This window comes from Aythya fuligula, chromosome 3 (assembly GCF_009819795.1).
Source record: "Aythya fuligula isolate bAytFul2 chromosome 3, bAytFul2.pri, whole genome shotgun sequence".
NCBI lineage: Eukaryota > Metazoa > Chordata > Aves > Anseriformes > Anatidae > Aythya > Aythya fuligula.
The window spans coordinates 6,636,279-7,772,555 of NC_045561.1; the positions used below are offsets into that span (position 1 = coordinate 6,636,279).

At 40.4% G+C, this 1,136,277-nt stretch overlaps 5 protein-coding genes and 1 non-coding gene across 10 annotated transcripts; 3 read left to right on the plus strand and 3 right to left on the minus strand.

Annotated features, from left to right (window-relative positions):
- Positions 1-61,459: 61,459 nt before the first annotated feature.
- Positions 61,460-918,553, minus strand: MACROD2 (mono-ADP ribosylhydrolase 2). Its single transcript, XM_032183905.1, has 19 exons — positions 918,337-918,553; positions 913,889-914,005; positions 894,100-894,207; positions 739,474-739,503; positions 659,776-659,892; positions 422,098-422,219; positions 343,633-343,663; positions 313,401-313,474; positions 144,809-144,890; positions 131,485-131,520; positions 123,011-123,091; positions 110,661-110,723; positions 107,218-107,286; positions 97,560-97,637; positions 96,843-96,917; positions 96,133-96,243; positions 69,077-69,160; positions 63,399-63,467; positions 61,460-61,565 (listed from the first exon to the last, which is right to left on the minus strand). Exons 1-18 carry the CDS (start codon positions 918,380-918,382, stop codon positions 63,406-63,408), a joined length of 1,386 nt encoding a protein of 461 aa, XP_032039796.1. The 5' UTR covers positions 918,383-918,553; the 3' UTR covers positions 61,460-61,565; positions 63,399-63,405.
- On the minus strand, positions 524,907-525,095 carry LOC116488368. The gene has a single exon (XR_004253158.1). It is a non-coding gene; the product is annotated as a U2 spliceosomal RNA (small nuclear RNA).
- On the plus strand, positions 812,191-823,865 carry FLRT3 (fibronectin leucine rich transmembrane protein 3). Its single transcript, XM_032183904.1, has 3 exons — positions 812,191-812,296; positions 818,681-819,413; positions 820,525-823,865. Exon 3 carries the CDS (start codon positions 820,570-820,572, stop codon positions 822,511-822,513), a length of 1,944 nt encoding a protein of 647 aa, XP_032039795.1. The 5' UTR covers positions 812,191-812,296; positions 818,681-819,413; positions 820,525-820,569; the 3' UTR covers positions 822,514-823,865.
- A 52,128-nt stretch (positions 918,554-970,681) lies between the features above and the next one.
- NDUFAF5 (NADH:ubiquinone oxidoreductase complex assembly factor 5) lies at positions 970,682-977,399 on the minus strand. Its single transcript, XM_032185794.1, has 11 exons — positions 977,148-977,399; positions 977,013-977,053; positions 976,861-976,924; positions 974,955-975,002; positions 974,753-974,856; positions 974,392-974,431; positions 973,121-973,318; positions 972,554-972,614; positions 971,436-971,519; positions 971,031-971,113; positions 970,682-970,890 (listed from the first exon to the last, which is right to left on the minus strand). The coding sequence occupies exons 1-11, from the start codon at positions 977,397-977,399 to the stop codon at positions 970,804-970,806; spliced, it is 1,062 nt and encodes a 353-aa protein (XP_032041685.1). The 3' UTR covers positions 970,682-970,803.
- Positions 977,400-977,479: 80 nt separating this feature from the next.
- On the plus strand, positions 977,480-1,009,318 carry ESF1 (ESF1 nucleolar pre-rRNA processing protein homolog). The gene is made up of 14 exons (XM_032184975.1): positions 977,480-977,546; positions 977,823-978,513; positions 979,208-979,557; positions 980,371-980,484; positions 981,112-981,212; positions 982,859-983,011; positions 984,476-984,590; positions 985,566-985,704; positions 991,233-991,394; positions 998,965-999,086; positions 1,000,752-1,000,842; positions 1,005,268-1,005,341; positions 1,006,082-1,006,228; positions 1,006,812-1,009,318. Exons 2-14 carry the CDS (start codon positions 977,850-977,852, stop codon positions 1,007,106-1,007,108), a joined length of 2,529 nt encoding a protein of 842 aa, XP_032040866.1. The 5' UTR covers positions 977,480-977,546; positions 977,823-977,849; the 3' UTR covers positions 1,007,109-1,009,318.
- Positions 1,009,319-1,026,938: 17,620 nt separating this feature from the next.
- Positions 1,026,939-1,107,534, plus strand: TASP1 (taspase 1). Of its 5 annotated transcripts, none has more exons than XM_032184905.1 (13): positions 1,026,939-1,027,150; positions 1,028,712-1,028,779; positions 1,030,391-1,030,459; positions 1,038,609-1,038,729; positions 1,040,249-1,040,333; positions 1,046,455-1,046,534; positions 1,059,658-1,059,764; positions 1,065,266-1,065,385; positions 1,066,235-1,066,313; positions 1,081,593-1,081,703; positions 1,092,250-1,092,360; positions 1,095,504-1,095,577; positions 1,106,043-1,107,534. In XM_032184905.1, exons 1-13 carry the CDS (start codon positions 1,027,012-1,027,014, stop codon positions 1,106,133-1,106,135), a joined length of 1,257 nt encoding a protein of 418 aa, XP_032040796.1. In that variant the 5' UTR covers positions 1,026,939-1,027,011; the 3' UTR covers positions 1,106,136-1,107,534. The 5 variants fall into 5 exon arrangements, with proteins under 5 accessions (XP_032040796.1, XP_032040797.1, XP_032040800.1 ...); XM_032184906.1 differs by having other exon boundaries at positions 1,046,455-1,046,519; XM_032184909.1 differs by lacking the exon at positions 1,106,043-1,107,534 and having other exon boundaries at positions 1,092,314-1,092,360; positions 1,095,504-1,095,562.
- The last annotated feature ends 28,743 nt before the right edge of the window (positions 1,107,535-1,136,277 follow it).

Below are 1,136,277 nucleotides of genomic sequence, written 5' to 3' on the forward strand. Positions count from 1 at the left end.
GGGGATACCAGGGTAGACTTAAATGTCTTTGTGTATATGTTACTATCTGAATACCTTTCAAATATCTGTCTCTTGGGACTTAGGCATTGTAATAATTTGAATTGGGAGGCAGGTTCTTAGGTGACTCATTCCAATCGAACCTGTTGATTTCCAGACTGGTTTTGCATCCTGTATCCCAGCCGTTCCCAGTCTTCCTCAGGCACTTCCATGTGGGAGTGCTAACTTCACCAGTGCATCTTCAACAACAGGGACCCGACCCCGACCTCACTGTCCTCACCGTGCCCTGTGCTTGTATTGCACCACTCCGTTTTCTCCCAGCACCTTTCTGTGCACGTATTGTCCCCCTGACCAGGAGGCCACATCCTCGTTTCCAGTTTGTAGCTCCCTTCCTTCTTTCAGCCTGCCATTTGGCTTTGCTCACACTTCCCAAATCAGAAAGTTGGGCATTTGCTGCCTGTTCCTGTGGTAAGCTGGGTAACTGGACTTTGGTGTTGCTGTAGGCATTAATGGGAGCTTGGTATTTTCACTGTATTAACTCTGATGGCCCATGTCAGTGCTTCACAGAGACAGAAATTGGGCATGATGCTGCTGGGTTTTGCAGCAGCGTGGGAACTTTGACCCTAAATCTCACTGCAAAACCAGAAAGTCTTTTCTGTCTCTCCTGGCCTGGCCTGCTCCTCCTCCTCCTGCCTCATTGCACTGTGATACCGTAAAGAATTAATTCTGAAGAGTTTTAAAAATTGAATTTTACATAACTGTCTGTGGAGCATTATTTCCTGTGTGCCGCTGCTGTGATAGATCCTGGCAGGGCAAGAAATGGCAGGCTGCTTCATCTGCTGTGCAAAACCAGTTTCTGCAGATTTTCTACCTGAAAAGCCATCAGTAGTGCCAAGTGCTTTTCCGCGGCAGCCAGTGCAGCGCCTGACAAGGGAAACTGCCATGCCACACAGCAAACACTACTCTGTGAGAAGGGCTGAGCACGCAGGGCTCCCAGAGGTAAGTCACGTGCCTCGTGTCAGCTTGGATTTGGAGAACCTGCTAAAGAAAAACACAACTGGACTGAGAGGTAAGTCGAGTGAAAAGTTGAATATTCGTATTTTTCACAGGAGTTCAAAAGACGACTTGTGCTCGGTTCCTGTCTACAGTACAGATTAATTCAGGGAGGACCAGATGCTCTGGTGGTATAAATCTGCCAATAAGGTGGCTAATTTATGTTGGCTAGTTTATCTGGCCTGCAGCGTTAAATGTGTACATTGCAAATAACAAAGTAAAGGCCGATTAATCACTCCATTTAAAATGTCACCAAGTTAAAAGCTAGAGAAATGCGAGTGTAAGCATGCAATTAGGACTGCAGCCTCAGGCTACCAGCTTTTCCCACCTTCTTATATATTCTTCAGCGTGACCCAGAGTTTAATAAATGATTGCAAGGTACGGCTAGGCTATGAGGCATCTTTTAATGGTATCGTCACTAAGAATATGATGGTTTATAACCTACAGTCTTTAAGCCAGGCTGTGTCTCTTCGTAAGTTTTCAGTAGAAGCTGAGATGTATGTTGAAATTACCGGCTACGTACAAGATGTCCTACCTGCATTCCTGCATAGTTTTCCTCAGGCTATAAAATTGTCCATTAATTCTGCTTTCCAAATATTGTCGCTTTCAGAAATGAAAGTTACTTTTGTGGAAGAGTCATCTTCAGGGCCAGTACGGGTTTTTCAGAGTGCCTCTGTAATTGTGCCTGTGGGCTCTACATCAGCAAAGTCCTTAAGCAAAAGCTTCACTTCTGTTTTAGGACTGTTTATATATAAAGCCAAGTGTTTATTTGTGCTTTACTGACCTGAGGCCATTGTTCCTGCCTTTGTAACTGAAGTTGTGCCTTCGTTTGAGTCATCGGACCTCTTGTCTCATAACCTTGATGACCCTGCAACAATTTTTCATCGATAGGGATGCACAAAAAAAGGCCAAAAGACACAGTGGAGTTGGTGCTGAACTATTTTTCTGCATGACAACTTGGTCAGGATTCCAAAAAACTCTAGGCAAAGCCGCCTCATTGGTCCTGATCCCTCACTCCTTTTAACTGGAAGTGCTTTTCCTCTGAATGTGCTGCTGCTTGTAGGAAAGAGGTGTTAGAGCAGCCCCCGAAGCCCTGCTGCTACACAGCTCCTGGCAGTCCCCTGGCTCCAGGACAGCCCGCAGGGTAAGTTCTAAAGCTGATACCCAGCTGCTGTTGCCTGAGATGCTGCACTGTCCTGATCCATGTGAAGATCTTTGCAATTGCCCTAAAAATGTGAAGGAAAAAAAAAGAAAAAAAAAAAAAGAAAAAAAAAAAAAAGCCTCGGTAGAACTTGGTTGATTACTTCAAGTTTTTTGTGTTTGTTGCAGATAAAACGAGAAACTGCACTAAGTAAAAATGATAATAAAAACAGAAAACTAAAAAAAAAAATAAACCTATGTAGGACACTGTGAATGTGTTGCTCCAGACATTCAGACACAATCTTTCCAGTTTAATCAATGAGTCTTTAAAAACTATTGCAGAATTTCCCATTTATTGTCCATGCGAACCATCCTGTATGAGAATGAGCAATATGTTGTACTAGACTGTGATAAAGCTTGCAATTTTCTAGTCTGCCAGCTCGCTGCTTTATCTTTTCACTGAAGCTCCAAAATCCTAAGAAATGAATTATTTTAACTTAGCAAGATTCTTATGTTCAGCCCCAGGTTTGTTTTTTCTCTATTTCCTTAGAGCCTGGGGGGGGGGAAGGAATAAAGAAAAACATAACTTTGGATAAGTTGAAGAGCAAAAATGTTTTGACTTCTTTCACAGGGAGGTCTTCATGAGCAACTGTCATCTGTGGAGTTGCAACAGGCCTTAAGATCTGGTTAAAGAGTTGAAGTACTCGTGTTTTCTTGGCAGACCTGTGAAGTGTATTTTTGACATCCTAGGTCTTTTTTTTTAATATATAATTTTAAGAGATTGGTTGCAGAGTAGAATGCTGTAATAAACACACTTCTTTTCAGAACGGTGACAACTAAATGACTTGGTTGCAGGACTCGAAGGGATGCCAGGTACATTTGCTGACAGTACTAAATAGGGAGGAGCTGTTGACTCCCTCAAGGGTGCAGGGAGATTTTTAAAAATTGGGAGTGGGGGAGGAACCTTGTAAAGTGATGGTATTAACGTTTGATAAAATGGAAGCAGGATTTTGGAATAGTGCATTTAACCTCATGTCTCTGCTGCATAAAAAGCCTTAGCAGCAAAAAAATAAAAATAAAAATGCAGGCAGCACGGAAGTCCTAGTCTTTATTTCCATTTTCTTCTATATAATTTCATTTGAACTGCTGATGTTTTTCTCCATTGCCATGCTGACAGCGGAAGTATCAGCTCCTCATAGCACAGCTTGCCTGCTCACAGTGTTCTAGCAGCATTTTTGTTGTTGTTTTTAAGAAATTGGTCTGTTTCTTGAGTTTTCCAAGCTCTACAGACTTTTTCAAAGTCCCTGGCAGTTTCTTTTGATAGATTCTTCTGTCTTCACATAACAATTTTGTCTGAATGGCTTGTTCTCATTCTTTGTAAATTTTCGATTATTTCCTTTCTGTTTTCCTGCTTTACAGACAGTTTATAAGAATGTGTTGGGAAGATTTGAAGAAAAAGAAAAGCCTTTTTTTTCTTTTTCCTTTTTTTTTTTTTTTTTAAAGAGGTAGTTGTCTCATCTTCTGATCTAACAAAGTGGAACACGAGTTCTTTGATCTTTCTACACGTTTGAACTTCTGAGCCTTCACAGGTCTCTCATTCTACAGCTTTGGGGGCATTACTGTACTTTTTTATGATCGTTCCTATATTCTTTTCCATTGTAATTAACATTTGACATGAGCCGTTCTTCAAACAACGTGTTTGAGGAGAGGAAACCTTCTGCCTATTGGTACCTCCTTGTTTAGGTCAGGAGTTTATAACTGGACTCTGCCTTTTGTCACCATCACTGCCAAACAATGTATTTCCTCTACATGAACCTGTTTTAATGTTGCCTTGAGACAGGAGCTGCCTCTGTGGTAATCTGTTTTTCCTTAAGATGGAACAGAGCTCACAGACTGAGGCAAGGTTTTAGGCAAAAAAAAAAAACAATGTTCTTGCTTTTTTGGTATTGTGAATCCCATCTGAAATCAGGATCTCAAAAATGAGCTCTCAGTGTGTTTTCAGGACCTCTGCATCACGGTTGTCTCTTACTCCCTAACGTGGATAGTTAGATGATGCATGGGTTGGAAATTACTCCTTTTCATGGTGAAAATGAGCCTGCTGTTAATGAGAGCTTTGAGAAGTGGTCTCTGGAACTGAAACCATCCAAGTATCAAATCACCTGTTGTTCCCACTGAGTTCAGTTGGTAATTTACGGTTGCAAAAGCAAGCCATGGCCCATTTCTGCACCTAACTCTCTCTATTTCTCCTAATTTTTGTATCTGAGCAACATGAGAAGAGTGTTGGACAGTGCAGAGGTAATGCCACACTGAATGTAAAGGCATAAGACCGTGCAAGGGCTTAGATACCTATCTCACGTTGTCCAGTAACCTGATCTGTCCAGTGATTTTCCATTTTTGAGCTCAGAAGTGTTCCTTAGTGCAGCGTGGATGAAGCAAACAGCCAGTTCGGAGAGGCAAGCACTTCCAGGAGGCACAGCAGACGCGCTCCGTGCTCCAACGCGACAAGGTTGTTTGGCTGCATGTGAAATCAGACTCTGGGACGGGCTTCCAAGCTGCCCGAGCATATCCATTCTGGCACCTGCTACCATAAGCAGGTGCTCTGGTTTATGTGTCCAGATGAAGCTACCTCTTAACATCTTAATTACGTTCCAGGCTTTGACTTTATGTGTCGTGTGAGTAGCACTGGGTGTCGTTAGGAAAAGCAATGGAGAATTTAGATATGCAAAAAAAAACATTGCAAGAAAATTAAAAACGAAACAACCACAAAACCTATGTGCTTGTTCTAGGCATACGTGTCACACTTTTTTAACCTGTGGTAACAATAACATTTGCATAGCGTTATCTGCTCTGCTGAATGGAGCCAGGATTGCTCAAATGCAGCAGGCGCACCAGCAAATGAGAGCATCCTTCAGCACAGCAGCACATCTCGTATGCAAAAGAGTTTCAGTTCCCCTGTTTGGTGGTGGTGGTAGCGCGAGACACGATACCGCAAAGCAGAGTGTACCAGCGAGAAATGCCAAGGGCTTCCCAGTCTGAACTGGGACTCCACTAGGGCACGCTGGCTATGTGTATCGCCTTCTGTGTGACCTAAATCTTGCATGGTGTTGCAAAGTTATTCCGAGAAGTTTGGCCTTTGCGTTTGGGATGAGATTGTACATGACAATTTTTGCTGCTTTAGTAATGCCTGTCTGGCATCCTGCACCTTGTAGGACAAAAGGCTTGTAGCAATTTTCACCACGCCATTATTAAAGCTGTTGTAGTGTCTTTCCAGCAGGAACTTGACAAGGCTGTTAAATGAGAAATGCCTAGGTGACATCCTGGAAAAAGAGTGCGAGCAGCATCTTCTTGCGTTGAATGATTTCTTAGCCAGGTAGGAGGGGTTGGGCTATGGTTATTCAGGCTTCCCAGAGCTCTCTGCTGAAAAATTCATTGTCAGTATCCCTCCCGTCAGAGATGTGCAGAACTCAGAATAGCTTAATTTGTTCTGCGAGCTTGTGGTTTGTCTGCACGTTGGCCAATATTCAGTGTTTGGGTGGACGTGTTCCTTCTTGTGGTTGGTGCCCATGGAACGTGTAGGAAATCATCAGTGCTGGGAGGGTAAATGCAAGGCAGAAGGGGACAAAGAGAGGAGCAGGTGTTGCTTGGGCACCTCAAGAGCTAAGTCTGACACCATGTCCCCTGTCCCCACGTTATCCGGCCAGAATCAGGTCACTTGAGCTGCTGCTTTCCCTTTGCTCTGGCGTAATCCTGAGGAAGCTCAGCACTTGCTGATCACTTCATACGACTTCTGCACAAGTCAGGGCAAAGGAGCTGCTCTGGCTTTTCTTTGTGGGTTTCCAATGGCGTTCAGTTTCTCCAGTTCGTTTGCTCAATCTCTTTTCAGAGTAAATCATGGTTCAGTCCCAGCTGTTTTGGATGTATGCATTGTGTTGATACCTTTTCACTCCCTTGGTGTAATTTTTTTTACCGTCCCCTTACATATTGCCAAGTGGTGGGGGGAAAAAAGCTGAAGTACCAGCTTGTTTTCGTATTTCTTCTCCGTTCTTCCAACATTATGATGTTCAAACCCCTCGTTTTCACCTTCACATAGAATTGCACCTTCAAGGACAATTTTACACTCTGGTTGGTCTCCAGGTAACCTAAATTTTTCATTCCTTTATTATTAAGCCTACGCTTGTAACTGAAACTGAACTCTCATCCCTTTTCAAATTAACCCCTTGGTGCAAAATGTCAAGGAGTTTCCAACTCTATCAAATGGAAGTTACCGAAGCCAGCAACCTATTGACACCAAGGGGTTAACCCATTAGCAACTATTTAATGTCCTTGGCTTTAATCTACGGAATCACAAGTAGCACTGTGACTTCCTAACCCTGCCACAAAAATGTCCCAGAACTCATATTACTAGGTCTTCTATTCGAGGATAGACCTTGGAGAAAACCAAACAACTTTACAGCTGTAAATGAAAACAAATAAAGGGCCTGGAATTGGAAACTAGAAGTAATTAAAAAATATATATAATAAATGCATCCCATGTTAACAGCCCTCAAGGCAAAAGCAACTCTTAATTACAAGAAATGCAAGGGGAAAAAATCCTCAGAATGCATTTATCCTCTGTTGTTTGCTCCACTGTTCCCTCCTGCCTTTCTCCTTAGCAGCTTCCTGGGGTATTACTGGGGATGGGATCGGGCTTCCCTAAGGGAAAACTTGTCACAGCTGGGGCCGTGGCACCAAACACTGGCTTTTCTGTGACAAGTATGGCTGCTCTTGGTCAGGACATGTGGATGCTCCGGAGAGATGCTCCAGGACGTGAGAGTGGAGGAGGCTCCGAGGCATCCTGCCACTCCTGCTCCCCGTGCTGGAGCTGTCGACAGATGGCTGCATATTGGAGAAAAAATAAAGCCAGGATTTCTGCAGACGCACGGGGTACCCCGGAGAGCCCCTCCTCGCCAGCTATTAGCTCAGGTAGTGCAAATAGAGCAGGGAGGAAGAAACAAGCTTTCCATCTGACTCCATCACCAAATGTTCCTTCCCTGTAGCACGTGGGCTGGGAGCGAGAGCCGTGGGCAGACGGCGAGGAGGACCCCAAGGGTACGGGACGAGCGCTCCTTCCCCAGCCTGCTCCCTGTGCTGCTTGGGTATGGGCCAGGTTCACAGCTTCATTTGATGGGCACATAAAACAGTTTTAAAGGTCTTTGGCGTTTGGGTTTTTGGAGGAGTGAGCTCCGAGTAAGATTTACTTCTTCCTTAGGGAAATCCGATTACCTGTAATTGTATGATCACTAAGGCTGGAGACTGGCAGCCTCACCCTGTGTGTTATTCCAGATACGCTGCTTCCCTCTTGCCATTGCCTGGTTTTTCTTCTACAGAAATGTCTTGACAAGATATTGCAGCAATTCTCCAGACAGATCTGATAGCCCACCTCTGCCACGGAGGCTTTAGAAGGTATTTGCTCAAGGAAAGCATGTTCCCAGAACCACCAATTCTGTGAAAATACGAAATTAGGATATTAGTTATTAAATTCTACTACACAAATTACCATTTATATCATTATAAAACTGTCTCTACTGAGCAACCATTTTTATGGTGATGATCCTTGTATTTACATAAAAATTGCAGTACACAAGGTAAATTATGTATTCCAACCTGCAATTTTTGCTGAGGATTTGCACATGCAGAATAAATTATTTTCTCCTTAAGCAACAGTAATCATAAGTAGTGTGCAGAAACATTCATAACCGTAGTCTCACATGAAAGACACTTTTTTTCCTGTAACCTGCTGTAATTACAGCGTACATCAATTCCACCAAAGGTAGATACACCAGTTTCCCCCCCCACCTTTTCCTCATACAATTTTAATGACTGTCCCTGCTTAGAATACAACATTTTAAATTAAAAAATTAAAAATTTAGAAGTAGATTGTTTCCCTGACAACAGCGACAGCAACATTTAATTCCCCCCTGTGTCATTTGTAAATAAATACATACAGTTGCTGATACTAGTGAGATAATGTGCCTGAGGCTAATTGTGCCATTACAAATATTTTGAGCCTGAGTTTGATAATGCAGGCCCTGGTACTTAAATATGTATGAACTGAACTAATTTAACCTTCTTGCTGCTTACCAGCGCATTGGCAAACCCCTTCTGAGCGGGGCTGTGCGGACAGCACGAAGCAGCTGGATTATCCGGGATTGGGTCGCGGTGTTTGGGTTCTTTGGGATCTCTGGGGAAGAGGCTGGTGTGGGATCCACCTGCTCTTTGACCAGCTCCAGGGCTGCTCCCAGGACAGGAGGAGCTGTGTCTGGGTGGGTTTTGTTCACAACCAGGAGTGTGCTCTGCAGAGCAGCCGCACCGGCGGGTCCCGCCGGCTCCGTACTTTTGGCACTGCAAGTAATGAGTCATTAAGATAGGGAAAGATGAGAGGGGAAAAGGCCAAGCTCTTCAGTCTAATTCTCATATCTTGCCCTGTGTCTGTGTGAGGAATTACTTAATTTTACAAGCTCCCTGTTGGCAAGATGTTCTGCCTGCCCTGAATTTGGCTCTCGGCTCTGTCCTACCAAGCCTTGAGCTCAGCTCTAATGCACAAAGTCCTTTTAATCCACCACCCCCTACCACGAGCACTGCTTTTATGCTCAAGACTGCTGCTTTAGCCTGTAAAGAGCTTTGGCCGGCCTCGGAGGTGCTGTGCCTCTCAAAGCAGCCCACAGCTGGAGGCGAGGAAAGCAGGCTCCTCTCCCCTCTGCTCTGATTTCTGGGCTGAGCCTGGCTGGAAGGAGGAGTGCCTCCCGCAGGGCTCTGTGGAGCGGGTTCTCAGAGGTTTCTCTCCGATCGTCGTGCTCTTTGACAGCTGATTAAGCAGGTGCTGAGCCAAGTGAAAATTCACCCATGCGCAGTCAGGGCCAACCCCGACTCCAACGCCAGGAAACCTGTAAGACCGAGTTGTGGTCGGCTCCTTTTTGGTGTGGTGCAGCTCTTCCTCCCTAAGGCCTCCCAAAGGATGCAGCCAGTGCTGCAAACCTGAGTTTGCTCGGGCTTTTCGGTACCTGGGCCAGTTGTTTGTCCTTCATCCCTCAGCAAAACCTTGACCAGGCCCGGTTGGGGCTGGCTCGCATCCTCAACCTGCTGGAGCTCAGCTGAAGTCAGTGGTGCTACCATGTTTTATAGAGTCTGAGGCACTCGCTGTGTGCTGTGGGGAAATATAATCCTGAAAGTGGCGCGTTTTAGGGGATGCAATTTCAGCAGAGCTGAGCAGTGCTCCTGCAGGGCTCTTAGCGGGGAAATGTGCTGCCACGAGTCACCTAATAAAGCTCAGGGCAAGGTGCCATGGTGTACCGTGATGGAGGGGGGAAAGCAGGCATAAAGGGAGAAGAAGTAACGAGAAAGAAAAGGCTGGAAAGCCACGCCATTGTGGTCTGAGTCACCCTAAAAGGATTATTTTGTTGTGAGTAACAGGGTCAGCAGTTCTGTACTGACCTGGAAGAACCGTGCGCTGTCCCATTACAGCAAACTCTACTTAAAGCTTGTTTTAATGTGCTGAAATAATGTTACACTCGGTAGCCTTGGTCTGCACTAGTAATTAATGTGAGTGCAATTAATCTGAGTGGAGATGACACCTTTTGTCAGCACCAGGTAATCCTTTCTAGCAAAGGTAAAGCTGAGCAAGCAGTTGAAAGGGAAATCATTAGCAATATTCCTCTGTGATGGCAAAGTTTGTCTTCACACCTTGTTACTTCCATAGATGGATGAGCTAAATGCAGAGAAAAAAAAAAAAAAAAAAAAGAAAACACACACACACAAAAAAAAAAAAAAAACCCTTCGTGAGCAGCTGAAGCCATACTTGCTGGTTGAAAGGAAAGCCTTCCTTTGTATACGTTGGTATTTCTTCAGTGGGATGCTTTGATGGCCCCTGAGGGATTTAGCTCATCTCACAATAAAAGTGGAAATTAAGGGAAGTGTGTAATTTGTGAGACAATCATATTGTTTGAACAAAGATTGGCTACGAGTGCTTTTGCTCAGATTTATCATGTTTAGGCATGTTTATACCTATTACTTCTTTCCCAGAGTCTCTGTCAGAAATATGGTCCCCGTCTGGGCACCACGCAGGACGCGGCTCAAGGCTGCTTTCCACGGCCTGGCCAACCAGCGCTGCCTGCGGCTGTCTGGGGAGCTCTGCAAAAATGTCAATTAGCCATAAAAGTTCTGCAAACAAGCATTATGCCATCTCCTTATACCTCCCCTGCTGCTGCTCACAGTCGTGCAGTAATGTCCAGAGCTTAAAAAATGGATGTTGTGGGCTTCTGCGGCTGCTGCTTCTCCGTCGCTGTAAGTTCAGGGGGGTTGTTTTCCTGGACACGTCGTCCCAGGGAAGTTTGGATGTCAAATTGAAAATAGAGGAGTTAGCCACTGGTAGCCTTTCTCAAGGGGTGTTTTCCAGACTGGAGTGCCCGTGGTTTGCATCTAATTCCACGTGGGCTCGGAAGCCTTTGCTTGCAGTTCCTGCCTGCGCTTCTCTCACAGGCGGTATTTCTGCAGGTAGCTTGGGAAGCTCCTAGCTCCCGGGTGTCATCCACACAGCCTGGAAGGGCTCTGCAGGCAGTATTTTCTATTTCTTTCCACGGTTCTTATCTATTTACTTTTTACTGCAATCCCCTTGATTTTAAAATGGAAACGAACTCATTTCTGAGCAGCGCCCGTATTTTTCTCCGGGGTAATTAACTCCTGTTCACCGTGCTGCATAGCTTGCCCCGCGAGAGGCTTTGTAACCCAGAGAGGCTTTCCAAGCAGAAATCCCTTCCCTGTGTGCCCCGAGGGGAATCTGCCACGGATTTGCCCTGTTTCTATAGAGCAGAAGGAGTTAGCCCAGAAATTTCCCCAGAACCAACTTCGTGCAGGTGCAGAGGTGGCTGTGTGCAATGAGCCAACTGGGAAAGGGCGGCAACAGCGACCATCACAGAGGTGACAGCCACGTGAGGGAGGTGAGAATTAATACAGCAGTTAAATTGGGGCTGGGGAAGGTGCCCTGTGGCTGCTTTTTGGGGACCTCCTGCTTCTCTAGACCTCGAGCGAGTTCAGGAATGCATCCGAGATGGTTACCCAGACAGGCTCCAGGTCTTCTGCAGGTCAGCTGGATGGATGCAAGTCCTTACTGTGCGGGGGAAGCGCAGGGATAGGAAAGGTGAGCAAGGACTGGTGCCTGAGGAGCTTTAACCTATGATACCAACTTCCTATGTGGAAACAACAACCTTTATGTGCTGTGATCTCTAGGTGGAATTTGGACACTTTGGCTGGGGAGGGCGGTCTGGAAAAGCATGCTTTGGTTTTAAGGGACAAGAGAAGGGCGTGGGTTAAACCCTTCTTCCGTTAGGCATGTGCTTGGATAGCAGATGCTGTGAGACTTCCCAAATAGCACCCATGATGCTGGTTTGAGTCTTTAGGTGCCTTTTTCCTACCCAGACCCGGTGCATCTCCTAGCCCAAGGCTGTGTGTCTGATGCACGTGATCCACATGGCATCGAGCTGGTCAGGCAGTGCAGCATTTTGGTTGCAAGCTGACGCGGGCTTTTGTGAGCACCGTTAGCAGCCGGGTGCAGTGCCGATCTGGTGTACGTAGCACTTCTTTGCAGGGGGATTCTTCCTTCCTTTTGAAACAGTCTTACAAAGTCAGTGTGCTCCAGAGATGAAGGGTGCTGTGGGCACACCCGTGCATTTTGCTTGGCTTAACTCATTTGTTCTTTTAATCATTCATTATCCAGTTGGGAGCAACTTCAAAGCGCTGCTTCTCAGCAAGCCACATTCTCCCCCCTATCACTGAAATATGCCTGAAGCCCGTTTCCTGTAGCACTTACCTTTTTTATTTTTTTTTCTTTTTAAATGTATAATATTTCAAAGTTGCTTTATGATTAGACCAAGATCACTAGCAGTTGAATCTGTCACGATCCAAAGGTGTTTGAGGGCATATTTTTCCTAAACCAGGATGCTGGTATGAGGGGCTCAGCTGCAGAAGGCCTCCAGGTGCTCCACTGCTCCACATAAATAAAAGAATAATAATGGATGTTTTCATTAATAAAAGTGTAGACCATAGCTTATGCAGCCCTAATCCTGGAGTAATTAAATGACTGGAGAGCAGGATGATTCATACTGACCCTAACAGTGCTCAAAGGGTTCCTTCTCTGTGTGTCTGAATATGTCTCTAAGAACAAATTTGGTTTGTTATATCTTGTAAATAATTTACTATGCTCTTGCTAATAAGCTGCTTTCATCCAACTGGGAAGGAACAAACAATTGATGTATTTGGTTATCGTGGTGTGCTGCACTAACCTAAGCCTGACTTGAGAGCGTGCAAAGAGAGGGGTGCGAGAGCTGGAAGAGCTTTTTGGGAAGATGCAGTTCAAGGCATGAGGCTCTGCATGGGATCAGTGACACAGCTCTGTAGTGGTTTTTGGTGCAGTGAGCTCCTGCTGCAAGTCTCGTGGTTTCGGGGGGTTACACACACACGTGCTCCCCCCAGCTTTGGGAATTCTCCAGTTCTGTGGGCATATCAGCTTTCATCACAAAAGCATTTTCTTTTCTTTAGTCCTCATGACCACAGAAAAATGGTCACAAATGTGACCCTGCAGGCTCAAAAACCCAACAGAAAGTACTCAAGTCAACTTGAAATTTATCTCATGATTAATATTGGAGCTGACTTGCCAATTTATACTACTTGAAAGGCCGACTTAAATAACCTGTAGCATTTATACACTACCCTTCAGATGTGGATTGAAAAGCCCTTTCAGATGTGAAATTCTGTCCCTTGTGATATACCTGTGATAGATTGTTAGTGTGAGGTTCAGATAATTCGGTCTCATTTTTCTATGGTGATTTTTCTTAATTCTGTCTCACTTTTCTGTGAGTGATTGACTGTAGATATATGTGTTGCTCTCTCTGGGACCTATGGAAGCCTGCAAAATCCAGTGATTTCACTACAAAATCATCTAGCTGGGGAATTCACCTGCCCGAAAGTTAATCTGGGGAAGGGCGTGTGTACAGAAAAGAACTGACAACTGCGAGGTGATATTAAGATAACCTAGCAAGGAAATCCCCCAGGATGTGGTGCTGCAGCAGAAAAGCAGAGCAGCTCCCCGTATCCCCCAGCTGAGCTGGCTCGTGGGGCCTGGAGAACATACCCTGAGCAAAACAGAGTGCCCACCCTCCCTCTGCTCGCTTTTGGAAACAATCTTGCCTTGGGTAATTTCAAGCTGCTCAGAGGTAAACGTGCAGGGGAATCAATTGTTATTTGCCGGAGAAATTTGGGGAAATTCTGGTGGTGGATGGCAGCGGGTGATGTAGGACGCAGTGGTGTCCTCGTGGTGGCTGTGAGCTTGCGTTGTGTGTGGCGGTGAGGAGTGGGATCTGCAATCGAAGGGCTCTCACAGGACCTGCAAAGCTGCGCCTGCAGAACCAGCCGGTGTTGATGGAAGCCTCCGCGTGTCTGGAGCTGATTTGTTAGCATGAATTTGCAGCATCTTCTCCGTGCCTCAGAGCATTTCAGCTGAAAGCACTCAGAACTAAGCTCTTGTCCTGATTGGGCCAGACTAAATCAAATTGCACACAAAATCTTCTCTTTTTTTTTATTTTTTTTTTCCACTGTAAACTCTGGAGGGACCTTTGTGTGTGCCTCTGTGTATTAGTAAATACCTTCTCGTCAAGGCTGGGGTGGTACCCATGTGTTAGCTGACCCAGGAAAGCTCACAAGTGAGCAAACCCAGCCGTGCAGCTAATCCTCCAGCCTGGCTCTCTGAGCGTCTCATCACATAACTCTCCTTTCCCCGCTTGCTCAGAAATAGCAGGCATCATTTTCCACTGAGAGATAATTTGTAGGGCAGACAAGCTCACAGCAGCAGCAAAACACCCCCAAAATCTCACTGCTCTAGGGTAAATGTAGCAGCAGTTGCTCATACGCCGGCATTGGCATCTCCGTCTCTGCTGTCAATATTTTTCCTCTTGCAGTCTGGGAGGAAATCTCCCTCTTGCATAGGCATGATCTGGTGATGGTTCAGTCATGTGCCCTGTGCAGGTCTCTTGCCAAAATCTTTTCCCCTTTTGCCTTCCAGCATCGTGTTACATTCCCTGCACACACTCACCTCATGCATCCCCAACAGGGTGTTTCAGTAATCCCCAAATGCTCCTGGCAATATCAAGCTTCATTCCCCTTCACTTTTTCCCAACTCCTCAAGGTCTTCTAGCTCTTCCCGTTTAATGCTATGATCCTCTTCTGTACTGATAAAGCCTCTGGTTTGTAGTTTGTGTTTTACTTCCCTGTGGACATCTCTGCTCAGCAAACCCTGTTGCCTCCAGCTGTCCCTCGGGTGTCCCAAATGCAGGCACTGGGCAGCAGCTGGGGGATTTAGGCAGCGATGCTCCAAGCGTGTGTTTGAGGAGCAAGAATCAACCCACCTCAGAGCATCTGGAAAAAAAAATATGAGAACGTGCATTAAAAAAAAATAAAATTATATTTGTATTTTTAAATACACTACTTGTGCTGCCAGTACCTGCTTATATGTGTGCCCGTATGTGTGCATGTAAGTGCAAGTTCACCAACAGCCGTGTGTGCAAAGCGCTGCGTGCAGGGGTTTGCAGGACTGTGAGGTGCTTCCCCTCCCTTGCAACCACACGTGAGTCACGGCTTCCATCGACTGCGATCGCTTCGTGTGCCCGCCTGGCAAACCGTCCAGAATGTGTTTGGGAGGGGAGATATTTAATTCATGGGTGAGCGTAATTAAAGCAGATTCAGTCTGCAAAATCAGCTCGGTGGAGCGCTCCGATTACTGCCTCTCTGCTGCTCTCCCAACCTCCTCCTGGATAAAAGCGCGAGGCAGAGCCAGTGGGAGCCGGGCAGCCCTCCCTTCATCTGCTGAGATGAAGCTGTGATTTGACCACCCAGCAGAGGTGAAGAATATCACTGACTGGATCAGATTAGAGAAAACACCACGGAGAGAGCAGCACAGCCACCAAAAAGATGGGAACAGGATAGGAAGGCTGGCCTTTTTTTTTCTTTTTTCCAGCAAGTGAATGAGATGAGATGAAAGAAGGAGATCAGTGAGCAGATGAAGCGCAGAAGTTGATCAAATCCTCAGACTTGGGAAGGTTTACCTGAGTCTCTTAAAATACAGCAGGTTTTCCTCACTGGGACCACATGAAGGGAAGCATGATTGACAGAGCAGCCAAGCCTCACACCTAAAAGCAGAATTAGAAGGGCAGGAAAATTAAGCCGTGGTGGTGCTTGGAAAGCCCATGCAAATTACTGTGAGGCAAGCAAAGGAGAAGGGATCTGTCTGTGCAGGCAGTGTGAACGCCAAATCCGTGCTATTAACTGTGAGGGTGGTAACAGGCTTTGCTGTCCAGCGAGGAGCAAACTGTCCAGCCTGCCAGCCAGCCTTGGAGCCAAGGGAGAGGCATGTGGATGAAGGCAGGCACCTTCTGCTTAACATTTCCGAATGGTCGGTACAAAATCCTGACTTGTGTTTCTGGAGTCCCTCTGAATCCCTTCTTCGCCCTGCAAACAGGAGCCAAGATTGCTTGCTGTGGTGCTCCTGGTGCCGCTAACCTGCGGGGCTGCAGCCGTGCCCTTGAGCCGTACAAGGGGACTGTAAATCAGCAGGGCTGTGTTCACACGCTGCCAGGGTCTGAAACCAGGGAGACAACTTGTATTTTCCCCTCTCCTCTTGTACCAGCTAGACTTTCCTTGGAGTTTTCAGTTTCTTAGGTCATCTCATTATTGCTGTATGTACGTTTAAGTCAAAAATAATGCTTTGGAGTTAGCATCGAGAGGATTCCCTGCGCTTTCACGAGAAGACCATTAACACGCACAGCAAGGAGTCTGGCATGGGGATTGATAGAAATCAGAAGTGGGATTGCTCAGGAGGGGAGGCTTAATTAGCCTGTGAGGCCTTTCTTTAAAACTCTTATAAAATTAGAGATCTGCTCCAGGAGTTTATCATGGGCTGCAAAGTCATTCAGGAGCTTAAGGGTTTGACCCAAATTTTGTCATTGTTACACCTTAAAGAGATTGCAAGGTGAAGTGCGGGAAAACCTGGAAGCTGAAGACATCTTCCAAGAAGCTGACCCAACTCCTAAAATACTACGATCAGAATCTCCTCCCCTGCAGAAATATGGAGGCTTTGAAGCCAAACATTTGCATTAGGACAGGTACCTCTGAAGCAGGGCTTTGCTCCACTGCATAATTGAGCCTGGTACGGAAAATCCAGAAAAATAAGACCGAAGGCTAATTTCCCAAGTTGATGTGTTGAAGGGGATTTAACTGGAGGCTGCAGATGAAAGGCCAAATTTGTTTAGTCGCTATCTCCTGGGAAATTAACAGAGTCTTTGAGGAATGCTGTAAACCTCTAGTCAGGAGCTTGCCGTCTCTCCAGACGCTTGGCAAATCAGCTTTTTATCATTTTATGTTGTGCCTAAGAATCTAAATGGGAGAAAATCACGTTTGTGAGAACACAGTGATGCCTTGGTGCACAGGGGCAGCAGAGCTTGCGGAGCACTGAACGCCAACCGGTGGGCTGGAGAGCAGGCAAACACCTCGAGCCTCACGAAGCCCAGCATACCAAGTGTATTTTTTTTCCTTATTTGTGTGCATTTGAAGAAATCAATTATTTAACCAAGCCACATTGCAACTTGGTTCAGTCAGATAATAGCCCTGAAATTCAGAGGCCGTGAATTTTTGCATGCTCCAGGTCTCTGAGTCCTATTTCTCTGTGTCCTGGTGTCCCAGTGGGGCACGGAGCAACCCGAGGAACTGCCTGACCTCCAGCCCCTTGCCAGCGGCTCGGAGCAGCAGCTATAGGCTAACAGAGCAGAGGCTGCCTGAGGTCCAGAACCGCAGACCCAACGGGAAGACCTGGAAGTCATCAGATACTGAGTGAGATGAGGAGAGGAGTCCATTTGCCAGCAGAAACGTGGAGAGGTGCTTCCAGATTGATCTGCCTCATCCCCCAGCAGCGTTAGCCTGCAGCCTGCAGCCTTCCCGCGCTCTGGCTGGGGCTTGGATCACGCAGAGCAGGGGAAGCCTTTTTCTCTTGCTCGCTTTCACAGCCTGGTGCAGGCTTTCCTACCCCGAACCTGTGGCAGTGCAGCGCCCCGGGCAGGAACCACCCCACAGGCACCTTCCCCCCGTACCTGCGAGTCCTGCTGCCTCCCACCCTGCCCTCTCCGAGCAAGGTGCTTCGCCACTTGCAGCCCTGGTTAGGCTGCTCTCCTCTGCTTTGCACCCAAAGCGGGTTGTTGGTAGTTGGCTTAATTAAGCATCTGGGCGCAGCGAGCGCCTTAGTTAATTCGCTGCATGCTGAGGGATGTTTATCACTGGATAGCATATGCTCACATTTCCCCAGTATTTTTTTTTGCCGCAGAGACTTTACAAACCCTCTCTGTTTTCCTGACTCTCTGAGCCTCTTTCTCAAAACCCCATTTTTTGCTGCTTTCCTGGCCATTCCTAGCACCTGGTGCCGCCGCTTTCCCTCCCCCCCGTAACAAGTGTTTTCTCTGTTCATCTTCTCCCTCTCTCCTGAATCTCTTTCGATAACATCGACTTTTTTTTCTTCCAAACTTTCTCGTTCCTCTCCTTTGCACGTGAGCTGACACTAGCTTGCCTCGCTGCCTCTTTGTCTCTTAAAGAGCATCTGCACCGTGCGGGTGCATTTATTTTTTTTTATTTTTTTATTTTTTTATTTTTACTCTGTACAAACACAGCAAGCAGGGACCAGAGCGATGTCGGCCTCGCGTTTATACAGAGAGGGAGAGCCCCAGCCGGTGTGGCAATTAGAGAGTCGGTGATCTGACTGATTAACGCCCAGCGCAAGAGCTGTGCAGAAACGTTTGCACTAAGTGCTTGCCATTAATTATTCATCCTGCCTGAGCAGACTTAGCTCCAGCTCAACGTCCCGCGTTGCAGGGAAGCTGCAGAGCCTCCTGCAGGCGGAGGAGATGGGCAGAGGTGATGGAGGAGGTAGCACCTCATGTTTTACTGTCTCCTGCTGCTGCGGAGGATCTCAGGAGGGTCAAATTGCCATTTTGCTTCTACACTTTCAAGGGAAAGATTAATGGTGTCCACTGTGGTGGTTTTGCCCACATATGGTTCATCCTTCCTCCCCCTGAGAGCTGGCCACCATCCACACGCTGATCAGAAGCAGCACCCTTGTGTCTACAAGCCTGCAGCTGATAACGCTGTCTTTGCATCAGAGATGGATGTGATATGCACGGTCACCACTTCGCCTTGGCTTTGGGTGCCCCTCACACGGCTCTGTGCCTGCTGTGCACATCTGGGGACACAAACACCATCGCTCTGAACGTCTCCCCTTCCTCCTATGTCCTGGCTTTTATCACTGAGCACGACACCACATGGCGGGGGCAGTCCCTGCAGAAGCATCCCTGGCTCTGTGCAAGCACTGCCCTGCAACAGCCGAAACCTCGGTGTGTTGCCACCACTATCATCAGAAATCCAGAAGGCAGCATCAAGCAAGCCTCTAGGAGGAAAATAACCCACCCTGACCAAAGCCGTGGCAGGTACAGAGAGCAAAGTGGGGTGCAATACGGCCAGCCAAAGGGGAGCAGGTCCTGGGGGCAGTGAAGGAGGGAGCCCACCTGCAGCTCCCTTGCTTCATCGGCACCTCCCAGCTCTTTGGAAACCTGTGATGGTCTCCGGTGTGGATTATATTCTCGCTGGATGTGCCCCAGGCTGATGGGATCTCACAGTTTTTTAGGTGTTATGTTGTTGTAACATCCTTATTAATATCTGTGACCTTATCTTAGCCTGCTCTGTAAGAGCTTTAAAAAAATTAAAAATTAAAATATTCTAACCCTTCTAATGGATGAGATGGAAACTTCATTGACTGACTTACCCAGGAGAGATGTGTGAGGCTCATCGCACCTAAATTAAATTATATCTTGAGCACCTTTCCTTTGAGCGCTGTCATTTTCCTCCAAGAGACTGTTTAAATTGCTTTTTCACTTTATTTGATGTGGCAAAAAGCCAGGACTGGGATCTGTCGTTCTCCAAATCCTGAGCAGTGGTGATGGGTCAAAGCAATCTAACACGAAGGTTATTATCAGCGAGTGCGTGGGTTAGCACAGTTGAGGAAAATAATGTATTTGCCTGAATTAACACCCAAGTTCATCCTGGCACAGAAACTGTTCTCTCTGTGGACGTCTACAACTCACGGAGGCACGGGAAGTCCTGTGAACTTCATTGATTATCTCAGCCCTTGATTTCCCATGAGCCACACCGAAGGCAAATTACGTTTATGGTAGAAAGTGCCCCTAAAGGTTGTTTAAATCTTGATACTAATTCTGTTAATAAAATAGGTGGGATGAACTCAGGTGGTATTGGCTGAAAGTTGCCTGCATAGTGAAGCCATACAGGGGAAGAACTTAGACTCGCTCATGGAAAAAGGGACATTAACATGAGAATTAGCTTTTTTCCAGTCCAGGTATGTGGGGGAAGAAGATGACACTGGCCTGTCATTTTTATTTTTTTTTTATTTTTTATTTTTGTCGTGGAAAGGAGCTTTGATCAGTTGGTTAAGATTTTAATATTTTAGTATGTGTACTTGTGTACACAGGTATATGTATTCACATCTATACACGTGTGATTCCAGTAAGAATCTGACCTACAAGGGAGTTTGGGGTCTTAACGTTTGAGCTGAGAGAGGTTAGAGTAATGCAAGTGGAAACAATTTCTGATGCCCAAGTATTTTTACTAATAATGCTTTGTGGTTTCAGCGTGGTTTATGTCTCTGAATGCACTGAAAATATGGCCAGTCTCCACAGCAGCTGTGAAGTCGGTGAGTGTTATCGCCCTATTGTTGTTTAAAACTAAGGGATTTCTCTTGGTGTTTTCATAGCTCTATGCTGGCAAGAAATGTTATACAGTGATCAAATCCAAGCCTGCTAGAAACAGAGACAAGGTGGCCACTAGCTGCCGAGCCTTGGATCGGACCCTAATATTTTCTTGGAGATGATTTGTGCAGCAGTTCAGTCCCATTTACGGCGTGTTCCTTTCTGGTTTATGGGCCTGTTTGGTTTCGATTCAGCAAAGGACTAGAGCTAAGCTAAGATTGCTCGTCCCTTCTCCATCCCAGCTCCCGGCCAGGGGCATGCTTCTCAGGGGACAAGGCTTTGGCTGGAGCTGGGGCCCTGGGCTGCTTCTCCTCTAGGTATTCTTCCTGCTCTCAAGGTAGGTCCCAGCCCAGCTCTTGGCTGATCAAAGGCATTATCTATCCTCGCAGCTTTGCAGCACCTTAGGAGCATTAGCAGAACATAAATCTGTGCAAGTTGTCTCCCAGCGTGTTAACAGCATGGAAGTGCGATCCATTTTCAGGCCGTTGCTGGCGACCTGCCATTGGGGTTTATGATTTGCATGGGGTTTATGGGCAGCTTGTGAGTCCTCTGGCCAGTTTTGAAGCATCACTTTGAATTTCAGGGCTTGCTTCCCTTTCAGAGTTCTCCTGCACCTCCCCTGGCAAGCTTTTCCAAGGCTGGCAGCTGACTGGAAGGAGGTGGGGAAGATTTTCTTCTGGGTCTCTGTTAATTTTTAATTAATCGGTGAGGTTTCTTTCTGGCTTGGGCTCCTTCTAGCTTCAGTGCCGCCATCTCATTAATTGCAGCCAGTTAGCACAGTGGAGATGCAGCCAAGTGTCAGCTGGTATGTGCTTTTTGTCTCTCCTGTCAGCATAATTAGAGGGTATCCGCTGACTATCATGTCGCTCAGACACTCCTTCGTGCTTTCCCCCCTGGTGCCAAGCTGCATTTCACGGCCCTCTGACAGAGCTTGGGCTTCTGCAGCAGGGCGAGGCGGGTGGGAGCAGGGTATGTTCTTGGTGCTAAATGCAACCTGGGCTTGAGCAACCTCTGCCCTCTATAAACCAAAGATGAGGCGTGGAGAAGCCCAAACCACTCAAACTCTTCCCTCCAGCACCAGACCTCCCACTACCCATGCTGGCTGCATCCCCACATCCCGCTGGGTCCTCTGCTCTCTGTGCTGCAGGTGTGTGGTCCTTTCTTTTCCCTTTTCTCCCCTTGGTTTGCAAGCAGAGCCTTCTGCAAGGATGTAAGTTACCGCTCATCTCCACTGCACATTTCTCTGTCTCCTCTCTGTGATCAAAGGGAGCAGATGGAAAACTCTGCAAAAAGAACAGGCATGTCTGTTCCCTGCTGCAAGTCAGGAGGGGCCTCAGGTGTTATCTCTCAGACTTTGTACTGGAGCTTACTGCATTCGTCCAGGGGATTTAGGAGGATAAGATGCCATTGCCAGGCATCTGCGTACAGGTAATTTGTCTTGATATGTTTTCGGTGTTACTGATGAGAGAGGGAGACGGATGTTTAATTAGGGAATTAACCATCTTTTGAAATATTGTTTTCTTTGAACACATTTATCAAAAAAAAAAAAAAAAAAAAAAAAAAAAAAAAAAAAAAAAAAAAAAAAACTGTGATGGAAATCATATCTGGGTATGAACACAAAGGCTGAACCGCTAGAAGAAAAGACCAGTGTAATGACAAGATAAACTTAGGACTGGGTTTGCCCTATAGGAGTATCACTTTCCATCACTGTGTCAGAGATAGCAGTCTGCTGTGCTGGTCCTATTTTTGTCTCTTTCTAGAGCTACTCCCACATGGGAAAGCGGGGCTGGGGAGGAGGGGAGCATATTCAGGTAAGCCGCATGCTGCAGGCACCGATTCTGCCCCCATCACACAGCACTTTGCTCCCTGAGTCAGTCTCTGTTATCTAATCCCTGTTAGCTGGAGTGCTGTGGGTTATAATTTTAAAGCATCCAGTCACTTTGGGGGGGGGACGGTGGGGGGAAATTGGAGCTTCGTGCTCAGGGACTATCTCAGGGCAACATTAAACCCTGTGTCTGATGCAGCACTGCTTCCCACAGCCACATCCTAGGTTACGCCTCAAATCTTTAAGTTGATCAAAAACTAATTTGTCCCTCCTCCATTAACGAGGATGAGTCCAGTTTGATACATGAGATGGGAAGAAGTTTATTTCCTACGATTTATTTTTTTTTTTCCCTCTGTGAGCTGAAGTCAGATATTGGTGATTTTTGTCCTAAATTCCTGCCCAGCACTTTGTGGAGATTCTCTAATTGAAATTGACAGGTGCTTGTACAGTAGGTTGAAATGCCAAATAACAAGCAACATTTCGCATCTTTATGCATGTATGAGTGGAATATTAATTATTTTAAATTTATTGTAGGAATGGTAGGGAAATAGGTTATATAGACCAAGAATTTTTTCTTTTGCTGATGCACCCTATCTGCCCCTCATGAACCTCAAAGAGTGCCTGGCTATGAGTGGATTCCATTTGCAGCAAGGGAATATCTCTGACGTCTCTTTAATATTTGCTGGCATTGGGCTGGAGAAGGGGAATGCTTTTTGCCTCTGAAATGCCATGCTTGGCCGCCTGCTCACACTCGGCCCCTCTTGTATGCCTCGAGCGATGATTCTGCTTTGCTCTTGCCAGAAAAGGCTGTCACTGGTGCCTTGCAGAAACAGCAGCTTCTGCAAAGCCTTCCCACATGGGTGCTCCTCAGCCGTGCAGCTCGGTCTGTCGCTGGTGGCTCGTGGCAGTGCTCAGTGTGACCTGGGTTCCCTCAGGGGCCATGGGTGAGACCTGGGGTGCTGCACAGCTTTTGGGAGCACGGGGCTTTCCAAAGCAAACCCGTTTGGGTGGATGTGAGCGTTAGTACATCCCCATCTGCCCGGGATGTGCTACCCCACCACCGGGCCCCTCTGTAGGAAAGCCCCAGTCAAATCCCTGCCTGCAAGGGACTTCAGATGTCCCCATCCTGGGGACACCCCCAGGGAGCCCAGCAGAGAGGACCCATGCATGGGTCATTGCCTCAGCTTCCTTCTCTCCTGCAAACCTTTTTGGGGAAAACAATTGTTCATGCACCAGAAATGAGTAGAGATTCACAGTAATCTCCCCAAATATTTGCAAATGTGCCGGGAGTTGTCTTTGGAGTCCTTTTTTTCTTGTGTGCTGGGAAAAAAAAAAAAAAAAAAAAGAAAAAAGAAAAAAAAAAAAGTCAATATAAAAAGGAAAATCAGCATAGCTTCACAGAAACCCAGCAACTTGTCTGTGTTGGGCTGGGAAACCGGAGCAATAATTGGCACCTCGTTTGATGCATGCAGCTTGGAGACAAGCCTTTTAGCCTGGTTCAGCACTCATTAGCACCTCTGTAAAGGGAGAGTTGCAGCCACGAATTCACCTGGATGATGTGGCACTGGGAGGGATCGCTCCCTGCCTGCCCGCTGAGCCAGCAGGACCCCCTTGGTAGACCCCAGCCCTGCTGGGGTGGCCCAAAACTGCGTCCTGCGCTCATGTAGGGCCGCTGGGCCTTGCCTCTGACAGCCATCTTGTAGGCCGTGCAGGCCTACCACTGAGAAATGAAGCCATTTCCAAACCGTGTCTGCCAGTGTGGGGTCGTGGAAGGGAAGGAAAGTCTTATATATAGTCTTTAGTGACAGCTGTGAAAGTGTCCCTGTTGCACAAGGGCTGCTCTGGTGGTGGGAACCCCTCACTGCAGCAGCAGCGACCCCTTACTCCTTATTCTCTCTTGCCCCTTGAAGGCACAGCCACGACTGCGTTTTCCAAGGCCTAGTTGCGTGGAATAATTTCAGTGAGACTGAAGATGAAAGGGCTGAGGGCAAGATGCAGTTTGCAGGCTCCTGCATTGGCAGGGTGGCCTTTCCACTGGAAAATGGCTGCTTCTAGTTTTAATGGGGTGTCAGCTCAGGTTGGAGTGCTTGTCCCCTCGTCCCTGCCCTCAGGCTGGTGTTGTCAGAAACTAAAGGTGTTGGAAGGAGGTACCAGCACCAAGAAATAGCCACGAGCTCCTTTCTGCACAAGCTTGTTTCTGCTAAGGAAAGCTGAGTGGATGGGGCAGGTTGGTCAGACAGCTAGATCCATCGTGGCGGTGCCCCCCACGAGTTTGTTTTTTTCTGTGGGCAATACATTGATGATTAATTAAAACACAGTGACCCTTTCAACAAGAGCTTCCAGAGCACTAGCCAGGCATTAATTAAGCACAGTAGTGCTGTATGAGACAGACAGTATGTTATTGTCCCCAATTTGCAGGTGAAAAAAAAAACAATTCAGCAAAATAATCTAATTTAAAAGCCAGAGCTCAAATCCTTGTCCTGTGCACAGTGATGGAAACATTTCCTCTCGGTTCTGTAGGACCAAGTTTTTACTTCATGGACTTTGGGGTACAGTGTCCCCAATAACAGCTGCAAGCAAAATTCTAGTTCAGAATGTGCACTTGGAAAAAATGTGTTATGTTGTCCTCAGACTTGCTTCACCTTTTTGAATAATTTTCCAATAACTTGTGATGAGGCACCTGTAATTACTGTGCCAGTTTAATTTAGAGTAGGTATTTACCAATCAAATTATATCTGACACAGTACTTGAAGGGATGGAAGTTATCTTAAAAAAAAATAAATCAGTGTGCATCAGTAATATCCCAGAAATCAATGTTGTTTAGCAAGCCATATTGACCTTCTTAGAAGCTGAGATTTTTTTAATTACACCTCTGAAATAAGATTAAAACCTTTCATTATACCTTGAGAATTGCCTTAAAATAAATAAATAAGAAGCACCTAGGCATTTCTTATTGATTTAAAAGTATCTCGAGTCTCATAATACCAGTCTTCCAGTCCAAACAAATCAAAATGGAAAAGAAAAAAAAATTTTTTTGCAAATGCTTTGTTAACGTTACCTGCACTGGCTTTTTTTGCATTTCTGCTTTTGGTGTGCCAGCAGTTAATTCTACCTTTAAGCTCGTGAGGCCTCTGTGGAGATGGTTAATAAATGTTGGTATTTTGGCACCTGAAACTATGCAGCGAGTAATGCTGCTCTGTTAGCGCCAGCGCCAACATCTGTTGCTCATGAATCATCGCTCATAGTTAGAATGCATAAGTGAGGATTTGTTTAAATAAAAAATGCTATTAGCAGTGGGCTAAACGAATACAAAAATAAGGTTTCGGCTCCACCGGGAAGAAGGATGGTTCACGTGCCGAAACGTGCCCGGAGCATCTGCGAAAGCCCACGCTGGAGCCCGAGGCACATGCAAGTGTGTCAGGAGGAGGCAGGCGTGGAAGAAAAACCACGTGTATCTGGGGAGATCCAGCTGGATTGCAGATTGTCTCTCTGGTTGTCAGCTGCTTTGGACCAACCTGACTTTTTAGGCTATGTCTGTTCTGGAGGACCAGAGAGGGTCATGGCTGGGACGTCCGTGGCTGTCCTGAGACAGTTTGTAGCTGGGGTGTAAGGCGCAGCTTCCCCTCCTGTGTGCTGGGTGCTGTGGTCGGTGGGTCTCCAAACATGGGAGAGGTGATGTTCAAGTAAGCCATGGGGAGTCATGGAAAATATTCAAGTATGCAGTGTGCATTTGGCAAGTACTTGGAGAAGAGAAGTGGGATTTTTTTTGCTTAAAGCGTTACTTCAAAATGGCTCTTTCCCACTTAAATATTGACTTTTGCATCAGTTATCTGACACTGACTTTGAAACACTGTGAACAGGTGAAAGGAGAGGAAGAGCAATATGGGAAAAAAAAATGATCGAGTGAGGTGAGAGAGGTGAAGCCACCGCTGCAGGGGTGTGGGTTGATTGGGGCATCATCAGGGAGACATTGCCAGGATGGTATTAATGTTTCTCCTTTTCTCTTGCAGCACGAAGTGTTTGCCACATGTTCAGTGCCTCAGTTGGGAATTTGTGTATCAGCATGTGCCTGGGGCATGGTGAAGAGCAGGGGTGGACAAAGCAGTGTCCCTGTGCTTCTCCTTGTGAGCCAGGGTAGGAAAAATAGGTAGGGAAATGGTGTGGGGGCGGCAGGGGTGCAGCCCTCCTGGATGCTGGGGGAGGCACCCTGCAGTCCCAGAGAGGCTTTCACACGCTACCTTTGATATCAAAGCATAATGCACCCAGCATGATGGCTTAATTAAGTCTGTAAGGCCAACGTCTTCAAAATGTGGCATATGCCCTTACCCTAGTTTGTCCTGGCAAACACCTGGTTAGCGTTACATAGATTGGAGATTTACAGGGCCAGTTCCTTGGTCTCAACTTACATGCAAAAGCTCTGCATGTGCTTCAAGCACTCCCTTACTCCTCCACAAAACGAGGTTACTGCCTGCACTACAGCTGCTCGTGGTGTGATGCCAGGAAGTCAGGGGTAGGGCGGATGTACAGGAGGATGCAGCAGGAGAAGAAATCCTGTGATAGCCGCAGAGGGGATGAGGCGCTTGTGCTGTATTTTGAATTATGTTTACACATGCTGGAATAGGAATGCTTTATACTGGAGACTAGCCTGTTTTGATAGCTGCGAATATCTCTGATCACACTCTGTTCCTCCAGCTTTCCCAGCCCCTGCCCAGCAGCTTCTCAGGTGAGGCAGAGCAGCTCCAGCTTTGCTCTGCTCTTCTTTAACCTTTCCCCCCCTTCTTTCATGTAATGTGGTATCTCCGAAAATGTAGCATGCGTGCCAGTATATTGCCTGCTGCCAGTGTTCAAGAGGGTGAAGATGCCCTGCTGAGTGAGTGTTTATCCTTTCTTCTGGATAAAATCCCATCCTCTTGAGGACTGAAGGAGGAAAGGGGGGAACCCTTTGCTCCCTACCACAACAAGGCAAAAGTAGGGCAGATTAAAGCAGCTAAAGATTGACTTTGAAGATCCCTCATCTTGATTCATAGCTGTTTTTATGAGCTGCATCAGTTCATTTCTTCACCTTTTAAGCTTTGCTTCCCACTTCTGCATCTCGATGTAGTGGAAAACATCTCTGAAATGGCTTTTTGCATGCACGCCTGCAATTGAGGTTGTAAAAGTGAGCTCGGAGTCCTGAGCCAGGGCTATTCCCTTGAGTGCTGGTGGCTCTGAGGTCGCTGTGCCACGACAAGCTCTGCCGGCCAGGGTGGTGGCGGGAGGGTAATGCCAGCACTGTGCAGTGCCATCTCAGATACGTGAGGAGTAGGAATGAAAATCCTCAGTTATTAAAAATGCTTATCTTGTGAGAAGGAGGCTTTGAGACCCTTGACCCGAAAGCTGTGCAGAAATCATTTCTCATGTTGTGAACTAACCTCAGGGCCATGTTGCCTGGTTGATGTCCCCAGAAGAAAATGAGACGGCGTGATGTTTTCTTCTCTGGGCTTTTCACGACAGCACGTCGGGAGACACGGTGCTAGCACTACACAGAGCTTTCCCTTTGGATCTCTCGGAGGATGCTGAGCTTTATTCTCTTTGCATTTCAGTTGTGCATTTGCTGATCAAAGCATTGTTTCTCACTTTAGGAGAAGCACACCTGATGGCAAAACTCAGCCCCGATTCAAGGTGCTAAGTATTTGGCAGCATCTCACCTCACAGACTGGAGGCTCCTTGCAGCTGGGGGTTGTATTCAGGGAAGTGTCGCATAACGGAGTCCTGCTCCGCAGGGCTTAGAGACACAGAGATAATGCAAATAAAGCTAATAATGAGTAATTAGCAATCACTGCGAGAAATGCCGCTGCCATTTTACGGTACCGTCAGGAAAGGCGATGAGAAATGAATCGTTGCAAGGGGGGGATACCACTATTTTCAGGTCCTGCCAAGCAGCCCGTGGCTCTTTTACAGCCCAGCGCATCCCACGCTGCACTCACAGCACCGGGGCTTGTCCCCGAGCAGAGGCTGCTCATCCAAGTGCAGGTCCCTCGTCTCCTGCTTCTCAGTGGGTGAAGTCAGGCTGTAGCACTCCCCTGGCCTGCCCAGAGGAACACAGAGAGTTGCTGGCTGTTTTTAAGCACTCTTCAGTGAACCCAATGCAATATTCATACCCCAGCCGGCACAGTCTGGTCTGGGGAAGCGCTGGGGCTTGGGATGTTGGCCAAGACGCACAGCTCGTTGCATGGGCAAAGCTGGGCTGCAGAGGAGCCAGCACTGCCTTTGGCACTGGCCTGGGGCTGTGGGATGAGTTTACACAGGAGCAGCAGCCCCATGGACATCCCACCTCTGCTCCCTGGACACAGCATGGGTCTTTGGCTCGCCTCTGCCATAAGCACAGAGCCACATCGGTGCAGAAATGAGCACAAAGCTGCCACAATACATCCCACGAGGAACAGGCGAGTGCCAACTGTTAGCGAAAAATGCTGCTGATGTTATCCTGACCTTAATGTAAGGTATCTTTAGCCTTATGTAAGCTCACAACCAGCTTTTATCCCATGTTTGTTTTGCCATTATGCGAGTTTGCCCAACAGCTTTTGGTGATGTAGGCGATTTTGGTAATTCTAGCTTTTCAGGCATATAGTAAAGTTTAGCTGGTGTGTGTGTCCTCTTTCTCAGGACTAGGGATGCCTTTGTCTTCAGACACTGAGCAGTGGTCATGGTGGTCACCTGTACATTTCCACCCTTGTAAGTATGTGTCTTCTCACCATTTCTCTCCGTTGTCAAAAATGCCTCTGCCTCCAGCCCTGTACCTCTCCTGCTGCTCTGCAAGTGCTGTAGCAACTCATTTCAATCCTCCTTTTGCTCCTGCTAGTGTCACTGCGTTGATTGCTGGAGGTAACGCCCGTATCTTCTGCAGCAGATCAGCATGAACTAAGACCAAAGACTTGAACACCAAGACACTGAACGCAGCTTTTCAAGACCAATGGGTTGTCTGGCCTCATGTCTTACCTATGCCCATCAAGTCGGCCATGTTGTTTGGTGGTTTCTCTCTCGCTTTGACGTCCACCTTTGTTTCTTGCTGCCCAGCACTTGAGCATGATTTGGGGCAGTAGTCAGGGTAGGAAAAGTCAGGTCTTTCAAGAAGGTTGACTTATAGACAGAAGCAGTTTCAGATGGGCTGCACTAGCACCAGAAAACCCTTTTGCTTTACTGGTGAAGGAAAATGGTTCAGAGAAGTCAACGTTTTTCTGAGAAAACACATCTTAAAGAAATCGCATATTGGGTGGAGACATTAAAGAGCCACATAAAATGTGCAAACAGCTGTAGGAGTTTTAAGAACCTCACAATATGTTGTTTTTGTCCCAAGCAGGAGCCCCTACTGGTGTGAAAGGGGGGCCCATAACTTGATTATCTCTGAGTAATTTTCCTCTCATCCATTTCATACTTCCAGAGACGTAGGGGGATGTGAGTGCATGTGCGTGTTTGCAGTTATGTTTTGTTCTGGTGATTTAATTTAAGCAGAACTAAAACTCAAATTGAAATTAGTGTGAAAATGTACTAGCATTGTAGAGACAGTCCTGAAGGGAAGAAAAAAAAAATCCTTTCCGTGTTGCTAGCTTCAACAGGGAATTTCCTTTTGTGTTCTGAGCTAATCTTCTTTATAGTATGTCTCCATTGTTAAACATTTAAGGACCTAGGCTGCAAAGAATTGATTAAAAATCTTGGCAATTGCTGTGTGCCATTAAACTTCATTTTTGCTGTAACATACTTTGCTAATTTGCTATGATGTGTTTGATTTAGTAGTTCATTTAGCCATTGCCAGCAGCATTAGAGGAAAAGGTAAATTTTCAGCTTGTTGACTAGTTTAATAATTTGATTTAGTCTTTCCTCTTTGACGAGTTTACACCGACGACATTAAGAGCTATAGCAGTTACTCAGTTAATATTTGAGTTTTCTGTGCACTAAGAAATTCTTCAGGATACCGTGGGGTCAGGGCTTATTTGTGACCGAGGCTTTCTGAACAAACAAATGTTGCAGCAGGCTAGCCAGTTCCTCTATTTATTTATTTTTAATAAGCTCTGGACTCTTATAAGCTACTTTGCAGAAACAATTGCACGGACTAGGTCCATATTAATTACTTCATTTTCCATATTGGGCTTTAGAGCATACGCTCAGCCTTTGAGTGAGTTGCAGAGGCAAGGGTTTAAAGCTCAGCGTTCCTCCAGATAGAGGGAGACCCAGGGGGGCACGCACTTACTGCAGACAAGGCGTGGGAGAAAAGGACCTTTTCTCAGAGAGACTCTATTAGGTGAACACAGATGGAAAGTGTCTCTTTGCCTAAAAGTAAAAATAATTTTGTTTCCAGCCTTTTGGAGTTCACTTAGCATGAATATTAAAGCGATCAGGTTCGGGAAGGAGAAAATTTCAATGCTCAAATATTTATGAATTTTAAATTTGCAGCTGGAAGTGCTCCTAGTAGACTTCTTTTTTTCTTTCTTCCAAAGAAGTGGCCAGAAACTGTTGTATGTGTGCATTTGTGACTGCTTTACAGAAGGCTAATGGTTTGTAGGTATTTTATGCCACAGTTAATTGGCTGTTACAAGCAAAGTAGGCAAATGCTAACACAGCACAGGCAAAAGACACTGGATTGCTCTGGATCGAAGGGCACAGTTTAATGGATCATAATAGGATTCAGCGTGTCTTGCTACTGTAGAGACATCCCTGGTGTCACTTTATTTTCTGCCGAGGATCTTGTTAGTGCCTATATGTATTGTTTGCCTGTGATACCATACTTAGCTGCTGAGCCTATTTCCCTGCTTAGCAGTGGTTATACCAGGAACAGTCGAAAAGCACCGGGCAATAAATGCAATGGAGTCGGTGTGGGGGAATACCAAGAGCTGGATGTAATTTAGGAATCTAAGTTGTAATGTGAAGTACCTGTTGGAGAGACACCATGGAGCTCTGAAGGTACATAGAGGGAGAACCTAATGTACGTGTTTAATCCAAAGATGACAGGCTGTCTCTCTGAGGTCCATATTTCTCTCTACTGACTGCCTAGGAAACTAAGGCATTGCATCTCTATGCCAAAGGGTTTTTTCTCCACTGATGTGACGCTTCTTGTCACCAGCCCTCCTGCTTGCTGCTATATCTGGCTGAAAGGCCATGTGAACAGTTTTCAGAAATGAACAAATCAGGCTCTGCTGAAATTCCTTGTTGGCCAGCTGATCCGGAGACGTTCCCATCCAGGGCAGGGGAAGAGGAGCTGCTCCCAGAGAGGCTGGGGTCTGTCTGGAGTCTCTGCAAGCAGCTCACTTTGTTAGAGAAGATTGATGACGTTTTCCAGAGCTGGAAAAGCTGTCGAGAAGAAAACCAGGAAGACGACACAACTAAACTTATTCTAGCTGCTGTTACATGATATTTCTCCTGTAGCTTCTGTTAGCTATGGTCACTGCAGCATCCCGCACTACATGGCCACACGATCTGCTGACAAGACAAACCCTCTCTGTGTGCTCTTCATTTCCATTTACACTTCATAATTCAGTTGCTTCTTCAGAACTGTTGCCATGGTTCAGATGTACCTTTATTATCTCCTGGTTCAGGTGCTCACCTCCTGGCGGAGCTTCTCTTTTGCATGTGGGCATCCTCCAGGTTTTGAGAAGGCACCTCTGGGCACACATGAGTACCCTTTTGCTAGCCATGGGGGACCCGGATGGCCCCAGGCATGTAGGCATGCACGTACAGCATCGCACACCGCCGAGCAGGTGCCCGAAGAGCATCACCTGGCAGTTTTACCCTCCTGGAAAGCAGGGCTTGCAGCAGGCTTGTTATCGCAAGCACAACCTGCTGCTGCACGCAGCCTGCTGTGGAAGGCGTTATGAAAAAGCATTATTTACACAGTGTTTTGCCAGCCTCTCAATTCAAGCTATGCTGTGGTGTTTCCAAATAGCATGCATATAATATATTATTAATATCTGTTAGTGACTTGGCTCACAAGTGCCTGAGGTTCCCCATTTGCAGGATTTAGGGCATTCTGCCACCACCCATTGAAAAGCTCTGAGACACGGAGTCCTTTCCAGAGCTGTTCTCTCAGGCTCTCCAGGAGAATTACAAAATTATTACTGCATTGATGGCTCCTGGGCCACATATTCTTTTTTTTTTTTTTTTTTTCTTTTTTTTCCTCTAGAGCAGTAAAGCCTGGGAAACCATTTTCTTTAACACTTCATCGAGTCTCCCTGACATTTTCTTTAGTGCAGTGTAATTATTACGGCTGCGTGTGTTCACCTGATATTCATTCTTTCCCGTAGCTGCTCTACACCTTGATGTTCATCCACACGTAGTCACCGTGATCCTACAACGATTGGGCACGTGCGTGGGAACCATGGCTTTGTGCATTCGGTTGCTCACCAGCTTTTTTCAGGAGGTGAAGCCTGAAAGCGCTTTCAGATACACTTGAAAGCTGAACAGGGTCCTCTATTTCCAGTCTGCGAGGGAGGGTATGACAGTCTTTTATGAACAAGCTGGGAGCAAACAAAGGATGAGTGAGATGCATCAATGTTACAAACTGCATGCTTTACCTGCTATCAAATGGAAAGCCAAAGCAGCCAGACCAGAAGAGATGGGAGCTGAGGGTGTTCTGCCTCCACCGGCTCCAGCCCATCCATGTTCTCACTTGACACTGAGTTACAGGGCCAAGGAATATGTACTGCTGCTGCAAGACTCGTGCTAGAAGGGATGCTTTCTGCAGACTACTTTATATCCGAGAAGTCCCTTGGCTTATTTTAAGTTGAGGAAAGCTTTGGAAAAAGCAGTGGCTCTTCTTCACAGCCTCGGAGCTGGCCTCTTTCCAGCCAGCGCTCAAAGAGCACCCTTGGCACTGCTGATGGCCTCGGTGCAGGCAGAGGGCACGGATTCGATGGTGCCATCTCTGAGCCGTCATTTATGTGAAAAACCAGGCTGGAAAACATCCCAGATTTTGCATCTGTTCTTCTAACAGAGCCGATGGGCTGAAGGAGGAGAAAGTGTGGCAGAGAAATGTCATCCGCTCCCTAGAAAAACGTGGCTAGCTCACCCCGCAAAAGCCTGGCTTCCACCAACTTCTGGCCACCAAAAATGGAGCCACCGTGTCTCCTGCACCTTCCAGGGTTGTGCCCTTCATTCTTACACAGAGAAAATCTTGGAAACATCATACAAGTAAATCCTGAAAGTCAGATTTATTTTTTAAGTTCTTACTCTTTATAGCTAATCTTACGAGGGTTGAGAAATTTGATGGGTTTTTGTGTGTGTTTGGTGCTGGCAATACCCCACTGGACATAATGTGAAAGCGACCCACATAGAGCTGATCAATCTTTTCTTCTGCAGCAAATATTAATGAAAAATCACACCGTAAAAAGGCTCTGTAACTTCTTTTCAAATAAAATTCCCGTGGAGAGTGCTGAACCTTCATCCAAACTCAAGGCGCCACTTTTCCTGACACAAAAAGTTTTTTCATAAACGGAGAACATCCTTCTGAAAACTGGCTAAACCCATACCGTGTTCCAGCATATTTTGTCTGCACAGAAAAAATGAGCTTATCTCACACTGACCTTGGGGAAATAAGGACATTTCTCAGGAGAATCTGGAAACTCCCTCTCCAATGATTTTTTAAATTGGGGTATGTGTTTTTCAAGGTTGTCTGCTAAATTCATATTCCTTGACACCTTTCTTGCAGCTCAGTGTCGGAGAAGGATCATAGGAGCATAGAAGCGGGCAACGGCAACAGCAGATCATCTCTGAAGAAAAGGGGAACGAGGCCAGATGTCCAGGAGAACAAGGAGCAGCACCAAGTGCCTCAAACACTGGTGCAATGAGCTTGCTCGCACCTTTTTTCTTGGGCTGCCAACATGCTCAGCCTTTGGCGGAGTGCCCTTGGAGCCCCGCCGGACCTTGCTCCAGCCCCATCTGTCTGCAGAGGATGCTGCTGCAGCCACCGCCGTGTGTTCAGGGTTGTGTTTCTCTCCTGGTTTCCCCAACGAGCTGCCACCGTTGCTATGGCAGTTCTTCTGTAGCTTACTAATCAGGGAAGAGGAATGGTTAATTCAGGGAAAAGGGAAACATAAAATATTTACAGCAGACTTTTGTTATTGCTAGTTTTCTTTCTTTTTTTTTTTTTCTTTTTTCTTTTTTCTTTTTTTTTTCTTAGACGTGGCAAAAAGAACGCCCAGTTTGCAAAAAAACACAGGTTGGATTTCTGATTCAGGACTTTTGCTTTACGTAATCAATTCCTAATTGTAAACACCTCCCTCCCTCCCCAAGGAAACCTGACACCCAAAAGGAACAACAGAAGGAATCAGCTGAAGCCAAACTTACATGATGTTTTTCATTACGTAACCGTAAAATGCTCCTAGTGAAAGGGTTTATTGATCACCCAATAATGAAGGAACAAGACGAAGCTTCCAAAAACGCAGCACCCAATCTATATGGACTGATAGACATAATTGATTCCTTTCAGCGTGGAGGTGTTAACGCAGGAGAAGATTAGGTTATCGGAGAGGAGCAGCCTGGATGTTTGGATTGGTACTCAATAAATGCTTTGTATGATACCAGCACTTAGAGGGGGCTGGTTCATATTTTCCGTCTTATCTGTCAACAGCTGTGCATAATCCGCCACGGGTGGATCAATACAAGCCAAAGGTATTGCGTTACAGGGTGGTAATTCCTCAGAAAAGAGAGCATGCATTTAGGCTCCTTTGATAGTATTGATGTCGGTGGGCAAGCTAAAAGCTGGTAATTATCCCTCCCTCGAAAATTGATTATTTAAAAGATCCCATGGATTGGCAACGTGTGGAGGCCAGCCGCAGAGGAGGGGGCACTGAGCACGGTCCCCGTGCACCCACCCACGTGCCCCCTCATGGCCAAGGCGACCTGCCGAGCCCCTCACGTTGCGTGTCCATCTGGAAGAAGGCTTGCAGCACCTAGTACCAACACCAAGGGGTTTGGGCAGCATGACTGGCATCCTCCAGGCTCCTGGCCTCTGGACCTAGTACAGCAGGGCCTGGTAGAGGAGGTGGTTTTGATGCTTGGCATCTCTTGCACTGGCTTCTTTCATGGGCTGTGGAACACCATCACCAGGGCTCTGCTGTAGCACAAAGGAGTGATTCAGCCCCAAAAGGATGACCCATCAACCTGTCTGCCTGCTGCAGGGCAGAGAAGAGGCAAGTGCCGTTATTTGCATGCTGATGCTGAACCATCTGTCTGAACTTGACCCCCTGTGATGATCCAGATCAGTGAAAACAAACCAGAAATGAATTCTGAACCTGCTCCCCCTTGAACCCTCACCGCAGTTACCTCTGCCAGCATCCTGGATCCCCTGCCAAAGCAAGCAGGGCACCACGAGCGGGGCCAGATGGGACTTTTTGCCTCTGGCAGAGGTCAAGTGCACTCACATTGGTCCACCCCCTGGTTTATCAGGCTTTTCTGATTTCCTGTCTGTCTGCAGTCCCACATGAGGAGTCGTGTAATCCGCTGGCTCACTCGGGAGCACAGAGTTCACTGCTCAGCTACAGTTATCGTGTACTGAAGGGAATCACACCCGATCGAGTGTGCTTTTTGTACACCATGAGATTTTTTTTTTTTTTGGTAAGACTTGTGTTCCCCAAACCATCTATATAATCAGAGGAGGCAGTTTCAGACAAAGATCCCTTTCTCAGCCGTGACCATAAAACATAATGAAATGCTGGTAAAGCCAGTGCCTGGATTTTTCAACCTGGGGCTGCCAACCAGATGAGAGTGAGAGCATCCCAAGTCAGAGAGCCATCAAAGGAAGGGCAGCAAAAATACTGGTGCCAAGCACGTGCCGAAGCCTTGCCCAGAAATGCCCAGGGACAAAAACATGCAATCTGAGCGAGCTGAGCCAAGCGAGCTGTGCCATCGGAGAGGAGAAGGGTCTAAAAAAAAACCCACCCCTTTCTGCAAGATCTGCATGCATGCACAGCATCCCAGATGGAGCAATTCTGGCTTCTTGCTCCCAGCCAGGGGCAAGGAAACTCCGGGAGCTGGGCCAGCAGCCGGGGGCTGTGTAATTAGAGCCGAGCCGGCCGTGCCGAGCGCGGCGGTGGCTGGCAGCCCCGCGGCACGGCCGTGCTGCGCGCTTCCAGCCCCGGGCTGGGATCCCTGCTGGCAGGCCGCTGCCTCCTCCATCAGCTCCTGTGGGCTCTTCTGTGCCTGGTGCATCCGAAATCGGCTGCTTCTGCAGATTAGTGGCTAGGGAGGCGTCAGGTGGGGGTTTGCAGTGATAGTTTGTTGGCACCGTGTGTTTTTTATCCAGCTTTCTGCGCTGTTACTCTGCAAGCTGGTTAGTTTAATTAAAGCTACCCGGCATGGGCTTCCCACTGCATGCACTGAGTGCTGTGTCTAGGTCTTTCAGCGGGCTACCTCCTAATTGCTCTAAATTAATCTGCATGCCTGCTTGCTTTTTTCCTCAGGGAATGACAGGTTCCTGCTACCTCCCCTGTCTCCATGTCCCGCTGTGGACAGCCAGGGCACTGTCAGACCTTTTTGCCTGCCGTCCTGTGCAGCCAGCCTTGTGTGGAGATGGAGAAGCCACGAGAAAGTTTGCCCAGAGCAGGAGGGGATTTTAGCACGTGAATCTTCTGAAGGAGTCATGAGGTACCCAGACACCAACCTGTCTGTAATAGCCACACGAAGGAAAAGCCTCACTCACCCTGGCGATGTGCATTTACTGATTTAATGCACACAGCGGAGCAAGTGCCCACCCTGAGGTTGGAGCCAGCCTGTGTGCTTCGCCCTGCCTTTGCTTTTTGAAGCTGTGCTCGTAGCCATATTTATGTTTTAAGTCCCCCCGAAGAAGAACGGAGCTGTCACCTTTCTGTCGCCAAACGCCAGGAAGAGCCTTTAGCTCCTCAAAACCTAATAGCCAATCTGCTGCTATCATTGTGCTCCCCTTCCTTGCTCGACAGCACGTGAAACAGATGTCGCAGCTTGTACCAGTGAGACGACACAGATAAGCAGCAACTGTCTGGAGTTTAACAAAATGGAGAGAGGAGGAAAAAGAAACCACAAAGCCAGCCAAAATTTGATTACCAGGCCATGGTGAGGATGCCTGCCCTCTGAAAAGCAAAATGAGCTGAAGCCTCAGAGGCCCCTGGCTCATTCCTGCTCGCCAAGAGCCACATGCCCACAGGAGCAGCTGCCCCTCCGATGCATGGTCATGTCTGTGCATCCCTCGTGGGAGCATGGGGTGCAGACCTGTCTCCAGGCTCTCCACCACCTTCTGATTGCCTTTCCCTTAGCCTCCTGCCCTATAACCCACCATGCCTTTGACTCATACCATGTCTGTGAGCAGCCAAAGGAGCGGAGCTGGTCTGAACATGCATCGGGTGAGGGCTTTACAGCCAGCAACTGCTCCTCCGAGTGCAGGGCCTTGAATTTAAGCTGCGAAGCCAGCTGGACCATGGCTCACCTTATGCCCGAGGAACTCACCTTCCTGTTGAATTTGGGTTGACAGCTGGACTCAAATCCACGGTGAGGGTGACAGCACCAGCCTGTTAAACTGCAGCAAGGAGCCTCCTGTAGCTGTGCTGCTGGGCAAGTGCCTCTTCTGGGGAAGTCAGGACGCGGACCGGTCATGCTCAGAACTCGACACAGGCCTCCTCGCCCCCTGGTCTTTGCCCAAAGGGTTTCAAAGCACCAACTGTAACCAAATGAGATGATGGATGAAGGAATGAAGTGTATGATCAGGTTGCACCCTCGGCTATGAAGAACACAGAGGAGCTGCTAAGGGGTTGGTGGCCTGACTGTGTCCTGACTGGGAGTTTGGGGAGAAGAAGCAGTGAAGCTGTTGTGCAGGAGGTCACATCTGCCCTGGAGATGCATTTCAATTAGCACTTAATGTTTCTGGGACGTTGTCTGTCCTGATGAGACACTAGCTTGAACTCTTCCAAGTGGCTTCAGGTGACCAGGCTGTAGTCATGCCCTGGAAGGCAAAAGCACCAGCATACGGTTATACCTCAGGGCTGCTTTGCCCAGCCCACAGGCCAGCGATAGCCGAGCAGTTTGACTGCGTACCTTTGCTTACTCTGAAATTTCTTTTTCAGCCTAATTTAGACTGATGGCCCGAGTAACGAGCTTTCTCAGAAAGCTCTGAGAAGCTCTGGGAGCGATGTCAGCACGAGGGGGAAGAACACAAAGAAGGTACATACCACGGGCAATCTGAGAGCAAGAAGTGACAGGGCTCTGCCTCTTTGTAATGAAGAAAATGTTAATTAAAATCCTTGTAAGCCGAGAAAGAGCCGTTTCCAAAATTAAGTGCCTATTTTGTCATATAACAAGGGACACAAAGCAATATTTTGCAAAGGCTGTAGAGCTGTTTCAGCATCTGCTTGCTGTGTTTGCGACAGTCTCTTTTTGACAACCAATTCCTCTAATTCCTCTGTAAACGAGGGAGCTTTTTGCCATTTTTTTTTGCTGCTGCTGCTGCTGGGCTGCCATTACTTTCATGTATCCTGGGGTGAAGGAGACGATGGCTCAGGTTTGTCAGTGCAGCAGTGGCAGAGCCTAAGGTGGCCGTGCTGCAGCCTGTTTGTGCTCTGTAACGCTTCGGAGCCTCGCACGCCGAATGAATCAAGCCAGAATAATAATGCCACATCTCGCAATTCATTCTCATCAGTTTTAATGAAGATAAAGGGGCTCACTTTATGAATCCACTTGGGCTTAACAAATTAAACATGCTGCTGAAAGGGTACATGTGCACAGAATATCTGTCCTTATAATGTTCATTTGGACGGACGAAGTTAACTAACCTTATTCCATATATTTTTGTTTGGCTCTCGTGGCCTCCAGAAGGCCTTGCAGCTCAGCACTCGGCTCCGATCTTGTTCCCTGCTCATTAGACACGTTGTTCCATTTTCATTTTAGCACCACGCCTGGTGATTTAGCAGCAGTTTGCTTTGAAAAAGCTACTTCGTGTGTCCAAGGAAACCTCCCCTGTTTTCTGCAGCAGCTGCTGAACGGGTCCTGGCCAAGGGCAGCTCTCCAGCTCATCCACGAAGCTTCATTTCTCAGCCCCATCTCTGCAGACCCACCATGGAAGTAACTTGCGGTTATTTTTGTTATAAAGAGCCGCTCCAGTTGTCCTGAAAACACAAAACAGTATATGCAAACATCAAAAAGGAGAGGGGAGAACATCGAGTCCATAAAGTGGAGCTTTCCTGCCTGCTGTTGTGTTTTCCTTGCAGCCTCGTTGCTGAGGAAAGATAAGCACAGTATGTGGTATTATCGGTCGCTCTGAACCTCGGCCAACTTGTACCAGCATCTGCCTGTTCAAAATATTCCAGGCTTTGTTTTTGGTCACGGACTCACAGCAGTTGTTAGGAAAAATCCTGGCTTGGCGGATGGCCTTGGGCAGGAGGCAAAGAGTGGGGAGGAAGGAGAAGAGGACAGGCAGGGCATCAGCAAGAACACGAGCATCCAGGTGTCTGGGTGATTTAGTGGGGCTGTCCGGCAGCATCCTGACCTGGGTTCAGGATCGTGCTCTGACACAGTCGTCCTTGTGGGGTGACACCCCTGGGCGGTGTGTCCCCAGCGTGGTGAAGGTGTGCATGGTCATCCCATGTTGTAGGGACACACAGCTGTGGAAGACCTCTGTGGTCTGTCCTAGGGGCTGAGGCCAAGCAAGCGCCGAGAGCCGTGGCATGGCACGAGCACAGGTACCCCAGGTCCGCCTTCCCCAAACCACTTCACACTCCATCCAAAGGGAGCGTGTACAGCACCGATCGGCTTCAAGCACTGAATCGGATTCAGCAGTGCTGACCCACACCAGCTTACACCCTACATCCTGCCCCTGCAGGGCGCAGGCAGATTGGTGCGGCCACAGCACTGGCAGCAACGGTGTTAAAGACAGGAGATCGTAAAGGAGCAACTCGACCAAAAGTTAAAGTACTTATTGGCCTAGCAGTTATTTAGCTCAGTGGTTTTCTTCATGGAAGGAGGCAAAGATTTGGAGACCATTATTTAAGAAAACCTGTCTGCGACTTTTAAGCAGTGACGTTTGAGAAGAGACGATGGTGATTATTTCTGAAGTATCTGTAATAATGATTTCCCACCAGCCATCCGATTGTAAGGAAGAACAAAATGTTCATCCTTTATTGTTGCCACTCTTGTCTTTCCAGCTATAAAATGCCTTTTTTTTTTTTTTTTTGGTCTGGTGAAAAGCCTTCATCAGCAGGAATTCCTCATTAACCTGATAAGACAGCTGTCCCTTTGCTGAGCCATTTCAGATGTCCCCCCTAGCTTCTGAGGCCACGTCAGTCTCTAGCTCGTGCCACAGCATTTCATCTTGCAGGCAGCGCCATCCAATTTGGGAATCACAAGATACGAAATAGTGAATCATAATAATAATAAAAAAATCTGAAGCTCCCCCAAAAGCCCCAGGTATCTGTGCCCAGTGGGGTTAATCACAGAGCCTATCATCCCGGCCGATTCTGCGCCTCCCTTTTCATTTCCCTTTGCCCAGCAACATCTCTAAAGGTACATCAGAAAATATGGCATGGCTGTTCACACGCTGCGCTCCGGTTATCTTTGATTTGCTTAACCATCATTGACCTTTTGATGCCTCGTAGCTGTGTCCAAATAGATTTTGCCTGGCGAGCCACTATGGGAAGGAGTCAACGTGTGCGGCCCCCTCCGGCGTCTCCGAGCCGGGGTGGAGGCGCTGTTACTGCCCTCTGTGGGGTGATCGCGCATTAAAAACCCTCTTCCACCATCTCATTTATTACCTGAAATCGCACTGCACCAAAACATTAGAAGACCCAGCATCCTCCGAGATAGGCTCATTTTAATGATTAACCAAGGAACTGTTAAATATTACTTCAGCGCTCCGCTGTCATTATGGAATTAGTATTAACGGCCATGTACCGCGAGAGCTGTAATGAGGCTGGCTGGAAGTGGCAGTGCCAGGGAGCTGAAGTTCTATAAATATGAGCTTAGCACGTATCATTAAAATAGGGGAGAAAAAAAATAGGGAAAAAACCCTCAAGAGCCTTACTTTGTCACTAAATTGTGCTCGGGTCCCTGGAATGCAACGCGCAATAGCTTTATCTCCCCCCTTCTCCTCCTCCCTGCATCTCTCCTGCTCTCTCTAGTTGCCTTTAATTAAACCTGGATAAAATTAGCGGACAGAAAATCAACACTTGTAAAAACGTCTCATTACAGAGTGATGGTGGGACAGCTTCCTGAAAGCTCCAGCAGCTTCTAGACTGGCCATAAAGCTTGCAGGGACTCCAGGCTTCTCCAGCTCCTCACGTAGGTAATAAATCCGAGGCTTCTGGCGCCGACCCTTCCCCTCTCCCAACCGTGCACTGGCACCTTCGTTTGCCACCAGCGGGTCTGTTTCGCTGCTGTCCCGATGCCCTCATTCCCTCGGGTCTGCTCACTTTGCAGCAGATCAGCCCAAACTCACCGCATTGCCCCGTCCACTTGGACCAGCCGCAGCACACGGGATGCCGGCTCCCTTTGGTCTCTGTCGGCGCCACGCTTTGTACCGCTTTTCTGTGGCCCTTGACTTAATAGCTGTCTGCTTCCCACCCCCTTTCAAACACCTTCCTGACTGTATCCTTTGCTTCAAAGCATCTCAGCCCTCCAGTGAATAGCCTGGCACTCTTTGAAGATCTAAGCTCCCGCTTCATCACTTGTTTTGGCTGTTTTTGCTTTTCTGTCATGAGCATCTGATCCACCCACTGGAGCTTCCTATTCTCTGACAACCATTTATGCCTCATTATCTCCTTGATGGTTTCATTTTTCACTCTGTCTTCTCTACTTGATCTTCCCAATCTTTTCCAAACATTTGTTTTCAAAGTTATTTCAACTTTCTCCGTTTGTTTTCATGTGCCGATGTCTCGTGTCCCTACACCACCTTCGGGGCGACGCTCCCTTTGCCAGTCCTCCCTTTTTGCCCACGGACAGCCTGCCTCCTGGCACCTGATGTCCTGAGGAACTCCCAGCAGTGTCCAAGGCACCAGAGAGCAGAGCAAGTGACCCGCTGGGCACATTAATCAGCTGGGGTTGGTGTTTCCTTGCTCAGTCCCGGTCCTCTTCAGCTGAGAGGAAGAGCACCCTGTGAAAGGTATAGGATCTGAAACGGAGGCTCCTCCGGTGTGAGGAGATAGTGCAGGGCTTTTTCCTTCTCTCTCCAATTCCTTCCCCCTGCAAGGTGCCCGCGTGCAGTCCTTGTTATTACCGTCAGGTTGTAACACCCTCAGGGGTTTGGCGTGCGAGCCTGCCCACTTCCTCTGCAGAATTTCTCTTTATTTCTCGTCCTGCAGGTTTGGGGTTATCTTAAATGCCGGAATTGTTTATCGCTGACCTTGAATAGCAGCTCTTACACCATAAAAAGCCTGCTGTTCCTTCCTGCAACCTCACTTAAATTTATTTTTTTTCCTTTGGCCGTAGTATAGTGCAAACACCTGCACTGCCTACCCTGGAAGCATTTTCATTTAAGCCCTCTTCCTTCTGCAAGGCCCTGCTCAGTTGCCCACTGGAGGTGCTTTTGCCAAGCGCTCCCTCTCCTAACCTCCCGCTCCAGCATGCCTCGCAACCACGTCTAATCCTGTTTTAGGCTATTCTTTTCAGCAGCAAACATGGGATGGGACTTAAGCTCTAAAAGTTTGGTCAAGTTGTCTTTTGCCTCTCTTCTTTGCAGACAGCAAAGAGATCTCTGCGGCATCGATACTGCGTGCTGAAGAAGACGTTTCCTGAGATGTCCCCACGCTCGTAGTATACACCACTGTGCATGCTTTAAAGCAGGTTTCCAGAGATTTCCTTGGGTGCCCCCATTTGCCAAGGCACCAAGGGGAGAGTTGGGGTGCTGGTCAAAACAAACTGTGAACAAACCACAGCTCCATGCTGTACCCAGAATGCAGATGTTAAGTGTAGGGGCTGTGTCTCTGGGTGAGCGCAGCGACATGAATTGTCTGAAGGGTTTTTCATTGCCCGCAGGTACAAAGCCTGCAAGTACAAAGGAGAGAAGGTGACTTGTGTTCAAAGCTCATCTCTGAAGAAGAAAACAATGACAAAACAGTTAACCCGGTGGCTTTCAGCCTGACCTTAAACCTTTGGGCTACATCACATTGCGCACAAGAAATTAATGTTAAAAAACAATGTTTGTTGTTGTTTCTTTCACAGCTGGAAGCTACGATGTCCTCTGTCTTTAAAGTTTCATCAGGAAGCAGCTGTTTACCATGCTGGGGATTTGCTTGGACCCACCCACGGTGCAGGCACTGGTTTGCATTTGGTCAGCAGAAGGTTTTGTCCCTTCTCTCTGGTTGTCCTCGTTCCAGCACAAGGCATTTGTGAACTTTTCTCTATACATCCTCCTCCTCATGTTCCTTGCCGTTAGAGGAATTTTTCTTGCATGGTAGCGTCTTGCTGCCATAATTTAAGTGGGCCTTTACATTTCTGTAGGCATTGCAAACTTTAAAACCAATCTCATGACAATCATTTATCTTAATAACCTGCTAACTTCACGGGGTATCGATCTGGTGCCACGTCCCCGTGAGGCCTCTTGCATGCGTATGTCCAAGCGGTGCCTCGCTCATCTCCTAAAATTGCGTTGGCGGGCTGGCGTAAAGGTGACACCGTTAAAATTGACTTAATAAAAACAAGATGAACTTTTAAATAAAGGAAATAAGAAGAAAGCTAACACCATCCTACACCGTCAGGCCGTGCTCTTCCTTCTTGGGAATATGGAGCATCTCAGTTTGCCCAAGCCTCCTGCACGGTGTGATGCACTGAGCTTGAGATAAGCTGTGTTTTTTCATCTCTGTCCTCAAAGGCCAGTGCCTTTTCTTATTTTGGGGAGCGGGTGCAGTGATGGGCATTGGATACAGCCGAGCAGCTCTGCTTGCCTCCTGGCCCAGTAGCAGGGCTGCTTCATTTGATTTGTACCCTTTTTCTGCTCAGCAGCACCTTTGCCTGTGGGTGCTTCACTCTTGCCTGAGGTGCACCTTGGCACTCAGCCTTTGAAGGGCTTCTCTGGCAAAGTGCAGCCATCCCCACGCCGTCCCCACGCTGCACAGCCCCTCACCACTCTGCTTTCATCTCAGGTCAGCCTCTTAAGTCTGTGTGCCTCCCCATGAAGAAATTTAATGATCAAGACCCTCAGAGCAGGATTTTACCTTTGGAAGTTTGTCTTTGCTGGCTCCCCAGCTTGCAATAATCATAACAGTTGATAACACTTGGAGATCTGCTTTTCGTTCCTTACACCTACAGGTCTCAAAGGGCAGCAGGCTTATTCCAGGGGCTTGCTGTAGTCCTCGGGAACTTCCCCCCAGTCCCCTCTTTCTGGTGTGATTTCATTCCCCACTGCTCCCTGCCAGAAGCACTGTGGAGTGCCCCACAGTAGTGTCCGAGGCACAATTTTTCATGCTCAGTAAGCTGCCTGAATTGTTTCCAGTAAAGTCTAAAAACATCAGGATTCTCTTTCTAAGCCAATTAGAAATATCCGTATTTTACAGAAGTTTTATTTTAGGACCCGATCTGAAAGTTGTTTTTTTTTGAGTAGAGACAATGAAATGCTCTGCAGCAGGGAAATAAAGAAGCATGAATGTTTGGTAAGGATTACTGAAGTAGGCAGTGGAAAAAGGTAGCAGGATAACCATAAAGGAAGGTCCGAGCTCGTAAAGCACATGAGAATCAGCAACATAGTGCATCGCTGGGGCTCCTGGAGAGCAGAGAGGAGGAAGTTAGTGACAAATGAGCCCCGGGTAAATGGGCAGCTGCCAAATGCAGGAGAGTCCTAGGAAGCAGCCGTACATCCCGTCAGACTCCAGAAATTGTGGATCTCCTACAGGACACGCGGCCTCACTGATGTCAGGGGTTGCTTTGCCTTCAGAAAGATTTTACAGAGCCCAGATTACTCCTTCAGTGCATGCCTGAGGCAGGTACTTTGTTGGCCAAATTTTTATCCTCAAAGATCTCAGTTACCCACTTGGACAAACACCTCATGGCTTGCTCTTTAGTGGGTGTACACTGGCTTGTACCCGTTCTCTCTCCAAAGGACCTGTGTCACCTCAGACCAGCCCACACACGGAGGACAGCCTTCCTAACAGCAGAGATAAGGTTGGATCAATATAGCAGAGGCACGCTGGACCACCAGGTAGTTAGCATGATGCTTCGACAGCCTTCTGTAGAGACAGAGGGAACAAGCTCTGGATTGACGCCGTTGTAATAAGGTTTGTGGTGAGGTCTGTGGGGGCCACGGGAGCCCGTCTGCTCAGCACTCCTGCTGGGGAAGGCTCCACAAGCCTTTTGCTGACAGTATCAATTAAGCACATTTCCAGGTGTGGCAGGTTATTATAGCTTGTCCAGAATTGGGCAGTTAGTGGAAGGATCAGCAGTAAAATGGGAATCCTTTTTGAAGGCCGTCAGAGCCAGGGCCTACTTCACAATACTGTACAGAACCTCGTTTTTTGTACTGCTCCGCATTTGTTAAGATGGGGTTTCCCAACAGGAATTCCCTGGATCTTTGCCGATAGCTTGTCTGTTTCCTCGATGAGACATCTAGAAGGGTTTCTGAAGAACTCGAAACTTTGCTGGAACACAGCAACACGTTCATGAAGTTTTCTCAGGGACCTTATCCAGAAGCACCACGGCCAGCACAGCCCGCCCGTTGCTTTTCAGATGCTCGGAGGTAGGCCTGGGAAGCCGTGCAGGATGCCTGCCAGCGCGTGACAAAGCGATCATTTCCTCTCTGCACAGGCAACACATACGAGAGCTTTCTTCCAAACCAAGCAAATGGATCCGACCCCTCTTTCCTGTAGGCTTCTTAAACGTAGCTCGCTCGCGCTGTGCGCTCAGTTAGCAGCGAGGGCATCTGGTCTCTTCGCTCCCCGCCTCCCCAGCCGTCAGCTCTGCTCCCTGAAGACGCTGGCTGGTGCGAGCAGAAGGGCTCTTAAAGAGGGGCTCCCCGGGGAGGTGCCATCCCACCGCTTGGCCTCCTCGCCTCCTCATTCTGCCACAGGCTCCCGCGCCAGGCGGCTAAGGACCGGCTTTGGCTGCAAACGCAGGGCCTGGAAGTTAAGGGGAACCGAGAGCGCATCCAATTTGCACCAGAGGGAGCCTCTGTAATTCATTTTGTTGGAAAGCGGCATCCAATCAGCGGCACACATATGGTGTAAGCATTCGAGAAGTGCACAGCCTGGCAAGCAGAGCCAGCTCATCCAAGCTAGCAGCAAAGAGACCGGCCCATCTGCGAGCAAAGTCCTTGGCCTGGGGGTTGTTCTCCCCTTACCTTTCTTCTTTGTTTCTTTGTTTGGTTTGGTTTTGCCTTTTTTTTTTTTTTTCCTTCTTCTCTCGTTGTCATGTTTTTTAAAGGAAGTAACAGCATTTCGGCAAGACGGTGCAGACAGCGTGATCGGATTTATAGCATTTCCACTATCTGCTTCTCATTAATATTGATTTTTGTGTATTTCATCTCTGACAGCAAACATGACTCTTACCCAAAAAATCCTCTTTTCCGTTCCCAGCCTTTCAAGAACAGGAGATATGTGCCCGACTCACTCCGAGTGTAGCTCATACCGTTCCCCTGCGCGGCTAATTGCTGTTATCTCAGCATTGCTTTGCTGCCTGCCACTCCTAAACAACGGCTGCAAGTTTCTCACCGGAGTCTGCAGACCGAGGAAATAATTTCTCGAGACAGAATTGTATTTACTAAGTTAAATCCTAGCACCCCGCTTATTTTGCTACACTTCACGTCTTTGTGTAGCACTGGGGCATTAGGACACGCTCTGTAATTCGTGATAATGCGATTGCAGATTCTCAGGAAAAGAGCTGGAGGAAAGTTCTGAACAGTGAGCGGTTTCTCGAAACCAAAAGGTGATTTCTTTCCTTGCAGCAATCCCAAATGGTCAGGCCAAGGAGCCAGCTCTCCTCTCCAGCAAATTAAAGCAACCAACCTAAAAGGACAGATACAAGCCTTTGGGTCCATATTTTTTTTTCCCATCTGCTCTCTGCAGATCCGACACTGTTGGTGGCACCAAGGAGATGCCTCTCTCTCCAGAAGCACAGGTGATAAAAGCTCTCCTGAAAGCCCAAAGTGGCCGTTCCTGCATGGCTGCTGCAGGCTTTGGTGGCATGGGGGCTGTGCCCACATGGTACCACCTCGGGACCCACTCTGGGGTTGTTGGTGGTGTTGTCTGTCTGGCCTGGGCAAGGCAGGAGTATCTGGAGAAGCACAAGGAGTCAGAGCACAGCTCCCAAGGAGGTAAAGCCTGCTGCATTGAAATGGAAACCATCTGTTAGTGACTATTTAAGAATCATCTTTGTTTCCATGAAAGCGACTTGCTCGTCCCAAGCAAAACAGAAGAATCACAAGGCAACCGCAAGCAAGGGAGCCACTCCTCAACTCACTCCGTGAAAACAAACAAACAAACACACACACAAACACAAAACGCAAACCTATTAGCCTGCCCAAATGAGACACATTGACCCAGGTCCCTTCGTGGGCCACCATGTGCCTGTAAGCTGGGGTGTCCTCCAGGGATGCTCTGTGCCCCTGCTCTGCCCCGGGACAAGGGGCTGTGCACCCTACAAAGCAGATTAACAGAAAACTAAATCTTGTATTGAGAGCTAATCTGCTGATTACAGCACATCTTTTCTTCTGCTATCAAAAAAACACATTTAAGCGACATTCACGCATCTGCGCATGGCCCAGAAGTCATACCTAAATTTGGCCTCCATGCTTCATCAAGCTGATTTAGCATTTTGTGCATTGCCAAACCTCCCCAGATCGGCAGGGGGACTGAGGAGGGCTGGAGGAGCTGGGGAAATTCTGGCAGGAGCACGCAGCTGCTCAACATCTTCTCTGGGGCTGGGCAGGTGAAGGGTTTTGGAAAGGTGGAGTAAAGTTATCCATAGTCTCCGGGAAGCATTGCCCATGTTTGCTGTTTCGTTCGCAGCTCGGTGCTTGAAAAGGAAAGATTGATTGGTTTCAGAGCACGTCATGATCGATACAGCACATTTGAATGAACATTGCAGCTTTCCACTTAATTAGAGTTGACTTGGTTGTTCAGTATTTCAAATCAGTAAAAGGATCGTACCAGTGCCGTGATTCCCTAAGAACAGAAACATCACCTGATTTTTTTGGTCTGCAGTTCGGTGGGTGCATAGGCCTCCTCGTTTCTGCATTTGCTTACACTTTGCAATTGAGAGAATAACCTTTGGTGTTTTTGCAAGCTACGATGGAGCAGGCATTGCCACTGAGCCAAGCTCAGTCCCAAGGGTACTGAGAGAACTGGCAGAGGAGCTGGCCAAGCCACTATCCATCATTTATCAGCAGTCCTGGCGATCGGGGGAGGTCCCAGTTGACTGGCGGCTAGCAAACGTGACGCCCATCTACAAGAAGGGCCGGAGGACTGACCCGGGGAACTACAGGCCTGTCAGTTTGACCTCAGTGCCAGGGAAGCTCATGGAGCAGATCCTCCTGAGAGTCATCACGCAGCACTTGCAGGGCAAGCAGGCGATCAGGCCCAGTCAGCATGGGTTTATGAAAGGCAGGTCATGCCTGACGAACCTGATCTCCTTCTATGACAAAGTGACGCGCTGAGTGGATGAGGGAAAGGCTGTGGATGTGGTCTACCTTGACTTCAGCAAGGCTTTTGACACCGTCTCCTACAGCATTCTCCTCAAGAAACTGGCTGCTCTTGGCTTGGACTGGCGCACGCTTCGTTGGGTTAGAAACTGGCTGGATAGCCCGGGCCCAAAGAGTCGTGGTGAATGGAGCCAAGTCCAGTTGGAGGCCAGTCACTAGTGGCGTCCCCCAGGGCTCGGTGCTGGGGCCGGTCCTCTTTAATATCTTCATCGATGATCTGGACGAGGGCATCGAGTGCACCCTCAGTAAGTTCGCAGATGACACCAAGCTATGCGCGTGTATCGATCTGCTTGAGGGTAGGAAAGCTCTGCAGGAGGATCTGGATAGGCTGCACCGATGGGCTGAGGTCAACTGCATGAAGTTCAACAAGGCCAAGTGCCGGGTCCTGCACCTGGGGCACAACAACCCCAAGCAGAGCTACAGGCTGGGAGAGGAGTGGTTGGAGAGCTGCCAGGCAGAGAAGGACCTGGGAGTGATGGTGGATAGTCGGCTGAATATGAGCCAGCAGTGTGCTCAGGTGGCCAAGAAGGCCAACGGCATCCTGGCTTGTATCAGGAACAGCGTGACCAGCAGGGCTAGGGAGGTGATCGTCCCCCTGTACTCAGCTCTGGTGAGGCCGCACCTCGAGTACTGTGTTCAGTTTTGGGCCCCTCGCTACAAGAAGGACATCGAGGCGCTTGAGCGGGTGCAGAGAAGGGCGACGAAGCTGGTGAGGGGCCTGGAGAACAAGTCCTACGAGGAGCGGCTGAGGGAGCTGGGCTTGTTCAGCCTGGAGAAGAGGAGGCTCAGGGGCGACCTTATCGCTTTCTATAGGTACCTCAAGGGAGGCTGTAGCGAGGTGGGGGTTGGTCTGTTCTCCCACGTCCCTGGTGACAGGACGAGGGGGAATGGGCTAAAGTTGCGCCAGGGGAGTTTTAGGTTAGATGTTAGGAAGAACTTCTTTACCAAAAGGGTTGTGAGGCATTGGAACAGGCTGCCCAGGGAAGTGGTGGAGTCACCATCCCTGGAAGTCTTCAAAAGACGTTTAGATGTAGAGCTTAGGGCTATGGTTTAGTGGGGACTGCTAGCGTTAGGTCAGAGGTTGGACTCGATGATCTTGAGGTCTCTTCCAACCTAGAAATTCTGTGATTCTGTGATTGAAGTGACAACTGAAGCTGCAGCTGAAACCTTTATTTTTTTCACCGGTGCACAAAACGAGAACGAAGCAAGGGCACGGAGCGTTGCGACTGCGCTCAGGTGCTCGAGCACCAGCAGTCAGCCCACCTCCACTGGGTCTGCAAGCTGATTTTGGCTAAAAACACTGCAGACGAGGTGAATCCGCATGAAGTGCCATTGGCAGTGACCCGAGCATGCTGAGGAGCCTCGTGCATGCGCCCCTCACGCACCACAGTGCATTTTTTTTCCCATCAGGAGGCTGCTTCAGAGGATGCCTGGCCATTAGCTGCCGGTCCTGGAGAAGCACTTTGAAACAGGACATGTGGCTGTGGCTGAAGGAGTGTTTTGTACGAAGAGCGATAGATGGATGTGCATGTTACCAAGTGTACACACACATCTCCATGGGCACCAGAGATGCTTAGAAATCTGTGTAAGGTCTAGGCATCCCCAGTGCCCCCGCCAGCACCCCAAGATACCACATGTGAATGGCGGTGTCAGCTCTCTGGGCCGACAGCTTTAGCTGGGCCCCAGAGAAGAAATGGGAAGGGAAGGGGGGAAAGGGAAAGTCCAAAATAAAAAATAAAAAATAATCAGATTTTGGCCCTTTTGGTCTTGTTTTAATTGCTGACATTTCAAAATACAAAACACTCCAATTACCTCTCAGCAGCACGTTGGAGGTTTCGAGTGGTTCCTGTTGGTATTTAAATATGCATTAGGGTGGTGGGGGATCTAATTAGGGGATGGCTGATTGAGGCAATGCCGTCCCGAGAAGCGGCAGTCTCTGGGGGAGCAGAACGGTCTGGGGAAAGTAGAGACGCTCGGTGCCAGAAAGGGGCTGCCATCATCATCTCCCGAGAAGAAAGAGATGAAATGAGATCCTCCCACGTCTCAAAATGGGATTCCTTCACCCGTGGACTCTTAGGACTGGGTTTGAGCACGATGAGCGGCAGAGATGGGCAATGATGGGACCGTGGGGACTTCCAAGTCTTTCAAGCATCGTAACAGCTTGAAAATCGTATGAAGCTGTGAATGCTTTATCTTTTGTTTTCCTTGTGGCCAATTTGCACTTCCAACCAGCCTTTGCTAATAGCTTGTTTTATACGCTTGTCCTCTTCAGCCCTTCTTTTTCTGCCTCTCTGTTCCCCTCCCCAACACCTCTCCCCTGCCTGTTTCGTCCACCTCTGCATCCACTGCCACGAGCAGGGACAGGCAGGGGTGAGTGGGGCTCCTCTTAAGGGCACGGGTTGCCCCAGTGGGACGGGACACCTCGCACTGGCCCACCAAGGAACACCGTGAGAGGGGCTGATTTCCCAGGTCCATGGACATCGAGGCCGTAGGAAATTGCACGGGGTCAAATGAAGTCAGATTTCACATCGCCCCAGCCCTCAAGGTCCACTTGCCTTTCCCAAGCCTCCCTGAGGAGCTGCCAGTGACAAACACGAGGTACCAAAGCACTGAGAAAGCCCGCTCTGTTGGGAGGGCCCGAGCTTCTGGTGTGCCCATGGGTGTATAACAGCAGCTGGTGAGAGAGTGACCAAAATCGGGAAGAAATTTTCGTGCCCAGGGCAGGCAGATATATCGAGAAATGGCACCTGACATTGTGAGGGAAAGACTCGGCAAGGCAGCCTGTTCTGCATGCAGCTCCTCCAGTGGTCAGTGAAAGATCCCCAGTGGTGGAAGTGGGACAAACTCCAGCCCTTGCTGTCTGCTGCCCTGGGGGGATCCAAGGGCTGCTTGGGGGGCACCCGGCCTCAAAACCCCCTGCACCTTGCCAGAGGGGGCACAGCGCCCTGGGCTCCGGTGACACGGCGAAGAGATGGAGGCAGGAAACACGCTCTGAGGAAACAGGAGTTTCATAAATTAATAGGCAAATTAAAACAATCAAGCTACATTTCCTATCAGCTTCTGGCAGTAATGAAGTTTGATGCTAATGAAATCGGGCACCCCACTTTTTGTCTTCTTTCCTTTTTCCCCTCCCTGGCAGGGAAGCTGCAGGAAGGCACAAAGAGGGAATCAGGGCCGAGCTAAACCCATGCTCATCTCACCTTCATTGTGCCGACTGTTCTCAGTGCACAGGGTGGGCTTTGTGTTGTTGTATGGTTTTGCGTTTTTTGGGGGGAGATTTTAAATCAAGTGTTTTGTCATGGTGCTACCCGCCTCACCCCGACGCAGCTCAGACACTGTAAACCAAGAAACGCATCCTCCATGTCTGGTGAGAATTTGGGAAAACTGGGGGAAAAGTAGGAGTGTGTCTGGCCATGGGGAGCACCGTTTGGTGCTCCCTCTTTATTAAAAAATAAATAAATAAATAAATATTAACCTGGAGAGCTGGTGCCAGGATGTAGGAAGCCCCACAGGTGCCTGCCATTCCCCCAACAAGGTTGCCCCAGGTGGGGCTGACGGAGTCCAGGCAGACACAGTTGGGACCAGCAGCCTCCGCAGCTCTGGCAGCAATAAAAAGGCCCCGTCTGAAAGCAGGGCAGTGGCAGTGGCAGTGGGATTTCTTTGTGTTCCCTATTACTGGGGGTTGAGGAGGGGCTGCTCTGCAGCCACATCCCTGTGCTTGGAAGGGGATAAGGATGTGGTGAGGAGCTGTGACAGCGTGTCTGCTGCTGACCTGGATGGGTTGTAGCCATTTGCTTCTGAAGTGCTTGTGGGCTTTGGGCATTAACGTTATCTTGCTTTCCTTCAACAGGAATCATTGATGTGTGCGGAGGCTCTCAGCAGTTTGTAGTGTGTTAGGTTTCTAGAAAAACTTCTTAAATAAAGATCCCCAAAATCCTTCCTTAGAGAACTTGGTGTTTCTAAGACCATCTGAATCTGTCTCTTCTCTCAGAGTGAGAGGAGAGGAGGTGACCAGAGCTGAGTTGACAGTGTGCTTTGAGGCTGTACTGGTTGAGGACATGGAGCAGTGCCTCAGCTGCTCTCCAGGGGCTGGAGGTGATGGCTCTCAGCTGGAGCAGGGGGAGGTGTTGATTGAGCAGCTAAGGGAGAGACCTGGTTGTTGTCATCCCCACCTTGTGCTGGCTGGTAGGGCAGAGCAGTGCTCAGGGGAGCCCTGGGGGAGTGAGCGGGCTGAGTGGTGACTGTCTGGAATCGGCTTAGGGAGCAATTCCAGTGGGATTTGGCTCTTCAGGGGGTCAAAAACTCTCCTGGGCACAGTTGGTGGTTGTCAGTTCCGCTGCCTGAAGCGTTTGTTTTTCATCAGCAGATCTGGTGATGTATTGGCAGTGGTTCCTTGGAAGCACCCACTGAATGCTTACTGAGGTTTACTGGTGAGAACTTGATGGGCTCTCCAGCCCTGTAAGATATGATTAAAGCCAAGACACAAGCACTTTTTTTCTGCAGCCTCAGGGTTGTGTCAACAGCACAAACCCTGCTATGAATGTGGCCAGAAATGGCTGCCACACCTGCAACATCTAACAAATGGGCCACAGGCCTGCTAGCTGATGAAAGCCTCTCATGAGCAGAAACTGCTCTGGCTGAAGGAGCCCAGCCTGAAGGTTGCCATGGGACAGACAGACCCTAAAGAGACCAAGTCAAGTACTAGGCTACAGGTTCCCCCCCCCCCCCCCCGCCCCCCCCCAAGGAGGGGGTGTACACTGTAGGATAAGTGACCTCAAAATGAGCCCTTCTCTAGCTCATCTATTTTAGCATCTCTTGCTGTTCATTTATAGTAATTGTTTTGGTTTGTCTGTTTGTGCTGCGTAGCCATGTGTCTGTGGCGAGCATCTGGATGGCATCCGTGGTGGAGTTGAGGGCCACAGGGTTTGTATCTGTTCTTTGTTCTGTCCCCTTGTGTCTCCTGTGATGCTTGCCACTTATAAGATGCCTTGCTCTGAGGAAAAGGTGCTTTGTGGTCTCATCATGGTAGGCCCTGCACCCCAATGGGTGGCTTGGGGCTGGCTGGCCTCCAGCAGCCCAGGTTCCTCTGCAGCTTTCCTGGGTCATTTTGTGTACTTTTTGCAGGTGGAAGGCCCCGTTTTGTGCTCAGCTGTTGGACCCCCATATCTGCCTGTAACACTTGCAAGCTTGCTGAGGTCCTGCTCCTGTGATTTCCTCTACACTTGTATGTCTGTGTGGGGAGGCAGCTCAGCCTCCTCCCTGAGGGAGCAGCCTGCCCTGGCTCACTGCAACCACTGGGGCCATGTCATCCTGCACTGGGCCTGCTGTAGGCAGCTCCCCTCTTCACTAGGTTCCCTCCATGCTTGCATTGAGGTTGAACTCTCTTCCCCAAACTTTGTGGCCTGAGCTGCTCTCGATGTGGGCCGTGGGTGGTGGTGTCTTCTAGCAAGCCTACCCCTCAGAAGGCCCTTATGTCCTCTCCCTCTGTTGGGGCTGCACATCACTGCATACCCTGGCTTTCCAAGGCCTTGCATTAAGGGGGGAGTTCTCTTGTTTGGTTTGTTCAATGGCTGTGCTGCTGCCACTTCGACGGTGTTCTTTTAGTGGTTTTTCAGATCAAGCAGATGCTCCTCATCTCTTTTTGTGTGGACCTTTTGCAAAAATAACTTGAGTTATGTCATCACATCATAGTTGCTCAGTGCAGAGGACCAGTTCAGTGCATCTTGTGGCCTGTCCCTGAGAGCAGGAGGAACTGTGGGCGATGATATCTTCCTCAACAAATGGACCAGCAATCCACCGCCAGTCTACTTTCTCCGGCCATGGTGAGACTAAAGCAGCAGGAACTAGCTTTCACTTTTTTTTAGCTGATAGCTTGTCAGAAGCACTCTGCTTTTTTAATTATTATTCCCTTGGGGTTGTGCTAGTACTCATGCTGCTGTGCACCTCTGAGGCTGACTCCATGGGTTATTGTGCCCTTGTCATGTTCCCACTACCTCCTCCCCTTCCCAGACATGAATGGGGTCCACAAAAAGTGTTCTCTGCCTCAGATTCATAGCAGAAGAGGAAACAAGGATGTAGCACTGCCAGACAACTTCATCCTTATCCTAGGCTTTGTCATAACTGCCATGTAAAGCAGGAGATAGCAGCTATAGCTGTTTTTGTTGTTGGCTTTCATTAATAAATGAAACTCTGCTTTTATCTTCTCCATGTGGCAGTGGGCTTGACTGGAAATAACCCAACTGAAATGCTCCACGTTGTCAAGGTGTCATCTGAATGCAGCAACTGCAGTTTTAATGGCACAGAGCAACATAGCTAGATGGAGGTGTTAGGTGCTGCTGCTTTGTTTTCCTTTTTCCCTAACTCTGTAAGTCAAAGGTGGGTTGGGGTGGGGGAGGAAAGCTCAAATCCACAGTATTTGGGACCTCAGAGCAAATCTGGGAGGTGGGGGTTGTTCCTGCAGCTCTGGCCTCAGCTGGGTGTAAGCAGGTGGGATGGGATGTGGGGACCCTGTGAGGGATGGGGTCAAAGCAGTGCTGTGAGCTGTTGGGATGGCTTTAACAAGATGACAAAGCAGTGCAGGTGTACCATGGTAAGGGCTGGCCTGCTGTGGGAAGCATACCCATGCCTCTTGCAGGGCCATGGGGGGATTTCCCCACAGCAGAGGGGCTGAGGGAGGCATCCAGGGCAAGGAAGGAGCTGGGATCTCTGAATGGTGCCCTTCAGAGAAAACAGACTTAATTTGAAAGAGGTGTTAATCTCTGCTTTAAAAAAAAAAAAAAAAGTGATTACTTATGCCTGCATTTAATGAATAACAACAACAAAAGTCATGCTGGAGTAAACTAGTGTTAAAGGTTTTTGACCTCATGTAACTGTAGATGAAGCTGGTGCATCAGAAGAACTAATGGCAAAATGTGTTCAGGTCCAGCAACTGAACTGTAATGCTGTATTCCATCTGCAGGAATAAATTAAGAACACAGTAGATTACTCTCCCCCAGACTCGCAGAAGTGTTTATCATTAAACGCTTATCTGAAACGCCTGCAGAATCTGGTCTTAGCTTAGGACACTTAACCTGCTTTGAAATTCTGTTGATGCCAGCACATGAAGAAGGCTGGTGCACTTGCTCCTTCTGCAAAAGGCAGAGCCCCCCAAAGTTTCCCCAAGAAGGGCAGGGAAAAAGCAGCCGATGAGGTTGTGAATCAGAACCTTTATTTGAGCAAGGTTTGACAGAGATGTGGGGTGGGGTGGTGCAGAGGCATGCCGAGCTCTCTCTGTCCATAGCCGTGGGGCCTGTTGGTGTGCTTGTAGGACCATAGCCGAGTAGAGACAGGGTCCTTGTGTGCTTCCTGCTCCTCTGAGGGCTGTGGTTGTAGAAAGCTGCACCAGCCTTCAGGTCAGTGGCCGCGGAGGGATTAGGCAGAGGAAGGAAAGGCCAGTGGCAGACCTTGGTGTGCTCAGGGGTTTCTGCTGGGCAGAGAAAGGAAAATGACCAAGAAGAGCAGCCCCAGACTGTTGCCAGAGTCAGCCCCTGCATCCTCGTGTGAGGCTCTCCCAGCCTCACTCCAAGTCCGTCCATCTCACATTCCCCCTGATGGCCAGGAGATGCCCATCACAGCCCAACCATCTCATCTTCTGGCATGCTGTGAGGCGGTGGTGGGGAATGGATTGAGGATAGCTTATCTGTCCTGTGCAGCGTTGGCAGTTCTACCGTCCACCTGAGTTCTCAAGGGGAGAGTTGCCAGGAGTGTGCGGTGGTCTGGTCCCATCGCTGTGTGTGTGTCTGGCTTTCATAAGAGAAAGAACAAAGAGAGCAGCATCCCCCTGTGACCACAGGGAGCCTCTGCCTCTGTGCCCGAGGGTCACGAGGTCTCACCACATCCATCCGTGTCCCACTGTCCTGATGGAGCGGTCGCTGCCATCCTGGCCTGATCGTGTCACCTGGCTGCTTGCTGTGAGAACGTGGTGGGTGTGGGTTGGGGCGATCTTACCTGTCCTGGAGAGCATTGGCAGCTCTTCCTTTCAGCTCAGTGGTCGAGGGCATTGAGGCCAGGACTGTGCTGTAGTCTCGTCCTATTGCTGTGTGTTTCTGGCTGAAAGAGAAGGAGCACCTAAAGGAGCAGCATCCCCCTGTGACCACAGGCAGACCCTGCCTCTGTCCCCAAGAGTCTCTAGCGTCTCACCGAGGCTGTCCATGTCCTGTAGTCCTGATGGAGCAGTCACTGCCATCCTGGCCCGATCGTGTCACCTTCCTGCTTGCCGGGGACTGTGGTGGGTGTGGGTTGGGGTCATCTTACCTGTCCTGTAGGTTGTGTACAATTATCCAGCACAGTGCTGGAAAGGAGCAGCCGGCAGTGTGCGGTGGTTCTGTTCGCTCAGTGTTCTGTAGGGCGCTGTGAGCTGTTTGAGGCGAGGGCCTGAGGAGAGAGGAGCTGAGTTCCTGTGCTCGAGTTTGTGTCCAGAGTGGAGCTGGAGCCGCAGGAGAGGAGCAGGCAGCTGAGCAGCCTCCCCGTCAGCACGGGAAGCCATGGCAGGGCCCAAGTGCGGCTGGGCCATCCCTGCAGGGCCAAGGCCATCCCTGCCCCTTTGTGACATGGGGCACCCCCTGCCTGCTGTGACATGGGCAGGGTGTTACCGGGGGTGGGGGGGCAGCAGGGGATACACAGCCCAGGCCTGGGCTGGGTGGTGGCAAAGGTGCCCTGGTGTTTGGACAGGGCTGCGGGGCCGTGCCAGCAGGCTGTGGGAGTGTGCTGGGATGTGGCTGGGGCTGTGCTGCCTGCCCTGCAGGGCTCTGAGAGCTCCCCGCCGAGGGAGAGAGGCCAGGAGCGTGCCCCATCACTGCCTGTGTGTGTGGCTGGGAGGGGAGAGGCTGCCCTCCATCTCTGCTCAGGGTGACACGGCTGTTCTGCCCACCGTGGGAGCATGAAAGAAGAACTAAGTGAAAAATAAACATGGAAAAGCCCAAAGCCAGGGGTTGTGATTCTGGGGAGGGGAATCAAGCAATTGCAAGGGCAGCTGCTCAGCAAAGGTGAAATGAGTTCATTGAAATGAACTTTATTTCAGGTAAAGGGTAAAGTTAAGGAAAAGCTAAGAAATCCCAAAACTCTACTAAGAATGAAAGCAGCTGAAGTGGTGTCAGTTGTGTAAGTCATTTGCAGGGACACTTCCCTTAACAGCAAAGATACTCCTGAAGGAAACGCTGAAGGACATTGTTAAGCTCAGTCTTGGTGTGACCGAAATCAGTCCAATTTTTGGGTCAGAATTCTGCCTGACGTCATGCAGTGGGGCCCCAACCCCAGCGACAGACATCAGTGACCTTTGTTGGTCGCTTATAAGGACAAAGTGGCATTTGGTTTTGTTTGACTGTAAGTAAATGCGCGGAGCAGCTTCCATGTTGCTGTATGAGCACATCAGGCTCTTGGGAACTTCAGCCCGTGTTCCTGCAGAGAGCCAGGTTAGAATAAAGCAGGCAGTTGTACTGGGGATGGGGGAACACTGCCTGGATGGCCTGCGGCCTCCCCGTAAGGAAGAGAAGGCATTTGTACACAGAGCGCCCTGTATTTTCTCCTCCTTTCCCTACTGTCCTGGTTTCAGTTAGGACAGAGTTAATTTTCTTCCTAGTAGCTGGTGGAATGCTGTGTTTTGGCTTAGGATGAGAAGAGTGCTGATAATACCCTGATGTTTTAATTGTTGCAGAGCAGTGCTTACACCAAGCCAAGGACATCTCAGCTTCTCACTCTGTCCTGCCAGCGGGCAGGCTGGGGGAGCAGCAGGAGCTGGGAGGGGACAGGCCCAGGACAGCTGCTCCAAATTGGCCAAAGGGGTATTCCATCCCATCTGGGGTCATGCTGAACAATATATAGGGGTGGCTAGCCGGGGGAGGGGGGCTGGACTGCTCGGGGTTTGGCTGGGCATCAGGCAGCGGGTGGTGAACTATTGCATTGTGCATCACTTGTTTGTACACATTACATGTAGTAGTACTATTATCATCGTTGTTGTTGTTATTTTCCTGTCTTAATAAAATGTCTTTATCTCAACTCACAGGCTTCACTTTCCCGTTTCTCTACCCCATCCCAGAGAGGGAGGGTGAGTGAATGGCTGTGTGGTGTTTAATTGCCGGCCGGGTTAAACCACAACACCACAGGAAATAGAGAAGTACTGAGGACTGGTGTGTTGGTTGTTCTTGGTTTCTTGCTGTATTTATGTGTGGTTTCTATCAAATTTTGGGTTCCTATTCACGTTTTATTTTCAGTATTTTATTTTTATGTAGTCCTAGAGTTACAGCAGTTAATGCGTGGCACAGCATTTACCTGGCTGAGAAGGCAGCACCCCAGGGTGAAGCCCAGGTAAGACACAGGAGTTTCCAAGCCAGCTGCCTGTGAAGCTGACCACACGAGGCTGGAAATGGGTAGGTGAGGAAGTAGCTAGAGGGTATCAGCATGGGCTCTGATATGAACAGGGGCATATCAGAGTGCTACAGGCTACAGCCAGGATGGGGCTGCAGGTACTGACTCAGCGAAGGGCTGAGGCAACAACCGGGCCTCACTCCTTCAACCTCCCCTACTCCCCCTGCAGACCCCACAAGGTTTATCTCTCTCTTCACCACAAGTGCACCTTCCCCCTCTGCTCATCTCCTGCACCCTCCAGAGCACACACTGTGGCACTGGGGGACAGCAGGGAGCAGTGGTAGGCCTCGCTCCAACCCTCCCCATAGACCCCAAGTCCTATCAGCGTAAGAGAGCCCTTAGGGCCACCTCGGGCTCTGATCCCACAGGAGCCCTCCTCGGCTTCTTGGGTGCTCAACTGGACTTGAGGCTACGCTCATCTGCAGTGCCCAGGGTGATGATGCTTTATTGCCTTGTCTACATGGGAAGCCGGCCTCCCACCCCAGACCTGGGCCCCTGCCCTGCTCAGCTGCTGTCTTGTGATGACAACTCCCCCTGCACAAAAAAAGAGGGGGTTGGGGGAATTCATTGTGGAAAAGGTTTTATCGGTGAATTCCAAAGCAATGAAAAGTCATTTCCCCTTCGTCACAGGGGTTGCTGATAATTCAGATGGGGTAAGAACCTAGACTATTTCAGCATCACTTCTATTTAGAGGAAAGAAACAAAACAAAAAACATCTCACCTTAAGAGAGAAAAACATTTATGAAGTCACCAAGGGGCCGAGTGGGACTGGGGCACCCACACCTTCACCTTTGCTGACTAAGAGTGACCCCCGTTGTACCAACCCAGGGACATTGGCTTGCCTCAAGGCACAGCTTCCCCAAAATGTGTTTCAGAGGGAGGCAGCAACCCAGCCACAGACTACAGGCCTACAATCAGGTGTACCTTGTCCTCTTGTCCTTTCCTCTCCACCTTACCTGCTCCGAGCAGCCTGTGCAAAGCCACCTCATTGCAGTCTTCTTTGCCACCTGTGACAGCAGAGGCATTCCTCTCATCCTCGTGTTATACAAAAAGGGGAGGGATGAAAATTGCTCGCTCTTCACAGGAGATCTGAATCCTTCTTCCTTTCCTTTCAAAAATGTAAGGCCGAACTTCAGTGAATTAGCCCTTCTCCAGAAGATATTTGGCGCACAGAGACAAACCCCTGAATGCACCGATTGATGATGGAAATCTTGGCCTCGTCATAAGAGGGGACCTGCACACATCTTCGCCTATGCCTGGTTGATGGAAAGAGAAAAAGCCTCTGCCCCGCTTTCCGCAACACCTGAAAACTGTTCGGTGTGTCCTGAAACAAATGGCTGTGCCGAGGGAAGAGCACTCTTCCTTCCATCGTGTGTTTTGTCCGCCCATTCCAGTGATGGCGCAGTTGAGGGCATGACGCAAAAACCTTTTATTCCTTTTCTACAAATTTCCACGTGACATTCACTAACAAAGCAATTGACATTGGTGGGGAGATGTCCTTATCCAAATATCTATTTGGATAGTGCCTTTTTTTTTTTTTTAATTATTTTTTTTTAAAAGGCATGCATATGCAGTACAAAATGTAACCAGGGCTCATGCAAGATACGTGTGAAGCTGTTAAAGCCAGATGCCCTATCTAAAGGTGTTCTGAGTGCAGAGAACCTGTTCTCCTCCTTCACTCACAGGCTCTGGGAAAGATCTGTTGCCTCCCCCTACCCAAAGACGGCACTTACAGGCTGTGGATTTGGAGGAGTGCAGACCTACCTGGGAAGCAGTCAGGTGCTGACCGTTCGAGCCCCGCGCATTATTCCATTGTGAGAACCACAGAAGGGCCAGCCGTGTGGTAGCTGGTCATGGTTCACTGTTATCTCACCAGAGAGACCTCCTCCGGGCTGGCAAGCAGCAGGGTCAGGGGAAATCCCGAGGCTTTGGGTCAACGAGACGATAGAGTTCGTGTGTGAGCTCAGCCCCAGGCACGCACTCTGCATCCGGCCAGCACCTCCTGTAGTGGGCAGGGTTTGGAGCCACCAAGTGCTCGGCCTGGGCAGAAGGTGCCAGGAGCTGAGAAGCCTGGAGGTGGGCAACACACAGGGCTGTCCCTATCAGTATTTGACAGATTTGGGAGCGGCCCGTCTTTCTGATCCCTAGGGAGGGTTCTTTTTATCGGTGCCTGGGGATGATCACACTGCGGCGGTCTGTGTTCTCAAAGTAAACCTCCATTTGTATCCTAGGGATTGGTTTAATAAAAGGGGTGGGGCAGGGCAGAAATAGACACACAACATCACCTGCAGAGGGTATCACAACCAGGACAGAAGATAAGGATGCTAGAGAAGGACGGGGCCTGGAGACAGGCCAACGAAATGACGGAGGAGGAAGAGAGACCCAGTACGACACAGGGACTTGTTCAGAAGAAACTGTTGTAATTGCAGGGATAGTTGCAAAACAGCGTTAGACCTGGGAAGTTGTGTTTCTTTCCAACAGGTTTACAGAACAAAACGCGATGAAGGACAAAGAGAAATTAAAGCAGAGTCACTTCCCCAAAGCTCCCTCCCTCCCAACCCGCGGAGCACCTCCGCGTGCTCTTTTCTGCCAAGGACGATGCCGTAGGGTGTCAGCGCCTGCCCTTCGGGTTTTGTCTGGTCTCTCATCTCCTGCATCCTTCCTGTTCATCACAGCAGACAATAGAGAAAGAAAGAAAAAAGGCATCAGTTAGCAAGGCTGCATGGGACCCACATCTCATCTTTCTAGCGCGGCAGCCTAGCATTCTGCTATCCACCATGTGCAGAGTATGCAGTATATACGTGTACGTAACAACTACAGTTCCCTCTGCAGCATCTCTTGTTGGCACAGCTCCTCTCTCTCCCACCAAGGGAGACCCAGCCAGCTTGGTGCCTGTTTCGGCAGTACTGTGGCCTACGGTCTGTAGCCTGCACCTATTCCGTGACCTGCCAGAATATGTCCCCTCCTTTGCTCGCAGTGTATCACACCAGCTTGCTGGCTGGGCTTGGCTGACCTTCTGATTCCTGTGCCAGAGCTCAGTCCTGGTGTTATTTGGGGAACTGGGGCCTCCTCCTGACATCCACATTTATTCCCTTGCGAGTTCAAGGCAATAATTTGCCTCCACGAGGATGAGGCAGAAAGCATCAGTGAGGCTTTTCTTTGGTCCACACGAGCCATTGCCCATCTGCTGTTTCCTGCCTTTTTCGAGAAGGAAACCTGCCTGTTTTTCCTGGGCTGTGTGCAGAGTGACTTTTCCTGCTCCAGAGTACCCTTTCTTTACTTTCCTCTCCCCTGCTTCCTCATCACCAGGTCTCTAACAGAAACCAGAAGATACTTTTTTCTTAAGTCAATGCAAGGGTATTACCCTTTCAATGCATTTTTAACAGTGAAGATTTCACTGGTTTCTTGTCCTTCTCCCTAACAGACCATGCAAACAGAGGCTCAGGAAGGGGGAAGGAAGAGCTGCAGAAGCTGTATTTTAATTGTGAGTGCGCCTTCTCGTTTTGCCTCTGAACGTTTCCACAGCGACCCCGTCGGCTGCATTTCTCGCTCTGGCGGTACGGTGGCACGCTGTCAAAACGCTGACAAGGACAAGGGGGTAGGCTCACTAATAAGGCCTTCTATTTCAAATCTCACTGAGACGGCTGCCATTGTAGCAAAGCTTCTATATCAGGTCCTGAGCTACATGAAATCCTATTCTGAGCATAAATAACACACCTCATTGTATACGACTTCGGCAGCTCGCCGTTGCCCTGCACTGAGGTAGGGTTGCGTATGAACACTTGGAAATTCTAATTTTGAGAGAGAAATCGCAACCGCTTCTGGTAGTTGAGGGTGCACCTGGGACTTGAACAGTGAGATGTGCCCTCACAGCTCTTTTTTACTTAAGGGTGAGGCCATTTACACCCGTGACAAATCTCAGGGCGGTGATAACCACTGTAGCATGCTCTTGTGCTAGCACCCACCTGTCATTCAGTGTATAAAACAGTAGAGCTTTAAGAATCTGCATGGCTCCAGAGAGCAGCTCGCTACCTTGGCCTCGTTTTTACAGCAGCACAGCTACAAGCCACGTGAAGCATCGCACAGCTGAGGGCAATAAAGCCCTCGTGACGTGAACCTGTTCTTCCCAGAACACAGACCGTATGCAACTGGACTCTGTACCAGCCAGTGTAGGCTGCCTGTCCTTTTCCTAAGCTCGCTTACTCTTCTCCGTGCTGTCCCACCTTCCAACGGTCTAGGACCAGGCCCTGTCAAAATCCATTACCGCTGCAGAATGCTACTATGATATCTACTTGACAAATCCAACCTACTAGCTATTTTTATCTTTTTGTGCACGAGAAGCCCTGTGAGCCAAATTCTTTCCTTTGGAGCACCATCTTCCTTTTCATTTTTCTTTTTTGGTGAGCTCTAACTTAAATTGCGGTCATTTGCTGAGCAAGTGTTCAAGTAGAACTGGAATGGAAAGCTGGGGGGAAAACAGCAGTAAGCACCTTACCTGTTGGTTACGCTTCTGGCACGCTTTCTGTGGGATCCTTCTTGCTCTCACCTTGGCTACTCATTTCAGCTGAAAGCAAAACAGGACAGTTGTCACACGCTAGCCACCATACCCATTCAGCTTATCCCATTGCATAATAACCCCTCCGAGCCCGAAGTTTCACTCCGGCGCCTAGTGGAGGTGCCCAGCTCATGAGCTTACTGACCCTCCTTGGTCTCTGCAGGCCACCGACAGAGACACAGGACCCTCCAAAGGGCAATTTAGAGTTTTGCCAGGAAATGCAGACTTAACCCTTGCCCGTCGCTGCTGCCACGTCACCGTGCTGCAGCAAGGGGGTTGTACAGATGCGCGATTGTTTCTTTGGCATCTGACAGGGAGATTTTTCACATCGGCCATGCTAACGAGGCCTGCGGATCCCTCAGCTCCCCTGCACAAGAAGCAAAAAAAGGAGGATTCCCTGTGTGGAGCCTTCGGCTGAGATAGCAAAGCCTTTGATTTGAATGTCCGCGGGCTTTTGACAACGTCCCCAGCGGGATGCGGACCACGCCGTGGGCCAGATGTGGATCCATCTCTAATTACAGAGAAACTGCCTCTGCCTCCGGCTGTTCTTGAACTGCAGACAGCAGGAGCCGGGGAGAGCAGACAGGGGCAACCGCATCATCTTCCTACACATACTCATTTACTCGCCTACGAACAGTTTACACAGACAACCTTCTATTTCTGTACAGAAGTACTGAAATGTGAGAAGGCTTAAGTCAATTTCAGTACAATCTTTGTCCAAAACAACATCTACATGATCTGGCATGCCGGACCAGTCCTTGCTAGGCTACGTACACGTACAAGAGGGCTCCTTCAGCACGTGCATTTTCAGAAGAAACATTTGGTATTTGTTCTGGAATGAATTCAATCGAGGTCATTCACTGTTGTTTTCTGTTTTTAACTTTGCTTGATGGTGTGGCCTCAGCTGTGGATTACGAGTCGTTTGATGTGGGGGTCAGGGAAAACCCTCACACCCGAATAGAAGATTCGGGAACTAAGGGGGGGCAAGGGGAAGCAAAGGGCCAACAGTTAGGAGCTACTTCCAGCCAGGCGGTATGACCTCTTCCCAAACTGATATCATATCAACACACCTGTTAGGACTTTGATGGATTACTTGTAAATTATTCATTATCCGTACGCAGAACGTATCCCGTAACGGCTTCCTGGATGGATGGAGCGAATAACAAGGAAAGCATCCGCTCCAGACTGCGGAGCTCTGCCACACATCGCACCGAACGAGGTCGCGTTCCTCCTATGTGTCTGCATGGCAAAGGCCAGATACTTAATAAAAAATCCTTACGGGAAGGCCGCTGCACACCGATGACAGCAGCCTTTCTCAGCCTTATTAAGCTGGCTGGTTTCTCCGGCTTGGTTTTCTGACAGTGCCACCAGGCTTTGCTCATGTTTCTCCAAGATCTTTCTCAAAACACAAGCTTCCTTTGCAACCCGAGGCAAAGCCCTGCTGGCATGCTGAACAAGCACGCCTCCTTCCCACCCTTTCCCATTCTACAGGGATGAGCAGTTGGCCCCACTGCCGCAGACAGCACATTGCATTGACGGTGGTGAGTCGGAAACCGCTCAGGACCTCTCTGAGGGTGGCACAAATGCCCAGTGGAGCCCTGGAGAAGCCCTGACACCTACAGCCAGTGGGAGGGCAGGAGGAAGCACTGAGTCCCACTGAGTCCCACGCTGAAGGCTAGATATGTCACTACGATGCTTCCAACATAATCCTTTATGGTTAGGCCAAAAACAACACAGCCGTGAAGAGCCTGCCACGAGGGCAGATGGAAGGACCACCACTGGGTACGAAGGGCCGTGACTTGCCACCCACGCTGCCTCCCAGCAGGTTAGCCCCGACGCGCTATGCTCGATCACGTCGCAAGCCCACAGTGCCCTTCTTACTGCTTCCCCAACATTTTTAGAGGTGCTGAACGGCCACCTCATGTCAACAGCCTTCTGCGCCGACAGTAATGTGCTACGACGGCCACCAGCTCAGCCAGGTGCTCCAGCTCCAGGAGGCTGCCCACCACCTACACTCAGTTTTACCTGCTGCCCCTTCCGCACCTTTGTGCAGGGCTTGCTACAGCAGGAGCAGACGTTTCCGTGTGATGGAGACGGACATCTCTCTGCACTCCTCCTATCTGTTCTCTGATTCAATTCTTGCCTGCAGGGGAGGGCCTGTCTGCTTCTCCTCTCTCCATCCATCAAGCTGCTTAACAGCTCTCAAGCGAAGCCTGGGGAATGGCTTCCCCTCAAAAGCAAGCAAGCTCCCCGCAAGAGGACAATAAAATACCCTGGCACATGGCTTGCACTTGCCAGAGCCCGGCAGCTGAAGGGGTGGATGTGCTTTTGCAGCATCCCGCCTCTACCCTGTGGGACAACTACGTGCTTAAAGGTCAGGTAGTTGGGCATCACAGCGCGGCATCTAAGCAGAGAAGACGGGTAAATGGGAGACTGGAAAAGTAAGCATAGAGTCATCCAGGAGAGACAGCCTGTTTCCCCCCAGAGGATATTACCCTGTAGACCCAGGCAGCAGAGGACAAAAAGTATGATTGTGTTGATTTAAATAGGAGCTCTGTCAGACTCTTGCAAACGTAACCTCTTTCTTCAGCTGCTTCCTAAACAATGTTTCCCTTTCCACCTATATAGCTCTGCGATAGCACGTTCAGCTGTAACTCCCGACTGCTCAGGAAAGCAAATTACCTATTTTGAATTGAACCCGCTGTGCCGCGATGAAAGCTGTGCACCTGTTTACTCGGTGGATACCTTTTCCTTGGGCACTGCATCTACAACAGAAACGCGTGGCGGCGTTAGCTGCTGAGATCTTGATTTTGTATCGCTCCTGTCAGCCACAGAAGGTCAGGGTGCTGGTGCCGAGCTCATCAGCTCGTGGCGGCTTAAGAAACAAGCTCAAGTTTTGGGTTTGACGCCTCTTTTGAGCTCACTGCCTCATTTTTCTTTTCTCCTATTGTGTCAGCAAGTCAAGACGCAGCGCTCCGCAGGCTCAGGATAAAAAAGGCAAGCAAAGAACTCCATTATTAAAGGAGTAAAGAGCTCAAGCCACCTAATACCAGCTGGAAATTAACAGTTACCTTAGTAATCTTCACAGCTCTGGTGGAAGAGAAAAAATTGCCCATTCACAGAGAAACACCACCTGGGAAACCCGTCGCCAATGGTGGGTTTTGTCGTCGTTAAAAATACTAACTGGCAACTCTGTCCTGGGTAGAAGAAATTTAATTACCAAGGATCTTTGCTGCAGTTGCCGACAGCAACCTGTACGTTGGCAACAGGGCCCTGCATCTCTGTCTCTCTGTGCCCACTCAGGCTTACGTGCACCCCCGGCCCTGGCCCATCAGGCAGCTTTCCCAATGGACAATCACAGCCAACTTTCTGAGACCAGGAATTTCGGAAATATATCGCCACATTACATTACATCCCTGCTCGCTAGGTGGACCAACGCTGAGATCTAGCTAATCTCTCTAAACGCTGCATCTGTGGAGTGCTTTGTCCTGTGGCACAGAACACGGGATTGAAAAACAGAGCTGGGCTGCCAGGGGGCAGCCGGTGATTTGCTCTTGGGCTTTCAGCTGCGGAGCGATGAGCTCCGATAGAAGGGGTCCAGAGGAAAAACAGGCAGTTTACATAACAACAACTGTCAAAGGGAAACTTATTAGGTTTTGTAAATGTTCCCTGTCCATTTATAAATGTGGGGGCTTTTACAGTGAAACTTGACGCTTCAGATAAAGCGTGAGGAGTTAGATCTTTCCTCCATTTTTTTTTTTAATTTTTTATTTTTATCACGCAATAGTTTTTTGAATGTGTACTGTATGACCACATGAAAAACAACCTTCTGTTAAGTTGTGGAGGAGTGAAGGCTTCCCTTGAGAGCAGAGTACTTTTCTGCAGCTTGAGTAAACACACTTTTCCCATCACTTCATGTAACAGGAAGTTTGCAGAAAAGTTACAGGATGAGCTATGTGTAGAAGACTTTGTGAGATGAGCAAGAACGGAAACAAAGAAACCTACAAAGATCGGCACTTCAGAAGCCATCTGCTGACCCCACTGTGCTGCGCTGCAGCGCGCATCACGATAGCTGTGCCATCGCTCCTCTTTCCAGCGGGAAATTCCTACAGACACTCCTCTGATAAATATGAATTTGTTTTCTGTAAGTAGCTCATGCCACTCCAGGGATCAGAAATTAAAGCAACATAACGCAACTACAGATTTTTTGGCAGGTCGGTTATGGGGGGATGAGGAGAGAAGGCTGTTTTGGCTTTATTTGGCACGCTTACTATCGAAAGCATAATCTCCACTATTTACAAAACAAATGCAACAAAACCCATTAGGCATGCTTCCATTCTCTAAAATCGCAAAAGCTCCTCTACAGCCAGTATCAGCATCGGCCACCAGTTCAAATGCTGCAGCATGATCTGACAGCAGAGAAAGGAAATCAGCATTCAGTTCTTTGCATAATCACTATCTCATTCTTATAGTCGTATTTCTAACTTGGAGATCTGAAAAAGTACACTTTGAATTGTTATTACATAAATGCCAAAGAGTTTCAAGGGTGGATTTGGAATCAGTCTTCACCACAGACAGGGGACTACTCTGGGATAACTAAGAAGATGGTGACTGGAAAGCCCAATTCTGAGAACACTGCATTTTGGAGTCCCCAAAGAGCACCCAAAGAGTTCCTGATGTAGTTCTGTTCAGCTATAGGAGTGCATCTGTGAGGGTGGTAAATTTTTGACCTCACCAAAGTCTAAGCACTGGGGCCTTGATCCCGTCCAGAAAGAGCACAGAAGGCCTTTTTCTTGTTTACTTGCTGATGGGCTGGAGCAGGGTCCCGGTACTCAGCCAGGCAGCTAGGTCACCCGCTTACTGAAGGTGTCAACCAGAACAACTTCATGAAGCTCCAAGTCGGGAGACTCGGGCTGCTAATGTTCATAAATCCAAGCAGAACCACTGCTGGGTCACAAAATCATCATAGTACTGTTAGCAGTACATGCTCTAGGGAGAGAACTTCTCTTTTCTACCAGCCTGAGCTACGCTGGGACTCCAAGGAAGAAGAGAAAGGAAGTCAGCTCAGAGCTGGATGGAGCCTGATGTCTATTAGAGTTCACACTCCTACCCCTTGACAGAGAGAGACACTAGCTCAGAAATTTTCAGAACTATTCCTTTCTGACTACTCTCCAAAACCAGATACATCCTGGCCAAAACAACCTGTGAAACAAAATTCTTGCAGGCCTAAACTACTGTTGAGTTACAAGGCAGGCAGACTGAATATACCAACCGACCGGATAAACAGAGTCAATTAGCAAGGTGGGGGTACGACACCGAAAGGTACTTCCACCAGACTTCCAAGAAGTCCCAGGGACTCCGTTTCATGAGAAACATACTCTGCTGTATCTTGATGGGACACTCGGAACATGGCTCCAGACATCAGAGACCTAACTGGAATCATTGCATGAACTTGCATAAGTCTCTTAACAGGTGACAGTAGACATCACATAAGCTCCCAGAGGACTCGGTGGAAGGCATTGTAAACCTCTTATTTTGAGGAGAAATGTACAGACAAATGCTAGAAAGCTATGCTACATATTCACTTTAGGACAACTAAACTATTAGAACAACTTAACCATCATTACTTGAAGCTTCTGCTGCTTCGCATGTGAGTTCAACTTTCATTGGCTCTGCAGAAGTTTCCTCCTCCTCTTGCATCCCTGTAAGACAAGCCAAAGGAGAAAATATTATACTTAAGTACATAATGAATGTAAAATTCTCACCTTCGCCAAGTGTGTGTGTGTTTTTTTTTTTTTCTTTCTCTCTCTCTCTCCCGGCACGCTCTTATCTTTGCAGACTCTGCTGCTGCATTGAGGCAGCTGTTAAGGAAAAGGGCAGAGGATATAGGGGGAGGAACATGGTTTGCAAATAATTGATCGAATATTTGCAGTTGTCTGCACCCGTTCCTAAATAGCAAACCCCATCATAGTGCGGGCTTCTGCCTCCCCGCCATCCTTTCCCTCATCATTTTCGAAGGAGCTCTTTGCTCATAAACAGCTATATGTGATGGGGACCTAATCACACTCAAGTTTCTCTAGCCAGCAGAATAAAAATAGATACTGTGAGAGTTCAAATACACTGGTGTTCAGATGCAAAACAGAATTTGAATGTAGGAAAATGCATTTTATTGCTGAAACTCCACATTTTTATCTCTTCTGCCTCAGGCTTACCTGGAAACTTAGATTCAATCTCCTAACAATATTTGAAATGAAGGGAAAAAAAATGTTTTTTTGCAGTTTCATACACAGTTCTCCTCATGCTCTGCTATTCAGAGCACTCAGAAGCCTGTTTTTCGTTGATTTCCACCAGGGTGCTTCTTGACTTTTGCAGCCACCGTAAACCTGTTGCACCTATCCCGCGGTTCAACGCCAGGATGTCAAGCTGCTGGTTGCTTAGCAATCGAGCCGTTCAGGCTGCTCTTGCGAGACAGCCCAGCGTAGCAAGGACTGGAATGCTTCATAAACGCTTTCCTTTTGAGCACAAACCATTTACCACCTCAGTAACAGATATAAAACAAAGTCCCACATTCAAAGTCTGTCCCTTTTCTGTAGAGTTCTACTGTATTTTGTTTTGGTTTTGTATTTTTGTTTGTTTTGTCCCTAAACACATATTTACCATTGAAGTTTTCCTTCTGATGTACCTGCAAGCCGACACACCTTGATGGAGCCGGTAGTCTCCCCCACGCTCCCTGTGACAGCAAGGCTCTCACAGGCAACTTCCAGCATGCTCCTGAAGTTCTATTAAGCATGAAAATGCTGAAACAAAGAGCCAGCAAATACAGAAACCAACAAAAAGCAGCCACCAGAAAGCTTGGTTCACCGTTTCAGTGAATGTGGGGGAAAGGGCGATGGATGACTTTACAGTCAGAGAGATGTCACTCCTCCTTTCAGTAGATCTTAGTTGTATGGCAGAAGCCCTTTGGTGGGTCGCCATACCACCAGTTTCACCTCTTCCTCACTGGTGTAAGTCACCGCCCCGCACAAACACACAAAATGCCTGAAAATGCCTGCGATGGTGAACTTGGCACGTCAGCGAATGCCGGTGATGGCCACTTCACGCGCACGTCAGATCCCTGATGCTCCTCCCGGGAACTGAGGAGAACGAGCTTGGTTTTCTCCTGAGGTTTCTCACACAACAAGAAGCCCATCGCTCTTCTTTGCTCGTGCAGAGGGTAAGCCCATGCCACTCCACCGTGGAAGTGTGTACGCACACACCAGGAATTTGCCAAGCACAAGGATGGTAACACTTGAAATCTGCCTGATTCCTTTGAGCAAACTCACCATGAAATCTGGGCAGCCATCAAAGCACTCCTTTTTGAGGAAGCTACTCTGAAAGATCTCATTTCTGCTCCTTTTTGATTAGCTTGGGGAAATAGCTGTACGCAGAACAACATTTGGGGAAAATTACTGCCCCGCCACCAGCGCAGCCCGTGCCGAATGCAGCGTTTCCCACCGGGACGCTCAGACGTCTCCTGTGGGGATCCGGGCTTCTCGCTCAGCACCAGCGCACTCCGACTGGCAGCTGATGCCTCTGAATCAGGCTTTGCCTCCTCTCAAACACCGTCTATTAACCAAATAAAGCAGATGCGATGTGACAGGTTGTGTCTGGGCTCCCAGCTCCTCTAACAGCTAGAGATACCGTGGCGGCTGGCAGCTTCTGAAGACGCCTGCATGGAGCTCCCCAGCCCTATCCCAAGATCTCCCATTAACTAGCCGGCATGCCTGGCTGCCCTGCGCTGCCAAAAGGTTTCTCACTTTCAATTTCAGAAACCTCTCATGCAGCTGACAGGTGCAAAGGATTATTGGCATGATGCTAGCTGAGGACAGAGCCTAATTAAAGCCCCGGCACCTTGAGCACGCGTGTGCGTGTTTGGGTGTGCACGTGCACATGTGTGCTAATTGGGGCTGCTGGTGCAGGGAGTGGAAGGCATTGAGGGCCCTCAATACCAAAAGCTGAGGCCAGAAAGGGGGCTACAACAGCAGCAGCAAATCGGCCAGATGACCTTTCACAAGGTTCAGGGCCATGAACTTTGTCAGAAGAACACTAGTGGCTTGATCTGTGTTTTCCCCTTCCTCCCGAGACCAAATAGTTGAATTCCCACCCCTTCGGGGACTGGATTATGGCCACATCATGATTTTCATGGCATATGTTGATTGTTGCATATTGTGAGCAAGAACACGATAGCGAGAAACAACATTCAGGGACAAAAAAAGGCAGACGATATTTTAATCCTTAGCAAAACTGAGTACCACTGGGAGCTTTGCAAGGACGTTTGTACACTGTACCAGCTGATCTTAGGGAAGACTTTCAAACTCTTTTAACGTAAACCTTCATCTCTTCCCTTGCTCTTCTTGTGGGTGGGGGGTAGCTGTAGTCTCTACCCTGACACGTATGTGGAAAGGGTATGATCCACAAAGCTTCTCCCCTGCCGTGCCATAAAACTGAGCGCCTTGCAGAAGCAAGCCTATTTCACAAAAGCGGCAGAATCTGAACCAGACCAGAACCGCCTTGACAGCCAATTTATTCCAGAGGCCTCCCCTGCCCCCCACTGGTTTCGATCGCTGCAGGTTAGAGCACAAACAAGCAAGGTATTTTGGGTCTCTGAGCGGGAGCTGAGCGTTACGGACTCAGAAGAAGCCTGGGAGATGCCCCTTTCAATTCCAATTACCATTTCCAATCATGCTCCTGACAGAGCTCATTGCCCCAGCCCTTTGTAGGCTGCCTACAGAGCTAGCAAAGCCGTGGGTGACAACTGGATTCTGGTGCAGGTAAGAGAGGCTCCCACCCTTTTTAAACACACAAGATAAATATTTACTAGGGAGATAGAAATCTCTGTGCTCTGATTTCATCTTTTTTTTCTCCTTTACGGTCACAATCTGTCCGCGGTTCCACGTGGTTCCAGCTACCCTGCCACTCTTTCTCTGGGAAGCACAGCTCCCAGTTGAGGTGCAATGCACGACATTAAAATGAAGATGTGTTTGTGGTCTGTTAGCATCAATTCTAAAAGTACCTGACTACAGAGGTCAGATATCTGTCGCTTCCCCATGCTCCTGATAAATTGATAAGTGAAAAGCATAACCCTCCTCCTTTTCCCTCCTCACGAGGCTTATATCTATATCGAGCGATGAAATCGGGCAACTACGTGGGCTTAGAAGCTATAATGCAGAGCGATCCATAAAAACTCATTTTTGCCCGATCATCAGCAAGGCTTTGCTGTATACTGAGGAGTGCCTTTGTAATCAGGAGAGAGAGGCAGGCTCCTCTCCCAGGTAATTCAAAGCAAAATCCTACCTCAGTCTCTCTAGAATCAATGAATCTCATTCCTGGAAGGTGCCGCAATTGGGTTTCTGCTCTCAGCTGCCCAGCTCCCAGGGGGTTATTTCTTACCATTAGCTGTTGAGGGAGCGGGGGAGATCAGGTGCTCTTGGCAGAGCCCAGCCTCCAAGCTGCGCCTTGGCAGCGCCCTCCTGCCGGCCCCGAGCAAGGGCTTATCAGATGGGCTTTGAAGCACGAGGCTGGATTTCTGCAATTAGTTCCCAGCCTCTTCTAATGCCAGGGCCGAGCTTTAAGACAAACAGAATATGAGATTTCATGCATGAGTGAGGTGCGCCGGTGCAACCAGCCAACACCAAGATAACTTAAACCTTCACAAATCCCCCACCCTAGACGTCTTGCAACCACGTGCGAAATCCTTGCCCTAGGACCGTTCTGAACTCTTGAAGAAAAAACAGTTACCAATAACACAATGGTTCAAGGCTAGGCTATTTTTTTTCCAGTAAAACGGCACAGTTGTTGCATCTGGAAAACCTCTGCCCAACGGTTTCAGGTAACACCGCAGGATTTCTAACAAAATGCTATCCTGTCCATGGACGATTTGCAGCCGGGGGACATTCATTACATTATTTGCCTAGCAGTTGCTTCTGCTCTGGTTATATACCTTGAAAAAAATCACCTCCGTGGTTACATAATGTGAAAACGACATCGTAGCTATTCTGAGCGATCCAGATTTCCCTGATTCAGAGCCATGAAATACAATTTATTGTTTTTGCATTTAGCTGTAAATATGCTTCCCCTAATTGGGAGACAGTGAGAAATAGAGGCTCGTTAAAATCTGAATTTCTCCGGCTACAGTGCAAAGGCACCATTTTTCATCCGCAGCCACAAAAATGAAAGACAAAGCTCTTCTGACCCAGAGCTGTATTGTCTGATCTGTCAAAACCGGTTCCATTTCTCTTGCTCTGCAAATAGCCAGGGCTGTTTTTCCCTTCTTCCCAGTCATTTCACTGTAGCCGTTTGCTAATGTTACTGTCAAGCCTTCACGGGCTTTGTTTACTGCTGTATTTTAGTAGCATAAACGCCGTTTCACTCAGGAACTAAGGGGCCTGGTTTGACTCCTATTCACCACCTCCATCTGGCACGAGTGACCCTTTCAGCCAGACCAAATTCTCTCACAAAAAAGATTTATGATCTCTTCATGTATGGCTCTATGTGCAAAACCACCCCCACCTGCTGCTCTCAGGGCTCTAAATCACAGCACTCGTGGCCCATCTTAATTTTGTTATGCTGATGATCGAGGACAGTTTCTCCCTCGCCATCCTTCCACGATGCCCAGGTCGAGTATGAGGTGCGATCAGTGCAGCTTCACAAACAATAAACATCTCCATCTGTTACCTCTGGAATATTTTAGCTTGATCAAAGAACTCCCTGGTAATTAGACACCCTGGAGATGAAAATGAAATCTCGAGATTTCAGAGGAAGGTGTACTGGCTGGGAAGCCAGCTTCACCAGGCTTTGGAAGGAGCTGAGCATCATTTCATAATGCCACGTGCAGGCTATCAGGATTCACAGCCCCTTCATCATTAAAGGGAGCATTTATCATCCCTTTTGGCATCTTGGCTTTGTCTCCTAGGGTAACCAGTGCTGTGAGGCTCCCTGTCCCTCCAGTGCAGTGTGCATTGTGTCGCCTCTGTGTTTGCGCGTGCATCTGTGCCTAAAGGCATCGCACTGCTTCCAGTCACTGTTCTTTCCAGCTCAAGCTGTACTGCAACTTTTTGAATGCGACTTAAAAGTCTCCTAGATCCACTTATTGCTATCCCCTTCCAGTTCTTTCCTAAACATACTCTTAGGAAATCTCCTTATGCCTCCTTTTCCCTAAAGGTGGAAATGGGAGCGCAGGGAGGAGTGTCTCACAGCAATACAGCCCAAAAGACCCTTACAAATTGGGCGTCTCTAAAATCACTAATGCCCATCAGGAGCTCTTTGTATCCTTTGTCTCTCTGCCACAACAGGATAAACCTGCACGCAGCAGGCCCTTGATGAATGCAAGGGCATGTCATTTTAAGAAAAGGCCTTTCTGAGTTTTTACTCTGACAGAAAGGCCACAGTGCTGTTTTCCAGATGCTCTTTCTGTGAAACCTTTCATCAGAGAAGAGCCCTATGGCAGGGAATATCAGAAATGGAGCACCCGGAGGCTTTTATCGCATTCTTCAACTACTGTCTGCTAACCTAACTAAAATGTTGCCTGGTAGTATTCAAACCAGGAGATTACCTGGCCCGAACTGCTTTCAAGTCTCCTGTGCGCTATTTGCCTGACTGAAAATGAGGCAGATAGCATGCTCAGAGGTCTTACAAAAAGTGTAGGTATTCTCAAAACACAGAGGTCTCTAGGAATGATTATTTTCCTTTCTTCCCCATTCTGTCATTTCCCCTGCCACTTCTGACCACTTACCGAAATTCCTGAGTTATGGAGTTCAGTTCCTGATCACCAGCACCCTGATGGTAAAGATGGTGTGAGGAACTGCAGCACTGGAGGATCTCTTCACGTAAGCCAGAGGAACCCTCCAGGTCTCCCGAGGCTCAGCTTCCACCGGGGAGAACCAACTTTTGGGCATTTGGAAACATTTTTCTGCTCTCTAGGTTACTGGAACAAGCCTGCTGAGCAACCACTGCCTGCCCGAATGATACAAGCACATCCATCCCCATCACACCACACACACTGCCAGGCTTCTAGTCTGTCTCCAGATACTCTTGCACAGCAGGTTGAACCCCTCCCTGAGCCACTAATCTGGGGTGAGGGCTCGGATCCTTAATTTTGAAGAGCTGACCCAGGTGCCTGGTATCTTCAGTAGGCCTTGCTTTCCCCTCCATCGCAAACACCTGAACAGCCCGCGCTGCCACTGCATTTTCCATCGGCATGCACCATGCCCCTTCAATCTCCCTTGCCACCTCACGTTCACCATGCTTTCTGAACATTTCAAATAATCCTGGTGCAGCTACAGCAAAGCAAGACTGTGAAAGCAAAGAGGTCCCAGATCTCACAAGCAGGATGGGTTTGTCAGAACATGGCGCTATTTATTCCAGGAATGGTGCAGAGATTTTCCATTCCCCTCTACAGGAGCCACCCCGACAGAAGAGGTCACATTGATCCTCAGCCTGAGCAGCTGTACCAGAACTAGGCAGGCTTTGGGAGGGGATGGAAGTGATAATTAGAAGAAAGAGAAATCATACGGAATGGGTGGTGAGGCAGAGGGTAAGAGCCTGAGAGGACACAAATAGAGAGTTGCTCGAGAACTGGAAGAGACAAAAGTCCCCGTCAAACGTTAAAACACTCTTGGACAAGCCACCACATCTTTTACAAAGTCCCCAACCCTGGCTACGATGGCAAGAACAACAGGGTGAACCACGAGCACAGGACAAAAGGAGGCTTTGCCTGAGTGTCTTTTAAAGTGTAGCCAGGGCTGCTCACCCTTACGACCGCAACCATTCATTTCTGGGGGCACTGCTTCTGAAAGAGATTACTGTGGAGTCAAAGAGGAGCCCTGGAAAACACTGTTTGCTTCCTTTTCAAGGAGGCCTGCGGCCAAGTATGTGAAAAATGAGCTTCAAAGTGGCAGGGAAGAGCAGTGGAAGAGTAAATAAGGAGGGTGTGTGGTTCCACCTGAAAGGCAGCAACAAAATACTGTGTGAGAGAGGAGACTCTTCCCTGTAATTTATCCAACCCGCCTTTTGCAGCTTAAAATGGATGGGATGTTCTCAACAGCCAGAGGTGGCAAGGTTCAAAGGCCTGTTACCGGATGGGACCTCGCAGGCCTGCTGGAATTTGCAAATGTTTTCTGAGGCAAAGATGCCACAGCCAGCATGAGAAAGCGAGGGGGAGGGCAAAGAAAAAAAAAAAAAAAAAGAACAAAGAAGCCCACTTACTAAAACCCTGGGTAACCAGAAGTAGAGTATCCATCGCACCTGGCTGAAACATCTCGCTAGTCAGAAAGAGCACTTCCTTTTCTAAAGGCTCATCAGGTCCCAGCCGAGCACCCTGTTTTCATTTTTATAAACCTGCTAGCTTCCTAGAACCAAGCTGAACAGAATATGAAACTCATTTGCTGGAAAAGAAGTGGTAATTGGCAGCACTCAGTAACAAAGGCCTCACAGGTGATACTCATCATATCTTTTTCCCCTACCAAGACGCATGTTTGGTAATGATCCTTTTTCAAAAACAATTAAAGAACTATACGCTGTTTCGTGTGTTCCTTTTTATACTGAGTTCTGCTCTGACTCTTTCACAGCCGAAGCTGTACAGCCAGCTTCAACTATACGGTGATTAACACAGATCTGCTGTCAAGGCATAATTTTGCTACTGAGGCCCTCACCTGTTTCTGTTCTCAGACCTGTTGCTTCAGACCTAGGCAGTGACTCCCCAAAACGTAACAGATGTCTGAGCAATGCACATACACACACTTGCCCGTGCATGTGTGTGCATGCATATATAGTTACTTCCAAGGGCAGTAGGAAATTTCTTGTAAATAAATGGCTGGGGGTAGTTTTCCCTCTGTAAAGGGGACAGCTGAGTGACAGATGACAGTGCTGGATGCATTCCTGACGGCGATGCTCCCCACTCTGCTCGGGAAGCGCCACGTGCCCTATGGAGAAAAGCCATCGCTGAAATCTGGCTGCTGGAGATTCGGGCTGCTTTCACTGTCAGAGGGTGTCATTAACGCTGATTGCTGCACCCAATTCTCCAGTGAAAGCCTGGCTTTCTCCTCTACAGCGCTAAGCCTGCCAATGCTAGCCAGCTTGAAAGGAACTGAGGGAAGAACAAACGTATAGCGAGTGCTATATTGCTGTATTAGCTCCTAAGCACAGATGCCATTTTTCATTTCTACCGATAACTTGATGAACGTAAGAGAAAAATTTTACCACGATTGCACTATAAGGAGGCACCCGCTGTTCCTGCCCCGCTTCAATTGAGAGCTCCGGGTCAGCTCAACCACGCTGTGATATTGGAAGCACCATTCAGCACTCGTCTACTCGGTTCTCATTTTGGGGTGTTTATAGTCCCATCAAAACATTTCATATTCTGAATAAATTCATTGTACCAAATGATGAATTTGGTGGTGCCTTGCTTTCAAGCAGAGGACTGTTTAAGATAACTGAGCAATACCTGCAGCTTATTTTGAAACAAGATAGAGCCCAGCAAGCAGATTCAGTAGGAGGGCAAGAGAAAATAAGTGCCTTAGTTTTACCTCCAGAGAGGAAGGAGGGCTGGAAGCCCACTCACTGGCATTTCCCGGTCACATTTGTCCACTGAGAGCTGAGGCTCAGCTGAGAAAAGCTGAAGCACTCACCTGGCATCTCCTTACAGGGTGCTGGCCCGGCAGCCTTCAGAGTTCAGCTGGGCACAGACAGGCCAGGGCAAGGGCAGGGCTCAGCTCTGGGTGCCCCATGCCAGCAGGGAATGACCCCATCTTCCTTTCAACACAGAGCACATGTAGAAGTAAGCCATGAGAGGGGCCAAAGTCCCTAAATCGCAGCACTGCCGGAGGGAACTGCATGCTACATACACCCAGACCGAGACAAGCCTCAAGGAACAGCCCAGTTACCACCACAGTTGCTTCAGCTGGGTGGTGGCAATCGTGCTTTTCTGCTCAGCTTTTACTACTGATGTTCTGGTGAGCGAGGGAGGTGCAGTGCCAGACCGCGATAGTGTAGCTGGTGTTAGCTACTCAAAAATACTTGCACCAGTCCTCCTGACGGTTGCCCATCTCCCACAACACTAGGAATGTTTCCAAAACACTAAAAAGCAAAACGAAAAGGAAGATTTCTCCAAAGCAACACCCAGAAAAGTCATCACCAGCCCTGGGTGTTACCACCCGCATCTTAGGAGCTCACCACCGCACAGCGATCAGTTTTTGGTATTCCTGGAGTACTTCAGGGGCATTGACTGGATTTTGAGTACCAAATCTATCTGCTCTATTGCATGGGGAAAATTTTAAGGCAAAAGTCCAGGCTTGAATTTTTTTCTGCTACAGAGCTTCCAGGAAAACAATTTTGCAGGCCAGGACAGAGCAAGTGTCGGTGCTGGCAGTCATACGCTTGCTTCTCTTCCTTGCGGAGAGCCATTATGCAGTGTTTTCTAAAATTGTAAATGTTCTTTCGGGCTCACAATGGGAAACAACACTAATATGCATCACAGGGTGTGAGATAAAATGTGCGGCGCTATTGTTGCCTTTGATTTGTCTTCCATTTATATCAGCTCTCGGGAAGAATTACAAAAAGACAGAGCTGCAGATTTTTCTTCTCAACTTTTTCACATTTAATCCTTTGTTTGGTTCATAAATGCTAGGGTCTAACTAGGATGCTACATCAGAGAGAGACATTTACATTTGGATAATGTAATGCAAAGAATACTAACAACTACAATCCTCCCCCCTCCAAACAGCTCCAGAGTACTTCCCACCTGACCTCAGCTTTGTAAAACAGGGATCTGGATTATTTGATTATTTGCTTTAAGCTGAATGTTTCTTTCTCTTTCTCCAGTAAGTCAGCATTCAGAGTTATTATTTTTTTGCCTTTTTCTTGATTAGTGGAAATCTCTGGATTTCACATGTACCAGAGACTTACTTGTGTGAAAAGGAAGCAAACCCAAATAGAGAGTTATGCCAAGGGTGGCTCGTGACTAGAGCATTTTTTTTTAAATTACTTTGGGTAGAAATTAGAGCGACTTGTTTGGAAAGCTTTGGCACAGTTTTTCCTCAACAATCTCACCTACACTCCAAATTATTGAAGATTCCTCAAAGCCAAGTTATATCTTGAGGCACCAAATAGAAATTGGAGGCCAAAACCATAAACCACATAATACACAGACTGCAGAAAACTCTATGGAAAATGGGGGGGGGGGGGGGGGGGGGGGGGGGGGGGAAGGGGGCGGCTTTCACTTTTGTCTGAATATGTTTCTTATCAGAGAATATACTTTCAAATAGGCCAGGATTTTTCCTTTTAGCACTGGAGATCATATCCCTTTTTCTCCATCAAACGCTCCTTTAACACAGGGATTGTTCTAGATAGCGGCAGACGTAGGTCAGTATTTTCAAAAATAGGTGACTGAAGTTAGGAGCACTTTAAAATGGAGTTTAGATCCTGATTTTCAAAAGCTCCAAGCACCCAGCAGATCCAATTGGCTTCAAAGGGTGTCACTTCATAGGATGCTTGGGATGTGCTCAGCATTCTTGAAAATCAGGCTGCCTATCTGGCATCCTAAACGGGGATTCATAAATTCAGTGCCAATTCCCACTGCACTGAAGATGACGCCACCTCTAGGACCTGTGTGTAGAGAGCTCAGTGACATTATAACTAACAAACTGGCTTTTGCCTTCTTCTTCCCACAGCAGAGTTTACAGAACAGCTAATAAAACCGGTGTCTGTCATGAAAACTGTCAGACTCTCAAGTCTACTAAGATAAGTCTAATTTTCCTTCACACTGTTGAGCGGGTCTGTAACAGCTCCCCAAATCCACCTAAATAACTGATGGCCTGCAAAGGTTCCTTACAGCGAGGTGTCCTGAGGGCCAGCTGGAATACAGCAGCCATTGCTACAAGATACTCTGACACAACAATCATTAAAGTACCAAAATCCAGGCTAGCACACTGTAATCCTCAGCCCTTCCGTAATGCCATCCTCCCACAATGGGGTGCCTCAAAACTTAGAGGCTACTGCCCGTGATCTTAGCACCAAATTTAAGACCTCTGCCAATTAAGCCAGAAGAGAATAATTGTGTTAGCAACTGATAGCAGCAGACGATTGTCCCACTAAAGGAGGATGACATCTATACATTAAAAGCGTTTCCTCAAGGCAAACTCCTTCAGATTGCTGGATTTGGACCACGTTTTATGATTTATTCATTATGAAGAGCTTCTTCGCTCATGAACTTGCAGATGCCCAAAGCCTTTTTATAAGACAACTTTCAACTATTCCGGGCTTTAAAAAAAAAAAAAAAAAGAAAAAGAAAGAGAGACATTGACATAGTGATTCCACCCTTGGGTCACCCAGCAGCAACTTCTCCCCTTCTTCTCCTCCCCTTGATGACCCACAGCGAGAGTACAACACAGAGCTTTTGCCAGCACATGGCACGAGGGTCAGACCTGGAGGCTTCAGATGTGCACTGTTTCTCGTGGTCCAGCTCCAAAAGAATTTGTACACCAGTGTAAAGGATTGCTGCTCCCTCCCGGTCTCCACAAATGCCTCGGTGTCTGTTACCTTCATGGGAATTACTGAAGCTTTCAAAAGAATGCAAAAATTGCTAATCCCCTGGTGCAAGTGACTTCAGCCTTGACAGACCTTTTCCTAGTCACAGATAAAACTGAAGGATTCAGCCATAAAGGATTAGGAGTGGTGTCACCTAGAATTAAGTCACTGGCCTTGAACCATGTTTATGTTCAGCCCTGTCAACAGCCAGTTTCACCATCCTAAAAACAAGGTTTATTGAGTTTCCTTAAAAATACATATATATCTTGATTTCCTGAGTAGGTTTAAAGGTCTAGACAATTCACGTTATATTGCTTTATAGTTTCCATTTTTTACTACACTTCAGTGCGCTAAAAACCATCAACCTGACAAACAGTCTGAGGAGCCTCCAACAACTTCTTTTCGCAACTATTTGCAGGACGTTTCTATGTAGACAACAAAGGCAGAGAAATAAAATAAACCCCTTGGATAGCTCTTTTCCCATTGCATCTATTTTAAATACCACAGACTCTAAAGGACCGGCCACGTAGAGAATAGGCAGCTCTGTGCCTAGCCAGTTGTTAGTTCCCAGCAAGTCTAGATACAGTATCTGTCCTACTTTGTTACCCTGCTATTCCCCCATAAACCCCAACAATTGGTCCCTAAATGAAGCATGCTTAAAGTTAGAAGTCTGTAGCCTTTCAGTTACCAGCTGTTGCAAGTATCTGGGGGCAAGAGCAGACAAATAACCCTTGTACCTTAACGGGTTGACTTGATTCACAAAACACGCCCACGACAATGCCCAGAGCGGGTTGAAAATCTTATGAGGGTCCTAAGCACAGAGTGCCACTGATCCTCTGCCTGGCAATACCTACCAGAATTTGGGAGTATTGGACAAGGCTGGCCTTGATGTAAGCACTGCATGCTAAGAGTTGAAGAGGAATTTACGCAGCAGAGGCTAGCCCAGATTTACACACATTAGGTTTGAGCGCGGAAAACAGTCTTGCAAAAATGTGAAAGCAGAATAAAACAAAACCTTACCTAAACCTCAAAAGACCTCAAGCACCAAAAAGGAGGAGGGGTGGTTAAGTCTCCACACCGTGCCACTGGAGGCACACCATGCTTCACGTGTTGCATTTTGTTCTGAGTCCTTCAGGTCCTGGGGTCTCTGCCCAAAGATTTTGCGCCTTCCAGTCAATTAAGAGAAGGTACAAAACACCAGAGAAGTGGCATATACTAGCAATTATGATAAACAAAGTACATAAGCAGCTACTTTCAAAGCAGATTTGGAAATGCCACTGGCTCACTTCATTCTGAGCACACTCCCAGGGAGAATGTCAGGTCACATAACTCCTTCGTTATCTTTACACAGAGGATCTCAAGTAAGCAGCAGCAGCCATCATAAAAATACTAACATTTCTTTTGGGGGAAAACAAATACAGAAGAAAAACACAGCATCTCTCTTAATAAAAGAGCCAGTTAGCACTACAAAGATTACCGCGTGGTCTGTAAATAGCACCATCAGTACACCAGGGAATCAAGCTCCTCTTGGTTTAATGACATCCCAAGTTACTCCAACAGGGGTAGCAATGTCACAGGCCTTCCCCATGACACAGAGCTACATCGTGTGTTCTTTTAGAGCACACTCTTTGCATTTTATTTCCCTCGATGCCTTAAAAATGCCAAGAACTGCAGTAGCATAAAAGCAGCATTTCATCCTAGCCTCAGACAGAGCATTGCTCTCCTCCGGGCAGCGCACACCCGTTAACACCCACTTTGTGCACACCGTGACGGGGAGTGTTGGGAAGAAAGTTGCAGGGATCCTGCATGGTTGTGAAGAACCTCCTCCCACACTTCTCCCTCATCCACAGACAGTGTCGTGGATTTACAGTTTAATGGCACCTTAATGGCTTAGATATAAGTGGCTACATTGGTAGGCATTTAATTGTAGTGATGCAAACATCTGATGGCTGGGTGCTCTCCTTTGCCTGTCCATGTGAAACACAAGACACTGCATTCAGTTACGTGGCAACTGCCCACAGGTACCTCTGAGGTATCCGACACCCCCCACAAAATCTGTGCTTCGTGTGTTTAAGCAGCTCTCCCCGGTGCTTTATAGGAATGGAGAGAGGGAAGGATGGAGGGAGGGAGGGAGCTGTTTTGTTTTAAATCTCATTTGCAGTTGTATAGCTAAAGCTTGGAGATTAATAATAAAAGTGCATATGTGACAATGCAGAAACAAATGCTGCTCCATGTCAAAAGCAAAGCAAGATGCGATTTTATTTTTCTGTTAATTAACCAGCCTTTCATCTCAACTGCTCTGATCTGTAAATAAAGCTCACGAGCTGGTTTCAAACAAGTCTAGGAATTAGGCGATGAAACAAAACAAACTAAACCAAAACGCTCCAACCCAACAGTCTCTTAACACTGGTTAGCTAATTATGTTGGCCTTTATTCAGGGGGCCCCGAACGGAACTTTCTAATTGAAACAGATGAAAAGCAACAGCACTCTGGCACCGGCCTAAAGGGTGAGCGCGACCAGCTACCAAAGGCTCCCGAACGCTGCCAAGGGGCATCCCTGAATATTCTGAGAAAGAAGGGTGGGAAAGGAAAGACGGGGGGAAGGATGGAAGGGAGGATGGACAGACGGAAGGAAGGGAGAGAAGAAAGAACAAACCACCGATCCCTGAAACTGGTATTACATCTGCCCGTAGCTATGCTGAGCCTCTGAGGATTTGCTTTCCGAGCTCCTTATTGAAATTGTTCAGGTCCTTAACTGATCTCCTTGGGGGGTGAATCAGGGGGAGCCAGGAGGGGGGTTGAACAGCCTTAAGCTAATTAAGCAAGGCTGAGACATGCTTGATGAGATGGGAAAAACACGAGGCTTTTGAAAGGGTGAAAAATCTCCAACCATCTGGTAGTGGCATTGCAGGGAGAAGAAAGAGAAAGGACAAAGGGGCAGCTCTCTGCGGCGAGGAGGTACAGGACTCCTTTAATTACTGGGTCACCGAGACCATTACTGCTCCGAATGCCAGTGAAAGCCTGCAAAACAAGCTTAGGAGGCTCAGCAAAAACAACAGCTCTTAGCAAGGAAAGCATCCGCAAGAAAGTGAATCAGAGCAGTTTTCCCTGAGAGACGTCTGCTAATTAGAAGTGATAGGTAATGGATGGGGGCAGCAAGGCCCCCGGATCGCAGAGAGACTTTTCCCGGCGACCTCCCTACCTCTCCCCTCCCATTTGCTGTTCTCCAAGGCCCTGCAGATGGTGCTCTGTTTAAATTAATACCACCCTGCCAGCCAGAAGGAAGCTTCTGTTGTACTTGGCAATCCAGGTGAACAGCCTGCATTTAGGTTTCAGAATGAATGCCCCAGGTGTTTCATCAATATGGCACGCAGCTTATGCGCTCCAGCCTCTTCAGGCCCGGTTACGCCTCATCTGTGTTTTCCCATCTCCAAGACTGGCTAGAGAAAAATCACAGCATTCAGAGGGCAAACTTCGCACACCGGAGCACGATCTGAGCTATCTCTGTACTAAATGGCTTTGTCAGCCATGAGCTGCAAAAGCGCCAGGGCACTCCCAATGAGGAGCCCTCCCCTGCCTTCTCCTCTCAGATGAGCTGGATGGGGCTACGGCAGACTACAGGTGCAGGCTAGCAAAGAGCAAGCTGCTTTTGACACCAGAAGCTGTGACCAAACCTGTGCCAAAAAAGAGTTAGCACTTCGCTAACTCTTGCCTTGGGATGCGACGATGTGCAGCTGATTTCTTTCCCTCCCACACATGCATTCTTCTCCAATTATTTCGGCCATGCGCTGTGATCCAGTCTGATTCACGAGCTGCACAAGAGAAAGCTATATGCATCCTTGGGTGGGAGACCTCATTAACACATGAAAGCAGTACTGATAATCTAACGCATCACACAGCACTGCCGTCTCCAAGATCAGATAGAAAACCCAGGCCCTGACTACCTGCGGCCATTAAATATGCTGCAGCAGTTTTGATAAGAACAAATGGTGTTAGCCCTGCTCTTCGGCCAAATCTCAACGTGCATTTTTCTCCCCTAGGTTCTCCTTGAAGGTTCATTTGGAAAGAGTTGCTGTGTCTTAAACTGTCACATTTTTATTCAGTACTGTTAAACATTGGCTGCATTTAATGGCAGAGGGAACAGTTTCACAAGCAGATACTGTAATCTCTGTATATATCAGTTTCTAAGATAACTTTGGTTCCTTTAGATAGGTACCGGATATATACGTACTTATCATCTGCTTTTCATGCTCGCATACTTCAAGAGCCAGCTGGAGCTGCAAGCAGAAACACATCCAGAAAATCTATTCCCCTCTACCTCCTATGTAAGGCTGGAAGCAGGCATGATTAGAAATATTCTTTGAGGATTTTTTCCTTTTTCTACTTTTCCATTTTTGAGCAAGCTTGCTAGCATTGCAGGACCAGAAGATTCAAAACCAAACTAAAAGAGCACCTGAACTTCTGGACACCATCCTGAAAAGCAGCTCTATTCCAGCTGGCCCTTGATGCTGTGGAGTGCTGTGGGGTTACTGAGCCATCCATCCAGTGTGGACTCTGGTTTGTGCAAGCAGATCAGGGATGAGACAAGCATCAACAAAAACAGCAATTGCATAAAGTGACCATAATAGCTGTACTCGCTATGCACTGGGTAGTTATTGCTTTGGCAGAAGGAGAGATGAGACAGACAAAACCACAGAGGATGACAGTTTTGGCACTCTGAGACCGGAGGGGGAGTTGTTATCTACAGTCACGTAAGAGGAACTGGAAAAGATCTGCTGTCCGTTGGAGGAGGCCAGAGAAAATGAGAGGACAACTCTAGTCTCTGTCAGAGATCCGACTTTGTAGGCTGATGCAACCACCAGAGATGAGTTCCAGACATTCACAGGAAGGACTGGGTGTGCTGGCAGGGACAAGGCCAAGAAGTTGTGGACCCATAAGGTGAGAAACCAAGAGGAAGGGCCAGCGACTGAACTGCAATGAGAGCACAGCAGTCACTCAAAGCTCCCGGCCACGAGCATCCAACTGCAAGCAAGGGAGAGGGACAGTGACGGTGCTCACTGTTGGCCTCATACCCTGCTGAGCAGGCTGGAAACAAACCCGCTTTTGAGTCCCTCTCCATGCTGGAAGGACTCAATCCCTGACCCTTGTGTCCTAGAGATCCCTGCAAGGCAGCCATGGGGGAAAGCCCCCTCCACCCTTGCCTTGCATGATGGGCTGCTGTCAGTGAATGCTGTCTAAGTTAGAGTCCTTTCGACGCTCAGGGAGAAGCGCAACAACAAGCAGCACAGCTGTTCTACACCTGAAAGAGCAAGTCCTGCTCAGTTTTCTGTCCTCTCCGGACTGGTGGCTGGATCTTTGGCTGACAGAGGTGCCACGCTCGGGTACCTGCACCCCAGAGAGGGAGAGATGCTAAGACATGCCTTGCTGACTGCCTCCCCGGTTAGTCCGTGAGCTTCTCTGCTAATCTTCCTCGTTGCCTGGACAGCTGGAAGAATCAGGCAATTTAATTTCCTTGAATCGAGCTGCTGGAGTTAGATACCGATTTTTCAGCACAGTGACATCTTATTTTGAAGCACCTGAGGTATCTCCATTTGTGCCCATTTGATGTTTTTGTGCTACGTTTCAGGCTGACAGACTATACAAACACACCCAGAGAATGTGTTTTAACTGATGAAATACCTTGTAACCATGATAGGATTTGGCCACAAATCAGGATTCTCATTTTTTTCCAGCCACTGAGGTGGTGACTTTGCCGTGCTGACCCCCTAACTATATACCATTGTTAGCTGTAACCAGGGGGCACTGAGAAAAGATTATTGACTTTTTCTTCTCAGAATCCAGAACACAGTTTAACTGATTTTCAGTCCAGGTAAGAAAGGTAGAGCCTGTAAGCAACTGCTTATTTCCTCCGCAGAGAAAATGCTGAACGTGTAAACATGCCGTCTTTCAAGGGCTGTCAAGTAATGTAAGTATCAAGTGTTTTTTGACAGGATGCTGTAAATGGAATAAAGGAGGTTTTGGCCTCTGTGGTAGCTATGATTGCTGGCAGAGCTATGCCCTTCACACTCGTGATTGAGGGAAAAAACAAACAAACCAGGCTACACATCCAATCTATGGAATAATGAGACAAAAGGCTTACGTGTCCCAACGTTTCAAGCTAAGGATCCTGCACCAGTGGAACAATAACGAAGGGCTTTTTGCGGTTGAAATTTGCCAGCTGAGGAAAGTGATAGATTTTCAAATTTAGGATAGAAAGCACAAGGAAAATCTGAATCTGGAAGAAAAATAAATGCTTGAGGAAAGAACAGTGTTAATCGGGTAGCAACTGATTTGGGCATCCCAGCAAATGTAAGGGAAAGTAAAAGACAATGCTATTCTGTACTCTTTGTATTTTGCCTGGACCTCTCAAACAGAAAACGGGTTGCTTTTGCCATTGCCCACAGACTGTCTACAGCTGCAGCCTGAAGCACATCATCCAGAACACCTTTTTTTGCTGCACTGGTTTAATTGCAGATTAAAATGCGTTCACAGCACACAGCAGTGCTCCAGGAAAGGGTCTTTGGAGCTCACAGAAGACTCAAAAAAGGACAAGCTGAACTTTCCATAAGGTAAAGGGAAGTCCCAAACAGCTGCAATCCCGCACCAATATGTTGAGGCACCACTATGGCACGATTAAGGTATGGGTGCAGCCACAGAGATGTAGGAGGAGAGATCAAAAGCTAGCTTCCTCCCTGGCAGATAATTCACAGCAACGAGACTCTGGGTCAGCCTGGGCTGCTGGGCTAACACCAGAGGCCAGGTATACCAGCAGTGACCTCAAGCTCATCTGGAGGTTGAAGTTTGATGAAAGCCAACCAAGTGCAGGAAAACTCTTCCAGATGGTGAGATCTGCTTGAGAGAACGCTCACCTGCTGACTGCATTAGGAAAAGGTGATGGCAGAGAAAGCCTGATGCCTAAAAATTATGGGTAACAAGCACACAAAGGAAGAGGATATGTAGGGGTAGGAGGAAATGATAACGCTTTGAGATCTGAATGATATCATGTGGGATTTTTCCTGCTCTGGCCAGCAGTAGTGAGAGGCAGATTTACTCTCAGTCTGGGTCAGGCCCTATCACTGCAGTCTCCACTTGACAAGCTGTAGGCATATCTTCCCCCTGCTGGTGTAATAGTCCCTCCTTGTACAGCACCAGCCTTCCTCCCCAAGCACCAGGAGCAAGGGCACCAGGGCACCTACGAAGCCTGTGTACCTCCCTGGCAGAGCCAGTGCCACGCAGAGGAAAAACACAGATCAGAGCTGAATCAAAAAAGAAGGTCTCCTGACCCAGCCAATAGTGTGAAAAATGGTTAAATGCCTCCCTTCTGATAATAGAACACAGGTAAACTACTCACCCACACCGCTGGGCACAACTACAGTGATAAAGCTACTGACACAGAAGAAGGGACAATACATCCACCCCCCTAAAACAAATAAGAATGTCCGAGGGAACCAGGGAACCTTTTCATCTCAGGAGATATGATGCTTTCTTTGATTTCATTCTCAATCTGTACTCAAAATGAAAATGAAAAAAAAAAAAAAAAAAAAAAAAAAGCCCTCCCAGATCATCTCTTCCTACCCTCATTGCTAGTTTTTACTTTATTTTATTTTATTTTGCATAAACCAGCATAACAACCTGAGCAGCATGGCACGTTCTGCTTGCTGTACATTATATACAACATAAAGCATGGGGAAGCACAGAATTTCCAAAAGCCATCTCAGTTGGATCTTGTGCACATCCTGTCACGGACAAACTTTATTAAAGGTCAGAGTCCAAAATGAATCGTTACATAACAAAATTAAGCCTCCTGTTGTAGCACGCAGGGCACAGGAACATAACATTTGTTCCCGAGAGATCAAATTCTTACTTGCATACCTCCACTGCACTGAAACAGCCTGGTGGATCTATTCTACTTAATACTGAAATTCCTATTGCTGCAAATGGGAATGAAACCCACTGCTCAGACAGAGCCCTCTGGAGCTGTATATTATATTTAAAACAATGGTACTGTTTCTCTGAAAGTGCTACACCTCATTTCCAGATGCATCATTAACTATGATGCCATCTGTAAAACCACAGGCTTTGGTCAGCGAGCTCTCCTTTTTCACTTACGTTACAGGAAAAAGTTTCTAGGGTGTCGAAATCTCTCCTGTATTCCTTTCACTTGTCACTCGGATGCCATTTGATATGATTTGAAAGAGATACGTGCTTCATTTGCATAAGGTAGCCCTGCTTCTCTGGAGATTTGAGCTAAAACCAAGGACTAGCAGATTTGAACACCACATGAAATATGCATTATCTTTCCAGTTTTCATACACTACAACGGCATTATCAGCCTCTTAAAGCCCTTTAAGCCTTGTATGTCAGAAGTACAAAACATGCAACATCATGTAATAATATTATAGACATATGAGGACTTAGAATGGCTTCACAGCACCTGCTTTTCAGTGGAATTTTATGACTTTATATTAATTTGGCATTCTTACCATGAAAATAAAATGTAAACGGCACTTCAAAAATATGCCATTAAAAATATCCAGTTTCTCCTCCAGCTTCTCAGAGGATTTAATCTTTTCTCTTTTTATTTTCTGTATACGGAAGAGCTCTAAAAATTATTTTATTAGATTTAATGCTGAATGTGTTTCAGTTCAGTACTGTAACATGAGTTAATTAAACCAAACAAAGGCCACACTGCCAACGCTTTCAGAAGGAACAAAGAGATGATATTTTTAAATGAAATAAAAATTGCCAATTCATAATAGTATTTCTATTCTGATTACTGAAAATGACATGAAGAAAGCAATCAAATACACACAGTAAACCTTAAACACTACCATTGCTAAAGCAGTCCATTTTCTTGTTTCTTTTTGCTTTCCTGTTGCCTTTTTGTCTTGTACCCTGCCATCACGCCTGATAACATAAAGCGACCGTGACAGCAGGCAAAATGTTTAAGCTGCAAAATTCCTTCCTTTTTCCACTTTTTCTTAGAAAAGCACCCAGAAAAAATATATCATTTGTAACTGAAAGAGATGAAAAATAATTAAAACTTAAAACTGATCTTGCACCACCTGTTCAGGCTAGTACCTGATATATGGAGAGCAATGAAAAGAAACAGATTCCTTCTGTGGCAGGAAAAAAAAAAAAAAAAGAAAAAAAGACTTCTTTCCCCCCCAGGAGATTGAAATCAGTATCCGGAGCAGAATACTGACAGTATAATAACCACCCCATCCTGCAAGTACACGGTACTGCTCAGTACGGCCCAGGCAGCACCCTTCGGGAAGGCTCGTAGGGGTCTGCTTCCCGCTTGCAGCCTCTCAGAGGAGGGAAGGAACATCAGAAAGAACATCATTTGGAGCACTGTGTGCTGCCCGATGTGGTGCAGCTCTTCTTCTGCTGCACCAGACGGTCCTTAGGAAATGAAAAAAAAAAAAAAAAAGAAAGCCATCACACTGCTGGTCACGACAGCCTGCGAGTGACACTTCCTCCTACTGATCGTGCTGATCCTTCATCATCACTGAAGCGACTGTTCTTAGCACCCAGTCTCGGAGCCTGGAGACCTCCCAGTTCAGCACTGACAAAGCCACCACAGGCAAATATAACCACAGGCACCAGAAAAAGCACTCCTTTCCCCCAAGCTGCAACACGCAAGAGGAGCACAGAAGATGCCCACGCAGAGCCATTCGCAGGCACGCCAGCCTCACCTGCATTCAGAGGCATTTAAACAAAGCCACCCCAACCCCAGAACCACTGGGGTTTATTTTTATGTGCATTCATCACAATTGACATACTGTTTGCCAACTTAGAAAAGCCTGTGACCCCTCCCCTTCCAAAAGGAACCTCTGGCTAGGCTGAAAGGTTTCTGTTCCCTGCCTACAGTTATGGCCCTTGCTCAAGATTTTACACTTTGAGTTTTTGTAAAGTTCCCCAGAAAACGAAGACATGTAAAGGGAGAGTTCTTAAACCCCAAAGATATCACCCTGGATGAAGGCACTTTTTTGGCATTCCAGTGACAATCTGGTTACCGCATACCTCCAGCTAATTCCAGTGACATTCTTTGCAACAGTCTGCTATCTCTAGCTCAGCTTTAGACACATGAGTTTAAATACCAGTTCACGATTTTCTACTTCCCCAGAACAATCAGCGTTTCTGCAAAGGGCCCAAAGGTGTACTTTTTTTTTTTTTTTTTTTTCTCATTGCCATCTACCAATGCATGTTAGAAGCAGATTTTTAAGATATATTCCAAATTTATGGTCACACTTACTCTGCAACAGCACATAAAATGTCATCTGACCCATTCAGTGTGGGTCATTATCAAAGACCTGTGCACTGTGTATTTGAATCAGAATACTTATTCCTTTCTTTTTCAGGAAACCTGAATAAAAGGAGTTGGAGCCTCTAAACTCTCTTCAGCAGCCACCACGCTCCAAATATCTCTGCATTCTTGTCTCCCCAGGCAAAACAAAGTATGTCTTTTTAAGGATGCATACAGAAGATTATTAACATCTCTCTCTCTTTTTTTTTTTTTTTTTTTTTTCTTCTAAGATGTCCCATCCATCTCCACCTGAAGCTGAGAAGTTTGGTTAAGAAATAAAAGGCAGTTATGCTTGCCATGACTCAAGAATAAAGATGTCAGGTTCATCTCAAAAGATCTTTCTCAAGTACCTTGTTTCTCTATAACTACAATGTCACATCAGAGAAAGTAGTTTCTTTTGACAATATTTGCAACTGTACCAACGCATGTAAAAATCATATAAACGCATGAAAATGAAACTGTAAAACATGGAGAGCTCTTTCTCCTTGAAGTTTCTGAATATTTAATTCTCTCCAAGATCATGCTGTCAAACGATCTCTTTTGCTAATGTACAGATGGATAACTACCTTGGAAATCCAGTTAAGTGAAGAACGGATGGCGTGGTAGCTACAAAGGTACCTATCTATTCATTTAACAAAGATGGTTGAACAAAACCAGGCTTAGCTAAGAAAATGAGGCAGAATTCAAATTTACATTAAAGGGCAGTGACCAAAGGCCTGGCACTGCGGGAAATCATGTACATTGCACGTGATCTAAACCAGTCAACCTCCCTCTGGTCCCTTCCCAAGCCTGCCTTAGGATCACATGGTTCATACACAACCAAGGTGGTTATTGCAGTCCCCTACACACAGCACTCAAAAAGGCTGGGGAGCAGCTACACACTGAAAGACTAATTGCATGGGCTGTGTCCTGCTCTTAAGCTAAATCCCTGGGCACTAATATCTTTTTCATAGGCATTAATTACAGCACTTTGATGCTTGATTGTGCTTCAGCAATAACCTGCTTCTGTGTTTCGGGACTTGTCCAGAGGAAAATAAACATATTCTTTTCCCAGGGAGGATGCCGCCCAGCCACACGTCTGGGGCATGAACCAGCCTATCACCAAAACCATGCAGAAGTGGCAGAATAGCTTCACCACTTTCCTCTTGCCCACTGCCACCAGGTCAGGGTCTCTCCCACAGCTCTGGTGGTCAGAACAAAGCTGTGAAATGAGTTGATGTGAAAATTGCTTCTTAGGGGGAAAAGAATGCCCAGCCAAGCCCAAGTAATCCTACAAACAGCAGCATAGGGCAAATTTTTTTAGTCTAAATACAGAAGATGATCAAACAGAGAAACAGAAATTGAAGGGAGAGGAGGCTTCGAGTAGCAAATGGCTACATATTCAGACCTGCTGGAAATTGTCTCCTAGAAAAATTGAGCTGAGCAAAACTGCAGCTAAATGTTGAACACATGATCATTACAGCGTGACAGGACTACTTCTAGGTGGACGTATAAAGGGGCTGCCAAGCGGTGTATTAACAACACGTACACTTCCCTAGTCAGCAACTAGGTCAGCGATCACCACTGACTCTGCTTTTTAATAAAGGGATTTGAGAATATTCCCTAATCTTATAAGAAACACATATTTTCATTATTCTTTTGTGAACTAGAATGGGTGCGTTATAGTAGTTGGAAAATAACAGAAAAGGCATCTTAGCTGGTCTTTTTTCTTCAGGTGCTCCCTAATAACATATAACTTCAAGTTACAGTAGGAAAATAGGGAATAATTGGCACACGCTGTATTTTATTACTGATTTTGGAAAAAGCCGCACCAGGTTTTTATGAAACACACACAGTGCTTTACAACGTTACATTCTTCAGGGTAATCTGGCTTACTTCATTCTGCTGGCAATGGAGCAGTTAAATTGCTAAAACTTGGATTCTTCAAGTCCCAGAACGGCGCCCCAGAACCTGGGGAGCACCAGGATCCACGGCTCCTTGGTAAAACTACAGGCTATGGAGTCACCCTGGAGCTGTGAAGCCATGTGGGCTATGTAAGAAAGGACCCTGCAAGCCCTAAAATCCCCAACACCACACGGATGAGCTGATCAGCCGCACACCTACAGTTTGTCAGAAGTTTGTGAAAACTGAGACACGCCTCTAAACCATCAAGAAAGACTTTTTTTTTTTTTCCAAGGAAAACCAGATCACTGAAAAAAAAAAAAATCTAGCAGGCTTCAAAGCCACCATCAGTAACTAGGCAGAAATTTAGCTTTAGGTTGGGAAAGGGACTTTGATCTTTGTTGGCAATTTAGTGGATTCCACAGCTCCAGCGCTGGGGACAGCACAGGTCACAGTGGACTCCCATTCATCTAATGGCTCCCAGTGAGACAGAGAGAGCAGAGAGGCAGTTACGTGATACTCCTCGCTCCAGGATGAGCTCGGTAACACAACAGGAAAAAATCAGATGTAGAACACAGAGAGCAGATAGCTTACAGATCAGTAGTTGCTACGCAGGGCTGTGCATGTAGAGCTAATACAGGTCAAAACCACCATTGTGACACCTAGGATTCAGTTTTATGACCGGATTTCTATTTAATGGGAACTGCAGCCCCACATCAGCTTTTTTCCAAGTGTTCTTATGCAAAAATAGGCTGGTTTATTGTACACCAAATGTACTGTGGATGCTGCTGGAAAACAATTTCAAAGAATTAGGTTATGCGATAGCACTTGGGTTACCTGAAATGTTGTTATATCTCTGTTTTATGCCCCGTAATCTCTTCCTATTAAAAAGAGACTCTCTTTGGGAAGTATGTATTATTTTATCAGCTTGAACTTCAGCTGATTTTCTGTTTTTTCAGCTCCTTGTCCAGATTCACCTTGCATCATGGCAAACTTTCAAATCTCACATGGCTGACAATGTGCCCACAGAATGGGAAGCATCTGACAAGAATAGCTCTGAAGGTTCCCCTATACGTTCTTGTGGGTGTAAGAATGAAACAATGCAAGGGAAAGACTTAACTTCATTTTGTTTTGAAAACCAAACCAAACAACAACAACAACCCCACCACAACACAACAAAAACCAAACCAATTTATTTTCTCTGACACAAAGCCAGTATGTTCAGAAAAAGCTAAACACAGTATCCGTGGAGTTACCTAAGTGCCATTAGCCCGCACGTAGACTCAGCACAGCATCTCCTCCTATTAAGGAGCTGATCGAAAGCTCACTTAAATCAATGAGAGTCTTTCTATGAGCTTCAGTAAGCTTTGGATCAGACTGATCTTGTTCAAGAGCAATACCTGAGCCCCCTTGTAGGAACACGTTCCACAATGTTTGGAAAGAACCTTTTACTTAGTACCTGAGCCTTTTAAATCAGGGGCAGGAAAAGGAAAAGTGCCAAGAACAACCCTTTTCTGACATTACTTTCTTTTCTTTAATGTTGCATATTTTAATAGTAGGTAGAACAGATGGTGAAATACAATCTCTCCACTGAGAACTAAATGACAGCCACTAGCTGTAGGGGACACTCAAGTATTAAAGGGAAGGAAATGCACAAATAATGAAAGTACATTTTGTCCAACTTGCTTTTGATGAGGCATAAAATAAAATGTAAATAATTTCTATTAGAAGGAAATTAACATAACGACTTTGGTATTTGCAATCAGAGTCAGCTCATATTACATAACCTGGATTTGCAATTGAAGTAGAGCAATACCATATACCTGGATTTGAAGTAAGGATTACAGGAATTCTGTTTTCACTGTCAGTAATATGGTACAAACCCGATACTATTAACATGACTGATAATAAAGAGATGTGATTAGTCTTAATTTGGCTAAGCAATTAAAAAAAAAAAAAAAAAAAAAAGGAGCAGAAATACTGGTTAGCTGTATATGAACAGAAGTTCTATTAACTGGGGTTTGCTGTGAAGAAAAGTGTCAATATTACTAACACACATTTGCAATTAAGTTGCTGTCAAAGTGGCTAGGAAAAGGAGTTCATAATTAGGACAATGCAGTTAGTATTGACCTGAATTTTCAGTAAAAATCATGTCTGGGTTTTATTTTGGAACTATAAAATTAATCTCCGTGTTCTACGGAAGACAACCATATAATTATTAACTTGCAGTGACTTTACAATTAGAGAATTATTTACATAACATGTTCTTTTTCCATAACCACATGGCTGTTACAAATGGTGAACTGAATGTAATGCTCCCAGAAGAGTATCCAACACAGAAAATTAAACTTCTAAGTTTCTTTACAAAAGCATTACTAAGGATTTAAATACTTTACTCTCGGAAAAAAATCCTGCTTCAGCAAGACCCTGTGCTCCCGCTCCAAATATTGGTTTCTTTATTAGAATTACTGGTTTCAGTTAATTACTACCTAAATCTCTATTAATGGCCTCACAATTCATTTGCATGCCTATTTATAGTAAATATTCTTGATGCTTCTAGTGAATGTGATCAAGAGGATACTTAAATGAACAGAAATTGGTTGTTTAATCAGCACGTTAATACCAAAAAACAATGAGAAGTATGCTTATTTTAAATAACTTTAGAATCTGATTGTACACTTTCTTGCACTTATATTCCTACGTGACTGCACATCCAGTATATCAAAACAACACTCAAAGATATGGAAGTTGGTGTGTTGTTTGTTTTTTTTTTTCAATAAATCCCTCTATACGTGCTATTACCATGTTTCCTGACAAGCAGAAGAAAAGCAGAATGTGAGCCCAGCAGAATTCCCTATCTCATTCTATTTTTTTAAGCAACCTTACCTTCCTCTTCTTCTACTTGTGCTCCTCCTCCTCCTTCTTTTTCTTTTTCCTCTGCATTGGGAATCAAAGGTTTCTCCTCTTCTGTTGTGTCTTCTTGGTTCAACAATGGCTCTGAATAAATTTGATAAAAAGATGAACACTAAGACTTTTCAGAATGTACATTGTATAAAAGGATTAACATACACTAGAGAGATTACCATTAAAAACACTGGAAAAGGAAAAGGATCCTTTCCCTCAAGAGCACAGATACACTATCTATCTCGGGGAAATGCAAAGGGCAGTAGATGAGAGCAAGGCCTCAACCCTCCAGTATGCTGAGCTTCCTAGGATTGGGCACAAAAAAGCCCCCCATGACTAGCTTAAAGCATCATCCCTCACCAGGACTCATCACAAGCCCAGGGGCACAAGCACTCTAACGTTTTACTGGTCAGCGGACAGAGCATTCTGTGCTCTGAACATACAGGGCTCCAGCACTCAGTGAGAGGAACAAAACACACAGTGTTCACTTCTTTCTCTAATGGAAGCAGTCGTTAAAAAGCCATCCGATGTCACTGAGAACCCACAGCTACTCCCCTGCTCTGGGCTGAAGTCAGGGTTACCAGAAGATGATTCAGCTCCACAGTTTTGTTCTTGGAAGCACGGAAAACAAAAGGGAATTTCAACACTACTGCTCAGATCCGAGCAATAACAGTGTGATGCATATGCAGTACCTTCTATCTCCATGCAGGAGCTTTGGGAATCTGCCCCAGTTTTCATCTCCTCCTCTGCAGCACCATCCTGCTGTCCTGTTAGCACGACAGATTGAAAATGACATCAGTGCGAGGGCTGCATGCATGCAGTAGCAGGTTTGGCAGGCACGGCACGAACCTAACACGCTGCATCGAACTCTTCAGCCATGAAATGCCTTTTGCTATTAAATGAACAATGTTAGAACTATTTCATATATGAAAATACCACCTACTAAGCATTAAGGATGTTCAACGTCTGGTCACAACTGACCTGGAACCAATTTTTTTTTTCCTTTCTTTGTAGCTCAGCCTCTACACACTGGCTCTCATAGGAGCTGTTGCAAAGCACCCCCGCTTGCTGGTCAGCTTATCAGAAGGAATAGAATCACCCCACAGGCTTTTAGAATGATGATGGGAGGGAAAACAAAAAATGGAAAGGAAGGAAAAGACAACAACAACAACGCTATGCCCTCTGGATCAATATGGTTAGAAACCCACGCACTTGGAGATGTGTCTTTGCCAGCAACGCCAACAATTACTGCACCAGGCCTGTGTGGCATGGGACCTCTGCTTGCTGACAGCATTTTCCTGAGGCAGCAGAGGTCAGGCTGAAACCCACTGGATGCTGTAATGGGAGGAACTAAGGCTCCCAACTGGTTCATTATCTGTGTCTCAAAGAATTTTGAGAGAAAACTTTACCTTCGGCTTGATCTTGCTCGCACCCCATAGGATGTGCTGGGTCACTCTCCTGCGCGCCTTTGGAGTCTTTCAGGGAGTCTGAGGAAACAGCAAACACACAAACACATGTCCTGTAGCGTTTTTTGTGCTGGAAAAGTCCAGCTGTTTCCTCAGACACTGGTGGCCCTTAGGTGCGAGGTTCATTCTTGGCATTCTGATACTTGGATAGCAATTCCTGCTGCTTAACCACAGACTCGCACACTACAGAAGCATACTCGTGGGTCTCAATTATTCAAACTGATTTCTGAAGCCGTACACTTACTGAGCAGTTTCTGGCCTGCGGTACAAACCTTAGACAAGGAGTTGTCAAGAAAGGATACGTAAGAAAAATGAGAAGTGCTACTGAGACTCTTATTTCTAATGAAATGAGCGTCACAAAGCTAGGAGAAACACAGTGGACCACCTACTTAATAAATAGAATGACTTTTTTTAAAAAAATAATAATAACAATACCAGTGCTTTTCATGGCTGTATTTTCCCTAGCTTGACAAACATTAAGTCCTATAAATCCCACTGCAAATCCTGGCCTCATTTCACTAGATGACAGAACTCCCAAGGCTGTTATCGTGGCCAAGACTGCTTTTGCTTTCAGGGAGACTAGCAAATGAAGCGCCCAAAGCCATACTCTGAACCAGTAGCACAGTGAGGTTTTAAATCAGACAGTATAAATCCAGCCCCTACACTCTATCTGTGGTCTTCGTATACACCGGGCATTAATTTTTGTGTGTCAAACAACATTTTCTGACCAGAGCCACTCCCTAGTGATCTATGGCATGTAAAGACCTACAGCGCATGACAATAAATTACTTTATGACAGTTTTGTCGTGGCACTACTTCTAGAGGGTCCCTTTCTATCACATGGCAGAGCAGATCTTACAACACACCAAAGGATGCCCGGGCAAAACTCTCTTCTTGAAACTTGCCAAGAATAATCTCTGATGGATAAGCAAGAAAGCTGGGTTGTTAACATCTGATCCAAATTTAATAATCTGTAGAAAAGGTATGCAGTGAAAGTGTGTGGCTTTAATTAACTGCAAATAATCCCCCAAGGCAAATATTTAATTACCTGCACAGCTTCTTACTTCTCTCATGGCATGACAATAAGTTTATAAATCCAAGTTTGAAAGCAGAATATCTCACTGATGTACAATTTGCTAAAATTTGCCCTTGCTGCACTTTTTTTTCTACCCTACTGTGGACTTAAAACGCTGAGCACTGCTATCAGCTGGGCCACTGTGCTGGCCCTTTCATACTAGGAAGCCACGTCATGCTATGAGTTACAAGGGATTACCCTATCAGCCTGAATCAGTGCAAAAATAAATTAGAATCTCATCAAATTGCAAGCTTAATCAAAAAGCAAGTTGAAGGACCTCTTGGTCTTCAATGGGAAAGGCACTAAAAATCTTCAGGGAATTTGTCAACATCTAAAACAAACTTTAAATGCATCGAGTGAAATTCTGGCTTCACTGAAGTCTTTGACAAAGCCTGCAGGATATCAAGCAAGCCAAGGTTTGTACCACCCCTAGCCCTCTATTCTGAATTCATATAATCTTTTTTTGGTATGATTTAGTTGCATGTTTGCAAATGGTACTTTACTGACTAACACGGACTCAGAAGTCCTCTTCCTTAAGTTCCTTGCAGCGAGGGCCCTTCAAAGAGCCAGAAGTGTGATATTACCTGCTGGGCGTGGGTGAGGTGCACACTCCTCTGTCCCATATGGTTCTTAGAGATATCTTATCCAGTGCTGATTGCACAGTACTTCATACTGCCAGACCTGTGCCTTTAATCTCAGTCCATAGGTGCCACCTTTCCTCCCAGAATGAGGAATGACTCCAATTTCATGCAAAAATCAATCCGCAGCATCAGAGGAACAATTACGCGCCTTGGTCAATAGCAACAAATGGAGTTTAAGGAGCCTTGTGCTTCGCTGATGTATGTGCCCCCTCACATTGCTTTTTGTCGTGCAGCACCAAATAGCTTATGGCAAACTACAGTTCTTGTGCAGCATGAGGAGTTGTCTGCACTTCCATCCCTGGGCACAGCTGGAAGTCTGACCCTACTGCTGTGCTCAGTGCCAGCGTTAGGCACCACAGCAACAGACCATCCGTGCTGTTTGGCCCGTCTTCAGACATTCCCATACCTGGCTGCGCACAGTTTATTCTTATGGGATTGCAATTTAATGTTGAACTTTCATTTTGGATGTAAAGAGTTTCCTAATTGTTCCAGGGTTCGAGAAAGCATTTCAGTTGCACAGGATTCAAAATTATTCCAGGCAACATAAAATGTTCATTTTGCACATGTTCTTTTTTGTCAAGCATGTTTCTGAAAAAAGCAGAACACGGGCAGGAGCTGCTGCCTCGCTGAAGGAGCCTGCGGTTCCTATTTCAGCAGGAGAGATCAGTAGCTGCATTAGCATGTAGATTCTGAGTTTCAAAATCTTTAAGGTCAAGACCATATCAAAGATTTCTTCTTTTCAAATGCAAATAGTAGATCAAATATTCAAGCCAAAAGGTCCAAAGACAGATTTACTTTTAGGATTAACAAGAATAAAATAAAGCAAAGGAATAAGCCCAGATTTATGAAGAAAATCTCAGGCAGGCAAGAGTAAAAAATGTAAGATTAAATGCACGGGTCAATAAAAGCTGGTCCCAAATTGGATATGAGGCAAGAACGCTGCATCTGTTTCAGTTGGCAAGCAGTGGTGGGAATCCCACAAATGCTGACTAAATACAAGTTTCTCTTTGAAAGTTTTCAGTAGAGTAGCAGCATTGCTCAGGAAGAGGTGGTCTTTTGTGCTGACTTAGCCCTCTAGAGCCATACAGAACTGGGCTTAGGCCAGTACGATAGTCCTAAAAGACCCCATGTCCGCACAAGCTCTGGACATCCCTACAGCCTTCATCCATCACCAAATGGCTAGGAACTAACTCCGATTTTTTAAATGGTATAAAGCAGTGGTATAAATGGTATCAAGCAGTGTCATTCATCTCCTAACACAGCTATTCATCTGTCAAGTTGCACCAGAGAACCCTAGTGAGGGTATCATTTCTCAGCAAAGTATGCTTATTTTTTTGGTGATGTACATGGGGCACCATTTGCTTTGGGGCTGTAAAGGGTCAGCATTGCACCAGGCGGGACTGAAAGTGAGCAGTGCTTCTGATACTGCATTGTAGCATGGTTCCTGGTGTCATCACTGATCACAAACAAATGAACCAAACACGACATTTAGTGACATAAATAAATCAAAGATAGGCCACTTTAATCTACTGCACATAAAGCAATGAAGTGCTTGTGAACATCTGAGTGTAAAACCCATGAATCCCTTCAAACCTGCCCATGAATTCCTTCAAACCTGCTTTTACCTGGTGGCTGCTTTACCTGCAGTGGCAGTATCCACGTAAGGAGGCTCACTCTGACCCCGCTTGCTCTGCACCCCTCCGTTGTATTGAAACAACTATCTCGTAGGGTTGTATGGCTACACAGACATGGGAATTAACCCCAGCCTTTAAAAACTCTTGGAGAAAATATTTGGACATTAAGTAAGAGGGTCAGAATACTCACCACACATATTACTGTTCTAATACACCAACTGCATGCTGAACTCAACTCCAAGAAAACTGTGTAGCTTGCAATAAGCTATCAATCCTACCCTTCCTGCCCATAATCAAACACTATTTTGTATAAAGACTGCATAAACCCCACTGTTTTTCCATGTCATTCTTTTTTTTTTTTTTTTTTGACTGTACAAAGCAACACTGCTCAAACAAAATTTTGCAAATGCTTAGGAAGAGGAGAAATGGTAAGATCTGAATGTTAAGTGGTTTTAATGATCTTTTAAAATTCACTTCCCCTGCTACTCTCTGTATGGCTTATTTACTGAGTCATTTCTAATGTGCAACACACCTGGGTCCTGCACACAGCATAGATAAATCACCACATTTTAGGGAGCTGTAAGACGATTAAAGAGGGAAAAAGCTGGCCATTATGAAAGAAGAAGGTTCAGTGCATTTTATTTTTTAAGCACGATACTGTGAAAAATGACTGGAATATTTCCAGAGTGAAAGAAATCAAGCAGGCGTCTAAAATTACAGGTAATGGTGTGCACGGAGGCTGCCACATGATTAGGGTATTCTTTTGCCTCATAAACCGAGGAAAATGTGTTAAAATGAAGTACTATAAAATGGTGATTTATAAGAAGTTAGGGAGATATTCTTGAGCTTTGACTTTAAAATGTTATTTTTATATCCACCAAGATTTCATTTTAATCTATCTTTATGACGGATTAGATTTATTTGAGCCCAAGTTTATACGGCTTGGTAAAACAGACCTTTTTAGGCGCAACAACCTGTAGAGAGATTTTTGCAAGTGTTCGGGTGATACAGCAGGCACTTCATCTCCCCAGGTGGGGTCCAGCGGGTAACACTCCCACTCGCTCATGCTTCCAGCTGCCAGGAGGGCATCTCCTCTAACCTCCCCTTCTGTCCACAAGAGGCATTCAAGGTGCAGTTGGTAAGATAACCGGGCACCCTGCTGCTGCCGCCGGCAGGGCAGGGCCCGTTGCGTGGGGCACTGGATAAGGAAAACACTGAGAAAAACCTGGCAGTCTCAGTTAGACCCTTCCCAGGAGAAGGTGCTGCCCAGCTGAAGGTAGGAGAGAGGAGTTGCAAGGAGTAGGTGCTGGTCGGACTGACGGGAGCGCAGCTGGATGGCTTCGGGTCAGCTAATATTTAAAAATAAGTAGGATTTAAATAAACCAGCTAAGCAGATTAGTGTCAGCTGTTGCAGCTGCCTGTGCAGGCGTAATGGTAAAGCAGAAATACCTCTTGAGTAGTTTATGGCCTTGACCCTGTCTGGATGCACAATGCTACAGATAGGTCAGATGGAAAGGAAAAGTGAGTAACCTGCATCACGTACACCTCACACTGACCATCATCAGGGTGCTAAGAGAACAGGCATTTGGTGAGATGCTGATGGTTACATAGCTGGTTGAAAATAAAAACAAATGAATAACCCCCCACCACTACACCATTTAGCTTGCGTTAGCCAATTTGCTTTCATGGAAATCATTCTAACCAAGGGAGAGAAAAATGTTATCCCGGCAGCTGGCACGCGGAGCCACAGCTACGGTTGGGGGTGTTGAAACTCTTCCATTTAAAAAGGTTCTTTCTCAGTTACCTATAATTGAAATTTTTCAGGCTGAAATTTTCCAGGCCTAATCATAGCCCAAGGGTAAAGTAAAAACATTTCATTGGTGGCTGCTGAGCGCTCAGCACTTCTGAAAATCGGGTCATTCATTCAGATGTCTTAATATATACTTAAGAGCTGATTTTAAACACCTCTTTTTGAGCACACTGACCTTCCAGTCAGTCTACTTCACCCACTCATCAATGTCTAATTTATGCCAATTTACCCAGCTCCCCTGGATTTGAAATGCAGTATCTTTCCGTTTATCCCTTCTCAATCATTTATGTCTTTAGGACACCGAGATTTTTCCATGGTGAGAACTACAGCTGGCCAAACAGGAATTATATATCCTGTATGTTTTACACGCAAGATACTTGCAGGCTTCTGGGTTGCACAAAGTGAGTTTTTAGGGCTCGGCTCTAGCCAAGGCATATACCTAATACAGTCTCTGACAACATAAACTCTCCAGCTGACTGAACCTGACTCCATTTCAGAGAATGTAGAAAAATAGTGACTTGCTTTAAATGGCACTCCCGCAGGAGCGCAGACTTTGGTGAACACCTGGAAATAATTAATCGCTGCTTTATTTTTAAAATTAATTAGCATATGATTTAATTTAGTTGACCTTCAAATGAAAATTCAGTTCTTATGAGGTGCTAATGAATTAAAATCAGTGTATTGTGCACAGAAACTTTCCCGTGATTACATAATGGGGAGTTCATTCTTTATCTGTGCTAAATCCATTTCCTTTTAAAACTTTTCTGCCAGAAAGCCCCATCGTTAAGTCAGGTTAAACAATAATCAGTAGGACAGGTATATGAGAAGCAAAATGAAGAACACACGCTCTCTCACACATGCACTCGGTCCATTTAAAACGAGTTGGTAGTCCCAGCACAATCTTGTGTGGACAGGCATACCAGACTGAGCGCAGCCTGTCTGATATGTGTTTTATCTGCTGCATAAACATTAATGGCCTTAATCACTTTCTTCTGTCCTTCCACTCCATAAAGAGGAGCATCTCTAAGTTGAAATACACTGTGTATAAAGGATCTACTTCCATATGCACAGTAATGAAGCACTACGAAGGTGCTGCCGAGAGGTGTCAGCTCTCTCCTCAAGAGCTAATAGATATGCATGCGAGTTTTCAAGGGTAAAATTGCAACATTTCTTTGCTCTATTTCCAGACAGTGGAAAGAGAAGCTTGGCACAGGCTGTAGTAAGAGGACACCTCCACAGCATAACATCAAACATCTTGATATTCTTGTAATATGACTATTCTGCTTTGTTTCCTGAGGACAGGGCACTCGGGAAGTTCTGTCTGTTCAAAGGCCATATGTGAACTGTGCCCATGTGAATTTTTTTTCTGGACAGAATGTCTTATGAATGACAGGAAAGATAAGAGCACACAATAACGTGGGACGTGTAATCCCACAGTAGATTTTCATTTTTCACCAGAGCTCCTCAAAGCATGATTCGTGCACCGTTCAGCACATTCTATTATGAGCTGTACTTCCCTTTTCCCATCCTTCCCCTTGCGTTTAAATAAATAAATAAAAGGATAAAGAAGGCTCCAGTTAAGAAAAAATATTAGGACTTCATGATAGCAGAGATGCATGTGCTTCAAATGCCCCTTGGAAGAGAAGAAAATTAACACTTGAATGAACTCCCAACAAGTTAAAGTGCTCTCCTGACTAGGAACATGTTCCTGAAGAGCGTGAGTTCCTCTAGAGCGTGAATTGGTGTGAGACCTACAGTTTTCTGCCACGGACCCTACCAAAAAGTGTTGAGCCGTGCTACTGTGGGACTGGTAGAACCCTCTTTGTGACAGTCTGCCATTGGCAATATTCATTGAGAGCTATGATAAAAGTCAACACAGAAATCATCCTAACCAAGGGAGAGAAAGAATTTATCACTGTATCTGGCCTGCCAAGCCACAGTGTTCAGGCTGAGAGACAGAGAGATCCGTTTTGAGCAGCCGCACGTTTTAGAACAGAAAAGAAGCATTTCAGTGTGCTCACTATTTTCTGATCCCAGAAATATGTGGGGGAAAAAAAGGGAGTGGAAAACTTACTAGCTGATGCTAATCCATATCAAAATACTCATTTCTGTGCACTGGCATTAGAGAGACTGCTGAACTGTCACAGCAGGCTTGGAAACCTCCTATTCTGAGTGGTTTGAACCATGCATTTTGGAAGTTTGTAGCCCAGACTTCTTCACCACAAATCTTTTTCCATGGTAATTAGATGAAAGGAATAGAAAAACATAATTTCTTTGAATGCTTTACATCCAGGTCATTTAGTTGAAGATAAACTACAGAAATTAGTATGTTCCAGAACTTGGCAGGTTTTAGCTGCGTTAACTCAGTGGGCAAACAATTTGAAGGCTGAAATTTATTTCGGGAGCAGCAGGTGTTTTCAGAAATGCCAGGATTTTGTAAAAGTGCCATTTCCCAAGCAGTAGCAAGTGTTTTGTAACACCGGTGTTCAATGTTAAACCAACTCAACATCTGAAATCTGAAAAATTGAGAATATGCTAATGCAAATAAGGATTGAAACAATGGTCTGATGGATGAGGCAGTCTCGTTGTTCAAAACTCTTGGTTTTCCCTTAAACAACTAGCAATCTAATTCTGAAACAGGCTTTCCTCCCCTACATTCCTTCCTTTGTACTAGCATGACTTTACACACAAAATATATGGAGGAGAGTCTGTCTCATTCCTTTTCCCCTACCGGATGCTTTCTGTTTTATTTTTGAGGAGAAGTAGGACATCCAAGTAAAATGACCTTTTGGGCTACTCAGGTCACCATCTCTTCTTCTGCCAGCCTCTTGAGAGAAGAGGAGAAAACATTATTCTCTTAGAATACTATAGGAAAAGCGAGAGGCATAACACAAAAACAGCTACTTTCCCGAGAAGAGGCAACTAATACAAAAGGTCAAAAAACTGGAGCATCAAAAACACACACAGAGATGGTCACTGAACAGCATATCAGAAGGAACGGGTGTCAGAGTCATGAGCAAGCACTCAAAGCACTAGCAAAACATTTGTATCTTTGGTAAAGACTGCAGACAACAAGAAATCCTAATCCAAAAACCCACTGTGGGCCCCACATTACACAGCATCAAAAAGCACATCCAATGGGTGATCACATAAATACAGTATACATAAAAAGGCCAAGTGTCAGTGAGAAAAGAGTGATGAGTGACAGGTAATTGCCAGCTATGGCTGGGGCTGAATCTATCAGTATTCCTGCCTTAAACTAGCCTTGCCATGACCTTAATCTGTGAAGATATCAATAGCAAAAGCCAGTACTCTGGCAAGGGTTTGAGGGCTTTTTTTTCCACACAGTACCAATCAATCAGTTGAGAGAGCACTTAAATCAACCTGTGCAAGGCTTTGAACTCATAATCAGGTAAGTATGTGGGCTCTCTAGCATGTTCTTTTGGAACAAAAGGGCAAGATCTCACACCCCATCACACTTATCTAGAAAAATGAGAAGAGAGTTAAGCAGTGACACTGAATTAAACATTCAATCTTTTAAAATAAATAAGTTAATGGATGTTAATAATTATGTTATCTCAGTAAAATGCATTAAAATTTTCTATTAGGCTTTCTTGAAGGCTGTACTGATGGACTGCATTTATTATAGATAGCACAACTCCTGTTTTGAATTACCAGTAGCGAACATTTTATAAATCACCCAGGCTTTTTCCTGACACCCCCCTTTCACCCCCCCCCAAATGCCAGAAACCATAGAGCGGCACAAGCAATTAATAGCATGATATCATAATAGTATCAAAAACGGTAGGTCTGTGCACTGGTTCCTATCTGTAAACCAACAACTCCACAGGAAAAATCTCAGCTTGAAACATTTAAATTAGATCATCTCTCTTTCTTGTTTCCTAAACTCCCTGTCATTTGGCCCTGTGACACTTTCAAATATTTATCACAAACTAAATGATCTGAGTGCCCAGCACAGTCTGCACAAGATAAACATTACCTTCTCCCTCTCAATTATGACTTCAACTCCTTCTGTCTCCTCTTGATGTGTTTATAGCTATTGTGTTTTTCTTTCTCCCCATCAGGAGAGCACTGAATAGGGAGCTAACACAGCTGAGATAGATGTGCACGCTTAACTTTACGCGTGTGAGTCGTCATGGCGAGCCCAAGCTTCAGGCTAATTTCTGACATGTCATGTATGATATTGCAGCATTACCTCTGTAACAAGGGGACTTAGGAATTCATGGCATCTCTCCTACCAGCACAACAGCTGGTGCCAAGTAGTTTTATTACAAAGACTTTTGTAAATCAAAATCCAAGCATTTACCTATTTCTGTATGGTTTAACTGTGATTTTAGCAATTTCCAGACAAAGAAAAATACAGCTTTATGAAATGTCCTCTTGGGATTGGATATTTTGCAATGTAATTTACAATCTGTACCTTTATCCTCACACGGCTCTGTGGCTTCTGATGATGATAGGCTGGCTACAGCTGAAGGTTTCGTCTCATCTATAAGAACCAAGGAAATGAAAGAGACGTTATTCATTAGAAGGCAAAATGATGAACCGGTTTACTGAAAAAAAAAAAAAAAAAAAAAAGGCATTACACCTTATCTGAGGCACGATACTATACTTGAATTTGATTTTCTGGGCTTCCATCCATTCACATTGTATTCACTGGCCATTACTGGTCTGATTGTCTTCCCTAAGCCAGGGGTAAACTTACATTACAGTACTGCCAGTTCAAGTCCATATTTCAATTTCCCATAATAGAGAGACAGGAACAGCTATCAATTTCATGAATAGGCTGCTGTTGCTTTTTGCTTTGAGATTCCTTTTTTCATTTAATCCATCTATTTTGAGAAAAAAACAATTAAGCCATTCTTTAACTTTAATCATGTCCTTGAATCCCATTGGAATCAAAATGATTAAATGCAAACGCTTTCCTGAAAACAGAAGCTTTCCTGAATCAGGCCCAAAATTTACCAAGTCCCTGAAAATCTGTGGTGCATAGATGTTGAATGTCAAAGCACACTGCTAAAACCATGATCTTTAATAGATTAAATTAGTAATTAGTACCTGAATTTAACAGACTTTTTTCTCCTTCACTGTTGCTTTTTCTGGGCATTTTTTTTGTAATCTAAAACCTTTGGAAACCTGCTTTCATTTTTATTCTTTCTTTTCTTTCACTAGACTTGCCTCTGGTGATTCTGACCCTCTCCTACACCCCACAATATAGTCATTGAGTATTTTTAACAAGCTTGAAACAAGAGCTCTGAACCACCTGCCATTTTGTTTTCCACATCTTAACTGTGAAGTTCACTGATGATAGGATAGAGGGCAGATTATTAAAAAAAACAGCAATGTAATATCTGAAATATTTTAGGCCAGACTTTGTATGCTATAACTGGCTTTTTCATGTACTATGTAATAAGAACATATAAATCTTTATGTAATGGACTGGCTAAGACTACAGTTTCTATTTTTTTTCTCCAACATTTTCTTTTACGATATTAAAGTAATGATTTGTGATTTGTCACACTCAGATGAAGGTTATGCCTTTTAGTTCAGCAAACACAAATAAGAACTTGAACATTTGAAGAGATTGCTCCTTACAATTATCTTTCATGGTGTTTAGAACTGTTTTAGCCATACAACCACGTATCTTAGAATATCAGGTCATTTCCTACCGCCATTGAAGGGAACACAAGCAGCAATCCTAGAAATTCCTGATGATGTTTTGTCTCCCCAGTTGAGGAATGTGGAAAGTGGCAGCAATTCATCAGCTGAACATTACTCACTTGAGGTAATTGTTCACCTCTCTGTTCTTATCAGTAGGTGAACCAGTAGCGATAAATGTTAAGTCAAATAATTTTTTTCTGTAACGCTGTGTGCTTGTGTCTGAGGAGGTGATTCATGTGTAGGAACAACGCTGTCTTTAGGTGAGTTCCTGCAATATGACATTTTCTGGATCTGGGACTTAAAAAGTCTCGATCCTTTCTTTGACACTCTTCATGAGAGTAACAAAACATGACTACCAATATGAGATAGCACAAGAGCATACACGATATCTCTGATAAACCAGGTCTGACAGCTACTAACATAACAAGTCATAATGACAGTTTTGGAAAAGAAAGAAAAAAAAAGAAAAAAAAACACAATGCATTTAACACACCTCCAGCAGCAAAGTAATAATTAAGAGACGTGCATTCCCCTCACTTCTCTGGGGAAAAATGAAACGTATCACAATCACTCCAGCTGTTTTGCAAATCAAAACACCAAGGAAATATACATACCATCAGAGTCAATATAGTTGACAAGTACAATGGGCTATATTTGGCATCTATAGACAGTAACATAACTGAGTTTAACAGGAATCTCTGCAGCTGGAGTAATCCTGAGCTAGGAGCCAAGCATTATGTGGTACAGTTAAAAGCTCTGCATTGCTTGAGCAAAGAGATCACCCTGCCTAGCAAGAGATTAAAACAGACCCTGGATTCAGACAGGTCAACTCCTTCCACACTTCTGCCCAACCAGCATAACGGTAAAAATCCAGGAAAGGAAACATCCTTCAGCGTGTACAAAATACCCCAGTATGTTTATCCTGGGGAGGATAAAAGGCCCCAGACCAAAGCTAGAGTGCTGTGTGACTGTGTCCTCACCTCGCACTGCGTGCCACGCGTGGGGATGTAAAGAAGCAGAGATGAAGGCAACACAAAATACAGAGGGACTTCAAGTACTTGAGGCCACCAGCATCAGCTGCTAACACACGGTTGCAGAAGACTGCCCAGGGGAGTGCAGGGAGAAATGCTGTGCTACCACACACATGGTGCTCACCATGTGGGACAAACAAGGGGCCCCGTCAAATGAGCTCCTCTTCTGGAAAGAGCCGAGATATAGTATGCAAAACAGATCAGACAAGGCTCCAGGCTTCCTATTTTTTTCTGCTGCATTTACTGGCTGGCCTTCTTCAGCTCAGTTTTCCACTTATTTATAACAATCTTTAAGTCTGATTAAAAAGATCTCTCTCTATAAAAATCTTTCATGTGAATTAAGGTAGCATCCTGCACTGCTATGAGAAAAAAATAACCAGGAAACATATTGCAGGTAATGCTATGAAAAGAAATCCTAGGAAAGAAGGGTATTTACAGGCATTTTGATTGCTACATCAGCTCTGTTGATAACTGCTTAATTCTTAAGTCTTTTGCATTGAACAGAGTTGGGCATGATGGAAAATATAACTAGAAATGGAAAAAATATAGAAAAACATCTACTGCAAACATGGAGTGACATTGCATTTTAAAATACTGAACTTGCTACGTTGTAATATGTAATTTATAATCATGCCATCTGCAAAATCCACTGCTCGTGAACTCTGGCATTTGTTCACAGTATATGTAATGTCTTTCTGTATGGATTTAAATCTTCATAACCCCAGAGACTTGTGTAGACTATTTATTGAAACCTGAAAACTTCAGAATTATGGTTCTCCGTACAGAAAGACTGCTTCCACCTTTCCCAAATTTCTTCCCTGCCCCATGCTCCTTCCCCTCCTCCCCCCCTGCCTCCCCTTTTTTGTATTGTATGCAGAGTGCTACTCTGGTGTAGACAGAGTAGTAGAAATATTTCTCTCTAGTTAGAGGATCAGGTAGAGGTAGTCTGCTTTAAAGAGGGAATGTGGGGCTGGTAGGTTAAGGAGGGAAGTCTGCATTCCTGCATTGCAATTCATTTGTTCATAATGAATGGAGTTGTGGTCCATAATTGCATGAGCTCAGAGCTAATCTAGTGAAAATCTACAAGTGTGTTCCCTCAGTAGCATTTGACGAGGATTATTGTTCCAGGGTGGACAAAACCTCAAAGTCCTTTAAGAAACTGTGCACTAACCTGCTTCTCGGCTCGGGCCCTCAGTATCTTCCATGTTTTGTTTCTCCTCTGTGCTGTTACCACCTATCGAGAAAATCACACAACAATTAGTTATGATGCATCTGTTTATTGATAACAGTAGCAGCAATATTAATTGTCACCAATGCAGCTCAAACTGCTCATTTACAGCAAGGCCCTGTGATAAAAGGGAAGAGAGGAAAAGGTAAACTGAACAAATGGCAAGCATAACCAGCTACATTTGAAAGCGTCACATTTCCAGCTGGGGAAGAGAGGTTAGATTAAAGATTTTTACCTTAGTAGGCACATGAGAAATATCTGTACACAAAATAAACATATCTTTCCCTAAACACTGTCTGCAATGGATAAAATTGTTGCTTGATCTTATTCTATTTATTTTCTAAAGATTTTTTTTTCTAGGATTATTTTCCTCCAGTAACATTTCCACAAGAGCCTTGAAGTGGCTGTGCTTCAGATTGCAGAACCTACTTTAATAGCTATGGAAGGTAAGAGGAGGAGAGGGAGAATTGCCTGAATTTTATTTTAAAGCAAAAGGCTCAATGCCACTTAACATAAAGTATCAAAATGCATCACAAATGACTGCAAAGGAGAGGGCAAAATAAACCACAGTGAGATTGCTAGGATTTAATGCATTTTCCCCCTTTTTACATTCACATTCATTCCCAATTTTCTCCGCTACTTTGCTTTCGCATTCATTATCCATTTTCCTCCCTCCAGCACCCTTTCTGAAGGCAGGTACCAAATAGTGAATTACCACAGAGAAAAGTAATACCCTGGGGGAAGCCAGACTATGGACACCAGACCAAGCTCTCTTAACCTTCGCTTGGCCCGCTCAGAAACGTATTGGGAAATGTGTACTTTCAGTGATGGAGAACACTCTTTTAGCTTCATAACAACATTAGAGGCTGCCGTGCAGCAGCCTGGATCAGATGCGATGGCTGTGCTCCCTCTCTTCCAGCATGGCGAGAAAGACGGCGAGGAGCAGCTGACTACCAGCCCTAATGAGGCATTTGAAAAACTGACTGCTGAGCATATACGCTGGGAGAAAGGAAATTCATTCCCGGGCCTGTAAATGGCTTGATAATGATACGCATATTTTTTGCTGTGATCTTTTCTGGCTCCTGGGTTTTTCTGATTACAGCTTCTCTAAAGCAACACGGTTGAAGTTCTTCGCGCTGCCACCTTGCTTTTACTTAACACATGGTGTCTGTTGAAGAGAACAGCAGCAGCCCAAATGCAATTAGGTGGATGGAAGTAAAACAGAGAAAGTGTTTTTCAGAAGCAAGCGTGCATCTCCTGGTTGCACGCTGCACTCGGCTAAGATTTAGAGGCTGAGGTATGATGCTCGCCCTCCCTCCAGCAGGCAATACATCTCGGCATCCAGCAGATGGGACTCGTGGAGAAGCATTTCCTGGCCTGCCCTGCACAGAGCTGCTCTCAGAAGAGATGGAGCGAGAGTTTCACACCCCGCCTGCGACCAGCGAGGCAGGCAGGGAGCAGCTGATGGCCATGGCTCGGGCCTCCTGCCCGCCTGGTAGCTCTCCGCCCTGGCTTTAACCAGCCTTAACAGATGACTAGAGATTGTCGTTTCTTACGACACTAGTGGGCTCTAACCTGTAAAAAATTGCATTACATGGATGACCAAAAGGGCTTGATAAAACCAGCTGGGCTTTTCGCCCCCACTCCCTTTAAATCATTCTGCCAGTCCACGCACCATACTGCACGCAAATTAGAAAGTTGGTCCTGCTAGAAGGCAAACTCTTCTCTCCCCCTGCCCCTTCTCTTTTAAAACACAGCTCTGGGACTTTGCAAGCTTTGCAGCAGACAATTAATAAAAAAGGAAAAAAATCCTCTATGTCACCAGGCTGTGTTTCAGAGGGATAAAGTCGTCTAGCTGGAGAGCTGTGGAAAGGAACAGTACGTTCGAGACAATACTGTAACGCAATAGCACAGTGACACTTGAAAAATCTTTACCATTAAGTCAGATCAAAAGAGAATATTGCATCACCGTTAAACAAGCAGTGCCAAAACAGAAAGGATTTCATTATGGCCAAGTGCAACATGTTTCGCTTCGCACAGAAGAACTTCATATTCAGAAAAAGCAGGTCAGGCAAAAACAGTAGCTACCAATACATCACTGAAAATCATCTCAGCAATTACCTTACTGCATTCACAATGCAAAGCCACAACTCTAGATGATACTTGTTGCTACATCCATTATAATAAGCATGACTATAACCATGAGTTATTTGGCTAAAATACATTATTTAAGGGATTCATTCATATTTATTTCGAGGGACTACACCTTTTTTGAAAGTCACTTTCCCATACCCAGCTTACACCTCAAAAGAAAGCTTAACAGATCACCTCCTTCACCAGATTATCGGACAGTGCACATATTCATCAGTACATTTTGTCCATCCTAAGGCTATTATTTCACTAGGGGTTCACTGTTTAAAACTGGAATAATGGAATGGTAATTACAGCACTGTATATTGGATTCTTAACACGTTTTCCATGTAACACTTCATTTTGTTCCTCTCGAAATAAAAATGTAGAAGACTTTAAGCAGAAGTTTCACCTCTTGTACTCTGACCCAGTCTAACAGACTGACTGGACTAGGACATGAGAATTAATCTTGATCAGCATACGGAAAGTACATGTTGTGCCTGCAAAGTGACTTTGCTAGAATTAGAGAAAGGGAAACACTAAAAAATTAAGAGCGGGCAAGTGATCCTGAAGGCAGTGACTCGCAGAGCAAAGGGTTAAGCTCTGCTTGGCCTGGAGAACCTCTTCATCTCAGGAGAAAGGGAGGAAGCAGAGTAAGAACAGACTGGTAAGAAAGCCAACTGTTGGCTGGAAAAGTGGCTAATCCCAAAGCATTTGACAAACAGTTTTTCCCATTTTTTTTTTTTAATTCTCTTCTAATGAACCTCTCGCTGAGTGTCTTCTACTGTAGAGGCTTTCTGTAATTATTGCTCTCCATTGGAACTGGGTGCCGAGAAAATGGGAAGGCTTTAAGTAGCACAAGCTCAAGGCAAAGAACTGAAAACATATTTTAGAAGAGAAGCAAGCCCGTTTTTCACCATATTTTTATTCACCCCTGCTCTCCTTTTCTCCAGGCAGGAAAGCCAGGCCCTGTGCATTTCCCTTGAGTCTTCCCCCTGACATTATTAATACTAAAGATGTCTTTTCTTACTGGATGGCTTCTATAGTGTCTGCCATCCTTCTTTTTCCACTACTGCAGCAACTGGTGATTGCATTTCCTTTAGGTGAAAACTGTCCTCGCAATATCTGCTTTTTCATTATACTGGTAATTGAACAGCAATCTGTCACTCACTCCAAAGGAGATGGAAAAAGTGGTGAATGACATGTCGTGTCATTTTAGGCCAGCAAATGTAAATGATTTTGAGCCACATCAAAAGACAAATGGGAACATCTGTTTCTGTTCCCCAGCATGGCAGTCAGATGAAAAAACAGGACTTTGAGAATTACAGTAGCTTGATACAAACAAAATAAGCACATCAGACACTAAAATATCTACTCCTGGCTGTGTATATTCCTTTCCTGTGCCAAGCTCACTACTGCACAGTAGGAGCTTGCTCTCCCCTCTTGGCCTTTTTCTTTGGGACCAGCAAGGAAATTCTCCCCAAATGATATATACCCTCATTTATATTTGGTAGCAAACAGGCTAAGCAGCAATCAATCAGCACACTCAGCAAGCTGGCAAAGCAGGCAGCACTTCTAACTAAGCTACAAAACCGGATACTCTGCGAGCGTCTGCCCACTTTATGTTAAGGAGAGGTATTTAGCATGCACAGTGATATGCCAGCTGCAGGAGCAGCCCCAAAACGAAGCAGATGATATGACAAATAATAAGCCGGCAGTCAGATGGGAGAGGGCTGAGACAAGAACCCTGTGAATGTCCAGGGGACAAGCTCTCAGCAGCAGCACCAGAGCAGGTTTTAGTATTCTTCCCATTTGCTCTGCCAGAGCCCGGAGGCGCATGGCTTTTTACATCTTTCACTGCTCTTGCGACAAACATGGCAAGTCAAAAATATTAATAGTCTGCTGGCCTCTTGGCTCTTCCCATTTCAGAGCTGAATGAGTGCCAGATTCTCATACACCTACTCTTCAGCAGTCCCTTTCTTCATAACTAGTCAGAGACGTTTTTAGAGCTAAGGCTACAGTCAATGTCTCAAGAACTGGTGCAAAAAGACGTTCTCCAGAAGAAAACAGAATTGCAGATAACATGCTTTTAGTCAAAGGAAGAATTTCTGCCTAACCAGTCTACTTCCACCCTTCCAACACAGAAGTTATTAATAATAAACTTATTTTCACTACGCAGAAAATAGTACACTATCAGGCACAGAGCATCTACAGTCAGAGTAAGGCTCTTTCAGACTACCTCCTCCTTCTTAGAGAAGGAATAAATGATACAGAGGGCCAATGCCTGAGGGTCGAATCTCGCTTGTCCTTCCCAGATATCTGCATCGTAACCCTGAGCACCGGCTTTGACCCTGTGACATCCTCGCATGGCTCCTGCTATCCCAGGAGCATCCCCGGTTCCCCTGGGGGCAACCAACCATGCAAATCTCCCACGGTCAGGCTGGCAGATCTCTCCCAAAGCGGGGCCACGCTTCTGTGACAAATGCAAACTGGGATCTGGCAGATAAGAGATGCCACAGTTTTGATTTGTCCTTTTCACAGCACAAAAATATTGCCACAACAATCATACTAATGATGTGAAGGTTCTTCTAGGATAACAGGGAAACTAATTAATGAGAAAATTAAAAATACAGACCCCAATCTTACAGCTGTTACATTCTAGGCACATGAGCAGATCTGCTGACTTCAGTGAAACTCCTAATATACGAAAAGAAAGCACACACAGATCTGTATGTACACTCAAGATCATACAGCCTGCAACCATTTTAAGGCTGTTCCAATGGCAAAATGATATCAGACATAAAACAAAAAGCAGATACACACAAAGGCCATTATTGTAGAACCACACATGCATTAAAATGAATCATTAGGGTGGTGGCCTGAGGTTACTGAACATTTTCAGTTTGCATTTTAATTTATTTTAATTAAATTATGATTTAGGTCATTTTTAATCACTACTTGCACATAACCCCTGTAGGGTAAATTTTAGGAGGGGTAGTAAAGAATTATCTGCAGTAATTGTTTAATGGAGTTATGAGACTTATTCCCCCCTTGCCGTTTCAACAATGTTCCTCACTGCAGACATGGACCTGAATGCTCTGCTATCAATGCACCGAGCCTTGCGAAGCTGTCAGCCTAATAAATAACAGGTTTTCATTTTCATGCGGCATTTTGTCAAGAATTGTTGGGGAGTGTGGGAAAAGAATGAGAAAACTGCAGCTCATGAGGATTATCTCAGAGGTTAAAAATAACACCATTATATTTCACTGTTTAACATCCTGAGAAATATAGGAGCCTAATCTAAAGCCCACCAAAGTCGCTAGGCGTGTTCCCCTTCCCTCTCTCCTCTGTGGATCACAAGGCAAGCAACTCAGCATCACTCTGTCTTTACTGGCTAGGGAAGAACCAGGGGACAACGTGTGGGCCAACAGCGACAGCACCAAGTGAGGTGGTTAGAAGACAACAGCACTCAGATTTGTCCCAACCCTCTTCATCTGTAACGTTGCTGGGAATGTTGTGCTAGGCTGGTTTCTCAATGGATGTAATTCTTCTGCGTGACACATACCGTGATTCCGATTTTGCAATGCAGGTGCCTGGCAAGAGACATCTAAAATTTCACTGCCAGAGATGCTGATCATCGCTATTTCTGACAACCCGCAACTGTGTCTGTTCAAAACAGATGAAAGCAGACATCTCCTGGAAGCCTGAGCTCTCCAAAACAACCAGAATATGGACGTCATGCCCTAGACATCATAAACAGTCCATACAGAGGACAAAGATACAATTTGCACTTTGATGCAAAAAACACACAGAGTGCTGTGCAAGTGTTCCTATTCATATATTGTTATAGGGGAGAAAATTGGACAGAAACTGCTCATGTGATTTGAAGCGTGCTGAAGAGCAGCAAGCAGAGGCAGAGCTAAGAGCAGAAGGGAGGAGTCCTGACTCCCACTCCTACGGGCAGTTCTATTTACCAGAAAGAAAAAGAAAGGGACCCCATATGCAAAGGTGCATGATATGATCATAAATTTTTCATTACTATGTCAATTTACTACCTGTTCATACTTTCTTGGTGTGCCTAAGAGACTAGGTAACCAAGCACCACAGGTAAAGTGAAACATAAAAGCTCTCTCTCTCTTTTTTTTTTTTTTTTTTGCATACAGTTCCTGATATCATGCAGTGCAGCAATGTAACAAAGTGAAGAAATTGTCAGGGAAAACATACAGGAGATCAAGCTTGCTAAAACATCATAAAACACGAACCAAAACAAGAGCATTACCATTTTGCCTTAACCTTTCAGAATTAAGGGACTAACTCTGTCTTCTGTGCTGGACCCGAACGATCACAATGCTTTACTGTTATTCACTTAACGGTTAGAAATGAGAAAGGAGTTTGGTGACAGATGAGTCCCCTGCAGGTATGTCGGTTTGTCACTGCGTATAATTCTTCTTTGACAACATCGCATTAGTCAGTTTACTAACCTAGTATTTTGCACCTTAGCTCATCTCAGGAGAAAGAAAATCTGCTCTGATGCATGTAGTGTGAAAACAGGAATTGCAACTGTTTGCCTGGTACAGTTTACATACACATTCAGCTGGCTGCTAAAAGAAACCCGAGCATGTAAATGGTTGAGGCAAGACCGCGTGTCGCCGACGGAGGCCAAAATGAGCTGTGTTTTCCAAGCTACCTTATGTGACCACTGCACAGCAATTTAATGAAAGAGTAGTAGCCACTTCAGCAATGAAAAGAATCTTCTAAGAGGGGATTGCTCGGAGAGCAAATACGAATAAAAATACAGATAACGTCCTGTTTTTTCCCAGGTTAAGTGGAAAGTGATCACCTGATACTCCAAGAGCTGTAATCAGTCAAGACAGATGGTAGACTTCAAAACAAGAGTGAAAAAAGAAGCTATCAACCAAAGTGGATAGGGGTTAATAGCATCACTTTAAATATAACCAATCTACATTAAGGTGAAACATTTTACAGACATGTTTGATACACATGCTTCCCAGGGAATTTCATCTGTAGTACTTTATCTTAATTTAAATTTTTATTTAAGGATTTAGTTTGGTGGTAAAAAAGAACGCAGTAACTTCTAAGCTACTTTAATAAGAAGTAGCACTTTTAAGGCTGAACAAGAGCATGTGGTTTTGAAGCATAATTATGTGTCTAGATGTTAATTTCTGGTATATCACGAGTGGAGCAGAAATTTATTGAAGAATATTACTGCCCTGTAGGATGCAAGGAAAAAATGTAGCTACAATTTCTCAAATGATAAAAGAATTGCCTGCTATAAATCAAGTAACATTTTCAAACTTAATCAGAAGTCGACTCCTGTTAATATTAATCCATACCTTAAAGAGACAGACAATCTGGTCTGAGTAGTGTTAGAAAGACCATAGGAAAGATGCTTTGAACATTGTTGTGCAGACCTAAGACACCACAGCTGTTGCACATGCCTCCCCAGCATCAGGGAAGGAGCACAAGCCCCAGCACTGCTGGCTTTCGTCAGTGTGTACGATATATCCCCCACTCCATGAAGCAAGGCAGTGAGCAGCAAAGCTGCAAAAATCATGGTATAGAAAGGAGATGCAAGAAGGGGAAGCCTTACACTAATGTCACAAGTATGGGATTAAGCTGTAAAATAAGGTGTTTTTGTTTTTTGTTTTGTTTTGTTTTGTTTTTTTTCATCAAGAAAGCTAGCAAGCTTTCTTGGTGAAGGGATGAGGTGTGAGAATGTCTCCTCTCTCTTGGTGAGAATCCTACCTAATCGCCATGACCTGCTGAAGCTAGGAGTTGTTGAGATAAGACGCAACTCCATTTAGCCTCATTTGTAGCGTATACTCAAATCAGAAGACTGACATCTGTAGACGCAGCATGACTGTTTGGAGTGAGGCAGGAGCTTGCTAGTGAGCCCTGACTGCTGACGCTGCCAAACATTTCAGGTGTTTGATGCTGCCCTTGAAAGCTCTGAGGTTGGTAGTGCAATGACCCCCATCAGGCAACAGAATCATCTCTACCAACTATCCTAAAGGTGATTTGTGTTCATTTTGATCCTCCTGGCTTGGATTATCCATCAAACTGTCCTCCTTTCCAGCAGGAGATGAGAAAGCAGGCTAAGTTCATCCTAGATGAGCAACTCCAACAGACCAGCTCCTCACACATACTCTGGGCCTCAGCTGAGGTGATCATGCGAGACCAACAGGCTATCAATCTGTCAGAAAAATCCAGTACTTCGTTCTGGGAGGAGCTGAGGAGAAAAGCTCAAGACACTTTGCAGAACTCCACTTCTGTCTTCACATCCCTCGATGGAGAACAAGTAGGATCCTGACCTTGGAAAGGCACAGAAATGGCTCTTGCCACATGGATTGATTGGCTTTCTCCTGGAGGAGGAGAAAGATCAGGCATTTATGCTGCTGTTATTGGCTGTATTAGTCATCTTTGATACGATATTGATCACCTGCAGGCCACAGGGGAATAGATGAAGCAGCTCTTGGGCAGGCTCCATTTTATATCTCACTGAGAAATCCAGAAGGAAGGAAATGGCAAACAGCTATGCTTCTCCCAGCATCAAGAAAAACTACTGCATACCCCTCACTGTTCAGCACACATACGAGGCCATTTGGGGAGATGAAGAGAAATAAGGAACATTTTAAAATTCATTAGATTGCTTTAAAAAGAGTTTGATTTTGCTTGGTAGGGATAAGTAGGATGAGAACATGTGACCTTTGGTATTCGTGCTAGCTCACGGCTGCTGTGCTGCAATGAGCACTGCTTTGTTTATGTAATTACTTCATCCTTGCATTATGAAGCTATTGAAGACACACCAAGCTCGGCTTACTGCAAAAAATAATCTATTTTTCTAACCTCAGACTTGCTTGGAATTGCTTGGTCAATGAATGCACCTAACCAAGGGAAAGGCAAAATCATCACTGGCTGATTTTACCCATCCTGCAGGACTCAGGGAAAATAAATAAATAAATAAATTACACTGCATGTTTGCACATGTAAAACCTGGAATACTGCAGGGAACCTGGCAGTAAAGAAAGTTTCTCTGTGTATCCAGCCTATCCACTTCTCCAAATACAACAACTGACAGGAGAATCTGCTATGCAGTTCACATTTGCTTTTTGCTATCAACGGTCTGAATGCAGAGAACAATATATCTAATAGCATAATAACAGACACCATTAATACTTTAGAGGTTCAGTATAAAATTGCTTTCATTAGCATGTCAAGTGTTTATTTTAGCTTACTGCAAAACAAGCTCCTTACATACAGCCACTTATTCGACTTTCCTTGATTGCGGAGAGGGTAGTAATGAAGGAGCCTACTTTCCGCGATCTTCTGTGGAGACTTTTACACGCACTGAAAAGATATTGCTCCATTACCTCCAGCCAATGAACCAGCTTGGCATGCCGTAGAAAATATTACTGCAGAAATATTACTGAACCTGGTGGAATAGTTTTTACAAGCTGCCACGAGGGCACATGTCTCAGGGTGGCGGGAGGCTGCTAAAACAGCAAGCTGTGCTCACATTGTCTGTCTAAAAGGGCACTGACAGCTACGTAGAGGAAAAAAAAATCTGGTGCTTTCTTTGTCTCAGTGTATATTTGCTAAATATTTTATATCTAGTCATGGCACCAAGGGGAAAATATAAGTGTGTTTGGACTAGCTTTTATTGCTAAAAGCTACTTATTTTATTTTTTCTTTATTTTTTCAAAAAAAAAAAAGAAAAAAAAAGCTTTGGGTACATAAAGCATGTTAACTACTTAAAGGTTAAAACACTCTGAACACAAAGCACCACGAGGAAAATTCACCAAAGTTCACCTCAGACAGAGTTTGGCTTTCGCGTGTTTTATCTGAGACCGCTTACATGCATTAGGTACCCAGAAACCTTCAAAAAAAAAAAAAAAAAAAAAAAAAAAAAAAGCACTTCCTTAGAAGTGAAGCCAAACTCCTACCTATCTAAATAAAATCATTCAGACATGCAGTCATGCGGTCCTGGTTCATGTCATGTATTCACAGTTTTCATAATTGTCAAAGCTGCACGTTAGCATTACGTTCAATTAGACAAAACCAACAGCTAATAATTAGAACAACAGAAACTAAGTCCTATTCTCAGACAAATGTGTGCAAATCCCATTTACTTAAATGGAAATGACTCACAGGTGTGCTGCATTAGACTCTGGCCACTCTGCAACTTTATAGGAATTCAGTGTCTGGAGCCTAGCTGTGTGATTCCTCTTCAAAACAGAGACAAATAATTCCACCGACATCTGATCCAGGTCCCCCCACCACCATCTCCCCCCCAGAAAACGCTTTAATTACTTTTTTTTTCCCAACACAACAACTGAAGACTAAATTGAGACTTCTAGTCCTGAACATTATAGGCCTGATTTCTGCCTAAGGAGGAAAGGACTCCGTCACCTGCTAGATTAAATTCTGCAGCAGTGATTATGTGTTACAGGCCTCAACTCTGCATCAGCAAAATCTACTCTGCAGCATCAAATTCAAGGAGTTCAGGCATTTTACAGCTTGAGGGTAATGCAATCATTCTATGGCCATGCTATTTACTTCACCCTTCCGACGCATTTGTTTGTATTCCACAAAGTGAACTGTAGGTCACCAGGAAAACATTGACAGGAATAGTAAACTAGGGGACTGAATTTAGTAAACCACAGAAATAGTTAGTGGAACATCAGTTCTTTTTCCAATGGAAAGAAAAGCTTACAGCTTTTTTCCCCCCCCCTCCTCCTCCTTTTTCTTTTCTTTTCTTTTCCTTTTTTTTTTTTTTTTTAAGACACTGGTACAACGAAAGTTTTTAGTAGCACTCTCTCTCTCTATATATATATATAAAATAATTATTGTTTCCCCTATTTATGAGTATGGAAAATGACACCATGATCCCACACCCCATTTAGCCTACATACAAATCGATGTGTGGTTTGTCATCACGGAATTCTCTAATCCAAACATAAAATTGGTATTTTAATTTCAGATGGGTTTAGCGCAGCATGAAAGCAAGCATGAAAGAAGACCAGTCAGGATGAGATTTCTTGGGTCCCCCCACACCTTCCAGGCGATGACAGCTATTACTTTAAGTACTTGCCATTAACAACCAGTCACAATGTTAGTGACAGGATGTTACTAGCAGTTACTTAAAGTGATAGATGTTAACATTTTTCTGCTCTTTATGACTCACACTATACCCCAGTCAGAATATTTTAGGAGCTGAAACCACAGCACTAGGTCAAAATGATGAAGAACATGGAGCCACCGGTTGAGGTGCAGAATGAGATGTGTCAATTTAGGAACATTAGGTCAAAAAGAATCCATGATAAGGAACTGTCATGGATTAAAGATTAAGGTTCATCCTTTTAAGTGTTCCACCTAAGGGGAATTCTGCAGCATTTGGGCCTTTTGCTCTTCCACACATAGAACAGTAACGTCAAACTCTGCACTCCGAAAATTAGTCTTTGATGTTAACGTCTTTTAGCAACTCTCCCAATGAGATACATATTAGAAAAGATACCTTGATCCAATTTTAGAGTAACACAGACTGCATTTGCCTCTGTACACATGGACTAGCTGCCCTGTGAAGACTGGAGGGCAGAAAAGCACTCTTTCCAGAGCACTGTAGGCGTAACGTTATGCATCTGTGACTTCTGACCATGGAAGGATGTAATGCACTGCATAGATTTGAAGCCATAAACACTATAAGTGGATTGGAAAGGGATACAGCAAAATTTTCTTGTAGAGAAGGAAAGCAAGAATTATATTGTTCCGTGTATTGCTGTGGCTAGTTGATTTACCTGAGCAGCTTAAGCAACCAGAGTGACCCAAGCACTGAACAACATGCAATCATTTTCTATTATTACTTACATAAAATCAGAACAGTTTAGAGATAAAAACAGCAACAATTTCCTGTTTTATATCAACGATAATCAGTAAAAATACCATTTGTAATTCTGAATCTACCCTGAGATGAAATACACTTCAGAAGAATTAGTGTCATGATCTAGGTGAAAAGGAACTTTACAAGTGTGTGCAAATAACATTCTTAAATAAAAGTATTCCAGTTCTTTCATAAGAACTCAGGATAAACTTTTCCCCCAAATATAAAATTGATTAATAGCTCTGAAAGCTGTCAGACCACCTACCTTCAGCATTGTCTTGCATGTCCTCAGGCTGCTCTGCTTTGCACTTAGTGGGAGATGGAAGCTGGCCTTTTTGTTCCAAACCTTTATAACATTAAAAATAAATAAATAAATAAATATTACATGTATGATTTGGAAACTGTGGTATTGTATCAAATTTTACTATGCATGACGCAACTGTGAGTCCATTTTACCTCAGCACTCCGTTCAGTGCCTGATGCTTATCTTTCTATTATGAAAATTAATTACTGCATCATCTTCTATAAAAGGATCGTAATAGCTATCTTTCAGCTTTGACTGGACTTTCCCTAACTTTCACACACAGCAGTGAAGAAAGCTCATGCTAGAATAGAATAGAATAAATAAATTTAAAAAAATAATTTGTAGTTTTTAAAGTAATATACATTATACTGCATTTTGGAGCTGAGGAGAAATAATCTGAATGAAGTGATTTTTCCCTCTCAGTTCAATTTTCCATTCAGTGTTATAACATGGCAACAAATGAATATTGACTGAAATTAGTAATGAAATGAGAGGTAGGGAAGCAAGTCTGACAGTGAAGTAAAGTTAAGGAAATGAAAGTTTTATGAAACAGAAATGTTCAGTTTGGAGAAAAAAAAATAATTAAAATAAACCAAAAATCTTTCCAACCTGTGTTAGCCAGAAAGCAACAGGAAGACAGAGGAAAAGGAAATCCTTCTAAGCAGAAGAGTAACTGAAGCCAGTGATGTTTAAGATTTTCTGTATTTGTGGAGATTGAAGTTCACAGTATTTATAATTAGTTGGTTATATTCTAAATATTATGAGGTTTTCTACAGCATTTTCAGAATATCTTGTCATCTTCACATAAGCACCAAATCACATCACTGCTTGCTTGCTAAGACAGACTTCAAGGCATAAACTGGTTGCACAGAAAGTCTGTTAGCACAGAAAGGGGGCCAACCTGGAAACTAATCATAAAAAGTATTTGTAAATTAAGACATTTAATGAAAACAAGCTCACTAATTAGAACATTCTTCAGTGTTACTTAACCAAAGCCTGGACTGAAAGAAGAGAATGGCAGACAATTAAAACTCAATTCCTTACATATATTGAATCTATTCAGCAGAGATGGGAAAATGACTTTCTGCCACTTGACTTTCCATCAGACCTCCCAGTTCCTTATGGTCAACTGAGGGCTTGGGTGAAGGAAAAGCCTAAAGAAAATGTATTTTTGGTTTTTGCTGGAAAGAAATGAATGCATGTAACCAGGAAACTTAGGAAAGCATATGACCTTGCTTGATCTAGCCCTATTGCCACGCTGCGATAAAGTATTATCTCAAACTAATTACCTCATTAGCAACTCGGAAAAAAAAAATTTACATGTGCATTATAAATTGCTTCATGTTGGGAATCCTCCCATCTCTTCTGCTGTCATACATACTCCATGCAATAATCTACGCCGTATGTCACTGGGTTTGTAACAAGCCCTCGGCAATCAGATGCCCAGTTTCTCATAGAGGAATTGGCTCTGCTAACAGCTGAGCCTTCAGTAACCTTCTCCTGACCTCCCACAACTACACACACACAGAACGGAAGTGCTAAAGGTTTCCAAACACAAGGTATGAAAGAAATGAGGAAATGGAACTTGCACTTGCAAAGGGAAGATTGTGCTCTTTTGAGAGACAAAAAGGGAGCAAATCATTGGCTCCATATGGAACCCAGGAAACATTCACTGGTTATTCTACTGTGCCTAAGTCCTAAAAGAGCTGCCACGGATTTAGAAGCCAGTAAGAGTTTACAAGAAGTCACAGCTAAAAATGTCAACAAAAATGGAGATTTACATGTGAACAATTGCATTCAATTTCACTTGCTTCATTTTAGGGAATGAATAGTAAATTTCAGCCCCCAAAGTCCAAACTGAATACTGTCCAACTTGTCAAAATATTGTAAAAATTGCTTCCAGCACAGAATTTCTGTATCGTTGTAGAATTCTATATAGCTCGAAGCACGAAGGGCCCTTAGTGATCAGTAAATAAGTGATGTGCTGTAAAGCTTTGAGGTGTGGCTTGCTATCAGGAAGTAGACCTGTCCTGGTAGCACTAAGCATAGGACCACGACGTTCATGTCATCTCCTTGGTTCCTCTGAATTTGAGATTCAAATACAATATTTTGAGGGAAACAAGAGTTTTTAAGTACTAACCAAGTACTAAGATCAATTTCTAGGCTGCTGAGAATGCAGAAGTAACCACAAGAAATACTGCGGGGGAAAAAGAAAGGCAAAAATACATGAAATACACACTTGGTCAACACTTTTAAAGGGGTTACTCAAGAGCAATAGTAACATTCAGCAAGAACTTCCATACAAAAGAGAGATCCTGAAAATAACCAGGCTTTTAAAGATTTGTTCCCTGCCAACACTCTCTCGTTCCTTTAAAAAATAACTTGAATATTTATAATGGACCACATTGATGTATGGACTCTTTGGTTCTAATGCCGTTCTGCACTACCTGCTATTTTCCCTTTTTTGGTTGGCAATGATTCACATCAGGGGACTGAATCAATAGCAGTGTTTCAATCAACACTCACCCCTGTGATGATGAATTTTATCATCTCACCAATCTGTGAGACTTCTTCCAAGCTCCCAAGTCAAATGTCAATCAAGCTTAAGTGCAAGTGTCCAGCCAGGTTTTTCAAGAGTATCTGAACACATTAGATAGTACAACCAACATCTTAATTGACAGCACAAAGACGGAGAAGGAGGAGGCTGATATTCAGAGAAGTCAGAGCTGTTACTATCTCAAAAGAAATGGTCTTTCTGCATTCTATAGAGGATCTTAAAATGCTCACAAAAGGATGTAGAGGCACTATCCCAGGAGAATAAGATTTCAATCACAATTTCACTGCTTTTTACCAGTTTTCTGTCATTTCAGAGACAGAAAAGGATTTGTGCAAGATTCAAAATAATGGCTTTTTGTTATGATTAAAACACCAAGTCTTAACCCTTTCTGCTGTACAATAGTACCCCTGTCTTCGCCCATGAGCTGAGTACCTCAAACTCTTTGTCTGGTTGCAAATTTCTGTTTAAAAACAGAACACCTAGATAAGTGTCTGAACTGATCATATTCAAAGTTTTTCTGAGCACGAACATCTGTACAAAAGGTGTTCTGAGATCTAACACTAGTAGAAATTATTCTTCCTTATAGGCTAATACAGAGGGTCAACAAACCACTTAGATCTGACAGTGTCTCTCCAAATAAGCTATTTCCAAAATCCCTCACAGCTTCCAAATCTTACCGTGTGCAAATGTTTGCTATTTTCCTCTCAGTAAAAGAGAAAGTCTCCTCCAACAAAAATGTGTCCAAGTTTAAGACTGCGTACACAGTGGAGTGTACAAGGAAATACTGTATTTATACAGCATTGTTTAGAATTGTGCTTCTCTTGTTAGTGCCAGTGAGATCCTTTGGCCTGCCATCCTATAGCTGGCTGCAGTTTCTGAAGTAACGAATAGGTGGTTAGGTAGGACACTTGGGACAGAAATGGCATAACCAGCAGGACATTTCTTATAAACAACTATTAGATGGGAAACAAGAGACAGTAGCGTGGCAACATTCACACACAGGGGGCCAAAAGGCCTTGGTCCCCCTGTGGGGAGTGAAGCCAAACAGGCTGGGGAGAACATAGCTTCAGAACTGAAACACTTTATTATTTTTTATTTTTTTTTTTAATAATGGTAGGAGATTTAACTTATGTCCATGCATAATAATGTAGTATTATTCCATATCTGGACTATACTTCTCATAATAGCACACGGTTCTATAATTTCCAGGTGCAATCACTGCAATTGCGCACAAAATTATGGCAGTATTAGGACTTATTTTGCATGCTTCTATGCGTGGATATGTGAAGCTATGGGTATAAAAGCTAAGTCCTTCAGAAGTTAAAGTTGAGAATAATCTTCCCTTAATGGGGCTGAAAACATTAAGCATCATGACTCTGTAGCATTAAAAACTTGAAGTTAAAGGCAGACAAGACCATTAGGTCACCTGGTCTTTTTCTTTACTTTTGTAGGGTATCATTCATAAAGGAAAGCTGAGATGTAGAACTGCACAAGTCCATACCTGCTATTACCATATCTGCCCTTTTGCCTCAAGCCATTCTAACAGCAAGCCATATGAAATATGATAATATCAAAGCTCATTGAATTAAATGGTGCAGTTAAGCTAGCAGCTGCTACAAGAAACAGCATCCAAAATAACAAACCAATGGGTTAAAATCCTGTAAGTTAAATGCCATTAAAAGGGTGGTCTTGGGTATATATACTTAATAGGACTAGGCTATTTGTATTTTCAAATGTTTTTCTTTTTCTAGTATTTCCAATACATGCAGTGACGTTATGTGATTAACTCACTAAATTGATCATTCTTGTCTGTTTGATTGTATAACATTAACACAGATATTAAAGGACATTACCTGGCAGACATGCAATTAAGATATTCCCTTATTTATTTTGAAGAGAAATCATAGAAAGAATGGTCTTTGTGCAAGTAATGAGATATTTGTACTTCAGGGTGGTAGAAACACAAGACAGAGATTACTTTCATAATGTGTACATCACTCAGTAAGATACACATTTGGTCATTTGTTATTCCTTACTCCTGGCTAATTCTTTAGCCAGTCCCATGGCCTAAATCAGTGAGTACTGAAACCAATGGGCATATTCCCACTGACTTCGGCTGACACCAGACCAGCATCAGCTTTTTTTCCCCTATAACGCTTGCCACCAGGTTTTAATTAGGACTGATTCTGTAATACCCATGTCATTCTTCTAGATTCTTCAAACTGAAATCAGTACAAACACAGAGAACCTACGTTTCATTTGAGTCCCTGTGCTTCTCTGTGTTTTCTCTTGGCCAGATGTTGGCCCCTCAGAAACAACTAGCCAATGACATGTTGTAGGCACATGGATTTAGGAAAAACTTAGCACACATGAATCTCTGCCAAAGGTCATATATGTGTGTAGCCTGAAGCATGTGCTCTCCATGAATCCAACAGTTGCTTTTTCTTTTTTTCTTCTCTTTTCTTTGGTCTCTTTTCCCTCTTTAAAACAAAACAAAAACAAACAACAACAACAAAAAAAAAAACACACACCACAGGAATTGGAGAAATAACCCAAAAGCAGATTGGATATGGACAGCTCAACAAAACAGGGTCATCAATATTGGTGCTAACTGCTGATTCCATCTGCTGGAGTCATGACCCATGAAGTCAAGTGGAATGAAGAATGATTATTCAATTATTATCTTGAAGAGGTGACTAGATGTTGATACTCTATTTTTCCCTCAGAACGGTTAAAAGTAAATCTCTTCCAAACTGATAACTATTTGAACATAAAACAAAAACTCTTCTCAGTGCAGAAATTTTGTATGCATTTATAACTCCTGCAAATGCGTTTTACAATCACTAAAAAGTGCGTACACAGATAAGTCAAAATGACAGAACTCCTAACTACTGGAGTCACTATGCAGAATGTATTTCTCTTTGGCCATGTAGCTCTTGATTGCTGACAATCAACGCACTGACTCCCAAAATATTTCCAAATCAGAATGAAAGGACCAAGTACACACTGTTGAAGTTCACAGCATCCTACAAGTAAACCTGTGGAAGAAGTTGTGATCTCATCTGCCTCATATACGCAAAAAGGCAGATATGTCGGGGAATATCTTCCTCAAAAGATATAATTCAATGATTATTTCCCAGAGCAGCTATGCAGCTTCACCTAAATTAATGAAGCTGTGAAGGATACAAGGCAAGAAAGAAAAGACTGGCTATTAAGTGGAAATATACTTCCTTTTAATTCTAATTTTAAATGCTTTAAAAATGTAATTTGCATAATCTCCATAAAAGCAACAAGACAAAAAATGCAAAATAAGTGGACTTAAAAAAGCATACATGCCACGATAACTGTAAAAAATGAAACTGGAAACATTAGATGAATACTGCAAATTCTACTGTAGGGTAATCTTTGGCAAATGTTTGTTGTATAATGACAGTCTTCATTTTTCTTCTTTTATGTATATATGTACAACTATATTAATCACACTAATTGTATTAAAATCTCTGGAAGTTCCTATCCAGTAATCTTGATACCAAAAAGTAATTACAATTATATGTAATAAAATCAACAGGCCAGAAAGCTATAAAAGAATGTGCTAATCCATCACAGTAACACATATCTATCTGTGTATATCCATGTTTGCACATTAATGCATACATACCGTTATTAAAGAATTTATAATTTCCAAGCTAATTATCTGGCTGCATAAATCATCATAATCCATTTGTCTTTAGGACAATCCTGCCAATTTAGGCAGCCAACACACTGCTTCAAAAGCTTTTACCTCTGTTTTTTGGCTGGTATAATCTCTGCCTTTTTCCAAGTGTCTCTCCTTTTTGATTCCAATGTCCTTCCATAAAGAGAAGAGCTGGAAGCTCCTCACCGAGCAACCAGGCTCACAGAGACTTAGGAGTACATGCACATGGTGTACCATCACAGAAGGGTACTAGATGGTCATGGAAGACAGGTGGAGAAGAAGAGCAGGGAAAGAAATATAAAACAGAAGATGCCCATTAAGAGCCTCTAGGTGAAGGTCAGCAAAGAAAATAACACAGGGTATGGTGGAGCCTGTTATAGGAAGTCTGATCAAGAAAATGTCAGTGGATGGAGCTCTCTTCAAATAACTAGCAGAAGTCTTCTGACTGGAAGCTTTAATCCTCGTGTGAGATTTTAACCCTTGAGACATCTGCTGTGAGGGCAACATAGGACTGTGTGAGCAATTCAGGAAGCTCCTGGACCACACATAATGCAAATTATTTCTAGAGAGTACGAGAAGTAATGCCCTGCTTGGTATGCTGCTCTCAGATGTGGGAGAATCGGTAGCAAATGTGGCCAGAGATAGCAAACTTGGGCGTCAAGAATCATGAGGTAAGGAATAACTGAGTTGAGGAGAAAGCTGGGAAGGCAAGGGACAGAGTAAGGACTCTGCACTTCAAGGTTATTAGACAGAATGTGCTAAGGAGCTGGCCTGAAGAAGGATGTCCAGGAACTGACCACTGAGGAACAACCCATCTTGTTTTGCAGAAAGAATGGGAATTTCAGCAGAAAGCTCACTTGCATAAACAAGGAACTTCATGAACTAGAACAAAGAAAGAGACAGTGAGTGACAGGCAACAAAAGGAGAGGAGAAAGGTACTCAGGGATGTAATCACGAAGGCTGAATGCCAAGACCAGCAGCAGCTAAAACCAAGTAGGGACATGAGGAATAACACAAAGGGATCCTATAAGCATGCCATTAGCAAGAGCTGGTTCAGACAAATATTTCTCTTTGGATGAATGGGGAGGCAACCTAGTAACAGAAAATATGAAACAGCTTGAGGTACTCTGCTCATAGGCAAAGCTCTCTTCCAAACCCCACACATTCCAGCATCATTTGGGAAGCAGAAAGCAGCCAAGAACAGAGAGGCTGTAGGCTAATGATAGCCTGGAGGAGCGGAGATGGTTGATCTGATTTAAATGTTGCTGTTTATCATCAAAAAAAGTCATCCCTGAGAGCTGGAAAAAGGCTCACTTTACATCAGCCTTCAAGAAAGGCATGGAGGAGGATCAAGAGAAGTACAAGCAGTCATTTTAACTTTAGTCCATGGGAAGAACATGTAGCATGTCCTCTTCGAATCCTTTTCCAAACAGGTGAGGAAGGACAAGAAGGTAACTGGGAACAGTCAACATGGATTTAGCAAGGGCAAGTTATGCTTGACCAACATGACTTCATTCTGTGAAGAAAGGACTGGCTCAGTGGACAATGGGAGAACAGTACATATAAGACAGCTTTGAATAGCTTTTGCTACTAGGTATTGCAGCATTCTGAGATGCTCAGAGGCATTGACTGGACAAACACAGTTAGATGAGCTGAAAATTGGCTTATGTCTAACTTGTGGTAACAAGGTAAGTACTCCAACAGTCAATAGTCAACTCCAGGAAAAAAAAAGTACTCTGAAATATTGTCCAATCACAGTTTATTTAAGTGTTTGCTGGGAGAGTTTTGCTACTGTTTTCATTGCAAACAAATCATGGCCACTAATCACAATTGCAAATGACTCAAGGATTGCTGTATTAACACCTTTTCACAAAGAGACTGTAGAATTTTAATTATTTCCCATTCATGTTCAAACTACTTACCAATAAAAAGTAAAAGATAACCCAGAGGCTCATAACAGATGATATTAAAAAGTTAGTCTCTGCCATTCTTACTATATATTATTTATCATCAGGGATGGTTTTCCCTACATTATGTTAAAAAACAGCAAAGACTGTTATAATGTTGGCAATAAACGATTGGCACTGCTTATCACAACCAAAGCAATTAGTTTTAAGAACGTTCTCAGTTTGGTTCATGCTTCCTAAATGTGATATGTTTGGGCATAAAATGCTGTTTACTCACCTGTCTCTTCACTCATCTCGGTCTCTTCATTATCATCTGTCAAAATAAAGAAAAAAAGAAGCAATTAATATCAAGAAAAATCTAAAATAAAATATTCCATGATTCAAATTCCACATACCCTAGTTTACCTCCTCCCATTTAACATTTCATTCTGAGATCTGGAGATAGATGGGACAAGAAAGTTTTGATTCTAGACTTTTACTGTGCAGATGCAGTGAATGCAAGGCACCAGGATGGGAATAAAATTCGGCATAATATACAGAATTCTTCAAATTCACAGAATCACAGAATGGTTGAGGTAGGAAGGGCCCTCTGAATATCATCTGGTCCAACCTCGCTGCCAGGCAGGATCACCTAGAGTACATTGTGCAGGATGACATCCAGGAGGGTTTTGAATGTCTCCAGAGAAGACGACTCCACGACCTCTCTGGGCAACCCATTCCGGTGCTCTGTCACCCTCACAGTAAAGAAGTTCCCTCTCAAAATTCACATACAATTATTAAGATGATATATGCAGAAAGCAGGTTCCTTTGGAAAAAAGTTACATTTTGGGAACAAAGACATTTCTCATTTCAAGCTGTTTTGATGGGGCCGGGTGATGGAGGTGGAATTAGCCTTTGCTAACATCTAATAATACAATGTTTCAGAGCTTTAATCGTGTGGTGGAGAGCTTATTGACCACAAGTTTGACAACGGTGTTGCTAATTCATATAGACTGCATTTATATCCTTTTAAATGGATTTGGGCAGGTGCGAATTCTGTAGCAAGCCTATAATTTCTGTCTAAAGCACTCCATTTTTCAAACTTGTGTATATGCATATCATGACCACCATTTGAACCCGAGCAGTTCTGCAGTATTATGATCAATGGTCTTGGAAACTAACAGTAGTATTTAGGTCCTAATTCACAGGATCAGATCTTTATGCCATAAGCTCCACTAAGATTCAAATGCTGTGACACACACTGGAAGGACTGAAGCTCTGCTTTCATCATGATTTGGAGCCTGAAAACTTATTTTAAGTACAAGGAGAGAAGAACGATCAGTTAATAACAGAGTCCTTCACTGGGAGTTATGGTTGAATCAAAACATTAAAACAAAATAACCATGAGCTGGAGAATTTTTATGGGAACTTCTGAATCTACGGTCGATGGACATGTATCCATCTTTTGTCCCCTCCCATCGCAGTCAGACATGGCCTGGAGGGCAGACATGCAGAAGGCACTAAATGACAGCAGGTTACATTTCTCTGGAGTACACTTCAGTCTGGTACAAAGGATCAGAACTGAACAAAGTTTCTGTACATTTCATTTCCTTTCCCCTTATTCTGCAAATGATTCCTTTGGAGTTCAAAATAGTGTATTGACCCTTATTGTACAAAAAAAATTGTACACAGGAACTTTAAGGAGCTTTGACAAGTAGCTTTTGAGATAAAGAAATATTGTTGAAGGAAGCCAGTGGGAATTCTGCCACAACTTCAATAGAGCCAGGATTTTCAAACAGAGTCCTGACATTTTTCAACAAACCACTCAGAAAGCATTTGGTTAATACAAAGCTTATTAATTATTCAGTTTCCAATAACATGTTCTTTCCATGGAAGCATTTATAATGAAACCAGCATGATACAATTTCAAATTAATCTACAACTTGACACTAAATCAGCATAATATAATATCTTAACATACATATATCACCTGGTCTTCTGTGGAAGTTCTTAATTATAGTTCTGTAAGTGACTTGGAATATGAAATTCCCAAAGCAACAGAATAGCTTCTTAGTTGGTGATAATGGACACAGACAAGAAATCTGATGTTATTAAAAAGTAGTGAAGTCATTATGCAATATAATTATGAAGAGGCAAAGACTTCTTTTGTGAACTAATTGTGAATTAAGTGCTGTTTTTTTTTTTTTTTTTTCCTGGAAAAAGGAACTAAGTCTCACTGAAAGGCAGTACAGTCCTTACATCGTTTCCTAAAACGGGAGATGGGCTCCCAGTTGTTTTGTGACATGATCTCCAGGTGCCTTTGAAAATTCTGCCCCAACTGATATCTGAGTCTGAGTTTCTTTTGGCACACAGCACTCCCCAGTCATTTCACGTGTCTATAATTCTTATTCTTATGCTATTAATGCATCTGGTGGAAGTGCTTCTCTGTCATATATAAAGCAGTCTCTTTCACTGACCTTGGTGTGGCTGGCTAAAGTGATAAACACCATGTTTAGCTGTCAGAGCTCTATGCCAAAACCAATTATTTTAGAAATTTATATCCAAAATTCTTTCATTTTTTGCCCAGAAGTATGATATTACAGGCAGTTTCTGGGTTACTGGTTATGAAGAAGTAAACGTAAGTAAACCTATTTTTTTTATTTTTTATTTTTTTACTGAAGCTCTACATACATAATATAAGGCTAAATCAGTGCCAAGATTGCTTTAAATCAGCTCTGTAATATCTGGTTTTATTTTTCATGTTCCCTGTGCACATTTTTACCCCATCTAGAATAAGCTTTCTAGAGTGATGCATATTTCAAACCAAAGCAAACCAGACTGTCAGTCCCAAAGCAAAGTTGAGTAAAACCATAAAAGAACCCAAGAGTGAATCTTTGATACCAGTAACCTTTTCCTTGAAGATATATGGTCAGTATTCCTTCCCCAAACTCTCACATTTGAAAGCACAGAGGTGAAGCCCTCTGTAACTCTCACTTGTACTCAAGAGATCTTGAAAAAGTCAATTTAATAGGAAAACATGCTCTGAGTGTATGCACACATGTACCCATTCTTGGTTACTCCTGTGTCTGGCAGAGAAGAACAGTGACCTTTCACGAGGAACCCCCAATTAAAACTCCAGATTTTGGGGAGCGCCACCTTGTCTCTTGCTGGACAAAAATGACAGACTTTGCAGGCTGGAGTGAGAGAGAAACTGACAGTGACTCCCTGAAAGGGTCAGCCCACTCCCAAGAAAATTCACATCAGTATTTAGAAGACTTAGGGTACAGGGAAGACATCTAATCTAAAACATTTCCTAAGTTTGAGAGCACAACTTTTTCCAAAAACGTCTGGGCTATGGTATATGAAATAAAGATGCACAAGGTTTGAGAGAACACTTTCTAATCAACTATAAAATAATTTACAGGGAGGACTCAACCTGCGGTTGAAACTGGCCCTCTAACTCTCGCATTATCTGGGCTAACTATATCTCAGAAGATCATGGAGCTTTGCAATTGGGTGCAAGTTGCTCAGCGCATGCACATTTGTTTAACTCACAGGCTCTGTGGTAGATTCATGTATCAAGAGATGTCACTTACCCTTTTGTTCCCCTCTCTCATTACCTGCTGAGCTCGGTGAAACAGAATGATTGCACTGTACCTGCTCCTACTGACACAGAAGAAGATGCCTTCTTCTGTCATATACGTTTGTTGTTTTTTGTTTTGTTTTGTTTTATTTTTACTTTTGCCTTGCTGGTCAGGTTCTTTTTCTGTCTCACTAGTTGCTGTATACACACAAACACAAGCCAGATGGCTAAAACGATGAATCTGTGTTAAGATTAATGTTAGGAACAAAGAGGTGGAAGGCTCTAAATACCGCTGCTAATCCCCAAAGCCATTAAACCTCCTCCTTGTTGCTCGCGCTTCTATTCACATTGTTCTTCATGTTAGCACGCGGAGAGTCAGTGCTACACAAAAACCTTTTATTTGTAACCACGCATGCATTGAAGAGCCCTTACAGGAGGGCCAGCTCCAAGCTGCGGGAAGCAGCCATCTGATCTGCATTCAGGACCTGCATCCCAGACTCCCAGCACCCCCCGGCAGCGCTGCATGCTGCTGGCTCCTTTCTGCCTTCCTCTTTCTACCTTTCCTCAGCTTCCTCGTCTCATTCTTCAGTATTTGTCCATCTTCTCAGCACTTCCTGCTGCTTCCTGATTTCCAGCCTACCCACGTGTCTCAGCCTGATCCTTCGGGCAAGAGCAGCTCCATGGATTGAAGGTAACTGCCGGAGGGGCTGGAAGAGCATGGTGGGACAGCCCAAAGTCCCCTCTGCAGCCTGTATACACAGCACAATGGCTAGCGGAGCAATGAGATGAGCTGTGCAGGAGGCTGAAGGGACAAACTGGTGATTACACTGCCGATGCCTCAAAACAAAAATTAAAAATACATAAAAGTTTTCAGCACTGACAGCTGCAGCTGTCCCACTGAGCTTTATTTGTTACACTAAAACAGGGTTCCAGCTGAATAAGTTCCTGCCCTCAAGCATTTGCCTAGCAGGAACTTCATGACCTGCCCATACATTTTCCACCAGAATAACAGAAGATTTGTGGTAATCGAGTTTCAAGACATGGAGAAAAACAGATCCCATTTTAGGGCAGTCTCCGCATGCTCAAATGAAAAGCTTTTTGTCAAATTGTGGATCGGGTGGCAGTGTGGGTCAGGGTACCAGCCTGCTGCAAACTGTCTAAACCACGGTATCATCAGATTCCCAGAAGTGGAAAAGACCGAGTGGGTTTTCACTCTCCTTATTCTTCTTTACTAGACTCGTCTTTCTGAAACTTTGCCCCAAAGCTTCATCCACCTATCTGCGCAAATATATGAGCAGCCTTATGAAGCTTTCTAATCATTCATCTCGTCTACTTCCAATTGAAAATCACTTCTTTCTGATAGCGCAGGACCACCGCTACTACCCAACAGGATCTTCGTAATAGCATACAGACGATCTCCATCTCAACATAAAAGACTGGCCATTTTTGTAGCATAAGACACACAGGAACACCCTGGGGCTTGATAAAGCCTCTAGGTACACACAAGGCTCACAATAATGGAGGAGCTCACAAGCTCTTTTGATTGTTCTGACCTCTCAAACTCTGCTCTCCTCTGATAGAGTAAAACCGACTGACCAATAGCACAAAAAAGGGGAACATTTTCTTTGAGAAAAAGCAGATTTGGAAACCTCTGCCAGATGAGATCAGCTAAGCCCAGCCTGACTCTTAACACCTCTACCTGTAAAAATATCTTTTCCATAAAGCTTTCCCTCATCTTCAAGTGCACATAAGAGGAAGAACAAAAACAAAAATTGCAACAACAACGAAATAACCAAAAAAAAGGCAAAATAAGAAAAGCCTCAACAACAATAAGAATACAAACAAACAAACAACAACAACACATTTTTCTGCTTTGGAAGAAGATATGGAGCTTCTTTTAGTTCTGAGCATTTGTATCCCATAATCCTTCATAGAGAGCAAAAGGCACTACACAGGCCCCGCACCTGACACTAAGCAAGTTTAATCAAATTTTGTTTAGTCTGGTTTGATTATAAAGACATTTCCACTGATACACACTGTACATCATGGCCTTACTGCAGCATCGGTGCAGTTTTTCTTCCTGTGTTGCTTAGTTACACCAGTCCCACAACACCGGAGTCTCACTGAATGTAAAATGTTTGTAGCTTTTGAAGCTATATCAAATAGAAATCCTTAGTACCGGCTTTTTAAGACGGCTTTTTTTTTTTTTTTTTTCCTTTTTTCTTTTTTTTTTTCCACCACATAGATGGCTTCTTTTATGCATCGTATCACTTGATTTGAAGTAAAATACATATACCCTTATGAGCCCCAGCTGCACGCAGAGGAGATGCGGCAGCTGCCATTCCCACTGCGAGTGAACTGGACAACATTGTTCCAGTGCAGGAAGTGGTGCTCACAGCCAGGATCAGATCTGGATTTCTGTTGCCCAGATGCTTCTACCTTACACAAGAGGCATGAGGCACTCTTCGGGAAAATATGCATCAGTTTTTAAAAAATAACCTATTTCAGAACTTTCTTTTTTGTTCCATGACCTAAAATACTGAAAACAACTGAGTTTTGTTTACACAAATGCTAAAGTGGATTTGTCACCCACGTATATGCTAGTGTAGTATTCACAAAATGTTATGTTTTAGAAATGTGTCACCACATGCAGATACAAGCTTCTAACAAAATCTCATCAGTAACCTAAGAGAGAGGCAATCAAATGAGACAAACACAAATTTAACTGCATCCTTGGCAATTAGAAGCACTCAAGCACGTGAAGTGACTCAGCATCAGTGTCCGGAGAGGATGGGATATTTTTGAGCATGACATGAAATGCATTTGGAATGCTTTATGTGGGATACAACGCCATGCAACGCAGCAGGAAGAAAAGATGCCTGTTCAAAAATGCATACCCAGAAGATATTATGCAGAGAAGGCTTATGCTTGTTTACCTTCTCGTGCCAGGCATCCATGTGTGGAGGACTGAACAGAACAGCAACACATTTCCCTTCCCCCTAGCGGCTTCTTCCTGAGCGTAAGGTAACGTATAGACTATGCTCATTAATAGCCTTTGTTGGACTAGGCCTCTGTTGGTTGAGCTAATTCTCCTTTCAGCTGTATTCAAGCCCTACATGCTCTGCAGCACCTCTCAGCAAGTGTTGCTACTCCCTATGTATTAGGTGAAAAACAACTTCCTTTTTGTTATCATCCTGGTTCATCATTTCCTGGGCATACGTTGTGTTTCTTGTGTTAGAAGAAACGGTAAACAGTGGTTCCATATTCACCTCGTAATTACTTCACTCATCACCTTCCCTGCCCTCTCCCATGCTAGCACATGCAGCAGCCTGATCCTTGTATCTGCATGACTACCATACCTCAAAGAGCATCGTCATCGCTGTTTCAATGAGGACCTTATCCACCAGGAGCTGGAGAGCTCAGGACTGTAGAGCAAGTTGACAAATACTTAGAAACAGCCATTCCCCCTGATTTCTGGGCTCACTGTTGGCTCTGTGGTCACTCTCACAAAGCAAGGGAAGGAAAACATTCACAGGAAACAAAAAAAAAAAGGGAGCAGTTACTTCGCTTTGCAGACCTAAAGCTCCCAGCAATAGCATTGAAGTACACTACAGTTCCAGTGTTTGTTCATATCCTGATCCAAGCAGTGCTATTGCTACTATCAAGAATGACAAGCAAACAATTTTCTATAGACCATGTTATAGCAGGCAATACCACAAACCCTTGTCAAACTGAGCGAGGATCCAATCCCCAGGCATGAGGTGACCAATATTCAAAATACAGCCAAACACTAGAGCATCACTCTGTCAGCAGACAGCCAGGAAATAATTCAGAAGGGAAGTCTTATTATGATTTAGGCAGGAGCAGAAAACTCCCCATTAGCTTTTCATTAGGTACTGGAAAACCACTGTCATTAAAAGGAGCAGGGACCTCCTCTTGGTGTGTGCCTCCAAAGCACTGCTCTGGAGCTGTTCCTTGTTCATCCTCCTGCACTACAGACGACCTGTAGGACTGAGATACTGGCCAGTGGAGCTAAGAAAGACAACCTCAACACGGGGTGGAACTGGAACCATCACTATCGTGGCTAATGAAGACAGAAGGCCCTAGAAAAACTTCATCTCACAGTTTTATGAACACTTTCAGATTTTAGCTTGAGATTTTTACGAGGTAAGTTGCTTCAGACACTGTGAAATGGGTGGATATTCTAAGCCTTACAGCTACATGAAAATTCTGGATTAAGGACAATTTTTACAACGTCCTTTTCACATTGGAGTGCATTTTAACAGGACCTGCATATGCTGCAAGGGAGAACTAGAGCAAAGCCAGCATCCTATTCTGCTGCACGGGCTCCTCCAGCTCCCCTCACAGGCAGTGCTTCCTTTGAAGCCTGTGCAACCGAGGGACAGGGAATCACCACTGCAAACAGTCGGGCTGTGCCACCTCCATGGCTTTTTTGAATAATGTCCTTCAGGGACTGGGCCTGAAGAAGCCATCTGATGACATCCTCCAAAATAAACAAAGCTTGAAGGAGTGTGTGTGGGGGGGGGGCATTTTGAACATCTGCATGGTGTGTCACTCAGCCAACATTTCCCCTCCATGCGAAAACACCATCCATCTGCCACAGCTTTGCCAAAAACACCGGCCCCTTCCACCCACCAAAGAGTCCTCATGCGTCGCTACCTGAACATGAGGCTCCCCACCTACTTCCAAGCTGGGGGGAACATTAAATGGTGGCATGGAGCTAAAGCTTTGCCAAGGAACACTGCAGACAGGGGGATGACAGCCTGACAGTCCTATAGATCAAACCTGTAAGAGGCACAGGCGGTTATCAGCTGTGAATACAACCTGAAAACTCTGCTTGGGGACAAAGGAAGTAGCTGCCACGACCACTGCCCTCAGGGAGGCCCTTGGTGGTGAGGAAAAGGCCAGTGGGTCCCCAGACTTCCCAAATTGTGCTTCTGAGCATCTGGCCCCAGAGGCTTGAACTGGCCAGAAATCACAGCCACGTGACTTACGAGGCAAACCCCTACCCAGGTGAGACCTCAAATAAAGGATATCACGGACTTCCAGTAAACCATCTGGCACCCATCCACGCAGTAAAACAGAGCCTATGAAAAATATTTTGTGGAATGCATTCAGGTGACAAATTAACTCAACAAATCTGCTCATGAACATTGCAAATGCAAATAGAAAGGCTAAATTTATCAAACGAATTACCCATTTGATACAGGATTACTTACGAAAGGCTAACTTATGATTCTTTTGCTCATGCTGAAGACTGTTGTAGTCTCAGTGCCATATTAAAAGGAGAGGGCAGCGCTCCTCAATGCCAGTTCAGGAATTACAGTCTCTGCTTAACAGTTCACCCACGTATTAGTGCAGGGATCTGCCATTTTAACACAAAGCCCTTCATTCAGGCGTTTAGACAGTTTCCAGTTTGACTCCAAGCCCAGTATACCTCTTAACAATGAATTTCCTCTGCAATTATAATGTATTTGCACATTTATGCACAACTTCCTAGTTGTGTATCCTCATGTAGGAACGGCAAGATTAATATGGGACAGTGGTTCTTATCCATATTGCTTTGGACACGGGACAACCAAGGTAAAAGAAAAAAAAAAAAAGCAAAAAAGGATTAAATGTCATAACCTGGAATAGAAGGGAGAGAAAGTTTTTCAAGAAGCAATTTCTTTCTCAACACTAACTGATATGGCTCAGAAAAAATGAACAAGCTCTTGAGCTCAGCATCCTTTCATTAGCTTTGAAAGGACACAGAGTCTAAAAGCTTGCATCTTCCATCTATCAATTGGCCTAAAAAAAGTGCAAACCTCCCCTCTCTAACAATTTTAGTGATGCTTTAGTGAAGTAATTTTGTTATTCTGTTTAAACTAGTAAGAATGTAATATAAACTGGAATGCAGCAGCTTCACAATACGTACTTTTTATAACATTATTTTTGTCTAAAGAACATATTCAGAAAAAATGATTACCCACTCCATTCCACTGATAACAGGTGGTAGATTGAGAAATACTTTAAGCATTACAATTTAAAATAAACCTTTCATAATATACAACAGTCACCATGAAAAATAGGCATTTGCCAAAGGTCCCCACAAGATTATCTATCTGACATATTAAGTAGTTAGGTTTACACAGGATACAGGAGAAAAATATGGTGTCTTTGCCTCCAGCTGGCAACTGTTTACAAATGTGCTTAATTTTACTCACATGAATAGCATCGTAGAAGCACGTATCACTGTAAGGTAGGTTTTTCAAGGGAGACTGCTTTTATACCATTTCCTGGTAGGTCTTATAAATATATATTTAGCAATAAAAGTAATGCCTAGATTCCAGGCTTTGTATAGAATTGTGTTAGAAGAAACAATGAACTCCAAAAGAAAAAATGATACGAGTATCAGCTGCTTTCCGGGAAAGCTCATGCATAATACCAGTAGCGATGAATCCAGCAATGTAAGAACTACACATCTGAGCCAGGATTACAGGCAAGGGCATTTTATTTGTCTGAAAGATATGTGGCAAGACATCATCTCAGATTAAGCAGAGAGAATTTCCCAACACAGCTGAAGGGAGGATATCTGAGCTATTTCATTCCACTAGAAGACAGGACACAACTGGTAAAAGGAAAAAAATATATATAAATAAAATCACTGTTTGCCTCACCTATTATGTTAAAACAGTGATTCATTTTAAGTATACAAGGTTGGTTGTCCTACAGAGTCTTTCACCCTCGCTTTTTTTCAACAAGGGCATACAAAAGCTTCTCAGCAAAACCCCAGAGCTTCAACACTAAATTCTGTGTGGACCAGGACCTTTACTTCTAAAACTTTTCTGAGCCATCACAGGGATGAGATCCTGACTCTGAGTTAAAGCTTATGCGGTGCTTCCCCTTAGAGCACACCGGCTTTGGCTCAGGTTCTGCATAGGCTACTGCTTACTGAGATTAGATTTGAAACACTGAGCCTGTGACAACTGGTCTGTTACTGAACAGCTATGCTACACTCCTAAGATATGAAATTACTTAGAAGTCTACCTCTTCCCTTATATATTTAAAGTTTGCAAATGACAAGGTTCTTGGCAGTTGTCTTAATATCAGTACTATTACTCGACTAATTTCTTTGGCATTCCACTCTCAAAATAGGTCTAATGATATGTTCAACTAATGGAACAATTTCCCTATATCTATATTCCACTTACTCTAATGCACTGAGGTGTAACTCTAGCTTCATTTCATTATCACTTGACTAGCTCAAGCACTTGGATGTCTTTTTAGATTTATTAATGCACCAGGTTTAATGAAATAACTATTTATGTATATAACTCCATGAATATATTCTTCTTTCTAGGCATTTTTGTCCACATCTATTAAAGTAGATACATTTCGTAATGTTTCTGAATGTGAGATGCACATTTTAAACTATCTCAATGGTTTTCCTCTAAGCCTAAAGTAATATCTCCACGTTATTCTCTCCTGTGAACATCAGCTCTTCTGTGTACTATCAGCTCAAATTTACAGCAAGTCTTTCTTTAAAGATTTTCATTTCACTACATTAATAGATTCACTTTAAAAACAAAAACAAACAAACAAACAAAACAACAGAATTGTGGCTATTCCTTCCAGAGCCTAAATATCAGGAATTTATTGGCAAAGGTGGAGAGAGATGCTAGTTCCTTCACACAGAATCACACTAAGTTCTTTGTGCAAGAAACCAGTCTTGCAGTGAGACAGAATATCCCTACAGGTTGAGAGCCCAAAGAGAACTTGTCTAAACTCTATTAGAGTTAAATGCAGATACCATTTCACAAGAGAAAAAAGGAACAAAGAGCAGACATGATAGTCATTTGGTGATAACCATTCAGACCTCCAGCCAATGCCGTCACCATTCAGCTATAGGCAATTTAGGATGGGGTCAACTTCAGCCCACCTGTTGTTGTAAAGGTACCCAGCAGAGAAGTGCCACTTCAGGAGGGCAAAGAAAGACCCAATATTCATTCTTAGGGCATTCCTACAGCACAGATACCCAGACACTGATCTTTTCTCCAGGGACACTAACTGAAAGTCATTTTGGTAGCACGCATCTTTTCTGCCTCTCTCCTCACAAGCTGCAGATCTAAGCGACTCCTATAAGAGCATACCACACACCCACGGTGATACAATAGATTAAAATCAGATCTCCCAAATCACCAACTACCGACCTAGCCATGAAAAATCCTTCACTGACTCAGGGATAAGGTTTTAGAAACCAACCTAGCTATTTGTAAAGCTCCAGCTTATCAGCCAGTGGACATTTAGGTCCTTCTGGAAACCAGCATCATTAAGACATATCAAAACCAGTATTTGGAATCATTAGTCATGAACCAAAAACCTATGAAACCTATGAAAATAGGTCCTGAGATCTTTTAGAAATCTATAGCAAATTGTGGCCACTGAAAAATGAAGCATCTGTCTCCAGACCAGTCTGCAAAGGCACTGGATTGGCTGCAAACTGCTGGATGGTGCTGCACTAAAACGATCTCTGCCACCACCACCCTGCTATGGTCATGTATCAAATTGCCAGTTTTAGTTCAAGAAAAAAAAAAAAAAAAAAAGGTAAAAACTTTATATGCATGAGAATAAACATGCTTTTAAAAGTATGGTACAACTGATCATCTGCACAATGTAGCATAATGCAGTTAGAAGTCTTTATACACCGTGACATCCAACCACACAAGTCCTCTTTGCCCAGGCATTCAACAATACTAGGTTTTGACAACCCAAAAAAGAAATAAATCTCCCATATTCCTCTCTTTTCCCCTTTGGATTTGTCCTGCTTCAGCACCTGAAGCATCTTCTTGTCTCTTGGTCTTTCAAACCTGGGTGGACTACATTTGCCACCCCCCCAAAAAAAAAAAAATAAAAAAAGCACACACTGAATGGATTAGACATGAATGCAGCCTGAAGTGCATATTCAGTGTGCTCCAGCCCAAAATATTATTCCGCAGATAGACACCGTTCCATGCTACCAGAATAATGCAATGGGTTTTTAGGTTTCTGTCGCCAATCATTGCAAACTGGAGGTTACAAAGTTGTCTACGAAAATCTTTATTCTAGCAAGATGAGACAGAAACATCGCGATTTCCTGTAGAAATAACTGAGACTCTCGTAACACACCAAAGCTCTGCTTCCTATTACTCACAGGCCCTTTCCACCAGACAGACTGTGCAGAGTATTTAAGTGACTGCCACTTGTGAAAGGGGTGATAAAACAAAACACTAAAATTGGGATCACATATCGTAGAACTGATGTCACTGAAAATAAAATGGAAGAAGGTTAGGGTTGATTAAAAAAAAACCACACAACTAACAGTTTTCTAATGATATATGACAAAAATATATCTCGGGCATGGGAGGGGTGTGAACAAATTTACTGTCTATCAGGTTTTCTTACATTCTAGAAAGTAACCTCCTGCGTGAAACGTAAGATGAATGGCTAACATTTCCCAAGTGCTCCGGTGAGAGCCATCTTTCTCCAATTCATTCTTGCACAGGGACAGCTCAAGTTTAAAGTTCTCATTCAGACACAGTTGGGCTCTAACCCCTGCGGTATCTTTTCAGACCCAGAGAAACCCTACCAGCATCATTAATGAAAGAGCAGAGCATGCACAAAGCGCATGGAAAAGCTGTACCACTATGAGCTACATACATTAGTGCAAATGATTTTCCTCTCGGAGTCAAGAGAACCCGTGCAACACACCAGGTTTTGGGAGAAGACACGGTTACAGTAAGGAATTAACAAACTACTTGTACTGAGCATACAAAAGCAAGCCTTGATTTTGCAAAAGCATCATCAAAACAGCTTTAGTGGTTCACAAATTTTAAATGTCTGCATTTCTCCCGCATCATGGCCTCTACGTGCAGCTGATCTCTAAAGAAAGTTCACATTTTAATATCTGGCTTAGGCAGGGAAAGGAGAAAAGATGCCAACTGTTGTCTATTTCTGCATCATCTTTTCGAGTCAGATGGCACTCAATTACTATACCTACCTATAGGGAAAAATTCGCCCATTTTCTTCTTGAAAATTTTGAAGTCGATCTCCAAAAAGACACAGAAGATGATACGATCCACCTGTAAGAAACAAAATTATTCACAGTGAAACAATGCAATAATAGTTAACACCAACACGGCTTTATGCTCCAGGCACGCTAGAAAACATCACAGGAACGCATGTTTTGACTTCATTGTGCATCTGTGTTGTAATTTATAAAATAACATTTGCAATCACAGCTCAAAACTGTATTCTTTGTTAACTGCCTCCTGTTTATGCAAACCACTCTTGAGCGCAGTATAAATGACTTTTGGCATTCTAGATGAGTGCCAGGATGCAATGTTTGATGAAAGAGTCACATGGGGGGCTTCTAATAAGCATACAAAAGAGTAAATGGGTAAGCAAAGAGCTCTTTTTCCAATCCTTGTCGGACAAACCTATTTGCAAAACCATTTAGTATTTTTAAATGGCTTTAAAAGGTTTCATGTGGTTTTAATTTACATGAAACCACTTACTCTTGCTATAATACAAGCAGAATGCAGCAAAAACAAAAGCTGATTAGATGACAGGTAGCACATGGGGTAAATAAAACATTTAATATGCCATCTACTTAGTGAGGCTGAGCATATCAATGAAACCACAGCCTGTAATGTGTGCGCCACCCACCAATGATTTCAAATAAATTGTTTAGGACATCATTGTATGTGAAGGGCTTTTCTGAGAGAGACAAAAAAAACACCAAACAAACAAAATGAAAACCAAACTAAATTCCAGAGCCTTTAAGATTGAAAAACACCCACGCTGACTTCATTCTAGCCTTGCTATTTCTTTGTTTTATCTGTTTGCCTAGCCCAGCACAAGCTGCCTCTGCAGCCAAGACCCAGCTCCTGGAAGGAGTGGTGGAAGTAGAGAAGGCTCTTGCAAGGCTGAGCCAAAGGACCTGCCACCCAGTAATCAAGGTTTTCTCTGAAGTGCATGAGAACTTAACCAGAAGGAGATGACGACGAAGCAATAGGAAATTCAGCATTTTGCCTGGCATTTTGCTGTCCTCGAGTCCCCATGGGCAATAAGCCGATCTGTTGTAGCAGAGCTGCTCACGAGCATCTTTGCACATGCTACAAAATGCACCAGCCTGGCACCAGCAGGGAAACCCGCAGGAGAAACACTCTCAAAACAAAGTGCCATCTATCCCTTATGTCCACCAGGAAATGCTGTCCTTTTGGTAGAGCTGCTCTTCAAAGCAAAGTACAAGTCTTGGCTTCAAAGCTACCATTACGCTGAGCAGCTCAGGCCGTCATTTTAGAGCTCATTTTGGAGCAGCCAGTAGAATAAGGAAAGGAACAAGGGCAGGCAATAATCGGTTATCCTGGAAAGTGCTAGTGGTTGCTAACAAGGACATCTCTGAGTCAATGCCAACTTCAAAAGCTGAAACAGCAAAATAGGAAATATGAGAGTGTAGGTACAGGTTATGTAGGCGTTAAGGAATAAAGAGGCTAGTGAACAGGAAAGAAGCAGCAGCAGGGAAGGGCTTGGGCGCTTGCTGGGGAAGCACGGCAGCAGACTTGTGAGCAGGAAAATGCCTGTTGCTGTTTGTTCACATCACCTTCAGAGAAGCAAGCTGTTCTGTGCAGCCCTCATAAACAAACCAGGCTAGACCACACCAAAACGCTGGACTGTGTCATCAGCTACTCTTCACAAGGGGTACAACAAAAAAGAAACCAACAAATACAGGAGAAGTGCGTGGGCCAAAAAGGCATGCTCATTTGTGTACCTGCATATTTATAACATAAAGCATCAGTGGCAAGTGTTTATACAGCAACATTTTACCTATACAAGTGTTTCCACTTAAGGGAAGTTGTGTGTTTTCAGGATGGAAGCTTCAAATGGAGAACGTGTAAATTAAATTTACGGTAAAAGCCGATTTAGGAGAGTGCTGGGGCAATCCTAGATTGCCATCTTCTAACTGCAGCTCCCGAGCAGAGAAGACATTCAAGCATTACAGCGATAGGCGCAATACATGCACCAGGACAGACTAAACAGCAATGACGGGAGCTTATAAGCCAGAGGATGAATTTTATTCCCATGCAAAGAAGTTCTGAGTTGTCTCGCCCTCTATACGGTCTCAAATTCTCTGCTCTAAATACTACAAACATTTCCCTCACTTTATATATTTCAACTTCTCATGACATTTCCTTTACTTTTATTTATTCCGTGCAGTTGACAATGATAAAACTTCTGCAATCCCGAGAATTTCTACTACTTCTAATATAATTGCTTAATTTAAAGATAGGGAATCTCTCTAGAAATGGCACACTATTTCAAAATTTCTAGCATCCTGACTGTATACATCCTATATATAAACCTGTTCAATTTCTTCTTGGTGTGAGAAAAAGTACTCTATTTTTAAGTATGCATAAGGTATTGTGATGACAGCTGAAATCCTGTGTTTATCTGATTGAATGGCATGTGTTGGCAGATAGTAAATCTGAAATTAAACCATATTCTATCATCCTGCCAGTCATTGACTATTTTATCTAACATCCCCAGCTAAAATAACTTGAAATTAGGTACGGAAAAGTAACCCTTGTCCTCACTGTTCCCCATTCCAGCTACAATAAGCAAAGGTTTAATCTGAGTCAATCCAGAAGTCCTTTGCCGGCTGGCTGACAAAAGCTCAGCAGGCCTTTTGGGATGTGCACTTATGAAAGGCGCTCCCCATTCAAAGAGGAAAGCTCTCCCCTCGTATGGCTTGGAAATGCCAGCTTGATGAGAGGTTTCATGCAAAGGGCAGGCAGGAACCCCGAGAGACTCCCCTGAGGAGCCCCCGGGGCCTTTTGTAGGTGCCCGGCTCCTCCACAGCTGACCAAGCACCACTCAGCTGCAGCAGAAGTTTAAAGGAGCTGCAAGCTGAAGGTATTAAAGCTCATCCTTGATCGACAGCTCTTTTTTGGAGGCCAGTATTAAAATCAACCATCCCCTGTCAGAGCCTGATTAAATTCTGTTCGCTTCACAGCTATGAATAGGTGGATCAAAGAACCCCAAAATTAAGAGCGCCGCAACACAGGAAGAAGGGAGTTAAATTGCATGAGCTGTTCAGTTAGTAGGCAGCTTCACAGCCCAAGGCTGTGACCACACTGATTTGTTCTTTTTTTTTTCTTTCTTTGTGTCACAGGACCTGCTCTCCTCACCAGGCCCCCTTTAATGTCAAGTGGGGTACCTTCCCAGTGGTTTCATTAGCTGCAATGGATGGAGATCAGCCAACTTCTGGGGCTCTGTGTAGCTCACGGGGCTCAGGCTGCTTTGCAGCGGAGTGAATCCCAACTCAGCCACTGATGCCAGCAGTTCCCAAGGATGCGGCACTGACAACCACTCTGCTGGGTATAAAGCAGTGCCAGCCTTGATAGCAGCACACTCAACCTGTGAAAAGCTGCTGAGGGGTCCCACGAACCTCAGGGCAGAGCTGGGGCTGCACCCCTCTGCAGCAGCCATGCTCTGCCCACAGAAGACCAGCGGAGAGAGAAGGTGAACACGTGCTGCCTGGAGAAATGACCTCCAGGCTTGCCACATCCAAGCCACAACAAAATAAGTCTGCTGATACTTTCTGGCAACTTGACACTATTCCTTAGGAATTCTGTGAAAAGAAGAAACAGCACCAGCTTGCTAACCAACACGAGGTATGTGCACACCTGCACACGCGGCCCCTGATACAGGAGGAGTCTGTGGTGGTACCTACAGACATTTTGGGATGGAAAACATTTCTGCTTTTATCTTAGCTCATTCACTGCGCCCTCTGGCAGGTTTGTTTGATTCCTCTGACCTAATTTCCCTCAGTCTTCAGGGGATGGCAATATTTAGTTGTGCACTTAAATATCACTACAAAGAGGCAGGCGCGATCCACAGGACTTGCCAAACGCACTCATAAGCATAGCTGTGTGTATACACAGGTTCTAAGCCATACATCAGGCACACCTTTTAAGCAGACAGACAATCACAGGACATTTCAGACTACTTCATATAACAAATGCTTCCATGTCTTTGCCACCTGTGTCCTAGTAAAATATCTCTCAATGAAAACACAACCAACTGCATTTCAGCACTTCCAAGCGTTCCACGCCTATCGCCGGTACCGAGACGTTTACCCAGCAGGCGCTGACAACCTTTTATTTTACACAATAATAAGCTTGATCATAATTTAAATCTTACCAGAAAATGCACAAGAGAAAGAGAAAAACCACAACTTTAAAAAAAAGAAAAAAAAAAAACTTTTTTCAAATCCCAAATCAAAATAGTAAGAAACAGCTTACTTGTAGCTTCTCTCTTTTACAAAACACGCTTATCTGATCCCACCAGAACCGACTGTCATAAGGACATGGCTAACATCAGAAGCTTGCTCTAACATTTTTAGTTTATCAGACATTCTGTGGACTTAATTCAAAACTCAGTGGAGCCAAACGGAGGCTTTGTATTGACTTCAGTGTGCTTGGATCAGTGCCCACACCCCATAACGCCAGAAATAACATTTGCCTCCTTAAGAATTAAAATTCTTCTGATATTCAAATTTCATTACCCTAAATCTTCAGATACTTTCTCAAACATAGCCTTAACAGTCACAGTTCAGAGCTGTCTGAAGCAATTAAGTCTCCTTAACTACAGTGCCTGTAAGGAAGAGGCCCTGAGCCCTTGTTGTGCCAAACTCCCACATTTTTTTCCCCTCTCTTTGGACCACGATTGCTGGGGCAGCCTCAGCGGCTTTCCTTGCCTGACAAGGCTTCCCATGTGGAGATCAGTGAGAACAAAGCCACACAAATCAGTTTTTCAAGACGTGTTCTCATGGAATCTAAATTTCAATGGCAGGAAAAAACGAATAAGGAGAGAAAGACCTTTAATGCAATGCAGAGTCAGGCTATGGGTGTCCTACCTGGCCTTTGCCCACTGTGTAAAATTTCTTCCATTTCATTTCCGTGGCAGGGGTTCAGCTTGCTGTCTGAAGGCTCTCCTGCTAATCACCACAGACCCCATTTTCTACCTCTGTTTCCTGGTTTTCCACCAGGGTTCCTCCCTGCCCAGCCCCAAGCTGATGCCTTGCATTCCCTCTGTGCAGAGACACGCTTCAAAGAGACTGACGCCTGTTCCTGCTCCCTTCAAGTACTGGCGAGTGATGCTCTTGATGCTTACCGTCCTCCATTCAGCCTAACCTCTGCCTGATCTGATCCTCTAGTAATCCTATTGCAAACCAACTAACAGATGGAAACGGCAGCTTTGTAAAATAACCCAGGCAGCTGCCATATCCCTCGCAGCAGCTGTCAGCCACCTCACCGGCGGCGTTGCCTTTCCCAAATCTCATGCACATCTGGCCAGCTGTCCGGATAGCAGCCTGCCTGACCAAAAGAAAGAGCAGAGAGGGCCACATCCCACTTGGAAATGAGCTGTGGTCAAGGCCAGAAGTTTTCACACACACCTTCTAAAGGTGAATGCTTCAGGCCCTATGAAAGCTACTCATTTCATTGCACTGTAAATTAAAATTTAGCCTCCTAGTATTATTACTAATTTCACAGAAACCATTAAAGCGTAGAGCCTAGCTGACTGTCTGCTCCTTTCGGCATGACATCATGGTCTATAATTGCAGAATTACTCTTGAAAAGAACTTCAGTCCAGTTATTTATGGCAAATACAAAGCTTTGGCGCCGCTTCCATCCTCATAAGAAGGTTTAAGCAGGGCAGAGGTGTCAGACTGGTGATGTGGCAAATTTGACAATCAATGAACTGTGCGATGATGTTCACAAAGAAATCCACCTAGCCTTCAGATCCGTACACCTGGCCCAGCTCCACTCCCCTTCAGGCCTGAGCTGAAACACACTCAACTTGAATTTGCAGACACCGAAATGAGCCAAGCTCCAGGCAAACAGGAAACCTCTAGGATCACCCTGCAGGTGGGGGGAGAAAGGCATACCCTCTCAGGACGAAGCTCTTTGATTTTCGTGGACTTGAGTTTCAAGATTCTTTGATTCAAAACCAAAAATTTGAATTAAAATCCACATTACTGCAAGCCTCCTGCAAGTAGTGGTATTAATGAAGCGTTACGATTTCACATCAAGAGCAAACACCCATCAAGGACTAGCCGTAAGGAAGCAACTATTACTTAAACCATCATATTACTTAAGCAGTCTTTGAAAGAAAAAATAATACAAAACACATCAATTATAAAATGATTTATGCTTATCACAAATAGAGTGGAATATTTTCTACGGTCGTCTTACTGAAGTTAAAAAACAGAAAGTTATTATTAGTGCTTTAATATCTTACTCATGAGTGAAAGCACACTTTGCTCGGAGTGAAAGATAATTAAAAGTCCAAAGGCAATTTAAAGACAAAAACAAAAACCAACCACCATCAGAAATTCATTACAAGTTTAAAATATTAATGCAAACATCCCAAAGGAACATTAGATAAGGCTTTGCAACAATCCCTGCCTCTCAAACACACGGTAGCAACACACTTAGCAGTGAAACCCAAGATAAATTCTGAACATGGTCAGGACGTCGCTGCCTTCTCTCGAGCCTGTTCCTGCAGCTCTGCTCGCATTCAACAGATGAGAACAAATCACTCCCAGAATCGTACGGGGGTCAGACACACCACTGCAATTATCGCTGTGGCGTAAGCCTGTCTCCCTGTGACCGAACAGCATTGAAAACCATAGTACTAGCCAGGGGAGAAGAGCTTTTATCCACAGATCTCAAACAAAGCTAAGTGTTACAGTCTTGCAAAACTTTTGATAGAGCTTTGCTTCCACATGGATATTCGATGTGCCCAAGGTCACACAGAAGGAGACCAGCAGAGTTAGACCAGAACCCTGGGATTTTTTCTCCTGTTCTCTCTTAAGATGCTACAGGAAAAAAAGAAATTAAAAAAATCCTATCAATGGTCACAAGCTTCACTGCACTCCAGCAGTTTCCCTCTGGCACATCCTATCAATACGCCCATTTATTGTGAGAATCGATAATGATAACTCTTTTTCCTAATACATTGGTTGTTTTGTAAAGGTTACTTAGCCTCCCCAAGAGAGTCCACTCCTTACCCTCAACACCTTTTCAAGGCAGCGCATTACCTAAGGATGAGTAGAGCTTTCCTTCCCTTTTGGACCTGGACATTCTTTGTGCTGTTACTTTTCCTTGAGAACAAAGCACCTGCCAGGCAAGCAGAAGGGCTGTCCTCAAGAAGCAACTCGGATTTTATAGAGGAAATTACAACCAAAATTTTTGAGGAATTTTGAAATAGCCAACAAGAAAATTGCTCGTGTCCTAGCTGCTTATGGATGACATGATTGCATGATAAATAAGACACAGAAGTCTTTTAGTGCTAACGTCAACACAGACAATAAACCAACCTGTAGTTAACAGTCCACATGGTGGGTTTTTTGGTCAACAACTAAAAGTTTGTCAGTCTCCTTGGGGTCAAAAAACCTGTAAAAATCAGTCTAGAATTTAAGGCCACGCCTCAGTATATTTCTTTTGATGGTCACTATAACTTGTCAGGAAAGGGGCAAGAGAGTAGTTTAAAAATGCATTTGTTTTTACCAATATATCCATCAATCTGCACAATCCACATTTATGCCACACAAACACAGTGACAGAAAGCCCATTAATCTTTTCTAGCTTAATACCTACTGTCCTTTGAAGATACATGTTTGGAATATCTGAAGGCGACCTCCATTTTTCACAGTTACCAGTCATAGGGCAGCTGACACAGCCAAGATAATCCTGTATTCAGCGAAACCGGGGGAATGAATGGATTCTGATGAATGTAATTTGCTATCTCAGTGACAAATGGCAAATGTGAAGAGAGGGTATGCATGCAAATATAACTGCGTTAAATAAGGGCTTGTGAAGGATAGTACTCTGAAAATATCTGATAGACAGTTTTACAACTGCCATGCATTTTTGAGGAGATAAATCATCAGCTTACATTAAGTTATCATTATATCCTCATTGTGGATCTCCGCTGAATAAGATAAGAGATTGTGGCATACAGTGAGGCAGGGCGTTGTAATCCCATCAGCCAACTTTTTGCCCCATATTTTACCTTGCAACATAATGCCTTCCCTATCTTTTTAGAACCATTTTGGCTTAGATACTCCCACGCTCCCAGTAATTATGAGAGCCTGAAGCCTGTTTGAGCATCCAACCTGTGGCAGAGCAATTCCCAGAAGATGCTATGTCCCTCCCCCACTCCCCCTCTCCAAGGCTGGGGTATTGCTTTGGAAAAATTCTCGTATTCTTGATGTTTTTCCCTGTTCTGTTGTAGTGTCAAGTAATATACACCAGTACAAATATTTATACTCCTTCCCAGGGCCAGCAGGAGAAACATCACTGCTCGTTCAGAGTCCACCACTCCAGAAAAAAATATGCTTGACAACAGAGACATAATCTCCTCCTTGCTATCATCTTTGCAGCTGCTGCACGACACTGAAAACTATAAAAGTCTCTGATTTTATTTCAAAAGCCTCTGATCTGCACCACACAGGGAGACCCGGTGGTGGTACCTCCTTCCCTTTTGATGGATGAGTAGTTCAGGTTTGGATGCTACAGCCAGCCCCAGCAGGAGGCAGAGCTGCCCGAGGCTGGGGATCAGCAGGGATTCGTGCTGTGGGAAGCAGAGCTCCCTGCTGCCGTGCGGCTGCTGCAGGGGATGGCAGCGACTTCCAGGCATTGTCCCAGGAGGAGAAGCCACCAGGTCCCTCTGCAGCAGAAGCCACGTCCCCCGACAGCTCTGCCTCCCTCCCTCTTGCTGCAGCGTGCTGGCATCCCATGGCCAGGACACAAAAGGTTGTTTGGGGCCATGCTGCCAAAAAGTCCTGCACAGGCTCTTGAGGAGGCACAATCAATGTTTGAACTGCAGAAGAAAGAGCTGGAGAAGCAATTCCTCGAAGCAGCAGATGATGGCTTAAATAACTTTTAAGCGTGTGGTTACAAGCAGGGTAAATTTGCAGTCACGATAAAACTCAGTGACAATTTTCTCATCGAGGCTGAGCAAAGATTTTGCCTAGGTGTGGAGGTGGGGTATTTTACAGCTGGTGACTGCTGTCACTTGGGCATTTCACATCACTTCTGAAATGACTGACAGAGGAAAAAATTCTGGCTTGGTCTTATAAGGTTGGTTTAAAATTCAAATTAATTAAGTATTTCCATCAAAAGAGGCCAGACGACTCTCAAATCAAATCACACAAACAGCCAGAGAAGCTGGAAGGTTTTGCCTTAGGCAGGTTTGAAAAAAAAAAAAAAAAAAAAAAAAAAACAAAAAACAAACAAAAACCTTCACAATTTAAGTTAGAAGTCCCTCAGACCTAATGCAATTGAGAGCAATTCCTGAAGGAATCTAGCAGTGGGTATTTCACCTGCTCACCACCACTTGTTTAATCACTCATCTTCGTCTTACGTTAGCACTCAGGTTGGTTAGCCCTTATCCGAAAGCCACAGGCTTCAAGTGGGCTTTGGATCAGTGCAACCAAGCGCCTTTGCCCCGATGGTAAGACAGCAGCAGCACTTTGGGCATCGAGTTTGCCTGACCAGAGTTTCATTTTCACAAAAGCAGCAAGTGTCATAGAAGCTGCACTTTAAGCTGATCTGCACTTAACCTGTATTAACAGCACTAACACTGCAATCATCTACAACAGGTTTTGAACTCTCCTCCCCAACACTTCCATATATTCTCTACGCTTTATTTGAGGAAGAATGTAGGTAGAGATAACACTGGTGTGAAAAGTTAGCAATTAGTCCCCATTAAAGCAATTAAAACTCCTGTTGTGGGAGCAAAGTGAAGGCGTAACATACCTGCTATCCAGGCTATAGAAGAACAATCAATGTATATAGATGCAGAGTTTGCAAAACTCTTATTGAAAAGGTTTACTGTAGATTTAAAAAAAGAAAAAAAAAAAAAAAGAGCCCTTCTAAAAAAAATTGCTTTCTGAAGAATATAAGCCACATCACACAACTTGAAACAGCTCTGAAGTCTGCTAATACTGAAACCTGGACTGAATCTCATTTATATAAATATTACTTTATCTCTCTCCTTGAAGAAAATGTTTTACGATTAACTTATCTGTCATTTATAGATCAAATTAAACTCATTAATGCAAGCTATTAAAGACCATTTCTAAAGGACAAAGGCTGATTTTCTCAAACACTGTAACTCTCATTTTAATGCTAGAGATAATCTTTTTTTGCCATCACAAAAAGACAGAACCAGGCAGAAGAGAAAGCTATTAAATTTCCAGTCCTGCTAGAAAAAACACTCCTGCTCCCCAAATGCTCACTCCAGAGTCTCCTCAAAAAAAGGAGATCAACTCAGGATCATTTACTTAACACATGTCAGGTAGATGCTGGGTAAAATAAATGTAATAAAAAATAAATAAATTCTCCTTCCTACATAAAAGTTCTTCTCTTCTGCAGACAGTCACTTCTTACAGTTACAATTACACCTTATTCATGCCTTAGACACTTCAAGAGGTACAACACAATAACATGTGTTTTTGTTAAATAAGAATGACTGTAGCATGATGAGTTACTTTCACCAGATTTGTAATGTCTGATGCACAGCATCCGGAAAGAAACTAAGTCAGGAGTCAGTATGATCTCAGCACAATGTCTGCAGTGTTTCTTGCTGCTCAGAAGGGAGATCAGGAGGAGCAATGAGCAGCAAGACAAGAAAATCTGATACAAAATACTTATTCCTCAAAAAGTTGAGCAGGTCAACTCAGGGAATGGCTGTACTTCAGTCTGCTTTCAGGATATCTGCACCTGTGGGAGTCTGGGACCACTAAGGAAGATATATGCTTGAGAGGAGACATGGTTAAAGATTTGGCATGTGAGCTTGGTCTGCGATTCAGCCAAATCGTCCTCATGTGAAAGGTCATTAAGGCAGCTTGATACAATTAATGAATGTCTTCCACAGGGGATACTGCAACTTTAATATAGGTTGTTTAGAAAAAAAAATCTGCCGGGATATAAATGTCAACTGTATGCCAGCATTTTTCACAATGAGAGGGAAGGGAAAAAAAAAGAGACCCATCTCTCAGGGCCTGGTTTTCAATTGATTTTAATAGATGCTAATGGGATGACAGTTCTCGGAAAATAGCCAGCAGATGTTCCAGCATTTTACCAAGTCTCAATGTCTAACCTTGGGTACACCGATTCCACAAAATCCATCTTCTAGACCGAGTTCTGTTTCTGCAGCTGGAATGCTAACGATGCCTTCGTGGTTTCAGACTTTTACCGATATTTTAATTTCTGCAGCAGATCACAGCATACAGGCCACAGAGATGAGAGTAAGCACAGATGTACAATTTCTTAGAAAGGACAAGAAAATACCATATTTATGGTATGTTGCTATCTACAGAATTCCTTTGCTCTATCTGCTCAACATCAGATAAAAAGCGTCTAAATTACTAGGACATTGCTCAAATACAATTGAGAACATTAGCACAATTTATACGAGCTGCTCAAACACACTGATGCATACAAAGTCTCCAAAACCATTTATTGTCAAAATGTCAATGCTAAAAGCACAAAAATGTAACTTACTTTATGCCATTAATTAACTAATGTTTGCACAGCACTTTGAAAATGTAAAAGCACTTTGAACGCTAAGAGCTATGCAATATTATTTTTACTCGTGTGGACTCACTGTATGAATCATACATAATAATCACCTCTCGTGGAAAGTATTTTTGGTCCACAGCCAAAGCCTAACCTAAGATTTGGCACTTTTATTCAGTAAAGCATCTGTAAATGGTCCTATTTGGGTTTCAGCTGGAAATTTTCTGCAACACATTCATTAGTTCTTCGCTATATATGTTAGGCATCAGGTGCTTTCACAGCTTTGTCATCAACTTTGTATAGCAAGGCAGCAAACATTTTATTGTTTTATCTTCATTTGTCCAAAACATTTGAGAACAGTGACAAACTAGAGCTAGCCCTGACTTAACTGCTTCTCTTCGATCTGTATAAGGTGCATTGAGCACAATGGATATAACAGAGGAGAGGGATTCTCTTTTACCTGTGTCAGCTGTGGCTCCTTCTCTGTCACAAACTGTTTTGTGGTCTCCTGGTGAAAGGCATTACAGAAGAACTGGACAGTACCATCATCATCTACCCCCACTCTGTGACTTCTTCCCTTCTGATCACCCTGACCAGACTTTTTTTTTTTTTTTTTCCCAAACCTTAACCTTTACTGAGGAGACCGGTCTCCTTAACTGAGGAGACCGCCATGCATGTGAGTTTTCCTTCCCATGTGAGAAAGCTAAGACATCTTTTGCAAGGTCACATTTCACAGCTACAAGCACATGTGTTGCATCAGCCTTAAACAAATATGCTTGGCTATCCCATCCTTGCACAAAATTGCTTCTCCGTGATCACGTTCGTGGAGGAAATTTAAGTATAAAATAACCAGAAACCAGCAGAACTTTGCCATTCTCCTCTTCTGATTAGTTAACAAGAACAGTGATGACTTACAGCTGGCCTGAGAGTACCACCTGCAGTCAGGTTGGCCCCAGGGTTTCCAGAGGTTTTGCCTTCCTGGCTGACCTGGTGCTCATATGCTCCATCACTGTTCTAACTCCCAAATCAGGAGATATTTTATGCATGCCTTGTATTTGTTTAAACACATGTCTATCCATAATATAAATTAGTCTGTGTGGGATTAACCTAGCCAAGTTTTTTATTTTTTCTACAAGTCTGTCCGGATGTTCAGATTTAGACAGTTTGAAAGTAAAGAACCTGGCCTGTAATGCACCACACCCGTCTCCTATGAACAGCTACCCTACTATACCCCTGACACATGATAACTATATTTATTCTTCATCGGTTTTCACTCTTTAACTAATGCAGAAAGAAAAACAAAAGTGGGAAATATCTGATGCGGTTGACATCGATCTATAAAGCTTGGCTCTATATTCTCTACTCGAGGCACAGAAACTAATTTAGAGATTAAATAAAAAAAAAAAAAAAAAAAAGGAAGAAAGAAAAGAACGAACGGATATTTGAACCAACTGACTCTGAACAGATGAAACATTTTATGGTGTTTACAGTGTCAGTTTACAAACCACTCCAGGGCAGCCACACCGCACATCTTACCCGTAAGGTAAGCACGGTGGGATTGCCTGATGGCCCCCAGCACGCTGTGGGGTGGCCCCGCAAGCACAAGCAGGGCTGCACCGAGCCTGTTGAGGGGCAGCAGCACAGCCGGAAAGCTTGCTCAGCACCTGCTCTTATTCTACCTGGCCCTGCCGTGAGCTCTTGGCCTTGCATGCTTGCAAAGCAATGCCTCAAGCTCATTTTAACCAGACAGCAAAAGGGGAAATGCAGGCTGCGAGTCGGTGTAGCCTGGTTAGCTGCTGTAGGGCTACAGCAACATACACCAGTGAAGTCTCTCGTCCAGTGCATTGCTTTCGTGCACTTGCTCTCCATGTTCAGTTCTTCTTGGTACAGTCAGGATTCCAGATATATACCTAATTCAGTAATTATCAGCCATAGAATTAGGTAATACCCACAGCCTTTTAATCTGCTGGAGGCAGAGGGTGAACAAAGGAAGAATAAAAGCACATCTCATGCAGACATGGTAAATAAATCATTTCAACTAAAAATACCAACTCCCACGGCAGACACGAATCTACCACGCATCTTTTCATCAACTCCTACCAGTTCCCAGGTCTCTACAATCTTGAGCATCAAGAAGCTGGGGAGCCCTGGATCTCATTGTCAGGGTAATTTGTGGCACTTTTCCCCATCGAAATAAACCAGGACCCAGCTGTAACACCTACAGACACAAGTGGCCCTATTCAGATCCATTACCACCGACTTTGCCTGCAATGACTTTGGGGAGCTTCTGCGAAGCTGATCTCAGAGATTCCTCCAAAAGACTGAACTTCCAGCTTCAATGCTGAGCAGTTCCCTGTGTTAAAATCCACACAGCACTCTCCTGCGGTTGCATTATTCATGGTTACCAGAAGCAAATTATTACTTGGTGCAGACCACATAACACCCACCCAAAGCTCCATGTTCTTGTATCTGGTAGTTCACCAGCAAATTTCACTTCTTTAAGCCTAATGCACTGAGCGACAACTTCAAGATGTCAAAATCTCTGAAAAGCCAAATCAATTTTCTCATGTATTTTCTGTTATAAAAATATGAGCTCCAGGGCTGTGATTTTTATGCCAAGCTTCAAAGTAGAATGACTGTATACAGTTAAATTACAACCCTCTAAAATGTGGATTTATAATACATATAATGGAAGTCCTGTAACTATAACATTTCAAATGTGACATTCCTACAAATGCTAGTTTTCAAGGGATGTTATACGATGGTTGGAACTGCCTCTTGATCCATGGCAAGATGATCTTTTCTTGGGGGAGGAAGACTTTCATTATTTTCAGATTATAGCATGGAATGAAGACGGCCGATTCTTTCTTAGAAGGCAACTCCTTGCCTAATAACAAAAGATCCTGCTGGAGTGATAAATGATAGAGTTTCTATGGGACTAGTGCAACTTTCAGTGAACGTGTGCCTCATTCCCTCTGCAGAACTGAAAACATACTGTTGCTGTACACACTATACTTACATCCTTATCCATTCAGAACCATGACAACAGCTTAAAAATACCAGCATTTTACAAACCCGTAATTGTGGGCATCTTTTCTGCCTTGTAATTTCTGAGTTTTTAGGAACTCAGGCCACGTTTCCCCTGCGCTTTCCATCTACAAAGACTAAGAACACTTAAAGAACACACATGTACTACCTTAAAAACAAAACAAAACAAAAAACCTGTGTCCCATACATCTCCAAAACTCAGGCTTTGAGGAAAATTTCAGGCTTTCTTGACAGTCCTTCAGTCCTTGCACACTTCTGCTGCCATGGCCACAAGTGGTCACGGTCCCCCCTGCCCCTGTCTGCCTACACACATCCCTGCATGGAATTTTTTTTTTTTTTCTCTTTGCTGTGCTGAAATGGGAAGCAGCATTTTTGTGGAGCGTGTAATTTTCTCCCAAAAACATCCAAGAAAAGCTCTGAGGATTTGAGGAAGCAGCAGATGGAATAGCTCTGGGAACAAGCTTTTTTTCTGCTGCACTACTTCTTACCACGTGCCCCATATAGCACTGCTACCCGGATCTGTATTTCTAGGCTTTTTTTTCCCTGCAGAGCTCTTCCACCAGAGCTGGTAATGTGGTGCTAGGGAATAACACCAACGCTATGGAGGACTTGGTGCAGAAGTGCTGCCAGGCACGGAGCTCACGCTCAAAACTCCACCACTGTCTAAAAATCTCAAAAGGATCTTGCCTTTTGCCTTGGAAACCTTCTTTGGGACTTTTTGTATGAAGTTTCAGCCTGACCTAATAAGTTTACCTGGAAAGTTAATGACTTCAGTAACATTGTGTGCTGCAAACTCCTGCGAGTACGTGTTGCTTGATGTGAGCCCATGATTGGAGGTGGTGAGTGGTAAAGTGCTGCAGACAGGATTCCCTCAGATAATATCAGTACAACTAGAAACGAAAATGTTCACTTTACAGTAAACATAGCCATGGACGGCTTTTAAAGCCTGCTACTAAACACATTCTGGCAACAGAAAGTAGCTATTAAAAATATTTTCAATCTGAGGAACTGAAACATGTTCTCTGTTGAAATGAGACAAGTATACACATCACTGTTTTTAGGAGCTTTTACTTTTTTATTCTATCTTAACATTCTGAACCACCTCTTTCCCTTTTATTCACATTGTGTTTATTTAAAAGGTTCAATCTGCCTTAATTCAGAGCAATTTTGACTGCAAAAAAAATTTTTTTAGTCATACTTTTTTTTTTTTCCTCTTTCTGAAGCCAAGCTACAGCAACTCATCAAAAATAAGGTGGTCTGAATTTTATCTCACTGTTATTGTGATATAGCTGCAGTGGGCAATCTGATCTCATCAAGAAACAATTGCAGTAAAGATATTTAAGTAGATGTCACAGCTCTGCTGAAAGATAATAAAGTGAAATGAACCAAAAAAAAACAATCTTTCCAATACAAATCACATAGTTAAGTTGTTGTGATTTGCAAGCGGAATATGAGAGCGGGAGGGGAGAGATAAAGTCAGAAATGCCTGATTAACACTTTTAAATGATTTTTAACACATTTGGTGAGTGTACAATTAAGGCATTTACAACATTAAAACCTGGAGCTGTTAGGCAGTACTACCCTAAACGAGACAATCAGTAACAAGGGAAAGGGTGAATTACACCACCTTCCACTGCAGTTTGAACTACTGTCTCTTAAGATAAACACTATTGATTGCTTTTAAGCCTCCTCTCTATTAGAAAGAGACTTCTAATTTTGGGAAATCGATAATAAAAGATAGCAGGAAAAAAAAAAAAAAAAAAAAAGCTTCTGTTCACATAAGCCTGTGAACAGGAAAGGGCAGAACCTCACATTAAGTTGGAAGATTACCACGAACTTGCCAGGGTGGAGGATTTGCCCCTTGGGCCGCATTCTTCTTCAACACTGAATCTGCATCCGCATCCACAAACTATTGTTTTAATTTCCTGACAGAACAAAAATGTCTCGCCACACGTGTTTTAACATTATTATTTTTCTCCTTTCAACTCTACATTCAGTGCCTGAAAATTAACTCCTTAAGTAGTTTAACAAATCTCTCTTCTTTTCCAAAGCAAAGTCTTGTTAGAGACCAAAATAGCATCAGCTTTCAAGCTGTGGGGTCCTTTCTACTTCTTTTGTCTACTCAGCAGCAAAGGAATGATGTGGCAGTGTTGAATTACCAACACTGATGTGTTGGGAGGCTGTTTGGGTCTCTGCTCTCTGGTGTTTTTTTTGGGGGAGGTTGTTTTTAAAGACACATGCTACACAAACCCAACAGACAATGCCAAATCTCCAAGAGCAGATATACACAGAACACTTCATAAACCACGTTTGGGCAGACATTGTGCATTATATACCATGCAAGATGGCCAACGCGCCTTCCAAGAAAAACACCAACTCCGACTGAATGCAGGCCAAGGATTTTCTCATTAGCATGACCAGAGGTTAGGCAGGCACACAGCGTTTCCCCCTTCTGTTTTCCATTTGCAGAGGCGACCACTCCTAGGCATGTTATACCTAACACACAGCTGGGTCTTCTACAAAGAAATACTTGTGGTCTTTGCTTGACTTTTGCTGCTAAACTCCTGTCTGCTTGGAATTCACATGATTTCCTCTGAAACTGGTGAGGTTTACCATAATATGACACCGCTTTTCTTACAGCCTAACAGGGAATGTCCTCCCAGGCTGGTATTAAAACAGCAATTTCACTCGTGACTCTCCTATTAAAGCAATTACCTGTGGCCATTATCTAAATGCATCACTTAGTTTTTGATGGCGAATTGTTTAAATAAATAAGGGAGTACTCAGGAACAAAAATAGCCGGTGAATACCAGAAGATAATTGCATGGTTAACCCTATAAAAGACAATCTTATAAGAACAGAGCAGGAATTTTTATTAAAGTTATCACAAACAGATTAATAGCTTCGAAAGCAACAGGGGATTTTCTCTTTCCCAGCGATGTGATTTTCAGCAGACCCAAACCAGCTCTTGTCTAAGTAGAAGTGTGCTTGTCTATATCCATCTCCCCCGATCATCTCACTTCTCACCATAAAGGAAAATCAATATGAGGACTTGTTATTCAGAAGAGTCTCAAGAGTCAGGCACTGTGATTGCACCCCTAATCCTACAGGAATCTATTTCCAACGTCTACATCAAATCAAATGCAACAGGCACACTGTTTACAGCTGCTTTGCAAAGCCTACAGAATAGGGAAGCAAATGAAAACCAACACAGGCTATCCAGCTGACCTCTTACCTCTGGGTCTGATGCTGAGTACCAAAAGCAGTTGCCCTAAAATAATCTTGACTGTGTGCATTTTTTAGGGTCGAGACCTCTGTTTGTAGAGAAGACACAGAGCCTGCGCACAGATTTCTCTTGCACTCATTTGGCTGACCAATTAGGAAAACAAGGGCAACGTGAGGGTTAAAAAAAAAATCAATCTCTGTGCAGCAGCATTCCCTGGGCATGCTTGCAGAGCTGCTGCTAATAACACTAGTGGCAGTTTCCTGAGCTGTAACTCACAGCGTGATGAGAACAACTTCTGATCTGATGAAAATTCCTTCCTCATTGCAGAAAAACACCCTATCATTTAAAAGTTTTGAATGTGCTAACAGCTAATTTATTAAAGGGACTCCTGCAGCGTCCATGTTTACAGGGCTCAGACAACATACAAAGGAAAGGCCTATTCGATGCACATAAGGGGAGCAGAATCAAGTTGTATTTTTGGAAACGCTGCACAGTGTGCCAGAATCAGAGCTGGACTGATGAAAGGAACAGCTATGATGTTGTGCTGAGACTTCTTTCAGCCTTGACTAAAACGAGCACAATTATGGACTGGAAAAGAAGAACAAATAAGAATAAGTTGTATTTTCTAAGTGTCAAAATAAAGTGGAACGAGTTAAGGCCAGATTACAAGTACTGAGAAACAGAAAACTTTCCAAGACGCTCAGATATGAAAACCAAGGAAAATGTACAGTATAAGTGATTTCTTGTTGTACAGTGTCTTTTTTATTATGGTTTAGACCTTTCCCCATAAAACCCAAGCTAAAATTTCTCAGACCAAAAACCACTGGTATTTTCAGCTCCAAAACAAGGGCCATAAGAGAGATGGGGGGAGTGAGGCTGCCTTTTCCAAAGACTTGCGTTAACCAAGAAAGTAAGATACTCTCCATGAATTTCAGATGAGATGAGCCCCCCTATCTCCTGTCCCCCCCAAAAGCCGAAACAGATATTTTCAGCCATCTCCAATAACAATCACACATTCCAGATGTCTGCCTTTGACAAGCTGCTAGACTGCCAAAGCCTGGAAATGGAAGAACTCCAAGAAAGAATTAGGTATCCTCTAAATCTCACGACATTACCTCATTACCTGTGAGTAAATATTAGGCATAGTCCGAGTTCAGAAAATAAGGCTAAGTGCAAAGAGAACCTGGTTAACAAGCTAATGGGCTAAATAATTCTGTATAATTTTCATACACAACATTGCATGTTAGATCTCCTCCTCCCAGCTGTGTCACTTCGCATAGAAGTGTTCATAAAATAATCTTAATAAATTTGCAGTATTCATTTAAATGGAATATATACACTTCAGCATTCACTAAAATACCATTGTTAGAAGCCCGACCACTTGATGTGTTGTCAAGTGACACTATAATGAGTATGATTTTTAATGGGCTTTAAGTAGCTGAGGGGAAAAGAAGTAAAACTGTGGATTGAGCACAACGGTGAAGGTGCACGTATCTCTTCACGGTGTTGCATTGTCCCTGAGCCTCTGATGTACGCTGTAATGAAAATACATGCTTCCATAATGAATATGCATACATAAATATGTTGGCATTACCTTGGGCTTATTTCATTCAGCCTATTTTTAAAGTAGCAACTTAAAATATATTCAAAATATTTTTGGCTCTGTGAATACATTTACATATTAACTAACACTAATTACAAGAAGTCATGGTTCTGTTCCTCACTATGCACAGTCCATACGATCCCCGTATCTACATTAACATATTCATCGCCTCGGTGGGACCCAAAACAAATGACACGTGCCACTTCCTTGCTGCAGCACCACACTCCACCACGCTGCACAATTTCTTCTTCATTCTACCTATCCCTTACTGCTTTCAGTCACTTCAGTCTCCTTGAAAGGAGAAACGAGTTCCCAAATCCCTTAGTGCTTACCACCCTTAGTCCTTCCTAACTTCCAGCCAACCTGTGGCTTTCTAGGAGCAGGGGTGTTTGCAAGGCTCTGCCCAAGGGTGGCCAAAGGCACCCCAACATTTTTGGACACCATTCTTACAGGGAGGCTCAGCCAGAGGCTTTAAGGTGCCCTTAGTGATGATGGCTCTGGATGTCCCACTTGTGAAGCATCCTCAGCTCCTGCCATGAGTAGCCATGGGCAGATGTGGCTCTTTGCTGCATTGGGAAAGACAAGTGGCCATGTCCCACAGTGGTAATATTTGGGAGGGGGGGAAGAAAAGAAAAAATCAAGGAAAAAGTTCTTGGGGAACAAGGCCCTAATGTGTTCTTTGCAATAGCGCCAAGGCTGTGAAGAAATTTGAGGGGTTGGTTTTATGCCAGGGGATCAGCATGCTTTTGCAGCTATGGATGCATACGTCTCTATCCCCTTGTCTGCACCTCATTCCCTGTAACAGTGGCGGGTAGCGGTACCTGGCCCATCACCTCCTCTCATCATCCCATTACTGTCTCTTAAAAAAGCATCTTTTGTCTCCCCATTGAAGTTTTTCAGATGGCTCAACATATTTTGCATATAAGCAAGTCTGTGACATTTGACATGAAGCCATCCCTAATTATAAGATACTGCAAATATGCCTTTTTATTTATATATATACATATACTCCTGTAATGCTGATAACATGCATACATTAGGCTGAGAGGCCAGAAGTATTCTAATATTCATTTGTAAAAGGCCTGAGGACTTCCCTTTTGTATGTTTGGTATTAAATCACATAAAGAAAAATTCTTTATTTATGGCTGACAGTCCTCTTAAAACTCACCACAAGGCCCAAGGAAGACGAAGAAAACATACTTTGCCTTTTCAGAGGGTAACAAGGGAAAAAAGCCCTGTCAGCTCCTAGGCAGGATTTCATTGCAGAGGTGACCATCTCGTTGAAATGCACACATTCAACTGTGCTATCGGTCTGAGGTCCTTCGGCTGTGCAGCCACAGTGCCAGCACGTGTCCAAAAGGGTCAGGAGCTGCGATCCACAGGCAGGATATGGAAATGCTACAGCTCCAAATGCATAGGGCAGGAGCTAGGGGGGCCCCAGGGCAGCTGCGGGAGCCAACAGCTCCAGGAGCAGCTATGGGAAGGTGCTGCAGAAATCCTGCTCTCCCCTCTCACTGCATCGTCTCGGAGGATGGTAATGCAATGTTACCTGCTGATGCACGCATCGGTCTGAGATATGCGAAAGAGCCTGAATTATTTTGGAGCACACATCTGATACAGTTTTAGATGCTCTGCCACTAACAGGCTGCTTCCTTCGATGTTTTTGAATATTTTTCCTGAGCTGCTGGAGATTTTGGTGGCAGTCGTGAACTAGATTCCACAACAGATTTTAGTCCATAAAACCCAATTAGGCAGAGAAAATTCTCTCTACTTATTTGTGCTACATTTCCCTGTTGAACTATGGCCTCCTGCATACACAAAGAAAAGCAATATATTCCAGGAAATCCTGGTCATCATATGGATCATAAAGGCTAATCCAGTCACTGTGCAAAGACATAGACATTGGGCTATAATCCTGATAATGAGCCATAATGCCAAATCCAAACGCTACAGGATTCTGGTGGTATTTGGGGCTTTGTTGTTGTTGTTTCCTTGTTTGTCTTTTAAATTCCAATTTTTGTTGACCAAGAAATAAAAAATAAAAGCAGCAGCTACATGACAGACCATTTTTTTTTCTGAAGGTACATTTAAGTTTAAAAGTCGAAGTACCAAATTTTTGATGGTCTCTAAAAATGTTACTGCTGCCAGATTTGCAAACAAGAACAACAAAACCAATACCCGGGGCAGAATCTCCCCTGGCATGTCAAATTTGTTCACTGTCGAAATCCAGCAAATTCTGTCATCATTTGGTACCACGGAAATGTCTGTCAGAATAACAAGGAAAAGCCTTCTTCCAACAGTCAAAGGATATTTAAAGATTTGTTACCTACGCTCTCTCTAATCATCTGCTCTGAGCCTGTGGCTGGGGACTAATTACAGTACCTACTGAAAAAAAAAAAAACACAACACAACACATATTATGCTATTTTACTGAAAATATACTATAATGAATTTCAGTGGGAGAAGAAAAAAAGGTGTTTAAATCTCATGGCAGAAGTGTGTATTTATGAAAATCAGCCCCTAGGATGCAGTGATGAGAGGAAAGCCTTGTTACCTATATGCTAACAAGACTTCTGACATATGTACCCCTGTAGGTCAAATAACAGACAAAAATAACCCCATCCCTGGGACTCAACTTGCCCTTAAACATTCAGCAAATTGTAGGTTTATTCCAGCCTGACAAGTACAAGCTGGACTGGACAATTATTCTCAGAGAACAAACGGTAATTATGAAACTTAACACTACTTGAAAGGACCATGTTTCTAACATTTCCTTTTTTTTTTTTTTTTTCTTAACATTTTTTTTTCCTCCCCTTAAAATAAAAGCAGGACCTATTTTAGGTTTCAATTGCTATGGCCTTGCTTTGGACACGATCGAAGAAAGAAGAACTCGTAACATTTATGCCGTAACTGGCAGATGGCTCGATAAATAAACTAAGAATATCAATCAACACAGCAAAGAGCTGTTCTTTAAGCAGAAAGTATGGTCCCAGTCCTTGCCAACACACACACTGCAGCTCTGGCACATGTAGAGGACACCTGTGAGGTGCTCCTGCTCGCCCCAACCAGGAGCTCGGCTCGCACATGGACCCGACCTGCACAGGGAGGTGTTGGGGAGGGAACGGGTCTTGTTCCAGAGGTCAGGGACTCCCTGATGGGACCCCACTTCCCCATTTCATGGGGCAGCTCCTCTGCACAGCCATGGCTGCTTCTTCGCTTCTCCTCAGGCACCACAAGCCCCCAGCCTGTAACACCTTTAGGCGAAGCAAACTGGGGAGAAGCTTTTTCTCAGCCTCCATGCAGAGCTGTGAGGAAAGGAAAGCCAGTCTGTGCCAGTGCCAGCTGGACACAAGTGTGAAAAGACCAGGCCATTATGAAGCAAGGAGTTACTATCAGAGAAGGCCTTCCTTTTATCTTGCACATTAAAGCAAGAAAAAAAAAAAAAAAAAAAAAAAAAGACAATCCAAGAATAAAGGAGGAGTCATTTCAGCTTTGCTGCTTAGAAGGGCAAAAAGCGGCTTCAGCTACCAACTTCATTATTTTTGCAGTCTTATAACTTACAGCTCAAACAAACTGCTCTCAGTTCTAACATTTGTTTCTGGTTTCAGACTAGTAGAAATCTAATTTCCTTCTCCCCAAGAGCAAATGTCAGCACAAGCGGGATCTGAAATTTGTTGCTTGACACCTGCAGCAAAGAGCTAAATTGAGAGTAATATTTCAAAGAGGTACTTGGGAGGTATGCGCTTAAATTTGGTTAACAGACAAGCAGGCTTGTGTATGTGCGTCCTGCACACTGCCTCAAAAATGTATCCCCCATCACCCTGATTGACGTAAGGCAAAGGAAAGGGAACTGTTAGAACCGCTCTGATTGGAACCATACAGGCCAATTTTGGAGTTTTAGGAAACTTTGTAAGTCTGCCTTTAGAAATGAGCATTACATTTTACACTTGCAAACACAGTGGCTAAAAGAGCCTGCCTAACTTTTACATCATTTGCTGGGCTAAAAGTAAAAAAGAGTCTACAGATTAGAAGAAGGTCTGATCTCTGTTGCTCAGGATAAGTCCAGATTCAGTCCTGATGGTCCCTTGGCCATCGACATGTAGGCAGGCAGCAGCCTACATCCTTCAGTGCCTGGTTTCTACACAGCTGTGGGCACTCTTCCTGTGGGCTTTGTGAGAAGAAAGCAGCAGCCAGCACTGTCTGTGAGCTTCTAATTGCAACCCAGGGATTTCTGGAGAGTTAATGACAAAGTGTCCTGTGAACGGGTATGCAGAAAGTCAGCATTTCAATGCCACAAACCACTGCTAAGAGGGCAGGCCTGCTCCTACTTAACCGGTGTGTGACTTGGGTAATCCTTTCTGAACAAGTGCTTGGCACAACTCCGAAATTCTCAGCACAAATTTCTCATTTTGGCAACAGGTCCCTGAGCTGGAAACTGGTAATACTTTGAACTGCACGGGCAACTCCTGTCTGAAGATGTCAAAGTGCATTTTCGGTTGTCACGTCAGCCTGAACAGACACGCATCTTATTTACATGTAAACAAATGCGCAGAGAGTAGGACAACTGCGCCACAGAAATGCAACCAGGGAAATGAGTAAGATTAAAAATCGAAGTGCTTGTCTTTTTGTCCTCTGCTATAAACACGGGAGTACGACAACATATATGGCATTTCAACTTAACAGAGCATAAATGATGTAAATTAACATTGCTTCCCCAATGCAAAAGAAGAAAGCAAAACTAAAAGGATGAGACAGATCTTAAATTGATCTAAATTGGCACAGCTCCCTTAAAGTCGTAGGGACCGAGCTGTAAATCTATTCGTCTTCAACTCAGGAATAGTAATATTTGGATAGGCTAACAGTTATTAGAATTTCTACTGGCGTAGAATTTCTTTAATCTACAAACCAAGCAATGTCTCAAAGGCGCTAACTGGAAGCGTGCCATTACTTTCAGCACCCTCTTCTAAAGCTGCGACAGAACCAATAATTAATGCAAAGGGCAGATCATGCACATGCAGTAGTACAAACATATTAAAAGTTCTGATTTAAGTAAGAAAAAGGATTGCCTGTAGCCTGCCACCCACAGGGACCATTCTACTATTTTTAAGTCAATTAGTTCAACTCCTCTCAAAAGCCAGCCCTCTCTATCCTCGTTAGCAGTGACAAACACAGTTTACTGCATTTATTATTCCTTTAGCAGCTCATTAGAACTGGAATACACTAGTGCTAAGGGATCTAAAGGTCATTTATCATCAATTTCATTTAATACAAAGCAAAAAGCTATCTAAAATCTCCAGGAGGACTGTGTTTACAGTAAATAGCTTAAGGTAGAAAACTGAAATAAAAATCCATCAACACCTGTATTCGCTGATCATTACTTCAGAATCAGAAGAAAATTGTAGTCATTGTTTCCTAGTTCCCACTGGAAAAAAAAAAAAAAAAAATATATATATATATATATATATATATATTGTTTTCTTAACTTTCAGAAGTGGGAACATTCAGAAAATTATAGGACAATTCTCAGGCACTGCGCTGATGAAGAGCACTAAAGTCCTGAGAGCAGGAAGAGTCCAACCAATTCTATTAAATGCACTATCATCCTATAAAACTCTACAGCATCATTCAGGAACTGCCATATTCACCATTAAATCTGATTGTTTTCCAGGATAGCAACTGCAGAGACCTAGTAAATGTCCACAGAAATCATATATTTCATTACCACTCACTTGTAAGGGCTTTTCCAGAAGCGTTTTATGATGATAAAAATCATCAGATGCATTTTCAGAAAAAACAGATAAGGTTTCTGCATGAAAAATTAATCATTATGTATAATTACAACATAATAATAGGAATTACCAGATAAATAAGTCTCATCAATTCCTATAAGAAAAATGCCTCTAGATGCCTTTAACTGTAACTAATTGAGTTGAACAGGAAAATAGCCTGAAAAGCTGAAGAATTTATCAGAGAATGACAACCTTTTTATGTATTTTTGGACCATGTTATGATTTCTATCCTGTGGGCATAACACTTTGTGCTTCATTTTAAAAAAATCTGCAGAAATATTATCATTATCTCTTAAATCTTACAGTAATTTTTCATACGAGAAATACTTTTCACATTTAGGCAAATCTTCAGTATGTAAAAAAGACTTGCATTATGTATGCATTAGTATGGAAAAAAAATGCGTATTTAAAACAGTGGAACCAAAACAAATGGAAGTTCTTAAAGCCACATCTCAACAAAATCCTACTCAGAATGGATTGAAGAACATAGTTTACGCCTGAAAAGAGAGACAGTTATACTATAGAGATAAATAAAATAAATTAAAAATAATAAACACAGAGCTATAAAGAGCCTTTTAGATATCTATGCAGATATCCATACGATTTGGTTCTGGTGTGGCTCCACACCAGGAGGCCAGATGAGGCCAGAGTGGAGAGCTAAGAAACGAATCCCAAATGCCAAGCTTAAAGAGCATCAAGTGCCCTCTCCCCTTGGTCATCAGGAGCAGAGGATTGTGGAAGGTTTGCAGCGAGGGTGTGAAAAGCTGGCAGAGGGCTGAAATGAAGCCAAAAGACATCCTCTGTGAATTTGGGGACCACGGAGAGGATCACCATGTCCTGCTAAAAGTATCCTCAGTGGGGAGGAGGAAGAGGAGCTGATCTACTGCCAAGTTCCTTACAGTCGTAAAACACAATGCCTTTTGCTGAGGCTATGGTTTTGCATTTGAAAATTCAGGTTACAAGCAAACAAAGGTGATCAAGTTAATGAATGCAACTTAACAATGCACAGCTCCTTACCCACGCACAGCAACCTACTCCTCGCTCCTAGCACTCACCATTTATAAATGAAACACTTTAACATGAAGCACAATGCTTTAACCCCGTAACTTTACCACATGGACTTCTTAAATAGCATCAGAAGCCATTTTAAATGAAGCATTAGAGAAATCCCTGCAATTTTTTCCTGTATGGACAAATTAGAGCCATTGACAGCAGCTTCTAACTTTACCTGAACCTGTGCAGGTCAAAGAGAGAGCTTTATAAAAGCGTTAATGGTTTAATGCTCTGAATTAATGCAGAGAAGCCTCAGTTAGTCAACTTCTTCCCTGAGGGAGAATCTCTCCTTTCAATGCTTATTTTAATTAAATATCAAACAATATCACTAAAACACACCCCTGGCACCATGCAGGAAACTAGGCAGTTAATCTGTTTTTTGTTTATTTTATTTTTTTTAATGGATATAAAGAGAAATGCATTCAGATGACAGAGTAACTGCTTTTAAAATGCAGAACTGGAAGAACTGGGAAACACAAACCTATCCAATGCATATTTATGAAAAACAACATTAAACTGCTGTGTGATGCTCGGAATAAAGCCCCACAGAAGGTCTCTGCGGCGTACTTGAAGGTGTTGTGGCACGTAGCCAAGAGCAAAGGTGCAGACACTGCAGGGCAGGCGTCAGGCACAAACCAACAAACCCTCTTCACTTGCTAGGGAGTAATGATGAAGAGCAGCAAAGGTCTGGGCAGGGGCACCTGCCCCTGCACACATGCACAAAGCTTCTCAGTGCATGCAGGCAAGACCATCAGTATGCGTATAAATATATATTAACAGGCACAGTGCGTTTTGCTGCTTTTATCTTGAGTATTTGCTTTAACTGCACAGAAAAATGAGTTTATTGTTCTCAAATCAGGCAATTTTGAAATCTGCTTTTCCAGGGAAGTGGTCCGAGACATTTTACAGGGCCCCTTTGTTAAGCATTATTAATGTTCTATAAGCTTTTTCATCATGTCATTACTAAATAAAACATCAGCTGGACCCATCTAAAATCCTGCAGATATATGAGGCAGGTGTTAACTATATTTATATGGGACGTTTCTGCCTTACTGCTATAAACTATTCTTACTGCAGCAGATTCTGATTCAGCACTTTGCTTTCAGGTGTAAAATTCATGCAAAAAGGGGAAAAAAATGTGTTTTGTTTCCTATAAAAATCACTACGAAAAGCCACACTTAATTAACTTCAGTGCAAACGCATTAATATGGTAAGAGCACACATCCATAAGTAGCTATGCAATGATACCAGCCAATGTAAGGAAAGAACAATTAGCTTTACAAAATGAGTGTAATTAGTAATAAGGGATCCCCTGTAGCTAAGCCGAAAAGATTGCAGGCTTTGCTAGCTGCCCGTGCTCAGCTTGGGTACCAGGGCTGGACACTGCGTGTGCTTGGGGAAATAAAGACGATGCCCCCATTGCACTGGTACTCTGCGGGGGCAGTTTTTGCTGCAGGGCTGGTGACCAGGGACAGGGTGCAGGCCCCTTGGTGTCCCCAGGGGTGTTCAAGAAGGATTTCCTTCTCTTTCCTCCTCTACAAGTACCACCCATAGAAGGGCAGATGGGGGATGCACTGAAACGAAGCGTTGCTGTCTGTGTCAAAGGAGCAAGAGGACCAAAAGGGAAATAAATTGGTTATAAAAAATAAAAGAAAATAAAAAATAAAAGAAAAAGAAGAAAAAACTACAACTGGTGAAAGAACAAAGAACGAAAATGGTAAGGAGAAATATTATTTATATAGACTAAAGACCCTTTTCAATAGTGAATAGAGAAAGCCATCCTGAATTATGATCCCTCAGCCTGTAGGTACGTGGAGCCCAAGGGACTTGACGTCGCCTTTCCCCACTGCCCCCACTCTGCCAGACCCCTGAGGAAGCGGGGGGAGGAAGGGGTTTCTTTCCCTTACAGATTGGAGGCTTGGAGCAGAGACAGAAGACAAATGGCAGTGTTGGTAACTGCAAGATGCAAGGTGAAGTGTCATAAGCTAACCAATTCAGAACCAAGGCTTTCTGCTTGTTTCTGATGATATTTGCTTAGCTTTGTAGCAGGAAGCCTCCTGAGACGCACCCAAGTGGGGCTTTTTATACAGGTAGGCACATTTGTACGAGGTACTGGTAGCGAAACCCCAAGCCCTGAATTCGTAATTTCCCTGAATTTAATTCAAAGCATTTTCTGGTTTTGAATTAAGCAGCATTCTTACTACTAGATGGCCACTGACCGCCGACTCCCATCCGAAGCGTGTTAACTTCGTTGGTGCTCTGAAACCTAGGAACTGCTGTACGGAATGCAGCGCGGGTCCCGTATCCCTGTCAGCGCCAGATGCTTCAAAACAAGTCAGATTAAATTGTGCTGCTAGCAAGATTAATTTCAAGTTCCAATCAACTCGACTGAAGCCAAGAAAGTGGTGAGCCCTAGACCAGATTTTGACCCTTACTGTACAATTTACAGCACGAGAAAATAGGAAAGCTTTCTTCTGACCACAACAGATGATGCCCTGGAGCAAAAGGACTGATAAAAGATTGGCACACACTGGTGTTTTCATTTAAGCTAGTGTATCCAATTTGGCGTTCTGATCTTTGAGGATAATGTTACAGGATAACATTTGCAGAAGTGCCCACGCAGCTCCTAGCCCTTTGGTTCTGCTCACTTTTCGTGGGGCTTATGCACTAAATCACTCAGGGACATTTGAAAAGTTTGCCAATGCACTCAAAGCTCTTGACACAGGCTGAGAGGTAGCCAGGCTTTTCACTGTGAGCTCCGCAGGGTTTTTTTTTTAAGGCCAGAGAAGTAGCTTTTATTTCCTTCTCCGGTCCACACCAATTTATTTATTTTTTAACAGCCAGTGGAGCAGCAATTGCCATGCAACCACAGTGTCACTGCACTGCAACAGGAAAAACACGGGAAATGTCAGCCCTTCAACCAGCAGACCTCCAGGCCCCCACTTTGTGCTCATCTGGCCAGTTCCTGAATGGAGCAAACCTGCTCCCACTTCCCAAAAGTTAGTGGGAACTGCCTCCCTGGCAGCCTGGCTTTTGTTTTCCTGGCTCCTCTCCTGGCACTGAGAGCACGCTGCAAAGAGGCAGAATATTTCATGCTTGGTGCAAGGGTAAGAAATGCATCAGAAATGCAGGTCAATTAATTTTAAACACTCCCTTTAATTACAGGCACTTCATTATTTAGTTTGTACTGTGAACAGCTTATCAGGACAATCCATCCCTCGTATCATTAATTAAATTCTGTTGGCATAATGTAACATTTCAAATCTCTCTTTCTGCTCATTGCGTGGCCATATATATCACCTCATCTCTCTGAATCCTCATTTCCTAGGAATTATAGGCTGCTTGTTTCCTTTAATTCTCACAGATTCTGTTTTCTTTTTACACCGTATTCATCCCAGGATGTTAAAATGCCATACCCAGAACACCACCGCAGTGCATGTCACCGATGTAATCCTGGTTTAGAAAGCATATTCCCAGTTTGATGGATGGGGTAAAGCTCTCTTTTTCAGGTGGGAATGTACTGCTAAGTCTATGCAGATGGAGTGTTTTTTTCTGTGGTAGAGCAACATGAATATGGATATCCAGCTGTAGTGCTTAGGTGTAATCAGGGAGGGAGATGCAAAAACACAATGACAAGAAGGTCAATATGTTTTGGTCTAATAACAAATCCTACTACTGGCGCAGTTGGAAAAAAGAGCTGGAAGGAAAGGCAGGCATTAGGAGAAACAGATTTCAATAATTAATCCATTCCAGGAAGTGCAGTGTATGCACAGAGTAGCCACCAGAGACCAACTGGAGAAGATATGATGATTGGAAATGCATTAAAACAGATTAATACACAGTAAATATTGAAAAGATATATTAAATGATGCATCAATTAAAAGAAATATATAATTTATGTGCATCTAAGTATTCTTATAATAAAGCCTTTCATGTTCATGCACCCACAGCCCTAGCCGTATCCTGACAGCCAGCTGGTGTAATGCAGACATGCGAAACCAAGGACACGAGGGGCTCAGTCCCACATCCTTCTCCTTGGGGCATCGCAACCCCCCAACACAATGAAACAATCACAGAACTGTAGGGGTTAGAAGGGACCTCCAGAGATCATCGGGTCCAACCCCCTGCCAAAGCAGGTTCCCTAGAGCAGGTTGCCCAGGTGGGCGTCCAGACAGGTCTTGAATATCTCCAGAGATATTCAAGGAGACTCCACAACCTCCCTGGGCAGCCTGTTCCAGTGCTCCATCACCCTCACTGTGAAGTTCTTTCGCATGTTGGTGTGGATCCAGAAATGGATCACAGGAAGGGGTAGCTGGGGTGGGAATCTCCCTGCCCTGACCTCCTGCTTGTCTGTCACACAGGGAGATGTCTGGGGCACCTTCCTTGCACTGCAGGTGAACACAGCTCTCTGAACAGAACAGCACAGCGGCCACAGGGAGGCTTGAACACAAGCAAACCTCTTTGTATGTCTGTTCCCATGCCAACTTCCGTGACAAAATCAAAAACTGAGGCGCTCTAACAGCAAAAAGCCACTCTTCTGCATGCTGAGTCTCTTCCCCAGGCCTGCAGGGCCACTGAGAGTGCAACATAAGCCAACACTTCCCATCCTTTACCAACCTCTGTGTTGTACCTGAACCATGACGGTCAATATTGAAAGGATCTACCAAAAGCAGAAACCATTTCAGAAGAATTAGCACTACACCAGCGGTGTGCATCTTTCAGTGCTCATTCATGCCCCAGTACACACAAACTCCATCTCCTAAGCGCTGCAAAAGGTTAAATTGTTGACAGCAATTTACAATAAATCAATTCATTGATCCTTCCACTGTTGGTCCAATGTGTATTCCCATACAACTTCAATTAGCCCTGTGAACAAACTGACACCTGGCAAACAGACTCATAAATTACCCTTTGATGTTATCACATCCTAAGGCAAAGTACACAGGGGTTGTTTATTTTACTAGCTGGTCTGCATTCCAGAGTATACTTTGCAAGAATGAAAGCACAAAATGGACTATTAACACCTTTGTTTCTCATCTTAGGGACACTTCTGTAGCTATTAGAAAGCCCTCAGCCCTTTCTTGCTCAGAAAAGAACAAGAGGGAAGCGTCACCTGGAAGGACTGCCACTGGAAGCGACAGGATGAATATTGGGAAATAGAAAATGCTGAGGTGTGTTCTCGGCACCCCCTTCTAGTCAGCAAATAAACAACAAAATGCAAAAAAGAAGACCAAAATGCTGAACGGTGAGCATTTGAAGTGGTGAAAGGCAACAAAGTACATGATTCAGAGCACTCAGCCAGGAGAGTCCTGGATCCTGCCACTGAATCATCAGTGGGGAACACAGCCCTTAAATGTTTGGCTCTATCTGCAAACTCTCGTAACAGCACCTTGATTGAGTTTGGAGTAAATCACACTTAATATTCAAGAGATATAAACTCCTTTAATAGTGTGAAGTAATACTATAAAATCTTATGGTTGCACAAACAAATCAATAATCTGAATATGGAAGAACAGCCAAAGACTGAATCAGGAAGATGAGAGATGGCAGTCCAGCACAATGAAACAATCAAGATGTAGTATTGATATTTCTGAAGCTCTTATGTTCTGAAAAACAAAAGTCCAGAAGGTCGGAAAGTCTGCAGCTTTCACACTGAATACCAAGTGAGCAAGTAAGTTACAAAGCCATGACTCGGCTTTGGCAGTGACAAAGTTTCACCTGTGTCAAGCACTCTCAAAGCTACTACCCAAATCATTCGTGATGATTGGTCCCTAACCAACAGTTTGAAGAAATGCTGCTTCAAAATAAATAAATAAATAAAATAATTCTGAGTATTTTTTAAAGCATTTAAATGGCAGGAATTATTCTCAGATTCACTGTCAGTGAGTCTAAAACATGAGGGATCCCACGTCAGAGCCCGAGATGCCCTGGATAGGTTTTGCAGATTTTTCCTCTCAATCAAATCAGCTTCTGGCATAGTTTAGCATTAGATTAAGTGTATCTTGCAAGATAAACATAATACGCTCAATAATTGATAGCGTGTTGTGCTAAATTTGTTAAAAGCAACTAAAGCAGCAAAAACCACAATATAAATTCATGATGAATAAATTTAGAAAGTAATTAACAGTATACTCTGCTAGATATATGCCAAGTCTAATTGACCTAGAGGACAAACAACACACAGACACAGTACTTCACCAGTGCTTCACAATCTGAATTTCTCCTCCACAACAGCATATTCTGCGAAAACCTTTTCTCAATGCCAGTGAAAAGCACAACCTTTCTGACTTTAAAGACTGAGCTCAACTTTACAATACTTTTTTTTTAAAAAAAAAAAAAAAAAAAAAACAAAAAAAAAAACTCTTAGCTTCCAGCTGAACGAGCACGGGCCAAACCCTCATCTGCAGTTAATCAGCATGGCTCCACTGAAATCAACAAATCTGCGCTATTTAACACTAGTCCAAGAACTGACCCTATGCTATTTCCCAGAGTATTGTCTTCAGTTGGGACTGCAGATGTAATCAGTTTGATTCCGGCATCTGAAATATTTGATCAAGAGCAAGTTAATTAGGTTACTGCCAGTTGAGTGTCTTAAACTCCCATCATTTTTGATGTTTGCTAAAACAATACATATTCTACAGCTGAGTAAATATTTCTTTGGGGAACACAACACATGCATTGGTTCTCGCTCCAGATGTAGATCACATTTATACAAATTTGCACTGTAGCTTTGATGTGAATCCTATCATCCTCTGGACTGTAATAAGTGGATGCCTGCAGACTCACAGCTATATCAATAGTGATATTCTAAACTTCTGCAGTGCCCTTTTCTATTTGCTGCTTTACACACATTAATGAGCTAAGCCACAAGGATCCCTGTGGGGTAAGAATTTTTCTATTCGTTTTGCATATGGGAATTTTATGATGGAGAAAGATAGAACAACTTGCCAAGGTTGTGTGAGACGTCTGGAGTAAAGCTGGAGAGAACAGCAATCAATATATAGGAAAAGTTCCAGCCTTAGGAAACAGTGAGAAATGTTTGCAGAATTCAAGCCACATTTTTCAAATGTTATTAGGTAGACAAGTGTCATTCAATATGACAAGAAATAAAACCTAGTGTTTTGTTTTGTTTTTAAATGAGAATTAAACACAGTGCACATTTATTAAATTTAAGTAGATTTTTTTTTTTTTTTTTTTTTTTTCCAGTAAATCATTTTCCCATGAGATTTCAAATTCTATGTAATGGAATTTCCTATGCTAGGAAAAAAGTCTCCCTTAGTGCACTCAGTAATAAAACAGCACAAGAAATAACTATTCTGGGTGGAACTTGCTGGCATTCATTAACAGCACCGCCTCACGTGTGGCATTTCTGGAAGCGCTTGAGAAAAATGGGTGTTTCATCCCTGACAGCAGAGGCAGACCAATCCTGAACTATTTTTAAATACTGCCCTCCGTCATGATATATTGAAGTACAAGGAAAGCGTGACTCATTGATCACCCCATAAGAAATCCAATTTTGATACACTGATTCCATTTTCAAGTTAAATAGTGCAAGAGGATGGTAGACAGATATTTAAGAAAATAGTATAGACCCTACAGCTCAAATCTGACAAAGTTTTCAAGTAACGATGGTTAAATTGACAGTCAGCAAGACAAATAATGCTCTGTGGCATTAATGGCTGCAGCAGCAGAACGAAATGCCTGGGGAGCAAACAATCCTTGACTCCCAAATGGCTCTTATTTTAGAGGTGAGCATTACAGCACATGAGAATTAATTTGAGAAGGACTGCCCTATCATTAGCCCCGTACACTCAGCCTTGGAGACTAGAAGGATAGCAATGCAGATGCTGATTTACAAAAGTTTACTCACTCAGGAAGAAGAAAGAAAATCCACGCCTAGTGGAAGTCAAGTCAAGGGACTTCATCTTGTGCCTTTAAAGAGTCTCTGACTGGGGATACACTAAGTGTCTATGTCAGTGTTCTAACAATAAAGAAAATAACAATGTCATTTATTTAAGGAACAGTAAGGTTAGGCAAAATAGATTTTCTAACAAATGTCTTGCTCTACCATATATAAAAAACAGACTCCCTCTGTATATCATATGAAAGTACAACACTATTGAAGTATTGAACACTTTAATTACTAGATAATATTCTCTCTTTAGTATGAAACTGCCTCTTTTTGTGCCTAATGTTCTGTATTTCCAGTGGAAATATGGCAATTTATTGAAAATGAGACTCCAGTCTTGTACATTTTTGTACTTCAGAGGTCAATTTGCATACTAATCATATACCTCTTCTCTTCTACATTCCAGAATACGAACAAGTTCATTTGCAAAATGTGGTGCAAATTGACAAGGCATAATCGTTTCTATTAAAAAATACAAACACATTACCACTGTCAAGATACAGCTTAAAGCAGTTGTTTCTTTTAGGCCAAGTTAATTTGCAGGTAGGGTAGCCATGGAACTGCTGGAATTCATGGTACAGACAGGTTTTCAGAGGAGAAAATATTTAAAAAGTGAGTAAAGATGTAGGTAACAAGAGAAAGCAGAATATACACAGACAGAAAAAGATGCAGAAAAAAGTGCAAGGATGCATGTTCTAAGGACAGAGGAAAAAGTGGCTAAGTGAAAATGGCAACAGAAACAAGGCTGATGCTCAGCATGGAAGTAAGGATCTCAGAAGTAAAAGGTATTTCTTAACTGCTAAATTTGCTGCTAGATAGAATCAAGTAATTCACTAACATTGCTTGCTTTGTAACTGCAAATGATCACCACTTTTATTATTATTTTTAATTTATTTTTGATAGACTTTTTTTATAATGCTCGTTTCTGACAAAAAAAATAATAATAATTTTTAACTCATTCTTCAGTGACACGCAAAAACACCAACTGCTCATAAAACACTAAAAAGAAAGCATCACAGGAGAGTTCTTGCATGGCTGAAAATAAAACCTAAAATCACATCAAAAGTGTTGGCCCAAAGTCATTTTCAGTGAACCACAACTGTTATTTCTCATGCCAGCTGGGAACATAGAGATTTTATTAATGCATGATTTCTGCGTTTACCTCATATTTCTAAGTTGGAATAAATTAGAAACAGACTTAAAGGCCCCATTCCACAGCATGAAGTAAACAAATGTGTTTTACTATATGTGCTTTTCAGAATGAATTAAATTCACGCAGCATTTGTTCTGCTTGCTCGCAGCAGACAGCTTTCATTCTGTACAAAAGTCTGCAAGAACAACAGACAACGCAGGGACAGCTGGCACTTAACCTTCACATAACAACAGTCCCAGCTACTTCTGCCTTGTTCCCACCACTGCTGGGTCACTGTATCAAACAGCAACGGGGCTAACTATGGATGTGTGCGTGTATTTAACAGCAAATCTATTTCTGTGACTGCCAAGTGAGCATACAATTTCTGTTCGGCATCAAGGTATCAGGCAAGAAAACTGATCTCTCAAAAATGAATGCTAATTTAAGGCGAGAAGTAACATCAGAGTTCAGCTCCCTGCTCATTCCTGACAAAAGCGAAGCAGCCAAGTGCAGCAGCACCAGGCTGGGAGCGTGGTGGCTCGAAGGCTGCTGCCCAGAGCTGCTCACCTCTCACCCTTCAAAGTTTCATCTTATTGCTCGTTCAGAGAGGGACTGTCACACAGTTCAACATGTATAATGTCGACAACATACAACTAGACGAGCTTTCCCTTTTGAAAGCAAGCCAAAACGGGTCTTGATACTTTTGGGGGGTCTTTTCTAGCTGAGAAAAAGGAAAGGCATTGCTGTTCCCAAATCAAAACCATCAGATTCTCGTTTTGTTCCTAAAAGGAGCACCAAATTCTGCTCTGTAATCAACCTCACGGATCTAAGGTTGAACTGAACTGAGTGAAAGTTGGGTGAGGATTAGGCAGAAGCTCCAGCTCTCTCTCTGAGGAAGACAGGAGGGCAGAAAGAATCACTGGACAGGCTCCTCGGGCCACTTTTAGAAGTCTCTAGATCCACCACCATGACAGGCACTGCATGAAAATATAGCTCAGAAATGCAGAAACTACCATATAGCAACATCTGAACTATTTCTGTGAATGATTGAAACAGGTTATGCTACATCAACTGCATTCTTCCCTACCCAGACTTTCAAAACCTATTTCTATCCAAGAGAGTCACTGATGATCCCAGCCTCTCGCTGTAATCAAAACCAACCATCACAGTTCATACACACAGGATGTCTAGCTATCAATCAGGTAAATAACTTTTTAAAAAATCTCATGACTGGAATGGATTTTGGATTAACTCCTTAGTAGGAAGCTAGCAAGACATAATGACGCATGCCATTCTGGTATTTTGAGTGAGCAGCACATTTCACTCTTCCAAAAGATGCAAACATCAATGAAGCAGCACTAAATGACTTAAAAAAAAATACAGCTGTCATTGTACACCTGGGCCAAAAATGCAAGGGGTAACTCACTCCTCCAGAACACTGTTTACTTGAAAGAGCAGCTAAAAGCACCAAAGCTCAATTCTTTTCTCTCTTGCTGTACTCAGTAACTGAAATGTCTTGGTGTGTATCCAACATAAATAAAAGGGGGCTCACTTAGGCAAAGCACGAGAATTATTTGAAATTCTGAAATATGCCCTCTTCTTGTAGTTTACAGTGAGACCTTAGGAGCACACACAATTAAGATTATATTGTTTACATGGCAGTTACTGTAAAGGAAAAAATGTATGGAAGAATTAATAAATATGAGAAACACCTAGGTGTTTGAAGTTAAATACACAAGCAGTTCTAATAAAATTTCCATTTCCCAAGCTCTTTTTAAAACAACTGTCACAGATATGCAAGTTTTAGTAGTTTAAGCAGAGATTTCCATAAAGTAATCCTCAATCAGATTCACCACAATTGCATTTCTTGTTTCGTATCAGTTTTTAACGTCGATGAAAGTAATCTGGCTACAATGGTGTGGAGAGAAAAAAAAAAAAGATTCCTACACTGGGGTGTCTCAGATGGACTTATTAATTTACTGACAACAATTTATGATGTTCCAATGGAGATGCACAACAAATAATGAACATAATGACATGAAATAAAATAAGAGAAAACATTAAATCTCGAGTTGTTCCCTCTGGGATAAATATATTCAGAAGTTCTGAAAGATTAATGAATCGGGTCATCCATATAAATCTCTCATTTCTTAAGTGGAGTGGCTGTTTAGGTCCCATGTATGCTGCATTTATGAATAATGGAAAGGATTTTATATCTTGTCCCTTCATACCGTGTCTGACCCAGTGGTTTCACTGAAAGGAATTCTTGCCGTAGTACAAATAAGATAAATCACAAATGCAAAAGCAAACACATAATAGAACTCTATCTACAAGCACAAATTGGAAAGAAAATAATCAAACATTTAGCAGGCACATCTGAAGGCCACTGAATTGGGGTGTTGAACAAACATTTTAAGCAACCTTTTAGTACTGTGTTACAAGTATCCCTCCTTATCATCAAGTTCCTAAGAAGGTTATCTCATCTACCTGTCACTTTTAAAGCACTGTGAAAGTCTAACTCGCTTGTTCAAATCAGTATCGGGTTACTGTACGTTTCTAAGACAGCCCTATTTTTCTTGGAGGAAAGGAGATGGCATCCTTCAGGTGTACATAACCTTTTGACCACTATGTATGTTTAACCAACGTGCTGAAGAATACAATTACATTAGCGAAAGGCTGCCAGGCAGGGAACATTTCAACATCCTACTCAGGGGCAAAATGAGCAAGGGTCTTGGGTACCAGTTCTGGCTCCAGTTCAGGAGAGCACTTTAGCATATTCCTGAGCTAAGCACTAAGGGCCTTTAAAACCACTAGACCATAAGCAAATGCTTAATTACAGAATTAACTGTTTTCAGAATTCAGTCCAAACAGCTTGATCTTGCAGTAGATAAACACTCTCAGCTGCCATTATATCGGGAGTTGCTAATGCTCGGTGTTAATGTGAAAAAGTCTTGACAAGTTTGGGTGTGCATGTGCTAGCTGGGAAACATTGCTGGCACTGTGGAAGCACGGCAGAGCTGTGCTGAAGCTGAAGATCAGCCGCTCTTCTTTTAAAACAAGCTCAGGCCTCTGAAGTGTGGTAGGCAGCCTCTCATCTCACGAGTATAAAAAGTACAAATGATCTCCTGGGAAAACCTCGAGAAGAATGAAAAATTGGGAGTGAAATCCAAAAGGAGAAAAATTTAGGAGATGGCTAGAGAGGCCGTAAAGTAGGTTTGAAAACACTGTCTTGCACGGGCAAGATAGTTTGTCTGGGATGATTTCCATGAGCTGAAGTGGATTTTAAGTGTTTTAAGTGAATTCTAATGAAAGGCCCCTTTTCAGCCTCACCTTGCTTTTAGCAACATTATTTCGTTATTATTAACATTCAAGTTTATTAATTGTCCATTGCATGCCTAAAAGTACTTTTGGGTAGCTATAATAGCAGCACTTTCTGTGACAGAGGGAAGACTTTGTTAGCACTTACGCACTTGAAATGTGTTAAGTGCTTTCAAAGTGGTGCAACTCGAGCCCTAGGTGAGAGTGTAAGTAGATTCTGGAATATCTGACAAGGGGGATTTAGATACACAAGTCTAACAAGTGTACACTAATGCAGTTGAATGTCAAAACAGAAAGAGATATGTCACTCTCAAAATGGCAGATTTTTTTTTTTTTTTTTTTTTTTTAACTACTTGAGACTTTAAGAATGCATATGTGATTGCTCATTAAATTATTATTGTTAAAGGTTTTCTTAAGTGCATCACACGGCCTCTTTGTAAGAACTGTCCAAACCATTCAACTGTCTTTGCTTTCTGTTTAAATATTTTTCATATTATTTGAAAGAAAATTGGTGCAGTTTAGTGACCAAAAGTTTAAAAAAAAAAAAAAAAAAAAAAAAAAGCAGAACTTCTAACGAATATATTGTGGGTGTAATCTGAAGATGTTAAGACTTAAAACATTGCAAGTTTCACTTCAGGAAAACAAAGTCTCTTCAAAGCGACTATTTATTTCAAACACGTTTGCCTTGTTTACTGAGGAAAAGAAGGAAGAAGTCTGAGATCTTTATGACTGAGCAAGTGCATGAGATTTTATTACAAGAGTAGATTGCACAATTGCAGAAGTCTTAACCTTCAAAGCTCAAATGTTTCCTGTTGACACTTTATGTAAACAACAGAGGTCAAAAAAACTTTGTACACAACAGAGAAAAAAATAGAACCAGAAATGTAAAAATAACTTCAAATTGGAGGAGAGCATAGGCATCTTTCCCTTCATCATATATATCCATTATGTCATAAATAGTGTAAAAGATACAACCCCTACCCGATTAAAAAATAACAAGATAGCCTGTAGAAATAATGGCAGTAATGCTGTAAATACACCTGAACTGCAAAATTAAAATTTTATTTTCCATAGTTTACCTAAATAAGATCTATTTTTTATTATTATTATTTAAATCTTTAACCATGAAAACTGCACTGTGAGAATCTGGCCCTTCATACCAGTGAAATCATTGTCACAAAGACGGGTCAAAAGAAAAAGGTAAAAATCAACTGAAACAATCTGTTGATAGTAATTTACGGAAGATTTTCTCTGTATATTTTCTGTCATGGAGTTCTTGTTAATTATTTACAGGAGTTACAGCTGAAATTCAGTATGCAGTATGTTATGCACGAGTGTACAGCATTACAAAACCTGCTCCCATTCTAGGAACATTAATGAATCCAGTAAAGGTCGCTCATTTTAAATGCAAGGATTAGCTTTTGAATTACTAGAAAGTTTCAAAATAGAGGAAACTCTTGGAGGAAAGATGTTTGCATCTTTCTCCTAAAAATTTGGAATTACTTTTCTGCAAAAGTGTACTACCTTGAGTACCAGTGTGAAATTCAGCCACTGTGCTGGAATAGCTTTCTTACTCAAGTAAAGGTTACAATTTTTCAAACAAACAAACAAAAAAAATGGCATCACACAGATGGCAAGAAAGGGATCTACTTTTAGATTCTTAGTTTTTCAATTATTCAGAATACTGCAGACTTGAATTCACAAACAATGAGACACTTGGCTTTTTCCAATACCTCCCAATACATAATGAAATACATGGAGCGGGTAGTGTAATAATTTTATCAAGTTCTTTAGATAAAAAGTTCTTCGATAAAATTTGCTTTTTTTCCCCTCTACTGACAGACTAATATAACTCCAAAGAGATGCATATTCAAAACATTCCTGTTCTGTATCAATACACGTTTAGTTTTGTAATTACACATTGGTTCAATTCAGGTTTCACTGAAATTAGAGGAAGTTTTTTAAGGGGTATCTACAGAACCAAACTTTGACCAATAACCACATGCTGAGCACAAATCCAGTGGACTGTATCTTATTCAGCCCACCAGCTTCAAGTGGAACAACTTCTAAAGCAGAGCACTGCAAGAAAACTCATGCTGATGAGGACAGCGGTCCACATCATAGAGGGCTCGACTGAACGGCCATTAGACACTGAAGGCCCCTGCTCGTGGGTATCAAGGAATACCAACTCCAAACATGACTGCTTTCTTTAAGTTATATAACTTAGGTCTGCAACTGTAATGTACTACACATGTATATTTGCATGTATGTTATATAAAAATTGAACTATGTTTATTACAGGAAGATGATTTTTTTTTCTTGAACAGGAAATTGTCCCCTGTTCTGTAGTTGAGCATGTAAAAGTTTAAAGAGAGCACCTTTCTGACTTTTGACCTAGAAGGCACATTTCAAAAATCAGGGATTTTAATTATTTTATTCTCACTTCAGAGCTACCTTTCTCAGCAGCAAAGCTAATGAAAACCTATTAATAGCCTTAAATGGGCATTAGTAATCTATCCCTTTCCTTTTTTAAAGGTGTTTTTCCTGAAAAACTATTCTAGAAAACATTACACAGTTTTGCAGCAGGCTTGTAAAGAAGCAGCTTTATGCAGATTTGTAGCAGCCAAGAATGTGACTCTTGTTCTTTACATACTGATATTTACATTGAGTCTATTCAATATTTACTAAATCATAATTGGTAGGTTGGGAAACAAATCATCAGCTAATTCAGGTTTGAGACCAAAGTCACCACTGTAGCAAAATCACTGCTGCATCCAGAATGACACCATCACGTTAGCAGTAAAAGTACAACGTGAAATCTCCAACATAATTGCTTTAAAACATTTGTGACTGGAGAGAAAGGGACAAAGCTTTTCTGTGGGCAGGCGATACCCAGGGCACTACAGTTTGTCACTTTGCAGTTGACAAGCTGGGATACTGACATGAAAGGCTCCCTGACTTGCAGCATACGCCTAACGCCGAGTCCCTGTCCTCCTTGTTTCTTCTCTTCGTTATCCACCACCAGGCCACTATGATCATTCTGTTAGGAGACTGTCAATTATTTGACTGTGTGTATTACAGGAGTTTCTGCTAAGATGTTCTCTGTTTTGGCTGTACAGCGAGTTTCTGATGCTTTTGGACATGCCGTCAAGGGGACCAGCACAAAGAATTTTGCATAGCCCACGTACTGAATTTAGCACTTTTACCAGTTTACTTTGTACAACGAGACAAACAAAAAGTATAGTAAAATTACATGAACATGTATTAAATTGAACTTTTTTTAAGGGATATTCGTGAGGAAAAGGAACAGACTAAAATGGCACGATTGTAAGCCTCCTCTCCCACTGGTCTGGGAAACAAGCACACACACAACCTGCATATCTCTGATGAAAGCCGAGGACAGCAGGAACAGCGTTTTCACTGCCTCTCCTTCTTGGCACTGTGACCTTGGTGCTGTGGGTTGTCTGGGGCTGGCAGGGACATGCTCCTGTTCCTGACCCCTGCAAGAAGGCCGTGCTTCATCCTGGGTTATGCATGCCTCTGCCTCCTGCCTGCCAAGTCCAGTCCTGTCCTGCACCAGATTGCGCCACGAGCCCAGCATTAGTGAACTGATCCTTGGAAGACAGGCATGGGGAAAAAAATGTGCTTTTACAGCTGTCACGCATGTAAAATTGCTGTCACAAGAGGCTGCGCTGGCTCGATGGGTTTTTCCTTTGGTTTTAAAGGTGAGATCTCCGTCCAAAGCGGAGACCTTCTGCAGGGCATTTCCTGCAGAGCACTGGCTGCAAACCCAGCTGCAAATGGCGCGGCAGCTGCACGCAGGCTGCTCAGTCCCCGGGTACAATCTGGGAAGCTGGCTTTGAACGAACAAAGAAAAACTTGCCTAGCTACAATCTGGCCATTCGCTTCTTTATACCACGCACCGCACAATAACAGCAGTTCCTGCAATCAGCCTCCCTCAGTCAGGGCTTAAACCTTTGCAGATGCCAGGAAATCTTCCATTTCACTTTCACGCAAACGGCAGAAGCCAGCAATCCTACCATGGTGTGTTATGTGTTTCCTCATGTTAACCTCCGCAGCGTTGAACACCAGCAGACCTTGTACATGTATGTGTGCATTTGAAAGGTGGCTGCAGCCCACTGCCAGCTCCCCATTTGGCTGTGCACAACCCAGCCTGGCCCTGGCAGGAGCTCTGTGCATGCAGACACCAACCCGACAGACAAAAAAGACACGGATCCAAAATACTGCCTCAACACCAGCTGCCTCACTTCACTATTTGCCCACCATGCAAGTCCTTTGACTCTGTGTAGGCTGCTTTCTTTTCATAGCTGTAAAATTCAAGCATGGGACGGACTGAGGCCTGGACCAAAACAGACTGCTCACAGCTTCCCAACACACAACTCGGTGACCCTATGATAAAATGCACATGGTGTAGGTGCTGTTCAGCAAACAGGAAAGCCCCATAGCCATGGTTGCATGGAGAAATTTCTGTTTTAGAGCCAGTGATCAACAGCTATCAGAAGCGATGTCTCCACGGTACTGCTCTATGCTGTTTTGCAAGGCACCTGGATTTGCCTTTTATAGGATACCATCAGCTGTAGAGGAAGCCACAGGAGCTGAAGCTGTCTTCGCTCTCCCAGGACACGAATGCATCCTTATATTACAGAAATCCTAAAATCCTAGATAAAGCGTAGCCCTTGGAGCGTCCTTCTCTGCTCTGATCTACAGCCCACTGCATGGCTAAAACCTGCTTCAAAGCAAGCCCAATACTTCTCCATACCACACTCCTGCTTTTGAAAGTGGGCTACATGAATTTGGGACCATGCTGGAGCCTGTGTGACAAGACACCACTGGTGCCACAGGGGCTGGGGCAGCTCCGCTCCTTCCCTGCGCTGGAGGTGGGAGCTGACAGAGGCTGTGCTGTGGGCTTCCCGACCCAATGGGCACCTTTTTTGTTTTTAATCTTGTCCAGGAGAGTTGTGGCTGAGTCACTGAACTACTCTATAGGTGCTTGGCATGACAAGACAGCTCGCTAGGCCACAAAGCAAGTTGGAAGTGGCTGGGGACCCCTGAAATCCCACAGGGCTGTGTCAGATCAGCCTCATCCCCTGTCCCTGTGCTCTGCAGCTAGGAGCAAAGTCGATTCCTGTTTTCCTGTGCACTCCCAATGGAGAAATCATTAAAAAATGAGGTGGTTGGGGGGGTAAAGTAAATACATATTATTACAGAACTATGTTCAGTGGTAAAGCAAAAAGATGGGTATATCTGAAAGTTTTATGCATCTTTAAAGCCAAAGCTGGTGTCCTCAAGACTCTCATAAGCCAGCCCTGGTGTTCTAAATACAGTCATTATATACCTATACATTACCCCTCTGTCACTTCATCTGAATCATTAACGTCACAATGAAGAAAACAGTCTTACTTCCTAGGTAATTACTGTATATCTATTAAAATGAATTAAGTCTCTATTGAAAATGCTTGTTTGTTCCATATCCATCCTGCTAATGTGCATCTTTTCCTTCATTATATCTGGTAAAATGTCAAGCCCGCTATGTTGGGGAAATCAATAATTAAGTAGCTTTACAGTAATTACTCCAATAACACACATTCTTGGCACTTAACAACACAAATTAAATCCCCTAAATTAAAATTTACACTAACAGACAGAGATGGGCACGTCAAGCACTAGCCCTCAAAGAGTGTCTATAACTGGTCAGAAAGTCATTACACCAAGAAACAAGCCTCCTGCAGAGTATTTCATGGAGTATTTTATTTGCTTTTTTGTCTTTTATCATCGGAGTATTTCGAGGTATGAGAGACAAGTCAATACAAAAACACGGCAAGCAGCAACTGTAAGAAAAAGCACGTGCTTTTCTCATACAACACAAATAAATTGAAATCATTTGCAAATAATTTCAGTGTAGCTGACCTCCCTGCACCTGAGCCAGTATTTTACTGTAAATGCCTACATGGAGACATACATAATATTAATATAATTAATATGTACGCACAAATACAGTATTTTCGTCTATTTGTTTGCATGCACTCAGGCACTGCTTTGAATAAGGTGTATAATCACATGCAAAAGACACTAGGCGTTTTTTGTATTTCAGGAGTTGCTTTTTCCCCAAATGAATTGACGTGTTTCATTATTTATCTGGGAATTAATATTTCAGCATATTCCAACTGAACAGAAACAATGTGTGCAAACAGGTGTGGACACGTATACATGTTTATTCCTACTTACAATGAACACTTGCACTGCAGTAGCTCACTCCATCATTACTTATCCCAGCCTACCGAGGTGATCGATGCCAAATTTTTCATAACATGCATTCATGGACAGAAGCCATAGAGTTGAACAACTAAATTGAGGAAGCCTGCCCTCTTCCATCCACCCTGAATGCTGCCTTACCCCTGTGTCGCTTTCACCCTGAAGAGATCCCTTCGAGCAGTGGGATGATGCTATATTTGCTTGGGGACAGGAAAGGTTAATTTTCATCTCTGTCAGGGCCCTCTGTCAGAGGAAGGTTGGGCCGGAGCAGGGAGTGCTGAACTACTGCTTTCCAGGGTGATCTCACAAGAACCTTTCCATTTCCTTAACAAAAACTGTCTTGAGTATGCTACATTCAAACCTTGCAGGTATCGCTTCTTCATGCATTGCAATGGGTAGCTGTGCCCTACATGAACAGAGCTACATGCTGTGCCCTACATTTAGCAGAACTAAATTTCCCAGTTGCACTAGAATACGTATTAACATTTGCTTGATTTTTGTGTTATTGAATATATGGAATAATTTCATTTGTTGTCCATCGTTACCCAAGCTTGAGGGCTGAGCGCAGACAGACGTATGGGTGACTTTAGGCTCACTTTGCTCACAGTGCTGCTCTCAGGGAAGGTTTCTGATGTGCTCCTACAGTGAATTACAGGTCTGGGCCCACAGAATTATTTAGGCTTTTCTCTAATTTTGACAAAGATTCTCTCTCTCTCATTTTGAAGTCCAGCTAAGCCACTGATATTCAATATCTGCTGAGAAATTTACAAAATAATCACTTGACATTTCACAAAATATCACACTATTCTTCCTTTAAAAAAAAAAAAAAAAAAAAGCCCAGCTCAAATGTAAGGTAGAGGAAATAAATGTACCAGACCGGGGCTGCCTAAAGACCAAAAACGAGTATGCCCTTCGACCTTTTGGGCCACCGCCACAATTTCTTCTAATCTTATAGACTGAACCTTCACCAACAAACGACTGAGTTAAATTTTAAGGCTGCTGGTTCACAAAAGCATGCAGAAGCTTATTTTAGATGTTGACATACAAAAATGTTTAGACAAGATGGAATAGGACACAGAGGGAACAGGCAGAGCCACTAACTTGTCTCTACCACCAGCCTCACTGTCCCAGACATTTCTGTTTTCACTCTGCACGTGGCTACTGCTCATACTTAAAAGGTCTGGTTTGGCAGTGGGGAAGTGGCTCCGTGGAAAAGCATCAGGGCGAGATCTGCTGGCACTGACCCTGAAGAAAGTACTCTGCGTTAGGGTGACCGAACCTTGGGATGAGGGCGTTTCTGATGCTAAATGCACTTCCAATATCACACAGGTCGGTCAGTACAGGCTGAAAGGCGTGGAAGAGACCACAGAGAGAGTAAAGTGTAATCACAGGGAGAATGGAAGAAAAAAAAAAAAAAAAAAAAAAAGGCAAAAAGATCAGAGATCTACCGTGAAAAGCGCCGTGTTATCTACTGATGTTTAACATAGCTATCACACAGCGCACTACTTGTGACTTTCTTATAATATGTATCTTTTTTCCTTGGTATGCTCCAATTTATATTTAACAAGACCTTTCATTCACCCTCTCTACACCCAAATAATAAAAATAAAAATCAGAAAGAAAGCCCCACTGGCACTCAAATAAGCTAACACTTCTATGCTTCTGACGTTAGGGTAAAGAGACCAACGAAATCACGGTCTCTTGACCTACATGGGAAGCACTGCTATTACGCTGAGGCAGCATAGGCAAAAAGATAAAAATGTTTTCCCTTGAAACAGCTATGAAATATTGCAGACTTTGCTGTGTGCTAAGTGCACAACTACTGCTGCTCTGCAAATGCTGGGGTGTTTTCTTCCCACATATTGCTTCACGAGATGAAAATAAATTTTAAAAAAATCCAGGAAAACACTTGAAATGGAGCAGAAGTTAAATTCTTTCTGCCTGTTGGGTTTTGTTGCTAGATAGATGTTTGACATCTCCCTTGACTGCATCTGTGTTCATCTAATCCATTATTCTCACCCAGATTTTAAATTGTACATTAATTAAGAGGATATGGCAGCAGCTTCTGAACTGGTGCCCTGATTGTATTACAGCTGGGAAATGGGATCGTATCAGTCTTCAAAAAAAATATAAATAGCACATGAGATTCATGGGTTATGAATTAACCATGGATACTAAATTAACAACAGATAACCAAAACATACCCTTTCCATCACATTCATCCAAAACAGGAAAAAAAAAAAAAAAAAAGTGCCAAACTGATATTGGTTGCATGATTTTGAAATTAAAAGCCTACTTTCTGGACGTCTGCTATGTGTAAGCTACCTGTCCTTCTGGGCCATGCCCTCCCCAGCTCACAGTCTCCCCTGCCCCCTGTGCACACACTGATTCTCAACAGAATTACTGTTATTGCAGAGGTCAAGAGAGGCTTCTTGAATGCTGTTCTAGTGAAAATCACAGAAATTTTAAACATCTACAGAAAATCACAGAAATTTTAGCATCTACAGAAGCAGAGATGTGATGCTGAATACTGCCCGACTTCAAATACACTCGCAGGACAGAATTGATGTCTTTTGCCTTGCAGGATTATCGAGTCAACAGGAATTATTATTTAGCCAACTTGAGAACAATTTACTCAGCCACAGAAGATCTACTTAATATTTATGGAAGCAATGGACAAAGACAAGCACTGCGTCTCATTAACTCTTCAGATAACATTTATTCCAGAGCTGGGATTAACCATATGCTATAGCCCCACAAACGAGCGGCGCAGACCCAAAGCACCGAGCATTAATCCCCTGGCTGCTCAACAGAGCCCGTTTCCAAATCCCAGTTCTGTGACACTGCCCCAGGGAGAGCTCCTGACACGGGGCCGATGGGCCCAGGTCCACAGCTGTGGATCAGTGGAGTCGGCACCGAAATAGCTGGCTCCTTCCCCACGGTTCAGACTGCTGCCCAGGCTGAGCATCTCCTGAGTGCAGCCCCATCCTGGCGCCTGCCCAGCGCACCCATGCGAGATGCGAGCTGGTCGTGTCAGCTTTTTTTCCTGCTTTCTGCCCACCTCAACGACTGCACGATCGCTGGGCGCTACAGGCTGCAGCACAGGGTCTTGCTTCAGCTGAAAAGGAGGTTTTCTAGCTCTTTCTTAGAAATCCTACAGAAGTCATGTCAAAAATATGCCCTCAGATATGGACCATATCAGTGAACGCTTGGCTTTTTAGTGAAAAGAGAAAAGGAAAAATCAAATTTTCCGGATTTTTCTGTGCAGTTATTCATATTATGCATTGTCTAAATATCACAACAAATACTAAATATGAATCACGATTAAACTTTGTGATGGATCTGTAAGACAGTGCAAGACTTAACTAGAATGGCATGCTATCACTTTTTATACTGGTAATGAATACATTATTTTTTCAATTCCACTATGCCTTGTATTTTAGATACTGAAGAAAAAAAGAGTAGTACTGCATGCTCACAAAAGCACCCCAAATCTATACATCCCTAGGCCCTGAGCAGGTTCACACTAAAAGGGATTTGTGGGGTGATAGGCTCGCTAGACACAATGCAGAGCTCTAAAAACCAATGAAAGATATTCTTTGTTCAAGCCAGTTCTAAAAAGTAATGATTACAGAAAATACAGTCTTGCTTTTTATATTATGAAGTGGTTCCTTCGAGCAGTGGGATGGAGCTGTAATTTTTTCTAATTAAAATATCAGTATTTCCCTATGTGAGCTGTTTTAAGGACCTGGAAAACTTCAAGGCTTCTGAAGACAACCCCTTATTCTTTCTGCCTGCCTAGTGACTGAAAAATATGCTGCCTTCTATATTGTCAGCAAACACCTTGGATCCGTTCAGTCCTAGTGAGCAGCATGCTTACACTGACTGTCCAGTTTTTATAGTTAGAGGAATATTTGCTTAATAGAGTTTGTCTAAAGCCAAATTAGAAATCAAATAAACGATACTACTACCTGTAATCATTTTCTGTGGCTGATGGCTTAATACTAAAAACCCATGCTATTGCTATGCCAACTCCATAATCCCATAAAATTGAATACATTGAAATGCATACCTCCTCTATTATATTTAGTTAGCAACTTACTAATATTGTTCATCTGTTGCAATAATTTCCCCAAACCCTCTGCTTGGAGCAGGGCAACTATTATCTTCCAATTGTAAAAATAGAAAAAAAAAAAAGAGCAGCTGTTAACCTCAGCAATCGCAGACCAGATGCAACTATAAAGGCGTAAAGTACACTTTTTTTTTTTTTTTAATTACATTTTTCACTTTTCTCTGTTGAAATCCAAGTTTGGATATACCAAGATGTCACCAATTAATCTAACACACACACAGCAGAAGGATCACTTAGCTCTAAGCAAATTATTCATATTATACATTACATCCCCATTCATATTTACTCTACAGCTTTACATTTGCACGTAGCCAATACCCTCCTCGGTAGCATTAACTGCTCTGATATTTATAAATCCAGATCAAACAGGACGGACTGCAGTGGGAATCCAATGAACCATCAAAACACCACCAGGCTTCACACTCATGCTTTGCTCAGAGGTTTCATCAAATCTCTGCCAAGAATGTTACTTCTAAATGTTGATTACTGGAGCAGGCTTATCCAGTGTGAGAATCACCAGCACATAAGTCACTTTAAAATTTTTACTTGCCTCGCATTTTAAATGGTGCTAAAAAATAAATAAATAATAATAATGCTGGCAAGGAGCAAAAATGACATGCAGGAAATAAGTCTACTGTAGAAGTGTGGAAGCAGGCAAATTTTGGCCGAGCAGCATCTCAGAGAACAGGGCTGCCCTTACTCCGTGTAACCAGATAAAGGCTTAAACCCACCACGGAGGCTGGGGGAAACAAACAGGGGAGAAAAGAATCACATTACAACCAAGCAAGGAAGGAGGCTACAGAACAGGAGTAGAATAGCATTCAGGCACAAAGACCATGGAGCAGATCCAGAGCAAAGACTTGGCTTGAGCAGGCAACTGGAAAACAAATGGGACAGGCACAACTCGGGGGACACCAAAAAAGTCCAGCTCCTCTCTCCACTAACACAGGGGGACCTGAAGGGTAACAGAAGGCATCAAGTGGATGCCTCATCGTGGTTTCTGCTTTTACACCCTACACAGCTGCATTTAAAGACCTAAAGGAACACCATGAAAGTGGTCATCACTAAAAAGTCAGGAAATGCACAAAATAAACCACCCACGTTACCTTCCTTCAGCTTCCTTCTGCGTGTGCAGAGGTCGTGGCAACCCAGAGCACGGCGCAGCAGAAGGCAGCTGGATTCATATTGAAGAAATGCTCTTAACACTGATGCTCTTTAATTTTTGACTGCTTTGCAACCATAATAAGGTTTGCTTGTTTATACATTATTAAAGGCCGTTTTTATGTTCTAAATACATATGTAGGGGGCTTCTGAATGCTGTAATTACAGTGTGGCATATGCAATACCACTTTCACTGTACCTGTTTTGTGAGGCTTGGTATTGAAATTGAAGCCCCTTGAGATTTTCAGCCTTTTTGTTCAATGTATGTAATCTTTTCTAATATGAACTTATATGTAGGTCTTGTAGCGTTAAAATTCCTCCAGGCAAACACTAATGCTTTTTCCTCCTGGACTAAAATGTTGGAATGAGCTGCTTTGAAAGCTGTCACAATGACATAAAACACTTACTGTATCTGCCTCTTCCTTCACCGCCAGTGGGCAACATTATTTCATAAATAGTCTACTTCCCAGATGATGTTGTCCACAGTAGGGGAAGAAAAAAAAAAAAGAAAGAAAAAAAGCTCCACAAAGCTAAAAGGCAGTCTTTTCAAAACATACATTTTATGCATCCCATAAGGTCTAACCACACGCACAATCTCACATAAAAATAAGTGGGAATATTTTTACACTACACATTAAGTAGCTGGTGGAAGTCAAGTAGAAACAGTAGTAGAATAGTTATGCTATCTTGCTAGAGATTGAAAAGAGTTTTTTTCAGACTCGCAGTAAAAATCTTCCCTAGTGACGCAGTTGTAATGGGCACATGCCCACTCTGGGTTGGGGGACAGGCCACAATATCCTTCCTGTCCTACAGCCTCTCAGATGTCACGGCTTAACCAAGCAAGAACCCAATGCCACCTCAGTTGTGGTAAGGTCCTCAGAGGCTTGGACCTTCTGAGTGCAATCAGGGAGCATTTGCATTTCAGGCTGGACACATCCTTGGATGTAAGAAGTAGCTTTCTGTCTAGTCGCTGCTTCTCCAAAAGCAAGCACGTAGTGGACACGCTCCCCCCGATGTGAAAAAAAAAAAACTGAGAACTGAAAGCATCCACGTAAACCAGCCTGTGGTACATGGGCCACCGCAATGCCCGGGGAGAAGCTGCTCATCAGTCTCCTGCTCTCCTTCTTCCTGCTCTGGACTCCCAAGCCAGACTATAGCAGCTGTGGCTCTTCCAAGTATACCTTCTTCCTAGCGCAGTAAGAAAATCACGGGGGTGGTAAAGAGGCATCTGAAGGGAATTTGCTACGAAGAGCATCAGTGGCTTTTCTGACACTAAGCCTTTTTCCCTGAGATGTTGTCTTTCTCCCCAGGGAAACAGAACAACAATGAAAACAAACCACCAAAACAAATAACAAATATTTTCCTAGTAAACTCTGCAACCCAGATCATCTGGAATTGTAAATCACAACTGAACTTTGAAAATGTTTTGCCTTTATGGTAATATATGCATCTACACCTTTTTGCTCATTAATTTAATATCTGTCTGCAATTGCATAGGAACAATTTGAAAAGCCACTAATATCTTGATCCTGCTTTACTCAAATGACTGCTGCAATCCAAAGGAAAGCCAGAAGTAGATGAAAACCTATTTTCACTAATGCAATAATGATAATTCTATAAACATATTAACAATTTCCTGCCTCACTCTTAATTTTATTTTCTCTCCGTTACATTCATTTAGAAGGATAATGATATCATTTGTTATTCTGTCTAATCTCTGTTGAACGTACAGGCTAGGAGAAAGACAAATGAGATTGTTGGCATTTAGACAAAAAGGCAGATACTGTGGGACATAATTTTGGTATAACAAATTATGAGGCAGGTACATACTTGTAATTGGTACTTGGGTGTGAAAGTTTATTACAATGTGGCTGCATTTGTAACAGCATCACAATGTGCTTCCAGGTGTTACTCTAGAGAGTAAATCTTACTCAGGCTCAGGCAAGTCCCCAGAATTTAAGGCGAGTTCTTCCATGATTGTAGCTCACAGAAGCCTGTGCTCTGTGAGCTGGGATTGATCAACACGTTCAGTGTTGTCATCTATGTGTTTTTGTGTTGTTGTTTTTTTATTGCTTCAAAATTAAATTTATCCGTAATTTCATTTGTATAAAGTGGAGACAAAACATTAAAACAGCGTGCTTTCAAATAAATCCTAATTACTTACAAATGCAAATGCATCAGCCAGGGTTGGACATGCAATTAGATAGCTAATTAATATAAAACCAGGACAACTGCAGATTGTAATACATGCTGTCAGGTCCTGTGTTCACACAACATAACAATATCTTGGAGTTGCTATTTTTTTCTACAGGGTACAAGTGACGGATGGGGTCACTGGGGGAGCTGACAGAAGCCTGCCATGGGGGGCGGTGGTGACGTGCCCCCTCACGGGGCTGAAACGCTCACTGGGAGCTTTCCTGAGCTGTGGCTTTCTCCTGGGTGCTGCCAGCTGCACCCGGGCTCCCAAGTGAGCAGTGGGAAGAAGCAGGCAAGAAGCAAACCTGCCAGATCTGGGATTTCAGCATTCTCTTTGCTCGGCAATTTTTTAAAGAGGAGTTCCACTGAAATTAATGCATTTTGACAATGCTGTTTGGGAGTGCACAAGGAGCTTGTCTGGGAATGCCTCCCCCTGTAATGGCCTCATTGAGGTCGTGGGCCTTTCCGTGATCCTTCAAAGCTCTCATGTCTCTTCTCCCTGGAAGCACGTGGCCTGACCCTGCAAACCCAGCCCTAGTGGCCAACCACCACGAGAAAATGCTGGAGGAAGGGAAAACCAAAGTTCTCCAAAATAAATTTCCATTCCTAGGCTGCTGAAAGAATACCTAAGCTGCCACAGAGCTAACAAAGAGGAATCCCACTCCACGTGAGCCACAAATCAGCGGAATCTGATGAGACTGAGATAGCATAACAAAACCAGCTTTGCCAAAGATGATTCTGCAGAAGCAATAGTTTGCTGAGGGTACTCCTCGTGAGCTGCTCACTTGCTGATGTAATAGCAATCTGACTCCTCCTAGAACAATCCACCAGAGATGACTAAAAAGCTGTGCTTATTTTATGCTGCTTTTAAACATTTTACTGTTGATAACATTTCCAGATGCTTTTGAAGCTGTATATACCATAGCTCAGATAGCAACTAAAAGAATGCTATACAAACCCATCTGACCTAAATTATCTTTTTGTGCCAGGATGTTGCAATGTAATATTTCTAGTTGTATTCTTTTTGAAATGCTATTACTGCTTACAGAAATGTAAAACAAGCCTGTCACCTTTTTCCACTGTATAAAACACACAAAAATATAAAACCACTGAAAGCATTTTAAAGCATCCCTGATTTGCTTTGCCTAAAAGAAGCTTTAAAAAAGTTTTCCAGATCAGCCCAGTAATCGAACATCAATATAAAAAGCAATGGCAGTGCTATCCGGTGTGCATTTGCAGCAGCCAACTTCCCTGTCGGGCCATTTGCTTCACTGAGGGTTTTGTAGCCCGTGGCACCAGCCTGAGATTGTTTCAACCGATTGATTTGGCTCATTCCTCCAGTTACACATTAGCAATGACACTAAAAAGTATGAGCAAGGACAGAGGCAGGAGAAGATGGGAGCCAGCCAATGAGCCCTGGTAGAAGGGTAAGTAACTTCTTTTCTAATTCCAATATTCAAGAGCATCATGCGATTTGTTTATTTCATTTTTGTAAGGTAGTAACAAAGACAAGTCATACTGGTTCCACAAACAGAGGGAAACACAGCCAGGAGGTAGGGGAAAGAAAACCCTCAAGGAGCTTGAAATGATATATAGACAGGCTACGTACACTGTCCCCTACGCCTGCTGAAATCTCTGATTGTTTAGGCAGCAGTCTATGTCAAAATCCATTTCAATAATACCTGAACTGGCTCAGCAGCCTCCTCTCATTTAGTAGATTCAATCATTTCTTGCTGATGGAAGGCAGAAATCACAACTAAGATATGCCATTCACTGTACATTTTTCCCATGGCTGTAATGTTTTATCACTTACAACATTTTGGACAAGATCCCACATCATGCTCAAAGTGTCATGAAAAGACAAAACAAACATCAGGCAGCAGCAGCGTAGTCACATCTTCACCAAGCTCATTAAACAATGTTTGTGCTATTGGCAAACCAAAAAAAATCAGGCAGGACAGCAAAGGTCCAGAAAACTTCCTGCACTTTTAGGGCTTCCCCCCCCCCATCACCCCTGAAGTATTATTATTACATAATTATTAATCTGACCAAATTTCATACAGCTAGAAGTCATGTCTATTATTCAATTATTCAAAATACTTCAGCATAATTAATATTTTATGAGCCAAGAGTAAAACCAGGTTAATTGGTTTGTGTCCGATTATGAATCTAATCCAGGAAATCCAGGCAGACAGGTCAGAATAACAGTACTTCTGTCCTTCCTCAGAAAAATCCATTACATTGAAAGGTCTTGAACCCAACACAGTGGGATAATGTCAGAAAGCTGTCATTAAGTAAGCCAGATGAGAACTCTTTCAAACAACAAAAGCAATTCAACGTTTGTTGCAGTATGGAAGAAATATATTTTATCTATACTAATTTAAAATGTTTCACATATATTTTGTTCGTAAAAATAAACGCAAAAAATGGAAAACAATTTATAACAGAAAACACTACATTTTAGAGCACTTTGGGGGCTCTATATGTTTCTGGCTGGATAAGTAGATTACTGGAACTAATTTTCTTTCCCTGCACGTTCTGTACGCTAAAATTGAGGAGGAGGAGGGAGATCTGGTGAGTTTTTGCAGCAAGAAGCATTTGTTCAAAGAATGCCCTCTGATGTGTTTATGGCAACATCAGCTAATGACTATTCATTACATTAAGTGAACATCTTTACAACTTTCTCCCCAGGTCTGCTGAAAGGAGCAACAATAAAGCCATTAAGAAGAGTGAAACTCACGCAATAGACCCCCTCTGGAAAGCCCCAAATCTTGTCATCTTCCCAGCCCGTCTCTTCCTTGCTCCTGGGGAAAGGCCCTGCTTGACAGGTGTTGAACACCTATAATTCAGTCAATAAAATTTGTGCTGTAGGCTCCAAACTGAGAGCAGATTTTCCAAAACTATTAAGAAAACAATAATAATCACTTTGGAAAGAGTGCTTTCCTTGTTACTATGTTATACCTTCAATTTGCATGACAAAAGTGTATACAAAACATAAAGGACACAATGGATTTTGCTCACATTCTCCCAGGATGTTACCAGATAATAAAACAGAGGTGGATATGGCTCGTTGGCTGAGTGTGGCCAGTGACTTGAGCTGGTTGCCTTTAAAATCCCCTTTCCAACTTCACCAGCTCTACTTTGCCCTTTTTGTAGATAACTTCTCTCTTGCATCTAATATCCTTGTGCTAGAGCTGTAGAATCCAAAAAAGAGGTGTTTTAAAGGAATCATCTCCAACTTTTTCTGTAAGTAAGGTACCAAAACTGACTATTCACTTACTATTCTTTGAGGGGCTGTAAAGACACTGAAAAACCCCACAGTGAAATTCCAAATTCCCAATATTGCTGTGCACGTAAGTTAAGCTCAAATTTGGATGATTAATACCAATTTCGGTCATCAATTTTTCTATCAGCACCTAAGGCAAAAGCACTTGGATCACAGATAATCCTCAGCATCCCCAGATCTCAAACTGACCTCTTTCAATGACTAATTCTTTTTGTCTACACTATAAAGACTAAGGGAACGTTATTGACTATTACTTCATCAATTGCACCTGAATTCTTATCATCCTTATAGACCAGAAAAACCAGAAAGTAACTGATCAAAACTCATTAAAGGTTGATGGCCATGAAAGCACAGACATTTCTGAACAGAATCTTCAAACATCATTTACATTTTAATTGACATCAGTGAAAACAAGATCAAATGCTTCAGACACAGCCACTCTTTAAAATGGAGTCAGAAAAGAGATCTTCTCACCCTTACATTTTGGAAATGCCAGACAAAAGAGAACACACGCCCTGTATCATCCAACTACACACCCTGTATTTGCTGTAAGTGAATAATTTACCTGCAGATGCGAAACACTAAAATCAGTAAGAGCACCCGTAGGGATTCTGTAATTTACCCCGCTGTGAGACGCAGAATACAGGGCAACTGGTTATCCATGGAGGGTATGATTACCCAGCATGAAAAGGAATTTAATGACCTTGCAATGCCCTCTCTTTGATAGCCACTTGCTCTGTATGATCAAAAGTATGAGGCTGCATACCATACCACACAGTTAATAAACAGTTTCTCCAAGAAATCTCTTTCTGAGCACCAAGAGACTACAGATCTCTACAAATACAGTTGACCTTTACATGACACTTAATTCCCAGGTGGCATCCGAAAATGACAGACCCATCTGTAACATCGTTCTTTCATCAAATTAAATGTTTGACAGCATCCAGCAGATTTAACTTTCATCTAAGCAGAGATATAGCAACTTCCCCTGTTTTCAACAGTCTGAGTTTTGAAGGTGAACACACTGATTAATTATCTCTTTTCTTAAACCATTGCCATTTTTCAGACAGAGCTTCAGCTATCTAATGTGGAAGATGGCTATAAAGTAAGGATTAAAAAAAATCAGAATTGAGTAGATGTTTTATTTGAGATCAAAAGATAGGCAGGTGTCAAAATTAATCTTTATAACACACCGTCCATCAGCTTTGAGTCTCTTCCCAAAGTTTACATTTTTCTTTCCACTGCTACAGTAACGACATTTTGCAAAACACATCACCCTGCACTTTATATTCTCCTACAGAAGTCATTCTCTTTCCTGCTTCTAAGTCTGTATCCAGGCTTAACTTAAGCTTTGCATTTTCAATAGAATAAATCATAAAAAAGGTACGTTTTCATACTTTCAACTCCCCAGTGATTACTAGCAAAAGGCAGCAACATCCCATTAAGGAGTGTTACGCATCTGTATACAAACTTTACTCCTAATGGCTTGTTCTTTCAGAATAAGATTACCTCATTAGCATGGTGGAATGAGTTTGAGTAAATGAATGGTACCTATACTGTCAGTAAAGCTGAAATACTATTACATACATAACTTCTCTAGGGAGATTCAACTAAGATTTAAATAAATTCAGAACACATTTTTTATAATATAAAAAGGGGGAAGAAAACTGGTACAGCTGGTGTGAGCTGACCCTCCCTTGGGACACAAAACTATTGATCCTATTTTCTCCCAGCATCTGTTAGATGTCATGGCAAATGCAATTAAATATGTAGTATGCTGTAATTCTCATTTGTCATGCCTTCCTGCAAGCAGAAATCACCTTTCCAAATTCTAAGGTTTACCCCTTACAAGGTGTCCCCACCGTCAAGTAACAACAGCTGGACTTCACTAATCAGGAGGAAAGTTCACTTCACGTTCCCTTCTGAACTCAGACCTCTGATGTTTCTCTAATAAAGAGATGACAAACTTCCCTCTCCTTCATCATCTCATCTCTTTATCATCCACAGGGCACTGACCCACTCAACACTCAAATTTGCAGGTGCTAAATGGACAAGGTCTAATTAAACCACTTCCTATGTGTGTGACAATACATCAGAGTAATTTAAATAAGCTGAGTACTTTAATACAGGCAAAAAGCTGTTCTGTATTCCAAACAGAAGTCATACTCCAGATTAACTTCTTCATTATTAGCCAACAACACTCACATCGAGCCACCTTTTGTACACAGACCAGAAATTGAGATCAGTGCTATGAATCTACAGCTTTCACAGACCATAACCTCCTGTTAATGATGGGAAAGTAAAACATGCGCTAATATGTGGTGGCCATCCAGTCCTGAAGAGACTGAAAGTCCACCTGTACCTTTACCAGCCATTTATTCATCACCAATAAGACTTTCGTTAATGTTTCTGATTTTTTTTTTTTTTTTTTGGTGCAATTCTGAAGTTATTCACATAACACTAGAAAATCAAGTCAAAAGGAGGAAGCTTAGAAAGGATCAGAATTTGGCTAGTGTTTTGAAATAGATATCCTTGTGAAGAACCAGAGCTTAGAGAAGTCCGACCACTTGTTTTCAAATTGAAAAAAAAGTAATAGTCAAATCTTTTTTTTTTTTTGTCTATGCAACTCAAGCAGTACTTGCACAAGGGTTTCAATGAAATCTTCATTCAGTTTTGACTGCAGTAACTGCACAACTAAAAGAAGCTCCCAACAATTCCTCCTGCAAACACTCCACCTCAAAAACTTCTTAACAGAAGGTCTATCATTCGGTGCCACCATGCACCACAGCATTACCCGCTGCAACACAAGCTCTGCGCCACTAACCCAAACCACCCCATCCGTGACATCTCAGCAGGAACCTCAGTTTGCATTCGGATGAGCACTAGAAGAAAGGTGGAAAAGAGTGGCTGAATAGGTGGCACAAGGAAACTTCCAAAATACAGAGCATCCACAGGGCCACCTCTGAGTAAAACATCGTAACTCTCACTTAGCCATAGCTGTTATTCACAACGGCTTTGTTCAAGACGAACTGTCAAGGAAATTTGCCCACAGAGAAAATCTGAAGGTTGAAGGAAGCCAGGCTAACATAACAATTCCAGTTTCCAAACATGCTGAGTTTTAAGACACGCCCTTTCTTCATATTTTAATAGGACCTTAAACATCAGATAGATTTCTGAATGACTGCTCACAAAGTACAGCACCACACAGCAGGAATAAAGCTCTGACACTGACTGATCTGTAATATAAAAACTGTCAGACTTCGCAAGGATTTTACAAAACCTTCAGCCCAAGTTACTTTATTAGTCTGAGCTACAGAGAGATTAATATGGCCCTGGAGCCTCAGTGCAAACTTAATTTGGTACTACCATCTGTACAGGCTAGTTAAATGTTTTTGTGTAGTACTTTTTCTTTTCTCATCCCTTTCAGATGCTGAGACCGTAATGGGAACCTGACCAGGATTGTTACTTCTACCAACCCAAAGTGCAGAAGGCCTTTGCATTTCTTTAGGAGGACAAATCAAAACTCATCACCTGAGAAAAAATATCCATCACCCTGCTTAGGGCTTGCTCCTTTTTCCATTCTTTTGCGGACAAAGAAACTAAAGAAGTGGAGTAAAATTATTCCTTCTGGAGATGGGTTGTGAGTAAACCATTTTGTCCACGGCAGACGAGTTTATCCATCTGACTGCTACAATGCAATGACCATACAGTTAAGATATGTGCTCTCACTACTTTTCTCTTATAGAGGGCCTTCCTTCCTCTCTCTTTTTGCACAGAAAAGGGTTGAGAACTTGGCACATTTGGAGCACGCATTGAAACTTCTTGGCAGTCACACAAGGCTTGAGATCCAATTTGAACATGATGAAGGAGTAGTCCCTGACCCAGGAAAGCACTTAAATGTGTGCTTTATTTTAAGGCAGTAATCCTAGTCATTCAGTTTTAGTGAGCTAACACTTTATGACTAACAAACATATATTTCTAAGTATGCAAAAATATGGGAGGTGTCTTCATGAACCCAGGATTTGCTTTGCAAAGGTTTGAGGATTTTTCCCCCATGCTCATTTCACAGCTCAGAAGAATCAGAGAAACAACATTGCCTCTTGTCTGAAGACAACTGCCAGCTCTGCATATAGAAACAGACAATTGTCTCCTTGCTGCTCAAAACGAGTTTTCAAATGAAATGGAAATGCTAGAAAAAGCTGGTTTGTTATGAAACATTAAGGCTTCACTCTCAATCACCAGTTGGAGTTTTTGACAGGAGAGGGAGAGGGTGGACTAGCAGCCCCAAAAGCTATCTGTGTGATAAACAAGTGGGAAACTCCTCAGGACAGCTGACTTTCTGTTTAAGTGGAAACACAAGCTTGACTGTAAACTCTGGGGATCCTGATCAAAGCAGGTCACCCGCCTCTGCAAAGCAGACCATCTGATCTTCATTTTATATCAACAATAGATGAACTGACAAACTAGCCACAAGTCTGACATAATAAAGGCAAAAAGCTTTCAGCCTACAATAAACTTACCTTGAGGCTACAAGAATGCCTTCTTTGAATGTTTTGAGGCATTACTTGATCTGTTTCACCCAATTAATACGAATACACTACCCAGCTAATGCAAGGACTTCAAGGATGTGTTGCCAATCCTCATGACGGTAACAAAGCATATAGCACAAGATAAGAGTCATAAGGTGGGTGTTTTTGTTTGTTTGTTTTTTAAACATATTCAGTGAGGTACAATTCCAATATTTTGGTGCAATACACCTCTAATATGTGGAAAGTTCATAATTTAAAACTTATTTAAAAATTCACCCGCCATTCACTCTCAAGGTCCATTTTTTTGAAACTTTTTTTTAAATGTATACACACACATATATGTATGCATACGTAAAGGGATATATTTATATATAGATATTCAAAATCATGGTTTATAATTCTCAATGTTTTCTATCAGTACTGCCACAAGTTAACATCACTGAAAGAAAAAGCTCTCTCATTCTTCCGTATGAGAAAGAGATTTTCAAATTTATTCCAGAACAGTGAACGAGCTAGCAGTCCTAGCTATGTCGGCATGAAGGTTCATTTACCTTGATGAAAACCAGGGTAAAGGAATCTAAGCAGAGCCTCCACACACTTTCAGGGCTAAATAGCTCCTCTAAAGCTTTTATCTACACTGAACTCCCACCGGGAGTGTCAACATACCTTGATCTCTTTGTACTCTATTCCCCATCTATAAAATGGGGATATTAGTCAATGCCAAATAGGAGCTCTGTAATATATTAAAGAGTGTCAGGTTCTTCAATCACATGAACCACATAAATTCCTAAGCACCATTACACAAACAAGCTCACTTCTGAGTCCAATACAAAAAGTTTTGGGCTTTAATTCAGTATTATATTTTAACATCTCTTTTTAAAACACAGAAACCATCTCCTCTGCAGAATCTGAACAAAAATAGTCTCCTGAGATGGCTGCAATCCCAGCAGAATAATTACTGCATCTTCTAATATGCTAATTTTAAAAAGCATACTTACTGAGGAAAAAAAAAAAAAAAAAAAAAAAAAGTATGTAATCTCCTGTGTTTGGCAACACTATAAACTAAAAAATAAAATAAAAAAAAAAGCAATAAGTCTAAAAATGCATTTTATGGACAATGAATACATTTCATAAGAATCAATCTTATTACTTTGCATATCTCTAGACATTGAATCCCCTCTGTCACAAACGCTCTTACAGCCAGTTAACCTTCGATTTTAACAGGCAGCCCATGCCTGACATTTAATTAGTGACCCAATTAAATCTTTTGCTGTTCTCAGCTTATTTTATCATTTAGGAGCAAAAGAAAGAAATCAAGGCAGACTTCCACGAGGAAGAAATTACAACTGCCGTTATTAGCTGTTGGAACAGTCTTTCCAGCAGCGTAATGAGATCAGGAGTTCGACCACTTCCTTAAATTCGGGATGTTTGTCTTAGATCCTCAAAACCATTCCAAGGGATTCTTACAGTGGTTTTACAAGCATGAGGCAACTGTTGGAAAAGAAGCATCACTGTACTGGCTATGTTGGCAATATCGACATATCGCTCATCCACCAAGAAATGATGGAAAGATGTCCGTGAGGACAATGAGCTGATGCGGATCGATAAGGAGTACCTAAATGTCAAGTCCTGTGCCCTCTCTTCAGTGTAATTGTACCACCCAAACAAAAATGTCACTCTTATTCAGCTATACATGGCAGCATTACTATGGCACCTGCTCAGCACGGTTTCGCTGTGTTTTGACAGCGCAGCTAAATAATAATACTGCGTACCTGCAACAGTATTAAGCTCCTTTCCCTCTTCCCAGCCTAGGAGATGGTGGTTTTTGTCCAACTGTTCCCTTTTTAGGTACTTCTCCCCGGGCGTTTTGTTTCTGGAAGATGCTCCCATAGAGGAAAAGTTTTCTGAAAGTTACAGGTCTTACTGAGAAGTCATTAGGAAAGCACTGGTGCAAAGTCTGTGCTAGCAGCAGCATCCCTAGCTGGCTGGCTGCCTGAACGCGCTCCTCTGACAGTTTTGGGAATTATTGCATGAAAATGAATGAATTGAAGCCTAATCCCTTGAAATCTCTCTCCCCTATTGTTACCGTTCCTGTATCTTCGTTGTGTATTATCCTTCATCTGGATCCCATCGGATGCCTGGCATTATGAGGGTACCAAGGGGTCGGCCCAAAACACACCGAAGATCTCCAAGAACCGAACTCCTCCATCTCATCAAGCTAACGGAGGAAAACTGAAGTCCCCCAAGTTACCCAGCTCAGCATTTCCACTTACACAATCCACCAGGCCATATTGCATAATTGCACTCTTAGTGCCTATCAAGTCTGTTCACATGAGAGGTAAAGCAGAGTAGCTAATGTTCTGTTAAATCCCACCTTGAATTACTGCACACAACCATCCCACGCAGACAAGCCCAATTAAGGACAACTGAAATCAACAGCTCCTCTCTTGCTAGCAGGGATCTCGGATGCAAGACTGACGCTCATCTTTAGCAGGGAAGGAATCAAGACAGGAAATCTTTATAATTCCAAAACCCACTAAAATTTGGGTTTATTTACGCTATTGCATTTATTTAGAAATCAAACAGTATTTTCTTTTTCATAATAATTAATTACAGAGTTGTTGAGGCAACAGCCAGAAATGTCATCAGTAAGTCTGTGCTAAGGGTGCCTTATTAGAAGATCTGTTTATAGATTTTCAAAACGTATTTATCTTTCTTTTAAATCAATTTGAAAGTGAGTAGCAGCACATAATTTTCTATTTTTACTAATTGCAACTAAAGAGCAATATTAGGGTGAGACAGTTATAAATAAAGCTTGTTGAGCAGCATGTTGTCATTACTTTATGAAGCTTAGGTTGTGCCAAGTTAATAGACGGGACTTAGAGCACATGTGGAAAAAAACAGACTTTGTTAACCCTTACTGTGCTAGTAGCTGAAGGCCATTGCTATTCCATTAAAAATGCTTTGCAACATCAGTATTTACATCCTTCTTTTGGTGGCAGTCAAGGAGTTAAGGAACATCTGGAACTCGCCTTTTTAAAGATCATGAACACATTCCAACTACTTTTATCTTAGAAGTGATTTGGTATATCTGATATACTGTGGTATAAAAGTAGAGGAGCTGTCACATACACTAACTGAATGGTTTGAAGGGAAAAACATTTCCAGCCATAACATACAACAGTTTCCATAGTACTCAAAATACATTCAGTAAATGATCTTTTGCATGAGAAGGGAGCTAAGTCATATCACAGAACTGAAGGACAGCTAAGGAATATACACTAAAACTAGGATTTTAAATTTATTATTGAGGATTTGACAACTGGATTTTCTGAATCATGAGCTCTGTCCTCCAATTACTGAGCTAATTCTTTTTCCTTTCCCTATCATAAGCAGTAACAAAGTTTGGGGTTTGAGTAGAAGACTTGTTCATTTAATATTTAATTTTTCTGTTGCCAACACCCCCTACCTCTCTTTAATATGCTCTGGGCAGGTTCCAACAGGCAACTGGCTAGAGGATGGCAAATTCCCAAACCTACCAAAGTTAGTAAGATCTGACAGAAGAACAAGGGGTCCAACAAAAAAAAAAAAAAAAAGACAGAGAAAAAGAGTTGTATGATACAGAAATACATCTGCAGACATGGCACTGGAGATCCCTTGAATCACAGCCCAGTGAAGTTCTGGCTGTCAAACTTCCACATGGTTAAACACTGCAGTCTTTCCTTTGTCAGAGTGTCAATGAATTTTGATTATGTATTAGTGTACACGCTCTCCTTCCCTACCAGGCAGATTTACTGTCTTCAGCTGAGTTGCAAAGCCATGAAATGAAGTTGGCGTGTAAGATGATGGTCCTCTCGCTAACAAGCCGACCATCAGGATGACATGGAATCTTTGCCCGTATGGTTGTGTGCTAATGCAGGTAGCCATGAGCAAATTCTTTGCTGTGGAAACCCTGAGGTCTTCTAGCTACTTGCTTGGTGTGAAAGCGGAATGACCTACTTGGTGGGCCTGCCTCGTAGAGTATTGCAGCATCTTCTACTCACAGTTTATTTATAAGCGATTTCCATTTGTGACATCCTACATTGTGCTAAGGAAATGACTTTTTGCTGGACCTGATCATTTTCTCTGTTTTGCGTTTTAGGATATAGGAACAGACATACTGCAATGAAATTAAACTGTAAATAAAGTGCCACACGATTTCTATCTCTATGTCCAGATAAGACATACATGACCAGAAAAGCTGTGCCTGCTCTATTTTCTTACTGCCGAGGAATGCCATCTCTGCAACAATGATCTGAAATTACCTGAAAGCTAACCTACTTTACTCTCCAGGATAACAATAGTGTATTATTTCCTCCCAAATATTTTCAAACTGCTAACTGCTGGTCACATATCTTACCTGGAACTAGCAGGTCAGGCAGCTCTTTCTGCTCAGTTTTCAAGATATTCAATGAGACACTCCTGAAAAATGTTTCACCTCTCTGATCCAGTATTAGCCAACTGATGCTCTTGAGCTGGTCCTCAATGGATACAGAACACTAACTTGTGGAATTTTCATGAAGGTAACCACATCACCTCAGGAGATTTTTGCATTATGGCTTCTCTGTAGTCCATTTTCATCTTCCATACCACATGTTGTTGCCTACTATGAGAGTACTAATGTATGCCACTTAAATCAAGTCATATATCTGCTTACTGATTCTCAGTCTTGTGCAGTTGACAAAATATGTTTATCTACCATGATGAAACTGCTTTTTTTCCTAATGCTTCGTCTATTTGAAGAAAACAATGCATAGTTTTGTTACTAATGACTCTCTATAATATTCCTTAAGACCGCTCGCTCTATTTTCTCCCATTCTTTATCTTATTATATGCCAAATTATTCCATTATTTATCACTTTCTTCTTTTTTAAAAAAGATCTCCTCCCCTTGATTTGTCATATTCTTTCTTTCCTTAATTCCTTCCTCCCTTCAAATCAATTCTTGTCTGCCTATTCAGAAATTCCTATTGTTCCTTTGTTCTCATCATTTAGTCTCTCACATCTGCTCAGTGACACACATCTGCCAGTCCCAGACCTGCCCCCCACTCCAGCATTGCTGCCCAAGTTTTTCTCCCTTTCTCAGACACTTCCTGCAGACTAACTCACATAACTCAAAATTCCCAGAGGAGCGATATCTCTGATTCAAAACCAAAGGTATCTATTACCTAAGTAATTCCTTCTTAGCTATCACAGCAGCAGCACGCTCCCTGCCTGCACACAGGCAATATTGCTTGTTTTCCTGAAGCTAGCATCGTCTGTATCAAAACCTTCCAAATCCTACTTATCTTACTGTACTCCCAGAACCCAGGAAACACAGTCACTGATTTCCCATAACTTTCCTCTTCCTCATGGCAAGACTACTTGGTCTTTCCCTGAAGAGGGGGCAGAAGAGCGGGGGGCAGGCTTTCTGCCCCTATGTGCTGGGAACCTGACAGCCATATGGCACTTTGTGATTTCTGGAGCTTTGCTTGGTTAATCAAGCACAGAAGAAGCTATGACAGCCCTGCATGGCATCTGCCATATCTAGACAACATCCTTCTCTGGCAGACAATGGAGGTAAGTCGCCAAGTCCACCAGAGCAAAGAAAAAGATTTTGAGCAAGTTTTGGCCCATGCCCTCTAGCAATTAAAGCTGCTGTACAGATTCCCAGTTGCCTTTCATAATTATGAAGAAAGCAGCAGCAGCAGTTGTTGGTTCACAGGCAGCAAGATGCTGGCAAGGAAACAGTAACTCCAGTTTACCTGAAAGCCACCTTTTTAACTCTTTACTCCAACACTATAGGTATTAGTCTATTCTTTTGAACAGGAGCTCTTTATACTCTGCACACATGGAAAAGACAAAGAGAAGAGGTTCCAGTGTGCTTGAGGAAGCCACGGTGGGGAGATTGCCTCTGTTCCCACCAGCCTGCTCACACTTCAAAGAGCAGTATCTGCCTACATGGTTCAGACACTCATTCATGTTTTAATTTTAAATAAAAGCTTCAAATGGTCCACACTCTTTTTCCAGAAGTCTGCTAAAGAAGAATGAAATTTATCTTTTAAAGATGATTTGTTTTCATGCCACTCTACAATAACGAGAAGCAATTTTAATCTATGCATGAAATTAAACTTCCCGGATAAAGCAAAGAATAAGAAATAGTAACCTTCTTGAAAAAATGTTCTAATTTCTGGCTGGTCTGATCTCTAAATGCAGCTAGTACTGCAAAGGCATTTTGATATTTGTACTTAGGCACAAAAAGGGCTCCTTCTCTTCCCAGGATCCAGCTGGCTAACAGGGACCATAGTGATCAATCACACTGCACCCTTTTATAACCTTGAAAAATGTTTCTTCCCCCCAAAGCAATGGCCTTTTCCTCCTAAATATCATGAGGATACCAGCACTGCAGAGAGGTCTTTCCAGCCAGGTACCCTTCTTCCTCCTCAAAATCATAGTTTGCCATAATAACAAAACAATAGTTGAAGAAACAAATGTCACAAATTGACAGCTTTAATTATTTTAAACTTTGAATAATTTACTGGCACAGAGGAACTTAAAACCAAACGCAGACATCCTAAAAATAATAACAGAAATGAAAGTAAATGAATACCCACTTAAAATTCAACGAATACAAGATTTACCCCACACATACCTACAACTGCAGTTCTTTAGGTCAATTTTTTACTTATAAGCTGTTCACTGTTAGGATGGAAAACCAGGCAAGATAAAAATGAAGGAAAATAATCTGAAATTAAAAAAATAAAATAAAGGGTCGCATTAAAATAGCTGTTTCTAAACTCATCCTTGAAAAGACAGATCAGCAAAAGAGATACCATTTTAAGGAAGACAGTGTCAAAACCACTGACTATTAGGCCCTTTTGGGAAATAGTTGATATACAACTTGTCAGATGTCATAATCAATAAGATATATTTTATTTTAACATGTTACACACTAGTGTTTACAAATGTAATCTTTTGCTGTCTCTTTGGAAAATGACTCCGAGGTAGCATTACACAGTAAGGCAGAAAGTGGTACAAACTAGGTCTTCTGATACAGTTGAAATGAAAATGCTGGCAAAAATATCCTTTAGAAAAAATAGTGCAAGATGTGCAAGTCCACCCACAAAATAAATACTCTAATGCCTTATTGTCTTTTAGAGGAACAAAAAGTCTGCATATATAAAGCTAATGAAAGGATTGCTCAATTTATCCAAGCAGAAGTGCTTTTAAAACCTTGATAGAACGTGCAGATACTCATTAAACACTGCAAGTAGCTCACAGGCAAATGGGCATAACTTTCTCTCATGGGAATATGCAGCAGATGATCAAAGACAAGCAATGAAGAATAAAACTAGCTAATATGACAGTCAAGGCTGGAAGGATTTGCTGAGATAAGAAATGGTTCTCGGCGTTCTGGCAAGTGTATTGTTGTCAGACGTTCAGTGCTTTCCATTTACAGAGGGTTTCATTGCTCTTTTTTATTTCAAGAATTAGCATATCAGAAGATGAAGCCTGGAGCTTTGTGTTTTTTTGCTTATTAGCTAATCAAAAGCATGTGTTTCTATACTTTTGATTTAGAGTATAAAGAAAAAAAAAAAATGAAGAAAATAATTCTATCCATCTTTCAAACTTCTTACTACCCTGAAATGCTTACAGGTTACCTTGTCTGAGGAAATGAAAAAACCCTGATCAGGTAATCCAAGAGTGCATAATGGCAAGAACAAGATGAATGTAATTTCACAATTAATATTATGCAGTCAACTGGGGAAAAGTTCTTCATGTATAGCCACAGATATAGGGACAATTTCCCCAGAATTTCAGAAAATTACACATCAAAAATTTTAAAATCTACACAAACATACATTCAGCAGTAGATTTCATCTTTAAAATGAAAAAGCGATACCACATCTCAAAGAGGACCTTTCTGGAAAAGCTCAAGACATGATTATTTTCATTGTTTGAAGAAAATACTTCGCAATAGTTTGAAGCTTTTTAAGGAGTTGATTTCACCAAAAAGGAAAATGTTTATGGATCAAGAAACAAAAATAAGGAATTTGAGTACAAAATGTGTCAGATAATTAAAAACTGTTTAAATATATGTCACCAACTGCCTCATAACTTACAATCAGGAAAGAAGGCTATCTATATACAGGAAAAAAAAATTGGCACAGGCAAGAGAGAGAAAACAGCCACCGGTGAATAAACAGGCACACATATTCAGAATTGTTTAAAATAGAGGGGAAGAAAATGGGTGGCCATTAAAAACAGAGTAGGGGAAAAAAAAGATCGAGTTTATGGGTATATGCAGGTCCATCGACTTTCAACATAAACAGGTATAAGGATATTCATACAAATAAATTCTAGAATAAATTCTATTACTTTTCTTACTTGATGTATCACTGAGACAATTAACAGGTGATAATGCACTGCATATAGGAATTAAAGGCAAAGTAAGAGGAGACAAATTTGCAGTTATCAGAGCTGAGAGTAATACAAGTTTTTTTTTTTTTTTTTCTTTTTTCTTTTTTTCCTTTGTTTGTTAAACTGTGTTGGAAATAAAATAAGTCACAGCAATTTTACCTGCTGATTGGCAAATGAAAATGATGTATTAGTCAATACTGATGTACAAGGCACAAGCATTCAATAAATTTCTCTCTGCTGTATCTGGAAAATAACCCAAAAGACAAAGTCATACCATTTAATGATGGAGACGCTTATCTTTTTTTTCCTAAAAGTAACTGAAAATGATGTTAAAGAGAAGCTTCTTAAGTTAGACCTTTTTAAAGCAGCAGGCCTTCATGAGCTTCAGGCTAACACCTTCAAAGACTATTTACCAAGGAGCAATTTTTACCTTCAACATCAATTTTGAATAACTAATTGAACACTAAGGAAATTCAAGAGCATTGGAAGAAAGCAAAAAAACTAATATAGCAAAAGGAGTACTTAGTGACCTAAGTAGGCAGAGACCTGCTACCTGAAATCATCTCAGGCAAAATTATGGAACAAGCAGCACAGCGCTTTTAAATAGGTAATTAAAGAAGGACTGTATCAAGCAGCTGGGTTTATGATCTTGTCAATCTAAAGATATGCGATGATGACATTACACAGTATAGGGTTAATAAAGGTAAAGGTGCAGAGTTGATATAGTTCCCTAGGGTATGCAATCCTGTGTTGTGTAATATTTTAAGAACACGATGAATTCAATGTAATACATTAAATATATGAAAGTTCAGCTAACTGACAGGTTTTTCAATTGAACTGGATGTTTTCCAAGCAGAGGCCAGAAGGTACCAAACCTCTACCCTAATGCTACTGAACATCAAATCCATAAATCCAGAAACAAAGAATAAAAACTATACTCAAATAGTAAGGACTTCATCCTAGAAAAGCAGCAAATGAGAAGGACATGCTGTCCGCAATAACTAATGCCACTCGATGCCACTGCAACCTCATCTTCAAGAACTTACGACAATTGTGCCTACCTCCAAGAAAGGAGAGAAGGAGGATATGAGGCCAGGCATCTTCACCTTTGCTCCTAGTGAAACTGTGGAGCAAACCCTCTTGAAGATGTCTCCAAGAAAATGAAGGACAAGTAGGTGGCTGGAGAAACCATCAGGGATGTGACAAGGGCAAATCTTGCCTGGCAAACCTTTCTTTGACTCAATGGACAAAGGCGGACAAGCATGTGTTGCTGAACTTCATTTTAGCAAAACTGTCATGACTGTTACTCACAATAACCTGCAGTCAAATTCTTGTAAGGCTGTTTGGGTAAATCGTCTATGACATTGAATCTTGATCATTGGAGAGATTCAGAACTCATCAGGACACAGCTCTGAGCAGAGCTTTGAGCAGGGAACTTGGACTGGGTGTCTCCAGAAATCCTTTCCAACCTAATTTACCCTTTCATTCTGACTCTAAAACTCTGAGTTCCTAACATGACATTACTGATTTTTAACCTTTGAGACTAAAGAAAACTGATAAAATATAAAGCTAGGTAAATTCAGGCTAGACATAAGGTGAAAACATTAACAGCAGTGCAACTGGAACTTTAGTGACCTTACAATGAAGTGATGGATTTTCTAGCTGCCTTTTTTTTTTTTTCTTTCCCTCTGTGATGTATCCCAATTCAAAAATAAGAAAATAAAGTGAGGGTACTTCCATATATTGCCTCTTCCAAAAGGCCCGTGAGTTGATCAGAATCCTTCTCCAACCTTATAATCTGCGCATCTCTGACAAGAAAACATTTCCCCCTCCTCTCCCCCTTGTAATTCTTAGGAGAATTATACTCCATTATCCCAGTGATTGAAGGAAGAAATAATAAGGGAAGGTGAAACAACTGCAGTGCAAATAAACTAAGAGTAATGTTCTAGCATACAAGAATCCAAACGTTGAAAGTAGTCCCGTCAGAACATTAAATCACTGCTCCAGGATGCCATCAGAAGTATAAAGCTGGGTAAACTATTAGGAACTCCACAAATGCAAGTATCACTTGGGGAGAAATTCTGACAAAGAGAAGTGATAGACGCATCATGTTGTGAATATACAGCATCACTACTTTAATGTTTATATGCCCACAGTGTTTCAAAAACAAATGCTTTGTGCATAAAGAGACATAATAAAAAATCTTACTACTTCACAAGATCTCATTTTTTGCGAAAATATTTTTCTCTATAAACATTTGATGAATACATCTGCTAGAGCTAAAAGTTGTGAACTGCTGTGTACTAAAGCCTGCAAAACACACATAATGTAGTTAGGAAGTAAAACTGTTAATAAACCTTCCCTGCTGAATTTCAATACACCTGAAATCAAAAGATTTACAGTACTCCTTTTGTAGATTTCCCCATTAAGAACAAAAATTTGAAAAATTTATTTTTCCATTATGTAACAGCTATGCTGTTACTCAATGTACTGAATTCCATGGATACAATTTTCAAAATAAAATTAATCAAAATTGGTCATAGTTTCACAGGCAATTTGAAGAAGTTAATTACACAAAGTACTTCTTTCTCTTTTTAAATTAAAAACAGAACTGACACCAGAATTACTTAACAGTTTATTTAACAATTATAATCTTTTATGAATGCATAGGCAACTTTTTTGTACAACTGGTTCTGTCCACTGTATATATTAGTTCCTGTTACCAAGAAAGTTCTTCGGTAAGATTCTGGTTATTTTCCAAATAATGAAAGCAAACTCGATAGGTGTAATGTGGAAAGGCCAAGATATCGCCAGATTTTCAGAAAACAGATCCCCAAAAGCTGAAGCAGCTTCACTAGTTCATCCATATTTGGATTTGACCTCTTCTACATTTGACGAATGGGAACAGTTCCCATTTTAAATATAGTTAAAGACTCAAATGCCATTTAGATTTATCTTTTATCCCCTCTCTGCTATCGTATCATCCTTTCATCTCCGACCACCCACACGGCCTGACAGTTTGGATTTCAATGGAACACATTCTGTAATGTCCACAGTATATGTAGGCTTTGTCATTTACACTTCTCTTATCATTTTTTGAGGATTTTTCTTGTGTTGCTTTCTGACAACAGGCCAAATGTTTCCCCTACCCTGAAGAAAAAATAAAATGGGGAGAAGGAAAAAAGAGAAGGCAAAATCTTTCTCCCCTTCCTAAATTATACAGAGACAATTTCCCTGAAACAAGAAGCGAGTTGGCGAAGTGAAGAGGTGATGAACCCAAAGCAAGGGTGGAAGTGGTGGCCCAGAGATGTGAACATCTGCAGCACCACAGAGAAAAAGCATGCATGCAGTTATACTCCATGCCCTCACAGGAGCGTGCATGAGTACAGCTGATGACCACTCTCAAAACATGCCGAGCTTGATCCAGGCAGAGTTTTCTGCAGAACAACACTGCCAAAAAACAAAGTATAGGAACAGATAGATTCCCTCCTTTTTGTGATTTTTTTTTTTCCCATTTGTTTTCTAGCATACTTCTAGGACAGAAAAAATACCAAGAAAACAAATAACAAAGAGATGGAGAGCAACTTCTAAGTATCTATTTCAGATTTTCATGACTATTATGTGGAATAAGCAACAGCTACTGTTTGGTTACAGGTACTGAACTGATGGGTTGTTAGCCTGACAACATTCTGGTCTGAGGATATAAAATACTGTAAGAAAAGATGCAGTAAAAGAAGAGCTTGTAAATACATTAGAAGCAATAAAAATGAAGGAAAGGAAAGGTCCTTTACTTATAAATACTGAAGTAAGGGATAAATGGAGATGACTGATGCATTCAATGCTTTTTTGCTCCACTCTTCACAAAAATGTTCCATTAAGATCAAACCCGTAACATAATTAAATTCAACAACAGCGAAAAGGGATGAAAAACTGAGAAGGAATGTATTTGAACGTGTTTAGGTAAAGGAATGATCCTAATGAAACCATTCCAGAGAGTCCAGGGGAATATTCACCACACTCTTTGAGAATTCAGGGATGAGGAGAGAAATCCCAAAAATCCCAAAGGACTGATAGGAAATGGGCGGGGGGGTGGGGGGGAAGGAGGGAGGATTTCAGAAATTCAAGAGCAATAAAATAACACAGAAAGGTTACCACGTAGAAACACTAGTCTAAAAAAAAAAAAAAAAAAAAAAAAAAAAAAGCCAAATGCCTAAGCAAACATGCAGGGGATAACAATGCTTGAAGATGGCTAACATGGAGCTGCTAACAACAAATGCTGTCAAATCGACATAACTTCCTAGAGTGGTGTAGAGAGAGCTAAAGAGAAAGCACTGGATGAGATCCATCTTGACTTCAGTCATTCTCCTGACATATTCCACATGACAGTCTCCTAAGCAAACTGCAGAAATGTAGGTTAACGTGAACCCAGAACAGCGCAGGTGCAGGCCTATCTGAAAAACTGCTCTCAGGAACAATTACAATTGATTTACTGGCAAAACCAGAAACCACCCAGGCATCAGTGCCTCTGATGCTTGATCATTGATACCACCCACGACGGAATAAATACACATATAAAATAGGCTGGTAACAAAGCCAGGAAGAAGGACAATTGCTCTTGAGAATGAAACTAGAAAACAAATCTTGCTAAATTGCAGAAGCAGTCTCAATTCAAAGGCAAGAGAGAAGCACTTCACCTGCAATACACAATTCATAAATACAAATGATCAGTGTCAGACTATGAAAACAGGATTTGAGGATATTAACACACATTACAAGATGAGTAAATAGCGCAATGCAAAGTTTGCCACTAAGGATGAAAAACATTATTCTAGGAATGAAGCAACATGAGTGTAATTTGTAATAACTGAGCGCAATTAGTCCATTGTTATCACTAGTCCAACAACAAAGAAGTCTCCACTGAGTACAAAAAAGGTAACAGCAGGCAAACTGGTGAGACTCCAAAGGAGGACACAGAGAAGAAGTTTAGACAATGGTGCTTTTAGGAAGGCTTAAAGAAGCGTGTGGGTGCACATGTTCAGCCTGCAAAAACACGACTGAGGAAGATGATCCAGCAACACACTCAAACGTGGCTGAGTGGACAGCAATCAAACGCTCCACAAGTCCGGTCAGGGGAAAAATGAGATCTCATCAGCCCAACTGGCAGCTACATAAATTTAAGATATGAGATCAAATAACCTCACTGTACTTTCACAGTCAAGCACTGGAACAAAGTAACTTAAGTAGTAGTGCAATGCACATTATCAGAGGCTGGTTTAAAGACAGGTCGGTACTGCCGCAGATCAAGAGGAGCCACCAAAAATCTTCCCAAAAGCCTTCACAGGCCGGTCTCTGATCTGCCTCTATGTTTGCTCACAGCCTACACAAGTGTACTTCTGAATTGTTAAGCTGCTTTCATACGCACTTTGCTCAGTAACAATTACATTAGTCAGATGAACTGCAATCTAGTTTTACGATTAGTTCAAATTGAGTCACTGGGAATGCCAGCTCTTTGCCTTTTTTTTTTTTTTTTCAGCTGAACTATATTTCATTGCACTGTGCTATGTATAAGCCTTCAACAATCACGTAAAAGCTTTTGCACACCCACTTAGCGTTTCCCGTGATGTGGTGACTGTGAGAGAGAACCACGAGACGCATCAAGGCGTGTGCTCTAACGGGGCTCCTTCAGCACAGCTCACTTCCACACGGAACAACGCATCTCCAGCCTGGCCTTGCCCCTTCAGACTAGAAGAGAACACATACCCAAATCTCATGATTAAGTGACACATTTCCAAAGACTAGCTGTGACTCAGTATTTATAACACTGAGCTTTCTGCGTGAAGCACTGTTACAGGGTGGACGGTATGTCCAAGTTTACTTCTTACTTCAATGGGACACACATGAATCTCAAAACACACCTGGCAAGAGCTAAACATCAGTGATGTTGATAAAAAGCAAAAGGCCGAAAAGAAGATGTGGGGCTGTCAACGTGCACACATGGCACCTTCTGGAACTACTAGGTGCTTTAAGTTTTTCAGCTCGAGTCACAAGTTCAGCCAGCAAAATCAGAGTACTGATCTTAGCCTAACTTCTAAGGGTGAGCGCTGTTAACTATGCCTGCTTGGGCAACAGGCAGTAGTATAAAGCAATGGTTATTTCTGCTCAAAACTTTCTAAGGCTGCCTTTTTTTTTTTTATTTTTTAAATAAGATTCCAGAACTAGGAAGCTAAAATGAGCATGTGTCTAAGGCAAGTACAGAAATAAGATCTCTCAACCAGTAATTTATATCATACCAATCTTCTGCAAGGGATGTAAACAAAATATAAAGTGCTATTTTAGCATACACGCAGCCTCTAGGGTTTGTTTGTAAAACATTCTGGATCAGATTTTCTATATCAGATGCATAAGTTATGCCAGGGGAAAAAAAAAAAGTGCAAAGCAGATTTCACTGCACGTAGCTATCCCTTCCAGGCATTCCGCATCACGCAGCGACCTGTCTTCAGCGTGCCATTCTCTGCTTCTCACAATTAGCAGGGCATCGGGCCAGAAAAACACATACACATGCACTTCATCCCATCGACTCTTTTTTTTTTTTTTTTATATATATATTTTGTTGTTGAATATAAAAAAATGCATGCTTAATTCTAAATATATGCTGCCATAGATAAACTGGCCAAAGAATAAAATGCAAAATGAAAAAAACCCAAAGCCTAGAAATGATAGAAGAGATTCACGCTTACTTTATCTTTCATAAAGAAGAGCAGTTGTAATTAGCCTTTCCCCTTGTTCTTCCTCCATGAAAAATCGTGTTTAACAGATCTTAAACATCAAACAGTCAATCCTCACAATAATTTGTGAGACAGGTAAGTATCCCATTTCTTTTTATAGAAGCAAGCACAGATGGATCAAGGTCCAGGCTGTAAGCATCTGCTCGCTAGAGTCATCACATTGTTTCAGTGATGAGTCTGTGAAATAGCTGTTCCAAAATGGACGTAAAGGTCCACAGGTGGGCTTTAAATGATTCTGTTAAGTTCACAGTGCAAATCATTATCAGAAATTCAATTTAATCACAGGAGTTCCCAGGGGTGTTTTATATGCTCAGTCCATTACAATAAGCTGCCACTAGGAACAATGATAAGGTAATAAAGTGGCTCCTGAAAAACTTATTAAATGTACTTTTTGTATTACCGATACCCACAGAGATGACAGAGTCTTTCAAAATCATCATGCCATTCTAAAGATTGCTTTACACAGAAAGGGTCACAAATCCACTTCAGCTCTTGAGCGTTGTGTCCATAAACAATTTAAAGTGAAAAGTTTCTTTCTGGTATTACTGTTATCAGGGATGCAGTTATATAGAATGAGTATCTGCTCTGCAGAAAATTAACAGGGAAGAAAATGTCACACAAGAGGGGAACAAGTGGAAAATGCGAGAGGAAAGGGCTGGTTCTTAGAAACCACATTATGTGAGTACCCCATACGTAGTCAATCTGGGAAACAGAGTGGGCTCCAGGTAGGGCCAAAATGTAGCAGACGTGAAAAGACACACGAGCACTCTTCTGGCCTGAATAAAGTTCAGGCATAATTCTGCTGCTGGCATTTAAATGAGATTCAGTGGTTTCTCCCGAGCCAGAAAGCCCCGAAGAGGTTATATATGCAAAACAGAAAGACCTACCGTATAGATGAGTGATTGCTCCACACTTTCACAGCCTTCCAAGATGCACATGGCCAACTCTAACCCAAAACCTCATTGCTCCCCTGGGGATGGGCAGCCTTCCTTCTCCTTGCTGTTTAGCTGCTTTCCTCACTTCTAGCACCACCCTCACATTAATTACAGCTAATTACACCCTGGCCTGTGTTCAAAACCAAGAGCCTGGGTAACCAGGCAAGGTAATTGCTCCTGAGAGCCACCTGAATTCCTGAGTATATAGATATATCTTTTTTTTTTTTTTTTTTTTTTTTTTTTTTTGGTAGGAAGCCTGCTAGTACTGTGGATGTAGCTCTTGGCAGTTCTCTTCCCAACGTTGCTGCACCTGACAAAGGGGCTTTCATCAGGCTGTGCTAAATTACACACGTGAACAAAGCTGCCAACAATTTATTCATTTTGCACACCTAACAAAAACTGTCATTTGAAATAATTAGTTACCAAGTTATTTCCAGAATTATCACAGCAAGTCATGCACACTATCAGCGCAGTAGTAAGCATAACATGTCCTTGCCAGGCTTCTAGGTATTTTAAATCAGGCCCGCTCTCTACAGAAAAGGTAGCAGAAAATGAGTTAGGACAGCAGCTGACAACATGCTATTTTACACCAATCTCAGTATGACTGTTTTCTGGCTAATTCCAGGCACCTGAAGTCTATTTCAGCAACCTGTATCAGCATGGATATTCCCTTGGAGAGAAGGCAGCCGCTGGAGGTCTCAGGACAGGTCCTTGCTCTCTGTCACCAGAGAGAAGCCTCCTCACTGCTGAAGAAAGCACCTGGGCAAGCAGGCCCACCCTGTGAGGCAGCAGGGAGCTGTGAACATCCTACAGATTCACTTGCTCTATTTTACCCTGTTTACATCCTTAAGCAGAAAAGCCCGACAGAATAAAACAGCTTTCAGAAACATAAAAGTCCCTTAGAGGGTTCCTTATAAAGAATTTTCCCAATGACCAATGTCTTATTTGTTTCATACTGTCTTGTCTGTGCTGCACATACCCTATCTAAAGGCAACCATAATATTTAAGTCTTGCAATAAAAGTTGTGAAACAGGGACTCCAGATGTTATTATTCTTTAAGTCCTAGGTAGCATACTCCCCCAAACTGTAAGAACAATTCATTCCCAAGTTATGTATGTACTAAAACAACTTAAGTCTGTTGTGAACAATTACGGTACAAAATTACTCTGCAAGAAGCTCTGCATTTTATGATAGATGCTGTAAGGAGATTAAGTATCTCTGCTGTAGCATCACTTCTGCCTGAAGAAAATCACAGAGAAAGACGTCCATTTATTCTTGGCATTCTAACCAATATTTTTCCTTGGTATTCAAACATGTTGCATGTTCGTTCTCAAGACAAGAAAAAAAAAAAAAAACACAAAACAAACAGTGACTTCTAAATATTATACAAGCTGCCACTTAGTACATTTGGGATAAACTGTTCATTAATGACAAGTTTTATTATTACGCTCTGAGAAACAGTCTTGGTCACTTTTAGAAGGAAAGATGCAGTAAGTTAGTTAATAGGGCACCAAGATGATGGCAAGAAAGCTCTGACTTACATCTTGAAGTAAGATGAGTAATGTGAATTAGCAACAGCATTTAGAACAGCTGGCAATGACAGAGTTTGCAGAATTTAATACCTTTCTTTTTAGATATGCTTATTATAAAATAATGACCTCTTCTGAAAGCATAGCTAGACACAAGTGCCAGTAAGCCCTCCGCTGCACACTGCTGTACCACAAGCAGAAAAGGCTACAGAAGAAAGGTTTTTGACAGTAAAAAATGATGAGCATATTTTTCAGTATTTTGTTTACAGTAACTCAAAACTCTCATGGACAGCGAAGTCCCAGGAGGAATTAATGAGGCATCAGTCCTTGGGCTGCAAATGGTAAATGTCAGACAGGCATTTGCAGTTTCTTACAAATTTGTTACAGGTAAAGCAGACATTTTATGGACAGGTGGCGGAGTTTAGACAACTCCTTTTATTGCGTTGCTAGTAGCAACACTGCATATCTATACATTCTTGAATCTTGTCCCGTATGAATACAGAAGATTCGGTCAATAAATTTTATGATTCCAAAGGTGCTATGTTGTATCCGATACATCTAAATCTTACGTTACTCCCTAAACCAGACTGTATGATACTGTAACAACTGTTGGGAATGCCAAGCTGATAAATTACATGCCTTTCCTTGCTATAATGCCCGAACCCCAAAACAAGCAACTTTCTTCTTTGTCATTAATATAATTAGTCTGCAAAAGTCAGAGATTTTAGTGATTTTCTCTATTTTTGACCCCCACACCACCCCAACAAAACTTGTACGTTCACATGCCTAAAAAAAAATAAAATAATAATAATAATAATAAAAAAAAAAAAACACAACCATTATTTTTTTGTATCCATGCTAGGTGATTTTCTGATTCTTTTGTACTTTACTATATTCATCTATATCTGAAACAAAGTAAAGGGGTCATTTCCAGTCATTATATCATGGAAACATGAAGGTACGAAGCCTTAGTTGAAAATAGTATTTTGTGATATAAATCATTGCAGTAAATTATTGTCAGTTATTTTCCTCCCTCCTCCCTTTCTTCGAACTGCAGCTAATCCTCCACACCATTTCCTACATCCGTTCCCTCCTCCTGCCCTAAAGATAAATCTATCAATCCGCTTCTAATCATCTGACACCGAACTCCTTCTCTTGGCTATTTTGTACCAAACCATCCCCTACCCAAAATGATTTGATCAAAATCTTCTCTCTTAACTCAATACTTCATTGATATCAATCTCTATTTCTCTATCTATATTTCATAGGTCTAAGCAAAGCTCCACAGACCTAAAAATCTGCTTTGTTCCCTAAATTTGCTACCCAAAATGGCAAACAACTTTGAAGTAAAATAACTTAACAGTTTATTTTTATTTTCCGTTTCTAAAACCTCTGCTGGGGTCAGAAATGGTGGCAGACACCCACATATGGAGAAATCAGGGAAAAAAAAAATACAAATGCTGCAGTTCTACAGATTGATAAGTGATGGTGAAATGAGATCAAAAGGCCTTACGCTGAGATCCTAAAATTGCGGTGATCTTTTGTGCACCGAAGTTAGCAGCAGATCACTGAGGGTAAAGGACGGACTCCTCACCAGTTTCACAAACACCCTCCTGTCACAGCTAAATGGCAGCAGATGCAACGCCGCTTCACTTCTCTCAATCTGCCATGTCTATCACCAGGCACTTGCTTCAGACCACGCGCCTTCAGTAAATTCATCTCACTGCCTATTTTCTTTTTCACATACTCAAAAATCATGAATCAACTTCAAGCAGTAGAGCCTTTTCCATATAAACTATGCCCATGACCACTTCATAGAATTAAAACAACCCCATGCCCAATCCACAGCACTGTACAAATTGGAGAAAACAGTAGAATGACACATGGCCATACCATGCCATTGATTTTTCTAAATGAACTTCCAATTGGAGTCAATAATGAAATATGCTTACAAATCAATGACATGCCTACTGCATGGTGATTAAATCTCTAAAATGAAGAAAATCCATTAAGACTTCAATACTTAAATGCTCCCAAGTCACTAACTCCACTGTTTCTGAAATTCCTTGACTGTCTATCAAGAAAATGCATTTGATTCAACTGCAGCACTAAAGAATATTACAAGCCTCAAAAATCCCCAAATGCAAATTATTCCAAAAGCTGCAAGAAAGAGAAGAAGAGTATAAGTGATCTCAAAGTGCCTCAAGGCCACTATTTATACTTACAAGTAAAACCTGTTGCAAGACTAAAATGCAAGGGTAGAACATGTCTAGAGTGATTTCTGGGGATAGAACTGTTGACTGAGTAAAATTAGACACGGTGCTCTCTGTCTAATCATCCATTTTTGATTTTATCATAACAAAAATTCAAAGCAATCTCAGCCCTCCCCTAGGAGGTTGTTAGTACAAATTGTTGATGTTATACAGAAATGACACACACACAACTTGTCATTGCAACTGAGATAGAACCAGGTCCTGGCTGCACCATCTGCAGGAAAGCAGCACTGACAAATACTGAATATTAGCCAAAATTAGGGATGAAGTGATGCAATTTCTTATTGAACGTCCCTATGCTTAGAAAGAGAAAAAATCTTTAGCTTCAGGTTCTGCACCTGTCAGTGATGAAAGTGAGATAAACTGGACTACTGGTTTGGTGCAGATGGCAATCTCTCTTCATATGGTTTTGGGCAGTTAATTGAAAATGATATTGCATTGTTCTCCTGTTAATAAAAATTCAGGTAAAAAGCCCAGCATACTAGTCATTACCATACAAAAACGCACAGCAGTCACTAATGACCATTGTGGTTGTTCCAGGTGCAGTCAGAGGCCAAGAGAGCCCTTTTCAATTATCCAGGGATTCCTCCTTGAAAGTTAAATTACACCACTCAAGTCCTCACCCAGAAATGTGAGAAAAGTTGATGACTTCCCTTGAGCAATCTTTAGAGATAATACTACTTTACTGAATTGCGGAGTTCAAAACAAAGAGAGTTCTGCTGGTAGGTGGGAAAGGAAGAAATGCCAGGAAAAGCTGGAAAATTAGAGAGTAATAAATCAGCAAAACTCTTTCAAGAAAGATTCCCGTCCCCTAGGGCACCTGACAATTTTCTGAGCTTCAGCTCTCCTCCCACTGTTTTGGGTGGTTAATGATGCCAAAATTGTCAGTGGTAGTTGCTTTCCACCACTTCTGCCATGCCCAGTCAGGCTTACAGGTTTGCAGAAGCCAAGACTGTTGGAGGAGCCCAGAACTTCAGCAGGTAACTCCCTGAGGGTACATAACCTGGGCAGGTCCTTTACCAACTCACCTAGGGAAGCAGTATAGCATCCTTCAACTACCAGATCAGGCAGCCCATGCCAAAACAGTTCAGATGTGTCTACTTTTAGCTTTAGTCCTGTCCTTTGCAGAATATTTCAGTATTGTACTGTACTTCACCCTATGCTCAAAGTTCCCTAACAAGTTCTCCCTCCCTTGTTAGGGCTGAAAACAAAACAAATTCTAGGAAAAAAAAAAAAAAAATTAGTAATTGAGAGCCTTTGCCACTACAGAAGCCACCTACAAGAAGAATGGTCTCTTTTATTCAGTCATTTTCCTGTTGTCTTCTGGGCTTGCAGTGGTTATAGTTATAGACTTCCAACCTTGCCTGCCTCTGGTCTTCACCCATACATGCTACGTGCTCTCTAAGGGCTTAATAACTCCTTGTGTTCACTGTGTCAAGAACACCATCCACAGATCGCTCACTCCTAAAGGCAACAGAAACACTGGATGCTTTCCAGGTCATATGTAACTGAAGGCAGACAGAAATTTAAGCCCCTTGGTTAATCCAACTTCAAACATGAGAGACCCGAGTATTGCTATAGACATAGTCCTAAAAGGAAACCAAGAGACATCAGAAACCAGTCACTGAAAATATTGCCAACTCCATACAAGATTCAAATGGGCTACAATGGTTCCTTCACCTGTTGCTTAAAAAAATAAAATAAAATAAAATAAACTCAGAGCCTGTATTTTACACAGTATTTCTATGTATTTCCTGTCATCCACTGACTGATCTTTCTTTCACTGATTTTAAGTCACAGAAAAAGATTTTTTTTGTCTGTTTACCATGCAGTGATGCAGCAGGAAACGAAAGATTACCTCTTTAATTGATTTTATTCCGGTGCTTACATGTATGCATCAAAACCACCTAAAAGCATGCATATAAACTGCAACAATGATTCAAATGCTCTTTCAAGAAACTCTAAAGGATGTGCTTAAATCCAAGCCCTGTGACTAATAGCATGCATAAAGCTAGGCGGTGCTGAAGTGTTTGGGAAAGAGTAACATGCACAGGTACACATACACAACTCGCATCTTCCACCTAGCAGACATATCTACTTACCACCCATGGCCCTGAGAAGAAATGAGCCTTTGCAGTGTGCCCTGAAGGTCAACACAGCAGATAACAGAAGGCACATTTTAAATGACATTCTTTACAGCGAGCTATTAAGGCACCTGTTCAGCATTCGCGTCTCCTAACTTGGTTTAAATGATTTGCAATGCCTCAAATGTTTTAAGCACATGGAGTCAACACTTGGTTAACATCAAACTTCGGGGACAGCAGTGATACTGTGCTTTTTCACTCTGACCGCTCTAAAAGCTTGGGGCAGATTAATAGTTCAATTATACAAATGCTGAGCAGAGCTTTGGTATTTAAGGTATTTTACCCCTGATCTTTGTAAAGATAGATTTATATTTAGGACACATCAGCTGACTTAGAAAACATCCAGAGTTAGGCAGTTTTGTTGGCATTAACCAAAATATCGGGTAAATTATGGAACCAATAAAATTGCCAAGATTTGTACTTTTCAAAACTAGTTGCTGCATTACTGATTTATTAGCTAGAACTTCAAAGGTTTGTCATAAAGATAAATAAAAGAGCATGGATGGGAGCATAAATACACGGACTCGACAGCTCTAAAATACACTGTTTACAGTGAACCAGGAGAGAGCAGCATTTCAGGTCATATTTTATATCTAGCAGAGCGAAACATCAGAACCGATATAACTGATAACTGCTGTAAAGAGTGCAAAACCGTTTTCTCAAAGATAGAAAACCTTTAGATATCACTGACCAATGTCCGGCTTTAAAAACCGAAAGCACTTGAAGTATTACAAATGGACTCATGTCCACTGTGATCCCAGGACCCTTCTCAACAAAAACTGATAGCCTTTTGGGAAGAGGAAGAAATCAAGATCTCTCTTCACATACAATAAACAATGTAGGAACGCAAAACCGAGAGCAGTTAATTGGTTCTGAAGATTCATGCATCAGAAACAACAACAAAAGCCCCTTGTCTGCTGCCCCAGTAAAACCAAGACAACGAGGATGATGATATTTTACCCTTCAAAACTCTATTTGATTCATATGCTGTAATACACAGTACTTCCAGAGGCAAGTGAGTAGGTTACAGACATATGAGTACAAGAGATGTTCAACCAATTTTACCCCAACCAGAAAAGAATCAAAGCAGACAGCGTCTCACAAAAGACACCGTGGTACCCTGGTGAGGCCATTGCTAACTCTGCTGTTCAGTTTGCTGAGGTCAGGCTTTCACAATGTCCCATTGAATTGCATCTTGGCCACGCAAGCCAAATACTTTCCACTTTGAAGACCAACTTGTCATTTCTCACTCTGTTACCCTGCCCTTTAACTGTCACTAAAGTGACACTGATGTATATCCCAGGAAACAGAAGGACAATTTTTAAAATTTTTATGTGCCAGGAACTCATTCCCTTCTAAGTATCACAGCTACTGAACTGCTATTGCCTTGTACCTTATTAAGGCTAACGTTTACAATGCTGGAGTGTACACTCATTAACTGGTTTTGCAGTTCCCAACTCTGAAGTTAGTATTTAGTTGCTGGAAGCACTGTTCTTAAATTCAACTTCTTCTCTACTTATACTATTCCACTGAAAAAATACTGTATTGCTGGTATCTATACCCAATTTCACAAACTATGAAATTTCTTCTCTTTTTTAGTAACTGTAAGCGATTAACCGGGAATATACAAACACCAAATTTTCAAATAGCTGATAAAAAGTGAAAACCTTCTAATATTTAAAGCAAAGAGTTCTCAAGAAACATCTGTGTTTTACCAGAAAAACAGGGGTTAAACACAGCTAAGCCTTAGCATACCACAGCTGATTCCTGGTCAAAAATAAAAATAAATAAATCCCGAAGTAACAAAAATCCTCAGCAGGAAAAAAAAAAAGAACTGCACAAACATATCAGTGAATTTAGTGAATGTTTACTCTTTCAGGAATCAGTTTCCCACCAGGGATAATCTTGTTCTGGGAGCCACGAGAGCCCTGCAAGGCATTTGTGGGCAGCAGGGCTGGTGAAGGCTGCCGGCGTGCCAGTGGCTGCAGGGCACGATCTTCTGCAGCAGCCACACAGAGCTTCTGGTTTGCAGCCACACAAACCAAGCCTTTCTCCTGCTCCTTAGAAGCAATCCCCAGTTATCCGTTCCCTTCCAGGTGTGAGACACCTGTTAATGAAGACTTTTTAAAAGGCAACAAAGGTCAGTTCCCAGAATTCACGCTTGAGGGGATCCAGCCTCAAAAGTCCTTAGCACCACACCAGATATTTTCCTTGAAAGAGCTGCTCCCTTCCTGCTTTTATGCATCAGCCAAGTCTCCTGTACCTTTTGCAGAAGGACGAACAGCTGTCAGCTTGGTGGTGTTTCAAACAACACAGTCATTCTCTCAGAGGAAGTATTTTTATGCACCTAGTTTTAGAATCAGTACTTGCACTTCTTTCTTAATCTAAGAAAGTTCCCTCAATATTCTATTGTTAACGCATGGAGAATTTTAATGTCTGTCACTGCCACACGCCAGCAAAAACCCAGCATGATGGGGAGCTTCCACCACGTGGAGCATCCCAAAGAGAAGCACCCGCTGTGGAGGAGCTGTGCCCAGGGCCAGCTCCTGGGCAGCTGGTTTGGTTCAGCTGCTCCTGTCAGAGCTGCAGGATGAGGCAGTGCCCACTGGAATAGCGAACACTGCTGCCGAAATTCAGCTGTTCCCCTTCCTACAGAGGCAAAGAACTCACCGGAGAGCGACGCTCCCTCAGCTCCCTCCTAATTTCCCCCTTGCATCAAGTATATCTGGGCCTCTGGAAAGGAAAGCCGACTTCTGGCTCTGATGGCTGGTCTAGCAGTTCATTTCAGTGCGAGTTTTGACAACGCACAAGATGTGGAATCCACTTCTGCACACTTCTTATATTCCCCCTATTTTAGATTAATTGAAATTTAAAAAATAAGAAAGAAATAAAAGCTCTCAGTGGTTCTTTTATTTGAATAATGATGGAAATGGCATGCTATAATCCTGGCTAGCATTTGGGATGAACAATGGTGCATTTACTTGGCCAGAACCTTACTGTAACCCAGTGATCTGATGTTTTCAAACTTCAGAGTCCATAAATATGTGCAAAAGTTCTCAAGGACTGCTCGTGAAGCCAGGCTGAGCTCATAATGCAAACAAAGCGAGCAAAAAAAAGCCAATACACAGAAAGCAGTTGTATGTAACTGCTCAGAGACTTAAAATTAGAGAAAAATATACTTAACTCTTTTTAGAGTAATGCCTCAAATTTAAGTTTTAAGCAATGGCAAACTCAGTGAAAACTAAAACAAAATCTTCTGTCTTTGCCTTGCCTTTTTCCCTTCTTTCCTTAAATACTTTTAAAATGTCACTGCTCAAAAAAGCCAGATTAATAGCCCCAGATCCTGAAATCCTCTGTCCAAACTTTCTAACAATGCCAGTACATTTCAGAGCCAAGAGGGTTATTCAGATTTTCTGCCCATTTCACCACTGACCTCTGTCAAATCTGTCTGGAACGGAAACACAGAAGAGCAGAAAAAAGCATGTGCCCACTCTCCAACAGATTGTTCACTTCATAAAAATGACCATCCAACAATATCACAATTTTCTGTAATTACCCACCTGCACTCAAGTTTAAGTAGTCAAGCCTAAAGCCTCTAAACTTTCAGCATTCTCCTGGCATGTGAAGACTGACCACGCCATATATTTAAAGAAAAAATAAAAGTGTTCATAGCTGAAGTTATCTTTGTCTGTGATAAAACAACCTAAAAATATTTTTTATGACCAGACATACTAGTTGTAGTAATCACGACTGAAATTTTAATAAAAAAATATGAAATTTCTCTCTGTACGACTTTTCATTTAACAGTATAAACTTCAATGACTAGTTCTTTGCTGCAATAAAATGAATACTCTCCAGAAACGGAACAAATTTGCTTAACTTCTCACCTGCCTGAGGTGTTCTGAGACATAAAAGCAGCGTACTACTCCCAACCCACTGCTTTACTGCAGACCACAGCTATTTTAGGAAAAGCAGAAAGGGAACAGAACTAAACAACTAAATATATTCCAATTTGAAAACATGTAATTTCTCATTCAGTTGGACAAATGAATGGATGTAGGTAGGTAGCCAGAGGAAATCTAGTGTGCAAAACCAGAATAAGCTATACTAAATTTATAAGTTCATACCTAAATTTCTAATGGTAAAACTTCTAACGCTTTATCTCTTGAGATATACTGTTATATTACATTGCTTATAATTAAAACCATTCCACTCAAAAAGCCAGACAGAGAACAAATAGAAGAAAAAAATCTGATATTCACATAGAAACATTATATAGTTTTCTCCTGTAGCTTTGTGCTAAGGTAATGACGTGGGATGCACCACAATGCTTTTCCACCTGTCAATATTGCTGAGCAGTGACATTGTTTTCTAATGGCTAATGTGCCCATCTCCTTAAAGAACTGAAATATATTGAGATGCATTGCAAAAAAAAATATATATATATGTATATATAATGAAACTGAGCCATTTTACTGTCTCTCAACCTTACAAGCTATATCATTAGTTATATTCAAAGCTGTAGGATTTAGAGAACTTGAAAAAAAACTCCAGATGATGTATGTTTCTTGGGAACTGCATGCCATGCTGATCTCCTGTCGAAAAGCAAGAGCCATAAAAGTTCTATTTCCTGACACCTCCAAAGGTTTTTTGTACTAGGCTGGAAGACAGAAATCTTCCTCAATAACAAGTTCTCAGAAAAAAAAAAAAAATGGTAACCTGTCTCAGTATTAAATATAGTAAAAATCAAATATGAAGAAATTCCAAACATTTATGAACGTATTCCGTGTTACATACACCAAAACCACTTTGACTTCAGATCAGATAGATCTGTCTGACAATTCAGCAAGATTTTTTGTTGCTTCCTCAGATGACAGTTCTAGTGCCATCTCTAACAATGCTACACAATCAAGTTGCCTATGCAAAGTAGCACATCCTAATTGGCAGCAGCTGAGCTTAACTTTTAATGAGCCAATCCAATTGTATATGTAAATGTCTTCTGGGATTGATTATTGGAGCTAAACAATAGCATTTGGAGTTTAGATGGCTCAGTTTGCTTCCCTCCCACCCACAGAGTTTTAAGATAGTTTTGAAGCAAGCAACAAAATCTGTTTGGCTACAAGCTATTTGGTCATGAACCTCAATTTTAGCAATACTTGATTTGAACAGTTCTGAATTCTGAGTGCATGTAACTGGGGATAGCCATGCGATAGCAGCTGTGATTATATTTGTAAAAGATTCTAATGGCCTTCTCAAGAATCACTCATTCTTACACCTATATTGACTATCTGTCCAAATGCATGATCCAGCTCATTTTTCTGAAAGAGATTAAAGAAAGCAGCAGTATTTCTGTCCTCTATTTACATAGCCAATAGTCTAGCCTGGCTAGAGCATACCAGCTTCCGTGCCCAATGTCACCACGGTGGAAAGTATGATTACTATCATCTGTGGCAACTCTGGCCTCTTAACCCTTATCGACCAGTTAGCTATCAATATCTAGCCCAGAGTGGGATCAGCCTTCAGCATAAATCAACAACTGCTTCGGAGTGCCCTAAAATAGGAGCTTTTATATATAAAAGACAAGACCAATTTAAACAATGCAGAATTATGAACTTTGACCTTAGCCATTTTGGCATAATCCTACACTGAAGTCTTTGTAAATAAATTGACACTTCCAATGTAAGAACAGCTACACCAGAGCAAGACAAAGGTCTGCACAGGCAATTAATTGCCTTTACAATTGGCCAGTAAGGGAAGCTCACACAGGACAGAAAGATCTGGGCATGCAAGGAGCAGTGCCACCTCTGGACACTGCTTCATTAATACAGAGAGAGCACTTCTGAGGACCAGTGCTCCTGGAAGAAAGCCTCTGGGACCTCTAGGTGACTTGCTGGCAGCAGCAGCTGAACGTGCTGACAGAGTGGCGATGGCTCACCTGTGGAAATGCTCCCCATTCGCAATCATACTTGGGGATACCAAACCTTGACCCATTCTTCCAAGGACTCGCTGCGTGCTGCAACCTGCACTCAAAATCTTAGAGATAAATAGCATTTCACTGCCTCCCTGGGACCAAAAATGAATCCATTCCCATGCACTTCCTCACTAGAGGGAAGGATCTTGCATTCTGCTGGGCAGCATTGCATCAATCCAGATGATGTCGTCTACACAGCACTTGTACGCTGAACAGCAAAATGAATCACTGATTCTTTCGGTGAAGAATTTCACAGTGTGCAAGTAAAAAGCTCTGTTTGTTATGAACATTTGCCTTCTGATGCTAAGAATTTGGAGTCATGGAAAATTCACACTGACTGTTTGTGTCCCTGGAAAAGAAAACTGTATAATGCAACACTGGTAAATGGACCATGGGTATGGATAGAAACATCTGTTACTTGAGCAACTCGGGCTATATTTTTCTTTCAACACGGTAATATGAGGCACCAAAGAGAAAGGGCATCTGGCACAGAATGCTTCATTGTAAGCTAGAACTTTTGTGACTTGTAAATGTACTTAAACTGGGGATGCAGAAAACAGAATTAACATGCTTTTTCCAAAGCAAAAGCACTGAGCAGAAAACACATATGTGTGTGTTCTTTTTTAATTTGTCCCTTTTGAAAGGGGGAATCATTTTATCCTGTCACACACCAAAAGCAAACAGTAAAAAATCTTGGAAGTGAAAACATTCCTGATGAATTTGTTTGTGTAAGTAGAGAGGAAAACGTCAAGTGACAGCTGGCACCTGAAATTTTGTAGGAAACCACTACTATCACTCTTCTGTATTGTTACTGACCAGATGGTTATTTATGGGCCTTCTGACCTCAATTTCTTTTAAACTGGGAGTAGTAGAGTTGAACAGAATATAAGATAAGGGTAATTATTTTTAAAGAACAGCAATGTAAAACCAGAGCATTATTTTCTTCCAGACTGACATTAACTTCCATACAAACCAAAGGCAAATTGTCTGGCAGGAAATGAGACCATTTCAGCTGCTGACTCCAACTTTTACTTCACATTTTTTATTTCCCTAGGTAGAATATATCAACTACAGAAATCATCACCAAATTTTGCTAGAAATTACCCCAGAGAGTCCTCAGACCATATAGAAAAGTAAAAGATTTATCTTGATATCACTTTGAAACCACATGGAAGTGATATCTTTTAAATGCAACTTCTGTTAAAGGTGGGTTTTAAATCACATCCCTGCAGTAGATATTCAAATAATAGAGTGTGAATAACTAGGTTTTGCCTTTAAACAAAGGTAACATGGAGGTTACAATCATTCTAAAATCACCTTCTTAGACCTATTCAAAGCCTGGTACACTTTAAAAAAATAAAAGTAAAATCTAGTTCAAGACCAATATCAACAGAGTTAAATAATAAAGCCTGCATGGACAACTTTTTCATGAAGAAAGAAAAATGAACTGGTCCTGAACACAAGCTGCAACTAGTATTACAGTCACCTACAAAGACTAAAACCATGCAAATTTTAACTAGAAGTGAATGTAGCTTATGATATTTCACCTTTTCTTTTTGAAGAATTTCAGACTTTGCCACATCCCCTACAGCCTTATCTCAGAGTTCTTTCTACAATGGTATGTTTTTGTTCTGTAAATCCAGCACAGACCTGTTAACTTTCTGCTTCCTGCAGACATTGCTTTGAATCATCATATTCCTTAAAAAGCTGATACCCATTTATACAGAAAGACACTCATTTTAAAAGAGGCCAGAATTATTATTATTTTTTTTTTATTATTATTTTTCCCCCGGGAGAGGAGGAGCTAAAAATACGTGATTGGTCTCTTATTCCAATATTTGATTATACATATTTAGTATTAAACCCTTTAAAGATGTATGGACACAGGTAACCGTTGTGCCTCCTTGCTCTGCATCCCAGCTCTACAGAAGGCAGGGATGCAGTACTTGTTCTCCTGTACCTTTACAGGTCACACACGTCTGTGCTTTCTGTTCTAAATGATGGCATACAACAGTCTCCAAAGAGCGTGTATAATTGGTATAGCACTGCTCTCCTACAACATGCCTTAAGAGCAGCGATAAACAGATGTGGGAAAAGTTACCCAGTATTCCAGTCACAGAAGTAGCAGCAAAGCCGCCGAGGAAGGGATAACAGCAGATGTGCTACACATCGCCCATGCCTGCAGAGCAATTTGTTGTGAGAACCACTGCACCGTAGCTGGAATGGCAGCTACAACGATCAGACATCCACAGGAACGATCTGGACCTTTTATGCTGCTTTACAGTGGCTCCTGTGTTGCTGTTGAGAACATGTACTCCATCTGACACGCCTTGAAGAAGCAGAGGATACAGTATGAGAAAATAATGCACCATGTGCTTTATAAGTAGGTGCCCCTCAAGAACTTTTCAGTATCAAAAAACCCTACTGAAAGCAAACATAAAATAAGTGGAGGACATGGAATCAGAGAAAGGCATGGATAAAACAGGGGAAACTTGTTTGTATGACAAGTAATGAAACCAACCTCCAGAGACAGAAAAGATAGCCGTGAAAGAAACGCAGCAACAAAAAATGCACAATGTAAGACCACAAATTCTTGCTCCACCATAAAACTGCCATAGCTAACTTTATCATGTTTACATGGGATGTTGGCTTGAGTTTAAAGGAAACACTCACTACACTATATACAGTTGGCAAGAAAAAAGGTTCTCTCCAAAGCTTCTGGGAGCATGCATTTTTCTGAATACGTGGAATAAAAGTAGTGATTTGTGCCATTAGAATATATATTATTCTAAAATGTGTCTGTATAGCTCAATCAGATTTCTTCATTTAAAAATATAATGCAATGTAATTTTATTCAACTTTTTAGAAGTGAAATACAACCCATGAATAACCTCTTTCAAATCTCTGCCATGAGAGCAAGTTCTCTAAATGTTATTCTGAAGCACCAGATAATGACTCCCAGCATCTAAACCCCAAACCACTTGTGAAAATTCAGCCTTTCAAAGTGCTCTAACTCTATTACTTCCAGCTGCTTGCATCTGCCCAAATGTACTGAATCTCACACACAAAGCCAGTAAATCAAAAGAGGAAAGTGGAGGAAAACGAGAGTAACAGAACTCTAAAAAAAACATGTACTGAAAAATAATTTGCTGCTATTAGGGTCTACTGAATTCTACATATTTTCAAAAACACCCGAAGTACTGAAGTTCCTAGACAGCTCTTTCCACAAAAGAAGCCATTTCAATCCTAAATGTGCCTTATATTTCAAAATAATTTTTCCTCTAAAACCTGCATCTTACCACATTCAGGAATAATTACTTAAGAAACCTCACAATAAAGACATACCCTAGCCCATGATGTTTTAAATAGCTGCAGGTATATAGCAAGTAGCATAAGACACCTGAAACTATTCTTTTAAACTGCAGAGAGGAAGCTTAAATACAGGTATAGCCAGTTCAAGTAATCTGCACATTCCTCATCAGATGCAAAGGTTAAAATTTGTCAGCCTTCAGTAACTTCGAAGACAAATAGCTTAACAAATTGATACAATTTTTGGTACTTGATGATTTCAAGTGTCATAAAACAGACTTGCAAATGCTTTTTGTTCTATTTTTTTTATTATTATTTTTTAGTTGGTTTTTTTGTTTTGTTTTGTTTTCCCCCAAACCGCTAAGAATACTTTTGATTTCATTTAACTTAATTTTTTATTTTATTTTATTTTTTAATCTAGCCTTCCTGATTATTTTGAACACAAGAAACTGTGATTGCAGTATTGCTTCGTCCCCTTTGGTTCATCAGGAGAGCTAGAGGATGCTTTAGCACTCTTGTGGTAACAGCAACATTCTCTTCCTTCCCTTTTTTTCTGCCTGCTGGAGAACAACCACTCTCATAAACATATGTGTAAGAGGTGAATATTCGCAACACCTCTCCTTACCATAAAATAGTATGGTTCTTTTCACACTCTTTCTCAGTTTTTCAACAGACACTTCAGTTGAAGGAAAACTTCAAACACAGCAAAACGCAAAGATGGAAACATCTTTTTAAGAGAAGTATCTTCTTCGTAGGTCTTACTTCAATTCAAATATCTTAATTGTACCTTTCACCAGTCCAAATGAATGTCATTTTGATTTCATAATTAGCTTCAGGTGGCAGGCATGTATATGCACTATTTAGATAAATGATATAAATGACCTAATTTCTCTACATTTTTTGTTTCCCTTTATTTTGCCGAATCTGGCAAAATGCTTTGAAATACAGCTAAACACGGGAAATAAAATGTGATTTCACTGAAACCAAAGAATTTTCTATAAAATTCAATCAGAATATCATTTAAAGCAAGAACAGGCCTTGAGCTGAGAACAGATTAAAAATGCACAGAAATATACTATTAGATTTAAGATTAAAACAAATTGAGAACGGAACTGAATTGAAAAGATCCCTCAGAACAACAACCTGCTTTGAAAATATACAGGCAGACTTGGCAAGACCTATTTGCTAGCTCCTGTGTATACTCATACATACACAAGAGCAAACAGCCATTTTTAAAGATGTTCTAATTCATGTTCCAGTATGATCATGATCATCTCACACAGTAGTTAGTCAGAAGCTGAGACCTTACACATTCCTCACCTTGCTCTTCATGGTGACGGATTTTTCCCAAGTTCACTACTAAGAGAGCTTCATCATTTTACACAAGGCCAATTAGCAAGGGCTAGTGGTTACAGTAATTTGGAGTCTAAAATTCTGAATAAGAAAAAATCATGAACTTTGCCCTGCTACACTTGCAAAATAAAAAGGGAGAAGCTCCCATATTTTCCTACCAATAGCTCTGTCCAAGAAATCTGTATGTGTCTGAGACTTAGAAGGAACTCTGAGTGAAGAAAGAAGGAATGTCACAACCTTTCCCAAATTCATACTACATCCAGGGCTACCCTTTCAAATTCATGTTCTTGATCTCAGTGGTCTCTTGGTAGGGCACAGCTAAGCTCCACCCAAGAGACTGATGATTGTATCCAACATGGTCAAAATTGTCGTGACTCACACTGATCGAATTGGAGAGCGAGCTCAATTCTCAGCAAAGATCAGCTGATGGGGTCCTGGGATTTAGCATCATGATTCTGGCACTGAATTGGCATGACTCTTCCCACATGATTGCTATACTGACTGAAGAGCAGCGGCCGATATGCTTAGCCTACATGCTGTGAGAAGAGACTTTGGTAGCGGTGTTAGGTGTACTGATCATGAATTGTGCTTTACCATGAACACTTACCAGGAAATATTCACACAGTGCAAAGCAAGTACTGAGAGAAGTGGAGAACAATAGCTGTTAGAAGCCACCACAAATAGTATCCATTACAAATTGGTCAACAATAAACAAAAGACACGCGAAAATAACAGTAACAAATATCAAAAACATCAGGGTTATAGGGTAAATTTGAAATTTTATGGGGAGATTTGTAACAGAAATATAGGTAAACTATCTGGTTTAGATTAACTGGGCATTAAAGTCTAAGGAACTAGACAAGAAAGTGAAAAGACAGTTCCAAGAACACAGCATAACAATCCCTCAGATGAATGATCTACTCCAATGTGAGAGATGAAGAGTTTAACTAGAAACTCTGAGAAAGAGTGATGCTGATGCAAAAATTAACTTTCAAAGGCATTCCACAAAGATGGATGTGGTCTACAGTGTTCCACACTGTGCTATAAAAGGGAAGGACACGTGTGCAGGAGCCACTGGTTAACATAAGAAGGGTGGTATCTGGAAAGATGAAATGGGTGAGGGGAGCAGCATGTGCTAAAACTGAAAGCTGCAAAAAGTGACGCCTTCTTCAGGCCTTGGCTAAGAAAGTATGCATTAGAACCAGGGTTTTTGGGAGCATGAAAATAAAGAAAGGTTTACGTCAAAGATACTATAGCATCTAAATAGTTTAGCTAATATCAAACTTGAATGATTACTAGTATTTGCAGTAAACATCAACGTGATTACAACAGCACTCAACTAGTACTGAAAAAAGCTGACATACTTACAGTTAAATGTTTTTGATACTGCCAAAGCCTGCCATTTTCAAATATAAAAATAGGGATCAGAGACACAAGATAGCCAACTGAATTCATTCACCTGCATTCTGCTTCCGTGCTCAGGGTCTCAGACATTAAGAATCTGCGTGGGCACTACAGACAAGCTCCTACAGGGTAATGCCCACATTGTACCGCAGAGCGTGATAAGAACATGTTCTTTATTTAGCATCAAATGCAAGGCAGAAAAACGTTTAAAAGATTAGCCTAGCACAGTTAGCACAACACTTGTGGGAATTTTGTAAAATTAAAGTTACAGTCATCTCTCTGGATGAACAATTCCTCAAAGTGAACGCAAGTTAAGAGTCTCTTCATTCTGTATTAGCAAATTTCATGGTGTGCTCATGGCACGCTTGAAGTTTTAGAGTTGCTCACTCCAAGAGTCAAAATCCTGCTTTATTCTGATTTACCTACTGCCTCTTTCAAAACATAAAATCCTTTTCAGCCATATAGATATGCAGCCTAGCATCTAATTATATTTTGCCATACAAAGTAGTATGAAATAAACATTCACTTTAAATATCATTATCTTAATTATGGTAATGGCTTCAGGAGAAACCCACAAAATTATGGCTGATGATATTAGTCTGCTTAGTCTCAGCAAATAATACACACCCAACAGCAATGTAGGTCTAATATAACAAGAAACAGCAGAGCAGAAAAGTAACTACAGCTGAAGCTATCCTGACAGTTTAGTGAATGCTGCTAAAATCAGTAAGTCCTGGATAAAGATGTCTTGTTGTCAAAAGAAACCCAGTTCAGACTAGATTTTTTAGTTTAGTTGAGTTAGTTAAGTTTATTTAAGAGGAGGAGGTTTGTTTGTTTGTTTTCCTGGTAACATACACATTGGCTTCTTAGCTAGTAAGGTGCTCCCTTCCTGACTGAGAGAGCTCCTTACTGAATGAAGTAGACTCCCCTAGACTAGAAATCCAGAAATACTTTTCCAACCTTCATGCACTCTAGGCTGCACTCCTCTGTGAATATGTTAGAGGAGGAAACAAAAACAGGAGAGGGAAGAGACAGAAAAAAAATGGCGTATGAAATACATAAAGGATCTGTGACCAAAGGAAAGACAGGGAAAAAGAGAATTAGGAAAGCCTCTACTCTGTGTAAATGATGTAGCTTTGCTCCTGATCTAATGCCATTGTACTGTGCCTCTGGCAAATGCCACCATAGGATAATAGAGCATAAACAGCATGAATGATGATGTACAACCACACCTCATTTATTTTAGACTTCAGTTTAAGACTCAGCTTCTTTTCTTGTAATAACTGCAACAAGATCTGAGTTGGCTGCAGCAGGCCTTACCAAATAGCTGTGGTTTGAGGTCACTTCAAATTCCTGATGGGTTCTTTGCTGCAGTAACACAGGAACAGGATGCTGTCTGTGCACTGCTGAGTGACACAAGTTGGATAAGCAGTGCCTGCCTGGCCCCGTTGTCCCACTCTTACTGAGTAAATCCAGTGTTCTCAGGATGCCTCAGAGGAACTGTACTGCTCATGCAAAGCTGTCCGGAATGTGTGCTGTTACTGTGAATTAATGGGAAGATGCAGCTGTGACTCTTGCTAGTAAAAGTCCTTTGATCATACTGTACAAAGGGATGGTACTCTTGTCACATTTCAGAGAGAGAGATCAGCAGTTTTCATGCCCATATGGTTTTCTTAATCTGAGAGCATCACCATCAGTCTGTAAATACCTTGATTTTGGAGCCCTATGACTGAAAAAATGCCTGCTTATTTAAACAAAGAAGCAACACTCACATGTGGGCACAGTCATTGCTAACTAATAATCTATTTACGTGACAATGAATATCCATCAAGAGCATGCCTCTTCCTTCTTTGTTCCAAGGAACTGCACGGAGGTGCAGTAAGTAGACCTCATACAGATGATGATGGGATTTAACGCTTCCAGCAGCAAATCTCAGCCTGTTGTTCTTTGAGTGAAGACCAGCTGGTTATCTAGGAGGTGTATTTTCTGGATTTCCAGGGATGCTACACACAGTGTAGTTTAGCAAAGCATAAGCAGATACAGAATCTTCTCACCATCTGGGAACATCCCTGTGGTGTTATTTAAAAATAGGTTATACAAAGGGGATGCTAGTGGCAAAGAGCATGATGATAATGTACAGGCAGATTCCCCTCAGTTATCAACAGCCTGTCTGGCCCTGACAACAATCGCTGTTTGCAGTACTTTAGAGGTCACTGGCATGGGCAAAGCTCACTTAAGAAATATTGTGTGAACACGAAAAAAATAGTCCTGAATTTTACAGCCTCATTACAATATAAGAGACAACAGATGGATTCAGAGGGATGTCAACTATTTTCTAAGTATTATGCCAAATGATATTTTTAAGGAAGGACTTCAATGGTTTAACAGGTTTTAGCAAATATTTCCAGGGAGAACAAGGGGAATCATTTGCAGGACACATACAAAGTCTTATCACGATATATGAGAAAGAGAGGCTGGCCCAGCTGAGGAGTGTGGAATAAGCTTTGTAAGTAAAAAAAGGCCACAGAAGTGACCAAGTCCATCTGTTGTGCTAGAAAAAAAACGATGCAAATAAAGGAGTGAGATGGCCAAGGAAAGAGTTAAGGATATGACCTTTACAGCAGCATCCCGAACCGATAAAAGGCCGCAGCTGAATCTGGAAGAGTCAAAGAAAAAAAAAAAAAAAAAGAAAAAAGATAGCTGAAAGTGAAATGGGACATGATATTTGGGCCAGAGTTTCAGTTCTGTGGCTAGTAACAGGTGTTTATCTTAAATATCTTCCAGCCTTAGACACAGCATGGATGTGAGTTTCTACAGAGTAGCAGCAATGGCCTCTCATTACAGGAATTACAGGATGAGGGGTTTTACAGGGTGAGCCATTTGGGATGCAGTGATCAGTGAAAGGGACGGTGAGAATTGTTTCTGTGACTGTTAGGAGTGGAGAAGAGGATTTAAGAACAGTAAAGCTCGTGCTTGGCTAAGAGTTTGACCTCACTTAAGCACATGCTTTAAGCAAGTTTCTGAACAACAGAAAAAAAATAATAATCTGTTGTAATCTCTCCCTCAAAAAATAATTGAGGTGACAGCACTGTTGCAGTTTACTGCATGTACAGAGTTGTAGTACTTTTTCTTAGGAGAATAAAGTCTTCCTGAAAGAAATTCCCTTAAAACATTAAGCTGCATGTGTTTCAGTCCTAAAGAGTCACAAAGAAAGTGAGGGGAGAGTGATACATTTCAGGCAACTGGATGCAAGATGACATAGCTGTCATTGCTCATTGACTTCCTCTGACAATATCTACTGCAAATGGCACAGATCCCTACGGAGGCCTTTCAAGAGCTTACACTATTTAATCTGCAGGCAGTTTAATTAGAAATAAAAGTGATATTTTCTTCAAACAGTCTGAGAACAGGGTGAACAACAATGATCCAGACAGTCTTAAAACACTTGAGGATAAGGCTTTCAACAAGTGATACGCCTTGCACACACTCATAAGACACATACATAGCTTGGCATTTTGGGACTCTGAATCACAAAATTGTGAACATGTTTTCAGTGACATGGAAAGTGGGTGTTTGATTCATTCTGCAAAGAATCTGAATGTCTTGTTTAGCTTAGAGGCAAAAGCTTGAGGCAGGGAAAGAAAAAAGGAAAAAACAGATCCAGGATGTGGCTGGAACATAAAACCCTGCCTGGCACATGCTATAGGATGTTATCGAACAGAAACACGCTGCGTCCACGTGCTGCTTACAAAGAGATGACACTACCAGTAATTTTGTGAGAAAGTCTCCTCTCCTGCCATCCCGTGGAAGCACTCCGAAAAACCAGCTTCGTGCCAACATCTAACAGGGGGTGAAGGCAAAAGTAACAGCGAAAAGCTTTAACCTTCAGCTCTTGATAATCAGCAAGTGGGTTTTCTAGGCCGAGGATGAAACAAGCCCCCGTCCTCACATGCTGACAGCTGCAACACAGCGCCGTGGCATTTCGGATATAGAGCGTGGGCCTCGGGCGTTCAGCTATCGTCCAGCCTTGCTGCTCCGCCAGCCCAGCTCCTCACAGAAATCAGCTGCCAGTAATTGAAAGGGGAAGACTGATTGTCATCAATGGCCTCATGTACATCGTATCCAGGTTTTGCTGCGTCCAGGCCATGCCACCCTGCCAACACCCCCGGAGAGTCGAGAGCCGATTGTCTTTGGCGGATTCTCCCCAAAACTCAGTTTAGACAGCAGCTGGCAATTGCCAGCCCAGGCAGCAAGCAAAGGGAGTGTTACTCTGCCAAAGCGAGGAATTCTCTCTTTATCATTAGTTGCCACTTTCCTCCCATTTTGCAACAAATTCAAGACAATCAAAAACGTATCAAACAGAGAGACAATTCACACAAGGCACTGTATTTATCCCAGCTGTGTGCCTCCTCTAGGAGAGAAAATACTGACTTCTGAGCGAAGCACCAAGTGAACACAGAGCTACTGACAGTGTTGCCATTGTGGAAAGAAACAACATTAATACACGAAAACAAGAAAGCATTATAGTATTGATTTTGCATCAAATTTGCATCTGGAATCAACTGTGAACTGCAAGATGAACCAAGTTCTCATAAACAGATGATTTTCAATAAAGCCACAAGACTGCTGTTCCTTCTCTGGTATGAGACTCCAAGACGCAACTTCTTAAGTAGGCTTTTAATAGTTAACTAAGTCTTTTATATAATGTAAATACTGAGAAAGCAGTGTATTAGACAAGCGGTGGATTAGACAAGTGCAAACAGCTGAGAAGTTTTGCAGTAGACCAAAAGTAAAATCAAGAAAATGACCGGATTCTTCCAGTAACAGAACAGGTGGCAAAGAAGTTTCCCATACTTCATTTCTATCCTAGCATAATATCCATTTCTAACAGAAAAACACTGCAAAGAGGAAGCATGCTGAACAGGAGAATTACAGATCCCAGTGAATCTCTCTAGTGCCTTTTTTTTTTTTCTTTTTTGGCTCAAGCCAAAAAAGGTTCTGCTTCTTCAACAATTTTTAGTTCGCCACTATTCCATGTTTCTCAGCAGCATAAGTCTCAAGATTTTTCCTCTGGAGAAATCTTGCACAGATTGCTTGTACCAGTCCAGCCACAGGCTGAGCAATCTGTTCCTGTTTTTTTTGTTTGTTTTTTTTTTTTTGTTTTTTTTTTTTTCCCCTTTCTTGGCTTTACCTCAATGAGCTCTTTAAAGGTACCACAAGCTATTTCCGTTTATAGCAGAAAAAAAAAAAAAAAAAAAAAGTCTTCAAATTTGAAGTTCCCTTTGCATTCTTGTGCTTTCTAACAAGTACATGCTCTAAGTGGATGTTTAGCCAAGCAGCAATACAATAGCAGACACAGATTGGTACCAGCAATTTGGACATTTATCATTTTTGACAGAAGACCTTGTAAAAATTACATCCATACAAGAGTATAATTTTGCTAATAAATTGCAAGGTGAATTTATAAAAGCATCTTCTCCTCTGTTACAGGCACCGTGCTTTTCAGAAGTGCTGGGTACATGTGCCAGGGTCTTCATGCAGTCCAACAAAATATGCTTAGCTCATGTGTTTTCTTAGACCCAACAACAGAAGTCTGGTAGCTTCTTGTTACTGCAATGGGATCAACGAAGAGCTATGCCCTACTGAAGCAGTCCAAGCCATCAGCCAACATTTCATTTTCACTCCCATAAAGGAGAATAAAACTTGTCAAAGGTTGTCTCAGAGTCTGACAACATTGCTGAGAGATGAAGGGTTTTGGACCACCTCTGGTTTGCACCAGTCTGTCCTATTTCCCCATTTTGCAGATGACAGCAAGGCAGTGACTATTTGATTTTCAAACACCAACCACTCTGGGTCAGAGCCAGAAAGGACCTCAGACTGCTGGAGTCACTGCCCCACGCTTCGACCGTCAAACTTCTTTTGTTACTGTCTGCTGTCTCTCAGGGCTGAGCTCTTAATACATGGTCACAGAATCCTGTTTCATGCCCAATAAAAATTATATTGTTGTTGCCAGGGATTAACTGCTCTTGAAAGATGGAAAGGTGAAAAACTAGGCAGCAAAAGAGCAAACGGCATTTTTGAGAGTAGATGGCTTGTTCCTAATCCCGCGTACCTCAGGACATCCATCTTTACTGACCTGCATCAGAAATAGGGAGGAAGCAGCTCCAACATAGGTGACAGAGCAAGCATCGGCTGGGTTTTAATGCAGAACCGCAGAAAGATAGCTGTCTTCAACTGAATTGCACGGGCTTTAGATAACATCATATGCTCATCAGGCAACCCCCAAAGTCATTAATAATGCTCATTTTAAACACTTTATACGCTCACTGATACATCTCTGAACACTGACTTAAGTGCTTTTTATGCTGAAATGTTGTAAATGACAGTTTGCTTCACAAGACGAAACTTACTTCTTTCTCCCCTGTAAAAGGAAAGGGCCAGTGATCAAGCACTGTTCCAGAACAGAAGGATAAGTTGTAAAGCTTACTCGTTCATGATTTATTCATTTTCTTTTTAAAGTTTTCCTTTTGGGCAGAAAAGTATCTGCTTTTAATGGAAATGAAATAAAAAGAAACATGGATTTAATAATGAGAATGAGCAGGGGCAGAAATTCACATAATTCAAAACTCATTTTGTGATATCCAAAACGTTTGCAAAGAATTTTATCTGCATTACAGAACTTCAAACTGTACTAAGTTCCCCTATCCCTAACTTCAATAGTTAGTTCGCTAAATATTTTCCCAGAAGGAACATGAATTAAACATGAAAGGAAAAATTCCACTAAAAACAGCCTAGAGAAAGCAGGTGCAGCTCTTAGAGAAGTGCCTGGCCCCAGTTCAATTTGATGGTGTAAATTACATCTCCAACATCCATGTTGCTGGCATCAGATTAAATTAGGAGTGGAGCCTATGAAATCCAAAAAGTTCTGCTGATATAAAAACATGGTAAGAGAAGGGAGAACTGGGATTGGGGAAAGAATGATGGGGAAAAGTGAGCATGGCAGATTATTGTAATGTATATGAAAAAACAAAACCAGTATGACTTAGTCTCCATTAATTCCTTTCCTTTTTATATTTACTTTTTTTTTTTTTTTTTTTTTTTTTTTTGCCTAAAGGGAATGTAACATACAGAAGAAATCCTTGTTTCAGATTATGCTTTTACTATTCCAAAAAATTTCCAGAACTCACTGGAGTCTGGAGACTTCAGTAATGGAACCCATACATCACAGCAGGTTGTCAAACTTTTGTTCTGCTTTGCAAAGCTGGTTATTTTGTAAGTGAAGACCTAGGAAGGGACCAATGCTAAACAGTGCTGAATGCCTCCTGCGAGGTGCTAAGTGCCTTGAATGTCCATTAAAGCAAGTGAGAATTGAGAGCAGCCAGCACTTCACAAGAGATGCTAAAATGCTTTGCAACACTGAGCTTATGGATATGTCAGACCCTGAACCCTTTTCCCTTTCTCTCTCTCTCCCCCCCCCACCTTTTTTTTTAATTTTATATTTGATTTTTTCTCTTTTTAACAAGGTCTGTGTGATGCCACTTTCATCTGTGTACTTTAGAGCTGAAGACAGCACTGGAAGCGTGGTCGTACGCAGCACTTCGCCATCTGAACCCCTCTGGTTTTGTTGTAACCAGCACATACAGATGCAAAGGAGCAGTGCTCCCCACACTGCTGGTCGGCACCATGGGGACCTGCTGAGCCGTGACTGCACCTGAGACGCAGTTGGGAACCTTTTACTCCCCAGCAGCAGTATTTGGCCTTTTAGAGGAGCGAGGGCTCGCGCTGAGCACAGGAACACATTCCTTCACTCCCCAACGCCGGAGCGTGCAGCCGGTGCCTTGCTGGAGCAAAGCTGGAGCCAAGCACACCTCCGTGCTGCCGATGGCACCCGCAACCCACACATCAAGCAAGCTGGCCGTGACCTGCCTCACACAGCCCTCTGCCCTCCCTTGCCCTGGCTCACCTGGGCTCTCCTCCTTCCCAAGCAAGGCAAGAAGTGCCTTGAAGAAGGAGCCGCAGTCCCGCAAGCTGCCCTGGGCTCCAGGGCCTCTCCACTGAGCTGCCTCCCAACAGACCTTCGGTGCCATGCTGGGGGCACCATGCTCCAGCACATCTGTTACCTACCTGCTCTATTTCCACAATGGGAAATAGCACAGGAATGATGATCTACATTCAAATAACAAAAACAGGTTATCCAGGCACTTCCAAAAGGGCACATCCCATATTTTTCAAATGTTATGACTTAAATTGCTGGACAGCGGCTCCTTGACAGTCAAAACATACAAATCAGCAAACAAATGAGTTCGCTAGCATTTGCTAGTTATAAATGCCCAGCTGTACTGGAGTGGAGGATTTTCATGAGGAAATGCGGAAACAGACATTTTCTTCGGTGGACAGCATAATGCAAGGCACTTTCATCTTGTATTATCACAGCTTGTCACATTAACAGAAGTACTTATTTCAATTTCCATGGTTTGGAGCAGCCAAAGGGAAACTTGTGGCTGATATAAAACCATGAAGCCGTCTGAGAAGCTTTAGAGCAGGCACAGTACTTTCACAAAGCAAGTGCTTCCTGTGAATATAAAACTACTGCCATGACATGACAGACCTGATCTTTAATTACCTCTGTTCAGCACACGAGCATGTGTCTGACATAACGAACGTCAGGAATAAAGCAAAGAGGAGATTCTGTGAAACAAGGGATAGACACAAAAACTATTTCAGTATGAATAAACTGACTCCAAAACAATTTCTTGTCCACTGCCATTTTGACAATCAATTACACGTTTTCAGTAGGATGCTGTAACACAAAAATAAAAGCAGTAGTAGCAGTCAGACTCACTAAAAGACACAGACGTTTACAAAAAGAAGAGATGCAGCCCATTCCTGAAAAAAAGCAGGAGGAGGAGGGGGAAGGAAGAGAAAGAAAAGGGAAATAATGATAATACTAAAAAAGCATCTCTCTTCAGTTTGACAATATTTCATTTATATAAAGTTAAACCTAAGTAAAATTTAGGATGATATGATTTCAGCCTCTGATTCCAAATCATAAGCTGTCTGATATCAGGTGAAGAGGCATCAAGAATACCCTTTTCTAAAGCATGAGCTCTAATTAATTGATTTTCATTTAGTGCTTGCCGATATAAAGCTTTCTTATGTCTTTTCCCCTTTCAGATATCTGACAAGGAATTGAAAGCTGTTCCTGTGCTTTTGTTTCTCTTTCACAAATTTCTGACTTAGAGCGGTAAATGGGAATTGGTGAGACAAGTGCAAAAATAATTAGGACCTGCATGATCTCTGTTGGTATGAACATCCCAAACCACAACCCAGCCATTAATAATGTAAACTGCAAGGCTTTGGGAGGCCGAGTGCATCTCCTAGGATACATCCTCGCATCCAATCGCGGCTGTTTCGGAGATGAGCACCGCCGGGAATGCAGGGATTCGGGAGGCGTATGAGTGCCAGGGCTGCAGGAGTCTGCTTTCGAATGTGAGTGACAGTCGACAAGAGCAAACTTGCAAATAGAAGAGACGGTGCCAACGGAGAGAAGCCCAATGTGCTCGGGTGGGAACAGGGCTATAATGAATGATGTCATAACAAAATGATGTGCCAGAAACCGGGTTTGTAAAAACATATACAGAGGATTATGTTTCCAACAGCAGAGTATAGTCTATATATCCAGACGTAACCTCTTCTGCATTAAAAACAAAAACAGTGGTGGCATTGCCCTGAAAGCAAGACCCTGATCCAGGGAAGCAATTCAAATGTGCCATGGCTGTTGTGTGCACTCACAGCCCAAGACAGATACAAGAATTACAAATAGCCAGAATGTAATACCCTACAGCACAACAACCTAAACAGCCTACCTGCAGAGCTCTATTACAAGTCCTGATTTTAGAAACCTTTAGCTACTAAAGAGAGTCAGGGAATTGATTTTAAGTCAAAATCTGACACCTGGCATCGCACCTGTAATTGCCCACAAACCCTTAGAAAGGCACGTGCAGCTTTGCAGCACCGCCAGCACAGCTCCGCTCCTACTTCTTTCTCCCCTGCAGCTAAAGGAGGATGTGTACAGCTTCCTGTAAGCCCAACTTATCAGGCTATAGCAAAGCTCTAGAGGACAATTCTGCAGCCCAGTTCTTAAGTGGTGGAAGATGGACAGATGATTTAAAAAAAATGCCCTCCCACCCAGCTTTGCTGTTTGTCTCAACTAACCCAAAGTTAGGTGAGGAGAGTTTTGATAAATGAAGAGAGAAATAATCTAGCCATGTGGGTTTAAAAAAATGGGTTTTGCAGAGTGCTCAGACTGTTTCACCAAACACTGGCCTTGAGCTCTGGGAGCTGAAGAAACAGGAAGAATTTGTAGGAGTAAATACACTGCAGTGCTGTGCAAAAGCAGGAGGTGTTCTGAAAAACTGACTGCATTAGCTATAGTTTTAAGAAAGACTATTAGGCATCTGCCTAAACAGACAGTACCCAGGGGCTCGTATCCCATGTCAGCCACAATGCAGCTCAAGACACGCAACCACCCTCGGACTCCAGAGATTAACTAGTAATTTTATTATTATTATTATTATTATTATTGCAATTATTGTAAAGGCAAGCTATCTCCAAACGCATGAAAATAAAATCCTGGTATGAAATACACTGAATAAAGGATGAATGTCAGGAACACTCAGCACTGTAAGTCTGTTTATGGTAAGCGGCATATGGAGAAAGCATTTAACAATTATATATTACTAAATTATTTACACAAATTAATAAGAGAACTCCATTTAATATAATGGGACAGATTTCCTCACAACAGCATGGGAGATTTAAGTTACGACCTTACACATACACCAGAAGAAGTGTATACATTTCTAAATATTCGTGCATTGTTATCACTGGTAGTCTCAAGGGTTCAACAAATCAGGATGCTATTTGTCAAGACACCAAAAATAGTGAAGGTTATGTGAAGTAAACCCTGACCTACAGGAGCCAAAGACAAAATTCGCATTGATGTCATTAGAGCTGGAGTGAGCCTACAAAAAGCTTGAGATTTTGATTCTTAGCAACAGCGTAGATAGAGAGGCATAAAAATGGTTGGACAGCAGGATGAGTTGAATATAAAATAAGTACGCCTGCAATGTAAGTGGGAATCTAAACAGGCTAAACTAGCTATCTTCAGAGCGCTAGTATTTTATAAATCTTCTAGGCTAGTTGAGCTCAATGGATGTATTTTACCTCCTAATCTATGAAAGATAAGTAACGTATGATGAAGATACAAGAGATTTTCAATTCACTTCAGTTTTTCATGTGATAAGGTTAAAGAAAAAGTTCAATTACAGTGCAACATTCAAGTTAGCGTGAAGATAATAATGGGCAGGTACTTGTTGCTTGATTGTCTGAACAAAAGAAAAATGAGTACTTGGCAAGGAAAAAAAGACTGGCTAAAAATAATTAATATTGACTACCTATGGAAGCGTCGGTGACACTTGATATTCTCATTCATTAGAATTACAGAAACATTCTTTTTAAAGGAATATACTTCACTGGGATTTCTAGACACACATCATGTATTCTCCTTTTCCCTTAAAGAAATGTGGGTTTTCTCACAACTATCTGCTCGCTAATGAGAGACTGGATTTAGCATATTTGTTGTGTGAGACCTGTTTAATAAAGCAAAGGACAGCAATGTATCACATCCAAGACAATAAATTCATTTACACAAAACCTGCCAGTCTTTTTGATTATTATAAAGTAAGAAAATAATTGGTTCTCACAATCTATACCTACATAGATTAAATGACATATTGTCTAGTAAATAAAGAGAAGATGTATACGTAGTGTTCATGTTTCTCTTTTCATACTGAAGGTAAATGTCTTTTCAAAATGGCTATGCAGCAGTGAAACAGAGTAATGACTATTATTTATCATAAATACTAGAAATACCTCTTATAGAGAATTTCATTGTTCCTAACGAGTAGTTGTTTCTCAGCTATTTTCTCAAGTAAGTGCAGGAGTGCATCAGTAATTCTGGATATTCACAGAAATATATGTTACATTAAACAAAGCCACTGTTTCTAAATATGCTTCTACAGGAAAGGATATTTCTAGGAGAATGCTTTACTCAAACTTCTGTCTCTGCCACTGTAAACCTGAACTGGACATGATAATGATAATGCAATAGGAGTTAAGCTTTTTAGCTGAGAGGAATGATACAAAGCCAGCGTAGTAGCATGCTATCTCCCAGTAAAACAGGGCTGTGGCTCCAGCCATCAGGTTCTTTCGAAGTTCTACACGCTTCAAGTTGCTAGGTTCTGAAAATTGCTTGTTCTTGTCAAGTGACTTCATGTTATCAGGGGGTAGAGCAGGAAAGTACTCAAACTATCAAGTTATTACAGAGAAAAAGCTTGCCTTTTTTTTTTTTTTTTTTTTTTTTCTCTCAATGAAGCAATATTCACTATTACTTGTGGAGGTTTCCGTCCGATTTAAAAATTGTTACAGATTTTCAGTGTTTACTTACAGCCTTCTAATTCCTCCTCCTAAAAAGCAAAGCAATTGTTTTCTAGCATCAGACTCTTCACCCAATGCGTTTGTTAAAACGGCAGTTTCAGGAGCCCTTATTGCTGGGTATAACACCAAACAGCAAAACTGCTCAAAAGATATCATGATTATCCATACTCTACATTGGGTGTTGGAGCGCATCACTTCATAAACCCAGTGACTGGATAATCTCTGGACGCTTACCAGTTACTAAAACCTTGGCTTCGGGATGTTTCAACTTTATTTGCTAAGTTTTGAAGTAGACAAATGGGGACAGAATATCAGTCACATTTAGTGTTGCTTCTCCTCATTAGTAATGGATAATCAGCTCATAAAACAAGTTCACTTCTAATGGCTTGACTTGGGAAAAATCTGCTTAAGGGCAGTGGCCCAATACTGATGCATAATATCGTAAATATTGATGGCCACTCATGAATAAATATCTGGTCAACTACTCCAGCTTATATGATACAACGATCAGCTGAAAACTATCTGATATTAGCTTCTCATCTCCTGGTGCTGCAAGCATGCCTGTGACAAAAGCTGCTGAGCTAACTCAGCATACAAAATGAACTGATAATTCTAAACACGGGTAGGATATAGAGCTAATTGGAAAGTCCCCCAGCATTAAATAATTCCCATCTGTCTTCAGAAGCATAGTATCAATCACAGTGACTATTGCACTGGTCTTCCTTTTCTGGCATTCGCAAAAGAGGAAATGGGAAAAGTACAAAACATATAAATCATTTTGATATGAAAAGAAAGTGCTTAGGCAACCATGTAATGAATCCCCCGGCACTGTCATCTAGGTTAAAGGCCACAAAAAGTTTTGTAAGGCCATGAGTATAAACAGCGTAGCATAATGGAAACCTGGTTTACAGCCCCACATAACAATATGAAACACTAAAACGCACACAAGCTAAATTCTAAATAATCCCATAAACCAATAACCACAATAAGATAAGAATTAAGCTATGTGTCTTACTCCAAGTCTTTCTTTGTTTTTTGCATTTGGCTGCAAATACTGCATTGCCAATTAGATTAGCCACTTAAAACTATTTCCATATTGTGAAAAAGTTCTGGCTTGTTTTCAAACTGTCGCTCTTTCCCACTCACTAGAAAGCAGAACTCAAAATTTCAGTGGAATTCAAGATTCAAATGTGATGCTATCTCACACAGTACAGAAAGACTACGGGTTATTACTAATTATGAAAGCCATTACAGAACACTTATCAGATAAAGTGCTTTTTACCTTGTTCAGGACAGAACAATGCTCCTCACTGTTAAAAAAAGAAATTTTAAAAACAGAACAAAACAAACAAAAAAAAGAACAGGTATGGCTAACTTCAGGCATGAACAGTTTTTCTCCATTCTGCTCAACACATGCCAACCTGGACAACTTCTAAGATGTGTCAGCAAATGTTTGCCATGGACTCTGCAGCTCACTGTCTGTGCCTGCAAGTGCGTTCTCATTATTTGCATATTTGTGTTTATATACTTATACTTATTTAGAACCATCAGCTTTCAATGTGAGGACAGATTCACTAAAATAGATATTACCTTGAATAAAAAAATAGGTTTTGCTTGAGATTTTTGTAAAGAAAAATAATTTATGTCAAATAGGGTTCTGGAGAGATCTGCAGGTAAGAGGAGAGTTATGCCCTTCCACACACAGCCCTGCAGAGCTGCGCATGCTGCCCAGGGGAAAAAGCGAAGGCTAACCTGGGGGCTCAGTCTCATGCTGCCAAGATCAGCCTTGCATCTCAGAGGGCATCTTAAATTGTTCAGTCCAGTGGCTGTGTATACGATGTCCATTGCAAAATGTTTTGATGTTTGCCAATGAAAATCGAAATACAAAGTTCGTATGTTGTTCATAGGGTAATGTAAATGAATAAATAATAGTAAATAATAAGTAATATTTTACATAAAGTAATTTGAGAGAATAATTGGATCTTGGCTTGCAGGATCCTTGGAAGATTCCTTGGCCAAAATATGCAGAATATAGGACAGTTTTAATAAGCACAAATATATTAAGGAAAACACATTAAGTAGATACAAGAGTTTGACTTTACATAAAATTACCACGAGTCCCTTAAAGTACTGATTAATTTTTTTTTTAAAGTCAATTAATATAATGATGCTGTTTCTAATATACTTTCTATCAAGCTGATAAATATTCATATTATCTTAGCGCTGTCACACACAGACAAATGAACATGACATACAGCTCACCAGGAAGTAAAATCTGAGCATTAAATGTATGCATTAGAGAAAGGATATTCAACTATGCCTATATAACTCTAAGCTCCATTTAGTGTGGTTTAAGAGGAGATAGGCAGAACGCCAACACTATTTAATAACAACATTAACAAGGGCAACAAATTTTATTTCAATTTTCTGCAATCTAGCAGCCAATTTCGTATTTTAGAAGTTATAAAAATTCCTCTGTCTGTGCTATGGACACCAACAAAGTGCTTACAAACCTGCAGATTACTCACATTAGCCTGTAGAAGTTATCTTAAGCTTTCATCAGGCATCGTTAGCTTTTATGAAACTTTAGGTATTTTTACATACTTAGACTTCTTTCCTGATTCCTCCCTGTAGGATTTTCAGTTGTCAGTAATTTAACTAGCATATTCACTTTCACAGTATACTAAGTGGATTTTCCTACCTTCTGGGGAACTTCTATGCTCCTCTGTCAGCAAAGCAGGAAAAGAATTAAAGCTTTTCTGCTACTGAACCAAATGTTGACATTCAAATGGGACAATCTGATTCAGATCTTAGGATACATATCAAAATATTTCCAGTAATGAGGGATTCAAAATTAAACAGTTTTTCACCACAATTTTACCACCTACAAAAATATTCATTACAGCCCACAAGAATAAGCGACCAGAAAAGTCAAGGCAAAACCCAAACAATACTGATAAAGCAGAAAAATCTCAAGGGCTTTGAATCAATAAAAACAAAGCAAAATAGTTACATTTATTTGGTTTTGATTTTGCACCGTCTTTTTCTACGTTTGGAGAGCATGAACAGACAATTTCATCATTCTCGCTAATGCTCTGCACAGTAGTAGCATGGCTGTTTATCTAAACTTTTTTGCACTTGTAATAAACCTAGTGATCTTGGTATCTCCCTTACTATACCACAGAAGCCCTTATTTGCTTCTTATGATAGTTTCAATCCTACAGTACACTTCTATAAATCTTGTATATAGAGGTCACCTTCAACTGTAAATATGATGCATAGACCTTGTCCCAAGACACACAACCTCGCAACAGAGCCCATCTGACATGGAGTTCAGACAGACAGATCCATGATAGCTGTGGGATAAATCATATGGAAAGTCCAGTTTTTGTGACCAGCATTAAATCAGGAGTCTCCAACTCCATGATGCAACAACTGAAATAAATTTACTCTACAAGATCCTAATAATTTAAGCTATCATAAGCTTCATAGTGCATGTTTGAGGTAATTTGATCATCAACATGTCCACATCAGAGCAGGTAAAATCTGTACTTCTGTATAGATCTAGTATTTGTAATGATAAAACTGCAGTCTAATCCCCAGTTTCAATTGTTATTTACCTAGCCAGCAATTTCTGTTGCATTTTCCTTATTTTTCCAGGAATTCATCTTTAAGTTCCATCCTTATCAGCAGTAATGATTCTGAATGCCATCAGATATTCATTTAACAAAAACATCTGTTAATGTTTAACAAAAACATCTGAAAAGCTCAGTGTCAGGTCATTCTTCAATATCAAGAGATGGATCCACATATAATTCCTTCACTAAACTCTCAAGCTGAGGGTCACTGAACTAAATGCACATAGGTATATGGAAGAAATTGGTATTTATGATAATTTTCAGTCAGGTGGGTTTAAAACTGATGCACAGCATGTCTTTCAAAGTCACGGGCTAAAAATACCGTATCTCCCTTGGAGGGGACTTTTTAAAGAATAAGCAATAACTTTTATTATAAAATAAAATCTCTAAGTCTATAAAGCTTTTGTTATACCTTTCAAAAAAGTAATTTTTCCATGAGTGTGCTGCATCAGTAGTTACCCATTGTTGTGGTTTCCATTATTTAGCTGAAAGTGGTACAAGCCCTCCCTGCCAGCATTAAAGGCACCACAGTAATTGCTGTAGCTATCTAGGATAAACATAAGAATTGTCCTCAATTTTCATATCTTCTTACTTGCATTCACTTTTAAATTTGGCTTTTAATCAGAGCACTGCTGACCATACTTTCCAGTATTGCTGGAAACTTAAAAATAACAATAAAAAGAAATGAAGAATTTTCCTTTATTTTCATTCTAAGTTTCACTACAAATTTACATTTTTTACATTTTTGCCTAATCTTTTCTTCCTCAATAAAAGCATCTAACTTGCAAGAAACCCTGAATCTATAATGATGATATTAAAAGCCTGCTTCTACAAATTCCTAACTATATGGTCTTTCTCACCACTTCTCATCTTTTAACCATTAGTTTAACTTATTTAAAATCCATGTTTAAATTATTCTGAAATAGGGAAGCAGCATTATGCATTTCAGTTGTCCAACTAAATGTGTTAACTGAAAAATTATTTCCTACTTATCTTGTTCATTTTTTGTACTAGTCCCAGACAATTTATTTTAAGATTTAGATGTTTGGTGTTAAATGATCTTGATTTTAAAAAGTGAGAAAGTTAATGAAGAAGTTTAGCAATTAATCATGTTTTTTTTTTTTTTATGCTTACTATACTTCTGATAATAATCAAGAATAGTCAATAGGTGCTTCTGAAACCATAAAAAAGTCACCGTCATCTTGCTATAAATTCCCATTCTTGATTACATTTTTCATGTGCCAACTTCGCCAAATGGAAGATATTTGCTCTCACAGCTGGATTGGAGAGCTGTATTGAAGCACGTTTTCCATGGGGTTTCTTGTCCACATTCTTCTATTGTAGCTTAAAACATTAGCTTATACCAAGCAGTTGCTGCTTAAAACTAAGTTAATGTTTAATGACAATTTCATGTTTCTTGTGCTAAGTGAGAAATTTTTTACTCTTACTGTAAACATATAGACATACTTACTGAAAACATTTAGGTGAATCAGAATAATTAGAATTAAGCTTGGAAATAATGAGGAGCATTCAGAATTTTATGAATGTTTATTGGTTTTGGATCTACAAGGGAAGAATTACCTAAGACTCATTTTGCACATGTAGGGCTTAAAGGCTGACTGGAGTGTATGTGTGATGCTTACGTAGTTGCTTTATAGAGAAGTCTTGGGGCAGCTGCTCACCCTAGAAATCGAGCCATTCATAACACAAGCAGTGTACTAGCTGTCTTCTTACCAAGTATGCTTCAGTATGAGATTCTTACAGCCCAAGGCAGTGCCTCTCACCAGGACTTCTGACAGTCCTGTCACTTGCAGCAGGAAATGCAGGGGCACAGTGCTCCTGAAAACCAGGCTGTTCCTATGGGTGCACAACCTCAGATACCCGTGTCAAAGAAAATGGGTATAATTCTCTCCCACAGAAAATCAGAGAGGCAGTTTGTTTATTGGAGGTCTTCTCTTTCAACACATTTTGTTCCCTCACAGTTTGAACTATTTTACATTTGCACAAATGCTCAGAAAGATTTCTAGATTTCGTCTGTCATCTCCACTGAACAAGATCGCTAGCTTCAAACAAGCTCTTATTGCAAGGAACATGCTTACAAGAGTACTTTAACCCAAAATTTGAATACTGTGCCTAAAATTCTCATAGCACTACATTAGCTCTGTAATCCTGAAGAGATGCCCCTATTTCTGTGCCACATTTGATGCCCAAGAGTAGATCTAAATTACTTTTTCTCCCTCTGGGGTGTAAAGTGGATGACTGAGGTAAGCACTGGTAGGTGCAACCAGGCTTCAGCACCTCCTCAGGAACCACCTGCCCCACTCCCCCTCGCAGTGCTCATGTTTTTTGGCCACACAGATGGCACCAGGAGGACAGAGATCCTGTTGCAGCTCCTGCCACCCTCTCCGAGCTCACCAGAGTCAATGAACTACCAGGCAGAAGTGCTCTTTTACTCATCCTGTTTTTTCCCTTTCTCAAGTTTGAGACCTGCAGGACAGGATCTGTACTATAAAGGGTCTCTGTGCAGTGCTTGACTCTTCAGGTAGGGAGTGTAGGTATGACTGTGAACTGGATTACTATGTAACCCTACCCTTAGAAAGCCTGTGACTGACCTGGTGATTTGGCTCTGAGGATCTGAGTTTGTTACAAAACTTCCTCCTCTTTTGCCCTGCAAGTGCACCCATTTAATAGTAGTCGTAATCTTTTTTTTTTTTTTTACCGCAAAAATAGAACAGAAATATTTGTCACAGATTCAATGGAAAAATACGTTTTAATATGAACCATACATTTTCTAATCCCTCCTGCATTAAATTATCCTCTGGATAACGAATCAGATATTATTTTATTAGCATATTTCATTTCTAAGCCTTTCAATACAGAGAAATAATATTTTTAGCAAGAGACAGCTCTTAGACAATGAAAAGATATTAAATTGTAGGTTTAAAAATTTCCTTTCTTCTCAAAGTCCATATATATTGAGAGGGTAACAGAACAATTGTGTTACCTCAAGATTCATTAACTGCCGATCTCGCTACCAGACGGGCAAGAGAGAAAACGAGGAAGGGAACCTTTTGAATATTTCATTAACTCTGATATTCAATTATTATAACAATGCCACTCAGGCGGGCTTGCAGTGAATTTCTGTTATAGATTGTGTTTTTAAGAAAATGATAACTGATCAATTTGAACACTCACGAGATTGTTTTTCAGTTTCATTAATAATGTATATTATTCATCCTCCCTTTGGAAACAGGAAAAAGCCATTCATATTCCACTAAATATCTTAGAATTTGAAGGCAAGACACTTAAAAATAAAATTTTAAATGTATATATTTTTCCATGAATGGCTGATGTATATACAATTCCTTTATTTTGCACATTAGAGCATATATACCAAGCAGAGTAATATTTCCTTCCTTCTTTAACCTAAACAGGGCATGTTTATAAAATAGTGACTTTTAAAAATTCATTTTTTTTTACATTATTTCTCCTCAAGTTTTGCAGTATTTCTGAACTATCCTCTTGTAGATTTCAGTACCTTGCAGCAAGGTCTTTATTTTTAATAATAGGGTCATTTTTAGTTGGTTTATTAGACATCTAAAAATATAAATGGGTGCTATGAGATAATTGTCATGCCATCAAGAACCCTCAGATGAAATTGTCTTTAAACTGTTCTTGTATCAGAGTGATGTAGCATCACTTCCCCCAGTCTACTCCCCACCTTCCTCAGCTATCTAGAACCAGAACAGAACCATGTTGTTTCAATGCCTTTCCGGTAAGCTAATTAGAAGCAAAACTGCTTCTGAAGGTAAATTAATAGCAACAGCTACAACAATAGACAGGAGGAAAGAAATTCTGCATCTCAGCTGGTGGAGAACCACTTGCCACTTGGAGGCACGACAACTGAACAGGAAAAAAATGCACACATTTCCACAAGTATGCAGGTGAACACCAGTAAGAGGTTTTCAAAGCATGTACAGTCCTAATGTCCCCTGGAATCCACAACTGATTGGCACTTTGTTCCCTGGAGGTGGAGCTGCCCTTGGCATCATGCTTTAGGGACCAAGGGGTCTCTCCCAGCTCTGTGGACGACTTCACCAGTGCACCTCTGTATCTAAATGTTTATTCAATACCTACTTGGAACATATGCCACTTGAAAAAAATATTGCTTTGGGAACTGTTTTACTGAAACAAATTTTGAGATATGATTCATGGATGAATTTTGAGGCAAGTTGATAATAATCAGACTACTCTATGGCTTGTCACAATTACATTACCACAGTTCTATTCAGAGTTCAGTACACATAAGAGAAAAGACAGTAGGTTGCTGTTCTCCCCATTAATCTTTACTTTAAAAATGCTAATTATTTTGCAGTCTCATATTACGTCTTTGATAAAGATCAGATGTCACAGCTGAAAGTGCTGGTTATCTAATTACACACAAACAAAGCATGTCCTCATATATTTTGAAAAATACAGTTAATGCTTACATTTCTCCTGCTGAAAGCCAATTTCATTTGATTTCATTGACTTCAGCAACAGTTGATGAGCAAAGCTGTCCCTAAAACATGAGCAGACAAACCCATCCCAAGACAATCCTTTTATCTGCAGCTAACAATTATGTGCCATTAACAGTCTCTAAAAATAAAAAAAAATAAAATAAAAAAAATCAGACATTGAAGCTAACATAAGATATCAATTATGCTCAGCAGAAGCTTGCCCACATATGAAAAATGTCTCTCCTGCACACAACTCCAGCCTCAACCCAAGCTGTTGCAGTGTGGTCACACAAGTAGCCATTGTAAAATTACTGCCAACTTCGGAAAGGATTTAGAACAAGCTCTATTCAGAGATTCAAGAATTTTGGTAATACTTTTGAAGTCTGTCAAAACAGAAACAAAAACAAACAAAACCCCACCAAACACATGCGAATTCAGATGCTTCGGTTAAAGCTGTCTGAGCCTTATGTTCCCCATTTGTGAGACTACGACAGTAACACCAAAGTCACCTACCAGGGCTGTCTGAAGTTCGTTGGCTAGTATTTGTGAAGATACAAAAGCAAAGTCCCAAATCTGCTCTTTGGTGCCGACTTCATTGAGATTCTCATTGTCCAAGGCTGCCCTCAAATAAAGCCTGAAAACAAGCTGACCGCTACCAGTAAGCCACAATATGAAAGGCTGTGCTTGAAAATAGCTTTAAGGAACAATTATGCTTGCAGTTAATATGCTATCTCTATATAGACTGTGCTTTATTACTATTAAATAATACATGGGTATGCATAAAATTAAATAAATCTCAGTTGCTTTTGTCATAGGAGGGGTCCTTGTCCACATAACGTTGAGGACAATTTATTTTTATTTTCCTCAACATGATTATTGGAAAAGATATTTAGTGTGAAAAATCAGACACAAGTTCATTTAATCTCTCAATAGATAAAAATGGCACAAACATATAAATTCCCTTTATTTTCAATATAACCATTTTACTTCAGTTAAAAACATGTTTATTGAAGGTTCAATAATCAAATACAAATTAATCTTTAACTACTGTTGACAAACGATTGCTTAGGGACTCCTGCTCCTCTAATAAAGTGAATCTGCGCTCCCCACCTTTCTCCTTGTTATCACACCATAAACTATTTTCATAGCATCTTCTATGCAATGCATCACCGGGCACTTTACATTAAAAGACTAATCAGCAGATAAAACACCACCTGAGCGTATAACACTGGCATAAAATTTAAACATCTAGCAAAGTCTAAATCAAAAAGATAAGCTTTCTACACCGATTTTCAAACTAATGAAAACATGTGCTCCTGCAGATGAGCTTGGTTGAGAAGTCCAGAGACGTGGAAAACAGCAATTCAAAGCTTACATTCAATAAACCTGATGCGCAAACCTTAGAAGTTACTCGAGGAGATTTCAAAAGGCCTAAAATACACACGCGCAATGAAAATGTCAGATGCTAAACCCACATAATACGCATTCAGTTTTCTAAGAACACATTTTAAATATGCATCAGAGCCTTGATCAAAAGCAATTCTAACTCTTTCAAAATTGTCTGATGGTTGCTCATATTATCTCAATTTTGCAAAGTAATAAGCAGCTGTTTCTCTCACCACAGAAGTGGTCAAATTCATTTATTGAATCACATTTATTGAGAAGGTGGAAAAATAAAAATAGTTTGCAAGGTAAATCAACTTGGCCAAAATAGAATGAGAAACCAAATGATTCGTTATTCAAGATATTTTGAAAATCACAGCCTAACCTATAATTTTATTTCATAAATATTGGCCAGGAACCCAGTACTTCCATCCCCACTCATAGGTATTTGTGGATATATTTACTATCTGACAGGAAACGGGAAAAAGTCAAAGCAATCACCGACATCAATGAACTACAGAGACAAAAACTAACTGTATGAAGAACTTTTAGTTGGAAAAGATTACAGTTCTTATCTCAGCATTAGTATGAATGCTCATATATAGGACTACCTCTCCTGCAGGAATGATTATCAACCAGATTACATGGACAGAACTCAAAATTCATCTAATTCAATCTTCAGTGTATTTCAGGAAAGAGGGAGGTTTAAGAGGCTAAAAAATAAATGCAGCAATGAAATAAGAGTCAGGACTTGTGGAAGTCCAAAGCTCACATGCAAAACAACTTTATTCCACAGTGAGCTGAGAAAAGAAGGGACTTTTAGCTGAAATGCCATGAACTATATATTTTAAAATAAATTTTGTGGCAAAAGACACACTTCATGTTGAAAAACAACAGTGTAGCGAGTTCTCCAGTGTGGGATGGGTGTGCTTCACAAGCATTATCACAGGACTTTACACAGAGAAAACACCATTAGGTGGGCTGTACGCGTTAACAAAGGCAGCATGAAGAGCTTTCATACAAATTGTCATGTGGAAATATTTTAACTCGCAAAATCAAATTAAAAGAGTTCCCCTAAAAGGAACACAGAACAAAGGATCAAAGAAGTGAAAAGGGTTTGAGATGGTGTGGCTAATGAGGCCAAAGGACGGCCAAACCTATTAGCAATGCTAGAGCCTGTAATAATAAAACAAGATCATCTGGGATCTACGGACAATTCTATGTATTATAATTGGATTTGCAATTCAACAGCAAACATCTTTACAGCCATACACTGTGGAAGTGAAAAATACCTATAATTATCTTCGTCTAAATCCAGCTAACATACTAGCAGATCCCAGCTAAACCTCAATGCAGTAAGAATTTGTTATTGCTGCAGTCATTGTACTGTTTGGCTTTTATTAAAAGCTCAGTCTATACATCTGATTACTTACAATACAAAACAACAACAACAAAGTACTATCCTCTATCCTGCCTGATGTACAGCACTTTGATTTTAAAATAATACTTTTTTTGCACTCAAAAAAAAAAAACAAAAACTAAAAAACTAAAAAAGGGTCAGACACACATTGTGGCTCACAAATCCTAACCCCACGTGGAGTACTTGATTCCTGGCAGAGACGCAGTAACTCTTCTTCACGAGGGTACCAGCACGTCCCTGCAGTCAGGGCTGTGCTCTGCAGGTATCACAGCTCCACAACAACCTAAAGGGACATAAAGAACAGTCTGCCCCCACCATGCCTGCCTTCCCTCTGTGGGAGAGGGGAAGCGGTAACACATGAGTCTGCAAGGAGTGATGGAGGACGACACCAGAGATTAATGCTAGAATAATTAACTGAAAGACAGAGAATTAGACTACGCTCTGGGCAGCTGTTCCATCAGTATAATCAGAAATGAAAAACAATAAAATGTTTAAAAAAGTGTATCTTGATAAATGGCTTAACATCCTTGAAAAATAATCCCCAATCCTCTTATATATCCTAGATCTAATCCACACAAAACACAAAGACAGTAACATGGAAGAAATAATGTTGGATGTGGATGAATAACCTTGCAAGATGTTCAGGCTGTTGCTCATGACCTTGCAAGGTCGCGGACAGAGTGCTTCGAGGTGCTCGTATGGCTCCTCATTGATCTTAAACTGCCGAGGCAGCGGACACAGCAACTGCAGGATCATCTGCAACAGATGCGGTATACTGTATGCTCCGACAAATTCCCTCACAAAGAGCCAAAATAGGGCTGTGAATAATTACAGGGGAACAAGTAACTATTATGGGGTGCGTGGCCTGCAAGTTGAACGCCAGCAACAAAGAGCTAGATTGCGAGGCTTTGTGATGAAGAGTGACTGAAAACCCCTGCTCAGTGGATTTTGGTTTGAAAAGCTCTGCCTGAATTGGCCTGAAATTTACATGATGATCAAAGGTAAAAGTAAGTTTAGCTGAAGAATAGCAGAAAGGCGCTTCCATTTTTATCGGCAGGATGGGAGATGGGACACCACAGGCAGAGATGGGAAAGTAGCCTGAGTGATGCAAATCAAGGTTAATACATACAGTTGCCGTTAGATTAAAAAAATAAATAAATCAGCTGGAATTAAAGTTTCCACTAATATGCAGGCGTTCAGTCACTGACACATTCAGGTGTAATCACTGCACCACCCCACCCCCCTAAAAGGGCCTAAATATGAAATACAGACAGTTGCACATGCAGGTACACGTGAATGTGAAGGCCAACAACAGAGCTGCTCAGACACCAGCCGGTCCTGATACACTTCTCTCCGCATTAAGGTCTTGTCAGCATGTGGAAGCTTTGACTCCAGCCACACCAGAATTTGGGTCCAGTATTTTAAAGATATTTCAGACCTTTCAATTTAAATAGCATTACGATTTGGGACTGAACATTAAAAAGATATCCTCTTGTGTTTTTCCTCAAGTTGGGCACGTGCTATATACTTAAATATTCCTGATGCCTCCACAGAACATCCACAATACAACTGACCTTGGAATTGTCAAAAGCAAATCCTGATTTTCAAGCTGAGGCACTCCTGATGTAACCAGTATATGAAACTGTCTCTTCTAATGTCTCTCCTGAGTGTTATGTCAGTAGGACATTTCTATTAATAGACAGATACATCACATTAAAAAAAAAAAATCACTGTACCTTTCATCAAATAGACAAAAGTATCTTAATACCTAAGGGATAGCCTCAACCTTAGGTTCCTCATTGGTAATGTAGTAAGAGAATGAGGATCCATTGCTGGCATGGGGCTGGTCGTGTTTTATATATTTCAGGTTCTAAGTTCTCTATCTAATTAACCAAGCAATGGGCTTTCAATAAAGCTGGTGTTCAATTGTGTTAAGATAACTAGTAATAAGTGGTCACTTAGCTCAACCGTGCTCAATAAAACAAATGCCAGCAGGAGATGAAACAGATACAGGCAACGACATGGCAAGAATATAACGGAGTGTATTAATGGCACTACAGAGAGAGGCACAGAGGACACCAAGAGATTAACAGATTGTCATAAACTCAGTGTCCTTGAACAGCTTTCAATTAGAAGGCCCTAGACAAGTTTACAGGCGCAAATAGTAAATCATTACATATCCGAGCAGCTTAAGTAACACACTTGCTTACTGGCTTAATTATGATCTACTTGGAGAAGAACATTTTTATATATCAAAAAAGTCTATAATCAGAAGAATCATTATCCGGAACTACACTGTTACATGGGAGAGAGCAGCCAATAGCTATATACATAATTCAAATAGCAAGCTGGGATTACTCACTGGTTCACATCCTCCTGGGCCTGAAACATTAGCTCCAACAGTCATCAAAACAGCAATGCAACAATACAAGTTGATGAACTCACAAAGGAAAATCATCTCACAACTGTGAATAGACATTTACTAATAATATAACATAAAGGAATGAAAACTCAGGACACTGTTAAGTCAAAAATTTGTACGGAACATAGATGCAGGAGAGCAAGCATCTCAAACAGTTCTGTTTCTCACAGTAGAAAAATTTCCTGACAAAGGCTGTTTCTAATTTTGGCTGCTACCTTGTTCCTAGTACTCAGCACACTCTGAGCTGAAGATGAGGAGCAGACACGCAGCCCTAGGTCAGTACTGGGGCACTCAATAGTTCCGACAAACCACATTCACTGCAAAAAAAACCCACAGCTATTCACGCTTGCAAACCTGCAAAAATTTTGACAGAGTGAAAAATGTCGTTCAAATGTAGACAGATGAGCTCTAACCTACAGCAATCAAACAAAATTTCTCTACTATCATGAAGATACCAGAGCTTAAATTCCAGTTTCAGACAGACTAAACACAGAACTGATGTGTAACTTCCACACAGCTAGTGTCCTGTCCTAAATCCAGAAATAAAACTTGACACGGGCACCTCAATCACCCCTCCATAAAACATACTCCTCAATCTCTTTAAATGATCCAGTATTGACTAAAGCATGTGCCACACAAGACCAGCAGTGACAGCAGTTACATCAGATTTTCAGCAAACAGGATGGCAAGTCCTCTTCCTGCACACAATATTCACATAGACCAGAACATTGCTGTGCAAATCATTTGGGTTCTTAAAATTATTCAGGAGCAAGAGAAAATGAGAAATTGGTAAAAGATGTGGAAAACAAAGTGTAATCCTAATTAATTAAAACAAAACAAAACAAAACATACACACACAAATTCAAACATTTAAAGATGGAGAGAGATGCAAGTTGAAGCCTCAGTGCAACACAAGCTGCCTCTCAACTGGATTAGCAGACTGAGTAAGAGGAATCAGCTTCCAAATGACAATGCAATTATTTCACCAAGTCCTTCCTCAAAAAAGATAATTATACTCTTGGAAATACTGAAGGACCATATGAGGAAAAAAAAAAAAAAAAAAAAGAAGAAGAACTGAACTGCAGTGTCTGAAGAGATGTTTCACAGTCTAGAAAATCAACAGGCAATTTTACCTTCATTTGAGATCAGAATAATACATATATTTACAAGCAGGGTAAGAAAAAAAAAAAAAAGAAAAAAAAAAAAAAAAGAAAAAATGAGAGAAACATTAGCAACAACCCAGTTCAACCAACATTTGATTTTACAAGCATGGAGTTTAATTACATACTAGGCTGATGAAAGTTTTAAGTAAGTTCATATACGAACTTAATAGAAAACAAACCTAGTTAATAGGAAGATAAATACGGAAGACTGTCTATTCTGTCATGAACAACTGAATTCCTTCATGCCCTTTAGCTGCATTTGCCAGCAATAAAAATAATCTCATTCCAGATTTTAAGCATGACATCCTGGAGAGCTTGGTCTGTCCCTCACAAGAAGTTAGATTCTACTAACTGTATCATGTATGCAACATTAAGCAAAATGCGAAAGGAAAAAATCTAGTCTTACAGTAGTTCATAATTCCTTTAGCTTCAGATGCTTCCAAGCAAAAATGATGTAAATTAAATAAAAATGTATCCTGTAGATTTTTAGGATCATATTTTTAAGTCGTATCTTTCACTCTTTCCATGACTGGAGGCATATGTTGATAGGTTCCTGCGAAATCCACTTAAAAGCCACGCTCTGAACCTGCCAGAGGTTAGGGAAAGTAATCTTCAAAAAATATATAATGACTACAAAAATAAACTCCCTCTGTTTAACTCTATTAAAGAAAAGCGACTTAAAAATGAATTTCTGAAATCTCCTTTAAAAAAAAAAAAAAAGGAAAATTAGGGTCCTTCATTACTTTCGCCTTTGCTACTTCACAGGCTTTCCGCACTGCTTGTCTTTGCTGCCTTGGGGAACCATAAGTATGATTATACAGTACAAAATAAGTAGGTTAGTCCTAAGGTTGAATAAAACACCAAAAAATTTCTGACTCCTTTCAGGGTTATGAAAATGTCCACTGACTTTTTTTCTTAATAAGATGAGTAAGATGTGCCTGAGGCCAGTAGAGTTTCAAGCAGCTTAACTAAGGAGTCTTAGCACACAAGTGCAATTACCCATTGGCTTCTTCTGAATGACCCTTTCTAGTTCCTCTGCTCATAGCAAATGTGCCTTAAACAAATACACATTTTTTGCCTTTAATAAACTTGCCTTTACAGTAGCATTGCAAGAGTGCAGATACAATTTTCGCAGATGACATCTTGCAGAAAAACTGATGTTTTATATTTTTACAAAATTCCCCAATATCTTTCCTTAAGAATAAAAAGCCAGCTCTGTGGATCTATGTAAAAATGAATGCTAAAAAAATATGTTGCTGCACAAGCTGATAAAAGGTTAGCATTATAAAAAACAATAGGAGTTGATCAAATTACTAATTTGGTCTAAATACTTAGGATTTATGGCTGTGTGGGTAGCGATTCATACATGTGTTTTTGGCAAGCATTCAGATTGCTATAACAAAAAATAGTGCTATTGTCTCCTCCTGCAACTTAACGTCACTTAGCTGCAGGGAATATCTGCATGGTAGAAGGCCTCATCCCTATCTGATTTACTGCCATAAAAGGCAGCTTGAACATCACAAATGTCTCTTCTGCTAGGGATGTACGGTGTAAAGAGAACAATAGACATCCTCAAGTCCCACCATAGGTTTACAACATCTATAGGCATCTACACCTAATGCTGTATCTAAAGCAGTATTTATCATTTTACATATCCACTGTTTTACTTTAAGTGTTGGTTTCAATGATACTACTGTCTGCCCTAGGGAAGAAACTCACGGTGTTTTTAGGAGGTTATCAGAGGAACTAAAAATGAAATATTAGGGTTTGACAGGCAATTAGCACAAACAACTTTTCCAATGAAACTAAGTGTTCTTTTAGTAAAGAAGACAACATGCTTTATTACATGGATTCCTACAGCTTCACAAGCTAAAGCTCAAACCAGCTTTTGCTGGTAAATTTTGCTGGTAAATTTAGGCTAATACTAATATAGCTAGGAAATTCGACTTATTTTTGGCACAGCTGCGAAAGGGAGCAAAGCTTTCAAATCCGAAAAACTTTTAACAAGAAGACATTGTGCACATGCCTAGTGAAGTTTGACAAGGCAGACTAGAAAGCAATCAGCAGCTTGTCTCAACCTTTCTAGGGTGGATGAATTCAAACAGAACTCAGCACTATAGGATTCTACGCATGTACATGTTTTTCACTTTACATTCCTACCAAACCCTTTCTAACAAACTGTGAATTGCAGGATATGGCTCTCCCTGCAAAACAAAACTCCTAGGTAAAAGCAGAGCTTGCCTTTTACTACATTTGATTCAAACTTCTATAATGAAACTATAATGGAATTGGGTCAAAAGCTCAGTCCATTTAATCATCCTTAAGTCATACTTGCTAGAGGCAAATCCAGATAAATCACAGAATATCCCCCAGCTCAGTGGTTTGGCCACACCATGCTCCTGAAGTACAAGAGGAAGATGACTAAAATAATGTTTAGACAACCAGCATGTGCAACACGGTCCCTGAAAACTCTGTCACACAGGCACTCCCATACTTCCCAAACGCCGGCCAGGCTCATAGTGTGGCACTCCTGTCCCCCCTGAGCTTCACAGTGCCAAGCTTCCCCATCTGGCTCACATAACTGAATTGGTGTTACGGCTTAGAGCCTACTGAAGATAAGCAAAAATAAAGCCATTTCATTTGGGATATCCAAAATAGGCAGCATTTTTGCCAAGACACTGGTAAGGAAATGAAAGGAGAGCAATGCTTAAACTACTTAAACTTTAGAGATCTCCTTGCTTATTGCACGGTTTCACTCTGTGCATAATTTATGCTTCAGGTTGCATCCACTAGACAGTGCCTACATCTGAGCTTTGTCAGAAAATTTCCCTGTAAGGGAGAGTTTCCCCATGGAGAGCTTCCAACAAAAGAAAACCCTTGGAAGCACCTGTCAGAGCTCCCCCTCACACGGCTCCATCTTCCCTGAGCATGTAAGCTTTTAGAGCTAATCTCTCCTTTGAAGTTTCCCAGGTGTCCAGACAGATCTGATCTTTCATTCCAAAATGCACTCTAATCTCTCCTTACCCAGAAGATGGTCTTAGTACTTTTTTTCTAATAAAATAATCATTTGTTTCCTTCCTTAGAGATGCAAATGTCTCTATAAGATACAAAGCCAGTACTGAATGGTTACTGAGCAACTCCTCACTTTCACAAAGGAAGGAAACCTCTCCCTGCTCAGCAGATACAAACATCTTAGAGATCATAAACATGTAACTCTTGATTTGTCTCTGGATGAACATGATGCTAATAAATCTCTTTGGGGTGATAATGGGTCTGGGGTGACCTTCTCCTTGTTTTAAATACCACATTATATCTTTATTCTCACATCATGCTGGTGTTACACCTACGTGGTCACAAATACGCATCGTTTTGCCTAGGAGCCCCCATTGTTTTCCTTAAACTCTGACCCCAGCATGAAGGTGTATCCAGCTGTCTCAGGAGTCATCTGCTGGATCCTTCTTAACAGAACTTGCTCTTCAAGTCAGCGCCTGGAGACTCATCTTGCCTTTCAAACAATTTTCCAGCTGTTGCCCAGGACTGAATACTTGACGTTTCGAGTGCAGATACCTGGTGGGTGTGGAGATTTAATTGTGTGGGCAAAGCTGATCTTCAGGGCAGTTGGAGAGTACGGTATGTAAGATGACTTGCTCCATTATACTTCCCTCATATCACATCAGTCCTTTCCCTGTAGGGCAGGGAACAGGACTCAGTGCTCATTCAGGACCAAGGAAAGCCTTTCTACAGATTAATAGGCCCAAAACAATTGGAACCATTTAGGACTCATCAGGAAGACCGACAACAGGCATAAACGCACAAATTCCTGTTTATCATCCTTATCCATAAGTACAAGCTTCGCCCTGTTAACAGTTCCCCATCGTACGGACTCTCCCCCAAGGTGAATAAATGGATGTCTCATTCTTCTAGCAAATCATTTTGATAGCCTGGCAGTTTCAATGCAGGCACACGGTTCCTGTGTATGTTCTGTCATTTGATAAAACCTTAACATCCATCTGGCAGCTCAAACTACAGCATAAAGCAAGACAATCCACACCTTGCCCACAAGAATGTGCTTACACAAACATCAGGTAACTTGCTCTCGACATCCTGTCCTCTGGATGCTACCTCCCTGTGTCGGAAACACCAAGTTCCCCATTTGCTCTGTTCACTGCCATACACACACACAAAGTCTGCTAAAGCATTCAGATGTAAAGAGCTAAATAAGTTGAATTATATAATTACATCAACATACACTACATTGTTTCCACACTGTTCCAGCACACAGCATACTAACACAGAATAAGCTCAGGTTGAATATACTGTACCTCTGAACATGAGGGGGAACTAAAGAGATAAGAACTTCTTTCCTCACATCCCCATCTTGCTAAATGGGGCCAAAGAAAAATGTAGATGATGTTAACTTTTCCCTAGCATCTGAGTATGGTGTTTCACCAAGCTTTACAGGCATTCATGGATTTATGCCAGCAGGGCAAACAAGCAATACTGCAATCTAGTTTACAGACAGGGAGCCAGGAACATTACAAATAATGAGAGAAAAAAAAATAATAATTTGAGCATCCTAACTGGGGTAACTTAGCTTTCTCACTAATGCCTAGTCTAGCCTTCTAGCAATTCAAAGCCAGACCTTACCATCTCTCTTTGGACACGTGAAAAAATTCTGTTGAAATCGTACAGGATGACTCATACATAGGCCCAGACAGGCACTAGTTCTCAAGGCAGCTTTCTTGGCCACAGCATGATCCTTTCTCTCTTACACGCATCCATCATTTTTTTCATCTTCTCAATTCTGCTACATATGGTGTGACACAACATCCTTAAGAAGCTCCTTGAAACAACAGCATCCTTTTTCTACTTAGCTGTGATTTGTCCAAAGCACATGCCATCTGTGCCTCCTGGAGAAAAAACTGTAGCTAGTGAATGCTTGGCAAACTTTTAAGCAAGCAAAAGCAGGTCATAAAATGGGACATAATGGGCTACGTCAACTGCAGATCTCGAAACCAGACCTCCCTAAATTATACATGCTAAAGCATTATGTGTTAATTTTGCTGTTGCATATTGATGCAATGCACAAATCTAAATTACAGATCTAGATGACAAGCCACCATCATCACTACCAGTTTTTTCTCTGCTGGAAATTTGGACAGGCATAAGAATATACTCCAATGCCTTTTTACAACACAGCAAACACCTAATGGTCCACCACTGATCAAAAAGATGTGGCCCTTCTTCCTTAATAAAGACAGACTACTACACATACGAGCTCAAGTAATTTCACTCAGAGAGCAAGGAAGTAGAACAAGAGATTCCTCCTAACAGAAAGTGAGAGACAGGTTTCAGGACCCAGGTTTACACTTACCAATGCTATCTCAAGATTTTTATTTCTTGTACATTTACACAAAAAAAAAAAAAAAAAAAAAAAAGTGACAAGCCTGGAAAGGAAACCCTGTTCATCCACTTTTAAGACTCTGAGCTTAACGCTCTGCCAACATGTCTGGGTGACCATTCCCTCCCGGACCATTCAATCCTTCACTTCTCCTGTGAAGCTGCCAGCAGGCACGCTGTTACTGCCAACTACAGTAACACTTCCCATGCTGTGAAACAGGTACCTGGCACTGCACTGTTCAGCTGATTTCACCGAGGTGAAGAGTTGTTGAGTGACAATGATTTCTGGACACTATGGAAAAAGCCTCTCTGTGGGAAACTCTAGGAAAAAAGTCCTAAGAATGATAAAGAGGGAAAGAGAACAATGTAAAATGTGACATCTTGTCATAATGTTATGGCTCTTCTTCCCTTTCCTCTTTCAGACGCGTAGCACCACCATTTGAAGCATTTTATTTGGAATGGGACCATAAGAACAAAGGAACCGAGTGGAGCATGTGTCTGTAAGGTGCACAGTGCTGTATTGTATCATCAGGCTGAAGAAACCCCGTCATTCCTCAACCTTTTTTTTTTTTTTAAATAAAAAATAAAATGGCTTAAATACGACTTTTCAAATTTTTACTTTATCAAAAAACCTTCATGTGAGCAAAGTTCATGCTCATTAATGCTGCTTAAGTGTACATGTCCTTGACATTTTGCCATATCTGTGCAATAACATTTATTTTTTATCAAAGTCTCAATGCCATTTTTCAAGCACTTGAGCCAGTTCTCTTTGGATTCATAGGAAAGCACTTTTCAACATTATTACTCAAGATGATTCTCTTACAATACTGTGTTCTGTTAAAATTATTCAATTCTGCCAAAACAAAACAAGCAAATAAAATCCCTTTAGAACAACACCCAAGCTATTAGCCTACATAATAGAAATGTTTTAATGAGAACATTTCCATTTTTCTTCTGAAAGAGCCGATTACAGAATCACACATACAGTTAATACTGCATTTCACAGATTTACAAGTTGTCCTCAGAAGCATCTTTTATCATTGTTTCAGTTTTCACCTATACACAACCTCTCTGGGGAATTCTGAAAGGAAATTTGCATTTGTTCAGCCTTCTGCTCAGAAACCTGTATTAAGTAGGCTACAGGTTAACCGACAGGTTAAGTGGAGCTGCTGACAGCCGGAAAACATTGCATCATTTATGAAAAGAATGGTCAAAATACTGTCTGCAAACAAAGATTTTATTACAGCCTACAGAGCAATCTACTCTCTGTTCCTGTGATCTGCAGCTCTGCTAACCAAGGACAATGGTACCATCCACCAGCCTTTTACCAGCTACATCAATGGTGCAGCATCCTCAACAGGACGTGAAGTGTTTTCGAGTGGATTCCACAGAACACTACGACGTGATGCGCACAGAAAGCCACTGCACGAGGAGAGGGAAGTCTAAAATAAAAATGCTGTTCAATATGCAGAAGATGAAATGGTGGCAGGGAAAAAAAAAAAAAAAAAAAAGGCAGACTCATTCATATTCCCTCATGGGATAAGATACATCCTTTTCATCATTTTTAATTTTTCTACATATTCTACAGCCTGTAACAAAAGATGACCTGCAGGCACTTTCTGTCAAATGCCGATCAACGTTACGTTGTGCGTAACAACCTAGAAGGATAGCAACTAAAATGTGCTAACATTTCTTAATGCATTATTTGAAACTGTTACTGGTTTGGGGCTGTACTGTAATAGACTTACTATCTTTAAATATATAATTTAAAGTGATAGCAACTGACAGGGTAATTATCCTTCAAGGACCATAGTGGTGTAGCAAATGCTCTTTCAGTGTCACTTGCCAATGATACTTAGCTGGGAACATGTAAACCATCTGGAATAAATGCGTGCACATGTAAGTTTAGGGGGACCTAATCCAAACAAACTTTGGCTGATTTCAATCAAGTTGTTCAATTCTCCTTTTTAATGTCAAGAATTAATGTAAAAACAAATGGAAAGGGAATAAAAACCAACAACAAACACTGACCTTTGTTTCAGCAGTGATCAAACCAGACCACACTAAAGTAAGATCGCAGAACAACTTCTGCTCTTTCCACCATCAGCCCAGGAGGATATACCTGGCCAAGCACCCATTTTCTAGCCAACTACAATCTACACTGTTGATCAAGATTCTGCTCAAGTCTAGGACAGTGCTAGTTTTTAAACTCTGGAGGATGATAAAGTGTATTAGCTTATCTTTATAATCACTTCCTTATTTCTCCCACTTTCTGAAGAAAAATTCTGTTTCTGGTAATGGGGTCTTTGTTAGCTTGTTTTTTAATGGATAGGGGTGGGAGAGTTGGAAATATTTTGATTTATCAGTTAGGTGTTATTTTGCCATCAGAGGAATTAATAAAGCCAGATTTTACCACTGTGTTTTGTAAAACTGCTTGAAAGATATATCTGAAGCTTAGGAACTTCACCTCAATATGCATTTAAAACCACTAGTACTGAATGTGTAGAAGGTGGCCATTTGGAAATGTCAAGTTATACTTGCAACTGTTCCCTTTCAAAATTACAACCCTGTATCAGCATCTTGTAGACACAGGAACAAGACAGAGGATCCAATATACCCTTTGTAGTAACTATGCAGATCCTACTAATGCAGTTTAAAAAATACTAACTGAAGAAACAGCATATACAGCATTTTCATTTTTGTTGTTAAAACACTGAGGTCAGATTCTGAAACCTCGTATCTGGCTTCTCTAGATTTCTGATGTTTAAATACTTTGCTACAGCAGCAACTCTTCTTAATGTCCCTCTCCCCAGCACATTTAAATGCCGAGGTATCTATACAAAAGCCTGAGTTCTTCAGAAATCTCATTAAACCCAAGTAGATGCCAGGACTTGCTGGGGAAACCAAACCTCCCCCCCTCAAAAGCTAGACTATTTGGCTGCTTAAACACAGAATTAACATGGCAGCATTAGGTGTTCCTGTTTGAAAATTTAGCCAAAGAGCAACCTGGGCTCTCCAGCACTGCCTCTCTCAGTTCTGCCTCCTTTTGCCACTGGCAAACAAGTCATGAACTCCCTTTCATAAAGTGATTAAGCTCTGTCTTAAAACTAATGAAGCTATTTTGTCCCCTGCTGGACAGGTTGCTCACAATTTCTCCACTCTGATAGTTAAACACACATTTGCCAGCTTCAACTCATTTGTGGCCAGTTTATCTCCATTTGCTCCTGTGCCAGCATTGCCCTCCAGCTTCAGCAGCTGCTCTTGCTGTTTACCTGCCTGATGTATTTACAGAGAGCAGCAATATCCTCTCAGCTTACTTTTGCTACGTTTAACAAGCCAAATTCTTTTTGCCTCCTCTTTAACAAATCAGCTCTCCCTATTGTTTTTGCAGTTCCAGCCTGTGCTCATCCTTCGTAAACACGAATTATCACAATGGTTTGCTGATTCCAAGACCAGGTTTCGCTAGAGTCTTTCACATCATGATTATGTCCCTATTTTCCCTAGAATATTTCACACCATACATCCTAAGATTGCACCTGCCTTAGCCTATGGCTAAGGCTTCAACACACTGTTCACTCTCAGTCATTATATGATTTAATAATCCTCAGTCTTTTTCCTCTCCCATTTCTAGCTGACAAACCTACATGATATAGCAGAAATTATTAACCATAATGTGTATTACCTTATAACTGCCCTGCAAATTTAATCAGCTTCTGCTACTCAGTCTTCGACATTCTTCATTATTATTATTGATAATGCCTCACGGGTTTCCTCAACAAACTCCACTGGTTTCATCTAACTCTCACATTGAAGCTCTCAGTGGAAATAAAGAAAATCAGAACCATAGCCAAAGCTTGAGAACTGTGACCTTCCTCTAGCCCACTGCTTATCATAGCCTCAGCCAGTTCCTGTAAAATTCTCCTCAGCTCTCCTCCTTCTTCAGCTAACAACAGTATTATACATAATTTCGCATCATGTGCTTCATTAAGGTGCAGGTAATGTCTAATGCCTCCCTTCAGACACGGAGTCAGGTCCACTACAATGAGAAATATTGATGCAGTATCTGAAAATACCTTTGGCAAAGCCATGGTTCCATTTTATCCAAGTCCTCCATTAATCTCTGTGTCTTTAATTATTCTTTACTCCTTTTCTTGCTCTAAAAATCTGCATATTGTTCAGAACAGATTAATAAGCCTGTAGTGGGCCAGATCACTTTGTCTTCCTCTTTTGATTGGTCACCCCTGATTTGAAAGATTTATTACCAACCATGCTATTAGAGAAACTATTTCATATTATCAGGTCTTTCTGAATTCTGCAGAGGAGATTATGTTGACTTCCATGACTTTAGGGCATTTATGTAAGGACTTCAGAGCTTGGCTTCCACCTTCATTATGATAATATTCATTTCCATATACTAATTCCTGCGAGGCCCCCTGTCTCTGCCCTACCTTCTCAGTGAATGTCTTTATTTGAACTGTATCTGTGCTAGCTTTAATTTTTCAGAGAAGCAGATTTCCATGATGTAGTCAATATTAATGAGTGAGATGATGCTATCCATGTGCACACTGAGAATATCTTACTTTGAAAGTGGTGCAGAAATCAGCAGGGTTTCTCACAGAGAAGAAATTACTTGGTGTGAAAAGAGATGGCATAAGGCTTTTAAGACTTACTCTGAGAAACAAACCAACTGAACAGCATCTTTAGGATAACCTGGAAGGAAAAGAATTCAGTCTCTGGGAGGGAAAAAAAAAAAAAAAAGGAAGGGAGAAGTGTACTTGCTTCCACATTCCTGAGACAAGTGCACACCAAAATGAGGAGCCTTCTGCCAGGTTATTTGAAGGAAGGGTCAGGACAAGAGACACAACTAAATCACAGCCTGCACCTTTCTGAGACAGGAAATAGCCCAGGGCAACTGTCAGACTACATTGCTCGAGGAGAAAAGCAGCACCTCCAACACTGCCTTGCTTCGCCTTCTTGTGGTCACCCGGTTTTCTCCCCAGAGAGAGTGACAGTAGCTGAGGACAAGCAGCATCTCCCTGGGTCAGAAATATGAAACTAATCTATACTAAACTGAGAATGTGAAACTAATCTATCCCAGGAGGAGAGCTGCCAACTTGGGCAGCTAAAATTGACAGTTAGAGATAGCTTCTGGATGTGTGAACTAAGCCGGGATGAAAACCACTTTTATAGTGAAAGGTGCGATCAGCCTTTGCTGGGAAAGAAAGGTTGAAATGAGAAACAGGAAACACCAACCCATTATGGCAAGAAAAAGCTGTTTAAGATGTAGGAGGGCTCTGAGCTACTGCTACCCGAGTAGGAGTGCAAAGCCTGGCGATAGCAACGAGGACAAGGAGTAAGAAGAAAAAAAAGTGAAGCAATAAAGGCCGAAAAACAGAAAGTTGCTCCTACTAAACAACGCAATATTGCCGCATTAGGCTTCATCTCACAACACTGTAGCTGATCTGGAACAGAAGAGAGCATGTCAAATGAAACAAATTCCTATAAAAGCATTTATTATCCTGGCCTTGGTCAATAGGTACCCCGTCCCAGAAGCAATCACGTCCGTATCATAGGAAACCCAAAGCGCTTTCCCCAGTTTGCTATCATGGCTTCATGTGCCAAAGACATTCAAGAAGATAATTGCATCTATATTCCAAGCTACTGTCCCAGCATGCAGCAAAAAGAGATGCCATGGTCCAGCACAGATCTCTTTCCAAAGCTTTGCTGGCCAGAAGTGAAAAATGTCTGAACTGAATCAAGCTGCATTCTCTCTCCTCTCTCTCTCCCTCTTTGAATTCGTCCTCGAGATTCACCTCTACTTTGAAGCCTGGAAGAAAGCAGCCAAGCAATTATGGCTAAACACTAACTGGGGATAGCGGATTAAAAAAAAAAAAAAAAATTTTTTTTGAAAACAGTGATGCAACAAATAGCCAGCATAACAATGCCATTTTAGTTTGTATTATCTCTATTATCCCCTTCTGTTCCTTTCATTCATCACACTTGTGCTTCCTATTAGTCTGTTACCTATTTAGAACAGGGACTTACACCTATATAGAACAATGGGACAATGATAATACTAAACTAATAAATGATAATACGTGCTCAGGCTATTAAATAGGTTCTTGTTTAACAGAGATGTCAGGAAGAGATTCTGCAATCTCTCACTATGCTGTAGTTTGATTTTATTTTATTTTTTTTTAATTCTCTCAACATCTCCCTAGGTTTATATTGCTATGAAGGAAAAAGCAGTTCAAAGCCACTGTATGTGCCAGTTTAATGATAACTTCTGCTACAAAATTTACTGCAAGCAAAGGCTAAAGAGTTATCTGAAGACTCCACGGGATCATTCTGTGCACTTTCGCCATCTTAATTTCAGTGCAGAATGACTTTGTTTGATTTTTATCCAAAGGCAAAACCCTGTCACTGACGACAAGGTGCAGAAAGTGCTGATTTCAGAAAAGAAAGCAATTGTGGTGATGACAGCATTTAGCTTTGGTCTACTGGTGGCAGATATGTCACTTTTATGCAACTTCATATAGAATACACTAATAAAACATGATAAAAGTCTGCTCTACTTACAGAAGCATGCAGCTGATGATAATACACAGTGGAAAGTTAATTTTAAAAAGTCAGCATTTTAATTCTGCTAGCAATTTGTAATTCTCCATTTTAAAATATAAATCTCACCACCACCACCACCACCACCACCACCACCCCCCAAAAAAAAAAAGTTTTATTAGTAAAATTGTAGTAAAATTGGATACTCTGTGTTATTTGGGTTTAAGTTGTGAAATATGCTGCCATTTCCCATTTCCAGCTAGGCACTCTGAAATTAAAATCTCCCAAGCATCACGAGTACTAAGATTTATTTTTTAAAGCATTAATTTTTGAACAAGTAGCATACACAGAAATAACAGTTTTCCAGGGAAAGTTTGTGTTTGTCCTTTAATAAAGCATAGTGGTATCCTGCCTGGCACAACATACAGGCACCAAAACATTCCAATCTTCATCAGTGAAAATGCCCAGAAGTAGTAACTCATACTATTTTCTGAACTGATTGTAGCAGGCCTAATAATCTCACAAGAACTGCTCTTCTCATACAGCCTGTCCCTCCCGCGTTGAGCTCCAAAGACATCCCAAAAATAAAGAAATTCAAGACTTTATTGATAGACTTGGAAAGCAAGATGGCTTTGTTTCCATGAGGTTCATTTTTATTTGAGAGATTAAACTCACAACTATTCTTATGTGAATCATCTCTCCAACATTTGCTTATCCACATTAGGAAAAAAAAAAAAAGAAAAAAAAAAAACAAAAAAAAAACAGTGATAACGACTGGTAGCTTGGGGAGCCCTATCTGTCAGAATTCTCTAGCTAGCTGAAGAGTGGCAAACAGAAGAGGATCGTGCACGCTACATCTTACATAAAAGAGCCCACATGCCTCTTCACACTACAGTAACAGCTATGCTATATTAAGCATAGTGATGGTCCCCATCTCTTTCAGCAAAGCCGTGACTGAATCAAAAAGAGGAGCATGGGGCACTGTTACCGATTTATATGGAATGAACATTTTTTTGGTCACAGTATCAAAGAAAACTTTTTTCTAATGCACCCGGGCAAACACATTAAACAAACAGCTTGCTAAAACCTTCAGATAACCACAAATACCAACTCTGACCTACAAAATGGTAATGGAACAAACTGTAGATTCCATAAAAGTGATCAGATCTTTGTGATCATTACAAATACAGAACTTAATCTTTTTCATTTCCTTTTTTTTTTTTTTTTTCCCTCCTTTCCCTAGCTCTAAGGCAATTTCTCAGAAAAGGTTTTTCTTTTTCTGTCTCATCCACATCCACATTCCACATCCAGCAGAAGCTAGGAATGTATACCATGCAGTATATGCTGATACTTGCAAATATCAGCATTGAAAGCAGCATACTACAGCACACATCTCAGAAAAGGCTACAATGAATCATTTCAGCATGCTGATTTGCATTTTTACTGCTTTTAAATTTCATCTTTCATTTTTTTACTGCATCTTAATGCACTGTTCTTTCCATCTTTGGCTGCCTGCAACTCACTGTTTGTAACTAAAGAATTCTTTTTCTGGTTTATCTCTGACTGTAAAGTGGTTTATGGTGTTCTGCATGGTGAATAGCATATATAAAAATAAATTGTATGCTAAATTTGTTCAGAAGGTAGTATGATAGCAAATCAAGAAATAGGAAGATTTAAACCTCCCTTGCTTCCCAAAAGACAAACAGCTTAGTAGAGAAGAGGGATATCAGCTTTGGTTCAATATTCTACTTCTTCTGTAGAATACATGTTTGTATTACATATACAGATGATATGTTTTATAATAATAAATAGCATCTCACACCTCTCCAGAATACAAAATAAAATAAAAGGCTGGACAGGCAGCTGCATTTCAATTCTCCATACAAAGCCAGAGCATTTGTTTTCTGTTTTTACTGCCACCCAAGCGTCTAAAGGAATGATACAAGCCTGAAATTACATTCCACAAAGTACTCCATCACATGTTCACACGGGTCAGCAAGGCATCCAGGCGCACGCTGGAGGTTACACACGTGCTGCAGCACTCTGCCGGGAGGGGGACTTAACCGTGGAGCAAGGCCACTAAAACGATGGCTTTCCAGTAGCTATTCCTGGTGCTTGATGAGTGCTCACTAGAACACTCTCCCCTCACTGCCCTGCCCTTCCAGGGATGGAAAGAAAACTCTCCATCCCTCAGGAACAACTTCCTGCAGTGCACGATACGTACTCCAAAAAGGCTGCAATGTGTTTGTATATCCATATCCACGCAATTTATCAAACTAATTTAAAAAAGCATGAACTTTAAACAAGGTCTTCAGAAGTTAAAAAAAACTATTACACTGTGTTACACACTTTAGTACTCAAGATCACTGAGGAGGAAACATATAACCATAAATAACATACTACATTTAATAGGAAAACTATAAGAGGGCAGTATATCAAAATCTGGTATTCACTTGACACAATTCACACAGCAAGCTCTCTTTTGTCATAAGTAAATCAGCTCAATATAAACAAGGACTTCAGGAAAAACAAGCAAGAATTCATAGTCTAATTCAGGCGAGCCATAAATCTGAATGTTTCTGTATGGAAAAAAAAAAAAAAAAAGAACAAATCCACTGCTTCCATCAAATTTTCATCATCCAAGAAATTTATCTTGTTAGCGTGCATCATATCATTACTGCACTATTCATTGAGACGCCAGAACTGAAGACTCCCCAAACAGTCTGAAATGGACAGATGGGTAAAGCTTTTATGATGTTCCCAGAATGGCTGTTTTCATGCCATGCCTGAAAGAAAACACAGATGTATATGACCCTTTTTAATTTTCCTCCTCCAAGATAGCATGCTTCACTGAACAAGACACAGTTCAGCAGCAGGTCTCCAAGACTGACGAAAGCGAGGGCTCCATTTATGACTCCAGAGAAGTAAAGATCAGGGCAGTGGATCCCAAGCAAACTACCTCCAGACCACAAACAGATACTTGTTCTCCATCCAGACACACTGCAGAGCTGTAAATATCACACTTGCACACCCAAATTAATTTGCAGAATTGCTTCGGGTGAAGAATTCCCATTGAACAAGATAAGCATAAGCCATAAACCTGAAATGTCATCACTTCTCATCAGCATCTCACCGGACATTCAATATTCACAGTAATTTATTTTCACCTTAGAGGAAAGCTCCCTGGTTATGACACCATCTTCATACCACCATCCAGTAGGCTACTTTACTGCAATGATTTTTAGATTAAATTATATTGATAAAACATGCAAGTGTTAATAGGATCACATAATAAATTTATGTTTTGAACAGCTAAAACTACAGAAGCAGAAAACTATAGTTATAAATCTGCATTATATAGTTTTAATTATCTTCACACAGTTGGAAATGCTACTTAGAACAATCCAAGCCAAATTCTTACGGCCAAAGTAGGAAATTGGTGATGGTAGAAAATATTCTCTGCAAATATTCATTGCAGAATAAATTTCTGAACACCTAGTTATGTGCTGATGACTCACAAAAACCAAAGCACAGGAATTTACTTAATGCCTCTCACCAACAGCACATTTTAATCTTACATACTAAAACATTCAGAAGAAAATTATCTACAGCATGTTCACATGCTGATTTTCTGATTCATGCTGAGCTGGCTGATCATTCAACCCTGTAACATCAGCATCACCATGTGACTTAAGTCTAATTAGTACTTCAAAAATTATGAATGGCAAATATCGCCAGTGAACTATTCCTGAATAGTCTGAAGACTCAGAAAGAGATACAGAACTTTTTATTTTTTTTAAGGACTTTTCATTTTTTAAAAATTGCTCGTTTTATTCTTAGGAAAAAAACAAACAAAAACAAAAACAAAACAAAGTAGTACTCTCTCCTATTTGTTAAATGTGTGATAGACCTGACCACATTAGCAAGTATAAAATAAAACATTAAGCAGCAAGTGGAAGAGATTTCTGTTTAGCTTGGTTTGGCAAAGAGCCCACTTTGCCTTGACAGATAGTAGTGTATTAAAAAAAAAAAAAAAAAAAAAAAAAAAAAAAAGTGTTTCATAGGACTAAGTCTTAGCACTGAAGCTTTTAAAGCACCCAAAGAATTAGGAAACTATGAGCATTTAATTCCCACATAGAGGAACTTCAAATACAAATACCATTCCCCAAATTAGTTGGGTTATGGAATTTAGCATTTCTTTTTCTCTTAATTGTATCAGCACTTGCTTTCTTCTTTACACCAGTGCTCCCTATGCAAAACTTGAAACAATAAAACCTGAAGCGTAAGAAATTTGTGTGAGAGAACAATTCTTTCCATGCTGAATCAACTGACATGTAAACTAAAAGTCCAGTTCTCAGGAGTGAATTGGGAGCAGCTTCAGTGAAGCATTTGATGCTTTCATAACAACGTTAAACAAAAAATAACTTACTGAGTAAACCACAGTAAAATCCTATTTACTCATGTAAGTGCAAAATTTTATATACAGATCCTGTTGAGGTTGGAGGATCTATTAGTGAGAACAGCTGCTTGTGAAAACAAACAAGCACTCAAGTCAATCATAGTCTCTTGTTGCTATTCAGTGTTCACCAAGTAAGATTTCCTTACAACCAGAGTAAAGGAAAACATAAGAGCCTCAGTTACATTGTGTGTGAAGTGTTTATTTCCCAGTGCTTATCTAAGCTCGCATCTAACTTGCCTATGTCAAAACTCCGTGATTACTCCAGCACGTACACAAATAAATACTTAATATTCTGTTTACATCAAAGAAGCTTCATTAGTGGCACCGATCAGCAACAAATTAACTTCGCACTGCCAACACAATCCAAACACGTATCAATCTCTGGTTGTTGTGAGCCAGATTGCACCATGACAAAAGACTTGAGGACAATCTCAAATTTAACACACCACATCTAGTACTTTCCTAAAAGTTAATTATCTTATGATGCCAGTCCATCAGAAGTAAAAGTGACCCAGCCTTTTAGTGTGGGTCTTTGAAGTTTTCTCTGTAGCCAGCAGGAAAGGAAAGCTCTTTCCTTTTCCATTAAAACTATGATTTTTTGTGTGATTATATGATGCCACTACCTCATGCTTTAAGGCAAGCAAAGTATGCAAAATTCACAGTAAAATCACATTAGCAAAAAGCAGAATTATCAGAAGCAAAAATGACTAAGTATTTTTCCAGAGGCATCAAGGTCATTTGGCACGTGTCTTCTCTGTGTGCGTATTGGGTAAAAATCAGTCCTGTGCAGAGAGATAGAGCATAAAACCTGTGAACCACTTCAGACTCATTTAAGACTTTAAATTAGCACTTAAGTGATGCATAGGCCTTCAACTGGACGCTAGCATGGAAGTGAATTTTATCCAAAATGGATATTGATCTCATCACAACTGGTACTGCTCTTACATTAGGTGTAAATTCATGCATAATTCATTTTGGATAAACAAAATGATTCTACAGCTACCAGGCATTAACTCTCTTGCTGAATAAGCCACATGAAAATCTCATAAAAAATGAAACCAATTTTTCAAACCCATCCTCATTTAGAGGAAACAAAGCACTCTGTACTACAGTAGTTTCATCCTGTGGCTCCTTAAGAATACCTGCCTATTAGCCATGCCAAGCCAATAAACTCAGAATTAAAATTTAGTAAAATAGTAAGCTATTTCCCATCGATATGCCTATAACAACTAAGCAGGCATTTCATAACAGAAAGTCTTCGCTGCCACAATTAAGGCTGATGTGTGTATTGCCAATGTTTTTTAGGGACATCAAAATGGAGCAATTCTAGACCCTTCACACACATTACACAGCAGTAGAGCACTTCAGGATTTATAGGGGATGGTAGAGAAAAAAAGTATTGTTTTTATCAGGAAGTAACACCATGTAGAAGCAATGCAGAAATTCTGACAGCTTTCAGGCAGTCCTCAATAGATCTTTTTATTTACTTTGCACAAGAACGTGTAACCTGAACTCCTGCGCTTTGCAATGTGATATATAAAAAGACAGGATCCCTCCTGAAAGTTAGATTCTCGAAAAACTCACAATACAGAGACTACAATTTACTGAAAATTTAAAGGTTGCCTTTGGAAACTGCCAACCAAGTGCACAGCAGTTGAGAAGGCTAATGGAAGATAGTGACACGTTAACTGTGTGATATATACAGAGGCAAGTTCAAAGCTGCAAATATAGTGCCTGAGGAGAATGGCGAAGAGCCAGATGCTGCTTCTGGCAAAACGTCTAGGAATCACTGCACTGACATCCATCAGAAGAGGACAGCACATCAGGAGATGGTGAGTGTAAACTGCACTTCCCCACGTTAAGCACCTAACTTTTATTCTGCTTTTGGAAAGACTAATTAAGGAAAAGCAGAAACTTGGACAAAGAAAAAGATATGCAGAGAAAACATGACAACAAATTCCACTGTAAACAATGGTGCAGGGACTGCATGTGATAATGGATCCTACAGGTAGACCTTGTGGTGGCCAACCCCACCATGAGGAGCAAAGACCTACTTCATAAAAACAGGTCCAGATAACACTTGGAGAGATACTGAACAATCACTTGCTGCTTGCCACTGAATTAGAATTCAGCAATGGAAGAGCCTTTTTCTTTAAGGGCAAGGAGGAAGGCACATGTGCTACGAGGACGCATAGAGCAGCTCTATTGTATTGGAAATGGTGCTGTAAATAGATACACCTTAACAGGCTCCTGATCAAAAATATCTAGGGTTCTTTGCTTGTTTTTCTTTCTGGGGGCAGGATGCCACTTCCATGGATACTTCCACTTTCTTGTTGGCAACAGGTAGGAAGGGGGCTGAAAATATTACCTGTTCCCTTTAGCCAGAGGAGAAGGGATCAAAAGAAAAGGCATCATGATGCTAGTTCCTTGTAGTGAAGCTTCTCTAGCTGTCTCTGCAGGGACCTGTGGTCAGCAGGGTGCTGAGCTGAAAAGTTAGTGGAATGTATTTTGCATTTATCCTAAAACAAATGGGGACACTTCAGAAGTTTTCTTTTTTGGTTCAAGCTGTGAATTTCTGGGCTCTTCCATCCAAGAATTTGACTCATTTTGCAGTCTGGGGAAAGACACAAGTAGGAACATTTGTAGCTTTCTCTGTGACGCGATCTGTAGCTGAGTCTCCTTAGTGGCAAGAAACATTTGGCTGGAAATATGCCTGGGAGGAAGGAAGTGAACATTATCTAGTCAGAGCTCCTTGTGCTATATTTTAAAAGCAACTTACGTGTAGAAGAAGAGAACACATCCAAGCTTGGTTCAAGACTCTAAGAGCTATTTTAATGCTGGCCATCTTTTTTTAATGCCATAGCTTAAATTCAGTTGGATTAGAAGTGCCAAAGGAAAAGAAACTCTGCATCAAAATGTAAGATGTACCCTAAAAATGTCCAGACGAAAGAAAAATAGGAAAACAAGTTCAGATAAACACAGGAATGCAACTCTCCTAACACAAAGCAAATTCAATATCGAAAAGTCATTTACTGAAGAGGACAGATCACCTTCTAAGGACCAACATTCAGAAGGGAGCCAGAAACTTAGAGAATGAAGCCTAATGCAAAAATCTATATCATCATATTTTACAGATGATCATCTACATAATTGCTATAGATATTATTGGATTATATATTCCAAGACAAAGGACATAATGAATACTAAAAAATTAATGAGAAATGTGAAGTCTATATCAAGTATTTAGGTTGAGTAATAACATACAGCTTTGGCATGAACTCTTACAAAGAAAAAGGAACATCATTGACAAATGCTGGAGATGGTCATGTTCTGACACACACAAAAATAGTGCACCTACTGCATTTAGAGCATCCTAAGAAATGCTGTATGATTTATCTAGCTCCCTAGGTTCCATAATTTAACTTCTACCAATACCATTTAAAACATTGGACATTTCTTCAACATCTCATTAGAAACGTAACTGCCTTTTACTTCATAAGCTTACATTTTTGAACTGGTGTTAAGAGCCAGAGAATCAGTTACTCAGCATAAATCTTTACGAAAGTGACATCACAAATCAATCAAATCCTTCTTCCTATGCCAAATCCATAGAAACTACCAGTTTGCAAGCACAGATGATAAACAGACAAAAAAATCCAAATATTTGACAGATTCTACACCTTCCCTCTACTTCCTGCACATCTCCAAGTTACATGCACATTTACAATGACTTGCGAGCTACCTTTTTCCCATTTCAGTGTAGCCAATGAAACAGATTGCTAAGCTAAATGGTGAATTTTTATCATTTCTTCTATTGCTAACTCCTGAAAGAGGGCCAACCCCAACTTATCATTAAATATGAGGAAAATATAACATTTTGTTAAATGCTTATTTGTGTATTCGCACACGTGTGCGCACACTTTTCTCTCCTCTGAAATATTCAGAGGATGGCTTCAGCTGAATTTAAAGGACCATTGCAGATTGATAGATTTAAATGAAAATAATAGAGAACTAAGAATTAAACAGACGTAAATAGCTGACTGCTTTTGCCTGCCTGAAGGGCTTCATCCTGCTGAGAAAAAAAAAAAAAAAAAAAACGGCAAGGACTCCATGGATTCATAAAAGCAAGAGATTTATTCCTCCAAGCTGTTGTGCATGTGCTGAACAATCATGAGGGATCAATTCTCTGAGCAACCAAACTTAGGAAAAGATTCCTTATCATTTTCTTTCTTCTTAAAACTCAGGAAGGAGATGAGCTTAGATAACTGTCTAGAAGAGAGATCTGCTTACAACAGAGAAATAAACAGTTTATCAGGATTACATTATATGATCAACTGGGGTCTCATGTAGCTGATTTGCAGCTTAATATTTGCCTTGTACTACTGATTTACAGGCACAGAGGTATTTACTGGACTATGAGCATACCATGCAATTCTTTCATCTTCCAATGTGCTTCTTGTACCTTTGCCAAAAGTCATAATTTTGCAGCATCCTAGATAGTTCCATAGCCAAATGATAAATGCTTTCTCAATGAAGAGAACATCATTTGATTGGATTTCTCCTTAGGCTCAAGCCTTCCTCATAGTAAATATATCGATCAAAATTCTGCCTGCTTGGAAGCAAAGGACAAGTTAAATAACTACTTTAGTTTAAGAGTACATGTGTGGGAATCTCCACTTCTGTGCACAGCTTCAGTGATTTTGCTGACACTGAGTTAAAAAAAATAACAATACGTGTACACTGATGTGTCTGAAAGTCAAGAAACCATAAATCAAAGAGGCCTCAAACAGGCAGAGTGCAATGGGAATGAGAGTAGTTGATTAAAAAGCATATTAGCCACCAAATGTTTTGCATATATTCTGCCAAAGAAACATGGCTTCAGAATGAGAAGGTTTATAAAGACAGCTCAGCAAACTGTCCTGCTCTGTAAAGTCATACAGAATTTACACAGAATTTTCACAGAATTTTTTCTAGGTTGGAAGAGACCTCAAGATCATCGAGTCCAACCTCTGACCTAACGCTAGCAGTCCCCACTAAACCATATCCCTAAGCTCTACATCTAAACGTTTTTTAAAGACTTCCAGGGATGGTGACTCCACCACTTCCCTGGGCAGCCTGTTCCAGCGTCCAACAACCCTTTCGGTAAAGAAGTTCTTCCTGACATCCAACCTAAAACTCCCCTGGCTCAACTTTAGCCCATTCCCCCTCGTCCTGTCACCAGGCACGTGGGAGAACAGACCAACCCCCACCTCGCTACAGCCTCCCTTGAGGTACCTATAGAGAGCGATAAGGTCGCCCCTGAGCCTCCTCTTCTCCAGGCTGAACAAGCCCAGCTCCCTCAGCCGCTCCTCGTAGGACTTGTTCTCCAGGCCCCTCACCAGCTTCGTTGCCCTTCTCTGTACCCGCTCAAGCACCTCGATGTCCTTCTTGTAGCGAGGGGCCCAAAACTGAACACAGTACTCGAGGTGCGGCCTCACCAGAGCCGAGTACAGGGGGACGATCACCTCCCTAGCCCTGCTGGTCACACTGTTCCTGATACAAGCCAGGATGCCGTTGGCCTTCTTGGCCACCTGAGCACACTGCTGGCTCATATTCAGCCGACTATCAACACACGTTTGATACTTTTCTACTGCATAAAATCTCCAGTCTCATTTCCTTGTTATGCACACAAAGATGCAACACGCCACTTCTCTACTTTTCAGACACGTTTGAATCAGTTGCTTCATATAAAGAAAAAATCCAATCATTCCAGTACTGGGAATGGGCTCTTGGTAACCTGAAAACAAACCTGGAATAACAGATCAACGATTTACACCAGGGATTTACATGATCCAGTCATGTCTGTTACTGCAGCCTATCTGCTACTGCGATCTATTAAAAAAAAAAAAAAAAGAAAAAGAAAAGAAAAAGAAAAAAAATGCCTGCTTCATGCCCCCTCAAAGCACTCACCCATGACAAGGCACTTGACAGTTACCAACCAGAGACCTGAACTAGTATGATGGCCCCAGTGGGCTTTCTGGGATAACGTAAGCTTGTCACCACAAGGCCTGCATTATAAGTTGTAATCAGTCTAGGAAAAGAAGCTACTAAAAACCAAGCCTAAATTGAAAGATTTTGAGAAATCTGTCTTTAGAATACCACAAAGTAACAATGGCAAACTTGTCTTCAGTAGAAGGCATGAATTTCTGAATGTGATGGTTTCGTAATACCAGGTCTTAAATGTCACTGATCCCACAGAAAAGCACTGATGTGCTTTGGCACTGGTTCAGCACTGTATGGGTATGTACCAGGCCTCGGACTGGTTTAGCTTTCATTACCTGAAATGTCATTTTGAAGGGTTCCCCATTTAATATATAAATGCCAGATGCCAAAAAGATGTTCAGTGACCTTCTAAAATAATAGTGCTATCATTTTGCTTTAAGGTACACTGATTTTCTTCTAGGCACAGTGCCCACAAACCAGCCTACAACATAGTAGCACCATCACAGTATGATATTGGTTGAAGGAACCTTAGACTGGAAATGACAGTGGACATATGGTGACAATTACTTTGAGGCACAGTCCTGGCAGTTCAGATGTGTCTGTATTTCCATCTGAGGTATCGGAGTCCAGCTGAAGTAAAACTGTCAGAAGTACTTCACTGTCTAGGAGCTCTGGTTACGTTTCCAAAGGTTACTTGATTATTCAGGACACCAGTTTTCATGGAAAACTTTTGTGAGCCCTCACTGAAAGTTAATGAGAGTTTGCTTTGCAGATGCATGAGACATGCTTGAAATAAGACAAACGTTTGAGTAACATAGGCGTATGTAAAATACTTGAGTGCACTGTATTCATCCTAAACTTAGGGGCTAATGGCAAAATTACAAAAATATAGTAATAAATCCTAATTGTAGTCAGTTTTAGGTTATTGAATCACTGTACTTTCTCTCAAACTGATAAGAGAATGAACAGACTAAAATCATTGGGGATTTTTTTTTTTTTTTTTTTTTTTTTTTTTTAAAGTGCACTGAAGGTAGCATTCATACTACACAACACCTGAATCTCTACCTAAGAGACCTCTCAGTAACTGAGTTTTTTTTTCTGGAGTTCATGCTAATCTCAACACAGGGTTAAATAATAATAATTACTATTATCTGGCAAAGGAAGAAAACAGGCAGTATTCTGAAATAATTTATCCCACAGTAAGATAACCTACACCTTGCTTCTAAACAGAGGTGGAAAAAAGGCACTACATGAACACCTTTTATTTGATTATCCTCCAAGAGCTTGCTTGCCCATCTCACCTAGCTCGATTCAGGGGAACTTCCACAGTGACCACAGTCATGCAATTCACCTGCTCAGGAAAAAGGAAGCCTTCCCTCCACTGAGCAGTTCAATTTCATCCTCCCCAGCAGCAGAAAATGCTCTGACAGATGAAAATTGAACCCTCTGCAACAGATTATTTTAGTGTGAACTGACATAAAACGTCAGCTGTGACTTTCTTCTCAGATGTAGACAGTCACCTGTCTGCTCTTCTACCTGTGCAAAAGACATCTTCAGCACCAGAAAGCCAGCTGCAGGGAAGGGAGATGTGTATGCATCTGACCAGCAGAAGCAACAAAACAATCAAGCAAATGTTTTGTAGAACGTCTTGAACTTGTGGGAAAAAGTAACACAAACTGCTACCGATTTTGACAAAACTATATTTATTTAAAAAAAAAAAAACAAACAAACAAAAACAAAACAAACAAACAAAAAAAAAAAAACAGTTAAAGGCTTCACCCTCCCGTTTTAGGCCACAATGCCTACACATATATTCTAAGAAGAAGAGGCAATTTTCAGAGTTGTCAAAACATATACACTATGCTCTCAGGCCCATGGAGACTTTCAGCATAGAAAAATAACCTATTTTTAAACCACAACATCCTCTGCCCTATACAGCCCATACGTAAGCTATATCTTTATCTTCCGTATAGAGTAACAAGATGCATCCGCCTAAACTGATGCAGAAAAAGGGGATGGTAAACTCACCCAAAATTTCAGAAGTTTCCTGTTGGTCTCAAGGGAGGTTTTAATAATCCTGGAGGAAATTACAAAAATTGTGCAACATACTCACGGGTGAAAGAGAATAATTCACTGATGACTCCACTCTATTGTCTATTTTGACCTTCTGTTATGCTATGCAGATATAAGGACCAAAAGGAAGAGAATACTTGCAGACAACATCCTCCTCACCATTACTCTTGTAGAGTAAACGGTCTTGCATGCCTTGTCTGGAGACACAGAGAGCTTCCTACAATATAGCAGTAATAATCACTGTACAAGTAAAGTTGGCAAATTTGCCAGTGCTAACTTCCAGATTCAAGGAATTCAGATTTAATTTTCAAGACACAATCCAACACCACACCGATTTTCTGGTCCAATATGGTCCAATGCTCTCATGAAATTTTGTAGTATATGATTCAACAATCAAAATCTTCTGAGATATAGTTGTCATATCCTGACAGGGGCTAGAGAGTACAGCCGCGTAAATGGGCTATACATTAGATGTCACATAGTGTCTGGTCTTTACATGCAATAAATTGTCCAAGCCTCACTGCCAGGAGCTGAGAAGTGGCAGTGACACTGTAATTACACTTCAGTGGTGAGAGACTTTATTCATTTGTGCACTGGCTCCATGTATTTTTTAAAATTATTCTTTTACATATTTTATTCAACAGTTGAAGTTGAAATTCAAATTCTTTCACTGTTTGGAAAACTTAGTTTTCTACTACAAGGAGATTGGATACATCTAGGTTTAAATAACTTCCCTGTCAGCTTATCTCTAGCGATCTTTGATGTTACTCAAAAAGACATATCCTGTCGTGTTTTTCACAGTAAGGTTTGGTTTCTAGGTATGATTTTAAATTGGCATCTGGTAGGAATATTTTCTGTGTCACTTCTAAAAGAATCAGTATGCGAATTAAATTATAAATCTGCCTGGACAAGTAATTATCAGTTCGTTGTAGCATCCTTCCATAATAATGACAGTACAGGAAGACTTCATTTAGGATTTCTTCAGAAGGGAGATTGCATTTAGGTCCCTTACAACCAATACATTTGTTAAAGCTTTTATTATGCAAGCATTACTGCTGCAAAATGTTGAAGGTATCTTGTCCTACATCAAAAAGTAAATAGAACTACAAAGAATCAAACTAACTCGTAACTCTGCACTATATGAATCACAGTTTGTTCCCCAAAGTAACTTTTACTTCAGGACTGAAAAGATTTTGCCAGCCTAGACCAGAAAAAGAAGTTTGAGGATAAACTTCACACTTCACACTCCCCAGATGTATTTACCCATATGTAATTAAGGAGTGCTTTATGATAAAATATTTATTCCAAAATCCAATAAACTCTCTTGATGTGTATTTCCCCTCACTTGCTGACCCAGTACTCCTACTTAACCACATTAAATATGAATCATTTTCAAAAAAAAAACCAACAAAATGATTATTACATTCCTCATAATCTCCTAGTCCTGGAAGCCAAAGATAGTAAAATAATTAATGTTCATGATGAATGTCTGAAAGCTGAAGCTTTGTTTCTTTCATGGGGGGAGGGGAGGGGTGATGAGGGAGGTACAAAAAATCACAGAGAAAAGCCATTGAGCCCTTTAATATGTAGCCACTACTTTTTTTTTTTTTTTTTTTTTTTTTTTTTTTTTTTTTTTAAGTATTCTTACAGAAGACCAGCCTCTGAAGCATCAGAAATAATTGACTCTTTTCACTGTTACACAGAATGAGAAATGAGTGCCTGGCCTTGCAGTGTTGTCATTGTACAAAGACAATCCATGTGGAAGCGATAAAAAGCCTGCACATTCCCAGTTCACCTCCATGTGGATGAGGAGAAACAAAACCAGAGGGTGATGCATCTTTATCAACAACTGCCAGTCACTGCTGTTTTGCTGTATGCAAATACATTAGTGTTCGTTTGCTGAATTTGTTCACTAAAGCAAATTGCTTCTGGAAAAAAACTGCTGACAAGTATAAGGAGCTGTCACATGGAGCACTTTGGCAGACCTGCCTTAAACTTGCTGCCTATTGTCATCTTTAGTGAGCTTATAATTACAATAATAAACAATGCCTTGTGTTCCTCTACTATCATTCCAAAAATGTAAAATGCTATTTAAACACTGAATTCCAGAGAATAGGTTTTGATCTAATTTTCTTGGTGCACCTTCTCTTAGTGTTCAAGTGCTTGCCATATAGTGTACATTGAAGCTATCACAGTAAATTGCTATTTTTACTTTTTTTTTTTTTTTTTTTAGTTTAAAATGTAAAATTTGTAGATGTTTTGGCAATAATCAGACCTAAAAATCCCCAAACCATCACCTAGAGGCTTACAACAACAGAAATTTAAGTATCCATGTGTTTCCACCCAAACCCACCCAAAACTGTAGGCCTTGGAGTCCCTCTGCAGAAGGCTTTACCAAAGGTAATGATCAATGCTCCACCGTGAAGAAGCCTGTGGCCTCCCTGTTGACTCATTTTCACTGCAAGCAAAGCCTGAACAAAGCTGGTATTTACTGTATTCTAAGCATCTGAATGTCACTTCTCTGATTTTTTTCTGTTCGCAGAAAACAGCTGAAGAAATTATTTCCTTTTAATATTTTATTGTTTATAAATAGACTTTTTTTTATTGGCCACTGTTATTTACACATGCGTCTAGAACTGGTACGTGCAGACCGATCAGCAAGCACTGCTTGATTCTTATTGCCCCAGAGACCAAAAAATCTGCAGAATTTATTGACAAATATTCTGTAAAGTCACCACTCTCATGCATGACTTGTACTACAACAATGAAGCATTGCTCCATATCATTATCAGGAACCAGGTCAGTTTAGTCAAAAATGTATTACTGAAGCCATATAGATAAATCAGATTATATTTAGTAAAGTCATAAATCACCAAGAAAAATAAAAAACAAACAAACAAACAAAACAAAAATTAACACAACAGGTGTATATGGCAACTGTTTCAAGTCTCGTTAAGGCCATGATGAGCTGCAATGTTTACTTTGGTGTATGCGAGTCACTCAAAACACCCCAGTCACACAATCATTTGTATACATTTGCCAGCATGACTTTCACCGGAATTTCACTTCCACTAAATTAGTTCCCTTCTGAAGTTAGCACGACCTACTCTTATTTCTCCCATGCAACTCTCCATTTAACAAGCAGAGTAAATAGTTGAAAGATCCATGTGCCCATGGGAAGGGTGAAATATATTTAACTGGGTGTTCGCAGTGGCAGTTACGGATGGCTGATTGTTCATAATCATCTGGAAAATGTTTAGGTCACAGGGAGATTTTTTTTAATGTGTTTTTTTTTTTTGTTTGTTTGTTTGTTTTTTTTTTCTTTTTGAGAAAATCCTTTCAGTATTCTCATGAAACAGGAAACGCCCTATATGGCACCTTGATGCAGTCAGAGGGACCACGGATCATCGTAAAGGACTTGGGTCTGATACGAAATGAGAGTACAAGGCAGTGCACAACAAATTGATTTCTCTCTTGGTATACAAAATCGTAACTACAGTCCTTGATCCCCTCAAAGGCCAATACTGTACAACATATACTTAACAATACATCACCCCCCAGAACTTGCTAAGGTCACTGCAATTTTAATTACAATTTGGGAGTGAGGGGGATGTTTGATGACATTCACAGGCCAGCCTTAACACTTTATATATAAGCACAAAACATACACAGATGTCTACCAAGCACAAACAACGCTTTTGCTGTTTTTTATTACAGCATATGAAGTGAAAATGAAAGACAGTAAACAAGAGAACCTTCTCCACCCAAACGTCATATATTGTGTAGGTACACAGAAGGTAACTAAGCTAGGGAGAGGCAGAAAAAAGAAGCAAGAAATACACAGCAAGAAACTAACCATAACCTGGAGGCCTAGAAATGCTTTCCTGACTTCAGGACTTGAGTATTTCCAGGATGGACGAGAGATGGGGAGCAGGACAGGAGCACACTGTTGCTGGAACACAGAACTATGTTCTCGTTGTACAACTTCACGTTCCGATTTTCAATCAAGCAAACAAATAGCAAAGTGATAAGATGTAAATGAAAGACCTGGGTCAAGAATTAATTTCACCTTCTATCCTGACCTGCATTTTATACACTTTAGAGAAGCACCTCCTGATCTTCCGAAGGTGAAACAAAACGTCCTGAAGACATTGTCTGAAGCCCAACTTGACATGATTTGAAGCAAAATGACAAGAAATAGAACCATCCAAGACACCAAGCTAGACAGCCAATTTTTTTTACATGCCACTTCCTACATTGCTTTTGTTTTTAACAGAAACGTGTCCTGCCAGTAAATGAACAGCCAAGCGTTTATTGTCACCAGATCTCTGAAGTGACAAGTCTTTAATAAGGCTGCCTTCCACAATAATCCTTTTCTGCAAGAAGAGATGAAAATTGTCCCTCAAAACATATTAGTTAGACTAGATTGATTTATATAACAGCACAACAGAATAACAAGTCATGAAGGATAAAATAATTATCTTAATAATGTCCACTGCAATGATAAACTGAAGCAGTTTGTGCATTAGTAGGCTATTTACGTACACTTTGATTGCATTAAGTTCCTCTGTCTATAGTCACCTCACAAGTGCACCATCAGGTCTGTAATTCACATCACTTTGTGGTTTATTGCTAAGAGAGCAGCAACTAGTATTTCACCTACTTTCCAACTTTTAAAGCAAATATTTCTGCCTTTTCACTAGCTGCCAGGCTGCCAGTGGGAGTATGACAGAAGGAAGAGAATAACTTATGCACTTTTTGTATAATATTTAGATATCCATGAGTGTTTTTTTTTTGTTTGTTTTGGTTTGGTTTTTTGTTTGTTTTGTTTTGTTTTTTGTTTTTTTTTATTGCTTGCTTTTTAATCCTTACCAGATATGAAAGACACAGGTATATTATGTCATCTTTTTTGTTGCCAAAAAAAAACCCACAAAATTAATCTAAGCAGAGACCATATCTGGACTTGTGGCATTACTGGACCAAGGGAATGCCATATCGCTTGCTTGAGTGGCTTACATCCCCACGGCCCTGTTTACATTTGATCTTAGGCTGTGGGGGCAGGAATCTGAAATAAGGGAAATACTGTAAAAACACAACGAAAGGAATTTCCCAACCAAGTGATTCTTCTAATACCAATAGCACCTGAACACAGGCAGCAAAGATGTTTTCCATTTAAAATCCCACCTCAGCAAGAAGAAGAAATAGTTGTTTCCTGTCTTTGACCAATCTGCAGTGCTAGAAGAGCAGAAGATGAACAGAGAAATATACTAAGTTCCCAGGATGAAGAAAAAAAAAACACGAACTGGTGGATTCACACAGGCTTGGAAGGGGGTTTGGACGTGTGTGTGCATGTGTGTTCATTTCGCTTTTTGTAAATAAAGACAAGCATCGTCATCCAAAACTTCAAAGTGCAAATAGTTCTGCCTACTTCTGTAGATAACACATATGGAGCAGTTTGAAGAAACGGAGCTATTACAAAGGTATAAGCAGGTTATACAGAAGCCACTGAATATAGTTTTCAGTGGTCTTTCGATATTGACTGCTGCAACTTGAGTTTTTCCAATGTATCTCACCATGCATCTAAAATGAACTCTCTCCCTTTACAAATAACAAAGTAACCTCAGTGTGTGGGAGTCTCCTGTATTTTGCCAGACTTTTAAGGTATATTTAGTAATATGATATTTTTATATAGTTATGATGGGTATGTCACCTTGTTTTGCTTTGACACTGAAGATGAACAAATTAATATATGTTTTGTTTAAAATAGACACACCTTCTTTGTCATGGTTTTATAAATTCCACCTCTGTTTTTATTTAAATGTTATTAAATGCATTTAGTTTTAAGCAACCTTAGAGAAATGATTAGTGATAAAAGCATTTAGATAATGGTTCATTTATTTTTGTTCACACTGACATTCCAGATACGCCATTCTTTGCTGGATCCTGAAAGGTTGGAAGCAGTGTTACACAATATCCACCACCCCCTAGTCTTTTTGTTAATCATCACTAATCAGCTGTTGCTTTACAAATCAAATTTTTAGTCCTTTTAGGCATGTGGTGTGATGCTAATGTGTGGCAACAGAGTGTTGATTATAGACCACTGGGTAGCACTAGCTGCCCCATTAGTGGTATCCAGCTGTCCAGATTCATGCATGAGCAAGAAGGATTTAATAAGTTAAGATGAAGAGCAGTGAAATGCCTGTGATGCAAATAAGGACAATACAGAAATAATTAGTGTGAGGCAAATCATCTTTTCTAAGCAGAATTAGTTCTGAGGTAAACGACTGTTACTCCATTAATCACTAGGTGCATTATAAACTTTTCAACTAAACTGCTTTCACACCACAGAGGAATACAGGCTATTACTGAATCCCTATACATAATCAGGAAAGTGAAATGAAATGATTTCAGACACTGTGCAACTCATTCCTACCCCGTGCATGAAGATACAATTCTGATCATACCATAACTATTCTGAGATTATCAAAAAGCATCAGTATTTAAGAACAAACAACAAGGCTATTCAGGCCATAAAGAATGATATTTCTTCTTATTCTGGATGGAACAAGATGAAAAGATGAACACTGCCACTTTTTCTGAATCCATTAATCTTACCATGCTGTTTCAGACCCAAGCAGCTGTTCTCTGGTGCAGAAAAGTAGCAACTCAGTGGGTGCAAAGTACAGAGGAAGCAGTCTCACACACTCACCACAAAAATACTACCGGGTGTATATTGATGGTAAAGTCAGGTCTCTCAACTGACACAAGTCTCTATTACTTGAATTAATGTTGAAGACAGGATATCCATGATTATTTCAAATAACAAAACCAGACTTCTACTCCCAGTGACTTAGACACTGACATTCTCTAAAACGATTTTAATGCTTCTGTCAATCCTGTTTCTGGCAGTATTGGACATATAAGCAGAGTGCAAGAAACCGGGCACTTCAAGGCATACAGTACTAAAAATATTCATGGATGTCTTGAGCAGTATTCAAAGGAAGTACTGTTCTAATCATTTAATTAATACAGAATGCTGTTCTTCTTCCAGATTGCAGCATTTTCAGCTGTAGGATGCTTCAGAGTATCATTGGCCTCAAACTTAAATTCTTAAATATTAGCAGATAGATGTTTTTAGTGGTGTCTTTTAAAACCAGACTCTGGAAACTTGCATTTGGGAATTTCCCTGTTTTTAATATGTAAAACGTCTCTGAAAGAACAGAAAGCAGGAACAGAGTGGTGTTGGCTGTTCCTTATCAACTACCATTACCTCATTTACTATTTTATTCCTGCATCACTCAATGATAAGAGCTTTTCTAGAGCTCAAACTGATTTTTGTTTGTTTGTTTTCCCTGACCTTAAACTTCTCCACGCCTGCTATTTTTGCCCCCTGGTCACAGCCTACAGAGATCAAAACCCTTCACCACAAATTCCTTTCCAAAGTACCAAAACATAAGTACATCTGCAAAACACCTTCTTTACCTCTATATCCTATTGCTATAGATTCAAATAAGCATCAAATAAAAGTGCTGTAGGTTGAGATTAGTCCATCATTACTTTAAAAATGAAGAGAGTACTATGTTTCTTATTTTATACATCCTGGCCGGAGCTTCCTTAGGGTACGGAGGTTGGCTGTATGTTGTGTGGCATAATAAACAGTCAATGGTTCCTTAAATATTAGGGTCCAGCTACTCAGCTGATGCAAATTGACTTAAATACAGCTCAGCAGACTGACACCAGCTGAGGAAACAGCTCAGTATATCTAATTATACACGCAGCAAAAAAAAATCACTAAGAGCTCTATCTCAGCTCAGCCTATTTTACGTAATTAACTGCACAATAAAATGTTCTGTGATCAAATAGCTCCGTTCCTTTGAAGTTCTTGCTTTCCATTTCCTTCCATAAGCACATCCGAGAAGAAATTCCTTTAAATGTCCATGAACATTTGAAACTAGCAGCACTAGAGGCTGCCGTTTTCTATTTTGTGCTTAATCCCAGCTACTCTGGAGAGAATAGTAAAACCTCCAGCTGGGTGCTGCTACCTCAGGATCAGACTCTAAATATATAATATTAATCAGTACTACTAGAGTCACGTCAGCTGTGATAGGGACCAAAACCGCACTCTGCATCTCATTCTACACGGGCCAGGTTGGTGCAAAGGCTAAAAAGCTCTCAGACAAGAACAAAATGGCCTGGATTTGAATTGATGACCTAGAGGTGAAGGGCTTGCTATCCCCTTGCTAATCTTGTTTCACAAAACTGTTCTCTCAATAAGTAACCCCCATCCCCCTTCATGCAGACTCTCTTCTTTAGTCCTCATTCTAAAAACAAAGATTCATTCATTTGAAGCTCTGTTAAGTTTGAGGGGGAGAAAAGACAGTAATTAGCATGCCTCAGTTACATACATGGTTCATTTCTTAAACTCCTTGTCAATTCATTACTCCAATTTTTGACAAAGCAGCCAGGATTAAATCCATAAGTAAATGGATTTATGTCGTTTAGTCACTCTGATTTTAAAACACTCTAAATGCTCAGTGCCTTGCCCTACTCCTACAGGAGCTTATGTGCCGTCCCCACAGACAAAATTTATTAAGACCATTGCATCAGTACTTTCTAAATCAAAATTCTCTATGTATTTTAGTAAATTGCCTTCTAGAATCAGGGTATACGGAGTTGGAGAACTGTTAAAGTTAAAATAACTTCTTTGGTTATCTCTCCTGAAGTTCTCCCTAGAAGCCTTTAAGCCATTCACAGCAGTCCCTGACAGAATGTGCTGGAATACAATAATATGTCAATTAACTACAGTCAACCAGCTGCTAATACTATTTCTCCAAAATGTCTTCATTATTAATGGAAAGCACTGTGGTGTGGCAACATGCTAGAAGACCAACTGAAAAAGAAATTATGACCCAGTTCTAAGAATAATTATATCACATTTGCTAACCTTTTCCTACCACGTTAATTAGTTTAGTTGTGGTTTTAAGTTCACAGATCCAATTTCACCTCTTTTAGCAAGAGCCCACAGAGGTCACCCAGACAGCAAGACCCTATACTTGCCATATATTTTCATTTGATGAAACTTTCTAAATTATACACGAAACAAAGCTTTACATTCATAGATGTTTTCATTAACCACAGAACATTTCTTCAAAGCCACCTTTCTAGAACAGGAGAAAATAAACAGGGGGGGGCAAACACAACAGCTCTAAACTACTAAGTTTACTTAGCACCCATGTAATTCTAATGTAGTCTGAAACTGAGATGCAAGAGCTCGGGAGATTATCATAAAGCATAGAGCCCTTTTTGCTTGTACTCCATTAGCTCAAACACAGCCAGGTGATGATGCAGATAGCAGCAGGGGCTGCTTGGTGGTCTGCATGAAGTGCACCAATTGTCTCAATCCCTTTCCAAAGCAGCAAGTGTCACCACCACAAGAAATGCTCCAGGAGCTGGCACAAATTGACACCCTTGTTGGCAGCCTCGGCAGCGGTGCCGACGGCTGAAGGGGGCTTACGACTGCTCTCTTCTTTCTCTCACGGACGTTGTCATTTCTGATAATGCTAACATCTCAACATGCCCACAGCCTAACGCCCGTCAACCCTCCCTCCCTGCTGGGCAGCATCACTACCATGGGCAGCAACAGTGAGTTACCAAGATACCTTCACAGCATCTGTAGACTGTTTTCAGAGATATCCTGTAATTAAGTTCAAATCTCACTGCTTCTCTAAACAGTAGGTTCAAGCAGTAATGCAGCGTATAACAAACAATGCATCATTAAGACATAGGAGGGCTCCATTATAGTTCATAGATACTAAGTTGCTTGACAGCATTTTGAGTCCAATTTTGTTTTACGTAACAGCTGTCTGTGCTGTAACAGTGTCCCTGTGGGAGGGGAAAAAAAAAAATCAAAGCTAATGCAGAAAAAATACTAACCCCCTCCATTTTTCCAAAAGGAATTCTTCAACCATTCAGTCAATTCAAATCTAAAAATAACTAGAAAAAAAAAAAAAAAAAAAACTTGGACAGAAAAGAATGCCTTCCTAATTGCATATTAATTGCTATACCCAATTGTAACTTTCTTTTGCACTAGTAAGTAACATCATTTGTGCCATTATAAGGCTCTCGCGAATCCTGCCAACAGAGAATGTGCATGTCAAATAATTGATTCAACCTGCCACTTCCCACAGGGTCAGTAAGGAGCAGCTGGACTTGAAATCTTACCTAAAAACAACAGCTGCAACACAAGATAGACCCAGAGCAGAGGTACACTCTTTGTTTCCTCTCTCCTGATGCAAAATGCTTTGTTAAATGTCCAGGCAACAGACCACAAAATAGAGAGACAAGTTTGCCATTCGCAGAGGGCAGAGCAGGGATGAGTGAAAAGAAAAACCTGCAAAGAGAAGGAAAGTACAAACGAGGGGAGAGCCAGAAGCACGGAACCTGCCAGATCCTTACATCAAGGGTTCATTTTTAGTCTACACAACCACTCTGGATATGTAGGACATCCAAAATCAACTTTTTTTCCACCAGCAAGGCTCAGAAAGCCCAGTAGCTAACACTGTGCTTTCAACGTCTATTGCAGCTTTCCCTTTCAACTAGGCTATCTGGGAGCTGAGAAACCAGATCAAATAGCTTCTCAGTACTTCACTCCTCAAGTTCCTGCAATACTCTAGGTACGAGACACCATGTCAGCCTACCTTGCTCTTGCCTACTCCCAGTCCTGACCAAGGGGAAAAAGTGCATGTACTGCTCATGGCTATCCACTGCTAGGCGTCTGCTGTCTTTTGCCAGACCCTTGCTCATCAGATCACAGCAGGACCCTTCTTTCCCCACATACAAAACCTAGAAAGTGACCAGAAATTGCCAATAATGACAGGTTCCTGACCGTTTACTTGGAAATCCCAGTTCATTGGGCAATTGAGCGCTAAAGCAATATATATACTTGTTATTATCTGTCTATAGAGAACTCTTTATTCCCTAATAGTCTCCAAAAATCTTAGTCACTTATTTCTTTCTCAGCTACTACTATTTGGAGGCATCACACAAGCTAGATTTATTTTTGCAATACCACAGCTATAAATTGCTTGTGATGGGATTGTCCCTCAAATACATCTTTGTCTCTGAGCCCTGCAGAATCTGAAACACCATGCTCGCAGCAACACAAGCACTAGTAAACATACAACTATCCTTTCTGTAAATACTTACACTTTAAACATGGGAGCCAATTCATTCTTTTCATCTACCTTCTCTAACAAACGCCAACACTGCCATCATTAAAGATACGAATGCCTGCCCTTCCTCATTAGTGACTGTGCTGCAAAAATTCTCTCAGCTAAAATTTAGGAAAGCTTTGAGAACTAGTGTTAGTCTACAGAAGCTTACCCTCTAGTTTTACACTCAGAGCTTTGAATTACAAGTATCTTTGATTGTCTGTGCTATTGCAGTTTCCTATATCCACATCTCCACCTTGCTAATAGGGGCTTCAGTACCAACAGTGTGACAGGCAGTTTCCAAATTTCCATGAAGACTCAAACCCCATCCTAAGAGCATTCACACATGAGAAACCTTTAGTTATAATGAGATCTATTCTCATATGACACATCCCATAAAGATCACTCTTGGAAAAACAAAACAAAACAAAACAGGCCTAGGGTATTTTACAAATATAAGTATGCATATTAATTAGATTTTGAACTTAAGATATCTCCAAAGCTGTATCGATACACATATAATTAAAAAAAAATAAAAATCAAGGGCAGTTGTTCTTCAACTGTCTGAAGGGAAATACGTTTGCTTTGTAAATATTAATGAACTTAATATGGTGTCTGTAGGGAGAAGCTTTAACAGGGAACACAGAGCATCGATGCAACAGAGTCAACAAGGAAAGTCAGTAGGGCTAAAGGATGTAATTCCTATTGTGCTTTCTGAAATATTCCCCCATCATGAGGTTATCATCATACAGGTTGTATATTATTAGTATGAATTCCCAAAGGAAGATATTTGTTTAAATGCCCAAAGGGAAGAGGTTATCATCTGACACATATCAGGTTCTAAGATTGAGTTCAGGGGACTCAAAGTGTTGTTTGATAAGTTTCTTTCACATTAGGGCAAGGTTTTGCATTCACTTCAAAACAGCAAGCAGCAGTGCAAGCTCAAAGACTTCTTCCACACATGGAAAAGACATTTTACGTATAGTGTTGCAGAACAAGGGAAAATTAAAAAGAATTAATGAAATTAATCAAATATGCTGTACTTTGGGAATAAAGCAACAGTTATAAATTAACATCTCAACTAAAGGATAAGATTATGAATATGCAATTAGAAGGCTAAACCTTTTAACTTTTGGCTTACAAAACCCAAAGGTGAGATGGAAGGTGACATTTCCAGCAAAAGAGGTTGAAAGATGCATATAAAACCCTTCCCCCCAAGCTGAGAACATGTAGCTGGACTGAGGCTTGAATACTCAGGCCCTGGTGTGTTGAAAAGCTGGCTGAAAGACAACAGGAAAGAATGCAGACCCTGAAAAACACTTCCTCACACCTCGTCAAACCTGGCATGATTAAAGATGGGCTAATGAAAGGCTGTACTTCCTTGCAGGGGGGAGAAATCATAAAGACACACCTATCCCCCTGGATTTCTTGTCCATTGATCATCCATGTAGCTGCTGCTTCTTAGATTATTTTTTTCCCCCTAAGACTACAGTACTAAAGAACACAGCAGTGTATTAGCACATGGAATTTTTACTCTAATAGCCAAGACAAGACATATACTGGCTTAGAAAAATTCAGTACAGAATTCAGGTTCAGAAAAGCATACCAAATTCAGGAGAACTCCCGTACACACAGTTCAGTTCTGGTAATATTACAGCGCACTCCTGAATCAGGATGAGGAAAGAGGGAAAAAGAAAAGACATGGGCAATTCCAACCTTGTTATTTACAAGGCAGCATTACACGTGTACATGACACCTATGCTCTGCCACACTGACTTCCAGTTCAACTGTACAATTACTTTGCTCTTTAACCTACTTAATTCTGATTTAATCCTCAACCAGTATTGGTCATCTAAACTACTGACTGTTTTCCAGTTACTTTACCAGTCCCAAAGCATGTCTTTTTGATTTAAAAAAAAAAAAAAAAAAAAAAAAAAGAAGACTTCAATGAACCTCGTTTAGATTTAATGCCAGTGAACAGCCTGTGGAAGTAAATATGAACCTTCACTCTTATCTCAAGAGAGAACACGTTATGAGCAAGGTGAGAATCTGAGCAGGAGTCCTTTTGTATCCTTTTCCCAAAACTCTTCTCAGGAAGCACTGTTTACCTCTGCTGCTACTAAAGGAAACAATATTATAGCTCACCCTAGGAATAATTTATTCTCCACTTTTCATAAATCCCCTCAAAATGGAAGAGTCGAATAATCTGTCCTGAAGGCTAAGTAAGAAGGCAACACACATCCTTAATCTGTGCCTTTGTATTTAAACAATTTGTTCCATGTTAATTAACAGGTATTTCATCTTGGAAGCCTGTCAGTCATTCCCACATTTAAACATGTTCTTATTGTCAATGCTCCCCACATCCACAGCACTCTTTCTCATTTGTTCTGTCGTTTCATATATAGTAGACAGACTCATTTTTCACCTTCCCAGGAATACAGTATGATACAGAACCTATGAAGTATGTGGCCAATATCATCTAACCTATTAAATGTCAGAATCATATATCTCAAACTATATGTCAAGATGCTGTAGTCTGGCAGCAATAAACTTTTTTTTTTCCTCACAGGGAATGCACTCTGGCTATAAGAATCCCATGCGGGATTCGTCCTGCATAGATTTGATTGTGACCTAGTGCTGATGGCTAACATGCTGAGAGATGATGGTAGACATTGGTCAGATAAAAATCTTAGATGGTAAGACAGAATAAAACTTAGGAAAATATTCCCTTTACAGGTAGCTACCTCGCACTAGATTCTCCCCGCGTAGCATGATACGAGATGGTTGTTCAACTAAGAATCACTTAAAGTATTTTTCCATTTTATTATTTCACCTTCACACGCCGTGCTGGACATTCTACTTGGGCAAAACTGTAGGCAGCAGAACAGAGCTTAAGTTGAACAGAGGCGGCAGCTTTCCAGAAGCAAAACAGCTACTTGAGTTTATTGGAAACAGAGCACCGAAAAGCAGACATCGTACGCTCTGCAGGATGCCAGGAAAGTGCCAGCAGAACAAAGCGTGTGCTCTTGGCTCACGCGTTAGGGCCACTGACCATGCCAGCAGCACGGTTTCACTCAGCACTGCATTGTGTGCTGCGGCCAGGCAGGCGGCACAGCCGTCAGCTGGTCCGTGGCCGTGCACGCATCCAGCTCACGCTGGGTGCAGGGCTAAGCACCTCCAGGGCACTCAGAGAGGCTCAGAGCACACAGCCAGGTGTTCCGCGTCTGCAAAGACCAATGGGCACGTCACCTGAGTTGGTTCAAAGAGCTGATACCCTTGCAGCCCAAGGAAACCCCAAATCTGACATCCTCCGCAGGCTGCAGAGCAGGAGGCGGGGTGCTCCTCAGGAGGTCACGCCTCACATCCTTCTGCTGAGTCTCCCAAAACTCCATCTTCATCACAGGATCCTCCTGGCACCACTCCACAGAGCCAGAGGCAAACCTTCTCCTGCCTGCACTTCCCCTTCCCCCACCTGCTCAGTTCCTGCTAGGATCCAGCCACAACACACGATACAGTTCTGTAGGACATGAAGGTATATCAAAACATTTACAACTATTTTTTTCTCCCTCATTTGAAAACAGATTCTAACAGCGATTTCTCTTCACTTCGTGAAGTATTTTATCCACATATCTCACAAGAGCTAAACAGATTGTTATTTATTTCCAGGTATCCACAGGGAGAGGAGCAGAAGCCAACTTAAAGGAAACTGTCTCCTAAAATGTAGCTACGATGACTAAATTTTCCCAAAATGAAGGCTGGGCCTCTTTGTTAGCATTATTGGGATTTCTGTTTGAAAGCCAATGCTGAAATAAAGGGATGTTATCATGATCTTTTTGTCATACAAGAAGTAACAGGAAAGAAAAAAGTAACGTTTTTGGAATTTGTTCTTACATGTCCTCACCACAGCAACCAGGCTCCTCCAAATACACAGAAAGCAAGAGGACAAATCAAAGAGACAAGACAAGAACTCATCCCTGATCTACAGATCCCTTTGTTAATTTACCTACATGCTTTACAGACATTTCTAACTATTCAGCTTCTTACTATCATAACTGCTGTTAAATTGTAAGGATAAAAGGAACAAATGCTTTGGCAAATTTCAATTATTAGATGGTTAACTAGTGTAAACACAAAAGAACCCATGCAGAGACCTGTCTTGTATTCATGGCATTAATTAGCTGAACTGGAGTTATAGGAGACATTATTTCTGTGGTACACTACGTGTATTTAAATCATCACAAAGATGTATTGATTAAAGACACCTACAGTATGCATAGAAGTGGGTTTCCTCAACTGTCTGGGCGAGGATGGGGTGACAGGAAGCCACGTCTCCCCCCTTATTCCCTTCTTAAGGTTTTGTATTTGGCCACAAGTGAGCAACAGAGATGCCACGTGGGAGAACCACAGCAATCACGAGCTGCAACATGTTTTTCCAAGAGGGATGCCTTCCTGCCTTCCCTTAATAGCTGTATCAAAAGTAACAAAAGCTTTTTAAGTTTAATAAATAAGGTATTGTGTATAATGAATATGGGCTTTGTCTGCTTTGCTTTATCATCCTTCCACCTGAATAGCAGTCTGAAGAACATATAAGAAAGCATCACTGCCTTGGCAGCTTACTTATCTTTTCAGAAAATGACTTGTCTGTTGGGATGATAGTTAGGTTTGGGCTTTAGGGACAGCACTGAATCTCTTTGAGCCCAGTGAGAGAGCAGCTACACAGAGCGAGTAAATCATTTTAATTTTGTACAAGTTGAAAAGCATTTTTTCCTCGACTTCAGCTAGATGACAGTGGCATGATGGCTGATTTTCATTTCAATCAGAGCAGCATATGATTACCACCTAATTAGAATGTAGAAATAGAAAGGAGATCATTTTTTAACCTACCCAAGAGAACGGTGTTGGGGGGAGAGGGGGGATTATGTTAATCAAATGATAGTGGCATATAAGAGCTACCAAAATAGCCGCCTGAATTTTTATTGGCACCCTTACTGTCCTTGAGAATCTATCAGTGGCTCAATAGAAACCCAGATTTGGAGAGCTTTATTTTTAAGTAATAAATATACTTGAAAATAAATACATGTCAGCACAGGCCCAAACTTGCCATAAAAGACGTCACCTTAGGCATAAATATATGCGCCTTTTTTTTTTTTTTTTTTTTGACAACTGTAAAACCATAAGCATGAAAACTAGCTGCCCAAAATGAAAAGTAATACTATCTTAGGAGGAATTGTCTGTATTGTGTCATTTTTTAGAAAAATATTTGCTTACATTAATTAAATATTGTCAGCTTGCTATTCCATTCTTTTCTGGAATAAATGTAGAAATTTAGTTGCTGTGCCTAGGGGAATATAACTGACTTTACATTAAAGTAAACTACATCAGACAACATGTTCCAAGACGCAGTCTCCATCTGCATCCTTCTGCAGAGATAAAGACAAGACCTCATCTCAAGCTGCCACTTTGTTTAATTGTCTCTGAAAAACGAGGAGCCTAAATCAGGTTGCAGGGACCACCAAAGGGAGGGGGGAGAGAAAGTTAAAAATACAGTGAAACAACCTCTCAGTCACACATTACAGAAATACTGAAATTGCGTTGCCCTGATGTTTTGATGGGCTCAGGGGTAAAGGAACTTTGTTAGCCGCCTGACCCAGTTTTGAAGGGACAGCCATGAGCAGTGATCCTTCCCTGGTGACTCGCACCTCCAACATATATACCTATGTAAGGCACCGCTGTGTAGCACAGGTACTGCCAAGATTAATGCGGTACCTGGAGGGGTACCACGGGGTGCCATGCTCACCTGTAGAGCGCTGCATGCAACACGATGCTGTGACCACGTTAGTGTGCCCTGAACAAAGCTCTAGTGGCTTGGAAAGCTCACTCAGGCATGCCTGTCACCCTGCCTTACGCAACGGAGAACGGTGGCAACTCCTTGCACTGTCCCCCCAGGTCCCTCCCCAGAAGGACGTCCTCCACCTCTCTGCAAACCAGCTGATACAATCTGTGCAGTCACCTCCACGTGTCCCATTGCAGGGAACGTTTCCTCAGCTCCCACACCCCAGCTCCCTGTGTCTGGCAAAGTACACGCACATACGGGAAGTGGTGCACAGGAAAGGTAATTTCACTTGAACTATCTCCCAAGTGGAAAATACCACCGCGATTTGGATGAAGCCCAGTACAAAATGAAGCACAGGTGCAGGGCATCTGTATTGTGGTGTGCCTAACTTGAGAAACCAGGTGTTTCCTCCTGAAAACTTTGGTCACAAGGAATGAGCTATTGGGATCCTGACCCAGCCACTGAAAACAGAGTTCCACTAATTTCACCTGTACCAGGACTATGTTGCTCACCCTGTTATGCTGGAAATGCAGATGTTATTTATTTATTTTATTTATTTATTTATTTATTTATTTTTGGGGGGGAGACAGACAAACACCGCCACACTGGGATGATGCGCATAACTACTTGCTAAAATCTGAATCTACTGTGCTTCAGGCAAAGTAAGAAAGCCTCTTTTCAGAAGTGATTCTAATGAAAAGGAATCAGGAATGTGCTGATTTATTTTCCTTCTATGTGCTTTTAATCTGCATCAGTTATTTCAATGGAGCATATATTGCAATCACACTTCTGCGGTTGTTGTTCTACTGAGGGACGTAATAAATGTTGAGAGAGATTGTGCAAGAGAAAGAACAATACTTTGAGCTAAATGTGCTGTTAAATTAAAGTCTTTTCTTGAGCAGGGAAAAGGTCCTGAGGCTTTTCATGTCAGTGACATAAGGTAAGGCATACAACGAACATTTTTTATTTTTCACCCTTTCAAGACACATACCATGATCCTAAAGTACAAGCAAATAACAATTACTAAATTTCCCAATGCTCTGCCACAAAAGCAAAACAAAAACAAACACCAACAAACATAATGCCACCATCTCTCCTAAAATGTCGGGAGGGGTAAGTATTTAAAGGCTTCACATTTCCTTTGTGATACGTTATGGGAAGTCAAGTGGCAGTATCTCAGACCTTCCCAAATTATCCCAGAAAGAAACATTTCAAATGGTTCAAAGAGCTTAATGTGCATTTTTAAATGAATGCCAGTGTATAATTCCTAAAGGATGGGATCCAATTCTATTTTGTGCTCTGAAGAATTCTATTAAACCTTCAGAGCACTTTGCGAAATGTGAAAATGCAGTTTGCTAAAGAGATAGCCTAGGTGGTCTGCAGTAAATTAACCCAGTAGTGCTGACTGTTGCCATTCCTGCAAGCTTGCTCCGAGGGATTTCTATGCTTACAGTGTAACGCCATTTACCAGCTTCTAAACTAGATTTGCCCTCTGGCTGCAAGTCAGCAGACCTTGGTGTAAAACACGGCCAGAAATTAGTTTGACTTAGAGTTGCATTTCAAAACCAGAAGAGTGCTGCGTGTTACATACAAGTAAGTACTAACCATTACTTACAATATTGCTGTTTTCCCTAGCGGTCTTTATGTAGTTAAGTTTTAGGCTGCTAGACTGCTGCCCTGCCTAGCTGGTGTTTGGCGTTCAGTAAATTACAATAGATCTCTCTCTGTTGCTTTGTAACAATTAACCTCAGAAAGGAGCTAACTCCATTTGCATGGTAATGAGACATTCATCTGAGTGACATCGAAGTTAAGCATGCTAATAAGTTTTTATGCAAACACCTGAGGGGTCAAGCACAACAATGGACTTGGATAAGAAAACCTTTCATTAACTGCAAATCACTTTTCTTGTAAATACTATGACAGAGAACTTCCTGGGACTCTAACACAGCTTGCAAGACATTTCGGAGTCATTTCAGTTATTTTCAGGGCCCCAGGCAGACTTAGGAACATAGCCACTGATTTATTTGTATTTTGAATTAATATCAGGTTGGATAAAATCTTCATTTTAGCATCAAAGGAGGCAAAGCACTACATGAAGGTAGAGAGGAGAAGACAACAATATTGCCTTATCTTTCACAAATTTGTCACAGTTTCCTGGGATGCAGAAAGACAGATAAGACACAGCTGCTGTACAGCACAACAAAGACTTATAAATATGTCAGGTGTTTCCATCTTATTTACCTATTTGGTTTTGCTAAGTGTGTTGCCGTGTAGGCACGTTTCCTAGTGAGCAGATTACCATTTTGGTCTCTATCTTTCACTAAAATTTCATGAGTTCATTCAATACACACCCTACACGCAGAGTCTGAGATCTGAGGACGACCAGCACCAGACGTTATCGCAGGGATAACCGGCTGCCAAACATCTTTGTGACAGAAGGAGCAGAACCCGGACAGGATTTCTCAGGTGAAGACAAGGCAGATTCCACAAGAAGGAAGGAAAGGAAGAAGGCAACTGATTCATTGAACTTCAGCACAGCCAAAAGCAAAAGGCCTCGTGTTCAGGCGAGGAGGCTGTTAGCAGGACACTGACCCATTCTGATAGCACAGCCAGCATCAAGGGAGTGGTTCTTGTTAGACGTAACAGGAGTGAAACACGGGCAGCCTTCTGAAAAGCTGGCCTCACAACAAATGGAAAAGGTTTTGCTCCTAGGCTAGAACATGTGAGTTTAAATACATTTAAATATCCAGTGGCTGTAGTTGGAGCTGTTCTGTCTTCATGAGCAAAGTTTACAGAAAGGTCTATATTGCAAGGTATGCAGTAAGAATAGACTATATTGTTGAGACATTAAAAAGTCCCTGTCATTTTGGTTGCTGTACAATGAACTACTTTCAGGAAAAGTCTGGGTGATGTACAATATTACTACTTAAAGCCCAAAATCTAATCCAAGCGAACAAAGATATGCAAAATACAATGGGTCAGAATAACACCTGACACTGAGCTATGGCAGTTTATTTAATATAGCTGAATTATACACACCTTCCTATAAGCATTAAACAGGAACCCAACAACTGTATGCTTCTCAAAGATCCCTTTCACTGCATAAGTCACTGCTGTCTTCAGTAGAAATACTAAATATTTTTATTTTGCTGCTGACCTACTTACAACATGTAAAATATGCCAGTATGCCACAATCTAAAATTCAAGACAGATTGCAGGAATAGTTTATGAAGAGAGAAACCACTGTACAAGAAAGTACAAAGCTATGGATAACCCTACCCTTGAAACCTATCTTGACTGAAATCTAGTATGCCATTTTCTTCAATAATTAACAAAAGCTCTTTGAGTTTGCTTCTGAATTCTCTGATAGGTAATAATTGCTGCAAATTGATCATATGTATGCCTTCAGGTACGCCAAATAGCATGAGACCTGAGCATCATGACATTTTGACTCAGGGTGTTCAGAAATGTTTAATACTACAGTTAGTAACTATAGTAATCCAAACTGAAAAACAAAACCAACAAAAATAAGACAAAAAAAACAACTGTGATGTAAGCTTAATAGGATAATTTTTAACAATACATCTGTGGTCAGGACAGCCTGTGCTCCTTTCACTCTCCAAACTTTGTAAACTACAACTATTAACTTAAAAAGAATACAGATGAAATTGGAATTTGTGGGGAGTGAGTAAGTAGGTTTAGAGCTAGAGTGCCAAGACAACCAAGGAAATAGAAGGGAATGCATTTGAGTGAGGAAGGAGGAATCATGCTTATTCGGTGTTCCTAGTTTACAGTAACCTGTGCAAACCACAAATGTGTTGGAATTTTAAGCATTTCAATCACATTTGCACAAAGTGCTTAATGCTCAGATAAAAGACAAGAACATACAGGATAAACACTGCCATTTCAATCACTGTGCTGTGAACCGCAAGTCTCCTTCCAAGACAGAGCTGAAGGTTTCTGAAAACAAGGGAAGGAACTCACCAGAAGCCTATGACAGGAACCAAAAAAATAGGGGGAAGCAGCGCACACGCTAACTAAAAGTAAGAAAGAAGGAAAGAAGGAATGTGTAGGGCATACAAGGGCTTGCAGGCCAAGTCATGCCAGAAGCAGAAAAAGAAAAGAGAAGACTCAAAGCGTACATTAGAAGCAAAAGTTGTCTTACAGCTGAGAAGCAACAGCTGAACTCTAGAGCAGAATACTCCAGAAAAGAGTTTTCACTGAGAAAACAACTACTCATTTGATAGGCAGTCTACCAAACCATTTTATTTTGTTTTCAGTAATACCGCAAAGAAAAAAGTAATTAAGGGGTATATATACAACACACTCAGCTTTTGAAACAGAAAAGTTTAGTTCCAAAATAATTAAAAAAATAAATAAAAAATAAGCCTCTTTTTCTTCCATTATATAGTAAAAATGCAACCAAATGAAATTAAAATACAGTAAAGCACTAACACTCCATTTTCAAAAAACATAAAGCCTGTAGTTAGGCTGGTAAGATGACACTTATGCATCTTTAGTGTTAAAGATGACTGTCCATCCAAAATTGCTTCACCGCTCAAATATCTAATCTATGGAAAGAAAGCTGCTAAGTGCTTCATACCGCATTGTCCAAACATGCACGTTTCTTGGCGTACCTTTTGGCACTCTGGTTTGTATATCTCAATTTACCGTTCAAATCTCATCATAGTATTTCCTTTCAGTTCAAAGTTGGTCAAAAAGCAAACAAAAAACTCCTACAACCTACTAAATCGCTACCCTTGTTTATCAGAATCTCTTAACAATAAGGCCCCCCAAACACATGAATAGAAGAAATAAACTACTAATTATGCTCCTGTGCCTAATATTTCTCCACTCCAAGCTTTGTTAAATACCTTCATACAAAAATACTCAACAACTTCAGCCGTGTGAGATCTGCCTGCTGTCATTACCAGGAAACAGGCATATCCTCAGTTCAAGACATAATGATTATTTTATTCTATCACTTTGTTGCATTCTTCAATTCAATGCTAGAAACTATCAGCTTGCTAAGAACAAAAACCAGAGCAAGAAAAAAACCTAGAAAGGGAAGATATGGATATCATTCTGTTGAAAGCATTTTGTCTTGTAAAAATAATCACCATAGTGTTGTCACTGGAAGAACACCAGTCCTGTTAAAAATTCAGTTGTGTCACAAGTTTAGCAGGTGTTCCAGGGAAAATGAACACTTAACTGTAAGCAAATCAAAAATTAATAAAAATAGGAAATACTATCATACAGCTCTTTACTGTAAAGTGACCTCTGGAACACCGCTGACCTTTGGTGACTGTTTCCACTGACAACTATTATATACATTTCCTTTCCAGGAATCTCTTCATTATTAGATGAAAACTGTGACGCTCAGAAACGGCTTAGAAAGAGAATAGTCTTTTACTTTGCCAGGAAAGATTACAATACAAAGGAAATGCACAGTATGGTTTCAAACAAAGGTATTTCCCCTGAACTCCAGTGAAGCTTTTAAAATGTAACAGTCTTCCCCCAGCCACATTGTCCTAACCTGGTTTCATTTGTTTTAGACTAAATATTCACCTCAAGGCTCAAGCTGGTGTTTACTCTTTCTACATTTCCAGAGCCAAACTCCATAATCATAAATAAAATTTTGGGAAAGTTATATTTTATTTCATACCTCATTGTGATTCTTGCTTAACCATTCCTTAATAGTGTTAAGGGCAATGACAGCAGCAGGCTCATTTGGAAAACCTAAAGACAAAAGAAATGAGAAATAAATAGAAGGCACACGTTTTATACCCCAATAATAAAAAAAAAATCTGGATTCTGTCACCCACCTTCTTTGGACTAGGTTTGAGATTGCATTTGGTGACCGCTCTATTCTAAAGATTTGGTTAGAAGTTTTAGGGGACACTATTTAGGTGTCCCCTAAAACACTCCCAGGTTTGTTTTTGTTTGCTTGCTTGTTTTGTTTTAAGTCTGGTTAGAAGTTCACAGCACAAGACCACTAGAAACAATAGAGTTATACACATGTCTCGCTAGGCAGGCAATGATATAACATATATCACAGTAACAAATGCTAGGCTTACATCTCATGGCACACAAGAAAAATTCAGACATTTCTTAAGGCGTAAGATCTTTCTTTCTTTAATCCATCTGTCAGCAAAACTATACAACACTATGATCCTAATGCCATAGGCCTCATATGGATAAAAATGTTTGAGTTATAAATCTCTTAATTTATGACCTAAAACATAACAAACAACTTTGGAAATTAAAGAATTCATGAAGCATAAGCATATGAATTTAAGGCCTGATACTGCATGATATACTAGCAATAGCAACTCCCCCCAGCACTAAACAATATCAGAAATCTTTCTAGGGATACAGTCTTTTTGCTTTGATGGTCTCTATCTATCAAATCTAAAGATGCTTTCATTACTTAGGCAGCCTTAATTTAATTTTCCTTTAAATTTCTAACTTGAGGGCAGCAAATCATTTTTTGTGAGGATTTAAATATAAAAACCCATAAGCTGTATGAATAGCCCTCAGTAGGTTAGATTAATAGAACAGCCTTTGAAGAGGTGGAGCTGCAGGCACAATGTACAAGCAAGCAAAGGCTCTAGACAGAAACAGTCATGAAATCTGGCATACAGCTGCATACATACACTTTTTTTTTTTTTTTTTTTTTTTACATTACACAACAGTGTAGCACATAAACAGAAAATGCAGACAGTGCAACTATCAGTAGATGCACCCAGCTTTTTGACCTGGCACGTTATCCTCCAAAATCTATCTTAACTCTTTTCAGTTCAGTGCTAGATGAAAAAAAAAAATAAAAAATAAAAAATCCCTCTTTTTCCCCAAAACATTACTGCCCAGAACTGAACTCAGTTTTGTAAGGATTTTTTGTATTGGTATGTACACTCTTTTAAAGTCAGAAATGACAACAATCTGTAGCAACAGTAGTAGGTGAAGTAGTCAGTGGTTGGGTAACGCTGACATTTAGTATGAGCTTCCTTTCCTCACACCTCTCAAAAAAGTATAGTTGTATTTATTTGCTCCCACCCCCAGGTCCAAGATGGAAAATTAGCCAAGATCCATCAACTGTGGATACTTCCGCTGCTGCTAGGAAGATGTATTCTTATGACATTTAATAATGCTGCTGATACCGTCAAGGGATGTGTCTTATAACAGCAGCTAATGAATGCTAACAGAACCCCAAGCCTGATGTTGGTCATATGTAGGAACAGACCTCTGAGCAGTCTGCTCAAATTAGCAATATTTTCTCTAACAAACCACAACTTTGTAACACAGAAATGCTGTGCCCAGAGCTTGGTAGGTCTGGGTGGACATACAATGAACACCATGCAGAGGGAGGAATGCATATTTCAGACAACTGAAATACCATTGTTTATGCACTGAATGGTTTATTTCCAGAACAATCCTCCCTCCAGTAAGATTCACTTTTCAGGCTTGTTTTTCACTCCCCTGCAGTAGGGCCTTTGCCCAAAACCGTGATAACACACTAGCAATTTTATAGAATCATAAATCTCTCAATAAATCGTTCATTATTTAGGAAACTGCTGCCTTACTAACCAGTCTTATATAGAAGCTTATCTACAAAACTGGTGTTCAGTTACTCCTAAGTAACCACAATGTAAAAGAAATTGTTCAGCAACAAAAATAATAATAATAATTAAAAAAAAAAACTTGAACCTTGTGTATGATTTCAGAAAACACCTTAAAATCCATAGAAAGCTTTTATGACCACAGTTACAAAAAAAAAAAAAATGTTTTTAGTGTTTTACACGCATTTCTGGTAAATTTAATGAAAGGATTACCTTCTCGGCTTTTTGTAGAGGCAGGATGGAATTTAGCTTCCTGTTCCATACCCTGCACCAGCACAAAAGGCCCTGTGTCTCCGATTCTCAAACACAAAAACATTCGGTTTTATAGCACTGGGTTAAAGGGAGATAAACTGAGATGGGATCTTTTTAAACACGTTTTTGTGTTGTTTTTATCTCTAAGCTACATTTGTCTGCCGTAACATTTCTGGCCTGCTCCCATACACACACACACACACACACCTCTCCCCACTTTCTTTCAGCAAAAAAGCAATCTCAGTGAGCACGTGGGAATCAAATTACTTGAGAGAAATGAGCTCGAGGAGCCTCACAGTTAACCGACTGCTGGAGCAGCGGCTCAGACAATTCCGGCTAAAGGCTCAATTTCACAAAAGATAAAACAGGTAAAGTAATAAGAGTGACACTGGCCCATGTTACTGCAGTGAGCGCTCCTCCAGAATACTGAAAAGGACAAGGGCACAAAAAGGCAAAGAAGCATTTGCTGTAAGGTGCAGGCAAGCAGTGCCTCTGAAGGACCTCACTGGGTTTATGTGGTTACAGACGAAGGGAAGGTTGCAGGCTGTACGTCATCGATGGGCACGGTGTATAGCGTGTACCTACCAGTGCTCACAGGACTCCACATGGACGGGCCTTCCTACATGCCCAAGTGGCAAAACTGGCATTTTGGCAACAAATCCCACTACACCACAAAAAACGGCACAGGATATCTTTAGTTGCTGAAAAATTCCTTGGTTCCTTGCTATTCCAGCAAGGGGGGATTGTGCTGCAGCCCTCCACATTTTGCAGTGCCCATTAATCGCAGCTCACCATCTATTACCAGGATCAACTCCCGACCCTCCAAGTGCAGAAAATGCTAGGAGTGATTAGCCGCTGCCTCTTGTGCCCCTCTCAGTTCGGGAACCCTCCTTTAAAGTACAGCTTTATTCGCTACTGCTCATGTGCTGTGGTGGGGTTCGTGCAAGCCTGGCACATCAGGAGGAATGAAGGTCCTGCAGCAAGTCCTGCTAGGAAAACTCTCATGTTTCTGCCCAGTTGCTTCACAGCTCAAGTCATCAGGTGTCCCTCCAGACAGATCAGCTGCCTTCGTATACAACCATAGAAATGTGACTGTGAGATTTCACAACAACTTGGGTACCAGCATCAATCTGTCTAGCCACAGACAAACTTAAAAATTTCACAGAATCACAGAATTTCTAGGTTGGAAGAGACCTCAAGATCATCGAGTCCAAACTCTGACCTAACGCTAGCAGTCCCCACTAAACCATATCCCTAAGCTCTACATCTAAACGTCTTTTAAAGACCTCCAGGGATGGTGACTCCACCACTTCCCTGGGCAGCCTGTTCCAGTGCCTCACAACCCTTTCAGTGAAGAAGTTCTTCCTAACATCCAACCTAAAACTCCCCTGGCTCAACTTAAGCCCATTCCCCCTCGTCCTGTCACCAGGCACGTGGGAGAACAGACCAACCCCCACCTCGCTACAGCCTCCCTTGAGGTACCCATAGAGAGCGATAAGGTCACCCCTGAGCCTCCTCTTCTCCAGGCTGAACAAGCCCAGCTCCCTCAGCCGCTCCTCGTAGGACTTGTTCTCCAGGCCCCTCACCAGCTTCGTCGCCCTTCTCTGCACCCGCTCAAGCACCTCCATGTCCTTCTTGTAGCGAGGGGCCCAAAACTGAACACAGTACTCGAGGTGCGGCCTCACCAGAGCCGAGTACAGGGGGACGATCACCTCCCTAGCCCTGCTGGTCACACTGTTCCTGATACAAGCCAGGATGCCGTTGGCCTTCTTGGCCACCTGAGCACACTGCTGGCTCATATTCAGCCGACTGTCCACCATCACTCCCAGGTCCTTCTCTGCCAGGCAGCTCTCCAACCATTCCTCTCCCAGCCTGTAGCTCTGCTTGGGGTTATTGCGCCCCAGGTGCAGGACCCGGCACTTGGCCTTGTTGAACTTCATGCAGTTGACCTCAGCCCATCGGTGCAGCCTATCCAGATCCTCCTGCAGAGCTTTCCTACCCTCAAGCAGATCAACACACACACCTAACTTGGTGTCATCTGCGAACTTACTGAGGGTGCACTCGATGCCCTTGTCCAGATCATCGATGAAGATATTAAAGAGGACCGGCCCCAGCACCGAGCCCTGGGGGACGCCACTAGTGACTGGCCTCCAACTGGACTTGGCTCCATTCACCACGACTCTTTGGGCCCGGCTATCCAGCCAGTTTCTAACCCAACGAAGCGTGCGCCAGTCCAAGCCAAGAGCAGCCAGTTTCTTGAGGAGAATGCTGTGGGAGACGGTGTCAAAAGCCTTGCTGAAGTCAAGGTAGACCACATCCACAGCCTTTCCCTCGTCCACCCAGCGCGTCACTTTGTCATAGAAGGAGATCAGATTTGTCAAGCAGGACCTGCCTTTCATAAACCCATGCTGACTGGGCCTGATCGCCTGCTTGCCCTGCAAGTGCTGCGTGATGACTCTCAGGAGGATCTGCTCCATGAGCTTCCCTGGCACTGAGGTCAAACTGACAGGCCTGTAGTTTCCCGGGTCTGCCCTCCAGCCCTTCTTGTAGATGGGCACCACGTTTGCATATTGCTTGTTTCCTTTCCTCCTCTTTGCATATTGCTAGTAGATGTATACACTCCTACATTCACTCTCTGTGATTAATGACTATGCCTTCATACTCACAACTAAAACAACACATCCTAGTATCATCACACAAAGAAACACCTCATCTGGATTATGTTGCTTCTGGTACATCATTGCACAACTATTACACACAGAGACAGTCCATGAAGGCTTTATAAGATCTTCTAACTTAGGAGCTTCTGCATCTGTTTCCAGGACTTTATCACCTAATTCCTGGAAATTATAACATTGACCTGAGGCATAGCTGGTGAAACAAACTGGACATTATGCAGGTTCTAATGGTCATAATTTTTGAGAGGAGTGATAAGATCTTACAGAACTGTTTCATATATTTGATACTAAACAAATGTGCTCATTTAGAGAAAAAGTGCGGAGGGGGACTGAGAAAGAAGTGTGAAGATGCATGCTGAAGTTCCTCTTACATTGTCAGTTGATTCCCTGGAAAACAACTAGTAAGAACATACAAGTCCCCATGTTTCATTAACATTCAGAAAATATGTGATGAACTCCCTGTTGTTAGACACTCTAGGGCAAATGCTCAGCCTTTTGTGCTTAGGGGATTTAGCATAGAAACATTCATACTATTGTGATGTCTATTACTGTATGCCTAATTTGTCTGTGTAGTATCTGGAAAATATATACCACGAGTTCTTCAATGAATAACAGTGTAACAAGGATTTCGTGAGATAAAATTAATAGAAATCTATTTCAAGGACTCCCAAATTGTATGGAGATGCCTGTAGCTTTATCTGTCTCTTTTAGTGTGCCCAGTCCACTGTTGCATATTATTAAAAACGTCCAGCTTACAAGCAGGTAATGCTACCTCCCCATGAAAAGTCCATTAAGAAAACCTAAGTACGAAATAAACAACCTCTAGCATGATATAGCTGAAGATGATGATAACAGACAATACCTGTTAGGTTATAATGCTAACAAGCAAACGTCAATCCAGAAAATCATTTCAATCGCTGCAGGGGTCAGTGTTATAATTTGTCACTTTAACCGAGATGTTTTCTGTAAATCAAGCCATCCTTGTAAAAAAGGTCTGCATCTTTTTTTTTTTTTTAATTATTATTATTTTGTTAGCACAGTCTAAATACTAGATAGGTTTTTATTCATTTTAGACTGCTCCCTTCTCTGTGGTTTCCAAACACCTCATCACAATCTTAATATACTTATTTGCCAGCTTTAATGGTTTCGTTTCAAAGCAAATTGTGAAAAAATAAAAATAAAATTCAACACAAATACTCATTAGGAGTTTCTCACACTTGCTCAGAAAAATATCTACACTGGCATGTTTGTGCATATATCAAGGATGTACTTTAGGATGTTTACGGACTGCTCCTGTGCTTTAAAATCAAACCCAATTCCCTTTGTTTAGGCAACAAGACTGCCAAAATGTAACAAGTTCCATTATTTAGTTTATATTAAACAATGTTTAATAACATATGAAGGAAGTTCTAACAGTAGTTCAACAGTAACGTTTGACACTGTGGAAGCATATTGAAGGTCCTCTCTGCACTCAGTACAATGGGGTATTTTCCACCACACATCTAGTATTTGTTGTGTGGGAATCGTCAGCACCAGATGGTATGGAAAACCAACTTTCTCCAGGTTTATTTTTTTAAAAAGGGCACCAAACATTCATCCCATATATTCTGAAATCCAATATTATTGCAAGAACTAAAGCTGCTTTCTGATTCAGAACAGACATGCGAACAACTGAGCTTCATTATGGTCATGTGGGTTATGGCTGGCTATTGACAACACAGTAATCATAACACTTCAACCTCATCAATGTATGACAATAAAAAGAAACAAATGAGATGCATAGCCCAGCATGCCTGAGGTGAGGTTACTCAATACACTCACTTGTCCTTCAGTTGTGAAACTATCAGGAGTATAATCTTGCAACCGATCCCATATAATCATCTTGTCAAAGGCGTATTTTAGTAGTCAAAATGAATTCACTCATGCTGGGCTGATTCCCATTACCATGGTAAATCCAGCGTTTCTGGAAGCTGAGATAGTAGCATTCTACCAACAAGTTCAGGCTGTCACTATTGTTGGGTCATTTTTTTATTTTTATTTTTTAATCACCGCGGTCGTATGATAATTGGATAAACAAGCTGAAAAGGCTCCTAGCTGGATATTTTTGAGGATACTCCTGATCAGAAATCAGCTGCAGCCCTAATTTGGATTGGATGCATTGAAGACTAAAGAGAAAAGCCATGAATCTTCTGCCAAATAGCCTACTTTGCCTTATTAAACTTGTTTAGCCAATGAAACCTTACCAGCTGCCCACTCAAATATTAAGTCTCAGAAAGACATTGAAAATAAGTATTTTTAAAAGAAGGTAACTTCTGTTACTCCAGTAAACAAAACTGCACCTACTCACTGTATCCACTTTAAACTATGCTAGAGTAAGTAATTAGCATGCAAATATAATAACAAAGGAAAATGAGAAAATTTCAAAATGCATAAAAAATATTTGTCTGAAGAAATGTCTTTAAGCTTCTCTCAAGCAAGGAGCATGCTTATTCATTTTCCTTGACTAAAGAAATTCAGCGGCAACAGAAAAATAAATACAGTTCCTGAAGAATGACTGCCAATTGCATTTAACCACTGACATGATAATGAGGCAGCTGGTAGAGGATGGTTAGTAAATAAACCCAAAATGTGCATCTTGTGCATCTAGCAGTGAATACGGGAAACAGAATGTCTCTGCTCTGCCACAGTGACACAAAGCAGGTGGAGTACTGAAATAACAGAGGGCCCTCCTTCGTTCACAGAAGCTCATCGGGTAACTCAGTGATCCCAAGTTAAGTCAACCAGGGCGAGCACTGGCACCAGGAGATACCAAACCATGCAAGTCAGCAAAAACAAGACAAGTTGCAGGCCAAGAAGCACTGGCTCCTGACAGCAGGGCTGGCTCTGTCTCAGCTTGTCAAAGACACCCGGAGCACACTCATCGCTGTGCTGAGCGACAGCGGCCTCCTGCCCCATCAGCACGGTGACCCACCTTCATCATCTACAGGTCAGCTGCGGTTCTGTACAAGTCCAAATCTGGGCTTGGCTTACAGCTGCACTAAGGAGAGGTCAGTTACAAGAAGGCGGCTGGGATGCAGGAAATAAACAGGTCATCTGCTGGCTCTCCGACACGCACGTTACCATACCATACTTCATTTCACACTCTACTACATAGATATCATCAGAAAATGTCCATCATATAGTGGAGATAAAAGTATCAGCTGAATATAGAAATATACTATAATTACTTAGTCCATTTGAGCAGAGAGCGCCTTGTACTAACAAGTCTGAGGACTCCACTACAGAGAAGAAGAAGAAAAAAAAAAGATTTTAAGCTTACTTAGCTGTTTGATGTTTGTTAGCATTGGTGAGGAATGAAAAAAAAAAAAAGGACGGGAGCTTCCCTATGAGCATGAGAGCTACCTTACTGTGAGAGACAACATACCAGACTTCTGCAGGAGAGCTGCTTCTTTGCAAGAATTTTACTTTTCTGCATCAGTCAGTACATTTTTATTAGAAGTTGAGATTGTGGTTTCATTCTTTTTCCAGCTTTTATAGGGAGTATGCTTGCAGGGGGACCACATCATGGATAAATGCATTCTCTAAACGTCATCTAAAAATATGTGGCAAGCAATACTCAGACATTCTCAGAAGCAAAATGTTTCAGAGCTGTGCTGTTTACTGTGTTGCATGATGGAGCTTTTCTGTCTGTCAGAGTATTTTAAAATGCTCATGTGGAACATTAAGGCTTCAAGCTGAACATAATAGGGAAACAGCAGAAAGATACCACAACACTGAAAGTGAAGAGATCTCACTAGTCTGGCAATAAGCATCCTAATATGGTAAGAGAAAGCATATATAATGCAAATGCAAGCAAAAGATATACTTAGAGAGGTACTTACACCATTATAAAATCTACCTATGAGGATGTCTATTCAATGTTTGTGTAAATTACACAGCCATTTAGACATATGTATACAGTTGTTCATGAGATGAAGTACATCGTTCTACTCAAAATGCACTCTGCACCCTATCTAGAATTGCCATTCCAGAAACAAGGGTACAGAGAAATGTTAATTGAAAGAGGTTTCAAAGTGTACACGAACTTCTTAATGCAAAATATTTCATCTTCTACTCATCCATATATATCAAGTTGCTGGTTTTTTTGTTTATTTGTCGTATTTTTTTGGGGGGTGGCAACATAATACAACAAAAGCAATTTGATACAAAGCGTAATGCACTAGTCAACTGTGAAATCTGCCATCATACACTGAATTGAATATCAGTGGGATATTGGCTTTATTGTAATTACAATTCCAACAAGGTTAAACATGTATTTCTACCCACTGATTTGAATAATAAAAAAAAAAGCCTTGTTCTTTACTGAGCTAAGGTGTAGGAAATCAATCCTACCCTCTGGAAGTGTCTTTCAAGAGATTAAAAGAAAGGAGAAAAAAATGCCCCCCTCCCACTTCCATTTTAAACCAGTTGTTTTTCTAAAAAACATTGTCTGACGCAGTGATGCTTAACCTTCACTGACACTATCCCAGGCCCTCCTTCACACGCAACTCTCCTAAGCACTGAGGGAAGCCTAAACATCCAGAGATCTGCTGCTCAGCAATAGGAATAAAGTACAATGCTGGACTTCACAAAGCCCTGTTCCCCACGGGAAAGCATCCTGGAATTGACTGCAAACTCTAATTGAAGCCTCGCCTGAAGTTGAGATATTCTCGACGTGCCTCTCCATGCTGGAGGTCCCTGATGTCTACTAATGCATCTGCCTGCGCTACAGGCTAGGTCAGGGGAGAAATTGCTGTGAGAGGCTCGCTCTCCTCCTTGCTGAGATGATCTTTGTGCAGACAGGGGGAACAGGCACTGACCATAGTGAGGGTAAGTGCACTCGGGTGCAGCAAGATGGGAGGTGCAGCAAGAAAAGGGGGAGAGCACAGGAGCTCTTGCTGAAGGACGGGGTTCTGAGTTCTGGGGAGGCGGATTGGGTTTGCAAGAGAATGTCAGGGCTGTCAGCTCTGCCAGAGCTCAGAGTATCCTGACTGAGAAGTTAGTAGAACATGGCACGAGTTAGAAGTGCAAGGATTTAGGGATACGCATGTATATAAGGGAAGACAAGTTGCTACAGTGAAATGAAAAGAGATGACAGTAGAAAAAGTCTGAGAAACTTCAGAGGAATAGGACATACATAGGCAATGGACAAAAATATACACTCAAAAGAAAACAGCCAGCATTGTCAGCCCAGCTCTATCCTTTAAATCACTTCCACCACATTCAATTGCTCTGACAGATGCAACCCAAAGACCTAGCTGGATTATCTAAAACCAACAGAGTACTTGGTGAAGGCCATAAGCGTACAAGAACAAACAAAACAATCTGACATTATTTCTACTGAAGCACAGTTCTTATCTCCTCTCCAAGGGAAATCAAAGATTTCCTAAGAGCACATAAAGAAAATCAGCTGAAACTACATATATTCAGCTCCTTGTGGACAAAAATGAAACAAAGATGTTCTTTTATCTTTTCCCCCAAAAGACTTATACGGGAAAGAGTTATAGGGCAGGTTGGGTGAAAAAGTAATACACTGTGTGAGGCATGTTTAATATACTTAGTTTACTCTTTTTAACAAATACGTTATTGATTCTTGGTTTAGGTATATTATTCACACCGTGGATTTTTTTCCATTATTGCCTCGAGTAGTGATAAACCATGGTAAAGGGTCACACAGACCAGCAGCTATTGTACTCAAGAAATCTACATCAGCTCAAAACTGAAATATTTCCAGATAATCTGGATTTCAAAGTTGTCACTACATTTTCAAGGAACAGAGACAGGGTTGCATTTTTTATTTGATGCTTAATGGCTACTATTTTTCAATGAACACTGAGGTACCTCATTAATTCCTTCAACATCAACTACATGAATGCTGCTGAAACAAGTGCTCATGCAAGATGTCCGGCCTGGGACATCATTATATTAACATTTTTTGCATTATTATTATTTTTTTTTTTTTAAACAGGCAGCATTTTTTCCTCCTTGCACAGATGCTGTATCACTTCTGTAGAAAATACATTTCAGTCAGGTAAGAGATGAACTCCATATGAAAAAAACTATGTACTGCAAGGGTTACGGCACACCTCACTTGATTCTGTGCTAATATATGTATCATCCTACCTGACAACACAGTCTAGATACTTAACTTCATTTCAGGCTGTACTGCCGTACCTTTGTGAAGTGAACAGAAAGTGCATGGGAGCTGCCAGCAGCTACTTCACACTCCCGCCAAATGCTGCACTGAAAACGCGTTGTCCTTGTTCTGTTCTCTCAGATCACAGGAAGTCACACAAAAAGAGAAATGTAATTGGAAAGAGTTTGGGGGATTAATGGGAAAGCTGACTTCAACCACAGATAAGGAAAACTTGAAGTTCAGAACAGAACAGAAAACTTGAATCCAGAACACCTGACCAGGTACAACCATGCATCTCATACTTCCAATGCTCTTAACAAGTCCTCATATGCTAAAGAGCACAGAACCAACAACTACAGGGTAAAATACACAAATATCAACCTCTTGCAAAACATGGACTCTTCTCTGGCCTTCTGTTTTTAAGGTCTCATTCTCCCACATGATAATTCAATTTTACGTACGCCTCTGTTGGCAACTCCTATTGCAAGGCTTCTCTTAACTGCCAGTCAGCCCCTGGCATCAGTTGCCTTTTAGAACCATAGCATATCCCGAGTTGGAAGGGACCCATAAGGATCATCAAGTCCAACTCCTGGCACCACACAGGTCTACCCAAAAATTCAGACCATATGTCTAAGTGCACAGTCCAAACACTTCTTAAACTCCGACAGGCTTGGTGCCATGACTACGTCCCTGGGGAGCCTGTTCCAATGCACGACAAATCTTTTAAATCCAAAATACACAAGTTGATAAACAAAATGTCCTGGAGCTCATCAATTTCTTCATGATTTCAAAAGATCATAGTACAAATTATTGGTCATGTGTTTGCTTGTTTTTTTTTTTTTAAACTATGTTTTCTGTTAATATCTCTAATTTGCATTTCACTCACAATTATGCATTTTCTGAGTCTTGCATACTTCAATTAAAAAGGAAATTAAATAACTAGTCAATGGCATTTCCAATCCTATGAATTCATATCCAATTTAAGTCTTGATATGAACTTTACATCTTAACAGTTGTTTTAAATAGCATTTTCAGCATGCATTCTTACAAGTTACTGGTGTGATACTTTTTTGAAAAAAACATTATACAAGCAAATCTGTTTTGCTTGAGCAAGTAATGGAAATTCCCAGTGTTTACAAAGGTTTAACAACTATCAGTGCTTGTGGTTAGACAGACATTGGCATATTTGGCTTTACAGTAAAAAGATGTCATTGTGCAAGAGGCCATTCTCCAAGAAAAATAAAACATTATCAATGTCATTTTGAACAACATTCACACCGACATAGGAGAAAGAGAAAGGCCAATGCAAATGACAATTACTTCAGTCAGAAACAATGCCCATGTTTGAAAAGAAGGAGCCTATGCTATGGTTGGTTAGATCAAGCAGTGGAAGACTATGGAAGACTAAAAGATTTCTTTTGCCCAACAACCCGGTACAAATAAGAAGCTGATCTGAACAATTTAAATGTAAATTTCTTACCACCTGTCAGACAAGTGAGATTAGAAGACCTCCACTTAAGAAACAGGCATCTCCAACCTAAGTCCTTATGTGAAAATTGACCTCCCACCTCAATTTCCTTGTAAATGTGGCCACGTGGCAGCAGAAGTGGTGGTTTATTCCAGTACTTTATTAAATTTAGCTTGTGTATATGCTAAGTGTGAGATCACCCACACTGCGCCTCGGGAAAACTGTACTTTCAAGACAGATAACCACGCTTTACATCACAAACACAACTAACCCTCTCAGAAACACAAAATCCCAGACTGATCACAGAATCACAGAACTGTAGAGGTTGGAAGGGACCTCAAGAGATCATTGGGTCCAACTCATCTGCCAAAGCACATGTCCTAGAGCAAGTTGCACACATAGGTGTCCAGACAGGTCTTGAATATCTCCAGAGAAGGAGACTCCACAACCTCCCTGGGCAGCCTATCCCAGTGCTCCATCACCCTCACCGTGAAGAAGTTTTTTTGCATGTTGGTGCGGAACTTCCTGTGCTCTATCTTGTGGCCATTACCCCTTGCCCTGTCCCCACAAACCACTGAAAAGAGGTTGGCCAAATCCCTCTGTCTCCCACACCTCAGCTATTTATAAACGTTAATAAGATCCCCTCTCAGTCTTCTTTTCTCAAGGCTGGACAGACCCAGGTCTCTCAGCCTTCTCCTCACAGAGGAGATGCTCCAAGCCCTGTATCATCTTTGTGGTCCTCAGCTGGACACTTTCCAGGAGATCCCTGTCTTTTCTGTGCCAGGGAGCCCAGAACTGGACACAGTACTCCAGGTAAGGCCTGACCAGAGCAGAGTAGAGACGGAGGATCACCTCCCTTGACCTGCTGGCCACACTCCTTTTAATGCACCCCAGGATCCCATTGGTCTTCTTGGCCATCAGGGCACACTGCTGACACTGAATCAGTTCAAAAGAGCTTTTTAAGTGACTGAAACAGTGTAAGAATAAGTCAACCTTACTGAGTTGCTTCAACTAATGAGAGTTCTGTAATTATTTTCTTAATCATATCAAAAAGTCCTCTCTATACACAGAATTACATTAAAGATAGCTTGCATTAACACAAGAGATGCATATCTCTAGATTGTGAGAAACGCTACCATAACATTTACAGTTGGACCTGAATTATTTCACTAAATTATCCACCTGAAAATCTCCCAGCTGTGGTCACCACCCACCATGGCACAGTTGTCCCCACATGGCTGTGGAGGACCTATCCTGTGACAGGGGGCTTTCCACAGTGGAATAAAACTGGCCCTACCAAGTTTAATTTTATTTTTTTTTATTTCACAGTCATTTACACCATCAGCAGTCAGTGACTTCCACAGGACCGCATGTGCCCCTTGTGTTGGCTGGAAATAGGGGGTCCTTTCACTCAAGGAAAAGGTCTCTGCCCTTCCTACAGCTCTCAGAGGTGAATAGAGAACCCCGCAGCACAGCCCTCAGCTTTTCCCCTTCCTCCTGTAAAAGAAAATAAAACTGCACAGAAGAGGGAGAATTATCACCACATGTGACAAAATCTAGTTAGGTGTCGTGGCAATTCAGGCTGATTTACATGGAAAGGTAGCTGCAGTTTTACCAGTGCTCCACACAGCCGGAGCCTGGAGGCAGAGAACAGCCTCTCACAGCACTACACCTTAAAACGGGGAAAAACATCGCACCAGCTCTCCTCCTCAGAGTACAGTGATAACATACGAGATGCTGAGGAGTGTATTTAAATGAAAATCAAACTCGCTAACACTGCCCAGCCTCTATGTTCTTGCCCTTTCCCTGTGTAGGTGTCAAAGGGTTGCAGCGCCGCCTCTGTGAGGGAGCCGGGGCTGCCCCACACTGGTTCCAGAAGGTTCTGGCGGCCACAGGGCAGGGCCCAGCCCCTCAGCAGCTGGAAGAAAGGGCAGTGTGGTGCTGGGCAATTCCATTTTCTTTCACCAGAACACAAAATTTAAAAGACTGTAAAATGAAGTCATGGTAGGAAACAGAAAGAAGCTAATAAAAAAGGCAGAGAGTGGAAAATGAAGGCACGAGGGTGCAAATTTGTGAGATCAACATAAGAATTTGCTCAAAGGCATGTTGGGTGGGGGAGCAGTTCTTGTTAGATTTACAAAACTAATAGTCATTCTATAAGAAGAGTGTTTATTTTTATAAATCAATTGCTAAACAAAGGACCTCCACAACAAGGCAATAAAACATACAGTGCCAATGAGTCAAGACCAATAGGCTCAATACCTATGTTTATTTAAATTACACATATTTGTGTATGTGCTTTGCAAAATACTATTACACAGCCTGATGCTTATATAAATAAATGTTAGGGAGCATACACTACCTACCTGGAGATAGGAAAATAGTAACAAAGTTTGTATGTTTATGCCACTGCAAGTCTTAATATCACTACTAAAATTATTTGAAAAAGCAAACAAAGATACAGTCACTCTCTGAACTAGTTAGGAATAAATCCAAAGAAATTATACCAACACTGCAATAGATGCTAATCAAGCCATCTTAAAACACCTTATATCCAGCACTTGGTATTTAACTTAAAAGTATTCTATGAACTGAGAAAAATCAGTGGTGGTCATTGCAATGACAGAAGGATCTCTGAAGTTCAGAAAGGTCAAAGAAGCAAGATTTGTATTCCTTTGAAAATAGGAGATTGTAAGTAGACCTCCCTAAAATGTAAAAGAATTTGAATGAACAGAATGAGCAATTGCTACAAGGTAACCTGAGTTCATGCAGGCACTGAAAGAAGGGAACACAAGCTCAAATTCAGAAACCGCCTCTTCTATAGAAATTGGGGAAAAAAATTCCCTACACAAATCAAAAGAGCAGGAAGGAAAAAAATGCTAAGGATAGCAATCAGACTAGCTTAGGCAAACAGTTTCAAAACTGGTTAAAAAACTATCTGAATAGAGAGCTACTGTGCAATAACACTGCTAAGAGTCAAAGGAGGAAATGATGCACATGTGAGCTTCTGGGACATTTTTTGTGCTGAAAGTATAATGTTTCTTAGAATCATAGAATCATTAAGGTTGGAAAAGACTTCTAAGATCACCTAGTCAAACTTTAACCTAGCACTGCCAACTCCACCATTAAACCATGTCCCTTAGCTCCACTTCTACATTTCTTGAAGACCTCCAGAGATGGTGACAAAACAAATTCCCTAGGCAGCCTGTTCAAATACTTCCCAACCCTTTCAGTGAAGAAAATCTTCCTGAAATCCAACCTAAACCTCCCCTGGCAGCACTTAAGGCCATTTCCTCTAGTCTTATCACTTGGTGCATGGGAGAAGAGACTGATCCCTGAGTAAGGGCGCACAGCAGATCGTTGATAAAGATACTGAGGATGCCTTTCCCTTGTTCGGTATATGTGAAGGACTAGGATAATACCATCAGTTATACACTGAAAATAATTGATGATTGAGAAGGGTGGAGGTACTTTTGAAAATTTAGTGAATGAATGAATGGAAAAAAAAATAGAAAAGACAAAACACCAAACGCCAACTAATTTTAACAAAGCAAGATCAGGGTGGAAAGACATCATCTTCATATCCAGCCATAACAAGACAAGAAGATGCTGACTCAAGGAGCTCATCCCTGTCCTCCAGGAGTTACCCCATGCTCAGATCTGCTGGCTGAGACGTTTGTGTAAATATTCTCCATGACTCCTTGCACTGGACAGGCTGAGGGAAGCAGCAAGACAGAGAGGTTCAACTCATCACCTTAAAACCCTCAGAAGGCTTCATGGAACGCACACCACTCACGAGGGGCAGTAGCCAAATATGATACTGTCTTAACCACTGAAAATTATAGACAAATAATTCAGAATTGGATGAAGCACATGATTACCTCCTAGTGTTTATTACGCAGATATTTAGGTTTGTTGTGAAGGAAAAGGAAGACAGTTTTATCAGATCTGACATTGTGGGGGAAGAGAGGAGCATCACCATTTAGAGATTCACAGACATTAATATATTCAGTGGGCAGTGACAAAAACAAGCAATAAATACCAAGTAATCTAAATAGCAGGGATCATACATTAAAAGTTACAAAATTAAGACTGCACATGAAATTCAGGCAGAGCCATTTTGCTTAATAAGTAGAAAACGAATGAAATATGTTGACAGTAATAGTCATAAGAAAAAATAATAAAAAATAAGTAGATTAAAAAAAATTGTAGAGGTAACAAAATTTAAGACACCTTCTGACAAGGCATAGAGCCAAGGCTAAAATATACTCAAAGTGCACATATCAAGGTGACCTCTTCCTAACCACAATACCAAGAAGTTTCAATAATTTGTCAAAATTTTTGTCTATTTTTTAATTAAAATTTTTAATTTGTCTATTAAGTAACCATAATTCATAATCCAAAGTATTTTTTAAATTCATAATTTCTTGAAATCGTTTGTAATTTAAGCATGCTTATCAACTACAGGTCTATGTTTTATTGGAATAAGCACTGATGTAGAAACATTTCTATCTGTTCCTTTTCAGGAAGTGTTCAGCTAGGTTAAGGTCAGCATAAATGCCATGTAATCAACATGGGAAACTCAGAAGGTCAACCAGTAGGAAAAAAATATATCAAAAACAAAACAAGCTTTTAAAAGGCTTAGAAAGTAAATTCTTTAACATCAAATGCTTGAAATTCCACAACTAGGACATCCCTGACTGCTCTTAATGAGGCGATTCTGAATAGGTTGGCAATATTAAAGAAACTCAATAGATAGAACAGTAAAGTATTTTCCCATCTTGAACTCTAGTGTAGTTTTGGAAAACATGAATTGAAAACATACATGGGGAGTTAATAAAACCTTGTGTATGTACATAAATTAAACAGCTAGAGATTCTTGAACATTCAATCTGTCGGTTATTGTGCATTCTCCATTTCTTGGTTGCCAAATATGATAAATTCAATTGCTGCTTCTGATTACCTATATTCAATAAAATGGTGACAAGTCATTAATCAGGCCACACAATAGGGAGACTGGTATAAGGTTCCACAACCTGAAGTCCTCATTAGGAATGACACAGAAGCATTGCCAATATGCACCCTCATTATCTACATCATGGCTGACAGCTTCAATTAGAAGGGAATCTAACACCTTCCTATGTGAAGAGCCCACTATACATCAGTAAATTATTAATATTACTGAGAACTAGTAAATTAAAACTTAGGAAGTCCACAGCAAAATAAAGTAGAGGAGATTCTGAGAATACAGACCAGCAATTGGTAAGCACCCTAACTAGCATTACCGTCTTTTTTCCACATTGTATTTGGTGCTGTGGAAAACACAGTAATTGTTCCTTCCTATTAAATCAGACAAAAATCATCTTAGCTTTATTAAGCAATGCCTGTCTAGCAACTCAATTGTTCTTTTCTCTCATTCCTAAAGACAGAAAAACAGAAGACTACAATCAACTAGCAAATAGAGCTCAAAACATTGTTGGCCTTACATAGTAATGTTCCTAAGAGCATTTGGCTTAAAAAAAAAATAAATGTTCTGGAATCATAATGCTCTGCTGTATTATGTTTACTAGCTACAACAAAAAGAACGGTTAAAAATCTATCAGCAGCATAATGTTCAGAGCCTATTATGGACACAAGTATAACTACCTTATGGTAATTAAAGGCATAAGAAAATGATTAATGTTCTGAAGACACAAAACTGCATCAGTTCAAAAGCTATTATGATTGCACTGTCTACAGCTCACAGCCTACATGGGGCAATTTACACTGATAAGCATTCTGAATAAGACTGATACTCAGTTTTTTTCCAACATCGGGTAATGACCTGGTACATAAAGCTAAAAACTCTACACTGCACTCTCTTTTCTCTTCTGGAACAGTTGATTTACCCTTAACCTAAAGCTGAAACTGCTTTTTGTTTTGTTTTGTTAGTGTGGAGAGGGGGGCTTTTTTCGGTTTGTTTTCTTGTGTGTTGTGGTGGTTGTTTTTCTTTGTTTGTTTTTACGATCAGGTTCTAAATCTGCCTGTCCTGTATTTTTCTCATGTGCACGTCCAACAGTACATGCAGTCAATCTTCTCCACTTTTAGAAATAGTCTTTTGGCCATAAAACGGAGAAGTGGGAAAATTGACACGGAAAACATTCAAACCCAGCTGCCAGATAGACCAATGTACCGACATCCATACTGGTCTGTGTTTAGCTCAGGGACCTCTGAACCCGGCCCTTCCCATGCAGGATCACCAGAACATTATTTACATTGAGCAGCACCTTCCCTCAGCAAATGACCAGCTGAGACCTCTAAGTGCTGCTGGTTTGCTTAGTTGAATTGAGAATTTGGCTTTTGACAAAACAACAGTCACAATATGTGATGAAAGATGATGTTTTCCATATGCAGTGTTACAAACTCTTTGAAAGTGAGGGCTCAATGTTCTTATTCCTGAGAGAAATGAAAATAGAAAGGAACAGAAAGCCTTCCAGTGCCACGACATAACATACAGTAAATTATTACCTTATAAATAGTGTTATGCATTATTTCTGTTACAGGGTTCTTTCTAACATTACAGAGAGAAGAAACAAAAGAAAAACAAAAAAGTATGCTGCACTGTCCAAAACAAAATTGGAAAATGATAAATACAGTTTATCATCTACTAATATTTAGGAAAGAATGCATTCCACTCTTGTATATAAGTAAAATATTGAAAAGAATAAAAAGAGGCACACAAACAAATTCTTTACAGAACAGATTTTAAAATAGTGTCCTTTCTAAGTGGTTAGAAACCCCTTCAAGAAAAAGATAGCAAAGTCTTATCTGCCAAAAACAAAAAACAACAACAACAAAAAAAAAACAATGAAGCAAACAAACAAAACATTATTGGGAAGGTATGATACAAATGACCAGATATTTCACCTGCTAAAGTCAATGAAATTATAGCCGAAGTGAATAGAGTCAATTAAAACAAAACAAACAAAACAACAACAACAACAAAAAACACCACCATCAACAACAACAACAAAAAAAAGGAAAAAAAAAAAAAAAGCTAGATCTCTTCCTCTAAATGCAATGGACTATTTCACAGCCAATGGAAACCATTATAGCTCTGCAACCAAGGTACGCTGACCAACTCTAGTAAGAATTATTCAGCTCCGTTTCTATTTTAGTTACCAGATGAAAACCTAAAATCATAATAGTAGGCAATATAAGGAACATTATTAAGAGTAGGTCTGTTAAATTGGAGTCTTACACTCTAAATATAACCCAACATGTCACAAATGTATTGCACCACTCCAATAAAGATATTGAAAGCAAACTAACTAAAACATCTAACAAGAGTTCTCATTTTTTTTTTGATAGCTGGCAATAACTTCAGTTCATTTCAGTTGCCATCTTTTCCCTTTTCCCTTGGAGCCACAGAGGTCCTATTCCCTGGGACAGCTTCACAGATGAGTTAGCTTCACTCAGACCTTTTCGCAATAATCATTGCTGTGACAGGCTACTTGCATGGTAGCCGTAACACGTCCACCCCAAACAAGGAGCCATTTTGGTTCTTATGGGATCAGACACAACATCACTCCACGTAATGTAATTCAGGTCATGCTCTCTCCACCAATCTCGTAAGACACTGCACAGTGACTCTTCCTCATCAGGACTAATCCAGGCGATCCTCGTCCCGCAGCAGTGATGGACAAGGTGCGGGGCAGCACTCAATAACCTTTATCGCGCCCGCCAAACCCTAGCACTGAGCCCGAGCAGTTTGTTTATGGGTGGTGCTGGTGACAGGCACACCAGTGAGTCCCCACGTTCAGCCTAACGGGGTGAATTGAAAGATTAGTCTGTCATGCCAGCATGAGGCCTCATTTTTCTTCTGTGCTACATAGGTCGCCCCCTTCCCGCAGCCTGTATTTGATTGTGATTAATTTGTCAAGCTGGCTATAGCATGGAAATGAAGAAATGGATTGCCAATTACAGTTAGTCTTCTCACAGAATACCTCTCGAACCGGTGCTATTCTGCAGTAGTGACAGCTCAGAAATAAACTGAATTCAGCTCGATCGAGCAGAAACCTGACCCAAAGTGTATTTTAAAGCATCAGGAGGTGACTTTTCCCATCCTCCTCTAACCAGTCCTTTGAGTAGATGGTTGGCTTCTATCCTGCCTGCCTGGCAGGTACACTAAAAGGCTATCCACATTTCTTTCTGTAGTTACCTTGTTAAGAAGTAGTGAACTTCTGACTTAACACTTCAACAAGGTACACATTTGTTTCTGAACATCTCACCCTGAGTAAGTCTGAAGGGGAATTTAATATGTATACCATTACTGCTCAGTAAACAAAAGCAGCAACGATCCTACTCTGCACAGATGCTCTTAAGAGCATTCAAACTTTCTCCTGAATGGTATTCACAAAAAGGTAATTTTTGACTCTTACTGTGTTTCCTCTGCAGTAAGCCACATATGTTTTCAGAAGCTGTTTAATATTTCATTAACACAGACAACTAGCTTAAATTTAATCTATCAGAATCCTATTATTCATGAAACAGAAAACAATTCCAGAATGAGATTTTTTTTTTATTAATAATAATTAATACAGAATTTGAGAAATAATACCTCAATCCTGACAACGCATGCATGCAATTTATTTTATGCACTGATACAACCTTCAGCAGATTACTGAAGCTGCATACGTTTAAAGCAAGTGTACAAATCTAAACTTCTACCACCTTAAAAAATCAGTTTTACGAAAACACTCAAGAAAAATCAGGCCACTGTAATACGTGTTTCCTTCCATTGCTGTAATTAGCTGTATTTTATACTGGGTATCACTTCTTCAGGCAGAAGAAATGAGTGAACAAGTTTCCAAAAGTCAATGGCACACTGGCCTCAAACAGGTTTTGAAGACTAAGAGCCAGAACTCCCTCCCAGGCCCATGACACTCTTTCAATAACACCACCACCACAGACAGCAATGTTCATCTGACTTTTCTAGTTGTCTTCTGCCTCAGCAGCTGTTGCCCTTTCCAATGATATATGTCAGCATTCCTATCTCACAAAGATGCAGAAAAAAAGGACAAGACAGTGGCAGAGACACCTTTGAATTAATTGTCTTTCAGGTACCATGATGAGATGCAAAATAGCAAGTCTGTTTTGATCATCTTTTATTTTGCTTGAAGGGAATGAGAAAGTATCTGTCCTTGTACTTGCAACATTTTTTGTTTTTTATTTTTTTAATCTTTCAGGCTACCTAAAAGCCCCAGTATTACTGCATATACCTCTTGCACACTTCTTTAAGTAACTTCCAGACATCAAACATCTGGGAGAACATCTTGGCAGTTCGTAGTAAATTTGAGCATATGGTGCCTTTCTGTATTTGTACTGGAGGAGTATTTAGGGTCATCAACACAGATGAGGACCATTGCAACATATATTACATAAATACACAGAAAGAGAAGCCGCCTGCTATGAAGAACAGAAAATGAGGCAAATAATGGGCATCTCCACAACATTTTGTGGCTAGGCCATGGCATCACTGACCAGAGCATCACTGTGCACCAGAAATAAGGAAAGAATAAGAGCGAGCAAGCTGTTTTCCTCATGTATTAAATACATAACACAGTTACAAAAGTTCAAAAAGATGCAGTTAATACCTTTGTGGTAAAACTAATTGATACACATCACACCACGAATATTATTCCTAGTTAGCGCTTATGTCTTAGGGCTGTTAAAAACTACGTAAGGGCACACAAGCACAGGCTAGTGTGACTGCTCTGTTCTCCTGGAATACATTTTAAGTCATGAGTCGTATCCAATGTTAACTGAATATGCTTAACACTTCATTTCTAAATGCGAGTTAAAACAGTTATTCAGTATTGAAGTGGTTGTGGTTGATGGATTAAAAATCTTACCCTAGGCAATTTTTATTTATTTATTTATTTATTAAGTTTTCCTAGCTGCTGAAGTCTATAGTATTTGTGATGTATAACTAAGATTACATACAAGACTAGTCATGCTGAAGTGCATGGGTAAATGAAATCACTGCTCCTATGGCACACCTCAGCTCCAGTGCAAGTTTTCAAACCAAGGAGTAGTTTTACAGCTGTCAAGATGATACCTACTTTTCTTTAACTAGATTACTTTCATATGTAGTTCCTCCTTTCAAGGAAGCTCAGTTACATCATGAAATTTGACTGAAACCACTAAAATAGCTGTCTTTATTTTCACAATATGTTTAAAACTCAAAAGGTAACATACTTCACACACAACATACACTTTAAAATCGTGGAAGGCATGACAAAGATGTTCCAAGAATTACTAATTTGTCACACTACACTTAAAGATCATATAAAAAATAAAAAAGCTTTGCTATAGCACCTGATGAGATCTCACCAAGGAATCTGTAGTAACAGTGTGATTCCTTGATGCGAAGCTCACTTGCCAATGAAGAAAACATAAGCAACTCAGAATCACAGAAAAACAGAGGTTGGAATCACCAGAGCACCTCTGGAGGTCACCTGGTCCAACCTTCTGTCCAAGCAGGAGAAATATCAAACTTAGATGAGGTTACTCAGAACCTTAGGGAATCCCAAGGGTGCACAGCACTGTCTTTGCTTCTCAAGATGAAAAATATATGTAGAAATAGCCGCAAATAGCAACATACACACTTTGCTGATTGATTTAATTGTCTAAATAGGCATCCAAACAATTATACTAGTTGCTAGGAGTCTCAAAACTCTTTGAGGCAATCAATTTTAAGTTACATCAGGCCACTTCATTTCCTTTTATGCACTTAAAGATAAATAAAGTGAAACTTGCTAATTTTAAACGTGGACATCCTTCAGCTATTTGCTGCTTCTCTGATTCTGTGGTATGTTCCACACTCGTTAAAGCCTGTACAGACAATGGAATTCATGAATGGATTGGACTCCAAGATTTCTTCTGGGAAGAAGGGGCAAGATTACATCAAGGAAAAAAAACGATACTGATAACTGGGCCTTTTACCAAGAGCTATTTTATACTGCATAGATCATGTTATTTTAAAGTCTTTGGGACAAGGTCCATATCTTTCTTTTTTTTTTTTTTTTTTTTTTTTCCTTAAATTCATATCTTAATAAATTGGCTTCAAAGAAGCCTCAGCTTTTCCTGATTGTAAAGCCGTAGAACACACATACGATAGATGACCTTGTTGACACTGGCCAGCAAAATTTACAAGAGGACATTAAATGATGTTATTGGTGTACAGTGACACAGGAGTTCAATTTTTGTCATGGTAATTGAGACAGTCTTAATTCTTTGGATGTAAAACTACAAATACCAGAACAAATATAACACCTGAAGCCCTGGTTCTTTTATCAGCAGTATGTTTTCTGCACATTACAAATCTTTTCCAGCTTTTTGTTTTGTTTTGGTTTGGTTTTTATATGTTGCAGAATAGCTTGCCTGGGAAAAAATAAAAACGTGACAGAAACATGAGGAAAAGCCCCCAAAGTGCAATCTGGTTTTGATGCCTTTGGAGATGTCACTGGCTTTTCCTCACCAGTCTGCAATACCTGTACAGGTCATTGCAAAAGACACTACCTATGAGTTACAGCCATGCTAGGAACTTCAAGATAGAAGCCACTATGAAGCAAGAGCAAGAGAGCACAAAAACAACTGTTTCTGTGAAATTGCAAGATTGAAGCAGGCAATTAACATATACAAATATAAAATCAGAGCAGTAAAAAAAACAAAGAAGTCAGACCTCCCAGACTTTACAAAGCCTTAAGTTCTTTATGCTTCTACCATTTTCAAAAGAGAAGCAACTACATTGGAACTTTACCTATCTCTTCCTAAAAAGAAAAGGGGAAAAAAACAACTAATGATACCAGAAGGCAACTGAGGAAAGAATATTAAGTGTTCAGTCTAAGCTTTTGAATTTATTTATTTTTTTATTAAGGATGGTACCTAAACAGTATTTTAATGAAGGTTAGGATTTGTCCTCTAAGGTTCAGGTGAAATGTTTTAAGTCAGACAGACAGCAAGAACTTCAGAATAGATAAATTTCATGATAGCCTTACTACAATATCCAAAAAATGCCAATTTCCACAGAAAAAGAGAGCTTATTAAGCCTCTTTTTTGGAATCAAGTTTAAGCTTCTCCTTTCTAAGTATGTCATGTGAATGTTAATTTTAGACTGCTGAGAACTCATTGATTTACACTTTCCAGTAATCATTTTTTAGTATTTAAAATATGGGAAAAGACCGATTAGTATCACGGACACTACACTGTCTGAAATAAGAACACTGTTAAATAATGCATGCAACAAATTTTTATACAAGTAGTAATTAGATTTCTAGGATTACTTGAATATTATAATAGTCATTTCATAGCTGCTCCTATTATTAATTTTAATAATAGTCTCATTTAACTGGCAATCAGTCCCAAAAGAAGCAACAAAAAATGAGTTATCATACATCTTCATTTTCACTAAAATATTACATTACACAAATTACGGAGTAAATAACAAAATGCAATTAACTTCCCAATGAGTTACGGCAAATGACTGTTAAAACCACGCTGTGGTGTCAAATACTTGATGCAGTCTGGGTTGAGGGATGAGGAGCTGCTGATCGGGTTAAGAAAATGTTTTAGTAATAGGAAAGATTCATCTTAATGGAACATTTCCTTATGCGACCTACTGGATTCTTCCACTCCCCAGTCAGAAAATTCATATTATAACATCTATTTTCCTAGGTTACCACTACAGCACAATATTCAAATGCTGATTATCACATACAACGTCAGGCCATTAGGACAGCTACAAGGACTCAGAGCATCAGACTGCAGATGAATACCAGGCTGCTTCATGGTTACCATTATACCACGTGCATTATTTGTGCATAGCAGCTCTGAAAATTTTGAAGCTAACTCCTTCTTAGGAAAGACAACAGTGCAACCCTTATTAGAATTGCTCATTAAAGAAATACATCTCTTAGGAACAAAATGCCAACAGAAAATGAGGAGAAACAGATGGGAAAGATAGAAATAGATTGCCTCAACCTTTAGCCCTGTGTCAGAAATTTGTTCTGCCTTTGAAAACATTTGGTTTAGTCTTCTGACTCAGATTTTCAGAGGGCTTTTATAATCCTTCGGTGGCGCACCTGTCGCTTAATCCCTTGTTACACTCTATCTCGGATCACCTCACAGCGAGAAGAGCTGATGGACACACTCCCAGCCCTGTGTAGATTGCTGGGATGAATTGTTCTTCGGGTACAGAGGACGCCGTGCTGGAGGTCAGGACAGCTGCGTGACAAGCTGGCACTGCACCGAGGGACCTCTCTCCGCAGATGGAGACAAGGCAGAGTGGAGGATATGTGATACCTCCCTGCATCCTGCCTTGAGACTGTATTATACACTGCACACTTTATTTCACTCCTCCCCCCACCCCTGCTTCTTTTTCCCTCCTTGCTTTCCACGCCTGCTTTTCAGACTCTCCTGCAGCAACACATAATAAATTTAACCTTGCAATGTTTTGCCACGACCAGGCCAAAAGCTACAAGTAAGCTTAAGTGGCCTGATTCTAAAAGAAATAAGTCTTACTCCAATGTAATAAGGGTGTTTAAAATGTGGTGAACCGGAGCATTCCCACTGCCTACATCACTGCAGACCCATTCTACACTTTTATGGCTTTCAGATTTTTTTCCCTTTCCGTCTCTACATTAAAAAAAAATAAATAAATCAGCATTCACAACAAAATCTAAGAACTGTCATTATCTTTTTTCTCAGAAAGGCTAGATGATACTTTGATGAAAGTCAAGCTATGGTAAAATATACAGTTACACTGGTGTAGAGACAAAAAGAAATACCAGCTGAAGATTACTCTTCTTATTGTCTTTCTTCCCCTCACTCCTTTTTTCCTTCTCTAAGCTTAAAATAGCATTTAAATTCTTGCTTATTTTCCAGAGAGCAGCTTACATTGCCAAAATAAGTATCTGGGAACAGAAGCCAAAGCCTGTATTACTGTAAAATAAAAGAAAGAGGTAACAAATAAGGTGTGCATAGACCATAACATCCCCAAATCCTTCCATATGTAGTCCAGCCCATAATGATCTCTCAACAGAGCATGTGACAAAGCATAAAAATTCCCGTCTCCTCATATCCATCTGCAAAGCCTTGTTTTAATTTTGCAGCTCATAAGATTTGTAGCACCATATCAGACATCCCTGTTCACTTCACAGGCTGCAAACACCATAACTTGTGGATAGCTTCTTAAAGACATGATAATGACGTGCTCTTCCATAAAAACTACCCAAGGAAGTCACTTTTTTTTTTTTTTTTTTTATCTTCTGTCAGTACCTCAGATATAAGAAGGTGTTAATGATGGTGAAAGTGGATGCATAAATAGTCATCACTGTGTATAAAGTAAAAATCAGACACAATACAGCCTAAAATAACTCTTGTTACCCTCTGGACTACAAGTTTGTCTGCGAATTTATTTTTATCACCTTTATTATTTTTTTAATAGCAAAATTTCTTTGAAAAAGAGAAGAGACAAAATAAAAGAATATCCCTAAAAACAAAATTGGCCTTAATAAAGCTGCGACAATGCTAACCTTGTGCTCCTGGCTCAAGGCTGAGAATTATTGAACTGTAGCTCTGCCACTTGCTGCCCCAGTACAGGGCAATCCCTAATGACATGGGAGCGAGTACAAGTCCTCTGTACTCCTGGAGCAGTTTTATTTATGAAACTTCATGCTCTTGTTATAAAGGAAAGCATTTATTGCAACAGAAAGGAGTAACCCAGGGATCCATGGGGACATGAGGCTTCATAACCTTTGCTTTCTTAGACTGATTATCAGTTTAGAGGCATATTAGAGCTGACAGAGATCTCTCAGGAAAAGATAACGCTGTTTTTTTCTCCAAAGCGTCTGTGGGTAGACCCATACTTTTTCTGCAGACTTTACAAACATTCAGTACCGGTTGCTTCTACCTCATTTTTTAAAGATTTAATCCCTTGTTTGAAGTATCAGACTTTTAAAGCATACATCCCTCATGAGTGAAACTTTCGCCAGCGCTCTTTAAATAGGAGCGCATTAAAAGCAAAGTTTTGACTCCTGGCACGGCGCCCTAGTGGCAAATGGCCTTCCTGGGGCTCTAACCCATCCAGGCTGGAACCTCCCCAGTGCTGCGGGTGGAGGTGGGGCTCGTGGAAGTGTTTGGGGAGGAAAGGCAGACCTTTCCTCCATCCAACACCCTCTCATGAAAAGCAATCTGCCCTTGGCCGAAACCTCTGAAGGAGGCTTGCTTTCTTTTTCCCAGCTTCCTTTTTATGGGAAAAAGGGAGTGATCAGCAGTGATGCAAACAGGAAAGGACTGCTCTCCAGAGAAGTGTGACTACTTTCATCTAATGATAATAGAGAAGACAAGCAACGTAGGCATTTACAAGAATTTGGAGTAAAATGCAATCCAGATTCTTCAACTGCATCCACTCAGCCAATCTCTTGCAAATTTGCCCCCTTCCACTGGGAGGTGAAACTCAGTTATCAGCCCAAAGTTTCTGCATGGACAACATTTGTTCATCTGGATCTGAGGTGGGAAATCAGGGCTGTATGTTCCTTCACCAGCACTTTACTGGGATACTCCAGCATTAATTGTACAATACATGAAGCATTACTAATCAGCTAGACCACCAGGAATGAAACTGATACACTTGCTTGTCTAGACACTGACATTATCTAAAGGAATGTGTATGGATAGAAGGGAGAAAAAACAAAAACCAGAAAGATGAAAGCATACCTTTGTGTGTTTGGGGTGTACCTTACACCTCGAGCACAACATGTAGCACAGCCTGATACAGGGTTGCCCATCTAATTGCTACGCCAGCACCCAGTACATCTGGGAGTTTGGAAAGAAGATTCTACCTTCTCCCCCCACCCAAATAAGTATTTTTTCAATGAGGAATAGAAGTTATTTATTGAAAAATAAAGAAGTAAAAGCAAATTAGAGGTTAAAAAAAAAAAAAGCTATACAACAAACATCATCAGAGAAACAGAATATTTTACAAGAAATACGCCTCAATTCTCCTAACAAAGGTGAAAACAGCAACCAATTATTCAAACAGCATCTGCCACGCTAAGTGATGTTTCAGTGATGCCACAGCGTACCAGTTAAAAGCCAATGCTAATTAAGAAAAGCATCCATTAGCCCAGGAAAGTAAAATCTAGATTCCTACTGGAGATCCAGCATCCTTTATCAACTTCAGGTAACTATATTCCTCACCTGCTGGGACCTTTTCTATTAACTAGGCCAATTATACAATTAAATTGCTATTATACGCAAGTTCCAACCACTAGTAATTTCCATATATTGACACCATACCTTGTCAATTTTTGTGAAATAATAAAAACATGTCTGCTTAGAGATTTAGAGATCAAGGCTTAGGTCACAAAGTCAAGAACTAAAATACAGAACCTTTCCTGAAAGTTCAAGAGGTGGACCTGAACTGCAGACTAAGACAGAGTTGTAGCTGAAGCCAGATTCATTTTCAGTAACTTCTGGTGTTTGCAGGAATCGCATCTGCACGTTCTTCTGCACTAACAAAGGTGTAGTTCAAGTGACAAAAAATACACCAAACTAATTTATATTATGCCCTCTGAGGCCTAATTGACATTTACAGCCAAACAAACAATTTTAAATAACAGCTTCTCCAAATATTTCTTGAAAAAAAGAAATAAATATTCCTGTCACTTTGTTTTTAATAATTTTCCAACGTCCGCAATACCTGATTAGTTAAAGCTGAAATTAATTTAGCTAAAAACTACTAGATGTTATTTTCACATAATAGCTCTATCATACTATGGTGATACACAATGACTATATATTTTTTTTTTTAATTGCTGCTTTTTTTCCCCTCTCTAATATCCCTGATTTGTAGAAGTAACCTAACCTATTATCAATGCTACGTACTCGCTGAAGCTAAATGAGAGAAAAAAAAAATCACAGCCCACATGTTTTTTTTTGTGGCAAAATACTATTATCCCCTGGTGAATTTGCACATCTCCTCACAGAGTTCTCCATATATATTTCCCAATATGGAACAGTGCATCTTTTTCCTCCTTTAAATGTCATGCCCACTTCTTCCACAATGACAGTCAAAAAGTAGCTGAGTTTTTTTTTTTGTTTGTTTGTTTGTTTTGCCTTGAAATGACAACAAAGCAAGTGATTAACTTTTGTCATATTCATTTTCCTTCGTATCTTCAGGCAGTATTAATTTGGGTTTAAATTAGTAAGCTAAACATGTGGAAGCACAACTCCAGGGAACTAAACTTCATGGTATTCTAGCAAGTTTGTTTGAGGAAAATACACTTTCTCCCCCAGCCTTGGACATTGTAGAGCCTTGCTTGCTTGTCTACCTTTTGGATAGAAAATTTTATCAAAACAGTGTTTTTCCAGTGTTGAAGCCACAAGCAGTGTGTTTAAGAGCTACCAGAGCTACAGGAGTGTAATCACAGTCATGGGCCCCGGCTGGCAGGCTCCTAAGGGCTGCACGATAGCATCCATTTACTAGCACACTAGTACCCAGTCACAGTCAAAGGCTTTGGGTCTCTTATTTAACACAGTACAAGTAGATTCACGGGTCAAAATGACTGACAAGACATCTGATATGAAATACCCCTGCTTAAACAACTAACAATAGCAATAAAAACAAGTAAGTAATAAGTGATACCTAAGGTCTTACTCACCATAAATTCCCGTTGAAATGCAGGGGAATGCCTGTAAAACAAGTGAAAGAACAAACATTAGTGGGATTTCTGTTTTCTGAACTTTTTATCAAAAACTGAGCATATTTTTAAGTGCCTGTTTTTCAACACCCAGCAATTACATATTGGAGACTTCACTGTTACAGCATTCACTCCACAAGCATTTTCATGTCATTATATGAAACATATTCCATATGTTTTCCTTGCTGCTAAGTTAATAAAGCCATATTCTTTTTCTCATCTCAAGCTATCAGCAACATTTGAACCAAGAATCATTATTAAAACTCCCTCTTGAGCTAAAAATTATCACCATGAGCTGAAAATGAATGCCATGAGCTAATGCAGTAGAAGAAGGTTGTATTCTTTGGATAGAGTTAGACCATGTTGCTTCAGTGGTGAAGTAACCTTGGCCAGCTTAAACCCTTCCCTCCCCTGCCTCTTGGCCACATTGGTTCACTACAACCTCCCCTTTTGTTTCAGAGGCTCTTTTTTCAGCTGGGTTCTTTCAGCCACGAGGTATACGATGCCACCCAACACACAGCTGCACTGGTACAGGTCAGGCATGCCAACTGGTGCAGGGAAAGGAATGAGAAAGTGATGGGCAAAAAGAAATTTTGGTAAATTTGGGGGCCAGCTTGGATACCAAAGAAAATGTATCATGCAGCAAAAAATCATTATGTACATTGTGCTATAAAGAGCAGCGATTTACATGTCTCCAAACTGCAAGCCTTGTCTAGAGATTTGCATTTCCAAGAGTCAGACTCAGCCTTCCACCAGAAGAAACCCCAGCTGTACTAGCGACATGGCTTCACCAGAGAGACAATTTTCTTTGTGTGCCGCTGATACGTGATATCACCTTTGCCTTCCACCTCCGGACTGACAGCAAACACAGCTCCAAGCTACAAGAGCACCTGGAACAGGAGTCTCAAATATCCACCCTCAGGCTTGCTCCAGATCCCCCTGGCGATGAGTCATCACACAAAAGAAAGGAATTCTTCTTTACTTAATCACACAGGAAAACATTATTCAAAGCTAATGCTAGCTTTATATTTAACCAGGGAATTAATTAGGGAATGGTGATTAAGAAAGGAGAGGTCTAATGGAAAGAATACAGCCTTCCCCTCCCCTCTGAAAATACTGAAGTAAAATAAAGTGGGGGAGAATTATAGTCTCACTCCTTCTCACAACCACTATGACTTACATCCTGAAAAATACTTAGCTTTGTAGTTTGTACCCAATAAATCAGCCCTTTAAGGAAATGAGGAATGGAATAGAAAAAAAAAAAACGCATATGGTTACAGAGCTCAGGCTGAGGTGGCAACGGGCACTCCAGCACTGAGAGACAAAAATGATGATTTTGTCCAGTTTCGCAAGAGATTTTAAAATTCACCAGCACTGCAGTTCCACATGCTGAAAGACAGTTGCTCTAAACAAGTGCTTTGCTCTCAGTATGTTCTACAACTCAAGTCATGCACATGCTTTCGGTACTCCTACCAGACAAAGGGAACGAGAAAGGGAGGGTTCAGGTTCCTGCTCTTGCCCCATCACTAACTCCGGACACTGGGAAACAACTCTCCAGCTCCTCTCAAGTCCCACAGCTCCACCAGCCCCACAGCTCCTTGGGCTGCACCATACAGCGATGCAGCACCACCAGCTCAAATCCTTGTGCGGGTGCACAGCCACCATTGTTGGGGCCACGGAGCCACCAGCATTGAGCTGGTGAGATTTCAGATAAAAACTGGGGGCCATCAGGTCCAGCCCCTGCTCCAGAAGGGCCACCTCGAGCCAGTGCCCAGCTGCAGCATCCACTGGGGCCCCTGGAGCCGAGTACTGAAGGGGAAGCCTGCAGACCACAGGTGACTGGGCTTCCTTTTGAGCTCTGCTCAGGGAAAAGGAGATTAAACAGAGTTGCATTTTTGGCATTGCATGACAGACGCTTATCACATTTCTCCATCTTCCTTCACGGAATATACCGCTCCGAGGCTGTTTAGCAAGCTTTAGCAAGCAATTTGTGCTGTGCATGTTCCTTAATACCTATTTTTAAATTACTGTGTAGACGCATCATAATCATTACCTTGCTTTCAGTTTCTATCGTGTACCTTAAATATATGTGAGAGAAGCTAAAAGATTGTGTAAAATCCTATCAAGTGTCTTCCAAATACCAGCCTGTGCCATAACTTAGGTGAACTCTGCCCTCTCCCTCATTGAGAGATGATCACCGCATATAACCAGCAGATGTAATTTCGTAAAATATGACAGCGCTTTTATTCATTCAAGAAAGGCCCGTGCCTCAGATCGCATATCAACTATGTTTCCTCTTGGCTCCTAGGGAGACAATTTAGTCTAGATGCCAGGTTGAAATTACTGGCAGAGCAGTAATGGGGAACTCACAGCATGGATATCAACATACTACAATATTTGGCTGATGGACAAAAGATGTTAAGGTTTCTAACCTTTTCTGTGCATAATATCTTAATTATATATTTGATTTCAATAAAAAATCCAATTTCACAGTAGGAAACGTTCATTCCTATTACCACAATAAAATGTTCCTCATCTTAATTTGTTGCCAGTAACTGCTATTTATTGACTAACCTTTAATTTCTTTGCTACTGAAATAGTGTTTGCTTTACTTGGGGGCTAATAAGCAATGCTACCCTGACAGCACTCAGAACAGATTCAGCTCTGGAGTAAAACACAAGTAATAATGGCAAGAGCTTCCTACTCTGCTGCTGCCATCATCTAGAGAAAGAGGCCAAATTAAATCAGCTGTGTGAATACGGCAAGACTGAAATTGATTTAATTCCTGTAGGAGAGGATGTGGGCACTCAGCCTCTGGTACTTTCTAATCTAATGTTTCTTTACTAAGGCTACAGCTAGCAGCACTAATTAGGCTGAAACATAATGCAGTTTCATGAGGAAAACTTACAATAGTCACCATGTGGAGGCCAAGTTGGACTCTCAGACATTTAAGTGAGAGAGACCTGGGTATTTAAATACTTAAGGGCTTGTCTACAACAAGGGGTACTAGCTCACACTGAGCCGCGATGTATTAACTGTTATACCTTAGATGCACACAATCGCCATGTCTACGTGAGCAGATACCTCCCACTGCAGGCCTAATAATTGCTTCCACAGAGCAAGAACTTTCTTTAAATTAAGTGCTCAGCGTTCTGCTTGGGCATCCCAGGGTCATTTCTGCCACAACAGAGCCCCCATACAAGGTAAATACTTTTCTCCCAGGACACACACAGCAGACAAAAATAATATCAAAGACAAACTGAGCTTTCTCCGACTTCAATGCATCACCTCACGAAGTGCACTAACTAATATTCGTCTTTGGGAGTCATTTCTTCATGCAGAATTCTTCATTACCAAATCTTCACAAATAATTCATGAGGTTTTTAAAGAGCCTGTGTTTTTACCAACATTGCAGGTAGAAACATGTTTCTTTTTAATATGTAGTTGTCCAGTGAAATCAAAATTTCTCAACATCTCTGGGTTGAAGGTAGCTAACTGTGTTACACAAAACACAAGCTTCTCCAATAAATTCAAGGCAACAAACATTCCCTCAGATGGAAAAAAAAATGGCCTTACACTTCATACTTGGACTTTTTTCTTGGCCAGTCTCCTTGCTAGCTGGGGCCTATGACAGCACTGCAGAAAACCCTCCACCTGAGCCTGGGGACACTCAAACATTGCTGTTCTCAGCAAATCAGCCTGGAGTGGCAGAAGGGGACTGTCCACAAAGCAAAGTCACTCCATGTATCCTGAGCAATCTGGGACCTGAGCTTAGAGACCTTTTGCTGGTGGAGGTACAGGTAACTAACGTTGGGTAAAGGTGTATTCAACAAACACCATGCTCCTCTGACATCTCTAGAAGCTGCATATTCACCTTCCTCTTCTTTTCCATAATCTGAAGTAGCAGCCAGCCTTTGCTTGATTAACATGATGCCTTCCTCTATCAGCTCAAGCTGGGTTACTTCTCTTCCCCTCTCCCACCTTCCTCCAGAGCCCTACAAAGCCTCACATGCTCCTGAACCGCCTGCTTTTATCCCCTTGAGACACTGCTAGGAGTTATCCATTCAGAGCCTCTCTTCTGAACCTCCTCCCCTTCCCCCTCTCCCTTTTTTTTTTTTTTTTTTTTTTTCCAGTAAGTGGGAGGTTGTCCTGGGTTTTGGCTTTGAGAACCACACCAGGGCAATTTTATTCTTCATGGTGGCCAAGAAAATGATATGCAGCCTGTTTTTTTTTTTTTTTTTATGGACCAAACGTAATTAAACTTACCTTCCACTTTGAAATACTGTCCCTACAGAGTCTTCACAATTGTGGAAGCACTAACATCTGATGCCAAAGAGACCCGAAGCTCCAAAAATCGAAGTGCCAAAACACTTGCCAAGCCTGAAACATGCCTGCATCCTGGTTTCAACAGGAGGATGCCCCGTCCTGCCACTCAGAGGACCTGACCCCAAACTTAGCCAACCTGTGCTCTAGGTGCCTCACAGAGCTTCTTTAATAATAATAAAAAGTTGGACCCAAGTGTTGTTGTTTGTTTTTTGTTTTTTTTTGTTTCCACCCCCTCACCCTCCACATCTTCCTTCATTTACACCAAAATATTAGAGTAAGATGAGCTCCTCTGTGCAGCGTACATCCGTGTCTTAAAAGGAGCATGGCAAGCACCTTTGCTAGATTGTTTGTCGTGTGGTTGGTGATTGCCTCATGAGCCGAAGTGGCAGAGGAGTGGGCAGAGAGAAAATTGCTTGTTTATGAAGAGCCCTGACAACACGGCTCTGCCGTGATTCACTAGGGTGAATGCCAGAGGGACTCTGCAGAAGCAAAGCAGAGGTTTGCAAGGGAAAGCTGCCTATGCTACAACAAGCTCTGCTGCATAGATTTAAAGTAGTAATATGGGACTTTTCACACCTTAAGTTCCCATGTGTATTGTAAAAGAGTTCACTCTAAATATAGTATTTGTAATAACTTCATAGAACATCACAGATTAATAATGTTCTTGTTTCCTTGTCACTTATCTACCTCTATAACACTTCCTATGCACCTTAAAAAAAAATGCATTTACTGCCTAAATCCTATGCTTTCTACCAGGAAAAAAAAAAAGTCTAGATAGGATACTATGAATATGTTTCAACACAGAACCCCAAAAAAGCTGTTGCATATACATCACAGCATTACAGAGTGCTGTTACCAGGACTATGGCACAGTACTATGAAAGCTAAACCACAAAGTAAACTAATTTAAAGGATATCAATCATTTGAGAAATTAATCATTTATATTCACTACAAGATTTTACGATTCAGATGTAGTAGGTGGTGAAGAGGTGTGGGGGGAATATAGCATTGCTCATTTATAATTCAGTGCATTTGGTCAGGGTGCCACAAAGGCAGGGAGCATACAGGACCTCAGCCAGGAAATGTAAAGATGGAAAAGAGATGGAAAAGAGCTCTGTGTGGCTGGACATCAGGCTGTTCTTCATGTCCCTTTTCTGGCTGGCAACGTGTAGTTCTTACTCCCCCTAAGTACTGCTGACATTTAGGAATGAATTGCGGTTGCAGAGCTGGACTATGAAGTGCCAGAGAAAGCACAGTCCTGGATGAACTTAGAGAGAACCTTTCCATTCTTTCAGAGGCAGCAAATGACATTTAAACCACTAGTTGGCATGTGCTCCGAACCCAGTGCAATCCTTATTTTGGATGTACAAGCAGAGGGACTGAAAACTGGAACCCCCTCAAGCTCATCTATACCCATCACGACAGCATCCCCCTGGACAGCTGGCACGCTCAAGTCTACCAGCAGGCATGCACAGGGACACCACCTACCTGCTGCAGCCCACTGCCCCCAGCATTTCAATGCCACAACAACACCTAGTACACCTCCTGCACCTCCTTTTGATCATATAGCAGAGACCTTGACTGTGCCTTACATCCTTGGCTTGGCTTTCTGGTAAAACGCTTACAAGCTCCTTGTTTTAGTGGTTAGGAACCGATGAGCATGCAAGGCTAGACCTCGCCTGGTCTCCCTTTTATGATGGCTTTGAATACATCCCTGCCACAACCGTACTTCCTGAAGGCTCCGGAGAGGACAAAGAAACCCAAACTGCACACAGCCATGCTGCAGTGCTGACAGCTCTGTTGTGCAGACATTGACTTGTGGTATGCAACTGCACAGGGCATCCATCACCTATGCCCACAGTTCGACAGGAGGATGATCTATCGAGCTCCAGGACAGCACAAGGGATGTAAGCACGCTAGCTGGCCATCTCACCAGGCAACGAGAGTTAACAACAGAACCACTGTTCCTTTCCCTTTGCCATGACCAGTCTGACCCTGCTTAACTTTTCCAAGTCTAAACAGCCTGAATCCAGCTGTACCATCGTTTCCTAGCGAGCATCAACTAACTTCAGCATCAGCTACACTGCCACTCCTGTTGGTCAGCCAACGCTCCCTCGAAAATGAGTGCCTTACGTGCTCTTCAGGATTCCATACTCTGTAAAATCACATAACTCCAAAAGGCACCTAAATCTAGAAACTTCAGGGTCTGTTGTACCTCCTAAGCTGCACAAATAATTCAGAGGGTAAATACGCACATATTTAAAATAGCAGTAACATCAAGCATTGAGAGTCAGGTTTCCCCTAGTTTTAATAGGAGGATTAAATTTGTAAACCAACCCATTTCACAAACCACTAATTATAACACTGTTCTGTCGCCTTTTAAAAACCCTTATGTTACTATTTAGAAAAAAAAAAGAAAAACTTATGTTATTTCCCAGTCTTAATCTCCAGTCATAAATTCTATAGTTGTCATAATTCTGAACTGTAATTTAATGAACAACGAATTTTGCAAATTACTATCATTCAGAGAAGACCTATTAACAAAACTCTAATACAGATTCCTATACTGAAAATGAAGAGAAGAAATTAAGTGGAAGAACTGAATATGAGAATGTTTAAACTAAGTTTTCATTACAGCTCATATTAGCATGTTTATTAATCTGTCTTTAAGAACACAAAAGTAATCATTGCCTCAAAAAAAAAAAAAAAAAAAAAAAAGAAAAAAAAAGAAACATTCTTTTGAATACGGCAGAGCACATACAAACCTCCACGCTTTCATACGAGCTTCCTCATTCACACAGGGAATATCCTCGAAGGACAGTGATAACTGAGAAGATGCTTGTCACGGAACCAGAGCTGAATTTCAGATCCAGCCCCAACGTGAATCATCCTCTCTATACCAGGTATCTAAATTCTTCTATGCACCTCCATTTACCGAAATGTAAGTCAATATCACACAGTCAAAGTACAGCTGGCTTAGATAATGATATAAGGCAGTGATTAAAATCTAACAGCTGGATTGCAAATGTTTATTGATAGATGGGACCTGTCTCAAAACTACTGAAAGCTGACTGAAGGGCTCCTACTTAGTAAAAATGATTTGCAACAAGCATGTAGAGAGCTTCACCGTAAGTCAGGAGACCGCAGAAATCCACAACAGTGTTAGAGCTTTTCCAAGATCTCCACAAGTTTCTTCTGACCCTACTCAGACAGCTCCACACAAATATTCACCACAAATACAGGCTGCATGAAAAGCTACAGTCTGTTTATACAAAAGCACAGCTGCTGAAAGAGGCCACCTGAGAGGCTAAACCAGTCGAAAAAACACCTTTAATGTTTCCTGTAAACAAGACCAGAGGTGGTGGGGGAGGATTTTCCTTTGATGACCTGTTTGCCACAAAAGCAGCAATGCAAACCAAGTGACAATTTTGTTTATTTTATTTTTTTACTTAAATAATTGCAAACCTCAACCAAAGAAGATTCAGTCAACAGTGAGAATGTGGGGAAAAAAAAAAAAAAAAAAAAGAGGAGCCATCATGAAAATTTACAAATGATTTTTAGCAGCTGTGTATTCTAACTTTATATGAATTTAAAATAGATTTTTGAAGACATTGAAACCAGCTGCTAAAGTGATCTATGCATAACTGTACAACATTACGGTTACTGAAACAGAGTGGAAGCTATTTAAGGAGATACACTACTTGAGGATTCTCACCAGATTTTATTTAGATAATTTGAAATCCGTTATTTTTCAGAAAATAAAAATAATAGCTCAAGTTAACTAGCTGGATCAAGATCTGGACTGAAAATCACCCAAGTTGATTTCCCTGAGTATAAACTCAGTTATGGGGGAGTTATCTTTTTTTTTTTTTTCCTGAACTATTCACACATCTGTAGCAAGAATGAAAGGCTGATAGGGGAACTAGAGACTAACACTTTGGTACACATTTTTGAAAATCATACAACATTCACATTTAGAAATCCTCAGCAATAAAATTATATAGTCTATGGAAATATTTTCTCAAAAAAAAAAAAAAAAAAAAGAGAAAGGAAAAGAAAACAGAGCTGCTCATGTTTCAGACAAACAGAGAATAGCTGAGGTTGGAAAGCACCTCTGGAGATGATGCAGTCCAGCCCTCCCACTTAGAGCAGGGGAATGCAGAGCAGGTTGCCCAGGACTCTTGCGCCCAGTCGAACTGGAGCATCTCCAAGGATGGAGACTCCCCAGCTTCCATGGGCAACCTGTTCTGGAGTTTGACCAACCTCAGAATAAATACTTTCTTATATTTAAATAGAATTTCCTGTGTTTCAGTTTGTGCCCACTGCCTTTTGTCTGTTCATTGGACACCACTGGAAGAAGTCTGGCTCATTGTCTTTTCTCCTACCCATCAGCTATGGTATCACTGATAATACATCCTTCCTGAGCTGTTTCGTCTCCACGCTGAACAATCCTAGTTCTGCTATTCACCAGGAATCCCCAGGTCCTTCTCTGCAGAGCTGTTCTCCAACCAGCAAGCCCTCAGTGTGCACTAGGGCATGGGGCAATTCCTCCCTGGGGCAGGGCTCTGCAATTCCGGATTGAACTTCATGAGGTGTCCCCCCCCCCCAAACTCTCTGACCTGTCAGCATGTCTCTGAATAGCAGCACAACCATCTGGTTTATCAGGCACTCCCCTCCCAGCTCTGTATGTCTGAAAACTCCCCGGGGTGCACTCTGCCCATCATTTAAGTCATTAATAGCATTGACCCCACTATTGACCCCTGAGGTACGCTGCTAGTGACCGGCCTCCAGCTGGACTTTGTGCCACTGACCACAACCCTTTAATCCCAGCCGCTCAGCCTGCTTTCAATCCATCTCACACATAACAATAAAATACAGACAGATTCATAGTAAGTGGTTGTATAAGGCAGCATTCGCTTAAGGTGCTCAGAAGTCATCGTAATTGGAACAAAACCTCACCGTTTAAAGCACTAAAAACAAATGAGGAAAGAACCGAACACTGAATGAGGACCTAGAACAGATTTTTAATTTTTTTTTTTTTCCTATATCAACCTACACAAAAATGGGCCTGAAGTGAATGACAACTACCTGATTTTTGAACATCTACGATGTGCTTCTAGTCCTACTAGATAGAGAACAGTTAGGAGTTTCCTTGATGCTGAAGAGGAATAAATTAAAAGTCCCCTTGCATTTTTCAAAAAAGGAAAGGGATGCTCACCTACATGCCCTGTATTCATTAACCTTTCAGTACTGCGGAACATGGAACTGTTGGCAGGTTTTCCTCTGGAGTCATTAAACTATTAGTATCCAACTACTATATCAAGAAGAGCTCGAACATACAACTTCCTTTATAAGAACAACTCGGACACAGCCCTTAGTACTATTTCAAATCAAGGAAAAAAAAAAACACTTTCACAAGACTGTTTAATCATACCTCCTTCAAAAATACTGTTGTATTAAAAGGTCCCATTTCTTTAGCCTCAAAGTCCTCCTTCAGTGTTTGGGCATCTCACTCCCACTGGCACACTTCTACTCATGAGATCCTGCAGGATCCACTGACCTCATCGTACACCTGTATCGCTAACCAAGAGGAAAAGTAGGATCCAGCTTCATCTACGTTAAGCCACGTCAAGGCTGGACTTCTAGGTCTATGATTCTCGCTGCAGACAGTTAATAATGAAGGTAATTCAGCTGTTTCAGGACAAATGAACGGCTCTCATGGGGAACCACTGACTACAGAGCGAAGCTAGATACCTAAGCTAAATTTAGGTGAAACAAATCTCTCCCTAAGCACAGGAAATCAGACATATTTGCCAGAAAGCATATTCAGGAACTCTCTCTCTCTCTCTGGAGCCCTAACCGCAGGAATATTCTTTCCACTGATTCAATACAGAATTACTTCTAATGAAAAATGATGGGCCAGACTTCCCCAGCTTCATGAAATCATCATGTATGGTAGTCAGCCTCGTGGGTGCAATGGCAAAGGAGAGCCTAAAGCAGTCCAGGAAAGGCATGTCTGGCACACTCCTGCCTCAGACAAATACAGACGCCGGCACCGAGCAGGCACCTCTAGGCTAGCTAATATACTCTGTTTCTCAAAAAGGGCTAATTAAGAGCTACACAGCATCCTCGGTCCTGCACACTGGTCTCATTTCCAGGAGCACAGCTGGGAAAATCAGATCTGCTGGCCACAGCGCTGGCTCCTGGTAGTCCAGCGTGACTTTCACCCCCAGGGGATGCACAGCATTTATTCTCAGAAGAACAAGCATCGCTTTGCCAGTGGGCTTGAGCCCACGCAGGCTGATACAAGAGGACATACCTAATGTAGTCTTCGCACGTTGCAACATGTCTAGAGATCAATAACAGCTTTGCATTTACAATATTAAAAAAAAAAAAAGAAGGACCCACAATAACTATAATAACATAAAAACATTTGAAAGGAGATATTTGGCTACAGAAGTATTTACTGATTTCAGTAAGTGCTCCACCTTAACTCTAGGCTGCATCATCCTTATTGCTCCACCTAAACCAACACACACAAGGAAATATAATTGCACTTTTTACTGTGGTCTGATTCAGATCTGAGGAACCTTGAGAGAAGAAGCTTTAATATGACGTTAACATAGTATTGAGATCATTCTCTGACAACTTAGAATAATGAGGTAAATTAAGGGGAGATGGAGGTTGAGGCTTTCCTCTAAATGCCCTTAATTTTGTAGGTTTTAGACATACTGTCTCTTGAACCTCGGTGCAATTTTAGTTTTACTATTTGTGATATTTATAGCTCCCATTTATATAAGTAATATGTAATTTTAATGCAGGTCTAATGGCTCCAACTGCCATTGACACAGATTATAAAATGAAAAAGAGAAGATACCTTGTTGGGTAAGACACTATTTTCTGTCTTTCCTGCCACCCTAGCTACTGTGACAAAGTGGGTTAATGTCTTATTTGGATTCCAACCTTGCCCACGCAGAAATTGTCCCAAGTGAAGAGGAGCAGGGCTATGCAATTGATCTCCCCTAACCTGCAATGTCTGCGTCACTCTGGTCCAGGGTGAGCGACCGAAACTTGTTTCTTTGCTTGTTTCTTTTTGAGGGAGGCAAGAGAGACGTTGATTGCCTTGAAGTAGTACATGATGATGAAAGGTAGGAGACAGGAGCAGACCTTGGGAAATGTCAAGGGAGATCAGTTAAAATTGCCTTCTTTATTCAGAATAAATAACGGCAGTTGTGGATTACGCGGCTGTAATACTGTTGAGGAGGGCTGATGGCATAAATCACAATAAAGACAAATTGAGATTCTTTTTAAAGACCAAGGAGATTGTGTTTTTATTTTCTACTATTCCCAGACACAGTCTCTACACCAGTGTTTCCACAGCTATTATGAGTTCCCTCAGCACAGCATTTTCCCCCTATTTATTCCCCCACTTGAGCTTTTTCCTTTCCTTTTTTCCATCCCCCATAAATGACAGATTGCTGCCATCCACTCCGTTCTGAATTCACTGCTTCCATTATCACTTCCCTTACAGCTGTGGCACATCTGCTTTCAGATGCACTTCACAATTTTTCCTGAGGTCCTTCCTTGCTTTCAGTGTTGCTGGAACGCCTGTGCAAGGAGAGCAGCAGCTAGAGGCGCCTTGTTACCATCTGTGGCTTGATTCAGAGCCATTGCAGGCAGCAAGAAATCCTAAACTTCAGCTGGAATCCAAATCCTGTTTCTACCATTGTTACTCTTCTCAGGCTGCTGTCAAATGATGTGAATAAACAAGCTGTGCCAATATTGCCAAAAATAACCCAACAATTCCAGATGCCTCATTTCTGGTACCTCGTGTCAGTTCACAAAATGGAAATCACCACTTTTACAAAACGGAAACCTTCTGTCAAAAAAGGTTTTGGAAAAAAAAATAATAAAATCAGTGGCAATGTGTTTAATTGAGCAATCAGAAAATGAGGAGTCCTTGAGGAACTCATTGATCCAGGTTTGCAGGTTCTCACATTTTGTCCTTACAAGTAACCCCTGACAGAATTTCCACCAATTTCACTGAATCTGAATAATGATTCACTTGGCATCAGTAAATGTGTCAGAATAAGGCTCAATAAAAATTCAATGTCAATGCAAGAACGGCCATCACACATACATGTAATAGAAATGTCAAAAAAGAGAGAAAGTAAAAATATTTTCTGTAAGCTCTTCCAGCTTTCATTCTCTTCTAGACATTTATTCTCTCTCTCAATAGGTGCTGCTGCAAAAACACGAGGTTGACTATTTTAAAATGGAAGTGTGACTTTAATTTTCTATGCCCTCCTGTGTAATATAATGATCCAGACAGACTTTTGTATTGGATTCAAGTAACACTTAAAGCCTTGTCAAATTCTTCTTATTTCCAAATGTTTTGTTTAGAAATAGCTGGTACTTGTATTCTTAAAATAGTAAAAGAATCACAACTGAAAAGGCATAAAGTTTTATTGATTTTTTTTTAAATACATATTTCCCAAATGAAACCTGCACAGACTAATCAAAGTGGAACTGAAAAATATAGCTATTGCTTTGATTTCCCTGTCTTTTCTGTTGAGTTGCCCCCAGATGCCCCTTTCATTTATTTTTTTATTTTTTTTTATTTTAAAGCATATTGGGATCCTTGTGCTGTTGCTTTGAATTGGTTTACTTTGGTTGTGATTTTTTTGTTTTGTTTTTCTCTCCCTAAAGGAAAGGCAGACATGAAAAGCTCTAAACCAGAGATGCATTATTATTCAAGAAACGTTACAAGGAACAACCACTTGCATTACTAATACTTCATCATTCACACAAACCATTTAGCGTGAGAGACAAAAGCAACATATATACATCTAAACAGCTATGTATGTCAGATACCAGTTCTGGAGAACAAACAGCAGAGGAAAAAAAACAGAAAGGAGGCAACGAAGAAATAGAATTAAATGGAAAACTTGCATCTGTGGATAGCAATGTCTTACATAAAAACAAAAGGGTTTGAAAAGTGGTTTTAAAATTTGTTTGGGGTTTATTGTTTGTTTTGTTTTCAAATACTCTGAAGAGAATTAAGAAATAACTGAAAAGTTGTACCATGTGGTGTGGTAAGGACTGTACAAAAGAAAAAGGGGTATGTTAGTGTTAAGGCCCTGGTTCTTCTGTCTGTCTTTTCTCCAAGCTCCCATTGATTTCAGTGAGAGTTCTGTACATGCAATACCTCCAAAATGGGGCTCTAATTGCTTGTGTTTTCAGACTGATGCAAAGGCATTAGCACTGAGAAATTTCCATTTGTGCTAATGGGATCTGTATGGCCAACGATACTTGTTTTTCTTCCTGAGAATATTCCCCTGGTTCTTGCTCTTTGGAGATCTGCTTCAGCAGAACACTTCTGTCTTACATTAAAATACAATTACGAAATTCATAACTAAACAGTGCTTTAAACCATATTGTTTAATCTACGACTTTTCCTCTGACAAGTGTGAAAACGTGCGCAATATGACAGAAGGTTTGCTATAGTAATTGCATGTTGTGATTGAATGATAGAGTAACAACCACAGAAATAACTGTCTTGCTGAAATCGCTGCAGAAGGTAAGTTGCTCCTGTACAGTTTTAACTTATGCACCATCTGTTTTGCCAGTCCTTTAAATGTTCCTTTAACTAGTTATGGGATTTTATGGTTGTTCGTGGAGGCAGTACTACACTTTCTCTGACCTTTCACACATTTCCTTTGGGAAATGTCTCTCTCCCCCTGTCCCTTTTTGTCCCTCTCCCCTCAAGCCCACTCTCCCCACCTGGGACTCATTCATCCGTCACCCACATCTGAGAGACCTACCACCCACATTCGCTCAATTTTTGCCACATTAGTTAGCAAACAGGAGATTATACGTGGTCAAAATGTGTGGGTCTTTTTGGATATTTTTCCAGTAGATGGAGACACATCCACAAAGTGTTCATTTCCCTTAAAGCTGACATTATTAACCATCAGTTCAAGAATGAAGTAATATCCCCAAATTACCGATAGCCAAGACTTACCCAGTTGTGAGAGAAGAAATATATTTGGATAATAATCACATGGTAGTCTTAAATTCAAATGCTAAATCACTTGCAATATAGCACGAAGTAACACTACATTAAACTTAAAAGATTATCAAGACTTTAATTCCATGCTAAAAAATGAAGAGCTGAAGTAAAAAAACACACACACAAAAAACAAACAAACAAACAACAAAACCCCCCTTTAATGAAAGTTTGTCCCTTTTATACATGAGCAAAACCCCACACTGAAATAACCACCACAATAAAACTGTCATAGGGTGGTACACTGTTACAGCACATGACATTGCAACAAAAATAACTCAGGATCCTCCAATCAAACTTGCAGGTGTACAAAAAAAAAAATTGGGGACATTAAATGAAACCAGCATGCTTTAAGTTCAAGACAAACCAAAGGAGATGCTTCTTGACAAAAAGCACAGTGGATGTCGTACGAAAGTTTATGGGAGTTACAAAAAAAAAAAAAAAAAAAATCCATGTTACAAATTCACCTGAGAAAAAGCCAATGAGGGATTTAAAGAACGAAAATAAAATTTGTGGATCATGAAGTCCCTGAGCGATAAAAAGCTCAAGCTAGGAAAGTGTTTCCGACAACTGTCATTAAGTCTTGCCCTGTCCTTACACTCCTCTCTAAGCATTGGTTCCTGGCCATGGCAAAGGCAGGACATCAAGTTCAACATGCATTTGGTCACCTTTAATGATCTTTCTGTATAACTATGAAGGAAATGTATGGACAAGCTGCCAAAAGAAGAGGAAGTTGTTTGTTTGTTTGTTTGTTTTTTCAGGCTAAAATGTACGAAAATAGCAAGTTACATCAGAACAAGTTTAATGGCCATCTAGGAGGACAGCCACCAAAAGCAGCAAGCTCAGATCACTGAGCTGACGGCCGGCTCATGGGCACATCACCCGGGGAGCTACCAGCTCGCCACCAACAGCGTGTGCTCTTGCTTCCCTCTGGCACAAGTAAGGATCACGTACCACACTGGTCAGTGCTAACTGCAAAAGGGACCACTGACCCTCTGTGTCCTCGCTTGATTTACCCACAGCCACAAGGAAACCTTCTCCCTTCCCCGTGAGGATCTTCTCTTTGGCCTTCATTAATGCCTTCGCAACGTGCTGCTGCAGCAGGCTTTATGAAGGACTTCACCCCTTAACAGGAAACAACTCTCCAAAACAGAAAAGTAAAACACTACGTTGTCTATCATCATCATTACCCTTTTGCTTTATAACAAAATAAACATGAGGAAGATGCACATTTTAGATTCTCCTTTCATGAAATATATCAGATACAATGACTGTCATAATATTTTATATATTTGACAGATCTTCACTACTTCTGCTATATCCTTTCAGGTAACTCACTGTTCCACCTGACAGCAGCATTCTATTTATACTCCCTCCTCTCCCCCCCTAAAAAAAAAAAGGTTAATCTCCAGCCACATCGTTAAGAGCTGAGCATTTTATTTGTCTCCCCAGCCAGGACTGTTTTCAAGAAGTCATCCAAAATCACTTTCAGAAAATTTTTCCCCAAGGAGTTACAACTAATTAAGAACCCATGCGCGTTTCAGTCATTTACATGATTCCATTGTGGATTCTGCAATTTTTATCTAAAGTCTTTGAAGTTTATATACAATGTCAGTCATTCAGAGTCATCAGCAAATTATAGCCCTCTCTACTGCACTGCTGAAAACACTTAAATATATTGAGCAAAACTGGTCCTGACATTGCTATCCCTAATACTACTGCACCTCTTTCATCAAGAAGATTGATTTTTTATTCTTTGCATTCATTTCTCATCTGCTAACTGATTTTTAATCCATATCTTCCAAAGGCTCTACACTTCTGTGTCCTATGACAATTTTTATGGTTTACTCTCAATATACAACGCTGCTCATTTTCTCAACAATATCCAGCAATGAAGGTGGGGTTCTCATTGCAGCACAAGCCTTCTTTGTCTAGCTGGTGCCAGAAAAACATGAGAGCCAAAACATGAGATTCTGGGGCTACCAGACAAGACCCTCGAGACTTCCACCTTAGCTCAGTGAAGGAGCCCACGTTGTCCAGGACTGGTACATGGGCAAAAAAATACCAATACTAACCATAAGTGAACAGAAGTGAGAGAGGCTAATGCATGTAACATTTGAGTTTTGACCTGTTCTAATAATAAACGAGAAAAATGGCTCGTACTCTACAGGTTATTGAGCGGTGGTCCCTGACCTTTATACGTTCATACACCGCAAGCGACATCAGTCATTGCCTTTCCCAGCACATGGACCACTGTGACAGCATCGCTGGCTTCAGCTTGCTCGTTCTGATCACCACAGGACACAGAGCACTGATTGAGGTCTTTGGAGTTTCTTCTTAAAAGGAAAAGCTTTTATTTTATAAATTTAATGACAGTAAGTGCCATTCAGAAAAATAGCGGCACATTGACTAATACCCTGAGTTACAGTAGTATATTTGGAGCAGTTTGGCTGATTATCAAGTACCACAAATGAGGCACCAAGCTGCCTCATTTCTCTCCTTTAAATTATTCCTTAAAACCTTGACCCTTTACGTCACCATTAAGCACCTTGTCAAAATATAATCTGGTGTTATGCTGAGCCCACTTCAAATCATGACAACTACCAGCACCTCTTCAGTAGGCTCCTGGTCTTTACACAGTGCTCTTAAACACCAGAAAGGAAAAACATCACCTGTGACTGATTTGTTCTCTTCTATTGATTAAGTTAGTAAAGACAACCCATAAATTCTTTATGGACTAAAAAGCAGAACATTAAAATATATACAGATTAAGCTAAAACCAATTTAATTATAATTCAGAATTTTGGCTGCTGCTTCACCTGTAATTAACAGCAACGCTTATGTTTTACAGTATTGCAATAAATATAGCCAGAAGCCTAGCATTATGGTACAGAACAGAAAATGGGCAGCTTCATAATGTGACTCAGAGAAAAACCATGCATGATCTGGTAAAACGTGGTGGCCTTGTGCAATCAAACTACAGCATGAGATGCATCACATTTTCTTTCTAACTCTTGTAAATAGTCTTGGTCAGTGTTAGGTCAGAGGTTGAACTAGGTGATCTTGGAGGTCCCTTCCAACCTAGATGATTCTGTACGTTATGTGTTAACCATCTTCAGGTGATGTGCATTTAATGATTTTGAAGATAAATCCAGCCCAACTACTCTATTATGCAGCTCAAGTTGCTCATTTCTTATGATCACATTTAATGAAATTCACCCAGTGCTGCAAATTTCTGTGCAGTGATAAACCACCTCTGAAAATGTGAGCATTTGCTGTGTTACAGGTTTCCACGAAAAAATAACAAGGTCTTCCTAAGGTAATTAACAACTTCTCCTGATTATCTTAAGTTAATTCTCAGGAAGCAAGAATTAAATCCCAAAAAGCCAAATGACCTAAAACCAATAGTGTCACTATTTTTCCTTAATGCCAGGAAACAATCAACCTCTCCAGAAGATAGACGATATACACGAGCACAGATTCAGTAGACCATTGTATAAACGACTAACTATATAAGTTTTTCAGTATCATCTCTACTTTTTAAATCCACTTCAGCAATAGAAGTATCTTTAGTGCCATTAAAACAAGTTACAGCATAGCTTCAATGTTTTCCTTCTCTGAAATAACGCTTCATGAATGGCAGGAAAGTCCATTTGCTTGTATTTCATGCCAAAAGACAACAGCATTGACATATTCTAATTACTTACATGAAAAAGGAAACTAGTAAGTCATAAATTTTACTCTACAGAAGAAAAAGGTGATAGACAAATACTTTACACCACAACCTAGGTGCTACATTTCACCACAAAATCCACACGTAATGGCCAAAATCCCAACTCCAGGCTATGAATTACTATCAGAAACACAGCATAAAGTGATAAAGCTTTGTAGTCATCAACTAGAATAATGCAAATTTTGAGGGAAAAACAAAAAACAAAAACAAAAAAAAAAAAAAAAAACAAAAACAAACAAAAAAAAAAAAAAAAAAAAAAACCTAAAATGATAAAAAACTTTAGTGCAGCACTAGCCAGGAAGAGAAAGGATCCATATGTGATAGAGACCTGCTACTGCCAGCGTATTTCACAGAGCCTATGCTCAGAGCACAAGGCTGGAAAGCAATACAGCACATGGAGAGGGAGCCTAGACCTTCTGCCAAAGTGGAAGAGGCTGCAGGATCAGCACTGCAGCCACTGGGGATGCACAGGGCTGGATGTCCAGTCCTCACTGCCTCTGACATTAAAGCAGCTCCGTGTTGAATTACCAAGCTTTTAGCACTCAAGTTTTACAATATTGTCCTTTCTGTAGTAGAAATAGTGATCTGCTCAAATAAAACTAACAAAAAGAAGTGTACTTTCTTCTCCAAAATCACTCGTGGTGTGGGGAGGAAGTCAATCACATCACAAATGGGACTGTCAATGGCTGCATCTATGTAGTGCACTCAATTTCCAATAACATTAAAACATTTTATGCCTTTGTGTTGATATCATGCTTGTTCCACATATTTTAAATACACGGCAGTAGGTTATCCACAGATAAAAACGATTTTCCATCTCACCAGTATACTCAATTCTTTCCTGACAGAGAATAACTGAGGAAGAAACAATACTCAAGCTGGATTACGCATACTATGTGAAAATCAGCTTCACAAAGGTATTGTGCTATATTCAACCAAAATTTAAGGACAGCCAGCAAATATTTTGTTAAAACACTGTGGGATAAACACATCAGCAAACTCCCTGTGCATTTGGAAACCCTAAAGAAAAGCAGCACAGAAAACCTATTCCTTGTGTACTTCTGGTATAGGTGTCCCTGTGCAGACACGGCTTGTCTTCTTTCAAGTGAGATGCACAAAAATCTGAAGCTGACCCAAGAAACAGCCCTTGGACATGTCATTGTGTTCTACATAAGAAGAAAACACACATAGCTTCAATGCTTCCAGCACCGCAGCAGGAGGCTTAGCTGAACCTAATCCAGGAACTACTAATCCCAGCGAGCTACTGTCTCAATTCGTCCCTTACTGAAGGGGCAAAAGCCAACATTTGAGGATTTAAATGACACAAATGTGCCACTCACAATCACCTATCTGCAGCATCTCATAATAAGAGATCTTACTGGCCCTGCAAAACCTGCAAGCTCCAGCAAGGCTGCTGCACACTTTCGACTAAGCCCATTTCTCCATTAGGTAACTATTTGCATACAAACAGACCTGGTTACAGAGTGTGTCGTCACGACATTCAAGATGGAAGAGACAGTTTCCAAACACAAACATATTTGAAGCTTGCAAAATACTTCCTTTGGCACACCGAACAATTTTTATTCAGCCACCTCCATCTCATGTACAATTTTATATAGATAAGCTCTCTGAGCTACCAATTGGATCATTCAGTTCTTGGGAACTAGTGGAACAAAACGCGGCATATTAAGACAGGTTTAAAAATCTTTAAAGCTGCCAACATGTATGTTCCAAAATCACAAAACTCTAGAATTAAGACTGTACAAAGAGCTGTTCATTCATTTAGTCTTTTGGATATTTTAACCTTTATTATTAATATAAATACACAATTTAATGTTTACTACACTTCTTTCTGCTGAGCCCTACATCGTTGAGTTCATGAAAGCAACATTCAAGTCAACAGCATAAACTAGAATGTTTTCATCATCTTCTGAAGGGTGTGCCTCAACTTCTTCAGCCTTCTTGACACTCCAAATCACATATTTAACATGCAAGAGTCACTAGAGAGACCGTGTAAATGCCTGGATCCATCAGCAGCACACATTTGACCTGGATTCAGAGGGACCCATGACTGCATTTCCACTGAAGCAGCCAGAATGCCACAAAGTTTATGTTGGCTTTGAGCTGGCTATACTATAGCAGACAGTCACTAACCCAGCATAAAATTAGTGGGGTGCAGAGAAGTAACACCTAATATGACAAGGTTTTCAGAATTGATCCACTGTAATGACTTTATGCCAAACTAATGTTTTTTAATGGATGGCCATTGCAGCCCTACTGCAATCGTGAGAGCCCCGAGATAGATTTACTATATCAAACCACAGCTGAAATACAAACAACTTGATTTCTTTCTGTGGGGTTTTCACACGTGCTGTCACACACACAACTGCCTAACTCATTGCCCTGTTTTGACTAGAGGTGTGTTACAGCTGGGGAGAAATCTGCATGTCTCCCTGGATCACTGAAGCGCTTCCCTTACATCTAGCCTTTTGGAGCTAGACCAGAACAAACTGCAGCAGGTAGCAGCACATACCTGTTTCTCCGTTTTGGCTAGAAGGCAGTCCTGCAGCGTATCACGGGGCTGTGCTGCTCAATCGCAGGTCCTGCCACCTCTCCCACTCCCAGTAATGATGAAATGAAAACTGTGCTGTACTGGTGTCAGCAACGCAGAGGAAACGTGCTTCTCATGGAGCCCCACGCTGTGTTTCCAGACTCTCTGTGACCCAACACTACCTGGCTCACGAAACCTGGCCGTACCACAGGCTGAGATGCTAAGGCTGCAGGCAGCCTTCAAACAGCAGCAACATCGCTCAGGCTCTCAATTCTGCTCCTTCAGCTTACAGCTGCCTCACAACAAATACCAGCCTTTCCCTTTTCTGCTACTGAAATCATTTGCGTTACAAGTTGGAAATGTTTGCTTCGAAAACTATTTTTAAAAGAATACGAATTTCAGAGCAAAAGTGACTTGATGAGACACCCAAGTATCTGAGAGGTAAAAAGCACGAGACAGCATCAGACAATGTCTGGTTACAGAGCATTAAAGAAAGCTGTCATGTATTTACAAAAAGGAAAAGAAAGGTAAAATCTTTTTACCCATTAAAAAAATATAAAGGCAAGAAATTTAGGATTCATTTGCATTTTGGTATGATCCCAAATACAAAATTGTTTTTGCTACCATGATCTTTATTAAATATTCCATTTCTATTTGCATCCTTGAAGCAATGACATCTTACTGTATGTATATCAATCTTTGGTTGGGGAAAAAAATCAGTACTTGTCCTACTGGGATCTAATTACCACGGCTGGATTATGTCTCTGTTTTTTAAATCAAACAAATGCTTGTAGATTTTCTTCTTCACTGTTTGTTTCTGGAAAAGATCTCCAATATCCTTTTAGAAGTTTCCCACACTACCTAATTGTGCTCTGCTAATTGAACCTCACAAGGAGTGCAGGAATAACCTTGCGTGCTCCACCTGCGAAAGAGCTGGAGGTTCTCTATTGTGAGCATATCAAACCAAGCACCTTTTCCAGAGAGCCCTGGCTCTCAGCATAGCCTGCCCTGACAGATCAGCCCAAGGCTGGAGCTTCACAGAGTCGTCTTCATTATGTCATACATCAGAAGTATGACTCAGGTACATCATTAACATAACCTTGTTAGCTCACAAAACCCCCACACATCAAAATCCTGTTTCCCTAGCAAAGGAGAAACAAACAACCGCAGGCAACTTCTCAGCTCGGCTGTTCCCATGTCTGCAAAGAGCCAGCAAATGCCAAAAGGTCGAGCCAGGGAGTGGGTCCCACCCCATCGGGGACGGGGGCTCCTGTCCTGAAGAAGCAGCCAAGAGCCAGAGGCTCTTGCAAGACCAAGAGGTGACACAGCAATGGAGTTTGATGTCTTCTGCCAGAGGGGTGACTTCACCAGGTTTTCTCTGCACAGTCCCAGTCATGCTCTAGTAAACCTTATGACCAGAAAGTCCCCTTGCCTATTTCCACTTGCAGTTATACCCACAATTATTTTTTCCAGCTCTCCTCACCAAGCACATCCATGTCTATCACCAATCCAGCCATCTTGTGCATTAGCAAACAGTACTCCCCTCATTTTAGGGATATTAGGTAAACAAAAACAGGGCCTGAGAAGAACATTGCTGGGTACCAAGCTCATCCCCCACACCTCACATGGAGGCATTGAGCAGCTCTCCCAGGCTTTGGGTGCTGAACACCAGCACCGAGCATCATCAGTGCTCCAGGGCCACCAACCTCCAGCTACTCCTCCTACTTATTGCAGGAGCTGTGGCCACTGAAATAGGAAGAGAGCTTTCTTGTAACAGATGTTTTCTTCAGTTTCACACATGGGAACATATAAATTAATGGAAAAACGATAAAATAAACTGCCTGCAACTTGCACCTCTCCTCCTGTAAGGCTGTGAAGTGTCTCAGCTTTTAAATTCTGACTTGTTTGTGCTCAAATCCCCAGAATTGCTCAGGAGACAGGCAGGGTTACTCCAGTGGCAGGTTTTGACCCGTATTTGCACCTAGGAGTGTATTTTACCCTGATCTAACCACACGAAATCTCCCATAATCCTGGAAAAGCCTTAAGATTTTCCTCATTGACGAGATTTTGCCTTGCAGGGTAGGTGCAACACAGCTAGTTGATATGGCAAAGCCAAAGCTGACTTGCTGCTGGCTGGATCACAATAGAACCCAGAAGGATCCCAATGAAAATGAGTGGGCAAAAACTTGGAAAAAATGATGATTTGTCTCCTGCTATTCTCCTCTTTCTTCCTTTGAGCTCAGTCAGGTTGGGCTGGGTTTGACACAGTGCAGCATTTCTCTCGTCAGCTGTCTGTGGGTTCAAATGTAACAACAGACACAAATCACCAGCTTCATATGCACAGCTGAAGCTTACAGGCTTCATACCCATCTATTCGCATTCTCCAGCTTCAACTATGAAAAGCAAAATACCTCACACAAAAAAAATAACAATGAATAGGGTAAAGCTGGCATAGCTCCAAGCCGTTGACATGCCTCCCAAAGTATTCTCCCATTACTCTGAGCTGTGGACACAGCAGGCCCCAGCAGAGCCACCTCTGTAATGTGACCATTGTATGACACATAACAACAAATACATCCATTGTTAAAATTATAATAGTGATCAGAAACCCCCACAATTATTACTGCGCAATGCACAGTTGTGAGAGAATAAAAGGAGAAAAGAGTCCGGTTATCATCCCAAAAGGCTCTGTGCTTTGGTGAACAGAGGGGGACGGGAATCTGCATCAGCTGACCTACAGAGCTCTGCACTCCCGAATTATCATTTTTTAACCTTGGACAAAAAAATGAATTCTAGCACTGAATAAATTTAGCATAGAGTCAACTTAATGATCACATTAGTCCCTGTCTGTTCTCCCAATACCCATTCACTATTTAATTAACCTATTTTCATAGGTTTCTTCTTGTAGCTATTTTTAGGCAGTTTAATCTAAGTTGTCCCTGCTGTAAAGATGGTAGCACCAGTTACCTTTCCTCTACCAACTGCATCATAGCCATTTGGATGTTATCAAGACAATGGTTACGCCAAATCTAGCTCTGACGTTATTTGCCAGAGTCCACTGCCCATAACTAATAAGGTTTTTTTTTTTTCCGGTTCATACCTAGGACAACAGAAATCATTCCTGCTACCTTCCCAACCTGCAGGAAGATGGATTTTCTTTACTCAGGCCAATAATGCAATCATCATCATGGGCTGATTTAATTACAGGGGGAAAAAAAGACCCCATACGTCATTTTCCTGGAAGCAAGACCCACACACCAGAGTTGTTATGACAAAACCCTCGCATGCCAGCCCGCACAGATTGCAGCTGTACCAGCCAGAGGGATGTCTGGTGTTGAATATGCTGACAGAAAAACCTTATTATACAAAATGGGGAAGTGACGTGTATATTCCTTTTGTCTGCAATGGGTGCAGTATGGACATGACTAACAACTGAGAGAGTAGTTATTGTGGTTTGTTTGCTGCAGCTTATACTTAACTGTAAGGCTAGCAGCAAACAGCTCCAAAGATACCAAAATTACTACTAGGATTGAAGCCCAGCAAAGGCTTAAAAAGGAATAAAATTGCCATTTATCATCTGGGATTTGCCTTAACTGTTTAAAAAGGGAACCTCAAAAAAGAAATCCTATTTCTCCAGCTGTTCCATAGAGAGACTGGGCATCTTTCTGAAGAAAGTTAAAATTACCAGGGTAACATTTTCAGCAATTGGGATAATGGCTGTCAAGATGCCACTTGTCTTTAGCTGTAACAGATTGTTGTAGACCAGTCTTTCCCCATGCTGAAAGCATCGTAACTGAGATTTTAACTGGGAAAAACAAACCTGTTTTGCTCTGCATTCTTACTGCATCGTTGGCTAATCTGCTAGCATATCAGTTTTTCAATGTTCAGTCTCAGCTTATTGAAAACATGTCCAATAATTCCTTATACCTCTAGTGGCTAAGAGATGATGACTAAGGCTTTCGATGTCCTTTCTCAAAATATCTCATCTTTGTTTTAGTGAAAAAGAAAGCTTTTTGGACTGCGGATGGGGATGTCTGCAGAGGACCTTAGCTGTCTATTATTTTGATCAAGGTAGCTGATGTTCCCTCAATGAAAGGGGGAGCTCGATTCTCCAGTACAGGGATTGAATTGTAACTCCATATTCTCTATGCTCTTCCAAGCATGTCGGTGAAGAAGCAGAAGGTAAGGGATTATCTTCCAAGTGTTAAGATCGTTTCAATAAAAAATTAGAAACACCTTTGACAAACATGAGAAATGACACGGATACAGATAATAGTAATGAAAAGACCAAGTAATCAAGAGATTAGGAATGATAAAGCCTCGACTCAAATGATAAAGCTCAACATCAGCTTTCAAATAAACTCAGCATAAATATCAAACTTCTGCCTTTTTAACCTTCATATTAAAACAACTAAAGTTCAGTTTTCTTTTGAAGTGTTCATATACACACAAATATAAAAAGAATACTCTAGTCTAGCACATTTTGTATGCATATGTGTGTGTTCAACAACAATGGAGACTGGTAAAATGCATATTTTTACAAAGACCTTATCAAGTAAGGATAGAACAAGCTATAAGGTTTTCTTCTAATATTAGCAATGTTTTGGTTAATAATAACTCCCCCCACCCAAAAAAAAAAAAAAAAAGTTAAATATAAGGTAAATGTAGTATAAATGAAGGGTACAAGGTTTTCTCAGGCTGAGAGGTCTCAGGAGAAAGACCAGAGCATGCATGCTCTAAGCATCCATTCTTTCAGTATTGACTGACTTACAGTATTCTACTGGGATCTTTTTAGACTGCCACCCTAATTCATCTTACGAGACAACATATTCATTAATTTCCACAACAGATTCAGGATTTGTTATTTGGTTAGCATACTCATTAACTGCCAAAAGTTAGGACTGGTGCACAACCTGTAAAGTTCATGTTGCATAATTGCTCTGAGCAATTTTATTTTTATTTTTTAAAGTGTAGAGTGGAACATGTGGCTGGATATGACTTGGTATGTAACTGCACACACACACACCCCTCACTAATGCAAGATCTCCCAGCAGATACAATCCTGGTAGCTTCCTTCCCCCCCCCCCCCCCCCCCCCCCCCCCCCCCCGTCTAGAAATAAAATTAGCTTTTCAAAAGGATGCCTGTTAAATTGAAGAAAAGTTGACACAAAACAGAAACTGAGAAGAATAGGGAAAACATGGAAGGAAATTCTGGATTTCAAGGTTTTAAATTCCATGTTAGTTTACCATTAGTGTTGTCTTTAAGTATTCCTCCCTCCAGAAAACCCACACTGAATTTGTGGAAGATGACTAATTAAAGAAAACTAAACATCATCTATTTAAGGAGCAGAGATATTCTTAAATTTTACCTATTCCATTTTTTGTCCCTGAACACCATTCTCTTTTAAACATATACTTCTTCCTGATAACTGCCTTAAAATATTGTATATATCTTGTAAAATCCCCATTGAGCTGTAAGATTACCTTTCAGCTCTGCTGCAAGTTGATATGCTAACAACCAGCAAGCAGTAAGCTTTCTTGACCTTGACAGGACAAATTACAGCAATGAAGAAAAAGACCGTATTTCACCAGAACTGTAAAAACAACTCCAAAGCTTAGCTTCCCCATTCCAAGCCCTGATTTCACGTGTTGTCTTGCTGAAATTTTGAAATTACATGTCAAAAGAACTTTGCTAAGCATAATGCAAAGACAAAATCCTCTTTTGCAAAGAACTAAAGGAGAAAAGATATAGTGTCTGCATCACCAAACCTGATAATGCATTCACCAGCAAGAAAATCAGTTAACAACTACTAATTGCTCACATTTTCTAAGCCTCGAAGGGATTTCCTGAAAGCAGGTCTTGAGAAATGGGGATGGGGAATTCCAGAAACAAGTATTTGGGAGGTCTCACTGTGAATTGTAGTGATGGCCAAGAAATCAGTCACGGCTCTTATCGTAACGTATATGAAGTCTTGATCAAAATCCTGCATTTGGGTCAAGCTAATGACTATTAGTCTTTCGGCCATCAATCTTGACTGTGGAGAAGGTTAACAAGATTAGAACTAAATTTATCATGGTTATGACAGAAGTTGTAAACTGTATGCTTCTACAGGTATTGGGAGAGCCTTGGCCCTGTTAGATGTTAGCTGTTTTTGACTAGGAGAAAGTTTAAGGGGATTACTGATATTATTCCTGGGTGATTGAAAGCACTGCTTTCTTTCTATGGGGCAGAGGTTGCAAGACATGTAATCATTTGGTCCGTACTCAAAATGTAATGTTCTGGAGTGTGTAGTCTTACCAATGCCTGTTCCAGCAGTTCTGTCTCCTTTGGTTGAGACAATGGAGAAAGGCCACAAGTGAGAATGGAAAATATTAAAAGCCTTAACTGCTACCTTATGGCTGTCTGCCTCTCATCACGAACAGATAACACTGATTCCCCTTTTCTCCTGGAAACACTCATGGGCTAGAAGTTTTTATTTTAACTAATATTCACTAAGAAATGTCTATATGTGCCTGACATTAACATTTTTTGTTTCGTTAAGCTAAGCAAAACATGCCACTGTGCTTAAGAGTTGGATTAGTAGCACAAATGCTGTAACAATTCTGTACAATCCTCTGGCAAAACAGGACCCAGGACCCTATATTGTCCTTGAAGTTCCTCTGTGCAAAATGCCCCAGAAGCCTGCCATGTCCCTCCTTGGTTCGGTACGCACATGGGACTCCAAAACGAAGTACTGAGACACTTTGGGATCCATACAGCATCCAACAGCACAAAATAAACTACAGTTACACGGGGAAAAAAATAGTTGCTACAGTAATTGTATATTGGAACTTTTTTCCCTTTTCCAGGAGCCAAAAGGCAAATTACTTTAATATAATTTTCAACAATGCAAACCAAGAAATAACCACTATAATAGTAAATTCTGACCATATAACCATAGCTGTCAAACAGTACCTATCATGTACTCAGTAACTGTAGCTGACCAGAAGACATTTTTGGAAGACATGGCATTTTGCTTTTGATAATATCAATGGATAGAGCACAGAGAAAAACACAAGTTATTTAAAAACAAAACAGGGAACCATCTAAGTTCCCTTTATGCTATTTCTCCTTGTTTCTCTACCTCCCATCCTCTCCCTACTCACCAGTCAGTGGCTTCCAGTTATTTTAGTTGTTCTGGCATAAAAGCCTACATTAGGTAGCTGAACTGGTATCAATTTCATTCTATTGGTTTTCTTGGTTTAAGGTTTGTTCTTAAAATTGAGGACAAATACATTTTTTTTCCACACGGCTTGCTTTCAATGATTCATGCTTGTGTAATGAGTGAGGGTTTAGTCTATAAAAATCCATCAGAACAATTTGGAATCTCTATGTCAACCAATTTGCCCCATCTTCTAAAAGAATCAGCAGAGGTTAGAATTATATTGCACTATTACAATGGAGAGAGCTTTGCCACTAACTTTAAGAGGGACAGATTGGACCTCTTTTTTTCTCATTTTATCCAGCTTCCTCAAGGGGAACAACTCAAAGTCATGTAAAATTTTAGACAACTGGCTTATGTAGACAGTGCACATAAGAGAGAGATAAACCAGATGTTAGACACAAAGCTCATTTCACCCTTACGAAGACCACAGCAATCATATCCCTTACATTTAAAAACAGGCGGGTGAAAATAGTTTAAATGTAAGGGTTTCCAATACTATTTGAAGTCTTGAAAGCTTTAACAAATTAAAAAAAAAAAAAGTTGTAAAAAAAAAAAATATTCGAAGAAGTACATTCACATGATCCGTGCATGAACTGTGCATTGAATTGTGAGAATAATTTCTAACAGGACAAAACAATCATAGTGACTTCTACTCTAAGACTTGAGACCAACAGTCCTCTTCCAACGCCCAAAAGAGGCACAGCAATGGAATCATAACCCCCAGGTGGCATGTAAAACATTGAATTTCTAGTCTGAATAGTTCATTATACATGTATATTCGTTGTCTATTCTTTAAAATAATGGCCACAGGACAACTCCATAGGATCACTGCAAGAAGCCTTTAGAAAACTTACCAACTCTGACCAATACATTAGCTACAGTTTCAATTACATTGTTAATGTGAAATGTTCTTCAGCATAGTCTCACAGAAACCAGTTAGCAATACTATTAACTTCACACTTAGCGGGTGAAAAATTGAGAAAGATTAACATTCAAGGAAAGCAATGCTTAGCTGACTTATGCAGGTAATAATCATGAACACATAATTATGCCAAATGGAAAAAGAAAAAAAAAAAAAAAAAGAAAGAAAGAAAAACAAAAGAGTAATGAAAATGCCAGATCTTAAAAGCAATCCTATAACGAATAATAAGGCACAGGGTATACTATTTGTATGCAATGCTGGCATACAAATGAAAGGCGCTGAAAGAAAACCATCCAATACATCGTGCAATTGGAAATGTTGGTGAAGTGCACTCCATAAATTCATGCAAGCAGAAGAAATCATTAAAAAACAACTTTGTTCACCAAAACCAACATAAGATAATATATCTCCTTTCAGACAAATTCTCCTGTTATAACAAATAACTATATTAGCCAGCAATACAATGAGGAAAAAGAACACTGTAATCACTGTAGCCCCAAACCCACTGTTCTTGCAGAAGTAAATGTCCCTTTAGACTATATCTTATTTGCTCTCCATATTTAAAATATAAGATGTCTTTTATGAACTGTAGCATTCCTGTAGTAAGTCTTCAGAAATGGCTATATTTACTGTAGCAACTGAATAACATGAATTAAAGCCAGTTTCTACTGGTATTTTTCTTCTTTTCCTAAGAAGCAACATGAGTTCTGATTGTGAAAATTACTTGAATTCCTGCACTATGGCCCACCGCTGAACAAAGCATTAAGGCTCTTATGTGATTTGCTAAATCGTGATCAGGTTAAGCACGTACTTAAATACTTTTGAGTCCTAATACAATGTTCTGCTAAGCCTGACTGCACAAGATTGTACACTCTGCCAGGCTAGCACAAGCTGGCATATAAAACTTTGTTCATGTGCCAAGGAGGGTTTACTATAGCTTGGGTCTTAAACACTTATATAGAAAACTATATGTACCCATGACTAGGTCCTGCTAGCTGCGGAATGCCTTTGGATCTGTCTATTAAGATGAAGATATTTGAGAAATGCAGAAGCCTACAGGCTATGAGTTTCGATCATGCGGGCACAAAAACCTGTTCTAGATAAATACATCACCTTAAAGCTAGCACAACATTCAGTTCAGGAGAACTGAATTCACTGAAACCCACTTCACCTTTCATGGTTGCCCAACTTCCTCTGATAGGAGGCGTACCTTGAGCTACTGCACTGCCATAGTGGTGCAAGCAACGAAATACAGGACATGTACAATATTGCTCATCACAAGGCATTGACCAGAATTTGACAGAAAACATCTACTCTAAAAACCTTTTGGACTCACACCACCCCCGTAACAGAATTCCTGACACAGAGATAATGCAGGACCCAATTCCCTTCACCACCAAATTCTTTGGGACATCTTAGAAACGTATCTGAAGCCAAAGCTTTCCAGTCCTCAACATCCCAGGACGTCCTGTTTTTTAGAAAAATTCAGCTTCTGTGGCACATGCTGGCTGGATGACACTACAGCTGCCATCTTCCACGTAATTTCTTTCTTATCTCTCTACATCCATATCCTCATTGCCCCATTTTGTAGCTCATCTATCTAGCTGATCCACACTAATGTGCTCAATTGCTTCTCAACTCACTTCATCTAGCATTTAATCTGCTCTCTTGTTAATTAATACAACTCTAAGCTGCACAATCTCAGTAAAACCAAGCTCAGCATGCTGCGGAAGCCTGCTGCCCATACAACTGAGGGACAGACTCCAGAGGAAAGAGAGCTGCCTTCCAAACCATCCAGCCCTCTCTTCCCATGCCTGCAGTGCAAGGATATTTCCTTGGAGGACTTCTATCAAGGCCTCCTTCATCTTAGATTGCTTCAATTGCTGCTTTGCACCCCCGCTGCAGGCTGTATGCTGTGCAGGAAACCACTGTGCATTTCTAGAGGCAGAAATCAAACAATTGTGTTCCTGTGAAAAATCTTTTCCTGTCAGTGAAGCAGTTTCAAAATGTCCTCAGTGCTCTTCTCCTCCTGCCTGCAGCTCTGTTTTTTGATTTGGACTTTCCAGATAATTTGGATGCCAGCACAATTATTTGGCAAAAGCTGGACTGCTGGCAGGTGGGCTGCTACTTTGGCAATTTCCAAATAAAAATAAAAAATAAAAGGAAAAAAAAAAATAGAAAGAAATCAATCTACAAAACACAAAACGGCCAAACAGATTACTCATTTGCTGGTAAGCCACATCCCCTGAAGGCTGTTGATCAAGCTCTACCCCTGGCTGCCAGCCTGCTGTAGTACAGATGGAGGAACTGGCTGCTAAAATGCTTCTCACACCCACAGCTCAGCAGGAGAAGGGATCCCGAGCTCTATGAGAGAATATTTCTTTGGTAACTTATCTTGTACTTATCAGTGCCTGTCTGCTGCAGAAACTGTATTTCTTTTCCTTGTGTGAGATCTGGAGGAGATTATCGGTAATTTTCAGGTATTTCATTCAAATCAGTTACTCCTTGTAGAACACTGAGCGCAGTTAATTGAAATTATTTGTTTCCTTGTTCAAAGATTTCACTTTCATTGCAACAGAACTGGAAACACTGAAGATAAAAACTGTGCAGCTGTTATTTTGGAGGCTTAACTTCTTCATTTCCAAATATCATGTCATTCTCTTTCAGCAGTTTTGACAAGGTCTTACCTACATTTATACTCAATTTGTGGTGTTTGTGTCTTACACCTACCTGTATATTTCTGTCGTAAACAATGAGTGCAAACCCAAATTGGGTCTACATGACATCACTATGAATCAATAGATTCATATGTAATTTTCTTCCACAATTCCCTGGGGGTATTAAGAAAGTGCAGTATGGTTGGTTTCAATCACAAAGCTTTGTTTAGAAAACCACTGGTATCACACCGTGTGCATTCTGCCGATGCCTGGGAACGGAGCAAAACCAATCCCTGGCTGCGTCACGCACCTGACAGTATGACACAGAGATGACTGTGATGCATGGATGCAGCTATTAATCAGTATTTTTTCAATGTTACGGAATCCTGATTATTTAAGCACTAAGTGAAATAAAAAGTTAGAAGTGGGAAAGATTCGTGTCATCAAAAATAACGTTCAAATGAAATACTGATAACTGAATCCTGCAAGCACCAGCAAAATCTCTCAGATTTCCACAAGGTGTAGAACAGCAACATCAGATTACAGGAATTTTATCTCAAAAGCAGTGAATTAAGAACTCTTCCACACCTGCATCAAAGACCACCCACCTGCCCAAATAACCCTGCCCTCTGTATTTTAAGTTATGCACCCCACGTCTGGCTCCACACAGCCCTTCACTGGGAAAATGGAGCAGTGCATGGGATTGTTACCCCCCATTTACAGCTTCCAGAAGTACTACTTAAGGCCCTCAATAGGCAAGATGTAGACAATGTTCATATTTTTCGTATTTATGTAAATAACTCTACTTTGTCATGATTTATGGCATCCCATCAATTTCCCAGGTGCGTAGTACACAGCATACAAGTTACAAACTATAGTTGGGTTTTAATCCTACATTTCAGTGGGTTCTCCTAAAAACCTCCCAACCTCTTGTCCTCACCTGGTGGCCTTCCCTTCTCTGAACATGCCCACCACCACGTTTCTCCATGCTGCAGTGGCATCCCAAGGACCAAGCAATCAGCACACAGGGAGCGCCGTGTAGGTCAGGCACCCTTCTCCCGGCGCCAGCATTTGTTCCCGATAACCGTCACGTTTAATCTCCATGCAGTGCCAAAGGCGTGATATTAATCAGATGTTTGCATAACTCTCGCTTCTTAAATCATATTTTCTACTTCCACCAGGCCTGCTCTGAGCCAGCAGTTGGTGTCGATGACAGCCGGGGGTCCCTTCCAGGCGGCGCGATCCTGCGGGCCCTTCAGGCTGTGGCTTGGCAGCGGGATGCGCTGGGACGTGGGCGCAGCCAGCAGAGCAGCAGGACGTCCTCCAGAGCCTGGAAGGGACTTGCCAGTTACCCAGCTGATAGCGACAGCACGTTGTGTTGTCGTCTGACTAGCAACTTTATTTCCGGGCCCCTATCAAGTATTCCTTTCCTACTGTAATCAAATCAACTTCATTTCGTCTTCACTCACAAATCCAGGACCGCGACAAAGATGTCTGGGAGCAGGGACAGACACAGAGCCCCCAAACCCCACGGGAGCTGCCAGCTCCTGTTACTGAGGATGAACGGGCAGAGCCTCTGCACATGTTGGGTGCCTCTCCGGAGCCCGGGCACAGCTTTCCCAGGGGCTGCCAGGCTTCAGCTGGGGACTGCTGGTAGCAGGTACCAGGCACATGAAGAAGGGCATCCCTACACAGGGCATTTGGCTGGGTCCCTCTGGCAAAGAACTGGGCAAAGAGTTTGCAGATCCATGAATGCTCAACATTTAGGACGACTTTTTACATGGTAAGAGTTAAGAAGTAGAAGGACAGTCACTAGCAGAGAGGAAAAAATCTCTCTTCAATTTCTTGGCTAGCACCAGGATGTCGGAAGCAAACAAGCAAACCTAACAGAAATTGCTGAGGCAGTGGCATCAGAGAAGGTAGCAGTCCATATTTTCAGAGGGCAAGTAGTACGGTGAGGAAGCAGGGGACTGTCATAAGCAGAAAGGTGAGGGAGACCATAAAACACAGAAGAAAGCTGTTTTTGTACTACAGCCAAAACTAAAGCCAGGCTGTAATAAATCTTTGGGGAAGGTACCCAGAAGTAGTAAGGAAAACTGCTTGGCGAATCATTTTCAGTAAGAAAGACAACACTGGGACTTGATAAGGGTATTTTCTGGTATTATTTTTTAACCAAACACAAGAAATTGTGAGCATAGGAAAGGTAACATAAGAAAGGAAAAAATAAAATCCCTTGAAGTGATAAGGAAGAGGGCAAATGATCAGCATGAGAAGAGCTTGCAGTTCATATGCTTAAGTGAAAGAAAGTCAAGATGGAAAACCATTAATTTCCGGTGTAATATTTTCAAAGGTTCAAAATCACCCCCAACAACAGAAGGCTTAACAGCAGAATTTCATCCATTCCTACGCTGCAGCTTCATGTCAAAGCTACCAACCTGGTTTTCTTACTCCTTGGTATTTCCTTCCAGCACCCGCATTTGACTCCAGTCATTGCAGTAAATACATGGCAAGCTGTGGAAAGTATTTTTGGCACATAACTCAACTCGTAGGTACTTGGCAGGCACAGCAGACAGTTGCACTGATTGCCTCGGTGTTGCCTCTGTCACTTAGTAAAGTCAGTGATAGATTTGGCCAGGCTGCTACATCCTCCTAATGCTGCATTCGGCTCACTCGCTCTCTCTCTCTGCTCATTCTTAAAAACAACATATTCAAAATCAATGTGTGAGACGAAATATATCACCTAAGATCCACACACAAGGTACTTTCGCTGCTGAGCAGAAATGTGTTCCACCATAAAGCAGCAACTAACAGCAGTTCTCTCTGTGTCGTGCAATTGAAATGCATGAGCTGAAAATGAAGCAGTTGAGGAAAAGCGGTTATAGAGAAAGACAGCAATTACATGGGACTATTACTATGAAGGTCTCTTAAATAAACTTGTAAACAATAAATAATAAAGAACCAAGCTGATTTAGCAGCAGCAGGCTGTTACTGCCAGTTGGGAAACTGGAAACGTGTCTGTTACATCTGTCCTTCTGTTCCAGGTGCAAAAGATTTTTCCTCTCCAACCATTTTTAAAGCTTGAGAATTTTCCAGGCTACCCTTTTATCTTTAATGTGTGGTCAGTCATACGCAGCATAGGCAGAACTAACAGTTGTAAAAACAAATAAAAAATAACAATATTTCCCTTGTCATTTTTCTCTTTTTTTTCATTAAGCGCACAGAGAAGCATTATATGCAGTCATGTGTTGATCCATACCCAGCGCAATTGAGCTCTAAGAATAGGCTCTTTCATTGTTTTAACACCTTAAGAACAAAAGTTATCTGGCCACCACAAGCTTGACCCTTGGAAAATACCTGCAAAGGATATTGCAGAATTTAATAGTGGCAAGCTGGGGTAAGCAGGAATGTCTAGTTCAAAAAGGAAAAAAGTGGATTTATGTTTATCCTAATGTATAGCAGCATTCCAACAGGTCTCAGTATGTATCATAAATCATGCTTAACTGTTAGAAAATAACAGTGAAGCTAAACAATATAGGTGCTTTATGCTAGAAAATCATAGCAACTGACTGTAGTTTCGTAACAGCAATAGAAATGTTCAATGCTCCTCGACTTCCTCTTTATTTTCTCCTGCCGGTAGTAACCACTTGAAATACATTATTTATGAGAAAGATACCACTTAAAAGAAAAATCCACAGATCAGGCAGACTTCTATTCTGCAACTTGAAAATGCACATGCGATACCGTCATCCCATGCCCGTTCGTGCTGCCTGGTACAATGCAGGAAGAGCTCATATGCTCTGCATCTCAAAACCAGCTCACATAACAAAACATGATGCACGAAGCAGGCAGAATGCTCTATTTTAATTGAACGGAGCAGAGCACAATAATCTTCTTGCCTTAGAGATCTGCCTGCAAGTGACTCCTGCTGCTGTTTATGACTTGCGTGTATTATGTAAGCTGCATGCCAGAGCAGGACTTGTTTTCATGGCTCAGATCTGGCGTGACCCCTTTCTGATCACTGTGCTGCTGGACGGCACAGAAAGCATAGATAAAGATAAAAGCATGTGAAGCTCAAGATGATATAGGAATAAATTGCATAAGAAACATGTACATGGATTTTCTAGCCCCTCTTGCAGAGATCAAAGTAGCAGCAAATGAAATTGAAAAATAGGAAGTTGAAAATGCAAAAGGAACTGGTGATTGTTTGTTGCTTTGTGTTTTGTTTTCCACAATACAGAATTAATTATGGAACTAACTTCAAGAGCATGCAATTGAAAACAGCAGATAAACAACACCAAAAAAAATCAAATACTAAATTTGAATATAAGGTATCTGGCATTATAAGCATTCCAGAAGAGATGCTAGGTCTTCTTGCATAAGAGTTTAAGCTAGCCTCTGCTAATAAGGGATTAGCAGTAGGTAGCGGCAGGATATCCCTTAGCTGTGTGCTACAGCCTTTTTTCCTTGCTCTTCTGAAGCAGCTGTCAGACAGCAAGCCCTGAATTAGACGGACTCCCGCTCTGATCTGTAAGGGCAATTCCTACACAGCCCTAGGCAGAGTGCCAGCAGCTATGGACAAACTCTTTGTAGAGCTTTGCTTGTACGTATAAATCCTGATCTAAAGCTCACCTGTTATTTCGCTTCTCAATTGCTCTCAAATCAGGCAAGCAAAAAGTGTCAAACTAGGTGGGGGTCCCGCTATGTCAACAAGCAGCGACTTGGGCCCAGAGTGGTATTACTGAATTCTTTTTCTCTTCGGATCAAAAGACATAGTTTCTTGTACTGAAAGACTAACACAGTCCTCCATAGTCTCCAGAAAACCTGGCACTACTGTGTATCATTTTGGTTGCTTAATGCCCTCCCCCGTTTGAGGATCAAAATCAGGCGTAGCAAAAAGGGAGCAAACAGGCAAAGTCATTATACAACACTTCTTAAAGTGAAACAAACCTGAACTAGATTGCTTCCATACATCACACAACAAATTTCACTATAATTCCACACTAAATGACCTCCTGTCCATACATAATATAAATTTATCCATACATAAACCCACGTATATATGAATTTATAGGTCCACAGTAACTAGAAAGCCTCGGATTGATGCAAATAACAAATGCAGGAGTTACTTGAGTAACATGTGCTTCACTGGCTGATTTCAACAGATTATGCCTTTAAAAACTGTATTTTTCTTTAACCAGTGCACAACAAAATTGTCTCTTTTGCACACAAAAAGCCATTAAAACTCTTCCTCTAATTCAATCAAAAATTTCAGCACTGACAATGCAAAGAGCAGCACGCTCTTCAGATCTTTTCCAATTTCCTAAGCTATTGCAATCAATTTCTTCAAGACCTGAAACTTATCCTAATTAAGATCTTTGCTTTGATATGCTGAGAATGACCTCAAGGATTCATTCTAATAAACAGAAATGATTCTTGGTAGTTTGCAGCCCTTGTGAGCATCGCACCAGAAATCATTTCACTCATTCCTTGACAAAATAACTTATACTTGATCATTCTGCCCCAAACACTACCTTTAACACATGCACATAGGCTTGAAAAGCAAGGCATAGATTGCTCATCTGATTGGAAAACTTGTCCTATAATTGTTTTGATGATTTCTTTATTTTGACAAATAAAGTGAATCTGCCACAGCAGCGATAGAAAAACAGATTGTAAATCAAACAACACCTTGCTGAAGCGTGTATCTGATTTATGCCTCCAAAATACAACAGTAATCCAGTTCCCTCCGAGGTTCAGGATTTCTGCTATCACCCAAGTTTCCACTTAAATGAACACTAGGCTTTTCACAGATTTCAGCAGGAGGTATCTTGGAGTAAATGACCACAGGGGAGCTGTTAAACACCTCTGAAGAGTTAATTATCAACTCTAGTTTTTATAGTCTACACTGTTTTTCCAAACATAAACTAACAATTTCAATGGAAGAACTCAAAAAATGCAATCTTGACATAAAAATTCACTGATTCCTTGTTAATAACAACATTTTACTGTAAAGGTGGTCCAATACCTAAACAATTTTTCCAACGAGGTTGTGGGGTCTCTATCATTGGAGATATTCAAAACCCAGCTGAACATGCTCCTGAGCAACCTGCTGTAAGTGACACTGGTTTGAGCAGGAGCACTGGACAAAAGGACCTCAAAACACCCTGCCCTACCTCAGGTATTCTGTGGAAAACAAAAGTAATCATGAACTCAGAGTGTAAGATCACTGCACTGTATTCTATAGAAGATCAAATTAATTTCAGCCTGCACATGACTCATTAATAACCAACTCTAATTCAAAGTTTAGGTGGATTTCATATGGAAAAAACTCTGCAGTCACAGAAACATCCCCACTACCATAAAACATTCTTCATATCAAGAAGCTATTCTGTGCGGCTAAAACTTCAGCTTGCTTTGTACACATGTAGAAAAAAGTCAACACTGAACAAGGCTTAGTCAAATATATTCCATATGCCACTGGAAAGAATAAGGTCATATTAAATAATAAATCTTATCTACTTTTGCAGATTCCAATATATGAGGGAGAACTGATATCAAAATGGGAGTGCTTTGAGTTTCCCTTAATGAACCACACTGCTGTGCTAGGTCAGCACAGTTCTGCTGGGCTTTACAAATGAGGTAATTTTCCCCCCACTTTGTAAAATAAAACTCAAACATCCTTACTTTAGAAAAGACAGACAAGACAGCACTAACGAATCAGGCTTTTACGTAAGTCCCAATCCCCATGTTATCAGGGGAGCATACAAATGTGCTAATATGGAAAATCATCTCCATTTTCTACTGCCTCACAGAGAAAAGCAATTTTGTTCTGAATACTCACTTAACTCTTGGACATGTCCGAGCACACAAACGGACAGTGCTGTATTAATTGATTGAGTAGAAATGCCAGAACTGTTTCTGGATGATACCATGAATCTTATGACTATAATGTATTAGGGAATAAGAGCAATGCAAGTCTTTTACTCATTACTGCTTGTAACTTTCTGAACAGCAATCGTTCTTTTCTCTAACTTTGCATTTGGTCACTAAATTCCCTTTTATGATCCTCCATTTTCATCAGTGACACTTTATATACATAAACAGACACACACATATATAAACATTTATAACAACTCCTTTAATTGTCCCTTGGAGTTCTGTATAATTCAGAAAGCTCTGCAGATACTTTTTCAAAATTAACAAGCCATTGACCCCAATAAAGATCTATAGCCTTTTTGTTATAAAGTGGAGAAACGTTCCTCTTTTGTAACTGCTTATAACAGAAGCCTCTAATGAACACAGAAACTCACCAATTCTGTGCAAGTACTTGAGGTTTTTACCCAGAAATCAGAGTTGTCATCTTCATTTACTATGGTAATACATATTAAAAAACACATATTTATCATGGAGAGTGAGGGCGCTACGCAAACCCATCCATCTTTTCATCTCTCTGGGGCAATTCACTTTCCGTGTACAAGGAAGTGACCTACCAACAGGAGTGGATAAAACCAGCACTAGTTGAGATTACAGGAAGTGAAACGCCTCAAACCACCTACCAAGGAAAAAATGCAGTATAGATTTCTTTCCCATACTCCTACAGATTAAAACTCTGATCTGCTGAAATCCATTTTGAGATTTCAGCAAATCCAGTTATCTCTGTTATGCACCCTGCTGTCTTCCCATCTTACTTATGCCACTGCCTAAGGTTCAGATGAGGAAAAGGCAGACATCCTTAGGTCTCCAGAGTACACAAAGGAGTACACAGGAGGCCAGAGGCCTGAGAGACATGCTGCAGAACTGGATGCCTTCCTGCATGTACTAAGAGAGCACTACTCCCAAAGCCATAAGGGAATTTCTGGAAAACATCATATTCCACATTGACCATAAAACAATAAGAGAAGGATTTTCAGTGATTTCAGAGCACTATTCTATTCATTTGTTGGGAAGTCACGGTAGAATTACAATGGATTTCAGTTAATTTAACGTTCTTGAATATCTCCGACCAGAACCTTGACTAAAATTGTTTTTAATAGTGATCTGAGGCAAACAAACATCAACTAGCAGTAGAATTAAAAATGCAATACACAATGATGTTCATGCACCTTCTTCCCCCATTCCAAGTATATTATTCTGTGCTTTTCTTTGTTTCTCAGTGAAGCCTTTTCCTCCTCTACATCTGTAGCACCTACAGCAATTTGACCAAAATAGTTACACAAATGTTAACTAAGCATGTGTGCATCAAACATGGCTAAGCTAGCTGGGGATGGTTACATGCCAGGCATGAATTTATTGTCACAACTGGCCACACCATAACAGAAAACAACGGTATGGTGTTGTGACTTCCTCAAGGCAAGATTTCACCAGCACTTTTTTTCCCCCCCCACTTGCCATGAATGCATTACTCCTAGTAGTTAATGTGCAGAATACACACACATCTACTAACCATATTTCAAATCTACGTGTTCATAATTTTTAGTGTTTTTCTTAAAAACCATTAGCAATCTTACTTTCAACAACAATAAACAGTCAAACGCTACTACTTGACACAGCACAGCACATGCAAAGCTCTAAGGTAAGTTTCCCATCTACAAGACTGTTCTGACATTGCTTAGATATTCCTTGATTGGAGCTTCACATTTTAGAGAGAAGAAAGCCTTTACTAAGAAATCTACCCCCAAAATTAGAGTCGACAGGCTATAGCTGGAACCTCCATGACTGCAAGAACAGACTGCGCATTTCTACATCAGCCTCTAGCAAAGAAGTTTTGGAACACAATGATTTATCTTTTTCCAACCAGGTTTGTCCTATTGTTGTGATAAGACAGCATACAATCCATACAGAAGAAATATAAGAAATCATTTCAGCTGAACTGAGCGTAAAGATTCCATTTTGACTAGCTGGTGTGGAGCACTCTCTCTGCTGAAGTGGTATCACTGTCTCTCACATACTTTAGCCACATCAAATTAATGCCTAAGGATTCTGCTCACATTGTGTTGTACAGGTAAATGGTAACACATCAAGCCAAAAACCATTTCTTGTTCTCAATTTTTCATGAAAAGGAACCTGAGCCAACCAAACTTGCTAAGCTTCTTTCAGATATTTTATTACATTTCTATTTTTTTCTGAATGATTCAACACACACCTCTTGTACACAGGAGAGGGAGATAAAAATTTGGAATAGGCAAGAAACTTTCTTAAAGTACATATTGAAGTATTTCCTTATGCGGAAAGGAGGACTATCTTGTGTTAGAGGACTATCGGTGTGTTTTTTTTTCTTTCCTGTAGTAGCCCTTTGACACTCCAATATTTACCTTTCATTTCTCAAAATGGCTCTTTTTTTTTTTTTTTTTTTAAATGTATCAATCCATAAGGCACAATCTCATTCATGTTATACATAACATTCATACTCATGTATCACACTACGATGTATGGATACATAAACATCTTTACAGGCTGAGGAGACTAAAAGAAGAGTAAATGTAGCCCTTACTAATTTTGGGGTCACATTGAGCTTTGTAAGCAAACAGGAATGGAATACAAGTTAGGCAACCTTGACAAATTCTCAAAACAGATGAGAAAGATTTGGAACCAATTTTACTTCCTGCTTAAAATAGTACCCACATCCATCCACCCTCAGTATTAACGTAGTTAAATTTATGGGTACGTCTTACACAAATTTTAGGTCACCTCTTCTTCATGTTATTTGGTCAAGATTTGTCTTATTAGATAATGTCTAATAATAAAAGGTCTTGTCATGGAAAAAAGAAAAACACTTGTAGTTAACAGTGATTGGTGATTTAAGTAATGAGATACAATTATGCATCTGATTCATGGCTTTAAGTTCAGAGCTAAGATACACACTAAGCGAAGACAAAGAAAAAGATGCTTTCCCTTAGAAAAAGGTGCAGCAACGCAAGCAAAGTTGCTTCTGCAAGCAAAATAATATCAAATGAAACAGCGAGCCAAAGCACAATCAAGCAAGAGGAAAACACAAAATTACACATCATCTGCCAAAGGCTAACTGCAGGCATGCGATTGTTAAACATTTCTTAGCTATTGGAATCGGTATTTCTTCAGGCATAAAATACAGAGAGATGAAAAAGTATAATCATTAATTCCATCTCTGAGTTACGGCAAGCAGTTCACTTATAAAAAGGTGGAGAAAAAGAAACCTGCTAAAAGTGAGGTTCAGGACAGACAAAGGCACCGGCAGAGAAGCACGTGAACATGCCGTGTGAGCTACATCTTCATTTTTAAAGGAAATCATGCAAGACCTCCTTCTGTCCCCACAGCTCCTCACGTGCTGGGTCAGTGGCTCCCAGCCGACAGGCAGCAAGGCACAGCCAGTAGCTCGCAGCTGCTCCAGCAAATTGCATTAACCAGTAAAACCGCCAGGTCTCAGCTCTAAATCATTCGACAATGAAGAACGATGATGTTTTCTTCAAACGCCGAGACCCTGAAAGCGGCCATTTCCTCCAAAAAGTTTGTTAATCACTGTCTTGGGTGTTTATTATACAAGTTAGATCCACCTTCAGTCAAAAGTGGAGGGAATAAACGTACTTGCTTAGTTTATCCTCAACTTCAGCACTACCTTGATCTAAATTTAATCTATAGCACTTCAGCCTAACAAAATCTTTGTTCCAAAACAAAGGTTTAATGCCTCAAATGAAGGTCATAACTATTTGCCTGTCTCTAACCTCAGTTCAATATTTTCTCCATGTGATTTGAAAAGATCAGAACAAAGGTTCTAGGGCATATCATAAAAAAATCCCAGACATAACTAAAAGACATTTGCCCTTTACCGAAACCTATCTAATCTTCACTTGTGTACAATAATATATTAGGGAATTAATATTCTATGGTAAGCAAAACAGAATCCCACCTTAATTGTTTGACTTTAATCTGAAAATATTTGCCAGGAACCAAAAGCAAATGAAAGAATAAACGAAAATTGGATTCATTCTTTTCCTGAGAACGTTTTCTTAAATGTCATCAAAACTGCTTAGTGCAGTTAAGATAAAACACCAACTCCTCCCAAATTAGTAAAACAATCAAGCATCACAATTTTGAGTAATTAGACTCATTAACATTCCTTAGAGATTTACTTGATTCACTATATCAAACGCACACTTTCTTCTTGCAAAGCTTGTTTTTTCACCCCAAAGGAAGACTCTAAACAAGTACCAGAGATAGCAAATACTCCATTTTAACATCTTAGAGCTAACTTCCAGCAAGAGAGTAAAAGGGTGCCATTAATATGCAACAGACTTCAATTAAGCTGAGATTAAAAAACAACTCAACATCTGACAAAAACCTTATGCATACTTGATAGACACTGTATTGAACTCAGGAGACTAAAGAAAGAGAAGCTGTCACAGAGCAAGCAAGCACATTATATCCAACTCTGCCAAAAAATAAAAAGTTTTACAGGTTTTTTTCCCAGTCAGATGTAGCCATAATGACAGCATACAGCAGATCAATAAAGCAGCTTATTGAAGCGGACCGATTTCAGAGTTGGCCTGTTTGACATCTCTTTCCAACTCATATGTGATTCTTCCTTCTCTTTCACATGGAGGAAAAAGGTTTCCGCCACAACTGACTACAAGTTTTAGATACACAAATCGCATGAGGTGAAGGATGGACTTCATAAAACCCAATGAGAACCTAAAGCTATTTCTTCCACATCCACTCTGTGTGTGGACATTCCTTCAGTGTGGTAGAAGAGCACGCGTGGCATAAGGTGATGACAGTAGTTAAATTCCTTTTCACACCTATTTCGAGAGCAACTTTGCTAGCCAGCAGATTGAGGAGTTGAGGGCTGTCACTCAACCTCTCCAGTTGAAACTGTTCCATTTATACAGACAACTTGATGTTTGCTTTCTCAGCAAGAGGACTGACAGACTCACATGCACCACGATGACAAATTCCCTAATTTTTAGCATCAATCTCTCTATCCACATCAAATATTCATCCCAATGAATATTTAATTAACTGTAATAAGATGGGGACATCATGAGAAGCCAAAGAAGAGGCCAGCATGGCCAGCAAATGTTGAGAGAAATGGTGAAGAGCCAGGGGAGCATGCATTTCTCATGGCTCAGGAGACTGTCTTATATGTAAGGCTCTAGCTTAGCCTCAAGCCAAGTTCCTGCATATTGCTTTGTTTGGGGGAAAAGATTCATTTGTTCAGAAAAAGGTTTTTGGTTCATTCCACAACTGGAACAAAAGAAAATTGTAATATCTATAAACTCTTTGTAGAACTGGTCTTTTGAGCAGTTCAATTATTAAGATTTCATTATCCAAGTGTTTTAATTAACCGACTTTCAAAATTCAGGAAGAAATGAGTAATCTTCCCACCTCAGAGCTAGAAACTGCTGGAAAGGAGGTTTAGACAAGTTGCTAGGAGGCTCATCATTAGGAGCCTGTCAAAGATCAGCTGCCTAGCTATCAGCATGTTAAAAAGTGTCAGCTTTGAAGAAAATGTACCAGCTCCTCTGTTTAAGAAAGAAAAACTAAAGAAGCATCAAGATCTTCAGTCTGATCTCCAAACTCATTAACAAAGGGATTTGTCCCCACTTCAGTAGCTCAGTGCTAAAACTGCCTCCCTGAAGCGGCCAGACTTGCCAGGGTCAGGGATGGAAGGACATCACGTCTAATCCAGGAAGGCAAGTCCTATCGCAGTACCAAATCTAAGGAGAGGGACAACTGAGCTATGACAGCCTGGTTGTACTGTAGTAATAAAAAATTAATCTAAAAAATCCTTCAGGCATTAAAGTATTGAAGGTTGTTGAAGAGCAAAATAAGATTAGGAAGCAGTTAAAGTATGACAGAAAAGATGTAAACGGAATGGGCTGGAACAGTCCCTTAAACATCGACCCCAAGTCATCTGTGAGTTATGCTGAGGCTGGGTTAGTGAAGTATCAGCAACGCACTGCTGTCCTGATGAGCTGCAATGCATTTTTGATACTGGCAGTCCACAAAAATGGTCTCCTCCCTAAAGGCTCTGGAAACATGCCCTCGTGAGAGACCGAGCCCTACAAATAACATGCAGGTTCACTATGAAAGCTCCCATTAATTTCTTGTGGCTTTTACAGTAACGTCTACAGTGATATAAAGGTGCAGCACTGAAACTTTGTGGCACCACTGTAGTATGACGTTTTTTTTTTTTTTTTATCAACGCCTGTATCGTAACCCACCAGGTAGCAATGCTGGAGCCTGCAGCTCTTGCTGCTAGAAGTTGATGTCTGTATCAGATCCACTGCTTCACTTTTGTCTAAAGATAAGCTCCTGGTAGCTGCAGACACTCCAGCTGCGAGTGACACAGCAATTACCTGTCATGGGTCTAAAACCTATATGCACCAATGAAGTTGCAGCTTTTGAGATGATCTATTCTATTACTGACAGTAAAAAAAAAAAAAAAAAAAAAAAAAAAAAAAAAAAAAAAAAAAACCAACTATCAGATACAAAAATTGCTGTAAAAAATGGACAAAGTGAGCAAGTACTATCTGTGTGGCCCACAGAATTAGTGGATCAAATAGATATTGGCAGTTTCAGAGCAGCCTTTAAATAGCAGAAAGAGATAAGGGCAGAAAGGATTTTAAAAACTGAGTTTAAAGTTTTACCTTACATCATCTATTGCCCTTGTTCATTTATACACATTTAAGTTACTTTCGTGTAATGGTTGAGTCCCTGATTCAGCAAGTTATTTCGCTTAATACAATTCCTTCACAGACCTACACTCTTGCCAAAGGGTTCTTTACAGATAGATATTACACCAAATTTTTTCAGACTGCTTATTTTAATAGAGGGAGGAGCAGAGCTTATAGAGCAATAAGGTCATCTAAAAAAACAGTATTTCCACTGAAGACTATTTCAGTTTCTCAATATAGTTTAAAATTTCCACCTATCAGACTGTATCATAAGCTGATTTTTTTTTAGGTACTTTGAAGAAATTGATTTGGTTATTTCTGCATGAACAGTCAAAACATTTCTCAGAAATATACCATTAAAAAAATCATTTGTTCAACTTCTGGACTGAAATGGCTGGGCGTTGAAAAATGACATTTTTCTGGAAAGTATCCTTCAGTGATAAGTAAATAAAAATAGTGTTCACTGGCTAACTTATTTGAATAAGCTTTTTGAAACTATATGTGAAATATGTACACTTTATTCACTTAGTTTGGTTTTGTATGCAGTAAATAGGAAGGACCTTTCCTTCTTCCTCCTGTTCACCCCCTCCAAAAGACAGAAGAAATGAACGCACCTGCCTATATAGCCAAGTGAGAATTTACATATTGCATTTCCAAACACATCAGATGTTCTTTAAAGCAGATGCACAACTGTGCCATGCTTTATGCATCAAGCAAACAACTACGAATATAGTATTTTATTCATGAATAAGTACCAAACATTAAAGGGAGCTTCCCTGAGAGTCTAAATCATCAATCATTTCCCAAATGCACTGTAACCCTTTAAGTACTAAACTGGGTTCAGGCAAGACTCTGAGCATGGGCTTGGGGCCCAAAAAGCAGAGAAACTAAATCAGGCCTAAGAAAGGTTGAATAAAGAGAGGAGAAAAGCCATAATGCCTACATGCAGATACTTTTGTTGTTTGGCCCACTCTCAGAAAGAAAAAAATATTTCCACATTTCCTATGAACCACCCCTGCTTCTTCAGGAGTCCTCCCGTGTTGCAGCAAGCAGTCATTCTGTCGCACTCTGTCATCTTAAACAGTGTGCTGTTGGTGTAACTAATGAAGAGAATGATCTATTCCTTCCAACTTGTATCATCAATAACACTATGCCAATGTAACTCTTATGTTTCTCATATTGTTAAGTGGCCACAAATCATAATTAAAAGTGTAATTTATCTAAACTTTCGATCTATTCATACTGAAAACTCTGCTGCTCCCCACCAACAAGGCTTTGAGCCATGCATTAACATTTCACACTGTTCTTCTACCTTTTCAAAAGGTTCTATACAGAAAGATCCACAAAAAAATGTGTTTGGTTATGATAAACTTTTTACTGCACTTAAAATAATTTCATTTTCTCCACTTCCAAAGAAGTTAAGATATTGAAACAGCTCAGAGACTATCCTCCATCTTTCCCTAGAAAATTACCTCTTATAACTTAAATGGAGTATAACACCTCTAAAATAACATGGCATTTTCTTAGTATTGGTTAATACATTGTAATGCCTGTATGCAAATAAGAATGGCGAGAGACCATCTTCTACTTGCTTACTCTTGCTGTTCTTTTCCCTCTGGGCATACAAAACATGACCATTTCACTTGGACATTTAAATCCCTGTCTAAATAGAAAATTATCACGTGCCAGGAATTTTAAGGCACAATGTAGCTTAACATATACTACCCCACCTCCCGCTCCACAAACCAAGAAGACTGGCATTTTGAAAGAGTTCTGCTCAGCCAATTCTGTCCTCACTTAAAGAGTTTCACCTCTAGTTCATTTGTAAACTCCCAGAAAAACAAAAAATTGTGACAATGGTTTCCTTTGTATTTCAAATGGCTCTACATCTTCAGAAATACCTGATTTGATAAATATCTTGCCTTAAGTTTCCAGTTATACCCTGCAGATTTTAGTTTGTGTGTGAGCACACTGACCTCAGAATATACAAGAGTATATGAGAGCCTCAACTTCTCCAACAATTCCTTGCACTCAGAAGAACGTAAAAGGAAAGTATATTCAGCCTTAAGGATGGGTGGAAAAAGTAGAGAAATAATCTGAGGATATCAGAGCATATTAAGCATTTGACTAAAGTTCATGGACTAACATTAATAAAATTGAGTTGAGTCAGAGTTAAAGATAACAAATATAACAGTTCCTATGTCTGATACTGCAAAAATATTAACTGGGATCACTCCTATAAAGGAAGCCCAAAATACTGCAAACTCTGGCACGCAGTGGACAGGTGTCAGCATGGTTGATTTGAGAGGTTATGAGCACACCAAGTAGCACCAAACATATTTTGTAGAATTAGAGAGGGTTCAGAGACTCCTGAACTGCGCAGAAAAGCCCTCATGAAAAGCGATCGAGAAGACTGGAATCATTTACGTTCAGCTACATCTACATTGCACTGGGTTACATGCAATGAAGCAGATCAAATCAGCCTGTGCAAACACCCACACAACATTCCTGCTCTGCTTTTGGTGTCTCGGGAGGCTTGCTTTAAACTGGCTTAAACATTCGGTGTGCTCACATGTCTGAAGGAAGATGCATAACACAGAAGACTGAAGTACGAAGGTGGTTAATACACAGAAAGAGCAAACAATTCTGTTTTCTTTTTTTCTTTTTCTCATACTGTGAAACTGTGTGTCACATTACCCTCCCTTCCAGTAACACACGATTAAACTGTGGAACTCCCTGACACAGGAGAGCTCTGAAGTAAATCCACAAGACTTAATACCAGTCTTCTTGCCAATGGTTTCAACAAAGCTTCAGTGTTCCTAATATTAAATGAGACATGATTTTAGGTTTAGATGGGAGCTCTGAGAACAAGTTGGCCATGGGGCTTTTTTGAAGGTACCAGAAACCTCTGAAGCTGTCTCAACATAGCAAGGAACAATGAAACCTAAAACATCTCTGAACAGAAATTGAATCTAGTGCTGACTACTTCCTTTTCACATTTGAATAAGACAGAAACACATCCATATGGGCTTGCTGATTATTATTAGAGAAAGATTATTCTCCGTGATGCATATTCATACTGTGCAGCATTTCCGTGATTTGTCTTTCTTATTCTGACAGCCACTTTCATTCTCCATTTTTTTCCCACTAAGAGACCTCAGTGGAGCAGCGTGACATTTTCAATCACCAATTTTTCCCTTCAAAAAACTGAATTAGAACTCAAAATAGTTGATTTTAAAAAATAATGAAGCTTGCATAAGCCCACCCCCTCCCAAATCTCTTAACACAGAACTGCAAATCCATCCATCAGTGGAATCATGATGCAGTTAAAACTCACAAAGCTTTCTGCTGGACCAAAACGTTAACAGCCAAGTCCAACAAAATGAGAGCCTGTAATGCAAAATGGCAGGACACCTCTGACTCTCCTTGTTCCAATGGGTAAAATAGCAATAAAGCGTGATTAATAAGGCAGTTAAACTGCTGCATCTTTCTGTGGTCCTTCAAAAATCATTCAGAAGTAAAGTGCTGCTTCTTCCTGCCTGTGAGATCAGATTTTGAGATTTTAATGAATCTTCCAAAATCCAATATTCCTGCCAACTGCTTTGTCACAACCTGTTTCTACTTGAAAACCTTCTGTCTATCACTTTCCGACAGTCAGCAAGGATTTATATACATCTTCAAAGGCTGCCCAATCACCAGTTTTGCAAGATTTCTGAGATAGAGACAGATTTAAAAGTGTGTGTCCTTGACTACAAGCATTACACCAACCTCCTAATTCTCTCACATCATTCCAGGACAAATTAAAACTGATAAGATTATGAAATTTGCATTTAACTGTCAAGAAACGTAACTGCTAATGACTTAAAAATCTTTACTAAAAGTTTCCAGTACCAAGAATAAAAACAAGAAAATTATTAAAACTATTATTTAAGCCTGACATTTAAATTGTGTTCTCTGGGAAAAAAAAAATCACAAAGTGTAATAATTATTGAGATAATAAGCCATCCTATGGTAGTCACTTAAATGTATAAAGGACTTTTGTTTTTTCCTTAAAATGAAGCCTCTGTTGAAGCTCTCTTGGTATTTTTTAAACAACCTATAAACATACAAAATCCCATATGACATCTTGACAATGTTTTGAAGCATCACTTAGTCTGGGAAGAAAGAGGATGGAGTGATTATTATTATTTAAAGTTGTTTAAAAGCAAAACATCACCACCAGTTAAATGCAGCCCCACATCTCAGTCACATACTTTCTCACTGGGTTGTATTTTCTGTTCTGTCATCATCCATACATTTTCCTAAACTACCCTGCGTAATACTCCTTTAGGAGAAAGCTTCCTTCTCAAGTGATTCTGATGTCTTTCCTTTCAAAACGTACACCAGAAGATACACAAGACAGTCTTTCAATTAACAGGTTGCAACAGAGATTTCATATTCACTTTTCAAAGAGAAGTGGGTTTTCCACTCCTCTTCTGAAGTGTTCTGGATCTGTCCCATTACCCAGGAAAGTCTACTTCATTTTATTTTATTTTTTTAAATCTCAAAGGCTGTCACTGGGATGTGTCTGCCCATGTCCTGGCTTTCAGCAAGCCCCAGGCTTAATTCTCCGTCCTCCAAGGTTTTCCATCTCTTGGCATCACTCTGACACTACTGCTCCTTACACCTCTAACCGCAGCCAGGTGAGTGCACACACCTTAAAATCCCCTTCAGCTGGTTGTCTTATGTCACTCTACAGAAGAGGGAAGTGCTGTGTGCCCACGTGAAGCTGACAGCAGTAAAATGGGAAAACTGGAGACTATGAGAGCCATATCAAGAAATCTTTCTGTAAGAATTATTTATTTTCAAGGAAAACATGAAATAAATCAGTAGGTGGCATCTGGGGAAGAAAGAAGTGTCTTCTGCTGCATTTTCCACTTGGGCAAACTCTGCTGTAAATAGAAAATAGGCAGGAGGAGTATCCCTAAGCGTTCTTGCAATGAAAGACACAGATTACTGCAATTTTCCTTTCCCAGCCATGTGTACTGAAGGAAAAAGAGAGCCTAAAGTTCAACATGAAGGAGTTGCAGAGTGGATTACACAGCCCTGCCTCAACTCCTCTTCCTCTACCATGGAAGGGAAACTTTTAGTGCATTGAAGAGAAATGGAAGGCGAAAACACCATCATATAGACTTTACATTACAATTCCATGAGTCTATAATTGGAGGGTCTATGGCTTTCAAGTCAACATCAGAGAACAAGACAGATACTAATTAAAAATACAAATGCTCCTGACAATCCTCATCAGACTGACTTTTCTCTAAGGAAATAAAAGTGCTTCTTCTCCCCAGGCACACAATGATCAAAACATAGCCAGATCTGGGAAGAAGATTTTCACAAAACATCTAGACAATCTAGTGGGTCATACTTAAAATGATTCTATTAAACACACGCACATGAATTAATGAGGCTGCCTAAGGCATGTGGTCCCTTTCCCAGAATACCACACCACAGATGTGTGCCATTTCTTCACGGGAAATAGAAAATCTTTTGAGAGTGGGGTTCTTCAGACACCAATGAAAGACAAAGTAGCAAATGTTAAGCAAAACTCCTTTATTATCTTCTCACCAGCGAAGTCATTTGTTGACTTACACTCCCTGCTGGGAGCCAAGCAACCCGATGTCTCTCAGAGGCATCCATCTAGAAATGCTGACAGCAGTTGAGTTTCCTATGAACATCCAGAGTTTGTTCACGAGCAGGAGCTCACCAACAATGCCTTTAGCCACCGGCAGAGAAGAAGGCTGCACAGAGAAATTTTTTCTGCAGTACAGTGAGAATGGATCGTTTATGGAAAAAAAGATGGACAGTAATACCAGCACGAGCAGTAAGAGCAGAGAAATCACACTGATCTTTCTAACAGCAGTGCAATGGGAAGTACAATCTCTGGAAGAAGTGTTCAATTGTAAAGTCTGACAGATTTGGACCATGGCCTGCCAAAAGGAGCATCTGACTTCGGAAGCCTTAACCCATAGAAAATATCAGCAACATCTGCGAGGGTGCAGTGTTTCTGATTCTAAATGTGTTTCCTATAAAAGCTAAAGACTACTAAGCCAGAAGCTGATTTAGAAGGGCACGTCACATGAGGAAGACTCTGAAAAGCCAGTCTTACATCCACCAGTTTAAAAAACAAACAAACAAACAAAAAAAACACCCCAATGAACTACTATAAATTTTACAGTAAAGAGGCAAAGAAATGCTCAAAAGCATTTCTAACAACGATACGTGCAATCAATCCCTTAATGAAATATTTGGAAGAGTTTCAACCCTCAAGACTAAAGTCTCAGGACAGACACACAAACACACACCCCTTTGCCAGCTCCTCTAAAGCTCAACACAGACAGCCATCAGCAGCCAAGAAAACATTGATAAGCCAACCAAGAAACCTGTCCTTCGGCAGGGACCAGAGCCTGGGAGAAGCTATTCAAGACAGCTAAAAACCAAATCCCACTGCAAACAGCTGCAGAAAGATGCCACAATAATTGACTGCTTAGGTGATGAAATGGCAGATGAAATACTATGTTGACAAATGTAAATTAACACATTGAAAAAACATTCCTAACTTCACTTACACAATGATAAGCTGTAATTTAGCTATTAGAACTCAGAAACAAGAGCTTGGAGTTGTATGTAATTCTACAAAAACATCAGCTCAGTGCTTAGTGGAGATTAAAAAAGCAAACAAAGATTAAATATATCCATATCTCTGCACGCTTCTCCTTTTCTCATACTTTTACTCAAGCATTTGCTATTAGCCACTCTGCAAGCAGAGACTGAGCAAGCTAGATTTCTGTTCTGAATCATTACAGCCTTTCTGGTGCTCCTCCTACAAGAACAGTGCAATTTGATAAAGGGACTAAAAATTAAAACATTATTAAATTTACAAGAATTTCAATTTACTAGTACCAACACTGGATAGGCTATAAACGCTTTCCTGATTGTTACATATTTTATTTACAGGATGAGCCAGATGGCTCAACAAAAACTGATACAAATTTGGAAAGGTTTATTATTGTATATTGCTGCCGCAGGTCTAAACGAAGCAAAATATGATGTGTCAAGTTTCCAGGTGCCTCACCACACTAACACTGTGCTTATACGTTTTTATTATTATTTATTTTTTGCCAAAATAAGGAAAATAGAGGAAAACTGTAGAACTTGTAAAAGGTCCGAAATCAAATCCCACTGAAGTCAGCAGCAAAATGCCATTAATGGAATTGGAACAGGCTTCTACCCTGATGGTGACATTTGTTTAGTTAATAGTGATGACATATAGAGAACAGGCAACTGCAGTCCACCTCAAAAACTCATTCATCTCATGCTACATAATAATGTGTTACCAAAGAATGTCATGAGGAGAAACACATCGTATTCGAGGGCCAGCCTCCTGATCTAAGTACAGAATGCAAAATTTTGCACAAGTCAAAATCCAGGGCATCATTCTTCCTGAGCACCACTGAGGCCACCACAAAGGAATAGCTTATGGAAGAAAAAATGAAAATATTTTAAAATGTACCGCCATACAAATTCCTGGCATCCAATACCATCACAGAGGACAAGCAACTAAAACCACAGTAAAAATAGCTCAATCTATTGTATAAAACTGTTAACTCTTCTTTTTCCTTGCTTTCTCAAAGCGTAAGGAAGAGCACAACTAACCGTGTGCTCAGTAAACAAAACGAAAGGTCCCTGCTGACAATGCTAACAGTAGCCGTGTTGAAAGGAATGGTTTTGCATTCTTGCTTGCCTCATCACAAAGCCAATGCTGTGCTCCACAGCACTGCGAGGGTGATGCACGGTCCTCTCTCCTAAGGCCAGGAGACACTTAGTTCCCTTCACTGTCCCCAGGCTTCATTAGTTCAATCCTCATCACTTCTGGTTGTACAGCCTAATCCCATCTTCTCCTAGAACCACCTCTTTATTGACATCACATTAAAAGTCATTTAATACAGCAAGTTTTGTATGAATCAGACATCACTGCCAGCTTAACGCCTTCAGCTCCAACATCAGTTGTTCCAGTGACTGAGAGAACTGCAGCAAGGACACGAACGCTTCTGCACAATCATTCCTGCTGCCGACTCAAAACAAAAGCTCGTCAGACAACAAATACGCTGAGCAATTATTGCATTTAGAACTATTTTCCCCTCTTTCTGAAGCCACTCTACTGTAAAAACCATTTGATGCCTTCTATTGAAAGATAACAGGTGCATTGAAGGGCAAGATGGAAGAAAAAAAGTAAAATAAAAACATTACAAATGAGCGAGACACTAAAACACAGCAGTAACTATTCAGTAGGAGAAAATTAAAAGATGGAGAAGGAAGGATTTAAACTCCATTTCTATCCCTTAATGATAAAGAAAAGAGTCAAGTCCAACTGTAAGTCCTGTTAAAATATTTTTGTCTTCCTTCAGTAGAAATAATTCTGCAAGTGAGTCCTGAAAAGAATCACAGAATCACAGAATTTCTAGGTTGGAAGAGACCTCAAGATCATTGAGTCCAACCTCTGACCTAACGCTAGCAGTCCCCACTAAACCATATCCCTAAGCTCTACATCTAAACGTCTTTTGAAGACTTCCAGGGATGGTGACTCCACCACTTCCCTGGGCAGCCTGTTCCAATGCCTCACAACCCTTTCAGTAAAGACAACCCTTTCAGTAAAGGAACCGACGTCTTCAGAAAAGATATTTGATGAAAGATAAATTAAGCTTCCTTTCAGAAAATATCTACTCTATATCCTTAGTATTATTTTGTCTGTGAAAGAATGAAATTGTTAAGGCAACTCTTTAACATAATTGTAACATCATATGACTTTTCCTTACATTTAGCTGTTCCCCTAATATTTTATACGAGGATATACAACAAAATGCTTAAGAATCAAGAAAGACCTCTTAAAAACTTTTAAAAACTTTCACATAAATGACAGGTCTGATTACGAAAATCTCTTGGGAACAAAGGTTTTGCTTGATCTCCGAAAAATCAGCATTTTAAAGAAACAACTTGCAGTCATCATCCTACAGTTTCTGTTGCATTACTCGTTTGATTGGGAAATTCTGTTCTTGTTTGCCATTTTATGGCACACACATTTCAAACTACGCATCTGAGATCCCACTTGTTAATGTAATCAGAATAAAGACTCTACAGCATCACATGGATGTTTTGACTGGTTGTCATTTTCTTCCTTCACCACATCCAAACAGACGTATCAAGAATGATAACTACAGCATATTAGGAACTACAACCATCAAGACTGAACAAAATAGAGAAATACAGGTTTAGTCCTGCAATATTGTCCAGGAAAGAAATTAAATAAAAAAAGATAATGGAAATCCTATCACATTCTTCAACAGCAGAGTTCTTCTGAAAAGCTATTAGTTTTGATAATCTTCCATGAAACCACAAAACTGCATTTCTTATAGCATATGAGAAATCAAACAAAATTGCTAGGCAGAAGTTAGTCATTCAAAGAGTGTGACTAAGCTTGATTAGTTTTCTGCTGAAGTCATTTTGAGATGTACACATTTTCTTGCTAAGCAATACTGCCAGCGGATTATTAAAAATGATCACTTAGCTGTGTTACTATTTATGAGCTCAGAAATTCCATTACAGACTTTACTACACATAGAATTTGTTTAAAAAGTCAAAATAACCTACAAAAGCATACAGACCTATTGGGAAGGACAATTTTAAAAACTTTTTTTTTTTTTCCAAAGTTCTAATTTTTCCTATTTAAAATTAGCATATCAGTTGGATTGTAATAATATTTTGATGTCAAGGGAGGCACAGTCACACACAACATCTTTATTCAAGTTTTGCATGCTGTAAAACAAAGACAACAAGCCCACCACTCAATTGCACAAGGGCAATCTGCTAGGTCTTTGGAGAAAACGTGCGATGCCCTTGCACAAGTGTCGATGCTCCAGCATCCTTAAGGGATGGTCTGTTTCCTCTGGGAGGGGGCCACCTTGGAGCAGCCCTCCTCAGTTTCACCGACTTGCCTGTACACATCCACAAAGTGAACTGCTCATCTGTGATGCAGAACGGTGGCAGACAGTTGAGGATCCACTAATCAAAAAGGGCGCTTTCTAGCAGGGTTTTTGGTCTTGCTGTAGACAAAGGAATGGGAGTTGAGCTAACGTAAAATCCTGGCAGCCCTAACAGACACCCAGCCTCCTGGGTTGGGAATTGCACAGGCTGGACTGGGACCTTTCCTTGCTGAGTGTGGAAAACAGCAGTCCTTAAATAGCTGATCTGGCAAGCACCACTCATTCAGGCTCATCTGGCAGAAATAGCATCTGCAAAATCACTGGGAGTTAATAATGCATTCATCGACTCTGAAAATGACTGAAAATTCCCTTTTCACTTATTATCCTACCTCTCTAATATGGTTTTAAAAGGAACTGTAATTACCATTGTGCACTGTCGTTAGGGAGGGGAAAAAAGATCAAAGCCACTCTAAAGCAGACACAGTCCCATCTCTCCTACTTGCCGCTAAATAGGGAATGTATGCCGTGAAGTGACTGCTCCACAGTGAGAAGTGACTTGCAGCATGAGTCGCAGTGACCTTGTGTTGTTTACTGTGAAACTTATCAGACCCATCACTCCAGCAAGCGCTGAAGAGATTTGATGCAAGCAATCCAAAGAGTTAAATCTAGGACAAACAACAGCACCTTCTAAAATGCCAATTGCAACCCAGCAAATACAATCCCCTAATTTAATATGTTCGGTATAGTTACTGGTTGATACGGTTCGCATCTGATCCAAGACTGAGCAAAAGCTTTCTTAAGAGAAATATTAGCATTAAGCACATTTCCAATTTTCAAGTAAAACAAAACATGCATAATACAAAATACCCTGATCTCCCTCTCCCTGGGTTTCTGCCACCCAGACTTGACACGTGCAAACAAACAAGGTGGAACAAGAAGATGAACCAAAATACCAGCAAAAACCACTGCCAGCAGAAGCCTTTAAGAAATGTCAACCGTGCCACATGCTTGGGAAATTTTAACAAAGCTGTTGCTGATGAACAGCTATAAATATGAAAGAGTAATGGGACGTTAACAAGAACGAGAGTCCTTAACCACAACAGAAACATTGCCTGACTGGATGAATAAATATAGCTAAACATTGGTTTTGATTCACTAGTAATTTATAGGTCTTTTATCTCTGCGAACATAACTAATAGGAGCCATAAAGGCAGTAACAGTTAAATATGTATTACTATACGTTCAAAAATTAATAATAGAATGTTAAACAGTCAGCATGCTTAAAAAGCTTCGCAGTATCTAAAAACAACAGAGCCGTTTCTCCTTTTCTTGGAACCATACAACCTGAGTGAGTGAGGGCCACACTACATCACAGTTTCTTTGCTAAAACACACGAGGAAAACAAACCTTTGAAGAATGAATGCTGCATGTAATTTAGGTATGAACAGTAAGTACGATATTATTATGAAGTTAATAGCAGAGGAAGTATCAATAAGAAACTATGCGCAGCAATTTTTGAATTTCCTCTTACACTGTGGGGGGTGAGGGGAGGCAAAGCAGATCCTGTTTTCACTGTATGATAACGAACTGGCAAAGGACAGCCCACACAAGCCACATGGAGGTAACTTATTTGCTGCCTGTTATCCTTTAGCCGTCTGTGAGGTCTGTTGCTTAAATCAAATTACCAGGCACTGTGTGAATTATAGATCACTATAACATACCATTACACCCAAGTTGGCCCCAGCTGTGGACAGGAGCTGTGCCTCACAGCCCAGGAGGGGAGAGACGATGATTTGTGAGCTAGTTAGTAATTAATAGCTTCTAATTAGCCAGCCCGATTACTAATTTGGTGATCCCTACCTAACCTTTCCCAAAGATGAAATAGCTAACAATATCGCTGTTTAATACACTTCTGATACAATGCAGTTGCCTAACAAACCGGTATAATAAAACCAGCTGATTGCCTACATGATAAAGTATTAGTCCCTTAACCTCACTCTGCTCACCTAGAAAATAAATTAAAAAGCATGGTTTCACTAAAAATCTCATGGCTTACGAGCTGTGTTTTCCTGGAGGAATAAATTGGTGCCGGCACTGCATATCTGATTCATAGCTCTGCTCCACCTAGCTAAAGCTAGCTTAGTTTGAATTACAAACAACTGAGACTCGGTGTGTTATTCTCCCCGCAGTATTTAGCTGTCAAAGATACTGATCTAGAACATGCATTGTTATTTAGCCTTTTAAAACTTTCTATAGCTGTCCTCCTGGTGAAAAAAAACAAGGCTCGCTGTTTCAATGCTATCCTTCCAGCTCCCTGAGCTTAACCAGGCTTTGTCTGGCGAGCAGCAGCTGGTCCTGAGCAGCACAGGGAGGCGAGGTCACCCTGACCTGCAGCTAAAGGAAAAAACCTGCCTGCAGCGAGGACAACAGCCTCTGGCCATACGAGAAGCCAAACTCAAGTCCCTGAGGCAGGGCAGAACACCCCAAGCACATCTCCTCTCCTGCCATAAGCCACTCCAGAGCTCGTTTTCCCCACTGGGGAGCATCGCCAGCTGCTCCAGGGTCACTTCCACCACCTTGTTGGCCACCACAGCAAGGGAGGGCTGCTGGGGAGGAGACAAACCTATAGGGGCAGGGAGACGCTGCAAGCATGTGTGGAGATGTTTCCCATCCCATCAGGTGAACACCAAATACCTGTAGGCTTTCTGATACAGGGCTGCTCAATAGCACCTCACGAAGTGATGCTCTGTAAACACTTCCAGCCTCTAAACCCCACTGAGACAACTTCCACCTTCAGGATGGATCCCCACACACGAGTAACGTGGCCTTTGACGCCCCAGTGCTCAGAAGTGTCAGTGGTATTGCTCTGCCATTCGGTGCTGTGAAGCCCTTGATGTCCTAAGGGACTCTGAGATGCTAAAAACACCACTGGCCCTTTGCTTTGGCCACGCCTGCCAGAGCACAAGAGACTTCATAATTATGCTCCGCTGTCTGCCGAACTACAACAAACCCACACACAGATATCAAGCATCAATTACACGTAAATTTTGTTTATATTCCTTTGTAGCTATTCTACTCCTTCAAAGCATCATGGAAAGGAGCCTCATTTTACAAAGAAACAGTCCAAAAATAGAAAACTTTCCACAGCATTCACTGAAAGTACTAACATCAAGTGGCATTTTCTAATTTTTTTTCCTCTCTATAGATCTTCCATGGAAACTTTTTTTTATTTCTTCCACACAAAAGCTGCTTCTCCCAAAGAACATAAAAGAGCAGCAACAGAAGCAACCAGGGCTTAGCACTTCCATTACCATGAGTGTGAAATAAAGCCATTTACAGGGCTAGACATTGTAAGCTTTTTCTCTTTCCCTTACCTCTCCCCTTGTTGTCCTCTTCCAAAAGCAGTGTATGAATGGAAATACTCTAGTGCCAGCACATAAGAGACGTCAGCTAATTTTGTGAGGAAATTCATCAGCCAACACTTATTGTAAACTGCATTATTGGGACGTCAAGCAACTAAATTTTATATTGCAACCATATAACCGCTCTTAGAACCATTTATTTTACCGATTTTATTGGCAATGTATGCCTTAAAAGACATTCTCTCATATATTCTCCCATCACCATGACAAAAATAGCAGCTATAGAAATTTAAAAGGACTTCAGTCTCTCCGATGACTGGAACTAACAAAATGCACGGCACACTAAATGAAATAGTTCTGCTTGATGAAGGCTGCAAGTTCTTTGAACAGTGAACCAACTGGGATTCAATATTATAATTCTCAATCATATAAAACACCATGATGGACAGCTCTGTCAGGCTCATTAATACTAAAGCAACTGCTGATAATTGCTCCAGGTTTCAACCTCTAATTAAAGCTAAGTGGAGAGATTTGCATATAGTAAACAATAGAAGTTCCTTGCAACCACGCTCCCAGAGGCCTTATCAACTTCACAAATACAATATCATTAAAACTTGAATGCTAATTACAGTTAATTTCTCAATGCAAATAGGAGTAATTCACTGGATATTTAGGTCTTTCTTGTTCAGACTTAGCTCTGTACTTTATCTAAATGCACCCTAGACACTTACCAAAAATAACACAGCGGGAAGAACAAAACATTCCATCACTCTCCCTTCTCCATCAAGTTTAATAAAATGATGTCAAATGTTATCAAAAGCATTCAGATAAATTGAGCAAGGTAAATCAATTAGACTTTCTTCATTTGTTCAGTTTAATTGGGTAACAATGAAAAAAATAATTAAAAATACTTGAGGCTAAGCTGCTGCACTCAACATTACCTCAACAACAAGACTTCTCATCGCTATCACTGCTTTTAACATTACCTATATAATGGCAAAAACAACAACAAAAATGTGGAAATCAGTGTCTGTTGGGAAAACAGAAGATACATTAAAGCTCCTAACAATAACACTCTTCTGGTGTATCTGCAATCTCTCCTTCAACCTTCTGCATTGATTATAAGAAAGAGAGGGAGCAGGGGAACAAGGCAGCACAACACATTTCCCCCACAACACAGCAGTGAGCACTCCGCTAGCCCCAAGAGCCGGCTAAGGAACGAGCTCAGCGAGCCAGCCTGCACGCCCAGGGCCCCTGCGAGCACGGAGGACGGTGAAGCACACACCACCAGGTTGTGCTGGGCTGGCGAGCAGCACCAGGGAAATCACTCTTGCTCGAAGACACAGCTCCAGCTCAGCAGTACGTGCAGCAGCAGTACGTGCCGTCCCGTTCGCTCAGGCTTTTCCCACGCAGCTCCCTAGGAGAAATCTGGAATTTTCTTCCCAGCTGCTTCGTTTCACATCTCTGCGTGGACTCGAGTGCAAGTTCCCAGCGTGGAGTGACGAGCCACCTAAGAACAGCTCATCTGCAGCTACTGTAAAAGTACTAGCACAACACTGACAGTATGACAACGTGGCTAATTACTGACTCTGGATGTACCAGCAAAAAGTTAGTTTTCTTCCCACTGCTACAAAGACTGCATTAATGAGTCAGGTTATGATTTCCAGTGACAGTCCCTACTATTTTTACATGCATCCCTGGGGACTTGCTCACTCCTCCAGCCCACACCAGTTCAGTAACAGCTGGAAAGTGGGTAATTAGGATTTAGCAGTACCTGTTTCATGGCAGCTGTTTTGTGCATGGAAAGGAGTAAACTTGACTTTCCCTGTAAAGAAATACTGGCCCTGTGTGTGACCCACAGGGCCACAAAGGCACCCCTGCCACTGCGTTGCCTGGAACCTCCTGCACTGTTGTCCCAGCCTGCCTCTGCCCACACCACACCTGCCTACCTACTTTTCCAAAGGAAAAAAACAACTCCAAATAGCACCGTGAACATCTTTACCTGGTCAAGCATTGTCTTTTCCCGTTCTCTTCCAGAGATCCTTCATTTTTTTTCCTTCACCAGCCACTCCTCCTGACCTTTTCCTTACATGCTGCAACCTTGAGGGCACCTCCGAGGACTTCTACCAAAACTGAGCTGTGGTTTTACCCAGAATCCTTAAAAACAAACACACGCATACAAACCTGACACTTGCTGTCTAACTTGTCTCTTTCCAGTTCTATGGTACTGTGACTCAAACCATTTTCTGCAACCAGATCATTTATCTAATGAGATAACTTAATTTCATCTTTCTATTGCATTATCTTTCACTCTTTCTGGTCTGTTAGTAATCCCATAATCAGAGCCCCTTTAGACTTCATTTCCTGTCCCCTTACGCTTGTCTTTTTCCATGCTGGACATAGATACAGGGCTGCCTCCAAAGTTCAGTGAGGCAAGGCTTTCGCCCTCCATCAGCTACACTGGGCAGGACACGCAGACCACGCTTCCTCCACCAGCTCTCAGCCATCCTATATGCTGTCATATTGCTTCAGTAGGGAAAAAGCTTTAAAACAAAGGAAAAACAAAGCAAACATAAGGAGGGTCTTAGTTCTCCATGCACACTGTATTACCTGCTGCAGTTTATGAATCTGGAATCCATGCAAGCTGAACACTTCCCTGCAGACAGAGGATCATGCTGAACAAGGGAGAGCTACTCTTGCATTTGCCCTCAGCACACATCCAATTACTACAAAGTCCTCCACTGCTGTGGCTTTGTCTGTCACTGCTCCTCACGGCAAAAATTGCCTACGAGATTTCAAAGTATACCAGCATTTTTGTCTTTTAAATTATTACTTTGCTTAAGCCTTTAATCATTTTTGTTACACTGCGCTGATTGGAAGCGGGGACCATCAGCTGCAGTAAGCACATTTACATGGCTTGCAGCAACAGCTGAGCACTTCTGCAGTGAAACCCCAAGCACGCAATGGTTTGTGTCAAATTCAAAATAAAAAAGGTAGAGGAATCCACAGAAATCTTTCTGAAAAAAATTAACGGTTTGGGGCTCTTCTGCCACAGCACACCGTCCCACTTGGATCATTTTCACTGATGCCATTCTCTCATGTGAAGTTGCTGATGAGCAATGTACCAGAACACTTACAGAGCCCTTCCTTCTCCAATCTGTGATTTGATTAATTATTGACTGCAGTCATTATGCCAGCTGAAGACATTTTGGGTGATGAGAGTTTACATTCACACTCTAAGATTTACTCCAGACACACAACATGGAAACTCAACTCCAATTGCTTTGGCCAAGGCCAAATTTTCATCTAGAACAGTTGGGGAAAAGAAAAAGCATGTGATCAGTCTATTTAGAAGTCAAATAACTTCGTATTTCTGTAAAAACAAACATTTCCTCATGTGTACCTCAGCAATTGCTCGACACCATTGTGTTCAAGAGCCCTTGAAAGGTTTTATTTCTCTTGATAATACCTCAGAAAAGGTTAGTGGTATAGCTGCAAGCCTACTCTTCACCATTAAGGGAACCTGCTGCATTAAGGGGGTTTGATTTATTTAGAATAAAATATCACAACAATTAAGTCTGAAAGAGCTTAAACATACTAGAAGCACCCTAGAAAAAGCTACAGAAAATAGGAAACAGGCACGTTGCATGTGTTCCCTTTTCCTACAGGTTCCATACCTTCAGCAAATTTACCAAATTAAAATTTATTCTTACTCCTAAACTAACTGTCATTTGTCACAAACTTAGCTCACTGGCCCTAAATCCAGTTCTTTCAGGACAGTGCTTTCCTTGATGCCCACAGAACCCAGAACGTTTACAACATGAGGCTTTCCTGAGCCACCCAAGGAAAAAGAAAAAACATGATAGCTAACAGTCTAGGAGCACAGCTTTCCAAAGACACCCTAAGGCAAAGGCCTGGACACCCAATCATTGCAATTAGTGTTTTTTGCTCCATACAAAACAGTTCCTCCCACTGATAGAGAGACCTGAGGATATTAATAGCACCACTAGAGTTTACTAATTACTGGAGAAGCACTTAATCTTGATCAGCAGCCATTTCCCTACAATGCAATTCAACCTCTTCTGCAGACCAGAAGACTCTGAGATGAGAGACAAACATCTCAAGCAAGGTGAAAACTTCTCTACTGTCACTGTCCCACGAGCCATGCTCACACGGCATACCAAGGTGAAAAATGGAGGCACGACGAAGCAGCAGCCCATAACTCTAAGGGCAGTTTAATTAAGCGTCACCACCCATACATTCACAATATAATACATGGAGTGGTCAAAGGGCCAGCGCATCAAATAAGCTTTTAGGAAGTCTGAGTTCAGCATTACCAACAGGGGCCACTAGTCCCACTGTACCGCTAAAGCACTAAGCATCTGTGTGTAATTACCGCTCTCTGTAAGCATTCCTACAATTTGAGGCTTGCCTTGGGTTTTCCAAGCTTGTATTTTTCAAGCTTTTCCTTAACTATGCTTAGGTTGCATTCACTCGTGAGTATTTCTGCCTACTCTCTATCCTCCACTTCGGATGTCACAGAAGAAATACGTGCTATTCACAAATCAGAATATGAACAAGGGAATTGTTATCTTTAACTAACAAAATCAGCCCAAGATATCTAATGTTTTATTTGGCTGGAAACACTTTCATCAAGCCCAGATCGTTACTTCGGTACTAGTGAGAATTAAACTTTGTATTTTATACTCCAAAGCCTTTTCTAGAGCCTGTCATTTAACTAAAACCTCCCCGACACTTGTGTAGCATTCCATTATTCTCCCCAAACTACCTCGTAAAGACTTGCAAGGTGCACGCATTTGTTTTATAAACCATCTCAGCTCTCCCTCCCCTGGCAGGACTAAGTACAAGGGATCCAGCAGAATGTCATTTTGTAAAATGATGCTTTGCATATTTATTCAGAGAAGTCCTGCGCTTGGGGAAAACGCAAGGGCTGGCTTTCTTAACAAGGAGATAATAAAGAAAAATGGTTTCATTTACTTAAAGTACATCTGCACTGCAATGGAAAAGTAGGATGATAAATCGTACTAACACATCCAGGCTACCCAGCTCAGGGACTACAGGTGGTGCAGCTACAGCAAAGCTCTGTTTGGTCTAGGTTCTTGAGCACAGAGCCAGGACAGGGGGGCCTTGCAGCTGGGATTGACTCTCTGGCCATCACAACTGCTCTGGAATCAGCCTGAAAACTTTCCTACCCAGATGAAACTTGCTGCAACATCTCTGGAGCCCCATGGGCATTTCCACCTGCCTTTATAGTAGGAGAAACGGGGACACTTAAAACCCCACTAAAATGCGTTCATCTCGGGTTATTTTGTTACACTTAAAAAGTTACCAAAAATCATGCCAGGTAAATACTTTCATGATTAATATCTGTAGTCCCCTTCAAACAAGGATAGAAGCTCTGGATTAGGCCTTCCAAAAAACAAATCCTACTTAAGCCAAATTCACAACAAAAAGGAACAACATCCTCCCCCCCCCCAAAAAAAAAGAAAAAAATTAAATTAAGGAAACATACCACTGAAAGCACATGCAAACGGTGATGAAAAATACCAGCAGTACCTGCTTTTAATAACACTGGTTGTTACAATCTTAATTCAAGTCAACAGTGCAGCAAATGATTTAGCTCAGCATCCTTAAATTTATCAGGTGGGCTGGTCCCAACACCTGATTACAAGCTGTAGTCACCAGTAGCATCAGGCCTAAGTAGAATTAGCTGTCGTTCATGTCAACTTCTATGGGGAAAGTCCTGAAATGAAATATGATGGTTATACATCCTCTCACATTGCAACTTTAGGCATTTAAATGAACCTATGTTAGACAGCATTGCTACCTTGCAGTGGTTTTTTGCTTGTTTTAATTTTATTTATTAAGTAATATGCTTCTTGGACTGCCAAATGGTTGGTGGTCTAATGAAGAAGATTTTTTATGATTCCTGTTACTTCACACAATTTTTTAATTTGAATTTTTCTAGATATGGTGCTGTAGGCTTGTTCACTCTCCTAAGAACACAGGAAGCTGCATTGTCTGAACTGGTGAATTATGAACCTTCAGATATTAATACTGCATAAAAATTCAGCTTATACGCCACCATCCTCACCATTGTGCCAGGATCAGAGAGACAAAAAAAAAAAATGCATGAGATAAACAAGCGAATTTTTATGCATTTGCTGTTTTAGTTAGGACTGGATACAACTTTGCATCTATATAATGCAGTGCTCTGGTTCAACTCAGCAGCTCCAATAGTCAAAGCCCCTTCGTAGCTTTTCAGAGGATTAAAAAGGGGGTAATAACGAAGATACGTGAAAATACAGAACAAAAGGGAGATGGAAAGAGATTAGGGAAATGAATAAATAAATGCCCTATAGAATTTAACATTATAAAACACAATGTGAGGGATCAAAGAAGGGAAGTATGTAAATACTTAAAAGGAGCAAAGCTACAGGCAATAACACACGTAATGACTCAAGACTGCAGTAAGTAATAATATGATGTTTGGAACACAGTGTTTGTCTGCTAAAGGCAGCAAATACGGTACCGCAGTTTGTAAACAGGGGATTAGAATGCAAGGGAGACATTAATTCAACAGAAAGAAAGAAAAAATGCCAGTTCAAAGAGTTATATTTGTCTTGAGCTTGTCCTTGTCACCAAACTTTGTCTCTGTGTATTTGAGATTGGAAGAATAGATAAGAAAAGGTCAAACAGGAATGCCTGTAAGTAGCAGCTGTACGAAGAAATGCTTTGCACCCCTGCATATTTTGTTTTGAAAAATAAAATTCTGATACACAATGATCCAGTTGGCAAAGTCACTCAGCCAAGGACTTAGAAAGGACATAAATGAGGACTAAATAGGAGATGGAGGTTTAAGATCAATATCAGAAACGTTTAGGTAATCCGCAATCATAAGCAGCAACGTGTCATCCTTCTGCAGGAGGCACGCAGTACGACGCTTCGTGTATCAAGCAAACGCCCAGATGTTCAGCTTCAGGGACATGGCAAAGGGGAGACTTTTCAGCTCCAACACGCCAAAATAAAGAAGCATATTTACAGGGGTGGCCAGGAGGAATCTAGGTCACCCCAAAACAAAAAGCACAAAGAGTTTGTATCAAACTAGCACCACCTGCTTCCAAGCTGGGAGGATCACCACTATGGCAGTAACATTACCTGCACAAAGCCTCTCTCTGCTTTGCTTTGGGGAGGGATGAATTCCTCAGCAGGGCACACCAACAGGTAATGGATATCAAAAACTTGCTGGGCTTCTTCTCTTACCTTCCATATATGCTCTGACACACTTGCAGTTTTCCTCTTTGCAGGGGAAAAAAAAAAATAAGCGGTGGTGTGAAGAACTGCACCATGTTAATCAAAATACAGCAACAGGACCAGCCGTCCAAGGAGAACGTGCTAAGCAATAATCCTGCCCCAACACTATTCAACCTTTCTGCTCAAACTATTTCATTTAGTTTGAACAAAAATGATCATGGTACATCTACTCCTCTTCTGGAAATGCACAGTTGTGTGCAATTGATGAAGGTGAAGATGTAGCTAATGAAGATGTAATCCAGACAGTACATTTGAGAGAAAGCTCAGAAATGTGTGACAACTCAAGGAAAAGCCCACCTAGGAATATGCTGACTTCTTTCCTTAGAAAAACATCTGCAATGTAGTATTTTCTACGTTCCAATTTGAAATATATATATATATGTGTATGTGTATATATTTTAATAAGACCACTAGTAAAGCTCAAGAGAGCTGTAGTCTACAGAAACATGTGTTCTAGTCTTAGAGTTTTATTTAGGCAATCGTTTCTTAGGAACAAAAGAGAAGAGAAAAATAATTCCTTTACCTGTAATTAACTCAATTTAAAAATAAAATCTCTTCCCCTCTCAGGAAGTTTTCCTATGGCAAGCCACAGTAAGTCATGCTAAAATACTTTTTTTTTTTTTTTTTTTAAATTGTTTCCCTTACCATAAATACTAAATTTGTTATATTTACTTTCATCTGAGCTATGAACAAATCTCTAAATCCTAATTGGCAGACATCACTAAGATCTGATAAGCAGCTCAGCTTTGACAAAATAAGGCTGCTTAAACTCTTTACTTCGATATAGACTGCACACACTTTATACTTGGCGAGAACAATTTTTCCAATTAAATGAATATTTCATCAGAACACAATACCGAAGTACCAGTCATATTATTTCAACTAGATTATTCAAATTTTACTGGTTTTACAGTGTACAAGCCTAAACAATAACATGATATCATCATACCAAAACAATATTAAAAAATCTCAGGTAAGGGTGCAATTTTTGTAGTCAACTACTAGTAATTGCTATTTCTTTATGCATAGTTATGACACAATATATCATTACTGTACAGTGTACATGGCTCAAAGTGATTATTAGCCATACAGGGAGAACACATTTAATGAGCTGGCAAATAAGGCTCATGGAAAAAAAAAAGCCCCTTTTGTTTATTTTTCCAGAACCAATTCACAGTATATTTATTCTAATCCTAAATAGGTATCATGCTGCAATATAATACATGTTTTTAACCTCTCTAAATATTAGAATGCCCATCCAATACAAAAAAAAAAAAAAAAAAAAAAAACATTTGTGCTTTTAATTTTTTATTTCTTTGCTTTATATTGGCTATGTAACACTTGTAATGTTTAAAATGATCATTTTTCTAATATGCTATTTGAAAAATAGACTCGCTTGTGGAAAGAATCAGATAGAAATTTCACACCATAATTCTTTATACAAATAAGTGAAGGCAATGTTTAAACAACAACAAATGGGATATACAGAAGAGTCTTGAAATTATCAGATGAAAAATGTCAAGTGACAGGGACCTGGCGAGCACCACGCAGTGCTACACCACAGCACCACACATTCTATTCCCCATCATTAAGCTGGAGCGTGCAAAAACCTGATAGTGACAAGCCAGTATCTGCCAGGCAACCCTTCATACATTTGTAGGCATCTCAGAGGCTACCTCCAGCAGGAAAACCTGTGAATGAGCAGTTTGTAATTCCACCAGAGTTCAACTCCACTTCTGATGGAGAGAGTCACTGCAGTCCCTATCAAAGAATTTGACCCAGTTGCAACTATCATTTTCCATTGCTGCTCTTGCTATGAATCCCGTGAGTCTTAACAGAGATTACACCTTCAAGACTGTCCTTCTGCAGCAAATACAAGCCCTCCAAAAGAGCCCACAGACTGCAAACAAGATGACAAGGAGAAGGTCAATGGAGAGACACAAAACAATGCCTTCGCACAGAGCCCGACAGCCACAGCTATGGGCTTTGTTAGGAATTTGTATGCACCACCAACTTGCACTACTAATTTCCTTTACCAGGACCTGGTATTCAAATGTGGACAAACGTTTTGAGTCCAGACAACTGAGATTTATATGCAAATAAGAATTCCTCTACTCTACTTTTATAAACTTTCTTTTTCTCCCTTTTCTATCAAAATGAAGATTTTTCAGTACAATTTCCTCTGGACAAACATAAATCATCCTCTTCCCCTGAGTGTTACGGAACACACTTTCCAGCAATCCCCAGTTTTTATGAGCTGTCTCTCATAACTAGCATCTTGGTCCACTGCCTGACAGATTTGTACTTTGTCCTTCCCTAATGAGACAGGTCCTCAATTATCAAGCCAACAGGCCATGTTTCTAAAAAGTTTCAACCTTTTAAGCACAGGATTCCCACAGGGTGATGGGTGAATTATCACACTTGAAACCCATCACATACACAAACTTGCAAAATTTATTCCTTGACAGGCCATTTCCTTTTTACTCCTCAAGTTCAGTTTTTTCAAGCGTCTATTCTGTGTTTCAGTAGATGGAATAAAACCAACCTTTCTCCCTCTTTTCCATCACAAAATCACCAATGTCACAGAGCAGCTACATCACCATCACAGAACAACCAAATGAAGAGTCATGACATAACGCAACCTGTTTATTAAAGCAGAGCCATTATTTCTTTATACTACCTAGACAGCTGTTCCTGGGCAGACCAGTGGGGTGGAAAGGCTACAGTGACTTTGTCTTCTGCTAACACCACTCGGTGCAGTACCTAAGCTCCAGCATCATGAGACCCATCTGGTAGCAGGAATTCAAGCATTTACTCATTTTGGGGCTGTATCGTCTTTGTGCTTAAAACATTTCTAAACAGCTGGTAGGGGAAGAGGGACAAAAAAAGGGATATCCCTATTCAGGAGTCATCATACCATACCTAAAGGAAGAGTTGCATCAGCTCACATCATCACCACAAGTAACTCGTACATGGGATGTTATTAAGAAACAAACTTGTGACTGATCTAGGTATCCCTCTGAGCTGCCCCTTCCACTCTTGATCATAGCAAAAAAAAAAAAAAAAAAAAAAAAAAAAAAAAAAAAAAAAAAAAACAAAACACAGAAAAACACCATAATGTGTTTCAAATGTGCATCAAATTAAAAAAAAAAAAATCTGCTTCCTCTAAGAAAACATATACCAAATATGTAACTGCACAACAGCAGAAACAAAATTTAAATGCCTAATTTTTCAAAAAAGTGCATGCAATCCTCATAAATGTTTTTACATGTGCTACATGTGCACACCCAAAGCTGGTTATCTTCTCCATGTCTGCACAAAACCCCTCTGTGGTGAGCAAGATGGGTAGCAAGATAGCAGGAAATCAAGTGCCTTTATTTCAACAGGAAAACTGTTCCCAGCAGCACACCAGCAAGACAGAAGAAAAATTGGCAAGGAAATAGAAAAAATTGTGCAACTACGTGACCAAAATAGTGCCAATACAAAAGACACAAACCTTTTTTCTGTTGGTTTGTGACAAAACAACCCATCTCACTCTGCATTGCACAGCCAGCTTTCACAGCACCTAGGCTACCTGCCGATTTCCACGAGGCTGCAGCAGCCTTGCTGCTGGAGCTCATCCTTTTGGCTTTGGCAACCCTCAGGCTTTTAGCAGGGGTTTATGTGCTAAAAGCCCAAATTTAAACAAATGGTAGCAGATTGCCCACGTACAGACCTTGCGTGAGAAAAGCAGACCTTCAACATGCCTAGATCACAGATCATTTACACAGGTTGTAAGAACATCTTTGGAGATCTACAAACCCAAGAATATGACTACTCTGACCAAGGACCCTTTCCATTTACCAGCTAGCTAGGTCGTGTCAGAGGGCATCAGCACACACTGAGATGCAATCGACCCATCCCAAAACATCTAGAACATCACGGTTCATGCTTCACACCCTTAGAGATGACTTGAAGTCATTTTCCAATCTTGCACCTAAAGAGACAATAAACAGTCAGCAAGTGATGGTACCCCAACTTCAGTACACACATTTGCTAAGTTTCAGCTCTACTACAAATCACTCCTGATTGCAAGGAATCTTCATATTCCCCTTCAGCCGAAGCACAAACCCCTTGTGGAAACCGTTTGTCATGCTAGCTCTTTAAAACATACACTGATGGATCCATAATACTCTTACACAATTTTCCCAGTGTTTCACCATCTTTCCAAACAGAAAATTACTCAATCATTGACCTAGCACTCCATTCCTATCAATTCAGACCATTACTTCTTGTCCTATCCTCAGACAACTTGTTAACGTTGACTCTTCAGCAGCCTTTCATCCATCAAAATTTATCTTCCTCTTCTCACCTTTAGACTTCTCTCTAGATTAAAAAAATATAATTCATTCTTTCACTATTTTTGGTGCTGTTTCTAGCTCCCCAATCATCCCTGGCTGAAAAACTGTCTCCAGTTCCCCAAAGAGGACATAGCAGGGCAATATGTGAACTTCATAGGCCTCACTTGTTCAAGTGTCAATGCTACAGCTGCTCCTTTCTTGGTTTTCCCCACAATGACTCACTTCTGATGCATGCCCCTTTACAAACTCCAGCTTATTTTCTGAGGAACCTCAGACTGGGGTTACAGTCATTCTGTAACCTTCCTTGCTTTATTAAGTACCTCCATTTAGGTGTGACAAATTGCACTTGATCTTGTTGAATTCCACCTCATTTAATGAAATCCTTATTGAATCACAATCCTTTTTCTCTAATCTGCCAAGATCACTTTGGAAGAAATGGTTGGGAGAACATGAGATAGCCAACAGCAGATTTACCATGGGTTAACAAAAGCAGGACTAACTGTAGCAATTCCTATATCCAAAAGATCATAACCTCCTGAACCAAGGCAGATGTATGAAACTAAATTGATTATTTATGGCCAATTAAAACTAATGCAGCTGCATTAGTTTTAAAAGATTATCTAGAAACTATCTAAGAGAAGAAAAAAGTTAAGCAAAAAAAGTAGGGCTAAGCTGTTTGAAAATGTAAGATCAGTCCTATCATAAGCTTAGAAGTTAAACAAGTGTTTCAAAAAAAAAATAAACCTACAAAACAAATTAAGTGGATTTATGATCTTGCAGAAATTTCCTTCCAAACAACTCTTCTGCTAGATGGATATGAATCTGTATCAGAAAACCAGATGATAAAATAAAGTCAACCTTTAGGAATTTCAGACTTAACTCATTGCTATGGTAACACTCTCAGCAGGAAATAAGTTTCCTTATAATAAAAAAATAAAAAAAAATTACTTGACTTTTCCCTAAAACATAACTCTACATCATGAAAGAAAGAGACAGGTACAGGCAATAATGTAAAAACAATCTGTTAGACTGATCCTTTATAGCACCCCATTCCAAGTGCCTTTCTACAACTCAAGTAAAATCCCTATTTGATTAATTTTATAGTTTAGAAAAGGGGAGGGGGGGCTGGGAAGAACACTCAACATTCAAGAATGATATTAAAAGTTTAAGTCCACAGGTCATAACAGAAAATTTGGGCGTGACAGTGGCTATATGTCTCCACTGACATGAAGCTCAAAGACACAGTGTACCCTATCAGGAGAACTTGCTTGCAAAAGTAAATACAAATACCAAGAATACGACCACATAACTGCAAAGTATTTTTTAAATCCCTGTCTATAGGTGGGGACAAATATCTAAGGCAATTAAAAATACAGTTTAGTTATTTTTGCAGCACTATAGATTGATAAATGGCATGTACCTTTCTTAACATTACTTGTGTGCTGTTCTGAACAATGAATAGGTTGTGTTTATGTACAGACAAGTTATGTTAGTGTTGGTATTAACTTTGTCAAAAACTGGGCAATGAATGAAGTTAGAGTAAATGTCACTTGTTTGTGAAAAACACCTTCAAAAGGATATGAGTAGGAACTCCCCATAGACTGAATTAATATTTATGTGAAAGGAATATTTACTCAAGAAATCCTCAAATAATACCTCAATTTTAAAGCACTGCATATACGCAGCTAGTAATATGCATTGTGCACACTGACTTCAGACCCCAGATATGGATGCATATGTCACAAAGCACATCCTGACCTTGCAGAGCATCCTTTTGTACTAACCACAGCCCCAGGGCAGCGCGAGCACCCAGTGCCAGGAGTGATGCCTGCCCCCCCAGAAGTAGCCTGCCATTGCAGGTCAGCCCGCTGCCAAACAACTGCTCTCCCAAAGGAGCACCTTCTGCATTCACAGCACAAACATATAGGCAGAAAGACAAGTGGGTATTTTTGGTTGTATTTTTCTATTTTTCTTTCCTTTTTTATTTATTTATTTATTTATTTATTTTTAAACTCTACAGCAAGCTAATCTAGCAAGGCTCTAGATCAGCATGATCTCTTCATGATCTCTTCCAGTTTGACCCTAGGGATCCAACAGAAAAATTTCTGCCTTTTGTATCTAACCCTGTCAATACATTTGCTGGTGGTAATCAGGACTCTTTTGACAGCTCACAAAATCTCATTCTTTGAGGATTTCCTCTCAGTCCCACATTAGCTGTAGTTCTCCCTATAGGTGGAGGTCACAGAGTGTGGTCTAAAGCGGGATACTTCTTGTTCAAGCTTTACAATCACCCCTGCCAAAAAGAAGTGATCCCAAAGATGGCACTGCTTAGTGCGGTCCTGAACAGAGCTACAGCCCCATATAAAACTTCTCCCTTTCGGTAGCAGTGGCAGAAGCAGCCTGTCTTTTGCGTGAGGACCAGCACTAACTTCCTTCTTCTTCAAACGCACTACTGGCATTTTGACTTGGGTCCCAGCCACAATAATAATGAATAATAATGCTGTGCATTATTTAGTTCTCTGTGTAGTTGAGAAAGTTTCTCTGTAACTACAGCTTTGACTGACCTTGACGGATTGAAATTTTTCAATCACAGGCAAAGCCTGAATGAAGTACATGGCAGGGAAGCGCTCGACGTACAGGCAAGTTCCAGGGTACTGAATAGCTTCAAAGCATCGTATGCAAAGCACAGCAGAGCAGGAGATCCTCCAAAGTCAGAACACACCAAGTAAATAATCTCTAACTGTGTGCAAACATCAGACCAAAATAATCCTTCAAAACAGCGATTACAACTCCCCTGGTCTGCCCAAGCTAATGATTAATTGGCATGTAAGACTATTACAGAAGAAAAAGATACAGGCAGAACAGATACGTATTTGAATATTTTTTTTTTTTACCTCTGCTCCTTTCAGAGAAGATTTGGTGCCCAGAATGTATTCATAGTCTTTCAGACAGCGGAGATTTAATTGATGCAGCATAGCATTTTCTACTAATGCATTAAGAGACCAACAACAAAAAACAATTTCTTACATTATTAGGAAATTATTCTGTGCATTTAAGAATCTTAATTTGCTTAAATGCCAATATTTACTCCTAAAATAAACTCCTTGTATGATGTTAGATATTTTTCCTCCCCACTGAACTGTAACAACGTAAGTGGAGATAAACAGAAACAATGCATTAAGTACCCACTTAACCAAACGGCTGTATATGTAACAGACTCATCAAGTGTAAAATTTTCATCCATTGCCAATAACCTCACAAATAGCCAGAGAACAGCATAAATGTCCTACAGCAGGCACAGCTACATCAACAGGCACAAAGGCAAAAGAGAGGTGTGGTTTGGGGAATGCAGGATACCAAGCACACACACTTTGGTAATCTAAAAGCTGGATGAAGTAACTGACCTTCAGTTCAGGAGACTGAAAATGGCTGATGGGACACTGGAAATTTCATATGGAGCATAAAATGTTTGGGGGGGAAAAAAAAAAAAAAAAAAAAAAAAAAAAAAAAAAAAAAAGAGGCAGGAGACAAATATCAGGGGTCGTGATTTCTCTCTCAACAATTCCATGGACGATCAAATTTGATCCTGAAACTCCTCTGCCATAATGGCTATGCAAATTCTTGCCCATGGCTGGACTGCTGGTGAATTATGAACCTTGGCAATCATGCTGACTGGCATTTCATTATATTCCCTCATCTCATTGCTGGTTTTACCCATCACATCTTTTTTATACACTGAGATAACAGCATTTTCAGATGAGATTTCAGTGCTCCCTCAAGAGTTCGCACAGAGGTGCCCTGATCCATGCCTGGAAATCTCAGACACTAACACAACTGAAATTATTATCAGCTACACCACTTAACTGTCATTTTGTCATGCACACAGTGAGACGTTTCTCTCTCCCCCCTCTATAAAGCTGCATCTCACAATTTGCACGGCATGTCAAGATCACGGCAAGCCTCTCTTCCTCCGGTATAAAATATATTTATACACACATGTACAGTTAGGTTTGAGCTGTTCAGAATCTCATTCCTGTTCTCCCCAGCCTGTTTGGAGCAGAGACTACAACCTCCGTGGCATCCATCATTTCTCTGTAGGCAGCTTAACAATATGTAATACCGAAACAAAACAAGTCACTGCTCTAAGTATATCTAATTTGAGGCTTATTATTCAAGACCATTTCCTCATTAAGCCAGTTTTCCACTACTCTTCTGCCTTTGACTGTTTGTGAACTGGGTTATTTTTCCCCACCGTATGCTACCTTGTCTTTTCCCAAGCTGAGTTACTCTGTAGCTGTCAGCTTTGGTTCTGACCTATCTTCCACTGAAGTGAAGGCAGAAACTCCCTTCTGGAGCTGTGACGGATGCTAGATGAGGTTATATTTGCAGTCTCTGTAATCAATTGTCATCATACATCTCTGTCCTTTTCTAGTGTTTGCAACACTGCCTAATGTAGCATCATTTGTAAATGTAATTAATGAGCTGTTTATGTACTCTTCAAAAATCATTAATAAAGATGTTAAATTAAACTATGCTTAGCGGTGCACCCTGAGTCACCCTGCACACTTCTGTCCAACTTGATACATTGCCATTCATCACTACTCCTCATTCATAACGCCTCAAGCAATTCTGAATCCTACGACACAATTCACATTCAAAATGCTTTGAACAGTTTACTTTTTTTTTTTTTTTTGCATTAATTCCTAGACTTACTGTTTTTTTTTCTATTTTGAAGATGAGCAACACACTCACACTGTTGCAACCCCTTAATGCCTTCCCACTTCATTCTCACTTGCTACAAACTATGCTCCAATGCTTTCAGGCTTGGCTAATTCTTTAGAGTGTACCTGGGCTTGCTATCACCAATTCCTATATATGTCAACAGCATACTGCTTCTACTCACTCTGTACCTATTACAAAATTCTTCTGGTTTCCTCTTGCCCATCCACATGCATTTCAATTCTAAGAGGCAACCAAAATTTGCCGTCACTCAGCACATCTGATTTTCTCTTCCTCATTTAACATGAATAACCTTTCCCCCCCAAGTTTATCTTGTTTATCTTCTCCCTATTGCAAATATATCTGATGCCATAATCCAGTCCATGCTGGTGTTGCCTGTTAGAATCAAGTTAAGTAATTCTGTTCTCTGTAACAGCTCTCTACAAGCATTAAAAATCTGTGTTTTTTCTTCTCCTTTCTTCTCCCTTCTCTTCAAGTCCACTATATTGGATCTTGTAAAACCCACTTGCACTTTGTATTCTTCTCTTCAGACTTGCAGTAATGTAGTGCTCCTTAATTGAATGAATTATACATCTTAACTTTGCTCCAGGCTTGATTTGTTCATTAGGGTAGACCCTCAAGTAGCCTTTGCTTCGCAAAGCATCACTGAAATCACTGGACTTTGGGCTTTTCAGAACAGCTCACGATCTGTCATGTGGACTTGAAAATCCATATTGCTTGCTAAGCTTCTTAATGCTGGTGTGAATGAATGGCTCTTGGCTCCTGCTCAGCCTGTGCAGCTGTGTCCTGAAACTCTGGATGTTGTGTATTTTATTTTATTTTTTTTATTTTTATCTCAAGCAGGTGCACAGTCAACAGCTCCTAACCAGCAAGGAAATAATCCATGGATGATTTCTCCCATGGTCATTTTTTCTTACTGGAATATCAAGCTAGTTTTTAATGAAACCCTTGAAAGGCTTGAGTAGCACCATTCTTTATTATTCCACGTTACATACAAAGCTACCACCTATAATGTCCTAAAATTACAGAATCCCTACAGGTATGAGCATTACTGGGCATTGACCAATGCCCGGTGCCGTTTTATTTATTTTTTTAATTTCATTATTTTTCCTTACTCACATCATTTAACTCCGCCCCCCACCCCCCATATCGGAATGGCACAAAAGCAGCATGTAATTGCCCAGAGCCTGAAGGCAGGAACAAGGGTGCATGTGGGTACAACAGCACAGGGACCTCAGTGCCTCCAGTGTGAATCACAGCAGGAGAGAGAAATGTCCACGTGTTTAAACAGTCCTGGAGAAAAGTTCAGAACATCCCCAGATATTGCTTTCCATTCTGATTTACGTACGTAGTGTTAAAAGAAAAATACAATCATAATCAATTAATAACTCCATTCGGTATCAACTTTCTGTAGTGGCTGGATAATGACAAAGATAGGGCTCATTGGGCAAAATGTTGGTAAGTATAGAGAGGATTTTATTAGCAGGAAGAGCGTAAAGACCATAGTTTGCTCCGGAAAAGAAGTAGGAAATACTTAACTGCTTTGGCTCAGTAGGCCACATCTAAATTGGGCTAAAATCCCTATGTCTCACATGTCCTTCTCCTCAAAAAACTTTTGTTTTCCAGTTTAGGAAATTGTGTTATATATTTTATATTATATTGTTATGATGTATTATTTAATATTATTAAATTATTATAATGTACTAACATTTTTATATGTTTATAGCTTTCCCTTGCAGGATATTTCACCCTATTATAACACCATTTGTCCAATTAACATTTTTTAGATGTAGTTAACATTCCAAGTTGCAAAACATACGTGCTATCACATAAACAGCTGAAACATAATTCACTCTTGGCAGCAGATTTGACAGGTAGTAGAGTTCAGCAAAATTAACCTAATGATGCATTGCTTGGTAAAAATTCTTTTGCTCAAGTAATCTGAACTTGAGTGCCTGGTATTTGTGCCGCTGCAGAAAAATCAAAACACCGTATCACTAGATCAACATCAAATGAATGCACAGAACCCTGGACTTATCTTCCTTTCTGAGCAAAGCCTGATCTTCAGGAAATAAACTGTACATCACTACCGTAATTACATACAGAGACGGAATACATTATCAACAGCAAAGTCCACTTAGCTAAAGAGTATTTTTTAACTGTTCTAAAATTTCACCTCATAAAGCTCACGTTGCACTATAATTTCCATAACAAATGGGGAATTAGCTGTAGAATTAGGGGATGGAATTAGCATACATGTAGACATTTAACTGCCTATGTTACTTTCAAGCTGGATTACTTTGCAGCTATTTTTTTTTTTGACAAACAAAATTTTATCAAGCCATAGTATAGCATCCTACTGTACTTGAAACAGTTACAGAAAAAGCGTTTTCCTTCCTTTCTTACACAGTTGGAATAATTTTGGTTTGACTTTTTCGACCAGATTGCATCCACCTACTCCTTCTCAAATCTTGCAGTAACAATCTCACACTTCCCCTAGCTGGTCATTTATTGAGAAATGGTTTCTTTACAGCCTTTCTCTGTACCCTTTAGTTAAGGGCAACATGATATTTAATCACTGCAATGAGAGAAGATAGCTGAAGAAGGATTCTTGGCTGTTCATGACAGTGAGAGTCCCCTCCACGCAGGGATTTTATTTCACCCACATAAGGTGTGGCCAGAGCTCATGGTGTGCCAGGTTTGGCAACTGTGCACCTACATTTGCCATGCCTCTCCATGGACATCCCCTGCATGGGGCGTGGGACAGGCTGGGGGATGCACACTCTGCGGCACGGGGACCCACATGAAGGCTACACCACTTTGTCCCCTTCCACCACCTCCCCATCAGTCCCTGCTAAGGTCACCTCCGCTTCACGCACACACCTGAGCAGAGCCACGCATGCACATTTGGCCCCCTATACATTAAACTACTCACTTGCATGTTTGGCCTTTGAAAATCTGGCATTTTGAGGTACAGAAGTGTAATGTGCGCTTCAAGCAATCAAAGAACTTTCACAATGAAAAGCGAAATCATATAAGAAGCTATTTTAAACCTATGATGATTTACTTCAGCAAGGTGATGCTATAAAACCCTGCCACTTGGCCAATATGCTTATTTTTAGGAAGGTACATTAACGGACAGAATAAGCAACAATTAATCACTTCTCAGCTGTTGAGGCAGTGCTGCATACAGTTATGCACTTGACCAGCAACTTCTTAGGTCATCTTTAGTAAATTAGAGTATGAAACGAACAACGGGAACAGCTACTTACCTTAATGGGAGAGAGGTTTGTACACCTATACTTGCTGTACACTACGAGGGCAGTTTTTCTTACTCTTTTATAGAATAACCTTCTTCTTTGTTTAGCAATTATTTTGGCCAAATATATAACTTCTTGCTTTTTCGTATCACATGCAAGCAGGAATTTCTTTGGGAAGCCTATTATTATTTCAATAATTACTCTATAACAAGTAAATAAAACCCTCCCCAAAATGACATGCTTGCCTAAAGTACTTACAAGTGATCTGATGTTGTTTTCTTTTGCCAGTTTCAGAGAGGATTTATAGCAATTCGCCAAGTTTTCTTTATGAGTGTCAGTAAGGTGGCCTCTTGCGATAGGCCCAACAGTATGGATCACATCTGCAAGAAATGGGAAAAGAAGGCGTAACTATTAATTATGGTTCTTGAGATGGTTTAATATTTCCCTTGTGACTCCACAGAACCACTACATTGCAAGTCAATCCGTTCTGATACGTATGGAGACGCAAATGTAGGAGCAATACTCTAAGAAAATGTCTTTTAAGCTACACTTGCACAAATTAAATGAAAGTGAGAAACTGTAAATCCTAAATTTTGAAACAAGACTACATTTGGGCTAAAGGAAAAACTAAGAAAAACATACTAAATGTTTGTTGCATGTGTACTACAAACCACACACAGGAAAGGTCACAAGTTTGAAACAGTTACCCTCATCCCTTCAAGGTCTACTCATCAGGAAAGCTCACCACAAAACCTTGGCACATTAGCAGAAATATACAGGGAGTTTTTGTCTAATATTTAAAGCCTTTCCTCTGCATTTGAAGAGAAGTAAAAGTTGGGACCTATGAATGCACTAGTTATTCAAAGAATCTGCTTTCCTCTCACATCAGACCAGATGGAAACACTGTGCAATAAAACAAGAGCATCTTATTCTGTTTGAAGAATTTTAATGAACAAAAAGAGAAAGTACAGTCAGGGAATATCTCAGGTATGATGCCTCTGGACGCATCAAAATCAAATGTTGCAATCAATCAGTGTCTTTAAAGCGCTGCAAGAGAAATGAAGTAAAAAGCCTAGAGAAAAAAAAAAAAAAAAAAAAAAAAAAAAAAACAGAGAAATATACAAACTAAAAGGTATCATGAAAAACTATTTCCCACACACACACACACGCAGACTAGTAAGCACATTTACTTTTCCAACATTATTCTTACACCATGTGCAAACATGCCACAGTGAGTTATGGTGGCAGGTGCATCCTTCCTGCCACTTTCCCTTTGTCATCCCCTATGACATCCAGAAGCAATAAACAGTTGCACCCTTTTTTTTTTTTTTTTTTTTTTTTTTGAATATTGCCTCAAAAAGGGATTCAGTCAATGCTGTACAATTCAGGCACCACCAGTCCCCTTTGGCTACGTTGTGTTTGTTCCATACGTGACGGGCTTCCAAGCAACATCTGCTGTTGTTACACCCCAAAATAATTTAGTTTACTGGCAGATCCTACAGAAATCACACCATTATTGTTTGTCCAAGCGGCCTTTGATTATTCCCCACCAATCTATACTAAACCATTTGTGAAACTGGCCAAACATTGAAATGTCAGTTATCTTCATATTTGTTATTATTCCAGTCAGACATCATCTGCCAAGTCCTGGTCTCTACAACTTAAAAGGCAGTTTATGTGCTGAAACCACGTTTTTAACATTTCCAAAACTTTTTTGACGTTAGCCAGAAATATTGGATATCCGTATAACGCACATAACTATCCAGACCCTCTGATCCTTCCAAATTCCTTCACATACCTCCCAATAGCTTTCTATTTGTTTTAAAGAACACTCTGCTTTTCTCTCATGAATTCAGTCCGGAAAAGAGAAACATCTTGGTGGCCACCATCTTGCAATACCTCTGGTATGGAAAGTACCTTCACAGTAGTTTTCTGGTTAATACTGAGCTTTTCTCTCAGAACTCTGTGCACTGATATTCAGCAAATAAAAGTATCTAAGAGCATCCCAGTGTCCAGATGCGCAGAGGAACTGGCTGTGATGGAAACCTGAATCTAAACTTCCTAAGTACTGTGAAAACCCACCACGCCAAGAAGTAAATAAAAAAGGTTAACTACTCTTCTTTTCATTTCGATCACAGCAATTTTCTCCAGTTGTGGGAACAAGACGGATAGATTGGACAATTTCTGTTGAGCGCCGCAGCTGCTGTACAATAACAGCAGCAAACCCTCCCCACAGCATTTCAGGCAACTGAAACAAGGAGGAGGTGTTCAGCCTTGGTCTGCTGACGATGGGAATGCAAGCAGGTGACGGAAACAAGTAGAGTGGTTTTACCCAGGAGTTCAGAAAAGTTATTTCACAAACACATTTTAGCTACTACAATAAACTGAGTACTATTAAGACCCAGGAAGAGAAAGAAATAGCACAGCTAGTTTGAAATTTGCTTCTGCTTAGAGAGATAAGGTTATATGAGCACTTCCATTAGGAAAGGCCATAATTTCAGGTGTCTGTAAACTGTAAGTACAGCAGTTTGCTTCAGGTTGAAACTTTCCAGGGAAGGTTTTCATTTGGGAGCATTAGCACTTGGCTGCTAGCAACTTCAGAGAAAGAAAAAGCATCTCTTGACACATTTTTCTTTGTTATTTGTTCTTGAAAGAGGCAAGCTGCAGTTATTGAGCACAGGGAAGGAATATACCAGTACATCTGACCTCAATCAAGGCCATTTTATGTTTATAGACACTAAGATCAGAGGTATTGAGATCCATTTTAAATTCATAACACCTACTTGCCAACAAGCAAATAAAGGAACGACTATAAAACTAACTTAACAGCCCAGCATAAAAGATGAACAAACAAAAAGTCACAGAACAATTCCCTCTTTCTGCATTTCAAAGTACACCTGCTCAAAAGCTGAAGCCTAATAGCTTAAATTAAAAATTCGTTACTAACCAACAAGATGGGGGGTTTGGGGAACAGCCCAAGCACCAAATTCTTGCTGGAATCTTTCTGTAAAACACCTCCTCAGCCCTCGTTGGTAGAACTTTCTTCACTCATTTAATGTTATGCTACATTTCTTTCATCCTCTGTTGCTAAACATTAACTTTAAAAATTCTCATCTCAACAGTAGGAAATATTTCTTGTATTTTTTTTTTTTCCAGAATTTCCTGATTTAGCATTTTCAAGGTACCTCATTACCAACTCTCTATCACTGCACCAGATACTTCATATAAATAGGTAACCTTTAATATAATTATTGACTTTTGTGTGTTAATTTCTACAAGCTGAGAATAGGTGCCTCTTTGGACAGGACTCTTAAACTGGCTATAAGTTGGTTTATAATCCATCAAAAATATAATAATTGTTTAAGAATTCATCATTGTCAAAAATTGCTTTTCTTAAATGCGTTCTTATTCAGAAATATGTGACAGTAAGATTTTACAAGCAGAGCAGCATTAACATGCCAGTCTGTTTCTTGGTCAGCAGATTAACAGGAGAGTAAAGATTTTATTGTTGTACCTTGTCAATACAATCTGCGTATCCATACATTGCCTGAACTATCTATTATTCTGCTAAAGCTATTCCCCAATATGTTAAGGCTTGCAGCCAGACAAAATCCTTTGAGATTATACAGGCATAAAGCAAACAAACCAGAAAATAGAACTGACTCCACACCACCCCCAGCCCAAGAAGTTAATATATAAGGATCAGACTTCACAGGCTAAAGCAGAGCTGTTTATTTTTAATATAGCTACAAAGACAGCACCCATCTTCCAGCCTGTCTGTCGCAAGGAAGTTTTGTTTCTGCTCTCATGTCCCCACTCACCCAGCTGCACAAAGCTGGTGAGATTCAGATGCTGCATAGCTGAAGATGATGAGGAGGTTTACAGACATCTATCCCTAAAAAAACTAACTGGTATCCCTGTGAAAACCGTAAACCCTCTGCCCTGCTACTCCAGCCACCTGCAGCAGCAGCCAGCCTCTAATGTAAACCCGTGGCACTGCTGGTGGGACACAAGCCCCATATGTTGGGCTCCCACATCAGCCTACCCATGGCCAAAACAGGCATCCACACTAGAGAAGCCCACAGCCCTTCCAAAACAAGCATGACTTCTGGGATTAGACTCCAGTGATAGCAGAGGACTTGGATGGGGAGCTTGCACAGAGATGCATTTTGCCCAAGAAGAATGCAAACCAGGGGAAAACAAACAAACAAGAGCACCACCAATGACAGAGATGAGCACAATTAGGAGTTTAAGCCAATGTGCTCACAGAGGTCTAACAGCATAACAGAGAAGTGGTCCTATCGCCCAAAGATTCTTAAACTCAAGGAAATACAGAGAAACACCCAAAAGATTTGTTCTGGTTGGAAAAGACTGGTAGAGATGCCTGCTACCAAGCAGCACTGGCTCTTCCTTGGAGCTCCTGAACTCCCTTTGCTCTCAGGGTGTTCCTTAAGGAGGTGAAGCAAGAGTCAGGGATACAGACAGCTCCCCAGCATGTCTCCAGATGTTTGTGGTGGTTTTTTTCTTCAAAAAAACTGGCAAAAGAGTAAAATTAGGCACAGCCGGATCTCAGAGAATGCCACACTCACCATTTGTAACATTCACATTTTTATGCCAAATTTAGGGGCCAGCATCGCTTTGAAGCTTCTCGTTTACCATGGTCAGCCTTCAGGCTGAGAACTTCGATTAGAGCTGCAATCCCTGCCTTCCTAAATCACTTCCACTGTCCATACACAACAGATATGTTTGCTCTCATTTTTTAAGACTACACAGAGGTGAAGAGCCCCAGAGGTAGGTGTATTTTCATCTGGAATTCAGGCCACAATGATGGATCAAAGTGCTTTTAACGCTAATGAAACTACTCAGTATTAAAGCGATGTTTATAATACAGAAGGAGTTAATTTTCCTCTAGAAACACTTCTAAAGAAAGGTAAGCGTGGCTGAAAAAGCATTGGCAGAGATCTATGCTCTACAGACATGTTTTAGAGCTGCATTAGGGCTGACAATTTAGTTTTACACTGGTATCTCTAAGGTTTGTGTTGCAACACGGGGCTGATCCAAGGAGATCTGACTGGATCTGCTGCTCTTTTTTCCCCCCGTTGTTTGAGTTTCAGACTTTTGGTTTAGAAATTCCGGCAGCCAAATGGAGGACACACAGCATCGACACATCGATTTGAATGCGCACAGGCTCTGCATCAACTGGGCTTGTTTTCTTTCAGTTTTTCTTCTTGTTTTAATCAGAAGCACTGTAATGGAAGCAGGCATCTTATGCAAACCATTAGCTAACCTTGAGGTATAACAGGCACTTTGTCATTTAAAATATCGCTGTCCTTGCTTAGCCATTAGTGAGAATAAATGTAGTTTACGCATTTAATCAACATTTCACAAGCACAGGGACTCTTCCCTCAAATTCCTACATTGGCCAGTGAAAAATGAGACCGTGTCTGCCTTATCGTACAAGGCCTAAACGTAAAATGACCAGTGAGGCTTGTTTTCTCTGGCCTCCTTCATTAAATAAATCAGTCCATAAATCTTAACTCGCTGTTTTCCTCACAACTGTGTGTCCACAATGCTTCAGAAAGTGGGCAGAGCAGTGTGGGCCAAGAGGAAAAACAAGCTTCCAGCTGCAAAAGCACCAAGTTGGATGCAGCTGTGACTCACAGACCCCACGGAGGACACTGATGTCACATACACTGCCATTGTTCTCCACAGAAGTAACACTAATAGCAAAAATATTAGTATATTTTATTTAAAAAAAAAAAAATAAATAAATGAAAAAGTACAAGGAGGTTTCTCTTATGTCTTCCCTCACAGAAGCATGGGCAGCTCTTTCACAGTGTTAACAAGCCAGCAGACCAAGGCTAGCATCACTCACAGGTTTCCCTCCTTCATCCCATCCATGCACTCAGAGCCATAATTGTCCTGTCTTGCAAACGCATAACGAGGCTGTCCCCTGCCCGTTGTAGCCTGAGACAGGGGATTTTTAAGAGCAGCACTGTGTGCTGTTGAATAAAAATAAATCCAACAAAATGCCAGAAAATTTAGGGCACCATTTGTAAATCTTATTGGTTGATTTACACCACAAGCACCCACCATATAGGTCCTGGAGATGCAGATGGGGTTCAACAGCGAGGAGGTGGAATTACCTCCAGGCGTTCTCACGTGGCCAATACCCCTTCTCTGGAAGAGCACGCGTAGCCTTTTGCCTTGGTATACAAGTTTGCTTGGCTTCTTCATTTTCTCTTGCCCGTTACATGCGCCTGCGCATAAAATGTGTGGTTTTGACATGTAATAAGCAACTGCTAATTTAAGTTCAACCTAAATGAATCCCCCAGGGCCTCTGCCTAATTTATTTACTAATATATGACTCCAAAACTTGATTAGCTGAGCTGAATAGTTTACAAGCAAGAAGACATCTTTTGTAGATCACACAATGCTATCACTTGACGTATGACACAGCTCTCCAGTTATGAAGTATTTGCTTTATATCTTCTCACATTTCTAGCTATTGCAATCATCAAAAATTTTGTAAAAGCACATCACTTACACACAGAGAAAAATTGCCTTCATCAGCATTTATTTAAAGCGACTGCCTCAGTTTTTAGGCTTGAATCAATAAGCACAGCTCAGCCTGAACTCTGTCCCCCTCACAGCTTCCTCCTGTGCTTAAATAGGTGTTTTGGATGAACCAAACAATGTTTCATTAGATGCAAAAGCTATGATACCTAAAAGCCATTTGTGTAAAACATCTAAGCCATTTTTCACCTAAATGGCATTGTCTGCCCAAGAAAAGGTAAAGAATGCTTACTGTTAAACGATTAACTGGTATCTTTCTTTGCAGGCTAGGTGTGTATTTTAGGTATGAGACAGCAGAGAGAGACAGAAAACAATAATCCCCAAGGGAGAGGCCAAGCACGAGGTCCTTCGGGAGCCGCAGCATCCCGCGTTCAGCAGCCGGCGTTTAGCAGAGCGCGATGGCTCAGCCTCCGTGGGACACCAAACACACAGAGGGCTTGTTCACAGCGGTTATACCACTGCCTCGACAGCCGGACAGAGAATTAGGTCCCGCAGGTTGAAACCCAAGCATTTTTAGCATTCATAGTCGTCATTAAAGAGAAAGCCACGGTGTGCCCGTGCAATCCCAGTGAGCTCCCCCCTGCCATCGCAGCCTCCCCATCAGCCCCCGAGACAACGGCAGGCTCTGTTCAGGCAAGAGAAGAGGTGCAATTAAGAGACACTCTGCTATATCCCAAAGTAATAGGTTTCACAAAGCAATTTAGCACTGCGACGACAGATGTCAAAGCAGCGACTAGACAGACAGCCCCACCACTTCTATGGAAATAATTGCCTACATGTAAAACTGAAACGCGACGGCTCCACTTGGGATGTTCGTAATGCGATGCGATACGAACAAACTTGAAAGGCACACGACGTGACTTTACATGAAATTACAACATCCATGACTTGCTTCTTTTTTCTTCTTTTATCTGGACTTCTAACGGTAGCAGCAGAAACGCTTAATTGCTATCCCTGTTCACCTCTGCAAGCCATCTATCCAAACAACGACCTTACAATAACTAGGAAAACAGGACAGAAAATGAAAGTACATTGCCCCAAGTAAATATTTTGTCCTCATCACACCGCAGCACACTCCATTTTGCTGTAGCAACAGAGGAGCTCTGCCAAGCCCAGTCTTCATCGTGTGGCTCAGGAAACACACACCGAGTGACCTCCTTAGCCCAGGTAATGCTCTCCACCTTTCTCTGACCATTGTTCCTGGCAAGTGGCCAAGGCAAGAGACACAGAAACCCTAACCTGTCTTTCGGATTATTCTTTTTGGATGTAGGAAAGCACAATTCACAAAAGGTTCTCTATTTCTCTCTTCATTGAGCAGCAAGAGATGTTGGGGGTGGGGGGAGGGCGGATAGGGGAGGTGTTTGCTTTTGATCTGTCAAATAATTTAATCGTGCAGCTTTTCAGCACACAACTTGTTTGCTCTTAAACTGAGAAAATTCATTCTTAAAGACACTGTACAAGAGGAAGTTTCAGCCTGCTCTTCCACACAAATTTCAAACCAAAGTAGGTAGCATGGCAAAGGACGTAACACTGTCAGTGGCCACATAAATCCACAGTATGTTTAACCTCACTTCACACTCAACTCAAAGCAGAAGCTTCAAAAAACATGACCCTTAGAAAACATGCAAATAAAAACATGAAGAAGATGCAAAAATATTTACAGTGTGCGTTTTAAAATTAATCTTGGTTCCACAGTTTTGGAATTGGAGAAAATACAGGGGCACAGAAATCTGAGAGCAGCTAAAGCTCTCAGCTTCTGGCAACTCGGACCCCTTGCCACACTTGGGCTGCTTTTAGCGTACAGCCCAATAACCCCATTCCAGGAGGACCCATTTAGTCACCTCTGCTGGGGTACCGCACAAGCAAAGCATAGATACGTCCCTTTGGATGGGAACATGACAAAAACCATGACAGGATCAGCCTCACTGCAGAACGTAATACCAGACCAACAAAACTTTATCCAAAAAAAAGATTTACATTCAGAACTGAAAGTCTTCAATTCTTCCACTGTCCTCCAAGTGGCAAACAGAGCTGGAGTGCTCTAATATTTAACATTAAACTATAGGAAAAGCCCTGGATTTCCTGGATAAAGCGTTTTCCAAATAGCAAAACAGAAATTGCACATCACTAACGTTTCTTATTAAGCCACATTTTATTATGAGGTTGAGGTTGCTGCAGGGGCACTGAAATAAAGGAAGGCATCCCCAGAGAACTACAGAGAAATGACTAACAAGCCAAGAAAGTGACATGTAACACTTGCCTCAGGCATGGGAAATCTCAAACCGGGTCTCAAAGAGAAGCAGGCTCCCTTTCAGGCAGGAGGCATCACCTCAGGCGAATTTCTGAAGCCTAGATGAGGGCCGAGTCGCTGGGTGCTGACTGAAGATACCACATCTCCTCAGTCTCACGCTTGAAAGGTATGTATTTCCTTCAGGGAAGCCAGAAGAGCTTCATAGACAGCTATTTTTTTCAATTATTTTATCTTTTAATCAGATCACTTCATGTAAAAAAGATTTCTAAAAATTAGAGCTGTTTCTCTAATAGAAAATTTTATGGGATTCTTAAAGAAGCAATAAAGAACTGTTTAAAGTTTCAAGGAAAAATTTATTATATTCACAGCTTTATTATGGTTCATCTATTCCTTGACAGCGACACACCACAAAAAGTTACCGTGTTCATTTTTTCATTTAGTTCTCCTGCACGATCTTTTCTTGAGAATAAACTCCTTCCACCTTCAATATTGGAGCACACCTTTTTCATGCAACACTTCTCTAATGCATGTAACCTGCACAGCAGAAAATACATGCTTTTCTAAGGATTTTGCTCATTTTCATCAAGAAAGAGAAGTGATTAGATTACAGACTTTCCATGCATCTTCTAAAGAAACTAGTGGTAGTTATATCAGCCTGATTACCTTCACAATTTGATTCTTCAGACTTTGGAAACCTGGCTAGAAAAGTTTAGTTTTTCCCTTGCCACAAACATGTCGCTCACCGAATACAGATACGAAATGGTATGAACAGGCTGCACAAGGATCTGTCGTCTCCACGAGCAGAGTGGATGTAGGAGGAGAAAGGTGGAAAGAAGTCTGAACACACCAAGTATTTTTAAAAATGCATGTTCTGAGGTTAACAAGGCAGCTGAGGAAAACATGGAAGCTCTGCTACAAGACTGCATGTTGTACGGGAGGTACGCTACGTCCCTCATACGCAATAAATGCAGCACTTATAGCTCTCAACTTGCAATCTGCTCGCGAGCGCGAGAGCGGTCCCACTGAAAGCAGTGAGGCCACCAGGTGCCTAAAGATGAGCAAGGATTTGAGCAAAGGAAAATGACATGACACCTTCCAGTCTAAGCAGCTCCCTCAGAAATGTTTTCTACCTTTGCACCTTCAGGCCCATGAGAATGCGCTAAAGAGAGAAGAATATGAAATATTTATCAATTTTGCTCTTCACTATCACCTCCTCTCCCTCCCCCAGTCTCACACAAACACTATGAATGGGAACAGGCACGCAAGTGGTACCCAAAAGCAAGTTTCACTCGTTTGTAAGAGCCGAGCAGATTTCAAGTTGGCAGTGCCACTTTAATTGCTTCAAAGAAGCGTGACACGAGAAATAACTGGACAGCTCCTTGAACCGTAACGTGAGTCTTCATGCCTAGAAGAGGAATCTCACTTTCTATCATCAATTCTACTTTAATTTAGGTGGCTGAAACCATACTAAAGCTCCCTCCTGATATCAACATATTTCAGATAGCAACACATGAAAATGCAGAGAGAGCATCAGTGATAAATTCTTCTGACCATTTCCTCCCAGTTTCTTCCTCAGAGTCACTTTCTACTTCAAAAAACAGTTTCATCAGCTGGCCACAAACCAAACATCAGCTTTTGGAATTCACTACTCTGCAACCCAGCTTAAAAGCAAACCCACCCAACAGATGCTAGAGGTATGAGCACCCATGTAGGAAACAGCAGAAAAGGTATGATGAAATATGATGGAAAACACATACCTACACAGGTTATATATTACATTGTAGATGCAACACTTAGAGAAGAAATTCAGTGCCTCAATTTTGCTGTCTGCATGCAACATTAGTAAACAGCTCTTGCTTCTCTGAATATTGCAAACTAATTGAGCAACCTAGAACAAGTAAGTGTATTATCGATAAAAATGGATGCTGCTTTAGCAGAAGTAATAGAAAGGCTTCAGTTGAGACACAGGGCAGATCCTTTGCACATATGAGAAAAAGATGTACTCCTTTTGCTGCCACAATACCTAAATTTGGCAGATGCTTGAATTCATGTTAAAGCACATGGTGACCATCGTAGACTGCGACCACATCAGTGAGGCTCCCGTGGCATGTGGTCCCCAAGGTGCCTGCTACAGCCCCCAAACAGGCAAGAACCAAGGAGGTGGGGAGGAGCTGGAAGGCTCCAGCAAGCCTGCTCTGAGCGCTGGCAGATACAACAGCAAAGTGGAGAAATGAGATCTATCCAGCAAGGATATTTAACAGAAATTGCGGTATGGTATTTTGTACAATATATAATGCTTGGGTGGATTCAAGTGAAAAACAAGCTTTGACAAACATCTTGCGTGTTTTGCATCAGTGGAAGTTGCAAATAGCTGAATTTGCAAGAGAAGGAAATGCATAAAATCAGAAGCAAGGCAAGTGTGATTTGTTTTTATTTCACTTTTTTTTTTTTTTTTTTGGTCTTTTTGGGGTGGTGGTGGTGATTTTTTTTTTTTTGGTCAAGAAAAAACAAGTGTATTGCAAAGCAAACTGTTAGTAACTCACAGAGGCTTATTGCACTGCTTCTGTTCTCCTTCACGTCAAGCACCATTGCTACAAAAAGCTCTTAAAAAAACACTAGTGTCATACCTTGTTCAGCTCAATTGAGAAAATGTACTTAAACGACCTTTTGGAAAGTCAGGTAATGACCTAAAAGAGCTGCTGAAGGGCAGTCTTGAGCTTAGCCTTGCTGTAGAAGGAAAACTGATGTAAATAAGGTTAACTTCTGCTCTAAGTAATATCGCAGCATCCGTTAGCCTGTCACTAGCATTTCCTGATAACCACAGGAATGGGATGTCAGGCTCAAGCCCCTTAAATAGTTTATAGGTGTGTAGGAGCTGAGAACTAGACAGAGCAGGGCTAGAAATGATAGCAGGGGTTTGGAAATATGTTAATGACTTTAGAAAAAAAAATAAATTGCAATGGCAAAACTTGCAAAGACAACTGAAGTGTTGGAACACACCATTTCCAAATGCAAGGCTGTAACTTGCTGAGGGGAACTGCAAAATACTTGGGAAAACACAGTGAGAAAAATATTTGCTGAATTTTACTGCACCTGTTATTGAAGCAAAACAGTCTTTTTCAGCCTGCAGTGCCCACAAGCTCAAAGCATCATTTCTCTACGAAGACAGGAAGAGTCTGCAGGCTCATATTACCCACTTTAATGCCAGCTTGAGGAGTAGGTGGAGTTTTTAGAGAACTACATAGAAAGTTGTACCTCACGTCATCTCCCCTTGCACAGGCTGTTGGAAAGACCTACTGCTATTTCAGCAGTGAAATCACTTCCTTCAAGAATGTCAGCTCTGCGTGTTTACAAAAAGCCAGAAGTCACAGCACACGAAGCAGCAAATGATTTGGCTGACCTTGCCAGCTGAACAATATACAGTCAAACAAGAAAAAGTACGATTGACAAAACAGCCATAACAAAACAAACAAACAAAAAAAAAAACTACATAGATAGGTGATTTCATGTGTTTTCATTAAGTCATTGCAATTTTTTTTCTCAAGACAAGCCAAACGTTTAATATTACTCAAGGTAAGCTTCTCGTCTTTCTGCACATAAATGTTTTCAGTGTAGTTCCCATGTCCCAAGGCACCACAGCAGGAAAAGCTGAACCCAGTGGCTTCAGCAGTGTCATTTCCAGGGTGACGTGCTTAAACTTCACCAGGCCAGTGTGTAGAAGATCACTGTGTGTCAGTGGCTACTAACACTTTGAGAAGTCTGCAGATACCACTGATACTACAGCAGCAGATGGGAGAGATACAAAGCACAAGGAATCAAGGGTGCCAACTTCACTGTGTTCATGAAAATTTAGAAAAGGGCAAACCATTATGTAAGCAAAATGGTATTTTCCCATTATTAAAAACACTCAAGATGGAAGTTTTCCCAGATATAGTTTAGTAATATTTGTGCAGACTGTTAGCGTTTTATAATTTAAGTATTAGTAATACTTCAGGGCTTAGCAGAAACTTGATCTTCCAATCAAGCTAGGATGTTTCAGTTATTTTGCTGTATGTCCTTAAAAATAACTGAGTGCATAGCACTGCATCTTCAGCTACAAAATTATAATTTCATCTACAGGTATTATAGATATCTTCATGGTAACTTTCTGAACTATACCCTTGCCTGGTGGGGACAGGGCAAGAGGGAACAGGAAAAAGGAAGAAAAAAAGGACACCCAGCAAAAACAACTCCCCCTCCTGACTTCCCTCAGAACACCATTCTAGTGTACCTGGATGTTTCCTTTTTTCCTGCTTCTCAGCCAGCAAAGGTTTTGTTGGGAAGTTCACCTCATTACTGTCTTTACCTTCTAAATAGTTTTCAGTAACAACAAGCCCTTTCACAAAACTTTTGATATAATATTATTCAACAAATATTAGGGTTAGGATTTATGGGAATGATCTAGCACGGTAAAAAAAAAAAAAAAACAACAACACAGGACTGTCATTTAGTAGAGGAATACATGCATGTTCAGAGGAAAACAATATCCTTTTCTTCAGGGATTTTTTTCAACCAGTTGCTGCAAAGAACTGTATAATAAACTTTTAATTTCATAGTAACATTAGGTAAGGAAGGAAAATTACAATAGGCCAGGTACCATGTCATCCCTGATATACTACTACACTTCTTTATGAGCACATTACAATTCAGAGAGCTAATAATAAAAAGAAGTGATGCTGAGATGATGAATTGATGCTATGCAATTAGACCTATTAGAATTCACAAGAGCCGACAGGCAATAATCAAACCACTTTCATGCTGCCCATTGCAATTATCTTTGCACTTAAGAATCAACAAAGCACATAATGACTTGCTCTCGATTAAGGAATTCATGAGAAATGGAATTTTAATTAGTGTGTAGAAAATTTGGGCCATTTATTACTTTACAGGACAACAGATCGTGAAAACTAGTTGAGTAGTTAAAAGCGTTCAACAGAAGCGCAGGTCCAAAAAGTTTACACCAATTCATCCAACAAGTTCCCATCGCTTCCCTTGAAGCAACATGACCAAAGCAAGTTCATATTCACTTCGGCTAAACTGAGGAAAATTTGTCAGAGCTTGAGACTGAAATGCTACCCATTCAGCTGATGTTTTCAATTACCAGCTGATGAACAAATGAGATCCCATTACATTTATTCATGTTATGAGCCACAAATACCACAAGGTCTAATTCTACATTCTCGTCACAAGTAGGACAATAAGACAATGAAAATGTATCATCAGTTAAAATAAACACAGTCTGAATAGCAACTTGAATATTCATTTAAGTTTTCTTCTAAAAGCCCTCGATACGAAGATTGTTTAGTTTCAAAAGAAATTACTTACCATTTGCTGACTCAGTTATTTACTAATAACACAAACAAAAACACCAGCCAACGAGTTTTAGAAATGCAGCTCCTTGATCATACAGGTTGATTAGGAAATTGAACAACGATGCTCAACTTAAAAAAAGCTTTTTTATTTTTTGAATACAGAAATCCGTACTTCAGGTGTGAACCCCAACAGTGCATAGAAGATAACATGGTCTGCACGAGGAAATGAATCCTCAGTCAGTGTGATACAAAGTAACACATCAATTTTGGAAAAATGTAGCATTCGTTTAAAAAAATTATTGAAGGTCCAAAATAGTTCAAAAACAGTTAATACTGGGAGTATCTGTATTACACACAACCAAATTATTTGTATTTGGATTTTTGTGTCATTATTATCTGAAAAAGCACGCCTTGTGCTTTTCAATCCTCTGAGTTTTCTGTTTTGCTGTGGATAAGCAATCAGATATTTAGTGCTAAAAATCTGTCAGAATAATATACTTGACTTCCATTGTCAGGGAAATACACCGGTGTTTCTGGTTCCTGGTTTGGAAGGGGGGAGCCCTGTCTGATAGCCCCATTGAACTAACACTCACTACAGCCCAAGCAGCTCATTTTCGGTGACATTTCAGAGAAAAAGAAAAAAAAAAAAAAAAAAAAGTAAGGCGGGGGCCATCCCTGCCACCATGGGGACCTCGGCACAATGCTGGGGAGCCATCACTTTTGCTCCACGCAGCAGCTCTGAGGACAGGGCACTCGTGGAAACGCCTTTCCATTCCAGCCCTGACATCTCCAGAGCCACTGGGACAGCCCCTTGGGAGCAGGGAGAGCTCACGGCAGGTTCAAGCAGCTCAACGTGCTGCTGTCACTTGCGATCAGGTGAGGACTGGTGACCAGCTGGCTCCGACGTGAGGCCACGAAGCTGGCACCAACCCCTCCCTGCTTCGCTTCCCACCTTCTGCTCTCGTGTCAAGCGCAGCATGTTTATACCAGCACGTCTCAGCCAGGGATGTGGCATAACCCATTTACTTTGCTGGAAATGATGAACGTGAGTGGTTTCTGTGAAAATAATGGAATTTGACTGGCCTAGGTGTTGCGGCAAAGATGCTTTTGGAAAGGCCGTGAGAGCGGTGAACCTCCTTGGAGTCCCAGGGTGGGCACGGGGTGAAGAGTTCAGCCATACCAGAACTTTTGTTCAGGAGGCAAGCAACAGTACCATTACTTGAAAGGCGAAACAGAAGTCATTCAAAATATGCTTACAAGGAAAAAAAAAAAAAAACCACACACACACGGTTACTCCAAAAAGGCCTTCTAGATTAACAATGTCATAAAAAGCACCACACTGCTGAGGATTGCTCCAAGTGAACCTGAACTAAGTGATTCTCTGTGCAGCAGGATTTACAAGATCATGGCTCGGTACCTTATTAAAATTAGGGTTGCGTTAATTAAAGCCTTCTTTCAAGTGATAGATGACTAGTGTGGATACAAGCTGTGCATATTGTTGAAATTTCATATTAGGAATAGATAACACACATGAAGTGGAGAGCCCTCAGTAGAAATAAATCTGGGAGACCGCTCCTATGGAAGCGAGGATTAGTTATAGCGTGATACAGGAAGGGGTGGACACACAGGAGGTTCTGTGAAATTCACAACTTAGAAGCACCCGAATTCCCCAACAATCTGTGAACTAACACTATGCTTTCCAAAATCCTGCTGGAAGCCACAGAGAGATTTACAAGGAGACCTGAGAGCGTTAACAACAACTTCCCCCTCGCACACACACACCCCCAAAGGCCTTTCATTTGAGAGTTTAGAAATACTTATTTATTTTAAAAAGGATGACAAAGAAAAACAGAAGATAGAAATGTGATTGATATACATAGGACACAGAACAATGCACTTGGTTATCCTGAAAACTTTTCACCTAAAACCTCCTAAATTTCTTCATTAAATGCTACTCGAATCTAGCCCTTACACAGCTGATCTGCCCAAAAGCTGTATTAGATTCCTTCACGCTATCTGTGTTTTCAGGGAATTCCAATTCCTTCCTTATTCCCATGACTAAAAAGTAATCTGAACCTTGGTATTTTAAATTATTAATGAAGCGTACAAGGACTCTAGGTTGTGTTAGAACAAAACCAGCTGGGAATATGCTTTTTTTTTTTTTTTCCTTCACATTTCAAAGAGCTAAGAGCACTTTGCTAACCATACTGAGGGTCACTAACAGCTCTGAACCACGAGAAGCCCGTCTGCACCAGAGACAACAGACCCACGAGTACCTTCTGCAAATAGAGCAAGCTGAACGTCTGGGTAAAGTTTCCAGAATTAGCTCAGAGATGGCATTGTCACAACTGAGGAGACTCAAAACACGTGGGCCTTACTCCAAGTTTTGACCCAGTAAATGTAAAATCTCTAAATGTACAGGCCTGTGTGCAGCATGAGCTCAATTTGAAGTGTAACCATAAACTTATTTATGTGCACTGTTTCTGCAACTTCAGTGGGAATCAAGAAAAAACTACAACTGCAACATATTCTTAGCAATTACTTGGTTTCGGCACTGTAGGTGTCAGTGCTGGCCTATGGAGTAACTAAGCACAGCCACCACAATAATTAACATTGCAAAAAAGATAAACACACTGATGAAACAGTGTTATCAGGAGACTTTTCTGCCTGTAACGGAGTGAGCCACTCCCAGATGGGACCCAGACATTTCTGTACCTTGGACTGGTATCATGTTGATGAGAAGCTGCTCCTCTCCCCTGCTCTCCCTCAGAGGAAAGCATCCTTGCTCTGGGGAGCTAATTCCCTGCCACGGCTCAGGGCTGCGCAGAAAGGCACCCCGCAATTAGGCACAGCTACAGGAGCCTTCTTCAGAGGGATGAGGCTTTCAAGAAAGTAAAGAGGCAATTGGGCCTTGTTGACCAGAAACCGGGACAGTAAAACCCCAGAGAGTTGGCACTGATTGGCTTTTTATTTCTGCATTTTACTGCAAGTAAACCAAATGAATGAAATGCAGCCAGACATCTTTCAACCGCACAAATCTATTTAAACCCAAAATTTCTACCTTGCATTCAATGCTCTCGCGTAAGGTTGCCTCTCCTTTTTCACTCTGCCCTTACCCTTCTTCATTAACATCCTAACATATGATAATGATTTTCTGAAATACAGAATTAAAACAAATCATGTTTTAATAGAAATAAATGGAGCAGAAGACAAACAAATTGAAATACAGAAGTTGTTTTTTTTTTTTTTTTAAACTTTCATGGAAATAAAAACAATTAGCACATTAGCATTGGGTGTAATAATAAAATCAGCCAATTAGTATATTTAAGCGATTACCAAATTGAATCAAAAAGATTAGCTAAAAAAATGGATAAGCTCTGCTGAGATAGCAAAGAGATAGTCTGCACTGTTCTCCTGTGCATCAAATAGTGTTTATGAAACAGCAGATTTATCACCAGAAATGTTACCTAATCTGATCTCTCTTGCTGTACTGGTGTTTGAAGAAGATTCCTTAAGAGTAAATGAGATTATAGCTCAGTCCGTGTTAATTGCTGCTGTAATACTATTCACAGCTTTCTTTGACATCAAGATTTACTATGGAGTTATAATCAGTTTTTTAGGAATGCTACCAACTAAAAAACAAAAAGGTTTAAATATTAATAGCACTTGAAATGCTTCTCTCCCAGATGGCAACACAGCTGACTGCAGTTCCCTGCTATAACACAGTGCTGTTTATCCTTTGAACGTCCCCAATATAAAACCGTTTTAATCTTTTGTTGCTGTTGTAAAACTTGATCTGCTGTGGGACAACATAATTAAGTGTCAACTTTGGGATATATGGTACGAGAAGCAGATAGAATAATCCAGCCCGTACGTCACCAATAACTCAGTTTACGGCTGAGTGGTAATGGGATTCCAGATTATTAGCTGAAAGGCACAGTATTTTACCCCTCGCAGGACTGAGCTAAGGTGTATTTCTGTTGCATTCAGTACATTTTCAGTGCCTTTTCTTGCTGCTCCTTTTTCTCTTCCATTACCCTATTAGAAGACTGACGATCCTCACGCTGGATGGCTGCGCTGCATTGCCAACTGGAAAGAAACAGCACTATGATTTGCAGGGCCTGATGATCTCTTCTGTTAGTTCTTGTAAAAGTTATGGAGCAGTTATGAAATCAAATATATGCTGCGTAAGAAGGCTAGCAGAGGAATGGGATTTTGCATCCGTATCTCCACAAAGATAAATGAAGGACAGTGAACAATTCAGAGTGCTGTCTGGGGTTTGAACATGTATCTGGACATCTACCCATGCCTCTCTGCAAAGACACGTACATGAGATTGAGTGCCACCAACAAGCCAGCACCTGCCCACATGGTCCCTATAATAAAGGGTAAGAAATACACATTGAAAACAGGGCGACTGGGAGAATAAGCAGAAGCAGTAGAAGAATTGAAACTAAACTCTAACACAGATTAACAATTGTTAAATCTATTCATTGGCTTGAAGCAAAACTATTATGCACTCAAAGAAAATAATGCACTCAAAGTAGGCAGCATATGCTGCAAAATGCCTGGCCATCAGAACAGCCACAGCAGCCTGATGTGACTCTCAAAGCCGATGCACGTAGGCCAGGTTTAGCCCAGGTCCCATGCCAGTGTACTGAGTAATAATGGCCGAGCAAACAGCTTGGCCCCTGATGCACCAAAAGGCACCCCATAGTTCATATTTGAAAGCCCTGTGCTTGAACAGGGGATGCTCCTATACACTGGCAAGTCTGGTAAATAGAGCAGCAGCAATACCAGGCAGCTCGTCTGAGGGCCCTGCTCAGCAAACTGCCCCATTTCACACTAAAACGGCATCAAAACGCTCTGCCACCTGTCCTGCAGCCACACACGTGGCAGAGCTTTTCTTCCCTTTTAGCCACCACGATGAATTGCTCCTCCCGAGGGCTGAGCCGCACTGGGTGAAGCAAGGCAGCGAGATCTCATCTTCGAGGCACCGCCACGAAATCCCTCACACAAAGGGCAGAAGGGTTTGCTTCACTGGCACACAGCCTCTGTCTACAGCAGTTAACCTAAATGTGTTTACTTTATTACCCACAATGTGCATCTGTGGAAAGACGATGCAGTGTGTTATTTAAACACAAGCCATTATGAATATTTTTATACTGCTGCTATTCCCCCCCAGCGCGCATTATTTCCATTTTAGCTCAGTACTTTTTCCTCAACGAAGGCTCCTTGGCGTAGGTCCACGTGGGAACATCAACTGATAAGACTTTAAATCAACCTCCTTGTTAGTGGAAGCACACAACACCATTATCCAGTGACTTGATATTCCTGCTAAAGAGCAGGAGGTCAAATCTCTTCACTGAGTTAATACCTCCGCAGCATAATTCCCCAGCTGGCACATCGAGAGAAAGCTGCCTCGCTGCACGGCCGAGCCCGGGCCACCGGGACTCACAACGGCCCTGGGCACGGACAGCTTTGGGAAAGCAGCCACCTCCACCGAGCTCAGCCACGTAGGCAGATGCTCAGCTCTAAATAGGCAGGCAGGTCAAGAGGAGCACACAGCCGTGTCCTTTCATTTAAATGCTACTAGAGGCAACCAGACACACATCAGCATTTCGATGCGATGCTGTTTGGTATTCAGGTTGGAACGCAATTCCAGATTTCGTTTTAGCATGTGTTTCATACAACTCTAAAAAGATCAACCACACCCCTGCACCTCTGTAATGACACCACCAACTTTCTGGAGAGAAGCATTTTCCTACCAGCTTTTGAGCAGTTCAACAGCAGGAAAATAAGAGTAAATCATTCAAACCCATTTAGTAACTTAATACCCAGCCTTGAATCACTTTCTTTTTGAGTAGTTAAGAAGCCTGACATCAAAGAAGTGTTACGCTGATGAGGCAAACCAGAGAAGTTTGAACAAGTTACCTGGACCAGTAGCCCAGTTATCCCAGGATACTTACACCAAGAACCCACCCATCAATTCTCAACCGAATGAGCTGAAATCAATTTGATAACCACCAAATGATTTGTTAGACAGCATACAGAGAATAATAATAAAAAAGTTAAACTCTTGTGCATTTATAGTAGCTTCAAAATGGCACTGTAGATTACTAGTATTATAATTACATGGCAATTTCATCATGAGCAAGGAAATCTATAGCTTTCTTATCAGGATAAAAAAAACACAGGAGAATACTATTGGCCACCTGAGCCAAGAATTAATTTTAATTTGAGAAATCTCATAAATGTCTATCTTCTGCTGTACGTTACATGAGAAAAAGTACTCTACAGTTAAAATAGGGCTTAACGTTAAAACATTTCAAAAATATGGAAATGAATGCATGCAGACGATGACGAGGTTATAAGGTTGAGAAACACTAAATTATAAAGTTCAGAGATCAGAGACTGATCACAAAACGCGAGAAGGATTGTACCAGCATGGTAAATACAAAGCCATTTAGAATATCATCACATGAAATGTTGAGAGGGAAACCAAGAAAAATAAAATTGTATCCTTCATTTATTTTGGGGAAGGTTTTCTTCAGCACTGAAGTTTGTGGTTGCAAAGGACTGAGGCATTTTGCTGAACCACTGAACGAACAACCAGTGACAAAAATATGTTTTGCTTTATTGTCATGCCCATGTCCCAGCTGGGTCTACTTGAAGCACTGAGTCTCAGCTCAATTCTGTGCCAGTTACTCCTTGGCCTTCTGGCAGCATTTTTGCCAGACCTAATTGGCTTTAAGGGCTCTCTACGCGAGCTCACGTGTTCACATGATGCAAACATGAGGCACTGGGAAACTGTGCTGGATTCATTCCTCTCCAGTTAGGCATTTGCAGAAAACATCTGCTATTGAGGAAGAGAGGAAGAGATGTAAAAAAAAAAAAGTCTGACTTTCAGCAGAGATAGGAATTTTTGCCAAGACGCTATCACATCTTTGAAGACACCCTCCATCCATTTTTCCCCCCTCCGTCACTTGGCCATCCTTTTGAAAGAATCAGAGCACCATCTCACAAAAAGAAATACTATTTCCTAACATTAAAATAATGCAAATAAAAGTCTTCCACTGCAAGATTTTTAGAGTGGCAGTTATTGAGTAGTTCTATATTACATTAAGTGATCCTCCGTGCACAAGCAACACTTTCATAGAAACATCCTCACACCCTGTCTTTTTTTTTTTTCTCAATAGAAAAGAATGTGAATGCCAACTACAACGCTTAAGGCAAACTACAGTTAATGTTTTTTGAATACCTAATGACACGTTTATTCTCCTCATTTTCTTGACAGCTAGCATCTTCATAGCATGTTTATCTTTTGAGCCAACCTTATATATACACTGAATAAATATAGACTTCAAGAGTAAGAAGCCAAAAAAGCCCATCTTGCTTTAAGCTGGAAATATATATATACATATGTTAATAGAACAGAGAAACCATTCAACAGTAAACATGCCAACACTGGAAAGTTAAACTATTCTAAATATTGATCTATCAATCTCCAGCCTCACTGTATCAAGCCTTGACTTTTATTGTTTTGTTTCTCTAACAAGAACAACATACCTCCCAATCTCAATTTCCTTACAGTGAAGCAGCAAGGTAATCCCTAGAGAGTATATTGTGCAGGAAAAAAAAAAAAATAGAAATCACTAACAAATATTCAACACATGATTTTCATTGGCCTGTGGATTACTTTGGTTATGCCAAACAAGCTGATCCTACCATTCATAATCTGTTTTGTATTTGACCATTTAGTACAGTATGCAATTGAAATACTATATTCAATCACTATGCATCTTACAGAAAATTCACTTGCATTTACACTATTTTTAACTGTGCTAATTTGATAACACACAACCCAGAAAATTTATTACTTTCTATAAACTGAAAGAAAAAGTGTTTGAAACCTTGCTTTAAAACAGCAAACAAAATTTGGGTGTCATGTATGAGCCATGGAACAATAAGACACGAGGTCTTACAAGCGTATCTATTGAACAGAATGGCAAACCTTAGTCTGCAACATAAACTGCATTCAGAGTTTTAAAAGATGCAACCATCGGAATAGAGATTGTTGAATCACATGAAGTTCATCAACACACCATTTCTAAAACTGACTTCTCACTCTGGCATGTCCAAAAGAAAACTTGCAGTGATTGCCACTATTCGTAGTGCAATGACTGGCGAAAGCAGAGCTGGTGGAAAGCAAAACACAAGGCTTGAAGGGTCCACAAAAATTCATAGCGCTGCTCATACGGTTGAAGGGGAAATAAGGGGACAGCGAGCTATGCTATGCAAACCTAGCCTGCTCCACCATGTTATTACTTTAATTTATTCTACCTGTCTGCTCAGATTATCTAATGTGACTCTCAGACTGCAATTACACTGCTGGCCAAGCCATTGGATAAATTACTTTTGACGGAATTAGGAAATCCGTGCTGTAATTGGGTGTTCCTCGGTGATCGACACGGGGCTTTGACTGATCGCCACACTGAGCCGGAAAGGAGATTTCAGGTCTGGTGGGTTTCCCACGCCAAGAGAAGATTCCTGCAGCTCCTTGAAAGCTAGAAGCAAAATTCCTTCCTCACACTGTTACCTAAGCTGCTTACAACACTTCCTAGAAAACAGCCCTAACACTGCCTACAGATACTGGGGATCTTCGCTGAAGGCTTCAGTAGAGGAAAAAAATATATCTGAGAATAACGCATGGTCCGATTCAAGACTACACACCCACAGAGCTCACAGGAGGTAAGAGCCACAGGCCAGAAGTAGGGGGCACGCGAGACCCCAGCTGCTGCAGGTTGTTCCCGTCCTGCCCCGAATGCAGGAGCAGGGTCCTTCGGCCAAGTCCAGCTCAGGAGACATCCTCCTACCCACTCACCAAGTTTCATTGGAACACGGTTCTCTCATTTTAGAGATCAGATTGCTAGACGAAGCACGCAGACCAGTGTTACCCATCGGCATACACATTGCACACGTCTTCATCCTTTCTCTCTCCTATTAGGCTGGTTTTGGACAGAAGAGTTGGGGGGGAAGCAGTTTCACATCCTAGAGCCTGCAAGTGGACTCTTGAGTTTTTAGGGTGATTTGTAGCTGATCTCCTGAAGGAACAGAAACTAATGAGAAAAACAAAGTCCCTCTAATCTGTTTCTGCTTGCAAATTCTTTCCTATAATCCCTGCCTTTGTTCCCTCATGGTAGGCTGTTGACCAAATTTACATTTCAGAGTCTTCCCAAACATTCCTTTCATGCTGCAACTGACACAACACACAATCGCCCTACCTGAGCCTCCTACTTATAAGTAAACAAAGGCACTGCCAGCTTTTTTTCTGTGGCTTTGAAAAAACTAAGTGATTAAGTATTGAGAACATTCAAATATTTAACAACACGTTCAGCACACAGAAAGAAACCTGTAAATTTACTTTTCCAGTGGGGAGTGTCACCCATTTAAAGTGGATGGGACAACGAGGAGCTACAGGTGAATGTTAGTATCTTAAACTGCAGTTATAAAGCTGAAACAATAACAGGTGACAGAAACATCAGCTGCCATAGGAGAATTAAAAAGCAAAGTGAATAATGAGATCTACCCTGACCAATAATCGGGGTTATTTTTCAAAGGAAGGAAACACAAAAAGTTAATGTAGAAGTATTTGAACTTTTGCATCAGTTCTGAAATCCCAAGGTTTCTTTCACGGGAAAGTCACATAAGACAATATAACACACTCAGATATGCGTGGAAGAGAAAAGGAAATGAGATGTTTTGATATTAAGGCATTAGCTGCCATCACTTGAGCTAAATACTGCTATTAATTTCCATCACCTTATCTCACACATTAAAGAGCTCAGATCGCAAGAGTCCATAAAAGAGCTATAAATCAGTTAGTGAACAGAGTTATTTTAATTTGTATAAATAGACAAAGAAAAAATAACAGATCTGTTCAGCTCCCAAGTAAAAAGGGGCAAGGAAGATTATTTTCACTGCCTTGGGCTCCTTACTGGGATAAGTCCCTGAGCAAATACATCCCCCAAGCCCCTCAGGGGCTGCCTGAAAGCACACAGACCACAAGAGATTTCCTCAAAACAGCAAACGGCTTCTGTCCTTCTCTCTCCCCTCTGCTTCAGCATCACCATCCTCAAAATGGAACAGGAAAGTCACATCTCCCTGCATGGCAAAGGGATCGCAAAGCTGCATTTGAAGTTTTTTCCTCAGATACTTTTAGGATTGATGAGGCTGGAAGAGGTCACCAAGATAAGCTGCGTACAGTCATCTCAACCACAAGGCCAAGAGAAAGCGTTTTATGAATTTCAAAACCTGACCACAAGAGCTTTCCCCTTTCCATGACCCTGCTTGTTGCCTAAATTCACTCTTTAGGACTTTTGCCCTTCTCTCAGGCATCGGGTACCAGGCAGCACAGAGTGAAGAGCTTCCCAGACACATGGCCCCACGTGGAAGTCAAGAGCACGGTGCAAGTCACCTCACTTTTCGTGACCTACAAATCAACTCTGCCAACCGTGCTTCTTTCAGCATCTATCGCTGCACAGGAGTCATTTAAAACAATGTTACTGATTAAACAAAACTCTTCATAAAAGATAATTATCTTCTAAAGATGGCTTACTAACAGGAACTGTTCATCTTAACAAGGCAGAAAAAATGACTTCCAAGGAAAACTCTTGTTATTTTTAATATGTTTTAAAGGAAGCATTGAACATACACTTGAGGGTGGGCTTGGTTTGTTTGGGAGCACAGGGGAACAAACACCAGGGAATCAACGCAAGGGAACATCCACCAGGATGAATATTTAGATTCAGTAAGACCAGTAAGGGCTGCTGAGGTTGTGCCACAGCCCCGTATCAAACCTATTAAATCTTTGTAACTGCTGGCATTAGTAGAAGCATTTGATCAACAGTCTAATGAACACACTGGTAACTTTTTTTTTTTTTTTTAAATCATCAAAAGGGAATTCTTATCCCAGTTCCCAAACTCGAGGATACATCTGTGTGTGAATATTAGGGCTGGTGATCACAGCCATCTCAAACTCCGTCAGACAGCGCCATAAGCTGACAGGAAAAGCAGAATAATAATGAGATTTGTGTCAGTATTTCTCACAACGGTTTCAATTAAAAGTATGCAACAGTGATACCATCAAACCAAAATTGGTTCTGCATGACTGAAACGAGGGCCTACTGCACCGACCGCATTTATACTCAGTTGTTGAGCAGTGACCCTTGGCTTCTCAGAGGCAGGCAGCCAAAGAGTGGCATTTAAACACAGCTCAAAATCCAGCCAGTTTCCAGAGCTCTCTGTAAGGGAACGAAATCTGTGCTGGGCAGAATCTGATGAATTTCAAGAAGTTCTCTTTGCCATAGTTCAGCAACTCCAGCCTTCTTTTTTTTTCTGCTGAAAAATCATTTTCTGAGCCTCCAAGCCTAGTAACATAAGCAGTAAGAATACAAAACAAGAAGCGTACTCTCATCAGGAGCAAGTCATCGCCCTCTCTCCTGCCCCAGACTCAAAGGGCTATTGCCCAGCTCTCGTGTTCCTTGTCACTGTGCAGGTTACTCCTGGGTGTAGGCAAGCCCTGTGCCCAGGATCCAGATGTATGCACACAGAGGCATGGTTTGGGAACTGGCAGCCCTGTGCAGCAAGAGCCCCATGCAGTCTTCATGCACAAAGCTTCTGTTACTGCCATCCCCACACCTCATCCCTGAGCTAAGAGCTTCAACCGAGACCAAGCAAATTGGGTCCTAAGCTATATATTTTATAAATTTATTTTCCTAATTTATACATTTTGCTGCTCCAATATAAATGAAATTAACACCCAGTACTAAAAAAAGTGTTTAAAAGAAAATGCATGGACATCCTGCATCCTGTCCAAAGTACACTGCATGTCTAATCACTGTTAAGTTGACCAAACCCAAAAATCCCGGGACATTTTCCAAAGCCTCCAAAAACTGAAATGTCACAGATTTTATTTATTTTTAATGCCAGAAATATTTCTGCCAGAAATATAGCATTTCTGGCACAAACAAAATATTTAATACATTAATATTAGAAACACCAGGAGCCTATAGTTTCTAAAACACTGCTATGAAGCATCACAAACTAACAGAAACATGCTGTGTACAGAAACAAAAACTTAACTTAGCTTCTGAATTAACTGCTTTTTGTCATTTTATAGTTCTCACACTGAATACAGGAACCTTCGTGTATTTCATTTGAGATCGCCATCTGAAATCATTACAATTATGTCTAGAAATATTTTTACCGTCTTAAGATATTTACTCTAACTCCTTTTTTCTTGAAAAGCACTTATCCTTGGAAAAATGTCGTTAAAACATACCAGCATGTAGACTTAGTACAAATAAACAAGTAAACAAGTGTAGTTTTAAAACATACAGTGTTAAAAAAAATATTAACATTTATAAACATGTTTAAAGCACTCTTTAAAAATATGTAGTCCAGAGGCATGCAAGCCTCTCTCATCCAAAACCACATCACGATGAGATCAGAAGTAGTGAGAAGGGACACACACGCATATAGGTATGTGCTTGGGCGCTTGCCTGAACACGTGTGCTCATTCTTCATCTCACACACAAATATATACTTATTATGAAGATGCACAAAACTGCTCTTCCAAAAAGCCTTGTTGCATATGACTGCGTAAACATAATGGAAGAAGTTCACACTAAAGCGTTTCCCATTAAAGATCTGCAGAAACAGTAATAAAACATCAGGCTGCCAGAGCTCCTGAGCCGTGACTTCAGCTGCCCAGGGCACTGGGAGGATTTAACCATTGCAGGTGGAACCTGCACCAGGCTCTGCAGAGAGATGTTACACTGAGACAGAGGCAGATGAGCCTCCACTTCATTCTCCCTTCCACGGAAGCCTGTGTTTGGGGCTGTAAATCCCCGGTTTCACACAGCTGCTGCGTTTGACACAGGGCATGGTCTCAAGGTGCCAACAAGGTGGGCCATGGGGCTGCACTACTGCACCCACCACACCCAGGGCTTCACAGCTCAGGTTCAAGGGAGCTTTCTCCATTAAACAGGCGAGTTACCCAAACCTGAATTACTGCTGCACTCACTGTTTATTATTTTGAGTCACTCCCACACCGTATTCACTATGGCATTGGAAGAGACCATGACTACAGCTGCTCTTTTTGTTTTTTTTTTCTTCCTCAAAATCAATGTAGTTAGACATTCAGCTGAATGGCAGCTTGCTTGGTCTTGCAGTAGAGAAAGGATTAGATTTATCTTTCTCCCAAATCAGAGAAAAAAAAAAAAAAAAAAAAAAGGTCAGAGCTTTCACCAGCATTCCCCCAGCAGCGTAGCAGAGTCTGGACAGTGCTGGTGCTCAATGCAGGGTGCTCGGGCACAGTGAGTCCAGCAATCAGGCTCGTGAGGGCATGGGTTAACTCCAGCAAGCTTCTGTTGGCAGAGACAGCTCTCAACCAGTCAGCTTTAAAACGGAAACGCCCTCTGAAGTGATGCTACTGGCAGTGTTTTAGTATTTCTCATATATTTCAGGAGAAATCAGTTTATCCTATTACTGCTGATCCAGCTTTTTTTGCAACGTACGTCAGCAAAATAAATCTTTTCCTGTGAACACAGCACAGTAGTTCTTAGGCAATATCAGAACAATTACTACGGCAATATTGATAATGAATACAAATCCCATTAAATCTTTTCTAATCATATATTATCTCATTTGAAGAAACGCACAGGTATCTCAAGAGCAGACACAGCTATTCCTGTTAACCTTGCACCTTACTGCTGTCTAGTTTATGTCGTCATCCCCATCTGCTTTCTGTTTCTGTGAAATAAAGCAGATGTCTCCCACAAAGTTTAAATCTTCTTAGCCAAAATACAGAAGCCAACCTAGTCTACTCCTTCCTCCCTCCCCACCCCAATCCCTTGATGATAATAGTTCCGAATGAAGTCCATACATATAAAATGCCAGATGTTAGTCCAAATTACTTGTGGTTACCTGACTGCAATTGAGGCTGTTCATGTATATTCTGCAGCATGAAGCCATCCATGCCCCCTTCCCCTGGGCACACTTTATTTGAACAACTTAGTCTAATATTTGTCTGTAGAAGGGGGATGGAAAGAAGACGACCGCAGGCCTCTTTGGAGATTTCCAGTGCAAGCTTTCAAGATATTATTTCTGATCTTCTCGTATTGTTCTCTCTTGTTATACTTGTACACTATGCTCACATCTTATTCAATAAGGTCAGACTGCCTTCTCCTAGGAAGCAAAGTAGTGTGCTGTTAAATAATACCGCTGCTCTCTAAAAGAAAAAAAATATACGATTTGCCAAAGTTTGGCTCAGACTGGGCATTCAGACCACGACAGTTTCCCTGCCCTTTTGGACATCCACGATTCCTCTCCAGCTATTGCAGGACCAGACTTGCACATGGAGATTATTGGCCCAAAACATCCTGCTGTTAAAGTTTATGTCTTTCCCTCTACAGTTTCTGAATTACTTTGTGAACTTTTTAAGTGGTCTCAGATGTGATTAAAACATGTAGGAAAAATGCACACCAAGCTACTTAAAAAGGCTCAATCTAAATTTTTTGAGTTATACATGTCCCGTGAAAGCCAACACCCCTGTAACACTTCAGAGACAAGTTAAGGAACCAAAAATATTGTAACCACTGCATTTTACCACGCGTGTCAGCTACAGCTGCTCCAATTTGCCCCAAGTGTCATGTAAATCACCATGTAACATCCTTCTGACCACCGATTCATTGTAATTTCATCAAGCAAGCATACCAATCCAATAGCCGCCAGACTTTTCCAGCATTAATGAAAAGGCATTTGTTTCCAGGCACACACGGTATTAACTTATTAGCATTAACTGTGCACCGTATCAGTGGCAGATGAGTCTAGGAAAAGCTCGCATCCTTACAAGCCCTTCATTTCCTTTAAAGCTTTAAATAAAGCCACTGAGCTCTGTAGTGACATGGCAAAGGGAAGCACTTTGCCTGCACAGCTAAGCCCTGCACGGACAGCAATTAGCAGCAATTGACTGGCCCCAAATGCTGAGGAGTCCAAGACAAGCTTTTCTTGCTCTTCCTGCCCTGTTCTGGGGTTAAATGTTACCTTTCTTTCCCTGCCCTCCACTCCCACCACTAAGACATTTTCAGGGAAGAAGCAGGAAAGTATCCTGTGCAGGTGAGGTGTTACTGGATCCCAGGCACTGCAGACCTGCCAGCTGATCCGACTGCTGTGCCAGCTACGTGCATGAGGATTTTGGATACAGGGGAGGCTGATAAGGAAGTTTACTCTTGGAGAAAGCAGACGAAGGGTGCCTCTCTGGGATGCTCAGTATCGACAGAAAAAAACAGAGCTGACAAACACTCGTGCTGCAGGCAGCAAGGATCCTTCCTGTCGGAGGTGTAGGAAGTTCAGGTTGTAGACGTTTTCTCAGTATCCAGAAAGCAGTCCAAAAAGCATTCATTAAAAAAAAAAAAAAAAAAAAAATGAAGCCCTGGTAACCATCCCCTGCTAAAGCATGACAGCACACGTGAACCTAAGCACTTCTGCAGACCCCAGCAATAGTGTGCTGGTGCAAAACACCCCATGCCAGCAGCACGAGGGCAGGATCTCCTCTTCCTGCTCACACCCAGCAGCTCCGTTTACTGGATGGAGGCAAGAGCTGCAGGCTCTGACCCCAGCCCACCTGTGGTCCAGCCTGGGGAGCCCTCCTCCTGCCACCCCCCGTGCCCTGCAGCTGGAGGGCCTTCCCCTTCTGCATCCCCGACAAGAACATCTCCCCCTGACCTTGTGCCCCCAAAGATCACCACGGTCAGCCCTCTGCTTGCAGAACTGCATCCTCTCCTCAATGGAATAGCTCAATTTCTTCCAGCCAGAATCACTCGGTGATTGCCTCATTTCCTGCTCACCCAAAGCTGGTTTTCACAGGTCCAGAGCACATGATCTAATTGGAAATTTTAATGAAAATACCACATTTTGTTGGAGATGAAGCACTTCTTAGAGACCTTTTTTTTTCCTCCTGTCCCCCAACTAGCTGTCAGGGTTAGACTTCAAGTATTTAAGCCAACAGGTCAGTAGCTAAGATGACAGGAGGGCTGGACTCGGTTCCACGCATTGTCTCATTTTGCAACGTATGATGAAAAACTTGCCCTGGCCGACACAGATCAGGGACTTGAATTTATACTTCCATCGCAGTAAAGTAACTGTCCGTCTGTAGGGCTTATATATCTTCCGTACACAAAGAGACTTTTGTAGTTCCCCGGAGAATGAAAGCTAATTGTGAACGTTGGAGAGCCGCTGGAAGAGATTCCCCTCTGACACGGGGCTTTGTGGAGCTCCCCGGGCTCCAGGTGCACTGCTGGGCAGCCAGAAGGGTTGTGTTACCGTCTCGTGTGACCTCCTGCACCACACAGGTCACGGCCTTCCTCCCTACCTCGCCTCCGTCTAGCCCAGCCACTTGGGATGGCAACAGAGCATAAGATGCTGTTTAAGCCCTGGCGGCGATGGGCAGTTGAGCCACGTCCACCAGCGAGTTGTTCCAAGGACTAATTGCCCTCACACGCCTTGCATCTCCCGTTTGATCTTTGCTGACTCCGGTTCAGCCACTGGATCCTGTGTTTTTTGCCTGCTACTTTAACGAGTCCTTCGCTCCAGACATCTTATCCCTCAGTGGGTACTTACAGACCATGATTAAATAGCCACTTAACCTTCTCTTCAGTAAGGTGAGTTCTCTAAGAGCAGATGGTGCTGAGCACCTCTAAAAATTAGTACCACAGCTATTTATGTCTGTGAATTGCCAGCCGATCGTTTTGGAAGGCCGGTTATGAAGAGCTCCTGGCACCTGCCTCCCCATCGAGGCAAATTACAGGCGCTCAGCATGGTCCGGCATTTATTTTGCCTTTAGGAACTGGACTGTGAACAGAGCAGCCTCCCATGCTCACTCACCCTTTTCCAGAAAGGACCATGGTACCGCAAAGAGTGCATCGTTTTGGGTATGTTAAGTAGCTAGATGATTACAATACCTGTATCTTTAGTCCAAGCAGTTTATAGCAAGATTTTTTTTATATATATTTTATTATTTATTTATTTATTTTTACCTCCATGGGGGAAAGAAGCCCAAAGCTGTGGGTCCTGCTGACAAGCACCCTCACGAACACCCAAAGAGTTGAGAAGAGACAGTGGTATTTAAATAATAATATAATTTTAACCATAATTTTAACATGGTGTATTTAAAACAAGAACTTCCCTCCAGCCCCTGCCACATAAAGCACAATTAACTTAAGGCACGTGAAATACCGAAGCACACCCCTTATTCTCACCACTGAGAATAGCTTCCAGTGAATCGAATTACAGTCTGCAGTTACCATCTGAATGAAGCTACCTTCTTACACCTGGTGAAAGCAGAAAGAGGGCTGTAACCTACCCCACCCCCTTAGAGAAGGTGCATACAGGTGCACACATACAAAAGGCACAAATGAGACCAGGAGACCAAGAAGAGAGGCAGAAACTGTGAATGAGAAGGAGGCAGGCTACAGGCCAGTGAAACGCTCCACAGATTTCCTGCTAGTAAGTGTCAATTGAATACGAAGCTACAGAGGTATAATTACCTCCTTGTCAATCCTGACATTAACATTTTTCTAGCTCTTCAATGACAATCTCTTCTTTCAGCGCTCCCTAATAACAATTCATTTCCTTACCCTTTTGTGTATGTGCGAGGCTGCCAGTAACTTCACACCCTTAAAGCGAAACTGGAAAGCTGGGGATCAGATGCACCTACTGAAACCCACCTGAATATCCAAACCACCAGGATTTTTCAGAGGACACCTTCCACCTTTTTCAAATACAGGGGCACCACGCAAAGATTGTTCATCTTAGAGCGATAAAAACTGGAAAAAGTAGTCCTAGAAAGGCAAAGGTCATTAGGGATAAACAAGTCCGTATCATCCTTTCCTATACATCCTTTCGAGCAGCTTAGGAAGCACTTGCCAAATACATGCACATAAATGCAAGAAAATCCAGTTATTGTTCCAATCTTCAGCAATGACGGGTTGCACTCTTTGGTCAAGTCACTTAGCATACTCCTAGTTAATTTTCCAACAAATGAAGCCTAATGGTATTCTAGCACCTTCTCCTTTGAAATATCAGCAAGAGCTATGAAAGAAAAACACAATGCAGTACTTCACATAATATCAAGTCCTACTGATCAGGTCACAGCAGCAATATATTAACACTTGCTGATGCTTTCTACCAGTCCTTCTGCCCCATATCAAACATGGTTAAAGCAAATCAACTACTCCAAATAAAAATATACTAACATTGAATTCTTCAGTAGGGCCCTACCCCCATTACCTGCTCGCTCCCCCCTCCCTTTTTTGTTGTTGTTAAAATACAGTTCTAGTCCTTCTGGCAAGATATTTTCAAAATACAAACCCAGAGACCAGACCGCATGGATGAACAGTTTGCTTTTCCTTAATTTTCATTTCTCCAAATGGAAAAGCAAAGTTATTTTTAAAGATTGTAGAAGCTCCTGCTTCCACGTTGCATGAAAGGTGTGTGATCACAGAGGACAGCCCGTCATCAAGGAGCAAACACCAGTTAGATACGAAGGTAAAAGAAGGGGTGCATGAAATAACCAAGTGAAACCAAAGAGAAACAAGATACAGGGGAGAATATGTATTAAACCTCTTTTTTTTTGTTTGTTTGTTTCTTTCCCATCACCACAAACTCAGAAAGCAAGCCTGCACACAACAAAAAGGATAGGAAAGTACTAATTTCACCTAAAAAATCCCTGTGATATGATCAATTGTTGCAAGCCTGGTCCCCAGTCCATGAATTAGTCATACGAGGCCCCAAAGCCTAGTACCAGGATACGTAAGAATCTAGATCACGAATCATGATCTCACCACACTTACTGTGCTCCCTAAATTCCCTCATCTCAGACCACTTATTTAAACCCTTAACAAGAAATTTCCAGGATAGTTGGAGAAATAATAGGCAACCTGGATGGCTCAACTCCCCTCTCAATGGATCACCTGTCTCTGGTTTCTCCGAAGCATTAAGTCTGGTCAAGAAAAATTCTCGGTCCTTGCTGCCAAACAGGCCCCTGCAGGATCACAGAAGAGAATCCCCAGGGTTCAAAGGTTAAGAAGTTTCTGCAGGATTTCAGGAACAAATCACTGGGAGTCAGCCTGTGCGTATAATCCCAAGTAATCTTTAAAACCTCTTCAGAAAACTACTTCTGTTTTTGATGAACTGCTGCACAACTCCAGGGGCTTGCCTCCGATGCATCTAGCTACTTAACTTGTTTGCCACAGAGGTAGGTCTGATATTAAGACTGCTAAGCTACCATCAGCTTCTAGCATCTTCAAAATCCAAAGTAACATTAAGTGGGGGAAAAAAAAAGTCAGTAAATCTCAATCCCTATACATCTTCTATAACACGTAAAATAATAATGCCAAGTAATAAAACCCTTACGCGAGCAGCCGTGACACTGCACAACAGCACCTAACTTCAGCCTGATGACAAACTCCCACAGTGAAGACCTTCTCTGGATCGATGGCTGACAGAGACTGAAACAGTTAACTAACTCTCAAAAGAAATGAGGAGCATTAGGCTGTTTCTATTTTAAAAAGAGCCAGTTCTCTCACCTTGGACTCCTGCTCTTGTTGAAGTCAACAGCAAAACTCCCATTGACTTCAGCAACAACAAGGTCACGGTCCTCCTGTGCTGCTGACGGGGTGAGAGCATGGTCATAGGTCCTGAATTTAAAGGAGACAGAAATCAATAGAAGCAGCCTACAGCTGTCTTGTTACATCTCCCCAGCTACTAACAGACTCACGTTGGAGACTTTCACTGCTTCTTGCTTTCTGGACAACAGGTTCATATGCGAGCATATGATATATGTTAGGCTTCATCTGGGCTCCCGCAGGGGCTCGAGCTGCAGCACCACCAAGATAAACGTGCCTTGCCGGTGCCCAGGTGCCCAGCAGATAAGCTTGTTCCTTGTATTTTATATGCAACCCACTGTGAGCACAGCCAAATATAAAGCTCTCTTATGGAGCAGCTAATGTCAACAGTGGTGCCCGCACCACGCGATTTTATAGATCAGGGAAATCCAGCTCAAACACTTCCCACATCGCATGAAGAGGCATAAAAAGTCAGACCAGATGACTACAGTGATTTCGGTATCCGTTTCCATTCATGCAAAAACTAAGCACAGAGCTTGCCCTGAATACGTCCAAATACAAAACTACCTTGTCTTTAAAAAGAAAATTAAAAAGAAATAAAGGCCATCTGCATGACTATTCATACTACAAAAAAAACACAAGTCCTCTCAATAAGTATATGTACATCACATTCATACATATACAAATGGGAATCTTAGCCTTCTGCCTTACGAAGAATTGGATTAAGTTTACAGGAATTTATTCTGTTTTCCAACACGTTTTAAAATCCCTCATTAAGCTTAGTGTTTCCTTTGCCTGGTATTAAAAGGAAATATTATAAAACCAACAGCAGAAGGGCATTGCTCCAGAGATACAAACGTATCTTGACACGACCAGGATCAACTATCCTTGGCTTAAAACAAAGGTACAGCCCCACAGCTGCTTAACAAATGAGCACTTAAATATACTTTCACTGAACTTCAGCATAAGCCATGCAGCATGCATTCTGTAAACTTTGCGCTGGGGTTTTAATTAAAGCCAAGGGTCCAATAAGCTGCATTATTTCTCCTCCTCTTTTCCCCCTGAATTTGTCAGCTCGCTCTCTCCTCGGCTGTAAGGGAAGAGGCAGATTTGTCTGAAGCTACGGCCAAAGCCAAAAATCAAAGCCAGCTCCATTTCCTGGGATGGCTGCGAACACAGTTTGCAGCGAGGAAATACACCCACGCACATTACGGGTGACCTTGGGAGCATCAGTTCATCGACTACGCTTCTGGCAGCTGGAAGTTGGATCATCAAAAATCCTCCTGAACATGGAAACACACACAGTGCTGGCAGTGAGACAGAGAGCCAATACAGCCAGCGAGGCAGGGTTCAGAGAGGAAGCACAGCCCGTGCATACAGTAAGAAGCCAATCGTGTTTCATTCAGCTTTGGAAACTGGCAGAAGCAATGCAACGTTTACCTGCCACGTTTTTGCTTTCTGAGAAAACTTCCTACATAAGTACCACAAGTATAAAATACAGTTACACAATACACAGCAGCTGGCAGAGGGCGGTTTTACAGAAACATATTAGCTGACCTGGAGAACTTTGGCCAAAAATAAAAAATTTTCCCCTCCTAAACAATGACAACACCCTTCTAGTGTTATAAGGACAACCCTATATGGAAGTTTGCAAAACCTTATCCCCTAGATAATTCATGACAAAGCAACAGAAAAGCAAAACTTACATGACTTTGAATGTACTGACTGCAAAGCAATCCGTGTTAAAGGCAACATTCAGAATTTTCAACAAGCTACGAAGGTGATCTGAGAAAACCTGTCATGCTGGGATGCACAAAGAATACAATCCTTTAACTGATTAGAAACAACACATTGGATTTTTTTTTTTAACAAAGCTATTAATTAAATGTTAATCATTTAAGTGGCAAACTGTTTGCATCTTTGTCAAGAAATTATAATATATTGCCCAAAACTTTTAAAATTCCATTATTAGCAATACCCATCAACAAACTTGAACTTTCAATCAAACACTGTCTACAGAGGAGTGATGAGGCAAATTATGCAATGGTAATTTAACGATCAATCCTTGTCATTTCAGGATGACAGTACTATTTGGTAAAAAGCAAAAAGAAAATGGATTGAAGTGCTAAAATAAAGAGTCTTTGTTCGTCTGAATAAAACATTTGTAGCTCTGGTCTGAGAGGTTACTTTCATTTGCAGCCAGTTTGATTTGCCACTCATCTTCCTTTGGGAATCATTCCGTTTCAAGTGCATTAAGAGATGATTTATTTGCATAAGCCAACAGAGGGTTATTCTTCCTTCAAAAAAAAAAAAACAGAGACTGACATTGCTGTACAAATGAAAGAAAATGTTAACAACTTCTGAAAGTTCTCATAGGTGATTAGTGGAATCATGCCACATATCACAAAGTGATTAGTGCCAACATGGCATATATTATAAGTACAGTTGAGCTTTTGCACTTTCTCCCCAGCTATTAATAAACTTATTTTTGAAGACACTAGAAACGCTTGCTCTTCAGTAGTAGGTTTCAAACTGAAAGCAGAAGTGATCCTTCATTTAAAATCTTTCCTTCTTTATATACAATTTGGAAACAAGGAGCATCCTTGCAAGTTTATTTTGTAACCTATCTCGAAAGGAGAGAAAGCGAACCTGAAGATACTCTGGGGTGCTACTGTGTCGTTCCCTGCTTCTGGGGACGGAGCTGCATCGTGGCAAGGCACAAAGGCAGTTGTCACAAATCCACTGTTGCCATACCTCCTGTCTGTGGATGTCACTATTGCACTTTGTAATTACAAATATTAAGGGTGACATTCCATCTCCTGCAGCAGAGGATCCCTGGGCAGCAGCCTCCGGCGTGCCCTGGTCTCCCTGTCGTGGAGCTGGGCACGCTCGGCAGCCGCCTGCTGCAGTAGCGCTGCTCACCCAGCACGGAAACCCCAGGGACTTGCTCCGTGCCAAAGGGGCTTTGCAAGTTGATTCAGCCAAAAGGTCAGCCACAGCCTCCCACCCCACTTCTGCTTCCTCGTCCCACCATCCTTACACATCGCTCCGTACAAACAAACGTTTTCCTGAGTCAATTCCATTTATTTCATCCTTTCAGCTTACAACCACGTGCAGCAGTGTGCCAAAGTAAACTGCAGAGCCAGAACATAATTTGACTATTAGCTTTATTCTGATGCCATCCATTCCCCTTCCCTTCTCTCACAGATCACCAAAGAAGCCTCACTTTACCCAACCAGCCCTTGACAGCCTCAGATAAAGGCAGTTTTTCAAGCACCCCCAACTGAAGGACTCCGCAGAGTAACACACTACAGAGCCCTCTCGCGCTCAGTACAAAAAAAAAAAAACAAAAACACACACAACACAAAGCTATGACACAAAAAACCCTCTCTAGCTGACGTGTTTCTGCTGAATAATTTAAACAATTAATGTAATAACTTACTCTAACGCCTCGTTTTCCCTCTGAAGGGTTGCAACACTGCTCATGCTGTTAGAAGCTAACATCAACTCCTTGAGGTTCCCTGGCAAGCCCACAACTGGCAGCGCGCAGCACTGTGGCAGACAGGACTATTAACAATAACCTTCACTGATTTCTATTCACCTCATTTCTAAAGGTGCTGGCAACTCTTTCACTTCACCACACCACGCAGACCACCGCTCCTTCCCAGAAAAGCCCAAGGAAGGGAGCTCCTCCTTTCAAGCAAGGACTTCTGTGCACACCAAGTCTCCAAGTTATGCTACCCCACTTGTACATCCTTGAGTAACGGGGGTAAATGCTGCTTCTTCCTTTGGATTCCATAAGGAGAAGTACTGCCCATCACCCACTCATTTCTCTAGGACTGTTCTCCGTGCAAGAGCATATCATTTTTTCCCCTCTCACCAGGCCGCGACGTGACCAAGACCAAAAGGCACAGGTATGAGTTTATTCTGGAACTTTTTAAAAACCCAATCCTTTGTAACAATGGAAAAGGGGGGGGAAGGGGGGGAATAACAATACTCAAGTCACAGTTGCCTACTCTTAACTCATCCAGTACACAGCACAAAGCAATTATGGAGAGACATATGTTGATTGCAGTAAAACAATTACTTACATTCTGTGCCTATTTTAAATATTAAGTGCTAGCAGTGCATCGTTCAGAAATTTAAAAGCCCCCAAGTTTTAGCTGCAGTATGTGTGAAGAAACCACCGCATATGGAAGCGAGTCAAAACCCAATGTTTCTTTGTTTGTATGCTGAATACCTACAATATTATGTAATTGAAAAATGATGATTTAGAACGAGCTGAACACTGCAAGCAATTTCCAAGCAAAATTTGGCATCGAGGATGACCATTTATATGCTAAAGTCTGATTGTACACTAAAATATGTAGATGTGTAACAGCTTATCTTTAAAGATAATATACTGCACACAGACGCAAGTACTGGATCTAATTTAACAAGATTTGTGGTTATGAACACATGGACACCAAAAATCCAGCATGAATGCTAAGTTACAGTCCAATGCAGTTCCAGCTGGCTAAGATATAAACATTTCTTCCCCAAACTGCAGTTGCTAGTGGAATCAATATAGTAAATTTGATCATACCTACAGCAAATGCTTGCTGTACATTTTACTCTTTCCTAAAGTAAAGCAAGGAAATGCACTGAAAACCACCCAGCCCACTGGCATCCTCACAGCTTCACTCTCTGAGAAGGGGACGACTTGTGTACCACAAAACAAGCAGTGGACCAAGCACACGGCAAGTCTGAACATCAAGACTGACTGAGTTAGGTCTCACCTTCATCTCACCATTTAGTATGGCACGTACGTAAGTAAATCAGTTCCTAACAGGAACTTGAGTGAAAACATTGTGTTGTAGCAGCAACTGAGTACTTAGGCAGTAATGAAAGCCTCCCGATTTGTATCAGTCATGCCTGTTCCATATATGAGCAGTAATGTGTCTTAGTATAAAAAATAATTAGTTTGCACATTTGAGTCTGTGTTGAAGCAAAATTCAAAACATTACAAAGACACTCTGCCCAGCCAAATGAGTATCACATGGATCTTTTACTAAGAGCATCATTTTCCAGAGAAGTAACAACTTACCAATTTACAGTGAAGATCTCTCTTTGTTGGTATCACTGTAACCAAGTCGCAGCTTGTTGAATGTTAAGTCAATCACAGCAACACCAGCAAAGCCATGACACCTGATCTTTCATATTAAGCTCCTGACTGTTTCAATAGGGTTTGGTTTATTGGTTGTTTTTTGACATTGCTGCTGTTTTGCTTTTAAAAACCTTTTTAGTAAGCATTAGGGTATTATTGCAAGGTATCCATGCTGCTATCAATATCATCAATAACTAGCAATATCAACTAGCAATAACTTGAGAATTGTTGCTGCCTATAGAACCAATTACTTTGTGTTGCACACTTATGAAGGAGACCCTCACGTAACCATGCCTAACCCACATTTAACAAACCAAAGATAAATATTTATAAACAAGACACACTGAAAGCACAGGAAATCCTTACGGATGATATACTCCAGTATGATTGACTATTCATGCACAGAGTATGACATATGATAGAAATGAATAAAAAGTAAACAACGTACTCCATTACTCCCAACATCTGCAAAGCCTATTTTAAACTTCCTAAATTACACAGATGTAACAGCATGGAGCTCTTCAGCCTCAAGTGAATACTGATGAGATTGCATCTCTGTTTTTGTGATCCTGAAGTGAACAATTAAAGAACATACATTCTGCACTGCAACCGAAGTAGTTCAGAAGGTTGGTATTTCTCTTCGCAAGGCTATCTGATGTGCACATCTGAGACACAAATGAGCAACTTGACAGCAGTTCACAGAGAACACTATATCTTATTTAAAAAATAAATAAATAAATAAGCAGATTGCCACTAACTCAGGTGTTTAACAGAGGTGTTATAATAAACGCTGAGATTCTCTTCTTTGCAATACTTATCATCCGACCTGGATGAGCAGTAAGAGAAGTCTACGTATCAAGGAATAGCAGAGACAGAATAAATGCCACAAATTTCAAAGGTGACTTCAAAAGCTCTGGTAAGAGTAGTTCTTCAATCTAGTTTTCCCTCCTGTGCTTCTCTATATGCAAAGCCTATTCTGAACTCTTCTGTCCACTGACCTCCAAGATCAAACCTCACTTTCCTGCCCAAAAACTGCACCGTGGCAGCTGCTAACAGGATGGACATTCCCATATGCTCCAACATGAGCATATTTGTATTGGTGACAGAGTAAGCCCTGCAGTACAACCAGGGCAGGCTTTTACCAAAAACACACCCATCAAGCAAGAACATGCAAACATACTGATCCCTACATGCATCTTCTGATTGAGGTCTTCACAATCTGAGGACTCCAAAAACACAGAAGTGTTTCACCGCAACCTGCCTTATCAAGTCTTTGTGACAGCAAGAATAAGGTAGTACTGGGAAATGAGTATGTGCAGACCCTGAACTTACTCCCTGTTTTTCATTACTGAAAATGGACTATTCCTCTTATTTCTCCTTAAAGACTCTAAACAATGAAACCATTTTACAGATGTACTGCTGGCATCAGGACTGCTCTTAAGAAACCTGGGACTAGCTCTGCTTTGCCGCAGTTGTTCCAAGTAGACTCAGGTGTAGCATATTCTTCCTCTGTTCATCAGCTTTCCATCTGAGTAGGACTGGGAAACTGCAATAGGTTTTGTAATTCCTCTAATACAGTCAGAAAAAAAGGGGACTATAGCAGAGAAATAACTATGTTTTTCATTTTATTTTTTTAAACTTTTGGCCCTAAATGCTTGAAATCAGAGCAAAGCATGGCTTTCACCACAGTGGCCACCTTTGAAGTATAAAAGTAAAGGAGTAACCAAAAGACAAGGAAATCCGAAAGCAAATTGAGGAAAAAAAAAGAAATGGAAAACACGGGCAACTTATGTGTTCCTTTGTAACAGAGTCCAGATTCAGATACTGGTATATAAAGTCTAGAGAAAGAGGGGAAAAAGACTCAGTAGAAACAAGTTTTCAGGAAAGCCTGAGGCTCAAGATCATTCTAAGACACGGAAGCTAGGTATCTCTAGAGCCCTCGATGAAATACTCCTACAAAAAAAAAAAACAAAAAGACAAACTCTACTGCTGTCAGTTGTTTTGAGAAAGCAGTGGAGTGGTTGATACAATGGCATCAATAGCCACGGAGCCAAGTGACTACATTAATAACCTTACAAACAAGCAGTATTATCCATTGCAGTTAAAGACCAGTGCAACAGCTTCTTAATTGCTTTGTATCTGAGATCCAATGACAACTTTGATAGGCAACACAACTGCATCAATTTTTTTGATCTCATTTTCCTTTTGCCATCATAATAATTGATTCAGCTCAACACTGCTCCAAAGATAGATTATACCAATATGAACAGAATGAGCAAAAGTGCCATCTTAATAAGTACTTAGCTCTGTAAGCCTTTCCACTTAAAAGGAAGTAAACAAAACCCACAAAGACAATGCCCTTCTGCAAGAATCCTTCTCAGAACTACATGTCTAAATAAGTATGACAAGAAAATCCAAAAGCTTTTTATACAAAAAGCCAGACTGGAAATGAAAGTTATTTACTAAAATAAATAAATAAAATCACTGAAGTTCTTCATTGAAAAAGATTTTAGTGCTGCAGAGGCCTTAGTGCCTACAGAACACTACAGGACTCTGCAATCAAAGTCCAGAGCAGGATAAAAACATCAAACACCCTTTAAACCTGTGCAAGTGGGTTTTGCTTTTTGTGCGGAGTCTTTGTTCCATGCTTCTGTGTGCTGTTTGCCTCTAAAATATAATGCAACCATGATGTCATTTAGCATCAGAGCTCTCAAAACCTGGTAGAAACATTTTCAATTTCATCTGGGATTGTTATTTGGAAAACATTTAGGGAAATATAAGGAGGCCAACATGAGACTCAGATCTAGCAGATGCTGTCAATTGTCTTTGAGAACAACCTCAAAAACTTTAGCTCAAAGCTACTTGCTTTATGCTTTTCACTCTTTTAGAATGTTTTTTCATTGTCCCGTTTGTATAGATATATTTTTCCATCCAGGGAACAAGGAAGCTGCTGCTTACTTAGGAAGAGAACTTCAAGGCTAACAAGAAAAATGAACAGCTACCAGACGCACCAAAAAGCACAATCCAAGCACAGAATTCCACTAGAGATATTTTCTAAGCAGCATCTCCATACCGTAAATACCAGTCACCATCTCGATATGGCATAACAGAAGCCTCAGCGTGGGTTAAGGAATCACGCTGAGAATCCTACACCGCAGGTGGGCCTGGGTCCCCCAGGTGAAGACGACAGAGGGGACAACCCTTTGGGAAGAGGTGCATCTATGCCATCACTGCCTTTTTTTATTTATTTATTTTATATGTTTTACGCCTCACATGGTTTTGAGAAGAAATGCTGAACCTGAGGATAGGTCACCATGCTGCACACAGGTGAAGACCTACATGAAAAGGCAGCATTTGTGAGGTATCCTCAAGCGGAAAAACATGATGATGACAATATTATTTTTTTCCCCCCCGTAACTATTTCATGAATCAAACTAAGTATTTTCTGGGTGACTTGATAACACGGTATGTTGTTTTGATGCCTGTGTCAAAGCCACGACCTCTCTGCTTCACAAACCCCCCTGTGCACGCGTTTTCTTGAAAAACAACGTACAGCAACACATCTGGGAAGGGAATGAGACACTGGTCTCATTTCCAAGGCCTGTAACAAGCTGACAAACAGCAAGTTCACCAGTAACAACAGGGAAATGAAAACGCACCAAGAATTATTCAGTGTACAAAACTAACGGTTAATGTCCAGAAAATGTTGTTAGCCCTGCAACATTACTGTCTAAGGAAACCACAAAATGAAGAGATACAAGAAGGCCTGCTAATTTACAGGGAATTAAAATTCCTGGACAGAGCGCAGGGAGAAGAGATGTTCTACTTGTCGCCTTTTTATTTATTTTACATATTTGATTACAGGAGCGGGAGCTTATAATTTAAGTAGTTTCATGAGCAAATTAGACAATAATGTTTTATTCTGTGAGTCAAGCATCTCACACTAATGGAGAAATTCCTTTCAGATTTTAATACAATCTGTACCGCAAAAGAAATATTATACCAAAAGTGTCCACAGAGCTGCTTTTGGAAAAGTAGCTTCCTGTTAATCTTCAGTGACTAATTACATCTGTAATTATTGCTTCAAAAATTAAAACCTGAAACGTTTAACACTGAATATTCACTGGAAATACCCATCAGGAACACCAAACAGTTTAAAAAAGGCATAGCAGAGGCAAGCAACTGGAGTACCTAAGTATTACAGAACTGATACCAGAGCATCCTGATTTGTGATGGATTATGCCGCAGATTTATTTTTTTTAATGAAGGCACTGTGTTATTAGGGATACCCAGAGGAATACGCTTCAAGACAGGTATCTAAGTATGCTCTCAAAACTGTAATTACACGATTTCCATGTGTAACAACAGTCGGCAGCCCTTCCAAAAAAGCAAGCCAAAAAGAGAAGGCTTGAGTTTGTTACAAATCCACCTCTACTACCCTGAAAACATGGAGCTGCTGGAACTGAAACCAAAGGAGGCCCTCTGAAGCATCCATCCTGAAGCACTACTGTCCCCACGCCGCACTCCAGGCTCCTATTGTTACCTTTCCTGCTGAGCTGCAGTGCAAGTAAAACACTATTAGTTCATTTACAGCACGCCTGTCAACCCAAACTCGAAATGCAAGCAACAGCAACTTTATTAGCACTTACTGATCCCAGGGGTGATAAATACGTTTGTTTACTTCTGCGCGAGCAAAGCTGGTGGTGAAAAGGAAACCGATCAGACTGTTAAGTGGCTAAAACTCACATTAAAAAAAAAAAAAAAAATCAAATGATAATATAATCCCAGAAAATTGCCAGGATATAGAGACCCAAAGTGCTGCAATACCCACGGCCATGCTGGCATCTTGCCAACAGCCTGAGGGTCAAAGCTATTCTGTATGTATATTTACATAAATTTACATCTGCTTTGCATAGCAAGTAAACATCGTATTAAATGCACTTTATATAGGGAGCGTCCTGAACTAGCACAGCCACTATTGGAGGAGCACAAGGTTAGCGCTCCCCTTCTCTGTTTCTAACTTCCCTCGTTTGGTTATACGATGCAACCAAACGAGAAGACTCAGGTCCTTGCCACGGGAAAGTTACCCTTTGGCTAACAATGTTTAATCCATAGGTGGAAGAGGAGTGGGACAATGAGCAGAGATACGCTACCTATTTACTTCACTACCCACTAGCAGTGCAGATCACTTTCTATTATACTTGACCAAGCATTGAGGAAGTTCTTCTCCACTGCTTTTCTCTTTCACTCCCACATTCAAGTTGAGGGTTCAGAGTTTTCCTTCTTGCTTGCATGAAAGCTCAAAACATTGGACAAGAAGGTTTTTAAGTCACAGAAAAAAAAAAAAAAAAAAAAACTTTTCTCCAAGCCCACATGCACGGAAATGCTAATCTTACTCCTACGGTGCTGATGGCCATACATGATAACATACACCCGTGCATCAGGGGAACCAGAAAGCATTTTCACAATAAGATTAAAACAAGTGATCACAAACATTTTCCTGGAATAAAAAGCTTCTCACATTACAACTCACAAGCACGATCAATTCATCTGCAGCTTCCATCTGACTAATTGCTTCCAACTGGTTTTGTGGGAGGTTTCACTCTGAAACTATCCAAATCCAAATGTCAGTCAAACCATGCAAAAAAAGGTGAGTCCCGGTATTGCTTGCAAAAGGAAAGAGCTAAATGTGAACTATACATACTATTTACTTTAAGAAATACAACACTTTTTGCTTCATTTCTAGACTTTCCCTCCCACCTAAATTCATCTCTCATTTTATATTCAAACAGATTCAGGATTAGATGGTTTCGAAGAGCCATCCAACTAACTCAAAAGGGAAATTTCCAACATCAGAAAGCATCATGTTATTCCTATGTTATTGCAAAACAGGAACTAGTAATCTGGAAAACTTGCACAAACATCAAAGACATTAGGGAAAGAACCAGGAATGTGCTTTGGACTACAGTTTCCCACCAAAGATTTGAACTTGTACTGTTCTCCCTGCCTCGTTTACACATTTGGGGAATGCCTCCCAGCTCTGTTATGTTAAATACTTTGCACTGTGGTTAAAAAAAAATAAAATATATATATATATATATATATATCAAAATCCAAAAAATCAAAATCCAATGAGGTCCAGACTACCCTCACCACACACAAGCCAGATTTCATACTGCTAGGTCTGCCCTCTCTGAATATGTTCTGCCTTCTGTCCCAAAAAAGCAGACACCAAATGCCAAATAAGGATTTTAACCTTCAAGATATTAAGCCATGGCTATCAATTTACCTTCTTACTCTTCTTTCCTGCAAATCTATCTCATTTTGTTTAGAGATTCCTTTGAAAAAGCTAATGTTTCCACACTGCCTTTCAATTAGAAAAACAGTCCTGCGACTAAGTCAAGTCTCCGAGGAAATCCTGTAACAACAAACCACAATTAGAAGGAAAGAAGCCGGGAAATTTTGCATGGCAACACATTTTGTGTTTAATCTTCCAAGGAATTCGGCTAAGGCAATCAGATTTTTTTCTTCGTTTCTAAAGACCGTTTCAGACATCATCTGTAATAAATTGAAATATCTTCCTTCCTTCTCTGAACTGATGGCTGCTGGGGAATGAAGCCAATGCATCTCCACACAAAGCCACATGCTTCGCCATACTGCAAACGCCATCCATCTCCGTCACCCCTCCAGTCATTTTTCTTCTTATCTGACCAGCTACACTTCTCATCAGCATCAACTGTCAATTTGTACAATCAAACTCAAGCTGTATTACTTCAAAGTTTATGAATCCCTTATGCTTCCTTACAGTCTCTGCGAGGCATGAAAGTGAGATTTGTCTGGACAAACAACATGTTTGCCATGTTAGCACAGTTTGGCTCGAGATAGCAGCTCATCTTTTCACTTCCAGTCCTGTATTTTAAAGAAAACGTTTTAATGCAACTGGCAGAGTCTCACAAACGCAGCAGTAGCAACAACTAAGATATAGTTTTCCTTTATGTTGAGCCACATAAATGACACTTAATCTGGGTACTTATTTTTCTTCTCAATACTGTAACTGCAATGCAAGCAGGGGGAGACGCGTCCTCGAAGGGTGACAGCTTGTGATTTTGTCCCTCTACGTGTATATTCACAGCAAGAGAGACAAAGGGCAACCTCACTAGAAATTTAATCTTATTATGACCCATTTTCATCCCTGCTTGATAGCACTGGACAGAAACCACACAGTCACCAGAGCTGTGCCCACTGCAGGGACATGGGCAGCAAGGAAGGCACGGGTCTCACCGGGTGCAGCGTGAGCAGTGCTGGATGAGCCGCCCCAACGCGGTGAGGACTCGCTATTCTTCTGCATCCTGAGTTGCTGAAGTGCTCGAGATTACCTGAGGTATTTTTATCTCTGTCTGGGGGAGTTATCACAGAATTACAGATCACATTCAAGAATAAAATATGGTGCAGTCTGATTGGCATAAAAGCCCAACAGACTGTTTGGGGAATAGTTTGTTCTCCTAATGTTGACATTATATCATTTGTTTTTGGCAGCTCAACACCACCGACAAATTTTATCTTATTCGAATTGTCATGAAAAGCTTAATAACTCTCTATTTGGCATATCTTTTAAAAGAAAAAGAAAATAGATACATTATTTGTAAAGCAACATATGTCTGATGACTTTGATCTGCGCTGATGCAATGCCCTTCGAGGATAAAAGCCGAGCTTTTTTAGAGGAGGAGTCATGTGAATATACACTTTCTAAGCAGCCTTTTCAAAATATATTTCTACTCAATTAGCACTTACAGCGATATCTAATTTTAGATAATAAATCACTGAACTTTGTTGTCATGCTACAATCCTCTCCAATTAGAGCAGAATTTATTTAACATGTTTTCCCAACACATTTTATGTATTTTCTCTGTCTAAAGCTGTCTGCTTCACTACATTAATACACAACAATACACAACTGGGACTGAAACCCAGGTTAGTTGTTCATCTCCAATTCCCACAGAAAAGATGAAATTACAGAGAGTGACATGGGTTAAATATGTAACAGAGTTACAACCTGACAGGACACACATTGTACCTCTAGTTGCATGTCCTATGCCAAAACCTAATTATTTGATTCAATCTTAGGTATAATGGCTGTTTCAGGATTTCTGACTATATTTAATCTGATTTCAACTTTTAATTGTTCATTATGCAAATGTATTTAGACCAGTTAAATGAGATTCAGGGTTAAGGGTTTTGTTTTGTGCATGTTTGTGGTTCTTTTTGTTTGTTTGTTCTAATAAGCACTGTAAAAGGATATGATAAATAACATTCCTGTGAAGGATACAATACAGCCACACATGTGTTTGGCATTCAGGTTTACACAGATGCTGACCCTTCATCTGGGTTACCCTTTGTCTTTCATTTTGATCATCTGGATCATTTTCCCCGACTGTTTATTTGAAAGCCAAAAAGCACTTTAAAAAAATAAACCCTGACACATTTCTCCACTATCTGTGGCTGTGCAGCTTATGCATGGTGCAAATGAAGTTCATTGTGAGTATGTACCAGATCAAGAAGCACGTACAGAAGTGGATCAGCACTTGAAAAGAAATGGAGCTCATGAGAGTTTCTGATTGCCAGAATCAGAAGACTGGTGAATCAAAACCCTTCAGAATGATTATTTCTTTCCCAAATACAACTAGGTTCTCAATAAAATTCAAGCTTCAGTCATAAAACCCCAAATACCTAAGAGTCTAGATCCAAATCAGAGATACGGTAGGCCTCTCTGACCAAACCAGCTAGATGAGACTTGACAGCAATATCTAGCAGCAACATCCAGATTCTCTTTACCTAACAGCTCATAAAGGAACCGATTTATAAACACATGCTACTTCCACACTGTATATTTATGCAGTTTTATGAGTGCACGTCATGCTAGCTGTTTAATAACTGGTTATAGATATATCTGTATCTTCAATTTGGGTTGAGGGTTTTTTTGGCTGTTGTCTGGGTATCATATTCCTCATCTCTTTGTATCTCTGTGTTTTGTTACCTGGGATACTGAAGTCAGAGAATTGAGTAGTCTTACAGGAGACCAACTATGTTGTATGATTGATTTGAGAGGGAAAGAATACATCATTTTTTGATTTTTTATGCTGACACTAAAAATGCTCCACTGATTGTTCCTTGCATTTTGCCACCTTTTTCTGAAATGCTGCCACACCATTTCCTGTGTGGCATCTCTTACGCAGACATCTCCTCTGATCAACTTCAACCGCTGTTCCCAAAATTATTCTCTGATTGTTCAGTCAAGTAGGTAGGAAATCTCTATCTTTTTGCATATACAGTGAAGCTGTAAGTTCCAAAGTACGTCTTCGAGAAAGCATGCTTATTTCACCCATCAATATAACTGATTCAGCTGAAAACATTAGGTGCCATGTCAATTTTCCCTATATTTCACCCCAGGAGAAATAATTATATTTCTAAATGGTGTCTTCCTCATAGTCAAACGCTTTGCATTCTATTAACCACATGTTCACGGGTGTGTAACAAGTGACACAGAAGTCTGCATCATCCTCTACAGCTGCCTTACAGCTATTTCCAAGATTTCTTTTGAGCTGACATTGTTTTACCGTACCCAGCAATAGCAATATGCTGTAATGGATTTTGATTGCATTTGCCTTTCAGTATACATTGCGAACATGCTATCTGATCATATTCTGTTTTTTTTTTCCTTGAAAATACTTTGGAAGTTCTGAACTTCTAGTCATTATATATTCCAGTTGTCTGGGGGGAGAAACCCTCGCTATTCAGTTCCTATTTTCGCAGCCATCACAGAGCACTTAGGTCTTAGTTGAATAAACCAAACGCGTCCTTTTCCAGGTGAAAATTCATCAAATTTATATTTGGGAAATCACAACACTTGCAGTACTTTTTTCCATTACAGTTTCTTCTGCTGCATTGTTTGCATTTCCGCTTCTTTCACAAGAATGTTCACAGCCAGCCAGTTCATCTGGATCAGTTGTGCAGTTCCTCTTTTTGTGCCATTACTTTTTCCATCAGCTCTTCCACTGAACTTTCATTTCAGGATCAATAGACTCTGTTTACTGCAATGCAAGACTTCCCTGCCATCACAACGTCATTTTGGTCACATCTGGTGGCTCAAACATTCAGTTTCATTCGGTGAAACTCAAAATCGCTTAGCAGGTGAGATATGAATACAAATTATTATTCATAATATATCATTAAAAAGAAAATAGAGTTCTTAAAAGGAAAGAGTTGGTAGCTGTGCCCTACAGTGAGAAAATGGATTAATCTCTTGCATTACACTAAGCATCACAGATCACTCTTACACAGTAGCTTTGAGTTTATTTGACCAAATCTAATCATGACTGATGCTACTACCTCAAAAGCAGTGAAATTCAAATATGAGAGTTGAAGCAGTTATTATTCTGCTCTTTACGTGGACTCTCTGCATCGCTAAAATGATACAGCAGAATTTTCCAAGAAGCCAATCTGATTACAGTATAAATTTCTCAAGAAACTCAAATCTAATCATGGAAAGAAATGGCACTGGAGAAAAATCAACATATTAGAGTCATCTGTAACTACAGTAAAACTGAAAAAATTCAGCCTTCACTTGCACAGGTTTTTTTTATTATTATTTTTGCAACTGTTCCTTCTGTGGAACAATCAATAACATAATGCGCTTAGTAAATCATTGACAGTTAAAAATCTAATTGGAAATCCCACCTCACTCACAGCAAAAAGGAGCAGCTAACATGCACAAATGCCTACTAAAAATCAATTGCCTGAAAACTAATAGGGATCTATTTAGTTACTGGAACGGTTTTGCATTGATTTCTTCCCTTATCTTTTGTATGGGAGAGTGTGAGCAGAAGTACGTGGAAGGCACCGCTGCATATTCAGAATTGTTACTACTCCTATTACCTAGGAAACACACTGATCACTTTTTTGTATGCTTGTTAAACGAAAGTAAAACTGAATTCTAGCCCTGCAGATGCATAGGCTTTAGGGTGGTTTGTGGAAGGAATGCGCTAGCAAGAAAAACAACCTTCACTTCCCCAAAAAAAGCCCTGGCTTCTTTGACACGAGCTTGCATTCAAGCTGATGCTCGCTGGCCTACAGTACAAAGCCATCCTCACTTCGCCATGGCGTGGCTGCATTTTCCAGCTGCAGTGCTGCAGGTGGATGAGCACGCAGGTCTGAGCGGGCACAGAGCTGGATTTAACCTCATGCTCGTAAGGGCCACACACTAACATTCCCCTCTGCCCCCACACGGTTGCAGTCCACGTGCAGAAATGATGAGCTGGTTAACTCGGTGTCACAATTTCAACCTTTTCTGACGTAGGCCACCAGATCTGGCGTTCATTGCACAAACATGACGTTTGTGCTTTCCCCAGCAATTCTATTTCAAGTGACCAAGAGATGGAGTACAACAGCAAAATAGAAAAAAAACAAAACACCCATCAACATGTGATGTTAAGGCTACTCTAATTTATCATGAGGCAAGGTGATGTGTTTAACCAAAACTGGAAAAAGCATTCTCTCTACAGCCAACAAATGAGTCAATCACACAATGAATCACATTTTTGTGAAAAGGATTAAGAGAAAACTGTCCTATTTAATGAACTGCTAAGTCTTCTGACTCAACACTGCTGTTATGACCCAGCCAACGTGCATTTCAGAATAAAGACCATGAAAGAGGAAGGGAGGACCAGAAACCATAAACTCCATAGTACTACAGTCCCTTAGGATGCAAAATTACCTTGTCCCTACTACCATAAACAGAAGTCTTGGCTGAAAAACACGATAGAAACCATGACTGAATGAGGCACGGTTAAGCGATCACAAATCATACTGAATTTGATTTTAGTGGAATGTCATAAAAATAGAAATTAAGTATATATAGCTCCTAGTACCTACAGTCAGATTTAGTTTTAAATAATGCCTGCAGCAACAGAAAAGAGTAAGATAACAAATGTCATTTCATAGAGAACATATCTCAAAATTTTGAAGTTTTAAGCAGCTGCATCTCTCAATGTATTGAGAAACCATTTATGCCAAGTGAAAAGAAAACCACACCAAAAGCCACTGGGTTTGCTGCTCACACTGTATTTGAGTCAGAGATGTTATACTTCACGCTCCAGATAGTAGATCACTCTGAGATGGCAGTGTTTTAATTTGGAGTCAAGTTAGGACAACAAATCGCAGCAGGGCTGTGCAGAACGAGGCTGAAAGGAATCCAAACCTGAAACCCTCTGCAAATACTTCCCCAGGCTCCCTTTTGGGGCAGCTGTTCACCGATACCATCTTCCCAAGGCCCCCCCAGCAGCCAGCTGCCACCTGGAACCCTGCTGTTTCTGTAGCAGACATCAGCCAGCCGCGTCACTGTCTTCATACCCCCAGATCCACCAGGAGACAGAAAAATCGCAGAGCTTATTCTTCAGCAGCACCACAAGAGTTTCCCGTGGAGCCCTTGCAAAACACGGACTATAAAGCTGCAGATCAGGTCAGCAAGAAAAAAGTTTATCCAACTTCAGCACAATTCACGGTCACTGTATTTGAGGATCTTGAACTGCATGATTTTAATAGCAGCTCACTGGGATAGCAGCACTACACAGGGTTTCCGTAGGCTCAAGTCTCAAATCTGTTAATTGAATTTCACTCCCTCCAACCCCACATGCTGCCTCCACTTGGCTAGAGGGCTTCTCCTTGTCTTAGGAGGTGTTAGAAACCAGCCAGCTAAACCAGGCATAACACTTGCCAAAGCTTTCAGACATGCTAGGGCAGCAAACTGCAAAAACAATGACAGATAAACTGTGCTCTAAACACGAACCCACCACCATCTCCTTCTCCAGGGAAGGAGAAGCCTGGAAACACGAAGCCTCCCTTGTGCATTCACTGATTGAAGCCCTACTGGAACGTGGCACTGTTAGATACCAGGGAAATAAAAGCTGTAGTGCTGGAGAGCTGTGTATCTAACCCACCCGTGTGGGCATAATCCCTCAACTATGGATGAGGAGCTCACCACTTCTAAATCCTTTTCCCGTTCTACCTCAGCTCTCACAGGGGACCTAGCAAGGTGGTAGCTCATGAACACACACACAGTGGCAAGCAAACAGCAGCTTCTCCACCCAAAATGTGGATTCTGGGCTCATGCAGCAGCTGCAAAAACATGTGCTCGCCAGCCCCACTGATGTCCTGCCCTTGGCAAACACTCAAACACAGGGAGCCACTGGGAAGTAGGGGAAAGCCATGGGAGATGCAACGGAATGGGGATGTTTTTTTTAAAGTAAAAAAAAAAAAAGTTGGGAGGGGGAAAAACGAGAAGGTTGTAAGGCAGAAGAAAGCAAAGGGCATGAGAGTCTGGGAAAGCGGTGAGATAAGCGCAGCACACCAGGGAACAGGCTGTGAGGAAGATGCCTCGCCACCAGCACATCAAACAAGGCTCCTGCTGGAAGACAGTTGGGAGCAAATGACCTGCAAGAAAAACAAAAATAAAAATGCTGCAAGACAAAAAGAGCTCAGTCACATGTTAAGAAGCAGAAAACCTTCCCAGTCCATAGCTACGCCGGTGCTGATAACTGAGAAAGCATCTCACTAAAAGGTTTGGAGGTTGTCACTGGCTGCGTAAGTAGGTTAGGCCTGAGGAGAGATGATGCATATCAAATGCAAAACGGATAAAATTAAACATTCATTGACAACAGAAAGTTGGGCTAAGCATCCAGAAATACTGAGCACTAACAAAACGCGTGTCAGGCCTTAAGACAGAGACACAGCCAAGTGAGCCTCCTACCGCTTTTAGCTTAAACGGCTTGGCAAGCTTTTCCCTTCAGGTCTTTCATACAGCAAAATTAGGGCTTCAGTTCCTGCCGACTGCTTTAAGTGCCGTACCTGCGCCTCTCGCAATTTGCCACAGCTGGGCTGCTCCCACATAAAGGCAGCCTTCATCAGGCAGGGGCTGGGCACGCAGCGCACCGCGTCCCCGCGGGGTCAGGGAGAAGAGGAACAGCCTCATTCCCCCCTCAGGTAGCAGGGCGTCTACGTCCACACACTCCTCTTCAGCAGAGGCAAACAAATGAAAGCTTTATTTTTTTCCTCTTGCAGTAAGAGATGCCTCTCTGCCTTCCTAAACCCAGCCAGGGCATAGCAAAAAGGAACGTAGAGGGAAGAGCCACTTCTCTGCTGGAGAGGGGGATGCAGCGGCTTACAGCGAGTTAGAGAACAGCCAAGAAAAGAGACTAATTTGCTAAGCCGTATTCACACACTATTCAAATTTCATTCTCTCCTACGTTTATAGGGCCTTGGAGTCACAAAGGCACTGTAACCTCAAATTGCACGTTTCCTGGGCATAATTGAGAGGAGAGAAAGCTGCTCTCCAGCCTCCGTATTGCAGCATTGCTCCTGCTCCCAAGCCAGGCATCGCTTACGGACACAAACCGCTTGCATTTTTGTCTGCTTCTGATCACTGTTGGGTTTGAGAGGGGGTTTTGTTAGGGTGGGGTGTTCCCCCCCTGCCCTGGAACATTATTTTCTGTATCACCAGTCTGCTAGATGTGGTTGCCCTGGGATTACATAGGCACAGCTGAATCCCTTCCTGCCACTATAGGAACATTCCTGTTTCAGAAGCATGACATGGTTGTCACTACACTTTGGGTTAAATAAATAAATATATATATATATGTATGTATGTGTATATCATTCATGTAGACAATGCTTCTTCACTCAGGGGAAAGCAACCTGCTTAACCATAAAAAACAAATCTACTTTGAATGTGATTTGCAAGAGAGGATTTTTCTCTGCAGTTTTTTTAAACTGCGTGATTTAAGCTTACTTACAGTTAATCCTGTTTTCTAATTGCATTGTTTCTCTCACTACAGATCAACAGTTGATTAATCAGACTATTCAGTGAAGCAGTAAGGTGTCTGACCCATTACTTTCTGTATTTGTAACGAACTTCATCTCCTTCAATGAAATAAAAATGCAATCCAATTCAAGCTATCTTTGGAGTATCTGACTACCTACAGGGAGCCCATCAGGAGCTCATCCATGGGCACGGCTACCACATTTATTCTCTGTCAGCACTTTACATGTCTGGCAGGTTACTACATTCCCTTGGTGTTAAAAAAAAAAAAAAAAAGAGGCATTTCAAAAGCCTTTTTTCAAAACATAAGCTGCATTTTCATGTGACAACTTCACAGTTCCTCGGGACAACCACATACATACAGCAGGGCTGTAATCCAGAACAGCAGCAGGCTCTCCTGTGAAGCTACAAGAGACCTCCATTAGTTGTGAGAGGAGCTGTTGTCACTTACAAGAGATGTAAGCACTTGTACTTCTCGTGCATCTCATCTGCCAAGTGACCAAAATCCCAGCAAGCCGACGCCGAGACATTGGCTCGCTCTCCCAGGCATTTGCCAGTATGAAATCCCATCCCACTCTCACAAACGGAGGCAGGGTACGACTTCCAGTCTGAAAGTACTTCAAGTAGTAGAGCTGCTGGGGATTTGGGAAGTTGTTTCCCAGCTTTAGAAGAAGAACAACTGACAAACTTTATTCTAATTGTCCTTAAAGATTCCCGAAGGTGCAAACTCCATCCCCTTCCCAGGTTGTTTTTATAGATGCTGGTGTTTTTCTGTTGTTGTTTTTTGTTTTTTTTTTTTTTTTTGTTTGTTTGTTTGTTTTTTAAACAGATGGGTATTTTTTCTTAGGCTATAACTTCCCAGCTTTTGCTGTTAGTCTTGTTCTTCACAGAAAGGCAAAACAGGTTGTTCCCATTCTTTTTACTGCAGGACTCCATACAAATACAACTTCTATTTTCTTTATTCTCTTCTTCAGGCTGAACATCTCCTATACATACCTAGCAGCATCACATTTTCAAGACCTCCGGTCTCCTTCAGATTTTCTTTAAGTGTTTGTTGTCTTCCCCAGCTGGCACAGCAAGCTACGATCAGTCTTTGCCAAAGCTGAACAGAGTTTGGGAAAACTACTTTGTACCTCTGGTAGGCCTTAGCCCTGTTTATACTTTCAAGTTTTCTCTTTGTGTACCAATAGGATCTTACTGACTCCTCATCAGCTTGTGATCTGCTCTAACCCCAAGATCCCTGCCAATCTGCTATTTGTACAGCTGATTTCTGCTATTTACTCCTGGTAGCACAACACTCATCCATGCTGAACATTATCTGACTTTTTGGATTTGTTTCTCACCATCACTGAGTTGTACTCCTGGCTTCTGGTGTGCTCACAGCACAGCTTGAAATGGCTGCAGATTTAATAAGCATGCACTCCACTCCATCTCCCAGGTCATCACAGAAATACTCAGCAGGTTTACATGCTATTTGCCATGTTCAAAGATCAACAGGGAACAAGCTATGCTCAACCCTCGACTCTTAGTATAACCCAACTAAATCACATCTTCCAACTGTTACTGTAGGAATTGGGGTGTAGTAACCAGTGTCCTTTCATGCTTATGCTATCTAGCCACATAAAGCAATACAGAAATGGTGTATTGGTACAGTGCCTATAGAAAAAAAAAAAAAACTACATGAGGCATAGAGTCACAAAAAAATCACATGGAATTCAGATTCCTTTTTCCCCAACAAAGGAAGACATTCAGAATAGGTTAATGATAACCCTCACTAAGCCTAAACTCCTGTGAACTTCAACATCCAAGAGCTGAGGCTGTGAACACTCAAGTGAAAAAGCCTACAGTCGCAGTGAACTACCTCAACTCCATTTTTAGAGAAAACTAAATCAGTTAAAGTTGATCTTGGTTCTGGCTGACTTCTTTCCCCAAGTACTAAAGGAGTACTAACTGCATACATTATTTAAAACAGAAGAATTGAGATCCCCGCCCCTCAAAAGGGGACCAGGTGTACAAGGCACAAGCACACTTAAAAAGAAATAGCCTGGGCTATTCGTTTATAAAAGCCATTTTATTCCACACCTTTGTTTGTTCCAGGGCTCCCCACTATCATCTGGCTAGCTGACTCACTGAATGGTGCCTTTAAACTTACATGGTGTCAATTAACGTATTACAGGAGCCATCGATTTGCCTTTCAAGTTCTAGTTTATGATCTCTGGCCCTCTGGGAAGCAAGTGGGTATCTACTTTGTGACAGCTCACATCTTCAACAGCCTGTAGCAAAGGCTCCCTTTACACTCCATGAAAGAAGACTAAGTAGGACAGGGAAAACAGTGTGTAAGTTCCAAATACCTGGGTTTCTAGTGTGGAGTGCAACTCTCCTAAAAGCAATTTGTTCATAGCCTTTGTTTAGAGAGGCCAAAGACTGCAACAGCAGCGACAGTACTGCTAAGGCATACATTGAAATGACGGAAGTATTTCCCTTTGCTATCTCAAGTATTTCAGATTTTACAATATTACAAGATACCAGCTGATCTGCAGATCAGCTGAACTCCTGCGGAACACAACTTGTGTGCTAAATCCATGCTGGAGGTGGGACTGAGGCACCCAGCCTGCTGAGGGCCCGTGGCTTCCCAGTCATTGCTCAGTCCTGGGAGGACAGCAGGTGTGGTCCCTCAGCCTCCTGTGCTACCCCAAGGACTCCCAACACATACTGGGCTTCCCCATCACTTCAAGAGTCACCTCTCAGTGCCAGACCAGTTAACCAGGACAAAATAACACCCGCACACCACAGAACGGTGGTTGGGCAGTGGGAGCAATGTGTATGCTAAAGCGTAAAACAGTGAAATGGATCTTTAAATAATGCTCTTCGTTGCTCTTCTTCACTGACTACGCACCTGTCTGATTTGCACTTCAGCCTCCAACATGGCAGCAGCTGAATATTTCAAGTGGCAAGAAGGTTTTGGTGACCTCCATCCAACATCACAGCTTCAGCTCTGTTAGCTGAGCTTGGCAGTGTCATGCTGAAAGCATGACAGAGTCTTGTTTGGATTTTGCAGAGTTTTGTATTTTAATCTTCTAATATTTTTAGTCACCTATTGTGCCTCTTAAGTCATTGCTCACACACTCTGGCTTCTTCCAGAACCGTGAGTGTTCTCCAATTGGAGGCTCCTGAGAAAGTTTTAAAATACCACATTTCTTAATTGGAAGATTAATATTTTCAGAAACTTAGTACTTAACTGAAAATTAAAAAACTTAATCAAGCATCCAAAGGGATGCTACGTGAAAGGGAGAGACATCACTGCATTATCAGCACACCAGCTGAAGAAGCCCTACTGGACTGAACATCATTGAAGTCACTTGGTTATTTTTAAAACTCTTAGAAGATACAGAGAGGGTTCTGACCCTTTCCTCCTAAATCCCATCTGCTTTGAATACTTACAGCTTTGAAATAAGCAACTATTTCTAATTAATTTTAATGATCCATGCTGAATTACTTTGCATCTAAACAAAACTACTTAATTCATTAGTGGTTTTGAATTTTATTGTTTCATCTTTGCTAATTTGTAAGTGTTTTTCATAAAGAGAAGGTACGGTTCATCTGGAAGGAGATTCTTCCAAGGGTGGTGTATGGCTGCATATACCTGCTGTGTATACACATATGCACATTGGTGGGACAACACTGCATTAAAATGAACACACAATGTAAACACAGATCATTCAATGATGTTTTTGGAGAGTCTCCCAAACGAATGCAGATCTCAGAGTAAGAGGAGGGATATTACAATTAAAGGGACCAATCCACATTCATGTAAATTGAGGGCAAGGAAGGAGAAAATCATCATTTCGCAAACTTGTACATCTTCCTCAATTAACTTAATCATTTATCATCAAGGAAAGCCTGCACAGTAACATCTTCTGTAATGGTTTTATTTTAAGATTCACTGTATTCAACAGCTGTCCTCTAAGGATCTAAAATGATATAAAAAAAAAAAAAAAAACATGATTCTGGCCTCAGCCGTCATACAACCAATGCTTCCCTCAGTGAATCAAGGGAGTAGCCTTGGCACTTTAAAGACTTTTATTTATATCACTGATCTTAAAATGCTTATACACTGGTATGCTCTGAAGCTTAGCCCCATTGAAGTCAATATGGTGAATGTTAAACCTGAATATTCACATCGTAATCACTAACAACACAGTCTCTCACTTGCCTGTGCAAACACTCATTTTTGATGCAAAATGTCCATCCAGCCACAGCTCTTTAGAGATCTGTGAAACCCATACTGAGAAAAGGCATATACCATGATCCCAAATCAACATTTCTGCTCTTCTTAGCCTCACACCGCTCCCTTTTTACTCTTGATACCCTCTTGTATTCACACTAAAAAAAGTCACAAGGCATAACTCAACTCTATGAATTAATTTGATGTCAAAATACCATAAAACAATCAACGCTCCCCCCCCCACTTTAAACCCAGGGTTAATTCTGAAATATCTGTGGTCTCTTGCTTTGCCTTTTTTTTTTCCCCCTTAGCATCTTCTTTTGTACTTGCAGAGTTTACAGCAATGACAACTGGCATTTAATAATTAGTTGCCCAATTTCCACAAAAGCACTCTGGTTTCGGATAATATGACCTGTGGGTAGTTTGCAGACAGACACTTTAGCCTTACTGACACTTTCTTGGAAAAGAATGGCTCATTACAATGCAAATTAAACAAACCCATGACAGTGGCTATTATAAATTAAAACAAAAACATCCTCATGGGGCTCTAACAGACCCACTGCAACACACATACTACAAAAGAGCCCTAGGTATTAAAGGACTATATATGCTTTTTCTGGCCCTAAAAATCTATAAGTCTCAAAGCATTACCAGCACTTATTTCCTACACACAGACAGCAAACTCATTCAGCTTTTAAAATCATTTCTTCTCCTGAAATCAGCTTCAGCATTTGATCCACATATGCTGGAAAGCAGTTATCCCTTCACAGGAAATATACACAAACCCCTCACATGGGTACACATCTCATTTCTCCAACTTTATTTGTATGCTGCAAAGGGGAATCACCTACATACTGTGTTAAGGCCATCAGAATAGTGGGGGAAGAGGTTAAATTTTTATAATAAAGCATTCCTCTGCCTTCAGAATATGCTATAATATATTATTCTATTGGCAATATATTAACAACCCTTCTCCTCCCTCTCATGGAAGCTTCAGTCACTGAAGACAAGTCAGAATGTGGCACAAGTTAGCAACATATTTTCCATAACTTCAATTGACTCTGCAAAGAATAGCATAAGTGGAGGTGATCTTATTCAAAAAAAAAACATTACTTTTTAGCATCTGGAAAGGGAAAAACACTTAATGGAACACGGTATCTGGATAACTATCTCCCCCACACCAACCCTGCTATGCGGACAGAATTATTTCTACTTCAAATCAACAAAAACTGTCAGTAGATGTAGACAGCTTTTTCAAATTGTTTGGGGAAAAAAATTGATTATTTGTCTGCAACTCATCTGACAAAACCATCGCTGCTCATCTCCCGTGCATGTGCCAAGGCTATACAGACTTGACAAAACTGCTTGGACTTGATGCTCAAGCATTAGAGATTACGGAATGAGTCCATTATTGGCCTACATTTTCTATTTTCCAGGGGCCTATGAAGTAGCTTTGAAAACAGATTTGCGGCCAGCAACCAGAAATCTGAAGAATACAGAACTGTGCTGTATTCAATCAACTTAACTCACAAAGCGTGTGTTCATTCCATACCATTCTAATGTACTGCATATCAGTACTTCAGTTTTTTTTGTTTTTTTTTTAAAAAAAAAAAAGCTTCTAAAGCTTGAACCATGATCAATTTACTATTATTTCTCTGGTGACTTGCATTGCTCAATTATGACATCTCATTTCAACCTTACTCTCCTAACACCTTGCATTAATCCACCCAAATAACTACTGGAGACGTTTTTGAGATGATTGATTTTTCACATCTGAAAGACATTTGTTCTGGTATGCTAACAGTAATAAATGAGAGAGGGGCCTTCATGAGTACAGAAGGAAGCCGAATGCCAAGATAAATGTTACATTTCAAAGTATAATGACTGAAGATAATCATATAAACATTCTGCTTTTTGTGAAGAGGCTTCTTGTTTTCTTCCACAACATACATATCTGTTTGTTTGTCATCAAGGATTCGAATGCCACATTATCAGCATTATTAGAAGCACAAATTGACCTATTTGTCATACCAATAGCAGTAATAGCCAGAGGATCAAATATCCGAATTTGCCCTTGCACATCATAGAAACCTCAAGAAAGCCAACTAATATTTCAAAAACTCAGCAGGGAATACTTGACAAATTAAGTCTCCAAAATAATTATGACATCCCAAAGGGAAAAGGTACTTCACTTGCAAATTACTCCTAGACTGTCACATATCTTTTAAAACACATTTTAAAAGGGCAGTACTGTCACAGCTTAAAATATGTTGCCAGGATCTAAAGGCTCACACTATGAAGAGCAGAAATAGATCCCCTGCACAGGACGTACTTGCCAGTAACATCAACATTCTTCACTCTGAAAGCCATCTACCTTCCCAGGAAGGATATGTTCCACAGGTTTTGTTTTAAATGCCACAGTGTTGGTATTTATACTGATAATAATAATAATACTGTGGACCCACAGCACAGTTTTTAGAAACACGTGCATCAGTGCTTCAAAGTGCAATCCACACATCACAACAGCACGAGCAGCACCCACGGATGGGCTCACCGAGGAGAACAGGAAAATAGTTGGTGTTCACAACGGGAGGATAAGGGTACAGAAAGTACTGAAATAATGACTGGAATTCCTAGAAATTGCTCCAACTTCAGGCCACGTGAGGAGCCACAATAAGCTCTCCCTCTCCCCAGCCCACTGGTGCAGCTGTGGCACACCGTGTGTTGGGAGTTCCCTACATCTTCCAAGAGAACCAGTAATTGCTCTGCAAGACAGGTCAAGCACTGTTCTTATTTCTTCAAAATGAATTCAGAATAAAGAATAGAAACACAAAATACTTGAAAAACAAACAAAACAATCCAATAGACTTAACGTCTGTGTATACACATCCAACTACAAACTGTTTTCTCATATTCGAGCCAAAAAGATCTGTTGTCTGAACCTGAATCCGAAGTCTGACATGTTAGCAAATTTTCAGTCAATCACTTCTCTAGTTTTATACTACTTTTTACTTCCATACAGAAAAGAAAAAAAAAAAAAAGTCATTTGGCAATGCCAGAGGCACCTTCAAGCCCAAAAATAGTTAGATCTGAAAACATCTTTTTTTCTACAAGTCAAGGAAGAAAAGCTAAAGAAAAACCTTTGTAAATCCCACTGGCAAAATACTAAAAGCAACGAGTAGGCTAAAGTACATTAGTTGTTAGTAGGAATGCATGAACAGACAAAAGGTTGCAGTAGCTTTCATATGTTCTTCTATTAAAAGACTTTAAACTGTGTTGTGGTGCCAGCTTATAAAGAGCAGTGAAACTGAAATTTTGGAAGCCATAAAAATGAAGTATGTGAAGCGAGGAAAACATTACAGCATCTGTCAAGTTTTTTTTAAAAACACAAAGAGATCTGATGACTGCCAGGAAAAAGAAAAAGCAATGTATGTAACTAAAAAAGCCGTACTGCTTGCTCCACATAACTCTTCTACAGCTTGTTACGCTCATCTCTCTTCTCTTTAATGAGTGTGGGTTTTCAGAGAAAACATCTCTCATAGGACCACCAAGCATCACCTCGATGCGAACACAATACCCACCAAAACCATCAGGCTTGTGAGCAGATTGCTTAGGTGTCACCATTATGCCCACGCTTCACAAAGGCCTGGAGAGCTCGTTATTGTGCTGAAGCGACGTGGGAAGTCTGTGAGCAAACCAGAGCAGACACGGCCATACCCCAGCGTTCAGACTCAGCATCGTGGCACTCAAATGAAGAAAGCATGCCAAATGCCTGGAGTTTGGACCAGGAAACCTACAGCTCCCCAGCCAGACCGAGGCTCAGGATGTTGTTTGGTGTTCAGAAGGGACAACTCGAGATGTTTCCACGCAACAAAAACTGCGGCACTGCCAGCAAAGCCAATTTTACACCTGCTAATTAAAAACCTAACCGCTCCAGTATGAACTTTGGAAAGCCTCCTCTGCAATCACAGGTGTTTTCCCAGAAAGGACACATGCAGAGCCATCACAACCTCAATCAGAACAAACTCTGGCATTCACAGCTCAAAGCAAGGTTCTGGTGGTTCTGGTATGCAGGCCTCATTGCATTCATTCAAGCACCTATGGAACAGCAGCCTCTGATAATATCTGTGCACGAAATGACAGGTTAAACTGCCTTTTGTTACACGTCGAAAGCTGCTTCTGCACACAGGCATTGCTTCGTTTAAGCAGACTTACACATCTGAGGATGGCAGGACTGAGTCTGATCAGAACAACAGTACTACCAGATAAGCTTTTTATTTTTTGGTCATTAAATACAGTCAGCAGCAAGGCACAGCTTGATTGAGACACGAGATAAGCACTCTGATATGTGAATTTATTTCACATTTCTGAGACACAACAGCATCAAGCCCCAGGCAGGTCAGTTATCCTCTACTTTAACTTCAACTCTATAAACAAATGAAATAAGAAATAATACTCATACACTTCCTAGCCATTCTTCAAGAATGAATGTCTGATTTTTTTTCCCTATATGCCACATCTTCACAGCCATAAAATTGAGACAAAAGGGCCAGAACTTGCAACACTGCAACTGCTACACTGATTCTGAGCTTATAAACTTCCCAATGCTACAATAAATACTGCTTTCGTTGTCATGATATGTGTTCTTACCAAACAGTTTAGTCAGCCCAAGGGGGGAAAAAAAAAAAAAAAAAAAAAAAGTATCAGCGATGAACATCATCTATTTTGTTTGTGAAAGAGCTTGTTGCAGCCTCAGAGGGCTGCTCTTTACCGTACACGTGCTTAATTCCCATCAGCATTAGTGAAGCTTAACTCACACTTTATGGAGAAAAATGAAGGTTTTGTATTAGTCCAAGTAAATGGGTTGTTTTATCTCTCAGTCCCTCTTAATGCAAAGTAGCAGTTGCTTTTAAGCATGCTTTGTAGTTAGACAAGTCTTTGCTGCTGCAGAGAAACGTAAATTTATGGGAGTAAAAAAAAAAAAATTGATTAGTGACACGGAAACCACTTAATTCTTGCTTCCTGTACGGGAGATTGTTAAGCAACAATTTAGCCTGTTTGTATTTTGTAAGGAAGATGCTGTAAGCCTTCAGCTGAGATGTTGGAAATTCGATGTGATTGTCCTTTATTGTAACCAGTCTGCAAAACTATGGTCTTGGTGCAGCTCCACACAGTCCTAATTGTCCAACTAAGATTTTAGAGCACAACGAGGTTATGCTAGGAAAGCACACTGTAATTCTAATTTAAAACAGCTACTAATTGTTGCTCTGCATTATCCAGTCATCTCAAGCCAGAGGAAATGATCTTTGAGTACAATCTGTGCAAACCCAAACATGTAGCTAAGGACCCTAAAAAGCAGGCATATATGCAAGCCCCATTTATCTTTAGCTATAGCATTACACAGTTGTGTACAACAATTACCAGTTCCCTGTTTTTATATAGTAGTATATAGCACATTGTGCATGCACTCTAAACATCTCCATCTATCTTCTATTAATTCCAATGCAAACATGACACGTGGTGATCAAATAATGTTTAATTCAGATACAGCTCCAAACACCTTTCCCCCCTCCCCCCAATATCTACATGGGATAAACCTCGCCAGCTGTTTTTTTCCTCAGTGTTGCAACTTCATCCAAGCAAATGAAGTTGACTGAATCACATTTGAGAACACCATGTAAAACTGCAGCTCATAGATAATTTTACAACATGCCAATATCAAACTGTCTCTTCCTGACCACAGTGGTGTACATTCATCATTTTCCTAGAAGAAGCTCAGCATTTAAAACCAAACACAATAGCAAAATATTGAATTGACGCTTATGATAGAATGCATTTGATTAAGACTTAATAAAGTAGTCTGTATATTACCGGTGAATAATGCACTATAAGATAAAGCTAGACATAAAGCAAATAGATTGTCAAAGCTAATTCCAATGTGCATTTTTCAGCCATATTACTTATTTTATTACTGCACTTTAAAATGCACACTGAAATTCAATAGCTTTTTTATTATTATTATTTGTTTTTAAGTAACACAACAAATCCCTTGAAGGAATTTACCTGATTTAGTCACATGGCTAAATTAAAATCAGTGCAAGCTTTCCTAGAAACTAGTTAGTTCCTTGTCCTTCTTCATACTCTAAAAAGCATGGTTTAGGAATTGAACACTCCCAGGAAAACTTTCAGAAATAAAGGGCTGGTTTTCTTCCTCTTTGCATGAGGAAAGAGAAAATACCAAGGAAAAAAACATAAGCAGTAATTAAATATTTTAGCTGAAATGATTTTTATTTATTTATTTTTAAGATATTTTCTTCATATTCTGCATGAGCCTTCCCAAACAGACAAGCCATGAACTATTTGTCTTTAAGTGATGTTGAACACACACTGGGTGCCTAAGCACAGCAGCAAATACTTGAGGCTCATATAAATGCATCTTTTTCCATATTGGCAGCAGGCTGGCTTTAACTGGACCACACCACCAAGTTCAAAAAGTACCTTTCCAATACCTGAAGTTTAAAGATCATTGCAAAGGCAAGTATTTGAATGTAAAGCCCACAGCAGACTGCTTGGAAAACATCTCTACATCGGAGCTGGAAGTTCCAGAAGTGAGGTGCCCAGAACAACTGTCTCCCCAGTTCCCAGCTCAAGTTTTCACCTAAACTTCAAGCCAAAGCTTACAACAGCATTTATAGCATTTGGAAAAATAACTCCTCGCTCCTTTTAGTCCTCAAGGCCTGTGGATCAGGGTGAGAAACATACCTGAGAAGGAACTCACCCTATGAGTAAGTATCAGAAAGAAATCAAGACGAGCACAAGGTTTCAATTGCTTTCCAGTGTTTTCACTCTGGAAATTTTCTCCCTTGGTTTTCCAGCCCCCTCCCAATTGTTTTCCATCAGTGCAATTCCATCCCTGTTTTTCATCTTCCTTTTTATTTGGCAAGTGAACAAATGTACCCTCCCTCTCCCACAGGGACTGATAACTGCAAGCCCTCCCTTTACCTACATGCTTCAGCCTCTCTTCCACCCAGCATTTATCTTCCGTGCTATGGAGATAGTGTCACCACATACACTGTCACCCTCCTGGAGCCACAGATGAGAAACAGAAAACATGAACAGAAGTTTTAAGACACACAGAATTTTAAGAAGTCCCAAAGCCAGGAAATTTCAGAATAAGCCACAAGGTCTATTTATATTTTCACTGACCTGAGAGTGACTCCTTTCACCTAAAGCTCAATTATTTGAGTTTAATATTATGTTGGAAGCTTTGATGTACAGCAGTATGGAACTTACAGAAATCTTACTTATAACTGAGTTTTGTAGCATTGCAAATATTAAGGATTAATTTAATAGCATACGTTGTAGCACAGAAAGTTAACTGCCTTTTTGTAGGAATAAATCTCAAGAAAATAAAGGCAGATTATTAGAAAACAATCATCATGGTCTCTGCTTCAATGTTTCCACTTGTTTTTTAAATCACTGTGCCATACAGTTGTTTACACAGCAGATCACTGTTGCTGAAGTCCCTAGAGCGACTACCTTCAACATGCTTTGGGGTTGGTTTGGTTTCTGAATTTGGGGCTTTTTCTTCCCTTTCCACCCTGTGAACCTTCCTACCTCCAATGCCCCATGTAGTAAGGATCTGATCCTTACATTCTTGGTGTTTCCTGGAAAAAACAAACACTGCATCTCCTATCTACAACAGCACCAGTTAGCAAAAAAAACAAACAAAAAACAAAACACACAAAACAAAACATGCACAACCCTCTGCACTGCCTCAGCCCAAGCTACCAGCTCCTCTGAGCCTGAACACCTCAAAAGGCAAACGTCAGAGCTCAACATACTGACCCTACCCCCCCACTAAGTTCTAAAAATTACCCCTAAAAAATCACAATCCAGTAAAAAAGAACACCTATTTCAATATCTCAGCTTTAAGCACAATATATCCAAGAAGCTTTTTAGCAGCGTCCTAGCCCTTCAGCCTCTAGGACTTGCATTCTAGAAGTGTTCTTCCCAATTGGGAAAAATAGAAGCTTTCTGCTGGTAGAACATGGAGCTCTGAGTAACTAGTGTAAAAAGTCAGAGTCTGAAGGGGAAAAAAAAAAAAAAAAAAAAAAGAGCAAGGGAGAGGGACTGTCCACACGGTCTGCTTGTCTGGTCAGTTTGATGGGGTTTTTATTTGTAGCCTTGAGCTCACTGCTCACACCAAGTGATGAGTGCTCTCCTTGCCTGCTCTCTGAGTCAAGCTGACATTGCAGGGAAAGAAAAGGCTTCTCGACCAGGGGCTGGCAGCAAACCAGCCCTACCAGAGCACTCCCAGCCAGCGCTGTCGGAGCAAGCCGCAAAGGCAGAGCCCTCATCGAGAGGGACCTCACCCCACCCTGTCCCGGCAGCAGCACTAGGAGAGGCTGCAGAAAGCATCAGTGGCCCAATTCCACATGCAGCATAACTGAGCGCAGCTCAACCCAGTATAATCCAGCCCAGTTTAATTCCCATTACATCCAGAGTTGCCAAGTTGCTGAAATACTCTTCCTAACATGCTAGGCAAGAGAAACAGTTCAAAGTTGTTCACCTTCTGCTTACGGTCCCAGATTTCTGACAGGGGCACAAGAACCGTGTAACTGTTAGTTAACTTACCAGAGGAGGCAGCCAGGGAAAGGATACCCGAAGAGAAAACACGGCACATGGGAGCCAAGGCAAACACTCCTAAGTGCTTACAGCAGCGCTTTGCTTACACAGGAGACAGGACACTGGCAGCATTTGTTATAACTACTTCTAGAACTCTGTTATTTACTCAGATAATCCTGGCCCATCTAAAGACTGGAAAGCAAGTTCAGAAGTCAACTCACTGGAAGAAGATTTCATTTGCTTCAGTCCAAACTGGTCTTCGCAAACCGCCTGTTTAATCAGTGCTTTACTATGATACGGCAACAAGCTTCGACCTTACAAAACTATTCTGACATGCAAGGAAAACCAGCTTTGCTTCAAAATCAACTAATTGCTTCTTGGACTCATACATCCTTCAAACTGAAACCCATTCCTACAGTTCTTTCTCCAAAGCCATGCTTTTTCATTTCTTCTCTGCAATAAGCAGCACGATTCCGATCAAGGAGCCTCAGAATCACCCGAACAGAACAGCCCCCACCCATTTCCATATGACACTCATAAAGCTATGTTCCCTTGAACACTTCTTTGCACTAAAGAAGTCACAGTGACTTCATACTAGAGTCAAGAGAGGTAACTGGATATTTCTATGCTTCGGATCCCCATTGCTTTCGCCCTCGTAGCAGCTGCTATGCGGTTTAGCAGCTCAGTCAAAATTACTTAATAAAATCAGGTTTTGTGTTTGCAACAGATTCACAAGGGAGATCCTATTTTGATCCCAAGTCTCTCCTCAGCCATATTTTTGGGGTCTCAAAGGTACCAGCTTTGACGTTTTCTGAGTTTTAACTTTACATGTAGCTCTTCATATAAAGCAGTCTGAACATAGCATATTACCTGCCAGACAAGATAAATGCTAATCAATAGCTAACTCCCTCCATCCAGCAGTTTTATTCCCAAGAGTCAACCTTGTAACTTGCCACTATCGTACAAGAAGACTAACACCCATCATCACTTATCTGTCTTGCCTTTGAAAGCCAAGGAAGAAAAGTTATCCTAGGAGAAACATATATGCATTGGAACTCCACAAAAAGAGATTGCACTGTTTGGTCCACTTAAGATCTCGAGTGCTTTCCAATATCTTTCCGATCTGTCCGCTTGTCAAAGCAACCTAATAGACAAATATAGAGTGCTTCCCCTCCAATCTTACACACAACTATGGAAAAACTAGAACTGGCATTTCCAGCCTCACCCACTTACATCACACAAAAAAGTAATTTTTCAAATATGGGTCATTAGTCTCCCTAGCCAAAAACTACAGTGCTCTCCTGGAAACGCACGCTGAGGAACTCCTTCAGCTCCCAATGGTTTAACAAGGAGCTGCACAGTGTGCAGGGGGCCCAGTTCTTCAAGAGACATCAGGAAAGGAAGTGAAGCTTACCACTGATATAAAGACATGCAGGATAATTTAGGCTTAGAATTTTATAACCTCACTAGTGCAACCAGATAAACAGAGTATTTAATTAGCCCCATTCCTAACAATTCCTCCTGAGATGTCAGGAACAATCAGCAAATGACAAGGTCTACATCATTAGTCTTTCTTACGATTGTTTTCAAAACAACTAAATTGCGATCACCAAAGGCTTAAAACACTGCTGGTCTTATTGATTATCGCTGTGCAAAGACATTTTTCTTTCCTGTGTTCTCTCTCCAGCTTTGCACACAAAGATAATTAAGCAGCAAGACAGAGCACTGTTGATAATGCACGTCCCCAGCTGGGCACAAGGCACCCGGGCAAAGCCAAGACCCTTTGGTGTGTGCACGAGTACAGTAACCAGCCTCAGCCACTGTGAAGACAGCACCCGGCTGTCGTCGATAGCAAGGAACATGCTGCTACACCTACGTCGAGGAAAATCAGCAAGACGACTGCTACTGGAAACAGCCCCTACAAAGTGTGTTATGAGCATTGATTTGTCAGGACCTTGATTTATTATGTTTTACCAAAGTTGTTTGAAGCTGTAAGTAAAGAACTGGGATTTAATACTCTTGGAGCTTGCATTTTTCTTCCCGAAACACTGTTTTTGCCTAGACACAGCCACATTCCTCCTCTGTTGACAAATAGTTTAAAAAAAGTTGAGTAACCAGGCAGCAACATCACTGGGATATTCCTTATGTACAAGAAAATTAAAATAAAACAAATCTCAGCAAAACAAACCATGCTTTCCATGGTCTGAGAGGACAAGGAGTCCTAAGACAAAGGAACAGCTCTTTGTAGGAGACATTTTTGTGTTTTCCTTCTCGTGTTCATAATGAGTTGCGGCCACCTTCACCCAACCTATCTTCGGTTTCCCTTTGCAGACTCCTCTGGGAGCAGCTTAACGCTGCTGCAAGCCCACAGCACAGGAATGGAGAAGCTGCCTCAGTGGTAGCCTCATGCTCAGGAGCAGCTCCAGGCTTGCCCACAGGTATTTCTCCTCAAAGCCAAGCAACCATTTTCCGTAGCAGGAGTTAATTAGGAGGAATGCCAGCAAGATGACCAAGAAGGGCTCTTGTCCAAACTTCACATTATACAAGCCATTAATAGGTTTCATATACCGTGTGAACTGGATAAAAAAAAAAATACAATGCTTTAAACAATTCCATTTGTCTTTACAAAGCAGACCCAGAACAGATGGAAAGTCTCTCCTCCAATCCAACACATGCTGGATCGGGACCTTAACAGTTTGCAGATCCTCTACAGGGGCATTTCTGAAGCACACATCAAATAACTGCGTGACATCCATATCTATACATTTTACCTAGCAGTTTATCTAAAATGTATTTCTGTTGGCAGTGCTAATTTTCTTTTAGTACCTGTGTGTGCATAAGCTATCAAAAGTGTATACAACTTAGCAAAATTATTCTCTCATACATTTAACAAGCAGATAATGTGGCTGAACAGGGAATTAATGTGACTAAGTGTAAAACCAGGGGAAAAAGAAAAACAGCTACTCAAACCTGATCCATAATTTCACAACCTCTGCAAATAAACAGATCAGTACAATTTCCACTCTGTTTTATTCAAATTTCACACTAGCTTTAAAAAGTTAATAGCACAGTTGTGTGCAGAAGTGCTCTCCAGTATGGCATGACACCAGAAAAATCCTGGCTCTTTCAGATCGGTGTAAACATCATTAAAATCGCAGCTTCCTTTAATATATTTCATAACGCAATATCCAAATTCCACACACTATACTATTGCTGGAAGTTTCATACAAGGTATTCATCTGTAAAAGCATTTGACTTCAAGTTGCTATACTTAACAGGTAATGTCATCACATGGAATTAAAAATTAACCAAATGTACATTTTACAAAACTTGCTCATCTATAAAATATGTCAAAATACTAAAAATCTAATGCATCTTGGCAGTGAGCAAGAAGGAGGGAAAGCAGAAAGCAAGGCAGTGTGGAAGGAAACTGAATTCTCTTAGGTAATAAAACAAACACTCAGGGATTGGAGCTATTCACTCAGACTGCTTTCTACTATACAATCCACATTCTTGAAATCCTCTTCAATCCCTACATCTGGGCTAGTTAACAAAACCCAAAAACATAGGAAAAAGCAAGGGAAAAAAAAATCAGAAGAGATTCCAATCTTAGGTTTTGACTCAAATGTGTAGAGGAATTCATGGAGCACACTGGATACTGCTGGTGACAACAGAAGTTGCTCTACAACTTGAGCCATATTCCATTTAGAAGTACTGATGGCATTTGTCAGAACCCTACATGATTTGTTGTTATTTTACTCCTGAAATAGTATCTTCCAAGAAAATAAGACACCATCTACCTTTTCACAGTTACTAGCTTTCAAACCCCTCCCTCGTGGAAGCTGTAAAACAAGGGGCTAATTCCTGCCACAGGACATCGGGAGGCCTTGGCCACGTGCAGCCCACGCTGCCCATCGGTGACACTGGTGTGCTGTCCACCTCCATCAACATGCCTGCCCACACAAGTGCAGCTAAGAGGAAAAAGAAGGAAGAGGCAGCGGAGAGAATGGATAAAATTCATTTGTTGTCTGTCAATAAGTCTATAAACCCAGCAGCCTTGTTAGTGTGCCTGTTTAAGCGTACATTTGGAAGCAATAGAGCTGCTATCACCTGCTTTTAATTTTTTCCTTATGCAGGCAACTGAAATAAGTCTTCTTCATAACCACAGAATATAAAGATGTTACAAATAAATTTTATTAACTCCATTTCATTTCCTATGATATAAAGCAGAAAGAAATGAGGAAAAAAAAAACTCTAAAGATTTGAAAAAAATAATCAACAACTTGAGGCTCCTTACTTCAAGGTTAATGTGAGTGAAATTTACTCAAGCTGAACATCACACCAATTACAAAAGCAAAAAACTGTAAGCTCTGCTTTCTAACAGTAGAGGTAGACACGCCATTTCCAGAACTCTCATTATTTATAGATTTAAGATGCTCCAGGGACTGATTAAGGCTACAAAAGTTCTATCAATACCATTAAGCTCACTAAAATGCAGTTCTCCCCTCTCAAAGCATTTATAGCTTTTAAAAATGAGGATACAACTGCAAATGTTTTAAAATACTATTTAATGTTGCTGTTTTTCCCCAAACTATAATAAGGTAAATTTTTTTTAAAAGTAATCAACTACCACAAACACGAAGTGACCTAACCTACATAATAGAAAAAAAATATAGCAACACAGAAGCAAGCCCCACACAAGGTTTGGGTGGTGCTGGTCCTTTATTTTAGTTATTAGGCCAGAAACAGAGAAGAGCATATCACACTGAACAGTGTCTTAAAACAGCACATCTTAAAGAGCACATCCTTTCTGGAATGTTCCTCAGACCATGTTTGTTTTGTGTGTCCTGCCCTCCTTTTTTTACTATTATTATTTTTATTTTTTAAATTAGTTCATCCTACAGCAGTGGACTGTTACCTGATTTGACTACTACAAGGTTAGCCTACAAAGAGGAGCTTCAGATTGAAAAAGCTGCTATCCGAACTATGCACTCATGCAACCTGGAGTCAATCTTCACAAGGAAAAAAGTTGAAACACATGTGAGTTTCCCCTTCCAAAGAACATCCACAATCCAGCAGAGGACCGTGATCTTTTTGGTGGTAATCAAGTATTTGACTTCAGAGAAGACTTACTTAGCAGTGACATTCATGACACGTCAGCACATCATCCCAGTACGCTTTTCAGTAAGTAGTGGTATTGAGAAATTTGGGAAAACTGTTTGCTAGGAACAATTTTATTTGTTCAAGAGCAATTTTGTTCCTTTTTTGAGACAGTGGAGAAAGTGATTTAGATGCCTGTGAACAAAGCTTTCTTCATAAAAAGAAGACTAGCCTTTTCCCATTGAAGATGCCTCTCCAGAAGAGCCTAGAGACCTATGATCACACAAATTCAAGAGTGACTTTTTTTTTATAGTAAGCAGATGATACTATTAGACAGGCACAATCCATGCACAGGCTGGTAAGTTACCTCCTCCTAAAACCAAACTAACTGAAAACCATGGATCATCCTGCTTGTACTCACAAGCAGAAATTGAGTCAAAGCGAACTTCACACCTAACAAAACTCAAAGCTTCATGCATACCAAGCAATCAGCTAGCTCAAATCTGGAAACAGAGTCCAAACACTGCACTGCAATCAGTGCACAATAATGACATGAGGAAAGCACAACATTATTTTCATTAAGCCCAAAAATACACTCAATGAGAGCTTATTCTGACCTGACAAAAGGACTGCAGTAATTTCAGTAGTGATATTTACCATTATTAGGCGCAGGTAATTTTCTTCCTTCTTTTCTTCATTATTTAGAACATCATTTCACTGTTACTTTTCCAAACAATGTCATTTTAATCTTTGTGGCATGCATATAAGAAAATTGTGTAGGTGCAGTAAGACCAACTGTACCAACACTGTCCTAATACCCATTCCAAGCCAACACGTATGGCTGCATAGAGGGAAGAACAAAAGGGAGAATTCAGTAAAGAAAAGTAAAATATTTTATGCCAACAGAATGGTGTGCAGAATTCGAGTTTAAGTAAATTGTGCCTACTCTTAGAGAAAACAGAAGCCATCTCAGATGAGCTGCTTCCAATTATCCATAGGAAAAAAAAAAAATAAAACAGGGTCACCTTTTAGCTGCTGATATTACTACTATCTTCTTGGGAATGTTTAGTTACTTTAGTGAAATCAGATGTCTTCCTGGATCCCAAATCACTTTAAAGACATACAGATGGTCTAAATGCTTGCTTTTCCTTTTCATCTTATTGTCCACTAAGACACATCAGCCCTGTGCTGGCCAGACCATTATTAATGATATCAAGCACTTAATTCCCCCGCATTCAGATAGTCTTGGCTTTTTTTTTTTTTTTTTAAGCCAGAGGCTTTAAATAATCATTTACTAAATGATTTGTCCACAAATAACAGACAGGTGAACAGCATAGAGAAAGTAGTCATCTAAATAGCAATGTAATGACCTGTAGTTAAAAAGAATAAAATAAAATAGAAAAATGTCTTATATCAACAGCTCCCAACCTTTCTTCAGACTGTCAGGTTTCCATCACATAAAGAGTGGTAGAAGTTGGGAGACAGTTGTTTGTTTGTTTTTAAATAAAATGGACAAGAATTTTAATTAAAGTATTTTGACTTAGACACAGGACACGTACTCATTTTCTTAGAGACTTCCACACTCTACTGCTTAGAAGATGGCCTTGCAGCACATCAGGAAGGCCATCCCCATTAGGAATTAAAAAAAAGTTGGTCCATTAACTACTTGCATGAACAATCCAAGATTTCCTAAAAACCACAGAAAATAAATAGACTTGAATGTGTGCATTCTGAGCAGTACGGTGCCACAGACATTACAAACGTGGTAGCTGTTATTTTTAAACTCCCCACAACTTTCCCCACCAAGGGAGAAAGATTCTTCTTCCACAAGAGATTGCCATTAGCTAGTAAAAAAAAAAAAATACTGCAAAATGCTGATGTAGTCAAATGAATTATACAATAATTATTTTCTTATTAAGAAACAAATGCATTCCTCGATTTGGCTGCCTCCCAGAAATCCTAATTAACGTAGATACTACATTTTATTTGCATTAGGAAAACCAGAGAGGCAGCTAGGCCTTGCAGAGATTTTAAGAGCTGCTCAGGCTGGATGCACAGACGAATTAACTGCTTCTAGATATTCTCCTGTTCTTCACATCCATATCTGCTGACTAACATGAAGCAACCCATTAGTCATCCAACAGCTAGTCCAAGCCACACACTAAATGAATACACATTGCGCATTTACATGCGGTTACCTTAATTTAATATATCAGTGGCTACACTTCTGCATTTTTTAACAGTGAAAACGTCGCTTTTACATTTTTAACTTGCCAGAATCATTCAGCTCTCATAACTTACGTATAATCAAGGCAGCCGTGCTTTCATGGCAATAAAACAGCAGAAGCGCAGCCAATGGTGCATACCTAAAAAAGCAGGGCCTACGGTTCCATCTTGCGTCCTGCATCTATTTAAAACCTGGGTGCCTGAAACAGGCAGAGGCTCCCATCCATTAAACTTCAAAACCTAAATTCTTCCGAATTCCCATGATTCTTGCACCTTCATCTCTGAGATGCTCCCTGCTTACCTTACACAGTTAAAACAAACAATTGTGTGCAGCTGACAACTGATTTTCCCAAGACAGTATGCTAAATTTTGCAATAAAATAGATTGGATTTAACATTCTCGTATCGTACATAAGACAGACTAAACAAAATTAGGTATTGTTTGCACATTCTAAGAGTAACCCATTCCATTATTCACACATCCTGTGAGATCAGGGAGCTTTGACAAAGACGTGATAGTACCCTGAACATATTATACATGCTTGCTAAATATTTCCATCCCTTCAAATTTTTAGAAGAACGTAGAATATAATCAGTTTGACAGTTTGAGTTGTACATTACTGAGTCTGAATTACTGCTACCATAAGCAGACTAAAAATAGATGAAAACAAATAGTTAAAAGCCCAATTTTGGAAAAACATCCATATTCAAGTATTAGTCTTCAGCAACTGCTTCCTTAAGAGATTCCTGTAGACTGTGAACACTGGTGTTGCTGAGATAAATCAGGTTTTTGTTTGTTTGTTCCCTCCCCCTCGAGGGGATTCCACCAATTTTTCCTTTGTCGGGATGTCAGAAGTTACAGGTGATTGCAGCTCAAAGCCCTTCTCCTGATAAGGTAGCAAAGTGCAACAAAAACCTGAATTAGTCTAAAGCCACGCTCTTGTGCTCTTACTCTTCTGCTGCTTTCTTAAAGACAGCTGTATTTTACAATATACAAATTCCTTGTTTCCACTGTTTTAGGATAACAAGTGTCTAAGCTTTAAAGGGTTTTGAGTTCTGTTCCCTTTTGTTATCTTTAAGACGACCAAGCGTGTAGCTGAAACCTACGCAAACCATTGCAGGAGAAGCACAAACTTCTTCCTTGGAAGAGAAATAGATGGAGATGCTAGCTGGAAGAGCAAGTTGTAACAGAAACACTGCAGAGCAGTTGATGCAGGGAGTGATGCCCATGTACTGCACTTTCTTCACCTGAAAACAAGTCCTTGCTCAGAGCTTTTGCTTTCAGCGTAGCACAGCTAATCTTCAGTTGACTTTATTCTGCCTCTCCCTGCACATTACTTCAGTTTTCCTCTTCCTGCTTTAAACCTACTCTTTCCTCTCTTCCCTCCTACTCAACCCAAATGACTGTAATCAAACAACCCCGTAAGCACCTGCCTCATCTTCAGGTCAAAAGCACTCGTGGAGAGCTCAGCCCTTCCTCTGTAGCACTGTGCTCATCTCAGACTTCTCACCTCCTTGACTTCCATTGATCACCATTAAACAAGCCAACAAACATATACGTGCATCTCTAAATGACGCATTACTTGGCCTTTCTGAAACTTCAGAATAAAATATTTAGCAGTATTTTTAGCCAGCGTTGCTTTTAAAGCCAGAAATTCTGTTTGGAACCGGCCTGGTGATGCAAAAATTTCTCTCATTCAGTGGTCTCATGAGGCAAAACATTTTGCCCCCCTTTCTTTTTCTAAACAGAACACTAGCTTACATCCAGCTTCAAGATATTTTCCGTAGATCCCCTGGGAATTCCCACTCCATATTTGAAATAACTCAGATTATTTCACTTACTGGAAGGGGCAAAACATCAAAGAGAAGTAACGTCCTACAGGCAACGCGTCTGGCATTCAAAAAATATACATTTCAGAACCAATAATTGAGGAGTTGATATTCGTATAGAATTTTTTCTTGGATAAGCATAAGGAAGCATCACTAAGTTGTAGCATGTCCACACTGTAATAACAATATTAAAACGAAATGTTAAAACTTAATTGAAAGAAGTGAGCAGCTGAACAGATACGTCCCTACCTGGCCACATACTTGAGAGCCCCTACATAAAGTCACTTACAATAATTAAAGGTTATGAGCACCAAGGAAGCTTCCTTCCCCTCTCCCCGTGGGAGGCTGGGGGGAACCAAGCGGGGACAACGCCAGAGCCATGGTTTGGGCACCCGGCTCCAAACAACGGGTAACAGCAGTGACCCCATCTGCCAAACAGCAGCAGAAGGAACCGACCCCACGTCTCTGACAGCAGGCATCTCACAGAGCAACTACAGGCTACTTTCATCTTGGCTTTAAGAGATTTGGGCTAGCCAGAGTTAGATTCATCACAGTAAAGTACTTTTTCTCCCCCTGGAGTACTTTTTCCCCCAGATGGAGAGCTCCTCTCTCCATTTCAGGAATAAAAAGGCCAAATATTCTGATTTATATTCTAACAGCTCATGAAAACTATTTGCTTAGTGCTCTCTCCTCGTCATCCTGCATCTCTTGCCATACGCCTGTTGAGGACCTTTGTGATCTTGACAGCCTGAATCACTTGCACTGAGGCTCCCTTTATCCTGAGGTACTCCCTGCACGTATGAAGTGCAGTCAGTGGAAAGTAAGAGATAAAAAGAAGATACGGTAGGAAAAAAGTCAACATGCCACCATTCCTCCAGCCTCCCACGCAAGCCAAAAAGCCCTGAAAGTGCCCGAACCTCTTTGCCAGCCTTCAGAGCAGCAATAGATTGTTTTCCTCAAAGTAGCCAACACCATAACAGCGCTGACAATAAGCTTTACTTAGCATTTCATTCAAGTTTTACCAAAAAAGTGGTGGTTTTTTTTTTTTTGAGTCTCAAATACCAGTAGTACCTTTGCCTTGAAGAATGCACTCTACTTCCATGATAATGACCCTAATTAGCGCAAGCCATCATTTACTGTCAGAAACTAATATCTCCAACCAAGTATATTAAATTCAATATATTTTCATTAGTTATAATAGACAGAGACTTGGCTTTTAACTGACATTCACTATATATTCATTGTTATTAGTAGCACTACACAAGATAATGGAAAAGTAGTTGGGGAAGAAATGGAAGACTTAAAAAAAAAAAAAAAAAAAAAACACATGAAAGGAGGCTCTCAGTTTTCTATCCAGAAAGCTGCCCAAAAGCTCTCCCCTCAAACTCTGAGGAGCTCCATGTTTTTAATCAGGCCTCCTATTAGCTATTACAGAATAGGAACTTGAATACGCTGTAAGCCAGAAGACTTAGATTTTTATGAAAAAGTGTTATATTCAGCAGCTTGCATAAGCAGACTTACTTCAAAGAATTTTTGTGCACTGTGATTTCAAAATGAGCTGAAAATAATAAAAAGCCCAACTCTTTTGTGACTTGGACCCAGTAAGCAGCAGAAACATAAATAGAAGTATACCTTGACCCAAAGCAGGAGCTCTTTGGCACTCCCAACAGAGAGCTGCTGGAAGAAGCCCTGCACTGTTGCTTCAAATAGGATGCCAGGTTTCACCTGCATAATTCCCCCTGCAGAAGCCATTTCTGTACCTGTTCTTTATGTGGAACTAATGAATTAGCTATTTGTACTTCCCAACTACAATTCAGAGTATTTATATTCTTGTATATATATAGAGTAACACCGTTATTGGAAATTAATTACATGAAATAGCTCCCCTGGAAATTGCTCTATGCATCACATTTAATTATGAATATTTTTGTAGTGTCACTAAACATGGAATATACTTTGTGTATGCTAGTGCATTTCAGATTACACCCCCCACTACAATCCATTTCTTCCTAAAAATCTCTTTATGAAGACAATTTGGTGCTTAGAGTATTCCAGCTTATTTTTGTTACACCACATAATGATGGCAAAATAATAGATGTGATTGCCTGCTAAAAGATGACGACAAAATTAAGGGCACAACACCACACTTATATCTGCTGGAGATTTTGTGTTTTCTGTTTGTTTGTTTTTAAGGAAACGCTGTTTGTTATAATTCAGTGTTTTTTTTGAAGACTAAGTATATTAACAAAAACTAGATGAATCTGCTTTTTTTTTTTTTTTCAGATTGAACTAACTCATAAGTAATTTACCCTCACCATTAGATCAGAAAAAATAAATAGTACCTAACAAGAGGTATCTAAGTCACCAGTGGTTATTTTTAGTATGTATTCTTCATCTTTTGCTCATTAAGCTCAAGTCATTTCACTACAGTAACCAAACCACAAGCGCAAACTTCTCCAGTAGAAATAAAAGCAGAAAAATCCCACAACAAATAAATTCAGGAAATAATTTGCATTTGCAAAAGTTTTCTGCTACAACTTTCTTACTGTCCTCCCCTAGTACATGCTAAATGCCAGTAGCAAGATGTACCAACACCCAGATAGTACACGCAAACGTAGAGAATAAGGGCCTCTTGTATCTACTAGTTCAAAGACAGCATCGCAGAAACCCTTTTGCACGCTTTTTTGTTTTATTTTTTGAGTTCCCCCTTTGCTTCCTCCCCAGCAAACACCACGACTCAATTTTTTTTTGAAATTTTTTCCAGACTGGGGCAAACAGATCGTGTTGGCAGCCAGCATTTCCCTTCCACCTCCCTGCCTGGCATACACCCCCCCACACCGGGGCACAGCTCCCCTTTCTCCCAGAGAACAAGGCTCTCTCTTCTCCAACATCCCAACAACTCCATACCTCTCCCACAAAAGTTTCTCAGAAGGCAGAAGACCAGAACCACATCTTACACACCAAACACTCACGGGTTCTTCCCTGAGACCCTGCAGCCTGCATTTCTCTTTTTTTTTTTTTTTTTTCACAGCTGCACCTTATCTGCATTGCCACCTTCTCCTCAATAAAGCTTCACAGGTGCAGATAGCACACCTGGGTCCGTCCCTGGCCAGCCCCTGCAAGTAGGCCACCCCCCAAAAATGGGGGGGGAGCTGTTGGTATTCTTCCATTCCACGTAAGAGCTATTTACCCCTTTTTTTCTCTCCTTACACTACTGCAGAAGTCCCCCCACATTTCGCTTGTCTCCCCTATCTTGTGACATTGCTGCGCACACCTTCCAAAACATCCTTCTTTTGGATCAGTCGCATCCTTTGGGTGCTGGGGACCCGCAGCCAACAAAACATCCCTACTCAAAAAACATCCAAAGGTGAAGTTAAGCAGAGAGGCTCACATGCTATTGCCGACTGGAAGCTATTGCTCCATTTAGTAAAGCAATTAAATACATGATTATTCAGAAGTGAACTCATATTCAAACCAGCTGAACCTCCCGTATGTTTATCATTAAGCAGATTCTAAAGAGGTTGTCTGAAAGAAGTCATATGGGTCTGATTTTTTAAATTATTTGTGAGCAAATGCGAAGGGCTAGCTATCAAAACAGTGGAAACAAATATGTCACATATAAATAAATCTAAATAGTCACTGGTTTGCAAAATCTTCGCTATTTCTGCATTTATGAACATAAAATTTAAATCACAAGCAGGATGACGATGCTCTGCATGAACATCAAGATCATCTTCTGTCATTCACAAAGTTGTCATCTACATCGGATTTTATTTTTGGATTTCGCCATTCTCTGAGCAGTACATGCCGTGTACAATACCACCAGGTGGCAACTTGAAGCACTAACATTTGGATCTTCCCTCAGGTGCATACCATCATTCCCCAGCAAGCTAAAGTGAAAAATCCTGGCATTAGGAGCAAGTCAGCTAATTACTGCTGGAATAGTAACAAATAAAAAAAGTCTGTATTTCTATCTCAGACAACATTCTCAATACAAGAACTTTTATTTCTTCATTACCATTTGTAAAAGTTCAGTAGCGAAATACCAAAATGAAAAAAAACCATCAGTGTGTTATATATGGAGGGTTAGAAAGATGAAGAACACAGATGGGATCTAATCTAACAGAAACTGAATTCTCTAACTAAAAATTAATTAAATTGGAACTCTGCTTTGTGAAGAGGATATTGGAAGCAGGATAAGGAGACCACACCATGGAAAATCTGTTTACAGCCCTATGCCCAGCTGCGCTGTTGTTCTTGTGTGTGTATGGGTTTTTGTTTTGTTTTGCTTTATACAATTAAGTAGGAATTATGAGAATTGCAATGAAGCAGCAGAAGGTAGAAGACAACATCACTGTATGACTGAAGTAGGAAAGCAGCACTGAGGTGAATATGGGTGCAGGAAAAAACTTTGAAATATCACTGTTGTACCTGAAAAAATGGGGCTGGGTATGGGCATGAAGAACTGTCAGAAGAAGGGAAGGAGCAGGGTGATCTTACAGACTTTGTAGGATGCAGATTGAACTGGCAAGGGATTGGAAAGCTGAAGAGTTTAAAGAGACTTCTGAAGTGGTTCTTTGTAGAAAACCTTCTGTGGTTCTCTTAGCACAGATACAAATTTCAGGCCTACGCTGTGTGTTATCAGGTAATTTTACAGTCCTAACAGCATAGGTCAGGTAGAATCTTTAGTAACCAACAAAATTGATAGAAAACGATAATACAACAACTGGAACCTTGCTTTACTGTTAACACTTCACTTGAAAGGGAGAGAGGAGCTGTTCTCATGGGGAATTCCACGCCATCAGACAGTAATGCCCACTATGGCTGCCACACGCCTCCTGCAACTGAAGACAGCTCTAGAGAGAGGTCAGCTTTAAAATAATTGAAACAGAAAAGTTCAAAAACTTTCTTTTCCCCTGCCGAAATCCCATGTGGAAGTTTAGACGGGGGGGGTTACTCATAAGACAATTAAGTGGCAGAAACTGAGAGAAGGTATTGAAGTCCGAGGCCTGGTCATCATCTTAATTGGGAGAAAGTTCTGTCACTCTACGGAAGTATTAAAAAGTAAAAAGACAAAGTCACTTAAAAAATTTAAAAAGCCCCAGTGAGTGTTAGAAGTCAAAGAGGGTCAGACACAACGGAGAGGACTGAGCCATCACCAGTAGCGGGGGTCTCTTCAGAAGCTTCTTTTGAATTCATTACCGTGCTTTGTATGGGTAGAGCAGACTGCACCCAACAAAAGGCAACGTCGTGCTCCCTCCACGGGAAGGACGGCCCTGAAATGCCCCATTTTTGTATCCATTCTGCACATGGAAATTGTATCCCTGACATGCAATTTCCACGTGCATAACACGGCCTGAATGCACATCTTGAACCCCAAAACCAACTCTCAACAACCCAAGGCCATCCCTTGGCTGACAGCACCCTGGGTGGGGAGGTCTCCGTGCCTGCACAGCTCTGCAGGACACCCAGCAGAGGTGGCCGCCCGTGACGAGGAAACCCAGCACAGTTCGTGGAGTGTGAGCACGGCCCCGTCTCACTGCCGGGGTGACACACAGCTCTTGGCCAATTATTTCCAGAGCTGTTTTCAAAGGCACGATGGACGCAGCAAGTCTAAATCTTAGAGGAAGAAATACAATAAATTATCACCTAAAAATCCTGCCTTATGACCAGTGTCTCCCTGTATCCGTGCTTTTCCATCTAAAAAAAAAAAACACAAGGATACTGCCAGTTGTTTAAGCAGCTTTAACTATGCTTTAACAATTCACACATGACAATGCCATTTAGGTGTTACTAGAGGTAAGTATAGGCCTTGGAAAGACAACAGCATATGGCTGAATATGTGGAGACCAGAATAACTGATTCATTCAGAAAGCAATCACTCTGACCATGCGGTTTAAAGCTTGCAGAGCAAGAGCCCCAAAGACTGAGCACATAAACCACAGACTTGAGCTAAAAAGGCAAAGATAATGGAGGGTGCAAGAGAGCTAAGAGGTGAGGAAAAGAACAGCATCAACTGACATGCTGTCACTTTGCAAAGTAGTGAAACAAGGGAGAATATTAATGAAAAAAATTCCTGGGGATAGAAACCCAGAGATTTTTACCTTTAATCTAGATTGGGTAATGCAGAAATGTGACATTCTCCAGGATGAATGATACTGTCTATGCATACGAGGGCAGAAGCTGCCCCCATGCAGATGCAGAAGCTTTCACTGCATCTGACTGAGGTTACAAAACACCTTTACATCCAAACTGGAAGCTAAAAGCAGGAAAGGCAAATCGGACATTTCAATTCCCAGATTTTTCTAACACGCGTCAATTCCTAAGGCAGAAACATAGGTATTAAAACCCAAGTCACTTAACAAGCTGTTAATGACTCAGCAGAGTCTGCTGTAAAAAATTTGGAGCAGAATGTTAAACGTTCATGTTTCAGGAAATAATCAAAAGACGAGTACTTTGTATTGGTACTGGAAAGAACAGCCTACCTCCCTTCATCTTTTCAGCCTCTCTTACAAGGAAATATGAGATATATTTAATTCTTTAGCCACTAGATTTTCTGTGTACGTTTCCCGACAAACAACTCTGATCTTTTCTGGGATTATCTTCAAGTACCTATATATGCAAGGAAGAATTCTGCATTAGCCTCCGAGGTCTTTGAACTTTAGATTCTTTCATTTTAGTCAGTTTTAATAGATTGAAATTCTAAAGGACCTTTACAACGCTTCAGATTGTATTGCACAATTTGTGTTACACGAGTCAGGAAGCCATACAGGGGACTTTTGTATGGAGCCACAGAGAACAAGTGCCGAACACAGCCTGGATATTGGCACCGCTTGGGGCTAGCTCGCTTGAAGGGAGCAATGGTACAGATGAACCCCTGCATTCTGGCTTACTCGGGATCCTTACACGCTTCACCCAGGTAACCACCATGTCATTTTACATACTTCAGTTGATAGCACACTTCGGTTTACGGAGAGGATAACCACATTAGGATATTCAAGCTATCTGCCGTAAGACATGTAGGTCACAGAAACACAGAGTCAGATAAAAGGAGCTAAGCCTCATCTCCCTTTTGTCTCACAGATTACAAGCGATTCCGCAGTCTAAACGAAGATGTGTAAATCCTGATTATTCAGGACTGCCACCAGTATCAGTTTCTTGCACAAAGGAACACCTGGTAGAACATAAACCTGAACAAGCCTGATGCGAACATTTCTATAGAGGACTTCCTGGGGAGTGTCTTCCCACTCCAGCTAGCATCTTCCCATTCCAGCTTCCCCACCTTTGTTTGCAGCATGATGGGAAGCTTAGAATCATGCTCAAATCATAATTTAATTAAGATGATCAACTAGAATAATTACCTACAGAAAGCTATTCTCCAGCCTGCATACGGCTTAACACTTGATCCTTTATTCACAGGCAGGGTCCCCGCAGCGGTGATTCAGACACGCACCATATTGATTCCCCTGCCATACGTAGGCATATCTGTACCTAGAAGCAATGCAGAGGTTCAAGCTTGTGCAGCGTGTGCTGCTCTGAAACACTTATTAGCACTTTTGCAACTAGAAGGGATTAATTTAAATCTCACTGTCCCTCACAGATACTATTGTATGTTCCTGTTAGATTCCAGCACACGTCTGTTCAAGCTGGAAACCTTGATCCCAATCTGCAGAGCTGGTCCATAGAACAAGCCCCAGCTATACCAACCAGGGATAGTATCTGCCTTTTTACATGTCAGGCTGCTGCACTCCTTGGGACTGTGTAATCTGTACAGCCCGAGATGGCTGCGAGTGCTGTTCTTGTTCAGAAGGATTTGTGAAATGAACTTTGTGAGCCCAAATACCTTTACATGTTACCTGGCTAAACTAACGCTTTCACAACACAAGGCACACACAGAATTATTACTCCCTCCCCAGTCTTACATTTCCTTACACAGGAGGCAGACAACCCCTCAAACACTAATGGCAAGTGTCAAAATAAAATAAAAGAGAACTGCAATAGTAGAAGTCAGATGAAAATGATCAGCCTATTTACATATTTACAGAAAAAGCTTGCAACTTCCATGGCTCTATTTCATATGCCCGGAGACACAAATCTCCAAGACTTTGATATAAGAACTTAATTTCCAGCAAAACGTTATTTACCAAACAATATATGCCGATACATTCAAAGGGACCATCAACTACTTGGCTTAAATACACAAAGCAATTTCCCCTCCTAAATTTTGCCTCGAATGCTGTTTGACATATTTCCAGCAAAAAAAAAAAAAAAGAAAAAAGAAACAACCCACAACATTAATTCTTCACTCGTGCATTGTATAAGCTCTGTGATTTACTGAGAGGAAATCAAAGTTTTCTCAAAGTGTTTGATAATGGACCACCTTCATCAATCACTATGGCACTCCTCGCCAGCAACTTCCTGTGAAGTCTCCGAATGATCCTGCTTCCCCTCCACCCACAAGGCAATGTGAGTTTTGTTTAACTCCCTTAACCATAAAACACAGCTCTTCTGTTAGCCTGTCATCTACTAATCAAGGCTCTATCCGGAAGGGCCCTGAATATCCATTAGCAGTTGGAATGCTGCATTCAAATGCCAGTTTCTAGCAGAAAAATGACAGATTTCGGAACTATTACTGCTGTAGGATAATTCTTCTTCTGCAGATGCAGACGCTTGTGTGAGTCATTTTAACGGTTGTAGTGCAAAATACACCATAAATCCCACAAGGGCTAATATAGAACAGTCCCATCCGCTACTCTAATAGGAGAAAATCCCCAAACACATCTTTCTATTACAGCGCAAACTTCTGAATAACATTTTTTTTGTAACAGAGTAGGTCTCTGGCGTATCGACTGAAAATACTGGATGCTTTGCACAATGAAAATTTGACTCTAAATGATGAAAATAACCTCGTTTACTGATAGTCACAGATAAAGTATCAGAGAAGCACACTACTATTCCTATGCTAGATGAAAGATAAACCTTAGTATGATAAATAATAGCATGTACTTAAACAAGAAAATTTACCTATATTTTGCAGTGGAATAAAGTGGCATTTCATAGGGTGGCTAGGCAACTACGTATTCTGAAAATCTCTGCAAACCTCAGAAGTTTCTTAAAGTTAGCACAAGTTAATCTCTCTCGTATAATCCTTACTATCAGCCTCTTATTCATAAGGAACTCATTTTGTTCTATTCATACATCCTATATGCAAGGTAGGTGAGAGGGACAAGTTTTGCTCTGTTTAGACTCCTTTCATCGTCTGTCGAATCAATTTCGGACTTCTCTGCTCTAAGTATTTTAAAGAGGGAGTAGCGAAATTCTGCACAAATCTCAGTTTCAAACGAGTCTGTTGCTTTCTACATACATTTTAAACCCAGTTTTGCCAGTATTGTTTTTTTCCCCACCGGTTTCACATAGCTATCCTAGCCGTTCTTACCACTTTTAAATGGACAAATAGGAACAAATATATTCTACTGCCTTACATGAATTGTCATGAAATGATGGTAAATGCTGCAATGACACTGATGCATTAAATATCTTACAACTTCCCAAGCAGAAACAAAAAGAAAAAGCAACAACCGATGAACCAACTGTGCCCTTACCGCTAAACCCCTGCAGCTGCAGCAGCAGGTAATGGGCCAAAATACAGAACATATAACAAAGAGCATGTAGCAAAACATTTCAGAAATTGTAAGATATATGACTCTTACTTTACCCTGAAATTCTCCAACGTCAAAGAGTGGTGTGGAAGCAAGTGACAGCCAAGACAACAGGTGTGTGGGTAAGAGGTGGTTTCTGTAAAACCTCTTCATGCAAAAAAGGTCAAGGGATGCTACTTCCACATGAAGACATTCCGGATGAGCATAGTTCATCAATAAACCCTAATCCCTGCCTTCAGGCAGCTGATTTACTAAACAGTGACTGTTAACTGAAGAAAATAATTCAGGGGTGACAAGAGGGAAAAAAAATATTAAAAAAAAAAAATCGAAGCCTTCCTTTCCTGACATTGTGAAGGTTAAATATTGGGAAAGGCTGCTGTCAGAAGTTCCTGCTCATTGGAATTCCACACATCAAAACCGGGAGCTTTCTGGAACTATGGAAACTTACTCCCCAATTCAGAGACAAGCACACAATATCGCAGATGAAAGACTGCTGACTGCTGTGCAGCTAAACTACTAATTTACTTAGCATATTCTCTTCTTCTGAGATCTCCTTGCAGCTGTTCACTGCAAATGATCCAAGGCAACATTCACATGCTGGAGACAAGCATAGCAAATTTGAACTAAGGAAACATTTTTAGGAAAAGGTGAAAAAGGATCTGAACTAAAGAGAAAAAAATAAATGAACTCCTCCTGGTTCTGAAGTATTGAGAATGTACGTACTCATTTTGTTACTTTCTACCAAAGTGAAAAGTTTATGCATGAAATTTAAATTAAGAAGGATTAAAGGGTAAAGAAATTAAGCTCTTGTTCTAGATATAAGGACAAATGTCAGCCAGTGAACATATGCATGTTTTGTCTTTGTTGCATTTGTATTACACTGTTCAGACTTGAAGTTTACTTTGGGAGGTAATGTTATATGTAAGTGCAATTACGAAACGGTGGAACCCTTGTGGAATCTAGTCTGGAGAAAGCGGATTGACAGCAATTTGATTAAAATCCCTAATTAACAGAGTATGAGAGAGGAGACAGTAGGGACACGAGGAAGCCATCTGGGAGCAGTCTTTTCTTTGCAGCTCCTAGTCAAGGCCTTGGAGACCTCCATGCAGACAGCTGTGAAACCACACTGATGCCCACCCGGAACCAGGGGGCTCATTTCGTGGAATGGGGCTGCGAGTGCTCCAGCCAGTGGGGCACACTCACTGAGCTACAGTCGGTACCTGTCGTCTTCCCTGATCCGCAGCGGGTTGGAGATTGCTCTCTTCCAGCACTCTCTTGATCTCTGCACATTTTATTTGGATTGATAAACTTTTGATAATGGAGTTTTGTTTCATTTTGCTTTGTGAGTAACATTTCAGAGACTCGAGAGACAAAATAATTAATAATTGAGATTCTAAGGCTTGAGTTCTCCTGGAATTTTGCTCGTTTCATACTGTATAATTTAACTTCTTTACTCAAAGCAAAACAACAACAACAAAAAAATACAGCCTGTGCTTTCTTGCATCCATCTAATTTCATTTGCCTGTTAACAGGAATGAAATGTGAAATGAAACAGAGAGCTGAATATTAGATTTTGAAAACCGAGTGTACTCAGGTAGAGACTGATACTGATCATTTTATTGAAATATAGCACCTAGAAACCTTTATAAGAAACAGTTGTTATTGTTAATGACACCTCACAAGACATAAATATGCCACCATATGTGTATGCATGCTCCATAGCCTTCATGCACGTCTCATGGTGAAGACTTACTGACATCAAGGCACTGATGCAATCAGCCATGCAGTTCTTTGTACAAGATTTCTTTCCACTCTTTTCATAAGTCTCCCACTGTTATTTCAACCTGTCAAGTTTTCTGGGAAATAGTGTCAGCTGCAGTTCTTATGTTGTAACTAGACATGCTATGCACCCATGTGCTCTCAGGTTTCCTTTGGTTTGAGTAAGTATCAAGTCGGTCTCTTTTGGCATGAGTTACAGACAGAGATATCTCCCAGGTCCCCTAGTCCTTCACATGACCTCTCCTAAAAAATTAACAACCTGCTGGATTCAAACCTACCCTTTTCTCACAGATCCTTCCTTCTGGGCACCCTAGGTTACAGTCTCTCTTATCAGGGACCAGGGCTGGAAGTCACAGGTAACATAAGGCTTTGAAAAGAGGTCCTGTGAACCTCTATTTTAGATGCATCACAAGATAAAAGGAATTGAGAATATATATATCCCTCCCAGAGCACAACTCCTGAATGTCTTTTGGAATTTAGCAGAACCTTCTGCGATGTCCTTTGGCAGTTTTCCTTCCATGTACTGCTGCCCCGCTGTCCTCCAGCAGCTCCCTCCATCTCTCCAAAAACCTCTGAACTATTTTCATCCGACCACTAATCCTGGTTTCCTTGCTCTGCTTTTAAATTCCACTTCTCAAGACTCCCAGCTCTGCAGGGGAGGAGGATGGAGAAATCTCAGGTTTTCAGCAGAGCCCACGTTGTCTTTTGTTCTAAGTAAATTATTATCACCCGCTGAGAAAGCACCTGATAACAGTAACAGACTGTCGGCCAACAGCTTGGCCCCACTCTCAGAATCAGCAGCTAAAACTAAACTCAGTCAAAAAGCAGCCATTGGGCCCAAATTAATTATATACAAGGCAAGGAGCAAAGAGGAGAATGATCTGCTGGGAGCTCCTGAAGGAAGCTCAGTTGACCCGAAAAGCAACACTGGCAAATTTTCTTCACATATTCATGAGACTCTGCTGATGCTCCCGGACCTAAAAGTTGTGTTGTTCCACTTTATACAAGATCTAACACTGTCGGCCAGCTCCCCAACCAGCAGATGCTGTAAGGTACACGTAAGACTGTTATTTTCATGTTGTTTTTCGTATTTGCCTTTTAACAAATAATTATCTTCAATCTTGCAAATCTTACAGAGACATCAGGGCATTACAAAGTGAGCCTGTTGAAAACACGATTCCTTCACAGTATAGAGAAAAACTTCACTCTCTCACAAAATTTAGAAGAAAACGGGATACACCAAAAACTCTCATCAACAGCACTGCAAAATACAGCCCCTTTTCTCTGTACCTATTGTGTGGGCTTTTAAGTCCTTGGACGGCAGACAGTTTTGCATTCACCTCTTGCACAGCCTTGTGTACATTGCAGGTACGTATCTAAAAAGATCAGATTATTGATAACAACTTATTAACAACAGATAGTTAGCAGCAGATGCCTAACCTCTCTCCATCACGTGGCCTGGAGGAAAAGTCTGAAAGAGAAACCTAGCCGCTCTTCCAACAGTAAAAGCAGCTGCAAAAACTGGCATTTTGTGGTGATTCATAGATTTCTGACATTTTGATGGGCTTTCCCATGCTAACTGCTCTTTTGCTCAACAGATCTTTACTTCCCCTCCTTGCCCCAGCTCTTTAACTCAGTTACACTGTTTATTCATTTCTCTTTCAGTGTCACATTTCCTTTCAATTATCTTTTATCTCCATCACCGATTTTTCTTCTCGTCTCTCTCCCATAGTCAAACTGGAACTAGCCTGATATTTTCTGACATCAACTGTTTGTGGATTTTTACCACAAACGTCTACCATTATCACTCACTCCTGGCTAATTAGATTATAAACCCATCTCTATGCATTTCTACTTGACCAAGCAAAGCTGGTCTTCAGACATTACCAAAATAAACAGTATTAGCAACAATTAAAAACAGCTTGACTCAAATCCCACTGCGTATGGCTCCACCATGAACTTGCTTAAATGATATGTTCAAAAGAGCACATGCATTTTCATTGCTTTCACTGATTTAAATCCTCACGCTTTTTAAAATGTGATCGAGGGGAAAAAACAACAAAACACAAAGAGATTTCTGAGGTTAAATACCGCCATTAAAGTAAGCCAGACTTAAAGTAAAAAGTTGGCATGTTAAAGGCCTGCAAATAGGAATAACTCTACCCATGTCTGTATAAACAGTAATAGCAGGACCTCCTTTCAGATCTCACGTAAGATGTATGCATCTGGAGTCACGCGAGCACTAGTGCGAGCTCTCTAATTTGCAACCAGAAGGTCTGGAGGTTGAAAGAGGAAAAATAACTCAATGGAAAGGTTCGCTAGGACATAGATTAGGATCTTACACTTCCAAACCTCTGTTTCTGTTGGCTGCAGCTCTGTCTGATCACTGCTGAGCTTGAGCACTCGCCCACTTTAGCACTCGAAAGACATAAAAAATGCAATTCTTTACTCAAGCTGTTTCTCAGCCAAGCACATCCTATGTAGCAGGTTTCTGGGCCAGGTAATTTCTCTCCCCCCACACCCCGGTGCTGGAAAGTGACGTTACAGTAATGAGTGAGACAATGTCCTCGTGCGATTGTTCCTGTTTTTCACTACTGCAGTTCTACTTCTGCGTGGTCCTGGTTAATGTGTTCTCTAATTCCCCGCTGATATTCGTGGAACGTTTTTCTGCTGCAAGCTACCTTTAAGAGGAGCCTTTGCTCCTCTGCACAGGCTACCGGCACCGTAGGTCACTGTGCACTGGGAAGAAAGCGGTTGTGGTGGAGAGCTTTTCCTTTCCTACCTCACTGAAGGACACCGCAGAGTGGATGCATTTCAAACACACCTGTGCCCCTTAGCACAGCAAAGCAGAGAGAGAAAACAACAACAAGAAAAAAAAAAAAAAAAAAAAAAAAAGATTCTTTTTGATTTGGGGTTTGTTTGTCTGGGACTTGGGCTTTTTTCATGTTGGCCAAGAAAAAAATCTGCAGTCAGGATCAGACTGGCATCTCTTGGTCTCAGTTCGATTCGCGTGCTGCCCACGGCAACCTAACGACGACGTACTTTCCACACGGGGCAAAACACAAGACTGTAATCTAGCCTCACAGCTAGAGGACATTACATTCCCAATGTGTCTGAGACTCACACGTAAGCTATACAACCTATAAAACCCAGCATTTGCTCAGCTGCATGTATAGCAATGCACAGGATACAACATACAACTTTCCATACCCATAAACTTGATTCCGATGAGCCTATCGTAAAATGGGGATTTTACCCTTAGAAAAGAATAGCAGAAGCGCAGGAGTTAACAGCTGAGCGGAAGAAGTTTAAAAAAGAAAAGCCTGAATGTAGCCTGTAATATATAAAGTGAAAACTGACAAAGAGATGGTAGCAATATACCATCAAATCCTTTGCCAAAGCAAATGAAAAAGTCACCCGGGCAGATAACATCTGGATATATGCAATCTCAATTTAGTCAAAATCCCAATGTAAACAAGTCCACTGATAGCAGAAGGGTAGTTAAACATTCCACTAGCTTTGGATAATTGAAACCATCTTCCTTTTTTTTTTTTTCTTTCTTTTTTTTTCCCCTTTTTTCTTTTAAAAAAAAAAAAAATCAAACAAACAAAAACTTTCAATTATCAAACTCAGAGGAAGAAACTGACAGCCATTGGAAGGATTCCATTAAAATTCCAGTTTTTCACTTAGCAGACAAACATCTCTGCAAACAATATTTTTGTTTACACAGGCTAGAAATTGGTCAGCATCGTAGCTCTCAAATGGCTTAATACTAATAAACACGAGTAATATATAGCATACACATTATTTACAATATAAACACAGTATATTTTGATCTGATTTATCAGAGTTAGAGAAACACATTCTGCTAATTCTATTACGGGATCATCATTTCCAGTGATATGAATATTAAAAGAAAATCTGGGAGAAAATACATTTGGATCTGTGTAACACGGGGTTTCTTTAAGGTTCTCACACCACCCTGCAAGAGTGCTAGAAAAAATGGCAGCAGTCACTCAGGGAATGGTAAAAATTCAGCAAATGAATCCAGGCTCAAACAAATTTCATTTAAAGGCTGTGTAGGATCAGTGGAAATGTATCATGTTACACGAGCCTAATTATACATTGCAATAGTCACTCAGTCAACCCGCATGTCAACTTACTGCATTAGTACATTATCACTGATAATGAAGTTTTGACAGTAATCTGAAACATCTGCAACAAGTACCAGCAAAGCCATTGAATAGAGAATAGCATTAACAAAATACTTTTTTTTTTTTTTTTTTCCAGTGCTAACAACTTACCATACTTCTGGGGTAAATGTCACGTTAGAAATAACTGTAATCATATATAAATCAACTTTCATGCCTATTGCGTGAATGCAGATGAAATTAAATAGTCTATACAGTCTAGCAGTATCCACGTAATTTTTATGAAACAAAGCTGAAGCGTATAGAGCTGGTCAAAGGCAAACACTGGAGAACACTAGCAAGGTTAGGAAGCACTAGGGGGTTATGAAAAGAAAAAAAAAATAAATCCAGTAATATTCATTGCAAAAGTAACAATTAAAAGGAAAATATCATTTGTATGTGCCCCAGCAAACCCTAATGACAACTGTCTAATTAAAAACCAAACTCTACAAATTCTAAAATTCTGCTCTCCTGTAGCTCGAAAGCCTAAAAAGCTAATTTTTTAAAATAGGTCAACTCTCTCATCTTCATGTAACAGTGACAGAAGCAAGTATTAAATTGGTTTGTTTAAAAAGAAAGGGATTATCAGAATACTTATTTGCACACAGTTATGCAGAAAACATCTCAAATGAGCTATTTTACATTGAGTAAAACTCTTAAGTAAATCTAATGAACAACACAAGTTAGAAGGTTTCAAAAATAATAATAATAAAGAAATTAAAGAGGAAGCCCCATATTTAAAAAGTAAAAAGACGGAACTGAAAAGTTTACTCACAAAAAATTATCTGGTTTACATGAAACTACAGGCATAACATGGTGCATTTGATGGTCATTGATACTGCATTTTAAGATACCCCACATCCTGACAGAGATAACCAATTACATTCCCGTTTATTGCAGAAGGTAAAACAAACATGAGTTAATGTCTGGGCTAGGACTGGAGCTGAATATCAAACTACAGTAAAAATCACATCGCACTGCCATTTAATAATGAATCTAGAAGAGGTATCTGACTTTTGCTGCATGCACCATGTCTAAATATTTATGGACAACCTTTGTACAAGTGCAAAGATAAAAAGGTTGAACTGTCAGGACAGTCTGTGGGACAGGAACAAAATTAACCATGTTGCAAGTGTTATTCTATTGCCTTGCACTTCGGCTAAACTCATCGTGGACACACTCTGTATTACCGTAGCCATTAGATATGGGCATGTTAACAGTGTTGCATTACACATGAATGGCATAGTTTCATCAATCAAAGCCTTTATGCTTAGATCCCATTTTTCTATTGTTCTCCAGTGTTGGGCTGCTTAAATATTATCATTCAAACCACAAATGTATTCATGGAAATAGGTCTCAAAGAACATGTTTCAATCATTCATAATCCTGCTGCATTTTTCAAGGTATGACTCATCAGCAGCCACGTATCTTGGCTATACTGGGGGAATGTTTTGTTAATTTTATAAGCCTTTTCTTCTATTGCATATACATCAGAAAATGTATGTATATATCATTCTAACAGTATTTGATTGTCTGGTATTGTACCGTTCATTAAAGATGGAAGGACTTCTTTCTGCTGGAACGCAGGTTTCCAATAGAAAAACAAATGAAAAACAGTATCTCAGAATTACCTAATTAGTACACCTATCAATCTCCTGAATCATGTTTTGAGAAAGAGAATATGTGCAGAGTTTTTCTTTTTCTTTTTTTTTTTTAAGATACTGTAATTCCAATCTTGAAATTACACTGGTGTGTGTATTGGTTATTAGTTCCATGTTAAGACCAAGGCACGTTGGGATACTTAACCTGCTCCATCATGGCATAACTCAGCCAGCCGACAAAGTCTCTAATTTAAGTACCACCCACAAAATTGCACTGCATATACTGGGCCTTTAATCAACAACATTTTTATTCCACTGCATTGTGCCCCTCTAGGGGCTCCATCTTTGGCAATTGCTCAGTGTCCCCTTTTGAATGTAGAACGTGAAAATCTCTGCTTGACCCAAACCGCAGCTCAGAGATGTAGTACTCCAGCGCAGAAACTTCAGTTCCCAGCAAGGAAAACTCCTCTTCTTCCTCCCTGAATTCTTCCAGAGAGAACAAAACAAAACAAAACACACACCATATCTGAGACACATCGGTCTGGAGGATGTTCATATACTGCAGAATTCACAGACTTCTCAATGAGATTCTCCAACAGCTGTACTGCCCCACTTCAGGAAAAAAAAGAAAAAAAAAAAAACATTTCTGGAAGGTATTTACACGGCGCTAAACTTGGATCCCCCGAGCAATGCACTGAAGGTAATCACCGGTACATCTGTTTCTGTCATATTTAAATTCATAGCCTAATTCAATTGCAAATAATTAGCTATTTATCACCATGAAGTTCACATTACAAAATTAGAAGGGGCCAACATGACCCTAACCATTTAACAGAAGATTCAGGTCTTAAAAGGAGGAAAGGGGAGAGAAACAAAATAAACCCTAGCAAACAATCCCCCAGTAAATCAAACACAATCAGTTCTGCTTGCCCATCATACCCCTGCAAAACCCAAATCCCTTTGTTTTTTCAGACTTACAGAATGTATTGCCATACGTATCAGTTAAGTCCATCTTTCATTTTTATAGCCTGAAGAGGAGAATTATTTAGTCAAAATAACGTGAGTACACAGCTCTTGTAATACTTGTGACCTCGGTTTCAAACACCTACTTTGAAACACTACTATAACTCAAGAACTTTTTTTCACTTGCAAGGACATCTTAATTATCCCACCCGTGACATGAATGTTTTTGGAAGATAAAGTCTGTAATTAACTTGTTGCCAAACAATATGTTTACTGTCCCTGAAGGTCAGTTCTCATATAAAGACATAAGGACACTTAACTTCGGAGATGTGTATTGTAACTGCCGTCAAACATTAACTAAGTGGTCATCCATTATCTATAGTAGCAGCAATCCCAAGTACGAACATATTCCAAGAGTTATAAAATGGTTCTGCTAAAATAAACTTCTACCAAGGCTCGTAGAAAATAAGCACGACCACAGATAGAGTGCTTGACCCACTGTAACAGGATTCACTAGAAATTCCACTTAATCTCAGTAGTCAATCCGTAGTGGGAGAATTTGCTCAAGACAGTCAAACGCAATTGTTTCCACACTGCAGAAATCTCTCTTTGCTGATTGCCCTCGTCAGGGAAAATGAAATTTTAAAAGATTTCACCAAAACAGCTGTAAGGACTCCTTGCCTCATTTTGTACTGAATTTACACCAGAAATTCACATACACCAGTTGAACTTGGAAATCTGTGATATGCAAAGGGCAGTGGGAGAGTCTGGGTATATCAAGAGGTTTCACTCGCCCTGCAAAGCCTCGAAAGGCAGCTGCACACTCCGACTCAGTTCAGGTCCGCTGCTTTTTTCTGCTTTCTTTTTCTCCTGGACACTTTGGACACCATCTCCAAATCCATGAAGCATCTTACAGCTATACTTAAAAGATGTGCTTGGTGAGGGTAAGAGGTACCATCCATATTCCTAAAGAGCTTCCTGGCTTAGGCAAAAGAGAAGGCAGCCAAGGTTGATTAAATATCTCCTATGATATATCAATTTATTGTATACATGTGCTAGGAGAGGTACAAAGAGAAAAAAAATGGAAGAAAAAAAAAAAAAAAAAAAAGAAAATTAAAATAAAGGTAAGCCAAGCACTATCTGTGCTGTTGTACCCAGCGTTACTCAGTCTGTGACTCACATCTCCATCGTTATTCTGTATTTCAACAGGAAACCCATCACACTTGGCCCTAACTCTGACTTACACTGTGCTTACAGGCAGAGACAGATGTAGGGAATGGAGGGCAAAGAAAAGCAGCTAATAAAATTCAGGAGGAATAACACAGTCTGTGTCCAATAAGGCACGTTTGTCTCTTCCTCAGCTCACAGCACGCTTTCTTCTGTGTACAGGAATAGGTAACAAGTGAGAACATGCGTTTCCCCCAAAGTGTCGGACAAATGGGAACAACTTCACAACATACCGAAGAAATAATATACAGAAGAATCTGAACGTGGCAAGAGTGAATATACATTCAGATGAGGAAAAAAAAAAGAAAAAGGAAGACGGAAATGACGAACGTTCAACTAAGGGATGGAAAGACTCAACTTTGCAAGGGAAAATAGTAAGAATTTAGGAAGGGAAATCAATGAGAAATTAGGAGTGCCCAAACAAACAAACAAACAAAAAAAACAACACTGAGCAAAAGAACTGGAGGAGGAAGAGGAGTCTGGAGACCTTCCCATACAGGTGTGGCCATTAGCACTGTAGTGAACTAGTGGACAAGAAAGATCTCTTGGCATAGTGCAGCTCATGACAGACAATATTTTGTACTTGTACCACTCACGCAAAATTAGTTGATTCTTGGTCTCCGTTTTTTGAAAAAGTCATGTATGTCAGCACTTTAGATACTGGAATAGCTTGTAAGTGTTGAAACATTTTTCCGTTTTGCTGCTTTTCCGTTGAGAATAGATTAGATTTCAAATTCCCCCACTTTGTTACCAAAAGCATTTCCATCAGCTGGAAACACTTTTCAATCCATCTTGCCAACATTTGACCTATGCTAGTTTCTTTTGGAAGGTGAAACCAGTCTGGATCAGGCATGGATAAGCAATTCTCCACTGAGAGCATGTCAAATAGACACACAGCCTTCTACGAGCCAGAACACGGCAAATGTGTGCTTCTTGAGAACGGGCACTTACTGTTCGTATGGAAGCAAATAACAAGAGCCCATGTCACTCGGCAGTTTCTCTTGTAGATGAGCAGAGGGAACACACATGCTATTCATTTTCTGAAATAATATTGGAGAGTGCTGTTTATATGCTGCCTATAGACCATCTAATTTAAAGAATGTAGCATATTAAAGTAATTGAAAAAGGCATTTGTTTCTGCAGCACAAAACGAAGAGTCTTATTATTAGACAAAATAATTGACGCACTGTTACACTATACACATTTGCCTGAATACTGTGGTATAATAAGCTATTATATGATAAGAGAAGACTTCAGCTAATTTCATCCCAGAAGCGTTCACTCTCAGTCCTTCCCTACTGCCAGTGACCCCCCTGAAGTGCCGACCCAACCAGCTGCACGCTGATTTTTGAGTGAGCTCCCCCATTTCCATGTGAAATGGGAGACAGAGCAGCTTGTGGCACCTGATACCATCCCAGTACTCTCTCCAACAAACTGCAGATGGAAGTATACCTAAGTCCTTCCTCGTGTTCTTCCCATCCTTCCCCTTCGCCATCCATCCACAGTTTTTTTTCTTTTAAAACAGGTCATCACAAGTCCAACTCTGATGCCTCTCTAATTTCCCAAATCATGTGCTGACTGACTTGGGGTTTGCAGGAAGGAAAGCTTCCCACAGGCTGACTGCACCCAGCAGAGATTACAGATGCTTTGTGGCAGCAGGAGGAAGAAAATCGGAGCTGAAGCCATTATCCTTTCCAGTACCACCACACTCCATCCTCTGTGTAAACTCTCTGGCAGCATCGCCCCCTTATCGTCTTCTAGAGTGTCACGTAAAATGAAAAGGTTAAACTTGATGGCTTTTGCAAGGCCTTTGTGTTAGATCCCCACTTAAAAAATAAAATAAAAATTAATAAAAAAAATAAAAAAAGCCCATATGCAGCAAAATGTTTTTAAAATCACAGAAACACAATGGTTCAAGAATCATAGAATCATAGAATACTCCGAGTTGGAAGGGCCCCATAAGGATCATTGAGTCCAGCTCCTGGCACCGCACAGGTCTGCCCAAAAGTTTCGGCCATGTGGCTAAGTGCACAGTCCAATCCCTTCTTAAATTCAGGCAGGCTTGGTGCCGTGACTGCTTCCCTGGGGAGCCTGTTCCAGGGTGCAACCACCCTCTCGGGGAAGAGCCTCTTCCTGATGTCCAGCCGAAACTTCCCCTGCCTCAGCTTGACACCGTTCCCGCGGGTCCCATCACTGGCGATTACAGAGAACAGGTCACCTGCCTCTCCCTGCCCCTCGTGAGGAAGCTGTAGGCCGCGATGAGGTCCCCCCTCAGCCTCCTCTTCTCCAGGCTGAACAGGCCCAGTGCCCTCAGCCGCTCCTCACACGGCTTCCCCTCTGGGCCCTTCACCATCCTGGTCGCCCTCCTCTGGACACTCTCCAGCAGGTTCATGTTCCAGCAGGTTCAGGTTCTGCTTCTCAAACTAACTATCGCAAGCCATTTTTACAAACAGAATTTTCTTCCAGTGTCCAACAACATGCTTCCAGTGCAAATCCATACACTTTGAAATGCCACGCACTTTTACTTTGTTCTTTATACAAAAATACAGGGCTATTAGAACAAACAGGTGAACAGGTAAATGTTCTCAGCTTCAACAGGGTCAAGATTTCCCTCTTTTCTCTCTTTAGCATCTCCCTGTTCAATCCTCTTTCCCTCTTTCACATACCCACATTTCCTTTTCTCGTTCAAACGGAGGATACCTGGACACTCAAGCAGACAGAAGTGCAGACGTACCACTGCAAAACCCTCTAAGAAGCCTGATGTGAGTGAGACTCGCTGGGATCACCGGCTACTACTCCATTTCACTCATGCTAAGAGCCAAAGGTAAAGCTTCATGTGAAAGGGAAGCGTTACCAAATACCCTGCTTGCAGCGCTCGGTGCCAGCAAACATCCCCTGGTGATGGATTGCCTCGCAGGCTCCCTGCGCGTGCAGTCACCCACGGCATGCCCGTGCCTTGTTCCCCCAGGCTGGAGCCTACCGAATGGAGCGACTTTGGGAGTGGTTTGAATGTCCTCACAAAACAGCAGCTTTCGGTCTTTTACAGTTAATCCAGAGGTACAGGGTCAAAATATATGAGCCTTGGGTTTGCATTAACACTGTAAATGATCAAAACAACTCATTAGCTGTGATTCATCCATTTGTGCTGAAACAAGTAAATGTCAGTACTGTCAGGAAAGGGAAAAGTTTATGATTAAGCTCTGGCTATATTCATTCCTCATCATCTCTGCTCAAAGACAGCATTCAAAGGCATTTTTAAGAGATTCAGCACTCGATTTTCCAGCCACCTCACTGAGATAGCACTGCACAGAATTCATACAAAAGAAGTTATGGAGGAACACATAGCCCTTTATATTCAATATTGTCATGTGAAACAGTTTTGCAATTAGCTTCACTTTAAGGCAGAAAAACACTTCAACAGCAAATGACAGAGGATAACGTGAAACAACTGCATTTGTTTAAGCACAGAAAGCAAGTGTACTTAAACAAATGCAGACATCAAGTCAAGTCATCCCCTGCAATTTAGTGGAAAGCTCACGTATAGTTCTCCGTTGTCTTAACTGAATACTTAATTACTGGCAGCCTTAACCTTTTTGCTGCACCAATTTTTGATCTGCACTCGACGAGAAACAGGGAAGCCACCCCATTTGCCAGCATGTACAGAATAACTAAGCAATCCATATAACGATCCCACTGAGAAAACCTCCAAACATGTCCTGTCCATCAGTAAAGACTGCTGAGGGAACCGTAAACCAAGGCGTTTGAGTCTGTTTGACTTACTTTATGTTCATTTTTACTTGGTCAAGTCACAGCAAGGATAAAATCAGAAACCACATAGGGCACAGTACAGAGAGACCATCTTCCTGTCTCATGAGAAAAGGCTCTCAAATTAGGAAAGAGCTCTTGAATTAATGCAATCTGAGTTAATAACAATAATAAGATATTATACCTCTGGGTATTCTGAACGTGAAATTAAGTCACTTCTTTAAAGTATCATGTAACAGCTCTAGAACCAACAGGCACTTTATTTTTTCTGACGTACCAGTAAGTTCTGCATGTAGACCCCTGGTGCCTTACCATGCCATCACTGCAGAACAACAGCAGATACTTATCAGCTTAGTCTTAATTAATTTGCTCCCAAATGGGTACCGAATTTAGAAGGAAAGAAATTGTAATTTTACCCTGGAAGACCACTTCACACAAATGGGACTGAGTGCTACCTGATTCGTATCTGTCCTCTCATCGAGGCTTACTACAAGGGACCTCCAAGTAATTCTAAAAATATCCAGCTGCTATTGCATGTAAAAAGTGCATCCTTCTCTCTGGACAGAATCCTTCTGGGGGAAACAGCGAAGTTGCTCCAGGCTTGTTTTTCTGACATCTCACACGGACATGCCTCAAACACTCCTATCGGTGTTCAATCAAATTTTAATCACCTATGTGGAAACATCCCCAGGTTCAACCAAGTGGCTCTGCCTGCGTTGGGCTGTTTTGGCGCTTTAATCGCATTACTTCATGCAGCAGAACTAAGGTTGACATCAGTACTAAATCTCACAAAACATCAGTTTAACAGTAGTTTGCCCCTTAGGAAATGTATTCCCTTGAGGACAGCTAACGTAGGCTATATTAAAGTCCCCGTTTCAGCCTAAAATCTTCTCAGACAATACTAACTGTTTTCAATGGCAGCATTATGATCGGTCTGAAGCACGGGAGTCTGAGAGGTTTATTTATATGTTAGCTCTTTTGTGTGTGTGTGCGCGTGTGTTTTCATAAAAAAAAAAAAGTCAAAAAAAGATATGAAAATTTGATATTAATTCAACAGTACTGGCTTTGGAACAAAAGCACGATAACATTGTACTGGAGGCAGACAATTAACATTGTGCTGGAGATGTACAATCCTTATCGCTTTCCTTCATCTCTTCAAAATGTTTTACTAAGGAAACAGTCAATGCTGTAATACAAAGACAAGTGTCCAGCAAATAAACGTCTAAAAATAGGTTTCACAATAGTATCCAGTGATTCAGCATGTCAGGAGCTTACACAGACTTTACAAGTACTGAAGCTTATCATGCTGCAATAAATTCCACTAAATCATTTTTTTAGAACCCTAATTGCTGCTTCTAGAGTGGCCAAATTGAGGCACCAAAGCAATGATTCTCTAAAAGGAACCCAGATACCTTCCCTATGTGGTCTAATTGTTAATTGATTAATGACAGTTTCTTCTGGAGTTGAGGGAGCAGAAGTCTCGCTCTTGCAAGACACAGTTTCTACAGAAGCAGGGGCTGGTGCACGGGGCTGGTAGGGATGCACATGCATGGACACTGAAGTCAAACCCTACAAGAGCAACAGGCACAGGCAGCCACCTGCAAAGGCTTGGTTGCTTCCTACAACATCTTGAGAGAGCTGCTAGAAGAGCAGAAAATGAAGCGTGCAATTCTATGGAGAACTCTGCCCAAGTCTCCCCACTGCCTATTCTTTCAATTTGTCCATCTGGAGTGTGCCACCACATCCCTCTCTGACAGAGAGCCTGTCCCCATGCAGCACCTCAACGCTCTGCGTTCCCACCTCCGCATTTTCAGCCGATTTACAAAGAGAAGGCCTGGCTCTCGCTAACCTCTCTCCTTTTCCCCCACAGCCCTGTGAAAAGGATTTCTGCATGCTAAAAGTCAGCACAGAGAACTGCAGGCCTTTCTTTACGGTTCTCCCATGGCTGTCCCTGGAAGGCAGGACGCATTACTGCCCTTTGCTTCACCTAGTCCGCCTGCTTTTTGGGGACAGGACTCAGAAGGGGAGGGAAGAGGTGGTGAATGAAAGCAAACAGATTACACTCGTTTTTGGCTGAAAACAGGAAAGCCTGCAGTCCTACTTGCTACAGACAAGTGGCCCACAAATCCTCCCTTGCTCTGCCCCAGGAGATGCTCTTCCAAAGAGCCAGCGTGTATGTGCTGGCCCAGAGTAATAAAGACACTTCTTGCAGGCTGGCCCGTGTCACAACTCTACATAGCCTGTTGGGCCTTCAGCTGCCCTTCCCTCACCTGGGTGAACATAACTCTCACTAAATTAATTTTCTCGGAGAGAGAAAAGAGAGAATCAATATTTATTCCAGGATAAAAATGCTTTTCGCTAAAAGAACTCAGCAGTCAAGAAAAATGAGGAGCAATCATTTTGTTCCCATGACAAACAAAAGCTTCCTTGCCAGTAGACACTGTATATTGACAATAACCTGTAAGCATAGTAGCACGCATAGTAATAAGATGGCATTGTGCTGCAGCGGATTTCTATCTTGCAGGCACTATTTTTTTCCACTTCAAACAGATTTTTTAAAAATCAAACTATTGTATTTTCCATTAAATAGCAACATTAAAATTGTCACAATTAATAAGCACCTATTTTTTTTCCCCAAATCATCAGCTTTACCTAATGTGTCCTAATTTAAATATTGAAGCCATAAACAATGACAAAGAAATCCCCAACTAATTGAAGACATGCAGAACAGAAAATCTGTGGTGCTCTTTTTTGTCTTTTTTTTTTTTTTTTTAAGGAAACAAGTATTTTTATTTTATTTCATTGCAATTAATTTGGCATCCAATCTACCACCAAAAATGTCATAGCAGATTAACTTTACTGTATAGCCTTTTTATTAACCATGGCAGGTCAAATAATTAAAAACTGAAGGTGTCTTGGTAATGAGACTTAACGGGGGGACGCTAATTTACGATGACATAGGTACCTCCTTTCTGTATTACCTCACATACTTGGTAAGAAATCCTTGAAGGGTCAAATTCTTATGTCACCTAGAAAGGAGTTTGATCGCTCCCTATCTGAACTGTATCCATTTTGCTTCTCATACAACTTCCAATTTCCACCCTGTCACTTCCACTTGTCATTTAGTGGCTTGATTCCGTTTCAAAAGATGTTATAAGCCATGCTTGTCATCACCTGCTGCATTACATAGACCTCAGCGGTAACTAAGTCACAGGCCAAATAAAAACAGCTTTTGTTAGCCACCCGCTGACTTCTACGTGTAGCAACAGTTCCGGACCTGCATTTCATAAACCAGCATAAAATGGCATAGATTGGTACTTAATCAATTAGAAATGTTCAAGTAAGCAAGTACTCTCCATTGCTTCCCACATATCTCAGAATATGGTTTACATACTTGGAGCAGCAGCGTTTCCTCAAAGGCATCGATCTCACCCAGTTCTTTCGAACGGTCCTTAATCAAATACAACATAATCCCACGGGTACCACTGCACCGTGATGCAGTACCTTTCTTCTGGTTTGGTTTTGGGGATTAATTCCAATTTTTATTTTCACTCTTATTTATTTATGTATTCAGAAAAATAGCACTAGTAACAGTGGTCAGTGCAAATCAACGGCAACAGTGCTGCAGTAACTCACCCTTCAATAAGATGAGACTGTGTTTAGGCTCGTTGTACCCTTTAAGTACAAAGGTACTTCACTACTTAGCCCAGTTTTGCAGGTGTAATCTGATGTTACAGTTCTGGACCTTATAAAATGGTAATTAATATGGACTGGGAAGACAACGAGCAACAGCCTAAAATGCAACCGAAAGAGGTTTGTGGGTTTTGTGTTTTTTTGTTTTTTTTTTTTTCAGCTCAGGAAAAGCCCTGAGCTGAAAACAGTTAGAGATTAAGAGAAAACTTTCGAGCAGCATAATCTATGCCTCCTCTGTTCCTGCTCTTCCCTTCACACTCATTTATGTTCATTTGGGGACCTGCTACTTTTTTTTTTCCCTTCTTTTTCACACCATTCTAGAAACACGGCAATAGCCAGCTTCGTGCATGGGAGGATGGCGTAAGCTCCTAGTACATTTCCCAGTCCCCAAACTCATTTAATATAAAACCCTCAAGTTGAGGACATAACAGATATTAAATTGATAAAAACATATGCTACACTTGATCTTTGCCAAAAGGTCAAGAAGCAAACACAAGTCAGCAGACTCGATGGTTCCTTGGTCTGACTCAGTGAGCACAGAGACTGAATCATCACAAGATTTTAACACCACAGTAGCAACAATTATGCAGCTTTATCACTCAGATTTATTTCAAGAAGCTGAAGACAGACTACAGACCCCAAATAACTCACTCCAAGATTTCAGTGAGCTCATGATTTTGCACACACTGTAACTGTAGGGCAGTGAACACCATGCTGTGCATTTATTTTTTTATTTTTAACTGCTGTGGTTAAAACCTCTAGCACAGCAACTTGGGGAAGCTAACAATGCCATGTCAAGACCCCCCAGATATTCCCGTCTTGAGCTGATTATTTCCTATATGGCAACTAAAATAAGAAAGACAAATGATAACCTTCCCTTCAGCCTTCTGCTAAGCCCCCACCCCAAGTATTTAAGCAACTTCATGGTTTAGGAATCATTATGGGGTTATTTTAGAGCTTTTTCCCCACGGATTAGACAACAAGTCTTACGAATTTCATACATAAATAGAAGAACTGGGGTTGGGGGAAGAAGGGACAGAAAGTGTATCAATTCTAAAAGTTGAGAGTTTTTAATAAATCACACCCTAACGACAGAACTACGTTCTGAGGTGTATTTTCACAGAAGTTGCTGGATTCATTACAGTATCTCACACGCTTTTTCAAAAAGTACATCTCAGCCTTGCCGCAGCATGATTTCACTCACTTTGTATCAAACTCTACAATAAATTAAGACGGAAAATGCCCCCCCAGTGAACACTGAGATAACACTTCCAAAGCTGCTGTGTGCTTGCTTTATGAAACTGCATTTCAAAAAGCATCCCTGTGCATGGAGACCAGAAACGTCTTCTGAAGTTGGTGAGTAATAACGGAAGATGTTTGAGCAACCCGCAACAAGGCAACAATTTCTCAAAAACGATTTCCATTTTCAAGAACACTTTGTAAACAAGCTTGTAAAACTTTGTATTTTTGTAATGAGTTTGCATTCTCAATCATGAATTATAACCACTAATTGCTTATAAGAACAGAACAGTAGGTCAGGAGTGAAAAACAAGGTACTGTCACAGCAGACATACCTAGCTCATACACTCACGTTGGCATTGCAGCCAAGAAGGTAATTGCTTTACTTTCAATATAGAGTATTTAGCAAATCAGTATCAGCAAATCTACTGGATTTTAATGAGTTAAAATATCATAATAGCATACCTTTGTTCTTTAGGTTAATCACTTTTCCCTAAGGCTCCAAACAACGTTTAAGCTTGTGCTTAATTTGCTATTGAAGCCAACAGAAGTTGCAGTGAATACTGGAAGCTAAACGTGTGCTTAATGAGATTTACTGAATCACAATGCGTAAAAGCAGTGTGAGCAGAATCAAAGCCCCAAGGCATTAGCACGTCCACCCCACGCTCCCCTAAAACCACAGGGCCTCCAAAACAAGAAGGAAAAATGTATTATTACGACATGTCTACCCTACAGCTGAAATATTCACATAGCAAATCAGCAGCATAGATGCTTGCATTTTCCCTAAAATACCAACAGAAAGCCTTTGTGGCTCTCTATTTGGTATCGTTAGTTAAGCGATGCCCTTTGACATGAGATAAGTGTTGATTTGTCTCATGTTTCCCCAAAAAGAAAAAGTAGTGCAATTAAACTTTCCATCGGTGGGCAGGAGGGAACGGAGGGGCGACTTATCGTGCATACTTCGTTATCTGTGCCTCTGTGAAAGAGAAGGAATGTAATCCAGTATTAGGGCCTTGCTTCATCCATCACTCAGGCAACTGCGTAATCCTCTCAAATCTGCATACGAATGTACGCCTTCCACCAGAAGACACTCTTTCTCAGATTAAATTAAATTACCTGCACACCTTCAAAGCCCCTCTCACTACCAAAGACTACCAGTTCTGCCTAGTGCACGATCGCTGAATGCAGCGTATATCATGTAAAACCGCTCTTTACTATTTTGTTTGATATTTAACTGGCTTAAGTGAACATTTAATTGAATTACAACTAATGTTCTCCTTGACAGTATTTTATATATATATAAAGGATTTGAGTCCAAGAGAAAATTCTTCAGATTCCTCGCTTAATATAAATGTTCAAACCTGACTTAGCAATATTTTAATTCTTTCTCTTCTGGCTTGCATGGAGGATCTGGTTCTGACATTAACTGTCAGAGAAACTTTTTTTTTCTGTCCAGAAAAAATAACAGCGCATTGGAGATATTTTTAGCAATCTCTCTTAATAACCTACTACCACCAATCCTTTCTCAGAGAGCCTGTGAGAATCAGCATGTCTGTTAAAGACAAAACCTTGCAAATTAAAATTCTGAACAAACCAGTTGTTACTTCAATTTGGCAGTCATCGGTGTGCAAGGAGTTAACCTTTCCCACTCTTTTGAAAGGTAAAAAAAAAAAAAAAAAAAAAAGAAAAGAAAAAAGGTAGAACAGCTGTCACTCAGGTGATGGATGCAAGCTGCCAGCCTTTTAAACAGCAGGTACAGCATTTGAGCTCTGAATTAATTAGCATTCAGAAAGCCTAAACACTGCTTGATAACTCCACGAGATAATTTTTGTCCCTTCCTGCAAATTAATACTGCTATTAAGATGAGCAAGGACACAATGCAGATCGTAATTGTACTCATTAAACAAAGTTTCACAAATAACAAATCAGAGGTTCTAGCCAAGAATGCATCAAGTCAATAAAGCATTGCTGCAAAGAACATACAGGAATTCATCCTCACTTTTTCACTGTGTTCAGAGAGACACACGCTACATGAATTCCCCTGTAAATGCATGGAATGCTTTCTGCAGATGAGCACAGGCTTTTCAGAAGTTCAAGTTTCTAAATGTTTAAATAGTGGCTTTGTCTCAAAAGCATTCAGGCTGCTTCCATACAAGAGCCCCTTTTAACGCAACGCACGCAGGCTGAAGCTACACGTTAGCAATGCCCCTGTGATTCTCCTTACAGCGTCTCAAGAAACCAGGCCTCCCTTCACCAAACGCTGTTTCAGCTCTGCATCGAAGTCTAAACACCCTGGCCTGAAAAGCCGTCCTCCCGTACGTATCATTGGATTTAAACGATGAGCATATTTTAAAAAGCACAAAAATGATTGATGTCGGGATTTAATGATGTTTAATAAGTGGCCATCTGTCAACAGTCAAGGGCTAAAAAAGAAGCACATTATTATTCCCCCAAAGATTAGAAATATTGATGCTAATTAAAAGGCACATTATCATTATCTCGAAGCGATGTCTAAACACTAATCAGACTTCAAGTCCAGCAAAGGGGGAGGGCGAGCCCTACGGAGAGGAGTGCTCCCCAAATGGGTCATTTGAGTTGATAATCTCTCAGCTGGTGTCGTGAGAGCGCGCAGACTGAACTTGGCAAGTACCAGGTACCTCCTGACTGGGTGGGCAAGCCATTAAACCCTGACCTGGCGCATGAAAAGATTATTGTTTTTTTGACTCCTGTCTGGAGGAGAAATCTTTGATGCGCTTTTAAAAGGACTGCACCAGAAGAGAAATATGCTAAGTGTGGCATTTGCCTATTTATTTTTTCCAATTTTCCATACACGGTATTTCAAAACAAAATAAAACTCGGCATCGTGGTACCCAAATATGTGATTAATTGCTCCATAGTAAACTGCTAAGTACCGGGTATTTTTAGCTGAGAAACGGATTGATGTCGCACGCGTGTGAGGGACTTGCATGGAAAAGTGTGACTGAACCCCCTGGAAAGTAACAAAACCACGGGCACGGTGTCTGTGAAGCACTGGTGACGTTTTTCGAGAATCCCCCTCTGAGGTCCAGGGCTGCTTCAGCCCCTCCTGCCCGTGCTGTGGAGGAAGAAGGTACGTAGAGGTAGGTGGTTCAGGCTGCTGCTAACGTTTGCCTGGAGCTCTGCCTTCGACATTAATAGTCAGTTTATTACCTTTTAAACTGTGGTATTTATTGACATTTTCATAATTCGTCTTGATCAGAATCTCTTTTAAGCAAACAGACCTCCACTAACCTCAAAATCCAAGCTTCATGTTTGAACAGAGGCAGCCAGCAGCACACAGCACGCTTTTTGTCTTACTATGCAAAACGCCGACAGGCTCCAGGCATTTATTGCTTGCAGAGAAGCAAAGTTATAGGACACTGGCAAACGTTTCCTTGCCCCTGGGATATGAGAGATGTGTAAGGAAGATATGCCTGATCCCACCTCCCACGTTGTGGAAACCATATGTACGGTCCCAGATACAGCAATGCTGGCTCTGTGAGCCTTGAACTTCAGCAGAGCAACTTTAGGAGGGTGCTTGAACGGTTTGGTGATGCCAGAGGGAAGGGGCAGCGTGCAATACTCTGCGGGTGGAGACGGGCAAAGCACAGATAAACACCAAGTAAAATCTTCACGGGGAACAGCTGGGAAACACAGGGATGGGAGAATCACGTCCAAAGTATGGAAAAGTGGCGAACTGAACGCGTCACAGCTGCTGCAGCCACGCAGAGCTGCCTGGGCACCCGGGGCCTGGGGCAGGAGTGCCCACACGTAGTTAAGACCAGCCATTTTCTCCCACTGTATTTTTAACAGCAAAATTTTTCACCTGTAACTGCCATTATTAAATCATCTCCACAGCGCAAAGCCACCTCTGGTCTTCCTCCTCAGGTCAAGGAACCCATTCATCACCGTCAAGTGAAGCATACTTCTATTTTTACTTGTCATTTTCAAGCCATCACTTCACACAGGTGCGACCTCTGGTCCTGATTTTCCTCCCAACAGTCCCTTGCCATGCTCTCAGCGTCCTCCATTCCCTCCTCCCTAAGAAATATTTAAAAACTTAAGAAAGATGTCCCTGGTTTTGATTACCCTATTCCAATCTAACTCCTTGATCTTCAGCATAAACACTTCAATCATTCTGGCATTTTCATTGACTCAAATTAAATGCAGAGCCAGTAATTATTTCACAGTCCCCTTGCCCTTTCATACGCAGGTCTTCTGCCTTACACAATGACAAAGTATTACCTCCCAGATCCTTAAACGGCTCGGATACTTCAGATAGGCTGTGGATATGAATCTGACATGAGGGGACTCTTAAGTAAACCTTGTGAGGCTTACCTAGTGCTAATTATTAGCAATTACAGGGCTTTTCTAGCGTTGAGCTCCAATGCTCAAACACGATGCGAGCCATATAACCACACAATTGTTGCACTGATTAACAGGTTCCTCAGGGTGATTACGAGCACTAGGTACAAGATCCCCTGTATTTCGCAGCCTACTAAATGTAAATTCCGTGGAACGGATGCCAAAAGGGAAATTCACAGTACTATGGAAGTAAATTCTAGACAGGAGGTTTAGACAGACAAAGAGAAATTAAAAAATACCATCCGCATCCAGTTACACTTCTGTTATTTACTTCCATGTTCTCTACATTTGCTTCAAACTATCACCAAATTCTTGATTCTTTGTGCTTCACAGATTTGCCTTCTGACTCTGTGCAACTGTTGTACATTGTATAGCTGTCAGAGCAGAAGTGGAATGCATTAAAAGCCGGGTAATTGTGAGCTGGGGCATATGGCACTAAGGAGAATGTAGGAGGTAGTGGGAAGAAGGGGGTTTTGTTTTGATTTTTTCAAGAGTCCGGATATGACTAAAGCTTTTTCCGGTGGGCAAAGAAAATATCCCTTGTTTCTCTGTTTCTCCACAATTTGAAAAGTTGTTTGCTTTTTATTTTTTTATTTTTTTATTTTTTTGGAAGGGGGGAAGAAGAGAAGGAAGTTGAGCATTAATCCAAATTTGCATGAATAATAACAAACCTTCCTTCTAGTTTCCCTTCGTCTCTCCCAAGAACATACGTTCTTACACGGCACACACTACAGCGAGCTTTTTGCAAAAAAGCACAGAAACGGGCTAGCTGCTGTGAAACACGTCAGACTTCATAGCTCGCATGCATTGGAATGACCAGCACAGTTCGCTCTTCTCAAAGGTATTGCTTCAAGCTGATTGCTGACTCAAGACAAGAACACAGCTCTGGTCTCAGTGAGTTTCGGAGTATTTTCTCTGCAGCTGCAGGGTATAGAGGGTTTTCTGTTTGTTTTGCTTTTTTTCTCCTTTTTCATATGAAACCTCAGATTCTGAAGTACAGTTTGGCAGCACCGGGCTGAATTCGCTGCCAGCTTCCTAGGGCACAGAATCTCCGATAACACAAAGCCCCGACTATCTCCTTGCCCGATAAATAATCAGAATTTTGCACCACAATCTTCCTTCAAATATGACTTTTTGTTTTCCTCTCTGGGTTGCAGCTCATCTTTTCTCCCAGCGAGGGGTTCATCCGTAACAAGGCTGCCTGTGAGACGGTCGGTTCCAGCGCATCCCTTCGCAGCCCCCCCGCGCACGGTGCGGCTCACAGAGCGTGCGGGCTGCGAAAAGGAGCGCGGAGACAGAGCCTCTCTTCTCTAATGGGCTCAGAAAGGCTGCGCTTTCACAGGGCATCCTGCTCGTCAAACGAGCGGATGGGAGAGACGGGAGGCGTGCTGCCGGGGAAGTCCAGGCTTACGTATCGCATTTTGGGTGCAGAAGCAGCACGCAGCGTTCCCGGTGTTTGTATGCTTGAACACCCCTTCTGTCGGGTTGAGTTATCGGTCACGTGTTTATCGCTGTCACGCTGGAAAGCTGACCCAGGCGATGTTTGCTTCGGACTCAGCAATTTTAAACAGCTTTTCCCTCAGCTTTAAAGGCTCGCACTGCATAACTCGCTCTCTGTTTTTCATTTTCTTCTCCGTCCCTGCCTCAATATTACACTTGTTCGCTTTGCCCGACACAGCGGAAAAAAGCCCACGAGGCAGTAAAAAGCAGGCAAGCGTTCGCCAGGTGTGAAGTGTCAGAGGCTTCCCTTGGTTTTGCCAAAGAAATAAAGGGAATAAATAATCTCGGTGACAGCTATTCTCTGCCACTTGTTTTCAGAAGAAGGCAAGAGCTCCCTGCCTCCCCAAGCGCAGCTCTGGAGGAGGGAGGAGAACAGACCCCAGAGCACTCCCCTGCTCCCTGAAGCACCCGCCCTGAGCTGCCTTGCCTGCTGCCACTACATTGCGACCGTTTCCTTCTGTTTTCCAAGGGAAGAGGCTTCATTTCCATCTCATCCACAAGAACGTGCGTTTGGATTTGCTATGGGGCCACTTGACACCTAGGGGCGCCGTTTCCTCCAGCGATCTGGGATTTAAACGGGTTCCCACACTGCCCTCTGGGCTGCTCCGAAATCTTCCGTAAAGCCCAGAGCTTCATTCACTTCAGGCCAGGACGGCAAGCGCTGTGCAGGCTGCTCTCGGTGGGAGCCCAGCTGCTGGTAACAGGCAGAGTGCAAGGGCCGCGTAGTCAGAAGTTGCAGGGATCCAGGCTCAGCCTCTCAGACGTTCAAGAAAAAGGGTGTGCGTGTGTCTGTATACATACGCAGGCTCTGTCCTGTGGGGAGGTGAGACCGTGAAACTGAGGGCGCTTGGAGGAGGAGTTCCTTACCTAGCCTGTGCCTGGGTGGGTGCGGGTGCAGCAGGACACAACCACGCACGGCAGCAATGTCTTAGCTCACACACTGCAGCACTTCAAATCCCCACAGATGCGGGGGGAAACAGTTACAAGAGATGAGGAAAAGGCGGAGGTGCTCAATGCCTTCTTTGCCTCAGTCTTTAGCGGCAATACTGGTTGTTCTCTGGATACCCAGTACCCTGAGCTGGTGGAAGGGGATGGGGAGCAGGATGTGGCCCTCACTATCCACGAAGAACTGGTTGGTGACCTGGTACGGCACTTGGATGTGCACAAGTCGATGGGGCCGGATGGGATCCACCCAAGGGTACTGAGGGAACTGGCAGAGGAGCTGGCCAAGCCACTATCCATCATTTATCAGCAGTCCTGGCTATCGGGGGAGGTCCCAATCGACTGGCGGCTAGCAAACGTGACACCCATCTACAAGAAGGGCCGGAGGGCAGACCCGGGAAACTACAGGCCTGTCAGTTTGACCTCAGTGCCAGGGAAGCTCATGGAGCAGATCCTCCTGAGAGTCATCACGCAGCACTTGCAGGGCAAGCAGGCGATCAGGCCCAGTCAGCATGGGTTTATGAAAGGCAGGTCCTGCTTGACGAACCTGATCTCCTTCTATGGCAGAGTGACGCGCTGGGTGGATGAGGGAAAGGCTGTGGATGTGGTCTACCTTGACTTCAGCAAGGCTTTTGACACCGTCTCCCACAGCATTCTCCTCAAGAAACTGGCTGCTCTTGGCTTGGACTGGCGCACGCTTCGTTGGGTTAGAAACTGGCTGGATAGCCGGGCCCAAAGAGTCGTGGTGAATGGAGCCAAGTCCAGTTGGAGGCCAGTCACTAGTGGCGTCCCCCAGGGCTCGGTGCTGGGGCCGGTCCTCTTTAATATCTTCATCGATGATCTGGACGAGGGCATCGAGTGCACCCTCAGTAAGTTCGCAGATGACACCAAGTTAGGTGCGTGTGTCGATCTGCTTGAGGGTAGGAAAGCTCTGCAGGAGGATCTGGATAGGCTGCACCGATGGGCTGAGGTCAACTGCATGAAGTTCAACAAGGCCAAGTGCCGGGTCCTGCACCTGGGGCGCAATAACCCCAAGCAGAGCTACAGGCTGGGAGAGGAGTGGTTGGAGAGCTGCCAGGCAGAGAAGGACCTGGGAGTGATGGTGGATAGTCGGCTGAATATGAGCCAGCAGTGTGCTCAGGTGGCCAAGAAGGCCAACGGCATCCTGGCTTGTATCAGGAACAGTGTGACCAGCAGGGCTAGGGAGGTGATCGTCCCCCTGTACTCGGCTCTGGTGAGGCCGCACCTCGAGTACTGTGTTCAGTTTTGGGCCCCTCGCTACAAGAAGGACATGGAGGTGCTTGAGCGGGTGCAGAGAAGGGCGACGAAGCTGGTGAGGGGCCTGGAGAACAAGTCCTACGAGGAGCGGCTGAGGGAGCTGGGCTTGTTCAGCCTGGAGAAGAGGAGGCTCAGGGGCGACCTTATCGCTCTTTTTAGGTACCTCAAGGGAGGCTGTAGCGAGGTGGGGGTTGGCCTGTTCTCCCACGTGCCTGGTGACAGGACGAGGGGGAATGGGCTTAAGTTGAGCCAGGGGAGTTTTAGGTTAGATGTTAGGAAGAACTTCTTCACTGAAAGGGTTGTGAGGCATTGGAACAGGCTGCCCAGGGAAGTGGTGGAGTCACCATCCCTGGAAGTCTTCAAAAGACGTTTAGATGTAGAGCTTAGGGATATGGTTTAGTGGGGACTGCTAGCGCTAGGTCAGAGGTTGGACTCGATGATCTTGAGGTCTCTTCCAACCTAGAAATTCTGTGATTCTGTGATCTCAACAAATAAAAGTAGTTTGAAAATATTTAATTTTTATAACTTTTTAAGTAACTGTTATTTATGTTCTGTTCTCTGTAACTATTTAATACTGCCATCAGTTGGGACACCTGACGTACACCCTAACGTTCACCTAGGCCTTCCTGCTGTAATGCTGGTATTGCACGACCTCCGCGGGACATCTACATTTAGGTAAGTAGCGTCATGGGCAATTCAAAAAGTAAAAAATAAAAATCATACCCAGAGTTTCATATATACAAAAATCCTAAATGAACAGGTGGCATTCATTAGCAACGTGAATTAATGGGCACAGATTTCTCATGATGGACTCTACAAACCCTCAAATAACTGCAAGACAAATACTTTGCTTTTGTGAAATAAGAAATGAGAAACAAGAAATGAGAAAATTTTGTGTATTTCCCTTTTATGATGAAACATTAGAGCCCCATTTTTTATGAATATATCAATGCTTGTACAATAGGAAGAAGTACGTATTTATTTTGTGCTCCCTTTCATATGTTCATAGCAATATACATTTAGATTTATTGTATAATTGCTAACTCAATTTAAGATCCATTCATCTGGGGAAAGCATGCTGAGGAACACCCAGATTCCTGAATGGATGTTTCTTGTTTGGGTCAAAGGAAATAGGCCACAGGCACTGTACACACCTTGTAATTTGGTGAGATCCTGAGGACTTAAAAAAAGGAAAGAAACAAAGGGGGGAAAAAAAAGGCACCTGTAGAGATTTTTCCCAGAATGGCTGGTCAATCAGCCCACTGTCAGCTAAACAACTTGGGGAAAAAAATAAAATAAAAAGAAAGTTCACTGGCATTGTTTACTAGCTGTTGAAAAAGAACACAAAATGAGCAACACAGCACTACTTCTGCTCTTGCCCATGAGAAGCCAGCACATGCTATTATTTCAGGGACACGTTTACCTCTCCAAACTGTAACCTTGGTTCACCAAATAAATCAGGTCTATGTGCTTAGATCCCAGTAAATTCAGCTGAATTTAGACACGTGTTCAACCTCTTTTTTTTTTTTTTTTTTTTTTTTTAAAGAGTCGAATATGAAAGCAAAACCACCTCAAAGACACCTCACAAATGAACCTGATCTCCTGGAGAAAGAGAATAGCACAATAAACAGAAAAATTGCTCAAATTCCACATAATGGTCAAAGACTTCAGCTTTTCAAGGCCTCTGGTGATCTAAACAAGTCCTCCAGGACTACGTGGTATGTAAATAAATTAACATTTTGTCTAAACGTCAATCAACGAGATCTTTCAATTCAAACCCAGGGCAGTTGCATCGGCAGCTGGTAAAGCAGCAACACTCCTGACTTGCGCTGGGGACAAGGACCAGACCAGGCAGAAACACCCTTCAACTCCCAAAATATCTCCTGAAAAGCATACACTTGACTTTTTTTTTTTTTTTTTTTAATTTTATTCAAATAAAAGAGTGCTACATTACAATGATTGGGCATAACCCCCCTAATCCTTTCCTCCATCCCTTTCTACTTCAAAACATCGGAGGTTAAAATCCCAAACCATCGACTCTGGACAGGAATCGATGCAATTTTCTTGCATTTCTCTGTATGGCCAGTCATCATTGTCATATTTTACTTTACATCTTGTTTTACTGGGCAGCAACACTGCGCAAACTCCGCAAGAAAAACACAGAAGGAAAAAAAGCAGCATAAAACCTCGATCACCAGATCCCCCTGAGCCCACGAAGGATTCTGTTGGATCGCCCTCTTCCAGCCGTGAGGTTTGCAGAAGGTTGCATCTTGCCACTCTGGCAGTGCAGCGTGAGCCTCAAAGCCAGCCAGATAAAACCACACAATTTCTTCAGCTCAGCACCACTTGTCAGAGTTAATCTGTGTGTGCCCTTCTCTGAAAAAGGCTCTAGTGAAAATTTCACTATAGATATACTGGCCGAAACATGCTGTGATGGCACACTTTGGAGGGAGGTGGGAAAGGGCATTGGGGCAAAACCAGTAAGAAATAAAAACCTCTCACAAAACCAAATGAATATCCTGTCTCTTTTCTTTAATTGTGGATCAAAATCCTATGTAGCTTTCTTTAATGAGGTTCATTTCTTTCAGTATGAAGCAAACATTCCTGAAACAGCTTGAATTTGCTAAGTATATGAGGAACAGCAAAGAACATCCACGAAAGCATTCTCTCTTTTTGCCCTGTAAAAATATAGGATCAAATTGCAGGTGATAAACAGCGAAAAATAACAATCTAGCCTACTTCACTGCAAGTGAACAAGTTGTGCACATAATCCCCTTCCTAGCACACTGTACATGCATTTTAAACTGTGTCACACATGACAGTTCTTCTAATACCTTTAATTAAAACACTACCAGAAGTTATAATGAAAAAGGATTACTTTTTGAAATACCCTAAAGCCTCGAGCTCTTGTTATTTTACATTCTGGTAAAAAGGAAATGAACAATGAAGCCACATTTTGGGTTTAAGATAATCGTAAGATTTTAAGTTGAAGGGCAGGAAAAGGGCTTCATTTTTAAATTTGCTTTTAACAGATACAAGTCTTATGTTCTGTTAACATTACAAGGAGTCTCATTTAAAATTGCACCCGTTTAAACTCTCCCAACATTTGTTCACAAGCTGCATCTTCTCTCTGCCCCGATATAAATGACAAATATGGGCTCCTGCTGACTGAAAGGAAGCCAGTTAATAATTGGCTTTATTGTCATTACTGGCTGTCTCGTAACACCCTCTGGATTTTGCTCTGAATGCAAAGTTCTTTGTGTCAGCCCAGTTTTCACAGTGCTTAGCACACTGCCACGTGACCCCTTAAAAAAAAAAAGAAGGAAAAGAAAAAGAAAAAGAGGAAAAAAAAAGGTATTTGCTGTTTGCAAACACTCCCACTCCCCTCTGACAAAGCCATTCTATCTCCTCCATTTTACAGCTGGGACACGGGGACACAGCGAGACAAAGGCCAACAGCCTCCAAGATCCTTGCACACATGCGAAAAGCCGGCAGGTCCTCCCGCTACGGGTGTTCAGCACTTGGATGGGGCTCAGAGCATCGCTCCCCAAATTCCGGGGCAGCTGTAAGAACTGTGAGTTACCCAGGCCTCTGTCCATGTTAAAACCAGGAACTGCAGCAAGGGCAGGGCTGTCTGCGTGGGGTGACCTCTGGGGGCGATGGCAATGGTGCTGTGCAACGAGACAAGGAACGGGCTCATCTCTTCTCCTGCAGAGGACTCCCACCTCACCCACATTGCAATTCCAGCAACAAAACTAGCAGATAGCTCCTGCCCAAGCCCTGTCCCTAGAGCTGTATCGCCTCCTGCAACCAGAATCTTTTGGGCTCTACAGTCATGTCATAGAAGACTGAATGATGATGTTCATATACGAAGAAAAAGACTTGAGTGCAAATGGTTTTAACTCTCTGTCCTTTTAATGCATAGCTTCTGCGTGCCATTTCTGGGTTTGTGAGGTTGGGAAAGGAGTTCGAAATTTTTTTTTTTGTTGTTTGTTTAAATATAAACTAGTTGCCTGGATTATTATTTTTAATGTAACCTGGAAAGCCAAACTGAAATCCCATCATGGAGCAGCATGTTGGTGCCGATAAGCGTATCAACCATTCCAGATCCATTTATCAAAAATCTGGTACCTAAGCTGCTGAAGAGAATGACAGAGGTAGCAGATTATCTTCTATGACAACGGGATGATACCATGTATCTTCTGCTACTGTATTTCATAAAGTATTTGCTAACAGCACAGAAAAATCCCAAGTTCAATTCCAGGCTCTTGATGAGGGTGCTGCACTTATTACAGATCCTTTTGATCCGGCTCCATTTCTCTTGCAGCACACAGCTCTCAACTTTTAACACCTCTGCTGAGCATGAGACAATAGTGGTTTCCAGTGCCTTGTAACTTTGAAGAACTTAAGTAGGTGGTTTACAAGAAAAATCAAAAAGCATAACCCCTTCGGAATTCTCAAATCCTTGCTCAAAGCACTGGAGCTCTGCCTTTTTTTTTTTTTTTTTTTCTTTTCCCCCTTAGGAGCTCTACTTCCTAATAAAACAAAATTTTGGGAGGGTTTTTGGAGGAGAGACAAAACAGCATTCTTCTTTATTCTTAGTCTCATAAATGGTTCAGCTGTTTTTAAATGAACTTTTTAGGGGGAAAAAAGCCATGCCAATGCATACAAAGGATATAGAAATGCTACCTGCTCCACCCTCAATCATTTGTATTACTGAAGTTCTTGGAGACCCAAATTAACATGCTGCTCCCCATCAGGAACTGGGAAACATCAAAGTCCTTGTTGTGAAAGAATTTATGAATGTAAGCCTTAAAATCATATTCCAATAATACTGCCATGCAACTCCAATGAGAGCTTGAGTATGACTGTGCTGTCCAGAGAACTATGGCCCACTTACAGAAACAAAACCTGATTTAATAAATTGCGATAAATTTGGGATCTAACCATAATATGATGTAAGAATATAAATTGATTGTCACTGCCAACATGTTTTGCCCGACTGCTCTGCCAGGTCACATCGACCTGGGAAAGGAAGCACACACACGCGTGCAAGTCTGACTGCTGTATTTGCACCTCTTCAAGAAAAAAATACCTATGCAGGATTGATGGCTACGGACAGTATTTCTAATGGCCTTTTTAATTGGCACTATGATGATTAATTGGTGCCTTCACAAAACTCCAGGAGCTCTCATTACCAAACAGCATGATGTCCCGGCACACTGTGTGGGTGACCGTTATTACTAAATAGTCACCAGATCACGAGTTGCAGATAAGATAAATTTCGTACAAGTCTACGAACCCCAGAAACTGAAGCCCACTACTGAGCCAACGAGAAAATTCTGTTCCTTCCTTAATCTATTATTCCAGCAGTGCCCATATGCTCAAAGAGAACAGAAAAGGCCTTGTGAAAGATATTAAAAATAGGCTAGGTATGCAAGAAGGACTAAATGCTCCATGCGGTATTTCCTGCCATTGCCAGAAGCTTTCATTTGCTCACGGCTGTAGGCAGGATACCGCAGTTATCCCCACTGACAGGAGCAGGAGCGAACCAGGCCAAGCCTGATTACCTCACGTCAACCATTGCTGGGGAAAGCACAGGCACCCGCAGTAACTGGGGGGAAATATCCTTCCTGCACCCAGCCGCTGCTGCTGTTGGCTGAGGCACACACCTCAATGTGCTGCTTCTGTGGGGAAAGCTGTCCCAGTGCCTGACGGCTCTTCCTGAGAGGAAATGTCTCCTCATTTCCAATCTGAGCCTCCCCTGGCGCAACTTGAGGCCTTTCCCTCTAGTCCTATCACTAGCTGCCTGTGAGAAGAGCCTAACTCCCAGCTCCCCACATCTCCCTTATTAAATTAGGTATAAGGGTTAGATAGAATTAGATATAAGGAAGACATTCTTCACTCAGAGGGTGGTGAGGCACCAGCTGAGGCACCAGCACAGGCTGCCCAGAGCAGCTGTGGATGCTCCATCCCCTAGGTGTTCAGGGACAGGCTGGATGGGGCTTTGGGCAGCCTGGCGTTGAAGAACGTGTCCCTGCCCATGGCTGGGGGGTGCAATTAGGTGGCTTTAAAGCCCCTTCCACCCTAAACCATTCCGTGATCCTTTCACACAGGTGAAATTACTCTGGGGGCGAGGAGCAGCGTGGCTGGCCCCACCACCGCCTCTCCCCTTCACTGCCACAAGCCCACGGGGAAGCGGCGTGTGGGGGCCGAGCAGGAAACAACACGAAGGACGAGAGAGGCTGAACAGCGGGGGCAGCTCACCCTCGCCCTGCCCCCAGGACTACCACAGCCCCGCGCCCTGTCAGGGCTGAGGGAGGAGGGCGGGCAGCGCCCCTCAGCGCGGCCGACCCCGGCTGAGGAGAGGGGGGGGTCCCCGCGGTGTGCCGGGGCCGCGGGGCGCCTCCTGCAGCCGCTGTTGCTGCCCGGTAGCGCAGGGGGTGGCCGACAGCCTGCTAATCGGCTGCAAAATGGGTGGAAAAGGGCCTGGCTCCGAGCGTTTTGGTGGTGGTGCCACCACAGGAACGCCTCAGGCTGCCATTTTGTGAAGGTCCGAGCGACTTCTGGTGCCTGCGTGCTGGCTTGGGCTGTTTCACATCTACGTAACACGGGGAGAAAATGGCCTCGGGTGCGTTCGCAAATATAATGGACGAGACCACAAGAAGTCCCTGAGTGTACCCACTACGCTCTGAAGAAACATTTAGCCATTTTACAACGCGCTGTAAATAATCTCGGATAACATTAACACCATCTTAAATGCTATGAATGATGTAGGATTTTGTCATGCATTGACAAAGAACTCAGATTCTCATTAGAATTACACAAAATCTTCTTATACAAATCTCCTGTCAGCCTCAATCCATTTAAAATAATAAAGGTACGTTCAAAATTAGGGACCAAAATGAAATTTTGTTTAGACTTAACAGCTTCGATGTACTATGCTGTTACTTTGATAGCAGCTATGCGCTCCTCACTTTGCCTTGACAAGATGGCCTGACAGGACCCGGAGCTCCATTTACATCACATTGCCAAACGCTGGCCGCACCGTAACACAGATTCACCCCCAAATTAACCACAGGGGTGCTTATCGCCAGCCAGCTGCCATGCCAGAGCATCGTCCTGATGGGGTGTTGTGGGCTCATACCTCTGCTCTGAGAAAAGCTCTCCACAGAAGGGAGCAGTAATAATGACTGCTTGCAGACCAGCACAAGAGAGAGGCCTGGACCTTCTTGAGCGTCACTTGCCCAACTAACTGTTTTTTTTCCCCATTATCTTCCTTCATTTTTCCCACTCCAGAAAAATTGAGACTGCCAAATATATTGTCCACCAAACAATACATTGCAGTAATGTACTTTTCCATCTCATTTTGTGACTATATAAAGGCAATATCAAGAAAAAACAAACCAACCGGTCAGGTTGCTGTCAGGAAATCATCCTTTTTGGCCATGCCAGTATTGCTAGAGTAACCTGACTTTGTGTATTTGAGGGTTTTATGAACCAGTTTTAAATATACTTGGATCATTAAGAATTAGTTTAAATTAAACTCATCTGGCAAAGAAACTAGTGTATAACAATCTTACTTTAAATACACAGGAATTGCTAAAAGTTGCACCGTACACCATCACTAACCTGCATTACCTTCCAGCACCAAAGTAAGTTTAAGTTTCACTAAAGAGATGAAGATACTGTTCAGAAACAGATGTTCAAGTGTCATGAAAAGCAATTGTCTTACTGAACAAATGAACTTCTTTACAGCATTAACAAAAATACAGACAGGTTAAATAACAGATACACTCTTCAATGTTTTTAGATGGTGGAAGTAACCATGTCTACAAATCATGAAATACTGCCATCTTTCTGGAAATGGATATTAATCTCCTCAGAACACATGCCCCTACACTCAGGACACACTGCAAGCTTGCCCACAAGAAATTCATACATTGGAAAAAGAAAAAGAACAAACTTGACATACATGACACGTTCATAAGAATAATTGAGCTGGTGAAGCACAAATCCCAGCCTTTTCCTGGGAGTATTGCGTTACACAGAAAAAGAGAGATGGGAAAAAAAAAAGTCTCCATTTAGCAGTGATCTATATTTGCTAGATGTTTTCTAATTTTGAAAATGATTCTATTTAACCATTCAAAAAAAAAAAAAAAAAAAAAAAAAAAAGATAATAGCACACTAACTTGTTAAACGAACCTTTGCTTCAAGTTTGATTTAATAAGGAGTTTGTAAAAATACTGCAATACAAATGAACTCAATATGTTCTCTTCCCTGGCCTCCAGTAGACAGAAAATTATATTTTCAAAATCCATTGACTTGAGTCAAATTGTCTTGCCTCTAGAATTTTTATGGTTTCAGACATTCCTGACATATGATTTTTTGCTACCCTCTTGTTAACTCTCTGGAATCATTAGCAGCATTTCAGTATACAGGCGGAGAACACTAAATTAAAGCGTAGATTTCAGTTTTTAAGCCCCAGGGCAGAAGAGGTTGAGCACATCACAGAGAAAATGTATTTTACTTCCAACTCAGATTGCCTGTGCTCTCATTACATTACCTCAGCACCCCTTCAGCTTCTGTGTGAAGCAAAGGTATATTAAGCTCTGAAGGGAGCTCATTCTTCTGTCCTATAAGCTAAAGAAAGACATTTCTGGAGTGATGAGAACTGCTTGAGCTGGATGGAGAAGATACTTGAAAATGCCTCGTGGGGTTCCCGCTGTACAAGCCTAAGCATAATAGCAGTGAATTGGGGGTGTGGCGCGCCAGAAATTTATAACTGCTGGTGGACAAAGCTTTGTTATTGCCTTCAGAAACACCGAGATGAAAGGGGAAAACAACTCTACACCGAGGGAGGGGAGAAAAAAAGTGAACGCACACAATGTTTTTTTATATATTAACCAGACGGGCTTCTGTTGCTGTGGGACTTTTTTCATTCATGGAGCTAAGAAGATAATTTTGCGGTGTGTCAGCAGAGCAACGAAAAGACTTAACTGCAGTGAGGAGGCTGGTCGGTTCCTGCACACCTTGACAAATGGCTAATTGCAGCTGTGGGCTGTTTTGAAATTCTGAGCATTCATATGTCAGCTAAAGAAATCTGGTAGAAAGGGAGAAAGGAAGAGCACCAGCACAGAGGCAGGGAGAAAGGGAGCGTTCATTATATGCAGCCACAGAGTAACTACGAAAGGACATTAAAGAAGAGCACGAATGTGTGATGGGTGCCAGTCATGAGGGGGGTCTAGGGAAATTTTGCATAGAAACCCAACATACTATTGAAAAATTAAAGCAAACATTCATGTTTTTCCATAGTTATTGAAACTACAAGGGTTCCGTTCCTAGAAAAGCAGGTTTAAGGAGGGGAAAAAAAAAAAGGAAAAGGAAAAAAAAAAAAAAAAAGAAAAAAAATCGAAAAAAAAAGGATATCAGAAAAAAAAAAAAAAGAAAAATAAGAAAAGAAAAATAAGGAAAAAGAAAAGATAATGAAAAAAAAAGGAAACAATTAAAAGTAACAACAACAAAAATACTGCCAACAAAAAAATCAACCTCCTTCTCACCCCGGCTCTCTTTTGCTTTCCCAAGCACAGAAACTGTAAAATGAAAGAAGAAAGAATCAATTCAATTACCTGAAGTCAGGGGACAGTGGATGAAGCTTTGAACATGCTGCAAATCTGGGATAAGGTGACTGCATGAAAACAGAAGAGAGCTGCACCAGCAGATTAAAAAACATAACTAAGTGTAAAAAAAAATGTCTGTTACATAGGTTGGAAGCAGGAGCTCAGGTCTTTAACATTATTAATAATTTAAAATATTGGTAAAATGCCCTGTCTGAAACGTCTTCCAATAAATAAATAGAATATGGTACTTTAGAAGGAATATGATAGAAAGACTGGAGTACTTCTGTCACATGAAAGCTCTCAGTAGCATTTCTTCCAGACCCAGGGAAACAAACACTCACAGAAGCCTCAGTGCTACCTTACTCTTGAAGGATCTAAGCTGCTGTCACCAAAGGGGAACTCGATCTGCCTTTCTGTGGAGCTGGCCCTCATGATACACCTTCACCAATGTCTTTCCAGCCCGCACATAATTACTCCTCATTCCGAAACAGTTGAAGATGCACTGCATAATTTCTGTTGGGACTGACACACTGCAAAAGGTGGTTGTGAAAGAAGGGTGCCCAAAATATTTCATAAAAATATTGAGTTCGTTTCCAAACACTCAATACACCCTGCTTTTCAAAATATGGGCTTTTCATGAAGCGTTTTACAGTCTAACTCCTCTGAAGAAATAAATTCAATTAAAGAGGAAAAAAGGTACAATTTTCTATAACTGGAAAAGGCAAATCAATACGTCATAAAATATCGTATGCTCTAAGATAATTAATTTTCCACAATATGTTCAACTCTCAACAGTGAAAATAGTGTAAGACCAAATTAATGACTAAATATTCTACATACCAAGAGCAAGAAAACATTCTTTCAATCTAGTTAAATAGATTAAATGGAAATGGTTTTCTATGGCTGTCAAACTGCAGCCAGTCGGAACACCTTGGATTCTAAACCCTATGGATAGTACCGTAATTGTCTTTTCTTAAGAGTTTGTTAGAGGTTTCACATTGTATCAGAAACCTTTGTGAAGAGAAAGGCAACCTTTAAAGGTCCCATTCATTTGGACTATCCTCATTTCCATTATTCCCAAAGCTCATGTAGATTTTAGCCGTCTCACTCTTTGCAAGGTCATATTCCGTCATTTTACTCTATTACATCCCGAGCTTCAAGATCAGCAAACACAGCCTTAAATGCACTTCACCCTCACACTAAAAAAAAAAAAAAAAAGAAAAAGAAGAAAAAAAAAACTTTAGAAAAGACGATTTTGACATTGGATGCCTGCAGTTTGACTCCCTACTGCTTTGCAGTGAAATCAAGAATAATACTTCACTTTATAATGCTCACCTCGAGATTGTGTCAGTAATAAAACACTCCAAGCAGGGATCAGTTAGAACAGCAAATGGCTTTAACATTTCCAGTGAGCAGAAGAATTGAACCATACCACACTCCACGTTTTCAGAACAAAGAGCAGACTAAAAAGACACAGATTTAAATATATATATATATATTTCTTCATGGTGGAATGTCTTGGAAGAGTGAACACATAAAGCAAAAGTAGCTGCTATGCTGTATAAGGCACTAGGGTTTTGTTAACTGCAGCTCGAAGTCAACACTAAGTACAAGATAATTTCACCAGAATATTTTTTATAAGTATTTCTTTAAGCTGAGTTGTAAATTTATTCCCCAGTTCCCAGCATCATACACACACGTACGCAGGAAGTTCAAAAATACCCAGAGCAAAGGAACAAGCAGAAAAAAAAAAACAAAATCTAGTCATAAGTGCAATTTTACCCTGAAGAGCGACAAGTTAAAGATAGCTCCTCCTATCTTTAGATCTCCTCCACGTGCTTTCAATATTTAGCCTGAAGCTACAGAGGGAGATGATAGTTAGCTAGATAGAAAGCGTGAAGCCTGACTCTCAAACTTTTGGCAAAACAGCCTGAACATGCAAGCAAATATTTTTATTTGTACGCACGACATCTAACCCGAGTCGTTGAGACAAAAGAAATGCAAAAATTTCACATCTCCAATTACATTCCCTACACACACTTCTCAGAGCATGAGCGTGTCTCTAGAAGAAAAGGGCTTAGAAGTGTGCTTTTCAGGTGCAATGAACTGTTACTAAGCTGAAATGGGGCTGCGAGGATCATAGTCCGTGCGAGAGAAGCGGTCGTGCAGTGGGATCAGGCCTAAGAAGATCATAAAAACCTGCCAGTGACGCCACTAATGAAGTCACTCCTTCAGCTCAAGGGCTTTGGTACTGTCAGCCATATACTCAGTCCTTGCTGAATATATATCTGTATCTGTTTAGACTTTCCAGCTTCCATGTACATTTTAAGCTTACTTAAGGAGAAAACTCTAGTATTACTTTTATATATATATAACAGCAGCACTGAAAAAAGAAACCCAACAACCCATTTTCTAAGAAACTGAGAGTTCAGAATAATTCAGAGCAATCACCAGAAACTGAAAAATACATACCCTGATTTTGGTATTTGCAAACTTGAGCTATTATAAGCACCACTATATTGTCAGCTGCTCAGACTTGAAGGTATTTGTAAAAGGCACGGAAATATTTTAAATTACAGCATAATGATGTAATACAGATATACACAAGAGAGAAAATATATCTATGTTTTGTAGTTACAGTAGATATTCCACCATATTTTAATTTTAAGATAAGACTGGACATAAACTAGCAGGAGGGAAAAGTCCTCCATTAAAGAACATAATATTGGAAAACCTAATAAAAAACCTTCAAAAAGTCCACAAGGATTTTAGTTCAGGCCTTTCTTATTATACTATTAAATAATTTAATGTCCACTCTGCGTATGAAGCAATGTTATTTATTGCATACCTTCTTCCAGAAGAGCACTTGAATATTTGCAGAGAAATACAAATACACCATAAATTTCCCTGTAACTAACATTAAAAATGAAAACAACTGCTTTGTATTAAGGAATTACACACTGCCAAACAATACATTTGGAAGAAAAACATCAAAATTGCCTGAACTGGTGCACCTGGACTGGTACACCTCCACTGCATTTAGTCCCAGGGTTAGTTAGGTTACTTAGAAGTGAAAAGCTACGTTATTTTCTACTGATCTCATGTTACTTTTCCTGTCAACATACACCGATAGAATTTTCCGTGTCATGCGTAAATGGCATTTCAAGCTCCCACCCCTCTGGTTTGGGGCAGGTTACTGGAAAATCTGATATTTAGCTATTTTTTTCTGCCCTCTTAAAAAAAAATAATAAAATTAAATTCGACTTCAACATTAAGTTTATCAACTCAAATGCCAGGGCACTGCTGAATCATGCTAGCTGTATTTCCAAGTTAAAACTCATATTTCTACAACTCAGATGTGGCATAATCAAACGAGTAGAAATAACAGAAGTAGAAACTGAGGAAAAGTTCAGAATAGTACAAAAGCAGGATTACGATTCACACAAAAAGTAACTAGGAAGTCTTCTATGACAGATCTTTGTGTTGCAGTATCAAAATTGTCACTTACCACCTTGCAGGGGTGAGGAGCACCTTCACACAGGATCTGTCCCTAGTCAAATATTTTGTACTAGTGCGGGACACCAGAAAGTAGGACAGGCAGAACACCAGCGACAGAGAGCATGGGATGCCAGCGAGCAGGGACTTGGGTGGAAGATGTCAGTCTGTCCAAAACCACGGGAGGAGATTGTCTGGGTGTACTCCCATCACACCAGAAGGGTTGGAAAAGACAAACCCTCCGTGCGAGGAATTTTTGGGGCTGAGCAGGGTCCTCACCTGATCCCGAGTGAAGCCCTTTGAGTTGACTCAACTTGGAAGCGCACCGCAGCTGGCAAGGGGACAGCTCAGGCAGCAGGAGCCCGAACTGAGGCTCTCCAGCACACAAATGAAAACCAGGGTCTGCACCAAATGGTTCTGAAGAAAGTAGATTAAGAAAAGCCATAGCCCTTACCCAACCTCCGCGGTCCGAGACCAATAAATAGTATAATGATACAAGGGGACCCATGAATGCTGCGTTATTGTTGGGGCATGTACGACTATCGCTTCCTACGGGGCTTTGCCTGGTCTCACAGCTTATCCTGCTTAGCTAAAGGGATTATTTTACCACTCAAAACAGTACCCATTCGCAGAGTTAACTCCTGAGTTTTTAAGAGGGTCAGGCACTTGGCTATGAGAGGTTATCTCTGGGGAGGGCAGTTACAAGTGGGGTTCTCTGAACCAGCCTGCTGAGACTGCTACCTGGCATAGCACAGAGCCACTGTGAAAGCTGAGGATCGTACCCACTGGAGGGTGAAAAAAACACTGATAAGGACCGGGCATCCGTGACGTTGCTTGTAAAACTAGCAAAATGAAGATTTGGGGACAGTTTTTGCTGTGTTTGCTACCTTTTATTTTGATTTCCACAAACTCAAAATGACAAACAAAGTTTCTGAAGAACACTCAGAATACACTAATTCATGGAAAGGAATTTCTTCAAGAAAAGGAAAAAGAAAAAAAAAAAAAGCTATGAAACCTAACCTGAAGATTTGATTGGGCTGTAATTATCCTCTTGAAACTCAATTTTGCTGGCATCCCACCTCAAAGATGAGCAAAGCACAACATGATTCTGTGATTGAAACCTGTCTGCCGTCAATCCACCTAACTGCCTTATACTTCACATGGACCTGCTCATCTTGTCAAGCAAAGAAAAATCTCATAATCAGTTTTAGCACCCCGGAGCCCTTCCAATTCTCAAAGTAATATTCCAAACAGCTCAAGTAGAGCACAGTAACACACAACTCAGCAGCCAACCTGTTGTAATGCTATGAAAGAGCAGAACTTCAGATGATAGAGGCCATAAATTTATAAAATCCTTTTAAGGCCATCTGTACAGCAGTATGAAACTCAAATGAATGATTCGCACCTGTTTGGGTTTGTTGGGTTCTTCCCGAAAGAAGTGGGAAGCAAGAAGCAGTCTTCAAGTGCTTTATGCTGTGTATGTTTAAAAAAAAAAAAAAAAAAAACTCCTTCAGTCTATTCAGCATGCTACAGAACAAGCTATAAACAAATTTAAGCAAGACTGGGATCCTATTACTGCGTGCATGCACAAACACACGCACCAGGCTGTTCCTTGGAGTGGAGATACACCTGCCTGATTTCCTATTAGCCAGTCCCTAGAAAGGAATCAAAAGGAGGAATCCATAGCCTGTAGCTGTGCTACAGCAGGCAATATATTTCCATTGTTTTGGGAAAATCCTATGGGTAATACGTTTATAGAGTGCTATAAATTTCTTATTAAATATTTATAAGTATTCCTGATAATAATTTGCAATTATTTATGTCATTTTATTACAATCTGCAAATGAAATACATACAATGAACAAATTGTCCACATGTTTGGGAGCACCTTCCCCTAGGAAATCTCTTTAAAATATCCGTTTTATAATGCTTTTGATACTTATTTCACCAGCCTGGACTGCATTTTTTAATTGATATTCTAAAGCATTACTACAACAGAAGTAGTGAGGCTCCTGTTAGTTGAAATGTATGGGACAGAGGAAAAAAGAAGTTCAAACTGCTAAAGAAATTGTTAGCTTTATATATAAATACAGACACATTAAAGTTATGGTCTGGGGACAGGGCGGTGTTTACTACTGATGATGTTCCCATTTACGAATCAATACATCAAATCTTAGAGGATGAGCTGGGAGTGCAAAACTGAAGAGAAAAAAATGAAAGAGGGATGGAAAAGAGGCAGCACTGCTTTAATGCAGGATCTCCCACATCTGGAATCCAGCAGTGGGAGCCTGAGGAAGGGATTAGGAATTCATAATTCTAAATCAATATTTCAGCATAACAATGAGCTGTATCATCTGGCTAAAGAATGCCTCATTTAGGTAAAGCTTAAACATATGTCACTAATGTTAGTATCTGCACATCTCTTGTAAAGCTCCTTCAAACTTTCATCTAAAAGGAAGCTGAGCGCCAACCACTTCTGATATATTTTCTAGAAAATAAGCTAGCAAATCTCAGGCAGAGGGAGATAAGGGTTTAAGTTTATGTTTTACTTTGTTTTTTAAAGAAAGAAAAGCCCATAAAGTGGTGCCAAACTCTGGCCCAGATGATGAATACACTGGCCTTCATGTCACGCTTGGGTTTCTCTGTAGCTCAGCCCTGCCAGCCCTTTGCATGCTGAGTCTGCTGCAGAGAGCAGTGGATTTGCCAAGTCCATTTCTCTCTGCAGTAGGCTGTGTAAGCTTTACACATGAAAGGGTTGCAGAGGGGAACTAGCTGAAGTAGTAGTCGATGTCCTTCCCAAGGCCTTTTCATGCACAGAGCCACTTCTGTGCGCTGGAGTCCAGTAGCAGATGAAGTCAACATCCAAATGTAAATACAGGAGCCACAGAATGGGGTGAAAACAGTGCAGATCCACTGTGTAATATTTTATGTCTATGCAGCTTCTGCAATCGAGGAAGCAAAATCACAAAAAAAAAAAAAAAAACACAGCAGGAAAGGAGAAAGGGGCAAAAGAGAGACAGGAAAGGCAACAAAATGGAAAGAAAGGAAAAACAAATATGAAAAGAGGACACATTTTTTAAGATGTAAAAACTTAGATTGAGTTGCCACCCATTTGCCAAAGCATCCTACTGTCCTAGAAATTTGCATTTCATTCCTATCAATATACAACAAATCTGACTCTATGGCTTACACAAAGAAAGTCTGGAAAAGGAAGCAAAAGGGGGAAATGAATGGGGAAAGGAAAGCTGACAATTCCTGCAGTCCTCACAAGGGAGCTGCATCATTTTCCCACTAAGCCATATTGAAAGCACAGGTTGACTTCACAGAAACAATTCAGCATGTGCTTAGTGCTTAAATTGGGTGCCATTTCAATGCTCTTTGGTAAATAATTATACTTCACCTTTGTTGCCAATGCCAAATTCTAGATTATGCCCTGAATCAAAATTCTTGCCAAAGAATGAATTTGAATCACATGCTCTAAAACAATTCCCACCGCTAACTTTTCTCCTATTAAAGACAAGGACTCAATTCAAATACCCGTAAGGCAGTGTTTCAACGTACTTTAATAGTCAAAATTAAAAACATGCTTCTGTCTTTACAACACAATCCTAAATTTAAGTTTACCACAATAAAAACAAGAGTGACACTAATACTACATAGCCATGGTATCTCTCCAAACAATTACTGCTTGTATTTTAAGGCAATGGTCTGAACTTTTAAAATGAACCTTTTTTTTTTTTTTTTTTCCTCAGTATTTCACAGCTGAATTACTCAATGAGTCTTACCAAACCCTGCAGGTATGTCGCTGGGTGACAACGTAACTGTGTGCAAAAGCCTCCCTAGTCCAGTTGATACCGGGGCTTTACCTACCTGGTTGTGTCTCCTGACTGGAGACAAGACCTCATTGGGTTACGTTGTGTTGTGATAAATTCATAGCAGTTCCTAATGAAACACTGCCCAGCTAGCAAAGTAAGGCGATTATTTAAACAGCGCTGCAGCATGACACCGTGTGGTACAATGCCATGGGGAAAGCTTTAATTGCCAAAGTTTGCGTTAATCGCTGAGCTCCAAGCGAGAGGATCTGAATCCAAGGTGGTACGCGAAGAAGGAGAGCGCCCTGGTATGTCTGGACTGCGCATCTAATGACTTGTGGGCAGAAAGACGTGCAGTCCAAATTACCTGCAGTGAAGAACACGTGCCTGTGTGCCTATCTATAGGTGCCTGCCATTTTTTAAACTCATATAAATTTGAGAACCTGAGGTTACGCCTAGGGCCCATACCTGAGGTCACGCCTAGGGCCCATACCTGAGGTCATGTATGTGTGTCTTCACAGCTGCTACCAGTCAGATCTTTCACTTTGCACAAGCAAACACTGAGAGACTGATCTGATGCAAACCTCCACCCCAGTTACCCCCTGGCTGAGCCCTGTGTTTCGGGCACCCCACTTTGGTGTGGGCAGCGCACCAGCAGCTGGGCCCAGGTGTTTACCCCGAAAACAGGGGCCAGACTTCCAGACGGACACGGGCCCTTGACACACGCAGATATCAGACGGCTCTAAAGGAAGCCGCTCATCATGAAATGGAATAACACAGCTTGAGAGGGGTGCTTTAAAACTAAACAGAAGATGACAGGCCAGAAGACCTGCCCTGTTTTTGGAGGCCGGGTTATCTCCTACCACTGGGTAAACCTGGCCTCCCCCGCCTGTCCTGCTGGACTCTCCCCTTCAGCATTCCCAGCCTGGGTGCACCCCGGGGTTTGGGAGCACTGGTTTCACGAAGGGCACCTGGGGGAGCACAGGCCCCTCAGGCCACCCAGCAGGGCCGGGGACCCAAACCCAGTGCCCAGGGTGGCGGCGAGCAGCGGGAACGCCGCAGAGCTACCCCAGGGGAGCGGGGTCCGAGCTGCCCAGATTGTGTTTATCTTCAGGGGTAGCCTGGGAGAATAAAACATGCCGTAAGCTAAACAGTTCCCCTTCCAAGACAAATGGTGGAGGTCGGGCAGTGTGGCTTCTGATCTGCCAATGAAGTGGGCTACAGCTGCAAGTCATTATCCTGAAGTGAAAATAGATTAACTGAACACATAAACTGCCTGATCCTTCTGCACAGCCGAGCGGAGGATTTGTGGGATCCGTAATCCTGGTATTCAGGTCTTTCCTTACATTCTGCAGAGACGCCCGAATCTGTTTTAGGCATGTCACACAGCTTTTTCAGCCGAGTCTTCCAATACTGGAGATTTAAAAAAAGGTCTTTGCACCAATATTCAGCTACCCTAGACGCTCGCTATCACAGCTTTAGGAAAATGCCTACTCGTATTGCCGTTCCCCTTTGGAGGGGGATATTTATAATGCAGTATATACAGGACCACAAAGTATGTGGCAATTGTACTACCGCGACAAAACTGTTTTCTGAAAGCGTCGCTTCTGAAATTCAATTTGCAAGGATTTGTCTTGGCTAGGGTTGGGTCCAGTTAGGACACCCTGTCTGTCTTAGGGAGAAAGAATACATACTTTAGGGTCATCGCCCTAAAAAAATACAAAAAAAAAATAAAAATAAAATAAAAATACACACATCTTTGAATAAAAAAATATTTTGAATATACATTTGTGCATGTATACTTAGGCAGACTGAAGAATGGAGACACATTAAAGAAGTCACCAAAAGAATGCTCTTCTACTATAAATCATAATTGATTTTTGCAAATATTTCACTAAATTTAGCCAGTCTACAAACGCATATTAAAGAACAAATAGACTTTACCACAGAATCTTCAGGTGATTGAGGAGCCTCTGACTGGTGGCTCAAGCATTAAAACTGGAAGCCAAACCAGGGCTATAGTTAGTCCTGTGAGGAGGAAATCAAGGAGCACGAGACGTTCTCTGTGATATAATGTCCGGAAAGTTGGATGCAGTTGTAAAATATATGTTCTTTTAGCCACAGATATTGTCACTGAAGCTGAGGGAAATCTTACAATAAGCTGTGTTCTAGAAGAGAGCTAGCTTTTCAAGATGGTCTCCCAAATATCAAGTGGAGTTCTGTTATACACGATTAACCTGAAATTGTGGCAAAATCACTTCAGCCACGTTAAACACGAATACACTTCTCCTCAAAACCCTCTCAATAGTCCCAAACGCTCTCCACAGGGACTTCTAGAAGAATCAAATAAATACAAAAAAGAAAAATCAAATAAAAAACTATTTTTAAAATGCACAATTTTATGAAGTAAAATATTAACTTGCATAAATTTATCATCTAACCTTATATTATTGTTATTATTATTCATAAATAACTATAAGATGTTGAACTTGTATTTTTAAATGATTCTTTGTGACTACTTCAGTGTAAAGAATCAGCATTTTGGTTAGATTTTAATATTTCTTTTTGATTAAAGAAATATGCACACTTGTAATACCAAAAACTACAATTGTAAGCAATGATCTCTAGATTTGTTTTACAGTGTTAGCATTCAGCAATACGATGTTTGAATTCCAAAAGCAGTGGATAAAAACGTGCACGTGGATCTTCAAATAGACTAGGGTTTCCTTTGAAGAAAAAAAGGAGTAATTAAATTCCTGTAAGGAAGTGACAGTTCCGAAAGTATCTTTGTCAAGTTATTTTGGAAAGTGTCACTTCCAGCTAGCTCACAGTCGAGAGGATGAGGGAATGCAAGCTTTTCCAGTATTTCAGAAGAGAACTCAGACCTTCCACCTCTTTGCTGAATATCTGTGCATCAGAGAACCCAGTATTAGTCCATAATCTAATATCAATATTGGTTGGGCAAGTAATTATTAATCCATTTAGGAATAATAAAAATGAGTTAATATCTAGCTGCCACTTCGGATGTCAAAGAAAGAGTCTGACACTTCTAAAAGAGAGAGATACCAAACCTATTGGCATGTGTCAAGGCTGAGGTATAAATTAGCCACTTTCTTAATGGGTTTTACATGAGTATACTAAAAAACTCCCCCAAGCCAATTTCCCTTCACTTCTCCATCAAACTTTCAGGTTTAGTCATTACATTACAGAGAATAAAAATTTTCTGATTTAAAAAAGAATTGTAGAAAATCTGTTTTAGGAATTCAGCATTTTATCACGCAATAGAAATATTTCTTTTTTTTTTTTTTTAAAGGGATAACAAATTTTAAACTATGAGCATGATTTTTTCATTACTTCATTTCTACTACCAGCAAGGTCATGGAAAGATCAAAAACAAAACTGCATTTTCCCTCTATGCTCAGTTAATGTTGTGCTCTTGACAGGATTGCGCGGATGATCAGTTCTGAAACCTGCAATAAATTATTCTGTATGTACTTTGTACGCAGCCAGCATGAAAGACAGATACACACAAAATAAGCATATCTGTAGGTATCTTCCTGGGTCAGTTTTAAACACCGAAAAAAAAAAAAAATATATATATATATACATATATATATATATATATTTACCTGAACAAGTTATTTGTTTTCTTCTTCTATTTTTTGTTTATAGTGCCTCATGAAATATTTCTTCCTCTCAGAGCACATCACCCAAATGACTTTCTATACTTTTGCCAGTGAGGATTTTCCCCAGCTCTAAAAATCCCTCCCTTCAGACAAGACTACAGCACCAAGTCACACAAGTTATTTGATCAAGTGCAGTTATAAAACTTATTTAATCAGCCACAGATGTTAAAGAAGATACATCCCTGTGCTTTGCTGTGGAAAATTTATGTGTCAGAGGCAACAGCAAAATGGTGAATTCCACGTGTGCTGTAGCCTCCTGTAAGAATAACTAAAGCCTTAACCAAAATCCCTGTGCAACCTACAGACTCTCCAGTTTGATGTACAGGTCCACCGCTGAAGTACCCTAGTGAGAAAAATAATTCCCTATAACTGCTCATGGACATTTCAGATGAATGAAAGGTTTCAATTTCAAGTATTTGTCTGTCACTCTGGGGAACCAAAAAATAAAATAAAAATAATAATAATAAAATAAAATAAAATAAAAGACATCTTCACTGCAAACTATTTTATTACTTAATTGAATTAATTTTCCCATTCTCTGTACTTTCTCAAAAAAGAAAAACAACCCTCCCAAGCAGCTGCAGATCTGCAGGCACAATCCACTCTCTCAGAACTACTAAATTTGGCAAGAAGCATAATGCAGTCCAAACAAACAAAATTGCTAATACAACTCCAGAGACAATCAAATACATTATCCAATATCCTAGTGAGGTTTTCAAAATCTTCTGGGGTCTCCCTAAACCAAAAATCTTTTGAGACTATGATCGATAGGGGAATTTTTTCCCTTACCTGAAGGATTCAGATGGTGAAACACATAAGGTCTTTTTCCTAAAGTTTAAATAAATCTGTAAATAAATCACATTGTGAAAGTACTATGGCATTTACAGCAGAGCAAAACTATAGGCAGGAATCACGGACAAAAACATGAAAATTAACACAATGGGGAAAAAAAAAAGTGTATGTTCAGCCATTCTTTGGCTGAAACGGATCTTACTGTTTTTTAAGGGTGATACTCATGCACAAGTCCATCCACAGCCCGAGGAATTCATGTCAAACCAAAATTAAAAGAAAAAAAATAAACAAATCTGTGAAACTGTTGCACATTTCAGCTTGAAAACTCAGGTTCTGAACTGAAAACAGCATTTGTGCATTCAGATGTTTTTCAACCCACTTTGATATTTTTTTAAACTATTTTTTGGCTGTTCATTTGAACAATGTACAAGAATAGCGTGCCTATCTACATGTATGTACCAGAAAGGGCAAAGTACTAAAAAATCCTCAGTTTTTAGTAAGCCTGCAGTAACTACAGTAAATAAAATCTTATTACTCATGAAATATAAGGTCAACAGCTCTGGTCTTAAACAACTGCTCTCTACTTTCAGTCTAGTTTAATAAAACAGAACATGTCAGTTTCTAAAATATAAATGACCATCAAGAGACTACGTGCACAGAAAATATGCATGGTTTCACATATTGCAGATTTTGGTTTTAAATATCACTTCATATGCCAATAAGAATTAAAAAACAAAAACAAAAAACATAACCAGTGCATCTACTGATAGATCCTCTGCTAGCTGCCACAACTGGATACGATCATTTAGACAGAAGTGGGTCAAATCACCTTTGGTATCAAAACCCAAGCTCTGCTCAGTCGACCTCTGCTGTATACAACTTCATAGAATCACTCAGGTTGGAAAAGCCCTCTAAGATCATCTGGTCCAACCTTTAACCTCGTACTGACAAGTCCACCACTAAACCATGCTACTAAGTTCACAGTTCTACATTTCTTGAAGACCTCCAGGGATGGTGACTTCCCTGGGCAGCCTTTTCTAGTGCTGCACAACGCTCCAGTAAAATAAATAAATAAATAAATAAATAAATCTTATAATATCCAACCTAAACTTGTTGCATGTGATTTAAACCAAGCCTGCTGAGTTCACCTTGATTCTGCTTCAGAAAATTCTGAACGCACTGATGAACGAGCATCTACACAACAGGGACAATTACTGAAGCACCATTCCCATGGATAGGTATCTTTACATCTTTGACATACAAGCAGTCAATTTGCCTAAACACCCTTCATCACTGCTGGTAGCAGTTGTTGTACCTGCTTTCCTTGCAGCGAGTCTTTCCATCCAGCCCAACCTCTGAGAGGCCAACTCTTTCATGCTTGCATACAATGTTTGCTAAACAGTTTTGCAAAAATCTCTTGATATTATGCTTTTGGAAATTAATGTTAATTTATACAATTATTGCTACTTAGAAGTCAATTCCTCACTAACAAGATGCCTCCTAGTAACCAAAACAGTTATTCAGCTGACCCAAAGCTCATGGAAGTCCCAACTTTAAGTTACCTACCTCCAGCGGACAGCCAGACAGTTCAGAATTAATTTCCTGCCACAAAGGCTTCAGGGTACAACCCCTCCTTGTGTTCAGAACAGAGAGTCATGACATGAAGGTTGCAATTTATGCTGCCAGAAGAGGAACTGCATGCAAGGGTCCCATCACTAACAGCTCCTGGCTACGTTACTGCGGCATCAGAAGTCTTTAACCATCTTGAGTGGGATTTCATGGAAGACGACAACCACATTTACCAAGGCTTTTGGATAACCACTACATGCTAACCCGGTCTTGATCTTGCAAGATCTCTGCTTTCTCCTCTTTTGTCAGTAGTATATCAGAAAGCTGGAAACGCAGTATGAATGCATGTTCACGTTTCCCTCCTCCCAAAGAGCATTAGTTGAAAAGGTTAGATTAATACTTGCAATGCCCATATGGTCTCTGTTGTGATCCTGGCTCCCTAGAACAAATAAAGCCCAGACAATTTCTTCCTGCCTAGCCATTGTTTTTTTGGTGGGAATTCTACCACATTTGGAAACCACCAGTCAGCTTCAACCAGACTTAGAAGAGAGGTGGAAGATGGACAGTTAAGTTGCCTTTGGTTTGGGAAATCAAGAGAAGGGCAGATGGGAGGAACCTTAATTGACAACCCCAAAAAAGCATGAAGATGCTGCCATCATCAGCCCTTCCTGGCAGATCCCAAAGACACTGGACAGAGGCTCACAGAGCTCTGGGCTCTGAGACAGCAGCAGAACACCAAGAGGGCTCAGGGACGAACAACAGAAATTTTTACGACAGTTCAGGTTTTTTTGCCCTGCTACCTGAAGGACTCTATCTTTTCTCATTAGCTGTCATGATTAAGGATGCTTTGTGAAGTTTGAGGTTATGGATCATACTGAGCACAACCCAGCACTTCGTCTGCCCATCCCCACCATTCATCACGGTTCTTTGGAAGGGAACTCTATTCCCTCCTTTATATGACATGTCAATCCATTTCCCATTATTTCATAGGCTTACTTTGAGCGTAATTTATTGAGAGAAGACATATAAGGAGAAAAAGATTGTTGTAGGGGAAAAATAATAACAGCAAATATATATATTAAAAAAAAAAAAAAAAAAAAAACACAAAAACCAACAACCTACTCACAAAACATCCTACCTACAGTATGCAAATAATTATTTTTTGTTTTGTTTTCTTGTTATTTTATTTTTTCCCCGTCTATTTTAACAAAGTGAGGAATTGTGAATTTTTAAAATGATAGGAAGATCTTTCATTAGAATCTTCCTAAAGTTGGTACATTAATGCAATGTACAAATAACAGTTGCCTGTTATTCGGCATCTGTGCCTTGGGGTTGGACTCCAAGTTTACAGTTAAGTAGCTCCATGTTGCTTTGCACATACATGCCTCTGTGGAAAAAGAGCATTTGTGTATCTGAAGAGATATTAATAACAGATAACAGATTAGTAACAGATTAAGTTCCATACTAAAAGGCAAAAGACTGAATAAATATTTGAAAACATGTTGAATCACAAGTAAAATGATTAAAAGGGCATTTTGACAGTATTCTAATATATTCCTCAAAACATTAAAGTATGAATCTTAGCTGTAAAACAAAATACAAAATCCAAGTCTCTTCATATTGTACATATTTGTCAATGGCAACCTCAGCCTTTTCCAGCGGGCACAGAATCAGTTTAGTTTTGCAGTTGAGAACACAAAGATCTTTAACAGTCTTCTAGCTGTATTTGACTGATATGGATGCAGTCCTTATAATAAACAGCAAATCTGTATAATGTCAGAATCAAATAGATTGTTAGCCATTACCTCCAGACAGAAGATGCTGAATAACTGTTCTAACTTTTTTTTTTCCTTCTTATCACATTATGCTGTGACGCAAGCTTAATATTTTTTTCACTGTTTCAATCTCAGCATGCTATTCAGAAAGTTTTTGCAAGGAACTATCAATCCTCTGCATGTTGCATGCAGCACTGTGCAGGTGTGCTTGCACATGGCACAAGGAGACATTAGAATGAGTAGAAAAGTAGGTTCTTTTTGGAGATCCCGTATCCCTGTGTAAAAGCAATTTAAAAAAAAAAAAAAAAAAAAAAAAAAACAAACCTCAAGAGTGTTATGGAAAAAGAAAAAACAAAAACTGTATTCATACTGCAGCAAATCAATAAATGACATTCCACATGCTTCCCAACAGCTTCATTGCAATTAGCTTGATTTGTATAAATAGTGGTATTTTAGTAACCATCCTGACTACTCCTTCATACATTATTCACTGCAAATGGCTCCATTCTTTCTCTCCTTTAAGTCAGTATCAACACTCAGCAACTATTTTGGATTGAGATTAAATGCAAAGAAAACTTTTTTATTGTAATTTAAGTTTATATATTTGTCCTTTTCACCACACTATTTTACATACCAAAAATGTGTTAGTTAGAGGCATTTCCTAAATTCCCGTGTACAACAGGAAGAACTCAATTTTCAGAGCATAGATGGCCACAGCGAGCTGCAGTCCTGGATCCTAGTAATCCCCAACCTAGGGCTGTGTTTCATATAGAGTGAAATGTGCCTTCATTTGGATTTATGAAATGACAGAAGGTTCATCTTTCTACTAGATTTAAGATAGCCTTTTTTTTTTTTTTTTTTTTTTTTTTTTCCCCTTGACCTGAATTGTTTTAAAACTTTTGTACCTACGTGCTCCAGGGAAACCAAAGATTCACATCTCCCCTAGCAAAGCTTACAGGGCATTTTTGGATCAATATCTCAATGCATTAGACTGCTCTCCAGCACCAGCCTTTCTTCAACATGCTTCCTTTCAATATTCTTCTTCCCTCTTTTCTTCTTTCCTCCACCATATATATTTTATATCTTTATGTATATATATATATATATATATATATATATTTTTTTTTTTTTAAGCCAGACTGACACTCAGTCAGTGCTTGTCCCTGCTCTGCCTTGCCTTCAATTTTTATTTTCTGCTCTGATTGCAGACATCTCAGGATCTGATAGTTTTGAAGAGAAATTCTCTCTTCGTACTTTTCTGAATGCAAATGTGGGATTATTTGTATCTTTCCGTTTTCTGTCCGCCACCTCTATCTGTACACACTACTATTGCAGCAGTGAGCACTACTTAATCTTAATTTACTCCTCCTTCCCCACATAAAAATGCAGCTTCTGTATGTCTGGCACAGCCGTAGGGTTACCAGCTTTGCAGAAGAGAAGGGTTGGGATAAAGAGAGGGAGAGTATTTGAGCACTCCCAAATACCTACCTTGCATGAGCTGATGTTGAATAGAACTTCTTCCTTTACAAAACCATAGCCTCACCAAATATCAACTATGCAACTCTGGGTAAAGATTGAACCTTGGTTTACAAAGGGTGATTTCCAACAGAACCAAACATTTTGGAAAGTTTTACACATGAAGAATACGTAAACAAAACTGAAGGGAGTATTCTGGGGGAAAAGACAGGTGATCTTGAAATGGAGAACTGCACAACCTTCCCAAGCTCTGCCAAGGGCTTCCAGCTCCATGGAAGATCAAGTAATTTCCTCCAAATTAGACCACAGCACTCACCACTTAAACATACAGTTAAAAACAAAACAAAACAAAACAAAAACCTTCTTTAATAATATGTTCAGGAATATCAGCTTTTTTAAAGCCTTAGATACCAAGCACTGAGTTATATAGATCTCTCTCAGTCTTTTCTTACCTTATGCCAATGGAGGTAAAATGAAGTCCATAGAGGTATCCCAGACTCACAGTACAATTTCATGAAAGTGTTTTGATTTTAGCAGATCTGTTGTTTTGTTTTTGGGGTGTTTTTTTTTAGGGGGTGGGAGATTAAAAAAAAAAAGGGGGGGGGGGGGGGGAGACAACTTCTCCAGTAGAAAAAGTAGCTTTCTGTGAAAACAATATGCCATTGGGACAAACTGATGTAACTTACTGAATTTAGCTGAGTACTTTTGTCACCTCAAGTTTTCTTCCACCACTTGCTTCAGGACCTCTCCTCCATGAATAACTCCAATAGTTTTGAGCATCAGGATCGCCCACCCACCACCCACCTGATGCTTGTTAATTCCCTAACAGGCCTCTAGTAGGACTGATGTTTTCTTTGCTTGGGTTGGGTACAAGTAAAAAAAGAAGGGAGCCATGTGTTTGTGTATGTTTGATGATAATCTTCTAAATATAAGCCTCTACGGGTCTATCTCTAGGAAGATAAATTAATTTTATTTTAATTAAAAACTTAATTTCCTACAAAATTGATGAAATGGATCCCACATCCTATCATGCCCTTCCAGATACAATTTCCTACTCACCAGTAGCAACCCAATCTTCCAGCCTAGACGCAAGTCCTATTGAAAATTTAATCTCAATGAGTCCGGGAGGAAACTAACTAGGAGGATTTATTTTGCTTAATAAAATTTATTCTTAGCATGAATTTGCTATCCATTATCTACCCATTCAATACACTGTAGAATTCCTATAACTTCAGGATCAAATTCATAACCATATTTTTAGTCTTTCTTTCTACTTTACTCTAGCTACCGCCTTCATTTAACGGCTCTCTGGTCCATGGAAATAAGGCAGTTCAGACCCTTTTTGGTGTCACAATCAGAATGTGACAACAACTCCCTTCTTCCCATGGCTAACAGGTTGGAGTAGGATTGCATAGCCTGTAAAAGACACAGGCCTTAGGTCTTGGAGTATTTATTACATTGGGAACAGCTGTGGGCCCTGTCTGACTTTCCTTAGCCTTTACACCTGGAAGCAAAGAAATGCTCTCAGTAGGACAGGTAATATAAATCAAATTAACTCTTTTTCTAATCGTTTAACTTTTTGAAATTTTGCCTTTATCAAATGATGTGAGCATGATTTTGTATGTATTTTTGCTTCAAATTGAAGGAAACAGGGAGAAAAGCAATTAGAAACTTTAAGCAATGGAAAACAGAAGGACCATTTCTGATCTATTACTAGAAAAGGGTACTGGGTTTTTATCATTACCAGAGAAATGGCTTTTGTTTTTCTTTACTGATTGAAAATTTATTTAAAATAAACCATATTACCAAGCCACTGCTGAAAGGTGAATGTTAATAACCTGGCTAAGATACTGTCCATTCAAACCTAAATTAAAACTTTCAAAGTTGCAGTATTTATATACTCCTCCCCCTGACCCCACAGAGAAGTAAAAAGCCACTCAATATAGACCTGCAGTAAAGTTCTGGATGCCTAATAAGAACTCAGGCTTTGAATATGTGGAGCACCTCTCAGTTTATCAGACTCCAAGGTGATCATCTATTGTTTTTGCACTGAAGAGCTCAGAAAACTTCCTGGCTCTGACTTTCAGTAATAGTATCATCTCTTTCTTCCAGGTTCCTCGCTGAGTTAATTTTTAATTGTTAAATTACTGTGATAATGTAAGAAAAAGTGATTTTTCACTTTATTACAACTAGCATTCTAGCATCTCTTCCCTCATTACATTGCATTGCGTCTGGACTGTGATATGGAAAAAGATCCCATTAGGAGCAGACCTAATCCAATCATGCAAAGAGCCCACAGGCTTAGCAGAGGTTGGCCCATATCATCCATCTATCAGGAGTCCCGTGTAATTGTTGTCAAGTAGCACTGGGCATTGATAGATCCACCGACTCTGAAAGTAGCTAGGGTATAAAGCAGTTGGCGATCAATAATAACTGCAATTATTTATCTTTTTTTTTTTTTTTTTAATATTTAGATTTTTTTTTTTTTGCTTTTGCCATCTGTGACCCAAGAAGACTTTCACAACAGCGCTGCCTTGTAAGGCCCTGGGAGGAGCGCAGCAGCGGTGCTGCAGGGCTTCCACAGCAGAGCAGAGCTTGCGTGGTGCCCCAGCACCCGGCGCTGTGCTGGCATCGAGCCCCCAGGTCTTCCAGCGAGGCTGAGGCCAGGAGGCAGATCCCCCCCATCTCCGGATTGGGGTCGGGTTCTGGATGCCTGGCCTGGGGAACGGGCAGAGCAAGCAGGTCGCCTTGCAAAAGAGAAGGGAAAAAGCAAGACAGGGTGAGAGCCCAGCAAGTGCAAAAAGTGCTTCCAGTACTGAGTATTTGAGGGCAGGCAGGCATTTTTATGCAACATGAGAACAGTTTGTGCTCTTACATTATCTTTCTGATGAAAAAACCAGATAGCTCCTGTAGGCATAAAGAAATTAAAACACCGATTCAGTAGTATCAGAGCACTGAGGTGAAGGGGGTGTGTGCGTACACATCCCGTCCTCTCTCCAGAAGACACTTACACATAAAGTAATTCCCCCCCAGCACTTCTCGCTGCAATAGTCATGACCCAGTCTGACCCAACTAGCAAGCTTAGAAATGCCTTTAGAGGCAGAGAGTAGTTGAGTTAGGGACCAGCTGTACAAACTGGAGATACACAAGGCCATAAAATAGCTGTGCTGTAAAAGCACCTGGAGGTCCTGGCAGAAAGCAAGCTAAATGTGAGTCAGCAGAGCACCCTTGGGCAGTGGAGACAAACCACGTCCCAGATTGCAGCAGGACAAGGGATTACTGCACTGTTAGCACTTGCTAGGGCACGCCTGGGACACTGCGTCCAGTTTTGGTCCCCCCCATTTCAAGATGGACACTGAAAAATAGGATAGGGTCCAATGAAGGGTCCACCAGAATGATTAGAAAACTGTAAAGCTTGTCTGAAGAAAGGATGAAGGAACTGGGCTTGTTCGGCCTAAAGAAGAAAAGGCTCAGAATCTACTCACAATCTTGCAACACCTAAAAAAAATAATTAAAAAAAATTGTTCTGGTGAAGGAAGAGGTACTCTTCTCACCAGGATGTATTTTTACGTAACATGAGGTAGCAGCCACAAATTGCTTCAGGGGAAAGTAAATCTGGATATTAGAACAACAAATTCTTCACAGAAAGAGGAACTAAGCATTGGAAGAGGCTGCTCAGAGAAGTGGTGGAACACCCTTATTGGAAAAAAATCAAGAATCAGCTTGATAGTGTCCCAGATAACCTTGTCTAAGGCTTGAAATCTAACGCTTCCAACAGAATGGCAGACAGATCATCTCCAGGAGTCCTTTCCAACCTAAATTTTCAGTGGTTCTAATTCAAAACCGAAAACAAAAGGAGGGCTAGGCAATATTTTTTTCTAAATGGAGATACTGCCACAAATTCATTTCCTTCACTTGACTCACTTAGCTACAGTCTTTTTAAAATAATACACATCCCTCCTGAAAAATCCTCTACAAGAAGAGGGCAGCAAAAGCCATGAGTGCAACTGGCCACAGAAATTAAACTAAACTGTTGGGTGGTAAAACTATGGAGCTTGTTGGAGCTACAATTATTTTTATAACAGTTAAGGTCCAGCTCACTGTCAATTGCAAAGAGCTTACACAATCACCAATAGCGCAAATCATTGTTTTAATATGAATGCTGAATTTAAGTTACAGTACAGAAATTGGAGAATTACATACGGCTTCCCTGGGAGTGAAATCAGAGGATGGAGCTGCCCAGCATGCAGCAAGCCTTGGCCTGATTGCTAAGCAGCAATCCACAACCAGATAAAGTGACAACTGGTTGTCTGACACAGAAGGTCTAAGCAATGGCTCGTAACAGGCTCTTGATGAATTACCTAATCCAGATCAACACAAGCGAAAGGAAAAAAAGATAAATATCAAGAGATTTAATAACAAAAATGAGCCTCCAGCACCATCTTAATAAGAGGAGGTGTTAAATTATCTCTAGAAATTTTAGAGGGGGGGAGGAAGTCTTGCATAGGATCTTGGAAGAAACAAGAAGTTGAGGCACGTGAGGTAGTTACCTGGTCTTATCACAATGATCCAGCTCCGTTCCAGAAAGCGCTAGTAAGACAGCATCAAGACATAAATATTAGAACAGATTAACATATCCTTAATTCAGTGCTTTTCCAGGAAGATTCAGTTCTTCCATGGCTTTTAAATACCTGAGTTCAGTTGTACAATCTGAAGACCTGCATGTATTATTTAAACGCTGTCTTTGAAAGCTCAGCTTGCTGTTTCCTTACTCAGTAAAGAAAAGAAATTCAACCAGCAGAGTAATGCTCAATTGGAATCAAAACTGGGCAGAGACTGCAGCTCACCAACTGCTCTGAACTTAAAAGCTCATAAAATGTCACTCCTGTTTCTCCTCTAAAATCAAAGGAGCACAACAAGCATTTCTTTCTCTGAAGTCTCTCTGATGGGGAAAAAAAAAGAAGAGCACAAGATAGGTCTTCACAGGTGTCTAGCAGGGGAGGAACGATGCACCCCACGTGGAATTTGAGATAGCTTGTTGGGTCTCCCATTGAGAAACAACAGGGAAAAGGGACAATAAAAAGCTCACAGTGAGGGGGAAGCAAGACTTGGGAGAAATGATTTTTAAATGAAACACAGGACAAGAGGGAACAGGAGGAAGGTTTGGCAATTAAAAAGAAGGAAAAAAAAAAAAAAAAAGAAAGAAAAAACAAATTAGGAGAAAACCAATAAATGACAGACAGGAAGGAGAACGCAATTTGTTTGCTCAAGTTTTCACGTTGCCATGCCTCCCTTGCAGAAGCCAGGGAAGGGAAGGAGCGCAAAGCACACTTCTGGGAGCAGCGCGATGGGGGAACGCTGTGGCTGGCTGAGGCTGTCTTTGGGAGGAACTGCACAGCGGCACGCTATTTCCCCCGGTTTGATCTCTGAAAAACAGCACTAAAGTAAATATATGCTCCCGTGGAAGTTCACTGATGTCCCTGGAGCTCATTCATTTTCTAACCTTTTACCAGCTGCTGGCCCGAAATGGTAGGAGTTCACTTTAAGCCAGACTGGATTTCAAAGCAAAGGTCCCAGAGGTGACAAACTGCTCATTAATTCACTGTAATGCTTTAGCGCTGGAGGAACTGTTTTAAACGCACTATCTGAAACTATTTAGAGCCACCAAATAATTATATCATGAGCAGCCACCACACACTTCAAATTTACTGATGTTAAAATCTAGCTATGTAATCTGCTGATAGAACTAATGAAGAAAAAGGAGGAGACTGGCATTTTATTAAGAAATGCTAATCAACCTGTTTTTGAAGTGTCCCTCATTTGCATTATAAACATTATTATGAAAATTCAGCATTATGCTTCTCTGTGCAGCATTGTGCTGCTCTACTGAACATCAAAAATATTCACTTCCTCAGAGCAGGGAAAAGAAGGGAATGAAAAATCATGATCAAAGATAACTTCAATTACTTGTTAATTTCACCTTAATTCCACTCTTGGGATAATAAGCCTTCCTCATAAGTTTCCTTCCCTGTAACAAATTCTGATATATGCTTATAGGCCCCTAAATCTATTCCCACAAGAAGTAAATGAATAAATATGCATCAGTGTAATTTACATAGCCTTCACCACAAGCATGGTAGGACTTCATAAACTCACTACTGTTTACTGTGTGAAAAACTCATTAAACTCCCCTTTGAATACAGGAATGAAACTTATTTTTTAATTTATTAGAAGCATTCTTGTTGGTCTCCTATTCAACAACATCAAGCACAGAGGCACTCTTCTCCAGTAAAAGTAACATAGAAAAAGTAGAAAAATCAGAACTATATACTTTTGATTGCAAATTAAAACTTCACGTACTCATTCCCAAATAAAAAACTTCTGCTGTTGTACAGAGTTGGTAAGAAGAAAACAGGTTTCTAAGTTAGCTTATCAAGTATTTAACCCCGATTTATTTCTAAGTATACATTCTCCCCTTCTCACAGAGCTCTGAAATGTTAATTGCAAAGATTCACAGGGAAATGGACCTGAGTCAGTGATTAACTCTCTTAACAGGCAAAAAATTAAGAAATGATTTGGTTTGAAAAAGCAAGCAACTCATGGGCAGATCTCAGTTATTCACTGAGCTCCACCAACTGCACGTAAAATATGTTTGTTGAAAACATTTTGCTTTTGAGGAACTGGTGAGCTCTGAAGGCAAACCTTTATCTTGGAAAATTCTTCATCAAGTCTGCCTAAAAACCACAGCGTATATAATGTGATTTCCAGAATCTTCAGTGAGAACAAATTCAAACCGTAAAAAATACTTTAATGATACCTGAGCATTAACATAATATATCTTCTCTGGATGTGACTCTGAAATTTAAAAAAGATTGATCATATGGAGTGACGAACCAGCTAAAAAACCCAGCAACACACATAGCTGCTTCATAAAACACAAATCTTTTGAAAGGTAAGGTGAGCCCATCTCAACTTCTGAAAAGAGATGTGCATTAATCTTTCTTTTGTGTGCCTGCTCTTGTTTAGAAAGCAGCACTGGAGGACCAAAGGTTGCTGTGGTCTTTTCAGAAATTGAAGTCACCAAATGTTTCCTATCAAAATAGGGAGGAAAAAGAAGATAAAAAAAAAAAAAAAAAAAAAAACTTTTACAGACATTAGATAAGGAGAACAAACTCTCTCAGGAAACAAGGCGGATGAATTGAAATCATAAAATACAAGTCTTCTGGAGACACAGTAGGATTTAAGCTCACGCCGTGACTCATTTGAAAACAGGCACGTTCTAACTTCCCTGTGTCATGAGCGACAGTTTCTCCTTTATTTGCTGTGCTACAGACTTTCTCGGGTTTCGAGGAAGAGAGGGAAATAGCTTGTAAATACCTTTTGTGTGTGTGTTTGTGTGCACACGCGTGTTGCAATACAATAAAACAGAACTGGGAAGTACAAGATGCAGCATCCACCAAGAAAAAGACACACAGAATAAAGGCAAGCAGTACACAGCCTGATAGCGAGGGACCAAGTTCTGTTTTGTAAGTAGTTTCCTCAGATCCCGACTGGGATCGAGGCAATAAGCACTCGGCAAAAGACCTCTTGCCCTGAAGACCGGAGGCAAAGCTTGGCTCACACCTACATTGCCTGGGGCTAACAATCTCCAAAGCTGGCTACTGGATGAGGCCACGCAACTGTTTGTCCTCTGGACTCCAAGCGGTGACCAACTGTCTGAGACAACATCTTTTGCATACTTTTATTTCCTGAGTTCAAGTTACACAGCGTAATACAAGGACTACGTTGCAGCCCGAAGACTGGGCATTTCACATTGAGAAAGTATAGTTTCTATAGTGAAATGGTCTTCATGGACTGTGTAACGTAAAAGGAGTCCAACCTGCTGTGGGTCTTGCCCATACTACCTTTTTAGATTCCATTTTATCTCTTTGGGAGAGTATATCGTTATGTCTCCATCAAGCCAAAACGTGGATGTTTCTGCATGGTAACAGAACCACATTTTTCTTTGATTATTATCTGGGTTCCATAATTTGTAAAGCATACAGACTCAGCATCACATGTTCAAATAGCATCTCACGTTGCCCCTTCACATGACCAGAACTGATCTCCATGCCTATGAAATGCATTTAGTAGATATAGATGGTGATTTGAGAGTGACTAGGCTATAGGGTACTTCAGGGTACTTAACCTTTCCCTCTTCTCCTTTGTTTGTCTTCAAATTTTATTTTCCCACCATTTTAACTCCAGCAGCTGAATAGCTGACCTAATGAAGAACCCGAATACATGGCCTTCTGCTGTTACAGATGATTTCTCTGCACACTGAGAGTCTTCACAGTTTCCTCCCTCCCCAAAGACCAGGCCAAGGATCATTTGGCCACAGTGTGTGAGGAAGGGATCTCACTTACAGTCTAATAAAGTGACAGATTCAACAGCAGTCTGCTCCTTTGTCAACAGGGTTATAGATTTTCCTGACACAGTAGGTCTGACAAAGGAAAAAGGTACACAGGAAAAAAGGCAATGTTGTAAGAGAGGGAGAAGCTAGCCAAGATCAGGAGTATGTCCCTAAAATACATCCTTCTCTTTTGTATTTCTGGCTGTAGATACAGCACTACCGCATCCCCAGGGAGCAATGCTGTGGTGAATAATACGCTCATTACTATTCTTTCTACACGGACTGCAATTTTAGATGTCCTTCAAATTTACATTTATTTTACTAATCTGGATGGTTGACATGTCAAACATCTTAAGGGATACACAAAACATTATTTACCCAGTTGAAATTTAGTTTCTGAACCACAGGCATTGGTCTGCCCAATCAAAACGTGACTTGCAACACAGCACGCTTGCACAACAAAGTTCTTCAACATGTTTTCTGGATTTCTATTATTTTTGAGTTGTTTCCTCTGCTGCATAATCCTCCAAAAGGCTTCAAAGACCAGGTAAATCAGCACACAGTTTGTCAAACAGGCTGTATTTGTTTTATTCTGCAATTTTCATTCACAGTATTTAGATATGGGAGGCATTAGGGAGCTGCTTGAGAAGCTACTCAGTTCTATTTTCCTCTTTCTTTTTAAAAACGTGCATTTTTAATAATGAAGGCTGTGATTTAGGAAAGGCAAGAATACAGCAGATATATTGAATCTTCCTGATTTCCCTCTTAGGCTACCATATTTTAAGTGACAACACTGGTTCTTCCATTGGACACTGTGTTTTATTGGGGTGTTTGACAGTCTTCACTGCTACGGAGTTTTGTCTTACAAGGTTCAACAGCTGTAGCAGTCCTTAATTAAATCTCTTCTGCTCGTAATGTTTTACTGCATAGCCATCTAATAAGTACTAGGAAAACAAAATTAAATAGCAGAGTTATTAGAAAAAAAATACAGAGGAAGAGGGAAAAAAAAAAAAAAAGCATTTGGGTAGTAGGTACAGGCAAAGCCACTACTCACGTGCCTTTTGAATAAGAACCTGGAACCTGATTCATCACGTCAAAGGAACAAATTACATCTGTGGATGAAATCTTTTTTGGCCTCTCCTCCCCAGTTCACTACATTCACGGTATTAATTCTCTTGGCTTCCCATTTATATTGAGTCTCTCTTTTAATCAATACTTAAACCAAGGGCTTGATTCAAAGCCAGCAGGGACCAATGAAAAGTTTCTTCAACTACAGTAAAGCGCAAGCACCAGAATTATGTTAAGTAACTAGTCCTCATTGCAGATCGACTATATGCAAAACAAAGCATAAAATATTTGAAATTACAGCTTTTTAATAACACTTCAATACCACTTTAATCACATAGCCATTGCTCTGGGACTCCAACTTCATATACCAAAATTCAAACAGAAGCTATCATTTTTGTCTCATTTATCCTACAGTGTAAACACAAAAACATACATTATAACAGCTATATTAAAACCATTCAACAGCACTTCAAAAGACAGGTCTCAATTTAAGCTTCCATTTCTTATAGTCTGGATTTCAACCAAGGATACCTGGGGCTAATAATTAAACTCCACAGAAATTACAGAAAGGGAACACTGAAAAAAAAAGTCAATAAAGAAACCTTTTAGAGGAATATATCTCCAGAACAAATGGCTGCAGCGTTCATTCCATTAAACTGTACCTGAAGGAGAGAAGGCCTTAAGCCAGTCCTTAACATAAATGCTGCAGGTGCTACAGAAAGCTTCCTATCACTTGGTAGACACGATTTCATTGTAGGGGGCTTTACTGCCATTTTAAAGCTCAAGTTTACTGAAAATTACGGCTTTTAACTTTCATTCACAATCATGCACCCCAGCAACCACCAGTGAGAGATGCTGAGGGTGAAACACCAAGACTTCCCTATCCCGTGGGCATAGGAAAGTCGCGTGGTTTTGTCATTCAGGGGTTCTGATGCATGGCAAGTGCCACCTCACTTCATTCTTTTTTTGTTCTAAAAATAATTCTTCAAATGATAATCTCAGGGTGGTACCTCGAACTTACGTGAAACTGCATGGAGCTAGGATAAGTATTCACCCCATTTATCATTCCTTTGTTTCTTGCTTGACAGGGATGATAGCCTAATTTTTCCTCTGCATTAATAGAACATTCATGTCACATCAAATCCTGAAGTCATTAGTTAGTATATTCACCAGATCTACGTTAATAAAGCAATAACTTGATCACTGGCTTTTAAAGTGCCAATTCAAAATAGAAAAACAGGTGCTGTTTAAACAGCATAATCATCATTCTAATTGATACCTTCTAGTTAACATTACAGAAGAGGGAGTAACTACTAGCACAGAACTCCCACATACATTTTCGTTCAAGCAAGTGTCTCTCAGCACTGAAGGCATGAGGGTTACTGGCATGGGAACAAAAATTGCTCCTGCTAAAGCTTGCAGATCTCTATCCTCTTGAATGTATGCTATTAAGCTTGCAAACGCTATCGGACTATCAGAGGTCCTTGCTGTGGGAGAGTCGTAGAGGAACAGGAACTCCAGCCAGAGACAGGATCATTAAATGAAACACCTCTGAATGGACTTGTTGCCAAGAATAAAAGCGTCTACCATGACTTCTGTACTCCACAGGTCTAAAACTGCGCCATGACACTCAAAACCCCTTGAAGTTGGAAGGTACGTCAATCTAAATCCCGAAGCCTGTGAAGCAGAGAGATAGAGAGAACCGGGGTTAAGAAGAGGTTCCACTGCATGCCCTGGAAAGTGAAGGACTGCAGAAAATGTCTAAAGCTTGAGAAGAGCATAAATCACTCTTTTAGCAATCTCTCATGGAATGAGTCTGCTGATTAGGCCTGCAGCCCATAACTGGCTCTGGACCTGAAGTAAACATTTCTCCCAGTGATATCAGGGGCACCACTGAGTGCAGACCAGGAAAATGAAGTCTGAAGGTTTCTCCCTACAATTCTCATAAATCTGTCTCAAGGTATCATTAGTACATTTTAAACAGGCACAACCCTCTTTGAAAACACAGCATAGATTCATTCTCTGAAAACTGGCAACTATTTGGAATATTTTCTTCTATCATTACAAAAACAAATACAGGAGAAGAGCTCCAAATTAATTGTAAAATGCTTCTGAAAGATTGGAATTTATGTCCCAGGGAAATAACCGACCAAAAGTAAAAGCATATCTTGCAGGTTTGTTATTTTAACAATCTTATTATGCAAAACAAATGTGCAAATAACAAGAATAACAGTACTCAAATTTCAAGCATATTAATTTTCACATAATTGTTTATTCATCTGTTTTTAACATAACCCCTGTGACAGTCATGAAGAAGCATAAAATATGTATTGGCTGATGATACAACTGCACAAACAGGCACATTTTGAAGTAGTTCAGGTACACGGACTGCTCTGCTCTCCTTAAAATTCGAGCTTTTACTTTGTTTAAGAATACAGGCGCATTTGTAAGACAGTAATTACTACTGAGCAATTTACTGTTTCATAACTGAGAATATACCACAATTTCCTAGTGATGCTTCTTATGCCAATATAAAAAGGTTAAGTGAAACAAACAAAAAAGAAAACAGCAAAACATAGGAGAGGGCAACTTATATTTATATGACAACAACTGAAAACAGTGAGGTGCTACTAACAAAGCAGAAACACATTACAAGGCTACAGTTCTGCAAAGCTTGGACTAAACCCACAAAAAACTGCAGCGTAACAAAATGTTCCAGAAGACTTTCCAGGAGGAGGGCTTCCGGATGGCCCCCACGCTGACAGATCACAAGCCAGAGAGAATTACCCTCCACAGTAAGAAAATAACTTTGGTATAAAATGGGCAGTAGTGGCAACTGAGGGAAAATAAAATAATATGAGGGGAAATAAATAAATAAATATACGTATATATTTATTTTTAACAAAAGGAGAATAAAGAGACACTAAAGACAAAGTTCAATATGGAAGGGAATAAAGAGAAAAGCCATGCAACTAGCCAGAGTAATAGGTGGAGAAGCTTTGAAAAAAATTTAACTTTACAGTACCTCCAAGTTAAGTAAATATTACCTCTTTTTGCTTCATAATTGAGGCAATAAGGGTAAATGATTTATCAAGATCACACAGGAAGTCTGAGCCAGAGCCAAGAACCCAGATTTATTACCTAACCTCTGCACCAGGCTGACTCCCAGGAATGATATAGATAAACTGCACTGAGTTCAGAAAAGAAAAGCTCAGATTCCAGGCTGGCCAGACTAAAATACAAAATGAGATGCAAAGAAAAAGCAACAGCGTTGGCCCATTTTTTCAAAGATGATGCACAGTTATGAGCAAACTCATAACTGCACACCAATCACTGCACTTAATTCAACAGACACACCGGGCAGCAGTAAAAGACGCAGCAGAAACAAAATTCAGTGCTGCACATTTCTCCCACTGGTGACAGAGCAAGGAACCAAACAAGAGTGACAGAAACTGGTCAGGTTGCTCAGTTCAGCGTTCTGTGTGAAGTGCTGGATGTTTCTGACGTGTAGCACCAGGCCTATGCAGAGTAGCATCTACCAGTTCTTGAACAGTTCGGCCCAGTCTGGGGCTAATGGAATGATCCCCAGTGGTCATGGGGCTTAACAGTTTCCATAGCCATAAGGGCTGTCAATGGAAATACAAAGATAAGTTATTTGGGTTAATCTGAAGGTATGTATTATTGGCTGTAAATGGGTTGAATGAAGAAACATGAAATTCAGGCTTAATAATAAGTAACAAATTATTTATGGATAGAAGCACGCCTCATACAACTATTGAGGTGAACAACACCAGGCAGACATCCTGTCATGATAAATAATTTAAAACCTAATCCTGTTTTAAAAGTATGTTTGCTGTGAAACGGATCAGTGGAATCTGTTAGGGGGACCCCGTTTTTCTTACCCAGAAGCTGAAAGTCAACAGCCCCTAACTTCTACTCTGACTGTAATATTTTTATGAGGCACATAATCATTACACAGAAGTGGGAAACTTCTTATGCTGAAGCACTGACCTTCACTTGAGAAGACCTGTCAACACATGGAAGATTTGAACATCAAACAGGTTTAAGGTCAATTTTAGCTGTAACCTTTTAACTATTCCTTGAGCTTTAACATACATAACAGATCACAGAAGTGACATCTATCCTCCATCCTTCAGGCCATGTCCTTCAGGAAAATTGATAAAAACAAGCCTAACTCTAGCAAAACGCCCTGAAGAATTCTGTTCCTGGGATACCACTTCTAAGGAGTTACTTCATCTATTTATTTTAATTAAAAAAACATTTAACACAATACAAAGCTGAAATGAGAAAGTACAATTACTGCAGCCTCAAAGACAGGACAGCACTGGCTGGTCAAGCAGGATGAAAGAGGTCATAGCCCTTTTCTGGTTTACGGTTCATGTCCTCTGGTCATATTTAAGTTGGTTGGTTTTGAAAGATGTCTAAGTAAGTCTGTCCAAGATGGCAAGGTATTTGGTTCACATATGTATTTTTTCATGTGCAATCCACCTTCATAGCCGCAGGCTCACAAAAAGATACAATTTCATTGGGCTTGATGGGCTTGTCAGGATAGGGAACGATTTTCTCCTGCATATTCAAATGAGTTTCCCTAACATCACCACCACCGCGTTCAGTATCTATCCAGGCAGATCAGGATGTTGCTGCTTGAACTAAACCAATTAGCATGTGGCAGATGTCCAGGGCAAGTATCTCTTCCATGGAAGTCTGGTTCGTTGAAATCAGTTGAAAGGTAAAGACTCTGGCTGGGATCTAATGCCTGTCACAGGGATGAGACTGACTACAGACAAAAATCAGATCAGGAAAGGAGAGCAGCTCAAGGCAGCCCTACTAAAATCAACAAATCCAAGTAAGAACCTTCAGCGCGCTATACAACTTTGTGCCAGTTACATCTCTAAACACATTAGTTTAGCAAAGCTGACATCTAATTAAATCAACTCTTCAGTGTGTGTCATTCTTGTTGCAAGTCCATGAAAAAAAAAAAAAAGAGAGAGAGAGAGTATAGGAAACTTTCTGATGACATTAAACATTGATTGCTAGCTGTATTCTTATATCCCTTATATCCTCATTGCAACTTACAAGTCCTGAAATCAAAATGTATGCCATGCATAAGAAAATACTAGGCAGCACATGTGAACACATCAGGATCTTGTGTTGTAGAAGCAAATCTACAAGGATTTAGCATGTGTTGGGAAAGTATTATTTAAAATGAAGGGGGAGGGAGGATCAACACTCATTCTTTTATCAAGTAATGACTGGTTACTGAGGGATTTGAAACCATTCTGTGTTATGCTCCATACACATTGCTGACAGCCAAAACTAATAAGGAAACCAATCCTAGTGCTATTTGATGACTGACAATCTTCATGCTGCAATATTTTCATTGGCAAAAAAGTAACTTAACAAGGACAGAAAAGACAAATTTAAATTTCCATTGAAGTGTCAGTCCAAGTTAGAATCCTCGTATTATCAAGTAGATTTTTTCAAAAGCTAAGCATGAAGTAAAAAAGAGATTTCAAACTTCACAGGACCTAAATCCATTCACAGTTAGGAAATTTTAACAAATGGTTCTTGACATCACACAATGAAGACATGATATAGAGGGAAATTGTCACCTTAAACTGTCATTATACATCTCTGTGCACCTAATTTTATCTTTTTATCTGTAAGCTTTGTCAAAATTCTTAAACTGTGCATTTTAAAAGGAACTGGAAATGCAAGGCTATGAAGATGAGCACTCGGCTAGAATTTCTTCGGATCAGCAGAGGAGTAAAGGACTTATATTGCAGTGGTTTATTTTGAAAGTGTGCAACTACTTGTCCTTGAAAATCACGTCCATACAAAGGTAACAAAGGGATGAATATATCTCAGCAAATTAGTCTTGCACAGTGTTCATAATTGCAAAAGTGACTGCATGTCAAACACACTTTGGGTAGCTTGAGAACCAAGTGGTTGCCACTTACTTGATTGAGTTTATAACACGTCTGTCCCTATCTCTGTTGTATCTTTCTTCCATTTGCAAACAAAAAGCTCCATGAACACCCTTAATTACATCATGATGAACTTCTCAGAAAGCTGCCAAAATCATGTTATATCAATATAGCTTTATAGTTTTCTCTATGTATGGTTTTCAAACATTACTAAAAAGAAAATTATGAAATAGTCATTACACAGAGAAGCAGAGGGACTGCCACGTTTGTGGCATTGATTCTAAACAGCAATACATGCTTATCCAACCACAGGTGATGGTGCATCTGAATATTCAAAACAGGAACATACTTCAGTATCAGGCAATAAAGGATGATTTGTTTTAAAAAGCCTTTCAAGAAAACTCAAATCCCCAACAGCATCACACATGTAAAGTTTACCCAGGCCAGTTAAAGCACAGATTTCATTGTTTTCCAGCAAGCAGAGTCTCCAGACTTGGGCAGCTCTCTGAGTGGAGGCTGAGGAGCCTATGAAGAGTTACGGCTGATGGAGAGAAATCTGCTTCTCATGCTAAAACTGAGGATCTCTTTCCCTACCTTTCTGCTTCCATATGATATCATGAAAATTCACCTATTTTCTTAGAGTGCTGCATTTCTCTAGGTTGTTTTCACAAAAACAGTACAATTCTTAGCCCCTTGTGCCGTAGGGGGGCCTCCAGGAGCTCCAGTTGCCTACCATCTCCTTTACAGCCTCTGAAAACCTCTAGGCCGTGCTGGGATGCAGCACCTCTGGCTGCCTCATGCATAGCCAGCCATCACCCCTGTGCCCTGAAGTATCAATTAGGTCTGCTCAGTGCATGTTTAAACAGCAGAGTTTAATAAGGTGCGGCAGCAGAAAGTCCATTTATATTGCTGTTTTCTAAGCTATTAGCATTAGGGAAATCGAAATGAAGCTAGCAAGACGAGGGTCACAGCACTGCAGACGTATTCTGCTGTTTCTCCTCTCCATAGGTTAACACAGGAGTTTCTCATTCCTTCAGCAAGTTAGTTTTTCACTTTAACAAAAGTAGACTGGAAGAAACAGAAGTAACCCTTAGCCCAAGCTGGCTCTACTTTCTTTTGCTTAAATCACTTCTTCTCTTTTCCCATTTCATTTTCCTGACAATTATCTTCTCACTTCTATTACTCCATTTATTTTCTTCCCCTCATCAATGTCCCCAGTAGAAATGTGAAAATGCTACTGTCATTTGTAAAAATGGGTTTGGCTGAAGTGAAGTGAAGGATTCCTCTGACTCATAAATTTGGCCAGAGCTGTAAAGAAATAACAGGGTCCCAGCTGAATGTCACAAGATATGAAGCTAACATATCTCCAATGAGGTAAATTCAGACAAGAAATCTAAGTCAGCATGTCAAAAGTTCACCCTTCGCTCTGTAAAAAGCAAGAACTGTAACTTTTCCTGGCTGCTTCCTACTTCTTACGTAACCTCCAATTTGAAATATTACGGTCTCTGGGGATTTGTTTTTTTGTGTATTTCCTACTTATTTCCTCAGTTTAACAAGTCGCATTTTAAACTGCTGCTGTTGATGGAAATAATCACAGCTCCAATGACACACTTCTTATTTTGCTACTTTGATTGTAAAAATGATTAATGAGCCCTGAATTTAGAAGCGTCTATACTAATAATTTGGGTTTTTAAATAGTCTCACTTTTCACAGCTAAAACAGAATACGTGCATGTTGTTACTCCCTGATGGTGAAATTTGTAATGGAGAGTTTTAGTAGAAAGATATTTTACATCTACAAGCACAATGTGTTTAGTAAGAACTTTCTGTCACTCTATTAAGGTAAAAAAGATCTTGGTCCACGGGCACTCTGATTGTCTAATATACGGCACATCCAGAAAAAAAAATAATACAGTGGTTAAGCCCAAGGTCAAAAGTAAGCATTTGATGTTCAAAACTTGAAAAGTGGAACTAATTTAAATTCCTATTCAGGAAGATGTAGGTCTTGTTAATGTAAGAACGCTTCTGCTGCCTCTGGTTGCTAGCACGATGAATTGTTTACTACCAAAACCACGTCTCTTCTTTAGATCGTCCCAAAAGCCACATCAACAGATGCTGAAACACATGACAAATCTTTGATGCAATAATGGTAGGAAAAACATGACAAAACTGTAAAGGTCAGGGAAGAGCAAAAATATATTTATCAAAATATTCTAGGTTTCTTACGCAGATTGACTCCTTTGCAGCTGAAAAACAAATAATTACTTTATTTACATGCTATGTAATGGTCTGCATAGGCAACAGAAACACAGTAGTTTTAAAACCATTCTTGTAAAAGCAAAAATAGAAATATACCAGCTTTCAAACAGCAACTATTTAGGCAGAATTTTGTCACTGGGGAACACAGCTGCAGGAAGCTGTGAACTTTCATTTACTTGACTGCTCAGCCATGGGCACCAGCATCTCTCAGCAGTAGTAAGGAAACAAAGATAAAGTCCATCGTGGGGAGATGGGGGGTCTTCGTATCAAACTGTCATCAGAAACTGAATAGGCATAATCAGTATTAATCATAACAAATAAAAATAATTAATAATTGAGAAACAACATGAGAAGAGAAACCCTTCCAGACAGAGCAAGAGTCACAAAGCCATGTTCAAATAAGAATTCGTGTTTCTGACCGAACAAATGTATTGACACCTCATACCACAAGACGAAGATATACCGCAATGCAGTATTTTCAGGGAAAAAAAATAAAAAATAAAAAATAAAAAATATCACCCCAGCAGCTTTGGAAGTCACTCATGAGGCAGCACAGATGAAACTAGAAATTCAATATCTTGTTTTGCCCCTAACTGGAGCTGAGCAAAGAAGGATTTCTTCCTTTTTCGCGAGGCCAGCAGTTGCAAAGAGGGCTGACCCTTCACCCCTGCTGAAGTCTGCGGGAACAGGAATCTTTAAGACTGGACATGATTTATTAAAAGGGCAGGGTCAATTAAAAACTCATATTTCTGGCTGAGCATATTATTACCAGTGAGGCTTACAACATGATCATTACCAGGGTGGACCCCCAACTCCCCCCCCCCATCCTGCTGTGTTGCTTTTCTCCAGCTCTCTGCCTACGTGTCCATGCCAGTTGGGCCAGGTAACTTCCAACAGTTTGTACGACTATTTCATATTTACGAATGATAAAGAGAGGTCACAACCATGTGATTTGAAAGCCTGACATTTTCAGGAAGACTCTGTCAATTAAATATCTGAAATTAGTCAAACTCCCTCTTTAGTAGATTTGAAATACGTGGCATGTGTTTAAAAAGAATAAATACACAGGCAATCTAAATGCTGTCTAATTACAGAGATTACCTACAGCATAATATACTGCTTGTGAAAACCAGAATTACTTATCCAAGCCTCAAGTATAGCGGGCTGCTCTTAAAACATGAGTACCTTGTAAATCTATTTCAGGCTATATGCACCTCTCCCATACACTGTATGTTATTTTCAATGCAGCCGACCCCTGTAGTGAGAAAGATCTTTAACAAGTGAAAATTTTACTGCCAATCTTGACAGATTAGAAGATGATGCAGATGACAACTTAAAGGCAGTTCTCAGAAGGTAACATGGTATTTTTTTTCCACACACCTGCAGGCAGCGTGACACTAAGTAAACACTCCTTCAGGAACTTTGTACACAGACAAGTTTCTCCAAGTCTTACCTGACACGCTATCAGCAGAATGGGTTCAGCATTATCAGCAGCATTACAAGGACAGCAAATCTCAATCTCAGGATGGTGACTTCTGTATTCAACCTGCCTGGTCCAGATGGGAAACCGCAGAGAAGCCACAGCTGTCACCCATCACACAGCCTACCCACAGCACAGATCAAGAGGAGAACAGGAAAAGCAATCTTTGCTGCATTAATATTTCCACTCAATGCAAATTAAAGCAAGAAACAAGCCTCAGCTCCCAACTGCACAGTGCAATACAAGCAGTACTTGCTCCAGAGGGAAATAAACAGCCAAGTCTGGAGGTATCCAGCTAAAGCCTACCTATGTCCCACCCATCAGCATTGAGTAGGTGGAAGGAAAAATATCGTTCAAGTCGAACCTGCATCCGTGACATACTTCTGTTTTGTTCCAAAGCTGGAACATCACTTTGTGCAATGCCAGCAAACAGAGGAAGTGTTACAACACAGGTCCACGTAGTGCTGAGCACTGCGCTGTCAGGCTCTATGAGCTTCTCCAGTGTCCCATGCACAAGCTAAGAAATGCAAGTGCTCTGCCAGAAATGGGAGCTTGAGCTTGTGGCTTTCCAGCTACCCGTAGTGTTTTCCTAGTCAGATTCCCTGAATGTGTTAAATATTCGCTTTCAGAAGACTCCATGGTGCCTACATTGTGGAAGCCAACTTCTATTTACAACTGCTCGAAGTAGCTTATTAAACTGACTGGGCACAGAATAATTTGGTGAAGACCAAGTGTGTGAAAATAGATACCAATGAAGTAGGGCCTGAGAGATAGTTTTAGCATTTTACTGATTTATAGTATTTTTACTTTTTTTTGGATGCCTCATTCTGAGTCCTAAAAACAAAGCAAAAAGAACCACTTGAGTCAGGACAGAGGTCAGCAATCACCATTTCAACTTAAAATATCTCCATTTAAATGCAAATACTAGCCTTTCTTCCTGACCTTTAAATGCTCATTTCATAGAAATGGAATTGAAAGTGTAAATTTTGTGTCTTGATATCTCTAAGCAGTTCCCATGTCATTTAGTCACATTTTTGTCACATAATTCCTTCTTATTAAATATATTGCTTCTGATTAAATGTATGTCATTGTATCAGTGCTCTAGCTCCTCAGAGGCAAAACCCAGTAATTTTGCACTGTTTCATTTCACAGAGTACACAGATTAAAATGGAGATTATCATTACTTCTTGCTCTCTCTTATTTGAGATAAACTCCAGTTTATGTGATACCAACAATACCTCTTCAATATTCTTTCTAAGGCTCAATAATAACAAATTTAAACAATAAGCATGTTCACAATAAAGACCCGCAGGCTCCTTTCAAGCGAGTTCATCTAACTCAAAAATTCACTCACAGTTTAACTACGGCTCTGTATTATCCTTACATTTATTGGTAAGTGACAGACTATTAAACATATAAATCCAACAAAATAAATGAATTAGTGTTTCTTTTAATAGCAAGGGGGAAAATCCAGTCATCACCCATTAGGTTATGATAGCAAAATGTTCCTAGAGGAGGCCGGAAAAGGGCTAGCAACTAGCACAGGAGCGTGAAATGTAACTCTGAGCGACTGGTGTCTTAGCCCTGCTGGACACTCTGTGGCACGACTGCCTGCATGACTTCCATAGTGGTGGCATCTGGAGTCATGCTCTGGACCAGCACATTCAGGCAGGTCCTGCAAGGACAGACCAAGGAGATTCCTCCCCGCTGCCACCAAGAGCTGCCCCATGCTTGTTGTCCACTGAAGTTCTTCTGCACCTACCAAGCAGAGCAGGAACAATCTAATTCTTTGAAAGAACGTTTTCCTGCCCGTTTAAAACAAATGAGACTTCCCTATCGAGGAGCAGTAACTTTGTAAAATTTCAAATTTTTTGCAGAAGGGCCAAAGGTCCTATGCCAAGTATAGTCACTTTATCACTCCAGAGCAAAGGTCAATTACCATCTACATCATCCTTTCACACTGCATTGTCTACCCACCCCGTTTCACGTGCAAACCATTGGTACTACTGTCCTCTCAGGGAGAGAAAAAGGATTCTCTGTCTGCAAATGAGAAAAGAGTTTCTGTTGTAGCTGTTTTCACTAATTCGGTCATTATTTACTTAAATTAGATCCCAACCCTTTCCATATATTTTACTTCATTATTCAAATCAGGACAGGCTTCATTTTACTGCCAATGAATTACACATTGCAGAATCATATTGGTGCTCAGGCAAACGTGACTCTAACTATGATTAAAAAAAAGATAATTATGCTTTATTATTCCATTTATTGGGGATGGGGAGAAAAGTTCTAAAGATTGATTTTTCATGATTGCAATTTTTCCTCTGTGATTATCAATCTGGCTAATGGCAGTACCAAGTCTAAGGAACTGTCACATTTTCATCTCTCAAATCAAAAAATAATGAAAAAAGAAGTGTGAAAATTAGGGTTCCGTACAGATTATCAGAATAATTTCCTACAAATATTTCAGAATGAAAAATCATTGCTTATATTTTTTGCCATTGTATGAAGAATTTCTCTGCAGATTGTGCAATTTAGAATTTAACTGTTAAAACAAATTAACTCTTTAACAAATCACACAGAGTTTAGAAAGGCTTATGCATGCAAAGGACATAGCATAACATCAGACGATTACTAATCACAGCAACTAGAGAATCACAGCGCAGTCAATTCAATTTTCAGTGATGCCTCTTTAAGCTCTAATGAACCATGGTGCCCTAATGAGAGGTTTCACTGAATCCTAGCCAATCAAGCAGAAATTTTATGTAGAAAATGGAAAAGCTAAGAAGCAAAAAAACACTCAGCCATATTTTACAGCAATGTATTCAACCATAGTTTAATGGTTACCCTTTAAATCTGTAAGAAACAAATAAATGAATAAATGAAATCACAATAGAATTTTAGCTTCGCGCTGCAGGTTTGGCCTCCCCCCCTCCCCTTCCTGTCCCTCTCTCTCTCCACTGAAAGCAGTTGACAGTGAGCTGTATGGAGACAAGAAATAAATGCTGAAAAACACCAAAAGGAATCACTACATGCTGCTTTGTCAGACACTGTAGCAATGTCTTAGACTGTCCTCATAACTTGAACCAGTTTGATTTATTGGGCCATTAAAGTTATAGCAATAATTCCAGCACACTTCCACAACTAATGGTTACTGACAGGAAGAGTTTCTGTCTTTCCACTTAACAGTGTTAAAAAATAATGGATGCAATCCTGACCTTGCTGAAGTCAATAACAAAACTTCCACTCACTTCTGACTGCTGAAATCTCGCAAAGGCATGTTTTCCAAGATGTAAAATGGTTTTCTAAGAGAGTAATCCAAGTATGCTAAATGAATGTGTTATCACCTGGCAAAGGTATTAATTAAAACACGCTAAAATAGATTGAGTATCTCTTTTATTCACTAGTAAATGACTCAGTTTCAATATTAATCAGTTGTGGGTTTGTTTGTTTGTGATGTATATAGAAATCTGAATGTTTTCTTTAAATATTAGATAATTGAATTAGTGGTTCTGGTCCATGCCAAAATGAAAACTTCGCTCAGAGGTATAAGCAGTGCTTTACAATGTAAAGGACAAAAATGGATGACCTGCTAAGTGTTTTTCTTCCAAAATATTCTAAGTTTTGACTAGGTTGCAAGACGAGATGTGCTTCCATAGTAAGCATCTGAATCTGCTGTGGAATATTCACCTTAGTAGTATATTTAACTTTTGTCTGAGAAGAGCAAATCAGAAAAAAAAAAAGAAAGAATGAAAAGTAATCAGTATCTCTGAACGTCTTTTTGTTGGGAGGTAAGAATTTGGATCTTGCAGACTTCTTAAAAGCTGTTCTTATGAGTTCATGTTGGGATGGAGGCATATGAATCTTCATATATTTCAAAACTATAAGCTTTCTCTTCAAAGGATGGTGATGAAGGACACTATAGGAATAAAAAAATCCTTCCTTCTGGCTTTAAGAATTACTGTAAAGATTACCATGTCAGCAAATCACTGTCCCCCTCATGGAGAAGCAGAAGTAGGACATGTCATACTTATTCAAGCTCAAGAACAAATTAATGAATTTTGGGCATTACACTTTGAAGACTCCCAGACAAAAAAAAAAAAAAAAAAGTGTTATGGGGAAAATAACTTCTACAAAGCACTTAGCTGAGGCTTCATAGGCAGACAGGCACAAGAGATTCTCTGAGGAAGCCTGTTATTTTCAACAATACAAGAAACTAATCTAGCTTGCTTGGCATGGAATAAATCAAGAAAAGACAGGTAGTTGTCACCAATATGCTGCTTCTTGCCTTCCTGTTCTGTGCACTAGGTCAAACTTGCTTTCCATCCCCCATCTGTAAGATAGGAATGATATCAGTGGAATAGTATCCATGAGTCAAGGACCTTCTGGTCCTCCAGGTTCAGCCTCTCACACATGGAAGTTAGATCATATGTGGATATTAATACATCCCTTCAGTCTCAACACATTTCGCTCTGAAGCTATGACTGCTCTGTTGATAAGAAGAGATTGTCATATGACTGGGATGCTTTGAAACCACATAACCTCATATTTTAAAACGTGCATAATAAGATTCTAGTGCTTCCAATTCTAGACTAACTAGAGACAAATGTGCAAAGCAAAGGAGAAAAAAAACGGATTCTGCTGCTTTTATATGAAGACCTAATGAAAATTTAACTGAAAAAATATTGTTTCATAAAGGTCCTGAAAATTAATAGTATCAATGAATTTTAATAGGCAAATGTGATTATAAAATCTATATTCTTGAAAGTATAAAATTACAAATTGAAATGAGAGCTGCTGTATTGTTTTTCTGCCAGAAATGCATCTACTAAATCTTCCTCTTTTTGAAACAATATTTCTCTTTCCTTTTTTATTTCTTTTTCAATTTAAATTTTAGCATTTTGGTTAAAAAAAAAAATGAGAATATTCCGTAGATGATCCTTGTGTGCTGACAGTTTTCTTTCAAACATTTGGTGGTTCTGTAGACACCTAAGTTTGTATACCCTGAAGAAAATACAGGTTTTAGCAACAGTTCTGCTCAGTATGGTCTAGATGGCATCAAGGATTGACATCAAAATATAGAATTTTTTACTGCTACACCTTCATCCTGACTCTGACCTGAGCTCATAATTACCTTCATGTCAGTGAATCAATTCAGCTGTGCTGCTTGAATTCATAAGTACTGACCTTTGATAAATGTGAACGCAGATGGCTTTGTTGGATCACTGGAAATCTGGCACGTATCACACACCACAAAAACTATGCTGGCCTGTCAGCATCTTTTTTAGTTCCCTCCCTTTTTATAAGGGTAAAGAGCTGGATCAACACAAAACATATGTTACGTTCAAACGTCAGCGACTGCCGTTCCAATTTGCTGTCCAGGCACGTTTAAGAAGTAAGGTAGCAAGGTAGCACTTTCCATCACTTCACAAGCCATTCCTGCTCTCAAACTGTTCTCATTTTGGTTTGAGATTACATTTTAGTATCTTTTGGAAAGAATGAAAATGTCTTGCCTACACAAGAAATAAATTATCAACATGTACAATGAAATTACTTAGAAAAAGAAGCAGAATATTTCTAAGCTGAATTAACCAGGATAACTAAGTATAACATGGTAGAGGGGTGCCTTAGCAGTCTAGGAATGGCCAGACAAGATTATCCCGATGATTCAACTTTTTCAGTATCAATTCATCAATTGTGTCCAATACCAGATGTTTCAAAGGAAGATACAAGAAATCCAGATGGATATAGTTAAGGGATAAAATTATGCTTAACGATAAACGTTTTCTCCACATTGTCAACATGATCTGAGTTTGTCTTTCACCCTGAAGCAGGGTAATTTAAATTACTTCCAAAACCCAGGCTTTCTCATTTGGGTCTAATTGCACAAATCAAGAAAGCTTTTGTAACTGCTCTGGCCAAAAGAGTTTCCCTTCTTCCACCACCAAAATGTGACTTATTGAAATCTTCGGCCAACTTCATCAAAACTAAAATGAAAGGGCACGGAAGTCTAAGGGAGAATTATATTCCTGGAGTATCATGAAAACAAGCTAACACATCTAAAAAAACACCTAAATTAGCGCATCTACTGAGGTAAAGACAGGCCATAGCCTGCAGCTATCCATCTCCTTTGGCAGCATCCAGCCAATCAACCGCATCACACTTACAGGCTGATCAATCAAATCATGCCTAACCCACGCCAAAGCCTTCTGACCCAGGAGAGGGAAGGGTTTCCTGCACAGCCCTGGTGAGGAGAGGGAAAGGAGATGGTGTTAAATCACTGGGGATATCCAGGTGACAAAGGACACATACCCAGAGGAAACCAGGTTTCATTCATTAGACTGAACAAAGAGTAATTTGAGAAGCTTTTCCCTCCACACATAACTATTGACCCTACAAAGGTCTAATCCCAGTCCTCCCTCTTTTGCTTTAGTTCTGTTAAAGACAGTCAAATATTTTAGAGCTATGACTAATCAAACATTATGCATTTTCTGTATCTGCTTTTGGTTTCTTTAGTTTGCTCACTTTCATTAAACTTCTCCCACCTTTTTGTTCATGCACTGCAAACAAACCAAGTTCTCACCTCTGTGTTGCATATGAGTATTCAATGTTTTCTACACCTTCCTCTACAGGGAAAACAATCTTCTGAGTCTTTCTGTATATAGGATTCTTGCTGTGCACTTAAATTATTTCCATTGCCTAACTCTGGATTCTTTTAAGTTCTGTGACAGTTTTTGAGTGAGAAAACATGTCAAGAAGCAACAAAAGTACAGACATGCCATTAATTCATCCTTATGACATCTTCTGCACACGTTTCCAGTCCATGCAGTAGACAAATAACATTTGGTTCATTATTTTAGGTGTAATCATACATTGGTCTTAAAAAGTTTTAAAAAGAGGAGGTATCTAATATTCAACATATGTTTATGTAGAAAGGTACTTTATCACGAAAACAAACCTGCACAAAATAAAGAAGATGAGATGTCTGAAATTCTGAGATTAATTTCATCTGCATTCATTTGTAGGTGTTACAATGTCATACATCATGTGTTTATATATACCATCTGTTAACAAGCACAATAAAAATATTTACTAAAAATTGGACTAAACTTTTGAGGATGAAATAGTCATTCCAAACCTGCTTTATGTTAGAAGACGCACACACACAAACTTTGCATGCTGACAAACAGTAAATAAAGGCAAATTTTAAAATAAAACCAGAAGTGAATGATGCCACAGCATTTTAGCATCATTGATTCTACTGAAGGAAATTGCTATTAACAGAGCAGTAGGCAAAAAAAGTCCTGGAACAGGAAGAAACAGTTCACCCATGACAGAATATAAACTGAACTTTTCATAAAACCTTCCCTGGGTGCATGCCAGGGCACAGGGATCATCTTCCTGTAGTGTCTGAATGATACTTGTCACTGTGACACATCAAAGCACACACTGCTGAAAATACAGCATAATTCATAACATATGGGAAGGGCTACTGCACCTCCCAGCCAAAAAAAAAAAGGGGGGTGGGGGGGTGGGGGGCGGAGGAGGCTGACAAACACATCCCATAAAAAATAACTTTTGCCAACCTTCAGCTTTGACAGTATTTTATCGTAAAGCCCTAAATAATGAGCAATGATGCCTTAATTTTTTTCATTTTAACATTAGAGGCTTCCAGATCTATTAATGTGATGCTCTATTTAATAGTCTACTGATTTGCTAAACTTGACTACATTAAATTTGAATTTTAAGTGATTAATTTAAAACAACTTTTTCCTGGAATAAGAATTGGTATTTAAGCTTTTAAGCTGCTAATACCATTTAAATTAGTCAAATATAAGTGTGTCAACCTGAAGGGGCAATAAGGTAATTAGGATTCGTTTAGTACACTTTATCATGGGTACATGTCACAAATGTAATCTGGCAGTCCCAGGCCAGTATTTTAATATTTTAAGAGGGAAAAGGAGTGGCTACAATGCAGCACGTGGAGGCACATCAACAGAATGCAACTCAGTCCAATAGAAACTCCAAATCTGCCAAAACCAGAATAAACTTTTAGGGTTGGAAACCCTAGGGAACTAGGAAATGGAGAGTAGAGTTTGTGAGAGAATGTGTATGTGCATGGGGTAAGATCTAGGTAGACAGAGCGTAGGAAATACAGAAAATAAAATAGAATTAGGAAAGCCCTTTCCACCTAGGAAGAACCAGACTCTTGTATTTTTGTGAAGATGGTTTGGAAGTCTCTGTATGCATCCTTCCATCCATAAGGCCTTGTTCTTTTTGAAAGCACCCATCTTCTTTACAAGATTGCACATGATCCAAATTCACTGCAATGTAGCTACAGCATTTGCTCTTCTAATGACTGTCCCCTCAGACTGAAATGTAACTCATGTCTTATTAGAATAGTCCAACTTCAGAGAATCATAGGATCAGCTAGCGTGGAAAGACCTTCAAAATCCTCAAGTCCAACCATCTGCTACCACGCTGTCCTGAAGAGCAGATGAGAACCCAGCCCTGTGACAAACTCATGGGGACCTAAGTACTGCTCTCAGCTGGCCACTCACTGCTTGATGTAGCAGCAGCAAACATAGATTCAAAGGATTCACAAAAATATTCACTCCTGCACCTGTCCCAGTTATTACCTTCATTAGGAGTTTGTCTACAGCAGGAACAAGCTCTGGTACAACACAGCAAGCCAGGTTGTGTATCTCTTCTCTAGTCAATCAACTATTTGTCATGGGACCTGGATATTCAGAACAAAACTATCATCTCCAAATCATATCACACCCCAGGTTAAAAAACGAGTAATGTGCAAATCAGCAACAGTAACTGATATAAAATACGTAAATAATAGCTATGACTTATGAGTCCATGCATGAAACTCAACTGTGCTTTGTTATCTCACTTATTTTCTGTCACTGAACTTATTTTATATGAAGCAGAGATGTTACTGGAACTTTTATTATGCAAGAAAGTATTACAAAAGTCCTTTTATTACAATTTTAATTATGTCCAGGAGTAGGTTCTTGCAAGTTTTGTTCTGTCCTCTCAATGACTGGGCAGGATTTGTAAGCAAGTCCACTGTGATTTCATTTGCAACAGAAAACTGGAAGAAAGAAAGAAAAGCAAGAAAGACAAACAGGAGAAGGAGGGAGGGAGGGAGGGAGGGAGGGAGGGAGGGAGGGAGGAAAGAATCAAAGACTGACGACCAAGATAATTCTGCACAGCAAAGAGTAGCAAGCCAAACTAACCACTTTTAGTATCCCAAAACTCATCTCAGTAATTTTTTTTTTCTGCCAGCAAATAATTGTGAGAGCCACCTGCCAAAGCTGTACTAAAACCCTATTCACGTTACTGCCATCTCTACAGGAAATTTGTTTAGGAATATTAAGGGAAAACAAATGTTCTTCCACAGTAAGAAAACAGAGCGGACAAAAAGCAATTGAGGGGAGGGAAGGGTGACATCACCTTGGTTTGGACTGGTTGGTCTGAACTAGGCAACGAGATGGAATACCCAAAGGTCACAAAAGGAGCGAGTGGAATGGAAAATCTGATTTTCTCTAATCAAATTTTGTGCATACAGGTATGTGCAATCTAATTCCAGGCTGCCAGATTAAGATATTAAGCCAATTATGTTCATTTTATCACCTTGTAAAAATGAACCATCATTTTATTTAAATTTGTTCAACTGTTAAAGGCTAAGAGAGCAATATATTCCAATGTCAATACAGTGCCAAAATACGTTTCATATAAAAAGCATCTATTTATATGAATCTTAATCAGTCTAGACAAGTGCTGAAGCACTTCTTAGTGCAGACCCAGAGGCACAGCGGATAGTAAATTGAGTGGGCATAGAAAAGATTTACATTAGTGAAACTGAAAACTCATTTCCTAGGCCCATTCATAATGGGGAAATTATTGTCCCGTTCCCTACAGACTTTCCATTATCCCATTATAGGAAAGCCAGAACTTCTATCTGTGCTTCCACGCCCATGCACATACTGCATCAGGAGAGTATGTGAACTTAATTTGGCCGAGGGCCATAAATTCTCTCTGAAAGGCAAATGAAGATCCTCTCAATCTGGGCACCAAGGCATGACATCCTAAAATCCAAGTCAGAAAAAGCTCAAAAGCCTTGCTGAATACTGCATGTTCTACCTATGTGGTAAAAGACCAACTGTGCTTTAACAACATGGGTGTCCAAAAATTAAGAGTAAATATATGTATGTCCTCGGGGCTCAGTAACTAAATGCTGAAGACAAGCAAATTGAAAAGGCAAGTGCACAATGCTGCAGCTTAGTGGCACTAAATTCTTCCAAAGTGTATCCAGCAAACCCCGTCCAAGTACCAATTGTTGTAATACTACAATGTTACAGTGAAGGCAAGGAAATGTTAGTACTAAAAGATGGCAATTCACAGGAAAATGGCATAATAACAAAAGGGAAAATGGATTTTTCCATCAGACCGCTGGAGCATTTCCCTTATCAGCCATTTGTTCACGAAGGGTCTTCAGCACATGCTTCAGTGCTTTGATGAACTGGAGACGCATCACCTCATCAATCACGTTCACATTAAAAACAATCTTTTAAATATGTAGTGGATTTTTTTAGAAGTTTATCCATGAAATAACACACCATATCCTTGTCAGAGACAATCTGTTATGAAAAGAGAAGTATCTCATGACAAAGATGACAAGAGAGCTTTTGAGGTCTGTTTCATGAACTTCAGGCTAGCGTTCTTTACTCAGTGTTGGGGTTTTTTCTTTCCCTGTTTTGCCTGCCATCCTTCTCAAATAAACCCTCGTCATCTGCTATGATGCTTTTACAAAAGAGATCGTTTCATCCTTTCTTGTTGCCCATTTCTACTCTTCATGAAACCAGCCAGATCGAGTCATCTAGAGGTGAATAAAGTTTACTCTTCACAGAGATACTCAGAGAAGGTTGTGAGGTCTGTATGAGCACCATCTGAACACAAGGCAGAATACAGATGAAGCCCGTGTATCAGACAGGGGCACACATGTGGCAATGCCCTCGCTGCCCTGACTGCCAACTAGCCTGCAATTTCTTCAGGCAGGCTCTCGTGCAAGTTACTCAGTGCCAGCTGGGAAGGCCAGCTTCTCTGGGAGTGAAGATTTCAGTACCTCAGAACCATCTGGTCCTGAGTTACTAGCTGTAACTATTAGGGTTCGCTTCCCCAAGATATATGCCTTAATTACATTAATAGGCTTGCCTGCCTCTGTTACAGCAAACAGATTAAGGCAAATGTAAAGCAAATTACATTAAGGCAGATGTAAAGCAAAACATGCATGATGTAAAAGAGATGGAAATACACGAGTACACTGCCCTTTGAAAACTGAGTTATCTGACCACATGAGCAGCAGCACTGCATGAGGAAATCAAGGTGCTTGCTATGTAGATGATGGACCTCTGTCTCAAGGGCAGCACATGTAAAACTCATCGCGGAGAGCAGAGCAGGCTGCTTTCTGGGTGCAACGTAAACCACAAGAGCAGATCAAAGGTACTACCTTGAAGCTTTAAAAAAGTAATAAAAAATAAAAAAATAAAACCAAAGAAAATGCAGCTCTGCACATCCCTTTGGCAATCTAATAATTACTACCTGTGTTTATATGAACACAAGGGACACCACCCTCTTCTGAAAACTGAGAGCTCCAGTAGGTTTTCCTTCAAAGCCCACTCAGGGCTCCAGAAACACAGCATGTAGCCATAACCAATACGTAGAAACCACTAAGCATATGGAAAAAAATAAATAAACAAATAAATAAACCCTCTATTTCTTTAATTAACATAAAGTATTTTAGTATTAATTAACATAAAGTATTTTAAAATAACAACTACAATAACTATTACTTAAAAAATTATAATGAAGGATCAAGTTTTTTGAGTGGCCTGGAGAAGATGATTAAATGTGCACATGCAAGAACTGGAGACAAATATAAGAGGCAGAGGGAAGGTTGGGGAAAAAAAAAAAAAAAGAAAAAAAAAAAAAAAAAAAAAAAAAACAAACCACAAAAAAGGGGACTCATCTCTTCATTAAACATGTAATAAATGTGAAAAAAAAAAAAAAAAAAGTGACCAAATGCTGCAGATGCAAAGCATTATGCAAGTTCAAAAGCAACGAGGGATATTCAGGAAACCAAAACCTGTTAAGAGTTATTAAGTAAATTAAGACTACCTTTGCCTTAGGAAGTCTTTGTTATAAATACCTGGAAGATGGAAGAATATTCTGAGTCTTTTGTCAATCCAATACAGCCAGCATCATTTTCTTATTTCAAAATGGGTAAAAGTCGTAGATGGATGTGGGGGAATTCAACCTTTAAACTCTGTTTCCGTAACTGTGGCACAGGCACTTTTGATTAAAAGGCGACAGACTTCTGGTGAGCTGTTAACTTCTATCTGCCAATTTTTCAGGCTTCTTTAAAATTAGAGTAGGTTTCTTCAAGTAGACTGGATGTCCTTTATCAAATACCTTAAATACCTAATCGGATTTGTGATTTTTTTTTCCTATTTTACTTATTTAAGGAGTCAAACCACGATTATTTTTTTCATTTTTACACACTGCAATTATTCATTTGTTTTATCATTTTACACAACTCAAATGCAATTTTGTTTTATCAGAAGGCATAATAGAAAGATCACTTCAAGGCCAGCACCCCATATAATGTGATTTAGCTCCATTACCCAGTTTGCTTGAAACATTTTGCCTGGGAACAGTCAGTAATAAAAAGCACTTCAATCCATCTCATCCTTGAGCTATGCCATAATTTTCAATTCGGGGTGTTAGCACCACGAAAAGAAAGGTAAGGCAGAGTCTGTTATAAAAATATCAAGCATATTAAAAAAAAGATTGGTGAAAGAACTTGAGATCATTTTCCCCCTGCTTCTTCAATCATTCTAACAATTCCAGCCTAAACAGAACTAAAAATATTAATGTATGTGTACACAGCAGCCACACTACTTCATTATGCACCACACACCAATTTTTAAAGGTGTCTTTTTCAAGTGCAGAACTCCAACTGACTCTCATCAAAATTCACATCCTGACCTCACAGAGGAGCTGAGCAGTCCTATTTTTGTTTGTTTGTTTGTTTGTTTGCTTGTTTTTTAACCCTTAGCTTATGGACAAGGTTCTTCAAAAGTTTTCCTCTGCTCTTAGCTGATCTAGCATGGATCTTAGCTGTTTTACTGAGAGAACTACTTGGATGTCGTATTACCAAAGTTTTACTTGGCTTACGAAGGATTCCACAGCAGAACATCTGTCCCTTCTTATTTTCTGACAGACTTTTACTTAGAAGATGAAAACTACAGCTGCATGTAAATGACTGATGTAGAGATAACTTCCCCTTTTTATTTAAGAATGACTTTTAACAAGCAGAACAAGGAGATAAGAGTACTCCCGCAGACCTTTACAAGCACCATGCAAACGTGTGATCTAACTGTATGCTTGCAAAATCTTTCTCATGTTTCAAAAACACTAATTACAGAAGCAGTGGTCTTACCTGTAAGCTCCAATTACTGTGCACTGCTGAAGAATAGTATCGCATGATAGAGGGTTCACCCTGTTTTATCAGTGTGTAACCCAGTATAGCATTTCCCCTCAGTAAATAGACTGATGCTGGAAAGTAACATTATTAGTACCTTTGAATTCATCCCATTAATATTTTTTTTTCCCCTATGCAATAAAATAAATACTGAAGCAAGCTGTTTGAATGTCTTCTTCATACTCAGATGGCACCTGATTTCAAGGCTGGTAGATGGCCTTTACTAACATAACATTAATATGTGGTATTGCTTGATTTTAAGCTTTACTATTGTCAGTGACAGGTCTTCATTTTCACAATGACAATTCTAGCCATGGTACAAATACAAAATCCATATACAAACCACTGAGTGTTAACCTCTCTCACAACATTATGGACATTTGTATTATCCGCTGAGAACTGTAAGAACCTCAGACAGGACGCACCAATACTCACATACACCTTCAGAGCATCATTTAGGGAATGCACCAGAAATGTGTCTGTGGGTAGCATGCTGCTTTCTGACTGCATGGCACCACCTATTTTTCCATTGAAAACAGATCCACTGTTTTTCTGCCTTTTCAAATACTACTGACAAATGGTGAAAAGCCCTAGGAATACCACAAGTTTATGTTTCAAATCACAACACAAAGGAAAAGTTACCATGAAACAATAGAAAAAAAAAAAAAAAAAAAAAAGGCTGCTGTAACTGTAGAAGCTTTCAAGATGACTGTAACTATTGAGTATTGTTATCCTCCTTTATCTCTTTACCTGTTCTTGTTGACTTGACCATTGGTTTAAGAAGAATATGTCAACAAAAAAGCACTAAAAACATTTAGAGAAAGACATTCATGGTCATTTCCCTGCTATGAGTTGCTTCTTGTCAGCTTTTCAAAAAATCCAGCTACTGATAATAAAAAAAAAAACTCTTTGTACATATTGATTTCACTAATCTCCTTTATTTCAGTATGTCCTCAGGGGGAAGGGGAAGGGGAAGGGGAAGGGGAAGGGGAAGGGGAAGGGGAAGGGGAAGGGGAAGGGGAAAGGAAATCTAGATAGCAGCATGGAACAGAAAAGCAAGGAAGAGTTTTTTGTTTGTTTGGCAATAAATTGCAGTAATGTTGAATTTCCACTCCTTGACTGGCAGCAAACCATTTTTATTTGCATTTTTTGCCATCCATTCAGCTCCACCACAGTCATTATAGTCTTGAGATACCGTACAATATTAAAATATAGCTGATATGAATAAAAACTGTTCTGCACTGTACTATCACCTGGAGATCCCTAAATATTCTGCTTAGTAAAGGGAGACTGATCAACTCCATCTGCGATACTCACACAGCACCTTTCTACTACCAAACCTGAACACTTAGGAATCACGAAATGGATGAGACATGAGGACACTCACAGGAGATCAAAAATCCCTTATTACAAGTACAGAGAAACTCTCAGCAGAAAATAACGAATAATGGCTTCAATGACATCTGATCAAAATAATGGATTTCAATGAGAAGTAAAAGAGTGGAAACAAAGAAAAGGTAAACAACAAAGCAACAAAGCGCAAGACAGAGAAATATGAGAAAAGGCCAAGTTGCTACATTTTTCTCATGTCAAGTAGTCCCTATTATCTACCCATCTCCCTGACATCTCTAGAAGACAGCTCACAATGCATATGCACTATGAGCATAAAGCATCAGTAGGTACAGGAAAATCCAACCACAGATTGGTTATTTTTCTCTACTGAACTAAACTAATGGAGAGATCATTCAAGACTGCAAACAAACACCCTTTCAGAACAGATAACATGAAGAAACTCATTATTAAAGTCCTATTAAAGTTGTCTGTGATAAAGAAACTTGAATCAGCACATTATTAAGAGGCACATACCTGTAAAGATTTACTTCAATAGCATATTACATGTACTTTAAAGCATACAATTAAGATGCTTTCTTTATCAGGCCAATATTTTCATCTAATTTATGTTTTTAAAAAAGTTTTGTTTGCTTCTTTTTCACTTATTTTCTTCCTTGAGGAGAGAGCGCTTACAATTAATACAAAAATGTATTAAAAAACAACTTAGAGACAATAATATCGGTAACTTCCATCTGATAAGTCCCACTCATCAAAAAGTCACAGTTAAATCCAAGGTAAGAGTTACGCAACAAAAATAAATATTCTAAGCAACATTTGACATGCATTGGAGTAGAGAGCCAACGCAAGCAGCAGTACAACTCTTGCAGATCTCTGAAGAAGTCATTAGATACTTGAAAGTGGCTTATTCATTACGAAGTTGTTTGCTCTGCTTCTCTCTTTTTCTAAAAGTCAATACATTGTATTTCATTCAAGAAGCCTTTCTCTTTTCCTCTAATTCTTCCTATGTCACTAATAATTAATTCATTTTGCTTACACTGCAGCAGCTTCAAAATCATGGTTTCAGTTTCTCAGTAATAGAATTCTGCCAAAGGCAATATGCCATGCCATAACCTCAATTACAACTTACACAGGAGAAGGCTCCACTTATTTTCTGCTGGAGTCACTATTTTGTCTTAAATGAAATTCTGTGTGGGTTATTGGGTACCAAAGATGTACGGCAAAAAAGCATACCAGATAATACAAAAAAAAAAATCCATTTCAGAGACAAGATAAAAGATCCATGTCAGAAAACACAGATTAGAGAAGTGCATCACTTTCAGTAGTTATCCTGTCAGAATCTTTCACAAGTACAAAACACAACATCTACAAAATATTTGTGATTTAGACTGCTACAGAAAGTAAAAATAATAAGGGTAATAAAAAATTATTTCCAAAACATATGGTTCTCCTACAAAAACAGCTGACAACTTTGTGTGAAAAGATTTATTCATAAGATAAACTTTTAAAAAGACATAATGTAGTAAAGATTAATTCTGAGTTTCTCAAATTCTTAAGAATTCCATTTCAGCATGGATAGAGCAGTGCATTAATAAATAAATAAATGAATAAATAAATAAAAAACACACTAGTTTTAGTAATACCAAACTATGTCTTAGAAGTAAATTACTCCAGCCTTTTCTAATCTTCCAGTCAGGGGACTATACTCTTTTACTTGCTGCAAAAAAATCCAACTGGGTGCAATGCCACAACTTGCAGCAGTCTTCCAATGCAGTTGATGGGCATCAACATTCAAGCTCATGTTGTAGGCTACAGCCAAACATCCCAGAGCCACATCTCCCCCAGTAAGTCTTTATGGGGCTGTGAAAACACAATGCTCTGCTCTACCTCTGTTACAGAAATTCCCAGCTGCTGCCTCAGCTCCAGCCTTTATAGTCTCGAGTCCTCTCCCTCGTTTGTCCAAGAGGCCCTCACTCGGTGGCCACACACCAATACTTTTGACAGACTTCTTGTGTGCTGTTTAGTTGCTTACGCATCGCTGAAAATGGTCACCCACTCTCTATGAGAGAGAAGGCAAGTTATTGAAGACTTATGGCCAGTATCATTGAAGGAGGTAGAATTAGCCAATTAGCGCAGTTTTCAGAGACAGACCTAGAAATCTTTTATTTCCCCAACCCCTGAAGTAGGGAAAAATAAATACGATCAAATTTGGGTTTCCTGAATGCAGTCTTTTAGAGATCTGACATTCAAACAGAAGTTCAAAGACTTTCTACAAAATGAAAAATCAGATAGAAGACTTTGAAACATGAATGAAGAAATGCTTTGTCCAATTAACCTTCAACCTTAAAAAAAGAAAAAGTCTGCTGGCTTCAGATCACACAAGCCAAAATAAGTGAGAAAGGAGCTTTTACAGGGGAATGGAGGAAATGTTTAAAATCTTTTACATAGTCAAGTATGACTTGGCATGAATTTTATTTATGAAATCACCAGTGTAGCTACATGAAATTAATTTTTCTTCTCTAGCAATGAATAACAGTCAGTGAATTCTTTATCTTATTGAGCAGTATTTATCCACCTGGAAAGACAGTAAACGATTTTCTTACTTAGGTTTATGCAACTTCTATTGGAAATAATTCATGGATATGAATATGACAAAAAAGCCTGAAGTCCATTTTTCCTTTAACAAGTAAATTAAGCAAATAGAGGTTATGTGTTTTATATACAAGTTATATGTAACTTGCTGTCAAAACAAGCACTAGGAATCAAAAATCTGAAGGATTTGATAAATAAAATGAAAGAGAAATCTGTTGGAAGGATTTACAACATTTTTTTAATGCGCAATTGTTTAACGGGACTCATCACAAACTTTAGCGCAGTCAAGTAAGAAATCATACTGAAGGTCAAACTGAAGGCAGTTTTCAACAACTGTTTATTTTTTTCAAGCTTAGTCTTCTCTCTCAATTGCAATTGGGAACAGTCTAATGCTTTTTCCCGAAGTGTCTTCTGTGCTTACCACAAGTCTACAACATGTGGCATGTCCCTTTAATCCCCATATTCATTGCGCAGGATTAAAATAGTCAAAGCGCTTGTAATTTTAAGAACTAGAGTGTCTAATATCTGAAAAGTAATGCATTGGAATAGAAGTCGTGGAATTTGAAAAGGAACTGAAAGAAAAACTGATGAGTGACAAAGTGAAGAGCAAAATTTTGCCAAATATTTTCCACAGTGGGGATATTAGAGATGAGAGAGTGGCCCCATTCACTAATACATCTTATTGCAGCGGAAATAAAAAGATAAATGGAAAACTGGGTTACTGTATGACCCAAAATAACTGAAGCCAAAGGGTAAAGGGACAGAATTGTCTGGGCTAATGTTGACGGTGAACAGGTCTACTTTCTTGTGTTTTATCCAAACCCAGTTCTCTCATCAGAATTAGTGAAGCCAAGTCATGGCAGCAACTAACACCATCAACAACCTCAGGCTAACTTCAGAATGACATAGTCTGGGGAAGAACAATGCTGCTATGCAGTGGGCCAGAATACATGATGCCTTGGGTGCAGTGCTGGTATTTGGTTTGTTACCTGTCCATCACAGAAACAGAGAATTTCTAGGTTGGAAGAGACCTCAAGACATCAGCCTCATCACACCCACGACCCCTTACAGACTGATGCATATTAAGTATTTTTAAACAAAAGTATCAAGGGGATACTTATACTTTGTTAAAGTTAGAATAAAGTTCTGTGAACAAGAACACCAGCAATTACTCCAACCAGTTTTAGGCTCCAAATGTATAGATTTAGATATGTATAAACTCTCTATGTACATATGTGTGTATATGCATAGGTTTAACCAATGCATTATAATTCACTTTTGCATATTCATTCTAATCTGAAGTCAAAATTAGTTAATTTACTCCAAATTCAGTTCTAAGCCAGCTTTAAAATAATAGGGAGACAAACATAAGAAATGCATGAAGCCAAACTAAGGCTACCCAAAATATCCTGATGTTTAGTATACTATTAAAAACTCCATTAAGAAGTGCAGCTTGGCATACTTTGGGCCAAGAAACTCCATAGTTAGATTCTACTTTTCGTGTCCATGCTGTCTCAGGTGGGTAATAACTCAGCACTCATTGGCTGTCACAAGCCCAATCTGATTTACAAGCCTAAAACTGAAGGAAAAATAATAATAAAAAGTATAAATAAAAATATAAGAATGGAAACAAGAAAAGGGAAGTTAAAAAGAATAAAAGAAAGGAAAAGGAGAAGGAGAAGGAGAAGGAGAAGGAGAAGGAGAAGGAGAAGGAGAAGGAGAAGGAGAAGGAGAAGGAGAAGGAAACAGAAAATCAGTCTATCATCTCTTTAAACCTTTGGTCTAGACTTTCTTATCTTTTTTAGCTTTTGACCCCTCTATCATTCTTTCTCACAGGTGTTTTGTAGGTACCTAGAACTGATACCAAATGCAACATGGATATCGGAGTGAATCTAATCTTTCTTGCTTAGTATCTAGCCCAATTTTCTGATATAATGTCACCTGACTTACTTATGTTCTGCTTTGTCAGTGAGTGACCTTTTTATACAATATATCATGGACTACCATTATGGTTTATATTTGTTTCTGCTTTTCCAAAAGAATAACCAACCATCAAAACTGAAATTATAAGAAACACTCAGAATTGATACAAGAATTTATAACGTATCAAGCAGCTTGATGAGATTTCTGGACAGAAATCCCTCTCAGAGGCAAAATGTACATATTCTCATCTATCTGATGAATCATGAGTGTATCCTTGAGAAAGGAACACATTGTGGTTTTAATGCTTTTAAGTATTCTTCAAGCATTTTTAATATTCTTTTAAAATTATTCATCTGGTCAATAAACCTAAGAGATCTTCCCAGCATAACTGAATTGAAGATGACAATGACTTTCTAAGTATTCCTAAATCACCTTGTCCCATTGTATCCACTACGGTGGGCTGAAGCACCACGACACACCACTTCTGAGAATTCATAATGTGAGATGAGTAAAGTCATGAGTATCACTACAGACTATGAGGCGCTCATATTTAACATTTGAACACTTTTACAGCTAATATCCCTTCTTACTCTACAGAATGAGGTGTACAATTACATTAAATAAATGTTTGGTGAAACAGCAGCTGTCCATTTTCAGTACTGATCCCTTGAAAAAGTCCAAAACCATGACTCTCACAGGGAGCCAAAGCTCTCACATTAAGATGTATAACCTGAAACAACATATTGCTCAAAAGCCTATATATGAGCCCCCATTCTGTGAACAGCCAGCATGAGGCACAGAGATTTTAAAAAGTTTTTAAAAAAGAAAAATCACCAGGAGAATTCACAAGAGCAAAGCATCCTTTAATGTAAAACCCTGCGGCCTTAACCAGAGCTGCCCAGGTTTGAGACCCATTCAGCACCACGTGGCTCCCAGATCACAGCCACCAGTTTTCAGATCTTCTCCTGAGTTTCCCTGGCTGCAGTCTTCGCCCACTGCCATTGCATTTTGTCTTCTCCTTGTGAGAAGACTGTTAGACATTAACTCTGAGATTGACTTCTGCTGTGTGTTGGGGCATTAGTGTCTCCTTTCACACTGTTTATTACTGTGTGGGGAAGCAAATGACACCTGTTTCTCTGATACAACGCTAACTTGGAGTTTTGCTTTTATCTTTCTCCATCCTCTATCTTCTGTACACCCAAGTACTGCAGACAGTAAGTGCTCTCCTCCTGGTGTACATGAAAAGAAAACAACAGCGCATACAAAGACAAAGTTAGGAAATTAAGAAATACAATCTCAATGACCTTTACCTATCTAAGAAGAATTTGACCTGATGCTACCAAAGTGGTCACTTAATGGAGCATGGCTCTCCGCTAGCAGCCTGAGCAAGTTCATTTCTCTTGGCTTCTGTATTTGCATTTAATCTTTTACTTAGTCACAGAACAGTGAGGTCACCTTTTTAGAAAACACCTACAGGAATAGGGGAGCAAGTGTTATCTTTCCCCAGTTCCTGCAGAACGTTTCAAGATAATGGCAAGCAGAGACTATTTCTTCCATTAACCCCTTGACCCTTGCAGTTAATGGCCTTTTGGTTCATATAGATCAACAAACGGAGCTCCCTCTGAGCTCCTAACTATAAGCAAGTACAAGGGCTTCACAGTGGCTTGAAAAATGTCCTAGGTCTATGTGCCAAATATAGACCACACTTAACCCCCAAGCTGGAGTTTTGTAACTTGGCCTGCTGGTTTAATCATCTCATGCAATGGACCATTCCTAAGGAAAGGCATACACCATTAGGCAAACACACAGCCACAGGGAGAGCGCCAGAGCAGGCTGCAAGGGGCTGCATGCAGAGGAGTGTATTGCAAGGAGAAGAGCATAGCAGAGATGTGGAGATGGCTCGGTCTGTCATCTGAAAATGGAAAGTGGCATTTCAGGGGTCAGACTTCAAGGGCTACAGAAGCACAGGGAAGAAAAACGAGAGTTACTCCTATTCTCACTCCCTTTTTCCCTTCTACACCCCCTTCATCTTCCTACTCTTTTCCAGTTCTTATCACATTATCATCACATTATCCCTAGGTGATTTTATTTTTTCCAAAAATGAGTGACGTGTTAAATTTGTGACCACAAACATGCCCAGCTTTGCTGGGCTGCCTTATACATGTGTTCCACCTAGAGTATGCATTAGGAGGCATCAGGATGGAGCACGAGGACCTATTCCCACACTCCTCCAACCTCAGGCTCTCCTCATGGGAAGTGGAAAGTGCCATGGATGACAAAGCTGAGAAAAACAACACAGAATTCCAAATTAAAATGTTGTCTTATGACATGCAAGGAAGTATAATTCTACCCAAATAATCCTCATTAAAAAGCAATAAAATAAGATGGATATCAGACTCGAATTTCACAACTCAGTAAGACTTCTGTGGGCTTTGAATCAGTTCCTACATGAGGACAAAGCTGAAGCCAGGGCCCACTATTATGCCTGAGAATGAATTAGGACAGGATTCCTGTCTAAGTGGACAGAAAAACACATTAAAGTTCAGTAGCATTTTCAATATTAAAGTTGATGACAGTGTTTATGTACAAGTTCATTTATATTTTAATTTGTGCAGAAATTGCTATTATTTCTAGACATTCCCATGGTGATTTTCAAAATAGCATCAGGGTTCCTATTAGCTGCATGCTCTGAAATGAAAGTCCTTAGACTGCCTTTTAAACAGAGAGGCATACTGCACACAGAGTCACACTATAACAAAAACATTTGCACTTTTTTTTTGGTGAAAAACCTATTTGCTAATAGATTAGGATCTTTTGTCATCTTTTATTCTTAAAGTGTCATTGAGGAGACCGTATTTCCTTGTCCATGAACACACTTGTAAAGCTGAGCCCTGTGGTATATTGTGGCCCTAAACAAACTCTGAAAAGGATGCTGCTTTTTTGGGCAGACAGCTGTTGCTATTCTTTCTATCAGAAACACAATAGCTTAACTACTTGATTGCTACTGAAACTTCCTTTGATAATCAATTTGTCAATGAAAAGCACTTGTGAGACCCGTCACTTCTCTTGTTCTTAAAATCAGGTCACTTTTCTGTTATGGGGTCCAGTTGTTAGAGCACTTCCCAGAGCTACCTGAGTCAAACACCGCGCTTCAACTGAAGATGAGCCAGGCTAGCAGATCATTCACCTTATCCAGAAATATGGGTTACGTTTATTCTTTGTTTTGGCAACTGGCACTCTTAAAAGATCTGAGAAAACTACAGTTATTGATTAAAAAACAACATCAACAATAACAACATAAAGCACAACAACGAACTTATGAGGAATCAGACCTTTAGGAGACAGCTAATTCCTCCTAGAGCCAAGAGAAAAGCAGACCGCCTCAGGCAATGTGTCGTCTTTTTAGTTAACACAGTGTTCTTTTTCCCCACCCTTTTAAGTGAACTGTTACAAACACTTTAGATCTTGTCTAGAGATAAAAGTTAATTTTATATGGTGCCTCAAAGACACAGCAGAAACTCATAAACGAAATCTATTTTTCCAGGATGGCTTCTGCTGGCAGTGCGAGGCTGACTTTGCACTGTTGCAGAATCTTCCTGTGAGAGCAAGTTTCTGCATAAAAAGGTTTAACTTACTCGTCTATCAACACTATTCAATAAAACAAGTTCAGATTTGTTAACTGAAGATCGTCATTGTTTAATATCAAATGCCATGTTCCTTTGCTAAAGAAGCATTTAAAGCTTTAAAATTATCAAAATCAGCCAGATGCCTTGCAAGGGAGTGGAGTTCTCATACTGAGAACACAATAGATACAATCAAAAGAAGAAAACAAAATGAACTATTAAATATCAGACATTGTTGTAATTATTAATTTAGCTATTATTTAATTATACAAATAACTTAGTTATATGTTTTTTCTTGCTTCAGCAGGTTGTTTTTGATTCTTTGCTTTCACTTGCACACAAAAAAAAGATCAATGCATCTTTTGTGGCATGTTCTGCATGTATTATGGATTTATTTTGCTAGAAATTATATTTTTGCGTAGCCCATAAAGTTCCAGAAGATTTAGAGCAGCTCTACATATGCGGCTCCTGTTTTACAACCAGTAAGAGCTACCAGTTACTATGCACTGAATGAGCTGTTCTTGTCAAGAGACTCATCTATCAACTGAAGAGGAAAAACATGCAAAGAAAGTCCAAAACAACCTCTGATATTGCATTTGTAATATGATAAGAAAGAATGTTAACGTGACCTCTAGGATTAAAATACAAACGTTTAATGCTTCAGCATAAGTGTCTGATGCAGACCAGGTAACCTAAGTGTTCTGAGATGCACGTGTCCTACGCTGATGATTTCATGCACCAAAGAGAGCTGCCCAGAAAATGTGTTTATCTGTGTGGTTCTTCAGTTTGAAAGGAAAACCTCCCCTTATAACAGGAGTGCTTTGGCAGATTACCAAATGATTCTTCATACCCAGATAAACAGTTTTAATCCTTAGAGGCTACCCTAGCCAATCCTCCACCGAATATAATGAATGCAATTAAAGTCTTACCCTACAGTACTAAAGTGATAACCTGTCATTGTGAGAAAAGGCCAGCTGAATGCATGTAATAAATATCTTCATCTGCACTTATTAAAAACTGAGGCAAATAACCTTCCCACACAAAAGTCTGCATTTCTGTTCTCTTCATTTTTTAGAAAAACAAACCCAAAAGGATATACTATAAATGTGAGATCATTTCAAAGGAAAGCACACAAACAAAACTGGATTGGCTATAAAAACACAGCAGTATGAGAGGAACTGGTGATGACCTCACCAATATGACGTAATAATACCAGTAAATTAAGCACAGAAAACATCGTGAGAGCAGTACTTAAATATTTCCCATGTGCCTGAACAATTTGTGCATTAGCAGTCTATTGCCTCATCACTTTCCCACAAAACAATCCGGACTGAAAACTCTTTGTGACAAAGACTTCCATTTATTACCCTAGGTTTTACAGCGCCCAGAACTGTGGTACTCAATTTAGACCAGCAGTAACCAAAAAGAAAGCATCCGTTTCGGTAGCACGGAGTGGGTATCCGAGAGGGGTTACGGTTTGCAGCCCGCCCACCAAAAAAAGTACAGGGAGAGATTTACCCACACCGGCACTACACTCAGACCAGGGTAGGGAAGCAAATCCTATGAGGTTTCAGTTTTGCTCCAGCTCTGCTCTCCTTGCCCTGCGTGCTGCACAAGGCAATAAAGAAGGGAGAGAACATCACAGCCTGAGAAAGATGGCAAAGGCACAAACACATGCGCAGGGGTCGACGTTCTCATCAGTGAGCAGAAGTATTTTACCCATCTCTCTCTTTTTTCTGCTCGAGAATTAAGCTCACCTTTACATTATGAAAGGATAGCAACTGAAATAAGACCTACTTTCAAAAGGGATTTTAGACACTCTAGTTTTCCAAATACATATTTTTTTCTTCAGAGAGGATACAGATTGGTAATACAGACAGATATAAAGTAGTTATAAACGCAATTATATATCAGAATGAATGGCCACTTGAGAAGAAGACTCTTAATCAGGCTGCTAAGAAAATAAATACCTTGTCAAAACCATGGAAATATTCTGTCATTAACAAGGTCTGAAGTGATCCATTTACACAAAACGACACCAAGTCAATTAATTGACAATAACTGGTTCTACTTCTAAGCATCACAAATTCACATTTAATTATGTTTAATGCATCATTTTATTCTCCTAACATAACTGGTTAGCATAAGCACACAAAACACTGACAGTGACCTTTCTGTCTCAAATATGCTATTCACAGCTATTTAATTAATCCCTTACGTGTAGCTGGACATACAGCCTAATGTCCTACAGAAGGGCACTGAATTGGCCTTATTGTCACCATATGAGATGGCATTCATCTCCAAATGCCAAAGCGCAGCCTGAGGAATGCAGAAAGTATTTAAAAGAACAAGAGGAGAAGAAGCTTGAATAGCCTGCTCTTTGATTATCATTTTCAGATCAACTTTTTCAATGAAAAATATCCAAGAGATTGTTTTCCCACTTGAGCAGTCCAAGTCTTTAAATGCAGTGACTGCTTTTGCACTTCAAAGGAGTGTTCCTTCACTAACCAGCAATTAAGAGTCCAAGGGCAATCAAGGCAAAATTCATCTTCTCCAGTTTTGCAATTTTCTCTCTTATCAAACTGTACATGTGCATAAAGCAGAGACTGTGACGAGTGTCATACAACAGCTTGAAAGTTTCAGAAGCAAAAAAAAAAAGGGGAACTGTATTTAGCAGCGATGGCACAAGCATTACTGGAAATGAGATTTTAAGACATTCTGCTTCTCTGTTTTCTGACAGATAAGCTTGTCAAAGACATTTTCAGGTGTTGTTTTGTTTTCTTGTGTTTTGGTCTGAATAAGATTATATCAAAATGCATTTTACATAGCTCTAAGCATAAATTGAAGAAAAATAAACTGGTAAGTTACTAAAATTATTGAAATGTGCTTCAAGTAAAAAGGATTTTTAAGGTAACATTTAAGACAAAAGTTTGTTCCTGATGTGTTCAGATGCCTACATATTTTGCTTCAAAATAACTATCTCTAAACAACAGATGAAAGTGCTAGCACTTCTTCACCCAGTAAACCTTCTACAGCCTGTCCTGCCACTGCACTCTGGCTTAAAATTCATGCCACATCTCATACACTGAACTGTCAACTTCAAACTTTACCAACAAGAACAACTTAGAATGGGTTTCGTATTTCTTGATAATGACAGCCATTTACAGTTGCAACTCTCTACATACAACTCAGCAGTTATTCGAAATCTTATTGAAAAGAGGGAGTGTTTCTATTTCTTGTTTTTGTCTGTGAAGTCTTCAGCAAAGTTCTTTGCATGGGGCAATTGCTCAATCCAATTAAAAACAAATAACTCAAGTATCCCTTCTACTCTGAAAATTTAAAGTAGCTCAGAAAACCCCATGAGATTTACAGAAAATTAATTGTATAATCTTTAAGCAGTTTTATTGAAGTACTTTTACCAAATACAGTTTCATAGTTATTACCAATAGCATGTGCTCCTTATACACACAGAGTAAGCCATTAAACCAAATGTACGCTGTATGCAAAATCAATTTCTATTGATTGCTTTTGCAAAGAAAAAAAAAAAAAAAATAAACAGTGTTGAGTTTGTGTTTTTTTTCTTTGTAGAAGAAAGCTTAATTTCTCACAGAAATAATCCATGCTAGATTTCTAAGAGAAATTATGTTTCTTGACTATGTTTGCCTGCTCTATACCTACAGAAATGTCAGGGTGGAAGGAATTGTGTTTTTTCTCAAGTTTACATTGAATGTCACAAGTTTGATACATACTACACTATCAGCCTTCTAGTGAAGAAATCAATAGGAAAACACTCTATGTTATCTCGTTGTTTAGGCTTCAGAGGTTATGCACTGGAAAATTATGGGATAAGTAAACTAAGGAGGGGTCAGCAGAACTTCATCATTTGGCACATGCCCAGTACACCGGCTTACATAAATTTGAAGAGCACAGTTTCACACACTGCATTACAATACAGAGGAATACAGCTGTTTAATATTGAAGACGAGTAGAAGAGACAAAAGTTTTTGGTTTTGTTCTTCCTCTATCACATATGACCAAACAACAAGGCAAAATGTGGATTGTCCTGACAGGATGAGGATCAGATAAAGTGAATGCAACAGCTTGATACTGTCAAGAAAAGGCTTTTTGCTTTCAGAGAAACATTCTTCATCTGTGCAGTTCTTGAGGAATTTGATAGTGGAGATACTAAGCTGCCAGGATGACCCAACCACCACGTGGCAAAGCAGCTATTTCAGCTCTTGGAATGCAGGCAGCAAAATTATCTTTTCTTTCCCTCCTGTATGTATATCAGGAAGAAATATTTCTTGTCACTTCTTATCCTTGTGTACTTGCCTGGCATGGCCTGTATTTAGCCTTTTGCTGTTCTGTAAAACACCTTCTGATGTTTCCAGCCCATTTCACAGGCTTATAAATCTAAATTCACTGCTGTTTAGAAAAGACTTTACATTCCTAAAATGAAGAAGCACTCTGAGAACATTCACAGTTCCTTCAAAAACCTATATAAAAAGTAGTAGGGCACCAAAAAAGATGCGTGTACCAGTCCTTTGCTATAATGGCAGAAGGAAGAATCACACAGTGGAGGGTTGGTAAGACTAATGGTAAGTCATTAAATGTATTCAGTCGGTACTATGCACTGTAGGGATGTGTGATTGAACACTTTGTCAAGAACGACTGGAAAAACACAGTCACTTTAAGACTCAGGACTACACAGCACGTGGTGCTAAGCCTTAACCCGTTCCTGCTATAATACACATTTCAAGCAGCTCATGTGCATTTGTACTTTATGTATCAGATGGATCTTTCCAGTGTTTTTGGACAGCTGCCTTTCAGATATGACAGTTCATACTCTATTAATCAACACAGTAAATCCCAGGAGTCCCTTATAACCCCCTCTGGGCCCTAAAACTTTTTATTTTTGTAGTATTTTATCAGAAATGACCGCAGAAACAAATCAGAAAAGAAGCACAGGTGGGTCATTGAGAATTGCAATCTACTCCACTTAATAAAACTGAAATTCTGTCTCAGATCAGCAAAGCTTTCACAGCACTCTTTTCTCTTCTGAAACAATCCTCGTTCGTCTTTGTCAAACTCCGCACTAACACCAGTCTCCTGTTTGGGACATTTTTACCTTTAAAGAATTGTGACACCTGGCTGGCACGAGCATGCAAAGGGACAGTGTGAAAAGCCCGTAGGGTGGCTGGGGAAAAGAGATATAGTACAATTTTTAACAAGTTGAATACTGCTTCCAAGTCTGCTATTCCCTCCTTATACATCCTTTTAGTACTCCTTTCTGCTCCTTCATGGATTTTAACAGCAATTAAAAACCCTTTTCAAAGGCTATGGCTATTGATTCTAGATCAGGCTTATATTTCCAAATACTCCCATAATATCTATTTACTTTCAAAAATTAAAAATGGCCTGCTTCTCTCAGAATAGCTATGCTTACATGGTTCCCAATGGAAATTGCAAGCACTCAGCTTCTCTAGATTCTGGCTGTACAGCATGAAAGGCCTGGCTTGTGCAACTCTGAAAATGCTACGAAAAGAAGATGATGCCAGAGACCAAAGCCTTTGTTTTTTTCAGTCTGTCAGACCACACAGACTCATGTTATCAAGTCTCTTCTTCCTGTGAGAGAGATTATGCTGGCATTTTCCAAGGAAAATGCTCAGTTCCAGACTGTTGAGCTGTAATAAACCTACAGCAGCTCCTTGACCATGAGCAATCAATAGTGGTTCATTCACCTTCAACGTGGCCAGCAGGGAAGTGAGAAAAGAAGTAACCTGCATCACTGTGAGGTGACTGTCCACAATCAGTTCCTTCAACAAAATGAACTCTGAATGCCAACAAACGTCCTGGATTTCTTATATCAAAGGCTAGCAAACTAATGAAAGGATTAAATATCCCTTACTTTTTTATTTTAAAATATTTGAGGCCATGTAACAGATGCTCCTGGAATTCTATTCCCCATGTTGTCTCAATTAGTGGCCCAGAAATCCTGGGTTTTAGATTCAGACTGAATTCCCCTTCTACTAGACTTGCTTGCGCTGGCACACAACAGGCACCAAAGAAAATGACTAGCATGGAGAGGTCTGCAGCAGAGATCAGAGAGGGGATATGGCATACCTGTCCATTCAAGCAATGTGCATTTTCAATATCCAGGCATTCAAGTCTCACATTCATCACGTTCAGTGCAAGACAGAATACTTGCTTTTACCTGCAACCTATTCACTGTACAGAGAATCTATATCCACATCCATCACATTCAGTGAAATAGAGTCTATCTGCAAACATTGAGCCTCAATTTTCCTGCAGTGATCTGAAGTACAATGTGCTGCAGTTGAACATGTTAAATTTCCGAATTGGTAGAAGTGAAAAAAGTTCTGCAGTAGTCATTAATAAATGTGGCTAATATGAGAAAAGACTCATTTCAGAATCTAGCTGTTCACAGCTGAAGGCGTTGGAAAAAGCTCTTTTTCAGCAAGCAAATATAATACTCATAGCAGATGTCAGCATGTGTAATAGAGATAAAGATGAAGCGTCTGCATTTATTACAATAACATGTAAAATGTTGGTATCCACAGTGTAATCTGCCCAGGCAATGCTGCTGCTAAAGCTTCTAAGGCAACATCATGGACTTTCAAGTTCATTTATCATGTTCATGTTGAACTCTTTTTTTCCCCACTGACAAGGTATCAGTGATGCCAAGTACCAATGATGAAAATCTGGTTTTGGAGGAAAAGTCTATATAACATATAAAACAGTGAACATCTATCAGACTCTTGAAATACTGTGTTTTCAGGCACTGCTGGTCACTGCTGTGCCACACAAAAATGAAGTCAACGCACCTTTGCCTAAGTTATGCAAATACAAATAAGGAAACGAGAAAAATCGTACTGCACATAAACATTAATTCAAGTCAGAAGTCACGATAATACACCCATAAGCCATCTGGATATGTGAATACCTTGTAACTGCAACCTTGAAGAAAGAGATTTTGTTTTCTGGAAATTAACAGAATTAATGGTTGAATAATGATTGGATAGGTAAGCATTTTGGTCCCACAACAACACACTCTGTTTTGTTTTCTTTTTAATCTCTCTTGCTATATGGTTGGTAAATCTGGTATTTATTGGTTTCAATGTCTGAAATTATTATTCACATAAAAATTAAAAGTCCAAATACAAAGCATTATAAACAATTGTACCTACAAAGATGAGAATCAAAATAATCTTCAGAACATAGATAGATGGCTAACAGACCCTCAGGGAAACAGAATCCCATCCTCCCTGCCACAAGCACAGTACCTATGTGATTCTTGGAAAAAGGTCAAAGAAAGGGTTATATAAATTGACTAGGAAATTGGGAAATTTTCTATTATGCCCAATATTCCCAGCTGAGACATTCCTAACCCTTCAGAGATGGCCCTGTCATGCTGACAGGTTCTATTCACTCTCAGTGCATTAAGTTAAAAACGTTTTTTAAACAAAAATAAATAAATATATAAATAAATAAATATTAAAAATAAATAAATAAATAGGGGAATGTATTGTTCCATGTTCCAGGCCAAAAGCTAGCTGGTTGAAGAAAAGATACTATCTACTACAGCAAAACTATCTGGTGTAAAACATTAGATGCTTCCCTAACTGCTAGGGACAGGAAAAAAAAAAAAAGAAAAAGAAAGAAAAAAAACAAAAAAACACTGCACTTAACCCCTTCTGTGATGGCCGGCAAATTCACTAAATTCAAGCCCACCAATCCTGTGGAAAAGCATAGGCACACTCTTCTTCTGCTGAGCTTAACTTGAGAACCCTCTTAACCATGAAAAAAATGGAACTAAGTTGGAAGAGTACAGAAATTGTATCAAATGGAGTGTGGAATGAGTATTATATAAGAACAATTTTCTTGTAATAACAAATCTTACTTATTTTTATGGGACTCTAAATAATTTCTTCCTAGATTTTCTATATGGCTTTTCAGCATTGCATAAATGAATATCAAACAGTATGTAAATTCTTTTCCTATTCCTTTTTTAGTTGCCAAAAGGCAACTAGACTACTTTAATAGGAAAAAAAAAAAACAACATAGATTTGATACGGTACTTCTGTTATATGAAAAGAACTGAAAGCCATCTGTGTAACAACAGAATAGGGTGTGAAAATATACACATTCCAAAAACAATGCCTTCTAGACTTTAATACAAGTTTTTCTTGTTAAGTTTTTATGTTTGGATGTGGCATTATTAAATCTTGTGTTTTAGTCCACTGGTTACCCCATAAGAACATCCTTTTATAATTGTTAAACTACTGTTGGTGCCACTTCATTTAGTGTTGTTGTTAACCAATGTGTTCTTCCTACTTGTGTGGTACAAAGAAGTCGCTTTCATATTTTTTTATTCATTACTAAGACAATTTTTTTTTCTTTTCCTTTTTGAAAGTATGCAGCTGTCATGGGCTAGCATTAAAACATCACCTGAAAACCAGCAGTAGAAATGGACTGCTTAACATCTGCTCCAGAAAATATTGCACAGACGGTATTTCCCATGGTCCCCTTGAACCCAGGGCAAGTCCCATTCATTTGTCAGTGTTTTATTATTACATGACTGACATTTCTGTCAAGGAAAAAAAAAAAAAAAAAAAAAGATTTCTATCCTTCAAAGAAAAAAGAAAGGAATGTCCTTTCTATATTAGGTCTTCAAAATGAAGACAAGAGGATTTCAATGGGTTTTTTAACTTGTATTTCTGAGATCACGTTTGGGCATGCAAGCTATACTGTCCCCTGAGCTCATGTGCTGGGTCTGCTGTTTCGTACAGCGGTGCTATGTTTCAATAAATATTTCTTCAGTCACTGCACGAATTTGATAATTATGTTAATATTCCGGATGCTACAACATGACAGATCCATGCTTTGTTTGGATTCTTCAAGAACAGTTAAGGTTTCCATCTAGTGTTTGCTGAAGACACTCTGTGTTATGATTGACAAATCTAAGACTGCAGGTAGTCCTAAGCAATTTGGGCATTTTCCATCAAAAAGTTGTTACTTCCTTTCCTGCCCGAGTCCCCTCCACCTCACCACTTACCCCCCTTCTCCTGACATTAACTGATTCCCATCAGCCACTACCACACCACCACATATCCAAACTGATGACATTATTTTACTTGGATATACTCCAACATTAACTGTTTTATACTTCTCTGAATGTGGTGTAATCTTTTCAATCTTTCATTATTTTTAGTTTTGGAAAGGAGTCTGCTAAGGAAAATTCCTGGACACATTTAAAGGAAAAGAAGGTTTTCTGTTCGCTACCAGAATTTAATATTCTTCCATGTGCTACGCTACCTAACCTATTTTCATCAATATTAGTACTGTAGTGACAACTTTGCTTTTAGTATTTCTGCATCCATTGCTGCCTCCTTTCTTTTACATGATTTCCTCTTCCCATTCTTCACTGAAAGGGTGACATCTGACGAATTTCTTCCCCTGCCTTTTGATCAAACATTTCATTAGATAACACAGAGACCTTATGTCCTTAATGTTCAGGTAGTCTTCCCTCCGATATTTCCCTAGCTTTTCATCTGAACTCTACCACTGAAACTGAATTTTAAATTAAGTCTTCTATCAATACCTGTTTGTTCCTGCATGTTGTCTGTCTGTCCTTCTCCTTTCTTCAGATTGCTTTCTTATTCTACTACATAAAAACAAAGGACTTCATCCAAGTTTCTCTACCTAACCAACACACATTTTCTAGATTCCTCGTTCTCACTCACTGGCTGTTTGAATTTTCCCACTCGTTGCACAGGAGAGCTCCGCCTCTCATTTACACTCAACTGCAAAGTTGGGATGTGCCTTTTTTTCCCCTCAAATGAATGGCCTTTCTTCCACTGCCAGCAGACAGCCATCTGTTTCCTAAGAATCCCTCCTCACTGCAGCCATAGCCACCAACAGTGTTCAGTCACTTCTGCTTCCTCAGTTCAATTTCACCTGCCCACTCAAAAGAGAAAACAGTAAGCAAAGAATATAACAGAGAAACCACCATTCAGAAAACCATTACTCTCAAAGGACCACTGGAGTTTGTTATGCCCACGTGTCACAGGGCAATAGTATTTTTTAAAAGTCTCTGGCTGTGAGAGAGAATTAAAATACTCATTTCAGGAACTAAGAAAAATAAACCTCAGAGGCTTAATAACCAGATTCAACATTTTAAAATGTCACCTAAATTTCACTTCAATTTTGCAGTATCACTTTGCTGTTTTTTTATCCTTTCTTTGTTGATTCATAGCATGTGCAAAATGTGTTATCATCACATCTTTATTCTCTATTCTATTTAGAAGAGAAATAAATGTAAACAGAAACACATGTACATATTAATATGCAAATTATTGGATCAGTTATGAAACTCTAAAAACAGAAAGATCCTGTGTGAGAAAGCAAATAATACCAGTACCTTATAATATAGAACAAAATTCTATAAAAAGTTTTGCTGTAATAAACAACAAAAAAAAATTAATGAATGAACATGTAACTATAATTTGTACAACGAGCAATAGGTGAACCTCAACTCTATAAATATTTTGAAAAACTGCTAGTCATTTGAAATTTTTCTTCCCAAGTACTACTCCATATAGAAGTGAATGTAATTTGAATTTTAGGTTCAAGGAGGAAGTTAAGGCATATTAATTCCAAAAATGTCTGTACCTTACTTAACACATAGTAAAATCCATTGCTTGATGATAATTTTAAGCAGAGTACCTACTTCATTTCTAGGAAGGAAATTAATAAAAAGGAGAAGCCTGAAAACCAAGGGCACATCACAGGACTGAGAGGCATAATTGGTGTGAAGACAGGGTGCAATGTTTGAGCATTAAAAGTGTGAAAACGTTTATCTCTTCTTATAAAGCCAAACAATTTTTGAAAATTACACACAATTAGACCTAATAAACATCACACTTCTTTTTCAAGCTACTGCACTTTGATTGTAAGCTATCCAAATTCTGTTGCTAGAAGTATCAGAGAAACATTTTATAATGTCATTACATACAGAGATAAAACAGTTATGAACTAACATATTTGAAAGTTTACAAAGTTGAAAGATACTCTTAAGCACATGTGGCATATTAATAAATTGAAAGAATCTGAAATACGAACAGTCATCCGTGGAAAGAAAACTTCTTTACAGTGTACATTGTCATGTATGCAGAGTTTATGCTGGTCCTCTGAAAGAGTTATTCACACTCTTAACTGAAAGATGTGGTATATTCATCCCTAGTTCACACAGTTTTATCGCCACACACACACTCTCTTTTATTCACAAGATACTAATACCTCAGATTCATACTATAGACACCACTCACCTCCTTCACAAAAACATTTCTTTCTCTTTTTTCATTTCTGAAGAACACTTGGAGAGGTTAGATTAGACCAAAAAAATAAATCATTCCTATTCACCAAAAATTATCATCAGAGCAAAGAATGTCTTTTGTGTCTATGTTTAAAATCAATTCGTTTTGCCTTGTTAAGATTTTTTTTTTTCAGATCAATATTTAATGATATAACAGGTACTTGAAGAAATCAAACAAAAAAAAAAACCTACCGACTGTGTTTAGCAGAAGTACTCCTTGTGCAACAAGTGAAGAATCGGACGGAGAACAGGTAGGTTCAGCTCTCTAATTCAAGAGGCAAGAGCGATTTACATGAGGTTGTGCTATGACCCCTGTTGTAGCTAACTCAGTTCAAAGAACACTGTAAAAAGCACCCAAGATGTGGGAATTATGAGGAAAAGAGACACCAAGGAAATAAAGTTTAAGAGAAACGTCATGACAGTAACAGCTGAAGGTGATACCTCTTGAGTTTTGTCTGGTTGCCCTGTTGCCCTGTACCAGTGCATATGGATGCTCCAGTGAACCAGACTCACGTGGACAGACTTTCTGGAGATGAGCACAAGTATCGTGCACTTGCTGCTTTCTGTACAATTAAAGAGAGGAATGTACAAACACTGTTTATGCATGAAAATTTGTTCAGCATTCCAAATCAGCAAAGAGGTATTAAAACATAGGTAAATTCACCTTGATCAGTGAAAAAAAGAATAAACCTTGTTTTTAAAAGACCACAGTAGAGCAGCACGTGGTACTACTTTGGTCGCTAACCCAAACGCACAATATTTCATATGTGAAGTTTCATGCTTCTTTGTCCTGGCTTATAGAAAGAAATATTTTTCCTGCCAAAAATGATTTCACACTTTCAAATAGGTGACAAAATAAGAACCACATTGCCAAGTTACTGAAGTTGTGAATTTTGTTTTCTACCAAAGAAGAGAAAGGGGCCTAAATCACGGGTACACCATAAAAATAAAGCACTGCAGATTCATGCACACACACAAAAAAAAGTTAACTCATTGAGTTTTTCTCTGAAACTACAGAAATACAAACACCCACTGTGTCTTGAATTTTATTGAACATCTGTTTTTTAAACTGAGGAAGGCAAAACATTTCTGCAAAATACTGTAAAAAAAAATAAATCTGTTGGAAATTTCATTTTCAAAAATGGATAATTAACGCTAAGAATTATATTCAGCTGATGTGGGATACTGTCATTACAATCACCTAACTTTTCCATTCCAGAATTTGGCAAATTGTCCATAGGCAAAGTACTCAGACTCACAAAGCCAAGCGTCTGCAACTTTTACTTGGCTGTGGACAGCCAAGTGTGCACAAGTGGAATGCACATACAAGACTTACTTTGTGATTAAATACAAATAAGAAAAAATGTCACCACCTATCTTTCAATATTTAGTTTGACTACCTTATGTTGTCCAGCTGTGGCTTGAGAGGAATCAAAACATCATGGAGAGGACTCAAGACACCTTCTCCCTCCTTCACATTGACCAAAAAAAAGCAGGAAGCTGGGACAGAAAGCTGTCTGATAGACAATCAAGAAAACCACGTGTGTCAGGGAGGCATGAAGAGAGACAGGCTGCTCTGATCACAAGGATAAGAGACATGTTAGCAGGTGTCCATTTATGCCAGAGATAACATGGGGAAAAAAAAAAAAAAGAGTGGTATCTGAGAAACCCATCTTTTCCTGTAACAAAAATTACAGAGGACTTCTGTGAGGCTCGAAAGACCACTTTCTTAGAGAGCTCACTCTGCTCAAGGAAATTATAGCAAAACATGATGAATGCATGTATGGCAGATAGGGCCCCAACTGCCACATGCAGTTCGTGGGGCTTAAGACTAACTTTGCATGTTAAAACCACTTCGTTCTGAAAGACAACTTTATTTGAACAGCATGCTGTATATATATAAATATATACATTTGCTTTCTAGTTTATTATGCTCTACTTCTGAAGAAGCCATTAGCATTGGTTTACTAAGGAAGGAAAATCAGTTGTATATCAAAAAGCCTATCAGTCCAAACCTATACTTTAATATCCAGGTCTCAGCCAACTCAACCATTATAACTCAGCAAAGTAGATGTGCATTCTGGGTGGGGATAGGCAAACAGCATAGCAGATGATCTCAGATTGCTTCAGATTGTCATACCTGGGTCTGCCACAAGAAGAAGCTTTTGAACTAGAAAATGTGCAACCATGGGAGCACATATTTTATATTCTTTGGAGGCTTATTAGTACATGACAACAATCTGTCTGGGAAAATGAGGCTTGCTACAGAGAAAAACAGTCAGGCCAAGAATGGGAGATACTTCCACAATTCTGGCTTGCGAAACAGACAGGAATGAATCCATGTCATTCGCATGCATGCCCAAACCTGTTTGTTCCCAGCGCTGAGACAGCAGCATTGCTCATAAACAGCTGTGAGCAGGGTAATGACATGCAAACACTGAGCAGGTTAGATTTCTTTATAAAGCAATGGGAATATTTACTGTATAAGACACACTGCCTTCATACCTTAGGGTGTCACAGCCTCACTGAAGTAATGATCCTGTGAAAAATCATTACAGAGGGTGGATTTTATGAATTTTATGTTCATAAACAGAATTGAGTACTGGACAACTAAATATATGGCAGTGCATCCTGTTCACAGAAGATTCGCTCCCTTTCAGAAATTCTCAAAGGACCCTATTGGGAAAATAGCAATTTTGATTTCCTCAATCATTCCACCCTGAGACATTTAATAGTAACCAAGAAGCACTATATGTTAATAGAGAGCATTTGTTACACACAGAATGACTGGAAACTACTTCTCCAAATTCCTGCAACATTTCAGTAGGACTCGGTGACTAACACTCCAGCACAGTGTAAATAAGCGCACTTCTTCACTCGTCAGTGAATATTCTCATATATTATCCTAAAGCAGGGAAACGAAGAGAACTTTTGTCAGCACTTTACAATAGGAAAGCAATATTGTATTCTGAATTCTTACACTTTTGCACTAGACTCCTATAATACATGCTACAGCCTCAGAAAGGGAAAAAGTCCACATGAGGGAAGATCTCCCTGACTATAATATATCTAAGCCATGATGCTGTCACATATATAACATCCATCTCGTAAAAAAAAAAAAGTTACACTGAGTGATTACATAAATGACATTTTTGAAATTTAGCCCCCATTTCTTCGAACTAAGAAAGCAGGAATGACAGGACTTCTTCACAACTTAGATAAAACTTGATTTGTATTTTGTTCAGTTGGAGATAGGTGCTGCAGTTTCCCTTTGCTTCAGAGGCTCGGGTGGGACCGTGTGGAGCTCCACATCTTGCCCAGTGTGTGCTTGCACCAAACACTTTGGAGGCAGCAAAACTGAGGGGATCTCTTCAGCCAAATCAAGTGATAGCCCATCATGGCCCATCAGAGAGACTTTCCTAGAACTGTCTTATTTCTTAATGGCTTAGTGCAACTGGCCTGAAGGGAATCAAACTAGGGAGAAAAAAAGTGACCTGGCTTGACCAGATTCTGTCAATCAGTCAAGTGAGGCAAGACATTTCAATAACTGAAGTAAATTTGCTTTTTAGTGAAGAGACTCGGTAGTCAAGTAACTTGACATTGGCGTGGTTTTGTTGTCCTGACCATGCAGAGGATTCTTTTTTATGTTATAATCTAGGAAGACATGCAATTATAAAACAAACACAGGCAAAATGCTTTTGATAAAAGTTCACACCTTTGATGACTTTAGACAGCCAAATAGACTACAAAGGCACCTGCTCAGCTACCCTACAGGTGTCTCCTCAGTGAAGGATGTCATCATTGGATCTCAAAGAAAATGTGTGGGTAGTCTTCAAGGAGAGGAGTCCAAGTGATATCCCTTCAATTAGAAAGGATCTGACGCTGCAGCTAAATTCCTTTATAATGCTATCTGATGTAGGTGAAACGAGGTGCATACCATTTCAGGGCCATCCCTGTACTGCAGCCAATTCATGGAAAACATCTTGTTTGCCTTCAACATGCCACACAAGGGCTTGTCATAGGGGAAGAACTGAAATATTTTCTTGTATCTGTGTTTGGCACAGTTGGAAAAAAAAAAAAAAAAGACTACAATCAATCATCATACTCAGTCTGCAATACCCTGAGAAACTCTATGACTATGACCCAGTGCAAATAGGTAATGCTCATCTGAAGAGGCCTGAATGGACCAGCACTCAGGAGGCAACAACCCTCTGGACATGTTCAAACAGACGACTTCTAGAAAGAGAGACAAAACCCTTTGGGTCAGAGTGGTCCTGATGCGTGGAAAAGCTGTGTATAAATGCAAGTGATACACAATGGAGGTTGAGGAAGAAAGGCAATGGCCACTGGCTTTCCCTGTCAAAGGTCTCTCGTCCTGAGCCATCCCTACCTGAGAGATGAAAAGCCATCATGGTTTGCAGCCAGCAGAGCCAGGAACCCAGCGTCAGACTTACGGTACTGTACAATCACATCTCAGCTGATATGTTTGATTAATGCTTGATTTTTAGTTGTTAAGTGATAAATGGCATAGTAGGTTAGCATAAATAAATGTCTTTGTAGTTCCTGAAATTTGCCAGAATACTCCCATCATAGCCGTCCCCAGTTTCCTGATCAAAATAGCTGCAGTGCTTTCCAAATCACCCATATCTTGTTTGCATGCTCTCTCTTACAAATTATAAAACTTATATTGGATTACTTCCAGAGTTGAGCCCAATGTAACATTCCAGAAATCCCAAATTCCTAGTTGCTGAAAAGAAATGAAAAGCGTTTCATTTACTTTGGAGACAGGCTGGATCAGCTATCTCTGGCAAACAAGCTTGAATGTTGGATACAGACTCTATCTACAAACCACCTATCTCGCCCAGGCAATCAGACAAACACATCCACCAAGAACACAAACATACCTGCTCGTCTGGATTTTACTAAGGGACGAGCTTTCCAACTCTTGTGTTCTCCTAGAGCAACTATGTGCCCAGATAAAGACTATGGATCAATGCCCATGGGATCTCGAGTGCAAAGAATCTCTTTCATGTGGTAAGATCACAAAACTGGAGCAAGCACAGCAAAGCTTTCTATTTAATGCATGAATTAAACATCCAAGACACAGAGGTCATTACTGCAGATGGCTACGATTTCCAACTGCACAACATACAGGCAGGAGTCAACCTAGTTGCCTAAGAAAAAGTTCACTGCATCTGCGGTAAGGAGCGTAACCACCTCTTTTCTCAAGAGGCTGGACACAACCCAGGGGATGGGAAGGGACAGAGAGCTGTGTCACCAAGATGTGTTTAGGTCTACAGAGTGCCAGGCTGTGCAGAAGCATATAGAAAAAGGATCAATGCAGAGAGCAGAGCTTTATACACAAAGAAGCACAACGATACACAAGAGGCAGCTACAACACCTTCACTTTTCCATGCAGGTGGCACTGCACTTCCCACAGCCGGGGAATGCCATCCCCAGAGCTGCCAGCATTACAGTCTCTCAAGAGTGTGGGGGTGTCTCTTTTAGCATTAATGTAACACGTTAAGGATGTAAAAAGCAAACAAGAAAAACTGACTCAAACTATGCCGGCCCATGCTGTGTTGTTCCAAGAGAAGACTGAGTAATGCAGTTGGTTGACGGCCGCAAGATGCTATGCAGCACATGTTCTTTGATAATGCCCTACTTTAGAACCACAGAGCAGGTTGATTATGTTTTGAAAGCTACATGATCAAAGGAATTCAGAAAAAGCCTTTTGAATGATTTTAGTAGATGTTTCTATCAAACTGTAGTAGGCCAAATCCTCTCTTTCAGTTCGAACAGTTTGAGCCATAGCATTAGTCTTCTACTCTTTAAATCTATTCATAAACAAAACCATAAAATCCTTCTCCAAAGAAATGACCACACTAACCCATTATCTTGTGTAACCAAATGCAATCAAAGAGCTTCATTTACTTTATGTAAATGTCCTCTCCCTTTCCCAGGCCTGATGTTTTCTTATTTTCTGTTGTGTCACCTCATATCTAACCTAGATACTACGATCATCTGGGCGGAGACTGTGGGTAAAAAAGTCAGTACTGACTAAAAAATTCAGCACCTTAGTAGCTTAAGATACTTTTGAAACAAATACCTGGGTTTCTCTTCCTCTCCTTACAACATAAAAGAAAATGTACATACAATATATACAAATATTTCCATATTATTATTTTCTGTCAATAAAAAGTGTGTAATTCTTTATGATCCAAAAATCAAGGCTGATTTTCTGTGGCCTGAAGTTTTAAAAACAGAGTGATATTATGAAATGTAAAATTCCTTAATTCTTACCATGTTTCCTCTGCCACTGTTAATAAACCAGGCGTAGAAGTCAGGATTGTTTCCTGTGAGCAGCACCACTCACTCTGCCATTGTTTCCAGTTACATTTCTGATTCACTTACTGGTAGCAGAGCCAACGAATGACAGCTGCTCTATTGTCAATGCGTCCTACAGTACAAAACCACAAGTCATGGAGCAAAGGGGTTAAAATGTGTGGTGGGAATGACAGCATTTCGGGGGGGGGGATACTAAAGCTCTGAAGCCTTGACCATTTATCTCCAAAGCGTAATGCATTCCCATGTTTCATTCTGCGTCTAGTAGCGATGGTGTCAGGTATTTACTTGTATGGCCATGCTTACTTCCACTCCACTTCTCCCTTAAGAACTACAGCAGACTATTTGCAAAAAGAAAGTGACGACATCCTGTGGGCCAAGGTCTCCTCTCAGAATCAGAATCTCTAAACAAGCATGAGAGGAAGAGTTGCTTTTCAAGCTTTGATACAACAGTTTGATGGAAGAGATCTTATCTCCATTTCCTCTTGTTCTGTTTTCACTTAACAGGAAATCTTTATGCATAGGCAGTCAGATTTCACAGCTAAAAAAATAATACCTGTCTTGAAAATTTGAGAGTCTTTCATCTATTTTCTTTTAGCTAACATCAATGAGTGTTTCATCTGAGTCGCATCAGGATATACACTAAGCTCTTAAACACATTAAACCAACCAGATCAAGTCCTTTAAATGTGTTAACTTATGTATGACTTGTTCTTCCATTTTATATCATGATTTCCTTTTCGTTTATTAATTCTACATGCGCCATACTAGAGCAGAATAAACCAACACTATACCCTTATATCTCCTTTCTCCTTCATCTTGCCACTTTACATATTTCCAGCAGTTATACCCTGGCTAGTCAACTAGCATTTCAAATATATGAGCAGTAAAAATTCAATTTTTCCACTTTCTCACTGAACCCTTTCTGCTTCCAGCTATCAGTGACATGTCCAGTCCTCCACTGTCATCTGTAGTACATATTTTTATTGTTTTTCAATATATTTCCCATTCCTAGTAGTCTCTTCCACAGCCGTATTCCCCCCTTGCAGAATTTGTAATAGTTGTTCTCTTCAACTGCTTCAAATTTTAGGTTTCCTATTCAGGTCCTAAGTATCTTCTATTTAGGCAAAAGAATCCTTATAATCTTGGGCTTCCAACTATCTACTACCATTTCTTTTATATACATCCAGAATATTGCTATCCAGGTTATTTTGATTCTCTTATCACTTTGATGATCTCCAGTTTATGATTGCTCCTTCAATTTAGCATCAAGTGTCATTGTTTTGAACATCTATTTACCTGCTGAATATATTTGGTTCTTCCATTTACCGCTGTCTTTTCTCCCATGGCTATGCAACTAATTATTGGCAGTTGATCTTCTTTCTTACAAAGCATCATTTCGGCCCTACACAGCAGAAACTAAAACTTTCACAAGTCAAGATAGTGGTTAGCATGTAGCTATTAATTCAAATCTTAAAACATATTTCCATTCACACAGCACCAAAACATTACACTAAATCCAGAAGTGGCTGATCTAGAAATATTAATTTCTAAATAGTTTTTCAGCCAGGTCAGTTTAAATTTTATTCACCATAGATAAGAGATAAAACTGAGCAAATATCCAGATTTTTTCCTCCATTCAGAAATACACAGTGTAGAAAAGATTTGGACATATTGCTACAGAAGCTATGATTATCAGTCTAATAAACGTTTATCATCACTGAAGTACACAAAAGGGGATGGTGATTGAAAAAATGACTGCAATGAACTTTCAAGTTATTTCAAGAATCTTTTTAAAATTTTCACATACCTACTATTTACTAGTACTTATTTAGCTATTAACGTGTATTTAAACAACAATGACTAATCATTTTACTTATTTTTCAATAATAAGAAAAGATAAGCAATTTTACTTATCTCATGTTACATTGACCTGTACTATCAACATAGCTGAAATACAGAGCTAAGCTCTGTCACCTACTTAAGGGTCGCTGTAGTATTCAAGCCTCGTACTGGAAGTTGATATCATTATTAGTGTTATTATTATTATTTTATTCTGGCATCCAGTAGACTGTGCTACAGAGGCAGCATTTGTGCTGATTACAACAGGCTATGGGAAGCCATAAGCTACATCTATTCCATAGCACAGATCTACTGGCTTTGGGGAAATGTTTCTTTCCTGCTCTAAATTCAAATAGAGCTGATGGAACTTATGCTTCCAGCTAACAGGAAACTGTGAATCCAAGCAGAAAGAAGTCGAGGATATTTTTATATTATAATTCAGACTTCTCAAGGCTTGTAGTTTTTAACATTATAAAAGGTTATAGGTCTGGCTTTCACAGTGAGCTAAGCCACATAGTCTTTATTATATTTGCTTCACGGATGCATACTGCACACAATCAAAGTAACAAGAAAAGGAGCCTCCACTCTGTCATGGCACAGTTCCACATTTCAGCAAGTCGGGAGCTACCACTGAAACAGCCAGGAGAACAATCTGAAGAGTCGTCCAGTTTGAAGGAATTTCGGCCTAAAAACTGGTGTTTATCATATAGAACTTGGCAAATTTTATGATCACGATCTTGTGTGAAAGTCTGGGCCACCACACTACACGTGATGGGTAGCTGGGATAAGCAGTCGCTTGAAGTGACTCTTGACATACAAAAGAATCTGATAAAGTAGATGCCATATGGGCATTATTAATTCTGGGCATTCCTCAGTGTTGAGGCAGGATGTTGTGAAACACCCTTTCACTAGGTAGTGTTGCTGCAGAGCACGAACAGCCTGAGAAATTTTATATGTGTTTCACGTAAATGCTGGTGGACCTTTATTACCAAAAAACACTTCAAAGAAGTAGAAGGAGGCATTAATATGCGTTGATTGTATAACTTGGTCTGTTCACTGAAAGAGGGGAGAGTTGAGGGCACAGTTATCATTGGTGTGTCTGTTCACATATGTAACTCACTTCAGAAGCTCTTCATCACTTAGGCTCTCTGCTAGCTTTAACCATGCTAACGAAAAAGGGAATGGGGAGACCTCTTAACACCCTAGGCACTAAACAAGAATCCTGTGGAAAAGAAACAATGAGAATATATATATATAAATGGATGGCCAAAATTGAGAATTAACCACAATAGTCTTGTGCTCCACTGTGGCTCATCTGCAACAGAGGAAGAAATCTGAATCATTCTGGATTTGATCATTAACTGCCGTGCCAGCGGGATACAAGCACCACAAGCCCAGAGGATGTACAGGCTGCATTTAATATCCATAGGCAAACTTTTACTTTTTAAGAAATAATTGCTTCTAGGGATGACTTGTATCAACTTTTATTTCAGGTCAGCATAGCTCCATATAAACATACACGCACATTCTCTTCCATGTACACAGACTGTATTTTTATATTCACCTTTAACTATAGCTCAGTTCTTCAAGACCTCTCATTTAATTGCTGTCCTAATATAACCAGAGATGAACCACTGATTTTTCCAGTCCCAAGGCCATATTCAAAATAAGGAACTGGAAGGACAAGAAGCTCTCTGAATTTGAAACCTCTGTTTATGGACCCTGTAATTAGCTTTCCTAGACACAGTGTTTCTGTTAAGGAGGTATGGCAAATAAATAAATAAATAAATAAATAAATAAATAAATAAATAATAAAATGAAATAAATAAATAAAACAGAATTTTCTACATAACAAGTTTCCAATCCAATGGATCCTACGCTGAGCAGTAACAGGCAAGTTTGGGACTCAGGAAGCCATTCCCCATGCCTTGGCCCCACAGAAAGCCGCCGATGAGCCTTAGGTGCAAAAACGACAGCATGAGTGTACGTTACTCCAAGAGGAATACGTAACATGAATGCAAATTGCACGTGCTGAAAAATGCTACAGAAACACAGGGGAAGAAGAAGGGTAAATCTCTAAAAAGGGAAATACATTATTAAAAGATATCTTTGTAATATATGCAAAGCTGTCTTTTTGACTAAGCTATTGACCAGGGAAAAAGGACTACAGGTCTTTGCTATTATAGTGCGCTGCCAGCTTTCTGCTTTATATACTCACTTCTCCAGTGAGATTTGAATATCCTAGTCCTTTGCCATTTTTACCCTCTCTCCAACATTTGCCTGAATTTTAAATGTCTAACACATTGAAATTCAGTGAATGAGATGGAATAAAAGTGTGCAGTGAATAATCAGCAGTGAATAACATCCGGAAAGCACTTGTGTATTTCTTTCCTACTGAGAAAAATGTCCTAAACAACATTTGATTTATTTACCCTGATGTTCTTGTTGCAGGGACTGACATTGCTGTTGACTGGGCATATATTTATGATCAGTTGGTACCAGGCTCTGTGGGTTTCGTAGCAGGAAATGTGAAATTCATTACTCTTATCACACTACACAGTCCATCTTTTATGTATTATATAGTGTACCGATTTACCACAGGTGTAGACTTGAAAACCTTAAAAAATGAATATTTAATGTTTATAACATTATATATGCCTGTATTTTGTTGTAAGAAAAACGTATCAGTGTATATTGCTGCATGTGATCCATTGTGTTTTTCTAACAGGCCAGTATTTGCAATAGTATTGTCCAGCTGTTTGTACCAGATATATATTTCTGCTTTACCTAGAATCACTTCTACCAAATTCTTTCTATCAAGAGAGGTTCTACTATAAATGTAAAGAGTGAGATGACATCTCTTCTGTGATCAGAATTATTGAATTTGATTAAGCAAAAGCAACTTCCCCTGAATCAGAAGTAGTCTGTTTTCGTATCTGTGACTGGGAACCAAACTGTTGTCTAGCTAAAATTAAGTGACCGTTGGTTTTAGAACAGCTGAATTCTGAAGTAAGTCTTTTTACAATAGTAAGCATTCAAATAGAAGCATTTCCAAAAAGCTCTCTTTCAAAATTTTCCTTCATAACATAATTAACATATAATGCAATATTGTGTTTATTGACCTCAAATGCTACTTGAATATTTTTCTATTTATAAGCTAATCACTATGACACACAAGTAAATACTTCAGATTATACTGTAAACCTTGAAAGTAAATAGTCCATCATATTAACGCTGCTTAATGCGTTTTTGTGTGTTATCACACATTATTAAGATACATAAAACTTCTGTGACAAAAGTGAGCGGACTAACACTTCACATACCAGACTTGATGTCAAGCATATAATGGCTCGGCCAACCTAGCATTCTTAATTTGCTAATCTATAGCAATGAAATGAAGCATAAAAAAAAAAAGGGGGGGGGGGGTGAAGGGGAAGAACACACAAAACCTCAAAAGAAAATAGCAATTCTGTTACAAGATTTTCTATGAAACTATGAATATTTATGAAAAAGCTATTTTTTTTTCACTTAGCTTCAAATGTCTCCTTTAAAAACTCTTCTCAAATATTAAGACATGTATTAAAAAAAATAAACTGTGCATATAAAAGAAGGCCAGAATGAAAGACATGCAGCTTTTAAGATAAGCATGCTTTCAGTGTGAGCATCTGCTCTCAGAAGAGCATTTACACAAATTAACATATTTTATCCACTGTAAGGACCATAAAGCATTTCCAATTCAGCATATAATTTTTATTTGAATTGGTATGACAAAATGTTTAAGCAGCGCAGCACTAGTCGAAGACTTAAGAGGCTGCAATGGCCAAATCCAACAGTGGATTTCCCTGCATAACGAAATGAATAGCAATCAAACGAATAAGTAAATAAATAAAATTGTTTGGGATGGTGTAGGGAGAGTGGGGGACTTACTGTCAAATTTACAGAATGTGTCAGCTTCTTGATACCTTGACATTTTAAAACAAATATAATCTCTTTCTGGGTGAAGCCAAAGAAAAAAGATTACACAATACTGTACAATTTCTCCTCTAGAAACGTGACAATTTTGTCATCAATACAGGGGTGAGAGATGTCATTATGCTTGGGAAATAAAAGTATTGGAAAGCTACTATGCAGCTATCAAGGGGGTGCTATGCCTGGCAAACAAGGTCGCTTCACACTGAAAGCACCGTACCACTTGCAGATTAAGGTCAGCTAATGCTAGAGCTATTCCTTCATCTACCAACATTCAAATTGCAAGGCTTTGGTACATGCCACAGATAGGGTTGCCATGGTACAGCACTCACAAAGGCAATGACTGCTTCAGCACTTTATTTCATGGCTGCAAGGACTTGCCTTCCTTGATCAGTTTTAAGTTAGTGATGAAAATACCAATAAGACTGAAATAGCACAAGAAAATGTGGGGAGTTACGCTGACTTGGAGTGTGCCAGGGCATACTTTTGTTCAGCAAAACTTTCAGAAGAGATCCTTACTTCTCAGGCTTTTATGTTTAGGACAAATACTAAAGCGACCTTCTAAATATACACTATGTTCATTCATATATGTATAAAGAATCAGTATAGTAGATAATAAATAACTTGCAAATTAGCTTCTTCCACTTATCTCTGCCTTTGCTACACATAAGACATCTTTCCAGGGTGGGTGCTGTATCAGAAAAGATTTCCTGTTCTTCCTTAATGATTACAGAAAACAGGCTTGGCTCAACACGTCTGTTTCCCCCACCCCTCCCAAACACGTACTACCATCCTCTTGAACAGAGAACAACACATAGTTTTCCAATGAAACATGTTATTTTGCCCAGATTTACAGGCTACACTTTTTCCTACCCTACCATCAGCCACTCAATGCCGATGCCTCGGTTACTGGCTGAGCTGTCCCTCCTCAGGAGGGAGGGAGGGAAGCACCCTGTGGACCTCCTTCTCTCACACCTGCTGATGCCTAACCTCAGATCCCTCGGATAAGCCCCCAAGGGCCGGCAGCGTGAACCCAGGCCTTGCCGTGCCACAGCCTCCCCAATAGACTCCATGCGTTCACCCGAATTTCTTTAGGGAATTGGTATTTTTTGCCTCAGGTAAGCTTTGGCAGAGGTTTCTTTCACAATCCTGCCTCTGAAAGGGTTCTTAGTTGAACAGAATTATTTTTTTAATAACGCAGGTGCATTTATATGGCATAAGAACAGTAATCTGTCTAAAATCTATCGCAAATTACTCTAATGTGTTTTACTTTCGGTGTACTTAATTGCTTCACAAGCGCCACAGTATTACAGATTTAGAAATTGTTATTTGGATTCACAAGCCAAGAGTCAACAACCTCACTAAAAGCAAGCTCTGCCCCCAGACAGGTGAAAGCCCTGTGAAGCTGCTATCACCCCCACGTCTGAAGCCTCAGAACGAGAACATTCGCCTGGAATGAAAGTCAGAGATCCACGGCCTGGACACGCACAGGAAATCTTGGCAGCCACACGGCCAAATAAAAACCTCCCCGAATAATGTCTGAAACGATACAGATAATTTGTTAGCCTTGCTTAAGCAACATGCAGGAGAGAGAAGGCGCCCGGTGTCTCAACATGCAGCCGAGCTGGCACAGTATTTACCCCTTGTCACTATCTGGAACTCCAGCGTAATAAATGGATGAAATGCAGCTCATAAAAGTATTCATATGATGAAATTTATGGCTTACATTAAAGCATGTTTAACTTGAAAAATGACTATGTAAAGCTCAACTGATGTCTTCCCTGTGTATATTCACAGTCATATCTGTTTACTTTGGAGAGCTGCATGTTTAAATTTATTTCCACTTGTGCATATCCAAACTTTGTGTGCGTCCCAAGCAGCTAAAACCTTTTCTTTTTTCTTTGTGAATTACGTGCAGGTACTCCGTTTACCGTAAAGCCCAAAGCACAATTCCATCTTCCTGACCACAAACAGAGCCAAGCCTGGGGGTGCAAAGCTCCCAGCCCCTTCCCCGTGCGAAGCAGAGGCAGAAAGGACGGGCGGGCTGCGTCACTTGCGCTGGAAGAAGCTGGCCCCACGAAGAAGAGGTCTGTGTCCGGAGCCCTGCTCGATCAACCTTATTTGAGCATGCCAGAGCACAGCTGGCTGGGCCCACGGAGGCCAGAACGCCCGATGCCAAGCCATCCTCGCCCACCTCAAAGGCTGGTGGGGAAGGCGGCGCCGGGAGGTGGCTGCCCACATGAGTCGGACGAGGCAGCTGGCGGCGCGTTAGGCAACCCAGCCTGCAGCCTCAGCCAGAAAGCTGCTGCACAGATGCCAGTGCAGATTACACAGGTCTCCGTACTCACACCTCCATTATCACCATGAGCAAGGAGCAGGCAGGATTCCCTTCCAGCCCATCAGTATCTCCTTCAAACCTTTCTCACTGTAGAGGGAGTGAAAAAAAGTCTTCCATACTCTTAAGCTCCTCAATTTTTCAGTAGCAGCAACACGGTTTCTGTTTTGGGGCAGCAGAACTATAATGCCACGACTACTCAATTTACAAAAACATCCCCTTTGATATATTTTTTTTTTCTGTGACCTTTACTGCAGTATCTAAATATGAAATATACTGAAGCAAAACAAATATGAAACCTCCACAAGGCAATCTGTGCACTGCCTTCAAACAACGTCCCACATTCACTGTGTGACTGAGCACATCAGGGAGTCATCCCAGATTCCTCACCAACACACTGATAAAACCAGCCAGCAAGGAAACACTTGTGGACAACACTACTCTTCAGACACAGTACAGTGTATTCTGATACAAGAAAAAGTATCATTCTAGAAATACTGATGGGGTAGTAACAGGATGAGGTATTTAGCACGTAGATGCACTCGTAAGGATGGTGCTGAACCAGAATGTTTTCAATACTGAATTGCTTTCCCTCTGCTTCATTTGCAAATACAGGTCAGCTTTGTGGAAGCGATACTTTAAAGCCAGAAGTACAATTTCTAGTATGCACAGATCAGAAGTGCAGTTCTTTCTAGTCATGCATTGAATTTCTTTTGTTGATCTGTTTTGTGTAAAAAACTGCTTTTCTTTCTGCCTCAGAAAGAACCCATCCCTCTCCTCAAATACATATATATACTAATTTCAGTGCAGTTTCTTTTCCTTTTTGCTTTCTAGAGACAAAAGGGAAAAAAGAAAAAGAAAAAAAAAAACACATTGAAAACAGCCCAAGTGCAGAAGAGGACAAACATCCAGAGAGGCCTGGGAGCAGATGACTTAACAAAACTATTGTGTATTTACACACAAATATTGGCAATGAAATGCTATCATAATCAAATCACATGTGCAACCTTTTCAAAACCAGTATCTATTCCTAATTCCATTACATCCAGTTTGCCAAAGAACAGTATGAGTGACCTGCCATTTACAGAATGAGTGTTCCTCAGAGACATACTTAATCAGGGAAAGAAAAAAGAAAAAAGAAAAGACAGAAATAATTCAGAGGAAAGATGTGGACTGAGACCCAAACTCTTCCTAAATCTTTTCTGAACTGTCTTTTATTGCTCGGTTGAAAGGAATTTACAGTGTGAAATGATAAGAAATACAAACCACCTTCTTAATACGTATGCCAAAACATTTACTTTTCTTTTTAATGCCACTTTAATTTCTGGTAAAATTCCAAACCAAGGGTTTATATTTCATGATATTGTCAACTTTGCATAAAACTACTGGTACTACTCATGACTTATACAGCCTCAGGGAGACTATTGATTTTTTCCCCTTCATAAATCTGAAAATGCTCTGTCTCTTCCCAGTGGACCCATTATATTTATTGGTATCTATCCCAAAACAACTGCTCAAGGTTATAGCTATGAAAACATTTGGGATTTTAATTCACTATCCAGTGTCCAGAGAAGCCCACAGATTTTGGCTCAGAACCCAAAATTTGCCCTGACTGCAAAAGATATGTCTTTTTTTATTGTGTGTCAGGACCACAGGGTAAAACTTCTTCTCTGGATAGGGCTCATACCTTCTCTAATGGAATACCGAGCAAAGTTTAAAGAAAGGTGGAAAGTGAAACAAGCCCTTCTTTATAGGCAGTCGAGACCAGACAATGACAGTTACCAAACTGCAGAAGTGCTTTTCATAAAACTCGGATTTTCTTAAGGAACAGCTAAAACAGAGAAAGGATTCTGCCCCTTAAAAATAGAGGAACAGCTTTTGAAAACCATTTGCAAGTCTGGCATCTCAGGTGTGGAGGTGTGGTCAAAGATGAAAAAGAAGATTTAAGCTGTTCAGTTCATTAAAATAAAGTATGCTGTAATGACTGATTATGTTGCTATTGCTTTAATTGGCATTTGAACCTTCAAAGAGAACTTTGCATCAACTTTAAGCTAATTTATAAAGAAAAAAGGCCTGGCATCATGCAATAATATTCTTCTCTCTCTACCTGCACTGAATCCAAATGGACAATTTGCATGTGAATTTTTTTTTTTAAAACTATGCTAAGCCACATATTGTATGCTATAATGATCTTTCGAGAGACTATATGCTGACTGTACCCTCGGCTGTGGGATTTTCCTCTTGGCACAAGAGAACTGCTGCTAAAATACACCGAGGCACTTCGATCTGAGGCATGGGACTACCCGTGAACTTAGCTGTGGCCAACTCCGGAGCAGGTGCTAGAAATATGGAGAAGAGTGTTAGCGTAATGATTTTGATTTCTTTCCCTATGTAATTAGGATAGACCTGAAAGCTGGGAGCACCGTCACTGTTAGCATGTTACCTGTTTCCGCAGCTGTGCACTGCATGGCAAGCAAAAGCAAACTGCCTCAAAAATCAGCAGCTACAGCAACAGCATTTAGTTTTAAGACATGTAAAAATATAGCCATCACAAGAAAAACTGTTGCATTTGCCAACAGATTTCACTAAGTGGTATCTGAGATACCGTAATTTTGATTACATTTAGAACAAAAGCATATGCCTACTGTGCAGTTAAAGTGCGCAAATGCTGACTATATATTGCTTTGCACTGTACTTTAATAAATTAAATACAGAAATTGCAGTATGTTATCCATATTCTACACAGAAATACCTACAGTATAATTTATAACTGGCAGCTGACCAGTTGGCAAGGCAGGCCTAGACTTTGCATATCACATGAATGCATAGGCTTTCATTTGTAATCTAGCTTTCATAAAATGAGCAATAGCAAATTTTCAAGCCTGTAAATTCTAAGCTGAACCAACACACTCAACTATAAAATGTTGTGTCCCACGAGGATGACCTGTTCCAGAAAAAAAATGTTATTACTTTAAATCATTTTACAAAGTCAGCTTTTATAAACATGTTTGGCAAATATACGTCACAGCACATACTTGTGTTCTGCTATAGACCTTTGAAAGAAAGCAGCTTTCAACAATAAGCCAATAATTAGAGGTTTTCCAATAACCTGAGACTGCCAAATGCGACACCGTGGGTTTATCTGCTTTCATGATGTGCTGGTTATTTCTTTAATGACAATATTTTGCAGCTCCTTTACTGATTTTCCTTATCCTTTTCCTTTACTGATTTTCCTTATCCTGATCATTGCAGCAACAGAATCATCACAAATCTTGCCTGCTTCATGCAAGTTACAGTTAACAACTTCAAATTGAGAAAAAAGCCCCGTTTGTACATACCACTGACTGTACATGGAGTTTATGAAGTCATAGCCAGGCAGTAATATCAGGAGCAGTAGCTTTCAGAAATTATTTACTAATACTCATTATCATTAAAACATACCACACCAAATGCATGTCATAGTAGGAAACCTCCTTAGCCTTTAACCACAGAGAAACTACTTCCTAAATGTATTGAGAAATGCATACACTATGTTTTGGCCCATTCATATATAGAATTAGTTTTTATATGGCAATTTGTAAGGAGAAAATGAGGAAAGAAAATGTATAGATAATTAAAATCTCTCCATATGTAACAAAACAAATCTTTGGATAAATTACTGAGGCTGTGGGTAGGGAGAAAACACAGAGAAAACACAGCTAGAATCCACTGAAAACACGTGTTTCAGGACTCAAAAGTGACTTCAAAATAAATAAATACACTTCAAACAAGCACAAAAGATGGTAAAATGTGCCTTTTCTAAGCAGGACTTATTAAATAAAACCTCTCTCTCCAGGAAAAAAGAGACCACAATGCACATTTAAAATCACCGAAAAGCACTTGGTCTGAAAATCACAAACACTTTGCAGCAGCTTTTTTCCTTTATTCTTTCAAGCCATGACATAGCTGCTCAAAACACTGAGCCAGCACAATGTCTGTGGTGGGTTTCAGTGTCAGCAGTTCACATCTCCAGGGATGGCAGAAGGATGGGATTTGGGACTGGAGTTATGTTTGGAATCCGCCTTTGGCCATCCAAGAAATCACCACAGAAATAAAAAAAGAAGTCACAAGCTTTAAGAAATAATGAAACGGATTTGGTGTTATTGTGCTATCAACATCTCTGTTAATATGGCATGGTTCATTTGGTCCTCCCAACACGGTTTCTTGCAGTATGACCCTGGCCCCCTTGTTGCTTCAGCTTTTTCCTTCCGAGCACAATGAACAAAATGATGGTCTTTCCCATGCCTACCCTGTGCTCACCCCAACGTGAAAAGTCATTCCGCACGATGGTATTTTACACGTATCTATACAGCAAAACAAATGCAATTTAGCATTTGCTAGACTTCTCTTCCATGTTAGGTAAATTACACTTTTGTTTCCTCCAATAAGCAATGAAACCGAAGTGACACTAACCCCGATAATATCTACCTTTTAAAATCATACCCACTGAAACCAACGTTACACTTCCCACTTAGAAATACCTAAAATTTCAGACTGAACTGACCGTCTGAGTTGTATTTGCTTCACATGCACAGTTTTCTTTTCAGCCCCAGTGACTCTCTCACCCCCCTCTTTATGTGGCAGTTATGGCTCTGAGCAACAGGAATTTAGCCTGGTGTACCATCCAGGATGAAACACCACTGCATGCTGAACCTTTTTAGCAGTGAAAACTAGCCTGTGTAACACTGTTAGGGTAAAAGATGCAGCTGCGTAACGTGTAGAACACTAAGAAATTTTTGCTGTTGTAAGAAAGTGGCCCAAGAGGCCAAGCAGCAAGTCACGACACTGTCATTTTGCACTGGTTTTACAGAAAGGATGTCCAAATACTGCAATGGTGAATGATACACTCATGCTCTCAAGCCCAAAAGACAAAACAGAAATTGGTTATTAGTGAAAATTGACTGTAAAGAGAGAATTTAAAAATAGAATTTGAAAGCAAAATGTATGGGGAGAAATTAAGATTTTTAGCAATGCTATAGCAAATAACATAGCAAATGTAATGGTGAAAGTGTTATGGTTACGTTACAGAAAATATTATGGTGAAATAACATAGCAAATGTTATGGTGAAATGCCTCAAACGGAACCTGCAGACAGATCTCACTTTCACTTACACAGAGATTACCTTTCCAGAAATCAGGTATTTCACTGAATTACCTTCCCTACTCTCCTGTCTTCTGTGTTTACTGCAGCTTGAAACGTGTACAAGTACCACAGGAACAGCATCAGGAAATAAAATCTATTTTTAATGGGAACTACTTAAATAAAGTTTAAAAATAAAGTACTTATTTTCAAAACTAGATTGCTTAATTTTTAAGGGCTTTGGCTCTGTAGTATACAAGGGTGCTCTAAGATGCATATACCCAAAACCCCGATTCACTTTCAAATTAGTGCTCTCTTAGAAGTATGAATTGCTCCATCTGGAAGTGATTAGGGTTCCAAGGATGTGCAGCATTAAGAAATTTAACTTACTGAAGTACTTCTTTTTTAATAAGCTCTTCAATTTAAAAATAAGAATAGTTGAAAAAAAAAGAAGAAAAAAAAAAACAACTCCTTCCTAGTACAGCTGTTCAAGTCACATGAACCACTTTATTCATTTAATATCCTGACAGGGGTGGGGGAAGGAATTATGTTAAGCTGACAGTAACAATTGTAATAGCAACGACCTAAGGGTGCCACTGTACAGAACAGAAAGTCAGATACTTGACCTAAAATGTTTCGTGTATTTCTTTGTGCTCAGTCACCAGGCTAGCCCCTCTCACAGCTACCACTCAGATGCTTCCTATTTTCATTGGAATATCTTGCAGAAAAAGGCTGGGACAATGTTTACACCTACCATGAGCATTTGATCGATCTACATTGCATATGTAACTTGCAGACAAGAAGTAATAAACATACTCATTGTGAGCAAGATACAATGGGTAAATATTTCAAGCACAGAAATCAAGTTGCACTTCACAGGGTCAGGGACTGATGCATGCTGACACATAAGATTGTTTTTTTCCTCTTAAAAAGCACGGAGGAAAAAAAAAAAAAAGGACTTACTAACTTTGTCACTTGCTTTCACCAGTCTTGCCAGATTGTTATTTGAAGCCAGACCCAAAAAAAGTGCTGGGTATCTTCCAACTGGAAGAACCCACCGAAGCACATCCTCGACAAAGGGCACGAACGAACAGCAAACAGGGACAAACAGTGCAACACACAATCAAAGAGGTCACTGTTGACTGAGCACTTTTTCTAGAGATCCATTTTTCCTCTGTCAGAAATACACGGTCTGTTTTCATGACTTCCCCATTTTGCCACAGCTTCCCAAAAGGACCACTACAAAAGAGATTCTCTCTAACATCTGAAAACTCATTCTGGAGTATGCCCAAAATGGCATGCAAAGGTTCAGTATCTCAGGCCACAAATTAAAACAGAGTTACTCATTTTATCTTCTGCTGGGAACTTCTTCCTGACTTTCCTGCTGTCTCTGAAACTTTTTGATGAATATTTTTTAGATGTTTTAGGGAGCACTGACAGAAGGGAAGTTAAAAGTTAGTATTTGACAATGGGAATGTTGGCACTTTTCAGGTTAAAAGCTCTTTGTGATTATGAAGGGCTGAGATGTTAAAGTAAGAGAAGCTAATTTCTCTGGGGAACATGAAAATTAAAATATATTTCTAACTTGAATGAACTGACATGCATCATCAGTTGTATTTTCAATTAAGGTTCTGCAATGTTGATTAATTCACTCATTTGAAAACAATTTACATACAAGATGGTCGGGGAAGTGGAATGTTGCCCTGGGGGAACTCAACAGAGTCAGGGATCAAAGTTGGAAAGCAAATTGACATAGTTGGGGAGCTTTCAGTAGAGTGATAGTGGTGGCTGAAGATCACAGCAGTCAGATGAATGTGTTTCGCTTAGAAGATAGTTAGTGCCATCACTGAAGATTTAATCCTTCAGATTTTTCATAAACACGCAGCCTTACACTTTACACCATCAAAAAAAAAATGCCAGCCGTCAGTCTAGGGAAATGTTTGGATACCTACATGGAAACTAGCTTTAGATTTGCCTTGATGAATGTGAGAGTGTGCGCAACACCTTCACCTAATGAAATTATTTTCTTGTTTAAAATACAATACAACCTTTGCCAGCTGACTCCAGAAAAAAAAAAAAATTGATTTTCTGTCTATATGCAGTTGTTAGACATAACCAGGAATATTAATGAGAAATTGATCTATTTATAAAGAAATGGTTAAATTACCAGTAACTGTTATAGCATCTCAATGGGACTCCCCAAGTTAGATTTCAGTTTGCTATGTTTAAATTGAAAAAACATTTCCAATATCAATCAATCACATGGTCTCTTTGAATTCTTTAGAAAAATCAGAGATGTAGCACCTGAATAAATTAATGTAGCAAACATTTTAAAAGGAAATGAACCAATTATAAAATTTACTCACAAAGCCAAAAAATCATGCCAAGACTGTTGGTTTCACACCTCCCACGAAAGGAAATGTTTAGTAAAAACCACGTATTACATATAAGCTAAATCAATGTCAAAGAGAAACAAAAAAATCAGTAAATATTAGTTTGAACTTAAGAGACAAACCATGAAATGTGAAACCATGTGTTGTGTTTTTTTTAATCCATTTCATAACGAACAGTTAAAAGTGCCCGTCACCAGCTGTTGCTGGAAAGCTGTCAGTTCATTTTTAAATAGAGATGTCAAAGGTCTGCAAACCTGTTATTGAACAAGACTGAAAAGCATATGACTATGAACAACTGAAAAACACTGAGGTGATGGGGTTAGGTGCAGGGACACATGATTTCAGACAACCTTTTGGCTTGCCATGTGCTTTGAAACTCAGTCCTCTGGAGCTTTCAAGGCTCTACTGTTACACCAGTCATAGATAAATTCAGGACCACAAAGCATACCTCGGCCTCTCTGCTAGAGGGGCTCCTAATGAATTAAGAATGGGAATGTCAGGGCAGAAATGAAAACTTATGCTGTACATCTCTAGAGGTAAAAGCAGACCTAAGTCTAATGTCAAATGCAACACACCACTGCTCTAATAAAACACTCTCTGAATAGAACGCAACCATTAAAAGATCATCAAGTTACTGCAACGTACATAGACATTAAAACTCTTATCCACTCTGACCAAAAATACAGGCCTTTATTGTTTAAATGTTTTTTCCTATGACAATGTGAGTTTACTTTTAATAACACCATTGACAATCTAACTCTCTGGTGTGGCTACTCCAAAGCAGACAGCTGCATTTACGTAGAAGTTCTCCGTGCGCCAATATATGGCACAGGAAGCAAAAAATCTCTGCATGGTTTAGAAATCTCATGCCACAAAGCTATTGTGCTTGGGCAAAAAGAGTGCTAAACATCCAGCCTGATGTAAAGAAAAAAATGTTGAAAAGATCTTCTTCAAATGAGTAACAAATAATACTGTGTGCAATCATTAACAGAAATCAAGGCTAAGTTTCCCCCACCTGCTAATTTAGCAATGGCATCAAAGGCTCATTAATGCAGGCAGCAAGGAGCATATGTTCCCTTCTACAGCAGGGGAAAAAAAAATACGAAAGAGACAAATGCATGAAATGCTGAAACAAATTGTAACATCTCATGCCACTGGTATCACGCGGACAAGCTAATAAAGCAAAACCGCAGTGAGGTGTGGCCAAGCCGGGTGTCAGCTGGGGGCCCTTCTGCTCAGTCCTTGCATTTGTGCCGTGTCCTTTCTGCAGCGCTCACGCGTGGGCCGACATGCGGCATAGGGACGACGGCATTACGCTGTCACTTGCCCTCTCCAAAAAGAGCCAATAAATCACACTGGTCACCGGCTGTCCTCAAATACTGACTTCCATTTGTATGGTGAGCATATGGAGGTGCAGACATCTGCTGGGACACCGGTTGCTAACGTGGTGTTGGTTTTTTTTGCCAATATGTCACTCCATGCATCTGAATTCTCATAGGAAAGGTATTCAGAGGATTGAATAAGTACCTTTTTTTGTTTTTCTGTGGATGGCTTGGTTGGTTTTCTATTTGTGTTGGAGGTTTATTTTGGCATGCGTGTGATTTTTATATATACATAGGTTAGCAATCCAGAGCTTGTATCACTTACTAGGAATGTTCAGCAACCATCCTGAACTACTGAGGTATTTCTTGCTCTCTGATCAACCAGTCTTACTGAAACGCATAAATTTAAGTAGCCCGTCTTTAAATATACAAACCCACACATAAATTTAAGTAGCCCATCTTTAAATATACAAACCCATCTTATGACCGAACACAACACAAAGCTCTTCAAAAAAGTAATGTAGTCCAAAGTATGCTTAAACCATGAAAACTCGAGCACTTAATGAGTGCAGAACCCACCAGATTATCCAAAAGGCTAACTGGACAGCCATGAAGAGTGCACAGATTAGGAAATGCACTGCCAAGAGATGGCAGGTAAAAGTAATAAACTATGCTGGTGTTATCAGTATCTTGCACATTCTCGACGTCTCCGAAGGCGCAGCAGGATATTTCCTGTGCAGAGTGATGGATGACTACATGAGAGCCGTGCAGAAGGGATGCTGTTACAGATGCCGTCACAAAGACCTTGGTTGCTGAGTTTAAACTGCGGGAATTCAGGACATTTGGTCTTGAACTCTCTTGTTCAAATCGAAGCGTGCAAGCTGAAAAGGCAGTGATCACGCATCTGTAAAACCTTCTTCTCTATGTGGACTGCTCTTAACTGTCCCCCCATGCAAGGGAAGGGCTAGATGAGCTGAGAAAACCAATTCAGCAGAAACCCAAAAGCAAAACATCTTTCCAATTAAAAAAAAAAAAAAAAAAAAAGGAGTTGATGGAGGTGTCCATCTATTGGCAGCTCTGACCCTGAACCCCCCATTTTTAATGCTGTTTTCTTCATGTGGTTGATAGTGCCAGCAATAATCATTGCTACTGTCTTTCTCCAGTCAGCTTTGCAGGATCAGGGGCTGTGCTAGTCATATCCCCAGGCATGGATCTCTCCCACGGCAAGAATTTAAAGGAGAAAAAATAATGAAGAGCAAAATACAATCATACGTAAGTTTTAGAAGGAAAATATGGGTGTCTCTGTACAACTGATGATACTTTAATCTTTCTCATGTGATGAAGGCAAGATGACTATAAAAGACAGAAACAAAAGACAGTGTACTGCAAATCTGTACTTAAATAAAAAGCAGAGAGCAAGCAGTTGCATACCTGGACACAAACCCTAAGTAAGGCAATGAAACATCGCTACACCACAATTGCTATTTTCAGATTATTTGTTTCTAGGAAAGCATAAGAAAGAGTTAAAACCCATTTGACAAAATCCTGCATAACTGGAGAACTGTAAGGATCCTTCTGTAAAAACATCAAAACCATCCCACTACTAGAAGAGCATACGTTTTTAAAAGTCGCATTAGGCAATGAAAAGAATACGTCCTTTTCCCTTCAGCAGGCCTATTTATATGCCTAAAATTAAACACATGCCTAATAATTAAGCATGATTAGGTTCCAATTACTTCGTTTGTGCTTCTTTAGAGCTTCTTTCATTTCATTCTAGCGGCATCAAAATGTGAAAACCAGAGCTGTGAATGGCTGAGATTGACTGCCATCGGTTTCAGACACATTTCAGCCCACCCTGAAAAATGTAAGCTTCCTGTCATACGCTGTCAGTAAAACTCATGTCTTCCAAACAACAGTTCTGAGAACAGAGCTTACATGACACCTTTAGATTTTACATTTTGTTTGACATCTACCATTTGTGAGAAATGGCATTTTATATCCACTTTCCATCCTGTCTGTCCCCATCACCACCACCACCACCAAACATAATTGCTTTTACTATAAATATCTGACAGTGCTAGTGAAAGTAATATAGAGCAAGATTTAGAAAGCTCTTTTTGACTGCCTAATAGATTTGTTATATAAGTGCAAATCTTCTTCTACTGTTAGTGTTAAGTAGTTTCTTTCCTACAAAAAAAAAAAAAAAAAAAAAAAAAAAAGAGGAATAAATCATCTTTCACAAGTGGATAGCACAGACTGAGCAGGGAAAAACATAATTCTTGTACTTAAAGTACATTCAAGAAGTCATCTTATCATCTGACTGCACGCGACATATTTGCAAGTTTCATCTCTGAGATTTAATATTAATGTCCTTTTTATTAATTTTTTATTTGAACCTATACTAAATTTGGCAGGTAGAGTACATCCACTAAACAAGAGGAAGAAGAATCAGGTTTGCCCAGGTAAACCCTACTATTTTCTGACTCAAACATTCATTAAAGCAGGAAATAACTGACATGATGCATCAGCTGCTGTGGAAAACTACTCCTGATGAATGTTCAATTTACTGAGTGAATCTTAAAACTATTCCAGAGCTGCCAATAGTAACTGAATGGCAAGCCTTGACAAAAGAAAGGAAAAATCAATCGATCTATATGACATAATCAGAAGTAAATCTTTTATTAAAAAGAAAATGAGCAAATCAAACAGATGTTCACTTTAAAAGATAAACATTCCAACAGTTATAATTTATAGGTATAATTCAGATTATGTGCGTTATTCAGAGTACCAAAGAGCTTCCAAATTAAAATCACTGGAATATCTTCCTATAAAATTCAATGTGGTTACATTAAAACTGGAAAGGAGGATCTACGTGTGTTTTTTTTTATTTATTTATTATTATTATTTTTAACCAAAAGCCTTTTTCTCACTTTTCTTTATCTACTTCTTTCATAGTGGAGAAGACATGGGATTCAGGATGGCTGTTCACAAGCTGCCAATAGTTACTTCTTTGTGCTTTTGCAAAAGTTCACCTATGTAAAACATATCTTGCTAAACTCAGTGAAGAACAGGATCTCAGCCCAAAGGGCCCACCTTACCCCCAAGTTCGTGAGAAACCGTGAAGTCCCGAAGCAGCAGCAGGACTGATGTGTATCTGGTGATTTCTCACATGATTACGCAAAAGCGTACGGAGGAGGAAACACGATTTCACAATCGCTGTCGAAGTTCAGGAATAGCTGACAGCAACCACAGCCCATGCTTACAGCAGTACCCCGAAGTGGAAATGAGCCCCCAGAGAGGCAGAGCAAATGTGGAAATGTGGAGCCTCATCCTCTCCCCTCACTCCCCAAGGGGCAGCCGGGTCCCTTTTCCTTAGAGGAGGGCAGGAGGGCCTCCAGGACCCCCCTTTGCACCCCAGCCCTTACTCCCAGCCTGGCATCCACTCCTGCCCCCCAGCTCTACCCCAGGACCATCCGGTCCAGCCCAGCGAATTACTGGAGGAGCCAGCCTGAACGTGATGGTCGCTTGCCACTGGAGCTCACGGGACAGCTTGTACCTCTCAGAGCTGCCATTTCCTAACATCAAGAAGTAATTAATCTAAGCTGACTTCCATCACAGAGCGAACAGTTTACCAACAGTTACTACATAGTATTATGTTAGAAATTGTACATGCTCACTGCTCTGGAGAGATGCCTAAGGCATTAACTCTCAGTAGTACTTTCAGTAGGGATGTATATGAGGGCATGTACGCCTGGCAGTAAGGGATTGCACAATGATTTCCATAAACAGAATCTTACGCACAGAGTTTTCCATCCTGGTGAACTCAAGTTTTCCACGTTTGGTCTCAGATAGAAGCAGAATTGCTCTAAATACTTTGGGAACTGCTCCCATCTCAAATCCATCACCTGGGAGATAAACAGGAGCCTGATTTCACCATGTTTGTTCTCTTCCAAGATTTACTTCAGCATGTTGGTACTTTCTCCATTTTTATCTTTATCTTCTGGTTCTTCATTTCAGAAAATATTCACTGAGGCAGGGTTTACTCTGTTTCCAGAAATACGTAAGACTCATGACATAAGGTTGAAAGGCACCAAGCAAAGGAAAGTATCAGTCACGCACATCAACTGAAGTCTTCCTTTTACAATCTGACATTATCTACTTAGGCTGAAATACAACCTGTGTTTCCTTCTATACATTGGAAAGCAAAACAAAAGCTCAAACATGCACATTAAATAGCTATCAAGAGGAAAATCCATACTGTGCAAGTGACAGGTTCCTCTAACAAAAGCATCTACAACAGCAAAATGCAGGAAATGCCAGGCCCCTCCTTCAAATATCTACAGAAAAGGTTAAGGAATACAAAAGGAAATTAAAAAATAATAATAATAAAAAAAGGAAAAAAGAAAAGGGAAGAAATATTAGCACAGAACAGCACATGCTAAGAGTGCAAAGTGTGTTAATTAGTATATTGTAATGACTTCTGACAGCTTCACTTAATGCCTTTTCATCATCATACTGTTTCAATTACGCATTCTCCACTTCACGCATTAAAACCAGCTTCACTATTATTTTTCACCTGCTGCTGCGGTATTAGGTTTGAGCACTTACGTCTTTCAAGAAAATCATTTTATTTTCCAGAAGTTAATCACTGATTCCCTCAGTAAACACTAGGGAAAAAAATTCCTGCGCTCTGTGAAAGCATAAAAGGAAAACAAAGGGAATGTTATAACGTGGGATGCTCTGTTACCTCCAGTGCCCTGTGATCCGCCATGCTTCACAAAGCCCTTGGTTAGGAGCCAGTCATGCAGCTCGGGGTTGGAGCACGTTAGTGCAGAAACCTGAAAGCTGGACGAACTTTCCCTGAATATTGAAAGAATGATGAAGCGGCCTGGCTGTTTTAAGCCATTAGCTCAGCTATTAAACATGAAAATAAGCATTAAAACAAACGACCGAAAGTTTGATCGACTCGCAATATAAATTAAAAGGCAAAGCTAGCTATTCCATTACTAATGACTTGCTGGGGAAATATGTACCTTCCTTTTTCCTTAAGCTCATGCCTTGAAGAACTACAAATAAGGGAATCCAGAATGAATTGATAAATGGGTCTAAGTCTCTCCAGTATTTTAACATGCTGGATTATTTCCTATTCCCACTGAAACGGGGCATAATGAAGACCAACAGAGCACCTTGCTCCTCTCCTTGAAAGACCAAGCAGCACGCCACTATGACCAAGGCAAGCAGTGCCTGCCGGGGGCAGAATGTGAACACATTCAAGGAGCACAGCTCCCGGCAGATCACTCTAGCTGCTCACAGAAGCGGGCTCTGACAAGAGACCTGAGACGTAATGAATGGGTCTCCTCCTACGCATGCCTCTGAGCTCACTCTGGGGAGAGGCAGCAAGGGGAGGACTACGATTGCCTCCGGGAAACAATCTTTCCCATCCCAAACTTCATGGGACACACCCTATTCTCCAGTCATGGTATGGGTGGAAGATTTTTTTCCATGCACTCACAGATCGCTCTGTTCCAACAAGTTTGGTACATTCTCCCTCCAATCCACTCCTGAAAGCTGCCGAGAATTTGCAAAGCAAGTTGAGATTTTCAGCAGAGCTCTAGAGGTACCCAGAGCCTTGCAGGATCTGGTGGTCAGAAAACCACCACAGGCGGAGAAGTGTTACACAGGGCAAATAATTTGAATCATTTAATGATAGTTTACCGTTCTGCAATTATACCCATACTTGGAACCACTTCACCACTCATTTTATAAAACAATCACTTAATAAGAAAACTCTGACACAGAGCCACGAAACAAACTCCTTCAAGTTTTCATGCAGCAACTCATTGCCCAGTTACTTCTCTTCCTTCTACATCTTGCTGAATTTGAATACTGAAATAGCACGGAGGCAATGATTTGGCCTGAATTCCAAATCTGGTCAAAGTTCTAAATTCATCTTCTTCTCTACCCCTCTTCCCCCACAGCATAATGCTTTAAGCCCTTAATTAAAGTTTTTATGGCTATGGTGACACTCCCAGGACATAAAACTGTATACATGGCGTTTTAAGAGCAATATCTTTCATCAGGCAATGCACTGCATTTAGAAGTAGCAGCAACCTTTTTATTTATTTATTTATTTATTTATTTTGAGAGGCATTTTAATGTTGGTAACGATGATTGATTCTGGACTGAGCTTTCAGATCCAGGCACCTTCTAAACAACACTCTTCAGGCTTCATGGTGCCCTTTTTTTTTAACCTAAAGAATTATTTAGCAGCCAAATCTTCCCAGGTGCCTAGCACCCACACACTTGTTCCACAGTCTCTCTGAAAAGGCATCTAGTAAGATCCTAAATCAGCACCGGAGCACTTAGAATTAGTATGTACTAACAGATTTAGGCAATAAAGTTTTAAGCTACGGAAGCTTATTATTTCCATCTTTAAAATCTATTCATGTAAGTGCAGCCACCTTCTAATTCAGAGCAGAAGATTTGAGATTTAAATGTAGGTTTCCTTCAAGTGAATTTAACACAAAAAGTGACAGGAACTGGAATATGGCTCTTTTGTGATTCGAAGAAAAAGAAATGAAAGAATAGAAGCAGCAAACAAATTACAAGACCTGTCAACCTTGTTAGATATTGTGTTGGGAGCAGGAGGGATGAATAGAGACTTCCCACTTCTATGCCTATCACAAACAAATGAAAATATATGCATGGTTTTGAATAAGGTATTTAGGAAATGACAGATAACTCTTGGGAAGGCAAGTTTGCCTTCCTGCTGAGAAAATAACATATCTCAATAACACTACTTTCTTTCAAATTCCTCAGGACATAGGGCAATTTTAATTTATTTTGACTGCTTATTCCGTGTTGACAATCTGAATTGGTAACCTCTTATATTCTACTGTAGGAAGCAGTCTTAAATGTGACAGCTCAATCTGTAAAGAAAAAATACTTTCAAAATTATACATCTCTTAACAAACCATCTTCTCCCAGCTATTCCAGCCTTAATTCCAGCATTCAAGCTTTGTGTTTGTGTTTTGCCACAAGGAGGGCATTTCATTCCAGAATGTTATCCTTTCCATAATTTTAGAATTACACAGAGTAACCATGTGTCTGGGTAAGCCCAGAAAAAAATGAGACAAAAAAAAAAAAAAAAGGCAAATTATTTGAATGACAGGAATAGCTATGCTCCATAAAGATCTGTGCTCGTTTACGTATGTGAAAAATTCCTTCTGTAAAGATTTTCCTTATTGGAAGAACATGATCATACACTATATGAATATATGTAATTTTAGTGCTATCTACAATATCAAAATAATTTACTCAGCACATTTAACTCTACAGTAACAAACTTCACATAAAGGGTACAAGGTAGAGAAAGAAAACCAATCTCTGCTTGCATAACTAAGGATCATCACTGCCACAACCTAAGCCATTGTTTTAAATTTCACAAGAAATTCTGCAAACTATATTAAACTCCTTAAAAGGATTTCCAAGCCAAAATTTTCCACCCCCACTTTGTTCAGGTGCCTGAAGCGACATAAGAGGGGAAATTGAAATTTCTTGGTCTTAGAAGTTCCAAACAACACGCACCATTCCTCTCAACAGAGAGGCTTTTTATTTTTGAATTTCTCCATTCCCTTCTCTAAGTAGAAAAAGCGTACCCTACTATTTGCTCACTATTGTCAAGTAATCTGAAAAGTATAGGAATGTAAAATTAAAGCTCTAACAAAACTGACATAAGCTTCAAAAATCATTCCACATCATTTGAAGTTTCCTGCTTCACTAAGTTTTATTGTTCTCCAGTTTAGTTAATCTTCTGATATGTTGAGGTCATTGTTCCATGTATTTTTGAGGTTTATACTTATGCAGGAATGTAGGAATGGTTGTGTAGGTAACTCTGAAATCAATCCCATTAGAAAAAAAAAAAAAAGAGTAGATGCCAAGACTTCTCCCTTACAAAGATAAAATGTAAATGCTCCACAGAAAGTGAAAACAGCTCCTCAGGGAATTGTCAGGAACTGGGCAAAAGAGCAATGCAAACGTTTGCTAGTCAAGTAGAAACTTGAAGAAAGAAAACTGGGAGTGCTTGTGAGAGCAGAGCAGCATTGCCAGCATGGTGTGGTAATAGAGAAAGCCTATGCCTGGTTCACTGACCTTGCATGTTGATGTAATGTCAATAGGAAAGAGGAAAATAAAGAAAGAAAAGGAAATAGATAAAAATCTGTACATATAAAGTGTATCCCTTTTATTCCTTAGTTTTTAGTGCATTCCATGAGTCTTCAGAAACATCAGGATAAGCCAGCTACTAATGAAGGGCAAAGTGCTGTCAGTTTTCAAGCTGACTTGACTGAGTTTAGCAAGGACGTGAGGGAGAAACAGAGTTTAACAACACTTTTCGCTGCTCCTAAAAAGAGAGCTACCTCAGTAGGAACCATAATTTAACCTTCTTCCCTTTGGAAAGCTTTTCTCAAGAAAACACATTAAAGTGAAGAAGGAAAACCCATTTGCTCTTCTCTTAATCAGTTTATTAGTTAAGATTGAATTCTCCATACATTACAAATATGTTCAGAATGCAGATCCTAATAAATGAAGTATGACTGATATTCAGGAAAAAACAAACAAACAAACAGGATGCATCACTGATCCACCTCAATTCCCTTTACATTTTTAAATTTTAATATCATTTAACAAAATATGAAAATGTTAAAGAGTGTTCATCTGGAAGAGGAAAACAGAAGGATAAATGTATCACAGTCTCTTTAATCCAAATATTTTCTTTAAAATAAATTCCATTTTCAAGCTTCATTTGCAATCTCATTTGCACAGAGTTGCCAAAATGATTAGCCCAAATGAACTCCCTAAACATGAAGGTGAAATCTCCCAGACAGTGATATAGCAGATTAGAACACCTGCAGACATCCACTCTGCCACAAGAGAGTTTCTTTTTACTTGGAATTACCCTCAAATGAATACCTTCAAACATAACTGTACAAAAGAAAAGATCTCGCAATCCCTGGTTACACAGAAACCTCGCATTTTAAAGACTGAAGAAATGCATGCCGTTTCAGACTAAAAGCTAAGAAACAAGGAAGTCTCTCTAGCTTTCAAAAACTATGATCACTGAAAAAAGGAGAAAAAGATGATTTGTACCGAGGTCTCGAGATACTTTTAACAAAATAACTAACATGAATGATATTACAGTATGCAAGGTAAGGAAATACTTGTTCAGAACACCAGCTGAACTCTTAATTCTCGATGAAGACCGCCAACTCAAGCATCTGAAAGCACGTGTTGTTGTTTTAATGAAACTGGTAATTTCATAGATATTGTGTATATTATAAGACTGATAGCAGATCAGAGGTTGGACTCGATGATCTTGAGGTCTCTTCCAACCTAGAAATTCTGTGATTCAGATAAAAGTCATCTCATGAGAGTAACAAATGCCTTAATAAAGAAGGATTTTCTCACCCATCAAATCATCACATGCCATCTACTCCTGTTGATTATGGCATTTATTTGGTCAAGTATTCACAAGTTAAAACTCCGTGTGTTTAATCATAGAGTCTGGCCTGTTATAAAGCATTATGTCTTAAGACTGTATTTGATCAAAAGGCAAGCATAGACTAGTTCTTGCAACTTTGAGAAATTGCAATCAGACATTTCTCAACATCTGATAGGAAGGAAGCAGAAGAAATACATTTTAAAACGTGTTTGGTTTATTCAATGATATACAAACAACTGTTTAAGAGTTGTGAGTGTTAATAATGAAGGGGTATTCCCTGTATGTATAGAAAAAAGCACTGCACATACCATGTGCCTTACCTCTTTGTACCGCATCACCTCATGCAATAAAAAGCAATGCCAATCACATTTGTAATGCATATATTAAAACAAGGTACATAACCAAGACAAAAAAAAATGAAGTATCTTTAGTTATTTTTACTCCAATTTTATTGTGAATTAACTGCAGCCTGAACTAATGTTTTGGTTAAGACGAGCAAGGAATACATCCAGAAAAAATGGAAATGCTTTGTCCTAGTTACACAGATACCTAATGTATGAGGACAGTTTTCTTTTTGTTCGTTTTGAGGTTGGCAGTTATTTCAATCTCAAATACTACTCTTAATGTTGAAAGGAACGAGCCATCAATCTTAATAAAAAACAGCTGGACTTTAATGAAATCTAAGATCTAGACCCAACTTTGTACTCAAGAGGAAGTGTTCTTTTCATGCCATAAAGAAAGAGAGGAAAACACTAAAATCAAGAAGGAGTTCACATCAAACAGAAGCAAGCTGGACAATGAATGGAAAATGAAAAACGGCCACAAAAGGCTGAAGGATGGCTGGGAAAACACTAAAATGGTCGAGGATGCTCTGTCAGTCTCTGAAAATATACACTAAAAATATGGAGATCACCACTAACAGTGACTGGCCAAGAAAGTGCTGTGGGGGGGATGTTTGAAGAAGTATGAAAACACAGAGGTATGGATAACATACTTGCCAGGCACAGCATTTAGATAAGAGATGCTCTAGTTAAATCTGTTACTTTTATGCCTGCCATTTTGTCAATTTGGAGGTTAAAAGTGAAGAATATAATGGATGATGGGCTTGGAACCAAATCACAGCTCCTGCTGTTGGGCATCCAACTACTGTAAGCAAGTAGGGCTGTTTTTTTTTTTTAAAAAAAACAATGGTAGGTAAATACATTGTTTTCCAAACATCAACAGCACACCTCCATGACAATGTCTCCAATAAAATACACATTAATCTAAACGAGCATTTGCACTAGTTTGTATTAAGGGTAGCTTGGAGCTAATAGTTAAATTAAGGCTCAGAATCAAAGAAACACATTGAATTCTTCTGCCATAGGCAGAGAGATATCTTTGACAGGTTGGATAATGTGGAGAAGTGAGGAAAGTGTGGGAACAGAACAACCACGTGTACCACATGTGGCCAAAAATGGCTCTAGCGAGAGGTGACAGCCTTAGAGGCATTTGTTTCAGAGCAGGGTTCAGTGCAACTGGCCCTGCCCAAAGCTCTCCTAGTTTGAAAGCCACTGAATCAACCCCTTAAAGACTGGGCAGATTAGGAAATAAGACAGTGACTTACCACACCTGCATCTAATACAAATCCCCTTTTATTTAATGAACTAAGATTCATAGGAGGACCTAGATTTGATAAAGGTTACAGAGCCTTTTGCTTATACGCTTCTACTTCAAATCCAACCCGGAGGGCCAGTGACAGAAAATCATTACCAACTGATGCCCGTTCAGCAAATTATCTGAAATGCACTGATACTTTTAAATTCAAGGAATACTTTTTAAGCACAGAATATTCCAAAAACTGAATAAAATATTTTCCTCTCTCGTTAAAAAAATAAAAAAAAGTCAACCTAATTCAGACTTGGAAAATTTCCCTTTCCTGTCATGCCACCCCACATGTCCTAATGTGGGTTACACGCAGGGTTTTGTTTTTATTATTATTATTATTTTTTTAAACGGGTGCTTCAAGTCTGCACCCCTGCAGGCATGAGCACAGCTCTGAGTGGTCTGGGGGAAGAAAGGGAACGGCAGGTAAAGGAGCTCTGCAGCTACGTCTTCCTACAGCACAGGAGCACACGACACCGGACAGCACTGCTGTGTGTGAAAAGGTCAAAGACCCCGAAGCTCTTTGCTGTATGACAGGAGGGCTTGTCCCAACTTAGAGAATTTCCTCCAGATCATGCTGTGCCTGCCATACAGGGGATGTATGCATTTATGTTGTCCTAGATTCTTATTCATAATTATTTGGCCCCTAAAAAATTGTTACTGAAAAAAAAAAAAAGGACCAAGACAAGTCCCCTCACATTTTTGGACTCACCCTCTATGCATGATCACAAGAGATCCCCTGACCCATGAACTAACTGCTCTTTTTGATAAACCATCTGGTGGGAAAGCTAAATAAAGCATTGTCTAAAATCAACAACAATAGGAAAGGGAAAGAATAAGATGAAATCTGACTGATTTTACAGACTATAAAGTCTTAAAAACTGCATTAATTTGACAAAAAGTGTCTGGGGAACTTACATACTTGTATATTTAATTTTATTTTTTATTTTTTATTTTTTTTTAAGAGAGAAGAACCCATATATCCCAACTGCATAATTAAAGTTCCACAATGAAAGAAGACTCACGGATCCGTAGCTTCAACAGGACATGTGAGCATCTGTCAGGATGACAGACCTCCGACATGGATCTTCTGCCTGTTCTCCGGCGCCTTTGAATTGCCCATGGGGGGAAACTTGCGTGCAGGTTTTCTTGATTTCCACCTTAATTACTCCTGTAGTGGCTCAGTGGCATTTCAGTTGATCAAACGAGATTTGGATTTTCTATGACTTCGCAGTACGGGGTGCCCCATACCAAGCCCAACAAAGAGCAGGACAGGCCAGTGCCATGCTACAGCTAATTCTACTCATGGGCATGAGATGGTGAGGAAGGCAAGGACAACACTGAGAGAATTTTTGTCATAACTGCTATAAAAATGTAAATGTTAACCCAATAGGGTTATCCTGTTGTTCTGCTTTTTTTTTTTTTTTCCCCTGATTGTTGTTGTTGTCTTATTTTTCCATTTGTAATCCGTAGGGATATATCAGACTTGGCTAAAAACAATTTTTGTGTTGAATGTAGCCTCCATTTATGTATGGTCCCAAAGAAATACAGATCCTTGAACAGTAAATCAGAGGAAGAGGAGTTTTACGGCCTGCAAAAATCCTTCAGTAATGGGGAATTCTAGCAGTGACGGAGAGATGGTTTTAATTTACTTTTTTTTAAAGTTCTGGCAAATCTTTCAAAGACAAAATTCATTTTCTGAAGTTGTCTTTCATTGCCAAATACAAGATTCTGATTTAAAATGACTTGCTTTGTGCCTTTGTTTATGTTCACTCTCTAAACTGAAAGAAATCCAACAATATTCATGGCTCCCTAGTCAATTTTGCGTTAACTTCACTTTCAGCTTCTCATGAATAGGGCTTTATTACAACAAATTAATTTTAAATGAACATTCTTCCCTGGAAACATTTCTGTTCCATTTTGTGAAAAAGTTGCTTTAAACAAGATTACACCTTTGACAGGATTACACCTGACACAAATGCAATCTTTTATGTGAATGAATTGTGATTTTCAGAACTGCAGGCTTTCAGAGCGTATTATATTACATTATTTTGCTATCCATGACACCTCTCAATGTCTCAGGGGGGTTTTCCCTCTCTGCTTCATGTAACATCTGCGGAGTTCCCCCCGTTCTGTGGAGAGAATTAAAAATGAATAATGTGGTTGTTAAAACACCGAGTTTCAATGAGAAACTGTTTCCTCCTTCGTGTTCATGGGTACTTCAAACAGTTCAGAGTCTTGATGACCTGCTGTTTATAGCTTGCAGGCTATGAGAAATTAAACAATATTCTTACTGTATTCTTACTTTCTAAAAAGCAACCCACATTTTTTAATTCTAACATGAAGACTGTATAAAATTATACTGAAAGCATAGTAAGGAAGTTAAAAGATAAATGTGATCCCGACAGACACAAATATAATTAGATATCAAAAGAGGTTATTTTTACTGTCACAAAACATTTTGCATTTATGAATTTATTTATTTATAAGCCTGGAAAGGCCTTGGAAACTTACCAAGTATTTTTATTGAAAACTAAATAGGAAGCTTACTTAGCAGTGTGCGGTGATGTATCATACACACTCTCTTTTGGCCACGTAAAGACAAAAAAATAGTCGGACATTTTCTGTCCATCTAGTAGATCAGTCAAAAATATAACAGAATTCAGACCACTCTGTCTGAGGTTTGAGGGAACTCACTTGCCAAGGAGACAGAAGAGAGATTTGTAGCATGACAAATAGCTACCAGGAGTATGTAAAGAAGATGTAATTCAAAGTTGGTGACAGTTGTTTAATTAACACTTTCTTCTGGCTTCTTACTGTGTAAATTATATTATACAAATTACACTTACCCACAAACCAGCATGTGGGCAGAAGCAGCTATAAAAAAAAGTTTTCAGTGAAAGTACTGTACCTTGCATTAATACACTTTCTTCATAAACCTGGTCCTAGGACTGTAACATTTGCAAGCCACAGAAAGTTGTAAATGTTCTGCAACACTGATGATGCGAGTGCACAGACAATACAGACACATACATAGGTGTACAGATGTATAGCTGTAGAAACATATAGCAAGATCACCGTATCCCCCTGCTTGGTTGTCCTTATATTTGTAAAAAGGTACAACATCATGAATGCTAAATTAAGAATTTCCATAAACGTTATCAAAAACTCACAAATAGCAGAGAAGGAAGCAAGATTCTGAGAAGTCTAAGAAAATGAGAAATAAAACTAACATATCCTCTTCAACTTGTACCGAATATTTCAAACATAAAACGAAAACCAGAATCAGCGGGGGAAAATGTTGTAGAGGAAAGGGGGATGCTATAAAAATGCTAAAAAACAAACAAAGAAACAAAAAATAGGGAGCTAAGTTTGCTTTAAAAAATACCCGTGATTCAGATCCCCATGCTCAAATATAAAACATCCTGGATGAAAGCATATTTTCATGAGCAGTGAAACGGCATCTATAGCATGTAAAATGATGCCTTTTTTTTTTTTTTTTTAAACGACTATCTGGTTAATCAGTATTTAGACTATTCACTGCAGCAATTAAAATGATATTTATGCCCTGCAGTCTCACACCTGATGTCTTCCTCCTGAAGAGAAATGTTTCAAATGTTTGACCTCAATTTTGACAAACTAATGGTCACTAAAGTGTGTTTTGGTCTGTGCATTTAGTTTATGCAAAACAGCCTCAGGATTCCTCTCTGCTGGGTGAAACAAGGACCTTTTAAAAACCACTGCACGTAACCTTCCCATCCTATCCACTTTAGACTGACTGAAAGGAATTAGATTACAGGTAAAGAACTCCTCTTGAAACAATCCAACTTTTCCTCTGTAAGATCCATTCAAGAATACAATCCAAAAAAAATAAATATAGAATGAGTGGCTTTCAACTTCAAGTTAACAACAAGGTTTGAGAATGAATGAAGCATCAATAATAACAATAAAAACAAAATCAGAGCACCTTTCATTCCTCTGATACTACTTTTGCTTTATTTCAAAATAGTAGAATGGAAATAGCTGTGTCCTTACTTATTAACTATGATCCCATTATTTCCATTTGCAAATAATTTGTCGTATTTTTGTCTGAGAAATATGCAGACACAGCACAAAAAGGAATACTATACTTTGCTCAAGAGAAACAAAATTAGGCTGTACTGTTTTTAAAACATTCCAGCTACAATAACACAATTATAATTAATCTGAAGAAATGATATGAAGTTAATGACCTCCAAGAGGCTACAATTTTAAACCTTTTTCCTACCCCAGGGAGATGGAGGATCAGCAGTTAGTGTTCCAATTCAAGCCCCGAGCCTGTGCCAACATATTTTATAAGCTAAACCCAGGTTTGGGAGACAGGCCGCATATTTTTCAGAGACTAAACCAGCATAAATCACAAAGTGCCAGCACACTATGAGGTTAATGTTGTGTTTTACTACAGTAAGCAATTTCTATCACCATTTAAAATGAGACAAGCAAAATTCAGGCAGACAAAATCTCATGCATCAAAGATTAATTTTTCAAGTACTGAGTGTAGGCTTTGGCTACTGAGGGAACGTATTAGAGTGGGAGCAGCAGCAAGCACTGCAGTTAAAGGAGCATAAACATCTCCATTATAACCCATTATAACCCTTTTCCTTGTCAGCTGACTGTAACTATCAGAAAAATTGTTTATTTTTCTGCTACACATTTGACTTTTTATTATTATTTGGGTAAAAAGGATCAACTATGTCCAAGTACAGAGGAAATAAAATATATCAGCGCCAAAATGTCTGAGGAATGACTACCAGCCACTGGTGTGGTAAGGCAAGTTCCAGTGAAAATTACTTTTGACTGAAAGAAGAGACATTTAAACAGCACCTTACGCATAAATTAAGCATTAGGAGCCTGTTTTCGTCTTGTAAGCTGCTCTCTGTTTCATTGATGAGGTCTCCTGAAGGTGAACCCAAGGCCCGTAGAGGCTGGCACCAGGGAGCTGCGGTACAAAACTGGGTGCCCCTTGCATCGCCACGACATGCTCCGTTCTGTGACCACTTCCAGTAACACCAAGAACTAAACCTTTTCCAAAACAGTACGTGTCCAGAGCTACAGAAACAAGGCCAAGAGGGGAAGCTCACAGCATCGGGTTTCTGCTGCCCGCCACTTCATGATATTGGCACACGCCTTACAAGCCAATGGTGGACCCAGCTACTGAGCAAACGGTTCAGTCCTCTAATTTTGTCTGTGCCCACTCCTGCCCCAGAGTTCAGTGTTCACTGACAGCGCTGTAGCAACCTGTGCCCAGAAGACGACAATTTAGATTTAGCAGAAAGGATCAATAGTAAAACCTTTCCTTTAGCCACAATGCATACATTTGTTAACTGAACAATTTGATGTGAAATGAGGGTTTCCAACATTACGTGCAGTAGGTTAACCACAGCATGACACTACATCGAGCACTAACAAATGCACACCAGCCCATTCACGGATTAAATTTTAAAGAATCTATCCATTAGAAACTGTACATGGTCTAGGCTCAAATCCAAGGCAAAGACTATATACTCTCATGATGGAAGATTCTTGCTGATTCATATGCATACTTTTCAACTGGTAGCTACAGAACTTGTCCCTTTTCTACTGAAACTGATGGCAGACTGAGGGCTTGGAAGAGAAGGTGATGCTTGAGCTCCTCTAGTCAAAGTTGGTAACTATATTCCCCATGAATGAATCTCTCCCTCTGTGTGTGTGAGTGTGTGTATATGCAGAAGAGAGAGACAAGCCATTGAGCTTTACAATACACCATTAAATTCTCTAAAATCTAAATAGGTTCTAGGACTGAAGAAGTAATCGTTAACGTTTCCCTTCCAACACATTTACAGCATATGCAATGTATCCTAGTGTTAATGGCAAATATAGCAGGTCATTAAGATGACTGGAACCAATTAGACCAAATTAAAACACAATAAAGACATCACTGCACTTACTTTCAAAATCATTATAAAATACATAAACTGAGCTTACAGAAATACCTTTGAAAACCAGACATAACTCAGAAGAAAAAAAAAAAAAAAAAAAAAGCACAAATACATAGCAAGTGGTTTAGTTAATAATAATAATAAAAAAAAGTCTAAACAACAAAAAATATCACTCAATGACAAGGGGTCTTGGACCTTTGTTTATTAAGAACTTGCTTTGCCCTAGTTTCAATTTTGGTGTACAAATTTAAGCAAAGATAAAGATTTTAGAAATACTGAAAATGGGTATCAAACAGCTGCTTCAGGAACTACCTTTCTAGAGCTTTTTTGGGCTAAATCTTTTTTTCAGCAAGTGTTGCACAGTCTGGGCACAATGGTGAAAACAATGTGATGCTACTCAGCTAAGGCAAAAAGTATAAAGACATCGCTCCTTGGAAAAAATCCTAATATTTAAGAAGCTTCGATTATATTCACGATTGTGTCACCCTCTGCTTCTCAGTAGTCTCTTTCACCTGAAATTTCATCAAACTTCAGTCTAGTTATGCATTCCGTGGCACACCTGTTTTCACTGAGCTACTGAAAAGCAATGGTGGGTAAAGATCCAGGACCTTAGCTAGCAGGGAAATATTAGCCCACTTAGTTGTCTCCAAGCAATTCTCTCTCTTGGCTGGTCACGTGTTGGTCGCTTTTAATGCCTTCCTTTTTAATTCACAGACTTAATTTTAAATTCCCTTAACAAGCTCTTTCAAAAAATAATAATAATAAAAAAAAAAACATGAAAAGATAATGTTTTTTTCTGTATATCATAACAACACAGAAGAAAGTATCTTTCTCCTGCACATCAAAAATTTAGAATCATTTGAAGAAAAATTTAGATATTATTAAATCAAACAAGGATTTGAAGGTAAACGAAGTTATTTATGGAATCCCATGAATTCATATAACATGCTTAAATGCTGTGCTCCATTTTTGCAACTGATCACCTTTGGAGTACTGGAGTACAGTACTTGGAGTTCCATTGCTGCATAATCAACCTTTTAATTACAGATCTGGAAGCAGTCTCCAAGCAAATAAAGAGAGATTTAAATTCAGTACCTTTACAGCCTTACTTTACAATAATACCTACTAAATGCTCATCTTTTAAATACTGAAAATTATGCCTATATAACAGTCGTGCACTTTTTAATCTCTACTTTTAATCTCCACTTTCTAATCTGATTAAACAAATCGAAAGGCTGATTCTTCCTACTGTGTTTAATACTAGCTCTCCCACTAACTACTTATTTCACAGCAGGAACAGTCTTTGAGAGCACATGCACATTATTACTCCAGATTGATCTACACAGTGACTTTGGACCAGGCGACTGTGCTCTATACGGCATTTCCCAGTGGACACTGCTTGTAGTACTCAAAATATCAAACAGAAAAATTTGTTCAAAATACTAAAGCTTTATTAACAACATAAAACAATGAAACTGCCTAGCATATCCAGCATGGTGCTTGCACTGAAAGTCAAACTTTCAGATTTAATTTACCAGTCATTGGCTCTGTCCCATATTAGAGGCCATAACATTTTATTTTCCTAGGTTTGGGGGTTTTATTATCAAACGTTTTCCATAAAAAGAAAGAAAAGATTATGAGAAATATTAACAACAGGAGAAAGTTATTTTGGGTGGCCCTTTCTTGCCAAGGACAGGGTACCACTTACCTGTTTTGGATGTTGTTACCATGTCTTCAATTGGTTTTAAACCCATTTAACACCTTGTAGAATGGGACTGTATTTTTTAATGTGTTCTGACAGGCTCTTTTTTATGGCAGACATCTACAAGCAGGTAACAAGCCATGAGGCTGTTATGGACCCTTGGCTCCAGCTATAAACACAATTCACATTCAGACCATTTTCTGCCAGTAGAGCCAACTGAGACTATTAATCAAATGAGAAAGAAAACAAGCATTTGTAGAGCTCGACACAGATACTGTTCATCTGCTATCAATGATATCAGAGCACTGCTCAGTGTTTGAGGACCAGTTGTACAATATTTACAATGAACTTTTCTTTAAAAACGAACAACAGCATGAAGTACAAAAGTTAAGTAACTGATGATTGGTCTGGGAGAGCATTAAAGGAAAATATCTGAGCAAACAGCGGTGCCTTTTCAACCCACCCTCTGACATGCTGTGAAAACTTGGGTGCCTGCATAGGTGTTTGCTGAAAAACAATAGATGACATCAACCAAATTATGTATTCAGTAAATAACTCAGTTGGCATTTGGGGGGCTTTGTGTAGGCTTTTGCAGCACAGAAAGCAGATGGTGATTACACTTACTTCTGTAAAACTGTACTGAGCATTACATTAACTGGTAATTATAATTTTCATTTTGATTTCACCTCTATTTTCATATAGACTATTTTTTGGCTCTCAAAAATGTATCTTGAGAAGTTCATAGAGCAACATATCTAGGCTATCGCCATGTTAGTTTTGGTCTGTTCACACTACTAGCATGGCAAGATGAGAAAAATATGAAGTATTTTATGTATTCTCTCCCTGAGCATTTACTGTTACTTGTGTACTTCACAGACTGATCTCTGACTCAGATCCAACTACTAGAACAAAACACAGAAAGCTAGCCTATGCCATCAGTCTTTGCATTTTTCAGTCTTTGAATTTTTCAGTCTTTTTTTTTTTTCTTCATTTGTGAAGAAATTTCTTTATCACACCTGTTCTTATTTAGGAATAAGAATAAGAACTTATTAAGTAAATACAGCAAAGTATACAATAAAAATACAATAGATCGCAAAGCAGATTGTCAGTATTTTTTATTTACCAACTACCAGTTTCCTAGCAAAGCATACCTTCCTTCAAATGCCAAATTTAATTCCAGCTTTCTCCAAGTTGTCTATAAGACTACACAATATGCTGTATGATCTTTGAATACTAAATCTTCTGTAACGCAGAGTTTTCAGTTTAAGAAGTCCTGCACCACACAGCACTTGTGCAGGCTGCTCAGTCCTGGAGCAGCTTTGCTGAGTTCAGCAAACTGTTTCCAAGCAAAACAATTCAAGATCAAGAACTAGAGATGGGGAAATCCCAGGGGTAGGAAATATGATTGGAACATTTACTATTCGGTTAAATAAATAAAAAAATAATAATAACAATTCATCACAGTTGGAAAAACATTTAACATTTAATATTATTATTCATCCAACCACAATCACAAGAAGACCTGAGACAACAAAATAATCATTACACTACTCAAACTGTTAATGGATTATTGTAGTTGGCCTCGGGTATACAAATAGATAGGTGAAGAGCAAACTCATCGTAAAAGCTGGCAGCTATCCATTCGCCTATGACTTCAAACAAATTGCTGACACGCATGATTGCATCATAGCACACCTGGATGGGAAAATCCAGGCCTCCTGTCATATTGCAGCTCCATTGCAAAAGTCAGACCTAAAAGACTTTTAAATTGTCATACTGTTACGGCAAAATGACACAGAGTGAGACAATATATATGAAGTGGCTCTATGGCTCTTTAAAACATGAAAACAGTCTGAACTGTTGGATCACTTCCAGATGAACAGTCTACAAGGTACAGTAATTTAATGAGCCTACAACCAAAAGCTTCTAAAGGGAAAAGCAAAAGAAAACAACAGTTGATGAACATAAATACATTTCAAGGAAAAAAATATAAAAAGCCAAGAGTACTAGTTCTCAGACTCTGCATGTAAACTGTACATTTCCCTCCTTTTGTCTCTTTGCCAGTTAATGTATCCTTTCTCCATCTCATCTGATGCATGATCAAATACAAATAGATGCATCTTGGACGCAATTTCAATTTCTAAGAATATCGATTAAGCAGAATATTGGCTTTTCTCTGCAGGTGGTTACAGGTTTTATTTCAAACTGCAAGTGATAATGGGTTTTCTTATTGTTTTGTTTATTATTCCTATATAAAGAACAAAACAGAATTTTCCCTACAGTCTTCAGGCAAGATCCCATTCTACAAACCTAACTAAAGCAAGACACATTAAACTGCTATAAAACTTAAAGGGAGGCCATGCTTCAGACATGACTCTCTCTTTCAAACGCAGTTAGTGCTTGCTGCGTTGGTACCTTGCATTTAGTTTCTCTCATTAAAATACATGGGAGGTATTATGCACCAATAGATGAGCAACTTTTCTGAGCCTCCCAAGCTTTTTTTTTTATACTTACATATATATATATAAACGAAGAATTAAATCACAAAAATCCACAGTAGATTATCTACTGTCAGTAGTTATTTGATAATTTTATCCATTCTATAGGAATCTGATTTAGAATAAAGATTTTGATCGTATAAGAAAAAAAACAAAACACGTAACTACCACATTGTATCTTCCTCAGCAACATCCCTGATCTGAAGTGAAATTTCATAAATAATCATTAATGGGGTCAAACTATGTATAAAATATAGCAAAGGTTTTTTGTTGTTGTTTTTTGTTTGGTTGGTTGTTTTTTTTTTTTTTTTTTTTTTTAACATGTGGTAAAACTATGTGTAAAATAAAGTTTTCCCACATGCAGCAATTAGAACTCACTGTCAAGGAAGTAATTGGTAGTTCTCATCATAGTCATTATAGAAGGTGTCAACAAATGACTAGAACACTTCTTTACCTATGGCATTAAGGGCCACAGGAACTTAACAAGATGCCCATTTCTGCAGTATGCATTTGATTTTATGTGGAAACAGCCTGAAATGAATTAAGAGAACAGATCTAAATACATTTGAATGAGGCGTGTTCCTAGTGCAGACTGCATATTGAAAAAAAAAAAAAAAATGCTTGATATTTGTATCATCATTTCTTAACATACTTTTTTTTAGTAAAATCCAAACTTGAAGAGATCTCCTACATTTGATTCTTACATAACAGTGTCCAACCAACATGGTGTCAACATGTTAATTTTTTCCAAGACCAGCTCAACAACTATGCAGCAAGGTGAAATTGCCTTCTTCCTATTTAAAATAAGGAATTTTGGCAATTCCACTTTGAAAGTGCAAAAACATTCCAGCACCGAGCTGTACTCTGCCGAAAGCTAAAGTGTGACAGATGCCTTCACAGTAATTGCCAATCAGCCTCTGCGTAGCAGCTGAAAACACAATACATCATTTTGATCTCCTCAGCTCTCAAAGTATTCACAATCAAGGAATCTGCATGACGAATATGAAATATGCAACATTTCCAAAAACTGTCTCCATGGAACTTAAATATGATAATGTATATTTTGTTCATACTTCTTAAAGCATTTCAAATCCTTTATTATGCATATGAAAGGATGTTTTAGCTTGCAAAAAAAAAAAAAAAAAGTAAACATGAAAGATGCTTTATATTTTTGAAACATGTAAGTTTTCATTGGGTAACATAGGTGAAATAATCATTGAGAAAAGCCTGAATTGCTTTGAGGGGAAGGCATTATTACAGAACATGCTTAATTAAGTCCCGCTGCTAATTTTGTAAAATGAATACCCTGTTGAATTAGACTACAGGGAAATAAAGCATGCACACCAGCTCCACGTGCTTAAAACAAAAAGAAAATGTTGAGAAGGAGTCGACTTACATTTTGCAGGTAGTTCGTATCCACACGTAATTTTTGCTTGTCCAGTCTCACAGCCACTCAGGTTGCGGCATTCAGCAACTAAACAGGGCCCAGCAGCTCTGTGTATGCAGCCGTCCACTACAAAAGCAAACCCAGAAACTTCTGTTTATTAAAAGCTAGTCTTAATGTTGTATTCACACAAATGTATGGCCACAAACATTTACTGCTCATTTTTAAACGCAGAGACCTACAGATCTATAAGCAGGCATTCAAGTATATACAAACATTTTTCTGCCAGAATTAGTCAATGTTTACCAGAAAAATAGTATTTAGTAAACAGCTGCTAACTGGAAAGAAAACATTACAAAAAGGTAAAGCAGAATTAAATTTTCCATAACAGAAAGTGGTCTTATTCAAAGCTCAAAGAAATTCTTACTACCAATTATGAAAATAAAATTGATGCCCAGCTAAATACCAAACTGCCTTGTACTACAGAGCTGTGATTCTTCTACAATTATGCAGGCTATTTAATGTCAGTGTCCTGTTAATGCCTTATACAAAAAATCCAATAATAATGCTTATGGATTTGAAATTTACAAAAATACCTTGTTTTGACCTTCCTCCTTTTCTTTTTCTCTTTTGTTTTGCATTATTCACTCAATACTTTGGAGTTAATTAAATAATAATTACTAAAGGTTGCAGCTAAGTATGCAAGAAAATTAGGAGAGTGCATAGATCTTTTTACCCTCAGGAGCCAGGAAAAGAATAGTAGCAGCAGCAAAGTTTAAAAAAAAAAAAAAAAAAGGCTGCTGGCACAGCATTTTTGCTCACTCAACATGCAATCAAAGAAATCATTTACTGTAATTATAGCAAAAAAAAAGTTTAAGAAAAGGGAAACAAACAAACAAAAAAGGAAATAGTGTGTGCACCAACACAGCAACTACAAGAAGGCCCTAAGTCAGCAGCAATGATGAAGTTCCAGTACAGACAATAATCACCGTATAAATTACGCTATCAATTCAAAAAGATAAAATAAACTGAAGCAGAAACGCTAAACAAATACTTGTGCAGACACGAAACACAGATTCTGTATTTGCGTTGTTCAATATTTTACTTTGTCTTTAACCAGTTCAACTCTACAACAGTTCCCAGCAGCATGTCTGAAATGATTAAAGCAAAAGAAGTTTGAAAAGTTAATTGGAGTTGGGATTTCAAGAGATGCACATAATCTATTCACAGCCTAACTTGTGTACCTCTCTACAGGCTACTACAGAAACGCTTGGACCATCCAAGGCTTGGCCACTTGGCTACTCACTGTGAGCCAGGAGGCAGGGAGCTCAGGAAGCTCCCTCACCCCGGAGTCATTTCTGAAGCTGGAATGGAAACGACAACTTTCTGCATGAGGGCACAGCTGGGTTTGCAAGGTGTTGCACCTTTCTCTGAACCCATCTGTCCCTGAGTTGAGGGGCAGATAACGCCTTTATCTGAATTAGGCCTTCGACTGAGTGTTAAAATTGTGGCTATCTGTTGGGAGGTGTTCTCTGGCAGGGTTAATACTCAGATGACACAGTGAAATCAGATAAGCACTTGCTTATAATTCTCCATACTCATCCTGGACGCTGCACCACTGATTTTCAAACCATCATTTTGAAATGCTCTGTATTAGACAGAAAGATAATTACAGAATCACGTGTTGTTCCACCTTCAATGTATTTTCTGAAACCTTCTCATTGGGAAGGATGTGCTTGAGGAGCTGTAAGCATGTTGTGCACCAACTACGCCAAGATGCCAAGTCTTACTCCTTACCTTAACTGAACTTTTGCTTTTAACGTGCCCAACATCTCTGCTCAACAGACTCCAGGATGTTAATGCAAGAATAATATTTTGTGACCTCAAGGGGAAAAAAGAATGCTGGAAATCTATCCTGTGCTTTTAATATCCTATTTAATTATTTTAGCTTAATTACTAAGTGCTTTTCCAAACCAAGCAGGATAAGTAAAACAGAATGCGTTGAAACCTCAAGTATATTTTTATAAGCACCACTACCACCACCATCTCTACCAACATTACTGTTTCCTGAGACATTAACATTAAAAAAAAAAAAAAAAAAGAGCACTAATGCTTAGCACTAGCACTTTATGTGCAACCCTCAACAAAGGAAGAAGTCTTTCACCTCGGGAGCACTGGATGGACAAGGACTCAAATCCATGCAGTTACCCCTTGGCAGCGGATTAAGCATTTCCAGCCCTGAGCAATTTCTTGTCCCTAACCGCTAGGCACCCTGCCTTTAGCTGTGTCTGTACAATTGCTTGTTCAGCTACCCTCTCAACCAAATCATATGGATAAATCAACCTCTTTTTCACAAAATTGCATTCATTTTCACCCAGATCCAGCTCAGAGCACAGACAAATAACAAAACCCGCAAAAACAAACCATCGCTTCTGATGGGGAAGTGGAAGCACAGCTTTGCCCCTTCTAAATGCACAGCGCATTGCATTAGCAAACCACGTGCCAGATCGACTGCGATGGCCAACAGAAAGGCAGTCGCAGCTCCGCAGCCATAAACCATCTCACGATGGAAGAAGCGAGCTCTCAGTGCACACCCAACCAAGGCACCGATGGCCTGTCACGGCTTCCTGGAGCTGGCTCCCCACAGGTCCTCTCCGAGCCTTAGTAATCGGAGCAGCCTCCAGAAGGATGAAAAGGTAATTGAAAAAAATTGAATTCTTAACTGAGGCAAATCAATTCTATCATAACCAATTTTGACATATGACAAGGAAAATGGAAGACATCTGCCAAAAACAAACAAGTAGAAGTGCATGCTTCTCTTATAAAGATGGCTTAACAGAAAATGATTGAATACTCTGGACAGGCATAGATGGAAACTGAGACATTAGCATTTGATATACTTCAGTGACCGCACAGAAGAATGATTTTTGAAAAAAAAATAAATCACTGTTGTCTAAATAACTTTTCTTCTACCATAGTTATGAAATACTTGAGCAAGATGACCTCTGATCAATGTGTACATTTTCCATTTTATACAACGAGAACTCAGTAAATCATACTAGAAACATCCTATATTTCCAATAATATATACGTGACACAACTTTGATAATCCTTCTAGCACAAACCCAAGTAGTGAAACATCTTGCTAAATATGAGCGCTGCATAACATAAAGAAAAAAAAAATGGCAAAGATAGAGTAAATTATCAAATCTAAATGTGATACTTCAGCCTCTGCTAAAACATGCCTTCACTGTATTAATTCAAAAAATCATGGAGAGGCCTGCACAAAACATTCATGTGAGCTATTTTGTTTCCTGAGAGAGGGCACTGACTAGCAATATAAGTGTACAATGAAGTAAGCATTGTTAAGAGGATAACTTTATGGAAATTACAGATAATGCAACAACCTCAGGAGGGAAAAATGATGTCCAAAGATATATTGTTATTGTGTGGTAAGGAGGAAGAGATTTACATGATAATAATGGCATGCTGACAAATTACTTTTGTAGGAAAGTGAAGAATCTTTGATATATTGATTTCAAATACTTCATCTGTATCATCAGTTTGATATATAGGTGCTCATCTGCATTTTTTAAAGCAGATTTAGAAAACGTAAAGCCACAACCCACTGTTCCTTTCCTGGAATTCCTTTGTGCAGCTGCCTGTAAAAACCCAGGCACTTTACTTACGCTCAGATCTGACTTGCATCATGTGACAGTGATAAGAAATTAGGCATTATCACTGTTTTCTACGACCAGTCAAAAACGTCATTTTGCTCAGAAGACATCACTCTGCTTCATAATTTGCCTATTTTCTACAGGCTGTCTTCCTGCCCAGGTTTATGGAAACCACGTATATGCATAGTTGGGGTCATTTATATACCCAAGCGAGCTGTCATCTCACAACTACAGAAAAGATGTGGGAAAACCCCAGACAAAACTATCTAGCTGACTAGAAATCACGCCTCTGGTCTGCGTGCTGAATAATTGACATTTCTAGGTACTGGCAAGAGTTGAAGGCAAGTCTTACAGGCAAGGCTGCTAACTGTCCTTCTGGCACTGTGCTTCTTGATATGATTTGCATGCTTATAACCAAGTGATTTCTAAGGATTTTTGACCGCACTCTGACTAGATGAGTTGTGACTGGGGCAGGAGGTGCTGCCAGAGAGGCAGCAGCGATCTGCGGGATGGTTCCTCTTCTTTTCTGCACCCCAACAGTCACCCTGAGATAGGATAAATGTTTGGGAGGAAACACACAACACTTCTACTTTCAGATGCCTACAAAGACTTAAGCTGGTTGAGTTGTGCTTTTAAATGTGATCCAGTTACTCACTGCACTGCCATGCGTGGAGAGCCAGCAGAAATGGGGTTTCTGTATTTACTGCTTCATGCTGCCTCGGCTGGAGAAGCACGTGGAAGGGGGTCCTTAGTCTTGAAGGTGTATGTATAGGAATTACATTTTGAGGGCTGAAGAACGGCTCAAGGAGCTTGAGATTTAGCGCTGTACTTGAAGTAGTTCATGCTGGCGTAAAGCTATTAACAGTACTACCCCAACATTTTTTCATTAAAAATAATATTAGCAATCACTTTGCACGCATCCATAAGCTTTAGGAGTCACCAGGGACAGCACTCTGTTCTCCCAACAATTCAGCAGAAGCTGCTAATGAAGAAAAACTCTTTCTGAAGCTACTGCAGTCAATGGTGTTGGTTGCACAAAAAAGTCGCCAGAAAATAATTGCTTAAAATACATGGACAAAATTAAGTTTCAAAATAAAATTCCTAGGCAAAATGAGAGTGTATTAAGAACAATGAGTTTAGGAAAACGTGGGCATCTTTGAAAACAACTCTCGACACTACTGGACACTACAGGATGCTAAGAAGTTAAATCTCTTCTTATCTAATTTCTTGTAAAGCAACTACATTTGTTCTCCAGAATTAAAGGGTTAAAGTTAGATAGTAAAAATAGCTAATTTACTAATGCACAATGTAGAATAAATCTAATTCTTAGAGAAAATCTCTTAAAATTGCAAATGAAGCAAAAGCACAGGAAACAGAGACTTAAGGGTATCATGGGATGCTGCTTTTTAAAAAAATAACCTCAGCAAAACCAGCCTTGCGGTGCAGATGGTAATAAAAAAGGGTAAGGTAATCAAACACCACAGCAAAATAATACAACCCCCCCCTCAGCCCCTGGGAATAATAAGCCCCAAACTTCTTTTGTGACCTTGCATCTGAGGCTGGGTGAATTCAAGTTATGGTGTAAACAACATATGCAGACTTATCATGTTATATTTCAAGAAACTATATACTCTTTTTCCATAGTAATTCCTGTTCTTGGTGCTTTTCCAGATCTTTTTGTTTCTGGTTTTCACCAGGAAATTCAGGAGATTTACTTATTTAAGCAAGTTAACGGTGCATGATTTATCTATGAAGCCTTACTGTTCTTCCACATGGTAAATGCCAGGAGTGAATCAAACCAGAAAAATGTTATTATAACAGATACATCGCTCAGGTCACACGAGAGGAATCCGCTTTGCCCCAGCTGCAGCACACCTGTGTTATACACATCCTCAGTACTTGTGGTCCTTTCAGAAAGCTCACTGCAGGAACGCACGCTAAAGTGAGGACAACAAAAAGCCCCACAAAACTGGTAAAGCGCCTCTAGGAAGCTCACTGGAATCAAGTACTGGGAAAGGCACAACTGCACCTCCGAGACTGGTGTCATGGGGAAATAAATCCTGCACAGCACGAGACAACAGCTGCTGGTCTAATGAACAAAGGTGGGGATCTTAAAAAGATTACTACACAGATGCCAGTCGGCCGCCGCTGCTAGAAACGGCAGTTTATATTACAGAGATGGCCTCTGCCATGGGGAAGTTTAATGAACTGAAGATTTTTAATCAATGCACTGGTTTATAGGCCTCCAACATAATTAATTTTAAATACTTTGCATTTATACAGTACCTTCCAGCCAGCAACTGAAGGAGTTGAAAAGCACGATCTGACTTAGCCTTAAAATTCTCCATTTTAAAAACAAAAACGCAGATGAACTGTGTATTTTGAGATGGCTGCTTCACTGAATTAGATTCCTGTCTCACCGCAGACAATCAAAATTTGCAGTTTTTCTTAAATACTAGCTTTCATAGATTCTTACTGCCTATGCCTGAGTTCAACCAAGACAGAACCGAGAGTTCAAAACCCCGAAGTTCACGCTACTGGTTGGGTGTCAGTTCCCATTCTCTGTACAGAACCTGTCTTCAGCTAAGAATCTGCATTTCCAATTGCACAAAGGGCCTTGCTGTGGCCAGAAATAAAACTCTGGGTCCAGCCAACACCAACCACTAAACCATGCTGCAGAGGGAATTTCATGAAATAATAGTAAGTAGTAAAAACATTATTCCAGTACAAACAGCAAGGAACAAGCCTACTTAAAGCAACGGCGTATCTTAGCTTTATTGTAAAGTCATCCCTGGGAAACTTATATTTTAGAATATTGTTTAGATGAGATCCTTCAAATTTACCATTAAAAAACAGCAGGTTTTGCCTGCTAAGGTGAAAAGTTTTTAAAACCAACTCAACGCTTTATGATAAGACTGTCCTTAATCTGGATATGGTTCACACTGAAGGATAGCCAAAGCAGCTGCACAACCCAACACAATCAATGTCCATGTCAAAATAAAACTCATTTACTCATGGGTCTGTTAAATGTTAAGTATGTGCTACAATTATTGCATAAAATCAATCGTTCTTACTTTGAAAAACATGAAAGAATAACAATGGTAAACTCACATTTTCTGGCAGATATCTTTGTTTTAGTCAAATATCTTGGGGGTAACAAGCTCAAATTAAAACTATACGAAAAGCTGAGTAAAAGTTGTGTCACATTAACGATGACAATTGGTAAGTCCCTTCTGTAACCAACCAAGCAACAAATACTGCATGCGTTTTATCTCATACTTGGGACGTCATCTTTCTTAGTCTCCAAGAGCTCCACTTCAATTCTGTAGACAGAGTTATAATGTCAATAGGATTCACACTTTTGTCAGCCCACTCAAGCAGCATAAGGGCTCTGAGAAACATGGGTCTGATAAACCTGTCTGAATGTCACACTTTTGGCAGTAAAAAAAGAACTAGGAAAGGCTCCAATAGTGTTTTTCCAGTTTTTCCCAGTCCAAAATCCTGACATTAAGGCATGTGTGAAGGAACCATCCACTTCCTTTTAATTGTGTTAATGTTGAGACACCTGACACACCACAGTCTTCTGCAGATGGGACTGAGACAGCTAAGCCTGAAATACCTCGCTGTGGCAAGCGGACAAATTGCATGTTGCTGTTTATTCATAAGTGAAGTAAGAAACTAAGTCAGGTGAAATTTCTGGCTATTCTGTGCTACGACACCAAATTCAGTTCATGTTTAGCTGAACTTGCTTCCAAAATTGACATTTCTTATCTTAAAAAGCTGCAAAGTTTGTTTATTTTTTTTTTTTTTTTTTTTTCAAACGTAGTATCATCCTGAAGAAATGAGACTGGTGACTCCAAAATCCTTTCCTCAGGCTCCTGGGCAGTCACAGTACCTCACTTTCAGCTGGATACCGCATAGGCAAACAGTCCGCACTTCATTTTGATGCTAGGAAGCCTACTTATTTTATTTTGTCCTGGATTTCCATTCATGCTACTGTGCTATTATTACAAGACCCTCATTATTAAAAATTAAAAATATGGACCTGCTTAAGAATAGGACTGTGTGGGGAAAAAAATAAAAAAGATAGAGATGTGTCCACCTGAAGAGGCAGGAAGTTGTGTGAGTAAATTAGTCATTGCTCTGCCTATTTCAGAGGTGCAAATATAATTGTTAGTTAAGCTTCCACCTAACATCGAGGTTTCTGCTCTACTTTGAACTTAGATGCAAATATTTAGGGAGATGACATAAGAACTCCTTTGCTTTGCTTACCACTTTCCACACAGAAAGTCAATGCTACCTGCACTAAGATGCCAGCCTCCTCCAGCCCCTTGGTGGTGTCCTTTTTAAACAAGCACCTCTGTGCTTCCTCCCTCAAGCACAGCAGAAACTCACAGCAAATAATCACGTTATTGCTTTTAAAAAATCACCGAAACTCTCTTTTGCCACGATGCCTATTAAGCTGTTAGGCTGCTACCTGGATATCAATCTCTGTCTAGAGCATAGATCTATGCAGTCAGTTTTTCCTCCTGCACTGTTCTGAAACATTAAGCTAAACTCTGAGGAACAGTAAAGAAACAAGTAGATAAAAAAATTAAAATAAAACACTCCTGAAAGAGCAATGAAAAAAAAAAAGTTACTAATGTTTTGATGCTGCATGTAAAAGAATTCAAGATGTAGGAACAGACGTACTGGTGAGACCCAGTGTCCACCAGCAACCCATCTCACATGATGGCCAATGGCAAATGCTTTAAAATAGAGGTTAAGAAGAGAGTAAGAAATTACCAGTGCTTCCATAAAATACTCTTCCAACTCTTCCATGTTGGCAGCTCAAAAGCCAGCAGGATGTCTTATCTATATCACCCCAAAATGCCTTTTTCTTTTTTAGCATTTTGTGAACATCTCAGATTTGTACACGCATTTGGAACTTTATCTTCCAATTTTATGTAGTCCTCTGTGTAATGTGGACAGAGCCATTAGCAAAGAAATTAATACTGCAGATTGTTCTGAGAAAAAGCATGACCTAGCTTAGAAAAACAGAATGAAATCAGTAAAAAAAAAAAAAAAAAAATGCAATTTTTTTCAGGAAGGTTTCTGTTTGGTTGGTTTTTCCCCCCATTTATAAGACACATAGCCAAGCATCATTTTCCCTTTGCTGTTTGTTAACTTTTTTTTTTTTTTTTAAGCAATACATCTTTCCCTCTTCTGCCGTTTTCAGCATTTTAGGGCTCTGTATGGAGAGAGAGGACACTACAGCAGCATGCTCCATTACTTCTAAATGCTTCAAAAATACTAAGTGCATGGGAGATGAGTTACATTAAACCAGGGTAGGTATTTGCATACTCAGAGTATAGTTATTAAGCAGTAATCGCACAGTGATTATACAAATTTATTCACTATGATCAGCTAACAGTTGTCAGGCACGGGTCAAGGATTCAGAGAGAACAGGCTACCAAGTAATAATTGTATGAGGATGGAGTGAAAGGGAGCCTTGTAACTGTTGTGCATCCTCACGGTCCAACAAGCTGCTGGCGTGTCATTCCTAAGTATTTTAGAGGTATACTGAAAACAAAGTAATGCCTAAAGTTACCCACTGCTGGAACCCAAGGGGGGTGGATCCAATAGCTCCCCTTCCCTTAAAAATCTTGCAAGAGAAAGGTGAGCAGATGTGCAAAGAAAAAGCTTTTATGACTTAGGACTTCAAATATTACGTTCTAAAAACTTTGCAATGAGCTTGTTTGTTTTCAAGAGTTTTCTCTTCCCTTCTCCTCTAACCCATACCGGTTCAGCTTGACTATTTAGCATCAGCAAATCTCCATGCAGGTTTAGGTGATGCACAGACCACAAGAGACAAGACGAAGAAACTACTATAGGAAAGATAAGTTGCAGAAGGGACTACATCCAGTTCGGAAGGCAGTGGTTCTGTGTATGTTCTGCATGTCCCCATTCCCACAGAAAAAAATCTCTTAGCTTCACAGGCTTCGCTTCATCAGTGAGGCATTTAGTTGTCCCAGCAGGCAGAGTCACTAAGAACAGGATGGGTTTTGCACAGGTTACACAGTCTTCATGGAGATCTTTGAAAATGGAGAAAGTCCCTGAGATAGACTGAATTCAGTGAGAAACCCCAGGTACACAGCAAGCACTGCAACAGCATTAATAGTGACAAATACTGACAGTTACGTTACTCTGGTTAACATCAGTCTAAGCCAAAGTCTATAGTTTCCTTTTTCGTAAGAACTTTATTAATTAAAACTTAAGATGCATCTGTTGCATAGATTACTATGAGGTTATATCCATTAGATCAGATTTTTATTTTTATACGTAGATATATATTTTTGAAGTAAAGGAGTTGGCTTGAAGGTGAGCCACCACGACATACAAAGGACTTCAAAAACACAGGGATTGTGGGAACTCAGAGTTAGGGCAGCAGCTGGAGTATACAAAGGAGTAGGACTAAGTATCAACAAGCAGATATCCTCTTGCTTACAGTACGGCTTAGCAGCTATAGGAATACTCTGAATTATTTATTGAGTACTAGCTGTTTTTCTTATTTCCTGGACCATTTTCACGTGTGCTAATTTACTTTTATCGTGCACCACTGAAGGGAGGAATCTTGGTTGAGATGCTTCTCAGTCTGCAATCATGGAGTCCTCCCAATTTGGAGTGCCAGCTGAAGCCAGATTAATTAACAGTATTAATTATACAAAAATCGCCTTGCAATAGGTAAATCCCATTGAACACACTATTCAACTGGAATAAATACAAGGGAAGAAAAAGGTAAACACTAGATTAACCAGAAAATGATGTCTGAACAAAGTTATTTCAGACCGTGTTTTAACACAAGCATTACAAATAGGAATAAAAAGTTTCAAATACTTCATCCTTTTGTTGAGAAGCTATGACAAATCATACGTGCAAAAGATCTAAGACAAATGCTTGCCAAAGGGTAACTTGGAAGATCTAGGACACAAACAGCATTCAGCAATGTTGAATTATCAAATATTTTCCAGCAACATGCAAAAAACGTCACAAATATGAAGTACAATTTCCCCAACAAAGAGTATCATATCCTGACAGAGACTCATGCAACAAATAAAATGCAGGAGGAGAACTATTTGCTTTCACTAATTTGTCAGATTTCATTGCAGAATCTGACAAACGTATGAAAATGTTAGAGGCATCAGCACAACTTCACCACATAATTGTTGGTATGTGGAGTAAAGGGCATAAACCCCCACCCTCCAACCCTGCCTTCCTTTTCCACTCCTGGACAGACTGACTCTGACAGGCAAGTTCTGTTTCCAAGGTAAATGGAAAAGCATTATACGAAGCCAGGATTTTCAAATATATTCATATAATACATATAATGATCAAATGCAATTTCAGTGACTGCATAGCCATGGTTAAAAATAAATTGAATAATAACCAGAATTGTTTTTTTCTTTTTAATTTATCTAAGGTCAGAAGAAACAGCAAGATAATGGAAATAGTGTTGGACAAAGAAATGCCTCCCACATTGCCCACTGTACTTGTTTTTTTTGCAGTGCAATCACTTTGAACAAAAAAACAATTAAAAAAAAAGGAGAAGGACACAAAGCCTAATAATAGTAGGTGACCTTTAGAGTTAATCGAAGGCTCACTATCCAGAAGTTGCACAGGGAACCTCTCTGTGCTGTTCCTGTCCAGCCCTGCACAGGTCCATACCCAGCAGCCTGTTTAATCAAGTCCCACACAAGCTTTTTTAACCTACAAGAAAGGTAAGCCTGTAATTAATGAACTTATTACTTATCTGAGTTGGCTGCAGCCCTCCTTATGTTCCATGAGTTGTGGGAAGCGAAATTAAAGTACTAAGCACAGCTTAAAATTACAGTCTAATAGTTCTCAAGTAAGAAACAAGACATCCCACTCAGATGGCTCTATCTACCAGTTCAGTAATTCTGGCAATTCCCTCCCAAATAACTTTATGTTTGTCCTAAAACACTATTAAAAGAGAGATAAGGAACAGAAGAACTAAAGAGCTGGTTAATCTGTGCAGCATCATTATGTATTATTTAGTTTAATATCTTCTTGTAGTAAATACAAAATCATTATGTGCCATTTTCTTCAAGAGAACATTGTAGTAAATTTGGTGTTGCAACAGAACCATTAAAGTATAATAGTGTACACAGAAATATTCTACTGATTAGCAAGCAAAAATATGTAATTATAGCCACAGTGTGGGACTCAGTTGGCTGGTGTTTTATTGCATACTGCTTTGTAAGACTACTTTGCTGCCAAAACTAATGAGGAAAATACTGAGTTGTTACTTCCAGTTGTACTAGAGGTTTTTGTCTTGATTTTATTGACATTTATAAAGCGATCATCACATGTAACAAACAAGCCACAGTGCCAGCACTGTGAGCTGCAGTCTACAGTAATTAACGAGTAAACACCATCAATTCCATAGCAATGTTCCATGGATAAGTAAAGTATCAACTGGATTTTAAGAGGTAATTCTGAACAACAATTCACCCACAGCGTCTCAAGTTCTCCGCAGTTTGAGCGGTATTAACAAAGGAGTACTGGGGCACTGAGACACCACTTTAAAAGGGAAAAGCAGCTCAACGTTAGCCCATTAAAGCTGCAATAAACATACTCAAATGCATCTCTGTCCAACATATAAAGTTTTGACAAAACCACATATGATGATAAGTAGGAAGACTGAGCAACATACATCTTGTGATACGTGGTATTATACTTAGGTCTCCAGATTTTCCTTTCCAGCTTTCTTTTAAAAGGGGAAAAGGTACATTTCTAGCATTTTACAGAAAAGATGGAAAGTCCTAGTTTATAAAGCTTGCACAGAAATAAAGATAGCAAAGAGTTCATCGGTTTCTGAAAAGTTACGTCAAATTTTAAGCCAGACTCATTAACATTATTGGTTTTCTTAGCCATATGTGGTTCATATCTAAATGCAGCCTGACACCGCTAGAAACAAGTGATCATTCTAATCTGCCAAAGAATAAAGCGAGAGGGCATGTAATGTGGGCTGTAGATACCGAAGCTCCGAAGACTGCATCAGTGATAGACCCTGGGTATAGATTCCACTTCAAAGCCAGCTTCCTTTCTGGAAATGTACACGGGACACAATCTTTACCCCTATTAAAAAATAATCTGAACAGTTAAGTCAATGGTGTCAAATGCAAAATAAATTTCAACTTACTGTGTAATATTACTCCACCCACTGCCAGAAAGCATGCTTTTAAAACTTACTTTGTCTACTTACTTACATATTATTCAAAGGCAAGCTTGCAAATAGAATGTCACGCACAGGATTGTGAGAAGAAACTAAGGTGAATTTGGTAAGAAAGTTTGAAGAAGCATTGCAAACTGCTACCTACACAAAAGGCATATTAAGCCCCATGTTCATTTTTCTATCAAAATTTAGTATTTACGCTACATCTTCATTATCAAATACAGAGAACCAACAAGAGCACATCTGTGGAATAAAACAACTGGAGCTGAGAACCTGTAGTATAAACACTGCCCATGGCTCATGGTTTTTATTGGTGGCAAGGAGGTTTTTGTGTTGTTTAGTCTGGGGGACTCAGGGCTTCTTTGAGGGAACTAGTTCTTGTCTGGCCCATGGGCTGAATGCCAGTTTTCCAGTAGAATGATTGAGAGCCACATCTTCCAGTTTAGTTTTACCCAAACAAAACCTAGCTCATGTGCTTGATTACACTAAATAACAGAGCAGTGAAGCCAGCAAGGGGATCTCCTTCAAAGGATACTCTAGGCTCCAACTCAAACACCAAAGTAAATGCAGCCTTTATTTTTACTTGGGATTTATTGGAATTTTTCAGAAATTTTAGCAATGCCTGAGTACCTGCAAATAAAGGACAAAAGCCCCAATTTTCACACTCACATAAAACAAATTTCTGCTTTATAAGAGGGCAAAAGTTTTCTTACCGAGTCCAAACAACATGTGTGAATCAAAGTTCAGAAGATCAAAGTAGCAATTCACATCAAACCCGAACTCTGCACCAGCCACACACAGAAGCCAGCACGATAGGGTATTCATCCCTTAAGGTTTTAGTTGTAAACAGGCACTAACAAACAACTGAGCAATGGCAGAACAAAAACATTCAACAGCCACCCTAGGGTACAAGCATAAACAAGCCTTGTCTTAGAATGACTAATACGTTCTGCTTGCAGTGGTGATGTTAAGGATGAAGCGTCTGCAAGCAACAAGACTGAGGGAATGATGGAGAAGCACTTTGAAAGCATCGAGATGACTTACACAAAATGATCTAATGCCATAGTTGTACAGTTACGTCTGATGGGAAGATGGTGAGAAAAGTAATCCCCCCTCCCTTCACAAGATCATACATAAAATGTTATACGCTAAGTACTTCTGAAATACACAGATCAAACTGAATAAGCAAAACATGTGACTGGTGAAACACTTCATAAGACAGTCTCCAGAAGAGTTAGAGTTAATTTATAAACCTACACCATAAATATTTCATGCGTTGCAGTATTATCAAAAATCACACTAAAGAGAAGCTCATCGTGGTCCTATGGAAAAATAATACCTTTCACAACAGTAAACGGACATCTTAGATTTACTAGTTTTAATAGGATTCTTGTATTTTATTTTCAACATATATCCTTGTATAGAATCAGAGAATAACTTCAGCTGGATGGGACTCTGGAGGTCAGCCCCCTGCTCAACTTTTCTTTATAGAACAAAAGTGTGGCTGACATAGATCTGCCTTCTGCAGTGACAAAAATCTAGAGAAAAAAAGTTAAGAAGTTATTCTACCATCTAAAATCTTTTTATTGTTATTATATATATATGTATATATATATATATATTTTTTTTTACTAATTATGTTTATGCTCCAGGGTGAAACAACACCCAACACCTACGTGTTATTGAAAATAAATGCTTTCCAATTACTAAGATGGAAGAATGAAAGCTAAACAATAATTGGCACAAAAGGCTCGCTCAAAAACAGTCCCAAGATGACACCTATTCAGTTTGGCCAAGCACCTATTTGTGGTGATAGCAAGAACCACAAAAAAGAGGTGTAGCTTAAATATTAAGGAGGATGAAAGGCCTAAGCTGACAGCAAATACAAACAGATCCAAATACTCCAGTCAGACCTCCATTTGTGGAGGCCAGACTACGAGTTGTTATCTGCAGAAAGAAGTATGCATAATATGGGCAGGCACTGTAGTGAGAGGGATGAATGCAAAGATTCATAATGAAGGGTAATTTAAAGTCTCAAATCTCTCAATACGCAACATAGCATGATTCAAAAAAGAAAGGGCTGACTCTTAGCACAGATTTCAGCAGAGAAGCAGGGCTCAGATTCCTTTTCCTCAAGTCTATTTTATTTTTCTTAATTCTTCTTTTCTTTTTCAGTCAGAATATGTTTTTTTATAACTACCTCTTCTAATTAGAAGGAGAACTTCCTGATCTATTGACCTATTGCACAATATGATTTTAATTAGTTCACACTAGCATGCAATGCCTGGAGTTTAAGTATTGTTTTGCCTGAACAAATCTATTTGCCCACTGAAAGCATTCACATAAAGAACCAAACAAAAATGTTTTTAAAAATATTACTGTGTAAAATCCAGTGGAATATAGTTGCTTGCTGAACAGACTGCAGTAAAAAGGTGAGACTGACTTTCACAACAATCTGAAAGGCAGTTTTCTCCATTGAAATACATTGCCCACTTGATTTTTTGTTTAAAATTAATAGGGAATTTTATTTGTCAAGTACCAATATATTCTTCTGTCTCCATTAATGCCTTATGTGCATGTCAGCACAGATACAGATATTACAGGAATATTTGTTTTGAATAGATAACTCATTGAGCAATATTTTACAGACCAGACATAATTTGAATGCAAGAGTTTTCATCACATCAAAACAACTCCTCAAGGCTTTGCACAGCTTTTTTATTAGAGAATTTTATGTACTTTGCAAAGGAGATGAACACCAAGTATGGAAGTTAGGAAGGGAAACTGAGGGTAAAGCAATATGTGGCAATTTCAGTACCTTCCAGATTCTCCCCATGTCTCCACAAACTCCCACAACTGTGGTCTCCCCTCACTTGCTCTAAACTGAGTTCATCCATGACCCCCAACCTGGTTCTTTTTTGTTTGCTGGCAAGGTAAATAAATGCCCATGTGCTATACTGAATCTGCAGTACTGACCAGGCACGTGATGCCAACAAACTTTATAGTGGCTGAGTCTCCCTGGATTTCCTTACCTGAAGAGATGCATTAGCTTCTCTCTGGACATTGATTTTCAGAAACATGCAGAAAAAAATAAAAAATAAACTAGTTGTTTTGAGATCTGCAACCCTCTGTCAAACACATCTGCAAATAGCCAGTAGATCAAACAACATGTTGGGAATTAATTAACAGTAGGAAACAGACAGCAGGCAGACAGCCCAAGGAAACCAGAACATGAGTGTTTCAAAATTTGCAGCCTGGTCATATAGGATAGGGCATAAGCAGTGAGTAAATGGATAATATCATGTATTTGCTTTCCAGTTTGACAAGAAATCCCTGACAAAACTGTCTTTGGCTTCATGGAGCCCTGGTTTCACTATAACAATCTGCCCATCTGTGAATGAGTAAGTGAAGCGTGTCTACCTGTGGTCACGACATTTATGAAATGCTGCAGAGATCACTAATGTGATTGACAAGATGACTCAGTGAACATTGGGGTTTGAACTTCCACCCACCGCATTTATTGGTGGAATATTGACTGAGAAGTCATTCGGCCTTTTTTTTTTCCCCATGTTCAGCAGATTTGCTATCAAACAGAAGATGAGTTAGTGTTGCAAGCCTGACTACTTGAAAGTAACAAAACAGCTCCATGAGACGGCATTTGAAATTTGTTTGGATGCTATAGGGTTGGTCATTAAGAAACTAATAACATCCTCTTGATATTTAAATAGGTACCCCAGGAACACACAGAATAAAAAATGAAAAGAAAAAAAGTCTGGATAGCCATCTTCAATCTTTGCCTTCTATTATTCATAAACCTGCGGGTTTTAAAGGAGAATGTAATTATTTGGGGTTCTCAGAGAAACCTGGCCTAATTAAGTTTTAATTCCCAGAAATCAAGAGGTAAACTTCTTCCCTGCAAACGTGGTGCCACATTTCAGCAGCATTTCTCACAAAAGACAATGTTCTTTGGTAGCTCCGTAATGGATTTTGGTCCAAATCTGGCCCCTTGTTCATACTGCAACAGGCCTTTGTGATCCTGGAGACCAAGCAACCTGCTTGTCAACTAGAAAGGCTTCACCTTCATCACAGTAACCTCCGGAATCCTCTGAAGAATTAAAAATCACTGCAGAATAGCTCTAAAAATGCCCCTTTCTTCCTCTAAAAAATCTGTTTCTACTTACTGGACTCAGGATATGCTTAAACTTAAAGCGATGTATAAGTATCTTAACATTAAAATTGTATTACCTAGAGACCAGTGCCTTTTTAAAACAAACAAAAACAAAGAAAACGGTCAAATGGGTCAGAGAGACAGCAAGTAAGTGGAAGAGTAGAGATTCATATCTAAAGCTTTTCTTAGAGTATAAATGCTAGGGTGAGCCAGAAGACCCCAACAGGCAGCGTCACTGTACTCGTTTCCACCAGTACATTCCTAAATTAGTTTCAAGATCACAATAAGCATTCCCCACAATGCAGCAGACAGGAAGGGGAGCAACTCCTTGCAATACACAAAGCTCCTCCAGTCAGAAGACCACCCATGTTGCCATCAGCCTAGCATAAATGGCACTTCCTAAACGTATTCTGATCTTGAGCTTTGTGAGAGGAAGAGTTAAAATTGAAGCATCACTGAAAGGCACTCAAAAATAAGGCCTGCACAGGGCAGTCATCACGACAGTCAGCCAGGTATTCATGGCTCTGCTCCCACTTCTGCTACAGTAGGTGTGATTGTTGTACTTACTGTTTCCCCAGCTCTTGCGCTCCATTTAGTTACACCAGGCTGGATACCGCTTCACTACACATCAAAACAAAACCTGCTCCAAAGTGAAGCAGCAACAGATTTACAAAGAACAAAACGAGGCATATTTTTTCAAGAGCCCTCAAATTGGATGCAATAGCACACAGTACAGTACAGAGGGTAAATGTGGTTATCTGAAAGGTCTGTTCAAAAATGAGGCTTTTGCCAGCATTCTCTCCTGAATACTCAGACGCATGAGTGAACCCACAGAAGCATCATGCTAACTGCAGCACGTACTTTGCCTTGGCACAGGTACGGGAAAACAACAATTAAGCTTTTGTCAAGCATATCCCTTTTCCAAAAACAAACAAATTGTTCCTAAATACCTGTGTTGCCTATGTGCCTCTCTCGCACATATAGTTATATAGCCTCCCTTCTTAAAAGCGTACAAACAGCCAAATTGCTTTGTTAAACAAACAACTGTGTTTTCTCCCTCTCTTACTTCCGATTATTCAACATTAGAAAATAAAATGACAGTTATTAAGCAAATGATAAATGTTATCTGTTCATACAAAGACTGCTTTAGTGAATCAAAACGATTAACAGTTCCCAAGAGGATAAATGTAATTCTTTTATAATACTGAAGAGGAAAGCTACGCACACACACACACAGAAAAAAAAGTATAGATGTTATTAAACTCAGGAACATATGCACAGTTCCCCCAGAAGAGGCAATGAACATAGCTGACCTAACACAGTGCAGGTTAAAAATCATTGTAAAAATAATTTAATATGTGTAAGATTAGAAAACATGACATTTGATTTCTTTTCCTTATGTCTCAGATTCTGTTATGCCTCCAGTTGACTTTACCAAGTTGAAGAAATACTACAAATTTTATGTATAAACTTACCCTTGCACATTTTTTTTTTCCTACACAATATATTAAATGCCCTTTGTCCACAGCACTAAAGAATGGGAAATTAACTGAAAGTTACTTCTTTTCAAATACCCTCAACTCAACTCAGAAGATTCAGAAGCTGCAGAAGCGGAAGGGAAATATTTTGAAAATTCCTCTAGCATAGAAGATGATTGGAAACAATTGAAGTTATAATCTAGATGAGGATGTTCCACATTCTTCTGCCTTTTCAAACATGGCATTAGGATGTTTCTCTGATGTCTCTCGGAGAAAGAAACCAGCACGGCTTCTTCCGTGGAAGAACCAGCACGGCTTCTCTGTTTGGGGTAAAGCAGATCTCCTGATATCTGGAAGATATCCCTTGCTCTTACGATGACTTCCTCACCTACCAACACCGAAGTTGACAAAATGCCCATCAGTGGATTCATCAAAGACATAGAGAAAATGCTTTCTGATGTTTTTGCTATATCAGACCTTTTATGTATGTGACTAATACAAAGTTTCATATCCTAAAGTGAGTAATATTCTACAAGAGAATCAGAACATGTTTTTTCCTAAGAAAGAACAGAAGTACTTCTGGATAATGAGACAGGAAATGTGTAAATCCCATCCTTCTTTCTCGGTTAGAGAGTTTAATAAAGCAGCACTGTACTGTGGCACACCAATATATTTTGGCAGCATTTGGAAAGATAGCACCTCCTGAGCTGTGAGTGCCGTATTTTACTGCACCCTGTCAGGTTAGATAAAAGCTGTCTGCAACTTTTATATTTTTCCTAGACAGAAGAGTTGCACAATATTGCCAAGAAGCTTTAGAACTATACACGCTAGCCTATCACTACTGCCAAACGCTTTTTAAAATTATATTTCCCCCCTCTGTCTAAGAGGCGTCCTGGCAATTCTACAAACATTCAAGACAGCACCGTGCTCTCCAGCTACTCTGCAACACCCATGGAGAGAGGGCCTTGGAGAGCCTGACTCTGGAAACCAAAGTCTTGCAAATTCTTAAACTATTTATTAAAAAACCCTTTCTACATAGGAAATTCCTTTTCTATTTTTTTTTTTTTTCATTTTCCATTTAGACAATAAACACCCTTTAAAAATTAAGTTCCTTCCTTGAAAACCAAACCCGAAAGGAGAAAGGCACAAGGTAAGAGGAAGAGAGGAAATTAGAGCACAGAGTACATACGGCAATTATTTTAGCATGTTAAATATGAATGGAGAGGAGAGAAACTCCAGTTAATAGCAACCTGATTATTCCAGTAGGGCCACTTAGCAATAGTGATGGAAAGATATCACTTGCTTAACTAATGTTTGTAAAGTACTTCGCATTCCTCAGATAGAAGAACTACAGATACGCAGACTATCATCATCATTACACCGGTTGCCACTATGACTTTAGTAAATAATTAAAGGTTCTGACATGACTCCCGGTAGGCATATCATCATTGAACATCAAGGGGTGGGAGGAACTGACACGACCAATTCCCCTAGCCTGTATTTTATGCATAAGAAGGGATACCTTGTGACGCGGTGGGAGTGGGACCGCTGAGAGGGGCAGCTCGGTGCCAGAGTGGGGCGCTTGGCAGTGCTTCTGAAGAGGCTGCGGAGCTGGGTTAGGGCAATAAGGGATCTATAAGCTGGGGAGGTGAGCTGTAAGCATACAGATCGGATTTCAAAGCAGCCTTTCTTATACAGAAATTTGTGTTGTTTACTTTGTTGGAATCTCTGAAAAAGCATCTTCCAGTCCAGTGCTCTGTACCTTAAGGGGACAATGAGGCCTTTACCAGAAGCATTAATTAATTTTAATTACTCCTGCTGACATATTTTCTACAGAGTATAATGAAGGTACGTTTTATTACCAATTGAGGAATTTAAGTTGTTGGTTTTTTTTTGTTGTTTGGTTGTGTTTTTATTATTATTTTTTACATCAGAAAAATGTTCGATTATTTTAACAATGATTGAAGTAGGAAAGATAGGAAACATATAACAGAAAATGCATTAAATCCTGACTTTCAAACTAAGGAGGCATCTTCTTGAGTCTTCTTTCAGACCTTTTACAGTAAAGGGAATTTGATTTGACCTGTTTCTGCCCACATGATTCTGGCTACTCATCTATCAGACAGTACAAAAGTAGCATACAGCAGCATTGGGTAGCGGCGCAGTGAACAAGATGGAAAAGCCTGAAGTGAGAATACGCCTATTCCAACGCAGAGGATAAACAGTGAAGTTATGAGACACTTAATTTATGAGACTGCCATGTTTTTCAATGCTGAGGTGATTCATAAAATGATCTTGGGCAGACACGTCTGTCAATACTGGAACAAAGCTACATGCAAAAACATCACTTTAATTAAGTTCTTAGAGGATGTCCAGTGAGTTAAATCATATTAAATCACGTACAAAAAATGTTCTTATTTCACCTGACGTGTGTTTTCTTCCAGACATTCATCTTACAGGAGGAATACTAAAAGCAATGATAAAATGTTTTCTGTCTTCCTGTGTAGGAAAATGTTACTAGCAAGCTAGCAATTAAGTTCCACTGGATAATTACTGCACAATAGCTACTTCTATGTGGTACCCATGTAGTTGTATTCCTATATAAATATATTTATATATATATAAATATATATATATATGCACGTGTGTAATTCATCTCGAAGCCTTAGTATCAAGACGTTCCTTTAAAACATCTGATAATACGCCTGCTATAAAAGAAAGAAAGGAAAAAAAAAAAAAAAAAACACCAAAAAAGCACGTCATTAATTGCAACACAATCTGAAATTAATGGAGTTGATGTGTCAAAAAGCATCTCCTTGTGCTGAATGTGACCTTAAACCATGGCTGGAGCATGAATGAGAAATGCAAATAGGAAAAGAGAAGAGAACGATCTCTGCTGCATGCTACACTACTGCAGAAACCTGTTCGTATTGCAGACCCAAGAGCAAGAAGGGAAGCAAACTGGCACATGGCACTCACAACTGCTGGTGGGAAGGAACCCCGTGAGCTCCCGTAGCCCAGCCCCTCGCTCAGAGCAGGGCAATCTCCTGCTCCATCCTGGTTCCTCACACTTCAGGTGCCTGCAAATGAGCTGGTGAGAAAACCACCGTTTCGGGGGAGTGCAGCTCCTGCTGTCTCCATGCTGCTTCTCCCTCTTGCGTCACCTGCATGGAGAGCACTCACAGCCACCTCGGAGAGCAGGAGAGCATCAGGAGGAGACTGGTCAGCTCTGAGAAGCTGTGGGGGTGAAAATCCTAGCCACTGCTTGTAACAGGTGACCTCCCCACGCTCCTCCCATATACACCCAATAAAAAAAATGTGTTTCAGGCACCATGCTTTCCACTTAGGTAATGAGGAACGTTTTTCAAAACTACTGTCTCATCCTGACAGTATACTGCTGGCTTTACAAAAGTAATGCTCCTCCTGCAACTATATTTTCTTCACCTTGCCATGAACATTTATGAATTATTCATTAACATCATTTTTGCAAAAAGTTTGCCTTTCAAATTAAAAAGATCCCATTACTAGCATTATATTAAATACAATAAGAGAGCAATTTTCCACATGTTGAGGTTAGTTTTTTAAATGCATACTTCAGTGCTTTTCTGATTCAAGGCCAAGCTGTTTCTTGTACACACATCCTTCTATATTACTCATGAGCCAATTTAATGGCAGGTATCATGTAGTTTCACTGAAAGACTAAAAAGAAAACAAATACAATAATTTAATACATACTGCTATAATATGATGAATAGTACATTTTAGAAGATCATGCTAGGGAAATAATTTACATTGTATACTAAATAAAAAGGATCATACTCTCAAGAGCTTTTGAAATGTTACTTTCCCCTTGATGAATTACAATGCAATTTTCTAGCCAACTAATTTCACTAAAGAAGATAATGACTTGAGCAAAAGGCTAATCAACTGCCAATCAGGATTCCTTGAAGCACAGAATGTCAAATATTGAAGCAATTTTTACAAGCCATAAAAGCACTTAAGTTCCATGATATGTCATAAAACCTGTGATGAAAATCTGAAGTTGATGAAGCATTCTTATTTCTCCAGTGATATTCCTAAACAAACAACTTTCAACTTTAACCAAATCTTCCATTAATATTCAGACCCATTAAAGCAGCAGCATCACTACACAATTAGCTGTGTAAATGTCAGTCAGAGAACTAAACAGATTAATCATCCAGGTTGTTTTCTCTACCAAATGTCTCCATTGTAACGTTACTTAATTTCTTCAAGAGTGGAAAGTGAAAAAGGAAATAGTTTTAATACTCTTCACTTACTAGGACAGATTTTTAACATGATAGGAAGCACTAATTGATCATGACAATTTACTGTTAATTTTCATCCATTTAGTTTTTGTGTTCTGTAATATACCAATTAGACCCTTTTTTTTTGTAATTCAGCAGAAAATCTTTCAGAACTAAAGTTTCGTAATAAAACATTAATTGCAATCATATTTTCTTTATGAGAAACACAGGTCACTACTCTTTTATGTGTGGATAAATAGTATTCTCTGAAGGCAGCAGATAATTATTTTTATGTAGCTTGTTTCTTCCTTTCTATTTTTAAAGTCAATAATTAATTATTTGTCTGCGCTTCTATTTCACCAGCTTGTGTGCTTTTCTGAAAAGAAATCAAGGCAGCTTGAACCTCTGTTACCCACTTGATCTTGTTATGGTGTTTTAACTTGGATACTTATTACAAAAGTAGAATGTTAACACTGATTAATGCTGGAGAAGAGGAAAGAACACCTTTAAGCATTCTAAATCAGCAATGCTTTCAAATTCCAAAACTTTTGGACAGCAGGAAGAAAAGCTGATAGTCCGGCCTAACATCCTGAAAATCTGTATCTAAAAATTGAGTACACTGCATAATCACAGAAGACACTGGAAATAGGGTTATAGATTAGAGAGTAAATCGAATATTTTTAAAACAGGACTTGCGTGCCAGCTAGAACTATTCAACTCATTTTTGGTCTTTGAACAATTTAGGACTATACCTAAATAAAAGCAATTCAAGTCATCAGATATTTCATTAAACTACCATATTTCACCCTGCTTCTAAAATCTGCTTACTGTACAATGCCTATATTTACAAGCAGTTTTAGAAGCAGAATTGGTAAAATTCCTGTGATTATCTTAAAAAAGAGCGGATACAACATATGTTTAACATGTAACTCAAGACCACACTAAATACAAATAACAGTTGAAGCACTTCAGAGTTCCACATTGCCTTTTCTGGTCCTCACACGAAGTCTCCCTCTCGGCTGTCAACATAAGCCCCTCCTCAGGCGAGAAATAAGGAGAAATCAAATTGCTAGGAAGTGAGGGTGACAAGCAAAAGCATGGTGCTCTCTTCCTGTTGTGGGAAGATGAGAGGATGGGATGTATCAGCATGGCACAGGAAAGGAAGCCAAAGAAAGATATTTGACCTCAAGCCCTTCAACCAGAGGGCAATGCATTGGGAAATTATCACTGCTAACTTTCCCCAGAAAACTAGAAAGTAAAGTTGGACACAACTGGAGTCCAAGCAATAGCATCGCACCAGGGAACAGAACAGAGAAACCGTTCAGTGGCAGAGGAAGCCTGTGGTCTGTCCATGGGCAAGGGCTGCCCTTGGTCTTCTGCTACCCAAAGAGGAAAAGACCCATGTCTGCAAAATACACTCTTCTAATCCCCAGAGCAGATATGGGTTGCATACAAATAAAGACGTACAACCTGCTTCAACAAGCTAGCTGCTTCCAGCTGCTGGCAGGAAGACTTCCTGGAAAGTGCCTTGGTAGCTGCTGTGCTTTGACTACTGCCTAACCCCAAATTCATAATCATCTCCCCATTGTGCTGGGCTTTCCAGGCCTGCTTTCTACATCTGCTTGTTGTCTCTTGTCCTGCACTTACATGGTGAGTTCTTCAGGGCAGGGATGGTCTTTTATAGTTCTATGTTGGCACTGAGAGAGAACAGTAGTGCCATAGTCACTAATTAGAGCCACCTGGAGCTACAGCAACAACAACAAAAAAAAAAAAGAGAACAATTTAAAATCCTTATCAGACATCAGAGGCAGCAAAGCGGCAGGATACAAGAACTTGCCAGCCAAGCAAGGACTCTTGACAGAACAAAGCAACAGATAAGCAGCCTTCCTGCAAGAGAAACAACTGCATCCCCTGCATCCCCTGCTTACCGGGCTTCCCATTGCCCTTTCGTTTCTACAAACTGGTGATGAATGCTAGAGGAGCCAACATATTTGTCAATGGAGCAAAAAGCAAAGAAAGAAGAATTCAGGAGTTTCTTAGGAAATGGACCAATTCCTCAGCCATTAGAGCAGAGACAGGAAAAATTCATTCCTTTTTTTTCCAAGAGTCACTATAAATATATACATATATATATGTATATTTATAGACATGCATACATGATGTGTAGGTACCAATACATACAGAATACCCATACGCAGGAAGAAAATGATAAAAACAGTCCTTTCCAAGACTCTAGGTCTTCCTCTGTTTGCTGAGGAATTCTCTCTCAATAAAACTACTTAATGCCTTGTTATGATTTTTACCTCCTGACTATCTACCTACCACTTTGGCATCAACCAGTTTGTTTCAGAGAGGGAGGAGGAAGAACTAAGCTAATATTTGCTGACGGACCACTGCTTGCTCCAACTGGCCTTCCCAAGTCCTCCAGGTCTCCCAAAAGCTATCAGGTGATGACAGAGTCAATCAGCTAATCATCCAGTTAAAATAAATCTATTAATTTGAATTCTGACTGGCCAAACAAGCACAGAGAGGGCACAGCTGGAGAAAGACACTTCTGTTCGCTGACCTGCCCCGTGTACAAGCTTGTACCTCAGGAATTTCAGTCGCAGACCGGGGAAGAACCTAAGAATGGGGAAAAAAAATCTGCAGGCAGCAAAATATTAAATGAGTAACAGCACAGTGAGACACTACGTGTTCTATATTCTTTGGAAATTAACTCCAAGAACATCCTTCTGTCTCGCCAAACACTTGTTGAATGCTTAAGTATTTTAACATATCAGGTTTATTAGATCACTGCTTGGAGGGCTTTCCAAGAAAACTGATCTGGTAAAGCAATCACTACTTCAGGGAGCATGGCTGATCCGCAGAAAGCCACATGTGCTCGAAAAGCTTGACTTGTTTTGAAACAGTCACTGGAAGGGCAGGGTGGAAGAAGACAGAAACAACTGTCATTAAAGTCTGGATTTAAGGAAATTGGGAGAGGAGAATAAAGGTTCAGGAAGGCGTATCAGATCTAATAAAATTAGAGTCGTAAGATGAGTTATTTTTCATATAACTTATATGGATACTGTAAATAAAAAACATAGCTAGGACCGCAGCAGACTTTCCAGTGCAATGTAGCATTTCCAGATGCTTCTATCTTTTTCCATTGTTTTGCTTCTCGGACTCAAGTGAGATAGACTTCTCAAGATGGTAACATTTTAAAAATAATTGAACCAAACAGTTAATCTGTGCCCATACAGAGGTGAAACACGCAATTGTTACATAGTAAATTGCTGTCTCCTTCTTCACAAACTTTTAGGATTATATTACGTAGGTATGATTAGGTGTGTAACTGGGGTGGCAGGGACAGAGTAGGAGGCAAACAAAAATGCCAAATCTTTCGTGACTGATAAAGCAAACTGAGAAAGAGTCAAGGCAATGCAATTTTACAGCTGTCAGAACATACCCCAGCTCAGCCTTTTCAATAGCACTGCTGAAAAGTACTTGCACGCAAAGCAATTAAAACGACTAAGTGATGAGACTTACTAAGGAGATCCTACAGACTTGCTGAGGACTTTGAGATTTTTGTATGCACATATGCAGGGCACAGGTACAGAAGAGACGAAGGTGCTTGCTAACACGACAAACTGTTTTCCATGATGACAGAAAAAGGTGTACAAGTGACATTTGCATGAGTTTATATGGCCATGTATACCGCCCCTCATTTACTAAAGAGGTTTCTGACTCCCATTTCTGACAGAAACACTTCACACTCTCTGGCTATCTAAAGGCTGATGCTGAAGCAACCTTTACGCACCAGAGCGTGGTATCTTTACACGCAGGGAATTTCAGCTTTCAAGGCCAGAAAGGAATACAGACTGTGCAAATATTACCCCAAGATCACCTGCCGTCACGCAAACGAACAAAGGAAAACTGTTTGCAAGAGAGATCTTCTGAAACCAACTGGGTGCATTAGCCAACAGACAAGACACTGATTTTTCCTACTGTATTTCACGTGTGCTTTCAGTTTCTATCCCTCCTGGCTTGCCTGTCATATACATTGCTATTGATACTTTCTCCTTCCATTTTTCTGTCTCTGCTCAGCTTTGCCGACAAAAGAATGGCTTTTGCCATCTGTCTCGCTCTGCTTCTGCCACCAGGGAACAATGTCACTGGCTAAGCCTCGTATAAAACGCCATAAAGATCTAGTGAGCCATGGGGCCCTGATGATTCGGGGACGATGGAGCGGCATACAGCCTATTAGCATGATACCGCTGCCTGGCCTCGCAATAAAAACACAGAAAGGGCACGTATGCCCCAAAGACACATTGTTGTACATCATCCTGTGCCTCTGTTGAAGATAACAAGCTTCCATGACAGCGTGAAGGGACTATCATAAATAAATGGCATTCAAGTGAACCGGTTGTGTTGTAGTCCTACTTTCCATTTACTACTGATTTGTGAGGCTCTTTTCTCTCGAGCGCGACATTGCACGACATCGCCACGACACACGCGCAGGCCCCACGCTGTAGGAGATGAACCTGTCTGGACCTGGCCCTCCTCGGGGCTCAGTGCTTTCAGGGCAGGCTCCACACACTTGCGCTTTGCTCACAGCAAGGAGTGGACACAGGCACCTTTTTTCAATACAAATTGGAGACAGACCTAATAACACCACCACGAGCAGAAACAGAAAAGCCATATTCAACATCAGGTACTAAAAGCTACCTAATATAATTTCTATTTATTACTTAATTTAATTTTTTCCAACTGCTTTTCCTCGCCATGACTTACCTACTTCTCATGTTTCAATGTGTAAGTTAACCCTCTATTTAATCAATACCTAACCACGTTGTACAGAGCAACAAACCTTGTTGCAACTGCCCACTGATGAGAACTAAATACTTAATAATTGAGCACCGCATTAATTTCTGCTTAAATTTGCTTCCTCTTGGTGATTGAACATCTGGATAGGTAATTTTCACCAAAAAGCTCTATCAACAAGATGCTATGCTGAACAAACCTGATGTATGTTTCTGAATGTAGTTTCTTAAGTATAAAAACAAGAGATATACACGCTGCTGCCAAGAGACCACAAGTGCAATTCTTTCTGTAGATAATGTTCTCTTTTCTGCTTTCTAAAAAAAATCATTGATCTAGTTTATGATTCAAACTCTAGATAAGTGCCTGAATATTCTGTCTCACAACCCCACACCTCATTTTAAAATGTAGGCACTTTAGGGATAATGACAATCTGTAAGTAGTCAAAACATACTGTGTATAACATCATAAAACTTGGTATCAATGATGGGTGTATTATGAGATGCTGTATTATGAGATACAATCTTACAACACAATAGGAGAGGAAAGCTCCGTGAGTCCAGAGGCTAGTACATGACAATGGTTAATTTCCAAATTTACAGTAAGCAGCAATGTCAAAACTCCTCTCTCTTCCTTTTATAGCCCTTCTACCTTTGGCTCGCTTGCAGAAATACCTCAGTCACGTTAATAGCACTTCAGGGGAGGCGCACCCATGAAATGTACCTGTAGAGTGATGCTTTTTAATAGCCCTTAACAAGGAACAGTACTGAAAGTTTGATCTGGACATCATTCGTAAGTGGTAGCAAAAAATGTAATGTCCATTACACACTTTAGGGCAGAACTCCTACTGACTGCAGAAGTAACAAAGCAGCCAGATACAGAAATTAATGGTGAAGGAATCAATTTGCCTCTCTCCAGGAAAGTAAAATCTATTTTGGTAAGGATTAGCCTCGTGCAATTTATAACAAAACACTGGGAAAAAAAAACAAAAAAAAAAAAAACAAACAAACAAAAAAAAAACATAAAGGTAACTAATTATTTTACATACCCAAGAAGAAATGTCTGCCTCCCCCACAGCACACACAAGCCAAGGGTACAGCTGAGAAACTCTGAAATTGGGCAGAGTCACTTGGCATATCACATGCACGTGAGGAACAGACACTGGATGTGAAAAGTAGAATTCACAGCACTGAATTCGCTCAGAATTGTGTAGCTTGAAACAGCTGAAATTTGGGTAGCTGAGGCAGTGAAGCAGTGCTAGGTTTGCAGAAGGTGGACTTCCAGGAGGACTTCTCATGATAAAAGGGAGCTGCCAATGGGCACACACTGCAGTCAGGGATGCTTGTATTCTGAAACAACCAAGCGACAAGGATTTGGACTTAATTTAGTGGCCAACCTGCGCTGCTATATCTATGCTGCAGTGCAGTGTACAGATTCCTAATGTTACAGATACTTAAGCTACTCTTACAATCCCTTTGGTAGCACAGAGTTAAGCACAAGTTAACCAGTTTGGTGTTTGTTCTTCAGCGGATTTTGCAGGCTTTGCTGGACTCCCGGCTCCAGCAGCTATCAGTTATTGCTATTGCCAAACAAGATCTGCCTTACACTATAATCAGAGCAGCGACCGCAGTCCACATGTATCCTCAGAAGACAAGAATGCCAAATTTAATGGAGGAAAGAGGGAAGCCACAACTGCGTTATGAGAAGAAGTGGATTTTGCCAGAAATTTTAGTATCTACCCCAGATCTTAAGAGCAATCCTCCTGCCCAATGATTCGGACAAACTGTTATAATCTGAAAGTGGTTTTATTGCCCCAAAACTGACACTGACTGATCTCTTCTTTCACCTGAAAGAGATCTCTTTTGAGAGGCAGCATTTTATTTTGCTTCTGCCTCTAGGTGTAAAGTTACAGTGCGTGGCCTCAAAAAGGCTCCGAAGGGAGCGGGGAGCCAGGCTCCCTGCTGGGAAGGGGCTGATCCCTCCTGGTGGCCCCGGCAGACAGGAAAGGGGGGGATGCACAGCACAAGGCAGTCGCAGGGGCGCGGGGCCGGCAGCCTGCTCTCCGAAAGCTTCTTCCCATCACCCTGCTGCTATCAGAGGGCACCGAGTTGACTGAAACCGAGCATGAAAGCAGGAAGCTGCCTGCCAGGACAAAGGGGGGTATTGTCTATAAGCTCCTTTTTATTTTTGTTCTGTCTTGCCTAATCACTTCAAGTTTTCTCTGTCAACGATGGGAGATGCTATAGTTCACACTGAAATGCAGTGTGGCTTTTTGGCTTTAAAGGCTCTGCTGTTGGGCAGACCGCCTTCCCAGCTCTGGCCAGTTCAGGGTCTCACATCAAATTCACCTCTCCCTTTCCCCCACTGTAATCCAATTTACACACCACACAATTATGTAGGGTGTCTCACCATCCTTAAAAGCAGTATTGTTTCTGCAAGCGCTTCTTCCATTCCAGAAAATACTTATTTCTGCTGCGCTAAGCACAATCTCCAACAGGCACCGTTTGCCACCAGCCAGGAAATCCAGAGCAGGTCCTGGAGGTGGGCAGCATCTGCGGGCTGAAGGATGACCTCACGCTAAAGGTTGGCCGGCGTTAGGTGAGACTCCTGGTCACCAGGAAAATGGAGGAGCACAGCATCTTTCCAACACAAGCAAACCTGCTTTGCACCTATAGCTTTTTGTCCAAAGAGCTGTTGTACCTTGGAAATTGGAAAGAAGAGAAAAAAAAAAAAAAGCTTCCTCACCATACAAGTGAAGATGGAAAGGCAGATCTAGGAGAGGGACCACAACACAAGCTATAACAAGTCACCTCAGAAGCCCAAATTACATTAAAAATAGGCTGGGAATGGAAGATCAATAGTCTGAGAACAGGGAAATACATTTTCCATCTTTCAGAGTAGAAATATTAATAAGAAATCGTATTTTTCAGGTTGAAAAAAGACACAGTAAAGAACATTAATCTCAGCAAAAATTTATGTAAACCCCACTTCAAATAAAAAGCAATCACCACCCATTGTTAAGAGTTACAATGTCAGTAGCAGTACAGCAGAGTCATATTTAAATGTCATAACACACGCAGAGGAATTCTGCGAATATTATATTTATAAGTTGGAGCTAACCTCATTAACTGCCTGCAGCATTGCTTCAGTTCATTACATGACACAAACAGAACAAATTTATAGACGTGCATCTGAAATTACTAACAGGTATGGCTATACTTCTGTGACTACATCTTCGCCGTGCTATTTATGTAGCCACAAGTCAAGTTCTACTCGCCTTTTGATTGCCAGACTGAATTTGTAGGATTGTTTAAAATTGGTTTCAAAAATATGATTTGACTTCGAAGTTACTTATTAAGATTTTGTCTTTAGCTAACTTGTACAACTAACAAGTCATTAATAGCTAGGATAATTTTACAGGAAGAAACAATAAAACCACAGATAAAAATAAAAAGGAAGTCAATAAGAATGATATTAACTACCTGAGAAATACTGGCAAGTTCTCGAGGACAGAAATTCAAACTAATTACAGATTTTCCAAATCTAAAATGGTCTGCACAGTGAAGCTGAGCATCTGGCTTTGAAATCACAATAGATGCCTGTAACTGAAGAGTGACAATCCTTACAAAAACAACCTAAAGAAATGCTATTAAAAACCCAAGAAATTAAAAGCTAAATATACATGCAAAAATATTTGTATCTGCAGATGTTGGCATCAGATCAGTTTGCAGCTGTACTCCTTTGCTGTCACTACAAAAAAAAAAAAAAAAAAAAAGATAATAAAAAAATCAAACCCTAAGACTACTTTTTTCTTCCATAACAACAATCTTTTGTCTTGGACATAGCAGCAGCAGCAGGGGGTATGGTTTAGTTAGGTTGTAATTCATCTCCTCTAAGAGTTATCTGACAGACCCGGCGTGAGGTGTCACTCCTCAATTCGCCTGGGAGCTGGTGAAAGCATTTTTGTCTTTTTTCTTTTCTTCCTGTCCCTACAGTATAAGGTGTCAGGAGCTTCCAGTTTATTCCTCAGCTTTTTCTGGTATCTTTTGTCCATTTTTATCACTTAGCATTGTACCCTCCCATGAGTCTATCCATTTTTGATGAGATCATATGCCACTTGTTTGCTGAGGGTCTGTATCTGCGAGGTGCTGAGGGTGCAGCATCGGGCAGGATCCTGCCTACACGATACTCGCGTGTCAGGAGAAGCCAAACATCACTTAACACCACAGAGACTGCCATTTACCAACTCCCTGGGGGCCTGATCACAAGATGGTGACAAAAACATCAAATCAAGTGCTGTGAATGCACATCCAGGAAACTCACTGCTGCTCCCCCTCCCCTAATCAAAGCGTTAGTATTTTATTTAAATATCTGTATAAATGCCAGGTGGTTTTCTAGTATCCTTTCAAAGTAATAATATTTTTTTAAAAAATATGAACATATGCCTGAATAAAACTAAGGAAAGCAGCAGCTGAGGCCTGTGGCTCCAGGACAGGCTCAGATGTCCAGCACTGTGTGTCAGTCCTTAGTGTTTGGGACATAACAAACCAAGACCTCAGAGCTGGGCTTCCCAGGCACACCAATCAGAGCATCCATCAGCCTAAGCGCGAATCAGCCAAGACACTGCTGTCTGGACACCGCCACATCTGAAGCCTACAAGGAGAAACGGGTCACAATCTGGTAACTCACTTTCCCAACGGCCACAAAATTGATACAGCAATCGAGAGTGTGCCCTCCTCCCACCAGTCCCTACAACACATGCAGAGATACCCGACGTTAAAAGACTCCTTGATATAACCAACAAAGCTGAGTTCCAGGGGGGGGTTGAAATCTGAGTCCAGAAGTTCAGACAGAAACGAGGTTCAAAATTAACATTAATTAACTACTGAACAGCTTCTGACACAGGATGCTGTCAGTTACCTAGGAGCATATGCAGTATATGCATATATATATATATAAATAGTGTTTGTTGGTTTTTTTTGTTTGTTTGTTTTTTGTTGTTGTTGTTTGTTTGTTTGTCTTTTTTTGTAAATTTTGGTATAAAATGTTTTAATGGAAAAGGTATTTGTGGCTCAAAAATAGCTACCAACAGAGAGGGGTTTTGATACTACCTGTGGCTGCTAGGATTTTAGTTGAATTTAAGAGACGTAAACCTTTGCAAACAAACAAATTGTGCAGTTCAAGCACTGCAAAATCTCTAAAGGAAACTGAATTAAAAAAAAAAACCTTGACTCCAGTAATCTGTTCATGTTCTGGAAACTGTTCTAACAAGACACACCATAGATAGATTATTAAAAAGGGCTGGGTTGGGTTTTTTTTTTTTTTGGTGTTTTCTTTTTTTTTAATTGTTATTAGTCATACAGGTAAAGTAATATCTTTATTTAAAATATGAATCATAAGCTGACACAATGCATTAAAATATCCAGGCATTTATATGGCACGTCTCACCAAGCAGCTGACAGCGAGATGCATCAGACTATCGTCTGAAGTCTGGTCTCTGGGGGAAAGCGGAGCACTAAATTGAACAAAAAGCTATGACAGCTTTTGCGGGACAATCCTGAACATGCTGGGAGATGGAAGAGATGACCTAAGAAGTCTCATCTTCAAAGTGAGAACCTCAAGGGATTGAAAAAAAGCACAAAAAACAACCCCTCCTCCAAAAAAAAAAAAAAAAAGCAACAACAAGAACAAGTTCAAAAATTGTAAAAAGCATTTCATTGCAGAAGGAAAAGAATAATGGAAAAACTTGGCAGTAGCTGCTTCCAAGAAAGGTGATGAATAGCTTCATCTGGAAATGATGGTTTCTTCACCTTAACCTTCCCTGTCACAACCAGGGAGCGAGCACAGCTGCCGCAGGCTGCCTGGGGCGCAAGGACTTGCTCCTTCTCCCAGAGAGACTCCCAGCCGAGGAGGAAATTTCTCAGTCCCCTGCTTCTTCTGTCTACAGTGGAGATCACCCAGAAAAAAAAAAAAAAAAAACAACTCATTTCTCTAGGGGTGGCTTCCATTTGCACCCTTGGAAACCGCTTGCCTTTTCCAAATTTCCGCTGAAGGGAGCTCTACCTCTAATTAATTTGCGGGCTTACTTCTGGTGGCAATGTGATGTCAGTGGGCATCCGGCAAGGGAGGGCACAGCTCCCAGGAAACACACCGGCCGGAGGCACAGTGCTGTCCTCAGCAGTCAGCAATGGGCAAGCAAGAAGCAGAAACATTAACACGTTTGAAACATCAAAAGTTTAAAATGAAGCCTAAGGACCAAGTAATATATAGTCTGGGGTTATTTTATGTGCATAAATTTTTAGAACTGAGCTAGTTAAGTAAGTGCCAGGGATAAGCCTAACCACATTTCTCATCTTCTCTAGCTGTTTTCAAAACATAATTGCCATTTACCTGGGAGGGAATTTTTTTCTCCAGCCCAGCCTATTATCTGTACCCTGTAGCTGTAACAAGGGCCTATAATGGAGTTTTCTGGTTACAGTTTCTCTTCTAAAAGCAAAGGGCATTTTCACGCTGCAGATAACTGTGTTATCAGAAGTTCTGATTTACTGAATACAAAGTCAATGATATTCTAATTTTTCCAGGCTTACAAGCGAGGCAGCATTCAGCTCTATTTAACAAAGCTTCTTCAACAATGAGGCAACATTTGGCTTTAAGTCTGCCGTTCAAACAGCAGCTTACCTTTGGGAATGAAGAGAATATTTCTTTCCCAAAGCCAGTTTTGTGATGACGAGAAAGTTCCTGTTAAGCATTGATGCATATAACTAATTTGGACAAGTTAGGAAATGTACTCTTAGTTCATTATCTGAAATTTACAGTATTTGTGGGAAAAATATCAGTTATGGCACAGATTCTCATACTGTCATCTGTGGATCACCAGCGCTTAGCAAAGAGGTTTATAGATAAGCTTGCTATTATCTGATAGCAGTGCGTCCTCTTCAAATGTTGAGCTGCATTAAGAGACACAAAACACTCCTGAAATATTTATTTTCCTTCTGAGCAACTGCTGAAGTATTGATAAAGCAGAAAGGCTGTACATAAAGTCAGAAGTGGAATGCATAGCATAGATACCCTAAAGTACTGCTACAACATGGTCCACACTATGAAACATTTGCAAATCCTTCACTTGGAGAGCAGCAGGATGTCCACTGGCATGCTCTATACAGGCAGGCTTACACAGAAACACAAACTCTTATGCCACATGGACTGTAAGCAGAAGAAATGGACTGAAGGTACGAATGGGGCAGACCAGCTGAAGATGTGTAATAAAGGGAAATTATTCCACATATAGTTCAGGTATGGGTCTTCTCAGCACACAGCCTGATGAAGGTGTCACTGGCTACCTAGAAAATGTTTATCTATTACATCATAATTCTGTTTTAAGAAGATTATTAAGGTCGTATGGATAAACACCTGCAGAGTTAGGAAATGGCAATTTGAATTTTAGGCACAAACCCTTGTCTCAATCCTCTGCATTGCACTACATGGGTTGTTACTTTACCCCAAACGGCATCTCCCTGACTCCGTACAAAGAATGGACAACACCAACTATGCAAGATTTTAATTCTTTCTATTCAGCATGAGGTCACTTCTTGTTTACTTTTCACTTTACTTTTTCCTTGCACGCTTCTCGAGACCAGCCATGAAAACCAAATTATAAAAGTATGCTGCTGGGATTCATGACATTTGTCATGGAATTATCTGTGTGCTTAATAACGCTCCTCGACTTATTTTCATACTAATGAAATAGCACTGTTATTTGCATTTGTGAACTGCTTGGAAACACAGTTGCCGAAAAAGTCTCTTTTATCTCTGAAGGAGCCAAATGTTCCACATAGATGCATTCTTTCTGAATGTATTTAAGTCTGTACATGCAACCAGTACTTAGAACTTGTCCAAGTAATACAATACTATCGTAAGGGGAGCAATTGCTCATCCTGTTGCCAAATACCATATTTGTACTCTGAAACTCAGGGGTACTAGAGCTATTTAAGGAAACGAAAAATTTGAGTCTCATTCTCGGGAACTGGAAAGCCATTTTACCTGAAAAATATGAAAAATGAATAAGCTTGGCAAACACCCAGCAATGAATATTTCATTTTAAACAAATAAGTGAGTAAGCTTACAAGCAATAAGAAGATGGGAATGAGCCATTTTAAACGTATTTGCTTTTAGCTCTACTTGTAAAAATAAATGCTACTGTAAACATTTTAACCATTTTCCCTTCGGTATGACGTGAGTGGGTAGAATCACTGTACCGTACCAAGAGAGGCAAGGGTGAGTCCCCTCGTCCAGGATCATCACTGACCTGTCCTTCAGTTCCTGGTGCAAAAGAGACTAATACGTCCAAGACACTAACAAGCTTGCATTTGTCTGTGATGGGAACCACAAAAGAACCTAAGACAATTGGAGATACCCTATGCTAACAGTAAATTTCAACACGTATAATAAATATATAAAATATATAAAATAATTCATATTAGAGCAACAAGATTTTCCCTTTAAAGAGACTGCAAGAACATGAATAATTTAATGCCCCCCAAAATCCATTACTTTCATACACTGTAGCAAAATAAATATTTTACAAACAATGAACTTCCACCTCTTTGCCTTTGAATTCCTTTTCATCTCCAGTTCTAAACTGTGTTAAGTGTTGCTTCTTTTCTTGCTGAATTAATACCGTGCTGAAATGCCAGAAAGTATCAGCACAAATAAAGTGATCTGTTCACAATGTGCTTCCCCTTTAAGCTGACTTAATTAAGTATGTAAATTAAATGATTTGTCTCGAAAGTTTCTGAATATGCATTTAAAAAAAATCCAACATACAGCAGAAGTCTATTTAGGGTCATAAAGTTGGATTCAAAATCCATATTCCCATAAAAGACACCATGACCAAATAAATTGCCATGTGCAACAACTAATTCAGAGAACGAGATCTGTTTAATTAGTCCATTAAACCAATGTATACAGTTGTGAAATGTGTGTCATTAGAAGCCTTCATCTTTAATCTATTCTGAACCGGTTTTCAATCTTTTCCACAAGGTATCAGCAGGTCTTTAAGATCAAGTATTGTTAGCAAATGTTCTTCTGATACAACCCATCTGTTAGGTGTTAGTGCTGATCTTTTCTCAACATTCATAAAACAGTCTCTTCTCTATTGTAGATTATAAATATCAGCAACTGTGCAGACACAGCTTTGCTTGGATCTGCCAAGACCCTCATTCCTGTCAAAATGTTGAGCATTAATTTCCAGTAAAACCAAAGGAATCCAAAATGGGTTTAAACTCTAAGGACTTGGAAGGTTCTCAAGTGTTTTGTGTTTTTCTAATGTTAAAAGTATAATCAGCAGATCACTTGCTATATGATAGGTCACAAATCTAGTTCTGTACACATTTCATTGACAAAAACATAAAATTTTATAATTAATATATTTTGATGATGCTCACTTTATCAAAAAGGAAAAAGTGGCTTGGATACAAAGCTGTCTATTTACATTTTAGTCCTTTGTAGTCTTTAAACACTACAGAGAGTTAACCTAGACATAAACAGCAGTTATGCATTGAAAGATGAAGCTAAAATAGCCATAAAAAGGACAAAGGAGGAGGAAGCACGTTTTTCTACATCTGAGGCAAAGCAAACAATTGAAACAGTAATTATAGCCTTCTTCTTTAAAGGAGACTTTAGACCAATTGTCCTGAGGCCACTGAAGGAAGAATAAGATTTAGTTACAGTGGCCATTTGATACTGCAATTTATTGCTTGATGTATTTTCCTTGAAACAAGATATTTGAGAGAGCCAGTTGCTTGGTGTTAAAAGCTTAATTTTCAAAGCAAATTTGAAGAATGATTCCAGATTTTGACATGGCCAGTCTTCTTATTACTGCTCACATATTTTCCTTTGGCTGTGAAAACAATTCCAGATTCTCCTTTCATTTTGACCATAGCAAATGAATAATGTGTCCAAGCAAGTGATACAGTTAAAAAAAAAAAAAAAAAATCAAGGTCAGGCAATTCCGCCCCTTTATTCTTTACTTATAACCTATATTAGCATTGAATTGTTATTAAATTACATACTGAAATAAGCTTATTTAAAAGCAATTGTTAAATTTAAAACAAAATGCTGTACTTAGAATATTTCCCATCGTTATTTTTTTCAAAAAATAACTAGGAATGCCACAGACATACTTTAAAAAGCATATTTGATTTATGTAATGAATGGACAAAATGTCAAAACCAATTCAACGTCTATGCATACGTATACACACACTCACACGCGTATTTTTGAAGACTCAGTACATATACAAGAGTCCAAAACCTTCTTTGGGAATCTAAGCTACTACAAATATATTCGTTAGTTTATGGTTGAGATTTTTCAAACACACAGTACTGATTTGATTTTAAACATATTGAAATAAATTGTCAGAGTGAAGTGATCTGATGCGGGCAAGTCTAACCTGCTGCTTGCCCTCAAGTCAGGGAGAGCTGACAGTGCTTTCAACCTTTGGCAGAAAGGCTTGGCACTGCACAGGATTCAATTTTTCAGCTGCTTGCGAGCTACAGAGTTGTGAATACTCAAATACGCACTGAGGGATAAAACCCTTTTTGAAACGACAGCCCCCTTCGCTAAATGTTCAATCTACAGTAGTCAATCCCAGCTCCCAGGAGCAGACAAAACAGACAAGGCTTTGTTAATAGGACGTGCAAGCAGAAGGAATATGATGGTCAATATATATCGAGTGAGCTATGTGTGTTCCTTCCCTACAGCTGGAAGGGGGGAGTTGCAAGGAAGCTCTTAGCAAAATAGAAGAAATGAAGATGTAAGAAAGGACATAATCAGAAGGGCAAATTAAACAAAAAGAAAGTAAGGAAACATACAAGAGATGGAAAAAGAACAAAGTAAAACAGCAATGAAGTTCATATTAGAATAAAAAAGGTCTTAAGAGGGGATGGATGAAAGGGAGTGTGCTGAACGCACAGCTGTGGATCAGATAGGCTGGAATATAAAATGGTGGGAATGGGGAGCCCAGGAACGTATCCAGCGTCTGAGAGCTTCACATGCAACTGGTCTTACAGGCTCCTGCCAAGTCAATCTCTCTTCCGAGCCTGTTTCATCTCTGCAGCATTCTTCTTTCCTAAACCCACATCACAGGGAGCAAAGCAGCATGCAGAGCTTCCTACTCCCTCTTCCCCTCCTGCGTTCCCTGCTCTAACTGGTCCCACGCAGCATCTGCATGACTTCCAATCCACACCCGATAGCCTAGGCCAGTATCAGCAAACACGTAAGCTCCAATTCTGCATTTTTTTCATCCATCTATCTCTGTTCTCCTACCACAGCTGGGGGAAATACAAACATCTCTGTACAGTGCAGCTGCTGGAGGAACAGATGGGAAATTAAAAAATCGATGACTCAAAGGCTAGCTCCCTAAACATCTCACCATTCAAAATGTACCTAAATTATTTTGCTTAGTTTTTGTTATCTGTATGCTGAGATTAAACTTCCAATCTGTTCACACACGGTCCTTTGAGATATGATGACGAAAAGTCCTTTAGCAATACTAAATATTAGTACCATTAGTGCCCCGTTACGGTTGAGAGCATAGGTGTTAGGTAATAAATGGTTAAGTGCGGTTCCCATTCCACCCTAAGGTTTCAAATCCTGGAATGGCAAAAGCCCTGAAAAATTGAGAGAAATGCCAACGCTGCTCATTCATATAATGAAGAGTTAAGTATTACTGATCTCAGCCCAATTTCCAATAGATGGCTCCTCAGAATGTGCATCTGCTCTTGATTTTCCATATCAGTACTAATAGTAAATGCCTTGAATATATCAGATGAAGACATTAAATAAATTAAAAACTAATTTTCCCATCAAAAGTAATTAGCACTTTTTTTGCTTTCTTGCCAGGTACCTCTCTCATTACTGGTTAATCTCTTTGGCACATACACTGGAGAGTGTGAAGAACTTTACACTTTCCACTGTCCAACAAGACAGATTTATTGTAGGACCACTAGCTATAGCATTTTATATACTTTTTGTGGGGAAAAAAAAAAATCAACCAAAATAAATATGTAAAATCATCATTTAGCTGATCACAAGAAATTCCAACATTACTATTCTTGGCAGAACCACCGCTATCCAAAAGGAAGAAATTAGAAATACATCACTGACACTCATACAAAAAAAAAAAAAAAAAAAAAAAAAAAAAAAAATTGTAAAAAAATTTGCAAAGTGATGCTTTAACATGGCCCTCAGGGTCTTCACATGATGCTCTGCATGACGCTCTGCCCAATTGCAGAGAAGAGTGAAGAAACTTAAAAGGCACCCAAATGCAATTCCAGCCTGCCACAGCTCCGTCTGTGACAGCAATAATTTGTGTCAATGGCTTCAGAATTACTGTCGCTGAGATCTACTTTATTATGTTCCACCCCTCCTTCAGCAGACTTCCAGTGCTACAGCGCAGAAGAGGAGCTAGCTCGGAAGCTATAACTCACTAACTACAAAGTGAAGTCCTCATCTTGATAAGAACAACAAAAAACATCTAGTTACCACTTTCGGTCAGAATGCTGCCACTTTATGCCACTTAAACAGAAAAAAAAAAAAAAAAAGAGTAAAAGAATATTTTGATATAGCTAATATTCAGTCAACCTAATAGCCTTAAGACGAAAAAGGCAGGTAATGCATCGTAAATGATCCAGTTCATATTTCCAATAACTGAATCATACAGAGCTTTTTGTCTCAGGTATTATTCCAGCTTTAACCAATTTGTCTCTCAGCTTCTACAGCTTGTTTTTTTTTTTGTTGTTGGTGGTGGTGTTCACGTTTTTGTGTGTGTGCTTTTTTTTTTTTTTTTTTAAACTTCATCCATCCATCCAAACCAACTATGTCCCAGGCTGATAACAAGCTAGTTATAAACATTTGTTTACTCTTACCTCCTTCCTCTACACTTAATTTATATTACATTTCAGAAGCTTTTAATTAGCAAACATCTACTGATAACAGGAAGGAAATACTTTAAAAGTGCAAAAACAAACGTGCAGATAGGAATCAAGTTAAAATAAGAAGAACACGTGAAAATGTTTTTCATTCTAACTCACAGCTGGGAAACATAGCAGAGACTTCCTTGTATCACTGACTACAATTTCTGCTTGACAGAAATGAGAACAACACACAGATAAAATCTTTTTTCTACCAGACAAACCTTTGTTTCACATATGAGAAAACATTAATATTGTAAATTAATTAGTTTGTTAAAAGGTTTTACCAAATAGCTTTAGCATCATTCAAAATATTCACTAAAAATGACAGTGACAAGGTTTTGCCACAGGAGTTTTTTGCTAGCACTATTTTTCTATTTTTGTATGGCATACCTTCCATGAAAGAAATCCCAGAAGACCATTGGTGCACAGATGAGAGCAAGGGGAAAGGAGCAAATCTTCTCTTGGGTTGCAGCAAGACAGAATTATACCTCACATGTGGCAGGGTGGGGAAGCTCATCTACATGCAGCTTCAGAGAGCTGCTACTTCTACCCAAGTGCCCCCAGAAACCCACTTCTTACCCTTACTGTGAGCAGAGCTGGTCCAGACCCCAGCACAGCCTCCTGAAAGAAATCCAAAGCTCTTGGCTCTCACACCTGCTTTCATGATAGTGGTCTTGCCCTTTTTCAGATATATTTATGACCTTCGTAAATTAAAGAAAAGGTTAAGACTACACTGCCCCTAATAATGGGCTTTAATAATTAATCTTCAGAACGGATTATTATAAAAATCAGTATTAGTTCCACAACACAATAAATCAAACACTATTAAAACAGAAAATAGACAAATCACTGGAAAACTGGCCACCAGTACATGTGAGAATCTCTCTGACCTCTCCAGACATATTTTTCTGTCCTTTCCTCTCTCCTCCCTGCACTCTTTCCTGTTTTCTAACACGCCTTTTACTTGTCTGAGCCTGACAAGCTCCTGGCTCTCAGCTGACCTCCCGCAATGAAATTTCCAGAATAAAGCAGTCGCATGAAACCAAAATGGTACATCTAAAATCTAGCTTGAAAACCTAGCTTAAAAGTTATTCTCATCATGAGCCATTTTATTTATCTCACATTGCTTTGGTTCCTTTCCTGGGAGTACTAATTGCATGAGGGTTGTGTGTCGTTTACTTTCATACCGTTCACTTTCTCCTCATTTTCAAGAAAAATTCTGAGCGCACACTGTTCTACAATGGCACAACAACATTCAATTCAAGCCTTAACAGTAGATTTGCTTTTATCACTTGAAGCACGCTTTGCCATTTCTCTGGAGTCAGAGGGAAGCCTGACTTATTGCATAGCCTAAATCATACTACTAGCAAGCCTGGTACATCAATTCCCACTTACTTATAAAGGTCAATTACTGCAACAAAAATGTAAGGTGATGCACAATGTGTAGCAAAATGTGAAGTAAATGTTAGGTGAAACGATGTGAACTTTCAGATTGCTTTGCATAATTTGTCATTATTCTTTGTGTGCCCAACCAATGGTTAACTAAACCCACGCAGCCAACAGTAAGCATGTTGCTGGAGACAGATATCCCTCATTGTCAAGAGTGAAGTTGTTATAAACATTTTGTGTACATAGATTTTTATTTTATTTAGAAACTCTCAGATTTATTTACAGAAAACAGGGAGACTTCTTTTCAGTTCACATCCATACAACAAGCCAATACCAGACTGTCAAAACCTACAGTTGTGAAGTGATATAACCAAAAAGATTAAGGGGCTACTGTGCATTGCCCACAAGAACATAACTTCATCTCCAGCCTATTATTCTTTCTTCTCTCTCCATGTGGAAAATTAATAAAAAGTCTGATGCTAAAAGTTAGTTCAAACCAATTCTAGCTGATTTTTTATTTCACTTTCAGCTAGAAAAAAGAAAAAAAAATGTAAATGGGAAGACAGATCTAATGTCAGCAAACACAGACTGGAACATATATTTAAACTAAATCGAGGCTTCCTTACATGAGCTAGCTTTACGTTTGAATTGAATACTTTACAATGCAAGGTTTTGCCCCTCAGAAATGCTTACCGCCTTGCTTGGGTAACTGAATCCCAGCTCTTCCAGATATGTAGGACTGCAGAAATTATCCTTGGCTTTTCTGATTTAATCCAGATAGTTTACACATAATTTACGTACACTACCTATCTGAGGATTTGCTCTTTATCGAAATGAGTATTTTCACTTAGAAAATACAAACCAAATTTGGCTGTATTAGTTTCCTCAAACCTTTGTTCAAAAGACAGGCAAATCAACAAATTTGCCAAGCATCAGGCATCTAAAAAAATAGTTTTATGCAGAATGCACAACATGCCCCCAACAAATGCATAGTCTCCATTTTCCTGTGACATATTATATTCCCCTGTGAATGACACAGGTTGTATAGGAATAAATACATATTCCTGAAGCATCTCTCTCAAAATCAAACCAAGGGAAGAACGCTAGTGTCCTGGATTAATTGTTCTGTGGTTTTGTTTTTTCTCCTACCGCAGTTGTAAAAGGGGAAGAGAGGAATTCCCCATCCTGTTTATACTTCAATAAACAAACAAACAAACAAAAGCTCTAAATACAGGAAAAAGATGGGTCCTATCTACTTTTCCAATGAAAACATTTATACACAAGTCTGGTGGTAGCTTTGCAGGTAGTAGTCCTCAAACAAGTAGCTACAAAAGACAGAAGGATTTAAAATGGGGAACTGCACAATTCAGCAAGAGGTTCAAGCACAGTATCCCAGGAAAGCTGATGAACCACTGCTGTGGGAGTAGCATTCCTCTTCATGCAGGAGCCACCCGAGACAGAAACTCTGTGCAGACTTGCTGATTTCCCCTAGACTCAACGAGGTAAGAGGCAGCAGCCAACATGAAAGAAGCCAGTTCTGACTAGCACTCCCAACTCGTAACATTGACCAGTCCGAGGGGTTTTGAACCAGCTGACATATTATGGCCACGAGTAACTCCAAGGCAATGTTTGTATTTTTCAGCTCAGGATTCATATTTTCAGGATGTGCTGGAAACTGATAAAACCCATGCAGAAAAGGACCACACAATTGATGTCTTGGTCATATCCATCTGTAGGATAAGGTACCCTCCTTACAGACCAGTTTGAGAAATCTGCTCTCTCTGGCATGAGAAGCCGTACCTTTTCAAATGCAAGATGAGATTTTAATGTCATTTCACACCAGATGTCATAGTTTTAAAACACATCCTCATCTACTGTTGCTCTTAGGGACCAAATTGCAAATGAAAACACTGTTCGGATCAAAAACATCTGTAAAGCTAGAAGCAAGCCACATACCCATAATCTTGTCAAACACAAACATTCCAGTTTCACAAACGCTAAGAACAGCAAGGGGTAGGGAGGAAGCCTATTTTCAAAAACAACCAAATACATGGTCCCAGCTTCCCAGGGAAGACACCCTTCAGGTAGAAGAACTATATTCAGAACAGAAGCCCCTGTTCAACCCATCAGTGGTGATGTCTGTTACCAGCTGTGCGTGCTGAGCTTCTGACACTTTCTCCTTTGACTGCTGAGCAAAGAATGGAGGTAAAGAACTTCTATGAAAGATTTCTCAAGAAAAAGACATGAAAGTAACTTTCTAAATGAAAATGGATGCAGACAGCAACCAAGGAATCTGATCTACAAGGCAGTGAATGCCCTCACCTCATGTCATATTAGCAACAGTCAGAGAAATCCAATAACTTACCAAACTGGACCAAAGAATGACACGGAACAGATCAGTATCATGTATTTTTCATTAACAAAACACCACAAAAAAAAAAAAAAAAAACAAAAAAAACAACAAAAAAAAAAAAAACACAAAACACTGATTATCACATCACTGGATACATACAAGCAGAAGCAACAAAATAGTCTTCCCAACCCTTTATCATGTCAGAATGCACTAAGTTTACAGCTTTACACTTAGTACTGCATGAACTCTAACTAAGGAGATCATTTTGCACTGAGCATCTGTGTGTAGGAACATACATTTCTCATGCAATGCACATGGTTCGTTTACCTCTGAAAATAAATACATATTTATAGACCTTAGATAGAAACTACCTAAATGCATCGCATAGTTAGATAAAATTGCCATTTCTATTCTTTCACAAGCAATGCAATATAAAAGGATAGAGCCAGGGTTAAGACCCTCATTTACACTAATCAGAATAAATGTCAACATGAGAGCCAGCAGAGGAAGGTATGCCAAAAATAATAGAAAAATAGTTAAGACATAACCAATCAAGCTAGTTACAAACCAGGATATTGATTTGTCCCAAGATGCAGCACAAAATACTAGAAGAAAAAAAGAACAACTGAATTTCTATTTATTTAAAGGATCCTAACAGAAACACTGTCCCTGTGATTCCTGCAAACAAACAATTTTGAAATAAGTTCTTTGCATTTCTTTTAAAGAGCTATCTGTGCTAAGCTGGGACATTTCTGAAAAGTGAAATATGTTCAGTCAGCATATAATGGACAAATTATCCAACGGGAACAGGTTCTTCATGCCCACCTCCTCTTGGGAGTTGAGGCAGGGGTGCTCCAATTTTAAGAGCAGCAATCCACTTACCTGTAGAGACAGGGATTAGCTGATGATGCTGGGAAAGTCACATATGAAACCGAGAGCTGAATTTAGATGACAAGCTCACATAAAAATTGTGGCTAGTAGATGCTACTTCCAAACACAGCAAGAAAGCCTTCGTAAATAATAATTGTTTGTCTTAAACATTCAGAGATATGAAGACACTGTCACGTCTGGAAACCTGGTGAAACTATGGTTGCCAGAAAGGCAAGAGCGTTATGGGAACTGAAAAGGGAAGCATCACTCAGCTCAAACTGGTCAAAACTTTGTTTGGCATAAAACTTTGGACTGGTGAAAGAGTGTGAGCCCTAGGCTGAGCCTCAGGGCTGGGCCCACTCACTAGCAATGCTGTGTCCCTTGCTCAGGTGCCAACCTTTGCTAAAATCATCCTCGGTGTCTGGACACCAGCACAGACACAAGCCAGCTGTCAAAAACATTATGGACTGCATAATGTGTTTTTTTCTCTCTAAGAAAAACAAATGAAACACTAATAGGTGGTTATAAAGCAAATGAGGATGATTCTATAATAATTACAGAGTCTGATCAACACACAATGTTTTTTTTCCCAAAGTCAGAAGTATCGACAAACCGATGGCCTGTGTACATGACCACATCAGCTGTCGGTAATCAGTATAATCAGTAATCAGATCCAGAATGCCTTTGTGCATTTAATCATTTCCTTTAAATATGCAGCACTCAGTATTTACTATGATGACACAAACCCAGACCGTAAAATGACCTGCTATAGTCTCATTAGTCATTTCCATCTTTTGCTCAAAAATGCAGCGAGAATGCATCTGCACACAGACCGAAGCAGACTGCTTTTAAGTTAACTGCCTAAAATCATTTTGAAGTCTTTTCCACTCTTTTCATGGCTATCAGCAGTCTTGCCATTCTCTAACAAAATTAACCTTGATCTAAGGCATTTGTTGTTCCTGAGACCGACTTACTGAACATTACTATCATACAAAGAGGTATAAAAAACATTGCATTGGTTCTGCTAATGGTAAACTTATGCTTGCGATACATTTCCTCTCTCTCTCTCTAATACCAGAATAAAGTTGAATTAAATGAGGCAAGACACATGAAGCCTCTAACCTATTTCTGCAAGCTGTACTAAGGCATTCAATTCTTTAAACCCAAAAGATATTTTGCATTGACTTTGATTTCAAATCTATGACAAATTTCTGAAACAGACCATTGCATCTGGTTGGAAATCTCCTCTATTTGGGAGCGGTCAATTGCGGGATCAATACCTCAATTTGTAAACCTGAAAAGCTATCTAGCAGTTTTCCATTTTCTTTAGAAGTTGTGCCTAGCAGTAGTGTGGTTTCACAGAACAGCAAAAACCTGCCTTTGAAATTCTCGTGACTTATAATTGTTTTGACCTACTAAGAAAAGTTTCAGACATGCATCTACACTCACATGATTTCCTTTGTTTACTACAAAGTTGGTAGACTTGAAATGAGACCCATGCTGCTTTGTAACTTGAAGGCCAACTTGAGTCTACCAGTCTTCAGCAGCACTAGAAAGGGTTCGCAAAGATGCCATCATCAGAGGAAAGCAATAAATGTAATTCAGAACGACCAAACGTTTCTTGAAGGGGAAAAAGGACCAAGTACAGCTTCAGTGAAGTGCTACAAATTATACAACCATCATCAAGCACTTAAAGTGGGAAATGCGAGAATAAAGGCTTTTAGGTGGTCTAATGCTGATCATCCACCAACACCTCTAATGACTTTTGGCAATTACCGAGATTTCATATATGAACAAACACCTTTTTCTAAACTGCTGAGCACATACAAATGTGAATTAACCATTTAGCGAGACAAGCAATTAAGACAAATTAGAAAACAGTTTCATGTGCTTTCTGCATCACAAATACCTTATAAATGCCTTTCAGTGACCCAAAAAGTGAACAATAAGGACTATGTTAAAGGCTACTGTCAGAGAGACAAAGAGCAAAGACATGCAAGCTTTGTCTACACTCATCCAGAGAAACTCAGCAAATTGCTCTGTCATGCATCTTGTACCCTCCCCAGCAATCATGTGAACCTTTGCCCTTTTGCCCTGACAGATTAAATCGAAGCATGAAGGAGTGGGATCTTAGCCAAAGAATATTACATTTTAAAAGCTGACCCAAGCTCTTTTTATTTGCCCTTTCGTTTTGATCTCATGATGATTTTTAAGTATTTTTCTCAGATATTGAGTTCATCAATCTCTAACCCTCTCCTGATGTATTTCTGCATTTCTTCCATTTCAGAGAAGGGGAAGGTGTTTTGCACTTTATAGATCAACTTCAGTAAAAGGGCCTCTTTGATACAAAAGATCTAGAATACTTAGTCACAAAGGAAATTCGTCATTTGGATTTTTTTTTTTTTTTACCTCACTTAAATTATGAATATTTTCATGCACTAAAACTTGAAATAGTAGAAGAATTGTCACTAGCAGAAATGCTAATTTTGTACCAGCATATAATTTACCACCAGTGACAGGAACTGCGCAAGCATCCCTGTCGCCCACCCAGCCACCACCACCCTTCCTCCAACAGCTGCAGTAAGCACCTCGTAACTACTCTGTAATTGGGTGTTCGGCTTTTCTTAAACCTCTAATGCTGACAGAAAGCGTAATGGCATTTGACACCGTGAGTGAATAACAGCATAAACTATCATACCATTTTATTTGAAATTAAAGTTCTCTAGTCTGCTACAGTTTCTTTTTAAACGTGCCTCAGGCATAAGGCTTTCAGTCCTAAAAACCATGGGCGCAATCTGCATGGATCAGGACTTGAGAGACGAAGCTCTGGATCTTCTAGCTCATTGAGTCCCACATTTTTGAAAGGCTTAAGCACCTGACAGAGTTTAAAACAAACTGGTTGCCTTAGTCTAGCTTTGAAAAGTATGTATCACCCCAGCTGTTACTAATAGGAACAAAAGCTCATGAACATTTGAACTACCTTCATACTTTCAACAACAGGCTTCTAAGTTAGGGCTGAAGACTGTAACACCATTATACGAACTATAAAAACACGTGTTTGGGCAATTTTACCAGTGGAAACATGTTTGATTCATGTAAAAGCAAAAGAAAAGGCCATTTCAGAGAACAGCATTATAACATAAAAAAAGTCAATTTATAAAGCAGTAGAACCAGACCAATCCCACAAACACACTCCCCACTAAGTACACAGATAGAATTTATGTAATTCTGGTGACTAAGAAGCTAATGTCTCTTCTTTGTACACAGTGATCTAATATTACACATAATCAGTCAAATCTTCCTGACAATGCGGTAGAAAAAGCACATATATTTGTACACAAATGATCAATATGTAGAGACTGCTTAATTTCTCATTCTCTTTAGATGGGCCATCCTGGAAATTAGTCATCTTTAAAAGTAATATTGCCAGGGAAAAATTAGTTTTGCAGTGTGCTAATTGTTGTGATGGATACAGAGTATTCAAGTCCACCAGACACACTATGCTTTCTCTTTTTTAATTAGGAAACTCAAATTTTCTCTTCCACTTTTCACAGATAACAGTATAGAAAGGTGGTAAAGTAATATTCCAGATAACACACAGGTTAAATCTGTTCCTGAGAAAATAACATTCATTCAGACTGTTGAAAGTGCTACTTATATGTATTTTATGACCAAATCTCTCTTAATTCAAATATTTTATGAAAACTGTAAGACATTACTCAGCTGTTAATTTGCCATTGTTTGTTGATTTAAAGGCTGAGAAAACTCACAACAGATACTGGCAGCTTCCAGCAAATGCAGTGAAGGCAATGTTTCTACTTACTACAAATATGAAGCTGAAACACCAGAAAGGAAACATAAAAACTCAAGGCAGGAAGGGAAAGAGAGAGGGAAGAATATTAATACAGACAAAAAGCAAAACATCAAAGTTTTCAGGCTTGTGCTTTTTGACATAGGTTTATCTTTGGCACATCAATTTTAATGCATAAGGAAAAAAAGTTAGTAGAACCTCTTTCTGCTACTAGGTAATCAACTTCGGAGCACACCAGCCTGTCATTGACAGGACCCAAGAGAAAGGGATTTTAGAGGAGGGTTTAAATGGGTTTGACTTCTGCTGTTCCAGCCATAACAAGGCACCCATCTTTCTGAATGCAAATACAAAATTGTTACAACCTAATAATCCCAATATATGGCTAGAAAAAGTAATTTCTCTCTTATTTGAAGAGAACTGATGGTATTAAAGAACCTCCCAAAAGGATTTTAAATACAAGTGGTTATCTATTAACTGACAATGAAGTTATTAGCAAAGTTATAGTCTCTATTATCAGAACATCTGTGATTATTATGCATGTGTTAGCCCTTAATACTTAGATACTAAGGACTATGCAAAATGACTCTGATATTCACTGAAATAAAATAACTTAAATTCCACAAAAAAGTATATGTACTTCGAAACTAAAGCTGTTAACTATGTGTATATTTAAAATGATGACTGAGACATCAACCACTTCAACTGTGCGTAGTGGACATTTTTAAGAAGAGACTCAGGAAGTATTTCTTTGGTCCTACATACTGCTAAAGTGAATAAGGTAGTGTACTTCTGGTCTCAAATACCAATTCTGATTATCTGATGTTTTAAAGCTTAGCCTTCAGAACATTTATACAGAATAAAATATTTAGCTGGTATTCTACAAAAACAGATTTGGTAGGCATCCAGGTGTTTTATTCTATTTCACTAGAAAAGCATCCTAAGGATGCGTGTGGCTGTAGAGATGTTCTAGAAGCAGCATTCAAAGACTACACTTTCAGTGGTTAATGCAGTTCAGGCAATCTCTGAATTTCTTTATCTGACAGCAATAAAGCTTAATTATATAATCTGACAGTTCCTATGCTTGGATGCACAGAGTGGTAGAGAATCTGGAAAAAGTGAAGCATACCTCAGAAACTGTGGGTCTTCTACCAAAAGGAAAAAAAAAAAAAAAAAAAAAAAAAAAAGATACCCTTGATATACTGATATAAATAGATATTTGCACAGACAGAATTCACAGAAATTAAGATCACACCTCAGACAAGTAGCCCATCACATCCTGCTCTCTGATGCTACTTAGATATCCATGATACCCATGCCAAGTTTTTACCTATTCCATATTTTTTTGGCTGTTCAGTATTTAATTGCTATGTAGCTGAGATATCTTCCTATTAAAATCCCCTTCCTACAAGTTTAAGCGATTTCATCTCATATAGCCACCAGACACGGAAAACAATCAATCATTATTCTCTTTCAGACTAAACAAATCCAAACCTGTTAACCTTTTCACAAAGATCACATTTTAAGTATGTTTTTGACACGATTCTCTGGACTCTGCTCTCTAAAAATGTCTGTTGCGATGAGAGGCAACCTGAGAAATAAGTGGTATTAAAAGGCATCTTGAATCCTTTTTCTAGCATGAGAAAGGAATTTCATTTTAATCAATCAGATTTATATGTCTTTAAGTCTTCACCAAATCCTTTCTACCTGCAATATGAGCGAAGATTCTTAGATATTAGACTACAGGAAAACCTTCAAAGGCCTATTAGGGTTTAATTTGATGTTTGTAGGTGGTGATATTTCTTATTTTTAAATGGTATCTAAATATAGTTATAATCTGGTTGCCCAAAACTACATGGTCATTTCAAAATTCTCTCTACATGTGACACACAGACAACCAATGCTGAGTACGAAGTAGTTCTTTCCTACCGTATCACCAAATCCTAGGATGGTTCATGTTGGAAGGGACCTCTGCAGGTCATCTGGTCCAACCCCCCCACACTCAAGCAGGGCCACCTAGAGCTTTGCCCAGCCTATGTCCAGCTGATTTTGAGCATCTGCAGCAATGGAGACTCCATTACCTGTCTGGGCAACTTGTGCCAGTGCTCAGTAACCTGCACAGGGAAGTAGGGTTTCCTGATGTTCAGGCAGAACCTCTTGTGTTCCAGTTTGTGCCCATTACCTGCTTTCCTGCCACTGGGCAATGCTGAAAAGAGCCTTGCTCTTTGCATCCTCCCTTCACGCATTTACAGACGTTGGTGATATCCCCGTGAGCCTTCTCTTTGCCCTTCCCCAGGCTGAGCAGCTCCAGACCTCCCAGCATCTCCTCAGACTCTCCCCAGTAGCTCCATTGCATGGTGGAGACCGGATCCAGACACAGTACTGCAAGGTATATACACTGTATATCATTTCTAAGCAGAGGCATGAACTAGACTGCACTGCACCAATTCCCTTTTTTTCTTTTTTCAAATCTCTGCATGATATTTTGACAGCACAGGTGAAGTTCTAAAATGATGAGCATTTTATACACTACACCCTACTTGATACATTTGGCAAGGGCAGAAAAAACTTCTTAATTGCCACTGAGAGACCAAAGGCAATTGCTGCAAAGGGTCTCTAAAATCTAAAGATGACACACAGAAACATATTTCAAATGCTTCCTTCTGTTAGGATTATGAAGCTAATCTAAATATGTTACTCACTGATTATGTCTAGGCCATTTTATTGGAGTTGAAATCTAAGAGAGTATTTCTTCTAATTTTCAACATAAAATGCAAGTGTAGAAAATAAAAGTGAGGCTGATAAGCATTTGGTTGAGTGAACGGGCTCTTTAGCTATCAAACCCCAACCCATAGAAGTGCAAAAAGGAAGAGGGATAGAAACATGAAACAATAATTCTGGAATCACAGTTTTGGATGATAATGTAAACAGATAGCCATCAAAACTGACACTGATGAGGTACTCAAATGCAGAAGAGCGATGCAATCTCTTTTCAGTTCTGTAACTCGTAATGCAAAGAAGGATGAAATGCATCAGTTCAAAAAAAAAAAATAAAAAAAGAAAGACTGAAATCTTTTTCAAGATCCAGATTTTAGCTGATAACTTCACCAGACTTTAAATTTTACACTTTAAGAATTAAAAATAAATAACTAACTAAATAAAAGAAGAAGATTCGGCCAAGAAAATTCAATACTTTCAAGAACATGTCTGGACTATTTAATCTAAGGACTGAATCAAAACTGCTTCAGGGCAGGGGAGGGAAACTAGACAGAAACAAGAACTTGGTAGTACGTCCAACTGGGAGGATGGGAAAATAACCTGGGCCAAAAGAGCTATGAACTGGAGACAAGTTTATGACCAGGAAAGCCTGTGTACTGATTTGCAAATTTCTGTGCCATGTTTAAGTTATTTTATTCCCAGTTCTCAGTTTATTTTACACATATGCAACACATAGTGAGAACACACCTTCACAATGAAATCTGAAGTCCTGAGAATTAAATTGTCCCCATCCCTGAGTTAACAAATATCAATGAACTGTTGTGAAATTGTTTGTTTGTTTGTTTCATTTTTATGCGCAAAAGACAGCAGAGAATTAAACATCCTCATGTTTACAGTATGAAATGTTACACTGCATAAAACCTGATGCCAGAAATAATGGAGGCAGTACAGGCTTGGCCAGGCCAGAATTAGAGTCTGAATGCATGGAAGGTATAGCAGTAATTATGTTTTTATAAAACAAAGCATTCATTTCATTTCAGTTAAACCACAGAAATGGTGTGTGTTTACTTTATCTACCCTAAAGTCTCATTTCCTTTTCAATTATTATATGTACGAGACAGGAACTTCAAATAAAAAACTTGGGGCGCATTAATGGAACAGAGAATGAGTTGGTCTTTGTTGTGTACAGACTTCTGGAAGAGACTCATGCATGTGCCAAAGAAAATCAGATGAGCATCAGCGCTCTCTTTACCTTTTAGAATTTAAAATTATTCTGACACAGATCACCATAAATAGCGCGAAGAGTTATACGCTAAGATAAGAGAATACATGCAGAGCTCTAACATGGATAAAATAAAACCCACAGTTCCAAAGGATCCAAAGGATATTTTTATTTTTGCAGGTCAAGAGTTGTGGTGGAGTTAAGCTGAGTAGCAAGGTAAAACCACCACAGAGGCATTTTTTTTTTCCATTTTAAAAACTGCACATTTCAGATGGGCAAGGAAGAGCTATCTGCCATCTTCTTGACCCTCTGTAGTTGCTAAGAGAAGTTTTCTATGCTATACAAAGGAAGTTACCTGTTTAGGACACAGCCAATGCAGAGAGGATTTGAGCACACATAGGAACTGACTGGCAGAGAATATTTTTGATTTCCTTATAAACATGCTTGTTATTGTGTTTCAGTGTCATTAGAGAGCTACAGATTTCTTAAAATCTACCACGTTTTAATCCGTTGTAGGTCTGCTGCTGTGGGCTTGCCTTCATTGCAACAATATACTCTTGAACAAATGGTTTGTCAACAAAAGGAAAACATTGATCACTTCGACTTATCAGTGATGTTAAAAAGAAGTTTAAAAATTACTTTCTGTAATATATTTCAGGGATCATTTCAGACCTAAGATGCAGATCTTGTGCCCAGAAAGGCCGTATTGTCTCACAGCTTCCTCCCTGAAGGCCTCCCTTTCATTCCAGTATCCCGCAGCAGCCCAGATAACATTCAAGTACCACACATACTTGCTTTCATCTTATTAATGTTTTTCTTCTAGTAAGAATCCCATTTCCTCTCGGGCCATGCAGACATCTACACTTTCCCCTACCCTATCCATGAAGCAGGAGAGGGAAGACATCCCAGCCTCCTCTCTGTCTTGGGGAAATCAGAGCAACAGTATATCCTTTAGTATTTTCTGGTATTCATCTCTGAATTATCCTCGCTTCCTAAATAATGTACTTTGACATATGGACACCACCATATCCATCTGGAAAGAATCTCTTTGTCTTATATTACCACCGGTATTAAGAGGTAGTAGGAGGGATTGTTACAAAATGCAAGTAGAAGAGAACATGATTCTCTTGTCTAAGTGAGGCCCACAGTAGCACAGAGAAGATAACCCACTGAGAAGCAATTTAATTTTGCCCTCAGAGCAGTTTAAAGCAGTCTTTTGACCTCTCAAAGAAACACAGAACTTGGCTTCCAGAGATGGAATAAACAAACAAAAAGCTGCACTGTTCTGAGACTTTCCTCCTTCAAAAATCATGCCCATATGACAGGCTTGTCAATCATTTTGGTGTCCATCTATCACCTTTAAAGTTTTTTTCTGGAATTGTGTTTTTCATTTTCCTCAAGAGCCAGAAGTTTGCCTCTTTAGGTACTTACAATCAACAGTTCTCAAATGCTATTCAAACAGTCAATAATATTTATACGGTAACTCATCTTTTCTAGAACATATAGCTACATCCTCCTGCAACTATTGCAGTTGTTAAAGAAGTGAAAGCATGAAAACTGAACTGAAATCTGCTAAAGTACATATCTTTGTATCTATTTTATTATATCAACATGTACACAAACACAGATAGCATATGTGCATGCCCCTAACATGAAGCAAGCCAGTATCAAGGGATTACCTAAGCCTCAGGTCACTACCACCTTGCAATGGAGAGATTCAGACTCACTGCAGTAATGTTTTTAATTTAAGCCAATTTAATCACCCTCTTCATTGATGTTCATATGAACAAAGAGAACAAACTCAAGCTCATATTTAATATCTGGCCTTCCTTTGGTTTATCAACCCCCACCCTTCTCAGTTTAAGGCTATGTGTTCTTTGCTCCATTTACAGACCCATAAGTTTCAATCTGGTAATATCCAAGCAGGTCTCTGCCAAACAATTAAAGATTAATAATTATTTTTCAGTTTCAGATGCCCAAACTGCAAAGGAAAGAGTTTTGGCTGAGCTCACAATCAACTTAAAGTCACAACTTCAAAGGAAGTCAAGTTTTATTAGAGCTAGTAGTCCTAATAATGTGTTTGTGTTTTGTTTGCTTGTTTTTTAAATTAGTGACTTGATGGCAATAAAACCTATACGGCCATTATTTCTGTGCATTGAACAATGGTCTTGATCAGAGAGATGCTTCAACTATGTGTGATTAATGTTCAATACAGAAAAACCTATTCCCACTCCATCATTCATGGAAGTGGGGTTGCTGCTTTGTAAATGGAACTACTACAAAAGAACTGTTTAAAATTGCCTCAGCATCTGAATTTCTAAAGTAGACTACAAGATTAGCTCAGAAACCACAACTTAATACATTCACTTAACAGCAAAGTGATTCTTTCTTAGGTTTTCTTATCAGAATATGTTATACCTCAAACATAGAAAACTACTTTTTGAGAAACACGCATACAAATCCCGTCAGTAAGCAGTAAACAGCACCTAGGTATTGCCTGAAAACTCTCCACAACGCGCTCTCTCTCTCTCTCTCTCTCTTTTTTTTTTTTTTCCAGGTTCCAAAGCTGTGGAAAGCAGCTGTCTTCAAGGAGCTTGCAGATCCCCAGCAATGGAAGTTTGACTCTATGAGTAATGCTATGATTATGAGTGAAGAGGCAGACAGAGGCAGACAGCATAAAAGGTACAGCCAAGAACAATATGTGGCTTGTTGAGTTTTGGAGGGCAGTTATTTTGACCTCCTAGGCTTCATATTCACAGGAGCAACATCTTCCTACAAATGTGCCAGCTAAACCAAGTATTTGTTTAAAGTCCTTCTTGATGAGTTGAACCCTCCCTCCTCATAGACTGGGTGTTTATTATGGCATCTGAGTTTAGAAAGGACAGATATACCCTCAAAATGCAATTAACTTCAGTGCACTTTGGTATTTTTTTATTTAGATAGAAGTCCTTCTGGCAAACATTTAAACTTCAGTATTCTCTTTCTGCAAGCACAAGGTCAGAAAATTCTCCAAAAAGCAAACAAATGAAAGGATACAATGCTGAATAAGGTTCTAAAAGACATTCAGAAAGGTGATTTCTATGCACAAATCCTTCTACAATGACTGAAATCTTCATTGTATACTATACGAAGCTACTCCTAGGCATTGCTGTGGTACTGAATACGAATCAAACTATACATTCCAGTATCTCATCTGAGCATGTAATCACTTGACAAATCAATCAGCACTCACTTCACTCAAAAATACAAAGGGACAGATTCACTCCCTAGTTCCAGGGGGATCTGCAATCAGAGACTGAGATGAAAAGAGCCCAGGGCTTCTCCTGTTTCTTTGCTCCGCCTGTTCTGCTTCAGGCAGTTCCAGCAGGAAAGGAACCATACCAACATCACTTGCCAATTAAAAGGTGTCACACCTCTTCCCTCATCTGCCTGTTGAAAAAGCCCAAAAGCCAACATGGGAACAGGAAACGACTGGGGTCAACCTTGGTGCTCTGGCTTCTTGTTGGATACCTTTCCTCTCTCCAGCAGGCATCCCTTGCAGCAGATGAGCCACACGCCCCACGGCCAGCAGGGAAGGGTTGGATTCTCCCCAAGGGAACGTACAGAGCCACAGAAGGAGGACGGAAGCTGCCTACCAAAGGAGATGGAACTTCTCCACAGGCAGTTCTGAGGGAAGAATCTGCCTTATGCATGAAGCTGACACCAGGCAAAACTTACAAAAACATGCTAGAAAAGAAAGATGAGTACAAAATCCTATATAATGGACCGAGAACTTTTTCTCTGGGCTATGCAAAAACCAAGGGAGAAGCCTTCAACCTGGAGGTCAGTGAGAGCTTGCTGCACCACTCAGTGCAGTAGACTGCACATCTAAATCCCGTTAAACCCAAGTGTTTAAGGACTTCCTTCAAAATCTATACATTTCTACACTAAAATGGGAGAAATAGCTTTTATATCCTTAGCAGAACATTTTCAGAGTGCAAAGACTGGCTTATAACAAAACCAAACCAGCCATTACAGTATCTGCAGAGAGTGTGCCATTTTCCTGCATGTTTCAATGTCGGTGTTCAAATCCAAAGCACTCTTGTCCTTCCCAAAGGAATTCTGTAGCAGGTGGTGTTAATAATCCTTGAAACAGGATTCTCTTTGCTGCAACTGCTAAAAGTTAGGGGAAAAGGGATTATGACAAAGACTTCACCTGACCCAGTAATGCCTCTGTCATTTGTCACCTATCATGTCAGTTTTAGAATAAGCAGGTATAACATTTCAATCACAATACTCGAGATTTACTTCTACACCTGCCAAGGTTGAAGGCTAATGTGCTCTCAGACAGCCATTCTTCTACAAGAAAATATATGGAAATTAGAAAGAGCTACATTCTACAAGGAACTGCCAGTTTTCTTGAGGGTTTTTACAAACTCCTTCTCCCCTGTCTAATCTAAAAAAATGAAAAATAAAAAAAAAATGCTGAGGTCGAGGTCAGACCAGACTGTCTCCAGTGAAATATCTCTGTGACAGTTTTCTGAAGTCACCTTATTGAAAGTTACACTGCTTCTTGTCCTAACATGAATGCTTTCTAGTTTTCCTTTATGTTGATTGCTCATGCAGTAAAAAATGTCTGGGGCAGCAATGTCATGTCACATAAAGAAGAGTTGAAAGATATGATACCTTTCTAATATCTAATCCCAAAGTCACAGATACATCAGAGCCATTATTTTGTCATTACAGTCCTATCTTTATAATAAATTAAAGACCTTTGGACCTGTATTATACACTAGAGTTATGTAAGTACATAAGCAAAGCATTTCGCTATTAAATATGTACTTTTCCAAAATGCAATAAAAATAATTTATTTCACATGGGACATCCACCCGACACATTTTAAATACAGCATACAAATTCTTGGATGTTTTCCATAAATATTTGAGGTGTAGATGAAAAAAAAAGATATCAGATATTAAATAATTTTAATTGGTATGTTTAATTCATTTTAAACTACTCAATAAATTTACAGACTTCTTTCATCTTTTAAATGGCAATTTACCACTTTAAAATGCTATCAGAGATAAATCCACACATCTGAAAACTCTGAAAGGCAAAACCAGTGTACTAGCAGCAAATTTAGAAAATCAACGCTTAGAGGTCTAATTTGCTGAATTATTATCATTATTATTATTAAATGTAAAAACAAAATGCTCAAGAGCTGGGTTACATCTGAAAGAGATTTCATCTTCTAGTGACACTGGCTAGAACCAGAATCATGAGCCTAAAATACTCTTTCTTTAATTTGTCAGCTCTGTCAATACTAATTCAACAGAGCTACTGTATGGATTAGGTTTATGCATAAAATTTTACTTTTCAGAAATAGTTATGAAACTCTAGTCTGTGATGGTAACAGTGTCATCACATCACTTGATTTTCTATCAGTTTTTCAATTCAGAGCAGACTATCACAGCTATCTTAGTCATTAAGACCAAATTTTACCCTAGAGGCAATTCGTATTCATATTTTCAGACCATATGTTATTTTCAACTCAACTAAAGTAGGTGCTATGATAACCTGATAACCTATTAGAAAAACAGGGCACTACTCTTTACATATGCATAGGAAAAAAAAAAACAGTATACTTTCAGTTTAAGGAAGGGTAGAATGACTAAGAAAATTTCAGCTACACAAATTACACACAATTTTATTCAATTTTTAAATCATTAATCCTTTAGCATTTAAGAAAACTGTTAGTTTAAAATATTAAGCTAATGAGGAAATACCATTTGGTACTTTAGTTCTTCATATAAAAAAGCATTAATGTATTTTATAGTTTGTTTTAAGCAGAAAAACTCTGTCTCTGAGCGTGCAAGATCTGGTCCTCAATGAGAACAGTGGAATCTTACTGAACCAAGGGCAGCGGCTTTCTTTAAAGAAAAAAAAAAAAAAAAAAAAAAAAGAGAGAGAGAAGTTTTCTTCCCTGGTCCAATTTATTCCTGCCCACATTTCCCAATGCTCTCAATCCCACTCAGATTTCCTGTTCTTCCCACTCCCTTTCACACACTTGTAGCCATTCTTTTCCCCTTCCTTTACAATCCATCTCCCTTTGTTTTTCCAGCTCCACTGCTCCTATGAAACCACCTCTCTTCCCACTTCTGTGATTTCCATACTTCTTTTAAACCAAACAAAAACCACAGAGAGAGGTTCCCAAAGAGGTTCCTTCTTAGAGGGAAAAGAAAAAAAGAAAAAAAAAAAAAAAAGGAAAAAAAAGGATAAAGAGAAAAAAGGAAAACAATCTGCAAACAAAATCTCAGGGAAAACAATGAATAACTGTGCAACCGTAGAGAACTGTTGTTTGCCACATCATACTCTGTTATCTTTTGTCATTTTATTTATTTAGACTATAAGCCAAACAAGTTAAGATCAGAGATTTAATTCAGTAGGTCACTTATTTGATTTCAGGATGCAAAGATGACTGGCTGGTGAAGTATCGGTGGTTTAAGCAACTATTGGAAAAAAAAAAAAAAAAAAAAAAAAGAGTCAGAATTAAGCTTCCATCAAGGAGATGCAGGATTCTTCCTAAACTCATAATCTTAGCAGCATCCCAGCTGCATCAGCAGGATGACTTACATCTTGCAATACAACCAGTAGCAATCTGGAGGGCTCTGCAGTGTCTGGTTGCCATGTAACTATCATCTACATCCAAAGATACGTTCATGTCTGGAATAAGAACTACGCTCTTTCTGTGTAACTGACTTAAACTAGTGTGTGACTTCCCCTTTTTCCTCTCCCCTCTGACTTGTCTACTTCTTTTCTCCAGGCGCTTACATTAAGTGCCTATATATCACAGAACGATTGCCAAGGAAAGCAAAAGTTAGATTATAATCAACACAGAGCGCGAGCCTCGGTCCTTACACTCCTCATACAGCTGGTGTCAAAACAATAACTGCTCCATATGCCTTTAGACTCGCTCAGCCTCACGCACCCTTGTCCCTCCACGAGGCATGTGTCACCAGCCAGGAATGAGCAGTGGAAACGCACCTGCACAGATCTGAAAGTCTAACCTGAAGTTCACATTAATAATGAAGCACTCCAGGTGGTCTGCAAGCTGGAACCGTAATGAGGAACTTTCAGTGACACACTAGTTATCAAATGTTGAGCCAGGTCACTACACATGAATAAAGTAAAGTTTTCCCCACAAAGATGAAAGGGGAATTATTTTTCTCTTTTTGAGTAAGATTACACTTGCCTGCTGCAAGAAGTCTGAAGAAAGGCAATGCGTTAAAACATTTAACTTGATTAGACTGGAACTGAATAAAACTCATCAAGAGCTATCAAAGGAGCAGGGGATTATTCCCAACTGTATATGCAACAGCAGCAAAATCCTGCCTGGTGCCCTCCGAGCCCCTGCTGACAGCAGACCCCCTAGCTGTGGTTGCGCTATTTGCAAAGCTGGTGGAGGAACAACGCTGATCTTGTGTTGCTACTGGGGGGAGGAAGCGGGGCACAGGGACGCCAGAGGTAACAGCACTGGCCCTGGAAGCAGAGCTCCGTTCTCTCAGTGCAGTGTTTGTACTCACCACTTCCATTCCAGCGAGCGGGCTGCCCACGAGACCCTCAGCAGCCACTTCCCCTCCAGTGCTGTTATGCCCCCCAGTTTTCTGCCAGCAGCCCTGTAGGGATGACCTTCAGAAAGAGGGAGGACAACTGCCTGTAGGAGAATTAGGGTCTCCTTCAATCTACAAGGGACTGTGCCCCCATTTGCTCTGCTTCGCATCTCCAGCAAGTGGGAGGAAAATGAAAACACTCATCTTACTCAGATCAGGGGATGTGGGACAGCAGCCTAAGGTGCTGTTCATGCTTCAGAAGGCCTTCGTACAGTCCTGGATGGCAAGTCATTATGGCAGATAGCTATGAAAGTAGCCGCGTAACAATTGTTCTGATCTGTTCAGTCCCACGTATGCACGACCCCTGTAGCACATCAAGTACAAAACACATTCTGTTCTTTGCCCTTTGCTAAGGAACAGCAGGAAGAAGCAACAGCGCACAGAACACCGCTCATTCGCACAGACACCTCGGGCGTCCCCTTTCATCCCACACGGAGGAAACAGAATCAGGATCCAGAAATGAGAAAGCTAAAAAGGTCATAAGCTTTACAACCCTTTATTTATTTTTTTTTTATTACCCCCTTAGCTTGCCATAGGGAAAAACTACTCCTGAAGCTTTGTTTGCTGAGGAACAAATGCCACTTATCACAAAATGGAGTAAAGAAATATGGGATTACAGATTCTGAAACATGTACTGTGACTGTATAAGAGGAGGAGGATGAAACATGGAAATGGGGAAGGAATGAAAGAAAGAACAGGATGACCCCCTAAAAACATAGCAACACTAGGTATACTTGAGGTTCCCTACTTACTGTAGTATTTCTGTGGCTGAGCATGATACGATTATGTTACAACCCAAGTTGCACTCAGACTGGAAAAGTTTATGGATTTCACAGATGGATATAGCACAAGAACAGAGGAAAATACAAGTGAAGTCATTGTATTTTGTTTGCACCTGATCCTGTAGTCAAAGGCGAGTTGTTACTGTTTTTTAACTAACTTTTTCAAGAAAAGGGGATTTGAGTGAGAACCCCAAAGATATAATAAAAAAAAAATCCCCTAAGATACGATAAATCAATTATTTGTTCTTCTCATAATCAAAGCACTACATAGTAATTATGGTTAAGTTTCCAAAACCAACAGCATTCAAACCTCTTCAGAAAGATAAATACATATGCAATCATACCAGCATGGGAAAAAAAAAAAAAAAAAAAGTCTTTTTACTGCATGACTCTGGAAACTAAATGTAAAGCTTTCCCTGAGAGAAAGCCAGCTCCAAATCTTATGAAGCTGTTTTAGCTTAATTGTTTTGAGATCTAAATGTAAACAATGCAGAGTGACATTCTTCATTTGGAAGAAAAACCAAAACCAAGGAATAAACACAGTTGCTGGATCTGAAGCAAGCTGTTCACTGTCCTGAAATAATACAACTTACTTAGGCATGTTTTCATGCTGAGAAGCTGGAGAAGCTAAAGTGTTGCTTAAGGGCCATTTGAGACACTTTTGCACCTAATGAGGCCAACATATTTTTTGCAACATAGTTTTCACTTTCTTTTTTTACCAAGCATCCCTACCTGTAAACAGATATCTGCTCCTAAGACATTGCAGCCTGTATATTATCACCCAAGTAAATTAGGGTACTTCTGGGGGAAAAAAAGTGAAGCAGAAATAATGCAAAAATCAATCCAAAAGCAAAAGATATTTAAACTAAGTGACAAGTTACTATTCCCTATCATTTATGGGCCTCACTGCCAGAAAAAAAAACATGATCATAATACTAATATAAAGACCTAAATAAAGCAACACTAAACAAACCTATTTTAATTTACTAAAAATGAATTAAAAAAATAAAATAAAACCAGATCCCTAGCTCTAGCAGGCCATTCTCACAAGTCTAGTTTCCTATTTGTCACATCACCTGAAACATGGTCTTCTTTCCCTACAGGGCTCCTCCCAAAGAAACAGTATGTCAGTATTCATTACTGTAACTCATTGAGGTATATTTTGTTTGTGGTTTCAAACTTTTCAACCACTTTTCTTTGATGCAATGCATAATCAGTAGTAGCTGAAAGACTACCTTAAAAAATGGAAGCCTCTGAACAAATTTTGTGATAAACCATCAAAGGAGTAGAGTTTGAATTCAAAGCTTGAAGGTTAAGAAACAAACCAAGCTTAAAACAACTGAGGTTTGGCAGAACAATGGCAGGGATGGGGGAAATCTCTACCATTAACACTCGAAAGCTTAATTCAAAGCAACTAGCAGACACGGCTTCTTTGTTTACCTCAACCTAGAATAAAAACATTGGATGCTGTCAATCTTACAGCAATACAGATGTGAACCTTTAGGTTTTTCTGTACTGAAAATTGTTCAAAATTCAACCATAAAACCATACTTCAAAGCAGGATCAAAAGTGACCATTGGGCACAGGGTTTTGAGGGGGATCCAAAATGAAAGGCAGCATATTCCAGGACACTACTACTGACGAGTGGTCCATGGAGGGCTTAAAGTCCTACTTTGAAGGAATCCACAAAAGATAACTTACTAAGAGAAGATGATATGCTGGCAGTAAGCTTAAACTCACAGTACATAGAGGCTGTAATTCTACTACAAAGTTTAAAATAATTCACGAATTAGAGAAGGCTAAAAAATACTCCCAGAGACAATTTTCATATGTTAGTAATGGGAATGTTATATGTGTACATAGGGCTTTAACACAAATACATCAATTATTCAATCTAATGTTTCTATTATATTTAATGCCAAATTTATGCAAATATAGATTACTAATGTATGACTAGAAACTAGAAAATATAAGCTTTACTTATTTTTACTTAATAGACAAAAACAATTAGCCATCTCTATGTGGAAATCTTTAGTGCAATTCCCTGTCACTGTGTTTAAAAATTAACATTGTAATTTCAAAACTTTTTGAGAGTCACTTGCCTCAGAGCAGTCTTTTACATCACTTCAAAGCTCAGGTCCTTGTACTTTAAAAGTAGTACCTGAGTTTATTATTGCAGGCAAAGAATTCCACTGAAAATTCTCTTTCAGCGTTTGAACAAGCACTGATGAAACGGTGGCAAAAAGTTCACAGCCAGGCTGGCAGTCACAGAAGCAGTTTTACCAGCACTCCACGAAATTCAGATTCAGACAACAGACCCCTACGTAGTTCAGACCTTTTCAAATAGAGAGGGGCAGATCTGTCGTGGAGCGTGGGAAGTCTGCCAACCCTCAAAACCAGCAGTATAGCTGGGAAAAGGATTCTGAACTATTGCAACACCTAAAACAAAAAAATGTGCGGTTCATAAATAGTTCCAAACACATTTAAACTAGGAGTAATATAAACTTTTAGCCCTCATTAGTGTTTCCTATGTATATCAATCAGAAATGCTCATATAACTCTTTGGAACAACCATATACTGTATGCCTTTTTTAACTGCAAAATTAAAGATACAGAAGAATGTCTTGCATAACACAAAGATAAAAGGTTTCCTTCTGAATTCAGCTACTGTTAACATTTGCACCTGGTGCTTACATAATTAAATACAGAAAACAACAATTGTACCCTAAGAAAAACTTAATTAGATTAGGCATGTAGTAACAAATGCAAAATTACCATCATTAGTATGTCAGTGCTCTACAATGGAAATGCTTAACTGCCAAGTTTACAACTCTCAGGTCTGATTTATTCCCACAGATGAGGAGGAGACAGCCATTTGCACCCTTTTGTAATTTCAGGGCAACTACATCCAAGGAAGAACTACCCACAAAGGAGCAGGCAGGGCACTACTGTCGTCTCACCTCTCTCTCCTGAACTTCGGAAGGTGTACCTCGCTTTACAGACAGCTTGCTCTACAGAGGCAAAACCGGGTTGGGCAGCCTGGAACATCCTAACGAGTCTACAGAGTTGTTATGTGTCCTGATCCTTCATCATTAGCCTTGTGGGCTGCTGCAGAGGCACCTGCTTTTCTCACAGAGGAGATGTTGTGAAACACGGCTTTTTTTTTTTTTTTTTTTTAATCCTCCCTATTTTTTTTTTTCTTACTTCAACAAAAATTATTTTATTTCTGGGTTAAAGCTGTAACAAACCAAATAAATAAGTAAATAAATCAGGATTCCAGTAAGAAATCTTTCAACATCGTAACAGTATAGATAGTGATATACTGGAGAAGATTGCCTTCAGAAGTTGCAGAGTCATTTCCAGCTTTACTTTTCTCTAATTACAGGCTTTTAAAATAGTTGGGATACTCTTATCTGGACCTGCTAAAGATCAGCAGCTGCGATGTCTGTTTGCAGACTCACACAATGGAAAGAAATGATCCCCACAGTTGGAAGACAAGAACAAGTTGTCTCCTCCCCTCTTAGGTGGGGGAAATGGCATTCCGAAATATTCAGATGCCACCAGAACGCCACACGCTTTTAGAAAACCAGCCTAACTTTTTCAGCAACCACAGGAGATCAGACTCACTATGACTAAAAGCAACCAGATACATCACAGCCTTCTGAACCCAAATATTATATTTCACAGGAAATGGGCGCACTGCTGTAAGACCCAAACTTGCTGCTCTAAGTCTGTAATTCTCTAAATGCCAAGATACTTTAATTTGCCAGGAATTAATGTGAGCTTAAAATGGGTATTTAAATGCTTTGTATATTTAATCAACTTTCCTCAATTATTAAACTGTAAATATTCCCTGAGTATTAGGGCATTAATTTGATCTAAGAAGCTCCTAGAGACCACAGCAGCCTTCCTGGATATTTCACGCCTGCGATGTTATTTAAACATTAACACTGAAATTGTGAAGCTAAACAAGTCTTCCTCCGAGTGTCTCCCCTGACAGGGCAGATATTTAACTAAAGCTAGCATCTAAAGCTAGATAATATTTAAACTGCTGTTTGATAGCACTTGCAGAAGAGACATGATACAACTTGCTCAGTAAGAAGTATTAGGTTTTAAAGAACTTAAATTAAAGAAAAACACATAATTAAAAATTCTATTTTTTTTCTCAAACATACAACGAACCATATGCTTGATGGTAAACCTGTCACACCCACTAGCATGGGCTCTGTGCCTTCCTCGTGCTGCAATACTAAAAGCTTGCTATCACATTTGGCCTTGCAAAAAGAAAATGAAAAATAAAAGAAATACGCCCCCCCCCCCCACCTTCATTATGCAAACCCAGAGAAGAGCTAAGCAAAATTGTGCATAACTGTGGCCTGACCTTTAACTTCATCATGTAGTCAAAATAAAAAGTAGTCCGGTTTATGAATTTTTGAAGCAAATTTCACATTAAAATAGTACTGAACATATGAATGTTTCTTAAAAAAACGGTAGATGCATAAGGTTACCCAGCTGTGCAGCCATGAAACTTTTTTTTTGATTAAGTAAGGAACTATGGCAACCAAGGGTACTATGGCCTCACATATGCTGCAATAATGAGACATAATGAAAGGTCTTCGGAGACCTCTCCCACAACTGTTAAAATTTCATAGCCTCAAATTTGGGAATTAATTTTGAAAAAGAGAGAATCATATTTAATATTTGATGTGCATCGATACTTTTTTCCTTTATAATGAAACAAATTCCTCTAAACATCCACATTCTTTATGTTTAAAAATAACTGCTTCTGCTGAATCGACTCTCAAGGGAGAAGAATATAATAATATCACATATGAACTGTACACTATTTGCTTAGTATACCCTATTTGCAGATATCATTCCATTTGAATAATCACATTAGCAATTTTCCAACTCCTGATGAAAAACTGACCTGTCATCAGAGCAAATTTCCTTCAAAACTCACACATGACTGATATCTGTACCTGGTGTTATTAAGAACACCCATTTTTTGGACACCCATTCTGCTAGTCACATACATGCAAACTTATAACAGGTCCACAGTGAGGTCACACTACTTCACTTTTCTGTGAAAAATGACTCGAAATAATTGTCTGATAACTCTGCCAATTCTTTGTCCAGCTGTCACTTCCTGGGAAGTTTTCTACCGAAGCTTTTGTTTGCTGGGAGGGCAGGCAGTCCTGGCTGAAGCGCTAATTGCTTGTATGCCCAGAGGAGAGGCTAAATTCCACCGCAGCTGGGTTATATCTGGACTGAACAGAGGTCCCACCCTTGGACAAGTAATCCCCGTGGAGAAATTACTGCCAAATCATCAAGGGTGAAGAAATACAAAGAAGGTAGCAACACCAGGAGTTTTATCCCTTTACACTGACAATACTGCCTTCATTCTTAAGAGCAATGCAGCATCAGAGAGGGGAGACCACCACAGTACGGCTAACCGTTTTAAACCAGAATTGGGATTAAAAGATAAACAAAGATGACAACTGTAAGTTTAGGATTCCATATTTTTTTTTTCTTCACTTGGAGCAACTGTGAAGTTGGCAGTTCTCTTGCATTTGTTCAAGAAATGAATTCATTTGGCTTGACGAGTTACTGCCTGTTAACAACTCTGCTCCCTTCATCCCAGTACAAACTGGTGAGAGGAGGGAGAAGGGGTGCTACCTGCTGTCACGGATGGATGGTAGGACTCCAGATGAGAAGGACTGGTGACCAAAGGTGTGGTTAGGACATGGCGTAACAGTTTATCTGGAGCTGGCAAGGAAAGGGCACAGACACGGGAATTCAAAGAGGAAGAGAGAACCTGGGAAGTTAGCTTGGGAACAAAACCAAGCCATTTCCCAGTACAGAAACCGGACAGAGAGAAACTGTGACTGCCGAGATAAGGAGAAAAAATTTTTAGAAGGGAATCATAAGGTAAAAAGTTAGAAACGGGACACTCACTCCCGCACCTCAGGCGTCTGAGAATAGGGCCTCACATTTCAGTTTACCCAGCAGCAGAGGAAGTTATCACTCATCTGTCCCCTTTGCGCTTGTTTCCATACCCATCGCTTCCCTCTCAATCAGCTCCTAGCTCCTCGCTCTTGTCAAAGCAAACCTTTTTAAGACAGGCCTGAAATGGTCTAAATAAATAATTAAAATAAAATAAAAACTCCCTAAAACCAATGCCTTTTAACATGCAAATTTAGGCCACTAGACTTTTGAATGGAAGTGACTGAGGGAGCAATAAACTGTAAATTGCAGGTAGTAGGAGCGGGAACAAGTAGTAGAGAAGAAGGTGGGAAGCTTGAGGTGGCTGTGGAGTCTGATTTTTTTTATTTTTTTTTATGTTTCATTACATGCTGAGTTGCTATTTAAGTTCCAATTTGCAGAATCGCTTCGAATTTAACAGACCTACTTTTTGAAATTTAAGGACTTGCATTTCTTTACAGAAATGAGACCCTGGTTTTATAGCTTTGGCCTAAAATACTGACCTTCATCTCTTTCTTTTCTTTGGTAAAGATAGCACCGTGGGTTTGTGGAAGACAAGTAAGTTACCTGTGAAATCTTTCATTTGCTTATGAAACCATGTGCCAAACTAATAAGTACCATTGCAAGAACTGCTTTGCAGACCAGGGTTCGAGTATCCCAACAGTAACACATGGGATTACAAAACTGAATAAAGTTGATGACTGCAATGAGATTCCAGCTGTACATAATCCATGCATTTGTATTGTTAGAGGCAATATCATAAACACAAATATGCAGAGAGACAGCAAGCCTGCAGGCATCTTTAATAGTGACACTTTCTAACTTTAAGTGCTTGGTTTTTTACCTTAGTAACATTCTTTTTAACATTCTGTGCATATAATACACCCATAGATCACTCAGCCAAGACATAATTGTTTTAATCATTCACATTTGTGAATGATTTGTGAAGCTTACATCCATTTGCTAAATTGTAGCCCTGCCTGATAAAAATTAAACCAGATGCCTCTGTAGAGCCTAGAGAAACAAGCTGATAATGTAAAAGGAACAGACTGAACTGTAACAGTAGAAGTGTGACAAAAAATATTTTGTTCTTTGCTACTGTATATGTAGCCAAAACTACAACACTGCAGCTCTGTCAGTCCAAATGGCAAAAAAGGATTTTGAATTTTAAAAACATAAATTGGTTTTAGAAGAAACGTGAATTATAAACCCTACAGATTACAAGGCATTTGCATAAGGACAAGGAAAGAAATGTCAATAAAATAAATTTGTAAAGAAGGTAAAATAAAAAATAAACTTTTTTACACATAATTATAAGCTAGCATTTCAATGGATGAACCATTGATGCTCTTCTACTGTTGGAAGAGGCCAGATTCAGTAGATAAGAAAATAATACAATTTCTTAACCCAGTAGGCTATTTTCTGTCATCAGAATGATTTTGAAATGCTTTGTTATTAATACTGCAAAATTTCGAAGTAAAAATAAACAGGCTTTCTCTAACTTAATATAGAAAAGCCTTGAATAAGAACAGTGTATTGCTATTTCTTTAGAATTATTAACGGTGGTAGTTTTGAGTAAACTGCACTTTCACCATACCCAAATTTTATCTTCATCAGTGCAGAAGTGGTTATGTAGCAGTATCTTCTTTCCATTTGGTGGTCCTTCTGCCATTCCTCTAGGGAATTTGCTGTATAACCGATTAAGGTCTAATTATCAGAAAGTTGCTCTCAGTAGAGTACGTTTCCTCTTTTTCCAAATATCATCCCGTGAAACTGGTACTAAAATTACAATTCCTCTTCCTTCCAAACAGGAATTAAAATTCCAATTTGCAAAACTCATATAGACATTATGAAACCCCAGTGAGTTATGCTGTGCCTTCAGAGATCTGATTTTTACCCTTTTCTATTTGGGCCTTTTGCAAAACATACGGTTTTCTTGTCTCATTTTCTGAGCTGTAAAATGGAGAAAACATTATATCTCTGTTTACAGAGCAATTAGGATAAATGTACCAAAGGTTTGCGGAGCATTTAGATTCTGCTACAATAATGCTCATATGGATGAGGTTCATCATGTGTTTTCTGTCATAGCTAAGCCATTTTCAGTGGTGTCTGTCTCTGGTTATTTCACACCTCAGTTTACTGTTCCCACACTTCTATTGATTTTAAAAATAAGGTCTAAATTGAATCTACAAAGCGTTTCAGGCAAAACTTGAAGCCTGGGGAAAGGGGAGGTCATTTTTACTCGGTTCTTAAATCATAGGAGCACTCTACTTTGGAGCTTGCTGTATGGCATAAGAATGAAAATCAGCAACTGGAAATTGCAATACCATCCAATTTTATCAGTAAGGAAAGATAGGAACTGTAAAGACAGACTTGGACTTGCAGGTTTTTAAAGACAAGTTTCACATATATATGAGTTTTAATCCCTCATTAGCAATCACTGCATTTTTTTTTTTTAAATGCTAAAAAAAAAAGACTCCTGCTAATATTTTCTGTTTAATAAGAGTTTTAATAGAGTGTTCTCAAAACTGGAAGGAAGAGAGCTGCATGGACAGGCACGCAGACAACTACGAAAGACAAATCTTTCCAAGACTCAACCATCTTGCCAGATGCTCTGCTGGAGATTTTCTTGGCTTTTGAAAAGCCGCATATTATAATCTGTAAGTGTCTTGCACAGAACAAAGGAACTTTGGAAAAACGTGATCAGCACAGAGCAGCTCATAAATGAGAAGCAAAGCTCTGTGGAAAGAGCAGCAAATTTGAAATAGAAAGCGAGCATAAACCTGGTTTCATAATCCTTCCTCTTATGTAGCAAGAAGAAGGTTGTAAACTCTTTCTTTAATTTCAGTAATTTTGACATTTAATTTTTGTTTGCCTCTGGCTTAATCTGTGATTTTATTTGAGATTTTTCTTGAAAATGCAATGACAAAGAAGTAACTGTTTTCATTAGAAACAAACAAACAAAAAATTGTTGTACATTCTTTCAGTTTGTACATTCTTTCAATTCTGGAAGCTGAGGTGCCAACAACAACCTTCATTTCTCAGAGTCCATTGTCTCTGAGTTTTGGGGATGCAAGTTTTTATGCCCAAGTACACAGTGGAGACGCTTAGGGCTATCTTCTCCCATCTTCCCGTATTTTCATTTTACTGGACAAGCATACATTGCAAGCTAGGTAACCAGATAGGATCAACAAATGGCTGTTGCTATTTTGCCATGCCTTGCTCCTCACACCTGTATCATTTACATATATTTGATGTAGAACGAGCTTGGGGCTTAGAGATACTGTTAAGGAACTCTCCACTTGATGAAGATCTCTGGTTTGTATTTAGGCTGTTTTCCCCATTCCAATGTGTAAACTTCAGCAAATGTCCAATATTCAAAAATGCCTCTTTTTCCATGACTCAAGTACTTCCACCACTCCCTTCTTTTATTTGTTCTATTTGCCTTAAGATTGGCCATACAAATTAACGTGTTTTTAACATGTTTTAAATTGCACTTTGCATTTTCCTCCCACTAAACAATGCATCTGTCACGGGACCAGGAGAAGAACTGTTAGACACCAAATCTGAAAAACAGATTTCCAAACACCACCACTGCTACGTGAGCCTAACAAAACTGCTGTGAGCTCTGCAGAGCTCACTTATTCTTACCTCAGCAAAAGGAACATTGTCGAGATTGTTAGGCTTGAAACTGAGTAACCTTGACAGGTGTCCCAATTTACAGATTTTTCTTTAAGGAAACCAACCAAATGCTTAATTTTAAAAACTGTTGTCTGTAGACTGGCACATATATGTACTGATAAATGCCTGACCTACTGTGTATTCATTGTAACACACAGCCATGTGTGTTGCTTCCTGCACTCCCATTTTCTCCTTTTTCACCCAAGGAGCTATACTCTTCACCTTCAACTACAGTCTCAACAGAAGTATCCTAAGATATTTAAGTGCACCTTGTTAAATTAAAAAAGATTTATTTTTTTTTTCTGCATGGAGTACATATTTATGACGTGTATTTGTCTACATAGAAAGAAGTGTTAAACATTGTTCACGCATACATACAATTCACATAACAAACACACTGTGAGTTGCCTTACACATCGCGTGATATCTATGGATTAGGGGATCTTTGTGGTCTCTGATCCTGATTTGCAGCTCTGTCCCGTAGTATGAAACAAAATGGAAAAAATAAAAAAATGCATTTCTTACATAACCACTTGCTTTTTAGCTTGGATTTTTATCAAGAGCACCTTAAATTTTCAATGAACATGAAATAAAGGTCTTTTCAGGTCTAACAAAATTAATGCCATGGTTTTATTTATTTATCTATGCACATACTTGTGCACACACGTGAAGTCTAACTTTCTGAAAAGACTGCAGGATTCATTCACAAATGTATACAGTCACATATATATATACAAGTATGTATATACAAAAGCTGTAAGCAAAACATTTATACACAGGGAACTGTATGTTCATTATTTAGTGGCAGGTAGATAAGAATGTAATTACCTCCAAACAAAATAAAACTAAACAAGGAGAGTCAATGAGATAGTCTATGTGAAATCCAAGTCCTCCTGAGTAAGAAAAACATTTCAGAGTCCAGCAGGAACTCAGAGTATTGTGAACACAACATTCAGCAACTGCCGAGTGAATAATACAACCTTACCTTCTGGTGCCTAATCAGGTCAACACAGGAGCAACACTATAAAGCTGAGGGCAGAAGTAAGTGTGATCTGGACGTGCTACATTTCAAATTATTCTCCTGAGAGCAACATAGGCATGCTCCTATTCCACTGACCAGAACAGGAGCGTCACCTCAAAGGAAGACATGCTGAACGTGTATTTTTAAAAAGTCATCATTAGGGAAAGTCACTGATACGGAGCAGCAAGTATATATGCACGCCTGAAACTTAACACCTGATCGTATACCTGCATCAGTTCCTGTAAATAGCAAAGCATAATTTTTCTTTTTAAGTAACTGCTGGGAAAGTGTAATTTACAGGATACAATTAAGCAACATACAACTAAGAAATACTTATAATCAATCCAGAGACTTCCTGTTTATGACTATTACCCATAACTAGAAGCATGTATAAAATGACTGGTGAAAGGAAATTAGCACTGTATCCAGCCAAAAAGCAGAATAGATATTTAAACCAAACAACTAAGTTCTAAAGTAGAGAACATATTTTAAATATAATCACAGCTGGTTGAGTTACGGGTGTTTTGAAATAAACTGTGCTTATTTATTTATATAGTTATCCTCACTATATCTCTAGATGCAATACAAAATGAGAAGTCACTAGTTTAATTAAAACTGAACTAAAACTCACACAGAAGTACCCGCTGCAGTAAGGGAGGGCAAAAAGCTTCCATACATACACAGATGGAAGCGTCTTGGGAATAACTGACCTGTAACAAAAGCCCTAGCTCACACAAGAAGTTTGAATAAATTCTATAAAAAAGGTTAAGTTATAGAGAAATCTATTTGCTTTGATCTGATCCAACAAAAAGCTCATAAATAATAACAAGATTTTGGTCTGAAACAGAGACCTTGAAAGGGTTACACTCTACCCTGAGCTACCAGGCTATCGATGGAAATAGTATTACAACTGTATAGAAAGAAACACATTAATGCATAAGTATTAAAATTTTAATTGGCTGATGTACTGTCACAGTGGGGGAACTTGTGGATACAGTCCTCTCAAACCCACTCTATTTACAGAGATGAAAAAGAACAGCATGCAAATAGTAAAAAGAGATAAAACACTTCAACAACCCCACAGAACTGCAGCAGCAATCTTCTAGCAGAAAGGGATTAATTAGGAACAAAGGCAAATGGCCATTTGCCTTAAATTATCAGCTCTTCTACATGATCATTATTTGCTAGGAAAATCTTTGTACCTTTATAGCTATTATCTAAATACCTAAGATATGACGACACAGCATACAAAGCAACTAAAAGCTTTTGAAGCTAGCTGAAATCCAAAACGCTGCACATTTGTTCCATGAAGCCATTTGTTGCAAGCACACCCCAATCTGACAAATGTATTTGACATGATACAAGAAAACGCCAGACTGACACAAAAAAAATACAAAATAATAATGCTTATTTTCTTGATTAAAGAATTCTGTCAGTGCTCTTTTCTCAGACTCGTTCTTCTCCTCTTGAGGGATACGTTCACGTTATGCGCACATCATACACAAATATGAACTTTGGATTTAAACCCTTGCTTCACTTGCATTTGAATTATGTAAATATCAAGCCCAAGCCCTGTGAAATCCAAAACAGAGAGATCTCATCCTGGTTCAGGATGGAACAGGCTTGTCTTTTTCCTGTTCTACATTTTGAATGTCCTAGCATGGGGCTAGTCTATTTAAAGTATTCTCTTTCTGTATTATTATGGGGTGCTTTGCAAGTTGTCTCATCCCTGCCTCCCATTTTCCTTGGAACAACTTTCACTTCTAAAGTTCATGAATATTTATTTGCCACGTAAGTTGATGTCAAGTTACTATTCAGACAGTGAAAAATCTCTTTATTTTTCTTCAGAAATTTAACCATCAGAAGATGGCTGTAAATTATTAGTACAGTACCTAAGTCACGGCTCTGAGAATGAAAACTTTATCCTGGTCCAAGAAGAGGGATGTTAAAAAAAATGTACCTATGTCAGCTGCTCTTTTCTGCCACTATTGACTGGATTTGACTATTGACATTGGCATTTTGAACTCATTAGCCTGCAATTAATTGACTAATAGACAGGGTGGCTGGCAAACATCACTATCAGCAGTCATCTTCTTTTGCACAGCAGTAGCAGCAGCCAGGATGGTTGTGCTACACACCTGATATTCCCACGTTTGAGGACAAACTCCACCACCAATTTGGACCCAAACCACACGATCCAGATGCTCAAACCCTGGTACCTAGAGGACTACAGCTGCCCCAAACCAAGTGCCCCATCTGGGCCTCAGCCATCACTCTGGAAAGGTGCAGATGCCCACCCAACCCTGTGTCACATCGGCATGACCCATGCCTGTATTTTGGAGATACGCAGGCACTGGATGCTCATACACAGGCACCTACAGCTCCCCAGACACCTGTGCCACTTAGCTCAGCCCCAAGCCCCAAACGAGCCCTAAAAATACTGACAGCCATCTGCCTAGAAACCAACTTGCTGAGAAAACAACAACAAATTTGAAAAAATGTGTCAATATTGCTCCTCCCTTTGTGTTCCATCTCTGTTCAGGTGAGGAAGAACATTTCATTAAATCCCTGCCGTAGCTGCTCGCATTTTGAAGTCGTATTCTGAGCCTTGCACAAAGTCCAATTCCTCCTTGGTCTGATTTTGGGCTCAGGCTCAGCAAAAGGACACAGAACAGCTCATTTCCCTCCTGATATACCCATCTTGCAGAATAGAAATCAGCCTGGGGTAATTTCTTTCCAGCAAGAGAAAACAGATTTTTTGGGCTGCCACTGTTATAATCTGAAGTGGAGGTAAAGGCACACAGAGGTGGCAAGCAAATCCCACTTCCAAAGCAGAGTCCACCTGATCCTGTACAGAGAATCCCAATTCCATACTAAGCTCATGAACCAAGCTCATGCAAGTTCCCCAAGCCATAACAGTTGCTTAAAATGATGTGCCTGCAAACCCTATCTTGGCAGACAGGAGAGGTAGGTCTGGTCCACATTTAAGATATGCGAACATGCTTATGGCTATACTGGAATTAATTTTTTCCACGCCAGAAAAAGTCCCAGAAAAGACATCATTACATGGGCCAACAAACAAAGAGACAAAGAAAAGCAGACAGACCTTTCGGGGCAACCAGCTTAAACTGTGTCCAAACAATGCTTCCAAAAGACTGCAAATATAACCCGTCTCGTCTCAGTTTTTAAAGACAAAATTACCATTTTAAAGTACAGAGCTGACAAAAATTACATTCATCATAGGACAAATTAAACTGGGATGTTTCCTTCCCCAACTCAAATATAGGCAACAAAATCTTATAAGGAAAAAAAATTCCCTAGCTTGCTGTTTTATATATACCCTCAATTTAAGCTCAAAGAAAGGAAGCCAATCCAGAAATTAGCATGCAACAAGAACTTGATTACAGTCAGCAAATGAAATAAAGGAAAAATGAACCCCAAGGAAAATAACTGAAAATGAGGTAATTGGGAAGGGGGCACAAAACCCCAAACCTCAGACTATCCAAAACAGCAAGGGGGAGGGGAGATTTCATCTCGTGCTCACTTTGCTTTAACACACTACATGAAATAACGTACTTTCATTCCTTGACAATGCTCCAGACCTGACTGTAAAGAAATAATTGCCATGCAAAAAAAAGGGCGTTTTGATTTCTGAACAGCCAAAACTTCAAAATGCATTTTAAAAAAGCATCCCCGTCTCTCAGCGTATCAAATGCTTTTTTTCCCTCCCCTTTCTCCTAATACAGGTAATTTTCTTAGTAATTTTCACCTTTGCACAGTTTAACATAATGGGACAAATAATACATCATGCACAAATAAGTCATAATGCTCTGTGCAAGTTAATAGGGGCAGTGAAATGCTGAATGTGTGATAAATCTAGTCCTGACAGTGAAATATGCCTCCTAATTAAAAATCAATTATTAAAAACAGTAAAGAAAGAAAAAGAAAAAAGACTTACCCACCAAACTCGTAATAAAATCCAGGAAACTTCAGAGTTATGTGAAAAGCAGAAAAAAAAAAACAACTTTGACATGTATATTAACTAAAAATTCTTCCACGACTCTATTGTGAGTTTCTTGATTTTATGATTAAACAGTTCTGTGAAAAATTGTTCCTGGTATCTTTTGTACTTTTATCTCTTCATTCCGAATATCCATAAAAATGAAAAAGACATCATTCAAATTGGGAATGCAAGAACAAATCATTACTTCAGCTCTGTGAAATCAAAGTATGCTGATGCCCTGATGTGACTCCAAGGTGACACAGGAATGAGGAGCAGCTGCCCCAAACCACCAGCACCTGGACTTACAACAAAGTGCACTGTGTTTACCAACAACATTGCCCACCGAGTTCCTCAGAAGCTCTCCTCCAGAAGCTGTTTGAAACGCGTGTGTTGAGTAATTTGTAAATTTTAGATCGGGGTTTTCAAACAATTATTTCCAACTATTTTGTGTCCAATTCTGGAAAGATTTCATACACAGAACAGCTCAAAAGCAGCTCAAAATCACAAAACATTTTTGCATGAACTTGAGCAAGCTGAAATTTCTGGTTTTCATTTTCTGTAAAACTAAGATATGTATTCATACCCCCAGCAGTGACAGAGAGATTTAATTAACAGGCGTTACTGAAGAGATCTGAATCCCATTAATGGAGAAACTATACTTGTATTATACATTATCATAAATATTCAGTATCCTCAATCAAAAGAAGATGTTGGTGTTTACATATATAATAAAGTTTTAATAATTCACTAGCTGTATTGCACACAGACTACTGCTACCACTTAATTCTGGAAAAGGTTAAAAAAAAAAAAAAAAAAAAAAAAACATATCTAGAACTTTAAAACCAAAACCTTTCAACTGAGAAGAAAAGGAAACCTTATGCAGAGAAGTGAACGTTGCCAACAGCAGGTTTTTTCTCCACAAGGCTGTAGCAGTGTGGGCCCGGGCTTCACCTGCCTGTAATGGCTGTGGGTCGCCATTTGCTGCTCCCCTGGGTGACCCCCAGCCTAAGGACCATGCTTACCTTTCCCTCATCTGAAGGGGCATAGCCAAAGCCAGGACTACTTTGACAGTGAAATTATCAGGATTTTTTTCCTGAAAAGACTTGGAAAACCTAAATGAGCCCACTTTACAGTGACAAGAACAGAAGATGAGGTGGCTACCCTACTTAAGGGTGGCTCGCAGCCCCTCCAGAGTGCAACAGTAACCAATCCAACTCCAAACCATAAATAATGCAGCCAGTTTGGGTATTTTACCTCCATCAGCATCCAACCGGACATAGTGTTATCCTCCACAGGATCTGGGATCGCACTGGGCATGATCTGCAGGTTTCTGGAAGCAGGGTGATGCAGGGACACCTCCTCTGTCAGGGGGCCAGGGCTGCTGGCCAGCTGCGGTCGCTTCCCCAACAGACTACATGGACCCACTGTGCACCCAAATTCACCCCACCGGAGGAGTTTCTGGCACTGCTGTGGAAACTTATTTCAGAAAAGGTGGCAGAAGCCAAAAATGACGCTGGGGCATGAGGACAGAGGTGAGTCTGGGAAGAAAGGAGCAACAGCGCCCTGACCTCGACCGCCTGTGCCGCCGCCATCACCTCAGCGAGCGGTGCGCCACCTGCCCTGAGGGGAGGCCCTGAGGCGGGAAAAGGGGCTGAGGCATTTTCGCTGCTTATTCATCTCTTTTTATTTTTTCTCCGCAGTACCAGACCCAGTCATTAGAATTTTGTATATTGTCAATAAATCAACTTGATCACAAAATCTAAACCCTTTTTTTGGCTAGCAGTAGGGACCGCTGCTAAAAAAAAAAAAATATCCATAAGAGCTGCTTAGTTGCACATAATTTTAAACCTGAATGTGGACTGAGATAAACCTGTGGCCAAGAAACAGCATGACTGCTCGCTGCTGCAATCTGCTTGAATTCCTGAGCCCTCCAGAGTCCACACTGGATGTCACAGTGAAGTGCGAACCCACAAAAAAACTTTCCCAGAGCCGGCATGCTTGGCAGCAGGGACCAACATGGCGCCCCATTCAAGTGTCCCACTCATTTGTGGGATGCTGCTTGCTTGCCCATTCCCTTAGTAAAATTATTTCAGATTCACAAGTGATTTATCTTCTTTGAGCAAGCATCCTTCACTTCCCACAGTCAACAAATGAAACACGGGTCAGACTGGTGACAAAATCAGCCTTCCAACTGTGTGGCTGTCCTCTGTGGAGCAGCAGTGGGGAAGGCAGAAAAAAGATCCATAAAACACAGGAAAAGTCTCCTCTGCCACAGAGGGAGAGCCACACCACTGACTGCCACGCTGAAAGGACATCAACTTCTCAAGTACAGTCCAGCTGAATAAATACCACTGAAAGTCAATAACCAAATCCTGTTAGGAGCCACAGTGCTCTGGGAACCTGATTGGAATTTGAACATTTGCATTGATGTATTTTTTTTTTTTCCACATTTCCAGCTGGGAGTAAGCACTGGAGAGAAGGTATGCTCCATGGGAACAAGAATCGCTAGTGAAGGATTACCTTTTAAAGGATTATCTTTTAAACAAAGAAAAATTTGGTATACTGCAAGCAACTAACTAAAATCAAAAGACACAGATTAATCCAATAGGATTATCAGGTAAGGCTTCTCTGTACCTTTAACGTCCAGATACACAGCTGAGAAATATGAACAATTTTATTTAGATGTCTTGGTGCAGTTGTCAAACACCTTTTCATGTGACAATCCCCTGTTCATGGTTCACAAATAAGAGCTGCTTATTCAGTTAAGGTTGTTAAAACAAAAGCTTTTACTTATTATCCTCAGCCTCACAAGCAACAGCGATCTTTTTTTTTTTTTTTTTTTTTTTTAAAACAGAGCCCTTTACTTTACCCTTGCATATGTAAGCTCTGATCATCAAGTCCTTTTAACTCCAGCCAGGAAGAAAGATTAGTAGCTGCCTGCACTGCTCCTACATTGTGAAATTTCCAGAACTGAGCTCTTTTACTTCCCTCTGGGAGACAGGGTAAGTAACAGAAAACTGAAATCAAGCACGGCATGGTTTTATTCCTGAATTGTAACACTCATGTTAGCTCTTATGGCCATGGTCCTGCAGTATTGCAGAAAGCAAACAGCACTGATCTCCAAAAATAAAACATATTTGGAAACAATGCCCACTATATACACTTGTACCTCTCTCTTTTACTAGTAGATATGTTGGCAGCATCACACACAAAAGAATTGTACTGAAATTTACTTCATAATTCTCACAAGCAGAATGGGGTAAGCAAACAAGTAAAAAAAGTGCAGAGATAAAACCTTGTTACTTTAGTAAAATAGCATTTTTATCTTGTTTTAATTTTGTAACATTTTAAAAAACTATTTAATACACATTCAAAGTTCCCTTGAAGTAACTTAAATAAAAATCCTAATTACTTAAACACAATATAACATAACCCAGTTTGGTTAGCCCCAGGTCAGCTGTGCCCGAATCCAGAGAAGTAAAATAATCCAGCAGCAGTCACGAACCGTGCTTCTTAATGGTATGAAACATTATTGACTTTGCTGAGGTTTCCCATCTAATAATTTTACTTTTCCATATATAAGGTATTTCACATTTATTTAATAATAAATACAGTATTAAGCAAAGGCTTACCTCCTCCACCTCCAAGAAGGCTGGAATTAGCTGCAAGAAGAACAAAAGGAGAATCGTTAGCATAGAGCTTCCTAAATACAGATGGTACCAAAACAGAAGATGTTTCTCAAAATGTTTTCCATTGCTTTCATTTCAGTAACTTCGCTACTCTCCACTTACCCAAAACCATTTACTGCAAACACAATCTATGTAATTTGTAATCTTAATCTTTACCTTTGCAATATCTTTGTACATGTAAGCTAATAAATAAAACAATATTAAAGCTTAATGTGCTGAATAGCTTATGAAATTACAATCTTGAATTTATAATTCTATAAACTGCATTTCTTTTTGATTACCAAATGAAGTAAAATAGCCTCTCATTTTAGAGAAACTTTAGTCTCTCTTTAGAGAGACTTTGATGCAACTTTTGATTACCTCTCCTCATTTTCTATGACATGGGACCTTTGAGAACAGCCATGAGAAACCTTGGCCCCATTGAAATCAAAGGGTGCTTTACCACTGTCTGCAATTAAATTGGGATTTCACTCAGTATGCTTAGCTGCTTCTGTGCTACATCCATCCAGCTATCTATCCCAGAAATAGATAAATTGCTTATGGAATGCAGTTTTCAGAGCATGGTGGTCCAAGATGATCCTTCAAATTAAAGTACCAAAACTGGAGCCAAGCCCAACATTTTCTTTTCACAGACTAGGCAAAAACAGAAGACAAGCCTAAGTAAAGTTTTGAGTAAAGTATTTACCCTTTAGATGTATGGGAAACCAATCCCTGTCATCATAATATTGAAAACAATACAAAAGCAACAGTAAATGGGCAAATGGACAAAGGTATTTCTTATCACTTGTTGATGAGTACAGAAGCATGACAGCAAACTATTGTTCTGCTCCAAGACAAGATACATAGAATAAATCAGGCATTTCCCAGTATCCAAACTTTCTACTGTCAAGATATTGCTTCTATGATTTCCTTCAGCTTCTTAACTGGAAAGCTTTAAGAAGCAAATTCCCTGATGTTATTTTTTTCCATCACTTTCTTGAGACTTTCACAGAAAATCGACAGTTACCTTGCTTTTCCTCCATTTCTTTTTCCAATACTCTACATACATCTTTAATATCTACTTTCATTTCAACTATTTGCAACCAGCTTTCCCTCACACTGCAGTGAAACTGTCTTAATCAGCAAGCTAAACTTTCCATCAAAGTAGCATGCTCAAGATCAAAGAGGGATCTCTGATTCTAAAAAAGCATCATATGCCATTAGCACTATCTTACAGTAACTCAAGACAGCACTCTAGATTATCCAAGATGCAATGTCCTTTAAAGAAATAAATATGCAATTTTATATCTAGCATAGCTGACAATATCAAATCTGAGTAAACCACAAACTAAATGGACAGTTAGCCATCCTAGGACTATCTGTTCCTACATCTGTTGAGTGGGTGACTCGTTAAGACCAAAACCTAGAGGGTTGTTCTTGTACACCTTTCTGATCAATGCCTGATTCTAACATACCAGAAGATTAAATAGAAGAAGATTGGGTGAATAATCTTTGTTTCTAAAACTAATTGCCCACACAGCTTTTGTAGCCATTTTCAAATAACTGTTTGTTTGGAAATACAGGAAGGCTGGAGTGACAGGCACAAGCACAAAATGGAAAACTGAAAAAGATCATCTGTGCTTCGTGAACATCACGTTAAGCCAGTCTGTTAAAGTCTTGTGCTGATGAAATGGGAAGGTCTCCCACTCCCTTCTCTTTATATCACTCATCCCTGGCAAGTGACAACCTTCCTGTTTGCTGCATGAATTCTTCCTTCAGATTCAACTCAGTAAACCAGGTAAAACTAATCCACTATTCTTTTTGGTACTGTTTTCCAACACATCACTGAAGTGAAATGGCTCGTGGAAAAATACACAAGAGGAAGAACTGTGTGACTAGAAAAAAGACAATGGTGGCAACAGAGTTTGGCGAGATGGGATCCTCCCTTTTGGCAGTCAAAAATGATTATAATCGCTCCAGATCCTTAACTTTAATGTACCTGCATCCCAAGAATCAATTGTTTTCCTAGGACATCACTGTCACAGTTACTTTGCTTTTAAATGGCACAAGAATCATTTACACTCTTGGCTATCCTCTATCAAATGATAGCAGGGAACACATATTGCCATATATATAAATTGACTTCGAAAAAATACACAGTAATAGTAATAATAAATCATAGATTCCTGCAGTGGTTTGGAAGGGATCTTTAAAGATCACCTAGACCAACCTTCCTGCCATGGGCAGGGACACCTTCCACTAGACCAGGTTGCTCAAAGCCCCATCCAGCCTGGCCTTGAACACCTCCAGGGATGGGGCATCCACAGCTTCTCTGGGCAACCTACGCCAGTGCCTCACCACCCTCTGAGTGAAGAATTTCTTCCTTATACCCTAAACTAAGTCTACCGTCTTTCAGTCTAAAGCCTTTACTCCTTGCCCTATCACTACAAGTCCTTGTAGGAAAGAAGGAGAGAGATTTTTTAGAAGCCCCCTTTAAGTACTAAAAGGCTGTAAAAGAGGTCTCACCAGACCCTTCTCTTCTCTAGGGCTAAACAACCCCAGCTCACTCAGCCTCTCCTCGTAGGAGAGGTGCTCCAGCCCTCTGATCATTTTTGTAACCCTCCTCTGGACCTGCTCTGACAGGTCCCTGTCCTTGTGCTAAGGCCTCAGAACTGAACACAGCATTTTGGGTGAGGTCTCACGAAGGCAAAATGGAGAGGGAGAACCACCTCCCTTAACCTGCTGGTCATGCTTCTTTTGATGCAGCCCAGGATATGACCAACTTTCTGGGCTGCAAGCATGCACTGCCAGCTCATGTAATTTTTCATCCACCAGGACCCCCAAGTCTTTCAATCCATGTATCTCCGAATCTGTACTGATGATGTCTGGGATTGCCCTGACCTATGTGCAACACCTTACACTTGGCCTTGTTGATCTTCATGAGGTTCATGTGGGCCCACTTCTCAACTTTTCTCCAGGTCCCTCTGGATGGCATCCCCTCCTTGCGTCTTATCAACTGTACCACTCAGCTCGGTGTTATCTGCAAATATTGCAGGCATACTGCAAAAACTGCTACTGAACTTCAATCTCTATGTATTCCCCTGCTCTTGCCCTCACTGAAATTCAGTATTAAGGACAGACACAAGTTAGAAACAGTCACATATTTCTACAGGAGCCTCCAGAGTACTCCTGTACCAGGTAACATCACCTGCAGTGAAATGAGCATATCTGAGATAAAAATCAGCATAACATTCTGTTTCTCAGCATATGAAATATCTACTGCCATGAGTCTGCTATACAACATTTCTTTTTGGCAATGTAGAATGCACCTACAATTACCGTTCTCATTCTTGAATGAGTCAAATTCTAGGATTTCAGTGATTATCTCTGAGAGACATAGCTAAGATCTGCTCTACCTCAAAGTTCCAAAAGTTTCCACTGCTAAAAAAATATTCTTCTGATATCCAGCCAATATTCCCATTGCAAAATCTCATTTGCTGGCTTCTCAGAGAATTATGTTTCTCTCATGAAGTTTTCCTGACAATGCTCACCTTTCCAATACCTTCTAAAACTTGTTAATAACATATAAGTCAGCATCACACACTTCTCTATAGAAACAGCAAAAACATTTCAAACAGATTTTTGGCTCCTATGGATCTGTCGTAGCTATTGGAATTGTGGCAGTAATTCTACAGGCTTTTTTTTTTTAAAAAAAAAAACAACTTTTATTTTAGTTTATTTCTTATTAAAGCATTACACTTACGTACTAGAAGGAAAATAAAACTCTTTTCCTACGATGCCAGGAAGGACCACGGACAAACTATGAATACAGTATCCTTTCCAGAAAGATAACTTGTCACTCAAAACCCAGGAACTTGTATTTTCAGATGTTTCAGACTGTACCCATAAGGTTCAATAAAACATACCACTCAGGTTTTGGGAAGGCTCTGCCATTAAAGAAGTACCTAGTCGCTTACCTCTCTAAGAACACCTCATCTGCAGCCAGAGCTAGGGATTTTCACCTCCACTCAGAGAGCAAGTCAGCACAGCCCCATGGCTGTAATCACATCATATTACACTGGAGCAAGTATAGCCTCTCTTCTCGGGCCTCCAGTGTTAATCTACAGCTGCATTTCATCCACAGTGCTCCCAAATGATCGAATCTTGCAAAACACCTTGAAATGGGCAGGTGTGAGCAACAAGATATGGAAGCAGTCAGCCTCCAAAGCTGATGCAGTCCAAACTGCCTCCTGGGTTGGACCACTGCACTGTGTGCAGGCACAACTCCCCCACCTAACTCAGGGCATGTCCACTCCTAAGTAGCACTTATGACAGTATTTTTCTTTGACTAGTTAACCCATCCTGACTAATCTTTTGTCCTTATTTCTCTATTCTACAACTGAGTAAGATTCTGGAAACAGGAGATTTGGCAGGGTGGGGGGAGAACTGAATTGTTACCAAGTTACCAAGACAAAGAACAGTAAAAGAAAACAAACAAGCATAAGAGGGTCTCCAAAAAAATGTGAGGGCAAGATTACTTGCACCTCATTTCATTCTCCATGTCACCCTTTGAAGCTGACTTGCCCAACCTATCTGAAATTGCCTCTTTACAAGCTATAACAGATTCCTGGGCATTAACTCAGAAAATCCAGTCACAATACAGACCTTGAAATATGATTTTAATATGTTCTCTTTTATACCTAGAGGAGTGATGACAGAGTGGTCAGGCAGCCAGCAGAGTACACAGCTCCTTGTCAGGCTCCAATATAACACATGTTGATAAAGCCCCACTGAAAACACCTCACTTAGCAATGGCCCGCAAGAGGCAGCATAGGTGAGAGCTCGTCTAACTTTACATGTTTCCATTTGCAACAGCTAACACAGACTTCAATTAAAAAACAAAAAAAAACAAAAAAAAACCAGGCACATTCAGGGAGCAATTCCCTGGGGGTATATTGAATATCAGCTTCAGGATGAGTCAAATCACAGCACAGGAGATGTTACCCATCTGCACCACTTTAAAAGGAGTCTTGGACTCTACATTTTGAGACAGATCTCACCCCAGTCTGCCTCAGTACATCGAACAAAAGTACATCCAGGAGTAGTAATGTGCCTTTCAGCCTTTTAGGTCTAGATTTCTTATTATTAGGTACATTAGAAGCATTACCAGTAAGGAGTGTTGCTGCAAAGTTCAGGCTCATCTCTAAGAAAAAAGCCATTTCAAAAAAATCCACATAAGAGAAAACACTGTCTCTATTCATTGAGTATAGCAATTTAGCCCTTAATGAGATGTTTATGACCCCAGATTCAACCAGAAATTCAGTATTTCTAATGACTCAGCACCTCAATGGTTTAGGTTTTTATTCTTTATCACATAAAGGAACAGCACCGGGACAGGGCTACTTTACTCCATAAGCACTTGCCTGTTCTACCCAGAAAACTCAACTTTTGCTCTAAGAAACAAAATTGTTTTCAAAACACTTTTGCAGGGAGGGAAGGGAAGAAAAAAGAAGAAAGAAAAAAAAAATAGACATGGGAGAAAAGAATTTAAAGTAAGCTTAGTTTCTCATTATGGAATACCCATACTGAAATCTCAGGTTACTAAAACGTACAAATTTGAATAATGACTATTCCAGCATATTTGACAAATAAGAACTGGACATGAATGTTTTAAATCTCAGCCTTCTTAATGAGTGAAGTCATATAGCTTTCCAACACTTCTTCAAATGAATAAGCAGACCAGAAACTCTGGCACAGGTCTTAACATTTTGCTCAATGTTCTCTTTACAACACTGTCCTTGCCAGGAAGAAGGATTATTTGAAATTTGTGGAAAGCAAATGAATACTGAAGTAGTTCACCTCGAATGAAACTGAAAATCTTTCTGTGCTGTAAGCCAAAATGTATAAAAAGTGAAAAAGGACCTATGTATGGGTTGCTTAAACCGACATTTGCAGTCACAGAAATGTTTTTTTCCTGCTGTCAATTCTATTGAATTTAGAAAACAGAAATGATGCGAATACCAATTTTTGTGATGTCTCTGGAGATAGCATGCTTTTAGCTTTGTTAACAACATAGCTGACTAACTCTGGTTACTTTTTGTTGGCATATACTCATCTGACAACATTTTTTAAACGTAAATTCTTCTGGGAGCATGTCATTGTCAAGTATTAATGGCACTAGTAACTTAAATTGACATCTATGTCATGCAGCCATGCATCTGTCAGTGTAATAAAAATATACTTTTAAAAGATTACTTGATATTGTCTGACTTTGGCAGCAGATGTTTGAGCTTATTTTGATGTAAAAAAGATTAAATATTTTTGTCAATACTTTCTAATTGTGAAATTTATTCAAGAAGACATCTTTATAACTGGCAGTGTTGTAAGATGCAAGGCATTCTATTGCCTCAGACACCATTTTTATTCATCAATAAAACATCATAACAGGCAGCTGGTGAGCAGAGTACAAGTAATTTATGGAACAGGAAGCTACATTTCTTCTACATGTTTTCTGAATAAGAAACCCTTACCTGCCACTGCATTTTGTTTGATCTTTTCTCAAGAAAGCAGCGAGAACAAAGAAAAGTGAGCTAACAACTGCACCCTGTACATTCAACCATTTTTACACAAGATGTGTTTTGATGCCTTAAAGTAAAAAGCTTTAGGCTTAAAGATCACAAAGTATTTTCTATATATATTTATATATAGTAAATAAAATGCAGTCAAATACGACATAGGAAAGTATAACCGCCACTATAATTAACTTGAAATACTTCCTTGCACGCAAAGCCACCGCATGCAAGGAAGGAGAGGTAAAATACCATTATGATAACAGACACAGCCAGATTTGTGAAGTTATCTAAGTGCCTAATGATGCAAAGTAGAGACCTCTATAAATTAGAAAAGCCACCCAGCCTATGAAATACGATTGACATGAAGTATTTAGGCACATTAGTAAGTACCACTATTAGCACCTTCCAGACACCTACCTGCCTTTTGTAAACACAACCTTCAGGCACTTACTGAATATTGAAGGGTGTGACTATATCCTGCACACAGCCGTACACCACAAGCACCTCTGTGATACAGGTAGCAGTAATTTACTGTTTTCTACCACGCAGAAAATTTCCACAAATGAGTCGCTTCTCTCTATACCTGCAAAGGGCTTTCACCCCTCTGGACTGAATGCTCCAGCTCATGAGCAAGCTGGATGCTGATGGAGACGGCCACGCCAGGATGGCAGGCACAGCTCGTCAGTCCCCGCGGTGAGCTGGCTGCTCTGCACACCTTGGCCCCTGCACCTTGGAGCTGCAGGCAGGAGAGCAATCCCTGCACAAGTCAAAGACTGAGCCACGCTGCTCCTGGAGGCTAAGCCACTTCTGAGTTTAGCCTAGTAGCATGGAGTTTGATTGTTTTTAAACGGATGATTGAGAGCACATCATATTCTTGATACATACACAAGGACTTAATCTTCCATGTAGTAAGAAATCTTCTCTTCTGCTCATGCAAAAACCTCCGTAAATAAAAGTAAAGGTCTCTCCATTTCAGTTTATTGTTGGTTAAAAGTACCAACTTCAAGCTCTCTTTCTAAGAAGACAAGCTGCCCAGAAGCATGACCTAATGAGTCTGAATTAATTTTCATGTTTCCATCATCTGTGGTAGCAAAACAAGAAACAATAGAAAGGAACTGAATTTTCCATGCTTCCCCCCCCCCCCCAGATACTCAACGCAAATGCTGCAAATTTGTCTGGCTTTAAAGATTAATAAAATCTAATGGGAGACTCTGTCCAATTTAAAAGTAAGGGTCTTGTATTTGGACCTAATAAAATGGTTTTGTGGTTTACCCCAATCATACAGTCTATGCTACTCTATTTCCCTCTCTCACAAATTCTCTATGGAGAATGAATTGTTTCAACCAAGTTTTGCCATCTTTACAAATAAAGTACTCATTATCTCAATTTCAAGCTTTTAAAGGGTATTTCATAGGTAGATTAAGCAAAAAAATAATAATATACTAGTAAGTGCTCTGGAGTTGAGTCTGTCAAGGTAATTGCCTTCACAACATTCTGAATTCAATATGGAAACAATAACTGTCATAACTTTTCAGTATTTTTCTTCTTCTAATACATTACCAACTCAATATATAATGTGCATTTATGCAAGAAAGCTATTTTTAAAAGATATATATTACACCCATTAACCTTAATCACTAATATGCAAAACATCTCTGAAATGTGATACCAATATATACCAAATATATTTTTATGTATATAAATATATATACATATATAAATATACCCACAAAACCCAATGTAGGCACTGAACACCAGGCAAGGCAGTAGTAATTTGGTGCATCAGCATAATGTGAAAATAGTACAGACACAAGCACACAGCTATCACTCTGGCATTTAGAATTTCAACTATGTTGGAGGCTTACTTTGGACTGTAAGAAACAAAACATGCCAAGTTTTTACCTTACAGTGAAATACACTAATAGCCTTAATGTAGGGCAAGAGAAAATTAACAGAGACTGAAATTGTCCAGCACACACTGAGAAAAACAAACAAACAAACAAACAGAAAACATGAGAGAAAGCGCTTGGCCAAGAGTACATCCTAAGCATTTCCATATAAACTTCCACACAGAATGGAGCCTAGGCTCCAACTTAAAAAGGAGCCTAAATTTTATAATAGCCTGAGGATTTTAGTCACCATAATTGTTTCTTGGTGGGGAAGTCAATCAGAGTAAAGAACAGAACTTAAAAGAAAAACCAACGAACAGATGAACTAGTTTGCAAGGGTAGTCATCGGGACATCTCTAGTCCCAAACACAACTCAGCAAAACATTTTCAGATGAAATCTTGCAAAAGCAGCACTTCATCACTTCACGCCTTCATACCTGTGAAATTCATGCCCTTCATACCAATCAACTGGTATTATTTTCAGCTAGACAGAACCATCTCTCCTAAATCAAATGAAAGTGATGCAAAAGAAAAGGGTTTCCTGCCAACGCCTTGTGGAGGACAGTTAGAAGAACCTGTTTTGTGAGGCTGATCTCATCCCTGGGAGGGAGAAGATGACAGACTCGTTGAATCAGAAGCTGCAATTTGAATAGGAAGGAACCAGAGAAGGCTAAAACTGGCTGGCATGCACAGAGCCATCCATCAGCAGGTTTTGTGTGAACCCCTCTGCTGAAGGCGCGCTTGGTTTTTGCATTCCTCTCATTCTTCGTGGCAAACATGAGAAAGGCGCAACACAGAAATAATTTCATTCTAAAATACGGGTTGATAAATTGTCACACACACTACCCGATGGCTAAAAGGAAAGCTATGAATTAAGATTTCATCCATTTTGTGTGTCAATTTGTGGTTTGTTCAACCACTTAGAGTTGCCATCTAGATCAAGGTATTTTAAAATATAGTTGTGACGAAACGTAAAGCAAAAGGAACTTATTTCAGGGCAGAATAATGAGGAAAAAATATTCAAGTCTACTACAGCCAATTCTTCATCTCATAATTTGGACTATTTGTGTGGTTTGTAAATGTAGCATTAAAGGGAATCAAAGTGCTGCAGTATATAATTAATCCATTTATGTAGAGTCATCATCAATATTTAAAAGCCTACACAAAACAGAATATGAGGTAGTCCTACGTTCTACCTGCACAATTACAAAAGCAGTTTGGGTAGTAATTATTTCTAAATAATTAGTGAAATTTATATAATTCATGCATCTTTCCAGTATCCCAAAGGTACGAGAACATGTTATCTGGAATACAGAAAAAAAACAGAGTGAAGTTCTTCGTGCTTTCTTTGCTTTTGTGTTTTCAAAATTACAACCTGCCCTGGACCTCCCTGTACACAAGAACGCCTACCTGTACACAAGAACACCACCCTCTGAGCTTTTTCTTTCTTTCTTTTTCTGATGCATTGGTGCTTAGGGTGCACCTAACCACAAGATTTCACTTCAATTTCCTTCACTGGGAAATTCTTGCACAGTATTTGACTTTAAAAACGAAAATGTCCGATTGCAAAAAGTTTTAATAAAAACAACAATTACACTGTGATAATGAAAAAGAAATCAAAAGGTGATAAAAACTAACACATTTCAGCCTTGAAATATTAATATTTAACACCCTGGTTTCCAAACAATGAAAACCCTAACTCATTATAAAATCTGAGTCCATTGCAGAAAAGAAGCTACCTGGGGCCCTGCCCAGACAGCAGCAGAGGAGCGTCCTCAGGGAAACCATCAGCACGAGGCAGCCGGCGATACAGGCGCACCCTGCAGCACTTCTGCTTTACGCCGAGCACAACGGCAGGCCAAGCAAGGTCAGCCCTGGCTTCATCCAGAGGGCCAACCTCAGCCAGGGCACCTCGGAGTGAAATTAGTTAGCAGCCACCCCACTGGCTTTGCTTCGGATATTAACACTCATGAACAACACTGTTATTAAAAGAGAGAGAGGGAGAGAGAGAGAAAAAAAAGAAAAAAGAGAAAAGAAAGAAAGACAGAAAGGAAAGAAAGAAAAAGCGCACATCATGCCCTACCAAAACAGCCCTCGCACTTTTTTCCAGCTATGCAGACAAGACTTCACTTGCAAATTTTGCCGCAAAGTTAGAGGAAGGCAAGGTGTTATTGCACTGTTTTTGCAAGAGCAGCCTGGAAGGAAGATTTTGACGATGAATTATAAGCTCCTGCAAGCAACTAGCGCAGACATGTACTGTCTGAGAAGCCTGCAAGTCAAGCACTGAAGTAAGGTCTACTTTAAAGCATATCCAGCTGAGCAAATGTAACATGCTCATATGAACACGTTATATAACCTCTCTAATGATCATTTCTTTATATAGCCTGAAATTAGACGCGGCTCCCACTGTGGTCAGTGTGAGCCACATTACAGAAGAAATAGAGAATCTGGTTATGTATTTTCCTGTACATTTTGTTTTCCAACACAAGCCTACACTGTTGCTATAGGGCTAAATGGTGTTCACCATCAGTCATGTATTCCTTTATGAAGAAAAGTGGAACTTAATAATCTGGATATTTCAGTCAGACCAGCAGGAATGCATTATATAAAATAGGGAATATACACCTTTCACTGTCCATAAGAACATCCTCCCAAATCTTTCTGTATACAGTTGTCAAATATGCTATTCTTACTTGAAATGAATGTTTCAAAAAGTTGCAATCTATAGCGAAAAAAATCTTGAGAAGACCATAAAAGATATGAGTAAAGTGTAGCCATCAACTTACTGTACCGGAGATTACAGAAAATGCCCCTTTTAGGATAAAAGTAAGTCAGCTTAGTCAGAGAGAGATTGGTTATCCTCTCCATTTTACTGTTCCTGGAACATGCAATCCATGACATGTCTCAAAATGGAAAAACATAATCTAAAGTTTGAAAAATACGGGGGGGGGGGGGGGGGAACACAAAACACAATTACTATTTTCACTGTTACCATTTTCACATTCCCTGAAAAAAACTCTGCTTGGGAACTTTATAGAGAAGGCAGATCACAAATAATCAAAATGATGTGAAGGCCTGTAGATATTTTCACAGGTGTGACAGAGCCAAGAGCCCAGATGAAATCACTGGAAATGACAGCATTTCAGATTCCGTGGGACTATTCTTTTTTTTTTTTTTTTCCTGACAGGTTGTTGGGGTTTTCTAATCTTTCCTAGCTGCAGACACGCACCGTTCAGGATTTATCTCCACAATTGTCAGGTTGGAGCGATACTGCTTAGTAACTTGCCCAGCAAACACTGCCCTGCCCCTGATTTGCCTGAGTATCAGCGCTGTACCTGCTCCTTGGGTACCCTGTGGCTGCCTGAGATGTAAAGCAAGGAGTCAGACAGTTTTATTACACTCTCAAGGCAACTTCTTAAAGCTACGATTATGGGCGCTTCTTAATGATGATGGAGATTAAAGCTATTATCCAAAAAAATTGCAGTAAATAGGCACCGTTGTTATAAGACTGTTTTCCAGCAGCTGCTACCTGGCAGAAGAGGCATTAAGGCTTTGATGAAAACTACTGAGGTTAGACTGGACAAGCATTTTCCCTGAAGCACAAGAGGGTGGTGGATTGACTGCACTGTCACACGCTGACAGGGCCACGCAGGAAGAGAAATTGACAATCTGCAACACCAAATTGTTAACTTCATCATATCGGCACCAGAGCGTCATCCCTAGGATCTCCCATCCTTCCTCCCAGCTAATTCCACTGCTCAAATTTAGATGTGGAAACGTGGTCTTTATCAACCTGGACCCATGCTACCTTGTCTTGTAGGTCTATTCCCAGTTAGACACATACTTGAACTCTCCAGAGCAGGCCTGTATTTTGGCTGCAAGTCCAATGACCAAACTCAGGTTGATTTCCCCAGATTGCCAGTGGAAAGAGGTGGGCACTTCCAGGAGGGAGCACAGGACATCTGAGCCCGAGGCGGACGATGCAAATTCACCCTCTTGCAGCAAAAATGCTTGTGGTTAATTTTACCACCATCGCTGCAAGCACTTCCACCACAAATCCTTTCAGCTATAACCATTACCCAAAACCACAAGAGCTGCTTGCACTTGCTGCTTTTGCTAACATTTCTTTCATTCCTTCCAGTAGCAGTTTGCCCACTGACTCAAGAGAAGCACCAGCATGTAAATGAAATAAATGAACCGGTTTGACCCTCTCCCTGCACCACAACTCATTTGCAAGAGTTTTCATATGCCATACCACCTAATTGCTGCAACTACTCTCACTGAAAGCTCCAATAAAAAGGGCTGTGGCTCGCTAATCAGAGGTTAAGACAGAACAAAAACAACAACAAGAAAGACCCTACAAACAATTTCTACAGACAATTAGGCTGAAGATAAAAATGGGAAAGCTAATTAATCATTCTGAAATATATTGCTCTTTTTTTCTCTTACGGAGTATTTTTCAAGTGTTGATCAAATAAGCATAACCTGTTTTTTTGTTTTACCTATCTCCATCTAAGGCATAAAGAGAGAAAAAGACATGTAAGCACAAAAACCACACTAGGTTGAATGCCTCTGATCTGAATTGTTTCTCTCCAAAACGCTGCAACATACACAGCCCAAATATCCAGAACAACTTCCTTAAAAATGGTTCTCTGTAAGTTGGCGTTTTAATCAGTTATTGTTCTTTCTCTACCTTATACCAGGAAAATTCAAAATCTGAAGACACTCCAGGCATTCATATGGACCTTTTGCATCGAGGATTAGTATGTATTCACAGTCCTCTATTCAACATCTAGGTAACACAAACAGGGATGTTATAATCTAATTTGTGCACAGCAAACACTTCATTTCATTATTCTAGTACTACTAACATGATTTATGAGTCAGCTGAGTACTTTTGAAAAAGGTATTGAGAAAACAAAGGCAGAATTAGGCAGGGTACAAACACTGCTTACACAAATACAGTAACCAGTAACATCGAAGGATATGACAGGCATCTCACGCTATATATAAATGCATCTGAAAGGCAGGTAAAGCATGTTTTTATAGTTGCTCAGAAAAGAAAAAGATGAATCATCCATTCAAACTCTATATAAAGTGACTTCTCTAGTGTCAATTAATAGAGACAGGCCCCAGAACGCCAGTCTCATGCTCTAATCATCAGTGAGAAAGAAATTAAGTGACAATTAAAAAAAGCCTTTATTGAATAAGGAAAATTCTGTTTTCTCTTGGAAAGCAACTACAGCAACCTCATATTCTATAACCACATTAGTGAGGAAATGGTTCAGTGGATACCTAGAGAAGAGCTTATGTCCCTGAAGCATCAGGTAGATAGACCAGAATACTAAATACACGCTCCTAAATACACAGTGTAAATTTACGGTCATAATTCGCAGGAATAGAGGCCCTGTTAATCCCTCTCTAATAATCCTGTGATCTAAGAGTATCACTCCCGCTGGAATGTATAAAAGCCATAAATAGCCCCCAAATTTTACCAGAATTTGTTACAGGCAGCAGAAAACGTATCACTCTGGCTGGAATAAGCGACTTCACAAAAGCGTGGCTCTCTACTTCCCCTGAAGTCTCAGGCAGTCTTTCCTTTATACTTCAAACAAATTAAATCTACCGCAATTAATGATTATAGTTTTTCCTTCAATCAGCCCATATTCCTCTAGGAAATTAACTCAGCTATTAAAAGCCTAAAGGCTGGAAAGGAACCTAGTTAGATGAGTTTTACCTCCTCTGTATTGCCTGTGTAATCAAATGCAGTTTCCCCACCAGTTTAATTCTAATCAGTTTAATTACTGAAAATTACAACACAAAAAAAAAGAAAGAAAAAAAAAAAACAAACACACCTTACTTCTCACACCAGAACAAAGGAGAAAGGCTACATGTGCTAGTTCAAGAATACTGGGTGGCAAGAGTTTGATACTCCATGTGAGAGAAAGGAAATGACTGAAAATAAAGACAAATTCTCATATACTTTAGACTACAGCTATCAGAAAAAAAGAGGTGGAAATGGCAAGCCACAAGCCAAGAATAAAACTCAGAGGAGTCTACTTCCAAGGTGTGAAACTGGGGGAGAGCTTACTACTTCAGTATTGCAAAGCCTTGACTATATGGGACCTGCTCTGCTCTCAAACTGCACTTCCTACTGAGTCTTTTGGTCAAATGCTTGCCACACAAAGCAGTTGAAAAACAAAACATCCTCAGCCCAGGAGAGCTTAATTCTGTCTTTCCCACAGAAAGAGGGGAGCTAAAAACTGTGTAGTAGCAGAGCTGTCCATGCACACGGAGAGAAAACTAAGCTAGGAGCCACAATCTTTTCTTGCCATGTCACTGAAACAGAATTATTCTAGTAGACCTTGCGAAGGAAGAAGGCGGAACCAAAGGTAAACATCTCAAGTATACACTTTGTATATTGAAGAATAACACCAGGAGGACAATAGATCCTAAAAAAGAAATGCAAGATTAAGATAAAAAGGGAAAATAAAATGGAAAAGGAGTGAAGAAAAAAAAAAAATAGAAAAAAAAAGTAAGGATGCTAATTGAAATGGATAAAATAAACTGAGATAATGGGTCTCTTAAAGTCAAACACACAAAAATATGTCTGGAGAGTAAGTATGCATGTTATTCCCCCCTTGACTTCCACAACAAAAAGTATTTCTTAGTGTTATGAAACTCCCTTTTCTAACAGTCATTCTTTCATGGCATGTTTCTCTTATCTTTTGCCACAAGGAAACTTTTATGCTAAACTGAAAAATGCCATGTAATATCACACTGTGTGGGTTGGGTTTTTTGGTGGTTTTTTTTTTTTTGAAATACACACACACAAAAATCCATTCTTTCATTACATCTTACTTTCTTTTTATCATTTTCCCTCGTTGACCATAATAGCTTCATTGTCTACTTCATAATTTTAAGGACCTCAATTATACCCACTTGAAATCTTCTCTGCTGAGATGACTAATCCCAATAATCGTATTTAAACTGCTAGTTTACATTCGACTAATACTCTAAAGCTATCTGATCTCTACAAGAAAGGGGTAGGAATATTCTGGCAGACAACTAGAAGACAGTGTGGTCGCTGTAGAAAGTAGAAAACCAACTGCCGTAAAGCAAGCACTGGTGTTAGCAAGGGAAATACTAGCACTTAGAAGTCTAAAAATATTGGAAATAAGTCATTTTTATTTCTGCTGAGCTCACTTAATCAACCAACTCTGTACTTGATAATGTGCACGGTGGAGAAGAGAAATTCTGGTTTATTGTGAGGGAAAAAAAATAAAAATTAATCCCTTGCCAAAAAGAAAACTCATGAAATCCAAGGTAAGTTTTTAACTAATTGTTTTCACCAATCTTAAAATAAAGAAAAATGATGGGGGGGGGGGAATAATACAGCAGTACTTGGCATCCTGGAATTTGCACAGTGACAAGAGAAGGGTAACTATATAAACTTTATATAAAGCAAACCATGCATTTTCTTAGAGAAATAAGTCATGTTTTTCAAAAGATGACCACTTCAATGCAAGATAGCACCCATGTTTTTCACAAGATCTCCTTCTGTGCCGCGATGTCTGCAACCATGAAGTCTTCAGAAGTGCCCTTAGTTTGTAGATGTCTGCCGACTGCCGTACTATCTTGCAGAGCAAACAAGCCGTGCCTGTACCTCAGCCTACCCTGCTCTCCTGAAGGGACTATCTAATCAGGGATATCAAGGTCTGAGCTCCAAGGGTGGAGAATCCTCATACTTATGTAAATGCAGTCACTTACTCACAACCTTTGTTCAGAAATATCCAGCTTTGAACATTTAAAAGGCTGCAGTGTTAATGGGATCAAGTATATCTAATAGGACAATACATCTCGATCAAAGCTTTAAAAAGTTCTAGACTGTCTTTAGATAAGATGTCCCCATGTACTCTCACCCACTCCTGATTGCTTTATCATAAACACTTTAGAGGCCATTTTATCCAATCCCTTGCCATTTTTTTCCTAGACTTTTCCTCTCTTAGAAGCCGGGGGAAGCTGCAGAGCAAGTACTCTGCAAATCCTGAAGCTTCTGACTTTTGAAGTACTAATAACCTCCCACAGAGTAAAATAGGGAATTAATTTCAACTTCAAGTATTCCAGAAGCATGGATCAATTAGTACTAACTCTGCTAGCTGAAGGATTTTCTGCCTGTTCCATTCATGATAAAATTTGTTTCTCCTCTTCAGGATCAACAGTTAGAAAACAGAGTAAGAAGATAGGACCAGAAAACAAATACAAATCACAGGGAAGCAAACAAAGACAAAGGTTGTGAGAAAAGAATATTTGCCGAAACTTTGCCCCTGCTTTTTTGTTGTTTTCTTTCGCACAAAAGATATATCAATATATCTGCGTAAATATTTTCAATTCACATTGCAACTTTTGAGCACAACGCTTGGATTGCCTGAGACACTTTCAGAAGGAACTACGGCTATAAAAGCTGCAATGGGTCCTACAAGAAACACAAAAATCAGTTGTGTGTGTTAGTGGGGGGCTGTCTCAGTGGGCTGATACCACTATCATCATCACGAGTTTCTCTTCTGTAAACAGGCAAAGAAATCTTCCATTGAGCCGCATGCTGACTGCTTCTCATAAAACAGGGTGAAGTCACTTGCTATGAATGCAAGCAGATGATACGTTCTGCCATTACAATTTCCGAATTAATCTTTACAAGAATAAAACTGTATTTGTTCGAAGCACCTCTGTTGGCTCTTTAAAAGAGAAAAAAAAAAAAAAAAAAAAAAGAAAAAAAAAGAAAAAGAAAAAGCTGAACTAGCTAATGTAACAGAGAGGATACTAATATCTATTCTACAGTTGCCATCTCATTGAAGCCAAGATTTGAAACTCATTATGTCCAGCATGCAAGACATCTTTTCACAAAGATAAATTCAACTATTGGTGGACCCGAAGGACTCTTGTGAAGAATAAATGCACTTAACCTGCATTTCCTGTACTCCAAAACCAATAATTCCAGAGGATGCCCATTTGGAGGTTCAAGCCCCCTTCATACAACGTACAAACCTTCCACAGGACCCAGCCAAAACTCGGAGCTGCGTGGAGTACTCCCAAGCCACAGCCACCACAAGGGTCAGAATTGACTGAACAGCCAGGCTGAAGAAGATTACATTCCCTATCTGAGAAATACAGTGGAAGCAGAAGACTGGATAAGTCCTAAGCTGAGTCTCAGAAAACAAACCTCAGAGCTCAGCAATTTCACTTTTAATGTAAGGGATGTTATGACAGCTTCACAGTGGATTCATATTTAAATATGACTTTAGTCCCCCTCGCATCCTCTGAAACATCCATCACCGTAACTTTTGCCTTTTCATAATTTAAATGAATAATCTTCAGCTCCTAAATACTGCTTTAGTCCGTTTTGACAGACTAAATTAATACCTACTGCAGTTACTGCAGAAAGTACCAGGAGTCTCAGTCACCAACACCTTGGCCTTCCCTGGCAGCCACCAATTCCCTCACCCAGATGGTTTTTGGGGGCTCCTCGCCCCGTGCCCTCACACCCAGCCCGCACGCCCCAGGGGGACAGGGTGAGGGGCTGGCAATGCTGGCAGCTGTCTGCAGGATCCAGGCTTTTGGCTGCTCCTCAGGCTTCAGACTCTGGGAAATGTTATTCTTGGCAAAATGGCACCTATCACTAGAGGAAAATATAGGTGTTTTCACAGGCTTTATAGGGAAAAGGATCCCAGTGACCCCAGTGGACTCGATTTAACCTGATGTGAGAGAAAGGCTGTAGGACTAATATCAAGAAGATGAGAAAAAAGTGCTACATGCCTTTCTGTCACAGCTGGGCTATTTGGGGGTTTGCTCGCTTGCTTTGGGGGAGATGTAGTTAATTTAAATATATGCATGCTTTCTGCCTTGGGACTCGTGACTTGCACCGGGCCTATAGATCGAGTGAAGGGTAAAAAAAAAAAAAAAAAAAAAAAAGGCAACAAAAATCAGTTCTCCGCTTTTACAAGCCTCTCAGAGTCCCCAGTCACAGACCGGTCTTCTTCTGGCCAGCAAAGGAAAACGAGTACAGGAAGAGCACTCATGTTTTGATACCGTTTCCATGGTGTAGAAGTATTATTCCATACATGCACTTCATTACATTTGTCATCAAAATCATATTCAACAGGTAACCTTAAGTACAGACACGGGAGGCAGAAGTCTCTGCTGGCTATCAGCTCAAAGCAGAGTTGATAAAAAGCCAGCAGGCTGGAACCGAATCTTGCATTACTTCCCGAGATACACAGCAGGTTTTACCAATATTAAGACAATTGGTGAATGCATTAAGAATCTTCTTTCATCTTCGCCTATTTAATAACAGACAATGAACATTTGTGAATGGTTCTGTATGAGCATCTGAAAGCATTCTGATAATAACAAAAAAAAAAAAAAAAGAAAGAAAAATAGTGAAAAGGGATTACACGTTCCACTTTAATACATCATTTTAAAAGCTTACCAGAAGGATCAAAGTCCATGACAAAAGACGCAAAATATTATTTATTCATGGGACATCTTCTGAAAGACTAAAACCTGTACGAAAACTCTCTATATCCCAAAAGAGGTTTTTTTAATGCTAAATTATCAGCTTTTATTCTGTTAAATAAGAAGTACTTTGAACATTTACCTAGCTGAAGTAAAAAAAAAAAAAAAAAAAAAAGCTGTAACTAAAAAAATCTGTATAACATCCCCTACTTAATAAATTTATTAAGTTGAAAAAATATTAGTTTCTCCTGTTGAAAAAGAAAAAAAATACTGAAATTTATAACAGCTCTAAACACTGCCAGGAACACATAAGACTTTTCCCAATTGATATTCCTTTCTTCTTTCTTCCATTTTATCCTTTTTTTTTTTTTTTTTTTTATAAATGGCTGTATATATCATCTCTAGAACATTGGGTTGGGATATTTTTATTATTATTCAAATGGTTAATGCCTTTACTTTTCCATGGTTTACATTTGAAAAATGTAAGAGAAAATATATGTAATGACAAAAAATGTTTTCTAAACCAGTCAACTTTAACTAATGCTGCCAAAGCCACGTGAGCAGAAAGCAAATCGGGAATTTGGGCTATTGTATTTGAAGGGACGTTCACAAATAACTGCTTTAGCAGAATGGATTGATCTCCTTGGTTCCCCTGTGGCCCTTCTGGAAAGCCAGCAGGAGCAGGCAGTGGATGCAGCCACCGAACACCCCACCCCATGGAGGAATCTCTCTCTCCACCGCCTGTAAAATGGAATATCTGGGCTCAAAGTTAGCTTTTGGGAATACCCTTCTTTAAGTTCAGGAACAGCATTCGACCTATCAGCTCTACAGCATTCACATCACGCATATTCGGAACTGGAAATCTGCACTATGCAGGAGGGTAAGGGACAGTCAATACCAATTTTCAAACTATCGAACAGTCCTCTTGCTGCAGCTTGCAAGCACACCTGCATTTCTGCTTTGCTGCACTACAGTCAAACAGCACAGCAGAAAGAAAAAAAAACAAAACAACAGCTTCTCACCTATGTCAATACCCTTAAGCAGAAATTCACATCTAGGTCTTCAGCGAGCCCTTAGTACCACAGGCACAGCAGGCATGAAGGGGGAACTCGAGCATGCAGAGGCCACCAGCCCCACGTGAGTGGAAATGCATCGCGGGCTGATTCCGATCAGGTTTTCACAGCCATAACCACACGTTTAAATCGGCTTGCACAAGCTCACAGTTAGCAGCTGCACTGTCACATTCCTCACTGCTTCTATCTGGCCTGAGGTTCCTGCAGTGGACTGCCCTATACGACCACTTTATCCTTTCACGTCTGCACATATGTTTAAATACAGGCAGTTGTGCCCAAAACACCAGAATCTGAAGTACTTTTTTATTGAAAGTAAGCCTTTGGCATCTGCTACTCCTGAGCAAAGAAATAATCTCATACCCAAACGAGACGCTGTTATCCAGGCCAAGAAGCACCATTTGTCTCCCAGATTTTATTTCGGGGTAAAACCACCCCGTCTCTAACCCCCACACTTCTCTCTTTGCGAGACCCCACGCGTCCCGTGCTCTCACACCCCCAGACACTTTGCCTCGCAGGTCTCTGTTGCCCCAAGAGTTTGCTTTCCTGCACCACTCTGCTCCATCTGCTTCCCTGTCAAGCTGCCCTCTTCCAGTTTGCCATCCAGCTTTTCCCTGCAATATGACATTTTGCCTTTCAGTTCTAGCACATATGGTTTCCAGTAACCAGATTAAAGTGACTTAAGTTAGAAAGAAGGCAAATATGTAAACAAGCAGCTAGTAGATGTAAAAGCCTAAAGCAGGCTTCATCCAAGCAATATTCACGTTTGAGAAAATAACCCTTTTTTCCTTGCCCCAATAAATACCACCTGCAACTTCCCAACTCCTTTCCATCTTTCAGGGTCATCCTTCATGGAAGATACCGACACCACACCCTTGGGGAGTCAAGAAAAATTCAGCTTCAAATTAATTTATCTGAGAGACCTCTTGAGAGGGAACGTAGCTGCTAACTAGAAAACCTTACCTGACAGCTCGGGAGCTAAGAGGTCGCATGAGGCTGGGAAGCATCTTGATTGAAGAATAGCCATTATCCTTTACTATGCATTATGTCATTTTTTCTCTCAAAAGCAAAGCTCTTGAGAACATTTGATTGGACACCATATAGATCATTTAAAGTTCGCCCCTTGGTGTCTCATAAATGCTGGCAATATAATTGTGAAACTATGAAGAAACATGTGTTGTGGAAACACATTAGTTTTTGAAAAACAGAAGTATGGAAGATATTTATGTATAAATGCAGTGTTAAAAGCAGACATTAAGCCATTGTTTTTTACTTCAACTTAGATGTATATGCAAGAAGTTTCACTACACAAAATTAATCGTGAGTATCGAATTATTAAACAAACAACTTAAATTGGATATTGGATACCAATCATTATCACAATGTGAAAAACTTGCTCCCTTGACAATGTTATCAATCTACAGGAAATAAATACTGAAAAAGTTCATTTTAGTGCTCACTGAGTACTATTTTAGCCTTTCTGGTTCATCAAGATTTAAGATTTGTCTCTGAAGAGAGTTATCTCTTCTCGGATTAACTTTACTCTCCCTATCCTTTCCTCCACTTGCTTATGCAATTAACAAGAAGTAAACCAACAAAATCCTATATTGCAATTACACTGCAACTGCAATCGGTCGAAGGACAACCCTTCTCCATCCACTAACTGAAAAGTAACATTTACATCAGAGCCCCAAGTTCTTTTTTACTGATCATCACTTCTCTGATTTTTATCTTGTGTTTTCATGGAAGAACACCGCTGGCAGCATCTAGTTTCTACCCGCAGAACTACACAGTGGAAACCCAAATTAATGACAGGATTGGAGGCTTTACGGCATAAATTTCCTCTGCCAGCATCCTGCCACCTGCTCTCAAGGAACTCCTCGGGGTGAAGTTGGGCTCCGTAACTGTGTGCGGTTAAGATTATAAGTGATGTTTAAACCAGAAATTTAACACCGTAATACGTCATCTGGAAAGCAGTGACTGAGCAATCATATTCGAAAAATAATTCTGCCTAACAGCTCTTAAATATACAGGCTCCACTGCAGATTGCTAAGAAGGTAAAAGAAAATACTGAGCACTTAATGGTGCAGACCAAACTCTGCAGAAAGTGAAGTTTAGCACATTTCAGCTCCAGGTAGGAAGACCACTGCCAAATGCATGGCCCAGTGTCATCAGCCTCTCTAGACTACCCCCAGGTGCCATGGGAAGTCCAGCTGGTGGGTGTCACTGGAGGTTGGTGCTAAAGAGTCCAGAAGGTCTTCCAAGAAAAAGACCAGCAGCTCCTCCTTTTACTAAGAGGAGCTTCTGGAGAGCAGAGGCTTGAAAGGAGAGTCCTCAGGAGGACCAGCTGAGGTCCACCAAAGGAGAACTTTGCCGTGATCAGGGGGTCACATATCAGCCATTTGTTCTACAGCACTTACCATACAGATATTTTTCCTTTAAATAAACCTTCCAAAAATAAAATTGTTCAGATATTCACTCTTCGCAAAACGTGATGCTTTCAAAGCACTACTGTAGTGGGTTTACGTGGCAAGGTTTTGGTAGCAGGGAGCCATAGGGGTGGTTTCTGTGAGAAAGATCTAGAAGCTGCCCCATGTTTGGGAAGGGCCCCATTGTTTTCCAGATCCGAGCCAATAAGCCATGTTGTTTTGCGCCTCTGTGAGAGCATATTTAAGACAGGGAAAAAACGCTGCGCCACAGCAGCCGGGAGAGTCAAGGGAGTGGGAGAACAGCCTTGCACCAAGGTCAGTGTAGAAGGAGGGGGAGAGGTGCTCCAGGCGCCGGAGCAGAAGTCCCCTGCGGCCTGTGGTGAGGACCATGGTGAAGCAGGATGTCCCCCTGCAGCCCATGGAGTACCACGGTGGAGCAGGGTTCCACACTGCAGCCCGTGGAGGAGACCACGGTGGAGCAGGTGGCCCTGCACCGACGGAGGCTGCCGCCTGTGGAAGACCCCTGCCGGAGCAGATTCCGGGCCGGACCTGTAGCCCGTGGAGAGGAGACCACGCAGGAGCAGGTGATCTGGCAGGAGCTGCTGCCCGTAGGGGAGCCAGGTTGGAGCAGTTTTCTCCTGAGGGATGGACCCCGTGGTACGGACCCATATCTGGAGCAGTTCTGGAAGAGCTGCTGCCTGTGGGAAGCCCACGCCGGATCAGTTCATCAAGGACTGCATCCCGTGGGTGGGACCCCACAGCACAGGGGACGAGAGTGACCGAGAAGGAGCGGCAGAGAAGAAGTGCTGTAGACTGACCATAACCCCCATTCCCCGTTCCCCTGCGCCGCTCGGGGGGAGGAGGTGGAAAAGGGTGGATGGGGGGGGAAGGTGCTTTTGGTTTTTTTTTTTTCCTTTGTTTTCTCACTTCTCTCGCTTGTTAGTTGTAGGCAATAAATCTTACTATCTCCTTATGCCGAGTCTGTTTTGCCCGTTACAATAATTATTGCGTGATTTTCTCGTCCTTATCTCAATCCTTGAGCCCTTTTCACATATTTTCTCCCCATTCCTCTTTGAGGAGGGGGAGTGAGAGAGTGGCTGTGGTGGAGCTCGGCTGCCCACTCGAGCGGAACCACGACAACTACTTGTGAGGAAGATGAGGCAGAACAGAAACAGGGAAGCAGCACCCAGACAGGGAAAACCCGGCGTTTCACGACACGTGCCCTGGCACCGATGGCAAGTCATGGGGCAGTGTGCTCACTCCTGCTTTCCCTGGCAGTGCCAGTGCTCATTGTGATTAACCGAGGCGAGCTGGAGAATACAGGAGCGACGTTCATGTGGTGTTCGGTGTATTTGTTCAGTGCAGTATTTAGCAGCCCCGTGTAATTCTCTTGCTCGCGTTTGGTCCTGCTCAAAGCAATTTGTTCCACCAGCATGCTCTGCGTGCTGCCCATTGGGGAGCAGAGTGCAGAAAAGGCGATCAAAGTATCTCAGAACTAAAAAAGACAAATTAATGGCAAACTGGCTTCTTCATCCCGTTTCCTCCTTCTCGGTTTTATTATTCTTATGTAGCAGAACATGAAAATCTCAAATACCCTTGCCACTGAAACATTAACGTATTCAGAACTACAAAAAGCCATCAGGATTAAGCCATGAACAAAAATACGCATCCAACTGCACGATGTTTTAGGCAAATACACAGAACAAGCTTGAATTATTTTCACTTGAGTGCTAAGACTGCTACGAAAAAAAAAAGGAAAAACAAAAACAACAACAACAACAAGCTTAACAAATTCTAACAAATACAGCTGTAGCTATTTGGTTGTTGTTGTTTTACATAATTAATAGGACCTTTGGACCACTTAAAACGCTTCATCATTGCCCATTTAACAAACACAAAAAGATGCCTCTTGCTCAAGAGAAAGGAGATTGGCACCAGCAGGGAAACAAGGCGATTCATCTGAAACAAAGGTTAAACAACCGGGAAGCAAAAGCCAAGCGCTCGCTGAACACTGTACTTGCTGAATAAAACCACAAACAATGGAGAGCATTAGCTGGATGACTTCCTGGCTGGTATCTTGACTCCCCGAAAGCATGACTTTGAGGGCTGTGAATTGCCAAACGGTGACGTCTGAAGGGATTAGAGGGTTTGCAGCAATCTCCCTCCCTGCCAGGCTGCTGCCAGCAAGGCACCCATGAGGGTGAGAAGTCAGGTGGAGGGAGATGCCCAGGTGCAGGGCTGGCCAGGCCCTCTTCCCAAAGTCCTCTCCCGGAGGAAAAAAAACACCAAATTTGGACTGCACCACAAGCCAGACGATTCAAAGCTGGGCATATACCACTCGTAAAAACTGGCAAGTGTCTTTATCTACTCAGCCACAGCCTTTGTAGGAAACCACCCACCGCAGACACGTCTTCTATTTATTTTATTTTTTTTTTTTATTTTTTAGTTTGTGTCTTTCTTTTCTTTTTCAACTCAGAGATAGAAAATGCCTTGTTCCAGGATGCTTCCATCCCTCCCTCCACACCGCTGGGATACTGGACGCAGTGGAGGATATATTCCAGAAGTTATGCATAGTACTAGCAAAAACCTAGCTTTTTGAATGTACTTATACTGTTATTTAAGAAGCATTCTGTTTTTATTGACAGAATATAAATATACAAAGCTAGACAGTGAATTCCAATTTGGGTGCCTTAATGGTAATCAATTAACTTCAAGTGGCTCGACATCTAAGGGTTATTAAAAGAGTCATCAACCAAGTCCTGACGAGTTCGATGGAAGCTTTGCTGAGGAAATCTCAGCATAATCAGAAGTGAAGGTCAGAAATTAGAAGGACAGAAATCAGAAAGTGTTACTTATGTGCATAAGAAGTACTGATTTTACTACACTTCAGTAGATGATACGGAAAACACACCGGTTTACCTTAAATTCTCTCTGATTAGAATTAGTAAACACTGATTGCCAGGGAATGAACAATTTATATAAACAGATATTCCTCTGTATTTTCACATGCACTGAGGATGATTATTCACACATAATTCCACCAAGTCTATTTCAGCATCCTTTATTATGGACCAAAGCCCGAACCCACACTCCGTAACAATGGGAAAACCCTTAACAATATTGCCTCTAGAGAGGGTTGGGTTTGGTTTTAAGACCCTTATTATTTGTTTTTTCCATTGCACTATTTTTCTTGCTGTCTTCAGAGCTATCAATTGCAATTAAAACATAAAATACTGTAATCCTGCTTATAACAGTCTCTACAACAATCATAAATTCAAAAACCATTGCAACACAAGTTACTATCCAAACATATATATATAATATTACGAGTGTTACTTAGGCTTCACTGTGGATCATATTTCTGCTCTAATTTTTCTTTCTAAAGCAACCCTGGCTTTCTGATCCTGAAAATAAAATACTTAATGGCCTGTGCCAGACTGAACGCTGCTGCTTCCTCTGTCACTAACTAGATGTCTAAACAACTTAACGGTCTTAACAGACTGCCAAAAAAAAAGAAAAAAAAAAAAAGAAAAAAAGAAAAGAAAAGAAAAGACAGCAGCCCATGCTTACTGTTAAGAGAATCAGGGCCCTCTACATGCAGCAGTGCTGCCTGCTCCTCCACCAAGAAGAGGGATCGCTGTGGCAAGGCTGACAAAACAGATATTATATATATATCATATATATAACATATAAATATCATATATTTATTATATGTTATTTTCATCCACAGCTAGTGCCATGGGACCCCTGTGGTGGCCCCTGGCAGAAGGCAGCCAGGTTGGCCATGTAATTAAATATCTTGAAGGCCTGCCCCATAGTTTTTAATTTTTAATTTTCCCACCCCTCTGTCCTGCTTGCGTAGACGAGCATTTCTCCATTGTAACGACCTCATCACGTTTTGCTGTGGCTGTACAATGAATTATCGATTCTACGCTGGTCCTGTAGCAATCCTAATTTAATACAACCCAACAACTCGCTGAGTCGTATAAATGCACTACTTTAATGCAGAAGGTTTAATAGGATTTTTCCTAATACTATTTTAATACTCCAATGGCCGGACAACTAGAAATCAGAGACTGCCACACCCCCTGTCCCATACACCACTTCTCTGATTTATAGCCTCAGGAACTGCAAAATAAGAGGATTCAAAACAGTCTCTTCTTGCAAAAGGACAGGCGAGGAAATCATTACTTAGTCTGCCTCTGCAAATTCAGGTCCCTCCACAACAGAGTGTGACAAGGCAGCTGGCTGAAGCAACAGGGAAGCCACGTGTGCCATTTACTCCCAAAAGGATGAGCTGGTGAGCACACTGGATGCTTTTCAGTAACACAAAAGGCTCACAGAGAGAGAGAAGTCCACTTTGCTTCGATATATGACTTCTTAATGCATCGTGTTTTTAATCCTGTCTCCCACTATTGCCTTTTCCACGTGCTGCTTGCAGCTGGCAGCCTCGTGCCCACCAAACTCAGCACCACCAGTCAGGCTGCCACACCGCCCAGCAGCATCGCAACACGATTTGAAAGGTCCTGCCCCAAGGAGAAGCTCCTCTTCCTCCCCTCTCCCTACGGCAGCCTGGGCACCGAGCAGAGAGCATCCCCGAGCCCAAAGAAGGAGCCAGTGCTGCTACAGGGTGCAAAGAGTGGTGATGCACGGGCTCGGTGGTAATGGTACGTGAGCAGGTCCAGAGCACAGGATAAGAAAGAGGCTGTGCCATCTCCTCTCTGCAGAGAGGAGAGAAGGAGGGGAGCACAGTGACATGGCGTGACAGACGCGTAGCCAGTCCACTGACCTCTCCCCCGGCCTCCTGCCTTGTGATTTTTCTCACAGACCATGTGTTTTCTTCCATGTGCTGGTTTATTTTTCTAGCCCGCCTCTCCTTCATAACAGATGTTGTTCTGTTTGAGAAGGCCGCAAGAACTGCAGTACTACTTCAGCTGAAAGGTCCACCCAGTCCGAGACCTTACTTCTAACACGGGGCATGGAAAGATGGGAAGGAAAAGCACAAGAACAGGGTGATTGAGCCCAATATTCCCAAATACAGTTATTCTTCCCAACACTGCATATGCTTCCCGCTCAGGGAGCTCCTCTGCTGGCTGCAGTTTCCAAGTAATCCTTGGTGGCTTTCTCCTCCACACACTCGTCCAGCCTCTCTTTAAACCATAAGCATTCACAATACCCTTTGGCAACAAGTTTCATATGCCTGGCACCCAGTGCACTGAAAGCCTGGCTTTTGCTTGCTCTGAACCTGGCGCTCACTGTATTTATGCAGGTGTTAAGAGTTTTAGGTTTTATTACACTTTTTTAATAACTTGCTCAGAACATACAAAGGTTGCAGACTTGCACTTCTCAGCTTTCCCCAAGCCACGTTCAAAATACTGACATTACAAGTGCCACCTTACACACCTTGGCGCTTTAGCCAAACACTGACAACATGAGCAATTCTCCTTTTTCATTCTTGACCACCTTCAGAGCATTTGGGAAACCCTATCTCCTCCTGGAAACGTGCTGCTGATGGCGTTGACAGTTTTTTCTCCCCACAACCTCTTCCACATTTGTTTCATCTTCAGACACAGCCTTTGAATCCCCTTCGAGTTTTCTGTGGCACAAATCTCTCCAGGTTCCTCCAGAGATGCCAAGATTTTCCTTCCTTCCCCTCTCCATCAGGACCTTGCCCGTGGCTCCATGCTCCCTCCTCCACCTCTTCCAAGCCACGCAGGGTTTCGGTTGGTGGTCACGAGACAGCTGCAACCACCCCTCATTGTGGCAGAAGTTTTGCCATACCTTACGTTATCATCTACCACAGATGGATTTTTCATGGGGGCAGGAAAAAGAAGCCAGCTTTAAAGCAGATTGTCATTATCGGGGACAATTGTCCCCTCTGACCATGTTCTCCTTTTGTTTCGCTAAGTGAAGTCAGTGAAAAATATTTTTGCGCTTCGTAAAGTTTTATTTAAAGCCCCATTCGCACCCCTAAAATCTTTTATATCATTCACAGCTGAATAATCGAATCACTTATTTTCATCCTCAGAAAGCAGGATGAGGTGGAAGAGGCAAGAGCCTTCCCACCAGGAGCTCTGAGAGACCTCGCTGCTGTTTACACCCTCTGCTTGGCATCCTTGTTCCCTGTTTAGAGGGCAGCTCCCCAGCTTACTCTTTTTTTTTGTCCCCTTTACCTTGCACGATTTCACTTCTCTGTATTCCCTCCTTTCCCTTGGTTGCCTGTCCCTTTACGAGAGATTTTCCAAGGCCTTTACCCAGCCTTAACAAAGGCCCCAGCAGCTATCCACGGTTACAAGCCACAGCTGAGGTTGTGTAAATCAGCTGGGATCCATCAAGGAACATGCAGAGGCTTCAAAGTGCTGCAGAAAACCTTCCAGTTGGCTCAGGTCTTTGTGGCCACATTCAAATCCTCTTCCCCCTGCAAGCTCCCGTAAAGTGGACAAACCTTATAAAAAACTTTAAGTGTTCTGAGGCTTGAACTCGATACAGACAAATTAAAGATTTTCTTCCAACCCTCAGCTATTCCTTTTCTGTTTGTCGCTATCAACTCTGATGCTTCCCTTCCCTTTCTGTCTTTTCCAGTCCCACCTCCAGGTTTCCAGTCCGGTGAACTATTGCCCCTTGTTGGTCACCCCTTGTGCAATCCAGAAGCCTTAGACCACGGTTGGCAAAGTCATTACTGACTTCAAGTGGTCGGTTTCAGACTCCTTTAAAAGGTGTGAGAGGGACTGGAAACAGGGATTTCCATGATATATTTTAATTCCCAACCAAAATACAAAGGTGATAGAAAAATTAAACTCGCTGGGGAGCTGCACACCAGTTCGTATATCCCCACCTGACACCTCACGGGAATGAGGCAGTCGCTGACTTTCTGCCGTGAACACATTGGAGATCTTTTCACATCCCTTTCAGCTTCAGCTCCAGCATAAGAGTTTGCTTTTTATTCACTAATTTGACACACCTTCTTGAATACAAATACGCAATTTTAAACATAAGGCTTGCAGAATAAGATATTAAGAACAATTACTTTTCATTAGAATAGACTTCTTATTTATAAATGTCTTCTAATCTGAACAACTATTCTTCATCACGAACTGCTGCTATCAATATGCAGTTTATTTAGAATATATTAAATACTCTGTATATCTAAAACAAATCAAGTTTCTTTGTTTTGTCTTTTGAAAAAAGAAAGACCACAATGATTTTTCTTCCCCCAGTGCTCATGGGCTATCAACCTCTCTGGCAAAGTCAAAGTGATGAACACAATTAAAAGATCAATTTCTATTGACACTGGCTGCATTCTTTTGCAAAGCAAAAATATTCCGATCACTGATTGGACAAATAAGAAAGAGAAAGAAAACAGGGTAATTATTAAGGTGATTATTGGGAGTCACACTAAACCACACAGTCTAATCCACCCAGTAATCTTGACTAGCCAGGAAAAGGAGGAAAAAAAAAAAAAAAAAAAAAAAAAGGAAAATAACTGTGCAACTGTGCTTTCTTACTATACTTTGCTACTTTAATGTCTATGCTATGTTCAGAAAAACAGAATCACAGAATCATTTAGGTTGGAAGAAACCTCTAAGATCACCCAGTCCAACCTCTGAAACCTCAGCAGTGGTCATTCCCCCAGTCCTCCAGTTGCTTTCACAGTGCTCAGGCTCAGATGAACCCAAGGATCACAATTCTTAGATTAACATTGCAAAAAAGCTGATTTCTGCTCTGCTGTCAGCACTTCTGTGTTTTTGTTGGTTGGCTCAACTCCTTCATCTCCAAGGAATCATCCCAAAGATCAGAGGCAGGTAGGGAACCAGAAGAGCAAAGAATATCTAAGCAGCAGAAATGCTTAGCAAGAACGTGCAGTTGAGCATACAGGTGTCTGTCTGCTAATACATTAAGATTCCTACGCTGTTTTATTTTCAAGTTCCTTTCTAGCCTAAAACAGGCTAAGTTTAAAAATGAGGCCTTCAAACAGCATGCTAATTCAATTGAACTGATTCTCCTGACCATTAAAAAATCAACCGTTGAAAGTTTTATTTTTGGCATTCGCCTGAATGAAAACAAACCAAAACAGATAATTTTATATTGCACAGTTTTTTTGCAATGTCTATCTCTCAATGACAAGAGAGGCGCGCCGATGCCACCTCGACCACAAAGGCAAAGAGCAGAGCTCAGCTTGTATTGCATCACGCAGGGACTTCTTCCCTCAAAGCCATGTTGGACCATCTCTGACAACGGAAACTGGCAGAGAAAAATTCCCCACTCTTTGTGGCTACCAGCATTTCAGTGCAATTCCCTTCTGGTGTGTGCATTACACCACAGCAGTGCCGTTCTTCATGGCCTGACAAAACTTTCCATGATGCACTAGGGAATTAGACAGCAGACGAGTCTTTGGTACGAGAATATTCCTGAAAACTGATTTCTGATGATCAGTGCAATTTATATAACAAAGTTCCCCTGAAATATTCGGGGTGTAGTAAACAAATGTGGAAAAATACAAACTGCTTTGGAAATAATCCTAGCTCTCTCTAAATGTCTCTCACTATGGCTGATTTTTATTTTTTTTTTTAAATGGTCTGATCCTGTTGCATCTCCTTTCCTGTTGGCAGGAAGGGTTGCCATGTCACACGGGCATACATCAGCCCGTTTTCTCCACCAGAGTTTGCAGATGGGGTCACATGAAGCTGACTGTGCCAAGACGGCAAAAGGGGGCTCTGCGTTAACACACATCACTACAGACCTGTCGAGATTCATCACAACAGGCAGCTTGTTCACTCAACGCCAGCCTCAGGAAAAGCAAACACAAGCAGCTGCAGTAGGAACAGTTATGACAATTTGGTGTAACTCCTATGGTGGGAAATCGGGGCAGGTGAAGTGCCCTTGAAGATGAATGGTGCCCAAGCAACATTGATAGCATCCTGCAAACCGAACATACCATCTCAGAAATGCATCTCAGAAAAAACACAATTCTTAACCTCAAATCCGTGTTATAACACCCAATCAGCAGATGCTTGCGTGACTTCAAGGTGCCCCTTACAAAACCTAAACTGAAAAAAATTAAAACCAAAATACAATGGTTTGCCTGACTCCTCTGCAAAGACCAGGTTTCAGTGAGGACTCCATTTTCTGTTATGCCACATATTCCACATCTAAAACCCTTCGCATTCTGAAGTGGAAAAAAGCCAAAAGGCAGTCACCAACTTCTGCTATTCATTTCTGGAAAAAGAAAAACTTCTCTTTTAGTTGCAGTGTAACATTTTGTTCTAGATTTTTTTTTTATACAAGCCTATATTAGCAAAAAATCAGAAGTAGGAAGCTGTTTCATATCCAAACATTTCAAGCTACAAGAGATATATTTTCTTCCCCTTAGAAGCAAAAATTCACCATCAGCTCCAATTTTTTTTTTTACATCAGAACTTCGAGTTTCTGATCACACAACATTTTCCTGAAGGAAAAGCAGCCCTTCAGAAAGCTTCCCTCAGCCTTTTAAATTGCAAACAGGCCTGCAAGCCACCAGAAAACCTGTTGACATTACTGTTAAGGGGAAAAAAATACCACGTTTTCTGTTAATGTAACCTTATTTGTTGGATTTCTGTACAGAGCATTTGGGCATTTATTAAAACAATTTCCACACGAATGCCAACACTGCAACAAGTATGGCTTGGAAATTACAGCTTCACGGATCTAAGATGCACACATTTTAAAGATGCTGCAGCCTGGTCCAAGTAAGATCAGCCATTATACTTCAATTAACCCACTACAGCATTTTTTTCCATCTGTAATTCAATGCATTAGGTAATGAGCTCTGGCAATTTGCAAAATGTTTTTTAACACTTTACTCTAAATTGCATCGGAGACTACAGACAAAACTGAGTAGCATGGTTATCATTTTACAAAGCATTTCCATAAAATTATGGACCAACAGCCATTTCAGAGCTTTGAATAAAAAAAAAAAATGCAGCCACAGAATAAAAATCCCAAGATCATTAAACTCCACTGTGTTTTATGCTTTTTCGATGAGATTAACAACATCTACACAATTTAAAGATACTTAAAGACAACTATCACTGCATAAATTGTCAACATCCCCTGGCTTCACACAGTTGACAATAACTTCTATCACGAAGAGGTATGTCAGCTGCCAGCACTTGCTGTTCCAAGAATTTGGCATCCACTACTTTTTAAATGATGCTGGGGGGGGAAAAAATAAAAATAAATGCAAAAAAAATGTTTTTTAAAAAGTGGGGAGGAGTTCTGAGTTCACGAGGCATTTTCAGTGAGAGCCACCAGGCGGTATTTCTTTCCACGTCACCATCTGGAGAACTCTCTCCTGTGCAGAAAGGAGACCTCCCTGCTCCAGCACCGTCTCAGCGCGGCCGCCCATTTTACAGATGGGAAGGCACCAGCCACAGGCGGTCCCAGGAGCTCAGCAAAGGGCTTCTCTGGGTGCATGAAGCCTCTAAACAGCTCCAAACCTTGCTGCTGCCCAAATTGTCCTCTCCCCATTGATTTTCCTTCTAATGCACAGCCCAGCAGTGGCCCCTGGTTGGTGGTAGGAGCCCTGCACACAACCTGTGTTGGGAGCATGCTGAATTTCTTTTTCCCTCTCAGCACCCCAATTTGGGGAACTGCTGAGCTCGCTCTTCACTGCCTCCTTTCTCTCTGATCCACCTTTCTCCTCTGTGGCGGGGAACTGTCAGAGGATCACTGCAGGGTAAGCCCAAGCTGTCGCTCCTGTTCCCAGATCTAGGTCTCACCAAGACGTCAGCCTATGGCAAACTCACTCGCAGCACGCACCAGAGATTTCACATTAACTTATGCAGTGGAACCAGTTTTTAACAACCTTATAATATTTTGAAAGCTCCCTTTGTGCCAAGAGCCTTCACACGGCATGAAAGTTCCTTTCTGTATGTGCAAGAGCCCTGGTTTTTATTTGTACGGTATTTGTGCCTGGATTTTAATGCTTTTTGAGCCTTGCGACATCTGTACATCTGTATCGCATGTATTTTTTCACCCTCCTTGGAAACCACACTCCAGCTCATCTGCAGCAATGAAGACACCCGCCCGAATTCCTCTCCTCTCCTCTCACCCACCTCAGCACAGCTTTGCAAGCTGCCACCACGCATTTCTCTGCGGTAACAGCGCGCGAGCTAAAACTTTGGGTTTTCTGTCATCCTCAGCGAGCTCCTCGAACCTACAAACGGTACAGATTTTTCAAACAAGTAAGCACCAGCACGAATCTAACTTTCAATTACAGCAGTCTGCGTGACGATACTTTTGTTGGCAAGACCTGCCCGTCACTTCCAACACCAAGACGACAGCAAGGGAAGGACTCAGGCACCTGAAGGCTCAGAGAGGCTACAGAAAAACAATGGAAAAGTGAGGAAAAGAGAACCCTGCTATTGCAAGATGCACACAGAATAGGATGCACCTTCAACACCTCCTTCCTGCTCTCGCCTCTCTTCTCATGCTTGCTGTACAGAGGTGGTGACTGCAGTCACCTCTCAGTTAAATGCTTTCCACTGCAACTCAACAAAGATCCCCAGCCCAGGAGGAGCTCCCTCTTCCCATCTTCCTCCTTTCCTTGCAAGAAAAGGGAACAAAACTCTGCAGCCAGAGGCACCCTTTTGAAATGTCTTATTTTACAGAAATATGTTATTTTCAACAAACCCATTCTTATTGTTCATTAGTGTACAACTAGCTTTTTATTGCAAAATAACACTTAGCAAGAAATAGTTCTTTTGCAGATTTCATTCTTTTGCTATTTTTTGCCCAGCTCCAATGTATACACACAATAAATAAGCTATAATTTTGGTTCTAAAACAGCTGTCATCTCTTATGAGAACTTGCTGCTCACAAGCAATGTTTGTTGCACATTCAATCCTATAAAGATATAATGCCCATAATTATGCTATTGTTATTAAGGCAATCATAACAGATACCATATGGACTTTAAAGTGGCTTTGAGCACAATTTTTTAACAAACACAGCATCACTAACTCATTGTGCAAGAAAAATCCATGCTGCAAACCACACACTATTGGTAACATATATAGCTTACTCTGTTTTTTTTTTATTATTATTTTTTTTACACTGTATGTACTGAGAATAACAATGCAACTCATAGCTTCTATTGATATCTCACTTTCAAAGGCTCTCCAGACTCACTGCACATCATGTTTTTAATACAACAGTGACTGCGTGCCAGAATTCAATGCTCCTGCAAATATGCCAACTTGTAGCTACTTTCAAAATGAGCCACTCACCAGGAATTAGTGCCAGGGTAAATCAATGGCACATTCAGCTAGATGTTCTAGCTCTAGAAAATGAATTATACGCTATATACAGTCCTTTTGTGCATGTCTGTCTTTTTTGCATCTTTATCAACAAAAGCTGAAAAGGCTAGAAATGAAGCTCCAGAAGGCTGTCAATCATCCAGCCAAGGATAAGCAGAACAGGAAGCTTTTTTTTTTTTTTTTTTTTTTTTTTTTCCCTACCTGCACATTAAATGCTGGAGTCATGCAATAGAATAAATTCTGCACTGCCTAAACCATTTCACCCCTCCCCAAAAAACACCGCTTTCTCTCCATCATTACTGCTGTAACGCTCAGAGCGGCTGGATGCTCAGAGCGGCACAAGCAGGCTACTAATAGCTGAGTGCTGGAGCGTCAGCGGAAAAAAAAAATAAAGAGAGAAAAAGGAAAAAAAAAAAAAAAGCTTAAATTGCGGAAGCTAATGGGCGGCAGCTAGTTGGGGGCGGGGAGGGCAAAATTGGATGTTTGAATGCTCGAACACAAACCTGCTACATGCGAGCTGCAGCTGGTGCGGACACGAGACAGAACCGGGAATGAAGAGGTGGATCGCGCACCGTGCTTCTGCACGTGGACCTGCCTGGGAAAACATGGGATTTGGGGACAAGGAGGTGAAGATGCTGGCTGGAGGATGGACCTGGGAGAGCAGATTCATGCACTGAGGCGTGTAAAGATGTTGGCCAGCAAGGCCAGGGACAGATAAGGGCAAGCAGAACAGACCAACCTCACCTTCGGTCCCACCTCCCCTGCCAGCATCCTTCTGTGGGGATGGGGAGCAGAGACCTAGGGGAGGTGATGCTGGGAGGGTACTTTCCATTTCCTTTTTTTTCTTTCTTTCTTTTTTTTCCCCCCTCTTGTTTCTCATGAATCACATGGAGCTCATCTCCTTAAAAAAAAATTAGCTTCCAAGTGGCACACCTCACTAACACGCAGTGCTCCCACTGCAAAATCTATTAAGCCCGAGGGCTGGCCTGTCAAAGCACCAAACCAAACAGAAGGCAAGTATTAGTGGTAACTGAAGCTCATTGTGATTGTGATAGAGGACAGGGCAGCCTTCTCCTCAGAGCTAGACATTAATTTGTAGAAGAAATTTCTGTGGCCTGATTGTGTCCCATTTATAAAATCTCCTTATGCATCACCCTTTCACTCACTCCAGACATTCGATCAATTTTCCATTCACATCTTAAATGTGTGACAGCCTTACGAATCGTGGGCATTGCTGCCATGTGCTAATCATCTCCTCCTGCAGAACCGTATTCCTTTATCTACTGCAACCTCAGAGGCACATGTCTAATTTCACCTGACTTCACCATTCAGAGATAGTATATCGTATTTATTTTAGTATGGATTATGCACAGTGCCTTAGGTGCTTACACCATGGGCATTTTGTAAGTGTAAACGTGATTGATTGGTCACAAGACTGCTTTGGATAGCTGTAAAATGGAATTGGCCCCCAGCCATGGTTTGCTCAGCACAGATATACTGTAGGACAGAGATAACTTAACATTTCAAGAATTCATAATGAATATGCTAAGAAGTATTACAAACTCCTATTTGTATGGTTGGTACTATACATGCATTTCTAAATATTTCTCAATAGCTATGCACACTACAACATATAAGAGAATTCTGGTTGGATATTTATCAGCGAAGAAACCTTATGAAAATGTGTTTTCAATAACTGGTGTGAAGTCAGCCCACTCGCTGCTGATTAGATACAGTCGCAGTTCAGAAACAGCCCTATTCAGCATAGTAGGAAGCAATCACTCCCTGTATGGAGGCTTGAATTGAGAGCTTCATGCTTTGTGTTGAATGACTAAATGCAAAAAGATCAAGAAGACTGCATTAATTGCAGTCTTCAACTCATATGGTAAAAAGAAACCCAAAATTTAACTCAGCATCTTCACCTGGACTCTCTTTGTATGGCTTTTACAAGTGCTGTTTAAAAAGGTCCACTTTGCAAGATTAACTCATTATAGCAACGCTGTTTTTACCAAAGCACAAAAGCACCCATATCCTAAGAAACTATGATTTCTATATGAACTACATGAGCGTAATGCCCAGATTGTTTATGATGTACAGCATAGTCTCTTCATACCATTTTACCTCTGTCAGGTTACTGACTTCACTTTTCAATATTGGTCAATTGTGTCTACAAAGGAGCCCTCATGTAAGCCAATGCACCTTTTCTTGAAACCTGGTCTTCAGCAGGGTTAGTCCTGACAAGAGTTGGCAAATCTTTACAGCTGGAAAGTCACCAGCATGCTCACATACAAGATTAAAGGAAGACAAGACTGTGTTTTTCCTAAAGTCACCAGCCTAACTTTCTTGGACTGTGCTGTTTCCCAGTACTGAACTGATAGGGAAAAAGATTGCAGGCAGCCCACGGGAATGGATGTCCTCTGCAGTGTTTCTGCTCTGTGGAGCGCTACCTTCAAATAATACTCAAACCAATACACTTGCATTTAAAAGTGTAATTCTCATGTTTTGATGCATTTTATTGATGTATGATAATATGAGGCATATTAATATTTTAATATGTGTCAACATTACAGCTATCTTGCGTTTGAATATTTTGATTCTACAGTTTTAAAATGCCATGCCGCTGTGTTAATATTTGATTCCAAACACATCAGGCTGATCCTGATTTATTTTTTAAATTCTTTTACAAAAGGGGATCTATTCCTAAAGTACTATGTGAAATGTATATTGTCTGGGTTCTTAAAAACATTTGAGAAGGAATTTGTTTTTAATCCTTATGCTTTAGATGATCCTTCCTATATTAACTCATACATATAAACTTACTTTATTGCTAGTATAAAGCAAAATCAGACAATTTGGGCAATACTAATAAGATTTCTTTGACGTTTATAGAAGTATATTAAATAATTTAACTTACACATATTTTTAGAATGCACTCTGGAACTAGAATTTCAACTTCATATCCACAATAAACTGAAGACTGAAGCAATACCAACACAATGAGCACCATTTTTCTTTCTCTGGTGTTTAACAGATCTGTGTCTTTTATTTAAAGAACCATACCACAACCCAACTCTAACATTCTCACACAGCAGCCAGGAAAAGGGTGAGGATGGGGCACTATTTTCTTCCCTGGGCTTTCTGAAGTCTAAAGAAGAAGCCCTCATTTTGAGAGCTGAAGAGCTGGATGGCCTACCTTGTACTACCTAGAGCACAGGAAAGGTCAGAAACACTGGCACCAACCCTGAAACAGCCAAATGCTTCCTTTGTACAAACATGCCCGGAGAAGATGGAAAATATTTTTATTGTAAAAGAAGAGTAAAATTTGATGACGTAAGGAATGTTTCCTTTAGAGGAGGGCTAGCTATGTATTTTGGAGAGACCCTTGCTTCATTGTAAGTATGGGTGCAACCATGAACAGCATGAAACTCTGTCACAGGCCTCTAAAGTTTGGATATAACTTGACAAAACTCAACCAAGGACAAAGCAGCACCTGTCCAAGCCACATACAAGCACCTCTTCATAGATTTTGAGTCCAGTCAGAGGGGCATCATGAATCTTACCTGCAAGAACATATATTGCATTTTTCCCCCATAATAAAATCTGAAAGCATTGCCAGGTGATGTCTCCAAAAATTTCTCTTGGACAACACCAAAGCAGCAATGCTAAGGAAGGGCCACCTTCTTCCTCTCCATGACAGTCCTGGTATCAACTTATAAATATCCCTGCAGACTGATTCACTAGAGCACCGAAGCATATGTTCACCTTTAGGAACACATATAGTCACGACTGACGTCAATGGAAGGAGGTCCATGCTTAATGGTTTGCTGGATCAGGTCCTAGTCCCCAGTTGGTTACCCACCAGCAGCACTTCATCTGCAGCTGATCATCTGCGTGCTAACCCAGTCGCTGAAGATGGCATGGGAAATAACAAAAAAAAAAAAGATGCACAGAAACGACGGACAATGATGACAGTCCACTGAATCATCGGAAGAGCAGCTTACCAGCCACAGACAACAGCTAAATAAAAATGGGCTCTGAGGAACAACAAAATCAGTTTGTCAAGACCATGCTGTTGACTGGCACCTACACATAAATGAGTATGATTCAGGTATCACTGCCCAGGACACCATGCAAGTTAAATTTTACTTGTTGGACTGCAGAGGTTTTATGACTACCTTTTCTATTTAACTTTCCTAATTTAAGTTGATTTTTAAGGTACTCTTTTAAACGGTTACGGTCAGGAAGCGTATTTCTCTCTCCTCGGCAGACAACATCCTTCAGCGGAATAGCGATGTCAGTTCTCCAGGATTATGAGCCAACACTTAAATAAGCGTCATTTAAACTATCCTTAATATCAGTGTGTAGGACAGAGAAATGCTTCCAGAACACTGTAGGATTTTCTATCTTCCGTCTCAAGGGAAAACCAATGAGACGTGGGCCACTGTAGTTATATGTCACTTACAAAATGAAACACGGCACTTGACAAAGAAAAGTATCTTCTAGGTAGGATGCGTGCTAAGTAGGTCTCATCTCTCAACGCATCAGACACAATCACCTTTCCCCACTGTCATTCAGACGACTGACAGCCTATGCACTGTCATATTAACAGACACTACCAAAATTAGAAAAAAAAAAACAACACTGGAATTTTTTGGCTTGCGTACTGCAAAGGAGCCTGTCAAGGCGAGTACAAGAAGGTTAAGTTTTTTAACTAACATTAAGAAAAAGTTTTTTTAAAAAAATCTCATCAGATATAGCCCTCTACCAAACTCCCCAAGTAATCTTCTCTATCTTGGCAACTACCAGGTTTCAAATAGTAGTACCTTTTGAAAACAGGCATATTGATGAAATGTACAATGTTTACATACATTTTTTAAGAATGTATGAAAGTCCAGTATTTCTTAAACAAGAATTAGGTGTTTTTTGTTTGTTGGTTTTGTTTGCTAGTTTATTTTGTGTTGTTTTTTTTTTTTTTTTTTAAACTCCTCTAGACATTATCACTCTGGCTTCCTTAGCTGATCTAAAATGCACGGACAGAAACACGTTTAAGAACTGTGTGGGCGCCCGTGGCACTCCTGCACGGCAGGTGGGACACCTCCTCCAGATAACCGAGGCACAAATGCCGACGAAGCACGAGTTCTTCGCAGGAAACCAGGAGAGGCGAGGATGGGGAGGAAGGCTTACAGCTCTTTGAAGAGAAACAGCCTGGCTTGGGCACGATTAGCAGCAGGGCAGCAGGTGAAGCAGCAGCAGAGCTCCTCACATTGAGTGGTGGCAGGAGCGGTGGGAGAGATGTTTGTGGTGCACGGGCCCTATCCGGAGCCTATACAGGCTACAGCTGGTGCAGCCGCCCACTGCTGAGAGCTGCAGCATCCAGGGGAGCTCTGAACGAAAGCTGTTCCCTATTCATTCATTCAACACACAGACTAATAGCCTTAAATATACACACATCCTACTATCACATATGGCTACTGACAAAGACTGAAGCTCCTATTTCTTTATATTTTGAAGGGCCTTTTGCATTTGCCATTCAGAGAAGAATTTGTTGTAAAATCTGGGAAATATTCATCAGGTTGGGAGGAGCTGTTTTACGCCATTAAATCTCAAAGTGCTCTGGCCACCAAGCAAGCCTCCAGCTGGCTCTGCCCCATAACCTTTAGCACAACTGGGTTAGCAGCTCTCTCCATACCACTGCAGGGCTTTGTACCCTCGATACCATGCTGCTGAAAGCAGAGGAGAAGCTGTTTCTTCTGCAGCTATCTTCATCCTGAAGACGACGCAGCTCCACACATACTCCCCATCACAAGCGCAAGCACTTGGCAAAATCCCATGCTTGGAAAAACAACAGAGCTTGAGCTGAATACCCCCACGGTTCTGTCTGAAGAGCACTGATGGGGAAGAGAGAAATGATAAGCTTAAACCTGCCACGTTTTCTTCCCTAGCCAACCTCCCGCCAGGCACCTCTCCTCCTTGCACTCACAGCCTGTCTCTCACAGGCCTCGGGATGCTCCTCCTGCTTTTGAGAATTCTCCTTCTGTAGGTCTGGTCTGAGAATCTTAAAACCTATGATGTGATCGACCTGGCATGGTTAACAAAGTTAAATCCCGTAGCCTGGAGGGAAGCAGCTAGCCTGGGGCAGAGAACAGAACTGCAGCCTCTCGGTGCACAGCTCAGCGCAGCTCCTCTGCTCGTTTGGGCCCAGCACAGCCGCTTTGGGGCCAAGCACGAAGCTCCTGTGTGCCCAGGCTGGTTGCTCCGGCTTGGTCTGTGGTCCTGAACGTGGGCTAAAACCTGTCGTCTTTGCAGGGAGCACGGCAGCAAACGTGCCCCAGTGTTCGTGGCCTTCCTTTGACTTCCCCGCTATTTGCCCTGAAGGACATGCATGCTCCAAAACTGTCAGGGTCAGCTCGGGCAGGGGGGGAGAGCTGAAGGCTGCAGAAGCATCCTAGTAGAAAGAAACACACGGCAGGTCCCGAGGTGCTCCATGGGAGCACAAAAGCAGCGCGAGCTACGGCTCTGCTCCCGGCTCCGCCACGCAGGCACTCAGCCTGGGTCCCCCCGCTCGCAGCCTCGGCTCCTCTGAGGAAATAAATCCCGCTGGGTGCTTCAGGCAGCCCCTGCAGGCAGCCCCTGCCTCCATAGGGCCCTGGTGCTCAACAGCACTGAGTTAGTCTGAACGAGGAGTCAGTTCAGGATTTCCATTCGCCTCTAGGAGGAAAGCTGATGGACTGCGGGCTCGCACCAAGCCCCCCTCCCCGAGCCGTGGCCGCTGTAGGAAGGGGGTAATTTTATTAGCAAAATTGTTCCACAAGCCGAGCACGCTGTGGTTCGGGTAAGCATTGCTCACTGCTGCTGCTTTCTCATCCTCGGTGATCAGAAGGCGAGTCGCTCGCCCCCTGTGATAAGCATTTTAATGACAGCATCTGAATACCGTGGCCATCGCGGTGGGGGGAGGAAACCCACTCCCAAAAAGCCACCCTCTAAGACAAGAGATGAAAGATATTTACGCAGAAGGCTGCTAGCTTGTAATAAAGCACGAGTGCATTTTCCAAAGCAAGCAGCCGAACACCTAAAGTGCAAGCTCCTAAAATGGAGCACCTGGAGAAAATGGGGGGCACCCGGGGCTGAGCTGCAGGGAGGACGCACAAGGATGTTTCTGCAGTTAAAGATTTTAAAAACAACTGGTGGGACAAACAGTAACCCAGCTAATCCTTGGTACTGGCACGCTGCCTATTTAGAGGGAGCAGCAGCTGGTGAATCTGACGTAAGTCTCTGCATCCAAAGCAGGAACTTACTGTAATGAAACCACAGCCCACATTGGAAAAGAGAGACTGTAAACTCGACAAAATCTCAGGATCTCAATACATTTTGTGCTGCATTAAATTATTTCCATCAAAATAAAATTAGCCACATAGTATCACAATTAAGCTGACAAAAAAAAAAAAAAAATAATCAAAGCCATCACTTGGACTCAAGCTAGTATTGAAAAAAAAAATTGGAGGATGAAGCAATTAAGAAACTCCCATTTTCCTTGCTTTGAAAAGTACAAACCTGAGACCTCAAGTGGCATAAAAACTGCTCCAGAACCTCGAGGCGCTATGCAGAACTACTTGGACTGGAAAAAACAGGCACATTAGCGAACCACCTAATTCAGGATCCCGTTACTCTTCCACCCCCGTCAGAGCAGAGCGCTGCAGGAATGTCACTGCCTTTATCTGCGGCACCTCCTGATAAAACCATGCTGATAAAACCACTGGCACCTCTCCCCTGCCTCCCTCTCCTCCGAGGAGGGCCCACGTGTGCTCAGAGCATGCACAGATGCTGACCCCCTTCGTCTCCCTGACCAACTGCTTTCAAGGATTTGTTCCCCTCCTTTGGAGACTGTAAGCAAGACAAGGCTTTGAAGCACACGGCACCTTTTAATCTTTCTCTAGGCTGTTTGCTATTAATTAGCAAGGGACGAAATGACCATCTGCATAATGGCAGCAGGGGTCACAGGACGCCCCTCAACCTCCTTTCAGGAATTCCAGGTTGCTGCTCTGGGCACGGGTAATGTAAGGTGTGGGCTTCACAGCCAAAATCCTGTAGGGGTTGTAGGGTGAAGGGACAGGCTGAGAGGCACGTGAAGGGCTGATGAGGGTTATGCTTCCTTCAGGGAAGACAGAAGAAGCAGCAGTCAGGTTATTACATCATTTAAATTGCTCCATAAGCAACTGTGTGTGTAAACACCAGACTTCTGGTACTATTATCTCCCACTGACCTTCGGTGTCAAATACACTCAGCTTAGAGAGAAAATGTTTTCTTTTCGTCGTCTTTAACAGCCAGCCCCATGAAAATAGCTCTGGATCTGAAAGTCAGGCTGTGCTCTTTTCTGGTCATGCATCACCATACAAATTGGTGCTGGAAAACTTAATGGAAATTGTCACTGAAGTCAGCAGATACAGGCTCTCAGTAATCTTTGGCAGCACTCTCAAGCAAGAAAGGGGACACTTTACGGAGCAGGAGTCCCCCAGGAACGAGCAGATCGTGCCTCTATGGCTGCGCTGTCTCCTGTGGCAGCAGCAGTACTGCAAATGGGGCTCTGAAAACACAAGCAGCCTGACGAAAATTTGAGCTGTTCTGCTCAAGCGCTCCCGCGCGTTAACCCTCTGCTAATTCTCCCACGGATCGCAAGCTGTACTCCAAATTTCAGGCAGCCGAAGCTTGATTTGTGACGGGGAACCTCGCCGAAACAAGACCGATGCAGCTTGATTCAAACTCCAAACTGCAGCGACGCTGAGCCCAATTCTGCTAAATGTTCGAAGTCTTCACAGATTTCTCGGTGCAGCCAGAAGAGCCAAGTTCAACACTGAAACTAAATCTGTTCCGCCTTCTCACGATTAAGATCTGCCCTTTCCAGCATTTAAATCACAGCTTCGATGCAGAAGGAATAACACTTATCTGAATTAGCTTCTCCATTGCTTCTGCAGGCTGCATCGCCTTGATCCAGGCTTCCCCAGAGTAATTTGCTTTGGGGAAAAGCATCCCACCATCGTCCAGAAGAGAAAATTTGCAGCAGCTCCTTGGAGAGTTTATGCAGCTACCCCAGAAGCTTTTCCCCGTCCCCTGGAGGAAAGGTGGCCGGGTGTCTCGGCTCCGTTCCTGAGGCGCTCTGCGCACCACTGGCGTTACGCACACCACATCTGGGCTTCAGTAAACTGCTACACCGCCACTGAACAACTTTCTAACTAATCTGCTGAAAACAGAAGTATAAATTATATGCAGAAACCCAGAAGTAGTTGTTTGGGAAGGCACACTCCATAGGGCCACTTGCCTTTTAATTACAGACCTCTGATGGTTGTGCTAACCTTGTCTCCCACAAGTGACACAAGAGGGAAAGCAGAGAAATACCAACTGTGGATTATATTTAATGCATTTGTTTAGCATGGATAAAATTATTATACATTATATTCATTGCAGTAAGCTCACAGAAAACAATTTCCTGGCTTAATATTCACGGAATTACAGCATTCTTTACACAGGCTTTGCTTTAATTATCTATAATGATAAACTGTACCATTTAAATCATAATTTGAAACATCTCTGTCACCACAAAGAACAGAGGAAGCTTTACGACGATGTGATACAAATAGAACAAGATGCAAATAGGTCAGGGAACCGCAATAAACCATGTGTTGGACTAAATGCATTCATGGTGTTATTCAAATATTTGGGTCTTCTTTATAGACTGACGTGAAGACGCATGGAAATAATATCGTGTGTTGTCCCCAGCGTGAGGATGAGAAACCAAGTTATCCACCCTGTCGATAGGATGAGCCGTCCGGTCTATAGGATGAGCCAGAGTCTTTCATCAACACAACCAAAGGCCAACTTCCAATCCCACCAACACCCATCTCAGGCCTCGCTGTGGCAAAAGAAAGTGCACAGAGGGTTTGTTAATGGGGCTAATTAGCCCAGCGTGGAAGGGGTTTGGTGAAATCAGACCAGGGATGGGGCGGTGGCCAGGCACGCTGGGAGGCGTAGAAGTATCCTTTATTTTGGAATTTTGCAACCAAGTGGAGATGGCTAAATATTACTGTTTACTGTAACTGGTAGTCTCCTCCTGTCACTGGTTTTTACTAAGTGTTTTTTCTTCCAAGATGTCCACTGGGTATGGCTCCTTGGAACACAGCAGATGTGGCTTGGGATTTTATTTAATGCAGTGGGCTTTTAAGGCATTCATTTCTGGAAAAAAATGAACCTGGAGACAGAACCTCCTCTCAAATGAAAAACGTCAGGTGGAGAGAAAGGGAAGTTCAAAGAAACTTTGTTTCTTGAAGGTGTTAAAAGATCCTCTCACCCCTTTTCAAGGCACTTCACTGACAAGTCCCTGCTCCCGGCCGAGGCAGTGGGAGTGGAGGACAGCCCAACTACCTAAAAACTAAACTAAGGCCATTGCTTTAGCGCCAGCAGAAAATTGGCTGGGCTGTCTTCCTGCTCCCCGGGCTCACCCGCAATGTTCCAGCCCATTATGAGGTTTCTTGGGAAAGCTTCCACCAAAATGGGAAAGCCAAAACCAGAGCCTGGCAGAAGCTCACCTGCGCGCCCAGGAATACGTCTGGCACAACCAGATGTATGGGATGATGTTATGCTCCCCAGTAGCATTTTAAAGTAGCTTAGACAATGGGCCCCAAAACATATACAGAAAGAAGGTGATAATATTTCAAAGGGTATTGGATTTTACCCCAATTTCACAGTTGTTTTTTTTTTTCTTCCTACAGCATAATGACCTAAGTTTGCCATCTCCTCATCCGGTCTCTTTCTGCTTCATACAGTACAAACGAGGGTTTCTTCATAATAGGCCACTTAGTACATGTATAGTGAGGGAGCATTTCCAGAAGAGCTTAAATTTGTTCATTAAATTAGGCTGCGTTCCTGGTAGACTAAACGTTAACTTGAGAAGTCCAAACAGATGCTGCACTAGAAATAAATTTGTGGACGCACATGGTAAAATACCAGCCCTGCTGTAACCAATTGATCCTGTGACATTACAGCAGGAAGATGCTGCAGCTAAGAAAAACGTCAACTTCATTTCAGTCCAAAACAAGTTATAACAGCAGCAACACTGGCTCAGGGAATTTTTAAGGAATTAATAACCAGCTAGGGTTAGTAGCCTGAGGCAAAGTCAAGGATTAAGCACTATGAGGATAAACATATAGTGCAGCTTCAAATAATGTGGTTGACTTCAGTTTAATCATTTTGTTTCGCTTTCAAAAAAACTTATGATCTCTAGACAGAAAGAATAATTCATATCTGCAAAAGAATATACACATACACACGCCCCCAGGCAAGAGCTGTAAAGATAAATGGAAACACTGCATAAAAGTAAACATTTTCCTCCTACCAACAGAAGGCCAGCTACTACTGGCTTCAATTATATATTTAAAAAGAAAGCAGAAAAAAGGCAAATAAAAAAAAAAGCAAACAATAGCATTAATGAACGGATGGAAAATGGACATCTGGTCATCTACATGATCCCAAAGTTCGTAATTTTCCCTTAAAAAAACCCTATTGCTTAAAAGGACCATCCACTTCTAAGACAAACTTTTTAATGAAAATATTTCCTTCTATCGTCCAATGTCAGGAAGGAATAAACAGAAGATAATATGCCTCAGCATCTTCTTAGTTGAGAATGTCTAACCAGCTGTTACACTAATTCAAAGAGCCAACTGTTGGAAGGTTTAACATGGATTTATCTTTGCAGACCAACGAGAAGAGAGAAGGCTGTTCTACCTGCATGACTTTTTAACACCTGAGTCTAAATACAACAGATGGCATTTGCTCTCCTGTGGTAGCTACTTCTTTTTCTTTCCTTTCCTTTTTTTTTTTTTAAGCAGTGAAAGGTCATTCCCTTACATCATGGCAAAAATTTAAAGGACATCATGAAGCTCTGGCACTATTTAAAATTACTTTGGGACTCTTAAATACAGTATAGAAAATTTACCATGAATAGCCACAAAGATCCTGAGATGAATCTTTCAGACAACATCTTTCATTTATTACACATACAAAAGTCTGGGAAGTCAGTTAAATCTTACCATACAATGGAAACACTGTCCGTGGTTTTAACCTCCAATGTATATTGATATGGTAGTAGAAATGCATTCACTATTAACAAATTACTTTTTAAATTGTATAAAACTGTAGGGATTTTAGTGGTTGGATTTAGACAGACTGAGATTTAGGCAGATCTCATACTTGGAATGCAACCTGAGCTCAGTGAAGTCAGAGGATGCTTTGTCATGGACTGAATTAAGCCCTCGCCAAAAGCTTTTATTTGGTCACTCTTCCCTCAGGAACAACAATTTTATCCTTTGAGGTTTGTTTGATTAGAGCTGTTTCCAGTCAAAAGAGTTCTGATGTGACCAGAGCTTACTGATGCACCCAAAAAAAGCTCGCCACTGCACAGAAAGGCATCACCTACCTCTCTGAGCACGAGCTTTGCAACAAGGGACTCGAGAGCTTTAGTCCAAGTTCTGACAACATTTTCACGTAGCTCTAGGGGGAATAACTTCCCTGTAGGCTGAGACAATATTCCCCCATGAATATCACACAGGGATGTTGGAAAGGTTAATATTGTCGGAGCACAACATTTCCCTCTGGTGAAAGAAAACATGAATAAGGAAAAGAAAAAACTCCTTGTAAGTTATTGAAAACTTATAAAACTTTAAGAGGCCTTGCATTCCAATACGGAAAAAAATCAGAGTTTTTTAGTAAAAGTTACCCTCACAATTGCTGGTGATGAACTATGAATGAATGCAATTCCGAGCACCGAGACATGTTTTCATTGCCTCTTATGGATGGCGTGCTTCTGAATATTGAGCTATATTCTTGCAACGCTTTTCTATCTATAAATTCTACACTTAACGTAGGGTTATCCATTTGGTGAATTGCAAAAGCACATAATAAAATGCATTTTATCATGTATATGTGACAGCTTCACTTGCTCTTAAAGTATCTTCCAAATACTATCATGCTCTTGAAGAGCTCTAAAATAAACATCAAATCCCAACCACAAGTCAGAAACTCTTTCCTCCTGAACAATGGACGGTTCCCACAACTTCACACACATCTCGAGGTACAAGTACTCAGGCCTCGTCCAGAGTTTACAGGAAATTATTTTATGAATTATCACTGTCAGATGCATCTGCTTTCTACAGATGCATCTGCTTTTCTGAGGAACAACTGGTCATCTAATCTTTTACTCTCTAGACAACACGGTTTCCACAGTCATCAGTCCTCTCCAGCAGACAGAGAGCTGACAACACTATTGGGGAAAAAAAAAAAAAAAAAGCTTGTAATACATTCAGACTTCCACATTAACTTTTACCCCTGCCTTTACTGCTAATTCAAAAACACTAGCTGCTCTCCATGTTCCCAGCAAATATTTTTTGGACAGCAAGTGCCAGCAGTTCAGAAGGTTAGATGCTCAAAAAAAAAACAAAAAGGAAAAAGAGAAGAAAAAAAAAATCATCTTTTTGCAGGTCATCCGGTGTCTTCCCGGACACTTGAGCACTGGACTCAAGTGGAAATAACTCAACTGAAACTGGTCTTATGACTATCCAGACTAAGTACAATATTTCACAATTACATATTTTATGTCTTGTCAGCATTTGTATAGTCTTTGTGTCTGGAAACTTCAGACCACCATGAATGGCCTGTCAGCTCTCTTTACGCAGTGCTATCATTTGACCTTCCACAGATTTTTTTTCCCCAGAACTCAGAAAACACTGATTTCTAATTAGACAATGTAACTGTCACATCACAATACTTTCAATCATTTAAATCGTAACGCATCGCTCACCCCAAAATCTCTTTCCAAAGCACATCTGTCATTGAATTTTTGACATTAAACAGACAGAACTGCTGCCTTAAGTAGAGGTATCCATGACTAAGTGAGGAGAATAGAAGAAACGCAGTACAATAAGAGGAAGACAGGATTTCACCCACCGAAGGTAAGGTTTCTACAAGTTAATATAGCAAAGTCACACTCAGTTGTATAGACAATGGACAGAAATAAATGGCATAACACCACACTTATTCTAAGTAACACTGCAATTATTCTAACTCATCTTAAGTTTGATCAAACTGAATGATTTTCTGTGATTTATCTCTCTCTCTTCCTTGACTGAAGCAGAAATCCGAGAGGTCCATAGCTCAAACCTCGGTGTTTAAGGGTTGGACATACAAGAGGAGGCAAGATGGATGGTACCTTGAACTAAAATGTGCCACCCAAACCCCAAGAATTTGAGATTAGAGGTATCCTCTATAGCAAACTCAAGCTATTTAAGAACTGTGAAAATGCAGTTTCATGAGAGCACACATTGCATAACGCTGGAAAAGCAAGGTCTATAAAAACATGCACAGAGATCGCCAAGGTTTTAGTAATGAGAGTGTGGGATGAGACAGTACCTACAGCAAGAGCATGATCTGATCTGAGAACTGATGACTGCCATGCGTGACGCAGGTAGCAAGACCACTTGCATTAGTGGCAAATAAAAGGTGCAAACCCTCCTGATACAAGGCAGACGACAGGATCCTACAACTCAAAGGCAGCCTAAGTCACATTCTGGACTGCACAAACACAAGAGTGTCACCATCAGGTCAAGAGACCTCTATCTGGCACTTCTGAGACTGCAGCTGGAGCTCTGGGTCCAGTTTGGGGCTGCTGAGTACAAGAAGGGCATTGACACACTGAGCTAAGTCCAGTGACCAGCCAGCAATATCCAGCTGGATACGGGGAAAAGCTTTTCATCATTTAGGCGGTTAAGTATTACGACAGGTTGTCCAGAAAGTTTGGAAAATCTTCATGCTTAGAGATACTGGAAGCTGGGCTGGACACAGCTCTGAGCCACCTGGTCTAACTGCAGCTGGTTCAAGCACAGCATTGGACTGGCAGACTCCAGAAGTCCCTTTCAACCATAAGTTTTCTGTGACCAGCATTTCGGAAAACAGCATCACGTACTGGAAAGACATAACCATAACCTGCAGACAGCTGTGGGAAAGCAATCCCAGTAGGATGTCACCCTGGTTGGGGCAATTTACGCTCAGGGAGAACAACTCACTTCACTCTCATGCAATCATTTTTTAAGACTTTGCAAAGCTAACATACTTGGGGCCAAACTACCTTTCTGATTATATTTTTGAAGGTGTGAACATCTTTTATTACTTGCTTTATAAACCTGAATTTAGCACCTCTCCTCCTCCCCACCATCACACCACCCCCAGAAAAAGAAGGCACCAATACACACAGTCAACCACAAACAAAATAATTTAGAGGAACACTGAAAATTCATCTTCTGTCATCTGTGCCACCTAGCAACACAGTACCAGATAGAATACATTTGCAAGTTTGACAGAGAGGAGTGCAGAGCAGGAGTAGAGGTAAATTCTCCTTTCCATTTCAAAATTTGCACATGCACAAGAGTTTTCCATTAATTTTGAAACGCTGCCATGCTTACAACAGAATACATAAATTATTTTTAAATTACATCTTCGAGTTTTGATTCAATACAGGTTTGATTTTGTGTGGTTAGTAATCTTATGTTCTATAGAAGAGAACCAGAGGAGGTACTCCAGAGGTACTGAAAACTATGCTCAACTGCAAAAGTAAATGTAGGGCGCTTATGCTGTGCTTGATCTGCTGTCTGCAGCAATGACATAAAGAAAGGGCAGCCTTTTATATTTAAAGTAGTCTGAATAAATGGACAGACTTGAAGACATTAAATTAAAGGTGATAGCCCAGTTCCTTTTTTGGTAACATTCAAATTTCATCCAGGATACCGAGTACAGTATTACAAAAAGAAAAGACAAAAAAAAAAAGAAACAAACAACAAAAAAAAAAAACATACACATAATTCATGAGACTAGGAAATAAACATCAACAGGCTGCACACAATAGGTCACAAAATTACTGCACAGCTGGGGATCGACTCTGGGCCTCCTGGCTCTAGTGTTCTGGCAGTGGACTAAATTTATTTCCGTTTTAAGATTTAATATTTAAGTAGTCCTATCTATACAAATAATGCATGTGCCATTCAGTTCAATACATGGCATGATGTATGTAATTTAAGTTCTTTTCAAAATTGCCAGATTAATCTACCACTGTACTTTGAGAGTCCTTCTAAAAAAGCAAAATATTAAACATCTCTAATTTCAGTCAATAGTCTGGAACCTTCTCTGTAGCTGTTCACTTTTTAGGCATTGCTATTCATAATTCAGAACTGGATGGAAGAAAAACAATGCTTTATTTATAAACTGCAGAGCAGGTTCTGTGATTTGTGTGTAACAAAAAATGTCTTTCAGGCTACATCTCTGGAAAACTGTCCAAGACATCACTCTTCTGCTTTCTTTTGTTGGTTATCTTTCTAGAAAAAAAAAAAAAATCAGCAAAATCCAGTTTATGTGATGGTCAAAGTTCATTTCAAAAATTGCTTGGACAGATACATACATATTCTTTCTGGCAATTTCATCTTTATTTTCTGCCAGCCATTTCCCAACGGAGCTATCTTTTATATATGTATCTATATCTTACATTTGCCATTCTGGACAAAGGGAACTTGATTATTCATCTTTAGGCCACTTTTTTCCCATGATTTTAAAATAACTCATCTTCCCATCTGATTCTATACTTTAAAACAAAAATTAGAATTGAAAACCAGCAGCCTGCTTATATCTTTGCATGTTGAGAGGACTCCAGGAAGGCGATGAAAGCTTTGCCTCTCAAAAGGAAGACACACCACAGAGACCAGGACTTGAATGAGCACAGGAGACGAAGCACGAAAATTGAAAAGAAAATCAGAGATGAAGATCACTGAGGAAAAACAGAGATTCAGGAGGAAACATCAGGACTGACAGCTGTCAAGAACTGAGTCACCCATTCAGCCAGCTAAGCAGCTCATCACAGGAAGAAACAAGGTTTTCCAGAATACTTCATCAACCTCCCTCGAATATGACCTAATGCAGCACTGATCTCACTGGTACAAGAAACTCTGAGTACCTCTGCATTGTTTCTTCTTAAAAGTATGTGCTGAGCAACAATAATCAGCAGAGGCTGGTGATCCAATGCAATGTGAAAATCCATGAGAACCAAGCAAATCGTGGCTTCGCTTCCCAAACTGTCACATAGGAGCAATTACTGTTGTGAGCCAGTGCCAAAATGATATGCACAGCATCTTGTCACCAAAATCAAAAGGAATATTTGTTTCTGTGTAAGCAGGAAAAAAGAAAAAAAAGTCAACCAAATGCCTAAGTAAAATGTCGTTCTTTGCTCTGTTAGGGGTTCACATGACAATTACAAGGATTAAACTGAAAACAGAGGAGCAATACATGAGCTTTGCACAGAGCTGAGAGACCAGGGTCAACCATGTCCAGTGGGGCTTCAGGGACTCCAATGAACCCCCTCCAAACACAGCTTTAGAAGAGACAGAAAACATTCATCCATTTTTAAAGGCTTTGAAAAAGCCATGTTAACTTTTTAAAGACTATAATACGAGACATGCATAGATTAGTCAGTTAAAAAATGAGTTCACTTTTATTAAAACCCAAGAAATCTGGCCTATTAATTTCCAGTTCTGCAGGAAATGCAGATAATTTCACTCAAGTCAATAAACAGTGAAAAACAACTGATTTCTGCCTCAGGCTTTGCCTCCATGCATACAGACTCACAATCTCCCCTCCTGCACACTGCTAAATATCCTTATATTCACAAAAAGAAGGGAATCTACAGATCAGAAACGTGTTTTTTTTTCAGCTTAGCTTTTCTATTTCCATGCAATCTACTTAATCAATATTTACTCTAGCATTGGGAAAAAGTTATCTGTTCTTTTTGTTTTGTTTTGTTTTGTTTAGAGAGCTGATTCTTAGATTTCAATTATCAACAGATCTGTTCTGGTTACAGAACTTAGAAAGGATTTTAATACAGTGAAGCAATAATGCAAGTCATAAAACAGAAAACATAGCACTATGCATTAGTTCATTTCAAAGTAAACATAGAAATTAAATGATTTCTCTATAATGTCTTAGAAACTGCAAAACAACGATAAAAGGGTAACTACCGTACTGAAGTATGTGTTTTTATAGGATCCAATTAAGATACCGCATTGTTGTTTTTCTTTTTAAGTTTTGTTCAATATTTTTTCTTTATCCACGTAACATTTCTCACCCTCTCACTTTTACAGAAAATTTATATTACCTTACTTCTAGCTCTCGAGGCAAGAACTTCAGTTTTCAACTTTGTGTAAAGAGCACCTTTAAAAATTAAGGACTGAAGCTCCTTGGCTTCTGTTAGCATTGGCTAATTCTTCTGCCAGAACTGGCTTCTGTGAGCAATTTTCCATCCACATACTACCTTCAGACCGCCTTCCTCTGCAGAGAACTGCACGGAGAGACAAGATGGTACTGCAGATCTGGGGCTGCAGCTGAGTTTCCTGGTGTTTCCAGTCAGAGACAGGACACTACTGAGGTTTGGGCTGCAAGCACTTCAGTGCCCCATCTCTAGCAACTGACTGCTGGGTTTGCATAATGAAATCTGACCTGAATTTGCTATGAGGGGAAAAAAAAAACTCTTAAATTCTTCATAGAACAAACAAGTTGTGAAGTTACTCCCATTATTTTGCTATTTATTATCTCTTCCTTTTCTCTTAACTTTTTTTTTTTGCACATTGGCTTTTCATGAACTCTTCCAACTAAGCATTGTCTTCAAAGTAAACAAACTAATTTACCATCCATCATTTCAAACTTACACAATGAAATGACGTTTATACTGATAATCTCCATAAAATGCAAATGGACAATTGATTCATCAGCTGACAGTTCTGAGTCTGCTCATGATTCTTCAGCCAGTTCTCAAGACAATGGGCAGCGTCAAACAGTACTTAACAGTAATTTATTTTTCAGGATGCTTATTTTTGTGACAAGTAAAGAAGGCAGGATTTATTTAGACTATCTTATTTCCCTTGTGTAAAAGTTCTGTAATAATCTCAAAGAGCATTTTTTCCAGGAGCGCTTTGTTATTTCAAGCTCATCCCACTTGCTGCACACAGCTCTATTATCCTCTAGCTTCTTGGGTTTTCCTTCTAAAGAACTGTTATGTTTAGCTGGAAATTAAAGCCAGCTCCTTATTACATAAAAAACATTAAGGCTGTTTTCTTCACTTCTTGTAAAACTTTGAATCCTCATCCCCTTTGCTTTCCTCCAGTAGGATCAGCCTACGATGTGGTTGTGAAGGTAACTGCCATAATCACATGAAATTATGAACTACTTTCTTACAAAGTCGGTGATATTTATTACCCAAACATGTCACTTACTATACAGAATAAATTTTCCACCCAGCAAAGCCTTCTATAGGTGTATTGACAGGCTCTTCATCACTTCCTATTTGACTGTGCTTCCTTCTGACTAAAAGCTGATGAAATTAAATTCTCATCTGGGCTCCACTCTGATTCTTCCAATGCACTGGGTAAAGACTGTTTGCTTTTTTCAGCTGGGGAAGGAGCATAAAACACCCTGGGTGCATGCACCCCACCTCTGTGCATGCACACACACTGTGCAAGGGCTGGGCATTGAGCAACGAGCAACCTCTGCATCTTTGCATGCAGTCATGACCGAGATGGTGTCTCTCTTCTCTCTTGGTGCTACTTGTTTATTTGTATTTTGCTTCAAAAATCCCTTTCTGTTCTTGTTTGTTGTTGTTTGTTTGTTTTTCCTTGCATTAATTTGTTCTGCTTCTAAATTGGAAGGTAACAGCTGTTTAGTAGTTCAGAGCTCATTTATAGTTTATTCACCTTTTGTTGCTCTACATTTTAGTTCTCTTTATTCAAATCGGCAGTTTATGCTGGTATTTCAGCATTAAATAAATGTTTTTCTGCTCAGTTTCACTGCTTACTAGCTCCAAAACCATCAAATATGTTATAAAGAGAGACCTAAAACAGAATGTATAAAGCAATGTTTAGAAATCCAGTTTACCGGTGATAGATTAGGGATTTATATTCCCAAACCACCAAAACAGTGGTCTCCTTGACCACCCAAATACAATGATTTATACATAGTGACAGATTAAGCAGTCTTCCTGGTTACATATCATTAGTGGAAATCAAAGTCATGTCAGATATTGATGGCAATACCTTTCAAAGGTACATTACTAGCCAAGCTTTATGAGCAGCTTTCACATGAATTATTCAGCAAACAACAATGCTTAAGATATATGCATATATATGCTCTCGGATCCTTAGACTACATTCATCACTGATGATTTTAAAAGAATGGAAAATGTACTCAAACTCAAAACTAAACTGTACATAGATAGAAGAAGCAAGTTTAGACTATTCAATTTATAGATTTGCTATTGTAAGTGCATTACATTAAAGTGCAGCACAATATCTTGACTGCAAAAGCAAAACCTCCTAAATATATAACTTCTAGTATTCAATAAACACAACACTTTTTTTTTTTTTTTAATCTCTGCTGCAAATCTATTAAAATCACTGACCAAAATAAAAATTAAACTTTTACGATTCATGTTAAAAGCACCCAGTCATTCTGCGTTACATTATTGTGGATTACAACTAATCTATTAAAGGAACAGAGTAATCCAGTGTTGATGCTTATTTTAAAATTGAGAAGTGATGAAAGCAATTTTCGTAGCCCATTTTAAACTTTCACTCAAAACATGTAGGTTAATGGAAGTTAACATAAACAGCACGAAACAGAAGGACTAAAATCTGATGAGGAACAATCAGAATAATTTGGTCTACCAGCTGAAAGGATACACATGTACAGCTAAATTGAACTTTGTTTATGCATTTTGATTTTCAAGCCTTCTCTAAGATGATTACCCTATCTCAGTTCTATCAAGGAGAAAATGCCTGACTTGTACTTATTCTGCTTCTAAATCAATATTTCTTTTTTCCTTTTTTTATACTGGGTATGTCACACTATTAGTTGATATTTTAAACATCTGCAAAGAGATGTACCTACTGCAACTCCTTGCCAAATCCTGACTTCCTCTAAATCTGCTATTGTTAGTGTTATCATCTCTGATTTGTTTTTGCCATCGTTGGATCTAAGCAGGATTAGGGCAAGCACCCTTTTTTTTTTCTCCCCTTGTATACCTTTGAGAAATGAGATCATAATTACAGTGCAAAACTATTTATGTAACTGCAAGTAGGACTCCTGGACACTTCAAAAGAGTTCTTGACCAAAGAGATCTCAAATGCTAAAAAAAAAAAAAAAAAAAAAGGGTTTGGCTATGAATGTAGTGAAAATGAAACCTAACTAAGTAGCATTGCACAGTAAATGATGAGATTTAACATAGAAAAAACAGAGGCCTCAACAAGCAGCCTGCATTATGCTTGTGTTTATATTAAAAAAACTGTAGTACTCTTTACCCTTAAGCACTCGCTTCATTTTGTACACAAATTACATCCACTCTGACAGACACCATTAAAAACTGTAGACAATCAGACTAGATTCGACACTTAAGGTGCTTTTTTTAAAACAACAACAACAACAACAAAAACCTCACAATAAAAAATCAGCATGTCAGTTTATTTGGATACTACATCATTTAATTCAGGTTTGCCTTAAATTGGTGAACAGCTTGAAAGTTACTGAACACAATTATCCACATGCAAGGCACAAGCTTTTCTTTTTTTTTTTTTTTAAAAAAAAAAAGACAACACTGAAAAATCTGCTTCCAAAGTCCAGGCCAATTACAATGCACTTCACTTTAAAAAGAAAGAGTCTTCATTTTGAGCTTCCCCAAAACAGTTTTTGAGACATACAAATCACTAGAAAAAAAAACAACTTTTCTCTCAACAGATTTAGATTTTTACAGCGATGAGACCAGCAGCAGTTTGCTACAGAAGAAATAGGGATAACTGGCTCTGCTGGAGCTACCAACAAAAAGCTTAGTTTAACAAGGAAAGAGAAAAAATGCAGCACCCGATAGCATGGACATATCAGACGTTACTTAATTACAACACATTAAAATTGCTCTTCAGAAGTAGACCAAAATGCACTGTAAGTTGTGCTTGAGCAATTCTATTTCCCAAAGTAAGATTAGAATAAAACCAAATATCCTGAAAAAATAATTAAAATACTCGGTAGTTTTTGAACAAACAGTTTCCTTGCTGAAACTTTGTGTCGAGCCACTTCTTATCCAACCCTTTTATTTTGAAAATGGATACCTAATCTAATAACATCCTGTACACAAGCGACTTTACAAACTGTAAAACCTAAAACTGGAAGAATTATATCTCACATAAATCATAGCTATCCTATTAACATCAGGAAAGGATTAGGGGAATTTCTATCTCTATCAACCATATCCCTGAAAGAAGCCAGACCTTTGAAGTGGCTAGCATGGGCTGTCCTGGAGACCGTAAGGAAGAAGAATTATTTTAAGGCAGAAGAAGCGATGGGACAGTACCATGGTGCCCACACAGATGTAACAGGCGAGCTCGTGGCATGCATGGAGCAAAGCTCTGGAAATCCAGGGACCTCAGGTTGTGTTGTCAGTGCCTGAATCAATCCATGCACAGAATTATGTACCACTTACAATTTCTCACATCACAAGCACATTCCAGTAGCTGGCTAGTGTTTATAAAGGTTGCTTTGCTTTTTTCCTTCTAAATCACGTCACTCTGTCCATCACACAAAACTGATTCAAAGTAATGACCATTAAGAGCAGCATCATTACTGATCGCCAAGCAATCACAGCCTAATTAAACTCCAGCAACACTGTTTGACAGCTCTCAGTGGACACAAGTGCCGTGAGAGCCATACTTGCCACATGAAGAAACACCTCCAGGTAGTGGTGCTACACATACAGCAAGGCGAGGTGCCCACAGCAGTACAGAAAAACTGAAAGGGTTGGCAGCAGCTGCTTTTTCTCCATCTTGCTAAAGAATATTTTTGCACGGAGAGGTGAAAACAACTCTCGCTGTCCCCGGATGGCAGGAGCACGAGGGCCAGGGCAGGAAGCAGCAGGGCCTCACTCATTTAATATGTACTGCTCTACCGACAATTTGCTAGCAATGCAAATTATTTTCCTGTGTTGGCAGCACTCGCCCTACTCTACTGCATCTGGATGTCCTCTCCCACTTTGGTTTTATGCCGTGAGCTAAGAGGCATCATTCAGAGCATCCAGGTATGTCACATAGACTAAACTGCTGTCTTCCCCAAGGGCAAGGCAAACCGAATTACTCTCAGAGAAATACTCTTAAAAATCATCGGTTAACTTCTTAAGCTCTGCCAACTTATGAAAGTCTCCAAAACTCTAATCAATTTGCAAGAATTTATACAATAGAAGAGTTGAAGGAATTGAAACTTACTTCCAGAGTTGGCTGAAAAAATAGTTGATATATCAGAAAGGCTGGACAGGTAGTATCAGCAAGGAAGAGCCCCCTTCTTTCCCCTTACAGCAACAAGAAAAAAAAATACCTCATTGGAAGAGTATTTATACTCATTAGTATTTATATAAAGATAACATTGCATTCACAGAACTTCAGACTGAAAGGAACGGATTCTGCTATATACCAAATATAAAGAAAAAAATAGTGTAAGAAGGCAAACAGAGGCAGAAATAATGTGTTAATGATTTGTATTTAAAAAAAATAATAAAATAAAAAAATAAATATTTGTTATTCCCCTGATACAACATAATACAACAAGCTCAGACAGACCAGCACTTATTTTGCTGATCAACGTATTTCCAAATTCTTCTGCTACAATCATTTCCTTTTGGAAATATCACACAATTCTGCCAGTCACATAAAAGGGACTGGAAAAAGCCAGAGGTGAACAAGGCCCTCCCAGGACCAAACCCACTCCTTCATCTACCAGCATTGGTACGCCCAGCTGAGGAAAGGCTCTAAAACCACGCTATGGTCAAATTAGTTTCATATCAACAGTCCTACTTTCTTGCTGTCAGCTATGACAGTGATGAATTGATAATGTATTTTGATGAAGGGCAGAATACGTATGTAAGGAAAAATATTGATTTTGCTTACATATTTCATGACAAACTTTGTTATTTATTTCGTTCACTTTGGTTGGGTTTCCATTTCAGGAACAAATTCATGGTTCACACAGACGGTGCTTCAAAATCCGGGGTTTGCTGAAGATGCTCAAGATGCCACACACATTGCAGTGTTCTCCTGGCTTTTTATTTGTTTCCTTTTTTAAACTAACGTAGTGACAATGTCGCACCATCCACAGCTCCTCGGCCTTGTGCAACGTGCTTCACTCTCTGAAAAAAAAGCCTACTAGTGCAGTGTGAGTAATGATTTATTGTGAGGGCAAAGGCTTCTTGCTAGTACTTAACATGACCATATAGCTGCTTAGCCATGTTGAATGGTGATACGAATGTACTACATCTGACCAAACCATGAAGGCCTACTCCACCAGGAACCCGTACAACTCATTAAGCAGGCCGCATCTCCTCTTTTAATTTAAAAAGTCTCATTAGCTATAGGAAGAACCTAGATATGATTTCAATGTGTGCGTGACTATTTCATGTACAAAGGAGGGCTTTACAAATAACTACCACATTACCCTCAGCTTGCTCACCACCTCAACATTGTGAAGGGAAGAGCAAGTGTTTCATCAAGAATGCTGACCTATTCTCCCAGCTTATGATTTTACATCTTCTCCGTGGCTTTTAGCCACCAGAGTGAATACTGGCAAAGGAACTGGATACCCAGGCAGGACGGACAGAGGAGCAGCAGCCACTTTTCCCCTCTTTGCAAGCGGTGCAGCCTGCTACCGATGCCCAGCGCCGCTCAACGCGCAAGGGACCTTTCCATCAGATGTCTCCAAGGATCCTCCTATTAGCAAGAGTTAAGAAGGCCTTTGTCATACCAAATATGCTCAGCTGCTTACCGCATGGCGAAGCGGTGTAAGAAGCATTTAAAGACGTGTCTGACATCATTAATCTATTTGCCCCCTGACCCACGGAGCTGAACTGTAACTATGGAGACCAAAGCCTGACCTTACGACGCTGAGAAACTTGAAAGCTCGGTAGTATTTTGGGTCACATTGTTTGGCTGAACAAAGGAATAAAGGAGAAATGTGACAGTTTCCTGGGAATTAAGGTCAGCAGGTCAATTGCCCGAAAGCTTTATTGTTATATGATAAGCAAGACTAGCTGAAATAATTTTTCAGCTATTAGGATAAAAAAAATAAAATACTGGAGCTTTTGTTGTCCAAAGTAGAAAATTGGTCTCTGCAAAAGCAATATATAACCCATGATTGAGCAAAATTACTCAACAGCCTTCCCGGTACCATTTACAGCACAAACACAGGAAAAGATGGGTAGCAGGTATCCATTTCATATTCTCACATTGAGCTGATCGTTAATTCAAGCTTTTGGGGGCGTGTGGAAAGTATTTATTAGTGTGTTACTGGGATTGTGTTTAATAAAATTGTCAATTGTTTTCATCCTCTCTTTTCATGATTCATGAAAGCGAGGGGGAATAAGCACTCTGAACATACCGATTCTGAACATCTGTGCAAAAGCACCACATGCCTTTGACTTAGAATTAATACAGGATCAGAACTTGCCCTACAACAAATGCCAATCTAAATATTTACAGTTTTAATAATTAGGCTGATTAACACTGTTTATGCTATTGTGTACTGTGATGTTCTCTTTGAGAATGTCAGCAAAATTCAGAGGCGCCTCTATCTTCAAGTGCTTTCCCATTTAGTCAATGATATTAATTACAGATTAAAACTAACTAATTTATAATCGTGTTTTTAAGCCTAATAGCTTTTCATATTTTAGGTATCCAAAACTATGCCATATAGGTTCACAAAATGTAACCTGTTACACCAGCTAAAAAGCAGACAGATTTGAGAAATCTAAGTTACATACTGATTTGGTGTCTTTGTTTTTTAACTTCACGTCGCTGAAGATTATTCTTCATACGCACAGCAGAACACGTACATGTCATTTTAGCTCTGTGCATTACCTACATATGTGTAAAGCTTATTGAGCAGGGCCCTTTTTTCCAGCACCAAAAGGGGTAGAAAGGAGTCACTTCTCTGCCTAGCACAGAAGCCAACGGAAAAACTTGATCCTTGTGCAAAGTAGAAGGTTACAGATTATGAAAACACTTCTTTTGAAGGAACATTTTTCTAAAAAAAGCATTTTGATTATCTAGATGGTGAATTAAATATATACCAATGCAGGATGTTGGAGTTCTCCAAAATTTGTGTACCTTACTCCAAAGTTCCATTGCCTTATAAATATCGTGTCCCATGAAGTTGATACTGAAATGGTGGTGCCTGTTCATTAATAAATATGCAAGAGTACTTCTTTGTACTCTCGATACATCTAGAATTTATAAAACTGGTTTTAAAAAGTCTGCAGACTGCCAGCCTGACACCACAGCACAGCAAAAATTACACAGAAGTATGGGTGCTATCGGTGAAGAATTCAAACATTCTGTTGGTGGAGCACTGTCTGAAGCTATCGTTGCTGCAGCTGTATCCATACTGAAATAAAATGTTAATGGGTCTAGAAAAGCACCAGAAAAGCTCTACAAGTAGGAATTAACACCTTATCAAATTTGCTTCAATGGGGGAATGTGGAGGAATGTAATCAATGTATGTATCCAACAGAAAGTTAAGAGTGCTTTACCTGCAGCCATTAAAAACCTGAACGTGCGAAAACTTTCAAGGTAGATTACTAACCTTGCGGAGAACATAAAAAGCCCAGGAAACTAGACAAATTCACAAGCTAGACGAGAACAGGTTTTAATAGCAGGGGTAGCTTGGAGGGCAATCACCCAAAATTAGTATTTAAGATATGCGGTAGATTCCTAAATTCATCTCGGAAGATCAAGTGCTTTTTGAAGTCGCGTCTGTGACAGCTTTGATACAATAAAATAAAAAATAAAAATGGAGAACTTATTTGGCCTCTATTATAGAGAAGTACATGTTAAATGTCATAATGGCATACCGAATTATTTTTGTCCTCTCTGAACCCAACATAAAGCATTTAAGAGTCAAAAACCACTGGCTCTTAATAAACTATCATTCGGAAATTGTTATATGGCAAGTTTAATTTTAAAACAACGAGGAATGAATAAACTTGCCAAATTATCGTTCAAACAATATGACTGCTGAAGCCAGGCAGCGAAGAGGGGCATTACAAGGTGCAACGCTGCTATTACCACCCGGGAGCCAATATCTGCTCTGGAAGTCAGAAGAGAGATTCTTTGAAAGACTCCTAAAGCCTCTGCAGTTATTACCTTCTACACAAGTGAATCCCATCTGAAGTCGTACATTTAAGTAGTACTGAGTTAGCACAGAAATGGATAAAAGCCAGGAAATTCTAAGTTTAAGCTGACTCGCCATCCTTAGCACACACTATTGTCCTTTATCCTTAAAATTTAATTAAAACCCAGTTCTGACCAGTTGTAATAAGTAGTACAGAAAACTGATTATCGGAATTGCTTTCCTCCAACAGCCTATTGTGCTACACTTCCTCTCTGCAAAATACAAAAGACTCTATGTACATTTTTCTCTCTCTCTGAAAAGAGGACTGAAGAAAAAAAAAATCCAGTCTGAACTTTTATTTAGTTGCCAATTGTGCTGTGGAATGAAACTAAGCATTTTCTTTTAAAAGCTGATTCAAATTCAGTACTTAATCATGCCACAGCAGAGCAAGAGCAGTAGCAAATTATGTTACAATTACATTAGAAATTCTTTTACAAGATTTTGTTTTCAGTCACTTCTAATCTTTCAATGGCTGCCATTGCCAGGGATGATATTTTCCTAACTACATTTTTGCCTGAAACTAGCTGCTCTGATCAGAAAAAAAGATTGGAATGTAAGGAAAATATGTATGTGCACATGTGTGCAGAGCAGACCGAGAGGGATGTGGTCATACTCGGTTGGAAAAATTGTTTTTGATACTACAAAACAATTATTATTTTTTTTTTCTTCTAATTGTCCTTCTTTCCTTAATTCTACCAGCTTATTTACTGCTGTACACCAAACTGTTTTCTATGCTGCAGACCACTACAATATAATATTACAGAGGAATTGTTTTAAAATTTAAGAAGGCATACTCTATTACCTGCACTTTGGGTAACAGACCCAAAACAGGGGCCTCAGGTACCTACGTTACAGAAGACACACCACTAAGTGGACTAAGCCATCTTGAAAGAGGTAAAGGAGCTGAGAGGCAACAGGACACACAGATTGGCAGCACGGGTTTTAAAGGCTGAAGTTTTCTCACTCCTAACCCAGAAGAAGTCAGATTATTCGAAGACACCCAGTGACACCTGTTTTCTGAAAGCCACAGCAATGCCTGCAAAGTTTACAACACCCACATTTGAAACAATCCCCAAAAGACAGCTCTGTCTGCACAACCAAAAACTTGGAAGGACGCTTAATTTGATGTTTCAAAAAGATGACTACAATCTGTCTAATCTATTCCTGCCGTGAAACAAAATAAAAAATATACACGAATGTATCTATAGTTGTTTAAAGATACTCAACAGAATTAGAATGTTTTAACGTAAAACTGTGAAACTTGTATGGCTTCAGCGAGGAAAGGAATGGGGCCAGCAACAGGTCAGTGCCTGCTGCAGAGTTTTATTCTCAGCTTTATTCTTGCTACCTTTGCTTTTCGCTGCAAACACCACAAAGCAAAGTTTGCTAGTGAAAACATACTGCATCTCCCTTGCTCCCTGCCCCAACAAATCGGCATGTTCTCTTTTCAGCAGTCTGCAATACACCGGGGTGCTGCAGCAAAGGCATTTCTCTGTGGTGCTCCCAGGTTGATGCTGGTGGCGGTCATGTTTTTCCAGCAGGAACTGCAAAAGCAGCTCGTGGTCAATGCTAGTAACTTCCCCCTATCTTGAAGAGGGAAAAGGACCCCAAACACTGTTAGAGGAGAAGGTGGCTGGATTTCATGATGGCTACACTACTTTAATGACTGTCTTTGGTAGCTACCAAGTAGCAGCCCCACTGCTCAGGAGGGGTGCCACGAATGGCACGCATTTATTTCATCAATATCTTCAGGAGACTGTTCCTACTTGAAACCTTCGGGAAGATAAGCACCACGTTGCCAGAGAGCAAAGGCTCACTAGTCATGACAGAATAAGCAGCTGCCACGCCGTTTGATGAAACTGCCAATTTCCATGCCAATAAGGCAATGCCCTCAATGAGGCATTTTGCCAAAAATGCTCAAGTCTCCACGGGGAAAACAGAGAAATAATTCCGCAGCAACAGCCGCAGCACGTTACGGTACCTCTCGCTTCTAAAAGCACAGCAGATACAGCATTATGGGCTACAGCAAGAACCCGGCGCTTCTTAGCTCCAGACATTAAAAAGCAGAGAAGAAAATTGTTTTTGTAGCAACATGACAGGCAACATAAACCATAAGGAAGTTGATAGCCGCGTGTGCCAAGCTCGCACGTTTCCGAGGAAGTTTACAAGCGGGCTTCGAGGCAGCAGTTCGCAGATGCGGCTCCAGTCGGCTCTGAGCGGTGGTGGCAGGCGGCAGGCACGGCTTTGCAGTTGTTTTGCAGGCAGCACAGAAGGGCGAGGTAAATAAACAAACAGAGGGAGCCCAGCCAGCAGCACCTCGTGACGGGCGCTGTCACTGGCTGTCAGTCAGCCGGGATCATCTGCTCCTCCAGCTGATGTGTTCCGCTGGAAACGGCTCCACGTGCACCGAGCTTCCACCGAGGCTGTAGGGACTAAACAGAGCCCCCAGTGAGGCTTAAAACGAGACTTTTCGGCCTTCTGAGAGGCCTACCTGTGGTGCTGATAGGGCTTTGTTACGACGCAGCGCGGCCCACCCGACCTGACGAGCACGCTGCGGCCGGAGGGGATGCTCCTGCACTGGCACAGACACCAGCACGGGTCCAGCTCCATCTCAGCTGGATCAAAAGGCAGCACCAGCAGAAGATGCTTCGTTTTGGGGGAGAGAAGTCTGATCTTCTGGCTGTCGAGCTAACTGAAGGATTGGCCAAACACAAGCACTGCCACAAAAGAGGAGACAGGGCTGCCCTCTGTGGTAGCAGCCAGCCGCTCTGATGGCTCGGCTGCGTTGTTAAAGCCCGTGTTCGGATGTGCCTGCCTGGAGCATCAGGGAACTGAACCCAATAGCCTGAATCCCTACTGCTGCATGCTTTCAGGCTCCGCTGTGTGCGCAGAGCGCAGCGCTGACCCGGCACAGGCCTGGAGTGATTGTGGTTGCACAACCTGTGGCAATCACGGATTGCTCGCTAAAGAATTTACAACTGCAATCAGTCTCTCTCTGCGTCCCCGGGGAAAAATGATCAAGAAGAAATGAAACAGGCTTTGTTATATCCACGGACAATAATGTAAAATAACATCAAATAGAAATAAAGACAAACGCTAGCAAGCCAGCAACAAATAATGTTTTCATTCCTCACTGGAGTTATTTTTAGATGTGTTCATATTTAAATACAGAGGTAATTTCCCAGTGCAGCTGTTAACACTTCTTCCTGAACTTCGCTTGGATTTGGGGTGTTGCATCTGCAGGCACTTGCAAGGCAAACTGCTGGATTTAGGGCTTTAAAACTCAGAAAGCAAACGTTTCCAGCGTTACTACCAATAAATATGCTTTCTATCACAGGGGAAACCATGGTCATTTTATTTGCAGAAGGTTTGAAGTTTTTTATGCATTAAAACTATTTTCCTATTCTAACAAGCATCTTGTGGTAGGTTTTCTTCTTGTTTTTGTTTTTGTTTTGTTTGTTTTGTTTTTGTTTGTTTCCTTGCTTGTTTTGCTGTTTTTTTGTTGTTTTTAACCTATCGAAAGCCATACTGAGGTATGTCCCAGGTGTACAACAGCTATTAATAACACACTAATCCAGGCCTCCGGGCTGGGGTTAGTAACACAACTGTTAAGAACCATTGTTAGGGTCAAGAACTCCTCCAGCTTTATTCAGGGACTTGATCTCTTTCTACAACTTGAATGAAGATTTTTTTGTTAGTAAGTCAAAATTAAACATTTCTCACACGTGAGCCTGCTGCTTTATCTCAAAGTCTGCCTGCCTATAAAGACGTAAATCAGTGCTTTAATTAGGAACATGGAAATACCCTACTGGATTCAGATCACAGGTCCGACTTGTCCCGTCACACCGTCAAGTAGTTTTTGCATTCACAGCTACATACAAAACTGAGCTTTGCACCTACAAGTTTTGTTCAAATATCTGAGAATGAGAAATGGATTCAGACTCAGGTTTTACATCCTGTCTGGCTTACCAAAGCCAAACCCCCTACGAGTGCATCTCACAGACCCCTCTATGCCATGGCATCGCTTACACTGCACCAACTGTAGGGCAGGCTTTACCCGTCGGGTTGGCAGACATCAGCCTGTCCTTAACCTGCCATCGATCTCCTCTCCAGAGGGAATGAAGACCAAGCCTGTGGCACTGATGCCACACACACAGCTGCCTCCATCCCAAGCCCAGCCAAAATGCCTGCGTTTTCCACAGTCACAGAGCTGAAGGTCTCCGATGGGCTTCTACAGGTTGCTTCTCTTCAGGATGCCCAACATTTCCCCAGAGGCTTTGGGATTGGCAGCAGCAATTAGCTTGTGTCCACAGAAGGCAAAAGAACAAAAACTTTGAGGAAAGAGATTAAAGATGGATTAAGCAAGGGAAAAAAAAAAAAAAAAAAAAGTGGAATGCCGCTCCAGATACTAAGCTCAAAATGACTTTCAGATCCCATTTCCCACGTAACTTCAGCCTCTTACCACTTCAAGGAGTGTCACCCTCAGCAGCGGCGAGGCATGCTGACTAAATAACACAGGCACAGCGCCTGCTCAAAGCAATTCCCTGATCCTGTCTTTCTCCTGCTGTCCCCACTTACCAGCGGGCTCTGGGCAGACACCCAGCAGGGCAGTCTGCACACAGCGGTACCAGTCACTCACCCCAGCCTGGGCAGGGGAAAAACCGAAGGGGGATTGCCCCCAGAGCCTCAGGGAAACCTTCAGCATGAATGGACCTCCAAGAAAACAGAGCTGGCCAACTCTCAGAAAGGAGATATCCTCCACCTCCTAGACACATTCCAGGCAATCACACTAGTAGAAGGTAAAACTGGGATGTGTAAGTGGGAGAAGTAAATGTAGAATACACATATGCCTTACAACTCCTTTTTTTTTTTTTTTTTTTTTTTCCCCTGTTTAGCTTCAAGGAGCTCTGCACAGTACATGCAGCCAGCAGATGCTGAAGACAAGCCAGCTTCCACACACTGATTCACGCAGATGGTGCTGGTGGAGGCGATTCTCAGACAAGCCACTCTTGTACTCGCAACCGAGATAAAGTTTCTGCCTGTATATCCTCTTCCCGAGCCTGAATCTCATCAAATCGAACTGCACTCTTCATGTTCAGGGAAATTTTAAAATTCCCCTTAACTTATTTTTAATCGCTGTATCAATTTGCAACATCCTGCCAACAGCATTAGCTGCTGTCAAGCAAAACCATTTCTGAAACGCCCTCTCCGTCTGAATAGACAAAGGCGGAACGATCACCCCCTACTTACAACTAAACAAATCTGTTCAGTCAATGTAAACTTAGTCCTTCCTGAGAATAAACACTTTTGAGTTATTCATGTATTCAGCACTGGCACACAGCCTTTTGCGATTTCCAAACCAGGTATTACACAAGCAAATCAGCGGACGCACAGCCTGCAGCTTGCTGCTGGATGGTAACACAGACCAGACAAACAACACAAGCAGCTAGGGCGGTGCATTTGGCCGAAATGGCATGCTAATGCTTTGATTTGATTTGCATGCAGAAGGAGGGGTAGTAAAAAATTTGTGTAGAGAGCAGATCATCACCTTCAGCCTTCAGCAGCACTATATCCAAGCGATTGCTTCAAGTTGCAGAGGATCCTGAATATTCAAATTGGGTAACTAATACGTTATGGATCTGTGCAGAACCTGGCCACGGCAATTTTAGAAGATCAGACCTTCTCCTCAGCTAGTTTGAGACCTTTAAAGAAGGGAATAAAACAGGAAACTCTTTAACATGCAAATGTGGGCTGGAGGAGAAGGACAATGAGGGAGAGAAGGGTTCAGAAGAGGCAGCTTCTCGTGGCAGGAGATGGATGCACAAAGAGCTGGAATGTGAAGCCTCCTGTGTGGGTTTGCTGTGTAGAAGAGCACAAAGCTCGTGGGCACTGCAGGAGGAGGAGAGGAGGCTGCAAGGGGCAGGGTGCTTACAGAAGGACAGCAGAAAGGTGCCAACAGACAATGGTGAGAAGGAGAAGAGATGTAGCAAAAGCCCTGGGCTTATCAGGAGGTAAAGCAAAAGAAGGAGAAAGGCCCAGGAGAAGACCCATTTTGGTGGCCTAAAAATACACTTGCGAGAAAGAATGTGACTTTCACCTTTTCAGTATATCTCTGTAAAGAATTACAGTTTATGAAAACGGTGTATGAAAACACAACTGTTCTTTTAGCTACACGTATTGTTTAATCCTGGAGCTCAGAGGAGGGGAAATTCCACCCCAAAATCCATCACCAAGGGAACATTACCTCCTCCATGAAAATATTTCTTTGTCTCAGCGAATCTCGTTTTGAGTCACGACGTTTAATGTGAGAACTGGTCTTCGTTTTGCAAAGTGAAATCACCCTCAGTCAAATACTCGCCGTGCTTACGTAACTAACACTTCGAGACACCTTGCCTTCTAAGTGCACTTAGGGCAACATTTTCACATTTCATTATTTAACTCCCAGCACCCAGATTTTTCATACAAAACTTCTGACAGCTGCTCAGATTTTCAGGCAGTGGAGAAAGCAAATTCAAACTTCAGACGGATAGACCTGCTAGACCCAAGGAAACCAACAAGAACATGAATTTTTCACCAAACAGATGTTGTCTGCCTTGTAGCAAGGAGGTCACGAACACCAACAGCAAAACAGCACCAGAAGCCCAGCAGCATGGAGCACAGCACCAGAAATTTTTGCTACTTCAGGAGATCCAGCCTTTTGGTTTTGAGTATTTCTCTACTACAGGCATATCCATATGAAAATGCATTTCCCACTGTGTTTGGCTCACTGTAGGCCTTACCCATAAAAACTCAAATTTGCAAATGTAAGAAATGCCCTCGGGGAAGTATAGCTGTTTTGTCCTCTGCAGGATTCTTCTCACGCATGGCAAACATTACTAACAATCTAGTTAAAGTCTGCAAGGTTGTTTGGAGGGATTGTTATCTTTCCTTCCTTTAGCTCACATTTGGTGGGGATCTTTCAAAGCCATGTCAAATGTATGGAAAGCCTGTTCTGTTTTGACAGCATCACTACTTTGTCAAGTTTGCAAGCAAAAAGTCTAGAGACAGTCCTGAAAGAGTTAGCTCCTGCTTCTCCTAAAAACTTTGTCAAGGTGGCTTCATGGTTTGACACTTAGAGGAAATTGCCTTCCAGACATAGAAAGCAATCGGTCTGAAGCATTAGGAACAAACTTTCCTGGTATGAACTTTACCCAGTCAGCTCTCTTTATCCATTTCTGTGCATTCTGTAAGTAAAAAATAAATAAATAGCTTGCTTGTAGACTTTGCAATTTCATATAGCCCATTAAGTTACTTAATTTTGCTATCAATAGCACATGATGTGATAAGCAAAACTGTTTATTTGCCTTAGGAAAAATAGCAATGTGGTTGCATCACGGGTGTTTCTGAGTTGACAGGGCTTTCCCTGCGGCTACTGAGGAGCGCTGGAAAGAAGCACAGGCAGAAAGCATGGAGAGAAGGGAGAGGAATGGCAGAAAACACAGGTGCAGTGGTTTAATCTCCTGGCCCTTCAAGTCAGACGAAAGAATAATTACAATTACAACTATTCTCTCTCAAACATTCCTGTTAGGAGAAAAAACAACAACAACAGCAACAAAACAGCACTCTTGAAGCCAACCAATTTGAAACAAGTATTTAGTTTTAGACCCTTTGTATCTGTTTAGCTCTCCTGTGGACCGTCTTTCATGATCACATTCTCATTTTTGTTGCATTCGATACAGAAATGTTGCCCCAACTTTGACCAGTTACTGTAGGTACACATACAATGCTGAAAGTTGAGTTTGACAGACATTTACTTTTGAAGGAATTAATCCACAACTGGATTCTGATTTTAAAATGACTCAAATCTTTTAAAAGCGCTAATTCAAGCTGTAATACACATTTGCTGAGAACCTGTACGTAGGCAATAACAAAGACTCTTATAGGACACATATCAGACAAAAGTTCATGTATTATAGAGCTTCCTTTTCTTAGACGTCTCCACAAATCAAGCAATGCCTAACTTGGATTTGGGACAGCCTGCTTTGAGAAAATCAATACAACCTGATAAAAGCCTAAAGCTAAAAACCACTAACACTCATTTCAGGGTATTTCATTGAATATCAGACTATTACTCTCAGCATTATCTAAGTGAAATCCGTCCTTGAGGAGCTCAAAGCAGCAACGGTTCAGTTTCCACTCGCAAAGCCAGCTCGCTGTCCTCTGCAGCAAGGATGACTGATCTCTGATTCAATTTTGACTTCCCGGTCAATGTGTTTGGTTTCTTAACGTTTCATAAATGTCTTGCCTAGAAACATTTATGACTAAAACCTGATTTACAGTAGGACAAAGGAGATCCAAAACACTGTCGAGTCACAGCCAGAGTCCTTCAGGTCAACCTTTGGCTAAGGGCAGCTCCCAGAACTGTGGCTCTTATCATGCCATCAGGGTGCTCAGAAAAACAAACAAGCAGCAGCGTTATCACTTTGACCTGACAGCACCTTACACGTGTGCGTTATAAACTTGCATTATCATTCCTGGAAACACATTGTATAGCATAAGCACTCTGGATTTCCCATCTGCCATCTTCCAAACCCTCTCAGGTTGGTAAGTGTTAACAAAACCACCATTTTTTCCGAACGGTAATTTCCCTATAGGTCTGACAAGCTCTTCATCTCCATGTCACAAGCATTAATTAATTTTATATATAAAATATAGGTGAAAAGACTATTTTACCTTCAGGATTCAATTAAAATAACTCATTATATTGCTAAGGCTTGATACCGCTGCGTTACATATGCATGTTTTTATTCCCCACCCATGAGCTACCCCATCAGCATTAACAGAGTTCCTCAATTGTCCTGAAATTTGAGAGGCCTTGAATTTCTATAGATTAAGAAGAAAATGGAGAACAGGGTCAAGCTCTCAACACACATTTTTTTGTGGAAAGGATTTTAAAAGCAACCCATGTTCTCACGAAGTATATTTAAGGATTTTACATAAAAGGGCCCATTCAAAAATATGCTTGTGACAACATATGAAAAACCCTTTAGTACCCTGGAGCAGCTGTGACTTGGTAAAATCTAATTATTTCTCATGTGCCCATTGGAATTCTCCAGGAATACTAACTGTAATTTCTAACTGCTGCCACAAGCTCTGGGCCAGACTTGGAACAGTACCAAAAGGTAGCTGAATGAGCGCCGTATACAACTTTTATGAATATCCCACAGGTATATGCTAAGGTTTAGTGATACGGCACAGTAATATAGCACCGCAATCAGGTAACTAATGCAACTAAGTGAGGCGTGAGCAACACCAAATACACAACACTTTTGAAAAATGATGCTATAATCTTAACGGGGTCTCCGTTAAAAGATCTACTTGTGATTCAGAGCATCTCAAAAGTCTTCCTTTGTCACCAGTCCATTGTCCTGTCCCACACAACCGAACACACCAAGTACACTTATGTCTGTGCAGTACATGTGCATATGTACGCAAATGGACAAGCGTGAAATGTGCTATATATACATTAAAATTTATAAGCAATACAGCACTGCATACTGAGCTGATTAGGGCACAGCTCACCCTACCAGGACTGTCAACAGAGACCCCTGTACCTTAACTCGAAGTGAATTTCTTATTAGTTTTTACTGTCTTTGGGGAAAGATTCGAACTGAAGCGATAAAGCAGTAAATAAATAAATCCCTTTCCCTTGTTGTCAAGGAAGACCAATCCAGGATTTCTTTTTTAAACCTTCTGAATAAATACGGAACGTATAGAGCGTTTCAAATATAACGCTTCAAACACCTAAATACCACGTACGACAAGCAGTATCAAACAAATCCATTAAAACTCCCCTTTAAAAAGGGTGAGTCTGGACTCCTCCTGGTTTGCTTTTGAGGAAAGGCGAACAGACGGACGTCCAATGTCCAAACTTTGGGAGGAAAAGCGCCGCTTTCCGGGGCTTTCCGTGGGCCTCAGGGACACGGAGCTCCGGGAGCTCGGCCTGGTGCCAGCAGGTGTGGGGACCCTGCTGACAGGTAGGGTGCGGAGAAGCCCACTTCGTCGGTAATTACTGAGGGTGCTAATTACCGGGCTACCAATAAATGGACTTTATTGAGGGAGATTTGGCTTTACGGACAAGTATCTGGGGAAGACGCTTCATGGGTTGCCCTGCAGCCAGGTTTTGTTCCAAAAGCCTTCCCCAGTGCCAAGCCCACCCGCCCTGACACACGGGGGGGAAGGGGGGGCTAGAAAACACACAAACGCTTTTTAGCACTTTTTAATTTTATTTCCCATTTTCCCCCCCAACACACCAAACCCCTCTCCTTTAACCCCCCCGTCAGCCATGGCGCCGCCGGCTGCTCCCCCTAGCGACGGCCCCGCGCCCACCCCCCCCCCCAACACCCCAAGCCCCGCCCCCTCCCCAACCCCAAGCCCCGCCCCCCCTCCTTCTCCCCCCTAAGCCCCGCCCCCGGCGGTGACGCGCGGCCCCGCCCCCGCCGCGACTTGAGGGCGCGCGCCCGGCTCCGCGCAGCTCCGCGGCACCGCGCCGGGATCGCGGCGCCCGCACCGCAACTCGGCCCCTGCCCACCCCCCCCCCACCCCCCCCTCCTTTATTCCTCCGGCTCCTCCTGCTTAAAAAAATCAAAACGACAAGCCAAAAAAAAAAAAAAAATGCACCGAAAGCCGCGTTAGGAATCGCCACGCGCCCCGCAGGTAAGCGCGGGGCTACGCGCTGCGACGTGCCGAGGGGGGTCGGGGGGAAACGGGGAGCGGGACCCCGGGGACTTCTCGGCAACTTGGCGGCCGGAGCCCCCTGCCCTGCCCTGCCTTATCCCGCAGCCCTCCTCGTCCTCACCCCCTCCCCAAAAATCCCCCAACCCCAATCCCAAACCCCCCGTCCCCATCGCGGCCGGCCGGAGCCTTTTGTTTTCCCATCCCCATCCCTCTAAGTTCGCCTGTGCGCCGAGCCGGTCCTGCGGCAGCGGGCAGGGCTGCTCCTTGGAGTGGTAATTATTTCTATTAATTATTATTAATTATTGCATATCCCCCCCCTCCGCGCTGCTGGCAAGGCGCGGCAGGAGTTGGGCGAAGCGCTGCAGCCCGCGGGGCGCCCACGCGGTCCCGAGCCCAAACCCGAGCCCAAAGCTGGTCCTGATCCCAAATCCCGAGCACAGTCCCGGTCCCGATCCCAAACCCGGTCCCGGTCCCGGTCCCCATCGGGTCCGGAACCCCAAGGAGCAGAGGACGGCGAGGCCGGGGAGCTGCCCGACTTTAAAAAACCCCCTTTCATTATCTTGACCCCGATATTTGATTTTTTATTATTATTATTATTTTTTTCCCTCCCTTCCCCTGGAAGACGCTGCCCGCAGAGACGGGAGCAGCAATTAACTGAGCGCCCTCGGCTGCCCGGGGCTGCGGCGCCCTTAATGAGCGGCGCTCGGAGTTGGGGTGAAAAACGCTGAATTAGGGGCAAAAAAACCGCGTCTGTCCGTTGGGGTGGGTGTGCGGGGAGAGGAATGATCTGCTGCGAAACACGGAGCCCTGTGCGCTGCCCTTGGCCATCCATGCCACGCAGCGGGTCGTAGCGGAGGTTTCGGTGCCCTTCCCTTCCTCCCCCCCCCCCCTTAAAATACCCTCAAGTTTCCTTTAATTTATTCCCAAACCATACAATGCAGCCCTGTGTCAGATCGGTTTTCAAATACTTCATAAACAAAAGGTACGCCGGGGTTTATACGGGGCCAATTAGCCTAAAATATACTGAGGTTATTCTCATCGTCCTATTTGTGCTGCTGTCGAGCTTTTCAATTTCTCCATCGACGTTTAATCACTTCTAAAAGCTGTATTTATTTTTCCTGCCTTCCCTGCTCCTCCTGTACACCAAAAACGGAGACTGAGCCTCGGTGTACATTTAAAATGTTAATTTTCTCTTTTTTTTTTTTTTTTTTTTTTTTTTGGTACATTTGAACCACTACATTTTAACCGGAGAGTGACCAGAAAAAATACCGCTGTTCGTGTGGTCAGCACGGGAAATAAGGGTCTGTAAAGTCTCTGAAAGGGTGATTTATTTTATTTTCTTTTAATTCCCCCTTCGGAGGCAGCCTCTGCTTTTCTCAACAGGAGACTTTTGGTGTAATTAAAGCAGAGAAAACTGGACAGCAGCGAAAAAACATCTGACTTGTGGCTCTTAAAGCACAGTTTTTGCAGCGTGTACCACCCCCCAGTGGGCAAAAAAACTCTGTAGTAAACTCGCAGCGAGCTTTCATCTTCGGAAATAAAAGCGTGCGTGTGTTGCAGCCAGAACGAAATAAAGGTGCACGTCTGGGGATTTTGCTTTGGGGTTTTCTTTGGGGTTTCCCTCGGCACCCCGTAGCTCTCGGGGGGGAGGCAGCAGAAGCGGAGGCTGCAGTTTGCAAACTTGGTGCCGCGGCTGTCGGGGGCGGCCTGGGTTGGTAGCTGGCCATCTTTGTCTGCAGGCAGTGCGAAGGGGCTGCTGCTCCTGCAGCCTTCCCTAATCACCTCCAGGCACGAGGCGGCACGGAGTTTGTAGGATTGGGAGGTTGTGGGATTGCCAGCGTGAGAGTCCTGCGTCCTGGGGGCCCTGGGGAGCAGCCGGCATCCTCCCGAGTTGTGCAGCCAGGAACAGCCGACCTGGCCCCTCCGTGGTGCCCCCAAGTTTTCTGTTCCCGGGGCAAATCCCAACGAGGAGGCAAGGGTTTGAGAAGGGAGAGAAACGAATCCACCACAGCCGTATCTCTTTGAGCGGTGTTTTTTTGTACACCGAACGGTTTGTGCCAGGAGCTCCGCAGCAGGTATGATGCCACCTGCATTTGTCAGAGGGGGAAAAAATGATTTTCCCCTTGAAAGCACGGCAGCGTTTGTGCTCCCTTCTCTCGGCTGAAGCACAGGCAGGGCAGCTCACCTCGGCAGCACCTCTCGGGAGAAAACCTAGCAGCCATCGCTGGCCAAAGGGGGCGAGGCGAGCACTAAGGCAGCGAGCCCAGCACGGCCCGGAGCGAGCACCATCAGCATACGGCTGGAAGTGAACTTTGGAGAAAGACCACTGAACAACTCCGGGTTCATTTCCACCCTCTGCGGCAAACAGGGGCTCGGCAACCCTTGGGTGTGGAGTTAAACTTCTGCCCAGCGTCCATTTCTGAGCCAGGGAGAGAGAGCACACCAAAATGTGCATTTTTTAAGACATGGGAGTTCGGCAGAACCAGCCGGCCAAAGGCAATATTATGTATGTGCAACTACTGCATAAGGTGGGGGGGAGCCAAAAAAATAAGTAACACCTATCTCCAAGGCGGGGAGAGGCAAATTTCACCAGACTCTGCCCCGGGGAGCTCACCGGCACTTCACTGAAAACCTCTGCGTTCTCCAGCCCCCAGAAGGCAGCCAGGGGACCTTCTGCTTGCCTAGCGCCGAACAAAGGAGCAGGGCACCTTCCTGAAACACGATAATCGTGGAAATTTCAGCCCCTCGATGCGGTGCTTAGAGAGCGTTTTGCTGTCACGATCGACTAACTCCGAGTCATACGCTTTAAAAAACACAACACGGCGCGTGAAGTACGGGTTAGCGGTGGGGAGGCGGCGTTGAAAAGTTTGTGAAGCTTTTTGAGAGGAACCCTGGCTTTTGGGAAGTAACCTGGCTGTGCAGGGAATAGGTGGCTTCACCGCTGTTTTGAAGGGCGGGGAGCACAAAACACGTTGTGTTTCTGCTCCATTTCAGGGTAGAAACCAACATGGAGGTAATTCTGCAGTGTAAGAGCACTCATTGAGGTAAACTGACTGAGGCTTGTCGAATGCACGTATCCTAATACTTCCAATGTTACTTCTGTCCTTTATAACCTAAAAAGCCTGGACAGAAGTTGCCTCCCTTGGCCCTGTGGGGTTGGTGGTTAGAAATAAGCCCTTGCTTTTTGCAGCTCCCTGAGCTGCTGGCAGGGACCGCAGAGGTGGAGTAGAAATTCAAGTAAGCACTGTGTGACCCGAAGTGCGCCAGGTCTGGATTTTATTCAGGTTTTATCACAGCTTGGAAAGAAGAAATCTGTTTGGCACCGCTTTTAGGTAAACTCCTGGCTTTTCAAACATACCAAACATTTTTTTTTTTTTTTCTTTTTTTTCTTTTTCCGCCCTGCAGCTCTCATGCAAGTCAGGCGGCGCAGCTGGATACCACGTGTTACAGTAAATACAGTGCTCTTTGGTGGGTTTTCTCGTACAGTGCAAATTACCTTCCACGTTTTAAAATGAGATCCCCCCCCTTCCCTCCGTAGCTGCAGCCCAGCGATAAGTGCAAGCACAAGTCTCGGGCATCCCCCAGCTGTAGCAATGTGCTTGCTTACACGGTGTCCCAGGAAAAGTAACTTAACACTGCAGTCCAGCAAGGTCCATGAAAACATTCAAATCCGAATAAAGATAAGCATAAAAGCTCTGTTCAGTTGTTCTGACGTTACTCTTGTTACCAAAAAAGTCTTTTATTTTTTTTCCCATTTAAAAAAAAAAATGAATTTTGGCACCTGCTTTCTGAAATCCATCTTTTTCTGCTCTGCTCAAAATTAACGCCTCCTTTCAAAGCCATGTGTCCATGAAGCCTCCTAATTTGATGTCGCGGAGACCTGGACACAGCGCCTGGCCCAGTGGGGGTCACTTCTCTTTTCATCCTGCAGGATCAGCTATAATGGCTGGGTGTCAGGGAATATTTAGAGACAGCTCAAGAGGAGGAGAGTTTGAGCATGGCAGCAGGATTCCCTTCTTCTCTGTAGACAGATCACTGGAGCCTTTGATATGCAAAAACATTGTTTTCAGCTATGGCTTGAGATATAAAAGGGAAGTGCAAGATATCAAACAATCAGAACCTGAAGAAAACTATTCTAAGTTTAGAAAAGGGAGTGGGGGGTATGGTCTTAATCCACATTTTTGAAACAGTGTCGTCTTCTCCAAAGAGACCTGCTTTTATTTTTCTTCCTTGTTTTTATGTAATTTTTGAGAGCACGGATAAAAAAAATCCAAGACCCTAATGAGCTTTAGTGCTTTCATTTTAATCCTACACATTACTGCTATTACAATGGCAATAAATGAAGGGATGACTATCAAATGGAGCAAAGAAGAAACAGTTAATATGCTAGAAAGGTAAAATAAACGCACTTTTTCATGTTTATGTGTATGTAGTGTAGGCATACTACAAACTCTCTTTTGATCAATACTAACATGCTTTTTTTTACAGCCTACTTAACAACTCTAAAAGTTCCAAAGAACGATTCATAGAATTATTTTTTTTATACGTTTTTAAAAGTTACTGCAGCCTTCGAAGGCCTACTCAACAACTTTTTGTTCCTACTTCATAATTTAACTTCTAGAAAATACCCTCTGTCACAACTTCACATTAGTTCTTGAGAGAAATCATTTTTTATACAGCTGTTAAGCATGTGTTTATTTCCAAGTTTTAGGAATAGATCCTGGACTTAAGTTTCCACAAACACTTCAGTAATACAGACCAAGGAAATCGGACACTGCTTAATCTCAAAGAATGTGGAGCCTTTTTGTTCCATTTTCTACTGACTGCATATGTTAACCAAGCCCTACAACACAGGAATTCCCTTATATCCCAAACGTGGCCACACAGAGTTTTTACCTTAAATAAAGCATATGTTAAAGTACTTGTTTCTGCCAATCTTACAGTGCATCTCTCATTTTAAGCTAACGATTGTCACTAAAAAAATGCTGAAATGAGGTGAAAAAAAACAAAACGGAAACCCTCAGATAAGCATGAAAGCAGCATAAGAAGAGCTAAAGCTTCACGATTTCCTCAGAGAACAGACAGTACCACCATCTCAGAAGTGGGTTTGGTTTGCCTTTTTTTTTTTTTTTTTTGTTAAATAGTCACTTTTTTACATTGAAGAGGAGCATATTTTTTATCTATGTCAGTTTGTGTCAGTGCAAATTTCCTGTTGCTACAGGATCTACTAAAGGAGGACTTCATGATACCTGCTCCAAATTGCAAAAGAGTTTTAAAGCAGAGACTGCTTTTGTGTAGGTCTATTTTATGATGGACAGAAGCAACTCTACCTATGCCTGTATGAAGGGAGCTAAGCAAGCATTATTATTATTCATCCTGCTGTTTCTTCATAGCTTTCCAGTGCTGAGACCTGCACTCAGTTGTTCCCTGGACTACATGCAATCACCAAAGGGAAAAGGAAGTAAATGTTAAGGATTTTTTTTTTTTTTTTCAGACTTAACCATTTCTATTTCAAACAGATAGTGCCTACATGCTTTCAGGGAATAGAGACTGGGTATCTCACTGAATGCTTTCTGCAGTAGTGCTATGAAGTAGCCTGAGTTAAAATATTGCCCTTCAAAAATGACCAAATAATTAGAGTGCCTCAAGAAATAGGAAGAGCCGAGATTATTTTTCTTTCTTGAAATGAGAAAAATCAGATTAATAAAACACCAATCTAAATAGTGATTCCACTGTGCAAAATGACAAATACAAGTGCTTAAAGGTTCATACAGCCTGGCATACTGAGCACACTTCATGGAGAAAACCCACATATTACCTCCGTGGTCAAAAAGCTGACACAGATGACTAGTTCACAATTCAGGAACTGGATTGCAGATGTGAAATACTAATTCTGTTTGAGTAAAAACTTTTCCTCTTTCTTCCAAGAGCTACTGAATGGTGTTTAACTCATCTTAGATTTAAAGCCAAGGAGAGGCTGATGATATATGCCTCAGTTTACCAGGGAGAAAAAGCAAGCAAACACGTTGGCCTCCTCCCAGGAGGCAGGACTGCCATTTGTCCTCCAGTGGGAAACATCACTTACACAGATTTTGTTACCATCTATTAATGCAGAATGACTTCATTTGCTACTGGAAAGGAGGGAAAAGATTTGTTCCAGCAAAACGGCAGCAGCACGAGACTAAACAGCAAAAGATGTTTCCGAACGTCTCTGACTTTTGTTGAAATACCATCGTTTTGGTATAACGAGCTGTGCTAGTTAATAAACAGCATAATTTATATGGGGATGCAGCACAACTCTGAATACTAGCGCCCACCACCACTTGTTATTAATTACAATTTCTTCTGTTTGTTACTTTACAGGAAAGTAAGAGTTCAAGGAAACCTTTAAGGGGAGTTCTCTGGGAAGGAAGGAAGACTGTTGTGTCTTTCCATGAAGAAAACCACCCGACCTGCATGACGTGCTGAGGGCAGAGCCACCTGCCGTCAGCGCGCGGCGCAGGAGGAGTTCTTTCCTGCATTACAAATTCGGAGCAAGTGTATAAAAAGTGAGAGTTGGAAAATGGTCCCCTCCAAAAGGCGTGGATGTACCAGGATGTAGCCACTGTACAAAATTTACCCTTGGATAATTCTGGACAGAGATAAAAGCCCGCTGCTGACCTCCTGAAGAGGCGACCACCATTCCAGCCTGAGCATAATGAATAGTTTCCATCACGCGGCGCTCAAGTCACCGCCGACGACTGCACCACACACAAGAGTTGGTACGAGTTACAAAGAAAGTAATTCCTGTTAAAGGCGTTAAACCAAACAAAAGAGGCTGTCCTTCTTTCACAGACTTTACATGAGGACAAAAATAGAAGGAAGTTGAAGCTTTTCTCCTCCCTGGCCTGGTGTGCTTATGTACCATGATAAATCTTTGTTGGATTGCTCCCGGAGCGTAGTGCCAGGAGGCTCGCACCGCCGGAAGGATCGCTCAAATAAACGCAGCCAAGGGAGAAGCAGCTCCATGGAGTAGAGTGTAAGAGCAGCTCGTGAGACAGAAATTGCGTTTGCTGGACGTCCTCAAGCACAAAATTTACTCTTACCTTTAAATACGGTAGGATCAATATTAATTTGTTTTTCTTTTCGTGCCTCGGAGAATAAAGTTCAATTAATATATGAACCCACAAGAGAAGGAAAGGGTCATGGCATGTCTTAATGCATAGGTCATCTTGTAAAAGTTTTCACAACCCTAATTACAATGGTAATTGAATTATATTGTCTTAAAAGCTATAAAAATGCTAATTACCTGAGCTCAATGTACAAACATACAACCAGTGCAAAGCACAATTTCAGTCTCAAGAGTTAATTTATATTGTCCTTACCTGCACAGTTTGAACTAATAAGATGTGAAAATGTGGTTAAACCTGTCAAATAGTCTCTTATTAGTGTACTGCTTTAGTAAGAAGACTTTTGAGAATGACAAATATTTAAACATGAAATTAAGCATGTAATGAAATATTCCATCCAGTCAAGTAGAAAGCCACGGCTCTAACAGCTATGTCAGTTTGTAACCTACAAAACCAATTGTTATATTCACCTTTCTAAACATTCCAGCTTGAAAAACAAGAAAAGTAAGCTGCAGTGTTTGTAAAACATGCAACATTATGTTGAACACTCAAAAAAAAAAAATCAAGAAAGCTCTTTAGCTGGTCTTTGCTCTCTTGTCTGCATTTTACACTGTGCCATTAGGACTTTCTTGAACCTGCAGAACAGCTACCACTGAACTCGTGGGTTTGGTGAGGGTTTTATAGTTCACGTAAGGGCTCCTAGGTAGTTAGCTGGCTTAGGAATTCTTATCTTTCAGATACAGAATGATTTACTTGAACTCTGGTTTGACTTCAGCTCTGTACTTATACGGGTATCTGTGAACAAAATCCACATGTAAAACGTGGAGGAATCCTCAGAAGGAGCCTTCTTGCTTAAACAGCTATTTACAGATCAGACATACCTGATTGTATTACTTTAAATTACCAGGCAGAACAGTTTATTAATTGAATTAGTAAAAGAAAGAGTATAATAACTGATGTAGAGAAAGTAAAATGTCTGCCAACTTGAATTTATTTTCATGTGTGTGTTTCAGATGTCTTCTGTAATGTTGAAGTTGAATTTTCATTGGAGTTTCTTCGCTGATGATCTGGATAATTTTGTTTGTTTGGTTTTTTTAGATTGTTGAAGATCAGAACTGTATACAAATCTCATCATTCCTGACCATGATTAGTGTAACCTGGAGCATCTTCCTAATTTGGACTAAAATAGGGCTGTTACTTGACATGGCACCTTATTCTGTTAGTGCCAAACCATGCCCTTCAGTATGTCGCTGTGATGTGGGTTTCATATATTGTAATGATCGCGATTTGACATCTATTCCTACAGGAATCCCAGAGGATGCTACTACCCTCTTCCTTCAGAACAATCAAATTAATAATGCTGGGATTCCTTCAGAACTGAAGAACTTGCTTAGGGTGGAAAGAATATATTTATACCACAACAGCCTAGATGAATTCCCCACTAACCTCCCTAAGTACGTTAAAGAACTGCATTTGCAGGAGAATAACATAAGGACCATTACTTATGATTCACTTTCACAAATTCCCTATCTGGAAGAACTGCATTTGGATGATAATTCGGTTTCCGCTGTTAGCATTGAGGATGGAGCTTTCCGGGACAACATCTATCTCAGACTTCTTTTTCTCTCTCGAAATCACCTTAGCACCATTCCCTGGGGTTTGCCTAAAACGATAGAAGAGCTACGCTTGGATGATAATCGTATTTCCACGATTTCAGAGCTGTCCCTCCAAGACCTTACAAATCTAAAACGCCTTGTTTTAGACGGAAATCTTTTAAATAACCACGGATTAGGAGACAAGGTCTTCATGAATCTAGTCAATCTTACAGAACTGTCATTGGTCCGCAATTCACTCACAGCTGCACCAGTAAATTTGCCAGGAACAAACCTAAGAAAACTTTATCTTCAAGAAAACCATATAAATCGTGTGCCACCCAACGCTTTCTCTTACTTACGGCAGTTGTACCGGCTAGATATGTCCAACAACAATCTCAGCAATTTACCTCAGGGTGTCTTTGATGACCTGGACAACATAACTCAACTCTTCCTTCGTAACAACCCTTGGCACTGTGGGTGCAAAATGAAATGGGTCCGTGACTGGCTGCAGTCCTTACCCTTGAAAGTGAACGTGCGTGGGCTGATGTGTCAGGCACCGGAAAAAGTCCGTGGGATGGCTATCAAAGACCTCAACGCGGAACTGTTTGACTGTAAGGATGATATAAGCACCATCCAAATCACCACTGCGGTGCCAAACACCTTGTACCCGGCCCAGGGACACTGGCCGGTTTCTGTGACCAGACAGCCTGAGATGAAGGCTCCCAACCTGAACAAGAACTACAGAACCACAGCCAGCCCGGTGCGCAAAGTCATTACGATATTCGTGAAATCCGTGAGCACGGAGACCATTCACATCTCCTGGAAAGTGGCGCTGCCGATGACCGCTCTGAGACTGAGCTGGCTCAAGATGGGCCACAGCCCTGCCTTTGGATCTATAACAGAAACCATCGTCACCGGAGACAGAAGCGACTACTTGCTGACGGCGCTCGAGCCCGAGTCGCCGTACCGCGTCTGCATGGTTCCCATGGAAACCAGCAACATCTATCTCTCCGACGAAACGCCCGAGTGCATCGAGACCGAGACGGCGCCCCTCAAGATGTACAACCCGACCACCACCCTCAACCGGGAGCAGGAGAAGGAGCCTTACAAAAACTCCAGCTTGCCCCTGGCCGCCATCATCGGCGGGGCGGTGGCGCTGGTGGCCATAGCGCTGCTGGCGCTGGTGTGCTGGTACGTCCACAGGAACGGGTCCCTCTTCTCCCGGAACTGCGCCTACAGCAAGGGACGCAGGAGAAAGGATGACTACGCCGAAGCGGGAACCAAGAAGGACAACTCCATCCTGGAAATCAGGGAGACTTCTTTCCAGATGATACCCATCACCAACGACCAGGTGTCCAAGGAGGAGTTTGTAATACACACCATCTTCCCGCCCAACGGCATGAACCTCTACAAGAACAGCCACAGTGAAAGCAGTAGTAACAGGAGCTACAGAGACAGTGGTATTCCAGATTCAGATCATTCGCACTCATGATACTGAAGGACGTGAAAGACTGGTTTGGTTTTGGTTTGGGTTCTTTTTGTTTTTTGTTTTATAAACGAGAAAAGACTGACTTTAACGGTTGCTGTTCTACTGCAAAACACTGGATTAAAGACTGACAAAGCAATGTACTGTACATTTGCCATATAATTTATATTTAAGAACTTTTTATTAAAAGTTTCAAATTTCAGGCTACTGCTGCGATTAATGTAGTGGGGATACCTGACCACAATTCTCTATTTTAGTATTTTTTAGTAATTTGTACTGTATTTTCCTTGCTAATATTGAAGTTACAGACCATTTAACTTTTGTGTTCTACTGAGTAAGATGACTTGTTGACTGTGAAAGTGAATTTTCTTGCCGTGTTGAGCAGTCAGAACATTCATCTGAGATCCTTGTAAGTGTAAGCACAGGCCATTTTTCACTTTGGTATTAATAAAATAATGTTAAACCTGGCAAATCAAGAAGATCAAGCAGTGGTTGCAAAAACTCACAGAACTTTAAATGTTGGGTCTATTAAATCTGTAAACCACAACAATATTCAATAAACAAAAATGCGTGTAGTAATGGGCAATATCAGCTGTCTGGATATATCCATGTCAACAATGGTGAAATCCAATTGAAAAGAAAATAATCAAATCAATTACATGCATGAGACTGAAACTGTTGACACGCGTAAGGAAAGAATTGACCCCTGGAAGAAAGCATAACGAAATTTCTAACAAGGAATTCCAAAAAAAAATAAAATAAAAATGCACTAGGCTCCAGAAACCACGGGGTAGATACGGTTTTAGGGATAGATTTCTGGTTATCAGCACCAGCGGTCTGCTTGTTAGAGAAAACAGTGATGGATGGTCACAGGCATTTGGGAGGCAGGGGCAGGGCACAGGGAAAACGCTTGGCAACTGCTCCGGAACAGCAATGGGCTGAGAGGAGAGTTTCCTAAGAAAAACAAGCAGGACAAAAAACAGGCAATGCAAGCAAGGTATAAAAAATTTTAGTCACAAAGGTAAACAAAATTGGAGCTTACAGCTATTTTAAAAGCATATACTCGAACAGTACGTAGGTATGTGTTAACTATACTGCCGTTACAGTCAGGAATACTGCCCATTACTGTCACAGTTTTCCAGAAATTCCTTGGTAAATCTGTAAGGTATCATTTCTTTCTGCCTTCCTGCTGAACTATAAGCTATTTTCATGTTTAAACCCCAAGCCACTCTTTGTTGCCATAATCATTTGTTTCTTCAACTAAAAACCAAAGTGCATTGTACGCCCTTTGGCTAGTCTTGTATGTGCCTTGATCCAACGCTACATGTATCAAGCTTTTAAAAACAAAACAAAAAAAATTAAAAAAAAAAAATAAAATACCCACTTTTTCATACGTAACTTAAATATGAAAAACATTGTTCTTATTGATGAATGAATTTGAAAAATTAGTACAGAGCAAAGTCACATGTCTGCAGTGCACTGGTAGGAAATTCACTCGAAAGCTACTACTTTTCAGGTCATGAGTTTCACCTTTTTCTTTGTTCAACACAGTATCACACTTCCTGGATTTCTTTAATTACTTTGAAAAAGCAAGTTTTCACAACTTCCAAGTGTGTTAGCAATGAACAAGAGGGAAAGCAGAGTTACAGCCCTCTGAGATACAATTTTTTTCAACACCAAGAAAAAGATAGGGGGACCTACAAAAGCTTAATATTTTGGACAATATTTCTGCAAGGAAGGAATGTATACCAAATGCAATTCAATTATAAGAGAATTTTAGCAGTGCTGAGCCTGTCTGTTTCTCAATGACTGGTACAGGACAGAAGATGACGGGACAAAGTGAGAGACACCAAGACTGATGGTCAACCAGCAGTCAACCAGCAAATGACCCTTCTGCCAGAGGTCCCAGTAACACACAGCTCATTTCAACCTCATTTTCCAGTCACGGCAACACCACCTGCAGTTTCTGAGCGGCGGAGGAGTCTCCATAGAGGAGCAGCGTGGTGCTTCGCCACCGACCTCCCGCAGTCCCATCATCTCCGTTACAGGCAGCATCGTCAGGATCCACCACGCCAGAAGTACCAGGGGCATGTTCCGCTCAGCGGCTCTGTGTGCAGCTCTGGGTGATGCATGGGACCATTTTGCCCAAGAGGCACACACAGCCTTGCTATGTTCCTGTGCAAAAGGCTTCCTGAGCAGTAAGTGGGGAAGGAAAACCAACCCAAATGGAGAAGACAGACCTGTTTTGTTTTTTTTCCATGTAAGCTAGCATACAGGGACCCTTACACCTGAGATACATTTAATGGCTGGATCACTGGCAACAGATAATTAGTCCTTTGCCATCAGCTCTCCAGTAGCAAAATTAAATGGGTTTTGCTGAGTTTTCAAGCTCTTGCTGCAAAAACCTCTCTTGTAGTTGACTCAAAATGTATGATGTGTAAAGGGTAGCAGAAAACTCAATGAGTGCTCTCCTGTGCCCCTACTTAGACCATCCAAAGGCAGCCCGGTGATGGTACACACCATCAACCTACACTTCTTGGATGATTCCACGCAAAGGTATAATGGGCTACAGCAAGCTGCCATTTGAGGAGGTAATTGTGTACCAGTCCTACATGCAAGGACTTCTGCATTATAAAATTAATGTACTTTGAGACAAAAACATGCAAATCCAAAGCACCCTCAACGAGTTGGCCCAGTCATTCCACGTTCACCTCCACCAGAAAGCAGATGAAAACCTGGAGAAACGATGCCATCCTCTGTGGCAAAACAGACCAGGTGTGCAGGCAGAGCCGGTTGCTTCCTACAGCAGTTGCTGTCAATGTAAAAACCACGGCACATCTATGGTTCTTGAGTTCTATGGCAGCTTTCACAGAACATGCATAATATTCAGACGTGTCAACTTGGCAAGTGAAAGATTCATTTCAAACTAGACTTTGTATTTTTTTGTCTTTTGATATTTACATAAATTTCTGTTCTGCTTCATGCCACGACTGTCTCCCAAGACTCTTCTGCTTAACATAGCACTACAGTTAGAGCATGCAGTGCTCTCCAGCACCATGCATAAATCCCTTCTATTAGACAGTTCTATATGTAGACAAATATGATTACTACATTGAGCAGTTTGCTCATCATATTTATCAAAATTAATCCACATTAAATTATCTCAAATAACTATAATTCCACATTATTTCAGTCTACTGTCAAATACTTAATTTCAGAGCATGGAGTGAAATTTTTTTTCAACATAACCAAAACGTGTGTGCCGAGTTAATTGAATCAGCATCTTCAATGTTAAAATTCTACGCCTGGTATCTTTTACATTCCCTATTCTTGTCCCTTTTTAAATTTATATTGCTATCCCGAATTGCTCACAGTTCTGTTGTAAACTAAAAGCTGACTCCAAAAAAACAGCTGGTATTTTGGAAGCCATATTAATTTTGTCTCATCTCAGTAAACTTCCACAACTACATTTGCTTCATTTGTAAGCTGTTATTTCCTAACTGTACAACAGCCTGAAATGCAACAACTGTTGGGGTTTGGGGTTGTTTTTTTTTTTTTTTTGTTTGTTTTGTTTTTCTCCCTGGCTTTAACAGGACCAATATCAAAGCATTATGGCTTTGGAACAGTTACCAATTCTGCTAATGCACTAGCTAGCATGCAAGCTATATTGTGCCAATGCTGTACATATTGAATGTAGAGCAGCAAATGCAATAAAGCAAGAACGAAAGTAATAAAGAGCCTTATTTGCTAGTAAAATAATTTACTGATAACATAATGCACTGAATACATTATAGATTTCTCTCTCTTAAGAGGATGCATTTCTGTGCGTTCACCTGCAACTGGACAGGATCTTTGAATGTGACCTGGCAAAGCCACCTGCCTGGACTTACCCAAACCAGATTTGTTTCGGTTTTGGATGGAACCATCACTTGCAAGGATATCCTCTGCTTTCAAAACAGCTTCACATGACTTTCAAATCCACAGAGGCACCCTCACCGCTTAGTGTTTCAGCATCACCTTGGGACTGAGCTTTGTTTAATTAACTGTTTCTTAAGTGTCACCACAACAACAAGCTTCAAGCCACAAGCCACCACTTACCACAACTGAAACCTTTACAAAGCATTTTTCCAAACTAGCCAGGAGTGATTCGCCAGAAAGGAAGAGCCAATTGACTGAATTCAGACATGACAATTTTACACTTTAAAGCATATTTTTTCTTTGTGAATGAATTCAATTTGGGGGATGGTGGAGGATGATGAAATGACCCTTGTGATAAAATTGTTGTTTCAAACACTCTGAAGGTATAACCATGATACAGAGGCTGGGCACAGGTGGTTTAAAAGATTTTTTCTGCTAAACATGCACGTTAGATTGAATTTTAATAGTAAATCATCAAATTATTTCCTGTTCCTCTCAAAAACAACAACAAAAAATAGATTAAAAAACACACTGACTATGTGGAACTAAATAAAAGAATGGCAGAATATCTAGTTGGGGGCAAGCATCGCTTTCATTTTACCAGCATCAAGCAAGATGCTAATTTTCCTGTAGTCTTCAATGATTGCTGGGGAACTTTCCTACTCCATGTGGAAACCAAAGCACTTCTAAAATATGGGTCCCAGAATAAAGACCTGTCCTCTGGCAGCTCCCTGGATTAATGGTGGTCAAAGGTGCAAGGAAGGAATGGCGATGGCCAGCAGCTGACCCCTGTGGAGAACATGCTGCCAACATGCCCCACATCTCAGACGAGGCAAAACTTCATCGTAAGCTATCCCTGAAACCTGAAAGACAGGGTTTAAGGGCTGAAGCGTATCAGCTAGCCCCAATCACTTATTACTACCTCCTTGTGTTTTCTCAGGATGAGAACACAGGGGAGTTGTGGTAACAACACCAGGAGCTGAAAACGCTTTTTGAAATCTGAACCTGGACCTTCTAGCTTAGCAAGAGCGCTCATAAATAAGTTATAAAAATAGAAGTGTCTTAGGAGGGCTAATTAAATAATCTGACTTGTCGAAGCGGGCTGATAGCGCTCATATGGGCTGATGCCCTGTCCTGAACAGCCCTCTTAAGTAACCAAACCAAGGGAGCAGGTCATAGCCGAGTGCCAGCCCCTGCTCCTGCTCCCGTGTGGAGCTTAAGCACTGCCTATCTATAGATGCAGTCACGGAAGGTCTCACTGCTCAAAGCCAGGGGCTGCTCGATGGTCTTCCATCATCAAATACAGGAACATCATCTACAGAAGGCCTAAATTATGCACATACTAACCTGGAGTAACAATTGAACTTTTTAATTTTAGCAAAATATTTTAAAAGATCTCTAAGATCAGAAGTGCACATCCTATTCATGTAGTACTCGTTTCCTCCTCTAGTCTTTGTTCCTGATAAATGCCTACCTGGCAGCTGGATTTCCACATGAAAGCAGGTGTTTTCTGCAGGTACTGGTATTGGTTTTGCTTAATTTGCTGGTTTTTGTTGTTGATTTTTTTTTTAATAGGCGTAAATAATTTCACTCTAAATCTTTCAGTTTAAATTGGATATAAAAGTGAATTGGTTGACAATTTTAACACCTATCCCACATCAATACATGTTTAAGGCAAGCGTGGGGGGGGGGTTTAAAATAGCACCCACAAACTTCCCTTTCTCATCTCTTCTCACATTAATGCTTTTCAGGATTTTAACTGAAAAGCATTGTTTTTTTTTACAAGCATTGCACTAGGGTAATTACAGTAGTTTGCAGCGCTGTAAGTTCCTGTGTAAAATATGGAAGTTTTTATTCTGAGATGCATATAAGCAACTGCATTTATGTAGGCAGTTGTGCATCAGAAACAACAACAAATCAGACACAGCAGCCATGTCGAGCCTAAGCCTTTGACCAACGCTGAACCTGCTACATTAGCATCGTTTTCTGAATTACCAGAACAAGCATTAGCAGCTCAAATGAGGAGTATACGAAAGCACGCTTACCTCGCACATCATCTCTGGCTACAGCTCTCTACGTGTAAAGTGGGATTAGTTTGGCTTCCTTAAACTTAAGTGTTGTTTTTCCATGGCTTAAATGGGAAAACAATTAAATGAATGCTTGAAAAAATGAAACCACCTACCCGGGAACACTGCTGTTCTGACAAGGAAGAGGATTTAGGAAGCCACTCTGTAACTCTTACTCCAGGAGCACAGACAAGACCCAAGCCTGTACAGACCCTTCATCCCTTTCAGCCTGCGTGTTGTACTTGCTCACCCCCCATGTAATTAACACCATGAATCAGAAACAGATGTGATTTGCACCGCACTCCTCTAAGAAGAAACAAACCCCGAACACTGCTTTTGTTTCCTGCAGCTGGAACAAGGTGCAGGATGCTGGTAACTGCAGCATCTCCATTTCGTGGCCGCTTGTTTACCTGGTTTCAGTGATCTGCACGAGAAGCGGCGAAGGCGCTTATTTTGAAGCCTGACAGAATACTTGACTGCCCGTAGGGAACACGAGCTCATTAACAGAGAGAAAGCCGAATACTGGGGAAGTGCTAACCCAGCGAGTAAACATAATTTTAGGACATTAGCTGATAATGCCGAGCCTCTGTGCCTAATGTCTGCAAAGCAATTATTTTACTGTGACAGCACCTTAATGGCATGTTACCTGTTTCATCCATTAATAACCTTTTCATTTCTCCCCGATGCGGTAACGACACGCGGCGTACCACCACGAGAACCGGTATTCCCCAATCTCGGAAGCTGCTTTGGCATCTGGGACTCGGCGCTTTGTGGCCGAGCAGGGTGAAAAGCCAGCTACAGGTGAATCCTGCCGGGGGGCTGAGCTGCCAGCCCCACGCCAGCTCCGTGCCCAAGGGAGAAAAGGTAACGATGGCAGGATGCACCCTGCAGCGGCAGGGAGGACACGAGCACCTCCAACAGGGTCTGCTCAGGCTCCTGGAGCTGGGTTTGGCTGCAGGGGAGTTTTTGCTGCTGCTCTGAAAGCTCAAGAAGGTTGAGCACAAACAGGGCAGTAACCACCTTTAAGGTCTTCTTCCTTTTTTTTTTTTTTTTTTTTTTTCCATTCTTTTTAAATTAAGCTGATAGAGTTTGTTCAGTAAACACGACCAATTTGCATATAAGAAGCTCTTTACTGCTAATTGCATTTGTCCACATACAGTGGCAAGGTGGTAAAATCTCCTCAAAGAGTTTGCTGTTAAATCCACGGCAGGCACATCGCAAAACATTTACCCTCAAAATCTCCAACTATTACCCGAGCTTACAAATACATGATGCTAAGGGGAAAAATAAATAAATCAGATATTCCTAAGAAGCCGCTCTCAACATTGCTGCTTGCCTCCGGCCCATATTTATACTGAGAAAATCCAAATAAACAAGGTCAGTTAAGGAGAATTCTTAGGGAGAGATTTAACACCACAAAACACTATTTCCGCTACTCAAAACTGAACTATAGTGAACGTAAGAGCAACAGCTTGGTTTCTGAAGGCTCATCCGTGCCAGTAAGTGCTCATGTCTTTAACTGCCTGCTGGCCTGGGGACCCCACCGATGCTGGGGCTGCCCTGACCACTGCAGACAGAGGCACTGAGAGGAGCCCAGTGCAACTGAGCCTCCAGCAAACAGGGACAGGGACATCCCAAATTATGGGACCTACTACTACCCTAGGCTTCAAAAAAAATACTACTTTCCCCTCCGCCCCCCAAAAATAAATAAAAAATAAATGACACAGTTTTCACGCATGGATGTTTTGATGCAATGCCCAGTTTCCCCTGTGAAATACCTTTTAAGGTTTACTCTATTTGAATTCACAAACAATTGTAGCTGCCATGAGCATGTTTTCATTAAGGACTTTTTCCCCCCCAGACCTCCTGATACACTTCAATGCACATTCTATGCAGAAGGAAATGAATGTTTGTGCAGCAGGGTTCATCGACATCTTCTTATTTTCCCTACCTTATCAACTGACTGACTCTTTCTAAAAGCGTTTTTATCTTTTTCAGTCATTAAATATTAAAACAAAAAAAAAAAATGTTTGCCAATTTAGCTTTTAGGATACTACTGATAGGAGGAAAGGGAAAGGAAGGAGAGCCATTAAACTAAGATTCTAATTAGGGGAAAAAGCATGCTACAATATGTTGCAGGTAGATATCCTGTTTTACTGACGGGGGGAAATAAACCTTCACAAATCCTGCTGCATTGACCAAAGGCCCTATGGAGGTGCTTATGCAAGATTGTGATCTGATCAAAGGCTTCCCTCTTCGAAAGATGGGAGCTGTGCGACTATTCACTATTTGTTTTATTATTTGTATTTTTGTTTGTTTGTTTGTTTTTTTTACTCCTCCACACGACAGAAAATACTCCCTGATACTGATGGGTTTAAAATAAAAACATCTTTACCTATTGCTGCTTCTCATGCTAACAAAGACTAACTTCATCCTTTAATAAAATCCCTTTAAACCAATCCAAACACGTTCAGCAGGCCGAAAGGCTACCAGCGAAGCATCCATCAACAGAAACCAGGTCTGGATTACGCAAAGCTTCTGCTGCGAAGGGATGACCAACGACTTCAGAGGGAAAATAAGAGGAGATGGCAAACAAAAGCGTTCGCCACCAACATAGAAATGCCTTCATGCAGGAGCAGCGGGAGCCTGGGGATGCTCGGGCCCGATGGGGCGGCACAGCAGCGGCCAAACAGGCAGGCTCCTCGCTCAGGCTGCATCCCTGCAGAGAGGCAAGCAGCCATGCCAGGCGCTGATGGGCGCTGGAGACCTGCCAAAGCCTTGGCCTGAGTGCCTTGCAGCCCGCCGAAACACCTGCACGGAGGTGGGCACATTCCCCACGCACAGCAGGAGGGGCTCCCGCAGGTGCTGTCATCTCTGCTGGGTCAGGGCAATGGACGGCCACACGTGCTGGTGAGTTTGGGGTAAAAAAATACGTATCAAGATGAACTTTCATCTGATAAAGCCAGGCATCACGTTTACTACTGTTCTGCACAATAATACTGGTGCCTCACCTCACTGGTGGCTCGATGGGATGGACAAGAAATGGGGAATTTTGAAGACACTGCCAAGTGTCTGGTCTTAAAAAATGTCATGGCTGAGCCTTGCATCTCACAGCCTCCTCAGTAACCGAGACACAAGAACTGTGTGAGCACAAATCAGCGTTCCTCACATCCCAAAAACAAGCAGGAGGAGTAAGAAAGAGGATAGAGAGTAGGTGTGCCCAACATGACATTTGTCCATCATCGGCTGAGGGATTACTGAAGTTCACTTCATCTCCCCCCAAAAAAAATAGAAATAGTGCCATTCCCCACACCACATGGCTGAGCCAAGACCTTTAAACCCTTCTCTCCCGTGGGCTGGGAGAGATTTGGCTATTTCTCTAATGGCAGCTCGCTCACCACTTAATACCTGGGATGTGTTATTATACGCTGAGCGTGCAGGTTGCCTGCAAACTGCAGAGTGCCGGGGGTTTTGCTGTTGGACTGACAGTTTTGCAGGTGTAATCGCTGAAGCTGCCTAGAAAAAATGTTCTGTGTACAGTGAAAGGCAATGATGGTAATTGCAGGGATGTCTCATTAGAATAAAAACTGCATGAAGTAAAAAGGAAAGGGGAAAAAACCTTCCTGCTCACTGTGGTGTGACTTCCATATTCCACCTTGGTTGAGAAACCCTGGAAGTATTTAAAGATTGTTCTAGGCAAAGTGAAAAAATAAGTTTGAGGCCTTTTCATAATATTGCTCCTTCACTAATGATTTTTAAAGGTACTTGTAATCTTACAGTTTGTAATCTTGTAACCTCGTGGCTTGACAGTAATTCTCAGCTGAACTACAGCAAGAGCAGAAGGAATCCTCACGTTGTTCCACAGGAACATAATGTCTACTAAAGATATGGAAGCAACTATAAAATACCAAAATGTGGGCAAGTACAGACCAGCTTGGCTGTTCAGCACTGCAAAGCCTGCGATGCTTTTCCATTTAACAATGCTCTCCAGGTGTTGTGTACTCTGAACTCAGGAACAAACGTTATGCACGGCCATACTGCAAATGTGGAAAAATTATTAGGGCTCAGTCTGTTTGTTCTCCATTTTCTTCGAAAGAGAAACGTCTACCAATGGTTTCTATTTCTCTTTAAATTAACTATCATCATTCTCCTTTAAAATAAGGATATAAACATATGGTCAGATGTTTTTCTATATACAGCATAATCACTCTTATGTTAAAATTAATAGCTCTTCCAAGTAATTTTTGCTAAACAGCTGAAATCCAAAAGTAAAGATGGTGCAAATTACAACACTAATTTATTAAGCTACTTTCAAATGTGTTCAGCTTCCCCATATTCTTTGCTCGCAGCATTATGGGGCTGGTTGATAAAGCAAAACTGCAGATGTTCAACCCTTTGTTTGCCAAGATACCTGGGGCTCAAAAAGAAAGAGAGGCAACAGCATTGGGGCTGTCTCGCCTTACCAGAAGCAAGGCCGTGCTGGAGTGGCTGCTGCTGGTGGAAATACAACAGCAGAAACTCCTGGGGATGGCATCACCGCGATGCTCTGCAACCCAGGCACATGACAAGCAAGAGCGAGAGCCTTGGAGAGCCAACCTCCTTGAAATACTCAGGTACCTTTCGCACCGGAGCAGGTGATGTATCTTACAGCTGTCAGCAACAGAGACTTGGAGATGGTACACTGGGTCAAGCACGCTGGTCACTCCTGGCGCCAGCCCAGCCTGCTCCCTGACATGCCTGCCAGCACTCATCCTGCTGCCTTTCGAGTCGGGGACGGTGCTCACGTTGCTCCACCGCAAGCTGAAACCCATCCAAGCTGAGCCCTCCTGAGCACACTGTGGGTTGTTCAAAAATAAAAGCTCTCGGCTTCCACTTGCAAGCTGTCCTGTGAAATTCGCTCGTTATGGGCACACCTTTCCCATCGCAACTTCTTTTTCTATTATTTGTTCCTGAAGCAGGTGCTTTTGAAGACGAGGGCCACATTGCTTGGTCTCTGGGATTGTATTTTAAATGACAAAGCTAAAAGGCTCTGATTAATCAAAGTGATTTTTTTTTCCCCCTATCAGAAGGTCAACTGCTTCGCACGTCCACTGTTAGAAAGAGAAGAACAAATCCAGGCAATATTTTCTATTTCCCATTTCTACTCCAAGAAACGTGGGTGACATTTATAACTGGGGTATAAAAGCTCATTAATACCATCGCTGACCTATATAAAAAGGGTTATTGGCTTAACACAATAGGAGACTCTTCCGGAAAACGGGCAAGAAAAGGAAAGAACGGCTCAAGATAAGCCATCTCTCCACAAACACCGGCTCAAAAAGCTGAGATCATTAAGCGACAGTATTAACAGGGCTGACGTTTCTCACCTCCTCTCTGCTCATTTAAAAACTCGTTTAAAACCGCAGAATAAAAGCCCAGCCAACACCCCGGTACGCTTTAAAGGTAATTCTCTCTGGGGCTGATAGCAGGCGGGGAGTGGGAGAAAGGTTTCTTTCAGCTGAGCTCATCTGACAGACTGGCACCTACTCGGAGGTGTCTGAGAAAGCCTGGCGTGTCCACGCAGCCACCGAGAGGAGCAGTAAATCTTCGGGGAAGACACATGTCTGCCTGCGCGTTATGTTCGCTTTTAACATATTTCTCCCCCCGGAAACTTTGTTCTTCCTTTTAAATTCAACTGTTTAAGGGAAGCTCCCCCATCGTTGTGCTCTGCTGAACCCAGGTTTCTGAAGAGAACTGCTTCCAACACCTGGCCTTTGGATATTTTATTTTTTTGTCCTTTCCTATCCATATGGAGAACAATCCTACCTCCTCCCAGGTTCCATTTTGCTGGGCTGAAGAAGTCACGCTAGTCCCCAGCCGGCTTGCCTTCCTCCCCCAGCCAAATTGCCCTTCCATGCTACCCCTTAAATCACCTCCCTAAACAGACGCAGGCCACCTTCTTTCCTTGCTGCTCCCAAGCAATGAGGCTGAGCATACAGGAGAAATTAATATCATCCATCCTTAAGTGTGCGACACTCTCCCAAAGCCAATTAACAGCAGAGGAAAGCAGTTCTCCACACATCAACATCCCATCCTCCGCCACCTCGCCAAGGCCTCTCGGCTTCAGAATCGGCAAATTTATTTAGCGTCTTTCTAATTCTTCTGTAAAGGCTGCTAATTAAAATATTAAATAAGGCATGATTTGATCCTTGAGGAACTCCAGCAGTAACTTCATATGTTCAGCGGAATGAAAAAAATAAGCTCACAGCGATGCAAGGTTACCGAGAGCAGTACGAGTTACAAGGTTATCAGAGACTTCAGCATTTGAGATATTTCAACCACCTTAAAAATCCTGCTTCTGAGATATGGATTACGGTGATGCAATCGAATTATACTGAATTATCTCAGGCATTTCGAGCACTTGTGCCAGCCACCCACCCTGGAGAAAACCGGGAACAGCCTGTTTGACACACAGAGACTCAGGAAGACTGGCGATTACTTTTGTTCATACTAATAAGAAAAGAAGGCCATCATCGTCTTCTGGTTTTCCCGAGAGGTCCTATCAACCACATGAAGATGCTTCTTCGGCATCACGAAACAGCTTGCAAAGCACAGATCCCCTATGATACCGCAATTAACTCATTTCCTATACTCAAACCTCTTATACAGCAAATACTTTAATTAATTCTTTAAATATATATTCCTCCAATACGTTAAAACTTAATTAAAATTAAAAGTGTCTGATAGCATCTCCTTATCTGGTTACAGATACTTTTTTTTTTTTTTTTTAATTTGCGGTGACGGTACAGCAACCACATTAAAAGGGATACATATTTGACTCCACGTTCTTCCAGTTCATCGTAACACTAAGAAAATTAATTCAATCTCCATTTGCACTCACAGAATCTGTCTTCTGTTCCTATAACAACTATTTTTTTTCTTTGTTTCACCCTCTAATTTTACAGAAGCATTTTGGACTTTGCCCCGGGCACGTCTCTGAGAGCTGCCGACATTTGCTGATGCTTAATCTCCTATTGCATAAGTTATTGCTTAATTATAACCCTATTTGAAAGAAGTTAAATAAAAACGGACCACTTAATTATCGTGAGACACCAAAGAGGTCCTAAGTTCTCTGCGACCCAAGCTGCTCCTCAGCAAGTTTTTATCACGCAGCCGTCACACAAGACTCGACCTTCCTCCACTTGCCCCAGCAGCAGCATTTCGGGACGCTGAGTATGCACAGCAGCCCTTTGGAAACCTAGCAGAGCTTCTGCTGGCTGTAGAGCAAGCATGGCTTCTCCGCTGTGCTCCAGTATTCACATGCACACACACAAAAAAAACACAGGCTTATCTTGATGCACTTATTAACTGCAGCCTTTTTGTCTTTATAGCCAGCTAATTAACCAAACTGATGCATTTACGATGCAAATGCTGAATAACCAAGTTTACCTATTACATGCACAACTAAATACAGCATCATTTCGGTGCTTCCCCACCACCCTCGTTCAGAAACTATGCACAAACGCCAAATTACGCCCTGGTTTTGCGCTTGGGTATCTGAGCATAATTTTGGCTTCCCGACATATAACGAAATGCACTCAAACCCAGCAATTTACTTGAGAAGCATTCACAAATTTCATTTGTGTCTGAAGCTACTGTCTGAAAGGCTTGTTCATGAATTGTAAAGTAAGTTCCTGCTCCATATTATGCAAATAGCCAAATTCTAGCATTGTAGCTGAAGCAATGAGCTTGTTATCCTGTCAGTCCTGCAAGCAGACAGACACCTTCTTAGCGCATGGTTTTGAAAAGCGTTCGTGTGTTGCCTTAACTGTGCTACTTCTGATACTAATGAAGGATTTACCACCGACGTAAACGAGATGGGATTCATCCAACAATGAGCAATTCTGAAAAGCCAGCCGTTTATCTAATAAAATAGCTTGCTTTGCAAACAGTGTTGTCACGCTTAGTAAAAATTCCCGTAAGAGCATTTTTATCAACAGAAATGCAAGATATCCAGTGAAATCAAGCAAGCACCAGAGAAGTAAGATAGCAGATATTAGGATCTTCATTAAGGAAAGGAAACATCACATTATGCGTTCTCAAAACGCAACAAAAAAACCTCGCTCGGGTGTTCAATAATTAGCTTTGGTTAGATAAATTATACAGATAAACGTTTGTACGTGAGAAATAAGAGTACGTGTGACTACCTAAATTCAGATCATACGCACCCAGACAGCCATGCATTATGGAAAAATTATGCGGATGGTGCGTGTGGGAGGACCAAGATGGGGAAGGGAAGAGCGCTGCCTCGCTGCAGCTCAGAAGCCACAGGCTGCGAGCAGGCTGGATGCTGCCCGTGCAGGAGCACAGAAATCTACGCATACCTAACAGTGAACCACAGGGATCCCACTAAAACCCCCGTTACCTCGTCCCCGAGCCACCAAAGTGGGTGGCTGCTCTCCAGGCCTGCCCGGGAGCAGAGTCCAAGCAGATGTCTGCAGCCCAAGCAAGCAAAGAGGATTCCTGGGCAGGACAACATCCAAGTGCTTGCTGCGTCCTATTGCATCCAGCTGCTGCCTGAGCAGCTAGCACTATGTTTGTATATATTAAATTCCTGTTTTTAACTCTTTAAATTGATCCCACTGTATTTAAAAAAAAAAAAAAAAAAAAAAGAAGAAGTTGGTTTTAATATATCTATACTTGAATCTTTCCCACTGCGTTATGCTACTTTGCAACTTGTGTTACAGAGCAGCTCCAACATCCACGTGCTTTTCTTCAGAACAGGTTTCAAATGCTTTTGTCTCATGGTAAAACACAATGGGAAGAGCTAGCTCTAGTGCCTTGCAATGCTAAAAACAAAGACAATTCTTGCATGCTGCAGCTGGAAACAACTCACTGATAAAGCATCAAGTGGTATTTCTATCAGCAGATCGGGGGGAGCGGAAAAAGGATGGGGCAAAAGGCAAGGAACTGGTATGGACTTGATAAGCCTCTGATTGCTCTCATTTTTCACAGCTGTAAGTGAAACATTCATCTTTGTACCGTGTTAAATACAAGGAGCAGCTACCAGGGCTTGCCCTGCTTGCAGGCTCACGGGGGTTACAGCTGGCCAAGCGGTCCCCACCACCACTGGTACCACAGCGACATTGGGGTACCTTCAGAAACAGTGCTGGAAAAAAAGGGATTTGCATGCATTGTGTTCTCTGAAGTCACAGCACACGCAGAGCTCTGGGCTGCAACGTGAGCTGCACTGGGGGAGCGCTGCTCTGAAACGCGCCGGTGCTGCCCAGGCGAGGGGCTTTCTGCTGACAGGAGCTCTGTGCGGCTGGGCTGAGCCAAGGGAGCTCAGCCGAGCCACTCCATCACCTAGCGTGGTACAGCAACGTGTAGCTTTTCTCCTCGTTCCTAATTGTATTCTCAGACTACACAAGAAAACAGATTTATCTATTCCCAGTAATCTGTAATTGACAACAGCGCTATATTTAGCATTATATTTCCAATCCTTCAACACGACAATGACAACAAAATACAAAAAAAAAAAAGAGAGAGAATGCAGGAGAGGGGATAATGTCAATGCTTCCACAGACATTTGAGCCGAGCGTACTTATACGCTCGCATAAATCAAACTGGCACAATCCAATTTAAATATGAGTCCTGCAAGGCTTTTTCATTAGTGCATTGTTTATGCTTTTGTCATCTTTTGACTAATTTTATTACATAATACTTGGAGATTTACTATATTATGTTACAGCTTAGCTAGTCATAATATAATTTTAAGAAGTTAATTTTGTTTCTCTCTTTTAGAAGCTTGAGAGTATATTACATCTTGCTGCTTTTCCATCAGTGCATCTTGCTTAAATTCCTCCTTTGTTCCCTCTTCTTCTCTTTACCTTAAGAAATGTCTCTTATGTACTACAGCTGTTTTGGAAAGCATACCTAAGGATGCTTTCCATTCTTGTGTCCATTTTTTCCATTCTTGTGTCCATTGCCTCTAAAAAATACCATTTTTTAATTCTTTTTTCTTTTATTTATTTATTTATTTTTTGACCCAGCCACTATTTTCAGGGTCTCTGGTCAAAGCAGTAACAGCTCAGCAGTTCAGACCTCATGGAAAAAAGACACGGGGCCACTGCCCTCATATTTCCCTTACTCAAAATACTACAAATAAATTCACTTCAACTGCTGAGATACATTTATGGTCCATTTTTAGAGACAAGAGCATAGATCAGGTAAGATGTGACTATCTTTTTTGTCTTTTTCTTTGTTTTGTTTCCATTGTCTTCCTTGAACACCTGCCCCTGAGCACTGCCAGAGGCAGGATGAAAAAAAAGAAAAAAGGAAAACAAAAACAAAAACAAAACAAAACAAAAACACACAACTAAAAAACTAGAAGTCCCATTACTGATAAAAAACACCTTCCGCAGTGCACTGTGGATGATGTACCTTGTACTCAGGAATTTCTAGTCTTTTTATTTGTGACTCATTTAAAAAAGGACTGCTCGGGGGCAGCTGTTGGTTTCACGTTAATTACTTCCAGATTGCGTCAGATTTTCCCATGTTCAGAAACAAGTGGAGCTGAATTTGGTCAGATCAATGCGTATCCACCAGCTGCTTCACAACCATTTAGAGAAACTCATCTGGATGCAATTATTACTTTACTGCAAAGTTTTTGTTCCGTTTTTGTTTTGAAACACTGGACCACAGAAATCATGTTCCTCATTCAATTCCCATTGAAATAAATAGGGTGGTTTCCCCAGACTTTGATGACTTCAGGATAAGGCCCCATAAAAAGACAAAAAGTAAGAACTCTTTGTTGACAAGGGAAGGAGGTTAATCTCTCATCCTTACAGACTGCACATCAAAGGGCTCTAAAGCTGCACGGGCTGTCTGTACACAGAGTCCGATACACATCTGTATGGGCAGGCATGTTTAGAAAAAAATGTTTTCATCAGCACTTTTTTCTCTAGGTGGCCTATTACGATATTCTAATCATAGTTTAAGATAAAATATTTACATAAAACACATCTCCAAGACTAAAGACTGGGATTCAGAAAGGCTAGGCTCTTTTCTACAAGGTAGCAAGTCCTCAGTTCAAAGAGATTAGACTTTAAATCAGGAAAAAAAAAAAAAAAAAACTAATTACATTAAAGGATTTTCTATTCTTTTAATTTCTCTACAACTAAGATATGGCAAACCATTATCTGAGTAGAATTTACTTTCATACCTTCAATTTGCCACAGTAAAACACATTCATACGCATTTTATTAGCTCTGATGTAAAGGCAAAACTGTTAAAATGCCCCGGAGGAGGAGGAATCCCCTAAGAACTTCCTCCCAAGGTGATAGTTACGGTCCCCATGCAGCAGGTTTTCAACACAGTCATCTTCGGGAGCTACAAATCCCAACAGGTTCTTTGGAAGAAAATTCCCGTTTGTCTGAGGCCTCTACAGACACCTCTTTTGAGCTCAGTCAAGTTTTGCCACCCGTGGTAAAGGTGTCTTTCTAGTCATCAACCTCAGTTTGCCCTCGAACAGAGAGCACAGCTTGTAAGTCATGTGCAGGATGACTGCAGATGCACGTAAAAGCATTTTTCTTTCCTCTGGCATCTACAACCAGCAAAATCATCATGGAAGTGACAGCGTTCTGGGTTTGCAGTCGGTCTTAGTGACTTGTGCCAATAACTTACGGACTTCACAGCTTTGCTTTGCCCAGAAACATGTGAAGTTCTTCCTGTTTCCCTATACAGCCATGATTTTACACAAGCAGCTGCCTTATTTAGCCATATGAAGCATACTGAAAAAAAGAGGTAGGGGGCGAGACCTTGTTCTGCCTACTAAGAAGTTTCTCTGCCATTATTTTTCCTCCTTCTCACATACTCATTCTCTGAGTAAAGACGCATTTCAACCATTTCAACTCTTCTCATTACTGATAACTAAATCTTTTTTTTTTCCTTTATAAAAAACACTATATTTTACCTTTTGTTTGACCTGTGTTGGCAGTTTCAATTTTAACTTTATGGTGCTTAAAATAAAGGCAGAGTAGGTTCGAACAAGTATTCCTAACAAAGCAGGTTTTCTTCAAAGTTTAAAAATCAACGGGTGGGAAACCACTGCCTTGGCAGTGCTTTAATAAAAGCAGACTCCAGCCCACCTCTTTCCTTAGCAATGCACCGATTCCCCATGTCGCACTAGGCTGAAATACAAGCTGCTTTGGCACGCCAGCAATGACACCGTCATTTCATTCTGAATATGGCAACCGATGTGTTGCATAAACTGGCCGTAAAAGGGAAGCAAAATGCAGTACAAAACAAAAAGCTCAGCAAAACACTGAGAACACTCGTGTAGTTGAGAACTTAGGGTAACAAACTCAACCAACTCCTGTTACGTGTACATTAGTAGTGGCACCCTATATAAAATATTGCTTAGGAATGTGCAATGCCTACCTACACAGCTTTAAGTTTCTGTAAATCTCAATGATATAATGTGAAATGGCAAATTAAAAAAAGAATTAGGACCAAATAAAATTGCATTAGCAAATAGTCCTATCCAAAAGTGAACAACTACATGGCCCGTTCTAACTAGGCCATGGTTAACAGCAGCTGAAAGTTAGAAGACTAAGGGAAATGAGACGATGACTTCTTTCCTTGGTAACATCTCTCTCTTCACTCTACAAACTTGGAGACTGGTGCCTGCAGACCTCTCGTCTCTACTGGCTGTTATTCCAGCTCTGTGAGAAATAAAAGGCATTTTGTGAATTCTGTGCAACTTAGCTCGAGTCTAGAAACCAATGTGTAAGAGCAGCTGAAAGACTGGCTGGACTTGCACGGACTGCACTACAGGTGAGGATGGGAGCAGAGAAGAAGATGGGTTTTATTTCAAGTTCATACAACCTGCTTTAAAAGTAACGTAAAGCAAAGCTCCACCATCCCTTGCCAGCAAATTTTCAACCATCTTCAATAACCATTTCTAAGATCCAAACTCATTTAGAGAACCCAAGTCTATTGTAGTCTATCATGCCATATTTCAGAAATACTTGTACAGAGATCACAATGTATTAAAATGTTTTTCTTTCTGATAGTCTGTACAGCTAAACATGTACTTATAAGCTCTAATTTACTACATGCATTTTGTAAAAAATGTGTGGTTTTTAGTGAGAAAAAGACAGTCTCATTAAGTACAATAACCTCATGTATGCAAATGCCACAGGCAAATTTGTCAGAAAGAAAATGCCTTGAAATGTAAGAAGTGACTAAAATGTCATTAAAACAATGGATTTTAAGAAATGGAAATGAGGAATGCAAAATTGTTCAATAACTAAGGAAAGCATCAGTGCAAAGAAAGTCTTAATGCATGCAGCCACAATAGGTTTTATTTGCTTGTTTCTCTGCTGGCAGAATTGTAATAATGTTGATGATGTTCAATATTATACATTTTTCTTCTGCGTATCATCTCTGGAAAACACAAGAAACTGCAGAGGATGAAACCAAGCTCCACTGCAAGCAACAGAAGTGTACCTTCCATTTAATGAAAACGATATTTCACTCCGAGCCGAAGCGATTTGTCCCGAGCGGCACACATTAGTGGCAGAGCTGCTGATTGTCCCTTGACTCCTCTGCTCCTTACTCACTCGGCTGCATCACTTAACTGCCCGTGTCCATACAGAGCACGTCGTGTGCGACACTACAGACTCGCCCTGCTATAATGTCAGCCATCCGTCCTCCTCTGAATTTCATGCTGTGCTCTATGTAATTAAGAAATGACCGTAGTGTTCAGATTTCAGGTGGGGAGGGAATCAATATGCTCTTCAAAGCATGCTGGACATCCTCTGGCCTATGTTCAGCTCTAAGTGAGCATCTTTTCACAGATTTCCAATTTAAGCCTTCGGTTTTCTTCCAAGCATCCGTTTAACCCAACAGAGCATGGCCAAAGCTTCTGGGCAGCTCAGCAGGAAAAGAACTCGGTCATCCCACGTATCTGGTGGGAAAACACAGTGAAATCACACAAATACTGCTCCCCTGCCTTTTACCACCCACATCCACACCCAGTTGTCACTGCCCATTTTGCTAAGGCTGGGTCAATTTGCTTTTTATTGGGTACACATTACAGCCCAAATTCTGCTTGTGTTCATCTCCTGATAAGCAGCTCCATTCACTGTAAGGAATTACCAGTGATAGAAAGCAAGCCAAATTTGCTCCAGTTTCCTTAACTGGTTAGATTGAAAATAAGTTCCTGTATTCAAACATCCTTACTGATACAGTTCATCTAGAGAGCACCTTGTTTTCTGTCAGCGACAGAAGCCTCCACTCCCTGCAGCATCTACATTATCAAATTTCTGATGTTCAGGAACTGCAAAGAGTGTCCACATTTCACGTTGTAGAGAAGGCAAATCACTGAATTAATAAAAAGATCTTAAGTACAGAATGCAAGAAACCATGCCTGTTCTTGACTGATTAAGCCCAGCAAAAACAACTAGGAAAAACTGCCAAGGAGATGACAAAACCTGGGCAATCTTCTTCTTGATTTCATTGGCACCGTGGCGATAGGAGCATGTTCTCGTCTTCTCTAAAGACAGCCCAAGCTACACGCCAGTGCCTCGGAGAGCCAGACTTATTAAAGCCCACGCTGTCACCAGCCCCTGTAGCCACCACAAAATTAATATGCAAACTTCGACTGAAAAGATTGTCACAGCTACTCCACCAGAGTTTGCATACAAGGAAAACAAGTGTTACAGAACAGGAAAATTACATTAACTGTGTTCTCAAATTGCCGCTCTGAGCATTGCATACTAATGCATTAATACTTGTTTTTAAAACAAGCATCTGCTGTGGGAAGGAAGACTGGAAGAAAGCAGGAGAGCAGATGCCACCCAAAGCAACGCAACTGTCCAGGAGAGGGAAGAGTACAGACCACCGGCGTCTGTGCACCCACTGCGAGGCAGGAAGCACATTCAAGAAGGGCCTCGCTGGGCCAAGCTCAAAGGGAAGACCTTTCACTTATGCTAAGTGACTGGAAAGAAAGGTTGGAAGACAAAGAGAATTGTTTCGGAGCCAGAACTGTGAGCAAGTATTTAAAATATAGATCAAAACCAACTCTTAACTTCGTAGCAGCCAACAGGTTTTGCCTGTACATGGAAAAAAGAAATTTCGCTTCTTCCCTTCTGGGAAGCTGATGGGATACCCGCAATCAGGCAGCAGCTCATACCGAAGCTGGGGCTGGAGGAGTTCATGGGTGTTTTGAGGGCCTCCTGGTCTCTCTTCTCCATCCCACATCACCTGCTTGGCCTACTGCAGCCCTAGGCCCAAAATGAAAGCAGCAAACCAGCACAGAGGGTGCACAACGTTAAGTTGACACAAAGCTGCTGAGCTAACTGATGGCAAATATGACCTCACTAAAAGGCTTGATGGGAAATTGAAAAGGTAAATAATAATATTTCAAGGACCAGGCTTTTCACAAACACTGCACCAAGCTTCGGGAAGAGCAAATGACGACAAGGCGGGGACTGAACAGAGCAGTTACCTGTGTCTGTAACAAATAACGAAGTTATTCAGGAGGAGAATAGGTACATACAAAACAAAAAACAGCTTCTTTATTTTAATTATGTCCCGAATGCTCTCAAGTTCTCTGAGTAAAACGGTGCATTCGGCACTTCAGCATCACCACGCTTCACTCCTCCTAACATTTCCCTTAACTGCATTATTAGTTTTTGTGCCAAGACACATCCCAGCACTGCGTTGATACTTGACACCACCTCAATCAAGAAGCAAAGTTCAGTTGGCAATATAAGGAGGGGAAAGCTATCTTATTTTCACACGAGAAGATTCTGTTTTATGCTGTAATTCTTTTAGAAACCTCATTTTTAAGTAGAGTGAAATTACAGAAGCAATAAAATAATTTACGCAGAACAGTGAGAAATTCCTGCACGCTGCCTTCCTGTCCTTAGGACAGCACTATAATTCAGCTGTGGTCCAAGAAAAAACGACCCGAGTCCATTCTATTATAACACTAAGTCTTAATAGATTTTTTTTAAGTAATTTGACTAAGCGAAACAAGGGACTGAAAGACCCCAAGCGTGGCTAATTTGAATGATTCACATATACTTCTGCATATTATTTGAAGCACTAATATTTTACCTAAAAATAGGTTAAATTATGTTCCAGAATTCTGGGTCAAAACTGAAATTTGCTCATTTTCCCCTCTTGTAAGAACACAATGTAGCTCCTTCAATTTGACTCCGGAGTGGTAATTACTATGTACCAGACCCAAAAGCCTTGAGTCACTTCAAGGAGCAGGAGTGAGAATTCACCTGAAGCCTCAGAAAGAACTGCTCCAGCATGCCAAATTCCTTTACTGATATAGCACAAAAGAGCTTTTTTTAACTGACAAGGCGCCAGGTCAGTAAACTGCTAACGCAAATAGGGCTATTGTTGTGTAATGCCATTGGAGAGATGGTGGTAACTGAATGGGGAAGAGGAATGGAAGTTATAACTCCGTGCCAGTACTCCAGAGAATTTGCAGTAACACAAGTTATTTTTACATTATATGGAATCAACTGTTTTTCTTAGGGACAATTTCGTACAGAAATCCAGCAACAGAAAAGCCAGATCCATAATTACACCCTCAAAGAGAATGAATGCTTTGTAGCACAGAGACAGATGGCTTCATTTCATATTCTGCACTCCCCCTTTTTTAAAGTTCTGTTGTGATCTTATTGTATGGGTTTTTTAACTTGTTTGTTTGCATCTGTCGTCATATTTCGTGAGCTATGTGGCTGCTGAATAGAAAAAATGTGTAATTTTTGAGATGGAAGCAGATTTTGCCCATTTATCATAATAATTCTCTCAATTGGGAGATGGCAATTTTCTCATTAAGAAAAACTCACAGTATAACATGATTTTATTGCTCTGCAGTCAACAAAAGCAAAATGGAGCATTTTTTAAAATGAAATAATGCTTCTCGGATCACTAAAGGTCACTGCTACACGGGTAAACTACCTCTGAAATGTGATAGGTGGCCTTTAGCATCTGAATAAATATGTCCATGGTCACAGCTAATTGGAATAACCTGGTCTCAACCCAATAAAACAACCTTTTACCACTAAGAGCTACAAGACCTACACTGAACATCAGATTAATATCTCCCATAATGGTATTGTCATGTGTTTTACCTTTATTTGCTTTAAAATAAAATCACAAACACTGTTTTGTGCAAGCACTCCATTTATGTCATTGGTCTCCCTGTGCCCACGGGCCATTAAAGACTCCTATTAGATAAAAAGAATTAAATAAAAACACAAATTAAATACCAGGAGGAATTTTGCTATCAGTTTTGAGACAGAACAGTTTCTTTTAGAGAAGCCAGGACAGTTTTGTCTCTGCAAAGCACTCCCCGCTGCCTCTCTCCTGCCCTTGCACTGTCTATCGATACACGGCAAAACCCTGGTCACGCTTCGGGGATTTTGGGGGATGTAAAAAATATTTTACATCCTACCATCACCCCTATCACAGCTCAATGGAAGCTTTGCGGTGGGTTTGAGAGGGACAAACCTTTCAGAGCCCAGTGGAGGCACATTGGGTAGAGCAGCAGACAAGTACCAGGGTGGGGAGGAGCCACGGGCGCGCATCCCTCCTTCCTCAGCACAGGCAGCTGGAGAGCCCGACAGCCTGGCATGCTTTGAGAGCAGTGATGCTACTCAGGTGTATGCAGAGTAACAAAAAACATCGTTGCGTGTCATGCAATGCAAGTATTTCCTTAGCAACTTGTAAGCAGCTTGTTTATGGCAAAGAAACCAAAAAACTTGGGATTTTAGAGCAAGTCCCACAGCACGGAGGTGCTCAGTTTATGCAGAGTACACTAACATTCACGTTCTGTAATCTGGCTTTCAGCTAGCACAAGAAAAAGCAACTGAAAAGTTGATAAATTGTGTGCCTCTCTCTCCACCTATGTATCCATAAAAAAATCTGTGCATAGTGTAAAATTTCCAGCAATGCTGAAGTCCTACTTGAACAATTTTGTTTTTAATCTCTTTCCACCTTACCCTCTCAAATTGAACAGAGGACATGTCAACTATCAGGCTTAATTTCTGTTCTCATTAGCCTCTACATTATGCAGATGTTAGGTCAGGAAGAACTGTATCAAATAACCAAAAATTAGTAATAATTAACCAATAGCAGTGCAGATTGCCCGAAGAGACCCATTCCTTCCAAGTGGTAAATTATTTTTTAATTATCCCATTGAGATGGAGACTTCTAATTGCAAATACTCAAAGCAAGCAAAAAGCATACACTGGGGAAACCCCAGATTATTAGTAACTGCGCAACCTTCTACATAGGCTTTGCAAGGAATAATAGATCCTTTTCAATTAAAAAAAAAAAAAATCTCCTGGAACACTTTTTCATTGATGCAGATAAGCCTGAAATTGAAGTGCACAAGGAAGATAATGGAATTGACAATTCAATTTTTAATGTCCAAATAAACATTTTTTTCTTGAAGTCAACAAAATAAATTGAAACCAGAGCTATTTAGAAGGTGCAGATATAAGAAAATGAAATGGATTTTAAGCTGCAGTCATCTTTTATTAGCTTAACAGTAGATGACATCAATATATACCTATTTATTTTGCATTCAAGAGGCACTTCATTTGCTCCAATACAATTTTACAGATCCAGAACCACTCCTGAGCTCCTTACACTTCCTTCCCATTACAGGGAGAAAAGGAGAAAATATTATTTAGGACCTGGGAACTTCCAGCCTCTTCCATCAGGTTAACAGCTCCTCACATACAAACGAAAGGAACTAAAAAAGCCCAGAAGTTATCACTGGATCTCCACCAGCACCACAGCAATCAGCATTTTGAAAATAACATATTTGCTACAGCTACTGAGCACGGCAGCTTTAAATACAAACCTAAGAATGTTTTCCAGCAGTCAGCAAAGCCCAGTTTTGCTGTGTACTGCCGTCCCCTAACCTTGCCCAGCCCAAAGGACAGAACAATGGTGAAAAGCAGCTCCAACAAATACATTTTTCTGGTTCAACCACAGAATCTGCACTCGACATCCTCCTCCCATGCCCTAGCAAGTCCTTAAAGCTGGTCTTGCAGGGAAGGATAGGATTTGGCCACCCTCTGCCTCCGAAACAAACCCCACTGCCTCTTTGGGGGGCATTCCTGCTACTGCCCCTTATATTGAACAAGAGCACAAGTGCATTGCTTAAGGCATTGCAGCTAATAGATGATCACTGATCCTCCCTAGGAATAATGTTCTCAGGTGGCCAAATATGAAATAACATTATACCTTTAGCATGTGAATTTCTGAGGCCAAAACACCCCGCAACAACAAGCATTTAAGGAAAATGTCGACTATAAAAACCTAATGGCTAATCTGTCACTTCAGCGTTTCATAATAAGCGTTATCAACCTCTCTCAGGATCTCAACAAGTGAGGTTAGCACTAATGTGCTTCAGCCACATACATTTCTATTAATACGGCTCATGCACACATTTTCTACCTAATCAGCCATCTGTCACCGACTGTACACTTTCCTCAAAGTTTGAAGGGTAAAGGAGAATATTATGCACTAGTTAAAGTTATAAAAAATAAAATAATAATTTCATTTCAGGACTGCATTTTTTTCTTCCAAACCCTGCGCTGCTGAAAGTTGGAAGCAGTACATAAGTGCATAAGGTGCACAGATTTCAGCTCTGTGGGTGCAAAATACAGTTTATAGGCCAAGTGAAAACTGTAGTCAGCATCCAGTGAAACGAGCTGCTGACCTTGCAAACAACCATACTGCAGAAGAGAAAAGTCAGGCACGTCTCCTGAGACACAGCCTTCAAGTGAGGCAGAGCATACAATAAATATATGAAGATTAACAGCCTTTGGGCTCCTGAAAATTTGGGATGACAACAGTTTCTTAAAGAGTGTTAGTAAGGCACAGAAAGCTTCTTGAATATTCAACCTACTTTGTTATCACCTTCATTCACAGCATTTCAATTTCATGTACCAACCCAAGCTGAAATAGGTGAGAGTAAACCCTGCACCTCAAAGGTGAATTGGGATCTTTTGCTAAACCTGTAGATAACATTATCAAAGCTCACCTATTTTTGAGGTCCCAAATAGGCATGGCACTACAGCTGTTGCATCCATTCAAGCGACTCTTTAACCCCAAAGCTATTAAAAAAAAAAAAAAAAAGCTAAAAATTATTTTAAATGTTCATGAATGAATTACCCCCCAAAAAAGAGCAATTATCCTTAGCAATATTTTCCTCGAAAGACTTGAATATGCAGATTCTTAACCATTTTCTCAGTGCTACCCTTATTTTTCAAGCCTTTATCCAGAAGAGAAAGGACGCCAGTGCAAGGAAGCCACTCTACTTTGACATTTCTCCCAGGCTCAGAGTGCTGCACTTGGGATGCTTAGATGCTGGCTGCCTTACCCCACTGTCGCTGGAGTGCTTATTTTCTCATTATGCCATTAGAGGAGAAAAAGCTATCAAGAGGCATAAGCCATGTCTATGATCCGACCTAAAACCACACAGACTGAAACATCTGTAATTAATTGGCTATTCAGTGTATTGTCCAACACATGAGCAGAAGACGACATGTTAATTGGAGAGGTCCTTTCAACTCCAATTTGTCCAGCTCCCGTGGTTAGAAAAGACTCCTGAGATCAGAGTAATTTTGTTTAATTGTCATTATTGTTATTCCAGTTCAAAAGTAGCCTCTAGAAGGCCTATGAAGGGAAAAGAAAATTTGATTTATTCACATCAGATTTTCCCCCTTTTATATAAGCTCTAATGCGTCTCATAATTAGGCACCGCTATTTAAGGGAAAATTAATGAAATAAGAACAGGCCTCTAGGTTTAAGAGTCTTTAAAGTATGTGTCAGTGGCTCAAAGTTTTTGGTCATATTAACATATTTAATTCAGAAAAGTGTGGCAGAAACTAGCTGGAAACACAAACGACCTCTCATTCTCCTTGAATATATCTGGTATCTGCAACATATCAATATACCCAATTACAAAATATGAACGTGATTTTTCTCCCCTTTCCCAAACATGAATTAGAAAGCAAAAAGCCAATGCCTACAGATCTGGGATGGGGGAGGTTGTGTGTAGTGTTTTTTTTCTTTTTCTTTCTTCTCTCTTTTAAAGGAGATAAATCATGTTATCTGTTGCCCTTTAGAATTTATCATTTTCTTTAAAACACAAACCTTTCTCTCCGAGTGCACAGGAGATAAAAATATGCATTTAAAGGGCCAAAGTCAGTGAACCCACTTCAAAACAGGAAAGGCTGTATTTATAGTTACAAGGAATACAATGTATTTACCAAGTTTAAAAAAAAAAAAAAAAGTTACTCTTTCCAGATTTTCAAAAAGTAAACAGAAATCTAATCAAAGACAATTATTCATCCTAGGATGTTAAGACTCAAGTATTCAGTAATTTGTCTCTTGAGAGAGTTTAAATTTTTTGTTCATTTAATAAATCCTTTATACTTGCACTACAGTTATCCCTTGAATACAAAAATTATGTTATTAAGCATTTCTCACACTGCTTTGGAGAAGAAGACATATTATGGTATGGTTGCTCCACTAAATGTAACAAAATACATATTCTTTTTGAATAGGGACACTGTTGATCTGTAATTGCAAAGATGGCTAAGAGGCTGCCATTTCACCAAGAAATTTGCTAAACACACAATTATTTTAACAAGAATAGAATACTCTAATGCAAATATATGCAGCAGCCTCCACTTGATAGAGAAGGGATTAAGTCCCTCAGAGAAGTCTTGTAATTTACTATTAGATTTGTGCCATTTGCATCATCACTGTGAAAACAGATGCCTTCCCCATTTGGAATTGCACTTTGACGTATTTATTTTCAAAAAGTAATAATGTTTTTCACCAATTAGTTTTCCCACTTTCTAGTGCTGCCCTACTTTTTACATTTCTGCTGCAATTTACCACTGAAGTAGAAAGCTAAATCAAAGAGAAGAAATAGATTTCATCCTTCCTTCCTGTCTCAATGTATTAATTCTCCTTAATTTTCAGACCTTTAAAAATCACTGTACTCCCTAATCAACTGATGTGAAGTGCAGCGAAAGCAAGCTGCCTTTCAAAAGTTGAAGAGCCAAGAGAAAAAAGATCTATCATAACAAAAACAAAGTGAAACCCAGCCATGAATACAATTTTAGGTGTCCACTACAATTTTTTCATTTCTCAGCCGATCAGAAAAAAATGGTGTAAAGCAAGATTTATGCTTCTGTACGCTACAGTATCTTATCAATGGCATTCAAAGAGGTGGCCGTGGGATATTGAAGGCCCTCACATGTGTATCAAAGTCATTAAGATGGACAGCAAGCAGGAGGACGGGGCGCACAGTCAGTTTTCAGGGGCAAGACTGCTAGGGAAATGCCACATTCTTGAGCTGGGACCTGCCATCTTCATCACTCACACACGACCTGGAGAGGGGGTGAAACAGGGATGTAACATGCTTCACTGATAGTTTCAGGGACTAGAAATCTTCCACCTGCAAAGAAGCAACTGTGAACAGAAAATCAAAGGTCTTATAGGTGGAACTGGCACAAAACAGACAGCAAGGGGACACTTTTTCCCATCTTTTCCAATGCAACAGTTGGGTAAAACCCAATGAAACTAGCAAGAAGCAAGTTCAGAAGAAACCAGTGTCTGCAGTTAAGCTGTAGTACAGTTTAAACAGGCGCAAAAAGTGGCTGGATAAATTCACAGCAGAAAAAAAACGACAAATACTAACAACAGAGAGACCACCTATGTTCAAGAAATCTGAGCCACAAGTCAAAGGAGGCTGAAAAAATACTCCATGGAAAATTTATTACTACATGCTTGCAGTGCAGCATCCTGCCGCAGTTAATCATACCCGGACCAGGGTAACCCCCCTCACGTCCTTATTAAAAACACAGACAACACTAAATTGAGCAAACACTGTGTCTCGAGCAATTGAAATCAAGGCTGGCAGAATGAATCCACCCTCCAGGACACAACGGTCAAGGAAGGATGTGTGTTTGAACCTCTTAATTTCTTTTACACCTTCCCATATCATTTGACTTCTGTCTGAACAGTCAATTACTCTGGTTTATAGTGTAATAAAACCTGCCTTCCCCCCACCCCAATTTCTTTCGCTGGAGAGCTCTGCCCACCAGGACTACACCACTTCCCGAACTGATACGCCCATAACTTATTCAGTCAAAGACCAAACATTAATAGGGAATTTTAGATGCATCTGAACTTCCTTTAACAGGTTTTCAAGATGATGAAAATTAATATTAGTTACACCATTTCTGCTGAGTGCAACCGAGCATATCTCTCAGTATCGCTGTCTCCAAAAAGCTGAAAGATTCATTTCCATGAATGAAAAATTATGATAAGATGTTGCAAGGAAAATGAAAGAGGAAAAGGGAAAGAAACAACTTGAAAACTTAAATACATAAATCTACTCTAGCTCTGTGGGTAATTTCTATCCTATCTTGAAAGAAAAGAACGGCATTTTCCCTAACTTTTTTTAGTGTAGAAACCTGAAACTTACAGAACCTAGGAAAACAAAAATTGAAAATGCAGCTTTATTTAGTCCTTGGACAGAGCACACTGCTTTAAATCGTGGAAAGAAGGAAGGCCTAGAAAACATCTTCCGACCATCACTACATTTGCAGACCAATAAATAAGAGGTAGCATGTTTCTTCTTCTTAAGTCCTTGTTTTACTTTTATGCAAATCATCCAGATGCTACCTTCATACCCATTTGTAAAACGAGTCTTTATGGAAAAGCAGTTTTTATTTTGCAATGTTGAGATGGTTTGGAAAAAGCTTCGCCTGACAAAGGGAGGGACTGAACAAGGTTTATCTTTTTGGTCATCAGTGACACTTTCATCAGGAGTCCTAAAGCTGTTCTTGTTTCCCCCCAGTGCACATGCTGCCAGAGAGGCTGGAGTCTGCTCCTGCTCTTCTTCACGTCTCTTCAGAAAAAAAATCAGAGGAAGGAGCTTGCATGGAAAAGCAATCTAACATCACTCTTCTGTAAGATTATAGAGAAGTGGAGCAGAGCAGCAGGGAACCAGAGCAAGACAGCATTTGGAACTGGAAAATGGAAAGCATGATACATATGAGAGGATGCAAGCGTGCTCAAGTCTGATGAACACAGAGAGTGAAAGGAGCACAGATAATGGTAAGAGCAAAGACATATTTGGGGAAAGTCTTAGGATAGCTGAAGCATAAATTGCCAGATTGTAAAGAAACAAAAAATGAAAGGTCTGGTTAAAATAAATTGGCAAAAAAAAAATTGAAGAAATGACAGACAAAGAAAGGCTGGGAAGGGGGAATAACTACACAGCAAGACCACAGACCTTAGAGACAAATGCCTTATTTATTACGACAGAAGAAGAGTTTATATATATATATTGGATACAAAGATTTAAAAGTATGCTTGTTAATCAGCTCAGCTCAAACATTACTGCCAGAATTAGAACACGAAAGCAATGTCCTTGGACCAGAGGCACAGCCCCAGAGCTCTGTTAGGGCACGGAGCCTTGCCCCAAACCGACAAGAGAGCTGCCCTGGCAAGCTACCTGACAACCCCAGGGCTCTTCACACCACCCAGCGTGTGACTAAAGCAAATTTAACAAAACAAGAAAAAATTTGAACAATAGTCTTTACAAGGGAGGGAGGGCAGAAAAAAGCAAGATTCTCAGGGAAAAAAGAAGGGGGGGGGGGGGAAGGGGGAAGCAGCTAATTGTAAGAGTTGTTGTGAAACTCCAAAAGCAAGTCCTGTTTCAGACTGAAAGAAGATTGATGGTTTCAAGCCCCAGCCTGCACCGCGCTGTGCATCAGGCAGACGTGTGCGTGGGCTGCCTGCCTCCAGCACGCACCGCAGGAGGACGGCGATGACGGCGTCCTGCCCGCGTCCTGGCATCGGAGGGACGTAGGGCTTGCGTGCCCAGGGTCGGGGGGAAAACAGAACAAAATAAAAAATGATGGAGAGTCTAATGTTAAACCTAACCCCTTCCGTGAGCTTGAGGTTTGTTGTTTCTTCTGTTTGGTTCAGTTCTCCTTTTTTGTTGTTTCTTTTTAAAGAACTGTAGTGCCACAGAAGATTTACTTGAGTATAAATCACGAAAAACTGAGTGGCTTAGCCTGACTCCTACATTATGTTTTTGTCATCCAGAAGTGCTACAGGAAAGTCTCTTGAGAATTTTCATTAAAACTATTTCTTAATTCTTTACAAATCTCTAGAATACAGCTCTGCGAGGACATTTATTCTCTTAGGTGAAAAGGTTTAGTCTGGCTACTGCTTATCTCCCAGCAAACACAGACTGCAAACGTTGCCAAAGTCCTGTGGATCGACTAGATTACATAGAAGGCTATAATTTAAAAACCATACAGCTAAAAGCACACAGGCATGCAGCCACATTAAGAGGAGGGTCTGGGAAGGCTGGGGCTCTTTGGTCTGGAAAGGAGCAGGCCAAGGTGAGACGCAACCCAGGTTTGCAAAGAAGCACAAGCAGCAGAGAAACTGGATGCACAGCATGGTGTTAGAGTGCATTTAAAAGCTAGGAAAAGAATAGTTTTGAACAGGTGAACTAATTCTTCGCCCTGGGAGCTTGTTGCCACATGGGTAGCAGCGGCAAACTGCAAGGTGGACCTGCAGAGGCCTGCTGCTGCTGGAGGAACCATGGTGCACCTTCTCTCAACCTCCTGAAAGGAGAACCAAGGAATCCAAGTTAAAGGCTTCTCCCACAACACTGGGGGAAAAGAAAAAGGCATCAGGGGTGTGGTTTGCACCTCTCCCTAGCACATCCAGAGCTCGTCATCAGCTGACACTGAGGCGGGGAGGCCTGTGGCAGCCATACAGCCCACCATATGTCCCAAGAAACACCGACTTGAGGGAGAAACCGACCCAGCTTCACCACAGCATGCCACTGCTACTACAGTCAAGCCTCCTGGGTAAAGGGGTCCACACCAGTCATTTGGGAACACCAGGATTTAAGCTTAAATTCCTGTGCAGTGACAGAATTAGGTGACTCTGCTTTGATGCAGAAATAAGACTTCCACCAGCGCTCCAGCTCTATAACATTGGTATTTCCTAGACATCGCATGGTAAACAAAGAAGCCGGGTTAACAGATGGGAGGGAATAAAATTGATGATCTTAGATCCAATTCCGCTAAATTGACAAGCCCATTTCTACAAACTAGATATTATATATATGATACAGAAAACAAATTAAGTATTTTAGTCCCTGGGCTACTTAACAGACAGAACTACCCAGAGAAATTAGACATACTGTTATCTTTGAATGCCTCAGGGAGCAAAAAAAAATGCAAATTCATAAGCTTATTCATAACCTATTTTATAGCATTACAGTTACAAGACCTCAGATTTTTACAGTCTCAATCAGTACTACTCAGAAGTAATATATCAGCTTCAGAAGTCTGGTAAAGGAGTCAACTCATAAAGCAAGAGTTCCCATAACATATGAACATGTTGCAGCTGTTTTACATTCAGGGTTTTCCGTAATATTGTCAATTTTCCTCTGCTTTATGCCTTTCGTTTTTTTTCCCCTCAGAAGAATAAAACTATCTCTAAAGCAAAAGAAAATAAATCATTCCTTAACTACCTCGAGAAATAAGTTGGCATTACTATGAAAGCCAAGCAAGCTTGAAGGATACAAGGTCTTGAGATATACAAATTGACATTGCTATGAAAAAAAAAAAAAAAACACAACACGTTCTCCTCAGAAATATCTGAGAATATTCATTGAAATTGGATGATATCAGAGAAAACAATCTGCTATACTAAGCACCAGAAAATTTGCTAAATGAATACAGAAAACATCTGATGAACTTTGTCCCGAGAAAGGGAAATAAGAAATTTTTATGCATGAATAGGACTGAGAACTGAGGCCACTGCCAATGCCATATCCCATATTCCTTATTTCAATTACAGAACATTGGAGACAAATGAGAAATTTTGATGAATGACAAAATGTATGAGTGGAAGAGCCTGGAAACCACAAGGATAGATCATGAGCTTCACAACATTAAGCTTTTTAAACATCATCTTCCTGCAAATACAAATCAAGAATTTATTAAATTTGTAATAACATTTTGTTTATTTTCATCCATGATGACTTTGTCAAGAAATCATTTGAACAAATATCAAACAATGCTGATGTTTGTTCTTTAATGTAGAACTAAGAACTATCAGTAATGTGAAATCCATTTTTTGTTGTTCTTGTTTTGTATGGTTTGGTGCTGTTTTTTTGTTTGGTTGGATGGTTTTGCATTTGCAAGAAGTCTGCATCACAGAAGACTTTGGAAGCCCCATCCTCTACATTTATTCCAAGGTAAGAAGTGGCAGATAATGATCAATGCTACAGTTGTTCTTCATAATGCTCTTGAAAATGGCTGTATCAGGTGCACCCAGTGCATCACACAACACACTTGTGTAGACAAGGCAATCAATATGTGTCCAAGTTGACACAAGCCTTTGCATTCAGAAGTTCAGCTGCAACCAGGATCAAAAGGAGTAGAAAAAGAGAATTCAAATAGCACAGCAATCCATGACACTACAATCAAGTTGGTAAATTTAATGCCTGAGGGAGCTATAATACTTTGCAGAACAGTAGCAAATGGTAACAGTTCTGACTGATAGAGAAATATTAGATCAGGCAAGCTGTTGCCAGTGTAACCTTTGGTATTAGGAAAAAGGAACGGTGAAATAATTCAGTTGTTTAAACACAGGTGTCTTGTGCCACTTGAGACACATGGCCCGTCCTAACTCCCAGCTACTGCAAGCAGAAGGACATCGGTCTCCAGTAATTCCCTGCTACAGTCTCCCTGTCCCTCACAAACACCTTCGCCCACCCCAAGGCATCTAAAATAGTACTTCAGTCAGGTGTCTAAGATCACAAGCATAGCTCCCCAGTGTCCAACAGCCCCAAAAACCACCCAGGCCATCAGTTCTTAATATTACGGTCTCTGGAGGAGATGCCGACAGGGCGCAACCCACCACAACAGTTCCTGGGATCTAGGGGCACAGGGCTCACTACAGCCACACGGTTATAGTCTGGAAGGTGTGCCACAACTGCAGCTCTTGGGGAAACATACACCAAGATACATCCCCAAGACCTCCAGGCACTCCCCTGGCAGTCAGTGAGGCAGCTGGAGACATGAAGCCCAGGTCATTTTAAGGGCAGAAGATATTCTGTTTGCAATTTCAAACTGTTTTTCCAGGGAAAGGGGCACTTGTGATCATGCTACCCTGTAGTAACTTTCAAACTTGTTAAGCAACTTCAGAGAGACAGAGATTAAAGGTATTTAGTTGTGTGTTTGGCAACAAATCAGTGAGTCGGCAAGGATTACAAAAATCTAGGTTAACATCTTGCCTGAAAAAAACACCACAGCTTTACAAAGCACCACGCACTCACACTTAGCCAGGGCACACAAGGCAGCCAGGAAAAAGAAAAAAAAAAAAGTGGAAAAAAAAAAAAGGAAAAGGAGGAAGTTGTGGAGAAGAAGAGTGTAAAGGTGGTACTTGGGACCACAGGAAGGGAAAAATGCACTCTTGCATCTGGGTTCAAGAATGTAGTTATCTTAATGCACATCTGTTTGGACACTTGAGAGAAAAATTGCTGGACATCACAGACTTAAGAATTGGAAAACTGTTTTCATTCTTCCAACAATGCCTGGACTAAATCAGCCAAGAGATAATTGTACTGAGTTTATGAAATAAAGGCATTAGGTTTATTCCTTTTAGTTGGTGCCCACTGAAGGTGTCACAACTTGAGACTATTGATGGAACAGACAAAATCAGAATTCCAATCAAATTGCAGTGAATGCTAAAATAGTGCACGTTTCTAGGATGGTTTTAACACCAGGAGTTTAAACATCACTTTTGCAAGATAACTGATTTTCCTTCAACTTCTGAGCAGTCCCTACAGGCAGTGCTTCCTGTGTAAGAAGTCAAGAACAGCGCCATATGATAGGGTTACACATGGTTGCTGTGTGTTACTTGCAGGTAAGGAACGTGCTTCAGAGAATTTGTTAACTGAGACCAGTGACAGACACCACAGTAAAAAATACACTATTGTACACATTTTTTCGACAACGCTTGTTGCATAAGAAATATCAAGATGCTTCGCTTAATTGAGATTGCCAGCATGCATGTTCTCAGAGGGGAAGAGCTGCAAAGAGCTGCTGGTAATTTTGGTACCCTACAGATATAACAGGCAACAGCTTTGACTAGTCAACTGATTGTTATTTACTCAATTAATAAACCCTGAAACAGACTTCCACTGTGTGGAAGTCTACGAAAATTTTAACTTTTTGGAACAGAGGTAATTATTTACTTCAAAAAATACTGCCTTGTTTGTAAGAAGTGCTGATACACTTCTATCATAATTGCTAATTTGATGTGCAACAGAAGTTACATGTGATAAAAAAAAAAGGTTACTGCTCTTCCAATGATGCAAGCTCTTGCACTAATTGGGTTTAAACAAGAAAATACCAATTACAGATTTTACAGTACCTTAAACATGGCTACTGACATCATGTAAACAATTCTCTGCAAGTCTGCTATTCTACTTTGTGCACTTTGTGCAAAAATGAGTTCCAGTGAGTTACTACTTTGAACACTTTGTAGATTTTTAACTTTTTATGGCAAAAGTTCCTAAAACATTGATTGATATAAACACCCATCATGCTACTTCTAGGTATTAAAACCACTGGTTTAACTTTCAAAAAGACACACATGCGTATGAATAATTAATTCTAAAATAAGCACTCCAAAAGCTGTCACTGGGGTGTCTGTCTTAGCTCACCTTTCCCCAGGAGCTTCATTCTGTTCTACTCATCTGTTTTCTGCTGTTATTTCATGCTAAATTCAGTATTTAAACATTATACTGCAAGTGTTACACTACCTTTTGCACAATGCATAAAATTGTTTTTTCTAAATCAATTTCTTTCAGAAAATAACATTCTATCATGTATTTTTCAATACAATACAGTAAGGTAATAATTTTATTATTGTCAAAGTATTTCCTATTGACTGACAATTTACATGAAATTTTACGCTGTTAAGCTGCATCGAAGGCTGTTTTGGAAGGGTGAAGAGTTACAAACTGATACCATGCATCCCGACTTGCTAGCTCCAGACTTGACATTTCTTATCTTGTTTCGAAATACAGCATCCTACATTTTAATGTACTTTTGAAGAAGCTTGTTGCTTTTAATGCTCACAACATTTTGGAAGTAAGCTGAATGGAGCCATCATGGCACCATTACCAAGGGAAGCCAAACTCACCAGTCCAGCCACCAACACAGTCTGCTTTTAAGGATCTATTTTTATAGACCATTACAATTCTGCCTTTTTTTTTTTTTTTTTTTTTTTTTTTTTTTTTTTTCTTTTTTTCCACATTCCCTAGATGTGGAAAGGCACTTCAGGGCTTTGCTATCGCCTACCCTATGTAGGATTAATCTATCAAACTTTATGAACACCTGATTGAGTCTTCAGGGATTCTGATACAATCCCATTTCAGCTTCAGTAACCTCCCCGACCGCCCCCATAAAGACACCTAGTGCATTCAACCTGTCTCATACCTGTCTGCAAAAACAATACAAAACTTTGAGTTATAGCAACGTGCTTCTTAACAGAAAATGGCAAGTCAAATGTACCTGTAAAAGCATTTGTTATCATCACATAAAAACTGTGCCTCAAATGGTTTGGCCAAGGGATTTTAAATACTGCATAGTCACATCCCCTTCAAAGACAAACAAATGCTAATATTGTACCCATTTAAGCACAGGCATCAAATGGATTCCCTACAGGTTCCCAACATGTTCTTGAAAGAATTTGAAGGCTAGTAGGATATTTCACAGGGATCAGCATCACTCTACCACGTGGAACATCCCTGCCTGAAAACGTCCTCACCAAGAGCTACCTTTGTGTGTTATTTCCACCAGTACTTCTTTGTTGCCATGAATCATCCTTTCTCTCCCTTACTATTTCTGCTCAATAGGATTTGTTGGAACTTCTCTTTGGCATCAAGATCTTTGGCATCAAACAGTACCAGCTGCTTTTATGCTAAAACAATGACTACTTTTATATTTCTATTAATATACAAACTGAACATTTTCACAACAAATAACATGTAGTCACCAATGCCTCATGTTTCTCCCCCACTTTTTTCTTTCCTTAAAGGAAAAATACCCACTAATATTCCTTAATCAAAGTTTAAGCATCGGGTATCTGGGATGTTCCTCTCCTTTCCACTTCGCTCAGTCCCTGCTGGGGCCATTTATCTAATACCTACAAACCAACAGACTATAAATCACAACAACCAGCAAACAGGGTTTTCTAACACAAACTCTATTTGAAGAAGGTCCAGCAAAGAGGATTATTACTCTGATCCCATGGCTGGAGCTGTGCCACTGGGGGCATCAGTAAGAGTTCTCAGAAAAATGTGTTTTTATAGCCAAAAATACACAGTACTTTGTCAAAAGTTAAAACCACAACAGTAACCCCTGAGAAGCTCCAGAAGCTCCTGAGGATGGCTCCTGCTCATGTTCAGCAACAGGAAAGCTGTCTGCTCTGAAAACTGTTTACTAACTTTTCTGCTTACTTGGCAGCACCAGATCCATAACAAGAGAACTTGGTTTCATAACAGCACTGGGAAAGAAGATATCCAAACAAACCTGAATTCAATCTGTGAAAATTACCATGACCAAATAAAAAGCCACTGAGAGCAACAGAAGACAAAACAAGAGGTTAGAACAAATTCTAATTTCACATCTGTTACCAAACCCCATATAAATTACCAGCAGACACAGATGCATCTAATGGCAAAGTTATTCCTCAGCAACACTGAAGCCCTAATTCCTGGTGCCTTGCAAATTCTTTTGCTTTGTAACACCGTGTTTGGTAGCTGTCGAAAGAGAGTAAGTTCAGGAGAAGGAGCAGGAGAAAAATGAGTCAAATTGGTTTTGAATACTTTGAATAAATGCCTACTCACGCATGAATTTGTTTAAAGCTTCTCCAAGCCTTCTCTGTCAGATTTTACTACCAGACTGAAAAGTTGGCCATAAGAAGGTACTGGCAGAAACCACCAGGACTAAGACCCCTGCAATACAGAGGAAAACATTTAACACCTGGAGCGAAGGCAAGCAGAGGCAAGGAAGACCATCTGCCTGCCATCCCACAGACGGTCCCGAAACTTGGATGTTTCACCACCACATCCCCATGCCAGAGCCCTGAACAAGTGGAAGAGCACTGCCAGCCAGCATTCAATAATACTGTTCCAGAAAAGAAGCTAAAGGGGCAGGAGGAAAGTACTCCCTCCAACCTGCTTCTGGTTTCTTTTGATCATCATTCGCAGTTCCAGGGTTTGGGCTTTTTTCCGTTCTTTAAACAAATGTTGTTTACATTGACTGCAATTCAACGAGCACATGGTAGGAGAAAAAAAAATACAAACCACACTAGAAATCTCATGCTATTTTGCAACACTTTGGGAAAATATAAGTTACATGGAGCATTCTTTTTTCTTATTCATGTTTGCAAAGTTATTTTTTTTCTACCTGGTAGTTGGCAGCCCTGATTCAATGATAACATAATCAAGAATTACAGGTGGATTTTAGCTGTTAAAAACAGCAATTAAGTCAAGGCTGCCAAATACCAGCAAACCTACATCTGGGTAAACCACTACAAACACGGTAAGAGAACAGAATCTGGTGCCAGTATTCACATTCACATAGATTATATGAACATACGTTCCAAATTGTGGTGAAAACAGTTTTATTTTCTGACCTGTGTCAAGAAGTTGTGGCATATGAGAAGTTGTGGCAGATTAAGACTTCTCTGCCACATAGTACATTTTTTCACAGTGAAACGTGGAGTTGTCCACAAGCATTTTCAACAGGGTGCCACTGCATGAAGGTGAAGCTGGTGGGCGGTTAAGAAAGAAGCACAAACCAGCCCTGGACAAATACAAATGGTGCCCTAAATGGCAACTTCCATTAGAGAAGAGTGGTTATAAAAGATCATAACATTGTCTGAGAATAGGAATACAAGCAAGAACACCAGAATTCGAAAAGACTGAAGTCAAAGGATGGAAGTAAATGTAGAGAAGGAAAATAAGGTCGTATTTTCTCAGTATTTTAATCTTTAGAAAAATATATTTCCTTTATATCTATGACCAAAAAAAAAAAAAAAAAATTTTTTTTTTTTCTTGTATAAAACCAGAGAAACTAAAACATTAGTTATACTGGTGTAAATGCTTTCCTGTTCTGAACATTTCCTTACCCAGATTTTGGGCTATAAAAGCAGAGATATAGAATTTTATTGTTGTCTTTTCAAAAGTCACTGCAATCCAGTCATTCATGCTCTAATACATAAGAGGCACATGTTACTGCTCTACTGCTCTTTCCTATTAAAAAAAAAAATACATGGAAAAAATGTCTCTTGCATTATTTCATTTGCATGGTAACGCTAAGCATGAAGCATTTTAATGGATGGAAAAACTTTGTACACCACCACTCACAGCACTAATATACATGAATTAAGCTAACTCAATGGTGGAATAAAAAATTTTAAAGACCCACAAGAACTAGTAAGAGTTGAGGGTTTCAAAGTGAGACCACTGTCTTAAAGAGTGGCTCAAATATCAGCTCTCTTCATTTCACGTGAGATCATTACAGAGGGAAGTGAAGTTAAAATGTCAGAACCTATTTCTGGCCAAGAGAAAAAAGAAAGGAATGTATCTTAAAAGCAACTGTGGGAAATTCAAATTAGTGAAAGTTCAAAATAAAAGTTTTCAGTCATGCGCAGTGTGTTTAACCCAGTACTTTAAAATGCAGTGTATCTGTTACTGTGACGTTACACTACAGAAAGAAAATTCATTTAAACGCAAATCTTGCAAAAGTGAAGACGGCCACTTCTTAAAGGAAGTGTAGAGCCTAACACTTATTAACAAATACAAACCACATCAAACAACAGAAGCACTCATCTATCATCAACACTGAGCATCCTCAGCTGTTGCTTTACAGCTTCCAAAAAAAATTTAGCAATGAGAATGGCTGTAGCAATGCAAGTATGACAAGTTACAGTGCAGACTTGCCCACAGGTAGTACAAGCTAAATTACAGGAGCTGCTACAAGCTGAAAAGGCAATGGTAGGAAAAAATAAATAAATAAATAAAAATAAAGGTAAGGCACTTTACGTGAAACTTTAAACTTAAAACCAGCACTGACGCCATACACTAATGTCACTCTAAAAAAAAAAAAAAAAAAAAAAAGGCATTTTTAAGTAACACGGAAGAAAAAATGATTAAAGTGGGCTTTGATGGTATTCACAGGCCTTATGAATTATATTATTTATACTTGGTATACTACTACAGGAAAAAGATGACAAAGCAAAAAAAACAGTTTACAACTGGGTTTAAGGAGGGCAGAAGAGAAGGTAAAAGGTACAGTGGGAGATGAATGGCAAATTCTGAAAAAAAAACTACCAATGTAGGTCAGAAGAGATTAAGTGTACTTATCATTTGAAGTATTACATAATGATTGAACACATAATGGGTTTCTAAGTAAGGCTGCATGTCACTAATTTCACATTAATTCAAATTCAGGCTTTTAGCAAAAAACATACTAGGCTATTTGTTAGTACACACTATTCACTCATGTTTCAAAACATGAGACTAACATTTATTTTTTTCTGTCATGCATGTATAGTTTACAATTCCACGGTAAATAGCCAAAAGTGTTTTCACTTAGCCACAAACCCAACCTCTCCTACAGCCATAGATTCAAGATGACACCTCACTGTGTTGACGAGGGGTTTCAACACTTCTGCAAGACGAGCAGGATGTCATTCACTTCCCAGGGTTACAATATTTATTCCATATGCTCAGAAAGAATAAAATTCAGAGCTGCATAGTCAATAGGCTTTGTACACTATAAACTAAGCAGCATACATACACCAGAAGGGTCACATACAATTATCAGATTCATGCTGTGTATGCATTTCATCTATCAAGGCAGAAATACAGATCAGACTGCAATTATAGAAGAGCATACAGCATAAAATATTGGTGTTGCAAATGCTGGAATTCTCTTGACAGCAAACAAGTCCTAATTTTGACCTGCAACTTGACAAAACCACCAAAACCAAGCAGCTGCTGGACTGTTACAGTGCCAGGAAAACAGATGCATTCAATGTTTTTTTTGTAACATTATGGCAAAAGCAGCATCACTTTGAATGACAGGAAACACCAGGTACCTATTCGCTAAGTATCCATCATTTATATTCTGCCAACTCTTCAAGAAAGTGGGAGGAAAAAAAAAAAAAACAAACTGCTGGTAAAATTAAGCCTTCTTCAGCTGATTAAAAAGGCAAGTATAATGGCCAACTTGCCCTTCGGCTTAACAGTTCTATCTCATTTCAGGAGCAGTATAGTTGGTACAAAAACTTACACCTAAAACATTTTCACTCAAAGCATGAAAGAGGAAACAATTTTTGCTGCTTTGTTTTATATTTCCAAGTGATATTAATCAGTCAGCATTCAAAAAGAACCCAGAGTTGGTCAAATTATGATTCTACATCCACTTATTTGGTGGCCTTTCTATCTGTAAGATATATTCTGTGATGCATTTTAAATAACCTTTGCTGCTCTGCAAACTCTTTAATTTACAAGGAAGTAAAGAAAGCTGTTATTTCACTGCTGGGGGAGGGTTTGGGCCTTTTTTTTTTTTTTTTAATCCTCCTGCTGAAAGCAAGGTAACAGGAAAGATGAGAAGATCATTAAGCTAAATTTAAGAAGAAGAAAAAAAAAAAAGGCTTGTTAGAATCACGTGGAGGAGGTGAGGCAGCAGCAGCACCATGCAGGACTGTGCTGCACGACGTGCACATCACCAGGACTGAGAGTCACGTGTTTGTCTCGAATGAGACAGCACAAGACACGTCAGCTAACGAAGACTTCCAGATTAAAACAAAACCCACAAAAGTCTCATGACCCCACTGACTCATGTCTTCCAAAATCCTGCTGTGTCATGCAGCTTTCCTGGCCACCAACAGTCACATCTCTGAGCACTCCCGGGCTCCCTCCCTGTCTGCTCAACCACGTCCATGTGGCTTATCTGGAGACAGCCACCGGTACCCTCTGGACATCTGCAGAGTGTGCTGGGGAAGCAGCTCGTTGAGGTGTCCCACTTCAAAGGCTGCCCACGTTCCTGAACAAGAACTCAGTTATCTCCATCTAAACAGGCTGTCTCATCCACTAAAACCAATGAGGTGGAAATAAAAGTCTGAAACAGACAGTTGCAAACTTCCATTAAAGGTGATGAAGAAGTCAAATAAACCATGCTTAATAATAAAGAGAAAGGTCTAAATTAGCTATTTTGCTTAGGTTAAACACTTTCCATCTCTGTCTACTGAGAGTGGAGAGAAGTCGCTAGCTCCAAAGGAGAAGCTACCTCAGCTGAGAGACACCCATTGTGTGAAAGCTCAAATTGCCTGTGGGAGATGCTGCCTTGCTCCGCTACCTGCAGAATAAGCAGAGGGCCAAGCTGGACAGTTGAAACTGGACAGTTGAAACTGATTTTTTCCTCTGTAAAATTAGTCTACAGAAGAAATACATTACAACAGAAAGACTATAGTTTGCCTTCCACTCATTAAAATAAAAGAGGAATTGAAAATGTGAGACTGGGAAGCGTTTCTTCCCTGCATGCACGCAGACAGCTGAAATTCAGCAACTACTTTTATTTTACGTCAACAAGGTTCTTCCTGGGAAGCAGAAGTGCTAGGTTAAGCGTAAACCAAGTGGAAAGAAAGTTGCACGCTCTCCTAATGCTACTTAGAACCAAAATGCCTTCAGATGACTTGCTGAACTATAACATTGTGCAATTACACGAGTATATTAAATCAGGGAACTACAAGCCCAGAGCATCTCGTAGAGGAAAAATCCATTCTGTTATTACTTGGTTAGTTATGGGATGGTGTAATTACCTTAGCTCATTAAACCTAAGACTATGAGTCCTGTGCATCCTGTTTAAACATCGTTGGTAATACTGCATATAATTTTCTTTCAAAACTGAAGTCATAAAAACAGGATTTTACATCTTAGGCTGGAGTAACCCCATCCTGAAAAGAACAGGTCAACTTCATCAACCTCTTTTCTCCTCTATGCCTCTTCACCAATATTTACCCTTTACCTGCCCCTTTGCTTCTCCTTTCTCCCTTAGACACTTTGCCTCATCATACCCCCTTCACTTTTTTCCTTTTTTTAAACCCCATCCACTCCTTACCAAGAGAAAAAGTAGCCAAAAATTACTCTTTGCTGTCATCATTCCATTCTCCCCCTACTTCAAAATTTCTCTGTGAAGATGCCTTCTCTCGGCAATTTAAAACCTGTTTTTGATAAAGGAGCTGCCTGCTACCTGCAGCTCCCTAGGGAATGTGTTTCTAAGCACTTTCCCCAACACCTGATCCTCCCACTTTTTATTTTTAAATAAAACCTTCTGCAGACAGCAGGGAAAATGTTTCGAGTTACAGGTCATGTAAGTAGGGGAGAGAGACTGGGTTTACAACTACTACCAAGATACTCAGGGTGGAAGAAGCCTTCCCTCCCTGTTGAAGATACATTAATTACTAGTCATAAATATTTTTTTCCAGGATTCCTAAGCAGAGAAAGTCCTGGTTACCACAGGACAACAGTCTCAGATTTCACGAGCAGGATTTCTACCAGTGATTTAAGGCGTCCCTGAAAGAACTGGGAAGTAACTAGTATGACTTCTAAAAAAAAAAAAAAAAAAGAAAAGAATTCAGAAAAGCTGTTAGAGTTGCAAATGGGAATTGTTAGTTTATTAAAAATAAATAGCATCTTAGACATTAACAGTCTGTGTGTCCTATCATGCATAAAATTTCAATCCTGTTTTATTTGTGTCACAGTTATATGAATTGTTTACAATATTCACTGATTACAGTTATATTAGAAAACAATAAAACAAGGAATATGAAAAACAAGTCCATTATTTAAACCTAATGTTTAATTTTGCTTTGCATCAATATTCAGCAATATCAATCGGGAGCAAATAGGTTTTTGGCATGCTATTTAAGTAGTAAGAACATAAAGAAACTTGATCAACAACAGGAAAGGCAACAGAAACTGAAGAATGAGGTGAATGCACTAGAGTTATAAAACATTTTTAAAGCATCATTAGATTTAGAAATGTATCAAAAATTACCTCCTCCCGAAAAATCTATAAAATTACACAATTGAAATTACAGAGCATGAGATTGCCTTGGGGGCTTGAGGGGGGTGGATGGAATCTGAAACTTCTCTCTACAGTTCAGAAAAGGGACCCTTACAGAAGTGCACAGCTGTGTACAAGTGAAAGAGATAGGCACTTCAACTTCTTGTATCAGCAACATCTGGCTTAAGGCAGGTACAAAGAGATTTACTTCCCAAGTGATCCATTAAAATCTCCAGATACGTTTAAGGCTTACGCTGTGGAATTACGGTAATGGGACTGTCCTGGGATGTCAGGACCCTGGATCACAAACATCTTTTGTTAAGAACGGCTAACAAGACTTGAATTTCTACTAAATACCAGCTTTCTACAAAAATATAGATAACTTACCTAAAACGTATTGACAAATACATTTCTTTAATTAAATCTCCTTAAAAAAATAAAAAAGTGTGTGTTTTTTTTTTAATTGTATTAGCACATTCAATAACATAAAATGCTTTGTTTGCCCCATTAGCACAGGGCTCAAGAGAGCATTTGCTACTGCTTTTTATGCTTGGACACAGCCATTTCCAAGTCCTGCTGGTTTTTGCTCTCTTCCAGGCTAACTAAATGACCAGCTCACACTGCCTCTAACACCAGAACCTTACAAGCATGCTAAGGTAAAAGCTTTCAGCAAAAGAAAACTCAGTAGTCACAGTTCTTGTTATCATTTGCATCCTACTAGAGTGCTGAAGATCAACTCTTCTATTTTATAGGCTGAGTCATGCTGTAATGCAGGAGCAAGTTTAGCTTTATTTAGGAACAGCTGACCAATCTGAAGGTCAACCACTGTTTGTGTCACTTTATTACAAGCTCTGTACTTTTATGCAAGTCCACAAAAACGCTGCCAGTGTACAGTGGTGTTTACCCCTTGCCTAGAGACAATTGTGGGTTTGCTTTAAAAATCAGCGCATTACCACAGTACATAAAGTTTTTAAATTTTTTATTCTTTTATATCTGTGTATATTTGTAAAAATGTGTGTGACCTGCCCAAACTCAGAAGCGCCTGTGTTGATGTGAAAGGTAACGACTAAAAGAACATTTCTTTACTTCCACACAAACTTGCCATAAACGCTCCCCAGATGTTGCCTTCCTCATGAGCCTCTAAAGAGCTCTTCATTAAGAACTAAACATCTGGAAAAAGTTAAATCAGAGACAAGTAGTTAAGATGCTACATTAATTAAATTATCAGTTGATTACAAACCTCTCCCATAAATCGCTTCAGTGCTGCCCTGTCTGAAGACACATTTCATTGAAGAAGCTGTTGACTTGCACGAAGCCCGGTCTGTTTTTTGCAAGGGATACTATTCCTGGTGACAACATACAGAAGTTGAATTCATACATGTAGTTTTGCTTTATGGAGACGTGGCTAATAACCATCTCACTTGTTGAATCAAGGGAAAGCTCAATTGGATAGCAGATTAATCAATGAATGAACGAACTACGAGTCTTGCATATGAACATCCTTCCTTGTAACAGCAGCAGTTCATCACAAATTTAATTCCATTCGGTAGTTCTGACTCCATTCCTGATCAGCGCTCCAAAATTCGAGGTGTGTGTGTTGAGTAACTTGCTTCGCAAGACAGGAGATGCAAATGCCCGAGCTGCCCTGGCTGCCCTGCGGCAGAGGCTGCAGGAGGTCGGGCCAGGCCTCAGCCCAGAGCTGGTGCAGGCGCCGTGCTGCATTTCCCTTCGCATTACTGAGCTCAGCCGTAAGACTGTTTTGCTCGGGAGAACACTCAAAGCCTTTCCTATTATGCAGCTGACATTTTTGCTCTCTCAAATTATTCCAATTTCCCGACGATAGCGGCTTCTTACAGGCACGCTCTTCAGCAGTGAGCAGACTTGCACCCTGGCTTTGTCACCGCGCCTTCATCCTCCTCCTCCTCCTCTCATCTGGGGATGCCTCTCCAGTCTGTCACCCAGACGGCTGCATATTTTAGGAACACAGCTACCACAAAGACTTCAAAACACTTGAATTTGAGATGCAGATAATTCAGAAGAACTCGTCTACTTTTATGAAAACCTTAAAAGGCAAAGGCACAAGTAAAACCTGATAGAGGGAAGTTTAACCCAGCCAAGGCAGCAGACAGCTTCACCCTGTGGCTTAATACCAATGTAGACTGCAGGGTCTCAGCCAACAGCCTGCCAAAACACACCTGAAAGCCACGGGTTTTCTGCTGCCAGTTAACCAACTGGCAAAATATTATCTAGTAAAATATTGTCTAGTAAAATATTACTTGACAGAAGTTTTCCAGGAGAATTAAGAAGAAACCGTCATCTTATTCAAGCTAAAATGTTTGAGCAACCTCACTACATAATGCACTACAAGAAAAATTAATGTCAAAAAAGACCAGGGTCTATCACCACTCCCATCCATCTTTTTTACACTACTATCTCAAACCAAAATTTAATTGTAAAAGGAATACTTCCTTTCAATTTGAGTTCCAGTGCAATGCTGGCTGTATATCAGTATCACTTCATAATTTCTACACTGAGAAAGAGACCAAAAAAAAGAAAACTAGTTCTACAAACAATAAAGAAAACCTAGTCTGTGTACAGCTGTCAAGCAAGCTCAACAAAATGCTGCTGTAGTAAGATATTTATGTTTGAAACACCAACAGATACTTTCTTAATATGTTAAAAATAATAAAATTTGAATTTCTTCCCTAACACTAAGAGGGAAATTTTTAGGGTTGCTCAAGACAGGCACGTTGGAGCTTTGGGCTGTCAACACAACATAAAATCATTTCAACTAACAACACAGGGATTACTTTTTTTTTTTTTCCTGTTATTATTATTATTTACCAGCAATTTTAAACACTTTTAGAGAAGTGAAAACAAATACAATAAGGAAAAAGCAAGTGCTCTGTTTTACTGTAAGTGATAAAGCTTTTCAGTAGACTCACAAAGAAAAATAAGGATACCCATGTGGTGAAAAGCACAGAGCACACCAAAAGAAGCATAACTCAGCATAACTCAGATCCCCAGATCCCATGTCTGCATTCAGAGCATGTACAATGCTTCAAGAGACTGGGACAAAACGTTACACGGAATTAAAAGCAATTAAGAAGAGACTGATACAAGGATAAGGTTCAAGGAGCAGTCATTATATCACAAATAAGTTTTAAAAGTTCTCCAATAAAATAATGGAGTTGGATGAATAAAAATGCATGCCATTTGTTTTCTTGCCTGTCAACTTCATTAGCAATTCAAACAAAATTATTTGTGCATATTCAAGTTTCTTACTTGCATTTCTGGCATAACTCATTACACGATTGGATTTGTTGTTAATTTTTTTCATTTTGAAGGAAAAACAATTTATTCAAAATATCTGGCAATGACATTCTACTGAGTAGAGGAGCATTACTGCGGTAAGACAAGTAAAAATAGGAGTTTCCATGAGAGAGGTAACAGGAAATATTTGTGTAGCTTTTTACAGTGTCGTAACAAAAGCACTACCTGGTGCCACCCTTCTGTTAACACACGCTTTAGGCAGTATCTTGACATCCAGCTGAACTTCCTCATTTCAGTTCTACGAGAATTATCCTGCCTTTCTACAGATTCTGAAAAGGAAATCTTTGTAACACATTTGCTTTTTAATTGTTCAGACATTTATAAGCTGTTGATTTCTGAATGTAAAAAGCTAAGATTTGACCAAGAGAAGGCCAAGTATGTAACTCAAAGGGAAGCACAAAGCTCTACCACAAAGAAAATTTACAAGAACTGCGGCAGATGCCTCTGCTACCACATTTCTCCTTGCTGCTGTTTCACTAACTTCTCCGTACCTACAGCCGACTTCTGCCTCCAGACCCCCGGCTGCCAGCCATGCTTCCAGGGAATCCCCACCCGTGATGGCAGCCAGCAACACCGAGGAGCTGTTCCAAGGAGTTCTGCTGAAGATACCACCACGGAAATAGAAGTTATAAAGGGCCTTTAAGAAAACCCAGGGAAGTACTGTTTATGTATTTGTTTCAATATGAAGTGATTGCAAGGAGGAAAGAAAGATGAGAAGCTTAACACACACATGCACGCAAATGAACTGACGTGTGGACTGAAACTCCCCTGCCCTTCACTCTTCCTTTTTTTCCCCCATGCCCTGAAGAATAAGAACAGCAGGAATGGGGACACCCAAAGGAGCCTGCGAGGCCAGAAATCACGGGGAGCTGGGGTGGCAGGGGGGGCTGAACAAACACATTTTCTTACAAAATAAATAAGCATGCTACAGAGGCAAGTAAAGAGTAGATTAACAATACTCCACCAAAACATTTCTATTAAAAAAATCCAATTAGCCCTGTATTAGCTCACGTGTCCTTGTTACCACAACAATATTTATAAAAGCTCTTAAAGTCTCTAATACCATTTAAGCATTTATTCTATAGTTTAAACTGAAGAATTAGCGAGAGCACAGGTTTCTCTGACTTGTGTACAGCACAATTCTGCTCCTGTGTTTGTGGCTGGGGAAGCAGGGAACAGTGACAATACTGTGCGTGCTGTCACAGCAATCAGCTCTTCCACTGCTGCAGGAAGCAGACCCTTGGTTTGACCAATCTTGGAAGAAAAACAAGTATGAAAGACATCTTTGAGCTGATAATACTGTTGTGCCAAGTCCCAAATCCAAAGAAATAATACATTTCCACGCATGCAACCGTGTGCAACTCCAGCAGGAAAAACGTAGTCCATGTGAATGAAGGGAGTGAGGAAGAGATCAAACCTAAAGCCCACCAAGCTAATGGTTTTTATTATTTTTAGTATAGCGTCTAACATTATTTCAGCTCTTGCAATCATTAAAACAATGCTGATAGGAATTCTGGTACAGTCTGCCATGTCAGTACATTAGCTGTTAAGGTTATGTATTTAAAGAGTTATTGGTTTAATTCAAACGCTTGCTTGCCATCTGCTACTTACTTGTTTTATGCATTTTAATTATTCTGGAGACTTTCAAGATCTCTACTTTTTAATAACCTTCTGTCACATTCTCAGTTATCAAAACACTCACAAAACAACTTAGATTTTGGGCAAACGTTACGTAAGCCACAGAGAGAGAGGATAATGCATCAGGTAACTGTACAGCTTCAGTATGAAGGCAGTACTGGCTATAGCCAGGAAAACATTGCTCAGATGGTTAAAAACATTCCCTGTCTCCTCCCTTCCCATCTTTTATTTTTCTTCCTTTTTTTTTTTTTTTTATCAGCAGTAAAGATATTACCATACTTCTGCCCTTATGTTCAGTTTTTTTCAGAAGCACCCAAGACTAGCTTCTCCTGACTTGTGCTTTCATAATCTGTTCTTAAACTGACAAAAGTTTATATAATGAAAAGATGAAACCCAAAGTAAAGTTACATAATTATAAAGATATAGACAGAACAGCTGAAGGGCGTAATATTAATAGCCAAAACCAGAGACCTCTTCTGAGCTCTCCAGCAGTAACTGTTCAGGTTGAAAAAAAGATATATTCCAACTTTTAGGAGGAACCACCAAAAACAACATAGATTACTTTGTGGTGCCATGAAAACTGCTTTAGTTTTTGGCAATACTGAAACGTCTGATGTGCTATGATAAAGTAACATCCATATGCAACATAACAGCAAATTTTGCACACTGAGGCAAAGGATGCACTTGCAAGGCCATCCTGTTCCACAGACAGCCCTTTCGGAAGGGCAGCTTTGGCAAACAGCAGTTCAGGCAAGATGCAGGCATTTGTGCAACCTAACTGAAGACAAATGGCAAGCCTGCACCATTCCCAATACTTTGCAACACTGTGTTTGTGTAGTTTATAAAGTGATCATTCATCATTTCCTATATGCATAATAAAGACAATGATTATTGAATTATGGAGGAAAGCCACAAGCAAAAAGGTGGACAACAGTTGAGTCGTTGTAAGAAGTATAGATTGCACATTCATATAGAGCATGACTGTGCAGGATAAACTTTTTTAAAAGCACTTTGTCTCTAGCTTCATCCATAATGCATCCAAAGACCTTTTTCAAAAAAAAAAAAGAAAAATAAAGCGAGGGTTACATCTTAGCCAGCTGCATCTGCCTTAACCCCTAAAATATTTGAGAAAAAAAAAGGACATGGAGGTACTCACTGTAAATTCATACCCTAAAGCAAAATTAGATGCTCTCTCCCACCAACCCCACAGCAACTGGAGGGAACCAGACTTCCCAGACTGAATTTGGGATTCTTGGATCCCTGCAGTTTTACAACCAAATGGTGCACTTAAAATAAGCATACCAAATGCAAAGGTCTCCATACATAGAAAAAAAAAAAAAAAAAAGATCCAAAAGTTTTACCAGAAGTAACTACAAGTGATTTCAAGTCTTTTCTTGACATCTAAGCCATGATGCACTCCTAGCAGAGCGAGGAGGCAGCTGATAATCAGAGAGCACCGAGATTTAAAACCAGGTTTGCTCCCATGCAGTACCCAATAGCATTTAAACTATCAATGCAACCAGCCTTTTTGGTGCCCACAAACTCCCCAAAGCAACACCACCACTCCCTCCCCTTCCCAGAGGGAGGCTGCGACCCCGCTCCGCAAGCAGCAGAAGGTGGAAGCTCTGCTTGGGCACTGCAAGGCAGCGCTGACCCGTCCTGCTCCTGGGAGCAGCCTCCTCCTGCAGGGAAAAGCCACCCTGGAGAGGAAAATCCAGATGGTTAAGGAAAGCAGTGTTTTTTTCCACAGTTGTGACTGGCAATATTGTAAAAAACATGCCAAATACCACCGTATCCCCACATACTATGAGAGGAAGGAGGGAGGTGAAGGGAGAAATCCTGTTAGCTCCCGTAACCGTATCAGCCACTGATGGAACAAAGTATTTTGAAGCTATTAAACAACCTTTCCTGTAAGCAGAGTTGTAAGATGTATTTCAAAGACATTCCTGAGGCTGCTCAGAGGAGACCTGTGCGACATCTTTTGCAGGTCCCCAGATGTAACTTCGCCGGTGTGCTGGAATAACAGCACGGCTTCAGAAAACCCGAACTGCCTCTCACCGCGGTACCTGGGGGTACGCGCTGCACAACGCACCCGAGCAGCAACTCGCTGCTTGCTCCTGTAAAGCAGTTTCACTGCAGGGAGAGGTCGCCAGCAGCAGCACCAGATGACTTCTGGTGCCGAAGGGGTGCAGGAGGCACCATAGGGATGTCACCACCCTCAGCATCTCGGGACAACCGGGGACAAAGCAGGGAAGCTTGTGATGCGCAACGAGGGCGTCTGCCCCCAGCTTTCATCACAAGTCAATGGGATCTCGGCCCTTGATTCTCATTATGGCTTTTGAAAATCTCCCCTTTGTCCTCCAGCTGCAGGCCACAGATGAAAGCAAAAACACATGTTCGAGGCTGGTGTAGAAAGCCTGAGTTGTGCTCCTGCCCTGGCTTTTGGCTCCAGTGTCCGTGCCACTCGTCAGCCTGCGGGCAGTGGTTGAACTGGGATGGGACTGGTGGCTGCAGTCGGTCGCTGCCTCAACAGCTGCACCCACAAAGCTTCGAGGGTCTTCTACCCACAGGCTGCCCATAATATGTTCAAGTTGTGAAATGAAACGCGAAAAGCATATTTGCTATTTACCAGTAATAAATAAAACTAAAAGCTACCTCAAAACTCTCCACTTTTTGGAGGTGAAACGCTCAGTACTTCCACTGAGGCACCCAACAACAAAAGCAAGCATCGTGTACACACCTATCATTTTGCCCAAAAAAAACTTCTGCCATGGGAGCACCAAAAGTTCAAGGATTTCATTCATTAATTGAAAGACCCCAGTTACTGTTCTGGCACCCTTTGAAGGTCTGCCTCCTTTATCCTCATTACCTAATCCTCAAATTCCAACAAAACAAAACAAAAACACATTGCAAAAAAAAACAGCATGCAGTTTCTGCTTCAGAAGGCTACTGTTTCCTACCTGGCACTGGTAATCATCAAAAAAACTCAACAAACCCCCAAACAAACAGGAAAGCTATTACAAGGTTTAGTGCCTTCGTAAACAGACATTCATATTCATTTTAATTGTTGCGTGATAAACAATAAAGCCCTTCTGTTTTGGAAAGGAAGATTTAGTAGATTTTCCACCAAATTTCCGCTTTAAAAACAGGATTAAATAACTGGTGGGCAGCAGAAACCAATCCCCAGAAGCATACTGAAAAACAAGTCATCCAGGACAGCGAAACAAGCTAATCCATGACTTCTTTGATTTGTTTGCTTGTTCAGTGGCTTGTGGGTTTTAGCGATTAACATAAGGTTTCTAGATATTGTTAGCAACTCAGATTGGGAAGCCCAGTTGGTCAGGGCATGGATTTTTAATCTGAATTTGCAAGAAATCTGGCAATCGGCTGCGAGCTTCACACCAAAATGCTCTAGTCTTAGCTGTGCTGTGTATGCTGAGACAACACTTTCTCCTGAGTACCTGGTACTTGATTAAAACGCTGTGTGAAAAAGGTATATCCACCTCCACGCTGTCTCCATTTTAGCGGTTGTTGCTTATTTATGCTCCCGAGCAAATCCCCAGCAGACAGCACAGTGAGGTCACTTACCAACTTGGATATTCCTGTGTCTCGGAACACAGCACCAGCCTCAGGTCACTGCTCTGTTTGGCTGAAACTACTGGGGTCCACGTATATAGCATACACACCATGCCATGACACCCCTGATAACTACATGGTGCTGAAATAATTGAACTGTCAGTCATCACAAGGCAACTCGTGAACAGGAAAGGAAAAAATATTTAGAGAAGGTGGGATTAGCTTGTGACATTTATTCCTACAAGGAGAAGATGGCTCTAGACATCAGTGCTATTAGAAATACTGCAGCAGCATCTCCTCCATGATTTATGCAAATTTAAACTCATGCCTGGTGACAGAGGCAGAGAGGGGAAACGAACCTGTCCTGAGAAGCATGAGCAGTTTTCTTTTTAAGAGCGAGAGACACCTAATCCAAATTACTATTAAGAGGAAAAAATGCTGTACTGGGTAAGGCTAATAATGGTCTGTCTAGCCCAGTATTTCGCTCCCTGATGGGAGCAACAGGAGATGATGCTCGTGGAGAACATATCAGTCGGGCAAGCGCCTTCCCTGTATCCCCCCGCATCCCTAACTCCTCCGTTAAGGATTGTAGTGTGTATCTACGTCCAGCCCTTTTACTACCCATTTATGGCCTGGTGACTGTGAATCTGTCTAATCACTTTTACAGCAAGAAGATTTAGAGGTTGGGAAGTTTAACATCCAGGTTAGCCCTGTTCTTCGGAGGGATGAAGGCAGGCTCCACGGGGAGTGAGACCACCAAAACAGAGCGGTTTGGTGGGAAGGTGGTCTGGGAATGGTGCAGCAATCATAGCAAACAGCTCTAAAAAGAATTAGGAGTTGGCATTTAAAGGCTGCTGGTCGATGCTGGAGGTGGAGGACAAGTCCCCCATCACCATGGGGCAGCACGTTATGGTCAAACTGTGCAGTTCTGCAAAGGCGAGGGAAGCTCTGAGCAAACACCAAGGAGGTGCCACAACTGAGCAGCAGGCAAATCTCTGAACTGAGCAGCACATAAAAACAAATTTGTTACAAGCCCAATTAGACTGGACTTTAAGTGTTGCCTTTTCATTTTTTTTAATTGTTGTTAAATACCTTTAAGATTCTTTTACTGAAGGATGAAGTAGAGCAATTGCGCTTCCTTGCTCCTCTCAAGTATAATTTTTCCCTTTTAAAAGATGGTTTAGTTCCTTTTTAACATTGCACATTGGCCATTCTGGAGCAATCTCCGCGGACATGTTATAAACTGACGTTCTGGTCAGACTGGTTGCCTTCCGCATGGTTTGAGGCAACAAATTGCTAAACCCTGATTTAGCGAGCACCTGCTGTAACTAAGTTATCCGAGTCCCACAGGCTTTGTTAAGCTTGCTTTAGATGATTGCCATTGCAGTCCTGTCAAATAAGTGTCTTCTGCACAGTCACTGCTGAAAGCTTACAGCAAATAGTTACAGATGTGCTAGCTCTCCAACCACTACAATTCACAGGAAAGCCATGTTATTGCTTCACAATTATGCTCAAGCATTATTGCTGAAATTATACATCAACGCTGCAAAGCCAAAGCAAGTCTTACACAACTTGTTTGATCTCTTATGTTTGGCATTTGCAATATATGAAAAATACCTTGGCAACACAGTTAATAGCTGTAAAAGCACCTCTCTGCAACCTGCAATATCCACCTAAGCTGTTTTACTTCCTAAGACGAAGAAGCAGAGCCAATTTAACTCAATACCTTCAACAAAATATCGGGATTGAGACATTCAAAGGCAGAGAAAGTTGACTGACATCCAACCCCAACTCACGCTTTCAGGCTCATCTCCCAAATGCTCTTCAGGATATTCACACAAAGCAGGTATCACATAGTAAAAAATATGTGCAGCATACTTCAAAGTTGCTCAGGGCAGAAAAAACAAGGAGTAAAAAACCCCAAATGAATTTGCAAGGGCGAGTTATTAATTACCTGAGTTTGAATTTAGCCAGTCAGGCCTGACATCTAAATTTTATGGTAAGTCTACAAAAGAGCTAGGTGAAACTTTAGATGTACAAGTTTACTGAAAAGTGGTATTTAAAAGTGAAATACATCCAGCATTTCAGCAAGGAGCTCTGCTTGATGTCAGCCTCTTTACTCCACATCTTCTCAGTTCTTTTTCCTCCCCATAACCAAACGTAGATTCAGCTACATTTAATAGTAAGATTTTAAATGAGGTTAAAAAAAATTATGATCCAAGATGTTTTTTTTTTTGGTTTTTTTTTTTGTTTTGTTTTTGTTTTTTTTTGAGGGGAAGGGAAACAGATTGATAAGTAATAAAAAAAAATTATTTTTAGATGGTTCCTCAGGAAAAAAAATATCATTTATACACAGCTATCATTTATTGCCCAGCTAGCAGCAAAACAACTAGTGCCTAAATTTTGCATTCAATTGATAAGAAAAGCTTTGAAGAATGACTGTTCAGCTATGTTTTTAAATGCTTCTGTGTTTGAGTGTGTGCATACATGCACGTGAGCAGAGCAGTTTCCAAAAGTTCATGCTGTTTTCCATCACGCAGCAAGCCAGAAGCAGGAAGGTAAATGCAGCTATTTGAACACGGGAAAAGACATTTTCAAACCTCCCACCCTCGAGTTACAAAATGCAAGACTCCAAGAATTCAGTTGTTAACATTCCAGTATTAAACCCTAAGTATGTGCACCCGCTACACCCACCTCTGCATCAACACACGTAACAGAGAAGAAATTCCAACTCCTCTCCTTTTAACCACCTTGACTTTTTAAGCAACTTAATTCCCTATGCAGTTCCTAGTAAAAACCCTGCTACTGACAGTAAGTATAGGCTCTCCATTCTTGAAAATGCTGTAAGCATGCTTTGAATGATTACATTCCAACATTTATATGAGGGAGGAAGATATTTAATGTGGTTTGGAAGAAGAAGAAGAAAAGAAATTGAGAGTTTTGGGGTGGTTACACTGCTTAAAGGTAGCAAGCTCACAGCTGTCTTCAGGATCGATAGCTCAATCCACAGACTTTCAGAGATTAACCATTTTTTTGGCATATGACATTTTAAAAATTGTTTTAGAGACTTAATATTCTATCAGACTTCACTCTCTAGGAAACCGTACTTGATCTCAACCTTGTAAAATGGATTTAAGCACAAGAATCACCCGAATCAGCTTTTCTGAAACCAAGTCTTGAAATAGCCTCCTGGTAAAGTTTCTTCATAAGAATTCCTCTCCACAAATAAAATAGAGTAACAAAGAGAAGGCAGGCATAGACAAAAAGACTAATGGGCAGAGCCAGGGAAGCGTTCGAAGGTGAGTCAGTTAGCTCCATATGATGACCAGGCTTTGCTAATTGACACACTAAGGTAGACATGTGCGGAGGTAAATACACATTCTTGTTTTAGAAGGTTCTTGGGCTTCTTTTGAGTATGAAGACAGCTGAAAACATGTAGCTGGTAGCGTTACTGATTGAGAAAAAAAAAGACTCATTTACTTCAAGTAGCAGAGAAGCAACCTTTGACCACTGTAAGACCTGACAACTTTAATTAGTTTTAGCTTAAAACGGAACAAAATTTGGCTTTGGCATCTTTCCAAATAATTTTATCCCAGACTGCTCTCTGTTGCTAGTGGGGCATTGCAGTATAATTACTTTAATCTCTTCATAGGCATGTTCCATTTGCTAGCTTTCCAACAAAATTTACAACTTTAACATAAAGCTCAAAAAAAAGTTTCTCATGTTAGTGAAGCAAAAATTAATAAGCAGCATTTATCCCCTTTCCGACCTGAAAAGAGAATTTTTACTTTGCAAAGCTTTGGATGCTAAAGCTAGGATCATCATGTCCAGTTACAGACATGGGATAAAACAGCTCCATGCATCGCACCAACAAAGCAAAGCTTCTGGACCTGCTTGCAGGGGTGTTTTCTTCTTCGTTTTTTCCTTCCCCCCTACTTGTAGCTTGCACCGTTCTAGCCAAGAAAGTGACCATCTGGCAGAAATTCCAGACATATTAGCAGCCATAACTACTTCCAGATTAAACAGCGCTATCGTGTCGCTGTAAAACACGAACCCCACTTAGGGATTCTGCCTGCCTGACGTGGCCACTTTACTCATGTGCTCAACCGAGACAGAAAGGAGCTGGACAACCTGCTGTTGCCTAAGGTCAAAATTATCAGGGGGGCAGGAAAGGAGACACTTCAAAGTAATTTTTTTTTTTTTTTTTCCTCCTAGCTGTACTAATTTAAGCCCCTACTCCCCAGAGTTTTTTGTTAAATTGCACAAGATCACCTGCCCACTTTGGAGAATGAGCTGGGGGATTAAGAGCAGAGCATGCAGCAGAGCATGCAGCTGCAAGTAACAACCAAGAGGCTGCCCTGGCCACAGCCTGATCCGCAGAAACCGCTGGTAATCCGCTGTGTGCACAGGGGTCAGGGTGACTTCACACTTCTTTGGAGCGCCTTCCAGCACAGCATTAAACAACACACCCAAGCTCATTACCCCTTCCACTCCTTGCACAACGCACAGGTACAGAAATACGTAGAGTTTTTTTCATCTGGATTTTGGTGTCAGAAGTTATTGCTTTGACCTGTAAACAAATACATATTTTCAATCTCACACTTCAGATAGAAGGTGCTTGGATCCATAATGGTCCTTCTTCCCTGTATGAAACGCCCCTGCTTTAAGCCTGTCCCTAAGGAAACCACTGCCTGCGTGGCTGAGCCTTTATTCTTACGGCAGAAACTCACAGCACACTCGCTGAGGAGAACTGTCAGCTGCAAACTTCATCCATGAGAAGACATTATGGATTTCCCACTGTAGTTCAGACTGCAATTCTCATCAGACGATGAACTTAATTAAAGTAAGACAGGACAGCAGAAGTAAAAAAAAAAAATCTTTTAATTACATTTTTTTACAGTTTTGGATTTGCCCTCAAGCTAGACATTCAAACCACCTCAGCCTTTTCCAAAAATATTAAAAGAATTTAACCGTAAGAGGTTTTCCTGACCAAGCAGAAAAGCATTAAATATCCAGAAAAATTACTACTTGCAATTTGTGCCTCTCTACCGAAGAACAACATGCAGCAACACTGAAAACAAACGCCGTATATTTTGAGAAGTTGAACTAAGGCTTTTGGATCAAGCAAATTAAAACATCTGCAAGCACTGTGTTCACCACCCCTCTTCCACACACAGCCCCACATCTTCCTCCACGCACCCATCAGCACAAAGCTGGGAAGCCCAGCCCCGTGTTACTGCAGAGAGGCTCCACGAAATGCTGGTGATGCCAACTCAGCGTGGCAGCCCTGCGTTGGCTCCTTGCTTGGCCAAAGGAAGGCAGCCCCGCTGCAAAGCTTCGTGACACGATGCTCTCTCTCCTGGGGCACCCAGGTAGCGGGCTGACAAGCCGCTGGGTCATTATTCCTCGCAGGAGCAGGGCAGCAGGGCGCAGCACAAAGAAAATAGCAGGGGAACTCGCTCGAGTTGCCCAGGCGACAGCGAAGCAACGGGATGAAAAATGCAGGGTCGCCCAGCAGCAGCAGGGAGAGAGCCCGTGCCACACAGAGCCGGGCTCGCAGCACACTCTAGCGACCCAAAAATCTCCGCAGTAAATTCAGGGCTGTGCTCAAAGGGACTCGAGAGCAGAGGTTTGAACTCTGCGCCCATTTATAAATGTCTGATGCTTGTTAGGCGGCAAAAGAGCAGCCAAATGTCGGTCTGGGATCACCAACCTTTTGCTCCCAATGTAATACAAAGGCGGTGATTTTTATACACTGAGCCATTTCTTGGGATCAGATATAAACACCAATAGTTAATCAATTATGAGTTACTGCTCTGTACTCTGTTTCCCTGGCTAAACATTGGCGTGCATCAGTCAGCTGCTCCGAGCCTGCCTGCAGAACCCCAGCCATGCTCACTGCACCAGGGCTTGAGCAGTGCTGCACCAGAAACCCTTGTACAGACACCATGCTCAGATCCTGGCACACGGGGGCATCTTCTCTCATTCCTGGGCTGCAAGTGTAGCCTGGATTATGTAACACAGCCAAACATCAGGGGGTTGGTTTGTTGGTGTGTTTTTTGTTTTTTTTTTTGACATGCAGGTGGTTCAGTTGCACAAAGTGGGAATAAGTTACTGCTTATTGTTACTTCTTCACAATACCAAAAATAACCAAGAATCACACGCTGTTCCCCCTCTCTTTTGCTGCATGCAAGCATTTTACAGTTGCCTTGCACATGCCATGAACAAAAACGTATTTATGCACGGTTTCAAGCTGCACTGCTTTACTACGGTTGGAAGGCTGAAAGAGTTCCCCAAGTAGCTGACTTCAGTCTTTATGTTTGTCCAGGACAATCTTGGGTTGGCAGTTTCCAAAGGAGCAGTTCACACATACAGACTGGTCCCTCTCATTCAAAGAAGTGTTAATTGCTTTTATTGCCCAGAAGCTCCCAAATTGCTAAATGATTACAGCCCTGACCCACACCACCCTGGTCAAACCACCACTTCCCATTCCCACTTGCATCCTTGGCACATCCAGGTGTTCTCATGAATTCCTTTTAATACCTTAATACCTTAGGAAAAGGTATGCTTTTCCTAAGAAAGCATACCTTTCTTAGAGCCCTTACCAAAAGAGCCTGACAATCTGTGGGCATTGTCTTAATCACTAACATTTGAGGCAGTGGAGTTTCAAGAAGAATTTGGGTTCATTCAGACCCAAACCACTAGCACTTTCTTCCACCCATGGCCACCTGCATCTAAGTCCAGTTTCCTTATCCCAATGTTTCCCCCTCTCCCCATCTTCCTCCATGCTGTGTCCATATTTCTCCTTTTCTTGCTTCCATTTTTCCAATTGTGTTTTATTTCAAGGAGCTTCTACCATCATTCTACCGTGTCTAGATGTTCTTCTCGCTCTTAGCAGGGGCATGAATTCTTGGGAAATCCAAAGCCATGCACACACGCAGACGAACATCACACTGTTCCTGATATTCTTCCCATAATGACTCTGTAGAACAGTTGCCATTACAGTAAGACACATGGAAGTGCATTTGGTACTCCTGGCAGTACTGCTTCAGTCAGGAATATATGTTCTGGAGAGTCTAAGTTTCAGATTGTTAAGAACATCATGACTACAGCAAGTACTTACAATGGATCATTGTACTTACTAATGAACAAAGCCTGTTGAAACACCAAACTACATGATTATTGCTTAATTTCTCGATGTGGATACACCTCATTGCCTCTCTGTACAGACTACACTTTGAAGCTGAAATAATGAACTACAGTGATTAGAGAGCAGCTCTTAAAAAGAACAAAAATTAGTGCCTTTTTATTAAATACTGGGAGAAAACTCCGATGAGAAAGTCTTTTTTGGCCCCCAGGAGTTGTTCATATAGAATTTAAGAACATATACAATTCTATTAAAGCCAAAGTGAATATGCCTACACTAAAATTTAAAATTTAAGAACTCGTGTAGCTTTCTCCAGGCTTAAGGCTTAAACTCAAATCCATTCAATCAATACAGCTACCTTATTTAAAACCCGTGTTTTCATAATGCTTGCAAGCTATCTGATATGATGCAGGTATATTACATACAGTGCAGATATTAAACTTCAGAAGATTAATGCATTAGTACCAAAAAGAGTTAGTCATGCATTCTGAGAAGCAAACATTTTGGACAAAGGGGAAGGAAACTGCATCAGATGTACCAGATTTGGACTTCTGACTCTTAAGATAAAATAGTTTAGATATTTAGAGATTGAAATCCTACAGCCATTAACGTATCAGCTTCTCACAGCAAGGTTTCCAAAGGAGAAAGTGAGCCTTATTTCTGTTTTATATGCATATTTTCTTTCTAATCTAATTCATAGATTCATTATAGGCACTCAAGGAGTACATTGCAAGTGAACAGAATTCACGATCGTAACTCAAAACTCTCCAGTCTTACTAATTATACCAGATTTATCTTTGGCATTTGTACAACACCAAATAACCTGCTGACAGTGCAGAATATTTACTTTGCTATTCTTGGAAAAAACACCTAAACTGCAGCTAAATAAAATAAACAAAAAAGAATGAGCGCAAATATACTTTAGCTGCCGTGGTACAGACATGAGAATGAAATCCTACACTAAAAAAAAGTACACAAACATCAAGTAAAAGACCCCATGTCTGTAAAATGCAATAACCCCAAGCAAAAAAACATAAGCCAATTCATAAGCTGATTTTTCTACAACCAGCCAGAAGTTGTGCTTTTTACAGTTAAATCATCCTCTATTTCATCAGAGTAATGCCAAACTGATAACACTATTCAGGCAAGGACTGAAGAGAGATTAGTCCCAAGCTAGAACAGAAACATATTAACCAAATTATATGTTCAGTAAAACTATGCACAATAACTTGAACAAAAATCATACATTCTAAGCAGCATTTCCAGCAGTAGGAAACTAGCATTTGGCTGGGGAATTTCAAAAATAAAACCTTGATCCAGTCAGAAACCATGCTGGGCAAGAGAAAGACTTGGTCTGCACAGATCCAAGGTGTTTGTCCCCTTTTCCTTTTGGCCTCAGCCCCCCAAGCCATCAAGCTCAGGGTCTTGAGGCCTTGTCCTTCCCCACTCCCCCAGGCCTTAGGTCAAGCTCAGGGCTCCCTGGATCCTTTCCTGCTGAAGGGGGATGCTTTCCCAGCCATGCACCAAGCTCATGCCTGCCTCGATTCCTCCTCCACTTAAAAAATAAAATAAAATAAAATAAAAATTACTTGAGGAGTAAGAAGTCCACTGAAGGTTTATCATCTTCCTACAAAGAAGAGAAACCTCATAAATGCTCCAAGCCAGGAACAGGGAACGATATGCTTCAGTTTTGGATTCAATCAAAGCAGAAGAGTTAACTTTTCACTCCATGTCCTGCCTAGAAGAGGCACATGTCCTAGCTTAGCTCCATCATGCCTGCAATAGCAAATTGACTTAATTGTCAGCAGGAGATTATGAAATATGAAGTGACTCCAGCAGTGCTCAGGGGAGTTCCCCAAGGCACAGTGTCTATAGCAAAGACAGAGGAGACATCCATTTCACTCTCACCCCCAGGCAAAGCAGATCAGCCTTTGATTTCTAAAAAGGCCAACAAGAACAAAACTCAGCTTTCCTGAATGATTAGCACTGGTCTGAATAATAATAATAATATCTTTTAAATAAATGACTGCTGGTGCTCAGTGCTGCTGAGACCAAGGTTGAAGGTTGTGATTAGAGATGTTCACCTGCAATTATGAGGCTACATCTGGTAACAGATCACAGTGGCCTTTCTACGAGGGAGAAAAGCAGCAACATAGAACACACTCACTGTCACCTACCCTTCCCCCAAGACAGCTCCAAGTGCCATCAGCACAAGCTGCTCCACTAGGTGCTAGTGTTAGGGGATGAGAGGGGAGAGGAAGGTGGCAGCAATAGTGATAAGCTACACTTTCTGGCTCAAAACCTGTTTTGAGTCAGGTGATGCCAGCATGAAGAAAGAACAAAAAGCCAGATCTAACTAAAACCCACGAGCACTTACAAGGAAGTAGGAACCTTAAAACTTGTGCTGTGTTTTTGACAGCAATATACAGACAAACGCTTCCATCTAAACACATCCCTTGTTCTGTCAGTGAATTCACTTGAATTCAGGAAACAGTTTTTACTTTAATTGAACCTATTGCTAGTGTTGGGACTAGTCTAACCTTGGGCTTTCAGCCTCTGAAGCAGTGAACTACTGACCTAAAGCTTTGGGCTCTAAGCCCTGCCACAACACCAAGCGTGGGCCACGGGAGCAGTTTCAGTTTCATCAGAAAGGAGGTGCAAGGTGCAGAAGTTAGCAGTTATGGCCCAACAGTCCCACAGCTGATCATTCAGCTCTCTGAAAGGCTGGGTTGTGTCATCTAATAGCCAACAGCTATGGGGAGCTGGGCCAGGGCCAGAGGTGCTGGTAGGCAACACTCTGCTGGTGATACAAGGCCAAGGCCACTGGGCCTCCAGCCTTTGAGCTGCATCTATCCAAGGAGTGAAAGCAAAAATTAACTTCTCTACCCGTCCCAGGCCAGCCCACCTCCAGTGGGGATTCAGTTGCTTTATTTTGAAGTTAACAACCAACTTAAATTGAAAATTTTTCCGTAACTCCAGAAATAAGTTGTGCATAAACTCTAGGTTTCTTCTACCACTCCATTTTTAACGTGGTTTGGAGAGCTCTGTGGGTAAAATCCACTGTTTTTCACTGACAGGCTATTCAGGAAGTCCCTATTAAAAATTTTTAGGTTCAGGAAGAACAGTATCAGTTCTTGGATTTGCAGAAGTTCAGAATTAGTCAAGTAGTGTCTTGGACCTTACTGCTTAACATGATCACTACAAACCAAGAAGATGAAAAGCCAACCAGTTTCTTTAAAACAGGCTATACCCCACAATTTTTATTTTTATTTTTTTTTTTTAGAAACATAAAGGAAATAGGTTGCCAGTTATTATTACCTAACATGTTAAGTCATTGGAAAGACTTATTTTCCTCTATAACCTGATTTGATACAGTTGAAAGCAATAGCATATCTTTCTTAACTAAAAGCTATTTCACATGACACAAGAGTATAGCTCTCTTGAAGAAGCAATATGGTTCACACTTCAAATTTAAAAAGCATTTCTCATGCTTTTAAAAGGAGATTTGGAATGCAAAAGATTCTAAATACAAATCCAATGCAGCTGACAACCATCTTTTTGAGACTGCCTACAACTAGATACACCAGATATCAACTATTTCCATTTATTACTATATGGGATCCAACTTTAAAGCATAAAAGAAATCATGGAGGCATACTTAAGCAATTCATATTGTACACCAGATTAAAATTACTGCAGCGTAGGCACAGAAGTGACAGAAGAGAAAAAAAAAAGCAGTTAATCCTAAGAAGTTTTCTGAATCCATATTTTTCACAAACTTCAACTTCTCAAATACAATAGGCAGTAAGAGCCCTGGGCGTTGAGGCATCACCGCTGAAACCACCACAGAATAAGGGCCATTACAATGCAGTTCCTACAAGAGCCAAGTAATTTCTTCTTTATGAGACTGCCTGCCCTGCAGGACAGCTCAGAGAGCAGCCGGTACATAAAGGGGAAGGAGCGAAGCTCCAGCCACCAGGCCAGCACCAAGGGGACGATACCCAAAGGAGGAAAGAAGAGCGCTATGTAGGTCCCCCCTCTCAGCCATTCGAGCACGTTGTGCAAGTGACAATCTGGTCAGGAGATATTAAAACCATGTTCAAACATTCTTGTCACCTCAAAGCACAAACTTTACAGGAATCGGGGATGTACAGCAGCTGTGGTGGCTCACCACAGCACTGCTCAGAAGAAAGCAAAGGGCTTTACAGCATCTTCAATACTGCTATTAAAATAATCCCTGCAAACAACCTAACAACACAGCATATTTCACAACTCTCAACAACAGTGCACAGACGGACAGGTGCCTGAGCCCCTATTACTTGCACATGATGCAAATACTCACCAGCATACTGGAGCTAACAAGCAAATACCGCTTTTGCAAACCTCCACCACACTTTGATATATATATGTATACATTTGCCGGCAGGTACTAACTGCAGTGATTGTGATAATCAGGTCACAAAAGGGGTTTGGACTGGGTTTGAAAGCCAAGCTGTACTCTTAACATCAATCTTGAACTGAGAATACATTGAATTCTGAAAGAAACCAACTTCTGCTTTTGCAACATCATGCAGAAGTCTCCTTTTGACAGAAAATGTCAATTTCTAACAGCCATAGGTCAAAACGAAGACTAACCCACAGAGTTATTATTGAGTCCATAATTATTTATGTAACAAGTAACTGAAGCTACGTTCAGTTCAATTTTTAGCGAGCAGCTATTCTGTTTTCCAGATACGGTAGAAAATAAACCTGAAGTTCAGTTGCTCTGATCAATGTATGCTTCCCACTATTCAATTTTTTTTTAAGTGCTTACATTTAATGGGATTAAGTTTTACATGGAAATACTAATTCCCATGCTAACAATACTGTATTACTTAGCTCAACATGATCTCCGTCGGTGTAAGATCTGTACAAATCCAGAACTTAGTCCATCCCAATGAGTTTATAATTACAATATAAAAGGTAAGAAAGCGCAAACAGATGCATGTGGACAGAGAAGTATGAGGGGCCAATATTATCACAGCATGCATAATCTCAGCCCACCAGCTGACCACCTGCTATCAAGATTTTGTAGGTATTGCAGAGAGCAGACGTTAAAGAAGCCTTTTTGTCTCTGTTCTACCAGTTTTCAGTTGCTGGAAGGTTTTTTTTTTTTTTTTTAATGCAAACTACTGGAAAAAAAACCAACACACTATGCTGCATGCATATCTTAGCTCAGAACACACTGCTACAACTATTGGCTTTAAAAAAATCCTTTGGATAATCCCCCACAAGCCCTGATTAAATCTGGATTTAATATTATGAAACAAAGCGTAATTATGCAAGATCTCAACTAATTTCTTACACTTCCATCACACCACTAAGGAAGACATAGCTCCACTATCAGGTACAGGACAGAACAGGTTGAAAGCAAGATCCTTCCTGAACAAATTCTTCTGGGAAATAAGAGATGCTTCAGGTTCTTCCAGAACACAGCTGTCTCATGTTTTCTTTCCAACACACGTAACAAAATGGAGCAGACGATTGGTAAGTGCAGGCCACATCGCTAGCCCATCCAACAAGCAGCCTGAGAATGCATGTATTTTGTTTCCTCTGCTTAAGTCATTACTGATTTTATGTCCAGGAAAATGAAGGTGTACAGGCAAGAAGTGGTTTCACAATCACAGTAGAGCTATTGCCACCTGCTGTCAGAAAGCAGTCATGGCACTCCTTGCACATCCCAGTTGGAAGACAGCCTTGAAAAAATCCAGCTTCACCCGTGCTTTGCTTTTATGTCGTTAGCTTTCTGTAGAAGGGACATACAGGAAATGTTCAGGGAAACCATGGCATGAAGGATCAATAATCACAGTGGTCTGGCATTTAGTAAAACCCATGTTACAGTCCTGGAACACAGGAAAAGTTCTACAAACAGGAGCAAGGATTATAATCACCACTCCCTCAAAGCATGGATGATAAAATAAAGCAGTGTCAGGAGACAGAGACCCTTCAAGACAAGATGATACAATGACAGGCCTGGCATTTTACACCATCACTTAAATAATGAGCACAACTAGAAATGTGGATCTCCAGCAGAGCCCTCACAGCTCTGTCCTACTCACAATACATACAGTCCCTGGTTTTAGTGATCAAAGTCTGCCGAGTGGCCAGGTACAAACCTGAGAAGTAAGGAGATGAGCTGAAATGAAGCCACACAGACAGCAATTTTCTGTGCTTAAAATTCAACGAGTTGTTTCTAAACCTCACAAGTCACAAATGATGCTAGTCATGTCTTCTGCCACTCAATCTTTCTCTATTCCAGAACATGCCAAAAAAGTTACTTGATATATTTTGTGTTTTGTTTTAATGCACAAAAACAGCAGCGTGATTTATATAGACAATTCTTGTCCCAGGAAACCTACAAGTACTAGACTGTAAGTGGGCTCAACAATGGATGCACAAAAAAATAAGGATATCAAGCTAGTCTCAACAAACAAATAGCATCTGAAAGCATCTACATTTGTTGAGACTACACTGTTAATTAAATAAATACATGCACCATAGGCCATCAGGTTAGATCAGGCTCCTACAAAGTCTCTTACCTTGCCCGTTTCCTATTAGATTATCAGAAAACTATGAGGCTATTCTGAACCCAGTCAGAGGAGATGCTTGGTCACCTGACTTTGTGCCAGGCTTTTTAGATATTCTGTACCCTCACCTTATTCCACCCCAATTTCTAGGGCAGCATGGGGAGACTAACAACATGCAAAGTCAAATAGCATTGCTTTGAACCTCAACTTGCTTTGACAGAGCCCATGCTTCAGTCCACAATCTGTTAGTCGAAGGAGCCGCCTTATAATTAAGTGCCTTGTTTCAATGGAAAATGTGTTTTCTTCTCTGCCTTTTTTTTTTTTTTTTTTTTTTTTTTTTTTAAAGTAACACTGGCATCCCACTGCTTGTTAAGAGGAGTGCCTGTCTGCAGCGTCTGGCCATATGGCAGGCTGAGGGGCAAAGCTTTCCTCACAGGCTGCAGGCTTCAGATCTTCCTTACATCGCCTGACACCTTCAGCTCACAGGCACGAAGCACTCAGGAAGAATTATGCTCAGGCCCACATCTGAGCAATGGGTGCACCCACAAGGCTTCTCTGCTATGTAAGCGATACCGTAACATTAAAGCTGGGATACTTTCAAAATATACTGTGGCTGTATTTGCATCAGTGCCTATCTGAGTCTGTCTCCTCCATCTTAAGCCTTTGTCACATCCTTAGAGCAAAAGTTTTTTGACCAAGACAACAGCTAAAGTAATCCACCTGAATTAAATCACACCTCTAGATGTGCTTTTCTTTGGTTTCATTCTCTTGATCAACATCACTTAACACAAACTTTTAGTTTTCATCCAAATGAGTGTTACAGCAAAGAGAAGGACTATGCTGAAATCAGATGAGACAAAATAAAGCAGCCAAAAATTTTAAGCATGTCTACTACTTGCCAGACATATTTAACATATTTGCCACAGAAAGCACTAATAAGCCTACTCACAGATGCCATGATGAAGAATGACTGATTCCCCCAACAATTAATGTTGACTTTTTTGATAAATAAGTGGGAAATACATGTATAAATGAATCTGGGGTTATATATGTATATAAATATAATTGCACCAACTGTAAATTAACTTGAGCAACCTTTGATTAACACCTTGGCTTGCTCACGCTAAAGATAAAAACCAAATTAACAACAGTTTGTAGGCATTAATGGTACTGTTCCCAGAGGAAATTACAGCAGTACAACTTCTATAGGCAGATGCCAGATGACTGATTTCAATACAAGTTTTCAGTTCCCCTACCTGCACACCCCAGGTGAAACTTTTCAAATGTGCTTAGAAAACATGCTACTAGACATCAGACTCAATGGGAAGCTCTCAGTGCAGGTAACCATTTGTGCATTTAGCTCAGATGAAAATTCAGCGCTGATAAACGCACACACCCCATGCAAAATCCTACAGGGAGCTTAAAGGTGGGTGGGGAAATCAGTGTACGTGCAATGCTAGTTCAGGGCCAGCTACCAACTCTAACCCCCTCATAATTTTCAGACAGGCCACTGCTGAAGTAATTTCTAACTTCAGAAGCTACAAGATGAACATTTTGTATGATAAATTAAGTTGCCAAATGAAATGGATTAGCAATCAGCGAAATTGCCTGGTGTCAGATCTGTTCCAGATTAGAATTCATCCTTTTTCCCCACCTGTTCATTAAGCACCAAGTTCAAGGCAACTGCAGTGACTGATTGCACATTAACAAGCTGTTTATGTGGAAAGGCATAGTTCAGCCACTGTCTACACTTACACATTCGTTTGAGCATAACTCACTGGTAATGTATTCAGTTCACTGTTTCGATGCATAGTCCTACCTTGACACGTAATTTTGGACATGAGAAAAATGGGATGCCTCAAAATTAAACAGATTATGTATTTCTAGGTCAAAGGTGTGTGGGGAGGAAGAGTCCAGAAGAAAATCCAGTTATGAAAATTAAGAAAAATACTACCTTTAAACACTTAAATGTGGTTTTGAAAGAAAAGCTTGAGGGAGGAAAGGCATACATGTATTTCAATAACAAGAAATGAGACTTAAAATGAAACAAGAAATTTCCAGTTCTGTATGCTTCAAGTACTAGGACAGGGACACACAGCAAGACAAATGATGTAAACTAAAAATCTGTAAAAGATGCTAACATAATCCACTTCCCAAGCACACTGCCACTCCCCAGCCTCCCTGCAGATACGCAGAGCATTCCCTGTGGAGGATCTCGTCTTGAAGAGGATGGGGCTCAGCAACTCCATTCCAGCACTGGAGGTTAGTAGAAAAGGGAACGTAAAAATAAAAATAAAAAATCATTTATTTTCCTCATTTACTTTTTTTTGGCAATTTATCATACCAAGATTTCACTTACCATTTTGCTTTCTCTATTCAATAAAGATTCCCTTTTGAGAGGTTTTTCTCCAAAATTTAGGAGCATTTGAGACAATTGCAGTACTCAAGTATTGTTCACTAAAGGGAGCATCCTAGTTGCTGTAACCGTAGGAACTGGCTAGTTGCTCATTTACAGTAACACTATAGACTTATTAACAGTAGGCATCAACTAGAATAGAATAATGATGTTCCTTTTTGCCTGTAGATCAAAGATTTCTCTTCTTAGGCATTTGTACAAAAGCATAGTACAAAGAATAGCTTTCAAAGCTAAGAAATAGCGTTTCTTCCAGCATTCTGCAAGTCATCCATCCAGTCAAATAAAAGTAAAAAATCATCCCTTCCCCCCTACCCCACATAATTGTTGCCTCTTGATCTCACTTTCAGTAAATACTAACTCACAAGCACACTAGTACATGTCACCTTATCTTAGAACTTGACCGGTAAGATTCAACAGGTAGCAAGTGAATTAATACTTGGTCAGCAGCAATCAACTGCAATTTAAGTTATCTGACTACTTGGACACATACAATCACACCCACTTTCAAAACACAACTCCTGTATCTACTTCAAATTAAAAAGCTGCCACATGATATGTTATAAAGAGCAAAGCACCCTCCTCCCTCCCCCCGTGTTAATTAGTGGTAATTCAACATATACTCCATGTGTGTAGGAGCAGTAGGCAAGCAGAGACAGAAGGAAGCGATTTGTTCAGAGCCACAACTCAGGCCGTGCACCACCTATTATGGACTAAATTTTAATATCCAGCAGAAAGATTTGCTCCCTAAATCCACATTGTACTTTAGAGGTAGAAGCTCAAAAATGTTTAAGTAGATTGAAGGTAGGGGTTGTTATTGCTCATTTATGGTGTCAATATTCCAACATTATCTGAAACTTTTTCCAATATTATCTGGAATTTTTTTTCCCCCTCACACCACCCATTTGGTCCACAGAAATGCCTTCCATCAGAAACTGCCTTCAAAACAAATAAAATGGGTTTAAAGAGGGAAGGGGAAGCGGGACCAAATAGCCCCTTCTCCCTTCCCCAAACACATGTATGCCCAGCTCGGAGTGGGACTGTAATAACCAGCACACACACAAAAAAAAAGACTAGAAGACAAATTTTTATACAAATCTCAATAGAAGCCTTTAGAAAAGGAGGATAGGAAATTAACATAACTGGACACCCCAGGCAAAACATGAAGTTAAACTATCTGTCTGCATTACAATTGCTACCAAGAAAATTTTAAGGAATCATTCTCAAAGACGAGCACATTAATGAGGGGACATAACTGACACTGATTTTAGCAGAATGACACATCAGCTCCCATTTTCAGCTACCATCTCTGTCACTCTGCAGAAGCCAGAAAACAGATCCTCACCCTGGTGAGGAATGGATCGTTTCCAAATTGGGAGCGTAGGGTTTAAGGACACTACAAAAGCAAGAAAAGTGAAGTATTTCCATTTCAAAGCTACTCCGCAATCAATTCCAACCTGCGATTCGAGGGAGGCCCATGAATAAAGACAACGTAAATATAAATCAAGAAAAGCATGCTAATATTTACTTACTGTAGAACAATAAGGAAGTCAGCAAAAGTACTCAAGGAAATGTCATTTTATAAATAATCAGGAAAAAGATTAAGATTAAAACTTCAGAGGTCTTCCCAAAAGTGAGGAGAGGATTGTGTTACCACGCAGATGCTACTACATAGTAATGTAGAAAGTTTTTAATGCATCAGTTAACTAGAAGATTAATAGCAACTTGTCTTTGCCAATAATGTCTTTACTTTAAAATTTTTGAACCCCAACAAGTAACTGATGATTCTACCTGTATTCCCACAACCCACTAGCATGTCTCCAAGTGTGGAGTTGTGTACAGAGAAAATACAAAGCAACCCAAGAAACTAGGTATACTAACTTCCATGCTGCATAAGCAAACGGTTCTATGCTTTCTACAAAAGGCACGAGCCATCTCCACATAGCTTTTTATCACGGTAGGCAAAATACATCCCCAAGGCTGCATTGGCTACAGTTGATCTCCATACTTTATTCCATTACAGAGAATGCAGTAAGTTTCCTTCCAATAAATAATACCAAAAATTGGTTCTTACAAAAGAACCAGTACTCCAATTAACATGAAGAAATGCTTTTTTGTCACAAGGTGCTGCAACACATTTCTTCACTTTAATCACGTACACAGGGCCACAGTCACTAAACTCGAAGTTTTAAAACGTTTAGCACTCTGTAGGTCATAACCAAAAATTCAAAAGACACAATCACCCCACAAGAAGTATTTTAACCACAGAAAACAGCAAGCCACTTCTCCTATCACCTTATTGTTAACAGTTTCACATCATCTACTCTACAAACAGCTTGATTTGAAAAAAAAAAAAAAAAAAGAGTAATGTACTGCAGTAGTTTAGTATCAAAGTTCAGTTTTCTGCAACTATCAAGTGTGAAGTCCCAGCTATACAAACTAAATAAAAAAAAAAAGGATGATTTTTTTCCCCCCTGGTGACCACGATATTCAAGTTTCAGAATAATCCTTCTCATAGCGAAGGTCCAGACACAAAAGGATGAACAGACATAATAGAGAAACTCAGGAAAAAGTTTCCAACAGGTTTCCAAAGCACACAGCAATTTTATGCAGCTTTCCAGAGCTCACGCTCACAACACAGATATCCCCGCAAGAAAGGATTTTCAAGCCGTACCAACATAAACCATTTGTCACCTACCTGCATTGACAATGGCATCGACCTCAAGCAACGTGATGTCGCCTCTGTACAGGGAGACCTTCTCGCTCAGGCTTTTCTTCCCCTGCTGTTCTTCCTTCGCATTTTCACCTACGGGACAAGAAAGTAACAAAACCAGGTTACAAAAGCAGCTCTAAAATGACTACTTGTAAGTTGTGAGCAGGTCCCAGCATTTCCACTCACAGGACCGTGACATTTTGTGGTTTGGCCTCGCGAGGGCACCAGCAGCCCGCAGACTCCGGCAGCATCTCCCTGCAGCCACACCGCCTGCTTGTTTGCTGGTACAAAGCTACTGAAATACCTTCTGGTTAAAAAACACCATGCACATACACATTTTTTTGGAGCTACTTCCATTAAATACTTTTCCTGGGTAGCTGCAAGGGTAGAAAATTACCGAAAAAAAAAAAAAAAAAAAAAAAAAGAATGAGTTAAGATAATCCTCCCACCGCAGCAATAATATATCCAACCCAGAATTAATTCATCAGACCCAGAATTATTCAGGAGCTGGGTAACAGCACCGAGCAAGCAGCCTGCCAACAGCCCCACCACTGAGAACTAGTCCTGACACAGCAGGGAGAAGAAAAACCTAAACAAAAACACCAGTGAATTTCAACTCCGAGCTTGGCCACTGTCAACTGCTTTACGGGAAGGGGGTGGAAGACTCCACATAAGTCAGCTTTCAAATGGATTCCTTACTGAACGGTGTCGTATTAAGTCCCATATGCTGGTAAACTCATGATTTTGCATCACCAATTCACTTCCCTAGCATCATATTATCTGTAAAATTGTTCAGTTACCTCATATACTTCCACACGCACTTACCAGCCAGTAAGCGTCTGCATTGCAAGACACCTAAGTCATTAGAAAAGAAGTAGGGAAAGAAGGAAAGATTGTGTTTGGTTTTGTTGTTTGTTTGTTTGTTTTAATTTAGTTCTTTACAGGTCTCAAGAAGCTCAAACTCATATATTGATGAGAAACAGAACTGAGCCTCTGAAGTGAGGATGTAAGAGGAGAATAGCTTTCAATCCTCAAAGTAAATATTTTCCTTTAAGCAAAACAAACTCAAGGGAAGATTTAGCAGGAGAGTAGAAGCAATGTAAACAAATCTGGCTCCAAATATTTCTGATCAACCTTCACTTTAATCAATTTCCAGAAGTTAGAGTACATCTGCTCCAATCCGTCAGCATTATAAGCAACCACAAATAGAAATAAGTTGCATTTATTTTAGATATTGCTTTAACTTCAGCACAAACAACTGCTCTCAGAAATCACCATTTATCTCAGCCTCTCCAAAATAATTAGTCTTACTCAATTCTGGCTTAGATCAGCTATCATGTGCATAGTGTAAAGTCCATGTCACCTCCAGCAAAAAGATACATTGCCACTATGCCTTATATTTAGCATAAAGGTTGTTTTGTACTGAAGTGTGTGTATTCATGAATTTTATTCCTATATTTGGCTCCTAAAGCTATTATTATTCCGTTGCTACCCAGATCAGCCTCAGCATCTTAGATAGGACAAAAAGTAATCTCTACACAAGAGGTACCGCGTTTTTTATCCTATTAAAAATACTTTATTATCCTAAACTAACAAACATTATGGGGTTCCTCAGTTTTTCCACATAAGGTAAGCATTGCAGCTTGCTGTTGAGTCATATTAAAATAAAAATCAACCTCTGACTGATTTACACAGTGTGATTTATTATCTGCTTTCCTGTTAGCAAGGAAAGGATGTTCTGTTAGCAAGCAGGACAATTTTCCCCACCTTTCTCCAGTGAACGTCCTACTGGATCACTGCCAAATGTAACACACCCCAGCCATAATTTTCTCCCTTCCACCTTGTGCTGAAGTCTCATACCACAGGCTAATATCACCAACACATTGAGTTCTCCAAGCCAAACCACTTAAATTTAATTATCAAGTACATTTTGGATATTAGGGTATTTATACCAATACCCTACACTAAAAACACAGAAAATTCACCTAGAAGAGCTTTGAAGAAAACAGGTAGCACAGAATATAGAAATTAATTCTCATTATTGCTAACCTCTGGGTGAGAGGCAGTGCAGAGATAGCCCTTACTTTAGGCAATCCACCAGCAAAGTCATCCAGCTCTGTCTGTAGGATGCCACACAACACCATCACTGCCTCCTGACCTGGCCTCTGCATACATCACAAATTCACCTGCAGTTCTCCATGTTCATGAGTGCTGAACACATTTCAGCAAAACTACTCGCAAGACTCCTTCCCCACAAAAAAAAAAAAGTTAGTAAATTCACTGCGTCATAAGCCAAAAAAAAAAAAAAACTAATGCTCCTAGATGATCTCCTACATCCTCTTCAGCAAGTCCCTTGTATGCCCCACAAGAACCACCCCTATCACTGCTGTTTTTAATACAACTCGGCAGTAAAAGCACATGTTGCCTGTACATCTTGGGCAAATTACCCTCATTTCTTCCCCCTCAAAAAAAAAAAAAAAAAGCTGATTTAAGAGAGGATTTTGGCTTCAGCTATTTCATCCTGGTTGTTACAGAGAAGCGCTTAAGATTGATGGAAGCTTTGGAGAGCCAAGTCTCACCCACAGTCGAGAACACTCAAGTCTACTTATAAGCCCCTGATTAAGAAGTAACCCTGATGTAACACAAATAGTTGTAGGAGAGAACTGTTTTTCTTTTGCTGTCTGTTAGATCTCTGGGACTGGCATGCAGCATTTCCTAACAAAGTCCAACTGCTATATTGGGGATATTTTCTTCTCCTGCTCAGTTCTGGCTTTGTCTCCGATCTCTTCCTCAACCACACACATTTTTATCTCCTCAAATTTAAAAAAAAAACAAAACAAAACAAAAAAAAAACTACACACATTTAGTGCAAAGTTTCCTTCCAAGGTAACGCTGTAATCTCAGATCTGTGACTAAGAATGATGCACTGTTGTCAAATATGCCTGAGCAACTCATATGCTGCAGGTATTGCACTGTAATTCATGGTACTGTAGCCCAGCAAGGACAAGCCAGCAAGCCCAGAGCACTGCATATTTCACAAAGGCCACACAGCACGTGTACATACTAATGCATTAATAAAAATCCTAGCAGTGACAGATTTACCCTGCACTTGTGGCATAATGGGAGTATTTCTTGCTCTATTAAAGAAACAGCTGTACGTACATCCTCCTCAAGAAATAAATCCTCCAAAATGGTTGCTACGTAACACCAGTCCTCAATACGAGATACAGAACAGGAATTTGCATTATCCCCACCTTGTGCTGATGCTCAAGATACCCAACTAGAAGACACAGCAGACAACAGCTGTGCCCACAACCCAAGAAACATCCCTGGGAAGTCTTTGGAGAGAAGAACACCTGCCTGTAAAGCAAATCAGAACTTCAAGTCTGACTCAACACTGCTTGTCCAGAATGCATCTTGAAGGGGCAGAACAGTTGAAAGGCCAGGATAACTCAGATTCATGTCCTGTGAAACAAATGAGGTACATCAAGTCTATTACAAAGTCCATCTCAGTTCTAGGTGGAGGTACCACTGATTCCAAGATCAGAAAATTTTGTCTGTTACTCTGAACATGAGAAGCTTTCAGGACGAAAAAAAAAAAGGAAACAGACTAAGACTGCATTTTCTGACCTCTACAGAAATCTCAGCATAGCCACAGAAAAATTTAAGAGGCACTACTAAAAGGTTTTCAAGACCACCCAGCTGAGCACTACAGGCTGTCTAGGAAGGATCTCTCTGCTGGAAGAACTGCTCCTATCTCACCACAGCTGTCATTGCTCACAAGCAAGAACTGAACGTATACCAACCAAACAGCTTCACTAGAAGCCTGGATGCCTTCAGATCGCCAGATTAAATCAAACCGTAGTTATTAAAACAGCTGCTAAAAAATAAAAACTCTTTAGCATGAGATACATCTTCTGCTTTATGTGGGCTTATGTGTGCCTGGTAAGACTGAATCTAGGGTTTTCCTTCCCTCCACGTGGAGGCTCTGCCCCCCACTTCTTATCCCATGTCAATCTTGCACTCAAAATTAAAAGAAGGTTTTACTGGGAGGTGCTCCTTAAATAAAAAAGGAAAAACACACACTGTGGTGAGCTGTAACAAAGCAGCAATAAACAGCATTAGTTTGGCCTTCTTGAGTTACCCCACTCTCACAATTCTGATACCTATTTTTTTCCTTAATCTCAGAACTTGTGCAAATAGCTATGCATGTTGTGTGAACAGATAGCAGTCATGACTACGATTGAACTCAAACTACAGTTGAAGTGCAATACTTCAAGCATTCCATGAAGATTATGTGATTGGGTCAGAAGCAAATAAAAAAAAAATAAAAGGAGATGAATTTTTCACAGAGCAGACAGCAGCAGTGGAGAAAGTTTCATCCAAAAGGAATCCCAGGGAGAAGAAAGCAAAAAGACAAGCTCATTCTCATTTAGGCCAAGTGCACTGAAAGTGACATATTTGAAAATTATTGATGTCAGATTTATACTAAGCCTGGAAAAAGTTTACCTACAACCTGTGAAGTAGCACTGCATTCATCTGTAAGGAAAAGAGTCAAACAGACACAATCCACAAATGTGTCTACTGGGATAGCCAAAGTCAGAGAATATCCTGAGTTGGAAGGGACCCACAAGGATCATTGAGCTCCTGGCTCTGCACAGAATCACCCCAAACGCATGAGAGTGTTGTCCAAATGCTTCTTGAACACCAGCAGGCTCAGTGCTTTGACCACTACCCTCAGGAACCTGTTCCAATCCTAACTTAAACAGGCAAGTATGGGTGATCTTGCCGTATATGATGAGATAGGAGAGCCTCCTTCCAACAGCAACAAGTTCTAAGAAAAAACACTGAAATTATTTATCCCACTCATTTTTTTTATGAATGCCAGAAATAAACTTGCATCAGAAGAAAGAAGAACTGAATAAACCCATAAAAAGAAACTTCATTCAGGAGTTTCACCCTATTAATTAGGGTAATACTACTTCTGGCATAGAAGACCTCCAAGGTGCAAACGACACGTGGCTAAGGAAAATGCAAGGGAATAGCACCAGACATTTGTCCCCTCGTTAGACACTTCCCAAGGTTTCTGGCATTGGTTGTTGAAACACGATGCTGAACCAACCACACACATCTCTCATCTGACCGTTTGCTTACAACACAGCACTGATGTTTCTTCCTTTCCTCAAGAAAATTAAGTTAGCTTTTACAATTCAGCTTGATCAAAAACTATCCTCACCTTGGCTTTGTGTTTAGCTGACGGAAAGCAAAGGGACATGTAACACAATAGTGCACCGACTGATTTGTAACACAATGAAATCCTATTAAAAAGGATGACATTTGTTTGAAGTCATACCCAAGTAAGGCTAACTTTTTGTCCAGTAATGCACATGCACTGCTGTATCAAGCTCTTATCTTGACAGCTTTGCTTTCTATGTAACAGGATGGAAGAGAAAAGGAGGGAGGAACGTTTATTACACCACTGCATGAACCCACACAACACTCACATCCACAAAACCACATGCAATTCGGCTTTCATGTCAGCAAAAGCATTGCTGAACTGAAAGTACAAAGTAGGACCAGAAGAAGTCCATATCCTGCAGAGCAGAAAAGAGCTTACCAAGGAAGCTGGAGAAAGCAAACTGAGTGCCTACTGTTTTTCATAATACAACTAGGAAGGATTCAAATAAATCCAAAAGATTTAAAAGGCAAAGAAGGAAAAAACAAACAAACAAAAAAAAAAAACATAAACACATCCCTTCCACCATATGCAATACTCTTCTACAAATTTAATAGTGAAGAGTTACAGAAAGTCCAACAGCAGCTGGGCAAATCTGTATCATCAGATCCATCTGAAGACATCAAGCACAAGGATGCCGCTGTTAGATTAAGATACCCATTGCTACAGGCTGAAGGAAGCTAAAACAGTATCCCTGAAAAGCATTTCCATCTGCTTTCTCAGCTCCTGCAGTCTCCTGTTGGCATCCTTAGCTGGCCAGCAGACGCTGGGCTAATGCAAACCTTTGATGCGATCCAGTAGTGGCACGCTTACATTTTTAATCCAAGGTGGACAAGGAAAAAGAGGGTCCCGACCAATACGATAAACAATGTTCATCTCATCTGATATCACAGAGTGGTTTTGTTTGCAAGGATGTTTCCAAGCACGCCAAGTAGTGTGTATTAAATAACCACGAGCTATTTGCTCTTACTTCTTTTAAACAAATTCCTCAAATTGCAGCTCAACCACCTGTGCACAGCAACACTCTGCATAGTATTTCTACCTGTTATATCTCAGTGGTGCCAAGTTTGATTTTAAAAAGCATTAGCTGTGAACAGACTGCACTAGCTTATCCTGAAGAGCTTTGTCAAGAAAAGCTTGCCAAGCAAAGCCCACCTGTTGTATCCCCACGCAAACATCTGGTGCCCTGTCCTCTCTCCACCCACCACCGGCATTTTCCTTCTTCCATGCTCTTTCATTAAGAAATTGGTCTCCCTTTTTAGCTTCCTCACTGAGGTCACATCCTTTGGACCTTCAACCATGCTCATGATGTCTCTGAGCTCTTTCTATCCACATCTTTCTCCAAACATGAAGTACACTGGCTCAGGCCCTAATGCCAGACAGAGCAAATAGGCAGTCCTACCTCTCTGCTTTACTTGCAGCTCCCTCCAGCTTGCACCAAAGGACAAGGACAATCCCAGCACCCAGGTGCACCTTATACGTCTGCAGAAAAAGCCGTGTCAGATTTAGCAAAGAAGAACCATGCTTTGAACCAAAGCGAGCAGTGCTTCAGAGCTTGGAAGAAAAAGGACTTTATGAACAGCTCACTAGAGGGAGCCCCCATCAAAGGCACGAGCACGCTGGGATGACAACGTAGAAGCACACCACAGACCTAACACCGCTGTGAAACCAACCCAAACCAAGTCCCTGCTAAAATACCCAGTGTCCAAGAAACTTCCATCAAGAGTTTGTCCAGATTTCAGAAGGCACATTAACCCCTCTGATCAGAAAACCACATTTTTCTCCCACTACATTATCACCTTCAGTATAGAAACTGATACTTCAAAGTTTGCTTTTTTTTTTTTTTTTTTTTGCCCCCTTGTATTCTTCACCTGGTCTTTTGCCTTCTCAAGTACTCCCTCCCCACCCTTGTCTCAAAGACGCAATCAAGATTTAAATTCAAATTCCAAAGGATATCACAGGTAACCCGTGCTGACTAACACCTGATCTGCAATTTAGCAGATTTAGATTTTGACTTTTCATACGCTTTAAAGCGTCTTAATTTTTGAAACCGTCTCAGACATCCAATTACAGGAATCCCTGCAGCAATACCAAAGAGCTTGCAACCAAAGGGCGGAGAAAAACCTGCAGCTGGAAGAGCTTCTGTTAAAAACACATTGTAATTTTCAGCTCTGATAATGACAGAGTATACACACGATAGTAAAAAATAGTTATTAAAGACCCATAGTGTAAAGCAATACCTTTGGCAAAGAAAGCTCGTGGCATTCCTTGAGCAAAAGCAGATAGGAGAAGAAATCAAAGAAGGAACAAACGAAAAGGATTTACTGCGGCTAGACTCAAAAGCCTGCAGTGTTAAAATTAAATTTTGTTTAACAAATCCTATTTCTCAGTGTTTCCCTCTAGTTCATAAAAATATGAGCAACAAACTAAACTGCAAGCAACAAAGCTGAAAATGGGTGAGTTTCATCATTTATAGACAGCTATAGAATTCACTGCTGTAGGAAATAAATTATTTCCAATAAAACAAGAAAAATCTCTGCTATCTCATCCTTGCCACAACAGCTACTTATGGAAACACGTGTCCCCACAATGCCTTCTCCCACAGCAATCTGTAACAGGGCCAGCGAGCAGTGCTGGGTAAAGGCCCCAAGCAGGGGATGCAAAACCCAACACCTCCCATCCCAGGAGAACCCAACAGAAGGCAGGATCAGGACACTGCTCCACTTTTCTTCGCATGGGCTGCTGAAGAAACAAAGGAGTAGAGCAAGTTGTAGCATCTAACCACCAGAAACGGTGCAGCATTCATCCTACTAAATATTCAGCATGTTGTCCTCACTGCTTCCAACCCCTCCTCCCCATGCTTTGTTTTTACAAATGTCTTGTACGGATTAAAAATGACAAACTATCAGCAATTACTAACCCCACAGCTTTCCATTCCATTTGTTTCTGCATACACTTACAGAGCTTTAGGAAAGCCAGATTGTAAGATCTGTTACATTACGTGCCTGCCTTCACTCCTACTAACAGTGGATGATTGTGCAGGACAGGCAATTGCTTATTTAAATCAAGATAAGCATTATTTCCACGTGTTTCATCATCACGGGAAAGCATTCACAGATGCAGTACTTGAGCTTTGTAGCACAGATTCGCTCTGCCACTTCTTGGACTTGAACACAAACAGAACCTGGGCACAGGGAATAAACAGCTGCCGTAGACAAATTGGTTTCTACCTAGCCAAAAACACAGCACTACATGCAAGTTAAAGGCACTCAGTGATGAACACCAACACCTTCTCTGATGGTACTCTGCCAATACACTGTTTCAGCTAATTACAGAGTGGCATAATTGAATTAGCCAGGGATTGTAGTCAAGTATGAAGCCAGTGGGGCACACAGACACCACAAAACACAGAATGGATGAGGTTGGATGGGACCTCTAGAGATGTCCAGCCCGCTCAAAGCAGGGCCACCCACAGCAGGCTGCCCAGCAGCCTGGCCAGTTGGATTCGGAGCATCTCCGAGGATGGTGGTGGAGTCTCCATGAAGTCTCCAATCTGTGCAACCTGCTGAAGGGTTCAAACATTTATAGGAAGCAAGTACTTTCTTATTTTCAAAGGATTTTCTCTTTCAAGTAGTGCCCATGGCTTCCTGTCCTGTCACGGCGCACTGCTGAGAAGGCCAGAGCTGCCTCCTGTCCCTTTTATACCCTCTTGTCATGTTTAGAAACACAAGATCCCACCCGGGACTTCTTTTCTGTAAAGGAGAGACTGGGAGAGCTGGGGTCTAGGCTGGAGAAGATATGCCCCAGACCTTACCCAGGAGTTACCCAGAAGTAACTCCTCTGATCCACATTAATACACATTTATCAGCAGCCCACAAACAGGTTGATAATTAAGAGTCTCTACTTTTCAGCCATATTATGGAACTGGAAGACACTGAAGGCTATGTCACAGGTTAGAGACAGAGAGGGTTATACCATGAGAATTGACAAAGAAATCAATGTTCCTAACAATCCATGCAACGCTCACGCACAGTGCATTTATTCTGGTGTTACAAAGGTCTTGTGTAGTCCTTGCAGCATTATGTTCCTACATTTCCTCAGTCTACACCTTCCCCCCCCCCCCCCCCCCCCCCCAAAAAAAAAAAAAAAAAAAAAGACAGAGGCAAAATTAGCCCGCTGTGTCTGTGAGAAGACGAAGGTGAAAGCACAGAAAGGCTGGACCTTTTCATGAAGTTCCTGGGAAACTATGGAAGACTTCATACACAATGCAGAAATACCGAAGAATGAAGTCTGGGAAAGCAGTGGTAACAGGGAGAACAAGAAAAGGAATACATACTCAGCCTGCATTTTTGATAGGATCTGGTCTGTAGGGACACACAGCTGTCAATTCATAAATCAAAGTCTCCTCACCTCACTGCCATGCACAGTGGCAGAGCAAAGACGCAACGTAAGGAGGCTGAGGCCCTAGGGTATTTTTGTGTTTACTTGGAGAGTCAGCATCCAGCTGCTATGCTTGCTTCTGTACCTTGAGGTTTCACTATTTCGGGGCCATAGGCATGACTGCTGCTTTAGCCGAACCCCAGAAGGAGCTGTGCTTTACATATTTAAAGAAACTCACTCAGTAACTATCTTGTGTTGTCTTTTTTTCTTCTTCTTAATGTGAGGCTTCAGAGGGATTTGAGGCTTTGTGTCAATGTGTTGGACTAACAACACTGTTGGACAGAATATTTATTAAGTTCTTGCCCAAGCCTGATTACGAGTACCTGGATCTGAAGGATACCAAAAACTTAGACATACAGATCCTTCAGTCCAACTCTCACTGCTGTTCTGTAGGAAGTACATTAAACAGTCACCTGAGGCCACACAGAGACACGAACTACACCGTGACACTTCCAACCCAATCCCTACTTGATTGTCTTCACTGCAGAGAACTTGTAATTAATGACAATTCAGAGAGACAAAAAAAATGTACTTTTTCTGACTACTATTTATGGCATCAGAGAAATATGTTCATTCTTTTTTTAATAAAGCTGAAAGACTATGGGTGATGCTACTTCACTAGACTCCTTCAAAGACAAACCAGAACACCTTAACTGCAAGATCCATGTCTTGATAATATCTCAGAACTCATAACACTATTACTGGTAAGCCCAAATCAGTCCAGTACTTCCCGAGATCACCTTCACCCCAAACTTACACTACCACTGTATTACTCCAGTCAATTTTAGAAACTGGCTGGAAAAAAGCAATATGCGACCAGGTGTTATGTTTTCAGCAGCATTTGTTTTATTCACCTAGAAGTATAAACATTTTAGTAGGCGTACACAACACATGCGGCATCAAACAGAATTAAAGTAAGCTTATAGTGTGCAAATTCATTAGCTTTTTAAGCAGCCAATTTTTACTCTACATCCTCTGTCATATAAATTTCCTACACCATTGCTAAGCAACCGTTTCTCTAGTTCAGCATTACACCTTCTGTAGTACTTACTGTGGAGCTTGGAAATAAGAAGTTACTACCAGCAAACTACGTAACTCCTGCACAACTGCCTGCAAACATTTCACACCATCGGCATTCAGGAACATCTCTGCACGAGATATACTGACAACGCTGCTTAGAGATGGGAGAGGGACTTCAGTTTTCTAGTGCCAGGGGTACAGATCGGTATGTTTTTATGCAAATACAAAAAAAATGTCTTTTGCATGAAGACCTTAGACTTGGGTCAGGCTTACCTTGCAGCATTTCCCCACCTGAGGGGAAAGACAAAAAACAAAACAAAAAAAAAAAAAGCAATGTACACCTTGTAAGTATTTCAAGAGGACTCTTCCCATACTCACTAGTACAGAGAACCATAGTTGCTTACTGTAAGGTCCTCAGAAATAGGATGCAATACCAACTCAGTAACAGTTGGGAGCAATGTTTAGTACCATCTTATTCTGCAAATCCACATAAATACAATTTTTTTTTTATTTTTTTTTGGGGGGGGGACAGGACAGGACGGACGGACAGACACCAAGCCTTAAAGCACTAGAATACTGTAGCATAAGTCCTTGCAGGCATAATTCGGTGAGCACCGCCTTATTTTATCTGGATTTAGTTACCTGTAATGCACTTAAACTTAAAACTCTGTTGGCAAAAAAGTGGGAAAGAGATTGCCTCTGCGTCTTCAAACATAACTGATCCATACCCTCAGTGGCAGTTACCACTAAGTCTGGGGTTTTCTTTCAGTTAATTTAGATTAACTGTTCCAACAGAAGTACAGCAATACAACACACACTATGTTCATCCAAGAACTGAACCCTGCAGTGTCTTTTTCGAAGCAGTTCCTTTTTCAAAAAGAGTGACACTAAGCACACAGAAATCAATCCAACCCAGGCTGAACTTGAACTAAATGCTTTTCAGTTGCTGCACAAATATGACAGGCAACTTTGAATACCTTTACAGAGTAACCATCAGTATAAAGGAGAGCATCCAAACATCCCATATTCACATAAAAAAAGCCTATGTGAGAAAAGCCAGGGGCAGGTAAGTGTTTTGAAGTAAAACAAATGTGCAAACAGCTCTACTCTTTCTTCAGATCCGCATTATGGATGGACTCAGTCTTTTGGAGAGGTTCCTCTCGGTAAACTATACAACAGTCTTTACCAACTCAGTGCTTGATCATTAACTCCTCAAGATGCTACTCCTGCAAGGATATGTGTAGAGAACTACTTCAACTTGCAGAAATAAATGTGTTGGCTACATCAACATGATGCTGAGAGGTTTAATTTTGGAAGATGTGAGTTCTACAGCATCCTGTCTACAAGAACAACTGGAAACTTGGGTGAAGGCCCTTGGTCACACAAACTTCTATGTGCCCATTTAACACAAAACAGCTGCAAACCTCAGTACCTTTGCTGTGCACAAACATGATGCTCAACTCCCTCCATTTATATAAGAAATATCTTAGTGAAATGGAGCCACACAATTATAATTTCAATTGTTTTAAAACCATGCAAAATAAAAGCTTAAATATAAACTGGATTGTTCAAGCCTACTCTCCAGCACAGAAAAACATTTCCTGCACCTTGCAGCAAACATCTGTATGCAGCCCTTTCTGCAGCGTAGATGAATTCTGTGCCAGCTGGATTTTCTGGTGGCACATCAGCTGGACGCCACCTCACAGAGAAAGCCTCGTACCACCTCACATAGGAAGTACTACAACAACTTACTCAAAGGTTACTTGTCTGTTATAGATGTTTCTCTGTGGTGAGCAAGTTGGCTCTACTGAACCGAGCAGTTCGGCTCTAGTGAACCAGAAAAGGGAAATGAAGCTTATCTGGTTTCCAGTGATTAGCTTTTTAACACACGTGTAATTGTGTGTTTAATTGTGCATGAAGCAAACGCAGCTATGCATGAAAGTTGGCTACTACCACTCAGAGAGCTCAATGAGCTTAAACTATCAGTGACACCACTACCTTATCAAGGGAGTGTAGCCACCACAAAGATACCCATGTGCTTTTAGACTTGCTGTGAGCCTCCCACGTCTGGAAAGCAGCAGCTGGCAGGCCTAGCCTGCGTGATCACTAATTGTTGTTAGCCCCAGGCAGCAAGTCCTACTTGAGGCAGTAGTTCAGCATCTTTACAGATGTCTGTCACAACTAAGCTGCAGTGAAGCAAGGCATGCAACGCCAGCTCTCTTCTTCAGTAAAAACAAGGTCCCCGTTTTCTGCAGGTGGACACCAGCCTGTATTTGAAGTGAAGGTTATCTGGAAGTCATGTAACCAGTCAACACAGCACCAGGTCCACACTACTCAGCACTGACAAGGGTACAATTTAACAGCTTGATCTTGGCCTCAAGCTAATCAGAGACACATGGTTTTTAGTCAGGCTGGCACATCAGCTCACATCTGTCTGCAAAAGACTGTGAGCACATATGCTACCATCTATCATAAGTCATAGATTAAGGTTTTAGCCAAACTACCCTACTGAGCAAAACTAGATGACTTACTGAAACTGTCTTCATAGAACAAGAAATTAATTTGGAGATCTGATCTTGCAAAAGGGAGCTCATCCATTACACAAAAACTGAAAGGAAAAATAAGTCCATCAGGGAAGAAAAACAGACAAATACATAAACAGAAATTTCTGGAAATGGATACACACGACCAATTACTTTTCCATCCACATACATCAAACAGCTATCTCATTCAAGAAGTTACTATCCTTCTTTCCCCTTCAAGTCTTAAATTTGAGATAAGTCAGCCACAGAAAAACTCCAGGCTGGAACTAGGAAAACACCACACTTAGAGCCATTTCCAAGGAACACCACAAATCACGTTGCACACAGCATCACTGCTGATAAAGCCAACCTTCCCTGCAATCGGAGCAGACCTACCTGCTGACAATGCTGGAGCCAAAGCCCAGATGATGCCATGCTAGTACTTCCTTAGGGACCTCTGTACTCAACTTCAGTACCCAGTGAAATTCAGGAGCTACAAAAAAGGACTGGTTCTCCTACTGCATGGGACAAAGGCTCGCAAATTATTAATCTAGTCAAGATACAGGTTAGGAGCACTTAAACATTAGGTATATCTTTACCAGGTGAAAAACACTTTTAACCTGACTGCACGCACCTCCGCTACTAGGACTCTTAAAAGCACAGTAATAGCTTTTGGAGCTTCAGTAAGGATTCTAATTTATTGCTGATAGCAGCATCCTTTCCTATAGTTAACTGTGGTTGGCCACATCAAAATGCAAGGGGTTCTCAGATACATAGAAAAGGGCCATAAATGATAACTTCATCAAGGACATGTTCAGCTTAATGCTATGTGGATGTTAACTTGCTAAAAAAATAAATAAATAAATAAACAAATCACAGAACAAGAGCTTACAAAGAAGTCATCATCTTAATCAAGGACAAGTGACTTATCTTGTTATAGAGAATTAGCCACACTGAATTATGTATTCTTTATTTATACAGACATATATATACATAAACTGAGCTGAATTCTTGCTTTTTAATAACCATCTCACTGAAAGCAAGATTTTTCTTTGAGGAGAACCGTAAAACAAAGTGTTATTTCTCTGGCAAGAAGTCCATGCTGTAAAGGTTATACACATGCTGCTCACCAAGAAGTTACACAGTCAATCAAATACACATTGGTTCTTTTTGTTCACCAGCTTACCTCCCCCCCAAACACACTACTTGAATTATCTAATAACACCAGGGTTATCACCACATGAGTAGGAATACTTGCTAATAAAAGCAAACCAACTCCAAAAGACAACTGTTTCTCAGCCTACTCTCAAATGAACTTGCTCCCAGAGATATTTTCCCATCTCCGTGCATTGCAAAGCCGTCTTTGGAAAAGAACACCTGAGGTGTACGCTTAGAAGAGCTAATCCAATATACGAAACATTAAAATAAAAACAAAGAAACAAAACAAGCACATACAGCACTGAGTTTAAGTGAAGCTGAAATTCACATTTAAGACTACAACAGATGAACCTGAACTGTGACATGCAAGGTATTCCCATTTTATACACTAGCTCAGCTGAAAAGTTCTTGTGCTACTAACTTAACCAAACAGAGCCAGCAGCAAAAGCACAATTTTCATTGACTGACAGACAGCAAGCATCACGCAGAGCTAAACGTCTCAATTTTCTTTCATCCTTGTCACTCAGGTAGAAATCTGTTTTAAAGACAGTTGTTCGAGTCAATAAAAGGAAGAAGATAATGCAAGCTGATGGACTTGCTTTGTTGGTAGTATGTGATCTTGGAAGCGTGGTTTTGCAGAGCTATTACAGACCGAGAGAACCCCATCATTAGCAAGTAACTTCTGAAAGTTTTAATGTTCTTGTAGAACGTAATTACTTCTTCTGTATGACCCACTAGAGGTAACAGCAGTTTAACAAGACCCTGTTTCTTACTTGTACGTTTCTGGCTGATTTTCACCTGTAGCTGGGTAGCAGCTTACTTTCTGAAGTGGCTGTGTGTTGTGTTTTGCTTTTTTCTTTAAAACGAAAAAAAAAAAAAAAGAGAGAACAATCACCACCTTGATTCATGGTTCCTGCAGGAGAGACACTCACATCACTAACAGGAGAAGCTCTGAAGTAGCCAGTATTATTGGTGGTTAGTTAGCAATCTCAAGAAATGCTGGTCAATAAAGCTCAATATTATCATAAACTTTCTTTTTAGCATTAAGCACTGAGTGGCTTATACAGCTGCTTTGTCTCTATAATCTTGTGTCAACACAGTGACTATTCAGATATCTACAGATTTCTAGTACAAAGACACTGGTATTAAACCCAAACCTTACTATTATACATAAAACCTTTGGCATTAAAGTAGATTATTTGAACATACTCAAGCATATCATTTTCTAAAAGTAAGAGACTAAGAAAATTCAAAGGCAGCTAGAACATCTACATATTTCAAGACTTGCTAAAACAAAAGAGACTACAGACCCTTCGTACCATTTAAATAAAAACAACTTAAGTCCCACAAGTTGCTGTATCCTTCCTTTTAAAGGAATCGAAAGCAGTTCTTACCACTAGCGAACACCTTTAAACCATCACCTGAATTTGCTGTTTTCTTTGCACCAACAAAACCTGAGAACTACGATAGCCCAGCAGGATTATAAAATGTTGGAGTTAAATTTGAATTCTATTGTTTGAATTACTACATTAATATAAAGCATTTATCTATTACTGATAAACAAACGTCAACAGCAACACAACTCCCCAAACACTGATTTTTAGAAAAGCTTTCAAAGAAAAGTTCTTTGAAAGAAGAAGCCTCTTCCCGAGTTTCCCCGCTGAAACCTAAAGACATCTTCAGGAATAACTGCGTATTCAAGAAAAAGATAGTACATTTAGCTCAAAAAAAAAAATAATCACTAGTTATTCTTCTACATCGTTTCTTTATTCATCAAGCATAACAACACACAAATTACCATTTCTGTACAGGATAAGTGTCTAGTATAAGGTTGTATATATATAAAACAGCATTGAAACAGAAGTATAGAAAATCCAGTACTTCAGAAAAAAAGTCTATTATTTGTAAGTTGTCAGGAAGGACTTGTTCTTCAAAGTATGTAACCAAACAGATGAGAAGTGCCTGCCTTCAAGTACAGCCAAAGGATGAGGTATGGGAGAAAGGATGGGTTTCAGTGCTGACATAATACCTCTCCCTGTATGACAGGGTCGTTCTTAGTCCCTGCAGTGGACAGTTCCTCATATTCTCAGTGGTTAAAACAAAAGTTTTGCTCCTGAGGAAGTTTTGTAGACATAAAGAGATTCTTTCCCTTACTACTATCTCCTCTGAGACTAAAAAGGACCGCTCCTAAATAACAGCAGCGCAAGGAGAATGGACAGTATTATGGTACTTGATCTCCGAGGTCCGCTTTCACAGGCTGGCAAGTTGTTTCTCAAACCCCAGGGATGCTGACGCCATAGAAAAACACCCAGAAAAACACATGCCTGTGTCAGTTTGCTTCCCTCCGTTCACAGCAGTGGGCACCAAGCTCACGTGCTTCCGTTCCACATCACTCCTTGCCCCACTCACAGTGAAAAGCATCAGAAGTATCGGCCAAATTCCATGTGAAAACACAATCCAATTTCAGCTCTTAAGGCACGTCAAGACCCACATCCATGTAAGATGACTTATAAAACTGCAGGATTTTGTTTCAGTTGCAAAGGAGTAAAACTGAGGCTGAACAATACACAGCTCCTTTCAACTTCATCATTCTCACACATTTGCTGCTGTAAAAAAAAAAAAAATCACTAAAGACAAAGGAATTGTCAGTTGCCATTGAGATTTCCCTTATTTCATTCCCCAGAATCCCTTGTTGTTACACATCCCACACTCGTTAAGATTTCCAGCCTTTTTATAACTCACTTTAAGATCAACTTGTTCAAAGCTTTACAGGTATGGTTTGTAATTTGGTTCTGAATACCACTTCACACCAGAGAGCGAGGGAGGAGCAGGGGAAGAAACTTCCCTCCACAACTAAGGTATATTCTCCAAACTTCCTGTTAAAGACCAGACAGAGGTATGAGAACAGTCAGAGGCTGGTTCCTTCCCAACAGGAAGCTTTTCAATCCTTTCAGCTTCAGCAGTTCCAAAGGCTTTAATAATGTCCTGTTAAACTTCCATAGAAGAGCGGGTGCCAAACTAATCTCATAACACCTTCCAGCAAGCCATTCACGTTTAAAAATTGGTACCATAAAGTCTTTGTATTGTTCACAAGATGGTTTTCCTAAGTCATTACAAACATTTGTGTAGTACTGAATGCCTTTTGTTTCCAGCCTGGTGCATCTGTGGGCATTATGCCTGGCCCAAAGGCTCTCCCCTTCTCCTACAGCTTCTTACTCCAGCAGAAGATTGATCACACCTGCTTCCATTTATTTGTTCTTGGTTCCTTTCTTGACTTGTCCTCATCACTCTTCCTGAACAGCTACTCCACACTTTACTAATCAATCTGTCATTTATTCACAGTATACAGTGTTTGAAGTAAATGGTAGAAAGCTTTTTCCACATTCCTCATCAGTTGCTGTCTTGGCTTGTCAAGCGCACAGATTTTTTTTTTTCCTCCTGCAGACCTCTCTAGTTTGTCACTGCAAGAAGAAGTAGCCTTTCATTTGAAGAAAATAGCAGGATTTGAGCAGGGAATTCTCAAGTCATCACAGACTTCAGCACACCTGGAGCTTCATCCCTTCGTATACTCTTGATGCCTTCAGAGTGGAGTCAACATTTAAGGGAAACAAAAGTTTGAAACAGATGCGGTAACAGTTATACTAACACAGATTTCTTTTAATTGCACTGATCAGTTGAAATGTGGAATCATTTCCGTACTCTAACCTTCTACAAGGTCACTATTCCACATGGCTTATTTACAATAAATATATCTAAGAAAACAGGAAACTAAGGATATTTTCTCCTGAATGCGCAGTCTAACAAAAGCCTTGAATAGCAGAGAAGAAAGTGTTTCTGAACAACTTCTGCCTTCCAGCATTTTTGCAGAGCACTGGGTACTAGCAGGGATTGCAAGAACATCTACAACGGAATAAATTCACTACTGCCATGATCCAATACCCACATATTAGACACTGACATTTTGCTTATGTGAGGTGTAACAGCAATCGCAACATAAATCCACACCTTGTCAGGTTCAGCAGAACATGTAGCAGGAGATTTGTGAATTTCAGCAGCTCATACTGAGTTTGAGAGTTGTCAGAATAAACGCATAGCTCAGGCTAAGAAGGATAAAGAATTTCCCAGTTAAACTACATGACAGACTGCATATTCTCATGTGTCAAAGACCTCCTAAACAAACTTTGGAGAAGTCAGGTAATCTTTTGATTATTATGCAGCCCTTGTTTTCTAGATGGACAAGCTTCTTTACAAGATATCAAAGACCTACTGTAATGGGAGAAAGAGGTCTGTGAGTACTGTTGTAATAAAGCTATGTCAGAGTTTAAAAGCTCAGCAACTTCTGATATATATTTTCACTTCAAAAGTCATTAAGGAGGCTTTTAGGAAGAGAGGAAAGCATTATCTGCTTACGACATTGGTATCTGCAACTCTGTTAGCCCCTCGAGACTGTAAAGGAAGTACTACAATCTTACACTGAATATTATCATAAAGACCATGGCCAGCCATGGTCACAAGATCACCCTACACTCTTGTTCACACTAGTAAGTATTAGCCCCTAATGGTAACAAAAGGGCCAGAAACCTACTCCTGTACCTGCAGCAGTAAGAAAACTGCAATTGTGAGCACTTCACATTGCGTAGTTAGATTGCAAGAATCAAAATTAAGCCAAGTCAAGACACAGAAATAAAACAAAGGAAATCACACCAAAGAATTCCCTCCTGTTCACACACACATGAATGAAGGAGAACTAGAAAAAGAATGAGGCACTGTAACAGAATTAAATTCTCATCCATCTAAACCTCAATTACTTGATCTATGTTATTGAATCAGATTCACATTTCTGGACAGCGTTCACTGCAAGTATTTGGACAACTCTACTGGCCATCCTGATAATGCTGCACACACTAAGACAAGAGGGGTTCATGCATGCCAGGCTGGTGCACCTCAGCCCAAGCAAACATGTAGGATCATCAGGAACAAATGCTGTTTTCAGCTACCTACGAGAACACCACCATTTTGCCCAGATTCCCCATTCCATGATGCCTGCTAAATTTTAAAGACAAAAAGCATTACGCATGGCTGATCACTGGAATATCTGGAAAATATCTTATCTAGAAACTAAGAACTGAGGCAGAGAATAACTAATTCGCATACTTAAGGCTATCAGTGTTGTTATGACTGTCTGCATGTACTTGCAAAATTAGTGGATGCCAGCAAGGCTTTAAGGTATTTTGGTGTTTTCCACCCCCCACCTCTCTCAATGAAGCACTCCTGCCCCCACATAGGGCTGCCACTTTTAGCAATAACAGGGTTTCTAAGTCCTGGCTCTCTTAACAGTAACTTCAGGCTAAGCAAGCAGAACAGTCTCTATTTAAAAAGACTCCCCCATTTTACTTACCATCACTTTCATTCTTACTTTTCATTTCTTCCATCCATGTTGGAATATCTTTCAATGCAACATACTCCCTCAAGTACTCTTTGCGTCTTTCCTCCAAGGTCATCTTCAGCAAACGCTCTGTTTAGGGGAAAGGGGAAAAAAAAAAAAAAAAGTTTTGCAAGCTTTCATATATTCTTGTACATTGGCCAAGTAGTGACCAATTCCATGTCCTTGAAGCAATTAAATACAGTTTGAAAGAAACAAGCATGGGTGATTTGATGAGTTACAAATAATAGGAGCTGAACATAGTGCATTTAAACAACCGCCTGCACCTATTTCTGGATATCCCAGTTCAGCAAAAAAATGCCGCTTCACTGCTCTCTCAACTGTCCAGATTTCCTTCCCTCATCACTACAGCACCTCGTCTTCCAGTCACTTAAACTCAAGATCAGAGATCCAACAGCAGCTTCATTAAGTAGGGAATTGTTATTTTATAGAATTTCCAGGCATTATAATGCAGTCATTAGGTTCTGTATTCATAAAACAGATGTAATTTAGAAAAACATCTTGAACATCAAAACTGATGCGTTTATCTCCTGAAACAAGTTTATGTATGCCCGCAAAGAATGAAAGGAAGAACAGTACAAAATTAACAGAGTGCCAATATATTATAAAAAGAAGTCAGCAAAAGCCAAATCTTATGTCGCTTTCTCGATGGTTGGGGTGATAAAAAGCAAGAGGCATTTTTGTTTGGTTGTTTTGTTCTGCAAACAATGCAACTTCCAGCATGCAAAATCTACTATCATTTGCTTAAAACACATCCAGTAGCATTTCATCCCGATTTGGGCCAAAATCAGCAGCTACAGAAAATACTAAGCTAACAGTTTGTTACCCAAGAAAAAGTACTACAAGTCTGTAAGTGTGACTGACAAACTGGTGGAACACAAGCCCGAGCACTAGGGAAGCCCACTGCCCTCCACTGGATGCACAGGTAACTAAAGAGCAGCCCAGGACCAGTACGATTCAAGGACCAGCATGATTCAAGGACCACACTGGATTTCAAGTGCTGTAAAGCAGAAGCTGGGTTTAAATTCAAGAGCTCAGGCTAAGGCTTATAGTTTTGTACTTGAACATCAGTATAACATGGTGATTACCCCACAGAAGTACACATGGATGTTTGTTTCTCAGATAAAAAAAAATAAAAAAGTCACCATGTCTTTTTTTTTTTTTTTTTTTTTAAAAAAAGGCATTCAGCAAAAAGTACGACTGCATGGGCTGTACAATTTTGACAGCTAGTGCCAACTTCGCTTTTCTTCAGACTTGCCTATAAATGCAGTAGGTTCTGAGGTGAGGAAAACACACCCCACTGGCCCTGACCCAGCACCAGATTCTCGTAGCTGCATTCTCTTCTCCTTCCCTACCCCATCAAGCAGGATGACTTCACTCAGAAGTGAAATATGCTTTTAATGCTCAGTGTTAGTTTTGTACAAAATGTGTCCTTGCATAAGGAATGAAAAGAACAGACCATGTCAAGGCTTCCATGAGCTAATCAAGTTTCTGGGTGCATTTTACCAGTGGCACTGAACTACTATTACCATACTAATAGATTTTCTTGACACATTAATCAGGAATAAATACTCTTTGATGATCAAAACGAGTTTAAGAGCTATGTGGGCAAGGAAGATCCATATTTTTTGCCTTTGGCATAAAGGACTAGATGGACATAAAAAGAGATGCTAATATTCAGATCAAGTTGAAGGAACAGTAAATGAGTTCAACAAACTGCTTCTTAGGTCAAACCTTTCAAGAAAATAGCTTATTTTGCAAAAACCCTATTATAATGTAAGTTTCCTAATGATGCAGAGTATAGTCAGTACAGCCTAAAATACCAAAGGTAAGTTTTGAGCACAGACTCTTATCAAAAGATATTTTTTGATGGTTTTTGTTCAACTGAAGAAGAAATTGTACTGTCAAAAACACCACTTCTCTCCCCTTATTTAGGCTGTGTATCTTAATTGGATAGTTACAAGTATGAAAGTAAAATGTGATTAGAATCTTCATTATACATTATGGATACACACTTAACTCTACTGCTTCATCTTCAAACATACAAGATACTTAATGTGCCTGTTAAAAGTACTACAGAAAGACAAACATGAACACGAGACAAAGAGAGAGCACATTTGTGTGCATCAGGCTGGAGGGACCAACTAACACTGAAAGTTTGACTGCCTTTTGCTGAAGAAGTTTGAGGCAGCTCCCCACCTTCCAAAACACAATTCTAGAAGAAGGGTGTATGAAGCTTTGCCCTTCCAAGTCACTAGTGAGGCTTTAAAGTGAGTTTAAATTGCACACAGACCTCCCAGAAGATGCGTCCAACATCTTTAGCTGCAAAGACTGTTTTCCGCATGTCACCTGTTGAAGTGCTTTGGAAGCTCATGGGCAGACCAGTCGCATACCATAAAGACTCCAAAATCAGTGACAGTTCTGCTCCTACTGTTTCGCTGGACCACAGGAAAGATCTACCCTGTGAGAAATTGAACTAATCCTCAATTACTAAGAAGTTATTAAGGAAAGCAAGTGGGTTTGAACTTAGTATTTAGCAGTTTGCACTTTTTGAGAATAGGAACTTCTTCAAAACATAAAAGGTTCAAAATGATCACACCCAAAGCTTCAAGGGAAGAGCAGAATCAGCACGAGCAGTCAGCTTTGTGGGGAGCTGGAAGGATGCAGGAACAGCAGAGGCAGGCCTGGCATAAAATTTCTTTTCAAGGACAACCTGCATAGGAAGGAAAGAAGTTGTGCTTCTGTAGTTTTGCTCTCTAGTAAAGAGAATGCTCAGTAAGAATAATCACACAGGGCTACAAGCTAAAGACCAGCATCAGCAGTTACATGCCAGAGTTTCACACACACGCCTGAAAAACCCTGGGCCAACACCACAAACGTAATGCTGGGAAGCAGCTACTGGAGCAGAAGACTGGCAAATGCTGTTCATTCTCACTACGCAGAGTGACACCAAGTTCTGGCTAGCTAGCGCTCAGAAACATGCTTTGCTGGCCAGAATAACTTCAGCAGCAGTCACGAGCTTCAGCTTGTGTTCAGCAGTGTCACCCTGCTCAACAGATGGTGGTTATCGCGGCTCTGGTGAGACCATCATCCTCACAGCACATCAAGATGAAGGCGTGCTTGCACCTCACCTGTCCCAGCCCCTGTACTGCACCCTCCTCACCTAGGGTTTGAGTCCACGTGCTGCAAACTTGCACAAACAACAAAGCTGGAAGCAACAGGGGAACAGTGGGAACTCCCACCAGGGCTGGCCAGGTGCCTTCCCCCAGCTGCCCCCTGCATAAAAGCATTTCCTTGGAAGGCAACAACAGGCAGCAGGAAGGGCTTCCACAGGTGAAGTCGCTTACAGCTGATTGCACACAAGCGACACCCGAGAAGATTTAACTCCATCTTCTCTGCTCTGGAAGAGAGAAACTTTCAAATCTGGCAGAAATTTGTTGTCTCACCTCGACTACAGGCACATTGCAAGCCAGCTCTGAAAGAAACACGGACACACGATGTAACTCCCTGCCTCAGGGGCGAGTTTGATGGAAGCAGCTAACCTACAGAGCGATCAGCCTGCGTGTGGCTCTCACGTTTTCTCCTTCCATATGCCTACTGGATTTCTCCACAAAGAGGACGAATGCTATCCTTTGAACCGGTCGTCTGCCTTCCTGCCTTGAAATACACATGCAATCGTAGGGAACATAGGAGAAAAGAGACAACTTGTAACAACCCCGCTGGTGTGTTTCAGTTTTCCCTCCTCTCTCCCTTGTAGGTTTCTGGGTTATTTGTAAACACCCCCGGCAAGGTTTGTTTTCCTGAAGCCTCTTCCGATAGCCGATGTAAATATTTACACTCCTGCTGCGTGAATTTCTCCCGAAAGGGTCCCGCTGCTCTCCGGGTGACCACCACGGGGACACCAAGGTCAGCGGGAGGCGCCTGCCCCATACTTGCAGGAGCCGGGCTGAGGGAGCCCGGGGGGGAGGCAGGGGGGGGCAAGCTCCTTTTTTTTTTTTTTGGGGGGGGGGGGCCCCCATTTCTTAGCGGCGTGCCGGAACCCGCAGGCTCCGCACCTCAAAGTAGCCCGGCGGAGCATCGCGTTGGGGCCAAAAATCCCGAAAAAAAAATAAATAAATAAAAAATATTTAAAAAAAAAAAAAAAACACACCATTTTCTCCCCCCTCCCCACACGAAGAGCACGGGTTAAAGCGGGACGGGCACCTTTGGAGCCCGGCCGGCTCCGGGTCCGGCTCCTGCCCTGCCAAAACCCCGGGAGGCGGGGGGGGGTCCCGGAGGGCGTGAGGGGAGCCCGCAGAGCCCGGGGGGCGGCAGGGACCGGGACGGGGGCTCGGGGGGCGCCCCCCAGCCATAGGGGGAGGCGGAGGGGGGCGGCGGGGCCCGGCCGGTGGCGGCGGCAGTACCTTTCTCCTCCCGCCAGAGCTTTTTCCGCTTGTTGCCGGGGTACATGGCGCTGTGGCTGGCGGCGGCTTTGAGCTGCAGGTTCCCCAGGCTCACGGGGGGGGGTGGAGGGGACGCCGAGCTGCCCGCTGCTGCTGCCGCCCGCCGCCACCACCACCACCGCCACCAGCAGCGCCGTGCAAACGTCGCTCCCCGGCTCCACAGGGTGCCTGGCGGCTGGGGCACGCCTCGCTCCAGCACGACACCCCCGCAGCGCCCGCCCCCCTTCCCACCGCCCGTTGGCTCCGCCAGCCGCCGCTCAGCAGCCCCCTCCTCCGCCCGCCGCCGCCGCCGACACCGGACCGGGCACGGCGGGCGAGCCGGCCGGGAGGAGCTTGAAGCGGCGGTGCTCGCGTGGGGACGGGGACGGGGACGGGGATGGACGGGGACGAGGCGCCGCAGCCCGGGCCCTCTGTGTGTGCGGGGGGTGCTTGGTGCGACATTAACGGGAGAGGCGCCCCCGGTGCCCCCGGGGAGGGCGCTCGGGGCCCGGCGGCGCGGGGCCGGCCGGCCCGGGGCGGAGCAGCGCCCCCTCTGCTTCCGGGTTGCCGCCGGGCCGCCGAGCTCCGCCGCGTTGCTACGCGACGGCGTCCGGGCTGCGGCCTGCGGGGCCCCCGGGAGCACAACCCGGCCCGGCCCGGCGGGGAGAAATGCACAGGGGGGCTCGGAGGAGTCCGAGCCGGGAGGAAAAACAGCCGCTGGGATGTGGGGAAATCAGTAAAATACTGCGCGTGGTGCCGGCGCGCTGCGCTGTCGTTTCCAAAATTCCCCTGCGCCGCCACTGACCCGCGCCTCGCACGGGTTCAGGTCCTCTCGGAAACTGCACATCCATCACCTCAGTCTGTGTGCTCTTTCACTTTCTGACCTCGCCTAGCTGGTACCTGCCAGGCTTGCTGGTAGCGTTTAGGTTAATTTATTTATTTATTTATTTATTTTCCATGTCTGCATAAACACGGAAACTTCTGCAGCCTGAATAAGTAAACATAGGGGAATAAGCAAATATAATAAGGAAACAAATGAGGCCTGCCAGCAGCCCTACGGATCCTGCTAGCCCACGCTACACCACACATGGATGTACCGGCCCTAACTCACGCAGGCAAGAGGATGCAGCCCTGGGACAAAACAGGCGCTGGCAGGTGCTTCAGAGCTTCACAGTAGGACGCGCACAAACTCATCAGTCTGCACCTCGTTTGAGCTAAATCTCATAGAAAGACTCACTCTGTCAGGAGCAGGCTTGTCTTTGGTGATAATGTTCTTTCAGTTGGCCTGTAACAAAGAAAGGTGAGGCACAACACAGCATTACTTGGGCTTTGTCCTTTTTCAGAACTACATTGAAAAAGCACGAACTTTTCCAGGCATTATTCCTCATCACTTCACCAGCATGTGTTTTTTCTTCATCAATAAACTACATATAAAATGCTCAATAAACACAACTTAAAAAATAAAAATAAAAAAAAATCAAGAAATCTGATACAAAACAACAAGAAATGACACTGTGAATTTGGAATCATCGTGTACAAGATACACAAAATTGCCATTCTTAAAAGTGAAAGAGGCAACATCAGATAAAACACGTCTATTGAGAAACTACCTAGAGATACCGCACTCAGGGAACCATTGACATGTATAATTGACATGTATAGCTACCAAGTCTCAATTTTCATGGTTAAGGCAAAATATCAGAAAAGACTGAATTACCCAGTAAAAAGTATGCTCTCAGTTTAACTGAAGGAATTTTTGAAGATTGGTAGAGGAAAAGATTGTTGTCTTTTCTCGGTGTTTTGAGATATTTTCTATCAGGTCATGTCAGGAAGGAGCTAATCCGTCTTTGGTGAAATACTCTCTCTTTACAGAGAGTCTGTAACAATGTGCTGTAAAACAAACAGAAAAGTGCAAAATGCCCCCTCTCACTGTGTGCTTTGGCTTGGAACTTAGAAGAGGTACAATTTAATTTAAATATTTTACATAAAATGAAATATTGCTTTTAGAGGTGATATATCTGAAGTATTTTTAAAAAAGGACCGAGCTTTTAAACTTTACATTTTCTTTTAAACTTTCCTTTTTAAAGCAGCATAAAGCAAAAATCTGTAAGAAGACATGATTCTAGCTTCACCAGTTACAGGAATACCTGCTATTTTATTAAGTTCTCCTTTCTGATGAACCAACAGCATCTGCAGTGTTGATGTTAATCTTAAGTCACTGTGCAGTTCCTCACAGCAGAATCCTTTGTCTTACCGCACTTACTGGTGCGAGGGAACACTCAAAGTTTGCCTTTTAACCAGTTCAAATCAGAATAAGCCTCCTCTTCACAAAGCATATTTCAATATTCAGATTAGATCAGCTCCTAAGGGTACATTACTGTATCTTTACGTGATTTCTTCTTTTTGGCCAGGTGATATGCTCTCGTAGCCCAAGCACAGTTTTCTTGACTTGATAATGAAAATGAGAGAAAAGCCAACAGATAAAGAGGCATAAAAGAGATCTTAGTTTAAATCATGTGTGTGTATATGGTGTACAGTAGATATTTGAACCCATATCCTAGATCACTGCCATATTTACCAAGCTACTGAATATTCTAAAGTCCTGTGGGATCTGTTCCACATTTTATAAATCAACGTTTATTGGACCAGAAGGGGAGAGAGAGAAAACTCGCTTCTCATCCAGGGCATTTGCATGCATTCTTCAGTTGCATTTGTAAAAGCAGCTAAAGCAGCCATCATTTTGGAAAATATATAAAGAAAATATATATCTTTATAAAAGAAAAAAAAAAAAAGCCTGATATTTGAGCCAGCACCAAAATAGAAGACCAGATGGTGGTGGGTATGCTCTGCTCCTGTACTTGGCCTAAGTCTTGTTCAGGCTTGAGAGCCATGGTAGGCCTCAATGTGATAGCTCCTTGAACCGGACAGCTCGTTAACAATGAGCAGGCAGCACTCATTACCATGAAATCTCTCATGGGAAGTAATGAATCAAATCAGAGTCCAGAAAATAATCTGATAAGGAATCTGAGCTTGACTACAAGTCAATCACTTTAGTTAATAAAGGTGGCGCCTTATCACTTTCTTCTCTGTAATCAAAGGAAAATTCATCTCAACGCCGTTCCTCTGTTATCTACAGATTGTGGCAAAGCCTGACGCTGCCTCGCTCCCCTTGACACCTGTGGTTTATGCAGGACAGGCACCGGACAGTCAGGCCTCCCCTCTGCTCAAACCTGGTCCCTGTGGTGAGACTCATTGATGAGGACGCATTGAAGTACAAAAGAGGGGGACTGTGCAACCTGATTCCCAAACAAACTGGCAAAACACCTGAGTCCTGGAAAATTACTCACCAAAACACAATGACCTTGCAATCCTATAAATAGTGATTCCAAGCAAGAACTCTTTGAGTGGCTTTGCCCTTGATCACCCCTCTGTGCTGGGATGCCTCTCAGGGTACCCCTGCGAGGAACCACATCTCACGGCTGACACCTTCAGGAACAAGTTCATCCATGGACAAACTCCAATAAGGTAAGTAATTCACTCTAAAGGGGGATTTGGGAAGCACACGACTGGATATAGAAACCCCCCAGGAACCTGCAGCAAGCCTTGGGTGAACCTTGCCATTCACAAATCTTTAACTAAATTGCTGTTTTTATTGTAGCAAGTTCTTTAGATCTCTGTGTTAAATGACTAATACTTACATACAGATTAAGTATGGTTAAAATCATATAATCTTTTTATTTGCTATAAAGTCATATAATAAAAATCTTAATTGCTGCTACATTAGAGTTGTGTAAGATATAACTCCATGACACAGATAAAAGACGGGAGTAAAACTTCAACTTAAAAAGAGAAGTGTTTAGATTTTCCAATTCTGGTAAGAAAAAACTTGTTTTACTTTTTGTGTTTGTTTCTTCTCAATTGCTGTTGGTACAATTGGTTCCACCGGAGCAGGAAGAAATTCTGTCACTGACTTCAGCGTGAGCATGATTTGGTGTTCAGTTCTTATAGTGGTGATTCTGGATTCCAAAGATCACTGATCCTCCAGGTCAAGTGAAATTTTAAGTCATTTACCAGCTATCTCAGGCTAGGTCTTCCCTGCTGTTCCTGAATAGGAACAAAACGTTCAGCTTTGTAGATATGAAACATGAATAGTTCTTCCACAGCTGCCTGCAAGCATGCAATTCCCACAGCCAGAGCTAGAATAATATATGGGAAATGGGCTATTAGAAATGCAGTTTGGGGAGCACACCTAATTTCTTTATAAAGAAGGATGTTTTTCCTTGGTTGAATACATGTAACGTTTGCCATGGGTGAATTTTAAAGGAAAAAAGGCACAAATATATCAGACTTTCTGTCTGACAAGTTTGTGGCTCTCAGTCAGCAGAGGGAAGAAAATATCCACATGACAAGAATAATAATCCTGCTCCCTGGATGCTGGCAGCAGTCTAACACACTGCAATGAAATCTAAGGAAAGCAGGGAACAAAACATAGGCTATGTCTTTTTCTTTCTGTAACAGGCTAGCTGGCACAGAAGCATAACATTAAATATATATAAATACATTTTATTTTCTTGCTCGTAACATTGTTGATCAGAGTTTTAGCCTGAAGTATTAAGTTTGCCTGTTGTTACCACAAAAGAAACATCTCCTAACAGGTAGCATCCTAGAAGTGGAGTGATGCTTAGACACAATGCTAATCTGTGTAACACACAATACAGTAATTAACTTCTGCCTCTAGGCAGACACTTAACTGTCTATGTAAGTGGATGAAATTGTGCAAGGACAACACTAGATTTGCAGCAACTATGTAGAGTGAGCATGAACAGAATTCACAGGAGACGCTGAAGGAGAGAAACTGAGGAAAATTCTACGCAAAAACCAACAGCACAATGGCCAGGAACATGAGAGTAGAACTGCTAGGGCTGAAGGACGGAAGTCAAAGATGGTGATCTGTCAGAGAAGCAGTCAGCGGTGGCAAATGTGGCAGGAAAATTTCACTAAAGAGGTGGGGGTTGGCCTGTTCTCCCACGTGCCTGGTGACAGGACAAGGGGGAATGGGCTTAAGTTGAGCCAGGGGAGTTTTAGGTTAGATGTTAGGAAGAACTTCTTCACTGAAAGGGTTGTGAGGCATTGGAACAGGCTGCCCAGGGAAGTGGTGGAGTCACCATCCCTGGAAGTCTTCAAAAGACGTTTAGATGTAGAGCTCAGGGATATGGTTTAGTGGGGACTGCTAGCGTTAGGTCAGAGGTCGGACTCGATGATCTTGAGGTCTCTTCCAACCTAGAAATTCTGTGATTCTGTGTGATTCTGTGATTTTAGTACTTAGATGAAAACCACTCAGGCTAAAAAACCTGATCTATTTTTTTTTGGAGAAGACTGTAGCGAGGTGTATACGCTGCCAGCTAAAGCAATACTTAGAAGGCCTAGACATGTTCTGTTGAAATAATGAGCATAAAAATGCATCTTTAGTATTAGACTAATGATTTGTGTGTTTTCGAGCATCCATGGCCCAGTGAACATTCTCCGTCATCCTATGCAGGAAGATGGGAAAAGCCCAGAAATAGTGTTTAAAATATGTGTAGGCTGCACAGAATACAGGTTTCTACTGTGATCGTAAAATGAATGTTTGTTTAACACAAGGATAAAATAATGACGGGTTAGAGAGTTCCTGTTAGAGATATAATAGGAAATGTAAATTAGTAAGAAAATGAATAATACACTGTATAAGTCAATAAATGGATGAAAGAAAAGCTAGAACCGCACTGGAAACTGTTGGGTCATTCAGCACCTGTCTATAGCATTGTGATCACTATCAACCACCCCAACCAACATAAAGGAAGCATCTCCACAGATCCCTCAGTGAGCCTGTAAGCGGGGTAAAAGTGAGCAGAGTTAGGTCTCTGGAGGAGGTGGGTTGTGGCTGCTGGAGGAGTAGTGGCTCCACCGAGGGTCAGTAGTGGCATCTGTGCCAATGGCACACTTGAAGAGGGGAAGGAGACGGCTAGTTTGAGCTGCAGATCTTAAAGGGGGAATGAAAATCATCACTTGAGAGGACAGGAATGGAAGTCAGTCATTCCTGATCTTGGTCATCTGAAAAAAATATTTGAGAAAATCTATGCAGAAGAGAGGAGGACACTTCAACATGGCACACTGATGCATCACAGCCCAGTCCTACATCAAGTCAGACGTGAGTGAATATCCACAAACAGAACATGATGCTGGGCCAGGGCCTATGTTTGTAGACTTTGCACTGAGGGCAACAAAACCGAGCAGTCTGGAGCTGCCCCATAAAACAGTTTAAAATATGCCTGTGAACTACTCAGTACTTGTAAAGTCAGTATGCTAATTTCAAAGGTTGTGTAACATGAGTTACGAAGAATAGATCTGAACTTCCTTATTCTTCAAAAAGCATGTTCAAGCCTGTTTATAAATATAAGAAACCTCTTACATTTGCAGAAAATGCAAATGATCTTTTAATAATAGGTGGTAATGATTACACCGCCATGTTTTCTTCTTACTTTTCAGATTTTATACTTCTTTCTTTTGTAAAATCTAAACAACTGAATAATACAGAAATTGCAAACAGAAACGAGTCAAAGTATTTTTTTTTCAGTGTAACTGAAAGATGTTTCTATCTTGTTTAACACAAAATATTTGGGTTTTTCTTCTCACTCTTTCTTTTTAAACCTAGACACTGCCTTGGTTATGAATTCAAAGTTGAATGCTGGGGCGTGAAACAAAAAATTAAAGTGAATTCAGTAGTCCTTTACTTCATCAGTATTTACACTATTTAACTTTGAGTACAATGAAAAAGGTAAAGATGAAATAATGTTTTCTCAGAAAATCTTTTTGAATTTTCGTAATGTAAATGCCATTTTAATTAACTGATAACATTATTTTAAATGTGAATTTAAATTGAGATGATTTCCTCTGGTTCTATCCCACTGAAAAAAAAGAAAAAAAAGAGATCACAACTTTTCTGTTAGGAAAATTTCCTTCCTGATGTATGTGAAGGTACATTTTGAAATGTGTAATTTGAGTAGCTAGTAAACAAAAGTAATTTATTATTGCAATAACATAATAGAGCAATATAATATATAAAGTGGGTGTTTGAGTGATTTATATTTAATAAAAACTATCTCGATAGTCATTATTTTCACTTATCAGAGCTTGTTTGTGTAGTAAGCCGTGTTAGCGCAGTCTTGTTGATTTTAATTAAATCCTGTGCCAACACACGCTTCCACAGCAGGAAATTCTAATGCGAATTTACAGCCCGTGTACGTTAACCACCGAGTCTTTCCTCCTGTCCATTCGTATCACATAGTGAAACTGCTCTGAGTTCCTCTCGCATGGCTTCCACAATATCATTGATAAAATGTCACCTTTCACTAGCATGTTCACTTTCAAATTCACTAGCATGCATTTGAAACAGAAAACGCACAGCATTTCTCTTTTATCTGAGAGTCGCATCCCCCCTTATGAGCTTCCAAGCTACAAGCATACCTGGGTGAAGTTTCTGTTAATAAAATTATGCCCAGCGACAGGTAGAGAGAGAGTTAACTGATGATAAGCATTAGATAAATTGTTACCTGCAATTTCCCTGCTTTGTTGCCTTGGGCAAACGAGCTGAGGACGAGGCAAGCAACTACAGGCTCCCTTTGTCCAGCATCATGATTGGAGAGAAAAATGAAAGACAATATACTCGTGGGTTTCTTACACCTTTTCGATTTTAATCTATTTTGCCAGGGAAATACATCTTGGTGCATCAACTACTGTGATAACTAAACTCTTCAAAGAGGAAAAAAATGCTTCTGTACTGTTGATGTGCTTGTTTATATGATTTACTATAGGTAGTATTTAACAAGTACTCAAAATTCATAGTAGTTCAGTTTAATATCTTTTATCCAGTGAAGGATATTTAGACCTGTATCTAGAAATGGCCATTCTTGATAGCAAAGGAAACATTAGACACTTAAAACAATTAGAGATAATCATTGAAATAATCTAATACAAACGCATTAAGTGAATCTTCTGACCAGGAAGACTTATTTTCTAATATTGAGATATACAGTTATCTTTATTAGATTTATTAGAACATCACAAACACTTTTTGAAGAGAAATTTGTAGATCCTTTGAAGTCAAACCCATTTTAAGTCAACTATTTTGGTAAACTTTGTTCCAACACAGTAGTGCCCTAGCACAGTTCAGTCTTGTAATGTAAATGAGAGTGGAGCATGTTCCCAAAAATGGCAGAAGACCTCAAACTTAATTACAGTTCAGAAAGATGAGGTGTGATTATATATGCCAGGCAAGAATGATCCATGTTTTAATTAGTCCAGTCGTTGCTGTGTTGTAACTGAATTCTGCACTATAATAAAGATAACTGTTCCCCTAATTCACATCCTATGATCAAAACTCGCATATGCAAGGACAAAGGAGATGGAGCTTTTCAGAGGTTCCAAAGAAACTGAGAGACCTGATTATTTTTATGCACAGCAAAAGAGACCAAAAAAAAAAAAAATAGACAGGAATGTTCACCTTGTGCTCCTCTCTGGGATCAGCATTATAAGAAACATTACAAAATACAAGGGAAAGAGAAACAGCTGTTGATCTGCACTGAAACCACCTCCTGCTCCTGGAACTGTTCCTGTTTCAGGAGGAAAAGAGGGAGAAAAGAGAAGTGTCCCACCCTGGAACCGACCAAATGGAGCAGGTAGCAGAATGCCAGACTGACACCTGGTCCCAGGCGGTCTGCAGAGGTTCAGATGTTTGCAGTTCTGATGGGGGAGCTCACACAAGCCTTTTCAGGCCTCTGCCAGTGGCCGCTGGAAACCAAACTACTGTTAAGTCTTAATTCTGTATCAGAACAAACTAAGATGCATCCCAGAAAGTATGCAATGAAGAGGAAAACTTTTAGGCAGGAAATCGCTTCTCAGTATGCCACTCGAAAATGTGGAAGTCCTGCTCAGCCTACAGTGCCCTCAGTAAAAAGTGGAAATTGAAAACACAAATAGATTGAAACAGTCAAAGTGACCTCAATACAGAAGGAGAAAATGCAGAGCTTAACCATGTGCTCAAACTTAAAGTACATAAAAGTAATTCTATTAACTTCAATAGGCTCTACTGATGTAACACGTCTGTTGGGGACTTGACCTCTGCTGGCTATGTACAACCTTCGTGCAGTCAAGAGAGTCACATCATCTAGTGGCTTTGAAAGGACAGAAAATAATTAAATGCAATCAGATCTGGCAGAGGTATTATTCTGCAGTAGCAGTAGTTGGTAGTTGAAATGTTTCCTAATTATAAAATTCCTTACGTGAATATTGCTTCTTCTCTTTCTAGAGAAAACAACATCCTGGCAGTAGAAAGGTTTATGTAAGGTAACTATATGAAGGGGTAAAAAGATACATTTTTTTTTTGGCACTGATTCTTCCACTGTTACTGCACATGTCTACATCTAGGCTTGATCTGTGTTTCAAGACTGCAAGGGGGAATAGGTAAGCGAGTAACCCCAGCAGGCTATGCCAAACCTCCAGTACCCAGCTGAGCAACTGGGACTAGTTGGGCTGGGGATTAATTGGTTGCTAAAAACAATAAAAGATGGGAACACTTTTAAAAGACATCTAACATGCTGGGTGTATAAAATTAGGCTGAAATGACATCATTAAAGAAAGCTTTCAAGTGTCAAAAATGAAAGAAGGTTATATATTCTCCACTGAGGAATTCTAGATCTCACCAGAGGGGACATCCACTTTCATTATTCTGCTATTTTATCTGTTTTGTCTTTTACAACAGCTTTGTAGCCAGACAGGAAAAAATAAAAAATAAACAAAAATAATAAAAAAAAAAGAGATAGAGCTGAGAGTTGAAAGAATGAGCACAGACAGGAGATAAAAGATGTAAGAATTGGAAAGACAAGTCAAAATTTTAAGATTATGTACAGTGCAAAGCTAATAAGAAATAGTTTTTGTTAAAAAAAAAAAAAATAGGCTACCTTGAATGTAAATGGTATACATTTTACTCCTTTTAACAGACATCCTGCATCATCAAACTCAGTAAATTACATCACTAGAGCATTTAATTCATCTGTAACAAGAAAAAATAATTATTTTTTCAACCGCTTGCTTTTCCACCTCCCTTGTTTGTTTTTCCTTCAAACAACGCCATCTAGCCATGGACATCCTCACCATTTCTGTTTGATTCTGTTGTTTTACTCTCACCAGTTCTATGCACCTTTTGTAGACTGGAGGGAAATCTCTTGTCAAGGCACACATCAGTTACAAAAGTACATCTGCTAATTAATAGGAGCGAGATAGCGCTTGTGATACACACAGAGTTACAGCTGGTAGGAAATTAAGGGAGCTGAGAGTCCTCATGGCTGGAGGCCCGTGGGGGGTCTCTAGTCCAAGTTCCTGCCTGAAGCAGGATGGCACTGGCTACACGCTGGGGTGCTGAGGGCTTTGCCAAGCTGTGTGCTCAAAACCTCTGGGGACGGGGATCCTGCAGCCTTTCTGGGCAACATGTCCCACCCTCTGCTGCATTTGCTGAAGTGTGTCAACACCCATCTTGCACTTTCACCTCTCCAGTTTAAAAAAAAATAACCAGAACTTCTTGCTGATTGCAGGGTTTTCAGAACAATAATGGTATGGGTGTCTGTGTGTCTTTCAACTTTGTGGAAACAGTGGTACAGTTATTTTCCAGGTTATTTTTCTTTCTAATTTCATTTTACTCGTTTGGGTTCTCTTGCATTATCTTTGCTTCACCTAACTTTTCTTGTTGTTTATTGCTCATCTCTCCATTAGTTGTTCTCTGTATTTTTACCCCCTCTAAATACAACACATACTCTTCTTCCCTTTTTTACGATACTTCCAATTGCGTGAAAGCATATCTACCTTTTCCTTATATTTTTCTTTATCTTAATTCAATACAACCCATATCCGCTTTGCTACTTTCCTCTCAACTAAATTGTTCTAAATTATTTATTTGGTGTGAGAGGAGAACAACAGTGTAAATAACTGCTTTATCTAAGACCTGGATATCATAGCAGTTTGTGTGTACTTTTTTGGTTTAATTATGTTATATCACTTTGCAAAAAATCAGTTCATAATTTTGGAGTATAGATTTTATAGGAGATTCACAATGTTACTCAGCCTGAATGCTGCTAATTAATTGTCCTCCACATCACTTGTATTTTATTGCTTTACTGTATAGCATGTTACTGTATCATCGATGTTATAGTATATGATGCAACAAGTGGGACATATATATATATATTCATTAGGAAACAAATGTCTGAATATTTTTGTTTATTTTTGCTAACTTATCTCTCACATTTTCATAATGGGCAATACAATTTACATTTGCAGATATATTCCATGCAAAAATATTTTTACACATCTTCAGAGAACACAGTAAACACTGATAGCTACAAATCAAAGGAGTTTAATGTAATACCTGTGCATGATTTAACCCAGAGTTGACTTTCATTTCTGTAGTACTCATCACCTATAACTTTATTGTTTTACCTTGTTGCAATATTTTTGTCACTGGTGTATTAATGACTTGTGCTTTATGTGCCAAAATCAGTGTCAGTGTTAATCCTTAGAGTAATCTATACTCCATGAGGATTTCCTGTGGGAAACTATTTTCGTTTCTGTTCTCTCCAGCAAGTTGGCCAATAACCATATTATGAGCTCCAGCCTGCTCTTATTGAACTCAACAGGAAAACTTTTCTTTTTTTTTTTAATATTTTGGCTGAGGGAGAGTTATTTATTGCATATACAGAATTTCATTTACTACAGCAAATCCAAGGCTTAGCTACTAACACTATGGGAGAAAGCAGAGAGAAATGCATCCCTCCTGCTCCGAGCTGTGTAGGGCCATAATGACAGCCCCTGCTCATTCTCCTCTGAGGATCTCCATAATCTGGCAGCATTATCACCATGGCTCTACAGCACTGTCTCTCTCCTGGGCCATTTTCTAGCTCTGCGTTGATGCAGAAGGCATTTGCTTTGGGTGTCCTGTTCCATGGGTCAGCTACACGAGCTCAATAAAGGTCCTAATGTCCTCTGCCATAAATCCCTCAGTGCTCACGTAGCACAGTTAGCCCTAACCGATAACCAAGCCTCCCCATCATCGATTCTGGTGCAAATGCAGACTTTCTACCTGCTCACACGTAGCTGTCTAGAGGATAAATGGCTGGCTAACCAGAGAACACTACTTGATTTATGGTTATTCATGTAGGTGGTCACGGCTTCACTCTACATTCTCCCTTTTGTTATAGGTTGGAAAATGAATATAATCTTTTTCTCCTACAGTGATCCTTTCCTGGAAGTCCTTTTAAGAAGAGGTCTCTACTGTGCTCATTTGAATTTAATCTCATATTTTAATAAGTATCCCACAGGTTTATTAAGGTGTTAGAATTATCTTTAAAGAAAAAGAATTACATTATTAATAAGAAAATTAAGAAAATCTATCTTCCAAATATATTGTTTGAATAGAAACAAAACAGTTTTATAACAAAATGTACCCTGACTGATAACTTGTTTATTTTAAGCAGAAAGCATTTTTTTGGAAACCACAGAGAAAATAATGTTTCAAACCAAGGAAATGCATTTCAAAGTATAATTTATCAGGACGGAGGTTTAGTACTACCATCTCGGTCACAAACTGTGTCACATAGTTGTTTTCAGTGTGGACATTATCTCTCTGGTAATGAATTTGAAAAGAGCTGCCTTGAACACCTTTTTTGTTTGTTTGTTTTTAATACTAATATCCAGACTGCATCCACCCAGCTCTGTAGAGGTAGGGATGGGCAGCACTCCTCTACATTCACTCTGTTGAAGGAAGCTTTGGAGCTGGGCATTAAGCATCTACCTGGGAAGTAGTTTTCAGGAGGCTCAAGGCAGGCTGTGGTGATATCCAATAATACCCAAAGCAATGCTATGGAGGCCAGCAGGAGCTGAGAACATGGTTTAATTGTCCGCTGGTGTGGTGTTAACGAGGCCAGCTGAACCTTGCTGGCAGGAGCAGCCACAAGAAACAAGGGTCAGCCACTGTGTGGATGTTGGGTTTCCCAGATGCAGGCATCCTTCAGCATACAGTGTGGTTGGTATTTGATGGTACGAGCCACATGCAGAGCTTGCCAGGGCTAGAAGATTATGAAGCCATGGCCGTAATTGTAGCCATTCTCTGGGACACGCTTTAAGGACTCATGCTTCTTGCTGGGCTTTGCCTTGAAGGAGTTCTGTGCCATCCAGACACAAGGTACTGGGGAAAATAGCTGTCAGTGGTCCATGGAGAGATCACACGGTAGCCCAACTCACAAATACAGTACCAGAATACTGAGAGGGGGCTGAAACACATCTCCGGAGGGTGGCTTCCACCATCAGTGGGACACGCTGCTTGGCATTTGGCCCCAGGACCCCGTGGTCACTGCCCCACAGAAACCACGCTCCTTCCCACAGCTGCAAAGCTGGCTACACGTGGACTCACTGGTAGTTAGCTGAGCCATGAACACCTCTCATCTTCTGTCCATCTGCCTGAGAGCTAGCCACCAGTACACAGCTGGCCCATGCAATATGCTTGCACACAGAGCTTCTGAAGTGGGTAGAAAAAATGAGAGCTAATTTTCAAATCCCAAGATGGCAAAAGAGTTTCTCATGGTAAGTGTTCCCTCATGATGGTTGATAACTGCAATTTTAAATAAAATTATTAAAAATCTGAGATAACAATATCATTATTATTGTGGTGAAATATATCATTATTGGGAAAAGCTTAAACAGCAAGAGCAGCTGTTATTTATAATAGCATATAATGTCAGTGTCTATTATCTTGCTGCTGATAGGGTAAGAAAATGAAATGTACTCCCAAAACTGATAAACCTGTCCAGATTCTTAAACTAGTGATCTAATAGAAGTAGAAATGCACCAAATACAGCTAGAGTTGTCCCAGAACGTGGGAATGCAACCACATTTTGAAAAGTGGTCATTCATTTTACATCTGTTCATTTTTAGTAACCAAATCAATATTCCATAGATGTGACTTGTGAAGATATCACTTACTAAATGTATTCAATTTGAAGTGTTAAATTGTAGCTGTGGTGTACGAAAAGAGTGCTTATCACATATCTGCTTCCAGGTATGAATTATTAAGCAGTGAATTTTGGAAATACCTCATTTTATGCCTAAATCAAGTTGCATTTCAATGCTTTTATTTGAAATAAGAAGCTGTACCAAAGAAGGGTCTTATCTGTGAATGGTATTATCACAGACTGCTCTCCGTAAGCTTTTTATTGATAATCTTTCTGCTAGAGATTTGCATGTATTTTAGGCTGAAGTTCTTTTGCTGCTGCAGAGAGTGTGGAGAAATAAACGAGTTTATCAGTACAACATCATTTGAAATCAGTGTGTATTTATTAAATTATTTAGTTCTTTGGACATTGCTCAAATTGCATTTAAAAACAACGTTAACTTTTCTGAGAGGTAAATAACGTGATAAACAAATACTTCATTCATCATGAAAGACTTCTGTAGATCATGAAATGGTAAAAGCCTTCTGTGTATGAAATATGTATTCTAACATTGTCATTACAGGCTGCTTCACTAAAGGTAGCAGAACAGTTTTCATGATGACTTTTGCTTTTGATGCTCATCTTATTTACTGATCATTTCCTGTATTTAAATTCACCCTAAAAAGTAAATAACAATATTAAAACAAAAATATTGTTTAATTGTAATAGATTTAAGAACATGTAAGAAACACCTTGAACATACCTTCTCAGACCTTGATAATGAACTGTGCCTTCTGACAATCTAATTGGAAAATGTATTCTCGGTGAGTTTTTTTGTACAAGGAAAGCCAGCTATTTAGACCACAAAAAAAAAAAAAAAAAAAAAAAAAAGTAAATTAGTAGTTCATGCCTTCCACCCATCTTTCTGCAAAACTTCAGTCTCTTCATGTTGCTCTAGTTGTACAAAATGGGGTAGAAATAGCCTCAGGGAAAAATCCAGGAGTAATGAGGTTACTTCAAGTAGAGCTGACAGAACAACTCTTTATCAGTCCCCCAACACTAAGCCATATCTAGATACAGCAGGTAAAATCCACATTAAACAAAAGATCAGCTACAATTTTACTTGTAGATAAATTGTGTCTTCTACTTCCATTTTTCTGATTAAATGCACAACTTAAGATAGCATCAGAAGGTATGCACCGTAACATTTGAGAATTAAAGATGCTAGATTAATGCTGGACTAAGAAATGCATGACTGTATCTGCACTAGTAGAGTTTTGTAGTAAGTTTTAATAATTGTACCCTTTCTATAAAAACAATATCTGCCTAAATATAACATAGTTTATGTATGAAATACGGAATAACAGGATGTATTTCAGTTCACCCTGGCCAATTGATAGTGATATACATGCTAGATATATAATGGGACAAGGATAATTAATTGTGACATTGCCAAAAGGACACAATGCTTTTTCTGATAAATTCTTTACATCCTTCAAAAGGGTCACAGTCAGTATTTCAGCTTTAGGCTAGGTTATTGCCTAGAGCAAATGTGATTTTAATAAAGTTACACAAGCTATGGAAAAGGTGATCTAGAATGGTTACATGGTTAAAATGTGAAAAACGTTCCAGGAAAAAAAGCTACCACACTTGAACTTCATGCAAATAAAGTCTTAACTGAATGTAAATGATGCACATTCTTAAGTAAGAGTGCCAAGCTGAAAACAACAAATCATATTAATATTATAATACTAAGATAAGATAGTTTGATCTTAGTTTGATAGAAGTAATTTAAAAACTAGACTGGTGTGGCCAGTAGAATACAAATCATGATAGAAGGAAATGAAACCCAGAAAATAGAAAAACTAGCTATAGTCATTTAGGGAAAAAATGAGTTTAAATCCAGGAAAAAAAAAAAAAGTTCTGCTTTTGAAACACCAATGAATCTTATTTTTATAACATTTTTGTACTAATTCTCCACTATTCTTCCAATACAGACACAATGAGGTTAATGTAAAAGGGATTTTGCTAGTACAACTGACTTTACTTGATAAACAATAATGGCAAATCTTGCTCAAATTTTCATTTACAGATATAACGCTGCCAGCAAACTGTTACATAGGTTTCATCCAGCCTCAAACCAGATCTGTCTCTACCTTTCTTTCCATGTTTAATCGGCCATCACCTGCTATATGCAGTTTCACATCACACTATTCAAATGAAATACTGCAGTGATTCAGCAGTGATATTTTCCTGATTTTAAAGTTCGCATTAACTTGACAGTACAGTTTCTTTTTCTGGTATGATAGCCTAATACAAGTAAACTGAATAAAACTGTCAAAACTGCTCTGATGTTAGAGTCTGGTTGCATTTTCCTAGTATATTCCTCATCTGAGCAGGAGCAGAGAGAAGTCTGAAGAGCTTTTTAGTCCCAAAGGGCAGCTGCTGCACATAAAAGTGCCAGCTGCTTTTCATGATGGTTCAATGCCACCCACGGTCATAAATGCTCTTTCAAAAGTGATGTCAAATTCCAATTGAAAAAGTAATGCTTTGAAAAGTAAAACTAAGATGGGATAAGGAAGTACCTGAATTCAAGAAGATGCGCTCCAAATTCTGATGAAGTGATAATGAGAAATGAAATTAGATTTCTTAGAAGAATTACAAGATTGTCCCTTTATGAAGGCTTCTATAAAGCAACCACTTGCAGAAGAAAAAATAGATCAAGAATAGCTCCAAATGAGAATCAACAATGAGGGGCATTAACAAGATGTCCAGCAATAGCCATGGACAGTTTTAATTTATTTATTTGAATAATGAAAAAACAGCAAGCTTTTTTTCACAAATCGCAGATATATTTCATTAGTCCACTCAAACATGAAGAAGAAAAGCAGTATAGGGAAAAACAATATTTGAGTTCCTTGGCTTAAAAAAAAAAAAAAAAATGTTTCTGCAGGATAAAAGCTGAAGCAAGGTTTCTTCTTATAGGTCAAATTCCAACAACAATGAAACAAGGCATATAGCCACCTTCAATAGATCTGTATATATATCCCCAGGCCATCAGCAGAGGCTATACTGACGTAGAGTGAATGAAGCCTGACATGACCTTTCAGCTGTGGGGGAGTTAGGTCAGGCCAATATGAAATGCAATCAGACAGACATCTAGAAAAATGTTTAAGTGATTGTGATGCCCATGGCACTTGCACTAAGTGAAACAAAAGTTTGAGAGAATTTGAGAATTTCAGTGGATGTTTTTGTGTTTTAATCAAGAATGTAAGATTCTTAAAGGTGTATAATGAAAAATGTCACCAAAGTGTTTGGATAAGATGGAACTACCATCCCTAAGAAAAACATCTTTCACACCATGCCTATCATACTTGTAGAGACTGATACAGTTTGGCAACAACAGACTAGACTTCAGGTAATGCATCCTAAAAAATGCCTACCTAAGAAATTGTAATTTAGAGCCATGTGGTGGCTCAAAGTTCATATCTCTTCAGCGTTAGGTCAGAGACTAGAGACAGCACTGAAAAGCAAATATTGTTTTTAAGGAGAAAAAAACTGTGTGTAACAAAAGTAAGGTTACTGCTAACATGCTATTTTGATGCTGTGTTCAGCAAAATTAATAATTGCCAAAGAAATGCTGGACACTAGTCCAAAACAAACTCTTGCTCTGAAGTGAGGGCATTTTACATTAAACGTTTAGCTGAGCGGGCAACAGCATAATGCTGTAGATTGCAAACATTAACCAGGAACACCTGGGCTGCAAGTCTGATTTGCTGTGGGTGAGCAGGGTTATGAACCTCCATGGTGGCACAGCTACCACGAAATGGAGACAGACTGCTCCAGGCACCAGTCTCACCTGGGGCCTGGAATTTAGGTAGAGAGCTAGTAACATTTCAAGACACATTACTAAGCAGTAAACCCCAACTAACCCCTCTCCTCAACGAAAGCCTCCCCTGCTACAAATTTGTTTGCATTAAATTTGGCAGATGTTATATTTGGAAAGAATCTACCAGATTTACTGACTTGTTGAGACACACTCTTTGGTTCCAGGTCTGTAAATTATAGAAATGTTAGAAATGTGTTGACTTGGTCAAAATATTTGTGGTGCATAAACGTAAGCAAATGCATTAGTCTGGAAAAGAGCAGGATCTTGGAATGAGAACAATTCCAGAGGGAAAAATTAAAAAAAAAAAAAAAAAAAAAGCACAGATGCAAAATTACTGGTAGTAACAAATGGAAGACCTAAGTGTTTCCTGTTGGATTGTTCCTTTGTTTGCTTTTTGTTTTCTGAGGAATCTAACATACTAAATATAATCAAATATGAGATTTCATAGGTGACACTGGAGATCTCATTCCTGTTCTAACTAAATTCCTGTGCTAATAAAGCAGAATCTTTAAATACTTACTGAAATGTCTTCTGCCAAACAGTGAAAATGGGTCATTACTCATGTTTATTAAAAGTCAATACAGGTATACATCTTCTTGATGATCACTCTATTTGCTGTTACCAATTATAACCTGTATTCTTTCAATCTAGAAAACCCAGATTCCTTCAGCTCATACTGTATGTGAACGTATTCATGCCATCTCAAAAGTAGATAAGCGCAAACGTTTTATTTATGGGATGTCAGTCTTAACAAGTGCTGCAAATATGGCTCAGTATCTCGTACAGCAGCATAACAAAGACTCTAATCTACACACTATATAACAAGAATAAAAGTAGAGAAGCAGGTGACATCTTATTTCAGTTATTATTGCTACTGGGAATGATGAACGATATATAGAAATACACATAACTGTATGTATGCATCAAAAATAAAAATGGTTTTGAACAAAATGGCACATAATTTCTTTTCCTCTTTACATCCAGGACACACTGAATGAAAGTCAAAGATTAAGACTGTAAGATATAACTCCTCTGCAAGTTGACAGCCTTAGCTGTAAGTACTTGTTTTCTCTCCATGCCATTTGTCTTCTGTAAAGCATGCTGGCAGTGTAAGACAATGGAATAGCAAAGATTTTTTGAAACAGATGTCTATGTTAATGATTGTGCTCTAAATTTTCTGAAGTTTCACATTCTTCTGTGTTTACATGTTATATCGTGTCCTCTCCAGCTGTCCCTTTGTAGTTAATTCAATATTAATAAACAGCTTACTGGTACCAAAAAGAAGACTGTCACCATGGTAATCATAGTAAAAGGTCATTTCTATCTCATTTCACACATATGGTATAAAAATTTTCATCGTGCATGTACCAAAAACCTACAAGTTGCAAGTAAGGCACATACATAGATGGCAACACCTCTTTGCCTGCAGATCAAGGGTGGAGGACCACGTTGCACACTCTCTTCTTCCTTATGGTTGCTGTAAAAGAGGATGATGAATCTGTCAGTAAATCAAAGTGTTACTCTTGACTTCCAAGTATTCACATTTTTGTCCAAAAACTGTGATCTGCTTTCCCGGTTCAGCATGTTAACCCCATACAGGGTTAATTTTGAATTCATACTTCAAGGTACTTCCATATGGTAAAATGTTTGAGCATTTGCTTAGATTTTTAATTGAGTGGTGTTTTTTTTTTTTTTGACTGCAGGCCCAATTCATCATAGTTTACTTAATTTGCATTTGGAAGTAGATTATGTATTTTACAGACAAGTTTTCAAAAACTACTTTACAACCGTAGACTGTGTCATGGTAAAAGCTGTGACTCAGTAGGGGAAAAGTGTGCAGTCAGCACATTGAAATGAAGAAATTGTCATGGATAGAGGAAAAACATGAGTTCTTGAACTCAGGTCACTATTCAATGTATTTTAACTGAAATACACAGACTTTAAATCTATACTGTGGTCAATAGTAATTTACAGTGCTGTACTATGTGTCAGATGGATTTGTGAGGCAAAGGAAATTTCTAAAGTAGTGCTTTTAGAGCACTGAACCATCGATGCCAAATCCTTTTTACAGCCAACCCAGTAATCAATTAAATATTTCTAATTATCACCAAAAATGATATTAATTACAAGCTAGTCATAATAAGAAGCTACCTTTTTCATAGAAGCTCCAGGTGAGTGGTGATATACTTTCTGAGGAGATGAAATGACAACACATTTTTCTAAAGGCAAATTATTAAGCAAAGAGGGCCAGTTTGAACATTACAAAAAGTTAATTCAGTTTTCATATGTGACATTCCATTTTGAAGTGCTTCATCAGTTATACCAGGTCCAGAAGAGTTTGGTTTGCTTCACTGGAAAAAAATATAACAGATTTCTTTCTTACATTTCAGTTAACAGAGGTCCAAAGTAACACTTGTGCTGGGCTGGGAGTTGCATTTCTACTTCTTTTAACCTCCTTGTTCTTCAAGTAATAAGTAACATCTGTAAAACTCAATCTTGAAACCTCTACTAGAGCCAGACTGATTTGTGACAAGGCTTTGGAATTAGCTAAATCTATATAAAATCATCTGTTGCATTTAAATTGAGGCCCATCTGGAGCCGAATCTGTTGAGGGATGTGAAGTGTAAGACGACAGGCTTCCACAACTATATCAGCAGTAAGAAGTCTAGGGAAAATATGGGTCTGCTGCTGAAAGGACACGGGACCTGGCGACAAAGAATAGAGAAAAGACCAAGGTGCTCAATGCCTTCTTCACCTCTATCTTTCCTGGTACAACTTGGCTTTGGGAAGCTCAAGAATAGCTGATGGAGGGCAGTAAAGAAATTCATACCAGACTCTTCTTAGTGGTATTCAGAGATAGGACAAGAGCCATATTAAAATACAGTCGAACTTGGCTGAGCATAAAAAAATGCTTATTTATGTGAGGGTGGTTGCACACTGGAGCAGGTTGCCCAGAGAGGTTGTGGAGGCTCCATTTTTGGAGATATTCAAAACCTGATGGGATGCAGTCCTGGGCAGCCTGCTCTGTGTGACCGTGCCTGAGCAATGTCATTGAACTGGGCAAATTCCAGAGGTCCAACCCAACTTCATCCAGTCCATAATTCAACAATAACATTAACCAAAGAAAACCAATTACCTCTCTTACAAAGACAAAAGCCAGAATAATCTCTTATATAAATTAAAGTAAAGGGGCAGTCCCATGCCAGTGAGGATAAAGGCATGCCAAACAAAAGCAGGTACCTCTACCCTGATAATCATGGAGCCAAACAGAACACTGGCCATCATTCTACAGAATGGACAGTGTCTTTCATATGTAGTATTGTTTGCCCAAAGTATTAAAAGCATTTTTATAAACTTTTTTTGGATGAAACTTGTTAAATACATAATTTTTCTCCATTCTGGAAAAACGATGACTAAGAAGGGATATGACAAAGACCTACAAAATCATAAGTGGTGGAGGGAGACTGGATAGAGGTCAAGTATTCATTGCCTTTTCCAAAGCAAAAATTGTGGGGGATCAAATTAAGTTATTATGTGCTGGTTGAAAACAGCAGGAGAATTTTCTTCATGTGAAGAGCAGATTTGAGGAAGTCCTTCCCAAAAGGTGCAGGGAGTGCTGAAAGTTTACAGCAGCACACAGAGAGACTAGACAACTTCAAAGAAAATAAAACCACTGAGGGTTATTAAATGCTCAGGTCAAGAAGTGTCTGAGCTTCTCAGCAGCTGGAGGCTAAAAAGTATCCTATAAGCTTACTCTAGTTTTAGTCTTTCAGAAACATTCTCATTTGGCCACTGTTCCTTTGAGGCTCCTGTTAAGGAGAAGCAGAAGCCTGCTTGTGCTAAGACTGGAGTGTCCTTCCTACAAAAGGCAAGAGGAAAGGAAATGGTAGGAAACGTTTACAAGAGATATGAAGCAGAAAAGGTGGAGGAAAAAAATCAAAAAGTGAGAAAAAAAGTAAAAACCCAACACACACAAAAAAAGTTGAGTTTGTGAACACAATGGAATTGTAAGGGACTACACAATGTCAGGTATGAACTGTATGACCATGGTCAAATGTCACGAATATATCACATTTATTGTAAAACAGTTTGTACTAAGGAGTTTTAAATTGGAAGGAAGAATTTTTTATTTTTTTTTGGTGAGGATGTTGAGACACCAAAACAGGTTGCCCAAAGATGTTGTAGATGGCTTATCACTGGAAGTGTTCAAGGCCAGGTAGGACAGCCTTTGAGCAACCTGATCTGGTGTCCCTGCTCACGGCAAGGGGGTTGAACCAGATGATTTTTAAAGGTCCCTTCTGCCCCAAAGCATTCTATGGTTTCTTTTTGGTTTTTATGTTTGTTTTTTTTTTTGTTTGTTTGTTTGTTTGTTTTATTCTATTCTATTATTGCAATAAGATGTTACTCTGTACAATTATATTAACATGACTGCACCAACGGTAAGTAATGCTATAATTTGTATCATACCAATGCATTACTGGGACAAAACAAGCAGTTCTGTAGAAACTGTAAGGCATTATATAAGAGATGTAATATATTGAAATAAAGCTTTTAATATCAATGACAGTCAATTGGATGTAAAATAGCATTTTTTTATATAAAGACTGAAGCTTAGCTACAAACGATAACCAGATCCACCTGATAAAATACAGCAATGAGCTTTAATAGAGTTTTTTAAGTACTAATATTTGATATAAAGATGTGCTTAAATTAGTTGTGGGTTTTAACGTAAAAGAAAGACAGAAAGAAAAATATAAGATAATAATGTTTATCCTTAAAAGCACACACAAAATTAGCTGAAAATCCCACGTAGACTTTAAAGATGAAGGAAGGTAGATTGAGAAGGAAGGAGGCTCTTCGTAATAAGGCAGCAGTTTGTGCTTCTCTAGCAGTTGTTCACAGCACAAACATCTACTAAACAATTCAGGAACTAACCTGAAGTAGCACGCCCTCATTCCTCTTTATTATGGAATAAATAAACAAGTTTCCTGTGCTCAGTAAGAAAACAAGGCACTTGGCATTGAAAGACTTTAGTAGCTAAACCACCTTCCTGCAAAGAGCTGCTGCCTGATGCACAGCACTCTACCGAGACAGTACCCCTTGCTGTAGCACACTACAAGAAGGAGAATACTCCTGTACTTACTTTTTTTTGCAGTACTGTTGCCTATGTCACCTTTGTTAAGTAATAACAATGCTGAAAAAATTTCATTTTAGTTAGTGACAAACATTTGAAACCAGCAATTTCAGGGCATGTATTTTTCCTTTCTAAGTACTTCTCTATTTATTCCCCAGAAATTCCCAAGCACAAAGGTGCAAAGCGGCTGTGTAGCACACACGCAGATGCACACACACGCATATACGCTTTGTGCCTCTTCTTTTTGCTTACTAAAGGGAAACTCCATGGAGCTGCAAGGCCTCCAAAATCACTTTCTACTCAGAAAGCAGGCCTCAGAAAAATTCATTTCCAACCAGAAGAACTGCTAGTAATCACTTTTAAGTATGACAGGGGGGAATTTCATTTTTCTCCCCTCTTTAGCTTAATCCTCTTGCATAACTTCCTTTATACCACAGATCTTATCTATGTAGGTGCTTTGTTCTTACCGCATGCCATCCTCCCTTTGCACAGGTGCAAGGATTGGTCTGGATGGAGGAACTGATCTCAGTTATCAGTAACCTGACAGTCTTTTACTGTCCCTCCATCTGGTGGCTTCCTTCAGGAAGTCTTCAGGTTTCTGCAGCTTTCAGCATAAATCCAACGCTGGCTTTAATAAATGCAAAGGGCTTCAGGTGTCCAGTCTCTCACCAGAGGCTTTAGGTAAGCCTGAACGAGATATTTTATCTTTTTAAGTTAGCTTCAAGTTCCTCTTTTTTCTTTTTTTCCTTTAATGTTATTAACACTAACCTGATGTTAACATTAATACTACTAAGTAGTAGTCACATTAAATTCAAACTACTGCTCTGACAGCATGGGAGGAAAAACAGAACTTGAAAGATCTCTGTAAACAAAAAGTTATTTTCTAGTTAGCTTGCAGACAGTGGAAAGAATAGCTATTGGTGTTCCGATGGGTGCCCCTACACCCTCTACGACTACTCCTAGAGGCCTTGAGGAACATTCAAATTAAATAAGTAAATTTGAATCCAACAATTCTGAATTAGGGCGTACCAGTGCCAACAAAACAACAGTCATGGGAAATTTGAAGGCAATAAAAAAAATTGTAGCTCCTGATTTACTCTTCAGTTGTGGTGGCTTTCTGCATGCAAAGTCATTGCAGCTGTGCTGCTACATGACAACGTGGTGAAAAAGGATTTCATAAAAGCCAAGCTAGAAGTACTATTTTAAATTTTCTTTTTAAGTGTATAAAGCTTTAATTAGCACTGCTCAGCTGGAAAGCTTATAAATATTTGAACAGCAGTAAGATGTAGTTTACTTTTACTTATAACTTAACATAAATTGGGGTCTCGTAATTATCAAAACAGCAGTATCCTCTCTGAGATCGTGTTAAGAGGATCATGTTTCCTGATCAGTGTTGGGAATAACTAATTTTAATGAGAGACATTGAACCTTTATAATGCACTTCCTTTTTATTCTTTAAAAGGATTGCTAATGTTCAGAGCTCTGTTCGTAATGGAATAGGCTGTTCCATATCACTTTTTGTGACGAGTAATAGAATTCTGTTTTATTTGGTTGATCCACAGGTAATTGGCAATGTTTAACTAAATATTAAATATGATTCCCCAAGAAGGTTTTAAATCTGAATTTTGAGTAACTGTATAATGTGAGAGTTGTTTTGAACAGTTTATTTCAGATGTTGGTACACTACCAGTGAAAACTATATATATTTAACTGTCAAAGCTACACCTTTGTCTATAAACGTTAGCAGGATCCACATGTTTTCCTGTAGGAAAAAGAATAGCTATAATTAAAAAAAAAAAAAAATTATCACAATGATTTCTTTCCAATTTGCTCAAGTTTCTTACATGCCAGATATCACTAAGAAGAATTTTGGTCTGAGTAAAACTCCTTTGTGACTACGTATGCACTAACTACATGGGTGATAGGGATTCCTTTAAAAATACCCTGTTATTCCCAGTAGCTGTTTTCTCTCGACTCATACAAGATTCACTTCCCATTACAGCTCTCTATCATTTAGCATACCTTTACCTCCAGAGCCTGCCAACATTATCACTGTTAACTCCTCCCCACTGGGGATCTCATTATGAAAAGAAATCAGGTGCCCAAATTCTATTAGTTTCATTCATAATTAATAGTGGATGAGATCCTCAGCCTTGTATGCCTGTTAACAGCCTCCTGGATGTTTCCCACTGACAATTTTGTACAGGATAATATTTAGTTCAGCAGAACAGAAAGTATTTTAATTATACTATCTCTGATTTCAAGTACAGGAGGATCTCCAGCTGCCAGAGCTTTACTTGTATAAGCATTCTTCTTTGGTGCAAGATAAAGTAAAAATAAACTAAACTTAACAGAATTCCTGTCACTCAAGAGGATATTTTATTTGACCCTTCTCTGTTCTCATTAGGCCTCAGTATTGCTCTTCACAAGGTTTCTGCATTTTGGCTGCATGAATTTCCTTCTGAAGAACACTTTTTTATTTGCTTGAGATCCCATGGCAACCATGGCAACAACAGGATGAGCAGACAGGGTTTCCAGTTCAAACTAGATACCAAACACAATCTCAGATTTGTTATGCATCTGGAGAGTATGCATTTGAAACAAATGCTTTACGTGGAGATACTGCGCCCTACACAGGACAACTTCCAACTTCTATTGAGGCGAAACATCTGTTTTTCAAAATATTTCTCACAAGAATATTTATGAAATTCCAGAAGGATCCAGTAGGAGTTCACTGAGATTTTACATCATTAGATGAAAGCAGTCAATATTACAATAAGTTCATTGTAGACATGAGCATAATTGAAATATTACAGATACCTGCCCCCCCCCGCCTTCTATAACATCCGCACATACTCAACATCACAGTGAAAGTGAAGTTCAGTAATTATAAACCCACTCCAAATGCTCAGCTAGAGCAGAATTTTTCTATTTCTAAGAAAGGATCATTGTTGAAATAAAAACAAGTAGATGGGAACCGTAAGTAACTTGATACACTAGAAGCCCTTCAAAACAGCAGGTAAATGTCCTACTACAAGGAGTTGTTCACATCTCTTGAATAAATTGACAGGATTCCGAATGAAAGTAATACTGTAGCACAAAGAGAAACCATTTACTTGTTTTGGCAGCTAGTGTTTTGCTTCTGACTACAGTAGCTCCATAATTTTTAGCTAAGCTTGCTACACGTGGTGTGTTTCTCCTTGTTTGTTTGAAATACACGTTCTCCTGTTGGGAAACCAGAAAGCAAAGGCATACATGATATGCTGCAACTTGTTGCCATCCTCCTAGGTTTAGGATGCAGGGTCTTCCAGAGGAATCATCTGTGCTGTGGTTCTATAGAGTGCAAGCGTTCTCGTTAGGATTCAAACATATTCCTCAAGGCTACAACTGGGTGGAGAGTCCTGGGAGCAGTGTCCTGAGTGTTCAATACAAGTCCCAGTCTCTTAACACTTATTTTGCTGTAACTGCTGGCGCTGCCACATACTCCCCTTCATATTGCATCCACATTCCACATGAATTGTACTTCAGTCACAAATTTCTATATCGTGCAGAATTACCGATTTAATGCCAGCATGTTGGAAGCACACATTTCACATCAGTAGCTCCTATCTAGGCCTCCATTCCAAAACCACCACTTCCTAGATGGTGCAAGACAGAATTTAATGTATGATACAGAGACCAAATCTGTGGACAGAACCTCTCCTTGGAGCAGGCATGGCTCGTCTAATTTGCTGAAGAGCTGTCGCTCTTGAATTTGGCTCCTACTGCTTAAATGTGACTCTAGATGTGATCATCACTCTAGATGTGATTCCCTTTGGAATCTTATTCAGGATGGATCAAATTAAATTTTTTCCAGTTTGCTTAATTTCTGTCACTGTCACCATGGCGATAAGCTCTGCAGGAATTAACAGAATCACTTGAAATATATTCAATAGATAGTCACCCCATATCCATTTTCATGTGTGACGTCCTTCAGATGATAGCTCAGAATACTGTTAATGCTGAGGTCCAACAGACTTCTGTAAATACTTAAACTGCATTGATCTATCTACTAACAGCATCGGAAGGCATTTGCTACCATTTGAAGTATATTATTTCACTTCTTTTGGACCAGTTCCAAAGTTTAGCACTGCATATGGACAAGTCCCATAGCTTCCTATTTATTTATTTAAGAGGAGAATTAAATCGGAAAAGTAGTGCATTATCCACGGTTATTAGCAATGCACTTCTGCTGAAAAGGTTTTAAGGATTTATTCAGCACTATCAGTAGTAATTTCATAGACTGCTTCTCCATTATATGTTCTTTGCATTATTGTACAGTATTTTTTTTTTTCCTTTTTTTTTAATTCTGTAATACTATTGTGCTATTTGCATTCTCTTCAGTAGGTGACTGTATCTGATGAATTTTAAGTATAAAATTATTCAAGGGATGTATACATACCTTGCTGTATTTGGCATGAAAAATAAGGAACAGAGTTTGCAAACAAGAAGATAAATAAGCTAGATATATCAGAAACAATACAGGGTGAAAAACATTATTTAATCACAGGCAGTAAGACATCATTATCTTGGAGTTGAGGTTGCTAAGCAACATAACTGGTACAAAAGCTACATAGCAAACACGTTCCTGTTAATGAATCATAAATTTGGTAGTGTCCAAAGTAACGTAGATTAAACTGATAACATTATATTTCATATGCTCCCTTATCTGTACAAACCAGAAAAGTCATAGTAAAAATGTTATCTCATTGCCCATTTTTCATTATTTTTTAATTTTGTTCAACCATTTATCACTGTACAATAAAACGGTATTGAAAATATAGTTCTGAAGACAACACATAATGGATAGTAGTATAAATTTCAGGTGATAACATAATTTTTAAAACACATTTTCACTTTGTACACATACTGTGGAAAAATGCCTTACCTGAAGACCTCATGTGCTCTCCTTACTTCATAAAAATGCCTTGGCTGTGGAATTTAAAGCCCTACTAGGGATTTTGGTCTCTAGGACTAAATCCTACTTTTCATTCCAAGTTTATCAATTTGCCCTGGAGACATAAAAATCACTCCAGAAACCATTATCAAAAAGACAAAACAAGTAGATTATAAATCTCCTTCAAACATTTTGTAGATACACTGAATTTTACAGAACATCCCAGTACTTACAAACTGTATTCCAGGTATTTACTAAATAAGTACCCTGATGTGAAGAGAGGCTTAACACACCAACATGGTGACTACAGAAGTTTGTCATGTAGCTGTTATTTACAGTAAAATATATCAGGATGTGTGAATCACAGAAAAGAAGTGGGAAACAAAATAAACTACACACAATTTTCATTTTTTCCAGGAGAGGCAAAAACTAAAATCTTCATTCTCATAAAAACAGAATCTTATGATTTCAGAAACTATTTCTACAGCTTTCCTCAGCTTTGTGTGTATCCTTGCACTTAAAGTTTGTACATAGCTGATGCTGGCGGAACATATCAGTCTTGGGCCTTACCACTACCATCACCAGCTCTCTGAAACCCCCCCAGCAGCCACATCCTCACCACAATTTCTTTTAATTTCTTTTATTTATTTATTGGCCTTGCAAAGCTTTATAAAAGCTCAGTAATGGTGTTTCATCAGTGCTTTTCTTGAGCTCGGCCTGCTGGTCTGAGGGCAATAGCTTTGGGCCTACCATCTTTTGAAAATAATTCAGTGCGCCACGTACAATCACATGGACCTGTGAGCCCGATTTGTTAAAGGAACTAAACATATGGTTCAGTATATGCGCGTTACATGTCCTTGGCTTCATTGCTGAAGTGAAACCCTACAGAAGATAACCCCATAAATTTAAAGTTGAGATAAAATTGTATCTAAATAAAAAACACAGAAGCAATTTTACCACTCAGAGTTCATGCTGAACTAGATGGCTAAGCAGCTGGGCCAGAAATAGGCCTGCTGCCTCTTAGAGAGGCATCTCAGTTATACATGCTATGTATAGGTTTAATCCTCATCCAGGATTTAATCAAAGATGATAAAATTTATTAGTGAATGACCTTGTATTTTATGGTGTGAATCAAGACTAGCCTTACCTGATAAAAGATGTAGTAGAATATAATGCCAAACAGTACGTTTCTTGAGTTCACTTTCAGACAAACTGAATTTATACATTTTCTTGATGTGTATGAAATCAGCTTTAGATTATTATTTATTTTTATTTTATTTTTTAAGGAAGGAGATCTGTAAGTGCCAGATGATCATCTTTTAGTTGGATTTATTGAGTGAGTCAGAACAGAAGTTTGCACACAGTCAGTATGCAGCCATTGTTTATTTGAAATAAAGCTGCAGCCTAACAAAAGAAAGAAAAAAATATCTGTTAAAAGTTTTGTTTAACAAGATTCACAGTATCTACAGCAATTAGTTTCTAATAATAACAAATCATTTGATTTTCTCCCCCTTCCCTCCATCTTCCACTACATTCTTTCTCATGTAATTATGCGTGCTTGATGGGCTGCAGTTGGATGCAACCTTTTGTTGTACCATGTGCCCTTCCTTCTTCTGTTTCTTACCTGCAGATTGTATTCAAGGTTATTCTCAGTGGTTGGGGTCTTTCAGTCTTAACTAAAAGAGGTTACCATTACTTTTAAGCTGCAAATGGTGTAACTCTGAAGATTCTTTATTTGTTGATTTTGTTGAAGAATTGTTGATTTTGTGTTTTTCCTTTGGATCATTGTTGGCTTGTACGTATCCCAAGGGCATTCCAATACTCGTTATAAATTCTTGAGTATTTTTCCTCAGCTGGTCCACTGACCAAAAGCATTGCAGCAAGACAGGGAAAAAAAAAAACAAAAAAAAACATTAAATATCCAGTTAACGATTTCTGCTGACTTCAGTAAACATTAGATCATCAATCCATCAAACAGGGTTGATTAACGCGTTCCAGTGAGAACAGATTTCATTAGCAAAGCTTACAGAAAGAAAACATTCATTCCTGTTTCTCTAAGCTACCTTTTAATGGTTGGAGCACAAAGTTTCAGCACCTTGGCAGTGATCTTTTCTGTTGGTTACCAGCACAAGACCTTGACCAAAGGAAAGTCGATGTTTTTGGTTATTATACTAATTTCTTGTATAGATACCCCAGCAGAGGTCAAGTAACTAACTGTCCAGGGAGTATGTGGTGTCTTTACAAACCATAAAACTGAATATAATTCTTTTGCATCTTAGCTGAACGTCTAAGCAAACAGATTAGATTTCTCTTTGCAGGAACAAATTTCTTTGATGGATATAAGCTCTCTGGTTTCTTTAACTTATCCAGCATGCAAATTTGAATAACTTGTTATGCCAGGTTGTGTTCTTAGGCAGTTTGAACTTCCCAATTTCTTTGGCTTAAGTTTACCTTTAATCAGATGACAATGATTTAAATGCCCAAATTTATTCTTCTTTTACTCCTGAGCTCAGAAGGAAAGACTATCAATCTCCTGTGGCATTACTCACATAAATCTAGGAAGTTATGTTAATTTGGACTAAGAACTTTCCAAACCCATGTGTAGATATCATTTGTGTTAATAGCTATACTTTCTTCTGCTGATTTTTTTTTTTCCTTTTTCAGTAACATTTATCAAAACTACTTACAACCAACCTCATTGTTCCACCTTATTTAAGAGCTATTTAATATAATGGCTCTCTTGCTTTCCTCTCTATATTATCAGGGAAGGGAAGGAAGCCCATGGAAAAAAAAAAAAAAAAAAAAAAGGAGAGGAAAAAAAAAATAGAACCATCATTTTGATAGCTCTGCAATAATGAATAGTTATTGCAGCCACTAAACTACTTAGGTAAATGACCCATCTAGCGATTACCCATCAGCTTCATCTCTGGAGCTGATTGAACCTGTGATCCCTGTGTGGTCTCCTCAAGGGCATCTTTTTAATTTTCAGGCATAAGCAGTTATCATCCTCTGATCAGAACCTGTTCCTTTTCTTCCTGAGCAGGGTATTGTCCTGAAGCCTCCCTGTAATTCCTGGTGGTTGTTTTCCACTGTTCTGAGTGCAGTTCAACACCCTCAAAGCTCCCTTCCCTCAGAGGGGATGACAAAAGTAGCTGATCACTGCCTTGCTTTTGAAATAACCAGTTTAGGACAAAAGCGCTAGGGAAAAAAGAGATAAGTAACTGTAAATCGTTTGCATACATGCTAATCAAATCAAGGTTTGCACCACCTTTGCCTACACTTAGATTGAGCAAGAATTCCTTTTTCTAAGTGAGGGCTTACTTTCCACACATTTTGCCCTTCTTTTTGCCTTCTTAAAATGGAAGAAAGGAGTATTCAAGGCTGGACTGAGTCCACTGAGTACTTTGGCAGGATCTCTGCTCTTCCCCAGGAAGTCTGTATTTCAAAGGAGTGGGATACAAAGCCTGGCACAGTTCGGTACCTACCCTGTGACTGAGGAGCTGATGCACGCTGCCTTGGATGACATCAGTTGGCGAGAAGAAAAAGCACCTGTTAGTCCACTGCCATTCACCTCCTTTCCTTGTCCCTGTGAGCCAGACCTGCTCATTCCACTCTCTGTGCATCAGACTCTTTTTGCCAATAAAACGGTTTCACTCACCCAAATTTCATGTGATGTAGTCCACAGATGGACACCTGGGGTGGCCACCTCTCTTAGGTCCATTCTGCCAGAGTTCTGTCAATGATTGTCTTTTCCCATTTCACTATGGAAATCGTTGCACAGATTAGGGATTTGCATTAGATCATAACTCTATTTTCTACAAGAAATCTTGTAGCCAGGAACTAGAAAGCTTGTATAACAATATTTCCCTGTCCTTCAGCTGCTCCCCACTCCTGTAACATCTCACATGGCAATGCTTCTTTTGAAAGTTCTGCCTGGCAGCCTGCTCCAGTCTCCCACAGAGAACCTGAAAAATACCATTCTTTTCCTGCAATTCTTTTGAGACATTTACTGTTGTATTACAGTAGGCAAGATTATAAAGAAACAAAATGCCATGACCAAGGATTTCTGTACTAGGTAGCAATTTAAGCTGCAGTTATATAGTAGGAAATTGTTATGATAGCAGTTTATTGCAGCTTTGCAAGAAACTGTGTGCCAGGTTGCAGTCATTTTTAGAAATGGTCACTCTTAACCATGAAGCTTCCCTTGCCTTGGACAAGTCTCTCAAGCGATTCAGCATGTTTTTCCTTTATACTGAACTAGCATTTCATAGCTTAAACTGTAGAAGACTGTAATTTGCTTTTCCTTCCTCGTTTTCATACTGTAGCATCTTCTTTCAAAATGTATATTTGTGGTGTTTATTTTGTTTGTTTTGCTGTTGTTTTTTTTTTCCTCTGAACCTTCCCACCTGTGCAGGATGGTTGGCTGCAAATTGTACGTGAATTATGCACTTATCTTTCCCCTTCATCCCTTTTAAAGGCACTGAAGAATTGTTGTTTTCCTTAATAATACTTATATATTTATATTTATGCAAATATATATATTTAATAAAAACAAATCAAGTCAAAATAAAATCTCTCTGAGAATACTGTACATGTGGTACAGTACTTTTCCCTCAGGTGCACGGAAAGAGCTTTGCTCTAATAGCTGTGGGAGCTGCTGTAGATTTTTATCTTTCTAATCTCATAATCATCATTTATGTTTTTAAATTCCAGATGGTAGCAACAAAAAACCTGGAACAGGGAGCAAAAAAAGACATACCTCATACCAGTTTCCATTAGAAGTTTGATTTGTGGGTTCCCAGCCTTTATGATTATGTGCTTATGTGCATTTCCAAGCCATTGCCACCAGTTTTCTGGACTGTACCCAATTCTTGGTAGTCTGCACTGGAAAAAATGCCAATGTTTTTGAGATCTCAAAAGCATTTTTATTCTAGATTAGATCCAACATCTTCGCCCCACCCCACCCCACCATGCAAAAAGAGATGAAGAGATGACTTGCACTGAGCTTGGACTTCACGACCCAATTAATTCTCTTCCCATTCTTCACCAGAATCCCAAAATTGTGCCTAAGAAATCCTTGCCAAGTGAAATAGGTATGCTTTTTCCTGAAATATGTTTCTGGTTTGATCATATTCTAAATAACAATAAGAAGAATTGCAAAGTTTACCACCAGCTGTAATTTGATACATTTTTTGTCATTGTAGAATTACATCCCAAATTTCAACAGTCCACTAGTGCTTTAAGGCAAGAAATGAATCTGACTCTAGAAACTGGCAGCTTTAACGTCTTCACATGATTATACTTACACCCTATTTAGTCTTGTAAAGCATGAGAGAACTACATTTAAGATTTCACAGAAATTAAGCTCAGCCAGCAGAGCCGTAGCTCATGAGACCTGTACTGCTTCACTGACATAAGCAAAATCTGCTCAGCCAGTTGAGTTCTGAGTCCTGCAAATACTTCTTTTATTTACAACTAACGGTAACCTACATCAACTGCAAGAGTAGGTGTTAGGTTTTATCGTACAATTTGAAAACATACTATTGTGATTTATTTAAGAGAGCTGACTAAGATTCTTGTGGGACATAGTGACAAGCTCCATTCTGCAAGCAGCAGGTGGGTAGAGGTAGGAGCAATGTTAACCCCGATAGTGAGCTGTCAACTAGCAGCTTTCCCGATTCACAGGATTATACTGTACTTAGGGTACAACGTGGCCACATGGCTTTATAAAGTCACACATTCTTAATTTTAACTTTCTGTTTTTGTTTCCAAAGGATAGTGAGTTTCACAAGAAACTGCGTATGTTATATAGCTGGAACAAGGTTTTACCATTTGAAGTTAAAATTAGCAATTTGAAGTTTCTCCTACTATTAATGTGTGTTTTCTTAGAAGATGATTTCGTCATTAATGCAAAAGCAGTAGAATGTCAAGTTTACATGAGTAATTTTTAAAATGAAAATACCGTATTTTGCCAACTCGCAGTCCTGAAATAGTCACATTAGCGTAGCAACAATAAGTGCAGAGCTTAGAGAAACACACTAAATTTCACTAAGTTTTGGTAAATACAATTTATTTCTCACCTCTTGTTAGCCTTGTATCTGCACATGAAGGGCAAACGTGATAAATTCCAGTGTAAGCCCTTGCATTGACTTTTATTCCAACTTTTAATTCTTATGTTTTGCCTTGCAGAGGGCAAACTGGAGACTGCTTCTCTCATTCTCCAATCCAGCTCCTGTCAAGCCATTAGCGAAACAACTGATATGCTGATTTGTTAGAGGCTTTTTGATTGCTTCTCACATTTCACCAATACGCTTATCTAGGCAAGACCATGAGGCAAGTCAGTTGTTCTGAATCATGCTAAAACAATAGTAGTAGAGCCAAGGCATTTCTTAACTAAAAAACCTATCTACCTACCCTCTGCCATCCCCCCCAAACAATCCACCTTGTGCTGACTTGTTCAGGAATTTTGCTGTTTGACTTTATTAAGGAGTGATCTTACGCTTAGATACTGTTCTTGCTTTTTTGAGCAGTCCAATAATTACTAAAAGGAGAAAAGAAGAGCATTGGAAATTGTGTATTTTTTTCCCAGTTAGCTAAACAAGTTTATACACAGTTTCATTAATTATGTTTAACATAAGCTGGATGGTTTGAGATCTTTGTTTTACCATATATTGCTATTTCATCTCAACTTTAGGTGTTACCGTTCACAAGCAACTGCTGTTAGGTTAAAAAAGATCAAAGATCTTTAAAAAATGTTAAAATCGAACCTCTAACCACAAAACAATGTCTTGGACAACAGAAAGGAGGAAGGTTTGGGGACAATTTCAAATATTTGCTGAATTGTTTTACTCGGAGGAGTAAGGCAAAAAAGGAACATCACAAAAGGAAACAATGGTTTGGGTATTTATGTGGATGTGTTTTAGCCCCCCGCTCTGACAGTTTTTCCTAAATGTTGCTGAAGATAGTCACTGTCATAAACAAAGTGCCTTTGATGCTTAATATACAACTCATTAGGGCCTGTGGTGTGGTTACAGGAAAAAAAATAGAAATCAAGGGTTCACTGTTGTCCACACTTACCTGCTTTGGCTTACATTGTGGATTATTTTTGGTGTATACTAACTAGACTAGTTTCTGCTGAAACCATTAATGTGCGTTTAGTTCACAGAGTAAGATATTAACTAGTTAGATGTAAATTCCTCACCCCTCCAAAATGCATATCTAATGAGTACTCCAGTGAGTCTGCAACATCATCTGCTTGTTTTTGTGATCCTCATCCACTGATTCACCCATTTTGCTAAGACAGGCACAGCCTACAGAACTAAGGAGCTCACAGAAGATCAGACTTAATTTTAAGACTTTTCAGAGCGTGATTTAGGTCTTCTACTTCTTTTCATTGTGCCCTGAAAAACAAAACACCAATCCAGATCCTAAGAGCTGCTAATAGCATCATAGTTATAAAACAGAACTATGACATAGAAGCCTCAAATCTGGAATCAAAGTAGGCTCTAGATCTCCAAATAAAAGGGGACTGAGGCCACCAGAGAGAGAGAAAGGTGGTTAAACCACAACAGGGAGAAAGTTCCTTCTCACTTCAGCACTGTAGGAAAAGCAATTAAATCAGAAAGTGAGTCTCTTCTCTTTCTGTCCCTACTGTCAAAACAGAAGATGGAATGACTTCTGACTTACTAGGTCAGCATAGTCTTCAAGGCTTTGCAAAATAATGAAGATGAGAGTACTTTCTTAAGCCTAAGGCTTGCCCCCTCAAAAAGATAAATATAAGTCACACACACACAAATGTATGTATCGATTACATTTGATATTTCACTGAGCACTTCTGGAGATACTGTCATCAACTGAGGCAGAACAGGGAATATACTGTAAGTGTTAATAATTAGTGTTAAAAAACACTAATGCATATTTTCACATAAAGTAATGCATCTTCCATATATGCCATTTCACTTCAAGACGCATTTGAAGTTACAGGTTTGTATGATTCTAGTAGAGTTAACCTGACCTTGTTCTTTAGAGAAAAGTCTTTTGAGGTGAAATATGTGACTGTTCTGGTATGACCTCAAGTCAGCCACTTTCCACCTCCCACATAAACTACGGCCATGTCCCTGTTACGAATTACTCTGCTGAGTGGGAATGCTCATGCATTAACCACTTTCCACAGAAATTTACAAACTCAAAACCTAATCAGGGAAACACATTTTGGGTGTTTCAACAATTTTCAATTCATATGAAACAAAGTTAAAACATATGACATATCAAGCTTGTTTCAGCTTGGGGTGGTAGAAGATATTTTTCTTTTTTCTTTTTTTCTTTTTTTTCTTTCCTTTTTTTTTTTTTTTTAAAGAAAGTGTTTACAATTTCATAAAGACAGCTAAAAGAGGATATGCTAATTCTATGGCGTTTGGGAAACGGTATGTATTATTTTAAGGCTAATTTGATAAATTGTCGTAATTAAGGTCTTCATAATGGCTAGCTCTAATGCAGTTGCTCAGGTAAACAAGAGTAGTATGATGCCTGCCCTTTGTTCTTTTAAAGAAAAAGCTGTAGCTTGACTCAGACACTGGTAACAGAATGGGCTGATTGCTCCTGCATCGCACCATGTAGGATGGAAAATGTTCAAAAGAGTAAAGGGCAGAGTTTAGCAGAACAGAGACAGCATGCATGCATAATGGAAATTATTTGTTTTCTTATATATGCAGTAGTATACAAGCCTTCTTCTCACCTCTACGTACCAAGGGAAACAGAATTTGGCTCTTAGAAATAATGTAATTAGTGACTCAGTTTGAAAGCAGATAAATTAGAGTTAATGATAAAAAGAAAGAAATATCTCTAGGATACAGACTAACAACATTCACTTAGTTTATGCTTAAATAATACCTGAAGTAAACTTGGAGAAATGCTGTGTATTTGCCTACTTAACTCCAAAGACAAAGAACCAAGATACACTACGCATTTTGGTTGCCTTGAGCTCTGTGAAGACCACTGAGCTTACATGCCAGCTCTGGATCAGACGTGTTGCTGCCCTGTACTACCTTAAAGTCAGTAAAGGGAGAAAGGTGCCTTCAAGAGTGTGCAGGTCTTAGGTGGGGATCAAACCCTTAGTGCAGATGATTCCCCTTTTATTTCTATAGAGAACTTTAATTCTTGAACTTAATTTTGTGATTGATATTAAACGGGTTTGTGGTGGTTCCGCTCGAGTGGGCAGCCGACCTCCACCACAACCGCTCTCTCACTCCCCCTCCTCATAGGGGTACGGGGAGAAAACACGATGAAAAGGGCTCAAAGGTTGAGATAAGGACAAGGAGATCACACAGTAATTATTGTAACGGGCAAAACAGACTCGGCATAGGGAGACAGTAAGATTTATTGCTTATTACTAACAAGCTAGAGAAGCGAGAAACAAAGGAAAGAAACCAAAAGCACCTCCCCTCCCCCCCATTCACCCTCTTCCACCTCCTCCCCCCGAGCGGTGCAGGGGAATGGGGGAATGGGGGTTATGGTCAGTCTACAGCACTTCTTCTCTGCCGCTCCTTCTTGGTCACTCTCGTCCCCTGTGCTGTGGGGTCCCTCCCACGGGATGCAGTCCTTGACGAACTGATCCGGCGTGGGCTTCCCACAGGCAGCAGCTCTTCTGAACTGCTCCAGATATGGGTCTGTACCACGGGGTCCATCCCTCAGGAGAAAACTGCTCCAACCTGGGTCCCCCACGGGCAGCAGCTCCTGCCAGGTCACCTGTTCCTGCGTGGCACCTGCAAGGCTGTTCCTCACTCCTCTCACTCTCCCAGCTGCTGTGTGGCGCAGCATTTTTTTTCCCTGTCTTAAATTTGCTCTCACAGAGGCGCAAAACAACATCGCTTATTGGCTTGGCTCTGGTCAGCAGTGGGGCCCTTCCCAAACATGGGGCAACTTCTAGATCCTTCTCACAGAAACCACCCCTATGGCCCCCTGCTACCAAAACTTTGCCACGTAAACCCACTACAGGGTTGAATTTAAACTTGGGACTCTGAAAGTTCATATGAGGAAAGGTTTGGGTCCACAATGCTCATCTTGACCAAATTCTAGAACATGAAAGAGAATTCTCATTAGTCATCCATAGTGTAAACAGAAATTTTTATTTAGCCACTACATAAAACTAAAAGATTATGAAACTAACACATAATCCCTCACTAGATTCACACTTTTTTCACTATTGTTTGAGCAGTAGAGAATATTGCTCAATATTTTGAGCACAATATAGATTGCTGGTGTCCAGACAACCCATATCCAACAGAAACTTTTGAAGGAAGTCATTATTATCCAGATACTGAATGGATGAACTAGGTAGGAAAAGAATTCTCTCTAAATGGAATTCAAGTGGGAAAGAACAGAACGCTTCATCTGTGATATTTATGACTTTACTATCACATCTATAAGGAGAAGATACACTTTTCATATTGACTAGATATTTCTGGAAGAACACGTTGCTGTCAGAGTAGCGCTCCTGCCTTTAAGAATTAAAGAATGACAGCTGAAAAGGTGTCATATTTCTTATGTTTTTAATATAATATTACAATATTGTATTTGATTTGTACTTAATTACAGGAGGAAAGCAATAATCTATTTATTGAAATAAAAGTTAAATATAGAAGAAAGAGGTAATATAAAGTATAATAAAATTCTGCAGCTGCTTGTATTTAGGGAAATAATAAATTCTAGCCAAGAAGTTGAAGAATTGAAAGAGGAAGCAAATTCTCATTGCATGCCTGAAGATTGAAGGGCTATTCACCAGGGTACTAATAATCTTCAGAGCCAATAGCTCAAGATCTCATTAAACCATAGAATAGATTATGCATATTAAAACACTAAGGTCAGGCTGATTGCTCAGATGTGCTGCAGACATGTAAAATCGCACTTAGTTCTACTGCTAGCTATTTGTCCAACTTTACCAAAGTGTTTTTGAACTGCAAAACCAGTCTAAGAAATTCTGTACTATGTATTTTATTTCCCAAATTGGTGAAATCGATTCACATTTCATTTGATACTACAAACTGCAGTTATTCTGTCTTCAAAGGATTAGTTCTTGCTTCAGTTCAGAAAATATGATGCACTATAAAGCCTTAAGCCTATTAAGAACAACAGAGAGATAGTAGGGTTTCACATCCTTTGGTTGTACAACCGTGATTCTCATTTACATAATCATCACACATGAATATGCTCTACAATAAAGTCATCTACTGTGTTCAATCCGTATAACTAGTTACTAAAGCTGTAAAAGAAATGTTGTCTTTAGCTAAATTAATCTACTCCAGAGAAAGAAAAATGTCATCTTGTTCACTCATGAAAAATGTGAAGGAAATTAAGTACCGAAATTGACATAAACAGGTGAAAATATGTTCTTTGTTAAATATATAGTACTTAGTTTAATTAAATACTACATCAAGAATAAACAGTTCTAGAGACATTCACTTGATTCTTCATCCAAAAGTGTTAAAATACAATTCAATCACCATCCAGTCCTGGTAAGTTTCTTTTTGTTTTTTGACAGTGAAGGCCTACTGTCTCATACAGCAATCCATACCAAACTCAACACCTAGAAGCTCAAGATTTTAGGGTTAAGATAAGGTCCAATTTTTTTAAGAAGGTACAAATAATTAACCATTGCCAGTAAGGTCTGTGGTAGGTTCACTGGCACTCAAGCTCTTCAGATCAGGATTAAATGTCTTATGGATCCTTTACTGAAGTCATTCAGGCTCGCTCAGTGTTACGAAAGGTGCCCCTGTGAGGTGACAGCACTCTAAGCACAAAACTCTTTACCAGTCAACAGGAGAAGCTCCAAGATATTTTCAAGCCTTCAAAAACAAACGGATTGCATCTTATGAAGCTGCCAACATGAAGCAAATAAATATCCTTAAGTACTTCCTCACCTGTATCTTTAAATCAGCTTGTGATATTAACTTTGATTGCTGGACTTACCTTTTCCATCTAGACAGCAAAATGTTTACTTTCAGAACAGAAACATGTTCTCATATGACCAATAAAAACAGTCAACTTTGCTGTTGATGACATCCCTGTGGCTGTCCTTACCTTTTAACCATTTTTTGACATTTCTTCATTTTTATTCCCTTATTGGCAAAGCAAGCAATTACTGGGCTGGGCTTGGGAAGGGGGAAGAGTGTAGGAAAGAAAAGAAAACCTTGCAGACCAGCAGCATGGAAAAAGAACCATGCAGGAAGACAAGGAAGGACAGACTTGCTAGGTCTCACAGCAGCTGCCATTGCAGCACCTGACTTCTCATCTGCAATGGCTGCAGCCCTGCTCTGTCTCAGCTGGGTAAAAGCAGCCACAGGAGCTGCTTTTCATCTCCTCTGGCAAAAGAAATTCATTCTTCCCCTCACTTCTTGGGCATTAAAACTCAAGCTTGTTCATAGTGCTGAAAAATACTGGACTTACTCTGAATTTCTCTTACAGTGTAGGCAGCCTACACCACTCTTCAAGCTGACTCTTGTTTCACTTTCAGTCTCTCATCTTCTCCACCAAACCAGTTCCAGCGAACCTCTCTCCAAAACTTTGATTTCAGTGCCTTGTACAGCAAAGTTATTCGTGTTGCTCCACTAGTTCTAATGGCTTTGAATATACAGCATACTTCTCCCTTTCCTGCTCTGAAACTTGACTTATCAAAGTGACCAGAAAGATGCTGACAGTCTCCAGATCTCATCTTCATTGTGTCCTTTATGTTCTCAGTGTCTTCGCTTATCAGTCTTTATAATGTCAAAGAAAGGACAAGTAGTAACTCCTCCCTCTACAACTTCATCTCATTGCATAAGCTGATAAAAGACACGTCTCATTTTCCTGCAGCCTTGAGGGAAGCTCTGTGCCTGTTGTCACTCTCACCTAGGTGACATCATATATTCTCAGTATTTCCAAAAGTCATTGGTGTCTTTAAGTGATCTAAATCTCTTCTTACTGCTGGCTGTACTCCCAGATCCCAATCTTAGCAGTAGAATTGAAGGTGTGCCTCGTCACCTCCAGCTAGCTATCAAAAATATTTTTTTTCAACTTTGTTAGATCTTTTTCTCTTCCATCAAACTTTCTCTTTTGTTCCATTATCAGGATACTCGAGCCTATTTCTCCTCTCGCTATGCTACTGCTGAGGGGATGCATCTTTTCCTTTCACATTGTTCTCTAAACCCTTTTTCCTCTTTCTCTGATCCTGAAACCATAGTGGATACTTTTGACATTACCCTTTTTCCTGCTTGTCACTCTGCTTTTCTTTGGTTTGTTAGCAATACTGCTGCTAAATACCCCTCTCACCACTTGGTTTTGTCATTCCTTTATCTTCCATATCAGATCCAGGCTTTTCTTTTTCAGCTTCAGAACTCGACACCTCTTACCTGTACTTACATCTGAGGCTTCAGTTTAGCTGATGGTGTTGTCTGAGTTCTCCACTCCAAATGCCCTGTTTTTAAGTCCTTTTCAGAGCATCATTACTTTGACACTTTTATTTTGTTCTTCTGCTTGGAATAACCTCTACATATTTTAGGTTAAAAAAAAAAAATCTATTATTTCTTCACTCATACTCTGTTTCTTTTCTGCCAAGTTCTAAGTAGTTTTGCATGTGCAATGCCATAAAACCAAAACTTTTGCTAGCATAGCTCCAAACATTATTAGTTCAATAGTATTTTATTTTTGCTAACAAGAAGTAAAAATGCTACCTCAAGTCATGTCCCAAAACAAAGGCTTTGCACTCCAAAGTCCCTCTACTTGCAGGCTGAACACACTACTGTAAGAAATCTGCTGCTCAGAACGGATACTTTCCCTCAATCTGGGGAGAAAAACAGAAACTTAAGCCACTTTGTGTGCTTTGCACTTCAATGCCTGATCAACAACAAGGGGCAGACAGAAACTGTAAGACTGTCTAATTCTTTGTACCTCCTCCCCTTCCTTTGATGCACACTCATCAGGAGCTTGCTGCCTTAAACTGGGCCTTCCAGCCGTGTAACTCTCTGGGACTGTTCTGAAGAGTGATACTTAAATAGAGGCCATAAATGCCAGCTTCACTGTCTGTAGCTATACACTTTAGTCCCTTTGAGTAGCTCATGGCAATAATCACCAGCTTTAAAACCCAACAGCAAAGTAATTCAGCAATGACAAATGCAGATGGCAATAACTCAGTAATCTGGAGGCCACAGCTCCAGAGCTGCTCCACTCACAGACTTGTGTGACCCACTGTCAGATTTTACATGTGACTGTTTATCTAATTTCTGCACAAGGAATCAAAAAGCTGAGCCCAAGCCAGGCTACAAGACTTATTTTCCTGTCATATCACATTCCAATTTTGTATGCGTGCATCTTTAACTCTTTTTTTTTTTTTTCTTGTCAATATCCATTCATTTTTAATTTAAAAACAAACAAAAACAGTTTACATGCTACCAATTATGAAACTTCTGTTTTGTTCTTAGGTCTGACTGTTATAGAAAATACTGAAGAAAAAAACATCCACAGACTTTTATTTTTCAGTGAATTTGCTTTAGTCATAGTGAGGCACTTCTTGCCCTTGCTTTCTGAGAGTGCTCAGACAATTGAGTTTTCCTGACATAAATGCCTATAGAGAGAAAATGAATGTCAAGGTCTTAAACCAAAGCATTCGTGGCAACCTGACTTATCATTCAAACCAGAAATGATGTGCACTCTGGTTTGTTTCTTTCCATTCACTAAATGACATTGTGATTTATGATTGAGTACCTCTAAGCAACACAGTTTGAAAATTAAAAACGACCAGAGAGTTGACTACACTATGTAAAGGTAGAGCGTCAAGAGGTGAAATGGAAAAATACACATATGACAATTGAAAGTATTCAGATTAAAGAAAAAACATTACTTTTTACTGATTTTTAAAATCTCTATCTGCTAATACATTTCAAGTCTTTGTTGGTATGTTTGAATATGAACTTCAATAAACAAGTTGTGAGACATTTTTCTTTCCTTAGTTTCCTTCTAGTTCTTGGTAAAAGAGGCAGGTCTTGAAGGTTATCACACACGTTCCTCTTCCATGGCTGTATGTTTTCAAGTTACTTTTTCCTTTCGTTACAGACTTCATTCTCCTATGGTCAATTCATACTGCAAAGTTGAGTAAAACTTACAAGCAAAGGGATTTTCACACTTTTATAGCAAAATTATGCCTTTTTGTGTTTTGAGAATAAGGTTAAATATAAGCAGTCAGCAACATCCAGTTAGCTGTATTCCTCAGAGCTGGACAAACTGCCAGGTCATGTAATGCAAGTGATAATAACTGCAACTACAGACATACCACATTGTATTTCCTGCAAAATACATTATCAAAAAGAAAAGAGATGTTTTACTACAATACAAACCTTATGTGGTCAATTAAATATTGCTTTTAATGTCTTTATTACTGCTCTATTCTCTTCTCGGGTGTACCTTTTAGTAAAAATATTGTCAGTTAATTGCATTGTCAAAAATAGCATTGTATTGAAGAATAATGTTATTTATGAAGTATGGTCAGAAAGTCTGTTCCATAAGAACACTGCTGAAAATAGGATTAATAGAAAAACACAATGAAATCAGTTTTTATGTAGGACTGGGCTCGCTCTTTAGAGTAATGCCTGCTTGCAAAGGAGAGGGAAATCAGAAGCCCATCATGAAAACATACCTTGAAATACTTGGTTCTATTCTGCAAGTCTTATGTGTTTGCTTATTCACTCTTAAGAACAGAAGTGAAAGAAACTTCATGTCGTATTAAGTATGTATTCTCATAGTCCATAATTGTTACTACTTTAGTCACAGCAAGTAACTGCAACTTTGCTATGACCATCTCAGTTATTTTTACTGTATGAGAGTATGGTCACAAAGAACTTCCCATTATCTTTGGATCACATCAGCTAGGAATCGTGTAAAGCCCCATGCTGGGATACATCCAGCAGAGTGCACAACTACTGGCACACACATACAGCAGCAGCTGCCTGAATCTTGGTTTGAGAATCCCTGTATCAGCAGTGGGACTCCAGCACTCCCTTCCTCTATCAGTAGGGTATTGACATGTTTTTTTTTTTAAGTCTTTGATCTCTGTGCATATGCTACATTTAGAAAAAAATGATGCAAGTTATGAGGCTGCACATATAGAGTTGGCCTTACACTAGTTACATCCTGACATGTATTTGAAGTTTGAATCCACAGTCATAATACTCTCCAGTAGAAAGGAAAAAAGCCACCCTAATGCTAACCCAGACAAATAATGATTGTTTTTCTTGAAGGAATGGTGAACATCCCTCTCAGGTCTACTGCCATCCCTGTTTGAGCCAATACTTTAAGAACTCCTCGTACTGAACAGATTTGATTGGCATTTTACAGTAAGGCATTTTGTCAAGAAGGCATCCAATGGGAGCAAGCTACTCTACAGAATCTAACACAGCTTACCACGTTTCTGCTAGTACGTTCAAAGTCCACAGAACAAGAAATTGCCCATTAAATTTATAGACCAATTTTTTGCTAACTGTACTCATTACAGTCTGTGAGGAAACTAGGTAATTGGGTTGTTATAGTTCTATCTTTAGAAATAAATTAGAATTACTGCTTATTTAGAATAATTTAAAATGTCTGACTGTGCCTGTTCTAAGCATCCATTAACAAATGCTGGCTTTTATTTGACTTCCCACTGCATTAAACAGGCCATTTCTGTATACAAGACAAAGCAGCTAATCAACTGAAGGTTGAAAATAAATATGCAGGAAGCAGGCACACAAACCGAAGTGTTAAAATACATTTGTCTTATGCCAAGATTCATTTGTAAATTCATCTCAAGTGCTATACTAAGTCACACTGATGTGTTTTCAAGATGGTTAACTGCTAGAACACAAACAATATTTAAAGTACAGTTAAATGGAGGGAGTTATTTAGCAATACTCAAAAGCAGAAACTCAAAAGATAGGCCTACAAAAACATTGCTATGCTGCAGCCTTCAGTACTGTGACATCTAACTCTTAGATCCTTTTATAGCCAGGGGACTCTGACTTACATGTAAAATGATGCACAGTCTCTATGTGGCTGTTTGGAGACTCAGGAAAGCTAATATAATGAAGCCAAGCTGCCCAGTAGTCAATACTGGAGTAATTTTGTCTGTGTCAGGTTATACTAACTCACTGCAGGGAGCCGCAGGAAAACACTTCCTCACACTTACGAGCCCTTTGGGTTCATGAACCTGAATCCTTTCCCGAAGTGGAACAACTAAGTTTACTCCAAACACATTTATGGGGCCAATAAATAATCATACCATTACCTTTTAATTCAGTACCTTTGAGATCTCTAAACACAGAGTTACAGAAGCTGCAAATTAAAGCCTACCTTCTCAATAAGGGATAATTTAACTCCCAGCTACCAAAAAGTAGCAGCCACCAGGCTGTAACAGTCCTGAACAGATACCCAATCTATACAGTTTTTAAATTTCCACTTTGCATACAATAAAAATTCACTGAGCCAGGAGGGAGGGAAAAAACAAACGAAACCCTGTAAGCTACGCTTTGGAAAGCTCACCTATAAATAAAACAACAGATGTTTCAGTTTGTTTTGTGAAAGGTTGCAATCGAAGATCAGTCACCCATGCAACAAACAAGTGCTCTGACTCTGTTGACTGAACAGCGGTGTGACAGCACCTCAGAGCCCCCTGAGAGTGCCTTCTAAGCTAACTCCTGTAGGCAAAATCATCTAAGGAATGCTCTGTTCAAGATCCGACTAACAAAACCTCCTGGCACTAGCTACATCTCTGCTATTTTTTAGGATTCCAGAAAGAACTACAGGTAACTGCAGAAATCCAAAGGCAAAAATTAGGCGTGGATGGGATGTCATGCAAACTCATGTTTCACGGATATTAAGCTATGACTTCAGTTTACAGTTTGACCCTGGTTACTTATCAAGTTCAGCACTAGTTCACCAGCTAAATGTTGCTACAGCCTTTGCCTCCAAGCTACTATATTACTCCTGAAAGATCATACAATCTTGGGCTGAGTCAGGAAATGTACTGACTGGGAAACATGATAATCATGTCTAAAGTGGTACTTCACGGGAATTACATTTTTAATTACAAAAGTGAAAACAGCTCTGATACTAGGAAGTAACTTGAGAAGCCTTGTATCAAATGTTTGTAGTTCTGCATCAAATTAAAGCAGTGAATAATTCCAGAAATTTAATAAACCAATGAATTCTCCACAAAAAAAAAAAAAAAAAAAGATAACAGAAGACACAGAAGAAAAGAAAAGGAGAGTTAACCACATCCCTGAAGTAGATGCTGGAAGGAAGGGATGCACCTGCTAGACATCTAGGTGCTAAAGCATTACGTACTTTGTAGAGACGAGATGGTGGAGCTAAAGAAGGGGTGTTACAGCCATCCACAAACTAGCAGCTTAGTTCTGGGAGAATACAGAGTCTGGCAATTCAAGTATCCAAATTCCTGTAATTTGAAGTTAATTAAATCTAATATACATCTAATATGTATTATCTGTTACTCATTAGATTCCAATAAATTGTTAATTTTTGATATTTCCACAGAATAAATAATTTCTAAATATTAGGGCACTTCACATTACAAGTGAGTTTAAGATTAGAGTTCTGATCCATTTAAATTAATGCCTGTACTAATTAACCCCCACACACCTTTTCTTAGTTTGTACGTTTGGCTAAAAGCTGAGCTTATATAGAGCAGAAATGTATTCAACATTCTTCTGATCCTGTAGTTTTGTCATCTATGAAACTATAAGTTATATTTGACTAGAAGTATGAAAATTTTCATATATACATTTATTCACAAGGTTCATTTTTTTCCTTGTTTTCCTAGTGTACTCACACAAACTCTGGGTGTAATATTACAAGAATAAGCCCATGATCAGAAGTCACACAGCGTGCAGATCTCAACCTCCAAGTTGCACTTCTACTTGTATGTAATATAAGGAATTCCTACAAAACTCAGAACAAATACACAAACTAGATGGAATTCATTGGTATGGTAAAAATGAAGCCTTCTTACCATGACAAGACAGCCATATCATGGTACTTCCTGGCCTATCATGCACAATTTGAGGCCAAATAAGACTCTCCAATATTAATTCCCAGTGCTTCAATGGAAACATTTTTCCAAGAAGGACTTATTTTCTCTCTTATTTTATCCACGTGCCTTGCATCCCAAGAAACAGCTTGAAATTGTGAGGGAAATCCACAGGGCCTCCTCCTGGCCAAAAAGCCTGGATCACAACAGCTGCTAATACAGAAACGCGGGTTCAGCACATGTGTGAACACAACACCCAAACCTGAGAGGGTGTTTGCGCAAAACCTGCCCAGGTTTCAAACAAAGGCCGCCATCAACTGGGTTAAACAGCAACCAGTTACCAGGAGACTTTGGATGGAAAGAAGAGTCAACTTAAAAACAAGAGCCAAAAGCACTAAAATCTGTAATTGTGCAAAGCAGAAGAGAGAAGCAGCCCAGTGTGGCCTGGCACTGAGGGCAGCCTCCTGGCACCTCAGGCTCCGCTGAGGCCCGGAGCAGTGGGCAGTCCTGCCCTCGGGCTGACAGCCCGGGGTGCAACAAGCATTGAGAGCTCCTGGGGTGCCTGCACGTCGTCGCCTTGTGTCCCCACAGGCTGGGTGGATCAGTGAATTGTGTGCAGCAGCACTGGTACGTGTGAGGCTGTAGCACCCAGGCATCCAAAAGGGAAGCAGTTGGTGCAGACAGGGGAAGATGCCTTCCCAGGAGGGCGAGCACATCACTGCAAGCTTGTAGGAGACTGCTCTAGAAGGGTGTATTAGGTATCTGAAGGTGTTTACTAACATTTTGTAAGGCTCCAGGATGACCATTTATCTGTTATATTGCTGGTATAAATCCTGCATATACAGTTCACTGACAGTTAATTACAAGCTATTAATAAATCAACAAACCACTTTGATCCTAGCTTGATTTAAGACGTGAGTCATTTTCCTCTACTACAAGCATATGCACTTTTCAGTGTTTTCTACTTCACACTGCTATGCATGCAGCCTTTGTCTAAAACACAACTTTTAATTTTTAATTTTTATTATTTTTTTTCCTCTCCTTCACCTGAGGGCACTTAAGAATGCAGGAAATCAACTGGCTCTCTACATAGGTCAAATTTGCTTCAGTGCTCAGACTGCTTCCAATCAAACCGCTAGAGTGACTGTACTTCCCCAAATCAACAGCTCCCTAATCTGGCCCAAAATAGAATGCCTTTGAAAAGTGGATATTCAGTTACTGGGTTTGACAAATGCTACCTTTCCTAATGTAGTTTCTTGAACAAGATGTTCTAATAAGCTTAAAACACTAGATCAGGTCTTTGCATTAGTATATTCCATTGAAAAAACATCCGAAAGACGGATGTGCCCCCCCAACTGAAAAAAGTTTAGTTTTAGTTCACTTCTAGAAAACATTGAAAAGGTTTGTTTTGTTTTGTTTTTAAGCAGATTTAAAAAGTTAAACTACTTTGTAAGGCTCCCTTTTGAACTTCTGCTGAAGTATTTTTTATAAATTAGAGGTAAATATTTATTTTTATAAATTAGAGGTAATCAAGGATCCTTTTCCATGTTTTAAATTCAAATTCTGAGTCATTTGAAAGCATAGGAACTGCAAAATCTAATGCTTAGGATACAAAATGTAGGGCTTTATTATCATCCCCTGTACCCTAAGTAGCCTTGGATAAAACTGCACATTGACAGACCTTGTCATCAAAGACCCTGAAGGAGCAGGATCTTTGATGATCACTGTCTCTGACTCTCAGATATTATAACATCAGGATCACTGACTTTGACCTTCAGGTACTAATGTTCATTAAGTGTAAATGTCCTTCTAAGCTTTTTTCTTTTCTTTTTTTTTTTTTTTTAATTAACTTTTGATTTGCGCTCTGAACTTTTGATTGGTCAAAAGGATTATTTTCCTGAATTAATTTTCATTTCTACTTCAGGAGAAAAACATTCCATATCATGTGCAGATTTTTAAAACTACCTAGCTTATAAGAGACATTATGTCACCTTAGCAACTGCTTTTTAGAAGTTACTTATTCTGCAAAAGCTGGTTTTTAATATGCAGAGTTCAAAATAGTCTAGACTAACAACTAGTAATAACATTCATCTTCATTATAATTTCAGAAACCACTAGTCTTAAATCTAAAAAAGAGAATCAAAATATAAGATCCTTACATGAAAAAACTTCTGTTCACAATAAACTAACTTTTTTTCAAAGGTATTCATAAGTGCCATACAAAGAAAACGACTACTGGGAACCAGAAAAAAAGTAATTCCAAGAAGAAATGCTACCAAATAATTGCAGTCAAAGTCTAGTTCACAGGAAGTTCCAGCTGAGTTTGAGAGGGCACTTCTTTACTCTGGGGGTGACAGAGCACTGGCACAGGTTGCCCAGAAAAGTTGTGGAGACTCCTCTGGAGATATTCAAAACCCGCCTGGATGTCATCCTGCACGATGTGCTCTGGGTGATCCTGCTGGGCAGGGGGGTTGGACTGGATGATCTTCAGAGGGCCCTTCCAACCTTGGCCATTCCGCGATTCTATAAGTTAAGTAATAGTAGGGCATTTTTTTTTTTTTATTATTTTTTTCTGAAACTTAGCAAGCAGAAAGACTTACTCGTGTCAGAAGCAGCACCTCAGTGTAGTTTTTTATTTATTTAAATATGTATAAGGTTGTATCTTTGCACATTCATACCTCACTGCTGGTAACATTATGCAAATGTTTATTCCCAACTTAACACAGGCATTCTCATCTTATTTTACATGAAAGCCACAACCTGTTCTGCATTGTTATTTAAAGTTGGGAAGTGGCATCCATGCTGCTCTCTGACCATTTTTTCCATTGAATTTTGCTCAGCTGGAGCAAGCATTACAGATTACCTCATATGCCAATACACTAGGTGGTCAATCCTCAGGCTCTCTTCAACTTCCGTGGGCCACTGACTTGTTATTTCCCTAATATACCACTTGAAAAAAACTCAAGAAATAAAAAACCTAGCGCAGAGTGAAAACCTGAACATTCATGACCTTCATATAGCATGGCAATGCATTTCAAAGTTTTCTTTGTCCAACACACAAAAGGTTGTTTATCAAACATCATCAGTCAGGGAAACAAACACCTTACCTGTCATGCTCCCTAATTCCCAATTAACATTGCTCCAAGTAATTTCTCTATTACTCACCACTTCTTCTATTCCGAGCCCTTTTCCAAGTCAACGAAGTACTTACACTGTGTTCTTCCAACTGCTAAAGAACTGCTAAGAATAGTTTCCTTCCATTTCTCTCTATCCAGAAGATACCTTCTCCCATTACCAAATCACATTCATACCTACTTTGCTGTTTACATATTCCACCCCTGGAACACGGAATCAAAGAACTGGAAATCCTTCCCTCTCTTCCTGAGTGCTTCACACAGGCACAGTAGGAGCACATCTCCAATTAACATTTACCCAGCACATTCCACCTCCTCATTCCCTTAACAGATCTGAGTCACAGCCACCAGCTGAAGTGACTGGAAATTAACCTGCTGAAGCAAAAATGCATAAAGTTGCAGTCATTTGACACAGCTCCATAGAAGCCTACATTTAGGAAACTTGTGAGTTCCCCTTGAAATAAGTGAACTTTATTTAAAACGGGACTTGTAAACTGAGGCAGTATCTTGTATTAAGGCCACTGAAAGACTCTAGGAGAACCAGAAGCTGTTGGTGTGACAAGTTCTTCCTTTAGATTTTAGTCTTTATTTTAAGGGCAATAAAGATTATAAAACCATTTCCCATCCATCTCCATTTGCCCAGGAGCATTACTGTTTTCTAACAAAAATGGAAGATGAGCTCCTTCCCCTTGAAAAATTATGGATTAGGCTTGTCAGAACTAATGGATGATTCTTCCCCTCCTTATCAGGGTGGTTTGTACTTTCTCTGCCCATTTCTTACTCAGATAAAATAAGCCCCCACAGTAGGCTCTTAAATTAGTCTTCTAGCCAGCCGAATACCGCATTAATAGTTTCTAAACGGCATTTCTGCAATTTGGAAAATTGAATACTGGTTAAGCAGTAGGTGGTAACTTTAATATCTGCATTAGTTTTGAATCATAACTCAAAAATCATTGACAGAATATTAAGGCTTCTGCCTACCTTGCGTATTTGGACTGTGCCACATTCTGTCACACTCCACCTGCTGGATAATCTTATTACAGCAGGCCTAAAGAAGCTTTATTTTACCCCAGTGTTGGTACACCTACTACATACAATGATAAAACTGCTTGAACAATATGCTTGATTATATACTTGTCATGCTTTTCCATTCTACTGTTCTCTATGAATATTATGATCAAGTGAAATCATTGGGTGAGCTATTGTTTCTAAACAACTCAGGTTAATGGGCCATATTCATAAGTAAAATCAATTTCTGCTAATAGATACTTATGGGAAAAGTCATAGTCCCATGCAACAGCTAAAGGGGGAAAAACTATACTTCATGTATTTCAGTCTCTAAAGGTAGAAAAGCAGAAAATAACAGGCAAATGTGATTTTAAACTAATATTTAGATAAAGTGCCACCTCTAATTTGTCAAATGCTGCGATATGTATGTGTAAAAATACCTTGCAACTCAAAAACAACAACAACAAAAAAAAAACAAAAACTCCAGAGAATGCCAATGGTAAGCTAATTGGTTTGAAGCGTGCAAGTCCACGTGTGTGCTAGGTGATTTTTCTGCTAGCTAGTCCTTTCAGTAAACTTAGTCTAATCAGGATACATTCTGCTCAAGCTAGAATTAAACATACAGCCTTCTTTATAGCTAAGCTCTCCCACTTATTTCAGAAACAATTATTTCTGTCTTTGCAAGTGGAGAGAGAAGTAATTGAATGTGCGTGACACAGGTGAAAGGTAGCAACTGAAGATATTTTTACAGTACAGCACTTACTCAATTACTTTCTTTTACGCAAGTCAAACATTCAAATTTCAAACGATACTGACAGTAACTTTGAAGTCTTAATTTCCATTCCAGCCCACAAAAAAAACATGTTAGGTTAGGTCTGCGTATTTGGTGGTAACATATTTTATAGTATGCCTCATATATACATTTGTCACCAAATATTATTATTCTTTATGATCCACCATCCTTTAGGAATAATTTGAAAGCAATGCAGGGTGATGTACACTTCAGACTTGCAACTCATACCAGGAGCAGTCTTTGCTATTGAAATACTCGAAGAGACATTACATCTCAGAACAGTCATTTAATCAAATTGAGCACTTAGAATACTACTCAAATATTTATCTCGAAAAAAAATAAATGCTATTTTACACAGCTGATGTTGTAGCATAGGCACTAAAAAATCCCCTGCTGCCTGCAGATTGCTATCATTTCAAAATGTCTTTAAGTACAAGTGGAGACTAAACACACTGAGAAGTTTTATAGGAACTTCAAAACAACTTTATTTCTCATGAAGAACTATTTTTTTTCTCTCGTAAGAAGTCCATCTATTTTTGCCAGATCTCCAAGTGAAACTGTTGCAGAACCTCTCTGGGCAGGTTTTGCCTAAGAATAAAAAACAAGAGAAAAAAAAAATCAGTGCTTTTTTTAAACAAACAAAAAAAAGTTATTTCACAAAAACCCTTTAAAATACCAGCCATTTCAAAATGTACCTTCAAAGAGAAAATTGTTTGGCTTCACATTACCTGTGATTCATGGAATTTCCAGCCAATCATGTAGAAGATCTGAAATGTTGCAGGTACTGTGCCATCGCTATTTCCATACATTTCTGCCAGAACAGAAGGGAGAAAATGGGAAGGTGTACAGAACATCAGTTTTAAGAAACAATCAGTTCCCAAAACATCAGAACCAAGTGTGACATATTCATCATAGTGACCCTCAGTGAAAGATTTGGGACAATAAAAATATCCCTTACTGGTGTATCAATATAGTTCAAATCCTGTCATTATAATTAAGGTTAAAAATACCTGTACTAAAATAGTATTTTTTTCTATTCCAAAATGGTTTTATTTTACATAGAGGTCGGAGAAAAGACATGGAAAATACATTCTAAAAGTCATTTCAGGTGAACTCACCTATTAAATACTTACCTCGGTATATTGCTGCAGCTGCCAGCATCGTATCCCTGTGAAGCAGAGGTTTTCTGTTCCAAGAGCAATTACTCTCTCCCATACCTAAAAATATGTTTCAGCTTTAAGGAAAAGAAGATACAGCATATATCATGAGTTAAGTGTCATGCACTAATGGCAGGTTTTTATTACCCCAGAGTAAGTACAGAATCCTCTGAATCTCACTGTAAGAGTACAACCTACAGCAGGGAAGTTTCTTACCTGTACAGATCCAAGCCTCTTAATGCCCATGCTTTGCAATTTACTGTTTGTATTGCTAGGAATGATTTCAGATTATTACCTTCCAGCCAGAGTGTTCAAGCATTTAGATTTTCTAATATTTTTTTTTACCCACCAAGTACAAAGTGTTTGTTCAGACACAACTCGTATTTTTATCATCAAAACTAAATACCCCCAGAAGATTTTTAATAAGAAATAATCATAAACCTAATCTTAGATAATTCTCCTTAATCACTTACTGTATCTGAATGCTTCTGCAGGGAATTAAAGTTCTATTTTCATTAAGGTATTGACTCTACACAACAGCAGATGACCTGAAATAAGAAGATGCCCTGAATTGCTCCATGAGTAACTACTGACTGCATACCAACAACTACTTTGCAATTCATGACAAATGAACACCAACTCAATTGTTAAGCACCACTTTTTTGTGTGTGTTTTCCTCATACTCTAGTGTGAGGGTCTATTCTCACTCCAAAGCGGTATCCTGAACATCCTGTTACTTAGGCAGGCTCACAGGGAAAAAAAAAAAAAGTCATTAAAAGTCATTATGTTGGATATATGCTTCTGTCTTCCTCTCAGGGCTTTTCAGCAGTTTACACTGAGGAGGCTTACAAAGAACAAGAGAAAAAGAGCAACAGAAAATTTACAGAAGGCCACAAGTACAAATTTTTGCCTTTTGCTTCCCAAAAAAAGTCTACTGATGGGCTTACGTTTCTGACTCACTAGGTATCAGGAAAAAAAAGTAATGCTTTCACTATTCCAGTACATTTTATTTGAAGTTAATAAACATGCTGAAACTCTTTTGCATTGGTATTGCTGATACAGAAAATGTTTATATTTCCAAAGTATATACTTGCCTTGCAAGTCTTCCATTATCTCAAACAACCCTGGGTAGTTTACTTGAATTTCATCAGTATCCTGAAATAATTCAGAATCTTAATTGTAGAGCATATCAACTTAAAAACAAAGCACTATGTCAACTTTCAAAGCCTGCTACTTCTGTTCAAACAGAACCATATATGTCTCAGAAAAATATACTCCCTCAACACTGCTGAAGAACTTTGTCTAGTAGCTCAAATGCAATCAAGTTTTAATTGAAGTGCCATTATTTTCTTCTTTTTAGAAGAAACAGCAAGAGTGTTTTTTCAAGTAGGTCTAACATTCTGTGACACATCTCTCTACAACGACCATGCAAATTCTACTGGGCCACTAGCCAAAGATACTCTTCCGTGGGTTTTAAAAATCACAGTACAACCAAGAACAGATTTAGTTCAGGCTATTTCAGAAACTTACTTTGCAAAGTGCACTACATGCACAAATAAGGAACTACCACATTAGTAATGTACTCTTGGAAGTAGCATTTCTTATACACCAGTTCTGATGTTCCACGTTGTTCTGATTTTTTTTTTTTTTTTAATAATTACCACAGTCAGAGTGTTAAAGCCAGTTCTTGACAGGAGATGTCCTAAATCTGATACAGCAGTGAACGGTGATACATGAGGAGAAAAACCCCCTTCTCTCTCTAATTCTGCTAGCTGCAAAGAGCAGCGAAGTTCATAGAGAGTGTCTCCCCCAAACATCGAACCAATAAATACTCCATCTGGCTTAAGAACTTGGTGAATCTACAACAGAAGAAAGATTATATTATTTCTTTTATTTTTATTAATATTGCGCAACTAAGACATTCTTAGCTTTTTTTTTTTTTAATGAACTTAGAAGTAATCATTGTAGTATCTTTAACAGATTTTTATTATTGACTATTCCACTAGGCAAGTTGAACCACCAAAGCTTTTGGTAACACTGCAAGATATATGATCTGTTCTCAGAAGAGACTATTTGTTCTTAAGAAAGAGAATCACTGGAAATTACATTCACAACTAGGAAACACAAAATACACTATTTCAGATTTTCAATTTTTCAAATTTCCAGATAAAATAATGTATTTCTTTCCAAGCTTGGTTTATTATTATTTATTTAAAACAAATACTGTGGGCATTGTAATTCTTATTTTTACTATTCCATAATAGGGTACTCCTATTTGTATGAACATGTGATAGGATATGGTATGTTTGAAATAAAGGAAAAAATGCCAAACTGGAAAAGATGTTCTTCACTCCTGTGCCAAAGCCAGGAGATTTAAAAAAAAAAATTTCATCTGCAAAAAGGAGCTTAGGTAACCCCAAAATCAGAGTTTTTTTCAATAACGTTTGTGGTTTTTCCTACAAATATTTGCTTCACATAAGAATCAGAAAGCTTTTATCTGCTTAGAGTTGTAATTCAAAAAGATAGCTGAGACAAATATTGAACACAAATTCTATAACCCAGGTTTGGACTAGTTTGATTTAGAAAACATTTAGAAAGCTATTAAGTGTGACTGACAATGAAATCAGTAACACTGACTTAGTTTACGTTAGTTACCATGATCTCAGCTGTTAAAACTATAAAATATTATACAAATGTGTTGTTTTGTAGTTATTTGTCCTAAATTGCTTTGAGACAATAAATTAATAGAAGTATCAACTGGTACTCCTCAAACTGCCAGAAATACTCCAAAAAATACCCAACTAATGAGCTATTCATGTGCCTATTTTTTTTTTTTTTTTAAAGAACAAGAAATATATAGAGCTCTGAATGGAAGTAACGGTAAGTGTTGTTTTTTATTTGAAAATAGTTGCACTAAAAACCAGTTTCTTACCTCTCTAAAAGCCTTAGGAAGGTCATTCACCCAGTGTAAACTGAAATACCAGAAAGAATTGCAGAATAAATAAAGTTTGGGGAAAGGCAAAATAATGTATATGCTAAGTATGTTTCAAAAGTCAAATCAACAAACAAGTTTTTAAGCTGCAGAAGTTTGGAAACACTGGCTAAAAATGTAGAGAAAAATCAAAAAAAGAGAAGGTATGTGTGCCTTGAGGGAAATAAATGTTAAGAACCATCAGGTCACCACGTTTTCATACTGTATGGTCACATTGACCATGCAAACACATTTCATACAGCACGACTTACATCTTTATCTAAAAAAAAAAAAAAAGTGTCAATTAACGATTAACACATACCTCAAGCTGCTAACAACAAGATCAAATGTATCTTCTTTGAAAGGAAGGAATTCCTCATCAGCTACAACGTTGATCGTAGGTACTTCAGATTCTACAGCATTTTTCTAATGTTGGGTTATAATAAAAACATCATCAGAAATGTATTCCTTCTGCTTTTCAGCATTATGGAATTAAATACATTAACACTCAGAAAGACACTTACAAAAACATTCTCTGCCATATCAACTTGAACAAGTTTTTCAACAATTTCCTGAAATAAAATAAGAAACTCTGTCATCCATTTGAGTTGTTTTATAAATTGACAATAGTTATTTTTGAACACTTGCATGTATAAGAAATTTCTAACAATTAAACTTTTCATAAAGTTGAAGGTATTTTTCTCCGCTAGCATGATACTTACTGATTGCTGCATGGGAGAATAGTCAAGGTAGAAGTAATAACAACCTTGAGGTTCAGTCAGATATAAACCACGGAACAGCAGACAGTGAAGTACATTTACACATTGCATGGTTTATGAAGGATAAACTGTTCTCCATTTACAAATCTCCATACTGATAGTTCTTGTTCAAAGTTAAGTGTGTGCAACAAAGACCAACCGAAAAATATGCATCTCCCAACTGAGGACTGAAGGTTAACTACTCCACAACAGTAGCTTCCCTTGCACTATTATTTGTCTAATCTTCAAATCTAGAGTGCAAGTCTTATGAGGAGAGGCTGAGGGAGCTGGGGGTGTTTAGCCTGAAGAGAAGGAGGCTCAGGGGAAGCCTTATTGTACTTTACAGTTACCTTAAAGGTGTTTGCAACGAGGTGGGGATTGGGCTCTTCTTCCAAGCATCAAGTAAGGTGAGGGAAAACGGCCTCAAGTTGCGCCGGGGGAGGTGTGGGTTAGATAGTAGGAGAAATTTCCTTACTGAAGGGGTTGTGTGGCATTGGAACAGGCTACCTAGGGAAGCAGTCGAGCCACCATCCCTGGAGGTCTTCAAGAAATGTGTAGATGTGGAACTCAGTAGCATAGTTTAGCGGTGGACTTGTCAGTACTAGGTTAAAACATAGAATATCCCAAGTTGGAAGGGTCCCATAAGGATTCATGCAGTCCAGCTCCTGGCACCGCACAGGTCTGCCCAAAAGTTTCGGCCATGTGGCTAAGTGCACAGTCCAATTGCCTTCTTAAATTCAGGCAGGCTTGGTGCCGTGACTGCTTCCCTGGGGAGCCTGTTCCAGGGTGCAACCACCCTCTCGGGGAAGAGCCTCTTCCTGATGTCCAGCCGAAACTTCCCCTGCCTCAGCTTGACACCGTTCCCGTGGGTCCCATCACTGGCGATTACAGAGAACAGGTCACCTGCCTCTCCCTGCCCCTCGTGAGGAAGCTGTAGGCCGCGATGAGGTCCCCCCTCAGCCTCCTCTTCTCCAGGCTGAACAGGCCCAGTGCCCTCAGCCGCTCCTCACACGGCTTCCCCTCTGGGCCCTTCACCATCCTGGTCGCCCTCCTCTGGACACTCTCGTGTCGCAGGTTCACATCCTTCTGGTACTGTGGTGCCCAGAGCTGCACACAGCACTCGAGGTGAGGCTGCACCAGCGCAGAGCAGAGCGGGACAATCACCTCCCTTGACCTACTAGCGATGCCGTGCTTGATGCACCCCAGGACACGGTTGGCCCTCCTGGCTGCCAGGGCACACTGCTGGCTCATATTCAACTTGCTGTCAACCACAACCCCCAGATCCCTCTCTGTGGGGCTGCTCTCCCCTGTTTCATCACCCAGTCTGTACGTGTGGCCAGGGTTGCCCCGTCCCAGGTGCAGGACCCGGCACTTGCTCTTGTTAAACTTCATGTGGTTGGTGATCGCCCAGCTCTCCAATCTGTCCAGATCTCTCTGCAGGAGAGGCTGCACTAGTTGATTTCAGAGGGCTTTTCCAACCTGGATGCCTCTATGATTAAGAGTCTGTCAAAACCACACCTTTGGACTGTAGATACATGTACAAGGTAATAAATAAAGGAATTTCCTCATTAGCATTCAGAGGGTTATTTTATCTTACAACAGCGCCCTAATAGAAAACAGACGGGAGAACACGCGCTTATTTTAGACATTTTGAAGCAGGACACGCCAGTACCTTGGTTAAATGCTGCGCTATGTAACCTCTTCCAGAGCCCAGGTCCAAGGCGAGAGGAAAGGTCCTGGGGGACAGGCGGGACACGCTTTAACGCCGCGCTCCCCGCAGCCCCGCTCCGAGCACGCCCCCAGCCGCCGGGCAGCGAGACCCACCTGGGGATGTCCAGCAGCCTGTCGGCCACCCTGCCGCCGACCTGTGGGGACAGCCGGCTGTGGGTCAGCGCCTCCGGGGGCGCGGTGCCACGATCCCCATCCCCGTCCCTGTCCCTATCCCCATCCCCACCCCACCTCCTCCCGCAGGTACTCGCACTGCGCCCGCTGCGCCTGCACCGCCGCCCAGTTCTTCTGCTTCCGCTTCAGCCGCCGGTCGAAGGGGCTCAGCACGCCCGGAGGGGTAGCAGCAGAGTGAGAGGAGGAGGAGGAGGAGAAGGAGAAGGAGGAGGAGGAGGCAGCAGCGGCGGCCGGCTGCGCCCACAGCCGGCGGCACCCCCCGCCCCACCTCACAACCCCCAGCCGCCACAGAGAGCCCGCCGCCGCCATGATGCGCGCCGCGCACCCGCCTCCTCCTCCTCCCCCGCCCCGCCCCTCCCCGAGCATGCGCCCCGCCGCCATTTTGCGGCATTGGCTGCGAGCGGGCTGAGCCGCCGCGGCCGCCGTAGCCGTGGGGGCAGCGAGGGGTGCGCTGAGGTGAGGTGCTGCCGGCCGGTGCGGGCCGTTTAACGGCTGTTAACGGTCCTCTCTGGGTTTTAACGGTCGTTACCGGGCGGTGGGCGTGGGGTAGCGGTAGGGTCTGTTGTACGGGGGGCGGTCTGAGCTCGCTGTGGGTCCTCGCACCGCCGCGTCCAGGGCTTGAGAGCGCATGGCTTAGGGAAGCGTTTTAGGTCGAGGTTACAAACTTGACTTTATTCTTTATCTTTTTTGGGGCTGTGCATCTACAGTTATACTTGTTCTTTCGCATTCCAGTTATCCGAGCCTTGATTGACGTCCAAAATGGCATCCCAAAAAGAAATCCTGAGCGATGAGCGGTTCAGCCGTGTCACCAGGGATCCCAGGTTCTGGGAGATGCCAGAAAAAGATCGTAAAATCAAGATCGACAAGCGCTTCCGATCGATGTTCCACGACAAGAGGTTCAAGCTCAAGTGTGCAGTGGATAAAAGAGGGCGCCCTGTTAACTATACCTCTGTGGAGAACCTGAAGAAGTTTTATGCCCTGTCAGAGTCTGACTCTGAACTTTCAGAAGGTGATAGTGAAGTATGCACAGAGAAGAAAAAAAAGAAGAAAAAAGCTAAGCCAAAAGAAGTAGATTGTGTAAAACCACTTGCTGATGGTCACCCAAAGAAAGAGAGTAAGCTAACCAAACAAGGGGCTGACCAAACGGGTGAAGTAGTGTCAAAACTGAATGATCAAAGTGAGGGGCAGAAAGTTGCATCGAGGACCAAATTGAAAAAGGACTCTAAGAAAAGTGTAATGGAAATTGATCGGTGTCAGGGAAACGAGGACCTCTCGCCCCCCAGGGAAAACAAGCAAAGAAATGAATCAGGGGGAAGATTGGTTTCGGTTCAAAACAAGCAAAAACCTTTGCAGCCAAGTAGTGCTAAATCAGATAAAGCTCCTAGGAAGGATCATTCCCTAGGAGGAAAAACAAAAGAATCAGGTAAGTTGTTAAAGTAACAGGTAAATTCACCTATATTTATGTGTGTGTTGTTGCAGTTGTTTTATCCATATAATATTTTTTTCCCCACAATATCAGCCATAAAATAACTGACTCAGGTTGCTGAAGAATCAGTGTCCTTCTGTAACATCGTGGACAATGTTGTCCTTTCCTTTGATGGAACTGAAATAGTTTGTTAGGATAGTTAGAAAAGTAAAGCGTATAGTTGTGTGTACATTTGTGTATTTGCCAAAATGAACATTGAATATAAGGTCTGATGCCATGAGAACTTAATATCAGCAGTTAAGTGAAAGCATAAGAAGAGCAGCATAAGCCCTGAGTAGAAGAGGGAATTAGAGAGAACAGGTGACTTGAGCAACTGTTTATACTATCTCTGTGCGTATAGCCTGAATTATCAAAACCCAACTTTTAATCTATTTATTCTGTATATAATTAAAATAAAATAAAAATAATCTTATTAGTTTGCTAATACAGCTGTAGGACTGAAGAGCAATAAATTAGACAAACTGAAGAGGCAATACGGATGATTTGTTTGTACTTCCATGATACAACTTGTTCTTGTGTTATGTACTAAAAGAGGTTTTGTAACTCCTTACTAAGTAAACCTTTGTTTTCTCCTCTTTGTAAAAGATCATATGTAGTTGAAGCATAAAAATAGGTATTGTTTATATTTTAGGGACTGTGCGCAGAGACACCTATGATGAAAGTGATGTCAGTGAAAGCCAATTAGAGGAAGAAAATTCTGAGAGAGAAAACTCTGAGTGTGCAGAAGCAGAAGAAGAGGAGTCAGAAGACGATGGGGAAACAGGCGAGGATGAGGAGTCAGAAGATGATGGGGAAACGAGCGAAGAAGATAGTGATTCAGAAGACGATGAAAGTGATATGGGGCCTGATCTAGCTAGAGGTATAGGGAACATTGAAACAAGCTCAGAGGATGAAGGGGATTTAGATGACCTATTTCCAAAGGAGCCTGAGATTGAGCATTCATGGGGTGAGCTGGATAAAGATGCCCCTCGTGGAGAAGAGGTAAAACTACATCTGCATGGGGAAATTTGCTATGTGATTATGTCAAAGGTGTATGTTGTTATGAGTTGGTTGTGGATCCTCATCTATATAACTGTTTGTGAAAGTATTTTTCATAGTGTTTTTTCAGCATTTCTCATTACAAAATGCAAGCCATCATGAAATTGGCTGAGAATGAGAGACCTTGGGCATTCTCTCCTGTGTTCCTCTGCATCTAAGCAGAGGCTTATCTATGAAAATGTTATCTGCAAATGAAAGAACAGTGGAATTGAGCTTTTTAAGAAATTCTGGAGTTTTAATAATACTGCTGATGTTGATTACTTATTTGTTTCCACTTTTCTAATTTTTTTTTTTTAATTCATGCTTGACGAAGTTAACTTACTAGACAATGAAACAGGACTTTAAAACTGAACACAATTATTGTATATGAAATCATAGTAGTGTGGTGATTCTGTAGCACTGATATTTACTGCTGTTGTGACTAACCATGTGATGATAACTCAGTCCTAAGTGCTGATGTTATAAATGCAGTCCTAATTTTGTGGTTGGTGCAGTCCAGTGCACCAGTTGGTGCTTTACCATTTGTTCACCATTTGTGTCTTTTTATCTGCTCTGTTGATTGCTGTTTCTGGCTTTTGCTAGTTTAAGAGATACTGAGCCTTGGGGAAAATACTACTTTTATGTTTTCTGCAGTTTGTTGCTGACTTAATTTTATTTTATTTTTTTTTAAAGAAAGTTGCTAGAGGATTGTGTATTCCACAAAGCAAACGGGAATTAAACTTACAAATTTTGTCCTTTTTTTTTTCTCCCATTCAGATTACGAGCAGACTGGCAGTTTGTAACATGGATTGGGATAGGCTGAAGGCTAAGGATTTGCTGGCTTTATTTAATTCTTTTGTACCCAAAGGAGGAACTATACTTCATGTTAAGGTAAGACCTGATTTCTAAAAGAGGTAGTGACTTTTACTGGAAAGAGGGGGGGAAGTCTGCAAAGAGAGAGAGTTCTGTGGAAGAACCAAAAGACAAATTAACTCCAAGTGCAATTTTGCTGAGCTCAGTGGTGAAATTCTCCAAGTCTTGTAGACTACATCTCTGTAGCTAGTTTGTTTTTCAGTAACCAATGGGGTAGATAACTCAATCTTAAAGCTGGCAGTTTCCAAGTGCTTTACAGTCCCTGTTGCTATTTCAGAGGTCATCAATTTTGAGTTGTTATAAACTGGTTAAATTCTGATAGTTAAGTCCTATTTTTCCATTTTTAGTATCTGCGTCCAGCAGAAGTTTTTTGAGAAGCGTTATTACTGCAATCCTTTTTGAAATGGGCCGCGTTGTCAGGGCTTCTGTTCTTCATCTGTCTGAAAGCATTCTCATTTTTAAACCTGTTTATTCCACAGTCTTTTCTGTAAGTTAACAGTAAGAGGGTGTTAAACTGTGGAATTGATGGCTTTATTTTTCTTCTGCTAAAACCAGTGAACTCTAAAAGGCTTGGTGAGATTGTTTTCTTAATTGGTATATGCTATGCTGCTGCAGTTAAAATTTATTTTTCTGTTGTATTTGTAGATTTATCCTTCAGAGTTTGGAAAAGAGAGATTGAAAGAGGAAGAACAACAAGGACCTGCAGAACTATTAGATCTTCCAGAGAATACCACAGAAAAAGACGGGTATTAACTTAGTCTTCAAATGAGAGATAGAAGCCGTAATTTCTACTGAAAAGCCTGGTCAGCTGCTTTTTGCAGATTTTCATTTGTGGGAGTCTCCTGTGGACAAATTTATTTTACACCTTTTTTTGAGAGAGATTTTAGGATTTTAGACCTGACTCTTGTTCGCTGTCAATGCGTTGAATAGATGCATTATGATAAAACTTGAGAAAATTTTCGTATTGATAAGTGACTTGAAAATTTTTATTGCGTAGCTTGTTGCAGTAATAAATGGAATGAATGTGTGGAGAGCTTAAGATGTTTTTCTCAGCAAATTGCCTTTCATACAACAAACTCCATTTGTTTACTGTCAAAACTTTTATCTGCGTAACCAACAGGGACCATAACTTAGCCCAAGAATTCCCAGGTTGAGACTTCCTGCATGCCACCTGCAGCGGCCATGGCTTACTAGGCTGAGCTCATCAGGCCTACTGTTGTCCAGGCTTCTTCAGGCATGTCTCTTTTTGTTTTTTTCCGCTCCTCTCTTGTTCTGCTTGAAAGTCTTGTCTGTATGGAACTGGAGAGGTTTTGATTTAATATTTTTCCAGATTTTCCAGATGTTTGGCAACCTGTGTGGAGCCCGTTTTGTATAATATATCCCACTGGACTGCCCTATATTTGGAGAATTTGGATGCTTCTAAAACAGTGTAAATTTCTTTGCAGAAAGTCTCTGGTGCATCAGGGAATTGTATAATGAACTTAAAGCGTGTGCTGAAGTCAGCTTCACCCTGTGCTTCAAGGTGCACCGTAAAGTATTGGGTTTACTGCTCAGTGGGCTCCAGATATTCAAATATAATGAATGGAAATCCAGATATCTCAGACACCTCTGTGATACCTCTGCACATACCCTTTACAGTCACAGGCCAGGACCTCAGCCCTGTGATCTGTCTCCATTTTTCCACCAATTCATCTACTTGTAAGCCGCTCTTTTACTCTTTTTAAGTTTTGATTCATCTTCTGTGATGACAGCACCACCTGTGCTACCAACATTAGTATCCTGATTCCTGTTCTCAGCCATATCACTCTTATTCAGTACTCCAATATTGTCTCTCTCAAGCATGAGGATCTGAAATCCTGTCCTCTTACAGTCTTGTGGTTTTAGTTAATGTTCTTAACATGTAACTTTACTTCTGTATGAAAATGGTTTTCATCCGCCTTGCAAGGAGCCAGGATTTCAGGTGCCAGCTCAGCTAAATAAGTGCAGACACCTGGACAGGAAAGATTAAATGGTACTGCTTGGGGCATGCAAAGATGCTACCCTGTGTGTCCTGTGCAGAGACGCTAACCTCATGATGCCTGTAGGAGGCAGAGCTGGATAGATTTGCTGCTGCATAAGGTCTTCAAGTGATTTGAATGCTGCTAGTAATTTAGAAGTCGGGAATTTCACGACTCCAGTCCTAGCATGTTGGCTCATCTTGTGGAAAATGCCATTATAAAAGCACTGAGTGAAACACCACCTCCTTTAATCAAACTATGAATTAGTTTTTTTGAGTAAAGCTGAATGGGTGTTTGTAAAACTTCACACTAACATATAATCTTAATAAAAGATGAGGAGTGTGTTTGAATGGTGTATGTTTTTAAGTTGATTATGTTGTTTCCTACTTTTGCAGGCTTTGCAGGGAAAAATTAAGGGAGTATCAGTTTAAACGGCTGAAGTACTTCTATGCAGTTGTAGAATGTGACTCTCCAGAAACAGCCAACAAAATTTACGAGGAATGCGATGGGTTGGAATTTGAAAGTAGCTGCTCTTTTATTGACCTGAGGTAAATTCAGTGCTGACTGTCTTACCTATGTATCCTGGGTGGGGAGGGGGCCAATAAATTTAAAACCAATTTTAAATAATCTCAACTAAACGATATTGTCATTGTAACCAAAATGAGATTTATTTTTTTTAAATTAGGCAATCGATACATTGTTAAAGTGTGGAGTTCTTTTTGTTTGTTTGTTTTCCCTTTAGCTGGAAAGTTTCATTTAAAAAAAAAAAAATAATAATTTTTTTTTTTTTTTTAAATTGCAAGTTTGAGAGGAGCTCTGAATAGAGAGATTATTCTTGGGTAAAATGTTCTGTTTTCATCTTCAATCTTTTGGTAAAATTCAAGTTGTTGAGAAAATGGGACAACATACGGCTGCTCTCGTGCTTTTTCAGGGTTGCTTACAACAGGGCAAGAATGTTGTCCTGAAGCTGCAATAGATTACTATGCTAGTTCCTGTGAATAAGCTGGAAGCTCTAATATTTCAAAAGTCACGTTTGGGAAGAAGAATTTTAAGTTCTAGTGGTGCTTTATTGTTAGTATTTCCTTTTGTTACCAAAAAGTCTTCTGGTCTGAGCAGAAGTGAGGTTACTAAATCATGGTAAGTTTGGACAGAAGCTGGCTTTGTCTGCTGGAACCCACATTAATGGGCACCCTTGGAAATTGGTGAAAGATAACTTTTTTGTTTTGAATCATAGTCTAGAAGAGTTTAATTCATTATCCTTTGAATCATTCTGGAGGAGACCAACTCTGCCAAATAAACACGCAATTTTTCTTGCTTCTAAACACAGGAAGATAATGTTTTACAGCAGGCAGCTGTATGAAATTCTCCAATGCTTTTCCTAATCTTCCACTTTATTAAATTTTAGTGTTGAATAGTATTCATCATATTACATTTGTAGTGATTAAAAATAAAAACTCAATTTCATATGTAGTGCACAAAGGTTTTTATTTAATCTAACTTCCGCTGGATACCAGACCTGTCTCTAAATTTTTTCCTACTAATTATAATGTTAATGATGTACCAGACATCCTTAAAATGTTTTGATTTTTTTTAAATTCATCTGATTTAAAATTGTATTTTACTTTTTTTCTTCCTAATTTTTAATATTATAAACCTTCCTATAAAGCAAATACTTAAAACATAATTCCTTGAAAACTAAGAATCACCCCCAAAACAAACAAACAAAATACCACCCCAACTCTGCCTACTACTAAACTGCAAGTTGTTCAGTTTACTTCCCCAGCATGGTGGTGGTAAAGACTGAAAATCCGTGGAATAGCTGTGCAAAAGCCAGACAGTTAATGTGTGTGTGTGGTATTTGTGTATTGCTTTGGTTTCCTTCTCAGGCTTACTGACTATATTTTAGCAAATTATTTTGTGCTGACGTACCATATTTGTGAAAAGCTTAGACTGCTTGTACTATGAAATTTCCCAGTATATTTGAACAATAACCTGCTTTATCTGCCTGTAAGATTTATTCCAGATGATGTTACATTTGATGATAAGCCAAAAGATGTAGCCTCAGAAGTGAATGTGTCTGTATATAAGCCAAAGTACTTCACATCTGCTGCTATGGGAACATCAAAGGTATCTTTACAATGCTTTCATAATGTTTTTCTAATTTGTTTAGTTTTATTGTCAGATTTTAAATTATATGTAAGTGGTAGGGAAGAGCTTCCTGCTTGTCTTAAGCATTTCAAAATAGAGACATCCAGCATGTTACAAGATGCAGGCATGTTACAGAGCTGCACGCTGTGACCCAATGTATAAGCTTTAATTTTGTTGTATGAGGGGCTCGGCTTTTCTGTTAGAAATTGAATACTCCATTTTGACCTCGTAATACCCCTCTTACAAGTTGCGCATGGACTGAACTTTGTTATCCGCAATTAAATCTTCTAATGTGCTGAAAATGGATGTTTGGGTGTAGTTCAAGAGGCTTTTTGGTGGCAGTGTCAGGCTTAAACAGTTGCTTCCCTTCCTTGTAGCAATCCATTTCTACTGTCTTATGTGACAGCCAAAATGTTCATCTGGCCATGAAATGAACCGGATTGAAGAAGTGATTAGTTGAGAACTAAGTAATTTCTGCAGGATCATTTTTCAGTCGTGTGTTTCATCTTCTTAGTTGAGGGCGCAGTTGCGCAAATGCTTTATTGTCCCTATTGCAATCCATGCCTGATTCCAGGAATGAGTTCGTGCTGGAGGAAGAGAGGAAAGAAGTTGGAGGCTGCTGCTTCAATACTGGTATCTGCTGCCACAAAGGAAACTTGGCTGACAGATTTTGGGTGGTGTGACCTGATGTTACAGAACCCTTGAATGCAATGGGAGACTTCTTTACTCTTTCATGTAGTTAAAACTCCTTGAAACTTCCATTGCTAAAGAATTTCAAAGAAGTTATAATGAAATCTATTATAATAAATTATTATAGGTAATTGTTCTGTAGTAACAAAACTAATAGGTTTACATTTTTTAAGTAGAAGGTAGTGATTTTTTTCTTAAAAAAACTGTCTTGACATGTTTAATGTTAGTGCTTCAGCTTCTAGAAGTGGCTTTCTTATTTTTAAGGTAGATGTAACATGGGATGAAACAGATCACGAGCGAGTAATGTCACTTAGCAGAACTTTTAAAAAAGAGGAGCTCCTTGATATGGATTTTCAAGCTTACTTGGCTTCATCTAGTGAAGAAGAGGAAGAACAGCAGCAAGGTACCTACATAAACGTTGTTCACAAAGTCAGTAGCTACATTTAATTAACTCATGTTCAAAATACTGTGTAAATTCCATAACATCAGAAAATGCTTTGAATGTCTCCTTTTACAGGGACTCATTATACTCTGAACTCCTTATACTCTTTATAGAGAAGGTGTGGTCAAGTTCTACTCTAAAAATAACCTATCTTTGCTCCAGACCTAAACATATCTGAAAATGGTGTATACTCGCTTTTCTGTATACATGACCTAAAGGTAGAGGGACCTGGGCGGTGGGCACATTTGTATCTTTGATTCACGCATTTCAATTAGGAGATAAATGGATTGATGATAGAATGCTGACAGATAATGCAAAACTTGAAAAATTCTGTAAGTCTTTGAGTTAGGCCTGATAACACGGCAGCTGTAGAGTTCCTCTGATTTACTGGGACTTGACATTCCTTTTTCCTCTCCCCTTTATTTCTTCTTGTTCTTTGTTTTTCTGTTTTGTTTTTGTTTTTATTTGAGTTAAATACTGACTGCAAAAACAAACTTTTCCAGCATTTTCTGTCCATAGTAAGAAAACACATGTTCAAATTTCTAAAATTTCTCTTAAAGCCACAGCTGAAATTCATTATACAGACCTGATTCTGATTCTCCAAATAAATAACATCACCATTACGACCTCAAAACGGCCAAATTCTTTGTTGAAGACAAAGGAAACACTTCTGCAGTGGAATTTGTGAAGTATATTAGCTGATTTAGGAGTTACAGATTATTCAGAGCATTGATAAATGAGACCGTTTGATTTTCATATTTAAACCTTGCTTTCAAAGAGCTTCCTGTTTCTCACTTGTCATGCAAAATATCTTTACCTAATGTAATTAATGTTTAATTAAGACAAATATAATGGTTATAAATGGAGTTTTTCAAATAGAAACATCATAATTCATCGAAATCATAGTTCATTTTCTTTTTTGCTGATATTGATAATACTGCTAAAGAGAAGAGACTTTTCATTGTACGTTTGACTGACTTTTCTAGAGACTGGTAGCTATCAGGTTCATTCAGTTCTGAATAAAAATAAACTTTTTTTTTCTGTAGAGTTTGAGTAACACTGACTTAATTATTAAAACAAACAAACAAAAAAAACATCCAATGGTGAGCGATCAGGAGTTTCCCTAATGATTTAGTCTCGAAGTGGCTGTTTTATGATTAGTAGCTTGGGCCTCTAAGTACAACATCTTTTTCTTTCTTTTTTTCTCCTACCTCTCTATTTTTCAGGGTAATGTAATATTTCAACTGGAAAATTCTATTTACGGTATTTAGTATATAATACTGTATAGCAATAGTAATGTAGTATAGTATTATATATGTAGTGATTTGCCATCCTTATGACCCTCTGTATATGTACTAAAGTCTCTGCAGGGCAAGGACACACTGAAGAAGCTGTCCTAAGGCTGGGCTTCCTGGGATACCCTAGACAGGACGTGGAACCTGTTCCAGACTTTAGAGGGCCCTGGGGAAGATGTAGATTGTACAAAGGTCCTTAGGCGCAGCAGTAGCTCTTCTTGGGTAATCAGAGTGTGAATGACAGTAGAGAAAAAAAATGTGGTATGAGACTTCTGGTACTCCAAAGTCTTACGTTGGGGGGGGGGGAAGGTAAGTTACAGAATGTGTTCAAGGGAACCTTATGAAAGACTGGAGTAGCAGCAAGACTGAAGTAGCAGCAAATTTTAATTGCTTTTGGATTCCTGTTGCTTCTTAAAAATAAGAAGGGAATGTCACGTAACTTTTAAAGTCTTCTGCATATAGTGCAAATTCCTCAAGTACTTTACTTGTTTTCACTCTAAAAATCAGTCTACTCTTAATTGGTCATATATATAGCCTAAATTACAAGGAAAAGAACATATCATTAAGCCTTAATCAAGTCTTTCAAACAGATGTTAAAATGGGTTTATACAGCATTAAAGTAGGTTGTTGTAATCAGATGTGTTTGAAGTGTGCAAAAGAGCATGACAGATTTTTCTGGTTATGGAGTTGGGAAATCTGCTGGCAGCAGACTTGACTTGGCAATATCTTGGCAGGATAAGTGTCCATTTGTTTCTCATATTACATAAAAATATGTTTATAAGCTGTACCTCCATGACCTTAATTTTCTCTAGTAATGGTTAGTAAAATGCATTAATAGGAGCAGTAGCTGCAGAGAAAAGTATTTCATTTTTTTAAGTTCAGGTTTTCAAGGCTACTGCTGTGTTAAAAGAACAGCGTCTGTTACAGCGTGGTGATAGAATCTGGAAGTGAGCAACACTGAAGAAATTTTAAGTAAACTTTTGTTTCTGGGAAGGGAGAGAGATCGACCTAGAGTTATGTTATCACACTAACACACTTGAGACCTCAAATTGTGTAGTTCCTAATAATGGTTTTGAGAAATAAGTTGTTAATAGAGGAGTGGTGTTGCTGTGTCTGTAACGTGTTCCTGACATTTTATCCGTTGAGTTACTGGATACAAAGCAGGATTTTGTCCAGCAGAATTATGTGGCACTATGCACAAAAGGGAAAAATGCGTAAGGACTGTGATAAGAAGGAAAAAATGTTCTGGCCATCTAATTTATTTATTTGTATGCTTTATTTATAAACAGCTTTAGTTGCCCTGGTCCATTTCGTTTTTATTACATTTCTTAAGTTAAAAATGTCTGTTACCAATGTTGTTGTGATACAACAGATTTGTAATGTCAAGTATTTCAATTTCATGGACTTGCTATATAGTAGCTTGTGGGCACAAAGCATCTCCTTTACATTGCTTCTGAACTCTGTTGCTTGGATGCATTTGTTGCGGTTAGTAAAACTTTGTGGCGTGCATCAAATTCAAGCCCGTAACTGCGATTCTGATTGTGAGCACCAATGATTTAGTTTATGGCATTTTAAACGACGCTTCAAATTAAGCAGCATGGTGTTGATGCCTAAGATTTTGTGCTGTTTTTTTTTTTTTTTTTTCTTTTTTTCTTTGCAATAAAAAGATCATATTTGCCGTGCTGCTTTGCTCTGCCACGCAGAGTATGCGAAGAGACTATATGACATAACGCTTGAACTGGGGTGGTTTTGAGCAGTTGTTCTTGATGGGGTGTTATGTGCAGGGAGTTCTGTAGAGAGCCCTGCTCTGCACAGTAGGAGTCGGAGCAAGGAGTTCTGCTGCCTTTGTGGAGTATTGTGTTAGAAGCTCTGGATGACAGGAGGCTTTTCTGCTGCAGCACCAATGCTGGAGATGCACACGTGAGGAAAGAAAATGTAATCCTCGGAAGGAGGATTTGCGAGGTGGAGATTCACTTATTTAATTGTGCTGCTGATGTAGTTTTTAGTGATTAATGGTAAATAAGATCAGTACACTTAATAAATATTTTACGTTTTTAAATCTATTTTGCTCATTAGCTTAGCTATGTTAAATGGATCTTTAATATTTTATCATATGACAGTACATATGGTGTCTTACATATGAATACTGTTCATTTTTATGCTTGCTAGGACTGTTGCAGAAGGCTAATAACTGGCAGATGATAAAACATGCAGCTATTTAAAATTGTCGCTGAATTCAATGGGTATTTATTAAATGCATTGCACACAATGTGATTTGGGTTGGCTTCTCTCCCTCACTACTCTGTAGATGCTGAGGCATTACTGCTGCTTCAATGGTAATGAGGATCTGACTTCTTAAAATATTCCTGTTGGGTTAGTTTTGGCATGTTGCTAAAATAATTCCTAAGGAAATAAGCCAGAGAGAGGAGTTACCAGTTAATGATTTAGCCAAGGCCAGGTGGAATTTCTTGGGATAAAATAGAAGCACCACAACCTGATGGTTTCTTTTTATGAAACACCTGAAGCTTGGTATGACTTGCTGGTTGGGGGTTTTTCTAAGGTGTATTTGTAGGAGCGTGTTTTGTGTGTGTATTTTTTATTAAAAAAATAAGATGGATTAAGTTCTAGGAAACCCCAGAACAAAGGTCAACTTGGCTTTCCTTCTGAAAAATTCATGTAACCTCTTGGAGTTGTTCAGCGGCTTAGAATTAAAGGATATCTCTGTGTGTGCTTGTGCAGGCTAGGATGTCCCTGCTCAGAAGTGGCTAGATGGGAACCCAGTCTGACTTGTATTTTATATGCTTGTATTTTATATTCCTAATTTCATCTGCTTTTACGTTCTTTTCATTCACAGGCTAAGTTGTTTTTTCTCTTGATTGTATTTCTATTACAATGTAACTGTTAGTGTTTTGTTTTTGTTTTGGCCGTGTTTTTTATTCAAAAAGTCTTTAAAAAACATATTGGCAGGAAACATTACTGCCTTAATATCCATCAGAAAGTGGTTCCTCATGTTGTGCAACACAGTGTGATACTTGAAAGCTAGCAGCAAGGTTACTTGAACTCCAAACAAACTTCGAGAACATATTCAGTTAATTTTCCTTTCCTTTCTTGCAGCTGTTTTCAAAGTTCTTTATTTGCTTATAGAATGAAAAAGCTCTGAAGAGTTTTTTGAAGGCAATGTTAACATTTGTATTAAAGCTATTGGTTTTGACAAAAGAAATTCAACTTGTATCAAAACTGGAAAGTGTGACAACGTGTCACCGCTTAAATTTCTCCTGGCAAAATTAGCAAATAATACAAATGAGTCACCCCTTCGTTACCCCATTTCAAGGGAGCATTTCTTAGCCAAAGGATCTCTTCAATTCCCATCCAGGATAGCTTTGCTTACCGTTTCTTATGACATCAGGAAGAAAAAAAAAGACAGTCACTTATTTTTTTTCTCACTCTTAAGAGCTGAATGCATTTTTGCTTGCTGCATGAGCAGATGCTTTTGTCTTAGGAGTTCTCTGCTACTGATCAGGAAAGTGGAAAAGCAGCTGCAGTTAATTGAACAGTCAACATTTCCAATCCCAGCCAACAACAAGCATTTTAAGGTTATGGGATGAAAAAGAACAACAGTATCAGAAAAAGAAAAAAGGAGCCCCAAAGCTAGATTTCTACTGTTCAAGGAGCTGCAGCATCTTTAAAGCTTAAAAAGCCTGTTCTCTTTGAAATGCTTCTTGAAAGCTTATTGCAGGTCACATTGTAATTGTGTTTTCCTTAGCAAAAATAGCCAAAACTGCTTCCATCTTGCTTTTTATCTTTAGTGACACGTTGAATTAATAAAAAGGCTTGAGTAATTTGTTAAAATTTCAAGGTGCTTTGCACAACTTTTTTTTTTTAGGTTTAGGTTTTTTGATGTTATTACTGTGCTGCCAGGGACATTAGGGACTCCAAGAGTTGTAAAACGCAGTAAAGGATGCTGTGTTCTGTCAGTGGTTTCCTTTGTTGGACCAACTCTTTGCCTTTTCAGATTTTTTTTATTTTATTTTTTTGTGAAGCAGGGGAGTTCTAGAACTGGTTACTTTTTCTGGGAATAATATATGAAAATACTTTATTTTGTTATAAATGATTTAATGTTCCTTAGGTGTGTTCCTTGAATGTAAATGGATCGCTTTGAGGTTGTCTTCCATACCTTCTCTTTTGTCTTTCTAGGCGATGATGTAGATCATGAAATGGAAGATGATAAACCCAGGAAAAGCCAAAAAGATGATGAGGAACAAATTGCCAAGTACAGAGAACTTCTGCAAAGTATCCAAGAAAAAGAGAAAAAGCAAGAGGAAAAGGGTATAGAAATGGAGATTAAATGGGTTCCAGGTAGGCTTTAACTTTTTTCTTTTACAGACTTGGGCAGTGTGCAGTATTGGCCTGTTAATGGGGATACGATGTAAGGTGTATGATTTATAGTAGTAGAAACTGACTTTTTTCCCATAAATTGAAATCCTAGTGGAATACAATGGAGGAAATAGAAGAAATAATGACTGAACTCAGTTCCTCAGCTGTAAGATTCTCTGTGTAGCTTATTTACTTGCCAGTTTTTCTTGTGCTTGCTTTTTCATTCATCGCTTTATAGATTTTACTTGAGTAGAATTCATGTTTGCAATAGAATCATAAAACATACCTACACTTCTAAAAATGAAACAATATGATTTGGAAACGTAGCATGAAATTGAAGGAGAGTGGTTTTAAAATCTTGCTTGCTTAATGCGAAAGGTTTGGGGGAACAGAAAAGGGAGAAGTCTGATCTTCCAGTGAGACAGCTCTGTGGGAAGGAAAGCTACCAGGAAAGCAAGCTTAGGGGATACTTAGTGATGTATGGATAACTTTACCATATAGAGTCCCAGCAGATCTCTTCTTGAGAAAGAAGAAAACTTTCTGAAAACTATTGTCTGTTCTTTTCCTTTGGAATGAAAACGCATTGAGACGCTTAGGTTTTGTTTATGAGCGTGCTCCTTCCATGAGAAGTAATGAGCCAGTTGAACAAGACACTACATCCAAAAAAGGGATGGTTTCTTCTGTAGCCTTTTTTCCTTCATCCTGTCCCCAAGCTCATTCTGACAGCATGTACCAGCCCTAGAACTTTGATAGATTTATTTGCAAGTTAATTTAATTTGCTAAAATGGCAGAGCTGCTCTGGAAAAAAAAAGGAAGTGAATCTGTACTGCTGAGTTAAAGAGTCCAGCGTTTGGTGAAGGCTCAGAGGGTTGAATGATGTGGTCCAAAGACTATGAAAGTGTAACATGCCCCTTCTAGCGGCAGCAGTTGGTGTATTGGCTCAGTACACATAGGACTGCAGTCTATACAAGAACACGATCTGATCTGTTACTGTACATACAAGACCAGAGCCGTGCTAGAACTCATCCCCATCCCAACTGATGTGTTAATTCCATCTCGAAGTGCATATCTGACTTGCACTATTGTTACTTTGAATTCACGTGGGTGACTTGTGTTGAGTATGTATGCTCCCTATTAATATCTTGTTCTGGTGTGGGCCAACTCATTGAAATCAAAGATACAACGTGCGTTATGGGACAAGTGCTTACTGACAAGGCTGTAGGGATGTTTTACTTTATCTGTCCACAGTGTGTCAGTATTTGCATTTCTGGAGTTGCTTGGTTAGTATCTTTTTTGATTGTATCACTGAGCATTCAAGGCAGCTGGGTTTTCATACATAGGTAAACTGAAGGTTTTTATTTTTATTTATTTTTTAAGATGGTGCTGAAGTTAGGGATCTAGAGCAAACCATCCACTGCAGGAAATGAAAAGAGACTGCAGGAAACTTAGTGGCATGGGGAGAGCAACCAGTTTGCTGAAGGGTGTAGTTTCATCAGCTGCACCTTGCATGTTGCAAGAAAATTTGTACTGGTGTTTGGGAACGTAGTACAGATGGAATCAAATTCCCCAATAGAGTGGCTCCCTCGTTTCTTTTTTAGTGAACTGGACTTAGCAAATTGACATTGTTCCGTGTCTCATCTAGTCCAACCCCTTCATTATCGCACCTTGTGGAGCTCCTAGGACTCCTCCCACACTTTCCTCTCCCTAGAAGAAGGGATGGAGAGGAGTGGTGGTAACACCCAGCATTCCTCATCCTTCCTGTTATTCTGTCAGGCTACATGCTTTGTAAAATCAAAACAGGCAGCAAAGATACATCCTGGTAGATACGGCCTTGTTTAGAGCCAGTAGGATGCCTGGGTGCTGTTTCAGATGGGTTTGTATCATGATGTCAATTTGATGTCAATTTTGCAACTTTGATTTTATAGCATGTATTAGCTTTTTCTTCATTTCTTCCTCTTGTATTATACTCTGGAGTATTTTCCAAGATCAGAGGTTCTGGATGTCGTGGAAGCATTCGCTTGCCTTTTTAAGCGAAACTCCAAAAACTATGGGTAAAACTGATGGTGCTGGCTGTGTTCTGAGGGCTAATAGCTAGTAATGGTATTTTGACTGACCTCATGAAGGTTAGTAGTTTGCTTCTTTATTTCGTATTACAAGAGCATTCAGGCTTTGGAAACCTGAATTGAGTTTGTGATATTGTTACTCAGCTCCCTTGCCTACCAACTCTTGAGTTTGTCAGTCTGCTTTTAAAATCCTATTCATGTCCTAACTCTCCTTTTTTATTTTTTTCATTAAGTGGATGGCTTCTTTCTGAAATAAGCCTTAAAAGCAAAGAAGAGTGTCTTCACTTTGTTTACTGTTCTAATATGTGGCAACGTGTAGCCTTTGTAGACTTCAGACAGCATTTGGAGAAAACGTCCTGCACACCTGAAAGGGGGTGGCTCTCAGAGTGAAATGCAGTTGCTGCATCATTTATAGCTCTGGCAAATACACACAATTGAGGCTACGATTTCTTATGGGAGAGAAGTATGTTAGTTATTACCCTTTCCTTGAACTAATGTGCATATTGAAATTCTCAAAGAACTAATTATGTTCCATTTGGAGTGTTCTGGGCATTTAAAAATCGTTTGTTATCATCTCTCAAGACTCCTTAGGTCTTTTAGAACCAACTTTCATCTTGAAATGCTTTTATTATCAAACTCTGCCTCAATCTGATGGACTTACTGCAAGGTCATTTTCCTGCCCAAATATTTAATATAGAGAGAACTACAACAGTTAAATCCACGACTTTCCTCAATTGAAAGGCAGATCTGAATTAATTTAAAAATTTGAGTTTTGGCACAAATATTTACACATGGTTATAGAAAGCATACTTTGTGAATGATTCAGTTATTCTTGAATCATAATAGTTTTAATAAACCACAGTGCCAGCAAAAACAAATTAGATGTAGTTCCAACTTTCTTTGGTCTGTTTCTTTTAGGCACAAAATCAATGTTATATTTAAGCATCCATCTGTTTTCTTAATCATAGCCGATCTGAGCAACAATTACTATGCATTCTTATCCAGCTCCCCAAACTCTCCTTAGAAGGTGAAGAGGGAGAAGACCACAATCGCTGTTCTTGATGCTATTCGGCCAGTTTCTCATACAGCTTTTTTATTGGACTTAAATTCTTCCTTTGGGAAGAATGAGATGTAAATATGTAGCTGAGCTTTAAGGAAACCTTGAAATTTGTTTTCATCAGAAGTAGACCAGCAGGCAGTCAGATCCCTTATAAGTGCATGGTGGACCCCAACTGTATGTTGTTACAGATTATGTGGGGCAAGAAAATGACAGAATTGAATCAAAATCTGTCTCAATCTAGATCGCTGCTTCTGGTAGAGATAAAGAGATAAATGATAAGGAATCCTACCTCACGCAGCACAAAGAAGTGTGTGCTCAGTGCTGTGGTTCTTCACACTTGACATTTTAGCATCTAAGGGTTTTTTGGTGTGTGTTTGTTTTTTTAAGGGAGTAGTGCTGTGTTAGGAAAACTGTCTTGACCCAAGATGTGTTATATTTGTGGCAAACAAATTGTAATGTTATCAGAGTCCTTCTGCTGGCCGTTCCTTTGATCTAACTTCAACAAGGTGTGTGTATCAGTTCTTTTGTTATTTTTTTTGGGGGAGGAGTAGGCGAGGTATTACATGTATGTTCATCTTACTCATTTAGGTTTACTGAGAAGCATCTCTCTAGCTTTTAGTAACTGTGACAGTTGCAAGCAGTTAGATTGCCTAAAGTTTTTCATTGTTTAGAGAAGCAAAATTTCTGTTTCAGCCTTCTTCCCTCAGTAATGTGAGAAGCAGTACTTAAGCTGATAATGTTGTATGGGGTTTTTCACGCTTCTAATCCCCTAGTTCAAGTATGATTTGGTTGCATGCTAATATATATTAACTTTACACCTTCTTTTCATGGCCCTTATTTGTAAAAATTAAATATGACTAGTGATTCAGTTATTTAAAAATAGAAACGGGGAGGAGCAGGTAAAACTTAATTTAACTTTTTGTATGGCCAGTTAATAAGTCTACCTAAAGCAGATGACTTCTTTCCAGTTCTGCAATCAAGTCTTTTGACCACTTAAATACACTCTTATTCTCGGGAAGCGGTCTGGACAGTAGTTTGTAAGCCACTCTAATCTGTGGAGAAACTCTAAGGCCTTTCATGAGACTGCCAAATACCACAAGAAAGGGTTGTATTTTCCTCCAAGTCCTTCTGTGCCAGATGGATCAAATGATGCCATGTTCTAGGCGAATAAATCAGAAATCTTGTAACCTCCTCTGAGATTTTTTTAATCCCCCCCCACCCCACACATACACCCTCCTGGAGATGTGATATATATTTCTTAATCCAGTCTTTAGAGAGAATGTGCAATGTTGCTACCTGACCAGCAACTTTTTTTTTCCTCCAAAACCTACTGAAAAATAATCCCAAGTAATAGTAGTTCAGTTTCTAGGAAGCATTATGACTGCCCTTTCCTAGACTTCGGAGACAAAACCATGTATTGTTGGAAGTGACTAAATTACAGCCCTGGCTGTGTGAGGGTTTCTTAGTGGCACATTTTTGGTGAACCTGTACAGCACACTTTCCTTCACTTTTTTTGTGGCTTTGTATTTGTTTGCTGGTTCAATAACCAGTTTCTGTGGCGGCACTGGCTTGCCTCTTACTGTTAATTCTGGCTTCTTTCTAGCATATTAGAAGGCTGTTTTACGTGGTGTTTCTTTCTTCCTTCTTTTCTTCCTATAAAGCATGGCTTAATACATTTTTAGACCTTGTCCACGCTTCGTGTTTCAGACATGCTGTAACTAGCTTTCTAGCCTTGGAATTATTTTTGGAGAGCAGGCAAGTGCAAGAAGAGAAATTAGTGTTTGCAGCTTGTTGGAAAAATGTTGTGCCTGCTTTTCTAGGGACAGGTAGGGCTGTCCATGAAGGCTGCCCATTTATTTATTTTTTGCCATTATGCCATCTGTTTTCAGTTCCTTCTTACTGAGAAGAGCTGGAAGGGTTGATGAGGAGCAGACAAAGGTCAAATGAGAAATCTGGGAGCTGGGAGAAAATACAGTCTGGGACACCTGGAGAGGTCCACGTGACTTGAGCGATAAAGCTAGTATGAGAAATGGGAGATTAGAATTAGAGAGCTGGGCAGCAATAGAAGGGAAGGGATGCTCTTCAGCATCCCTGATGGTTAGAACAAGGAGGATTGGGGAAGAGATAGCGAGGGTCAGACCTGGAGGTGGGAAGAGTAGAAACATGATCCCTACATGTTCCGAGACCTAACAGTCATGTCCAAAAGGAGGATGTTAACTACTGAATATTGGACTCTTTTGTTAGGGAAGGCTTTCTTAAAAAAAAAAAAAAGCGTGTAGTAAATGAATGAAGGACTTGCAAGTAGGAGCAAATCCTTCATTGCTCGGGCTGCTACTTCTTTTCATGGAAGCGGATTCTGCCTTTTTGCCACTGAATTCTGCTTCAGTGTGTTGCAAGGCAAGTTGTTTAATCTCTTTCCATCATGAGGTTTTCTTTTTGTAGGTGCCCATCAAGGTCAGTGTTTATTCAGATTATAAAGGCAGCTGTAAAATGGGGACACTGTGGTTAGTGGATTCCTTTTTTAGGGTGACGTTTTTGCACTATTGAATACTGTAATGATGGATGTTGTTGTAGAAAGCTCCATTCTGTTTCTAGAGTTCAATTATTTTTGGTAATTTGGCCATATGCTAGTATGTTCAGTAACTTATCTATACGTTGTACAGTGACACAAAATATTGAGGCGTGTTAATTATCTGTGTATCAAACAGGGTTAAGAGTGGGCAAAGGTAAAACGTGATCACACAATGAGAAGCTTTATCAATGCATATTGACAAGAGAGCTGTATTAAAGTTCAAGGCGTAATGGTGCAAATTCAGGTGCTCAGCCTCAACACAACGGCAGCTGGTATTGTTTCATTTGAGTTAATACAGCTTGAAATGGTACCTGGTGATACCAGAGGACATTCTTTTAAATGTTTTTCTGTTGATTCAAGGCTGATCTCTTTCAAGCAGTCTATAATCTTTTAAATTAAGTCCCTTAATTTCCTTCCAATGGTAGCTTCTTTTTTTAAAAAACATTTGTAATTTACCCTAAACATTGAATCTGAATCTAGCTTTCCTGTCATACAAGAGGTGTACTATTTCTTAATTTAGGGTAGCTTTAGTCATTAAAGCAGACTGGTACTATGTAGCTTTAAAAATAGTTTTGTGAAATAAAACTCTTATCTGTTAACAGGAAAACAGACTTCTTAGTTAAGAGCTATTAGGTAGATTGTGCAATGTATGCATAATACTCGATCAGGATTTCGTGGCATTACTTATTTCTGCTTTTGTGGATTAGAAAACATTTTGTTCTCTGTGAATTTACATACAAGAGACAATGCTCTGTTTTTTATTTTTTGTATTTAACAAGGTGCAATTTTCTATTTGAAGTGTCTTGGGCAAAATAAAAAGTAGGAAACAGCAATCCAAGTTGAGAAAGATCTTGCTTTTCTGCATGACTTAAACAACTGAAAAATCCTAACCTTTGCAATTATGAATATGCTTCCCTCTACTCCTTTGTTAGTTGGAATTAAACCCAAGATACAGGTTTTCATATTTGTTTTGTTATCCTGAGGGGTACAACAGAATTAAGACTAGATTACTTGAAAACATCTTGCCTCGAATGACTTGGCACATATCACGTTGTGATATTAGTACATAATGCAAGAAATTATTTGTTTTATTATTTCTGTTCTTCCATGCTTCCTAGCTGCAGATTTATTTTGACTTCAAACATGGTGAAAATAATTTTTTGCTCTCTTACAATGGTGGATGAAGATGATGAAGACACTGCAGCATTGCCTTAGTAAGGGAGCTACATAACAACTTTATTACGTCAGTGGGGCATACTGATATAGCAACAACCATCAAATATTTCTGGGTGAAACAGGAAACAGAGAGCACCAGCTACAGGTTCAAGCCAGCTGTGATATAGCCCTGTAGTGATTTAATATTTCACAAGCTTTGTCAGCTCAATCTTTGTTTTCCCGTGGGCAAAAAATGGGAATGACTGGACTGGATTTGAAGTGTTTTTGTGAAGCTTAGCTAATAATAGTAAGGTACATTAAATTTAAGGGTGCTGTGTTATTACTGCATTATTATGTTACTCTCAGCCTTAAAGTGGTAGACTTCATAGACTGTGCAGTCTACTGTCTGAACAGGTGACGTTTTTGAGGAACAGTAAGGATGCTGGGAATAAAATATTGCACACACAACCTCATCATCTCACTCCTGTGTGAGTTGTTACTGGAAAGATGTTATATTTGGAAAAATACAACCTATAAACCAATCGTATTTATGGAGATGTTGCTCCAAGCGATACTTGTTCTCATTGACTTGTGGAAGGAAAAACTAGGTTTTTCCTTTGCAAAAGAAAAGCAGTTGGTTAAGGAAAAGTTCAAATTGATCCAATTTCTTTAACCTCCTATTTATTTTTTTATTTTTACTAGGCCTCAAAGAAAATGCTGAAGAAATGGTCAAAAATAGGTTGGAAGGAAAGGATAACCTAACTCCATGGCAAAAATACCTAGAGAAGAAGAAAGAAAAAAGAAACCTTAAAAAGAAGAGAAAGGTAACATCTGCTCTGAGTTGCAAAAGGAGATGCTCCTTCCTTTTCTTAAGTTGCTGTTCTAGTTTTAGATAAATGGGGGGGGTACTTTTGTTTTCTGGCAGGAGTGCAGTATTGTTTTATGGCTCAAATGTGCAGTGGTTGCTCATTTGGAAAGTCTTAATTCTAATCAGATCTACAGAGCTAAAGGACGTTCAGGCTAATACTGAGCATATATTATGTTCTTACAAAAAAGTCATTTATCTGTTTGTTCTTTTTTAAGTTGTGCATCTTCTGAATGCATTAGGAAGGGTCTTTTTGCTATGGTATGCTTTTGGTGCAAAGTTGGAATGCATGATTGAATGCTGTATGAATGCGGAATGAATGCTGTAGTTTTGAACCATACAGACTCTTGTCAGAGCTGTAGCAGCCAAGAACTAATAGCTATGAAGAATCATTCAACTTTCAAACTACAAAAGCAAATCTAGTAAATTTTTTGTTGTACGGATAGCAAAGTTGTTCTATAAAAATGCAAAGATTGCTTTTGCTTCATTTTCCCCCACACAGAAGGTAATTGTGAAGTAACTGACTCCTGTGGCAGAGATGTGCAGGAATAGGCAGATAAATGAAACTCTTGCTTGTATACTAAGGAAAAAAACATGCAGTATATAGAATCTAGCTTCTGTATAATCTTAATTACTTTGCATACAGTTCATGTTGCAGAATAACGTTTATAAGTGTAACCCATAACTAGAGGTATCCTGTCCATTCTAGTTCAGGCTTAGCTGGCATTTCATGAATAACTTCTTTAATCATACAGAAGATGAGTGCTCTGAACTAAATTGCACTGTTAGGTAGTAGAGCAGCTTTTGATAGTGTAATACTCTAGTTTGGCCTGATAAATTAGGTCAAGGAGCGAGGTGTATCACTGAATTCTTCCAGTAACAGAAATTGCTGTTCTAAATCCAAATTTGACCCTTCTGATTTTTTTGAAGCATAAAATGAAGCCCTTTACTCAAGCTTTTCCCCATGGTAGAGTCCTTGTGGAACATAAGGACACACCAGTCCCATGATGCCATGTCAGATGTATGTTGTGGGGTTTTTTTGCATGCTATATTCTGTCCGTCAGAAGCAGTGTCTGGCAAAGAGCACGTGAATAGAGCAAGTAACATTTTCCTAGAGTACCATAGTGGTTTTTGATTCTCTGACTTCCTGGGTAGGAAGAGTTTTTGCTTCAAGAACATGACGAGTTGTGTTTTGTTTTTTAATTGCACTTTTGAAGTAGCAAAGAACAGAATAGTACACTACTTGAGGTAGTAAGGATTTAATTTTTTTCTGGGTAGGAGTTAAGAGCAATCAGGTAACAATTATGTACCTAGAACTACAGCTTATGCACATATTTGCTGGTATGATTCGCTACTGCATTGCTGTCTGTGATAAGCTTATAGAGTTCCTTGGAAAATGTAAGTTGCCCTTCTTTAGGTAAAAACAAAAGCTTGCAATCTATAATACAGGTTTTAAATAGATTGTTCTTAACTAGCAATTTCTAGTGAGTTCTAGTTTCATGATGGTTCAGCATGTAATGCTTTGGTTTTCACATTCGTAGTTTCTGACAGAAGGAACATTTAATTCCAGTGAAACTTTTGTAGTTTATATGTTGGTTGAAATAATGTTTCTGCTTTGTTACAGGCTATTGCTGAGAAAGAAATGAGTGAAGATGAAATTCCATCTGATGTTGATCTCAATGATCCATATTTTGCTGAAGAGCTTGGGAAAACAGGTGAGTCAAAATAAGTGTGCTCTTTCTTTAAATAACGAGCTTTAGAAACAAAGGCTAGTGTAAATGCAGAGATGGCATGTTCAGAATGGAAAAAACTGTGTGTCACTTGCCTATAATTGCAGGCAGGATTCCTGATAAAATGATGCATACTGTAATATACGTAATGGCAATGCAAATTTTCTCCCAGCTGTAATCAGAAACTGTCACTTAGCCAACTACTGGGGATGGCTGTTGAGAACGAGCAAACAGTCTACTCCCCTAAAAATTCTGGAGGGAAAAAAGTCTTGGTTGCCTTGGAAGCCTTTTTCCAGACAGATTATATGGTCCCTTTGATGGTTGGGTCAGTTATATAAATGACAGAAACATCTGATATGTTATTAAATAAATAAATAAATAAATCTGTCTCTCATAAGAAAGTAATGTTGTTTTCTCTCAGTCTGATGCATGTTTTTACTTGTGTACTCTGGCTGCGTAGCAAACCAAACGGTGAAATAATAAACTGGATACCTCTATGACTTTTTTTTATTTGTGGATAGCTTAAAGAGTTATCTACAGTATGAAAATATATTAATTATTTCTCTGAGAATAAATCTTTAGTATACGTAGCCTTTCTTGATAGAAAATGGAGAACTGTTCAAGCTTTCAGAATTATAATGATCTAATGCTAAACAGATAGCAGACTTTCCATATGTGTTTTAATCTAGGAATTTGGTTTGGCATTATTATATGGGCACAAAGACAATAGTAAGATGTTTTGAAGTGTAATATTTTGGGAGTTAACTTGTCCAGTTCAGATTTTTGGGATGCTGCTTTCACAAGTTTTTGGTCTGGTGTTGAAGTTAGCTTTTGCTGTGACGACAAATTTATTTGAAGTATGACTTTGGTGGCTAAAATTTTAAGGTGAGGATAATCAAGAAGTGCAAGTTGAAGGCTCTGGAGAGCCAAACCCTAGGAGTGATTCATACGGTTGCATATTAAGAGGGCAAGGGGATGAGGTGTTAGCAACAGAATTACAAATACCACAACCCAAAACTATACTACTTCTAATTTGACATCAAACACCATAGGCTTATGTCCTGATGGTTAGAAGCTTGTGTTAGGAGAAAGTAAATAATTCAAAAACAAAAGCTGGGCTTTTCTTAGTGTACTTATGTGAATGTCTTAATAATCTGAAGTACAAAACAGCGAGTTGGATTCATGTTTCATAGAAAGTATCAGCTTAATTTAAGGAAGGCGTAATGCAGTGCTGTTTTCTGCCAGACTTCTGTGATGAGTGGTGTGTAGGCTACTTTTCAGAACTCGTTGGAAGGATGCTATTTCTTCCAATACTCTTTCTGTTTTTTTTTTTTTGTTTGTTTGTTTTTTTTTTTTTGTTTTGTTTTTTTAATAGCAAGACTATGTGGCTATTCTCATACCAATATTTGATGTTTCAATGTTGTATGCAAGATCTCGGAAGATGTTTTTCTGTATCGTGTAAGACGTTGCTTGTGTTGTGGAGGGACTCAGGGAATGACTGTGTATTGATGATTGAGCCTTCTCATCCATAAGAAAGAGAATAGGTTTTACTCTGCTTGGAGCCCTTGGGGATATCAGAACAGACATAAAGGTTGTGCAAGTGAAACTTCAGTCTGCAATATTACTGATAATCTATTGAGAAAGAGGAGAAAAACATAACGTGGCTAACCCTGGAGAAGTTTCAAAGGGAGAGTAGTGGTTGACTACAAGCCAGCTGACATTTTATTGTTACACGTCTCAACTTTGTCAGGCTTTACCCAAGTTTGCTAAGAATGGCCTCTGTAAAATAGCTGGGATTCTTTTTAAGCACAGCTTGCTTACCTGATTGAGGAAAATGAGTTAAAGCCTAGTTCAGAGAAGATTTTATCGGCGACAGTTTCATAACTAGGATACAATCATTCAACTTAATGCTGTCTGTAACTTTACATAAGCCTTCCACAATTCCCCTGAAAGATGGAATTTGCTCCCTTAAACTGCCTGTCATATGATACTAAATTATACTGGAGAAGTGTATGACATAACGTATTACAGACTCAGGTGAACCAGAGCAAAAAACGAGGATGCAGTAGTGCTGTTAGTGTTTTGCAGTGGTATATTTGCTCCCACACTGGTTTGACTTCTTGATTGTAAATGTTCAAGGGTTTTGCATTATTTCATTTTTGATGAGGTGGGGTAGTTTAAAGGAAGCAAGACTATAAGAAGGTATTAGACAAAGAGCCTCAGTTTTTCGTATTATGTTTAAGCACCAGTGCTAGGAAAGGAAGACTGGAAGTTATGTAAAGTCTACTCAAGTGTGTTTGGCAGGTTTCTCTTAGTTCTGTGAAGTACTGTAAGTATATGAACCTTGATGTCCGTATTTCAGAAGCTCATTTCTGGTTTGGTATTGTTAAGGGAAATAAAAAGCACTTGTCACTTCTGATTTATATGAATGCACGTATTGTTGAAAAAAGTGTTGTAAATCTGTCAATTGGCTCGGCCAATTTCAGTCTCAGTGTGTCTGTTTCTGTGGGCTCACCTGGAACTAAATGGTATTTTTCTTGTTTCAGCCTAAGCTGGGGAAGGGAATAGCTGAACGGTGTAATTGCTTATTAACATGATAGTTTCCAACTCAGGATATTGTGTGATGTATGTGCAGAAGAAGATGGGGATGGACTTCCAGAGTGTATGTGGGTAGATGGACTGTGTCAGGACTATCATAAAAAGAAAGAAAATGGCACATCTGTGACTTATGAAACCCAACTGTTTTCACTGCGATGCAGTAGTTTTAGTGCTGAGAGAGACTGCAGCTCTAGCTGCATAAGATCGCAGCAAGAAATTAATGGATTTTAGTTTTTATTCTACCTCCTTCCTCTGTGCAAAAAAGCTTAGTTTGATACTGTCTCCTGATTTCACCCCGGTCTGCAGCATCATGAGTCTTTGAAGCCTGAAGCGGAAGCTATCCTCGCTTTAGTGGTTCTTCACACAGTAAAAGATGGGGGAAGATATTTTGAGGGCACTTCTTAGAGATGTAGGTGGAAAGGCTATAAGAGACTTAGATTTAACTTTCAGAATAATTGTCATCAGTTTGCACATCTGGTGCTCTGTTTACTTTGCTCTAGTTTAGTCAGTTCTGGAAAGATAGAGAAGACTTGCAAGTTGTTGAAACCTTACATAAGACAGGTATTTCTTCCCTTCATACATTAAAATAAACTGTTTAAGTTAGGTAACAATATTGTATCTGAGTCTGATTTTCCTGCATACTTTTTGGAACTGCTAGAACAACAATTCAGCTTGTGAGCTAATGACACTGCATCTGGATAGTTAACTTTTTTTGGTGGTAGTAGTTTCTTCCAGAAATCCATTTCGAGCTTGGAATCTATTTAGAAATAGTCAAGAGAGTAGTCAAGGGAGGAAAAAATGTTCTTCAAGAAATGCATCCTGTTCCGGAGTATACTTAGTGATACAACTTGACATTTTTCTGGCATGATTGTATTTCTAGTCTGACTACAAATCTGGCTTAACAAAATGGAGCCAAAATCTTCCTTAAAAGTACCCCCAGTGGACTGTAATAAATTGCCTGGGAATGAAATTCCAAGCTCAAAGGTCAGAGTATGTGTTTCAGGTCAAAACCTTCCTCTTTTCCTGCTCCTTCTTGATCCAGTTCTATGGGTGTTCCAAAGAGAATACATTTAATTTCATAGGGTTCATGAAAACAGACCTGTTCATAAACGTTACGTTTGACTCATGCTTTATGCTGTTACTACTCATGTTGTCTCTAATTAGCACTATGCATATAACATTAAGGGTAAGAGTAAGAAAGCTTTATCTGAAGAATATTCAGTTTGAACAGTCAATCATATTTTTATCCCCATGGATGAAAATAGGTCTTCTTTACCCTAATGCTTAACGGCAAGATATGATGTTTTAGGCTTACAAATAAATTCTAAAAATGTGTTTTTTGTTTGACTGATGTTTTATCTTACTCAGCTAGCAGGCTTGTATTCTGGATACAGAGAAGAGGTGCACATTTGCTTTTTATTCTAAAGTATTTATTACATTCTCTAAGTAGAAAGAATGAACAATTTGAAAACTGTAGTATATCTCAGTTAGACTTAGGAGTCTAAAATAATTTCGATTTAAAATAGTGTGGGAGTGGAGTTGCTATGCTTGCCTGCACTGTTGTGATCCTCTCTACTGCTCTATAAAAAAAAAAATAGAGTAGAATCTATTTAAATATTGTTTCCTCTATGAACTATGCAAATATTCAGTAGATTTTTATTGCTTTAAGTCTAGCTAATTTTTCATTGGTTTTCGGCATAATGTTGAAGAAAGAAAGAAAATGAGGTGTACTTTAAGGTCCTGTTGATAGGTAAATTATGGTCTCATGCAAAAGCTTGAATAAATGTATGCATGGCCTATTTTTGCACTTAGGTTCAAAGAAGAAGGCAGAGTCAGCTGAAAGTGACCATGAAGATGAAGATGAAGCTGAAGTTGAAAAGCAGAAGGTAAAGTGGCTTAAAACATTGAGAATTACAGATGTTTCATTGCCTGAATTCTGCAAATACTTGGAGATGTGCTTGTGAGTGGACTATTAAGTCCCTTAGGATAACAATAGAATAAAGCTGTATAATTTGACTAGTGAGAGCTTTTGGAATAAATCACCAAAGGAAATCGGTAGTTGGCCCCGAAGATTATACCAGGATATCTTTATGGAAAACTGTAGTTGAACACCAGATCAACAGAGTTTAGTAACCCTAAAATGTAAATGGGCATGGAAAGAACACTGGATGGTTAATTTCTAGCTTTAAAGCTGTCTCAGCATGTTTGTCCTATTGACTTGTAACCTTCAAGACTGAATCGTTTGCTATTGCTTATTTGTTTTTTTTTTTTTATTCATTCTCAGAATTTATTACCTTTATGAAGTTTGTGAATGTCAATTATTTTGTGATTTAAATACCCGTAAAAAATGATACTTGTTCTTTTGATGTTAGGGTATACAGTTCTCAAATTACGTTATTAGTACATATTAGAAAGTTGAAATGTGTATCTGCAGTTTTTTTAAAAAATAATAATTTGCATTATTTACATATTTTGAGGTGCAATAATGTTATGCTTGATATAATACTGTTTTAACAACCCTATTTCAACTTGTGTATAGAATCATAGACTTCACTAACATAGTTGCTGTATTTTTTTCATAGAAAACTCCATTTCATTGTGTACATTAACTCTTATTTTCTAACAGGCTGAAATGGCTCTACTTATGATGGATGATGAAGACGATGGCAGAAAGCATTTTAATTATAAGCAGATAGTAGAACAGCAGAACTTGAGCAAGAAGAAAAAGAAACTCTTAATGAAAAAGAAAGAGTTATTAGAAGATGACTTCCAGGTAATGGTGTATGCTTGATTTTTGAAGATTGACTAGAATAACTTAAATGCTAATTGTTGGTATCAGTTCTTTTTGGGATAAACTTAGTGGTTCCATATCCTTCTCCCTTGCTTCTAGGTGAAGGAGAAGCAGCTCTATCTACCTTTTTTAGGGTTTTACAGGCTGTTATAGAAAACAAACAAAAATATCTTGACACGAGGTTGAAGGGGGGGGTACATTCTAACTTTGTGTGAGGTAACAGGGCAATACATAAGACCTTCTACAACTCAATGAGTAAATACTCACAGGTACATTTTGTTCTAATAATTTTCCACCGTGTCTTTGATTCTGGTCAATTGTTCTCGACTATAGACTCTTCCTTGGTTTGCTGATTGACGCTTATACAGAATTTGTACAAGTATTCACTCACCTGGTTTACCAATATGATCTTCTGGTACTCTATACTCACTGAAAACTTGCAACCTGAGCAGTTCCTGGCATGATGAACCATTTCATATGCTCAATAAGCAGCTCATATTGTATTTAGAAACATTGCTATTATGGGTAAAGGTTACTTAAAATATTTTTTTTTTTTCTGCTTCAGGTCAATGTTGCTGACACGAGGTTCCAAGCAATGTTTACTTCCCCCTTATTTAATGTGGATCCTTCAGATCCAAATTTCAAGAAGACAAAAGCAGTAGAAAAGATCTTAGAAGAGAAAGCTCGCCGAAGAGAACAAGAGCAGCAAGGTCTTAAGGAGACAAACAAGGAGCAGGAGAGCAAGATGGCAAAGAAAGAGGTTGCAAAGAAATCTACAGATCCTGCTTTATCAATGCTAATAAAGTCAGTCAAAACCAAAACGGAACAGTTTCAGGCAAGAAAAAAGCAGAAAATTAAATAACTGAACTTCATTTATACTCAGACTTCACTTTTGTTGATGTTCTTTTGACAACATCTGTTGACGTTTCTACAGTTTGGTCTAATTCCTGTTCACCTAAAATTTCCAGAAAGATCATTTAACTTCAGTGACAGTTCCGAAGTAATTAGAATAACGATAACCCTTTCTTTTTGCCCCCAAAATGGTTTTGCTCTGTTGTTGGAAAAACTACACCTTGAAAACCTAGGGAATTAATGGTTTCAGATCTATTTGCTTCATATCATGCAGTCTCTGAACAGAAGTGTTGATGATGACTACAAAAAGTAGCCATAGTTATGGTTATATTAAAACAAAACAAAACAAAAACACTTCTGCAGAGGGTTTAGAGCTGAGACTGAGTCTTAATGTTTTTAATTCTGCAGAAGTCTATAAATACCTGATTTAGAAAGGTAGTAATATAACTAAACACTGAAGAAATTTTGTATACAGGTCTATTGTATACGTTTAATTGTTTACATATATGCTACCTAATTAATTTCTACTCCAAATAATTGAAGAGTTCATGGATTTTATAAGGGCTAATTAATGGGAAAAATTGCTATTTAGAAGAATTTCTTTAATATATATTAGAAATAGACATTTAAAACTTGCCCAAATGAGTTTTTGGGCACTTAGCTCTGTTTTCTTTTTCTATGCCTAAATAAAACTGTGTTTAAACTTTCTCTTCCTAATTTTGCATTCCCATTAATGTAGTTCCTCTTTAAACACTGTGAGACTTGGTATGTGTGGGTTTTTTTGTTTGTTTGTTTTTATTTTTTTTTTAAGTCAATTTTAGAAACCCTGCTGTTGGTCCTTGTTGCTATCGGTGTCAGTGATGTCAACAGTGCAGGGAAGCTAAATACAGGAAGTAGAAAATACTGTTTTTTCCTAGTCCTTTCAATTAACTGTCCTATCAATTAATTAGTCTTAAGGTGTTTTTTGAAGTGTTTGCTATATCAATTGTAGTAGAAATACAATATTGTACCAAAAAAGACTGAGAATATTAGAATCATGGAGCTGATAGGTAATTCATAATCATGAAGAAGTATGGTTACTTTTTAAGTCGTCATTAATTTGAACAAAGCGCTGTTAAAGCAGAGGTTAGAAACTTCAGATACTCAGAACTAGTGCTTACATAAATATGTCTTGATAAGTGAAGGAGATTAGAGTCAGATTTAGCAGAGGAGGCTGTATACCTAGTGGCAAAAATGGACAAAATTCGGTAAGAGACAAAATATGCAAGTACACATGGAGATACAAAGTACTCTTGGGGAAAAAAAAAAAGGTATTGATGTGCCTGAAGAATGCTTGCAAACCTAGAACATTAAAAGTGTTGTTCACCTGGTTACAGAGAACATCTTCGCATTCACTTTTGAATAGCTAACATAAAAAAGCTAAGGAAATAATACAGTATCTTTTGTGCATAACTTTGATCCAGCTTCTGTGACTTCTTGGCCTTTCAAGCAAGATGACAGGACCCATCAAGTGCATTTGGTAGCTTGGAACTGACAGAGTGTAATGGAGAGCAAGGAAAACCTATCCTGCTGGAAACAGTGAGAAGCTTCTGAGCATTGGTATACAGCAGAGAAGAGCGTAATAATATTCAGGAAGATTTAAGTTCACAAAGAAAAGGGAAGAAAGATACTTTGGGAAACAGAATTTTCCACTAAGGGAAGTGTTTTGGCATCTCGATCAAAGAGTCAGTGGTTACTCTTCTAAGAAAACGTGTCATACAGAAGTGATACAAGTGTACGCATATGCATCTGGTGGTGTGGATAAGGAAACAAGCTTCTGTCATAGAAGACTGTATTCATTTTGCAGTTAAATTTACAGTGGTCATGTCTCATTTTGAATTCATTGCAATTCATTACCCCTGTTGGTATACACCAAAAACAAGAAAAAAGGATGGTTTTGACCATCTCATCCTTTAAGAACATTAAAATAGCACCTCGGAGTTCTAAACTGAACTTTAAACTATGATGGTCTTTTCAGTAAGTGGCATGTAACCAGCAACAGTGATGATTAGCATTACAAAATGGGGCTGTTAAAGTGAGACAAGACTCACTTTTCTAGTAACTTAGGCAGGTTTGGTATAAAGTAGCTTGTCTCCAAGTTGGCAGCCATTAGAGCTCACACTAGTGTTTAAGCCAGACACTTAAAGATCTAGTATGAGCGGAAATAAAAAAAAAAAAAAAAAAAAAAAAAAAAAAAAAGGTGATCTATTTGAAAACTGAGGAAGATCAGACAACCAAAGATGAAGAGCCACGTATGTCTTCTATTTTTCCTTCCTTCTAGAAATTAAAAGTGTTATTTCCAATTTATAGCAATAGTTGGCTTTTTGTTCTTTTCTTACTTTGGTAGTGTCCAAAGATAACAGTAAGTTGTGTTGTGACATTTAAAAACCAAAGCAGATGAAACACTAGTGTCTCTAAAAATAGTCTTATGAAATTGTTACGTGTATTTAAAACTACCAGAGTAATTAGTTTGTTTTTCACTTGTTATAAATCAGGAGTTGAATTCCTGTACCTTAGTTTCCTACCTATGGTAAGAACAACAAAAGTAGTAGCTCTGCCAAAGTAGTTTTCATTAGTCATTTTCATAAAATACTTTGAGAAGATAAATTTCTTGCATTTAAAAGGCTGCAACTTAACACACGCAGGACCATTCTGTAAAAAGCAAGAAAAGTTGTCAGAAAAGCCTGTTGTATTGTTTATCTTTTCTGTACTTGATGTAGTGTTACAAATGGGAATATTTTTGTCTGGGCTCTGAATTGAATCTCGATAAATGTCACTTAAGGTCATTATTGCTTTATATCCTCTTCATTAGCATATGAGTAATGTGTACTCAGGACTGTTCCAGCTTTGTGTTTCAGCCTTGTGAGACTGTGCAAGTTTTAAACAACTTTGTTTCTAGCCTCCAGTGACTGCACTGGCAAACCTTGTTCCTGTCCCATTCTTGAAGAGACGCATCATCCAAAGGCTGGTTGCCACATCTTCCTGGGCAAATGCTCCTGGGCTGTGTCCCACACACTCTGTGGCGCTGCACAGCTTCATGGCTTTGCACTGCAGTTCTACCCATTGCACTCAGTCCTTCCTCTGTTTCTGGGGCAAGGGAGAGGGGAAGGACAATTGAGGCAAATACGGTTTGTATTGACTTCTGACAGCATGAGTCAAAGATTGACTTTTTAAGTCTAAGTTATAACAGAAAAACTATTGCGGTCTGCAGCGTGTGTGGCTGAACCGCTGCTCGAGTGAGTTGGTGGTTTGTTCATGGAAAATGGAAGTTTTAACAGAACTGGTTACCAAAATGACTAAGAATAGCAAAGTGACTGTTTCAGGATGGCTGTGATTTCTATGGGTTAAAATCATGCAACTAAGATTGATTTTTATGAGGAGTACAAAATTCCTAAGCGTAAGCTTTTTACCTTCCTCATTTACCCAATTTACCCATTTGCTTTTCTCCTTAGGTTAATGCCAGGGCAACCAAAGAATGGACTGGGAGCGTGAGCTGCCCCAAGAACTGGTGCCTTGCTCTCGAGCAGGATTTTTTTGCTGGGTAGCACAGCCCGAGCTGTCGGTCTCTTTCCTTAAAGAATTCTATAGAAGTGAAAACTGAGCAGGACCAACAACCAGCAGGGAGAGAGCCTAGGAAGATGTGAGGTGATGAATTAGGTGTCTGGTTTTGCCCAGGGGTAGCTCTGCAGGGTGTCCTGACAGCTGGAGGTGGGAAAGAAGGTCAGTAAGGTCAGTAATTACCAAACCAACTATGAGTTATGCTTTTTTTTTTTTTTTCCCTTGTCCCAAATACGTAGTTGTTGATGAGAAGCTTCCATGTCTGTTCAACGGCTTGCAGGTTAAAGGTAAAATATTCCTCATGTGGTGGATTTTAGAGTTCTATGACGGTAAAAAAAAAAAAAAAAAAAAAAAAGACATGAATGCTTAGGAACCAAAGCCATGTCACAGAGAAAACTAAGTGTGGAGCTAGTGAAATCAGCTATGGCATTTGGTTTTGGTTATTGCAAATGCATTCTTTTCTTTGAGCTGTGGTCTGACAGGAAAATGCCATGCAGGGAAGCATTTATGCTATATTTTGGTGTCCAAATGCTCATCTTTTCCAAAATATCTGTTTTGTTACACTTTTTAATTTCATTTTAATTTCATTTTGTCCTAATGGAACAACAACAACAACAAAGAGCAGTACCAGACAGAGTGATTCAGAAGAAGCATAAACTTATTAGTAAATTTAAAGCTACCTGGCTTTCTTGAGAGGCCAAAGACGTACATTTGGCACCAAAACTTGTTGCTTTTGTAAGTAACAATGCATTCATCACAGATTGGCTGCCTTACTTTGCTGTAAGCCAAATTTTTTGAAAAGGTAAGAAGTACAATAGATGGAAGAGGGGTAACAGCAATGAACTTAAATGCATATATTAAAAAAAAAATAAAAGCTATAGAAGTGTAAATTCCACCCTGAAATAAACTTGCATAGATTCTTTTATCAATCTGAATTCGTCTGTCAGCAAATTCACATTTTGGAGCTCATGAACTAGACTAAGGGATAAGAAGGGAATTTTCTTCCACAATTTACATCCCGAGGATGAGAACTTCTATAGAGATTGATTCTGCCAATTATTATTAAGGTTTTTATAGTGAACTTAAACATCTTGAACTCTTTGTTGCAGTTGGATCAGTACCATAGAATCTGAACGGGAGGATATTGTGAAGACTCCTACTGAAACTGTATCACACCTTGAATGCAGTAAAACAACCTTGGTTTGGGCTAAATCATTACCCGTGGAGAGCTGCAGAAAAGCCACCATGCAGGTCAAAACCTCTAAAAATAATGAGATGGTAAAACCCATGGAGAAAATCTAGTCCAGGATTTACTTAGTCACCAACTTGGCCTGTTTTGCCCAAGTGTGGACTTGTAAATGAATGTATGAAAATCCGCACTGTTTTGTGTGGGCATGAAGTGAAATGATAGGCAACTCTGAAAACCACTGTTCTGAGTCCTGATTTACTGCCTTCCCATAACGGATGATGGGGAGATGACTGCCCTGCTGCATTAGCCAGTACATATCCTGTGCACATCTAACTTGGCTTCTTTATTTAAGGAATAAAGGCAAAAATCTTTTGGGGATTTTCTACTAGTGGTTGTTCTGGCAACAGCTGATGAATTCATATTTGAAGCTTCATTTCTCAGAACTCCTGTGTCTTACAATTTGGCTTTCACCTAGATGCGACTGTGAAAGCTGGCTGAGAGAAGAACACAATCACAGAGTTAGAATTTCTGGAGATGCTATGGAACGAGTGTTGGAAATAACTGTGTGTGGGTGTTGAACGGGCAGGAGTACGTGGAATGCTATTTAGACAGGTCCAGGATGCTGGAGTATTTTCCTTATGAAAACTGGCTCATTATCTGGAAAAAACATTATTTTACTGGCTGGAAGTCAAAGAAGAGGCCTCTTCATTTGCAGAGGAAACAACAACCATGCCTGGAAAAGACCACAGGCTTATTTATGCTACCTGCAAAGATCAGACAGTCTTTGAGGGGGATTAATAAGTTAGTATCTGAGCAGATTGATTCCTGTCTTTACAATTGCCTTCAGATACTGTTTTTGTTTTTGTTTTTTGTTTTTTTTTTTTTTTTTTTTTTTTTTTTTTTTTGCATGTGGTCATTCAACTAACAATTTCTGTTGATACTTGATGTGTTCAGCTTCTTTTTCTGTTGATTGTAGAAACAAGTTGCGAAGTTCATGAACTAAATTGGAATGGTCGATACAGGACCACTTTTGTTTCTGCTTTTTTGTTGTTGGTAGTGGTGTTTTCTTTTTAAATCTACATGGCTGCTTCCTAGACGAATTATTGGTTAAATGGTTCAAGTTGTCTTGAATGGATTATATGATGTGGTCCTCTCATCTGGGTCAAAGGGGATACAAGAAGGATGCGAGTCTTCTCCTCTTGTAGTCCCTTTTTTTTCCAGCTCCTCTGTCCTTTAACAGGCTTCCAAAAGCATTATAAGCTCCCAAAATGAAGTTTCAGCTTTTTGTTGCCTGGAATATTCCCTTTCGTAGAGTAGGGAGGGATAAAAATAAGTTTAAGTCAGGGTGTCTCTATCTAAAGCAGGTCTCCTCTTGGCCCCCAAAAGAGAATAATAAAAAAAAAAAAGGCAAGAGAAGTCTTAGAAAATAAATGTGAACTGTGCTGAACCTGGCTTTCTTGTCTCTGCCAGTTAAGCGTTGTACTTGAGGGCCACAACTTAGCGTCGCCAGCTTCAGATGGTCTTCTGTGAAGTGAAGCAGCTGAATTACTTTTTTGCTTTTTAATAAAGTTATGTGATCTTCCTGGTTTAAAATCAACAGTCATGGCTAGGTGGTAGCTGTCAGAGGTATCACCTGTTTTTTTCTTTTTCTTTGTACTTTGTGTCACTGTGAGAAGCTAGTATGATGAATGTATATTGTCACATCCCTGGGCCTGATTTGATAGAACCTCATGGAAATTCCCAGCTACATTGTGTTTTTGTAGGGATGCACTTGTACTGGCGTGAATGCCAGTGAGTCTGCCTTGCTGCAAACACATTTAAATTCTTCTTATTGAGCCCATGGGATCACCCCCTTCGGTATTTGCTCCAAGTAGGAAGGCTTTGCAGGAAGATCTGGATGGGCTGCACTGATGGGCTGAGGTTGACTGCATGAAGTTCAACAAGGCCAAGTGCCGGGTCCTGCACCTGGGGCGCAATAACCCCAAGCAGAGCTACAGGCTGGGAGAGGAATGGTTGGAAAGCTGCCAGGCAGAGAAGGACCTGGGAGTGATGGTGGATAGTCGGCTGAATATGAGCCAGCAGTGTGCTCAGGTGGCCAAGAAGGCCAACGGCATCCTGGCTTGTATCAGGAACAGTGTGACCAGCAGGGCTAGGGAGGTGATCGTCCCCCTGTACTCAGCTCTGGTGAGGCCGCACCTCGAGTACTGTGTTCAGTTTTGGGCCCCTCGCTACAAGAAGGACATGGAGGTGCTTGAGCGGGTGCAGAGAAGGGCGACGAAGCTGGTGAGGGGCCTGGAGAACAAGTCCTACAAGGAGCGGCTGAGGGAGCTGGGCTTGTTCAGCCTGGAGAAGAGGAGGCTCAGGGGTGACCTTATCGCTCTCTATGGGTACCTCAAGGGAGGCTGTAGCGAGGTGGGGGTTGGTCTGTTCTCCCACGTGCCTGGTGACAGGACGAGGGGGAAGGGGGTTAAGTTGTGCCAGGGGAGTTTTAGGTTGGATCTTAGGAAGAACTTCTTTACCGAAAGGGTTGTGAGGCACTGGAACAGGCTGCCCAGGGAAGTGGTGGAGTCACCATCCCTGGCGGTCTTTAAAAGACGTTTAGATGTAGAGCTCAGGGATATGGTTTAGTGGAGACTGTTAGTGTTAGGTCAGAGGTTGGACTCGGTGATCTTGGAGGTCTCTTCCAACCTAGATGATTCTGTGAAAAATAAGTACCCACTCTTCAAGCTTCTATTCAGGGAATGCAGGTTACATCTCAGGACGTAACTTAACTGAAATGAAACTGATGGTGAGGGGTATCTTGCACAAAGCAAGTGTATGTTGACTTCCATCCCTACTGCTAAATATGTTTGGATTTTACTAAACCAATTTATATACACAGATGTATAGATAAAAGTCTGTATTGCATTACTTAAGTAACCTCAATAACGTTTTGATATTGCTGTACAGATAACTTCTAACTGAAGGATGAAACAGTGTTTTCAATCTCTTTAAAATATCGGGTCCCCCTCCCGGGTCATCGATTTTGGTTTCAAAGGCCGAGATAGCGTTTCCTATGATTTTTTTATTTTTCAAACATCTCATTCTTTTTAATCTGTTTCTCTCTGACCCTCTTTTTACCCTTATTGACAGACAAATTCTTCTCTGATCTTCTCACATTTGTTTCTCTCTCACCTCTTGTTTTTTTCCCTACACCTTTTCTTTTTCTCCTCCAACTCTCTGGTCTCTGCTTTGTTGTTTTGCCCATATTGTCTCGTACTATTCCCCAACTTTAAAGTCTTTCTTTTTATTATTTCTGATCTGATCTTCACTGACTTTGATCTTCTCTCACCTTCTCTTTTGCTCTTTGTACCAATTCAGTGCTCCTTTAAAAAAAAAAAAAAAAAAAAATCTCTTCATATTTGTTCTGCTTTAGTATATTGTGTTCTTCTGATGCTTTCTGTCTCTTGGGCCACCTTGGGCCTTCTTCTTTTTGTAGCATTGGCCTGGCCTCTCTGACATCTCTTCTTAGGTCTCTTTGAACCCAGGAAATACGTCGAGCCCTTCACTTCGGTACACAGACCAGCATTTGTTACTAAATCATTCTTCTGAATACTTTCTAAATGCATAACATAATGTCTATTATGTTCCTGCCATTGATGGACCTCCTTCTTGGCCTTCTCCCAGACCTGATTTTTCGACATGCATTTCTATGGCCACCTTTCAATTATTCAAGCCTCTCCTTTCTTTTCTGGTGGTCTTTTTCCACATGTCATCTGACATGTCCATTTTTATCTCAGACCTTCTTTTTTTGCATTCAGATTGACACCGTTTACTACGTTGTCCTCTTACCTGCTTTTTGAACGTGTTGTCAAACATTATTCCTATCATCTTGTCCTTTCTCACTTCTTACAACTTTTCACACCTCACACATTTGCAATGTTTTTTCTTTGTGCAGGACCTTGTCTTTCTGGGGCCGAGCTTCTCTTCTGGCCTTTCTGGGCCTCATCTGACAACTTACTTTGACCATGTTTTTCAGCTTCTCCTGTACCTGTTTTTTGACATTCTCCTCTTTCTCTGGGACCTTCTGTTTTCACTTGTCTGCCCCCCTAACCATCTCTTCGTCCCTCTGACCTTCTCTAACCACCTTTCACCCTAGCTAATGTGTTTTTGATCGTGTTATTATCTTCCTCGAAATTTGCTTCTCATCCTCATTATCATTTGATTTCCTTGTAATTGTTGTTTTCCATAGTTTATCTGCTTTCTTACAAATCTCCCTTCCCTTCTTTGTTCTTGTGTGTTCTTTATTTGTTCTAAATCCTGAAATGCTCTTGTGGTGGTGTCTTGACTTTTGCTTTATTTATAAGCTAAATGTTTGTGTACTGCTGTTTTTATTTGAGAAAAGGTTGCTTATGTGCTGTGGATTGTTTGGCTGTAGAGAAAAATAACCCTTCCTGATTCAAAGTCTAAGATGATTTTAACAGAGCTTCGGATACACATGCTGCAATCATACCGGTCAGCACATTGAATTGTTTTCACATGAGAGTAATAGAATGCTTAATAAAATGCCCGAAGTCATTTGCAGTTCTTATTTAAAAAAAAAAAAAAAAAAGTCGCTATTCCAACAACATATTTTTCTGTACTTTTAGAAATGAATGCAATACTGCCTGCTAGCATCCTCTTTTATGAAGTAGGGTTTTTGCTGCTAATGAGGTCGTGAATGGCTTCTGTGTCTTGCACAAGTGTGATTGCTTTTTGTCTATGTGTTGCATAGATTTGATAGATATGAATTAAGGAGATATTGAACAGTGAGGGTCAAAATAAGTGCTTGCGCTGCATGAGATAATCCACAAAACTCATCCTTAGGCGCGTTAAGTCTATATACCAAGGTCAAATATCTGTGAAGCATTCTTTATTTCTTTTTCAGAGGTCTGTAAGTGAGGGAGTGATGACTGAGAATAGATAGAGTTGTGGCAGAATTGCACAAACTTACAGTGCTACCTCGGGACTCCTGAAGTGTAGGTTGGTTTCTTGGCTTTTGCTTAAGCTCTCCAGGGAAATTATGTTATATTATTTGATCCTCTTTTCTGCATGCTTTTCCAACTTTTAAGTGTCTCTTTGTCTTATGTTTTTAGTGTTTTTTAGTCTTTATGCATTATGACAAGCTTTCTTTCCACATTGCCAAAAAAAAAAAAAAAAAAAAAAAAGTACCCGTAACAATGTATATAGTTCATTGGGCACTGGCCCTGACATGTAAGTAGTCTTGAAGGCTACTGTTAGAAAATGCCCTTGTCATGCTAGTTAAATGCTACTGCTTGTTTTTTTTTTTTTTTACTTGGACAAGAAGCTACAAAAAAGATGAAAAAGAATAGGAAGGGGAATGACTAACTTTATTTTAGAAATCTGAGATACAAAACCTTAGCTGCCTCACTTATTTACTTTACGTTGACAGAAGAAAAAAAAAAAAAGCAGTTTTGTTTTGTGGTGATACAAATCAATTCTTTTCACTCCGTGTTATGTGTTGTTTTTACACAAGAAGTTTTTCAACTGTAATATACATATTGGAAATGACATGCAAAACCAATATGCTTTAAGCTCCCTGTTGTCTCCTGTTCATTTGGTAAAGCTGTGTTATAATGGAAAAAATAGTGTGGTTGATCTGGATCTGCATTTTTCTTAGTCTTGGTAGTAAGTATTTGATGTGTTGGCAATATAGTGAACTGCACATCCTGTGTTGAGAAAGAACTGAGCATTTACAGAATGGGTCTGCATTTTTTTTTTTTTTGGGGGGGGGGGGGTGGTATTATTATTATTATTTATTATTTATTATTTGTTTTGATTTTGATCTTGTTCCATTTTGGAGCCATGTGGAAGTATCCTTCTTTCTCCTGGTGAATTCTGAGATCAGTGATAAGAGTTTTTATAGAACTACGAATCAGATTGTTGGTGAGTAAATTGGCCAAATTCCACAGAAATTAAGGGAGCTATGCCAGAATACAATACTAGGCAGTCTGCAGTCCAAAAGCATTTCTGTTAAATGAATGGATCCACTGTTCCCTGCAAGAGACTATCAAAACTGAGTGGAAAATGTGTTACCCTTATAGGAACATTCAAGTATGCCTTCTGCCTCTTAGGATATGACTGGCTGTTGCTGCAGCTTTGCGTGAGCCTGGGAAGGGATGGTTCCTCTGACTTTAGAGTGCACTAGGAAGAAGCTTGTGGTTGGATGAAGAAGTGACTAGAGCTGATGATGCTGTTTCAGAGCAAGTCTGAGTTACCTTTTTTATTTTTTTTTTTTTTCTTGAGGACTGTTCATTTCATTATCTCCCCAGTTGTGCGAGTCCCAGCCAGTTTTTTCCACCCCTTTTGCAGCTTTTTGCCTATGATTTGTGATAGACCTGTTGCTTTTGGCCTGTTCAACTGGTTGATATTGTTGCTGCCAGTTCTTATTTACAATTTGGTAGTGTCAAACAGCAGGATTTAGTTCAGATAGATCAAAAGGCCTGCTGAGTTCGAATTTATTTAAAGGGAAGAAAAAAGTAAAAATATACAAGATACAAAAGGAGGAAGGCTTACTTGTTTACAGTTACAGTAAAGCTTAAACTTTATTGGAAATGTTTTCCCTTGTCCTAGAAAGAGAGAGGCTGTTGAGGATACAGTCAGAAGAAGTAGTAGGAACGTGGCTTTCTTAAAAACATCCCGTCTTAAATTTGCTAGGTGAGATTGGCTTTGAGTTATGAGCAAATTCTACTTGGCTGTTGCAGAATAATGGGAAGTGTGTTTGTAATGTCTCTTAATGCAGTCCAGCTTAATTACAGAGAAGAACGTGACTGAAAAAATATTTTTGGTTGGTAACAGAAACAACTGGCTCAGTGCTGAATTGTGGCTAAGATGGGAGAACAAGATGTGGTAATATTTCCTGGTTTTATCTTAGAGATGGATGAGTGGTGTCCTTAGTTATATAAACACACAAGTATCCAGTCAGATGAAGAACCAGTTACAAGTATAAACTGTGCTTAGTTAAATGTCCATGAACTCCTTTCTTTGGCTGCTGTCTTCTCTAAATCAGGCTTTTTGTATCATCTCTCAGTCTATTTTCAGTTTTTCTCTCTGATATTCTAAGCAAAGACTTCCTTTCTGATGGTGTAATCTCTAGTTGTCTTTTCCGTGTGTTGCTCTGATCGTCTTTAAGTGGTCTGTGTCCCCACACAGGTGGACTAAAGCTCAGGTATCACCTGTTTGGAATTTGCTCTTCTTTCTTGAGAAGCAGCTGTGGCTTTACTCCTGGATGCTCCATTTAGATTCACGACAAAGATACCAAGAGTTTCATGATGGTATTTGCCAAAGTGTTATTTAAAAACAAACAAAAACCATGAGGTATCAAGAGAGAGCTGAAATGAAGTCACTTGCTGTTCTGTAGACAGTTCTTGCAGGTCAGGCAGTATCTTCCTCTAAACACATAAAAGCATTGCCTTGTCAAACCAGAGTAGAGTGCAGCGCTCCAAACAGGAGTTGCCTTAACAAGGTAATAATATCAATGTATATTACAATTCAGTGCTCAGTTTTGTTTGCTAGAAATAAGTGAAATGAATACATTATGTGTAAATTTAAATTCCTGGGTCAAGTGCAAGTTCTTGACTCTCCTGGCCAGGAATGGTGAGATAAGCAAATATGGACTTTCAAGGTGTAGAAATCAGGAAAAGTGACCTCAAACACCGCATCTTTGCTGTTTGACTGAGACTTTTCAATACCTAGAGATCAACACTATCATCTGTAACTTAATATTTATTTAGCGGCAAGTCTTGTTGTGCACTGTAGAATTGCCATGCACAGTAGTATCAGTAAGTAGAAAGGTCGTGCTTTTTCATGCTATCATTTGTGAGGTAGTGAAGGATGAGAGAGAGAAAAGAAATTGTGCACTAGTAATGTGTTCCCTTAAGTCATGTGCTTAAACATTACCTAACAAGTGGGAATACTTAACTTCAAATACCACTTCAAGAGGAAAAGAGCAGTATATTAACAATCTAATAAAACTCATAGAATCACAGAATAGTTGGAAGGGACTTTAAAGATCGTGTAAGTCCAGCCCCCCTGCCATGGGCAGGGACACCTCCCACCAGACCACGTTGCCAAAGCCCCATCCAGCCTGGCCCTGAACACCTCCAGGGGTGGGGCATCCACAGCTTCTCTGGGCAGCCTGTGCCAGTGCCTCACCACCCTCTGAGTGAAGAATTTCTTCCTTATACCTAAACTAAGTTTACCCTCTTTTAGTTGAAAGCCATTACTTCTTGTCCTATCTCTATACTCCGTGACAAAGAGTCTCTCCCCACCTTTCCTGTACACCCCTTTAGGTACTGAAAAGCTGCTGTAAGGTCTCCCCGGAGCCTTCTCTTCTCCATGGTGAACAATCCCAACTCCCCCAGCCTGTCTTGATATGAGGTGCTCCAGCCCCTTGATCGTCTTTGTGGCCCTCCTCTGGACTTCACTCCAGCGTGTTGATCATATCAAGCATATGTAGGGGAGAGAATACAGTGAAATGATCGGGCCCAGCCAGCACGGGTTCACGAAAGGCAGGTCGTGTTTGTCCAACCTCATCTCCTGCGACTGTCTGACCAGACTGGTAGATGAGGGAAGGGCTGTTGATGCAGACTACTTAGACTTCAGCAAAACCTTTGACACAGTCTCCTGTAGTATTCTCCTGGGGAAAGTGGCTACCCGTGGCCTGGATGGGTACACTTTTTGGGTAAAGAATTGGCTGGAGGGCTGTGCCCAGCAGGTAGTGGTTAATGGAGTTAAGTGCAGCTGGCGTCCTGTTACAAGCGGTGTCCCCCAGGGGTCAGTACTGGGGTCTATCTTGTTTAGTATCTTTATTGATGTAAAAAGATTGATATCAAAGAGCAGTCAGGCACTGGAATGGCCTGCCCAGGGAGGTGGTGTCACCGTCCCTGTCGGAGTTCAAGAAACACCGGGATGAGGTGCTACAAGATGCAATTTAGTGTCTTAGTGGGTAGCGTGGGTGATAGGAGGGCAGTTGGACTAGATGATCTTGTAGGTCCTTTCCAACCTTGTGTTTCTATGATTCTATGATTTTGTTTGTTGCATATCTTTCTTATAACTCCCCTTATTTCCTCCTTACATGTAACATTAATTATTTTTGGCATGAGTTAATGTCTTGGGCTTGGCACTTTTTTTTCTCTCCTTTTGATGCTGTTTTCAATATGTTTTATTTTGCCATCAGTGTGCTCTTTTCTGTTGTCGGGGGGGGGGGGGGGGGAGAAAGGGGTGGGAATGAGGTTAGGTTTGTAAATGTGATACCAGGCTGCAAGCACCTCTTGGTGTGACTTAATATATTCCTATTGGAAGAGTGAGCAATAGGTCTGTGGTTTACTTGTCAACAGGTCCAGAAAAGTATGTCTTGGTACTGTGCTTAATAAAAAGCTATCTTTAAAAATAATAATAATAAAAAAGCTAAATACTCTTAAAACAAATTGTTTCCCTTATTTTATTTTCAACAGTTTTTTAAAAGAACAAAATAAATAATAATAATAATAAAAAAGCGTCAATGTCCGTCTATTTTATTTGAGGGATCTGAAATACATTTGCTAATCCATAACCAGAATCTGCTCAGACTTGCCAGCAGCACAAGGGAAACTGATGAGAGGAGTTGAGGAAAATGCATCAATCAACTCTGTAATGTGTGTGCTAGGAAATCTAATTATCTGATTATTGCTGTAGCACTTCAAAAGTGGGGCAGCAAGTCATAGTGACTAAGTGATTAGTGAGTCCTGGCAAGGAAAAGGTGAGAAGTGTTATGTTCAAGCTGAGTGCTGTCAGCATATAGTGTCTTTTTGCCTCTGCTTTCTTTTCTCACAGTGCGGAATTGGGGATTAGTACAAAACTAATTCACTTCTCATGCACATAGTGTGGTCAGCCATGCAGAAGCACTGGTACAGTGAACGTATAACAAAATCCAAAGTGGTGAACAGACACCGTAGAGCCTGGCAGAGGGTGAATGCTGGGTGAAGAGCTGTCCTTCACACTATTTTCCTCCAGTATTAAGTCACAAGTACCTTTCTATCATTACTGCATAGCTATTGAAAAGTTTTTTTTTTTTTTTCTTTCTTTTTTTCTTTTTTTTCTTTTTTTCTTTTTCTTTCTTTCCTTGTAAGCTGCTGGTGGCCCAGAAAACAGTGAGGAAGAATGAGTCCGAATGTATTCTGAGCAGTGAATCTGGGAAGTTAAGGAAAAGGAAGATTTTGCGTTTGTGTGGTACATTCCTTTAATAGAAAGCTGGTAAATGAATAAAAACTCTGAAATTAAAAATTGGAATTGGGGAGCGGGGGATCCTTGTGTACAGGGGCGTGCTTCATGGCAAGGCAGTATGCTGGAACCAGGTCAGAGAAGATTGCGTCAAAGAATGCCTGGATGTAGGCAAGGAGAAGCAGAGGAGAGCAAAAAAGGTGACTCCGGGTGCAAGTTCTTCTAAGTTTTCAATGAAAACTGATGGACTATTGCCAAGTCAGGAAGGAAGAGTTCATTATATATATATATATATATATATATATATATATATATAATATCCATTCTTTTTCCTATTTTTTAGTAAGGTTTTTGTAGCAGCAGGGAGAGGATGAAACAGCGGGGCTGCCCTGTGCTGGATGCAGCCAATTCTACAATGGACCCACCATCGGACATAGATGAACCTGAACCCATCAGTGAAGCTGGTGGGAGCCTCAATGAAAACATGCATAAGAAAGGGTAGAAAAAGCTGAGAAAGAGGAACAACATGGCGGTAACTGTAGTAGGAGGAACTGGTGGAGTGGTAACATCCCTGATGTGTTTGCAACTTATGAATAACCCACATTGTTGGGAGATGTTTGGAAGGAAGTTGAACAGGGGAAAGGGGAAAAAAAGTGTTGTTTGTTTGTTTGTTTGTTTGTTTTGTAATACCAGAATCGGTAAATAAATGGTTTTTAGTTGGAATTCAGTGAAGTTCCCCAAGTCTAGATTTACAGTCCTACGATGAAGATGAGGATTTTTTTTTTTTCAGATCAGATAAATGGGGATAAATGGACATGGGGGGGGATAAATGATGCGGTGTACAGCTGGCTGAAATTAATGTCTGAGGAAGCACGAGGGAAAGAGGATTTCACCATAGCCTTCATTCCTGGGAAGGCACTTCTAGAAAATGATGCTGGGTTGGGTGCTGAGTCTCCTTTAGAGCAAAAGGGGTAGAAGCAAATGGGAACTGAACACTCCTGTCACAGAAAAGGCTCTGAGAACTAAATGAGGTCCTTCTGGGCAGCCTCAAGTGGGATGGGAAATTATCTGACAGAAAAATCACGAAAACGCCCTTGCATTTTATTTTATCCCTGGCAGAAAACAGAGCTCGTGCTTCCTACTCCGAGGAAGGCACCAGTTCCCTCACAGCCCCGCTCCCTGTGCAAAACCCCTCATAGACAGCTCCAGTTTTATGCTCGCTTTTGCTGAAGGAGCCTCTCCGAGGTAGGAGAGAGGAGGAAGCCTGGCCCGAGGCTGTCCCCCGTCCCCGTCCCCGTCCCCCTCAGGGCCGCCCCCAGCCGCCATTTCTCCCCCTCTCTCCCGTCTCCTCCGCGTCCGCCATTTTCCCTCCGCCCCTCCCCAAGCCCCTTTTATAGCAGCCCCCGCGCCGCCATTGGCTCCTTCCCTTCAGCGGGGCGGGCCTTTCCCCTTCCCGCCCGCCAATCGGCCGCGCCCTCCCCCTCCCGACGCCGCTTCCGGTCGCGTGGCCGGCCAAGCCCAATGGGCGGCCGGCGGGGGGGGGGTGGGGGCGGGACGCCTCATCCTCACCGAGGCAACGGCGCGGCCGGGCGGTTCCGGGGGCGCGCGAGGCCGGCGGAGGGCGGCGGCGGCGGCGGCGGCGGCGGGTGAGTGCTCGGCGCCCGGCCCCGCCCCCCCCGCCGCGCCCCGCCCCTCCCCGCACCCCCCCCCTTGGCCGGCCGTTAACGGCCGCGCGGGTTCGCGCGCGCTGCCGGGCGGAGGGGGGCGGGGCGCGGAGCTCCCCCCGGTGACGTCACCCCCGGGGCGGTGGCGGAGGCCCCGCCCCCTCCGGGCGTTGCCATGGCGACGGCAGCGCTGAGGCGGCCCCTCAGGAGGGCCTGGCGGGGGGGGGGGTGTGCGGGATTTCCGTGGTGTTTTTTCGCAATAAAAGTTGCTTTCCTGCCTTATTTTCGTGCATCTCTGTGGCTCCTCGTTGCTCGTTGCGTGCTCGTTGCATGCTGTCTCTCCACGCACCGCTCCTGCCCTGCGTCCCCCAGCCCCCTGTCAGTAAACGGAAAGCCCCGAAACGTGACAAGCTCCCCCCCCCCAAAAAAAAAAAAACCACAAAAGCTCCCAAAACGAAAAGCCCCAAAACGCCACAAGCTGCCCCAAAACGAGCCCTCCGCATGGCCGGGGCTCAGACGGAGCCACCCCCGCGTGCGCTTCCCCCTCCCCTCACGCTCGGGCCGCGGCGGGTGCCTGCCCCCGGGGCTGAGGCTGGGGCTGGCTTGTTTGTTTGTTTTTTTCTAGGATTTCCCCGCTTGTCGCCTTTTAAATGCAGTAAGTACGCGGGGCTGCCTCGCTGGGGCTGTCCTGGAGTGTGTCCTTCAGCAGGGCTTTCCCTGCCGTTTCTGTAGCTGTGTGGTGAGGAGGAATGGGGTCAGGGCTATCCAGGGTAGGAGAGGAGAGGTGAAGCTCTGCAGGCAGCTTGGGGGGGAAAGGCAGGCTGAAGTGGAAGCAGCAAGTTTGGGAATGGCCCTCGAAGAAGGGTGTGGAAGGGAAGGGACTGGGCAAAAACTAACGTGGAAGGATGTTAATGAGATGAGTTTAACGTGCGTTGTCTTTTTAGCTTGCTGTGCAAACTGTACAGCTGCCTTGCTCGTAAAAATCACCACATCCTCAAACCCGAGTGCATGTCAAGGCCTAATTAGGATTTTCAGTCTGGAGCGATACTATTATTTAGGCTTTAAATAGCATCTGCATCCTCATTTTTAAAAACAACTCTCCCATCTTTATTACCGTGCCTACCACCATACTATTTTACTGCTATTTCTGCAGGAATACGTGGTCCATACTTGCTCCTCTATCATACTTCAGTCTTTGTAGTGCCCCCGTTAGGTGTGTGCTGCAGTGAGGTGCAGGGAAGCGGAGTCTGTAGCAGACAGGCTGTGTTTCGGGTCACCTCCCGTACCAATGGCTGCTGGAGCTCTCTTGCTTCTTGTTAGCCAAAAAGGAAGTAAATTGTAGTGGCTGTGACGTTAACTTGAGCTCTGAGTTCTGTACATGAGACTTGCGGTTGGATGTAGTTTATAAAAGATTTTACTCTCTGTACAATCTGTGTGTTGTAGAGGTAATTAATTTTGCATGAATAAATGTATTTATATTCACATAAGTAAACATAATTATTTGTACTATATGTGTTTATAACTATGCGAAGATACATATATGTATTTAGCACCTAAGGGGGAAATGAGTGGAAAGAAGTAGCTTCCTAGAAAGCTGTGCTAATTTACAATGTTGCAAAGATGGCTTTGGTAAAACAGTAACTTTGTTCTGTGCCAGCGCAGAGTGTTGACAAACAACATTTGCGTTGTTATGGTTGTTTAAGCGGAGTAGTATTTAATTCCTGGAGTGAGCTGTATAGCACTTGCAAAATTTGTGGTTTAAATCCTACATATTAAATATCCTTTATTTCACTTATTAGTGTTTTTGGGTTACAAGTAGGCCCTTTAGGGGTGATAGACGTCAGGCTGGAATATCTTGATACATTATCGGAGGTCTTCATCCATGCATTACAGTGACCTGCTTGTTCACTTCCTGAATTAATCCGACACATAGAATGTGCTTTCAGTTTACCAGCTGAACTAGAGGAGTGATAGTGTCGTTATTTGTCTGTAGATAAGAGAAGCAGTAAATACAGCACATTTATTTTCTGACTCTTGAGGAATACAATACGTTTTTCTGTACTATCATTTGGGAGCTTTTACTTTGTATTCTAGAAAATAGTGTCAGTTTTTCCATGAACTTTCTATAAACATAAAATTCTATAAACATGTTAAGGGTTAAGATCCAAAAGCTAGCTAAAAGAATGGGTTTACTGAATTATTTGACTTTGACTTAAGTGTATTGTGGTTCGTTAATAATCATGGTAGCTGTTCTTTTTCTCTAGGCAAACTTTCCTTTACTGTCTTGGGCTTATTTGGCATTATTTTTAGAAATACTTTGCAATTAAAAAAATATTCCTTTTTTCTCTTTCCCCTGTAAATTAATGGAGAACAATAAGGGGAGGACGTAGAAGGCTATGGAAGACTAGGAATGAGTTCATTATAGGATCTTAAACAGCTTTTTCTTTCAAAAGAAAGAAAAAGATAAGGCATTATTTTTATTCAGATGCTGCAATTCTGTGGAGAACGTGTTAATAATTTCTGATAAGCTTGAATTTGTGTTAATGTATGGTTTCTACATCACCTATGTAAAATATCAACACAAAATCATGCAGACAGCTGCCAGCACGTGATTTCAGGATAGGAGGTTATGCACGTATCAGTACATACCATCTTTTAGCTTTTGCTAACATTGTTATAATGATGCTTAGGACTTTTCACACGAGAAGAGGATGTCACTTTTAAGAGGCCAAGGTTATAACTGTGAAGCATCATTGTGTTTAAAACTAGCTAGGCATGCTGGGTGGAGAAATATGGTGTAATGTTGAATAAAAGAAGACCATGGAAAGCAGCTTTCTCAGTCGTGTGCAAGCCTTAGTTCAGCAGTTCCCTAGAACAACTGGCTAGGTTATTAGGTTCATGTCTCTTAAGGGGAGCCTAAAGGCTGATTCCAACTTGCAACATGGACTTTTCCAGCTGAGTAGGTTATCTTAAGTCATGCTGATACTGCTAGCTAGGAAAGAGGCAGAACTTGGAAGCCCTTCTTTCAAGAGGTGCTCTCGCCTTATTTCAAACATGTCTTCCAAAAATTCTTTCTGATGTTGATATATATGAAATATGTCTGTTGGAAATCCATATCTAACATTTGCATGTGATTTGGTTTTAGGATGATTCCTCTCCAGAATTTATTTTTGAATGGAAGCATGCTCTTTTCCAATAGAAGATGGTGATCCTAACGTACGATCATGGAGAAGGGGATAAGTTCGATAGAAGTGTTACCTTCCAAATCATCTCAGGTTACAGCTGTAAAAGTGGTGGTCAAAGAGCCCGAAACAAAGCAAACCCAAAGAGGGAAACGAGTGGGATTTGTGCTTGTTCATGCAGGTAAGCCACAGAAGCATAACAGCTGGAATGGAAATGAGTGAGTGGAGAGTTTATGTGGAAGTTGCATTGGCTGGAGAATCTTGGGAGCTGGTACTAAAAATGTAATTTTTGGTGTTCTGAATGGGGTGTGTGTGTGTATATGTATTTGTATATCTAATTATATGCATATGCTCTTTGTCAAAAAAATCCTTAAATTTCACAGTTGTAAAACATCAAATTCTTCAGTTACATCTGCTAATAGGGAACCCTGCAAAATGTGAGAGAGGTCTATTCCAGTCTGTTTCTTTACCCTACAGAAGGATCAAATAGAGCTCTTTCATTACTGACAATTTTTTGTCTAGCTTGTCCTTTAGCATGTCTAGTTAAGACTTTCTGAAACCTTAGGCAATGTGTTGCCGTATTTGACTCTTTTTATACTTTGAATGTTTTCTCCAAGTCTATTTTTTTATTGTGTTCTTTTTTAAGTGAATTGTTATTTATTCTTTCCACATGTAACAAAGAGGTCTTCTACTCAGATGTGATATAAAAATGATGTACTATGTGTCTCTTGTTCATAAATAATTTTTAATAGGTTCCTTTTAAATACAGTAAGTCTTGAAAATATGCATAACATTTACATCTGGATATACATTTGTTTTTAGCTGCTGAAATCCTTCAGGCAAAACTCAAAAAGTCTCCATGGTGTTTATTCTCAGTTGATATTGGAAGACCCTGGTATTTTATTTAAAGAGCAGATTGAATTGATCAATACCTTACTCTTTGCTGGGTTATTTTACTATTTAAAATTCCATTTTTTTTCTTTGCTAAAAGTGTTAAAACTGATTTTAGTAGAGTTTATCAACGCTGGCATTCCTAAAGGTGATGAAAGGGAAGTTGAAATCAATACAAACGTGTTTGTCAAGTTAAAAAAAAAAAAAAAAAGGAAACTAAAGGTCAGTGTGCTAATCTTGTCTGCTGTTTTTCTGGTACTGTATTGAATCAAATAGTGGACACTGATAAATTTCCCAGGTATGGAAATAGGGGACAGTGCCTAAAACCAGGTCAAAATGGGTAGGTGCAACAGGATAGGCATAGAGACTGAAAATGAGAAAAAGACGAAAAAGTGATCCATCCTTATTTCAGGGACATCTTCTGGTTCTAAAACTGGAGTAATGAGCTCTAAGAGTGCAGCATAAATATGAGAAAATAAACAAAATAGTAATTGGCCAGCTTACAAATCAGCAGGAAAAGGAAAATTGGAGTTTGACTTTTTTTTTTTTTCCCCCACACGGATGGAGGTTAAATGAAATAGCAATGCTGGAAATCCTTCATGAATGAACAAAACTGGAGTCGCTTCAGGAGTGTTTATAGGAACAGATTATATGACACTGAGATTTACACCTGTATGCTCTGTACTCTGTAAGTGTATTTGGATGGCATAAAGTTGTCAACCACTGATACAAAAAAGAAATGCTAATGTAATCCAGACACCTTCTGTTTGCCTGTGTCGTAATTCTTGCTTTGAGCTATAGGCAGTAGTTTGCTAAGTAGTATAAACTCTTTTTCTTTTGTCTAATTGTAGGTGCAGGTTATCATTCTGAATCCAAAGCTAAAGAGTATAAGCATGTGTGCAAAAGAGCCTGCCAGAAGGTATGTCTTACCATCTCCACAGTCTTGTACTGGGTGTGTAAGAAATATACAGGGAACACTGTCCCTTTGCTGTAAATAGGCATGTCGTAGTTTAGCTACTCATGAACGTGTGCGTTGCTAGAGGAAAAAATGGAGCAGCAACAGTTAACATGATGGCTGTACAGAGTCACTACAGTGCTTGGCCCCAAGGTGCAGCAAGTTTGGTATTTTGGTGGTGGCAAATAAAAGACATCAAAGGAATGACGGAGAACAAACAGGTAAGCTCGCAGTAGTGCCTTCACAGGATATTCTTACAGTTTCTGCACTGCTTCTGTGGTTCTGGGATTACCTGAGCTGAACATGGTGCCTGGATCTTTCTTTCATTTATATCCACTCTTTTTGGAGTTTATTTAAGCCCAAGCATCCAGATTACTCCATAAATATAGGGATTTCTAGAATTCCTTTCTTCTTGATAGCTCTTAAATTTTTAATAAGAGGAGAGGTAGAAACAACAACTAAAAAAAAACAACCAACCAACCAAAAAAAAAATCCTTTTCCCAAAGTTAGAAAGGAAGAAATGGCACAATTCGCATTCCTATGGAAGTATGTATAAAAATATATACTTACTATTTTTATCTACCTTGAAAACTTGGCTTTGGAGCTGGCAAATCTCGTACACGAAGTGTTAAATAAGAAGCTGGAATACCGATCTCCAAAATTCATAATGCCTTTTGCTTTCTCCACGGAGATGGAGCTGAGGAGCCTGGCAGGCTTTTTGGAAGTGTTCCAGAGCTGGAATCTAATAATTAATTAACACTTCATCTTTACAGCTCTGTTGCTCAGTCCTAATACAAATCTAATTTTTTAATGAGAAGCCTCAAAAAACATCCAAACTTAACACCAGCTTCATTAAAGTTTTACATTAACCCTGATGATAGTAATTTCTTAGCTAATTATGTGTGGAAAAGAGGTTGTTTACTGTTGAATTTGTCTAATTGGAGACTCTGTTTGTTTCCTTAAGCTAGGTAGCCAACATAAATAAGTTGTATGAAGAGCAAACAGTCATGGGTTTGTCTTGCTGCTTAAGATATAGCCATAGCTGTTTTCTGGAGGTTACCTGAGGGAATAGGATGAGATGTGTTAGTGTTAGGCTCTAGAACTCTCCTTGTGCGTGTGCATGCATATAAAATCTGAAGATAACTTTATCATATATGATTTGTTTGTATGAGTTGTCTTTTAGATGAGTTCATTTGTTGATAATGTTCAATTTCATGATCATTGCCATGTATGGTACTAGGGATTGTTGTTAAATCTTGCAAAGAAATTAGAAACTTCTTGACTGAAACATTGTGTTTGAGGAAGTCAGGTATGAGAATTTGTTTTGCTACAAATTTGAGCTTGCAGGAATCTGCTACTAAATGCAGTGGTGGAATGTCTGAGGAGTAAAAAAGCCATCAGATCTGCCCTCACACGGTGCATGGCCGTGATTTCCAGCGTATCTTGTTTTTCTGTCTTCTTACATCTTAAAGTCATTTGGTGAAGATTCTCTTTTGTACAGGAATAGGAAAATGTGGCACTTAGTGATAAAATATTAGAATTTCCTAATCATCAATTGAAAATTCTGTTTTACAGGCAATTGAAAAGCTACAGGCTGGCGCTCTTGCAACAGATGCAGTGACTGCAGCACTTATAGAATTAGAGGTAAGAATTTTTGACAACTAAAATATATCTCAGGCACATTGTCACGTTTTTCTGTAGGAAGGTACTAATTCAAGGGGGGAAGGTACCCCCCCTTGAATCTACTGAGATTTCCCTTTTTGTGTCTTAAATTTAGTTATCTGTGCAGATAGGGAAGCTATACTAATTTTATCTTGCCTTTTCGTTCTTTTTTGGAATAAATGTGTTTAAAGACTTCTAAAACTGCCAAGTGAATAAAAGTTCTGTACTTGGTTCAAATTGGTTGTTATCTCAGGTATGTTTTATCGGATAGTCTTTAACAATAAAATTTAAACAGACAAACAAACAAAAATGATTAAAGATTTATCCAACCCTTTTTAGGGAAGTTCTGACTTACAGGTGGGCTGCACTGGCTCTACTTCTTAGGTGGGGAAAAATCATGCTACTGGTAACATTGGCTAACCAGATGTCCTTGAATAAGTTCTCTCTCTTTTTTTTTTTTTTTTTTTTTTTTCATTAGTATCTCAGTTATGTTTAGTTTCTTCAAATTATAGTCCAAAGAATTTAGATGTAGTTAGTCCTTAATAACTGTATTAATGCTCTCAGGTAGCAATTATATTGATGTAACTGTCTCTGATGTGCTTCCTGGATTGTGTTATTCATATCTTTTTCACTCCTTCAGGATAATATTGCAGAAGTGATTGTATAAATTTAAGGTTGCTAGTCTCTGTCCAATTAAACGACTATTAGAAAATGAAGTAGGAATTTTAAGTTCTCATTTGTTCCACGTCATACTTGAGCTATGCACTTGAATTAATGTAATTCATGAAGGCTTTTTTCCTTATATTTTCACTTTTTTTCCTCTATGATCTCTGTCCGATAGGATAGGAGAATAGAAGCAGTCTATTTGGTGAAATGCAGCTTTTTGTAAAATTATCTTTTTTTTCCTGATTTTTATGACCAGCTGTATATAGAAGGGTAGGACAAGTAATGCTTTTATTCAAAATGGATTTTTTATTTAAGGTACAAAGAATCAATAATTATAAGGAGATGAGCAGCTGTTTGTAAGACATTTGGAAGAGTCTCTTTTTGGAATGGTGGGATTTTACAGCATCTGACTTTAGTGAAAGGTCCCTGTTGAAAAAGGAAAAGGAGAGTAAAGCTAAAAGAATTTCTGGGTTATAAATGAGGAAGTTTAATATTAATGATTGTCCCAGGTTCACTTACCCTCATGGCAGTAATTGTTTCATCCTCTCCAACTTTAGTAGTAAAAAAAAAGGAAGGTGATGCAAGTGTTCTGCTGTAAAAATAACGTCCTGGTTTGGGAATGTATTGTCATGTTTGAGAGGAGTAGCAGTGGATTTGCTCACACACATGTTTAGGAAGTATTAATTAACATATGTGGTAGGGCTAGCGTAAGGCAGGCATTATGTACCTCCATATGCATTAGGCATGCTGACTAGGTGCCAAGGCTTCAGTCATACTTTTAACTTGGTGAACTTTTTGACTTTGAAGAGTACTCCGGGTCTCCACCGAACTGTTCAAATAGGCTTTCATGTGCTATCTTACACATTAAAATAGATCTAGGTGAGAATAAAAGATAAATTCTCTGTAGAGGAATTATTTATGATGCACATCTATAAGCTAACTGAATCTGCTGTTTTTCTACAAGATTGTTTTGTGATCCAGTTCCCTCCTTATTGGAAGAAAAATTTCATATTTTGTGTTGTGATTTGTATTGTGTTCCTTAACTAAGTAGAAGAAAACATATTTTAAGAAGCTCAACTTAAAAGCTATGTATCTCCTTGCAGCTGTGCCCGGGGTAATTATTTTCTGTTTTTGATATCCCTAAGAAAATCTTTTGCTGTAATAGATTTAAATATTCTGAAGTGACATCTTACAGATGTCACGGCTTTAAGATGAAATTAAAACATATTTAGGGAATTAATCTGATCAGCAATCTTTTTCTTCTTTTCTGTCCTGCTACTGCTCTGGTGATGCCTACCATCATTCTACTTTCTGTTTTTGTAATTGTATTAGGTAGTATTTTTATGTGTACTGTTGTACAAAACCTGTTTATTTATTTATTTATTCATGTTTTTAAGATTAATTATTATTTTTTTTCAGGCTATTCTTCCACTGTTCTCAATGTAATTATTGGCTTTCATTTACTCATTAAGTGATCTATATAACTTAATTGTGCATCATTCTCTTTTTTATACTGTGATAAAGAATATTGGGTTTGGGATTTGGGCTTCTTTTAAATTAAACTTTACAGCTATGCATTTACATTGAGGAAGAATCAAAGGTATACTCAGAACATAAAATGGTGTGTTTTGCAGTGGCAATTTTTTGGAACTGGTATGAGAAATTCCAAAGTGTTAGATGGTCTGCTTTGAAAATGTTGAAAGGTTTGTGTCCACTCATACCTCATGGCGAACACCACCTCTAGGGATGTCCATCTTTTCTCTAGCTGAGTCTTCTGTTTTACTTCCAGTTCTTTTCCTATTTCTGTCTGGAAAACAGAAACTGCGTGTGGCAAACCAACAAAGCAAACAGAGAAAATGTTCTCTTTCATTATGAGACTTTATAGGTAAAAATGTAGGTTTGTATGTTGACTGTCTCTCTTGTGAGATATCACTACTCTTGTTTATGCAGAAAAAATATTGACGTTTTCATCAAGTACTTTAGCATTTCAAATTGGGAAGTACATAGTAAAAATCTGTATAAAAACTGTTTTGTTTGTTTGCATCTGCCACTGCAATATAGATTAAGGTAATGAACAACAATATTTTGTATTACATGATAACAGATTCCATTGTGGAATACTGTTTCAAACTTCTTTACATTTTGGTTGCTGTAGAACACATTACAGTGAGTTTATCTGAAATATTTAATCTCTTTTACAGTTCTGTAGAGTTTCTAATGCTGTATTCCAAAAATCTGTAGTCTTTGCAAGACACACAAATCTTTTCATGGAAGTGTCACAAAAGATTAATTTTTTTTCCCCTCAGTTCCGCTCAATTACACAACTCCTATTACACAGAATTTCAGCTAATCCAAGAGGCATCACTTCAAAGACTTGTTGAGGCGCAAGACTTGCTCTTGATCTTTTATGAGCAAGCTGACAGTTTGCTTGTGGTATGCTGTCTGTTTTTTGTTTTATTTTTGCAGGCTCCAAATGGAGAATGAACAGCCTTTTTTTGTTGGACTTTGAATCTCAAATGAAATAGTGGATAGATTAACATATAATGCTAATAGTTTTTTGAGGAAAGGTAGATTACTTTTACAAAACAACAACACCTGACCCAGAATACTGTTGAAATAACTGCACTGGTCTTCATAAGCATCAGCTGTATTTTGTAAGTTGATTAAAGGCAGTTAACGTTTTCCAGTTTGTGAACTCTGTCATTGCAGAGAAACAAATGAACAGGTTACATTTTCAGCTTTTGGTAATAAAATGGATATGGACAAGGTGCTTCATAAAACTTACCATTTACACTGTATTCTTCTACAAAGACATGAGCCCAGAATCATTTATTTTTGCAATCTTGCTATCAGCCACCATATGAAGTCTGAACTTGCCTTGAAAAACAAAGGGATTTGGGCAGGTTTTTTTTTTTCCTTATGAAACTTTCAGTTTTCAACAAAACCGCATGCTGATTGAATTTATGGCTGGCTGGAGAAGTGGTGTGCAATTTCAAGCTTAGAGTATAGAGCACTTCAGAGGGTCTACTACTCAAATATCAGAGACGAGGGTGTAAGTTTGTAAGAGGATGATAAAGATATTAAAATTTCTCTAAGTGTAATCTCAGTTTGTTAATATTATGTTTACATTGCGTGTTTCTTTAATCTGACTTCTGTGGAATATTATTTATGAACATCATTTAAATTGGAAATTAATGTGATTGATGGGAAGTGGATGTCACATTTTGCTTTTGATCTCCTTGCTACTAAAATTCCTGTATTTACTTTGCTTGTTTTTTTTAGCCTCAATTCAAAGGAACACAAAGCAAAATTTTGCATTGAAGTAGTTTACTTCTTGTTGAATTGTGGTTGGTTTTTAAACATGATTTATTAATTTTATAATAAATAAGATTTTGGAATATAGAATCGTAGTCCCAAGGATATATTTTAAAAGCTGAAAGGACGATGCCAGCAGCACTGTTGGGGTAAGGCAGTCGCCATAGATGAACATTAAATGGATAATGAACTGGAAGTTGTTAATTCTAGTTAAAAGCATTGCTGTGATGTTTTGCAGCAGAGTGACTAACAGTAATCTGTGACAAAAGTGTTCTTTAAAAACATCTTAGCTGATTTAGTTGAAAGGGACCTAAGTCATCCTTGTAGACTGACTTCTTGTCACTGAATTCCCACAGAAAAATGAATTTTAAAATTGCAGTGTGTAGAAAGAAATGGCTGTAGACTTTGAAATCCTTTTCAAAGTTGCAAATAAACCTTGGCCTAAACTGTAGCAAAGATGAATGTAATGCTCTTTAATACATGTCAAAATAGAACATTTTAACTATTTGCCTAGATGTAATTCTGGACTATTAGAGTTGAGTAACATCTTCAAGCATTCCAACTTTGACCACAGCTAGAAACTTCAGCATGCCTGTGATTGCTGCCAGAACATTTTCAAATACATCTTGAAATAAAAAGGAGTCTACAAATGAAAATGATACCCTTGGTAGCTTAAGAGTTTTTACAAGATGGGCTAACTTTGGAAAATTAAATTCTTGTTCCACATCTTAAAGCTTTGTATTATCTCTTTACTACAGTTTCAAGTTTTAAGTTAGAGATACTTCAGTGATGGTGTAATTGCTGTAGTCTAGTGTTTTTCACAAATTCGAAAGCTTTTGTTTTATTAAAATGCTTTGAATAGACACTTGTTTGTCTTCTCTTGTGTTTACTTTTGTGTAGCGGGTAGGGCTTGCTGTTAGCTTGCAAAGCTCATGCTGTTTTGCTTGCTTATCTGATCTTTTTCTGACAGCTTAGAGATATAAAGGCTTATCTCTGCGTGTGTTCTTTAAATACAAGTAAATACCTGAATATGCCTACTGGTACAACTTTCTTTTCCTTCTTTCCCTCCCTCCCCCAGTTGGGTACAGCTTGGGGAATCACTTCTTGCAGTTCTGCAGAAGCTCGGTTTATTTTTTGCCTTTTGAAAGCATGCACACTTGTTTTAATAATGTTTCCACATTCCTCAAAGGCTGTGCATTTTCATTTTAAAGCACTTCTTAATTTTCCTAGATTGTATTCCAAAATTTGTTTATCAGAGTCTTGAAATCTTTTGGTCAAACTTTGCAGAGATTCATGTGTTCCAAAAAGAGGTGTATTAACGTGTGGTATTTCATGTCCTTGTCTATTCATAGATGTAGGTGTGAATATCTGTTTCCATTTGTTATGAAGGTTTTTCCCTGCCTCATTTCAAAGGCTTTATATCTCATCTCATCTAATTTCAAAGACACTCTGGTAGGTGTCAGAGATTCTGTGCTGTTCACACCCAGTTCCTGCGCTGTCTAAAGCTGTTATCAGATCAGCTTTTAGGTTTGTGAAGCTAGAGAGACCACCTTTCTCGTGGCAATTCTGAGACTGCATCTTAACTGAGTGCAGTCTCATTGTAAAGCTGCACAGAAATTCTGAGCAGGCCCTTGGAATTTGCTCTTCATTTCTTTTTTTACTGGAGAAGTTGCTCAGGTTGTGAGTGAGCGTACTGGTTAAGACTCCTTAGTTCTGGAATGAAAGAGTTGTGCCATCAAAGAGGCACCTTCTGTTTTGTTGGTTTAGATACATAGTATGTGGTAAGTAGGGTGACATTCTCATAAACATTTTGTGGTATTCAGAGGGGAGAAACAGGCAGCATTTGCTTTGTCTTGAGATCCTCTCATAAGTCATCTCTTGGTGCATCCTCCATGTTGTGCCAGTGAAGGTGTTATTCCAAAGCACTACTTGATTTTTAGAAATAAACTGAACTAGTGCTACTATGTAGCCCTTTTTTTTTTTTTTTTTTTTTTTTTTTTTGTATTATTATTACTGTTTTCCTTAAACTCTCTTAGTTGTTACATGTATCAGATAGTAGGGAGCTTTGTATCTTTTTGTATCTTGCAGGCAGAAGGATTCTAGACAGAGTAACCAGGATTTCTGTTCTGATAGGTCCTCCCTGCTCCTTTTATGTGGCCCTGACATCCACTTTTAAGGTAACAGCTGTCTTTGCTTTGTGGCTGTGACAGATCTATAGAACACAAAATTCTTGCTCTTTGTTAATGTTTTTGAGTATAATGTACTGAGCAAATGTTTTTGGAACAGAGCCTTAGAAATTAGTCTCAGACTTGCAGATCTCCGTGCTCCGATTACCCGAGAACAAGGAACTTGGAGAGCTCTAGGAGTAAGCACGGTTCATCCTAATGCATTCCTGTTTTTCCTTTGTCCTCCAGGAATTTTTCGCCGTTTGCATTCAGATTCCTTCTGTCACTTCTGTGCTCCTTTTGTTCTAAAACTTCACTGGCTTAATTTTCTTCAGAGTTGCAGTCTGGCGAGCAATACAGTTGGCTAAGCCCGCTCCTTCTCGGCAATCTTCCCCCTTTACAAGGCCATCATCTTGGTAGCCTTCCACCTTTCCCCCTTTCTAGGGAAAGTTATTCACTGTGCGCTGAGCTGCAAGTGTCTCAACTTCTCATCCACTTTACCTCTTTTCTGTGATGCATATCTGTCAAAATGAACAACACAATGAACGGACACAATGAGTTTGAAGATTTGTTATGGCATGAGATAAAGTGGGATAGGATAAAAATTTGTGCTACTTCTTGGATTCGGAAGAAAACCAGAAAATAAAGATGAGTGGTGTAGAATTAACACAACGGAGAGATTGCTGTCTGTTTACTGATTATACATTGATCATGTATTAATGATTCTCCACTGTTACCTTTAAGCATAAAGCTCCAGCAAGACTGCATTTTGATAACTGTTTCCAGCCCTAGTGTGCTAAATACCTTATCTCTGTAAATTAGAATCAGTACCTTGCAAAACAGGTTTTGTATTTACTCATTACTGTTCATCTGAAAGTTAACAAAAGAGTACTGACTGGCTGCAAAGGTTTTTTTCATTTCTGTTCTCCCTCTTTCTTTAGTTTCCTTGCATTCATTGCAAACTAGCGTGTGCAAAATAGAGCCAATTCTCTTAACATTTCAGACAGAACTTTGTTTCCAATAGATGTGTTTCCTGATTCTGCATATATTATGTGTATTTGTAACGTTACGGCCATCTAATTTCTATGATATATTTACATATGGTCTAGACAACCGTTTTATTTCTTACGTGAGGTTGTTATGCTATTGTAATAAAAACAGATAAAAACTCTAAAAGCGTGCAGCATCTCTAAAATGTTACTGTTTGAATGTTCTGGCCTGTTTTCTTTCTTCATTTTGTACTCAGTTTTGTGCCTGTGTATGAAAAGTGGGGGTTATGTTGACCTAATGGTGAGACTTCTGGACTATGCCACTTTAAAGCTTTGTGATTTTAGAATCATGGTGATGCTCCGAGGGAACGTGTAGGCAACAATTCGTACTTTTACATCTAGCATGTGATGCTTCTTGTTTGAACTTCTTGTTTGACAAACTTGAGTTTGCAAAAACTACAGAAAACTCTAATAAAAGATGCGTTAGTTTTTAATGGGTAATGACTGTCCTTGTGCTAGTGTTCAAAGAGGAATTTTGCAAAGTGAATTCTTTTTATTGGTGCTGATTCCTCATTTCTGTGTGCAAGGCTGAAGTCACAGTCTTATCATCTTAAGGAAACATACGGTTCTGTTTAGCTGCTCCGCCATACTTGAGGGTTTCCGAAGTAGGCTGTGGTCTCTGTGGAAGAGATTTTGACTCATCTTGTAAAGCTTTTGCTTGCATATAAATGATTATCTAAATTTGTCGTGTGGTTATTACTTCTAATAGCACATTATTACACTTGAGATGTATCACACTGAAGAGGGTGTAAGGTATCTACGGTAGTAATTTGAAGTGACCAGTGCAAATTGCTCTTTTTGGTTGTTGTGGTAGATTGAAATACAGCAATAAGAAATTGTGCTGTACAAAGACCAGTGTCACCACATTCGTTATGCAAAGGTCTTGATGTAGTCTGTTATGGATGTGGCCTTACCGTGTTTTATTCTTATTTTTAGGATTCTCCTTTTACAAATGCAGGAATGGGGTCTAACCTAAACCTTCTGGGTGAGATAGAATGTGATGCCAGTATAATGGATGGAAAATCATTAAATTTTGGAGCTGTTGGAGCACTGAGTGGTATGTTGCTTATGTATTGTAAAGCTAACTACTGATTTATGTGCAAAGATCAATCTTGTTCTTTTTTGTTACGTTTCTGGAGGGGGGTGGCATTATAAAATACTTCCCTGTTTAATAAATTCTTTCCCTTTAAGGGGAGAAGGAGGCATTCCCGCACCCTGAAATGCTGCTTTGTGTTGTTGCAGTGTGTTGTCTTGTTAGTTCACTGATAATCCTTTGATGCAGAATGATCACGTGAGAAAGTATTCACCAATGCGGTTAAATTTGCTCAGATGGCTTTGGAGAATGAACTTTTATGATATGATAACTTCATATGAAATTGCAATTATCCATCTTTCTATCTACATATTTAAAAAAAAAAAAAAAAGAAAAGAATACTAGCATTTAAATTCCACTTACTTTATATTTGTTTTTGTTATCTGCCACTTTGGGGAACTTACGGTTACATAATTCAGTCATAAGGTTACCTGATAGTTGATAGTTAGTCTGTTAGTTAAGCTGGTCAAATTAGGATACCAAGGAACTGAGATTTCCTTTACAGTGTCAGGAAGCTACATAGATTGCTCAGCTCAAAACTGGAGCTTATTGTTTATTCTCGAGAATGGGTTTAGCTAATCATCTGTCAAGCTGTTTGCCTGTGACATAAAATTTCTGTTTAATATGGATTTTTTTTTCATTATAAATTTTCTCACATGAATAGTTACATTTTTATTATTTGTTTTGTGAAACTATTGCGAGGTTTGATGAATATGCATACAGGATTTATTTAATCTGAGAAATAATGTGTTTTTCTTCTCCTTTTTGCCTAGCTTTACCTTTCATTACGAAACAAATATACAGTCCCAAATAGGGATTGCTGAGCTCTTGCCCTAAGTATGTTCAACAGCCTTAACTGTTACTATTAAATAGCTTTTCTGACAATGTTTCAAGCTTTGTTCTTTATCCTAGAATAGTTCTGAACTGTGGTAATAACTTCCTCATGTAGATATAAATCTAAAATAAATAGTGAAATGAAGTGTTTCAGGGCTTGCTTGTTACAAAAAATACCCTTCAAACCATGGCAAAGGAGAAAACGAGGGAGTGAGAAAAAGCTAAACCTGAATCCTATAATCCCTGTTCTGGCCAGGTAGATCCAAATAAAAGCTTTTTCCGTCTTGAAAAATTAATACTCATAAAATGTCTTTGGCCTGTAGAATACCACTGAGTTAATTTTGAGACTTCTGTGGTAGGCAGTCACTCCTAATATTTCAGTATGCTTCTTTCTTTAAAAAACAAAACAAAAGCAAGTGTTAATTAAAAGGCCTTGCCATCACTGATAGGATATGTGAAGGAAAAACTGATAAAAAGTGTTATTAAATCAAAACATAGCACCCTGAGGTATCTCTTATTGAATTGCCAAAGCCTTGGAAATTAAAGGAAGCTGACTTCCATTGCCAAAATGAACATGAAAATGCAATGTGGAAAAATATTTTAATGTTCTGTTCCTTTTTTTTTTTTTTTTGCTAATTTTTCTTTTCAGGGATCAAGAATCCGGTTTCAGTTGCAAATAGGTTGTTGTGTGAAGGGCAGAAGGGAAAACTCTCTGCTGGCAGAATTCCACCTTGGTAATTGTTTTGTTCTGCTTGTCTTTATTTTCGTCTTATGTCTCTACTGCATGTGATATTTGAAGGCTATATCTTATCCAAAGAAGGCTGATGCTGCTTTACATACCAGCTATAGTGTGCTTTTAAAAAGAAGCTAAGTTTTGTTCTCTGATCTTGAAACATCTTGTGCACTTGATGCAGCTGCGTGTAGAAGTATTGTGGATAGATGGGGATGTCAGGTTGTGATAATTTCTGTCTGTGTTATTATTTCCAAATTTATGTCATACTGAATTCTTATGGTTTTTACTATATAATTTTGAAAAATCTGTGAATGCATCAAAATTAAAGTGAAATTCTACTACCTTTACCTCTGTTTACCGTAAAAAACAAGCAAGAACACATAGCTTTTAAAAAGTATGTACAAGAATCCTGCTTCATTGACTGTGGCTTTATTTTGTAGCTAAAACATGAAAATTTCCAGTGTTTACTTGGAAGTTGTTTTAAATATGGTTTTAATAGTATTTACAGCAACAATGAAAACATGCTTTATTGATACCGGTATAATACCTGTATGAAAGAGGAAACTATTAAGCACATGACAACTTTGAATATTACTGGAAGGAATCCAAGAATTGTTTTGGAATTGATTGATTTTAAAAGCATCTTATTTTCATCAGCAGTTTAAATTGACAAGGAGCTTGAACTCAAAGTGGTTACCTCGGTTATCATACTCACTGCAAAAAAATTGCTACCATTTGCTCACTGACTGCAATATTGGCAGATGTATTAAATCAGCACTTACGTTGTTTGAAACTCCTGTATTCAGATTTACAGATTTTACTTTCCTTACTGTGTTATTCTTCCTCTAAAACTATCCAAACAGACAGTCTCTATCTGATAGTACACCATTCCAGTTTAAACAGTGAGGAAAACTACTATTTCAGTGTTCTGTAATGCTGCAAAGGTAGGTCACAGATTGGAAACAGGCATTCCAAAACCAGCCCATCAACAAGCAGATGTTGCATTTAAAATTGTTTTCTTTACTAAAAAAAAAAAAGAAAGAGTGATTGTAGTTAGTGAGAACTTCTTTTTTTGGAGGAGTTAACTAAGGAATACTAACTTCAATTTCAGTTGCTGCAAGTAGCTTATTTCTTGAGATTTCAGGAGAAAGCCAGCATTTAGATAAAATATATTAAAAGGGGGTGTCAAATGGGGTGGTTGTTGGTTTTGTTTATTTATTTGTTTATTTTCAGGACAGGGGAGTTTTGTAGTCTCCTACAGGAGCAAGCACTTGTGATTTAGTTTTGTCTCTACCACCACAGTATTTTCTCTAATTGTGGCAAGGAAGAGTACCTGGCATAGTCTGTATCCTATTTCAGCATGTTTTCTGTAACTTCATGACCTAGTTTATGTCGCTATAATTTTAAAAATAACTGAATGGAAAAGAAGCTGTATCTGCTTGTCCTCAAAAGACAAGACTAAAATTTTCCAACACTGTGCAAGGTCTTGACTAACAAACAATGTAAAAGACAAGGGAGCTGAAATTGTCAAGGTGAGAAGTGAACTGTTTTCAGAGCCAACACATTCAGCTTATTGTGCAAATGCTTTGGATTTTATTTACCTATACATATTTCGATTTTTCCTTCCCCTTGCTGAATTTTGAGTATGGATTTTATTAGAAAAAAACCTAGTCACCTTGGGAACAGTCCGTAGTAGTGGAACACAGTAGCTTGCTTTGGTAGATGCTCCTGTATGTGCAGGGTGTCCTGAGTTTGGAGTGGAGCTAATGATCGTGGTAGGTGATGACTGTTGACAATTTCATGCCTTGCCTTTCTGGCAGGGTTTGGCGTAACACGTTCTTGTTCCAGGAGTGAAACATATTCCAGCACAAGCTGGGAAAATATGTTGTCAAGTAGCAAGAGAACAGCTGTATTTTTGGCGTTCTTCCCAAGTCTTAGGCTTTCAGTAACAGATTTTTATTTGTGAAGATACACAAGTTTCATCTTGTTTCTTGTGGGCAAATAGTGTGTTGGAGAGTCTCAGATAATGCATAGCCTAAGAACCTATCTTGTTAAAGAAACCTGGTGGCAGAGACAGCTTCTATAGCATGAGCTAAGCTGGCTTCTCGTTTTCTGGCCAGGATGTTTGGCACAGGACCACGTGAGAGAAATTCAGGAACTGTGAGATCAGTAGAAGTGGCATTATGGAGGGAGAGGCTTGTCTGTAAGAGAACATATGGAGGCAGTCAGTTTGGCCTGTTTACCACTGTTCTGCACCCATTTGTACAGTGACATTTCAAAATGTCACATTTCTAATTTGCTGTAGAAGAAATTCTAATGAGTGTGAATTTCTTTATTTGGAGATGGTAAGTTTACTGGGGAGGAGTGATCAAGTGTCCTGACTGGTACATGTATGCAGTTTGCTGGGAATTGCTCTGAGGTCTGGTCATTCTTGAACAATATCTTGTTGTTGAGTTCAAAACACAGAATCCCACTATCCAAATTCAAATTTAAAAAGTTTCTAGTAGAGAATCCCTGCATGGATGAGTGTATTTGTTAAAGCTGTTCTAAGGTCCTTACACCTTCTCTCATAGTTTATTCAGCTTGTTGTTGGCAGAATGTTCTCTATCTCTGATGCAATGATAGAAAATACCGAACTCTTCAATGTTACATATTATCCTATAAGACGTTCCTAATTGTATAACTTTACAAAAGAAAGAACAATTATAGTTGTACAATTGCACATTGCGTGGATCACTGAGAGTTGTCTTTGGTCCCAGAATAATGGATTAGATATTTTGTACTAATAGCTTTTAAGTTTTTGTTTTTTTTTTTTCATATGCTGAAATGAGGGATACCTGATCTTCCTAAGAGAAAAAAGCTTATTTACATCTTTTACTATTTCCTTTAGATATGTAAGGATTGTAAGATGGTACAAATAGACCTCAATATCTCCTTTTTTTTTTTTTTAACAATTCTTTTGTATTATTGATTTTGAAGTTCATATTTCCATCCATTTTTCAGTATTAATAATAATCCATATGGGAAGAAGGACTTCCCCCCTCTCCCCCCTCTGGACATGCAGGATTTTGCAGTTTTCACTCCTGGGATGCACGGTGCTATAGACAGGATATGTATGTTGGGTAACTTGCAGGGCAGTGCATAGTCAAGAATGTGCATAGATCGACGACTCACCACCTTTTATCTCTGTTCTTGATGTCATCTCAATAATTTCTTCAATGCAAGAGTGATTTCAGAGTGATTGCTGCATTTTAAAATAAGCATTACAAAATTTGTTACATTCAGGATCACCTTGACCATCTGTCATGAACCTAACCCTCTTCTGGCACTTCTGTTCATCTCCATGTAGCCTGTCTCCATACAGCCCATGTTAAATGGTTCTGTTTGGAGCAACCAGCGCCAGGAGAACCATGTTCTTGTGAAAATTTGCCTAAGAGGACCATTTTAAGGGTCCTTTGCCTGCATTTTCACTTACTGTGTTGTAGTTTCCCTGGAATTGGAAAGCACCTCTAAACATGGACTTGGTGCTGGGAGGACTTGTTCATCTTCTGTGTGTTTGGAGCCTGTACCAGCTGCAGAGCACTCTTCATTTGATACATTTGCAAGAAAGATCTTTTTATCTTGTTTGTGTAGAACCAGCTTTCAGGGTAGCAGAGCAGCACAAACTCTCATTCAGCCTTTTTTGTTTGTTTGTTTTCCCTTTTGGGAAAAAAAAATGTATTTTAAACTAGCCTAAAGGCTTTTGAGACTCAGCAGAGGTTCGGCTGCTTTCTGTAGCCCACTGGCTTTGTTCCCTATTTTCTCTCTTCCTCAGTTAATCGTGCTTGGTGGGAGCTGTCTAGGGTTCGTTTTGCTTTTATGCCAGCTTAAGCTATAGCCCTGTTCATGCTTGCCTGCTGCAGCTCTTCTACATAGGTATATGGATGTGTCTTATGGCACCCGAAGTAGTTTGCTAAGTGCCTCCTGGTTCCCACCTTCCCACCTCCCTGTGAGCTGAACCAGATCACAGAAACTTGCTTTTTGGGGTGGTGTGAAGACTATTTAGTCTTGTTTAGATTTACAATTATTTGGCTACCTGCAGAACTGAGTTCATGCTGTATGTCTGTAGGATTTGCTAACTAGCTATCTCGGTATCAGTTTAGAGGAGGGAGTACAGGTGGTATGGATAACAAAACACTGAGATCTTGATTTTTTGGCAAACTGATGACTGCAACTCCTCTGTGATTACGTTGTCCTTTCAGGACATCTGAAGTGAAAAATTAAAACAAACAAACAAACAAAACCACTAACTATTCTTTGGGACCAGAACAGGAAAATGGTTTGCCTGTGTCCACCTTGTAACCAGGGAGATGACTCCAGGAATTAAGGACACAAGCGGGAGCAAAATAAAAGTCACATTACTTAAGTTTTGAACAACTTAGTACTTCTTGAACATTCTTGGGGGCTTTTTTTTTTTTCTTGCTTTGTAAATACTAGTGACTGTTTTTGTGTCTTTAAGTATAAAACAAGCAAGCAATTGTGAGATGTCAGGAAAATGTAGCATTTCTGACTGATCTGTGCTATTCAGGTTATCATCTGTATGACTCCTAATATCTGATCTTGGTACTTTTTGCAACTACCCTTCCTCTATTTTATTCAACAGGAAGCGATTACTCACTTCCTGACAATGTATAGTTGAAAGAAAGCTTCCTTTAGTCAGTGGAGGATACTACTTCAGTTTGGCTACAGTTTGCATTTCTCTCTTACGTTAATATGAGTGCCAGGTCGTTTCTTGATCACTAGCTTACCTAAAAGGAGACACTTGAGTTCTCCCAAAGTACCCGGTAACTTACTCTACAGTATCTTGCAACATGAAAAAATATTTATCTGGAGCTACACTAACAATGGTAAGAAATACATGTTTAACAATTCAAATTCTTATCTAGAGAAACTTTTTTTTTTGACACTTAGGTAAGGAAAGACTGAACTTGTAATGGTTGTGTCATAGAGAAGATGGAAAGTACCACTGCAAAATACTGCATCCCGAAAGCTGCAGGTGTCAGATATAATACTATCAAGAAAACTTGCAGCAGTAGTAATGCCAATAAATTTTCTTTATCAATAATGTTCTCAGGAATTGATAGTATTATGTGGCCAGGGGGACTTTTGAGTAGCTAAAATAACTTTTTTAACCTCTCATATTCGTAATTCTGATATTTCAATAAAGCTTTTTGAAATTACTCTTAAGTCCTTAGTCTTTGCTTCTCGTGCCCATTCGGCAGTTGTGGTATTCTAATTTCAAAAGGGAAATAGGAAGCAGTGACTGGAAACAGGTGTCCTTTCCTATGTTGCTGCTGTTGCTGTTTTTCAACGGCTTTCTGAAAATGTGTAATCTTCAACTACCACATTCCCTTTTTCAGGGAATCAGATTAATTTATCTAAGGGGAAGTGGCATAGATAATTGAGATGACTTTTTTTTTGTTTTGTTTTCCTAAAAGGTACATGTCTGTGTATAACTCTTGCCATCTTTCATTATCATTGCAGTAAGTGCTGCCTCACTGCTTTAAAATGTTCAGTGCTGACTACAAAAAATCTTCCCAATTGTTTTTTGCCCCATGATTGTATTAAATACTTAATGGACTTGTCTCATTTGCAAATGCTTGATAAAACACCATGAGATAGACCTTTGTCTTTCTAAATAAAACTTATTTTTAGCTTGTATCGTGCATCCCAAAGTAATTCTTGATATTCCAGTAGCACTGACTAACTTCACTGGAAATGTCGTGCCATTCTTTTGTCATTCATCCCATGTTGTTAGTCTTCAGGATCTGATTTAGCTGTTATAGAGAGCAAGCCTATGGACAGCGTTGTGCTGTTTTAACTGCAATTAAGAGCTGGTGCTATTTGGTAATTCATTTAAAATTTAATAGCACTTTTTTTTATTCAATAGTAAACTTAATGTCAGAGCTGCATAGTCTTTTAATGAAACTACCTAAGGTTGCCAACTGCTTATAGCTGACTCTTCTGTGAAATGCAGACAGCTTACAATTTTTAAATGACCAAACCAAATAGCAAAAATAATTGCAAGAAAAGGGGGATTTGTTATATGGTTTTGTTTAAACTCCCTCTTCTGTGTCTCCTAGCTTTTTAGTTGGTGAAGGAGCTTTCAGATGGGCAGTTGATCACGGGATACCAGCATGTCCTCCAGGTATCATGGCTACAAGTGAGTAAACTGGTGGTATGAGTAGGAAGAACAGGACAGAATAATTTAAAATAGTGCCTCATACGTTGAGGTATACATCATGTCGCTGTTCTTAACATTCAACTAGCTTACGGTATTATGGTGTATAAGGATGGTAAAATTTAATCATTTTATATTAAGTATCTAAATAGCAAAAAGTAAGAACTGTTACTTCAGCTGCATTGTAGCAACGTGTAATTCAAATGAATTTGTGATTCTAGGATTAAATATAGCAAAGGACTTTTTTTTAATTATTACTTTTTAGCCAAAATATAGACTCAAACAGCTCAAGTTGTAATCCATCTTGGATCCAAAAAGCACCAACTATGCATGTATCTAAATAGGCTCAGATTCTGTAATTACATCCAGCTCTGATTCTTTGTCCAGGATTGTGTGGTATAAACAGGCCATTATTATTATTTATTTTTTTAAACTTAGCTAGTCTTTTCTTCATCTAATATGGTGGAATGATCCAATCCAGCATGACTCAAAATATACTGTATGCTAAGAGTTGCCAGGTTTCTTATAAAAGCCTTCTTTTTTCTTAAAATAAACAAAGTGCTTGGGGTATATTGATACGCCATGTACAAACTAGGCTAAAAATTTGTGCATGTACCCATGGAAAGAAGGATGTAGTTCCCCTTCCTTTTCTTTCTCAGTCCCCAACCTTTTGGCAAGTGCCCTTACCATTAGTTTGTAGCTTGCTATTGTGGCGAGAACATGCCTAATACTTCCTATTTTTCCCATGCAGGAAAAAAGTCAGAGTTCATTACCAAGAAGACAGACAATTATACTTTATTTTATTTTATTTTATTACAGTTTAAAAGATTACTGCATGGAATATGTGAGTAGTCCTGAAATCAGAAATTGAAAACCAGGGCTGCTATTAAGGCTTTTATTGGATGTACTTCTAAACATAGATAAACATCCAGAAGTTGCCGTTCAGAGTTGCTAATACTCAGCACTCAAATGTAACGCCTGAAGCAGTAGTACTGTTACACTCAATCATACCAATTTTCATACACATTCATGATGCATTTCATTTTGAACAAAAAATTTTGATTTCTATTCTCACATAACTTAAACTTACTCTATCTATCTGCTGTCCAGAACAGTATTTGCAGAACAACTTTTGGGCTCAGTTAAGCAAAACAGCTTTATTTCTGTGAATTTAGAAAAGGGGAAAAACTCTTAAAGGATTTTTTTTCAGACGTATTTGCTGTGTATGTGTAAGAGATCCTCCAGAAGGAGAGTTTCTTGGCTAGGTCTGTTTGAATGCACAAACGTTTACCCTGTTTCTAGTACCACTGCCTTTCTGTTGTGACAGAGATGATCAGTATCTAACGTTAATTTCCAAATGTTATTTTATTTGCTAAAATGGTCAGAGCAAATTTGTATATGAAGGCTTAAAAATGAGGATGACCACTGCTCCTTTGGTTTACATAACACAGACTGAAGTTACACTGGAGACGTACCAGATGAATAATCTCAGTTGATGTATTTTCCACAAACTAGCTCCAAAACATTAGTGATTTCTTTTTGTCTCTTCAGCACACTTAGAATATAGCTATTTGGCAAAACAATTTCCATTAAAACAATTAGCAGGATTGTGAAGTTAATCCCATTGCAAAGTCAATGTGGAAATGTCGTTTCCTGTTGCAATGTCAATGAATAAAGTATTGGTATCAAATATTGGTATTGAAGTAGTCAACCACCTCCCCCTCCCACCCGCAGACGTACACCCCACTTCCACCCAGGTTTGTGTGCAGTGAAGTACCCATATATATGATTATATGCTTGAGTCACTGCACAGGATGGACCTGATGCAGGAACGAGCTGATGCTGTGAAGCAGGCTGTGACTGTTAGGACTTGCGTGCAGACTATCAGAGAATCATAGGATATCCGGCACCGGAAAAGACCCGCAAGGATCAGCGAGTGCAACTCCTGGCTGTGCAAAGGTTTTGCTCGAATGACTTCAGTTTAGGGTACCTTGAAGGGTATGCTGGAAAAAAAACAGTGGCAGAGATACTTTGTAATAATGAGCAATTAATTTAGACCAAAGTCTTCACAGATGTTCTCTAATTCTGTTGCTTTTCCATAGCTTAAATTATAGTCCATAGCCAACCCAATTTACAGAATGGAGGTGTTTGACGATTATAGCCTTGAGCTTCAGATTCCCTCTCAAAAAAAGATGAGATGAACGTGTCCACTATTTAAATAACTAAAATGGATATATAAGAAAGAAAAAAAAAAAAAAAAACCTGCCTGAGCAACTTAAACATTGTCATTTTCCCGAGACTTGGAGTACACTTTATTGTGAAGTGATTACACTAGCTTGTACATTTGATTTTTCTTTAAAAAATAAAAAGGGCAAAACTAAATAAATATATGAAAAATCACTTCCAGAAAATAATATGTTGATTTCCTTAACAGTCCTTAGAAAAGTTACTCTCTTAAGTTGTCGGCTTCTGGTTAGCGAAGCTGGAAGGTAACTTCTAACACCTTGAGTGTTACATGCAATTGTTGTAACTGAAAGCAATTGGAAACTGTCTCATGGGTAACATGCAAGAAAGCCAAAATTGTTTGTTTTTTTCCAGTGTTATTAGTGACTTCAGAAATTGCAATGAAAGAGAAAGCTGCTTCCAAGTAACCACAAAGGATCTCATTTGAAGTGAGCTTTTGGACTACATAATGCAAGGAGTTTCAAAAACTGGGAGAGGTTTTGATTATGCTTGCTATGTAGAGTTTTTGTGGAGAGTAAGGGGGTAAATTAACTTGAAATGATCTAACTGTTGGGTAGCTGTGTAAAGTGCAGAACCAAAATAATTGCCAAATGTCAGGGAAAATATGCCAGTAACTTAATTACAAACAAACAATAACAACAACAAAACACCAAAAAGAGCCCCACCAAGGCTCTAACTCAAACCGTAGACATATACTTGCAACAAGCATCAACAAGGAGAACTAGGTGCATATGTTCTGGCTTCTTGGTGCTGCACATGGAAAAAATATTCTTGGAGAACACATTATTCTCTCTTCCTTTTCCTGGACCTGAGAAGGCAAGAGGAATGTTATACTTGCCATGAGGCTTTGGGATTGTGTGGCTGGTTTTATAGTGATGGAGCTCTCTGTATGATCAGTTACAAAGAAAGCTGCATGATCAGCTTTGTGGTCACACTTCATAATTCTCTGAGAACTTCCAAAGCATTTGAGCACCAAACTGAAATGATGTTTTAAACCATGTTCTTTGTTGAACTACATTAAGGTTATGTCAAGGCTCACCTGCTTTGTCTTCTTTGGTTTGCCAAGTGTGCAAGGAAATGGGATTTCTACTGTATGTAGAAATCCGGTGGCTTCCAGTGGAGTGAGTGTTTTTTCTTTTATTAAAAAAAAAAAATCAAAAAAGAAAAAAAAAAAACTGAAATGCGATCTGCTTGCATTGCCTACAGACTGCAAAAAAAGCTGAATTTAATAATTCCTGCCCATACTAGAGCCCATACAAACTTATGCTAGCACTTCGTTACCCTGTGTAAGAGAGACTGCTTTGAAAGTGTGATCAAAATGTTGAGTGTAATTACAGTTTAGAAATTCTAATTGACTGTATCATGCAACCTCTCATGAATGTTGAAAGTATACTTTACTCTAAATTGGCAACGTAAATGTGAAATACAGCTTCAACTGCCAATATCTCTCTGCTTGCACTACTGATAACCAAACCACTTTTATCTCTGTTTTTCAGTCCAGCCTACAGTAGATGCAAAACAGTTGATTTGACAAGGATAATGTGGTACAAGACAGCATCTTACAATTATGCATCTTTGATGGGTGATGCCATCAGCCCTGGCTGGGTGGGAATGTGTTACGATGTATGTAATGTGAAGGTGGATCTACTTTGTACAACTGTGTTTGAAAGGCGGAGTTCAATTTCTAGCAGCCTAGAAACTGGCACGAAACTGGATATCGGGGTTACCAGCCTTAAGGCCTTTTATTTGTGAGACGGTAGTTATGGCACTTCATTTAAAATCCGACCAAGGTATCACAAAGGGGCTATAAATGAGAACGTCAGTTTTATATCTGAAGCTGTGGTAGACCTAAGCTAGTATTTGCTGCCAAAAAAAATCAGAATTACTGCACAGCTAATGCTGCTGAGCATTGTCTTCCTACTTGACATAACATGGGGCTGCTTAAGTATACAGTCTTTAAAGAGAAGGGGAAGTACACTCGTGCAGTGTGCTTGTACCTCTAACTCTAATGGTGTGGAAGGGACCATAAGCACTTCAGTAAATTGTATTCCTTAAGAGCAGGAGCACCTACATCAGAAACTGGAAACCAAGTGTAGCTAGAATTGATGCTTGAAGAAAAAGGAATGAGCAGAGTGAATATTTACCTCCTTTTCCCTACCCCATTTGCTGCCCTAGACAATAAGCTCCTGAATTAGGACTGATTCCTGCATACCTAGAGGTGATCGATGCTATTTTATGCCCTTGAGCTCTTGAGCCCACATTAGTTTCTTGCATCAGTAAAGACCTTTACAGCTCAACTATGGTTTGTTTGAATAACTACCTCTTTTTCATTATTTTGAGATCTGCTGAATAAAATCTGCTGGTTTATCATCAGTCACTGATTCAGAATCCTTCTTCAGTTCTTCTGCCCTGTGCTTACCTTGACTAGCTCAGCATCATAAGCTTGTATCATTGTTTTGGTACCACTATGCGTTGCTTTGGCATTCCAGTTATAACAGGCCATTTACTCTGGCTTTGTTTTCTCTTACTTTAACCATAATAACATTTTTATTATCCATGTAAGGATATTCAATTTTACCTTACGACTGCTTTGTTCCTTTAATGAAGGAGAGACGTTTCTAGGTGCCATGCAGGTGGTGGTACTTTTAGTGCCACCGTATGCCTCCCTGTGCATCAGTACTGCCAATATTTGGCCTGTCTCTTTTCTAACCCCCCTCACACCTCTTCATTTTTTCTTCCACTTCACTGTTATTACAGTTAGAAAAATGTTTGTTGTATTGCTGGGACTGTGCTAGAAGGTTCTGTGATTTGGTTCTTTGGTTTTGGGGTGAGAAGGAAAGAGATCTGGAGAGAAACTCAGGGGTTTGGGGGATTTTACTAGGTAGCTTGCTTACCTGCTCTGTGTAGGGGACTTTCTGAGTTCATATCTTAAACCAAGTTCATATCTTGGTTTAAGAAACTAAGAAATATCTTTCAGAAGATGCTTCTCTTTAATAGTAAGAGCTGCTACTTCTGTTCTATAATATGCAAATTAAATGGGCCTGGTAAATGCAAGTTTCATTTGCACCAAAAAAAAAAAGTGGTGTGAAGGCTCCCTGGATTTGGATTTGGACATCATATTACAGATCCACTTGCAGTTCTGAAAGTGCCACCTCTATGCAGGCTGTAAGTTAGCCTGGAAAAATCTGGTGCCAAAATACCCAGAAGATATTTTGAGTGAAAATCTTCCAGGGGGCAGGAAAAGCTGCCTGATGAAGAAGAAGGGGTTTCTTCCAGGGTGTAGTAAGAAATGCTATATTCAGCAATAGTTTACCCTGAGTCCTTGCCATGAAGGACAGATCTATATGGTAGTGCTCTGAAAAAATAGGTTGATTCTTTTGTACACTTCTGATGCCAAGTATTTTTTTTTCCCTTTCATGTTGCTGTCCGTCAAAGTATGGCGACATGGGAAGTAGTGCTAGTAGTCTTTGATCTCAACAGAAGCATAAGTGGTGTTAATTTGTCATTTAAAATGGCTTTGTTAAAATGAAATTTAGTTTCATCTGTCTTTATTTGTGCCATTTATTTTAGCAACTGCTCAACAGAATTCCTCACTGGATCATTTTAATTCCTGTGGGTTAACTAATTTGCTAGTATATTCCTTTTTAATTTTCTTCTCTCCAATAGTTGCATTCTCTTTTAATACGGAGTAAAAAGATAAAATGCAGAAAATTCCTTTGGGTTCTTTCAGTTGACTATAGGAACTGCCTGCCAGGGGGTGCTATACGATTGGGCAGAGCTCTGTGCTCCAGCTGTACTCTGTACTCCAAAGGCCTAAGAAGAGTTTTAGTTTTCTTAGTATTTTCAATTTATTGTTTGCTTTTAAACAGGCTTGCTGAATGCTCATAGCTTGCATAATGTTTTGTTGCATAACAATTTGTAATGACTGTAATAGAAACGGTGGAGTTTGTGTTCCTGGCTTTCTGTTCCACCACTGTAAATACAAAGGTATTGTCCTGACCTTGACTTCTGATTTAATGATGCTAGAAGTCTGTATCTGTTTTTGAAAACTTTAATTATCCACTTAAATATCTTGTGAGTTTTTAGCCTACCCTCAAAGTACTGACATGAATTGGTATGGCTTATAAAAGCAAGGAAATTTTATGGAAATGTGGACTTCTTATTAAAAACTTTTTGCATTACCTTTGAGCAAGAAATGTTAGTGTACTATAATAAACAGCTGGTCAGCTGCAGGCCTGTTTAAAGTACACAGACCTAGAAATAATAAGTAGATATGGATCAATTTTACCATTCTCAAAAAAAAAAAAAAAAAAAAAAAAAGAAAAGGAAAGGAAAAAGTCTTACATTTTTTTCAGCATATACAATTCAGTAGTTTGAAGGAGTCCATGAACAGGACAACTGTAACTTTCTCTCTTTAATAATATTTTCTCTTACCTATGTTCTTTGGTCCATTTCCACCATTTCTTATAGGCTGTGAAAGATGACTCAGGAGAAGTTCTGTGTAGTGTCTGTGAATAGGACGCCTAAGGCCATCAGTAATGCTACTGGAAAATTATCAGAGGTCTAGGAGTTAGAGAAGACTGTAAAACAGTAACTCAGGAACTGTGCATGAGTCTAGTGATTCCCAAGTCTCAGTCTAATGACTGCTTGGTTGTACAGTGTCCCATTTTATATTTATAAAATTTTGCTTTTGTTTTAAGTTCAATAACTTCTATTCTGTTTGCAGGTTCATTCTAGATGGTTTAAGGTCCACAAGCTTACACGGTTGTGATCACCTTGTACCGTTCTTTCATTATGAACCCTATGGTTCAAAGCTAGTAATGCAGATTTGGCTTTTCTTGAATCTAACACTGGAAAAAACACCATTTTAAGATTCATGGACTTAGATTTTTTTGTGCTGCTATAGAAATCAGATTGTGGACTTTGTCTGTATCCAAATGATCTCAGTTTCTTGGTGTTCGTTCCAGCTGGTGCTTACAACTGCTGTCACTGAGAATTTGTCAATGTGCACGTGTACACGTGCCTCAGTACAGCCACGTGCCTGCGTGCACGTACAGCAGTAGTTTCCAACAGGTCAGTTTCCTCCAAGCTCAGTCTCAAGGAGAATATCCCTTGGACAGACAAAATATCAGGTCAGCTTGAATCCTACCCTTGGGGAGATGAAACCGGGAAGGGCCTGTAAATATGTTGCTAAAACTTTTCGTCATCAGAGTTGATTTTAAAGAGCTTTATCAAAGGAGGAGAGCATGCAGCATGCAAAATTGATGCATATACAAATGGAAATACAGAAAATTGTTTTTGAAGTTGTTCTGTTTTATGAATCAGAAAAGTCAAGTAGGGTAAAGAGGGTTGCATGAGACAGGTGTGTGCAAGGTGACTAGAAGAGAGGATTGCTGCTCTGGAATCATTTTGGGAGCACGTGACCAAAAAAGACTTAACAGAAGTGGTATTAGGGGGCTAAATGGATGCTATAAGTGAGCCCGGTGTAGTGTTTGCAGTGCAGAACAGCACAGTGTAACCTCTGAGTGCTAAGGGTTTAGTTCAGTGGTCAGGAGGAATTATCACGGAAGAGCGGTGTGGAACGGGGAATACAGTTGTGTTTCATTTAGTCGGTTGCTGTATCATTATATAGTAAACTGTTAAGATTTTGGGTAAAATATTTACTTGTACATAGTATAACATAGTACCAGGAATTGTGGGAATGATCAAAGATCCAGAGCGCCAACAGGGTTAGTACAAGAGATGAAAAAATGATGTGGAATTTTTATGGCAGACAAGTGTCACGCACATGACATCTCTGAACCGACTCAGACCGATGTTCTCTTTCTTTTTGTTCCACTGACCTGCTTACTGCGGGTTACTTTCTCATCTGTTTCCATAAAATGGTAATAATGATGTAAAAACCCTATTAAAAAATGTATTAATGGCCTAGCCATGGTCATACACGTGTAAGATGAAGAGCCTGTGCTGATGAATTATGTAATGAAGATTTTGTGGTTCTTTCTCATCCATGTGAATACTGGAACCTTTTCAAACTGGGAAAATCTGTAATGTTCTCACTTTGAGTGAGGTGTTCCTGTGAGATTTTTCTTCCACATTTATAGGTAATAAATAAGCACGTATTCTGACACCACCTCTGCTAATACCGACCACTCATGCAGGTGAGGGGTGTTGAGTAGGTTCTGCTTCTACCTCTTCTGTGCTCAGCCACTCAACCTACTCTGCAGGAAAACCCCTGTGCTTGTTTCAGCTTCCACAACTCTGCTGTGACTACGTATTCTACCCAGTGCTTCCACCACTGACCACGAATAGACCCAAAATGTAGGGCTTTTAGGTACAGAGTGCACGTGGAGAGTTCCTGTTGGTACCTTGTGGGGTTGAAGGGAGAATGTGGAGGACTGATAAGATGTTTTCAGGCCCTCAAAGGTGATTTGTTCTTAAAGGTACCCCATGCTGCATTGCAGGGGCTTGTGACAAGTGCCATAAATGTGAGAAACTGAAGTCCCGAGCTTTTAATAATGTTTTGGTTCTGCTATGCTTTTGTTGTCAGTCATTACATGTCTTTCATCTGGATGAGGCCTGAGTATGACATTTAAACGCTCACAGACAATCATTTTGTAAAGCTGTGGGTTTTTTGTTCTTTTTTTTTCTTGTCTCCCACCAGCTCTGAAGTAGTTTTATTTATGACAGTATGTACATAAACGAGAAGGCAAAACAGAAGGGCTGGTTATATTCTGTGGCTTCTGAGATGCAATTCTTTTAAGATTGAGTGTACATACTATTACTGGGTAGTAATCATCAAGGATTTTATCTCGAGGCACGTATCTGATTTTCATCTAAACTTTGAAATTCTTGAGTAAATCAAAGGATGCTGTACTAAATACCTTTCCATATATTCCAACAATACCTCTGGACTGTGCCACAGGAATTTTTCAAGCTAAAATCCTGTCTGTTCCCTTACCATCCTTTTCCTAGCTTCCTCCCCTTTCCCAGTCAATAAGCTCTATCTCTTGCTTCCCTTTTTCCTTGGCCCAGGTGCAACATCAGGCTGATGTAGCTATATTGCATTTGTTTTAGGAAAACATACCTGTCTTCAACACTGTGTTGTCCTTTTCCTCTTCTCAAGCTTGGAATATGCTGTCTTGTTGGAGAAGGTGAGAGTGTTTTTTGTACTGTCATTTAGGACAAATGAAGTTTGTTTGTGTCCTTGCACAGCAGAGTTGAGTTTTTGTTTTGCCTTAGATGTAATTTGAATTATGAACCTGCTCTGTGTTTAGGTGTTTCCCTTCTGTGTACAGTGCTTATTTTCAAAATAATTTTCCAGTGGGCTTTACTTCATCTTGTATGTGCGTTATTAAACGAGTACACTTTAATTCTGCATGTTTTTAGTTCATGAAATGTTTTCTTGAACCAAAACCTCGCAGTATGTTCTTTGACAAGGATGACGAACTTACAGAATATTTTCAGGAAAAAAAATATTTTTTCTTTCATTTAGCATGAAGCTCACTTGTATTTTCTAGTTTCCTTTGTCACCTGTAGAACAAGATAAAGCAACCAAAGCACTGCCCAGTTAAATAGCATTCCTAGTGGTTTTACCTAGCTAGGTTCCTGGAAAGCAGGAGTAAAATGGGGGCAGGCGGCCTTTTACCTGTTATTAGCTGTTATTTCCTTATTATGGAAAAAATCAAACTTAAGATTCCAGACATTTTATTTTTAATTCGTTATCTGCAGTTGGGCAAAAATCTGTGTCAGAGGAAGAAAGGGAAATGGCTAGGTTTTGTTTTACTAACCCGTCCTTTATTTCATGATTCTTGGGTCACTTTGTAGGCATTTTTGGAGGCATTTATCCTGCCTAGAGGAATCACTGATAATAGTTATTTCCCATAAATAATGAAAGCCAATTATTATCAGTCTTTGCTAAAGCAACGTTGTCCTAATAACTACTCTAAAGTTGAGTGGTGGAAGAAGCTGGGAAAGTTTGTGTATTTTTTCTAGAAAAACACTATGCTAGCTTCCTTATCATGGGCCGTTCTGTGTTTGTCATTTAAGTGTCATAGTAGCTATGGTGGTGTCTGCTGTCAAGGGAGAGGATGAAAGAGGAATGACATAAATTAGGATATGGGATTCATTGAAGATACCCAAAATTTGACTGCATAAGTTCCTGTGCAGCACTTTTGCACTGGGCTTGCTTTTACTAGGAGGCTGGAGTACGTGACCTCCTGAGGTACCTTCCAACCTATGTCATTCAATGGTACTAGAAAACTGTCTTCTCCATCTGTCTGCTTGACATCTGGCATAGATTAAGCGACACAACAAAATACGTGCCACACCATCTCCTGGGGTTCTAGAGACCTGCTCATCCAGAAGAAGAGTCTTTGTTGGAGCAGACCACCACTGCTCCCCCATGAGATCAGCAAAGTAAAAAAGCAGTGGAGAGAAAATGCACAACGAGTCTTTACCCCAGCATACAGTTAAAAGGCAGTTGAGCTACCCATGAACTGAAAGTATTTGACACCTAAGGATGCAAAATTATTGCTTTGTATGAGAGTCATTCGTTCTATAAACATGGACAAAGTGGTACATTGCTAGCCCAATTTCCTACTTAATTTTCCTTATCAACTAGTAAAATATGTACTTCTTCTTCTGTATATATCCTTGCTTACTGCTACCACTTTGAATTAATAGTGCTAATGAGATACTGTGATCAGTGATGTCCTTCAAAGCAAATCTTCATTTTTTTTATTGTTTTGAAAAGACAATATCTTAAAGCAGAAGGTAAAATCTGAAAATTGTTTAATTGCTTAGCTAGAGACTGAGGACTTGAATGGATGGAATGTATCTATTAAACTTGGCGAATGTCATATGTAGTGGAAGAAGAGGCTGGATGAGTAGCAACCAAGGTATAGTTGGAGTGATGATGCTGAGAGGCCATATAACAGCACCCTGGAAAGCTGGCAGAGCAGCTAGGAACTAGCCCCTGTGTTCCCAGTGATTCTTGCCGTGATCCTTGAGCATATGTTCAAACTGGAAGCATGCAAATATTGCAGAAGACTTCAGAATACCACTCACATTCAATTCTGGAGTACAAGGAAAACATGTTCAGGTTTTCATGTATGGGCTTGTGTTGTACCCTCATATTTGTCTTTCTTCTCTGGTTGCACAGCTTTTTTCTGAATTGGCAGGAGCCAATGGCAGCAGTAGATAACAGGCTCAGGCATATATATCCCCATATAATAGCTACTTTTTGTGAATACCAAAGGCCAGGCACCACTCTTCCTTGCTCATATAAAGGCTCTGCTCATAGATATTTGCTGTACTTGTTGAAGTTCTGTCAACTTGCAAATTTTCCTGTGTAAAAGTCCTGCTAAAAAAACAGTGTTCTGGCTTGGTTTATTTGGGGATACTTCGGTTTAACAAATTCTGTTCTTCATCTGTGGTTAGTTTGTTTACTCTCCCTGAATTAATATTATCAAGTGTTTGGTTTTTACCTCTTGGACCTCATTTCCAATGTTAAAAAGTATTGACCAAAGTAGCTGCATCTGTCAGCTCTGTATGGTAGGAAGAGTTCCTTTCGTGGTGATGGCAGATGAATACGTGCTTACAGTCTTAAGAAACTGGTATGTGTTATTTTTTTTGGAGAGAAATTCCATTTTTCTCACTATTTTTAGGTTATATACTTGAATAATTGTGTCAGGCTAAGGTTGTTTTTTGTGGACTTCAAACAGGTTTAAAGGAGAGTTCGCTAGATGATTTTGGTATCTGGATAGGAAGCTTCAAAGAAGTAAAATGCTCACTGTCTGGACTGTGTGAGAGCTGTAAATGAAAGCGTTGTTTTCTTCTGGCTCTGCAGTATTGATTTTATTCATTGCCTATTCTTGCAGCTGTTCTGGTCTTCTGAATAACAGGGATATAGCTGTATTATGAATTTCATTTAAAAAGACATTTTAAAAAGTTATAGTTTATAGTTTAAATAGGAAACCTGTGCTTTTTACCTTCCACTGAATTAGTGACCTACCTGTGTATACCTCTGCCCTCCAAATAACTTATATTCCCTGTCTGAACAAGTGACAAAAGACATTGTTCTCCCCTTTTTTCTCTACATTTCAATGGAAATGTTAAGTCAATATGTAGATAATAATAAGTCATAACTGATTTGAAGTCAATTTGTCAATATCTGCCGGTTACTCATGGACTGAAACTTGTAAAATGGCAACTTGTCATTTTGGACTCTTCAGCATAACATTTTTAAAATATTTTTTTTATTGCACTTTAGGAAACACTTAGGTTCTGAATGTGGGACATAGATGTGGAAAATACATGTTTGTCTTTTCAAGACCTAGCTGGTCTTTATACTGTGTTGGATTATGGAACATAAAAATAGTGCTTGATTATTGTGTGGCTTTAAATATATGGGTAAACATATAGATATTCAATTAAGGTAATAAAGTAGTAGCCTAATTTTACGGATATCAGAATGAGCTCACATGGTATCTATTTACTTGTCAGCAGTCAAAAACAATAATTTTAATGCAAGCCATTTATTCCATTCTCTTCTGTGTAGTGCTGCTACTTTGCCAAACAGAGTGATATTTAGACCGACATAGCTTCCATATGTGTTCTGCAACTTGTTTCTACTAGTTATTTTACCCATCGCTGTTTCTGAACAATAGTAGAACTTTTTTCGTTTAGGAAAAGATGTAAACATCTTGTACTGGAACTTAAATACTTTGTTGTAGGCTTTTTTTATTGATGCTTTTTGCTGAGAGTGTGGGGAAAGAGACCTCCAAAATGTAAACTTATCAGTATTTGTTTAAGTTAAGTAAGTTTTATTTAGTTAAATGGTTTTGAAATATTTTTATAGGGTTTAGTTTAGCAGCTTTTAAGAGGAACAAGAGGAAGCTGGAGTTGGCCGAAAAGGTGGAAACAGATCTCATTCAACTTAAGAAAAGAAGACAATCAAATGAAAAGGTTAGTTTGTGTTTCAAATTTTATTGTGTCATTGTAAGCTTACAGCTGATGGCTAATAAATTTTGTGTTGTACGTATGATCAGACTAATGTAGCCTCAAAAGATTCTTCTCCTTGGCCACCCATATGTTTGGATGATATAATGATAACTTAGTGCAAATTAAAACTTTCTGCTTTGCTATTTGGAAGCCAAGCTCTCACTTTGGATTTGTCTATGCTATGGAAAATGTATTTTGCCTATTCTGAAGTGGAAATATGACAAATGTAAACACAAACGGATAATTATTTCCTGAAACGTTTTCTTTAGCTTGGGATCTCTGTCAGTGTTTCCCACTTTTTAAATGTTTCCTGAGTGCACTGCGTTATGGAGCTGGAATTGGTGAAATTTGAAATATCAGGTAGGTAAACATGTGCATCTGTGCATGCATCTAGCATTGACCTGGCCCCTATTACTTGTACTACAAAACTATTAGGACTCCCTCTGTTTCCCTCACTCTGTTAGTTTAAATTTAGAGCCTTTGTTATCGTTTGAAAACGTTGATCATGGTATTTGTGCTTACTGTTAAATTTTAGCTAAATAAATTAAACCCTTGTGTTTTATGTGGAGCCTGTGGCCATTTGGGTTGGCCGCTTCTTTTTGCTTTGGTAACCTGACTGACCACTGCCTTATTTAGTTGCATATGTTGGTATAAATAATATACAAATCCTAGAGAGTTGGACTACAGAGAATGCAACTTTTTTTTTTTTGCCATGCAAATGCAAACCAGTGATAAATTCAGCATTTTTCTTCTTGGTTCTCAGATCAGGACTTTTCTGTATCAGGGTGCTAATTTTCAATATTCAGGGAGGTAAGACCTGTAAAGAAAGTAAGGCTAGAGGAGGGAGAAAGTTATTAACTGGCTTTGGAACTTTTCCTGTTCAGGTGACTTCATGCATTTCCTTGTGAAACTTCCATTTCCTAACGGTGTTAAAATGTAACTGAGGGAGGAGGGGTCTCTGTGTAGTATTGGAGTTCATGTAATAAGGGGCAAGTCAATGCTTGAAACATATGCCAATGCATGAGCTTACCGACCTGCAATTTGAAATTTCAAGGGCTCCAGAGTCATGTGCAGCACTTGTGGGAGACCCTCAAAGGCCAGTGATGGTAGGTAAAGGAGGTGATCAAATAGAGCTCTACTCACCGGTAAGTAATGCAGTAAAGTAACACAGTGGTTTTGTCCACATTCTGGGTGCATCTTGTCCACGGAGGGGGGGTGAAGACCAAACCATGCTGGCAAAGTGGACTGCTTGTCCTACTGCACAGAGCATAGGATAAATGCAGTTTTAACTCCTCAAAATGAAATAGAAATGAAAAATCCTGTGAGAGCAAATTTTACAAGAGCGGTAGAATAGTTCTTACTAGGCTGCTAGAAAGGGACTGTTTATCAAGGATGAGGCACGTGAACTGTGATCTCCAAACTCATATTGTCAAAGCCAAGCTCTCATAAAAACTTAAAAATATGTTTTATAGCTACTTAAATACATGAATACTTAAAAGTGACCATTCTCGTTAAGGTTAAGTTTTAATTGTTAAATACTCATTTTATTTTTGTATTTATTGTGCTTCTCTGGAGCTGGGGACCTGTCCCTGTAAGCAAGAGTTGGTAGCTGTATTTTTTGTTCGTCTACTTTCAGTCTCTTATCTGCTTCATGTGCCGCAGTACTGCACAGTTGTTATAAACCCTGGTCATTTTTCATCTCTTAAATTTGAGAAGTCAGAAGAAGAGCAAGGTAGAAAGGATGTTAACAAATTTAAATTTGAATGGAAAACATAACTGAAAGGATTAAGTAAAGATATAGTATCGCTGATCAAGAAAGACAGGTCAAAATTAACTGGAATCTTAAGCTGTTAAGTTTAAATTTAACCAGGTAAAAATGTACAGTTCTGAAAATGTAGCTTTTGATAAAAAATTAAATATACTAATCTGTAAAAGATTGAGACGCTGTTAAAACGTAATAAAATTCCATGGGAAAACTAAATACAAACTACATAACAGATTATTTTTAAATTGTGGTACTACATTGTTAAAACTCCCAAACTGCTTTTGAAATTGACTTGTTAATATAAATTATTAGCTTAAGTTAAATATGGAATTTGTTAACAGATATGGCCAAGTAATAATAAAGTTTCCTCAAGAACTTGCAAAATTTTGAAGTCTAAGGTGTTAAATTTATGAATTAAATACATAAAAACCTACGGGCTAGCAAGCTGGATCACTTATAGTCCGTCTTGGACCCATATGGAATTTGGACTTATTTTAGAGTTTTGACAGTCTGTTAAGTTTGCCTGCTTTAAAATATATATATATATATGTAACATATATATATATATATGTATAATATATATATATAAAACATATATAATGTGTCCGTGTGTATATATCTATCTATATATATTTAAACTTTGTGAATTGTAGCATTTAACATATTTCTGGTGATTGTCTTGGTATCAACTTGACAGGATCCTGAATCTTTCGATGTTCATATGGTTTGTAGAGCTGAAACGTGTCATTGAAAGTCTTTAAGGCTGAACTGTAGACATTCATGGTGTCACAAGAGTGTAAAGTCAATAGTGTTGAAATGGGAACAAATGTAGAGATAAATCTAGAATAGATTCAATCATGTATTTTCCCACTGGATGTGGAATAGAACTGGTCCACGCTGGTTTTGAGTTTGCTGAGTAAAGGTAAAAGTAACAGCAGCAGTGATTCTTTTTCTAATCACAGTCTACACCCCAGCCCCTACTTCTGTTCTGTGAAGCGGAATGCAGATTTGCTTTGTTTTACTGATACAAATTTCCTTCAGAAGGCTGGGGGGGGGGGGGGGCGTTGCGGCATGTTAAAAAAGGCATTTCCCTTAAAAAAATAAAAAATTCCAGCCTCCTAAATTTCCCTATCTTAAAATAAAATCAACCCAAACAAGCAAACTATACCGCTGTATTGCCAGCAAATACTGATATGAAATAGATCTTCTTATAAAGAAAATAATTTTTAAAGAAAATAATGCTGAAGAAAGTTTTCATGAGACATATATTTGTAAATGCTTGCGGGTTTTTGATTAAAATATCTCTGAAAAAAAAAATGTGGAAGGCAAATATGCAAGTAAGATCTGAAGTTAGATGACAGATTGAGCAATAAGATGCTGCGAAAAAAAGGCTGCAAGCATTTTTTCTTTGCTGTCAGATGATATGGAAAACATACTGGTCTATTCTGAGCCTCATCTATCTAATGTGTATTTCTGTTTGTTATGGGAACCCCAAGTCTTTGATTTAACATGAATTAAGGTTATACAGGTGGCCTTTATTCTGGCATTTCCTAACTTTGATGGGCTTGATTTTCACATCTGTAGTTGTCTATCAATGTATTTTTTGTTGGGGGTATAATTTCCTTTGATAAAAGTGGGGGCAAGGGATAGACAACAAAACCTGCATCCTATTAGTGTTTCTTCTCTATATGGAAATCATAGAACCATAGAAGTTTGGAAGAACTTTATCCAGTCTAATCTTGAAAATCTCCACGGACTGGGAGTCTGCACCTCCAGTGAGCAGCCTGCTCCACTGTGCAGTATCTTTGCAATCCACTGAGTAGTGTTCTAATTGGGTTAATAATATCTGAATTAGGATCTGTAATTTTTCACCTCTTCTTCTCTTTTCAGTTATTCTGCTTTACTTTTAGGGCATCCATCTGTTTTAATATTGAATATGGCCAGCTCCTGCGTGCACAACTTGTTCAGGTGTGTAGTTCAAGAGAGGAAGCTTACTGTTGTCCTGGGTTAAAGCTGAGGATGACACTCCTGCTTAGGGGTTCCAGTTGCACGAAAAATACTGTAGAACACTAGTATTGCATTATATGTATTTCATTTCAAGACTGGTGCAATAGTAACTCAATTAGAATATTTCAGTTGGAAGGGGCCTCCAGAGATGATTTAGTCCAGCTGCCTGACCACTTCAGGGCTGACCAAAACTTAAGCGTATCGTTAAAGGCATTGTCCGAATGTCTCTTGAACACTGACAGGCTTGGGGCATCAACCACCTCTCTAGGAAGCCTGTCCCAGTGTTTCAGCATGCTCAGAGTAAAGAAATTGTTCCTAACAGCTAGTTTGAAGGCGTTATATCTATGCGAAATGTGGCCAGAGTATCACGAGCATGAGTCTCATAGGGATTCTGCTTGATAAGTGACTCTGTTTGCCCAAGTAAATTTTCATTGATGATGGGAGCTGGATGATTTGAAGTTGAATAATTGGATATAGATTTTTTTAGCTTGCTTTTTCACCTGGGTTCTAGTCCAGAAAAAAACATGTTTATATGAAAAAAATATAGCTTAACAGGGTTTATTTGCTTAAATGAGTTTTATTTTTACTTCACTTTACATTATTTTTTAAAGCAGGTTGATTTCTAGAGAGGAAAGAACGATTAGTTCATGGGTTGAGGGCTTGTGCAGAAACAGTGTTCATCTTTGGTGTGTGTGATGGATGATGTATCAGTGTTGTTTATTCATTTTATTTTATGCATACTGTATGCTGTGTCCTATTAAAAGTGTGCAGCTGGGCATGAAGTCAGAGTGCCTTGCAATGGGTTGGGCAGAGAGGGGAATCTATGGGAAGCTTAGGCAGAGGGGAAAACTGCTCTTTCTGATAGAGTGACTGAGGAGTGTGTTAAGGAAACAGGGGAAGGAAGGGGAGATTGGAGGGTGAGAGGTGAGAGCTGAAGTGTTTGTGAGACAGTAGGCAGAGAGCTTGCATCAGGAATAGATGCTGAAAGACCCCCGCTTTTAGGGGAGGAAATGTGCCTTGGAAGTGATGGAAATAAGGAGACGTTTTGAGCAATCCAGAGGGAGTGGAGGGTAATTTGTTTCAACCAGGATGCCACTGGAGATTGCTAAAATAAGAATAAACGTGGCAGAAAGAATCTGTCTGGGGGGGGGGGGAATTTCCTGTCTTGCTCAGAATATTTGAATTTTCTCTTTATGTGGTAAATTGCTGCTTGTGAATTCTGTTTTCTTTTGATTTGGTTGTGTGTGTGTGTCTTTTTTAAAATCGTATATAGTTTTAAAGATCAGAAGTCTCTGAAAATGCCACCTCAAAGCTTTTGGGAGAGGTCTTTTGATACGGTATCTTTGGAATGAATTCCTGATTCACTTCTTAGTGGACAAGTGTGCATCACTAGCATAAAAGGATTTTTGGTGCTTTTGTGAATAAAGGCAGGTAATCTAAGCATTGGATGAGTTGTGAGATACTTATTTCCTTCTTGTTTCCAGAGAAGCTTTCTTCAGGTCTTGTCTGAGGCAAGAGAACATTTTGGGAAGATTCATGGCAGCACTACCAGTACAATATGCATGATAACAAATCAGTTTTGTCGATGGATCTGCCACTTGGTTCTGTGCACGTTAGTTTGCACACTCCTAAACAGCATAACCTGACTTTAATTTGCTATTTTAGTAGTTATTTCTGTTTGTGTATGCTGCAGGAGAACGACTCAGGAACACTGGATACAGTTGGTGCAGTTGTTGTTGACCAAGAAGGAAATGTCGCTGCTGCTGTCTCCAGTGGAGGTTTAGCACTAAAGCATCCTGGAAGAGTTGGTCAGGTGATAATATGTTTTCACTTGGGAATGCCTGTTCAGTAGAGCTGTGGTAGCAAACTGATGTTCTCCCTCCCTTTCCCATTAAACTCTGAAGGTATTATCACTGCCTTGGAATGTAAGTTTTGTTTTTAGTGTACTGCATCAGTGTTATAAGACATTGATAGGTAAGAACTTTTTCTTTAGTTTACCTTTTGCCAGAGCTCGTAATATTTAATTTTCAGCCTTAAATACCTCTTGCTTACTACAAGGACTCTCAAATACTTGAAGTGTTTTTAAATAGGATTTTTATCAATATTTAGGGAAGTTGTCCTAGCTATTCAATTTTTAAATAATCTTATGAATTGGTAGAAGTGACAATGGTATTAAAAGAACAAATCAGTTATAGGCATTCTTTATTGTTATTAAACAAGGGAGTTTTGAAATGCATCAGAAATAATGCCATACTCTGCTGCAGAGGTGTATTTTTGGTGTACTTTTGCCACTGTCATCTGTCTCTTTCAAAACATATTAAAGATTTCCTTTTGGAATAGGAGAATGAAAGGGACTTTATATGAAAGGGAACAGTTGGCGTTATTTTGTTTTGATATTTATACTTAATTTTTTCTAAGGTTAGGTTAGAATACTATACCTCTAGAGATAATCACTCAGTTCTGAAAAGTGGTATTGGAAAATACACCAAAATGGATTGGAATTTTTATTTTAACTGTTATGATTTTCTGATCTGTTGTATTAATACTTGGATTTTTCTCAGGTTCCTTTTTTTGTCCTTTTTGTTTGTTTGTTTTTTAAGGGATTGAAACAACCCAATAGCTTGGGTATTTAAATTTATGAAAGCTGTGTTTCTTTCCACAGGCAGCTCTTTATGGCTGTGGCTGCTGGGCTGAAAATACAGGAGCTCATACACCTTACTCCACTGCTGTGAGTACTTCAGGTATTTGCTACTTTTATAAATATTTCAAAATGTTGCTATCTCTATGTAATTTATTTACAAATCCAAAAGAGTTTTAATATAAATGACGAATTAAAATATTATCATTATTTCCGTAATGCATTCTATATTTGTATCACTGTATTTATATATACACACACACATATATACACTAGTATTGTCTTTAAATCCGTAAATTAATCCACTTGAACTTTTATTGCACTGAAAGGATGTATTCTATCTGTTATGTATTAATAGATCTATTGTCCTGTAAAGAACTGTTTTTAGAAGTCTAATACTGTTTTAAACAAAATGCATCTCTAACTCTAAGCCTTCTGTAGAGGACTAAGGGAATTTGAAGGTCCTTAACATAAGAGGGTACCTGGCATACAAAAATGCTACAAATTGCACTTTTCCCTCCAAAAGTGTTACATATTATTTTAAAGGAATATTTAAGTCATTTTGTTTTTCACAAAGCTCTCGTTTCCTCTTAAATGGAAGAGGAAAAGGCAAAAACAAATTACTAGAGCGTATGTCTTGGAAAACATTTATTCAGAAATTGTGAGCGTAACATCAGAAAAATTAGGGTGGCTTCACTTCCATTTGAAAATCTCTGGGTCCTGGACACACAAAAGTATTTTGTTCATATTCTGCCTTCCAGTCTGCTGTCACACTGAGCTGTTCTATTGGCTGGAATGCTGAGCACGGGAGACAACAATTGTAAAAACAAGTTTAACAACAGATCTACTAAATTTAACAGGACAGGAGGAATAGTAACAAAAGAAAAATAACAAAAGAGTAGATAATTAGGGTAATAGCTCATAACACTACGTAAGACTGGAGAATGTAACCCAAGATATTTCTGACGTGTCAGAAAAGATAATTGTGTTGTATTAAATACCAGGTAAATATTTAGAACACAAAGGTTTTAAGATGAAGTTATGCAGGAGTTGCAAGTAAAATTAAAAAATAAAATAAAAAGTAAAAGCTGTTGTAAGAACTGAATTTCATCTTACAATTGATCCTGGTTGTATGAGCAGTATTAAACAGAAAAAGTACTTGTCAGGATGCAAAATCTACGATACTAAATGCAGAAGTGTTGGAAGACATCTCTGCGCAAGAAACACCATATTGATTTTAGTTTAAAAAAAATGCCTACTTGTGTAAGCAAATATATTTAAATATTGTAGAGTTGGTGACCATAGTAAGTGGTGAGCATAAGGCCAATATTGGAGATTGTGGAAAAGCTGAGAAGGACACCTTTATTGAATTTGTTAAAACTGCTCTTTACAAAGTCAGCTGGATTCGAAGTCTGTATAAGTACAGACAAACAGCCTGATACACTTAAAGGAGATTGACTGGGTTTAATGATGGCCTTAAACAGAAGTCTCCTTTCTTTTATGCTGGTACTAATTTTATATAATGGTAAATACTTTAATGTTACACTATTTATAACCCGCACACACACACATATATAAATGTATTTCTTTGGTTCACGTCTTCTAGCTTCCATCGTGTTATATTAATACCAATTGCAGTTAATTGAAATAGACTGCTGGCGGTCTATGAAGCATGGCCATCTGTTTATTCGGTGATTTGAAATTCAGACTAGTGGTGTTTAATTAAACTCTTGTTTCTGGCTTTCCTTTAAAGTTTGTGTGTGTGAGAGAGAGAGCAAGAGAAAGAGCGGAAGATAGAAATGTTTACAGGAAGTGCGAACTCCTCTGTAATCAATACCATTCTTTTTTCCATTTTCAGAAGCTCAATGTTTTATCTTGTAAACAAATTTGTTTTCTAGATAGCCAGAGATTATTTTTCAGTGATAGTTAGGGATAAAAATTTGAGCCTTGAGAGGTGGTTGAATCGGCCTTTATATTCAATGTTGAGAAGGGATATTTTTTGGCATTGGCTTTCTGCAAGCAATTTTTAAGAGCCAGTGTTTGTAAAATATTTTAAGATCCATGTCTTTGGATTTTGGAGGCTGTGATAAGAAAAAGATTGAACAAGGTGGGGAAAATCTCAGGAGTAGGGAAAGCAGTCTGGAATAGTAATTCAAAGTATACAGAATACAAACATTTGTATGTCACAATCCATTCAGAATTGGCAGGAACATAGGAATGGACATACTGGGTCAAACTAGAGCTCCGAACAGTTTGGTGTCCAGTTTCGAACAGAGGGTGGCTGCAGGTCTGCAAGGAAATGTACTGGACTAGGACTGGCACCTCCACTCTGTTTTGTAACCTTCTAGTGATCTGCGACATTGGGGCTTTACAAGCTGGAGATACCTTTCTTTTTTATAGGTCAAATGACTTGCTAAAGATTTCTTACTTGTGTTTGGAAGCTCAGTCATTTAATCCTCGATGGGAATGTTTTTCTTACTGTGACGACTGAACTGTGTAGAAGCTTTCTTGGAAAAAGAAATGTCAGTTCAAATGCCACAGTTAATAATTCAGTTGTTTATGTACTCGGATTTTTATTAATTTTGTTCTAAAATCCTTCTTTCGAAGCTTCAGCTTGAGACGTATCTTTCACTGCTTTTCTCATAAAAGGGAAGAAAGGGGTTGCCATAAGACTACTTCATTAAAAGTACTTCCAAATTCATGTAGCTTTTTTTAATGGACGTGTATTTTTTGAAGACATGCTTTTACATCTTGATTGTCTGTTGGCCCTGTGGATGCTGGCTGGCTTCCTGCTTTTGATGTGTTCAAAAAGGATTTAGTATTAGTTGTTATGCCTTTAGCAAGTTGTTTCTCAAATATTTGGGCCATTTTTATCATGATTTTACATTGGATATGCCAAAGATGGTGGTTCTGAACTTGTTTGGGCATGACTTCAACTTGTTGAATGGTATTTTCTTACCTCTAACACTCTCTTGGCCTTGTTTAGTCTTTAGTCTTTTTTTTTTTTGACTTTTCAAAAGATACTTCATGGTTTATAATACACAGGATATTGTAAAACTCGTATGGATATAGTTTAACAGGGGGTGGAACAACTGAAATCAAAAGATGATGACAGGAATGGGGAGACTTTGGGATTTAGGAATGACTTTGAATGTAAAGGGCCTTGAATTCAAGGTCTGTTTTGTAGCTGTTAGTCTGAAACTCAATTTCTATGTTAAACAAGTACAATCTTTCTGAGTTCTGCATCATTTTTTGGGAAGACATTTTAAAGCAGGAACTTTGAATTATGTTACAATTTACATTTTTTTTCTGAAAAAAAAAAAAAAAACAACAATGAACAAAACATGGTTTAGGGACTTCTGGTAGCTTAAGGATAAACATTACAGGAATGCTGTAAGTATCTCAAAACCAGTATTAAAATTCAAGAAATTCAGAGAATGTTGCTGTTACAGACATAGCTAAGATACCTGTGCAACCTTAACTGTGGCACCTAACAACAGAATGCAAGAGCCATTCCATGCAAGAATGATGGTAGAGATTGAGTGAAAGCATGCTAAATAAGATAGGCATTGCCAATGGCCTTTATTTAGCATAAAGATAAGTAGAAGCTAAACCCTTTTTTGGTTTGGAGTGGTATAAAACCACAGTTTTTGCCTTTAAGAGCTCACATGTGCATTTGTGCCTGTGCACACACAGACATGCACACACTTGTATGTGCACACATAGAACAGCCTCCCCTTTTAAGCACCCAGCCACTCCAAAAGCCAAAGGCACACTCTGAAGGTCACTTGAAACTCTTTAATAAATATTTTTTGTTGGTATATGAATATAAACACAGGAAGATGGGTATTACTTGGCAGGAAAATATTCGTGAACAAAATCTGACCACAGGAGAAACAATTGTCTGCCTTTTGGCTGTACTTTAAGAAAACATTTCCTATTTTTTCCTGAATGCAATATGAATTAAAGACATAGTGCATATTTTTGTCATTCAAAATAATATCAAGTGTGACTTCAATCTCTCCCAGCTGGGACATCCATGATGATTGTGGATATTGGTCTACTAACTGTGCCAAGAAGAGGTAGGTTGTGTTTTTCCTGGGAGATAAGTTGGAAAGTAATAATTCTTTTTTGGAGATACAGAGCCTTAGATATAAAATCTACAGTAACAGCTAATGGAGGAGGCTTTGAAAACACAAATGTAAGTGGAATTTTTGAGTGGAAATAAATGGAGAATTATGAACTTTTTAACATCTTTACAACAGCAGCTAGTAGAAATCATCCCTACCCATTCTTCATGCGTGGCTGGTGTGCTTTGTGTGCATGGAGCAGCCAATGAAACCAGCAAGCCAAGCCCTTTGGTACTTCATTTCTGAAGATAGACTGAAGGTCTTGGTTATTAAGAAAATGCAGAAATTCTGTAACACAAAGCTGAAAAGTCTCTGACATTTAGGAGAATCCATTTGAGGAACATGTTTGATACATGAATGTTGAAGAATTCTAAGGAGAATTTAAATGGGACCTTATTATGGTTTATAATCCTAAAGAAAGAGGAGAGTAGAATTTTTAAATATATTGAATTATTTCAGAAGAAGTAAGCATATTAATGAATATAATTGGATTGAGCCCGAAGTTACATTTTATTGAGAAAGTAGCAAGGATGTCAGGTTTCTGGACCCAAACTGAGATGCAGGTGAGGATTAGTCTGGTAGAAGTTCTCATAGACACTGAGAGTGGCCTCTGTGCTCATAAATGCATTTTAGGGATTATGTTAACATACTTCAAAAGGTGATTTGGATATATTTTTCTTTTGATGCATCATTCAGTAAAGTGAAAAATAGCACATTTTATATTGTGAAGTATTACAGAACTGCTTAGGTAGGAAGGAACCTGAGGTCATGTAGTCCAGCCCTTGCTGAAGCAGGGTCAGCTGGAACAGGTTGCCAGGACTGGTGTCCAGTTGGGTTTTTACTATATCCACAGACAGAGATCGCAGAGCTCTCTGGGCAACCTGCTGTAGTGTTTGACCACCCTCATAGTAAAGATTTTGCTTGTGTTCAGATTGAATTTCATGTCTCTTAATTTGTGGCCGTTGCCTCTTGTCCTGTCATTGGGCTCCCCTGAGACAAGTCTGGCTCACTCACCTTCATTCCCTCCCATCAGATTGATATCCGTACGGATTGATAAAACAAGAAATTAGGAGAGTTGTTTCACAGTGGGTTGAGTTGGCTGGTGTGTGTACCTTTGCCAGCCCCAACAGCCATGGGGCCATGTAATGATGTAAAGCTAATCCTTTTTCCCTAAGTTTTGGGTTTGGCTTGGTTTTCGCGAATACAATTCAAGATTGTGAAATTGCTCTTGGATACATTGAATTTACTTGACAAATAAGTTCATCAGTTGTGGCCTCCCAAACCTCTGTTCATACAAGTTAGAGCTGCCCATGTTCTCTTCTTTTCAAAATTATCATCAGTGAGAAATGAGCATATTCACTCTTCCTTCCACTGTCTCTTCCTGCTCAAACTTTTATTTTTGTTCAGTTTTGTTCTCCTTTCAAGTCCATCGTGTACCTTATGGATGATTCTGCTGGAGAACAGAGCAAGTAATGTGGAATGGGAAATGCCTCCTGTGCAGAGTAGGTGGCTTGTGCTTGGTAAATCAGTTGTTGAGCTATGCCATAGCCAGCATCTTTCTTTCTGCTTATGGAAGTTGCTGAACCATAGATTGTTACTTGAAACCTCATTTCCAACAGGAACCATAGATTCATCTGCAAGTGTGTGGAGGAAATGCCTCTCACAGAAGCTTTAATACCCATAAATTGACTTACGATGTTTGGTTTTGAGGTACCATGCACTGAGAGCAGGAGTGGCTGCCAGTATTGGGGCAGGTGCGATCGGTCTGCCTGACCTGTGCCCTCCTTTGGCCAAAGGCCCACAGTAATTTCACGGGCAAATCTTGGATCTTGCATGGGTTGTTTAAGCTACATCGTGTGAGATAGTGATTGTGGTACAGCTAATCCCTTTGTAGAGAGGTGTGTTGTCTCTCAAAATCAGTCTGCTCTTGTAAGGTTTGGGGAATAATAGGTAATTTAATGCATTGCAGATGAAGCAGCTGTGTATGGAGAAGAGTTATGTCATTGTGCCAGTTGAACTGAGGGCTGCAGAAGAAGGGTCTGTCTCCAGACAGATCAGCATTTACCTCTGAAGTCAATGCTTCTGTCAAGAGTTCAGACTTTGTCTCCAGATGCCTTTTGGAGGCTTCAGTGCTGTAGCATGTGGTGTCTGAACTGATGTACTATCACCGCAAGGCCATGTGAAGAGGGAGGAAGCAACAGGCAGAGATGATTTGTGGAAGTGGTAGCGCTACGAGACAGTCAATGAAACATGCTACCATGGTGCTCAAAGCTGAGGGGGTTGTCCAGTCCAGGAAATAATCAGAATGCTTCCTTGAATGACCTTTAGAAAGGTGTTTTGTTTTTTTTTTTTCTTTTTAATTTTTTGAAGCGGAACTGGATGGATTCAACAGCCATAGGGTGCTTATTGCCCTTTGAAATTTTAACTGGACTTAATGTAATAATATATCTTAAGAATGAAGTTGCACTGCCTTTTGAAAAGTAGTACTCTCCTGCAGAAGGCCCACTGCTCACAGAGCAGCGTGTTAATAACCTGGGGCAGCAGCCAGGCAGGCAGCACAGCACTGCCTCCTCTGAAAAGTGTTAGTCCTGGTCTGCCTGCCGTGCCTGGCCCAAATGGCATGACCTGGATGCAAAGATAGAAAATTAAATTGAGACTGCATCCACCTGAATTCTGTTTTTGTCTTAAGCATTTTTCTGTCATCGGGAGCAAATGATCGTACGTGTTTAGGTAGCTAATGACTTTAGAAGCTACTGACTCGCTTCTCTCCTTGGAAGTTTTACCTGACCAAAGCTTTGTTGTTTGGTGTAGTATTTTCACAAAGAGGTCAGTAACAACAAACCTTCTGATGAAGGCCTAGGCAAAAATGAGTTTGTGTCTTTCCTTTTCAGTTTTACTGAATTTCATCTTTCAAAATATACTAAATGTAAAATAAAACATAAAATGTGCATCCAGTTTAATGGAACTACATTTTTTCTTCATTCTGTTTTATCTTTTTCTGCATCTGAAATGCTTGTTCATAATAATTGAAAAAAGCAGTTTATTAATACCTGAAGATATCTGGCACTTTCCAGAAAAATTTTCATTGAAAGTGAAGTATTCATGAATTTTGCAAGAATTTTGCAACTTTTAACTACTTAGTCTTTTTTTTTAATTATTCTTTTTTCCTTTTTTTTCTATCTGTAAATTTGTAGAATAGCCTGATCAGTTGCTCTTTGGAGTGATTTTTAGTTTTAGTTTTAGTGTGTGTTTGTTTTTTTTTTCCTCATGGTAAAAAATTAAAGATGAATGATAGAGCTCCTTAGAAAATAAATGTTAAATAAAGTTTGTCCCAATGTTAGATATTTCTTGTTGTCTTTGAAACTTAACCACAGTTTCTGTTACAACCTTTTGGGAAAATTCAGTGTGCATCTTCTTAGTAGGTATTTCCTAGTTTTGAAGTTAAATCACCCAAGAGTTTTCTGTCTACGTGAACGTGCTCCATTGATCCCTCTAGGATCAATGCTTCAGTAATTGTATGGCATTTTGCTTGCAGGTGTTCTTCCTGGCAGCAGGTAAGTGAGTTAAAAAAATTTATCTTGCTAGTATGAAGGCAAGATGCAGCAGCTGACAAAGTGCAAAAAGCTAAAAATTAAGAGGTTTTAATTTAGTACTGTAGTGCATTATGCTAGACTGTAGCATTTTCTGTCTTTTCAGAATTAGAGTTTAGAATCTGAAATGTTCTTGAATTTTTATTTTAACAGGTAACTAACTGTACCAGTATCTTGCAAGCCAAGTAATTTACTTTACTGTATTTTATTTTTTAACATCATTGCCTTGTAAGTTTTTAGTCATATTTTTCTAGAGATGCTGTTAATAGACCAGAGGTTGCTATAATACAGGTTTCGCTGTGTTTCCATTAGACATTACTAAGAAACTACTTCAGGAAATAAAGCAGGAGTGGTAATTTGTAACTTGTGAACTGATACTTGTTTTTTTGGCACTACTAAAAATAATAACATCAAAACTGAAACAACTTGACAGGGCCAGGTTCAGTCTCTGCTTTATGAAATAGATAATAAAATACAGATAACCTGTAATTTCTATCTTTAACTTCTGAAAAGGGAAGAGTCATATTTTGGCAGTGGAGTAAACCAGATTAATTTTTCCATTCTTAGGTGAATATGAGTAATGCAAGTTTCCATTTTGTGCTCCTTTAAAACAAGCTCCAACACTTTGCGTTGAGGTACTGTACATTTCAATCGCCAGACGGGCTCAGGCAGCTTGTCAAAGCTACATAAGCTCTCTGCTTATGGCTTGCAGAAAGAAAGCTAGATTTTCATTTCTCCTTCCATTCAACAGGAGTCTCTTTCATGTCTGAAAATTGAAAACGCGTGTTTTTCAGTGTGGTGCATGGATGTGTATGTGCCCTCTGGCACACCTGTTTCTAATTTCCTGACTTGAAAGCATCTCCCATCAAAAGAAGCAGAAAAACAATTTCTTTCTGACACGCTGCTCGGAGGCCTTTGCTTTGCAGAAGGCCTTCCTTTCGTTTGCCATCTTGGTTCCATTGGTAGGACATTATAAGATGCAGAGCACGCTTTGTATGGGATGTTCAGCTTATAGTGTGCTGGGTTCTTTCCCCTCTTGTTGTGGTTATTTTAAGCATTGAAATCTACTTGAGAAGTCCCTATGTTGAGAAAAAATAATAGAAAGAAAAAAAAAAACATAATTTAATCCATCATTTCTTACATGAAGCAGAAATTAATAACCAAAGTCTACAACAAGTTTACATTTGTATAACCTACAAATTAGCTGGAGCACTAGTTATTGTTTGGTACAAAAGGTTAGCCATGCTCCTTTAACTGTTATAGCTCAGATTTCTAACCTTTTCTTCAAGATAATACTCAATAGTATGTCATTTAATAGCTGAAAATCAAAGATACTGGCAACCTTAAAAATTAGTAATTTGGTTGTTGTGAATTTTTTGTAGGCTAGCTAGTAAATTACTACAGAATAGAGCAATTAACTGTTGAAGATCATTAGGAATTGTAAGCTCTACCTTTCATGTTACTGACTTGTTTGTTTTCTCAGTTCAGCAACTGACACATTCACAAACCTGGATTGTGTCCACAGCTGCTGTGCTGCAGTACGTACCTATCCAGCAGTATGTTGTTGAATTACATTGGGGTAGTTCACTGACAAGCTAAACAGAATGAAACATTCAAAAAGACTTACAGCTGAAAAACCATTAAATGCATGCAGCTAAATAGTAATTGAAGTGTAAAAGCCTTAGCTTGGCTCTAACACGTGATGACTAGTAATTATGCTAATACACCCAGAAAACCTAATTTTGCTAAGCTTTGCTCATTAATAATATGACCTGGCGTATCACTGACAAAACATTAGAATTGTGAATCAAGGTATATATTTCTATGTACCTTTATAGACTATAATAATAATAAAAAAAAAAAACCTTAAATCTTTAAATGGGTCAATAAGGTGTACCATTCACATTTATGCCTGCTAAGGTATGCAATCCTAATATATGTACTGTGTTCAGTTTTATACATACATATATATATGTACTGTGTTCAGTTTTGGGCCCCTCGCTACAAGAAGGACATCGAGGTGCTTGAGCGGGTGCAGAGAAGGGCGATGAAGCTGGTGAGGGGCCTGGAGAACAAGGCCTACGAGGAGCGGCTGAGGGAGCTGGGCTTGTTCAGCCTGGAGAAGAGGAGGCTCAGGGGTGACCTTATCGCTCTTTATAAGTACATTAAAGGAGGCTGTAGAGAGGTTGGTCTGTTCTCCCACGTGCCTGGTGACAGGACGAGGGGGAATGGGCTTAAGTTGAGCCAGGGGAGTTTTAGGTTAGATGTTAGGAAGAACTTCTTCACTGAAAGGGTTGTGAGGCACTGGAACAGGCTGCCCAGGGAAGTGGTGGAGTCACCATCCCTGGAGGTCTTTAAAAGACGTTTAGATGTAGAGCTTAGGGATATGGTTTAGTGGGGACTGCTAGCGTTAGGTCAGAGGTTGGACTCGATGATCTTGAGGTCTCTTCCAACCTAGAAATTCTGTGATTCTGTGATATTTCTTGTCTTGTGCATGACGTTCTGTAACAAAGACATCCTGTGCTGTGCAGAGAGAATATCTGCCTGCTGTTAGAATTACAGATGACAATGGAAAAATTATTGTCATGTGTCAGCACACTGACAGCTTGCCATGATTGGTTCCTGTCTTTCATTCCCCTGCAAAATGGCATGCATCGCACTTGCAGGACAGCACTGTACAACGTAACAGGTACTTCTGGTTTGCTTGATCTGTGATTCACTGATCAGCAACATCTGGTGCATGGGGCAGGGAGTGCAGGAAGGACCATCTTGCTGTGCTCAGAGCTTGAAAAATGCATCTTGGGGGCTCTGTGTTTTTCTGTGCTATTTTTGGCTGACGTAGTAACTGGAGAGAACTACTGATATATACATAAATGTTAAGTTATAACAGACGAAAGAGAACACTATGGGAAACAAAGGAGGCTGTGGATTCTCAGATTGTTCTTGTGGAGACCTTGTATGACTCAACGAGGGGCGTCTGAGTAGGAAAAGTGGTATTCTCAGAAACTGCACGTGTAAATACTCACAGAGGAGGGAAGTCATATTTCATTGTTGGTTAGCTTTACAGTTTGAAAGAAACACTGCATTAGAAACTGTTCTCTGATGTGATCCAAGATGACCTGTATTTCTGAAAGTCAGTTCTGATGCTTTTTGTATGGTCTCCGGGGCTAAAGCGGTTTTCAGACACGGCTGAAAACTTCTGAACTTTGCATTAAAAAGGTGTAACTTGATCAGTTAGGTTTCGACAGGTTTTATTTATTTATTTATTTGAGACTCTGTATCTCCTCAAGCCATTTGGTTTAAGTGTGAAATAAAAGCTGGGACTGTTGTGCCCTATACTTCTTTGCTTCCCTTGTCATAGGAGCCTGTTCCTGCTATGTGCCTTTTGAGCCTTGAGGAATCTGGTTTTTGAACATATTTACTTCCCCTTGATGTAGGAGGCTAGAAAATTGCATAAAAATACTAATCTTTATCTACCTTTTGATTTATTTATTCCTCAAAATAGAATATCCATTGCTTCTGCAACCACAGACAAAAAGGCCACATGGTGCTTGCACAGTATTACTGTTCGGTAAATACTTTACTTACTATATGAAACAGTTCCTTCACTGAGAAGCACTAAGTTAACCCAGTAAATTTTTCCAGATAGCTATCTCCGTTTGATTCACTCTTTCATGAAGGCTTATGGAAGCTTTGGTCTTGTTGGAGAGCGTTTGTCTCTGAGATATCGTGAGCTTCTGGTTACCAAAGAAGTCATCATCTTAACTGGGAGAGGATAATAAAATGATTCAGACTCTGTTTACAGGAAAGTTACTAAAACAAGCGTACTTCAACTTTAATGTAGAATTGAAAATTCATCACAACAAGTTTCCTGTTGGTTTGATTTCAGTATTGTTTAGTGAAAATCTGTGAAGTGTAATAAGACATATTTAAACATAACGTGAGATAGTTAAGCAAGTGAACCAGACCAAAGTTTTCACTAGCTCATGCGTGATTTGGAAATGCGTTGCGGTAGCTCTGACTTGTTGCTATCTTGGTTCATGGTAATAAAACTTTTTCACAAGTTGGCTAATGCTGGTGGTTAGTTTACAAATGAATGAAACTATAAATTTGAACCCACAACTTTATATTGTATGTTATAAATCAGGTTTAGATTACTGTAGTTCTGTATGCATTTATTTTGTGTCTATTCCTGGTATTATCAGCACTATTTTGCAGGTTTGAGACAGTGGAGACGTACAGGTGTGATAAACCCACAGACAGTGCACAACCTAGTATTTGATTCTACTTGAGATAATAGGAAATACCATTCTATTGGAATAATTATAATTAATTTTTCCCAGTCTCTATCTGGTCGAGGCATGTGAAACACTGCATGGTTATTTTCTTGTTCAAAAATAGATGTTCCTAGTTGAAAAACTGAAGGAACAAATTTCTCTTTTAAAAAAGGGTGGCGGGGGGATTGTTTTCATTAGTTATCTGTCCCTGCAGATTGCTGGCGTGTGATGTGCTGAAAGATTTTTACGTAAGCTGCCAGCAGCGGTCTGTAAGTTTACTGCCTTGTAGGTTGATATAAATATGACAAAAAGAAATCAGTTTGTCTGTGGGGATGTAGAGATGTGTGATGTGTTAGTAGAATTGCAAGGCTGCTTTCCTTGTGGTTGTTCCTGGATCACATCAGTGGGCTGCAGCTGTTCTTAACCTATATTAAGTTTTGTGTCTCTTCATTATTTTTTTTTGTAGAAGACTCAATGTTATGGGAATTCTTCAATAAAGTGATTCTCTTGGGGGAAAATAAGATAATACATCATGCTAAAAAATAGCTATTGTCTTTTTGATGCCAATTTAGGGATTACTTAAATTCTGAAGTAGTAACATCTGGCTTTATTACAACTTGGAGATGCATAGGCTCATTCTTATTTTTGTTTCTCATTTGCTTGATTCAATTGTAAGCCCCATGCTTCTTACCTCATGTAGTGTATTAAATTTATCTTTAAAGTTGTTAACAGGTTTTGTTCAAGAAAAAGTCAACTTGCTAAGTTTTTGCTGTAGCATATTCTTATTTAGTCCTATTCATTACAACTGAATTTCATAATCATTACATTCTTGTTGTTTAAAAACAAATGAGGTCCAATTTGTGATCTATGGGCAAAATGCATGTTGCAGTTTTTGCATGTTCTTTATGCATTACTTTGTCTTGAATGAATAAGTATGAAATAACTCTCAATTGTATTGTGGTCGAAAGGTTTCCAGCGTGGAAGTAATGAGGCAAGGAACAGACAGACCTTCCTGTAAGCAACTGCTGAAGGATGCTGTATTGTGTGATCCTCTTGAAGATAATGTCCTAACCAGGACACTTTTCTCAGTAACTTGAGAGTTTGGCAGTGTCTGTGAAAACACTTTTTTCTTGTGCTCTCAAGAACGGCCTCCCTTTGCTGTGTTATTGTACTATTTTAGGTCTTTCAGTTTCCTCTAAATTTATACCTGGCTTTTACTCAATCAGTTTGCTATACAAAGATTTTTTTTTGGCCTTTCCATTATGCCAGTTATGTGTAGATGCAATGCCAGAGTGCCCCACTTCAAACAATTCAGTTTAATTGAATTGTATCAATCAGGATATACTGCCCATTTGAAGGAGCACGTAACTGAAGACTGAAGTGTAGGTTTGATGATGGAAGATCGTAAGATTTTGGGACAAGTACACACAATTCTTCTGCCATCTGATCCTGGGCTTATTCTCAGATTTCTAATGCTTACCTAGTGCTCCGGGGGGGGGAGGGGGGGGTTGGTTGTTCTTTTTTTAATCTTGGAAATGACGGTGAAGGAGTAAATTTTTGTTCTGTTTTCTGATATATTAGCAGTTTTTGAGAAACGGTACTTGAAAACTCATTTTGCCATGAAGGGGAAGTGTATAATTGTGTGAGGAGTAATCGGAAAGAAAGATTCTTGGAGAAGGTCGCTGTGGTAATTGGGGCTCAAAGCGGTGGCAAGAACAAGAAGCAAGTCAGCGAGCAGCTCCAAGGCATGGCGCTAGCCCTGCCTGTGTGTGTTCGTGCAGCCGTGTGCCCACGCCAGCCAGTGCTCCCAATGCAGAGCTTTGGGAAGCATGGAGATGAGGCACGCAGCAGGCCGCACTGCAGCCAGTTTGGGTTGGATTTAGTTATTCTTTCTCTGTGCCAGATCTAGGCTGGCTTCATCCAGAGTCACTCAGTTTCCTCTGTTCTGGGCTTGTTCATGCTTCCAGAAAAGGGAATGTTATCCGTGGAGACTGAGCTGCCTTTGTCTGAAGACAGCTTAGGCCTCATGTCTTACCAGCTCCAGCTCTCTGCTGTGAGAAAGCAGTTAGGTGCTTTCCAGCCCTGAATTGCCTCTGGAAGCTGCAGAGGTGTATTTAAGTAGCTCTGCACCTAAGCTAGTAAGTCCAACTGGATTATAGCTGATTGTTGTATGGAGCCAGCACAGTGCTTGCAACCTTGTGGTTAATGAGAAATTAGCTAGAAACATATAAGGATATTTGGGAATTGACTTCATTCAGCTTCTCTTTATATATTCTGGTGTCCAATGAGGTTTTAGGCCCTGGTACACACTCTGAAGTTGCAGGTCTGATCAAATTGCAGTCACCTAAATGTGGATGATTAAAACCATTGTCGTGTCACAGCTGTTAAATTAGTTGTGGCTTTCCTTTTTTCTTCACTGGATTACACTGCTGAGCTAAACTGGTGCTTGGTACGACCTCTTCTAGCTGGTTCATCTGCTTCCTTGGCACCAAGGGAAAAAATGTCAACAAATGGGAGGCACAGCAGCAGAATGACTTTCTTATGTATCTAGAAGGTATCACCAATGTGTTTTCCTCTCCAAGAATACTTTCATCCAATAAATATGTACTGCACTCTTTGACCACAGCTCTATGTCCCAAAGAACGTTACAGGAATGGAAAAGAGGATGGCAGAAAAGCAGCGGGTGTGAAAGCGTTCCTACAGAGTAGCACTAATGACCAATTCATCTTCCTCGTTGGCAAGTTTCATACAGAAAGTACTGAGGGAGTAAACGGTTGCTGGCTGGCGTTTTTTAGTTTCTTAAAGACAAGCCTTTGACAGTTACGGTAATTTTTATTCATAGTCCCATAAGCAGACACCATGTCAAAGTAACATAGTTGTAGGTAAACTCACTTATTCCTTTGTTGACAAAAGGCTGAATCAGATGGACTACATCATGCAGAGGAATTAACTGTGGCATTCACCAAAGATGATTTTGGTTTAAAGATGTCATCTTTGTAAGATTAAACTGTTAAAAATATTTGTTGTATATAATGAGCTGTATCCAAGTATTCCTGTGAGAATGACTAGTAGGTGAATTGAGAGAGAATTGCAGGATCTGGATAAAGATGACAAGTCAGAGGCAATCTTACTGTTTATTCTCTATTTAACCCTCTTTGGTTTATGACTTTGTGCAGTTAAAATTTCAGTAAGGTTGTGAGAGAAACTGCTGGCATAATTGAACTTTCTGGTGACTCAGTGTCATCCTTTTAAAAAATAATAATTAAAAAAATGTTAGATACTCTCACATGCAGCTTTTTTTTTTTTTTGCCTGTGGTGTTAATGGCAGAGTACTTTCATAGCGCTACATATATTTTGACTACTCCTAATCTTTATGTTTCCTTAGGTTGTGGAGAGCACCTTGTCCGAACCATACTGGCCAGAGAATGTTCGTGTGCTTTGCAAACGGAAGATGCCCACCAAGCTCTCCTCGAGACTATGCAAAACAAGTTCATTGGTAAGTATCTGGTGCTAATTGCCTAAGCATTTCATAGCATTGTTTAAAATACAATTAACCCTATTAAATAAACTTAAGATGCTTATTTTTACAATTTCTGTTGAAACCCTGTGTTGCAGTTGGCTTCAAATTTAGTGTTGTATTACATCTAAAGAATGTTAAATCAAACTACAGAGGAAAAAATCTAAAGGAAAACCCTTGGAAATATCTCAATTGATATGTGAGTCATAGAATACCCGGAGAAGTTTGAAGGAAGAATTTCCTGTCTGAATCATTGGCTGTAGCATACAATTGCATGCTTTAGAATTGGTGGTTTAGCAGCATTTATAAAAATTATTCATCTCATTAACCCTTTTAAATATAGCAGACCTCAAAACCACTGCCTTTTCTAATTTAATTTCTTGGACAGACAGCTTCTGGTTTGCTATTTACATTATGAAACTGATTTCTTGAAAAAGTGATGTAGACTACATTCAAGACTACTGGGGGGTAAACACATTTTTTTCTTTATATGAGAGGATTAAGTATATGTGAATGCAGATCTTGTTTTCTTCCGTCACGTTATAACGAAAATATGAACGTGAAGCTTTAAAATATCTATATGAGCTTGAACTTATGAAGATAGCATAGACTTCAATGGGAATTCTGGCATACATGTTGATTTGCATTGTCTTTATACACCTTGAAATTTTTGAAGCTTTAGTATCTACAGTTTTGACTTCGAAAATTTCTTCTGCAAAACATAGCACTTCTCATGCACTGTGTTGTAAACTTTTTTTTTTATGGTATTTTAATTAAAACGAAGAGTGACATACAGATACCTCTTTGGGACCCAGGAACTATTGCCCCTGGTCTCAGTAAGAATTGTATTGCAATTCCATTATTTCTGTTGATAACATGGAATCCTTATTGAATTCTGCTTCTGACAGCATTACATTTGACTTTTTGAGGAGAAGCTACCTCCATATTAGAAGACTTCACTTAATAATATACTGCTGTGTTGCAGTCAGTTCTAGGTGCTGTAAAAATGCAGAACAGAATAATCCTAGTATTTTCCCCAAAGAGATTATAACTGAAGCAGAACAAATGTAACTTTTTGTATTAAATTATTCCAGTGCACAAAGTCAGGGATTTAATTATCCAAGAAGTCTTTAGGAAGCATGCATGTGATAGCATCACTAATTTGTAATGTCACTCTGCAGGTTCTGTATGAAGTGACCTAACTTCAGGAAAATCAGGTCTTCAGTCTCCCTACTTTCTAAAATTATTGTGCAGTTTGTTGTGGGAATACCAAAAGAAAACATAAATAGTATATATGCTTGTTTGATTTCATGTTAACACACACAGATGCATGTACACACTCAACAGCTACTGCCTGAATAGTTCTTTAATAGTACTTCATAGAAACTGGCTGATAAAAGATAAAATAATAACAATAAAAAAAAAGTTCAGGAAATTTTTAGTTGAGGTACTTGCTAACAAAAGTGCAGTTCTCTTACTGTTTGTCCTGGTAAAGATATTTTAATGTGATCAACCAGCTTCTTTAACTCTTCTTTTTTTCCCTTTGGTTTTGGTATATTTTGCCACCAGTTTGCATAGCAGATGTTTTTGTTTTAAATGTTAACTGGCTACTATGTGACATATGAATTGTTTTCTTTGCTGAAAATGTTTGTATTGGACTTAAAAACATATTAAATATAGCTAAGTTTTTTATTATACCTGAGACTATAAATTACAGAGAAAGAGGAGCTGGACAGACAGAGATACCAGGCTAACAGTGTGATATCTAACTGCCTTGGGAAAACAGACTAAAAACAACAGAACAGGGAAAAGTGAAAAGTATGAAAGGCAGTATCAAATTCATGCTTTTCTTGGCAAACTTGAAAAAAAAGTTTTGTAGTTCCTTTTTGTAATTTCATACCTTAATTAGTGATAGGTCTTACTTGTATTTTCAGAAACTTATCACTGCAAGTTTTTGTTATCCAACAGCAGGGATGTGTATTACCTTCTCATTGGTGCTTTGGGGCAGCATTAAAGTGAAACTTTTTTTTTTTGGAAAAAAAAAAAGGAAAAAAAAAAAAAGGAAAAAAAAAAAAAGGGATGCAGCCATCTTTTTGTGTCAGTGAAGTGCTTCTGTGCCTTGGTTACAAAGGGTAAAAAGTAGTTTGTCCTCAGCTCTCCTATGAATGAAGAGGCTGAGAAAACCTCAAAGTCCAGATACATCTTGTTGTTTACATGTAACATCGTACCAAGTTTGTAGCCAGTAGTGGAATTTTGAGGAACTTGGCAGTTCTGAAGATGGAATGCAAAGTTACGTCTTGCTAATATAATGTAAGAGCTGAAAAAATGCACTGTATGTCAAACTTTAGGTTTGTACGAAATAGGGTGGTTGTATTTTCTATTTATTTCTGTAAATTTTTATAGAGGTTAATGTGTTATTCGTTATCTCAAGATGCATGGTATGATGCAGGATTTCTTACCACTGTAAAACAATAGGTTGAAACAGCTTAATAGCCTACTTGCTAATGGCATGGATTCTTTCCTTGATAGTCTTTCTTAAAGTCCTATTTTGTGGTCATGTCAAACTTTTGCCAGAATTACAATGGACCAAGGCCAAAAAAAATTAATAGCTTTAACAAAGCAGAGCTGGAATGTTTTGTCAAAAGTCAAAATGTATGTTACTTGTATTGGAGGGAGGAACAGCTGATTTTGGCAGTTGCCATCAGATTGGTGCTTCCTGTTTACAGAACTCTTCAAATCTCCACAGAGCCCTGGGAATTGTTCCAGCAAGGGAATGCCTGGCTTAAACAGTGAGTGCTGTTTAAACAGCAGGTGATGAACAAACTAATGGCAGATGTGCTTCTCTCATCCTTGCTCAGAGCCAACCAAGTGTGGATAATGCACAATTGATGGTTGAGCTGGAGGTGGGAGAAATTGAATTTCAACTTTCTGTAAGTTGACTGGGCTTGATATCTGCTGTAGAAGAATGCTAAAGGCTTGGTTCGCCGTCGAAGAATGGTGTTCTGTAAACACAAATACCTTCCATACAGAAGAACAGAGGATTTTGTTACTCATCATTCCTTTCAAATGTGGCCAAGTTTGTGGAATGTAGACTTAGAGTAAATGTTTGTGTCATCTCACTGGCGGGAAATCCAGGCTTTTAACAATGGCAGTGTTACGAATTCTGCTTCAAAGTTTCTTATAAACTATTAGAAAATAATGAGCTGAAAGACATAGGTGGAATCTGATATTTGTTCTTTCCTTAGCAGAAAAGTGTTCATCTGTTCTTGAATCTTTAAGCTGTACTTCCATCCATAAATGAGCAATGTCTGCAAAAAGGTTTTAACAGAATAATAACACTGCAACTTTATCTTTTAGAAATTTTTTGCTGAATACCTCTCTTGGGGAAGGAGTTTGGACAGTTAGGAATCACAGAGCATAAATTTCTCCATGATGAGCTGTACTTGTTGGTGGAAAAAAGCCTCATGCCACAGTTGCCAGTGACTGTTGTTACACAGGGTTATTTTTGCTATATACTGAGATGCTGCATCACTCTGAGCTTTGTAGTATCCCTTGGGGTTTGATAGCAGAGGAAGCATGCAATGGAAGCGTAATTATGCCTTCTCCACGATGCTGAGAAGAGAATGAAGTGATCCTGAAGTTTCGTGTAAAATGTTTCGTCCACTGCAAGTTTGAGATTTCAGAAGTTTGTATGGGATAATAGGACAGGTCTCTCTCTGTCCTACCTCTCTCTGTACAAAAACAAACAATAAAAAAACACCTGAAAAACTAACATGACACAGTGATGTTACACAAGGGTTTGTCCAGGCCCAGGTTGCGCTTCTTCTTATCAAGGAGATTATTTCAATTTATCAATTGAGATTTTTTTGGACAGTTGTATCCTCAGTTATTTAATTTCTAAAACTTTTACTTGTGAAGCATGAAGGTACAGGTCCTTTTTCCTTGCAGCTTCTTTAAAAATTCCAAACAGAAGTTTTAAACAACTTACTTATCATAAAATATGAAAATCTCTGGTTTCAAACAGCTTGTGCTTAAACATTGTACAAATAATAGTGCATGAAATTAAAAGCAGGTTTCATTTAGTGCTAAAGTATTCCTCTAATGTTTATTTAAATTGTTAGCTTGAAGGTTAGTATGATACATAGCAGAAGCAGAGTGGTGAACAGCTTTGTTTTAAAGGCGTGCTGTACAAATGCTGACAAAGTGCAGTGCCGTAGGTGAACTATGGACTGTTGGCCTGAGAAAATCTGAGTTTCACTCACGTTATAGCACAAGATGCAGAAGTGTTTAGCTGGGGGATGCTGTGGCGCTTAATTTGTTACCCCGCGCCACGGCCAGCTTTTAGACCAAAGTTCTGAAGGCTTTGAAAGCTGATGTAAACAGTCAAGCTGGTAATGGTTTCTCTGCTGTGTAAGAGTATGAATGTCAGACATCTGATGAACAGCTGGTTAGTCCTTCAGCTGGTAAAGTGTAAATAAAACACTTCTACTGTTAAGAAGATCTGTGCTAGACTGGATCTGTCCAGTAGCTACAAATGGGGAAAAAAGCACAGGATCAGAAATGCTCGTATTGATCGTATGCTTTGGAGTAAGTCCTCTTCATCTTGGGAGCAGATTAATTTACAGGAGACGTAGAAGAAAAAATGTCCTTTATTTATAGCGGTAGTTCCTCCAGAACAAGGCTGAATGTTGAGGCCAGTATTTAACACTTGTGAAATCTCTGTGCTCTGTCCCTGTTGGAGGCTGAAATGGGTCTCGGTGTTCAGCTATGGTTGTTCTTGCAGAACTTGAAGGGATCAGTGAATGGTGGAGCTGCTGTGAAGATCTGTTTGCTTATTTTAAAGAGACCGTTATTACAGATTAATAAGGTACAAAATATATAAATAAAAACTTGGTAATGCTTTCCATGTGTTAAATAGCATGAACAGACTAGTTGAGCTTTGAAAGAGGGAAACACGTTTTGTAAGACAATCTTGTGATCGGGGGAGGTGAGATTTAAACCCAAAATATTGAGTGATGTTCTTTGTTTGGTTTTCTACACCTTCCCTCTGGTGTGGCAAGTCAGCGCTAACATTATTAGTTGACACTGTACTTCCAGTTTTGCTTGGGATTTTTCTTACCAAATTCTTCCATGTTATGTCAGTGTAAATGGGAAGGAACAATGAGTTTCATGAGACTTAAACTGGTATTGTTAAAAGCCCTGGGTTTTTATAGCTTTGTCATTAGCAAGCTATTAGATCAAAGACAGCAATTACACTTGATTGCAATAAAAAAACAAGAATTGACTAGTGGGCATGTTTTATTTTATTTTTTACAGAATTTTTAGTTTTATAGCAAGATCTATCACTCTTTTAAGAGTACAGAGAGAGCAAAATGATGTAGAAGCCTGGGAGCCAGATTACTTTTTTCTTCTAATACGAAACCTTTATGGCTTTAATATGTATTGAAGGTCTTTATTTGCAAATTTTCTCTTTTTATTTAAATATAATTTAATACAATGTATATGAAAAATACCGTTACCTATAGTGTTGTTTTTATGTCTGCACTATTCTTTCTTTTTCTCAATGGCTTGGCTTTTAACAGAGTGATTTTTAGAACTGAATTAATGAAATATGTTCCTAATGTTTGAAGTCATAGTATTTTTGAGAATAATCAAATCGCTTTATGTGTACATTGCATGGGTTCTATTTAGAAATAAAATATAATACTAGTTTTCTATTTACAAATAAAGTACAATGCTATTTTTGTGCCAGCGTATTCAGAAACTCATTAATGGATGCACATCATTCAGCTGTCTAGAATCTTGCTTAATTAGACCTAGTCATTTGCCCTGTACGGCTGTGTTAAAGTACACTCTTTAGTGCAATCTCCAGTAAAACGTGTGCACATCCAGAAAAATCTTTGTTTTAAAAAATATTAAATATGTTTGAATTCTCCTTTCAAAACAAATGCTCTAATTGAAAAATAATGCATTCTCTGTTTTAAAGAACGTACTGTTTGGTGTGCATTTAATTTGGCTTAGAGACTGATTTTAAGGGAGGAGTAACAGTCTCACTGAATTTATTGTTGTGTGGAAAGATGTAATATTACTATAGGCAACTGATTTTACGGCCACTATTTAGAAGCTGATTCCCCACAACTTAGTAGAGTAAATTGGAGGCGCATTCTGTATTGTTGCTGGTTTTGCACTGAGATGGTTTAGCTGAAGTTGCGGATGAAATCAGTTGGAATGGATGAAGGAGCAGTCACACAATTCATTTCTGATGACTGCGGAAAGCAACCTCCAGCAGAAGTGGTGTGTGTGGGGAGATTGTGAACCATCGTGATGGTTTTACAAGTGACCATGTGTTTGTGTCTTCGTTTATTATTTGTGTTTGGAGGTGAGAAGAAGGGATGTGTTCTTGTTTCAGATGTTTTTTCTTATTTCCAAAAGAACGTTCGGTCTGCAGTTTATCATAAAATGGTGTTGAAGAATAGGAATTGGCTCTGGTTTATGCTTAAAGAAAGGAGAGAGGAGAGAGAAGTTTTCAGTAACTCATCTGAAAACACTAAATCACAGTAATGTATTGATTTGAAACTCTGTTTTGGCTCAATTTCTATTGCTACAGCTCTGTATGATGGCTAGCTGCAACAAGAAAATCAATGTAATCTCATTTTCATTGTTGCGCAGTAGTATATTGGTCAGCGTGCTGCAAATGAGGATAGCCTATAGGTTCTGGGGTTGTCTTAGATTTTGTGCACTGCTGGAGAAGTAATGGTGTGTCTCCATCTGTGGGAAGAAGATAACACTTCCCATCTTCTTTGCTTTGCACAGCACAAACTTTTAAAACATTCCCTGTTTTAATACTGTGTTCAAATTGCTGACGACCGGTCACTCTAAGCCAGTGACTTTTACTCATCTCTGTACCAACCCAGTACCACGGTTTTGTTTACTCCTTACCAAGTTAGTGCAGGAAGGCCTGGTCTCTTGGCATGCTGTTCACTGCAGTAGCCAACTTCTGTCTTTGCTCCAATTTTGCTATTCTTATACAAGCCACCTTCCTGCTCATCTGATGTGTTTTTATGAGAACTAAAGTTAAAACTGTACTTGATCACACTTTTATCTCACACACAGCTATTGAATTAATCCTTTTTTTAAAAATATTTGAAATGACAATAGAGTGGCAGTTTGCTCCAGAAAATGCTAAATTAATACATTTAATTTTATAAATGTTGAGTGTTTAGCATGGAATTCATAGCTTTTGAATCTTGTGAACTGGTAATGAAGCTTCCATGGTAGATAGTCACTGAAGGATGGAAGTTGGTTTGCAGAAACACTTGTTTATATATTTAAGGCAGTACGATAGGGAGAATATATAAAGTAAAAAAGGAGATATGCACTTGCAGAGCTGGGATTTTCATGACTGTAGTTCTGCAAGTATAGGTAGAGCATTTCTCTATTCAATATTTCTCTATTGTAGGCCTACAAATTTGTCTTGTGTGCTTAAAGCTCCAGTTCCAAATTATTTTTAAATCCTGTTTTAAAAAAAAAATCATAAAACACGTGCTTTGAGTACTTTTCTCATTCTGTACTCCACTGAAGAAAATAAATTAACACAGCTTAGGGAACACAAAACAAACAAACAAAAAACCTTCTAGTTGCAATGACTTTGACCATAGCGTGCCTTATAGCCTAAATAACTTTAGCAATTGAGTATAAGTTTAGGTCTGCAACCCAAGTTCAGGTTAGGACATTGTATTCGAAGTAGACAATTTTCTGAAGTAAAGATTAAAGGACACGTCTCCTATGAAGAAAATTGCTTATTTGCTTCATTTACTTGAAGAAATCAAAACACATACTTAACCAGCATTTGGTTAATGCAATGAAAGTGTGTAAAATATAAAATACATTTGATGTCTTGGAAATTGTAGAATAAAAGATTTTGATTTGGGTGGTAAAACTCTTCACAACTTCTTAAGTCTTGTGTTTGTATTTTAGTCAACCGTGTTTTCCTGTTTTATTATCTATTATAGTATGATTGGCTGCATTCCTGCTTCACAGCGATGTGGCTGCAGTTGATGAGCAATGCCATAGCACATAGCAATAATTCTTGTGCAAAGCGAGTGGCACTTCATTGACAGTATCTCTCATAGCGTTGGGTCAGATTAGACGTACCTGTTTATTAAGCATGGTACTTTTGTTATCTTCCTGTAATTTGGACATCTGTTGTAATGACCATCTTGTATCACTTCCGAATAAGGCTTCTCCTCTTGAGAAGGAATGTGGTAAGACTTAAAGTTTTCCCTACAGAAAAGCTTGAAGTTGGTTCTTATTGTTTTTGACAATTTGCATTAATGGAGTAATTTGAATCATAGGAATAGCTGTGGGCAAATTGAAGGGGGCTGATGAGTAGGTTTGCTCTGAAGTTCTTGTGGCCAGCAAAGCCTTTTACAGTGTCTGTACATTAGCTGTAGTATACTAATTCATGTAAAAGAAAATAATTGAAAAGAAATATATGAAATGCTTGTTGCAATTGTATATTCAAGTTTAAATTGCAATTTATTACAAATGTGTGACTATGGTCTACTTGGGCTTAAGTGCAAGAACTTGGTTAATTTTATGGCTCAAGGCATTTTAAATCATGCCATTCTTTTCACATTTAAAACTATAGGAATCTCATTTCAAATTAATAACCAAAAAAAGAATACTTAGACTTGATTCAGCTAACTTTAAAAGTTTTCCAGCTTCTGATAGAAGTTTTTTTTTCTAGCATATGTCTTAAATTAACAATAGAAAAGCCACTTTAAAAAGTAGGAGATTTTTTGGCTTTTCTGCTAATATCTGTAAAACAGCAAGAAAGACCATCTATAGCAGCTTGATCATGTCTTTCTACAAAGTGCTTTAAATTGGGAAGAATGAATACATTCTAAAAGTGACCCAGATTTGCTTGATTTTTTACTTATGTGGCCATCTTTATGTTAATTACATTACAGAGGGAACTAAATATTGAGACTTTTTTTTTTTTTTTTTTTTTTATCTTGACACTCAATTTTTCTTTATTGTATCTTCTTTGCTCCAAGAACAAATGGTTTTGTACTCAAATGTAATTTCCAATTTTTATTTATTCAGTGTAGTTCTTCTTTGCCTTTTTGATTACTGGTATATTGTGCCATGATTCATTTTCTTGGAATCACTGTATTTCTCCACAAGTTATTTAAAAAAAAAATAGAAGTTTGAATATATAAAGCAAAATTCAAAGTGCTAGTAACTGTTTTTGAGAATCGTAGTTTGAATCTGGAGTGATACTGAAGACACACAAAGCATGTAACAAACGAATCGTAGTGTCTGTACGTTCACTAGAATCTGAGAGAAGGACTTCTGGTCGTTGACAAGCAGTCAACTTCCCAGACATAACTTTTGAGACGTGAAACCTTGTTTGTGTCTTTGCCTGCTACGGGTGAGGACCTCGGGGAGCGTCTGTGGTTTTGACAGCGACACCTTAAAAGCCTACAATTTGCTGTCCCAAATACATTTCTAAAGATCATTAATGAATAATGCCACCGAGAATTAAAAACTAAAGAGGATAAAGAGAATAGGAATAGAGAAATTAAACAAGTTTCGGAGATATTCATCAAAATTAATAGGTTTCAAAAGCTCAACAGCTGAGCTTAATTTCTAGTTCTGCTAAGTGTATCTCAGACTGTTGAATCACTATTTTTTCTATGCAAAAAAATAGTTTCTTTGCTCTTCAGCTGTCTGTGCAATGGCAAAATACAGTGAAAAATTGTGATCCATATTATATTGATTTGCCTGAAGAACAATGTTCATGCAGTTTATCTAATGTCAGTTTTGGCAGGGGGCTTCAGGGAGGCTTACTAGGTCTTATAGAGCAGTCTGAAGTTGGAGTGTTCCATGACTTAGGCTGACCATCTTTTGCTGTCTCCTCTTCTGTGAATAGTATTTGATCTGCTATTAATGTAATGAAAACTTGTGACTCATGCTAAAATCACACTGTGTTCTAAATTTCAACTTTGAGATGTTTAGATATCTATTGCTTATAGGTAAAAAAAAAAAAAAAAAGTAGCAGAAGCACAAGAAGGTAGTGGCATAGAAAGTTTTTCTAATTCAGAGTTTTGGGTTATTTCCTTCCAAAGATAAGAAAGGGTGTAAAGTGCTTGGGAAGTGGTGAGCATAGTTAATCACTACTTGTGCTTTAAGTACTTTTCTCTTGCTTGAGTCTGGTGTTTTCCGTTCTGGTTTGAATAATGAATTTTCAAGCTTCCATTTTAAAACCGCCATGGGAATTTTCAGTGTTATCTTTGCCATTAATCCAGTACAAGACCAAGCTTTCATGAACCATCAAATCTTTTTAGAAAGCTACTCATTAGAAATGCTAGAAAAATTAAACTGCTGCTTTTGTAAAAGCACTGGATGACCTGACAGTGTTTTCAACCCTTACTGATAAAATTAAAGAGGAACGTCAAATAACAAAATATCCAAGAAACTAATCCTACTGCAAATAATTCTCCACAACAATTTTGCCCAGGCTCACCTTTTCTAGCCAATGAAGATGGTGTACTTGGAGGTGTGATAGTTCTTCGGTCTTGCAGGTGTTCAGCAGAGACTGAATCGTCACAGGAAAAGCCAACTTTACTAGGTAAGAAGTTTTACTCATTTTTACTTTAGGTTGGTGCTAACTCAAGGTAATAGCTGAAATAAAAATTACTGTTTGCCATAGTTTAAAAGCCACAAGTTAATACAGTTACACAAGGTAATGCGTGCGTTAATTCAACGTTATTCTTGTATTATGCCTTGCTGGTTTGCGTTACAAGACTTTGTGTACATGAGATACTGAGTACTACTTTGTCACTCAACTTGAGCCTGATTGTATCGCTCCCCAGAAAATAGCTTTTTAATGTTATATTTTTGGAGTTATTACTTGAATAGCGTGTCTTTTTGAAGAAGACTATTAAATAGCATTTAACAATTATCCTACTATTGTATTTCAACTATTTGAAAGCCAAGATGGTCTCATGCTGACTCCTGAAGCAGGACATGGAGTTGCTAAAAATAGAAAGAATGTTGTAAGTTTGATTTACAATTTTAAAATTTAAGAATGGAATAATTGTGACATTATTGATCTAGTGGAAAGTATCCCAGCACATAAATTCTACCACTAAAAAGGAGTTAAGAAAATGAAAATACAAGTTTGATTAAACAAGAACAAATAAGATCAGCTTAGCCATGAATTTCTTATGTATGGAAAGGAGAGTAATGTTTTCTATTTATTTAATATTTGACTTACATGTAAGAAAACATGTTCCTATTAAAGAAGATTTTCCTCAAAAATTTACAAAGAAAATTCCCCATGATTGTAAATAAAGACTTGATTGTTCTTTTTCTTTCCACTGAAATAAGATTCTTGCAGCACGGCTTATTCTAAACATGTTTTTTCTTTAGTGCAGAAATTTTCTGCCTTATAATATATGCTGAGTTAATCTGTAATTGAGTATGTGTAGCATATGTGTTGTTTGGACTGAAGATAAGTTGTGTGATACTGAACAGTTTGGTGTATAGAATAAAAAAATCGTTTGTCTCTGTTACAGGGATGATCTTTTTATGTTTTTGAAACTATTGAAACCATTTGCAAGAAAGTGATTTATTAAATAGTTGAAAATGTTGGAAATGTCCTCAGAGCAAGTATGTAATTTAGGATTTTTATTGTAGTTCCATTACTTTTATTAGTTAGCAATAATCACATTGCATGCTAGTATATGGTATTTTTGGTGGACAATGTAGAAGGAAAAAAATTCTTAACTTAAAAAAAAAAAAAAAAATGCCTAGAGTTATCAAAGGCAAAGAAGTATTTTGAGGGTATTTGACCTGAACTGTTACTCAACTTCTCAAAATTAAAAGATAAAATAAATTTTGTCTGAAAAAAAATGCTTTTATCAGCTGTTGAACCATTAGGGTGTTAGGGAGGGGTAGGCGTCATCAAACGCAGTTACATTGCACTGAATATGTGTCACTGCAAGTTTTTGACTAGCCTTTGGCAATATCAGTCACAAATCTACTACAGGGGAGCGAATCGCATACCTAAACAAAGTTCATTTTTCTTTTATGGTGATATCTGCACATCTGTCAGAATCTTCCAGTCTGCTGGGATTGTCCAAACTTTGATCTTCTGCTGAGGGTTAATTGCTATGCAAGGAAAAATGGTTCAAAGGATAAGCATGCTCGGCATGCTATGACCTTCGTCAATCATATTAAAGGACCGTGAGGAATAGCAACGAAGGAGCTTTAAAAATCATTTAATCATGCTTTTTACAGTATGTGAAAGTCTTTCAGTAATAAAATACGTGAAAAAAGCTTTTCATGGTATCATATTTAATTCTTGTAAGACTACTCTTGTAATCCAAGAGAAAAATTTTTACTTCAGTGCAATTTTTAACTCCTTACAGTATATACCCTAAATTCTGATGAACAACTCTTTCCCTCATCCAAATTATGGACTTCATGACAGGAAAGAAAAATGTCTGTGAATAAAGCAAGAAAAATACTTGGTGGTAATTTATAGAACTCCATTAGATGAGAACTAATACGAATAATGTGTTCTTTGTCTGAACTTTGTAGGAGTGCATGTATGCATCAGGGAATTAAAGATCACTGCACAGGGCTGTTTAAGACTGATAAATCAGACCACTTTTAAATTTCAGAACAACACATTGCTTGATTAACATGCTATAAGGGTACACGTTACCAGAGTTTAGTTTTCTAAATCACTATTGCTACAAACGCAGAACTGTTTGTAACGTTTGTATTCTACATTAGCTGTGAGTACATGGTACCACGGAGCTGATGCTGTATATAGCTGGTGCTGGAGGTCAAGGTGATCAGATTTGAAAGTGCATTGATGTGGAGGCCAAGAACAAAACAGGCTGATTTCTTCTCTTCTTTCTTCTCTTACCTTTGGTGTTTCATGCTCCTTACTCTCTCCCCAAAGCGAAGGGGTGATAGTATCTGCTCTTGATATCATTCAGTATACTTTCAGGATCAGGTCCTGCTCTGAGTTTGCCAGGCATCTTTCTTGCTTATTGTGCAGGATTATTCTGGTTCCATCCAACGTCTCTCCTGCTGCTTCTGCAGGATTATTTCTCTTTCACCAGGCATCTTTGTATGTCTTCAGTTCTGTCTTGCAGAGTTCACTAATTCTGCATGCTTTCCTGTATCCACTGTACCACAAATCTCTGTTTACCCCTTGGTGTTTGCATGTATTTATGCTAATTTCTGTGAAAAAATGCTTGATACAGGTTATTTTTGGATAGTCTTACAATTCTACAGAATCCTTGTACACCATCTGAGCTTACACTTTGTAGAGGGCTTGTGTCTGAGTTCAAGGCAAGCAAATGCAATTTATATCTGCTTCTACTTTATGGGTGGAACCAGCCTCTGCTTTAGAAGTTAATCGTATCTTTTAACTTCATTCACAACTTTTATATTTCTCATCTTGGAGGCTTCTTATTGTTGAAGTAACTTTCTCATCCTGGGTATTAGTTCTGCAGTGTGTGACTACAGGAAAATCTTGTTTGGTTGGTAGCTGTTTCTTTTCTTTTGAGATTAAATTATTCTGGTAAGTAGTTTTTATTCTTTGAGTTTTGTAAGACCCTGTTCATTTCTTTCTCCTTTCTCTGTCTTTATTTTAAGCTAATTTTTTTTTCTCAAGATTCCAGTCTTGTTAAATTACATCTTATATTTTTTTAAAAAATGCATTTTTATGACTTCTTGCATTTTCCTTTATAGTGGAATTTCTGTGGAGCCATACAACAGAGAGCATGTGTGTAGGATATATGTCTGCACAGGATGGCAAAGCTAAGGTAAGCCATGAGGAATAGGTTGTAATACAGTAGAATGGGTGCAGAAGTTAAGGAGAATTTAAATAACAAAATACATAAAAATTCTATCTTGAAGAGAAGGGAAAAAGTAACAGGTGCAGAAGAAATTAAATGTATTTATTGATTGGGCCTTTCTGATTCCCCTTCCTTAATTGCAGCAGTTAAGAAACCTATGCTAACATATGTATTATGTCAGGAAAAGGTGTCACAAACATATTGTCATTCCTTCTGCTGTCGGTAATTGTATTTGAATAATTTTATCCAGCTTCATTCAGTTACACTCCTTATCTAGGGCGGTACACTGTTTTTCTGTGGGTGTTTCTTCCTTCAGATAACAGAATTGCAACATCATCAAAGAAGAAGGGAGAGGATATAAAACAAACTTGGAGCTAGTTCCTAGAACAGCCTCTGTTATATACAATCTGGATGTTAACATCCGTGTTTTCAGTTTCTTGGGGACTATTTACTTTTTTTTTTTTTTTTGAATGAGAGAAATAATATATTAAAACTGAGTTTAGCAATGGGAACTAGGAAAGTCTTTAATGTCAAATAGTAGAGGTTAACCAAGAAGGATGAGAGCCACCTATGCTTAGGCAAATACAGTACTGAAGGGAGAAGGCAGCTACTGTGATGGAGGGAGAGGACTATAAAAACAAAATCTTTCTCTGTCTTTTTTTTTGGGGGGGGGGGATGGGGAGGCGGGCAGGGGAAGGAAGCTGTATTTCATTTGTGAGAGAAATATAAAAAAGAAATACAAAAGAAGGAAATTGACATCAGATAATTTTACACACCAAAAGTGGTGTAACATGCTGGTTGTAGCATTGGGAACAGATGTGTTACTTTGAGGAGAAAAATGTATAGAAAAAAAAATACAAAAATGCCCTAGAAGGAGAAGGAGATAAAAAGCTGGTGAAGGTAATGCTGGTAGAGGTGTTAAAGTACTCTCTTTCACAGCATATGTCAAGTTCCTTCCAGCTGCGTATGGAACAGGACATGTTTTTACTTGTTTTCTTAATATATATTTTAGATTTTCTTGGAAAAGAATCTAAACTCAAACTAAAAGCTCAGACTGAACTAAGTAAAGCTCATTCAAGCTCAGCTGTGGATGTGCTAGTATTCATCGGTTAATGCAGAAGTCACGGTATGGAGTTCACAGTGAAGGAAGGAGGATTTCTAGAATGCACAGTATTAAATTATTACAGAGTGCACACCTGCTTCTTGCTTGCATTATAACGCTCCAAAGCTGTGTCCAAGGAAATACTCTGTTTGTTCCTGGTAGTGTCTGTCTAATTAATGAATAAATGCTAAATATGAAATCTGTCTGGTAATGAGTACTAGCATGACAGTGCCATGCCCAGAGATGTTTTCCTACTCACAGTTGCAACATTTGACATCTGGTGTGCATTGTTTTCATACTGCTGGTAAATTCTCCAGCTGGTAATCTTGATTGCGCTGACAGACACAGCTGCTCCTCTTGGTTCACTTTTAAATTATGTTTTTGACCTTCATTGAAGAGTTAATCCCCCTCCCTTTCTTCCTCCTTTGAGTCTGTGGCCACAAATGCTTTCCAGAGAAAAACCACAAATGCTTTTGCTGCTGACTTCTATTGATCAAAAAGAGTCTTCTGTCATAAAAGCTGGAATTTTATTCTGCTACAACTAGGGCTAAGTTATAGATGGAAAACTGGGCTTGAAATAGAACACAATGTATTGTAAGTTAAAAAAAAATAAATCTTTTTTATTTTCTTTAATAGAATAACTGTTTTGGAACAGTTAATTTTGAGTGCTTGCCATGAAAAAATAAGGGTAGAAGAATTCATAAAAGCATAAAATATCACTTGTTTATGAGTACCATAGCAAAATCATCAGGCTGCAGCTTGTAGGGAAGCATGTTGCTTTCCTGTTTATGTAGGGGGGGAAAGAGCTTCAGTTCTTGTTTCTTTCATCAGTTTAGGACTCAAGTTTTATTCTTAAACCAAGGGATTGTCACGGTGGCTGATTTTGGGCTGTTTCAATTTAATGAACATGAAAGCAGATATTGTCACAGCAAGGCTTTTAGAAAGTGAGAAGGTTTTTAAGTGCCTAGTGTTATGAATTAGACTACTATTAGAATCATAATTATATAACTGGGTATGTACTTAAGAAAAAAAAGGTCCTGCTGTATAGTCTTGGTGTGTTTCTTTGTGCATTGGAGGCTAATGTGTTTCATAATAGTATCTAGAAAATGGTCATTGTGAATTTGATGCTAAGAGGTAGCAGAGGTCTTTCTTACAAGGCAAGACACTGCACTCTGACCAGCTGGATACCAGCTCACCTACAGAAACTGGTACACTTGAGAGGCAGAAACATACTCAACCATTTAACTATCAACAAGTCCCTAAAAGAAAAGTGAGGCAGGAAAGCGGGATCAGAGGCTTGAAATGTTTTGTACGTCCTGACCTGCTGGTGCCTCTGGCTTTTAGCGCTGTGAGCTCTCCAAGTACTGATCTGGAGGCAGCCTTGCAACAGGAGTTTATTTCCTTCCGATTTGGGAACGGCTGGGCTCTGCAGCCAGCCCGCTCACCTCCAAACAAGACTGCTTGTATGCTCACGTGCCAGCCTGAATGCATGAAGTGGCTGAGCCTGCAAGATCTGGAGAACAGTTTTGCACTGACTAATACTTGTTCGATTTAAAGCGTGCTTTGCGGAAAGGCGTCCGGTCCTTTTTGTTGGAAACCAGTTTTCTGGAGAAGTCATTGCTTCCTGTTGAAACGCTGGTTTAAAATTTGGTTGAAATTTAACAATAGTGTGAAGGCTTGCCAGATGAGCTAAGTTCACACCTGACTGCTGATGCACTCATCTCTGGTTGTGTCCTCTGTTACTTGACTTTAGCTCTCCCTCAGAGTGAAAGTATTTCAGCTCCTCCAGCACTGACAGTGGCAGTAATGTCATCTTTGCTACCTGCAGAGTAGCTGCATCTGACCTCCTTCTGGTCCCTGGAACCCTTACAGCACTGCCGCAAGTAGCTCATCAAAGCACATGCTTGCTGGTTCAACATTGTACTCTGTTTTGTCATCCCTTTCAGCACTAGCAGCTTCATAATCATTCAGCCCCATTGTTTGTCATACACTGGATGTGGAAGGAAACAAACTTTGACTTTTTAAAGTATACTTCTTGGAACTAACCTATACCACCTATTGCTACAACTTAGGCAGGGACTCTCAGCTTCAATGAGCTTCAGTGATGGATATATTCTATTTTAGCAGTTGCCACTGCATTTGAGATGTAAATGGAGAACAGGAAGGAAAGGAGGTTTGTGGATAATTACAAATTACTTGACTCCTCTGAGCTGCTGCAGTCTTTGTATCTTATTCTTTGTCTGCTTTGATCCTAGAATGCTGCAAAGGATAAGTTCTTCAGTCTCAAGTGACAATACAACATTTTCCAGTAACATAAGCACACATATAAACTGCATCTCTTGAAGATTCTGGTTATGGGCAGGCAGTATTTCTTTGATATAACACCGTATATTTTTGCATAATCAAACAGGAGCCCTTGTAGCCCTGGCAGGGTCTGCAGTGTATTTGCACACATGGGGCCCACAGCATTTTGTGCCCACAAAGTAGAAGTGAGTGGCATGTGCCACAGGACTTCTTTTTTTCCTGGATACCCCAAATTTCTTGTATTATCTTAGTGATTTAGAGCAGTTGGTGGTGGATGATATTTTTGCTTGAAAATAGGGACTTCCTCACTGTTTTTTTCAGTAGTGTTTCGAGACCAGGCGCTTTCTTTCAAGTGAAAATTCCAATCTCAATACCAACAATATGCAGTTCTGGTGCTATGTTATCCATAAGGATTTGAAATAATTTGTCAGCTCAGTATGGTTCTTAGCAGGGATATGATGAGTTAATATGTGATCTATGTATAATTGTCACTTACTTCTGCAATTATTGCAAATACTGCAATGCTTTTGAGATATTGTTGTAGTTCAACTTTTTACATTTCAGTATTTCTAATAGCTAGATGAGCTAGACAACTAGTTTCTAAAAATCTAGCTGTAATATTGAATGTCGTCCAGATTCAGTTGCCAGTTTAAATCTTTCTTTGGCACATATTCAGTTCATGAATTAGTAAGCTGTATGTTGTAGCAGGTTTTAATGTTGCAAAACTATGTATGCCATTCTTTCCATTTTCTAATGAACCAAATTCAAGTTGCTTTGCAAGATGGGGGGAACTGTAGAGGAGAGTGTTGTGTGTTGCTGTGTTTGGAAACACACATTAGCAGCAACTGAAGTCTACACCAAATGTGGTTGTAATATGCAAACAGAAACTTTATCTTTGACAGCTAATTTCATGTTCCAGTATGAAGAAACATAGTGGATGGGGAGACCGTTTCCAATTCAATCTTCTTGTTGAGATTAAGCATTATAATCAGATTTATATGACTTTGCTAACACTGTAAAATTTAGCAAAAATTACTTCCCTCTATGGTGTTAAACTAATATTTATGACAAACACCAATTGTAGTGATTGTTGTCAAGTTTTCTGATGATAAGCTGTGTTTTACATGTGAATAAAAGGTTTGTGAAAGCCTTTTGTGAGGAGAAGGGCAGCTATCCAGTGCTCATTGGGTGAAGAAATACATCTTGGAAGAATCCAAATATTAATTTGAAAATTAGTGGAAAGATTTAACAAACCTGTTTAGTTAACAGAAATACTAAGGCAAATAATTTGGTCATTCATTTCAGGCTACAGAGACGGTCTTTTAACTTCATGAGACAGGAAAAGTATATGTCACTGTTATCCTTTTTTTTTTTTTTTCTTTAATCTGCACTCTTGTCTGGAGACTAGGGAATCGTTCAGAAATTTTTACTTGAAAATAACTCTGCATACAGTAGAGCATCCAGTTCTCTCATAAAAATAAGGTATTTATACTTGTTGGAAATAACCTTCAGTGCTGAGATACCAGTTAAAATATTTGGCTTACAGAGCTTCACGGAAATTATGGACTTTGAGATGGGAAGATAAGTTCAATTTATTGGGTTGAGTTCTTACATAAAGCCAGAAGTTCTGGAACTTTCCTCAGATTTGGCTGTTATATCGCAGAGCAGAGGAGATTATGTATCCAGGTATGCAAATATAAATATAATGACCTGACTTAGCACCTGCAATTCAGAATAGTAAAGATCATGTCTTAAAACATACATGTACATGTATGGCAGTATTCTAAATACCTGTACAATTGCCTGGAGAGGTGAGCTGAACAGATGATGGGTTGGTACATAGCTTTAGATGAAACGTGTATGAATGATACGAAGAGTTTAAAATACTTTAGTTTTCATCTTTCTGAAAATTTCATTTGTTTCTAATGCATTACACTAAATTTTTTAGATGCACCAATTGTGTATATTAATGTATTTAACCCACAGAATGAATTTTAGCTTGGAAAACTGTTAGCTTCCTAAGAAACCTGTGTGTAGGACCATTACAACGAGTACCTGAGAGCCAGAAGCACGCCATCAGTATGACTGTCTTGCCCACAGGGACAGTCCTTCTGGAGCACCTCCCGCCCCATTATTTTTTTTTTCCTGCCAAGAGAGAGCTGTGTGTGGGATATTGTGATAGCAGCAGGTGCCAGTATTTTTCAGGGCATCCTCTCCTGTCAGATGGCAGGCATGCATTCAGACTGTGATGGAGGAGAGCCTCCCAGGAGACGGAGCAGCAGAGGATGGCTGGTGCCACCAGAATGGGCTATTACTGCCTAGAGAAGAGATCAAGAGTGGGTGCAAATGGTTTTCATGGTGGAAGTGTATACCCAGCTAGAAAGCTTGTAGACATCTGAGTAATTCTGAGTTTCTAACAGATATATGGGTTTGGTACTCCTTTTGTTTAAGGAGTAAGATGGTAGAAAGCAATTTAATTAAGTACATGATGTCCTCAGTCTCTGTTTCATTATATTTCATCTCAATAGTGTAATGAATGGAAAAAGTTTGTTTTATACATTATTCTGTCCAAAGCACATCCTGAGCATGTAATAAGAAGGCTAAACACATGAAGTACTCCCTTGACTTGCTTAAGAACTGAATGTGCTGCCATCTGGTAGTTGTGCTCTGTTCTCTTGGCAGTATTTGGTTGACTTCAGTTTTCTCATGCAGTGCTGTCTGTCTTTTGGCTTAAGCATTATATTAATTCTACACTGTATCTATGCTTTTAATGAAAAAAATGAAGCTGTTGTGACAAACTCCTACTTTTATGTGAATAAAAGGAGGAGACTAGCTCTTTAAAGACTAAAAAAAAAACAAGTTTTTGATATTAGTTGGCCCTAAGTTGTGTCAGAAACTTTATCTGAGAGACATGAAGTAAAGAAAGTCTTGGCACAACTTTTAGTATTAAAAAAATATACTAAAAATACGTAACAACAACAACAAAAAAAAACTCAAATGTTTTTGATGAAAAGATGAAATCCCTGTAGCAGTTAGCACTTGTTCCAGGGCAGGGTGACCAATTAGTTTTGGACTTGCAGGGCAGTGGGAAGCTTTCCAGTGCAGATCAAAAGGGACTGAGAGACAGTAAGTTTTGACTGTGTCTGGGGTTGTGGGAGTTAGTTGCTCCTTGGCTTTGGTTTAGTTAGGAGGGAAAGAGGGATTAATTTTTGTTTTGTTATGTTTTTGATGACAAGTACACACAGCAAGAACCAGTGTCTGAAGGCTGGTTAGCTTGGTTGTGCTGTATAGGTGGGGGGAAAACAGCAAAATCAGGTACTTCATCTAACATTTGTTTATTTTCATTTTTAATAGTGGGCATGAGTTTTTCCCCCCTAAGCTACAGACAAAGATCTGTATCAAAGATGATGTGGTTTCTTAGTCCATTCTGTCAGAATCTGTGTTCCTACTAGGTGTCACCAACCTCACTTTTTGCTAGGAAAACAAAGAAACTCAAAATATTCTCAGGGACAGTAAAATTTCTATTTATAGAACTAAAGATCTGCATAGCCCTGTCATTCTTGACTTACCTTTCCTTAGCATACTGTTTCCTCAAGGAGAAACTTCTGTGAAGCTTAGTGGAGGATTAATTCCAATTTTTTTTTTCTTTTCCTATTTGTATATTCCAGGTGCAATTTCCCCTAGACGTAGGTTCATTCAATTTTTAAAGCTGATGGACTAATCAAATTTAAAAAATTAAAAGCTTTCCAGTGTTTTTGGTTTTTATATATTTTTCAATCTAAATCCAATCCACTGTACACTCTGGACTTAATATAAAATATGATGTTGAGGCATAAAAATGTAGCAAACAGTACAAATAAGTTCTGTGGTTGCATTTTGAAAATCTTAAACATTCTTTGATGTTTCTTTTTATTTACTAGAGTTCATTTTTATGGCTAGGAACAAGGGAGATAGAGTTGTAAGAAATCACTTGGGAGTTTATCTGAGGTTGTCCCGATATGGCAATACTACCCTTTGATATTACTTATTAGTAAACATATTTTAAATACTCTCATATCTGTGTGGATTTTGTTCTACCTAAGGCAGACATTGGTGGAAATAAGAAGCAGTAGTCAGTGTAAGACAGCATCTTTATTTGCTTCGTTGTACAAAGTGCAAATAAACAGGATTCAAGTAAAAGATTTAAGAAAGGTTTTGTTAATATGTGGTTTGGATGTTTCTGTAAATGGAAATGTACGTGTGCTAGTAAGTAGTGTTGTTTTTTTTTGTTTTGGTTTTGCTCCTTTTTTATGGAAAACTTGTTTTTCTTTGTATACAAAATGTGGTGTTCTTTCTTTTTTTTTTTTTTTAATAGGAAATGTGTTTTGGACAGCTATTTTAGCATAGCTACTTGATGATGTATTGACAGATATTAAATATCTGTTTATCCTCTCTTGGTCTTTTTTCCTTCCCTTGCTCAAGATCTTACTAGGATATTATGCTCAGCTAACTTTTGAGTAGCATGATCTGTAAATCCAGGTGGATTCAATGAAGTCTCACATTTTGCTCCTGCAGTTATGTAAGTGCGTGCTAGGCATTTAACTTTGGGTTGTGGGTTAAATCAAGCCTGTGCAAAAGATTAATTCATAATTTCAGTGAGAAATCGAATTTAAATAAAGTAGGTTATATTTGTAAGGGAAAAAAAATGATTATAAGATTCATAATAATCATGATAGTGCTAATACTTCTTACATTTTCGTTATGAGTCCTTATGTCTCCTGGCATCATCTTCAGGCCCCCAAGCTTTTTATTGGTGTGTTGCTATGGTCTGCATATAAATCTGACTGATCACTGTGTAAATATTCTCATTTACAAATGATGCTTGATTTAGACTGGCCCACAGGTTTGCTTTGATCTTAGTATCTCACTTCAGTATCTCAGAGGCATTCTTCCACTGAGGAAAGATTGGTATAGTGCCCTTCCAACAACGTTGTTTGTACACTGTCCTCCTATCCCACTGTTCAGTCACAAAACTTCACAGACCTGGAAAAATGTCTTGGGTCTTTTGCTCTTGAAATCAAAAATACCCTTTTTTCTTTTTTTTCATCTTTCTCTCTATGTCTCTCTCTCCTTTTAAACTTAGGAAATAGCCTCTTAAAAAAAAATTGTCAATAACATTTGGGGGAAACTAAGAGATTTGAAAGGAATCTTTTCTTCTTGAAGTGGTAAATCACGGTCATAACCAAAATTGTTCAGAAAGTAGGAAGATGTTCATATATCAAGCAGGAAGGCCAGAGATCAAAGTTTTAGCAGTAAAATGAAAACGTTTAAATGTTTTTAATTAAATCTCATTCTGTAATTTAACTGAAAACAAGACCACCTAAGAGCAGACACGAGGATACCCTTATCAAGAAAGGAATTGAAAGAAGCTGCTTCTGAAATACAAAAAGTCTCTGTGATGCAATGAGTTGTGGTTACAGCCTCAAAAAACTTCCTGTTGAATTGGTGGAAGTTACTCTTAGGGAACTTTTACATCTTAGAACCATGGAATGGTTTGGAAGGAATCCTTAAAGGTCATCTAGTCCAACCCCTGGCAACCCATTGCCTCACTGCGAGTTATACATTTTGCAGCACTTCAGTCTTTTAAATGGGATAATGTACACACAAAAACGTAAAGATGTAGTTGGCTGCACCTAAAGGAAGCTGTAATTTCTCATGCCAGCAATTTCATTGTTGAGAGCTTGATATCATAGTAGGGGTCGTTTGATAATTGTTTAAGCATTAAGTTGTTTGGGCTTTAACGAATCACTTGATGAAAGGTGTTACTCACAAGGGGAATGAAGTGCTTCTGCTTTGGTGGGAGGGGTGGCTAGGGAGTAGCTCTAGCTGATGACACTTTCTGCCTCAAGCCCAGGGAAATGCTGTTATCAGCGCCATTGCATTTTAGACTTTCACTAAGGCTCTTTGTAGTGTTTTACCGGAATCCACTCAGCAGCTCTGAAACCTGGAAACAGCAAAGTCTGTAGAAACATGCTGCTGACTCCTTGCTGGTTTGGATACACACTGGTTTAGCCCTTGGCTCTATATGAAAGACATCAATATATCTGAAAAAGACTCTGCTGTAGCTCAAAATCAACAGTGTAAATGGAAATAGAAGCAGTTTCCACAGTCCAAAAACATGCACAGGAAAAAAAGACTGTCGTCATTACTTTTAAGAATAAATCAAAATATCTTTTAATAGGTGAATACTTTCGCCCATCAGTAACAAGATGTACCACAGAATAGAAAGGATTTTTAACAGATTTTTAGTGTCACTGAATTACAGCAGTGTTGTAAGCTAAATTGCTATATGCACATGCATGTATGCCCATTTTTTTTTTTTGCTGAAATATTACAGAACCATCTAAAGAACTGCTTTTAAAACTTCAAACTTCTCCATAGAAAGATGTTTATTGACAGAGGCACATTGCTCTTTGTGTCCTTTTATTTGACAATGGACAACAAACACTCTAGAGGAGGCTTTTGTGTTTGTTTGTTTGTGTTTTAGGGGGACCAGTAGGTATTTTATGCAGAGATATTTTTTTTTGTCGTTTTCATCACTGCACTTGGCTTATGCTCTAAGGTGCAAGTGTATCTCTGTCAAATATTTTATTGTGTCTTGGGCTTCTGTAAAGCATATTTCTGTATGCAGTACTAAATTTCTTTGAATCTTCATAAGGAATAAGCTAATAAACCACGGAAGACCACAGTTATTTTTCTTTTCTTTTTATGATGAGTTATCTTTTCTTCTATTCTCAGTGGACTGGGTTATCCAGTTTACCTTTTCTACACATCTGTCATGGTCCTTCTCTTCATGTGTTAAACATTAGCACAAACAAAATAAAAAAGAATCTAAGTTGCTTATAACTTTTGAAGTTGCTTTGTAATTCGCCCTTCAGACTGCAGTAATTAAACAGATTAATTGTTTGATATTTACAAGCTTGCTCTGTGTCCTGTATAACTTTGCCTTTCTTCCTATTTGATAACACTCTCTTGGCTTTTCCACAGACTCACATTTCAAGACTTCCTCCTGGAGCCGTGGCAGGACAGTCCGTGGCAATAGAAGGAGGGGTTTGCCGACTGGAGAGTCCAGAAAGCTAAACAGCTGATTCCTCACTTCATTGCAAAGAATGTGAATGACTTTTTGTACAATAAGTTTTTTTTTTTTGTGTGTTTTAACAGATGTTGGAAATTCTACTCCTGTTTTATACCACGTATTGCAACCATGTGCACCATAACTTGAGACAAGTGCTGCTGTAGTTTATGTTCTCACTCTGTGAATGGGGGTGTGTGCATGTTCATTTTTTCCCTAATAAAATAGGAGCTCTTCCCAGTTGTACAAAGATTATGTATGATTAATGATTGTGTTTTCATTGTTTTATGTTTGAAAAATATCTGAAAGTTCAAAAAAAAATTAATTTAAAGATGTGGTCACAATTGTCATTCATGTTCTAAATTTAAAAGTAACAGGCCTTTGAAGTGGCTGTATAATTATGCAAAAATGATTATGGTTTCTAAGTTTCTCAGTGGTTTAAGGAAATCCAGTGATGGTTTAAACATGGGTTGTTTTTTTCCTCCCCAATAAGGAGGAATTTTTTTGTCAAAGAGTGGTTTCAGTGAAACAAACTAAAGCAGAATAAAAGCTAAATTTGTTTTAAATAATCTTATAGGTCATATCTCTGTTCCCAAACTAAGATGTTAATAGCTTCAAGCTGTATGTATTACAAAAAGCTATATAAAGATAATGTATCGTAATGCAGTCTTTATGTATAATGGAATATTACAATGTAAATAAGAAAACAAAGTTTATGGAAAGATTCAATATTATTCTTCGCTTCTGTTTTAAATCTATTTTTGAGAGAGGTACAGAAATGAACATATTACTGGATGCGAAGTGCAATGTGTATTGAATGGATGTTGGGAGGTCTGATACTAGCTTTCTTATCGATAAAGCAACTTCCTAAAGTCCAGCCACAGCATGGGTATTTATATAACTGTGTGTAATTTGTATGTACTGTGCATAAATTTACTGTAATTCTTTTTTATACCTTCAACAAAACTGCAGTATAAAACAATGTAATCCTTGTCTGCCTCGTGAAGCATTGGCAGCTGAACTGTCTTTTGTCACCAGTTCTGATACGTTAGCCAGACGCCTGAGTCCTAAAAGTGAGTTCTGACATACAATCTTCCATTCAGTACTTTTTTCTTCACAGCACTGGCAGCAATAGAATACTTTTGTAATTAATTCATTGTCCTGATAAGTATGCCAAAGAGAAACTAAATTAGTTCATCTTTTTCCCTGGTGGATATTTGATAATTCTGTTTTCAGAAATAGTGGATGAATAGATATTCAGACTGTATTTGCTTAATCGGGCATTGTACTTGCCTCTTTTGTAATGTTGTGCCTGCCCATAACAGACATACTTGACTGATTAAATGGTTACATTGATTGTAGTACCAATCTTTCATGGATAAAAATCTTAATAAATTTTTTTTAATACCCGGAGTTCATTTTCACTTTTATGTTAAATAATACATTGAGGTACTGTCATTTTTTGCATTTCTTTATTTATTATTTTTTATTTTTATTGTGACATTGATGTCATTCTGTAGTTGAAGATATTTCTATAAATTCCTTCAAAAAATATGAAGCAGGCTTTTCAGGTTGCTAAAACAAAAAGTGGCATGCATATCAATCTGCATCTTCAGAGGATATACTTATTCTAGTCTGATGAAGTGAAGTAGAGCTACACTGATTTGCACTAGCAGAGACTGTGGCAGTGAAGGGTACAACACTTCAGAAATGTTCTAACAAAGAAGCTGAGTTGTCAGAGACAGTAAAATTTCTCTAAAATACAACAGTAAGTGACTATATGGGTGCTGTACTATGTAGTGAGTGAAAGACATAAATAATTCTTATGGGTTTGCAAGTACCCAAATTTGAAAACGACATTTTCTTTGGAAAAGTATTTGGAAAAGTAACAGTGTTAACCTTCCATTCAAAAAACATGCTTTTCAGTGTTGCCTTCTTAGAAACATTTGTATAAATTCACTCTTTCATGGAATAAGCATGGCAAAGGGCTTGTAAAATGGCAGGTTCTTTCTTCCACTCACTTCCTTAATTTCTCTCTATGGAGATCTGTATTCCAGTTTATGATTTTTTCCCATATGCTGTCTCAAAATCTTATTTTTGTGTGTATATATACATACGTGTATATACAAATCATAACCCAAGTGTCAAATGACATGTTTTGCTTCTCCTTTGCTTCCATGCATAAGTAGTACTCCAATCAATTACTTCGTAAGTAGTATTTGTCAAAAAAGTCATGTTTCTTCATGAAGCTGTTGTAGGAATTATTGTTTGAACTTGGACAGTGTCTCTTTTCATTATCCAACTTTTCCCCTTTCAGTCTGAATAGAGGAAAAAGGAAAAAAAAAACAAACAAAGTTTTTTTTATCCTGAGAATCACAAGCAAGGTATGGAGCACAAACCAGGTACAGAGTTGACTTTCTACCTAAGGTACTCATAAGAAGCAAACTGTTAGCACGTTTGCACTTCTGTATCAATAATCACGAAGCCTGGCAGGAGCACAACTTCCTATCATCCTACTCCCACTTAAGCCAATGAAAGATCTTACACAGCTTTAATTGCGGGTCTAATTCTGCTGCTAGGTCTATTTTGGACTTGAAAAGGGTTTATGAAAAATAAGTGGTGAAGACGACAGATACACTTTGCAATGAAGTGATCTGTATGTGATGAGTAACCATTGCCACTGGCATAAGCAGATACAGTCCAAGAAAAAATTATACAGTTGACAGCAATAGCTTGCTAAAATTATAAAGGAAGGGTAACCAAATGAAATGCATATAAATACAAACAATTTGAATACTGATGATTTTATACTCAAACACACAATTACATGTCCTAGGTTATTTTGTAGCAGACAGGTTGGTGCCACTGTAGTCAATCATCTACCATAAGAAATTTCACTGCTAGAAGCTTGTAATAGCCTCTCAAAGTAAAGTTCAGAGGTGATTTGAATTCCATGTTGTGTATTCTGTAGGTACAAAGACTTTGTTTCTCTGCTTGTGAATTAATCTATGGAAAGGGCATGAAATTCAGGTGATTTGAATGGGAAGGAAGAGGGAGCCTGACTTTCTGAAGCTGCAGCCATTCTCCATGCAAAAGTTAACATTTTGTGGAAGAAAGAGAAGAAGGCCTAAGAGGAAGCAAAGCTGGTAAAACAAAAACAAACAAACAAACAAAAAACAACAACAGGGGCATTAGCAAGGCTATGATAACTGCCATTGTTAACTAAACTTCAGATTAATAGCAGGGTCAAGAAGAAGCCCAAACTATTGATTATTATGGTATTAGAGTTGAAACCGGTGCAACATTTCACAGAGGACAGTCTTTACAGCTCCGTTTTGAGCAGAATGATACAGAATTAAAGACAGGAAGTTATGGAGCATGTATCTACACATTTGAGAAAATTAAAACTTCTCATTCCACCATAATTCCTAGTAAGCCTATAGCTTTTTTTTTTTTTTTCTTTCTGTTTTTTTTTTTTTTCCTTTTTTTTATTTTCAGAAAGCAGTGTGGGAGGATTAGTCCTGTGCTTGACCATTCACTCCATTACAAGATAGCACAGAGATTAGGAGGACTTTTTTTGTTTTAAGGTCTTATAATGATGCAGCATTCATCTTCTACATAACCTAGGCAATAAATCCTCATAATAATGATTAGGATCACTTAATGGTGGTTAGAACACAATAAATGCCTGTCTTGTTATACGCACTCCTGTGAACTCAAACCAAATGAAACTGTAGTGAACACATGAGCAACAGCTGCCATGAGACCTGCTTTCCTATGGCTTTGTGTCTTAACCACAATACCCTCAGTTGCCTCAAAAGTCTCGCGTGTTGCCGATGCAATGCACTTATTTTATTTCCTATGCCCTACGCTGCTTCAGTACTGTAAGGTATCTCTTGCAAGGTAATATCCTGCTCTTCCTCCCACGTTCCCCATCCCAGTACTGAATTGTCAGCTACACCGTCTCCTCTGTCTCCACATACTGCAGTATCTTTAGCTAACCCTCATGTTCCTGGTTTTTGTATGCATCTGCTGCACAGGAGGCAGCACATGTGTGTAGACACAGGGTAGGTGTCTCTTATACCTTGGCTGCTGGTCTCAAGGGTTGCCTGTAACCCCTAGGCACTCCCATAGGCTACGATTATCTGTCAGATAAGTAGTCCTCTTCAGATTTGTAGAAATTGGCTGATGGTGGCAGGAATTACTGAAACAGAACAGACAGCATGAGTGTGTAAGCTTGATTTCCTTAGGATCCAGCCTAAAAATATGAAGCAGCTTCTTTGCCTTATTTCTTAAACAGCATTTGAGAAGCTTGAGAACAAACCGACTTGCACCAAGAGCTATATTCACCAGCCTATCAAGGGTAGTTTAGGGATGTACATGAGTCAAAGCTGTCAGGCTCCAACTAGCCTGGGGAGCAAACAGCTGTGATGTTATGGTATCAGTGTTCATCCCGGAGTTCGTATAAACCTGCCAAGGACTGTGGGTGACATGTTCTTGCCTGGTTAACCTCTGCTATGCTCTGCACTTTCAGGCACTTGTGGTTTGTTCCTGTGCACACTGTGCAGGTGTGTGTCAGCCAGGCATGCAGGGGGACTAGCAGAGCAGGAGCCCTGCTGCTTACCTCACCGTCCCATTTGGAGTCTATCAATCAGCCGCAATATATTGTAGTCGATATTTAGGTTAATGTTGCTTAATGTACTATGCCTTGTTACGTTGACGTAAATATCCACGTATGAATACAGAAAGAGAACACCTAAACTCATCTTTCTAAAATAAAAAAAATCTTCCAAAGTTGTTAAAGTGCAATTTTCAGAAAGTACTACATGAAGGCGAATGTTTGAGATCGTGTCCCCAGTGAAGTCACTAGGAGCTCAGCCATCAGCTTCAGCAGAGCCAGGACATCTCTCTTTGAAGTCTTTCTCTTAGAGGAGTCAAACATTACGAGTCCCTTAATGTCAACACTGGAGACTTCTGAAACGAGATTGAGCAAGATGTTTTGATGGCTGATGCTTATTTTTTGGATTATCTGAGAGTATCGGTTGTGCAGGGATTGAGAAGTCAGATGGAAGAATCAAAATGGAGACTCTCCTGTGCAAATAATTTGATGAAAGCAGACTATGACTTTGCTCCAAAAGGATCTCTTCTCTAGCCAAGGACTTTCAGTGCTTTTTAAAATTTAAATAATTTTTCTAAAGGTGATAATTTCTACAGCTCTTGTTTCCCTGCGGATGCATGTATGGAAATTGGATGGAATACACTGTGTGCTGCAGTACAAACATTAGCAGGGATTTGCGTTTGGCGTGATACAGCCTAACAGTGGAAAAAACACTGTGTTCAGGGTTGTGTATCAATAAATCACAACACCAGCCTGAATTGTAAAGTCTTCTGTGTGTACTGCACAGAAATAGAAATGCTGTTAAACGTGTTTTTAAAATGGTTTCCCTAAAATGTGTGTTGTATCCCTCAGCCAATACAGCTGCACATTATGGTGCCATACTGCAAGTCTCCAGACCACGCTGCCCATGGACCGGAGGAGATTCAACTCAGAGTTGAATTTTACAGTTTGAACATGGTGCTTCTTTACTTCTCATGGCTAAAAGTAAGCTCTCTTGTCATGTGTCGGCATTGAGGTGCTGCAGCAGGGGAGCTGCGGGGCCTCTGTGAGGGAGCCGGGGCTGCCCCACACTGCTTCCAGAAAGTTCTGGAGACTCCTCAGAGGCACCTGAGGGCTGGAAGAAAGGGCAGCGTGGTGCTGGGCAGCAAGGGTGAGAGGAAAAGGGTGAGGAACAGCCCTGAGGGGAGAGGAGGAGAAGGAGGAGGTGCTCCAGGCATGGGGCAGGCATTGCCTGGCAGCTTGTGGACAGACTAGAGATACAGTTTTTTAAATTTGTGTTCCTTTCACACTATCCAAACTTATTTTAATTGGAAATCATAAATTAAACTACTTTTCCCCAAGTTAAGCCTGCTTTGCCGGTGATGGTGCTTGGGAAGTGATCTCCCCCTCCATGATTTCTGTCCATGTTGAGGAGGGGCAGCCAGCCGGGACCTGTGCACCAAAGGGATGAATTACGGTTGCACCTAGAAATTCCTTCAAATCTTAAAGTGCCATTTTGCAGACGATAAGCTTTTTCTTGTGATAGGTGAAAAGCTTTTTCTTTTGGGTCAGTGAACTGAATTTTGTACCCTGCAGCTGCAGGATCGTTAGGTGTAATGTAAAGGAACCACGGGAGCACAGGGATGCAAGAGGGATGGAGGGGATGGGATATCCCCTTTTGGCTGATGTTAAATCAGATTAGGTGTAGCATGAAACTGCCCCTTCATTGCTCTCACTGTGATCATTCTTTTTGTTTGATATTGTTCTTATTCTGCTCCAGTCTATCTCAGGAACTACTGCCACAATGTATCATAGATTTTGTTGGGAAAAAAAAATAAAAAATGACATGTTTATAAAAATCATGTTCTTTCTCTAATTTTGCAGGAATCAAGACTAGTTAAGTGCAATTCTCAATTTGATGAAGAAATGGTTTCTAAAATTTGGAAGCCAGTCCTTTTGAAAGGCGGTGAACTCCTCTGGGGAGATAAGAGCATGCCAAGTCCTGAGGTAATTAACGGTCAGCGTTGTGACATGATGGCCTTTGAAATTAATACCGTGTGTTTGAGGAGGGAAGGGAGATGGTTTCAAAGCCCATGTTTGTTGTATTAATGTGTCATGTAATTTCTATGAAAGAAAATTAGCAAACCAAAAGACAAACAACGCCAGGCACAGCAGAAAATGTGTTATGATACATGATTTGAAAAATGTTACAAGTTGAGAGCTGCAAACCAGTTCATTGCTTAGGGAAAAGGACAAATGAATAGAAAAAATACCATTTTGAGTGCATGCTTTACACATCGCAGAACAGTTATTCTCAGGTAAGTTTCAAGAACCTTGACCAACATCAGGGAGTTGCCACAATTAGAAGAGAACTCAAAAGTAAGGAAACTCCTTCTATAAATGGTAAACAAAACCCCAGGATGAAGTTCACTATTAAAAATGATATGCAAGGGATAGGAATCATCCAAACTGTCTTTTTTTTTTTGGCCAAATTGTGACTCAGAGTTATAAGTTCAGGTATGAGCTAATGCTGTTTTCTTCCTTCTTTTTATTTGATTTGTTTTCAGTTTTTAAACTAAGATGCCTTTCCTTGTTTTGCTAGAATAAAATCATTTTTACTTTAACTATCTCTAAAGTCATGAAAGCTCATTTAAAATGAAGATGCTTCTACTTCCATAGAAATGACAAACCTGGATAAGGGTGTCTGTACAGACTAACCCTGCAGAGATGTGGCACCCAAATGTGTTCAGGTGTCTGAAGAAATGGGGTGGGTTTTGAGCACTAAAGTAACCTCTGTTCTTCATCAACCCAGTTCAAACTCTAGTCCTTTGCTGGTGTATTTTCAGTGCTCTACCCTGCTCTGTGGCCTTAACTGCACCTGTAACTATTAGGATTCACCTATGGCACTTCCAGAGTCCAGCTGTAAACCCCGTCTTTTGTGAACCTTTGCCTCATCAGCAGAAAATTTGTGTTAATCAGACCATGAGAACTATGGGTGGCCATGTAGGAATCACCATAAGCGTTTCATCCATATTCATGTGAGACACGCCTCCTGTCAACTACAAACCATGTACAACCTGATTATCCGAAAACTCAGCTCAGTGTCATATGTTCTCCAAGTCTGCCTGTCACTCTGGTTTCTTATGCCCAGGGCATCTCATTCTTCCCTCTAGCCATTTGTCCCTACTTTTGGTGATTTTTTTGCTTCACCATATCAGCAGTGGTCTTAGTTCTGCAATCTGCTTCACCAGGAATAACATCAAACATAACATTGCATGACTATCCTTGGACGGTCCTCTTCTGTTTCACAGCAATATGTAAGCAATATGTTTCTGCGGATAGTGGGAACCTCTCAGGTCCTGCTGTCCTTGCAGTACCTATCAAGGGCTTCATTCTTCTGTTCCTGATTTTTTGTAAACTTAGAGTCAAATTTAACCCTACACACAACTGCATTAGAATGAGCCACAGGAATATTAGGTGGTCTCATAAATGACACACATGAAGAGGTAAAAGGCTCACTTTTGCCTGATCCCTGCCCTGAGGATATGGCACAATTTCTTCAGAGTGTTTCCTGAATGTGAGAGCATGATGGTCCGCAGGCCTGGTACTAGGAGTGCTAACGCCTGTCTCCACCGCTGTGATGCTGTTGCTTGTCCTAGCACTGAAGAACTGTCAAGAGCCTAGTAGAATAATTTGGTGCCTGAGGAAACCCTTGAATCCACCATTTTAAATGTCAAAGAGTATTCTCCATACACTACATTTTAATATTTTAAGTTTTATTTTTTTCTTCTTTTTTTTTTTTTCCTTCTTAACAATAACAGTGGCCAGGCAGGCTAGTAAGTGCGATTACCTATTCATTTAGAAGTTTGCAGGTTGATAGGTGCAGGTTTTCAGGCCGTCATGGTCCTGTAAATAAGGTTTTTATGTGAACATGCTGTCTTTATGTACATCCATCTTTATGTCCTGTTCTCTCCCCTCTTCTCTGTTCCTCTTTCTTCTCTCTTCCCCCAGTGGCATCACTTGGCTCAGTTCAATACTATTAACAGAGGGTAAATAATTAAATTTCCCCAGTTAAATGAATATATGTGGCCAGACAGAAGAACTACATTAAGTCCCTGAATTGAGAGGAGATTGATGAGTCTCTTGGGGATCTTGGGCATCTTTATTCACAATTAAGAACTTGTCAGGTTGTTTCAGAAGTTTATTTCTATTTTATCCACTTTATTTTCCTTTTTTATTTTTTCAGATCGTTTTCAAAACTGGTAAAAAGTCAACTCCACAATATCATAGTGCAAGGTTTACATTGAATGTCACCTGAAGAAGCCAGTGCATCCCTAGAGGCTACTGGCATCAGGGGAACTGGTGATAATGATGCAGGAGCTGTATCTGCTTTCTGGGCTGATGGAGTTTATTTTTTCTGCTCTGCAAATTCTCCACGAAAGATGTCCGTCCACTGCCACATATGGAGTCCTTTTGCTAAGAACAATACGGTGTTCAGGTAATTTTGCCATGAAAAATCCTGTATCCACTGTATAAAAGTAGATACACTGGCTTTTGGCATATAACAAAAATCTTTCCTGTGGCTGAAAAGAAGACCCCTGTCTAGTAACAAATCATTTCTCTCCCCCCCACACCACCCCAAAGGAAAAAATAAAAATAAAAAAAGGCAAAAGTCTTTCAAATGAGAGCTGACATTTCCTCATCATTCTGTGTTTTCTGGTTATTTATATTTCACTGGCAGACAGGCTGCATGGCTTGTTCTTTGTGCTAAAGATACCAAGGACATTTTATTGTGGCCTGTCTTGCCAGGAATAAAGTGCAACAACACTTTCCAGTGGACCTTTCCTCCCAGTTTGCTCCCTAGAGAAACAATGCAGCTCCCAGAATCACTGGCCATACAAACACATTACAAATACAAGAAAGGTCACCTGCTCTTTGCTGTTTCCTTTTTCCTGTCCTCCTGGTAGCCCATAACACATCCCTGGTTGCTGGTGAGCCGTGGAGGTTTCAGCCTTTTGATTTGAGGCTCTGTGAGGGATGATGTGAGTCCAGCACAGGTTTGTGATGCTCCATATGGTGGTGCTCTAAGTTGTGCTTGGTGTGGAGGACTGGGGAGCCCCAGAATGTCCTTGCTGGATGTGCAGGAAGGGCTTAGGAGATTTGCTGTCATGCTTAAACATGCCCCATGTTGAGCATGTTACGAACTAGTGTAGTTGGGAAGTGTCACAGGCACGTATGGGTTGTCCTCAGTGTGAAAGTCCTGAGCCAGTGCTGCACTGAGCTCTGCGTAACCACAGGCTGTGAGGCTCCATCCTTCTGCTTGATGGGGTGTGATGAGCCCTTCCTCTCTTCTGGGACAGAACATACTCACACGCAGAGTTGGAGAAATCCTGGGGTTTCCCCGTCCTGGGCTATAGCTTTGTTGACAGACTTATTTTTCACTTTCACAAAGTAAATAGAGTATATCTCCTGCTTGGCGATGATTCATCTCTCATTATGTTTAATAATTAGAATTCCATGCTCGTCTGCTGCTTCCCCTGCGCTCTGCCAAAACGAGTGGTCTCCGCTCTGAACAGCTCCATCTGTTGGCATTGCATTGCCATATCAAACACTATCAAAAAAAAAAAAAAAAAAAAATTTTTTTTTTTTTTAAAATCCCCCCCACCAACAACCCTGCAGCAAGAAGATGGAGCCTTTCTGCTTGGACTGTGAAGAGCCATGACGGGCACAGGTCCTGGTGCACCAGCAGCCTGCATCTGAAACCCGCTGGGTAAAATTCTTGCAGTCCTGGGCTTCTTCACCATTCTCCCAAACCAGGAGGGTTTGCACCATGTGTTTGCAGGTCTGGGCAGAGGTGAGGAAGGAGTCCTCGTGTCCTCAGCCCCTTGCTTTCCGTCTGGCAGCTGGGCTGGCAGCCAGCAGCAGCCTGCAAAGGGAGAGCGTGGGGCGAGGTGAGCAGCAGGGCTGGAGGAGGCTGCAGGTGGCAGGGAGCTGGGCGTGAGGAGGTTGCTATGTCAGACCTGGCCACAGGGGGGTACCACAGGCAGGGACACAGCCACTGGGACACGGTTTCAGTACCCGAGCTGACACATTGGGGCACAGCACGTCTTGCTGCTCCATCTTCCCTCCCTGCCTTGCTGCTGAGGGCGAAGGTGGGAGCAAGGCCCGTGTCCGAGCTGGGCAGAGCATCGCCCTGTTACGTGTTACTCTATAAATCCTCTGCAGCCCTTCCTCCCCTGGGATGCTGGGAATGCATCTGCAGGATTAAGCCTTTGTGTTGTGCTTGAAGCATCAGCAAAGACCTGTGACTGCCGCCTGATTTCCCGGCACACAAACCGTGGAGAGCGAGGCTGCTTCCCGACCTGGTTTCGCAAATTTGTTGTGAGTAAAGTGGTCTTTGCAAAAGCTGTGCTAGTTTAGGGAGGTTAAAATTCAACACAACCTTCTTTCTGTTGTTAAGGACCTAGAGCCCAATGCCAAGCACCCGTAAATTCAGTTACCTCCCTGGTGGTTGTGTGTGTCCAGGCTCAAATCTGTAGCTGTGTTTGAGCAGCTGCATGGCTTGCACTGGGCATGAATACGGCTGGCATCAACAGAGGCAGCTTCAGGTGCTTGTAATTGTCCAAAGCTGGAGCCATTTAAAAATTAAGATTACAAACATGCTCACAAGCAAATAGTTTCGCCTTGTATGGTTTATGTAAGTTTCTGCTTCAAAGAAATAATTACCTGCCTTCTTGAAAATGTCTTCTTTCATTTGCCTTCTTGAAAACGTTTCGTTATTCCAGCTGCTTTCAGTGTATAGGTATGAACAAGTTTACAGAGTATGTAGTGCTTTGCATCAAGCTTAGGATAAGAAGAACGTACGAAGAACGGCTGAGGTCACTGGGCCTGTTCAGCCTGGAGAAGAGGAGGCTGAGGGGAGACCTCATCACAGTCTACAACTTCCTCGTAAGGGGGTGTCGAGAGGCAGGAGACCTTTTCTCCATTAACACTAGTGACAGGACCCGCGGGAACGGGGTTAAGCTGAGGCAGGGGAAATTTAGGCTTGACGTCAGGAGGGGGTTCTTCACAGAGAGGGTGGTTGCACACTGGAACAGGCTCCCCAGGGAAGTGGTCACTGCACCGAGCCTGTCTGAATTTAAGAAGAGATTGGACTGTGAACTTAGGCACATGGTCTGAACTTTTGGGTAGACCTGTGCGGTGTCGAGAGTTGGACTTGATGATCCTTAAGGGTCCCTTCCAACTCAGGATATTCTATGATTCTATGATTCTATGATTTTCACTATTGACACTTCTTATATGTGGCCTGGTCCTATGGTCCTAAAACAAGAATGAGGCTGTATTCCCTGTACATGTTCATTTATGTGTTGTTGTTGTTGTTTTAATATCTTCTTCTTTAAGGGACATTAGATGTTCAGAGTATCAGAAAGTGATATTCTTTATGATTAGAGTAAATATTCTGATTTTTTTTTTGACAGATTTTTTTTTCCTTCACAGAAGGGCAAATAAATCTGCCAGCTAAATAAGTACAAACATTTTGTTTCTCGTGCTATCACATGTAGCATGCAATATCATCCGGGCTCATTTGTGAAGGAACAGTTCTAGTTACACAGATGAAAAATGATACTTAAAAGGAAAAAACAAACCAAAACTGTGCAGTTTGTTTGCCTATCTCCAGTTGTGATTGTCCTTCGGAGACTGAAGCCTGGCCCAGAGCTGACATAATGCAAGATAGATTGCTTCCATGGACTTCAGCGGATTCAGTTTGGACTTCAGTTTGGATTGGACTATGTGATGTTGCAAAACTATAAATGCCTCTCAGAAAGGCTTAAGTCTAACTTATTCACGATACAGGCTTTAAAATGGAAAAAGTGGGCTATGAACAATGTGGCAATCACTTTGGATTTCCAGACTTCTCTGCCTTGAAACAGAAACACCTCTGGGCACGCTGCTACTGCTCTCCAGCAAGGTTTTGGTTGCCTTTGCTCGGGTTTGGGCACAGCCATCCCGGGAGGAGCAGCAGCCCTCAGTAGACATATGCTGGCCAAGGCATCGACATAGTGTGGGCACTGGGACCCACCCTGCAGCTTCAGCAAGATGTTGGCTGTGTTGGAGTTTGGAGAACTCTGTTCTGGAGAGTTTGGAGAAGAGCAGTATCCCCTGCTTGGCAGATGGGAGGTAGAGATCTGGATTGCTTAGCTTACCCAGACCAATTCGCAGCAGTCTTGAGATGTCTTCATAGTTTGAAGAAAAAACACTACCATGGCTTGGGAAGTGTGAGCGAGTCTGACTCCGGTTATGGAAAAGCTACTAGGCAGAAGTACGAAAAGCTTGCTGGTAAATCATTTACAAGAAAATATCTTGCTCAGCATGGGGTTTGCAATGAGGGGGTCATATTTAATGACCTGCTTCAAATGTTATTATAAATCATTACTTCCTCACCAGCTAAATCACGGCTGGCTCATACTCTGTATGCTCTCCTGTAGAAGTGCCACTAACTTGTGAACATGTTGGAGTTCAGAGCCACTTGGCCCCGCAGGATGGAGTAAAGGGCAGGAGCACGAGGGGCCATCAGGCATCCCAGAGGCGATGCCCATCCCTCCCTCAGTGGTGCAGCTCCTGTGTTTTCATAGCGCCGGCCACCTCTGCCAGACCTTTGGGAGCTTTTTGACAAGATGCTAAAACTAGAGTAACCTGAATGAAAGCATGTCTCCGGTGCAGAAGCAAGAACGGTTTTCAGGAGGATAAAGAGGGCAAGTGTTTAGCTTTGGTTGAATGATGCCTTTGAGTTATGCAGGGAAACTTCTTCCAAGCTGCGTAATAAACCTCACGTCTGCTTGGGACAGTCAGCAGGGCTTCATAATAAACTGCTACAGAGCCCACCCAGGCAAAACCTCCAAATCCTCTTTGGGTTATGCACAATCTGCAACACTTAGAGGAGCATGAGACATGGCAGCCCATGGGTACACGGGATTCCAGCCAGTGGGATGGCTGGGTATGGGTGAGAAACTCCCCACTGAAAATAAACATCTCACCTCTGAAAGGCAACAGACCATGCAAACACGAGGGAGTGCAAGTCCCACGTCCAGTTCTTGATGGAGGATCCACTTCCTGCTGGAAGGAGTCTATGGGCTGCTTTCACCTATTTGTTTTACACTGAGAAGTGAGGAAGAAAAACCACAGGGCAGTCTGTAGAGGCACTAACTTCTTGGAAAAGTGCACAGCGGTGGGGATGTCAACAGACAGTTGGTAGCTTCCCACTTCTTTCTACCTTTAGATCATGCCTTAAAGAAAATCCCTGTGTATTGCATATTCTCTCTCCTTACGCCTATACGAGAATCACAGTCAGCAGTTCTGTAGGTCATTTGGAGAGATTTTATCAATAGGATAAGAATATGCAAGTGGAAGCAGCATTTCTTTTGATGGATATGTTTAATGTAATAGTACTTTTACACTTGAAAAAAATGAGCGGAAAGCTTTAATGCCTCTTCAGTCCACAGAGAGCACAAAAAAAATCAAAGTCAAAGCCTATTTAAGATCTTACTCTTTCTTAACAGAGCAGCCTTAGCCAAGGAGATAAAATAGGGCTTCTAATCTGGCTTCAAAGTAATTGAAAAACAAGTTCAGATTTGGGGTGAAGGTAGAATAAGGAGATGGAGAATATAGCATGAATGGGAAAATGAAATCTTTGGCAGTGTCACAACTACCATAAATAAAGCTGTAACAGGACCCAGAGACCAGCAAGGGACATACCCTGGCTGGGCTGTCCTATTCCCCACGCAGAAACCAAGGGTGGTGTTTGCCAAGTCCATGTACATCAGTGGTATGTACTTTCCTCAGCACACAACATCTCTCTCTCTCCCTCTCTCTCTCTTTTTTTTTTCCCCTCCCTTTTGTGTATGAGTAAGATTTTAATCTTAGAAAAAATTCTGGTAGTCTTTTGTGGGCAGTTTGGAGGAGGGGAGATGAGGGATAGTTGAGTATTTTTGTTTCTGTTTACAAATGCAGGGGAGTTTGTCTGGGTTCAGCTGGTGAGGCCACGGTTGGGCAGGTGTCACAAGTCTGGTTTGCATTTAACTTTCCAGGGCTTTATTGAGAAGAGGATGTCTGAAGTCACCATGCGTGGGCAGGCACAGAGCTCTTACGATTTAAACAGGTACAATTCACACAGGTCTGCTTGACTTCACCTCCTCCTCCACACCACACTGGACCCACTTGTGTGCCTATTGCTCCAATGCCTCCAGAAAGCAGCTTTGCAGCCCCTGCTCCCTTCCCTTGGCTGTGGTCAGACAGGAAGGCTCTCAGATACAGCTCCTATCACGACGTGGTTCTGTGCGAGCAAAAAATGTTAAAAAATAGGTGACTGTCTTTCTTTGCTTATGCATTTTGCAGTTTTGCAAAGGCCAGCATCTGCCTGCATAATAGAGGAGTCTCACTAACATGAGTAATTTATACGAAGGCATTCACACATTTGCTTCATGTTGCACTTCTTGGCTACTACTGCAAGAGACTTTTCTAAAATGATGATCTTTTGATGGGTTTGACCATGGTAGGACAGGTACCTGAACTGGCCTCACTAGTCCAGACAGGGACCCAAGGCACCTGTGCTGAGTTATTACCAATCTTTGGTGCAAAAGCACAGAGAAAATAGCACAGGGTTTCTTTTGACACTGAGCAATGCTGGAGTCCGAAAGATACCCCTGACTGCTCTGTTTGTTTGTTTGTTCAACACTCGTGCGCCCCTGTTTACTTACTGACACAAGAGACATTGGCTCATTTGGCAGCCTCTAATGACAGCTTAAGGTTCAGTACCCTGTACTAATTGTGCAGGGTTAAAGATACATTTTTTATTTTTTTTTTCCAAATGAGGAGCAGCAGTAAGTGAATGCAAGGAATGATTCTCCACAGCATGTTTGTTTTGTCCCACACCTTTGTTTTGAAAACTGCTGTTTTCACAGAAAATGAGTACAAAGCTGGGTAAGACTAACTCAACTCTTTCTAAGTATGTTTTCTGGGGATTATCATGCTGGCTGAAAAACAGGCCACTTCTCACAGCCAAAGATGTGAACTCAAAATGAGGGCATGAAACTTTGATTACAAGATGCGCAGAGGCCTTTCAATTAAGATTGGCCACACTGCCGTAGGATGGTTATTACTGGTCAGACACTTCCTGAAATGCTCAACAACTCCCATAGAGTGGTGTCAGGAGCTAAAATTACCAACATTTCTGTGGGGTTTTTAAAAGCCCTTCCTATTCAGTTCCACCAGCCACTGTATCAGCGGTGGTCAATATTTTCCCCTACACTGGTACATGAGGAAATAACCAGAATACTGAATGAGCTATTTATAAAGACATATTGCAATGCGCACTCATCTGCTTCCAATGAGAGGTTCTGGCCACCAGCAAAACCATGCAGGGTGAGAGGAGAAAATGGCTTTGTGTTTAATTTTGTACTTCAGTTTGATCCTCAGTTCCACACAGGACACTCTGAGGACCCTTGGCAAGCACCCCTAGTGAACAGCGATAGGAAAGTACAAGGGTGAGTGGGCTACAACAGCATCACTTTCTAGTCAGCCTTTCGTCAGGAATCCAAAAGAAGAATCCAAAAACTCTGCTCCTGGCATAATTCGTGTGGGACAGAAATGCAGCCTTTTCCTGCCATGACCCTAAGCCAATGCCATTTCCAAGCACAGTCCTTGGCCTTTCCTTCTGCATGGGGCATGTTCCTGGCAGCAGAGGAGGAGGGGAAAAGGGCCAAGTGCTCTGAAGTGTCCCATACCTCCCGTCCCTGTTGTGAGGCATTTGGCCTCACACTGTCCCAGCGTTCGAGCTTCAGATGCATTCGTGCAGGCAAGGCTTTCCTTGGTTGCTCTTGCCTGACTGCTGAGGTCAGAAGGGTGGATGGTGCTGTGCAACACGTTACAGGGTAGCTGTTCACAGTGGGCATTTGCCACTTCCATGCACAAGGAAAAGCTCTGTGGTTCAACAGAGGGTTCTGTGTGCCCCTCACTTCAATTCCCCTGTAAGTATATAGTATGATTTGTATTTGCTGTGGACCTGCAGGGCTGCAGAAAGATTAATTGTGCTCTCACATGTTAGCTGATGCCTGTTCTATCAGTATGGTGGTCTTGTAACACTTCTAAAATACTTGGGAAGGTTTTTTTTTTAATGGAAGTAAATATTGACCTTCAGTGGAAATAGACAGCCCTTTGTTTTGTCTGAAATTGAAAGTCCTCTGCAATGCTAAGCAAATGGTGTAGTTGAACTCTTCTCCGTGGTTGTCTAAGACAGTCATTTAGTGTTGCATCACTAAATAGTTGGATAGTTCATATCCATCTTTAAAAGTAGCTTGCTTATACATTCAGGTATGAATTAGTCAAACCAGCCCGAAATTGCTGCTGTGCTGATAGAGAAGTAGTGTCAGGCCCTGGCAGTGGCTGGGACCTCTCTAGCTGGGGATTCGGCTAGTGAGGGCCCTGCTGGGCTCTTGTGTTTATGCACACTCAGATTTATCAAAGAACAAATAAAAGCGCCGTTTGGCCTCCAGCAAGTTCTGTTGCTTGCTATACAGTTGTGTTTGGGTTTAGGTTTGGGTTGAAAAACCACACAGAGCAATTTGCTCTCTCTCACTGAAGAAAAATATCTCCTCCAACCCCAGATGTACTTGTGCCAAAGTTAACCTGAAATGGGTTTACAGTGGCTTTGTGGGCCATGGTATCTTCTTGTGAGGAGATGGAGAAGCATGGATGGTTGCTGAGCTTTGCTGCAGGAGCTAGCTGTGTGCAGTAGAAAGTTGTGTCATCTCTGGAGGTCAGTAACAAGGAACGCTGCTTTTTGGGATCTAAGGCAGGTGGCAGGCTCTTCCCCAGCATCCTGCTGCCCCACCTCATCATTGGCATGTGACTAGGTGAGGTGTGGCAATCCCATTGTTTCCTGGGGGCACCACGCAGCCACAGTGGCACACCAGAGCAGTTGTGACCAAAGACCCAAACTAGGCACCTCTCTCGCACTGCACTCTTCTGCAGCTTGGACATGGGGCTTTTCATGTCCTAGCACAGTGCGAGCAGAAGCTAATTACTATTCTGTGAGGCAAATAAGCATGTATGCACACATGTAAATTATATGGTGAACCAGATGCCTTCTCCAGACAGTTTTCTGAAAATGACTTCATATAGGAAAGTTGCATTTTTCACGTCTGGCTCTTGAACATTGTTTTTCAGTTACATGGTACTTTCTGTAATTAGCAACGAAAATTCAGGCACAAGAATATAGTGTGTGTTTGTTCCGTGAAGTTGGGACCAGTTCGATATTTTGTGAAAAAATGAAAAGCTCATTTAATACCAGTCCAGCTATTTATACCTCTTGCACAAACTTAAACATAACAAAAAATGCAACATAACTCATGAAGCAAAGGAGCGTCTTTGCCAAGTGCAATATTTGTATTTGGAAACATGGTCTATATTGTATGAAGCAGTAGCCTTCTAACTGCCTCCAAGGTTTCTTTTGGCTGATGTTTATCCAAACAGTCTTGCTCTTCATTCATTTTAATGGCTGAGAGGGAGCTGAGTGTTTTTGCGCTGACAGACTGGCACAGCTCAGCCTCCGCTTTTTCGGCTGGCGCCGAATGCCCTCCTCCGCTCGCCTGAGCGTAGCAAGCCTCACGGCATGCCAACCGTGGGCCGAGGTGCGCAGCCCTGATGCACAAGTGCCTGCCTGTTCTGCCACTTCTCAATCATGCCCCCGAATTTTGTGCGCTGACGTCTCAGTCCTGCCTTTGGTTTTGCCCTGCATGTCCTGTGGGTCTGGCATGATGGAAGCAGAATAGTCGCAGTGCTAGTTTGAGGAAGGGAATGCCCTTTGCTGTCATATCCGTGTGCAACCTGAGCAAAGCCGCTGGGCACGGGAAAGGCGCCTGCACTGGTGTCATCAGGGAGGGGGAGAATTTGGAAAGTTTGGAAGCTTGGAAAGTTTGCAACTGGGAAATGTCCATGGGTGCCTGCTCTGGAAACAGTAGCGGTCAGCTAGAAGGGGGGAGACACGTCAGCCTTGCCTTTTAGCTGCCTGATGTGGTAAAAGGCGGGCACTTACTTCATATGTGAGGCTGGTGTCTTGGTCACTTTCTTCCTCTCTAGAAAAGGTTAGCAAATATTCCCAGTTCTTTTTTTTTTCCCCCTGAACTCTTTTTAAAATAATAATAATTAATAACCAAATACAGTAGCTGTATTGTCTGGACTACAGAGATGCATTTAAGCTTTATCACTGTGGGAAACTTAATTCTTTTAGGTACTTAATTTCATATGTAGACCCTAAAAGTTAAGCTTAACATATTGCAGGGCAAGCCTATCAAATCCTTGTCCTGAAGAGCTGGAGATGTCAGGATGTGTTTCAAGGGGTCTCTTCAACACAAAATAACTAAGCTTTTGCAAATGGTACTATTAGGAATAAGGTACAACTGCGAGACAAAGCAGTGGGAGCAAGAAGCAGGGAAGACACGAGTCACAGAATTTCTAGGTTGGAAGAGACCTCAAGATCATCGAGTCCAACCTCTGACCTAACGCTAGCAGTCCCCACTAAACCATATCCCTAAGCTCTACATCTAAACGTCTTTTGAAGACTTCCAGGGATGGTGACTCCACCACTTCCCTGGGCAGCCTGTTCCAATGCCTAACAACCCTTTCAGTAAAGAAGTTCTTCCTAACATCTAACCTAAAACTCCCCTGGTGCAACTTTAGCCCATTCCCCCTCATCCTGTCACCAGGCACGTGGGAGAACAGACCAACCCCCACCTCGCTAGTCATTCAAATACGAGTCAAAGAGGTTTAATAATAATGGGAGCTTCGGAAGAAACAAGGACTAAGCTACATTTCTCTACTTTCCCCACCTGCCAGTTACATAGCACAGTGCCATGCGCTTCACTGATCCCGACACTATCGCAGCAGCCATTTCTTCATGCGGATGAGTTGTTCCTGAAAAATGCAGCTGGCACAGACCACTCTTATTTTTCATACAAGGAATGCAGGTCTTCCTGTTCCACATATTTTTCTTCAATGATCGTAGTTATTGTTGTCACTGCAAGGAAAATCCTCTGTCTGTCTGCTAAAATACTTGAGGGGGGGGAGATAAAGCATGAAATCTTTTTGTTGTGGCTAAGGATTTCCTCTGCAAGCTTCCACTTCAGTGATTCACTGCTCTTTTCCAAAAGAAATGCAAAGCCAGGATGGGCATTATGACTTGTAGTTCCTGGCTAGTGTATCTCACATGTTCACTGGCACTGATGAAGGTGCCGTAGGCTGGTGTTCATGGCCAAGCAGGTACCACCACCTCCTTTTTCTGCTCTGGGCTTAGGGCCGTGCCATCATGCAGCCTCGGGAGAGCTTCTTGGGGTCAAGGGGGCACCTCCAGGTACAGGTGATCTTTTCTGCTGTCCCCTTCAGTGCTCACATGGCATCACCTCATGGACCCTCAGGCACCACCTGGCCATCTCGCCTTAGAAGTTACCTGCTGTTCCGTATCACAGCGTGGAGCCTGCTTTTGTAATTTTTTAGTGCAACAGAACTATACAGTTAATGGAGTCTTAATAAATTCTGGCAGGGCTGAAGCAAAAAAACAGAGGCAAGTGTTCTGATTTTTCTCTAAAGTTAGAGCTATTGTTCATCTGGGCAACTTTTGTGCATGAAATGAAGGCAGAGATCTGTGTTTTGGGGGAGAGCCACACTGTGGATAAGTGCAAAGGAATTCTGCCACGGCTTTGCCATGAATTATATGTTGTCTGAAGGATTTAACAATATCACAGAGTTCATCAAGAACAGGAACACTCATTTTCCTATCTTTTTCTGCCAGCAAAATGAACAAGCGATTTAGCTTCCTTAAAGAAAATCCATCCGGTAGCTGTGCCAGCTCTGTCTTCCTCATGTTCGTGTGCATTTGCTTTGTTCCTGAGTCCCAGATGGATTTCTGAAAATGGCATAGGGTTGCCAAAATGCATCTGAAGACACATATCATCAGTATGCACAAATTGTGAAGAATGCAGCCCCTGGAGCGATGTGTGATTTCATCAAAAGTGACTTTCCAGCTACGCTGAAACCTTTCATGTCTCTTGTGCAATCTGCAATGCTAAAGCAAACAATTTGAGTGCCAGATTGTCATAAGTATCTGAATACTTCAGCTTATTAAAGGGCCACAATCTTATCAAATCAGAGAAAATATGAAATCTCAAAACAGATCAAGCTGCTGTAAATACAGCTAGGTAGATACAATCAATTTCTCTCCCCTCAAAAAAAAAAAAAAAAAAAAAAATATCAACACACTTCTTAACCTATCAAATATTTTTAATTAAAGCACCAAGGTGCAGTTGCCAAACTTTTGGGTTTCTGTAGCCCTTGGGCAACATTCTCTGCTTGTGCACTGTGGTGTTTCTGGTGGCGTTGGTGGAGCTTGTGTCTCACCTGGGAAACAGCAAAGAGATTTTGGATTTGTGATGGAACTCTAGAGTGTTATTACCTAATTTTTGTTTGGATATGGCAGCCTATAAAAAATAGATTCTGATAATAATAAAACAGAAAATGTGGATACTGTAATTAAGGAAAGTTTTCAAAAGGGTACGGTGGCATTTGGGAGATGCACTCGGTGGTACACACTGAAACTGAAACAAGTGCCAGGAGTTTGTTGGGGTGGGCATGCATGGGGACAATCATGCAGGTGTAACCTTGCAGAGGTTCAGGCACCAGATTTCACGGAAAATAAGGGAGAAGAGAACAGCTAACTACCTCCAGCTGCGTGGGTGCAAGGAGAAAGGGAAGGTGTTGCTTTCTGTGTCCATTAGCCATGGAAAAGGGTGCTCAGCCTTTGGAGCAGAAAGGGAGGAGGCTCATGCAAAAACCTGCCAGTGAGGAAGGCAGTTTGCTCAGGTGTGGAGCAAAACTTCCATCAGCAGAAGCTTTTCAAAATATGTGGAACAAATCCCTGCCAGAAACACTGTGCTTGACTTGCTTTAAGGGAAGATGAGGGACTGGACTCCCTCACGAGGGCTGCTGCAGCCTGATTTTCCTCTCATTAGCAGCGCTGCTGAGGCCACCGACTGCTATAGCTGTGCCTTCTGTGGCATCTGAATGTGGACGACGTGTCAGCGGAGGGGTTTTGGATATGGTGCCTGCATTTTTTCCCCCCTCTCCTTTTCCAGGCTTTGGGAACAAATCTCAAATGCTCATCAAGTTTCAAGACAACAAATTAAAGTAGGTCACATCATAACTTAGCCAGCTGATTTATTTTAAAAGAGTAAACGAGTGATGAATTCCATACAGTCTGATGTCTCTTTCAAAAAGGCACCATCTCCTCCTCAACTCAATTTACGGTGTTACAAGGTCGGTATTTTCATGGCATTTTTCTTCAGCTTAAAAAAGAGGTTTTTATGAAGAGCCTTTGGTTGCTTTCTTCTATGTTTTCCTTTTTTAAACAAATTAGGGAGGTTTTTGTGTTCAAAGGCAGTGCTTATATTCTGCTGGAAACATTTTTTTTTTTTCCTTGCTGAGGATTTCAGCTGGATCAGCTTCCTGAATTGAATTGCTGAATTAACACCAGGGTGAAGGCGAGGACTGGCAGGAGCAAGGCAGTGAGCACATCTGGCTGGAGGCAGGGGGTAAGAGACAGCCTGGGTGAGGAGAACAAAGCAGCTATGACCCCTGGGTGCTTTTCTGAGGGTCTACCTTTGCCACCAAAGGAGCTGACAGCTTTTGGGTAGAAAATTGTGAGCAGTGGCAACGTAAAGGCCCCAGAACTGATTGTAATCCGTAGCTTTTGTTTTCCTTCCAGATCCCATAGGGCTTTGGTCAGGTCCACCTCTGGGGTCGAGATCTCTCCACCATCTCGGTAGCAGAACCTGCAGGTTTTTGCTCCCTTTCTCCTCTCCTCTGGTGCTCCTCAGCAGGCCGCCTTTTTTTTTTCCCCTAAGCAAAAGCCTTGCTCATGTCTGATGCGGAAGGGAGGCAGGATCCAGCCCTGGAAAAAGGCTGCCAGCTCACTTCTTGCTCCTGTGGCTGGGCAGGTGTTTCGTTCTGGCAAAGGCTTTGCAATCTGATGAGCAGGGGAAAGGGACAGAAAAATGCCATCATAAGCCAGGGCGTGCTGTGTGTGTTTTGCACCCCACAGTCAGTGCTGTTTGCAGTCTGCTAGTGAAGGCACCCTGTGCCAGCAGCTTCCCCTTTTTCTCTTGTATCCTTTAGACAGGGCTGGGGATGTGGGCAGGGGGAAGGAAGGCAGGTTGGGACCTGATGGGGCCAGCAAGGCTGGGGGAGATAGCACTGTGTCCGAGGCAGCTGGACAGACTCGCTGTGGCCTTTTCTTGGCCACATCCTGGCTAGCGATGGAGGGAGCTTTGCAGCTGGTGCTGCACGGGAGGTTGTCCCTGCTGCTGTGTCCATACCTGCTGTTTGTCTGGTTGCTTTGTGTTTGGTTTGCATCTGATACCTGCACAAGTTGTCTGACCAAGCCCTCGCTGAGATCAGGTGGGAGGTGAAGGACCAGGGCTGTGCTACAGTGGGTCCAGCCACCCACCTGTGCCTGTCAGAAGGGCTTTGCCAGACCCAAGCAAACCTCTGTAAAGAAAATGCGTGTCCTCTTTGCTTTCATCGTATGCATGCTTACACAACTGGCTTTGTGACTCATCCTCTTGGCTTCTGCAATTGCATTTAATGAACTGAAGGCTGAGGTTTCACCCCACAGAGAACAAAGCCCTCCTGGATGCAGGACAGCGAATCATCAAGCCCTCTCAAGAGCAGCACATTCCTGAGAGCTGCGAGAACAAACGTCTGCACCAGCTGCGTGCACCCACCATTTCAGCTCTTTGAGGCACGGGGGACTAGCATGGGTGCTGCTTTGAGCCACGGAGGGTGTTTGATATGGGCACAGGCTTCACCTCCCACAGTGTAGTAGGTGCTCATTTTCTGTATAAACGGATGGTGGAAATGGGACGCGATCACTGAAATTTTAGAAAATAACTGCGTCAAAAACACTATGGTCCAGTGATCGTCACTAGTACAGCTTATGCTTTTAAAAGTCAGGTAGACATCATGGAGTCAGTTTTCAGTTTTGCCACATCCTTCCTTCCAGCCCTGACTTTGGCCAGGTTAATTCTCCTGATGCCACGAGGTGAGCTGACAACCACGAGGACAAATGAATCTTCATGCTTTAAAGCTGTGAGGAATCTCAGCTCATGAGTATCTGTAGTAACTGGGATTCCTGAGATGGACTGAGAGAAGCTTTGCACTGTGACGTCTGGAGAGCACTGCGAGCCACACCAGGTATGGTTGTGGTCCCGCTGCCTGTGTCTGCCTGTCCCACCTGGAGGCATGTAGGGGCTGACAGTACTGCTCATGAGAAACATCCGTTGATAACTGGTTTTGTTTTTAACATAATGCCCATGTGAGAAAGGCTGTACTTGTAGAAAGGCCCCAGATCCGTCCCTGCTTTGTCTGGAAATTATGCCCATGGTGGAGGAATGCTCTTGGGAAGGGGATGTACAAGCTTCGCTATATGGGTATAGTTAAGCTCACAGCTCATAGTCCCCTGAAGCCCTTTAGTTATGTGCCAATAATCTAATGAAGTTTGCATTAACATCGCCTATGGTTATATGCAAGTTCCTTTGCATGGAAGTACTAAAAAGCCTCACCCATATGTGTTTGTGTGGGATCACCAAGAAGCAGCACAGCCTTTATGTTTGCCCAGGCTTTGAGCTCTTTGTCTCCCAGTGCCAGTTACAACTGGTTCTTGTAATAGGGCTGCCTGTCCATGAGAACGGAACTGTCCATGAGAACGGAACCACTTGATGGTCCCAGTTAGCTACGGTCCAGTAAGCAACAGTCCCAAGACAGCTGACGCTGCCTCCTTCCTGGTGCCCTGGTGAGTATTTAAAATTGTGGTGTGAGGAGGGGAAAGAGCTGGAGTTGTCCATCTCAGCCTCCTGCTGCAAAATGCCAAGCGTTTCGTTGGCCATTCCCTACTTGATCTCCCCAATGAAACCATCTTTCCCTTCTTTCCAACTTTCTTGCTTTTGCAGCATGGGCACGCAGGTGAGGAGCCGCAGCTCCAGGTGAAGGGACCAGGAGGACTTTGGGCACGTGTCCTCCTAAGGGGGACAGAGCCTGCAGTCCCAGCACGGTGCCGGGAAGGCCAGGTACCAGAATGCTGCTTTCGTTCTGTTACAGGCTCTTCTGTGACCACCACCAACTCTGAAAACTGCCATTTCCAGTTCTTCGCTTCCTAAAAAACATTTGCTTTGCAAAACTATTGCTGAGTTTGATTCACAAAAGTGCTCTGAGGCCTTGGGTGTGAAGTGCTATGACAAAAGAAGGCATTCCAGCTCTTTATTACATCGCACATTTTAAATCACGGAAAATTGGTCTAAAATACAATAAAATTAGCATAAAAAGGAATGTTTTCCAATTGCCTGTCAGGATCCCTTCAGTCTCATAACTGTTTTCGTGTGAAGCAACGAGGGTAATGCTTGATGATAGTTGTTTGTTCCCTTGTTGTCTTGAAGTCGCTGGAAGCAATTTACAAGTTACTCTTGCTCAACGTCTAGGAAGGGAAGAGAATGGAAAATGTTTACTTGTTTCTTTTTGGTAAAGAGTTCCTTCCCAAAACAACAGACTGGGCTAAAGACAAATCAAGCCTTGGCGTTGACTTTGGAGGGTGAAGGATCTGTCCCCGCACGTCCCTGCTGCTCACCCCAGCCAGCACGGAGCAGGAGTGTGGGTGTCTGGCCCCCCACGCCCGCTGCCCTGTGTGTTGCTCTGTCCATCTGTGCCATTCCCATGGCACTGCTTTCCTGGATGGATGTCTCTTCATTGAACGAGTGGTGGCGTTTGCAGCTGCAAAGAAATGACAGAGGTTTTTTTGGGGGGGTTAAACCAAGCTATCCTTTTTCACCCATGGATGCTAACCTGAAGCTTTGGGGCAGAGGTGTGATCATACCCTGGGGAGGGCACATCTCCTACAGCACAGACAGCACCACGGGCTGTTCTTTCTGACTTCCTGCAGACGGTCTAATTATATGAGAGCATTGCTCTCCATTTGGTAAGAAGATGTATTCTTAGCTAAGTTTACCTAATGCTTTCCTGATTTGTGTGGGTTTTGCTTTTTTCTTCCCCCTTGAGCTGGACAACGATGTGATCTTAGTCCAGCAATCAAACATGAAAGAGCCCATATGTATAAAGTACCCTCCTCATGCTGGCATCTGTCCAGAAGAGACAAATTGTCTTCATGCAGGACGTCTGCTATAGCCTCTTCCCATTAAAAAAAAATAAAAATCTGGCAAAAGAAGTGTCTCAGGATAAACCAGGACAACACAGCGGTCGTTGTTAGTGGTACTGAGCTGTGCCATCAGACCCGAGAGCTCGCAGACGTGGTGTTACTTGTGCTGTGCATGGTACAAAGCCAACACAAAGGGCAAGTGGGTGGTGGTGGGGTGATCTTCACCTCCTCTTCATTGCCAGGAGATGAACTTCTCTGGAGGGCCCTGGCTCTGAAGAGGCTGGAGAGCAGCTCTACGCCTGCTGCAAGCAGTGGGAAATTTTGCAGAAGGAAATCTTTTGGAGAAACAGGTGGCTGCTCTTGGGAGGAAAAATCTCCCGGTTTCTATCAGTTTTGCTGTTTCCTTTCTCAGTTCTGGTTGAAGAGGCTTTATAATTATTATTAAAGAGCCTCTAATTATTAATTACCAGCCTGGAGGTGTCAGGTGCACCCAACAGCCTGTGGGACTCCCTGGACTTGCAGATCTCCTCTTGTACAGCTGGCTGATCTGGTCTCATCTCCTTGGGCGTGAGAGAAAGGGGGCTGACCTCTCGAGCAAAAGCCGCATAAAATTACAGGAGTACTGATGGCTGTGCCACTATGGGCAAGGGCAAAACATAGTTATTTGTCAAGGTTAACCACCACCATCGACCTCTTGTGGACAGCTAAAAGCTGTGGTGCAGCTACCACTGCTCTGTGATCTCCGGGAGCTTGAGCCCATCTGGGCTGTTATTCAGGAAAAAATGCTCAGCAATTTTTCTCCCCTTTTCACCTACTGGCTGTACCCTTTTAATCCGGCTTTTCTGGTGTTGCATACCTTGTGGTGATCCAACACATGGTGAAATAGTTGGGAACAGGTCTGTGAGTCTATGGACAGGCAACAGAAGCCCTCAGCCTGCCGGGGAGGTAGGCACTGCTTCAGCATTTCCTTTGCTAGGTTCCTTTGCAAGACTTGTTTTGTTCCTTCTGATTTACCCCTCTCTGAGGCTGTCCTCCTTTAGGATATCATTACCCACATGCTCATATAAATTTTGGTGCGCCTTAATGAAGCCATTTTATAACTTAATGTGCTGTTGTTTCCTCTCCCCACTGGCCAGAAGTCATTTCTGTTCCTGCTACTGCATCTTTCCCAAACCAAAGCAACTGCATCTGCCTGTTATATGCTCTCATTCTGTGTTTCCTGTGTAGTTTGTAGGATGAGGTTGTGGAAGTGAACCAATGCCTTGAATTCAGCTCACCGTTGCCTTCGGACACGGTTACTGCTGCAGAGGCAGTGGTGGACCTTGCTGTGTCTCCAAACCACTGCTTGCCACCAGGCCTGGGTGTGCTGCATGGGCCAGGACTTTTTGCTGGCAGGCAGGAGGTGTGAAGCCAGGCCATGTTGTGATTTGAACATGCTCCTGGTGACTGCCTGACAGAAAGTGCTGCTGAGGACAGCGGGGCACAGGAATCCCTGCATCCATACTGGAAAGTAAATTTGCATTTTCCCCATCTTCTTACCTGACCAAGAGATCCCTATGCAGCCATAGGGTTTTTCCTGAGGCTGCCCGCACCCCTGCTTCATTTTGCGTGGCTGAGCCATGTCTCCTCAAGCTGCCCCCAGGATGTGGAGATGGGTCCCAGCTGCAGCTTTGGGTTTGGATGCGAAGAAATGTGTTAAACACAGCCGTGCAGAGTCAGGAGCCAGCCTGGATGAGGGTGTTTGGGGTGGGAGCTGGTTCCCCGACCTTCCCCTGTTCCCCATACTTTGTGAGTCACATCCTGCATCCACCACCACGGCGTGCAGATGCTGTCCCTTGCTTTAGGCATGTTTCGGAGCCGTACCAGAGCCCTCCTGAAGCCAAAGGACTGACGCACTCTTCAGCTCTAAGCAAAGTATTGGTCAGGCCCGTAATAAACAGCAAATTCTGACATTTAACACATGTAGTGTTGTTTGCCCACGTTTAAAAAGGAAATATTATTCAAGCACTCCTTTGAAAACTAGAGCCACCCACACTTTATTTTGTTGGGTTTGGCTGATTTGACCTGTGTCATGTTGCTATCACTTCCAGAGTATAACATCTCGAATCCCTTATAAATTGTGCATTTTAATGAATGAAAGGCTTTTCCATGTGGTTAAAATCCCACCTCCGCTTCATTCCTGCGATAGAGAACAAACACAGGAAAAAATTTATAACTCCCTAAACTGATAGAAAATTAGCACAGTCATAAAAGGCGCATGTGGCTTTAGCAATGCAACTGAAAAGGAAAAATGAATAAACCTGTCACTCAAAAAGTAAAAGGCAGAGCTGAGGAATGGCTTCTGCCAGTTCAGTTTCCTGGTGTAGGTCTCCCATGTGAGGTCAGAAATAGCCTCATCCCCCTGTGCAGACCACAAGCGGAGGCTCCTCCGTAGGTCTGCTCCTGCAGCCATCACACTCAGCAACGTGCTGCTATAAAGCGCATGGCTAGAGGATATCCTAAATAAATTTACATAGATATATAAATATATGCATGTGTGTGTATTTTGTATGAAATACGAAACCAGTGATTTCTTAGCCAACCCCTTAATTTGTCTGAAACAGTGCAGGCAGAATGGAAACTGCCCACACATTTTTCCATTAAAAGTTACAAAGGGAAGGGAGGGGGAACTGGTGACAGAAAAACACATGCTCTGTCAGCTGTCACATAAATGCCATGCAGCCAGGCAGCAATGTACACTCGCACCAGTTTGCTGGATGAATTCTCCTCCTTTTTCTGCTGCTCACTGCTGGTCTTCCCCCAGCGTGTGTGCTCCCTCCGCAGCGCTCTGTGTGTAGGCAGGGGAAGGGCCAGGGCTGTGGCCGTGCAGGTGTACGAAGAGATCTGATTTTGTTCACCTCTGGTCTGCAACCTTCCTCTGGCTGCCACCCTGCCGGTGGGATTTATATGTGCCCAGAGGCCTCACGGGGTCTGGTGCTGGAGAAGGTTTGTGGTGGCTTTTTGGTTGCTTGTGACTGCGGTCTGTAAACCCTTCACTCACCTGATGGCCACGGCCCCTCTGCTGCTCCAGCAAGAGTTGTGATAGACACCCAAAAGCTTTACCCAGCACTGGGCTGCAGGAGACACCTTGCCCATAAAATGGTCAGGAGGAGCTTGCTGCTGAGGATGAAAAAGCAGAGTCATCACTGGTGTCACCTAAACACACGTAGGCAAAAATGTCAGGTGCATCGGTTACCCATTTCGTTGCAGCCAACCCTACAGTCGCAATGAGGCGGCTGCCTATGGGAAGGTGGGCCTGTGAGCTCACCAGCAGTTTGTGAAAGAATGTGTTGTGTTGACAGTGCTAACCATTTTGCACAGCAGGGGGAAAAATGCAGCTGGTAACTAATGCAGAACTGTAGGGATTCGTGAATGTGTGTATGTTTCTGTTTTTCGCTATATTGTCCTATAACCCATATGCATCACTGTGGGTTGTGTTAGTGGAATTTTGCTGCTCAGCAGCTGTCCAGGCAATGTGAAGCCAGGCCCACTCATCCTTTTAACCATCAAAGGTACATATTCAATCCATTTCTGGCTGCCTCGGGGCACTGCTCCACACATCCTTCTCAGCGGCAGTGCCAGCTTAAGGCACTCCTGCCAGCTCAACTCTGCAGCCATGCAGTGATCTATCTCTGTTGGTAGAGCAGAGTTAAAAATAACTTGGGTGACTTGACTGGTTCCTTTGCTTCATGAGCAGCTGTGCTGGTCCAAGAGAAAGGTACTACAGAAGAAGGAGCGGCCAGAAGGTGAAAACACCTTGCTCTGGCTTTGCTGATGAGAAATAGGTAAAACAGAACTGCTCAGATATGGAGAGTTGCTGTTAAATCTGTGTTTTGGGTTTCCTTTTGGGAATCAGAATGGCTACTTCAGACTCTGAGGGTTTCTCAGTGTTGAGACCATAAGCCTTGTTTAGTTCTGCTCATTTCAACCCCCCTCATATCTTTGGTTGGGTCTTTGAATACAGTTGCTCCGTGGTAACTCAGACACATGAAAACAGCTTCGTCTAACTACTGAGCTGTGCCCACAAATGTAAGACCACAAAGCCTTCTTGAGGTCTTATTCTGACATGAAATTTGAGAGACTGAGCCAAATTTGGCCATGGTTACTCCAGTACCTTGCTAAAGACTACTGCTCAAAGTCATTCCAGGTACAGTTGTTGGAAAGGAGATGAAAAAAGCAGCCAAAGGGATCATAATTTATAAGATAACACTGCCTTTGTTTTTAATACAGACCATTGCTTAAGACTGCAGAAGTGTGACGACGCTCT

Coding starts and splice junctions, on each gene's coding strand:
- FLRT3 (XM_032183904.1), top strand. CDS start 820,570: ATGATTAGTGTAACCTGGAGCATCTTCCTAATTTGGACTAAAATAGGG.
- NDUFAF5 (XM_032185794.1), bottom strand. CDS start 977,399: ATGGCGGCGGCGGGCTCTCTGTGGCGGCTGGGGGTTGTGAGGTGGGGC. Junction 973,319..974,391: donor TTCCTAAGGCTTTTAGAGAG/GTAAGAAACTGG, acceptor CTTCTGTTGTAG/ATTCACCAAGTTCTTAAGCC. Junction 971,114..971,435: donor AGCTGCAGCAATATACCGAG/GTAAGTATTTAA, acceptor CTGTTCTGGCAG/AAATGTATGGAAATAGCGAT.
- MACROD2 (XM_032183905.1), bottom strand. CDS start 918,382: ATGTACCCCGGCAACAAGCGGAAAAAGCTCTGGCGGGAGGAGAAAG. Junction 894,208..913,888: donor AAGTAAGAATGAAAGTGATG/GTAAGTAAAATG, acceptor CTTGTCCCGTAG/GTGAAAATGCGAAGGAAGAA. Junction 110,724..123,010: donor CATGCAAGACAATGCTGAAG/GTAGGTGGTCTG, acceptor TTTTCTCGATAG/GTGGTAACAGCACAGAGGAG.
- ESF1 (XM_032184975.1), top strand. CDS start 977,850: ATGGCATCCCAAAAAGAAATCCTGAGCGATGAGCGGTTCAGCCGTGTC. Junction 991,395..998,964: donor GGAGATTAAATGGGTTCCAG/GTAGGCTTTAAC, acceptor TATTTTTACTAG/GCCTCAAAGAAAATGCTGAA. Junction 1,000,843..1,005,267: donor TGAAGAGCTTGGGAAAACAG/GTGAGTCAAAAT, acceptor TTTTGCACTTAG/GTTCAAAGAAGAAGGCAGAG.
- TASP1 (XM_032184905.1), top strand. CDS start 1,027,012: ATGGAGAAGGGGATAAGTTCGATAGAAGTGTTACCTTCCAAATCATCT. Junction 1,040,334..1,046,454: donor GCTGGCAGAATTCCACCTTG/GTAATTGTTTTG, acceptor TGTGTCTCCTAG/CTTTTTAGTTGGTGAAGGAG. Junction 1,059,765..1,065,265: donor GAAGACAATCAAATGAAAAG/GTTAGTTTGTGT, acceptor TGTATGCTGCAG/GAGAACGACTCAGGAACACT.